This window comes from Vicugna pacos, chromosome 21, assembly GCF_048564905.1.
Source record: "Vicugna pacos chromosome 21, VicPac4, whole genome shotgun sequence".
Taxonomy (NCBI): domain Eukaryota; kingdom Metazoa; phylum Chordata; class Mammalia; order Artiodactyla; family Camelidae; genus Vicugna; species Vicugna pacos.
In genome coordinates, this window is record NC_133007.1 from 4228117 (window position 1) to 5210724 (window position 982608).

Consider the following 982608-nt stretch of genomic DNA (forward strand, 5'->3'; position numbering starts at 1 on the left):
CCAGGTGGCAAAGAGGGTGGCCCCTTGCCAACAGCCCACTGAACTGAGGCCTTCTGTCCAAGAGCCCACAGAGGACAGAAGGCTGCCATCAAGCACATGAGTGAGGAAGCAGACCCGTCCCCAGTGAAGACTCAAGATGAGACTGCAGCTCCGGCCCACAGCTTGATTGTAGCCTCAACAAAGACCCGACTCTGAGATACTGAATGCGTGCTATTTCAGGTTGCTAAGTGACAACTAATATAGATTTCAGGATGCCTTTATTTTAAAACACTTTTCTTATAAAAGTAATACAAATAAAGAAAAACTGAAATACTTAAGACAAAGTCATCCATTCACTACCCTGCCATCCTATGATAACCACAGTTAGTAACTTATTGTCTCATCTTTTTATATTTGGTGTGTTATTTATAGCCTTGGCCATACCCATTCATACACTATGGTACCTTGCTTTTTTTTTTTTTTACTAAGTATTTTCTCATGTGTTTCATTACATTCATTACTAATTTTTAGTAGGTACATAATGTATCATTCATTAGCTATGTATGTTTATTGACTACTTCCCCAGACCAGGGTTGGCAAACTATGGCCCTGCATTTGTAAATAAAGTTTTATTGGAACACAGCCATGCCCATTCCCTTACATATTGTCCATAGGTATTTTTGCCCAACAAACAGCAGAATTGAGAAGTTGTGAGAGAGCCTATATGGCCTGAAAAGCCTAATATTTCCTTTCCGGTCCTTTCCAGAAAAAGTTTGTTGATCTTTGCCTTAAACTTTTAAGTGGTTTATAATTTGAGCTATTTCATGTCCCAAAATGCCACTTGAAACACCTTCGTGCATATAACCTTTTATACTTTAGGCAACTTAATTGGGAGGTATTAACAAAAGTAGAAAAACTGGGTCTAGTTCATAAAGATGTTTTTAAGGTTGACGCTGTCCCCTACTATCCCTCTTGAAATGTCCTAGCTATGACACAGTAAGGGGTGGGAGATGGTAATAAACGTGGGAAAGAAAGGCCCAGGACTCCTGCAGGTGGAACTTCTCTGGTCCCTATTATTCTGCACATGTAATTTTACACTCTGGGTGAGCATATTTTTAGTTCTGATTTAAAGTCAACCTAAGAGGGAAGTAACAGTCATTGCAACACGAATACCAATCAAAAGAAAACCCTTACTTTCTTTTGGGGATGAAGAAGCAGACTAAACTCTCCAGGTGTCTGTGAGTATATAGAACACTATTCCAGGCTAGCTATAGTGATGAAAAGACACTGGGAGGCTGAGGGAGGGGACGAGCTGGCAGTGGCAGCGATGACAGAAGACACATGTGTTCCACCCTTCTGGGCACATCCTCAGCATACACTTGTACACAACTATAACTAAACGGTCTCCAGATAAGAGAGTTCTTAAGATAAGTAAGAAAGCAACTACCCTTTATTTTGAACAAAATAAATTCTTCTATCTGGGAGAGATTTATGCCCCAAAAAGAAAACTTATGAGATGGGACCAGCTACGTCAACCCTGACCATCTCTGAGCCAGAAGGTGAACCAGGATGCTGGGTCTCAATCCAGTCTTGTGTGAACAAAGCAAGCACCAGGAAGTGTAGATGTCATCTCCTAAGGGAAACATTCTGCGACATAAAAAGAAAAAAAAAAAGATCAGGATGGACCTTTTCCCTGATAGACAATGTAGTTTAAAATCAAAACTAGAATATTTAATGTGATTATCCCAATTACGCCAACAAAGTATGTAAAGAAATCATATACACTTATTTATTGAAATGTTCCAGTCAAAATGCCATCCAATTTAACATTTCCTAAAGGAGTATTCTTTTGGTTAAAACTATGATAAGCCTTTACATTCCACCCCAGTTACTCACCAAATAATTAAATGCATCCTGGCTTCAAGAAGTGCTCTGGGAAACTATAAATTTTCCATAGAGTAAGAAAATCAAGTCATTTTCTTCTTGAATTTTCATATTACAAAAGAAGCAATAAATAGGTCTATGGATGGCTTGATGCACACCTAAAATCATGTTATAATTTTCCTTTTTTTTTTCTTAACTGTTTACTGATAGTTGCCTCAAAACTGACCTGAGGATCTGGCAGCATAAATCCATCAGTAAGTTTATAATAGACGATGGTGGAATCGGACTCCACTATGGCCAAAGTGAAAGACATCGGCGAATCTGGATCACCCTGCAGTTTCCGAGCTGCCTTCAAGATCTCCCTTATTCTGAAAATAAAGTCACAGTACATTTAGGGTTCACAGTCACTCAGTTGATAATAAGATGACACGCTGTGAAATCTTGAAGAGGTAGGCAATAACATTATGTCCAGAATGCTCACTTAGGAAGTGTCTGAAAGCTCAGACATAAACATTCAAAGCTGTCTTCTCACACAGAGAATCCTCAAAGTAAGGGCTATGCATTGACTTTCAGCCCTTCTCTCTTGTATTCACCCATCTCTCCTGATCATCATATCTGAGAGAATCAAAACTGTATTTAGAAACCTACAGAATGGGACAGTAAGAGTGTTTCATGCATCAAAATTAGTTCAAGATCCTGGTTATTCATTTCCCAATGTCCCAACTTGGTGTCTTACAGTGGAACAATTCGGTATTCAGGTTTGTTTTTTAAAAAACAGACGATAACAAACATTTCCCCATCTTTCTACATGGTGTTCATAATTACTACTTTAAATGGCTGTATACTATTCTACTGACTCACAATTTACCCAGTCATCCCCCTATTGCTGTCAAGCTCTTTCAGGTTTCTGTGGGAATGAGGGTGCTGATAAAGATAAGCTGGGATGAGCATCTTTCTGCAGGTAGTTGTTTGCTTTTAAATAATTCTGTTGGGTCTTTCCAAGTATCAGAATTATTAGATATGAATGTAGATATTTTTGTAATTCTCAATATGTACTCTGACACTTAAAAGCTAAAAGAAAAATATAAAGAAAGACTAAAAAAAATTATATATCAAGCATCAATGTTAGAAAGGATTTCAGTTTGCTTGCTATGGAAAATAATCTACTATACCTAATGTCTAGCTCTTCAAAGCACTATTAGCCTTTGTTTACCACAAATTAAAAATCCTTATTACCTACTCAATAAAGCCTGTGTTTAATAATTCAGTAAAATGTGACTTCCAGAGGAGCTTTCTCAAAAAGGCAAATAAAAAATGATCAGTTTTTTTTCATTAAGCTAGCCAATTTCCCATGAATTGGAAAAAGATTTACTAGCATATTAACATGCTACCACTGAATACATAAATAACTCTACACTATATTCTCTTTAGCAAAAGTCCAATTTGTCCCCTTAAAGTTCTACTCCCATCCCGAAGCAAAAATTCCTGTGGTCACTCTTCTCCCATTCTGTTAGCTATTGAATCTACAAAGTATCTAAAAAGAAAACTCTCTGCTTTGAAATACTCTCATTACAACAACTACAATGCTTCTTTTTAAATCTGCAGAAGAGATGCGATTTTTACAGTGATTCACATTCGCATTTTACTTTTTAACACCACTGTGCTAGAGTGATTTAAAACAGCAATAAACTTCTCGAAAGGCTGAAGTCAAATTGCTCTTGCTAAGCTATTATTTAATCACTGCATAATGTTGGGGTGATAACTGGTTTGTTAAAACAGTCACAAAAGGCTGTTTATCTACCACCTACCATCTACATTTCCACAGGCATGTAACCGTCTAAGGAGAGAATGGGTTTCTAAGTTTGTTTCCTCATAGTCAAACTATTTCTAAAGTGACTATGAAAGAGTTTATTCAACAATATGGCAATACTGGATGAATAAAATGTCTACCCGGCAAAATCTTAGTTCCTTTTCAGGAGTCAGCAGAGCATCACCTTCTCTCTGAAGTCTTCCCTGTCACCTTTCCCCAATCCTACAGAGGCGCCCTGGGCAAAGCTACATTACTGTAATCACTACTTTGTATTTATACATCTAAGTGTCTGTTTTCTACTCAGTTGTACCCATTTTGAGGCTTACAGCTTTTAAAAAAAATTTGTTAATGCTCAATATATACAGTAGAATTACTCCAGTGGAATGAATGAGGCTTTTTAAATGAAGGTTTCCATATGACTATAACCAACTCTTCAGCTACATAAACTTAAAAAAATATTTCTGACAAACATTTTTCTAAAATTTATTATTCAATTTTATGACATGAAACAAAACTTAAAGTTGTCTTGACAGCTCAGTATCATCATTTTTGATACTTACTGTGGGTAAATCTGGTAGACGGTGTAACAAAGAACCCGCTAGAATTTAATTTCTTAAAAGTATCTGGTATTTGCTTGCTTTTTGTTCATCAAAAAGTTCAAATTGTTTTTCATCATTTGTCGCTACACCAGTGCGTAGTGAACTATGGTCGCCTGTTTTTTTATGGCCCATGAGCTAAAAATGGCCTTTACATCTTTAAATGGTACATTTTGAATAGTCATATATTAGTGCCTACAAAAAAGCCTCAATTTTGCCACTCTGTCCACAAAGCCCAAAATATTTACCAGCTGGCCCTTTAAGAAAACGTTTGCTGGTCCCCACCTCTACACTATGACAAGGGCAAGGGTAAGAATCATGAGACATGATCACAAAGCAGTGTTTTTTTTCAATATTATTCATTCAAAAGTCAGAGCAGGAGAAGGTTGCATCTCTAATCAGGATGTAGAAGACCTCACAGCCACCATTTCTATGACAAGGGCTTTAAAACATGCCATTTTTCTTCAATGCCATAAAAGACAGGTAAACACAAAGAAGTTCAAAGGACCTAAATCTCAATGAGAAAAGAGCCCTTCCTGGGTAAAGCAGAGAGCACCAGATAGCCACTTCCTTCCATAAGGCCAGCTGTTAAGTCTGGGCACAGGGGCTGGAGGGGTGAGCCAGCAGCTCCACTGGGACCAGGAATGAACAGCGCTGCTTGTAAGGGCCACACGTGAACCGGTGTGGGGACTGGAATCTGGAGGGACACCAATCCCTCCGGTTCACCAATTCTCCCTCACAGGACTTTTGCTATGTTTAAGCAACAGCATGGGAAGCTGGGGAAGGGACGGAAAATGGCAAGCAAGCTCTAATCCCAAAGCCCTGCCGAAGAGGGAGCCCTGCTCCCATCCTTAAGACATCTGAAACCAGAACCGAGGTAACTAACGTTGCACCTCGGCCACGACTCCTCCTGACTTCTGATTACACTGACCAAGTGAGACCCTGGCTCTACTTGCCAGACAGAGGGAAGGACGAGATCCCTGGCGGGGGGCGGAGCATCAGCATCAGTCTGTTCTTCACACAGTGTCCAGCCTCCAGTGAAAACTCTAAGCTGGGTGAAGAAGGGGGAAGTGTATCTAGTAATCAAGAGCTAAAGTCAACATAAGAAGACCTTCAGAAAACTAAGGTTATTGAAAACCTTAGATGTTGGAATTAATAAAGACTCTACCATAACTATAATAAATGTTACAGTATTGAGAAAAAAATAGACAAATGGGTGACAAAATGAAAACTTTAAGCAAAAAAATGTAAATTCTAAACAAAATTCTAGAAACAAAAAATATATTTTAAAGGTATTTACTAGGCTTAATGGTAGGTTAGATGGAGCCCAAGAAAAGATTTAGTGAACTTGAAAATAAGTCACAAGAAACTTAACTGAAGTACAAAAAGAAAAATTAAAAAAAAAACCAAAACAAATGTCAGAGGCCTTTGGTGCAGAATCATTTAACATCCATGTGACATGCGTGTAAGCAGAATCACAGAAGGACCAAAGGAAGGAGAGAACGGTGCACGCCTTAGTCCGTTCTGGCTGCTACAACAAAATGCCAGACTGGGCAGCGTATAAACAACAGAGATGCATTCCTCAAGGTGCTGGAGGCTGGAAAGTCCAAGATCGAGGCACCAGCACGGCCTCATTCTGGCGGAGGTCCTCCTCCCTGTCCTCATGTGGTGAGAGGGGCAGGGTATCTCTGCGAAGTCTCTTCTTAAGGCACTAATGCCATTTACGAGGGCGGCTCCATCGTGGCTTAAGCATCTCCAAAGGTCCCACCTCCTAATACCATCGGAGCTCAGGGTTTCAAGGCATGGAACAGAGGGGATACATTCAGAGGGTAGAGGAGACAGCTGGGGTTCTTCCAAAGCTGGCGTCTCTGATTGTAAAGTGCCAATCTTACAAAGAGCACATAGCTGGATCTTGTTTTTATATCCAGTCTTATAATTTCTGTCCTTTGACTGGAGTGTTGAATCCATTCACATTTAAAATTAATATTGATATTGTTGGATTTACACCTGACACTTCCCTATTTGCTTTCTATACAGCACACGTCTTTTTTTTTAATTCCTCTGCTCCTTGTTTACCACCTTCTTTTGTATTACATAGATATTTTCTAGTGCACCATTTACCATTTTAATTTCTTTGTGGCTTCTGACCACTGAACAGCATGGGTTGGAACTGTGCACGTACACTGATGTGTAGATATTTTTTCAATAGATAAGTTCTACAGCAGTACATGATCCCTGGTTGGTTGGCTCCGCAGATGCAGAGCTGCAGATATAGAGGGCTAACTGCAAAGGCACACGTGGGTTTGCAGCTGTGCAGAGGGTTGGCACTCCTGACCCCCTCATTGTACAAGGGTCAACTGTATTTTTTTCAGTTTCTTAGTGAAGGTTCTAGAAATCACTATATGCATCTTAATTTATTACAACTGACCTCAGATTAACACTAATTCAATTCTAAAAAATACAGAAACTACCCCAATAGAGTTTTATTCCTTTCTCCCCACTTTGTGCTATTATTGTCATATATATATATAGATACATAATGTCTATATATTATAAACTCAATACAGTGTTATAACATTGCTTTATACAATGTCATGTCTTTCTAAAATGTTAAGAAGGATAAAAAATATATTAACCTACATATTTTATGTTTCTGGTACTATTCATTTCTTCAAGTTACTCTCTGATGTCACTCCGTTGCTTCTATAAAGCCCCATCCTCTGTGTAATACTGTCATATGTATTACTTCATAATATGCTGTAAGTCTGGTCAGTTGATTTCTGACAAAGGTACAAAGGCAATTCGATGGAGAAAGACTTTTCAATAGATGGGGCTATAATCTGAAAACTGTATCCCTCTATGTCCACAGGATTATCGCTGTAAGCATCAATGAGATGGCATACATGACAAGGCTCTGCAAGTTGTCAAGCGGTCACTGAATACAGTCTTTTCATATAGTATCTCTACCAGCTTTGCCACCTTACAAACTGGGGCATAATGTTGTATCACCACCTTCCCCTTAAAAAATAATTACCACCAATGTTAAACTGCAAGGCAATTAGCTAGCTTACTATTCATATACGAGATCCACTTTAGAAAGAGATATTTAGATGAAGCAACCACGTGTATTAATCAGAAGCCTCATTACACAGCACTGATAGAAAGTAACACTCTGAAGCCACTGCAACAGACAACTTAGAAGTAAGTTTCTTTAAATTTTCCTTACTGGCAGAGTATGACAAAGATGGGGCTCAGATGGAAGTGGGGGAAAACCTATTAAGACAACTTTTACATATTTTCCTTCTCTCAAGATGTGATATTATTTAAATCAGAAACATACACACGTATCTGTGTGTAGCCACATGTACGGGTTTTCCCTAACGTAAACTGTGTGGGTACTCTGACCCATATACTGAAACTTGGGATAAAAATTTCCATCTCATTCATATTTGTTTCCAGAGTCCTTCGATATAAATAGCAAAACATTTTCAGACTTACTCAAAACACCCATGTGGGAAATACTAACATTCGAAAATTAGCTCAGAGCTGTAAAGGGTGTATTGTCTTCAGAGCTGAGGGAAATCACTGTCCAAAATGAAGTGGAAGTTCCCGTCTCAGGGCTCTGTTTACCCTCCTTGGTAGTGTGCGGGGGGAAATTACCAGAGAACATGCTCAGTAATAAGAGAATGAAATCGTCCACCGGCCTCTGTTACTCAAAGCACACTTGGGAAGTCTTACAAAGATTCTTCTTCAAGATCTCCTCTAGTTTAGTTCTAGCATGCGTTTAAAGTAACGCCACGATCTTTTCCTATTTGAGGTTTGTCTTGTTTATTTCCTTTATAGGATACTAATAAACTCCTAAAAATGTTTACTTTGCCTTTAAGTCAACAGATTGCGTTTTCTCAACGTAACAACAAAAGTTCCAAAGTTCTACTTTAAAAATCACACACGACTGTAAAGATGCTGAGAACAGTGAAGCGTCACTAAAACACTACAGAGACAGCCTCTAACGAGCTTCCGGTCTGAAGTCTTAGTTCAGAAACCACAGGACAAAGGTTCCTCATATGCATATTTTTTAAAAAGCTCAGTTCTTTGGGAAGATATTGTAGGGATGTTGCAACACACAAATCTAAAACAATAATTCAGATAACAAGACCCTTTATAATTCATATTTGATAGAAAGTCACCTGTGTGAAACATAACCTTTGTGTGAATAGTAAGAATTTCAGGTTCTTGAGTCTGTCATATAACAAGGGGAAAAGCACACCTAAAGAAAGAGCTAAATCGGTAATAGTCATAGCTGTTGATCCACAGTAACAGAGCTGACGTTTGCAACTGTTCAGAGGAGCCCAGCATACTGAAAACAGAGTCGCTCTGGAGTTTAACAGAGCTAACGTGAAGACGAGCCAGAGGCAGACACACAGGTGATGACATCTGGCCGCTGCCCCTCCTCCGAGCTATTTAAGTGCTGCCATGAATCCCGTCATTCCTCTTTTGGTAGCAGTCCCACCATAAAGACTCAGCAATCTCTGGAGATTTGCACAAAGGACAAGAAAGGTCAAGACGACATTAATTTTAACTTCAAATGTTGTCGAAATAGAATGAAATGCATCATGGGTTAAAATTATTATTAGTTTCGGCCCACAGAAAGCAATTACCTCCTTCTGCCCTCTTCAATGTGGCCAAACTGATACACGCTGTAGCTTCATCAATGAAAGACATTAACTCCCTGATTTGCCTCATTATGATATATTGAGACGACACACTGTAATGCAGCCCTGAAACACAATGCAAAACTAAATTGGTGCCCAAGGTGCCTTATTCATCCACAGGCTCACCCTAAGGAAAGCTTCAGGAATCACAGACCACCTCCTTGGGACCATGCCAATGCTTTCCTACTGAAAAAAAAAAAAATCAAGACAGTTACAAGTCCCAGGGGGGTTTATTGAACAATTAAGTGCCTGTGTGGTTATTCACGGAGTGGGAAGCCATTCTGCTAAAATAAACTGCAAGGTTGTTTTTTCAGGGTAAGAAAAAAAAATGCTGTGTCAATTGAAAGAAGCTGCCAGAATTGGGGGTTTCACCAGCAACGGATTTCCAACAGAGGTCGTGTGCGGGCACACGTCCTGACGCGCTGGGGAGCCAGATGACAGACGTCATTTTACTAGTTACGAGGCTTCAGGCCTCCAATAAACTAATGGCCATTAATTGGATTTGCAGTAAAGAACATACTTTTGGAGAGAGGAAATTTTTTTAATCATAGGGAAATAATAATGGAGTATCTTTAATCTCATAACTAAGAGTGTCTTTAAAAACGTTTCGAAAAAGGAACTCAGTTCTGTTAACCCTTTACTCAACCATTAATACAAGTCCTTCCCCCAAGACTCTAAGGAAAAGAAGGATTGAAGGGGAAGAGGGGTCGGGGGGCAAGATACAGATAAAAAGGAATTTAACTAAAAGGTAAGGAGACTACCCATCGCGTTGGTAGAGTGGCTCTCAGATTTACGATTATTCTCTATCTTCAGATGCACACAGTTACAGTTACAGTGTCAGTGTCACATGTGGGGAGTAACAGACAAAGCCTGAAGGCAGATGAATTCTGCAGACATTCTAATTTTTTAAGAAACTCTTATACGGTTGCTTGTAGCATATCCTTATGTTCTTTAAGATATTATTTAGCAAGTCACTGCTGCAGGAACTGAGCAGTCTAAGAGAAGTCATTCACTTACCCAACAAATGCCTATTTAACACAAAATACCAGGTACCAGGCTAGGCGCTGGGGAGACAGCAACGAAAAGAACAAACTTCCTGCTTCCATGGAGGAAGTGGGGAAGGAAGACAGCAAAAAAACACAACAAAAAAAATGTAATATGTTGAGTAGCAATAAATGTGGTAAGTGTTATAAAGGAGGGCCACATTGTACAGTGGATGAGAAGACAGCTTATAACAGAGTGATGCACTATAGCAGAAGTGGTGAGAAATGGTCAGATTTTGGATGTACTTTTAGGGGAGAACTGACAGAATTTGTTAAATTAATCTGGGAGTCTGAGAACCAGGTGGACAAAATCTAGTAAGAGATAGGGCAAGGTTATGGGACACAAAGTTAATGTACACAAGTTAATTGCTTTCCTGTACACCAGCAATGAACAACTGGAATTTCAAATAAAAACCACACCATTTACATTAGCATTGAAAAAGTGAAATCCTGTATGTTCATGTGTAATTGAAAAATTGTGCTCTACACTGGAATTTGACACAACATTGTAAAATGACTATAACTCAATAAAAGAAAGTTAAAAAAAACCCAAAAAAGTGAAATACTTAAGATATAAACCTAAGAAAAATATATACAGGATCTACATAAGGAAAACTATAAAACTCTGATAAGAGAAATTATAAGAAATCTAAATAAATGGAGAAATAGTTTATATTCCTGGATGGGAAGAATCAATATTGTTAAGATGCCAATTCTTCCCAATGTGATCTATAAATTAAACACAATCCCAATTGAAACCCTAGCAAGCTATTTTGTGGATGTTGACAAACTGGTTCTAAGGTTTATATGGAAAGGCAAAAGACCTCGACAAGTCAACATGATACCAGAAGAACAATGTGAGACGGCTGACGTCACCTGCCTTCCAGACTTCCTATGACGCTGCACTAATTAAGGTCATGTGGTATTGGGGATGAAACAGATAAATAGGTTAAGGAACTAGAATAGAGAGCCCAGAACTGACCCACATAGATACAGTCAACTGATCTCTGACAAAGGAGCAAAAGCAATCCAGTCTTGCTTTTGAATAATCTTGTCAACAAATGGTGCTGGACAACTAGACATCAACATGCAAAAAAAAAAAAAAAGAATCTAGACACACATCTTAACACCTTTCACAAAAATTAATTCAAAATGGAACATAGACCTAAATGTAAAACACAAAACTATGAAACTTTTAGAAGACGGCACAGGAGAAAATCTAGGTTGACTGGGTTTGGTGACGAGCCTTTAGATATAAAACCAAAAGCATGACCCATGAAAGAAATAATCGTTAAGTTGGACCCTGTTAAAATTAAAAAATTCTGTTCTGCAAAAGACACTATTAAAAGAATGGAAAGACAACTCACTGGCAGGGAGGAAATGTTTGTAAAACACATATCTGGTAAAGGACTTGTATCCAAAATATACAATGAACCCTTAAAATGCAATAAAAAGAAAACAAAAAGCCTAAATAAAAACAAAAAGGGTGAAGGATCTGAACAGACACCTCACCAAAGAAGATACACAGATGGCACACAAATCTATGAAAAGATGCTCAACATTACGTCATTAGCAAATTTCAAATTAAAAAAAAAAAACAATGAGGCACTACTATGCATGAATTAGAGGAGCTAAAACTCAAAAAACAGTGCCACGGTGACAGGCTGCTATGTGAAAGAAGTCAGTCGGAAAGGGCTACATACTGTATGATTTCAACTATACAGAAGTTCTGGAAAAGGCAAAACTATAGAGACAGGAAAAGTTTAATGACTCCCAGCGGCTCTGGGTAGGGGCAAAAGGATGGATACATGAAGCACAGGGGATTTTTAGGGCAGTAAAACTATACGGTATGTAATGGTGGATACATGACATTAAAATTTGTCAAAATCAATAGAACTGCACCCTAAAAAGAGTGACTCCACTACAATGTAAACTGTGAACTTTAGTTAATAATAATGTATCAGTCTTGGTTCAGTAACTGTTACAAATGTACCATCCTAAGGCAGGACAGTAATAACCACCAATAACTACTGTGCTGAACTGAAGCTCATATGGGAAACCATGGCACTGTCTGCTCAACTTTCCTGTAAAGCTAAAATTGTTTTATAAAATAAATTACATACATATGTACGTATACATACATATGTGCACACACAGACCTCCAAGGCTTTCGGCCTGAGCTTCAGAATGAACAGAGTTGCCTATTTCCTGGAAGAAGGAGCAGTTTACGAGGCAAACCAAGAGTTCTTTTAGGGACGTGGAAATTTGAGATGCCTTTAGGTCTCAATGGACATGTCCGGTAGAGTTAACCCTGAGCCCTAGGTGCGTGGCGGGGGCAGAGGTAGAGACACAGACCTGGGAGGCATCAGCGTATCTGTGATGCGCCAACTGTGGAGCCAGATGAGGGCATCTGGGAGCAAGCACAAAGCACAGAAAAGCCCCAGGGTCTGAGCCCCGGAACACTTTAACATTTAGACGCCAGACACTTGAAAAGGTTCAGCAAAGAAGCTATGAACCGCAAGAGATGGAGTCACTTAATATCCGCAAATCCCTAAATTATGCTCTTGTACCAACAGCTGTTCGTTTCCCGTGTCATCACAGATTCGTATGTTTTCACTGGTATCTTTAGAGAAAACAGAAAACAAGCATCACAATTCCTAATACTTGGATCCAAGTAATTTCCCCACCTTTGTTTCAGGAAATACCAATGTCTCCCAAAGACCCTGAAGTGGCCAGCTCATCGTGACCTAGCTTCCTTTCACTGCAGGAGCCCTTAACCCACGGGGCCTCTTCTGATCTACTACTTTCCAGGAGGGTTCCTTTTTTCGTATTTTCTGTCTCTCCTTTCCTCCCTTCCTCCTCCTTTTCCCATTCTCATCTCTCTCACATCACACACACACACACATCCAGGGCTCGCTCACCAGCTGCAGGCAGGCACCCCCCTCCCCCGCCACTACTAACACCCAGTTTTAACGACCGTTTGCAACTGTCATGCTCTTTCGGCCCTCAATACCTTGCTCATGTTACTACTTCTGTCATGAACATCCGTTCCCAACCCATTCCATGTGGAATGCCTACACATATTTCAAACGACTCCTCTTGCAGGAAGCTTTCCCAGACTCCCCCACCTCCTAAAGCACCAGCCGAGGTTCCTTGTCCTCCCTCTGCAGTCTCCCTCAGAGCCCTGGACACATCCCTCCTCGCCTTCACTACGTCTGATAGAAATGCCTGTCCCAGCCCTGGACTGTAAGCATTTTGTGGTGTTTTGTACCCCTTGAGTGGAGCACACAACAAGTGGCTAATTAATGGATGAGCAACCTAGAAAACACTGGGGTAATATGCAAGCTACTTCTTTATCCTCCTCCCACAAAACAAAATGTGCTCCTACTTTGCCTCTAGATAGTCTGTAACTGTATTTATATTCATTATATTTCATGCTTAAAGAAAAAGTATAACTATATCCATTCATAATTTTTTAATGAACATTACTTTCGTATAAGAACAATAAATAAAATTTTAATTTTCCCTACACATCTCAGTGTTTTAAAATATGGGTTTTCTTCTCATAAAGCCACTGATACAATGGATTTAAAAATAAACAGCTGGTCCATTTTTATTATCTGGGTTACTGCTGTGGTAACACATAAACAGCTAATAAAATATTTTTAAAATAATCATGCTCTTTAAAAAAAGAAAATGACTATTTACAGTCTTTATGAACTATATTTAAAAGCTACAGTGACTCCGACAGAGAAGAAAGAACTGCACTTCCTTTGAATCAACGTTAGGAAGAAGGGAGAATGTATTCTTTCGAAATGTTGAAAACATTGACAACAATGTTGTAGGAAACAGGTTGATATGGTTCAATAAGCTAGACACTAAATTAAAAACGTCACAGGCTAGAAATCCTGACTGTGGCTCTGACACTCATTTCTCCGTGTAATGGATTGTTTTCACTTCTCTTAAGGCATAAACTGTACAAGAATCTTGCCAGAAGAAGTCTGATCGAACCAAATGACAAAAGTTCTTAGACTTTTAGCCTTATGGCCGCTGAAGTGGCGAAGACCACTTTGGTACACGGAATGTTGAAGGCTTTTTCTGTGTTTCTAGAGTAATAGTCAGACTGGAAGATGCTAAGAAAGAGAACATTTAGAAAAAGTATCTCTCAGATAAATTGGCTGACGGTACCCATTTTAAAGAGGTTATCAATCACCATAGACCAAGAGAGATGCCATTAATTTGTGGGGTTGGGGGATAAAATGGTCACTGGAGAGGCTCCATCCTCACTGAGCTATCCACTATTCTGCTCTGGCAGCGAGAGAAGAGGGCCACTTACACTTCAGTCAGGTGTAAAAGGATGAATGATTCATTGGTATTACTAAGTAAGCAACTACAATCTTTTGTAACAAAGGAGATTCATAGAGTGTTTCAAAAAACAGTATCTTAACTGTCCCTGGATCTCCTAATTGCACAAAACACTTTGCTCAGCTTTTTTTTTTAAACTTATGTATAAAGACAGACAAGCTTAAAATATGGCAACTGAGGTTTCAGTTTTTAGCACATCCCTCATATTTTACCAAAGAAACTAAATCAACATTGAAATTGGAAGACGACGTAAGTTCTATTAGGAAAAAAAAATTGGTAGTTAAAAAATAGAAGAAAATTTTTTTCCTCACAATGTGCTCTGGGTCCTCATGTAAGTTTCTTACGCTATTTCCCCATAAACAATCCCCTAGAACACTAACACTGTCACAGAGCCCCGGGACGCTGCTGTCCTAGCTTTGTCGTGATGTGCTTCACCCGCGAGAGAAGCTGGTTAAGATATCCGAACACCAGCTTGACTCCACCTGCTACCTTAGCTCTGATAAAAGCCCCTGGATTTCATTAGGGTTCCTCTGGTTGTTCCAATAAATTCACCAGCTCTCCGTGACCCCTATGAACTTATTCATATGATTTTATACAACTGCAGGGTCTGGGGAAACTGCAGTCATAATCTCTAGAGTCACTGACCAAACCTGCTGCATGGAGTCTTGGATTCACTTCAGTACGAAACAATCTGAAGTCCTTACCAGATGCATATACCACCCAAATACATAACCTAATGTAGTATCCTAACATGTAAGCTAAAGATTCTTTTACATGAGCTTTAGGAAACAGTTTTAGATGAGAGAAAAAGGAGCTGAGTCCCTCCCTTCAAGAAGTGCAAACAACTTGCTACTCCACCAGCATACATCCCCCACTAGATAGCAGATATGGGCACTTTACCAATTCTCTTCTCCCACTGGAGACCAGCAAGTAGTATTAAATCAATATTTTCACAAGGGACTAGTATTCACAAGACCCTCTGAGACGTGAAAAAAATGCTAAAGTGTTTCACCTATGAACAAATATTATGTATAAATGCTTTACAGAAAACACCAGTCACAAGCCGTACTTTGCTCAAAGTAATGCATTCACTCACTGCTATTCAAGTACACATTCGCTCTGCAATGGAATCTGCCTGTACTCTTGCCAGGAACTATGTACATAAAATCACCAGGTCCAAAGCCTGGGAAAGTAAGCGGGAAATGGATACAGAAAGTGTTTGGGTATTCTTAGAAATTCACACACAGAAAATGTCATCTAGAATTGGTACCTTTTAAGGAGTCACCAGATACATATACACCAGAAAGTAAATAATGGAACGAATAAGCCATGCAAATGTACTCGCGCGGCTCTGCCCCTCAGCAGTCAAGCAGCAGGACAGCTACTGCGGTAGCTTTAAGGGCTGCAGTGCGACTACTGTTATCACTGGGGAAACATTTTGTAACTAAGTTGTACTGAACTATGTAAATGATAGAGTGTGGTCCAGTTTTACAAACAACAGACTCCAAAACTTGGGACTTGAACAAAGGAGAGAGCCATCGTGTCTTCCACGCAACATGCCCTTTGTAAATAACTGGCAACTGCGCCCGCAGCAACTGTGCCCGCTCCTCGGGCTCTCAGGTTTTGTACACCACCCAGACTTCCTAGTAATGAAAACGTCATTAGCGTTGTTGAGGAATCAAGCAGCTAAGCAACACAGGCCAGGAGAGTGATTCACAGCCATGTGCTCAGGTGGGTTGTGCACAATAAAGCATCAGGGCTGGCAGGCTGCGTTTTAATATAAAATTAATATTCTCCGTAATGTATCACCATTCTCATCGGCTCACGTTCTACTGTGCTTTTTGAGTGAGAGTCAAATGGGGAAGTCAGGTCCTGGGAGGTGCTGGCAACAACTTATCAACGGAAGCCCTACTGTGTCTATGCCGAAGTTGAAGGGAACAGACTAGAATGAATTAGTATCACGGTTCAGAACAACAACAACACAAACAAAGGTGAGAAGCACCGTGAAGAGCTAGGCATTCAGCATGGGCAGCCACTGAGACCACACAGAGAGGCAACCAGATACTATGTGCCCCGGAAGAAAGAATAGATTACCAGCTATAGTCTTTACTAACATGATCAAACTGTATCGAATCAAGCTGCTGGTCCCAGCTGCCAATCTGCAGAAAACAGAGCGGACAGGGAAACGCTGAAATGCACCACGAGTATGCCACACAATAGCACAGCCAAACAAAAAGTACTGAAAGGAGAACAAAGCTGGAGGGTTTACGCTACCTCATTTCAATTTTTTCTTTAAAACTACAGAGATCAAGACAGTTTGGCACTGACATAAAGACAGACATACTGATCAGTATTACAGACTACAGAGTCCAGAAACAGTCCCACACATATGATCAATGGATTTCCAACAGAGCTCACATGGTAATTAAATGGAATCTTTCCAATAAATGATGCTGGAACAATTGGACATGCATTTGCAAAAAGATAAAAAAGAAAAAGAAATCTTGACCCTCAGCTCATACCATATACAAAATTCAACTCAAAATTAATCATAAGACCTAAAAGTAAAAACTAAGATTATGAAACTTCTAAAATAAATACATATATATATATGGGAGAGAATTTTATGACTGGAGGTTCACCAAATATCTGTTACACAGACCACAAAAGCTAAAACTGTAAAAGAAAAAAAAATGATAAATTGGACATAATCCAAATTAAAAACCTCCATTCTAAGGGAATTAAGGAAACAAAAAGATAAGCCACAGACTGGGAGAAAATATTTTCAAAAAAAAAAAAAGGTTATGTATTTGGGTGGTATATGCATCTGGAAAGGACTTCAGATTGTTTCGTACTGAAGTGAATCCAAGACTCCACGCAGCAGGTTTGGTCAGTGACTCTAGAGATTATGACTGCAGTTTCCCCAGACCCTGCAGTTGTATAAAATCATATCCTTTCTGATAAAGGAACTGTATCCAGAACACATAAAGAACTCCTCTTATTCATGAGAAGACAAACAATACAATCTGTACAATATAGGCAATAGATTTCAACTGATACTTGATCAAAGAAGAGCTACGAGTGGCAAATAAGTATATGAAAAGATGCTCAACAGCATTAGTCATTAGGAAAATGCATATTACTCAATGAGATACTTCTAAAAACCTAACTGAATCACTAAAATTAAGCTGATAATCCAAAATGTTCCTAAGGATGTGGAGCAAGCAGAACTCTCACACACTGCTGGAGGGAACAGAAAATAGCATAACTGCTATGAAAAATAGTTCGGCAGTTTCTTATAAAGTTAAAAATACATTTACCATGTGAGCGAGTAATTCAATGCCTAGGTATTCACCCAAGAGAATGCAAGCCGATGTCTACACAAAGACCAATATGAGAATGTTCACAGAGGTTTCATTCACAAAAGCCAAGAAACCAGAAACAACCCAAATATCCAACAACTGATGACTGGATAAACAAATTGTGGCACATGCATACAATGGAATACTACTCAGCGACAAAAAAGGACACACTCGTGATGCATGCAACAGCATGGAAGACTCTCCAAACCACGATGCTGTGTGATGGGGCATGACCCAAAAGGCTATGATTCTATTTATATGGTATTCTGGAGAAGACAAACTACAGGAAATGATGACAGAGTGGCATGATGGAAGTTTCTGAGGAACTGCAGCACTGGTTACATGAGCATATGCGTTAAGATTAGATACTGTAATCTATACAATATAGATGACAGATCTGTGCATCTGAAATGAGTGATTTTTACCGTACATGTATTTTACCTCCGAAGTCTGGCTTCCCTTAAAAAAAAAAAAGGGCATGACTAAACTACAGAGACACACAGGAAGTTACTATTATAAAAGTAAGAGTAAGGGTTAATTCTGTGGGTAAGGAAAAGGCTATGCCTGCGACAGGGCATAGGGAAGGGGTTCTGGGATGGCTGGAAAAGCTCTATTTCTTGACTTAGTGGTGGTTACCAGTGTTCAAGATGATTGCCTTATAACTCAGTCTATACATTTACATGGTGTAGTTTTCTGCATCTGGTTTTATTTTACAGTGAAAGACTTTAAAATCACCAACAAGGCAGGAAAAGCTCTATTAGCAGGGAGACCTCGCTATTTAATATGAGATCCTGGTGTAACTGACTTAATCCTTTATTGTCTTTTGGAAACAGCAGAGCATAAAATCTCAAGCTTCTCGTATGTCAAACTAGGATAAAACAAGTACCCTTTGTACCACTAAGGATTTTAGAGGTGGTAAAATGAGAGTATACTTGTGAAGGTACTTTGAAATACTTATTCTATATGTATGCAAAATACTTATGACCACACGGAGCAACCCACAGCATCACTCCCCTGGTCAAAGCCCTTCAATGACATTATCCACGTAGCAGTCATTTTTACAGAGTTCTTTCTAGAAACCTAGGACTCAACAGACATGATTCAGGTCCAGGGAATCACGTATATTACAGACTGTGCCTTGCACAAGGATGCCTGCTACAAGTGCATCTGAAATCCTGTTTATGCTATTTGCTGAACCTTGAATTCTGATGAAGAGACTTTTTTTGGATGACCAGAGGGAGTACCATTTTTTAATCCACTCAAAGGCACTTTATGAGCTAGCTGTAGCTCTGTTCAAAGGTTCCCCCCAAACTAACACCTTCTTTTTGTCAAACAAAAACAATGTAAACGGTCTGAAAAGCCTCTGCATCACTAAGATAAAACATGAACAAGCACGTTTTATATTTGTAATTTCCCTGATTACATACAGATTTGAGCATCTGGGTTCCTCTTCTCTGAATTGCCCTTCTCATATTCCTTGCCCATGTTTTTTAATTGGTTTGTTTTTGCCTTGAGTCACAGAAGTTATCTATACATTCTGAATTAATCTTTGCCAGCCACATGTCAGTAAATCTCTTCTCCTAGTCTGTGGAAACTTACATATTGTCAGTGGGACCACAAACTGATAACCTTCTAGAGAGCAAGTCAGTAATAACCAATAGAGACGGAGGTGTAAATGCTGTCTGTCCTAGCCCAGCCATTTTACCCCCAGGCTTCGACCTTAGAGAAACTCACACGTGAGAACAAGGACACACTTCCATGGCTACTCACGACAGTACAATCAGTGACAGCAAAAAAGCGCAAACAGGGACGGTCTTCATGACGCAGGCAGACCCTCCCCCTTGTATTCCATCCTTCCCTTCTTCTCTCATGAGTTCTACACGTTCATTTGTTTATTAGCGGCCTTAACTGATATCATTAAGCACCTACATGCTAGGCAGGCAGTCATGCTTAACTACCTGAGTTATCCTACTAAGACATGGTCTCCTACCACCTTCAGGAAGCTTTCCTGTCCTCCTTCTGGGACCTAACACAACCTCATGTACTTATCAGTACTCCATCACCCCTGTTATTCAATTACCTAACAAGAAAGTAAGCGGAGGTGGTCCCCAATTACACAGTTAATTAAATCTCTGAACAAAGGACAATTCTGCTTTTACTAGCTCTCATCTAACAATTACCAAAAAAGTGAAATAAAACTTATTTTCCAAGCCAACATTTAGTACTACAACATTACTTTCAAGAGGATGTCTTAAATACCATACAATCTTACTCATATGCGGAATCTTAAAAAAACAAAGACAAAAACAAAAACTCACAGATACAGAGAACAGACTGCTGGTTACCAGAGGCAGTGGGTCGGGAGTGGGTGAAATGGGTGAAAGGAGTTAAAAGGTACAAACTTCCAGCTATAAAATACGTAAGTCATGGGAACGTAGCATCCAGAAGTGACTACGGTTAATAATACTGTACCACATATTTGAAAGTGGCTAAGAAAGTAGATCTTAAGCGTTCTCATCACAAAAAAAAAATTCTGTTAACTATGTATGGTGACGAATGTTAACTAGACTCAATGTGATGATCATTTTGAAATACATGCAAATATCAAATCATTATATTTAAAACTAATATATAATGTTGTATGTCAATTACATCTCAAAAAAGAAAGAGGCTGGATCAACACGTTATCACCAGCACTTTGGTCACTTCCTGACACGTAACACTCAATAAACATTTGCTACATAAAGATTAAAAAGTCTAAGCAACATTATCCAAAAAGAATGATACTTAAAAGTGAACACAGAGTGATTTATTCTGTAGACGATTTATTATTGAACAAAGTAAGAGCTGTTTGCTCTCTTAAATTTAGAAAAAGTGTACTTTTTTACGGTGAGCTGCCTTCATAAATTCCTACCCAAATACTTTTAGGACTTGCCTTAATGAATTTCTGCCCCATACAAGGCTGCCAAAGATTCAAAGTCAGTAATTTTCTTCTCTGGGTTACTAATGAAGGAAAATTCCTACATTAACCACAAACATCTGAAATTGCAGCATGACTGTTAGATATGTAACATTTTATATATAAAGTACACATGGAAGTAAAAATAGATAAGAGTTTGCCTTCTGCCTAAAAATGTCACTTCTGTTAAAAATGGAGGAAGGAAATCAAACAAACACACACATCTTTATTTGCTAAAGGTTATCTGCATGCTTTGAGTTGAGAAAATTTTACGGCATGAAAGGCAAAATAAGTCTCATCTGTTTTTGGGCTCATTTGTGCTGTTTGCTAAATTTTACTGCATAATATATTTATATTTATATAAAAGCAAGACATGTAGACTTAAGCCCTCTGAGTTATTAAGTGCAAAGGTGTAAAAATAGGTCACTAAGTTATCTTTCCAACTAATTCTATTTAAAGAAAAAGACAAGCTTAAGAAGCTAGAAAAGCAATAACAAACAGCTGGGAAAAACTAGAAATTAACAGGACACAAATAGTACTTCTGAACTTTTGAAAAGATTTTGATTCACATAGACTATTTTATGTTTTAAGATTAAATTTAGGTTAATTCTAAATGGTAGTTCCTTGTCCAAGCAAATAATACAACAATAATACTAGGATGGTATTTGTTACAGTAATTAAAAGACACAAAAGGAGAGATTTAAGGAATGAATGAAGTCTCTTAGACAGAGGAAGGCTTGGAAATGGTATGAGTAAAATTGTTGTGTATTGATTCTCAAACACACAGAAAAATCCCACAGTAAGAAGCTTCTCAAAGAAGGGCATGAATAGCCTGATATATCAAACAAACAATTCTCATAACAAAGCACATGTACAAAAAATACTTAATAGAAATCTAAAAACGAGTTTCATACAGTTCTATGGAAGACACACAATGAAAATACCCAATTATGGTAGCTTTGATTTGGAAGGGAACTTATACATTATCTACTGATAATCTATATCCCTCAATAAAAGATACAGCGAAACCAGAAAAATTAGGTGTGTTGCCAGTCATCAAACAACATGTTAAGTGTCAATGCCAAGACCAGAACCCAGGTCTACGGCTTCAGTACAGTGCTCTTTCCACTAGATCACTATGCATTTAACCACAGAGAATAAGGAAAAAAACAGGTATTCATCAAAGTGCTTCATGCTGAAATTTCAGGTGCTCTGCCCTCTTCACTACCTAGACACACTCTCAGAGACAGTTATGTGCAGACTGCCCTTTGTATCTGCCCCACAGCCTCAGAGGCTGAGGGGCTCCTCCTCCAGCTCAGTATTAATCTCTTCAACTAGTCTCTTGAATCCACCCCTCCCCACGGCTCAAGAATCTTGCTCCATCAGTATTACCTTCTGTAGGATAATTCACAGGGCAGCTGGCTGCCCTCAGAATGAGCAAGTGAGAGAGAGAGCCCAAGACAGAAACCATGGCCTTTTATAACCTCATCTTAGAGGTAACATCTCATCATTTTTGCCAACATTTATTTGCTAAAAGCAAGTTACTAGCTCCAGACCACATTCCAGGGCAGGGGAATACACGAAGGCGTGACCATCAGAAGGCTGGATTATAAGAAGCCATGCTAGAGGCTGCCTGCCACAGCTTCTAAAGAGGAAAAGCAGAAAAGGAGACCTGCTAACCATATACCAGGACTTCTTAGGAGCAAGTGATTAGGAAAGTGTGGTATTGGCATAAGCATAGATATACTGACCAATGGAATATAAAGAGAGCCCAGAAGTAAATCAATGCATAGACGGAGCTGTGGAAAATGACAGAGATAATATGTCAGATAATAAGGAAAGGTCACTATTCAGTAAGTGGAGGTAGAAAAAATGGTCATCCATATGGAAACTGGGTCCCTAATCTTCCTCTCACACCACTGGAAAAAAAGGAAACTTTAAAACTCAGTGAAAATATAGATGAACTTCTTTTAGACCTTTAGATAGTAAAGTTTAAACTAGACACAAAGATATTGATTATAAAAATGGGTAAATCTAACTATACTCAAATTAAGACCTGTTAGTCATCAAAAGATACCTGGAAGACAGATTTTTAAAGGTGGGAAACACAACCAAAGGATTATTATCAAGGAATATATAAAGAACTACTAGAAGTCAATGAGAAAATTACAAGCAATCCAACAGGCAGAGGATATGAACAGACATTTCTCAAGAGAGGAAATAATAAATATATAAACAAATGTTCAATATCAGAGAAATACAAATTAAGAAATTTGAGATAACCCATTCAACTGGCAAAAATGTAAAAGTCAGACAACACTAAATATCAGAAACCACACAGCTCCAAAAGATCTTGTTTACATTGCAGGGGAAAGTAAACGGAGGCTGCCACTTAGGAAAATAGTTTGAAATTATCCCCTGAAGTTGAACATTAGCAACACTCCATCATCAAGAGAGTAGATGTGAAAACTGATACCATCACCTGACAGAACACTATATAGCAGTCACCCCCAAAAATACACAGTAAACTTTAGCAATATAATATTAAGTCTATAAAGTCAGCCTCAAGAGATTACATGCCTTTTTATAAAGTTAAAAAGATCGAAAATAATTTTGAAATCCAAGTCATTGTAGAATAGATACATAAGATTATACTGTGTAGCACAGGGGAATATATACAAGATCTTGTGGTAGCTCAGAGAAAAAAATGTGACAATATATATATGTTCATGTATAACTGAAAAATTGTGCTCTACACTGGAATTTGATACAACATTGTAAAATGATTATAAATTAATAAAAAATGTTAAAAAGATCAAAAATAAAACAATTCATAACAAACATGAAAAATACAGTAAGTGTTAACTTAATAAATACTTCTTAAACACTCATATTTAACATATTCCTCAAATAACCAAGAGAAAAGCAATGATCCCTGCACCCCAAATTCCTTTTAAAATATATTCCTGCCTTTAATTGAATGATTCCTAGTGCTTTTTTCAGGAAAGGGACTAACCTGTTAAACAAAGATCAAAATCACCCGCTCACCTGTTATGGCTGAGGGACGCATTGATGGGTGTAGGCACCACTGTTTGTAACCCTTCTCCTTCGATCTCAGTACCAAGAAGGCAGATGAGCTGGAGATCTGGTAATCCCACACAGTTCACTTCATGCCAACTTTTACCTGAAAGTGCATCATTGAATGGACAATAACATTTATTAAAAATAAAAGATAAAAATTCCAAACATCTACCTAATACTCAGCTGAGCAAACACTGCTTATAAAGCTGTCTTCTCTTATCTTCTAGTATTTTCTGTTACCTAGTAATTCTCAATGTAAATGAATAAAGAAATCATAAAATTGACAAAATTAACAGCAAATACATAAATGCTATATCCCAACCCAACTCGCCATCCCCTCCCCCCCAACCCCAATAACAAAACAATAAAACAAATGACTTACTCTCCATGAGGTCCAGGTAAACCAAGAATGCTATATAAACTTGGGTGGCATCTCCTATATCTAACTCCATCATTTCTAAATACTGAAAATCAAAATGTAATTGTCAAACAGAGAAGAATCTCTTAATATTTTCTTTCAATCAATAACTACTCATCAAATATATAATATATAAGACTCTCTTACAGGTATAGTGGGAGTTACAAGGCAATTAAGCCCTGCTCCCTGGCTCTAAAAAAACTTTTGATTATCAGAGCAAACACCGCACACTTGCAATCGTTAAGTAAATAATAAAAGATGACAGTAAATGATTAAAAATCAAATGAAGGAATTAAAAAAAATGACACAACAGGTCAAAGGAGCTTCACTCTGGTGGCTTGGTTAGTGAATGTTTCTTGGCAGAAGCGGGATGCAAACTGGACCCTGAAGGACATGTGGGATTTGCATAAATGGAGAAGGCAGAGTAATGATGTGAGTAATCACACAAAGGTGGGAATAAGCAACACATATGCAAGGGCCTATAAAGAAAGAACTTATCACAAAGAAGTAGAGACATTTTTTAATGGGACTTTTGTTGGAGCATGTTAATGTAAGCCTCTACTTCCCTGGTCTCTCATTTGCCTGTGGAGAAAGTCTGCTAGAAGACCACTCCCGGCCTCTCTCCCCACACCTTCTTGCTCAAGAGTAGGAAGTTATTTAATTGTTGGATCTTGAAGAAAGGACCAAGCAAGCCGCTGCTGCTTTCATACTTGTCGGTCAGCATTGGGTGAGCATTCTTCAGAAGCCTGCCCCTGCAGGAGAAGCCTGAGGTAGTGCAGCTATGTCAATGACTAGATGGGTAAGCAGGGCTAATGCAGCGGTAGGCACCAGCAGGCCCACAGGGGTGCAGATCTGAAATCACACTTTCCCATCAGCATCCTCCTAGGTATGTGCAAGTGCAGGAGAAGGATTTTATTAGTTGACTCCTAAATCTCAAATGTGTTTGAAAATAACACAGAAAAGGCCACTGGGGTGGCAAGGTCTGGATGGCCAAGCTAAAAGTTTGAATTTTACCCATAAGGAAATTCTCTAAGCATGAGAGTAATATAATGAAAGTGGTGTTTAAAGATAATAAAGTTGATACTGTGTTACTGGGTGAACCTAAGTAATTTTCAAAGTGAATAATACAAATGCAGAACTGGAAAGTCAAACACCCAATATTTTTTCTTTCTTTTTTTAAATCAATTAGATCCTTTAAGAAGAAAAGTCAAAAGAGAAAAGTTGATGGTTACAGCCTATTGGGCTGCTGACTTTAAAGAGAAAAAAAAAATCTGCAAGCATGAAAACTAAATCATACCATCAAACCTAGATGAAGTTTTTAAAACCTGTTACTGGTGTTACACTTGTTAAATACTTACGTAGTGTTTACTATATGTCAAATGCTTTACCACTATTAACTGATTCAATCTTGTAACGGCCCTATAAGGTCAGTCCTTTTCCTATCCCCATTTTACAGATGAGAAAGCTGAGAAACAACGAGATAAAACAACTTGGAGGAAAAAAAAAAATCACAAAGCTGGTGACAGAACCAGGATTCAAACTCATGCAGTCTGACACTGAGTTCCTGCTCCTAACCACCACGTGGCCTCTCCATGCTAAGACACTTCTTTTTAAGGCCCTGAATAACATCTTCACGCTAGTGTCTGTCTTTCTCACCTTGAGGGGATCAGAGCAGGAGGATAAAATCAAGCAAAAGAAGATGCAAAAGGATTAACTCTTTTCAGACTTAAATCTTCACGCTTTTCCTTTTCTTGACTGCTTTTAGATAATTATGAAATATTGCTCCCCAGCATAAGGCTGCAATTCAACTAAAGTTACTAGAACAAAATATCTAGTCCCTGAGATTCCTACAAAACCCTTATTGCCATTCACTGTCCATTCATCACTTGGCACATTACTCGTACAAGGGAGCAATTTGCCAAACAGAAGCAAGAGCAGACTGTGCCCAAACCTCTATCACGGTGGACTCCTGCCTCTTATCCTCGGACCATGTTTCGCTTGGTTAATGTGAGGATTAAATGAGAGCATCCCCAGAACGAGCCCTAGAAAGCAAAACTGTGATATTAGTGGCATATTAGTGGGCTTTTCAAAAGGAAAGATACTGGGTGTTGGATTTTCCAGGTCTGCATTTGTATTACTCACTTTGAAAATCACTTAGTTATTATCTGCCTTGAGACGCGATGGGTTTAAGGCTTTGCACCCCAAGTTACAATGGCCTGAGGGAGAGAGGAGGGGGCGAGGTCAGAGCAACAGCTCAACTCATTTCAACAAAGAAAGACAATACTGCCCGTGCATAAGAGGCCACCTTCCGTGAGGCTCGCGGCGGGGAAGCTCGGCGACCCCGCCGGGCAGGGGGTCCAGGGCCCTCGGGCGAGCGCGGCCCGGGCGTTCCGCCCAGGCCAGGGGCCGGCCCCCGCGCCCTGCTCCTCTCGCGCCTCCTGACCTTGGGGTGCGTGCCCATCCAGGCGTCCTCGGGGGCCCATGACGGGGCGCCGGCCGCGCCGCCGCGATCGCCGCCCGGGCCCGGACGGCTGCAGCCCGCGGGGGGCTGGGGCTCGCCGCGCTCCTCCATGCCCGGCCGTGCGGCGCGCCCGTGGTGCACCGCGCTCCGCCGTCCCCGGCCCGGCCAGAAACAGCGGCACCCGCGCGGCTGGGTTCCGCTTCCCGCGGCCCGCGCGGGAGGAGCGCTCGACGCCGGGAGGCAGGTTCCCTCCACCTCGCCTTCCGGCAAACGTAGCTGGAACCTGCGCGCGCGCACTCTCCTCCCGCTCTGCGCTTGGCCACATCCGGGCGGATGCTGGCGTGGAGGGGGTTCAAGATACGCCGAGCCTCGAAGCCCTGAACTCTGCCCACACCAGCGCTGTTTGCAGCTCCGCTGAGACAGTGGGAATAAAGACTTAAGGCCTCTCTGCCGCCGGCGATGGGTCCAGATCTTCAGTTCCCGAACAGGAGGAGCCTCGTCCACCGTCCCGGCATGTTAAGCCGAAGGGGTGGAAGTGGATGAGATCTCTGTAGAAGAAAGTGGAAGGAAGAAAGACCAGACTGCCAAGCACCGTATCTCTAGCGTGGACCCACCTTTCAGCATCGAGGAGCAGGAGTAAACACGAGTTGTTGAGTGTAAACACAAGCGGTCGGAACAGTAGGATGCAAACCAGCATAAGCATGTGACGTGGAAGCCAAGGCTGAGGAGTTCCAGACAAGCCGAGTAGGACGTTTTAAGCATTTATGGATGTAGTGTGAGTGATACGGGGAGACGCTGAACGTTCGTTTCGTTTTCACTGTATCCCTCTGCATGAAGTGTTGAGAATAGACCTCAGGGCGGGGCCAGGGTCGGGGCAGGGGCTGGTTACGAAGAAATGACTTTCAAGAGTCAAAGTGCCAGGCAGGGATAGAACTTCTGCTTCCAAATGTGACAGACTAAGACCCTAGTGGACCAGGCCCCAGCAGAAAACAGCTATAAATTTGGACACAATACAAAAAGCAACTACCCTAATATCCTAGGATGCAAACGGAAGCAGGCTGCCTCTGGTCAGGAGAGCAAGCTTGCTTGGAGAAGGGCAGTTAAGGAACCACACAGGAAAGTCCCCCTTTCCTTGGCGTTTAGCTTGGAGCTAAGTGCAATCCAGGAGGCAAGGTCTGCGGCAGCAGGGGTGCACAAGGGAAAACTCTCAGTTTTTCTTCTCTGGGGAACCAAAAAAGTGAAGCCAGGAAACTTTGAATGCTGAAGAGATTGGGAAATACCGAAAGGGCAGGAGGCAGAGAGCGGATCCCGAACTCCACTCACATCTCTGACAGACTCTTGAAGCAGAATCACAGCAGTTCAGTTAAAAACGAAAGATCTGAACTGAGACTAGAGTTGTCCCCCAAGAAACAGAGTTCACAGTTCAAATCCAGCCGAGAAATAACCTGCAAATGCAAAGGAAATAACACTCCTTGCAGAAAAATAACAGAATCCAGAATCTCCACAACTTACCATTCATTAAGTCCAAGATATGATTCAAAATTACTGACATAAAAATCAAGAAAATGAATCACATTTTCTAGAGCCCAACCCTGAGGTGAATCAGATGTTAAAAACTGACGGATAAGGATTTTAAAGTGACTATTATACCTCTCCTCAATGAAGTAAAACAAAACATGTTTTCAGTGAATGAAACTCTCAGAAGACCAAAAAAAAAAAAAATCAGCAGAGAAAAAGATAAAAGAATCAAATGGAAATTCTGGAACCAAAAATTAAAATTTTAGAAATAAAAAAAATCCACTGGTGGGTTTAACAGCCAAATGGAAATTACAGAGGAAAAATTAAACGAACTTGAGGGTAGAACAACCATCCAAGAAATCATCCAAGGTGAACAACAAAGAGAAAAACGATTTAAAAAAAAATAAACAGAGCCTCAGAGACCTGCTACATGTTATCAAACAACCCAACATACATGTAAATGAAATACCAGAAGGAGAAAAGAAATAGAAGGGGGCAGAAAAAAAATTAAAGAAATGAAAAATTCCCCAAATTTGATGAAAGACAGAAATTTGCACGTACAAAATGCTAAATGTATACCAAGTGAAATCAACATGATGAAGTCCCTGCTGAAGTCAAACTGTTGAAAACCAGATAAAAGCTTGAATGTATTTCTTTTAATGCATTACATACAGGGAGAAGTACATCCCATTCAGTGATGTAAAACCTCACGTGAAGATTCATAAATTGCCCTAGAATGTACCGCATTTGAATGAAGTCACTAACCTTTGCCTCTACAAAGTAGCTGCTAAGCCCTGAAGAAGCGAATGACACTGAAATTAGTAAGCTCCTTGAAGCACGGAACACTGACACTAATTCAAGTAATTAGAGGTGAGTAAATCTTTCTGTCTCACCTCTAAAGGTTCCAATCAGTTCAGATAATGGTTTTTATAGAAGCATTTAAAAGCATTTTGTTCCTCATATGTGGGGAAATTTTATAAAGCCATAAGGCGATCCAATGGAATTAGGTACTATGAGAACAAATACTGTGGGAATAAAGGGAAGATTTTAGCTTAAGTTTAAGGGAAAAAAGTGGGGGAGGGGTGTTTTATGGAATCCCCAAAGTATGAGGAAAGAACCATTAACTGTAAAAAGCAACATGCTAATGGTATCCTTAGGCAAATAGATGAAGTTCTATTGCTAAGAAAAATCATGATGCATTTAAGCGTAAATATTAAATGCTTCTGACCTTTAATGTCATTGTCTATTACAAAGAGTTGAAAAATGAAAATAGAATGTCCCTTGGCTTCCATATTAAGCAGTGGAAACTTATAAATAAATCTTGGTGATTGGGAGTGGCTAAGAAAGAAAGCAAAAGATTTGGAAACACTTAAAGAACCTAGTGTTTAAAGTCTAGTCAAAATGGCTATTGTGACAGTCTAGAGGGAAATCCACCAAGAACAGGTTAGAGTTTCAGCTTCTGATTGATTGAAGAATGTCTCCTTTCATAAATGCTTCAATGGTTCACTATATTAGAGAACCAAAGAGGTTAGGGAAAAAGCTAGATAAGTAAGAACAAATGAAATTTCGCCTGAGTACACTGGATGTAATCGAATTCCGTGTAACTGGCACTTCTCTACTGATTTCCCATCTTGATATCTGAGCCAGACCATTTTATTCTTAACAAAAAAAATCTAATGTCTAGGCAGAGGCATATTAATTCAGTCAGAGTCTCCATAGGAAAAACGAACTTTGAATTGTCATGTGAATGTTTAGTGTGTTAAAAAGAAAAGGCTTTTTTATGATATTGTATAAGACAATGATCTCAAACTGAAAAATGTAGGCTAGTGTTCTGGATCAGCTTTTTAATTCATTGGTCGTGAGAATTCTCATATATATCTTGTTCCTTCTTTTGTACACGAAGCATACAATTTCCCATTCTCCGTGTTTCAAGAATAGGTGAAATGTTTTTAGTAAAATATTAAGAATGCTGTGATGTTTTAGTATTTGTATGCATGAGTATGTGTGAAAGATTTCATACGTATAAGAAAAGAATTTAGAATAATCAAAATGTGTCCTCTCCAGTTTCTCATAAATTTAAGACTACAATCTAAATTCCCCATTTACAAAATCAGAATATAGTATATTTAATTTTTTTAAAAGATACTACTTACATTTGGAACGCAAAAAAAAAAAACACCCAACAACAAAAATAAGGTACCTAGGATAAAGATGAGCAAGCCCTTTTTTGAGAACATTATAAACGTCATTGAAGTATGTCTGTCCATTTATTTAGGCCTTTTGTAATGATCTTCAATAACACTTATAGATCAGTTTGGGGCAAATTGCCATCTTTACAGTACTGATCTATAAATTCTAGCAATTTCATAGTCCCAACAGGGATATTCCTAATGCTTCATAAACTGATTCTGAAATGTGGGCCCAGAGGGCCAAAAATGACCAAGATCTTTCTGATGAACAAACTGGGAGAATATGTGATACTTTTGTAGGGATAGATAAACCAATGAAACCAAGTAGAGAGTCATACAAATATGGACAGGGATGACTTTGCAGATGAAATGCAGAGTTGAGGCAATGAATACTCACACACACACACACACACACACACACACACACACACACACACACACACACACACACACACACACACACATATACACACACACGCATGACACTGGATCCCTAATTGTACCATAAACAAAATCTGATTTCTTCTCCCCCCTCTTTTTAAAAAATTGAGATATAGTTGATTTACAATTTTATATTAGTTTCAGGTGTACAACATAGTGATTCAATATTTTTATACATTATACTCCATTTAAAATTGTTATAAAATAATGGCTGTATTTCCCTGTGCTGTACAATATATCCTAGTAGGTTATTTATTTTATACACAGTAGTTTGTACCTCTTAATCTCATATCCCCTTCTTCCTTCTCCCCACTGGTAACCACTAGTTTGTTCTCTATATCTATGAGTCTGTTTCTGTTTTGTTATATTCATTTGCTTGTTTTATTTTTTAGATTCCACATATAAGTGATAACATATAGCATTTGTCTTTCTCTGTCTGGTTTATTTCACTAAGTGTATTACCCTCCAGGTCCATCCATGTTGTTTCAAATGACAACATTTCATTCTGTTTTTTTATGCCTGATTAATGTTCCATTGTATGTATGTATATGCCATGTCTTCTTTATCCATTCATCTGTTGATGGACACTTAGGTTACTTCAGTATCTTGGCTATTGTAACTAATGATGCCATGAACATTGAGGTGCATGTATCTTTTTGAATTGGTGTTTTCATTTTCTTCGGATATATACCCAAGAGTAGGATTGCCTGATCATATGGTAGTTCTATTTTTAGTTTTTTGAGGAACCTCCATACTGTTTTCCATAGTGGCTGCACCAATTTACATTCCCACCAACAGTGTACTATGGTTCCGTTTTCTCCACATCCTCACCAGTATTTGTAATTTGTAAACTTTTTGATGATAGCCATTCTGACAGATATGGGGGTGATATCTCCTTGTGGTTTTGATTTGCATTTCTCTAATAATTAGCAATGTTGAGCATCTTTTCATGCACCTATTGGCCACACATATGTCATTTTTTTTTTTGCAAAAGTGTCTATTACAGTCTTCTGACTAAATTAGGCAACAGATCCAAAAAAAAAAAAAAGATTGCTACAATTTACATCAAAGAGTGTTCTGCCTAAGTTTTCTTCTAGGAGTTCTATGGTTTCTGGTCTTACCTGTAGGTCTTTAACCCATTTTGAGTTTATTTTAGTGTATGGTATGAGAAAATGTTCTAATTTCATTTTTCTGCATGTAGCTGTCCAGTTTTCCAGCACCACTTATTGAAGAGACTGTCTTTTCCCCATTGTATATTTTTGCCTTCTTTTTCATAGAATTCATTGACCATGGGTGTGTGGGTTTATTTCTGAGCTCTCTATTTTGTTCCGTTGATCTATGTGTCTATTTTGGGGCCAGTTCAATACTCTTTAGATGACTGTAAATTGTAGTATAGTCTGAAGTCAAGGGGTGTGATACCTCCGGTTCTCCAGAATCTTCTTTCTCAAGATTGTTTTTGCTATTTGGGGTCTTTTGTGTTTCCATACACATTTTAAAATTACTTGTTCTAGTTCTGTGAAAAATGCCATTGATATTTTGATAGAGATGTTATTGAACTTGTAGATTTCCTTTGGAAGGTTGTGCCCTTTGACCGCTTTCACCCATTTCCCTCGTCCCACTCCCCATCCGCCACCAGCAGACTCTTTGTTTCTGAGCTTGGCTTTTTCAGATTCCATATATAAGAGTTCATATAATATTAACCTTTTTTCTGTCTGACTTATTTCCCTTAGCATAATGCCCTGAAATTTCATCCATGTTGTCACAAATGGAAGGATTTGCCCCTTCTTTTTTATGACTGATATATATCACATTTTCTTACTCATTTATACATCAACAGACATGTAGCTTTCCATGTCTTGGCTACTATAGATAATGCTACAGTGAACATGGGGGTGCAGATGTGTCTTCAAGATAGTAATTTCAGTATTTCAGTTTCTTCAGATCTATAGAAGTGGAATTCCTGGATCGTATGGTAGTTCTATTTTAAATCTTTTAAGAAATGTCCATATGGCTTTCCATAGTGACTGTACCAGCTTTTATTTCCACCAGCAGTGTACAAGTGTTACCTTTTCTTCACATCCTTGTCAGCATTTACCTCTTCTCTTTGATAATAGTCATTCATAATAGATGTGAGGTGATATGTCCATGTGGTTTTGATTTGCATTTTCCTGACGATTAGTGATGATTAGCACCTTTTGACATACCTGTTGGCCATTTGTATATCTTCTTTGGGAAACTGTCTATTTGGGTCTTTTGCCATTTTTTAAATAGGCTTATTTGGTTTTGTTGTTGGTGTTGGTGGTTGGGTTTTTTGTTTCTTGTTTGTTTGTTTTTACTATTGCAGTGCATGAATTTCTTGTTTTTCGTTATTTTTTAATTGAAGTATAGTCAATTAAAAATGTGTTAGTTTCTGGTATACAGCAAAGTGATTCAGTTTATATATATATATGTATATTATATATATATATATTCCTTTTCATAATAGGTTATTACAAGATATTGAATATGGTTCCCTGTGTTGCACAGTAGAACCTTGTTGTTTATTTATTTTGTATATGGTAGTTAGTATCTGCAAGTCCTGAACTCCCAATTTATCCTTCCCTCCTTTTCCTTGGTAACCATAAGTTTGTTTTCTATGTTTGTGAGTCTTTTTCTGTCTTGTAAAAAGTTCATTTGTGCCATTTTTTTTAGATTCCACATATAAGTGATATCATATATTTGTCTTCCTCTTTTTGGCTTACTTCACTTAGTAATGATAACCTCTAGGTCCATCCATGTTGCCGTAAATGGCATTATTTCATTGTTTTTACAGCTGAGTAATATTCCATTGTGTGTATGTGTATATCTATCTATCTACACCACAGCTTCTTTATCCAGTCATCTGTTAAAGGACATTTAGGTTGCTTCCATGTATTGGCTTTTGTATATAGTGCTGCTATGAACATTGGGGTGCATGTATCTTTTTGAATTAGTTTCCTCCAGATACATGTCCAGGAGTGGGATTGTTGGATCATATGGTAAGTCTGTTTTTAGTTTTTTAAGGAATCTCCATACTGTTTTCCACAGTGGCTGCACCAATTTGCATTCCCACCAGCAGTGTAGGAGGGTTCCGTTTTCTCTACACCCTCTCAGCATTGATCATTTGTGGACTTTTTAACGATGGCCATTCTGACCCTAGTGAGATGACACCTCATTATAGTTTTGATTTGCACTTCTCTGATGATTAGTGATACCAAGCATCTTTTCATGTGCCTCTTGACCATCTGTGTGTCTTCATTGGAGAAATGTCGGTTTAGGTTTTCTGCTCGTTTTTTGATTGGGTTCTTGTTTTGTTGTTATTGTTATTATTGAGTTGTATGAGCTGTTTGTATATTTTGGAAGTTAAGCCCTTGTCAGTCACATTGTTTGGGAATATTTGTTCCCATTCCACAGGCTGGCTTCCATTTTGTTTATAGTTTCCTTTGCTGTGCCAAAGCTTATAAGGTTAATTAGGTCCCGTGTGTTTATTTTTCACTTTTACTTCTGTTGCCTGGGCAGACTGCCCTAGGAGAGCATTGCTACAATTTGTATCGGAGAACGTTCTGCCTGTCCGTATTTATTTTGGATATTAACTCCTTATCAGATACATGGTTTGCAAATATTCTCTCCAAATATTTGCTTCTCCATGTTGTTGGCTGTTTCTTTTGCTGTGTAGAGGCTTGTTAGTTTGATGTAGTCCTACTTGTTTATTTTTCCTTTTGTTGCCTGTGCTTTTGATGTCATATAAAAAAAAATCATCGCCAATGTCAAGGAGCTTTTCCCCTATGTCTTCTTGTAGGAATTTTATGGTTTTAGATCTTACACGTAAGTTAATTCTGAGTTAATTTTTCAAGTGGTGTAAAGGTCCAGTTTCAGCCTTTTTGCATGTGAATACTTTTCAGTTTTCTCAACACCGCTTATTGAAGAGAATATCCTTTTCCCTACTGAGTATTTGTGGCTGGCTCCCTTGTCAAGTTTTAGTTGACCACATATGCATGGGTTTATTTCTGGGCTCTATTTTCCGCTCCATTGGTCTATGTGTGGGTTTTCATGCCAGTACCTTACTGTCTTCACTACTATCGCTTTGTATAGTTTGATATCAGCAAGAGTGGTGCCTCCAGCTTTGTTCTTTCTCAAGATTGCTTTGGTTATTTAGGGTCTTTTGTGGTTTCATATGAATTTTAGGATTGTTTTTTCTATTTCTGTAAAATCAAATGCCACTGGAATCTTGATAGGGATTGTACTGAATCTATAGATGGATGAGTAGTAGTGACATTTTAACAGTGTTAAGTCTTCCAGTCCATGAAGATTATAGTTCCATTTATTCGTGTCTTCTTCAATTTCTTTCATTAATATCTTATAGTTTACAGATCTTTTACTTCCTTGGTTAAATTTCTAAGTTTTTTAATGTTTTTGATGCTACTGTAAATTAGATTATCAGTAAATCAAATAGTTTGTGGTTCGTGTATAAAAAGGCAACTGATTTTTGCATATTGATTTTGTATCCTGAAACTTTACTGAATTCATTTATTAGTTACCCCAATAAATAGAGTTTTGCAAAGATTGTGTAATCTACCATAGAATCGACTTCTGCACCAAGCTTTGTCTATGAACTAATTAAATCTATTCTACATCTCACACATATGCACTACTGTTTTCATATTTTATACACGCAGTTATGATTAATAAAAATGCATTCTATTAATATGTCTTAGGAGCCTGCCAAGATAGGGGAAATTCCCATTTTCTTTGCTAGGCCATAATTAATTAACAGGCTTAGCTTGTAAATCAGTAAGGGGACCATTCAGAAAACTGAAATACACCCAGAAACGTCACCCATCTCATCGCAGGGCAAGGGCAACGTCTGAAAGTCCCTGTGGCCTGGGCAGAATAGTCCAAGGGCCTCCTTGTTCTCTGTGGCCGAGGCCAGAGTGGATTGTGCCAGTACGTACGTTTGGTGGTTTCCAAAAGCACAATTGCTGTCGTGCACAGGGTCTTCTCTTTTTTCTTGCATTCAGAAAAGGTTCCTCCTTCTAGAAAGTAGTAGGAACTATTGTTTTAGATAATAAAATGAAGAACTTTGTTTTTATATGTTCTTCATATGATTTATATGTTTAAAATTAGAATGGTTTTTTAAAATGTATTTAAGGTAAAATATTTAACCATATAAATTCAAAGTTACTGAGTTTGAAAAATTGGGTATTTAAACTAAAACTTGGGGTTTGAGGCTTTACTCACCTGGAACCTGCCATGCTGCCCTGTGACAGTGACCATTCAGTATCTTTAAAATCAGATGAACATTTGAAAGCACTATGTAGGCCAACTAGACATCAGATATTTAGCTCATTGTTTTCCGTTTTTAACCAAAGTGTTGACTTTTCTAGAAATGATCATATGTATAATTACATAAAATCATATAATATTCCCTCTCTTCCACTTCCCATCCTACCCTCGAGCACGTTCTACTCATTGCGATTTCTCTGTGCCATGGCTCTCATTCTTTAGCTCCATCCACCTGAAATTCCAACCCCCCCGTCATTTTCCTAAAACATGCTACTCACTTTTCAATGCTCAGTTCAAAGATGTTTCTTTAATGAAGCATTTCCTGACCATCTTCATTCCCTCTGTATTCTCCTTTTCCACCATAACATGTATGCCAATTTATTATATTTATTCATTCATTCAGTCGATCTTAATTATCCATGCATTTCCAGCACTGGTGCCTTGGCACAGAGTAGGCACTGAGAAAATGTTGGAACAAATCAGTGAATACAGTTTAAGAAACATAGCTGATCCTTTTAAATGGCACGAAGGAATGTATTTTCAGTTTGTATAAATGTGTTTGGAACTGGAAAGCATTTGTCTATGGTAACTGTTGTATAGCTTTTGGAGATAGGCCAGAGCACAGACAAAGCTTTGAAGTTTGAACAGTTGAATTTTAGCCTTCCCCTCCTCAGTCGCTGCTCTTTTCCTCCCTCCACCCTCCCATAGCCTTGCCTTCTCTTGGACCCAGCATCCTCAAGCTCACATATCACGAACCCATAGGACTTGCTTTGTCATCACATGAGGATCCCACTCAGTTCCCTTCATCAGAGCTTCTCGGGGCGCACCTTGGCCAGAGCTCTGACTTAATGAGTTCACACAAATGTAGGAATGACTACTGCCTAATATTGTTCCCTCCAGTATTTTCATGTTGAAACTGACATATTTATCAATTCAAATGAATGTTTACATTGTAGGATTTGGGGCTGGATAAGAAAATGGAATAAAAAAAAATCCAGGTAGAAACAAGCCCTGCTGATTCAGCCAGGAGACTCCGTCCTCCAGCTCTGGCCTAGCAGGGTAAACGGGTGTCCCGACTTTTTCTAGGGAGGAAGGATTCAAACAGTCAACACCCGAATGATTGACACTGAGAAATTTCATAAATGTTTGTTGAATGAAAAAATAAGGCAGGCATTTGAAAATGTTTTCACATAGGAAGAAATTGATGTCCAGAGAGATCGAGTCTCCAAAATCACACAAAGAATAAGTGACACACGTGAGACAAAAATTTAGCTCCAACTCTAAGCGTCCCTTGCTCTTTCTGGCATGTGACTCCTGCCCAAAGGCAGCTGTTCCCCCCTCTGCTTGGCTGCTGGAGCCTCAGACACTGCAAGACTCTTCCCTGCAAGGAGCCCTCTGCCCATTTCAGAGGCCCTGCCCCCGCCACGGTTGCACTGACGATGATAGTCAAAGAGGTTTTGTTGTTCCAAGTCCCCTGTGCTGGCACAGTGAGGTGAGGGGAGGTGAGCAAAAGTGCTTACTTTCAACATTCAGGCAGGAACTGTGGGGACAGTCTGTTAGCAGTGGAGACAAGGAGATGCATGTGGCTTCCAATTCAACACATTTTCCATGGAAAGAGCATTATAAGCAATGCGTTTTAAAAAACATAATTGGCTTTTATTCTTAAACAAGTTTTTACAGATGAACTGTTTTGTAACATTGATTCTATTAGGGAAAAAAAAGCCATCCAAGATTTGCATCACTGATTTTTAAAGAATTTATGGCATAAATATGATTAGTATGATGGGGACTCCACTTTCCCAAAGCTTCCCCTCCTTGCTCCCCACCCCACAACCCCCATCTTTAAAATGATCCAAGGAGGAAGTCTAATAGTTGCCAAGAAAGATGGATACAACTAGTAAAAAAGACTGTGGGACGGTGCTGAGGGCAAGCTGGGGTTGGAGGGCATGAAGGTGCACTGGTATCAATCCAATCCTGCATACAGACTGATCAAAGTCTATACAGTTTCACAAAGAAGGCACCCAGATTTCATTGTTAGCTTTCCTTCCGTTACATTCAAGAGCAAATGTCCCATGGCAGTGTACCCTAGCAATTCATTTTACCTGCTAATTGTGTTCTTCCATAACCTCTTCTTTTCTTCCTCCTTATACCTGCCCTCCAACGTGTATAGATTTTCTCCTTTCTTTGTTACTCTGTCTCTTTGAGTCGTTAAGGAAGAAGAAAACCATCTAAGCGAATCTCCTCTTTAACATGCCACCCTGTCGAAAAGCTCAGGACCGCGGCTTGGCCGGTAGAGACACTTGCCCCACAAGAGGCTTTCTTTTAATTTCCCAAGTTGGATCTGGCTCTAAAATTCTCCAGCTCTTCCTACTTGATCTTATGGGGTCTACTAGTCAAGAATGAATTTAAAGAGCACTTGAACGTGTAAGGAAATGCAAACATGCCTTTGTGGAAGTTAAAAAAATTGTTTATGTTAGTCATGAATCACTGGGTGACTTTCCATTTTAGAACTCTACCCGTTTAGTCAATAGGTGCATTATGAAAAGCTGGATACATTGCATCACTGTGAAGGACTTTAGACTGCGGTTTGCAAAAGCAGAATAAATTTTCTCGGAGTTGCACCGCTATGTACGCGCGCGCGCACACACACACACACGCCCGCATTCACACGCCCATCGGCAGACGCGGCCACACCTCACAGTTCTTGGGGAAGCCGCAGACCTCAGCTGTACAGGCTGAGCCTGGACTAGAGGAACGTTCCGCGGGACTCGGGACAAACAGCCGCACAGACACGACTGTCTGCGAGCGCGAGCCGCAGGCGAGCACCGGCGGCGGCAGGTCCCGGGGCCCCCGGCGGCCAGGCCCGGGCGGGGCGGCGGCGGCGGCGGGAGGGTCCCCGGCTGCCGCGGTGGTGCCAGCGCGCGCGCGCCAGCCCCCTCCCCTCTGCCCCTCGCCGCCGGCCTCGGGCATCCTCGCCGGGCTGTCCCGCCGCGCGCCACGGCTCTGAACATGGCCGCGCACCCCGCGGCCCCCCTCGCCTGGGCGCTGCTGCTCCTGTCCGGGGCTCTGCTCCGCGGCGGCTGCCGAGCGCGCTTCGCCGCCGAGCCGGACTCCGAGGACGACGCCGAGGAGGCGCTGGTTTTCCCCGAGTCGCCCCTGCAGAGACCCACGGTGCTGGTGGTTGTCCTCGCGCGCAACGCTGCGCACACGCTGCCTCACTTCCTCGGCTGCCTGGAGCGGCTAGACTACCCCAAGGACAGGATGGCCATCTGGTGAGCCGGCTGCGCGGGGCAGAGGCGGGGGTGGCGTCCGGGGTGCCCGAAGTGCCGCTGCGGGGCCAGGGGACCTCTCGGAGCACGCGGGAGACGTGGTGCGCACACCCCTCGCCGCCGGCGCGGGTCCTGGCGGATCCGCCGTGGGTTGGGGAAGGACGCGCGGGTCTGTGTGCGCATCGGGTGCTAACGGGGATAAGCAGCTCGTCCCGAGCTCCCACGGGGAGAGTGTGGACAGGGATGACCTCTATCCTCTCCCCGACGGGGCTGGGGAGACCCGGTGAGAGTGCTGGCTTCTCCCCCTTTCCGCTCCCGAGGTTCCTCTTTTCCCTAACCTCATATCCCTCGCCCTGGAGTGAGGGAATGAGGATGCCAGTCGCCGCCGGCCCCTCCAGACGCGACGTCGAATGTAACAGCGGCGACAAGGGGAGCTCTGGGGTGGCTGGGGTGGCGAAGCGTGCGCCGCCCTCGCTTCCCGGTGCCGTGCTCCTGCTCCCACCTCAGAGGCTGGCAAGAGTGGCTCCTGGTGATCCCCGGGTAGGTAGGGAAAGGGGAGAGGGGATCAGGACCCAAAGCTGGAGGCCAGCGGGGACCCGCGGTGTTTCCAACCACACCACCACCACCACCGGGGATGCTGCCTGCTCTGAGCGCTCCAGGCTGACCCGCCCGCCCTTGCATCTTCCCTGGGGCTGAGTGCCTGCCACATATGCTAACCTCGTGGGGCGCCCTGGGCTACTGCGTCCTGGAGCCCCACTCGGGGAGGCAACAGCCAAGTCTTGTTGCCCTTAGGATAGAGCCCCGAGCCGGGTTCCTGTATTTGCTGCGGGGAGGGCCAGGGCATTAGTGCGGGTGGCTGCCCACCTCAACTTTAGGACTTGGTCCAGCCCCGCATTTTTTTTTTTAAAGCAGGTATCAGAGGGTAGGAAGTTGGTGGCCAGGTGAGCCAGATGGAGGAGGAGGTGGGCCCCGGCCAGGGAGATAGGCAGCTAGGTGCATGGACAAGAGGCTTCTGGTCCCCTGAGGAAGACAGCCCAGGTCCCTGGGGGCAGTTTCTATCGTGTGTTGATAAAGGGAGCTGTCCACAGGCAGGACACATCCTTAAAGCGTCTGTTGGGCAGAAAGGGAAAAGAAAGGGTAAAGCTGTAGCTGACATTGGCCGCCTAAGGGGGAGAGGCGCTGAGGTGAGAAAGCAAACATGCGATATAGTGCCGCACTGTGCTATACACTGCTGTGCTCCATACCCTGCTATACGTGCTGGCCGCCACGGAGCCGGGCGTGCTGGGTGGAGGGGGGAACATTAGTGCAACCAGGTTTTAAACCAGAATGAAGGATTTTTTTTAACCATTTCAATACCAAAAGAAAATTTCACAGACATCAGTTCTTAGATGCTTTTTTCAAAAGGGATGTTTTGCAGTATGGCCTTGGTCTTCCTGCATTATGCGGTTTTAAGGAACGTCTCATCAGTGACTGTAGGAAGCTAGGAGAGAAGCAAGCGCAGGGCACAGGCTTGCTACCTGTGTACCGACATTGCCCCTTTTCTCGTGCAGTAAACTTTTAAAAGAGACCCTATGACCCTTATGTTACAAATGAGGAACATGAAACTTGGCTCAGTGCAGTAACTTAGTCACAGAACTGATAAACGATGGAACTGGAGTTTAAGCCTGAAGACCACCCAAGAAAAGTAGTGGTGGGAACATGATATAAGCAAAATGTGTATAAACCTATCAGCTACAGATTAGGAGATTTGAGGGTTTTTGTCACTCGCTTGATGTGTGGTTTTTAGGCCAGTTGCTTGGGATCTGTAGACATCAGTTTCCTCATCAGTAAAATGAGGGAATTGGAATCGATGATTTCAAAAGTTCTTTCCAGCTCTTGGCTTGTGTAGATTTTGTAACATGGTCAGACTCACCCAGCAGTGGTTGTACGTCCTGAGTTCCCTGGGTGTCCCAGATTCTGTGGCCTGAGGTGTTAGCTTTGGATGGGCAGTGCTCCAGTTCTGCACAGACCTTGGGGGCTCTTTCCCCTCACCCTTGTGCATGGTCCCTGTGACTGCCTTTATGATCAGTGTTGGAAAGTTTGGGTAAGGCCTTGGGCAACCCCTCCTTTAGCCACTGAAGTCTCTTCTTTTGAGTTAAAAATCAAAATCCACCAAAGTTTCTTCTTTGGCTTAAAAATCACATATAGTTTATTAGGTAATAATAAAATGCCAGTTTTAAAATAGTCCTTTATAGCTTTCAGAATACTTTCATCAACTTATTAATTTCACAAATATTTAATAATAAGAGCCCACATTCTTCTAAGCACTTTATGTTTATTTTCTGGTTTCATCTTCACAATAACCCTATCAGGTATATATTATTATTATTATACCCTTTTACAGATGAGAAAACTGAGGCACAGAGAGGTTGTCCAAGCACGTGCTCCTAATGATGTTTTTGGTGAGAACCAGGCAGTATGCCAGGTTTGGGCTGAAAAAGATTGGATAGATGTGGCTCCTCATAGACCAATATGTTTATTTTTTAAACTGGGCAGTGTAAGGTGATCTGAATGGCATTTATGGGGTGAGTGCCAAAAAGACTTCTCAATCATATTGGGGTCATTGTGTGGTCCTGGAGGGCTTCTTGAGAAGAGTTGACACTCAGTTTTGAAGGAAAAATAAGAATCCACTAAAATCTGGGAAGGAAGAAAGGTTCCAAGAAGAGGGAATGGCAAGATGAGTAAAAAGGTTGGGGTGCTCACCAGATACTGGGATACTAGCCAGAGTTTCCTGTCAGGGGAGGGCAAGTGAGTGGCAGGTCTGCAGATGCAAATCTCCACACTCATGGCACTGTACCACCGGGGCTGCTGACGCTGGGGCTGGGGGAATATTTGGCCAGGAGGGTGATGGGATATAACCCTCCAGGAGAAGGTGGTACCTCAGTTTAGGATGCTGCAGCTTTGTGGGGCTTCTGCCAGTTACTTACCTCTACTATCTCAGTCCAAGGCTCTACTCAGCGTTCTGAGATGCCGAACTGACTAGTACCCACTCTGCAAAGCCGGCACACGCTGATGTCAAAAATGGTCAGGGTTAGAATGGCCATGAGCTACCCAGAACTTTATAAGACAGAACCGTGTTGGAGCGCAGGGGCCTGGGCTGCCGGCTTCCATTTAACCTTATTTTAGTAACTCTCTGTATACTCACTTTTCTCATTCATCTGCTTCCCTCTGACAGTGGCTGGAGGAGCACCTGGTAAGACTTCTTTCCTGCATGAATAACTGAGAGCCTAGTCAGGCTTGCCGGTGGTGAGGCTTTTTTTTTTTTCCTCTCACCTAAAGTTCTGGACCAGATCTGCACTGAGTACCAAGGAACTGACTTGAAAACGTTTTGAGAGATTGAGTGAGTTATCTCAGTTAGCATCGTTTATTTGGAATCGACTGAATTAAGGAAAGTTTGTGTTTCAAAGATAATCTGTACCAGCAAAAAGGAAAACTTGTCACATTTACCTGTCTGATACCAAAGCCCACCAAACTGATTGTTTTCCTTCGAATATCACAACTTTGCAGTGGGGAACTGAGATTTTCCTTGTGTTCTAATTAAAACCTGCAGTCGGTTAACGGGATCACTGTTGTGCCGAGATGAAGGGAACCGTGTACATTGTGACACGCGATGCAGTACACTTCAGTGGCTTCTCTTTTATTCGGTGGAGCCATGAACAGTGGCCTTAGCAGCAGAGGGAAGGCTGACCTCATCCCCTTGCCCAAACCTATGATTAAGGAGGGCAGTGCCAAGTAACATGATGATGCAAAACGGAGCAGGGCACAAGAAATAACGTTTGACCCAAGAGATGCATCAGGTTTGTCTTCGGAGAGCTTGCTGCTCCTTGTGGGAAGACAGTTGGAATCCCCAGCGTCTGTGGAATCACAAGGCGTAACGGCCATGTAATTACAGAACAGTTTGGGCATTTCATTTGGTAGAGTTTTGAACAGTAATATGTAGGCTGACTTGGAAACCATCATATGGCTTCTCAATAGAGCAGTGGGTTTCTGCTGACATAAACATTAACGATGGTGAACTTCTGCTTGTCCTGGCCTACTGAGGCTGCTTGACATTTTTTTTTTAAATTTTTAATTGAAGTACAGTCAATTACAATGTGTCTGCCAGACATTTTGCACACAAACTTTCTCTGTGCAGTGTTTGAGGTTAGCTTGGATTTACCACCACATTTTGATGTCCAACTAGTAGCGTTTTGGTGAATGTTTAGCTTGATACACTAATCTAAGTGTGTTTGTGAAGTGTTCCAAACTACTAGGAATGATAGTTCTCAGCACCAACTGTGAGCACAATGTCACATGTTATCACTATAATCTTGACATTAAATGTTTATATTGTCACTATAGACAGAAGTATCAGCTCATGGCTGAAACCGTAAATGGTGCTTTAGTGTCCTTCTCTTCGTTAGCCAAGTTTCCTCATCTCACCTGCTCCTTTTCCTTAGTTTTCCAGCCTGGTAGTTTAGTGCAGAAAAGTATGAAGCTTAGAGTCAGACTTGGGCTCAAATCTCCTGTGTGATTGTGGGCACATCAGTGAAGTTCTAAGCCTGCCTTCCTCACCTGGAAATGACTAATAACACCTACCTAGAAGAGTTATTGTAACAAGCAAATGAGATAATGCATTACAATGTCTTTTACGCAAGTGCGACTAAGTAGAGAATGACTGCCATTTCCCATACATCTTTTCCTTTTTATCTCATCTCCCTTACCTTTCTCTTCCCAAATGAAGATTTTAAAAAGGAGCTCTTTTGATTTTCTTCCTTCTGATGAAAAGTCATCAGCACGATGCACACTGACATTCATGGAGGAGCTGTTGTAGAAAGTGCACTGTGCTATGATGCCTGAGTTACTCCTGACAGCAACACCAGGTGCAAAGTGCCATCACTGTCCTCACGTTACCAGGGAAGGAACTGAGGCACAGAGAAGTTAAGTGACTTGCCTGAGGTCAGAAGGCTAGCGCGTGGTGGAGCCAGGATGTGACTCGGGCAGCTCATGTCACAGACTGAGTACAGATGGTCTGTTTAAGATCAAGAAAGGACCAATTAGTTCTAGTTTTTGCTTCTGTCAGTTGACCCAACTTGGGAAGATAAGAGCGCCAGTGTTTCTTTCAGAGAAGAATGGCCCTTTCTGCTTGAATGACACAAGGGACCCAGTGGTTCCCTTCCGCTGTCTTGATAATTTTGTCACTTGGCTTAGGCACTTTTTAGTTACTAGGAACAGAATGAGATTTAAAAATGCAGGTCACTCGCTATGATCACAGCCCCATAAAGAAACACAGCAACAGAAAGAAATGTATCAAGAATTGTTAGTGACCAGTGAGTGCGGTAGCATTATTCGTAAGTGTGGTGGCTCCAGCGTTTTGGGCTCATGTTGGCAAGACAGAGGGTCAGTTTTTTAATTAGTGTTCTTCGATTTGGTTAACACCCAAACTCAATTTTCTTCCAAATAGTTGGATAACACTATCCATCTTTCCTCCACCCTACAATTTCAAAACACAATTCGACCTCAGAATTACGCATTTCCTTTGGGTAAAAACTGAAGTCACCTATCTTATCACTCGAGTTTACACAAATTGCTTGCAGAGTTAGAATGGATGCCTACATTGTCCTGGATCCTTTTGTTAGCTTCCTTGGATGGGGAAACCAAAGCACAGGGAAGTGAAGGGATTTCCCCCCCCAGTATATTACATCATGAGTAAGTGTCAGGGTAAGAAAGCAGATTTCTAGATTTTAAACCCTGTAGGCTGTTTCAGTGTTGGTTATTTTATAACGAAGGTCATTCACGGTTCAAGGGAGCGTGCCAGTCATTCCAGGCGGGGCTTGGTTTTACGTATTTGTTTTCAGCTCCTTTCTCCGGTGATTCCACTGCGGGCGTCCTTTGTGATCCCAGGTACACAGGTGTGCTCCTTGGGGCCCTTGCCCTTGACCGTCTCTGGCGGGGGCAGGAATGAACAGTGAAGGCTCTGTAACCCGAAAGTCTGTTGGTTGTGCCTTGGTCTCTTTTCAACACTTAAAATGTCCTCGTGGGTCCTATCACTGTGTGGCATGTCTTCACGTCTACAGCGCACTGTGGTGGGACCATGACAAGGCTTATAGAGGGGCTATAGCAGAACCATTATGAGGTTCATTTCTGCACATTTCTTCAAATAACCTAACAATATACAGTGCAGCTAAAGTCTGAGCGAAAATGACTGGCCTCTGGTTGTTAGTTCTCTTCCCCAGTCACCATATCATGAAGAGGTTTCACTCTGTGTGTTTAAATCATAGCTGTTATTCATCAGGAATTACAAAATACGTGCATTGTAGACATCTTGACATTTTTATTCTCAGAGGGGTGACTTGTTCATTGAATTGCATTTCCATTGTTAGCATATCAAAAATTGCTGATTAAAAAAAAGAAGGCTAAATCCCTTAGAGTCCTTGCAAATTTAGTCATAGTAATTTAATTATTTTAAGAATTTTCTTTCCTGACTTTTTCTTTTTTAAATTGAAAAAGTAATGCCCTCCCATAATAAAAATTTGAAGAGTGTGAATGGGAATAGGACAGAAAGTTAATCTCCCTTCCACTCCGTACCACCTGCCAGGGGCAGCCGTTGTTAGCAGGTTTTTGTGCATTCTTCTAGAAACTTCCTGTGTATATCTATCTCCTTTTAATGCTAAACCAGTGTGAGCGTTTGACATATCCTGTTTTACACACATTTTTTTTTAATGCATCTGTCTCTCCACCCCAGATTCTTTCAGCTGCTGGCCCGTCTGTACCCATGCCCTGGCTGGCACGGGGTCAGCTTCACACAACACCTGTTGCAGGCAGTTACTCTGAACCCCTCCCTGACTACACCCATCCTGCTCTCTTGTTCTTGAGTCTCTGGCCCGCAGAAATCTGGCCCCAACCCATTTTTTGAAAAACCTGTTTTATGAAGTATAATATGTGTCCCCAAAGTGCATTTATCATAAATGTATAACCAGGTAACTTCGCAAACCAGACGCGCCCAGTCAGCAGCACCTTCCCCCACCAGGCCTGCATTTGGACGCAGCAACCGTTGTGGGGCTGAGTAGCTGCTGTCCCCTGGACCTTGTCCAGGGAGTCAGGTCCCCATTAGGCCCACCCTATGTGCCCTTGCGATCGGCCCCTGCTGTCTGACTCTTTGACGTGGCTCGCCGGGCCCCACAGGCATTTGGATGGTGACCCTTGTCCCAGCTCAGGCCCCTCAGGAGCCCTCAAAACTGCTCTCTAGAACCAGCAGGGTTGGCAAGCTGCCAGCGAGTGACCTAGTGGTAAAAGGATCAGGGTTGTAGTACCTTCCCCTCAGCTCTCCGTCCCCATGGTTGGAAAGCTGTGTGTTAATGTTTCTGAAGGTACAAAATCATCTCGTTATGGGCAGTAATTGGAAAGACAGGCAGAATATAAACAGAGTGGCTGTAATTAATGCACTGGAACTTGCTGCCGTTCAGAGCCATGAAAACCCGGCATTTGTGGTGGTGACATTCGCCAAGCCTCTTGCATGAATTAAATCTCAGATTTGGCCGGAGGGCATTTCCTTTCCTCTCGAGGAGCATTGTACAGAAATCATTTTGGACTTAGACTTCTAATAATAGCTTCCTGATACCCTGCCAAGGCTGAACTTATGATTTTACAACACATTTCATTTAATTGAGGCAGTAGCTATTATTTTAGTTGTTGGTCAAATTCAGCAAGCCGAGGCCTGTCCCTGACTTGCTGGTTTAGCTGATGAGATTTTGTTCCTCTGCAAACATAATGCAAAACACTCCCCCTCCCCCTAGCATGCTCTGATTAGTTTCGAGACCCCTTAGAAGATGTGCGTTTCAGAAACATAAATGTTAACGTAAGTAATGACCCTGGGTGGCGCGTCCCTCGGAGGATGGCAGAGGGCTGAGTGTGGGCCCAGGCCACCGATGAAGCATTCTCATGAGTACTTGGTTTAAGGGATAAGTCGGCTATTTTGGAAGAATTCTGTAGCTTCTAGGTTGGATCACTTCAGAGTCTATTGAGGGACATGTCAGGTTGGAGAGAGAAAGTTCCTTAAATGGTGATTCCCCCATTTTGGCTCTTGCCATGATCTGAATGTCTGTACCTGCCCTCCGCCCCCAAATTCACATGCTGAAATCCTAAAGTCCTAAAATGATGGTGTTTGGGGGTGGGGCCTCTGGGAGGCGCTTAAGTCACAGGGGTGGGGCTCTCATGAATGGGATTAGTGCTCTTATAAAAGAGGCCCCAGAAAGACCCCTCACCCCTTGCTTCCACCACGCGAGGACAGAGCAAGGAGGCCACACCCTGGAAGAGGCCTTCACTAGAGCCCAGCCATGCTGTCATCCTGACCTTGGACTTCTAGCTGCCAGAACTCTGAGAAATACATTTCCATTGCTTGTAAGCTGCCCCGTCTGCAGTGTTTTGTTATAGCAGCCGGAACAGACCAAGGCAGCAGTCGAGCCCAAGAAAACCATACAGGCAGCCCGGAGCGCCTGCATTCCAGGCAGTGAGGAGGTAGAACCCTTTCCTTCCAGCCCCCTTTCTTTCTGAGAGTGACTGTGTACATTTTGGAGGTGGGGAGGGCAGAGGGCTACGTCAAGCTTTCCTGTCCTCACGGGGCGAGAGATGATTCTGAGAGGGGAATGTATGGACGTATGTAGATTGACATTCTCCCCAAAAGTCATATTAAGTGAGAAACTACTGCTTTTCAGGGTCTTGGGAAAGGCAGGATTTTCTGGAGACTAGCAGTGGAACTTGAATTCCTGGCCATCTGTGAGAAATATGGTCATGGACATTTGGGGCTGTGGCATTTCCAACACGGAGTCCCTTGCTGGACTGCTTTTTAGTTTCTTGGTTTCCAGCCAGCTCCATAGTCTGTCCAAGCTCTACACACCACAGTGATTAGGGCTGAGACCTGCCAAGGTAGTGGAAAGTTGCTGCCAAGTGGAATCAGGATTGTTCATGTCATCCCCGCACCACTGAATAGTCAGCTTAGGTGCAGCTCCCGCGCTGTTTCATTCCCTCTGCCAGAAGCAGGTGGGGTGGGAGCACGGTCAGACAGACTGCGTCTTGCGTTTCAAGTGGATTTTGTGGAGCTGGCCTGTAAAATTCAAAACATACTAAAATATTTTAGAAAATCACAAATCTCTGCCTTTCCTCAATCTTGTTAGACTTGAAGATTGATGGGGTGTGTAGATTTCCATCCTAGAAAATTCTCTTTAGCGAGATAAACTATGAATTTCTAAAGCAGATTAGAAAATATTATACATACCCCTTTATTTATTTGGCCACCACGGATAAATCCAGGTGATCATGTTGGAATTAGTAGTTGAGATGGCCTCAAAGCGACCCACCTGCACTGGTCAAGTTCATTGCCCATGAGTGGACACGACCCTCATCACTGTTCCACTGACCTTTGGTATAAAGCTGCCGGGCTTCTACTAGTGGTCCCTAAATAGGGACCAGCTGCATCACAACACCTAGGACATTGATTAGTTATGTAGATTTCTGGGCCCCGTTTCAGCCACATTCGATCAATCGGGTGGCCTTTGGGAGGGGCCTGGGAGTCTGTGTAACTTAAACATGTGCACCAGTTATTTCTATGCACCTCTGGGTTTGGGAGCTGCAGGAGATAAGCTCCCAGGAGAGCGCACGAGGAACAGAGGGCCCTCATGGAAGGACTGAAGGCTGTGTATGTGTCTAAAGTGCAGACCGTGGGATTTTCAAAACGTGGAAAGTTGGCGCACTCTGGAATCTTCTAAACCTCTGGAATCTTCTAAACTTTCCAGATGCTTAAGCAATCAAGAAGGCCAGGGGGGGTTCTTACTCAGAGAAGTAGTGAAGTACAGGATTACCAAGGAGGAGCCCTGCCAGGCAGGCGCTGCTCGTGTTTTTTTATTGAGTCAAGCACATGTGTTCTCCCTCCTTCCAACAGAGGCTATTTTAAAAAAATGATTTTTTTAAAGGTGTTGCCCTAATAAATTGCCCATTGTCTGAAACACCTTGCTCTGGGGCTCAGTGTAAAATGACACTGCCTCAGAAACCCTTTTCTTTGCTCAGTTATCTCCCATCGTGCGCGCATTTAGGTTTATAGAAGAAAAGATACCCACTGATGAACTGCTCTTAATATGCTGGAGGGCAACCAGACCAGTGCGTTTCCTTCAATGGGGACCCATAGTCCCTCATCTTGGTTCTTTGGTTGCTCGTATTTAATTTTCTTACCTCTGATTTTCTCTTTGGCATGCTAGTAAAAACTTCTCTCATTTGGGAAAAGTATAACCAGTCTGTCAAATGAGCTTGCTTTTAGTAGTTGAAGCTTACCTTTCATTATATGATATTACAGAGTCCCTAACCTGGTGTCTTCACTGGTTATGAATCTAAAAATAGAACTTGCTGGAAATTCACACTGCTCGAGTCCACTGTACAGAGGGCTGTTCTGAGTTTGTCGCTGCTGCACTGTGGTGTGTTCAGAGCTGGTATAGTAGCATTATTATGACCTCACCTACCGGCAGCCTTCTCTGGGGAAGGTCACAGCTCAGGTGCTAAATCTCATCCTATTCTCCACCCTCGTTTTATTGTGTCCTTTAGGTGTCCACAGACTCCACAGTTAAAGTTCTCAAGTTTATGTGTCCATTTTCTTTTTTGAAAAAGTCCTTTTCTTTCTCAAAAATGTGAGCTGCGTGTTACAGCTTAGTGCCTCCTGCCAAGAAGATAATGATCACCTGCGGAGGAAGGCAAGGCAGGTGCACCTGGGGAGCCCCAGGACGGCTGTCTCTGGCCAAAAGCAGCCTCATCCATCCCCTCCCCGCCGTGTGTGAATATCATACTTTTGTTATTTATGTTGTTTTGTGGAAGGACTGGGAGGCATTGCTCGTTTGTTCATGCTGTGTCACTCTGAACAAGTCACTTACTCTTTCTGGCCTCAGTTTCCTCTCCTGTAACATACGGGAGATGTGCTGGGGTGGTGGTTCTCAAGTGTGGCTGCTTATGAGATCATCGATAAGATTTTAAAAATACTGATGCCTGGGCCCCATCCCCAGACCGTTTAAGTCTGAGTCTTTGGGGTAGGATCAAGGCAAGTGGCGTATTTTGAAAACTTCCCAGGGAGTGATAATACGCAGCCAAACTTGAGAACGTCTGGATGAGACAGGTGTTCTCCGGGGTCCCTTCCTGAGCCGACGTTTGTACCCCCTTCATGGAAATGATCGTTTCTAAAGAATTTTCATGAGTCATAACTCTGCATGATTGATGCTTCCTGGACCCTCAGCCCAATTTTAGATCTTTTTGGAGTGGCCTAAAAAAAAAATCTAAGTTTTCTCGGAAGCTTCCTGTATCTCATCCTATTGTGTCCTGTGCCCATGGGTGTTCCCTCCTGCGGTTGTTACAGTGTCGTCTCCCGCGGAAGGTGTGTCCCACATGGTGACTGAACTGCCAAGGGCACATGGCAGCAAAAGGGCTGGCCTTGCAGGGGCACAGATTGGAACTTCTCAGGAAGGGGCTGTGAGCACGGGGTGCAGAGCATCAGGGGCCCAGGGGGCCTCCCCGCGACACACAGATCCTGTCCCTTGGCTGAATAGCTGCAGACATCAGGCCTTAGAGCGCACCCAGCTGGGCTGAGGCCCCTCAGGGGTTCTTCCCAATGTGTGTTTTGGTGAGCTGCCCAGCCTCGCTTTCAGGCATTCTGTTTCATATGGGTGCAGGGCCTCTAATCGCCTCTGGGTATTGAATTTCTGATGTTACTTATAATGGCTTTGGATTCTAGCTTCTTTTATTTCTTGATTTGCATAAACAGGGCTGCCTTTGTCCTGTGGTCTTAACAGAGCTTCAAAGCCTGGACTGGGCATCAAAGACACACTGGATCCTCATTTCTTAGGCATCAGATTGCAGCAACGCCAGCAAGTGACTGAAGGTTACAGCCCCACTTCTGGGCCAGTTTTCTGTCTCCCAAAGATTAGATTCTGCCAAGTCCCCTTTTGATAATGGTGTGGAATCTTAATAGCTTTTCCCAAGGCTGTGCAAATGCTAGTGAACTGAAGGGACATTGCTGGCTTTTGTCTGAGGAGGAAAGGACAGTAACTCACTAATATTTACTGAACTCCTCCCTTACCCTATAAGAGGCAGATTATTAGGGGTCCCTCTGGAAAGCATGGAAGCCCCTGGCCTATTGGCTAGTCTTGGCTGATGTTGACATGGTGATGGCCAAACCCTCGTTTTCCCATGTGTCTTATCAAAATAAAGGCAGTAATTGAACTGTCAGTTACCCATGCATGGCTTGTCTGTCTTTTGGATAGACAGAGGCCAGCTTTTGATAACAGGTCAGTTTGGTCCAATCACCTAGCACACCCTTGAGCTGTCTTTCTCCCTCTCTCAGCACTCAGGATAGTTGTGTATTTAGACAACAGAGTGATTTTTATCTCACTAACATTCCACGTAAGGCATTCCATACCAGTTTTATCCAGTTTCTTAGCTGTTTGCTCTTTTGCATCATCTGGGCCATGTGCCTCCGTATTTTCAGATTTTCCCGAATCCTCTGCCTTGCCTTGGCCTCCATCTATACCATGAGTGCTGGATTGGCTGACTTTAAAGATTTTTCTGGCCACAGCATGCTATGTATTTGCAGTTCCATTACTGATACCATGAAAAATGAAACAACTTACTCTGTTGCTGCAATATTTAAGATGACATTTGGGCCTTTGTTTCTTTATTTGTACTTAGATATAACTTTTCAGTAGTTTTGAATTATCCAGTGTCCCATATTTGTTACCGAGTCCAAACTCATTTTGCTTAACAGGCCAGTGAATCAGGAGATGAGGTGTTGGGGCAAGGAATAACGACTTTATTCGGAAAGCCGACAGACCGAGAGGACGGCAGAGTAATGTCTTGGAGAACCATCCTTCTCAAGTCAAATTCAGGCTCCTTTTATACTAAAAGGGGAGGGGGTGTGGTTGGTTGTTGCAAACTTCTTGGTATAGGGATTTTTTGTTCTTGGACTCCTTTGTGGGTCAGATCATGGTGTCCCTGTAAACCTCCAACAAAACAAATGTTATTTTCCATTCTGTAACTTGTTATCTTTATATAAGTGCAAAAGTGTTAATATCCTTAGAGGTCAGAGCCTTGAGAACAGGCTCTCCTGTATATTTCAGGCTAAAGGCAACATTCTTTCACAAAAGGGGAGGAGCTGGCAAGACTGAGCCTAGGAAACAGGGCACAGGATTAAAGCCAAAGAAACAGATCTAATATGGAGTCACACTTATTTATTTTTTATTATATCATATCCTTGCTGAATAACTGATGGTTCATATCTTATATAAAACTATAAAAATAAAAAAAAGTTTTGCCCTTTGGGATAGTTAATTTTCTGTATTAACTAGGTTGGGTCATGGGTGCCTGGATATGTGGTCAAACATTATTCTGGATGTTTCTGTGAGGGTGTTTTTAGATGAGATTTCAGTAAAGCCTTTCATAATGTGGGTGGGCTGCATTTAATCAGTTGAAGGCATGAGTGAAACAAAAGACTGACCTCCTCCAGCAAGAAGGAATTGTGCCATCAGACTGCCTTTGGACTTGAATTGCACCACTGGCTCTTCCCTGAGTCTCCAGCCTGCCGGGCTACCCTCCAAACTTTGAATTTGCCAACCTTCATAATTACATGAGCCAATTCCTTAAAATCCTCTCTCCAGATAGATAGATATGAAGTAAATACATATTATAGAATAGAGGTATATATTTTCTTGCTTCTTCCCTCACTCTCACTTTCTTGCTCTCTAGCTGTTTTATTGGTTCTGTTTCTCTACAGAACCCTGACTAATATAACCTCTGACCTGAAAGAACATATCATCCTTTCATGAACAACAACAGCCAAAAGAAAGGCTGTGTTGAGAAGAAAAAGAACCCAAAGAATTACATCAGAAGAGATAGTTCCAGGTCTGAAAGCTGGGAAAACCATTGCTGGGGACTCCTGGGACGGAGTAGCTGCAGCATGAGTGTCCATGCCGACTTTTCTCACGCGTGCAAAATAAGTAAGTGCAAGTCGGCCCTAGAAGGTCCCCGCTTTTTTTTTGAAAAGACAAAAATAGGAGTTTGACATTTACCATTGTGATGGGAAACTATGTATGTTTGTTCTTTGCAAAAGCTCCTGGCCCGCGTGCAGACCTGTGTGTTTTGCTCAGTCTGCTGCGTGTGCACTGTGGGGCTAGGAGAACCTGGCAGTGGAAGTTAAATGGGCTGTTGCACTGATGTGACAGCTCCTCCCCAGGGAGAGGCTTTACCTCACAGTGGTGTCATCATAGTGCGGAGGTGCTGCGGATCAGTCTGTGCTGACACCTTCAGAGGCCAGGAGCCTGTGAAAGGTCCTTGTGACATGGAGCTGGGCAGGGCCGTGTGCTTCCTTGTCAGTGCTTTAATGTTGGGGCAGAAGAAGAAGTTGGGGGAGTGGTGAGAGGGGAGATAGAATCACTTGTCTCCTGATTTTGAATTTATAGGCTGCAGAAAACCAAGAAGGCAACAATTTTCTCTTCCAAAGAGAGTTCTCTTTGGTGACTCTTTGACTTTATTCCTGGGGTTCAGTCTCTAAAGTCAAAGTCTTCCTTTTCTGAGCCATAACCAGTAAACGAAAGAGCAAAACCTTCTGCTGGGTCAGAATTCTCTTGAGAAAGCCCTGCTCTCTGGCTGCCTCTCTCAGCTTCTCTGATCTTGGCTCCTCAGCTGATCCAGCTGTGCACTGGCTGCCTGTTTCCCCCACAAGCCAGCGCCAGCCGTTCTGAGTTTCTGAAGTAAGACTTCTCCAGGATGCGTTAGCAACCCCGGGGTCCAGGCATGGTAGCATAAAACGCCCTAATGAGTTTTTCTTCTGACATAGTGAGTGTGGTTGGAGGGACAGAGGGTCAGTTTCTGCCCTGAAGTGAAGTGGGTTCTGAAGCTCTTTCTTTCTTCCGTTAACAAAGTAGCTGAGACTTGGTGGTGTTTCCCCTTAACCTGTGTATCAGCTGTCAAGTTTTAGATAATAAATTGTATTGACGTTCTGTAGCTTTGAGCTAGAAAGCAAATGGTTTCTTTAAAAGGAACGCTTCATCTTTTTGATGTCGAAGGGGCAGCAGGCAAATAAACCACAGTCTGCGTTTTGCCTTCTGAAAGCGTTTCTCTGCAGTAGGTTTTTGGAGTCCTCATTCTAAGTCTCTGCTTTTACTCACTGTTACTGCTGTCAACTCCTCTTAGTAACTCTTACTACTTCTCTTACTAACATCAGAGATTTGGCTCCAACTTCTCTTCTCCAATTCTTTCCTTTTCATTTTTATAAAGAGGCATTTTCTAGGTAGGTTTTGGTTTATCTATTAATGGATTTACTTGTTTATTTATCTATAGAATTAGCAGTACTAGAAGCTCAGTTCTTTTACCTGAAATAATTAGGATAATCTATTCTTTGCATCACCTTGCTCAAAATGATTATGACTTTTAAAAATCCAGACAGATAATCCTGATTTTCAACAACTTAAAAAAGATCAACCGTACGTGCCTTCCTTGGCCTTTGGTCCCTGAGAAGACCAGGGTCACACATGGCTACAGTCTGTAGTTAATTTCACGCTGGGTGGTAAAATAATACAGTATGGTTTCCAGACCCTTGAACAATCAGCTGCTAACAAGTGAGGTCATTTTTGGTTGAAGAATTGTATGTGTCATTGTCTCAAAAGACACATGGGCTGCAGATCCTGTCTGGGGACCTGCTTCCAAATACTTGAGCGAACCCCTCCCAGCTTAATCTGAACTTGGCCTTCATCTCACTTTTACATTGCGAAGTGCTTGAGTGCTGCACATCCCCCGCTAAGTAGACAGTAAAACAAAACCAGTAACCTGTTGTTAAAAGTGTGTTAAATATTGAAGTATAAGGTATACAGGTATTTGCTCGCCTCACCTCAAAGGCCTGCTTTTTCAATAGCAGACTAACTGTAACCAGCAGCGTGGAACTGACCTCCACGATGGCTCCCAATGCCCCTTGCCTCCTGGGCTCAGTCCTCCCTAGTCTCCGCGCCTGCCGACTCACGTGACCAGTCGAAGAGGTGGAAGTGAGGGTGTGTGGCTCCCGAGGTCAGATCATAGAAGGCACTGGACTTTCTGCCTGGGTCTCTTGGGCTGCTTGCTCAGCGGGGGGCCCCCGTGTCGCGAGGACATTGAAACAGCCCCCAGGAGAGGCCCACGCAGAGAGGAGCTGAGGTCTGCAGCCAGCCGCCAGCACCCACCTGCTGCCGGGGGAGGAGTCCACCTGGGAAGTCAGTCTTCCAGCCCAGTCTGGCCTTCAGGTGACATCTGCTTACAAGCTCTTGAGCGGAGACAAGTGCAAATACCCTAAACACCTGACCAACGCGTCTGAGACCATTATCGCCACCACTGCGCAAGGTGCTGGGTGTGCAGGTGAAGCCCCTGCTCCCACAGAGCTCATGCTGTGCTGAGGGAGGGCAGCCGTGAACGTGAAATAAACAAAGCAGCTGATTTTAAAAGACATGTGTTAGGAGAAAGTAAAACAGGGTAACAGGGTGCGTATGAACTACCTGGATAGGCGAGTACTTCACATGTGAGGTAGTCAGAGAAGGGCTTTTTGAAAAGGTGAATTTTGAGCCAAGCCCTGAGCGATGAGAAGGAACCGCCTTGTCAAGAGAGGTGGGATTGGAGAAGAGAAGGGGAACTCGTCAGGTTCCCAAGTCAGAGGAACGTTCCACTCGCTGGAAGAAAGCAAAGCAGGCCAGTGTGGCTGGTCCGTTTTGGACTTATGTCAGATTTGCCTTGTAAATGGCATTTCATTCTTCTCTGGGCTTCTTCTTGGGGAAAATAGGGTCAGTTTTCAGTATCATCAACAATAGTATCATATTTTTATTCTAATTCTTACCAACCTGCGTAGCTGTACAATTAAACCCCGACCAGGTCAAGCCTGAGCTGTGCTGTTAACCTTTGAGTACGTCAGCAAATTCCCTTCTTTAGCATCCACGGCATCCTGATTACACAGTGGAATGTTCCCCAAAGACTTTCTTTCCCTTCCCTCTGAACTGTCATCAATGGTAATGCCATTAATAATAAGACTCGGGGGGCAGAACTCATAAAAAATTAAAGAGCCTTGTTTTAAGACGACAAAATAAAATGAAACACAGCAAACAACCCCAGCAGTAAATGAAGACGTTCTACACAGCCATCAAGAGAGTCTAAAAAACAGGAGAATGCTGGCCATCAGCAGTTCTGCATGTATCTCTTACTTAAAGCACAGGTTAGGTGTGTTGGAAGGATGTGCTAAATTTACAGCGTGCATCACTGAGATTTAGATGCATGTTATTTGCCATACTTTACTTCGTTTTCTTGAAGCATAAAGCAAAATTTTGCAAAAATGTAGATCAACATTTTAGATCCTGCTCTGCATCTTCCCGCGGAAATCATTTGAACACAGTCCTTTTTTGAGGTCCGGTCCCTCCATTAACATCACAGCACATCTCATCTTGATTAAAAAGAACATTTCTCAGGCTGGCTCTGGGCTAAACAGAGAATTTTGTTTTGAGTTTGCCTCAGTTTGTGCTTAGTTTCTGAGTTGCAACTATGGAGTGTTAACCTCCTTAGACACCCTCCTATTGGCATCAGTTGTTGTGAGGCTTTGATTTCTTTATCTCCTAAAACAGGAACAAGACCACCAAGCATGAAGACTGTGAATCAAAAATAGTCTGCTTCGCAGACTCATAGACATAGAATACAAACTTGTGGTTGCCAAGGGGGCGGGGGGTGGGAAGGGATAGACTTGGAGTTCGAAATTTGTAGATACTGACAGGCATATGCAGAATAGATAAACATTATACTGTATAGCACAGAGAAATATATACAAGATCTTGTGGTAGCTCACAGCAAAAAAGAATACGACAACAAATACATGTATGTTCGTGTATAACTGAAAAATTGTGTGCTACACTGGAAATTGATGCAACATTGTAAGCTGACTATAACTCAATAAAAAATATTAAAAAAAAGTCTGCTTTGGTGGAATATTTATTTTCTTTTTAATCTCCTGCTTTGTCACTAATGTAATCGAGAACTTAGGCTCAAGTACAGGCAAAGGCTACTGATTTAAAAAGAAAAACCCTGTAAATCAATATTTGAGTTGTGTTTTCTGCATAAACCCATCAATTCTGTCCCGGGGAAAGTCTCAATGAGTAATTATTTCAGACCAGTGAGTTCATAGCTGTCTGCTTGGCAAAGCTCAGCTCTGGTTTCTTCATGAAAAATAAGATAACTGCCAGGGTGTTTCTGTCTCATGCCTGAGCTCTCACAAGTGCTGCTTGCCACCCCTTACGATGTAGCTTCTGAAGTCAAGGACATTTCCTCTGCCTCCCATAAAGCTCAACCAGGAAGTAAGCGGGTATTGAGAAGCCAACAATCAGTGGAGAGCAATGATTGATTTATTCCAGAAGAGAGGGGCATTTGTAGGGACTGTGGGGACTGTGAGAAGGGCCTTTAGCCATTCAAATTCAAGTGTTCCAATTCAAGATGTTTCAAAATCTAATCTCTAGTAAAATAGTAATTATAATCTGGTTTGCTTTAAGCAGATGTCTGGTTCCACAAACTCTCGCTTTGTTTTTTTAAAAGCGTTCCTGTCCCCCCTGCATTTGGCACTCCTACTGCTTGCTACTGGCAGAAAATATTTCTTCCTTCTCAATTTATGCTGATCCCTGCTGTCCGGAGCATCTTCCAGCATATTCACTTATGACTTTGAAAGATCACATATTTTGTTTTGTATGGGGCCTCTGTGTCAAGTTTGGCTTTAAAATATCTCGTGCCTTTTCACTTAGATAATTTGCGCGACCATTGTTTGTGTATTTTATTAGACGCCTAGATTTTTAAGGTAAAGTGTAGGATGTGTATAGTCTGGAAAAGGCTTAGAGTGTTCCTTGATTTTATGAGCAACGAGAAGTTTCCTATGAATGAAATCATTGTTAAGATTTGTTTTTCATTTTGTTTACTTTGCTTCTGAAGATGTTTTGAAACCTCGATTTCTGGGAATGGAATTCTTTTTACGCTCCCTAGGAAAGGAAATATAACGCATCGTTTAGAATAATTAATAACAAAAAAGCAACGTCCTACTTGCCCCCATATTACTGTGGTGGAACAAATCACCCCTCTCCCAGTTCAAACATAATGAGGTGGGGAGAAGAGGTGTTCATTTTGTACAGTCTCTCAAGTATAATTTTTAAAATTGGTTCCTTGTTTTCAAATACATACGGTCATTTAGGGCAATGCTACAGGTATCCTTTGAGAATCATTTTTAATTAATATATGGCTGTTCTGTCTGCTTAATGTCTTTATTGTTGGCATATGAATTATTTTTCTACACAGTTTATTATATTATATGGTCCTCTGCAATACAATAACGTTCACTTAATATCGAGAGCCAACATGTGTTGAACACTTACTGTGTTCCAAGAATAGCTCTCCACGAGTTAACTCCTTCAGAACTCACCACACCCCTGTGAAACACGTGTTATTAGCAGTAGTCTCATCTGAAAAAGGGGAAACTGGAGTTGAGACCAATTGGGATTTTCTTCCAGAGCCACATGTTTAGTGGCAGAGCAGTGAGCTGGCCCAAGCCAGAGGCAGACTGACTTGGAAGCTAAGGAAGGTGCGCTTCAGCCCCGTTGCTGGGGTCCCCTCCGCAGTGCATTCTAGTCTATTTCGGTAAAATGTGCAAAGGGAAAATACTTTCCCAGCGGTGGGCGAAGACCACTTAGCCAGGTCTCCCTCCGTCGTACGTCCCCTTGTTTGGGGCCGTGGCGAAGTGGCAGTGGGTGTATCTGGGGTCTGGTTAAGGGGAAGCCGACTTGGGGATGTTGTTAGAGGTCAGCGGGAAAAACATGGTTTGTAGTCATGTCTACGTATAGTTTATTACTCTAGCAGTCCACTTAACACCCAGAACCACAGGGCTCTTCTGTCTAGCTGGTCTCAGAAGTAAATGAGGTTCAGAGGAGAAACAGTGATTGAATCTTGTCTCTGGAAGATACCTCCAGCCATCAGACATGAGCAATTTTAAGAGAATGGTTTAGTTCTCATTGGTGCCTCGTCAAAACAAAACTTCCCTTCTGTTAGAAACACGCTTGATAATGCAGTGAATACCGTTGAATATAATTATAAAGCTCTCGGACACTTTGCTTTTTTCTGTGGAAATCACAAATTGAATCAGAATTGCTGTCTGAAGAGCACAAACCAGAGGTAACATGTCTGAGTACATGCACGTTTTGTGCATCACTACACCTCAGATTGTGTACCAGCAGGTGGAAGACACCTTGGCCTCACAAAGTCTGGCAGCTCCATTGGAAACGGTGCTCAAAACCGGCACCAACACAGTGAAATGGCTTGAAAGCTTTCTGTGTTATTAATACTAAAGAACAAATTTCAGCGAACATTGGTTCAGGAAAGACTAGATTATATTTCTCTTCTCTTTATGCAATGAGATATTGTGAAAATAATCATCACAGAACGAGGCAATCAGAGGGTATATTAACAAAAAAAAAATCTAAGAAAGTAAGTTTTTAGAAGTATGTCAGGTAGTTAATAAAATATTTTTCTGGTTTTTTGATGTCTGTGGCCTTTCACAGCCCTTGAAAATTTGTTATAATTATTTAATTATAAAGCAAATCTATTAACTTGTCATAATTATTTATATAGTAATTTCCTCATTCTAAATAAATATTCACTCTCATACTTAATTTTACATTTGAAATCTTGTATTCCTTTTCTTAAAGTGGGTTCTCCCAAGGTGCATAAGCTCCAAGCCTCACAAAACCTTGTTTCAATCCTGCCCAAGCCCTTAGATTTCAGACCCAGCTCCTGCCACGTGAGTGGTACAAACAGTCCCTTTCAAACCTTGTTTTTCCTTTTGCTTGTCTCGCAAGCCAGCTGTTCTTTCAATTAAATGTTCATGTTAGGGTTTTCTGAATTAATGAAATTTATCCTTATTTAACACTGAAATAAAAAAAGAAAAAGGAAACCAACACCCCCAAATTGGTAGTTATCAATAGTATTTCAACACCCACATTCATTTCCCACAATAAAATGCCCTGAGAACATTCTGTACATCTACTTTGCCAACCAGAAGGGCAGTCCGGAGCACAACACAGCCCACTCCAGGCTGGCTGTGTAATTCTCTCCTGGATCTTTGGTGTAATTCAGTGAATGATAAACATTTTAGTGACATAATTTATAATCACAGTGGAAATTTTAAAATCATTTTGACCCTGAGATTAATGTAGTAACTAAGGGTCATTTAGTCCATAAAAAAACCCATTTTGTCACATTTTATTAACCTCATATGGCCTCAGAAACCACCATGTGTCTATAAATAAAGCCACCCATGACAGTTTGAGGCTTGGACTAAGAATTCATTTTCATTGCATCACCTTTGACATTTTAAGTGCTGCAGCATTTTCACTAAAGTTAACAGTGTCTGTCAAGAAATTATAATGAATCAGAATTTCTAATATGTCTGACTTTCACACACGTCTGTGATGTCCACAGCTAGGACTTAGGGTATTTTCATAGTTTCACGTAAATAGCCTTTTATTTAATTTACCAAATCCTCTGCACAGCTCAGGAGGTGCCCAGTGAACTCGGTGGCTGGTCATCTCCTGCTGAAGCTTCGCTTTCTCACGTCAGCCATGTGGTTCCTTCCATGGTTTCTTTACTAATGTTCGCTATAATGACTTCGTGGCCCAGGGCCAGCGTTCTGCAATGTGGATTTCAGAACTGAGAATGTTCCACATGTACCTGTCTGTGCAGGGAAAATGAGCAAAACAGTCTAAATTTCATCAAAGTAGAAGATATGCAAATACACGGAGGTACGCTTGTATCTCTTCGTTCACTGACGGCGTCAATAAACTTTCTAATGTCAGGAATTCTGCTCTCAGGAAGTGAGTGAAGTATGTCTCTTTCTCCCTCTGGAAGCCCAGTGTCACAAAAGAGGCACAGGGAGTTTAGAGCAAGAGAGCCTGGAGGGGCACCGAGACAAAGTTGGAGAAGTTGGTTATGGCTTCATGTTAATGGCCATCCAGAAAAGTACCAGGATTAGATGTGTATTTCCCTTCCATTTCCATAGGATTTCTTTCTATAGGGAGCCTTCAGTCCCACCCTGCCATGCCCTCTACAGTCCGATCTTTGATCTTTGTCCTCCGTGAGACCTCATTGATCCTGCTTGCTGCCGAAGTCCCGTTTGGTCTTCAGTTCCTTCTAGCCTTGACCCATTGCAAATGCCTTAGATTCCCTTGTCATTTAGAAGAAGCTCAGTCCCAGATCAGTCCTCCTGCAGTCTCTGCCTTGGGGTCCTGTTTATCTCCTCCTTGTCCCCCCAGACCACACTCATGCTAATTTGGCCACATGACCTGAGCTCTGTGGGCCTCAGGTGGGCCCAGCGAGCCTTCCGTTTCCCAGTTGCTTCTTACTCTCTTCTTCACTCTTCTAAGTCTATGTCAGTTTCTTCCCAGTTCCTCAGGGGCCTGTCTGGTTACAAAGTCAGGGGTCACACTGAGATCTTATGCTGCTTTTCCAGAAGCAGGAGAATTAGAATTCTCTTCTGTAGGATCCCATCTCTTATTTTGCTTATTTGATGATGCAAATGGAGTGCGTTTTGAAGTGCACAGTGAGGATGAATTTCATGTTTATTAGAATCCCACATCCACTCTGAAAACATACAGTTTCTTTGTCATGATGGTAAGGTCAATAAAAACAGTGATTCATTGTTTCAAAGAGTGATCCATTCTTATTATGCAGATTCAATTCAATCTTTTTTCTCTCAAAAAAAAATTTGAAATGTAATCCATCATTGTGATTCTGTTTTTCCCCTCTGATAATCCTAGCTGCTGTGGGATACCACACACACAGTTTAATTTAGCTTTCATGACTCCCAAAATCCCTGATGAAGTAGTTTGTTTTCTATGTTTGTATTAACAGATGACATTTTTGATGTTTTTAAACACTTATAAAGACATCTGCACAAAAATGCTTATAAATATAATGGATTAAAAAAATCATTTGTGCTCACCACCCTAAGGAGGGAGGCAGCAGAAACGCTGTAAGCTGTGGGCCTATGATGGGCTGAATTCAGGAGAGATTTGGGGGCACCTCTGCTCTCTTTTTGCTTTGTTATTCTATTTTTCTTTCTTATTTCGGAGATGTGGGGTCTGAGAAATGTGTTCTCAGCAGGCATGAGGAAGTGACACAGGAAAAATGAATGTGGGGCAAGAGGATGGCCATGTCGTAGGTCTCAGTTGAGTCCCTGGGACGTGCCCTGCCAAGTGTGGGTCCTTGGCTTCGCACAGGAAAGAATTCAAGAACCACATTTGAGTAAAGGTAGATTTATTGAGGGAGATATACACTCCATAGACAGAGTGCAGGCCATCTCCCCCAGAAGGGGGAGCAGCCGCGAGGTGTGGGGGTTGTTAGTTTTGTGGGCTGGGTAAAAACTTCATATGCTAACAAGTGGGAGGATTATGCCAAGTACTTTGGGGAAGGGATGGGATTCCCAGGAACTGGGCCATTGCCCACTTTTTGACATTTTATGCTCAGCCTTGGAACTGTCATGGCACCTGTGGGTGTGTCATTTACCATATTAATATATTAAAATGAGCATGTAATGAAGCTCAAGGTCTACTGGAAGTCAAATCTCCCGCCACCTTGGGCCTCAAGGCCTGTGGGGAATTGAATTTGCCGCCACCTTGGTGTTAATTGCTGTGTTACTTCTTAAATGGCCTGCCCTGCCTCCTTCCTGTCTCAGAAGAACAAAGCAATAGCATTCTTTTTCTGCTCTTTTCTGTCTCTTTTCTTATATCCTTCTTGAAGATAACAGTAGTAGTAAGTATTTTATAATAAGAGCCCATGTAAGTGCAGAGGATTTGTACAGTTGCTTTTCCTGCCAAACCGCAGTGGTCAGGTCGCCGTAATTATTGGTTTATATAACAGTCTGGGAGCAAATTGACCAGTAGATCAGACTGCCGCCCGCTTGTGCCTCACATGTGGATTTTACACAGAGGGTTTATGCAGTCTAAAAGCGGGATATGACAGACAACTCAGAGAACCACATAAAGATCCTAACTGCATCCTTATGTTGAGAGTTAAAGGCAAGTGTATGATTGTGACACCGTGGATTACTAAGTGAGTGGTCCCTGACCGTGTGTCAAATATTGTGACAGCTGACTGGAGCGAGGAAGCTGGTTCTGCACGTACTGGCTGGCAGCTTAAATAGGAGTTGATAGTAGGAGTGGAGGCTGCCTGGGTTTCTGTGCAGCAGGCAGCTTTGGAGGTCAGTGGAAGTTGGAATTACTCTGGGGTGAGTTGGAAAAAGAGACAAGAGATTGTGAGTAGCAGAATGGTCTGCAGTCTGCTGTCTCTTTCTGGATAATTTCTCTTTCCCAGTTAAGCTGTCAGGGGAGCTACGTAGGAGAAGGAGTGCCAGCATGAAAGCTTTGCTGGCCTAGATTCCAGCTTTCAGTTGAACAGGCTCTTAAAACCAACCACGGCCGGCACTTGCGTAGGTGATGCTCTTGGAAGTGCTCATAGTGTCTCCTGTGTTCGGCACTCGGGATGTGCACTGAGCAGGGAGCTGAAATCTAGACATTACTGTTCTGATTAGGTTTTGAATTGTTTCTTGCGAGGCCGGGGCAGCCCCTGGGTCTCCACTGGCTCCCTCCGTAGCTTGCTGCCACTGGTGATTATATGTCGAGAAATGGCCTTCTCACAACTCGCAGCCCTTCACTGAGCTGCCGCATGGTGCCACTGAAAATTCAAAGCAGACCTTGCTCCTCATGGGTCCGTGGGGCCCACTGGCTCCCTGCTCTGTGGCTGTGATTCATCTCCTGGAAGCTAATGGTCATTTGTTTCATTTGCCCAAAATCTGGCCAGGAGTTCCATTGGTGCCTCTGTGACAGGTGGCCGGTGCTTTTGGAGCAAAGACTGGCCCAAGTCCAAAGGAATCTGGAAGCCCTTTCCTCCAGGAGTTGGCCAAAAGCACAGTGTTTGGCAGTTCTAGGTGCAAACGTTCAGTTGCCCTGTCATTTTCCTTTCTGTCCTTACAATAATCACTGTTGTTATGAACTACAGAGCGTGGGCAAGAGTGGAATGAAAATAAATCCTGTCCAAAAAGTAGGGAGAGAAGTCATATTTTAAAATATGATAATAAACACACATTTTAACTTAAAGCCAAAATCTTTGTTTTTTCACTCTGTCTCTGTTGACTGCTTGCAGTGTCACCACCAGTGTTCTGGGAGTTCAGCAGTTGGGAAAAAGTCGTGCCATCTTCTGTCAATGATAAACGAATACAATCCCCCTAGTGAGCTACTCGTGACTCTGTTTGAAATCTGAAGGGAACACAAAGACTGCCGTTCCGATGTTCAAAGGAAGGAAGAGGGGTTCATATGGAGGGAAGAGTGTAAGACCAGTAAGTTAAAGAGTTGCCAGTTTCAATCCAGAGTTAGAGGTTTCTGGAATAATTGGCCAAATGTAATGCATGTGGCTGAGAAAGAGACCATGATAAGAATCTTAACATCTGTTAATTTCCTTACTCCTCACCTGTTTCCAAAAAGGATTTGAGAGAATAATGGTGATTATGAAAATGTCAACCTCTTAATAAAATGAAATTTCAGGAATGTTGAAACAGAGGAAAATTTTTTTGCTCTTAATTCACGTTTAATTAATCATGTTTAATGCTGACAACTCCTTCTCTGATCTTGACTTCATTTAGGTTCATTTCTCAAGATCTGGAGATTAATGTGTTAGAACTCCTAACCCCAGCGTTTGCAAGTTTACTTGTCAATACATCTCATTGGATTTTTTTTTTAATTATAGTATAGTCAGTTGTACTTTGTCAATTTCTGGTGTACAGCATAATGTCCCAGTCATGCATATATATATATACATATATTCATTTTCAAATTCTTTTTCATTAACAGTATTACAAGATATTGAATATAGGAATTTTTTTTTAGTTTGAGAATAGAGTTCTCCATAGAATACTACTCTGCCATAAAAAAGAATAAATAATGCCATTTGCAGCAACATAGATGGACCTGGAGGTCATCATTCTAAGTGAAGTGAGCCAGTAAGAGAAATAAAAATACCATATAATATCACTCATATGTGGAATCTTAAAAAAAAAGACATTATGAAGTCATCTACAAAACAGAAACAGACTCTCAGACTTGGTAAACAATTTTATGGCTACCGGGGAAAGGAGGTGGGAGGGAATAAATCTGAGAGCTTGAGATTTACAAATGTTAGCCACTATATATAAAAATAGATTTTAAAAAAGTTTCTGCTGTATAGCACAGGGAACTATGCCCAATATCTTGTAATAACCTTTAATGGAAAAAAATATGAAAACAAATATATTTATGTATATGCAAGACTGGGACATTGTGCTGTATGCCAGAAACTGACATGTAATTGACTGTACTTCAATAAAAAGTTTTTTAAAAATAAAAGTACTGAAGAACAATTAAAATGTTTTGAAGACAAAAAAGTGGAGTTCTCTTAATTGTGCTATAACCTTACAAGTATATACAAAGAACTTTCATGTGAATGATCTATGTTTTGCTTTTTATTTTGAAATAATTTAAAACATCACAGAAAAGCTGCAAGAATAACACAAAGAACTCTCCTATACTAGCATTTTGTTATATTTGCAATGTCATTTGCTTTCTCTGTGTGTATGTATAGACATATTATTCTGTTTTGAACCATTTGAAATAGTTTGTATACATCATGTCTCAGTGTCTCTTTCCTTGTAAAAGAATATTTTCTTACATATCTGCAGCAGTTATCAAATTCAGGAAATTTAACATTCATACAACACTACTTGAATCTACAATCTACATTTCAATTTCCTGAATTTTTCTAAAAACACCTTTTACAGAATTTTTTTCTTTCTTCTTTTCTTTTTAAGAATAGGCTCCAACAGAGGATCATTTATTGCATTAAGCCATTCTGCCTTTTTCATCTGAATAAATGTTTAATTTCAGCCTTTCTTTATCTTTCATACCACTGACATTAAAAAAAACGATATAAGCCAGTCATTTCTAAGATATCCCTCAGTCTGGTTTTTCTGATGCTTCCTCATGATTAGCTTCTGCTTATGCATTTGGGCTGGAATACTGTGTGTCAGAGGCCTGCAGGATCCGATGGAGGCTGACGTCTGTTTGCTCCTTTCTGGTGATGTTAATTTTGGCCACTTAGTTAACGTGTTTCCAGTTTCTCCATCAGACAGTAATACTTTCCTTTTGAAATTAGTAATTTGCTTCAGTAGATTTTAAGCTCCTTGCTGGCAGGAAGCATCCTGCATTCCCCAGTGCATCTGCAGTACTGAGCCTGCGACCTGGCTATGGCAGGTGCTCAGTATTTGTTGGATAAAATGGACCTCCCTATGTATTCTAGTTTAGTAGTTCTCGGAGATTTTTTAGAAAGATGACCTAACTTTGGTAAAAGAAAGGTTAAAGAATAGTAGGGTGGGGCTGTTTCCAGAATACTTGTTTGAGAACTCGGGGAGTCTGTGGCCACAGTGAACCTGTTTTACAGAATTCACACCAGATGGAGCTGGGGTCTCGGTTCTCAGAGAATCCACCGTCCAAAGACATGTGCTCTCGTTTCTTACTCTTCAAAGAGTGACAGTATATTAAGAAGGAAAGACCTATAAGCAGATTAAAGTAAAAGCCGTCTGATTTGTTGCAATATGAAAAATTTTAAAAATTGCTTCAGCTTCTGTTATTACAGAGTATGCTCATAGTTCAAGACACGGTATTTTATCAAATCTAAGATACACTGTGATTTTATGTATTGCAGAGAAAGAAAAGCTGCAAGTTAAACTATAACATACATTGTATTATCACTTAGAATTTTTGTACCATCACACTGGCGGTTAGGATGTTGACATATGGATTTGGGGGGACACAAACACTCAGTTCATGACAGTAGGCCTGGCGGAGGAGAGGTCTGATGGTCACTCCAGGGCTGAGGCGTCTCCTGGGAAGTAATTCAAGTTCTGTCAGTCCCCGGGGACCAGATCTGCTGGCATGCAGGGGCTGGCGGTGGGGAGACGGCGGGGCAGGGTGTGGGTGGGCTGTGCGGGATACTGACAGCTTCCAAGAGGAAAGTGATCCCTTCAGACTCGTTCCAGGCAGGAAGGGCAACCAGGTGGAAATTCTGAATACTACACTCCTGGTCATCCAGCCACCAGCAAAGTTCTATGGCTGGGGAGGGACTAGGGACGGGGGAAGATGGCAGCACCAGGTCACGTGGGCTGCTGGGCGCAGGGGGCCCTGCAGGAGCTAGAGGTCCTGGGCGAGGAGGTGATGGATAAAGTCGGGCAATTTGGAGATTTGACACTTGTTGATAGGTTTGTGCCCACAGGCTGGGGAAGCCTGAAGAAGTTTGGGGTTTCCTTGCTCTTCATTCAGAAAATGTTCATGGAGCCCCCACTCTGTGCCCCTCTGCGTTGGGCTGTTGATCCGTCTGCCCCGGCCACAGGCAAGGGGGTGCTGAGCGCCTGCTAGAGCTTTGCGCCAGCGTCCCCTCGGGCTTTCTGTTTTCAGGTGCCTCCTGCCCTTAGTGTGGGGATTACCCACTTGTTAGTAGAGAAAACAGCTTCCTTTGGGATGTGAAGTATTCCTTATTCCTAATGATTTTCATGAAGCTGATGATATGAGGAAGTCTTTGAATGATACTCAGAGTCAATTGCTGGCCTGCCCACTGGTCCGCACCACGGCAAGCAGCCCCTGCTCCCCATCCCCGTCCCGGGTGCTTGGCTTCCTGTTGTTCTGCACTGAGACTGTTTTGTAATAGAGTGAAGTACAGCACTTCTTCTACAGAAATTCCCAGGACACTCGTGTTCCTTCAGTGTCCACAGAGGGTCAGTCAGTCCCTCAGGATGTTTGTAAATCATCCACTCTGCTGATCTAGAGATAAAGGAAATAGAAAATTCTGTATCATGTGTGCTGTGTAACTGCTGAGCAATTTTTATGGAGAACTGGTTGTCTCTTGCTAGAACTCCTCCTAAAAGGGCTTTGCAAATTTAAAGAAGTAAGATGCCTTCAAACGCTTAAGGAAGTTGTTGTAGAGCACAGTTTAGAACTTAAATAGTTTTGCTTTATGATTTCTATTCATATTTCCTGATACCATTTGGAATAGGTCCTCTGCATTACTAGCTACATCCCATTTTATCCATTGACTTTGCAGTTTGGTGAAGTGGGTGGGTAAGGGTTTTTTCCCCTGGCATTGCCAGATTTCAGGACATTTGTATGAATTCTAAGGATGAATGCTTTCCTGCAACAACTGGGAAGAGTGACTGCCTGCCTTTCAGATCTTACCTGATTGCCCACTGCCTCCCCTGGTTAGACAGGACAGGGATTTAAGACTGTGGCTAGCTTGCTGCTTGGAAGATGTGAAGTGAAATTTGTGTTCAACGTGCACCTTAATCTGTGATTAAAATATGGGCTAGATGATGATAATTTTCTTTTTTAATGAATAAGTTTTTGTGGAAAAGGAACTGATAGAAATTTTATCATACTGAGATACTATAGTTGTTAAAGTTGGTAATACGTCACCTAATTTAAACACCTGGAATGACTGTAGTATTGTCTTTATCTTCTTTGGACTCTTTAGCACATGTGCTCAATTGGAGATTTTATGCTCATGTTGCTAGTGGGAGCTCGCAGACCTGCTTGTCCCTGGTATCACACATCTTCCTAAAAATATCCTTTTTTATACATGCTTGAAAGGTACAGTAATACATGTACATAATAAAAGAAAAATTGAAATGGTATGAAAAAGCACACAGTGAAAGCTAAGTCTTTAACTCACTCTAGATCCCCATCTCACTCTCCAGAAACAATCAAGATTAATATCTTTATTTTATAGACTTCCTGAAAAATTTTATACACAGAAAACCATGCTGTTACGATGCAACAAACCACTGAAAGCTCTGTGACATAAAAAAGACAAGCATTTTACTATGCTCACTGACTCTATACTCAGAGATTCAGAAAGTGCACCACAGGGATGACTTTCCTCTGCTCCATGATATCTGGAGCCTCAGCTTGAAAGACTAGGGGGTTGGAATCATCTGGAGGCTCATTCACTCCCATGTCCGGTCCTGGGCGGCATTGAAGACTGGGACTGCCGAGCAGAGCACCTACATGTGGCCTCTCTGTGTGGTGTGGTTTCCTCATAGCAAGGCAGCCTCTTACATGGTGACTTCAGGCTCTGGACTTGAGTCTTCCGGTCAACAAGGAGAAAGCTGCCTCAGCTTTCTGACTTAGCTCTGGAAGTCACAGGAAGCCCTGTGTCACTTCTGTTGCCAGGATTCAAGATGAGGAAACTTAGCCCCCATGTCTTGATGGGAGGAGTGTCAAGGTCACATCATGAGATGGAGACAGTGCTGCAGCTATCTGTGGAAAACGTAATAATCTTTTTTCCCCCCAAATGGTAATTTACTGCACTTGAAGATTGTTCAATTTGGATCTCTGAGGCTAGCAGCTGCATAGTAATATACTGTTTGAGTACAAATTATTTGCATAACCAGTCACCTACATTTAGTTTGTCTCCAGTCTTCTGATACCACCAATAGTTATGCAGTCCATATTTTTGATTATATCTTCTATGCACATATCCCAGTACATTTATAGGAAAGATATATATATATATATATATATATATATATATATATATATATATATATATATATATTACTGCTTAGAAGATGTGAAGTGAAATTTGTGTTCAATGAGCACCTTCATCTTATATATATATACACTTATTCTTATACATATATTTAATATCTATGTATTTATATATAATCTTATACATATATTTAAGTGGGATTGATGGGTCAAAAATGTGAAATTTTAATTTTGGTAGATATTAAGCCTATTTTTTGAATCAGAATTAAGTTTATACACAGGTTGAGTGCAATTTGAAGAAGAAACGCAAAATAGTATTGACTTAAATTCTTCTTCCCCCCCATAAAGGAATTTGGAGATAAAGAGCCCAAGGCCAGTATGGTGCTTCCATAGTATTCTTAGGAACCCAGTGTACTTCCTACTCTTTACTCTGAATCTCCACTGTGATTTGAATCAAAGACAAATTTATCACTTGTCTTCCTGGTCCTAAATGGTTGCTCTTGTCTCACCCAAGTTCCAGGCAGTAAGACGGAGCAAAGTAGGAACAAAGGCCACCCAGTCCCCTTCCTTTAAGAGCCTTTCATGAGACTCGTGCAATATTCCTCATATATTTTGCACAGTATCATTATCATATTTATGTATCATTAGCCCAATCTTATACATACATAATTGTTTGATTTAGGGAAGTGTATCCTTTTCTCTGGGTGATGATATGCCCAGATAAAATCAAAGTTCTTACTTGGAACTTTGGAAAGAAAAGGAGACTGGATACCAGCAGGCAACTAGCAATTTCTGTATCATTTCTTTACATGTATCATCTCTGATTCTCCCAGAGACATAGTTATTTTTATGCCCATTGTTCAAATAAGGAAAAGTGAAGCTCAGAAATGGTAAGAAGTTTGCCTATGGTCCCCAAAATAGAAAGTATGGAAAAATAATTCAGACTTGAGTCCTTTTCCTACAGCTACAAACTCAGCATTTGCTCACCCCGTTCTAAAACACTGTTGCTTTTTTCTGAGATCCCAGTAAGGTGATCTGGTCTTGTTTTGTTTTTGTGGTGTTTGCATTATGTGCACAAAGATTAGCTTTCTCAGGATGATTATCCTTTAAGTGTAAAACTATCTTCCTGTCGCTACAAAGCAGCAGTGGCCTGGGACAGCAGCCTTTGCACCTTGATTTCAGTGACTTTCTCATCTCTGCAGCTCTCCTCTGCTGTTTCTAATTTCAGATCGTCTAGACTTCTCCTCCTCACACACAGTGAATCCTTTCATGAAGAACGGCTGAGTCATGAGAGGGAATGCAGATGGCCATGAGTTTATTTGCAGGCCTGGAGTCCAACCCGGGTGTCTTCTCACAGCCCGCAGGGCAGTCACGTGACAGCGGTCCACTCCAGGCCAAATGGCCTTGCTTGCTGTCAGGGCTCAAGCTGTTACGCACTGGCTGGTGGTAGGGGCACCGAGCCCGGGACCAGCTGGTAGTGAGCACTGGGCTTCTGTCCCCAAATCCCAGTGAGGAGCATGCGCTTTCTACAGCAGTGAAACAGGAAAATCATAGTCTTCAAAATGGAATGCAGAGGAGGAATAAAGGCAGAAGGTAGCATAGCTGGAGGGTTTAAACTCTGTCAATCGAAAGCTCCAATTAAAAGAACCTTGGGAAAAAATGAGATTTTATACCAGAGAAGCCATAAGGCCCAAACCTGCAGGCTTGTGGAACATTCCCCACTATAGCTAAGGGTTTAGACTTCTGACTCAACCTAAAAAAGATCGTAATGACTTTGAGACTCAGGGGTCAGGAGGGTCTGGAGCAGGGCATTTTATAAATGAGACAGAGTACTTCTATGTGATTCCAGCTGACTTTCCTAATAACAGAGAGACTCGTGCACTAAATTCAATAATAATTTTTAAAATAACGTGAATTGAATTGGCTTGTAATGAAAGTGCTTTGGAAATAATGTGATTCCCTGTATATATGAAATTGTGAAATAAGATGCATGAGTCATTCTAGAAGTGAAAAAAATAATGATGCTTTAAGTCAGAAATGCAGACAAAGTACAGTATAAGAGCAAATTAATATACTGGAAAGTGGTGTTGAAGAGTTATCCTGATTCAGTATAGAAAGTCAAAGAGGTGGAAAGTATGAAAGAGAGGTTTAGACATATGGAGGAAAGGAGGAGATGGTTAAATATATGCTAGTTGGAACTCCAGAAGTAGATTTTAAACAGAATAGAGGAGAGCAATATTTAGACAAAATATGGCTGAGAATTTTCCAGAATCTGTAAAAGACACCAATCTTCAGATCTACATCCCAGTGAATCCCAAGCAGGATAAGTGAAAAGAAATCCATCATAGTCAAAAACTGCAAAATATGTTTTTTAAAAAAGATGAGACCTTAAAAACAGCAGAGAGAAAGGATAGATCACTACATACGACAGCTGATTTTCCAAGAGCAAAATCAAAGCCGGAATAACATCTTTCAGGAGCTGAAATAAAACTGCCTTCCTACAATCCTGTAACTAGCAAAGCTTCCTCTCAACAAGGAGGGTGAATGGAGGCATTTTTCAGGCAAAATTGAGAGAATTTACTATAAGCAGATACTTACTAAAGAGGCATCTAAATGCCTGTGTGTCAGGAAGACGGAAAATGGTACCAGAGAGAAGACTGAAGATGCAGAAAGTGATGATGAGCAAGGAAAATGTTAGACATGTGGGTCAATATTAACAAATTATTGACCTTGTAAAATGGTAGCAATATGTCTAATTTAAAGGATAAAATATCAAGATAAAACTAAAATACGGTATAACAATAGCATTTAGTTTGGGATGTGATGTGACAAGTTAAATAGTTCTAAGGTCCTTGTATTGGTTTGCAGAGACTAAAAATGTTTACTAAATTTAAAACTTGTTAAGTTAGATGCACATATTCTAATTTCTATGATACCTACTAACTATTGGAGGAGAAAACAATGAGATGAGAGGGAAATATCTCAGTCTAAAGTAAGTCAAGAGAGGAAAATGTGGGGGAAAAAAGTGCCATAGCTGCAGAACACATATTCTTCCCCAGACACATGGAACAGTTACACAAATTAAATCCATACAGGCTGAAAGCAAGCCTTGAAACATTTAATGGAATGGTGTCATGCAGCTCACATCCTCAGATTAGAGCACAGCTAGACAGGTATCAGCGATGAAAAGATAACTCCAAAATCGCCATATATTTTGAAAATAAAAATCACAATTATAGATCGCTCAAGGATGAAGGAAGAAATAATAATGGAAATTTAGAAGACCTTGAAGGTTGAATGCTGCTTAAATACGCTAAGTGGTGAAACTAAGTCACTAGGGAATAAAAATAGAATAAATCTGACAAGAAATGTAGGCACAAGGTAATGCACATAAAGATAGAAATTAATAATGTCAAAACTGAGTATAAAACCTGGTAAGACTAATCATGCAAAACAGTTTAAGAGATGAAAAAAAGAATATACGGGGAGATCAAAATTTGTAGTTACTCACAGGCATATACAGAATAGATAAACAAGATTATACTGTATAGCACAGGGAAATATATACAAGATCTTGTGGTAGCTCACAGCAAAAAAGAATGTGACAATGAATATATGTATGTTCATATATAACTGAAAAGTTGTGCTCTACACTGGAAATTGACACAACATTGTAAAATGACTATAACTCAATAAAAAATGTTAAAAAATAATGTATAAATAATGATAAAACTAATATTGAGAATATAAAAATACTGTAAAGTTTATACAAATACATTTGAGAAATTAGGTAAAATATTTAAAATTCTTAAACAATCTGATTCATGCAGAAAGAGAAATTCTGTATGTCCCAATAACCATTGAAGAAATTTAGCCAGTAGTTTAAAATCTTCCCACAAAGAAGTCATTCAGCCTAGAAGACTTTTCAGATTAGTTCTACCAACTATTTAATAAATAGATAATTCCAATATTCTGTCTACTCTTTGAGTAATTAAAAAAACAGCGAATACTTTCCAACTTGTTTTAGGAGGTTAACATAACTGAATACTAAGACCTTAGAAGGGCAACACAAGGTGGGAAAATACTGGCAAATCTTACCCATGTTCACAGATTTAAAAATCCCAGGTAAATACTAGCAAACTGAATCCAGCAATGTCAAAAGACGTTTTACCATGTCTAAGTTGGGTTTACACCTGGAATGGAAAATTAGTTCAACATTAGAAATTCTATAAATGTATTTTATCACAATAACATACTAATGGAGAAAAACCATACATTCGTTTCAATAGATGCAAAAAAATTATGGCATTTCACCATCTAGGAAAGCAAAAAAAAAAAAACAAACCCAAAAAACTCAACCCAATCAATGCTACCCACAAACCAAAATAAAGCAACAACGAAAGCCAAACACCAGAACAGACTGTAGCAAACATGATATTGGATGGTGAAATGTTAAAGCACTTCCTTTAAAATTAGAAACAAGACAAGGGTTGAACTGTCATCACTTTTATTTAGCATTATTCTAGAGATTCGGTCCTCACCAACGAAAGAACTAAAAGGTTAAGGATTAAAAAGGAAGAAATAAAACATCATTATTCCCAGATGATATGACTTCATAGAAAACCCAATAGAATTTGCAGGTAGGTTATGAGAATTTATAGAAAAATTTAGCAGAATCCACATACAAAAAAGTTAACTAAATTTCTATCTACCACCAACAGAAAATCCATTTAAGAAAACATAGTATTTATAACAGCAACCAAAAATGTAAGATACAGAGGAACAAATAACAAAAATAGGTAACATTTTTATAACAAAATTCTAAAATTTGTTAAAAACATAAAAAAGACCTAAATAAATGTGGAGAAAGAGATGTTCATGGATAGGAAAACTCAGTAAACGTATTAATTCTCTCCAAGCTAATCTATAGATTTCATGTAATTCTAATCAAAATCTCAAGAGGATTTTTCCATGAACTTTGAGAAGCTGATTATAAGGTTTATTTGAAGTAGTGAAGGACTGATAATACCTAAGTTATTCCTAAAACAAAAGAACTAATTGGGGCGGGGGGCTTTTTTTTTCTGAAGACACCAGAAAAATTGCAGAAAATTATTTTTGCAACTGACGGAGGAATAGTATTGAGAATAAACAAAGAACTCCTATGAATAAATAATAATAATCAAAGAACCCAATAGAAACATGAGCAAAAACCATGAACAGGTATTCACAAAAAAGGAACAGGAATGACCATACGCATATGAAGCATTGTCCTACCTGATCAGTAATAAGGGAAATACAGATAAATAACCACAATTAAGTATTGTTTCTTAGCAGCCGGATTGGCCAAGATTTTAAAGCCTGGCAACACCAAGTACTGCTGGAAGTCTACAACAGGAACTCACTTAGACTGCTGCTGATGGGAGTATGGGTTGGTGCAAATACTTAGAAAACAATTTGGCATTCCCTTATAAAAATGAACATTCTCAGACCTCTCCCCCAGGAATTCCACTCCTAAATGCACTATTGTCCATGCACATCAGAGGAAGCATACCACAAAGGTCACAGCAACATGGTTCTTACAGCAAAAACCTGGAAACACCCTAAATGTGCATTGACAGTCAAAAGATCACTAAACCACAGCACTGACAATGAATTCACTATAGATAAAAGCATCAACGAGTGTGAATTTTAAAGTCAGTGAGGCCACAGAAAAGCACACATCATATGAGTTTATTTACATAAAGTTCAAAAACAGTCCAAACTAAAGTATTCTTTGCTTAGGGTAATATACATTTGTTGTGAAACCAGAAAGAAAAACAAGGGACTAAATAGCCAACAATTCAGACTAGAGATTACTGTTCTAGAGGGAGAAGGAGTGACTAGGAAAGGCACATAGGGGACCTCAAAGATATTGATAATGCTTCTTAATACTTCTTAAGCAAGGTGGTGGTGGGGCACATGGGTGCATTTACCACTCTTCTAAACTTATGTTATATCCACTTCTGTGTTATGTAGTTTACAGTAAGAAATACGACAATTTGTAATTTCGTAGCTTTATGTAATGTTGTCTGATGAAACTTTATTTTATGTTTATCTTCGTAACATCTCTGTTAAGTAAAAGATAGTTTCATGCTACAGCATACAAATTTGAGGTATAAATTTATTTGCTTGGAACTCCACACTAGGGTGGCTGGGGCCAGATCCCAAGCCACTTGTTCTAGAGAGAGAGTTCTGCAGTGCACCATCGTCCCACGCCATGGGTTCATTTGTTTATTATTTACTTACCCACTCATTCACTCATTTAATATGTATCGTCCCCTTTGTCAACCCAGGCACTATGCTATTAAAATTCTCTCAAGAGATTAAGCTCAAGAATATAAAAAGCTTAAGTAATTAATATTTTGATTACCTGAGTGCCAGGGGCCCCAGGTACATATTCACTTTATTTCACATATGTAGACATACACACACACACACACACACACACACACACATGCATACGTGTGTGTGTGTTTCAGGAGTACAGCCTTATAATCCAATTCCTGTATACACTACAAAATGACCATCACCACAAATCTAGTTACTGTCCGTCAACATACAGTTGACCCCCTTCATTTATTTAGCTCACCCCCAATCCCCTGCCCCTGTGGTAACCACTCATCTGATCTCTGTACGTAAGAGTTTGTTTTTGTTTCATTTTGTTTGTTCATTTGCTTTGTATTTTAGATTCTACATATGAGTGCAATCATATGGTATTTTTCTTTCTCCGTCTGACTTACTTCACCTAGTATATATCTTCAAGGTCCATCCATGTAGTTGCAAGTGGCAGGTTTTCATTCTTCTTTATAGCTGAGTAGTCTGCTGTTGTGTGTATGTACCACATCTTCTTTGCTCATCCATCAGCGAACCCTTAGGTTGTTTCCTTATCTTGGCTATTATAAATAATGCTGCAGTGAACACAGGAGTGAATGTATCTTTTCAAATTACTGTTTTCACATCTTTGGATAAATACCCAGAAGTAGAATGGCTGGCTCATTTGGTAATTCTGTTGTTAATTCTTTGAGTTTCCCGTGGTGGCTGTGACAGTTCACATTCCCACCAACTGTGTATGAGAGTCCCCTTTTCTCCACATCCTCTCCAGCATTTGTTTTTTCTTGTTTTTTTGATGATAGCCATTCTAACAGGCATGAGGTGACATCTCACTGTGATTTTGATTTGCATTTCCCTGATGATTAGCTATGTTGGACATCTTTTCATTTGCCTGTTGGCCATTTGTATGTTTTCTCTGGAAAAACATCTTTTCGGATCCTCTGCCCATTTTTTAAATTGTGTTATTTGTTTTTTTGTTGTTGAGTTGTATGAACTGTTTATATATTTTAAATATTAACCCCTTGTCAGATATATGATTTGAAAATATCTTCTCCCATTTAGTAGCTTACCTTTTCATTTTGATGATGGTTTCTTTTGCTGTGCAGAAGCTTTTAAGTTTGACGTAGTCCAATTTGTTTATATTTGCTTCTGTTTCCCTTGTCTTTGGAGTCAGATCCACAAAAGCATCACTGAGACTGATGTTTCTAACTTAGCAAAGTCTATGGGAGGCAGCAAAAGCGGTTCTAAGAGGGAAGTTCTTAGCAATACAGGCCTGCCTCAAAAAGAAAAGAAAAACGAAGAAACAACCTAACTTTATACCCAAACAAACTAGGGGGGAAAAAAAGAACAAGTGAAGTACAAAATTAGTGGAAGGAAATAACAAAGATCAGACTGAAAATAAATGAAACAGAGACTAAAAAACAACAGAGATGATCAATGAGATTAAGAGCTGGTTCTTCAAAGAGACAAAAAAAAATCAACTAACCTTTAGCTTCGTTTAGCAAAGGAAAAAGGAAGAGGATTCAAATAAAATAAAAAATGGAAGAAGGGAGGCTACAACAGATATCACAGAAATACAAAGAATCATAAGAAACTACTACAATTATCTGCCAACAAATTGATTAACCTAGAAGAAACAGATAAATTCCTAGAAACGTACAATTTTCCAAATCTGAATCCTGAAGATACAGAAAATCGGAATCAATCAATTACTAGTAAGGAGATTGAAACAGTCATCAAACATCTCCCAATAAACGGAAGCCCAGCTCCGGACGGCTTCACTGGCGTATTGTTCACCCTGTCTCTACTAGGTCTCATCTGTCAGCCTGCCTGCATTTCTTCAGGATCTCAGACACCTGCTGCGTGTCCTAACCCATCCTGTGGTTTCTCTCAGCAGGCATGCTCACACAGACAACTTCAGTCTTCTCCAGTTAACACCCTTGCTTGTCTTGAAAGAGCACCGGCGCCCTGAGGTTTTAGGGCAGATGTGCAGCCCAGGTCCTGCCCCCCAAGCAGGCCGGCCTTTGCTTGCTCGGCGGAGGGCTCACTGTGCCTGCAGGAACGTCAAAACATTGATTTTTTCCTGAGGAGAGAGAACTTGGCAGAAAACACTGTTCCTCTCTCAGAGCTGCAGAGTCCGATGGTTTGAGCTCGGTCTCCTTACTGTTTCTTCACAGTTTTCTGTCCACTTGTCTCATCGGCCCTGCCTATGGCTTTCCTTTCCTGAACACTGAAGCCCAGTCACTCTGTACCTTTGAATCACTTGATCATTAGATGGACTTACTCAGCTTCTAGTGGCTTCTAAACTTCACCCACTTGAACTTTCTGAATTCCCTTCCTCATACAGGTTTTCTTCCATTAGTGCAAAGGAATTTTATGAATTTTATGCCTCTCGTGGGCCCCGCACTGTGCTGGGCGTCGGACCGTCAGACTGCTTAGGACAGGGCTGAAAAGAACACTGTAAGATTTAAAGTTAAAAAACCCTAAGATTTGTTTAATGAGATAACAGACAAATAGCTAAAAGAGCAAAACACACATCCATGTATTGTGGTTGGGACTGAAGAGAAGAGACAAGAAATAAAAAGTTGGGAGTAAAAACACGAATAAAAACAGTTATAGTTTTTTAAAGAAAACTGTAAGAATCCTAAAGAGATGAGAGAAAGATGATGAATTAGAATACCCCATAAAACAACAATTAAAAAGAGTATAAATGAAGACAACACACTTAAATGTGTTAAGGTAATTGGGATATTTTGAAGTAAATTGGGATTTTGAACAGAAAAAAAATTGTTAAGAAAGCCCAAAAGGTTTCCTTAGAAAAACAAATAGTCAAACCAAAAAAAAAAAAAAAATCAAAGAATCAAAACAAAACAAAGCAAAACAAACCACACCAGCTGGAAGCAAAGCAGTGATACAGAGGCCTTTGAGCACTTGCCAGCCTCAGGCGGGGCTGGCCCCTGGCTCCGGGCCTCCACTCGCAGGACGTTCAGCCTGGAAAGGGTGCTGCCCTTCTCCCCCTCTTCCCCACTGGCCCAAGTGGATATTTCTTTTACTGAGTTCAACACATTTATTGTATTCTATTTTGCAAGGGTTTGATTTAAAATTTTTTAAATCTATGTTCAGACATAACTATATAGATTTGAAATTGTTCATTATAGATTTAGGGTTCAAAAATCATTTTTACCAATAAATTCGATTTTTAAAGATTCCTTGGTTACTTGGAAGATTTTTTTCCCCCCACTGAATCAGGGCCAAGTGCCTTTATTGGGTTACGGTATAAGTTTCTTTCATTGATGAGCTATTTATAGTTGTAATTTCTTGCTATGTAAGTTTAGAAACTTCATATACTCAAAAAATGACTATTGAAGTTTTGCATCAGTGTTATTATATCTATTTTGTTTGTTTCTGTTAAGCTTTTTCTTTCCATATATTGTTTCTTGGTCCTTAGACAATACAGATACAATGGTGGCTTAGAGATGGTGGGTAATTCAGGATTCAGTAGTTGAAGGGCACCAGAAGCCATTTCAGTCAGTTCGCAGCCTCCTGGACAGGATGGACTCCATCTGTAGACAGTATAGTCAGATACACTTGGACTTTATTTTCTACTTTTAAAAAATCTGACCAAATACACAGTTCTTGATTTTATGCCAGAGCGTTTTGTTATTCTCGCCCTTGAGACTTGACCACAAGGAAATCTCTTTACCCACTGCTTTTGAAAATTCACCTTTAATGTGCAGGTTAATTAGGCTTGAATCCTGGGCCCATTACTCACTAGCTTGCTTTGTGACTCTTTTCTCATCCATGAAGTGGGAAGAATGCCTACTTCCTAGGATGTTGTGAGGACTAAATGAGACAATACATGTGATTCATTTCACCAAAGCCTCATCTCGTGTGCCGCGTTACACCGAAGGGCTCCTGTTGTGTCTTCACACAGATCGTGGTCCTGAGGAAAGTGTGGCTCTTCTCAGGCTGTGCTCTGATCCTCTGCTGAAGGAGCTTGGGTCAGTGGGTTCGAATCTGGCTCTCGTCATGCCTGACCCTCTCACAAAACATCAGCTATGTAGGAAAGAAAATGAGAATTTCACCAGTGACATGTTATGAGGTAATTTACAGAAAAATTGAACTGAGAAATTGGTCGGGAGTTTCTGGGGAAATGAATTTGAATGTTGGACATCATCGGCTTCCTTCGCACGATGCGTCCAGGAGCACATGCCTGCAACTGAAGGCGGAAGCTTGCCTTGAACCTGGCCTGACCTGAGGCTGGGGAAGGAAGAGCAGTGAGAGCTGCTTTGGGCTGCTTGGTCCTGGGGAAGCATCGCGCCCTCTTTTAGGTCTGAAAGGGAAGGGGCAGCCTTCTCCCAGCATTGGCTGGACCTGAACTCTGTTTATGACAGTGAGTGCCAAGTCCTTCTGCTGGATTTCTAATTCGGTTCAAGGGACACACCCTGATGAAAGCCAGGAAGAATGACTCACCTGTCACCATATTTACCATGACCGCAATTACATTTGTGTGAACTCTGCCCTGGCCAGATGTCTCCTGTGCGCTGCCTTCAGAGCAACTGGTCACAGACCCCGCTTCCCCCTGGACAGGCTCCCGGGCTTCCTCAGAGCCTTTCAGCAGCCCAGTGCCAAACCCATCCGACCCCAGCCTGTTTCCAGGGGCCGCTGAAAGTCAGACTTTCCAGATAAGGATGATGAGACGGGATTTTCTGCAAAAGGTATTTCCTCAGTCGTGTCTGATTGTGTGTTTCATTTTTCCAGGTAAAGTGTCCACATTGGAAATGTTTAGTGATTCAGAAAAGGGGTGAGGACAGCAATCTTGCATTCAGTTATTCATTTAGCAACCCTTCACCCAGTGTCGAGGCCGGGCACTGCCCTGGGCTTGAAGTTACGCTGATGGGCAAAGGCGAACACATCTCTCTCCTCAATGCAGTTTGCAGACCAGATTTGAGAAGTAGTTACTCAGCATCATAGAAATAAATATAAAATCGCAACTCTAATAAGTACGGGAAAGAAGAAGTGCATGGTACCAAAAGGACTTGTAACCAGGGGTCTGACCCACGCAGGGGAGGTCAGGGAAGACCTGGGAAGCCTATAGTCTGGAACCTTTGTCCTACTTTCCAAAGTCACCAGATGAAATTTGGGGCAGCCTTTTAAAAAGCTGTTCGGTCTTCTTTTCTCTAAATCCCATGCCTTCATTCACAACAAAGGCAAAGATCCTTAAGTCTATCCGTTAGAGAAGAGATAACCAAGTTAACATAAAGTTTTGAGAAACACTAAAAAGAGAAATCAATCAGATATTGTTAAATGCCGCTTTCTCTTCAGGGCGTTATTCAAAATTACGAGCACTTGGTTGGGTAGGTTTGTTCCCGAGGCATAAAAGTAAGCGGCCAGGGTCCCCTGGGACCTCTAAAATAACGCAGATGTCCCCTGGCTGCAGCCATTTGACTAATCACATAAAGTCTGTTGTTACAGCTAGCACTTTGAGGACAAAGTCACAATGTACTTTTAAAAAGTACTTCCTTCTGTTTTAAACTTCACTCCAAGTACAATTTCAAAATAAGACCTAGGTGTGAACAAGCCAATCATCTGAGTCCCACTGTGTGACTTCAAGTCTGGCTCTCTTACTGTTTCTGAGACTTGGGGCATGACGTGTCCCCTCTTGGACTTGATTTTCCTCATCTGTAAAATGGGGTTAATAAGAATACAGCCTCATAGGGTTGCTGTGAGGTTTAAATGAGATGTCACAAGTGCAAGGTTCTAGTTCAGTGCCTGACTGGTGATGAGGCTCTTCTGAGGTTGCTCCCCTCCCTGCAGAAAGAAGTGAGTAATGAAGGTAGCAGGGCCCCCCTGTGTATTTTGTGCATGCCCCCCTTCCCAGTAGCATGTTACAAAGCCATGTGGATCCTGGAAATGTTAGGAACACAGAGTGTTCCTCCCCTCTGACAGTAGTTTTCCATAGTAGAGACTGGAAAAAATACCATCAGAGTAGCCTCCTGTTTGCCTCTGACACCAAGACTAAGAGTAAAGTAACTTGAAATGCCTCAAAAATATGTCTTGGCACACTTCAGTTTGCATAAGTGTGAGTATAAAATACAAACATGGATCTACCACCTGCCAAACTGTGGTCCCTGCCTCCCAGCCCCCAGGAAAGAGACCCTAAACAAGGTGATGTAGGAAGGCCAGAATTAGAATTTTTCAAAGCAGGTAAATTCAAACAAACATTTCCTCTCTCCCTCCTGAGCTCGCCAGGCATGTTATTCCTGGAGCCAAGACAACAGGTGTGGGGTAACAGCGATGGACTGGACGGAAATTTTTCATCAGTTAGAGCCAAGTTTTCATTCTAGGTGACTCTGTGGAAAAAAAACAGCCTTGAATTCAGTCTGTAAATTGGACACTTTCTGTCTGTTCATGTTCCTAGCCAAATTTTTCAATGGACAAACAAGTGCTATAGCAGGAAAAAGTTTTTTGTTTTATTTTGTTTAATTTTTTATTTTTTTAACATTTTTTATTGAGTTATAGTCATTTTACAATGTTGTGTCAAATTCCAGTGTAGAGCACAATTTTTCAGTTATACCTGAACATACATATATTCATTGTCACATTTTTTTCGCTGTGAGCTACCATAAGATCTTGTATATATTTCCCTGTGCTATGCAGTATAATCTTGTTTATCTATTCTACATTTTGAAATCCCAGTCTGTCTCTTCCCACCCCCCCGCCCCCTTGGCAACCACAAATTTGTATTCTATGTCTATGAATCTATTTCTGTTTTGTAGTTATGTTTTGTTTTTGTTTTTAGATTCCACATATGAGTGGTCTCATATGGTATTTTTCTTTCTCTTTCTGGCTTACTTCACTTAGAGTGACGTTCTCCAGGAGCATCCATGTTGCTGCAAATGGCATTTTTCTTTTTTATGGCTGAGTAGTATTCCATTGTATAAATATACCACATTTCTTTATCCAGTCAGCTGTTGAGGGACATTTAGGCTGTTTCCATGTCTTGGCTATTGAAAATAGTGCTGCTATGAACAGTGGGGTGCAGGTGTCATCCTGAAGTAGGGTTCCTTCTGGATATATGCCCAGGAGTGGGATTCCTGGGTCATGTGGTAAGTCTATTTTTAGTCTTTCGAGGAATCTCCATACTGTTTTCCACAGTAGCTGCACCAAACTATAGCAGGAAAAAGTTTGGTTGCTTTTTAAAAAATCGGAATGCTTTATACGGGTTTTGTGTGATTCTGTTTGCTGCTTCTTTTGCTTAAGTGGCAGACCCTTAATACATAAAGAGACCATGTTTTTATTTTATCATCAACTTATGGGAACATTTATTTATTGTCTCAGTCATTCAACAAGCATGTGCTAAATGTTTACTACGTACCGGGCACAGTTTTTGAGTGAGAAATTTGCACACAGGATCTGAGAAGTATAAATGAAGTTATGAAGAAAACGGATCAAAATGTCAGAAATCACTCCTTCCCAGAAAACCCATCATATGAGGCAGGTGTGCTTGTGTATGAAAGTGGGATAAAGCGGGTCCGAGCTTCATGTCTATTTTGTATTCCCTTTGAGGAATTCGAAGAATACACTCGTGTTATAGGCAATACCTGTCACAATCTAGCAAAATCTATTATTTTAGAGAATTACTCATCAGTTTATTTTTCCAGTAAGGCAAGATGCTGAGGGCCCAGGAAGGGGGGACGTACCTTTTCACTGCTTCCTACACTTACTCCCTTCCTGAGGGACAGCTGTGTCATCCCTAACCTTCGGCAGCCACCTCACCCCTTCGACCTAAAGTCCTAGACCAGTAAAATTACTGCAAACACATCACACTGTTTCATACTTCTCTGCCTCCACACGTATTGTTCCTCCTTCTGGAATAAATATTCTGTCTGCCTTCCACCTCCCTCTGGACATCTGCTCACCCTTCAAGTCCCAGCTCAGGGTTCTCGTCCTTTGCCTCCTCCCACAGCCTACCTGCCACTCTCCCCTCTCTGGCACTTGGGGCTCTTGCCATCCACCACCATTGCAAATGCTGTGCTAGATTACAGTTCTTTCTTTATACAGATCTTCCTTGATTTGTGATGGGATCACCTCCCAATCAACTCATGGCTAATTGAAAATATTGGAAGCTGAAAATGCATTTAACACACCTGACCTACCGAACATCGCAGTGGAGCCAAGCCCACCTAAAGCGTGCTTGGAGCACTTACATCGTAGCCTGCAGTTGGGCAAAATCATCGAACACAAAGCCTATTTGATAATAACATGTTGAATATCTCATGTAATTTATTTCACTAAGAGTGAAAAGCAGAATGGTCGTGTGGGTGCAGGATGGTTGTCAGTGAATCACTGTCACCATCGTGATGCTGTCGCTGGCTGGGAGCCGCGGCTGCTGCCGCTCTCCAGCATCACGAGGGAGCCTCATACTGCTTGTCGCTAGCCCAGGAGGAGATTAGCATTCAGAATCTGAAGAATGGTTTCTAGTGAATGCGAATTGCTTTAGCACCATCATAAATTCAAACCATCACTAAGTCAGGGACCATCTGCACACCTGTAGTCCCCATTCAACTATTTTTTTCCAGCAGGTGCTGTGAGGCCTGACACAGAGGGCGCTCAGGAGATGCACAGGTGTCTGTTGGACCAAGAGCACTGAATAGGTTCTTACAGTTCTTACTAGGTTAGACATTTAATGGGAAAGGAACCACTCAACAGATATTTGCTGAGCATCTGCTGTGTGCCAGGCACGCTTTCAGATGCTGGGGATGGAGCAGTGGCCAGAACAGACAGCTGTCCTGCTGTCACGGCGCTCACAAGCCCCTCCTCAAGCTGGTGGTCCTGGGCTCAGCTAAGAATTCTCTTACTAAGGGAGAAGAGGAAAACTAACAGTGAGACACTCAGCCTTTGCCGCACTATTCTTTCACTTTCTCTGTGTTTCAATGCACAGGCGCCTTTTTTATTCGTAAAAACGGTAGGCTGTGGTAATTCTGGTTTCTGACTCAAACGCACGTATTGAATTTTGTTTACTATGCTTCGTAAGAGCCTGTTTATCAGGCTGTCTTATTTCTTGTTTGCGGGTGTGTGTGCTGGGGACAGCTAGGGAGGGCCCAGGTTCCAAAGTAAGTTATTGAAGGCTCCTTAACATGCCGTTGGCTCATCACAGTAACCCACTGAGCGAGGTACGAACAGCAGGTGTTGTTACTCCGTTTTACAGATGGAAAAGCAAGGCACAGAGAGTTCAAGTAGATTCATTGAGATTATAGAGCTAATTGGCAGAAGAGCCATGTCTCCTGACGTGATACTTTTTTATTTGTTGAAGGATGTGGTTAGTGGCCAGTGAAATATTTACTGTTGTTTTGATCTGCAGTTGTCTGTACAAATGGGTGAATCAAAGTAAACCTTTCTAGGAAGAATATGGACACTTTCAGCTTTCTCCTGATCCTCCACCCACATGGCCACGTTTTCTTTGTATTTTTAGCCTAAATCAGCTGGTTTTCCTCTCCACACAGAGTGGCCCCTGGCGGTGAGGTCTCCCGCTGTGGGTCATTCAGCAAGCCCAGTCCTTGGGCTGTGACTTCTTTGGGGTCACCCTAGCCCCAGTTCATCGTGACCTCATGTTCAGTGGCTCTGGGTTTGGCCAAGGCATTGTCCCACCAGGCCTGAGGACTGGCTGTTTACACCAGTGGCATTTCCCAGCTCCTCCGCTGAGACCTGACCCTCCTCGCGTGCTTGTGGCTGCCCCAGGCTCCTGGGCTGCATCTGATCCTGTTCTGCACAGTCAAGACATTCACGTAGCAGAGTAAAGGGTCCCTGTCGGCTGCATTGGAACAGAAAACTGAGAGTTTCAGAAGTTGAGAAAAATACATATCAGAGATGAAGCAGAAGTGAACAGAGAACACGCTTTGAGAGAGAGTCTCTAAGCCTCAGATTCCCCACCTGTAAAGTTAGGCTAATAACACCTACCTTGAGAATTACCACAAGGGTTAGAGATGTAGACGGAAAATGCCCAGCTTAGTGCCTGGAACTTAGTGATTCTCCATATATGGGAGAGAATAAAAGAAAATCTGTTTTCTTCATCCTTCCTGATATTTTAAATGTGGTCAGCAATCCCAAGGGAGATGAGGTCACACGGGCACACAAAAACTTGAACGTGAATTCGTAGTAACTAAAACGTGGAAACAACAAACCTCCATTAATTGATCAGTGGATGAACAAAATGTGGTCTATCCATACGCTGGAATATTATTGAACCATAAAAAGAAATGAAGTACTGACACATGTTCCAACATGGATGGACCTTGAAAACATTATGCTAAACTGAAAGAAGTCAAACACAAATGGCCACAGCCGAGTGAGTCCATTTATATGCAATATCCCAAAAAGGCAAATCCATAGAGAAAGAAAATAGAAGAATGGTTTTCAGGGGCTGGAGAGAGAGGGGAAGGATGGGAAGCAACTGATAATGGGGACGGGGTTCTCTTGGGGGTGACAGAGGTGTTCTGAAACTGGATCATGGTAGTGGTTGCACAACTCTATGGATACACTAAAAACCACTGAATTGTACACTTTAAAAGGGTGACTGTTAGGTGTGTGAATTATATTTCAGTAAAGCTATTACTTAAAAAATGGGGTAGCTGTAATTATGCCTTAGTTGCACGCAGAGATGTTACATAAGGTGGTTGTGGGAAGTTGTACCCTTATGCTCACCCCGTGGTGCCCGAATCACTGTTTCTTCTATTTTTCCAACTCTGTTGCTATTAGACGGCCTGAGAGAATTACTTAGACCTTGCTCAGCCTACACACATCAGTCTTTGCTTTTCGTCGAAGCTGCTTTCTGGGTGTGTGAAAGCAGGGCAGTGATACTGTTACTGTCCTCGCCACCATACCTGAAACACGTCATTTCTGAAATGTACGCCCTGAGCACGTGCAGATGGATGGGCCGTGGCTACTAAGAGGTGAGATAATGTGGTCTTTGTGACGGGTCCCTGGTTTCCAGAGAGCCCCTGTCATGCTGGAATATGTTCATGGCATTTCAGCCTGATAGGCTGTGAAAAAAAAAAAAAACCCTTTATCTCAAAACACTGAATATCTGACTTCTCTTGAAACAATTGGGAAATCTAGCATTTTGGGGCACGTATGGCAACGATCAGATGGGGACTGTGTGCGTCTATTTTTTTTTTCATTTTCATGTTCTTTTTCACTATAGGTTACAACAAGATATTCATGTGCTATGCAGTATAAACTTGTTCTTTATCTGTTATATATGTATTAGTTAGTATCTGCAAATCTCGAACTCTCAATTTATCCCTTCCCCCCCTTCCTCCCTGGTAAACTTAAGTTTGTTTTCTATGTCTGTGAGTCTATTTCTGTTTTGTAAACAAGTTCATTTGTCTTTTTCTTTTTTAGATTCCACACCTCTCACGCTGTCAGCTCAGACATGGCCCATCTCACTCGCTCCTGTATATTATCTGTGTTTAGCCTTTGTAGGCATTTGCATCAGATTGGGGAAGTTTCCTCTGAAATTGCACATGCATTCATTCATCAAGCCCATGATTAGTGCCTGTTTTGCACAGTAAACTCTGTCAGGTGCTCAGATAGCCCTATCCTTAGGGAAGAGTCTGGTTCATGGAGAAGGACACAGAACCAGTTGATTACAGTACAGGAACAGGTGCGATGCTGGGCGTGAAGGCCGGGAATTGATGTGTAGTTACAGAGCCGGGCGGAGAGGCGCAGGGCTCCTGGAGAATGTGTTCCTGCATCCCGTGTGTCCTATCTTTCGAATCAGTGCTTTAGTTGCTGACCATGTGGGAGAACGCTTCACCAGTAACTCCATTTCTTCAGGGCACATCCACAAATTTAACGACTTAATAGAGTTGGAAAATCCAGCAAGGAAGAGAAAAGAGGAAATGAAGAGTGGGTGGAAAATGGTGGGAAGAAGAATAAACAAAGGACAAAGGAGAAGAAAAACAGGAAAACGCACGCTTAGAACAACAAGAAGCAGATTTATCTTGTCTCAGACTCTGCCATCGGTATTTTCATGGCATTCCAAGGGTTTTGACTCCAAGGAAAATTATGCTGAAGGAAACTTCAACAAAGCTTCTAGAGAACTGATGAACCTTCCCTTTTTGTTGCTGCTGTTGTTTTGTTTCCTGCTGGGGCACATCCGTCCTTTCATGCTGTGATGACACGTGGGTCGTGTTGATTAATGTCCTTGACAGGTCAGAGGTTCACCTCCAGTCTGACCGGTGGGCATCCCCTCTCCGTGGGCGAACGTGGTGGAGGGGCTTGAGCCCGGGTTGGGAGTGGGCATCAGACGCCCTGAAGGGAAGGTCCAGGCTCTGACACCCACCATTTGTGCAGCTTGAGCAAGCCGTAGCCTCTCATCCTCAGCCTTCTCTTCCATAACATGAGGAGATAAAAATAACGCCTAACTTAGTTACCCACAAGGTTCAGAATGGAACGATACATGACATACGGGTGAGGGGCTCTTCACATCAAGACAGGAAAGCTACAGCTCACAACCCAAAGTGTCAAGAAATAGCTCATTTGTAATACGTTTAATTAAATTCATCTTGACTTTATTAAGATGATACCAGGTTTTCGAACTGACTGTTAACCGATCAGTTGGCAAATTTCACCATTCCTCTTTCCTGCCCTTTAGGAATGAGGTTGATTGCTTGGTTGATTGCCTTCCCCAAATTAAACATTTCTGTTTACATCATCCTCACCCAGTCTTCAGGGGTATAATGTCTGTGATTGTTTACGGAATTAAGTGGGACATACCGAAGAGGGACACTGAGAAAGCATAAATATTTATTTATTGGTGAAGAGGGTTTGTGGTAAGTGAGTTTTCCTGGTTTCTGAGCTCACTGGGGAGAAGTGCTGCTAGCTGACTTGATAGGATCTAGGAAAAGGCCTTTGCTGGGAGGACTCCCCAGCCCCCAGTTCACGTCCGTATCCTTAACCGTGTCCATATCTGGTTTCCACGCAACAGACAGAGTCTAGATCTTTAAACGACTGTACACAGTAATGAAGAGGCAAGAGTCCGTCGTCATATTTCGCCAGGTGGCCACGCATCTCTCTTCCGCTCGTCAGAACGGCTGCCGGTGAGGCTTGCGCTGAGCGCGGAGACAGAGGTGGTAGCACTTGATGACAGGCCCTTTCTTGAAAGTGAACTTCACTAGGTTGCTTCCAAGAGTGAAATTTTATTTTTAGGTGGAGCTCTTTATTTTCTCCACCAAGGAGCCTTCCTTGCTGGATGAAAACATGAGGCAGTTAGGGTAGTTCAGTTTTTGAAGCCTCAAGTTGGAAAATTCGTTTTTGCCAACTCACTAGTCACGCTGTGAATGGTCCAGGTGGCGACTGACTTTGTTGTTCATTCCGTCACGGTTCCCTTGAGCCTCCGGGGGACGTATTTTGCAGGTTCCGAGGCAGCAAAGATCAACTGCTGCACAGTATTGCCTTCAGCCTGCCCCACTGTGGCAGTCCTGCTGTTCTGTCGCACCAGAAGTCTAGACTTGCGGGGCTGGCAGGGCAGCTAAGAACACCCCCAGAGGGTCAGTGCAGGTGGAGGTGATCAGGAGTGCCGTGTCCTCAGTATCCGTGTTCCACCTGCTGAGAGAGCCAGTCTGCATCTTTGATGTGGCTCCAATGGCCCCTCACTTAACTAATGTGAGTTTAGGCCTCACAACCTTTGTAGGATTTGTGTTCAAAATAAATGAGTCAGTTCTGATTACTTTAAGTTGGCTATTAGTGTAGGAGCCAAGACTGAGGAATGAAAACTGACCTTTTAAAACAAGGAGAAATGTCAGTGTGTTTGGGCATTGTCAAAGAACTCTCAGTTTCATTTTTGGCCACCGTGAGCTCTGCCATCCTGCAGGCAGGTTTACCTTCTGGTCTGCTCCAGGGGCTCCGGCTTTTCCCTGCAACAGTGACAGTGCACCTGCTGGCCTGGGAGCTTCATTAGCCAAGGAGACCCCTGACCGTGCTGTTGATTATACTTGCAGGAGGTGTTTGCCCCTGTCCTAATTTGGCTTTGAAATGGGGACTCGTGGGCCTTTGCTGACGTGCACAGCTAGGGACGAGGAAGAGGAAAGAAGAACTGGAGGCAGAATCAGAGAGAAAGCGGATGCGTAGCTTTGTGGTGAGAAGGGGCCTGGATTTCCCTCTTTGGGGGCCAGGTGGTTGTTACACCTGTATCTCCCAGCTCTTCCATTCCAGGTACGAGCTCCAGAGAAAGTCAGCAAAGACCGATGGACAAAGAGGGGACCAGCCAGGAGCACTGCGGCCACATCAGGGCCACAGCTCTCCTGAAGGCGGAGGAGGGAGATCTCTCAGTGGCTGGCAGGTCTTTGTGCTCCTTAGAGACCGAAGGAAGTCACTGTCCCCGTGGGGCCTTCAAAGGAAATTAGTTATGTGAGGATTGGCAGGGCTCAAGAGCTGAGCTCTCCTCGCTGCCTTATCTGGAGCCAGAGAGATGATTTAATGTGACTCTGCTCCGGTTGGGAGACCTGAGGCAAAGATGGACCAGGCTTTGCCTCCAGGGAGCGTGGTCTTCCAGCCAGTGCTGGCCTGTGCTTTTCCAAACAGTAGGCTTCCAGTTTTGATTAGTGACTGTAAATCACTTATCGATCGCCTCTCCAGATGTCTCTTCTCATCCTTTGTTTTCTTCACGGAATCCCTAAATGATATTTGTTACCTCTCTGGGTGCCTCTCCTGATCTGACTGGGAGAAGGATGGTAGACTCATCCTCCACGGGACTGGAAGGCCCCGTCGGGTTGGGAGAGAGGCCTCGGCTTCTCCTGACACTCTCTGTGTCCTCAGCTTCCTAGCTTGGTGGAAAAATCCATCCTGGCCGCAGACTTCTCTGTGTCTTGTTGCTTGTGAAGCCTCACAGCAGGTCAGGCACTGCACTGCTGCGTTTTCTGCAGGACTCTGAAAATAGAACCTTTAACTCAAGCCTCATGTTTCCTCCAGGGAGCTTGCATCTGGCCTTTGCTGTATCTCTCCAGCCCTCCGAACAGACCAGCGCCTGCATGCTTTCATGATTATGTATTCAAATGGAAACACATTGTCATGGGAGGGCTTAAAAGGCAGCGGTCAGAAGTATCTGCCTGGACTTCTGTTTATTTGCCTCCGCCAGGGGAGTAGAGGGGCAGGGCAGTTGGTCTTGAGGGAGGATTGCAAGCCTTCCTCAGTGGGACCGTGCAGGAGACGGCCCTGCACATCAAAGACCTGGCTGGACCTGCGGCCACAGCTGGAAGATTTGCTCATTTCCGTGGTAACCTGAGAACAAAGAGAATCTTAATAATTCGGGGAAGTAACTGTATAGGAAAAATTTTTTTAACTCGGTAAGGACAATGTTTGAAATCTCTGCTTAATTAGACACATCTATCTTTGCACACTCCAAGCCGCTCACTCCTAAGGATGTTTCTCAGGAGTGGGTACTGAGGCCGAGTCTGGGGGCTGTACTCCAGGAAAATAAATTTCACCCAATGAGACCTTTTTAAATTTTAAATTTGTTAAAGTGATTAGGAGGAAATGCATCCAAATGTAGGGAGGCAAAGAGAATAGAAGTCCTGTGTAATGAGTAAACAACAATCAATGATCGAAGCAGATGCTGTATAAATTTTCTTACACTATTTGTAAGTAATTTGGGGATAACAGATTCCCTGAAACTCCCGGCGAACACTGTAGTCAAGATTTTGCTTTGTTTTGTTTCAGCTCATTCTTACCCGTAATTCTTTGCATGGAGAGTAATGTGCATCAGAGCGGAGTTGTTCTGTGCATGCCTTGTACCGGGGGAGAGTGGCTTGACTCTCCTGGGGGCCCGTCCTGGCTCTGATGATGGACGTAGTGCTGGACACGGGCAGCTGGTGGCTGTGTGTGTGTGGCAGTGGATGTCGGCACAGCTGCAAGCTGGGTGGAGCCCGTGGCTCTGTTCCACGCCGCCTCCTGGTCCACGCTCCCACCTCCTCGCACTGCCCCGTCTTTGTCCCAGCTTGCACACCTGGTGTCCCCTGGCACTGTCGGCTGCACGCCGCACCTCTCGGCCCTCCAGACAGCGGGATGTCCGGGTGGCTCTGTGGGTCCCTCTCCCTCCTAAACCTTGTTCTGAAGAAAGGAGCTGGTTCTAATCTGATTTCCAGGAAAGATATGAAAGTATATCAAGGTGACCAGTGACATCACCTCCTGATGCTCTATTTTTTGAATAATGTTTAAGGCTAGTTTTCATTCAGACACCCATTTTATGAAATAAAATTTTCAAACATTACTCATATACCTCTAGTCCCCATTTTTTAATACCTTATGACTTAAGTTACATACCTTCACTTTAGTTACTCTGTGTTTTACAGAAATTCATTCCCTGTGTAACATGGAGTTCTGCCATGCTTGGCATAATGATTTTTTTTTTTCTCTTGAACGTTCCCAAATATTCTGTCCCTTAAAGATTTCATTTGTTACTTTTGGAGCAGCAGTGACTACCAAAAGCTCAGGTAGGAAGACCAAAAACCATTATAAGTTGAGTTTAATAAAATCCTATTGGCTAAAGTTGCCATAAATGGAAAATGTGACCACTGTCCATATGTTTTCATTTGCTCTTACCAAGGCCTTGCTCCCAGGGACCCGCTGTTGCTGACAATGCCAATAACTTTCCCTCCCAGTAGGAACTCCTTGGTATCGGTTTAGTGTTGCTGAATTCTTTTAGTTTTTGCTTGTCTGTGAGATTCTTTCTCTCTCCTTCTACTCCAAAGGGTAGTCCTGCCAGAGAAGGCATCCTAGGTTGCAACTTTTTCCCATTCAGGACTTTGAATGTATCACTCCCTTCTGGCCTGCAGTGTTTGCATAGAGAAATCAGCCGAAAGCCTTTTGGGGGTTCCCTTGTAACCGACTCTTTGTTTTTCTCTTGCTGCCTTTAGGATCCTTTTTCTACCTTTAACTTTGGCCATCTTAATTATAACATGTCTTGGTGTAGGTCTGTTTGGGACCCTTTGTGCCTCTTGTACATGAATATCTGTTTCCTTGTTCAGGTTTGGGAAGTTTTTAGTCATGATTTCTTTAAATACCTTTTCAATTCCCTTTTCTCTTTCTTCTCCTGCTGGGACCCCTATTATGCATAGTTTGGCACGCTTTATATCATCCCAGAGGTCCCTTATATTGCTTTCACTGGTTTTTATTTGCTTTTCTGCCTGCTGTTCTGATTGGGTGACTTCTGTTACCCTGTCTTCTACGTCACTTACTTGTTCCTGTGCATTACCAAGTCTGTTTTTGACTACCTTTACCTCCAGTCTTATCTCAGCAGTTGAGCTTTCCATTTTTAATTGGCTCCTCTTTATGGTTTCAGTTTCCTTTTTAAAAGTATTCTCTGTCTCTATTCATAGTCTCTTTTAGTTCTGTCAGTGCTTTGATCACCCCCTTTTTGAAGTCATGATCTAATAGACTGTTGAGGTCTATTTCCTTGATTGTGCTTTCAGGGGATTTCTCTTGTTCTTTTAATTGGGAGTGGTTCCTCTGCTTCTTCATTTCACTTAGATTTCTCTGGCTCTGTGGATAATTTAGCAGTGTCAGTTATCTACTGTGGTCTTGAAGGGCTGTTTTATATTTTTATTTGTTTGTTTTTATTTAAAGCGGGAGCATTCCTGTGTAGACTGTGTGCATTAACGGTTTTGTTGTGAGGGCTGTTCTTAGTATGGATAGTTGCCCCCTCTTTCCTCCATGAATGTTGGCTGTTATCCCTTTAATTGGGGGGTGCTTGGTTTGTGATCAGAGCCTGCCTTGATTGTTGTTGTCCAGCGGGGCCTCCTTTTTTGTTCTGTGGTTGTCACAGCCTTGACAGGGGCCTGGCCTGCTCCCCTGTTGTTGCAATAGTGGCTTCTACACCTGTTTCTGATCTGTGGTGTGTCATTGGCAGGGTTGAAGCGCTTCAGCTGGGAAGAAAAGTGGGCAGGAGATGGCCTTTGGGAAGTGTCCTCTGTGGTGTTGTCTGTCACTTGTTATGCGGGCTTACAGAGTACTCTTTGTTGACGCTTCTTTTGTCCTCACCTTAGCTGCGAAAATGTCGGCCACCTGCCCTGGAGTCCCCCAGGTTCTGGGCCCCAGGGGCCACCAGTGCAGATCTACCAACATCAGACCCTAGGACCTGCCGTAGCAAGCGTGCAGTCACACACCTGAATTTGTGGTCCATCACAGGGTCCGCACAGACCCCAGCCCCGCCTCTGCATATGGGTATGGTATGCCAGCCTGTAGTAAATACTGGTACTCACCCCGCAGTGAATCAGAACTTCACTCACTGCCTGTTCATCCTGGAGGCTTGGATCCAGAAAGGGTCCCGAGAGAGCAAATCCGCCCTCTCTGCCTGGGGCTGTAAACAGACTCAGTCCTGCTTGTGAAGTTGCAGGGCTGCTGGGTGTGGATTCAGCTTTCTGCCCCGCCTCCACGCGGCAGTGATGGCTATGACCAAGCCCCACCTCTCTTCTCAGGAAAACACAGCAGCAATGGAGCCAAGAGGAGAAAGCGGCTGTGTGCACCCCTCCCTCCTACACACACCAACAGTGGTGCTTTTTTATAGGCGCCCCTGGCTATTCTGCTCCATGCACACCCCTAGCCCAGCTCACACTGCCCCCCAGCCCCTTGAGGCTGCCTCTGTGCAGTGGGCCCCAGTCCCCTGCCTGGCCTCCTCACCCATCTCCAGCAGCCAGTCCCGGCTTGTCCCTGCTGGCTCGGGGCTCGGGCTGGAGGTTGCAGGGACCCTCTGTGGCAGTTTCCCTTAGTTCTGTCTGCCAGTCAGTTGCCACTTCCTGCTCTGAGCCTCAGAAGCTCTGCTTCTGTCCCCGTTGACCTCCCGGCTGGAGAGGGTGTCCCAGAGTGAGGGTGCCTTTCTTCCTGTGCCACTCCCTCCCTGCAGGACTGGTCCTGCACCAAGTTTTTCTTTTTCCTTTTTTCTCCTACCGGATTTTGTGAGAATCCTCCTGTATTTTGAAATGAGGGACACTCTGCCAGAGTGCAGGTGTTCTGTGTGAGGCAGTGGGTTTGTGGATGTAGCTCTTGGTGTATTTGTGGGAGAGGGCGAGCTGTGAGTCTCTCTGTTCTGCCGTCTTGACTCCTCATTGTTTATTTTTAGAAATTTTAAAGTTGATTTGTATTTCTTCTTTCACTCAATAATTGTTTAATAGAGAGTTTTTAATGGAATTTTGGGGTTTTATTTTATTACTAATTTCTAGTTTTATGACATTGTGATCAGAGAATGCTGTTTAAGTTATTCCAGTTTAATAGAGACTTGCTTTGTCGTGTAACTGTTGGTGCATCTTTGTGACTGTTCCATGTGTGTTCGACAAGAAGATACAATCTCTGTGTGTACTGTGTTGTATAGGTCTTCTGTGTATTTACTTGTTTTCCATTTACACTATGTCAGCTTCAACTGAAAGTAGTAAGTTAACACCTCTTTTTCTTTGTGTTTCTGTTTTGTTTGCAGTCTCTCTACTTTCTGCTGTACCGGGGGTTGACAAACCACAGCCTGCAGACCTTTTGTAAATAAAGCTTTATTAGAGCAGAGCAGTGTTCATTCCTTTATATGTTGTGCATGGCTGCTTTACTGCTACAGTGGCCATGCTGAGTGGTTGCGGCAGAGAGTGTATGGCCTGCAAGCCTAAAGCGGTCATTAGCTGACTCAAAGGAAAGTTTGCCAACCTCTCCCCTCTGCTGCATGAAGGTACACGGATATTCACATTTGTTAATATCTTTGATGTGAATTACATCCTCTAGCTTTATTGTTATAATTATAATCTTGCTTTGTCATGTTTAATTTCTTTTGGCCTGAATTCTGCCTTATTTGATGTCAAGATTACAACCCCTGCTTTCCTTCTTTTCCAGTTGACAGGAACATCGGTTGGTTTTTAGGTATCCCGAATGGCTTTGTTTTAGATGTGTATCGTACACACAGCATGAGTTAGCTCTGTGATATAATTTGAAAATATCTTTGTTTTAATAAGTGATTAAGCTCCTTTGTAGGTGGGTCAGTTTGCTAAACTTTCAAGGGAGAACAGAAGCAAGTTTTGTGTACATTGTTGGAAGACTTTTGAAGGTACTCTAATTTGTGTAAGTGGCAGTAGAATTAATCCAAAACAGAGAAGAGACGATACCTTGGATTTTTAATTTTATGCTGGGAACTGTTATTGTGACTTTCCCTTCTATTTCATGTGATTAAAACAGCGCTGCTGAAAAAAATCTGTTGGACTTGAAATGAAAATGCAGCTGAATTATTGCTAAAGTTGAGGGTCATGGTTATTGAAGTTAAAAGGCAGAGTTTACATCTTAGATAACTAAAAATTTAAATGAGAAACTTTCCAAGAATATTAATTAACTGGCTTTAATTCACTTTCTGCATATACTATTTTAGTACAACCATTTATTGATTCTGCTATTGGCCAAGTCCTGCTTGAAGAGCTAATGACACAGAGATGGATTTAAGCAACATCTCTCCCTTTGGAAATTCATTGTCTAGTTTGGACCTTGAGGGGATCATTTTCATATATGCAATTTCTAGAACTGGCCTTCGCTGTTCAATTCATCTGGGGTCTTTTGGATTTTTCCCTCTTTCTCTGGATGACATAATAACTCAATTGTGCTGTGCTTTCTCTCACACAGGGCAGCCACAGACCACAATGTGGATAATACAACAGAAATACTCAGGGAGTGGTTGAAAAATGTGCAGAGAGTCTACCACTATGTGGAGTGGAGGCCTATGGATGAACCTGAGTGAGTAGCAAGAGAACATTCTGTAAACTCACTGTATACCTGTGCCCTGCTCAGCCAGGCTTCCCACCATCCGGGCTCCCAGTCTTGGAGGTGCATGTGACTTCCCTTGTCTTTCGTCTTTGTATCTAGCAAGTTACAAAGACCTGCCGTTCCTTGCTTTGAGAGATCTCTCTCGCCCTGAACTCCTGCAGCTACCAGCCAAGTTCAAGTTCTCGTTAGTTCTCAAGTACATTACCAACAGCAGTATGTATTTTAAAATTTTGATATCATTTATTCATACTTTGAGTGTAAACCTTTTATACTTGAGGGATCGTAGCAAAAAGTTTGTGTAATTTTTACATACACCTCGCTTTTTCACTTATCATAGTTTGGTAATCATTCCATAGTAATAGTGAAGAGGCACCTTCACTATTTTTATGACTGCAGAGTGAATATCCATTGTATGGATGTACTGTGGTTATTTAATCAACCTCCTACTGATGGACATTTAGGTTATTTCCAGTCTTTGCCATAACAGTCTCTTAGTTGTTTCTATCTTTAAATCATCCTACATACTATACAGTCAAATCAGTCTACGTAAAACATTTATAATGTGCTTTCATTTCTCTGTTGAAAAGATTCCAGTGACTCTCTAGGACCTACAGAACTAAGTTCAAATACCTGATTATATTTTTAAAAGATTCCATAAATTTAGCCTTCATACCTGTGCACCAGTATTTCCTAAAAGTGCTCTAGCTAGATGTTCCTTTTATTGTCAACCCCAAGCTTTCCTTTCTTTCTTTGTAACCAACTCTTACCCCAAATCCCAGCCACTACCAAAAGCTGTTGCCAATCATTCCATTTATAAAGATCTACCTTCCTCTCAACACTTGCATTGCTTATTTCCTGTATCACCCAGTGAGGCGCAACCATAAACTTAACTAATTTTTACTAATTTGTGCATTTTTTTCTAAGTATTTTTTAAAATTTCTTTGACAGGGGCCAAGATATAAAAACATTTCATTTTAAACCCAATGCTATGTTCTTGGTGGGCACTAAATTCATGCTTGTTGGGTGAACAAATGAATAAATGAGAAAATAAATAAATATATTTAAAACTTACTATTCTGAACATTCCCAAGGCTGCTAGAATTGTAGAATTGTAGAAGCAGGATGGATTGAGCTGTTGAAATTTGCCCAGGATAAGTCATTTATTGAAAGCCAAATTTGTATTATAATAATAAATACTTTTCCAAAACAAATTTTTTGTTCTTCTAGTCTCTCTTTTTATCATACTTTTATTATATGTATATACATATGTATACACGTATCTATGTATATGTCTCAGATCTCAGCATATGGTTCTTATATGGAGCGAAATTTAACAACCAAACTTGACCGCTTATAAAAGATTTTGCACACTCTTTTGGAGGTCCTTATAATGGAATTTGGCCTAATTAGAATGGCCCAGAACAATCTATGTACCTGTAACTGCCCATTTTCTCCATAGCCAGATTTTGACCAAGTATATTGTATGCCAAGGTCATTGTGAGAAATATCAGGGAAGGCGTTTTTTGGGGCAATGTATTAAAAAAAACCCAGAAATTCCACTGATTTTTGTAGAAACAATAGTACTCAGGGAAGTCACTCCAGAAAATTCTTGTGCAATAAATAGCTTTATTCATCTTATGTGTATGAGTACAGCCTTGTTTTTGTGGTTTCTCATTCACTGAAGCCAGTGCCTGCCAGTGCAGCTACAGGAACTGAACGTGGCAGCCAGTTTGGGGCCACTGTCACTTTATCGACTTCCACACCAGTTGGGAGCTTTCAGAAAGGTTCTCGAGGGTGCGCCAACCTGCCTGCCTCCGTGGCCGTGAAGTCCTGGCCTGGCTGTTTTCCGGACGTTGATAGAGATCCCAGCAGCATTATGCATTTGCTCCATGACCTCATTCGATCTGTGTAGATCCATGCATTAGGCCCTGTGGAATCCTTTCCTGAGACGTGACTATGGAAAGTAAACTTTTGTTTTTCCTGGAAAACTTGTATTTTGATGCTGTAACATTTTCCAAATTTATGTGATGGCAGAATGTAGAAGAAAGTGTCTAGGAACATGAACGTTGGGATTATGGCTGGATTCAAATCCTAAGTGTGCCCCTTATTAACTACGTAATGTTAAGCAGATGACTTAACCAGCTAACTGATTACCTCATCTGTGAAATCGGGAGAGTGCTGGCACTTCCATCGTAAGGACTGAGTTCTATTAAGAACCCACTGAAATATTTCACATAACGATTCATGTGTATGGTAAACAGCAAATTACTTACTCCTGCCTTGCTTCAGCTTCTTATCTGTGATAATGGGATGATGAAAGTCATAATACTATCAACTTCCTACGGTTCTACTGGAGGATTAAATGAATTAGTACATAGTGCCTAGAATCTACAGGTACTCAGTGGTTATAATTGGCTGTTATTAATATTATATATATTTTTTTTCTTTTTAGGTCTTACCCTGATGAAATTGGACCAAAGCACTGGGCTGGCTCCCGTTTTGCTCATGTGATGAAACTACGTCAAGCAGCCCTTCGAACTGCGAGGGAAAAATGGTCAGACTACATTCTGGTAAAAACGGATGTTTGATTTCTTGACAACCGTTATCTAGAATGTGTCCAAATCAGTTGTTGACAACCTAGGACTGTGGAAGCAATCAAAACAACATTTATTTAGGCATTATCTCCTCAACTTTTTAATAAAAGCACAGGAAAAAAATTTGGAGAACTTAGTATCATGACACCCAGACTTCATCTCAGACCTGTTCTTTAAATGCATTTTCAGTGAGTGAGCAGATAAGCTCCTGAACTATAGTAGGCAAACTCTGAATCTTTTTAGTTCGTAGGGAACGCAGCAGGTAAAGCAATGTACAATGTCTTAATAACAATAAAATATTAAATTAAAATAAAATAAATAAATAAAATAAATATGTATTTACATGCAATATAATGTGTATGTGCAGTTGAACTGTAATAATTCTACCTAATAAAATAGAAAAAGAAATAACTTTTTGGAAAAATTTGGGAGATACGGGAAATTAATTACATAAAAAGAGATTTGGGGCAGTGGGGAATATAGCTCAGTGGTAAACTACATGCCTACCGTGCATGAGGTCCTGGTCTCAATCCCCAGTACTTCCATTAAAAAAAATTAAAAACTTAAATTTGAAAAACTTTAAAAACTAATAGTAAAAATATATATATATTAAAAAAAGAGAGAGAGAGAGATTCAGATGAACAGCTCTGAACCTCTGCTCCCTTTTGCTCCCGAGTGTTTGGGGGATGGCACTGCCTGCTTGGCTTCCTGGTTGCTCCTAACTATGCTGGACTCCCCTGGAGAATTTCTCTCCGTGACGGGGTTCCATTACTTCCCTTGGAACTTTGAGAGTGGTCCTGAAAGATACTGGACTTGACGATTAAGAATCAACATTACTTTCCGTCCTTGTCCCCCTGGAACCTGTCTCAACGGTAAAGGACAGCTTCCTAAGCAGCAACGAGCTGCGGTCCCAGTTCCCTTTTGAAAATTGACAGAGGCTTTTTCCCCTCACAAGTTTATGGGCTCCAGGTTCTTCATCTGTGGCCCCTGAACCCCCATTTAATTCTTTTGGCAAACGTTTCCCAGTACAAAACTAGAAATAACACCAAGAAGGCAAAGCCAATGTCATTTAATTAAATTTGCAGGTGTCTGCTCTCTGTCACTAGACGCTGATTCCCAAAGGGAATACCTTTAACCTATACACACCCCCAGCTCCTCAACCACAGCAAAAACCAACCCAGTAGTTCACCACACACACACTTTCAGTATAAATAACTTCGTAGAAGTTCTCAAATTGTGCTGATATCTAACATTGTACAGCTGTTTAAATGGCATTGTGTACAAGTGCTGAACCACAAAATTTTTGGTAAATAAACAGATTGACTATCATAAGAATGAAAGCTGATTATTTATTGACTTGTGTGCGTGGTAAAATATATATAACATAAAACCTGCCATTTTAGTCATTTTTAAGTATACAGCTTAGTGTGATTATTTATTTTATAGATAGAAACCGTCGTTACACTGTCCCTGTAAATGGATTAGTGTTAACGTGGACTTTTGGCAAGAATGGGAAATAGACTCATTGGCTAGCCTGGGTTGGTATAATGCAAGCAAAAATCCTAATTGTAACATTAAAATGGTATCAGTGGATCTGTTTTGAGTCATTTGGGCATTACGATAGACAATCTAAATCTGTCTTTTCATTTTTACCTACGGTGGGGACCTCTGTTTGTGGGAGTGAATCTTTAAGGGCTTGGAGCCATTGATTTCTTGTCCTTCAACCACTAACCATGGTGTGGGTCGAGTGAGGTGTGGGTCGAGCCCTGGCTGAGCGTGTGCCCGGTATGCTAACACCAGATGACTGCTTGGTGGCTTCTGCAGAGATAAACATGTGGAAATTAGACTAGATGTACTGCTCCTGAATGAAAGCCCCTTGGCCGCTGTCGGTTTCCATGAGGAAAACGGGGATCGTTGGTTCCACGTCTCATGGGCGAGTTCCTGTGATCCTTTGGGAGGGCTGGTCTCTTCTCGTGCCCACTACTGAAAAGTGCCTTTTCACCTGATGTTTTCCCTTTCTTTTCCTAGTTCATAGATGTTGACAACTTCCTGACTAACCCACAGACCCTCAATCTAATGATGGCAGAGAACAAAACCATCGTGGCCCCCATGCTGGAGTCTCGGGGCCTGTATTCGAACTTCTGGTGCGGAATCACCCCTCAGGCAAGTCTTTTGGCTGATGAATTAAGGTTATGAGGATTTTAAAATGTTTTGATTTTATTTTTTAATTTTTTATTGAAGTATAGTTGATTTACAATATTAGTTTCAGGTGTACAGCAAAGTAATTCAGTTACATATACACATATATTTTTAAAGATTCTTTTCCATTATATGTTATTGCAAAAAATTGAATATAGTTCCCTGCGCTATACAGTAGGTCCCTGTTGTTCATCTAAAGGTTATGAGTTTCAATAAGGCAGCCACAAGTCCACAGTATCCCCATTAAGCTTTTTCTCATCTTCTCCCTTGAAATACGCATGTCAGTGTATTACTAGAGCAAGCATTCTCCGGAAAGGAGGTAAGTTCAGGTCCAGTGCCACAACCCAGTGCACTCTTCTGTATTAGTGAATTATGAATAAAATAGTCTGATGAGCTTAGCATTAGAAGCTTTAAATTAACCAATAAAGCTTGCTGGGATTTGTCCTTTTTTTCTCCCTGATTCAGAGATTTTTTTAAAAATTAAATAGTTTTTTTTTGTCATCACAACTAGCAAAAGGACACTAAAAAATTGGAAATAAAAAGAAGTAAAAAAAAAATCATGTTAATCTCTGCTACTCTAGTATCAGAGATAACAGCTTGCATGTTTTTAACTGTATCAAGTGGCTATAATTGCAATTTATTTAAATTTTCTCTTAGTTTAAAAACATTTAAGTTGTTTGTAACTTTTAATTTTTTTTTTTACTGACTTATAGTCAGTTTACAATGCTGTGTCAATTTCTGGTGTACAGCACAATGCTTCAGTCATACATAACATACATATATTCACTTTCATATTCTTTTTCACTATGAGCTACTATAAGATATTGAATATATTTCCCTGTGTCATACAGTATAAACTTGTTTATCTGTTTTATATATACCTGTCAGTATCTGCAAATCTTGAACTCCCAGTTTATCCCTTCCTACCCCTCTTCCCTCTGGCAACCACAAGTCTGTATTCTGTGTCTGTGAGTCTGTTTCTGTTTTATATGTAAGTTCATTTGTCTCTCTCTCTCTCTCGCTTTTTTTTAAGATTCCACATATGAGTGATATCATATGGTGTTTTTCTTTCCCTTTCTGGCTTACTTCACTTAGAATGACATTCTCCAGGGACGTCCATGCAACTTTTAATGTTATAAGGATTATCATGGTTAATATAAAATTTTCTACATTTAATATCATTTCCTTAGGACAGCTTCTTAGAAGTGGAATTAGTGAGTCAAAGAGTTTTAAATATTTTAATGATCTTTGATATGTTGCCAAATTTATTTCCAAAGAGAACTAAGAATTAGAACTGCTATGGTAGGTGTTTTTACAAAATTCAAAATTAAAGCAAAATTTTAAATTTCCATCATCTGTATTTTCCATTTTAAAATCTTCAAAGTCTAGAGATCTGTTACAGTGAATGTTTATGGCTGATTATATTTTTTATTCTTTGGTTAGTCAGTAAGAGAAATAAACTGATCAATGTAGTATCAGTGTAGAATAAAGGGGGAAAAATGTATGTTAAGTGTGTTCTTGTGCTGAAAGAGCTAAATTTTCAGTCTCTCTTTTACATTTGGTTTGGTTTTAGATGAAGAATGAGGCCAGTGATGCACTGAAAAATGTTTGATGACTGGCTCTCTGAGGGGGAAAGCCCTGATTGCTAGCTTTTGCCAGTTTTTATGGTATAAGGACGCCCACCATGCAAATGTTGTTTAAGCTAAGGGAAAGGTTAAGTAAATTGCAGTACATCCACTTGGTGATATAATTTTTAAAAATATGCAAAGCTTGCTGTCCATGGTCTATTTAGAACGGTGGGGATTAACGTGATTTTTGTTTTTACAGATTTCAAGTTGCTAACATGTCAACTGGCTCATAAACTTTCTGAAACTTTGGCAGTGGGCGCCTCTAGCACACTACTGGATGGGCATTCCTCTTTTGTTACAGTTATTTCCTGCAGATCTGAGAGATTTTGGTGCGGATTATCCACATCTCTTTTAAGAGACCCATTAAGTTCCTATTTATAAGAGCCACTAAGTTCCTTGGGAAGAAGATGGTCTATTAAGTTCGTTTAAGTTCATACACTCTTAGTTAATAACCGGCAGTGTTTCACATGTCAGAATCACTCTGGAGTGTTTTGAATGAGTTATGCATTGGCACCAGCTATAAGTGTGGGTTATTCTAGTAACCACAGCCTCCAGGTTTCTGTTATCTCCTTTGCTTTCCTATTAAAAGCAGGCAGGAGAAATGTGCTCACTTACTTTGCGCAGCAAAAGTAAAACCTAAGCAATTTAGGGGCAATTCTAATTTATCTTTGTTGCTGGCTTTCTGTCATTCCCAGGCAGGCTTCCGCTAGGAACAGAAACAGCCAATGACTTCATGAGCTCAGAGCAGCCCCTGGTTTCCAGAGCCTTTAAACACATTCAAAACAAAATGACCTTGGTTTTGTACTGACCAATGAGCGGGAATTATTACCAACAACATTCAGTTTATGTGGAAAAAGAGACACATCTCTTGCCCACGCCTGTCTGCAGGAAGCATATTAAGTCTCTTTCTCTCTTTATTTCTTCTTTGCTTCCTTCATCCCTGCCCCCCAGATATCCAGTGATTCATCATCATTATGAATTTTCCAAGCTTCTCATTCTGAGAATATCATCCCTAAGTAGTCTAGAACTTTATATTTGATGGTGTTCTGAGGCAGTCCTTTAAAGAACCAGTCTTCTCTTTATCCCTTGGACGAATGCTCAGAAGTCGAAGGATGTTAAGTGATCCTTAAGTGAAAGGCTAATAAAAATTGTAGGAATAATAATACTTCATATGATGCATTACAGTTTCCAAAGTATCTTTTTAGACCTTTACTATGTGCCATCCCTTCTACAACCCTGTGAGATAATCAGCCTTTACCCCATTTTTTCAGAAGAAACGTAGGCTCAAAGAGGTCAAGCAGGGGCTCAGATCAAACATCTGGAAGGTTAAGATGACGCTAAGACTCACATTTTCTAAGTCTTGATCTGTGGTCCTTCTGCCTTATGCGTGGTCAGTGTGAGGGTTAGCTTGGCTGGAACACCAGTCCAGACACTGAAGGGAATGCCAGGGAAGAGGCGGCAGTGCCTAACGTGTGAGTCCTGGCATCACTGCAGAAAATGTGACCCGAAAATAATGGGGCTGATGGGTGAATATTCAAGAACGTATGGAACCACCAGGTACCGTGCCCTTCGCTTCCTGCCTTGTGAAGCCTCGCACTCCCCGAGCCCGCCGTTGCCTGAAATGTTTTTGGAAATGCCTCTCAAAGCTTATACACGCTTTGAAGTAGGTTTTGTTGAGACACGTCTTCGTCTTCTCTGGGATGGATCTGGGCTTTGGCAACAGTCAGGCCACCACTGGTGCCGCTGGAGCATAAGCGTCAGTGGCTTCTATACTCCGTGGGGGCTGAGACTGGCATTGCCAACTTACTGTTAAAGCTCCATCACCTCCTGTAGCCTGGATTACAGTGGTACTCAGTAGATGTTTGTTGAGTGAACAGTTGAGTTTGGAGGGAAAACCAGCTGGTTGTTCCAAACCAATGTGTTCAAAACCACAAAGTAAGAGGGTCAGTTGTCCTGTGTGCTCGCCCAGAGGGAGCTGTCAGAAGGAGAACCCTCCAAAAGTGTGGAGCAGTGAATAAGGAATTGCATTGAAACAAGGCCCTATTTATACATTTAAATACCGCATGTTTTGTTAACAATGTTCGCCGATGTAATGTAGTCATTTTAATAACAGCCAATGTTGATCGATGCTTTCTCGGTGCTAGGCACTATTCTCAGCAGTTTTCAGGTCTTACCTTAGTTAATTTTTACAGACAATCCCGTGGAGTAGATAGTGATTCCTGTTTTACACATGAGGAAGTGGGCCCAGCAAGGCGCGGCAACCTGACCAGTAACTACAGACGATGAGTAACTGAGATGGGCCTTGAACTCAAGCACCCAGATCCCAGAATCTGAGCTCCTAACTGCTCTGCTCCCCCATCTCTGACTGCTCATACGTCTTATTCAATCCTAAGTCAACGTAAAATATGCTTCTATGAAGCTATTAAGGCAAGAGATACGCTGAAAGCAAAATTGCTTCTGATAACAAGACCCTCTTAGGGTTCTTTTAAATGTAAGTAGCATTTCTTGAGCTCAGTTGGAAATTCCCAGGCCAAGATAAAAAGAGCGAAGGTGACTTTGCTTGAGGGTTTGTGCTTAACTGGTGATGACTTAGGAATCAGCCTAACAGAAGATTGGGGGGGCGGAAGCCCTCAGAGCAGAGAGCGTAACCCACCTGTTGGCTCCTTCACAGGGCTTCTATAAACGGACCCCAGACTATCTTCAGATTAGAGAGTGGAAGAGGCTGGGCTGCTTCCCCGTCCCCATGGTCCACTCCACGTTCCTGATCGACCTCAGGAAGGAGGCCTCCGACCAGCTGGCGTTCTACCCCCCGCACCAGGACTACACCTGGGCCTTCGACGACATCATGGTCTTCGCCTTCTCCAGCAGGCAAGCAGGTACTGCTCGTATTCGGCTGTGCTGCCAGTGTGGAAACACTTCAGATAACCAGCTCCTTTGCTTTGTAGATTTTATTTTAAAGCTCTCTTACGTAAGGAAACAGGTTTCCTGTTCAGGTAGTGTTAGAGGCAGTTAATTGTCTGGTCATCCCACCAGCACTTTCTGGGTTGCTGTTCCTGTGACGGCCAGCGACACCAACGACCAAGGGCCAGGACCAGCCCTACCCAGGAGCCCACTCTCTCTTTTTTCCTAAGTGGCTGGGGGGCAGTGGCGATGGTGGCAGGAGCCCTGGACGTGTGACACTGCTGCAGTGCTCTGTTCGTTACAGGAGTCCTTGTATTCACTAGAAAACTGTGACAGAGGCCAGAACAACCCTGGGAAAGACCCAGACTTAAGCAATGGAAGTTTATTTCTTCTCAAAAGGACCGGAGCTAGCAGAGTGGCCCCACTCCACGGAGGTCTCAGACAGTCGGGCCCCACCTCTGCTGCTTCTCCGCCCTCCAGGAGGTGTCGCCCTCAATCATGTGGCCCAGAATGTCTCATCGGCGTGGAAGCATTCCAGCCACCCAGTGAAGACCAGAGAGGGGCCGGCGCTGTCCCGCCCTTCAGGTGCTACGGTCCTGAGGATGACCACAGCACTTCCGTGCATAGCCCATTAGCCACACTGAGTCACAGGGCAACACCTCGTGGAAAGGGAGGCTCCGAATGTTGTCTGTATTCTACTCAGTCCAGAGCCCCAGTTCTCTCTCTTGAAGAGGACAGATCTGGGGAGACACCCAGCAGTCTCGGTCAGTCCCCATGGGAAGAAAGGCCAAGCCAGGCTTGACTCCTTCATGAACTGTTGTAGGCTTTTTGAGGACGACAAGTCGGCGGGAAAGTCAGGGAGGATGCAGTGCCCTGAAGCAGTTCCGCGTGCGGGTACACGACATTCCTAACGCAGAGCTTTATTCTCAAGATCGTTCAGGCCTCCCTGACAAAAGTCAGGTCCCACGACCAATGAGCCAGAAACGTGCCACTTCACCACGAGCGAAAGTGAGTTTAGAAACCAGGCGGATGGTGTGTAAACCCACGTGGCCATGTAAGTCGGGGGGGATGGCATGATGTCAGGACCCCAGGCGGCTGAGGCAGGTTGCCGGCAGCTGAGAATGTTAATACAAACCCGAGCCACGGCTCATGCATCAGGCCGTCCTGGAAGCCACAGGGGGTCCCCCTCATCCGCTGCAGATTTGATAGGAACGAGGATATTTGGTGAAAATGTGGAAAGCTGGTTATCTTCCCTTGGCTGCTAGAGCCATTTAGAGCCATTTGGCCAAGTGTAGGCATTTTTTAGGCCTGTGTCAGGGCAAAAGCGAGCTTTTCATCCTCATGTGGGCAGGAAGTTCTCATGACAGTCCTTGTGTCAGTACGAGTGGTGACTGCTGGTTTCCACTTGGCCTGTGATTGGCTCTGACTCCTCCAGGATGGGAAGCAGACTCAGGGCCTTCCCAGCCCTTCAAGTTGTGCCAGTCCTTTTGCTTAAGAGCTTAAGTAAGGATGTTCCAAGAAAGTGAGTGATTAACAATTACAGTAATGATCCTCGCCTAACAAAGGCCTCCTTGGTAGCCATGGCACAAGGCATTATTGTGACCCAGGCACTAAATTATTATGATATATTTTTTTAAACCAAAAATTAGATTTGGGGCTGGAAGAGTGACATGGGCTGCATAGAAATTTTTCAGCTCTGCCCCTAGCGTCGCCTGTTCACTGGGACTTCATCTTGGTTGGTCACATTCCCGTAGCCTTCCCGGGACGTTGAAAGCAGGTGCGGAGGCCCCGAGCTGCTTGGTGATTCCACTGGGGAGAGAGGGGAGAGGCAGGAAAGAAAGGAGAGAGGCTCAGCCTTCCAGGCTTCCCTGTGTGCCTGGCGCTGGGCTAGCTCTGGGATGGCGGAGGAGGAGATGTGTACAGGTGGGAACGCAGGCCACAGACATAAGAGGTGAGAGCTGAGGGTCAGATTACTGGTACAGACTGTGAACGGGCCAGGAGGCAGGGCAGGAAAGAGTGACTGCCATTTAGGGGGGTGTCAGCGCTTTGCTGACAGTCGGTGGTCCTAGGGTAGCACTTTTACTCATCCTGAAGTATTTTTAACCTTTCTTGGGGGGGGGAAGGTAATTAGGTTTCTCTCTTGCTTGCTTTCTTTTTGAATGAAGATAGATTTATTTAGAGAGATACATACTGTCTAGAGCGTAGGCTGTTTCAGAAGGCGAGAGAAAGGCCACGAGGTGTGGGGGTTGGATGCTCAGGTTAAAGTAAAAGTGGATACACCCCCGCCTCAACAGAGCTGGCGGGCACAGTGTTGCCAGTTTTTACGGGCTTGGTAGCTTCACATGCCAGCAAATGGGAGGACCATTCCAGCACCGCTGGGGAAGGGGCTGGGGTTCCCAGGACTCAGGCCACCGCCCACCCTTTGACCTTTCATGGTCAGCCTTGGGACTGCCATGGCGCCTGTGGGCATGTTATTTGTCATGCTGATATGTTACAGTGAGCGCATAATGAAGCTCAAGGTCTCTCGGAAGTCAAATCTCCTGCCATCTTGAGCCTCAAGGCTTCCTGCGGGTCAAATCTCCCACCATCCTGGTGTTAACTGCTGGCATTCCATGAGTGGCTGTGTCCTGCCCGCTTCCCACCTGCTGGAGGCTTCACGGTCAGATTCTTCTTGTAACATTTATTGCTTCTCTCTGTGGATATATAAAAATGATTGGGCTCCTAAGAAAACATTTAATTCATTCTCCTGACTTTAAGCAGTATAATTTTTTTAGGTTTTTTTTTTTTTTGAAGGGGGTAGGTAATGAGGTTAATTTATTTCTTTATTTTTAGAGGAGGTACTGGGGATTGAACCTAGAACCCTGTGCATGCTGAGCATGCGCTCTACCACTTGAGCTACACTCTCCCCCTTGAAGTATTTTGAGAAGAGACTCAAATGAGCCTGGGAGTCCTGGGCAGCCCATGGGGTGTTTCCCAGGCTCTTCCCCTCTTAGATCCAAAACAAAGCACTTCCATTCTCTCTTTAAAAGAGTCTTAATGAAGGATGATGTATATTCTTTTGGTCCCACTCCTGTGAAGCTCCCTAGCTAGGTATCAGCCTTTGGAGCATCATTTTTTTTACGTCCAAAAGAAAATAAAGTGTCCTCATGTCCCAGGCAGGACCATCTAAGCTTGATCCTTAATGGCTCACCTCTGACTCCAGGCATTGCCACATGTGAGTGATGAGAGACAGCAGCAATCCGAGGGTGCCGGTGTGCTGGGCAAGGCTGCCCATCTAGCCCGGCAAGCGAGCCCAGGGGACATGGGCGAGTCTCTGGCTGTCATGAGGCCAGGGTCGAGTCCACTTCCCACTGTGGCCAGTGATCTGGGCCTTGTATTGTGGCCACAGTAACCATCTCTGGCACCAGCCAGTCATCTTCCAGATGTCTTCCAGATGTGAGGCAAAAGAGGCTGGAGATGTGGGTGACGGGCAGGCAGACCTGCCTCCTGCACATCACTGGGAGTAATCAAAAGTTACTTCCGTGTTCAGGGGTGGCGATCAGAGTGACTGCCAGTCCTGAGACATGGCTTCCAGATTCTGGGTGGATAGAAGGATTCTTGGCATTGGCCCTTTAGGGACAGGGCTTTGGCACTAATGACTTACTGGGTGACTTTGGGCAAATCACAGCCTCTCGGCGTCTGAGTTTCCATCACCAGAAATAAATGTAGGCGTGTCAGTCTGTAGTGTTAAGGTGCCATGTGTGTGCAAGAAAATGTTTGCTGTCTTCATAAGAGAAGTACAAGCCTTCAGGCCTTTCTTTTTCAAAGAGAAAATTGTTTGTGCCAGAAGTAGCTTTCACGGAGAGTACTAGATTCCTTCACAGATTTTACCTAATTATTAACGCATTTCCTTTAAAATTTTTTAATCAAATTATTGAGGCACATAGTTGAAACAGTCCAAATAGCCCCCCACTGTTTATTGTAAAAACCCCCTGCACGTCACCCTCCTGTGCCAGTTCCCTGGTCTGGAAGACAAGAGCTTTGATCTCCAGATGACGATACAGGTGTAACAGTCACATCCGCATTTCCAAACAGCACGCTTTGCGACGCTCCTTCTCGATACCCTGGTTTTGCTTTGGGCATCGCCTTTTGACTCCACTACAGAAGACGAGGAGTTGGCTCTCTCTCCGCCCTCTGGCCCCTCCACACCGATGCATTCTTCTCGGCACCCTGTCCTCTTGGTAGAGTTGCATATGGTAATTGAAGACAGATCGATGGTCAGTGTTTTTGTTGTCGTAATCAAGTGACCCCAATTCCAATTATAGACTATGGTTGGTTTTCCTTTCATATCTAATTTAGTGATTGCCTTTTTTTATTTGCTTAGTTTTATTATTACTAATACAGTCCAAAGCTAATCCCCAGTTGTCTAAAGCACCTCTTGGAATGGCCCGATTTAGCAAATAAATGTTCTTTGTGCCTGTGTGTGAAGGCGTCTCTCTGGGAGCTTCCTAATCTCTCTGTCTGAGAGGTGCCAGCGTTGGGGACCTGGGGCTCCTCCTCTTCCCTTCTGCAGTGACTCTCCTGTTCATTGTGTTCCACACCTTCCTTGTTTGATTGTTTGTTTTGTAACCCCCACCCTCTCCTTTCCTCCCCCTTACTCCTCTTTCTTCTCCTTCCCTCACATCATCCAGTCACTGTTTGAGGAAGTGTGATAGGAAGTAAATATTTATGATCTTGCGTGTCTGAAAATGCCTTTCTTGTCCCCTCACACTTGATGGATAGCTTGGCTAGGTCTCATCTCCCTTTTTTACTGAAGCTTTGGAAAGTTGATTGGTAAAATGATTTGCCTAATTAGGGTAGAGAGGCAACCTAAACATTAAATCACTTTCCTTCTGTTTCCTGAACTCATCACGACCTTGCAGGAGGGTACATTTTGGTTTGAAGTTTCTCAGAAGCATTCGTGTGGGCACACAGGAGAGCTAGTGAGTTCACCTGGGGTGGGCAAGAGCGGTGACAGTGTTTGCAGGACCAGCCCTGACTGGAGCCAGATTCAGTAAAGGGGAGGACAAAGGCTCTTTTCTTTGTTTGTTCTTCTCTGTTAATGCCATGAGACAGCTCCACCCGATTTGGAAGGTGATGCAACTGACTGGAGGAAATGTCATCTACACAAAATAGAGAAGTCACCTTGCGGGTGATTCTCGGTCTGGAAGGCATGGGCGATTATAGAAATTAACACAGCAGAAGCTTGGGCACGTGGACCAGAGCGTGGCAGGCTCTTCCTGCTACCTCAGCACGCTTTTCCCTAGTCACGACCACCAGCTGCTGGACGTCTCTGAGCCCGTCTGAATTCCAGTATCGCTAGCTACCTGGTTGAAGACACATGCTGTCGAACTCATGGAGTTAGCCAGCGGGGGCTGTGAGGACAAGCGTTGAAAACGAGGGCTGTGATATGTCTCTGTCATTATCATACTGCAAATTCTTTTTACTTTTTAATTTTTTATTTTAACTGAAGTGTAGTCAATTTACAATGTTGTGTTAATTTCTGGTGTGCAGCATAGTGCTTCATTTATATATACATACATATATAATACTCCCTTTCATATTCTTTTTCATTGTAGGTCATTGTAAGGTATTGAATACGTCCCTGGCTGTACAGTAGGACCTTGTTTATTTATATATAGTCATTATTATCTGCAATTCCCAACTGCCAATATATCCCTCCCCACCCTCTTTCCCCCCTTGTAATTGTAAGTTTATTTTCTATGTCTGTGAGTCTGTCTCTGTTTTGTAAATAAATTCATTTGCATCCTTTATTGGTTTTTTTTTAAGATTCCACATATAAGTCATATCATATGGTATTTTTCTTTCTCTTTCTGGCTTACTTCACTTTATATGATGATCTCTAGATCCATCCATGTTGCTGCAAATGACATTATTTTATTCTTTTTTATGACTGAGTAGTATTCCATTGTATATATATCACATTTTCTTTATCTAGTCATCTGTCGATGGACATTTAGGTTGCTTCCATATCTTGGCTATTGTAAATAGTGCTGCTATGAACACTGGGGTGCATGTACCCTTTTGAATTAGAATTTCCTCCAGATATATGCCCAGGAGTGGGATTGCTGGATCATATGGTAACTCTGTTTTTACTTTTTTAAGGAATCCCCATACTATTTTCCATAAAGGCTGAACCAATTTATATTCCCATCAACATTGGATGGTTCCCTTTTCTCTACACCCTCTCCCGCATTTATCATTTGTGGACTTTTGAATGATGGCCATTCTGACTGGTGTAAGATGGTACCTCGTTGTAGTTTTGATTTGCATTTCTCTGATAATTACGAAATTGAGCATTTTTTCCTGTGCCTGTCGACCATCTGTATGTCTTCATTGGAGAAATGTTTGTTTAGGTCTTCTGCCCATTTTTTGATTGGGTTGTTTGTTTTATGGTTATTGAGTTGTATGAGCTGTTTGTATATTGTGGAAATTAAGCTCCGGTCATTCACATTGTTTGCAAATATTTTCTCCCATTCCATAGGTTGTCTTTTCGTGTGGGTTCTTAACTGAACTTGAAATGCAGGCTCTTTTTTGGTCCCTTTCTGACTCTATTATCAAAATTTCATGTCTGTTGGTTGACTCCAAAGCCATACTTGCTAACAGAAGAAATAAAGCCATGGGGAATCATGGAAAATTTTAAATTTCCTCTGTTTTTTATTTTTTGTTCTACATGTGACTAGAGTTAGCTTTAGTAATAATCTGTCGGCCTTACAGGATTTTCCTGTTTGTTTTCGCATCCGGCGTGGCCGCTGTCCCTCACTGTCTCCTGTGGGTGGATTGCAGTGCTCCATTCTGTTCTCGGAGCAGGAATTCCTGGCCTCCTTTTTGATCCTTTCAGGCCTTTAGTGTTCGTGCCACGAGGATGCTTTTTCTTCAGAGAGGAAAAAAATCAATTTCCTCTAAGCTGAAGAATGGCCCAAGATTTTTCTTTGCCCCCAATGCTGTGTTATACTTTCTTAATAAAGGAGCATTTTTGAGGTCTACAGACAGTGCCTGAAACAACTACTTGTTCAATTTCTGTGCCAAGCTCCGCTTCGGCCCCAGGCCAGTCTCTTTTTCCTTGGTTGTCATTATAGACTAAGAAATGTGTTCTCTGACTGGCCAGTTTTGTCCCTCTCTTGTGTCCTCAGGCATCCAGATGTATCTCTGTAACAGAGAGCACTACGGCTACCTGCCCATCCCCCTGAAGCCCCATCAGACCCTGCAGGAGGACGTCGAGAACTTCGTCCACGTGCAGACAGAAGCAATGAGTGAGTGACCCAGGAGCCCGGGGATGGCTCTTGGTCCGTTGCCACGGTGCCCACACCAGCCTCTGCTCCCCTCTCCCAGGCCTGGAACCTCATAGCCGTCAGGCTGCCTTGGCTGAAACACATTTGTTCACTTGTTCATTCAGTCTTAAACTTTCCCTGTGTGAAGTATGAATGTGACAAAGTCTTTGCCCCCAGGGGGCTTCCCGAGCAGGTGGAGAGCTGGGTACACAGTAAATACATTTCACACAATGTCATAAGGGCTCTAATGGTGTTTTGTGGTCTGGATTTAAACTCTGACTTTGTTGCTTTCTAATTATATGGCTTTAGGCAAGTAATCTGACCTCCTTAGTTGTGAAATGAAGATTAAAACATGTAGTGTTTGGGGGCAAATTCTCCATGAGATGTATATAAAAAGTCTACTACCAAAAATGATCGTTCTGACTTCAATTTAGTAATAGCTTATGATGTAACACATAACATGATAGACATTTTTGTACTTTGTCTCAGTCATCCTTACAACAACTCAGTGGAAGGGGTTTTATTATCCTCACATTAAAGATGGAGAAATTGGGGCGTAGAGGGTTTAAGTGTCCTGCTCTAGACCATTCTACTAAGTAAATGACACATTTATTTGTCAGCTGGGCTTTGTCTCCAAAGCTCAGGTTCTTAAACACTGTTGTTCTTGCCTCTGGCTCTGGCATGATGCCAGGATTGGTAAATGCTTGATAATCAGGGCACAGATTATTATGTCTAATTATTATGTCCAATGTGCTTGGTGCCTAAAGGAGAGAGTGACCAGGCTACTCTGCTAGGGGAGGATCTTGGGAGTGTCCACCCAGGGGAGGGAAGGTTTGCACTGAACTGTCACGCAGCATCTGAGAAATTCTGTTATTCATCACTGGAGCAAGGCTGTGCGTACATGGCCAGTGGGGGTCACTGGGGAGGTACAGTGAGAAGTGAGGTTGGAAAGTCGACAGGAACCCAGTTAGAAGGACCTCTAATGTATAAGAAAGTGTTTGCATTTTTCCTGAAAGGAAGGGAGCTTTTTAAGAGATTTTAGCAGAGAAATATCAGATTGAAACCTGGTGATAAGGGAAGTACGGCCAGGGCAGGGTGAGGCAGTGGGTGCTGGGCTCAGCCCAGAGGGACCGTTTTGGACATTGCATGGTAAACTAGGTGAAAGATGGTGAGGATCTGGGCTGGGGCAGGAGCGGTGGGAATGGAGATGAAAGTTATGACATAGACTTGAAAAGACTTAGCCAAGGGTTTTGGATGCGCAGAAGGGAAGCAGAGGGAAACTTCTAAGTTCTGACTTGAGCATCTGGAATGACTATAGAAACATTAAGTGCGTGTAGATTTAAGAAGATATTTGCAAAGAAAAATTATGACTTCATTTTTAGACTCACTGAGTTGCCCATAAAAACACCAATTTCCTGTTCCCCACTCCCAGACAATAAATTCCTCATTCATGTTAGTCTCAAGATATAACCCATTACCTGCCACCTAGTAGGCACCCAGTAAATATTTGTCAAATAACTGAATGAATGAGTTCAGGTGCAGATGCCCAGTGAGTAGATGGAGAGATGAATCTGGAACTTAAGTGCTATCAAGCCTCAAGATATGAGGTTGAGATTCACCAGCAAAGTAATGTGGTATCCCAGAATTCCAAAGAAAACAGGAGCATGAGGTGTGGGAAAAAGTTCAAGTAAGATAAGGACTGAAAAAGAGTCCATGGGTTTTTTTCCAGCTAATGCCCATGACAAGAATGGTTTCAGAAAAGGCTGACTCAGAAATTCAAAGTGAGAAATAATGAAAAAGCAAGGACATAGAGAGGAAGCAGAGTTTTTGTTTTTGTTTTTGTTTTTTTAAAGAAACAGAGTTGGGACCAGAAGATAAGAAAGACAGTAATGATTATAAAGATTCAACGGAAGATTCCTTTAAATGTGAAGCTCTCCTACTGTATTTACATAGGATTCTGTTGATAAAACATCAGGCGGCCCAGTGCGCAGGGGCGGATCAGGGTGATGAGCCAGGTCCATCTGCCCATCCGTTGACTCCCGCGGATGGGGAGAGCGAAGCACTCCTGACAGCGCAGCCTTCGCTGCTGATGTGCTTGACTGTTTACAAGCCGCTCGGTCTTTCCTAGTCTGAGTGTCCTTGGGTTTGAAAAGAGAAACAAGAGATCAGTTCTGTTCTCTGTGTGTGAGGAGAACAACTGAGGTAATGGGGGAAGGAACGGCGCTTGGGAGGGAAGTGAGGGCTGAATAGCAGCTGGTTCATTGTGATAGTATTTCTAGAACCAGCCCTTAGGAGTTCTTGTGTGAGTGTCTTTAATACATACTGCCTCTGCCTCTTATCTGTGTTCTAGACCCTAGAGGCCAAGGGCAGTGTCTTATTGCCTTCTATCCCAAACACCTAGCGCAGTGCATGATACTTGTTTGGGAATGAACAAATATTTGCTGAGTGCATGACCAGACAAGTGAATGAGAGAATAAGTAAGTGAATAAAAACTGTACTGCAAAGAGCAGTGAACTTGAAGCCAGGATAATGGACTTGAACTCAGGCTCTGTCATGCACGAAGGGAGACTCAACCTCTCAGAGCTTTAGTTCCTTTATCTGTGGAGTGAGGATCGTAAACGAAAAATACTGCAAACCATGTCAGTAAACAAAGAATGCTGAAGCCATCAAGTCATCAGCGCCCCCCCCACCCCCCGCCCCAGTAATGACAAGCCTGCAGCCCGGCCTCTGCAGCCACTCACAGTGGTGCCCTCTGAGGGACTCAGAATAACAAAGGACAGGATGCTGGCCCTGGATAGCTAGGTGCTTGTCAAAGGAATGGATTCAGTGAGCCCAAAGTTTGCTCCTAGAGAAGCGCTAAATTCTTGAACTTGAGATGCCTGGTTTTCTTCAGTTAACAAGTAATCTTCTAATGTTCAGACTACCTGGTCTTTGTTGTAAGACTCCCGTATATCCTGGCTCCTCCCCTCCCTCTTCGGAGCAGTCCTTCAGAGCGATCTGATCCGAGAGGCTGTCGTCCTGGTCTCCAGTCCCCAGAAGTGTCCACCGAGTAAACCGTAACTCTCAACTTTTAGGTGGTGCATTTGTTTCAGTCGACAGGAGAATAACACCGATCTTTGCAGAGTTGGGAGGAGCAAATGAAGTAATGCACATCGACTTCATGGACGAGTAGGTGTTGCTGTTATTAGGACTCCCCGTTAACGCTTGGTAACGTGTTTCCCCTTATTAACCCCGCTCCGTGGCTGTCAGTCTTGACTCCCAGTAGACGTCAGCCCAGAGGCTGCCCAGAGCCTTGCCTTCTCTTCTTTTCCCCCTTAGAACTGATGGCGTAGAAAGTTCCCTGTGCACAGAAGCACACACACAGTCAACATCGGTGCTGGTGATCACAGACATGCACAGCACTCGTGCTGGGGCGGGGTGGGGTCCTCACGGGGCTCAGCCTGTGACCCACAGCTGTCATTGCTAATCCCCTGTACGTCTCAACTCTGGTACGAGGCCCTTTGGATAATCACATTTTATTTAGTTCTTTATTTACCTTCCCTAGTTACTATTTTGTTAAAATTTCAGATTCTGAATTTTAAAAAACAGAACATCACTGGGATAAAGAAGGTAATTGAAAATCAACCTTTGAGGGTAAGAACACAGGAACATGGGCTGGAGGCCTGTGTAGGACTAAGAAAAGGCTGGTGAAGATGGAACCGTATCTGTCAAGCATCTCAGGAAGGATGAGCTAGATGTTAAAAGCCCTTTGCACAGCATCTGGAGCCCAGTGGGCAGCTAATAAATGGCTGCGAATAGACTGTACAATTGAAGCATTAGAGGAGGCATCATATTCCTGTATAAACGCTGGATGCTCACCTACACCGTAGGGGTCACCCTGTGAGGGTGCTGGTGATTCAAAACATTTTACAACCAGGTCTTTGCTGGGTGTTGACACTTAACTGAGGAGACAGGTCAGATTTTAAAAAAGACCCAGTGATGCAGTGTAGTGCTTTGTGAAAGGAGCAGATATGAGGGCAGTAGGGATTTGGGATAAGGAGAGATTGCCGTGGGCTGGGGCAATCTAGGAGAGCCTGGTGGTTCTTAAACTGGGCTTTGATAGAAGTGTGGCATTTAAACAAAAGGAATGACACGGTGAGCGAGCGATAGGCAGAAGACACAGACTGAGCAAAGACGTCGTTCAGAAAGCATTCTCACCCTGGAAGAGAGTTGGCTTTGAGCAGCGGAAGGCAGTCAAGGCTGAGGGCTGGAGTGGCCTGGGTGTTGTGGTCCTTGAATACCCAGCTAAAGCATCATGCCCACCCTAGAAGCAGTAAGGATGCTTTAGAAGAGAGATTCAGGCTAGAAATAGTTGTTAAACACATGCTATGTTCCATGGATGGTTCAGTTGCTAGGGATACAGCAGTCAACAAAACCAGCAGCATCTCTGCCAACAGATTTATATTCCAACACAATATGTCAAGGAAGCCGCCACATGAATGTTCGGGGAATAGTGTTTCAAGCAGAAAGCACACACATGCAAAGGATCTTAGGAAAGAGCCTGTGGTACTCCAGGAGCCAAAGGCCAAAAGGAGGTGGGGTCATGGAGAAAGAAGTTTTCAGATCATGCAAAACCTTGCGGCCACTGTAAGGAATCTGGATTTTATTCTGAGAGTAGTGGGATTCCGTGTGAGAGGAGGGAGGGACGATGGTAGGAGATGATTCATGCATTTAGGTAAATCGCTCAGACTGTGTTGTGGATACTAGGGTGCAGGGACCAGCGCATCTCTCCTGGTGAGAGATGATAGTGGTTGGAATGCAAACTGTAGCAGAGAGGTGATGAGAAGCAGGTGGATTTGGAATCGCTCTTGGGCTAGAGCCAGCAGGACTTATAGAGACCTGGATGCAGCCCATGAAGGAAAGCAAAGAACCCAGGATGACTCCAGGATTTTGGCCTAGTATACCATTTAATGAAATGAGAAGGGCTTTATAGGAAAAGACTTGAGGAAGGAAGTTTCGGTCATGCAAGCTTAAGATTTTTCTTAGACATCTGAGTGGAGAAGTTAGGAGATAGTTGGGTAGATGAATCTGGAGTTCAGGGAAGAGACTCCAGTTGGAAACAGACCCTTGAGAGTCATCAGCATTAAGATGATATTTGAAGCCATGGAACAGTGTGAACTTGTTTAGTAGAAGAACATAGAAAAAGAAGAGGAGAGGGTGGAGGACCGATCCCTGGGGAAGACAGACAGCCAGAAAGCCTGAAGGAAAAACTGAGAAGCGTTTCAAGAAGGAGCCAGATGCTGCAAAGTCAAGTACAATGAAGAAAGGGAACTGATCATTGGTTCTCTCGAGATAGCGATCTGTGATGACCTTGACAAGAACCACTTCAGTGCCATGATGGGGACAAAGTCCACTGGAGTGGGCTGAGGAGAGGGCAATGGGGACATGAGAAAGTGGAATCTCGTGGGCATACGGACTAGGGTAGTGGCTGTAAAAGAGTGAGAGACCAAGGGAGAGGTGGTTTTGTTTTGTTTCATTTTGTTTTTTTTTTTTTAAGATAGGATTTTAGCATGTTTGTATGTTAATGAAAAAAATCCAATATACAATGAGAATTGTAGAAAGGAAAGTAAATTAAGTCTGAAGTCCTTGAGAAAGTCCTTGAGAAAAACACATTCTAGATAGAACAGGGTTGCTGTAGCAGGTGGGAAGGCAGGATGTGTAGGGACAGATGCAGCTGGGTTTGTAGACTTGAGATGGAAGGAGAAGGTAGGCCTAATTTGGCTTTAAACATTTTCTCTATGACGTATGTAGTCGAATCAGCAGATCAAGAGAGATGCTGAAGATGTCAGGAGAGAGGAAACGACATAAAACAGATCTCTCAGAGAATGGGAAAGCAGATTTACTGTTGCATCATTTGGCAGTATCGAGTGCCATTCTGACATCTGTGGTTGTAATTCTGAAGTGATCCAGTCAACACGATTGTGTGAATTTCTCACACAGTGTTCCACATTTGGAGTTTTACCAAGCAAGATCAATGGAAGGGAATGTCAGAGTCTTTCCAAGGGACGTTTAGAGTGCTAGACCATGAAATCTAGGTTGGCTGCTAATGGAAGTGAGGACAAGAAGGGTGTGATGGTTGCAGATATGGTGGTGGGTCACTGAAAGAATGGTTGTTGGTGCTAAAGTTGAGGACTTAGAAGCCAGGTTGGTGGATGGATCACCATGTGGATGCTGAGGTTTCAAAGAATGATGGTGGAGACAGTGAGCCAGAGGATTAGGAGGTGGAGGATGCTAAAATATGCTTCAGAGAAGCTGGAGGTTTTGAGGGATGAAAGAGAAAACAGTTTGGAGTGAGTTGAAGGAGATGAGAAAAAGCAGCTTCGAGTCTGCTGAAAAGGAGGCAGTGTCTTCTAAGGAAAGCCGAGTTTTAGCCAAAATAAAAAGGCAAAGAGATATTCAGAAAAAGTGAAGGGACTGAAAATATCGGAGAGTTTATGACTTTCAGACTGGAGTTTCCAGAGGGCAGAGTGGAAGACCTTGGGTGTGGTGGAGATGGGATAAAACCACGCCGATGGCTGACAGTTTTAAAAGCACTCTGCCCATTGCATCACATGTCCTTACTCACTTAATACATTAGGAGCTGTACAGAAAGTTTGGGAATGTGCATCCTGTACAGACCAATTTGAGGATGACCGACAGGGGGTGAGCTCTTGCAAAGGTGATAGGAGTGCGTGAGTTATGAGGCACAAGGAGACTGGTCGTGCAAATCAGAGCATGAGGCAGGGGGAAATCTTAGGTGCCTGTTCCCAATAATGACATTTTGTGAGGCAACAGAATGTCATGTAAGGGTTGTTAGGAATACTGGATGTGAAGGCAGAAGGTCCAAAACCGAGTTCCAGGTCTACCAATCACTCACTCTTTGACCTTGGGCAAGACTGCCTCTGGGTTGACCTCAATTTCCACATTTATAAAAACAAATAAGACCCTCCTCCTCCCAAAAAATACAAGTGGAGAAAAAACGATGTGATTATGAAACCACTTAACACATTGTAATGCACTTAAGGGCCAAGCATGACTGTCATGGCGGAGAGCAGAGCTGTGTCTGAGGGACAAGATTATTTTGGCAACAGTATGCAAAATGAGTGACAGTGAGGCGAGACCAAGAGCATGTGAGTGTCTGAGAAACAGTCGAACAGCCCAGGCATGGTGAGTGAGGACTGCGCTAGGGTGTGACTGCAGCCATGGAAGAAATCCAGGAAAAGCTATAGAGAAGTGAGGATTTGGTCCAAGCACAATCTCTCAAATACCTTCCCAGGCGTGGCTGGGCTGGTCCATTGTATGCTGGGTGGTGTGTGCTCCAGTGTAGACCGCAGAAGGAGCGACAGGTGGTGGTCGCCCAGGAGCAAGGACTTAGCTAACCGAGCTGCTATGAGCCCAGCCCAGTTGCCCAAGGCCAACTTGATGCCAGTGGCTGCCAAAGAACAACTCTGGGGACAGGGTAGAGTGGCGGTTGCGGGTTCAGCGCAGGAGTCAGATGTGGGCTCGGATGTCAGCTCCCTCAGCTCTGTGACCTTGGGCAAGATACCTAAGCCTTTGTTTCCTTATGAAACAGCGACACTCAGACCCATCCCATAGTGCACGTTGTGAAGATTAAATAAATATGATGACGTATGACAAGAGTGTAGCCCAGAGTTCAGTGAGTAATACGCTCTCTCTACCAGGAACTATTATTATTCCGAGGTCTTGAAACTACCCAGGAGCTAGTGAAGCACATCTCAGTTGGTGGAACAGTGAGGGACGTGGATAGGGAGGGATTCAGTGAGGGACTGGATTAATTATGAATGACGGAGTCAGGAATGGCTGCAGACAGAAGCTGGCATGCACCTCACCTTCAAGTCTGATGTCAGCCAGGGCATCCCTTCTCCCCACATAGTGAGCTTTTCCGGTCGAACTCATGGAATTTCTTGTTTTCCCTATGACTCAGCTCTACCTGCAGTGACAAAACCCACGCCTGAGTCTCGTATTTCTGCTCAGTGGTGGTTTTCAGGAGCCAGACGCTTGTGGCTTCTGGGGATACTTGCCCTGTGAATGCAAGGACTGCCCATGTTTCATGGGAGCAAAGTGGTTAAAAGTAGTCTTTTTGGCTGAAATGTTACAGCCAGGCAGTCCGTGAGAGTGCCAAGTGGAGACCAGTAGAGCGGAAAGGGTAACCCCAAATACATACCCCCGCCCCAGGTCCAGGGCCCAACCAGGGAGAACTAGACAGCTCCTCAAACAACGCGAACAGGAAGGAGTTTGTATGTTGTGTTTTTTCCTCGTAAAAACCTAACCCTGTACGTGGTGGCCCTGCAGTCAACATTTGTTGATTTTAAAAGAAATTAATGGAGTGGGGTGGAGCAGAGAGGACCAAAATATTCCGGGCTGCTAATAGAAACAGAAACACTTGCACTGTGTATTCACAGAAGTGTGACGGTGAGGGTCGGGCTTGATAGAAGACCAACTCTCATGTTTGGCTTAGGGGACCTTTTCCACCACCTTGTACAGTTTCACATCATTTGATCATAAGTCAAACTGGACGTCATGGTTTGTCTTTAACCCCCCAGTGAAGGGTAAGGTAAATCACTGATACTGTTTGGACAATATCTCAGTCAGGATGGGCGAAGTTATGCTGGGATACCGAACAGCGCTGACCTCTCGTTGGCTTCATACAGCCGTGGCTCCTGTCTTGCTGTGCAAGTTCTGCGGTGGTCCTGGTGTCTTTCCCGGGCAGCCACCCTCCACATGCTGGCAGGCATCCTCAAGTTTGTGACTTTTCCATATCAACACAGGCTGCTAAGATCACTGTGGTGGGGCTGGGGTGGGGGTGGGAGGAGGGTTTGGAGATTTGAATGGCAGCAACTCATGTGGCCATGACCACCTTCCTGAAATAGAGAGGAATGGATATCGGTGATTGGTGAACAGGAGCAATGACCATCAGCGATCGTTTTTCAGTTACCAGCTCGCACTTAAAATTTCCCTTGCATTATGTCTTTAAGGCAAACCAAAGGGGCACTTTGAATTTGTGCAATACCAAAAATCTTCGAGACCTTCTCAGGTTCTTTCCTCAACATTGCTTCTAACCTTTAGAATACAGAGTTTCTAACAAAAGCTTTTTCCGAGTATCAAATACATAAAACTTTTACTACTTGAGACATGACACACCTCTGGAAACTTGCCTGTTTCCCTGTACCAAGTTCTGGGATATGGGCTGGCCCTTGGAGGCGAGTTCACATTAAAATAAAGGACCTTTAGCTCAACCTGCTTGGATGGGATAAAAACTAGTCCCAGAGTTTGACAACTTTAAATGTATAGGGGGAAGAAAGCATTCTTCAGGAAAAAAAAAATCCTGCCTGTTTTTTAGCTCTTGCATCGTGGGCCACGGTGAGTACGAGCTAGGAGTCATTAAATGTTTATTATGTTAGTGCTTTGCCTGTTGGTCTCGTTTAAGTTTTACAGCCCTCTAAGAGATACACTTCTACTATCCTGAGTCTACACGCAAAGAAGCAAGCTCAGAGACGTCACCAGCTGTTCCAGACCTTCACAGACCAAAGTCTGGACCCAGATCATCTGACTCCAGAGCCCTTCATCATGGCCCTGAACCACCTCCTAAATGCTCCTAAAACAGGTCTTAAGGGAAATGAGAGCAAACAGTGCAATCTGCATATAAGCAAGTGCCCTCAGCACCGGCGCCGCCCCCACCAGGGCTCTCGTGCCGCCTCGGAGCCCTGGGACACTGCGGAGCGGCCGGCTGCCCCTGCCTGGGCACCCGGCTTGTGTTCTTAGAGGCAGGCGCGCGGGTGGAGTGCTGCTCTCCGCGCCTTTCACTAACAAAGCACTCTCTGTGTTTCTCGTGTCTTCCAGTTGACGGTCCTCCCATGGAACCTTCCCAGTTTGTCTCAGTGGTCCCTAAATATCCAGACAAGATGGGATTTGATGAGGTAGGAAAGGCGTGTGTGTGTGTGTGTGTGTTTGCACACACGTGCACCTGTGCCCAGGCAGACGGCGTGTTTCCCTGTCTGTATCGGAACACGGGCCCGAGCCCACGTCTGAGAGCCAGCCAGCCAGACTGGCCCGGCTGCCGAAGAGACACCGAGGTCTTGGAAAAGGGTCTCAGTTTTTGTTGTACCTCAGTTTACTTATGTTAAAAAAAGGAGCATCATGGTAAAAGTGAGTTAATCATCGAGTCAGAAAGCAGCTACTATTTAGTTATGAAGGTGAATTTGATATTTTCTAGGAGCAGATATTACCATATTTTATGAACCTTTTTTAATCAAGATTCAAGGGTAGGGTAGAGCAGATACGTGTTTTAGGTATTGATCCTCTTAACTTTATTCTGGGTAGATGAAAACCATTCTGGAACACTCTGCTTTATTTTCTCTCTGCTGTTTTCCCAGGGGAAAAGGTTGGAGGGCAGGGTTTAGAGGACAAAAAAATAGAGAAAAAAGAAATGTTCTTAAATTTCCCCTTTCAGCAGACCAGAACTTTATAATAGTGCTCAGTTATATTTATTATTGGGCCATATTTATTATTGTTTCAATTGTGTAAAGGATGAAGCAGAAACGGAAAGAGATGCTTGTCTTAGTAATATCCACAGCAGATACTTGGCAGGGCCAGAACTGTGACTTCCAGTCACCGAATCCTCCACGGGTCCCTCATGTCACATTGGTGCTGATCAGTGTTCCGGAACTTGGTGGTCCAGAGACCAGGACAGAGCCTCAGGAGTATGCAGACTGAGGCAGAACTTCTCAGGGGGTTCTGAACATGTTCTAGACCAAGCTTTGTGCCCAGTGGTCATTGCCACTGCTTAGCTGAAATCAGATGCCATGTTTATCACCCTGTGCCATGTTGTTTAATCTCTCCAAAGTACAATCCTCTTAAATTGCTCCTGGACCTGGGAATCGGGATTACTTCTATAAAATTTATTTGCAGGCAGACTTCAGGAATGGAAAAGACGATTTCATGATTATTAAGTGGAAAAGAGTTAGCAGCTATTAATGCTATTTCCACAGAGGGCAGAACGAGAAGAGATGATTTCAAGTGTAGTTGGGAGGAATTAGACTCAAGTGAAAATAGTTATAAAAACCATCAGGGCTGCAGAAGCTTTGCCCCCCTGCCACACGCTGAACCAGGCTGCACGTATCACCGCAGCTCCCCTTCCCTGTGGCTCTCACCAGCTCTCAGGACTCGAGGTAAAAGGACCCAGGGGTCTTTCCGTATATTCATTTTTCCTCTTAGCACACATTCTGATGAGGATCAAACCAAAGCACATGAAATGGGACAAAAGCGGGATCTTCTCGCCTGGTCGTCCCCTGGGTTGTGAGTGGAGGGACCCGGTCCCTCTTAGAAGCCTTCTGGGAGAGGCCAGCTCTGTGAAGGATGGAGACGTGAGGACTCCTCTCCTGAGTCCTGGCCATCACCTCTCCATCTGGAACAGAGGTAGGAGAGTGGGAAAAGGGGTTTTCAGGGACCTTTGCAACCTTCCCTGTCCTCCGTGACCTTGCTGGTGGTGTCTGGGCTGCATTTGGCTCTGTGACTTGTTCTCTGTTTGCCATTCACTAGGTATGAGCAGAGCCGTCTGTGTTTTAGCTTCACGTCTGTGGTTTTTATTGCACATGTCCCGGGCAGGAACCCGGGACAGGATTATTATTTACTCAAGTCTTCCCAGACTAGAGGTCTTGGGTCTGAGGGGACTTTGTGTTGTATTTCTGTTATTTTGGGGGGTTTTGTTTTGTTTTCTGTTTATTCTCCCGGAGTGACCGCAGGGAGCTCGGTGTGTACACATGAGGAAGTGCCCGTTCCTGTCCAGAGCCAGAAAACCAGGAGGTGGAACATGGCCCAGCCCAGTATGATTCTGAATAGGAAGAAAATGAAATATAAATGAAAATAGCTCATTAAGTTATAAGATCCCAAGTAACAAGGCAAACAGAGTCACCACAGAAATCGTTTTTTAAAAAATAATTGCCTTAGCAGGGAGGGTACAGCTCAAGTGGTAGAGCGCATGCTTACATACACAGGTCCTGGGTGCAACCCCCATTGCCTCCTCTAAAAATAAAATAAGTAAGCAAACCTAATTACCAACCCCCCCAAATACATAAAATAAAATTTTAAAAGTTTTTTAAAAGTTTAAAAAATAATAATAATTACCTAGTTGGTAAACAGTGGAAGTAATGAAATCATGATGTACCCAATGTGCTTTGCTCTGATTCAGATGGTGAGTGCTTCAAAGAGAGCATCTTGCTCCTCCGTCAGTGTCCTGGCCCAGAGCTGCTTCAAGGACTGGACAGGAGTGAGAATATTTTGTAAGGAAGGGTTGAAATTTTAGTTAGTGTAGCTTTTGATCCAGTAAAACATGTAACACCTTGATGACTACATTCAGGTTGACCATGTGAACCACAGCTTAACCTCCAGCAGGGTCTGAACTCCAGCCTGGTTATAAGACATAATTTCTTCTTTATTCTAGACGTAGCATAAAGCAAACGTTATCACTAAACCGCATGTTACGGATGTTTCAGTGCTAGTCGGTATTTCCTGCTAGCAGCTGAAATCTCTCTCTCTTGAAGGACTAGTTTAATATTCAGAGTGAGTTTATTACTGCTTGTAGAAAAGGACTTCATTAAAACACATAGTTAGCTATAATACTGTTCATGAAGCTTTGGGTACTTCTGTGGCTCCTTACGTCAGGCCAGCCTCATCATCTGTAACTGTAGTTACAGGGAGGTTATATGTGTGTTCAGTGCAGCCATCGGGAATTCTGGTTTTAAGGTGAGGGGCTTCACGTGGCCCCAGCCTTCGTGAGGGAGAGTCTGAATGCACATTTTGGGGGACTTCATGGAGCGGTATGTGTCCTCTCTGTAAGGTTACCCCCACATCCATGTGATGTGGAAGTTATGCCTTTTACCAAAGAGTTATCCCCAAGGGTAGGGCTTTTTGCTTCTTTCAGAAAAATTCTAAGGGAGTTGAAGATTCCTGGCAAAGAAGCTACTAAAATTGAGACCTTGATAATTCAGTTTGGAACCTTTGGAAATAGGAATTTGCTGAGACTAGGTTTTTCTTACTCTTTGAATGACTTTAAATTTTTCTACAGTGGATATAAATTATAAAGAATAGCTAACATTTAGTACCCATGTGATAAGACTTATATTGTCTCAGGTTTACGGCCAAGGAAACTGAAGCATAGGAAATGGTCCAGAGCAAACACTTAGTGAACAACGGGATGTCAACTTAGGTCCGCTGATAAATCTAACCTCTTGCCAGGCTGCCTCTTACCCCTTAGTCTCATGTGTTTTGGATTTAATTCAACTTTGGCTTCCTGAAGAGTAACTTTTTGACCTGAAATGAAATATAAGCAAATCTTCATCACAGCTTTCCCTACCTTTTCCATTCCTTATCCTGACTACAACTTTGTTCCTTACAATTACTTTACTTTTCAGACAGCCTGAAATGAGACTTGAATGATCTGTATTTCTCTTCCTGTTCAATTCCTGTGTTAGATTTTCATGATAAACCTCAAGCGGAGGAAGGACAGGCGGGACCGGATGTTACGCACGCTGTACGAGCAGGAGATTGAGGTCAAGATTGTCGAGGCTGTGGATGGAAAGTGAGTTGGTTTTTATTTTCCCTCTCGACTCCTTGCAGATGTGATTGGAGTGGGGAAGCATCTCTCTGACAGAGGTTTAGTCCTGATGGGAGGAATCTGCTGTCACTGTAAGACAGGCACGGTTTTACAGTGCAGCCTGCTTTGGGAAAAACTTTGACTGACAATAGCTTGTACGTGTTCATTTCACTGAGTAGAGCTGAAATCTACTCACCATCCAGTGCTCTCTGGTCTTCACTGCACTGAAGACTCATCCTGGACGTGGTTTTCCACTCTCTGGGGGTTCTTGCCGTGGCTGTGGTGGTTTCCAGCCCTGTGTTGGACAGAATGCATTCAGAGTTGCATTCAGAGCCTGATTTAGAGCAAAAATGTCTAAACTTGGGCCACCTGAAGAAAATAAATGGAAAAACTGCATAATGGTCTGTGTGTCCTGTTGCATGAGATGCTTGCCACAGTCTGCCCGGGCCAATCACTTTTCCCAGGAATGTGGCAGGAAAGTCACATAGGGTACCTGGTTGGATTCCTTCAATGGTTTTTGTTATTGCTTTATTGTTTTGTTTTGCTTTGCTTTGCCCTTTTAGTTGACACTCTTATTTCAAAGCATGGAGATTCGCAAAATCTACAGTTCCATGTTCTGTGTCAGTTTGGAATGTGAATGGCTCTAAGGAGTATGGCTAGAAGCTGTTGTGAAAGTCCTTATGACTCCTTCAGAGTCTCTCCCCAGAGCTTCTTAAAGTGTAGCCTGGACACCAATGTCAGATGTCCCCAGGGGCTGGTTAAGAGGGCACCCTGAGTTGGGAATCTGCATTCAAGAAGTCTCAAGGTGATTCTTGGGTAAGGTTGTCACATAAAGTGCAGGACACTCAGTTAAATTTGTCCCAAACATTGCACAGGGCTTACTCATACTAAAAAATTATTGTTTATCTGAAATAGAAATTTGACTGGACAGTCTATGTTTTACTTGCTGTATCTGGCAGCCCTATTCTTGGATGCAGTAGAGTTTACAGTTCTGTGGGCTGTCTTTTCACTTTCATGATGGTGTCCACTGAAACACAAAAGTGGTTTTTTTATTTCGAAGTATAGTTGGTTTACAATATTGTATTGATTTCAGTTGTGCAGCAAAGTGATTCGGTTTTATATAGATTTTTTTTCAGATTCTCTTCCATAATAAGTTATTACAAGATATTGACTATATTCCCTGTGCTGTACAGTAAATCCTTGTTGTTTATCTGTTTTATGTACAGTAGTGTGTACCTGTTAACCCCACGCTCCTAAGTTACCCCTGTCCCCCTTCCCCCTCTGGTAACCATCAGTTTGTTTTCTGTGTCTGTCAGTCTGTTTATGTTTTGCAAATAAGTTCATTTGTGCCATTTTTTTCAAGATTCCATGTGTAAGTGATATCATATGATGTTTGTCTGTCTTTGACTTAACTTGGTACGATAATCTCTAGGTCCATCCATGTTGCTGCAAATGGCAATAGTTCATTCTTTTTATGGCTGAGTAGTATTCCATATATATATATATATATATATCCATCCCATCTTCTTTATCCATTCATTTGTTGATGGACACCATAAGCTTTTTAAAACTAGAGATGAATCATATTCTCTACCTCCATAAGACTATCCTGTTATTTCTTTTTTTTTCTTTTTATTTTATTTCATTTATATTTATTTATTTTTGTCTTTTATACAGGTTTTAAAGGTTACTTCCCATTTACAGTTCTGACAAAATGTTGGCTCTATTCTCCGTGTTGTACACTCCTTCCTTGAGCCTATCTTACACCCAGTGGTCTGTGCCTCTCACTCCCCCCCTATATATATATATATATATATATATGCCACGTTGTCTTTATGCAGCCATCTGTTGATAGACATTTAGGTTGATTCCATGTCTTGGCTATTGTAAATAATGCTGCTATGAACATTGGGATGCATGTATCTTTTTGAATTAGTGTTTTGGGTTTTTTGTGTGTTCTTTTTGGATATATATCCAGGAGTGGAATTGCTGAGTCATAAAGTAGTTCTATTTTTATGTTTTTGAGAAACTTCCGTACTGTTTTCCGTAGTGGCCGCACCAATTTACATTCCCACCAACAGTGTACAAATGTTCCCTTTTCTCCACATCCTCGCCAACATTTGTTATTTGTGTTCTTTTTGATGATCTCCACTCTGACAGGTGTGAGGTGATATCTCATCGTGGTTTTGATTTGCATTTCACTGATGATTAGCAATGTATGAACATTGTTTCACGTGCCTGGTGGCCATCTGTATTTTCTCTTTTGGAAAAATCTCTATTCAGCTCTCCTTCCCATTTTTTTAATTGGGTTGTTTGTTTTCTTGATGTTGAGTTGTAATAGCTGTTTATATATGTTGGATATTAATTCCTTATCAGTCATATCATTTGCAAATATTTTCTCCCATTCAACGGGTTGTCTTTTCATTTTGTTGATGGTTTCCTTTACTGGGCAAAAGCTTTCCACTTTCATGATGGTATCCAGTGAAACACAAAAGGTTTTAATTTGATGAAGTCCAATTTATATTTTTGTTGTTGCTTATACTTTTGGTGTCATATCTGAGAATCCATTGCCAAATACAAAGGCACAGAGACTTACTTCTATGTTTTATTCTAAGAATTTTATAGTTTTATCTCATACATATATCTTACACATTAGATCTTTGATACATTTCAAGTTTTTTATATAGTGTGAGGTAGGGGTCCAAATTCACTCTTTTGCACATGGTTATCTAGTTGTCCCTGCTTCATTTGTTAAAAAGACGATTCTTTCCTTTATTGAATTGTCTTGGCAACCTTGTGAAAACTCAGTTGACTACAAATGTAATGGTTTATTGCTGGATTTTCGATTCTGTTCCATTGATGTATATGCCAATCCTTATGCTTCACACTAGCTTCTTACATAAGGAGTCCTTCAACTTTGTTATTCTTTTTCAAGATCATTTAGGGTATTTTAGGTCCCTTGCATTTCCGTATGAATTTTGGCATTGGGTTACCACTTTCCACAAAGAAAAAGACAGTTAGGATATTAATAAGAAATGCATCAAATCTGTAGATCAACTGAGGGGAGTTTTTCCGTCTTAATAATATAAAGTCTTCTGATTCATGGCCATGGGATATCTTTCCATTTGTTTACATCTTTTATAATTCTTTGAATAATATTTTGTAGTTTTCAGTGTTCAGTGTGCAAGTGTTGCACTCATGTTGTTAATTTTATTCTTAAGTATTTTATTCTTTTTGATGCTGTGAATTATTTCCTTAATTTCATTTTTAGATTATAAATTGCTAAGTGCATAAAAATACAATTGATTTTTGTATGTTGAGCTTGTATCCTACAACCTTGCTGAACTCATTTATCAGTTCTAATATTGTGGTGGCTGTGCATGTGTGTGCGTTTTGTGTGTGTGTGTTCAGGCCATTCAAGATGGCTGTTCGTCTACTCTCTCTACATCTGCTCGACCAGTCTCTGCTTCACTCACATGACGATCCAATCCTTGTAACTATAGGGCTTGATTAGTCACTGCCTACGTGCTTGCCCCGCCCCAGCAGCTGGCTTCCCTGGTGACTGACGGGCCAGTGTGATGTTAATTCCCCCTATAGATGATGGCGTCTCCCAGGGTAGTGAGGATTGCTGCCATGTCCTGCCTGTTTGCTGCACACAGTGGGGTGTTGCTCCAGGACCATTTGCTTCAGGCTTGTAAGGTTCCTCCCCTGTCCAATAAACCACTAATGTCTCCAGGCTCTTCCTTCAGTCTCCAGGCTGGGCAGTTAGACGGCTTGCAGGCCTGCAGGGCGCAGCCCATCAATGTCCAGCCAGCCAGGAGGGTGAGGAAGCTCCCCGTGAGTGGCCAGACGTTGGGAAATACGGACCGGGAAGGAGAAGCTGCAGGGGTGATCCTGAGGTGGCCTTCTGCTAGCATGTGGGGCCCCGTGGCTGCAGTCCTGGATGAATGGGGGCTGTTAAGAGAGCCCAGGTGATCATGGCCTGTCCACATTGCAGCCCCAAGGTGTGATACCCCACCAAGAGCACTGGTGAAGAAGAGGAGGAAGATTGGGAAAAAGTCATAGATGTCCCTGTCCCACAGGGTACAGATGAACAGCTCCCTCTCCCAGACTGGAGGCAGCTGACCACCAGGAGAGATGACTTCCTTTGCCATTATACTGATGATATCCTGTTAGCCTCAGAGGCTCATTCCAGTTTAAAAGTAGCAGCCCCATGCCCGTGGCTCATCTGACTGCACAGGGCTGGCTGGTGAATACTGACAAAATGCAAGGACCTGGATTTTGTAATGTGTTCCAGCCCCAAGCAATTAGACACAGCCTTTAGGGATATTAATTCAGGGACAGGCTTGTTAATTGGATGTGGCCAATTACCCAGAAGGGTTTGGCCACAGAAGAATAATAAGAGTGCCCCTGGGCTCTGGTCCCGGCTCTGGAAGCGGGCAGAGCAACGATACGGTGTGATGGGACAACAGCTGTGTGCAGTCTACGATGTGTTACAGCAGGTGAGAGACACTACAGGCAGCTCAGCAGAGTCGTCGAGCAATGCAGAAGACCGCCGTCTGGGGTCTAGAACAGCTGTGCAGGAAATACAGGACCCCCATGGACAGAGAGAGCAAACGAGGAACCCACTTTACTGGCCACAACGTTCAGAAACGGGTCTATAAAAATGGCACGCACCGGCATTTCCACCTGCCCGACAAGCCCACTGCTCGCTGGCTAACTGAAAGGATGAACGATGGACTCTCTAAACTGCAGCTGAGACGGGAAGCCCGCTCTCTCAGTGTGGGACCAGGAGGCGGACTCTAGCCCTACGAGCTGTAACTGAACACCCCAGGAGCATGTGCCATGTTAACCCACAGGCAACTGGTCGACACCATCCAAGTTCAACTGGTGACCACCCAAGGACATTGCCAGCTATCAGTCAGGACAGTAACTCACTGTTGGCCTTGTCTCAGGATCTACCCCCAGGGAGCACACATTATAAAATGGCCCGGGGCCTGGCAGGGTAAGTCCCTGGTGCTCAGAGTTTGCCACCACACAGGGAATAGGATTTAAGAGGGGCTTAGAGATTTCACCTGTCTTCTGCCTGGCCCCGCCACCTGGCCCCACTGAAGCCTGTGAAGGCAATCCATCAGGGCCCCGACTGGGGAAAGGTGCCATTATACTAGCCTCGGAGTCGTATCACCTCTCCAGTGTCAGGTACCTGCCGTAGGGGCCGAGGGTGGAGCAGGGACGTGGCCCTCAGGCCAGGACAGGAACCGCGGCGGGGTGGTACGTCTCAGGGTGCTGGTGCTGCCCGCGTTTTGCGTGATGGTCATGCCCTCCCCTGTGCTGTGCCTATCAGCACATCTCACATCCCCTCTCCAGCCTGAGTGGGGGGAGTCTGTTCGCAGACTGGGCAACAGCGGTGGCCCCACTGCACGATGAGTCTGATTGCTGGGTCTGCAGCGAGATGCCGTGGACAGCTGGCCCGGCCAGTGTGACCACACAGGGATGGCTGAAGACTCCCACCTCCTTCTGTCCCCCAAGCCAAGTACCCGGCTTACTCTTGATCCTCTTTAGCTGCTGGTGTCTGTCTTGCATTTGTGGTACTCGGTTACGGTGCACTTCTACAAACCTGACCCCAGGGAGATTGTGGAAGAGGGGTGACCATGGCCAGGATCCTAAGGGCCAGGCAGAGTATGTAGGGGTGGAGTGTATGGTTAGGCCATTCAAGATGGCTGTCCTCTTGCTCTCTGCTCATCCTCTGCTCGCCCAGACCCCGCTTCACTCACATGACTATCCAACCCTCATAATTATAGGGCTTAATCACTCACGGCCTACGTGCTTGCCCCGCCCCAGCCACTGGTTTCCCTGGTAACTGATGGGCCAACCTGATGTCAATTGCTCCTGTAAATTGTGGCCTCCTGCTCCCCAGAGAGGCAAAGGTTGCTGCCATGTCCTGCCTGCTGGCTGCTGTGCTCAGTGGGGTGTTGCTCCAGGACCTTCTGCTTGGATGTATAAGATCCCTTATCCAGTTAACTGTTGATTGTCTCTGTCGGCTGTCACTAGGTCATTACAAGGCTTGCCAGCCTGCAAGGGACAGCTCAACGGTGTGTGTATCCCTTAGTCTTGTGTGTAGAAAACCCTGTGTCATCTGTGAATGTAATTGTGGTACTTCCTCTTCCAACCTGAGTATCATTTGTTTGCCTGATTAAGTTATGCTGGCTAGATCCTCAAGTGCAATGTTGGACAGAAGAGGGAAAAGTGGATGTCCTTGGACGTCCTTGGTCTGTTCTTGATGCTCAAGGGAAACATTCAGCCCTTCACCATGAAGTATGATACTGGGGTTTCACTGATGGCTTTGATTGGGTGGAGTGTTTTTATCATGAAAGGATGATGGAGTCCTAGTTTGGGCTGCTGTAAAAATTACCGTAGACCAGGTAGCTTAAACAACAGGTGTGTCTCACAGTTCCGGAGGCTGGGGAGTCCCAGAGAAGGGTGCCAGCGTGGCTGGATGATGGAGAGAGACGTCCTCCTGGCTGGTAGACGCTGTCTTCTTTCTGTGCCCTCGTACAGCAGACAGCAAAGAGAGGAGGGAGAGCGAGCTCTCCTGTCTCTTTCTAGAAGGGCACTAATCCCGTTTGCGAGACGCCCACCCTCATGACCCAAGGCCCCACCTCCTAACACCATCACACGTGAGCTTGGGGGAGGACAAACATTTAGTCCATATTCAGTTGGGTTTTGTCTTTTTTAGTTTCTATCTTGTGATTTGTCAACAATGATAGAGCACTTTTTTTTTCACATGTGAAACCAACCTTACAATCCTGGGATAAATCCCACGTGGTCATGGTGCATAATCCCCTTTATACATAGCTGGATTCTGTTTGTTAGTATTTTCTTGAGGATTTTTGTATCTATGTTAATAAGAGATAGTGGTCTGCAGTTTTCCTGTAATGTCTGTTTCTGGTTTTGGTATCAAGATAATACCTCACAGAACGAGCTGGGACGCGTTCCCTCTTCCATTTTTGGTAAGCGTTTATGAAAGGTTGTTAATTCTTTAAATGCCTGGCAGTACTCTAGTGAATCTGTCTGTTCCTGGACCATGTTGTGGGAATTTTTTTCACGAATTCAGCCTCCTTACTTGTTATAGGTGTATTCAGATCAGAGTATCTATTTCTTGCATCAGTTTTCTATCTTCCGTCTTCACAAAGCGCACCGTGCTACCACAACACAGGAGCCCTGAGGAGCTCCTCGGGGACAATGGGGAGCCTCGGGCGCCCTTCTCAGTGTGCAGAAATGCTCTGGGAAGATGCAGGGCGCCCCCTCTTCTGGCTTCTGTGGTGGGGACCTCTCAACTTGCTGATTTCCAGGCGTGTTCTGTCCTGCAGGGCACTCAACACAAGCCAGCTGAAGGCCCTGAGTATCGAAATGCTGCCTGGATATCGTGATCCCTACTCGTCCAGGCCTCTCACCAGGGGTGAGATCGGCTGCTTCCTTAGCCACTACTCTGTCTGGAAAGAGGTAAACGATGCTTCATTCAGATGTGCAGTTGTGTGATGAAGAAGAAGGGGCGTGGGACTTTGTAGGTGAATTAGGGCCAGATATAAAGTGGACCCATAGCTGTTCTGGGAGTATGCTGGGAAGCTGGTGTTCCCTCGTGTCCCCTCGGACACCAGACTAGTGACAAGCAGGGAGGGGTAGCTTTGGTGCCACGTGGGACGATGGCTGGGGACGACGCTCACGTTCCGGGGGCCACACTCGTGCTGATGCGTCCTCACCCTTAGTAGGAATGCCTTGTGTGTATCTAGCATGTCATCGGTTATTAAGTGATTCAACACAGGAAGCCACCCAGAAGCCGCGTGAGGTGGGTGGCAGGGGATGGGCCCATTCTACCCAAGAGAAAATAAATAAATATCTTGGCCAGGCAAGAAGTGGCAGAGCCAGGACTTGAACCCATGCCTTCCAGATCAGACATTGATGGGGGTGGTACTGAAGGCGGGGTGTTCTAGACTAAGGGCCAGTTCCCACAAGAAAACAGCCCCCACAGAAAGGCGCCTTGAAAGGGCCTTGTCTTAATGATCCAGTCTATGCCTGTCTTCTTTATTCTTCACACTTGACATGAAATTTTATAGACAGAAGTATATGGAACATAAGGTGCAAGCCAGTGAAGTTTCACAAGTTAAGCAGCACGACCACGTTAACCAGCATGTGGCTCACGCGGCAGGTCACTGGCGGGTCACCGGCAGGTCACCAGCAGGTCACTGGCAGGTCACCGGCATGTCACCAGCACCCAGAAGCTCGTCTCCCCTCTGTGTTTCTTTCAGGCCATCAGTCCCCAGGGGTGATCACTGTCTTGGCTTCTAACAGCACAGAATAGTTTTGTCCACTTTTGTCCACTTTCTATATGAATGGGACTGTATGGCGCATAGAATCTCTCAGACATTATGAGATTCATCCATGATGCTGTGTTTAATTGCAGATCAGTTCCTCGCACTGCTGTAAATGTGCCAGTTTATCTGCCTGTCCTCCTGTGATGGGCATCTGCTTAGGCTCCAGCTCTGAGCTCTAACATGCTGCGCCACCACACTCTCGACTCTTCGATACTTGTTAAATAAAGAACAGGTGCCAAGCTTCTCACAGGACGTCCTCTGATGCCCTTCACAGGTGATTGACCGAGAGCTGGAGAAGGCCCTTGTCATTGAGGACGACGTGCGTTTTGAACATCAGTTTAAGAAGAAACTGATGACGCTGATGGATGACATTGACCGGGCTCAGCTGGACTGGGAACTGATGTGAGTGACAAGACGAGCTTGTCAGGGAGCACTGGGGGCTTTCGGTTCTCTCCGAGGGGCAGAGCGCCTCCTCTCCCCAGCGCGTAGGCGATACGGCTCAAGCTTCCATTTTCCTGGTTTTCCTCCATAAATGTTCCCAGAAACAAGAAGCGAGTGGAGGAGAGCCTCCGGTTTTTGCATGTCTGTGTGCTGCAGGGTGAGAAGCTATGGGAGGTTCTTTGAGACGTGGGGTCTGGCTGCAGATCAAGGGCCTTCAGGCTCAGCGCTCACCTGGGAACACAGCAGAAGTGGTACATGGCGGGAGTGTGTGGAGGGAGGAGGGGGCGTTCGTTCAAGGGCGAGGGTCACCCTTGTCACCCTTAAGCCTCAGCTCCCAGGTGGACGGGTTTCCTCTGCAGCCCCTGATGGTGTGGGAGGTTTGGAATGTCAGCGGGCGTGCTCCTGTTGGGGAGGGAGGCTGCCCAACAGGACAGAATGCTGACAGCTGGGTTTGAGGGCTCAGAGGCTGTCTTCGGAAAGCCAGGCTCACCAAAGGGAGCACTGGCTCTGAGCCGACATTTAGTTAATGCTCGTTGCCAGCTGCCTTGGGAACTGAGCTTTCTCTCTCTCTCTCTCTCATTTTCTTTTTACACTAAAATAACACTTTTTGCTTCTCTCCAGTGAAGCAGAAAGTTCCCAAGCGTGATGTGCACTTCCCAGCTGTGTGTCAAAGGCAGTTTCATCAGACCAGGGGCTGTTCCTTTGCGGCAGCTGCGGGAGACAGGCCGTCCCTGCCCCTCCCATCCTCAGGGGGACGCTTAGCTGTGGGCCCAGGGGGAATGTTTGTTCTCTTAGAAAATGTGCCATTCTGAGCTTGAAAGGAGCCTAGGGATGGCTCAGCTAACCCGTGGGACGTAGACCCAGAAATCGGTACCATGTGATTTAAAAGACTGGCTCCCTGTCAGGTACCAGTCATGTGATTAGATTCTGTGCTGTCTCTTAAGGTCACTGTTCCTATAATCCTCCAGAATCCCCCGCTCGTCAGCCTGTGGTTCCGGCCTCGCAGGCACGGAGCCGGGGAGCTGGTCTATGCCTCCATGACATGCACAGAGGCCTTGGAGTCACAGAGGGCTGGGCTCGGGGAGTCTGAGGCTTGGGATTGACACATGCCCCTGTTCACGTGTAGTTTCTCTGATACATTTCCCGGGACAGGGTACCAGCAGATCCAAGAAAGAAGAATGATCGTCCTGATAAAGATACAGGGGAAAAAAAGATGTTTCCCAGACTTGATCAAGTCAAACTATCACACTGAGATCTATTATAGACTCATCAAGACTTATAGTGGCTTCAGACTGCTCACATCTCACTTTCTAAAGTGAATGAAACAAACATTACTTAAATTCAGAATGTGAAAGCGGACAGGCTGTCCATGGCTGCTGTATTGGGTTTCTTCGGAGAAAGGAAGTTGTAAAAAGGGAGAAAAGAGCAAGTCGTTATCTAGGGCAGCGCGTCCAACAGAACTATAACGTGAACCACCCAACGCTTCAGATTTTCTAGTAATCGCATTGAAAAGATAAAAATGAGTGGAATTAACTTTAATAATTATATTTAACCCAACATATCCAAATTATTTTAATATGTAAGCAGTACTTTACAACTATTAATGAGAGAGTCCATGTTCTTTTTTCATCCTGTCTTCAAAATCCAGTGTGTATTTTGCAGACACAACACATTCTCCATCCAGGTAAATTTTCAGCTGTTGAAGTAACCTGTGGTCCTGCCAAAATATAATGGTACATCTTGTGTAATGGAAAAAAATACTTTATACATCTTTAATTTTTAATTAAAATTTAAATTTAGTAAAATTAATAAACTGAGTACAAACCCCCATCCCTCAGCCACTCTGGCCGCATCTCAAGTGTTGAGTAGAATTTTCTCTTGCACTTTGTGTAAGAGAGCAATCCAGGCTCTTGGGTCCTGAGGAGACAGTGGCCGGGAGGCTGACGTGTTTGTCCTCAGAAGGACTGAAGGTGAACACAGGCTTGTTCTGCAAATCCTGGGATGTTTCGACAAGAGGGATCCCTTGAGCATTGAAAGAGACAGTTTCAGGCAAAACAGAGGAAGTCAGCTTTATCGAGTGAGCGGGGAGCGGACGTCCTCAGCTTGCTCCAGACAAGTGGAAGCGACTCAGTTCCAGACACAGTGATGCGTTGCCGATGCGTGATGGGGCTAGGGAAGGTGGGAAGGCTGAGGGCACCTCCCGTGTTACAGAAGTTGTTTGTGGATGGCAGGACACGACTGGGGACAGAGCACCCAGGAGGAAGCGTGGGCACGGCTCGGGGAAGGGGAGAAGGCCCATGGGTGTTGTCATGCTTTACGCACCCCCCCAACTCCCGAGGAAACCCCCTCGGGCGCCTCTTGGGTTCCAACCTCCTTTACTGCAGGCTGTGTCTTCCCCACGGCCTCTTCTGTGGTGTGTTTACCACCAGCATGTGGAGAGCTGTGCAGGAAATACTGAAGGCGAAAACTCTGGGGACTCGAAAGCAAACTCCAGATTCTCACATCTGGCCGTTTTTGTCCCCTTCCAACCTCTGTGAGCACAGCTGGAAATCCCATACTGTCTTTGAGAAGTGATCTCAAAGTTTTTTTTAAATCTCTCTACATCTCAACAGTCAGGCTTGAATAGTCTGCCAGGCAAAAATAGTTGGGGTGTTGATAAGGGGAACCAGCGAAATGGGCCCACTGATGGCCGGTGACAGCCATGGTGGACGTGATGTGTCTCGTATGATACGTTCAATATGCGACACACTTGGTCCAGGCTTTCACAAGTGTGTGCAAAGCTGTGATCTGTTCTCATGGATGTCCCATATTTGAACTGGAATCTTCCCCTCCGCCCACTTCCTTTTAGTTATATTGGCAGGAAGAGGATGCAAGTAAAAGAGCCGGAGAAAGCCGTGCCCCACGTAGCAAATCTGGTTGAAGCCGACTATTCCTACTGGACGCTGGGCTACGCCATCTCCCTGGAGGGAGCACAGAAGCTGGTAGGAGCCAATCCGTTTGGGAAGATGCTGCCAGTGGATGAGTTCCTGCCGATCATGTACAACAAACACCCTGTGTGAGTCGCCCTGAGCTGCCCGCTTGTCCCTCTGAGCACAGCCCACTTGTGAATTATACTACTTGGCTTCTGGGTAACGCTTGGCATTTTTAAAGGGGTGCTGCCTTCCCAAATGATCTTTCCACAGTCGTGACCCAGAGAGGCTGACATGAGTGATCTTCCCCTTTTCTAGATGGGGAAGAAAAGGCAGGAGTCACGAGTCCTGAGTAGGAGTCCCCTTTGACCCCCAGTGGGTCGTTTAACTGGACGTAATCTGCTCAGGCTTCTCCCCCTTCCTTACTTCCGTAAATCCACACCCTCAAGGTGAAGGTTGTCCTCCTAAGCACCTCAGATTTTTCAGCGCATTTCTTAGTCCATTGTGTGTGCTGTTGGCCAGGCGGTGGCGCACAAGCTAGTTGGGAACCCAGATCGTGAACAGTCACCGTGATGTACTGTGATGCCTGCGATCACAGATGCGTTAGAGGCTCAGGGAGAGAGGAGGTGGCCTCTGAGCAGGGAGTCCGTACAAGAAGGCAGTGTGGCGCTCGGGTTCCCGAAGCCCAGGCGTTCACTCTGACCTAGCTTTTCTCAAGGACGTGGGGACTGATGATCTGGTGTCAGTCTCCCCACTAACCGGTGAGCCCCTGAGGCAGGAAGTCTTTTATCTCTGTGTCCGTAGAGCCTAGTCCAAACTCTACACAGAACAGCAGCTCAATCGGTGCTTCCTAAATTCATTAACGGAGCAGGAAACCGAGTTCTGACCTCGGCTGCTTCTCTCAGTTGCTGGGCGATCTCCTCATGGGATGGTCTTCATTTTGCGGTTGAGCCGTCCTGTCCTGCATCTTCCTCACTTGATCTCCTGTCCTCAGTCAAGATGGACAACATGTGGGAGACTGACTTTTATCTCTGCGACCCAGCAGAAACATGGAGGTCAACCCTCATCCCCTTAACAGAGAGGAAGTTAAGACCAGCGGTGCCCTCACTGGCCAGCAGCCGAGCAGCTGTCGCCCTGTATAATCTGCACGGGAGCCCTGAGAGGGAGGCCAGGTCCTCCCTCCCCTTCCCTCTCGCAGGCATCCTCCAAGCCTGCACCGCGCACTTACCCCACCGCTGCCGTCCGGCTCCCAGCCGTCTGACTGATTACTCCAGGAACAGGGCATTTCTACAAAGTGGTCACACTTATTTATCATGATGGTCCAACAGAGCTTACATTTTTAGAGTAAGACCTGAAATTCATTTTTTAAACTAGTCTATCCAAATACAGCAGAGGTTACCTGACCCTTTTTGTGTGTATTTGTTTAGATCATTTGAAAGCTTTTAAAGAAGACTGTGTGGTGTTTATAGACGAAGGTTTTCCACAAAGAACACAACTTAATCAAATGAACCCACGAGCATGTGAGAGGTGACAGGCAGGGCTCTTTCTTCCTGCTGTGCAAGCACGCCTTCCTCTCTCGTTCTCAGAGCCGAGTACATGGAGCATTACGAGTCCAGAGACTTGAAAGCCTTCTCCGCAGAACCGCTGCTCATCTACCCGACACACTACACAGGCCAGCCGGGGTATCTGAGCGACACGGAGACCTCCACCATCTGGGACAATGAGACGGTGGCCACTGACTGGGACAGGACACATGCCTGGAAGTCCCGGAAGCAAGCTCACATCCCCCGCGGTGGCAAGAATACAGAGGCCCTGCCACCGCCAACCTCCCTGGACACTGTGCCTTCAAAAGATGAGCTATGAATTCTCCACGGGGGCTTCACCACCCTTTGGTTTTTTAATGGGCTATTCATCTGGGTTTGCTCCAGTTTCTTTTTAGTGTCATGACGGCCATCTAACCAGAGTGATCTAATGGTCCAAATTAATATATTTCTGACAGGGGAGGAGACTAGGGAAACGAAACGCGAATTCCCTAGGGTGACTGGAAAATAGGCTTTATGGCAACTGTTAAGATGAACTTCAGTCCAGTCGCCTTGCCCTTCAGCTCATCACCCATGTGACACTGGCTCCCACATCAAGGTAGAACAGTATGGCTCAGACTTGTCCGAAGGAAAGGCCGTCACCACGCTGTCACATCAGTAAATGGGTAGACCAGGCAGCCAAGCCAACGGGACCACATCTGGTCTGCTGGGCGCATTTTATGTCCTAGATGTGACCTTGAAAACTTGAATACGTTCCAAGTTTGGGTGGCTGGGCGGGGAATCAGATCACTTAAAATCAGTTTAATTAGGCTTTTTCTTTAAAGGCACTGGTCGTGAGCCTCACTGCAAAGTGAGTTTTGCATCTTAGTCCTCCTTATCCGACAGGGATGGGCATTGGGGTCTGTCTGAGACGTGGCCTTTGACTCTCGTGGCAACTGAAGCTCAAAGAGGTGTCCCGTTTGCCATGTGGATATAGTTTGGTAGATACTTGAGGGTTTGTGTAGATATCTGAGGAAAACCCTCGAACTTTGGCCTTCTTTTTGGTGGTCACTTGGGTGGGGGTGCTCTATTTATGAAGATAAATTTAATATATAAGGTGTTAGGGCTGGTGTGTGGCTCCTGTCCCAGGGGGTCACGTGCTGTAGGTCAGACTCTCCCTTCCACCTGAGCCTGGGGATGAATTGCAGGTGTGAGTTTTATGAGTCACTGTTAAGAGGCAGAGCACATTTTTAGGCCAGCAGCTGTCCTTGCCTGGGATTTTCATTCTATTTTGAATTATTTATTTTACAAAATGTAGGGGAAATGTTTGCAGGAAGAGGCAGAGAAACAGGTGTGCCAAGCTTTCACTGCCCCCTGGGGAGGGGTCAGTGTGGACACCCTGGGTCGGGTCAGGGATCTGGTGTGGACACCCTGGGTCGGGGATCTGGTGTGGAAACCCTGGGTCGGGGATCTGGTTCTCCCGCGTCTCCCAGCCTGACTCTCACAGGGAGGCCTGCTGAGTGGGAGAGTCTGACCTTCCGGAAACAAATGATTCTCCGTTGCAGGTGCGAGAACTTGGTTAGAAACAACGGGCTGATCAACTGATGGAAGCCGACAGCCAGGGAAGCCCTGGGAGGCAGGAGCCCGGGCAGACCGCCTCTCTGCTTGGCTCCTAAGTGGATTTCACGTAAAACGCAGAGCTGGGCGGCGCCATCTCTTTCACTGCTTCAGCTCCGCCATCTGCGATCGTTGGATGCCTCACGATGATTTTTGGTTTATGTTCTCGTGCCCACACGCAGTAACACTTGGCCTCCAGAAACCCCCTCCCCGGGCTCCCCATCCACACACGCTCCTCTCTCGGTGTCCTTGGTGTCGGGCTTTGCAGGGCCAGCAACCTGAGCTTCATGCTTTGGGGCAGCGCCCGCCGTGGCCTTGCTGGTGGTACCAAGCTGACTGCCCCCCGGGCAGGGCCCCCGGCTGCAGGGCAAGCGGGCAGCGTCCTCCCACAGAGCACCGGCCCCGCCCTTCGCTGTTCCCCTGTGGCTGGTTCTTCTGCGTTGACCAATGAGCCAGCAGGCTGAGGAAGGTGATCTCCGCCGACTCTGATTTTTACTGCTTCGACAAAGCCGGTAGAGCTTGGCTCTTTTTTTTTCCCCCTAGAGAAACAGAAAGACCATCTGGGGAGCTAGCGAAACCCCTAGGCAATTCCTGAGGCGTCCTTGGGTATTTCGTACTTCGTTTGAGTATTTGAGTGTGTGCAAGTGTGTGTGCATTTCATGATTTTTTAATGGGGTGGGCGGTGGCTGAGGCATTGGGGGTGGAGGAAGATTGAATTGATTTTTGTGTGGCGTTGTTTAATAGAGAACATTGGTGTGTTTTTTTTTTTCTTTTTCCCTATCAGCTGGTCTGGTGGGTTTATGAATTCTCATTCTTAAAAGACATTGTTCATAAAATCTAGAACTTTAGCTTAGGACTGTTCTACTGTGAATAAAGTTCTGGCTCTGTCAGCCCAGCGTTGCTTCTCTCCACTCAGGTCTAGAATCCCACGCAGTGTTCTTTTGTTGTGAGCATTGTGAACTGCAGGCCCAGCATTTCTTTCCAAAGTCGTCTCTTCAGCACCCCAGGGGTTCCTTGACCTCATTATCCTTCCTGCCTCCTGCCTGAGAGCCTTAAGTCGGGACATTTGACCGTCGCAGTGTCCGAGGAGGACTCTGCCTCCAGCCACGGCACCTGCTGTTGGCCTCTGGAGATTAGACCCCGTCTGGACCCCCGCTATCTGGCTCCCTCTCTGTATCTTGAGATCCAAGGTGGGATTTCTGGACAGACGACCCTGACGTCAGCAGTGCCGGTGCTGCTGAGTGTGGACCAAGCGTCCATGACATGCAGAGGACACATTGCTTGGGCCTCGCTTGGTTCCCGGGACCCTGCTGCAGGAACTCTAGAAGACAAGACAGAGCCGGCATCCCAGCATCCTATACAGTCTGTCACGCTGTGTCCTGTCAGGGTGGGGACGTGGTAAACGACTTGCCTTCTAGAGCTCTTTGTGAAAAATTAAAAAAAAAAAGTGCAACACTGTGACGGTCCCTTGGTTCCTCCAATGCTGATCAGCAGCCAGCACTGCTGGAGTTTCCAGGTCTGCACTGGACCAAGGATGTGGGAGGCCAGAGACAACCGTCATGCTGTGCAGTTCCCACAGCAAGAGAGGGTGGCCGCTGGCCTTCCTGTGCAGTGAGGGGTGCTTTAGACTGCTGGAGAGAAGTGGGGAAGCAAAAAGGGGTCTAGGCTACAGACAGACAGGAGTCCCAGTGGGAGAGGGTGGGGGAGGGAGGGAGCATCTTGCATCTTTGTGTTATTGGTCAGCCTGTCCATTCATCAAAAGACACTGGGACGCTGGTCTAAGGCCAAAGAGCTTTGTCTTGGGGCAAAAAAAAGAGAACCCATGTTGGCCTCAGTAATGCCTTGAATTTCAGATCAAGCTCCCTCCAAACCTCAAAAACCAAGTGTCAGCCCTGCCTTGTTTCAGGTCTTGTGTGGGGCGCTGAGATGCTCAGAGGTCTGGGAAAGACCCCACCTGCTGTGGGGTCTGTGGTCCAGGGAGCTGCCGTGCAGGCTGGATGGCTGTCCTTCAGACTGGAACACGGGGCCGTAGGACCCCAGGGAACCTGGCCCTGCTGAGGAGGGCCGCCGGGGGCCGCTTTGCGGGGAAGGTGGCGGTCGTGTTGGGCTTTGGAGCCAGAATGGGGAAAGGGAGGGGTGTTGGGCACGGCGGGTGGGAGTGCTGTCTGGGCACTGGGAAGGTGTGGGGCTGAAAGGGCTTCCTGGGACGGGATGGGGAGCTGGGCAGGACCGAAGAGTCAGGAGTGTGTTGGGGTTGACGACAGGAAACAATCCTGAGACCTCGTAATGATGGCAAGGGAGCGGGCTCCCCTCCCACCCTCCCACCCCGGGCTAGCAGGATGACTGCAGAGGCCACTGTCCCTGGGGGAATTCTAGCTTGGGTGACGCTCCTGACAGACAGCGCAGAGATTTCCAGTAAGAAGTTGGTGTTGGAAACAAGAAAAACTCCCCGATCTGCTGCACGCTTGGGGATCTTTTCCCTTACAGTTGGAACAAATCCCTCGAATTAGTAACTGTGAAAGGAAGGCGGTCTTCCCGAGAGGCTTCTCCAGCGTGCTTTTGAGACATGCTCTCCAAGTAAGTGGTCTCTGACCGACAAATTAATTCACCAAGGAATTAACCAATTACCAAGTCAGTTACCGTGAGGCTGGTCACTTGCTAAGAAAACAGCGTGTCCTGGGTGAGGCATTCAGAAAGCTCAGCGTGGGCAGCCTCGGAGGTAATCATTCCGTCCACATTCTGTGTTTATTATTTCACCGAGAACCTTCCTCCCCTGGAGACGCTCTGATTAAACGCGGCAGAGGAGAGCCCGGAGGAGAGAGCAGTGACCTGTGAGGGGCCGCCTGCGAGCGGGCAGCTGGCAGCCCTGAGCGGATGCAGGGGGGCTGGGGCAAGGGCGAGAGTGTGGCCTGTGGGGACCAGTACGTCATTTTGTTTTTTGTCTTTGCTTGGAAATGGCTGGTTTCAGTACATCGTGTTACAACAGATTACATAAAAAATGGTTTCTCTTCTCACACGCACAGATCGAGGGCGATGGCTTGCATTTCAGCACGAAGAGTTTAGGTGAGCTTTCAGGAAGAATTTGACAGAATTATTAGACGAGATCGGGCGTGTTCAGGGTGGTATGGCCGTAGACTGACAGAATTATTAAATACTGAACAGGATTCCCAGGCAAGTGGTGGAATGGCTCCGTTAAACGCTGTTGTTGAGCTGGAGAGAGGCTTCCTTTCTGGTCTGTGACTTTGCCTGGAACGGTCTGTCTTCGCCTCCACCCGCAGGTGCACGGTACTGAGACCAGCTTAGCTCAGGTCCCTCCCGCCACCCCAGCCAGGCTGCTCGCAGTCCAAAGCCAGCCTCCCGTCAGCCCTCAAAAGGGATGGAAAGGATGAAGAGTCATCTCCGAGCACTGGTTTCTCTTCGCTTTCAATTTACTGAGTTTGTTTTTCTGCCCCTCCCTGGAGTTTCTTCAGCGTGGCTTCCTCTGGAATGGGAACTTAACCAGATCGCCATGTCGGGACACACAGCCCCTGCTGGTCCCGAGGCGGCTCCTCCGGGTGCGTCCGCTCTGCCGGAGGCTGGACAGAACCTGGGCTGTTGGTCATGGAGGAACTTGATTTTCAGGATACTGGGCAGCCCTCTCTCTCCGTTCTTCAGAGAAGCTTAGGAAATAACTCGTGCCAAGGTGTCCTCTCCTGAGGGGAATCAGCAGTTTGGGGAAGACCCCCAGACGAGTTGAAATGTCCATGCTGATGGTGTGGTCGGAAGGGTTTTAGCTTTTTTACGATGCCAGCGTGAATCATGAAGACTTGAAGGGGTATCACTGTTCAGGATGGACCCAGGGAGGAAGCCATGCCCACAGCTGAGCGGGGAGGGGGCAGCTGAGGGGTGCAGGCCACGGGGAGTTAGAAGGGAGAGGAGAGACGTGGCTTCCAGGGCACAGCACACGGATGCGAGTCCAGGAGCAAGGGCAGGGGGTAAGGAAACAGATTCAGGCCCAACAGTAGAGAAGTGAGGTCAGTGCATAGATCAGAAGGGAGGGACTCAGAGGGAAAAAAGTAGTAGAAGAGAGGCTTGGAACAGAAGGGACGACCCTGGTCCCTAAAGTGACTATTTTAACCTTGCAAACCTGCCACGATGGGAGAGGCTAAGGTGGAGGGGTGCCGAACAGCCTGCAAAGGAACAGCTGGGCTGTCCAGAACCCCAGCGTCTGGAACAGCAGCAACTCACAGTCCTGCATGTGAGTCCTCCCAGGACAGAGCGAGAGTCAGAGCGGAGAGCCCCATCCTGCCAGGAAGGATCCAGGTCCAGGGGAACCCAGGAGCGGGGGCTTGGCTTCTGGTGAGAAAACTGTCCCCCCACAACCGCAGAGGGAACCCGAGAAGGTGGGGACGCTAAGGGGAATGGCCGCAGGCTCTGGGCGGGCTGCTCCAGCTCAGGGCTGCGGCCCGGGGGGCCTGCAGCTCCTTTCCAAGCCTGCCCAGTGTGGGCCCCGTGCAGCCGCAGCCCCGCCAGGAGGCGCTGTGGTCAGGGCCACGCTGGGCCCACGCGCCCCTCTCAGTGGGCCTCTCTGGGGGCCAACTCCGTGAGTCAACTCCGTGAGTCAGCCCTTCCCCAGAGCAGCAGCAGCGCAACTTCCCCAGGGTTGCTGTTCAAGCGCCTGAAGTCCCACCTCCGAGGGGTCCTGTCCCCCCTGCAGCCGCTCAGCGGGGAGGGAAGCTGGACTCCCTCCTCCTAGGCCAGGAGCATCCCAGGAATCGCAGCGGCAAGCTCGCACAGGGAGCGCAGGGCAGGGCTGCTCCCTTCACCTGGGCTGTGTCATCTGCTACCACGTGAACCTCAGAAGGTGGGAACAGTGATCGATCCTCACTGTTTAGACGGGGCAACAGCTAGATGCAATGACTTGCCTAAGACAGTAAGTGGCCTGGGAGCCAGAGCCAGGCGGGCAGATCCCGCCCACACCTACCTGCATCCACGCAGAGCTGCTGGGGAGGCTGTCCTGTTTCTTGTTCTCTGATAGCTAATGTTTCCATCTGTCTCCCGCTTCCTTTTCACACACACAACCTGATACATGAAGAAGCTTGCAACTCTAACCCTTTTGTTTACGTCTCACCTATGAAATTTCATACACTGATTTTTTTTCAGCTGAGCAGCCTGATTCCCTGACATTTTGCTGGAGGCTTGGATGTCAAATATCGTATAGACAATGATCCGAAGTGGGCGTCTGGGGGCGAGGTGACAGTCTCAGAGTGCTTCTCCCAGTTTGAAACTGGTGCCTTGTTATTTTTATTGAAGGCTGGAGCAATCCAGAAACAGTTTAAACCACTCACTGTCTTTTCTTTTTTTCAACTTGATTTACCAGTAGCCTCTGTGTAAGAGATTGGCACTACAGCACAAAATGTTGCTTTGGGGTGAAACAGAGGTGGGAATAAAAATGATTTCTCCTGAGAAGCGTGTGACGAAGTTCTTGGTACTGATAACTCAGTAGAGAGAGGCCAAGCCAGGTGGGCTCACGCCCCAGTCACGTCCACTCCTTTAAACTCTTCGCTCGCATCCTGCTTTCCATCCACCCGACCCCAGGCTGGCTGCGTCATGGAGTTCTCCTAGCTGGGCGCCGAGTCACAGTGTAACCCTGATCCTTACGGCCCGTCTCCCCAGAATAACGCTCAGCATAAGAAGCCACAGTGCTTCCTCCAGCAGGAGAGCTGTCCTTGGAAACTTTAAAAAATCGACCAGATGCCCGTTATGTAAATTCACACGACTGGAGGCCTGGGGATCGGCGCCAGACCCCAGGCATTCTCTCCAGCCCCAGGAGGCTGCGTGTGTCAGGAAAGCCCAGCCCAGTGTGACACCCTCACGGTGGGGTTTGGTAGCTCAGAGCCCTGCCCTCACCTGTGGCAGCTAAACTGCTCTGCCGCAGGCTGGGGATCTGTCACGTGAGGGGGTCAACTACGTGATTTGTAAGATGCCTTCCAACTCTGAGGAATCCCTGTGTATTTAACGTTTTCTTACAACTGTCAAATAAATGAATTACTTCCACACAGTCTTCTGGGTAGAGATGTTGAGAATCCACAGCAAATGGTGGTTTTCCAATTTGGAGTCTAAGATAATTAAACCTGCCTGGTTTCTGTTTGATTGCATGGCTTGTGTGTAAACACTTTAAATTTCCTAGATTTAAAAAAAAAAACTTGACATATATCTACAACTGTAAAGCAGCTCGTAGTTTAGTCAAAGTGGGGACCACATTAGAAGCATATAAATTGGTGGTGACTGCATGTTAAAAATTAAAAATTAGATTCTGTAAGGCTAACCCAAACCCAAATTAAATTACTCTCTGGTATGTTCTCCTCCTTTGAGCATCTCTTTCGTCAACCCTTCCTGTGCTCTGTGCACCCCCTGTCTCGGTCCTCACTGCCGACTCTTCCTAGCACTGGGTGACTGTGGGGATGCAAGCAAGGCCGGCACCCTAGTGAGAAGACAGAACTCCTCTGTGCAGAGACGGAGGTGCACGTCCACTCCAGGGGTCCCCTGCGCTGAGGGCAGGGCCGAGGACTGGCCAACGGGCTGGGAATGGAAGTGACAGGTCGCTCGAATCTAAGTCAGTCAGGAGCATCTGTGGGTTCTCTCTCCCAACATTGTGACTTGAAGGAAAAAAATCTGAGATGGCAGAGCCACTAAGGAGTGCTGCCCGACGTGCAATACTTGTGACCTGGTGAAAAGCAAGACGTCGAGTTACCGGGATTCCATGGTTTGTTACTTCAGCCTAGCCTAATGCGCCCCTTCTGGAAGTTTCACTGTAACAGAGACCCGCAGGGAAAAGCCATGCAAACCACAATGGCGACCCCTTCTCACAGGGGAACCGTGGAAACCGCCAGGTGTAACCGGTGGCATTGAAGCGGCTCTGTCCAAAAGGGGCCTGGAGTCAGGGAACCTTCTCGACGCCACTGAAACCAGGACATGGAGCAGAACTGTGCCTCTCAGTGGCCCTGCGCTGCAAATCTGAAGTCTCCAAAGAAGGACATTTTAAGGCACTATTCCTTCAGGCAAAGTCACCAAGCTCAGTTTCTGGAGAAAGGCAAAACAAGGAAGACCCTTGTCTCAAATGACCTTACAGATAGTCACCTAGTGCCAAAGATAGAAATCCCTCCTTCCTGCCCATATTACCAATTATTAAAATGCCTACTTGGCTCTCTCCAAAATCCCCAGGGGCCCAGAAAATTCGATAATTTGCCTCCATTTAGGAATGCATATTTTGGGCAGTAATATAATGGGATGACAGCGCGCATCTGTTGAGTGAAGCTGGCCTCAGTCCGACTGCCTTTTGGGAAGCCCTGCTCTCCTCCCCCAACCCCAAACCCCCGGCGTCCAGAGCACTGTGGATGGTTTCAAGAATTATGCAGATGGTCGCAAGTGGAGACTCAGGGAAAGGCTGTCAGAAGCAAGGCAAAGTACGCCCTGGGATCTGAACTCTTAAGTTTGACTTTATCTGAAGTGTCCCCAACCACACGGCTGCTAAGAACAGCTCCAGCAAGGCGTCACCTCTGACGGCCGTTCCCTGTGATGTCACTCTCTCCCCTGCATGCACAGGACACTTGCCGGTGGAGGGGCGCCCTCCTCACGCTGCCGCTGGCTCTCCCTCTGCTCCCCGCAAAGAGCCAGAGTGGGCCTCCAGAACGCTCACTGACACATCCGGAACCTGGATCCACCAGATTCATACTCCAGACCCCTCTGGGCCTGGCAGCACATGCCGACCAAGTCCCAGACCAGTTTACTAATTTAACCAAAAGGTAAACAGATGATGGAGACAGACAAGCATGCGAGCAGCTAAGAGCATGACCTGGCTGGCCCCCAGGAGACAAACTTAAGACAATTAAAGTGGCATTAAATAAATGATGCTATGTTTTTATCTACTTGGAAGTTCCACTGTCTTTAAAAAAAAGAAAAATACATATATATTTTACATTGCAGCGTATAAACCTAGACTCTACGTATACAGTATAAATACATGTGGTGAGCACACGGGAACAACATGTATGTCTTGGTAGCCACACCCTAAACCAGGCCGATGGTTCCACATTTCTTCTTTGACTTTCCAACCAACAAATTCAGGCTGAGGCTACATTTACTTCAATCTCTGTGACGTATAGCACCCTGGCCATCTCTTTTCCCAGAACCAAAGCGCAATTCGGAACTAGCCTCACAAGTGGAAAAAAGTGCTTTTCAACTTAGTTGAAACCAGTCGGTCTTCACGACACACAGTCTGATCTAGAAAGATCTAAGAGAAACCTGAGGCCTTCCTGGCTCACTCTCACCCTTTGGCTCACTGCCACAAATCTCTGACTTTCCCTGGTGTTTCTAGCAGACTTCGTATGGCTATTTACGCAACACAAATCTCACATAACCTTTGGGAGCCGTCTTACAGGACGGGGAAAAAAAGCTCCACATTAAATCTGCATGTCATATCTGGGTTCGTTCTTTATTTTCGGAATAAAAACTGGTATTCTGAGAATTTTTTCTTAAAAAGGACAACATTCTGAAAGTGCTTCTTACACACGTCAACATCCCGCACGTATGGCTTTGTAGTTCAAACCCCGGCACAGCTCAGATTCGGAAGGGAGAGGGTGATGGTGTAACTCGAGACAGAAGTGTCACTTAACAATGACACCGTGACACCCAGCGTGGGAACCTGAAAAAAAAAGTTACGGGTTCCATCTGGAAGAATGTACCTCTTTAGGAGTGATCTGGATGAGCCACGGAGCCCCACTCCTCTGCCCGCGACCAGGCACAGGAATGCCATCGGCGCTGAGCACAGACAGGGCCCTGCTGTCGGCAGGGAGCGTCTGCCCAGGGGCTACTGACGCAGCAAGTCGCCGTTAGGCACCTCGCACAGGCTCGTGTGATCAGAGTCAACTGCAGCACAAATGTCTACACCTGAGGAACAGATTGCACATAATACAGAGGGACTGTGATCCAGATGGCAAGAGACTGCAGACCTGGTGTCACACGCAAAGGGCCATCAGAGAAGACAGTGGGGCAGTGGCATTCCGCGACAGCCCGGAGTCCGGGTGAGTCACCGTTCTTGTGCGCTGTCTCTTCCGGCTGATCGGTTACCAAAGAACACGGCTGCCTGTGCAATAATGATGGTGATGATGCTCTTTAAGGGGAGAAACGCAATGCGGTGGCCAGAGATCAAGACGGGCTCGCGCTGCCTCCAGAGGCGTCAGGACGGCTGGCCCGGCGGGTCACGGGCCTCCGCAGCTGCCCCTCGCCCTCCCCGGGGGGCAGACAGCAGCCGACGCGAGCACAGGTCACAAGCCACTGGCTCATAGAAACCCTTTCCGTGGTGGCCTTTCGTCCAGCCCATGGCAGTTCCCGCCTCTGTGGCTCTCTTGTCTGGTGGCACTTGACTGAGAAAGTAACCCACCCCCTTTACAAAAATAGCTTGGACTTCTTGTAACACAGGCACAAAGGACACGCTGTACTCCTGGGATTGATTCCATTTACTTGGAAGGTATGAGACTAGGGTTCTCAGTTTCTTCTATTTCCCTGTAAAAAGTGACCTCGACTTCCCAGGCCATTGTGCAAATTTGGTTTTCCATTGTCCAGAACCTCCCATAAGCCCCTCATATTTATATATCTATATATACACATACCTACCAAATATGTGTACATACCTATATATTTATAAACATGGATAATTCTGCATCTCAGTCAAACAAGTCAACGAGAATCAGTGAATCGTTCATCCTTCTCATTCAAATTCATCTCCGATTTCCCTACAATGCTTCTCAAGAATGCCCTGCACACCAGAGGTTCTCAATAAATATCCGTTGACTTCACCAACGATCCGCTAACACTGGGTGGCAGCTGCAACCACCACGGCCTGTCCTCGGCCCCGCGCCGCCTTCGGCAAGGAAGTGGCGCTCGGCGCCTCCGTTCAGAGGGTGATCTTGCTGTGCCGGCTGCCCCAGCAGCCCCGCTTAGCTGTCCTGGGCAACGTCAGGCTGGTCCGGCTACGCAGCTTCACTTGCTCCTCCACAGAGTTCTTTTTGCGTAAAATGAAGTCGAAGTTCACTTGGCTGTTCATGGCGTAGAAGACGTTCGCCGAGTCTGGGATCACGAGTTCTAAAAAAAAAAGATAAGGAAAGAGGAGGTGGTCGGCTTGTGCGGGACGGCCCAGCCCTGAGCGCAGCAGGTGGAAGCTGTGCCCAGACGCATGGCTGGGTCTAGGGCCCTCTGCCCCTGGGACGGGAACGGAGCCAGACAGAGACCACCCCTCGCTCCCCCCAGATTGGTCACTACAACTTCCTAGTCCCGGTTTTAAAAACCTACGTGTGAATACAATATGATCTTAGAAATTCAAGCCATGGACTGAATGTCCAAATGCAGACTGTTTTAGCGAGAACGAAGCAGGCACGAAACAGGGGCCGAGAGAAGTGAGGCGACACTCCCAGGATGCAGCAGTAGGTGGCAGCCCTGGGGCCAGAGCCCAGTTTCCTTCCTCTGGGCTCCATTTTCAACTCTGCTATGAAGGTTTTCTCACCACCTAAGTGAATCCAATGATGCGGGGAAAAGGCAGAAAGTCTACAGCTCTTTCCAGAACTCTCTACTTGGAATATCAAAATGCTTTTTAAGTTGATCCCAAATTAAACCAGTATTTACACCATTTGAGGCCTTGCTCCACCAAGAGCTTGCACTTGAATATAAGCAAGACAGTAAGGATCTGCTAACATTTAAACTATCGTCGGCTTCAACGGCTCCCACCTAGGTGGCTGCAATTCCTGAACAAGGGTTATTCAAGTATAATATGAACTTACTGAATAAAGTGACTTATATTCATTTGTATTTTTAAAAGAAGGTCTGTATACTATTTAGCACTCAGAGGTAATGGGCATCTAAAAACACAAACAAGAAATAAAGAAAATAAAACCACAAGCCTGGCTCTGCGGCAGTGGAGGGAGGGAGGGAACCGGTGGAGGTACCTGACTGCGGAACTGGTTAAGTCAACCAAGTCAGCTTCGTGAAACACAGATTCTACAGCGAGACTGGTGCAGTCAGGTCCTAAGTGACTCTGGTGCATTTCGCACAAATGTTCCTTGAAGAAGAACTCTGTTAAAGTGTCCCCAGCCTCCTGCCCACACACTCCCGGCTCAGCAGCTGCTCACTCACAGCTGCGTATCCATTAGCACGCCTCCTCTCGGGCACGTTATTTCCTGTCGCACTCGTCCCATGACGCACGGGGAGCCGGCAGGGTGTTGTCTCTGTTTAACCAAGGACCCAGGCCCGGGGAGGTCAGGCGGCCCCCCTGACGGACACCACACAGCTGGTGGGCGCAGCTGGGCCCCGGCCACACTTCGGGGCTCCTGCGTCTTCACACCCACCGGCCCCACCTTAGCGTCGGTTTGTAGGCAAAGATGGTAAAACTCAGGAGCCCACTCTTTACGCTCAGCCTTTCCACAGTAACTACATTAAACAAATATCTTACAGCTGAGAAAGGTTTGTCCCCCAACCCAGGTCGGGCTCAGCTGGATGAGTGAGAAAACTTCCAAGAGGGAGTTGGTTGAAAAAGAATCTTCTCCAAGGCCACCCCTTTTCAGCTCTAGGAAATCACTGCTCTGTGCTCTCACCTCCCCTCCTCTGGGCCCAAGTTACAGCCCCAGGTGACCTGAGGGTCAGATCGCGTGTGAACGGCCGCTTCCTTCCCACACGCCCAGCTTGTGTGAGGCCTGTCCGCCGCAGGGGGGCCGCCTGGTGGTCAGCCCTACATTAGGACCAGTGTTGGGTCTGTCGGTAGACAGGGTTGGCCTCAGTCAACAGTATTTGCTGCTCCTTTTGCATGTGGAAAAGAGACTTATTCTGACTGAGTCACTTTCCATGATGACACAGCACAGACGGGTCACCAACCAGCCTGCCTGCTCCGCTCACCAAATGTAACCCCAATGCAGGGTAGCAAATAGATACGACAAGGGTGATTCTTTGCCCAGAGGTTTCATTAAAAAAAAAAAAACAACTCTTTAAATAATGGATTCCAAGGCAAAGCGAAGCATTTCACAGCTCGCCAGTTCTTTGCCTCAGTAAGTATGAGGCAACCTCACAAAAGAACCCCTTCAAATTCTGGTGTTAGAAGCTTTCGCTGCACGAAGATGGATCATGAATAAGGCTAAACTGTCGTAAACGGTTAACCGAGACCACGTGGAATTATCACAGGACCTGCTGCACTTCCGGATCGCACGCAGCCTAGACACGCATCACGGGGTAAAGGAGGTGCGTGCCCATCTGCAAAGACCCAACAGCGCCCACCGACCGCCCACCTCCTGACGCAGGGAGGGACCTCTTCCTCCAAGGACGCTCGACGAGAGAAGTTTACAAAGAAGGGGAGGAGGGATGTGCAACAAAATTGCAGGAAAAAAACCCCAATGGTTGTTGGGGGTCAACTGAGATGCTTAATTCTACAAGTGAGGGCACGGCATGGGCCCCCACGCAACTCCACCCTTGCCCAACTGAAAACCCCGACTTGGTTCCATTTGAAAAAGACACTGTAGCCATTTTCGGTCTTCTGACACGGGGGCAACTCGCCCAGAGAGGACGCGCGCCCACCTTTGTCCTCTGAGATGGCCTGCACCAGCTCGTACTCCTCCGCGGGGTCCGTGTCCAGGTTGTGCTTCATCATGGCCCTCTGGATCACGGCCGGAGTCTTGTCCTGGCTCGTCAGCTGGAAAGACAGTGACAAGGCTGGTAAAGTGCTTAGCTTCACGTTTCCTGGAAGAGTTCTCCTGACCTTATTCTTACTGTCCTGTGTCTTTCCAGGGGAAACGGCCCAGTGGAATGAGAGCCGACCAAGAGCCGATACTCCTGGGTTCTAGTCCTGGCTCCACCCTCAGAGGCCAAAAGACAATGGTCGCCCATTCTCTCAGAGCCACAGTGTCTTCCCCCACAGAAACAGAGAGACTGAGTGCCTCGCCATCTCCCCACACGGGTTGAGGTTCCGATGGAAAACTATATAGGAGGGTGTTGTGAGAACTGTACCACGTTCTCAGTCCTGGGCCAAAGCCCGCCCCAACCTGTCGAGCTCCTGCTGTGGCCCTGGTCCAGCACCCGGGGGTCAGGAATGGCCGCGGCCCTGCAGGCCGACCATTTCCAACCGCACAAGGGAACCTGGGACCCAGGAACCCCACCCCTAGGAATTCACCAGGAGAGATGAAAACGCAGGTCCACGCGAGGACTCGTCCACCATCAGGTGTTCACAGCACACTGATTCCCAACAGCCCCACCTGGAACCAACACTGGCTCTCCATCCACGAGGGAACAGGGAGGATAAAGACACCGCAGTGCAATCACGACGGGGCGCGGCCCGGCGGGTGCCGGGAACGGAGAGCCGAAACAGGCAGCCGCGTGGGGCATCTCACCAACGCCACGCTGAGCCAGAGACACCAGACACTAAAGACTGCGGGTCTGCTCTTTCAAAAGCAGGCCGGATTAACCTGTGCTGTTAGGAGACCGAGTTCAGCTAAGCTTATCTTCAACTGAGGTAAAAGCAGGACTTACTGGAAGGGTCACAAGGGGATTTGCAGAGGGGGATGGAAAACGCTCTTTATCCAGACTGGGGGTGGTGGTGCCACAGATACACATATGTAGCTGCATGTGTACATATGGGTATGGGTGTAGTTCTTAGAGCCCAAGGAACTGAACACTTCAGGTCTACACAGGTAACTTCAATCAAAATGAGCTAAGTGTTGACAAAGAATAAATCTAACATTTTTAATAAAGTGCGAGTAAGGCCTCGTCTCGCTCCAGTTACCCCCTTCATCCCTGCCCATCACCAGCCATTTTCAGGGTGTTCAGAGCAACAGGAAAAGGGGGCTGACTCAGGTACCAGCCCTCGGGTGATTATTCTTACTTAAAGACACAAGCTGTTCTCACCAGGAGGTGAGAGGAAAGACAGCCAAAAAGAAGAAGAAATCTAATTTCCTCCAAGGAACTGTCATTTTGAGCCTGAGGGTGTCAGGCCCGCAGGCCTCCCCCTGGTCTGGGGCAGCGCCTGTATCTGTGAGTTAATAAACGATATGCGTTACAATGGGCGCCTCTGTCAGTAGCAAAGACCTGGCTCCAGTGTCTATTACCAAAACACCTGGCACATCCTTATATAAGGGAGAGGTGGATGCACAGAACATCCTAAAGGAGGAAAGATGGTTTTTGATAGTCGAAAGGAAGTGCTCCCACCGCTAGATCAAACTGGAGTAGGAGCTTAAAGCTAGAGGGAAAAGGCCACCGCCTGGGGGATGGTTGCTGGGTCAAGGTGGTCAGTGTTAAGATGTCACCTTTAAACCTGCTTACGGAGAAAGCCAGGCTACGCGTAGTTTCTTTAACTTAACTTAAACCTCCCTAGGTATGTGCAAACAAGGATGGGATGGCCAGGGACTCTTGAGTGTTTGTTACTTTGTACTTTCGAAGCTGCTGAGAGGACCTGATGATCAGAGAGCTCTCACAGCTCAGCCAGGCAGCCCTGTGCTGATGGGCTGAACCAGCGCTGCCTGAGGATGCGTAAACGTGAGCCTTGTTTGTTACTGTAAACATCTAGTAGCCACTTCTAAAACCTTTTTCAAAAGGGAAGTTGATACATCCAAAACATTCTTTCAGCATACAATCAATACAAGAATCGTCAATGAGTGATTTCATGTTCTTCTGTTGCTGTTGTTGTCAATCTTCGAAACCTCGTGTGTATCTTGTGCTCAAAGCCCAGCTCAGTTTGGACCTTTTGCATTTCAAATGCATAACCACCACACCAGGCCTGGGGGCTACGCTCCTGAATGAAGCGTGGATGTCACCTTCAGGCATCTTAAATAGGAACGTAAAACACCTGACCTGACCCGAGGTTAGTTGTCTAACGCTACAGGCTAGGCCTGCTTTTGAAGGATGAGACTCCAGCAGGATGCCCGGGGTGGTTTTTCTGTTTTGTTTTTGGGGGGTATTTTTTTTTTTGGCTCAGCATGCTGTTTTAGAGATGCACCCCCTGGGTCCTGCCTCGGCCCACCGTCACTCCCTGCATGACCACATCTACTGCATCCACCGGGGGGGGGGGGGGGGGCGGAGGGCTGGACGACTCCCAGCATCCAACCCCAGCACCAGGCTCGCGCCAACCTGTGTTTCTGACCATCGACCTGCTGATGCCATCTGGATGTCCTACTGGTACCTCTGATTTAAGTGCACCCAACACTTCCTCCTCCAGTGGTTACATCATACTTGACAGGACCACCAACCATCCAGCTGCCTGGAAAGCCTTTAGTTCCTCCCTCTTCCACGTCCCCACAACAGTAACCAAAAAGTTGGTAACTAAATGGATGGAGACTACAATTCTATCTTTTCAAAATCTTTCAAAACTCCACATTGTCTGCAGTCACATCAGCACCATTCGAACCCTTATCATCTCCTGCCTGGAACATGGTAGCAGCTGCTACCTTCTTCCCCACCTGCAGCCGACCCCCTGCGCTCCTGCATCAGTTCTGCACAAGGCCAGTCACTCCTCTAGAGAACAAGTGTCCTCACTACACAAATGCCCTCAATAAGACTCTACTGCCCGCAGGACTAATGCAGACTCCTTCATGTGGGACCCTCACAACCCAGTCTGACCTCGGAGTATGTAGCAGATTTAAAATAATGCTTTATGACCTCCCTTTTGATGGTAAGTTCCTCAAAGACAGAAATGTCCCATTCATCTCCCTGTCCCTAAAGTCTGGTCCAATGAATATTGCAATAGTCAAGAAATATTTTGCTGATTCAGTGAATGCTTTAATAAAGCTTTCCTTTAGATATTAAAAAACAGTACCCCCATGTCACTTCTGTCATTCAGAGCTGGGCTTGTAAGCACATGCCCTCAAAGAAGGCAAGTGAGGAAGATGGGGTGAGATGCAGGATTTTTCTACAAAGGAGAGTCTGCTTTTCAATACGTGATGTCCTATAAAGTAAGTCTCCTCTTGCCATAAACACATCAGACCTCACACACCAGGAGAGGTTCTGCATGTATTTCAAAATATTTTGGGTACTGTGCTCAGAACACACAGTCTTTACAAGATGCTCAAAAAGATCAGTCTCTTATTTGTAAGTATAGTTCCTCATGGACCCAAACCATACGTCCAGCTTGATCATCACCTTTACTAGGTCTGATTCCAAACGACCAAAGGGGAAAAATCTGCCACCACAGAGGATGCTAAGAAGGCATGGCAGCTCAGTGACGAGTGCAGATGCGTAAACCCATAGGAAGACCTGCAAGGAGGCGTGCAGCCGTGGCACCTTCTCTGCAATACTCTTATACAGTCATCCTGAGTGACAGTTTTGAAGAGGGTGACACTGACCTGGATGAATAAGTTTCAGCAACTTTTAAGATGTAAGAATTATATCCTATACTCACTGCTGGCAGGCAGATTTTTTAAACATTTAATTTATTTAATGTCTAGTTTTTTTTCCTTCTGTTTTGTAGTCACATCACTTTATTTTTATTTTATTTTGGTGGGGGGAGGTAATTAGGTTTATTTATTTATTTTTCATTATTACTTTTAATGGAAGTGCTATGGCTTGAAACCAGGACCTCGTGCATGTTTTTAGTAACATCACTTTTTATTTTATTTTATTTATTTTCTTGGTGGGGGGAAGGTAATCAGGTTTATTTATTTTTCATTATTATTTTTAATGCAGGTACTGGGGCTTGAAGCCAGGACCTCGTGCTTGCTAGGCAGGCGCTCTACCATGAGCTGTACCTGGTCCCCTCCGATCTTTATATAAGTCTGTTATCAGTCTGTAACCCGGGAGACGCGGGCATTTGCACACGGGACGCGCCTTCGTGCGCGGGGACGCGCGTGCGCAGACGGACGCGGCGCGCACTAGCGGGTCGGGGTGGGACGGGGCGGGGGCCGGTCTTACCACGATGCTCTTGTACATGTTGCCGTTGCTGTCCTCCACGCTGATGCGGATTATGCAGGTGTCCTCGTTCTGCTGGTTGTAAACGGGCGGCAGCACGGTGGAGGTAATGGATGTCACGGAGACTGAGCGCTTGTGGACCCTGGGGTTGTTGTTGCAGGACGGCGGGGAGGAGACGGGGTTCGTCACGGACGACACCCCTGAGGAAGCTGTGTCCATGGAGTGGATGGAGGAGCACGATGAGGAGGACTCGGAGAGCTGGAAGGGCAAGCAGAGCCCGGGAGGAAAGGGAGCCGTGAGAGCCCCGGCCGACGGCGCGCTTCGCACGTCTCACAGCAGAGGCAGATGCTCAGGCTCATAAAGTCAGTCACTGCCCCCCCAACAGCCAGAGCACACGCGTCTCGTCCCTGGTGTGCGCATCCCCCTGGCAGACGCCTGTCAGGGACCCTGCTTGGCCCAAGCACCTGACATCGGGAGGCCCGGTGGGTCTCTCATTTGGGGTTTTAGCGGCTCTGAAGGAGGCTGACCAGCAGGGGGCAGCAGAGACTAGAGGCGACACGTGCTGCGGAAAGACGTGGGCGGCTCTCGGGGCCGGAGGAAAGCCCGGTGCTGCCGCCTTGAGCAGGATAACGACCTGCCCAGAGATCACTGCTATCCTGACCACGTCACACCCAGATTTTGGAGCAGGGGGGAAATGTCTATATTTTTAGAAGTGTCTAAACTAAGGACCACAGATTACACAGCTCTGCATGGAACAGGAAGGGGCCCCGGGGGTCGCCTGGCCCCACTCCTCCCTTTCTCCTGCGGGGGAACCTGGGGCACCGCCAGCACCAAGCTGCTTGACTCCACGGCCGGGTTCACAGGGCAAGGGCGCCGCCGAGACCCAGCCTGCGGTTCGAACACAGGGCGGTGATCACCTCGGGGGCACTCGGCGCCGGGAGGTTTGTGATGAGCTTTTACAGGTCCGGTCTCATTTTGGCCCCACAGCTACCTCGTGAACCAAGTGCAGAGCATCGCAAAGATGAGGGAAATGAGATTCAGAGACACAGCGACTCGCCCAAGGGAACGCAACCCACGAGAGGCTCCGCCGCTGACCACGTTGGCTTCCAGAACCGACTGCATACGTTTTCATGTTGTGTGTCAAGGATAACTAAGGAGCGAGGTGCTGAAGTTAGTGGGTTTTCCTGACTAACGACAGAGTTCTTATATGTGCAATACCAGTTGCCAAAGAAATGGGATGCCCCCAACTCACTAGATGGTGTTCTAGGAAAAACCATTAATTGAATCATTTAAAATAGCAAGTCTTACTATAGAAAACTGTAAGTAATTTCTCAGAATGAGTTAAGCTAAATTATACCTTATTAATCCAATAAAATAATCTGGAAGTCCTTTAAAAAATAACTTACTTACTCAATTCTTTCACACCTGTCTACCTTTCCATGGAAACAAAGCACGGAAGTTTAGTTTTCTGGTTATCTGGTTTCCAAGTAAAATGGAGTCTATTTTATTTCCTACGGATTTTTTCCCCCTGTGGCATAACTATACATTGAATCCCACCGCGTCGTTGGTTTAATAAGAGCCAGTGGCAACTCTGACGTGCAGGAGTCAAACTGTGGCCCCGTCACAGTGTGGTTTAGTTACACTCCTTAGGTTCCCATGTGAATCAACTTCGTGGCTCAATTTGAGGGCTAACTGGTGGTGGGTAATTTCAGTAGTCTAACTCTGCCTGCAGGTGCCCCGCACAGTAGCCGAAAGGGTCCATTTTCCAATTATTGGTTCAATTTTTTTTACCTTCCCTTTCCTCCACATAAACCCATTTTCCTGTTAGGTTTTCCATGACTTTAATGACATTCATAACTCAAATGACGCCCTGAAGATGCCTGGGTTACAGAAGCTCCAAACTAATCAGCTGACAAGACCCCAAATTCTTACTGAGAATTTCAGTAGCGAGGAGCAGACGTTAGGTAAATGTTTAGAAGTTGTGATCAGGGGAATGAAGGAAGAGGAATGATTACACCTTACTCAAAAAGGCGACCTATCAGTGTAGCCAGTGGGGAGGGCAGGGTGGACGCGGAGGGCCGCAGGGCTGCAGGGTGGGAAGGGACCACTGCCTCCTGGCCCAGCCATGCGCTGAGCAGAACTGAGGCCTCTCCAGTTCACATTCAGCACTTCCGCAGCCCAGCAACTACTTGCATCCAATTCAATTACTCATTTTTAAACCTGTGGAAATTCATGACTCCAAGAGGTTCATCCAAAGAGTAAAAGGTCATGACTTGTGCAAGAAATTAAAGAGTCAGTGTGATAAGGGAGGAGACAAGAAAGGATGCAGCCGGTGGGGGGGGGGGGGGTGCCCAGGACACACACTGGGCTCCAGCACAGTTTTAAAGGGGATGGATGATCTGGGCCATGTGCATGTCCACTGCACCAGCAGATGCATATGTGATTCCCCCTTCTTCCCGGACAGAGGGAAACCCCACAAAGGCGTGGGTGTATCTCGGTTGTCCTTGTTGCACAATGTCTGTCATCAGACGGGGGGCCTACAGAGCATGAGAACCTGTCAAAAGGTGAATGATGAGACTTGCTTCAGGATTCTGACAAATTCAATGCTGACTGTCAAGTCAGGGAGGATGCTTACATCCCTTGTTAAGAAGAGACGCTGGAGAGAACAGCCAGTCTGGAGGTATTTGCCAAGCCTTCCTTCAATATTTGGAGCATTAAAGATGTGTCCTCACCTAGACTTCAAAGCAGAAAGGTGAGAAGTCCCACCCGCCGGGGCAGCATCTGAGGCATCTCAGTCTCATGAGTCCCTCCTGGTTTGGCTACTTTGTGACAAGGGCACCTGATGGTTCCCAGATCGTTGCTGTGGCTTGTAACACAGTGAGACAGCACACAGATCCCCGTGCAGGATGGCGGATACAAACAAAACAAAGGCATTGTTCCTAACACTCCACCTCACTGGCCGAAGCAGAAGCTAAGGGGCCAGAAGTCACTCACACAGCAAGTGTGACCAGATGTAGAGGTGACATCTCTGATGTCAGCTCCTTAACCAACAGATTCAAGCAGATGTGTACAGAAGATCAAGGTGGGTCTTTTCTCTCATGTATTTATACGAAAACTAGCCATGGAAAATAAGAGCTTTCTCCGGGAATTCCTTTATCACCTCCCACCACTTTCCCTTTTGGGGGGACACAGTAGATTGTTACCAATTCCTGACCGTCTCCCACATCCGTGCCCTTTGCCCTGTGACTCCATAGTTCCCCGCCTCATTTATTTATGGGGGATTTGGCCATATGATTTACTCTGGCCAATAACATGTTGATCTATATCACCCCAGGGAAGGTCTGTTACGCGGCTGCAGGGCTGGAACCACCCTCTTGCTCACCAGTCTGGCATGCTAAGAGCTTACCCTGCGGAGCTCCTCACTCCAAAAGCAACGCGGGACGGGCAGAGGAGACCCGGGCCAAATCTGCGCCCTAGGACCAAGCCCAACCCCAGTCAACCAACCTGCAGGAGCATGACAGAGGAGAAATGGTGGCTGTGTTAAGTCACTGAGGCTTGGAGTGATTTGCTCTGCGGCATTATTGTGGTAAAAGCTTGGCTGAGACACAGTATGACACCGAGAAACTGCCTCATCTCTGTCTCTTGACTTTCTGCTCCTTCTAAGACCACTCTACATCTCCTAAGTAAAGTGTAGCTCCCACTCCATGTCACAGTCCGCCAGCTGCCTCTGGACGTGGGCGGGGAACAGCATTTCAAAGGCGAGATGAGCAAACCAGCAGGCTTAGCGCTTTTAGACGTTTCTATAGGGAAGGAATTCCCAGAATGAACTACGCTTTTAACACCTTGAAAAAACAGGCCTTGCAACACACTGTCGAGCGAGCAACCTGCAAACAGACATTGCTCCCGGGGCAGACACCGCGCCAGGCGCTGGCGTCGCGAGTCACGGGCAGGGGCCGAGCGCGCACCTTTTTTTGAGGCTCGTCGGGCGTGTCCATGGGCGTGATGGAGCCCTCCTCGGCCTCCGAGTGGTTCGACTCGCAGGATGACACGCTCACGGAGTCCATGCTCTCCCCGGAGCTCCCGCTGGCAGCGGACTTGGGCGGCTCTTTGGTAGGCGTGCTACTGGTGATAAGGTCCGACCCCAGAAACAGTCTGCGGAAAACATAACGCCAGGCATTCGGGCTCTTACAAGTCTGGAATCCATGGTGAAGCAAACAGTTTTGTGTTAACTAAGTCCTCGATGTTTTCTTAATCGTGTGTGCCCTGTCATTATTATTTTAGGAAAGCATTTGCTAGCAAGTTTCTAACAGGATCAGAGTAAACATCTTGTCCCAGTGTGTTACCTGTAGCCTCAAAGAGCACGCGGACTGCTTGGCTGAGTGAAGGGCCATGTTAATCTGAGGTCTTTGTGGGTCAGCAGTTCTCCATGTTTTGGTGAAAGTCTATGGACCACATTGGCAGGATCGAAACACCATGGCCACACCCCATCACCTCCCACCAGGAAGCAAATTCTAGGAGGCTGAAGGCGAAGACCCACCCTGCGCTGGGCAGGAAGCCAAGGGGGAAGGCTTTTTTCTTCTTTTCCGATAATCTAATGAACTAAAATAACCTCAGTCCCTTCACCATAAAACAACTCGGTAAAAACATGAACAATTCTTTTTAGAGTTGAGCTTGCAAGACAGTAAGGAAAATCCCTGCAGGCCAGAAACGAAAAGGGAACAGAAAACCAGAAGCAGGCGAGCTCCCTCTGCAGCTGCTCTGGACGGGGGGGTGGGAGGGGCCGATCGCGGCAAACTAGTGACAGGGGTTTTAACACACACATAGCATCCAAAGATGAGGGCTTCTGTTCGTGCACGGTGGCGGGTGGGCACTGACATCCCTTATACAGAGCCAGGACCCTCAGAGAGCTTCATGCACCCTGAGTAAAAAGATGGGCTAGAAAAATAAACTCCTGCTGGCATAGGAAGACAGCAGGGAGACTTATCTGCCAGCCTGAGCTTGGGTGGAAGAAAAATGTCTCCTCGAAATCACGTGCGATCTTAGCCAACACTTCACTCAGATTTGCTGCCTAGCTGGTCTAAGAACTGGGAACTCTCAGGCCAGTGAGTGAGACTTTTGAAGAAACTAGAATTTAGAAAAGCAGACAAACAGAAATACCCAAACACCTTTCTGGAGGAGTATTCCTTCAACTTAGGCAGCAGAGAATTCCCTGATAAAGATGAACTCACAATATAAAATTACAAAATACACACAAGGAAACAGCCCACCCTAAGCAGGAGTCAACAGGCATAATGAAATGAGCAAATCTAGACCCCTGAGGACTTGAGATTACAAGAGCTCTCAGAAAGAGATGAGTAATTTATTCATTCATTTAACAAATATTCAAGCGTCTACCATGAGCCAAGCTATAAAGCAAGTATGTTTGAAAACATTAAAGAGATACAAGAAGAAATTGAGAACAGGAGTTAAAAGCAAGACATTCTAACAAGAGGACAGGAAGATAATTTGGAAAAAAAAGTTTATTTCTAGAGTGAAAAAGGTAGTGATTTAAATTTTAAAACTCGGTGGAAAGATCAAATGTTGAAGAGAAAAACTGAACCAGAGTGATAGGTCTGAAGAAAATCCTCAGAGGGCAGCATCAAAATATGAAGAATGAAATGAAAATGAAAATCAAAATGAAAAATGAAAGAGGTTAAAAGGCACAGGAAACGGGGTACGGAATGCCTGCCTGTGCGAAGAAGAGTTCCGCAAGCAGACAGACGAGCGAATGGAAAACGGGACCATGGCTGAAGGGACGGTGGCTGAGAAGACTCCAGAACGAGAGAACCGCGTGAATCCTCAGATCCAGGAACCACATCTGGGGTCAATAAGGCTAAATCCCCATTTAACCTGCACGATGGTATCGAAGACCCAAGTTCTTAAAAGCAACATGGCTGGAAGCATAATGCAAAGGAGCCGTAATTCAGCAGACATCAGACATCTCAAAAGCAACGATGCAAGACAGAAGGCACAGAATAGTGTCTTCAGAGCACTGAGCAAAAGTACCAGTCATCCCTGAATTCTGTACCCACCTAACAGAATTCCAAGAGTGAGGGCAAAATAAAGGCTTTCTCAAAGACTGTTTACCATCAACAGACAACGAGGAGGGAAGGTGTAAGGCGCAAGAAGGAATGGGATGTGCAGAAACTAGCAAATGGGCCCAAACCCAAACAAACATTGTCTGTATAAAACAACAGCAGTAGAAACAATGAGGATTTTATATGTATATATAAAACCAGTGCCTTTTCAGGCACCCCTTGCGAGCCGGGCACTGTTTTAGGGGTGTGACAAGCCTGCTAGCCCTGACAACAACCCACTGAGTGAACATTATCACCCTCATCTCACAAAGGACAGGACAGAAGTGCACACAGCAAGTGGCCGTGGCGCTGGGGCAGAGTGGGCTGGTTCCCGGGCCCACTCTGCTGCGAACAACGTCCGGGTTCCCTGATCACTGTCCCTGCGTGCCCCTGGCCAGTGCAGACTGTGTCACCCGAAGATCAGACCGGGTATACATCTTCAAAAGAGAAGAACAAATTTATTAATCAAAGGATAACCCTTGTCTCCCTGAACTAAGCTCCTTAGCCTCCATGAGAGTCATCGGCCTAATGTCGTTCAGAGTTGAATGTCTAAGAGATGAACTTCAAGACAGAGACTAGGTTCTCTTAAGACTCTCCTAATATAAACTGCTGAGATCCAAGCACAGGGTCCAATTAAACTAACATCTCCCTTCCTTCCCTCCCTTCCTCCCCTCCCTTCCTCCTCATTCTCTCTCTCTCCCTTCCCTCCCTCATCTTCTCCCCTCTTCTATGTCTTACTTTCCTCACTTCCCATCCGTCTTTCCTTCCCTTCTTCCTTCCCAAAGTATTTATCCAACAGGTGGCATGGTGAAAGGGCTGTGACCTCGGCTTTGGAGCCAAACCTCAGGCTTGAGCCCAGGTCCCACAACAGCCAGCATGCTCTTTGCCCCATCTGGGCCTTACTTTCCTGGTTCATAAAATTTGGCATAATAGCAGGACCTACTAGGTTATTTTGTAGATTGTATGAGAAATCTACAGGTATTGTTCTCAGGACAGTGTTGGCTCATGGCTCCATTTATCCATTCAATAAATATTTATTAGTCATTTACTATGTGTCAGGCACTGGTCAAGGTTCTGGGGATACAAGCCATGAACAAAAAACAGACATAAACACCTGTCTTCAAAGAGCTTGCACTCTAGATCACAGACACAACGCACAGCACGTCCGCTGGACGGAAGTACAATGGAGACATTCAAAGCAGGTGACGGTGAGAGCGCGCGCCAAAGGCAGGTAGCGTGGGGTGTGATTAGGTTATAGTATTAAATGAGGTGGTCAGGGAAGGCTCATGAGAAGGGGGCTTCTCAGCAAAGATCTGGAGGAAGTGAGGGAGGGAGCCATTTGGCTATCTGAGGAACAGTGTTCTGAGCAGAAGAAATGGCAAATAAAAATGAGGGTGCCTAGTGTGTTCAGGGAGGACTGGGTGGCGGGGTGCAGAGAGTAAGCGGGGAAAGGTGAGGACAAGCAGGTATGGGATGGGTGGACAGGGTTGGGATGGTACCACAGATGGTGAAGAGTCGTGTAAAGACTTCGGATTGTGTGCAAAGGGAGACAGGTGTTCAAGTTAGCTCTGGCGGGAACTCTTGTGTGCCCGGCACTGAGCTGGGCTGACGGCCATGAGTGTGGTGGACAAGGTTCCTGCTCTCAGGGGGCTTACACTCCGCTGGAGGGAACAGCCAGCACGGCTGAGAGTGGTGTGGACAGACAGCAACATCAGATGGGATGCTCTCTCGGGGGGTAACATTTTTGCCAACATCTGAAGGAGCAAGCCCCAGAGAAAGCACACGCCGGGCCAAAGGGACATGTGGTGCAGGTGTCTAGTGCATCCAGTAAGGAACAAGCCTGGGGGCTGAAGGAGGCCGGGAGTCGGGCGAGGCTGGATCTTGGTGAACAAGGGGGTTGGACACCAGGAAGGTGGTAAGATTAGGAGAGCATGCAAAACAGGGTAAGGCATTCAGGTGCTGTCTAAACAAAACCACTAGAAGTTTTAAAGCCAGGAAGCAAACTAAGCTGGTGTACATGTTAACAGACTACCAGTCTATTCGGGAGTGAACAGATGGCTGGAGCAAGGGTGGGGCCAGCAGCCAGTAAGGATGTTGCTGGAGTGGTCCAGGCGGGAGCCAACGGTGGCTCCTCCCAGAGAGAACAGTGGAGAAAGTTGGATGGATTCAGAAAACGTGCTAAATTCATGGCAGAAAGATCAGCTATTTAACAAGTGAGCCAATGGGCTCAGGGGAGCTTCGCTGAATCCCCGTCCTCTCCCTGACTCTGACGGGACCCTCCCGGTGCCCCGGGACCCCGGGACCCCAGGGCCACACTCACAGGCTCAGCCTCTTCACCATGCTCTTCCGAGGCTTGGGCGATGTGGCGCTGGCGTCCGCGGGCGCTTCGATCTCGCAGGAGAGGGCGTAGCTGGGGAAGAGAAGGGGCTGGTGAGGGCGGAGCTGGAGAAGGGAACAGATCTAAATTCATGGGATTAACTGGTTTTCCTTCAGAGGAAGGCTCTGATGATTCAAAGTAAAGATGGGCACTGTGTTGTTCTGCGACAACTGTCAGAGGGCGTTGGCTTAAGGACCAGACCTCGCACGTTCACACGTGCGCCTCCTCCCCTCGGCCCCCCGCTGACATCCGGGCTGGTGCTGGTTCGCCTCAAAAAAGCACAGATCTGCCTGCTTCAAAAGCTGACTCCCTTCTGTTCCTGATCATTCTCATCCCACGGCCAGACCAGGAGAGGAATCCTTCCGCCCCTACCACCTGCCTCCTGTTACGTGGTGTGTGTGCGCACGGGCGCGACCTACCTGTCCTCTAAGGGAAATGGAAGAAGAGGCTTTTGTAAACTATCTAATCTTCAATAAATAGACGCAGGCAGCTCTATTACTGATCAAAACATAGAAATGTAATTTTTAATTGCTAAAACATCCTAAATTAAAAATGCTCCAGGTTGAGACATCTACATGCCAGGAGGGTCTGACTTCCATGGGCACAAGAGGAATTCACATCTCACTTGAAATGTCTTTTTGAAAGCTCGTAGCTCTAGTTAGGGGTGTACTACGGCCCTGCGCAGGTGAGGAAGGGTAAGAGTGGTGAGTGTCGGCTTGGGGAGTTGCTCATTATGAATACTTTTTCTAAACCTAAAGATGTTTCCAGGTAGTTGGTTAAGCAGAAGTATTTATTGATACAGGAATTATTCAACTATTAACTTAAGCTGTAGGAGTTTTATAAACAGCAAGAAAAAGTGAGATATGCTTAACAAGACTCCTTTAATCATTAAAAGGTCCATTACACTGCTGATACTTGGAGCCTGCGCTTTCTGATCCAAACCACCAGCCACGGTATGTACGTTCCATACGTGAGAAGGAGGCACAGAAAGAGGAAGTCCATACAAACTGATCATCAGACCAGAAAATGTAAAGAGAGAGAAACTGTTTTGTTTCTTACATTAAAGAAAAAAAAAACTTCATTAACTGATGAGTGCTCCGAATCAAAGGTTTTAACCGAACAGGACGAACCTATTCTGAGATTTTAAAAACAACCTCAGAAATCATCTTTCAAATGAGGAAATGGACGTGTTTCGTTTACATGATCTGCTCAACTTTATAACCACCTTCAGAGCTTAGGGCGTAGTGTCCGGAGACCTGAGCTTGAATCCAAACTCTATCACTAACTGGTTATAATATTTCTCCAAACCTCAATTTCCTCATTGGCAAGATACTTGTTTTGCTGGTAACTGCAATCTCCCTGGTGATAAACTTTCAAGGAAACCCCCGGTCTACAGCAGGGGTCAGCAAATATTTTCCGTAAAGGATGAAACAAGAAGTATTTTAGGCTTTGCAGGCTATGTGGTCGCTGTTTCCACCATGCAGCTCTGCCTTTAAGCATAAAATCAACTGTAAATACGAGGTAAAGGCATGGGCTGTGTTCTGGTGCAGCTTTATTTTCTTATTGGATACTAAAATTTTAATTTCAAACAACTGTACCATGTCCCAGTATTCTTTTTTACGTCAACCATTTGAAAGTGTAAAACCAGGCAGCGGGCAGGATTCAGCCCGCGGCCTCTACTCCCCGGGACTGCAGGGTAAGGGCTGCGCAGCCCTGCTGGGCCAACACTCAAGGCCCGGGGATGAGTGACCTGCCCACGCCTGTCCTTCTCTGTTTTGAGACCCGTCCCTGTGAACCAGCCGCACGAGAGCTCCACCTGTCCTTCCAGACCCCGAGCTCGTCAGGCCGCCGGGCCTGGGTTCACGCTCTCCTCTCTGTCTGGACTGTTGTTCTCCAGTTCTGGTGAAATCTTTTCTCTCCTTCACAGCCTAGCCCAGACATTCACGCCTTTTTGACAGCCTCCCTCTTTCCCCCCGCCCTTGGCCCAGTGAACTGCTCCCCACTGATTACCTAATGTATTTCCATGCTTCGTGAGCTCCTCTCCTCTCTGTTTGAAAGCTCCCTCAAAGCTAACACCACTTAGCACTTAGTGACAAGCATGGTGATGACGGTGGTGGTGGTGGTAAGCACTGAACAATGCTGTCCCCAAAGAGGTTCCATTTAATCCCCACAAACACTTTACAGACGAGGATCCTACCCTGCAGGTCAGGAGGATGGAGTCACTTGTTCAAGGTTACAAAGATAAGTAAACGGTAGCAAGAATTCTGATACCATCCATCCAATTTCTCCTGCTCCACCATCAGCCTTTGAAAACCGAGGACCCGGAACCTAGGAGCTGCTCGAGAAGTCGCTGCTGAATAAATGGCCGGGCGAGGAACTGGACGCAGCGTCCCTCTGGCCAGCACCGCCGCTCCACCCTGGTGGGCGGCGTGGCCACCTACCTCTCCTCCTCTGTCAGCAGCTGCTGCTTCTGGAACCACTGGATGAACTTTGGGTCCGGGGTCATACAGTAGCTGTTGCAGGCAGATTGTAGGAGCTTTATTTGGGCAATCACTTCAAATTCCTAAAGCAAACAGACCAGCAAAAAGAAGGCGTGAACAAGGCCAATCAGGTAGACGCCTTTTCAACATGAAACCACAGCACATTAGGGTAAGTGACGGAGAAGACCGCCTTCCTTAGGAATACAGTGGCTGGATCGCTCGTCCGTCCTAACTCTGCTCTGACTCTCAGCACGCTTTAGTGGTCAAGTCCTCCTTCCTCCCTGAGAAAGCAACTCACATGAGTAAAACTGGCCACCAGGGCGCCCCAAGCTAGGTGCTCCCTCAGGTCGCAGTGGCTTCCTTTTTCTCTCTTCCATTTCTATTCTTGGGACAGAAAACCTATTTTTTAAGGTTGAGTCCTGCTAAAATGTATTTTAAAATTCTGTTTCCTAAAAGATAAAGAAAAAAACTTAACTTCGGGAAGCTCTCAAGTTCCCTACCCCCATCTTCTTCAACCCTTACCCCTCAATAAATAAGTCTTGGTAGAGCTGAATATCCAAACAGTCCAGGGCCTCATAAACTTGGATGTTTAGATTGCCTAAGTCCCTGGGTTTTCACTACCTAGTAAATCACTTAACTAAGTCTTTTAAAGCTCACAAGAGAAGCAAGTGTATAATTATGTCCAAAATTATTTATACTTCTTTAGATGTTTCAGTAAAGATTTTTTTAAGTCAGCAATGGGTAGAAGCTGTAGCTTTAGGTTTTATACTCAAACTTTCCAGAAGTTTAATATGCTAGTCTTACAAGGAAAGAGATCACCATCCAGGGTTATTCTGAAGTTGAAGGACAAAGATGGGTAAATGTGGAGGCAGTAACTGTATTTGTTGTGTCATTACAGGACATGGCAGAAGCAGCTTAGCAACTAGAAGATTCCATGGGTGTCAACTCCCCATTCAATGCCTGCCACCTTCAGGCTTAGCATCCTCAAGGAACACGTGTCATCATCCGCTACCAGGGACAGAAGACGTACGTTTGTCTAGGTTAGCATATCTTGTTACTTACGAGTTCAGCCTGCTAACTCCTGCAACTTTGGCGCTAACTTCAATGTCCTTTCCTCCTGGTGGTTTCTCAGACCCCCACAGGCTGGGGGCAGGCGCCCCTCCGGTGCGCTCCTGTAACACCCGCAACTTCTGCTCACAAGCCCGCATCCGGCTGCACTATAACTGCCTGTTTGTCTACCTTCCTCGCTGACTGTGGACGCGAGGCGAGCAGGGAGCTCCGGGATTTCCTCCTGCCGTCCCCAGCCTGCCACAGTGCCCGGGCCGTGGGCCGCATGCAGCCAGTGCTCGTGGGACAGAGCGTGAGTGGGTAACTGAACAGTGCGGACACCGGACGGCGAAGTTACCACTGTGCTCACCCCTGTCCCTGTGAACCGCTCGACTGCACCATTTCCACACTAACGCCGTAGCGGATTTGCAAAGCTCTGTTTTGCCTTTTCCAGTGCAGGGCAGAACTATTCAGCTCTCCCCAGAAAAATTCAAGTGGATGACCACCCCCGCCTCGGCTGACGGGGAAGGAAAACAATTGCCCACGTGTGACCGTGCAGACTTGTCTCCTCCCCTCCCTCCGGCAGGCCCGCAACAGCCAACCGTCTTCATTGCCTCTTCGATACCATCTACGCTATGAAACCCTTTCTCCTTAATAGGATGAACCTATTATTACCGAAGCTGATTGTAAAGAAGGTGATGATGAAGGGGTTTAAGAAAGAAGTGTGGGCTCTGGAGAGGCAGAGCAGGATCTGAACCCTGGCTGTCCTCCTGGGTGACTCTGGTCGAGTTGCTTCATCTCTCTGGGTCCTGGCTTCCTCAGCTTTGAATTGAGGATGATAAAACCTACCTCACAGGGCTCTCGGGCAGTAACATGCAGGAACATGCCAAGCACCGTGATACACAACAAATGTTCAATAAATGCTAATTCTCTTTCTCCTGCCTCTACAAAAAACTTGTCTCCACTCCTGAATAATTTTGTTCACGCCCAGATAAAGTAAAACGGAAAACCACAGCCAGCCGAGACCCCACTTACCCTTCTCCTCTTCTCAAAGTTTATCAGGCCGCCCTGAAAGAATTTAGAAAAAGGAAGAGTGACGAACCAAGCTACTTTGAAGCACAGCCCTGTCTGTTCTGGGTCATATTAAGCTAGATCAAAGGGACAATCAAGTCATAGTTATTAATGGCACCGTAATTATGGCTACCTTGGAGGAAGAGATGTCTCATTCGCTTAAAGAAAGACATTCTTTTAATTATAATAGGACAGGATGGGTGGACAGCCTTCTCCTAGAATGTCTGAAACCAACTCAAACAGCAATGATAAAGGATTTACAACTCAGAGAATCCAAATACATTCGCAGAGTCAGTGAAGGCAAAAGCTTGAGTGAATGTCCGGCTACACTTTTTTTTTCCTTTCCTGGCCCCAAAGCAATGAAGACAGATGGTTATTGACTCATCATACTGGAAACCAAATTGTTGATGGTTTATCAAAAGGGAAGACACTTCTACATAACATCATCATAGAAGTTAAGTTTCAATTCTCCATCCCCTCTCCCCCGATCCTATTCTCAGAAGGCTGAATTTAATCTCTAAATCATTGGTCACGCCCCACCGCCGGAATCCCCAGCACTGGTGAGAGTCTCCAGAGCCCAGCTGAGGCGGCGTGTGTGAGACTCAGCACAGGCTCCGTGACGGGCGCGCCCGCGTCTATGCGCACGGAGGGGGGCGCGCGCCAAGTGACTGCTGCTCCTGGTTAGAGTGAAAGGAGGCTGACTGCAGGTGACGACCAGGAAGGTGGGATGCATTTAAATACGCAAGAAGTCCTCAAAATTTCATCTCGAATATCAAATCTCTCCTCCATGCAATACTCTATTACTGTTACGAACATGTAGCTTGTTTGACTGGGTTTCACTTCTTTCCCATTTGTGGGGAGAGAGAGAGCGAAAAGGTGATAATGTGAAACAAACAAACCAAAGAAGGATACTTAAAAATCCACAAAGTGGACCGACCCCCTGCCCCACCAGGCAGAGTGTTAAGGCATATGATCCCCTCATTTCCACCTGTCCAAATCCTGCCCAACATCACGGTCTTGCTCAAACCCACTCCTTCACGAGGCCCTGCCATGCCACCCCCTCATCTGGAACTGATCGTGGCCTCGTCTCCTCTTCTCTCGTTGCGTTTCTGTTTGAATTCTCATCACTTCTACCCACCACTGCCTGCTTTGCTGTACACCTTCCACCCCACTGGGGGCCACGGCTGGTGGTCTCCATCTTTGGGCTCCTCAGCACACGGAGCATAACGCCACGTTCGCAGTGGGCCCCCCGCCGGCCCGGAACTCACCTCGATGTAGTCCGGGAGGGCGGTGTCAAGCATGGTCAGGTCGGTCAGGAAGGTGCCCAGGTAGGGCACAGTCCCCTGCATCACACCCTGCAAGGCAAGCACAGCAAACCCATCGTTGCCGGTGTTGAAAAGCTTAGGGCTTCAGTAACCTCCACCCCGGACCAAACGGACCTGTGGGCCGCTCCCTTGAACAGCGTGCCCACGTGCAGATGAAGGGGCACTCTTGGAACAGCTCGGTTTGGAGAATAATTAAGGACCATTTCAGGCCTAATTTAAGACCACGAGCACTAACCTCTATGAATGAACTGTTTTAAATTCCCACACAAATGGGTCAGGAACTCCATCACCAGGGTCACTTTCAAAGTCACGAAAACCAAGCCCCAAAGCCAGGAGGTGGTTCCCACGTGTTCACAGTGGGTTTCCACACTGCTTAGTCTCAGGCCAGAGGGACATCTGCTCCTTTCACCGCGTGCAGACACTCAGGTGGTTGAGGACGGCCCCGGTGGGGGTGGCCTCGCCATCGGCGGAGGAGTGGGCGGGGGCACGCTGGAGAAGTGTGACCACAGGAGCGTGGGGTGCCACTATTTAAATGGCGGCTTGGTGGCTCGGTTCTGAAGAACAGAGGAGGGGCAGGGAAAACCAGACACCTGAAAGTGGAAAACCTGACAACCCCTATCTTCACCAAGTGATGCGGGCTAATGCGTCCGCCACACTAGATGCCATCCCCTCCACGATGGCTGAGAAGGGCGCCTCACATCTGCGGTGTTCTTCCCCAGACCCTCCGTCTGCCCAACCACTAGGGAGATGACAGACACGCCCTGGTGGGGGGACATTCTACGGATACCAGGACAGTCTTCCTGAACATTGCCAGACAACACAAAACAAGGAGAGACTCGGAAACTGTGACAGAGCAGAGGAGACCAGGTTGACAAGGCAACTAGATGTGGTGGGGGGGCCGGGTTGGATCCTGGAACAGAAAGAGGAGACTTCACGAAAAAACTAGCGAAATCCAAGCCACTCTGGACTCCGGTTCACAGCGCTGTGCCCGGGTGGGTTTCTTAGTACTGACAGAGGGTGGGTCATGATTACGGAAGATGTTCACAAAGGCGGGGGATGGGCGACGGGCTCACAGGAGCTCTCTGTACTACCTGGCACTCGTCTCTAAATTCTAAAACAAAAGGTTTATTTAAGAAAAAACTGTCCCTCGGAAATGCAGGTAGGAGCCCTTCAATGGCAGGTATGTCTGTGCCCTTTTAATTTCACCAAATGTCCTTTGAGATTGTCTCTGTTCTCCCCCAGGCCGCCGAGGCCCTAGCCATTCTGGAGAGAAGATGAACGGACACCCGAGCCTACAGCCCACCCGGGCAGGAAGACGAGGGCCCGCCCGGGCAGGGCGCGAGGCAGGCTGCTTCCCCCCGGGACCGCCTCGTGAGGGCTGTGCCCGCGAGCACTTTGTCCTCTAGGACCTCACTGTCAGCTGCAGTCTGTCCTTCCCTATCATGCGTCCAAGGTCTCATCCTGAACCAAAATAATCTCTCTTTCAAAAAAAAAAAAAAAAACCCCAGCTATTCTTAACTTGTCTTTGAACAACCAAAAGAAGCCTGCAATGCTGCGGGTGTTTTCGGGGCCGTGTCACTGAAGAGCCCGTCAGTCAGAAACAGCCCGTCTGGTTCATGACCAGCCCTCCAGCGCAGGAGGAGGAGGCTGTCACAGCAGGGGGGAGGGTATTTACAGTCTGTCAGACTCTGACCTCCTCTCTCTGGTCTCCCCCTTCTGTGCCAAAAGCTAGGGGAGGTTTAAACATCAAGCCAACGACATTAAAAGTGCCTTCAGGTCTTAAAGAGGGAGGTAGGGCGCCCCCTCGAGTCCTGACAAACTAGAAAGAGCTGGTGCGCGTGTGGGGTCAGTGAGGGGAGGCAGAAAATGAACAGACGGGTTGGAACAAATGATCTCCAAGGACAAGGACCAAGCCGTCCTGGGAGCCGACGCTCTCTGCCCTGGGCCACCATGTGCTCAGTGCTGACCGCAGATGGCATTCCCGTCAGGGAACTGAAGCCCAGGAGGTCTCAAGGCCAAGGGAGGAGTAGCCCCTGAGGGCAGGTGTGGACGCAGGACAGCAAAAGGGGACAGACATCTACCTGCCGCAGACTTTCCCTCACTTCCAGGAAAAAAACAAGTTCCGGGAAACAACATGATTTGCGACTCTCAGTGTTTACTTCCTGCTGGGTTGAGTGGGAGGGAGGAAGGCTTTCCTGCAGACCTCCCAGGGTCGCTGGGAACAAATGAGGGCGAGAATGGAGGAACGTTCTGGAAAGCTAGGGCACCCAGCAGACCGGGGCCCGCTACGCACACGGAGCCGCGCTTTCAGCGGGGGTAGGTGGCCTCAGGAAGGCCTGGGCTCTGACATACCATGTCCTTCTGGAGCTGAAGCCGCCTCTGAGTCCGCTTCTGGTTCTCCTTCACACTGCTGTCCAGGTTTGCAAATTTTGAGGTTCCTTCCTAAGACACAGAAACACACGCGGGGGAGGGTGATGGAGGGTGATGCTGCCACCAAGGGGCGAGGGGTGCCTGGTTCCGGCACAGAACCTCTGCCCCCGCCATCTAGACGCCGCACAACACCAAGAGGCCTCCAGAAGGCCCTGGGCTGTCCCAGGCAGGCCTCGGGCTGGCTGGTGGCAAGGGGTCTCGTGTGTGAGGAGGCCTGGCGACCACGGTTGATCCTGCTCGCCCCCTATTTTGTAAGAAGAGCCTCCAACTTGGTTGTAAAATCCCTCGTTAATACAAAGCAGGCCGTTCCTGGAGCTGGAGACAATTTTTACACACCCCAAATTTCCCTCAAAGGAATCACTTGTCCTGGAAAGTGACGAGCTCCTCCTCTGCCTGTTTTGTGCTTTCCTGATCCTGGCCTGACATGCACATCCCCCCGTGCTGTGAAAGAAAAGAGACCATTTCTGTGGTATGGCTCAGCTAAATGAAACTTCTGTACCAGAAGTTTTCCGAGGAAGGCCAGCACTAATGTATGAAAGCCAGACCATCAGACATTTTTTTCCCCTCTTTTCTCCCCTAGTCAATCCTCCCGAGTTGCCTCTAAATCACCCCTTCCTCCTGGCGCTGGGGGACAGATGGCTGCTCTGTGTCACCACCCCTCTGTTGTAACAACAAACTCTTTTGCACGGTGACTGATCTCCAGTTTGCTGACTGAACAGAAAGGGTTTCTGGTTTTGTGGTTTCAGGGTCTTGCTAAGTTCTCATTTTCCAGGAACTGTATGAATGGGAGGCAAATTTCTCAATTCGGCAGCACGTCACCTCTGCGTCGGTTTCCCCTTCGTCAGTTGCCCTGGGCTTGTTACATTACCACAGCACGTGGCCTTTCACCGCGGCACAGCTATGAGGGGACCTCTTTCAGCGACTTGGCCTCTCCGACGGCAGTGCGGCATCAGCATCTTCCATCATTCACCAGCCTTCCCGCGCCGCCAGGGACAGAAGCCACAGCCACACATCGCCTACTTTCAGGCTCTCTGATACGAACGGTAACAAGGAGAGGTATCGTCTGAGGACCTCCTACCTAAGAGTCTTTCCTGGGGGGGAAATGAAAGTGGCCTGAAATGTGCCGCTTCCTGGGCTGGGTGGTTCTGGGTCCTCCCAAATTCTCGAGAATGTGCTTGCAGTGAGAAATCAACTCTTTCTGACTTGAAGGTGAGTGTCATCTCTTTCCAGTTCCTTCTGGTTCCCCTTCCGGTTTCTCAATCATTGGCAGATGCACAGTGTAGGGAAAATTATTGCAGATCTAACCGAAATTCTTAAGAAGGACTTCTGAAGAGTGAAGAGGCTCCTGAGAATCACTGAAATGGGGTGCTCAAGGAAGAGAACTGAGGACAACCTCCTCCCTTCCAGCCGGGGGCTAGAAGACTCGCTGATTCCATGACTTCATGAGAATGAGATTCCCCTACTGGCTGGAAAACTAAAGACTGGCTGCCGTCAGTTCTTCCAAATGAGGTGCCAAGTGAAAATCCACCATGTGCCATAATCAGCCATGTCAGTGTCTTCGTTCCTCGGCCCTAAATCCTTTGCCCTGCAAGGTCCCACAACACCCATCCCTTGAAACTTCTCAAGACCTCACAGGTTCTGTGACCGCACTGCTCTGGTTCTCCCTCCTGCCTCCTGCTGCTGCTCACGCTCACATCCTCTTAGTGATGCTTCTTTCTGACAAAGTCATCTTCTTGTTTTTCACTATGCTTCCATCTTCAGTCCCATGGCCTTAATCATCACCCACATTTGGATGCATCCCAAACCTCTCCCTCCATCAGCGTCCTGCTGTCCCCCATCTCGTCCCCTCTGTGTCCTCCTCTCTCTTCTTTGGCAGAGGTCAGCTGCCCGCATCCACCCTGCTCCTGAGCCTCGGAGGGGCCTCTCCCACTAGGGAGACACACAGGCACTGGACTCTTCTCACTCCACACCCGTTAAGTCAATGGTTCCATGTGAAAAGGCCTAACATCCCTAACAGGCTTCTGTCCTGACTCTGACAGCAGTGCGTTTCGGAGCGTTGCTAAGCGGACAGCGCCAGCAGAGCCAAATGCCTGCGCCTTTCTAGGAGGTGTTCACAGCAATTTGATCCGGGAGAATGCTCACCAAGGGTCCCATGAGCCAAGAAGGTTTGGTGGTCCTCTGCCTCCCTGCTGTTTTGAAGTGTGTGGACTCCTTAGTTCACCTGCTTGGAATGATCCAAGTTTCCGAAATCACGAAGAGGTAGCAGGTTTAAGGCAATCACTGAGTCAAATAAAAGCATTTGTTTCCAATAGTCAAAAGGAAAACCATAGACTTTTGCTAATTATTATGTCGCCTCAACCACAGTATTAGAGGTAGCCCATTACGTCCACCCAGGAGCAGCAGAGACACCACGGAAGACTAAGACTGCCACAGACCGGGGCAGGTGCAGCCTGGCGCGTTAAACGAGGCCAGCATTTTTCCTTAGTGGCTCTTCTGAAAACTTAAGTACTCTGATTTCATTTTTTTTTAAAAAAAGAACTGCACTGAGAATTAACACTCAGAGTTATACACTTCATGTGGAGAATAATAAACAGAGAAGACTGGAGAGGGCCCTCCATATACATGTGACCTGCCCCAAACATTCCACTGTCCTTAATGATGAGGCCCAGACCACATGAATCCAGAGCCAAGGTTTTCACTTCTCTGGGGTTTGAGCCATATATGAGAGATTTAACTTAGCGTGCCGGGTAAACGTCTACATTTAAGAGAGGCTTATGGGACCTTTAATGTCCAGATACAGCCCTGCTTCTAAGTTTTCAGCCAGAAGACGGCCACCAGGCCACGGGCTGCGGAGTGTGCAATTTATCTGCTTTGGAGGGGTGACTCGGAGCTGTTGGGATTTGAATGTGTGGCTCCAGTGAGTCTAGCCTTGTATCGCTGACAGGGAGACCACTGAGCCGTCTCCTTCGAGCCTGATGAGCTTCCGTTTTAAAGCCTGCAAATTCCTGGGGGATGTGAAGCGGGGAGCAACCCGAGCTCAGCAAGCAAGCAAGCATTGCCCAGTAGGCCAAACCCAAAGTCAGACAGCAGCCCCGCGGCCCCGCTGGCATCACCTCTCCAGGAAGGGCTAATAGGGGGCAAGCTGTTCAAGTCACGTGAATCAGAAGGCCCTCAATTCACGGAGTCACAGTTTCTGAGCACTCGCTCCATGCCTAACGTGTTTGGCATTAGAGATACAATGGTGAAAAGGTCCTCGCCTGCAAGAGGCTTGCAGGCCAGTGGGGAGACAGGTAAACGCACAATTCATTCATCAGGCAATTTCTAAGGGTGCACTTGGGAAGAGCTGGGCCAGAGGGCTGTCGGGCTTCTAGAGCACGCGGGAAGTGCCTGGTCAGACCCGAGAGTGTCTAGGGAGGATCCAGGAAGAAGGGGAGTCCGCACTGAGACCTGCAGGAAGAGCAGGACTGCGGAGGGACAGTCAGGAGGGCGGGAAACGGCTCATCTGACAGGTACCACCCGCTGCCTGTTCTTGGCATCGGCTCTAGGCTTGTACACGTAGCTCACGCTCGACTCACCTTCATTTGTGAGGCATACTTTGGCCTCGCAAGTAGAGAGCTTGCCAAATACTAAAAATGAGTTACATTTGCACATCGCTTTCACGTATTTTATCTTAGTCAATCTTCAAAACGGTCTGTGAGGTCGGTAGACTACCCAGTACTGCTGTCGCGTCCCATTTACAGAAAAGGAGACTGAGGACTAGGACCCTGCGCTCTGTTCGCCCGGCGCAGGGCGGCCCCGAGCGGCAGCGCACATCCGGGGCTTTCATTCTCGCCCGCCCCTCCAGCTCCCCCGTGAGGGCAGAGAGCGCCTTCCGTGCGGCTGTACCCCCAAGCCGAGCAGGGTGAGAGCTCCATCGACATGCGTGGAGTTACCAGTTTATCTTCTCTCTGAAGTTCTACCTCACCTACCCTGCCTCCTGCTCCCAAGCGGTCAAAAGCAACAGTTTTACGCCTAGGTGTTAAAAGCACAGATCAAAGCTCACCAGGCTGGATTCGTGTTCCAGCCCCACTACCTGCCGGGTGGGGGCTCGGGGTGTGTCCCTTACCTCTCTGAGTCTTGGCTACCTGCCGCTGAGGAAGATAAAAACCTGCTGGATGGAAAGGCTGTAAAGATAACACCTGGGCCATGTTCCCCTCTGGTGACTGTTCACAACCTGTTATCTGTACCTTTATTGGCCTCCTTAGTCTTGTTTAGGGTCTACGTCCACCCACCAGAAGGTGAGCTCCTGAAAACAGGGTCTGTATGGGCCATCTCCAATCTCCCAGAGGCCCGGCGCTTTACAAACCCTGAGGCATTCAACAAGCGCCTGGAGAAGTGAATTGAACCAAGCTACCGCTTCGCCTGGCCTGGAGTTCAGAAGTCAGCCCTCGTCTGCTGTCCCACAAATCCTGCTGACTGCCAGCGTGTGCAGCTCAGTCCAAGTAAAGGACGTGGAGTTGCAGGCTTGGCCCCTGTGCCTCCAGGAGATGTCCTGCTGGGAAGGATAACCTGGGACCTCTCCCTCACCAACCTGCCAGCGCGCGGCGATCACAGAGCAGGTTTCAGGAGCTACACGTGGCAACACGAGTCTCACAATCTGGTTGTGTAACAGTCAAGCTGAGGTGCTGGACTTTGAGTTTTCTCAACCCTAAGCTTCTCAGATTTGGCATAAAAAAAAAAAAAACCCAAAACTACCAAAAGTTCAGCCTTCAGGTCCCGTTAGGCTTTCTCATGGGACTTCAGGAATTTAAGGAGCCTCCAAGCTACTCTCCCCAGAAATGGCTTCCCAGGCTGTCAGCCCAGTGCCCTCACCTTCATCAGTAGCTCCCGGCTGGTCAGATGGTTGTTATGGTCTGAGAAGATATCTGAAAGTTCTTCAAACATCAGCATTCGGTCCCTACAAAAGGGATGAAGAAAATATTAACAAATGAAGATTAGCAAAAGCCGAACCCCCCCGGCCTGGCCGTCCTCAGGACCCAGGGCCCCGGGGGGTGGCGCCGAGCTCAGGACCCGTGGGCAAGGCGAGCACAGGTGAAGCCAATGACTTTTCTCATGCAGGGTGGCCTTTTTTTTTTTTTAAGGTAGACATGGTCACCTATGTAAAGAGCCTGTGTAGGATATTTCCTAACCATGCATGTTATAATCATTAAAAAGAATCATTGAATATGTATGTATAGGCATGGCTGGGACACTGTGCTGTGCACCAGAAACTGACACATTGTAACTGACTGTACTTCAATTAAGAAAAAATTTTTTAAAGAATTGTTAAATTGGGGTATTAAAGGTGCCTGATTGGGACATGTTGCCTTTAGCAAGTTAAAAAAAATTTAATCTTAGCAACACACACACAGCCCCACGGGCCCCGAGAAATCATCTTGGCCAGTCCCCTCATTTCAGAGGTGAAGATGCCAGGGTCAGGGATTTGCCCAAGTTTCCACGACTAACTGCTGAGAGCTGCAGCACAGAACCCAAATTCCGGACTCACAGGCCGGTGGTCTTCCTCTCAAAGTCAGAGTATACGGTGGCTTCCCCATGGGCTCTGCAGTGAGGGGTGTGGGTTCAGATCCCAACTCCACCACTCTCTCCCTAAAAGATCTCAGCCAAGTGGCTGAACTTTCCTGAGCTTGTTTTCTTATCTGCACAGTGGAAGCCCCAATGGCCCCTCACGGAATGGCTGTGAAATCAGCAGGGTCACACACACAAAGCGCCCACTGTGCCCCTGCCCCACCCTAGTCCCTGCGTCCCCACAGGCCTCTGCTTTCCTCGGCCCCTCCAGGGTTGCTGAGTGGATGGTTCTGAAGGCAAAGAACCCACAGAGAGGGTACTGTCTGTGCAACACTTTCATTATCATGAGAAAGCCACTGCTAAGAATTTATGTGTTTTACAATGAATATATTACTCTTAGAATTAAAAAAGAATCCTTAAAGCTACCTATATTTTGGGAAGAACCATTAAGAACTTAATCACACGTGGGCTTAAACAGAGAAAAATAGACAGCTGTCTTCTCTGCCCACTGAAAGTTATTAACGTAAAGGATCATGGGGAAAGTGATAACCAGATAAGATGTCTTAACCCCATCCCTCGCGTTTAGCAATGGGAACTATGTAAAGCTGGTGCGGAAGTGGCTTCCCTAAGGACCTGTGGTACTTCTGTAGCGTCCTTGCTAGAACCTGAACCCAGCAACCAACCAAGAAACAAACCCGACGCCCATACGGTGCAGAACAGGGCTTTGAGGTTGGTTCTGTGGTCCTTCTTAAATACAGAAGCCAGCTCAAGAATGGGCCTTCTCATATGATAACCAAGGAGATTAGAGAACAAGTCTACTTTTTTTTTTTTTAACTTGTGTTTTAGCCTCAAATTTGCTGTGGATGAAATCTTAGGCTGCCTAAGTGACCTTCCATAGAGTCCAATGTATGGACCACCACGGGAAGACAGGATTACCTTTCACTGCCACCAGAGAAAGCTGCAGTGGGACAAGGCTGGCTGCACGTCAGCCCCTGATCGTCCCTTTGTTTCTGACACCACGGCTGGGGCGCAGCGGTGAGGGTGAGGGGAGGGGGCGGGGTGTCGAGGACGAGGGCTCTGCAGGCATCTGATTTTCCTTCCCTGTCTCACCGGGGCCTGTCACCTAATGACTTGATAGGATCTGTATCTTTCCTAAGACTCCTGTGCAGAGGAATATCAATCAACTTATCTCTATCACACACAGAGTTACCTTGATTATTGAAATTAATGAAGAGAAGGAAGAACCCAAGAAAAGACTGGGAATCAGGAAAACTGCCCTCGACTTTGAAAAGCCTGTCTGCCCCCGCTTCTCCTGACAGATAACAGAGCCGAGCTCTGGAGTCCAGCTGGCGGTGGTGTCTGCAGCCCCGGAACACCAGGCGCTAGGATTGCCCGCTTCCAAACCCACTACCCATCAAAGGATCACATCATAAATAATGTGACGTCCCCCAAGCAGACGTTCCCCTGATTGAGAATCCAAGCTTATCGGTCGCTTGGGTGCTCTGGGTCTCCTCTCTCAGCATAAATCTTCAAAGTTCTGGTTTACCAACCTGAGTCTCTTGCAAGCTGGGACAGTGTCAGTCCCTGAAGGCTTAGCCAGCTCTGATTGAGCTGATGGAATGGACCATTGGACTCTAAGGACCAAACCCACTGATTCTACAAGGCAGGCCTGCCTGGGGAGCCAGATGGCCCCTCTCCGGACCAGAGCTGACTATGCTGCATTCAGTAGCATATATAAACAGTCCACTCATCCTTCCCTGTTATGGCCTGATTTCTTCTTTTTTTGGGGGGGGGGTGATTAGGTTTATTTATTTATTTATTTATATTTAGTTTTTAATGGACATACTGGGGATTGAACCCAGGACCTTGTACACTCTAAGCACGCACTCTACCACCGCCAGACCCTCTGGTCTGTGAGTGAAGCTCTGGGAATAGGGGCGAGAGTGACAGTGAAACAGTTAAGCACATTCTATTGTTCATCGTTCCAAAGGTTACAGCAAGAAATATGAAGAAAATCACAACACAGAAAGTGGTCAGTTAATAATTGTTGTCGGGTACCCAGGAAAGAGCACTTAGAGGTTTGTAACATCACGAAGATAGCTTTTACTATGCTGAGGCGGAAACGAGCTAAACAGATTCCTGTCGAACAGCAAGACCTAACGTCCATCTGCACACGTCATCCCTCACGGCTTGCAACGGTTTAGGGCTCTGGAACGTGGCTGCCAAATAACCGGGAGTAACGGCAAAACACTGTAACTTCATCACTCCACAGCCTTAGCCCTCGAACCCCTGACAAGATGCACATCCTTAAACTCACCCCCCATGCCAGTCATCTTGACTCTGGCACCCTCTGAGGATCGGTCTGCTTCCCGCAGCAGCCCTACCTCAGAACTCATTAGCGGCGATGTGTAAGACGCACCCCGCCTGGGACACGCAGAGGCTTTCAAATGTGTTTCTCTAGTTACATAATGCGAGCTTGGCAGGTGAGGACCCACGCCATTCATGCAGCAACCAACCAGCCCAGCCAAAGAAAGCGGAGCAGACACCTGGGAACTTACTTTGGGACCGCAGCCCAAGTCTTTTTTAAGCGATAGATGGAATTAGACTGCAGAGCTGAAACGATGGCCCGCAAGGAGGAGAAATTCTTCAGGATTCTACATTCCTGTATGGAGAGTGATCAAAACATAAAAGGCATTTAAATATCAATAATACAGTGAGTTGGTGGCTTCCTGTTTTAGAAGTATCACAGCCGCTATGAATTCTTACCACTAAATAGGCAGCTGTGTAAATACCGAACATCAAAAAAGTGGCTCCTTACTCCCACCCTGGTCACCGAAACACTTTATAGGTTTTGGCTCCGCCGGCTTGTTTTTCTCCCTTTAATATATTTTTTTGCGTTGTTGTTACAGTTTTATAGTTTCCAGCTTTCCCAGTGAAAACACGGACAGAGGTGAGTCTGCAGAGCTATGAGAGAGAAAGCAGACTTTCTTCTGCTGCGAGCACCCAGATGCCCTAAAAATACCCATGAAAGATGCCTGTATCCTTTAGAGCCACAAAGAGAACCGGGCAGCGGCCACTTCGAGGTCAGACGGTATCAAACATCTCATGACCCACCCCTGTCCAGAGGGGGGCGTATAACTTGGCAGTAAAAATTCGCCACAAGTTGAACTTTGGCTTTTATGCTCCTTGGCCAAGAGGGAGTATTTTTATACACATTCATTTGGTTTCAAACTGGCTTGTGCCTCAATCATAAACATTCAGAAACACCTTGGTACCTCAATGTTTCCAAAATAACCTGGGCTTTTAAAATAAAATTCATTTTGGCAGCGCTTTAAAACAAAATAAAAAGAGAACAGGAAGCATTCTGGATGGCATTTCCTGGGGCAGGAGAAGGGCTCCCTGATCCCCACACTGAAGCTACCGTTCAGAGGCTGTAGCAGCAGCAGACAGTGACCCTGGAGTTAAAGTCCTGCGGAAGGATCGGCAGGGACAGTGAAGCAGTCAGAGAGAGGGCCCCATTCTCAGCTGGAAGGAGAAGGTGGCAGCACGGAGACAGCAGACTATGCCTGCCTCACGTCCGCAGAGAAGCTTCCTACGCGGGCGTGTGGGAGTGTAGCACACCCACTGTTTACGATCGAGGACACTGTGCGCGTGGGCTCGGCTTCGTGCAGGGCTTCCGGGGCAAGAGGTCCCAGGCTGGTTGGGCGTAAATGCACACTGCTTACAAGATCACTTCATGAAGTCATGCTGATCCTGACTATGAAGGGAAAATGGCATTCTCTGACTTAGCACGCCCAAATCTGGCTACTTAAAATTACCGTGCCAAACAAACAAACCCCACGGCATTTTCTTAGAGTAAATGCCAAAGTTCTTTACAAAAGTTATGCCCACTCTTTTGAAATGCCTCAATGCTTTCCTTTTATTGAAAAAGAAAGAGAGAGAGAGAGAAAGCGGAGAGCGAGCGAGCGAGAGAGCCAGAGTGCACTCTGAATTAGTCAGCCTGGAAACCGAGCCCACGAGAGCACGGTTCAACAGAGGTTCAGAATCCAAGTTATGTTCTAAAAATCAGGAAACTTGCAATAAATAAAGGAACTTGGGCACAGATATTTCATGCAAATTGTAATAAACATATGGAACACATTATTCAGAAAGAGGCTTAAGCTCAGGATTTAAAGGAATACGAGAAGCATCTGGCCCCCTTTCCAGAAGAAGAGGTATCTTCAGAGAGATGTGATGCAAAAGCAAAAAAGGCAGCCGTGAGGGCAGTCCAAGACAATACAGTCACACTGGGTCAGAGATAGTCTCTGCATGTAAAATGATCAATTTTCAAACATCCTCTCAACAGAAAATGTGATTAATGCAGGAGAAATAAAATATATCTTGGCTGGAAACCACCTGTGAGTTTTATTGTCTTATTAAGTAACCCACACAATTCCCAGCATGCTCAACACTGGGAACCTTAACCTCCAAGAGTGAAGGACCCTTGGCTTTTAAGCATGTGCTGTGGGGTTTGGAGCATATCTCACATTATACAATTTGGATTTCTCATTATCACATAAATGCACAATTTATCTTTAATTTGGACCAAAAGTGATTGTTTGAGCCCCACGCTCACATACACAGATGCTATATGGCGTCCATAGATTTTCTAAGCATTTGAGTGGATTAAAGGTAGATTATTTTCTTCTGAGACACACAGATGACTGTAAATGATATGACATTTGTGGCCAAAAAATTATATATATATATATATATTTTTTTTAATCATTATAAGAAGACAGAGAAGTTCCATGCACTTTCATACTCTATCAGAATTTCTTCTGTAGCTCTCACTTGTTGATAAATAAGCTAAATTCAGAACAGGAGAAATCTAAGTCACATACGATATTCTTCGTTTCTTCCATAGAGTATTTTTTCATATACGAAAAAGTCTGTGGTATCAGACCACCTCAAGATTCAAAATAAAGCAGCTTCTCCGATACAATTATGGCTTTGCTATTTAGTCAAAGACCACAAAAGAAAATGCAAAAACAAACAAACAGAAAGCATGAAAGTTTCAGCATTAAGCCCATAGACAGGGGCTTCATGAGAAAAGTACGTAATGGGATAGAAAACAAAATGTGTTTTGGAGAGCGCTGACCCCTACAGCCCAGGACGTGGGATATTTACATGACAACTTTTGTCAAAATTGTTGTTAATTACATAGCTTTTGCTGATGTAACTTCTGCCTAGAAAAAAAAATCTTCCCCAACCTTCAAATACCCCAAATCCCATCAGTTGTTCAAAGCTAAATTCAAAGGTCATCCTACGTGCCGAGACTTCCTTGACCACCCCCGTCAGGAGAGATCCTCCCTCCTCCACGTTCGCAGCGCTCATCTGGTAAGGCCCCCGCCCCCACTCTTCAGCCTGGGCTGAGCCAATTCCAAGCATATCTGAGCTTCCTTGTTGGACGACAGGCTCCTGCAGGGCCACGTTAATTGTGCTGGGCCTGTATGTGACCCCAAAGTACTTAATGCTGCAACTCAGGAGCATTTAGAGGCTCATGAGATGTTTGGTGACTGACTGACTGACTGACTACTGCTCACCTTTTCTCAATCATGAAATAAGATGCTCATAAGTGAGGGTCATATGGCGTGGAAGCAGTTGACCCAAGGGACTGACAGCCAGCAGAATGTAATTCAGGCAGAGGAACATACTTCAGATGTAAGGCCCTCAGAAAAGCCCTCACTTAATGTGGAATCTCTGTATCTCTTTAGAAAAGAGATTTGGGATTCAGAGAAGGTACCGGCTCTTCAAATCTGCACAAGATATAAATAAAGCTTCCAGGTGCTGGAAGGATGCATGCGGAATCCATCTGCATTGAAGAGCGGCCCATTGGACACTTACACCATGAGTTTATATCTACTGAACACGGGCAGGACCAACACTCAGTCTGTGAAAAAGCAGACATGCCATTTCACCCAGGAGAAGCATCAGTATGGGGGCCCATGAGCAGGAAGAAGTGAGCAAGGGGACAATTTTTTTGAAGAGGAAGAACACATAAGCTCTCCCATTAAGAAAAGCAACTTCTTTTTTCTTGCTTCGGAAGGGCAACACCAAGGCAACCAAAACCCAGTGCGCCCTCACATGTGGTCCTTTAATTGCCTTTCAACCAAATGGAAACATCAGAGTGACGGAGTCGTCTCCCATAAAAATAATATTTTGAAAAAGACAATTACATGAGCAATGTTAATCCACTTCTCGATGATTTTGGCTCTCTGCTGGGTTTTGAGCTCTTTGCCCCCCAGGATGGTGCTGACAACGCATTTGGTGAGGGTGTTAAACTGAGAGATGGTGGCGCGGATCGTAGGAGCCAGATGTTTGTTTTCCTTCTTGTCCCTTCGAGACCAGATGCAGCCCAGGCAGTGGTGAGGCACTACTTTCTTGAACAGTTGCTGGAACAAGAGAGGAATGGACCTTAAGGACAACGCAGACATTTCATATGGCAAACCACGTCATCTGGGTCGTCTGTAAATGGGTATTTTGTGAAGGCACAAATGATCCTTTTCTACTTGCTTTCCCTCATGGTGTCCATTTCAGTAGACGAAAGTAAATGATTAATATATTAACTGATCAGAAAAGGCCACACATTCTTTCTAAATCTGCTCAACTGAACAAACGGAACACAAGACCAAAAGAAAATTTAAATGACCAAAGACATTTTGACTTTTCTGTCCTGGAAGGAAAGCCAGGTAAAAATCTATACTGCTAATCAAAAAGAAGTGGTTAAGATTATTCTGACCCCAGAGTCATATCCACAGTACGTTCTGGACATTCACAATCATGAACTGGGTTTGATGCATACCGGTTCACCTGAAAAGTGATTCGCAGGACACGTGACACTCAGCAATGTCACTACTTCCTGTCATTTGAAATGAAGAAAGTAAGAAACAGATAAGAGGAAAAACTATTCAACATCTCACTGTAAAAGCAAGAAAGAGGGATTTAAAGCCTGGTTTCCAGGTCTTGCCTAAAAGTCATAACCAGTGAAATTTTCCATCTTTTTCTTACACTATCAGTTGTGAACAAGAATGAATTTGTGGACAAGTCTGAATCTGCTTTGTACAACAACCCAGTCTGAGCTGTGTGAGGGCTTGTGTTCCAGAGGGAGCACCAGGACTTACCTTGTGCAGACTCTCTGGTTTACTTCGGCTAGTTTACTTGCCGGCTAACTGGATGGCAGCTCTCTGCCACTTTCTACGCTGCTTCGTCCAGAGTGACAAAAGTGCAGAAGGGCTAACACCATTGGGATGATCTGTAATGGCCCTCTTTTCTTTACCCAGCTAACACTGAGCTGTGAGATGTGACTGATGTGATCAAGTGTGTACAGCTCACAAAAATATTCAAACTTCAAAAGACCAGGAAGCACATGTGGAAATGAGCTGCCAGATAGAGTCACATGTGGGTTCAGTGAATTTATTTTATCCCAACTTATACTTTGACCCCTTTACAATCCTCCAAATAAAACAGTTCAGATCTTGAAATATTTATGAGTCTAAAGGGAGAGGAAAACCCAGGGAACAGGACAGATTTTGTTTCACCAGGATTAGAATTCTTGGTTCCCTCTGGGTATTGAGCGCCAAGTGAAAAGCACCTTCGCCCAGAATTGTAAGAAGAGCTCAGGCCTGAATTATTCAGATGAGTGATTCAAATCACATCTTTACCCTGCATTTGCAGGCACAGCTTCTCTCTCAAGGATTTGAAAAGACTTCAAATCACGTTACCCCACTGGCCTGCCTGGGGCCACCAGTACTGTCACTCCCCACGTTTTACGTAGAAGCGCGCCTGAGGCACAAGGGGGAGACGTACCGCATCCATGTAGGTCAGCTGCTCGGCCACGAGATCTTCGGAGAAGCACGTGAATTCCGCGGACCCGCCCCCCTCCAGGTCCTCCTCCTCCTCCAGGCTGAAGGAGATGGTGTTGGGAAACCCGTCTGTACACAGGCGGAAAAAAATCAGTCATCTGGTGCCCCTGTATATGACCCTGTTCATAGAGTCAAACTGGACTCGGACTGAGGAAGGGGAGGGCTACAATCCCTCAGCAAACCCACAGGGAGAGAACAGCATGGAGTGGAATGAGGGTCTTCCCAACCTCTGCTGCTCCGAGACACTTTGTAAGCTCAGAGGCCTCACGGTGTCACTTGGACAAACCACTGGCTCCCCGGCCAAGGACGGCCAACTTGGGCAGAGTCTGGAGAAGCACAGCTGGGCTACATTCGGGGGCCTCATTCTGGGCTCCCTCAACCTCTCTGATCAACACAAGCACTAATCCAACTATTTCCTAAAGCTAACCATGCAATTCTTTTTTTTTTTTAATTGAGGTATAGTCAATTTACAGTGTTGTGTCAATTTCTGGTGCACAGCACAATGCTGCAGTCATACATGGATATGCATATATTCATGAATTATGCAACTCTTAATTACTGGGCCATTTATAACCAGAAGCCTAGACGGCCTAGGCATGAAGGCAGGGGGAGTAGAAGAGGGGCCATTTTGGTATCAGAAATGCTGATAAAGTCTTCAGAATTGTCAAAAAGTCCTTAGAGTTCTCAAAATTTTAGAAGCAGCTTTTGGCTTCCACTTAAAAGTATTCTAGAAGCCACAGAACAGTCTTAACCTGAATCCACCTGAACCTTATTAGAGACAAGATCATCAATTAGCAAATTAATAAGGCACAGACTGAAGAAGTGGGGAAAAGTCACTTCCCAGGACTCCAAATCCAAAGCAGAAGGGCTTGGCCTGGGAGCCGCATTCTGCAGGACTGGAATCGTTAGAGGTTTACCTTGACTCCCTCGCCTCCCCTCCCTGGAAACCTTCCCCGATTCCTGGGTGGTTCCCCAGCCTCACGCCTCTTCACACTCCTTGCTCTCCTGCCTGTTGAATCCGTTCTCAAGAAGAAAAATCGAGTCACAGTCAGCTACATCTCAGCAGACAGTTAAATCAGTGTGTTACCGCTCCCCCAGAATGCCTGCATTGTAAGCCTTTGTGAAGTAAGACTTTTAGGCATCGTGGGTCAAGCTGGGGTGGCCTGTTCTTGGTTTCCTAGTGGAAAAGGGGTGCTGAGAGGGGACCATGTGGGCATCCGCCAATTCCGGTAACAAGTATGTGATTTAAGACTGGCCCCCTCACCCTGGAGTTGAAGGCACTGGGTCTGGACCACAGCTGGGGAAGGTGGGAGGGAGTCACTGTCGGCCTCTGGAGTCTGGGACACAAACAGGCATGGGCTAAAGCAAGTGGAAACCCTCTGATTTCACCACTTCTCCACATAATTCTGGTCCTGTCTCATCTGGTGGAGGAATAAGACATCTGACTGAAATCCCAAAGGTCAGAATGGGCCTCTCAGCCCTCTTGCTAGCCACCGTATGCACGTCGATCCCGGGCGCTCTGCGGCGCCGGGGCTGACCCACTGCAGCCAGGGCCTGGGGGTGCTAAGGCTGATCTCAGTCACTCAACCCTGAATGAGGCCTGATCTGTGCCCTGGAAGATGACACAGTCCTTTCTCTCTGGGGTCGAGTCCATACTTTCACCATTCCTGCTTTTGACTCTCTTCTAGAGGTACGTAGGTAAAAACTTGAAGCAAAATTTCCCCTTCGAAACACATGTAGGAGACTTCGCTTGCTTTCGCCAGCATGAAATTGGGTAAAGTTAGCACCTGGGGACCCAGCTCCTAAAACCCCTTTCCAACAACGATTCCTGTACTTAATAAACAGAGAGTTTAGAGCTTTCTTGATTAAAAATTTCCAAACATAAAAGAAAATTCACTCCTGGGATTGCCTAAAAGCCTTTGTTCCCAAAGTCGGGCGACCTGCCTCAGCCTGCCAGAGGGGCTGGCCTTCCATTCTGGCTGGAAACAATGACCACTGGTCCCACTGGTTCCCCAATTAGGCCGGGAGCCAGGGGCAGCCCCCGTGGGGAGATCCAGGCTCTACCCGGGCATCCACTCGAGCACAAAGGCAGGAGGGGAGGCCCTGAAGGGAGCCGAGGCTGGCAGCTGGAGGAGTGCCCCCGGTATTCAGACATTCCCGGGGGGTGAAGTCATCTGCGATACAGCGGACTTGGCAGTCAGCTGCCAGTGATGCAACTGCATTTTCCCCCTCCCTGGCCTCCATACATAAAAAGTTCACAACAGGGACTGTTTGGAGTTTAAGGCTGTTTTCTTTGGCACTGATGCAGCTTCCCTTATCGGTGCTGAGGAAGCAGTTCCTTTCCCCCACGGAGGAAATCGGGCGTCACTTCAGGGAAATGCCTGTCAGAAGCTCCAAGTGGGTCAGCCGCCACCCCGCGGGCCAGTGAGGGGGTGAAACGTCACGCTGCGGGCCCATCCTGACCTCGCTCTGACTTTCTTCAAAGCCTGACAGTTTGAGCAGCCCACGGCCTGCCGCGGTGGCCCTTCCTCTGTCCTTGAAAATAGGCTGTCAGCTCCTCAGTGAGGAAAAAACAGCCACAGGAACTTCCCTCTGGTGAGGCCATGGGAGACGCTAAATAAATGACGGTGATCAGCCCTGGCAGGGGACACATTCCAGAGATGCTTTCCGGCTGAAGGAGAAGCATGTTTTCCCAGCTTCTCCAGCTTTTGTGAGGGCGGGAGCAGCCCTGGATTGAATTCCTTGCCTGCTGAGGTGGGGGATGGTTTGTGACGGGTTCTCACCTGACAGAAGGAGGACCCGGTTAGGCAGATGATGAAAAGCAAATTCAGGTTCCGCGCGATCTGTCATGACAGAGGAAGGTAGAAGCTCCCCGAGGAGCTCGTCCTCTTTCCGGTATGGAAAGAAGCTCTGGGAAATCACTTTCCTCGTCTATAAACTGAGGGAGCCAGACCACAAAGTCTTGAATATCCCCTTTGCTCTAAAACTCTAGAGGCGCTGAAATTAGCACTTCGATAACCTCGAGAATGTCACACCTGCCGCCAGTCCCCCAGCGGCTTGTCCCGGGGGAAACCAAGGCCTCCTGTTCTACAAACATAGTGGGAACATCCCACCACGGTGGTTCGCAAACCCAGAGCCCAGCTCCTCCCTGGGAACCAGACAAGCACTCACTGTCAGCGTCCACTTCCTGCTTGTGAAACTGCTCAAGAAGGTTCTGTGCTCTTCTCTCCGGGTCAGAGCCTGGCATCATCTGCTTGAGATAGTCCAGCAACTTCTGCAAGCAAGGGAAGTGCGGGGGCTCTCGGAAGTCCTCTGCGCACTGGTCAAGCCAGGCCCTCAGGATGGAGGCGATTGCGCTGAGGAAGGAAGAGAAACGGAGAGTCACTGCATCCAGCGGGCCGAGGGGACGCAGAACAGCCCCGGCCCGGGGCCTGGTGCGGGAGTGCCGCGGGGGGACGCGGGCAGGTGGTCAGCAGGTAATTCACCCAGAAGTTCCTGGCAATGTCAGTGAAGGTAAAGCATTTGAAAACGGCCCGACTACCTTTTATTATTTTCAGTGGTAGCTGGGGATCAGAGGGGAAACTGTAAGTAAAAACAAAAAAGGGGGACCAGAAACTTTGGAAAAACCCACAGAGAGCAAAAAAAAGACAAGCAGAAGATTTAGTGAGTCCCGAAGCAACTTCAAAGTAATCTGTATGCAACAAGATTATGTGTTTCCAATTCTGGATTCACTCAAGTCAGAGACCACAAAATCTACTGTACTAACATTTTAGGAAATAAATGACTGACAGCAGGCCAGAAATCCGAGGAAAGGAAGGGTCCGGCTTTAGGAAAGATAAAGGTATAAATTTAATTTTACAAAGATTACCAGGGGTTTCAGCATAGCACCAAAAATGTGCTCACAAAATTATCCTTTTTGCTTCTCAAATTACAAGAGGACAATGTGTTTCAAGTGGGAGAAAGAGTGTGAGCAGAGAAGTTAGGGTTTGCAAGGTTAAGGGGAAACACTTGATAAGCAAGAGCCCCTGCGGAGGTGGTGTCCTCTGACCACTCGGTAGAGTCCGCCCTGGGTGGAATGAGGACCAGGGCCCAGCGCCCTTCAGACACGTTACTAATAACACGAACGTGTTCCCTCTCAGTGAGGGGCAGCCTCTCACTCAACGGAAGAGGCACACAGCCGACTGACAGAATGGATAAAAACTTTTGCGTGCTATTATTCCATGCTCCACATTCAAAGAAGATTCTACAGCCTCTCCTGGGTTGGCACGTGCTGGGCTGTGTCCATGGAGGACACAGTACTTTGTCCCACCAATGACCAGCCATCCCCGGACACAGGGTGTTTTCACTGATAACGGCTGGAGGGGAGGACAGGGGTACATATTCATTGATGCACATTTTATTGACAGAGATGTGACACATGGTTTTAGCTGAAGACCTAACCAAAATGTCTCAGCTGAAAAAAAAATTGGGGGCAAATTTTAAAATTACCATTGAATTATACTTCAAACTAATCACTTGCTTAGTTAACAAACTGTAAAGAAACTAAAAAGTATTATGACCCATAAATATACACATACGAAACTGCAGGCTGGGCTTTCTCGGGTGTGTCTAAATTTCACGTCTCAATTTCATAGCAGAGAGCTGGACTGTGATCAAGGCATAAATACAACTGAAGCCAGTGTAATGCTTAACTTCTGGAACTGAAGTACAAACGCAGAAGGAAAGTAAATTTATGAACTGTTCTCACTGCTGCGGGATCACTGCTTCACTAACATGGACACGTAGGCATCTGGAGCTGCAAAATTCACGTACCAACAGCAGAAGCAGATGACATCAAACCATCACTTACAGCTGGAATTTAAAACCATAGAAATAATTCAGCATTTTCTAAAGCTTTCGTCCAGATCAAATCAAAAGGTAAACAAACGCTTCATGCCCCTGCAGAAAGCTAGAAGAAACTAATCTGGGCTCTGGGATTAATTGAAAGCACAAGCGAAATGAAATTAATGAACTTCTAGTCAGTGAACCTTCAATATTTGGTTCACTTGTTACATCATCTGCTTTGAATGAATGTTTGTGTTGACCCCGACTTCATAAGGTGAAGCCCTAACTCCCCCCAAGATGATGGACTTCTAGCTTTTGGGACCCCACACACAGCCTTCATTATTTCTCCTCTCTTCACCAAAAGAAGTATCAGGTATCACGAGCTAAAGAAGAAAATGAGGCGGCACTCTAATATTTCATTTGTATAAGGAACAGGACCTTTTCCACAGTTTCCCTTCTTGGCTGACAAGCCTCGATCCCAGAACCAGGATGGGCACACAGGTGGGGTGACAGCCTGGAGCACAGGTAAGCCTGACGTTTGCTACGTCAGCTTAACTCTTACCGAGCAGTTTTGCCCTTCTCAAAAGAAAGGCAATTTGATTTAGTTAGCACTACTGATCACTTATTATTTTTTAATATTTCAGGGAGAGCATGTTCTTTCGACGACACTGATGAAAAACCTAGATATGCCAGGATGAGAATTCACACCCCACAATTAAGGGAGCCAGAAAAGAGCGTCTTCCCCTCATGATGAGACCAGCACCCCAAGGACCCTAAGGGCCCCTTGGAGTTTCATAACTTGAACGAAAACCCAAGTAGAAACCCAAAATTACATTAAAAGATAGATATTAATAGATATTAAAATATCTTTTACTCCTTTACCTCCATCACTGTTTTAAAATTACAGAATGGATTATTTATTGCAAAAAAGTAAATATTATGAGTGTGTATAAACTAAAACAGCAAAATATCTACTCTCCCTTCATTCTAATCCTATTTACATGACCTCGGGTTACCAGTTTGGACGCTATCCTCCTAGGCTTTTCTATGGAAAGATTTAGATAGACAGAACATGTATGTATAAACCAACGTGGATGTTTTCCCCCATGAATAGTATGTCTTGGACACATCCCCACCCACCACCTCTAGCTCCCACTGTTTCTCAGGGTCACACAGTGTCCGCTGTGTGCACACACATCATTAATGTAAGTATTCCACTGCAGCACAGGTATTTAAGTTACTGTTAGGGTCTCACAACTACAACTACAAAATGTGTGTCCCTGTGTACATCTCTGTGCACCTGCCTACTTCCATAAAGCACATTACATAGCGCTTCCTTCCACAGCAAGCTGCGGCCTCGGTAGGTCCAGGGAGATCTGAAGGGGACCCTTCACTCAGAATTAAAGGGACTTGCCTTTAGGTGCACAAACTCGGACCATCAATCTGACTCATTTTATGCTTTGTGACAGTGCCCCTCCCACAGCTTGGCCCAAGAAGGCTTTGAAAACCCACTACCAACCCAGACACTGAATTAGCTAGGAAAAGGGTTTTCAGGCCAAAGAGGCAGGAAGCCGGAGGAGGGAGAAGCAAGAGAAGGGAAAGCCGGACATAGACAGGGCAACACAGCACGAGGCCGACCCCTGCCCTCCTGTCGTGAGAGTGTTTCTCAGCATCTGGGGGGGGGGGGGGCGGGCTTTCTGGAAAGGCCTGGACACGGGCCCAAAGCTCATGGCAGCTTTATGTTTGTTTGTCAGTCCTGGAGAGAAATTTTCTGTTCTTGATAAACTAGGAAGTAGTTAAAATGTGAGACTTATAACATTTCTAAAAGGAAAGGAGCATCACAAAGTCATGACAGAGACAACAGGATGACTGGCCAACGGCTCTTCCATCCTCCCCTTCCTGGCTCCCCTCCTAACATCTAACTTACATCCTAACCAGAACTGCTCCGTTGGAAAGATGTAATGAACCTTGATAATGAAGGGAAACCCTGGTTTACAGTCACAAACTTACAGCGAAGGTGTGACTGTTAAACCCAAGACGCTTCTTGGCTCTGTTCACAGAACAAGAAAGGTGGCTAATGAAGGAAAACCTGGTCCCCATCCTGGCCGTGCCACTCGTGACCCATGGGAGCAGGAGCAGGACGGGTCACTGACCCTTATCTGGAGAAGGGACGCAATACCGCCTACCTTCGTCTACCTGACACCAATCAGGTGAATTTCAAGTGACACCATGTCAAAAAGACATTGGGATACCTGGGGAGAAACATAACTGTTAGCAGGCTTAAAACCACTTGACACACACACACAGAAACACAGACACACACACAAACACAGACACACAGACGCACACAGAAACACAGACACACACACACAGACACACAGACACAGAAACACAGACACACACACAAACACAGACACACAGACACACACACAAACACACACACACAAACACAGACACACAGAAGCACAGACACACACACAAACACAGACACACAGACACACACACAGAAACAGACACACACACACAGACACACACAGAAACACAGACACACACACACACACAGAAACACAGACACACACACACAGACACACAGACACAGAAACACAGACACACAGAAGCACAGGCACACACAGACACACACACAAACACAGACACACAGACACACAGACACACACACACACACACAGAAACACAGACACACAGAAGCACAGGCACACACAGACACACACACAAACACAGACACACAGACACACACACAGAAACAGACACACACACAGACACACAAACACAGACACACACACACAGAAACACAGACACACACACACAGCCCTGACGCATCCTCCTCAGGACAGGCCAATTCAGAAACATCAAAGTGTAATCTGAACTACAAGACATGCTTCTTGAATGACCTGCGAAGACGGAAAAAATAATTTCAGAAGCCAAATGGAAAGACTCAGACTGTGATATAATCTAAACTCAGAAAGGGGAAAAGCCAGCATGTGGCCTCCTGAATTTCCAAAGTCATCTTTGGTCGGTTACAGAGCAGAACTCCTCCGTCCCAAGGGGAAGTGTGGATCTGAGGAAGCATGGTGAGGGGTGGCAGGGGTGGGGCCCAAATCTGAGAGCGGAGGGGACAAGCAGGGTTGCTTTTTCTACCGCAGGCATTCTCAACAACACGCAAACCCTTGGAGTGCACTGCTCCTTTCCCAGCCTGCAGTGGTGTGGGAAGGAAGGCATGCCCAGACCTGGATGTGGTTTCTAAGACTTCTCCTTCTAGTAGAACAGATTCCTGAAGAAAACCAATTCACAGATCAAACCAATATTTATTGAGTGCTCATTATTTTCCATATTCACAGATACTACTTACGTGGTGAATGTCACAATAGGGGAGTCTAGGGTCCCACAGAAAGATTTACCTTCAGAGAGAGTGAACCTGGCCAGGGCTCCAGGGAGGACCCCTCCAGGGAAATAGTGTTAAAGCTGAGATCTCAAAGGTAAGGGAGAGTTAGTGGGGTGAAGACTCTGGGGGAACAGCATAAGCAAAGGTCCTGAGGTGGGAGAGAGCAAAATGCTTGCGAGCGATGGAAAGAAGAGCTGCTTAAGGAATAGGAAAAGAGGGAGGAATGCAGCATGATGAAATTTGCTGGCCAAACTGAAATCACACTTAATAATACCTGGTTGGAAGATATTAGACAGATGTCCTCGCTGAGAGGTACAGGGAAATAGCTCAGAATTTCTAGTCACTCTTGGGGCCCTTCAGGCATGCAACGCAGAGTAAGAGGGCTCACTGAGATGGGCTTTAGGCTGCTGTTATGCTCAAACCACAGATTTTTAATGCATACATGGATTGTAAGGTAAATGCATTAAATCATATTACAATCAATCCCATAGGTAGTAAAATTCTCCAGAATCGGTAAAAGGTTTAATAAAAAAATTTCTACGTAAGAAGTTATCTCTCCCATGATGCACAGCTTCCAGGCCAAGAAATAGGATTACCATGACAAAAACAAATAACTGTCCATTTAGAGCCCTTTTCCGGCCCCAGAAATCTGAGATAATAATTTATTGTTACTCAATCGTCAGCAGAAGATAAGACATGGAAACATTTTTTAAAAGCAGCAAAATATTTTTCTATTTTAGCATATTCTCCAAGGATTAGCTCTTTCCCTGATGTGGATGATGAAAAGGTAAGATCTATGCAGAAGGTGGCCTTTGAAGTAGTGTTGCCCGGGACACTGCCAAGCCCTTCGGGTGGGAGCCACTGCTCTCCTCCCTTCAGGGAAAGAAAGCAAAGCAACTTTGACCCTGACTCCAAGCCAGACCCTCCACCTTGTTCTCCTAGTCACAGAACAATATTCTTCTGTTCCAGGGAAGGCTGCCAGTTAGAGGCTGCCTCTGAGACTCCCAGCTAGATGGTTTTCCTGATGAGAAAGAACAAAGGAAGGTACAGAGATTTCCCACCCTCCCCCCTGGGTTTTTTTTTTTCTGAAAAAGCATGGAAACATTATTATCCAGGCTCGTCAAGGTAATCTTGCAATGTTTTCTTGTAAATTTTGGTACTAACGGTGATTAGAACACTGGGAGGGAAAGAAAAAGAAGAGTCAATAAGAGAGACCCAGCAGTATGAACACAACGAAGCCAGAGTCAGGGAGAAGCACAAGAAGATGCGAGGGGCCACGGGGTGGGGGCAGAACAGAGGAGGTGCCAAGGCAAGGGGGAGGAAGGGGAGACCGTGACGGGCAGGACACATGGGGACACAGAGTGACTAGGGGCGTGGAAGGGCCGAGGAGGGTGGGGAGAGGGACCCAAAACCAGTTCCTCAAAACCAAGAATGTTTACACATCCGCCTTTCATTCCCAAACCACGTGTGCAGGCCCTGGCAGCTAAAGGTAAATTTAAGAAACGGAAGAGAATTATTGTGCATAGATGTAACCCTGTATCACCAGACCTTCCTCAGGACGTCAGTGACTGCATTCCATTCGAAGAAGAACAAAGCTAGGAGGTCTCTGAAATGCCTGTTTTTCATGAGCAGTGTAGCCAGTGTGGCTAAACACGCTCTCGGGAGTCAGACTAGCCTAACCTCTCTCCACCTCAGCTTCCCCGTCTGTAAAATGGGCACAAGAAGATATCCCTCCTCACAGAGTTGGTTTGAGGCCCAAAAGGGATGACACATAGAAAGTATTTAGAACAGTCCTTAGGACATAATAAGTGCTCAAAAAAAATTAGCCATTTTCATTTTTTAAAAAAAGAACTGCCGTCTCTAAGCCTAAGGACTGAAGGCAGAAGGAACGACACTTAAGCACCGGACTCTAGCTGAGAGCTGTCTCCCACAGGGGCACGAGTTAACGATTCTGATGCTGCTACACCTGTGTGCCAGAGCTGACCAATTCAGTAAATGGAGGGCAGGTGGCAGGAGCCAGTTTTCACACTGTGGGAGCGGAAATGTACAAGTAAGTAAGGGGAGGCGGCTGGAATGGTCCATGTGGTAATAGATTAGAGTTGAAGACATCAGTAAGAACTCATATTTAATATAATATAGATACAGATGGTTATACAGAGAAATATTTATATATTTATAGATATGTATATTTACGTAATTAATAATACACATGTACGTCCTAGCCATGTCAGCTGAGGGGGCCTGAAAGAAATGACGCCCCAGCCGCAGTGAGCACACCTAGTGCCCAGATCTTGGTTTCTAATACCGTTCTCCAATAAAAAGGACCAGGTCTCCTTGAAGAAATGGCTGATTCTAGGACTGGGGTGGGAAATATACCAGATGCGTCTAGAACATCTTGTCATGCCACAAAGTAAGGAGGGGACACAAAGTAAGGACAAACACAATAATGGGGGCATGTCCAGGTGACAGGGGAGTCAACCCAAAGAGCTCCCAATGGCCAAAGCTGGAACAATCTGAGCGAAAAAATAAAGTAGCATGGCATCATATCCCACAGTATGAAAGAAAAATCCATGAGACATGGAAACAGCCTAAATGTCCATCAACAGAGGACTGGATAAAGAAGATGTGGTATATTTATACAATGGAATACTACACAGCCATGAAAACCAACAACATAATGCCATTTGCAGCAACATGGATGTTCCTGGAGAATGTCATTCTAAGTGAAGTAAGCCAGAAAGAGAAAGAAAAGTACCACATGAGATCATTCATATGTGGAATCTTAAAAAAAACAACAACAAACAAACCAAAACAGAAATACAAAACAGAAACATACTCATAGACATAGAATACAAACTTATGGTTGCCAAGGAGAGGGGTGGGAAGAAATAGACTGGGAGCTCAAAATTTGTAGATACTGACAGGCATATGCAGAATAGATGAACAGATTATACTGTATAGCACAGGGCAATATATACAAGATCTTGTGGTGGCTCACAGCAAAAAAGAATGTGACAATGAATATACGTATGTTCATGTAGAACTGAAAAGTTGTGCTCCACACTGGAAATTGACATAACATTGTAAACTGACTATAGCTCAGTAAAATAAAATTTTTAAAAAATCTATGAGTCCATACTGATGTAAATAAGCGATTGAATAAATTAATAAATGGGGAAGACAAAACTCCCATGCAGTTTTCCAAATCAACCGGGTCGATGCTTCACCCTAAAAGAGGGGGAGCAGGACTCCCCACTCGCCAAGTGTGGGCTGAGCGTAGATACAATACGGAAAGGAAGGGGAGGGGAAAAGACATTTCCTGTGAAGAAACTGGAAGAAGGACAACTTCAGCCAGGTCATCAAGGCAAAACCCATCAACAGTCATAAACCGCGTTCACGTTCTGTGGCCTTGATGCCTTGGGATGAGAATGACACTTCATCTCTGTGATGCGTCTCCCAAAGTCTCAGACGTTCAGTCTGATTATAAGGAAGAATATCAAACCTAATTACGAGAAAAAGAAATCTCACAAAGGGGCATCCTAAAATACACCTGACCAGTGCTCCTCAAACTGTCCCAGTCATCGAAAACAGGAAACGTCAGAGACTGTCACAGCCAACAGGAACCTAGGGAGATACACCAACAAAATGAGCACAGTGTCCTGGATGGGGACCTGGGGCGGAAAAGGGACATGAGTTAAAAAATAAGGGAATCTGATTCAACTATGGACTTGGGTTAACAACGCACTGGTCCATTAATTGTTACGAGTGTACCATACTGATGTAAGAGGTTAGTGACATATCAAACTGTGAAGGGAGTATGTGGGAACTCTGTATTATTTGCTCCATTTTTATATAAATCTAAAACTGTTGCTTAAAATGTCCTACAGGGAGGGAAAAAATGAACAGGAGAGTCCAACTGAAGAACTTAAAGAGAAATATTCTCGTTTTTATCACAGAGGAAGAAGCAGAGGCCACAGCGTGTCAAGGTTAAGGCCTCGGTTAAACCTGCTCTTTCATTCATTCACTGTGTGACCTTGGACGTGTTCCTTAACCGATGCCTCGGACCCTCATCTGTAAATCAGGAATAATGACACACAGCGTTATTACGAGGATGTTGAAGGCGTACATGGTGCTTCACCCAGGGACTGCTCCTACGAAGCCATCAATGAGTGCCAGCCATCAGTATTAGAAAGAGATATTGCCACTCAGCAAAGCTGGTTTTCAGGGACCTCAGTAACTCATTATTCTCCAATTACTCACAGTCTGAGGAGGGAGTTTTTATGCTATAAATAGGCCTCTAATGAAAAATTTGCTGAGGCATTCTGCAGTTTTCAGCATTGGGATGGCCTTTCTGTTGATGACGGCAGATGCTACCAGGCAGCAGGAACAGGAAGCAGGCGCTCGGGCGGACGGGCCTTCCTTCTCCTTTCCTCACATCCTGCAGCCCATCTCCTTCCCCAGGAAACAAGCCCAACTTCCACAATTCTAGCAGCTGTGTGGGGACCTGGCTCGGGGTGTTCCTTTAATAACAGAGCCAGGCAAAACAGCGTGGGCTAAAGGAAATAATCCCAAATTTTAAAATCTCAGAATGCTAACCAGCTCAGCCATCCATCACCACAGTGATACTGCACCCTGGCTCTTGAAGAACTTCTGTCCGCAATGCTTGGACTGCGATGCAGGCAAACGGGTGGGTGGGGAGGGGGATTCACGGGCGCTGGAGATCCCAACGCTCTTTGAAATACAAGGACCAGGAGCAAAATGAGGAGGAGCAGCCCCGGTCCTGGAGTCAGGTGGACCTGAGGTCAAACACCAGACCTGTCACTTAACCAGCTCCTAGACCTTCAGCAAAGTGTGCTACTCTTCTGAAGCCTCAGTTTACACTCCTTACACCATACACACCATAAAATTACACACCACAAAATGAGGACAGCTCGTAGCATGTCTCTGGTGGTAAAAGCAGGTACACAATGCCCGGCAGAAAGCCCTGCAGCAAAGCAAACGCACCCCGACCTGAGCCGGTGGCGGGGCCGGCGCCGCACGCGCCATCGTTTTCCTCTTCTGCAAGGCTTCAGGGCGACCAAGTGACAGTGGCTGGATGTGCTGTCTACCCTTCTCTAACACGCAGACCATCTTAAGAGATTCTCAAGTGACCAGTTACTCCTCTTTCTGCATCGGTGACGGTCCGTGCTGTCTCACTCCTCCTTCGGCAGAAAAGGAACCTTTCCTTGGGAGCCTACACTCATCCCTGAAGTGCGCAACTTTGATTCAAGATTCTCAACGACTTTTAAAACTGTAATTTCTCTTTTTCATTTTGCTCACTATGGGTGTTTTAAAGACATATCAGGCTCTTTTACGTGGCATATGATGTCTCCATTTCTTGGGTTTTACTTTTTAAAAAATGCTCCGTTCACATTTCAGCTTTTAATTCTTCTAAACTTGGAGTTTTAAATCTGATTTTTGCTCTGTTCTTGACCCCTCTTTCTTTTCCCCATTTTTGTTACAATCACTCAGATTGATTTCAATTGCCTTTGTAGGACATTTGAATTTGCTGGAATGAATACTGATTGCAAACTCTCTCAATGGGAGGACTTTTTTAAAAAAAATACTTTCCACTGTGAAGTTTCCCAGATATTTAAGAATCACAGCCAACTCTCTTGAACTCATCTCCCTTTTCTTTAAAGTGTTTCCAACATCTCGGATTGCTCCTATTTACATGGCTCTTCACCAGTGACTAAAATCTGTTGTCACTATTCACAACTTCTGGGAAAAGATGACAAGAATGACATTCATATTATCTGAATGTGCGCCGATAACAGTAGAATGGTTTCAGCAGGTTAAAGCTTTGCTGTGGTGAGGAGTGTGAGAAAACAAAACAAAGGCCTTCCAGGAGGGAAGCGATGGGGGTCAGTAACAGGAAACAGAAATGACTTCAACATTATAATAGTCATTTTAAAAAGGAATAAAAAAAAGTCATTCCTGAAGAGTTTTAAACCTCTTTAAATAAAGTTATGTATATACATGATATTCTAATCTCAAATGCATTTCAGAGAATGAAGACTCCTGGTGTCAAGGCTCTGTGTGGTTCCATCCCTTCTTCACATGCTCTTTACTTCTGAACTCAACGAATGTAATAAATCAATGCTAGGGAAGGTTTCTTTTTTCCATCTGGTTCAGATTTTGTTATTCTAAGGAGACAGCATCTCATCATGTAAGCATGTCAGCAGGAAAGAGGAAGAGGGCGCAGGTAGGGTGAACGTGGGCAGAGGTGTTGTCTTCTGGTGTCGGAAGAGGCTTTCCTACTCTCCAAGCAGCGACCAGTTTAGGGACTACACAAATAAACTCGGCACGGCTCGGCATGGCCAGCAAGTCTAGCGCTAACATCAGAAGTCACTGCGTAGCAGATTCCAACTTCAAGAAGCCTTGGAAGTTGAATTCCTTGCAACTAAAGGAATTCCTGGTTTTTGCCAGATGACTTTAAAGGTTCTGCTATCACACAAAGCCGGAACCGGGCATACTTGGGGCTGGAATTACAAGTGGGAGTCATGGCACAACCTGATACTTTTTTGAAATTCATGAGGAACACTAGCCAGTTGTGGTCCAAGACACCAGAAACCAACCTTTCATCTTGACTGTTTCATCTGCATTTCCACGTTTTCCTTCTTTCAAGTTCTTTTATCCTCTGAAAGGCTGATTAGATCCATATTTAGAAATACAGGAAAGGCTGTTATCTTGGGACTTGGGAGCCTGTATCAAATGTAAGCCTCGCTCCATGCTTTACATCAAAAACTGAAAAGCCAAACAATTAGTTGAACATTTTTCTTGTCATAGTTGAAGCCAGTAGTGACTCCCCATCTCCACCCTGTCACCCCTGGCCTGCAAAACTGAAGGCGTCTGCCCTAAAACGGGATGTTTGCTTCTCAGGCTGTCACTGAATTCCTGCCGCCTGTTTCCCACCTGAAATCACCAGACGACGCACTGGCAGCAAAGGAAAACAACGGGCCTCCTGCCGTTCCTCGCCCGGCCCCGCGCCTGGTGCGCTGGCCCGTCTCTCCATTTGTGAGCTTCGTGAGCAGCTCTGATGTCGCGATCAGTAACAGGCTGTCTGTCCTTTCTTCCCTGCTTTATCAAAACTGGTTTCACCGTCTTTCCAACAGAGATAAGCAGTCAAGGGCACCTCTCAGTCAGCATGATATTTGGACCACAGCTCTGTTTCCGATATTCATTTTCATTTTTAAGAAGATGAAGAGAAAGCTTAATAGATTTCATCCTGGGATATCATCGAACTTGAAAAGACCTCAGAGCACTCATGTTTTGGGTGAAGGGACCGAAACCGAGAGAAGTGAAGTGACGAGGTCACAGGGCTGGGAAGTGACAGTGATGGGGGAGGAGCCCGAACCCAAAGTCTCCAGCCTCCTTGCCCAGGGCCCTTCCCTTCACGTGAGGCCGGCCCCGCGGCCACCACAGCATTTGAGTCGCCTAATGATAAGTAGGGGCATGAATAAATGAATTCCCAAGTCAGTGTGGTCCTATCTTTATGGACATTTAGATGTTCACAAAGAAAGACTGTTTTCAGTTGAGGACTGAGGCCTCATCGCCATACAGAGGGTGTATTACCTAAGGCACTACTGACACTGAGGGTCAGGTCATTCTTCCTGCAGGGCGGAACAGGGCTGTCTCCCCACTAGGTGCCAACAGCATCTCCCCACCAAGTTGAGGCAACCAAAGTTCTCCAGACACTGCCAATGTCCTCCGGGGGCAAAACCGCCCCTTTGAGAACTGCCAAGTGGCCGTGTCTCCCATACATCCATCAGCCAGCAGGCGCCTTCAGTCACTACCACAAGTCAGAAGCCGGAGCGCTGAGACGATCAAGGACCTTTCAACACATTAGATGTGGATCGTATTCCCTAATTTCTTCCCGGAAAGACAAAGCTGTGACCCTAATCGAGTCATAGAAACGATCAGAGCTTTTGAAAAAGAGAACAAAAAGGTAATGGTGGAGTGAGATGAAAAATAATAAAAGAAGTGGGGGGAAAAACAGTAAGAAAGAGAAGAAAAGGGAATGGAAAGAAGAAAGGTCAGCAGAGAGGAGGCATCTCAGCATTCCAAGAGTCCCAGGACAGAGCAACCCATTATTAGATAAAGTGGCACATTTTCATCAAGCATGATTTTTTTAAAAAGGCAATGTGGTCTGAGAAAAAGGGTCAAGAACTTTCTACCAATTCATTGTGAGGCTTTAGGAAAGGACCATTGTCCCCAGATGATGGTCCCCTCAGGGGAGTTGTACTGTGTGAAGCTCTTTGTTAAGGCCTCAGAGCTTAAAACTGTAAAGCCCTTTAAAACAGCTTCTCCTGGAGTCTCACCCACGTTTCTGTTCCCCAGTGTACAATGAGTCTGAATGACATTTTAGAATAGGCCTTTAAAAGAATGAGTGTGACTCTCACATCCAGGGTACAAATCAATTTTCCTTAACTGCTACTTCCCAGAAACCTGTTTAATCTCAAAACAGCCCCTGCAGAACAGGAAAGCTCCAAGTGTTTTTCATACTGTTACTCTCCTGGGAGCAGAACGTTCAGACGGCTAGCTGCGTGGTGGGTCTAGACGTGATGTGGTTCCAAAACACGTGGGTAACAACACGCTTCTTTCTGAATCTGGTCACGGGTCGAGGTTCCATTTGACAAGCGAGCCACTCAATTTTCATAGTATCTCTTCTTTTATACATGTTTAAAGACACTTATTATAAAAAGGTTCTTTTTAAAAAATTATTATTTCAGTACGTTTTCATGGATAAACAAAACAAACAACAGCAACCAAGCCCCTCTAATCCTATGATGCTCGAACTTTAAAATGCACGGGAACCACCTGAGGACCTGGTTTAAATGCAGATTCTAATCTAGGTCTGGGGCAGGGCCTGAGAGTCTGCATCCCTAACAAGTTCCCCGGGGATGCTGACGCAGCTGGTCCGCAGACCACACTTTGAGGAAGAAGGTTGTAAGTCCGACGTGGGACTAATCATTGACTCTAAGGAGCATCTGCCGTACATGCTAGTGAACAGGAAGTAGGTGTGGATGAGAGGTGGGGCGCACTTGGTCGTGAAGGATTTATGGGCTAGGCAGTGGCATTGGATTGGGCACAATAATAAAGAACTACAAATAATTAAAAAAAAAAGAAGTTTGTAAGGCTAATCCATTTCCCCAAGTCACCTATCTGAATATACTGTTTCCTTCCTGCAAAAATGTTTGTAGGGCTGACTGCCCACTGCTTACCAGGAATGTCCAAATTCTCCTGCGAGAAATTAGACCCCTCCGTGGCAGCTTCAGCTCCGCTAACTGCCTTCCCCCAGCATAAACACAGAGCGGCAGCCAGCACCAGTTCTGCGCTGTTCCCCCAAATGTCACGTGCACTGCGTCTCCCTGCCTTGGTCCCACCCACTGTTTCCTCTTCCGACCACCCAACTCTTCATCCTCCTTCACAATCTGCTTCAAATGTCACCTCTTCCAAGAAGCCTCCCCAGACCCTTTAGGAATGAGGCATTGATTCCTTTCACTCACCACATCTCGCACTTGGCATTCAAATATCTACACTAGTGTGTTTGGTTTTCTGGAAGGTTATGATCTAACCAATAAAATTATAAAACTACCTGACACCTAACTCAGGAGTTAAAAAGATACTCAGTTTTCTCATGTTCACATCCCCGGCTCCTGGAAAAAGCAGTCCATCAGTCAATCCTCTGAAGAGTTAAAAATCCCACAGGGTGACCTCCCCCTACGCTTGACCCCAAAGGGAATGTTGACACAGTGGGTTCAAGCGCCCTGGCACATAACCCGTCTGCTCGGGAACCTCACTCCTACAGCGGCCTGTACCCCTGCCACGTGGACATTTGCTTCAGTGCCCCTCAGTCATTCTCATCAGCATAAACTATCTCCTATTTTTAAAAAACACACACACAACAAAAAGACCACCCCTTGCCCTCATCGTCCATCCTATTTCTCTGCTCCCCTTTACAACAAAGCTCCTCCGAAGAGCTGTTAAACGTGCCACCCCCCCGCCCTCCCCTTCACCCTCCCTCGAGCCACACTTCCACCCACTAAAACTGCACCTGTCAAGGCGGCCAAAGATCGAAGTGATGCAAAGGCAGCTGTCACTTCCCGGACTCCTCACTTGAAGTCTGGGCAGCTTCAGACACCGCCTGTCACTCCCTCTCCAAAACCCCTTCTTCGATGCTCTTCTGGATCACAGCTTCTTTCTTCTCCGCTCCCCTGCCTGCTCTGCTCCAGTCTCCTCTGCTCGACCCTCCACTTTCCTAACTGTCAACATTGGAGGGAACCAAGGCTCAGTCTTTGGACCCTTCCCTTCTCTTTCTATCCTACGTCCCCAGAGGTCACATCCAGCCCCACAGCTTTAAACACCACGTATAAATTAAGGATGCCCAAATGTACACCTCCAGTCCGGACTTCTCCCTGGAATCCAGACGCACCCAATTACTTCAAAATTAACACATCACAGGCGAAATTGTTGACACAGGCTCGCCGCCATACCTGCTCCTCCTACCAGACTCTTTTCTCGTGAAGCCGAGGTTCTGTTGTCAGATGCTCATACCGCAACTCTCGGAGGCATCCTTGCCTCCTCCTCCTCTCATATGCCCCGTCCACTCCATCAGGGCCTCCTGTCAGCAACACCTCCAAGCTGTTACTGATACAAGTTCCCACTACCTGTCGCCATGACCATGACAATGGTGACGACTCCTGTTACCACTCAAGTCCACGCTGCCATCAGCCCTTGCCTGCACCGTGAAAGGGTCCTAACCAGGCTCTGTGCTGCCCCTCAGCTCCCACCCTCAATGTCACGGTCTTTTCTCCACACAGAGCCAGAGGAAGCCTTTTCAATATAAATCGGGCCACAGCACTGTTCTCCAAAAACCTTGGAAGTGCTTATCTTCCTCAGAATAAACTTCAGCATCCTTCCCCAGGCCTTCGAGTCCCCACATGACACAGGTCCCCAGTGCCCACAGATTCCGTGCCCGGGCACACGCTGCCTCGCCCGCCCTGCTGTGGACTCACTGCCCTCTCCGCTGTTTCTCGAGCACGGCGCCTGCCCAGAGCCTCTCCCACGTCCTCCCTGCTGGACACGCACCAGGCCTGGCCTGCGCCACCTTCAGCTTGTGCTCCAGCGGCTCCGTTGCTGACATCCTATGTTAGCCAGCCTCCCCACTGTGATCCAGCCCCCCCTGCCTGCTTCATGCCTTTTTGCGTGGACTTCAGTCTCTCTCTGCTGAAATATAAACGTCGTAAGAGCCAGGATTTATTTATTTTGTTCACAGCTTAGCCCTTAGCACTGGGCCTGGCAAACAGTAGGTGCCCAATACATTTTTACCGAGTGAATAAATGAGTATCGTTACATAGTCAAAAAATAGTTCTATGACTTTACGTATGGTGGGAAAAAAAGCCATGGCGATGTTCCAAAGGAATTTAAGAACTCTACTAAATGACATTCTTTTAAGACAATAAGCCACACTGAGCGCTTGCAGGGCCGAGGAGAGGCAGACTCACTTCCTGATCACCGCCTTCGACTCCGATGAACTGTGGCCTCCATCGTCTTCACAGCTTGGGCTCGTCAGGTTTCCGTACCTTCACGGAGAAAAGCAAGTGAACAAAAACATCAGTCGACGGTGTTGGAAAGCAACTCTATTCATTCCAATCACGAGATAACAGCTACCTACACTTTTCAGGAATAATTAAGGAAAGTAACATTTATAAAATAGCATCAAAAAATGGTACTGCACACATGCACTGGTCACTGTTTCCAAGAATGTTTAGAGCTTTAGCTTTTGAAACTTACATAGTTAGCAAAGGAATGTAAATTTAAAAATATATCTGCAGTGAAGAAAAAAAAAAGATCTATCAAGCCATGAAAAACACAGAAGAAACTTAAAAGACACATTACTAAATGAAAGAAGCCAGTCTGAAAAGGCTACAAACTGTACGATTCCAACCAAATGCCGTTCTGGAAAAGGTACAGCTACAGAAACAATAAAAAGATCGTGGTTTCCAGGGGTTTGGGGAGAGAGAGGGAGAGAGGAATAGGTGGAGCAAAGGGATTTTTAGGGCAATGGAATTACTCTGTGTGACACTACAGTGGTGGCTACATGTCATTATGCGTTTGTCAAAACCCACAGAATGTACAACACCAAGAGTGAACCCTAATGTGAGCTGTGGACTTTGGTTGATAATAATGTGTCCATGTTGGTTCATCGATTGCACCAAATACGCCACACTGATGAGGGATGCTGAGGGTAGAGGAGTGTACATGTGTGGGTGGGAAGGGCTATGTGAGAACTCTGTATTTTCTGCTCAATTCTGCTGTGAACCTGAAACTGCTCTAAAAACTAAAGTCTAAAAATAAATAATAAATAAATAAATAAGATCCTGCATTGGTGATATCTGTTTGATAGGTAAATACGTGTGTGTGTGCGTGTGTGTGTGTGTGTATACGCATATGTTCTAAATAGAAAAGTGATTTAACAATGAATCACACTACTTAAAGCTTTCCCTTAATATTTAACATTTTTTTCTTTAGATTTTTAGGTGAAATTTGGCTGCTCCCCTCAGCAGGAGAATCCGGTCTTCGGGGACTCCCAGGCGGCAGGCTCCTCACGATCTCTGCGGCACGCAGCCCACACTCCCGCCCTCCGCGTATCTACCGAAGGGAGACGTGGCTCTGTTTGCACAGTTTCTCACCTGAGCCGCACGTGAGCGCACGATGACCACCCCACGCTCTGCCTGTGGGTCTGGTCTCCTTGAGGATAAGCGCTGCTGGAGAAGGGCTACGGACGTAACTCCGCACCCTCAAGGAGAGGCTGAGATGGACACAAGGACTGAAGAGCAGAACACTTACATCTCGGCCACCAAGAGAGCAGCCGTGGACACACCGGGGCCAGGCTGAGCTGGCGTCCCCAGCCTCGGGGTGGGGAGGGGACACAGGGCCACAATGTTTTAAAAAGTGATAGGTGCTTAAATTCTAAAATCGGTCTCATTACAAAAGCACAACTTAACTAAATAACCTCGTCACACTCCTCCAACTCCATAGGCAAACAAGCCCATTGCAAACAAATACATCACGTTTTGCTTGGCTCAGAACATACATTTAGCAAATTCACTGAAATTCTTAAGGAGGAACCTTTATACTAACTTGTAATGCCTAGACTGTTTCTGCAGTTTCTCTTCCCATCAGTGAAGAATTGAGAGATTCCTTGGAGTTTCACAAACTGGTAATCTGTCCCCAAGTTTTGATAATAGAAATTCTCTAATTGGTGGGGCTTACATTTTTAAAGAGCACACTTTTGTCTTCTACTCATGGGTTTAAGGGCCCCAGTACCCCTGTGGTTCCTTGTTCCCAGGATTTACTAGTCCTTTTAAAAATGAAAGCCCGCCACCCGGTTTGACCGAATGCCAGTCCCTCTGGCTCCCCATCACCCGATTCCAGCAGGTTCTAGTTTGCGCCCTTAGGCACTAGGCGCCCCACCCCCGCCCCACCCCATCCACCTGCTCCCTTCTCGAGCTCATCAGCCTTATGGACTTCTTGGCCTCCCAAAGAGATTTTCCACTGGCCTCTGCCCTCCCTGTGCCTCTTCATTCTGTCCTGCACCTGCTGCTTAGAGGCCTCCTGGGGCTACCCTTTGTTTTCCCAGAGATAAGAACTCAGACTGAGATGTACGCAGCCCCCGGCGGGCAAGGCGGGGCTGGGAAGTGGGATTCCCAGTAAATAAACAGAGTGGGATTTCTTGGCTCTCTCTTTGGCCACCATCATAGCACGCCGTGTCCTCATGTTCCCTTGAAACAGACTCGGCGGTTTATCCCAGTAGGAGAGATGAGGTGGGTGCGGTGAAGAGTGGGGCCGCTGTGCCTGCCATGCTCCTGACTGGGGCGACCCCTGACCTCCTCCTGCCAGCCCCAGTGACTAAATGTGGGTGCAATCTTCCTTCTGTCCCAGTCTGTGTTCGTTCATTGACTCTCCTTCTGGTCATCCTGGAAATACTGCATCTTTTATCTCCCAGCTGGAAGCTCAAGAGGTAGAAATAAAAGGGAAACATTTACAAGGGAAAGACACACATTTTACTGCTCCTGATAGCTTTCTTTCCGGAGACGAGTGTACTAAAAAATTCCCTGATCTTCCTCCCCTTTGGCTTTACTTCAGCTTCTCATACTCTGCTACTCTTTCTCTACATTATTTTCAGGCTCAGGGCCTAGATGCTGGCTGGGATGCCACAAACACCCATCACGGTTCTGCTCCCAGAATGTGATGCCACAGAGGGGTGTGGTCAGACGGTGTCCAGGAGGACCAAGCCACTTACACTGGTGAGTGAGCAAGGTTCCTTCTCGTTCATTAACCTGGTACCATCTGCTCAAAGACCACACAGACACTTCTCCCCGCCAGCAGAGTGACCAGAGGCTCACAATCAGGACGAGCACGATCAGCTGGTAATAACTTGGAGACCAGAGAGAACCATCAACAGTAAGGCATGCGAAACATGGAACCTGCCTAAGTGTCCATCAACAGATGGCTGGATATACAGTGGAATACTACTCAGCCATAAAAAGAATAAAGTAATGCCATTTGTGGCAACATGAATGGACCTGGAGACCGTCATTCTAAGTGAAGAAGGCCAGAAAGAGAAAGAAAAATACCATATGAGATCTGACACGAAGGTGTGGAATCTCAAAACAAAACAAAAAGACACAAATGAACTTATTTGCAAAACCGAAACAGACTCACAGACACAGAAAACAACCTCATGGTTACCAGTGGGGAAAGAGGGTGGGAAGGGATAAATTTCGAGATTTGCAGATACTAACTACTATATACCAAATAGATAAACAACAAGTTCCTACTGTAGAGCACAGGGAGCTATATTCAATATCTTGTAGTGACCTATAATGAAAAGGAATATATGTATGTATATGCATGACTGAAGCACTATGCTGTACACCAGAAACTGACACAACATTGTAAACTGACTGTACTTCAATTAAAAAAAAAAATAAGGCATGTGTGTGTCAGCGCACATGGCCCAGGTACTCAGGCTCAAAGACGGCAGTCATCCCTGACACTCCTCTGCCCGGTCCACCAGCACGTCCTTCTGGCTCTCCCCTTACAACATATGCTGAATCCTGACACCACTCACCACTTCCACCCCAGCAATGCAACAGCCATTAACTCCTCTCCTGGCTCCCGCCCCACAGCCACAGTGATCCTGTTCATGCTGCTGCTCGGCTCAGGGCCCTCCCCTGGCTCCCACTGCTCTTTACCCGGAGAAAAGGCCGAAGTCTTAGCCGTCTCACGAGGCCCCAAGTGACCTGCCCCTGATATTCCTGGCCACGACTCCCACACTCACAGTCTCCCTCGGCCTCACTGGCCTCCTTCCTGCTCCCCCCACACACCAGGCATCCTCCTGCCTCTGAATCTCTGCACTCGCTCCGCCTCGTCCGTAGCACCGATGGCACACGCCCTCGGCTCCTGCAGGTCTTTGCTCCAATGTCACCTTAGCAGTGAGGCCTCCCCTGACCACCCTATGCAAAACCACACTAACACCGCTGCTCTGTTTTCCTCCACAGCCTTTAACACCTTCCAGCATACTGTGTAATCAACACAGTTACTGTGTTCATTGTCCATCAGAACATAAACTCCACGAGAGCAGGGCTTTTCTCTCTTGAGAGCTTGAAACAGTGCCTGGCACCCAATAGGCTGAGAACAAATGAGTGCTCCAGCGGGGTTCCCAATGGCAGGTTCATTTTTGTCTCTGCAAACACACCATCTGGCTTTTTGCTTATATAAGTGTCTTAACCCACCTGTGCCTTCATGTCTAACATTCTAGGAGGATAAGAAAACTTGAGGACAGCTGCGATCACTGAAAAAATCTAAAATTAAAATGCAAAAGAGGAGGGAGGGTGGAGCTCAGTGGTAGAGTGTGTGCTTAGCATACACAAGGTCCTGGGTTCCATCCCCAGTACCTCCATTAAAAATAAATAAATAAATAAGTAAAACCTAATTACCTTCTCCCAAATAAATAAAATAAAATGCAAAAGAAATAGTTTTAAGATCTCAAAGCGGAGATCTTGAAGGTGTAAGCAGTACGAAAATGCAAAAAAAAAATGTATACACAGCTTTACAAAGGAGATGTTTAGAAGCAAGGTAAAATTAAAAAGCCTGTAACCCTCTGGAATTTAACAGACGAGCGAGGGGACAATTATTTGCCCCCGTGCTTTTCGTATCATTAAGGAGAATTAAAGCCTTACAGAAAAGAGAGTAGACCAGCGTTGGAATCAAGAACTCTTTAATGTTCAAGCTAGGTCATTTGAGAGTTAGTTCAACCAGATTAAGAGTGTTTCTTTGATGTTTCCTGGCCCCGCTCATAGCTTCCCATCAAAAACCCAAAGTCAAGTTCAATTCATTTACTCCAGGGGAGTAAATAAAGAGTGTGTATGTATGTGTTTAATTAATGAATAGCTACAGACAAACCTGTCAACAGTGTCACCTCCAATTTCTGCAAAGCCTCCCTAGGATTTAAGATCAAAGTCTCCACCTCTTAAGAAGGCTTACCAGTGAGAAACTGCCCTTCTTCAAATGGTAATTCATAACCCTTAAATTAAAATACAAATTGTTGGAATGACTTTTTACATGGTTTCTCTCTCTCACAAGGCAAAAAAAGATTTTAAAATGTCTCCAAAACACAGTCTTAAGCAACTACATAACCGCAGCCTTAAAATCACTAGAAAAAGAAAAGAAAAAAAACCCCCAACATAATATTTAACTGGCTGCTAATGTTTCAACAGGAAACAGTTATTTCCAGAGGGGATGGACGTATTGTTTGCAGCCTATCTGGGGAGATAAAATGTTTACTGTGTGTTTGAAGGGAGGACCAGGGATACTTGCGGCTCCAAGAAATCTCAGGATAAAGCTATCCCCAGGGACAGCCTTTCTGGTGGGGGAGCCCTCTAGCCTCTGCTCCCTAACAGAGATGCCTCAGACACACCAGGCCACAACGGAACTAACCTGAAGAGCTTGCCAGTCTCCACTTGATTACGGCAAAAGATCCAGTAAGACCAATAACCACAGTTAATGATTACTGAGCGCTCCTGTGTGCCAGGCGCTGTGCGAAGCTCTTCATAGGGGTTGTTTCATTTAATTTAATTCTCACGTTAATCCTCTATGCCAGAATTATTTTTATTTCTATTTAATGAATAAGAAAACGAGGCCCAGAGAGCTTAAGTCATCTGCCCCTGATGACATGGGGGGGAGGGCAGAGTGCGGTGGTACAGCGCACGCTTAGCGTGCCCGAGGTCCTGGGTTCAGAACCCAGTACCTCCATTAACAACAACAAAAATGCACAGTAACAAAAAGAAAAAACAAAAAAGAACAATCCCAGCTTAAAAAAAAAAAGACACAGCTGCTAAGTGAAGCAGGGATGTGAGCCTCGGCGGTGAGACTCCAGACAGAGCCCAGCTTCCGAGTCACTGCCTCTCAGACAGATCGTCGTCATTTGGTTGATTTATTCTATATCTTCTGCCACCAAATGACAAATTCTTTAAGGAGAGAAACCTCGAGCTCTTCTTTCATTCACTCACTCATCCGTTTGTTCACTCATCTAGTCCTCGTTCAATGAGTATTTGTTGCAGCCTACGTTCCGGGGCTGCCCTGGGCTTTGGGGACATGGTAGTGAACTAAGCAAAGCCCCCGTTTTCACAGGGCACACTGCAGTCGGGGAAGATAAATGATGAGCTAATAATTAGTTACTACGCACTAAGTCAGACAGTAAAAAGTGCGACGGAGAAAAAATAAAGCAGTGAGGGTGCTCAGACGTGACTGAAGGGCCGGAGGTGGCTGCTTCGAATGAATGTCCAGGGGAGGCCCTGGACAATGTGACATGTGACAATGACTGAAGGCCTCCAGAAGGTGAGGGAGTGGGCCACAAAGATCTCCAGGAGAAGAGCCTTCCAGGCGGAGGGGAGAGCTGGTGCAAAGGCCCTGGGGCAATGGCAGGACGGTATGCCTGAGAAACATCCAGAAGGCCAGTGAGGAAGGAGCAGAACAGAGTAAGTGGGGGCAGAGAGGAAACTGAGCCTGCGAGTGGCGGGGGCAGATCATAAGGGCCTGGTGGGCCATGGTAAGGGCTTTGGTTTTGAGATAGGAAGGAAGAAGGGCAGGGCACAACAGCTAAAAGAATGAGGAGGGGGACACAGCCATGAGAAAAACAGGATAGGACAAAACCCTGCTGGAACCAGCTAACACCAAGATGGTGCCAAGGATGACCCCTTCATTATACTTCTAAAAACCACTCCCCTGCCATGACAGGCACCGTGACAGTTCCGGGACTGACCACGAAAGGCCAACAAGTGAGCGTAGCCCAGTTCCTGAAAGTCCCCGCCCCTTCCCCAAGATAGCTAGAATATTCCTCCCACTCGTTAGCATATAAAGTCACCCAGCCCGCAGACAGCCCCACACCCCGGGGCCCTCTTGTCCGCCTTCTGCCTATGGAGTGTGTCTCTCCCTGAATAAACCTGCTTTCGTTCTGCTTCGGCTCGCTCTCGAATTCCTTCTCACTCGAAGCCAAGGACGCTCACTTGGCGGAGCGTCCTGGGGTGTGACATTTCCCTCTCCTGTGACATCTTCACGCTTTTATCTTGCTTTCTGCCATATGCCCCGAGCCCGGAGTAGAGCCTGCTCTTAGCAGATGCTCAATAAACATTTGGTAAATGAATCAATGAGTGCCCTCTGCTGCCACAAATGAAAGAGAGGCTGGGGAGGGAAGAGCAGAGAGGAGGCCGGCAGGGCAGCGGGGCCTCACGTGCAGCCGCTGCTGCAGGGGCCTCTGGGAGTCTTTGCTCTTCCCGTCACCCCCAGCCCAGGAGCAGCTGAGGCTTTTTTCTTTAACTGACCCAGAAGAACACAGGTCAGGTATGAGAAAAATGTTCAGAAGCTGACCTTGACTCGGGAGACTGACACGGCGAAACAGTCTACAGGTGTCTGCAATACCCAGCGAGGCCTCTGTGGACTGCACACCACACTCAGCACGAGGGTGGGTTTTAATCCCTCTGAATAATCCCTTCCATGGCAGGCACCTCTCCACCCAAGTGTGGCTTGGGAACGGGGTCATGGCCACAAAGTCTACCTGGGAAAGGTCCTGTTACCCCCGGGGAGGCACTTACTCAAGGAGAAAACAGAGGTCAAAGACAACAAGGCAAAAACTCCTTGTTCCCTAGCAAGAAAGGAAGGGGCCAGCGATGCTGAACAGAGAACCTGGCGGGTGCTCTCACTCACAAGGTCTGCTTCTCTGTGCAAAGGTTCCCCGTGACCAGACAATGCCAGAACACCCAGCAGGAGCCCCAGCTCCCTCTCTGGGCCTTTGCTGTGAAGGGCCCTGCCCGCTTCTTGCCCTTCGACTGACCACGTTATCCCTGTTAGTCCCTGACAGTTAAGACAATGTTAACAGCAAAAAGTACCTAGTGTTTCTGTGCCACGTGACAGTTACCAAACGCCACGAGATTTCCCTTGAGGATAATACCTTCACCCCCAGTCCCAACCCACAGCTGTCTGAAAGGGAGACCAAGGAAAGAACAAAGATTTCACAGTCACTATGGACCAGAGAAAGAAAACAAAGTAGTGTCTCTTGCTAGAACTTGTTTCTCATTCACATGTAAAGTTATTTCTTAAGTCTGATAGCTTTCATGCCCTTGCCATAAGGTTTCTTACACTTCCTATTCCAAGTCCTGGTCACCCACTTCTCCTCCTCCCCCAGAGCTCAGGGGCTCACCAGTGCCTCCTCCTTCCACATGTAGGTTGTAACAATTCTAAACCATCCATTGCAAACCTGTCTTGTTAGCATGCTACAACTGGACAGAAGTAGGTTAGGACTCGGGGGAGGGAGCCGGCGGCCCCCTGACAATCACAGAATGTGTTAAGAAGTCGGGATTTTCCTTGCATTTCAGATGAATTAATACATTATTAGCAAGTCAGCGCCAGCCTGCGGCTCGGTTTTCCCCAGCCGCAGAAAGCTGCTATGGCAGAGCTCTTCACTATGAAAAATGCTGTGTAAAACCAAACACAAGGACGCTGAGTTTCGGATCACGACATCCCACCAGTTTTAGATCTGCTTTTCTCCACTGCACTCAACAATAGCTCAGTATAACATCGATTTATCTTAATTGGTGCTTGCTGGCAACCTTAGTAGAGACCAAAAAAAGGGAAAGAATTAGGACTAGGAGTCTGATGTCATTCTCAAGGGCTAAGTTCATCAAAAAAAAAAAAAAGAAAGAAAAAGAAAAAGAAAGAAAGAAAGAAAAAAAAGAAAAGAAAAAGAAAAACAGAAATATCAAATAAAAGTAATAAGAAAAACATAAAATTAACTCAAAAATAGCCAATCCCTTTTCCTTTTCAAGTTTCAGAGACATACTTTTTTTTAAATCATTAAATTTAATGAAATTGATGAATTTACTTTTCAGAACCATGCTTTAGATATTTGCCCCGTCCACAATATAAGCCAGGAGTGGTACTCTCCTCGGACTCATAATGGCCACCTACGTGTCCCCTGCCATCCATGCCTGGGAGCCTTTGCTTGGAGAGTCATAACCGCGGGCCGCTGGGTGAGCTTAGGGAAGTGTAGGGGTCCCCAAGCCATAAGCAGTCCGGTAATGTGCTCTTTTTTCTCTAGAGAGAGCCCACACTGTGTAGCAGGTTCTTAAAGGCGTTTATCATCAACCCCTCCCACCAACTGCCAGAAAATGGTCAGAACCACTGCTTTAGATGATCAAAGCTGGATTTACAGCTTTCCAGGAACCACTCAGAATGTATGTACCTTGCCTTTCAGATTTTTTTGGTCAGTTTTGTTCTGTAGTTTCCAAACATAAGCACATTTAAAAAAAAATACTGCTGGTACTCTTTACTTAAAAAAGAAGGATGTCCTGTCTCCCTTTGCCAAGTGAAAAAAATTTTTTTAATCAACTTCATAGGAACATTTTAATCTCATTTCTCTCCCAAGCTGGCCTGCTTGGATCTGAGACGAAGTCTTTGACAGCCAGTGTCCCTTTAGGGTCTCCTTTAACAGAACCACCACTGTCGTCCACAAAGCTGGGGCCCTGCCGCCCCACCGCACGTTTCCATGGAGAATTCCCACAGCGCTGCCGCCGGGTGAGAGGCAGGCCCGTTTAGCCAAAAGTGAAGACGAGCCAAAGGCAACCAACCCAGCAGGCAAGGGAATTTATTTCCATTCGCCCTCACGTGATTACAGCTGAATGTAATTCTAAAACAGCACCACGTTAAACTTTTCTGGCTAACCCACAGCAAAGGCACAGCGGCAGGGAGGGGAGAGTTAACAGCGCTTGTCAGGCTGAGCGTGACCACCGCGCTTCTGGGGCTGAGTGTGGCGGCCACGGCCGAACAGGGCGTGAGGCCCGCGACAGAGCAAGGGGAAGGTGAGCCCCCACCTGACCTTCCACTTCCCCGAGCCCGCGAGCACGGAATTTTTGGAGCCAGTCTCCCTGACAAGAATTCCTTGTCTCCTATCAAATTATGAACAACCTCCCTAAGAGACCAAAGGTTTTATTGATGACATATTAGTTTTCTATTGCTGCTACATCAAATTGCCACAAACCAGTCACACAAAATTAACAGAAGTCCAACACGTCTCCTTGGGCTACAGTCCAGGTGTCAGTAGCTCTGTGATCCAAAAGTTACAGGAGGTAATCCGTGTACTTGCCTTTTTTAGCTTCTAGGGGCCGCCTGCATTCCTTGGCTCAGGGTCCCCTTCCCCCATCTTCAAAGCCAGCAACACAGCATCTCTCCGATCCTGTTTCCACCCTCGCATCTTTTTCTCTCTCTCTTTTGCTTCCACCCTTCACTTTTAAGGATGCTTTGATGACACTGGATCCACCCAAATAATTCAAATTAATCTCCTTAGTTAAAGGTCAGCTGGTTAGCAACCTTAATTCTGCTTTGTCATGTAACCAAATACATTCATAGATTCCAGGGACTAAGACTGGACATCTTTGGGGTGGGGGCATTACTCTGCCACGGGCGGGAATGTAAATCATTACGGACGTTGTATCTTCTGTAGTTTTATGAACTAAACTCTTTTTCTCCCCTCAGTAAAGCAAGGGCATAGGTCCTTTCACGATGGACAGGCCCTACAAAGGTTCTCAATGCTCTTTCTGATGTTAGGAGCATTTCAATACCCCCCAAAGATTCTCATAGCCCTTGTTATAACCCTCTTTTTCTCTTCTATCAGCAAATACTTTCATCTTTCTGATAGTCACAAGGAATAAGTTCAATTTATCTTTCATCAATCTGCCTTTTTTGAAAAAATCCTATAACATATACACCACTGAAGGTGTTCTTGCCCATGTGGTCTCAATACTTAAACCTAGAGAAAACCTATTGAAACTCATCTGCTATAACAAAAATCTTAAGAAACGGGCTTCATTTTCTAATAAATTCTCACCCTAGTCAGGATTCCAGTATGTCTGCATTTAAAGCTAAAAAGGGAACAAAGCAATGTTAGGATTTCCTGAAAGCTTTCCCACTCTATGAATGGAATGCGCATCCTGGAACCAACTGACCAATAAATCTCAACTTTTTCATTCATGGGTGGGACAAAGGATTCAATGGCTGAATCAACCACTCTGTTCGTTTCCATCTGATTTTGTTGGGATTTGAGGAGGGAAGTTACTAAAATAAATGAAGAATGGCATGGCATTCTCTTGAAAAACTTTCCTATGTAAGTAGTAGAATTTAGACATATATAACTGACACGAAAGTGTTGGGAAAATCATATTAGTGACATTTAATGTAAGTGTTACTGTTGTAAGAGACAAGCACCTGGGGGTGACTTACGGTCGTCACAGCACAAGATGCTGTGAGGCCCTCTAAGTGGGCTCAGTTCCAGGGTCTGCTCCCTAAAGTGTTCTCTGCTCATAAGCCCCTCTCCCTGGACCTAGAAGAGCAGAGGAAGGATACTAGAAGCCTTGTCTCCTCCTAAAAGAGAAGGAAATAATAGAATCCAATGAGCACTGCAGAACTAAAGTTTTTTTAAAAGCTTAATTAATTTTAAGTGAGGTTTAACAAAAAATAATTTGAAACATATTGTAAACAACTCAAAAATGCCAACCCAGCTTCTTACGCTAAGGAAGCGTTTGAGAGCTGAATGGATTTGTGTTCAGAGTTTTTGAAAGGAGGTTCACTACAACCACCTCACAGCTCTCAGAGGAAGAGGGGGAGGAAGGTTTTTCTTAAAAGTACACATTGAATAAAGAAAATGAGAAGACAAGCTGCAGACAGGGAGAAAACATTTGCAAAAGGCATATTTGATAAAGAACTGTTATCCAAAATGTACAAAAACTCTTAAAACTCAACAATAAGAAAATGAGCAACTTGATTAAAAAATGGGCAGAAGAGGACTTCCAGTTTCCAGTCCATCAAGTAAGGAACTTAGAAGTCACCACTTTAACCTAACAACAAGTAAAAATCTGAATAAACTGAAAGGTCAACAACTCTTCTTAGATCCATCAAGAAGTAAAGTCACAGGGCAAATACTCATCTGCTAAATCTGAACAGATAGACAGGCAGATACAGAGGACCACAACTTAACAGTGCAGAAATCTCCATGGGAACCAGCGCCAGGGTAGGAAAGTCTGAACTGTAATGATGCATTGCTGCAGGTTTAGTGTGGACAAGTCTGAGAGAGAAAAACTCCAGTGGGACCCTGTCATAGGGGGGCCACCACACTTTTGTGAGTTTTACCTCCAGGAGCTTGACCAGGTTCTGAGAGTTAATACAGGAGAAGTCTCCTTGTGCTTTCAGCAAGGGGAGGGGAAAAGGAACCATTCTGAGATAGACCAGAGCACTCTGTTCCTCTAAACAACACCTGCCCTCCGAGAAAGCCATTTTATCAGAATCTATCCTGCTGGGGTTTTATCAGAGCTTAGCCTACCCAGGGGAAGGAAAATACCTGACTCTAGTCTTCTCTAGCCTTCCACATGAGGGAAAGGAGCCCCTTATCTCCAGCTCCTTCAAGCCATCCTTTTCCTAAAGGAGGAAAGAAAAACAACTAAGAAGCACTAATGAAGTTCACGATCCAGAGGTACAGGCCAGTCATAAGACTAAAACCAAATCACAGGACTGTGGGACACTTCCCACCTCCCCTACCTCCACATTACAACCTCATTACCGAAGCCCAACTTCCTTTTACCTGGTACATCATAGCCACCTTTTATCAAGAAATTATAAGGTACGCTAAAGGGCACAAAACACATTTTGAAGAGACTAAACATCAGAACCAGAGTCAGATATAGCAGAAATGGCAGAATTATCAGACCAGGAATTTATTAAAACAAACAAACAAAAAACTATGACTAATATGCTAAGGAATTTAATGGAAAGAAATAAATAACATAAAAGAACAGATGGATAATATAAGCAGAGAGATGGAAATTCTAAGAAAGACTCAAAAAGAAATGTTGGAGATCAAAAACCCTGTAACAGAAATGAAGGCTGCCTTTTATGGGCTCATTAATAGACTGGACATGGCTGAGGAAAGAATCTCTGAGTTTAAGGATAAGAAAATAATAGTTTCAAAACTGAAAAGCAAACAAACAAGTAACAAAACAAAACAAAACAAAAACTTGGAAAAAACAGAAGAGCATATCAAGTACTACAGGACAACACAAAACATGTGACACGTAATAGGAACACTGGGAGGAGAAGAAAGAGAGGAGAGAACAGAAGCAACATTTGAAGGAATAATGACTGATAATTTCCCCCAAATTAACGTCAGAAACAAAATACAGATCTAGGAAGCTCAGAGAACACTAAGCAGGATAAATGCTAAAAATACTACACCTAGGTGTATCTTATTCAAACTTCAGAAAACCAACAATAAAGAAAAAATCTGGAAGGAAGCCAGGGGAGAGGAGAACAAACATCTTAACTGAAAAGGAGCAAAAGATTAGAATTAAATCTGACTTCTTTTCAGAAACTATGAAAGCATGAAGGGAGTGAAATACTTAAAGCACTGAGAGGAAAAAAACCACCAACCCAGGATTCTGTACTCTGCAAAATTATCCTTCAAAAGTGAAGGAGAGATAAAGACTTTCTCAAACAGAATATGAGGGAATTTGTTGCCAGTAGCTCTGCCTTGCAAGAAATGTTAAAAGAAGTTCACAGAATAGGAAAATGATATAGGTCAGAAATTTATACCTACACAAAAGTCACATGAGAAGAAAGAGACAAACTGAATAAACCTGTATTATTCAAGAACTGAGTCAATAATCAGTAACCTCCCAAAACAGAAAGCACCATGTCCAGATGGGTTCACCGGTGGATTCTTCCGAACATTTAGTAAAGAAACTACAGCAATTCTCTACAATCTCTTCCAGAAGATATGATCAGAGGGACTACTTCCTAACTCATCCTATAAGGGCTCCAAAACTAGACAAAGATATAAGAAAAGAAGACTACAGGCCAAGATCTCTCATGAACACAGATGCAAAAATCCTCAGGAAAAAAGTAGGAAATTAAATCAAACAACGTGAAAAAAAATTATACACCACAACCAAGAGGAATTTATTCCTAGTATGCAAAGCTGGTTCAACATTTCAAAATCAATTAATGCAATCCACCATATCAACAGGCTGAAAAAGAAAAATCACATGATCATATCAACAGATGCAGAAAAAAACACATGACAAAATCCAATATCCATTCACAGTAAAACTCATAGCAGACTAGGAATAGGGGGAAACTTCCTTAACTTGATAAATAACATCTACAAACATCTACAGGTAACATCATACACAACTGTGAGAAACTCAAAGCCTTCCCAGTTAACAAGGATGTTTCCTCTCACGCTGCCTTTAAACATTGCACTGGAAGTCTTTGCTAATCAAAAAGACAAGAGGAGGAAATAAAAGGTATAGATTGTGAAGAAAGAAAGAAAAAACTGTCATTTTTTCAGATGACACAACTGTCTATGTAGAAAACCTGAAAGAATCAACTAAAAACTTTTGAAACTAATATGCAGTTACAGCAAGACTGCAGAATACAAGGTTAACATACAACAGTCAGTTGCTTTCCTAAATACCAGCAATGAACAGTGGAATTTGAAATTAAAACATATTACCCTTTATAGCAGCGCCCCCTCAAAATTAAAATACTCAGCTATAAATCTAAATATAAATATACAAATCTATATAAGAAAACCTACGAAACTCTGATGAAAGTTATCAAAGAACTAAATAAAAGGAGAGATATTCCATGTTCATGGATAGGAAAACTCAATGTTATCAAGATGTCATTTCTTCCCAATTTGATTTATATAGATTCAGTGCAATCCCAATCAAAATCCCAGCAAGTTACTTTGTGGATTTTGACAAACTGATTATAAAGTTTATGTGAAGAGGCAAAAGACCCAGAACAGCCAACTTGATATTGAAGAATAAAGTCAGAGAACTGATTCTGCCTGACTTCAAGACATGTTATAATACTACAGTAATCAAGACACAGTGGTATTGGTGAAAAGAAAGACAAATAGATCAATGGAACAGAATATAGGGTCCAGAAATAGACCTGCGTAAATACAGTCAACTGATCTTTGACAAAGGAGCTAAGGCAACACAATGGAGCAAAGACAGTCTTTTCAGCAAATGATGGGTGACAGAACAATTAGACATCCTCATGCAAAACAATGAATGTAGACACAAACTTTGTACATTTCATAAAAATTAACTCAAAATGGATCACAGACTTGAATGTAAAACATAAAACTTTTAGAAAATATCGTAGGAGAAAACCTAGATGACCTCGGGTATGACAATGATCTTCTAGATACAAGACAGGCACAAATCATGAAACAAAAAACTGATAAACTGGACTTCATTAAAATGAAAAATTTCTGCAAAAGACAATGTCAAGAGAATGAGAAAATAAGCTTCAGACTTGGAGAAAGTATTTGCCAAAAAAACAAAAAACAAAAAAACAAAACTACATCTGATAAAGGAGTTTTATCCAAAATATATAAAGAAATCTTGAAACTCAACAATAAGAAAACAAACAACAGAATTTAAAAATGAGTAAAAGACCTGAACAGATACCTCACCAAAGAAGATACACAGAAGACAAATATTATATGAAAACATGTTCCATATGTTCCATGTCATTAGGGAACTGCAAATTAAAAATACAATGAGATACAATTACATCCCTATTAAAATAGCAAAAATCCAAAACACTGACAACAACAAGGATGTGGAGTAACAGGAACTCTCTTTCACTGCTAGTGGGAATGCAAAATGGTACAGCCACTTTGGAAGACAGTTTTAACAGTTTCGTACAAAACTAAACATATTTTTCCCCTATGATCCAAAATTCTTGCTCCTTGGTATTTATCCAGAGGAGCTGAAAACTTATGTCTACACAAAAGCCTGCACATGGATGTTTACAGCACCTTTCTTCATAATTGCCAAAACTCAGAAACAACCAAGACGTCCTATAGCAGGTGAATGGGTAAATCAACTCTGGGCCATTCAGACAATGAAGGTTATTCAGCACTAAAAAGAAATGAGCTATCAAGCCATGAAAAGACACGAAAGACCCTAAATTGCATGTTATGACGTGAAAGAAGCCAATCTGAAAAGGCTACATGCTGTATGATTCCAACTATATGACATTCTGGAAAAGGCAAAACCATGGAGACAGTAGAAAGACCAATGATTGCCAGGGATTGGGGTGGGGGTAGGGAAGTAAACAGGCAGAGCACAGACGATTTTTAGGGCAGCAAAATCATTCTGTGGGATGTTATAATGATGGATACATGTCATTATATATTTGTCTAAACCCATAGAATGCACGACACCAAGAGTGAGTCGTAATGTAAACTATGGACTCTGGGTGATAAAAATGTGTCAATGATTTTAACAAATGTATTATTCTGGTGGGGGATGTTGATAGTGGCGGGGCATGGACGGGGCAGGAGGTACATGGAAGTTTCTGTACTTTCCACTCAATTTTGCTGTGAACCCAAAACTTCTCTAAAAAATAAAGTCTGTTTTTTTAAAGGACACATTGAGCCCTCACTGCCTTGACAGAAATGGTATGAGTCTACAATTTATTTGTCTCTCCCACTAAACGTAGGCAGAGGCTGGGTAATGTTCACTGGCGAATCTTCCAATGTACCTGCTCATAATAGGCATGAATAATAATAACCATGATTTATTTGTGAGACAAATGGTTCCTCAGCACCTACTGCCAGGTCCTGTTCCTCTCTAAGGGTACAGCAGTGAGCAACAGACATGGTCTCTGAGTAGGAGAGGCGACCAGGAAATAAGCACGATAAACAAGAAAGGTAATTTCAAATAGTGGTAAGTGCCATGAAGAAAGAAAAACAAGGTGATGGTAATCTCTTAAGCACTTAATACTTGCCAGCCACTATACTAAGACGTTTATATTATCAAGCTTAATCGTCATAATACTCCTACAAATTAGGGTTATTTTTCATTCATTTTATAGGTAAGAACACCGAAGCTAGTAAGATAAAATAGCTCGCCCAATGTTGCAGAGCCACTAAGGGGTGCAAAACTCGGGTCAAATTCGTTTTCTGACTCCCATGCCCATACTCTTAACCATTCCAGTACCTCGGGCATAAATCTCATGACCAAAAGGCAGAAAAATTGCTTTTCCCGTAAAATATCCTACACCTCTGAAAGGAAAAGGAATCATGTTTGGCATTTACAACAAAATCTATGGAGATGAATAAAAACGTTTTCAAGCTTTCTATTTGCTCGCCTTCTCTGTGCTGTGGAGGAAGTGGCTTCACTGGCAAGGGCAGCTCTGCCCTTGCTGGTTATCAGTTTACACCACCTTTTACAGAAGAAGGTGTTACTATTCCAGGATTTGGGGGTGGGGTACCGCTCAGAGGTAGAGTGCATGCTTAGCATGCCGAAGGTCCTGGGTTCAATTCCCAGGACCTCCCCTAACAATGAATAAAAATTAAATTAAAAAAAAGAAAGGAAAATATAGATTTTACATTATTATCCTCATAGGAGTATATACATATTTGCATAAACCCTCTCAAGCTTCTGCATTTTCTGTATATCTACCCTCCAAGAAGAGTTCTCTTTGGCAAGTAGTGGATTCACATCAGGGGGTTTGGTCTGAGTACACCAAACAGAAACAGTCCATTCACATCAACCCAACAGCAACCTTGATGACCCATGACATATCTAACCACCTCAGACCACTGGCCAATATCCACTTCAGTTTTGGAAATACCTCCTCTCCACCCTCGACCCCGCAAAAAATCCTCTCGTTGTCTGTCATAGAACCTAGCTCTTACCTCCTGAAGATTGTATCGATTTTAATTATACACATTTATTTGTCTGCTTATTTAATGTTTCTCTCAGCCATGAAGCATGAAGAGGGCAGGAGTCAGAATCCGTCTGTCCATCACTTTATGCACAGCACCTTGCACAGTGCATGGTAAATATTAAACACTTGGTAAGTATCATCTGAATGGCTAAGTGAACAGAAGCGTTGATGTTCAAGTGAGCTGCTCACAACTGTGCGAAGGGAGTATCCCGCAGGAAATGCAGCTTCCCAGGAAAAGCAACTGAAGTAACAGAGAAAAGGACACCCAAGCAGGAGACCCAAGTCACCCTTCTTTTAAAAGTGACGTTAACAAACTGTGGGAGGTGACCTGGCGTGCTTGCAAACAGCATCCAAGTCAGAAAGAGGTAGGTGATAATTACAGCTCTGCCTCTAAGACTGAATGTTTCTGAACCCCAATTTTCTTATTGGTGAACATGCAGGTAATGATGAATGAACTAAATAAGACAAAGTCTGTGAAAATGCATGGCAATCAAACACGGGAGGAAGAAACAAGCTGGAAGAGCCACTGAATGAATCTCCTCTCTGTGACCTAAGCAAGCAAATTCAAGTCAATCTGGTCTTAAAGCAGAGTGTTTACGGAGGGCTTCGACCTCCATCCTCTCCGAAAGCCCTCCAGTGGGAGAATTCTCTTAAAATGAAGGGAAATTCAGATTGCTACTCAGTCCTTTCCAAACTGTGGCCCGAGTGCCACTGGTGACTCAGCAAGTTTCTGGAGCCCTAGTCCACTTGACCTTGGTGCTCTGCTCATTTCTGGCATCAGAGAAAGGATGGCCAAGCAAGAGCCCCAAACTAGCTGATGGGAGGGCTGTCTGAGGAAGAATCTAGACACCTGTGCAGACGTGCCACGGTCCTCAGTGAGGCCCCCCAGCTGGAGCAGGTTCCTCCCTACAGTTGAGGCTGGGTATTTTCAGCGGTATCTAACTTCCCCACTTTTTTTTTTTAATGGTGCGGTGGGAAGAATGTATTTTCAAGTGAAATGTTATGTTTAAAGTCAGAAAAATATAAAATTTCAAAGCCCCAACACAAATAGCTGAACCACAATGCAGAAACTTACTCTTAGGTAGAAGGGAAGCCAGTGAGCCCTAGAATTAACTCTGCGCCACAGTGAGAAGCAGGGAAAACAGGGCTTCTCATTAACTGCAGATCACCCCCAAGTAAGGGACAAAGCAAACACAAGGGATTAGCCAAACAGGACTTCAAGCCACCGTCCACTGGTCAACCACAAAGGCTCACATTGGCAGAATAAAAAAAAAAAACTATTAACAATGTTTTTAAATCCCAGAAAACGAACAGTTCCATATGAGAAAAGCCACACGAGTGGACGTCTTAAGAAAAATCAAAGTTTAAGTTTAAATACACTTTGCTCTGGTGGGAAAAAAATACCACAGCATCTGCCTGCAATCCATTCTTGACTGGTTAGAATGAGCACATCCTAGAATAACTCCTTGGTGTTAATTCACAAAGGATGCGCAATCTACTATTAAGAAGCCAAGAGAGTTCATTTTTTAAAAATCACGTAAGAATACTAAACAGCCATAAACAAGTCACCACAATTTTCTAACAAGAAAATAGTATAGTTAGCTTATCTTCAGAAAGGTAAATTTATGCATCTTAGTTGCTTACCTCCCAATCATAGACATTAAAACTCCCAACAACCAATTCAAGAACCCAGTGTTGCAGACGATCTGCATTTTGCTTAAAATCAAAGATTAACACTCGGCCACAAAATCTAAGAGGGAGTGGGAAATGGAGTGAGGAAAAAACATTCATGTTGAAGTTATGAACATATATGAACAATTTCAAATTTCTGCATAGGAAGCGAAACAAGTGGGATTTACTCCTCTGAACTTATGTAGAAAATGTCAGAGCTCATTTTCACACAGTCTTGCGTAGCTGTCTACCTGTTTTCTGAATGTAAATCTCTTTTGCAGTAAAATATTAAGTTATCAGGGATGGATCTCGGTTTTGTAGGGCAAGTATACATGACTTGAGGGGTCCTCTGTAAGACAAAGAATATAAAATTATGAATATAAATTATGCAGAGGGTACAAGTGAGGGCCCTGGGCGGGAAGTCCCAGCAGCTTCCCAGTAAGTTCACAAGGGTGAGAACATACCAGGTCTCACATTTCTGCTTCACCCACACGGTGTCTTGCAGAACACAGGGCATTTTATAGACACTCAGTACGTGTTGATTACACTCATGTCAGAATCAAACAAAGGACGTGACTATGAGATTAAACTCAAGGTCGAGCCTTGGCCCAACTAAATGGTTCAAGATATATCTTATCTCTTCATTCAGTTATACCTTAAATGATAGTTTGGATTGAACGTAATTGGAATTCATGTTGATTCTGTTATTTAACGACTGTCATCGAGTAATATTTTAAAAATTAAAAAAAAAATGTCCACCCACTATGGTAGGAGAACAAGCAGAAGATTTTTTTTTTAATCATCAAATAAAAGCTGGATGTACGTGAATCACAGACTAAACACTCCTGTTCCTGTGTGTGTGTCCACTGTGATGCACAGCTGGGATCCGTGCGCGCTCCCTTGCTGACTGTGAACATCTGTGGCCCATCAGCAGTGGGGTCACCCCATGAGCAGAAGAGGTTACCATTCCAAGGAAAACCTGGAGGAGTTTCTGATGTGTTGACCTATTTCCTCATTCTGCCTGCCAACAGTTAGCACACTGCGTCTTTTTTAATAAATATAAAATAGCAAAAAGAAAATTCACATAATTCTTCAGTTTCTGTTTAGAGGTATGAGGTATTTTGCAAGCAAACAAACTATGAAGGAAGTGACTCACTAATCCCACAGGTGTGTGCTCCGGGCTTAGTATTTTAAGTGCTGCTATGCAAAAACACCGCAGAACTCCCCACCCGTGCTTAAGCCCAGAGCTAACAGGATCAATGTGTGATAAAGGACAGATATTTTGTGAATGTTCCTGAAAGTGAACATATGAAGAATCACCGATCCAAACGACTGCACTCCGTATGCACTCTGTGAGGAAAACTTCTTAAGAAAAACCCACTGTTATCAGTAACCTTAGTCACATCATAACAGAACTTATTAAAGGCCTTTCTTAAGACTGACAGATAGGACTGCATAAAAAGCATTTTAATGTCTTCATTGAAAAGAATATTTGTCAACAACTTTTATAACCAAGGAACACATTAGCAAAAAAAATTTCCAACATATGATAAGAAAAAACTTTAATGTCGTTAATCTATGAAGAGTTACAATTACGTGATCAGTAAAGAGACAATAGTAGTCCAAGATAAAAATAAGGAAAGGACGTGAAAAGAGAGCTCACAGAAAATATACATGGCCAGTAAGTATTTTAAAACATGCTAAACCTCACTCATAAATGTAAGAAACATAAATATAAAAATAATGAGCTACTTCTCAATGGACAGATCACAGTAGGGTCCGCTCTGACGAAAGAGATGAGAATGCCCACAGTTGGCAAGGGCGGAGGGAAAGGAAGGAACAGACACTCTCATTCTCGTGGACAGGGTGTGTGTGGTTGGTGCAGCTTTCTGGAGGGCAGTCTAGCAATAGCTTTCACATTTTAAAATGCTCATCTACTTGGACCCATCAACCACTATTCTATGAAATGATCCTATGGAATTCTCAAACAAGCACTTAGAAAACATACTCAAAGACACTCTTCACAGCCTTGTTTAAAAGTTTAAAAACAAATTAAGAAACTGGAGAGAGCTTAACTCTCCAACCATAGAATACCGTAAAGCCACTAAAAAGAATATAGCTAATCTGTATGTGCTGATTTTAAAAGAACAATAACTTACATTTCTTGAGTTTTCAATATGCCGGCCACTGTTCTAAGCCCTTTATGTATGTCAATGATCTTACTGAAAAAATCTCCAAGATACAAATAAGCGAAAAAAGAATGTTGCATGTGTACTATGACTCTATTCATATTGTATGTATGATAAACATCATATATAAATAAAAATATATACACATACACTTATATACACCCAGAAAAACTGGGAGATAATACAGAAGGAATAGTTTACAGTTATTATCGAAGAAGAATGAGACTGGGAATGGGACTTGGGGAAGTAGAAATGTTTACTTTTCATTTTTATAATTTTCTGAATCATTTAAACTTTTCACTATGTACAAGAATTACTTATATTTTTTTAAATGTTAATATGTGTCATAATTAAATTAAGGTCTGCCCTTGTCTGTTTAATTTGTTTCTTTCTACTTCCACATATTTAAAAAAAAACCTAATAAATGTTATTTAGGAAAAAATAGCAATATGAGAAAACATTAAAGTTTCTTTTTATACCTTTCTATGGTATAAGAATTTTTAACAGGAGCAAGCGTTACTTTCAAAATTAAAAGATTTACTAAAAATCAATATTCACTAACTCCAACAAAAACCCCTCATCTCCCTTGCTTGCTTATGAAACCCCAGAATATGAGAGTTTGGGTGAGGATATCCATGGTCCTAAATCATCTGTCTGGCTGACAGTCTTCTTCCTCCCAATATCAAGTCAATTTAATAGTAATTTTTTAAAAGACCAAGTCTAATTACAAGCAAAACAAAAACAGTGGGGGGAAATACAATTATCAATGTGTGAATTATAATGTACACTGATCTATTTATTCTGTGTAACCCGTGACTTAACGACACAGATCAAGGAAGATATTTACGTGCACATCCATAAAGCAGCCAGTGCATGGCGAGGTGACTGTTAACGGTTACCAACGTCACCATCACAGCCACTGTCCCCTGGCCACTTCCTATGGGTCTAACACTGAGCTCCATACTCCACACACGTAGCATGTTTAATTCCCACAACAACCTAGGAAGATTCCTGGTTAGCTGATTCTTTACTGGAATTATATACAATTATAAAACTGGGGAGACAATTTTAGGGTGGCAAATAGCAACCGAAATCTACAAGCAACTGAGACTAGATTTCCGGTATATACTCCTAATCCTTTCACAGATTTTTTTTGAATGAGATATTTTCACCAGAAATTGACTGTGAATAGTCTTCACGCCCTTAGTTCCAAAGGGCGTTCCTTCTGGCTACTCCTTCCCCGTGCATCTCTCCGGCACATCAGGTGCAGGGGAAGCAGAGCCGCGCGCCTGAGGTCCCATCCCTGCTCGCACCCTGCAGGGTCCTACCTGTCCAGCAGCAGCTCCAGCACATCTTTGGTGGCGGCAAAGCCTCTGTACGTCGACAAGAAGATGCTGATATAGGTGAAGTCATTGTCCCCGAAGGCCGTCAGCAGGTTCTCCACGAGCTTCTCCAGGGTGCCAGCTTTGATGGTCCTGATCTTACAGGTCTCGTACTGACTGACTGTATGTCCCGGAGGAAGCTGGTCCCCTTCAACCTGTACAACAAGTTCACAAGCATCATCAGGAAATGAAAGTAAACCTGAAAACACTGCAGTAGCTGAGGGATGGCCTGTCACGTTTTCCCTTTGCTGTAATTTAATTTCCCTGCAAGTCAGGTGAGGCAAACCTCTCACCTGTGGGCACAGGAGAGTGGGACGGGAGTAGGGGTGCAGGGGTGGTACGTGCGTTCCCTTCCTCTCTAGAAGCAGAGGTCTTACTCCGCAGACGTTACATCTGCTCCTATGTACTTCCCTACCAAGGACTAGGTTGCTGGCACATTCTGTCAAGAATGTTTTCTATGACCCCAGGATTGAGTTTAGCAAATGTTCTCAGTCATTCCCTTTTGCACTCTTCCACAGTAAAGTTTTCAGACTCATTCTCAAAGACAGCTCCTACACTGGTGTGCTGGAACCGGCTCGTACTGGCTTTGGAGAGCTGATTTTGTAACTTTAGATTTGGGTAGACCAGGTGACATCATGTTGATAGCCTGAAACAAAAAAAATCAGCCATGGAAGGAGTGTGTTCTCCACAGAAAACCAGGGAGATCTGACCGTGATGTGATGCGCGTCAGTCCTCGGAAGGCAGTATACGTTCTGACTAAGCATCATCAGGAGTCAGCAGAGATGGCTGAGAAGGGGCTGCACCAAACAGACCTTGGCTAACCTCTGATAAGTAACGGAAAGGGTAGGTGGGTGCATGACCTCTGCCTTCTGGAGACTTGCGATGTACAAGAGAAGACATTTGCTCATCAAAAGTACCTATCACATGAGAAGGACACCGTGACTAATATTCATAGGTGTAACTGCACGTTGGGAACATAAACCATACTATTTAAAAACTGATTAGTGATAAAAATCTGTGAAGCTTAAAAACTGAGTATGAGGGAAGAGAATTAAACTGAAGAAAAACATGGGTGTGCCTTACACTCCGCAATAAACCTGTACCTAACAAATCATACAGCGATTCGATTTTCAGAGTTCAACCTGCCCTTCACAGGCACTAGGGGAAGATGGCCTACGGACAGGATCCTTCCTGAAAGCAAATAATCATTTTAAGTGATCCAAACAATCACCAGGCGACATCCCTGAAGTGTTAGTTTGGTATTGTTTTACGTAGGACGGTGCTGAATTGAAACAATCAGACACGTGAAAATTAAAGAAAGGGAGGGGAAAAGAGAGAATCACATCTCTAAATGATGACATGATGCTTTAAACAGCATGTTTGCTCTTCCTTCGCTGGGCCTGTTGGAAGTTAAACCACTGGAAGGAAATTAGCAGGCGAGACTGCATTCCGTTAAGACCAGAGTGGAGGCCATCACTTTTAGAAGGGGCTTAGAACAGCTTACTGTCATCATGGCTAACTGCTAGCAGGAATTAATACTAAGACTCCAGCATATGTGGTGGGTGACTTTTATTTCTTTATTTAATTTTGAAAGATACTTTGAGTTTACTAAGGAAAGGAATCTGGTTCAGGAGAAATACCGAATGTTTCTTTAGGCCCCTTAGGACTGTGGACTCGGATCGTGGCTTAACAATTGCTCTTTATCTCTCCGTGTGTAGTTTTAGGACTAACAGTACCCACCTATCTTCCAGGAGCTTCAGTTAACTTTAACTAGAAACAATAAATGAAAAAGATACATGGTTTCAAAGTTTAATTACATTTTAAATTACTAGGTACAGTGTTGTCCTAAGGGTGTGCTGTAAACACTAGCTCCAAAACAAAAAGCCCTGTGGTCAGGTTTGGGAACTTGAGAGTTAAACAAGGTCAAATATATTTCTTTGCTGCAGAATTTCTTCAAGTCTTTAATATGCTAACATGTTATAAAACTCCAAGAGAAAGATATGGTAGATGACATTTCCTAATGGATTTCCCTTTAGTCTCAGGGCATCCTGCATAACATTAGGGTGAACCTTCTTTGGAAAATGTTAGCGTCGTAAGACACTGTGATGTATTTAAAAATTAATTCACATTTGCCCCCTTTCACTTAAAAAAAGAGAAAAATCAAGACATTCTAAAAATAAAATGTTAATTTTTATCTGCATACATCTATATTCCTTTGATCTTTTTCTTCAATACAAAATTTAGGAGTGTTTTATGTGTTTTACTTTGTCGCTTCAAAAAATCTGGTCAAAATAGTTAGCAACCTGATAATATTTAAAAATATGGTTTAGAAATATGCCTCAATGTCAAATGTTAACAACAAAAACAAAAGGAATGGTGACGTCTCAGTTTCTATGGATGCTCAAGCTCTGACTCTAAATCAAGCTTCCTTAATGTGTGACAGTGGCAGCGTTCCCTCACCAAACTGTTTTGTAATTAAACGATTCTTATTTTACTCACAACGCAAATTCCACTTTAAAAGCTAAATCTTTTCTTGCTGAAAGTAGTAACTATTTAAAAGAACTAATTTTTCCCTAAGCAGGGATGTGGCGAAAAAGTCAAACACAGAGAAAAGTGCTTGTCAAAGAACCTGATGAAGTGGGTCCCTTTTCCTGCCAGAAAGGAGATTTGGCAGGAAGCCAAGGCTCCCCCTTGGGAATGGAATCTCGTTGCTCATTAACCCAGTCGCTTCCTTTCAGTCTTCCTTTTACTCTGAAAAAAAAAAAAAAATCTCAACGTGCACGCCTAAGCCTCAGAAGTTCCTTTAATGGTTGCTGTTCCTCAATATTCGCATCTGTACATTAGGAAGAACCATGTTTGAACATAATAGAGTATCATGAATATTTCTATTTTAAAAATTATTCTCTAAGTGCAAAGAGTGAGCATCAATGGCAATGTCATAAATGAAGTCTGGGAACTGCTCTGATGCCTAAAGTCACCCTCACAAAAATTTACAACACATGGGGAGGTGTCAGAGCACTGGCTTAATGTCATTTTCTGCACATTTGCTAAGCACCCTAGCATCTATTTGCTGTAGCAGGGGGAAGACCAGGTTTTTGAAGATGAGTTTTAATGGGTCAACATTCAAATAAAGTACATTTTTAGAAAATAAAAATGTTGGAATTATCTGCTTGGAATTATTTGGAAATAAAATATACAAAAGCGAACCACAAAAAAGATACTACACCTTACGGTCAGACTGGAGAAGCTAAAATTTTAGTTTCATTTTTGCAGCAAAATATTCAATAGCTACATGACCCTTTCAAGAGATTTTAGGATCTGTTTTTGTCTGTAATATCTCAATACCTTTGAATTCTAGTTTAAAAGAATAGTTGGGAGAGGTGGAGGGGAGAGCCTGGGCAGACGAGTGTTTAATAACCCAGACACAGAGAGCAGGGCACGGGGGGCTGAGCCTGCCCTCTGGGTTAGCACGCTAGCAGGAAACAGCTCAATCTGGATTTAATCAGAGACCATCGCTTTACTGACAAGATCATGATGCTGAGGCCACAAGAATGTTTCACAATTGTTTTTTTGGCCAATCCTTCTGCCATTAGAATTCAGCTTTTCCTAAGAGAACATGGCTGACTCCTGTGGGGTAAATACCTAAAATTCTGCCCAACTGTCCAAGTCATGGAATTTCCATAATTACCGATTTGGACATGAGGGGGACAGGAGAGAGAGTATGTGAGAGATGAAATGTGCCATATTTCAATTCTGTTTCCAGTCACTGAGAAATATACTTTCACCTTCTAAGACACAAACTGTTCACAACTTGGGTGTGCCTAATCTGAAAAAAATTTTTTTTCCTTCAATCAAAATAATCCTTTAGTCATCTGATACTTCCACAGGGAATGCGTTAAGTAAACAACCTCATGAGACTGGAGACAGTATGGAGTCCTTCCCCCGTCAGGCTTAGCCTTCAGTCCATCAGTTCTCAGGCGTCCTGACCTGAGCCAAACGTCAACAGTGACCACTATTCGAGTCATAACTTCCTAAGAAAACCTGAAACCCAGAGCCAGGGTTTTACAGAACACGTCGCCATCTGACCATTCATCCCAGAACACCAAGGGGACATTTGACATTTCCTGTTCAAATGCCCTACAACCACCATCCAGTAACAAGAAACCACCCCAGGATAGGAGATGCCAGAAATGACTCACAAGTCAACTGATCATCTGTCCGTGTTGCCCAAATACATAGAGATTAAATGTCTTCACCAGGCAAGGAAAAAATATGTGGAAGTAAAGGCACACAGCAGAACGTTATGGGAAGGGCAGTGTATCTGAGCATGGAGAGTTACTTACACGTGGGACGTTCAGAAATGTAAGGCGTAGTCTGTACGAACCCCAGGCCATGTGGTGTCAAGCTCGGTGTGAGCTTCTGCACTGTGTCAACTTCTACTTTGGGTGTCAACTGATTTTTTTTGCTAGGTTAGGGTTGCCAGAACACCCAGTTAAATACTAGTTTCAGAAAAATAACAAATAATTGAATAATTTGGGAGCAAAAGTATGTCCCGTGCAGTATTTAGTACCTACTCATATGGAAAAATTATTGATCGGAATTTCCAAATTAACTTGGCATCCTGTATTTTCATCTGCTAAGTTTGGCAGCCCTCTGCTAAACGCATACAAAGGGTAGAGAAGGGATCTCTCATCTATTCACCTACTTACTCAGCCACACATGAACTAAATGATACTAGGTGCCGGGAACCATCCAAGGCAGTAGAGATGTAAGGTAAATAGTACACAGTTCTGACACCCAGGGTGTTCAGTCTGGTGGAGGAAACAGACACAAAGAAACCATTATAATGCAGTGTGAGTAAAACAGTAGAGAGATAGGCAGACATCACGAAAGAACCAGGAGGGACCCAACAGGGAGGTGGCATCTGAAAGTGACTGGAAAGATAATGGTGCCACCCACATGAAAGAAAACTGAGGAGGGGAGGCCAGATTTTGGTGAGGCAGAAGCACTGAGTTCCACTTTTTAAAATGTAAAAATTGAAGCATCTTTGGAATTTTCCAATGGTACGGTCCTAGAGGCAATCAGAATCCAAAAGCTGGGGAGAGGGGTCTCAAATGGAAACATGTAGGAGTTACATCAATTAAAATGGCTTCACTCTTCCAGGCAGAGTGTGCAGAACAGGAAACAGAAGAGGGCCAAGGATGCCATCTGCAAGAATACCCATGTTAAGAGGGTTCCAAGAGCAAAGCCGCCAGCGCTAGGAGAAGCACCGGCACATGTGAGTTTACACTCACCTGATCTGTGGTAGCTTTTCTGGGCAGAGAACCCAGAAGAAACCTTCACTGCCAGGTTCACATGCGTGCCAACATCTGCACCTTCCATCTGATCATGCAAACATATCGAGGTCTAGCCAGCAGCACTCTGGGGCCAGCCTGTCCCGCCTGCCAACTGTTCACACCTTCTCAAATCTGTGCTCAATGACAGCATGTTGGTATGCGAACCTGGCCATGGTGGAAATCCTTACACCATGGAAACTGGTGAAACTGGCGGCAAATCAGGGCTTTTGGTCCAGAGAGATGATTTATCAGCACACCATTGCCTGGGAGTCCCTCTCAGATTATGTCAACTCTCAATTCAAGAGACTGCATACTGGTAGGTCATTTTTCCCTTTCGGGGGCCACTCCAGTTAAGGCACCTGTGTTGTCCCCGTGATCTTTGACCCTACGGAAGATAGAAAACGATGCCCCTGAACTAAGAAGACAGCAGCCATTTGAGGGAAGAGGGGCCAGAGGAGCACGTGCCTGACAAATGAATGTGCTCTAAAGGAAAAAAAAACAAGAGAGAGAGAGACAAGATCCCCAAAACTGACTCTGCTTGAAGTTCGTGTTAGGATATAGTTGGATTCTATGATGAGCACCTTCATCTGCAGGAAAATGCTAAGAGAGCTGCAACAGCAAACAAGGGTCAGTGTATCATCACACAGGAACCCGCCCCGTCCGCCGTCCTGTCTCAGCGGGGTTTCCTAGATCCCCTGCAGAGTCCAGGGGCACGCTCCCAGGGGAAACAGGAAGTTGTGCTTTCCATCTCCCAAGAAATGGTGGTCCTCCTGACTGTGAATCTGCTCCGCCCAGTGTTCACCCACAACAGACCAGATCTTCTCTGACGCAGACCCCTGACATTCTGGTCTTCCTTTAAGGATTCCAGAGTCTTTAAGGAGGCAGATTCAAAAATTAAGTGGATTTTAGGGAGTTTGCAGACTACATTTTCCAAGAAAAATAACTTCATTTTTATATGCTACCTTTTTGCTTGAAACTCAGAATGCTGATGATTAAGCGGTTTTGAATGAATCCAGCCTCTGTTTCCCTTTCTGAAGCCAGTGTCCTATGGGACATAGGGCAATAACTTAGTTTCAATGTCTTGGTCATCAGTTTTGCAAAATGAAGAAATCACATGCTATTCTGAAACATTCAAGGCTTTAGAGCTGCAGCAGGGGAGAGAGGTTTGAACTAAAATAGTCCTGTTCTCATGTGCCTTAATAGCAAAAACACAAGCAACCCAATCAAAAAATGGGCAGAAAATACCTAAAAAGACATCTCTCCGAAGAAGACATCCAGATGGCCGGCTGAGAAGCATGTGAAGAGATGCTCAACATCACTAACTGTTAGAGACAAGCAAATCAAAGCTACAATGAGATACCATCTCATATCAGCCAGAAAGGCCATGATTAAAAAGTCTACAAACAACAAATGCTGGAGAGAGTGTGGAGAAAAGGGAACTCTCCTACACTGCTAGTGGGAATGTAAATTGGTGCAGCCACTGTGGAGGACGGTATGGAGATTCCTTGAAAACCGACAATTAGACTTACCATATGATCCAGCAATCCCACTCCTGGGTGTATACCCAGAGGAAAATATAATTCAAAAAGACACCTGCACCCCAATGTTCATAGCAGCACTGTTTACAATAGCCAAGCCATGGAAACAGCCCAAATGTCCATCAACAGATGACTGGATAAAGATGTTGTGGTATATTTATACAATAGAATACTATTCAGCCATAAAAAAGAATAAAATAATGCCATATGCAGCAACATGGATAGACCTGGAGATTGCATACCAAGTGAAGTAAGCCAGAAAAAGAAGGAAAAATGCCATATGATACCTCATATATGTGGAATCTAAAAAAAAGGGACACAAATGAACTAATTATTTATAACTTAGAAGACTGATTTCTTGAATATGTGTAAGCACATTTGACTGTCCTTTATGATTGGACTACTGCGTTCTGTTGATTCTTCTTTTCTAGTTGGCTTTATTCCTTTGATAACTATGTAAGTTTAAAAAGCTAAAGCTCTAAACTGTTTTTAGAAACAATGAACAGTATATATAGGTAAATTTCTTCAAATGTGTATAGAAATAAAACATTATGTCTATGAGAGCATTGATTAATTAATTAATTAATTGATTGATTGATTAAATAGTCACTGTTGCATGTGCCAAATTACATCACAAATCATCACAGCTTTCAGTGTCCAGGGTGAACTTGCAGAAGTCACAATTCCCTCCTTTCTCTCACATTCAGACCTCAAGTGCCCGATGTCTTCCTGTCCTGAGGTCACAGGTTCACAGGTGCCCTTGGCTTTCTGGAATTTATCCTGCTTTTGTGCAGTCCAGCCAACCTCTGTCTGAAAAGGTCAGCAGGGGGTAGCACGCTTCTGTGTGACCTAATACTCTCTGTGAATGATGCCTGCTGTGAATGGCAAGTCTTCCCCACCGCCCAGAAGCCCTCCCAGCCCTCCATCAGCCCCCCAGACAGCTCCATGGGGCTTTATCTCCTGCTGCGACGTGAAGTGCTCCTTCACCAATTCTTGGGTGGGCTGGGAGCTGCCAGATACTCCCAGATTTAGTCACTAGTTTGATTCTCATTCGGCATCTCTTATCGTCCCCACTTTCCTATGGGATTCGTTCAGTTTTAAGCAAAGTAAACATTTAGTTTCCACTATCATTATCACCTATTATAAGCATAAAAATCAAGCCCCATTATCAAAACACCAGCAAAACCATTACTTCATTACTTCCCCAGAATTCAGAATTCAAGTAAAGACTCTTATCTATCCAGCTTGCCCCTTTTCCCCTCCAAAACAAAATCTTTCATGTCTATGTGGACTTACAAGCTCAAATGTAGTTTAACTTTACAGTTCCCACAAAGCCCTGGGACACAAAGCCTCTGAAGCACTGTACCCCTCAGGGCTGTGTTTGGCACAGGGACTGTCCCTACAAAGTGGGCTTGCAGAACTGGCAACCAACAGAACGAGCAGGGATCTTTCAAGAACACTATCAGGTGATCCAATCTAGGGCGTGGTAAGAAAACCAATTTAGTTTATCTTGAGCACATCTCTCTGAAAGATACACCGAAGAAAAGTGGCTTAAAAAAAATAAGTTTTCCTCTTCATAAGCTGCACATTAAGTCTAAGAAAACCATCCTTATGCCTTAAGTGAAAAGGAAGAGAGAGAGGATTAACAGATATTTATTCAGCCGTTAGGAGTTAGATGTTCAGTCCTTAAGACAATGCTTTGGCACAGGAATTATTCTCATTTCACTTAAAGACTCCGAGGTTTGGAGAAATAGGGGTCTGACCCAAAATCAGCCAGCCAATTAGCATAGTTAACAGTCAGGACATAAAACCAGCGCTGTCTTTCTTTTACCATGTGTTGTGTGAAAACACAAAGTGACACGGTACTGGGCATTCAACAGGCTTTATTTGCACGCCCGAGACTATCGCAGCTCAATAGCCCAGGGTCTCCACACTTCACAGGACTGTTGTGAGAAGGAGATAAAATTAGATAAAAGAGCTAAGTCCTGCTGAATGGCTACAAGAACTATTTAGGATTCTACAAGTAAAAGGAAATGTTGTCTGTAATACTAAAATTCTTCTCTTTTTACTTTCTTCCCCCTACCTCAATTACCTACAGCAAAAGTTAGGTCTTATTAAGTGTTCTCTGTTATTATCCCAATTACTTCTCTTTTTTTTGTTGTTTAATTGAAGTATAGTCAGTTACAATGTGTCAGTTTCTGGTGCACAGCATAATGTCCCAGTCATGCGTATATATACATGTATTTGTTTTTGTGTTCTTTTTCATTAAGTTACCAATTGCTTCTTGACATTGACTGAGATCTTTAATACCTAAAGATGAAAAAATATTGTTTTAGTGCTAAACACCCTCTTTGGAGGAAAACAACAATCTCCCCTCATTATTACAGTTTCTTAAAAGAGTAAATTAAGTCTAAAAAAAAGATGAATGACTTTACTCAAGGGCTCAAAAGAAGTCAGGACAACAATGTTATTAAGTTGCATGAGAAGCCGCTGGGTGACACAGTGTAGGATATCCATGGGGGAACACTCCTGTTCTGCTCTGATTTCCAAATTATTCATTAGTTTTCCCCTCTGCTAGGTTTATAAATCTCTCTAGTCACGAGACAATTCCCCTGTATTTTTAGAAAGAAAGGAAAATGAAAGCAAAATGGCAATATGACTGATTATGCGAGACAGCCAGACAAAGTGGCAAGTCTATAAACGCTGACACTTAATAAAAATAAATAGAGGGCGGAGTGTAGAAAGAACCGATACCTGGCAAAAATACGGATCCAATTTCTCCCAGCAAAAAGAAACTTTTGAGAAAACAACCATTTTGTTCACCAGATTTTAATGTGTAAAAGAACAGGCGTGTCAGTTGTAAAGAAACTGTTTATCTTGCTAATGACGTGCTCATCATTCCCATGGCTCGCGACCCTCTTGATGTCAGTTAGTAAAAATAGTTTTAAAATGGTTTCCACCATGCAAAGAACCCAAATGAGGGGCTACAGGAACCTAGAAAGGAAATGAAGGACCACACTGTTTAAAATCCTAACTGTAGAGATTATAATATGATTGTGATTTTTTTTTTCATTTAGTGGCATGGAAGGAAAGGACTGTTTAGAGCTTAACGCTAGTGAACATTTAATAAATTAGATAAACGCCTGGTAAATAAGCAGCGGCCCGACGGAGAGAATTTCAGAACCGATGTGGATAAAGCTCTCTTGCCACCTTGAGATTCAGCAACAAGGAAGGCAGGGAACTAGATCCTGTTCCAGGTCCAGGTCAGCGAATTGTCAAGTACTTGTCAGCGCCCTCTCTTCATCTGCTTACCTAGCAGTGGGCTAGAATCACTCTTTCTAATTTAATTGTTTTTGGTATTTCCTAGATAGACTTGACTGGATTCACTCATTCAACAAATGTTCGTTGAGTCCCTACCACATGACTGCTGAAAGCCAGAGGTAACGACAGAGAATTAGACACACACGATGCCAACTCACACAAGTAAAACCACGTCCTTCACAAGCAAGCAGATGCGGGAGCCGTCGCTGACCAGGCCTGGGCGTGGTCCAGCGGAGCCCACTCCGGGAGTCGGAGTCTCCCATCACCCCGTCCTGAGAGGTCACAGCTGCTCCGGAAGGAATGCCGTAGAGAGCTACGGCTCATCTCACCACGGCACACAAACAGGTAGGAGCCACGATGTGTACAGAGCAACTCTGTCTAATCAGTAACATGTAACTAGAAGTAGTTACTGGAGGTGGGACCATTGACCAAATGGAGGTAAATACAGACTGTCCTCAGTTGTTGCTTCTCTGTGACACCTGAAACAGTGCTATGGCAACAAACCAACGGACTGTGTCATTCATTTGTACACATCAAATCAGTCTTACTTTTAACCAAAGGCACTACTCAACTTCATAAAGGTAACAAGTCAGACAGTATGTTCAGCAAAGGTTCTAAAATTTTAGTTATAGTAGTTTGAGTTTCGAAATGTAAAATATTTTAAGATTGTTTTTGGTAAAAAAAAAAAGTCACTAAAAACAATGTACATTTTGGGCTTTGTCTGTTTCCTTGAACACACTAAACAGTTTTCAAGAGAATCACCTGAGATGCTGGGTAAGAATCACTGATTCTTGGACCCATATTGCAGATTCTGATCAACAGACCTAGAATAAAACCAAGGGATCTGCATCTTGGCCAGCATCCCAGGTAATTTTAAGTGCAGATGATCTGCTGATCACCCTTAGAGAAATACCATGCTTGACAATGCAAAAATCAAAGATGAGTAAGATTTATTGATGGGATAAAGGAGAAGTTGATAAACCAACATAAAACTTAGACAAAGCCACGTGGCCTCTTTCAGTTTCCTCATCTGTAAACTGGGAATAATATTACCTTTACCTTCCTCTGTTCACCTTGATGTTGCAGGATGATTAAAACAAAACAAAACAAAACAAACAAAAAATGGGATAAGCTTTGAACTGCTTGACATAAAAGGACTAATATAACAAACTAGGGTATTATTAACACTCACGCCAATGGTCTGAGATCCTTTCAAACAAACCATGTGAACCTTCTTATGTGTTTATCCTATAAAATTCAATGGGTTTCCCTACAAGAAAGGAGGGTATTAAGACGAGCCTGCAGAGTACACTTCTGCCATCGCTGATCTTCTCCCCAGCTGTCAACATCGTGGACGTGCTCAGCATCCACCTCTGCGGTGTTCCTGCAGGTCTGACACTCGGGGGTGCCTCCTAGGACATTCTGCCCCTCTGCTTATGAACAACACTTTCTCAACCAGCACCACCAATAATTCTAAGCACTTTACACATATCCCATGATAACCTTACAAGGCAGATAAATTTCTTGTCCCCATTTCACAGGTATTTTATAGAAAACTCAAGGGAGGCTCAGAGAGACTAAGTGACCTGTCCTAGAGCACACAGCTAAAAAGCGGCCAAAGCCAGGATTCCAATCCAAGTGGTCTGGACCCAGAGTCACGCCTGACCAGAATTCTATTTCATCTCCTTCAAGATTCTCTTGAGAAACTACAGGTTGGTCGCTAGTTCCTGGTGCTTTACTTACCATCCATATGGAAACACTTCTAGCCCTCAGGCCTCTCTTCTTCTTAGTCTATACTGTCTTTCTGGCCATTCCATACTTACAGCCCCTTCCCCCAAGTTCACATAACACAAATATTATTCTTATTCCCAAATCTTTATCTCAAGTCCTTACTTTTCTTCTAAATTCTCCATCTGATTTTCCAATTTCCAACACATCCACCTGAATAATCTATAAGGAACTCTAACTCAACATGTACAAAAAGAAACTCGTTTTATTCCTCTAAAATCTCACCCCTTCTCTCTAGCTTCTGACTTAGTTAATGGCCCAAGTCCTAAACCTAAAAGTCATCCTTGTCCCCACCTTATCTCCCCCCACCTCCAAAATCCAACCTGTCCCACTCCCTGGCTCTCTCTCCATTCTACTCCTCGCCCCCACCCTGCCTCACAGTAACTGGGCATGGAGAACAAGCGATTAACGAGTTCACTTGTCTCTAGTCTTGCTAAAATCATCTTTATAAGGAACAGATCCTAGTTTAGAATAAAGTTTCCCAGTATCTACCAAAGCTAAACATGCCTATCCCGTGACTCGGCAATTCCTTTCCCAAAAGATAATACATGGACGCCCACCAGGAGACTTGGGCAGAAACAGTTACAGCAGCTATTTCTTGAAAGCCACACACACTTTCCACAGTATGCTGTAAGCCTTCGTTTACTTACAGGCATCTTCCACGAGACTGTAAAATCATTAAAGGCAAAGACTATTCACATTGATATTTCCAAAAATCAGCCTATAACCACGTCAGTAAGTATTCAAGAACATTAAATAAGTATGTTTTTAAGATAAAAATGAGTTTTTTATCTAACGAATCTAATGACACTATGTTCCCTAAGCAACCTGTTTCTTGATTCTTCCAAGTTGAGTCAAATTAAAAAAAATCTGTACATAGATACAAGAAAAGTCTGTACATCATAATACAATAAGAGCACAAAATACTTGGTCATCACTTCTTAGGTGGACGCTAAAGTAAACACTCTTTCAGATTGTTCTTACAGCACCCAGAGTAATCTTTTAAAAACACAAATCAGATCGTGTCACTCCCCTGCGTAAAACCTCCCACCGGCTTTAACGACACTTGGAGCAATACGCAGACTCTACCGCGGCCCACAGGCCCTTCCTGCCTACCTCCCCGACCTCCCCACCAAAGCCAGCTCTTTCCCTCTCTAAGCTTCAGCCACACCCGTCTTCCTTCGGTTCTTAAAGAGGAGCAAGCTCATTCACACCTAATGGTTTTTGGCATTTGTTCCTTTTGCCTAACCCGCTGCTCAGCCGTATTTTCTCATGGTGGGTCCTGCCTCTCATTCACTTTTTTTTTGAACAGGTGGTACCTCCAGATAAACCCCCTGGACCCTCTCTCCAGTGTCACACTCCCCATCTTCTCCCGCTAGGCCAGGTCACGTTATTCAGGTTAATTGCTTATAGAGCAATTATTCGCATGTTTGCTGACTGTCATTCGCATGTTTGCTGACTGATTCACATGTTTGCTGTCTGCAAACTCTACAGCAGCAGAGTTTTCATCTGTCTTGTTCACTGCTATATCGCTGGGGTATAGAATGATGTCTATCACACAGCGAGGGCTCGATAAATGTTTGCTGTACTAAGTGAAAAACAAATTAATGTTGTCATTAAATTGCAAATTATTTAAAAATCTGACTCAAAGGCTTGCTAACCTCCAAAGATTTACTGAAAAATGCAAAACTCTGTCCCCTGAACTAAAAACCTTAGGCAAACAAAGTTAACTGATTCTATCTCTGCACAGAAGTTGAGAACTGAAGTGAAACTTATCAAAATGACTATTCTGAGCTTTTTTTGGAAACTCAATTAATGCCATTTGGTGATCATGATTATAAAAATTACTGAAGTCACAGGGTTTTTTCCTGCAGAATTCCTTTCCCATCAAGACTGAGATGCTGAATCAAACTACACAGAACAAGGTTCCCTCGTCCTCCTAGCCGGACACAGCCCTCATTGTTCCATCAGATGCAAATGCCATCGAGCCAACTGCTTGCTTTGAAAACAGAGAGTGGGAATATGCTCTTGTTTTGACTTCTTACAACTCCAAGTGGGAGTATCAGAAGAAATGAATACGGAAGCGAATCAACCAGCTACATAACCTAAGTGTAAATACGCTGCAAGCTGATGTATGGGGTGCAGGACTTAAGCTTCCAGTACTTTCTGCATGAAAGACGTGGTACAAAGTAAGGAGGGATTTCATCTGAAGTCTTGTAACTTCCCCTTTCCCTTGTGCCAGGTTCTAAGCCTTGAACACTTAGAACGATTGTTTGAGGTCTCTGAATTTAAATACATTTTTACTGCTGAAACGAGTAAGCACTCTTAACGGCTCATCCCAGAACGCCAAGCGAGGGTGGTTTCCACCTTCCAGTAAGGCTCATTCGGAGCCCCAGTCATTAACCTTCTTCAGTGGGGGTCGAGAGCAGTGCTTCTGTACCACAAATCCAGCTTCCATTCATTTATTTATTCTGAAATGTTAAGTGAGCTTTTCCTATGTTCAGGTACCATATTATAAGACCCTGAGAATACAGAAGTAAACACAGACATGGTCTTTAGCCTCATAAAGACAACACTCAAGCAGAGAAGACAAACAGTAAACAGATAAACTTCACTATGAACTATCTAATGACAATAGAGATCATTGCTCCCCATAAAAAAGGTGCTAAAAGAACATAAGGCAAGGGGTTCAGATGTTGTCTTGGTGGTCAGGGGAAGCTTCCCTGAGGAAACAAGGACCAGAATAATCAGTACATGGAAACCACCTAAATGTTCATCGACAGATGACTAGATAAAGAAGTTGTGGTGTACACACACACACGATGTAATACTACTCAGCCATAAGAAAAAATTAATAATACTAATATCATTTGTGGCAACATGGATGGACCTGGAGATCATCATTCTAACATATGGAATCTAAGTAAAAAGACACAAATAAACTAATTTACAAAACAGTAAGAGACTCACAGACATAGAAAACAAACTTGCGGTTTCCAGGGGGGAAAGGGAGTGGGTGGGAAGGGATAAATTGGGAGTTCGAGATTTGATAACTACTATCCAACTATCACAGATACTAATTACTATGTATAAAATAGATGAACAAGTTTCTACTGCATAGCACAGGAAACTATATTCAACATCCTGTAGTAACCTATAATGAAAAAGAATATGAAAGGAATACATGCATGTGTATGTATGACTGAAACATTCTGCTATACACCAGAAATTGACACGTTGTAACTAACCATACTTTAATTTAAAAAAAAAATGTAACAACAAAATAATCAGTAGGTGTTCACCAGGTCAAGGGTGAGAGAGAGAACACTTCAGATGAAGGAACTGCATGCAAACGTCCCGAAGTAGGAAGAAACGTGGCATCGAGGAAGGACAGAGAAAGGCTGGCATGGCCAAAGGAGAGGGGGCCGGGGATAGTGGCAGGAGAGAGCTTAGCCAGGTGAAGGATTTTGATCTTGAACCTAGTATCAGTGGGAACCTAATATCAGATCATTAAAAGATCTGAAGCAGGGCAGTCTACCATGATCAAATATAACATGGGTCTACATGAAGAATGAACTGAAGGAAATAAAAAAGGATTCAGCTAGAAGACTACTAGAGACAGCAAGAGTTTCTCACACTGTGGGCCAAGGTCCACCGGCATCAGGACGCCCGACGTACTTGTGAAAAGCAGATTCATGAGTCCAGCCTCCAACCAGCCAAATGCAAACCCCTGTGACTGGGGAACCTGCACTTCATCCAGGCTATCACAGCAAACATTCGTGATTAAGCAGCACAATAATAATGCCAGAGGAAGGCAATGATCATCGGGTGAAATAAACCAGGACTGCAGTAAAACCATCTGCTCTCATCTGGGCCCGAGTTCCCTCTTCAGGACCCCGTGTCACCATCTCCTCTCCAGCTCCCCTTCTCCCTTCCCTGTGGCAAGGGGCCAGTTTTACTCTTTCTCCATAGTCATCGACTGACATTAGTTTTACTCAGAGGAGACCCGCGCACTTACTCTCACTCGTCCACGTGTGGAGCAGATCAGAGGAAAGGACCGCGCACGTTCATCAGGGTTACTACACAGGCTCACTTCTGACTAGAAAAGATCAGATCGGAAGTGACACTGTTTGCTTGTGTGGCCCTAATATTCCAAGCTCTTTTGTATACACAGTCTCATTCAATTCTCACAGCAATCCCCACTTACAGGCGGGGACAGTGAAGGCGCGAGGCTCTACGTCTTTTACCCAGTCACATCACTGGTCACTGACAGAGGCCCACGTCCAGCTCAGACCCTCAAACTCCAAAGCTATGCTGAGGGGCAGTGCCACGTGGCCCCAGTAGGTCAGACCCCCATTTGCCCAAAGGTCCCCCAGGTACTGCCCTCTACCCCTCGATCCACACCTGTCAAGCAGTGAGAGCCTACCCCAGCTCAGATGCTGTGAACACATCACAAACTCTCAGGTCCTGTACGCAACAGGTCACACGTCCCTGTGTGGCACTGGGAGAGAAAAGATGCCACTGCAGGCAAATGAGGACACCGCTGTTCCACGTCACCAAAACGATCCGAACGCAAAATAGTTCGCTTTTGTGTTAACGGGATAGAGGTCACGGGGCTCTGGGAAATGGTAACTGTCTTAGTCAAACAAAACATAAACGTCTCTTGTCAAAGAGCTGCAATGGTCATGTTGCCAGTAGTAATTGTATGTTTGGATTTTCAAAAATGCATTCTCCTCTTCCATTTAAAAAAAAAAAAGGAATTGCAACATTTCCCTTTTCAGGAATGTGATTTAACTTAATAGCTAAGCTAATAATCACTAGCCGCTTATTTGGTGCAAACAAAGAACGCGCTGTCTCTGCAAGGGGACACAATGGTCCTGGATGTGAGATGGATTTAAGCGTCTGGGTATGAGCGACCATTGCGTTATGTAACGAATGGCGCTGTCCGAACGCCCATTACATAACTCCGGACCGCCCTGTCACTCTAATTAAAGCGGGGGGACTTCCCTGTCACATTCAAAAGCCCTCCTCGGTCTCTGCTATAACTTGCAAGGTTAAGTTGTGTGCAGGGAAGTTGTCTGCATGGCTGTTGTGTCCAAAGTAAATAATGAAAGAAGGGAATAAGGAGAAAAAAAAAAGCAACTTTAAGGTCTAGAAGTAACTGTGAAAGACTTAGAATGTGGAGAGGGTGGCCAGGCTAGAACTGAACTGAACAGCTATGTTGTGTAGCTCTGTCTTAACTGGGGAGAAATTGCAGCATTTTTTAAATATACTTATGTATTTTGATGGACACCTGTCTGTTAGAAGCACAGACAGTCATCTTGGTATTCACAAGGGGTTGGTTCCAGGTCCCCTGAGGATGACAAAATCCACAGATGCTCAAGTCCCTGATATAAAATGGAGTAGTGTCTGCATATAACCCACACACATCTGGAATACTCTAAGTCATCTCTAGATTACGTATAATAGCCAATCCAATGTAAATGCAATTTAAATAGCTGTAAATACAATAGAAATGCTATGTAAATAGTTGCCAACATGGCAAATTCAAGTTTTGCTTTTTGGAACTTCCTGAAATTTTTTTTTAATATTTTCCATCCCCAGTTAGTTGAACCCATGGATGAGGAACCCGTGGTTACAGAGGGCCAACTGTATTGATTCATTTTGCCAAAAAACGCACAAGAGGCACAAACGGGCCACTGATGTCACATAATAAAGCAGGGTCAGTGTGGAAGCCAAACCAGTGAGAGCTTCTAATTTATCTGTAAGTTTAGCCACCACTTACTTCTCTGTAGCCCTAACATCTAACTAACTCCACATCTTCTGGTCAAAGGCCTCAGATTGGGAAGGAAGGAGGAAACACCTTTAACATCTCCTTCCAATAGAGCTGGAAGGAAGTTGTTCATGGTGTGAATAAGGTCAAAGAAAACACTAAAAGTTTAACAAACCAGTACACTTAGATCACGTAACAGTGATCCTTCATGGGGAAATTTAACATTCAACATAGAAAGAGCTCTTTCCCCAATAAGCGATCTTTTAAACATCAACATTCTAAAAGTTGTATTTATTTGATGGAAATGTCTCTGAAATATGTTGTTCTTCTGCCTTCAGAAGCAGAATACCCTGAGCATGATTTAACCTGTCACTCATAGCTCAGGGGGCTACCAACGCCACAGGGGACGGTGTATCTGCCCCCAGAGACACTGACACAGGAAATGGTACTTATTCCAAAGTTAAATGATCCCAAATACCAGTGCCTGGCATTTAATCATCACCACTTTCTTCCATTCATTTATTCAACAGATAAGTATCTGTTGTGTCTTCTGTCCACTAGGTGCTGTAACAGACTCTGGGAAAAGAGCAGGGGGCAAACATGACCCAAATCCACGTTCTTACGGAACTTACATTCTAATGCAGGAGAGAGACATTCAGTCAGTCAATCAACGACAAATGAAAGGATATGACACAGTGGTTAAGTGGCAAGGAGGCCGAAGCTGAACTGGGGGATTAGGAGGTCCAGGGTAGGGCAGGGTTGCAATTTAAATGAATAGTTAGAGAAAGTCTCCCTGAGACAGTGACATCTGAACACAGCCTCCCCCTGGAGCATCGCGTTTTGTTATTACAAAGAGCATGTCTGCGTGGAAAAGCCCCACTCTCTCCACGTTTGCTACAGCCACTCAGCTGTAAGCGGTTTATGGTGACAATGTGCGAACAACCAGCTCTGTTACGTAGTAGGGATTAATGTGGCGTACACATTAAGAACGACGGCCTTCCCTGTGGGGTGAGAGCTCTTCCAGCCACTCAGAGAACTTTTTCCAACAGCTTTCTCAGGTTTTGAGCATGCTCTGGAAAGCTGAAATAACCACAAGTGAGAGGGTGTTCCTCCCCTTGGTTTCCGAGTGAACCTTTGGCCTCCCCTGCATCCTATGGGAAGGAACCAGCCCGTTTCTCCCCTCACCTCTCTGACTACACTTCCGCCTCCCCAGCTCACTGCCGCTGCCTCCCTGCCTCCCGAATGTGACACTACCCAGTCCAGGCCCTCGACCCCCTGCAACTCTCCATGTCGGTCTTTCGGACTGCCCCATTCACCTGTGTGTGGATGACACCCAAAGGCCTGCCTCTAATCCCAAATCTCTCTTTTTTTTAATTATCTTTTTTTTAAATTGATGTATGGTCAGTTTCCAATGTTGTGTCGATTTCTGGTGTACAGCACAATGCTTCAGTCATATAGGAACACACATATATTCGTCTTCCTATTCTTTTTCACCATAAGTTACTACAAGATGCTGAATATAGTTCCTTGTGCCATACAGTAGAAACTTGTTGTTTAGCTATTTTACGTATAGTAGTTAGTATCTGCAAATCTCCAACTCCCAATTTAGCCCAAGTCTCTTCTAATTGGGAAACTCCTCCTATATGCTGTGTCAAAAAGTGAAATAATCAGGGCACCACCCTCCCATCAGCACCGCAGAGAAGCTCTTCTTCCCCAAATCCCCATTTCTGCCAAGGACACCACTGTTCTCTTCGTGAAGTACACCGGCAGTCTTAGAGCCACACTTCTCACGGCAGTCACCAACAGCTATGATGCTTTCTTTTGGCTTTTATCTGCTCTGCTGATAGCAAGAAAGAAAAGCAATTCTCCAGACAGAACTGGGATCACTACTGAATAGTGGTTGCTGCAGGATTTATGGAAACCTGGGGAGAAGGTGACCATGTTCTCCTACAAACGTTAGGAAAACAATGGTTTTTAAAGTTAGTGTCGGGGGAAGGGTATAGCTCAGTGGTTGAGTGTGTGCCTAGCATGCATGAGGTTCTAGGTTCAATCCCCAATACCTCCATTAAAAACAAATTTTAAAAAAACCAAATTACCTCCCACCAAAATTAAAAAATTCATAAAACAATTTTTTTAAAAGAAGCTTTAAAAAAATAAATAAAAAATAAAGTTAGTGTAAACCTTCTGTAACAGGGGTGAGGATTTAAGAAAAGGTAGGACAAACATTCCGAATATGACATAAAGGTTTTAAGAAGTCAAGATGGTTGTACAAGTTTCCCAAATTATTAGAGACAGAAAGAAGGCCCCCGAAGTGCGGCTGCAGACTTAGGGCAGCACGTATCTGAAAGCACAGTAACGTGAAAGTTAACAGTCACAGTGAGCTGGGTCTGGAGAGAATGTTAAGGTCAAGTTGAAGAGCCTTTTTTCAGCTACATTAGGAGCAAAGCAAAATGAGGAAGGGAGCGGCTCACTACTGTTGGGTGGGGTAATGTTAACTGACAACAGAGGGAAAACAGAACTACTTCACTCCTCTTAAGCTTCCATCTTCACTATCAAGGAAAATGATCTTCACACTGGAAAGGGCAGGACCAGCATGGTGAGGGGGGAACCAGAGACCAAGATAGAGAAGGCGAGATTAAGTAAGCACTGAGCCCTTTAAGTGACTTCACGTCCCCAGAGCCAGATAAACAGCCTGAACGGTGGGCGCTGAGAGAACCAGCAGATGTGCTCATGAGACTGATGAATGCAATCTTCACAGAAGCACAGAATCACAGACGCGTCTAAACACTGACAATGGGAAAACATACCAACCTTCGGACAAGAATCTAAGGCAGACTGGAACCACTGCCTGCCAGCCACTGCTGCCACCATCGTCGGTGGTTTGCAAGCAATGATCATTAGGCGTGAACACGAAGTCACTGAGAAACACAAAACCACATCAAACTAACTTTCCATCCTACCCTGACCCTAGGCAAGTAACATGGAATCGTATAGACATGCTGCTCACAGAGTCAAAACCCCACTCCATCAACCCTCTCCTTAGATCTTCACAGCTACGACGGAGCCCTATGAGCTGAACAGCTGTAGACTGGCTAGATCTGTATTCAGATCAAATGGTCAGGGAATGCTGGATGGTGAAGCCATGTCAACCAGCGGGACGTCTCTAGCAATATAACACAGAGTTTTGTCCTTGGCCATGTTGGTTAAATTATAATTAAATTAAATTATGATTTTAATAAACAAAGTGGATAATTATATAGAACCTTACTGAACTGAACTGGAAGTTACAGCTGGTACACTGAATTTTAGAAGTCTTTTTTAAAAACTGTAAAAAATTAGCTAAGACTAACAAAATTAGATTTAATAAAAATAAATATTTTCCACATTTAGACTTTTTTTTTTAAAAAATCAACTTTCCAAGTACAGGTTAAATGAGACTTAGTTTAGTAACAATTAATATTACAAAAATTAAAAAAGATCGAGAATCTTAGCTAACCATAAGGCGTGAGTGTAACACATTTGTCAAGAGACCCATTTTAAGTTCCACTCAAGAACACTCCTAACATTAAAAAGAACCATATAAACTTGTCAATCTTCAACCATTTTTAATGTATGGGTATGGAGACCTCACACAGGTCAGCCCAATACGATTGCAGGTGGCACCACAGGAGGTGGCATCACCAAGTGCCAGGGAGTTCGGGAAAGGATCATTTACCACCATTTGGGAAACAGAAGTAGATTCGTGGAAGAGTCGGCACGTGAGCTGGACGGCTGGGCTTTACTGAGAAGGGCACTGGGGGAAAGGAGGACACTTCTGACAGAGACAACCGTGGGGACAGGAAGGCAGCCTTGTCCGGTCAAAGCGGGGAGTACGTAACGGTGAGGCAGGGGGGATGACCCTAGCGGGGAGGCTGGAACTAAACTCTGCAAGCCCTCAAACCCACTGTGCTAAGTGCCCTGAAATTCTGTGCGTTTCCTACAGAGACCAGGAACAAGACTGGGCACATCGCAGGGGCTCAAATTTGAATGAATAAGTGAATGAATGAATGAGGTATTTATGGTAAGCACAGAACAACAGGAGGTCAACATAAACACAGCTCCCGCTTGCCAGTTCAGTCTGACATTGGGGTCACGGTACTTTCCATCTACAGGGGATTCTGAGGGTCATTTAGCCTAACTCCCTCAGAGGTTCTGGGTAACTACCAACAGGACTGGAAATACTCAAGCAAAAGAGGCGAAAGGCTGCCTGGCCCTCCGCCAGCTCCTAGGGTAATCTAATTCACCAGAGCAAAATCTCCAAAGAAGATTTCAGTTCAATAACCCCTAAATGTTGTGCTTTTGGACTCTTTACTGCAAATGAATGCCATCTAAGTCTACAAGTTTCAGAAACAAATGTCTGGTGGCTTTTGTGGGCAATTGTTTTTATAACATCAAGCGTGTCTAAGGTATAATTTTAAAGAATCTGGCTCCAGGAGAAAAAGCTGAAGCATTAGTCACATGTTTCACATTTCTTACTCTTGCCTGCCAGGTTTTTTTTTTTAATTAAGAAAGGAAAAATGGGTCAGCCCCAAAGAATTTTTACAACTGTCAGAATAAATACAAGGCCCAAGCAACCCCATAAACTTCATTTTTGGAGCCTCCCCTTCCCCCTCTGTGGCTTTAAGTGTCCTTCATTTAGAATCCAGCCAAAGACACAGCCCTGGTGGCTGCCCTTACATCTGTGTACTGTAAGGACACGTTTTCCGTCAAGAGGAAAGAGAACTGGGGTGACCCTAGACGTGAGTCCAGCCTTTTCTGATTTCAACAGGACGTAGTGGGTGGAGGATCTAAGGGTCAGAGAACTCGTGTCCAACCCAGCTTGGCTCCAAGGTCGTTAAGAAACCACCCTGCTTCTTAGAAAGTACCACCACCCATGAAGCAGTTTTGAAGACGTCTTCAAGAAGCATCTAGTCAGATTAAAGTCGCTCCAGGGCTCAGTGGGCACTTTAGCACTGAGCACGCGTGTCCAGACTTCAGTCGGCAAACCTAGAGCCGACCCTAGCTCGCCCTCCGCTCTGGCAGCCCCTGCGGAGCTACTGCTTCTACAATGAGCGCCCGCTTTCCTGCAGGGTCTGGCCTAGTTGAATTTTTCCAGAAGAGCTTCCACCAACCAGACCTAAAATCTTACGGTGTTCCTGGTATCAACCTGCCCTCCTACAAAGCAGACCAGGCCTCCCGGTGATGCATGAATTCAGCTGGACCACCCATCACTGGCACAGTGATTTTTCAAACATTTAAACTCTGACTCACAGAAAAGACACATTTCACATGTGACTCAGTATGCACACGTACATATTTTAAAGAAGTTTCACAATAATGCCATTCTAATATTTTCTATTCCATTCCAATTTTAAAATATTGACTTGACCTACTAAATCCGGTTCAGAAGCCATCATAAACTACACCCTGCATTTTGAAACACAAGGCCTTAGAGCAAGCCTGTCTAACAGAAAACTGCCAGCCACAATGCATAATTCTAAATTTGCTAGTAGCCATATTAAAAAAAAAAGTAAGAAGAAACAAGTGAAATTCATTTTGACAATATGTTTTCTTTAACCCATTATACATCAAACTATCATCATTCAACACGTGACCACTATAGAAAATGACTGAGCTCTGTTACGTTATTTTCATCCTGTCCTACTAAGTCTTCAAAATCTGCTATGGATTTTTCACAGACAAAGCATTCAGTTCAGACGAGCCATACTTCCAGTGCTCCAAAGACACAGGAGGCTGGCAGCTAGCACACTGAAGAGAGCAGCCTTGAATTCTGGTCCCACATCCCCAGAGCAGCGGGACCCACGATGGTGCCCGGCAGCGCAGACGGAAGGGGAGCCACGCATGTGCACTGAACTGCACTGCGTATCTGCTCACAAGTCCTCATCTCATGCTGCACTCTCGGCTCCTCCTGAAAGCTCACAGCCCTGATAAAGCAGGGGAGATTTCTCAAGGAAGAAGACCAGAAAAGAGGCTTGTTAACCAATAATAAGCATTATCGCTCTGGAACTCCTTGAACACAAAGTCCAAATGCATTCCTTCGTCTGTGACATCAGAAATAAAACAAATGTCCCACAGGATTCAAACCAGAAAGTAACTTTTAGAGAGTCTGTTCTGAAAAATATATCTTGCTGATTACAAAAATGAATAAACAGCATGACGGCAGCTATGTTAAAATGTGTGCCTGTGAACAGAGATTGGAAGATAAAAAGCAAAGTTTAAAGAACTGCGTTCCTGCAGTAAAATTATGGGTGATTTTTTCTCTTTTTGTAAAAAAAATACATATATAATATATACTATATATAAAATGTTGTGGCAATCACTCTTCTAAGAATAACATTGCTTTCAAAAGGTTCTTCTTTCTTTTCCAAAGCAAATATGTATGCCATGGAATCCCTGTACAAAGAAAAAAGGTAAGGATAACATGCTGGGACAAAAGGCAAGAAGGACCAGAAGTGGTCAAAAACTTGACCTTGACAGAGCCAACGACTCTGGGACAGTCGGAGCGGAAACACCTACCAACAGCTGGACTTATGAAAACTTCCAGCATAGGCTTTATGTTTTGCCTGAAGTAGCAAGTTAAGGGGTAAGAATGTAAGACCACAGGGCAGAGAATACTTCGAGAGGGTAAGAGAGCAAAGGGAGCCGTGTTACTAATGAAAACTGAGACGTCTACAGGTATTATTATGCTACGCAATCAAGTATAAAGTGTGTCACTTATTTGCAAGTTCCCTTTTGCCAACGAACCCTGTTAAGAGGAGCACACCCCAAAAAGTTCCCCAGGCAGCAAGCCCGCCCCACACGTCTCAGAGACGCTGCATCGCTCCGTGCATAGCCCAGTGGTCATGCGCATGGAGGGGGACAGATCCTTTACAAAAATGTGTTCCACGGAACAAACCCAAAGTGGTTCGATACTGGCTTAATACAAGGTTGAAGCAAATGATAGCCCTCAGATATGAGAGAAAATAAAATATGTGAAAAACCCGAAGTAAAATAACTTTGGAACTCAAAGCAGAAACTGGGTTTCCAGAGGTCTGTCCTTGACTCATGACTCAAACCTACATGTCACCAAGAAGCTGATGGATTAACTTTAAATACCATGTCATTCTATCTATAGACATCACCATAATAGTTAAATCAATTTTCATAAGATCATTAAACGTGTAGCTTATGAGATCATGAAATATGTAGAAAAACGATGAAAAAAAGAGGCAAAAGCAGCATTTTAAATTTTTTTATTGTGTCATTAGCTGGAGCATAAAATATAAATTAACTCTAGCTTACTTTTCCAATATTTTCCTTTTTGTTTCAAAAAGTGAGATTTACAATATTACCAAATGGCCAAAAAAATTCATTAAAGACACATGCTTTATAATAGAGAGAAGGTCAAACAACTTATTCTGCTTACTGAGCACAGACTGGCTTGGACTTGGTTCCAGGTGATGGGAATATGAGGACTGATTGAGTATGGTCCCCGCCCACCCGCCCGCCCTTGAGTCACTCAAATGAACAGAGCAAAGAGAAACTTTTTTTTTTCCACGAAAAGGATACAATGTGATACATGCTGCAACAGAGCTTTTGGTAAAGTGCTGAGAAGACCCAGATAAAAGGGTAATTATCCCAGTAGAGGACCAGGATAAGGAGTGGAGATGACATCTGAGCTGAGACCTGAACGGTAAGTAGTTCACGGGTCCACGAGTGAACAGAGAAGCACTGCGGGCTGATGTGACGTGAGGGAGACAGAGCGGCACGTGAACGTGGACTTCACTGTGGGCAATGAAATCTACAGCTCCGTGCCCTCAGCTAAGGGGAGGGCGGGCTCTCTTCATGGAGACATAAGCACCTAGGCAGCTGGATGGACAGGTGCAAGGAGACCATTTGAGCCTGTGTCTGCCACACAGAAAAGTTATCACCAACCCTGTTGCTGTGACTCTTAGCAAAACAGGGAGTTCAGGGTCGGGCTGGGGGCTGAAATCAGAGCTGCTGCCATCAGCACTTTCCTGCCCAGTCATCTAAAGTGTTACAAGCCTCTAGCCCACAAGCCAACACTCATTTGTGGATTGTCTAGGTCAACATTGGATAGAAAGTCTTTTTGTAAAGAATATCATAATCCTCCAACTCTGACCAAAGAATGTTCAAGAAGAAACACTTTAGTCAACTTTAGCTCCCTGAGAAACACTTCTGTGGGTCCCTCCAGGATACCCACAGAGCCTGATGGATGAACATTGGTTCCTGGGACTCACTTGATTTGCACATGGATGAATGTTACGCATGCTCCTTGAGTCAGTGTGTAAGACCCCTTCTCCTTTCGCACTACACAGTCAGCACATGCAGAGAGAGTCCAGTGTCCGTCAGTAACACTTAACATGAGCAAGTCACTTATTCAGCACCTTTGTACAAGAGATGTCATTTCCAGTTACAGCTCTGAGTACAAGGGTCAGTCAGCCCCACAAGGCAGCTGAGAACAGGCGTGAATAACAGGGAATGGACGCAGAAGTCTGAGTATCTTAAGAGCAAAGGAGCGGAGCTAAGATGCTCGGCGGGGGAGGGGGGCTCTGCATGAACAGAGGAAGGGCAAGTTTGTGGGCAAGAAGCCAAAGACCCTGGAGGCTATTTTTAATCCAGAAGAAGGACAGGAAGAAACAGGAACAAAACAAGGAACTCACCCAGGAGAAATGGAAAACTAGAAGGAAGGGGCCATTATAAGCAAATGGAAAGACAGTGAGAAAAACAGATCTAAAAACTAAAATTGTATTCCTAACAGGGGAGCCAGGAACACTGCAGGGAAAAGGCTGAAAGTCAGAAGAGAATCCAGAGCAACAATTGAACTACTCAAAAGAAGTATTTTAAATGCCTGCATCTTAGGAGGGTCTGTGTGGGTTGGTTGGTAACATTTTGCCTCTGGCATCAGGTCATGAGTTCAAGTCCCACATCAGGATCTGGCCTCAAACCAAGTGCTGATTTTCCAGCAGCTCTGAAAGGCTGGAAGCACTTTCCATTCCTTGGTGCATTAATTTTACCACCCTTCACTGCAACAAATTAAAAGTACCCTTAGGAAAGGGAGAACCAAAGAGAATCAACAGCCATTATCTCAAAACAAAACAAAACCAAATCATACTGGAGAGAGGGTAAGAAAAGAAAGAGAAAGTAGGAGGTTTTCACATGCAAGATATTGACTGCGTTTGTCTGGGGATCTATTCCCACGCCTGATCCACAGAGAGAAGCCTTGTCTGCATTTTCCACGCACCTAGAATAGCGCTAGTAACAATGCTGGTGGCTATCATTAGGTAATTAGCAAATGGGAAGAAAAAAATATAGAAAGGATTCTCTCTGGGATGAGGGAAGAAAGTCAGGACTAATGACAGAGCATATGCCAATTGAGCACTTAGGTGGTAAAGAAAGGGAAAAAAAGAGCCTTAAGGTTAGTTAACAGTAAGAATATCCTTGTATTTGTATAATAATTTATATACTAAAAGTACCTGTGTATAGGTTAACGCACAGGATCCTCACAGGACCCACAGGCAGGAAAAGCAGGGGTTGTCCCCATTTCACAGAAGACAAAAAGTGAAGATTAAAGTCATGTGACATCCTGCAAGTCACCATCCCAGGAGGAATTCGGCTCCATCCTAGCGTGGGGCTCAGGTCTTGCGTTAGCTGCTCCACATGTGGCACCAAATTTTACCTTTATTTAAACTTGTGCAAATGCAATTTACTGCCATCCCAAATTATGCCCAGTGAAGAATGATTGGCGTGACACTTAGAAAGCAATTCTTAGAAAAATTGTTTCCTACCTTTCCACTTTTTAGTCTGAAATAGCAACTATAGAAGACAGAATACAGCCCACTGCTAGGTAGTAAAAATGTTTTAAAAGCCTAAAAATCAGAACACCAATACATTAACTATCTAGGAAAACTGAAGGAATTTGAAAGGAGACAGACTGGAACCCAAGCAAGTATTGTCCTTCCTCCTCCTCCTCCCTCCTCTCTCTCCTCTCCTGTGCAGGCAGCTAGCCAGAGGAAACAGGACAGTAAGACAGCACTCCAATAAACAAGGGTCACTGAGCCCTGCCGTGGTCCTTCCTCCCAGATGTGCAAAACGAGAAAGAGATGTCAGGGACATGATTTAAAGCCACGCTAAGACCGTTGCTCAATCAAGCAGCCTGGTTTATACACAAACCCCAAGTTTCGGGGGGGGGGACCCACAACTCTACAAGCTTCCTGGGCAGGGTTCAAAAGAGGACGCGGACAGTGGGGTCCCTGTGAGAGCCCAGTGCTCAGTACTGGAGTGCAAGCCACGTCCTAGGCACTGTGCCAAGCACCCAACACATGTCACCCATTCACGTCCCCCCAGGAGCTGTGTCCTCACAGGCGAGGAGCTCAGGCTCAGGGAGGGCAAGTAACTTCACTGCTCACGCCCACACCGCCTGCTCGTGGCGGAAGCCAGCTCTGGATTCAGGTCTGTCTGGCTCCAAAGCGCGGGCTCTGGGCTGGGGCACTTGGTCACCTCCCTTAACTGGAGTTCCTGCTGGAAATGCCCCCGTGAGAAGGAAGAGCCACCAGGAGGTGCCACTGCCCGCGGGCGAAGGTCCCAACCCAGGAGAAAGAGCCCGGTACTGACTCCCCGCTGGGCCCTGTCAATACCTGGTTAAGTCGTTTGTGAATCAGACGTGCTCATGGTGTTGTGGCGACAGGAGGAGTCGACATTTGGTTAGAAGACAGCCAGTGTCTCCCCTGTGCTTCACAAACTAGCCAGATGCTTCCAACTTCCTGAATTTTCTATTTAGGAGTGTCGATGATCTCAGCAAACAATTTCAAGTATTGTCATTTTAATGAGAAAAGTCATGATTATAAAGCATTTTCTTTTTAGCCAATGTGTAATCCAGTTTCGATTATTTTTACCTATATCCATTAAATGTACTTTTGTTAGGTAGAAATGGTCCCCAGATTCTGGCTCCGTCACCAGCAGAGACGGACGTTACGGCCGCGAGAGGAGCATCCAACGAGAGAAGACGTGCAAAGGGGCCTCTGCTGACGTCGCTGACCAAAGACAGGCGACTTTTAGCAGAAAAGGTTTGGTCTGGGCCTTCAAACTCTCTTCAGAAGGATAGAAGACTCTGCCTTGGCTTTGCTCTTAGAAAAGACGAAAATGAGCATTTAGGTCAGCGGGACACAGAATGGAAAAGAGGCCACACAGCTCAGTTCCTTGCTGGAAACAAACAGCAGCGTCCGGGGGAGCTGACATGGGCTGAGGTTAACTGCGTGGAAACAAATTCGAATGAATGGCCCCCAGATGGCACAGGCACTTAAACACTAGAACACGTTGGGTGATGATTCTGTGAGGGTGGAGAACCATACAGAACCACTCATCCCCCCCAACCACAACCGTTATTGCCCCTGGAAGGCAGTCACACAGAGGAGAAGGTGGCTCTGGGAAACCAAGCGAGGCAGAAACCCCACGCGCGGGAACACAGTGCACAGCCTCACGGGTGGAAAGGGACGGGCTCTCCCACAACGTTAAGCCCGAGGGCTCGGTGCGAAGCGACATGATCCTCTCTACCCGAGGCTAACTGGGCTCCCGCCAAGGACGCGTCTCCTTAATGTTGTAAACTTGTCCAGCCTTTTATTCCTTCCTTCCTCCTTCCCTCTCTCTCTCTCCTTTTTTTGTTTTGTTTTGCTTTGTTTTGTTTTAGGGGGGAAGTAATTAGGTTTATTTATTTATTTTATTTATTTTATTTAACTAGAGATCCTGGGGATCGAACCCATGACCTCCTGCAAGCTAAGCATGTGCTCTACCACTGAGCTATACCATCCTCTCTTCTTTTTATTTTTTTTTTTAAGACTAAAGACAGTTCCTAAACAGGGGAAAGTTCATCACAATAATGACACAATTAAGGGAAACCACACAAAATATGACAAAGTTAGGCTTCGATCAGAGACACAGATGTAGTCATGAAAGGACATTACAAAGATACACCAGATCCTAAAAAATGCAAGGTGAAGAGACATTTTCATTTAGGCCGTGTGTGTGCATGTGTAAGAGAAGAGACAGACTGTGGTGACAGAGAACTAGGGAAGCAGCGGACCTTACCAAACCTTCTCCAGAATGAGCAGAGTCAGCAGTCAGAGTGAGCCTCACGAGCAGGAATGCGGGCAACCAGGATAAACGGTTTCAGAAAAAGGATTTAAAGACACTGAGCAGGGAGAGGGAGAAAGACCAGGACACCCCACCTTAAAATGTCTTGTGTCCCTAACAACACAATTGTAAGTTTGACCGCTGTTGTCTAAAATACAACTCTGTAACCACAGTCCTGTGGGTTCCATATTTATTCTTTCTCCATGGCCGACAGATGCAATCTGTTTAGTTTGTAGGGAAACAGAGATTTTTACAAGAAAAACAAAAAACAAAAGACAGAAACCGCCAGCCCTTCAAAGTGCTCTGGAATCTGAGAGCCAAGCAGTGCTCACTGCCCCATTCCTGAGCCTTAACTGTGACCGTGTCTCCGGACAGGACACATCAGGCCCACCCGGGTCTGGTCTGCAGGGGCCTTCTGGCAGGAAAAAAAAAAGGCATTTGCGAGTGTTTACACAGAGGAAGCCCAACTTGAAGTCCTGGGACATTTCATTCAGTGAGAAGAGGATGGCGCTGACCCCAGAAAGCCAGGAGGCTTTTGACCTGCACTTTGAAAGCAGGGGTGCTGAGATCCAGGCCCACCAGGCCTCCTCTCCTCGCCCTCCACGCCCATCACTCCCGCTTTGTTCTGCTGCCACGGCTTCATCCAGGTCCTCACCCCGCGACCGCTTCAGCCTCCTTCCTGAGTCCCGCTGCATCCCCTCCTGGGCTGTCAGTCATCTTCCTAAAATGCAAATCTGACCACGTCAGGCTGCTTTGGGCCCTTCGATAACCACCTGGCACTTGGACCCGCAAGTTCTGAGATGTGGCTCCCTTCCCATCACTACCCCCCAGGAGCCCCTCCCTCTTACCCAGGATGCGCCTCACACAGTGGGCTCGTCTCCGGCCTCCACACTCTCCCCTACGCTGTGCTCTCTGACTGGAAGGCCGGTCTCCAGCGCCCCCCACCCTCATGTAACTCCTATTCATCCATCGATTCTCCACTCAAGGGCCCTTCCTCCATGCAGCCTTCCTGGAGCCCCACCTCCCCACTCCCACCCGACTTACATGCCACTCTCCGGGGCTCCCCTAACGCTCGATGCAGACCTCACATCAACACTGATCACACAGACCACAATGCATTGTAATCAATTCCTATCTCCCCTACCCCCTGAGATTCCTTAAGAACAAAGGGTGTTTTGTTTTTACTTTGTGGCATAAAGTTGGCTTTTGATGAACAAATGACTCCCACCGAAGGCGAGGTTCATGGGCTCAAACACAGATGACAGAATCACGCTGAGACGCACAACAGCGGCGAGCATGTTTCCCCAGCAAACAACTCAGAAACTGCCCCAGACTCCAGACCCCAAGTCAACTCCGGGCAGCCAGCCGCACCCACCAACAGCCCAGGCACAGCTCCCCGAGCATCTCTGATGAAATAAAGCAACACGGGTCTTCCCCATTCCACCCAGACTTTCCTTGCTTCGTTTACAGAAGTCTCGTCCTTTTCCCCCCTGTAAAGAGCATATCACGGTAAAAATTTAAACGTTTTACTTATTTTGGCTTCTTATTGCACGTTTTCTATTCTTTTTTTGGGGGGTGGGCAGGGGGAATTATGTTTATGTATTTTAGTGGAGGTACTGAGGACTGAACCCATGACCTCCTGCATGCTAAGCATGCGCTCTACCTCTGAGCTACACCCTGCCCCCAGTATTGCATATTTTCATGTAAGGCGTATAAGAAGGTCACTACAAGGTTCTGGTTACGCAGAAGGGGGAAGTGTACAAGGATATATACACCGCGGAAAAAGGAAGCTAATAGAAGTGGGATGGAAAATGGCAAACTCCAGCCCCGCGCTAAAGGCGAAAGGCACCGTATCCACTCCATTGCTCTCTTTTTCTTTCTAAACTGAAAACTCCAGGAAATTTTTCTTCATAATTTCACAAAAAGAAGAATGAAACATGTTCATAATGTTAACAGAATGTACACTTTAAGTACAAGGAGTTAATGCGCCTCGTATATTTCAGCTGTTATGTATTTACTTGCTGGAGGTGGACGTGTGTCTCGGACTCGACCGGGCGTCCCTTGGATTGCTGAGCTGAAATGGATATTCCTGGGCTGCAGGCTAAATACTCCTGACACAGGTCCCTGAAGATTTCTGAAAGCAGAGAAGTGACCCAACGCAGCACCGACACCTCAGGCCATTGAATTCACCGGCTTTTCCTGACTGGTGTAGGCCGCAGGCCTTATCACTGGATTACTTTAGAAACATGTTCCCAAGGGCAGAATGAAAAATACCAGTTGGTTCATTTGCAGATGGCTGTTAAATTTTGAAATTTACTTTCTAAAGCCTAAATTAAACATTCCGATAGATAGGAAGAAGGCAACCCAAGGGCCTGTTTTAACAGATGAAAACAATGACGACAGACTGTAAACTGAGGGCTTCTCTAGGGCTGATCTCCTGCAATTCGGAAACCCCGCCTCTGAGCCCTCTGACCACGCGTGCTGGGCATGTGTGCTGACACCTTCTCATTTGTGCACGGCCTCTCTTTCTTCATCATTCAGCAACAAGTACACCGGACCTCTTGCTTCGAAAAGGCACTGGGGGATTGTGCAGTTAATTCTCTGTCACGGATTTTTTGTTAAGATGGATAATCACGGCCTCTGCTTGTGCCCTGCTTTGTCACAGGAAGGATGTAGGAAAATCAGTAGCTAATTGGTTCTTCTCGCTCCCCTGCACCCCCTCCTCTTCTTTATTAGCTAACATTTTCATGCTGATTTTGTTTTCAATGAGGAGCAACCATACATTCATATTTGTCAAGACAATATCCACCTCCCAAAAGGGGATGAAGCTTGATCCGTGCACTCGAACATTTATTGAGTTTCTGCCAACTAGACGGTCATCGTTCCCACTTCATGGAGCTTACGGTCTAATGGGAAATACGAACAGACAGACAACTACAACAGAGTGAGGTGAACGCATGATGGAGAGAGAAGAATGCTTCTGGAACCCGCAGGAGGGCCACCCACTCCAGACTTGGGAGATCAGAGAAGCTTCCCAGGAGTGAAGTTAGCTGAAAACTCGAGCAGCTGTATGCCATTTAAAGGCCATGTGGACAGCAATGCCACGGGGACACCAGGTGAAGTCGATCCAAACAGTGGATCCAAATGAGGTCAACTTCTCGATCCAGATGTGACCTGCGGTTATCTTACAACGGCACTCAGCTAACCCACCAGGTTCTTTAACAGATTTCCAGCTCCTTTTATTTCTAAGTATATTCTGCTTTCTCCTGTCCTATTTCACTATCTTTACCAGCCTCCCAGCTTTCAAGCATTTCAACTCAACCCACAAGGGCCTCCGAGTGATAAAAGGTGTGATAAATATGAGACAAAGGGAAGAGAGGAGGTGGGGGGCCCCTCCACAAGGACCATGTAACCACAGAAGTGCAGAACAGAGACAAGCCATGGGACTGTCCACTGACCATTCCACTCCCCACAAGCCCTGCAGAGGTGACCTGCACTACCAGTCCTGCTTGTCAAGCAGATATTCCCACTCTGACTTTATCCTGGGTATGACACATTTTTCTGGACCCCGCGGCTGCCATATACTGAAGACAGCAGAATGGGCTCTTGACACCAAAGCCCCTTCCCTAACAGTTGGATCCTTTTCCTTTCTCCATTTGAGTATTCCTCCTAAAATGGTACATTCCCTGCTTCCAGACAGTACCAAGATTTCCTTAAATCATCTCTACATATCACTGTCCATATACAATCACAAAGCCGGGACCAAAGAAAAATAATAACTTTTCACCATTTGCTCTTCCAAAAATGACTGGAAATTTTTTGCCAAGCTGGAATTTTTTTGAATGGTTGGATAAAATTACTTTTTAATGTCTCTTCCAATCCTGAGATTTTATGATTCTATGACATAATCAGAGCCATTTTTCTTTGAGGGTTATAGCTGGGTAAAATTATCCCAGTCTAAGATGTTACTGTAAAGGAAAAATTGGGTCAGTATTTCAACAATATTTGGTTTTTCAAAGTTGTCCAACGAAACCTCACTGTCAGTGGTCAAAGCTGCAGCTGCAATGTGTAAGTAAATCCAGTCTGGGCCACAAGCAGTTATATATTTTACAACCAAAGATGGGGGGTTTACTTCAAAAGATCAACTGAACACAAAATTTAACAAACAAAACAAAAAAGAATGTCCTGAATTTCTTTTTATTCAAGTATAGTCAGTTACAGTGTGTCAGTTTCTGGTGTGCAGCACAATGTCCCAGTCATGCATATACGTACATATATTCATTTTCATATTCTTTTTCATTAAAGGTTATTACAAGATATTGAATATAGTTGCCTGTGCCATACAGAAGAAATCTGGGTGGTTTTTTTTACGTCCTAAATGTTTTGGATTATATGAAACTTCACATCTAAGGGGAGGTAATTATTTTGCTGTCCTTCCCAAACTGACTCTTATGTTTTATGACCTGAGTGGTAGAAAACATAAAAACTGTACTCAGGCACTTAGGCTTTGTGAATAAGACTCACAGACACGCGGCGAGAGCCACGCCCACTTGCAGGGGCTACGTAGCCTCATACATCTTCGGTGCATCATGTCCTACACATCCCAAATGGAGAGGTTATCAACAAGCTACACAGCTTCACCACAGACGTCTCCACGTGCAGCTCAAGTCATCACTCAGAGCACAAAGAAAAGAAAGCCACGTCACGCAAGTCCTGCACCAGGTGTAACACGTAGGGGGAAGCAGACCATGAGCACCCTTGTTCTGGGTCTGTGTTCTCTTCCACTAATACAGAAACAGCCCCAAGGTCCCAGGCAGTTTCTAATAGCAAGGAACTAAATACCTGGGTTCAAATCCAGCCTCTACCACTTCCTAGCTGTGTGGCCCTGGCAAACAATTTAACCTCTCTGGGCATTAGTTTCCTCATGCGGAAAAGAGATAACCATAATACCACCTTCTCACCTCACCTCAGTCTCTAGTTCGCTCTAAAACTGGTTGCTCTGATTTTAGGAATATGGTCAATGATATTGTATGGACCAGACTTATCGTGATCATTTCATAACATATGCAAATGTCGAATCATGCAGTACTCCTGAAACTAACCTAATAGGGCACGTCACCTATATTTCAATAATAAATAAAGAAAACTAGTTGCTTTGAAGAATTTTGAAAAGGTTACTGGCAAACAAGTACAAAGAAAAGCCACTCAGGGGCCTAAAGAGAAAGATTCTGTAATTGCTATGGCTTGACTCCTTGAGTCACATTTAGTTAAGTCTGGAATTTCCAAGGACAAAATCAGAGCTTCCCAACAGGACACCAAAGACACGAAAACAGGTGGGATCGGAATCGGAGAGTTCCTAGAAACGCGCCCTCAAGGGCCAGGGTGCTAGCAGCAGATCATACTTTGTTGAAATGAGGGGAAGGGACAGACTCGTCCATCAACTAGAAGCCATCTGTTTACATATTTCCCCTCTTGATATTTTAGCTCTACTGCTACATCCAGGGTGAACCAATTCTGGATGCTGTATAAATATGAGAACTCTGGGAGAGAGGAGAGAGGAGCCCAGCAAACAGAACAGCCAGTGGGAATTACTGAGTAACTGGGAGCATCTAAATGAACCAGACTTTGTGTGTCTGGGGCCTGCAGAGTCAACCCCTCCATCTCCCCCATGACTTACACATTCACTGCTCCTGTGTTTGGCTAAAACCTGAAACGGCCACCCAACCAACATCAATCCCATTAGAAAGAGAGGAGCAACCTGGCATCGGAGAATGTCATGACCCCTTTGAAGGCAGCTGCTTCAGAACTTGTGAATCATTTTGAAACAGTCAGTCAGGCCAAACCACATCAACAGTCACGTTTAAATAAAATGCATACACACACCTGCCAAACACAAAGCCCTGACTTGTCAGAATTCCGGCTCTGCTTTCCCTGTCAGGTCTGCTGGTGATGCACCAAGTCCATTTCAGAATCATGCTCCAAGTCAGGTGCCTACTTTGTAAGTGAGAACCTCAGGTTTTCAAAGGAAAGGTTCCGAGCTCTCCAGGCCACACCTGCAGCTGTCACTCACCGTTTACTGCCCTCGTGGGTGGTACCTCAATGCCAAGGACAGAGCAGGAAAGGCCTGACCTGAAGCGGCTGGGGAAGCCCGAAGCAGTGAATGCCTGTGTCAGCAGCCCGGCAGCCCCACGGCAGAGGAAATCACTGCCGCTGGCCGTCCTGCCTTCGGCTCCAGGAGTTGCAAGTCATGTGTTGCCTCTAGTCTTAACATGAAGTCCCTGGCAGTTTTGTTTCCTGCCCTTCACACGCCACCTTTGGATGCTGTTCAAAACACTCAATTTCCGGAAACTCAAAGCCAGTCAAGATTGGATGCGGGTGCAGAACCTTCCTCGCTGTCACGTCTGTCACCTGCGATGTCCGAGTGTGGCTAGAATAAGGCCTGGGATACCGCACTCCGTCCCCTCTGCTCGCCTACCACTGCGTTCTTTCTCAAGGTTTTCGGCGTCCCCTCTGACTGCTCCCTGAGGATTACTTCTATCTCCAGATTCAGAACTTCTCCATTCCTCCACATGCCCACGTTTGCCCAAGCTTTCCATTCCTCACAACCCCTTTAGGTGGGATGTGTTGAAGGATCCATTAGGTGAGAATGAATAATTTCCATGAACCCACCTAACACTTTCAAATCTTGGTGGAACGAAATCTGGTTTAGGAAAGCAGTGCTTCACCAAAGAGCCGGCACTCTGCGCACCCTATGCGTGAAATCGTCGGCACTAAGCAAGCATTTGCCTCCTCCTGGGATGTTGAAAGGAGGTGATAGTGGGAAATCTGCCACACACCCCCCCGGAAGCAGATTTGGGAGGCTCTGCCCCCTGAGCATTCTGGGTACTTGGTAAAGGTGCAAGAGTCAGCATCCATGGGGCGGGTTAAGGGGGGAGACAGGGAGAGAAAAGGATGCCATCTGGGCCAAATGGCTCTTGCTTAACCCAGTGCTACTTTCTGGTCCTGCTACTCTGTGTCACTTTCTGCCACTCCACCCCCACTCTATTTGCCAAATACCTCAAGATGTTTCTAAGAGGTTCTGAATTATTGACAAACCTAGGGAAGATGCTTTGGAAAACATTAAGTACAAAAACAGATCTGTACCGCTACTGCAAACACTTGGTCATTGGCAGTTTCCTTTTTAAGGCCAAAGAGAAGAAAAGAGGGGGGAAAAAAGCCTGCCTCTGCTAAATAATGATGGTATTCACAGCACAACAGACACTGCAAGTCCAAACTTCACAGTCTCCCCAGCTTTACTCACCCCTAGCCATCTTGCTCCTTTATTGGCAGCCTGTTGAATCTGGACTCTTTTGAGGGTGACATGGTAAACAGCTCCTTCCTCTACCTCTTCACCCCAGTCCTGAATCGAGCTCTGCCAGGGGAATGGGACAAAGAGAAAGAAAAAGAGTATTTTTTTTTCCTCTCTGCTAACCACAATCTATCCCAGCTGCTTCGCTGCTTCCAACAGCACTCAGGGCATAAGATGGGCTGTTCAAAATAAATATTAGAATCAGAGCAACACGAGACACATTGCGATAGAGGGAACGCTGAGATTTTTTTGGCCCCCAGCCCTTTCCTGTGGTATCAGGATCCCCGGACTTTTCCATTTAGTTATTTTTCCTAGACTCGCTCACATATCTTAAATAGTTTTTTTTAAGTCTTTTTTTTTCCTTCTTAAAGAAACTGGTTTAGTCGTGATGAACTGTGCCTCCTTCAGTGAGAGGAAAAAGAATTCACTTGCAGAAAAAGTTTGTCCTTTTACAAGTGGCTCCGTTATTTGAGCAAACTACATTTTAAAATCTGCCACAAACAAGTGTTTAAAATGCCAAGAGTCCTCGCTCCTTTGGAGTGAAATGTTTTTGGCATGTCTTTTTTCTCCTTTGGAACCCCCAGTTAGCGGGAGGTAGAAAGTTTTTTAATTTCCGTCCAATAATCCGGCAAGTGCAGAAAAAGCAACCCATCAACCGTGTGCAGCGGCCCCCTGGGGTCCCCCCGTCCCCGACTAAACTCCAAGTTTGCGATGCAGAGCGGCTGGGACGCAGGAGCGCTCCTCGGCTCGCCCGGGCTCACGGTCCTCTTGCCTTCAAAGTTTTCCTTTCCTGACACACATCTTCCCTAGGCACACCAAGGGCAGCTGCTGAGAAAGTAAGCGTGGTTCAGAGGGAGAAGACACGCAGGGAGGAAGACGTACAAAGCCGAGGGGGAAGCCTGGGCTCCCGGGCATGGGGCCGGATTGCTCCGTCCCCTCCAAAACCCGCCCAAGAGAAAGCGGAGAAGATTCCCCAGCAGGGCAGCCTCGGGAGCAGGCAGAGGGTGTTCGCGTTACCATTTTAGCTTGCCAAAGCAATTTCATTCTCAGCGTTCCCTCCGGTGTGCGGCCGCGGCATGGTGCGCCCTGCTCCCGGGCAGACGCGGTCCCCGCCGGGCTCAGCCGCGGCGCCTCCAGCCCCGGCCCCGAGCGAGCGGCCGCCGCGCGCGGAGCCCGGACACGCGCCGCCGCCGCCGCCGCCGGTGCGCGCGACTCGGCCACAAAGGGAGCGCGGCCAGCGAGCGAGCGAGGGCGCCGCAGACTCCTCCCCACGCCACCCCGCCGCTCCGTGATGTCAGGCTTTCCTGTTTGCGCCGCGAGCACACGCTCCCCTTCCCAAACCGCATAGATAAAGGCAGCGGGAAATAACTTCTCCAGCTCTGAAAGTGGCCCGCGAACCGCCACCCTCTCAAGTGGATCAGGTTTTCCCGATTGGCCACCAGGTGCCAAAGAAGACCCGGGGGTGGCTGTGCGGGATCTCAGTGCGTTTCTCCTAAGTTCGCTCAAAGAAATACAGGGGGAAGGGGAGGTGCGAGAAGGATGCGAGGATGGGGTCAGAAAAACGGCTGTTATCCGCCTGTTACCCACTGAATTTAGATTCAATCAGGGCGACCCCAGTGAGACTGGCGATACGGGAAGCCCGGAAGTTTTTCATCAGGACAAAAAAGTACTAATCGGAGGGTATTCCGAAGCCCACGTCCAGGGGCCGTACCGTGTCCAGCATCAGCACACTCCCAACAGGAAATTGCTCTGGACTTCTTTCCACCACCCGGATGGCAAGGCTCGTCACTGGCCATTGCGGGAGGAAAGGGACAAGGCAGGAAAGGGTTTTGCTGAGACTGACAGCACGGAAATTGGGCCGCCGGTGACCCGGGAGGTTCTGTGAGCCTGTGAGCAGTCACCGTGGGCTGAGTTGTCTGGGCCCTAGGGACACAGTGGGACAGTAACCGCAGGGAAAGAGCCATTCATGAGGAGTCTGCCAGAGGGAGTGTTGTCATCGCAGAAAGTAGATCAACGGAGAGATACCAGTTGATAATTTAATCAAACCTTGGCACGTGACAGAAATCCATGCCAATTACAAAAATGTTAGGGCGCATGTCTTTTCTACTATTCACCCCTAATTCAATTTAATTTTTAAAGGCTTCTCGCTAATTGCCATGCTAAGGCATAAGGCTAGGCTTTGGTTAATAATGAATTTATTATGAGCTGAAAAGCTAGAGAATCAAGTGGAGTGATGTTCCCAGGGGAGCAAAATAAATAACAGTGAGGGCGCACCACGGGAAAATTAATGGATCTTTGGACGTTTGAGAGCATCTTGACGTCACTCAGCAAAGTTCCCCTCATACAACCAGAACCTCCAGGGCTCAGTAACTGTGGAGAGAGGGTATGATCTTTTTATAAACCTGAAGTGGTTGTTTCTATTAAAAAAAAATAGACTGGAACCTTCTGTAATCACCAGAATAGAGTGTCCCCAGTGTCCAGAGGCAAATCGTGTGGAAGACCTACCTCCCCGCTTCTAAAACCATCCTCTGCCCCCAGGTCCTCCCATTCAGTGATCTTAAAGAACACAAGATGCACCTGGGGACAGTTAAGTGACCCATAAGATTAATTTCACCAGTACTTTAACCTGATTTGGGGCTGTAAATTTTGGAGATTACTCCTTAAAAGTTTCCACTTCAGGAATATCAAAAAGTTTCTTCAACCTCTCCCCTCCAGGAAGCCTTTTTGGACAGGGCAGCTTTTAACTCATAAGGCTCACTCGAGTTTCAATCTCATCACCCTCCTCTCTTCTCCAACAATACCCTAGCCGGCCACCTGGTGTGTAAGGGGGAAAACAGTCTCCTAGCGGATACCCCGCCCTAACATTAAAAGTGAACTTGGGTGCTGCTTCCCTGACCTTTAACGTCCTCATCTGTAAAATGGGACAAACATCTATTTCACAGAGTTTTCAAAAGGATTAAATAGAATATGTATACAGATCATCTAGCACACAGTAAGTGATCAAAAAAAAAAAAAAGCACCATTCCCTTATTATTGCACTTCCTCCCAAACTAATTTGCCAGACTTGCTGAAAGGCTGCTGTATGTACGCAAGGTGCGGGAATCTAACATGGCGTCTTCTCACTGAATAATCTCAGAGAGGCTTCCCAAGAAAAACTATTTGTATTTATACTTGATCATGTATGTGATTTTGTCCAGATGTTGATCCCCCAAAAAGGATGGTTTTATTAGCATAAAACAGAGCAATCAAATGTTGCAGTTTATAGTTTTTAAATACTTATTTTAAAATATCTCACCTGCAGGCAGCTCAGTCAGTGTTATCTTATTATACACACTTTTGGGTTAAAATACCCCTGGTCAATATGTGGGAAGGATAAACTAGTAAGCCATTTATAATAAAGTCTGAATTTATTTACCAGACTAACCTACTCATGACCTGGCATAGTCCTAAAAGCACAGGTCAAGTTTGGGCAAAAGGATATCAGCAACGTTTTGTACTTTTCAGCATACATGTCTTCCATCTCCTTGGTTAAGTATATTCCTAAGCATTTTATTCTTTTCAGTGCTGTTGTAAGTGGGACTGTTTTCTTAATTTCATTTTCAAATTGTCATATTAGTATAAAGAAATGCAACTGATTTTTATGTATTGATTTTATATCCTACAACTTTACTCAATTTGTTTATTAGTTCTAATAGTTATTTTGTGGACACACCAAAAAGATGGAAAGACATCCTATGTTCATGGATGGGAAGAATTAATATAGTTACAAATGTCAATACCACCCAAAGCAATCTACAGATTCAATGCAATCCCTATCAAAACTGCAACAGTGTTTTTGATAAATAAAAATATTTAGAAATGGGAAAAAAATCCTAAAATTCATGTGGAACCATAAAGGGCATAAAATAGCCAAAGCAATCTTGTAAAAGAAGAACAAGGCTGGAGGTTTCACAGTTTCTGGTTTCAAAACATATTTCAAAGGTACAGGAATCAAAACAGTATGGAACTGGCATAAAGGCAGATATGTTGACCATTGAAACCCAACAGAGAACCCATAAGTAAACCCACACACATACTGGTCAACTGCTCTTTGATAAGAGTGCCACGAATACATGAGAAAGACAGTCTCTTCAACAAATGGTGCTGGGAAAACCGGATATCCAGATGCAAAAGAATGACACTGAAAACTGAACACTTAGCCCATACACAAACATCAACTCAAAATGGATTAAAGACTTAAATATAAGACCTGAAACTATAGAAGAATACATACAAAGCTTCATAACATTGGTCTTGGCAATGATTTCATGGATATGACATCAAAAGCATAGGCAACAAAGTAAAAATAGACAAGTAAGCCGACCTTGTGCTAAGAAGCTTCTGCACAGCAAAGGGAACAGCTAGGACACAGTGATAAGGTGACGAGTGGTACGGGAGAAAGTATCTGCCAAAAACACATCTGATAGAGAGTTAATATCCGCAATATGTAAGTAACTCCTACAACTCAATAGCAAATAATAGTAATAGTAACTGAATTTAAAAATGAGCAAAGGCCTTAAATAAACATTTCTCTGAAGAATACAGACAAATGGTCAACAAGTACATGAAAAGAGGCTCAAGGGGGGAGGTGTAGCTCCAGTGGTAGAGCGCATGCTTAGCATGCATAAGGTCTTGGGTTCAATCCCCAGTACTTCCTTCAAAAATAACCTTAATTGCCTCCCCCTTGCCAAAATAAAATAATTAAATAATACAATAATAAATAAAATATTTTTTAAAAACATTAAATTCAAAATTATAGAAAAAAAAGAAAAGAAAAGAGGCTCAACATGACTAATCATCAGGGAAATGCAAGTCAAAACCACAGTGAGATATCACCTCACACCTCTTACGACGGCCATTATTATTATTTTTCTCTTTTTAGGATGGCCATTATTAAAAATAAATTCACAAACGTTGACAAGGATGTGGAGAAAAGGGAACCCTTGTACACTGTTGGTAAGAATGTCAACTGGTACAATCATTACAGAAAACAATGTGGAGACTCCTCAATAAATTAAGAGTAGAACTAGCACGTGATCCAGCAATCCCACTTCTGGGTATTTATCCAAAAGAATTTAAATCAAGATCTCAAAGAGATCTGAGTTCTCCCACATTCACTGCAGCACTATTCATGATAACCAAGGTGTGGAAACAACCTCATTGTCCAACGATGGATGAACAGACAAAGAAGAAGCAGCGTATACAGACAATGGAATATTACTCAGCCTGAAGACATACGAGTCTAGAGGTCATTACGCTGAGTAAAACAAGGCAGTCACAGAAGGGTAAATACTGCATGGTTCCACTTACATGAGTAGCTAAAGTAGGCAGAGTCTTAGAAGCAGAAAGTAGAACGGTGGTCGCCAGGGGCTGAGGGAGCAGGGAATAGGGAGCTGCTGTTCAGTGTGCATCACATCTCAGTTACACAAGATGAAAAAATACTAGAGATCTACGGACAATATTGTGCTTATAGTTAGCAGTGATGTGCTGTACACTTGAAGATGTGTTCAAGTTGAGGGAGAGGGAAAAGAGAGCAGAGAAGACCGATATTTAAAGCAACAGGGCGTTGCTGGGAATAGTTCCATGTTGTCGTGTTTGGTGGTCACTGACAGTCAGCAGCAACAGAAGAGTCTTAGGGCAGAACAGGAAAGAGGGAAGAGGTGTGCAAGGACTCCAAGCTAGGGAAAAAGAAAAACAAACACAAACACAGAAACAAACTTTCTCGCTTTACAGTTCCACCAGAGCCAATAAATAGAGAACCGGTAAGCACAAACGCAAGCAGCTGGTGTGCAGATTCTTTAAGCGACTCTGTCTAGAAGTGGGAATATATTGTTTACACTCTCCATTCATTCATTTACTCATTCGCTGGCCTCTATGACACCATGCTTTTCTAGACTTTATTCTACATCTCTAGCTGAAAGGAGATGTGAAAAATATAAAAATTATGACAAGATGCTTATGTATGTGGGTTGACATAGAGTTAATACTCCTGTGGCTAGATGAATGATGAGACATGTGGCATGCAAGGGCCAGGATTTGAATTCCAGCTCCAGACAACTTGTCAACTAAGAGTCTGACCCTCACTTCTCACAGCCTTGGTGTCTGCATCTGGTTTCCTTTCATGCTTATCATGAGCGTTAAATAAACCATATTATATAAAGCATCTAGCAGAATAAATGATGCTATCTAAAGTACCCAATAGAATACTTGGAACATAGGGGGTCTTGAATGAAAATCTATCTCCCTCCTCCCTACCCCCACCATCTTTGTCTTTAATGTAATCTGTGTTCATTGACTGCTCTTGGCGTGAATCTGCCTGTTCTTTAGGTGTTTGCTTAGATAGCAGACTGCATTGCAGGACAGAAAAGTAAAAGCGACGCAAGTGTAACAGACATTGTACTTGGAAATCAGTAGTTAACACTCGTCTTGGAGATGGTGATATCGGCGTAAGATGGTCAGAGATGGGAAAGCCTTGGTTTTGTCCTCAAACTCAGTGCCGGACTAGGATGTCCTACGCCCCAGCTACAAGGTCAGAGGAAAACAGTCCTAAGTCAGCAATAGTAATAATAACAACAAAGCAGCTGTGTGAAGAGTTAAATAAGTGAGAGGGCAGGATTCTCCTCCCTGACCTGACAGGTGAGGACTGCTGAGTGCCCGCTGCCTAGGTTTGCCTACAGCCCTTACCTAAACAGATGAGATTCAGAACCTTTCCCACTTTTGAATGGCATTGATAATAGACATTTTGCAACACGTTATTCACAAATACACCTTTAGCTGTTTGGAGGTCCCTAAAAGAAACAAACAACTTTGGGTGGAGGACATAACCAAATATTTGTTACTTCTTAACTCCTTTCCCCAACAAACATCAAAGCGTTGTCAAAATTCAACCTACTTAATCCTTTCCACATCCCCAGGAAATGCTGCTCCCTACCCCAGGCTTGCAGGCTGGGATGCTCATTAACTTTCCATCTTCAGCTTCCCACTATCAGCTGAAGAGGCATCCAGAGGCAGCCTATCAGCGCGGCACTTCAGGGCTAAAGGAACCTCCTTTATCCATAATGATGGTATTGAAGTGGTGCTGAAAACTCAACTGAATTAGAGCTATTACCACATAACAGCTAGAGTGAGACTCGGCAGCCAGGGACACCAGATCTGAGCCCTGATCCGTCACTTCTCTCTGAGGCAAGGTCTTTTCCCTTAAGCCTATAAAACGCAGGGACAGAAACACCTTCCTCACTGACTTCCAGTGAGAATCAAGTGAGATGATCCACACCAGCCTTTAGCACAGCATCTGGCACCACAGTTCATACTCGGTGTTGTTCATGATGATGGTGGGGATGATGCTGCTGATGTCAAGTCAACGGGTTGCAAAAGCGACAAGAGACTGACTCATTCAAAATCAGACCTATAGCTCAAGACTTTGCAGCATGAAGCTAAAACTTGGTGGTACAAAGGACCCAGCAAGCCCCCCAGCCTGCTGAGTCAAAGAGCAACATTTACTGAGTTGCTACATGGCGCAGAAAAACACTATGCTCTGTACTCTTTTCCACCTCAAACTGTCTCCACACTGGACCTGAGTAATCTGTTCAAATCGCCACACCACCACCTCCGATTCTTAAATCCCTCCAGTGGCTCCCCATTGCTGAGGATGAAATCCTAGATCCTTCTCATATCCCGTCAGGCCTTGGCCAGGCTGGCCCCCGCCGACCTCTGCAGCCTCCTCCCACCTCACTTCATGGATACTCTCTGGGCTCCAGGAACCCCTGTCATCCTCCAATGGCCCCGCCCCATCACAGAGCCTTTACTCATGTGATTCTCTCTTTTTGGGACATCCCTCCCTCTTCTCCTCTCCGACGTGGGCTAAACCCCCCCATTCTATGCTCTCATGGCACCATGTTCCTCCCTTTGTAGCTCTGTCACAGTTGTAATTTTATTTAATTGTATGATTATCTGATAAATATCGATATTCCCCAAACTCTGAAGGCAGAGGTAATGTTAGCTTTTCCCTCATAGCTGTGCTCTGTCACCTTACACAGCGCCTAGTACACAGCACATGCTCAATAAATAACTATTTGACTTGACCTATTCATAGATACATAGATGAACGCCACACTGTGAATTCAGGAAGTGCTTAGTAATTGTGTGAGTAATGTAAATAAATCTTAGACATTATCTCTGCCTTGAAGTTGCTTATACTCTAAAAGCAGAAATAAGGTATAAAGGGAATAAGTGGAAAATGACTTTACGCAGCCACAGATCAGCATGTACAGACTTAGAGAGCAGGGCAGCCTGAGCAGCATGCGTCTGAGAAGACACTGAGGAAGTCCATCAGGTGGTGACCACCGTTACAGCACTTGCAGATAACTGCAGTTTCCATTAAGGTTGTGTTAACCACTACCTTTGGGGAAAAAACACAAAACATGAACTGGGGGGTGGGGTGGGGTCTTCCAGTTGGGAGGATGGAAGGTTCCAAAGATGATAGTTGTCTGGGGAAGTGGCTCACATAGTCCAGGGAAAAGGAGGTTTGGATAAACAAGTTGGTTGGTGGAGATTCTTGAATTGTTCTTAACAGGAAATTGAAACAATAAAATAGAGTGTGAACAAGATGATTCTAACACTTATCCAGAGGACAACTTAGAGGGAGGAAAGCAGGGAGGCAGAGCCATCTTCTAGGAAGCTGTTAGTAATGCACACGCCAAATAATTAAGTCCCAGGATGAGACAAGGTAAGGGTTTTGAAATAAAGAAATGAGTCTGAGTGATATTTTGGAAAAATAAACGTTGCAACCTAATGACAGGCAGCCTGTTGCCAGTAAACGAGAAGGGAAAGGAAAAAAAAAAAAAACAACCCTGCAAGGTTTTAAGAGTGGGACACTAGGATTGTGGTGGGGACATGAAAACAAGGAGAAAATGGGAAGGACTCTCTGCTGTGGCGAAAAAATATGACCAGTTCAGTTCTGGGGAGAAAGAAGAGAGAGAGACTGAAATGATAAGAAAGGAAGGTAAAGAGTTTCAAGTTAATAGGCACAGGAAGTTGTCTGAAGCCCTGAAGTCACATTCCCCAGGAGGAATCGCAGAGGCTAAGCAGTCTCAAAATGCACCCAGGACTGAAGAAGATGGAACAGAAGTAACCAGAAAGGAGAGAGAGGGAAAGGAGGCCAGAAGAGCGTGGGTTATACAAACTCCCTGAAAGGAGAACTTACGGCAACCAAAAATGCTCAGACACGCAAAAGTCAGCCTCGGAATCCAGGCAGTGTGCTTTAGAACACTTCAAATGACAAAAGGATTTACCTGCATCATTACCACAAGATGCTGCCTGTATTTTAAAAGGGTTGTCCCTGTTTAAAACCATACGAGAGTTTTTAGAAGTGATCACTGGTTATTCTGTTCTGTGACACTCTTCAATAAAATGTAACCGGAGTTAATTGAAAGTCTTAGTGTGGTCAGTTACATAACACCAGAATTGCTGAATAGCTTAAATGTGGTGTTTTCCCAGAAATATTTGTCTTTTGGATGAAACCAAGAATGGAAAGTTTCGGTCTTAAAGGAGAACTTTTGAGAAGGTGGAAGGAAAAGAAAAACATATATAATGGAAATACAGCTTTCACAGCCATTAACAGAAATGCTGCAAATGTGGGAACTACTCACACAAAGACACACGAAAACACAAACAGAAGTGAATTTCATCGCTTCCGAGAGTTAACTGTGAATTGGATATCAATTAGATGACGTCTTTCTAAAGGTCAGAAAACCTCTCGTATATTGCCTTTGCCAGGAGTGGCGTTAGACGGAGGTTTGGTTCTTGTTACTTTCCTGTTAAACGGGCAGAATCGACTCCTGCTAACCCACGCCGATCCTGTTTTGTCTGAGACCTGAAATGAGGCCTATAGGGTGAAAATGTGTTTCATTTGGGGGCAGGAGAAGGGGAGGAGTCACAGCCTTCGGTTTATTTGTCTTCTAAGTAGGAGAACAGCTGATGCTCTAGAGAGCTGCATACAGCTCTACTCCTACCCTGGTTTTTCTCTCCTTTTCCTCCAGAGATTGTGTGTGTGTGTGTGTGTGTGTGTGTTGTAGAAAGGGGAGTTGGAGGTGGATATGGTAGAAGCTGGAATATTAGGTGGGGTGTGTATGTGGTTGGACTGAGTGTGTGCACTGTAGGACTGGAGAACTGATCACATAGTTGGCCTTCGTCGCAAACCTTAATCAGAAAGTCTAATGATTTCTCTCCAGAACAACACAAGCCCACCAGGAAGGCACGACAAAGAAGGGACAGTGCAATCACGTGATGTGGCAACCTCACAACCAAGTAGGTAACATACTTTTACTTAGAGCCAAACAGATAATGTATTTAACATTATGTGAAGGCATTTCTCTCCTGTAACCTGCCAGGGTGCCCTGCTGTGAAGTCAGTGTGTCCCGTGCCTCAGGAACCCACACCACAGTTGGTTGAAGGCCCGTGACCTTAGCGTGAGGACCAGCTGACACTCTCGATATACGTGCCCAACTCAGGCTAAGTTTTTGGTCTTTGCCACCTGAAAAGGCTTGGGGGGTAAAGTGGAAGTTGGGCAAGCAGTGAGAATTCCCACAGTCTGGCTGGTTCTATAAATCCATGCCAGTCTCAGGCTGCCCTAGTAATGTCCAGAAGACTCAGCATCAGTTCCAGGCAGCAAAAAGGAATTAAATTTACTTTGGGTGTAGGTTCCAAGGATTCCAGGACAAAACTGGACCTCCTAGGATTTTGTTGTGACCATGAACCGTGCGGACAAGGGCGTCATCCTAGGATGATGGAGCGGCAGGATAGAAAGGGCCCGGCTCCGATTGTTACCTCGTAGAACAGAGAGTCTGGGACTGTCTACTCTGGACTGCTTCATAAGAGAGAAACAGAATTCCTTCTCGTTTAAGTTGTAGAATTGTCTCTGTTACAAGTAACCAAATCTACATCCCAATCAATATACCTGTTAAATAGAACATAAATCAGCACAGGTAAGACAGTCACTTAGCCAAAGGATCAATCATAATAATCTAAGATTTACTCTGATGTGCTCTGATTCTGAAATTGTTCTGGGCTCTGAAAGGGATTTTTTTTTACCTATTTATTATGCATGCAATGCATAATAAGAAGCCGAATAAACCAAAGGTTCTGACTCCTCCGCTTTTCCTGCCCCCAAACTAAACACATTTTCATTCTATACACCTCATTTCGTGTCTCAAACAAAACAGGATCAGTGTGGGTTAGCAGGAGTCAATTCTGCCCATTTAACAGGAAAATGACAATACTCATGCAATGACCATTTACTGAGTGTTCACTACATATCAGGCACTGTGCTAGGCACTGCAGAAATAACTTTGAACAAGACAGTTGTGGTACCTGCCTCACGGTGCTCACGGACTAGAGGGAGAAACAGACAAAACACGTATATTTCTAGTGTGATAAATGCTCAGAAAAGGGTTGGTACTGGAGTCTACAGGCTGAGCCTATGAGATTTAGGAGTTGCTTCCCAGGGAAAATGATCTCTAGGGTGAGCTCTGAAAGGTTAGATGGGACTAGAATTAGTAGAGGAAACAGATGCGGGAGGAGGAGAGGGCAACCCAGGCAGAGGGAAGAGAACAGGAGAAGGCCCAGGACTCAGCGGGATCACAGATCAAACAGAATCCTAGACACGGCCCAGTAGTTCACAAAGTGCCCCAAACATGCTGGTAACTACACATCTTCCCTAAAAATTAAGTAGAGCCACATCTTCGCTTTCTGAGCACTAACTTGGCTTAACAGTATAATACATTACCTGGACGCAGGTGCCTTGGAAATACGAGGTATGCTTTTATTTCCCTTTATGTAATCCTCCAATCCCTCAAATAATGCCCTGTGAAGGGCCAGGTAAATAAATAACGATTTTAGTGACTTTAACAGAGCACATACTATGTGTGAGGCACTGAATCTCACCTCCCGGTCCAGTATCTAAAGCAAGGGCGGGCAGTCCGGGGTGGCAAACAAGCGAATGACCGAAGCAAGCAGGCAAGAGGCAAGCGCGTGGCTGTGGGGCTTGGATGGAACCACGCAGACTCAACCCCAAGCCAGAGTCCGAGTGCCGCAGTCTGTCCTGCTGAGAACAGCCAGCCCCGCACGTCCCAGGGGAGTGTCCGACCCAGGTCTGGGGGCAGGAACACCAGCGGGGTGGAGGGACCTCCCTCAGGTCCACCTCGGGAACACTCGCTGTTGGTGCTGTCCCTGCCCAAGGGGTGGAGAGGATGCTGGGGTCTCTTTGGAGCAACATTAGAGACAGGGAATGCTGTGAGTCTCCTGAAGGAGACGAAGTATGAAGAGAGTTTCAGGGGGTGGTGGAGGGGTTTGGGGAAGGAGGGTGGGGACAAAGGAGAGAGCTGTCCAGGCAGCAGGAAAAGTGTCAGCCCAAGCTTAGAGTCAGACGTAAGGCCATGACAGACCAAGCAGGGGAGGCAGGCCGCCCAGGCCCACCGCACTACCTGGGCACAGGCGCCCACTGCCCCTGGGGCTCGTCTCTCGCCAGAGCGCTCTGAGAGTCGTGTTGATGGAGATGCGTGACTTCACCCGGGGTAAACTGGACAAGTTCCTCTGCGCCCTGGTGGTTTGTTTGAGAGTTACATCCTTGGGGCTGGTCAGAATCATGTATAATTCAGTCCCCACAGCATGACTGTCACCTGTTTGCAGGTGTGAATATTTTTGTGCTGGTCACCACTAACGCTTTCTGTCATTCTGCAGTTTACACATACATTAGTTCTCTTAATCTTCACAGCAGCCCTCCAAAGCAGAGGTATTGTATCTCCATGACCTAAGAAACTGAAATGCCAAGATGACAAAGACAACATAAATGCTGGAGCCAAGTCTTTTGGCTCCAAATATCATGTTCATGTTCCTCTCCAAGAACACATTTTTGTTCTTAGACATTTTTGCTGCATTGTTGCTGTTGCTTGTATGTTTGAGGACTTAAGGCACCTCATGAAGTATGTTGGTTCTTCATCCCCATTCATAATCAGAGGTGCATCCACACTGTTGCCATTGCCAGCACTCAAGAATCACGTCCTTCCTGGCTCTTTCATGAGTGTCTCATCCCTTCCACTCCCAGTGCTGCCATCCTGGTCCAGGTTCGTGTTGTCTGGCCCGACAGCCCCATTCGTTTGCGCACACAGTCACTCAGGCAGCCACTGTGCTCCAGGACTGTGCTAGGCGCCGGGCAGGCTGCAGGATCAATATGGAGCCCCTGCTTGCAGGGAACTTACAGTCTAGAGGGGAGAGAGACAAGTAAACAGGACCTTACAGAGAGCGAGTGCTTAACGGAGCGGGCACGTGGCGGCCCCTAGCATCAGGGAGAGAGAGGAGTCAGAGATATTTAAAGCTGGGACTTCAGTGGGAAGCGAAAGTTAGCGGGTGGGAAGGGGGAGACATGCTTAGTTCAGGGAAAGGAGTAAGACCAGCGAGGCCGTGGATGCAGACGAGAAGCAAGTGATGTCACACACAGAACAGAATGTACGTAGTGTGGCGGCCTGACGGATGAGAGCAATGGGAAGGCGCTGTCGAGAGATGACATCAGAGCCAGATTACGGGACGTTAAGGCGCCCGGGCTCTACCCTGCGGCGTGGAGACCGTCGGGAGGCCTCACACCGCAGCGTGGCAGGAGAAGACCTGCATTTAAAAAAGACCTGATGGTGCTCTCAGCCGCCGCCGCGCAGCCGTCGCTCTCCAACGCCAGCAACGCCTCTCGCTTGCCGAGCTCCGGCCGAAGGGTAAGTAAGGAGGTCGCTATGCCCTGGCTCGTACAAAGCGGACTGCCCGCAAACCTGCAAACCGACCGGTGGTGACGCCCGGAGGAAGCAGCTGGCGACAAAAGCCGCTCGCAAGCGTGCGCCCTCTACTGGAGGGGGAAGGAACGTCACCGTTACAGGCCCGGCACCGGGGCGCTCCGTGAAATGAGACGTTACCGGAAGTCCGCTGAACTTCTGATTCGCAAGCCTCCCTTCCAGGGTCCGGTGCGGGAAATCGCTCAGGACTTCAAAACAGATCTGCGCTTCCAGAGTGCAGCTATTGGTGCTTTGCAGGAGGCAAGTGAGGCCTATCTGGTTGGCCTTTCTGAAGACACCAACCTGTGTGCTGTCCCTGCCAAGTGTGTAACAATTATGCCAAAAGACATCCAGCTAGCATGCCGCGTACGTGGAGAACGTGCTTAAGAATCCACTATGATGGGAAACATTTCACTCTTTAAAAAAAAAAAAAAAGATCTCTTCTTCCTGTTATTGGTAGTTCTGACCGTTAGATATTTTTTTTTTCCATGGGGTCAAAAGGTACCTAAGTATATGACTGCAAGTGGAAAAATAGGGGACAGAAATCAGGTATTGGCAGTTTTTCCATTTTCATTTGTGTGTGAATTTTTAATATAAATGTGGGGCCATAAAGCATTAATGCAAGTCAAAATGTTTCAGTGAACAAGATTCAGCAGTTCAACTTTATAACAATTATAAATAAACCTGTTAAATTTTTCTGGAAAAAAATTTTTTTAATTAAAAAAATTAATTAAAAAGATCTGATATACACACATATATATTTTATTGAGGTATCGCTGACTTACAATATTGCGTTAGCTTCAGATGTACGGCCAAGTGATTCAGTTAGAAGAGTTGTATTTTTATACTTCATGGCCAGAGACATAAATTCTGAGATATCATGAAATGATAAATTCTAGGGCACCATATGTGTTTAAAGATAACTAAATAAGTGTGAATATGGCTTACATTTGTTCCTAAAAAAAAAAAAAAGATCTGATTGCAGGATGGAGAAAAGATGAGAGCAGAACAGCCCCATATAAATATAATGTGAGCCACTTCTGTGATTTTCACCTTTCTAGAAGCCGCATTAAAAAACTAAAAAAAGAAACAGGTGAAGTTAATATTTTATTCATTAACTGATTTTAATAATATAGTTTATTGAACCCACAGTTCTAGAGAGGTGTATGCAGAGAGGTCAACACGTTGGAGAAGTATTCAGGACGAGGAAGAGTAGAAATTTGTTACAGGTGAGAACTTACTTAACTTTAGTTCATTCTACGCACTAGGATTGAACTGATCTTCCTGAAATACAACTCTAATTAAGATATTCCCATGTTGTCATTTTTCCATTTTTCGCCTTTTGCCCACCAAATAGAGCCCAGACTCTTTGACCAGCAGTGAGCCCTGCCTTTTCTCCAGCATCTGCATCCTCCCCTCCACACAGCTGGGCTTCTTCCCTCCCACCTGTAGACTGAGCGTCTGAGACCAGTCATAACCTTATGCAGAAGGAATGAAAAGCCCTTGGCTCAGCGCGCTGGAATGGAGCATCCAACCATTCCTCCTTCGAGTCGGGCCCCGTGTTCCAGGTCTGACTCCTGGCTTGGAAGTCTGCCTGCTCCCTCGGGGGGGGGGGGGCTGCTTCTCGCTCTCCGTTCCACTCTTTCTTTTTTCCAGAACTTGGAAGTCAGCCCATAAACCTGAGCGTAGCGGCTGGAGCCTGCTAACTGCTGACCGACTCTCCCATTCCCTTACTTCTGATTGCATTTCTCAGCGCCACCTGTTTCCAGATTTCCCAGTCCCAGCACCTCCCAGCCCTGAGACCTGTCACCCGCCTCCCAATACCAGCCATGCTTGCCTGGGTGACCGCCTTGCCGTCTGTGGCCATATTCCTCCCAGCCCCTGCCCGTCCCCAGGGGCTGATCTAGGCTCCACCAGCTTGCCGTGTCTTTGGCAGTGAACCAGGCCATTTCTAACAGTACCTTGAGCTGTAACAATTGACATGCAAGGCCCTTCTGATTAGGGCCCACCCACCACTGAACCTTCTTTCTCACTCTGCTTTGTGCACCCTTTACTCCAGTCAAAATAATCTCACTGCCATTTGCTATTCATGCCCACGCTTACGGACCTCTCAGATTCATTCCTCCCAAACACTCGGCTTGGAAAGAGCTTTCTCCCATTCCATCCCCATTTACCGAGGAATTCTTAATAAATATTAAGTCCCAAAATATGACCATCCAATATCTCCTCCCCATTCTGGCTGGAAATTACATCTCCCTCTTCTGAACTCCTGCAGCTCATTATCTGGACTTCCATTATGGATTTTTATTGCATTCTTCCTTATTTTAAACGTCTTATCTCCCCAAGAATATAAATAAACATCCTGGGAATAAGATCCATGTCTGATTTCTTAGCAAAGCAAAATAGCCAGGGGAGAGAGACAGGGAGAGAGAGACTTGGCTCGGTTTCACAAAATGAGTAATGGTCCATCAAGGAATAGAGCTGAAAAAGCTCACACTGTCAAGTGCCTGCTTAGCATCCTTGGTCAAATCATTCCTGAAACATGGCGGGTGAGGGGCCTGTCACTGTGGACTTTGAGGAAATTCACCAAGCATTCCTCTAGTAGTAATACAATATTATTCTATACACACGTGTGTGTGTGTTCCTTGTTTTCTTCCCTTCAGCCTCTCTACTTGGAGTTATCTCTTTGCATCTCCCCATCTCCCCTGACCCCAAAATGCATCTGGAAGCCCCCATCCCCCACCCCCAGGCTTGATGGTTCCCCAAAACAGAGCCAGAATAAAGTCAGTCACCCAGTTCAAATCCCGTCAGCTCCTCCTTCGGCACCTACTAGGTCCACAAGTGTGATGAAAAAGTGCCCAGCAACCTTCCTCACTGACAGAGGGCAACCTGGGGACCCAGGGAACACAGCTATTTCCCCCCCGCCCCCCCAACCCAGCACGGGTAGGAAAACCAGACTACGTGGGTGTTCCTGTTTATGATTAAAATGGGCAAAGTTAATTCTTGCCTCCTGAGTAACACTTAGCCTCTTGTTCCCTGTGGGGCAGTACATTCTGGACATGGAGATCCTCCTGCCCCCTTATTTTGCCAATGTCTGTGCCGCAGCGGGACGGGGGAGAGTTAAGCACATTGTGCATCATTATTTTACAATCACTTTCCAGCTTTCCTCTTAAGAGCTCCAGATTCTTTACAAAACATGACAACAATCTCACCAAATCCATGTCTGGTAGCTAGAGTGCTCTACCAAGAAAAATAAAGTAATTATAATCCATCCACCACAAGGTCTGCTCTACCTGCATTAGTCTGTCATATTAGACATGTCTGGGTGGCTTTTGTGACTAACATTCCCATTCAACTATAAAAATACACAGTGCCAAACTTGTGGTGCCGGGGGTGGGGGTGGGGAGGGACAGACTGGGAGAGGTTTGTAGATACTGACAGGCATATATAGAATAGATAAGCAAGTCCATACTGCATAGCACAGGGAAATATATACAAGATATTGTAGGAGCTCACAGTGAAAAAGAATATGAAAATGAATATATATATATATATTCATGTCTGACTGAAGAATTGTGCTGTACACCAGAAACTGACACAACACTGTAAATCGACTATAACTCAACTTAAAATAATCAATCAATCAATCCATCAATCCTAAAAAAAAAAAAAAAGAGAAAACACATAGTGCCAAGTCCAGGCCAGGAGGTCTGAAGGACCAGTGTCAGGAGTCCTGTGATGCTAGTCAGACATCAGAATGCCAGGTTTTATGAAGAAGTATCTAACCATGATCAAACATGCTGCAAAGTCATTCCTCCCTGCTGCCCTGTCTGGGCAATGAGCTCTGTTTCCCTGATGAAGCTTCAGATGCTGATTTGATGCCAAAGCATCAAAGAAGATTCTTGCCTCACAGGTTTGATGGGGCAGCAGAGCTGGTGATACCCTCTCAAAATCTTGTCGGCCTGGGATGAGATAAAATGGTCAAAGCCCTGTCTTTCAGATACCTTGCCAGGAATCTGGAGCCCTAGTGTCCTTGTGGCAGGTACCCTGGGGACAGAATGTCACCACAGTGGACACAATTAGAACCCACATCCTTTTCTGGTCCAACGTAGGTTGAAAATGAACGTTTATGGTCTGGGGCAAGAATTACTCCATTGATTGGCTTCAGGGCCTGATGGCTCCTCAAGGGGAGGGTGGAGGAGGGAGCTGACGTGAGCATCATTTACTCATGTGTCAGATTCCAGAAGCTAAAACACAGAAAGCACTTTAAGAATAAAAACAGAAACCAGCTCCACAAGTCTGAGAAAACATAATTTTTCTTTCTACTCAGAATAGACTTTTATCATCTTGAGAGTGAAAATGGGCGTAACCTTTTTAAAGCAGTATTTATCAATGTTAAAAACACACTCTCCCTTTGAACAAGTGATGGCACCATTAGGAACTTACCCCATGGATGTACACGGAACTCTTCAATGAAACGTATGAACAAGGATGGTCACTGAAGCATTACTCGTCATGGTTTGAAAAATACATCAAATGTCCATCACTACAGGGACTGGTTAAATAAAAATGACATATCCATATAATGGATGAGTTAAAAGAATGGGATGGATCCGTGGGTGCCAATACGGAACGTTTTCCATGACACATCACTAAGGGAAAGGAGCCAAGTATAGAAGAGTATGTACAGTGTGATTGCTTGTGCGTTAAAATACACACATGTATGTAGAGGAGCATGTAATTACATTCAGGCGTGTGCATGGAAGAACCTCGGGAAATAGTCAGCAGTGGCTAACTTTGAGTGAAGAACCTGAGATGGGGTGGAGAAAGCGCTTAACAGGGCAGGGTGGCATTTGGGAGAGAGATCCGAGACCAGGGGAGGCTTCTCATGTGTCCTCCTCATTCGTAAAAGTCCTGATAAGTATTCTATTATGATTTTAAAGCGTTTCTGAGTTAGTGTCTTCAACAGAAATGGGGTACGTGGCCAAAGAGGGAAGGAAAAAGGAGATTCTTGGCAGAGAGACTGGTAACATCCTGAGCCAGCTGAGCCGAAGAGGAAGTATTCCAGTCCACACAGAGGAAGAAGTTGGCCCCTGCAAAAGATGTTTACTGTGGATCAGGGTGGAGGGGGAAGTGGAAAGAAGAAGGAAAGTAATTGCCTCATCTGGGCTTTTTATTGAATTTAATTTTTTCTACTAACTTTACTTTGGAAAAGGGACTTTGAGAAGAGGAACTAGGCCTTGCCCGAGAATATGAGGGGCCAAAACGTCCCGGCTGTCCAGGAAGCCTCAGAGGGAACACTCTTATCCCTTCTCCACCCCCCTGGCCAAGAGCTGTTCAGCGGGAACACTGACAAAGGATAGGCCTTTAAGTACGAGGAACATAAACCAGCCTCAGAGAACAGATCTTGCACAGCTGCTCGTGGCACCCTTCCTACTGAACAGCGTGAGTCCTTTGTTTTCTTGGACTTGGAAAAGGGGAAAAAAAAAAAAAAGCCTTTGCTTTTGCATCCAGTCTTGAAGTGCAGCTTCCTTAATCCATTTCACAGCCTGGGCTGGTGCAGCTTGTGACAGAGACAGAGTGAAGAGATGAGACAAGACTGAGACTCGATTCAAGGGGACCTGCTACACTGAGTCTCACCTGTCACACACCTTTTGTTGTGACGCACATGAAGGCTTTCTATTGGCCAAAACCTACCTCAGTGGCTTCCATTAGAGAGCAAGATTGTCAACATTTTATCTGAGTGAAATATCCACGGTGTTGGCCCAGATACAAATCCTATAAAATAAGCATGACTTCAACATTATTTTCTACCTGATGGTGATCCCAGGGGAAGCACAGAATCTTCCCCTCTTCTCACTCACCATCCAGGTGTTCATCGCAGGGCAGAAGAGGGCGGTCAGCATCATGGTAAGCCTTTCTGGATAATTTCTAAATTCTAGAGCCTCTTCAGGGAAGTGGACTTTCCCCCGGGTAGGTTGATTCAGTTAGTCATAATGTAAGGCTAGTAAGCCCACGGTCATGAGCGCATTTATTTACCCCGAGGGCCAATTAGCTTGGGCCACATCCTGTATCCCCTCAGCTCAAACAGCTGTTTTTAAAATGATGCCTTGATGACAAGGGGAACTGGTCCAAAGTAAAAGAGATGTACGAGTTCAAATTTATCATGCTCCTGAAAAAAAAGCACATCAAGATATTAAAACGATATCACCTGGTATTTGTTCCAGAGAGATCCAGGAATAATAACACCAACAGATCTCAAAGATCTCTGCACAGCTGCTGGGCTGGTCATCAGACAGAAAACAGCTCCATACTGAGGACAGCTCATTTCTGTTTTAAGAAGAAGGCTATCACACTAACTATGAGCCCATTTCTCCACCAAAATAATTTTTTAGAGAAAGTTATTTCATTTAGGACATAAAGAATGTTCAACTTGTTTACAGGTATCCCCCCACCCCGGGAGGAAACTGAAATCAAGATGAGTTTTATCAAATTCTAAGCCCTTTCTGTCCCACTAAGTGTTTTATATGAAAACTAAACTGAATGATCATTTTAGTCCCTATTTGGTCTGAGCATTTTTTCATGCTAATTAGACACTGATTTTTTTGTTCTTTTATTAACTGATAATTCTTCAAATAGCCTCAGTTCTTTCCTCGCAAATATGTTCTTCGTCCACACACTAGGCATCAAACACCTTCTTTTTTTCAGCTGGGCCACAGAACCCAGCACTGATGCTCCTCCACCACTCATCAAAAGAAACACACTTCCAAACTGTCTTTCCTCACACTTCTGTCTAGCTCCTTGTTTTTGAGGTTTCCAACACAACCCACAAACATGATCAGTATCTGCAATACCACACACACCAGTATCCGAAACACATACACAGGCCTGGAATTAACCTTGGGGACTAAATCACACTCTCACCTTGACACAGAACTAACTCTGGGGACCATCTCCCACACCTTGAAATCTGAGCACATCTGCCACTGTAAACTCTCTGGTCACAAGAAAATACAAGTTGGCAATACTGCTAATAAGAATCACCATTTTTTTCTTTTTTATTGAAGTATAGCCAGTTTACAATGTTATGTCAATTTCTGGTGTACAGCACATTGCTTCAGTCAATATATAAACATACATATATTCATTTTCATATTCTTTTTTACTATAAGCTACTACAAGATATTGAATATATTTCCCTGTGCTATACTTGTTTATCTGTTTTATATATACCAGTCAGTATCTGCAAATCTCGAAACCCTAGTTTATCCCTTCCCACCCGCCTCCTCACTGGAAACCACAAGTCTGTATTCTACATCTGTGAGTCTGTTTCTGTTTTATGTATAAGTTCATTTGTCTTTTTTTTTTAGATTCCACATATGAGTGATATCATATGGTATTTTTCTTTCTCTTTCTGGCTTACTTCACTTAGAATGACATTCTCCAGGGACATCCATGTTGCTGCAAATGGCATTATTTTATCATCTTTATGGCTGCATAGTATTCCATTGTATAAATATACCACACCTTCTTTATCTAGTCATCTGTCGGACATTTAGGCTGTTTCCATGTCTTGGCTATTGTAAATAATGCTGCTATGAACATTGGGGTGCAGGTGTCTTTTCGAATTAGGGTTCCCTCTGGATAGATGCCCAAGAGTGGGATTGCTGGGTCATATGGTAAGTCTATTCTTAGTCTTTTGAGGAATCTCCATACTGTTTTCCACAATGGCTGCACCAAACTGCAAGAATCACCATTTTTTAATCCCTGATTCCAGAAAACGGGCAGCTACACTGCTCCCTTACTGGTATGAGTCTGTTTTCTAGGGGAGGATGGAGTCTTGCCTTCTCTGTTTTCCTTCCAGTCGCTTACAGATGCCCCTTGAAAGGCTGAGAAAAAAGTCTACGGAAGCTCCCAGATCCAAGAACACCAAGCGTACCATTGTGTCAGGGGTAGCGGTGGGCACAGAACCCTCTCTTTCAGAAACTGCTCCACCAGCACTGCTCACTTGCCCTCAAGGAGCACCGAAGCCAGGCCTTGAGGAGAGACAGCTAGTTCTCAAGATAGGCTGGGCCTATCTTGAGTGATCTGAGAAAGTATACCACCCTCCTCAGAGGGACCGGTGCTGACCGTGTAAATCTTGATCCAAAACCTGAGCCATGTGGGTTAACCATGGACGGCATGTCAAATCAGACTACGGACAGAGAGTCTAGGATATGGAATCCATATCCTTTCCCCATCCTAGAATTTCTAATCTTTCCAACTTCCTTCAAGAACCTCTCCTAGTTCTCCACGAGCTATCGAGCTACCTCCCCCACAGTTGCTCTGTTTACCTTGATAAAGGACAGGAACATAGTATAAACTAAGGTGCCCCCAACCCCTCGAACCCATGGAGAATTGTACATGAACATCCTTGTACTCAGTAAAACTGTACATACCGTATAGTTTTCCTCTCACTACTTGTTTCTGAGGTCACTAGGAAAACTGCTACTCTTTCAGTGTCTCCCTGTCCTGTTTATCTTTGACACCCGACCTCCTCCCTCCCCAGCTCTTCCCTTCGTCTCTCTCCTGCAGTACAGACCTCTTTTCTTCTTCACTACATAATTCTAAACACAGGCTCTGCCAATAACCCTGCATCATGCTGATTTGCCCCAGCTGTGCCTTATGGTGGTTAACCCATACTTATAAGAGTCTCCTTAGATCCTCCTCCGAGAACAGGATTCTGCATATACATCTAAAAGTCATAACCAGGGGGGTGGAAGCTGAGCCAAGAATAAATAGATCCTGCTTTGAACTACTGATTACATTAAATAAGAAAAATAACACAACTGGAGAAAAGAAAAACACTACCCAGAGTTGTAGCTTAAAGGTTTTCTTAGATACACACAACACACCATAAGATGACCTGCCCCTTCAAACATCCCACTTCCAAATTTAAGGTCAAGTTTCTCAATATAAATGAAGGGAAGATGCAGGTCAGGGCAAGGAGTGGAAGAAAGGAAGATTTCATCATGAAAAACTCAAGTGACAATAAAAAGTATACCCCTAAATGAGCGCATCCAGGAACTTTACTATAAATAGAGTTGACAAAGCTTAGAGTCTTTGAGAACCTTATACAATTGCAACAACAACAACAACAAAAAAAACCCAAGTGCACGGAGCAATAGTTGGGAATTAGAATATAATGATGCTACTCTGCAACTTTGGGCAAATCACCATCTCAGATCATCAGTTTTCCTATCAACTCCCTCCCCGAGGAGTCGCTGGCAAGTCACCAAATGGTTTATGTATACTGAATTGTCTGGCCTGTTTATTTTTCATTATGAAACCATGTTAATGGTCCTGTGTTTGAATGTGATCAGGTAATGTGAGTGACTGTCATTAGAATGTAATCATCCATCTTCATCTCTGTCCCAGTGTGACTGTGTTTCAGATTCTTCAAACCAAACCCCACTCATCCTAGCTCCACAGGATAATGGAAAAATGCCATTCGTTTTGTTAAAAGAAAAATCTTCCAGACTGAAAAATTATTTATTGGTTTCAAAAACTCTGACTAACCTCAGGATCAGGGACATAAACATGATCCATTTGATGCCAGAAGACATCAGCAGTCTAAGAAAAACATAATAAAGCTAACTTTTTATTACAAAGCTCATCTACTAAAAAGTCAGCTTCCCAAAGGCTGTCTTCAAGTCTGTTTCACTGCAATGTCAATGAAAGTGACATGAAATAAGCCACTGCTAATAAACCATCTTTCGCTGACGGCAGGCAGAAATGGGTACTTCGGCTCAGGACAGCTTCAGTCCATCTCTGAGAGTTCTAAGGTTGAAGAGCTGTGGGAGACAGAACTTCTACACTCATTTTATTCACTTAGAGTAGAGCAAGTTTCTGTCCACTAAAAATAGCAACACAATTTGAGGCTCCCGGGAAAGCACAGCATTCCGTCAGCCTTTAAGCACTGGATTATCGGTTCCTAAGCATCAGCAACATTAATACAAAATTGGAGACCCCACCGATGGTGGCAGACAGGGGTCCTGATGTGTAGAGGAGGAACTCGGCCCCAGAGTCACAAAGTTTACATGGCCCTTCACGATCTGAGCCCTGCCCTCATTTCAAGTCTCATCTCCCACAACACCTCCTGCCTTGAACCCTGTCTTCCATCCATATTGAACTCCTCTGCACTCCCCCAGCCCCTCTATGTCTTTGTACTTGCTTTTCCCTCTGCACATGCAAAGGGCTCCTTCCCCACCCCCATCTCTTGGTGTAGTTCACCCTACTCATTCTCCGTGTGTCTTGTATCATTTACTCCTACACATCATTAATTACTCTTAGCTTTTCCTGACCTCCCAAATTTCGGTAAAAAGTGCCTCACGTGTGCTCCTTTACAACCTTGTATTTCCTTTTAACTGCCCTAATTACATGTATGTGTCTTTAAAAAAATCTGTATTCCCCACTGGAATGCAAGCTCCAGAGGCAGGGATTATGTCAGCCCTGTTCATAGTAATTACTCAACAAACACTAACTGAGTAAATGACTCAATTCACTACTCCACATGGTAGGAATAAATTTATTTTAGATGTTTTCTTTATTTAGCTGTCATTTTCTTTAACCCTTTTGTTTTGATATGTTTAAATGTTAGAAATGTAAAAGATATAGAGAAATACAAACACAAAATTGTGTTCATATTGCCACCACCTGGAATTGACAAATGTTATCAGCTTTGCATGTTACTTCAAATCGACTCAAGACTATTTCCAAAGGGCCAAAACTGAGATGATTTTGTGATCAATCTTGAGTTAACCAGAGACAAAAAAAATGGAAATACTATTATTAAGCACTTGTGACATCTGGTTCATTGTCCTCGGTTTATGTACATTGTATAGTCAACTGTCCTTAAAGGATTATTAGTATCCACACTTTATGCATGAAGAAACTGAGACTTAAAAGATTAACTACTGCCCAAGATAATACACCCAGTAGATGTTACGACCATGTTCAAACCAAATTCTACCCAAATCCAAAATCATGGGGCTTTCCTCTTTATTGTCTAGATCCTCAAATCCAATCCATATCTGGGAGTCATTGCACTGTTTGAGCCAGAAAATGTAGTTTCATGTGCGTTATTCATCCATTCATCTTAAAAATGTCAAGTAAGCGCCTACTATGGGTTGCGTGCTGTTATCTCATAAATGTGCAGAAAATTAAGTTGAGTGGGGGCACTACATTCACAAGTATCCTGATTAATTCAGCCAAGAATAAGAAATTGAGTGGCCGTAACTGCCGTGGAAGTTTCTCCACTGCAGAAGAAACATGCAACCGTCAAGGCAATGAGAAAATAGCATTAAAAGGCTGAACAGACCCCTCGCAGACGCTGGTTAAGGACGAGAGGTGACAGGCTACATTCAGATTGGATGGCCCCTGGAAGTTCATCCTGGTCCTACAATGACAATAATACTGTGGTTGTGGTGTGAAAAGACTTTACAAGGTGACTAGATATTTGAGTGACTAGATAAATGACTCAATTTAAAAACTGGTTGTCCCTTACGATTTCTACAGTGTCCTCTATTTTTGTTTTCTCAAATAAAAGCAAGAAACCTAGGGATGAAAAATGTGGCTCTTTTCTCAGTATATCTTCTCAGTTCTCAGATCAAATTCTTATGGTTGCTCTTTAATGGGAAAAAAATATGAAAATGATTATATGTATGTATATGCATGAGTGGGGACATTGTGCCGTATATCAGAAATTGATGCATTGTAATTGACTATACTTCAATTAAACAAAAATTCTTTTGGTTGCTCAATGGTCAGCCCATGTGTGGCTCTAATAGGTCACGTTGGGTACAGTTAAGCCTCTGCACCTTCTTTCTTGCAGTCCCTGCCTCCCTTCAGAAAATGATGACACTTTGTTCCCTGAGCCAAAGGGACTGCCTGAACCTGTATGTGTACTTTGTATCAAGGGGCTTGCTACATTTCTTCCAGTAAGTCCTGAGTGTCTGGAAATCACTCACTTTCTTTGCGACAGTATTGTCAGCAGTTGGGACTTCCCTTACTTCTGGACTCCCATTTGAAAATCCTGGCTCTCTCTTGTTTTCTCAGATCTACCACCCTGCACGATTTCTTAAAAATAACTTCTTGTCCCACCTTGACAGAGCATGATTCTTCCATCACAATGTTTCTTTGGGCCATTTTTAGCTTCCCTGATCAACATTTTTACTTGGAAACAATTCAGATGTGTTCTTGCATTGCATCCAGCCTACTTAAAAGTAATGTTTGAGGCAACAATGAGTTCATTTGTAAGCACGATTTGACCGTAAGGGTAAATAAGAGTGGGTGGAGAGGTTGTTCTGCTTACTAAGGACTCTTTTCATCAGGCTATTTGCTTTTGTTGTCACTGGATTTTTACTAAACACAAATAGTGTGGATTTCTCAGAAATCCAGTAAAATTATAATGGTTCCTATTCTTGGCAGGTACAAGCCACAGAATAAATCTTATGGTTTGGGGCCTTGGATATGTCCTTCTATGACGTCAAAGAAAACACCACTAACCCCCACAAATTCTACCACCTGCGTGCTCTTCTCAGAGTAAGCGCGGACATGTGAGATGCTGTTTACCTGTTCATCCCTTTGTTCATTCACTCACTCATGCATTCATTCAACAAATATCTCAGCAACGTAGTGAGGTAACTTTCAAGAAAAAAGACATAGTTCCTCCTGTCAGGAGCTCATAATATATTGGAAAAGAATACTAAATAAGTGATTGCCATATAGTGTGATAAATGGACATAAAGGAAACATGGTGCTAAAAAAAATAAAGATAAGAAAAAAATTACAAAGGCATACAACATAGTCTGTGGATATCAGGGAAAGTTGCCAGAGTCTGAAAGATGAGTAGGCATCTTTAGCCAGGCAAAGGAGAAGGAAGGGCATCCCAAACAGAGACTATGGCATCATGTGCAAATGCACTGGGGCCACCAATATTGGGGTGCAATTTTTAAAAGAATATTAACCCTTTCCTTACCAGTGACCTCCCCTAAATCTTTATCTTCCTGACATTTTCTTCATCTATAAAGTTTCCTGAGATTCCTAGACCAGGGTTTCTCATCAAGTAAAGCAGATAGATTTCTCAGACGCCAGGTTGTAGGGGAAGAGTTTATAGTGCAAGTTTTCAACTATTTCCTCCACTGGGGCCTGAAAGAGGATGGGCCTTTCTACTCACTGCTGTGGGAAGAGGTACAGCCTCTCCCTAATACCCTACATTTGTAATCCAAGGACACATTTAAATAATGCCGTTTCTGCCTCATCTTTGCCCCCTCAAGGGAGAGATGAGCCTAAAGGACAGAAGACACTTCCTTTCCCTTTCATGAGGCTGTTTCAGTTCGCGAGCTCCTCTCCCCCATCCCTTGCCTCTTCGTTGTCTCATGCCAAGCTCGTCCTGACATAATGGAGTTTCCAAGGGAATAAAATGAGACCCTGAGATTTACAGTAGACACAGTTTGTAAGACAATGGGCTGAAACAGAACTGCTCTGCAAGGTTTTTCTTGGAGACCGAAGACCCACATGAATGCAAACCCCACGAAGGAATGATTTCCAGGCCCTCAAGAAACTGGTCTTTTTCCTTCTTTCCTAAATTCACCTGGAGTTCCCTTTCCTCTCTCTATAGTAAAATGCAAGGAAATGTCCACGTCTGATGTGGTGAAGGCAAGGCTCGTTCTAGGACCGGGAGCCAAACAGGACAGGCCACGCTGGCTTGCAAATGTCTAAGAGCTTTTTACAGGGAAAGCGCTCGACACACCGATCCTATTTTCTCCTCCCAGGGGGCTTCTTTTCCCCATTCAAAAGGTCACCTGAGTCAGCAGCTTGGATAACACAAGGTCTGGAGGCCAGCCTGCCCGCTCCTTTGCAAGAAGACTATCGCGGAGGAGCACACTGCTGACTCGGCCACCCCCCGCCTCACGCAGGGGAGAGAGGGTGGAGCTGAGTGGTTCTGAAACACCGCCATCTGGCCACGCCCCCAAATTATTTGCATATCCCAACACAATGCTCTTTAACTGGGGTTGACTGTCTTCCTCCTTGAAAGATCAGCACATACGAACCTTAGTGGGGGCAGTCTCACTGGAGCCAAGGAGCTAGCTGTGTCTAGCAGTCCCAATACCACAGTCATTTAAAAGCACAGAAAGGACCCCGGAGTGTGGGGCCTTCCAGGATGTGGGGAAGTCTTGAATTCAGACGGCAGCGGTCAAAACGTCTGTGCAACTAGTAGGGCAACACAGGATAACATCTTGTACTCTTTCCCCATCACTGATTCATTCAATAATGATAAAACTCTGCATCCATTGCTTACTATGTAGGAGACACTGTTCTACACACTCTGCATATTATATCTCAATTCATTCTCACAACAACCTACTACTATACACTGTTTACAGATGAGGAAACTGAAATACAGAGAGATTAAGAAATTGGACGAAGTCACGCAGCAAGTCTGGCTCCAGAGTCCATGCTCTTAATCCCTCTCTATATTTTCTGTATTCAGTAAATATGTATTAAACACCTACTAAGTGCCAAACACTGTGATAATGTTGGACATACACAGATGAGAATGACAGAGGCTCTGCCCTCAAGAAGCTTACACTCTAGCTCGGGAGACAGCAATATATAAACATACACCAAGCACCGTTCATGTGATGAGCCCCATGAGATAGACAAGCAGAGGTGGGACCACACAGGAGCGTCACTAACCCTGACCACAGGGATCGAGGATGCCTTCCTTGAGGAGATGATACTCGAGCACCTTCTAACACAACACTAGAATGTAACCATAGTAAAAGTTTGGTATCCAGAATATCCTCCTTCGGTTCAGACTATGAAACTTACTGAAAACGTCATGCTGTAATTCACATGGTCTTACGCTGGGCTACTTGGGATTCTGGCAGCAAGAGCCAGTGGATAAAAATAAGAAGATAAAAGTGGGTAGACTGGAGCTAGAGAGACCTCCTGACAGCAGCGTGTGCCCTGTGGTGAAAGCAGCCTGCTGGGTGAGCAGTGTCCCAAGGGCATGGGTGAGCAGTGTCCCAAGGGCATAGGGAGACTCTGACGTGATTCTGGCAGGTGTCACGCCCAGGGAAGCAGTTCAGGGAATGGGCGAAAACACCCAGGATCCAAATAATCCGACTGTTCACAATGGGACCCCAAAACCTTGGGGTATGCGGAGCAGAATTCAGTTATGCAGGAAAAAAAGAGCTAAAAATTGCTTAGCAGAGGTTTGGGGCTCCATTTACGTGGGATGGAGTTAAGGGCAGGGTGCAACCTCCGTGAGATACCAGGATACTATATGCGAGAACTGAGATGGAAACCCAGCCACACACACGGGGACAACACTTTGAGGAATGGAAGAAAAGTTACGGCTCAGTGGGCACGCTGGTGTTTGCTCACACGAGACGTCGCCGAGCCAAGCTCCAGGAGAAAAAGATGGGTGCCACTTACGGTGCTGAGGGTGCTGCCCTGGCCAGGATTAGCCAAAGTCCGGGCATCTGGGCAGGGAAACCAAATGTAGAATCAGACTGATTTAAACAATTTTGGTAAAGAGATTCATGAGGAGATAAAACCATAAATGAAGAGAGACAAGCTTGAGTTTGAATCTTACCAGCTAGGTATCTCTGAACGTGCACCTTCACCTCTAATTTTCAAAGTCCTTATGAAAAATGTCCCTATGGCTATGACAATTAAAATACAAGGATGCATATGGAAGTGCCAAGGACAGTTCTTGACACAGAGTGGGTGGTCAGTAAATGATGTTCCCCCTCCCTTACAGACCAATATTCCATTTCTCACTGCTGATGATCATGTCAACTCATCTCAGTAAAAATTCTTCAAAGCATGTTTATATGTTAGTCTTAATAAATTCCTAGGCAGGACATTTCTATCCCTTTGCTTCATATTTAAGCTTGTGGCAGAGAGAAGAAGGAAGTCATTTAGAATCACAAAGAGCCCTAGCGCTGTCATCAAAGCACTGCCTTTAAGTTCTGCAAAGAGCTGGCTCTCTAGAGATGAATACAGTGAACTCCCACTGCTCGTCCAAACTGTCATCCAGTTTTTCTTTTTTTTTTTTTAATTCTCTCTCTTCCTGTTCCTCAGATGAGTATGATTTAATCTCCAAAGAACGCATGATGAACACATTACTACTTCTTCCTCCAAAAATGTGATGTTACAACATAGGGTCTCTTTCCTGAACTGGAGAGAGAGGGAGAGGTCACATGTCCAGTTTCCACACAGGCATTCCCTAGTTTAACTTCACACACAGGGCAGCTCTGTTTCATAGCCACAGAGAGCGTTGCTTATCTTGGCAGCCTTCTCACAAATGTAAGACACTAAACACAGATAAGTCCAGTGCATGGTGAATGACTCAGTGCAAATTCAATCAGTAATGACCCCTCTCCCTCAAAAAGAATCGCTGCCACTTACTACTATTCAGCAGTGAATCAAATGAATCACCTTCGTACCCAGCGATGCCAGTATTTTGGTTGATGTTACAATTTAGAGAAATAACATATTACAATTGTAACTGAGCAAGACCCGTGGAGCCTTCCAGGGTCAGACCCCTCCCCCCGCATATCCTCTGCTGTAGCCCCCTCTGCAGCCCTTTGAAGCACCCAGATAATAGTACCTCATGTCTCTTTCCTGAGTTTTTCAGATGCTTAAAACCACCACCAACGGGAAGAAGTGAACTACTTGGATCTAGAGCGCGTGGTCCCAGACAGACCTTCCGGCACCTCGGGGCTGACCGTGTTGAGCACTGTTACCTCAGCATCAACCAGTCAGAGGACTGCGCACAGGCCGACCACGTTCCATGCAACGCCCCCTCCCTTACCCGGCCTTTAAATATGATTTGCTGAAACCCTTCAAGGACTTTGGGGTTTCCTTGGGCATAAGCCACCTTGCTCGGCCCTGCAATAAACATTTTTCTGCTTCAAATTCATGTTTCAGTTTGTTTGGCCTCATGGTGCAGTGGGCACACGAACTTGCCTTCGGTAACACTATGAAATTCCGATTACATACTTACTATGAAAATGATGCACTAGTCAGCAGGTATTTATTTCAACCTGCGTCCAGCAGCATGTCAATGTTTGGGGCTTTCTAGGTGAAGCAGAATTAAAACTAATGGGCATGGTCTCAAGGACAGTCTAGCTGGAAAGAGAAGTCCCATCACGAAAAAAAAAGGACCACCACGAATACTCCCCAGCTGAGCGCTGACTAGCGGAGTGCAGACAGAGAAGAAGGAGACCAAGGGTCCTGCAGCGGACCTGAAGTGTTCTGGGCCATCCTCCACAAGTCTGGCAGAGCAGCTTTTCTAAAAAACACATCTGACCATGTCACCACCCCTGCCTAAAACCCTGCAGGGACTCGCCAAGGCCCACGGGGTAATTTCTGAATGTCTGAGTGAGGCATGAAGACTTTTCATTATTCGTCCCTCTCAGCTCCACCTCTTGCCCTTCCTCTTCAGCTGCAGATGCTCTGGATGCAGGACATCCTCTCCAACACTGCCCTTCACACAGTTTTCCCTCTTTCAGGAATATCTGCTCTGATTCCCCTTCTAAAATCCTTTTCCTTTAAGAATGGACTCAAGTATTTACCTCGCTGGAAGCTCTCTTTCCATGACCCTCACACCCACACTGGATCACACCTCCATGCTGTAGGCTCTCAAAATACCTGTGGGCATATTTATGGCAGCACTCATCACACTGTATTGCAATTATGGATTTATTTAACTCTGTTCCCCCACTCTATTGCCCATTTTTTTGATCAACTTTATTGAGGCATAATTGATATATAATAAAACATATCCATTTTAAGTGTATAATTCAGATTATTTTGACAAATATGTACATCCATGTAGCCACCACAGCAATCAAAGGAAAGAACATTTTCATCACCACAAAAATATGTTCAATCTCCTCATTACTCCTCTGCTCATTTAAAAAAAAATGAATTTTTAATAAAACCTCATTTTTTATTTTTCATACTTAATCACTCATTAAAGACGTCTGTATTTTCTGCTATATGCAGGTATTGTTTATAATTAAAAAATGAAATATTCACATTTTAGGGGTATATTTAGAGTAGTGAAAATTAATTACTACACTAAAGATGAAATAATATTTTAATTTCAAATATATTTGCCAAGCTGATTTGTGCCTACACAAAATTCATAAGTGATTATAAGAAGTCAGTTATGAATACTGTGTAATAAGGTACTTAAGTAAATTGGCCAAAAATAATAAAGATTCCACATTATCTAAATGTCACTCTCTGCCAAGTGAAATAATTTTTTTAAATGAGTTTAAACGTGCCGTCCTTGAGCCCCCGCCGTGCCTGCGTGTGGTGCTGGAGGTCAGGCTACAGCGCCAGAGCACACGCTTGCGCATAACTGAAGCCATCTGTCCCCAACAGCAGTGGCCCTTTTAAACTGGTTGCTAGTGACACAGTGGCTCCAGACTGCTGGGTGGGTGAGAGGAAAAAGTTTAAAAAACATGTATTTTTAAGACACATTTTGTTTAAATAACTCACAGAAGAGTGCAGGGCTCACATTTCCACCAATATTGTGGACTGAATACCATAATTAACTCTCCCACTAAGAAAAACTTAAAAAGTGCTGGATAAAATAAAACTAAAATACCTTTTTCAAAATATTGATAGGCAGGCAAAAAATTAAGAACTCTTAAGAGCCAAAACCCATATGAACAAGAATCCACAGGGTTAGGCACTGAAGTCAGCTTCCATTTAGAGGGCACTGGCCAAACCAGGTAAACTTAAGCTTTGGTCTTTGTGGCACTTATTTAACTGCCCACCAAAATTAAACGTGTGCTTCCCCTTCCATAGTACTGGGTCATCTCCACTAAGTGGTTGCCCAGCTAGAGATTACATTCCTCCACCTCACTTCCCTCACATCCATGTGGGGCAATGGAACTAATTCTCAGTGACAGAATGTAAAGTGGCATGATGCTTGTCACTCTGGTCCAAGAGGGTTAAGAGCTAGGTTATGTCTTCTTCAATCTCTCTCTCATTTTTTTTTTTTTGCTAATTTCTAGCTGAACACAAAAGATTCCTAGATCCCAGAGGATGTTGGAGTTGCAAGAATAAAGTAATCTGTGTCTCGGAATCACCATATGGAGAAAAGCTGCATTACCATCAGAAACACCTAAACTAGGCTATTACGTGATTGAAAAATAAACTCTTATTGTGTTGAACCTCATGCTCTCTGTGACAATGTAAGGAAAACTGTCTCTCTTGAAATATGGTTCTGAATAGGGACAGGGAGGGGGGAGTCATTTCCACTGAGAATTAATTACCGCAAGATACCCACCTATAGGTTTCCAACCTGTATTCACATTGAATGGTCTGAAAAGCCTCAAGCTGATAATTTATTTTAAAGTGACTTTCAGTTGGTAGCACTCCCAGAAGTAAGTGCAGTTTCTCTCTGGAGAAAACTCCTTTCATTCCAAGAAAAATGAACCCACATTCAAAAGTCGTAAAACTCACAAAGAAACAAAACACCAAGTACAAGAGCCAACAGAAAAAATAGATCGTTGAATAAGACCCATAGCTATCAGAATTGCCAACTTAGAATATAAAACCATTATAGTTAATATTGTTGAAAAACACTCTTCCATGAGCCTCTCCTGTTCAAAAAAACAAAAAAAACAAGGCTCCCCCTGATCTTGACCTGGACCACTTTTCAGACCTGGGTCTGCAGTGAGTAACATTCAAGGATAAGATAATGTCTCCCACTAGCAGACCGTGTGGGCTTGCTTACTGTCCGCATAAACTGGCAAGTCTCCCAAGGTCAGTGACCCTCTGTGCAAGCAGCTATCTGCGCCCTTTTATGTCATTCCAGTAGGAACTGGAACACAGGGAACCCAAACAAACATGCTGCCATTCTGGCTACTGCTTCTTCCTTGACAATAAAGCCTTCTGTCTCTGAGGCAAAAGTCTCACGTCTTCTTTCACTTAACTGAAAAAGAGTGCAAAAATCACATATTCTTCAAAGTTCCTCACAAATAGTCTTTAAATATAAAAATATGAACAGAAAACAAGAAACTAAAAAAAATGACTAGGAGATATTAAGAGAAAACTAAACTTCTAGAAATAAAGAATTAGTGAATTGGTAGATCTAAAATTAATCAGAATACAATACAGAGAGGGAAAAAGACGGCAACTCTGAAAGAGGTTGAGAGACACAAGCAAAGCATAAGAAAAATGGATACAAATCTTGATGGAGTCAGAGAAAGAAAATGAAGGAAAAGCAATTATTTGAAAAGAAAATTACAGAGATGTTTCCAGACTGATGAAAGACACCAATCCACATATTTGGGAAGCCCTATGACTTCTAAGAGGTTAAATAAGAAGAGTAAAACTGCAAAACAGCAAAAACAGAGAGAATATCTAAGTAGTTAGAGCGAAAAGGTATCACAGGTCCCCAACTTATGATGGTTCAACTTATAATCTTTCAAACTCATGATGGTACAAAAGTGATACACATTCAGTAGAAACCATGCTTCCAATTTTGAATTTTGACCTTTTCCCAGGCTAGCGGCATGCAATGAAATATGCTTTCAAGCTGCGGGGCAGTGGCAGCGAACCACAGCGCGCAGTCAGCCACGCAGTCACAAAGGTGACAATCAGTGCACTGACAACCATTCTGTACCCACAAAGCCATGCTGTTGTTTCACTTTTACTACAGTATTCAATAAATTACATGAGATATTCAACACTTCATTATAAAACAAATCTTGTGTTTAGATTATTTTGCCCAACTCTAGAACTGTAACTTTTCTGAGCACATTTAACATAAACCAGGGTAAATCACGATGTTCAGTAGATTAGGTGCATTATATGCAATTTTTGACTTACAATATTTTCAATTTATAATGGGATTATCAGGATGTAACCCCACTATAAGCCAAGGAAGATCTGTATATTCAAAGAAATGAACCTTATATTTTCAGCTGGTTTAACAACAGAAATGACAGAATGCAGAAGATAATGGAATGTTTTCAATGCACTGAGAGAAACTGACCTGCAATTCTATACGTATTTAAACTATCTAAGAGTGTACTCAAAATAAAGGCATCTTCGGACAAAATACACACACACACACAAAGAGATTTTTGCTATAGCTAAACCCTCAGAAAAGTAAATTATAAAAGAAAAAGGAAAACTAGATGGAGTTGAAATGCGAAAAGAACTGATGAGCAAAGAATGAGATTCTATTTTATACCAACTAGATTGGAAAAATTAAGAAAGCTGACAATTCCAAAACTTGGCAAAGATGTGGAATAAGGGAAAATGTATGCACTGCTGGTTGAGGTGTAAGCTGATACCACTTTGGAAAACAATGTGGTAATAACTTGCAAAACAGGACTTGCACATACCCAAGTCCAATATTCACCTAATCGGCAGTAACCTAGAAAATCTCTTACATAGGGGCACCAAGACACGTATAAGCATTTTCATACTAACATTGTTCGTTATGGGAAGAAACTGTAAGTAATTAAAATGTCCAGCAACATAACTATGAATAAATAAATCATGATATAATCATATAATGGCATATTATTCAACAGTGAAAATTAATGAATTACCACTATATATATTAATGTTGCTGAATCTTCAAAATCTTAGAAACAGGATGAATGAAAGAAGTGAGCCACCAAAGAAATCATACATGTATCATAAAATACTGCATATCTAGTTCATATAACTGAACAATATTGTTTAGGGGTATATAGATATATAAAACTTTTTAAAAGCCAGAAACTGATTAAACACAGATTTCAAGAAAAAGGTTACCTTTGCAAGGAAGGAAATTAAAGGAAGGAGGAGTCGACATATGGATTCAACAAATTGGTAAAGTTCTAGTTCTTAAGTTGGTTGTGAAATCACAATAAATAGGTTTATTTATTTATTGGAGGTACTGGGGATTGAACCCAGGACCTCATGCATGCTAGGCATGTGCTGTACCTTTGAGCTGTACCCTCTCTCATGCAAGTGGTTGCTTTAATATTATACTCTATAAGTTACATGTGTATTATTTTATAGGTATCAAATATTATCATGTAAAGAAATTAACATTTAACAACAAAAGAAAAGGAAGGGGAGCTTCCTTAACCTTCGTTATGAAAACCTTACAGCAAGAAGAGTATAGGACAAAATACTGGTGAAACATTGAGGTGGAAAAACTGAAGCGTGCCCTTTAAAGTCAGCAATAAGAAAAGACACTCCCTGAATCATAAATATTCTGATAGTCCCCAAATTCATCAACAAACTTATTGCAATCCCTATCAAATCCCCAGCAGACTTGGGTTTTTCTCCAAATTTGCAGAACTTAACAAGCTCATCCCAGATTCATAATGAAAATCTAAGTTCCCAAAACAGCCAAGACAATATCGAAGAGCAGTAATTCAGTGGAGGGACCTGCCCTGTCAGGTATCCAGGTTTCCTTCAAAGCTAGAATAGTTGAGAGGGTGTCATATCTGCAAAGAGGGTCTGTAAAGAAACATGATACATGAAACAAAGCATCACAAGCTAAAGAAGGAACGATGGACATTAAAAAAAAATGCTACTAGGATAACTGATTATCCATCTGGAAAAAGTCATGTCAAAACAGCAAGGCCTCATTTCAAAACAATCAGATTAGCCAATATTTAAAGGTCTGATGACATCAGTGACTGGGAGGATGCAGAGCAGAGGAGATTCTCACATGCTGCTGGCGGGGATATACTCATGTCCCCATCTTAGAGACCGAATGGGTTAAAAGGAAGGTGTTCACACTTCATCACCCAGCATACGACGTCTAGGTGTCTATGCTACAAAAACGTATTACACTGCCTCATAACAAACAAAGTTAATCATCAAGAAAGTGGATAAATAAATTTGACTCTACTAATCAATACAATATAAAAAGCAGGTTAAATGAATAAACTAGAACTACATGTAACATCATAGGAAACAGACAAAAGAGAAAGAAAATGTTAAGTAAAAAAAAAGCGAAGTGTGGCAGTAGATATATAGCATAAAGCTCATATAGAACCTAAAACATGTAAATCAATACTGTATACTGTAGATGTAGATGACACATATGCAGTGTATACATTGGAATATGCGTGAGACTGATCAACACCAAATTCAGGATGGTGACTGCCTTTGGGGAAGAAGGGAGGGGAACAGAAATGGGTGCCGGGACCAGGACTAGGGTTAGGCAAGGAGGGCACCTCGTGTGAAAAATATAAGGATTCATCAACCTTCAAGTCGGTGCAGGTGCCGGACACAAACCTCAGAGTGAGCGCCTCCTTAAACTTTGTGTCCTCAGCACCTCACTTTTCTGATCCCAGTCTTGGCCCTGTTAGGTGGGGTACACAAAGACGTCAACAGCTCTCTGTGGAGTTTTATTGATTAAAACAAACGAACAACCCTGCTGTGCAAGTGTTCTGTCGAAAGGGTTTGCACTGCTTCGGCTGCCATTTCACATGTTTAAGACTGCAGCTCTTGTGTTACTTCCTTGAATTGGAATTGTCACACCATGTGGATATTAGAGATTTGGCCTCCAAACACAAGAGCTCTGAGGCTTCAGTATAATGATTTCTTGTGGAAGATTCTGTTGTTTTTTCTTTACAGAATAACCAACAGAATGAGAGGCGGCTAAGCTTGGCTGCGAGCCCCTCTTTCCCATGGTTTTGCATCTTGAGCAGAGAAATATGAGAATAAGGAAAGGGTAGAGACCAGTTTGGAATTCATACCAGGGGTAGGGCTCAGAGCACTTCCTAATGACTTGGTTCCTGCCCTATTTCCAAACGTAGTCCTCCAAACTTCTCGTCAATTGTGTGAGCCTCCTGATATCCTCCAATGATTTCCAATTTTCCTTAAGTTATTCTGGGTCAATTTCTGTTGCTTGCCACCAAAGAGCCCTGCTACTTAGCCTCATGCTGTCAAAGAATGAATTTACATAATTCCACTTGTTATAACTGATCCTGAGGAATCGACGTTCTCCTCACAGGCTGATTTCCCATTGAGGTTTGGTAGGATTCTATAAGGACAACGTGTACTTGTATATTTTAAGCCCTAACTGTCAGGACTACCTCCCTTGTCTGAATCACCGGGGAGTTATTAAGGTTCAAGGTACATACATAACCCTGACTTCTTGCTCTCCAGTTGTGGTTGTGGTTGTGCCTACGTCCCCTGAATAAAAAACTGCCACCGTGGCCCATCATGATGGCTGCACTAAGCATGAGAGTCTCAGGTCTAAGAAAACCCATCATTGCACCAACTTTGCCCCTTGGAGCTGCCTTACCTCCTCTGTCTTCAGAGCTTCCCATAGCCGCGCGTGATCCTCCACCAGCCAGTGTCCTGTGCTCTCTACCTTGGTGGAAAGTTTGAATTTAGATGCCACATGCGTAGGCTCTCCTTCAGGCGTCCCCTCCATCTTGAAAGAGCCAGGCAGGAGGCATTACGGATCTGCGTGGAAGAATCAAGCGTGAGCCAGGTTAAAATGTTAGGTAACATGAAAAGAAATACGAAAGCAAGCTCTCATGCTTGATTTGTGGATAATGAGATGACTGAGAAGAGTGTCACAAGGGGCACCAACCTTTACAGCCACTTTTTATATTTCAGATATTCATGATTGGTACTTTAATGCAGGCTTCTGGAGGCAGGGATGCCTTCCGACAATGGTGAAGTGATAAAAATTTTAAAGCAAAGTGGAAAGCATCACCTGCCTGCTACATCTGCACGTCACTTTGCTCTGGCCCCTCGCAGGAGAGAGGGAAGTGGGTGGATGTAAGACCAGCCGCGTGGAAGCTGCACTGGCTGTGGTGTTGCGAGTTTCACTCTCGGGAGCATCTATTAAACACCCGTTTCTACGGGGCTCCAGCAAGGCATACACAAATAACTCGGGAGTTTAGTTCATAACCATGAGAATCTGAGTGTCTCAGGGCAGAAGGGGCTGTCAACAAGTCATCACAACACAGTGTACTACAGCACAGTGTGCGGAATGCCGCCGTCATCCTGTTTCCAAACTGTGCTGGGAGCACAGAGGAAGGTTCTCTTCGATAGTTATTGGTTGTGCTTAATATTAAAATTTGTATTAAAATGATAAAACAGCTATACTGTTTGTTGATCAGAGAAAGTGCCGATAATAAGCTGATCACAACGTGCTAATAGCTACTGAGCATTTACCGTGCGCCGAGCGAGCACCATGCTAAGTGCCTCGCTACAGCTGCGTTCAACCCTGAGGGAAGGAGCCTTGCTCTGCAGCCTGACTTCACCCCGACCTCTGGATCAAGTGTGGGTAGTCAGATGTCCCCCAACCTTGTCGAAAGGATAGCTAGGCAGTTATCTTTACTAAGAAGATCTGATCCCATGTTCTGGTTACAGGGCTATGAATTCTTTGATAAAAGCAAATTCAGATTAAGTAAACTAGATATTTAAAAAAAAAAGTTACGGGTTGTGTTACTTTTCCTGAGCCTCAGTTTCATCAGCAACTGCTGTAAAGACGATATGTTAAAACTGACACCAATTCTGGAAAGTCTGTTTCCTCGACATCCTTCCATCTGCCACTTCAGAATCACACCATGCCTGCCCGGCACCAAACTGCCCTAAGGAATCGCCTTGCCTCCATTCACATTCCCGTGAGTTTGTCCTTCTGCAGGTAGTTTTTCTAGAAGGCAAATCTGACCGGGCTGTTCCACCCACCTAAAACTTTTGCCAGAGAGAAAAAATCCAAATTCCTTCACACGGCACCCGAGACTCCCCGCACCTCCGTTCCCCCTCCATGCCCGGCTGCCTCCTCAGCCATTCTGCTTCAGCCGTTAGGAAGTCCTGTCGCATCTCAAACACGTTCAGTATCTTTGAGCTTTCGTTTGTGTCACCTTCCCTCCACCCATGATGCCAAGAGAATAAAGACACCCTCTCTATATGTGCCCTGGACAGATTTCTATCATGTCACCTGTAACACTTTATTATATGTATTTGCTTTCAACTCTATTTCTACCTTCTGGTCTTTTTAAGCGTCTTAACCCTAGAGATGATGTCATGGACAGAGTAAGTACTAAATAAATGTTTGATGGAGTAGTACATTCAGTCACTCATGAGAATCCAGGAAAAACGAGGCAGCAGACCTAACATATTCCAGTAACATTAAAAGTCAAGTTACCTCTCCTATTTAATTTTTATGGATTTAGTGAGCTGTAAGCTCTTCAGAAGGAAGGGCCAACTTACATTCATCCTCCTCCCCCAGGCAGCTAGTACTGCAAGCAGCAATCACTCATTAGTTAACAACAGAGTAATTTTCATGAAAATGTCTTCAAGGCATTGAGCACGTCTGCAAAACGCTGCTCTCATGCTCCCAATAAGCTGCTGCCCAAATGAAAGTAAATGGAAATCGGCACTGGTAAGATAGGTCAGAGGACGTGAGAAAAAGGTCTTCTGCAGCCAAGTTCCTTTGCCTTCCATGCGCCACTGTAAACTCTGAAAAGCAAGGAATCTGCTGGCAGAGCGCAGTGATGAGGATGCTGCCAATCAAAACCATAGCGCAGCACTCAGAAGCAGGGAGCACCTGTCACCCTCCCACTAGGAACCAGGAAACAGAACCTTTACAATTAATGAACAAAGTTCTTCTGAGTGGACATGGTAATAAATGACGCTGATACATACATGGGAGGAAATAAACAAAGGAGAGTCACGTGGAGGTTTCAGTCCAAAAAAAGGAAATTAAAATTAAACAGGCAAAATGGAAACAGGCCAAATTAGTGGGGAAGGAAATTCCATTGTTGTTACTGGAGGTAATACTGTAAACAACAAATAATAAACCAAAACAAAGTGGAAAAACTCCATGAAATGGGTTGGACTGCATCCCTTGTATATCATGGAAACGCAACTGGATAAAACAGACAAACTACAGAAACCTCAGGGCGGACAACGGAAGCCCTGCAGATGTGACACAGCCCAGTGGCCCATGGCTCTGGCTCTACTGTTTGCCCAAATTTTCAGTGTTGGCGACTGAACTCCACTGCATACTGACTTCTCACAGACTGCCTCTTACCCTGCCTGGGAAGAAGATGCAATACAGAGTTCTAAACCACTCCAGAGCACTTCAGAGCTCAGGACGGATGCAGAGGGGCAGCCAGCTCCTACGAGGCTCTTCAAGAATTCTGAGATCCTCCACTCTGAGACTTGAGGCCTTTCACCCATGCTCAGTATATCACTTACCATCTGTTGGGCTTCCATCACATCCCAGCCATTGTACTAGTTTTCTGCTTTCCACATTTTCTCAAATCTGTACAATAACCCTTCAAGGTAAATATCACCATTTTATAGCAATGAAAAATCTGATTCAGAGAGATTAAGGAAGTTTTACACACTGCTGGATTCCCAAGGGTATCCAGGTTCCCAAGTTCATGCTTTTTCTCCTAGGTCACTTCAGAAGACCTTCAACCTCAGCCCAACCCAACCCCATCACCGGTGGAATGAGCTCTCCCTCTCACGCCCCTCCCCCATGGACTAGAGTTGAAGCACCAGTGTCTTAGGTACCTGGCATAACAGTGCCCTGGAGAGCTGGTCACATTTGATGGATCACAGGTAAGAGTGGGATGGACACAGGGAGGGAAACATCACGGAAAAACAGATCAGTCCTTTTCCTCTTTCCTCCCATCTTGACTTCTGACCAGGGCAGGCTGCATGGGTATGACCAGGGCAGTCACTCAGGGCCTGTGCTCAGAAGGGCCCCCAGCTTGGTTGAATGCTCTGCTGTTACTGTCTTGAAACGCCTGATTTTTGAAAAGGAGGACCCTAAATTTTCATTTTGCACCAGGCCCCAAAATTACATAGCCAATCCCGCTGCTAGCCCACCTTTTTCCTCTTCAATTCTAAAGTTCCATTCCATATCTTCTTTAAACAGTTCATGCATTATAGGCTTCTTATTCTCCTAAAATGAGCTAGAAGTCTATATAATGGGGCCGCTTTTTGTTAGAATGAAGATACAAGGCATATTTAGATCATTTACCTCTGACAGGTCGCATGCTGTAAAGTTGAACTACTGTCTTCTTTCTTAAATCACACGGTCAAGGCTTCCATACAAACTTCCATACAAATACTACTAATACGAGCTCATTCAACAGGTAAGATGAAATCACTGCAAATCTAAAAGGCAGAATCTTCAACTCTACTTAATACTTAGTCTAAAATATCATTGTCCTGATAAGCTCTTTGGGAAATCAGTTTTGAAGAACTGTCATTCTAAAATACCTGATACCCAAAGCAGAATTTTTTTGCAACCACTGAATGATGAGATCACCCTTAAGCTGGAGGTGGGTTAGAGAAAGGAAGCTGTATGTCTATAAAGGCAAATATCTCATCAGTGAACACAGAAGCAAAATTTTGCTTAAAAACTCAAAAAGATACATGCACCCCAATGTTCACAGCAGCACCATTTACAATAGCCAAAACATGGAAGCAACCTAAATATCCATTGACAGACAAATAGACTAAGAAGATGTGGTATATCTATACAATGGAATATTACTAAACCATAAAAAAGAATGAAACAATGCCATTTGTAGCAACATAGATGGACCCAGAGATTACCATAATAAGTGAAAAAGTTAGACAGAGAAAGACAAATATCCTATGCTATCACTTATATGTGGGATCTCTAAAAATGATACAAATAAGCTTATTTATAAAATATAAATAGACTCACAGACCTAGAAAACAAACTTACGGTTACCAAAGGAGGAAAAGGAGGGGAGGGATAAATGAGGAGTTTGGGATTAACAGATACACACTACTATATATAAAATAGATAAACAACAAGGACCTACTGTACAGCACAGGGAACTATATTCAATATCTTATAATAACCTATAATGGAAAAGAATCTAAAAAAGAACATATGCATGTATAACTGAACCACTTTGCTGTACAACTGAAACATTGTAAGTCAACTATACTTCAATTTTTTAAAAAGTAAGTGCTAGGGCACAATTTCACTGAAATCTGTATTTATGTTATTAATCCCCCTGCTGGACTCTGATAAATCAAACTGTACTTTACTGAATTTGACTTTCCTTCCTGTGATAGCAAATAATGTAAGAGACCTCCCTCAAAATCATTATCTTTTTCCTCCTCTCTCTCCTCTTTATGCATTTTTGGAGAGAAAGAAAGTGTTTAATATTCAGAACCTTACTGGAATGGTGCGGTGTTTCTTGTCTTTATCTATTAGGGCCATGCTTTGCCTCTGCCCCTGCAGGTTCCATTACTCATATCAATAATAAAGCATTCTGCTTTATTCCCTTCATGCACGCAAACTCTTGCTTCTGTCTGAAGAAATCTTTTGTTGTTTTTTTTTTAACTCAATTCAGATTTCTTCTAATCTTGAAAATGCCTGGCACTTGCCCTGTTCCAGGCTCTTCCCAGGAGCTCTTGTCTTTCTGCCACTTCTTTCTCCCTACTTTCTCTCATCTTCATTCTTCTCGCTAGTGTGCTGAGGTCCTGTTCAGATAAGATAGGTTTATCTGTATCTCTTTTTATCTACAATTCTTCCATCTAAAAAGTCTATCTACCAAGAACAGACTTGGCATTTTAGTTTTACTCAGAGGTTCGGAAGAGCACTCGGTGCTCACAAAGAGCACTGAACTTCCAGCCAGGAGACCTGGGTTCAAATCATGAGGCTACAGTAAATTCTCTACATAACCCCTGAGCAAACTAGTTCATTTCTCACCCTGTTTCCTCATCTTTAATATGAACAGACTACAAGACTGCTGAGACCCTTCCCAGTTATAAAACACTCACCTCCCCGCAAAGGCAGACAGCAAAACTAATAGGCACTGATTGTTTTTCCAGCAGAGCTGAAGGATCTATACTACTAAGCAAAACAGCGAAAGACTGACACCTGTGGTCACCCACCCACTGTACTTACTCCCACATCACGTGTGGGTTCACAATTCAGAAGTCAAACAAGCAGCATGAACAGTCCCTCAGCATGGATAGTTAAAACACCTGAGTTTTGACTATTCAGGGACAACCCCGCATTCTCTGTCACATGGTCAACTCTACGTCTGCTGAGGCTTTGTAAAGCTGGGTGTGCTCACCAATCCCTAGCACCCAAACCCTAGCTTGGTGGAAGGTTTCTCTCATCGTGACTGCTAGTGTGGTATTTAAAAGCTGGGGGATCCAAGAAGGTTTCGTTTCAAGACGCAGCTCTCGCAGCTGCAGGGGTGCATCATAGTGGTTGTACCAGTCTATTCCATCTGAACACAGAGAAAGCAGCTGTCTGGAATCAGGGATTCTGGGGAAACGGAGACTGGAGCACAGACAGAGATGAGACCAAGCGGACTCCAGGAAGCCATGGCAGAGAGAGAGAGAGATCCCTAGGGTTGGGCAGCATTTGTCCTGGGAAAATGGGCACGTAAAATCATTTCACAGCAATAGCAGAAGCTATCTGTGTTTGAAGCGGCAGCCTATGCGAATGCATTAGCAGGTAAACAAAACCTTTGTTACCTCTTCCTCTTTGGAATCTCAACAGCATTCATCTATATAATGCAACTCATTTATATGGTGCATATTGTTCTCTGTTGCTTTCCTCAACCTACCCTGTCTCCCCTGTTGGACTGCAAGCTCTTTGAGAGCAAGACTTGACATAAATTAATTATATTGCTTCAATTGAAAAAAAACTCAATCATACTTAAAAAAATTTTTTTTCATTTTATTTTCTTTCCATTAGAAAAAAACAAAATTCACTGAAGTCCGAGATTACACATTTACCATTACGATGTATTTTGGAACAAATGTCAATCATTGGGCAACCATTTCCAAAGGAATTTTAATTATGAACTGTCTCCTTGAATACTGAGCGAGGTTGCACAACAGTCTGTGGGTTCAGAAGTGACCTCTGAGAGCGACTGTCTCCCGTCAAATGCAGAAAATTAAAGTGCAAGGCATTCCTTCTTCATTCAAGTTCATATTTTTCAAAGGCTGGCCCAGCTGAACTTCAGACTTTGTGTACTTCTCCCCCTCACTGATAGTATTTGGCAGAAGTTTTTAATAATTATTCAAAAAAAAAAATCAAACCCAGACTGAGTCTGTACTACCCTTGTGAACCTCCCTGGAGAGGTGGTGCTCTTTGCTCAGCAATTCATGCTCAGCACAGAGAGCCAACACAAGGAAGACAGCTGGTCTCCCGTCCCGATCTCCATTCAGCACGGGCAGTCTGGAAACAAGTCTGCAAGGAGAGACGTGGGGGAGGGAGAGGACACCTAAACAGAAGAGAGGCTGCGGTGACAAAGCGTCCTTCAGCGTTCTGAGAGAGAGAATTCTAAGGGACTGAAACTTTTATGGCCGGCATTTTTATTACGCTAAAAAGCTCCGTGATTATGTTGCTTGAAAGCTTACAACAAGATGACACTGTAAATCATATGACTGTCCCAGGCTCAGATGTTTCACAATTCTGTGGACTCCAGCTTTAACTGGCTGAATGAGGGCAAAATACAAACTCCATTTAGGGGAGCATCACCCAGTTCAACAGTCATCAAGCTAATTTTTACCTTCAAGTTGAAGGAAGTTGAGCTGATTCAGGTCAGAGCCATCTTTTAAGTCCAGTTATAACAGCAGCCTCGTGGATAACATGCCCCGCCCCCCACTGCAGTGCATTCAGTACTCACTGTGCCAGGCACTTCGCAAGCATCAGGTCATCCTCAGGATGGCCTCAGGAGAAGTTCAGAACAAGGGAGATGAAGGGACCAGCCCTAGAGTTGCTCTCAAGCCATCCTGACCCCAGCGCTGCACCCTCACCCCTACACTACACCGCTACCACACTTTAAGAGTAGTCAGCGTTCCACTCACAAAATAACATCATGTTAGCACTGAGAAATCTGAATTCCCAGGAATCCGGGCTCTTGAAAAGATTCAGAGGTGGGCTCCTCATGGGAGGAATGTAAAACGTTTTACATGTTAGGTTCAGGAAGGACGTCTGTTGAGTTTATCAGTTAACGCACAAAATCATTTCAACTAACTTCCAAATACACTAACCTTTCCACATCTCAAGTTAGAGAGCAGCCTGTTCTCAGTCTTCTACTTTACCAAAAACAGAATTCCAATCTATTTAATTAGTCACTCTCTGGGTCACAGGATAATGGCAGGCCCCGAAGGGATGGGGGGCAATCTCTTTGAGGGTAACACTTCTGGGAGAAGTGTGCGCAGTGAGCTGGTGCTAGACCAGCCATCTAAGCAGCAAGGACATCGTGATTTTTACATGTAACATGGATTCTTAATTATAATTCCTCTTCCATTAGATCAGATAACATCTTGCCCCACACAGAGGGTCCTGATTAGTGTCACACAGTGATCACTGAATCTAGCTGAGAACGCTGAATGCGCAGACGCCAATTTGCTAGACTAACGAGGCGTGGGAAGCTTTATATTCAGAGCAGCATCTTCACTTCCACCCGACTACGTTGTTCCTTCCTCGTCAGGGAGGGAGGGATCTGTGTGCCTTGGGTCGGGGTGACTTCTACCCCTGGCTCACGTTTCTCACTTTCTCCTCAGTTCTCTTGGTCTGTACCTGTGATAGAACAGGGCAAGCCTGTGCCACGTGGGATCAAAAACTCAGTGACCCGGATGCACACAGGGACTCTGAGAGATGGTAAAATCAAGAGAGAGAAACCAAGGGAGGCTGCTTCCCGACTCTGACTCTTGCATGGATCTTGTGGGCTTATCCCCAGGCGACCTGTGTGCCCAGAGCGAACACAACAGAAAGGCAAAGCCATATCGTATGGAATTCTACGCAGCCCTGCCAAAGGCTTGAGCTTGCCAGAGCCTAGTGACATTTTCATCAGTAAATGCAGTTATGCTGGTCATGTTCCACGTATACTGGAAAAGATGCAATCATTATTTCCAAGGATTTTCAGTATTACCAATTGTTTCAGATAGTCTTTTAGTAAACTCTATAAAGACACCCCAACATTTTCTATTTCTTCCAGGTGTTTCTTTTCTTTCATGTCATGCTCCGGAGGGGTGTGCCATGGAGGATGCATCCTGCATTCATGTGTGTATTAGGTGAGAAGCAGCTACTGAATTTACCCTCCACAGTCCATGAAGGATAGAACCCTCACATCATTTTGGAGTGAACCACAAGATCGTAAGCCTACATGAGGCAACTGAAGACCAAATTCGATTCTCAAATCTCACACAGGTTTCCAAAACACACTGGAAAACTGCTCTGCATAGCAACAGAGTCAGGAATGTTTTCAACTCAGCTTGGAGGGAGAACCTTGCTGGGATATATTAAATAGTCACTGAATTAGAACCTACTTTTTCTTTAAGGTTGCAAATATTCCTAGCAGGACCAAGCCTGGGTTTCTCATTAGGCCTTCAGAAAGCAGCAGCCATCTGTCACAGTCTTTTCAAAGGCTGCAGTAAATGACTGGTGTACATCTGCAGGGTTTCTGTGTTTGATCCTAGGTTACGTTCTCACTAAGGTTAAGGGTTAGAGTTTTGACAGATGTGGCTGTGGTCTAATTGGCCTATTTTATCTGCCCTTTTCTCACATACATACAGTATTTGAGAGCCAGATTTGTGAAACGTCTCAACTTCAACACCAACAAATGAAGGGTGGATGGAATGTGGGTTTGAATACTCAGTTAGGTTTCGGTTTTCATTTCAAAATCAGAATGAAATCTACTGCAGCATCTGTCTGAGGGAAAATAGGATTATTTCTTTCTATGTCACTATCTCATTGCAACTGGGCTCCGGTATCTTTCTTCTTTGTTTTTCCCTCCTTAAGCTTTTACAGGACGTTCCACTTTATTTCCTTCATTGCCACAGCTTGACCTTGCTATTGCCAATAAACCACGGTGGAAACTGAATGAGAGTATGCCCTGGATTCAGACCTCTTAGCGTAAATAGCAATTGTGCAAATATACAATCTAGCATCCTTGACGTCCTAGCTGAGGGAGTCAATGGGCCGACCCAACTTAACTGCAACAGGATGGCAAGCTTTCAGGGACGTGACAGTTAGGTTGCTCAAACCTCACCCAGCACCATGCCATGCACAGGAGGGATGGGGGAGTCCTTAACATTTTACCTCTCCAGCCTAATCACTGTGCCAGGTGTGTACGGGGCAGGGTGAAATAAAGATAAACAAGCACGCCCTCCTTTAATTGGCCTCCCTGCTGGGTGTTCTTAATCCAGGCCATTGGGAAGTCCACAGTCATGAAGAGAAAGAGACATCTTTCAAAATGTTAGGATAAGAGTAGAAGAGAGATATACACAAGGGCATTACATTGAGAGCCCTGTGAGGAACATATTAATTCCCCATCCCAACTTCGGATGACACAGAGAAGTTAAGTCAACCACCCAAGGTCACACAGCAGAATGCAAATTTGAAAATGGATCTGTCTGACTCAGAACAAAGTCAGAGCTTTTTCCATTCTATAATGGCCTTTCAGAGTTTTCACAGAATTGTGGCTGTGTTAATTTTGGGCTTTGGAGCTTTAATGTTTAAAGAGAAAACTAGCCCTTTGCGCTCAGGTAGGAGGCAAAAGGCCAAGAGGGTTATCTAAGTGTGTGCTTCCTTATCTGTGCCTCCTTATCTACCAAAGCTGAGGGTCTGCTTCTTGCTACTGCCCTTCATCATCCATTTTGCCAGCTCCTCCCCACTCTCTGGGGCCTATCACACTTCCCCAGGCCTGCCCTTCCTGAGCTAAATAAAGAATTATTCCACTATTTCTAAAAAGTAGCAGCAAACAGAAGCAAGAAAGAAATCGACATTGTCAGTTCTCAGTTCTTATTCACATGGTAGATTTCTGCTACAAAAGTATGGTGATCTGCAAGCCTAATTATTTTTTAAGACCTTCTTTAAAACAACATATGGAACCAATTACAGGACTCACTGACTTCTTCACTCTTGCCTCTGCTCTGGAGGATGATGGGTTTATGATTTACAGCTCAAGTGAATGTAGTGCTTGGGTTCATGGCTTCAATTTGATTACAGCTGACACTGATTCTGGATGCCAGAGAGATTTTAATTACTATTAACTCCGTTGTGGACTGAAAAATGACTCACATGCTAGTGAAACTGACAGTTTCTGTGCACTCACCCCATTTCTCCACTTCAGTCTGGACAAAAAGAAGTGTGGGGTTTTATTTTGTACCCTTTTACATGCCCTAAAATGGAATTCCAGGATGGTTGCTTGGTAAATGTGACATCAACCAGAGGAGGAAATGTAGTGAAATCAGGTCCAAATCATTTTGAGGTCTTACCTGAGAAATAAATGGATTGATTAAGTCAGCCTAGAAATCTGTCAACAGACTGCCTGGGTGAAGGTCAATTAAATCTCTCTCCTTCTGTTTCCTTGCCACAGACCTCCAGAGTTGTTTAGATTTATTCCAGTTTCTATGGACCAATTAGCTAAAAAAGAAGTTCTGTATTCTCCAAATTAAAATCTGGCAATCTTCACCTTCCATGCACAACAGGCTCTCATAGCCGGTCTCACATAACCACAACGGAACTTGAAATAGAAAGACGGACTCTCAATACACTGGAGCAGCACATTAGCAGTGACATCAGTTTTAAATGTCCCCAGTGCTTCAGTCTGAGCCCTTGAGCCACCCTAAACCCTCATTCTCCTTTTCTGCATTATTTCAGGGAGAAGAGGTAGTAAAGTGAGCTAAAAACTCCCCTGTGATCCTCTCTACTGGGCCAGATCATGCACCATCCTCTGGGCCCAGTTTGGGACTTTACGCAGAGAACCCCTAACTCTTGGTCTTAGCCAGTTTTTAGGGAGGAAGTGCTTTATGTCACAGCCAAAGTTTGTGCCAAAATCTTGCTTCGTTTGAACTATAAGGAACTTCCAGTGCAATGTACTATGGATGTAAAGAAAGCATCACAAATATTGTTCGTAGCGAGTACTGACTTGTATACCTATTCCAGGAAAAAAAAAAAGAAAGATCCAGAAAGAAGGAGGATTAAAAACAGGCCAAGTGATCAAGTGAGACTTCCCCAAGGTGAAGAAAACCCACCACGTTTCTACTCCACAATCCTGCAAGCAGGCCCGGCAATGGCTTTTGTACCCAGTGAGTCTAAAGTGGGTAATTAACACACTCTCCACTTAGTCCCAGAGACTGCGCACTGGAGCGCAAGAAAAATCACAGCCCTGATTTATATGTTTATCTCTTCTCTTCTGTTTTATTTCCACTTGTTATGTTTTACAGTGCATGTAAATGTTAGAATAACAGTGCATGCATACAATTTACATATAATTGTATGTATACTGGAGGACCCCTCTAAAAAACTGTACTGAGAAGAACGTTCAACCAGAACACTTTCAAAATCACTGCTTTCCACAGATAAAGCATCCACTGTCCATACTTCTTAACAGGATGCTTCTCTTCCTCCTGGATTTCCTGTATCCACTAATGGCCAGATACGAACTTTCTTTATTTAGGTGATACAAACAAACTTTAACCCTTCATGAAGTTCCTCTCAGAGAACTACAGAATGAGGCAGAAGGCAAGAGACCTTTATAGGAGAAAACATAAGAATCAAGGAAGAGACAAACAGAAAACGTAGGACTGGCTGGGGCCACAGAGTCAGCCTTGATGGGATGAGAAGGCCCCGAGCTGGCCTGGCCTTTGGGGACTGGCTGACTGAGTATGGCTGTGCTGCACTTCTGGTCAAGCGGAGTGTTTACAGGTGCACAGAAGTTAGCTAAGTTTCAGTCTGATAACACGGCACCCCAGGCAGGAGTGGCTCCATCTTGAGCCTAGAAATTTATTTCAACACCGTCCACCCAGATACCCAAGCTGGCAATCTCACAGTCATCCTCAAACTGCTCCTTTTTTTTCAAATTGAAGTTACTCAGTTACAATGTGTCAGTTTTGGGTGTACATGGCTCCTTATTTGTTACTTCTTTGAAGGCATCTCAGATCAGGGCTTCCCTACATTCCAGACACCAGCTTGATATTCATTGTCTCAGACTGACAAGATACTAGACTCTCCATCCTTGACCCATGCTAGCCATCCTCCATGCCATCACCAGGGTAGCCTTCCTAAAAACCTTTAATCAGATCAGTGGCCTCCTTAAGAACCTGCAATATGAAGGTGTCACCACAGAATAGAGTGCAAGGCTCTTAATACAGTTTGTCATGGTCTGGCTGTGTCCTGACCTACAAGTCACGTATTCCCCCCTGCCCTGCTCCAGCTCGCCAGCTCTCTCACGTTGCTGAACTTCTCGGTGTTCTCCAAGCAGTGCTCTTTCATGCCTTTGTTTATGGACTACTTCTCCCCCAAATACTCTTCTTCCCCTCTCCTCCTCTTCGCCTCTGTTAGAGCAGCTGAGCCTGTGCCCCACCCTAATACACTAGCTGTCACCTGACTGAGCAGATACATGCCTGATGCTGTAACACACTGGCTCATGGCACCCGATTTTGATTCTCATTCAACATAAAGAGTAAGTAGCCGGGGCCAGGATTCTCATCTGTATCTATCTGGTTCCAAAGCATCTTAACCACTTGGTACTAAATTTTAAAAGCAAATGCAAATGTTACCTCATGATGATAAACCCATTGGGGAGAGTTAATAGCTCTCCCCACGTAAGTTGTTCATATTTCCATCACAGTATTTGCAACACTGCGCTGTAGTTTGCATCCTGGTAAACTGTGAGCTCTTAGAGGTCAAGGACTGTTTGTACTCAGCTTGATATGTTGGGTATCTAAGACATGCTAGCACATATAAGATGGCCAGAAGATATTTGTTGAATAAATCAATTCACAAATGTTCTGTCCTTCCTCATTGCTTATTTTTTTCCCCTCTCAACCCACTATGCTTCATCACAGCTTTAATAGAAATGCAAAAGTCACAGGAATGCCTAACACAGTGCCTAGTACAGAAAAGGCTTTATACAATGGAGAAATTGTCAATGGCTTTATAAAGTTTTGCTACACTCCTTGCCCTCAAAAACAGAGCAACTACTATGCACAAAGACAATTTTAATGAGGTATAATTTACTCCTCTCAACTTAAGGCTTCAATGGCTTTTGATAAATGTGTTCACTTGGGCTACCAACAAAAAATCAAAATAATGAACATTTCCATCAACCCCGAAGGTTGTTCCCTTAGTCCCCCTCCCAGGGTGATCTCACCCCATCACTGTATTCGGGGAGCCAGGGATCTACTTTCTGTAAATACAGGGTGCATTTTTCTTTTCTGGAGTTTCGTTACACTGAGTATCATACAATATCTATACCTTTGTGTCTGACTTCTTTTAGCATACTTGTTTCATGATTGATCCATTTTGTCACATGTCTGAGTAGTTCATTCATTTTTATTGCTGAATAGTATGCCAGTGTTAAATATTTTATTTATATATTCACCTCCTGATGGACATTTGTGTTGTTCTCAGTTTGGGCTACAATAAACAAAAGTGAAAGCAACATTTGTGAACATAAAGTCTTTATGTGGACATATGCCTTCATTTGTCTTGGATAAAATACCTAGGAGTGAATTGCTTGATCATATGGTAAATATATGTTTCACTTTTGGAGAAGCTGCCAAAACTCCTTTCCAGAGTGGCTGCAGAATTTTGCATTCCCATCAGCAGTGTATTATGAGAGTGCCAGGTGCATCACATTCTCCCCAACACCTGGTAGCACTGCTCATTTTAATTTTACCTGCTCTAATATTCTAATAGATGTGTGATGACATCACATTATGGTTTAGTTTTCATTTCCCTAACAATGAATGACAGTGAGGACCTTTTCAAATTGCCTGTCTGTATATCACCTTTGGTGAAGGTTTTGTTCAAATTTGTCCAATTTTATATAGACTTTTTATTCGTTCTATTAGTGACTTGTAAGGTGTTTTTTTTTAACATATTCTAAAATGCAGTCCTTTGTCACATGTGTGTTGATAATGTTTTCTCTCAGTCTGAGACTTGGCTTTGAATTTTCATTTTCTTACTGGTATATTATGAGGAACAGAAGTTTTAAACTTCAGTGTAACCCAATTCAAACATTTTTATGTCCATGCTCTTGTGTCCTATCCAATAAATCTTTGTCTATCTGAAGGTTACAAAGTTTATTCTAGAAGTTTTATAGTTTTAGTATTTACATTTAGGACTACGATCTGTTTCAAGTTAATTTTAGTGTGTGATAAAGTAAGGGTTGAGGTTCATTTTTTCTGTCATAATAAGTTGTTTCAGACCATTTCTTCAAAAAGTAATCCTTTCTATATTGAATTATCTTGGCATCTTTGTTGAAAATCAATTGATCATACATATGTGGGTCTATTTTTGGACTCTATTGTAGGTCATTGATCTATGCGTCTAAATTTATGCCAATAACACACTGTTTTGATTACTTCAACTTTATAGTAAATGTTGACATCAGTAAGTCTAAGTCCTGTAAATTTATTATTCTTTTTCATAATATTTTTGGCTGTTCTAAGCATTTAGATATCCATATAAATTTTAGAATTAGCTTAAAATTTCCTACAAGAGAGCCTGCTGGGATTTTTATTGGCATTTCACTGAATCTATAAATCATTTTGGAGAGAAGTGACATTTTAATAACACTGACTCATAGCAATACTGGTCTTATTGAGATTTCATTAAATCTGGAGATCAATTTGAAGAGAACTGAAATTCAACAATATTCAGTCTTCCAAGCTATTGACATGGTAAACCAATCCATTTAGGTCCTCATTAATTTCTCACACAAACTTTTCTAGTTTTCAGGGTAGAGGTTTTATGTATTTCGTGCTCTTGCAAATGATATTTCTTATTCTAATTTCTATTTTTATTGCTAATATATAGAAATACAATTGACTTTTGCATATTGATTTTGTATCCTGAAATCTTACTAAAATTACTTATTAGTGCTAGTGGGGTTTTTTTTTCTGTAGATTCGTAAGGATTTGCAGTATGTTTGAGCATGTCAGTTGTGAATAAAGATGGTTTTACTTGTAGCTTTCTAGTTTGTTTGCTTTTTATTTCTTTTCCATGTCTTACTGCACTGGTAAGAATATCCCGTAGAATTTGAATAGAAGTGGAGAGAGTCAATATCCTTGTCTTTTTCTTGATCTTAGGGTAAAAGGATTCATTAAGTGATATGTTAGCAATAGTTTTTTTTTAAACAGCTTTCTCGAGTTATAGTTCACATGCCACAAAATTCAACCATTTTAAGTACACTTTATTATTTAATTTATTCTGATTTACTCAGTGACTTTAGGATATTCATAGAGATGTGCAATCGTCAGCCTTTTATCAGATTGAAGAGGTTCTCTTCAATTCTCGGTTTCCTGGGAGATTATTACCATGGATGGATGTTGAATTTTTTTCAAATGCTTTTCTTGCATCAGTTGAAATGACCATACAGTTTTTCTCCTCTATTGTGATAATAAGATGAACCACACTAACTGATTTTTAATATAAATCAACCTTCTATTCCTGGGATAAACACCACCTGGTCATGATGTATTATGCTTTTTCATATTTTATTTTTGGTTTGCCAATACTTTGCTCGAGATTTTTGATCCATGTTCATGACAGATATTGGCCTGTCATTTTCTTGTAATATTTTTGTCTAGCTTTGACATCAGGATAGTGCTCGCCTTATGAAATGAGATGAGAAATGTTTCTTCCATATTTTCAAAATGAGTTTATGGAGGGTTGGTGGTATTTCTACCTTAAATCTCTGATACAGTTCACCAGTTAAGCCATCTAGGTCCGCAGGTTTCTTCGTGGGAAAGCTTCTAATTGTTAATTAATTGATAGAGGTTTTCTATTAATTTTCAAAACAGTTTTGACTGTCTTTCAAGAAATTTGTCCATTTCATACAGGTTGTTGAGCTCACTGGCATCGTTTACAACATCCCATCAGCTACCCTTGTAAGTGTGAGGAGCTTAGAGATGTTTTCTTTTTCATTATTGATATTGGAAATATTTATATCCTTTTTGTTTCTTCATCAGTATATCCAGAGGTTTATTTATTATATTGATCGTTTGAAAAAATCATCTTTGGATTTTATTGATGTTCTTTATTATTTTTCTATTTTCTGTTTAAGAAATTGATTATTATTTGCTTCCTACTAATTTGAGGTTTAATTTACTCTTATATTTCCAGTTTGAGGTGGAAGCTTTTATTACTGCTTGTAGAGTTTTATCCTTTTCTAATGTTAAGTTTTTGAACCTATAAATTACCCTTTAAGTTACATTTCACAAATTATAATGTGAGTTTTCTTTTCATTCATCCCCAAATATTTTCTAACTTCCACGTGACTTCTTCTTTGAACTATGCATATTTAGAAGTAAGCTACTGAATTTCCAAATATTTGAGGATTTTCCAGGTATTTTTTTCGTTCCTTATTTCCAATTTAATTCCTGTGATCTGAGAACATATTACATACGATTTCAGTCATTTAAAATTTCTAGAGACCTGTTTAATAGCTGATATATGGTCTATCTTGGTAAATGTCCATGTATACTAGAAAAGAATGTATATTTTGCATTTGTTGAGTGGAGTATTCTCTAAATGTCAGTTAGTCCCACTGATTGAAATGTTTAAATCTTCCATAACACTATTTTCTGTCTGCTTGATCTGTCAGTTACTGAACGGAGTGTTGATATCTGCAGCTGTAATAATAGATTTGTCTTTTTCTCTTTTCAGATCTGTCAGGCGCTTCATGTCTTTTGAAAGTTAGTTATTAGGTGGATACACACTTAGGATTATTATGACTTCTTGATTAATTGACCCCTTTTATCATTGTGAAATACGCCTGTTTATCCCTGGTAATACTTCTTATTCTGAAGTCTATTTTTTCTGCTGTTAATATAGCTAAAAACAGCTTTATATTTACCCAGGATTTCCCCTTTAATATGGGTCTTTATATTTAAACAGAATTTTTATAGACCATGTGCATATAGCAGGGGGTTTTACTATCCTAACAATCTCTGACTTTTTATTGTAGAGTTGAGACTATTTACATTTCATGAAATTATTGATACGATTGCGTTTTAATCTACCATCTTGCTAGTATTTTGCTATTTGTCTCATCTGTTCTTTGTTGGGTTTTTCCCCCTATTTTTCTACTTTCTTTTGGATTAACTAAGTATTTTAAATTTACATATCATCAACCACTATTGGTTTGCTAGCTATCTTTTTATTTCTTAAACGTTCATCTAGGGTTGACAATATGCATGTTTATCTTATTTCTGTTTACCTTGAAATAACATTATATACTACCTCACATAAAAAGTAAGAATATTGCAACAATATACTTGCATTTCCTTATCCTGTCCTTTTGTACTATTGATGTCATACATTTTGCTTTTTCACGTTAAAATTTCCACAATGTATTATTTCTGCTGTAAGCAATCAACTACATTTTAAGAAATTTTAAAATGATTTTTGAAAGCCCTTGATATTTACCCACATATGTACCATTTTTAGAGTTCTCCATTTGTTTGTATTAGATCCACATTTTCGTCACACATCATTTTCCTTCTGGCTGAAGAGCTATATACTTGTAATGAAAGTCTGCTGGCCACAAACTCCCACAGCTTCTGTCTGAAAAAAGTTTTTATTTTATCTTCAGGTTTGAAAGGTATTTTCAGGGGGTCTAGAATAATAGGTTGACAAACTTTGCCCCCACCCTGTAAGGATATAATACCTTCAACTTGCATGCTTTCTGAAGAAAAGTCTGTCATAATTCTTATCTTTTGTTGCTTTGTATATAATGTGTCTTTTCCCCCATACCTCCCTGTAAGGTTTTTCTCAGCATCAGCAGACTGCTGTGGTTGGGCTGTGAGGTTCTCGGGGTGGCTTTCTCATCATTTATCTTGCTTATGTATTTCCATGGAGTTCTTTAGGTCTTAGTTTATATTTTTCATAAAATTTGAAAAACATTTGGTCATTATTTCTTCAAACATTATTTTTGTCCTCTTGTTTTTCTCTTTTCTCCTTCTAAAGACTCCAGTACACATGTTAGTCAATATGACACTTCCCCTTGGGTCTGCTTATTTTTCTTAATTTTTTAAATCTCTGGGTATAAGCTTCATTATGGACAGGTTCTACTGCAATGTCTTCAAGAGGTTCTATTCCACTTCATCTTTTTCTAAGTCATGTCTATTCTGCTGTTTGTCCCTTTAGCAAGTGAATTTTTCATTTCAAACATAAGTTCCCTTTACTTTCTCTTTGTGCTTCCCTTTTCTCGACTCATCATGTCCAGATTTTCCATTTAGTAACTTGCCATATTAGATGTATTTATTATACATGTTTTCATGTCTTTGTCTGTTAGTTTTATTCCCTCTGTCATTTGGGGGTTTGTTGGTGTTGACTGATTTTCCTCTTGCCTATGGATCACATTTTCCTGCTTTTTTTTCTTTTGCATGTCTTGTAATTTTTTATTAGGTGTCAAACATTGTGAATCTTTCATTGTTAATTATTAGATTTTGTTTAACTCCTATAAAAATGTTGAGCATTTGCTCTCACAGCAAATTAAGTCCCTTGCAGATTAGTTTGATTCTTTTGATATTTATTTTTAAGCTTTGTAGTGTACATCTAATTATCCTTCACTCCAGATCTATTTTAGCCCTACCACTAACACCGAAGTCTTATAAGGTCACTACTAAATATTGCACACGTAGAATGAGGTCTCTCTACTCTGGCTGGTAAAAACTCAAGTTATTCCTGGTCCTGTGTGACCTCTAGGAATTGTTCAGCTTACAAGTATGTAAAAAGAAAATTATGTGCCAGAAATCTCAACCTATGGTTATACAAATTTCTAATCAGCCAAAGACGCAAGGGGACCCATATGCAGATTTCTGGTGCTCTTTCTTAGCATAGCTCCCCCTTTAAGTACTCTGTCTCACAAATTCTAGCTGCCTCAGCCCACCTAAATTCTAATTTGTCTTCTCAATTCATCAAAATGCAGGGTTCTGTTTGGTTCTCATTTCCTGCACCAAGGTCCAGAAATTGGAGGGAGAAGACCAGAACCATCACCGGATTCACATCATTTGTTTCCCTTCTCAGAAGTCATAGTGCTATGCTGCCTGTTGTCTGAAAAAATATATTTTGTCCAATTTTCTAGCTGTTTTTGGTGGCAGATTAAATGCAGACCCTACTCTACCCCATGGCTGGAAATCAAAGTATATGTAAATGTCAAAAAAACCCCAACATATTTTAAGTAACTATTACTTGTATAGCAACTTCATACAGCATAAGACAGTACCCAAAATATAATTTCTTAACCCTGTATCGATTGAAGAATGATATAAATCACCTAATATTTGAAGAAATTGTAAAAAGTCTTTGAACACGTAATAAATGAGGAGTTAGTACTTTATTCCCAAAATGTAATGAAAGCCTGTCAGGCAATCTGAGGATCATTTGCATCTGAATAATACAATAACTAGTTTTAAGGAAGTAAGCAGTTTTTTTCAGCACTTCATCTGACAGTATTCAACAACCTAATGTTTTTTGCCCTTGAGAAATTTTTCTGACCAAATAACTTCTACTCTTTTTGGTTGTTTCCATTTCCCTGAAATGCAAAGGTGGTTTTCATGGTAGGGTACTAATTAGAAGACTGCCAAGCCACTATCTCTCTAGAAAATAAAGATTCCTCCAAACTTCAAGACTCACAATAATTAAGATAAAATGTTCTACATGATGTCTTTATCTTTATTGGTGATCAAGATTCTTCTTCCCAATCCTCTATGCCCCTCAATCCTTCAACAAGACCGTCACCGCCACTACAATACTAGTCCCAGCTTACACATAGGTTAATTTACTCTTTTTTATAACACTGATTGCTTTCAACTTGGAATGCATTTTCAGATGGGTTAGAGACTTTCTGACATGCTGTGGTGTATGTTAGAGATTCTGTACAGGATCCAGGCCAACTCGAGAGAGAAGTCTTTTTAAGAAAGAAAATAGATAAGCATGTTCACAGCACAACTTAATGCCTACAGAGTCCACAAGTCCTCTGTTTCCCACAAATATTGAGGTACTGCCTCACGAACATAAAGACTGGATTAGTCCTGGCCTTGGTACTAATGGTTGGATTAAAAGTAGCATCTCAGCGAATTGCTAGCCAGTTGTTCCTTAAGTTGGCCAAAGGGCAAAAGCACAAGTCAAATTTTCCACTGATTCTGCTCAACATCCTGCCACACCCAATGAACTTCGTCCAGTGCTGCAGACTCCTTGGTGTCTAGCATCTGATTGCCCTAAGGATGCAGAACTTATATATGGCATTGTTGTCTCAGAAGCTTAAAAGAAATTCCCTGCCAGAATAATCGGGTACAATGAAGGGGAAGAAACCTTTGTCAAGTTTCTAATTCAAAAAATCTCGTTATTAATTATTTAACATGTGTTAGCTCATGTAATCCTCACAAATCTACAAGGCATGTATTTGTATTCCTCCTTTTCAGATAAGAAAAGTAAACCTTAAAAAGGTTAAATAAGGTTCCCAAGGTCCCATGAGAAGTTGTAGAGGTAGAGCCAACATTCAAACCCAGATTCATATGGCAGCCAAAATTGTGTTCTGAATCACAGACTTAATTTGCGAGTCCAAGTTTGGCTTTTCACAGATAGAACTCTCCAACATTCACAATCCTTTTAAGAGAAACTATAAACTCTGAAAAGAGAATGGATGAGAGACTGGGTAAAAGGGGAATAAACCTAACCCTGGAGTCCAAGATTCATTCTGGGTTCACAGTAATATCTCATCTCTTCTCTTCTCTTCCCTTCCCTTTTCTTCTCTTCCCCTTCCTTCCTTCCTTCTTCTTTCCTCCCTCCCTCCCTCCTTCCCTTCCTTCCTGTCTTTCATTTCCTTCTATCTCTCTCTCTTTCTTGCTTTCTTCAATTGAAGTGTAACTGACATATGACATTGTACTAGTTTCAGGCGTACAACATAATGACTTGATATTTGTATATATTGCAAAATGAGCACCACAACAAGTCTAGTTAACATTCATCCCCATACATAGTAAATTTTTTTTCTCTTGTGATTAGAACTTTTAAGATCTATTCTCTTACAACACTCAGATATACAATACAGTATTATTAGCTATACTCACCATGCTGTACATTACATCTCCATGACTTATTAATTTTACAACTGGAAGTTTGTACTTTTTGATCCCCTTTATCCATTTCTCCCACCCACCCCCAGACCTGACCCCTGGCAACCACCAGTCTGTTATCTGTATCTATGAGCTTAGTTTTGTTTTGTTTTTAGATTTCACATGTTAGTGAGGTCATATGATATTTGTCTCTTTGTCTGACTTACTCACATAGCATAATGCCCTCAAGGTCCATCCATGTTGTTAGAAATGGCAAGATTTCCTTCTCTTTTATGATTAAGTAATATATATTCCTCCATCAGTGGGCACTTCAGTTGTTTCCATATGTTGCCTATTGTAAACAATGCTGCAATGAACATGAGACTTTACATCACTTTTCAAGTTTGTGTTTTCATTTTCTTCAAATAAATACCCAGAAGTGGCATTGCTGGATCATATGGTAGTTCTATTTTTAACTGTTTGAGGAACCACCATACTATTTTTCATATTGGGTGCACCAAGTTACATTCCTACCAACAGTGCACAAGGGTTCCCTTTTCTCCACGTCCTCACCAACACTTGTTATTTCTTATCTTTTTCTAAATAATCATCTTAACAAGTGTGAAGTGGTATCTCATTCCGGTTTTGATTCACATTTCCCTGATGATTAGTGATGTAGAGCATCTCTTCATGTACCTGTTGGCCATTTGTATGTCTTCTTTGGGAAAATGTCTATTCAGATCCCCTGCCTATATTTAATCTGATTTTTTTCTTTTTTCTTTTTTTTTGCTATTGAGTTGTATGAGTTCTTTATATATTTTGGATATTAAGTCTTTACCAAGTACCCGATTTGCAAATATTTTCTCCTGTTCAGTAGGCTGCCTTTCCATTTTGTTGATGGTTCCCTTTGCTGTGTAGAAGATTTTTAGATTGATGTTGTCACACTTGTTTATTTTTGTTGCCTTTGATTTTGGTTTCAGATTTTAAAAACCATAACCAAGACCAATGTCAAGGAGCTTACCTCTTATAATTTCTTCTAGGAGTTCTATGGTTTTAGGTTTACATTCAAGTCTTTAATCCATTTTAAGTTAATTTTTGTGTATGGTGTAAGATAGCGGTCCAATTTCATTCTTTTATGTGTAGCTGTCCAGTTTTCCCAACACCATTTATTAAAGAGGGCCTTTCCATTGTATATTCTTGGCTCCTTTGCCATAGATTAATTGTGTTGGTTTATTTCTAGGCTCTCTATTCTGTCCTCTTGATCTATTTATCTGTTTTAATGCCACCATTGTACTGTTTTAACTACTATAGCTTCATAATACAGTTTGAAATCAGACAGCGTAATAACCCCAGCTCTGTTCTTTCTCAAGATTGCTTTGGTTATTCAGGGTCTTTTGTAGTTCTATATAAATTTTAGGATTATTTGTTCTATTTCTGTGAAAAATGCCATTGGAAATTTGATAGGGATTGCATTAGTCTATAGATTACGTTGGGTGGTACAGACATTTTAACAATATTAATTCTTCCAACCCAAGAGCATGGGATATCTTTCCCTTTATTTGTGTCTTCTTCAGTTTCTTTTATTACTGTTTTACAGTTGTCAGTATATAGGTTTTTTCACCCCCTTGGTTACATTTATCCCTATGTATTTTATTCTTTTTGATGCAATTGTAAATGGAAATTATTTTCTTAACTTCTCTCTCAGATAGTTCATTATTAATGTATAGAAACACAACACAACACAAAATCAATATGCAATAAATTTTTGCATATTGATTTTACATCCTACAACTTTACTGAATTTGTTTATTAATTCTAGTAGTTTTTCTGGTGAAGTCTTTAAGGTTTTCTATACATAATATCATGTCATTTACAAATAGAGACATTTTTACTTCTTTCTCTCTGAGTTAGATGCCCTTTATTTGCCTAATTGCTCTGGCCAGGCCTATACTATGTGAAATAAAAGTGGTAAGAGGGGCATCTTTGCCTTGTTCCTGATTACTTAGAGGAAAGGCTTTCCGCTTTTCACTGAGTAGCATATTAGCTTTACCTTTATTATGTTGAGGTACATTCCCTCTATACCCACTTTGTTGAGAGTCTTTATCATAAATGGATGTCGAATTTTGTCAAATGCTTTTCCTGCACCTATTGAGAGGCTCATATTATTTTTAACCTTGATTTTGTTAATGTGGTGGTGTATCACATTGATTGACTTGTGGATGTTGGACCATCCTTGCACCCTTGGAATAAATCCCACTTGATCACAGTGTCATCTTTTTTCTCTAAGAAAGAATGGTTGAGTTTGCTACTCCCTTTGTAAAGTTATGGGAATCCTAATGCAGAAGTTTCCTTGGCAACTTATCTGCTTCCTAACCTACAAACACATCTACATGCACGTTATTCTTATCTTTCAATGTTTATTTCACTTATTGCATAGCCCACCCTCAAAAGCAAAGACGTTCCTCCGTTTATTCGAAGCTTATTTCCATACACAGGCTCAAAACGCTCTATGACCTCTGTGAAACTCTCCATCAATTATCCTATGTCTTGCTTATGTATTCAACTAGTCTGTCTTTACTTACTTCTTCCTACAATTTATAAACATTCTAAAAACCCCTTTTCAATTCTACAATGTCTTCTAACTACCTCCACATATCATTCTCCTTCAGTTTAGGATACATTTTTAAAAACAATGACATACATTCATTGTCTCCACTTTCCACCTCTCATTGACTTGACTCCCTGAAATATGGTGTCCAGCTCCACCACTCCAACAAAATTACTTTCATTATGATCACTTATCACTTCTAGATAAAAAAAAAAACCTAATAAATGCTCTTAAGTATTTATTTTTGTGGATTTTTGCAGTAATTGGTCCTATCCCATTCATTGTTCCCTCCATGCAATTTTATTCATCTCTGGTTTCCACGACACTGTTCTGCCGTGTCCTCTCATCTTCTGCAGTGCTCTTCCTCAGACTTCTTCATGGGATCTGCTTTCTTGTCCAGCCCCTTAAACAATGGTGTTCCCCAGTGTTCTATCTTGGCTGTCTTTTCTCACCCTAAATTCTCTCACTGAATGATTTCATCCATAGTCATTCCTTCAACTGCAACCACAGATGCTGGAATCACAATGGTAAACAATCCCTGTCCCTACGGGGCTTATGATCTAGTGAGAACAGTCATTCCATGAATAATCACGTAAGTAATACCACCACCATTGTGGTAAGTGCCTTGGAGGAAAAGAAGAAGGCTCTCTGAGAGTGAAAGCAGCAGAGCTAAATTAAACTGCAGGCACAGTGGAGGTTTCTATGAGAATGTGGCATTAAGCTGACCAAAGAGCAAGGTAAGAGGGACATATTCCAAAGTGAGAAAATACCATGCAATGTGGTCTGACGGGGAGAAAGTTCATTCCGAGGATAGGAAACACACGTTCGACAGTATCACACATTTGGACAGAAGCAGGTTATCCAAAGTGTGGAGGAGCTGAGCGGTGGAGGGAGGAAGATGAGATTGGTATACGTGGACACGCAGGGGCCAGGAGGGGAAGGGTACTTTCTGACAGATGATGGCATTTATATTTTGTGGTTATTATTGGTGAGACACCCTTGAAAGATTCCAGCTGGTGGCAGCAAGGAAGTTCACTTGAGGTTGAGGAACAGTAGTGCCAGGGAGACAAGTTTGAAGTTATTAAAATAGCAGCGGTAAAATGAGCATCTGTAAACAGCAGCAGTACAAATGGAAATGAGAGAATTGCATTAAGAAATGTACAAATCGAAGCAACTAACACAACGTGGGTGGATCGGATCTGCAGGTCAGGGAGAGACAAAGGGAGCAGGAAAAGATAACTCCCACTGAATGACTAGGCTCATAGGGAGAGAACTGAGCTTTGGAGAATGACGATAAATTGCATTTTAGACATGCTGAGTGTGAGCAGACTGCGGGTCTTCCTGGGGAAAGTGCTCAGTAGCAGCTGGAAACAGAGATCTGGGATCAGGAAGAAGGCCAGGTCTAGAGACTTGAGGGTCAGGGGACGTGGATCTGAGCTCCATGTATCTAACTGCCAACTCAACCTCCCCACTCGGGTATCTCAGGTCTGTCATCTCCCTCCTAAACTTCCTCTCCTCCAGTGCCCTCTGCTCGAGGCAATGATGCCAGCACCCTTCCAGAGCTCTGTCCACATCATCCTTGACACCTCCACCTTGCTCAGCACCCACACGCAACCAATCACTGAGACCTGCCCTGTCATCACAACCTATGTCCAGCAAGTCTCAAATAGACACCTCCCTCTGCTGCAGCTTCCAACACCCCGGATCCAGTCCCCTTTAATTCTCACCAAGACTGTTTCTTACCTGCTGTCTCTACCTAAACACTGACTCCCTCCCAATCCAATTCATTCTCCACGCACTAGGTACTGGGGTTATTATGTGAGCAAAACGGCCTCAATCCTTGACGCGAAGGGCCTTCACGTGAGTAAAGCGGGTTATCAATTAGGCACTTGTAACATGGACAGGTCAGTACTACAGCAGGAGAAACGGACAAGGTAAGCAAACCGATCCGCTGCCAGCAGCAGGCAGCCCAAAGATGCAGACCTTGGCGCACTGGCAGCGCCTCGGGGCCGGTTCTTACAGGTGCACACACAGTCGGAGCCGGTGAGAATGAAATTAAAGAACAGCAACACAGCTTGTGTTTGGAGCGGGAGCCCAGGGCGGTATGGAAGGCCTCATTCCGGGTGCACGTGCTTGCGTGGGAGCCACAGGCAAAGGCTGTGGCTCTTCTGTGGTGTTTTTTAATAAGCCGGACACAGGCGAGCTGTGTACACAGAAGTATTCTTTCTACTCCAATATTTTAGCATTAAACTTTCCATTAATGAATTAAGGGCCTTGCAATATCTCCCTGGTGATGTATCAGCTGTATTTTTCCCTTACTTCATCTCACATTTTTCCTACTGCTATATATCCTAGTGAATCCTTCTTTTTGCTTTTGGCAGACTCTCTTTTTTTTTTAGGCTAATTCTTCTACCACACTTTACATTCATCTTCCAGTTTCTTTCCTCGCTCCTTCCCTCAGGTCATTCTAAGTCCTCTCTTCTTCTAAGGCAGTCTTCATTCAGTCTCTCTTCACCCCACCGGATCCGGTGCACTTGCTTCTTCTTTCCTTCGCAAACATTTGCTTCATCCCTGTAACCCCCAGGTGTGTCACATAAAACCCTCATGGCCTTTGAAAAAAATGAAATACCAGTCAGAATGGCCATTATTCAAAAGTCCACAAATGATAAATGCTGGAGAGGGTGTGGAGAAAAGGTAAACCTTCTGCACTGTTGGTGGGAATGCAGTTTGGTGCAGCCACTGTGGAAAACAGTATGGAGACTCCTCAAAAAACTAAAGACAGACAGACCACATGATCCAGCAATCCCACTCCTGGGCATATATCCAAAGGGATCTCTAATTCAAAAAGATACATGCACCCCAATGTTCATAGCAGCATTATACACAATAGCCAAGACCTGGAAGCAACCTAAATGTCCATCAACAGATGACTGGATAAAGAAGTTGTGGTATATTATACAATGGAATACTACTTGGCCATAAAAAAGAGTAAAATAATGCCATTTGCAGCAACATAGATGGACATGGACATTGTAAGTCTAAGTGAAGTAAGTCAGAAAGAGAAGAAAAAATACCATATTATATCACTTATATGTGGAATCTAAAAAAAGAAAAAGAAAAAGAAAAAAGAGGACACTAATGAACTCATCTACAAAACAGAAACAGACTTACAGACATAGTAAACAATCTTATGGTTACCAGGGGAAAGGGGGTGGGAAATGATAAATTTGGGAGTTTGAGATTTGCAAATGTTAGCCACTATATATAAAAATAGATAAAAAACAGATTTCTTCTGTATAGCACAGGGAACTATATTCAATATCTTGTAATAACCTTTAATGAAAAAAGAATATGAAAATGAATATATGTATACACGTGCATAACTGGAACATTATGCTGCACACCAGAAATGGACACATTGTAACTGACTGTACTTCAATTAAAAAAAAAAAAAGAAGATAATACCCTATCAAGGCATCTGGAGACAGAGCCCTCAGCACCTCCTCAGGGAGAGGCCACTCTCCCACATTGTATCTCATTGCTCTCTACAAAGAGATCCACATGCATTGGAGAAGACTGAAGGAAAAGTCTCTGATTTCCTCAGCGAGACTTCTCTTTACACCTACGAGAACAGACCACATGTAATCAGAGCAAAACCAGCAGAGAGCTCCAGGACTTCTCAAATGTCCCGACATATATTCTGCTTGGACTGCCAGTCAGTGAATGCTGACTCTTGGGTCAGAAGCACCAGCATTTAGAATAGAAATACAATATGGTCCTTGACCTCAGAGCTCAGGGTAGGAAAGAGAAGCAGACAGTGGGCCAATAAATGCTGTTTCTTTCCTGCAACAAAGCCAGAATCAGGACCCAAGTTTCTCACCCCACCCCAGTTCAGTCCCTTTCCATCCCCACCACACTGCCTCCAACTCCCAGTCCCCAGCCTTTCAGCAGTGGTTCTTCCAGCTCTTTCCAAGGCTCACTGCTGTTGGCCGATGAAGCTCTACCAGGTGGCCTGGGGTGTACAGTGCGAACAGAAAAATTGCTCGGGGCAGGTTATAGGTCAGTAGTAGAGCGTGTGCTTAGCATACATGAGGTCCTAGGTTCGAACCCCAGTACCGCCAGTAAAACACAAATAAATAAATAAACCTAATTATACTCCCTCCCTACCCCCCAACAAGAAAAAACCTTGAGTTCCAAACAGCACAGGTTTTTTAAAAAAGCAAGAAAGAAAAAACTGTTACTCTTTTTTCTGGCTTTAATCATATGATATATAGTTATTTTAAAAAAAAATAAAAAGACATTGGCTTGCTGTGGCTCTATTATGGAAAAAAATTACTGCCAGACAGAGGGCTTAAGTCTTAACCCAGTTCCTTGCTCTGCGCTCCTTTGGGGCTTGGCTTCCTCGAGTGTAAACCAAGGAGATTAAACTATATAATCAGGCTAGGATTGTTACTGATGCTAAAATCTGATTGGTCCACTGATGTCTCATCAAAAGCATCCGGTTCCCTTTATTCTGAAGTGCAATTTTGTTTCTATGACTTTGTGGCTCTGAGTGTGTGTGTCTGTGGATGCTGGCAAAGCAGAAGCAGGCTGCACAGGGTTCTCCGTCTGAACATTTATACTAAGTGGTCCTTCGTTTAAAAAAGAGTAAGATACACCAGCTTTCAAACTGCAGGTGGCCATTAGAAAGCTGAACAGCATTGTTCTCCGGCCCGGGGCGGAGTGTGACTCAGATGCAAAAGTATGAAAAACCTGTAGTTAGGTTAAGCTAAACATCACAGGGCACATCTGTATGAAATAAAACATGAAGCAAGAAAATAAATGAGTGTCTGCCCCAGAAGAGGAAAAACCCTCCGCCCATGATATGCGTTCATTCAAGAAATATTCACAGAAAGAGGGAGGGGAGAACTCTGGCTAGCCTTTTCACAGAAGACTGCTGTGCTGGGGACAAACTCCATAGCCCTGTGGCTTAAGGTGCCAGCACTTGTGACACCCTCCCGGGGAACCCCTAAGGGCAGGACTAACCGAGCCCCAGAGGTCGCTCACTCCCCATGGGAGGCCAGATCTCTTATTTTTGATTGATTCATTCATTAAACAGATATTTGTCGAGCACCTTCTGCACCAGGCTCAGTTCCAGGGCCTGAGGATACAGGACTGAATGAAATACACAGAATCCCTGCATCTGTGCAAATCTCATTCTAGTGGCTAATTTACCTCTTGTCCTGGAATTTAAGAGATAAGGGTTTAATCTAAAGGGTCATTTTTAAATGGGCACTGTGCTTTTAGATTAAAAAAAAAAGCAATAATGCTTCTTTTAAAAACCTCCATCCCTCCCACTGGCACCCAGTCATCAAAGGCAAAGGGAGGCCGCACAGGTCCCGGCGACACAGCAGACAGCTCAGAGCCAACTGGTCCAAATCGCCTCCTCATGGCCGGTTTAGGAACAAGCGTCTCTAAGGCCTGGTCCAAATCGCCTCCTCATGGCCAGTTTAGGAACAAGCGTCTCTAAGGCCTGGAACACGGGAGCGTTTATAATTTGCAGTGGCAGGATTAAGGCCCAACAGGGACTCCCCAATTTCTTCCATTTTGTTTTTTGTTTTTTTAAATGTTTACTTTTATTTATTTATGTTTAAAATTATTTTTTTTATTGCTAACTTTTTTGGTTGGGGAGCAGAGGTAATTAGGTTCCTTTCCTTCTTTCTTAATGGACGTACTGGGGCTTGAACACAGGACCTCATGCATGCTAAGTGCTCACGCTACCACTGAGCTATATCTGCTCCCGCCTTTCTTCCATTTGTAAGAATGACACAAAGCATTTATTATAGCACCAAGAAACTTGATTTCCGCAACTCCACCTATCACAGGAACTGGGAGTAAGGTCCGTATCCCCCACTACCCTTGCTACCAACCTACGCCCACAACGATGAGACATAAACGAAATTATTACATGACTTACTGTGTTCATTTCTTGGTCCAAAGACCAGATCATCCTAGTAAAGTGTCCTTAACACAAAGCCTCAGAAACCTATGACGAGGGTGGCCCGTTGGTGCACGGAGAGCTCCCAAATCACAGCATTAAATCACCAGCGGGAGTTACTGCAGCTGAACCAAAAGTGAACCCCATACAACCCCGAGGCCGTCCTTCTAGGCACTGACGTCTTCCTCCTGGAGAGCTGACCGTGGCAGGCTGTCAAGTGAATGTCTCATGGCCTCCTCCTGCTGCCCCAGGCCTCACGCCGCAGCTTTACAAAGATAATACAACAACTATGTGTCCATCAGGCCTTCTTAAACTAGCTCTGGGCGCTGTCTGTCAAGGCCCCTCCCGGGCCAGTTCCTGCCAGTAAATCACCCCTGGCCAAGGAAGAGCTGACAGTCCAAGCACAGCCCCTCCCTGGGTCTCCTGGCAAGTATCTTTCCCATTTCCACAGCTCTTCAAACTTGAAAAACACTTCACGATCATTTGAATTACTTGATCTAGGGTGCTTCGGTCCTCAGAACAGCCCTGCCACGTACATCTACACTGCTCTTCTGGTTTTGTACATGGGAGAGCTGAGAGGCTTATGTAAGGCCACACCGCAGTTCACGTCTGTGACTCACCGCTTAGTTCTTGGGCAGACAACATGACTTGTGATGCCATCTGTTTGCTATGGGAGATGTCCACTATGAATGTCTTCCGCTTCTCCTCTGTCCCCTCCCACCCACCCCCATTCCCAGGGTTAAGGGAACACTGGGGATACCTGGGAGATACTTGAAGGCCACCTGACAGAGCACCCCAGGGCAAAGATGGCTGTTGACCCCACCTAGCAGCACAGGTTTCACTGAACGTAGAACAGGACTCCCCAGGTAACTGTAACAGGATGCAAACGGACTCCCTCCCAAGTCTTGCCAAGGGGAGCCTAAGGGGCCGGAGACTCTCACCATTCGCCTCAGTGACCATAGGAGGGAGCTGCGGAGACTCAGCAGGACAGCAAGAGGGGCTGCAACACCCACCGCGTCTCTGTGCTGCTCCTCCGTCACTCCCCCCACCCCCCCGACCCACCAAGTGCGGTGGGGGGTGGGGGGTAGCTGGGGGACTCCCAGAAAACTGCTCTCTGAGGCTGGGGGTGACTGCCTCTCCACTGACAAGTGTTCACTGAGCTGAGTCCAGGGACAGCTCATGGGAGAAACCGATGGCTGTGTTCCCTGGAAGCTGGGTGTCTGTGGACGCAGAGCCTGGGCCGGCTTCCCACTGAAGATGTGCAGTGAAGCCAGTGCGCAAAGGCAGAGTACGCGGGAGGGGGCGGGGGGGAGTGCAGGAGGCCACATTCTCAATCTGACGGTGTTTTGAGTTCCCCAGGATCCAAGTGGACACTGCAAAGGGTAGCCAGGCCTGAGACATCTTGAGGGGAACCCCATCTAAAAGGACTGACTCAGTAACAGGTTGTGCAGTCAGCCTCCAGAAGCAGGAGCTCAAAGAACACCGAAGCAGAGAGGTCCCCAGGAAAGGCCCCCAGAGGACCCAGAACTACATTACAGCCCACAAGGGAGGAGACACGTGCGAGCACGTCACACACAGAGAGCGTCGAGGACCGAGGAAGAGCTGGATCCGCAGCACCCAGACAAGCACCCGGAAGAGGCTTTCCTTCTAGTCCCCAACCTCCAGCACTGGTCCCAAAAAAGGACCACAAAAAAACAAGAGGTGGAAAATGAAGAGCAAAAGCATAAGATTACTGGAGGCAATGGTGGGGAGGTGGGGAACTGCTCCTGGCCTTAATCTCAATGACTTGTGCCCATTTACGAAATGTCACTGCACAACAGATAAGATAGAACTTGAGGTCCTTCCTGACAGATCACACCCCGGTCCTGCTCTGTTACTCCGTCTATTCCAGTCCATGACACAGAGCGAGGAAGCGAAGCAGGGAGGTGAAGCACTCCTCCTCTTCTATGAACCTCACCATGAGCACCTCAAACACGGGGGTTACACTGATAACCAGGTGACCACCAGCATCAGCTCCAGGCTGGTTCTAGTATTAAGTAACATCAAGCCTTTAGAGAACTAAAAATCATTCTTTCTTTATCAAAAGATCGGGAGCCCCTGGTTTAGTGGATTGGTGTCCCCCAAACTAATACCTAGAATCTGTTCAGCAAATCCCTGTGTGATTTCAGGGGCAATACTTGATTAATCCAAGTCTCAGTTCCCCATCTGTTGCCTGAGATTCTTGAAACCTGCCTTTTGTCCACTTTCCTGGAACATGAGAAGGCTCCACATGAGATCCGTGTTAACAGTGTTATACAGAGTCTCCCAATGTAATACTACAGAGTTGAAATCCGGCCATAACGCCCCCCTCAGGGGTTGGACCCAGTGGTACTAACTCGAAGCAGCCACCGCCAGAGGCCTGCCGCTCCTCCCTCCCCACACAGCCACCCCTCCTCACTGAAAAGGCAGTGGTTAGTGACGCAGTTGGGTTGATCATTGCGCTTAACGATGCGGGCAATTTCCTGTTACTCCGTTCAGGTCTGAGCAGGATGGAGGTGGGAGTGGGAAGAGGGATCAGAAAGTAGAATTAGCCTGGTCACAGCCACTGGGAGAATGGGTTTCGTCTCAAGCAATAAGAGGAGGTCCAGTCTGGTTGGCAAAGTACCACATCCAAACCACACATAATGGTCCAGAGAGCAACGGCAAAGGCAAATGAGATGACGCGGCACTATCCCAGTGGGGGGGCATAACACAACATCAGGAAATTGGGAGACACACAATCCAGGGAAGGTCTGGAATGCAGACCATAAGCTTCAAGGAAGCCTGTTAACAGATGGGTAGAACCTAGACTTCAGGTTGGAATTTGGGACAGATCTTCAGGCCCTGGGACGAGGATAAGTGAAAACAAGAAAGGAAGAGACGAATAGGCAGGTATATTAGAACCAGGATGGAGGAACCAAGACAGTCAGAAGGCCAGTAATAAAAAATAAAGTACAGGGTATGCATGTGAGAACAAGGTAAACACTCAAACATGCAGAGCAGGGCTGGAGGGCAGAGGCAGACGGTCAGCAGTGAGGGACGTGAAGCCGGGGGAGCCCATACAGAAGATATAACAGCTCCCGCTGGGGAGAGGGGGGCCCCAGACAGGGAAAACCAGGTCGGTCCTGCCACAGTTCATACCAATCTTGAGCAGAACCTGCGGGCGATGAGGTAACATTACAATCAAGGTATCCTTCACATCATATCTCCTCACTTGCCCCACTCGGAATGAAAGACGTTGATCTAGACTGAATGACCTCTCTCTAGATCTCTCTAGAACACTCCTTAGAGTACCCTGTAAGGTAAAAGATGGAGTTATAGTCCAAGCCCGTGGCCTGGAGCAAATTTAGAGCAGGCCCTAATTCAGCGCCACAGACAGGGGTGCGAGATAGTTTCAAGGTCGCTTAGGCAGTCTGCAGCGGTAGCATTCAAACAGTGAAAACGAAGTTTAAAACGTCATTTGGGGCAAATCACATCAGCACGTGTGAGGGAAATGGGGGGACCCTACTAAACTCTGGGCTACCGACCCTGGAGTGAGTGTATTGGTTGGCCAGACTTCCGTGCCTCAGAAACATTGGTAGTGTTGGCCACATATCATAGCACAAGTCTCCAAAAACGGGCACGCCACATGCGATGGATAAGAAAGCTAAAATCTTCACAATTCAATTAACAGAGAGTATGGATATTATACTTTGCCCTGTTCCAGAGCAAGGCAATGGTCCAAATATTTCAGATAAGACCATTTTTTGCTTGTTTGTTTTGTATTGCTGCTAAAGATCCTGTCTGACTTCACACAAACACAGCATGGTTGCTCTAGCTTAACATATTCTATCAGACAGGGTGCAGGAAAACAGAAACCATTTCCTGTTTCTACAAGGGAAGAAATTTAGTGCAGGGAATTCCTTACAAGAGTGATCAAGGACCTGAGTCCTAAACAGTTTCTTACACTAGAGTGTGATCCAGGGATCAGCAACACCTGGAACCCTAGCCACTGCTGGGCTGGGCACAGAAAAGAAGGGGGCTGGCCAAGCCATGGAAGCAACCTAAATGTCCATTGATAGATGAGTGGATAAAGATGATGTGGCATATATTCATATATACATGGACACAATGGAATATAATGGAATATTACTCAGCCATAAAAAAGAATAAAATACTGCCATTTGCAGCAACATGGATGGACCTAGAGATCATCATTCCAAGTGAAGTTAGCCAGACAGAGGAAGACGAATATCATATGATATCACTTACATGTGAAATGTAAAAAAAATGACACAAACGAACTTATTTACAAAACAAAAATAGACTCACTGACATAAAAAACAAACTTCTGGTTACCAAAGGGAAGAGGAGGGGGAAGGGAAAAATTGGGAGTTTGGGATTTGCAGATATAAACTACTCTATATAAAATAGATAAACAACAAGGTCCTACTGTATAGCACTCTTGTAATAATCTATAATGAACAAGAATATGAAAAAGAATGTATATATACATATGTGTAACTGAATCACTTTGCTGCACACCAGAAACTAACACAACATTGCAAATCAAATAGCAGCACAAGAAGAAGAAAGGGCTGTTACCAGGGCCCACAGCTAGGCCCACAGGAGTATGCTGGCAAAGGTTTAACAGTGGCTCTCTGTTGGAAGAAAGTTTGCAGTTTTCAAGGTGTAGATGCTTCAACCAAGGCTTAGGTCATCGATGTGATATCACTAAACACAGAGGAGAGGGAAAAATGAACACAGTTGTGAGCAGGTATGAGCTGGTTCCAGCACAACCCTGGCTGGAGTCAGTTGATGGAAGCTGTAGCCCCAGCAGTGGGCTTGGCTGCTGCCAGTGGGGCTGACAGAAGCAGAGAGGCAGGGGTTGGGAGGAACCCCATCATCCACTAGTGCCTCCTATTGGCCCAACCCAGCCAGAAGGATGCCCATGCAGATCCCCTATGGCACAGAGCAGAGTGGGGAAAGGAGAGAATGGATCTGGAATACTTGCAATCTTGCTGCTTTTTTTTCATGTATTCAATTAGATTAATTTGGCCATGCAAGGGTTGAAATGTGCGGTGCTTAGAACGGCAGATGAAGTATCAGTACACAATTAAAAGCTCAGATTTGGCCTCAACATACAAAACCAATGGCAGCTTTGAATGTGTGAGTAAATATTCAAGAGATAGGCTTTGAGGTATTTGAGATTTTTTTAAATGACACCATTGAACATCTCGTAAGATACATTGAAGAGATATCTTGTGCACTCCAAGGAGAATTTAAAGTGCCTACAACTCCACTCATCACCTATTTCCTCAATCTCACCATCACTCAAACTCACCATCATTCAGTCAGCAACCATTTCTTGAGCACCCACTCTGTGTAGACTTTGTCCCAGACACCTGGCAGAGAGCAGCAAACAGAACAGATAAAATCCTGACCCCCAAGGAGCCTACACACTGGTAGGGGAACTAGACAATAAAAATAAACACGTGGACCATAGAGAATATTAGGAAGCGATAAGGACAATGGGGAAAGAGTAGGGGTAGGGAGTGATGAGGGGGTTCACAGTTTTTAAAAAATTGGCCAGGAAAAGCTTCGCTGAGAAGGTGTCATCTCAGCAAAGACTTGAAGCAAAAGAATAAGCCATGGAGATGGGGTGGGGTGAGGAGACGACCCTTCCAGGAAGAGGGAGGTGTCCCCGGGGTGGAAGTTGCCTAATATAAGAACAGCAAAAAGACTGGGGCAGAGTCAGGGGAAGAGGCAACACAGATCATGTCCTCCACCGTAAGGGCTTCAGCTTTTTCCGCAGGTGCAATGGGGGAGCCACTGAAGGGTTGTGAGCGGAGGAATGACGGGGATCATTCTGGCTGCTATGTTTGGAATAAACTGTAGGGGTCCAACAGTAAAAGCAGGGAGGCCAGCTAGGAGACTACGGACATATTTCAAGCTCTCAGGAGTTGACATGGCTTAGATCCAGACGGTAGAAGTGAAAGTTGGAAGAACTGGTCAGATGTGGGATGTATTTGGAAGGTAGATGCGGTAGGATTTGCAGGAGGATTGGCTGTAAGGTGTAAAAGACAGAGGGAAGTTCAGGGATGACTCTAAAATTGGGAGCCTGAGAGATGACAACTGGGAGTGGGCCAGCTTTAGGGACAAAAGTCAGGTTTTATGTTTGAACATGCCAAGAGTAGGGTGTCAGTTAGATACTTAAGGTGTTGAATAGATGCTGGACAGAACACTCTACCTTGTGTTCAGGTAGAGGTTCTAGGCTGGAGATATAAACTTGGGGGTTGTCAGCAAGTAGATGGAGTTTAAGGCCATGAAACTAGATCAGATACCTAATGCCTGTGGACTGAGCCTGGCCACCCTTCTGAACTGAGGTTCTGTAAAATTATTTTTAAGACAGGAAAAGGAAAATCTAACATAAAAATTTCCCTGCCATTTGAGCCACTAACATCGCCCCTTTAGCGTGCATTGCGCATCTGAATTATACATTAACCATATCCCCTTAGAAGACACAGGAACACCTACTTGCCACCCCCCTCCCCAAAAAGGCAATTTCCTAGTGATGCCAGCAAGGTAACTCCTTACGAGATAACGTTCCTTTCTCAATCCTGTAGCGGGTCACAACGACCCACTACTCCTCTTGTTGGACTATGTAAACTGTCAATATGTTACTCTGATATATAACCCGTTGTCTCAGAAACTCATATAACTGTGCTTTGACCTCTAACTTGAGAACAGTCTTAAGAGCTTTCTGAAAGACTGCCTCCCAGGTTATAACCCTCAAGTTGGCTCGAATAAAATTTTCCATTTCCTTCTTGGATTGACTGTTGGTTAATTATTTTGTTGACAGATATTTAAGGCAAGACATTGAATAGATGTTGGGTAAACACTCTGTCTTCAGTGTTCAGTTAGAGGTCCAGGCTGGAGATATAAATTTGGGAAGTCATCAATATATAGGTGGAATTTAAAGCCATGAAACTGGACCAGATACCTAATGTTCAGACTGAGCCTGGAAACCCCTCTGAACTGAGGATCTGTGAAAAATGTTAAGACAGTTCCCTAAGGCACCCACTGTATGTGACAAACCAACTTCCCTCTTATGCACCTAGAACAGTACTAGTTACTTCCCTTGGGAAAATTGAGAAAATAGTCCTTCACATTGTTTTCTGTGTTGTGTGGTTCAGATGAGAAACCGTGATTGGGAAAGGCTGACGAGAGGTCTCCAAAGTAGTCAAGACAAGAGGGAGCAGAAAGAAAACTAAGAAGTGTCTGGAGAGGTGGAAAGACACACAGGAGAGAGTGGAGACCTGGAAGGTAAGTGGAGAGAGTGATCAAGGGTATTGAGTGCAGCTGATCGGTCCCATGAGATAAGTGCTGAGGCTTTATGGACAGATCTGGCTACATGGAGCTCTTGGGACCTTGACAAGTGCAATTTCAGTAAATAGGTTTGGACTGGATTTAAGAGCGAATGGAAGGGGGAGGGTACAGATGGAGTGGTAGAGCACATGCTTAGCATGCATGAGGTCTTGGGTTCAATCCCCAGTACCTCCTCTAAAAATAAATAACTAAACCTGATCCCACCCCCCCAAAAAAAACTATTAAAATAAAAGAGAGAATGGGAGGAATAAGCCTTCTTTAGATTAGTTATATGGTGATTCAAATTGGACCAAAACTTCCTACTGATAGTTTTTCAAGATTCTGAGTCAATCGAATTGAAGATTATTCTGAGCAGGCTTAGTCGTTAAGAAAATTATACCTGTTTGCAGGACCTGATCTCTCAATCAGATTTTTTTTTCAATGCTGGACAATCAACAAAACTTAAAAACATATCAGATATTGAGGATCTAAGCAAATCTGGATCTACATAAATCCAGATTTTAAATATTTGTGTTCATCATAAACACTCTGTAGAGTTACTGGTTAACTTGAAAGTAGGTAGTTATCAGAAAACTGAAATTTTAAAATAAATTTCTGCTAATAAAATAGAAACTATAGCTTAATATATCAGGCTTTCACATAAGTTTCATTTGCCAAAAATATTTTAAAGGCACTGATACAACTCCTATTGCTTCAGACTTCTTTATACACGTCACATACATGGAGAGTTTCGAACACTTGAAAGTGAGCAGCTAACAATATAAAATATACTGTTTTATAGTTCTTACGATGTAGGAGTCTGTTTATGTGATTTGCACGAATCAAAATTGTCTAAGCCCTAGTTTCTTTTTCTATAGGCCAAAATGATAATATGGGAAGAACTCATTAAAAGTGCTTTAAAATATAGTTTCTCCTTTGTCGAAGATTAGTTGACCAAAATTTTGTGGGTTCATTTCTAGGCTCTCTATTCTGTTCCATTGGTCTATATGTCTGTTTTGGTACCAATACCATGCTGTCTTGATGACTGTAGCTCTATAGTATTGTCTGAAGTCTGGTAGAGTTTTTCCTCCAGCCTCTTTCTTTCTCTTCAGTAATGTTTTAGCAGTTCTAGGTCTTTCGTGGTTCCATATAAATTTTATTATGATTTGTTCTAGTTCTGTGAAATATGTCCTCGGTAACTTGATAGGGATTGCATTAAATCTGTAGATTGCCTTGGGCAGTGTGACCATTTTAACAATATTGATTCTTTCAATCCAGGAGCATGGGATATCTTTCCATTTTTTTAATTCTTCTTTAATTTCATTAATCAATGTTTTATAGTTCTCTGTGTATAAGTCTTTCACCTCCTTGGTTAGATTTATTCCTAGGTATTTTATTACTTTCAGTGCTATTTTAAAGGGGATTGTTTGCAATAAAGACAGTCTCTTCAGCAAATGGTGTTGGGAAAACTGGACAGCAGCATGTAAATCAATGAAGCTAGAACACTCCCTTACACCATGTACAAAAATCAACTCAAAATGGATCAAAGACTTAAACATAAGACAAGATATAATAAACCACCTAGAAGAAAACATAGACAAAACATTATCTCACATGCATCTCAAAAATGTTTTCCTAGGGCAGTCTACCCAAGCAATAGAAATAAAAGCAAGAATAAACAAATGGGACCTAATGAAACTTACAAGCTTCAGCACAGCAAAGGAAACCATAGCAAAACAAAACGACAACCTACGAAATGAGAGAAAATTTTGGCAAAAGATGAAACCAACAAAGGCCTGGTCTCCAGAATATATAAGCAGCTCATACGACTTAAGAAGAAGAAAAAAAAAAAACTCAATCCAAAAATGGGCAGAAGATCTAAACAAGCAATTCTCCAAGGAAGACATACAAATGATCAAAAGACACATGAAAAAATGCTCATTATCACTAATTATCAGAGAAATGCAAATCAAAACTACAATGAGGAATCACCTCACACCAGCCAGAATGGCCATCATTCCACAAATGACAAATGCTGGAGAGGCTGTGGAGAAAAGGGAACCCTCCTTCACTGCTGGTGGGAATGCAGTCTGGTGCAGCCACTGTGGAAAACAGTATGGAGATTCCTCAAAAGACTAAAAATAGACTTACCATTTGACCCAGGACTCCTGCTCCTGGGCATATATCCAGAAGGAACCCTACTTCAAAAAGACACCTGCACCCCACTGTTCATAGCAGCACTATTTACAATAGCTGAGACATGGAAACAGCCTAAATGTCCACTGACAGATGACTGCATAAAGAAGAAGTGGTATATTTATACAATGGAATACTATTCAGCCATAAAAACTGACAACATAACACTATTTGCAGTAACATGGATGTTCCTAGAGAATGTCATTCTAAGTGAAGTTAGCCAGAAACAGAAAGAAAAATACCATATGAGATCTCTCATATGTGGAATCTAAAAGAAAAGAAAAAAGAAAAAAAAAAACCAGAAACAAACTCACAGACATAGAATACAAACTTGTGGTTGCCAGGGGAGAGGAGGGTGGGAAGGGACAGACTGGGAGTTCAAAATTTGTAGATACTGACAGGCATATGCAGAATAGATAAACAAGACTATACTGTATAGCACAGGGAAATATATACAAGATCTTGTGGTAGCTCACAGCGAAAAAGTGACAATGAATACATGTATGTTCATATATAACTGAAAAATTGTGCTCTACACTGGCATTTGACACAACATTGTAAACTGACTATAATTCAATAAAATAAAATTAAAAATATATATATACATATATAGTTTCTCAGCAGTGGAAGTAAGTGACATATTAACACTGAACTGGACCAAGTGGAAGGTTTGAGATGTTTAAACAGATGGCCCAGCTGATTCAAGTGAATGGAACAAAAAGGATCTAAAATAATAGAAGTAGAACTATCACGTGCAGAGCTCTTATAAAGGGCTTTTCTGTGAGGTCGCCACCGAGCCAACGCGCGCGCTGCGGCTTTCAGGCGTCATCAGCATGACGTCATAGCGGAACGCGCAGCCTCCGCGCGGGCACCGCATCCCACACACCTTCACCGGGTGGCTGCAACTCTTTCCCTCTTAGGTCATCCCAGAGCTTCTGGTGATCGCGTATGGGTACTTGAGATTCTGTGGACGACTTGCTTTTCATTTTCGAGACTTCCTGAAAACAACTGCAGAAATACCGAGACCTTTGGAAAAAAGGGCTGTTCTTACTCCCTTGTGAGCCAGATTGCAAACCAAGAGAAATGGAAATATAACAAGCCTGTTTTCCTGAAATCCCTGGCAGAGCTGCTCTAGCAATTTCTTGGCTTTATACATGACCTCAAAACAGGACAATCTCCTCGTCCAAATTTGTCTGCCTTTCTAGCTTTAGTTCTAGCCTTATATTTAAATATGCAATTAAGTCAGGCACAATAGCCTGGGTGTGCTGGGAGTACCCAGATTTGCAACTCTGAATGACGATATGACCATAGGATATATAAACTCAAATCACAAATTCTATACGTAAATACTCAACTCCGAGGAATCTATTACCAGCAATGTACTACAATACATTATCAGGCTAGCTAAAAGACAAATGCTGCATTTTGAAGTGATCTTAAGCAAGGGTTGTGGCTCCGGTTAGCAAATGGCAAGAATTTCAGTTGACTGTTATCTCATAGCTGAATTTTAAAATCCAGAATAACCTAGCGGAAAGATTGAAACAAAAAGTGATTACCAGTTTTCAATGTAAAGAATGTAAGTCAAAAACTTCAGACGAATCTTTTATTCCATCAATCTGGAACGAGCACTCAGGAAGCTGCTATAAACAGTCCGCTGCACAGCCCACTCCTGCCTGCGTGGAGCTCAACTCTCCAGCCGCACCTCCCCCACCGCACTCCCCTGGGGACTGCTGCCTCCAAGAATCCATGCAGCCAGTGCTCTTGGAAATAAAATTTAACCTTTCCCTTCCCAAGAGATATATAACACTCTCCTATGGTCCCTCATCCAAAGCTGTTTCCTGGGCAAATGATCAGAGGAAGATCCATTCAGAAAATCAGAAATCAGGTTGCCAAGCAAATAAGAAACTAAAGAGAGGGTACTGAGGGAAGAGGCCATGCTGTCCTGTGCGCTGCCTTCACAGCCCTTCAATATCTCCAGAAGACTGGCTGAAATTTGGTCCAAGCCCAAGACATAAATCTTTTTCTTTCTAAGGGACAGAAAGATAACTGGACAAGAGTAATCCTGGGAGGTCCAACCCGAAGAACACTGAAAGGTCAAGATCAACTGGAGGCCTACGCCAGGGGCCCTCTGGTCAGTTCTGGACTGCATCCAACTTCTGGATTCTGGCTCAGTTCTAACTGAAACCACATGCTCAGCTCCAGAACAATGTTTAATATTGTCTGAACTAGGGAGGCCTTCGGGTTTGGTTGGATATCACAGGTATGTTCTGGTGAGCCGCAGGGCTTCTAGTTTGATTTCATTCTGACTCAGCTGTCCACCCTGAGGATTGGAGCAGAACCAGGCCAGCCCCTCATCTACCCTCATTTCATTTCTTCCATGTCATCTAGAATGCCACTTCACCATGTCAGATAGCATCAACTTAACCCAAGAAAGAAAGAGAGGAAGAAGGGAAAGAGGGAGGGATGGAAAGAGGAGAGGAAAGTCTATTTAAAAAGAGACAGAGGGAGAGGGAAAAAAACCTAGTGGGTCAAAAAATTTGGGGGTTCCATGTAACAATTTTGAAATGTGCCCTCCATCAACCTGAAGAGCTAAGAAACGTGCAAACCTCCACCTGGAGGACCCCTGCCCTCCACGGCCTTCTAGGACTACCTTGATGGACTTTGCTCCATCATTTGCCTTTTATACATTAAAAAGATCTTTTTACTTCCCTGCTAGCGTTTTGTGCTTCGTTTGTATTTTTAAAAATTATCATGCTGTAAAATGGAATTTTTTTGATATACAGTTCTGTGAGTTGTAACACCCGTATGGGTTTGTGTAAACACCACCACGGTCAGGATGCAGAACAATACCATGACCCCAAGAAACTTCCTGGTGCTGTTCCTTTGCAGTAACACCTTCCCCAGACTCCTAACCCAGCAACCGCTGACCTGTTCTTCATAAATAGATGTTAATAGTTTCTTTGTTTCACATTCCCAAACAAACCAGAAATGCTATTATTTATAGCTTAAAAGTTAAACATCTTGTTATGGCAGTTATTTTAACTCATGTGAAATGTATTCAAAATAAAATGTAAATTTATGTTAATAAGCATGAAACTAGAAAAGGTGAGCCATCTGAACCTGTGCCTCTAATGCCAGGCAGCATCAGCCTGGGATCAGGCAGCCCAGAAAACCCACCTCTGCTCACGAAAGCCTGAACCTTCTCTCAGTCCCGCGTGAACCTTCATTCACCCAGGTCTTGAGTGCCTTTTAATCAGCCTCACGTTCAGAACCGATGACGTATGGAGCTCATCTAGTTCTGACCCCTGCTGCCTCTCGGACGTGGGACGCACTCACTCCTGCACACTCTGCACTTCCAGATTCTCTGATCATTTCACATGGGCCCGCCTCCGGCCTTCCAGCCCCAAGCCCCAGGAGCGGCCCGTTCAGCCCGTACACTTTCTTGGTCCAACCTGGTCCCAAGCAAGGGGCGAGTTCTGAAGATACTACATTCCCCAGCTTGCTGAACAATTACCTGAAATGTCCACATCTACATGTCTACCATGAATACAACTTTTTTAAAAGTACAAGATATCAAGAAATCAAAAAGTATATTATGTATCAACTATATTACAATATATGATGTATTATATAATCTTAAAATATATAATGATATCATAGTATATGATTCTAACATTATCAATAGTATATATATAAATATATTATTACCAGATTTTAAAAATGGGATTAGACAACCCCAGAAATGCTAATGCATTTTAAATATTCACTGAAGTGGCCCTTTATGTTGAATCTTCAAGGGTTGAACAGTCTATTTCTTATAAAATTTATGTTATCTGTCAATTTACATAATATATCTTTCTTAATACTTGACTTTAAGGCTATTAAAACCCAACATTATTAAATTAATATCAGTTATGCATTTTTTAGGTTTATAACTCTGAATCAACAATTTCCCAGGTCATCAATTTGCTCAGCTCTTCCAATTAAACTGAATTCTGTGTAAAAATATGGTTTACTGATATCTTAATTTTTAATTTAAATTAAAAAATTACATTTTAAATTTTGTATAGAAACACAAAAGACCACGAATAGGCAAAACAGTCTTGATAAAGAAGAATGAAGCTGGAGGAATCACACTCCCTGACTTCAGATTATACTACAAAACTACAGTATTCAAAACAGTACAGCACTAGCATAAAAACAGACACACAGATCAACGGAACAGGATAGAAAGCCCAGAAATAAACTCATACACTTATGGTCAATTAATCTATGACAAGTGGTATAAGAATAAACAATGGAGAAAAGACAGCCTCTTCAATAAGTGGTGCTGGGAAAACTGGGCAGCTACCTGTAAAAGAATGAAATTAGAGCATTCCCTAATACCATCTACAATATAAACTCAAAATGAATTAAAGACTAAAATGTAAGACCAGATATTCTAAAACTCCTGGAGGAAAACAGGCAGAAACACTCTTTGACATAAATCACATCCATGGTTGTTTTTGGTTTTTTTTTTTGATCCATCTCCCTCAGTAATGGAAATAAAAGCAAAAATAAACAAATGGGACCTAATTAAACTTAAAAGCTTTTGCACAGCAAAGAAAACCATAAACAAGACAAAAGACAGTCTATGGACTGGGAGAAAACATGTGCAAGTGATGAAACTGACAAGGGGTAATATCCAAAATATACAAACAGCTCATACAGTTTAATATCAAAAACCAAACAACCCAACCAAAAAATAGGCAGAAGACCTAAACAGACATTTCTCCAAAGAAGACGTCCATATGGCCAACAGGCACATGAAAAGATGCTCAGTATCGCTAATTATTAGAGAAATGCAAATCAGAACTACAATGAGATATCACCTCATACCAGCCAGAATGGCCATCATTGAAAAGTCTACAAATAATAAATGCTGGAGAGCGTATGGAGAAAAAGGAACCTTCCTACACTGTTGGTGGGAATGTAAATTGGTGCAGCCACTATGGAGTTTCCTTTAAAAACTAAAAACAGACTTACCATATGATCCTGCAGTCCCATTCCTGGGCATATATCTGGAGAAAATGCTAACTCAAAAAGATACACACACTCCAATGTTCACAGCAGCACTATTTACAATAGCCAGGACATAGAAGCTACCTAAATGTCCATAGACAGATGAATGGGTAAAGAATTTGTGATATTTTATATATATATTAAAAATCTAGCCAGAGAAAGAGGAAATCCTATTATTTGCAACAACATAGATGGACCTTAAAGGCATTACACTAAGTGAAATAAGCCAGACAAAGACAAATACTGTAGATTTCACTTACACTTAAATGTGGAATCTTAAAACAACAACAACAAAATTCCAAACTCATATAAAAAGAAAAAGAGGTCAGTTTTTGGTTATCAAAACACAGAGGGTGGGAGGATGGGGAACTGGAGGAAAGTGATCAGAAGGTACAAACTTAGTTACAAGATTAAAGACACTGACAATAAAAACAAAAAAAATCCCAGTCAAGTCTATAGAATTGCCTGCCTCTAAACCTAGAGTAGTTCCATTTGGGCAGCAATGGTATAAATTTTTATTTACTTTTTTGCAGTTATTTGGCTTCTCTCAAACAGTCAGTGTTAGCCCCCAGAATTTTGACCTTCATTGCAAGATGATCTCTTTTGGTAATCAGCAAAAGATTCCTCAGGGTCACTGACACTTTCAGGGAGATATCATTAATAAATACTAACATCAGTATTATTACTTTGTTTCTTCAAGCATTAGCCTGAATCTCCTTCCTCTCTCTTTTTCCCTTCCCTACCCTGTCCCAAAAATCTTCCCTTTTCCCTCTCTTTCAGACTTCATGAAAATACAAATGGTTAAAATGCTACCTATTCTTGATTAAATTAGAAGATGTGTTGTGTATGGAATATTACTCAACCATAAAAAAGAACTAAATAATACTATTTGCAGCAACATGGATGGACCTGGAGATCATCATTCTAAGTAAAGTAAGCCAGAAAGAGAAAGAAAAGTGCCATGTGATTTCATTTATATGTGGAATCTAAAAAAAAAAAGACACAAATGAACTTATTAACAAAACTGAAACAGACTCACAGACATAGAGAACAAACTTATGGCCACCAGGGGTTAAAGAGGGTGAGAAGGGATAGATTGGAAGTTCGAAAATTGCACCTTTTGGGGAGCGACAGAAATGTTAGTTATCTTGATTGTGGTGGTGGTTTCATGGGTGTCTACATCAAAATGCATCAAAATGTACATCTGAAATATGTGTAGTTTATTGTACAGGAAACATGTCACAATAAAAGTATTTTTAATAAAGAATGAAGGGAAAAGACTTCATGAAAATAGAAATGGTTAAAATAGCACCTATTCTTGATTAAAATTACAAAAATTGAGCATTCTTTAAAAATTCTACATACACATCTTTAAAAGCAGAATCTCATCACTGGTGAACCGCCCATATGCATGTACAAACAACATCTGCAAATATCTCCAGGGGTTCAAAGCCCCTCTAGAGCCTCTCCGTGGATGTACAAAGGGTCTGTAGTCCCCAGAGTAAACTCTGTTCCTTAAGCTCATTCCCACACAGTCAACCATTCAACTCTCTCCTGGCCCAAGGCTTGCCAACTTCTCAGCCCTTCCTTTGGTCAATACAGCTGAGCTTAAATTAACCTGTGTCTACTCTATGAAGCCTTCCCCAACTCCTTCAACTCACATAGCTTTCTACCTTTCCTGGCTTCCTGATATACATAAAGTCTTATCATTCAGCATTTAATTTCCCTATAAATGATTCATGCAGGTAACTGATACCTCTAAATCCAACTGGTAAACCCCTGAGAGCAGATACAGTGAACCCCACATCTCTGCAATTGCCCCCGCAGCACTTGACACACTGCCAGAAGCCCAATGAATATTTATTGAACGATCAACCCATGCATCTGAGTATCTTCTAGGTAGCCTCTGCCCCACCACTGCTACTTTGCCCAAGGAGAAGGAAGAAGCCAAGAACCACAGCTTTTGGAGCAGAATCTAGGTTTTGCAGAGGTCAGGGGCTAGCACTCACCATTTTGTTCATTCCTTTGTATGCACATTGCAAACATATATTAAGCTCCTACTACATGCCAGGCACCAAGCTAGGCACAGATGATACAAAAATGACAAAAATGCAAGCAACTGATTTAAGGTACACTGCATGCACTAACTGAGGTACACACAAGGCAACAGCAGAAATGGAGCAGGCAGCTCTCTATCTAGAGATGTTAATAAAGTAATCGCTGAGAACAGGATGCTTGAGACGGATGCTGAAAGAATTAGTATGAATTTAACAGAAAAGCTTGAACGGGAAAGGCATCCCAGGAAAGTAACAGCAACAGTAACATCTCTTTTATCCCTTCCTCGCTTTCCTCAGTCAGCCAACTCACCTTTCACATTCACTCACATTCCAATAAGGCAACTCACTTCACCTTCAGGATTATTTACTTGAACCAAGTAATAGGGATTTATTTTTAAAGACTGACTAAGGTGCACTGCCTAGCAAATGTGAATTTTGAAACACTTAAACAAATTTAGTATTTTGGACTGGGAAATCCAATACAAATCCAAATTAAGGATTTGGGGGAAAAAATATGTGACTGATTCTACACTTACATTATTAGGTTAAATATTTTTGCACAGAAAATGTTTAATACAATTTTAATTTTAATGATCTGTCTTCAAGGGATAAAAGAACATCCAGAAAAGGGTTTTTAAGTTACTTATTCAATATTTCCATTCCTGTATCATTCACTTCTCCAAGTGAGTTTCAGTTTCTCTGTCTGTGGCTTTATAAACCTCTCTTTGGGCTTTAACAAGCATGGAATCACTTTTACTGTGAAGTTTAATATCCTGCTTTAAAATCCAAATATGATTCACATATTGCATCTTCAGTATTTCTAAAACAAAACAATCTGCTTGGACTTAAAAAAATTACTTTCCTCCAAAACACTTAAAACCATGCTTTCCAATATCTGGAAATGGGACTCATTTAAACGCATGCAATAATACTGCTTCAGGCTCATCTTCCTGCCAATTTAAGAAGAAAAATTAATAACACTGCTAAACTAATTTTATATAAGAAATAGGTACTAATGGTATTAAAATGCATCAATAGTCTGGCTTTTTAAAAGTTTTTTTTTTTAAGTCAAGAACAAGTGGTTGCAAATGTGCCATTCCAGGCACTTATTACTTTTTCAGAGACTGGAGCCTATAATTGCTTTTAAAGACATGAAAAACTTCATTCTTTCTCCTCTGATGTATCCAAAGGAGACTGCACAGCTGAGATCCGGAAGGCACTCACAAATTTACAACAAAAACATAAATTCTCAGTGATGGTGCTACATAAATGTGTTTTTGTTGTTGTTCTTAATCTCTGATACACATGAACCATCAGTTAAACAAGCAAGCAAAAATTTCCCAGAAAAGTCATTGAAAACTATTTTAAGTTGTTTCATGAAACCCTGAGTTCAGATTGTGGCCTCTTCACAGCTGTCAGACTTCTAGGATCCCAAAGCTGAAAGCAGCGAGAATAAAGACCTGGGTCTTCATACTAGAAGGGTGAGCTAGTGATAAAAAAATAAAAATAGAACTACCATATGGTCCAGCAATTCCACTTCCTAGGTATTTATCCAAAGAAAATAAGAACACTAATTAGAAAAGATATATGCACCCTTATGTTCATTGCAGAATTATTTACAATAACCAAGATATGGAAGCAATCCAAGTGCCATCAAAGACAAATGGATAAAGAAGATGTGGTATGTATACAATGGAATATTACTCAGCCATAAAAAAGAATGAAATCTTGTCATTTGCAACATGGATGGACCTAGAGGGCATTATGCTAAGTGAGATAAGTCAGACAGAGAAAGACAAATGCTGTATGATTTCACTTATATGTGGAATCTACGTATCAAAACAAATGAACAAACATAAGAAAACAGAAACAGAGCCATAGATACAGAGAACAAACAAATGGTTGCTAGAGGGGAAGGGGTTGAGGGGAGAAAAAGATAGTTGAGGGAGATTAAGAGGTACAAACTTCCAGTTGCAAAATAAATGAGTTGAGTGTGGAATGCACGGTGTGGGGAATACAGTCAATGACTGTAATAGCTTTGGATGGTGACACACCATAGCTGGACTAATCATGTGATCATTTTGAAATGCACAGAAATATCAAATCATTATGTTGTGTAAAAGGCACAAGCATGATGTTTTTAGGTCAATTACACTTCAAAAACAAAAACTCATAGAAAAAGAGATTAGATTTGTGGCTACCAGCAGCCGAGGGAACAGGGGTGGGGGAGGAACTGCATGAGAGCAGTCAAAAGGTACAAACTCCTAGTTACAAGATAAATGAGTAATGAGTCCTGGGGATGCACAGCATGATAAATGTAATTAACACTGCTACATGTTACATATGAAAATTGTGAAGAGAGTAAATCTTAAGAGTTCTCACCACAAGGAAAAAGATTTTTCTTTTTCCTATTTCTTTAATTTTGTGTCTATAGGAGATGATGGAAGTTCACTAAACATACTGTGATGTTCATTTCATGATACGTGTAAGTCAAATTATTACGCTGTACACCTTAAACTTACACAGTGCTATATGTCAATTATAGCTCAATAAAACTGGAAGGGAAAAAATAATATTAAAAATCTGTGCATTTTATAGCTTATAAACTGTATCTCAATAAAGCACTGTTAGCATTTTTAAAAAGAATGCATTGTATTTATATCATACTTTATACTTATAAGAATTCTTTTCCAAGATTCACTTCATGTGATCATCTTACACCGCCAACAAAGATAACAAACATCGATTCCAGAAGGACATGTGGCCAGCTAGTGGCAAGATTAGAATCAAAGCTCAGATCTTGCTGGTGCAAAAAAATGTATTTTCCATTACACCAAATATAGAATAGCCAATCAATCTCTCTCTCTCCATTTTCCTCATTTTGTTTTGTATTTCTTAATAGAGTCATTGATTTTTTTAAATATAGTATCTTAGGATATTTTGACCTTTGTTTTAAGTTTCTACTTTAAAAATTTATATCAGCCCAATATCAATTTCCTATTTATTCAAAGTTAACCTTACTGGTAGAAGGGCAATCCAAAGTAAATTATGAAGTTTTGTATTCACTTCTCTTTTTCTTTTTCAAGTCACTGTTGAAGTGTATACTGAATACCTCTCTCAACCAGTAAAAGCTTCTTTCCATTCATTTATTGGGCCAGGCCTCTCCCAGGAAACATTTTTAGGTTTCCAGAGAAAACCTCTCAGAAATATCTCAGGGAGTAGAAGATGCATGCTACGAGGCTCAGATGACACCATATATTTAACATGGTAAGACTCTAATATTAGTTCAGGAACACACTATTAAATAAGTCTTTTGACACTTTACAAAAGATCCCTAATAAAGCCATCAAAGGAGTAATTTTTCCTGAATCCCCAACTACTGAAAACGAGCACCAGATTTCTTCCCGTCAGTCACTCATTTGTTCATTCACCCACGCATTCACTCGACAGGAACTGCACTACTGCCGGCAGGGTCCTCGGCCCCGGGGGTTCAGTGGTCACAGGACAAGGGCTTCTGCCGTGCAGTGCTTCCATTCTAGACGGACTGCAACAGAAACAAGCCCATAATAAGTAACAGCCTACACTGTTAAGTACAATGAAAAAGTAAAACAAGGTACCAGGGAACAGAGTAGAAGCAGGGCAACCAGCTGGGAAGTGGTTATGGTAGCCCAGGTCAGAGATGAAATTAGGTTAGTGAAAAATAGTCGGGTTTAGCACTTGCTGATGGATTTGATGTCAAGCCTGAGAAAGGGAGAAATTGAGGATTATTCCAGGATTTTTGCCTGAGCAAATTAGTGGCTAATGATGCCATTAGCTAAGATGGAAAAGACCTTGAGAGAAACAGGATAGGGGCAGGGACATCATGGGCCCTTTTTATTAAGTCAAGTTTGAGACACCATAAAAGTGGACAAGAAGGGGGTGGGGCAGGGGAGGAGGGAGAGGAGGAGACCATCAGAGTGGAGAAAAAGGGGGCAGGGCAGGGGAGGAGGGAGGGGAGGAGACACCATCAAAGTGGACAAGAAGGGGGCAGGGCAGGGGAGGAGGGAGAGGAGGAGACCATCAGAGTGGAGAAAAAGGGGGCGGGGCAGGGGAGGAGGGAGAGGAGGAGGGGAGGAGCAGGCTGGGAAGAGCAGGAGGAGGAGACAACAACAGTGAAATACACACGTCCAAAGCTCAGGGGAGAAGTCAGGGCTGGATGGAAATACAGACCTGAGACTCATCAGAATTCAGATAGTACTTAAAGTCATGGGACCAGACAAGTACACTGCAGGATATGTGTAATCAGAAGGAATTCAAATCATGGCTTTGTCACATATTAGCCAACTTGGGCAAAGTCTTTACCTTTCCACAGCCTTTCTGTGCAGAGTTAATATATATCTGAACAGGCCAGGAAATCTTCCTAGCAGTGTACAAATACATGTTCTTGTCAAGCACCTAAGAAATTAAACACCATGGAAGGACAGAAACAGTAGGACCAGGAATGAAAAGTGCAGATTTCCTAACCACGATAATAAATTACCAGTTACAAAACAAATTGCCAGCAAATTCCCTGGAAAAAGCACCACTGAGGAATGCAAAACTAGGGTGCCCCTACTCTGACCCACTGGAAGGAGAAAAGATTTTCCTTAACAAATGCAGCAACTGAAAATTAACAGTTAATTTAAATTAAAAATTTAATTTTTCCAGGGGCTGAGTTTATAGAGAATAATTCATCACTGAAATCTTATCAAGAGCATATACTACTACTTGGCATGACATATACAGCTAATGGCAATAACAGCAACAAAAATAGCAACTCATAGACTATTTTCAAGAAGCTTCCGACGAGAGACTTGGAATTACCGAAGTCCTGATAAAACTAGTCTAGATGGTGATTCTTGCTAAACTGTAAATGGATGTGTGCCAGTAAAGTAAAAAGCAAAATAAGAATCAAATGAATATTCTTCTAAGTGCTAAGGTTTTAAAAGATAATTATTCTAGAAATTTCAAAGATCCCATATATTCACCTATTATAAACTTTAAACTAATGAACAAGTAGAGGTATTTTTTTTTCTGATTGAACCCATCAATATTTGTTTACCATTGGAAAGACTTTTTTAAAAATACCAGACAAATTAAGGATTACAAAATTACTGTATCACCAGACAATAAGTATGAAGGATGCAAGATTATTATCTGGTTACATTCCTGCCATGCTTTTGCTTTTTTATTTCTGCTTACCCTATTTATGTTATAGATGTTTTTTCAATTTAACCTGTAACCCAAGGTTTTATTAGAACACCTAGGGAGCTGGTACTACAAAAAAGATTTCGTGTCATCTTTATGAAATTATAACTTGTTTTTAATGTTAGTATGTTTTTTTAATTCAACACTAAGGGGGCCTTGGAGAAAACTGTAGTTTCTGCTAGTTTGAACTAAAAGGATGACCCCTTCTGATGAGATAAACCTGAAGTCTTAACATGGTGAAAAGTACTTTTCACGCTCTATGTAAATTACTGAACGCAGAGCAGAATTTCTTGGGCTTCCATATCCCTTGGGGGCACTTCCAAGTGTAATTCAAGGTAGTGAGCACTAGATGGCACTGCTGAGTCATAACCAGGCTGCTGATTTTTCCACGTTTTATGTTATAGACTTAAGAATCTTTGTTATTAACAACAGTAAAGTTCTTGAGTAATTAAAGAAATTTTAAGCATTTCAAAGAGGGAAAAAAAAGCCCTTAAGCCAATTTAGGATGTCCTCTGCATTACTATAAACCTTTCCCCAGTTGCTATTACTCTAAATCAAGTTCTCTAGATGAGGTTTTAAATATATAACTACATATAAATATAACTATAAATGCAAACACAAAAACATTTAAATCAAACACTGGTGTACTTTCAGATGATAATTATAATTTAAGTGAAAAGGAATAAGGCTCTCCTGAGGAAAGTTTTCAGCTTTGCTAAAGCAACGTGCCACTAACCATCCTTAGAGCAGGAGGGGCAAGGAGCAAATTATGGGTTTAGCCTTTCATCTGCATGATGTTCTCAGGACCTCTACACAGAGGCTCTTCTGTCCACTTTGGGAATGAAGTCTCCTGGTCTTTCCACTTAAGAACGAGAAGTGTCAATATGGCAAGTGCCCCACCCCAGCAGCGTCCGAAACTATTCTGGGCTTGTAAAGGGGGACTGACAGTGACAGTCAGAGGTCTCTTGCCTCACCCTCACAAATGCTGTCCTCAAGTCCTCCCGTTGTTCAGATAAACAGCCAGGGCTGGGACTGGATCTGACCAAGCTAACAAAACTTCTCCAAAACCCAAACTCTTAAGAAGTAACCTTGCCCTTTGGAACGTCACAACTTTTTTTTTTAAGGACCTTACACTTTTATAAAGCAATACAGTGGCTTCTCAACTCACCAACAACAAAAGAAATACAGGTGACATTAAAAATCTCTTAACGCTAACATGCAGACTGCCATTCCCCAGTTCATTCATTTATTCAGTTAATGTGGCCACGTGCCAGGAGCAGTGCTCAGAGCTGGTAACGCACAGTGAACAGAAGGGATGGGGGTCCCTGCCTTTACAGGACCTACTGTTTAGTAATAGAGGACGTTAATATTTTTAATGTTGCTGATAAGTTAACAGACACTGACATCACCTCAAATCCTTTTTGGAAGTAAGCCTGATATAAACCAATAAAAATCAGACTCGCTGGTCATGGTATCACGGCAGGAAAGACCATGGATCTATGGAGAGTGAGAAAATCATTCAGAAGAAGGTACTTCTGACTTTGGTGCTCCGATCTGCTCCATGGAAAGCGAACTGTGATTCACTGCCTAAGTGGTCACACACAGCTACACATACTCTTTTTTTTTAACCTTTTTGGGGGGTTTTTTGGAGGGGGGTTTGGGGGGAGGTAGTTAGGTTTATTTATTTTTTTATGGAGGTACTGGGGATCGAACTACGCATGCGCTCTACCACTGAGCTAGACCCTCCCCTCAGCTGCACATTCTCTTTACTTCATTTTCATGAAGAAAAGTAAACAGACATTGTGAATGCTTTACAAGAAACCAAACTGGACAGTCTTCCTCAAATTGTTATTCCTTTTCCCCAAAGTTCCAACTCTTCTTCACCTGCTTTAATAACTTCATCTTTATGGAAATAAAATAATTAATATTTTAATAAGGACTATGAATCATCAACAAAATGATAAATTGTAAATGCAAACAATTTTATCCCATTAGAAGAAGGTCTTCCACTTTAGAAGGCTATTTTATCCAGAACCTCTGTCCAAATTTTAACCCTGAAGGTACCCCATTCTCCAGTCATCCTGACATGACAGACCGAGTTCAGGTCCCCTCTCTACCCCTCACTACTCCCTGTGTGACCTGCTTTCCTCACCTCTGAGGTGGAGGTAATACCGACGCCGCGGTGGCACAGCACGACTAAGGGAGACGTGTGTGTAAAACGCCTGCCGCTGTGTGTCGCACACAGTGAGGGCTTGATAAACAGCAACTGTCACAGTGTCCAGATTTCAGTGAAGAATTCCACTGATACATTCACAAGAGGAACAGAAACCAATGATGAGCAAGATTTTAAGAGAGGAGGGAATCTAGCTTCTCTGAAGAAACTTAAGCCTCCTGGCCTGGCCAGTCTGTATCCCAGGAGACGGAAAGAACTTAGCAAACAAGATCATGGCGCCAACGGTGAGTATCTTTAAGGAATCTTAGCAAGAAAAGAAAATGGCAGAAGGAAGGAGAGTCCCAATTTTCAAAACGATAAATAAGGCAAGTTCTGTAAACTGCTAAACCTCAACACTCTAAACAGACTATTAAAATGTGCAGTCATTTAAAGAACATTGTGGGGCCACTGCTGAGGATGAGTTAGTCCAAACAACACCATCTCCTTCTTTCACAGCCAACTAGTAAGATCTGGGAAACATGACAGATACGATCCAGCAGGAAAAAGGCCTTTGACAGGGAGCTTACACTATCCTTTGGACATGAAGAAGAAATACAAATTGAGTGATGATGCAGACTCATTATCTGCTAGATGAATGCCAAATACTACTTTTAATGGATACAAAATTTTAATCCAGAAGGAAGTATCTAGTGATCAGCCTCGGGGCTTCATGTCAGTCCTCTCCTGGTAAACCTGGTTCACTTGGATTAAGCCACAAAGCAGCCTTGAAGGGGTGTCAGTTCCCAGGGAGAAGGGACTTGCCAGCTAGTCCCTTGCTCCATCACTGGCTCCCAGAATAGGACCTGGCAGCCTGCGGGAGCTTATTAAATCCTACTTGAGTGAATTTAAAATGTGTGAAAAAGATGAAGTTGAGGGGATTAATAAATACGCTGAATGGCTCAATCAGAAACCAAAAGGCCTTCGCAGGACAGGATGATGGCCTGAATCAGACCCAGGTAATTGCTCCCAGAGGGAAAAGCCTCGGCTTTGGAGTCAGGCGGACTCTGGTTTCAATCTTGGTTCTACTCCTTGTCAAGGAGGAAAAGAGGGGTAGTGGGCGGGGAATTGCGGTGAGGTTTCAATTTAAAAAAAAAAAAAAGGTCTTTCGCATAAATCCAAAATTGATCAAGTACTTAGTGTGAAAATATTTCAGCTAGGGTGGCAAGTAACTGGGGAAAATATTCATTCCTACTACAAAAATATAGTTGAGAATAATCAAACATGAGGTTCTAGCTGGGCTACTTCTGAGAGCAAAAGGGGTCACTGTTAATTACGCTAGGGCAACAGGTACAAGTTGGGGGTGCCCTCGGCAAACTGGGACGTACAATCACACCATTTAGAGCGCACACCAAAAGCTCTAGGCACTTGAGCTGACAAAAAGTTAAGTGGATAGACAATTTGCTGTAATTGGTTTAAAAATACACTAGCTCCCTAAGTGCTCACTGTATTCCTGGCACTAAGTCCTTTACATACGCTGACTTGTTTAATACTCACAAAAATATTATGAAGTATTATTATCCTACATACGGATGAAGAAACTGAGTCACAGAGAGGTTAAATAACTTGTTCAGGGTTACCAGTCTGCTTACCCTAAGGTTATCGCTAGCTGAGCAGAGAGACGCCAAAGCCAGCGGCCCTGCGCGTGCGCATTTAACCACGTGTTCTGTCACTTCGCGCTGCACTGAAATGCGCTGACCCAGGCGAGAGACGGTCCTACTTGTCTCTGTCAGAGCACGGCTAGGGACATTGTTGTGATTCCAGGTCCGTGTTTTTCAAACGAACTAGGTACACTCAGGTGTGTTAAAGATGGCAGGGAAATGTGAAATGATGATACACGCGGATTGAGCAGAAGGAAATACTTATCGACTTGGGAGGGCGTGAGAACAGCTCAGCTGGAGGAAAAGTTACACACACTGTATTCATCAGCTTTCAAATTTTCTTAGCCAGTGAGATCCAGTTCGCATATGCAGTTGATGATGTAATGAAATAACTTAATTATGCAATCGGGACAAAAGTCTCATGGAAACCTTACTACAAGTGACAAACTCTGATATTTTCTATCTGTTCTAAGCCATTTCTTCTTTGTCTTCTATTTTCATGCTGGCCACAGCCAACTAAAATTATTTGACCACCCTGGATTTTAGCCCAAAATTGGAAAAATGCTGCTGTATATGATCCCAAGGAGAGAAACTAAAAAGCAATGGATAGATGTTATAGGAATATATATTTTAACTCAGCATAAACAATAAAGAAGTGTCAGAGAAATTCAAGATGTAATGAGCTACTTCAGAACAAGGGGAGTCCCATCACTGCAGGTGATGTAAGTGTCCCATCATAGGCTATGCTATGGACAGAGTAGAGGGGGTTCCAGTGTTAGTTAAATGGCTAAAACAGAAGAATATTAAGTTTTATTTCAAAACCTGGGATCTCATTATTCTAAACTACACTTCTGTAATAGAAATAATACTTTCCCTTCAACAATGTCCATTTTCCAAAATGCTTAGGTATGTTCCAAGCTACCAAAATAGAAGGAAAGAAGGAAGGTTGGAAAGAAGGAAGACAAGGAAAAGGGGAAAGAAAGAAGGAAGGAGGAATGGAAGAAAGGGGAGGGAAGGAAAGAAGGAAGAGAGGCAGGGAGGGAAGAATAGGAAAAAAGGAGAACAAAGAGAGGAGAAATAAAACTAAGTAGAATTTAAGTGTTTCCTACGTAAATTAAAGCGTTTTGGGAAAGTCTAAAACCCCACTTTCCCAATCCCAACAAAAATGTAATTTGGGTTCAGCAAGAGTGCAAGATTCGTGAGTTCCCTGCACAAGAAAAAGAAGGAAAAAAAGGCATCTGAAAGTGACTCTGGGCTCTATAATTAGCTCTGATAGTTTTCTTTCAGATCATTCTGGATGGTCAGCTCAGAACAGAAGAGCTGAGACTGGCTCAGGACTTGATGTGTAAAATAGCTTTCAGCATGGTTTGGTCAATCCTTTTTGACAGGTGTACACATTTTGCAACAATCTTCAAAGGAAACTTCTGGGAGAGCCTCCCAAATCCTTCTGAAGATACTGCCAAGAAAGGGAAAAGAGAAAATAAGAAGAGAAATCTAAATAAGGGAAAAATGATTGAAAGGAAGACACTAACACGAACCCCAAAGGATGCAACTGATGAAAGATTAAAAATTCTATTAGACTTCACCAACCACGCAACCCACCGTTTCTATGGGCTTATTACTCACACATAGTGCTCTCTCGCCACCAAGAAACCTTGTTTAATCTTCAGAGCCATGTTCAGAATCAGATGCTAACACCACTGGTACAGGGCTAGGGGTTGCTCTCTGAGTAAGATAGATGTTTCAGTGGTGATCTCGGCAGTGCTTCCTAAAAGGAATAAGAAAGTCCAAAGTGGAGTAGATGATCTATCCAATACGACCAAGAGCTCACTGGATGCTTCTCACTAAACTCACAAGATCTCAGAGAAAAAGGGTGAACAGACTAGAAGAGCCACAATCCAGCCACAGCACGCTGTATTGGGTACACGGGGAGACGGCTACTTATAAATAAAGCAAATAAAAGTAAATCAAAGGATATTCTTAACTGTAAACTCCTCTTTCTGACAAAATGAGTAATTCAGTATTTATCCTCAATTAACACTATGGGTACATATATTACCAACATGTAATAGAAAGTCTTTGAAATTTACATACTCAATAAGTTAAGTGGTTTTGAAATGAAGTGGAAAGTTAGAAGCTTTTTGCCAAGACCATCTGGGCATCCTAGAAATCTGAATCCTAAGTTGGACCCATTCCCACATTGCTATAAACCACACTACAAACTCTCAAATCAGTGACAGTCCTTTGTGGAAAGATGAGTTCAGGAAATAAACTGAAACCAGACTTAAGTTTGGCAAGTCAGTGAAGACACAGACTTGGAAATAGAAGAAAAAGAATAGACGTTGACATAATTCAGGTAGGTTGGAATTCAAAGCATGATGGGACCTTGGCAACACAGACCAGCTGGAGCAAGATGAAGCCAAGACCCAGCCAGGCACAATCTAGGGAAACACATACCAGCTCCAGAGGTCCGTCTGCCAGGTGGATGTTTGCAAACCCAATGTACCATGGCCAAAGGCACCGAAAGCTCACACTTGGTTCGGGCAGACACTGGGAACAGGAGAACAAATCCAAGGACAGGGCATGGCCCTGAAGTCCAGACTCACAGTCAGAGCAAGACTTCTACTTCCAGCAATGTTGTGATCTAAGTACACACAAAAAAAGCCTAGAATTGCTGGATAAAATATAAGAGTCACAGGGAAGTGAGAGAAATTCTAGATCCAAAGTCAAGGAAAAACATAACCACAGGTTTGTGACACTGGCACTGACATTTAGGCTGTCCAGAGGGTATTTGTTGATACTGGTAAGTAGGAAGCTTGGGTGTTCACAGCCATATGGAAACAGAGGATGAAGCCTTGGGTTTGCTCAGTGTGAAGAGGTGGGACAGAGCCCCTCCTTGCCCGTCATGCCCTCCAAGGGCTACTTTCTCAGTAGAAAGAGATGACAAGGAACCCGTCTGTTTCAGGATGGATGCTTGGGGTGGGGAGCCTCCCCAGACACAAGGATGAAACTTACACTACCTAACTGAAAAGAAGGAACACTTCCAGACTCATTTTAGGAGGCTTGCATTACCCTGATACTGAAGCCAGATGAAGACACTACAAGAAAAGAAAACTACAAGCCAACATCCCAGATGAACATAGATGTGAACAGTGTCAACAAGATACTAGCAAACTGAGTTCAAGGGCACATTAAAAGGGTCTACACCCTGATCAAGTGGGATTTACCCCTGGGATGCTAGGATGCTTCAACATACACAGATCAATAAATGTCATACAGCACATTAATAGAAGGGAGGATAAAAGCCATGATAATTTTAATAGATGCAGAAAAACCATTTGACAAAATTCAACATCCTTTCGTGATAAAACTCTCAAAAGATTAGTTGTAGAGGGAACATAACTCAACATAATAAAGGCCACATATGACAAGCCCACAGCTAACACCACACTCAATGGTGAAAAGTTAAAAAAAAAAAAACAGTCTTTCCTCTAAGATCAGGAACAGGACAAGCATGCCCACTCTCGCCGCTTCTATTCAACGTAGTACTGGAAGTCCCAGCCACAGCACTCGGACAAGAAAAATAACTAAAAGGCATCCAACTTAGAAATGAAGAAGTAAAATTATTTCTGTTTGCAGCTGAGATGATCTTAATGTAAAAAATGCTAAAGACTACCAAAAAAAAATTGTTACAACTAGTAAGTGAATTGAGCAAAATCGCAGGATACAAAATCAACACAGAAAAATCATTTGTGTTTCTATACACTAATAATGAGCTATCTGAAGGTAACTGAAAAAACAGTTCCCTCAAAAACAGTAAAATACTTAGGAATAAATCCAACCATGGAGGCAAAACATCTGCACACTGAAAACTATAAGACACGGATGAAAGAAACTGAAGAAAACACAAATAAATGGAAAGATATCCCATGCTCTTGGGCTGGAAGAATTAATACTGTTAAAATGTCCACACCACCCGAAGTGACCTACAAATTCAACGCAACCCCTATCAAAATTCCACTGGCATTCTTCATAGAAATTGAAAAAAAGAACTATATTAAAATTTGTATGGAATCACAAAAGACCTTGAATAGCCAAAACAATTTTGTGGAAGAATAAAGCTGGAGACATCACACAACCTGATTTCAAAATATAATACAAAGCGATGACGGAGGGGTTGGGGGAGAGTATGGTACTGCTACATAGACTGATGGAACAGAATAAAGCCGAGAAATAAACCTATGCACATACAGCCAGCTAATCCTTGTCTTGAAGTATTTTTTAATTTCTTTTTTGATTTCATTGTTGACCCATTGGTTTTACTTAGCATGTTGTTTAGTCTCCAGGCAGTCATTTTTTTCTCATTTTCCTGTGGTTGATTTCTAGCTTCATGCCATTGTGGTCAGAAAAGATGCTTGAAATAATTTTTATCCTCTTAAATTTGTTGAGGCTTCTTTTGTGCCCAAGTATGTGGTCTATCCTAGAATTTTCCATGAGCACTTGAAAAGAATGTATATTCTGTTTTTTAGGGTTGTAATGTCCTAAAAATATCAACTAAGTCCAGCTTCCTATTGTGTCATTTAGTATCTCCATTGCCTTATTGATTTGCTGTCTAGAAGACCTGTCCAACGATGTTAGTGGGATGTTGAAGTCTCTTACTATTATTGTATTCCCATCAATTTCTCCCATTATGTCCGTTAGTATTTGTTTTATATATTTTGGTGCTCCTATATTGGGTGCATATATGTTAATGAGTGTAATAGCCTCATCCTGTATTGCTCCTTTGATCATTACATAATGTCCTTTTTTATCTTTCTTTATGCTTCTGTTTTTGGGGTTTTTATATATATATATATATGTTATTGAAGTATAATCAATTTAAATGTTGTGTCAATTTCTGGTGTATAGGATAATAGTTCAGTCATACATGAACATACATGTATTCATTTTCACATTCTTTTTCACAATAAGTTATTACAAGATATTGAATATAGTTCCCTGTGATATACAGTATGAACTTGCTATTTATCTATTTTATATATATTAGTATCTGCAAATCTCAAACTCCCAATTTATCTCTTTTGACTGCCTTCTCCCCTTGGTAACCATAAGTTTGTTTTCTATGTCTGTGAGTCTGTTTCTGTTTTGTAAATAAGTTAGTTTGTATTTTTTTTTATTCCACATGTAAGTGATGTTATGTGGTATTTTTCTTTCTCTTTCTGGCTTACTTCACTTAGAATCCATGTTGCTGCAAATAGCATTATTTTATTCACTTTTATGGCTGAGTAATATTCCATTGTATAAATATACTACAACTCCTTTATCCAGTCACCTGTTGATGGACATTTAGGCTGTTTCCATGTCTTGGCTATTGTAGACAGTGCTGTTATGAACACTGGGGTGCAGGTGTCTTTTTGAATTAAGGTTCCCTCTGGATATATTCCTGTGAGTGGGACTGCTGGGTCATATGGTAAGTCTAGTTTTAGTCTTTTGAGGAATCTCTGTACTGTTTCCCATAACGGCTGCACCAAACTGCATTCCCACCAACAGTGTAGGAGGGTTCCCTTTTCTCCACACCCTCTCCAGCATTAATTGTTTGTGGACTTTTGAATGTTGGCCATTCTGACTTGTGTGAGATGATACCTCATTGTAGTTTTTATTTGCATTTCCTGATAATTAGCGCTATTGAGCATTTTTTCATGTACCTATCAGTTTGGACTTTGTTTCAAAGTCTATTTTATCTGATTGGAGTATTGCTACTCCCACTTTCTTGTCATTTCCATTTGCTTGAAATAGCTTTTTCCATCCTCTCATTCTCAGTCTATGTGTGCCCTTCACCCTAAAGTGAGTCTCTTGTAGGCAGCATATTGTAGACTCTTGTTTTATTATCCAATCTGCCACTCTATGTCTTTTGTTTTTCAACATTTTTAATTGAGTAATAGTCATTTTACAATGTTGTGTCAAATTACGTCTTTTGATTAAAGGATTTAGTCCATTAACATTTACAGTAATTACTGATAGATATGTGCTATTGCCATTATAAACTTTGTTTTCTAGTTGATTTGGTATTTCTTCATTCCTTTCTTCTACTTTTTGTTTTTCTTTTTGTGGTTTGCTAATTTTCTTTTGTATTAGCTTGGTTTCTTTTTGGTTTTTGTAACTCTATTGTATGCTTTTCATTTGTGGTTACCCTGTTTTTCAAGTTTCAACCCATTACCATATGTGTTTGCTTTAGACTGGTAGTCATGTTGGCTCAAAAATATCCTAGAAATAATGAAGAAAAAAAAATCTGTATTTTCTTGCTCCTCCCGCCCACCTTATATGATTTTGATATCCTCTTTTTTTATATCTTCATGTTTATTATTCTCTTGCAACTCATTGTAGTTATTGCATTTCCACTTACGGTTTTCTCATTTCTATAGCTTCCTGTTTCTTTTCTATTCAGAGTAGACCTTTCAATATTTCTTTTAGGATAGGTTTAATATTGCTGAACTCTTTCAGGTTTTTTTTTTTTTTGTCTATGAAATTCTTTATCTCTCCTTCTACTCTAAAGGATAGTCTTGCCAGATAGAGCATCCTAGGTTGCAGCTTTTTCTCCTTCAGAACTTTGAATGTATCTTGCCACTCCCTTCTGGCCTGCAGTGTTTGTGTAGAGAAATCAGCTGAAAGCCTTATGGGGGTTCGCTTGTAACTCACTCTTTGTTTTTCTCTTGCTGCCTTTAGAATTATTTCTTTAACTTTGGCCCTCTTAATTACAACATGTCTTGGTGTAGGTCTGTTTGGGTTCCTGTTTGGGACCCTCTGTTCTTCCTGTACTTGGATATGTTTCCTTCTTTGGGTTTGGGAGGTTTTTAGTCATGATTTTCTTCAAATATCTTTTCAATTCCCTTTCTCCTTCTCCTTCTCCTTCTCCTTCTGGGGCCCCTATTATGCATAGGTTGGCACACTTTATATTATCCCATAGGTCCCTTATATTGCTTTCATTGGTTTTTCCTTGCTTTTCTGTCTGCTGTGCTGATTGGGTGACTTCTGTTATCTGGTCTTCTAAGTCACTCATTCATTCCTCTGCATTATCTAGTCTGCTTTTGACTGCCTTTAGCTCAGCTCTTATCTCAGCCATTGAGTTTTCTGTTTTTAAGTAGCCTCTCTTTATAGTTTCTATTTCCTTTTCATAGTATTCTGCATCTCTGTTCATGGTCTCTCTTATTTCCTTCAGTGCTTTTATCACCCCCTTTTTGAAGGCATGATCTAGTAGACTGCCAAGGCCTATCTCATTGTTTGTTCTTTCAATTGGGAGTGGTTCCTCTGCTTCTTCATTTTACTTACATTTCTCAGGCTCTATGGATAATTCAGGAGTATCAGTTATCTACTGTGGCCCTGAAGGGCTGTTTTTTGTAAAGTGGGCGCTTTCCTGTAGACTGTGCATCTAACAGTTTTGTCAAGAGGGCTGTCCTTAGTATGGACGGTTGCCATGTCTTTCTTCTGTGTGTGTCGGCTGTTACCCCTCTGAGTGTGGGTGTGGTTGGTGGGGTGGTGATCAGAGCCTGCCTTGACTCTTACTGCTGACTGGGGCCTCCTTTTACGTTCTGTGGTTGTCACAGCCCTGACAGGGCCAGATCTGCTCCCCTGTTGCTGGAATAAAGGCTTCCAGACCTGTTTCTGAGCTGTGGTATGTGGTAAGCGGGGCTGGAGCACTTCGGCTGGGAAGAAGAGTCACTGAGTGTACCTCCACAGGAGATGTCCACCGGGCAGTGCCCTCTGTGGGGCCATCTGTCACTTATGTGGGCTTATAAAGTACTGTTTGTTGACAGTGACCTTATCCCCACCTTAGCTGTGGGAATGTCAGCCACCTGCTCTGGTGTCCCCCAGGTTCTGCCCCCACAGAGCCACCAGTGCAGATCCACCAGTGTCAGGCGCTAGGACCTACTGTAGTGAGAGTGCAGTCACATGCCTGAATCCGAGGTGCACCACAGGGTCAGCACAGACCCCAACCCCGCCTCTGCATACAGGGTGGCCTGTTGTAAATGCTGCATCCTTACTTGCCCCCACAGCGTGCCAGAATTCTGCTTGCTGCCTATTCATCCCAGAGACATGGTTCCACAATGGCATCAGCAGTGCGAATCCACCCCACTTGCCTACAGCTGTAAACAAACCTCAGTTCCACCTGTGAAGTTGCAGAGCCCCTGGGAGTGGATTCAGGTTTCAGCCCTGCCTCCATCCCGGAGCCACACAGCAGCGATGCGATGGCTATGACCAAACGTCACCTCTCTTCTCCAGAGGATGCACCAATAACGGAGCCAAGCAGAGACAGCAGCTACGGCGCAGCTGCACTGTGCCCCTCCCCCATGCACACCAGCAGTGGTGCTTTTTGATGGGGGTCCTAGGCTGTTCTGTTCCACACACACTCCCAGCTGGAGCTTACACTGCCCTCCAGTTCCCTGAGGCTGCCTCTCTCTGTGCAGTGAGCCCCGGGCTCCTCACTCATCTCCAGCAGCCAGTCCCGGCCCAACCCTGCCAGCTCATGTCTAGGGCCGGGGATCACAGGGACCCTCTGTGCTAGTTTCTCTTAGTTCTGTCTGCCAAGTGGCTGCCACTTTCTCCTCCAAGCCTCAGAAGCTCCACTTCTGTCCCCGCTGACTTCCCAGCTGGAGAGGGGGCATCACAATGTGAGGGTGCCTTTCTTCCTTTGCGGCTCCCTCCCCACAGGACAGGTCTCACACCAATTTCCTTTCTTTCTTTTTCTTTTTTGTCCTATCAGTTTTTGTGAGAAATTCTCCTGTATTTTGAAATGAGAGACACTCTACCAAAGTTCAGTAGGTGTTCTGTGCAGTTCAGTTGGTCTGTAGATGTAATTCTTGGTGTATTTGTGGGAGAGGGAAAGCTGTGAGTCCCTCTACTCAGCCATCCTGGCATTCTGTACAGTCAACTAATCTTTAACAAGGACACCAAGAACACAGAATGGGGAAAGACAGTCTTTTCAACAAATGATTCTGGGAAAACTGGATATCCACATGCAAAAGAATAAAACTGGACCCCCTATCTTACACCACTCATAAAAGTTAACATGAAATGTATTAAAGATGTAAATATGAAACTTGAAACCATAAAAATCCTAGAAGAAAATATAGGGAGAAAGCTCCTTGACATTGATCTTAACAATGATTTTTTGGTTTAGACACCAAGAGCATAAAAGCCAAAAATAAACAAATGGGACTACATCAAACTAAAAAGCTTTTGCACAGCAAAAGCAACAAACAATAAATTGAAAAAGCAACCTACAGAAAGAGAAAATATTTCCAAACCATATACATGATAAGGGTTTAATATCAAAAATATATAAATAACTCACACAACTCAACAGCAAAAAAAACCAAATAATCCAATTAAAAATGGATAAAGGACATGAATAGGTATTTTTTTCCAGATGCCCAAAAGGTACATGAAAAGGTGTTCAACACCACTAATCATTAGGGAAATGCAAATTTAAACCATAATGAGATATCATCTCACATCTGCTAAGATAGCAATTATCAAAAAAGGTCAAAGTTAACAAACATTGGTGAGAATGTGGAGAAAAGTGAACATTACACACTGTTGGTGGAAGTGTTAACTGGTATAGCCATTATGACAAGAGTATAGTGGTTCTTCAAAAAATTAAAAATAGAACTACCTTATGATCCAACAATCCAACCCCTAAGTATATACCTAGAGAAACTGAAATCAGTAACTTGAAGAGATATCTGCAGTCCCACATTCACTGCAGCACCATTCACAATAGTCAACATATACAAACAACCTAGATGCCCATCAACAGATGAATGGATAAAGAAAATGTGGTATAATATATATAATGGAATATTACCTGGCCATAAAAAAGGAAATCCTGCCATTTACAACAATATGGATAAAACTGGAAGGCATTATGCTAAGTGAAATAAGCCAGACAGCAGAGAAAGACAAACACTATAGGGTATTACTTATATGAAGAATCTAAAACAATAAACCAAAACCAAAAAACCTGATTTTATAGAAAGAGCATAAAATGGTGGTTTCCAAGGGTTAAAGTGAGAAGTAAATGGGAAGATGTAGGTCAAAGGGTCCAAACTTTCAGTTACAAGTTTTAAGAATCTAATGTACAGAATGGTGACAATAGTTAATAATATATTATTGTATACTTGTTATATACTTGAAAGTTGCTAAGAGTAGATCTTAAGCATTTTCACCACACACACACACACACACAAAGTTAAATGATAAATGCTGGAGAGGCTGTGGAGAAAAGGGAACCCTCCTACACTGTTGGTGGGAATGCAGTTTGGTGCAGCCACTATGGAAAACAGTATGGAGATTCCTCAAAAGACTAAAAATAGACTTGCCATATGACTCAGCAATCCCACTTCTGGGCATCTATCCAGAAGACACCTGCACCCCAATGTTCATAGCAGCATGATTTACAATAGCCAAGACACGGAAACAACCTACATGTCCATCGACAGATGACTGGATAAAGAAGGTGTGGTATATTTATACCATGGAATACTACTCAGCCATAAAAATGATAAAATAATCCCATTTGCAGCAACATGGATGGCCCTGGAGAATGTCATTGTAAGTGAAGTTTGCCAGAAAGAGAACAAAAAATACCATTTGATATCACTTATATTTGGAACCTAAAAAAAAGACAAATGAACTTACATATAAAACAGAAACAGACTCACAGACATAGAATACGGACTTGTGGTTGCCAGTAGGGAGGGGGTTGGGAAGGGATAAACTGGGAGTCCGAGATTTGTAGATACTGACAGGTATGTACAGAATAAACAAGTTTATACTGTATGGCACAGGGAAATATATTCAGCATCTTATAGCAGCTCATGGTGAAAATGAATATGAAAGTGAATATATGTATATTCATGTATGACTGAAGCATTGTGCTGCACACCAGAAACTGACACACTGTAAACTGACTACAACTCAATTCAAAAAGAGTTAATTACATGAAGTGACAGATGTGTTAATTAGCTTGATATTGGGAAATCATTCTACAATGTATACGTGTATAAAATCATCATGCTTTACACTTTAAATATATATAATTATATTTGTCAGTTATTCCTCAATGAAGTTAGAAAAAAACAAACCAAAAAAAATTAAAAAGAATCAAATCAGTATGCTGATATTCTCTATTAAAAATGTCTTTCTACTGTTAAAAAAATTATTCTACCTATGTAGCTCAGGAATCTAGAGCTGAGAAATTAATATTAAAGTGATTGAGGGCAGGATACACACTCCTCGTGCCTGTAAAAATTAAAGGCAAATTCTCTCTGGAGCAGTGCTTCTCAACCTTGATTGTGGAGCTTGAAAAACACTGATGCCTCAGTCTCAAACATCCAGAGTAGTGGAGTTAACTGGTCTGAGGCTCAACCTGTCATCCTAATTTTTAAAGGCTTACTAGGTGATTCTGATGTGCAGCAAAGATTGAGAACCACTGCTCTAGAGACAGATGCCTTCAGTGCAGGCCACACAGGATCCCCACCAAGCATGACTTAGAAAACAGAATTTTACAACTCCCAAAGGATAAAATCCTCCATAAGTAAGAACGGGCAGAAATAATAACAACAACAGCAAACAGAGTTAAACTCCCAAGAACTTTAGATAAAGATAATGGCAGTATTTGTTAGACTATATAGTAAGAGCATTTAAAATAATTAAAGATGAATAAACCAAAAATAAGAAAATGAAGGGAAATACAGGCACAAAATATAATTCTAGAAATGATAAATATATTCATTGATTTTAAAAAACTCAGCAAGTGAGTTAAACAGCAGATTAACAGACCTGTAAAAAAAAATGTGGAGACCTAGATGATTGATCTGGAAAAAATCCCCAAATGTGGCCTTAAAAGATGAGTACTTGGAATTATAAAACAAAACATAGGATAAATGAGAAGGTTCAATAAATACTTAGCCCATGTTCTGAAAGAAGAGAAAATAGAGGAGTACAGTATATAAAGAGATAATGACTGACCTAAAATAGTTCAGTAAAAAACAGAGAGAGCAAGACAGAAAGAGAATAAAAGAGCTTTCACAGAGTAAAACTGGCAAAGCAGATCTATGTAGGCAAATGTGGACACAAAGTCTAGGAGTCCTCCTTGTAACTATCTTTACTTTTACAACTTTCTTATAAGTTTAAAACTATTTCCAAATAAAATCTTTATCAAAAAATTTTAAGAGATAATGGCTGAGTATTTTCCAGAATTACTGAGAAAAAAGAATTACCAAATTTGAGTTTCAAGCAGGATAAATAAAATTAAATCCATACCTAGACACATCTCATTGGAAATTATAAAATATGAAAGGCAAAGAAAGTGTCTTAAAAGTCATCAATGTAAAGGTAAATTATCTATAAAGAGCAAATCAAAACCACAATGAGATATCACCTCACACTCGTTAGAATGGTTATTATTGAAAAGACAAGGAATAACAAGTGTTGGAGAGGATACGAAGAAAAGAGAACCCTCGTACACTGTTGGTGGGACTGTACATTGGTGCAGCCACTATGGAAAACAGTAAATGGAAATCCCTCCAAAAAACTAATAATAGAACTATCATATGACCCAGCTATTCTACTTCAGGGTATTTATCTGAAGAATGCAAAAATATGAATTCAAAAACATATATACACTCCTATGTTCACTGAAGCATAATATGCAATAGCCAAGATATGGAAACAACCAAAATGTCCATCAGTGATAAATGGATAAAGAAGATGTAGCATATATACACAATGGAATATTACTCAGCCATAAAAAAGAATGAAATCCTATCATTTGCTACAACATGGATGGACCCTGAAGGTATTATGCTAAGTGAAATAAATCAGATAGAAATAAGTCAGATATGATTTCATTCATATGTGGAATCTAAGAAACCAAAACGAATGAACAAACAAAATAAAACAAAAACAAACATATTGATACAGAGATCAGATTAGTGGTTACCAGAGGGGAAGAGGGTGAGGGGTGAAGTGGGGTGAAGAAGGTCAACTGTACAAAGATGGCTAGAAATCAGACTTGTGGTGGTGATCACTTTGCAGTGTATACAGTCTGTTGAATTATAATGCCATACACCTGAAACTTATCTAATAGTCAAAACAGTATTGTAGGACTGAAAAATATACATCTATATCTAACAGCAGTTAGACTCCATAGACTTCCCAACAGCAAGTTCTTGGAGGGTTTTCAGAGCTCCACATCTCTCCTCTTGAGCCTATGACCATACTCTTTTCCCTCAAGTGCCACATACTCTGTCCTAATTGAGGGAGAAGATTGAATTGAGCTCCGCTCAGCACTCTCTGTGACTTTATTTGGAAGAGACTGGGTCAAGAGGAGCTGAAAGCAATGATAAGCTAAGTATCAAATTTCCTGCTAAGTACGGTGCCCTGGGAGATGTACCGGGCATTAGCTATCCAAATGAAGAAACAGAAGTACTACAGAATCTTACCCACTATTCATTCCCTTCCTGCCAAAGGCAAGTGTAAAAGAAACTAGTCTTTTAAGTTGATATGTGCTAAATACTTCCTTTTGCTGACAATACCCAGTGTCAGCAAGGATGTGGAGTAACTGGAATGCTCATTAGTTGCTAGTGGAAATATAAAATAATAAAGCACTTTGGAGAACAGTTTGGCAGTTCTTAGAAAGTCGAGATGCATTTGTCACACAGCCTAGCAATTCCACTCTTCAATATTTGCCCAAAAGAGAGAAACATATGTCCCATACAAACATATGTCCCATACGAAGACTTGGACATGCATGTTCAGAGCAACTTTTTTCATAATTGCCCAAAACTAGAAACAATACATACGTCCCTCATCAGATGAACAGATGAATTATAGTACATCTAGGCAATGAAACAGTACTCAATGTTAAAGAGGAACAAACTATACATAACCACACAGATGAATCTTAAAAACATTATGCTAAGCAATCAGCGAAAGATTCCCGGGTTCACACTTCATGAACACACTTATGCAAAACTTTGGGAAAACAAATCTAGTCTCTAGTAACAGCATATAGATAATACTTCCCTAGAGCTGTGGGGGAGGGTGACTGATGAGAAAGGAAGGGACGCGGGGGAAATTAGGGATTGATGGAAATGGTCTCTACTTTTATTGTAATGATGGTAACAAGAGTATATACATCTGTCAAAATTCATAAAACTGTACACTTGAAATGAGTGCATTTTATTATATGTAAATTATACCTCAGTGAAGTTGATTTCTACAATTTCTTTCCTCTTGCCAACATTTTCAGCTGTTTTCCTACACATATTTATCATTTTTTCATAACACACTTTTCCCACATTTTCTTCTCTGTTAACTTTATTATTGTCGCACTTTTGAAATATGACTTTTTCCCATTTATCTTAAGATCATGAATTCAAAATTATTTTCTTCTTGCTCTCAAAAGTAAGATATGAGGGGGAGATTATGACATAAAGAAAAGAGTTTTACAGTGCTCGAATCCCAGCTTCACTGAATATTACTTGTGTTATCTTGAGCATTACACACTCTGAACCTGTTTCTTTTTTTCTGTAAAACAGAAACTGTAACAGCAGCCACTTCTTAAGGATGTAAGGTACATAAAATTTTTGTCACAGAATAAGCATTCAGTAAATGTCCATCTTTATTCAACACATGTGAGTGGGAGGGTAGAGCTCGGTAGCAGAGCACATGCTTAGCATGTATGAGGTCCTGGGTTCAACCCCCAGTACCTCCATTAAAAATAAATAAATAAAATAAAAATTTTAAAGTGTTAATCTTTTTTAATGTAATTTTCATCTAAATTCTTCGTCATTTGTATTATAAGCTAGACAGAGGAAATAACCTAAATACAATTCAGTGAACTTAGTTAAGTAGGATCACTACCCAATAGTGACTTAAGTGGGCTGAAGAAGTACATGGAAGCAACATCTCTCAAAGCTGAATCTGTCCACCAACTGCTACCGGTGTGAAGAGATCAGTTTAGAAATTGAAAGTATTTAGAAACTTTTCTAGAAATTTGGTATTACCTTGTATGATCTGTATCAGAAAATGTGATCTGGAGTTTAAACCTTGTACAGAAGGTTCTATAGTAAATGCTCAGATTAAGGAGCTTGAGCCAGAAAGTAAAGCAACACACTGCTTCCTTCATCGAGAAAATCTTACTATGAAAAAAAAGTCAGCAGAAATAAATAATGTGCTTAGCGACACAGTAAAGATTATGAATTACACAGAGGCTTGAGATTATACTACGTTTGAGATTATACTCTTCTCGTGATAGTATGGAATCTTACCATCAACCGTAATTGTACGCTACGTACAACGGTTATCTAGGAAAAAAACTCTGTAGAGAATGTTTGGATGTTGATTAAACTCAGAGCTACTGATGGATAAGAAACCAATTTTGGTCTAACTTTTTAAAGACATGTATTAGACAGCCAGACTTGCCTATTTGAAATCTTTGCTATGTTAATAATCTTAATATTTCCAAGCAAGGAAGAAATGCAACATGTTTTTCAGTAGCAGATGACTGAAAAGTCAAAATAAACAAATTTTATTTCTAGGTATTTTGCTGTTTTTGATGCAATGGAAATGTTTACACCAGTTATAAAATTCTGGTTTTTGTAGTGAAAAAAAAAAGTGAATCAAGGGCAGCAAATGGCAAAATATCCTTCTTTTTCATGGGTGAGTTGTGTTCCATTGCATATGTACACTGCATCTTCTTTATCCACTTATCTATTGATGTGCACTTAGGATGCTTCCATGTCTTGGCAATTATAAATAACATTGCTGTCAGTAGCAGGGTGTATGTATCTTTTTTAATAAATGTTTTTGTTTTTCTCAGATATATGCCCAGGAGTGGAGTTGTTGCGCCACATGGGGCTTCTATTTTGAGGTTTCTCAGAAACCTCCATACTGTTTTCCATAGTGGCTGCACCAACTGCATTCCCACCAACAGTGTACAGGGGTTCCCTTCTCTCCACATCTTTGACAATATTTGTTATTTGTGTTCTTTCTGATGATGGCCATTCTGACAAGTGTGAGGTGGTATTTCATTGTGATTTTGGTTTGCATTTCCCTGATAGCAGTGATGTTGAGCAGCTTTTCATGTTCCTGTTGGCCATCTGCATTTCTTCTTTTGGAAAAATGTTCAGTTCTTCTGCCCATATTTTAAATGGGTGGGTTGGTTGTTTGCTTTTTAATTAAAATACAGTTGATTTTAAATGTTGTATTAGCTTCCAGTGTACAGCGTGGATGGACTTGGAGGGCATTACGCTGGGTGAAATAAGTCAGACAGAGAAAGACAAATACTGTAAGATATCACTTACAGGTGGAATCTAAAAAAATACAACAAACCAGTGAATGTAACAGGAAAGAAACAGACTCACAGATGTAAAGAAGGAACTGGTGGTTACCAGTGGGGAGAGGAACAGGGAGGGGCAAGACGGAGGGGGAGGTTGAAGAGGCACAAACCATCCGGTATAAAACAAGCTACAAGGATGTGCTGTGCAACATGGGGAATGTAGCCAATATTTTATAATAACTATAAATGGAGTATAAACTTTAAAAATTGTGAATCACTCCATTGTATACCTGTAACATATAATATTGTACATCAACTATACTTCAATTTTAAAAATATGATATTGTAAAATAAATACATATATAAATGGGAAAAATTTTAGTAAAAAACATTAAAAACGAGTATCTTGAGCTAGTGAAATTGCTTTAAGATCTCTTCCTCTTGAAACTGGCTTTCTCTATTACGATGCTATTAAAACAGACAGAAACTGTCTGGATGTACATTATACGCTGCAAATAGTGTTATTATCAGGTGAACCCAGATTAGCTAGAGTAACAAACAAGAAGCAAGTTGGTCTATAAAAAATTTTTAAATGGATATACGTGATGTCCACAAAATGTACATATATAGGGCACTGAATATAAAGATTAACTACATCCTTCATAATTTTTTCATTTAATTATAGAATATAGTAATAGTAATTCTCTATATTAATCATCTGTACATATGCTTTCAATAAACAACATGTATAGTTGTGGTAATTCTTTTCTCTTTATTTTCTGCATTAGGTTTGTTCTGTTTATATTTACATAAAGACAGCATACAGACCAACAGGACAGGATGGAGAGCCCCAAAATAAACCCGCACACGTACAGTCAAATGATCTCTGACAAGGGTGCCAAGACTACACAATGGGGAGGAGACCGTCTTTTCAACAAATGGTGTTAGGAAAACTGGATATCCACATGCAGAAGGATGAAATGGGACCCTATCATATACCCCACACACACACACACACACCCCCTCAAAATAGATTAAAGACTGAAGACCTGAGACTATAAAACCCCTAGAAGAAAACACAGAGCAAAGCTTCATAACACTGGTCTTGGCGACGACTTCTTGAATATGACATCAAAAGCTGAAACAATAAAAGCAAATATAAGCAAGGGTTCTGTTTCTATTTAGTAAATGTTAATTTTAAAATTTTTGTATGTTGATCTGTTTATATCTGTTGAACTAATTATTTTAAAAATAAGCTTACGATTTCAATGTCTTTTTGGTTCATTCTAATACAATAATTTTCATTAAATTTTACAAAATTATTAGTGGATGATGATTTGGAAACTTACATTGGTTCTTCCTTACAGATTGTTGGAAACCTTTTTTAGAGCATTTATTCAGAGTCTGCGAGTAAAGACGGTGCCTTATCCTGCACTTTTTCTCAGCTTGTTTTAGGAATGACCTTTGATTTTGAACATTTGTTGGTGTTTCCCTAGGATAACGGGGGAAACCAGCATGGAGGAATTCTGAGAAAAAAGTGTGGTTTTAGCAAACCAAGGGTGAGCCAACAGAAAGTTTCCTGCTCCTGAGCCTGTGCTGCCACCGTGCGGCCATTCCTATGACCCCACGTTAGAAGATGCATCCTCTGCTTCTTCGTCTCCCTTTCCTCTGAACCCAAACAGTTATCCTTCCCACCTAATTCTGTAGCGAGCCCCATGAAATCTACTGAATTCTCTGCTCTTCTTTATGTCATGTTTGCTTTTTCTCTTCCGTCCCTTTTTTTTGAGTAGTTTGTTACTTCTACATGAATGTAGGCATTATGAATTTATTCAGTGTCAACAAAACTACGAAAGCAAAGAATTATTAATTGGAATTATATAATCAATTATATACATTCAAATAAAAGTAAAATATTTTAGCAATAAAATAGAAATCGTTTTACTTGTTGCTACACAAAGAGAAAGTCGCCTTCTATGCAGCAACTAGCTATGCAAGCCAACACAACACAACACAAGCCATCTTGGATATGTCTCAAATTGGATATAGATGGGAACTAAGTTTTAGTTTACAACTAAACTAAACGTCTTTTAGAAACAGGCATCAGTGTAGGAGAATTTGGCCTTTTAAAGCTTGTTCATTGCAACTTCATATTACTTTTATAAAGATAATATATATTATAACTCATTTGAATAAAGATGAAACATGGCAAGTTGACAGAGGAAGATAGAAGAAAGAAGTCTGTGATGCTGGATGTTTCTACAGTGCTTCCTTCCAGTAAACGACAATTTAGCAACAAGAACTGTGAGTGGGAACTCCATAATCAAGGTCCTTTGCTTCTTTGTGACTAAATTCAGTTTCAAAAGTCATTCTGTGCAACCTAAATGAAGCTTTGCCAAGTAAATCTTCCTTTAGAGTTCTCTTACGCCTAACAGATGTAAAAAACAGTAGCTTAAAAAATGATGGCTCATGCAAAAGAATGAAATTAGACACACCTCACACCGTATACAAAAATCAACTCAAAATGGAGTAAAGACTTAAATGCAAAAGCCCAAACCATAAAACTACTAGAAGAAAACATAGGGGAAAAGCTCTTGACATTGTTATTAGAGGTGATTTCTTTTTAATAAGACACCAAACGTGTAGGCATCAAAAGCAAAAACAGACAAGTGGGACCACATCAAATTAAAAAGCTTCTGCACAGCAAAGGGAACTTAGAGTAAAAAGGCAACCTACAGAAAGGCAAGCAATATTAGCAAACAACATATCTGATAAGGGGTTAATGTTCAAAATATATGAGGAAAGCATACAACTCAACAGCAAAAAAAATGATCTGTTATAAAAAGGCAAAGGACTTGAATAGACATTTCTCAAAAGACATAAATGACCAATAGGTATACGAAAAAGTGTTCAAACATCATTAAATCATCAGGAAAATGCAAATCAAAACCACAAGGAGATATCATCTCACACGTGTTATGATAGCTATCACCAAAATGACAAGAGATGACAAGTGTTGGTGAGGATGTGGAAAAGAGAACCCTTGTGCGCTGCTGGTGGGAATGTAATCTGGTGCAGCCGTTATGGAGTACAGTACAGAGGTTCCTCAAAAAGTTAAAAATAGAATTACCATGTGATCCAGCAATCCCACTTCTGGGTATTTATCTAAAAGAATTGGAATCAGGATCACAAAGAGATATTTGCACTCCCTTATTCAATGCAGAATTATTTACAACAGTCAAGACATGGGAACAACCTAAATGTCCATCGACAGATGAATGGATAAATAATGTGGTATATACATACAGTGGAATATGATTCAATCTTTAAAAAGGAAATCCTGACATTTGCAACAACATGAATAAACCTAGAGGACATTATGTTAAGTGAAATGAACAAGACACAGAAAGACAAATACTGCATGATCTCATTTATGTGTGGAATCTAAGTCAAGCTCAGAGAAGCATAGAGGAGAATGATGATTGCCATGGCCTGGGGAGAGGGGGAAATGGAGTGAGGCTGGTCAAAGGGTACAAAGTTTCAGTTATGCAAGATGAGCGAGCTCTGGAGATCGCAGCATGGTGACTGCAACTAACAATTCTCTATTGTACACTTGGCATTTGCCAAGAGAGTAGATCTTAAGTGTTCTTGCACACCCCCTCCAAAAAAGATAACTATACGAAGTGATTGATATGTTAATTAGCTTTATTGTTGTGGTCATTTCACAGTGCACAAGTACATCAAAAGATCAAGCTGTGCACCCTAAATATGCACACTTTTTATTTGTCAGTGACACCTCGGCAGAGCTGTTTTAAAAACCGTTTGGCCACTCAGGATTGTCTATCTCTAAAATTACCCTAAAACACAACTGGTAAGTATGCTAGTGGATAGAGGCTCGTTTTTCAGGTCATATTTTTAAGTGGAATATAATTTATTAAGATTAAATAAAAGGTGAAATTTAAGGATCAACTTTAGGTTTTATATTTACCAGTTCACTGGGTTAGGAGAAGAAAATGGAGGCAAGAAGTGAGGACAGAAGAGCATGATCAGTGACGAACGGTGGGGAAGGAATGGGATGCAATAGAGCCAGCATGCACCAAAGAGAGCGTGAAGGGAAATGTCCCTGAAATCAGCCAGCCGAGGAGCTGATGAGACGCTGAGACCCTTCAAAGGCACAGAGATCAGCACAAATACTTAAGCCAGAAAGAGTCCCCTAGAGGGGAGGAGGAAAGGCGGTGGCTGTTTTGGGGACTGAAGTTTGACTATGAGAAACAAATCAAGTGCTGACGGAGCTGCAGGGCGCCCTCTAGGGGCTTCCATCCTCCCTGGTGGGTTACTTTTAGAGTAATGTATAGGCTTACCAACTTGCGGCGGTAATTCACGGAAAGATACAATAGAATACTGATCACCACACCCTCCTTCAAGTGGGCCGAGGCAGAGGAGGGTGGGCAAAATGAATCGTGACCATCTACATGTCTGGTGTCTTAGGAGATGGTGCGGAGATGAAGGGGTTGGGGGAAAGGATGCAGAGGGTGAGTGGCTCTTCCATCAGCCACCGGGGAAGGACCACAGAGCATCCAGGGGCAAAGCCTGTCTTAAACTGGAGTGACCCACACCCGTATTAATAGCAAGAATCTCCCAGGGAACCAGTAAGGGGAGGGAAGCTGCCAGTACATACTAACAGCCCAGGTTTGGACAAAATAAAGACTCCCCCTTCAGGAACTGTGGGCCTGTTAGGAGAAAGCGCCTCCCTTTGGGGAAGTCGAGTCTCTGCTCCCTCTCACAGAAGGGTGAGCCTCACTAGGAGGGGCCCTGGCCCCTCTGCAGGCAACAGAACCAACAAATCTTGTCCACACACCAAGCCTGGCACCTCGTCTGCATCAGGACAAAGGCGCTGACCTCAGAACTTGACTCTCACAGCCCGAGGGAGAAAAAACCCCAACATGTTCACTTGCACAGTCAGATATTACGCTCTTATGCAGAATGGACTATGCATTCATGTATATTTTCATCCTTGGAACAGGTGGTTTGAAATGCAAATGAAGTACGAAGTGTCAGAGCTGTATCCTAGCAGGAGCTACTTTGCAAACGTTACCATGGCACCAATTCAACAGTGTTCTCAGAGGCAGCCACACCTCAGCAAAGTCTTTCTAACTCGGGACAGCCAAGTTCAAAGGGGCTGACGGGCACAAACTGCAAAGCAGTCCGATACAGGGGGTGAATCTTTAAAGCACAAGTGCCCTCTGAAGCTACCTGAAACAGGGCATGGGACTTTAAGGAGGGAAAAAAAGGAAATGGACCGTCTCCTAGAACACCTGCAATGTGATCCAAGCCTGAAGACAACATGATGGTAATTATAACCGCTAACATTTGTTTTTAGCTGCTAACAGATTGCACCCAGATTGGGAAGGGCACACTCCATTTTCCAACTACTCCAGTGCAAACTGTGCTCTACCAGTACTCACTAAGTCCTCGCTGGGTGGGGAGAAAGCAGATTGCTCTCACGTATGGCTCATTTATGTTAAACTAAGGAAGGCTGTCTTCCCACGGCCGCAGCCCCCGGGACCACTCACAGCCGATGTGAGGCGCTGGGTTCTGCAGAGCTGCACTTCTCACTGCCAGCAGGTCTGCCGCACCGACAGCAACATGCATTTCCCAAGCACACACAAAGCAGAAGGAAATGACTACGTGGCAGGGACACAGGATGGTGGGGACACAGGTCTTAGCCAACCTGGTCTGTGAACCAGTCGAGGTTCCCGAGGTAGCCCCTGGGCTAAACAAGGCATGTCTCTGCCTGGTTAGGAGAGAATGCAAGGGCAGACACCAGAAGTGAACAAGACAAGACAGTCTGCCATCAGTGGCAAACTGATGACATAAACCACAAATTCTGTAAGAGGTCAAAGGGGAAAGGAGTTCTTTCCTGCCTCCTCATCAGTTGGGGGTGATGAAAGAACAGCCTTAGAAAGACCCTCTGAAAAAGTGAAGACTTGCCAAGAGGGAACCACAGTTAGATAACGCTGAAAAGCCACCTGCAAAAATGAAACTCCAAAACTCCCGCCATCACATAAGAAAGCCACTAGACCTCAAGATCGCCTTTAAGACAGTAATGACACACCATTCGTGGCTAAAACAGCCGTAGGGGAAGGGTGCAAAGGAAGGAGTGCTCAGAAAGGCAATTAGGAGTTTCCATACTGCTTTTATCTTGAAAACACAAAGAATTTTCCTTCCCAAAAGGCTAATTCTGGAACCATCATATATAGTTATCTCCATACCCACCCCTCGCAAAAAAATAAAGACAGAAAAGGGCCTGTTGGTATAGTTTCTATAATATTTTAGCCAAATCAATCTGTAAATTTTCTGTAGGTGAGCTGAAACTGTAATTTGAGTTGTAACCTGGGTATCAGGTGTGCCGCCCAAAGGCAGAGCACGTTCAGGGCACAATATTCAAAAGAGAGTGAGACTTTGGGCTTGGTTTCAGCAAGTTTTGTTATTCAGAGAGATCCAGTCTTGTGAATAAGGCTGAAAGAGGAGCAGATCTAATGAGAAAACAACCCTCTGGATCAAGCAGGAGATGGGGTCAGGGTCCAGGTGATCAGTCCATCGCCAAGGGCTAAGCAGGAAAGGGTCCGGGATCCCCAGGAAAAGCTGTGCAAAGTCTAGGAAGCCTCAGGGCAGGAATCCGGTTGCATCAGAAGACTGTAGCACTTAAGGAGGAAACTGAGGCAAACACCCAGGCACACAGACTAAGTTGAAATGACAGAGGTTATTTGACGGGTACGTGCCCAGAGTTACTGCAGCGACATTAACCATTAGGGTAATGGTGACATGGGTAAAGTCACATCCCCTCCACAGCTGCACTGAGGCTCCTAAAGCATTTCCTGCCCAGGACAGGATGAGCAAAGGAGCTTGGCAAGTTTCAGCCCAGAGATCAGGCCGTATCAAACGCAGCAATGACTGAGGTGCCCTGGGTGGAGGAAGGCAGAAGTTGATCAAAGTGCTTCCACAGGAGAGGCTATAAACACTTTTGAAATGATAAATTAGATTTCAAAAAGTGAGAAATACATTTTGTTGCAGTGGTCAGTTTCTCTCTTAAATTTTCTGCTTTCTCCATTTTGCTGCCTGGACAAAGAGTTAAATGTAAAAACCACATATACTATAAGAAAATCTGAGGAATGCTTCAACTCTTCTCTGATGGGGAAGTCTTTTCTAAACAAAATAGTAGAAAATAAATCATAACTAATGGTAATTAGACCACATAAAAATGTAAAATTTGGTGCAGTTAAAAATATTATTGGCGGGGATGGTATAGCTCAGTGGTGGAGCGCATGCCTAGCATGCATGAGGTCCTGGGTTCAATCCCCAGTCTCTCCATTAAACAAAATTTTATATATATATATAAATTTTAAAGCTAATAATAAACAAATAAATAGACCTAATGACCCCCCAAAAAAAAACCAAAAAAATGCCATCAGCATAATTAAAAGGTTCCATAAACCAGGTGAAATATTTGCAACTAATATGGCAGCTAATATTCTTAAACACATAAGGAATCATTGCAAATCAATCAGAACAAATGCAAACAAAAAAATGGTAAGGGGTCACATATATTTCACAGAAGAATAAACACTACAGATCAATACGCATGTGAAAAAGCATTCGGCCTCACTAGGAATGGGAAACGTACAAATTATAATCGTAAAGAGATACAGATGCTCATTTCTCGAACGGACAAAGGGCTTGATAGACAGCACGGGGAGAGAGTGGAGGAAACTGGTACACCTTCTTAGGCAGCCGCCCAGCAAAGCTTGATCTAACAATACAACGTCTAGGAGCCTGCATTAAAGAATTGGAGATGTGAATGATTTATTTACAGAAATGTTCACCAAAGTATTGTTTATAAGAGGCAAGAACCTGGCTGTTATAGTTACGTGATAAAATAACTGAATATTGTGTTTTTTTGAAGAATTTTTGCTATCATGGGGGAACCCTCATGACATAATACTAAGTGAAAGAGCAAAGTATGAAACATGATTTAATTATGCTATGCATCGCAAACATACATGGCAAAGGCCTGGGGGAAAAGACTGTTAACAGTGATGGGAAGGTTATGAGCGTGTACGTGTGACTGAAGCACTATGCTGCACACCAGAAATTGACACAACATTGTAAACTGACCATACTTCAATAAAAAATACACATATACAGAAAAAAAAAGTGATGGGAATGTAAACTGACACAAACTGGTATGAGTTTTTATTTTCTGTATGCATCACTATTTTAAAAAAATATTCTACAAGAAACATGCAATACCTGTATAAATAAAAAGTCACTTTAAAATGTTCCTAAAACTACATCATAATGCCCAGAGTTACCGCTTGGTAACAACGATAACTGAAGGAATATTTTTTAAAGCAAAAACTGTTTCTTAAAGATCTCAACTTTGGGGGCTTAACATTCAAGAAATTACTTGTTTGAACTGTCCCAAAGAATCATCTCTTTGCCTTCCAGAACAGTAGTTTCCAAAATGCTTCCCACTCACTGGAAATAAAACTCTCAAAGGTCAATGAATGAGTCCACAACCCAAAAAATAAGCAAATGACACTTCTTTAAGAAGTCTCTATTAAGCAAAAGAGAGCCTATGATCCCCAAAGGATAACCACCTCCAACTTATTGCCAATAATTTGAAGAAATGGTTGATTTTAAATGCAAGCACATTCAAAACCTTTGCACGATGTATTAGACACTTTCATATTCAGAAAAGAGACAAAGGAAGAGCATAGTAAGTAAAATGCAAAACCGCTGCTTATTCCTTTGGACTTTCATTTAAAAAAAATCATCTATAAATAAATAAATAAATAAATAAATAAATAATAAAAAAATAGAAAATCATGTAGATAACCCAAGTACTTACACACTGCTGCTACCGAGAGCTAATATGTACTGAGTCCTTAATATGTGTCAGGCACATAATAAAGCATTTTATATTTAGTCCATCATTCCATCCTCAAGCAAATCTTGTGAGGTAGGTTCTATTCTTAACCTCATTTTACAAAGGAGCTGTATGTGGCTCCCAGATGTTCTACAAATTGCCCAAAGTCACAAAGCTGGTAAGCGGGAGAGCCCAGATTTGAAACAAGGCAATCTGTTCCTAGACCTTGCACTGCTTGGCCATTAGCTCTACTGCCTCGGAGTCCATGAAACAAGCAAAGGTATATGATTAGGTCTTTCTCTTTCATCTCCTGCCTAGGGTTTGTCTAATCCTCGTGACTGGAATCCTGAGCTTTCTAATCTATCAGTATCTTTTAGAATCAAAGATGCTACTGGAGTTATAGTGTTACTTCCTTTAAAGCAACGTATGGCTCAATAAATCAATGCCTTGTCTTTCATTGTTCCTGCACTGGCTTTATGTATAATTTCTCTTCCTTGTTTAGGGTTGCAGCTAGGAGACAATAAAACAATGGAGCCCTTACATGAGGAATACCTAGCCAATCGCGGAACAATAGTAAAACCGTATTACTGGCTAAGCTTCTCTCTCGATTGCTCTAATTGTCCTTACCACATTCGGACGGGCGAGGAAGCGAGAGTTCCCCACACAGAATTCTACCAGCTTTTTGGATTCTCTTATGGGCCAGTATATCCTCAAACAAAACACCTCACATTCTATGAACTGAAAGCTTCTTCTGGAAGCCTGGTGCAGAAGGGCCACCTGAGCAGTTGCAGTGGGAATGACACCCATCCAGAATCCATGTTCTTTGAGATGAACGGCTATTTTGACTCAGCCGTCCGCAGCCACCAAGGCATCAGGCATATCATTCTGTATTCCAACAACTCCCCTTGCAATGAAGCTAACCACTGCTGCATCAGCAAAATGTACAACTTCCTGACCATGTATCCAGACGTCACTCTTAGTATTTACTTTTCTCAGCTGTATCACAGTGAGACTGAATTTCCTGCCTCGGCCTGGAACCAGGAAGCCCTCCGGAGCCTGGCCAGCTTATGGCCGCAGGTCACTTTGAGCCCAATAAGTGGTGGGATTTGGCATTCTCTCCTCAACAACTTTGTGTGTGCCCTCTTGGGATCGCCTGTCTTCCAGCCCATCCTGACCGGGAGAGCACTGGCCGACAGGCACAATGCGTGCGAAATCAACGCCATAACAGGCGTGAAACCCTATTTCATGGATGTTCTCTCCCTGGCAAAAGAGAGTCAGAACATAAAAGCTCAGGCAGCTTTAGATGGCCACCCCTTAAACAACGTCTTTCCCAGGGAGTCTTTCCAAGTGACAAGCGGACGACTGCAACCCAATCTGACCTTAGACCCCAGGGTTCCTGTCGTTTTCGTGCTGGTGCCTTTCAGGGACCTACCACCAATCCACGTGGGACAAAACCCACGTAAACCCAGGAATATCATAAGACACTTAAGCCTGCCTCCAATGTCATTCCAGGAAACCAACGATCTCAGAAGGTCTCCCACTGGGACGCCAGTGGAGGAGTAGAACTCACAGAACAGTTTGCAAGTAGCAAAGAGACAGATGAAAAGAAGAAGAAAGGGAAAAAATAAAATCTGCATTCCTACAACAGGAGATCAAACTGCTACCAGAGGACTTCATTAGGCAATAACAAATCTAGAAACTTTCTCCCTTAGGTCAGATCCAAGATGGAGATAATTGATACACTAAAAGCAAAACCTGAATTATTTATTATCTCAGCTCTTTTAAAGCTAGACTATTTTTAACATAATCTAAAATGTTTCCATAAGCAACTTGATCTCTCTCCTTTATTTTTAAAGTGCCAATATCAAAATGAAGCCATTAGCAACGTGCTAAGATTCTGGTGTGGAAAAGGAAATGCCATTACTCTACACTACCCACATCATCTTCCCACCAAAAAAAAGCTCAGGGACTAAACAGCTTCCTATCAGTTTCAGTATAAAAATTTGCTGCAAAATTGGAAAACAGCCTGAGGTTACTGACATTAAGTGCTGTTTGCAAAAGTATGCCAGTGATTTTCCATGAATTGTTAATTGTGGACAGAAGATTTTAGGCAGCTCATTTTTTTTTCCTAAAGTGCTTCAAAATAGTTCACGTGGAGAAAGCTCTTTTGCTAATTGATTAGATATAGCTACAAAAGTTAATATTTGAAACCAGCCACCTGCTCACTTTGAGCTTTCCCTCGGGAGCAGATGATAAAGCCAGGATGATACATGCTTCTTCCACCACACGCCACATAAAATCCAAGCCACTCTTACTGGCTTTCAGGATTCCCGTTGCCCTGTCTCATCAGCAGGATGTAAGTTCTCACAGGTCAAGTACTCTCTCTCTCTCCCCTCTTTGATTTTTCCCTTAGGGTCTTGCACAGTATCCAGGCAAAATATGGGTAGCAAGGCTGTGAAGCTGAGTCTCAATTACATTACCAATCACAGTTCCCCAACATTCCTTCTCCATTCCAGCCAAGTGCCTGCTTAACCAAAAAGATGCAATGAACATTTTTTTGGTCAGCATCCACCCCCCCTTTTTCTGATACAGCACCCCACTGCACGACTTGTTTTATTTCCCTCTTTTCTGACCCCTTCTATGTCACCAGTGCATAGCTATACCTTCTCTGAAAATCTTGCTCAACACACTTCCAAGTGTTCCTTGACCAACATGCTGAGGCTGTACATGAAAGCACTTTGCTTATGTTTAATTAGTTATATTTGCTGCCTCACTTCCCTCTTAGAAATATGTAAAAATGCACTACAAGAAGAATGTGTATTCATGTGTAACTTGCTACTAAATTTTTTCTTAATATATGTAAAAAGTAATGCTAAGCTAACAAGATAGTTTTGCCATTAGAAGAAAAAACAGAACACATAATACTCCATGCAGGAGAAGGAGGAGGAGGGGGAAAGAAAGAAAAGAAAAACGTTCAGAATAGAAATTTCTATTGTGATTAAAATAAATACGAATCAAATTTGAAAAGCAATTTCTGTTAGCCTGAAATTTTTTATAGATTTATTAGAATATAATCATACTATGTATGTAGTATGTAGTAATTATTATTTAAAGAGGCACTGTTCAAGTTTATTATGAGATCATGAAATCATATGTCTACAATTTGGGATGTGGAGTTTTTTTAAAAAGACCCCAATATCAAAAATTCAGCATATCTGATCATTATAAAAGTAGACAGATCCAGGTGGGTGACTCAGCTAATAACGTCAGCAAGTCTAAGGGGCTTGGGGGCCAGCTGTGGAACTTCTTGCTTTGGGGGTGCCTCAAAAATTTTTCTTTAAAAAGTAGACCCAATTAGTCACTATGAAATCTATCACCAAGGTGGTCAAAAAGACCACAGTATCAATCATGCTACAAAGGATCCAGTTAGAAACAGTCTGAAATCTATGATGAATTTGTATTTCAAACGTGAGCCTGGATATTAACAGTATATAACAATGGGGAAACTGTTGCCACAACTGTAGGAAAGAACAGTGCTTTTGGCAGATAAATGTTTGAACTCATTAGATAAGAGTGAGGCTAGGAAGAAGAATATTACTGACAGATCATGCGTCCAGGCCAATACAGTCAAGCTTTAGACAAGAGACTGTTTAAAGAACATGGAGATATATGGCCCTAGGCAAATAGTCTCTATTTCCCCATCTGTAAAATAAGAGCGATGAGCCAGCGCATCCTTAATGTTGCCTTCAGCTCTTTTTGCTCTAAGATGACACACAGCAGAGCAACAGCTCCATGGAGTGGGCTCTTACAGGTCTTGCTGCTCAGCACCCAATGGGTTCTTGGTTGTGTCCGGCCGCCCCGGAAATGTAGGGAAGCGTAGAAGTTGGGATGCTCCACCTCTCCTGAGCAAACTGGCAACGGTGAAATCAAAGAATCATAACTGCCACCACACACATGGAAATCCCAGCAAAGAAGATACAAGCCAATAAATTAAAGCGGCCAGTGGTGTGATGAGCTAAAACAGGCAGGGGAGGATATCCCAAGAAGCGGAGGCGAGTAGTGGGAGGGGGGCATTTCCTTGGTGAATCAGACATGGCCCGGGGTTTGGGTCTCGCCTTTGAAGGCTCAACCACCTGCTTGGTCAACACAGAGAACCTGGATTTATTAATCAGGGGCAGACCTGGGTTACCAAAACTCTCAAGATTTACATATAAAAGTAGAAAGCTAACTGATTTCCAGTGAGACTTACAACTGGATATGCAACCAGATATCCGAACTGCCTAGCCTATACAGCATCTCCAGGTAGATAAGCTACATGGGAAGTCAGACTATAATCGGAGTGCTGCTTTCTGTATTGGAGGAGTTCCTAAAGTAATTCAAATGCTTGATGGCATCAGACTCTGTCTACCGGGCCGATAGACTTCGGCCCCTTGGAATGAAATGATGGGATGTGCACAAGCGCACCCGCCCCCGGCCAGTGCTTGGGTGGGCCAGGGCTGTAGGGGGCAACACAAACCTCGGTAACCAACTCCTGCCGTGACCAGTATTGATTTTCTATAGATGTTAACATCTCATCAAGCTACAGTCTAATTATGCCAGCCTAAGAGCAAATCTTACCACTTCAAACTGCTATTAGATATCTTTTTTGATTCATAGTGTATGCAATCCAAAAAGCTTAACTCACAAAATGGAACGCTATTTATCTTCCTTCCAAGGATTTTAAGGAAAGCCACATGGTAATCTATACTAATTAAAAATAGTATTATTACTACTGAACATTTAATAAAAGCCTAGGCACTTTTCTAAGCACTTACATTGTTAACTCATTTAATCCTCCCAACAACCCTATGAGGTAGATATTATTATAGCACCTGTTTTACAGATAAGGAGAGCTTAAGCAACTGCTCAAACAGTAAAGGCTGAGTTGAGAGTCACACCCAGGAGGTCAAGCTCCAGAACCCATGTTCTTAGTCACTGTGCCTTAATGCCTTTCAAAATAATTACAATGTGGACTCACTACAAAACATGGAAAAATCAGTATCTATTTAGTAACAGTCCTGTGGCTTTTCTGTGATTCTGCCCAAACCAATGTACCAATGGGCATCTTCTAGACTCGAGGCGCTAGATAGGCTGAGTGGCCTAGGGTGGAGAACTTAAGTGGGTTCTAGATCCCAGAGTGTTGGCACTCTCCCCCTCCCCACTCCCTGCGACCCAGGACCTCATGCCAAACAGAAGTCCTGAGATTACCTTACCTTGGATGTCCCAGATTCTCAGGGATGTGCCGGAGACCTGAGGCTGGGGGACACTGCTTTATTACCCTACTTAGTTAATTAAGTGGAATTGGCTCCCTAAAAGAATATGATCCAGCAATTCCACTTCTGGGCATACACCTCAAAGAATGGATAATTGGGTCTCAAAAAAGATATCTGCACACACGTATTCCTAGCAGCATTACTCATATCAGCCAATAGGTAGAAATAACCCAAGTGTCCACTGATGGATGAGTGGATAAAGAAAGCGTGGCATATATATACAATGTAGTATGATTCAGCCTTAAATAGGAAGGAAATTCTGATACTTGCTGCAACATAGATGAACCCCAAGGACACTATGCTCAGTGAAATAAGCCAGTCACAAAAAGACAAATACCGTATGATTCCATTTATATGCAGTACCTAGAGTTGTCAAACTTACCAACTCAGAAGTAAAATGGTGGTTGCTAGGAGCTGGGGAGAGAGTGGAATGAAGAACTATTATTTAATGGGTACAGAGTCTCAGTTTAGCAAGATAAAAAGAGGTCTGGAGAAGGATGGTGGTGATAGCTGCACAACAGTAATGCACTTACAACTACTTAAATGTACATTTGAAAATGAGTAAGATGGTAAAATTTATGTTATGCATATTTTGCCACAATTTTTAAAAACTTCAGTTGAATTATTGACACCAACTGATTTCTCTATATACCAAAAAAAAAAAAAAAAAGACCTCTTTCATGGGAGACTAGAATTAAGTAACAGGCTCTATGGTCTCAAAATACTGAGATAAGTTAGGGAAAGTTCACAGGAATATCTGAAAAACAAGTATCTTCTTAAAAAATCATTACAATAATCAGTTCTTTTTTAAGTTCATAATTTATGGTTTATTTCAAGCTTTTGTGTTGTTTTATTTAGACCCTTGATACTCAGCTATATCCTTAGCTACATACTCAGCTCTATATGGCACAAAGGTAAGTAATTTAGCTGGGAATTAAGAGACTTGCTGAAAGTAGAGAGTGGCAATTAAAAGCAGAAAGCTTCAGAATCCGAAAGGTCTAATCCCCAAACCCATCTGCCACTTACATCACTGGCTGCACTGCATGACCTCTCTAAGCCTCAAGTTTCCTCATCCATAATATGGGAACATAATTCCTGGGCCTTAGATTAAATAATGTAAGTGAAGAGATTATTCACCAAGTGTCTGAAACACAATGAACACTCATTAAATGGTTGTTATTATTCATAAAATAGTAACAGAATAAGGACAGACAGCAGAAAGGGATAGGAATTGCTGGATCTTTCAAATTTTATCAAAACTATAAGTCTGAGATGGCTACTTTCCATAGGAAGTAAATAAGCATTATTAGAATTTGTGAGAATCAGGTTAGGGGGAGAGGGGAAAAAAATGTTGATTTTAGTATTTTGCTTACATAGTTAATAGCAGCAATAAGAAAAGCAATATGTCTGTGGTCATGGAAGATATTTTAAACATTGAAAGAAAATGTTTTGTAGAACTTCTTGCCAATAAATTGGCATTCTAGATGAAATGCATGATTTACTAAGAGAACATATACCCTAAAATTGACTCAAAAAGAGAAAGAAAACCAAAGAAGTCAATAACCACAGAATATAAAGATGATCAAAGATCTACCTCTAAAAATCTGAGCAAGCCCACATAATTTTGCAAACACATTCTACCACTTTCAGAGAAAAAACAATATGGTAATTTTCTATTATTCAGACTATTTCAGAGCATAGAAAAAAAAGTAGAAATCTTCTCAGTTCATCTTACAAAGTTAGAATAATCCTAATGTCAAAACTGGATAAAGGCAGAACAGAGAAAGAAAACTACGGACCAATCTTATACATACAGATTCTGAAATTATGTAAACAAAATATAAACTAATCAAATCCAGCAAGTAATTAAAAATAGTAGTCAAATAGAGTTTATTCTAGAAAGGTAGGAATGATTTAGTGCAGAAAAATACAAATTAATTTATTACATTCATAAATAGAAAGATCAAAATCTGTAAGATTTTTATTAGGTTCCCCCAAAAAGCATTTGATAATTTCAGCAAGTCGTTCATACAAACCATAAAGAAATAGGAAGTAAAAACTGGTGAAATGCCAACATTTCCATTAAAATAGAAACAAAGAAGAGAAGCCTACTGTCATCCAATTTTTCAGCACTGTTTTTGAGAGTCTAGCTAACGCAGTAAGATAAGAAAAAGAAATCAAATATAAGCATTGGAAAAGATGTAAATTATCCTTATCTCAACTACAATGATTATGTAGCCTTAAAATAATAGTATTAATAAGGGATCCTAGTAATAGGAAAGAATATAGAATAAATATATTTTAAAATCCATAGCTTTCATTTATATTATCATAAGGAGGTAAAATAAATAAATAACAGAAAAAGAGTCCCATTCACAATGTTTAACAAACAAGGTTTATTCTTTCATTTAGCACTAAACTTTTCCTGAGATAGGAGTACAGATTTTTTTTTTAATTTTAAGGTCCTACTGTAAAGCAGTTTACCCTATCTACCCTACCTCAGTGTGTAATCATAAAGTTATGTAAAGCTAAAATTAATCACCAAGAAAAGAACTTGAAGATTTGCAGATTGGTGTTTCAACACTGAACCAGTTAATTTGCACACTAAGTACAAGCATTAAACCATAACACAATCCATGGGTAACATGCTAAAAACTTTTTATATTGTAGTGATTACGTTGCTGGAGAACAGTGGTATTATCATTACCAGAACCAAAATTTATTTACTTTCTATTTATAATGTTTTGACATATCTGATTAGCACAGTTCACTTTCATTTCAAATAATAAAAACATAGTGCACAGAATTCAGTCTTGGTTTGTTAAGTATTTATCAACAAGTTTGGGGGAAAAGAAAGACATAGTAGTACTTGGTTTAAAACATCTGAAGAGAGAGACCTATTACAGGATAGATTTATTAAAATCCTTTCTAACTAAAAAGATCCTTCACTCTTGGCATCATCACACAAAATAAGAAAGAGGTACAAGCTACCACTGAAGCATTAACCTTGAGAAAATTCAGATTCAGTCTTACTTTTGAACCAAACCCAATAAATAAAATGTTTTAAAACCATAAGGAACCTTTATTTCAGGGATAAGTACTCATTTGAAAAATTAAAATAGGAAAAATAACATTACTTAAAATGAATCAAATGCCATGACTAATACTAAAAATTTAGAATTTGCACAGAAGTAGAAGAATGTGTCTTTTCTATTTAAAGGATTATTAAGGACTGGTTTCCTCTCTCTCTCTCTCCACACACACACACACACACACACACACACACACACACAAATTTCCCTAAAGCTTTAAAAGATTTAACTATTAGCTAATGAAGGTAGGGAGGTAATTAATGTGTCCATTTATAAAAAACTCGATCTCTAATTATGATTCCAAAATTAACTTGTCAGATTATTAATTAATTGGACGGAAAAAGGTGTTGAGTACCTACTGTGCTTATCACTGTGAGACAGTAAAATCTCTGCATTGGAAAAGAACAGTTTTAACATGATTACATCTCAAATGTAATATTCATTATATGGCTGAGAAGTAATTATATTTAACACATTCAAATATAGAGCAAAATGCTAAGCAATTGAAACACCTATGCCTTTGAACAACTCGATTTTTAAAATCCCCCTCACTATTCCCTTAAGGTGATTTTTACCCTGGTGTTCCTTCCCAGTTCTAAAAAAGGAGAATAAAGAAATTTCCTAAATAAACCCTAATACAAAAGAATAGAACTGCAAGAGAAAAGGGGTGTATTAGCTCTTGAATCCTTATTTCCATTTGCTCTCAAATGTGCTTCTAATGTTCAATTTTCTCTTCAAAGAAAATCTTGATTTAGAAGAGCAAAAAGTAAAATCATCTTTAGCATTTAAACAAGTATATTGTTTAGCTCTTACTAAAGTTAGCAAAAGATTGAAACTGAGAAAAAATATTAAAACAAATATTTATTCTAAGTTATATAATGCCATTCACCATGGTAATAGATCTGATACTTCGGTATATGACTTTTTAAAATAAATATTAACAACAGGTAGAAATTTTTCCTTTGCTGTCTTAAGACAGCCCTTGGGGGAGCTTTTCCCAGTATGTTTGCTCATAACTTGATTGTTAATTTAAATAAATGTCACTTCTATTACCTAAAAGATAATCTTATAAAAGAGTAATTTAATTGGGAAAAGAAAAATGAAATATTGCTTCTTCCTCCCAAGAAAAAAAGGATGCATTCCATTCCTGAGGGGTATCTGGCTATCCACCTATCTGAGCACATATATGTATAGATATTGATGTAGATACAGATATACATATACACATATGTATGTATATATGTCCAGCAAAGGTTTGATTTTGAGATCTCTCTTTCTCTTCTTTCTGATTCATTATTCTCAGTATGACCCTCAAATGTATTGCCTTTCACGTTTTATTCATCAATGAATAACTGAGCACCTGCATGCTTAGCTTTATGTCAAATGCAAAGGAAGAAACAAAAGAAATATCAGACAGTCTCTGTCCTCTTGACTCTTTCGATCTCTTCCGGGGTCAAGATAAACACAATATATCATTAACTAATGTATTAAACTAGTGCCAAAATCAATGATACCAATAATAACGCATTTTACATTTATGTAGAATTTTAGAGCTTCAAAACGCTTCCCTGTATTTATCCTCAGGACAATCTTGTTAAGTAAACATTATTAGCCCCACTTTAGCAATGAGGAGCCTGAGATTCAGAATTATAAGTGGCGTGCCTCAGTCAATAGATGATGAGTGGAAGGAAGAGTCAGGACTCAAGGCAGGGTTTTCTGATTCTAAGCCCAGTGCTCTTTTCAACACAGCACAGGAAATCAAGGATTGAGGTACTTAACCGGGCAACAGCAAGCCCTCTGCTAGAGGCAGAATTAAACTAGATCTGACAAATGTCCAAATTAATTTTATTCTGCAAATATGTGTACTTCAGTGTTACACACACAGCACAACTACCATTTCCTCAGTTTTAGTATTTTCACCTGTTCAGTAAGACCTCTGCTCTCAGAAATGCGAATGTCAAATACAATAAAAAAGCTGGCCTAGTGGGATCCTATAAATCTTAAATTACAAAGAAATCTTAAAGGTCTGGTTTCTACTAATCCTTCCACATTTCGTTTCCCCTCAGCACCAGAGAGCGTAACTCGCCCCCATCCTTTTCTAGCATTCTTGCTCCAGACAACCACTCATTTTAAGATGTCCATGACTGACCCTACCCCAAATCCCACAGGTTCACCCCAGTCTTGCCAAGCGGCCCCAGCCCTTGCCCAGACACCTCCCCTTCCTTCCCAATACGATACCTAGTTCAGGTTCTGCAGGTGCAGTCGCGATGCTGTCACATACCACTGACAGATAAGATGTGACCTTTCGACTCCGTCCTTGGGGACCTCCCGCTGGCCGCGCAGCGCAGTTCCAACCCCTGGAAAGGGGTTCCCGGCTCAGGAACGAAGCCAAGGGCAGCACACGGTCCGAAGCGATTTCTCTGACAACTAGAACGATGCTGGGCGGCTGGGCGCGCATCACTCCGCCTCATACTCCTGCCAACTGCAGGGCACTTGGTCCGGCAACCAGTCCATTCCACCTCACAGACAAGTCCCTGCCAGCCGGGCCTTACGCAGCACCCCAGTGATAGGTCGTTGGAGGAGGTGGCGGCAGCAAAAGCCAACGCCACCCGCCCCCAGTGCCCATCGCCGCCAACCTAAGAACCCCCAAACAGGACCGCAGAGAAGCGTTTCCATGGAAACCCCCGAGGGAACACGTGACGCACTCGGACGACCAATCGCCTCTTTCCTCTGCCCGCGGCACGTCTTTCTGCCCGCCTCCTGCCCCGCCCCCCGCCCCCCCGCCTGCTTCGCCTAGCCCCGCCCCTTTCCCGCAGAGAGTCTGCGCCTGCGCACTGCGTCCGGCGCGCTCCCGCCCTTGCGCGCTCCCCGCCGGGGAGCGTGGGGGCGGCGTAGGAGGCCCGAGGAGAGCGTGAGCCTGAGGAGGAAGGAGGGCGGCCGGCGCGCAGGCCCAGAAGCGCAGGAGCCGCGGCCGCGGGCGACGCCTCTGAGCGGAAGAGGGAAGTGGAGGCGCCAGGCTGCGGGTTCCAGCCGGGCTGGACTTGCGGAGGTAGAGGCAGCACCCAGAGGAGGCTTTTGCCGCCGGTCCGGATCGGGAATGTCGAAGAACACGGTGTCGTCGGCCCGGTTCCGGAAGGTGGACGTGGATGAGTACGACGAGAACAAGTTCGTGGACGAGGAAGACGGGGGCGACGGGCAGGCTGGGCCCGACGAGGGCGAGGTGGACTCCTGCCTGCGGCAATATCCTTCCGTCCCCGGCCTCCCCTCCCCGCCCGGCCCGGCCCGGCCCGGCCCGGCCCTGCTTCCGGGACCCCTCTGCGGGCCGGGTGCGAGGGGCGGGCCCGGCCAGCTGCCTCTTTGGGGCTCCCCCATTCCTACCCCGGGGTTCCGCCCGGGGACACTGGCCCTCCCCGGCGCGCCGTCCACGCCCCCGGCTTCTCAGGTGCGCCCCGAGCTCTGGGCCCCCCGGGGGCCCGCGTGCCGACCGCGCCCTCGCGGCGCCGGAGCCGGTCAGCCGGACAGTCGCGGGGTTTCAGCCGTCCTCCCAGGACGGTGTTTCTGGGGGTCTCTTTGGCTCCCGTGTGTGTAATTGGGAGGGTTGGGCCTCGTTCGTCAGTGATTTTGTTTTAAACGTGGTGATGGTTTTGTTTTGGTAGCGTTAGGGTAGTGTATTTCATGCGGGAGACATGGGTCGGATTGCAGAAATTGAGGCCCGTCTGTCCTTTCAGCCTGTGGGCTTTTTTTTTTTTTAGAGAAGAGAAAAACAAAGATTGCACAGAATTTGTTAAACTGGGGAAGGGGAGTGAGTACAAACCCACCAAAACCCCCCGGAAGGAAGCCGGGAGCCTTTTACCTGCTAAGCAGAGGACAATGGAAAGAAGGGGAATCCCTGGAAGTATCCGAAATAAACCCCAATGAATAAAACAGAAGAAGATGAATCATTTGTACAAAACTCATTTTTATAATCCTGGAATCGTTTACATTTTAGTTAAAATGTGGCTGTCAGTTCCTGGTTTTGTTTTTGCATATTTGAATATTCATGGCTTTGAGGGAGTATTTGCATCAGCTCTTTTTTAGAAAAATATACATGTTGAAATAACCAAAGCTGTAGTTTTTTGAGAGTCTCAGTACTGAATTCACTCATTTCTAATTATTCTTGGGTGTATTCATACGGTAAGGAAGGCTTTTTAGACCCTTTTCTTCATCAGTGTCCTATTAACTTAAATGGGGAAATACGTAAGTGAAAAAATTTGGTAGCAACCACAGCTGATCTTAGAGGCGCCTAAAATACAACATTAAACATTTATCAACATACAGGGGTTTCTTTGTTTCCAGGACTATTACAATCAGCTGTTGCTATTTTGCATTATTTGACTACTTAAGTGTTTGGTGTCTTGCCAATGAGCCGGTCTGCAAAAGGCATGCTTCTCCAGAAGACCATTAAGCCTTGAAAATAAAAGCCTTCAACCAACCATAGCTTTTTTAGTCAGATCTTTCTCTTTAGAAGATAAGTGGTGGAAATTATTCTGTCTTAAAAACATTCTTTCTGTTGATGTTTGGTGAGACTAACTTTAGGTGACATGTGATGACTCTTAAATGGTACTGCTGTATCCATGAGGTGGATCTGCTTTTTAATCAGTTCATCTTAAAATATATAGGTACTGTCTTTTCTCCCCTTGTTACAAGAACAGACAAGCCCTGCTCAGGCACTACAGATGGAGGAAAAAGTGAACTCTGTGGTTTTCCTTTTAGGGGAATGACTGTACATTCTGACAGTCTGATTGGCCTTCTGTTTCTCATACTTGGCAACTCACTGGTGCTTTCAAAGTGAGACTAAATGTAATAGGTGTGGCCTAAGACAATCTGAATGACCTTTATGACATAGCAGAGAAAATACTAAGCTGCTGTCTAAGGGTCATTGAATATTGTATCTTATATAATGCTGCTTTTTTTTTTTATCAATATTGAGAGGTTGCTAATTATGTCATTCAGATTGCTAGAGTAATCTGCCAGAACTTCAGTTACTATAGAATATAATTCTAGTTAAAGTTTGGTTTTTATGTGAGAATCACACACAAAGACATTCTGGTTGAGGATGAGCTGTCTTATTTTGGGGCCTGATACATATGTTCTGATAGATATTTTAGAATTTTAAAAAAATATCACTCTGGATAATGTTTGCATATGTGTCTTACTGGAAAATGACAGGTTATCAAGGTATTCAATAATTAGAACAGTTTTGCTTTATTTTAAAAATTTTTGTTTTCAGTATTTTACCTTTGATTGACATCCTTGAAACCAACATGTTGGATTTTCCACTATTGAACATAGTGATCGTAGTAATTTTTCTTTCTATGCATAAAGTTAAATCTTAAAAATCAGCGGTTCCTGGGAGTTACACTTGCCTGAGGGCTGCCCTTTGCTGCTATCCCCTTAACCTCTGTCACAGGAAACATGACAGCTGCCCTACAAGCAGCTCTGAAAAACCCCCCTATCAACACCAAGAGTCAGGCGGTGAAGGTGAGTCACAGACACCAAGTGATCTCTGCTGCTATCTTAGCGTTCCTACCAGAATCCTCTGAAGTGTCGCAGAATCAGCCAATATTTTAACCATTTACTCTCTTTGACATAGAAGAGCTCCCGATGTAGTTTGATAGGTAGAAAACTGACGTATGAAAAAATAGGGCTCTACCGTTGAATTATAATAATGCTGCACAGTAGACATACTAAGTTCATTCAAATGAGAGAGATCATTTTTGTGTGTTTTTAGAGGAGGCTGCTCAGGTTGAATTTGAGCAAAGGCTTGGAGAATACATAAAACTTTCATAAAATAAGCAGATTCTATTTGCTTTTTTAAAAATTGTTAAAAATTATACAAGCCTTAGGTATTACAGAAAACTCAGAAATGTGAGGGAATAAAAAGGTAGTAATCTGTAATCCCACCACCCATAGATAATCACTTTTTGGTGTTGCTATGTGCTTATAGATCTTTTCTATGAGTGGTGTTTTTTTTTTTTTAATGGAAATGGAATGTTATAACCTTTTTCAACTGTATAGCAGTATAATTGAATGTCTTTCCTTGGCAGTAAGTTATTTCTATAATTTTTTTAAATAAAAGTTTATTCTTAAATGTACAGTAGGTTCCAAGACAACACTTCATTCTAGCTATAGGTGGCAACAGATGCTCTGGCAGGAAATCTAGATATTTAAACAGGAATGGAATTAAGGTTCACTGCGTCAGGCACACGGAACAGCTTGCTTTTTGCCAGATTTCTTAATTCCACCTTTCCCCGAGGCCTTCCTTTTTAGCTCCTTGAGTTTCTTCTGTTCCTCTTTCTTGTTTGTGCTTGAATGCCTTATCTTCCTTCCTTATCTCCTCGGCCTGCTTCTTTCTTAGGCTGCCTCAGGGGCTGCTTCTTGGCCCCATCCCGGCCAGACATGGCACCTGCCGCCCCTTCCCCAGACCCTGCCACTGTAAACCTACTTCTGTAGTATCTTTTCTTTTTCCATCAGTTTATTGAGTCTTTTGTAATTAATTCTTGTTCTGCTGGATCTTGGGTTAGTAAGTAGTCTGTTTTCATGAAGCTGTTTTGTTATTTTTTTTAACTATTGAAGTATAGTCAGTTTACAATGTTGTGTCAGTTTCTGGTGTGCAGCACAATGCTTAAGTTATACATGAATATACATATTCATTTTTATATTCTTTTTCACCATAAGCTACTACAAGATATTGAATATAGTTCCCTGTGCTATATAGTTTAAGTTTGTTTATTTTATAGAATATCTTTAATGGCTACATGTAGATAATGCTACAGTTTAGACATAACCCATCTCCCTTTGTCATACATTTAGATTATTGACCTTTTTTTCTGTTGTAAACAGTACTGAAATAAACAGTTTTTGGTAAATTCTTAATTGTTTCCTTTGAATAAATTTCTAGCAGTGAATCATTGAATTTTAGACTGCATATTTTTTTAAGGCTTTGGCACATGTGGTATTGCCATATTGCTCTTCAGAAAAAAATGTATAATTACATTCCCTGTGGCAGTCTTACAGTGATTCTTAGGAAACTATTTAATTAGTTGTGTATTGTTTAAAATGAAGCCCAGAGCATTGACACTACTGACCATGGCTATTCATACATCCAAGGAGCCCCAGGCATCTCCTTTGTTGACTGGGAGTAAGTAATATCTTAGATAAATGCATAATAATTGTCTAGGCAACATAACCTTTTGTAAGGGGAAATTTTTCTTTGGTTTTTAAGAGTAACAGGATTGAAATTTCAGTTTTACCACCTTCTGCTTTTATATGGGTGGGTTTTTTTAATCCAGGTTTGTGGGTGGGAGGTGATAGCTCTGGGTGCAAGGATATTTTTCTAAATAGGGTAATTGCATAGTCTTTACAACTGAAGTTAACAACAGGTGGTAGAAACAAACTATACAACCCTGACCAGTAGGAATGCTAAAGGTGCTACTTAGTGTTGAATAGAAAGAGAAGCAAATCTTCGAAATGGGAAATTACGTGTTCTTGTGCTTGGCTTGATGAGTAAAAAAATAATAACTTTGCTGTTAGAGCAGCCTTTTATTAAAGACAAAAGGTCATTATAAGTGAACATCACTTGGCTATAGATATGAAACTTAGAATAAATTTTCTTAAAAACTTAATTTTTTATTAATAACCTATTTCTGAAGGATGGTTCAAGGTAAAGATGCAATTCAATTTCCTTTTGTTGTTTGTATTTTTTTTAAGATCAAGAAATAAAACGTATCGACTTAGTAAACTGGTAGATGATCACACCTATCTGTAAGCAAGTCCTTTCGTCTCTGCCTTCAGCTATGTCAGGAATCTGTCCACCTCTGACCACCTGCACTGCTACCATGCTAGGCAGAACATGCTGTACTATTGCAGTGACTTCCAAACTGGTCCCTGCTTCTGCCTTGTCTCCTGCTCCCCTTCTTCCCCACCACCCCCAGTGTGGTCTCAACATGGCAGCCAACATGAGCCTGTTACAGTGTAAGTCAGGTTATATCCCTGTTCTTCTCAGAACCTTCCAGCTTCTTCTTGTTTCTCTGGCTGGAAGCCAGAGCCCTCACAGCGGCCTGCAGGGCTTCCATGCTGTCTTCCCGCTGCCTCTCTGACTCCCAATCCTGCTGCTCTGCCTCCGCTCCGCGCCCGCTGTCTCGGGTCCTGGAGCGCACTGAGCACTCACTCAGAGCACCTACTCTTTCCTCGGTCTGCAGTGCTTTCCGCAAATACGCCCCAAGTTTCCTCTTTTAATGTCCTTCAGGTCTTTACTCAGATGTCACATTTTCACTGTGGCCTTTCTGAAAGTGTAACCACCCCCACCCCGGCCGCACACGCACACATCTAAATGGTCTGTTCTTTTTTGCCCTCAGGATCGAGCAGGCAGCATTGTCTTGAAGGTGCTCATCTCCTTTAAAGCTAACGACATTGAAAAGGCAGTTCAATCTCTGGACAAGAATGGTGTGGATCTCCTAATGAAGTACATTTATAAAGGCTTCGAGAGCCCCTCTGACAATAGCAGTGCTGTGTTATTGCAGTGGCATGAAAAGGTAATTTACGAATTACAGGTCTGCGTGACTGGCTCCTTTGTCATAGTAACAATGGTGGCCACTCTTAGCTAAATAACTATTTTGACTTCTTGGTTATACATTGTTGTTATTACAAATAAATGCATGGAAATGAAAGCTTAGATTTATGCTTAATAGCCTTGGTCTTAAGAGATTCTGATCTGCAGTGCTTAAATTTATTCAGTGATGATTATTGCTCATTGAGCACAGTCTTGAACTTTGATCTAAATCAAAACTTGAAAATAAGGAATAAAATCAAAACTTCTTTGACAGTGGCCAAAAGGTGGAAACAACCAAAGTATCCATGAACAAGTGAACAGATAAAGTGTGGTACATACAATGGAATATTATTCAGTCAAAAAAAGGAAGTTCTGATACATGCTATGGCACGAATGAACCTTGAAAACATTATGCAAAGTGAAATAAACCAGACAGCAGGACAAGTACTGTGTGATTCCACATACACGAAACACCTAGAAGAGGCAGATTCATGGAGACGGGAAGTAGCTGAGAGGTTACCAGCGGCTGGGGACAAGGGAGAATGAGAGTTAGTGCTTAACGGGTACAGAGCTTCTGTTCAGAGATGAAAAAGTATTGTAGAGAGAGTGGTGATGGCTGGACAATATTTGGAATATAATTAATGCCACTGAATTTTACATTTAAAGATGATTAAAGTGGTCAATTTTTTGTTACATATTTTATGACAATTTTTAAAAATGAAATCCGGGGTAGGATCAAGAATTCTAAAAGATTTTTTTTTCTGTTTTCATGTATTTTATTTTGCAATGTAAGCAGATAACTGGTACACTTTCCATCAAAAAAAAGAAAAATGGCTAAGGAGAATTTTTAGCTTTAGGTAAAAAGTTGGTAAGGTAATCTTTAATACCCAACTCTTACATTATATTGGTATGAATAAACCAGTGTAACATTCAGATAGAACCAACCACAGGTAAGGTGTATATGTTTTGACATCTCATAGTTCCCAGAACTCAGTTTTCCAGAAGCTGCTGTCTGTGTGCCTGAGTGAAAGCGCACACGTGCCAGGTGAGACCAGGTAGCAGAACTTGCTGTTCACCTTGGTCAGGTCACCATAGTCCTCATGCACGGGTCCGCTGTCAGATAAAAAGGGCTCACATTTATGGATGGGATAACCATTCCAGGTTTTCCCAGGACAGCTCCTGTTGTCCCAGTATCATTATGAAAATTCCTTTCACTCTGCAGTGTACCAGTTTGGAGAATAATTTATATAGTCATCCTATTCATGGGATGTTTTTTGTTTGCCAACTGCTGAGCCATTAGTTTCTGTTCTGTGTGATCCTTATGACAGCCCTAGGAGATACATAAATATCTTTATCATCCTCAATTTACAGATGAAGAGCTGGCTTTAAAACCTATCAGCCCAGTTTGAGTAGTTTCAGGGTCACAGCAAACACTGAGCACTTACTATATAACAAGCACTTTATAAATATTAACTCATTTAATCTTCATAAAAATACTAGGAGAGAATGTTTGCTATTCCTGTTTTGTAGATGGGGAAACTGAGGCACATGTTAAGTCTTCATTTATTTCTAACAGTCATCAGGTTTTTTCAGTCTTACTCCCAAATACTCGTCAAATCATCCACCCCAAACCATCTCTGATACAACTGTTCACAGCATCTCTCACAGTTTGTTGCTATAGATTCCTATTCCTGCTCTCTTGGCTGCTAGTTTTATCGCCCTCAAATCTGTTCTCCACCCCATCACCAGAATGTTCTCTCTAACATCCACATCTACCCTTGTCAGTCACCTGCAGAATGAAGTCCAAGTGCCCAGGTCCAGCCTTATCTTCATGTCCCGAAACACTCACCCATGTTCAGAAAGCACAGAGTTCCACACAGGATCAACCCAAAGAGGAGCACACCAAGGCACATAGTCATCAAATTGACCAAAGTTAAGGATAAGGAGAAAGTATTAAAATTAGCAAGAGAAAAGCAACAAATAACACACAAGGGAATTCCCGTAAGGCTATCACCTAATTTTTCAGCAGAAACTCTACAGGCCAGAAGGGTGTGGCAAGATATATTTAAAGTGATGAAAGGGAAAAACTTACAACTGAGAGTACTCTATCCAGCAATGCTCTCATTCAGAGTTGATGGAGAAATCTAAAGCTTCACAGATAAACAAAAGCTAAAAGAATTCAGCACCACCAAGCCAGCTTTACAACAAATGTTAAAGGAACTTCTCTAGTCATCAAACCATAAGAAAAGAACAGAAAGAAGAAAGAGGGGGGAAAAAAAAAGACCTACATCTTCATGTCCTTCCTCCTCTAGTGCTCCAGCAGTGAGCATTAATGAAGTGTTTTCCCTGAACACACCGTAATGTTTCACGCCTCTATACTTTTGCTCATGATGTTCTTTCTGCCTGAGTGCCTCCTTACCTTTTATGTCCGTCTGTCCCCTGCTTGTCCATTTAATATGTCATTTCCTCCAGGAAGCCTTCCCTCACCATTCCACCTTCCTCTGCACCCTCAGGTCGGGTGTATGCCCCTCCTCTGTGCTTTTACAGCACCCAGAGCATAGCTCTGATGTCATTTCACACGTTATGTTATACTTACATGATTTGTCCATGTCTGTCTCTTCCCAGTAGACTCGAATGCAGTATTTGTTCCCTTTTGTAACCCCAGCATCTAGCATAGTGCCCAATACACAAAGGTACACAGTGTTTTCAACCACGAGTAAACCAGAGCTTCAGATTCCTAATACTTAATCATGGCTTCTGATTTTTTAAGGTAAAGTCAAAGTTCCCAAGTTCTTAGCTATTAAATAGTTATTTTCTTAGCTTGAAAAATAAATCTGACCAACTCTGACTAAATGGAACTTAGGATGGTTGATCCCAGTTTGAATTTCTTCCTGACGCTGCTGAGAATAAGCAGCATGAATGTCCTAAATTTATATCTGGGCACCTGTTTTAGGCAAGAACATTGTGCTGCAGATCTTTAAGAACATACTGTTACTTGAAAACAACACACCAGAGTGTACACTAGCATCTCAGGAGAATGTCACTGCCTGAGGACAGGGACTCTGAAGGGTTTTTTCTTTACTGTATCACCAGTGCCGGGACCAGTGCCTGGTGCGTAACGGGTGCTCAAGAAATACTTGTGAAAATTAGTGAATCCAAAATCAGTAGCTGCACACATTTCTCCTTTAAGAAAAGCATTTTATTCGGTGTGAGAGCTGAGCCTCTGTGGTTCTGTCGGCATTTATTTACATTTTGGTCTGTGTTTAGGCACTCGCTGCTGGAGGAGTGGGATCCATTGTTCGAGTCCTGACTGCGAGGAAAACCGTGTAGTCCAGTGGGAACTGGATGTCTCCCGCACGGTGGGAGTTGCTGGTACAAAGACCAAAACAACCAAATGCCACCGCTGCCCTTCGGGCAGCGTCCGTTTCTCTCAGCTTTGCCTTCTTGCTTCCTTTTCATATCTATAAAGAAGAAAATTACATATCAGTTTTCCTTTAATGAAAATCAGGATATAGTACAGGCAGTGTTTCAACAGGAGTGTTTCATGCTCTCAAAACTACTCCAGTGGTGTGTACGCCAGTCTGTATATAGCATAATTTACATTCAAGTTTAGCTGTGCAATTTTTAACCCCTATTGGTTGGTGTGGGTTTTTTTGTTTTTTGTTTGTTGGAAGGGTTTTGGGGGGGGGTTTTGGTTTTGTTTTTGACTGATAGTGAGAAATTTGATCAGAATTTGAGGCCAGTTTCCTAACTTATTGCTAGCCAGGAAATGATCTTTATTAAAAACAGATGTTTGAGAGACTGGCAGCTATTAACTAACATTGCAAAACTGGACCACACTTCCCTTATTTAAGCAAAATGTGTTTCTGGAACCAACGGTGGCTGAACACCACGACCAGGCTCCAGCTCTGTTTCTGCTTGCCTCCGGATTCTGTTGAGTTTAAGTACGCGTCTTCCTCTCAGCATCCAATAATCGTGGCCTCTTGATTCCTTTGTGGTCACCCAGGGTGTAGAGCAAGGAGTCTTGCTCTACACAATGTATCTTACAGATCATTTATAAAATACACTTTGTATTTGGCCAGAGCCTGTTTGGTACTAGCATAAAACTTTTGCTCCAATAATATGGCCCTATTTGGGGAACCTACTCCAAATCAGAAAGGACACAGAATCTTTGATGTAGTTCAAACTCTGGGCAGCCTCTGAATGAAATACTGTTTTCTTTGGAATTACAGTGGCTATCTTTGACATTATGAGGTACGTAACTAGTATTTAATACGTCCTATAAATGTCTTCAGTGTTCTTTAGGGTAACTGGGATCTTACAAGATTTGGTTCAGATCCAAACACGTACACATTCTGTATTTTAGCTCAGTGTTTTTTAAAAAAAGATAATGCCACACATCAAAAAAGTGTTTACTTTGTTAGACAAACCAAATCAGTTCTCAGAAAAATGACCGGTGCTTTTGAAAAGTTATCATTCAGTAGCTCTAAAAGAAACCACCTGAATGCTTATGACCAAGAGAGAGAGCAGACTATATTTAGTATTTCTTATATCACTGACTTATGTGAAAACTGGTACAGAAATTCTGTAAACTCTTTGCTGTTTTTGATACCTGCTTTTTGTTCTGTTTTGTAAAAATGATAAAGTTCAGAAAATAAAATGTCAGTGTTGAATAATTTATTTTTCTCACTCTTACTTTAATACTTAGAATGTATAGTTAATTAAGAGGAAAGATTTCCTGTTTTATCACCAAGTCATTATGCTCTTTGACAAGAACAAATTTTGTATAGAAGGTTTATAAAAACTGCTTTATTCAAATATAAAGCAGTAGACATGGGGAGTCATTAATAAACATTAGCAGTGACGCCTCTGGAGCGACCTCACAGCCCCGTGAATGCCCCTGAGCGCTGGAGACGAGACCAGGATGTGCCGGTTGGCCTTGCAGCCGCTGTCACTTGTTCCCGGCTTCTAAACTCTTACACCTCAGATCTTCTGTCCCTACCAACTCAAGACAACCTCTGTTTGCTTTCCCACTGCACCTGCTTTAAAGCTTTAGAAACTCACAGGCAGTTCAGAGGGCTGGAAGTGAAGCTGCGGGTGTCAGGCCGTCAAGTAGGTAATGCATAAGCACGAACAAACCTCAGAACAAAAGCAAGTGACACTGCGATACTTTTTCATAAAATCCATTTCAACATCACTTTCACAACCATAGTGCTGGGGAAAATTCTGGGGTTCTGTGTTTTATAGTGACAAGAATAGGTGTATTCAGAATTTGCTAGTCAGCTTTACTCAGGGCAGATAGCAAAAATATGTACCAGAACGGCGTAGGGGCTGGGCCAGATGGACGCCAGCTGGAATCCACTGGCTCAACTGATGCATTTCGGCTAAACGTCAGCCCAGGTGCTGCTGGCTGACGGCACCGTCGTGGTGGGGAGGGGGGAGGGGCGTAGTCAGGGAGAACTGTGGAGAAAAGACATAAATGCTAAGGGGCACTTTGGGCACAAAAGTGATTCTCCCCCCACCCCATTCCCTTCTACTTGAATCTCGGTGTTTTTATCGTTTGTAGCCATTTTTGTGTTTTTGCCACTTTTTAAAGGCTCATGACCCCTTTGTTGATCAGCAACGTTTAGTTACATCATACCTGATGGTAAGCGTGATGATGTGTCACGGGACGCCGTTAACACAGGTGAAATCAATCTTGTCAACTGGCCAACTTAACTGAGTACTTTTCAAGTGTGTACTGTGTTCCCTGGGATCACGGAGGAGACAGAAACGTCTGGACCTTGCTCACAAGCTGCTTTCAGCCTAGATGCAAAGTAAGATTTAAGCACTTTGAAGTCAGTGCCACGCATTTTCATACCTGCCTGTCAGCGTGGGGGGAACAGTGCGATCGGGGTGGCCTGCTGGAAAGCGAGGCAGGTCGGTCTGCACGAGGCCCCGCGCAGGCGGGAAGAAGGGGCAGCAGAGGGACGACAAAGCCAAAGCAGGTTTAGCCGTCACTGTTCTTAGGGTTTCAATGTTTTTAACATAGAGTCATGGACAGTGACTAAGAGGATGTAGGTTTTGATAAAGTATCTCCATGGGACAAAATTCAAGAAAGTCATAAGATTTTAGAAAATTATTTTTTTTTCAGCTGAGTTAGACATCAGTGGTCACTCAGTCTTACCCTTTTGATAGGAGTAAACAATGGGAAATTTAAACTATAAGAAGGAAACAAGTTGATAATGAAGAGCTTCACTTACAAAAAATGGGTAGGAATAATTTAATCCTTTAAATACTTTTGATCATTTCTTAAAATGTCAGTTATGTTCAGAGTATTCATTTAAAGAGCATCAGAACTGCTGCTTGGGTCCATGTGACCCAGAGTGAGCATGTTTCTGAACTACATGAAATAGAACACAGATGTCAGGAAACCAAAGGCATGGTGCCCCCGGCGTGTGGTAGTGATACGGCTTTTCATTTCCAAAGCAAGATTCTGAGTGAGAAGAGGTGGGCTAAAACACAAAAGCCATCATTAATTGAGTACCTACTCCGCCAGTCCCATCTGATTTTATCTTCAAAACTGAAGCTTAAAGAATTGTCTATCATACAAGACACACTGTAGGAAGTGAATTCTGGTACATCCGCCTGATTCCAAAGTCCTACCACACTTTTTCTCAATTCCAGTACTTAGGAAACGCAGATGTCCCCAGGACAGAGGAGGGCTGGACTTGCTCTAGAAATCTCGCGCCTTAATGCTTGGAGGGGACTGTATGTCTTGCTATTGTCTGGTTTAATTGAAATATAGTTGATTTATAATGCATTGGTTTCTGGCGTACAGCACAGTGATTCAGTCATACATATGTATATGTTCTTTTTCACTAGAGGTTATTGCAAGGTATTGAATATAGTTCCCCATGATACACAGTAGGACCTTGTTGTTTATCTATTTTGTATATTTTGTATCTGCAAATCCCAAACTCCTAATTTAACCCTTCCTCCCTTTCCCCTTTGGTAACCATCAATTTGTTTTCTCTGTCTGTGAGTCTGTTTCTGTTTTGTAAATAAGCTTGTTTGCATCATTTTTTTAGATTCCACATGTAAGTGATAGCATACGGTATTTGTCTCTACCTGACTTAACTTCACTCAGTGTGATGAGCTCCAGGTCCATCCATGTTGCTGCTGGTGTGTGTATATAGACCACGACTCCTTTATCCATCCTCTGTTGATGTTGGAGGGTCCTGTTGAGAGGTGAAGTCCACTCAGGAGCCCTTCACAGAGGCCACAGTTGACAGGCGTAGAAGTCAGAAGAAAGATTAGGAGAGGTGCTGCCACAGCTGGGGACACACTCAGCAGCGCACAGAGCAGAACATCGCTACTTGTCCGTCGTGCTTTACCTGCCCTTCGATGATTCCTGAAGCTGTGAGGTCAACGCCCAGAACACACATACCTCCACTAGAGAAGAGAGAAGTGACCGAGGGCTGGGCTTCTCAAAGCATGTGTTTCTCTGGTGTCTGGCTCTTTACCTGTGTTTTTGGAAGGTTCCTGTTTCTCATGTTTTCATAGATGATGCCTTTTAACTAAATAAGCTTCTGTTTTTATTAGTTTTGTCGTAATTCCATTTAGCAAGAACCAGAGCTTCAATCTCTCGTTTCATTAGCCAAGTTCAACAGATGACTGGTCATAAATTAAAAATTATCTGCTTAATTGAATGCCTAAGAATCACTCTGACCACCTTCAGTATAATTTTGAGGTACCCTGAATTGGAAGCTTATCTCCGTCCATGCTTCTGGAGTGCCCTCACATTCCGCTCTCAATGCCAGTTTTAGATTAAGAGTTTTTGCAGGGAAATCCCTGAGAAAAGTCCAGGATTGAAGAAATCGGGATCAAAATCACAGACTCTGGAGGAGGAACCAACCCACCGCCCACAGGGCACCAGCCCAACAATGCATGTTTGACTCTGTTCCTCAGCCCAGCACCGTCACGTGTCGGCCAGCCTTGGGTTGGGTTTGGATGGGTTTGGGTAAGTTCTACCCTGCCGTTGTCCACCTCTGCCCTTTCCGCTTCTTGTTTTCATTTGCCATGTATCCTTCCTTTCCCTCAATGCTTTTCTTCTCTGTTTTCTTTCTCTCTTTCCTCAGTCCCTGTACCTGCTGCCTGCCTTCCCTCTCTCTCCTCTCTCCACTCCCCCTGCCTCACTTTTCCAGTTAGTTTACCTGATGCTCATGCTCAGGCACTTGGAATCATTCCTAATAAATAAATATGTGGTTCTCAGGCAGATTAGTGCAAGCAGTGCCCTCCCACAGTTCTTGAAATGACTCGAGGTGTTTGAATTGCTCGTTTCTAAACTGCAAATATGCTGTTTTATTTCCATGGATTGCTTTGGCCAGCAACTGAGCAAATAACCCAAAATTGAAGACCGATTTTTAAACACGTCATTTTCCCTTTAGATTTATAAATAACTTCACCTTACAGACAAAAAAAAAGTACAAAAGAATAAAGTGGGAATGGAAGGTAATTACGCCCAATACAAAAACACTGAATAGACATTTTAGAAAGGAGTGCTCTGAAACAAGGCTTCTTTTGTCCATATTCCTGCTGTGGATCTTTCCCCAAACCCCTCTCCACCTGAGCCCATCATCCCTGTTAGAAGGTGTGAAAACCCCAGCGTTTAAAATGCTCTGTGCACTAGAATGCAGGTGCCTCCTTAGACGAGCCGGCCAAGCCTGGGACACACGGACGCACAGCGCATCATCTGCCTATAGGTGGCGCTGCTTCCCCACATCGATGACCCACGACCAACTCGGCACGCAGGTTCACTCCTGCGGCTCCGTTTAACTTCATCATCTACGTTTGCGTCTGTTCTGTCTCTATGAGACAGTTACCTAAAGGCTGTGTACGTAATCACAAATTGGACAGTATATGACTCACCTGAATTCCACAGTCCAGCATCCTGACTTACATATTTCCCAGCCCAGCATTTAGCTAATGTTCTCCAGGACACCCTCCCGACCTTTCTACTAGACCCCATGGCCTTCCTGAAGTCACAGGAGCAGTGACTTACTCATTCTCCGCAATACTTTGACATAATTGATACTCAGCCAATATCTATTGGTTGCATGATATTGATTGAGCCAAATCACCCAAGATATCCCCAAGTTCCATGCACAGGTCCCTGCTTCCCCAAATAGGAGACCATACTAGAAGCACAAATTTGAGAGCTCTGCAAAGAGTAAACTCCCCCTAGGTTCAAATAACCTGGATCCAATCAAGTTTAGTCACAAACAAATTCAATTTACTTCCACGTGGAACTTTAGGCAGAAAATGTATCAGCCTTGGGTGGCAATTAGAGCCATGATGGGTAACATGTGCAGCCTTTGTAGTGCGTGGCTCCGCAAGTCACCAGAGAAAGAGGCCGAGGGACAGAATTCCAGCTCACATCTGACTGACAGCGGCATCAAGGGAACTCATATGGACGAGCTTTCACGATTCTGTGGCATCACCTTCTGAGATCAGAGATGTGTCCCGGGACTTGGTTTCCCTTAAGGGTGAAAAAATCATTAAATAGAATCCATGAACTTACATCACCTTTCCTGACTGCATTTATGCTCAGAGTTCTCTTATCGTGTCCGTTCTTAGGGTCACAAATGCCGTAAATGGACCATGCTGCTGAATAGCATCATGCCTCTTTATGTCTATCCAAAAATTGAATCAAGACTCCAGAAGCACCTTGAAATTAAGATGTTCTTCAACTTGATGACTGAGTTAAAGGTCAGTGTATTCACTGATCGATTATTTTATAATTTTATCCATTTTAATTTCTCCTCATTTATTTTCAAGTGAGTAATCTGTTTTGTATAACTCACACATAATAAATGCTGGAGAGGCTGTGGAGAAAAGGGAACCCTCCTTCACTGCTGGTGGGAATGCAGTTTGGTGCAGCCACTGTGGAAAACAGTATGGAGAGTCCTCAAAAGACTAGGAATAGACTTACCATAGGATCCAGCAATCCCACTTCTGGGCATATATCCAGAGGGAATCTTAATTCAAAAAGATGCATGTGCCCCAATGTTCATGGCAGCACTATTTACAATAGCCAAGACATGGAAACAGCCTAAATGCCCATCAACAAATGACTGGACAAAGAAGTTGTGGTATGTTACAGGATCTTGTGGTGGCTCACAGCAAAAGAGAATGTGACAGTGGATTTATGTATGTTCATGTATAAATGAAAAATTGTGCTCTACACTGGAATTTGACACAACATTGTAAAATGACTATAACTCAATAAAAAAATGTTAAAAAATAAAAATGCATACTAATACCAAAAAAAGAAGTTGTGGTATATTTATACAATGGAATACTACTCAGCCATAAAAAGAATAAAATAATGCCATTCACAACAACATGGGTGGACCGGAGATTGTTATTCCAAGTGAAGTAAGCCAGAAAGAGAAAGAAAATACCATATGAGATCACTTATATGTGGAACCTAAAAAAAAAAACAAAAAAAACAACCTTATTTACAAAACAGAAACAGACTCACATAGAAAACAAACTTATGGTTACCAGAGGGGAGAGCGGAAAGAGGGTGGGAAGGGAAAAATTAGGAGTTTGAGATTTTCAGATACTAATATATATAAAATAGATAAACAAGTTCATACTGTACAGCACAGGGAACTATATTCAATACCTTGTAGTAACTTCTGGTGGAAAAGAATATGAAAATGAATATATGTATGTTATGTATGACTGAAGCACTGTACTGTACACCAGAAACTGACACAACATTGTAAACTGACTGTACTTCTATTAAAATACATATATATATAAACCAAGAAAACCCAATCATTTGTCATCTCTCATGGTTTCTGTGGGTCAGGAGTTTGGTGGTGGCTTCCTGAGTATTTTCTGCTTTGAGACTTTCATGCGGTTGGACTCAGGTGTTGGCAGGGGTGACAGTCACGTGAAGGCTCGTCTGAGGCTGGAGACCTGCTTCCAGGTCGGCTCCCTCACCAGGCTGGCACGGTTTTGCTGGCTGTGGGCAGGAAGCCCCGATTCTTTTCCACGTGGGCCTCTGCACAGAGCTGCTTGAGTGTCCTCATGACACGGAAGCTGGCTTCCAGCAGAGAAAACCATCCAGGTGTCCCAGTCTGCGATTTTATGACCTGTGGCCGGAAGTCACAAGCAGTCGGGGCTGTGGTGTTCTGCGGGTCCCATGGGCCAGCTCTGATTCGTAGGCGGCCTGCACGAGGGCGTGATGACCAGAAGGCTTGGACTAGAGGAGCCGTCTGGGAGGCCTGCTACCAGACACGTCTTTTCAATATGCGTATTTTATGACACCCCCCCCCCCCATGTATGCAACATTTGCACAAAGGAGGCAGGGCATCATTCCCGGAAGCATCTCTGTCTTCCTTGGAACTACCCTGGGTTTCCAAATTCAGAAACTCCAGTGAAAGTCTTAAAAGGTGACCTTCTCATACAGATGGAGTTAATCAACAAGGTACTGCTCCCCCAGTGCCTCTGCCCCATTTGAGTGAGCCAGAGGCCCCATCGTTTCCCTACTGTATCACCTGTCTCCTGCTTCATAACAAACCACCAAATGCAGAGGCTCCAAACAGCACAGCTTTACCATTTCACAGTTAGCTGCTGTGGGTGGAGAATTTGGCACAACTTAGCTAGGTCCTCTGGCTCAGGGTCTCTTTCGAGGCTGCAATCAAGCTGTTGGGCTGGGAGCCACATTCAGCTCAAAGTTCGACTGAGACAGGATCAGTTTTGCACAGGCTGTTGGACAAAGGGCCTCGGCTTCTCACTGGCTGCTGCCCAGAGGCTGTCCTCTTGGCTACACCAGCATCTCCACAGTGCAGACCATCACAGAGCAGCCGATGTCACCAAAGTGGGCGAGTGAGAGAGAATGAGAGAGAGCTAGCTGGATGGAAACACAGCCTTTTGTTACCTAATCTTGGAAGTGACATCCCATCACTTTTGCAGTATTCTATTTTTTCTCTTTTCATGTTTTTAAAAAAAATTTTTTATAATTAGTTTTATTTCTTTATTTTTAGAGGAGGTACTGTGGATTGAACCCAGGACTTCATGCATGCTAAGCACGCGCTCTACCGCTTGAGCTATACCCTCCCCCTGTTTTTTTTAATTTTTAAAAAAATTTTCTGTTTATATTAATAACTTGTTTCTTTTTACTTTGTTTGCCGTATTCTTTTCACGTGAAGCAAGGCAGTAGGTCCAGTCCACATTCAAGGAGAGGGGAGTGCACAGGGGGGTGAAGGCTGGGATCATGGGGGCCACGGGCTGCCTCCTGCACCCACTACGGCCCCTGAGCAAAGGGGTGTCTCTGCCCTGCACATTCCACCCCGGTTTTACTAATCCCCTCCCTTGGGACCAATTCTATAGATAGACTAACCTGGGGTGTCTGGAAACCTTCATGGGAAAAACTCTCTGTCCTCTCACCAGTTTTAAGACTTCTTCCTTTTTCTTAAAAGAATACATTTTAAAAAAACATAGTTTTTCATATTTCAAAAGTAATACAAGTTCCTTGTGGAATTCCAACAATATCAAAATATAAAAGCTATAAATAAAACTCCCCTAATGTTCCTCCCACATCCTGGAGGTGAGCAGTGTTCATCTCGCGGTCTACCCCTTCTCCCAGTACATGTGCTAATGTCATATTCTTGTTAACTTACTAAAAAGGTTAATTTACTAAAAAAGTTATCAATCTCTTCTTTGGTTTGTGTTGTGTCTTACTTAACTCAGTAGCTTGACCATCTCCCTTTTTTTTTTTTTTACGATGGAATGCGTCACAAATCTGAGTGTCATCTTTGCACAGGGGCCATGCTAACCTTCTCCGTGTTGTTCCAATTTTAGTCCATGTGCAGCCGAAGTGAGCAGCTTGCCATCTTTTAATAACAGCGTGTATAGATCTACCTCATTCTGTTCCTGTACACACGTATCATAATTTATCTAACCTTTCCCCTATTGGTGGTCACTTAGGTTTAAAAAAAGTTCTTATCTACCGTGCTTATTATAAACAGTGCCACAGTGTGCATATGTGGGGCTGCAGAGGGCGGGTATTTGCACACTTGCGTATTTCAGCAGAACAGGTTTCTAGAAGTAGAATGCTGAATCGAAGTGTATTACAAGATGTTCTCCAGAAAGGTTGTACCAATTTCAACTTTCCCAAAGCTAATAGTGAGTGTTTTTCAGAGGGCAGTCCCTGCATGATTTGGTCTGTTGCCTTTTACAGGGACCCAAGACCCTGTTCATTGTGAGAACATCTCAAAGCAGTAGAGGAAAAGTTGTCAAAGATCATGGCTGCAATCAGAAAACCTCAGATTAGTTCTCAGCTGACTCTGGTTCCGATTCTGCTTGGTGACTCTGTGCCAGTACTTGACGAGGAAGTGTAGCTGTGTGAACCTCACCCACACAGCTCAGCCCGCACCACAAGCAGGGTGACTCTGAAGTGTTCCCACAAGACCCAGCTCCTCATCCGGGGCAGGACATTCACATGACTGATGAGCCCAGAACAGACCACCAACACTCCCATCCGGGACCTCGCCAAGGTCAAGTGGTCATCAAGTTCCCTCCCCAGCAGGTGGAAGGGACCCTGCAGGGCCTCTGGACTGGGAAGTTTTCTTGATGGAGTCTTGCTAACACTACCATCTCAGCTGAGGTGGGAGGGGCTGAGGAATTCAAAGGCCAGACACCCTTATAAAAGCTGGCACACAAGGTCAGACCATTTTGTGTCCCAGTTTAGGCTGTATTTGTCCCAGTTCCAAGACTGCACTCACGATCTCCCATAAAAAGGGGGCACTCTGGGTGTGATGGCATACACGGGTAATAACTCACTGAGCTGTATGCTTCACATGTGTGCATTTTACTACATGCAAACCACATTTCAAAAGAGAGAAGGGAAGGAGTGAGGAAGGGAGCATAAAAGAGAAAGAAAAAGGGGAAGATAGGAGAGGGAGGGGCAGTAGAGGACAGGGTCCCAGAGTGCACCTGCCTGTCCATCCGAGCACACCCCTCCTCAGAATGTGGGGAGAATGAGGACCTAGGGAACCGCTACCCTGGGTTCCATCCTGGACCACGTGAGCCGCTGGCACTGGCCTGAGCCCTTTGCTCAGCCATGGGGCATCCACTGGTGAGAGTCAATAGTACAAGGGATGGCGTGTTAGGAGAGCTTCTCCACAGCAACGTGTGGCGATGTCATAGTGCAAAGTATTAATGGAATATTACCGCCCCCACCCTCTCTTTCATTTCATGACCTTTCCCCACAGTCCTATGGAGAAACAGGAGGCTGCCATTTGTCCCAGAGAAGAATTGTCATGGTGGAGCCAGAGAAGAAAGCCAACAAATTGTTGTCTTTTAAATTCAAAAGCAGCGGCCCTTATGTAACATGGAAATACAGGTTGGAGGGGTGGAGAATGCTGGCTGAGTCAGTCTATTCCACTCTCCACCAGTCCTCCCCCTGCCAGCCCTCGCTTCCCTGCCTCCACCCTCCCATCCCCTAGAAGATCAAGAAGGGAGAGAGACCAGTTGGATGGGGAACTCACAGGAGAGGCACTGAAGATCACTATCTCCTGGAAGCAGCTAGCTTCAAAAGGGAGAAATGACAGCCCCCAGAAAAGTTTGGAAATATCAAACTAGGGGAACTTGAGTAGGTTTAAACTTGAAGTGTCTGAGTATGCCTGGAACCAAATAAGACTATGTTTTCTGCCACCAGAAGAAAAAGCTAAAAATAGAGAGTTTGGAAAAATACAGACTTTTTTTTTTTTTGCATCTCTATTGGTGGGAAAATGAATATTTGCCACAAAAATACAATTTTTTGCAGTGGGGGTTTTTGCATTCTGTATCACCCTTATTGCAAAGATGCATTTTCCAAGCCTAGAAATCACACGTGTGTCCTAACTAGGACTGATAAGAAAAGAAAAGGAAAAAAAAGAAGAAAAAAAGATAGTTATGGCTCAGCTCTTGTCCTCTGGAGATTTTCAGCCAGGTCAGCTCAGACATCAAATGAGAAAACAGAAGGTACTAGATTTCCCCTCTCTCTCTGCCAAGAAAGATGTTCCCCAGGCCCCTGTGCCCAGGCCTGCCAGACCAAATTAGGAGAAAAGAACCACATGACAACGAGGCTCATTTCACAGCTTTTTTTACTTCCTCATCCCTGAATGTGACTCAGAGGACACCCAGGAACTGGATGAGGGAGAGAGGGTTCAGTTCTCTGAGTACCACCGAAGTCTGCTAGAGGTCAAGTGAAAGGAGGCACTATGGATACAGGCTTCTGCAGCCTGGACCCACCACCTGGACACCTGGCCCCCTGCCCTCCCTGCCCTCCTGCCTCTCCTCACATTCCAGCCTAACCCTGGCCTCCAGAAGACGTGGAAATGTCCCTGCGCGTGGGGGGCTCAGTTCTAAGAGCTGAACTGGGGGATCGATTGGCCAAAGGTAACAGATGGGTTTTTTTTGTTTGTTTAGTTCAAAGGGAGCAAATGAACCTAAGATTCTATGGTTTTATCTCCCCAAATGCGTGCGTGGTGAGCGGAAGCATGGAGTAATCAGCTGAAGTGCAGAAACCCCGCCTTGGGTGGTTGGCTGAGTGCTTGGGAAATTGTTTCTGAAGCAAGAGCAATGATGATAACCAATCAAACACTGGCTCGAGATTTTGCAAACCGGACCCGGAAGAATCATTTGAGTTCTAGACAGGTGTTGTAGTGTCACATGTTATGAGAAGCACAGGAAATCTTTTTGAGAGCCAGCTGGCTGAGAGACAGTCCAAAGAGAAAAGGGAACCCCTCTGGTTCACCGAAGATGGCATGTCGGAACAGCCAAGCTGTTGGAACATTTTAATTCTGGAAGAAGGAAGAAATCATTTGAATGCATTTGTCACATGTAGGGTTTTTCAGGGCAAGGCTCTTGAGCCGGAAGTTCCTTAAGAGGACGCTAGAGTGCGCAGACCGGAGCTCTCTGATTATCTGAGGACTCCGCTAAGCTTGACATCAACCTTGGGTTTCGAGTCTCCATTTCCTTTTCTCAGTTAAAACAATGAGTATAGAGACTGATAAGAAAATGATTATTAAATGTAGCTTAGAAAACAGCTAACTCAGTGGTACAGCGTCGTGACTTTTTGCCTAAACAAAATAGAAGTGAATTGTTGGACTTTGAACTGCTAAATTTAAAACACGAACATTTGCCTTAAAAACGGAACCCAGAGCTAATTTGTTAACCATTTTCCTAGAATTGAGCAAAAGTATGCAATTTTTTTAAATGGAGGTACTGGGGATCGAACCCAGGGCTCCCGTGCATGCTAAGCGTGCACCCTACCACTGAGCTATTGCACCACCACCACCCCCTCTAAAAGCAGCTGATTTTTAAAGCTACCTCATGGTCAACTAAACAGATTTTTTAATTCCTCAGAACTCTATCTTGAAAGAAAAAAACAAAAAACCCTCTGGTAATTGACACTTACTGTTTGTCGCCTGTTCCGTGCTCTTCCTTGAGCCTGGTAATCAGGGCCCTGCTGGGTTTCTGGGTCTTCCAGCTGGTACCCAGGTTGCTATAGAGATGCTAGGAGCAGAATCCAAAGTGAGCAGTTGTCTGAGGAGTCCCTGCTCAGGGCCTGAAAACAGCTCAGTGGGAGCTTCAGCAGGTGACACAGATTTTTCCAGAGTTAAAATGAAAGCCTCAGCGAGCAAGCATTCACCTGCTTCCTCCCCAGGCAGAGACAATCTAGTTGTTAAGAGGTTGTCTCCAGTTGACTTTGGCCCATGACCTCAGTGTTCCTTTACTGGAAGTTTCTCAAAACATCTCCGGAAAGCTAGGGGTCACCAGATCCCCAGTACTTCCCACAGGGCCAGTCCGCTCCCTGCCCAGCTCTCTGCCAGGGTGCCCCAGTCTGAGCCAGAAACGAATTCCAGACCCCTCGGGTGGCCCCGGGGGACCTGAGAAGGTACCTGGGCCCAGGGCAATGGCTAAGGGGATGGAGCTGCGGGCCCAGGCTCCTTCAGCTAAAATGGGCTCCAGGTGGAGGCCCACGGGGCCGGCGTCTTGGGAGACGCAAGGACCACAGCAGATAAGGGAAGAACACAGGGTCATGCCAGGGGCTCCAGATCCCAAACGTCTCAGACATTTGTTAAAGTTCTGGCTTTTTTTTTTTTTTAATATTTGCCTTTATAGAAACTTGTTTGAGGTCACAAAATGAGGAAACATTTCTAGTATATATTTAAGCTTTTAAAAAGTTAGGAGGTCAAGGCCGTGATGCAGAACCTGCTTGCAAGTGTGGCGGCCCTTGTGCTGATGGAAGCCCCCACCCTCGGGCTCCCAGCCTCCCCTGGCCGAGCTGCTGAAGCCCGGCCCTGCTGCCCTGTGCCCTCTGCCCTCAGGCCCAGCTGTCTCTCACGGCTTCTCCCACAATCTGTTTCGCACTGGGGAGACTCAGCTTTTGATGGACTGACACATCCGAGGCCGGAGACTTTAAAGCAGGAAGTGAAGCTTTTGTTCTGTGTGGCCAAGGGCTTGAGTCTGTCTGATAGTGGCTCAGAACTTGAGGCGACCTCTAAAGGTCAAGTTGCTCCCGGCTTCTGGACAGGAGAGCTCCGCTCCTGGAAAAAGGGTCCCCGCTTTTGCTGGGTTTTGTTTGCTGTTTGCTTATTAATTGGGGGGGGGCAAAGTTTGCAAGTGAACTGTCTTTGACATCCTTTGGATTCTCGGAAAGAAAACCGCTGCCAAAGCAAGAATAAGCGAAACGCTTCTGAGGGGGCCATGGCTTTCCCCTCTTCCTTACTGAGCAGGAACTGCCTTTGGAGTCAGGCAGACCTGCGTCCTGACCCTGGTCATTTACGTGCTCTGTAACCTTGAACAAGTCCCTTAGGCTGAGACCCCGCTCCTTTTACTGTCAACGGGTTTTTGCAAAGAGTAGAAGGACACACCTAGTTCTCGAGCTTTCTTGGCGCACAGTAGGAGCTCAATAGAGAATGACCAGGCTGTTGTTATTTGGATTAGTTGCCAGCGCCCCTCCTACCCCGGAAGGTGCCAGCCTTTGCAACTACAGCGGTTAGATACTTGGGGGGGGGAGCGTGCAGATACGGAACTGGGCTCGTCTTGGGGGACCCGCAGTGGCAAACAGGCAGTCACGGTGAGGGGGGACAATGGAGAAGGGGCTGGGTGGGTCTTGCTCGTTTCTGACAAAGTTCTGAGAACGCAGCCCTCTGTTCCCCGACCTTCTCGAGGATCAAGTGGGAACACGGGTGGGCCTGCGCCCTCCTTGCTTTCACTCACCTACAGGGGGAGGGCTTTTTGATGGGCTGTTGCTGTCACTACGCCTCTTCCACGTGCACAGTGCTTGGGAGGCATGTCCGCCTCAAACTCTGTGTCCAGAGGGCAGGAGGTGCACGTGGACAACGTCTGCCTCAGACCTGGGCCCCTGGCAGGTGGGCTCTGAAGACCTCAGAGTCACTGCTGCTTGTCACCGAGTCCTTCTCTGCGACCCCAGGCGTTTTCTTGGATTATTTGGTGAAATTGTGGGAAAGAGTTGGGGTTGATTTAACCTAACTTAGCTGCTCAGTTCTGTTCAGGAAGCAGGCAGCTAGAGCTTCTGCAGCAAGAAGGGAAAAACCACTTCATCAGGGGAGAGGTGTTACTTCGGAAAGATGCTGGAACCCGCGTGGGGTTCGAAAGTGCCGAGGCAGAGGGGTGGGGGCTGCAGTCCCAGGGAGGCACCACTCCCACCTGTTTGGAGCATCACGCCCACCAAGTGTGGAGCTCTCCTTCCTTCGCAGGGTTGATGAGAAAGCAGCCACCCGTTGTCCCCTCGCCCCCTGCTTACCTCCCCTGCTCCTCACACCCTGACTTCTGCTTCCCCCGCATGGCAGCAGCTCTGCCAGTGCCCTCGCCTTGGCCCTCAGCCTCCTTCACCCACTCCTTGAAGTGTTTCGCCTCCTGACACGTGTGACCGCGTCGCCCTGACTCTTCTCTTGCCTCGCTGAACACTGTCTCCCCGAACGCTCCACAGGCCCCGCCTGCCTCAACTAGGAAAGCTCTCAAGCTCAGCCCTCGTTTTCTTGAAGCCTTATCAGCCCATCTCAGAGTTGTGTTCTGCAGAGCCAGTATGGCCAGGAGTTATCGGTACAAAGCTGCGGGAGCAGACGAATTACCTCTCCATCTTCTCCATCTCCTGTGGCGGCTGCGGCTGTGCCAGCCTCGCCATCACTTTGGCTGGAAACACCAAGGACTCCTTTATTTTTGATTCCTCCTCTTTTTCATCTCCATGTGTAAAACAGATCATCTTTGGCATTTATTCCCACCCTTCCTCTCTTCCTGCAGCTAGCTTAGCATTATTATTTCTTGCCTGGAATATTACAGTAGCTTTTTTTCTTTTACATGGAGGCCCCGGGGATGGAACCCAGGACCTTGTGCATGCTGTCCTCCACGGCTGAGCTGTACCCACCCCCCTCCAACAGCTTCTTAATATGTTTTCTTGTCCAGATAAGAACCACTTCTCCGGGCTCAGAACACCTTATTCCCTTATCTTCCTTCCCAATGGACAGGGATGGAAGGAGAAAGCAAGAGACGGTCTGGAAGGACTGTGGCTGCAAGAAATCGACGTCTCGCCCGTGGCTTGTAAGCAGACAATCCACAGAGGGAGAGAAGGACGTACAAACAACTCTGTTTAATGGAAAATTACACTAGATTCTAAAGCAAGAAGTCCACTGTTTTACGTAAAAGGAGATTTTCACAGCATTTAGTGACACTGGACAGAGTGTCTTGAATTTTATGGCTTTAATTGTACCTCAGTGCAATAAAGCATTCTGCAAAGCTTTTGTGTGCTAGAAATTCTAAGGAGAAAATGGCTACAGAGCTGAGAGCAGGCAAACCAGCAGCTGAGAGAAATCTGCTTGGAGTTTGGACAGAGGTAGGGTTGAGCTTCCGAGGGTCCAGCTGAAGAGGTGGTGCCCAGATGCTGTGACGCTTATGGTCCAATCAGCCAGGAATGGGAGGACGAGGATGCCACACAGAGATTCAGCACCCCCGGGAGCAGGCAGAGGCTGCGTGTTCATTTTCCTGTCATAAATTTGGAAATCCGAAAGCACCCACTGCATGTGGGCAGCTGCGTGGAACTTTTACGTGGCATTTTGTGGCAGCCTCTGGACAAACCAGCATGTTGGGCGCTATTTATATAACCATTTTGCAGATGAGGAAACTGAGGCTCTTGAGAATCAGTGTGACTTGTGAAAGCTGGCTTAGGTAGTACAGGACAGAGCCAGGATTAGAATCCAGGCTTTCTTGGTTAAAACACAGCTTGAGAGAGGGCCAGCGGTGGTTATGTGCTTCCACAGAATTCAAGGTCATGAAAGAGGACAGAAGTCACTGAGACACCCCCAAACCCTGGCTCTGACCAGTTCAGGCTCCCTGGAAAATCTAGGGGAACTTGGCACCTCCCCCAAAGGCTCTCCTCTGGAATGATGCTAGGAATTCGCTGAGAAGTCTGAGCGAGGTGGGACCAGGGCAGAAGGTGTCAGCAGAGGGGGTCCCAGGCCACAGCAGAAATGGCCAGATTTTAGCCTCTGCAGATGGTCTGGAGGAGATGGGCTCCACCCAGCAGCATTCAGGAGCAACAGGGGATGACAGTCTGTCAGGGGTGGCAGTGAGAGAGAGGAGACCATGTGTACCCAACAGTACGTACAGAATGAGTTACAGAATTTCCAGGGCCTTGTGCAAAGTGAAAATGTGGCCTCTTGTTCAGAATCATTAAGCACTTCAAGACGGTGACAGCAGAGAATTAAACCAAGCATGGGGACATTATAAGCCCGGGGCCCCACTGACTGACAGGTCACGCGCGCGATCACACGTGGTGACTGGCTTCCCTCGTAGCTGTCGTGATAGACGTCTCTGTGGAGGAGGAGTGTTGCAAGGGAGAGTGGCTGGGCAGGTCGGAGATTCTGACTTCTCTTCCTCCCCCACATTCACTCAAAATAGCTGAGTTACAACAGCCTCCAATTTGTCAGGTAGGATCTTGTCCCAAGCACTTGACTGGATCATTGCTCCTCTCCCACAACCCGCCTTTCCACCCAAGAAAAGCGAGGCTGTGAGGCTGGGAGACCCACAGCAGCTGGAGGAAAGGCAAGATTTGAACCCGGGTCTCTGGACTCCAAAGCTCTCCCCCACTTCTGTGCGTTGCCTCTACCTCTGAACCCTGCAAGAAATGGAAATTTTAGGAGCTTCTGGCAGGGAAGCTGATAGCTCTATACTAGGTCAGTGTTTCTCCAACTCCAGTCTTTTATAGATCACTTCCACAACTGTTAGCCGTATTTTCAATCCACCTATAATTGGTGGGGTTGGTAATTAAGTTTTTATTTATTTAATTTAATGGAGGTACTGGGGATTGAACCCAGGACCTCGTGGGTGCTAAGCAGGCACTCTGCCACTGAGCTATGCCCACCCTCTATTAATTCACTTTTTTTTTTTAAAACATTAGCCTCTTCATAAAATGTAACCGTGAAATTGCGGGTTTGGTGCGCTAACTGCATGTTTTCTCTAGTACACATTAAAATAAATAAACTCTCTGTCCTACCTAGAAGGTCCTTCTGTAAATGCATCCTATAAACATGTTCACAGATGTGTGAAATAACGTCTACAGTACGCAAGAACATTTCGCTGGAACATGTTATGATAGTATATAATTAGAAACAACGTGACTGTTTCTCAGCAGGACCCTGATTATACGAAGGAAAGCTACACAGCCGTTAAAAAAAAAGGGGGGAGGAAGCTCTCTTTGTCCTGATAAGGAACTGTTGTTAAGAAAAAAGAGCAAGGTGCAGAATTGGGTATCAAATGTGATGTGTATAAAGGGGGAGCAATGAGGTCTACGTTTGTATATCCTTAAAATCTCTTCTGAGAAAAGATTGCCAATAAAGCAATGCAAATCATTCCTGGTGGGCGGGAAGTGTTTGGCAGTGATGGAAGGAAAACTTTTCATGTTTGTTCATTTTGAACCATGTGTATGTATTATCTGTCCAAAAAATTAAATGAGCTAAAATACTACAATCATTATTATGATGGGAATGTTCATCCACATGTTGCCTAAAATCATCTGGTGAGACATCGATGGTAAGTGTTTCTACTTGGGAAAAACAGCTCTGATGGGTTTGACTCACATGAATGGGGTGATGGTCTTGGTCAACCACTGTCAAGCAGGTGGAAGTCCTGGACAGGTGGGCCAACCTGAGTGCTGGGAAGGACCTGGAAGAAGCCCATCATTAAGCCAGGCTCTTCAGTCATATTCTGTGCCAATGCGGTCCATGTTGCTGACTGCCCTGAAGCCCAGAAAAGAAGCTGAGCCCCAGAGAGAAGGGGCTGTGTCCCTTTGTGAAGACTACGTGAGCTATGTCCGCTCTGGCTGCTGCACTGTGACCTGATGGGAAAAATAACTGACTGAAATGGGGGCTTTCTAGACAAGGTCTCCTAGTCTGAGCCCAGGGTTCTGGGGAAAGAGAGGTGAACGCCTGCCAGGCCAGGATGGGAGCCCAGGATGACAGGCAGCCACCATGAATGGGAAAGGGTGTAGGCAAGAATGTTCCGAGGTAGGGAGTTGGTGTGTGTCTCCTGCGCAGGTCAACAGAGAGATTACTCAGGTCCCTGGGTGGGTGGTTGAGTCAGGAGCCAACTGACAGAAGAGGTGGTTGCACTTAAAAAAAAAAAGAAAAAAAAAAGAGGTGGTTGCACTTCTGTTAATGCGGCCTCGATTGCATGAGCTGTTTTGGCAACTGCGTGATCCTGTTGACTCAACGCTGACCTTGCAGACAACCCAGATGGTGAGGCTACTTCCAATGCGTTGTTCTTAGAGTTACCGTCTTACTATATTTGGGCAGTTGAGTTTTTAAATTTGAGAGTAAATCCTTACCTGTCTCCCCATCAAATTTCAGCCTTGGAGTTTTTTGTGAATCAGTATGACTCAGCCTGTATTTTAATCCTGATTCTGTTACTGTAGGTGTTGGTGTTCTGTCTCCAAGCTTTGGGCCGTTTGTAAAGCTGATTCAAGTTGTTTATAAAAAGGTCAGAAAGCACGAGTTGACATTGACACATCAAGAAGACTCTATGGACATACTATAGAGCCAACTAAATCATCTAAAGTGTCTTATCCAAGGAATAAATACCTTGGCCAAATATCTTTCTGATATTTGCCAACTTCCTGGTCCTCCTATCTGGAAAGTTTTCTCAAAAAAAAAGGGGAGAGTTTGCTTTGACTTGATTTGTTCTTAGTAAACTCATGTCAGTTCCTAAAACCCCAGCTTCCTTTTTGTTTCTGGGTGCCTTTTTAGAATAATCTATCTTTTAGAATTCTTCCCAGGGATCAGCTGGTAAATCTCTGACGTCATTTTTAGAATCATGTCTTTCAGAAAACTAGAATCACACTAACCCATGCATCCTGGTGCTCCGGCCTCTACCCCAGCCTCCACGGTGCGTCAGTCAGTGACCAGGTTGAGTGGTCGTACTTGCAAAATCTTTCAGTTCCTGGGATTTCACGACTCTAGGTCTGATACCTGGAATTTCTTTAAAGCAGCTCTCAGCTTCTTCCCCATCCTCTCTCCGTCTGGGTCTCCATTCCCTGTGTAGCTTGGGAACAAAGCAGGAGCTGAGGAGTTCTGCTTTCTCTTCAACATCTGCTGATGTGACGCCACCCCCGGCAGTGACCCTCCCTGCTCCTCCTCTGTTGCGTTGTCCTTAGCGCTTCTTGCAGCCTCAGCGCACTCTGGCTTCAGCCTTCCCTGTGCTGGGCCTTTGAGCTCTGCCCAGCATTCGGATTCCTCCTTGGTCAGGAGCCGCATCCTCCATCATCTGTGCATGTTTGGCCTCCGGAGAGAATTCCCTGGGGAGTCGCGTTGCCTCAGCCTGTCTCTCATCTCTGGGATCCCTGTGGACCACGCGGTTATGTTTGGTTCTGAGACTCTCCCGTCTCTCCTTAGCAATCTATTGTTTCAGCCAAGCCAGGAGTCTTGGCCAGGGGCACATATCTAATTTTCACATTTTGCTAGCCAAAGCTTTTTTTTTATTTTTCAATTAAAAAAAAATTTTTGGCATACAACAAAACTAACTAGAACAAACTTAAGCAAACACTGAAATTTATTATAAGGGCCTACAAATGTCCCTCAGAGGCTAAGGCTGGGCACTCAGGTGAGCCCTGGGGAAAACTGGAATCAGGGACGGGCTGGAAAGTTACTGAGTGTCCCTGTCTGTGTCCCTAGAGAAGCAGGGGGACAAGCACAACCTAATGGGCCTTACTCGTCATCCATCCATTCATTCATTCAGCAAATATTTATCCTGTGTCCAGACACCATTTTAGTTGTTAGAGACACCACAGGGGAAGCAAAAGAGAATCTTTAAAAACTCTCTTTTCCTAAACGTGAAGTATGTTTCTGAGTCTCCTGCAACTCCCCCTCTTTCTTTTTATCGTGACGTGGTCAGTTTCCACTCCGTCTGCATCAGTCACCATCTCACTTACAGCAGCTTTTCCCCTTAGACACCCACTGACTGAGGAGCCTGCCTCCCTGAAGGAAGTGCGCCATGTGTGAAGAAGCACATAAATGAATTCTCCAGAGACCTGACCTTCCCAGAGAGAGCCGCCCGCGGAATATTTAAGCATGCCCAAGAGAGATGCAGACCGCATCCCCGACTCTGTGGCTAGATCACACTTAGTGGATGGATGCTACGGAGAGAAGACACAGGACTGAAATGGCCAGCTGCCTCCAAGAAGAGAAAATTGCAGCATGTGTAGGACTAGCATTAAATCAGATTAACCATACCTAGAAATAATTTTTAGGTCAGTGCATGTTTACCAAGTTTTGCTGTAAGTAGGATTGTTAGATGCTAGGTTCTGTGGGAAATGGAAAGAAGTGGAAAGCATGCTTTGTGCCCTCAGAGAGCTTGCGGCTAGCCAGATAGACAAGGCAGGAAGCAGATAACGGAACAGAGAGTGCTTGTGTTTGGGGGGTTTGATTATAAATGCTATCGGAATTCAGAAAAGTGAAAATTGCTGAGACTCGCTTAAGTCAGGAAGGGCTTCACGATGGAGATGTAGCTCAGCTGAGCTTTTAAGGATGGGCTGGATCCATGTGTGCAGAGAAAAGCCAAAGAGCAATCTTGTGGTGAGGAGCCCGTTCAGGGCTTCGATCATTATGTGTTCTTCATTAGGTTGTATCCTAGCTCATTTGTCAGACTTTTACCGAGTGCCCACCAGTGTAGGTGCTAGATATTGTGTGTATCAAGTTTCAGAGATGAAAATCGTCCTCGCCTCTAGTGGGCTTAATGTGAAGATCCTTTAAAAGAATAGGCATTATCAGGCCCTCATTTGGATAACAAGATGGGTATGTGTAACCAACCAAACGAAATCGTTACAGTGAGTTTAAAAGCACCTTCCGCAGCATGTATTTTGAGAGTCTACCAGACGACAGGCACAAAAGATGAAAATGGAAAAATCAGACACAGGTCCTGCACTCCAGGAGCTTACGGTCTAGCTGGGAAACAGCCACTGAAACAAATAATGACAATTGTGTGTGATATTAACCAAGCCGGCTAGTCAAGGAAGGAGAAGCCTGGAGCCCTACAGTTGCGGTGGGCAAAGCCTAAGCCGGCCCCCAGAGACCCCTGTCCTTGTGTAATCCCCGCCCCTCGTGTGGGCAGGGACTGTGGCTTGCTTCTCACCCACAGAATGTGGCAAATGTGAAGGGGTTTTGCAGAAGTAATCAAGATTCCCTAAACAGCTGACTTTAATCAAAAAAAGAAATTATCATTCTCTTTCCCTTAAGACATGGCTTGATCTCAGCTGGCTCTCCTCATGGTCACAAGATAGCTGCCAATGCTCCAGGCATCTTAACAAACTGTCTGGGGAGAAGCAAGATTGTTCTTTCCCATATATCTTTTTTTTTTAATCAGTAAGGAAGGGGGGAAAATATCTTTCCCAGAAATCCTAAGCAGATTTGCTCTGACGTCTTATTAACCAGAATTCTATCTCATACCTGCGCCTATACCATTCATGCGCCATACCCCATTTCCTGGGGCATCATTGGGGTTCTATCTCCCCCAAAGCACATGGCCTCCAGAGAATGGAGACTTGAACAGAAAGGGGCTTCTACCAGAAGCAAGAAGGAGAATGGAGGGTGGCCGGAAAGGCCATCTATTAACAGTGGCAGAGACCATTGTGATTAAAGACAGTAGTAGCACTGTCTCTGCACCGGGAACAGAAACAGTCTCACAGATGATATACAATTACAAATTGTGACAAACACTGTGACCCGAGAGAAGTCTGTGCTCTGAGAGAGAGAGCAGGGTGATCACAGGGTGGCCAGGGATCAAGAAAAGCCACGCAGAGGAAGTGAGAGACGAGTAGGAGCCAGCCAGGCAGAGGGCTGAGGGAGGAGCATTCCAGGCGGAGGATGGCTTCAGAACAAGACAGGAGAGCGGTGCACAGTCACAGTGGACAGGAGTGGCGGGGGGAGATGGAGACGGGCGTGGGATGGGGGACGGGGGCAGGGTCCTCCCTGCACCGCAGGAAGGAGTTTGGGTTGTACCCTAAGAGCAATGGAAGGGCACTGAAGGTTTCAAAACAGGGGCATGATGTGATCGTCTTGTGTTTTTAGAAGATCCGTCTGGCTACTCTGTGACCAACAGATGGGTGAGTGGGAAGAGGTTAGGACACTAGACGTTCATCCACAAGTTGACGTTAGCTTGGGGGCAGGAGGGAAAGTGGACAGGATTGAATGTGGACAGCCTTGCTGGGTCTCTGGCGGATGCAGGGATGGGGCGGCCCCAGGACGTCCAGCCCCAGGTCGGGAGCCTGCTCCAGGGCTGAGACACATGTGCAGACACTGAACCCCAAGCGGGCGTCCAGGGGAAGGCGGGATCCCGGGTCTGGGGGCTTGGGCGTGGGCGTGGGCCTGGTTTCAGCACAGCTTCTGAAAGGAGGTGACATCTGAGCGGGTCGCCCACGGCAGTGCCGGGTGAGTTTGAAGGTGCAGACATGGAAGGGCGGCCCCGGGAGAGGGGGCAGCAGAGCGAAAGCGGAGAGGTGGGAAGTGAAGGCCTGGAGGCAGAGGGACAGGCCGTAGAGCTTGCAGGGTTTGTGAAGGGCGTTCTGGGAAATAAGGCTGGACGAGTGACGGGCATCAGTGTAAGGAGAGGTCTGTGTGGCAGACTAGGCTAATAAACAGGGCCCCCAAAAAAGTGTAAGTAAAGTCTAGTTTACCTACAAAACCACTTGGCTTTCCTAGGACATTGATTAAATGTGCTAGTTGAGTTTTAGGTATTTATTCTCTGGATGAGAGAACAGTACCTCTTCCCACATCACTGCTACCTGCAGGTCATTTGCCAATGATTTCTAACTTCTTTTCAGAATATAACCCATCCCCATGTACCGAGTATGGGTGCTGGGGATCATAGAGTAAAAAGGCGTGGGCCCAGCTCTCAAGGGGGTAAGAGTTTGGGCAGATGAGAAGAGAATGCCAACAAATAAACTTGTTTGGGAAGAAGTGGGACAGAGAAGGGGGTAGTTCTCTCTGCTACCTAGAGCGTGGAGCTAGATTTCAGACAGGTGGTGACATTTAACTGGGCTTTAAAGAATGAGTAGGAGTTTGCCAGGCAAAGAAGTGAGGTGGGAAGGCCTTCCAAACGCAGGGCATGGTCTGTGCAAAGGCACATGCTGGTCTTCTCAATTCCCACACCTTCAATCCTACGAGTGCTATAGAATGAACATTTTATTTTTTAATTTCTTTTGTTTTGTTTGTTGGGGGAAGGTGATTAGGTTTATTTATTATTTTTTTAATTTAACAGAGGTACTGGGAGTTGAACCCATGACCTCGTGCATGCTAAGCATGCACTCTACCACTGAGCTATACCCTCCCCCCTTAGAATGAACATTTTAGTTGTATTTCCAGGCTTTTAGGGGAAGCTTGGTGATAATTGACAAATGCTTTGCAGTTGCTACAGAACAAGAGTTGGCATCTAAGTATTTGACCCCCAGAAGCATGCACATTACTTAATATTAACAAGAAGTCAGGAGGTTAGTAAGTCAAATTGGTTATACCCTCCACTCCCTATTTTTCCCCTGGGAGGTTTTACTGATTTTTACTCTTCCAGGGCAATAGGGGAAGGAATCGTAAATCTGTGTTTTAGGCGGAGTAAACACATAAGTCATCAGTGAGATCCCTTGTCTCTTCAGTTTTTCACGGAAGGATGGGAGAAGTCAGAATTCACTGCCATAGTTGGCTCCTAACTTTCTCCTTTGCAGGAAATCAGTCCCTGCTGAGCTTCCTAACTGTTTACAAAAGTATCTCAGGCCAGATGGACACCCAAGACCATCCTGTCTCAGAAATTTGTTGACAATTTTAGCTCAAATAGGGCAAACCAAATAGATCAAGATGGTCTATGAAGGAAGTGAGCAAGGGATTCATTTAAGACTGGGAAGCATGATTCTGTCATCCAGCACCCTCATCTGACAGGGAGCTGGAGGTGGCCCTGAGCGGGGACGGCGCTGCCGCAGATGGGGGAAGACAGAGGAGGAGGAGCTGGGGGAAAGAGCAGCAGCATTTTGGGGAACTGATGCATGACAGGCACTATCTGATGCACTTCCTCTCCCCTCCACACTCCGCCCCTCTCGCCCTCTCTCTCCCCTTCTCTTTCCCTTTCTCTCAGGGTAGGTTTATGTGTCAGTTGCCAAAAGGTGGGGACATTTCCTGCCACCTTTGCAACACTGAGAAGTTGTCTTAAGGGAGACGGGGCCCCATTCTGAGCACCAGGCCAAGAAAGGGAAGGCTGCTGGCAGCCCTGCTGGGGAGACACCTGCTCGCCATTTCCTGATCTCCCTGTCTCCAGGCAGCGCTCACAGCCTCCTGGTTTGCACCTGACCATGTCCCTGGCCGAGGCCATCAGCCTCTGGAATGAAGGGGTGTTAGCAGCTGACAAGAAGGACTGGAAGGGAGCCCTGGACGCCTTCGCTGCGGTCCAGGACCCCCACTCCAGGATTTGCTTCAACATTGGCTGCATGCACACGATCCTGGAAAACATGCCTGAGGCGGAGAAGGTGAGTGGAAGTGCCCCTGCCCGAGGACTCCCCGGCCTTTGTGATTGAGGTTCTCAGCCCCGGCTGCGCTTGAGAAATTAGGAGCTTTAGAAGAACAGAAACTGCCCAGGCCCCACCTACCCCCAGAGATCCCGATTCAATTGGCCTGGGGAGAGCCTGGGCGCTTCAGGTTTGAAAAGCTCCCGGGTGGTTCCAACCTGCATCCCCGGCTGGGAGCCCCTAGCTGTGGGTTCTGCTCTCCTTCCTTCGCCATCTGCTCCATCTGTCACATTCAGATCATCTGGAATCATTCTTTAAAACCTTTCTGAAGGCTCCCCTGGTTACGCTTTGTTTTTTTTCAACTTGTGAACTGCTGGCCACAGGATTTCCATCTCACTGCTTCCCGCCTGATTTTAAAGCACCTCCTTTGACTTTCTAGCAATCTCCTGTGTGTGAGCTTTGCCTGCCCAACAGACCAAGAGGAGGCACTTAAGAAAAACAGGTTTCCTCTCAAGTGGCAATTCTGATCTGCTCCCTGGCGCCCTCTTGCGAGGAGCCTGGTGCTGGCGACAGGACCGCCCGCCAAGGGCACACTGTGGGACGCCACAGCACCGTTTTCAGGTGTTCTTTCTCTCATATTTCCCAGTGTGGGGTTGAGCCCTGTCAGTGATCGCTTCCTCGGATTGGTTGTGGTGAGCTGGAAAGGGTATGGCATTTGGAAGCAGACGCTCTAGGATCCGACTCCAGCTCTGCCTCTCTCGGGACCTCTGGGCTTCAGGAAGCCGTGTAGACACCTGGCTTTCAGCATCATGAGCATTAAGTGAGGCACCAGCTGCTAAAGTGACGTGTGACTTCACACCCCTGTGCAGACGTTAGCTCTTATGTTTCCCTTTTACTGCGCACGTTTGCAAGGGGGTGTGGACAGGTGACTGACTCCCCAGCCCCCTTAAAGGGCTTGTTCCTCTTACAACCGCCCTTACCTTGACAAAGAGGGAGACAGAAGCCGCTTGGAAGACCCTGGAAGACCGCACAGACTGCCAAGGCCGCCCCAGGCTGCAGGGTGGGCAGAAGGGGCCCCCAGGCCCACCCCCTCTCAGCGACCTGCCCCAGGGCGGGGGTGGGCAGCAAACAGTACCAGAGATTCTGGCGCTGCTGGAGACAAAGTGCGCGCTGTCGCGGGGAGAGGCCGGCAAAGCCGGGCAGCCGGCCTGGGCGCAGCTCTGCCAGCAAAGGCTGTTGTCTGGCCTCAGGGCTCCTGGGCGAGGCTGTGCGGGGGTGCTCACCGCTCGGCTCCGCGCAGGGTCTCTCCCTGCATCCTTCTGCCTCTGGCCTCTCAGTCTCTCTGCCTTCCTGTGGTTTCTTGCTTGAGTCCTCATTCCCAGCATTTCATATACATTCTTATTTGTTATTATTTTACTTGTATAGTATTTCAAAACAATGAACAAAATGGCAATAAGACCACATATATCTTACCTTAATTGTATACCATTTCTACGATACAGTTATTTATAAAATAAACAAATACTGTATATAATATTTTTATTGTCAAATTTGATTATTTTTATTTTAATCCTGTCTTGAAAGGTGGATATGAATAGACCCATTTTATGGAGGAGAACACTAAGCTTCAAGGGGATTGGTAACCTGTAAACACCCTATAAATTAGGGAGGGACAGCCCAGGGGGCTCTGTCCCTGGTGTCTGACCCCTAAACCTCCTGTCACCTCCGAGACACCAGCCATTCTCGGGACCCTTCCTGCCTCATTCTCTGGTTCAACCCACGCGGCCTCACTGCCTGGCTCTTCTCCCCACAGGCCTTCACCAGAAGCATCAACCGAGACAAGCACTTGGCAGTGGCCTACTTCCAGCGAGGAATGCTCTACTACCAGATGGAGAAGTAAGTGGTCCAGCGTCACGCGAGCTGGGGAAGTGTGCGGAGGAACCCGGAGGGGGTCTTGGTGCTGCCAGACGTGGGGTTTGAGAAGTGTCCTCCAGGCCTCTACTGGGAAGTCTGGCTGGAGTTTCTCTGGGCAGTTATGCAATCCGTCAGCACGAGGCAGAAGCCCTCTCGGGGAGGGAAGGCAGGCCCGCCACTCAGCTATGGGCCAGCTGGGTCACAGCTCCGGACCAGCCTACATAACCACCGCAGGCCTGGTGTGGCCTGCCCGCCCGTGTCTCTGGTGGGTCACAGCCTGGGTGGTGCTGGCTGTAAATACCGTGGCCGTTGAGGGAACACCCGTGGTGTCCCCCACTACGAGTCACCAGGCTGTCACCTAATGAGGAGTATCGTGAAGCCACATCCAAACCTTCCTTCACTCCTGCAGAATGTGTTTCCAAAAACCTGGCTTAATCCATTCAGTGAAATAGAATTCAGCCACCAAAATGAGAATATGAATGGGCAACATTATATGTACAAGGTTTTACCGGTGCAGATAAATAACCAGCATATATCTTAACATAGGAAAAAGTCCACGATAGATATTAACTTCAAAAGACAGATTTCAACATTGCGTGTACAGCACGATTCCACTTCTGTTCCAAAGCACAGTCTGAAAGGCCATGGACCAAAACGTTGTCAGTATTTCTCTCCCGGCGGTGAAATTACAGGGATTTCCATTTCCTTCTATCAGCCTTTCTGCATTTTTGGTGCATTTACAGTCAACATGAAATAATTAGCAAAGAGACAAATAGAAAATGAAAGTTAATCTCACTTCCCACGCCCCTCCCCCAAACACCCCAGTAAACATACAGAAAACAAAGAAAACATATTCTAAGCATCAATGTAAAATGTTTTAGGGGAGGGCAAACTGACCCTTTGCAGAAATTGTTCCATTAGTGCAAACAAGTTCTAGGGAAGATGATTCAGCTCAGGCTAATGAAGAAATTTCTAAACAGTGAAGATGGTCGAGGCATGGTGAATAAGGTGTGTGCGTGCGTGCGTGCACACGCGTGCACAGCACGTGAGGCAGGGCGTGGGTGGGGCTGGGGGAGGCTGCAGAGGCTGTCCAGGCATTGAGGAGGGCTGGGCTGGGCTCTGCTCCTATGCAGCCCGGAAAGGCTTTGACCCCAGGGTGTAGTCAGAAACAGAGGCCTTAAGGTTGCTGTGCTGAGCCGTTGCTAGGGGCAACTACCAGAAGCTCAGAGGACTTCCAGGATGTAGACACAGTCGACTGATTATCCGAATGAGTAAGAGCAGGAGTGAGTGAAGCCTCCCCCAGAGGAAAACCACACAGGCAGTCTGGGGAATGAAAGCCTGGGCTTGAGGACAGACTGGCTTTTACTTTTTGGCGGCTTCATGCTTCAGTCTCCCTTCTTAACATCCTTCTTGGTGCCCCCTTCCCTCATCCTCAATAATCTCCAGATGTACAGAATATTTGGAAAGGGCTGAGCACAAATCCTCCAGCTGACCTTAAGTCATGAAAGACAAACTCCAAGGCCATCCTTTAATTAGTTCCAACAGCCTCTAACGAGGAGAGAGAGCTGGCAAAGAGGCTCCCAGAAGAAATTTCTACGTGAAAAAGCCCAGTTGTCCCCAGAATCCAAAAGGTTTCTATTTTGAGTGAGTCAAAAAGATCTTAGACCCAGGAATAAGACCCAGGATTCAATTAGTCTGTGACTGGTTAATAGTTAAATCTAAGAGAAAAATCTACCAAATTTTGTCTTTACTTCAAGGACTATCTACTGAGTAAATAATGTAAATGAGTCACTGTTCTCGCCCTGGGCCGCCTCCTTCTCTTCTGCTCAATCCATAGGCACTGGTGTCCCTTCTCCCCCCAAAAAGATTGAGCTCTTGGCTCTCTCCCCTTTTATCACTATAGCAGTGGGTGTTACATAGCATAACATATGGGCTATCTTCCCAGAAACACACACACAGGTACCTACACTTATGTGCAATTTCAGGGGGTTCAGTGTCCCCTGAAAATCATACATGCACCCTTGGGGCTCCGACCCTCTCTTGTGGCGTTGACCTCCAACCGTAGCCAGCCGGCTAGTAAGTGTCTACCTGGGGTCAACCCAGAATATCTCTTTTCCTAAACCTGGCCAAGTTGACCGCTTACATGTCTCCCATGTGCACCCTTTCTCTCCCTCTCCACCAGCACTGCCCTGGTGTAGACCTCATTTTCCCCAGGACCACTGCAATCACTTCCAAATCACCCATATTCCCAAGTGATCTTCTTGAAAAAGAAACGTGATATTTTAAGACCCTCCAGTGGATCCCATTACTCCAGGAAAAAGGGCAACTTCCCTTGCCTGCTGCTCTGGCTCCGCCCCTGCCCGTCACTCGCAGGCTCCAGGGCTGGCCCCAGGCACGCTCAGCCACCAGCCAGCGTGGTGACCGCTCCCCTGTGCCTCCTTTAATCACCCCCGTCTCCTCTGTACAGCTCGTGAGGAAAGAGCACTTATTCACTCGTATTTCAGTGTCTAGGATGGTAGTTAAATCCTTTGGAATTAAAAGTGGGTGAAATACAGCCCCAGCTTCAAGGAACTTCCACATCAAAAGAGGGAAACAGGCCGCCAACATGAGTAACTGTGGCGCAAGGCAGAGTGGGTCGCATGCTGAGGCAGCATTTTTAGACAAGTGCCTTGGGGACCGAGAGCAGTCGCTTCTCGTGAGGGGGTCAGGCCTTCCTTCAGATCTCGGTGGGTGGGACCTGCTTTGGCGCGTTGTTGGGTGCTTCCTTTCAGGTTTTCCCACCTTCAGATGTTGCTGCACTGGCTCTGCTGTCATTATGGAGTTCCACCGGGACGCAGTCAGTCATTCTGAGCAGGCAGGTCGTGTCGGAGGGGTGGCTGTGGCCGACTGTCTGACCTCTCTGACCCCTGCCCTTTCCTCCAAAAGGGGAAGGGAGCTCACCTTTCAGATCCTGGCCGTCTGAACCCTAGGGCTGTGATGATAAGGTGAGACCCTTTGGAGGGAGATGCTGGAGGAGGCATCACAGCAAAGCCTTTCCCTGATGTCTTTGAACCAGGAAGGGGCACGGCCCCAGCCCCCAGCGCCCAGGTGCTTGACATCTTGGCTCCCTTCAGCTTTCTGAAACTCTCCATTACCCCTGATGTCAGGGTATGGAGTGCGGGGTTCTAGAGAGCCCCGGGCACTGGCGGCCCCGGAGCAAGCAGAACGTCAGTGGTTACTAGGCAAACTTCCCAGAGAGTGGTCCAGAGCTGAGTGTGAGGAGCCCTCTCGGGCTCAGCCGATGAGGCGCTTCGGCGGCTTTGCCGCTGCGTGGCGAGCCCTGCTCTGGGGAGCGGGGGCTCCGGGCCGGGTCCTGGGGTGGCCACGGGGCCAGGCGGGGTGACGTGCAGGTGTAGGCGGGGTGTGTGTGAGGAAAACCCTCTGGCCCTGCCCAGCGGAACCTGGGGGGGAAGCTGCCGACCCCTTGGCATCATAGGGGACACTGCGGGTTCCAAATGGCACGGAAGAAAACTGCAGAAGGGCTGGAGGGAGGCCGGGGCGCGCTGCCTGCCCCCCAGCACATGGACTGAAGGTTGTTCTGGAATTTGTATATGGAGCTTATTCAGACCCTGTGCAGCGGGGAACAGAGCTGGGGGGCAGTCCAGGTGCCCAGGGAAGCAGCTCCGGGCAAACAAGGGGGGCTAGAAGAGGCCGGCAGCAGGCGGTCAGGGCGATGTTTTCAAAGATATGTTTAAAAACAGACATCTGGCAGGGGGACCCCCACCCTGTTTTAACACAAAGCAAACCCTTTAATAACGTCAGTTCTTTCCGCCTCCCACTGGGCCAGATCTTTAGCCATCTTGATGGGCGGACTTCAGAGGTGGAATGGCTGGGCTCACGTAACACCAAGTGGACGCAGGCGGGGGAACAGCTCACCAGGGAGGCAGGCACGTCGCAGGTTAATGCTGACGACGCCTCACGCGTGCCCTCTGAGGACCTTCTCTGTCACAAACAGGCAGCAGAACACGGTGGAAATCACGTCTGCCCACGAAACGGGACGCCTGCATCTCCGCCTGTCCCCTTCCCCTTGGCTTAGTGAGTCAGAGCCAGGCTCCCCATCCTCCAGCTTAGAAGGAAGGAACAGGGGCGCTTATCCTCCGCCCCTTCCAAGGAACGCCTGCAAAGACGTGTAAACCACTGCAAATGCCTCTCACTTCGTAAGGAATAGCCTGCGTGCTTTGATGGGTTTTACAGTCATCCTGGCCGAAAGGGCACGTCAGAGGAAGCCTCCCTCCTGTGTCAGACCCAGGCCGTCCCCTCCCGTTACTCCCACAGCCACTGTGTGTGTGGGTGTCTTCCAACCAAACGATGACAGAGAGTCCAGCTTCTCCCCCAGCCAGCGTGGGACCTCTTGTCCAGTCCGCCCTCCTGGTCGGCTCCAAGCTTCCCTGAGATCAGCACTCCAGCTTCCACATCTGGGTATTTTTATCTCCCAGTGATAGCTAATACAGCATCCAGTGTTAAGTAAGCACGAATTAAAAGACTGGTCTATGCATTTAGTTGCCAAAGATTTAGAGCTGAAAAAATATGTATATATTTTAATAACAGTGAATCACTGGGTGTGCCAGGCGCCATCCTGAGCACCTGAATGCTTTGTTCTCTTGTTAGTCTCTAATTCTAAAGATGAAGAAACAGACTTAGAGAAATGAAAAGTGCCCTTTGTCACTAGATAGCAAGTGGCAGAGCCAAGACGCAAGTCCATGTAGTGTTGACTTCAGAAATCAGACCCAGGGCCACGTCGCAGCAAGCCCTTCGTGTTCTGTGCTCCTTGAATTTGTTGGCCCCTTGTGCACAGCACTCTCCTCATAACATCAGTCTGGAGGCTGCGGCCAGGGAAGGAATTTGCCAGGGTCTCCTGGTCAGAGGCTGGGCTGATGGGTCTGGTCCCAGTCCCTGGGGTGCCTTCATTATACCCCCCCGCCTCTCGAGGGTCCCCACCAGCCCGTGTCCACATTTCAGGCTTGCCTCCAAGAGAAGCCACACGTGGCCGCCTGGGGCCAGACAGTGGCCCAGGGACTTTACAGCTCAGTTGCCCGGCAGGAGCCACAACCAGATAGTCACATTTGTTCTTGCCAGGCCAGGGGCTGGGGCAGGGGTGGGGGTAGCTTGACTTTGGCTGCTACCACCCCCTGCCACCCAGGAACGGCTCCCCCCCACCAGGGCCTCTGGGGAGGTCGGGGCAGGCCAAGCAGGCTGGTCCAGGTCCTGCCCACACCCCCGTGGGCACTATCGAGGCGGTCAGCCCCATTCTCCGCGTGAATCCAGTAGCAGCAGCCCTGATGCATCTTGAGCCAGTCAGCACCACGCCAACCCGAGGAAGCAGAAGGGCAGCGCCAGGGGCAGTGGTGAAATGCCATCGGGCTTGAGTGGTGGTTTCTATTCTCTTTTTCCCAAAGTGTGTGGAGGAGGAGGGAGGGGACAGGAAACTACAAAGGCCACAAAACCAAGAGTTAAGTTGGGCTCAAAAGAAGCCAAAGCAGAAGCTCTTGGCAGGAAGGTGACATCAGCGACTGTGAGGAGGCCCCTTGGAGCCGTGTCAGGCTGGCCCGGCCTGAGGGTGGGGAGCGAGGCATGATCCGTGCTCTGACTCGGCTCCGAGGGACACCGGGGCCGGCCGGCAGGGGCTGCTCTGCTCGGAAGCTCTCGGGAGAGAGAGAGGCTCTTTTGGGAAGTGACAAGGGGGCGTCAGAAAAGCGGGAGCTGGGTGCAGTCAGTCCACAGAGATGAAAGCACCTGTGACCGCCTGAGGCTGGGAGGCTGGCGGGGCTGCCCGGATGCGTGACCCCAGGGGGCCCCGTTCACACCGAGTTCCGCAGAGCACAGGGCTCAGGGCTGGCGGAAAACCAGAGCAGGTCAGAAGTGACTGGACCTTGCTGTTTATCTATTTTATGTACAGTAGTTTGTCTCTGCAGATCCTGAACTCCCCATTTACCCCTTCCCACCCCTTTCCCCCACCTGGGAACTATCAGTTTGTTTCCTATGTCTGTGAGTCTGTTTCTGTTTTATAAATAAGTTCATCTGTGTCATTTTCTGAGATCCCACATAGAAGTGTACAGCACAAGGAACTATATTCAACATCTTGTCGTAACCTATAATGAAAATATGAAAAAGAATATATACGTGTGTGTGTGTAGCTGAATCACCAAACTGTATATCAGATATGAACACAAGGTTGTAAATCGACTATGCTTCAGTTTAAAAAAAAAGGAGGGAATTGGAAAGGCTCCCTTGTCCCAGTGAGACGGACGGACAGAGGGAAGCAGACGCACATTCTGTTCTTCCTTTATTCCTCCGAGCCCTGAACTGCTTTCTTTCCCACAGGTATGATTCTGCTATTAAAGATCTTAAAGAGGCCTTGACTCAGCTCCGGGGGAACCAGCTGATAGACTACAAGATCCTGGGGCTGCAGTTCAAGCTGTTCGCCTGCGAGGTGAGGCACAGGGCCTGGCCCGGGCGGGGGTGGGGGGGCGCCGGCACTTCCGATGCACAGTGATCTGTTGACGCCTCCAGGGGCCTAGAAAAGGCATTTCATCTCCCCAGCCTTGGGACTCAGATCTTCCCTTAAGAAAAGACGCAGGTCTATCATTTCAGGCTCCTGATGGAGTCTTCAGTCCCTGCATGTGTGTGTTTCATTAACGTGAGGCTCGAAGGACCCTGCGGAAACGAGTTTGCTGGGCTCTGTTTGGAACGGCTTGGCTGAGCCCGAGTGTGTTGGCCTGTGGAAGCATTCAGAATGATTTGCACAATTTGGGTTGAGAGGCTGTTTCTCAGCATCACACTAACAAATCCAAAACCAGGGTTCACTCTCCGTGCAGAACCTGCCATGACCTTGCTCAGTCCCCGAGCTCACACTCTTTGTGAGGAATGGTCTGGCCTCGTGAACTGAGCTGACGCCCAAAGACAGAGTGAGGATAATTGAGCGCCAGTCCGTCCCCTCCGGCTCGAAGAACGACTCGGAGCACACAGTTAGGAAAGGTGTCCCTAGAAGGATGACGCACGCTCCGTCTGCCCGAAAGGAGGCAGCACGGCTGCTTGGACTTGACAGGTTCATGGACCTTTTCCAGCCAACCCGCCTCACTCCCCTTCTAAGCCCCAGTTATGCACCAGTAGCTTTAAACCTAAAATCCCTGCAAGTAACATAGAGCTTTATTTAGAAGAATCGTTGGAAAAAAGTCCCCTGCTTTAGTTTCTCAGGCACGAGAAGCCACGTGTTCCCAGGGTCACTCAGGGCTAATAATAGAGTTCGCTGCTGCCTGGGCCACTGGGACACATGTCCCCATCCAGCCCTTCCTCAGTTCCCCCAGGCGAGGGAAATGAGGCTTTTCGGGGGGAATTGGCTGGCATTTGGCCAGCTTCCAGGGCACAGCCTCTGGAGCAACCGCGGCCCTGTTGTTGCGTTAGACCGGTTAATTCTTCGTTGCAGGGGGCTGTCCTGGGCATTGTAGGGTGTTGAACAGCATCCCTGGCCTCCACCCACTAGATGGCGGTAGCACCCCACCCCCACGTGAAAACCCAAAATATCGCTAGACATTGCCAGTTTCCCCTAAGTGAGAATCACTCAGATTAAAGGGTTGAGGGACCACGTGGCTCTAGAGAAAGGACCCTAGAAGGGGGGGCACGAAAGCAGAACTCCATGGGAGGAGTGCTCCCGCTGTAGCTGGAGTTTAAATGACTCAGGGGGCAGGAAATGCCCCTCTGAGCCTCTCTGCAACTGAGGCTGGACTTTTCAGGGTCGCGTCCACCACATGGGACACTCCAGTCACCTGGCTACTCATCATGCCACGCCTCCCTGCCCACCAGGGAGAGAGAAATTGCACCATCCTTTTGGAAAAGAGTCTCAGGCTTTTCCAATCATGGACTCATGAAAACCTGTTGCTAGAAACGTTCTTAAGAGAAAGTGGCTGAGAAGCAAACACGAAGTTTCAAGCGGCTTTGAGTTCTCCTTTCTCTCTGCACACATGGTCGGGGTGGGCTGGGCCAGCCAAGCATGTATGCAAAAGGCAACAGCTTCACTGAGGCTCAGAAACAGCCCAGGAAGGGAGCCTAGGTCTCTGCCCCTGGGCTTGCTGCCTGCCCAGCGCCAGCCGCCAGCTCTATGGGAAAACCCATCCTGCTGCCCATCCACACGCGCCTTGATAAACTGTTCTTTTTATTTGGATGAGACCCTGAACCAAGTCACATTGTGAGTGGCAGACTGGAATAGAGGAGAAGTGTCATTACTTATCTGTGGCTGAACACCAAACTGCTCTAAAACACAGTGACTTAAAATAATACTGTTTATGATCACAGTTTCTGGGGTCAGAAACCCAAGCTTGGCTGGGTGGCCTGGCTTGGAGGCTTCCATGAGGTTGCAGTGAAGGTGTCAGTGGGGCTGCTGCCATCGGAAAGCTTGGCTGGGGCTGGAGGCTCTGCTTCTAGGGCGGCACATGTGCCTGGCAAGGGAGTGTTCCTTGTTGGCAGAAGGCCTGTCTTTGCCACATGAACCTCTCTGTAAGGCTGCCTGAGGCTGTCATGACCTGGTGGCTGGCTTCCCCTAGAGAAAGTAATGATCCGAGAGAAGGTAAAAATGGAGCATCGGTGTCTTTATATGCCACACCCCCTCATTTCCATAATATTCTATTGGCTACCAGGGCAGCTCCCTTGGATTGGGTGGGACTACCCTGGAGGGTGAGCACCAGGAGATGGGGATCACCTTGCAGCTGGCTACCACTAAAAGCAAGGTCCTTGGGATCAAATCCCCACCCGACACTTACTGGTTGTATAAACCTCAGAAAGTTACGTGTCACTGCCGAGCCATCATCTATAAAGCAAAGCTGAGCACCTAACCTCATAGCCATTCATTAATAAACTAACTCGTTTTTGTGCACCTTTCTGACGCCTACTAGTGTCAGGCAACAGACGTCCAGGGGTCCGCGGGACGAGGTGTCGGCAGCCAGAAGCTCACGGGCATGTGGGACAAGGTGGGGCAAGAGCAGTGCAATGGGAGGACTGTGGGCCCACAGAAGTGGGGCTCCCGCCCCGGTCAGTGGTTGTGAGGCTTGCAGATCACGCGGACAGGGTGCCTGGTCCTATAGCTGGTCAGTAAATGGGGTTGGTGATGATAATGAGGATGGTCAGGACAAGGACAAGGACACTGACTCTGACAGGCAGCACCAGGCTCCAGGAGCCCGAAGTTCTTCACAGTGTTAGCCTTGTGATTACAAACACAGGGAATCCCCAGATGGCCTGAGTCTGCAAACTCAACCCTGTGATCTTCCCCAGAGCACGCGGGCAGCGTGGCTCTCCCTCAGAGGGCAGACGAGACCTCCTTGCCGAGCCTCCTGGCAAGTCCCAAGATAGTTCGGCAGGCGACAGGGCTCACAGTGGTGACTGTCCGTACAGCACCCGCTGGGTGCCGGGCAGCTGAACTCGGGGCTTTAGGTGAATTATTTGTTCTTTACAACCATCTGGAGGCAGGCAATGTTATTATCACCGTTTTATAAAGAACCTGGGGCCACACACTAGGAAACAGCCCGGGGGTACCTCCACTGCACGGCCGCACGTGTTCCAGCTTGGAAGGCCAGCTGTCCCCTTCTCCAGTGGGGCCTCAGTCAACCAGCGGTGTCTCCCCCTCTGAGGCCCTGCAGTGCTGCCCGCACGCCGCCCCTGGACGTCAGGCCACAAATCCTGCCACTCTCACGCATGGAAGGCCGGCAGTGGCTCCTGGGAGCTCATCCCCCAGGCCTCGTGCGGGGAGCCCTAAGAACTTGCTGCTCTGCGGTTAAAAGGAAACAAAGTAAACTCTACCTGTCGGTTGCCATCTTGATTTTCTCCCGCCCCAGCTGAAGTGTTGCCCTGGGTTGACACCAAGTCTCTCTCCAGCTCCAGGGGACTTTTGCCCACAGAGGTTCCCCGTGCCCATGTGGCTACATCACACAGTCTTGTCATTCCCGTGCTCTGGACAGGGTTCAGTCGGTGCTGGGGCAGGACGACACATCTGGGACCCCCCCTCTCCACCCTGTGCCTGTCCAGTCTCCCAGCCTGGGCTCAGTGGCCGGAGCTGGTCTGGGAGGCCACACGCATGTATGTTACGCCCAACTCTTCAAGGGGCCTTGAGCACGTCGCTGTTCTCGGTACTAAAACAACACAGCAGCTCTTGTCCTCCCCCCGACCTACTTGGTCGTTGAGAGAATGCACATGATGTAGGATTTGCGTGTTACGTGAAGTTTCTTCACAGCATCCTTGCGCTAGGCCTAACTCAGTAGTAGGATTGATGGCGTTTCGCTTCAGCTGCTCCCGGGAGAGCTGGGGAAGGGAGACATGCCACCAGGCAGCGTTCCAAGCGCAGACATGCAGCTCTTCCCTGCCTGGTCCCTAGACTTGGAGCAGCCTCAAGTTCTCGGTGTGGCCTGTGCCTTTCTAGGTGTTGTATAATATTGCTTTCATGTACGCCAAGAAGGAGGAATGGAAAAAGGCCGAAGAACATTTGGCGCTGGCTGTGAGCATGAAGTCTGAGCCGAGGCATTCCAAAATCGACAAAGCCATGGAAAGCGTCTGGGTGAGCGCACTGGTGGAGCTGGTGGTGAGGACTTGAGTGGGTGTGTACTTGGTTCAGTGCACATGTGGACTGGGAAACCATAAACGAGGTGCTTTCATCTCCTCTGAGCTCCAGGTAACACTGATCTTGGGGGTATATGGTTCTGTGCAGGATCCTGAGTCTGGAAGTTGGAGATGCTGAGGCCTGGAGCCCTGGCCAGCGGAGCCCTGGCTAAGGTCCCCCAGAGGGAGGCTGGGGACAGGGGCCAAGCCCTGGGCAGAGGCTGCTTCTGCCTGCTCACTGCTCGCCGGGTCCTCGCAGCCTGGCACCGTGCCAGGCCTGTGATGGCTGTCAGCAAAAATGCATTGATTATATGAACAAATGGTGAAACTTATCCATTGTTTGGGCACATTTGGGGATGAAGCTGGTTTTAAATCAGATTTCTAAAACACTGGCAACAAGGGGGCTCCACTCAGCCTGCACACGAGTGTCCATGGCCGTGGTCTACCAGTCCCAGGAGAGCGCTGCCGTGGGCCTGGCTCGGGTCCTGGGCCGCTCTTGTGGCTGTGGTGCCTCCTATGCCATGAGGGACGGCTTCGCCTGAGCCACGCAGAGTGGGAGAGCGGTGGCTCCCCCAGGAAAAGAAGGTGCTGGGCAAATGACACCCACAGGGGTCCTGACAGCCTCTCCAAGTAAGGTGCTATTGAGCCCAGCTGTTCCCACCTTAGACACCCTGAAATAGTAAGAAATCCCATCCTGACATGTTGCAAAAAAGCACGCTTGGGAGGTTATCTCAACGGATCCTTGCACCTGTTCAGTGAGGGAGACAGGACAAGCGTCGCTCCCCCCGTCTTACAGGTAAGAAAATCGTGTTCTCTGTGTTACAGAAACAGAAGCTGTATGAGCCGGTGGTGATCCCTGTGGGCAGGTTGTTTCGGCCAAATGAGAGGCAAGTGGCTCAGCTGGTCAAGAAGGACTACCTAGGCAAGGCCACGGTGAGTGAGGTCACTCAGCTTCCTCCAGGTCCCCTGTGGCCACACAGAGCAGGGTGGGAGGAACCCTTGGAAAAGGGCACCGGCCTCGTGGTTCTACCCTGGGATGGCAGCAGCTTCTGACTCAGAGGGTCAGCAGTCCTGTCCTCGGCCACTGGACACTTCGGGAACCAGGCGCCCCCAAGAGTGGATCCAGGGTGTGAGGCAGGAGGGGCTCAGGGAAACCACAGAAGGACGGGAAACAGTGCCGGCTGCACCCTCACACCTTCCGTCCTCGATTTCAGGTTGTGGCATCTGTCGTGGACCAAGACAGTTTCTCGGGGTTTGCCCCCCTGCAGCCACAGGTGAGGCAGTCCTGCCCTTCCCCATGGACCTGGGTCTCCAGACCCTCTCTCTGAAACAGCCGCTGGGGAGGATGTCTGTGCTGAGCTGCCTTGTTCTCAGGGCGCCTTCACCTGGGTTCTCAGTGCTGCCGAGGGGCACAGCCTGGCCATTCCTGGTCACGGGTTCCATGACCGGTAGAGGAACAAGGCAGTTTCAGACTTAACCTCGAGCCTCAGGGACCAGCCCTTCTGCTTTCCCCAGAATGCCAGCAGTCTTCACTTCTCTAGGTTCCTGCAAGTTCTCTTGGAACTTGCAGGAAATTGAAGCAAAAGCTGTGGAAGGCTTTTTCACAGTGCCTCTCCTCAGACACGGAACACAGGGGCTGGTAGGGGACTCCCACGGGCTCCCTCCACCCGCCTGCGTGCACAACACAGGCAGGGTGCCCGGAGTGAACCATCTTTCCGCCCAGGCTGGGCTCGGAGACACGGTTCCAGATGGACTGGGGGACAGTGGGTCTAGGAATGTGAAGGCAGAGCTTCCTTATGAAGGGAGGAGGGTAGGACAGGCTGAGAAGATTCCGAGCTCCGTTGCCACAGAGCTGTGATGGGCAGGAGCGTCGGTCCCCACTAGCAGCGGGAGGATTTTCTGAGCGTGGCAACTACGGTCCAGTGTGCACACACCCGGTCACTCTGAGAGCAGCGCTGACCGCCTACCAGGGTCAGCCTGTTGGCCTAGATGTGACCGACACTGGGGCTCTGGAGGGAAAGATGAGCAAAGGAGGAGAGCAAGAGAGTCAAGGTTCTTCGATCTCTCTCTTCATCATAAAGTTGAAGAAAGCCCTATGGGACTCCTGTGGCCTTCAGGGCAGCCAGGGGACTCCAAGAAAGGGGAGAGGCCCAGGTAGCGGGGCTCCATGGCACTCAGTGGAGAACAAGGAGCACACCTTGAAAGAAGGGTCTTGCCTGGTCCGTGGATCCTGGGTTGATTTTTAAATGCCCATGAGCGTTGGGTGACAGAGCAGACGTGCGCTACAGGGCAGAGCTTTGGGAGACTGTCCTGGGACGGGGACAGAGCTCAAGGTCAAACGCACCCTTGTGATGCCATGTGGCACTGGGAGAGCTAAACGTTCCAGAAACCGGGTCTGGCCCAGGATGAATGGCTGTGCTGGTGCAACCTGCACCCGGGAGCCGGCGGGAGGAGTTGTTCTCCAGTGTTTAGTCAGGGAACACTGCGCCCTCTCCCTAGACGGGGTTCTGATCGAGCCGGAAATGCATTCTTTGATTTTCTGGTCTGGGAGAAGGCTTAAATTACCATTAACCGTCTGTTCTCTCTCCCCATCCTTCCCTGTTGTCCTGACGTCTTCATTTCTCCTGAATATTCAAGGCAGCTGAGCCTCCACCCAGGCCCAAAACCCCAGAGATCTTCAGGTAAGTTAGATTCAGACCAAAACGCCAAATATCCAAGCTCCAAGCCTGGACTGATGGCAATAACAGGCGTGAGGCTGGGGTCGGGGTCCAAACCTTGTGGAATTCAGCCTAGCCTGTCAGCCACTTCTGCTCTCCAGGTTAGGATGGAGTGATGGTGGGGACAGAGCCTGGCCGGTGGCGCGGCAGGCCATGGGGTCCTGGTTACAGTCGCCTGGTGTCCCTGTGTCCCCATGTCAACGTGCACAGGCCCCAGGCGGGGAGGGGTGGTTGCTGGAGTGCGCGGTGTCCGCGGAGCATCCCCTGGGGCCGGCACGCTGACCTCAGGGCGGAGGGCTGAATGGGCCACAGCCCCTCGGAGGCCCAGGAGGCCAGGCTCTGGGGAGTCGGGTGAGCAGAGGAGGAGGCCGGAATGGCATGTCCTTTCCTGGGTGGGCATCTTTCATTCCCCATTGCACATGGTTTTGGAAGAAGTAAAAGGAAGGACTGGAGAAAAAGAAGTCATTCTTCTATAAGATGAGGAGCCAAGAATGACATAACCCACAGCTTTCTTAAGAGTTATCTCTAAGTGAGGAAGCAAGCACAGCCTCCCCAACCAACAGAGAAGATTGTTAAAAAAAAAAAAAGAAAAAAAAAAGAAGTGGAGAAAGTCCCAAAGCAACTGTGAAAGTGAGGGGGTTGGCTTCGGATTTGCTCACTCTGAAACTCTCCTGGGCTGGAGGAGGCTGTGCCCTGGAGGTAAATGGGCACAATGTTTGGAAACAAAAGGAAAGGCTGTGGGGAAAATGGTAGAGCTGGGGGGAGAGGGACCCAGCAAGGCCAGAGTGAGTGAGGGGGCGGCCTCGGTCACACTTTCCGAGGTGGCACAGATGGGACGCCCGGGAGCAGAGCGGGTCTGGAGGAGCCGGGGAGGGGAAATGACATTGCATAAGCAGGCAGGGGGACCTCAGAGCCTAGCTACACAGCCCTCCCCCCCACGCCGCACAGCCCGGCCCTCCGGCTGTGTGTCCCCTCCCACGCTGGCTCCAGGGGATTTCTCCTCCCCCTCCTCCAGGCGTCGTCTTTCCCACCCAGCTGGCTCCCACCCACCCACCTTCCGCCTTGTGCCCCTCATGCTCTCCCGCCCCACCCAGAACCGGGCGCCGGCCAGCCCCCGCAAGGAAGGGAGGGCACGGGTGGCAAGGCCCGTCATCTAGTGTGGCGGTGGGATGATCCTTCCACTGTCGCCCCCCGGCGTGTTCACGTGCGGTTCCCTACCCTGTCCTCCCGGGACCTCAAGCAGGCAGGCTCCCTGCTCAGGGTCACCTGGGCAGTCAGAGGTGGAGTTAGAAGCTGCCTGGGGCGGGTCTCCCGGCTCCGAGTCCATTGCTGCCTGTCCACAGCGCCGTGGGAGGGGGTGCAGTCCACGGGCGGGATGCAGTCCAGCCTGGACGGTGGGCGGGACCTTGTGTCGACCCGCCTCCCCGGCTGCAGGGCTCTGGAAGGGGAAGCCCACCGTGTGCTGTTTGGGTTTGTGCCCGAGACGCCAGAGGAGCTCCAGGTCATGCCGGGGAACATCGTCTTTGTCTTGAAGAAGGGCAGTGATAACTGGGCCACGGTCATGTTCAACGGGCAGGTATTCCGAGGACCGGGGGTGGGGCTTGGGGCTCAGGATCCTGGCAGCGCGCGGCAGAGCCCCGGAGGAGCGGCGGCTGCTACCTCACTCGCAGGCCAGCCGCCCGCTTCCATCTGCCCACGGCTCTGGGTTCTCCTGCGGTGTGGGCGCTGATAAACACGTCTTTATTCCCCCTTTCTGACTCGGCGATGCTGCCCTGCAGAAGGGGCTCGTTCCCTGCAACTACCTCGAACCGGTTGAGCTGCGGATCCATTCTCAGCAGCAGCCCCAGGTAACGTAGAGTCCGGGTCTGACCCGACCCCCCCGCCCCGTCCCCAAACCCCCACCACTGACAGACCACTCCGCGGAGGTGGGGAAAGCAGTGTGAAAGAGGCGCCGAGGACTCACTGGCCCCGAGCCTGCCCTCCATTGGCACCAGCTGCCCAGAGCTAGACTTGGGGATGGAGGGAAAACCCAGATGAGCTGAGTGGAGGCATCAGCAGGACCTGCTGGGCCCCCCAGCTCTGTGACTCCTCCTGGTCAATGGTGACGCCACCAGAGCCATGGCACACGAAGGTTAGGTCTTCCCAGACATGTCTTCTTCACCTGGAAGGATAGTCAATGTGTTGGCCGGTGAAATACATTTAAGAAACCAAAATGTCTCTTTAGAGCAGAGCAGAGTCAGAGTCGGCCTTGGCAGCCATTGCTTCTGGCCCTGCTGCCAGGCCTGGGGTAGTCTTGGTTGGGTCTGAGCTGCCAGGCAGATGTCGGATGGCCAGGGGACCCCGTCTCGCTCTAGACTCTGCAACTGGTTGTCCTCAACGGGCTTGGCCCTCCCAGATCAGAATCACTCTGTCCAGATGACCTGAAAAGTTTTTTTTTTTCTAGGACTTCTATTTTTGTTTATTTTTTAAAACTTTTTTTTATTGATTTATAATCATTTTACAATGTTGTGTCAATTTGAAAAGTTTTAAATGTCATGCAAATGAGAAGGGGAATTTTTCCTTTGAAGGGGAGATATGGGGTGAGAGGGTTCGCTGAGCCAACAGCTCAGGGCCCCGCCCCAGCTCCGCGGGTTTCCAGTGTGGCTGAAAGGGGTGATTAGGCTGCAAGGGCCTCTGAGCTGGGGGTTAGGATTCTCATTTCTGCTGTGATTTGTTTTCACCAGGCCAACCCTTCCTCCCATTTAGCCAACACTTTCTTCAGTCTCCCCCAAATATCACCACTACTGCAGCATCTAGGAAGTCGTTTGCAACTGCTCTTCCCATCCCAGACTCGTACCCCTGCCTGAGAACTTTGAATGAAGGTTCTCACCGTCTCTTCCTGTCCCCTCCAGGAGGAAGCCTCCCCGGAGCCAGATATCCCAGCTCCTCCCAGTTCCAGTGCTCCTGGAAGACCCCAGCTGTCACCAGGTCAGTGTCCTTGGAGCACCCTCCTAGCCCTGGGTGCCGGAGTTCTCCGAGCTGCTTCCTGACAGAGCTGCTCTCCCAGCCCTCCAGGAAATTCTGCTTTCTCCTCCCAGCATGCCACTCAGCTCAGGGCCGCACAGCCCAGAGCCCCCGTCTCCTGGACGAGCCTCCCATAACACTGGAAATAGGTGCCCTTTCTCCCTCCCTGCTCCACAGCACTCCTGGGCTTGGGTGAATGTAGCTGGTCTCTGGGGGCAGTGAGTGTCCCAACCCAACTCAAGCAATCACCAAACCCTCTCAGTCATGAGGGACTGAAACCATGTCCCAGGAGGAAAGGTTGATGTCATTGCACACGTTTACCTCAGAGGTGGATGGAGTGGCTCTTTCCAAACAGCTCAGGAGCTCCAGCTGGGAAGGAAACTGCTCCCCAGAGCCCTGAGGGATGGACAAAGAGCCAAGGGGCAGGCGTGAAAGGGAGACTCTGCGGATGTGTGGAGAGGGCTGCCCTGGGGAGTCATGGGCTCTTTGTCATGAACGCAGGTTAAGCGGATTCTGCGTGTAAGTGCTCGGTAGAGGTGCACTGAATAGGTGGTTTGTCCAGACCCTAGATCGGTGATTGCCACGCCCACCTGATCATCAGAATCACTTGAGATGCTCCCCACCCCTATTTTTACTTGGAAGATATCAAACCTACAGAAAAGTTGAAAGTCTAGTACAGTAAACCCCAGACTGCCTCTCACCTAGATTCGCTAGTCGTTAACATTTTGCACCAGCTACTTGCCTGGCTCCCCTCTCTGATATAAACATTTTTTTCCAAATGGCTGAACCATTTAAAAGTAAGTTACAGACTCATGAGCCTTCACCCCACACTTCGGCATGTGTCTCCTGAGAACAAGGACCTTCCTCTCCACAAGAACAGTACAATTGTTATATTTAGGACATTTAACCTTAATATATAGATTGTATGTTTCATATTCACGTTTCTCTAGTTGTCCCCCAAAATGTCCTTGAGAGCTTTTCTGTCTAGGGGTCCATCAAGGATCATATATTAATTAACCTAGGGACATTTTTAAGGATATAGATTCCTAGGCCTTTGATTTTGTTATTTTAAGACTAGAATTGGGTATTTCTAGAAAAAACTTCCCACGTGATTCTAATGACCATCTGGGTTTGAGTCAGTGCGGGCTTTATGATCACGCACCCCACCCCCGTGGTGAATGCCTTTACGCACGCTTCTCTTATCTAAGTTCTATATACGTGGACTGCTACAGTAACGTATTACGCACATCAGAAAACATACCGAAAGTAAAGGACAAAGTGAAAACGAGTGTTCCTACTACTCCTTCTGTGGTCCCCGGCTCATTGCAAACCCCCTCATTTTCGTTTCTCCGAAGCCCACTGGTTTAACCCACCTTTGGGAATCTCGCATGGTACATGGCACGCCTGAGGCTCTGCTGTTCACTGACCCTTGGGTCCCCTCCCGACCCCCACAGGTTGGGGAGGATGTGATGGTCCTTTGGTAACTACCTGTGTGGTCTCTAGAAGCAGAGACTGGGTTCCTTTGTCTGTTCGTGGCTCTGCCCATCACCTTTCCCCAGAGGGGTTTCTCCCCCAGCTTGTGAAGGTGAATGATCGCTCCAGAGGTTAAAGGGTGAGGAGCAGGGGGCGCTGTGCCAAGAGCTTTCAGCCTGTGTGTGGCAGGGGCGGGCAAGGGTGTTTATTCATCACCTTCTTTGGTCTAATTCCTTACCTTCTCCATTTAGGTCAGAAAGAAAAAGGAGAGCCCAAGGTAACGTTGTTTTTCTTGCACTATTTCAAGTGGTAGCGAGGGGAAGCGCTTGGGCTGCGCACCTAAGCATGTCCATGGGCATGTCTCCCTGGGTTATAGATGGAGTCCCCAGAGCTGCCACCACACACACACACACACACACACACATGCACACTCTCCATGGGCCAGGGCCCCTCCTCGACAGCCTCTCTCTCCTCCATGCACACGTTGCCTACTGGTCCATGGCTGGTAGGCCGGATCTCACCCAGCAGGAATTCTTTTCCAAGCAAGAGTTGGGCTGGAGGACAGAGCTCCAAAGGCCCTTTCACGTTGCTATAAATCCAGGTACTTCTCGGCCTCTTTCTGCCGCGAGAATTCCTGGTGAGACCACGTGTTGCTTGGAGGAGGCCTCAGACACTCATGTATCGCCTTTGCGTCCTTCCCCCGCAGGAGGTCAAGGTCAGCGTCCCCAAGGCCTACATGCTCAAGGTGCACTACAAGTACACGGTGGTCATGGAGACCCAGCTTGGGCTTCCCTACAGCCAGGTCCGGGCCATGGTAGCCCAGAAGCTGGAGCTCCTGCCGGAACACACTAAGCTGAGGTGAGCGCCGTGCACGGAGCAGGTGGGAGTACAGCTGGGAACCCGGGGCTGGCCTGGAAGGCGGAAGAGGAGGATGGTCCGGCACCGACGTTCTCTGACTTGGTCCTTACCCATCATCTCTCCCCAGCTATCGGCCTCGGGACAGCAATGAGCTGGTGCCCCTTTCAGAAGATGGCATGAAGGATGCCTGGGACCAAGTGAAAAACTACTGCCTGACTTTGTGGTGTGAGAACACAGTGGTGAGTGCAGTGAGCCCAAGGGCCTCTAATGCCACCTTTCTACTGGGTCACTTCCTCAGTAACAGTCCAGCACCTACCAAGGACCTTCTGTGTGCCTGGCACTATGCTTGTGTTGGGGATATGGTGGGTAATGAGCCGCAGCGCTGCCTGCCTTCCGTCTGCATCCTCACCTGGGCTGCAGCCGGGAGAGGGGTTCCCACAAGAGGAGAGCAGCCCAGGCGCCCACAGAAAGCCTCGAGTCCCTTCCATCTGCTGCCACACCCCATTGTGTCCAGGCCTGTCACCGTCAAGCAAGGTGGGGTGAAGTCATAGCTTGAGGCTGAGCTCACAGCCATTCTGCACCTTAAGTTTCCATGGGGAGGAACACTTGGGAGGGAAAGAAAACAGTGAGCATTGGTTTCACAAAGAGATGACTTGGATAATAACCTCCTACTCATTGCAAGCCTCCACCGAGAACTTCCTGTGTGTCTAAGCCTGTGCCAAGAGCACTCTGGGTAGTATTCCTACAATTCCCACGGCTCTATGAGGGAGATATTTTTGGCCTAGTTTATAACTGAGGTAGCAAGGCAAAGGGAGGGCAGCCTGGCCAAGGCTGCACAGAGCCCTCCTGTACGGGACACCTCGCTGCTCTGAGAGGGGAAGGGCAGGTTGTCTAAGGGCCCTGGCGTCCGGAAAAGAGTTCACTGGCTCCCCTGTAAGAACACAGGGAGCCAGAGCGAAGGTAAAGGCTGGGAGTCGTAGCTACCGACAGACACTCTTGGACTTTGTCCCTTAGTTTCCGAAGGACAAGTTGCCATTTCCTTTTGTTGTAGATGTTGATTCCCTCCCCCAACAATGGCCCTTGGAAACTGTCACCTGCCTTCTGTCAACATGCTTTTTTGTTTGCCTTTTTTGTAACCTCATACAAGTGGATCGCACAGTATAGGTATTCTTTTGTGTTTTAGTAGTCCATTTCTTCTGAATGCTAAATGGTATTCTGTTGTGTGGATACCACAGTTTGCTTTTTCATCCACCTGCTGGTGTACATTTGAGCTGTTCCCAGCGTTTGTCTGGTAACATTTATTCTTCTGCAAACACTTGGTGGGTACTTACTGCTCTCTAGATAGGCGCTGGAGATAGAAAAACTAGTAGGATGTAGGTCCTTCTTAGGAAGATGAGGACAGATGATTACAAAGCCACGTGTTATTACGTAAACCGACCGTGATGCACACATGACTTGCTGTGTTATGTAAGCACTTGGGAGGGTATCTCACCCAAAAATGCTGGAGGGAAGTGGGACAAGTCAGGAGTCTTCTTAGAGAAAATGACGCTGAAATTGTCTTGAAACTTAGCCTTAAAATGGTCCCTAGCATTAGCCAGGTGGAGGAGGTTAGGATGGGCGCAGTACACAGATGGAGCAGACGGAGGGAGCACCAGGGAGTCTGCACAGTGGGAGAGGGTGCTTAGGGCTCCCTGGCGCAGTGGGGACAGTGGTGGGAGACAAGGTGGGAAAGGCAGGGGGTCAGATCCAGGAAGGCCCTGTGCCCTGCTGTGCTGGGGTGATGCTGTGAGCAGGGGAGGAAATACGGAGGTTTTGCTTTGGATTGATGGCTTCTGCTCAGTGAGGGGAGGGTCTCTTTGGTAGAGTCTCACTCAAAGACAGATGTCTGATGGAAAAAAAAAAAAACTGGGGGGGAAGGATTAAAGAGGACGGCCCTGCAATAAACCCCACTCAGTAAACTTCGTGCTCATCTGAGTTGGGGAAAGTCAAGAAGCAGAGAGCCCCCCGAACTGAGACTCCCCAGTGCGTCCGGCCCAGAAGCCCACGGGTGAGTGCCAGTGCAAGGGGCCCCTTGAGAGTCTGGGAGGTCACCTTTAGGTTTTCCAAGTGTCTGTCTTTGGACTCATCCCTTCAGTTCTGTCTTGAAAGGATTCTGCTTAGAAGGAGTTCTGCTCTGAATGTGAATTCCTTCACGGAAAAGGTTTTTTTGTTTGTTTGTTTGCTTTTATTTTCTTTTTTGAAGAAACTTTTTACTTTTGTTTTCAACTACTGTTAATTTTTGTCCTTTGAAGAGAGCCTCAATCTGTTTCGTGGCTGTACGCAGCCAAGCCTCCCCAAACCCCCACCACGGTCATTTTAGAACTCAGTCCAGCCTCAGAGGCCACTGTGGACTATCTTTTCTCATCTTATTGCTTAGTCTTGGACGGTGCAAGGACGTTCTCATTCCCTGACTAGAAGAGAAGGGAAGTGAGCTCAAATTTATGAAGTATCTACTCAGCTCAGTGCAGGAACACATCATGAACCAAGTTTAAACACACACACACACACGTGTGTATCTATCATTTTGTCACTTACTTGTGACTCGGCCTGTTTCTCCATCTTTTCAGAAGTCACAGTCGGAACTGTTCTACCTTTCTCAGGATTACGGTTGAGGTTTCAGGAAGGTTTGAAGACCGTCTCTGGTCCTGCAGACCTTTGGTTTCATTCACCCGGCCAGTCGGAGTCCATGAAGAACGTGCCAGGTCTGTGCTAGGCACAGACCACAAACCTGCCTTTCTGAGTCTGCACCCCTTGTGCTACACTGACGTCTCGCTGACCGATTCCTTTAGTTCAGTGATCACTGCAGACATCAGGAAAGCTAACAGTCCCTTTACTATTTCAGGGTGACCAGGGCGTTCCAGATGAACCCAGAGGAAGTGAAAAATCTGGTGCGAATAACCAGACATCCGAGCCCCAGCTCCAGGGAGGGAGCCAGGTGGTAGCACTCTTCAGTTACGAGGCTACGCACCCGGAAGACCTGGAGTTTCTGGAAGGGGACGTGATCCTGGTGATGGCAACGGGTGAGTGCTACTCCTGGACTGTAGGAACTGCTTGTCAGCAGGAAAGAAATTCAAGGGCAGAGAGAAAACATCAGGACGCTACACCCTTAGCCAGTGGTTTCGGCCTCCTCCCGGCTTTCAGCTGGAGGGAGCGCGCGGGAGCGGTCAGCCTTGCCGTCTGCTGTTCTCACGGGAAGGGAAGCGACATGCGCCAGACTTACATCACAGTGTGATTATTAGAGATGGCGATGTTTGAGAAGCCATGGGTTCTCATTCCCAGAGTTAATGAACTGAAAGGTGGCTGGAATCATTTTGCCTTTGCACCAAGTCTATGGTGCGTCTGCAAATGATTGTTCTTTGAATTGATGAACTTTTTGCAGATGAGGGAAGAAGGGGATAAATTTTGCCTTAAAAAGGAACTATTCAGCATTGCTGTCTCTGGTGACTTTCCTATTAGGTATCAAACACATTAAAACCTGAAGTAAGTGGAAGTTTCTAATTTAGTGCTTCTCTGGTAACTTTTTGAAAAGTCTAATCCGTTATCACATCTAAGACAGAAACCAGTAATAAGATGGCTAAATCCTACGTTCGCTCTTACCTCCGATCACTTCCCAATGCTGACTTTTCCCTGTGGCACAACTGGCGGTGGAGAAGGTCTGGCAAAAGGTCTGGTAAACGATCCAGATGAGGTCACTTTCCTATATACGGGATTTGAAATCAATGTGTACTTTTCCTTTTATCAGTGAATGAAGAATGGCTGGAAGGGGAGTGCAAAGGGAAGGTTGGCATCTTCCCCAAAGCTTTCGTTGAAGAATGCGCAGACTTGGAAAGCAGTCCCAGGCGAGTCTAGGAGGTTTCACAGGAAAAGGAAGCACCACCACGTGCAAGACGCAGCACGGCTCTGCAGCATACTGCACAGACGTCACCGTGCTGAGGTGCTAGCTCGCCTACTTCTCCCGGCTAACACTTGACCCATCAGACAATGACGTGAGATTCCCCTGGGGGCAGGGAGGGGTGGTGGCTGGAAGAGTCTGGAAGGGCATCAGGGAGCCCCGGGGGTGCTGATAATCTGCTTCCTGCTCTGAGTGCTGGCTACCAGATGGGTGCAGTTCGTGAAAATTCACCGAGTTGTACCCTGATAATTGGTACACTTCTCTGTATGTGATGCCTCAATAAAAAATTTACAAAAACAAGACACCCCGAGTGCAGGCCCCAGACCTAAGTGTAAGTGCCCCTACTCCTGCACCATCACTGTCCCAGACACCCAGGGCCTGAGGGAACTTTAGGGGTGATTCAGAAGGTGTGCGCACACACACAATTTTTTTTTTTTTTTTTTAGTTAAAATCCTCAATGCTTAAACAGAACCTACACTGGGTTAGGTGCCCCCGGAACATAGCTGCTAACCCCACAGAGAAGTAAAATACTAGAATCCCAGGCCCTCATGCCTCCTCAGGGAGGGACATTTGTTCAGGGCTCAATACTGAATCCACGCCACTGACAGGTAAGTGCGCCCATCCTGTCAGATGACGTTTATAATACGTACTGTAACGATGTACATAATAGATTGCTACGGCTTTATTTTGGTTATCATTTACCCAAACTACCTGGTTTTTCAGGGTTACCTTGGGTAAAAGATTCCATTAAATACTAGACCTTCAAAGACGTGGCCGCACTCCCCCTTTCTCTTACAGAATACACGAGGCATTGTGAACAGTGTGTCAAGGGTGTAGGTGCTTGTGGAAAGCAGAGCTAGGAAGTGAAGTGCAGGCTCAGTCAACATCAGGCGACAGGACAGCTGGTCGTCGTGCTGAACATGGACGGGCGGGCCGTGCCACTGGCTCCAGGCACACCGCCAAGGCCCAGCGGGCTGCTGCTGGAAATTTGGGACACAACTCAAAGGAAACACAGCCCCAAAGCTAGGAACGCTAGTTACTACCTCTGAGTTGCCTTATTAACAGCAACAAAGGGGATAAAAACGCTGGGTTAGCCCACCTGCATAAGCCATCTATTTATTAAAAGAATTTTGCCAGTTTCTACCCACCCCTTTCCACAGTCATGCACACTGGTTTAGAATGCGACTAAAAGCAAAAACAACCCCGAAGTGTGTTCGATTCTTGACCATCTTTGCTTCCCCTAGATGACTCGTGAGCAGTTCAGGCTTTCATTTGGCTGGATTTTCTTTTAGGACAGAAGAACAACCTATACAGAGGGCTGGTTGGAGAACGTGGTTTAATTAAAGGCAAAGCCGATTTCAGCAGCTGCAGGGCTTGCACAGACAGACCGAAACAAAACAAAAAACAAAAACAGAAACAAAGCACAGAAGAAAGTTTACTACACAAAACCAGCTTCCAGTGAAGAGCCTCCTCTCCTCCCCACTGCTCCACGCTGAAGGCTGCAGGGCGAGGGCTCCCGCGCCGAGCGTCAGGGAGCATTCCACACACCGAATTCTCATGCAGAAACGGGGCTGTGGGTGGGACGTGGGCACTTCGGGGAGCGAGACGACGAACCTGGTCAGCCTGTCGAGGGCGCAAGAACCGGTGACAGTTCAAACACTGGAATGTCGCAGCTGCCTGAATGCAGAGCTCAAACACACGACGTGGGCGGAGGCGGCAGGGAAGGAGGCTCGGGAGGGAGGGAATGGGGGAGAGGTGGCACGGGGAAGGGGCTGGAGAGAAGCACAGAGGATTTCATGTTGCCATTGGGTGGGGGACTTCACCCATTCAGACCTTTCAAAAAACAAAACAAAAACAAAAAACCCAAACACCATGTCAAACTAAAAGAGCAATCATGTAAGCACACGGGACTCCAACCGCTCTAGCAAGAGCAGTGAGTGTTCCCCTCGCCCCTTGTCACTGCCGGGGCTGCCCGGACTCCAGTGACGCCCGGGCTCCTGGATGTGCTTGGCTCTGCAGCCGCTCTCCAGCTGGGGTCCCACACTAACCCCACACACGCACACACCCCGCCCCTCCCCTGGGGGGCAGCTGGGCATGCGCACCTGCACACGGACACGCACACGTACACGAGAGACCTCCCAGGAAACAGACCCTACCACTAGCACAGCAACTGGACATTCATCAGATTGTTTCCATAATTTCCCCTTAAAATATTACTTTTCTAGAAATAACTATCAGAAATGCTGTCCTTCTGTTTCTACACAAGAACATTTTCAGTCCTCTTTCCTTCTAATAAATATCAAATAAAAGTTGATTTTCCTTTCTTTCGCCTTTTCCAGAAGGGACTTCGTTGCGCTTTCTTCTGTGCGGGACGCACACGTGTCCGTGCTGCCCTGGGTCTCACTCTGGAGGCGGAGGCTGGGAGGCCGTGGCGGACGGCCCCTCGGCGGGCTCAGCAGACGCCACTGCTTCCTTTCTCTCAGACTGTCTTTGGGCCCCCCTCCTGGCCCCGTGCTGCTGCTCCCTGGCGAGATGTTGTACACATTAGGAGTAAACACAATTACCAGCACACAGCGTAGGGCAGAAAGGGGGATGGAGGTAGGGACAGCAGGAGGTGGGTGGTAGGTAGGATGGGGGCACAAAAACCAACCAAACGAAAAATAATCACACTGAAAGCTTCTACCTATTAAAATGTGTCAGGCCGCGAGTGGACTAGCCTGCCTTCCATAGACGGCTTGCTATGCTACCGTAAAATGTACAGGAATCGAAAACGTTCATTTAAAATCCTACAGCAGTCGTCAGCTAGTCCAGACCAGCACCACCGCCCACGCTGCGTCCTCCACTGGGGCTCGAGCACCGACAGAGAGAGGGGTGCTTCCTGCTGGAGTCTCCAGGCCAGAGGAGGGCCCACCAGAACCTTCTGGGTGAAAGTGGAGGCCTCTGTCCTCTCCCTTCTGGAACACTCCCCTGGCGGAAGAGGTCAGTCCCCCCTCCGGTCACCGCCAGCCTCACACAGGAGCAGCGCATGGGGCTTTCCTTGCTACACACTGACTAGAAGCACGTCTGTGTATGGAAGAGTTCAGTGTGATGTTTCACTACTGAGAGTAATAACAATAATAAAAGATGTTCAGGAGTAATTTCAACTACATTCTCAGTCAGCAAAGCAATCATTAATGGATTCCTATTTTATTCCCCAAAGAGGAAAAAAAGGACTGAGACGTTCCCACTGGCTTCTCCCATCTGCCTTCCCTTCTCAGCTTTCACTGCCCGTGTGGCTGGGGACATGCACAACGGAGAAGGGGGGAGGCAGTGATGTCAGGTAACTGAGTGAGACGAGCAGCAGCTCCTCCCCCTCCGCAAGGCCCCGGGGGACGGACAGTTCCTGGTGGTTTTTCTTTTTGTTGCACTGCGGACATTTCGTGCACACTCAGCGGGCTGGTGGACGCTTACACCCTCTCAACAGCAAGGAACAGAAAAGAGGGCTGCCACCTGCAGGGGACTGCGTGGGCCGGTCCTGCACGCCCAGCATGCCATGGTTTATGGAGCCTTCGTTCCCAGGGCTGCCCCTCGGCTCAGTGTGGAGGGTTCATGGTGCCGTGTCCCCGCTGCTGCTTCTGCTTCTGCTGCATTAACAGCTGCTCCAGAGCGGAAGGTCCAGGATGCATCATGGAGCTGGACCAGATAGACTGAAAAACAGTCCAGAGCTTGTCAGCAGAGGTCAAGTGCCTGGTTGTCTGAAAGGGATTTCCTTTTTAATCCCAGCCAAACACAAAGGCATTTATGTCCCAAGATTTCCCACCCCTAAAAAAATCCAGCTATGAGCAAAAGTTGTTGTAGACCAGTTCTCATGAAGATCATTTTAAACCAGAAAAGCTGAAAGGATGTTTCAAACGAAGTCTTTTTTTTTTTTTAACTAAAACTCAGCTCCATGTGAGACCACAGAGCATTTACTAGAAAGGTTTTAGGCAAACAACACATGTCTAAAATTAGATATCCTTCTTCTACTTATTCAGAAAAGGCTTAAGTAAAATATTCCAAGATGAGTCAGAATTTTCTTAATCTTAGACTCCAGCTAAAGACTTCATGCCTGTCCCAAAGATACTGCTTCATCACTAGCAAATTCACAAATTAAAAAAAAAAATAGCAATCCTATTCAAGAATTTTATAAGGCAGGTAAAGGTAAGGGAAGTGCCATGAATCAGTCAGTTCGAAGGGCTTTAGGAGTGAGACTAGCCCTGTGAACAGAAGCAGAGATGTCTCCTGTGGTTCTTGCTCCCGGCCCACTCACCTTTAAGCTTTCCATGAGCACAGCAGAGGAATCCTCCATGGAGGGACCATGGCCTGCCCAGGAGCCACCCGGAGTGCTGGCCTGATGCCAACTGCTCTCAGAAGATGACGTTGCTGAGAGGTAATCAATGCCAAACCCCCCCATGGCTAGGAATGAAAAGAGATAAGAATAACTCAAGATGACGTGCTACCAGTGTCAAATGCCCGAAGCCAGGGAAGGATCGCTAAGCAGTGAAGTCCGGACCTCACCTGGCTTATCAGTTTTCCATCGATCTGCAGTTCTCCTGTCCCTGTTATCTGGAGTCCCAATGGGTCCAAAATTGGAGAACGGGACAGAATTATGGTTGTGTGTTGGAGGGGAGCTCGGCAGGCTGCTTGGGTTCGAGGAATGAGGAGATTGGCTGGCTGGTGTTGAATGGTCTATTAAAGAACAGCAATACAGGACATTAAATAGAGGAAGATGCTCCACAGACATCCCAAGAATGAAGGTTTCCTGTAGTTCTGATCCCTTGAATTCTGCTACAAATAACCATACAGCTTTGGGGGAAAGGCAAAACGAAGGCCCCAAAAGGGAGCCTGCCAGATGTGCTGTCTCACTGTACACATCTAAGGCACGCTCCTTGCCTTAAAACAGAACAGCAGACAATTTTTCCAAGTGCACGCACTGTTTTGGTATGCCTGTTTCAGGTAAGTATATACTCGTCTTCTCTGTCAGAAAGAACTGCCTAACCTTAAGAACTACCACTAATTTTTTCTAAAAAGTGCCAACTTTTCCTGCAAAGAACGAGTTATCTACAAATAAAACTAAAAAACAGCTGGAACCCTCTAGATAAAACCCCGTATCTTTCTCCCTTCACAACTCTGCTAGTTAAACAGAGGATGCAGAGCAGCTTTTTTAGTGGCATTTATTATGTGAACCAGCTCATCAGGCATTCCCCCTCTATTTTCTTTCAGAAATTACTTTAAAAACAAACAAAAAAACCCCAAATAGAAATGAACAAAACCCACCAAAGCACCAATATACTTATAATCTCAAAACCACACTCTCCCCTAATCAGTGTCCGTGCACGGGAGGCGTACGGCCTGCGGCGCAGAGACCAGGCAGCACCTGAGCTGGCCGGGAGTGACGGCGACCACGGGGTTCCTTCAAACAGGGAGTACAGCGATGCTTCCTGCGGGGCCGCCGAGGGGCGCGGTTCCGCTTTGGAGCTAGTGGTGAGGCTTTTCCCATACACCTCGTTGAACACGCTGTTATTTGGGTATCTTTCCTGAAAGAAAATAACCACCAAGTTAACAAACTCACACCTAAGAAGGAGATTTAAGAAAACGCAGTGTTCATGCTTATGGATGCTTGATACATCCTCAGCTTTTCTTAGCAAACAAACTTTTAAAGGCTTTTATTTCTGTTTCTTTCAGCTTTCCTATTTAATTCATTTCACCTTTGCTCCTCCCTCGCTCACCCTTTTGCTCTATGTAAACCACCCTGATTAAAAAGTAGGAATAATTTTGGGGCTGAACAACAGAGCCCCCAAGGATTTTCACATTAATGAGAAGTTAAAGGGTTCACACTTATATAACACACAAGTTTCTAGTACACCTTCATCAGAGAGGGGAGGGCTGTGGGAGGGCGGGGAATAAAATCAAATACCTGGAAGATACCAATATACGTAAGAGAAAGAAAAGAGAAAAACAGGCACATTGCAACAGAGCAGGAGAGAAAACACCAGCCCACAATAAAAGCACAAAGCAGGATTTCCCACTGTTTACGCACCTGATTGAGAGAGAATCCGGTGAGGGACAGAAAAGAGGATGAATGTGACATGAGCTCTGAGGGCTTCTCCAATAAGGATTTCTTCACGGTCCCGGAAAAAAAGGTAGTTAAATTATGCCTTCCATTTTCTTCATATTAATTTTAAGACACCATACAACCGAAGTAAAGGACCACAATGTAATAAGCACACTTGTACTCACCTCTCCTGTACAATGTAATGTTCTGAAGATGAAAATGCAAATCTGTTAATACCGTGCCGCCAGCTAATAAGTGCCAGCTGCCACAGGCACGCCAGGGAGAACGCTCCTTGATTGGTGCCTCTAGTCTCGCACAGAGACCCCGGCAGGAAGCAGACACACCTTGGCAACTGGCACTTCTGAGTGTCCACTAGGCAAGAACCTCAGGGATCCCTTTGTCAACAGTTCAGTTCGAAACATTCTCAAAACAAGATGCTGAACTGGTCTGGCACTGTTTTCTATCCAAATTTTTAAAACACTGACATTAATGACTTTAAAGAAGCCTTTAAATCCACTTGACAACGGGTTTCTAAGCAGCTCTACCTGTGGTATGTACTAAATAGTCGCTAAAGTCAACCTCAGCCCTAAGAAAGCGACTAAATTAAAAAAAAAAAAGCTGACCCTCTGATGCTCGCTGTTACTGAATAGTTGGTCACAAAGCATTTATTAACACCTGCTACATGCACGGCACTGTCACACGTGACATTACATCATTAACAATGTTAAATACAGGAAGGGCTACAGTCAAGGTTTTTTTTAAAACATGAAAAAAAAAAAACCCCACTAAAAAGCCCCCACTTCCCTCACACCCCTGCCACCCCCAGCTTGTTCTACCACCATCTTCACTTCCAGCGTAAGGGCAAGCACGGCAGGGACGGAGGGATCAGGAAACCAGTGGACAGACAGGCGCCCCCCCAGCCCCTCAAGTCCCCCAGCAAAAAGGTAGCAAGAAAGAAAAGCAGCAAGAAACGCAGAGGCAGCAGGTGGCACCTGGGCTTCCTGCAGTCCCTGGGCGTTTGCGTGTCCAGGGGAGCTTTTATTTTTGCTAATTTGGGGGTGGGGGTGGGAGGTGTCTATGGCCACTCACTCAGTAAAATTTTTTAAGAGAACTTCACGTGCCAGGGACAGCAGCTTCTGTCATGAGAGCCATTAAGCTTTTACTTCTCCTAATACTAAAATCAATGCACTTTAATCTTATGAATGTATTTTTCCCCCTTGTGTTTATGGGGAAAAAACAGCAAAAAGGTGGAATTCAGATTTGTTTTATGATTTATTAAGATGGTGTGAAGGGAGGAGGGAAAAAAAACTCACATCTTTCTTACAGTCCTCTACCTTCGTAAAATAAAACATGTAAACGGTGGCAGACTGGGTTACAGAAGACTATTTTAAAAAGCTACCACTAATCAATTCTCAGACTTCATTTCCTGCCATTCTAGTTATTTGCCTCTGTGCTCACTCATTGACGGTCCTCCGGTGTTTGTAAACAGAATCCTCTTCATTCTCACTCATTCTGTTTATGAATCTGGCTCTGAATTTAGATCAGGGCTCTTAGTTTAACCCAACAGAAAAGAACCACATACTGTTTGGTAAAACCATTCTAGAATCTTTTTATTCAGTAGAACATCTAGAACATTATTTCATTTCATACTCTGAGTACATGAGGAAAAATCTCACTGTTCCTAAGCAAGATTCAATGACACCCGGAGTTCCTGGATCCGGACGGCAGTGCCACCTGAAAGGAGAGCTAGTGCGCCAGCATCACATCGGTGTGTGAGCAGCTCAGCAGGGTGCTTTCTGGGGAACACGCATAACAAAGCTCTGGTTGAGATCTGGGGAAGCTATGGAGTCAGAAATGTTTTGCCATATTCTACCAACACTTGAAGGTTAGTCTGGGCAGTCAGGAAGTAAGTTTTAAAATTCTGTCAAGGAGGAAAGCCCTAGAAAGAAGACACCACCTTTATAAGGACTACAGAATCTCAGAAAAGCAGCTGGGTTAGAGCAAGAAGAAGAATCACGTCAAATACATACAAAGAGGCTTCGTCCAGGAAGGGAGGCGAGAGGCCCCAGCAGAGCTGGGTAAAGATCAGGAGGGTTAGAAAAAATCAGCTCTTCCTCCTCCTCCAAGGCAGCCAGACTCTTTAACAGGTCCGGAGGGAGCAGAGGGGAGCCCTTGGGGTCCTAGTGACAGAAAGGATCACAGTGAGACGCTGTAAGACAAAGGCACAAAGGAGCAGTAGTACGATTAGGGGGATGAAGGCAACTTTAGTCCAGAAGGAAGAAGTGATGAACAGGGAGACAGCATTAAGCAAAGAGGAAGAGGCTCTGAAACCCCAAAGCACAGCGACACAAGGACAATGGCAGAGGACGGCCAAGGCAACAGAAAGCAGCCAGAACAGTGGCAAACACAGAGCAGGACAGGAAAGGGCAACGTGGGCAGTGAGTAAAGCAATGCAGCGGAGCAACGTGATCAGCACACCTTGTGCTAAAAACCAGAGAAACAGCTTTTTTGAAAGTTACAAACACACACCTGTTTCTCACGAATAAAAGGGTCAATAAAAGACAGCTCCACTATCAAACATAACTGGCTGACTTGGTTCCCCTCAGAAAGCAATTTGCTCAAATATGCAGCAAACCTATTTTTAACTTAGATGATTCAGCCTGACTGCAAGGAGCTTTGCCTCAGAATTCTCTAACGCGCTATGTTAGAGACTTCTGCACGCTGTCTCTCTGCCAGACCAGCATCACAGTTCACAGTCAGGAACAGAACTCTCCAGCTGCCCCAAACCAGGCGCGGGGCGCCCCTGTGCAGGAGACCCAGTGCCGCGCTGCGCACCCAGCAGCACTCTGCAGCCTAATGGGTCGGAGCGACCTTTACAGACACCTACTTGAGAGTCAAAAGACACGCAGCCCAGACCTATCTGCGGAGGGCCTGGTGACGGGAAAGGACACACACCTCGAACGGCATCCCGGGCGCAGGGTCCTGCTCTGGACGGAAGGCTCCTGGGGACCGCTTGCCCCTGCGGTCCACGTTCGCTGGCTGCGCCATGACAGCCCTGTTGTCGGCCATGCTGTACGAAGAGTCCCAGTAGAATTCTGGGACCTTGACCTCTGAGGGGTTGTGGTTATATGGCTCCATGGGAAAAGGCTTCATCTTTTTCTCTAGAGGCTGCTGCTGCATTACAGGAGGTTGCAATGACGGCTCAAACAGTTTTATGGGGTCTTGGGTTTGAAGGTAGTAGGGCTGTTTCACAGGCATGATTTTCCCTAACGGGCCTTGAACCTGAGGGGGATTCCACAGCTGTTTGGAGGCATCCGCCTGTTGATACTAAAAAAGAGACGCTTGTCACCAACGCGAGGATGAAACGCAATGCCACTTACACTCAGTGCCCAGGAATCAGTGAGCCTCGGAGGCTTTGCCACCAACAGAGCTCTAGGCAACGCAGTTCCCTTTACCCTTCAGGCTTTCCAATACACAGAGCTTTCTGGGAACAGATTAAGGGCACTAAACTCATATTCTCTTTCAATTTCATTAGTTATGAGCCTTAATAAATGAGCGTGAGTGTGGTGCACGCGCACTTCCCCTGCTGCTTCATGTGCTGTGGGGATGACAATGTTGAAGACTGGTTGAAGACTTAATAATCTCATCAAGATTATGATTCTATTCCCTTTCTTTAGTTTAGCTGTCTAATAGGAGAAATTATTTACAGAAAATCGTTTTCTATAAAGCTGACAAGCAGTAGCATCAAAGAACGGCAGTTAAGATCTATTATCCTTTACAAAAGTGAAACACTTGAACTTCCTCAACCAGCAAAGAGGAGACAAGTATTCCCATAGCCATTACAAGTCTAAGCGGGAAGCAGCTGCATCTTAACCAGCAGTCTTAGTCAACCCAACACTGAGCACGCCCAGCCTCCCTCCCGCCTCTCCTCAGCCGGGCAGCGCGCGAGACTGCACCTTACCTGCTGGAATCCAGAGTGGTGAGGAGGGCTCTTCCCCAAAGCTGGCACAGCTTTTGCAGGGGACTGCTGTTGCTGAGCGAGAGCTTGAACCTGCAACTGGCTTGTGGACTGGGCTGCTGGCTGAGCTGGTAGAGACGTAAGGGGCTGCTGGGCAGGTGGCTGTGGCTGTTGAGGTCCCTGGTTCACTGGCCCTGGTCCGGAGGGCCGTTGCTGGCTGTAAGGAATGTGGGACTGTTTCCCAGCTTGCACCTGGTTTCCTGCTGGAGAGTGAGCTGCAGGCTGAAGAAAGGTTCCTGGGACAGAAACACCAGCTGGGAAGGTGTAACCTGAGCCCATAGAAAATGCCACAGGTGGGGGGATGACATACGTTGGGGGCGGGAACCCTTCAAAAGAGAGTAACACAGCTTTAGTTCTAAGGAAACTTAGCAAAAGAAAGGCAAAAATAAGTCATTTTGGGGTGGGACGGAGAAGAGGTCTTCTAATAACTTATAAAAGGCAGGGGTAAACCATCACATAAGATTGGTCAAGTGTCCATCTTTAACCCGATTTCAAGAATTAAATATAGACTGTTGGCTGCTACTTCCATGCACTGAAGTGACTGGAGTGCACTAAAGGCAGTTTTGTAGATGTCATGTTTAGTGACAAGAATTCTTCATAATAACAAGCCCGCACTTGTACACAGACTAAGAGAAATGGCTCAAAAATGATTCCATAAACATTCAGGAAAAGAGAACTTTCTTCTACCTTTCAACATTACGGTTTAGCAATGTCATTCAGAGTATAAAATTATTCAGTGGGTGAACAGAAACTCCTACACATACTGAATTCAGTAAAAAAAAAAAATGACAGAACGTATTATTTACCTGGCCGGCTGGGAAGAGGGGGGAAGGCTCCAGGGTGATGGATGGGGATGAACTGGGAGTTACTTGCTTGACTTGGGGTTTGAGTGACAGGTGTTTTCCTGGCTTCAGACACTGGAGTCTTTCTTAACTCTGTCTGGGACTTTACCTATGACCAACCAGAAGCAAAACTACCTATAATACTCTGAAGCTCGAATGTGTCAAAAAGAAGCACCCACTCTAAGTGTTTAAAACACCATTATGTCAAAAAAAAAAAAAAAAGAAAAAGTATATGCTGAAGATATTTAATTTCACCTAAATACAAGATGGGAAAATCAAAACAAATTACTTAATTGCCAATAAAAGATACAATGGCTCAGTTTTACTTATATAATTATTTTGCTTTCACAGAATCATAAAAGTACGAAGCATGGAAAAGACCTGGGAACTCATCTGCTTCACCAATGAGGCACCTGATGCCAACAGTGTAAAAAGCCCGCCTGTGATCCAAAGCCATGCGCTATGGGCCCCAGGACCCGGCGTGCTCTAACTCACTAAGCCATGTGCATGAATCATGGATTAAGAGTGACCACTAGCCCACAGATGAGACACTCTGGCCCTCAGTTTAACTTCACCTGGGCAGCCTTAATGGTCCCAGTCAGACATCCACCTTCCACCCTGCAACTCTACCACCCTTCTGAATAAACGAGGCCAGTTTCAGCAGTAAGGAACAGCCTAAGATCCCACACATGGAGCTGGAGGGGAGCAGACGCCATGTGCACTGCTCAAGTGAAGGTGAGTAAAACAAGGGAAAACAGGCAGCATTTACAGAGAACTCAGGATGAGGTACAGAGGCTGGTGATACACTGACTACTGTCAGGCTTTCCGTAATCGTCACCAGGCAGACCTAAAAGGGATGAGAAACTGGAAAAGAGATTTTATTTTCCACCTGAACATTTTTGGGAGGCAGCTGCAGAGAATGGCGGCCGAGCAGGCAGGAAACGCTGAACTCTTTATCCCGAAAACACTGGTCCTTGGGCTTCACAGTTCTTTGGATTTTTCCCCTTGCCTTTCCCCAGCACCTCTCTCTCTCTCTGTGCCTCCTCTCAGTTTTTGCCATGTTTTTCTCTCTGCTTCTCCCTCTACTATTAATCTTAAAATGGAACTATTATGTTCTTATTTCTCTTTCCTCCCTAAAAACCCTACTATTTATTTGCAAGCAGCCTGCAAAAATGTAAGATTCTTTTGCCTACTGCAAATACATTTGCCAAACTGTGTTAACGAATCAAATGGCTACTTAGGTATTTATGCAAACATTAGTGGTATTAATAAAGCAGTACAGAGTAAAGACCCTTTTCTGTTTATATGAAATCATCTGTATCGCTTTGGAAAGGTATTAAAAAAAAAAAAACAGTCACAAATAACCGAGTAGTGTTTATCTTTTCCTAGCAAGAGACTTGGGCTCTCGCTCTGAGACAAATTCCTATGAGCCCAAACAACACTGAAATCATATGATGCTACTGCTGGCCGGGGACAGGCATAAATGTCAAGGAAAAGAGCGGTAGCTTTTCCCAAAAATGTAATTTATTTTGTATAGTGGATCTGAAAAAACCAAAAACAACAACAATCTGTGTGCAAGCCGTAACACACTCGTCCTGTGGGCTGCGAAAGACCCCACGCTTCCCAGGGCAGCACCATCAAACGGCAGTTACGCCTTCCAGAGGAAATGTCTCTCTCTGTGGAGCTGACGGCTCTGCACCGGGTCACTTCCAGCCACCTCAACTAAAGAGAACTGACAAAAATGTCAAAGTAGGTTGAGAGTTTTGCACTCCCATTACAATTCCTGAGAGGTGGCGGAGTTCGCATCTCCCACAGCCCTTGACGTGGCTCTACTGTGCAGCCTTTGGAGAATGCATTCAAGCTCCCAGAGCAGCCAGTTCGCAAGGCTTCAGGAACAAGATGCAAACTCTCGCCTTCTGTGTGAGCCTTCCTCTACCTGCTTCGCAGCTCAAACACAGCTTACCTGCACTGCCACATTCTGCTTTCCTGTTTCCTGTAACTTTTCTAAGGTGCATTTCTTGCTTTCTGTTTTCCTCTTGTTGTTGTCTTTCATTCCATCACTCTTAGTTACAGTTACTCCTTTGCTACAGTCCCTTCTCACCTCTTTGGGAGGAAAGCTTCTTCCTTGGTCTCTGTTCACTTCTCGTGGCTTGATGTTCTCTTTGAAGGTGACCATGGGCTTCTCTGCTGGGTCACAGCTGCTGCTTACACTCCGGCCCGTAGACAGCACTGACTTCAGCCCCGGGTTCCCGTCCGCAGCTAATGACTCTATCACGGACGTTTCTTGCAGAATGAGGTTCTCTTTGGCTTCACTGGGGTCTTCCAGTATTAACTCTGGGATTTCTGTGATAAATAACAATTTCCCTACCTCATTTTCACACTGAATCAGCCTAAAAAAGTAAAAATAAATCCATATATGAAAAACATAAATCTAAGAAACAGTAACAACTGAACTGTGTATGGGTCCCACAGCCAATACATTCCCAGCCTAAAAACGTCGGAAACAGCGGGATGTAACAGTGCGGATTCAGCTGACAAAAAGGAGTTACGGAGAAACTCAGACTCACTGTCCCACTTAACATTACCACAACATACTCCCATGACCTCTTGATGTTTCCTAAAAATTACAACCACATTTACTGAGCATGTCTGAAGCACAAGACACGAGACTAGACACCTGAAGTAGCTAGGAGTCTGCAGGTGTGAATCCCGAAGCTCAGAGGTATTAAGTCCACCCAATATACAACCATGTAAGCGCTTACAGAAATGTTACTGACGCTGGAAAGGTTATAATCAACTGGATACACACCTGGGTAAGAGGCAGAGCCAGACACTGAACTCAAACCTATCTGACTCTAAAACCTCTGCCTTTCCATTACATCAACAGCCACACCTGCTCTGTATTTAACTGGCCACTAGCACCATCCTGGTCTGTCTGGACTGAAACTGACCACAGTGCCCCCGTCAACACAAATCACTGTAACTATGAACGCGCAGTGTAGCTAGCCTGACGTAGATGTTTATACATCAGAGCAGACGCTCCTGATGCTCAAGGGAGACAAGGCCAGTGCCTCTACAACAGGCAGTGTAATGGAGAGAACGGAGGTGAGAGATACTACGATCACTAGGGACAGAATCTGATGCTGTGTTACTGACATTCTGATGAAAGAGTTTATAATCAACAGCATCACATCAAAGCCTTACGCCCACGTGGGTGGTGCGTGTGTGTCGGGCGAGGGCTACCTCGGCTGATTGTCTGCGATCCATTTGCCTATGGAGATCAAACGCTGCTGCCGAATCTGCCGCTGCTGGCCCTCTTTGTCTCCTGTGATACCCTGGTGGCCTTTGGAAAAATCCAAGTTCCTGAAATTGAGAAAAGCAAATTACAGAAAATTAAACTGCTAAAGTTATTTTCCAGGCAACCAAGTTCACCTAATTAATTGTGATGGCTTCAGATTTTCCCATATAGGCCAGCCATTTGAGGCAATCAGTTGCATTTTTCAGAATTTATACTCCCAAAGATTTTAAATGCAATAAAACAATGCGGAAAAGACAGTATTAAAATTCACTACATGAATGTGTTATTTTTTACTTGTACTTCAGTTTCTAATTAAGGTGCTCAAGTCACAACCGTTTGTTAGGGAAGATTCTTTTATTATAAGAATAAATGTTTCATTAGTACTTACCTTGCATTCTAAGTAATTTACTTCAAATGACCATGGCAATGCTAAGGGTCTCTGAGATGCCTATTCTAACAAATAACATTAAGTCACCCATGCTCCTGTGGCCCAATCGAAATTGGAAAAATGCATAAATATCACAAGGTATATAGAGCAGAAGACTCACTGACATTAGAAAGTCAACCCAAAAAATTTTTCAGATTTCTCATTAAACTATCTGTTTAAAACAAAACAAAAAAAAAGCATCCAGGAACTGCTAGGCAGTAGGCCAGGTGCTGAGGACACAGAGATGAATGAGGAATAGGCCCTATTTCAAGGAACAAATAGCTATGATTTAATCTGAAGAAATAAAAACTATGCAAAGAATAGGAGAAGCATAATAAAGAAGGGCTAGTTTCTTCTGATAAGCCTTTAAGTTTCACAGGAAGTGATACCTGAGCTTGGATAGGTAAGGGCAAGCGCTTATAGGTTGGTTAGGGAAGGGCAGAAGAGGAAACAGGAGTGCTCTAGGCTTAGCAGAACAAAGTTCTGGAGGAATAAAAATAGAGAGCTATTCAAGAATGGACAGAGAGTATGTATGCAGTATGTGTAGTACGGGGGAGGGGGAGCAGGGAGAGGGGGTGACAGTGGCAGAAACCGTGGCTGAAAAACTAACCTTCTGGACATTAAGCCAAAAAAGACACTGTAACAACTGAGGGTGAGTAAACTGAACTTTTTATATTAGTAATGGGACATCATCAAGTCTAAACTCTGAAAATACAACTGTGGAAGCAGAGCAGGGCTACACAAGGAGAGGAACTTTAAGTGGCGTGGCTGATTAGGAAGCTTTTTGGTTTTTAAGTGTAAAGGTTTTTTTTTTTTTATTGTGTAACATAAGCAAAATTATTTAAGTTAATAAATCTTTAAAGAACTTCACATGTTCTGATTCCTTCCACTGCCCATCACCCTCGCTGCTCCAATGTGTGAGTCGTAATCTTCAGGATAGCCCTTCCAAAAAGAACTTTTGCTCAGTCAAGTTGTCATGTCAGTCAGTCCATGATTCTTTTAGTTGGGCTTCTCTGATCTCCAGTGGAACACGGACACACTTCAAAAGCTCCTCACCTCTAATCTTTGGGATCCAGTTTCCTCAGGCAATTTACTTTAGGAGTATTACGTATTTGGGGTTGGGGAAGACGGATCTCCCTGGTTCTGAGTTCTAGACACTCTTTAAGCAAGCCTCAAGTTTACAGTGTATTTACTCCTAAACTTATCACACCCTGGAACAGGACTGATCGCTGGGGTACGCCAACACCGACGGTAAAAAGCGCGACCGTCAGGTTTTTCAGTTTATCTAGCAGCTCTGTCTCGTAGTCCTTTCCCACAGATCTATCATGCAGTTCCGTGAGTAAGGGAAACCACACAGCCACTCTGTGAGGCAGTTCCCACAACGCAGGTCTATGGAAAAAGCCCCATCGGGATAGACCTCAACCAGGAAGCTTTTTTAAACTCTAGGTAAGTGGTGACAGAAGCCACCTACCTGAAAGAAGGTCTCAAAGCCAAGAATCCTTGTAACTCAAACTCCTCTGGAAGTGGTGTAGCTAGAGAAGGGTAGAAATCAAACTCTGTGAACATTTTAATTAAAATATTGCTGTTCAGTAGAACACTGCTTCCTAAATTAAAAATTTTTTTCTATATAGAAGAAAAACTACAATGTTCATAGCTCTGTGCTCTTCTTTACAGTACCCTGGTCAAACAGCTTACCTGCCCAGCCCCTGCATGCTGCCTTTGGGCCCTAAACAGGGCCCATACCCGCCAGTGCTCAATGCTGGGGACAACGGGTATGATGGACTTGCCCTCCTCTGCAGGCTTAAAAATCCACAGCCTCAGACCCAATCATCACAACGTTTAGACCATCTCCTTGTTAACTCAAGTTTTAAATATCAACACTGACATCACCTGGGAGCTTGTCATAAATGCAGAATCTCCGGCATTATCCTAAACCTACTGAATCATAAACTGCATTTGAACAAGATCCCAGGTGATTCATTTGCAAATCTGATGCTTGAGGGGCACTGATCTAATGGAAGAAGAATCATCAGAAAGGAGTCAACTACAGCCTGTTCAGTGCAGGATTATTTATACTGGGGAAAAATTTTTGGCAAACAGACAATGATTAAATAAATTATGGCATATCCACAGGATGGAATATTAAGCAGTCTGTAAAAACTATGTTTCAAAATGCAAAGGAAAATGCTAACAATATAACGTTAAACTTAAAAAGCAGGCACAAAGCTGTATGATACCAATCAATGCAGGTATGTGTGTGTACACACAGGTGAAAGTCTTAAAGAAAATACACTACCATGTGAACAGCATACAAAATACTTCTGCATGAGGGAACTAAGGGTGATGCGTTCTTTATATTTTATGTCCCAAATGTTCTATGGTAAGTACTACTTTGACAGAGTAATGTTGTTTATATTAGTTCTTTAAAAAAAAAAAGTACAAATGAGGAGGAGGAGACGACGGAAAGCACTTGAAGGCACTGCCCTCTCTGGACTCCTATTCAAATGCAGCGACACAGAGAGCAAGCTGCTGAAAGAACAGAGCAGCCTCAGCTCCCTCTGTCTCCACATACTGAACCAATGCAGAGTTCAAAGTCGCTTCTGAGACACTGAATTTAAAGTCAAACACTTAAGGACAAAACCTGGTTTTCCCCGGCCTTACGCCCACCGTGTGTGCTGGCGAACCACGTGAGCAACACAAGGTCAGGGCAACCCTCACCGTTAGTGCTTGAAAGATCCTCTTCATGGGGGTGGAAGCTGTTCAGAAGAGAAATCAGCCAGGGCCAAATGCTGCAAATTAAATAGTTCAGACTTTACTTTTGCATAAGAGAAACCAGAACACTAAGAAGCCATGAAAATGCCACCTGAGGGGCCTAGACTTTATGAATCTTCCCCTTGCGTCAGCATTTTAAAGGCTGTATGGTTTCCTAACACGTATTTCCAAATATGTCCATGTAAAAGGTACACCAGCAGGGCCAAGTTCCTGATAGGGACCTACTGCTGCGCGTCATTTCCCAGGCTAATTTAACAGGTAGCAAAATTAATTCATCAGTCCTACACATTGAAAATTGGTATTTACTGAGAAAACTGACCAGAGAGACAGCGTATTATGCTTTTGCACTTTTCACGTATATTATCAGTTGTGGAGCCTGTTACTAGTTCTTAATCTGTGATGGGGGTTGGGGGGGTGGTTACATTATAGCCAAATCACATTCTCTGTTCAAAGTGATGAACATGCCTTTGATGTTAAAAAATCCACACATTGTTATAATAGCCTTCTCTCTAAGCTCTGGTTCCTAATACAAAATTTTTGCAAAAGTTTGCAAAATATTAAACAATATTTCAAGTATTTAATTAAAATGTTAGAAATAATCACAATCTACTTCAGGTAATACTAAGGTTTTCTTGGAAATATGTAACAACCAATGTTGGTGAAAAGTGTGGTTAAAAAAAGAGCCCAGGGTGAGGTGCCCGGGATAGAGAAACTGGGTGTAAATAATCACATCACAGAAAAAAACTGGAGGTTGACAACTATTTCTGACAATTGTACACTTTGAAATATGGGAACATGCTACTTAAAAAATATAAATGAAATATACAGAAAAACGTATAAGGAAGTAAACAGTGAAGAATAAACACTATGAGCCTTTCAGGGATGCAACAAATTAGGAGACAGCTGGAAAAGAAGATTAATAACAATGTTGGACTAGAACAACCATGTCCATATGCAACAAATATGAGATCTCAAGAAGCAGACTGCAGAAGAGTGTGAGAAATGACTTAATGATACCGCTTTACCCTACTCTGGGTTACTTAATCTAACTTTGCTTTCTACAAAGGACAAAAATACATCACTATTTCACAAATTTATTACCTTAAGATAACGTGTTCTTAGAAAAGTACAGGAGAAAACAAATTCTAGAACTTGAAAAGGTCCGAAAGCAAGAAACTGAAGGTTATTTGAATATGTATAACATTTTGAGTTCACAAAGGGAAGAGGAATAGTTTTTTCATTATTTAAAAGATATAAATGACAATTATTAACCTTGATGTATCAGACACATAAAGAAAATCTCCAGTTTTAAAGAAATACTCCACACTAGTCTAAAATGAGTAGTAACACAATTGAAGATGGAATGAAATACCTGCAAGGTATTCATTATATTATAATTCTAAAGATCCTAACAAATCTGAGAGAAAGAAGGGGGAAGCGTAAATGACAGGGAACAAAAAGGAATAAAGTTTGTAAAAAGGTATTCCTTCTGTCTGAATGAATATCCTTCGCAATGATAAGAAATGGGAATGCACAGAGTGGGCCTAAAAGATAATTGTGCAGGAACAAAAACCCAAATAAAAATATCAATGCTTCTTTCATAGCATTACTGATACAACTTACTGAACCAAACACAAGTTCTAAAGTACACATAGGAAGGAAAAATGTACAGCCTCTGGTCAAGAAGTGAAAATTCTGTGCAAGAAAGCAATGTCTAAAATTATGCATTACTCACCGATAGCTACACATTGGCACAAAAAGGAGCTGTGTAGCGTGCTGTGCTATGTTGCTGAGCCCTATTCAGGACGATGTCAAAAATGAAGGCACTTCAAGTTAGGTTTGAGGGAAAAAGAGGAGAGAGAGGTGTGAAGTAAGAGGGACCCCAGGGTCTTAAATGTGGCCAGGACAGTTTCTAGGCTGCGACCTCAGTCAGTGTGTGGACGCTGGGCCACAGAGCAGGAATTTCAGAGGCTCTCCTTACACCCACCAGCAGCACACGCAGGGGAGGAACTTTCTGCTCACTGCAAAGCCTTCCTGGAAATTTTTATTTCTGTAAGCAAAGGTAAACTGAAAGCTTTCACTTGTCACTACAGAATGAGTAGTTCCTACGAACTGTCAGAACTGTTCTGAGCAGAGATGGTGAGAGCCAAGATAACTTCCAATCTTCAATGCTTAAAACAAATATAACTCAAATCAGGTGTTACTAAAAGGCAGCTTACGTATCTACACAGCTTACATACAGAAAATAGCGGAAGAAGTAAAAATCTCTTTCCTTCAACTCCTAAACAGAAAAGGGACATAACGTAATGAATGAGAAACAAAATGGTTTTATTTCAATTTCATTTTGAAATATGAAAAATGCCTTTTCCCCAGGATGTCAAACAGGAACAGGGGGAGCAAACAGGGAGGGATCCTTATGACTGTGCCTCACGTGAAAAATTCAAACAAATGAATGAAAAGCATACAAAGAAGTCTTCAGTTCAATTTCCAAAAAGTTAGGTGGAAAATACAGTCTTCCATTGTTCCAATACTGTGTTTTAGAAGGTCGTTTCTACGTTATCTATGAAATCAAAAGAAGCACACAAGCTAACGTGAAACGCCAAGACACTTACTACTGTCTTTCATCCACCACCGCCTCCTGGAAGACCCTGGGCCTGAGCCTCAGCCAGTCCATGGAGACCTTCACTGCAGGGAGGGGGTAGGCGTTGTAGGACTCCTCCTGAGACTTGTTCTGGAGAGGACATTTGCACAGGATGCCAAGAAAAGACACTTAAAGAGAAAACGTGTTTAGAAAGTGTAAGATATCTGAAATTGTGTAATAGTCCAAATTACAATATTATTATGAACCTTCTGCAAATGCTACTTAACACTTAAATATCTCGCAGCTCCTTTCTAAAAAGGTACTTTCTCTCCCATGTTAAAAATGTTACAGATACAGTTGATGAGGGGGGGTCAGTATGTAAAAAGACAGGAGTTAGAGTTTAGGCCTTCTGATTCAAGATTAAGAAATATAGGACACTTTGTAATGTTACTAATGCTTTATTACAATGATGAAAACGCCCAAGATTATGCTTTCCAAAGAAGACGGCACAGGAAGTTAAACGATTTAATACTCACTAAAGAGGGCTAGCAACTGTGTCCAACACAGCTGCTCATCTTGGCTATAACTATGCTGTTCCGTTTCGTTGCTAAAGTCACGAAGGTGATGAAGTTGAAACAGGTTAATGACAGTGACGTGAACTAACTGCTGAGAGTTGAAAGCTTTTTGGAATAGCAGCCTCTGCAAAAGAAGACAGGAACACTGCTATATTATCAAGAACAGAAGCCACCTTCAACACAAGATTACACCGGCAGTCTGCATTTAGAGTCCACACTATTTTAATGAGTCTGATGTGGTCTGATGTTTCTCATGCTGCCTTTTTTTACCTCGAAAGGGTTTAACTCAGACACCACAGAGCTGTTTGAGCTCTTTTCATTATACTTTTTTCCACAAGAAATGATATATCTTTCAAAATGATCTGAGAAAAAATGTTTTGGGAGACCATCAAATATTTATACATCTTAATCCGTTAGAAGCTGTTTTATAGGAGATGCAAACATACTAAAATATTAAACTGGAACCAATGAGTAGAAAATAGATGCACACACTAAGAAACAAAATTTCAAACAAAAAGACTCAAAAAAATACATTTTTGAACTCTTGATACATAACAGATGGCTTCCAAAATTTGTCATAAAATTTACTCTTTCAAAGGCTTGATGCATTTAAAGAAACTTATTTATAAATGGGAGATAAAGCAAGAATGTATCTGGAATACAGGGTAAATGATATACCAAAGCAATCATTAACGTGTCCTAGGCACTTCTACAAATCGTTATGCTGATGTTTCCCCGATTGGAGAAGCATGGTCTTCATTACGGAGCTTCCCCTGACTCAGTAACTGTGGGGTCAAGGGACCCGCTAACTGGCACTCCGAGGAAAACCTCATCCACGTGCTCTCCGCTGCTGCTCTCACCTCAACCATGCCGCCACCTCAGTGTTTGCAGCAGTTCGGGTCACTCCATGTGACATGCTTTTCAAACACAAGCCCCTAACAAAGTTGACAGCTACTAGAGATGAATGATATCCTGGCTTCAGCCTACACTTTAGCCGTAGCCAACTACTCTCCCTCCCCAGGGGAGATTTTTGGAGAAAGTGGGGATTCACTGTCACTAGCCTGATGGTGGGAAATAGAGAATGTTACTTACAGTTCTATCAACAGCGACAAGAGATCCCACCACCTCAGAAATTTATAGCTGCCTTTGTTCATCCTGTTCTGAGATTTTTTCCTATTTGCACTGTTAAAGAATCTGAAATATTCAAAGTTCTGTCATTCTATAAATGGCATCATCACTGGAGAAATAGAAATCCACTCCACTTCATTCTCCCCGTCCTCTCTCTTCCGTCTCCTCGCCATTCCAGGCTATACGTCAAGAATGCTTACTCCTTTCCTAAAGGCATCAAGCATTTTTCTCTGTTACTCCAAATGTCCCAAAATGCTCTCTCTTCTCCAGAGTTCTGCCACAAAACTTCTCCTTCATCCAACTTCTACATCTAACCTTCTAGATAAGCTGATCATTTACACAAATGCATAATACTAGCATAAAATGAGAATACTAATTTGTATTTTTCAAAAAGCATTTTTCTCGTAAGTACAATTTACAGCAACGTACCCCTTGTATCTACAAAACCACTAGCCTTTGTTTTAGAGGGCAACGCCCTACAGAGCAGAACCACTACCCTTTAAAAATGTTTCTAGCGCAGGCACAGCGACAGGACAGCACGTGCACGCAGCCTAGCAGTAACCAGCAAACGGTAGCAGCGGCTCAGGCTCAGGGAGGCGCAGACTTTGTCCTGTTCTCCCCTGTATCTTGGAGGGCTTAGAGAAGCGCCCAGTACACAGCAGGCGCTCACTCAGTGAAGGAATAACCCACACTTCTAGGAGTAAATGTGTAATTATTCAGTTGTAATTTGTAAAATTTAGATTGTATTTTAGTAAACAGAGGGGCTCCCTGGGAACAAAATCGGACCGGAACTGACTTTTTGTTACTCAAAGACACTTTCAGCAGTGGATTGAGGAATATACTGAACTAAATACCATTAAGAAACAGGACACATTTAACAGATATAAAGTCTTATATCTCAGTTCCTAAACCCCAGGCCTTAAGCCCTTCCATGAATCTCAATTTGATATACATTTCTGCTTAGCAGCGACAAGACTACTAGTGAGACAGGCACACTGACATTCACATGTGGATAATATGAATTATCTCTAAATGCTTCAGAAATACTCACTCAACTGTGCTAAAATTTCATTCTGACAATGTTCTTCTGATATTTCAGTACTGAGTAAGGTTTAAAATAGATCTGCCTCATGCTATGTTTAACTTCAGAGCGTTGGAATGATACTTCAAAGTGTATTTTAGCAATTGCCCACATATACCCACTGAACTTCACATTCAGAAATATGTATCCAAAGAGAATATTAGTGTTTGAGGTTGAACCAAATACAAAACTGACTACATTTTAGACTAGGATAATTTATACAGAGAAAACCTCATTAAGGTAGGATCCCGCCCCTCAGCCCCACTTTACAGAGTATCTTTCATAGAACCAGAGCTGGAAGCAATCTCAAAACGCCATCTGGTCCAATCCCCCCGCTATTTAATGGGACTGCACATAAACCATCCAAGAAAGATGGCTGTCAGTCTGACTTTTAAGCTCTCAAAAGAGAGACCCCTCAGCAGCTATACGGATCTCTATTTAAATTTAAAGATTTTATTTCTGACTTCAGGAAGACAGAGATGTGTTTTTACATATATATAACAAGTTTCACATATCCCTAATATATACATATATGAAAACATATAATGAAACTATTCAGACACGTTTGTTCTCTCTAGGCTGGGTTTTAAAAAGTTAGCTGTTTCCTTCATAACCCAACTCTATAAATCTTGGGCTAAGTTTAAATAGGTCACTAAAAGAAGCGGAGAACAGCAGGGGACTCTAGGAGTTTACTTTAAAACAAACTATTTCTATTACAGTTATTCAGTATAATCTCTTACACACAAAAAGTATCAACTAAAAAAATGATTATCTGTTAAAAGCTATTTCACAACGACTATATCTGGCTAACTTATTGTCTCTTAAGTGTCTAAGTTCTACAGTCTCTGGAATGTGAAACTTCTGTAATACTTATAAAGCTCCAAAGCAGTGACAGACAATGCCCCAAGTGTGCAGACACCCAGAAGTAACCAGGAAATACAAAATGTTGTTGGAGACTGTCTTATCCACCGTTGACTAAAACAGTGACTAAACAGTGACTAAAACAGTGACTGACACATACTATTCAAATATTTGTTGAATAAGAGAACAAAAAATAAAGTTAATACTTAATTTTGACTCCTCCAGTATTATATATACTATACATTTAAACTGTTAATATACTAATAAAAGATTATTTTCATATATAGGAACAGAACAAAAGTCACTTAATTTTATTTTCTTATACAAATTAGTGGAATCTATTCCCATTACGTTCCGCTGAACACCCACAGACCCTGATGGACCCAAGCCCAGGAAGAACGAGCTCGGTCTGCAGAATGGAAACACGACCTACAGGGCAAATGCCAGAGTCTCGCCTAAACAGAGAAAGCATCAAAAGCAGGGCTTCCAAAACAGAGAAGAGAAAGCGCTTGGTCTGAGAAGGACCGCGGAGGAGTTCTTCTTTCCCTTTATGATATTTTCTCCCAAATGCCAGCTACCAGGTGAAAACACTGCTGCTGTATTTCTTTATGCAGACAGCACCCTCAGTTTTAACTGACGGAATGCTATATGCAAGAATTTCTTATGTTTCAAATTTACTTTTTACCAACAGTTCACAGTTAAGTAATGACATAAAAACTGGGAGTAAGCCTCCTCCAAATCTTATGCTTCTTCATTAGACAAGACAAAAAAATTCTCTATTTAAAAAGTCTAACCTTAAACTGTTCTTCCAATTTCTCTCGAAGAGGGCTCAACTTTTCCAAGCTCTTACTCAGGTACACATGACCGTGGAATTTAATAAAGGCCTTGATGAAGTCAGAAACACCCCATTTGGTTTTCACCTCATCCCGGCTGAAATGAAAGAAAAACGTCCATGAATCTTGAGCAGAACGGCCAGAACCTCTTACAGGAGGGCTTCTCGGACAAAAGCACATGATTGGAGCACCTGATCCCCAAAGGCAGCCAGCTGACTAACTTTCTGACTCAACACACTCGGTGAGTCAGTACCGCACAGCCTACGCTCCTGCGCTGGGAACAGAGCAGGGGCTGGCTGGCTGAACCCAGGGAGAACGATGTGCAAAACTACTACACAGGTTCAGAAACTGGGCAAATGTAAGAGAAGAGATGCACAGGGAACCATCTGTTGCTTGTTTGCCCACTTTTGAGAGGGCAAGGCCACCAGGTTACAAAACTCTCTCGGAAAAGGCAACCGTATACCTTTCCAGTGCTTTAGAAAGTGCTTTCTGTAGATTAGTCGAGGCAGCTGGGAAAGGGAACTTCACAGCGATGCTTCTGCAGTAGTAGAAAATGGTGGTCAGATGGTCTCCTTTGGAGGAAGCTAAGATAGCCAACTGATTGTAAGGCTGACCTGGAGGAGAAAGTTAAGATTCCAAAGTAACACAAGATGCACGAAGTCTTGCTATCAGCATACAGAAGATCAGCTTTCAAACCTTTATATGAATGAGGAGTATTTTATAAAATAAATCTCATGACTACCTCATCACAAATGGGCATAACATAAAGCAGCAGACTTCAGTGATGGTACATCTTATGTTTAGGTTCAGAAGTCACACGATTCGGGTGGAGAGCACTGTAAGTTCAAGTAAGACTTCAGAAAGGGCTAGGCAGTAAATATTTTTGGCTTTGTAGGCCAACGTTGTCTCCATCACAACTACTCAACTCTGCCACTGCAGTGGGAAAGAGCCACAGACAACAGGAAATGCAAGTGTGTCCGACTGCCATCCCCTGCTTGAGACTCTTGAAAGCGGCTCTTTCAGAATTTAAAGGAATTTCAACATGGTTTAACAAGAATGTACATCACCAAACATCTGCTGTAGTTTAATTCAAGAACCACTGCTAACACCTGTTTTGGGAGCCATCAAAAGATAAAAAGACTATCTTTTAGGTAATAAGAGATAATACTTTTTCTAGGAGGGAAATAATGGTATTAAAGAGAAAATTATTCTATAAGTAATTAAGGAAGCCAGAGTTGTTGAAACAATTTTAGATCACAGTAGGGGATATTCTGTTTACACTGTTTTACTGACAACAGCACTATTACTTTAAAATTTCTTTTCAGCTATATAGAATACATAGTTAAAAGAAAAAAAAATCAATACCAAAACTCAACATCTTTTGGCTCCATAAAACTAGAAAGATAAGCCTTGAACTAGTCTCTGTATTTCTATCAAGGACAAAGTGTCACTGTCAACCGCAAGTTGACATGGGAGGCCCACTCACCATTAGAGGGGACAAGCTGAGCTGCATGTCGATAGTAGGACTCTGCCTGGCTGGTCTGGTTTCTGTATCGAGCTGAGAGGGGGAAAAAGAAAGTTTAGTTTAAAAACAAACAAGCAAGCAAGCAAACAGATAAAACAGCCAGCAGGGTAATTTTTCCAAAACAGCTATAGTTTTAAGTTTTAAAGTTAATAAACACATTGAAGTTAATTTAAGATGATTAAGACAGGATATATCTTAAAACAAATTAACTATAGGATTATGTGTGAAGTGTCCCTCCAGCTTTCCCTATTTGGGACATTCAGCATGTAACCAATTTTAAAGCTTACCTAGCCCCCATTTTCAGGTCCTCCAGTGTCATGCATCACCAGCTCCCACTATGGACTATGCTGGTGACCTGGAGCCGGCCCACAAGAAGGGGTGAGTTATATGGCACTTCAAAACAAAACAAAACAAAAAACACTATACAAGATGATCTGAAATTTATGTATTTCTTCAATATCTTATAAAGTGATTTTGAAAAACGCCTTATACATATTACAATATTAATCATGTATGTGTGCAAAGAATACACTGAAAGCAAAAACCACCTAAATAAACTATTCACTGAATTGCCTTGCAGAACTTGGTGCTTACTTTGATGTGACCTCTCATGGAGTCAATGATTTCTGACACCAAGAAATCTAAAATCTTTGAACTTTAAAACAGTAATGTTCTCCACTCCTCGTTACTTGGGGACAGTCAAAACATAATCCTATAGTTAATTTGTTTTATAACCCTTTAGGTCACCTTAGAGGAATGAACAAGAAATAAGTAAGTTATATAACATTCGCAGATAAAATCTATAAAATGGAAGTACAACTTTAACTGTAAAAAGGGAACAGTTAAAAATGAACTTTTAATGCACTCGTAGGAAGGAAAGAAGGCAATCTAGTTTCAGAAGGAGTACTTTTTATAAACCCTACCATTCCAAAAGAGTACAGATTCAATTCAGAAAATATTATGACACCACTTTGAAAAATTTAGCTTTGATTACATTTTTGCTGTTTATTACTTGCCTATATCTGCATAAAGTTTGAATAAAATTTAAATCTTAATATGAAAGTTACTTCCTTAAAGATCTTTTGCCAATCACAAAACATTGAGAAAATCTAAGTTCCTTAAAATACATTTTACAGGTTTCCTCTTATGACAATCTAAGTTATGTGTGGATGGTCAGCTCAAAGTGACTACTGCAAAGAAAAGCATGAATATATTATCAATCCCTTCACACTAAAGGCTCACCAATGTCTCCGAGGTGGACGAGGCAGTGCTGGCAGATGTAGGAACAGGAGCTGGACTGTGGCTTCACAATGGCGCTGGTGTGCGTCTGTTTATTGCTGATAATCCCCAGCTGGGAAGACTTCACACGGCATGGTAAATCTACGTTAAACACTGTACACAGTTCTTGTAATAACTAAAAGGCAAACACGAGCAAGCTTTAGTATTAAGTCAGAACTGGTAAGTCAGGTGCGCCAACAGGGAAGTCTGTATACGTTAATGTGTGTAGCTAGTATGCACACTGCTGAGACTGGACAGAGAGGGGAGCCTTTCATAGGATACCTAGTGACAGTCATTACAAATCATATCTTTTGATTTCTGAAGTATTAGAACAATCTAGGATACACATCTAAAAGGAATAGCGTTAAAAAAAAAAGACTACCTGAACAGGGTATTCAGACTCACTCAGCATGCAACTCCATGAAATTTATCTATGTATCTATCGATCTAGAAACACAAAAACCATTAAAGTTGGTTGGCTACAAACTGACTGAAGTGCAAACCCACACATTTGTTAGACAGCAGGAGTTTCACGTGCTCTGTTTTCTTAAGCCTGAGGTCAACCTGTGCCTTTGCATACAAAAAGATCTCATGTATTACAGACCTGGAAGGGGCTTCTGAGGTTATGTGGGCCACTGCTCTTTCCTCCTTTCTTCTCTGTTCTGCAGTATGAGGGGGTTCCTCTCCCTGGTGAGAGTGAACGTCTCTGCCTGAGCATGCCTATTTCATTCTTTTCTGCCTCCTGCCTGTCATCCCCTCATTTTTTAAATCTACTTTCAAATTCTCATGACTATTTGCTGTGGCCTATCAAGTGTTGTCCACAGAAAAACAGTAATAATAATAACAATAACTATTATTATAAAAAAACAAAAACAAAACCACCAAAGCACCCTCCCTTGTCCCTAGATTTCTCCTCTAGCAACCTTCTAACGTCTCCTCCTCTTCTCAGCCAAACTCCTTCAAAGGAGGCACATGTGTCACATCTGCTTTCTCAATCCCTCCTCACTCCTTGATCCATCATGGTCTGGCCACTCCACAACCCCTGCTCCTCTCCCAGCCCACCATCCACCACTCCACTGAAACTGTGGTAAATACGACAAAGGGTTAGCAACAGCAAACACAATGGACATTTTCCAGTCATCATTGTACTGGACTTCTGCTACATTTAGAACAGCTGATCTTATGGTTGATAACCGAGCTTCTCTAGATCTTTGTATCTTGCCAAACATTTCAGTGTTCTTCAAGGGCTTTTCTCTCCCCACCCCGCTCCACCCTCAATGGGTGTCATTCCTGGGCCCCACACAGTTCTTCATGCTCCGTTCTTACTCATTCAAATATTTACTCATAAATACATTATATCTGGTTATTATAGCACCCACCATGGTAAGTGACAGAGAGAGACGAATAAGAAAACCTGTGTTCTTACAGAACGCACAGCCAAATGAGCAAGACAGGCACATAAAGCAGTGGGCAAGAGAAGGATGGAGGGAGGAGGGTGGGGAGAGATATCAGCCAGGATGGCATAAGCCCACAGAACACTCTACATTTAAAATAAACTTCATTCCCTAGGTCACTTGATACACATGTCTTACTTTATCCTTGAGATAAAACTAGTAGCAATACAGTATGTAGGCATGAAGCTCCACTTTTTCAGATAAGGCTAAGAAAAGTGACAGAGATAGCAAGTGTAATAAGGTTACAGAATTAGAAATACATTGATTCTATCACCACTCTGCCATATGCAAAATTCACAATACAAAATAAGACACCCTCAGGACCCAACTCAGAAGGATATGAAAGGTCCCCTTTTTCCTAAAATAATAACCACCTCCATAATCGAATATAAAATCTGTACTCCCTTCGCACGACACGCAGGAATTACCTGCATCTTCACTTAGACCTGTACATTTGGAACGAGCAGGAAATTTTCTGACTTAAAACTGAGCAAACAAAATTAGTGCCCAGAGTGGCTAGAGTCTAGAAATACAAAAAGCAAGAAGTACAAGAAAGGAACAAAAAATAGGAAAAAAAAAACCCCACGAATAGATGACTGTGGAAGATGGCAAGAAGAAACATGCCAGAAAATAAAGAATTAAGTTCGGCAGGTGCTGAAAGAACAGACTGGAAAACGAGGCAAGGCTGAGTGTCTACCAAGAAGAAAAAAGAACGTTCACGAAAAGTAAGTCACACATGGCTGGAAACTCATGTGACTGTCTTACGGTTGAGTTTCTGCCTGAACCCAGGAATTGCGGGCATACCAGGAAGTTCCTGCTGGTTCAAGGATTCTGGGTGAGAGAGCACCGGTGAGCTTGGGGGCAGAAACAAGGTGGAACTAAGGAGGAGAAACAGATGTCTAATACGTTGAGGAAAACCAGATGGCAGTTACTCTGTGAAAACTCCGCTCCAGGGCTCCTTAGCGCTTCACTCTACACGAAGCATGGAAAACCGACTATAAACATACAATCACCTTTTAACTGTCCACTACAGAAACGTAATGCTATCTTCTTTGGTTCCCATTTTCTTAGAATAAGGACTATTGTTCTGTTCTTCGATGTTTTAAAAAAAACAACCCTACAAGCATAATGTTACATTCTTACATTGACTAGGAATTTGGTTCTGGCTTGAGGGACCATGCTTTAAATAGTTAAACAAAATGATATCTAAGTCAGGATCATCTTCGCAGAAAATATGACAGAGGATAATCGTGCATCAGCCTCTTCTCAATCTACTCCAAACGGATCTCTATCTCCACTGCTCTACAGAAGTCACCTTCAAGTCCAAGATACCATAAACTATAAAATGAACTAGTATTTTATGTAACATTGAGGAAAAAAAAAAAAACAACTCCCAATTAAATGGCGACTGACCATCCTTTGTAATCGTATCCCTACCTCACAGATGTTAAAATACAAAAAATTTAGAAATGAGGAAATACGGTATTCATTAATTTCACCAATGACTTCCACATTGTCCAATCTAATGGGCCACTTTTTAATCCTCTTACATGACTTCTTTGTGGCCCTGAACAGGGTTGATCACTCCTTCTCCTTATTGAAATGCTTTTCTCTTAGTTTCCAAGGCACTACTCTCTGATTTTCTCCTATTGCAATGTGGCTCCTCCTGTGCTAAACCTGTTCCCACCTAGTCCTGTGGTTTAAATACCAAACACTAACGTCTAAGTCAGGGTGCTTTACTGCAGTTGTAAATTCTACTCTGGCCCTGACCTTTTCACTGAGCTCCAAGCTTATTTATCCAATTACCTATTTAACCTCTCCACAGAGATGTCAAACAGGTATCTAACTTAACATGGACACAGTTGTTTTCTCCTCAGTAAATGGTACAACCAGTCAATCTGATAACTCAAGTCATCTTTGACTCTCTCCTTACCCTGATCCCACACATCCAATCCAATTCATCAGGAAGTCCTACTGGTTAAAAATCCATCAACATCTTCCCAAAACTATCGTAGCACGCTACCTAGCTTCTGTTCCTGACTCCTGCTAATTCATTCTCCATACAACATCCAAGGTAATCTTTTAAAAATACAAATCTTATGTTACTTCCTTGCCTACTTTCCAATGATTTGCAACTACACTTAAGATTAAAATTCAAAACTCATCTTAGTCTGTGAAGTTGTACAATGATTTGGACTTGGTATACTTCCTCAGTCTGGTAGCTTAATCTGCACCGCATGTAATCAAGAAAGATGTATAGAATATTATTGTTAGCAACATCATTAACTGTTTCAATGATCAAACCAAGATAACAACAAAAATGTACGTAAAGAGTCCTTTTAATGTTGAGATCGGGAAAAAAAGTTTATTGCTGCTCATTCTACAATTGTTGTAATTGCTCAGCCGCTGCCTGTGGAATGCAGTGGGGAAAATCAATGCTTACTATAAACATTTCAAAACGTAAATTTCAAAATTAGATTACCCACATATTTTTCCTTATAAAACAATGTTTTGAGACATTTGAATGATTCTATTATTTACTTATTTATAAAATGTTTTTGCAAGTACTATGCCCCCTTAACAAAAGTGGTGATTCCTGCTTTACTCCCTTGCAGATCTGTTCTGATTTATCAGTGTCTAATTTAAACCCTGGGGATGTACTGCAGAAGATGGATGCTTTCCTTCTACCGCCACCAGGGCCAGCTGCATCGAGTTCCTACAGCCCCTCCCTACCTCAGCTGTGTGCACAGTTTAAATTTCTACCGCATAAAGGAAGGAAAAGAGATTTAAGTCGGAAATGAGACTGGAGTTTTAAAACTGGACTATGTTTAAAAGCCAAAGAGCAATCAGAATGTTATGAAATTTGTTCAGGATGTTATAATGGGTACCTGGAATTCAACAAAGTAGAGTTGAAAGTAATGACTGGGGGAAAGAAAGATACTATTTTTGTTAATATCCCACTGAGCTGAGACTAATTAACACTTAGAGTCAAACTGTATACACAATTTTATATCATGGTTTTTCACTTAATAATAACACAATTTTCTCATCTTAAAAAAACTGTATAAACAGAACCTAATTAAGCTTAAAAGCTTTTGCATAGCAAAGGAAACTGTTGACAAAATGAAGACAAAGCTACTGAACAGAAAGTATCTGCAAATGATATGACTGATACGGGGTTAACAGCCACAATATATAAAGTGCTCATAAACCTCAACATCAAAAACCAAGCAACCAGATTAAAAAATCAGCAGAACTGAACAATTTTCCAAAGAAGACATACAGATGGCCAACAGGCTCATGAAAAGATGCTCAACATCGCTAATCACCAAAGAAATGCAAATTAAAACCACAATGATATATTATTACCTCACACCTGTCAGATGGCTATCATCAAAAAAGACAACAAATGATGGCGAGGATGTGGAGAAAAGGGAACCCTGTACACTGCCAGTGGGAATGTAAATTGGTGCACCACTGCGGAAGACAGCATAGAGATTCCTCAAAAAAACTAAAAATAGAACTGCCATATGACGCAGCAATTTCACTCTTGGGTATATATCTGAAAAAAACAAAAACACTAATTCAAAAAGATATATACACTCCAATGTTCATAGCAGCACTATTTACAATAGCCAAGATATGGACACAAATTAAGTGTCAACAGATGAATGGATAAAGAAAATGGGGGGTGTGTGTGTACATCCACATGCATACATAAACAATGGAATACTACTCAGCCATAAAAAAGAATGAAATTTTGCCATCTGCAACAACATGGACGGATCTGAAGAGTATTATACTTAGTGAAATAAGTCAAATACTGTATGTTATCACTTATATATGGAATCTAAAAAGTAAACAAACTATACATATAAAACAACAAAAAAAAAAACAGACTCAGATATAGAGAACAAACTAGTCATTACCAGCAGAGAGAAAAAAGGGGGGAGGGGCAAAATAGGGGTAGGGGCATGAGAAGTATAAACTACTGTCTATAAAATAAATAACCTACAAGGATATAGTGCACAGCACAGGGAATGTAGCCAACATTTGTAGTAACCACAAATACAGTATAATTTTTAAAAAATTGCAACTCATTATGTTGTACACCTGAAACATAATATTGTACACCAACTATACCTCAATAAAAAAATCTTCACAAATATCATTTATAATAATTTCACAATTCCACTTTACAGATAAACTATAATTTCTTTAACCATTACTCTATTGTAGGATACTGGTGTTTTCAAATTTTAATACTTGAATTACAGTAGCTATTTCTTCCTTTAAATATAATAATTACTATTAAACATCCACTGATCTACAAACAAACAGGCAAAGAAAAAACTGTACTATAAAAACTAGCAAACAAAACCAATCTGATAATTCCCGTATTTCAAAACTTTTAACACGCTGATCCTCCCACTCTGGATTGGATGCCCCTAAGGAAAGACAACTGTTACCCAAATTTGGGTGACATGGCAATCAACATTAAATAAGTGAAAGGACAAAAGAAGAAACTGGAAAAAAAGATGTTTGTCAAAAAACCTTTTTTTTAAATTAATATCTTTTTATATAGAAAGAGCTCAGACAAATCAACAAGGAAAAAATTCCATACATTAGAGAAAACGCTTTATACACAAAGAGGCTTATCAAACCATTTAACAATACAAGGAAAAATGTACATTTTGTTTATAAAGCTGATACAAGAATGGATATGTACAACCATGTACAAAAACACTACAGCATATAGATTAAAAGTGGTAATTTATCTTGAATGAGAGAATAATGAACAATTTTTAACTTTATAATTTTCAAATCTCTTGAAATTAGTATGCATGTTTTTATAATCAGAAAGCCAAAAAACCCCTACATCTATTAATGTATCCATCTCCTCAGTCTGAATAGTCTCTTGAAAGTTAAAGACGGTCCCTTTTTCCTCCAATCCTCAGTGTCTAGTATTGTGCTTTACAAATAGTAGGCTTTTAATAGCTACTTGTAGAATGAATTAATCGTTAAAATTCACTGTAAGGATTAATTAGTGGCACACCATGATCCCTCACTCCAAAAGTATCAACTCTAGCTAAAAGTCAGCCTCAATTTAAATGAATTTTGAGAGTAAGGACCATACTTGAGTTCTTTCAGCGATGAACTGTGATGAATGTTTTAGCCTAAGTAAAACAAATAAATCTCTGTAAGATGACGGCTACTTGGCATCTTCCAACAGTCTTTTCTTATTCTTACCATTCTAAGAAATGGTAAAACCAAAACAGAGCCAAAGTACAGGCAGCAATGGTCAAGCAGCAGCACAGAAAAAGAACCAGCCAAAAACTTGTTTCAGTGCAAGATCCTCAAGACAAGACTGTCTTGTCATTGTAAGGTGAGAATTTAAGTACATTTTATTAATTAAATTATGAATGCTATTACAAATGGATGAAATGTTCTAAAGAATTCTGCTTATAGTAAAGAAAATTCACTGTTTGAAGAAAAGATGCGTTTATTCTTTTACCTTGCCTGACTTAGAAGTTATATCAGGATGTGACTAAGGACAAGGAAGGGCTCTGAGGATGAGAATAGCTTATTACTCAAACTGAGGAAAAACTACTCCATTTCTTAGCTAGTTTAACAGCACTTCCAGCCCCAGATAAATTCTATGTTTATATAACACTATGAAGACTCCCTTGATGTCACACATTTTGACTCTTTCTTACCTGACACAATACAGCTGACAGCTCGTAACTGCTATGCCCAGACCCACACAATGACATTTGCTCTAACCCCACCAGTAACTGACTACCTCTGATGTTTCACTAATACACTGCTCTCATCACCCTTTTTTCATTCACACAATTATACCCCCAACCTTTAAGCTGAACAATCACCTTTTTAAGAGCGGAGTCTTTACTGTTTTAAAAGTCTTACAGAAAACAACTTGGGACATTTTTATTCCTTTGAGATTACAGGTGATCAACTCCTGGACTGACCACACAGTGGGTACACAAGTGCTTCTATGAACAAGATGTACAGAAAGAGAACATTCACCACCAATTCTACGAAACTGAGAGGCAACACAGAACTCACCTGAGTATAGAAGCCACTAGCTGCCTCTAGGAACAGAGAAAGGTTTGCCTGAACTTCACTCCGATTCGGGTTTGCTCGATTCTTTGCCTGGCCTTGTAGTGTTGTGATCTGATTCTTAAAGGCATGATTCCAGCTGAAAACAAAATGTAATTCTATTTGGTATAGCAGTGACTCACTGGGCAGACACTGGTCCCCCTGAGAACAAGAAAGAACTGTTTGTTATAATTATAACACACTAGACAGTAAACTTGCATTAAAGTTATTCACTTATTTAAATAACTTTATGCTCCCCTTTGAACAAGAATAGACAAGCCGTAGAAGGCATCTGACCTTGGTAAACACTTACCAAATGTTCGAATAACCAGACTGTGGCTTCAGTTACTAATCTTTTAGTGCTACTAGAGTTAGGCCCTATTTTGGGATCCCAGTATAAAATCAAAACCTCAGGGGCAACCAAAGTAAAAATAAACTATTAATAAACTTCCATACATTGTACAGCTGTGCCGAAAAATGACTGACTGTTCTTTATGAAGTGACATGTCTGGATCTGGGGAAAAAGACTGTTTTTTTGGGTCAATATTAAGCCATATCTCTTACTTCTCTAAAACCTATTTCCCACAGCACTCCATTCTTTTTCTGTTTAATAATTTGTTTATTTCTCTTAGGGCTAATATTTTCTTTCAAGCTTGAAATATAAGCTCATTTTTGATATTTCAATTTTGGCTATTCACTAATTTTGGCTATAAACTAAGAAACAACACAATGCTGAAATATGGCATACCAAAGTCTATTATAAACTGTCTTTCATTAATAAGTTGTATGGAGAATCATTTAAAATTCAGTTATGGTAAAATATAGTCACTCCCTAATTTGGAAATTACAGAGGGGAAAAAGATACAAACAAATAAAAATACCCAGAACCAGGATGGAGGAAAGGAAGATATTACTGGCTTGACTAAAGGAAGCAACATGGATGAAAAGGGTTTACAACCTACCTGGAAAGTACCTAATTCTTTATCAACAGCAGCTTTTCAGGCTCTTTTGAGGCACTGGGGTTTTTAATGTCTTATGAGGGCAATCACTCCCTCAGCACTTTTGATGCCATCTTATCCTTGACTCTAATATCAAAAATATGGATTTTGAGTGGTTGTGATTAAGCTCTATTACTAGACCTCCTAACAACATAAAGGTTAGGTGTGGAGGACAGGAAAAACTCATCTTCACCACAACTTAGCATAATGGGCATTATTAAATCGAATATTCTTGATTTTTAATTTTCCACCAGGCTAACATCCTTGTTCCAACTTATAATGTAAGGCCTTCCATGAATGGCATTCATTCACTCACTAGGGAATCTGACATCTGCCATTTCACCTCTCATAGAAAGAATGAGTAGAGCAGCCTAAACATACAAAATCCTTCTTTAGCTGTATTTTTGGGGGAAAAAAGGAAGTATTTATTTATTTGATTAAAAGGAAGAACTTTCCTTCTAATGCAAACACATTTTCTTTTGGGAGAAATTTATAGAATCACATTTATCAAAGAAAGATTTGTCTAAAGTCTACCCTTCAATTTCTTTTTTTTTAATCATATACTGAAGACAATACACAGAATCCAAACACTGTCTCTCAGTACTTGAAATATACACAGATTTGTTTTTATGATACGCCCTAAAGTCCTCAATAAGGCTCAACTCTAAACATTTCTCTTCTTGCCAACTAAGACTAGTCTGAAGAAAAACCAGTGGTCAAAAATTTTGCTAAAAAAATCACAAGTATTAGAATTTTTCTTTTCTTTCTTTTTTTTTTTTAATGAAAAAGCTTACTCTGACACCGGTTAAAAAGGAACAACCAAATTGTTCTCTTCTATTCTAAAGCCTTGGTGAGACTCTTGATATTACAGGGACATCCCAAGTGATAATACTTACAGATCCTGTTCTACTTTCTTGTCTAAAGCGTATTCCAAATCAGTAACTAGCATTTTCTGGTACAGGTCCTGCAGAGCCTGCCTGGATGTCCAGACCTCAGCTGGACCCAGCTTGGAATCTGAGTAACGAAACAAAAACAGAACAGCAGATAGATGAACAGATAGTTAAGACCATTATACCATACCAGTGACTCCTTCACCCTCCTTTCCCCAGAGCAAAAGCTGCTTTCAGGACACACCACAGACTGCTGGGGAAGCTTTATACTGCCACGTTTCAAATGACTGTCATGTTCTGGCGAATGACTAAGTCCTGTTTAAAATGCTTCTTCATTTGTCTTTTAGTTTTGAAATAACACTATGAAGTGAAAAAGGCTTAAAAAAAAAGACTCATTTGCCCTTTGCTCCTAACTTGGACTTCTATGTATTCACACCACAGCAAGCCATGTGCCCAACAGTAAGTCACCCCGTTTGAAATGATGGACTGCCCAAATTGGTCTGTTTACTCGCATATCTCTTTGTCCAAATGTCTCTTCATTCTGAATCATTTTCACAGTTGTCCTTATAGAAGCCTCCTGCCGGCTCACAGTCCAGCAGGTGTTTGGGCATTCTGCTATTACTCCTACTCTCCAAGGCCAATAAAGCCTTGACAGTAAGTGTTATTTTAACGATTGGCAGACTGCTTGCCAAGACACTTTTGTGAGCAATACATACTTGCTATTTAATATAAATGAAGACCAGCAGCAGACAGTGATTAAACTGCTCAAGAGGCCAAATGAGAGACTGGGTTCAAGATGAAATCAGCAAGCCAGGCTATGCCCATACGTAGTACCAAACTGGGGCCACACTGTCTGCCAGAGTCCCGCAAGGCACATCAGCCTTTCTGATTACTAGGCTTACGAGTGCAGTAACTGACAGAAGAACTGAACAGTGGACTTCTCAGTGACAGATTTCTGCCTGCCAGTTAGCCTGGCTGGCTGGCTGCAGTCAGTATTTGCTGCTGCACAACGGCATGAGCCTCATTCTCCTTCAGGTCTGATGTCAGTATCTACAGCCACTGTCACCCTACTCTGCACACAGAATCTCCCAGCTATCTGAGCTAGTCCTCACAAGAGTTTCCTGGCTAATAAAAATAGGGTATTTTTTGGGGGGGGGGGTTTGGTATCAGGTTCTTAGTCCCTTACTAAGTTTTTAATAACTAAGTAAAGAGATTTACAGACTTATTCAACCCTGCTTCAACTCATTGATGGCAGGGGAAGGATTATAAGGGATCGTTAACTCTGACCTGTCAGACAGAATATCATTTAAATGAATGGATTTAATAACTTAGTTAATGTTTCTGGGCAGTCAGATGTCCTCTATAAAAGTCAAACCCTAAGTCTACCTACTGAGGGTGTTTAACACTTGAGAAAATGTAAAAGGTATACAGATAGCTTAGCATTACCTGATGTACAACTTCTGTCAGACAGTGCAAATTTACGCTTACAATGACGGCACAAGGGCGTCATACAGCAGCTTAGAGCCGACACTGACATGAGCATGATGACAGCTATAAGGTGCTATGCGAAGTAAATCTACGAAAAGTGTTTTTGGCTTTTTTTTTTTTTTTTGCCTTGAACAAGATGTCGATGAGATTAGCCACAAATTCTCAGAACACTAGCCTGTAATTCTAGAAGTTGAGAAAAAGAGATCTAAACAGCCCATTTCCTCTTGGTTGCAAGTTTTGGCAGGTGTACTGGTTATAACAACAGTTTAATTCTTTGTGGGTTTAACTGCAGAATTAAATTCTTCAAAAATCAGAGTAAGTTGCTCTATGCCCTGTCTCTTTTACAGTTTCAGACAGTGACACAGAGCAAAGTGCTACTATGCTGTCACTCAGATCATATTCATTGCTACACAACTACTGTCATATATTCTCTAAGTTTGGAGTTAAAATCATCTGCTGCTTTTACTGACTTAAGTTCAGTTATTCTTTCAAAATCACCCTGGCGGCTATTAATCAAAATGAAAAAGAGAAAAGAAGGCAAAGTGGCAAGGTAGCTCAATTTCAAGGACTTCCAATTTGCAGGAGTTTTCCTGCAAATGTTCTTTCTTTTTCTGAAGGTTTACTTACTATTCAACTATAACCAGAAAGATATGAGCCTAACACCACAAGATACTTACTTGTGTTTATATGGTGTATGAATTATTTTTTCTGTATCTCTTAAGTCGCTGATAGTTTGTAAAAATTAAACAATTATATGCATTAAATTAGGTAATATTTGACTCAACATAGTGTAGATTATATAAAATTCTTGAGAAGCCATCTAAGAATTCAAAACATAAAATTCTTGAGACGCCATCTAAGTAAGAACTCAAAGTATAAAGACAATAAATACTTAAAACAAATAGTAAGTTATCATCCCCTTGTACTGCAGTGCAACCAGGACAGAACTATACGTAGCACAGAAAAGCAGATATACTCCCTTTAATTTAATGGTATAAAATAAGCTGTGGAAAACAAACGAGCCAGCCAGTACCTGTCATGTCAGCCTTCAGGACTTCTGCCTGCCTGAAAAAAGGAAAAAGAACATCAGTTAGAAACAAACTAGGCCCACCCAACATAGTAACACTACAGGTTTGAAGTTCAGTGGAATCAGACACTACAGGAAGGATGCACGGCGCTGCAGACAGCGCTCCCGTTTAACTTCCAGAGGACCGTGAGGTCTTGGCAAACCGATGCTATTACTGAAACGTTCACAGGGGCATCAGGAACTCTTCTCCTGAGTTCACTTTCTTACAGTTAGCTTCCAAATTGGATATATTTAAGGTAACATTAAATGATAATCATCAAATAAAGTTTTCCTTCAACGAGGTCAGAAAACCCTGTTTCTCAATTCACCAGCCGCTGTAACTATTTCAAATCTCCACTCTTGTCAAGCTACTGATTTCCGCCCCTTCCTCAGCCCCAGCCCTCTTCAGCAAGGGCAGCCCACACCTCAGGGAGCGCAATGCCCAGTTACCAAACACTGCATTCACATGGCCTTCTTCTTTCTCACCCTTTTTAAAACACTAGCAGTACTGCACCTCTTACTTAAGACTAGGAATTCCACTCAGGTATGCTCTTTCTAGCCTTTCTTAAGGGCTTCTGGTCCTATAATTTCAATAATTTAAAAACCTGCCTCTCTATTGGGTCCTTCTCATCAGTATTTAAATATGCCCCAGTCTCTCAGATTTTTGAAACTTCCTACCCTACATTCTCCTCTAGCTGCTGCTCCTTCTCTCTCTTCCAAATTCTTCAAGAATTGCCTGTGTTCAAGGGGTTGAAAACTGAACTCATGGTTCATCCCCACCCCACCTGGTTCTCTTTCTCTTAGCATTTGCATCTAAGCTTGCTGGCTGTGAGAAGCAGACACCTGGAAGTCACTCATGGCAACTGCCTCTCAAATCCCTGGTAATCTGTAACTCCAGAGGACTTCACCAGCCTGAGCACATCCTGAGGCTACTGCGCTCCCTTTACCGGCCCTTCAGCCACTCTCGCCCAGGTCACAGCCGCCCCCTGCCTGGTCTACTGCAAAGCCCCCAAACCACTCTCCCCACTTCACTCTTGCCTCATTTCATTCTGTCCTCTTTACTGCTGCCAGAGGGAGCTTTTAAAAATGCAAATCTGACCTTACCAATTGCCCACTTAAAAATCTTTAATGATTTCCCACTGCACTTAGGGTAAAAAAGCAGAACCTTCATGAAAGTGCTCTACAGAGCACTCTGCACTCCAGCCCTTACTCCCTCTCTCCGGAGCTCTGTGCTCTAAGCCCCCGGGCTCTGGAGTCCCCCGAGTGCTCTGCTCCTTTCCCACTCAGGGCCATCGTAAAGAAGAGTCCCCCTGCTAGGGATACCTCTTCCCTCTTTGTCTGGCTCGCCACTCATCTTTCGTCTCAGTCAGAGACACGACTTCCTCAGGAAGCCTTACTTAAACCCTACATACAAGAAGGATACTGCTGTTTTATGCTCTCAAAGCACTCGTATTTTTTCTTCACAGTACATATCTCAGATTTTAAGAATGCTCACCATCACAACCCCCATGCCTGCTAGCACACTGCCTAGCATGCAGTGTGCTTTCAATAAATATTTTTTAAGTGTAGAAAGGAAAAAGGTTAAATTATGTTCATATCTTCTATTTAAGAAGTATATAAACTTAAGAGATCTCCATTTTTAAAAAAAAATTTGACATAAAAGCTAGAGAATACTGAGATTCTAAAATTCTAAATTTAAATGTTTTACATAATTTATTAAGTATTTAATATCAGTTGTGAAGTTTAGTTTCATCAAAACGTAACATGAATCTTTTCATTTTCCTACCTTTTAAAAAGATAACATGCTTTTCAAAAATTAGGCTTTCAAACAGAATCACAATAGGATGCTATAGAAACCATGAGCTGTATGAGAACTACCAGTATAAACAAACAATACTAAACAAACAGCTACACTCAGTCCTAAAATGTAACATCATGTCAAATTCCATCATCCATACAGCCTAGTTTCACTGTTTGCTTTGAATGTTAAACTTCTGCCATTAAAAAAAAAATCGTAACAAGGTTATTGGTTTATGCCTTTAAAGCCTAAGATTATACAACTTAAGAATACCATGTATCCTACCCTACCAACGTCACAACCCACCCCCACCCCCAGCCCCAGGCCTTCCCAGAGCACTACTAACTGAAGAACCTCATACTGAGACAGCCAGCTCTGATCATGCATTGCCACATGATTCAATAACCTTTCATTCTGAGCTGCAAAGTTGCGAAGGATATACTTCACTATGCTTCCATATCTTAGCTAAAAATCCATACTTTGGTATATACAAGATATACTTAGGATCATGTGCCTACACGGTGTCTCCTCATCCCAGACAAGATTTGCTTGTAAAGATGAACAAATACCATTTTGGTACATGAACACCTGCCTAATGAGGATACCAATTTCCAGTCAAATGAAGATTAAATTGAACATATGACAGGAACTATCTCCAAATAATCTGCTTCTCTGATAGGCCATCATTAAGAGAAGAACTATAATTGTAGCAGATTCTGGAGCAGGTTTCCACTGATAAATAAAGATCAAAATTTTGCTCTATTTTTATATACTATAGCCTCTCTAAGAAAACTGTAAAACAGAAAATCCAAACACTAACAAAAATGCAAACTCCTAAGAACTACCTGATGTGAAATGTTCAAGCATTCTGAAGTTCCAGGAGTTCTGATTCCTCAGTATGACAAGGGAAGAGGTGCTCACCTCTGCGCACAGTTCCCTCCCAGGCTCCAAAAGAGACACGTCAGTGACTAAAACAGCCTTGCTAAACTGAACTGGTGAAAAGACAGCTCAATGGAAAATAAAACAGCTACCACGATTCCCATTTTATAAACAAGGAAACTGGAGCTCAGAAAGAATTTGTCCATAGTCACAAGCAATTAGATATGGTTAAGTACAAATTTAGTTCTTTCTGACTCCAAAATCCAATTTATTTCCATTTCTTTCAAATTAGAATAAAAATACTCTATGACATAAAAAGCTAACATAGATCTATCTAGGTTCAGTTTTGTTCTCTGTCAATCAAATGCTAACATTTAAGTCCACTAGCCTAAATTAAAAATCTGTTCATATTATGGAAGAAATAATATGAGATTTTTATCAGGAAGAACACAAGGAGTAAAATTCATATTCTAGTGCAGTGGTCAGCCGTGGGCGAAAGTCCCTGCCTTTCACAATGAGTCAGTTTTTGTAAATCAGTTTCACTAGAAGAGTCATGCCCATTCATTTACTGCTTGTCTACAGCTGCTCTCTGCTACAAGGGCAGAGGACGGTAGCTGGGACACGACCACGTGTCTCACCAAGCCTAAAATATTTACTATCTGGCCCCTTTTCAGAAAGTTTGGCTCTCCTGCTTTAGGGAGTACTTGATCCAAAAACTGAGAAGTCTGTATCTACATATATATATATATATAACTATAAATTCCCAAACCAGTTTTCCCATATGAGGAATTATCAACAATAGTTTCCTCAGAGTAAAGATCTATTTTTATTCATTAATATCATAATCTTGTCACAAAGAGGACTACATTAAAAAGTGGTCTCATGGAATTGCAAAGTTAGTACCTGTAGGCGACACTATGTTTTTGATGGAATTTATTTGCAAACTGTTTAAAAATGGCTGTTTATATATTATCCACTAATTCTTCCTTTCTCCTGTGTACCAAAAATACACATTTACATAGATGAGAGGGTTAAACTGAAGATTACTACCTCACCAGAAGAAGAATCCCCATCCTCCTACCACTACACAATCATTAGGCTTTTTTATATAGTGCATAATATACAAGAAATCAAATCAATAGACAGTGATCTTATACCAACTGCTTTCATAAAGATTAGCACAAAATTGGCTATTGGATGATTTTCTTTTTTTTATAAAGAAAAAATACTACAACTCAGCTGATCTACTGGTTTTGTTTTGTTTTCTTCCTGGTTTTGTTAAAGACTAATATTGTTAAAAGATTAATGTTACAGTTTATAGCCCATGCTCATATAGAGAAAAGAGTTTAAAAATGTTTCCCCTTGGTTTCTAGAAGGTGTGGCAACATGAGTTCCTTTTTATTCTTACTTTTAGCGGAAGGAATTATTGAAAAGAGTGAACAAACCAAGAACTCAAGAATTAATGTCATCATGCCTTCAGTAACAAAATAGCACTACTAAACAATTATATAAAGCTTTGAAAACAGCCAATATATTGTTTCATTTAATAAATAAGAGAAATTAAGCACTTCTATCAAACAATAAAAAAGAAAAAGTCATTAAAAGGCTGAATAAAATCTGAAACATTCAGTGATAATCAAATGTTTAGAGCTAACAATCTGAAACAACACTCTTGGAGACAACACGGTCGCCAGGGCCTGCACGTGCAGGTGGCGCATTCTGACACACGAGGCGTACTGAAACAGCCAGCACTGCATTCAGCACCCACTGTCCTACAATCAGGGCCTTCCACGAAGTCAGTCATTTAATCCACAGTACGTGCTATCATTACCTGCACTTTATGAAGAAACCCAAGGTGACAGAGGTTAAGTAACAAGGTTGTCAAGTTAGTAAGTAGTAGAGGTAGCACTTTAACACACTGATTTCAGAACCTAACTCCTAACTGTTGTATCATAGTTCCTCTCTTATACACGATTTTAAGGAAAAAAAAATCTGGAATGTTTAATAGTAAGTAGCCCCCCCAGAATCGGGGCCTTCAATAATTAAACATTTTATGGTAACGTTTTTATAATGTCACTAGAGGAAAAAAGCTAATTAACGCTTATCTTCTTTAACAAATAGCTTGCTTACACACAGCACTGATACAACAATGCAAGGCACCCAATATAGGCTACTCTCTCTTAAGAACACACATTAAGATCCATGGCTTAAAAACAGAAGATATTTCCAAATCAGGGACAGAGTCAACGGAAGACTCCTTCTACCTGGACTCCCAACCCCTTCCCTCCTATAAGCAGAACATAAGAATATAAGCCAGTATCTCCTAAACTCAGCTGTGAAGGAAAGGTCAATCGGCCTCTTCTGTTTTGGAAGACAAGGCTAGAGTAATTTTTTTTTGAAATTTAAATAAAAGCCACAACGGGTTTTATTTCAAGATAATTTGGTTATTTACTTATTTCCACAAAGTACTAAGGAATATTTAGGATGACAGTAGCCATCAATTATAATCATAAACATAGCATCAAATGATAACTATTTGTGCTAAATAACAGGCCAGACCTAGAAACTGTACTAAAGTGAGCTGGCCCGGGCAGACGTGACTACGCACCCCAGATCTTAGAGACACCACCGAGTCTCGTGGCAGTGATGAGAAAAAAGGAAACCATACTGTCCGCTGCTGAGTCCCACACATGAGCATCTAGGGAAGACGCTGCTCCCAAAGGAGCTCCTCTCAGTGAGAGAACAGAACGCAAACTTGCTGTCTACGCTCCCTGCCGTCTGTCACAGGTTTACAGACCGCCCAGCACTCCAATGGCCTACATCACAACCTTCACTTGACAATCTGCATTATTTGAGTATGTGAGTATTATCTGAGTATTTAGTTAATGAGCATAGGTGTTTTTAAGGGCCAGTTCAGGTCTGGGAATCTCAAAGCGTAAGGAGTCGTTCTTCCTGGCAGAGAAAGCAGCACAACAATAAAGACACAGGCGAGCCAGTGAGAGAGGCAGCCTGCCACATCAAACGCAAGGTAGGAAGCTTCAGAAGATGAGCTGGAGAATCAAGGCACGCGGCAGGCTGTGAGGCCTCACATGACATGTGAAGGAGCTCAGATTTTGTCTTTTAACTAACAGGAAACCAGTACTGAATTTTAAGCACGAACACAGTATTGTCAGGATTGCACTTTTAAAAGATTACAACAAGATGCGTGGAAGATGGATTTTAATGAGGCAAAACTGGAAGACTCCAAAGCAAGGAAGTGACAATACAGATGGATGGAAAAGCCTAGACTCAAGAAATATCTGTAAGTAAAATCAGTAGGAGAGACAAAGCAGAGGAAATAGTCTAAAATCATTCCCAGACTGTTGGCTTGGACATCTGGGTGTACAAGAAGTGGAGGCATGTAAGCAGACACTCAGAGCTGAGTGTCAAGGACGGGGCAGACATGAGACTGGGGACACAGTGCTGCAGTGAACAGCACAGCAGTGTAGTTAAAACCGTGAGAGTATGGGTAACTGCGCAGAAAGGCAGAAGGGTGGTGCTACGTCCTCACCTTCACTTTTAAGGGGCAGTTAAAGGAAAGATCAAGAATACCAAGAAGGAACAGGTATGTGAGGGCAACAGAAGAGCGGTGTACGGAAAAGAAGGGGATAAAAGGGAAGAGGAGTCAACAACACTAAAGGCAGCGTAAGGACTGGAAAGTGCGCTGGATTTGGTAGAACAAGGGTCAACGACAGCCTTGTCAGAGAAAGGAAAAAAGGTCAAACTGCAGGGAAAATGAGGAACAAATGAGAGGGAGAAGTTTAAATCAACTCTTTAAGACACTGGCTGCGAAAAGAAAGAGAAGGGGGCCATGGGTCAAGAGAAGTTTCTGCTTTTCAATGGGAGCGACTCGGGCATGTTTGGAATGTAGAAAAGAACCTAGGAGAAAGGTCTAGGCTAAGACAGGGAAATGAAAATAAAACTGACAGAGCAGGGCACTGGAAGAGATGGAAGGACCTGAGAACGCGCGTACAAGCCAGGAAGCACAGCTGGCGTTAAAAAGGGGCAGGGTGAAATTGGAGGGAGGAAGAAGAGACAGAAATGTGCTAGGAAAATCTGGGAGTAATGCAGGGTGGAGAGATGTCAAGAGAATTCACTGCTACACTGCCTCAAATTCAGAGATAAAGTAGATCAGATCAGTGTCTGCAAGTAAGAGGGAGATTAACTGAGGAGAATGATGGATCTCTGGGATAATTGCAAAATGAATAGGAAACTTACGGCAAAGAAAAGAACTGAGAAAAGTGAATGGTGCCATATGACTTAGACACAATGAAAAATATGAAAACAGATCAAGATATAAGCAGATAAATAGGGCAGAGGACCAAACTGATTGTTCAAAAAAGGAGATATAACTAGCAAGTACAAATGAAAACAGGTAAATATTTTTACTCTAAATAATCAAGAAAATAATATACATGCTAGCCTTAAAGACAGTGGGCATCTCATACCTCTAAGGAACTCGAGGCAGAGTAGAAGCCACAAAGACATATACAATAATTTGATAATTTCAATAAAACATGATTGAGAATAGGATGGGAATGCATACCTAGAGTACAAACAGAGAAAGAGAAGAGCCCCTGGAGTGAGGGAGAAGGCGGCATTCAGGGCTACATTCCTAACACCTAGAAGAAGGCCTGGAGCGCCACAGCTGCTCACTAAACTTTCGCTGAATTAATACAACGTGTATCATACAGAAGGCAATTTTATGTAACAGACAATGACACAGAATAAAAAAGACTTAGGTCTGAATCTGCGTTTCTTACATACTAGTAGTGCTACCTTGGAGTTTGTTTCCAAGAAACCTCAATTTCCTCGTCTATGAAACTGATACAAACTCCCTTTCAGTGTTGCTATGAGGAATAAATAAGACAACAAGTAAGTTGCATAGAAGAACTGGACTGATAACTCCAGGAGGGAGGGGTAATCCGACTGTGACATGAATACCTCAGTGACCACCAAATTACTTTTCCTAATCTGGTCACTGGCACAGGATCCCTTCTGAAGTAGCACCCCAGGCTGAAGGAGACAACATTCCAAGGTGGAGGTCAAAAATCCTAGGCCATCTACTACCACATCATGCTAAGTCACAAAAGAAAGAGACACTATTTGAATGTCACCATGACCACATTCTAGCATGCACAGAAAATAAAGCTGAAGGTAGACAGACAAAAATTACAAACAATTTCTAGTATTTTATTTTTGCTTCTTCCCAAACATCAGTTTTGATTACATAACTTAAGCAAATACATTTTAAAAATTGGACCCGATAATAATCAAGCCTAGAAATGTCATGGTAATTGATTAGACTCTAAACTAATCTGCTAAGAATTAACTAATAGCCTAAATAGTAATACAGTTTGATCACGTACTATTTATTTGCCAGGTCCTATTTTCATGCTTTCATATGTTACCAAATCTTTAATTCTCACATTAAATCTATCAGGTAAGTAATAACATTATCCCCGTTTTTCTGATGGGGAAACGTTTACCCTGCCCAGTCATACAGCTACGAAGGGTCAGCGCCTGGGCTCCAGAGCTCATAAGCATTATACAGCACTGCAGGTCTTCTGGAATATTCTGGCCATAAGTGTCACTGTCATGGTATCAACTTCTAGGGGCAACTATCACTTCTCGTTTAAAACCCACAATTCCAAGTCAAGCACCTTCACATTCTGTCATTTCCACTGACGCAAGTTGATATGACAAGAGCTGCTAGCTCACCACGTGGTTGGAGAGGCTTCTCTTGCACACCATCACATGCCTATCTCTATAGGCGCCTAGGAGGCATGACTGCATCCAGGCTGGCATACAGAACCAAGAACTGATGATCCCGCACTCCAATGAGTGCCATATACGTAACCCAGCACACAGGCATTTTCATTTTAAAGGATAATCTGTAAGACAGATCACACGTCCCTCTGCTGATCATAAATAGTCACAGCATATATAAACATAAAAATTTCTTGAATTTACTTTAGTAAATGTTTAAAAAGTTTCCTTGGACTACAAGATATAAATGCTCATGACAAAGTAAACATGACAAATCTCTCATGAAGCCACATAAGTAAAAGAAATTTTTTTAGCACTCCCCACCCCCCCATCCTGGCCAATATTAAATGCTTTAGAAAGCCTCTAATTCTTCTATTAGTGTTCGTAGTATATGAATATTTTAACATATATCTCTAAAAGAAATACAAACATGTAGAAACCCCTTGTAATTTTTATCCTACCTAATATTACTTGATTTCAGATGCTCCTCTGATTTCAAGTTTCCGGTCCTCATCTGGGACTTAAATGAAACGTTTTCTCCCACAACGACTATCTGCAAGAACATCCAAGCTCTCACAAGGTAGAATGGGTTAAGACATTCTAGACAGAGGAGAGGAGGAAAACATGAGTTAACCCACAACAACAGAGAATCCCCTTGAAGAAAGTTAAATTATTTTCTCTTTATTTAAAATGATTCAATGTCAAAGGTAAAGGAAAAATATCAAAGCTTTTTTTCCTTTTTATATTTAGTTTCCTAGAACACACATTTAAAATTTGTAAATTCCTCAAATATATTTGATTTGTATATTTCTAAAAATTCTAGTTTGGGATTGAAGTGTTATTCTAATCTCACTCCCTGTCTGAAAGCTGAGTGATTTTTACAAGCAAGCAGACACCAGTTACCCAGCAGGGTTCTTGTAGTACCAAGGTGACAGCACCCTGCAGAACACAGGAGCAGATGGCTGGTGCAAACTGGACTGCTTATAGAAGGAAACACGTGTAAAGCAACTAAATCACAATTATAGATGGTATAAATAATGCTTAAGTTCTAAGATAATCTGAAAATGGCCAGTTTTTAGATCTTCATTCCCTCACTGAGCAGTGATTTGGTCACTCCTATGTGCTAGATTATAGTATTTGGACTAGGTATACAATAATGAACGAAACAGATTACAGTTCCTACACAGATTTAAACTCTAATGTGGAGACAGACCAACGAGGACAGCGAAGGCAGCAGAAGGCGGTGGTTAAAGGCATGAACGTGGGTGCACACTGCACTCAACAGCATGCTGGGAGTAATTCAAGACACAGGAAAAAATATAGCACGATTTCTTAGGGACATCAATTTAACTCAAAGATTTGGACAAGATAAAATAAGCTAAGGAATTATTACTGGATACCGATAATTGCTTCCATTTACATTACACTGTGGCAGATTCTATGCTAAATGTTCTAAACATCTGATCTCACAGAACGGGAGTGTAACGTAGTAGTTATGTATTTTATACCCCAGACTGCCTGCGTTCAAACCAAGCTCTGCCACTTATGCACTGTGTCACCTTAGAAAAATTACTTCTCTGTGTCCCAGTTTTGTCAGAAGTAAGAAGGAGATAATAAAAGCATCTATCCCACTGAGATGTTTTGAGGATTAAATGAGGTACAGAAATAAAACACCTAGGACTGTTCTCGGTAAGTAAGCCCTCAAAAAATGTTAGCTATTATTGTCATTATTACCTTTATAGTTATCATTACTCTTCCCAACAATCCTAAAATGTAAATGCTACTATTACCCTCATTCTAAAATTAGGAAATTGAAGCTAAGAACACACACTAATCAATTCTAGAAAAGAAAACAAAGTTATTCATAATTTTTAACAATACAACATCAGTCTTAAGAGAAACTTCAAACATGCAGGAGGCCTTTGTGGACTTTGTCTCCATACTTCCAAAACCTGTATTCAATCTCCTGTGCTCTAGTCGTACTTTAGAGGAAAGGCTAGAAGAAAATAACCTCACGATAAAACCCAAGCATGTTAGTACAGCACGTAAGGCCCCACACAGTTCCCCACCATATACCTTATGACCCAATAAAACTAGATTCCTTTAGTTCCTTGCTATTTTGCCCCTTAGTATCTTCATTCATGCTTTTTCACTGACCAGGAATGCCTGCCCTCTTCTCTCCTTGCTTGGTTAACCCCTTCTCATATTACTCCGTAACTCCTATAACAGGGACTTGGCTTGGCCAAGCACTTCCAGAGCATCTTAATGCCTGCTTCTACTACAGCACTCACAGTACTGTGATGAACTTATCTGTTCAGATTTCCTCCACCAGAGACTACCCTTAGACGACATATGCCAGAACAAAGGTTTTCAACACTATTGGACTCAACGCCTTAAAAAAAAAATGCATTATTTGCAATAACTCTTGTACCTTCCTGAAATAAAATACAAGGTAATATAAGCTACGTACTTAACACATTAAAAATAAATAACTAAATGCCTTATAAGTAACAGGAAAAATAAAAGGAAAGCAATTTTTAATGAAAACTATTGTCTCTTTATATAAATGGTCAGGTAAGACTACCCTTAAAGACACATGAAGTAATCAATGCCTGCATATACTCATAATTTTAAGAGATTAACAGAATCCCAAAGATAAGAATATGAAAGCAAAAATACGAACAGACACTAGAATTAAAATGCGTGTTAACGTAACAACAGACAGACCTACTGGAAATGTAAGAATAAGAGAGAAACAAGGGACACAGGGACAGCATGACAAGACAAAGCATAAAGAGCTGATGTGCGGAAACAGGGGTGTCACTATATATACCCTTTGATGGGTAACAGGGAGCAAAAATCAGACTGGAAAAAGATACAGCAAACAGTCCTATATATAATGTAAAACACCACATAAATTTAAGTTAGGAAAAAAATAAAGTACAACTTGCCAATTTGGAGTAGGAGGATAGCATGGGACATAGACAGGTTAATTAGCTCAGCTAGTAACAATATTTAAGATACTGTCTGATTTAACTAAATAAAAGAATCTATAAATTATTACGGTACATAAAGTATTCTCTACCTCTGGTCTAGGTGGTCTCTGAAATTACAAATAAAAGATATGCAAAAATCAAATCTGATTTTCCCACCCAAGAACCATTATTCAGCCCATACTTTCAGACACCAGTTTTACCTAGTCACATTCCTTTCTTCTTTCTTATTTTTCTATCTGATGAAAGTAAGGGGTGCTGTATTATAATCAAATAATCTAACAAATTAAACCTGATACAGATCATAGAGGGCCTACGGAAGATTGCCATGTTAATGGCCTCAATGAATCACATACCTCCAGGCATCTGCACCATTGTGGACCCTCTTCACACAGTGACCCTGGGTTTGGCCATGTGACTTACTTTGGCCAATTAAACCTCAGGAAGTGTGACAAAAACAGAGGCTTGATAAACACTTGTCCATTTGGGCTTGCCCTTTTGTAGGCATCAGTATGTTACAAAGCCAGCGAGATAAGTCCCTTGGAAAGAGGGAACTCAGTTTTCCCACCTACCCCAGTTGAGGGTCTAGATGTTTGAATAAGGCCATCTTGGACTACTCAGGTCAGGCTGAGCCGCCAGATGACTAAGTTATTTAACTTGACTTAGATGGTCTAAAAGATGGGACACCTTTGGAGATTTTGAGCAAAAGGTGCTAGATTTTAACAGGTTCCACCTGGCCACTATGTTGAGCCCTGACCAGCTTGGACAGAAGACAGCAGTAGAGATGGTAAGATGTGATCAGACTCTGACCAACAGCATTTGTTGAGTGAAATATAAAAAAAAAAGAGAGAGAGAGAGGAATCAAAAATAATTCACGGTTTTCAGCCTAAGCGAATGGAACAGTGGACTTGTCATCTACTAGCAAGAGAAAGATAATATAAGCAGGTGTAGGAGAGGAGTTCACTGTGGACAACAGTGCTCGGCACACGGTGTTACATAGCCACTTACTGTTATTTTTTATAACGATGATAACTTTGAAATTTTATACATCCACATGAATGTATACTGGCAGTTAAAGAATCTGAGGTTTAAAGAAAAAGTCTGGACTACAGATATTCATTTGGGAGTCATCAGCACATAGACGTTAGAGATGTAAACAGAGTTAATGGCCAGAGAGGAGGGAGGAAAACATGTTGAACGTGGTGCCCTGGAATCCAAATGAAGAAAAAGCTTCAAAAAAGAGGGGAGAACCAATAAATGCTGCTGATACATCAAGTAAAATGAGGCCTGAGAAGTGAGTACTGGATTTAGTAACATGGAAGTCACTGAGGACCTTTTTAAGAAGAATCTGGGCAGAGAAGCGGTGGTATCAGTCCATGAGATGAATTCAATAGAAAATGACAGGAAAGAAACTGAGACCAAAGCTGAGCTTAGACACCTTCATCTGGGAAGGAGAGGCAGTAGAGAGAAGTGTGAGAGTCAAAGAGTTTTTAAGAAAAAGTACATAATATTTTTTGGAATGGAATAAATAACAACATGGAAAAGATTCAATGGAGGGAAAACAGGATGAAAACAGTCTCATGAATGCCACAGGGGCTTGTTTCAATATTGCACATGTTTAAAAGGTAAAAAGGTGCTTGAATGAAAGAATAAAATTTAAAGTGCATATATAAAGAAAGAGAAGTAATAGTTATCGGGGGGCCTAGTAAATGACAAATGGATTACGTAAGCCATTTCTGATTTAATTTTCATACCAACCGAAGCTAACTACTATTTTTCCAATTTTACAAAAAAAAAAAAAAAGGCTCAGAGATTTTAGGAAACTTGCCCAAGTTCACAAATATAGTAAGTGCTAGGACTGGCATTCAAAGCCAGGTGTATCAGAATGCCATGGTTTAAACTCCGTTTATTTATTATTCCATGATGCAATACAGACCTCAATTTTCAACAATCCACATATTCAAAGCTAAATTGTGAATATTTTATTGCTTATGATTTTATTCAGAATTTGCCTTTTGAATAGTGTAAGGCCCACCCACATCCCCTTTCACCTAAACCTGAAAAACCCTACTCCAGGAACTCTTCCTGATTTTAGCATCTCACATAGATTCTGTCCTGGGGTCTCATAAGCTGTTCTTCCCACCCTCTCTTTCTCCTTAACACAACACAAAACAAAAATCCTAACTTCTAAAAAATTGTGTTAATAAGACATTTACCAGATGACACAGGTCTACTGTATCATTTTCTTGCACAAACTATACAGGAGAAACAAACACACACAGACTTCAGTAGCAACAGCAGAACATTCCTTGGAGTGACTCTAAGTCATCCCTTCAAATAATTTGTACCAGGGCTTAGGGCCAAAGTTATTCATTGAAAGAGTTCTTGAATATATGATTTTAAAAAAAAAGGTAGGTGGTATCATGTGGACAGACCGTCACACTATACCACTTCCTTAGATAGCATCAGTAATAAAGATCAAACAAATTTTACTATACTCTCCCATAATGCTCCTCAAAGCAAAAATACAGCCTAGCCTCAATGTGATTCCAACATCACTCAGTTTTTAAGTTCTTTGTTACTATAAATAAGGGGGAAAACCCTCTTTAGTTGCTACATGTGAAGTAAATAACATATACAATTCTATACCATATTAACAAAATCAAATTGCTAGTTCTCTTAGGCAAGAGACTCCCCCCCACAATTAAGAGTTTATACCAAATCTGGCTCATATTAATTGCACAAAAAAATTCCCTGAAGAAACAATGCTGGAATATTTTCCAAATTTGATGAAAGTTATAAGCCCAGAGATCTAAGAAACGCAATAAACTCTGAGCATTGAACACAAAGGAAAGCTTTCAAAGGCATTATAACCAAATGGTTGAAAAGCAATGATAAACAGAAAATCTTCAGAGCAGGCAGAGAAAAAAATAAAGAAAGAATAATGGCAAAATTCTTACCAGAAAAAAATGCAAGCCAGAAGATAACAGAATAGTATCTTTAAAGTACTGAAAGGAAAAAAAAAAACTGTCAATTTATAGTTTTATTTCCAGCAAAAATATCCTTTAAAACTGGAGCTGAAATAAAGACATTTTCAGAAACACAAAAGCTGAGAAAATTTGATGCCAACAGATCAATGCCATGAGGAATATTAAAAAGGAAGTTCTTGAGGCTGGAAGAAAAGGGTACCAGTTGGAAACCTGGAACTACACAAAGAGATGAGAAGTGTCAGAAATGATAAATAAGTGGGTAAACATAAAATAACTTTTTTCTCCTTGTTTTGAAACTTACTTAAAATTTAACTGACTTTTAAGTAGAAATAGTAACATTGCAGTCTGGGGTTTAAAACAAATGTATAAGTTTGACAATAACAGTACAAACAGAAGGAGAAGAAAATGGAAGTATTCCACTGTAAGATTTTATATTATATGTAAGATGGTAGCTAGAGTAATCCCCTCCCCCGAAAAGGGACATGGTTAATATACCAGCAGAAGAGATAAAACAAAAATAGAAACAGAGAAAAAAATAAATAAATCTACAATGATTTGAAGACTTCAAAACTCCTTTCATTGCTAGAACAAGTGGGCAGAAAACTAGTAAAGTTAGACTAACACTATCAGCCAAACGGAGCTAACTGGCATTTACAGATTTTACCCAAGAGAAGAATACACGTTCTTTCAAGTGCACGTGGAACATTCAGCAGGACAGACCATATGCTGAACCACAAAATAAGCCTCTAGGAATTAAAAAAACCTAAAATCACAGAACTATAAATCAATACAGAAAGAATTGGAAAATCCCTCAAATACTCAGAAATGAAATAATACATCTTTTAATAATTAGAAGGTTAAAAAATAAATCACAAAGGCAATTAGAAAACATTTTAAATTGAACAAAAATGAAAACAAAGAGTGTTCAGAGAGATTCTACTTTAAACATTTATATTAAGACAGACCTAAAAGCACTGACCTAAGCATCTATCTTAAGCTATAAAAAAGAACATACTACGCCAAAAATAGAGGAAAATAAGGAAAAGGAGAACACAAAGACATCGAAAACAAAAGCCAAAAGCTGATTCTTTAAAAAGATCAATATAATTCTCCCCAACATGATCTATAACACAATTACAATCAAAATTCTAGCAGACTGTTTGGGTAAAAACTGACAAGCTAGTTTTAAAACTTATCTACAAGTGGAAGAACCTAGAACAGCCAAAACAATTTTCAAAAAGAATAAAGTTGGAAAACATACATTACCTGATTTCAGAACTTACTACAGAGCTTTGATAATCAAAACAGTATAGTACTGGTATAAAGACAGATACATAGACCAATGAAACAGAACAGAGTCCAGAAATAGACATATGTATTTACAGCTGACTTGAACAATGTGAGGAATTAGGGGCGCTGACCTGACCACCCTCTACGGTCCAAAATCCACATCCACATATGACTTTACAGTCAGCCCTCCGTATCTGCAATTCCTCACCTGCGGATTCAACCAACGGCAGATCATGCAGTACTGTAGTATATGCTTATTGGAAGAAAAATCCACACACAAGTGGACTGGGAAGTTCAAACCCATGTTGCTAGAAGTCAGCTATACATATATATGTGTATATGCACACGATGTGTGTGTTTGTGTGTAGAGCCAACTGGACTTTTTACAAAGGTGCCAAGGCAACTGAATGGGGAAAAAATGATATTTTTCAACAAGTGGTTTTATCCAGAACAACTGGATAAAAATGTAAAAACTGGAAAAATTTAACCTAAATAATACATCACTACATACACAAAAATAAATTCAATATGGACCATACACTTAAATCTATAAAATTTCTATCTAGAAGAAAATTTAGGAGAAAAATTGTACTACCTCAGGGTAAATAAAGAATTCAATAAAATACAAGATTCAATAAAAGAAAAGAATTGATAAAATGGATTCACTAAAACCTAAACCTTCTGCTCCTCAACAAACATCATTTAAGAAAATGCAAAGGCAAGCCAGAGTGGGAGATACATATGTACACATATACGCAGAGTTTACATTCAAAATATAGAGAGAACTCAGTAACAAGACAATCCAGTTTTTAAAATGGACTAATGACTTTAGACACTAGAAAAGAAGATACACAAAATGCCAATAAGCACATGAAAAGATGCCCAACATCTTTAGTCACCTGGGAAGTGCAAATTGACAATGAGATACCAGTTCATTCCCACTGGAATGGGGAAAATCAAAAGGACTATCAAAACCAAGCACTGCAGGAGAGGATGTGCAATAACTGGAACCCTCATACACTGCTAGTAGGAGTACATAATGTTACAACTGCTTTGGAAAACAGCTTGGTAATTTCTTGTAAAGTTATACATGCACTTACTGTATGATCCAGCAATTCCATTCCTAGGTATTTACCAAGAGACAAAAAACCAAAAAGACTTTTACAGAATGATCCTAGAAGCTTTATTCACAGTAGCAAAAAAGTAGAAACAACTCAAAGGTTCATAAAAAGGTGAATGGATAAACAAATCTGTGGTATAGTCATATAATGGAATAGTATCCAGCAATAAATAGGAGCAAACCAACTGACACATGCAACAAAGTGGATTATGCTCAAAAAATATTATGTCAAGCAAAAGAATTTGGATACAAAGGGTATATAGCTTATTATTCCACTTATGAAGGTCTGGAAGAAGCAGAAGTAATCTGTAGCAATAAAAATCAGAACAATGATTGCCTGAGACATAAAGGAACAAATAGGGGAAGGTTAGGACTCATTAACAAAGGGGCTTGAGAGAACTTTTTCAGGATTTGGAAATGTTCTATATCTTAATTAGGGCAGTGGTTACAGGGGTATGTGGTCATCAAAATTCACAGCTGTACACTTAAAATGAGTGCATTTTATTACATATGATCACCTCAACGTGATTTAAAACAGTATATGCCATACGACCATAACCTGATTAAAATGCAGTATCTGTATAAGCATAAAATGCATGTTCTACGTTCATAAAAAGACGGGAAAGTATGAACAGTGCTGGCGGCAATTTAATACTACAATTCTTTCGTTGTAACAGCCTAATTTTATTCAATGTACATATACCTTTGTAACATTAAAGGGACAGTAAATACATTAGGGCTCTAAGAAGCCAATTTTAAAATACTTTGTAGTCAGAATGCTTTCTGCATAGGAAGCTTTCACAGGTCAGACTTAAATAATTTCTACAAAATAAATGTCCTTTTCCATTAGGTCTAAATGTACTTCAGTCCTTCCAGTCTAAGGAAGTTTCCTTTAATCCTGCTATCCCTCTCAAGCATACATCTTTCTCCTTGCCTCTAAACTTTACAAAAACAAAATATATAGGGGCTGAGTTCACTTTCTGATCACCTAGTCACTTCTAAACTTGCAATTAGGTAACAGATTTTCTCAAGAGTTAACACCGACTTCGCCCAATCTAAGAGCTTTTTCTCAGTCCTCATGCTTCCTGAACTCTTAGTAGTATTATTCAGCACTATAGTGTATAAGCATTGTTTTTAAACTTTAGCCCACATTAGAATCACTCAGAGCTTTTGGAAAGGACTGCTTGAGGAGAAGGAAGAAGGGGAGGGGGAGAAAAGAAAATGACTGCTGGACCTCATCCCAGAGCAGGTCCGAGGTGGGGCACCAGAATCTGTACCTCTAGCAAGATCCCAGGTGCTGCTGTTGGTCTGGGAACCACACTTTAAGAACCACCGCAACAGAGCAAGCTTTCGTTAAAATTTTGTGCACACGTAGCTTTTCCTGGCCCTTCGTTTCTTGCTTCTTTCTGCTTCCACCTATCTAGAGTAACAAAATCATTAAGAACAAAACTTGACTTTTATTATCATCTGGTACCTGTTCCCTAAGGATCTAACTCTGAGACCCTTATACTTCTCTAATTCCTTCCCATAGCTAACATCACACTCGACAGGAAAAAGCTGAAAGCATTTCCTCTAAGCTCAGGAACAAGACAAGGATGCCCACTCTCATCACTTTTACCAACACAGTAACGGAAGTCCTAGCCACAGCAACCAGACGAGAAATGAATGTATCACATGGACTCTACTGCTGTAGTTTAATTTTCTTTTTTTCTTAGGATTGCAGATTTTGCTCTTATTTTATTTTTGTTTCACTTATATGTGTATTACACAACATAATTATATAAAACATATACATAAATATTTTCTATGTATAGATGGTCTCAACAAACTTTTCTCATCAACCTTGGCTTCCTAATGTATATGATACACAGTTAAAAGCATGAATTCTGGAGCCTGATTCCTGCGTTCAACTCATGGCTCTGCTATTCTGTGTATGACCCTGAACTTAACTATTCTGCCTCTGTTGGCTATTCTATAAAAGAAAGCCAATGATAAATACCTCAGAGGCTTGCTACGAGGATTCAGAGTTAATGAACAATGTCTGGAATAATGTCTGGCATAAACTAAAATTGTTGGCTTATTATTAATCATGCCAAAAGCACAAACCAGCAGTCTCTCTCTCTATCAATTTATCCAACCTCACTGCTACTCTATGCAAGCCTCAAAGTTGGAACTGAAAAAACAAAAGGTATGTCAGCATTGCCAGATTATAAGTGACTGGAAGCTAATCTAGGACCCCTGAGGCAGAGGATCTAGAACATAATCATTAAGAAGCCCTTCAAACAACAAACAGGTCAAAATGATTCCTAAAAACATTTTTATAAAATCATAAAATGACATACTGAAACAATTTAAGATAAAGGGTATTAACTGAAGATTCTCTTTTAAAGTCTCACGAAGACACATTAAAGGGTATACCTGTGTGATCACAAAATGCAGAAAAACCCAATCCTCACACAAAAGAAAGCAACTAAGCAACTCCCTGTTAGCATTTAAAATGAGAGAGAATTACTCATGGTGACACATTTTTGAGCACTGCCATCACTTGCAGCTTCACACTAGCTGCCAACAGTAGTGGAGAGGAAACACTGTCATCTCAGGCATGAAGAGACAGTGGAGGTAAGAAGCACAGGAAAGCAGGGCACTTGGAGGCTGTTTCACCAGCTTGGTACTGTATTGTATCATTTTCAAACTCATGGCTGTAATTCCCAGATTCTAAACTGCTCTCTCATTTTCATTTTACCTTACTTGGGAATCTGAAATGAGTAACATGAAGAAAGAAATTATTTCCACATTTAGGCTTAAGGAAAGCACCTACTTCAACCACTTCTTCTCAGAAGATGAAATACACAGATCAGTTACTCAGTCTAGCCCTCCACCATTTCTTACCTGGAACCCCCTAATTAATCACCTCCTCTAACTCACTAGTGTGGTCTTTCTCCCTCTGTTTAAAGCACTTATATGACTTGCCACAGCTTTTGGGATCAAATTCAAACCACGATGAATCTGATAATCCTTCACCTGATCACCTCTATAGCCCATGTCCTGCCACTCCTCCACACACACACACCCTTCATACTAACGTGCAGGTCACCATACCTCTCGCAAAACAACTGTGCCTTTTACTGGAAGTGATCCTATAGATAGAATAGTCTTCAAAGGCTCTTGGAATTGTTTCCCTTAAGACAGTTTACAACATCCATCATGGCATCCTCAGTATCCCAATTCCCTTAAAACTAACATCTAAATAAATTGTACAGTAAGTTCTGTTTCTGGTTCTCAGAGAAGATTAAAAATAAAATGGACCTTAAGTCAAATGCACTTGTATTCACAGGACTGTCCCTGATCCAGTGATCTATCACAGTCTCAGAACTTGCTAAATGTAAGTTCAAATAAAGAAAAAAAACTATAAAGAAATACATTACAGATAATATAGGACAACTGCTTCATAAGAATGTGAGGTTTTTATATACAAAATAGTATACTCTACAAATAATTAATAACAATAACTCAATTTACTGTTTTTTTTTTAAACCAGGTACAGGGCACCAGGCTATGAACTTTTACTCTGTTAACTAATTTATTCTCTGTCAAGTTCTAAGAAACATATTATCTCCATTTTACCATTGAGTAAACTGGATCAAAAAATAGATTAGGTAACTTACCCAAGACCACACACCCAGTATTCAAATCCAGGGCTGTCAGAAAGTTGAGGCCTTGTTCTTGAATCACGGTATCTTTAAGTGCTATACTTGGCCAATGCTTTATTGGGAGTATCAGCCTAAACTTTCTGATAACATAGCTCCACTACCAGAAGGAAAGTAACACACTGACAAGGTAAATCCCATGAGAGAATAGCTGTCAATGTAAGAATTATTCTGAACACAACAAGAAAAAGACAAGTAGAAAAAGTATCAAACTCAAGAGTTAAAAAATAAAACAAAAACAAACAAACAAAACCCAAGGAAAACATGAAGACATAAACAAGGCCAGAGCAAAGAATTATAACAGACAATAGGAACTGAGGTACATTCATACATTCACTGAATGAATATTCATCAAACACGCGCAAAAATTCCACTAGGTGTCAGGCACTGTAGAGGCCTCAGGAATGCAACTGTTAGCAAAAGAGTCCCTGTGCTCAATTAATAAAAAGAGTCTATGGAGTTACAAATAGAGAAGACTGGTGATGCGAGCAAGTACCGTTTCAGTGGAAAGGTAGGGGCAGAAACAAGAGAACGATGGTTTGAGGAAGCAGAGTTGGTAGAGACCATGTTTTCAAGGTGATAAATGGGGAAGATAAATGACAGAACATTGCTAGGGAAGGACAGGTTAAGGGGAGCTTGCTTAAATGTTTATGACAAAGCTGCAATAAAGGAAAAAAGGCTGAATATATTTAAAAAAAAAAAGTCGCAATCCAGACCAAACACAAAGAAAACAACCTTTATTTATAAGGAGGATGAGAACTTCTTTCTGAAAAGAGGGACAAAGGCAAAGACTAGTAGAGGAAGGAACAGGATCAGTCCCACCAAAAGGTTTTTGTTTTTATTTTTGCATAAATACCATCTGCTAAGAGTAGCAAAACTTCAAGAAAACAGTAAAAGTTTAAATTGACAACTGTAAAGAAGTGGGCAAAACAGGGGCGGGAAAAAGAACAGGCAGTGGAAGACTATGCGTTTAAACAGCAGTTGGCCAGTCTGTAACTTTTTTTTTCCTAGCAAGGTTATCTATAATACCCAAAGAAGCATGTTGTCAGAATCATTTAGAGTGGACCTTCCCAGACAAGTGAGCTGGAAGGACAACAGGACAAGGGGACTGAGGATACTGGTAAGACAACAGGTTACAGTGGTGCCTAAAGATGTCTGAAGAGCAAATACAGGAGGAGGAAGAAAAAAGCAGGAAGTGACTAGTAACAGCAGTTGGATTAATGCAGATGAGGCTACGGCTAAATGGAATGGCTGAATGTAAGATTTTAGAGGTAGAAACAATTCTTAAGAATCACAAGTCTAAGATATAATATGGGCATACATGAAGGTCGATACATTAAAAAGAAAGGCAAAGAGATAAAAGAACAGAAAAAAGAGAGCTGCATTTTCAAATGAGCAAGCATCAGTCCTATGCAATGTGACACAGCTTTGGGGACATCAAACTCTACCTCCCTCTGGCAGGTTTACAATAGACATTAGACATTAGCATATTATAAGTTATGAGAAGAAATAAAGAATCCACTTTAACCTAGTATTCTTAAATTCATTTTGCCTTAGAAATATTGAAAATCCCAACACACATGAATTTCCCAGAGAATTCGTGTTCAGCGGAACACAGACTTGTCCACGTGTGATACATGTAAACACATCAAGGAGTCTGCTTCAAAAAACAGCAAGAGGCACGAGACCTTCAGTATTGGTGAGAATGCAGGGAAACAGGTGCTTTTTAAGCACTGCTAGGGCCCAAATAAACAGGACAGATTTTCCAGTACTTCTGGCAGCATCTACCATGTATTATTCCCCTATTGCCGTTGTAACAGATTACCACAAACTTAGTGGCTTAAAACAACACAAATTTTATTTTCTTAAAGGTCTGAAAGTCAAAAGCCAAAATGGGTCTCAGTAAACTAAAATCAGGGTATCACCATGGCTGTGCTGCTTTCTGGAGGCTGTAGGGAAGAATCCCAGTTTTTGCCTTTTCCTGGTGCTTGAGATGCCCTGCACTCCTTGGCTGTGAGCCCCCTCCATTCCAACAGAATGTTCTCTCTCTACTTCTGATTCTTCTGCCTCCCTCATCCACACTTAAAGCATCCCTGTGACTGCCCTGGGCCCACCAAATAATTTATGATAATCTCTTTATTTTAAAGTCAGCAGATTAGCAACCTTAATTCCCTCTTGCCATGTAACACAATATATTCATAGGTTCTGGGGTCAGAATGTAGACGTCTTTTGGGAGGCATTCTGACTACCACACTTAACAAAATATTTTTAAATGTGCACACTCTGTCATTCAAATAAGCATACACAAAAATGTGTGTATAATGATGTTCATTATGGCATTTTTTTAGTAATAAAAAGTATTAAAAATAACATGAATTTCCATTGTTAGGGAATCAGTTTAGAAAATTACAGTATTCCCCACACAACAGAACAGTAGGCTGGTGTCTCTAACGATGCCGTAGATATAGAATTATGAACGCTGAGAGGGAAAAGAAGAAGATTACAAAACTACATGATTTAGCCCAACCCCAGTTGTTGAAAGTATATACATGCTTACGTACACACACGCACGTGACTATGTTAACACACATACACTGGAAGGCTACACAAGGCTGGACGGCAGGGGGACCGTAAGCTCCTGTGTGCCTGGGGCAGTCCTGCTGTCCCAGCATCAGTTAGTACCCTCTTTCACTGTCATGTGATCATTCTTAAAGTTTTCTGAGTTTTGTTTTGTTTGTAAACAAATACGTATTACTTGGCTGGATGCTGAAAGTGGCAAGAACCAGATCTACATTACACTTGAAGTTTTAAAAAAAACAAAAGTAACTTTTAAGAAATATGCTTTCTAACATATTGAATTTGTAACCACTAATTGTGAACCATCTACATTACATATATTACACCACTGGGCAGCGTCAATGGCAATCAGATACTAAAAGGGAAATTCTTCATATTTAAGAGCACAGCCCAAGTGTATGCAGACGACAAAGAGGGAGCCGATCAAGGCCAATGCCAATTCTGCTGCTAGTTAGGTACTCTGAGTCTCCTTTTCCTTCTCCACAAAATGCCAGCCCAGCTCTACAAGGTTCCTATACAGAAACGCTTATGAAGAAATAAACAACCCAATCCAAAAATGGACAGAAGACCTAAACAAGCAATTCTCCAAGGAAGACATACAAATGATCAATAGACATATGAAAAAATGCTCCATATCACTAATTATCAGAGAAATGCAAATCAAAACTACGATGAGGTATCACCTCACACCAATCAGAATGGCCATCGTTCAAAAGTCCACAAACGAGAAATGCTGGAGAGGCTGTGGAGAAAAGGGAACCCTCCTTCACTGCTGGTGGGAATGCAGTTTGGTGCAGCCACTGTGGAAAACAGTATGGAGAGTCCTCAAAAGACTAGGAATAGACTTACCATATGACCCAGGAATCCCACTCCTGGGCACATATCCAGAAGGAACCCTACTTCAAAATGACACCTGCACCCCAATGTTCATAGCGGCACTATTTACAATAGCCAAGACATGGAGACAGCCTAAATGTCCATCAACAGATGACTGAATAAAGAAGATGCGGTATATTTATACAATGGAATACTACTCAGCCATAAAACCCGACAACATAATGCCATTTGCAGCAACATGGATGCTCCTGGAGAACGTCATTTTAAGTGAAGTAAGCCAGAAAGAGAAAGAAAAATACCATATGAGATCGCTCATATGTGGAATCTAAAAAAACAAACAAACAAAGCATAAATACAAAACAGAAATAGACTCACAGACATAGAATACAAACTTGTGGTTGCCAAGGGTGCAGGGAGTGGGAAGAGACAGACTGGGATTTCAAAATTGTAGACTAGATAAACAAGCTTATACTGTATAGCACAGGGAAATATATACAAGATCTTATGGTAGCTCACAGAGAAAAAAATGTGACAATGAATATATATATGTTCATGTATAACTGAAAAATTGTGCTCTACACTGGAATTTGACACAACCTTGTAAAATGATTATAAATCAATAAAGAATGTTGAAAAAAACAGAAAAATAGTTGCTGCCTGATAAATTAGTAATTCACGAACTTTCTAAGACGTAGTGATAGTAAAACACACTCTAGGATACTGTCCCCCAAGTCGTTTAGCAATGAAATACTAGGCCTTCGGGAAGAGGAGAGAAGGAAAAAGGATTCAAGTTGTGTGGTCAGTGACCCACAGTTTTTGGAAACAGACTGAGGTTATTAATACATCAATACAGCAGTTCTTTAAACAGAATAGATTTCAGAATCATGCTTCTCACTTAAGACAGACACTACAGAAGGAAAAATGCCATCAAGGACTGAGAACAAAATGCTAATCACCATAGAAGGTCTGTAACTTTTTTCTTTACTTAATGTTATGCTCTGCCCCCTCCCGTAATGCTGCAGACCTCCTTCCTTCACCCCCACCTCCATTCCACGTCTGATCTCAACAGGTGAAGAGTCTACTAAAGAAGTCCTAACAACCCAGTTATTTTCAGAATGACATGTATTCACCAAAACTCTCATCCCCTATGTGATAAATTAGTAATGTTCCAAATAACTAATTTTTGTCTAAGATGAGGCTATTTACAAAAGTATGAAAAGAAACTTAAATCTTTACGTATCTCCAAGGAAGACCTGGAGGCATTACATACATTTTTCTTGTGTCTTCACATTCTAGTAGATACATATACAACAAACATCAGCCATTCAAATATAAATTGTTCCCATAAGACTGAAGACCAGGTTATTGAAAGAAAATCTTCGACTCCCAAAAGAAACACAGAATGAGACAGGGACTAATCAAAATTCACAAGACACAACCTGACTGCCAGTCTGATCTGATCATGATGTTTACAACAACCAAACTCTCAATCATTCCTAGTATCAAGTTTTTTAGAGTTCCTCCACCACACTGTCCCCAGGCATCTACTCATTCTGTGCCTCTGCCTGCTACATTCTTCTCTTCTTTCTTAACCTGACTAATCCTACTCATCCTTTGAGACTGAGCTCCAGGGTTCAACTCCAGAAGACTTCTCTGAAGTCCCAGGCTGTAAAAGTTCCACTTCCCTCAGTATACTCTGCATCCCTGGAAATAATTTAACTGGTATTTAGCACATTACAGCTGTCTCTCAGTACCCACGGGGATCAATTCGCAGATGCTCAAGTCCCTTATGTAAGATGGTGTAGTACGAGCATATAGCCTTCACACATCCTCCCCACCCTCTCGTATACATTAAATCTTTAGGTTGCTTATAATTCCTAATCCAATGTAAGTGCTATGTAAATAGCTATAAATACAATGTAAATACTATGTACATAGCTGCCTGTGATTGGTAAATTCAAGTTTTGGGATTCCTCCCTGCCCAATATCTTCCATCTGCAGATGGAACCCAAGGATACAGAGGATCAACTGCGTATTAAAGTATCTGCGTAACATCCATCTCCCCCAGGAGACCACTATCCTAAGGAACAAGAATCAGTTCAATTGCTTTTATATTCTCAGAGCCTAGCACTGGCATTCTTAAGTAGTCCATAAATGTTTTGCAAAAATGAACAAAAGCATAAAAACTCTATTCAACACCCATCATGTACCATGCACATTTAAAATTTGCTGAGACATGATCTCTATCACACTCAGTCTAGCTGCAAGATAATTCACTTAGATATTAAAAAAAGAGGTCATTACAAATTTTAGAACTTATACGTACCAAATGACTAACAGGAAATTCTACAAAAAGTCAAAGAATGCAGAAATCACTAGGGTGGACAAGAAGTCATAAGAGAAGGTGAAGCTTAAGATAGTGGAGGATGGTACTTCCTACAGGGGAAAGGCCTTGGAAGAGAGATTAAAGCAGCAATTAAAGCAGGAACGGATAAACCATGTTTAGAAGACAATGAGTAGATGACTCTGGCTAGGGTAGCTGGTTCCTCTCAAAAGGTATGGAGACATGCGGCAGAGGGAGATGAGGGTCATTTTAAGGAAGGCCAAGAATGCTGACCTAAGGAGCCGAAGCAGGGGAAAGCCATTTACAAGTGGTTTTCAGGAATATTAATGAAGAAACAATGCAAAAGATTAGCAGGGGGACAGGGTCTGATGGAGAACCAGAATTTGTTAAAGGTATGTAAACCTCTGTTATTTTTTCTAACACTGACTGCAATTTTATGAATCAATGTTCCATTTTAAAGGTAAAAAAATCAAGACCCAGAGATGTTGTTAGTTCAAAAGCAGAGAAAGTAACGGGCAGCGTTTAAAAACCCGAAGTCAATGCGGTCTTCTTGCTCCCTGAGACACCTGGAGGCAAGGTATCAGGTAGAAGACCACTTCAACAGTCTGGCTGAAAACTGACAGGGCCGGAAATGAAAAAGAAGAGACAGCAGGAAGGCGACATTTCCAAAATGATGGATGTGTGGAAGAGGGTGAGGAACACTGGGAGAATCAAAGGTGACTGCAAGGTTCTAGGCCTGAATGGGAGGATGGGGAGTGGCAGCACCAATGAGGAAAATGAGAAAAACATAGGGTAAGAAGAGAAGGGTAAGGATTAAGGATTAAGAGTTGACTTTAAGAATGCTGAGTTTGCCATGACAGAGAGACTTCAAAGATTAGGAATGTCCAGAAGGCAGAGGTGCAAAATTACCAGATTAGTCAGTGCCAGTGGCGAATTTTCAGGCATTATACATAGCTGAAACTTACATCAGCGCTTGCTATGTGCCACAAGCATCCCAAGCACTTGACATGTCGCCTCCCTCAGCCTTTGTAACTCTACGGGTCAGATGCTCTTATTATCGTAACTTCTCAGGTGTGGAAACCAAGGTACAGAAAACTCGAGCAGCTTGTCCAAGGCAACACAGCTAGTAAGTGGCAGGGCTGTGGTTTGGGTTCAGGGACCATGCTCTAAGGCACTATGCTCAATTGCACTTCGCTATGTATCACTTGACGTTTATGCCTATTTCATTAAATAGTTTATAAACTCTCTGAATGACAGGCATGGTACTGTATGCCGATTTGTCTCCATAGGACTTAGCACAATGATTTATACCTAAGTAGGTGCTTGACAGATTTTACACAGTGATGATGGAGTGACAGCAAAAGTCTGTGATTTCTGAGAAAAAAAAAAAAGGTGAAAGAAAACAGAGAAACAGGGCTATGCCTTTCTTTTTGCCACGAGTGGGGTGAGGGGGACCAGGAAAACAAAATAAAAGAGGCAGGGTAATCAGAATCATGGAATCTCAGTGCTAAAAACAACAGAGCTCAGAAGCTCCCATTTGTACATCACAGCAGCCATGAACTATGTGGTACCTATGTGGTAGGTACTTACTTGTGCGCCTGGTAAAACTGCTTGAGAGTATATTCTCTTTTTATTCCTGGGATACATCTTGGCCCAAATTGAATGTTTACTGGTGGGATGGATGGATGAATATGAGAGGGACACAGAGACTGAAACAAAGGAACGTTAAACATTTGAGTGTGAGAGAGAAAGGAAAACAATCGATGGATGAATCTGGCCATTGGGTCTCTGGCACCTCTGGAAATACCAATTCCAATAAAGTGCTAAGGAAAAATAGCTGGATTACAAAAGGGATTAAGGAAAAACATGGTAAATAAAGGGAAGAACACAGTATAGGTCACAGACGAAATTGTTAGCCATAAAAGAAAGGTAAGGAAGGCCAGAGCTTAAAGGGAAACAGGAACAGAAAAGGATTTTTAAGAGAAAACTGAGATTGGTCCACAAAAGAGAAGACTAGTGAAGGGAATTAAAAAGACTAAAAGAAGAGAGACAACACACGTGAAACAAGGCTCTGGAGTAGTCAGTAATACACAATCAAGAGCACAGGTGCAGGAAGGGCTTGTGCCGGACTCTATTAGCCAAACTGCTTTTCCCTTTGTGAAACCTACACTAGCTATCAAGTCTGCAAAACTACCACCCTGTATATCTCTACTTCTCTGTCAATAACGTATTTGCTCTAAGAAAAACTTGGAAAGGCCTGGCCTGAATTCTACTGTCATGTATTAAATGGGAGTGAATGGAATTTTTTAAAATGTATGTGGAATAAAGGAGCCATGAAATGTTTCTCTTGCCTGAAATGTCAATTTGCCCAATAACCGCTTTAAAAAGTCCAATACATATTTGAAAACCCAGATCAAATCTCACCTCCTCCAAGAGACCTTCCTCACCTCACCTCCAACTCTGTTGGAATAAAGTTCTTCTTCCCAAAACTTAAACAGTACCTGTTTCTCTATCATAGCTCTTACCAGTTCATCCACTATTACTTAAATGTCTTTTTCTAGTATCTTTGAGTTTCCCATAGGCAAAGTCTCTTTAATTGTGCTCTGCACATAATAAGTATTCAATAATTGCCAATAAAATAAAACTCAAATTAAAAAAAAATTTAAAACATGTACAAGTTTCTATGGGTAAAGTCTAAACATAGTAACTAGTCTATTACTACTTTAGAGAAAACTGCTAAGAGAAGCCTTAGAAATAATCTGTGGCTTGAAGGAAGAGAAAACAAGAGAATGAACCTAAGTGAATGTGCACACTCACAGGGATCTTTGGGCAATATGTGGAAACATTTCTGATTGTCACAAATGGGGGAGAGTGATACAGGATGCACAGAGGCCAGGGATGCTATTAACCGTCCTCTGATGCACAGGACTGCTCCCCACAACAGGGGATTATCTGCCATAAACCCTGTTCTAAACAAAGCAGCGAAGAAAAAAAGCCCAGAACAAAATTGCTACCAAGTCTACCTGAGACTCCCACAGTTTTCTTAAACACTTAGCAGTCACCTATTCTTCAAAGTGACTTAAAAATTGAGTCTAGGGAAGGTGAAAACAACCTGCCAAAGCAGCTCCACTTACATGTTAACAAGAAAGGAGCAGGTGACAAGTTCTCACTTACCATGTGACACGTCTGCCAAAACGCCATCCCTGCATTTTCCTGTGTTGGTGATGAGCCCTTCTTGGTTCTCACCTCCTAGATCATTGATAAATCTACCCACAATTCAGCAACTAAATTAAAATACAGCTTGATTACAAAACTTAAATGGCAATACGTGATGACCATCTGCCAAAATACCCACATACAGATGAACAATCTACTATCCAAAAGGTAACTGCTCAACCGTCTGTTCTCTAAACGAGATCAATCAGTTAAACAAAACCAAACTTCCGGGGACTCCTTCATGCCACCAGCAACAAAAATCCGAAAAGCTAGCCAGGATGAGAGATGTAGCTGGAAACCGCAAACGGTATTTCTCCACTAAAACACTATCTAGCCCTTACAAGTCTGAACTCCCCCTCTTTCAAAGTTGCCTCATGACAAACTTGCTACACGAGTGGGTCCAGATCTTATATCTTAAAACAAAACAAAACAAAACAAAAAACTCGGCAAATGTTTCATCTACCATGAAGGTAAAACACAGCAGCTGTTAGAAAGCAATGAAACATAGGCTCCGACAGGAAGTATACATTTTGAATCCAACTGAAACCACAAGGGAAGCAGAAATTAACTGCCAAAATAATTCAGCCAGCTAATATCCAAGCAGGTAAAATGATATTAACACTATTATAACAAAAAGTAGATTTGTAAGCCTCAAGAGAGGGTAATTTCTTTTTTTCAAACAATTTTCCCATGTTTAGAAAAGCAGCCACATTTGGCTGATTTTCTGGGTCCAAAGTTATTTTAAATCCTGTGCATGGGAGTGGGGGTGGGGGTGCATGGGTAAGGGGAAGATTTCTTGACCATGTAAATTTCTATCAGCTTGTAATATAGGATTTCTTGAAACCTCTAGAGACGGGGATTAGCCAGCCCAGCATTACCAGATTCTTTCAGAACCTGTAGCCCACTCTTATTTAGTATATACATTTCTCCCAAACGCTTACAGTACCTGTACTCTCCCCAGGCTAGAGTAAAGCTGTTTGCTATTTTATCTAGCCATATCCCCTCCCTTTATCTCCCTCTGTCCCAAGATTTACAGCAACACATTTTATCTTACAATATATTGGATATTTTAATTAGTATTTAAATGGCAACCAGTTTCTAGTGTCTCAGAAAATAATCCTGTGGCTGTTATATTATTTCTACTCTGGTAACAAAGTTTCTGACCAAGAACTGTGCCACTGGAATGCAGCCTCTCCACTGATAAGAGATAACATACGAAAAAAAATTCTAACAAAATGGACAATTTGTAGACTGTTCCTGTGAAGTGGTCTAACAGCAGGGATACAGAGAGGAGTGAAGGAAGGAAGGAGGAGAGTTGGGGGCAGCATGAACAGCAGCCTCCCACTACCGCAGCAGATGGCAGGCAGTGGCACCTGTGCCACCTTTCACAGCCGGGCTTGACCTGTCTGGTATTCCCTATGGCTATGATTATTCTATGCTCTCATCTTCCAAAACAGCTTCAGTGATGTCTTCCCTGTCTGGTACTTCATACTCCCCCTACCCCTGTTTTTCCAACTTTTGGCATGTGAATTTTCATATTTCTATTCTTTTGAATGCCATTCTTTTAAAGCACGACATTATCCCTCACTACTATGCCCTATTCGCACCCTTCTCCCATCCTCACCAGTATTCAACACACCCTTTTCTTTTACTCAACAGAGATGTCAGTCTTTAAAATTCTTTCCATTTTGTCATAAATCAAAAGAGAAAACACTTAATTTTCTTCAATTTGAGTATTAAATTTCCAACGTTATTCAGCTAAGAACTCCCATATCTAAGACCATTACTTATTTTTATAAAATGTAAGAAGTCTTGCTGGTCTGCTATCTCAAAATGAAAAAAAAAAAAAAGGCACTTCCACTCTAACAAAAAACCTGAAATTTCATCATTCTTTCCTGCCCAGAGCATCACCCACACAGAGGACAGCTCTTCCTTCCTTTCACCTCTGCTCTGTTTCTACAACTCAAGACTAACTCAGTCCCCTTGATGTTGGATTCCTTCACTTCGTCTTCCTGATGCTTCTTACCTCATATCCTCATTTCTCACTCTTTTGAAACTGCCATTTTGCTCCCTGGTGTGCCACCACCCCACCATTTCAACACCAGACACCCCAGCTCATTTACTCTAACAAATTAGTTCAGGTGAGACAAAACTAATTTTTACCTGCATGAGGGAAGATCTGTAGCTGTGCAGTCTAAAAATTGCCCAGTCATGGTCTTACACTGACAAAGGTAGGCAACACAACTCTTCCTAAAGTCAAGGTCACAAAGAATAACTGCTATACCCCCAACCACACCCACTCAGCAGTACACAGCATCCTCCCTGAGTTGTCTACTAAAACCAACAGTTCCACTGTCATCAAAGAAAGTGAACATCATGCTTCTCTGAGGACACGTCAAGCCCCCCACAGCAGACTTTAAATGGAAAGATTATCTGAAGAAGCTGAAGAAGGAAATTCTGGCTGGTGCAAGCCTTTCTTTGCTCTCTCCCCGCCTCTGTCCCAGACTACTATTAGCCCTAAGACTTGCTTTATTTACTTAGGACAGATGAGTAAGATTGAGAAAAGACTGGCTCTCAGGATTCTTTAAGGGATTCCAGGTCCTATGCCTGTTCAACTTTAGGTGGAAAATTAAGGCTATTTAAACATTGTTTCATTTATTCTTATTCTTTTCTTTCTTCAAATAATTAAATTCATCTCAAGCTGTCTGTTATTGATTCCACAACCTAAGGATAAGTCTTCCCTACCATGCTAACTTAAAAAAATAAAAGATGTATTAACACAGAAGCCTCTCAAAGACAACTGATCTTCCCATTAAAGTCACTACCTCCCTCTCTACCTGCTTTTCATCCTGTCTTTCTAGTCCCACTGCCACCACCTTATTTCTGGCCCTTAAGTGCCTACTACACAGATTCACCTTTCTAATACAGAGTTACGAACGTGTGAATTCCCTTTTAAGCAAACCATCTCAGATTCTCCATTGTCCACCCATTTTAACTATAAACTACAGATCATAATATTCAAGACACTCTCAAATACTGGCACCTAATCAAACAGGCTTTCCATTATCACCCTGTCTGTATAAAACAGCACATCCTTGTCTTGCTTTATTTTTCTTCCTAGTACTTGTCACCCCTGATTAACAAATTTATCTGTTCATATGTTTATTGATTGCATCCTTCTACCAGCAAATACCTTCCTATGTTCACTCTTTTGCTCACCACTGAATCCTCAGTGCCTGGAACACAGTAAGCTCTCAAGATACACTTGTGGAAAGAGTCGATGAACTCAGACATGTCGCACACAGTATAGCTCGTCTGGAATTAGAAGATCTACATTTGAGTTAAGAGCTTCCACATACCAAATATATAATCCTCAACAATTTTGACTTCTTGGGGATACACTTTCTTCATCTGTAAAAAGAACGGGTCAAACTTAATAATCTATAAAACTTATGTCTTTTCTAGCTGCATCACCCTATACCCTTGTTTAATTGGACCGAACACCTCCCCTGGCCCCCAACTTCCCTATCTATGTACCTCTGCTCAGTTTCCTTCCATCTGGATTCTTCCTTCTCGATCCACACTTGTCAGAATACCGTTTAACCTTAAGGTCCATTTTAAGTGCCATTTTCTCCTTGAAGCCTAGCAAACTGTAAACTCTGCAAGAGGAGGGTGGAGTTCTCACTCTTCTATTCTCAGTAGTTAGTACAATGCCTAGCACATACTCAATCAACAAAATGATGAATCATGTGTTATGAATGAACATGTAACAAAAGGAGCTTTTCCTGATTCACCCCAATTGCTCAGGTAATCTCCTGCCTTTGGACTCTTATAACACTCGGCAACTTTTATGATACTTACCATATTTTATTTGCCTAATATATACTAAACTGCAAATTCCTTAATATTAAGGACTGTCCTGGTAGTTTCCAATCTCCCTTCTAGCGCATCTCAGAGATCTCTGCCACACTTGTATTTGTCAAACTCATCTGATATGTTAGACAATAAAGGGCTAATAAAGGAGAAGAAAGGGCCTCAATATACAGGTATCATTCCAACGACCCTGCAGTCAGCGGGCACGCACGTCGTGTGGCTCCTGTTCCTATTAAACTCAGACATTCAACCATAATTGAAAAGTCTCATCGTCCTCTCCTCTACACAACCCTGCTTAATAAAACTATTACTACTTTCAAAAGGAGAAGAGCTACCCTCATGTATCACTTAACTACATACCCTGTCTTGCAATATACATACCGGGATCCACTCACACATCAATACTCTGACACCACTAAACAGCCAAAGTGACTTTTCTGCTCATTTCAGATTTCTATTCCATCGAATTCCCTCCACCACAAGGTATGAAACCGTTTTTAAAAATATTTTCCCATAAGCTTGCCTTCTTAGTTCTGCTACTGAAAGACAAAAACGACCTGTTTCAAGGTCTTTCTTCCCCTTTTCTAAGCAATGGTAACTCCCCAATTAATCTTAGGCTCTAACAATCTTATTTATCTCTGCCATCAAGATTTTGATCCTCGTTTACCTCTATATCGGAGCTCTTACTCTGCTTCCATGGAACCTTCCTAGCTGTACAATAGCGGGTGTCTTTCCGTTCAATATGCTCTCGCCATCATGTACTTGGTTCCAATGTGTCTGCATCTTCTTCCTCCAACAATGGGTATCAATCGCCCCCCTTAACCCTCCCCAGATACATATCACATACTCTTACACTCTGTACCCATGCGTCACTCTACCTCCGACATACAAGTTCTTTACACCACTCTTAATGAATCCACACGACTCTCAGAATGGTATCTTCCGACTGCACTGATTCTAACCCAGTTTTTCTGGGGAACCCAACCCCGTCCATAGTACCTCCCTCTTTCCTCACTTCCTCATCCATTCTCCTTCTTTATACCCTCCCACCCCTACCCTGCCAACTAACTACAAATGACATTATTCCTCGGTACTTCCAACCCCAGAATGAAGAACAAACTCCAGCTTCCTGCGGTCCTCCCTCCCGGAGCCCCCACACACCTCAGGTGTGCAGACTTCCACCTCGGCTTCTCCCCAGGCATCGCTCCAGCCAATCCCACACCACTCCACGCTTCCCCGCCACCGAGATCAGACTCCTCCACACCAACCTCCACTCCGGGTCTCCGCCGGCTCCCGGGGCACCCCCCTCCTGACTCCGGCGAGCCGGCGAGCCCACGGCCCCGGGCGCGCGCGCACACACACATTCTCACGCCTCCCTAACCTCCTTCCCAGCGCGGAGACGAGCCGGCTCCACTGGAACTCGGCCCGGCCGGCGGGCGGCCCGGCGCCCGCGCGTGTGCCCGCCCCGCCCCCTCCCGCGGACCCTCCCGCAGCCCCCCGCCTCCCGGCCGAGGAAGGAGAGGACCCCGTAACTCCCCCGCCGCCCCGGACGTGCCACCTCTGTGTCTGCCGCTTCATGCCCCAACCCTCGGCCCGCTCCCCCTACGTCCCGGGCCAGCCTCGGCCCTCACCGGAGATACTGCGCGCTCTGCAGGCTCATCCTCCGCCGCCGCGTCTTCCCGCGAAGCCTCTGTGGGTCTCTCAGGCTCCTCGGAGCGGCCCCGCGGCACCGCGGGCGCTGGCGGCCGCCGCCATCTTCCTCTCCTCCGACTCCTCCTCGCTCGGCGGGGGGGTGGGGGTGAGTGAGGCGAGGGGGAGGGAGCGGGGAAAGCTGCTCTCGCTGCTGCTCCGGCCCGTGGGGCGCAGGGACACTTCGACCCGGGAGGGGGAGGGGGAGGGAGAAGGGATGGGGGCGGGGGAAAGAGGAGGGAGAAGCAGAGGAAGGAAGTGGGGGTCCCTCTCGCGAGATTTCAGCGGCGCCCGTCCCTCCGGGTGATTTCCGCTTTTCTGTGGCGCTCCCTCTTGGGATCAGCTAGCTGTGTTGCGCCGGTGCGGCTGCTGAGCGGCCGGCTGGAGGCACTTGGCAGCTTCCGGTCAATCCACCCCTCTCCTCCCGCGCGAGGGGGCAGCCCCAGCCTCACCAGGAACATCGAGCCCTAATCAGCCGGGAGTTACACTCAAAACCTTCCCCCGTCTTTCCACTCCACCCGCTTTCTCTCTTCCTTTTCCCACTCCTCCACTCTTCCCTACCGGAAACGCCGCCCCTTCCTCCTACAGTTCCGGCCGCCAGTCCCTCGTCTGGTCTGCCCTCGCGCCTAGAGTGACGCTGAGGACCCCCTCCTCTTTTCTGCGGCCCCTCCCCCTGCACGCAGGGAGGCTGTTGGAGGGGATAGGGTGGAGCCGAAGGATGAAGAGAAAAGAAACCAATCGGATTGGGTAATCAGCTGCCAAGGCAACTGGAGGCTGTAGTTGTATTGTCATAGTAACCAGTGTGTGCGGACAGACTGGCCCTCCCGTGGCGAGTGGATTCCCAGTTAAGTGCCCAGGCTTCCCCCTTGGCTCCCCTTCCACCTGAAGGCGTCCCCCAGGGTGGGAACCCGGGTAGTTATCCTGGGCGGTGAAGCTCATTTCCTCCTCCCTTGCCCTTCCCCGCAGCGGTGGGGGAGACCCCGAGGCATTCACCGTGGGTTTTTCCACCCGCCTGCGGGCGGGAACCACCTCCATAGTTCCGTCTCAGTGCGGGGTGTGCGGAGGGCCGGGCCTGCGAGGAGGCTGCAGGGCCTGAAAGCTGGTGGGCGGCAGGCTGGAGCCAGGAGGGCGAGGCTGCGGCGCGAGGCGGCCAGGCGGGCGAGGGGTTTCCTCACGAATGCCTTGGGCTCCGGGAGGCGGGATCCCTCCAGAACGGGGTCCCTGAGGGAGGAGAACGGCACACGACTGCCGAGATCCCCATTCTGCCCACAGGGACATCTGCGGGGCGACCCTTACAGAAATCTCCCGAAGCCCACCCGGCACACACCCTCGGTGACAGAGCCTCCCTGAAGTTCCCCCCGCGCGGCCTCCACGAGCCACCTCCTGCCGCGAGGAGGCCAGAGTGAGAGTGGGGACACATCCTAGAAGGCTATAACAAGTGGTTTCCCAGCACTCAGAGCCAGGGACGTGGCGAGACGCTGATCACCGCCATCCTTCTCAGAGGCAACCCCCGATGGAGGTCCCCCTTGATTATCAAAAGCCGACCTCCGAGTTCCTTTCTTCTGTGCAGATTTCCTCCTTCTGCGTCTGCAGTATTTTAGAACTTGCCACTCTGTCTCTTTCAGGTTGGAGAGGAAACCGTTGGGCAAAATAGTATCAAGAGAAGCCTAGGTACTGGCGCGAAGTTCCGATGAAAGGCTTCCGATAGGGAAAGGATTTTTATTCTTAGAACAAATATTTTTGAACGTCTATTATGTGTATTTTGTCTCAGGTTTGAAACTAAAAATGCAGAATAAAGAATGAAGTCAATAATAGTATAGGGTGTGTGAGAAGTAGCTGGAGAAGTCGTCATCCTAATGGTTTGAAAGAATTATTTGACATTTACGAATTATATTTTCAATTCGTATTGTGGAGTCTTTAAAGTAACCATCCCAAAGTACTTTAGGGTGTGTAATGGTATAAATTCCTCAGGAATGCAGCCCTCATTGGATGCTTAAGATCAGGATTTTAACGGGCTATTTTCGTTTGGCTAGGTTTGGGTACCTGTCTTTTACTCTAGGCGAAGAGGCGCTTTCTAGATCTTTCCCTGACACTGTTGGGGGAGAATAGGTTCACCCTCTTTCCTCCCACTTCAACTCCAAACGTATTAAAACACTGGACCAATGTCTACCTGGAACATCATGTGTAAATTTAGAGGAAACGAAAGTACAGGCTATTTTGAAATAAATTCCAAAGACAGATTATCGTTAACGGAATAGAAACTGAACTATGACCCTCTGCTGCAAGCGCCTACTGTGATGCGACGTGACACGTGGTGATTGCAGCTATACGGTGCCCCCTGTCATCCCTCCAGCACCGAGGGGCCGCCCACTCACGGGAAAGGGAGCCACCTAGTGAAAGATTGTTCTCATCTCTGGCTTGAGATCAACCCTGAGAGCCCAAGGATGGAGAGTACCACTACATATTACTGAAAATATCCTATAGCTCCTTCCTGAAATGTATTGGTTAGATTAAAAAAAAAAAAGATTTTAGCCAGAAAAAAAGGTTATGCTATGTAAAATAATACCCCCTTAGTAATCATCGTAGTAACAACCTTTTATGTCTGTGGCTCTTGTCTCTAGTCAACATATGAACACATATCATGACACTCCTGAAAGCAGTCTAGGAAAATGGTACTATCTTCTCATTTTGGAAATAAGAAAACTGGTATCAGAAAAATCCTTTTGTTGTGTTGTTTGCTCAATAAACATTTACTGAGAATTTTATTATGTTTCAGGTATTGTCCAGGTTACTATGGATACCACCGTAGAAGAGACATGGTCCTTGTCTCAGAACCCACCTTCTGGTAGAGATAACAGAAAATAAGGGAGCGATTAGGATCCAATGTGATGGTGTGGCAATTAAGGTAAGAACGAAGTACTTTAGATGCACAGATGAAGGTGTACAGGTGAAGGTCACACTTATAATAGCCTTTGTATTTTAGAGCAGCTTTCCTAAGAATTTTATAAATTCTTCAATAGCTTTACAGCGTCCCTACAAACTAGATAGAATAGTAACATTTACATTTTATACATAATAAAACATTGATGCCTATCTTGAAAATAACTTAAAAAAATCAAAGACTCAGAAAAATTATGACCCCAAATTTACATATTACTTCATGCACATTCTCCAGTCTCGTCTCTTTTTGCTACCCACCCTATCAACAGATTTGTAGATTATCAGCATCTTTCTTCAATAGATTTTATTCACTTTTTCACCCCTGCAGGTACAGATTACTTCTAAGCCAAAAGAGATTATAGATGAGAAGCTGTCTCATTTTGTTTAATCGTACCTGATGTTAAGTTTTTCAGTTTATAGCTAAGTGATTTTGTGGAAAGGTCATAAACTAGCAGACTTGAGTGTGCATTCCAACTGAGCCATCTTAGTCTCTGAACTTCACTTTCTTCCTTGACCAAAATGGAAACATTACCTATTACAGGCTTCCTGTGAACTTTAATGGCAATACACATGACTGAATATATGAGGGCCTGACATACAACACTGGCAGTTGATAAATGTTAATTTTCTCTTTGTCCTCTTTTCTTTTGTATCAAGCTGAAATGCATAATTTAGAATGACTGCAGCATAACATTATTTTTTAAATAATAATTTATCTAGTCTTTGTCTCTAATACTCATAGATCTGACCACACACCCAAATCTATTCTCATTCAGTGCTAGAAGGTAGATTTCTTTATCCATGACTCTGGTTACAGAAAAGAATATAATATCAGGACATTGTGAGTCAGATTCTAAAGGGTTGAAACTTTAAAAAAAAATGTTTTATCACTAAAAACAGCCTAATATAACCACATTTCTGCCCAAGAAAACAGAGTGGCCAGTCTTAAACCAGATGCCAAGTACTTGCTGAAAAGCTACTCTTAACATTCCTACCAAATTTTCCCAGACCTTTGGTAACCTGACCATACATAGCAAGCCTCCTCCTTTTTTTTTTATAATAATAGTTATCTCAACAGTTCCATGAAACTTTAACAAGCATTAATTTATTTTTAATATTTAACTTACATATTCTGATTGTTTCCAAGTCATATGTACAATTAGGTACTTAATAAATATGTTTCTATTTTGATGAGAATAATTTATCCCTTGCAGTACTCCAGGATATAATGTATGTGAGGCTGGCTGGTGCTCTCTTTAGTACCACACCCCTGACAAGGAGCTGAGTGATTCAATCAAATGAGTGATTCATTCTCTTTAAATAGTGAGTCAGATACAAATTGATGATGAAACTCAGATCTACTGTTGCTCAAGATTTCATAGAACAAGGGTCAGCAGCCTTTCTCAGACAGTTTGCCAAGTGTATATTTATTCATTCATTTCTAAGAGCCTCCAGAACAGTCAGGAGGCATAGCAGTCCAGGGTTTAAGAGAAAAACTTCTGGTTTGAGAGACAGTGAGGTGACAGAGAATGGTAGTCAGAACTCTCTCTCTCCTCCACTCTCCTAGTATTTACTAAGAAAAAATTTATTAATCCTCAAGAATTTCTCTCAACTCCCAGTAAGAAAATACCACTGGGAAAGAACCTTAAAACCCCATCTGCTAATTTAATGGACGCAGACCATCTGGAGAAGGTAAGAAGAAATGCTCATAGGGAAGACTGATGGGTGTAAAAAAGAAAATTAAAACCTCATCCTCTTATACTCTGTTGTCCAAAGGCCCTGGTGTTCACGGATCTCTTTGCTACTCCAAGAACAGTACCACAGATAGCATCTCGGGGTGCCCAGTCTAAAATCAATGTGTTTTCATGTCAAAATCTACTGTGTTACCCAAAGGCTGCCATTTTTTTTCTTAAAACACCCAACTAAAAGAAAAGAAATTGTTTACTATTTTATAGCTTCCACTTTCCTACTTTCTGTAGGGTAGACTCTGTTTTTGAGCACAGAGTATGTGATACTGGTGTTGTCATAAATCTTCCCTTCCTCAGAACCACAGGAAACCACCTGTGTGCACACAAGCACATGCATACATGCATACCTTCCGCCTTTCCCTGCCTTCATTACTTCACCACTTCCATTTTCAATTCAAGTTAAAATGTAATATAGATAAAGAAACTGGGGACATGCATTTGTTGCTTCAAGGCTTCCTAGAGGTATGTACCAAAGTACTGTTCTGCTTTGCCTAACTATCCTAGGGTCTTTTTTATTCTCAGAAAAATTCTACGTATCAGAATCCTGGACAATTTGTCCTATATTTATAAAAATTCTTAATAGAATTGGATTACTAGATACGGGAGCACATCCCAGAACAAATTAAATAGTAAAACAATATATTCTTATATTCTGCATTTTAGCCATGTTAAGCTTTTAATTTTTTTTAAATTCCTGGCTTGGATTTTCCGTTGTCCTTTCCATTGTCCTTGTCCTTAGAATAAAGTCCCCGGGCTTTAGGGTGACCTGGGTGATCGGGTCCTTGCCTGCCTCTTCTCTGACATTTCCTAAGCCAGCACTCCAGCTGCAGTGCCCTTCTCTTAGGCACCTGAATAGTTGGTGTTCTTTTCTATTCAGAGCCTTTACACAAGCTGGTCCCTTATTGAGATAACTCTTTCCTCTTCTTATGCTTCAAGCTTAAACTTCAACTTCTTTGGAAAAATCTTTTCAGCCCCACCCCCCCCAGTAAAGCTAGTTAGCTACGCCTATTACCTGTTCCCATTACACCCTGACACCCTGCCCATCTTCTCCATGCCATTTGTCATATTTGTAATTCTTTGTTCAACGTCTGTTGCCTCCAGTTGGCTGTAAGCTCTGTGAGTGCAGGTGTTCTGCCTGTTTTGCTTGCTACTGTATTATCAGTCCCCTAGCAGGGCGCCTGATACAATAAATGCTTGTCGAATCAGCTAATCTTGGACAAAAATAGAAATTTGGACTATGACTTTCATATAAATGCTTAAAATTCCTGCACACCTTCCTATGGAATATATCATCCCTAAGCAATAAGAAAAGAACTTTACTGGGCCTTCAGCCCATCTGAGGAACTGACATCTGTTATATTTAACATGATGAAAATTTTAATTAAATGCAATTTACTTAGGCAGTGAGTAAAACAAACACTTAAAAGATTATGGATAATTCATCAATTATCTCACAGCAAAGTCTCATAGTTCAACGTAGGAAAAAAGTCTTCAATGTCCAAATTATTTTTGTGTAACTTCTACGTTTTCTAATTTGGGACTAGGGGAAGCAGTTTACCCTCTAATTATGAAGCAAAAACACACTGGAGAGGATCGCAAGAAAGAAGAGGCTATCAGCTACTTGGAAAATAGGCTAGAAAAATTAGATTTAAAAATTCAGAAACGAAATTAGATCAGAGTGTAGAATGGAAAGCCCAGTGATCTTTGCACTTCTCACCAGAAAAAGTGTTTATAAAGTCTGGCAGTACTATTTTTATTATTTTTCCTCCTATAATGGGTTAGGGCTAACTAAATTTTTTTTTCCGAGTTTCATGGTTTTATTAACACAAATACAGTGTGCACGGGCCGGCTATTCGTTCTCTTCGCTGCGCAGCCGGGCGCTGGGGTTGGTGACTCTGATGGCCAGCTGGGCTGTTCTCTCCACGATGGCTTTGCGGTTCTTGGAGGAGACGTTGTGAGCAATCTCAGCACAGTAAGATTTGTTGCACATCAGTAGCACTTCGAGCTCCTTGACGTTGTGGACCAGGAACTTGCGGAAGCCGCTGGACAGCATGTGCTTTGTTTTCTTGTTGCTCCCGTAGCCGATGCTGGGCATCAGGATCTGGCCCTTGAACCTCCTGCGCACTCTGTTGTCAATGCCTCTGGGTTTCCGCCAGTTCCGCTTAATTTTGACATATCGGTCTGACTGGTGCCGGATGAACTTCTTGGTCCTCTTTTTGACGATCTTGGGCTTCACGAGGGGTCTGAGGGCGGCCATGATGCAGACTAGGAGATGGCTGCTACCTCCGTAGGTAGCACCGAGGAAGAGAGCAGGGCTAACTAAATTTAATGTTAGTTTCTTAAGGAAAGGGCAATACGCAATTTGAAAGTAAGTAAGATATTTAAATTCTATTTCTGGAGGCAGACAGGTTCTCCAAGTTCAAATAAATGATGTATGTAGTGTACCTGACAGTGCCAGGCACTTAGTAGACACTCAACAGGGGGCGCTGCTCTTGTTACACATATAGATCGAAAAGAGCTTCACACGCTCATCTTCACGCTCCAGTTAAGGTAGATGAAACTTGTGTTTTTTAAAAAAACAAACACAAAATGTTGCAGAGAGAGACGTACACAGCACTCTGCCTTCCTTATGGCCGGTTGTATCATGTGACCAAGTATCCAATGCCAGAAGACAAAACAGCTTTCACCTGCTTACAGAGAATGTCTCGGCTTATTAGCAGTTTTATGTTTGAATGAGATGAGATCCAGGATCTGTCACCCTGAAGAGGATAAGGAAGCTCGGAAGGAGCAGAACCACCTGCCTGTGCTTGCCTCCGCCCTCTTTCACGCTGACGTCCCTGGAAGTCTCCCTGGCTCACTCTCCTTGTCTCGCTCTCTCTCCACCATTGGCCATGAGCTTTCTCTTGTGGTCCCCAAGCTGATGCAGTCTTTTGTCGACGAGGACGGGCATGGTTTTAGTTGCTCTTTATCAATGGCCCTGTGGTAAGCCCACAAGGCATGTGAGCTATTGCAATGCCAGCATTCTCTAGATGTAGGTGGCAGTGGCCTAGATGTTACAGAAGGTAATTAGCTGTAGAAAGAAGTTGAAATAAATTTTCTGTAAGCATTCGTGGGACAGCCAGATTGTAGCATTAAAGCACAATAGAAATTTAAGGTGAACAGTTTATAGAATATATAGGGAATGTTCAACTGATGATCAGTTCCTGTCTGTCTTTGTTCTCCCAAGACGAGTCTAAACCTAACCAATCTTTTATTTCTGGGAAACTCAGTCTAAACCTAACCAATCTTTTATTTCTGGGAAACTCAGTCTGACACTAAGGAGAAAGGTTGATGAGTTATGGACCCTCTAGAATTGTAGTATTTAATTCGTTACTCATTTTTCTATTCATTCAGTCTTCAAAAATATAATAAGAATTTTCTCTGTTTTGTGTCATATGCTAGTCACTGGGGTGCAAATGGTGAATAATGGAGTCTTGCTGTCAGAGTTTAAAGCTTAGAGGAGAATTAAGAAAGAGGCAGTTACATGACAGAGTGACAAGGCTGTGGCAGAGGTCTTTGGGACCATTCTACCTGGAGAGCACGTGCAGACATGCAATCAGATAGTCCACGTAAGTGTCCCGGTCAACTACAGAGTTCTTCGTAAGGAGATTTTGCGGAGTTTACTTTTTCAAATTCTGTTTCCCAGTAGGAAAAGGAATATATACTGTTCAGACACCAGAAAAGTGATAGAAAACCATGGCTAAACGTATTCTAGACTAAAATATCCCTGAAAGATAGAAACCATGCAATTCTATGTCACACTTATACATATTATAGTGTGTATTACAGTGTATGACGGGCATACACCTATAATATGTGTGACTGTAAAATAACACACTAACATGTGTAACTGTGGAATGACCCCCGTAGGTCATGAGACACACTGTAACATGTGCAACTGTGAAATAGAATTGCATAGACAATGGTCATAAATGCAATAAAATGTTAATAGCCATTATTTCTGTGAGGTGAACTATTTATGGGTGGCCTTTATTTCTTATATTTTTCAATATCTTCCACCAAGGAAAATATAAAGTCGATTTTATTGTTTTTGTGGTTGCTGTTGTTGTTAGCAGTTTCATTGTTTGTCATTGTTTCTAAAGAATGCCTAAAATATCTGCCAGCTTACAGGAGCCTCAAAGTAATATTGGAAACTGAAGAAGAGATAGATTAAGAATAAATGTAATAGCTTGTCACATCCTGGTGATTGAACAGAAGACCTTATGGGAGGCAGTGCCTAAGGTGTTTGCGAAGACTCCCTCGAACACATTATCAGCTACTGATACTTTTATACAAATAAAAACTGATGAGGGTAGTCATCTTTGAATACATCATTACTGATCCTCTTTGTCATTTGGGGTCTACTGAGAACCATCACAGCCTGAGAAGGATGGAATGCCCAGTTGGGATTCACAAAAGAATCATTTTATGTAATAAAAGTCTAAAATTAAACCTTTACTCAGCCTTTTGGCCTTGTCTTACCTTTGTAATTTTCTTCTCCTCATCTTTCAACTTTGGGCCACATCTGGCCCCTCCCAGTTGTATAACAACCTGCATTTCCTCATTTCTCTGGAATGTGACCAGTCAGGAACTTCAACATTTGCTGCTGCTGCTGCTGCTTTTTTTTTTTTTTTTTTTTTCTATTTATGGGTGAGAAGGAAAAAGAGAGGCAGGAGAACTGAACTGAGAAAGAAGCAAGCATAGGGAAAGAGAGAAAGAAAATATAAAGTCTGGAGGAAGAGAGAGAAGTGATGAATGAGCGAAGAAGCATACTGCCTGGTGGTAGTAATAGTTGTTAGACATTCATCTGTTAGAATTTACTTTCTGTGCGAGATACTGAGAAGAAACTAGATCCCCAATCTGTATTGAAAACAAAAAACAACAAAAAAGTGGGAAGTTGGTGACCTCTGAAATATACTTTCAGACTCAGTAATCTCTTATCTTCTGAATAGGACATTCCTGGTTCTTGCTGTTTATAATCTGTGACAGTTTGAGATGATTCCAGTTCAAAAAGGCTGGTTATACACCATGAGAAACTTTGTATTGCCACTCGAAAAACAGATAGCATCCGAAACAAAATGTATCACTTGAAGTTGGTGTGTGGATACCGTGTGGAATGTTACCCTGCTCTTACCCACGTGGTGAGAGCGAAACCCCATTTAAAACAAGTCAATACAAAACAGTACAGTCCAGACAGCTGCTGAGCTGCTGCACACTGTGGACAAAGTCCTCTTTTACCCCTCACCCCCGTGATTCTGGCATCACCAGGAACCTTCTAACTAAATCTAACAATTGCTTGTAAGTGTTTATTCTTTCAAAGTTCCTGTTCTGTTGAGTAACACTAATTGTGTTTCCTTTACCAAACCTGTTTTTACCTTGAATCCAACGAATGACAGTTTAATTTTTTTTATTCCAATACCTTAACCTCATCTTTAATTCATGATACTGCGCTGGCTCTAGTAATGCATAAATACTGGGGTATAACAATTTCATAAATGGAAATATAATGACGGGACTCGGTCACTTACTGGGTGTGAGGGACAGAGAGGAAGAAATCAAGGAGACGCCCTGGTTTCTGCTCGGGAAACTGGATGAAAATAGAACACATAAGAGCAGAGGCGGTTGGGGAGATGTGTGGATGTGGAGATGATGAATTTGTTTTGGATGTGTTGAACTGTAGTTGTCTGGAGTTGAGAGGTCTTGTGGATCTGGAGAACTTGAGAGACATTTGAGCTAGAGTTGTAAATTTGGGAGGCATCAGCATGTAGAGAGCAACTAAAGATACTTGAGTGGTTTCAGAAAGCTTGCTATAAAATGAGAGGACTAGGAGAGGTTTTGTGTTACAAAGACATGACTGTGAGACTTCAGCAGAGAGTCTCCAGGATAGAAAAATAAGAGATAAGAGAGGCTAAGTAGGTAGGAATGTGGCTTCTGAGGAAGTGGGAAGAGGTGAATTTTCAGGACACAGGTGCAGAGAAAGAAATCTCTTTTCTGGTAGAATAATAATATGACTGTCAGTTATAGAGCTGCCCCTCCTCCCCACCACCACTGTTTTCTTTTATCCCTTGCCCTTTTGGATTTTAAAACTTCAGGTTACAAAATTGCATAGACTCTGAAGAATTTAGGACAAAGACTGATGATTTAAGAGTAAGGCTTTCAGCACCAACATACATTAAAAATCCCCCAAATTGGTGTATACAAAAAGTCAGAGGGGAGAGCAAGAAACAAGGGCACTTTGTACTCTGCCTCCCATCCCAAGCCAGAAACCTGAGGAGATTTATAGGGATTCTAAATAGGTTTCTGGCATTCAAGAAAAGAAGAAACCTTATTACTGCGTAGAGTAGAAGATGGTGGTAGCAAGACCTCAGAGTTTCTCACATCCAGAAAGGCACAGGAATCATCAAAATCGTATTGTGAGCTATGCTTTGAATTTCTCCATCCTGTCCAAGAACTTAAATCATAAAAATTTTTTTATTATTAAAAGACGTCTTTAGGCTCATTAAGAAGATAATTACCCCTGGGCATCAGAACTGAAAGAACCACACAGCTGGACTGGTGAGGCTAGCGTTGTGACTTGATGGTCTTCTGGGTCTGGAAGCAGGTAGGAGCTGGCTAGGAGTTCGAATCCTTTAGAGTAATGGAGATGAACAGCACCCCATGTAGGGGATGGCACCTTAGTCAGGCTCACTGTGGAACTGGGATTTTGGAAGAGCTTTCAAATGACTTCCACCCTGATCTATAGTTTAAAAAACAAACAAATAAAACGCTTGTTTATCTGTGGTAGTGGAAGGAAGGAGAGAAATCAGTGCACAGGGCTTGTGCCAATCTGCTAGCTTCCCCAGTATCCCTGAGGGTCAGGAGTCCTGGGACACCTAGCTCTGGACTCCGGGGTCTCAAGATCAACATGGAGGCTGTGCTAAAGCAGGAAATGGAGTGGAGGAGGTGGAAAGATAACGCTACCAGTAAGATGGGCCACCAATTATAATTTGCGCACAAGGCAGATCAGTGCTAAAAACATTAACCAACCTCTTAGGTTTGTTTCATTGATCTATGAATTTCTAATAAAGATATATTAAAACGTCCCAGTATAGTTGTTGATCTACTTTTTCTTATAATTCAGTTATTTTTTGTTTAATTTCATGGTTATACAGTTATCTGGATGTAACTTCTTGGTGATTTTAAAATCTTTTTAAATTTTTATCATGTTTAGTGTAATTTTTAATCATTGTGCAATGTCTCTTTATTCTTATTAATACCAACTGTCTTTTAAAAACGAATTTATCTGATACTAGTATTCCACTGTAAGTTTCTTTTGGTCAGCATTTGCTTGCTGTAACTTTTTCTGAAGTGCTAGGAAATCTGTACACCTGTGTGATAAGGTAGATAAAGACCCCATTCACAATTAGAACAGAAATGATAAGATGCTCAGGAATAAATCTTACAAAAATGTGCTAGATTTTTATAATAAACAAGTATATAATATTTAATTCACAAAATAGGAAAATCAATACCATAAATATTATGATTCTCTGCAGTTAAGTACAATTTCAGTCAAAATCCCAACAAAACTTTTTTGTGGAATTTGACAAACTAAGTCTGAAGCTAAGTAGGAAGAGAAAAAGACGTCTAAGAAGAGCCAAGACAGTTCTAACCCAAGGAAGTGTGATGGGAAGATTCCTTACGGAACTGTAGTAATTAGGTCGTGCAGTGTTTGTAATGAGAAAAAGAACACTGAAAAAGACACCAGTGCATGTGACAGAGGAAACATTGCAAACCTAGTGAATACGAGGGCTGCTGACTTTCTGTACTGAAAAAAAAAATGAAATTAGATTCCTATCTCAACCTTTATGCCAGCAGTTCTAAAAGATTTTTATACTCTTAAAAATGATCGAAGCTCCCATAGAATTTTTGTTTATGTGGGTTATATCTGCTGATAGTTACATTATGCTGTAGTCCGAATGTTTGTGTCCCCCAAACTTCGTGTGTTGAAATCCTAATCTCCAAAGTTGATGGCATTAGTAGGTGGGGGCTTTGAAGATTAGGTCATGGGGTGGAGCCTTCCTGAATGAGCTTAGTGTTCTCATAAGAGACCCCGCAGGACTCCCTCGTCCCTTCCCCAATGTGATGACACAGTAAGAAGTCTGTGACTGGAAGAGGGCCCTCAACCCACCATGCTGGCAGCCTGGCCTTGGATTTCCAGCCTCCAGAACTATGAGCAATAAATTTCTGCTATTTATAAGCCAGCCAGTTTGGGGTACTTGGTTATAGCAGCCCAAACCAACTCAGACGCCATGTTAGAAATTAAAAGTAAGAAATGTATAAAACACACAAACAGATAAGCACAGATTCCATTAGCCATCAGAGTGATGACATCATGACATGTCATGTAGCCTCTGGAAAATTCCACTGCTCATGAGAGAATGAGAGTGAAAAGAAGCAAATAATGTCTTAATACTATTACAAAAATAGTTTTGACCTTGCAAGTCTCCTAAAAGAGTCTTGGGGACCACCTGGTATCTCCATACTACAGTGGGAGAACCACTACAATAAACTAAACTACAGATGAATTAAAGATCTAAACTTGAAACAGAATAAAAACAGTATGACTTTAAAAATTATAGGTTGAACACATTATGGTCACAGGGGAAGGAGAATTAGTTAAATGTACCATCAAAAGCACAAAGTGTAACAAAGGAAAAACTTAGTAAATTTGAACACTCCAAATTCAGTGCATCTGTTTGGTAAAATATCTCACAAAGGAAAGCCATGGTCTGGGAGAAGATAGTTGTAACATACATATCAAACAAAGGATTAATGTTCATATAATATAAATTGCTTTTAAAAATAAGAGAAAGACAACCCAATAGAAAAATAGGTAAAAGAAGATACACTTAACCTCCCGAGTAATCAGAGAAGTATAAATTAAAGCATCCATTACGTCTGGTTTTACTTCTAAGTTTCACAGCACCGAGTGTGGACTGTTAGTTGTGTGGAAGCTACTATCCACTGCTGGTAAAAGTGTAAATTAGGACAACCACTTGGGAGAGCAATTTAGAAGTAGCTAGTCCAGGTGAAAACGCACACATTCTCTGATCCGGAAACTGTACCTCTAGACACATAATTGAAAAGAAATGTTGAAAATGCATGAGAAAACATTAATTCATTGGTTGAATAAATATTTATCAAGTTCCTTCCTGAACCAAGCATCAGAGCAGGACTTGGGAGTAAAAAGTAAACAAGACCGCTGTCTAAGTGAGACAGACTTACAGAGCTATAGATATAGATTAGCTATAGGTAGATGTAGATATTGTGTAAGTATTAAAAGAAATTATTATTAGAAGAGTCTGTGTATCAGTCCGGGGAGGGATGAGTACCCTGAAGCAAAGTTTAACAGGGTGAAGGGATGGGGGCTGGAAGTGCTCTTTTAGGTAGGATGGGCATGGAAGGCCTTCCTGAGAAGGTGAATTTGAGGAAGGACTTAGTGAAAGGAGGGACCCAGGTCTTTGCTTAAGTCTTAAGTTCTGAGGAAAGTGCATTTCAGGCAGGAAAGCATGGCAAATGCAAATACTCTGAAACAGAAATGAGCTTGAAACATTAGGAAAAAGCAAGCAAGCCACGAGGTAAAGGGGAATCAATGAGTCGGGTAGGGTAGAAACCTACTGCAGCAGTAGGAAGGAGACATTGGTGGCCTGGACTTATTTTAAAGTGTTGGGAAGTGATTGGATTCAGGATCCGGAACAGACAATTTGGTGATGGGGATCTGAGGTGTGAGGGAAAAGGTTCAAGGATGACTGAGGTTTTTGGCCAAGGTGCCTGCTGAAGCCGTTTACCATGATAGAGATAATTAGGGAGTAGCAGCCGGTGAGAAGGGGCAGGAAAGGATAGTCATTACAGTATTGTTGGTGTTAATAAGATACTGGAGACACCCCCAAGAATGAGTGAATCGGGCGCAAAGTATGGTACATTCATTTGATTAAATATTATAAAGAAGCTAAAATAACTAGTATCAATTCATGGATGACACTTGAAAATATTCTGCAACATCAAATTGCAGCGTATTGTATTCAATATGATACTTCTTGTAAACTTTTAAAAAACAAATACCAAATATTATTTCTGGCTACAGATATATCAAACAAAAGCATAACAATGTGGACTAGGTTTGCACCAAATTCTCGTTAGTTTTTTTGAGGTAATCTACTTAAATCTCAATCACTTTTGATTTAAGGTCAACTTAGTTTAATCCAATACCTCTCTACTTAGGGACAAGCTCTCGAGCTCAGTAAGATGGAGAAATCTGTCTCATATTACAAATGGAAAAGATTGGTAAATGTCCTTTATACTTAACCTGAGTTGTCACTTCCCTAACTATCTTTGGTTCTCACGTTATAAAAATGTATACATTTTTTCCCCATCAAATTGTCAAAGATCCATAGAATACAAACTTGTGGTTGCCAAGGGGGCAGGAAGGCATAGATTGGGATTACAAAATGTAGAATCGATAAATAAGATTATACTGTACAGCACAGGGAAATATATACAAGATCTTATGGTAGCTCACAGAGGAAAAAACGTGACAATGAATATATATATGTTCATGTATAACTAAAAAATTGTGCTCTACACTGGAATTTGACACAACATTGTAAAATGATTATAAATCAATAAAAAATGTTAAAAAAAAAAGTAAAGCCAGACTAGAGCAAAACAAAACAAAACAAACAGAAACAAATTGTCAAAGATCAAAACATTTGATGAAATACTGCTTTAATAGAGATTTAAACTAGTAGCCACTCGTACATAATTGATGGATGTAGGAGAGGTGAAGAGCAATCGGGAAACATCCTGCAAAAGTAAAAATGCACGTACCTATTGATGAAAATTCCATTTGTAGGTGTTTATTCAGTGAGTCCATTCAATCCAATATTGTTAATAATATGAAAGATTGGCAACAATATAGTCCTCAATAGAGTGGTGAACAAAAATAATACAGGCATTCAATGAACACCATACAGCTGTTAAAGTAACCAAGCACTAGCTCTCCATGTACTAATTTAGAAAGATATTTAAGATATATTAAGTGAAAAAAGATTAGGGTAGAGAGCAGTGTGTACATATATTACGGTAGCATCCGTGTGGAAAAGAAAACACGTGTATGTTCATAGACGCATAGAACATCCATGTGAGGATATGTAAGAAATCGGTAGTGATGGTTGCCTCTAGAAAGAAGAACAGGGTCACTACGGAGCAGAGGAAGGAGAGAACCATACTTCTAATGGTGTGCTGTTTTGTGCCCCTTGCATTTTGTATCATGTGAGGATGTCATCTGTTTTAAAGTAAACAAAAAATTAAAACCAAAAAGCCCACAGCTATGCAGGTAGTAATTTATTTATTCATGAAGTGTAAATAGACACTCCCCCCACATTAAATGTTACTTATGAAACACTGCACCAGCAATTCTTGGATTATTGAAAAGAAATACACCACACAGGCAAGCCTGGCTTCTTCAGATAGAGCATCGCCCTGCCAATGAAGTTCCCTTCACGTAAAGACAGGAGATGAATCCTTAAGTGGTAAAATCTATGGGTCATTAAGGACCCATCTAACCCCAAACATTTCCTCTTGTTAACCTGTCCAGTTCCGGAAACCCCTACCGTGGACTTTCTTTTTAGGATAAAGGCATTGTATTTTCAGCATGCGGCAAATATGGAACATGGCTAACCTGGTAATGTTAAGGGTGGGTTTATTCATAGTAGTTCCCTAGCAGAAAGCAGTTTTCTAAAGAATGTGATTGCTTTTGGTGGGAGGGAGTTAAAAAAAACAAACAAAACTGCTGCATGCAGCCCTACAAAGGAAAATTTATATCCTAGAGATTTGCCAAATGAGAAATGAGCTCAAAACGTTGAAAGAAACGTTCCTCGGTAGGAACAGGCATCATGAAGGCACTGAGTGCTTAGGGGAAATGGAGAAGGCATACGACTTCGCAGAGTGCAAATGCAAACCTCACCCAGGTCTTATGAAGCAAGTATAACAGGTGAAGCCCTGCACTGAAGTTACAGGAAAGTCCAAAGTCACAGTAATTGACAGTGTAGATTGACAAAGAGGCCTATGATCCTCAATGTTTTTTTTTTAGGTGTAAGAGTTACTAACCCATAAAATGGTTACATACACGTAATCTACCCCGATATTAAACAATGTGTGTTCTGAATAATTCTAGCCTCTTTGGATGTTAATAGATGTTGCTCATAATGTATTCCATCACCAAGTAAGTTTGGACAACAATAGTTTAATGGAATTTATTTTTCCCTGTGAGACATCTCAGAGCCTATGCACATGTGTTTTCCCAAGGGGGGAAAATATGCAATGTGTCAAAAATTAGCTTCCCACAGGACCTTTTTTTTTTTTTAAACAAAATCACAGAGCATCTTAGGGACTAAAGTTATGCAGGATAGTGGGAAGTAGTTGAAACTTTCCATTTCTATCTGATGATTGCTTCCATCTTGTCTGACCTTACCCTCCCGAATCATTACATGTCCTCCATTGTGATGACATCAAAAGTGGTGACGACCTGCATGCAAGGTCCTCCTTCCCACTTACTGCCATGTTCCCTTGCACGAGTACAGGCAGGAGGCTCTGCGTTTTCTGAGGCAATCACAGTCTGCCTGTAACAAGACCCAGAGAGATCAGGGTCTGATTGGAGCAGGACTGAGTGTGAGGCCTGCCCTTTATGTGTCATGGTGCTCTCTGTAATCTGGTCTTGCCTTCTCCTAGTCCTCAAAGACCGGGTTCAGGGCTTGGCCTCAGCTTTCTCTGAAGCAGTCATAGTGTTTTTTTTCCCTTCCGTGTTCAGTCATCTAAATTCCTAAATCCTTTAGGTCTGAAATTAAATTTCATTAGTGTTAAAAACTCCAGACCATAAAATGTCACCCATCTCTGGCCAGCACCAACTACACACATGACATGACTCGGGAGTGGGGCAGCACGGGCCAACATATTCCCCAAGGGTAAAAGGTGGCGGCAGGTGGCGACCCTGCTGGTCATTTTCCTCAAGAGTCTGATTATATATATATATTTATCCAATCAGAATAGGGCTTACTCCAGCCTTAGTGTCCATCTGAACATTTTATCTCATTCAGAAGAATCACAAGGAGGGAGGGTGTAGCTCAAGTGGTACAGCGCATGCTTAGCATGCACAAGGTCCTGGGTTCAATCCCCAGTACCTCCTCTAAAAATAAATAAATAGACCTGATTACCTCCCCCTACCAAAAAAATAAAAATAAAATATTAAAAAAGAAGAAGAATCACAAATCCATCTCTAAAGAGCTTTCAAAAATATTTTGGCTTCACTGAAGTCTTGCAGAAGTAGCAAAGTGGTGACTCACATCACATAACAAACAATAGAACTTAGTTACAGTCCTGCTTTCCTATGTGTTTCCCCAGAGCACCCAACTGCTGTCAAAGCGCCCCCTTGGCCTTTCAGTCAGTCCCCTTCTCTCCCACTTCTCTACTTTCTCTTTCCCCTTCCTCTTCCTTCCACATCTTTTCCACGGTGGGTAATTTCTTATCTTTTTAAAAATTAATATAAATCATTTTATTTTCTCCCCCAGTTCTTCTTTCATCTTTCCCCCACTGCCTTCCCTCACTTACCCCATCAACTCAGCATGGAAGCTGGGAGAGAACAGAAGAAGGGAGAAGACAGTTCGTACATGTTACACTTTTCCTCTGTTATACACATATACATATAACGCATTTATACAGTAACATATATAATGCATGTTATATATAACATAGATACTATTTTATGTATGTATGTAAAATACGTTATGTGGAATGCCCAGCGGAACGCCGTGCCACGGGTCCTGTACGCCTGCAAACTGTACCAATCAGGCATCTTCTGATACTCTAGTGACTAGTTCTTCTTCAAAGCGCATGCCCTTCACTCACTTCCACAGTGTAGAAAATGATGTTCTAAGGAGTTTCTCCAAAGATCGTGTAATTAAGCTGGGTGTGATTAAAACAAACAGACAAAATACCCAGTTTGGGTCATTTATATGAATGTACATAAATAATGCTGGCCATCTGTCTCATCTCCCTCTGATCAGGTGGCCTGAGCTCAAGTGGGAAGATGCTTTATGTCTTATTTGTGCTCAGCAAGATAAGGAGCGCACTGAGTAGAAACTAGGTCAGCCGCCTTCCACTGCTCATCACAGCCATCAAAGCCCATTTCTTAGGCTTAGAAGTTTCATGTCTTTTAAATGGATTCTGTGTTCTCTTTTCTTCTATACAAACCAGAAAGGTTTTTGCTAATCATCCCACTGTCAAGCAAGTTTAAACATCATTGTGATTGTGTGTGTGTGTGTGTGTGTGTGTGTGTGTGTGTATGGGCTTGTGTGATTTTTCTCAAGTTATATTTTGGCTTGCTTGTCTAGTCATCTGCTGGAAAAATGTTTCATATGTAAACTGTGCAAAAGCACATACCCTAGCATGAGCATAAGATTTTAGAATCAAAAATAAGAACTTTTTCTGAGAGAAACTCAACTTGAAAAAGAATAGAAAACGTCAGAATATGATCCCTGATCATCCTGCCGCTTGATGTTGGTCAGACTGAAGTCAGGATGCAGTGGTGAGGACCACATCCTGTTGCCATGGAAACGATTGTATTGTCACAAATTTAGTACTATGACTTCATGGTGAAGAGGAACAGATGGTCTGGAAGAGAATGAAGGCCTAGGGTTACCAAAATTGTTTGGGGACTGAGCCATCTAGGATCCTTTTTGGAAATAGGTGGGAACATAAATAATAAGCAAAAACTATTTTTGTAGTTTTACACAAGCCACTGAGCAAGAAAAAACTTAGCCAGGTAAAACTATAAAGTTCATTTCCGATGAGAGGAAAAAAAAACGTTTTAAGGTAGGGTGAAGCACAGCTAAGAATACAATACAACTTACAATATTCCAAAGCTGTGTCTTCATCCTTCACCAGCCTCTCACTTGACCACTTTTGAGATTAGTAATATCTTGAACCCTTAGGGCCAGCAGTAAGGCCGATATTGGCCATGTTTTTCACAATGTTCCATTTTTAGGTATTTCTGGCTTTAGTGTCAATTTGATTCTGGCATTCTGAGTCAGATACTTCCAAACAGCCTCAAGAGCACAGGCTTGGGTAGTGGGGCTATTGGGGTAGGGGCCTGCTGCAGGTGTATATGTAGCTCGCTCACCTTACCCCTGAGCGGTCAGGGTCCAGACCTAATTCTCCAGCCACGTTGGCGCTCCAGCAAACAGTCTCCACTGATAGGCCAGTAAAACCAGGGTGTCCCCAGCAATTCAAAAAATGACCAAAAGCACTAACATTTAGAACTGTCAGCCTGGTATCTTTCCAACATGATATTGTTCATTTTTAAGGACAATGAAATTCTCCAAGCTTATAAATGCCACTAAAATCACTCATCCTTAAGAATACACTTTTTATTTGGAGTAAAGGCAACAAGAGAGATTTCCCATCACTATCACCCTCGAGAGATGATTACCAAGTAAATTAACAAAGAGAAGCTAACATCAGTCAGCACCTAGTATGTGTGAGCCTAAGTGCTTAAAAATTCTTTTGTTGTTGTTTTGAAATAACTTTGGATTTATAGAAGAGATGCAAACAGAGCTTCTGAACACGTTAGATAACCATAGTACAGTGATTGATGGTGAAATTAATGTTGGTACAATACTATTAACTAAACTACTAACTAAATTCTGATTTTACCAGTTTTTCCATTAATGTCTTTTTTTTTTTTTTTTTGGTTCTGAGACCCAGTCCCTGTTACATTAGTCATTGCATCTAAGTTCCCTTAAATCTGTGATAGTTTCTCAGTCTTTCCTTGATTTTTCATGACCCTGGTCAGGTGTGTTGTGGACTATCTCCTATTTGGGATTTTTCTGATGTTTTTCTCATGACCAGATGGAACTTTTGGACTTTGGAAATGATATCCCAGAGTGAAGTGCCCTTCTCCTGACATCATATCACCAGTACATGGTGTCAACCTGACTTACAACTGATGATATTAACTTTAATCACTTGGTTAAGCTGGTGTCTGCAAAGTTTTCTCTGCTGTAAAGCTACTATTTTTCCTTTTCCATGCTCTATTTGCTAGAGGAAATCAGTAAGTCCAATCCATACTCAAGAAGAAGGGAATTAGGTTCACTCCTGGAAGGGTGATTATTAAAGAATTTGTGGACAAATGCTGAAACCACCACAATAATTAATTTTTTTGATGAAATATTTTGAGGCTATACAGATAGTCAGTTTCTTAGTTTCATCTACTAATTTTAGGGAACCTTGCTTGCCGTAATTATCATGGTGGCACTCCTGTGGTCATTTCTAATGTCTCTAACTCCTTCTATACTGGAATTCTCCTGTAAGAAAGATTCGGTTCCCTTTCCCCAGTTTATTTATTTGTTTATTTCATTCACTTGTTTATAGCCGTATAGACTCGTGGATATCTAGTTTATTCTTTGAATTACAAGCCAGTGCTGAAATTACTTGTTTTGTTGTTCAAATTGTTCCCGTTGTGGCCACAGAAGTGGTTTTAGGTTGCTCCTCTGTCCCTCTGACCTGCCATGTACAGGAAAGAGTTAACACAGCAGGCCAGAGGCTGCTATCTTTAGAAGGGCCTGTTTGCAAGGTTGCCTTTGGCTGGCATCTGGGAGATTGGCTTGTGAGAAGCTCCCCACACTGACATAGAAAATTCTCTATACTGGTAAGGTTGTTTTGCCCACTTAAGACACTGAATACCTACTTCCTTCTGAGAGCCTGGGATTTTGGTAGTAGCCAGGCAAAGCATGCCCTACATGACTAGCACCCAACCCAGTAAAACCCCTAAACTCTGAGTCTTAAATGGGCTTCCCTAGGAGAAACACACCCGGTGTGTCCCCTCCTGGACTGGAAGAGAAAGTGCAGAAAGCCTATGGGTGAATTTCTCCAGACTCTGGCCATGTGTCTTTTTCACTTAGTGATTTGCTGTGTAACCTTACTGTATCATTGTAATAAATTTTAGTCATTAGTGCAACTATATGCCGAGTCCTGTGACTCCTTCTAGGATAGCACAGAATAAGTGAGTGATCTTGGATGCCCCCAAACATGCTGTAGCCTTGACATTTTTTAGCACTTCCTTACTTTGTAGTGCTACAAAAAAGGATAGTGTTTAGAAAGCAGATCTGGGTGCTCATTGCTCGTGGGGTGCCATTGTTTCTAGGTCCTTTGAGCAGATGAAAAAGGAAATGTATGTATGTTTACTAGCTCAGGAATACACACAGATTTATATTTATTTCTATATCTTTCTATTTGTATATATACACATAGTGAATTCATACAGGTTTGTAAACTGTAAAGCTACAAGGTTTATTCTAGCCCTCTCTGATTATTTTTAACTTCTTTCTTTGACAGTGAGAAATGTGGCTTCCATTAGCTACAATTTATTTGCTTATTTATTCAACCCTGGTATACACACACAGTAGTTTCAGAATTGCTAACTTATAGCCCTGCGAGAAACAAATTTACCAAGGAAAGTAAAGCATTTATGTTCAGTTGCATTTGCTTTAGCCTTCCAGTGGCCAGTCAAAACCCATTTCCAAAGTTACTTTGGGCAGCCCATTTTCCCCCATCCATTTTAGTTAGGTTCTGTCATATGTTTGTAATATAGTTAGATTTGTTCATCTGAGTTACATCCTGGGATCCTGCACACATCACCCCCCCCCACCCAACCCCAATCATCCTGGTTGATTTTTAAAATTCGCAGGCAAGAAATTTCACTCTTTAGTTTTGCAGTAAATTACACCTTATTAGAATAGGGGGAACATTGTACTGATGTTGACAAATGCCTAGAGTCACGTATCCACCACTGCAGTGATTTTGCCTTTTGCAGAATGCTATATAAATAGAACTGTACCAGCATGCTGTCTTTTAGGTCTGGCTTCTTTCACTTACTAAATGCATGTAAGATTCATGTGTGTTTTTGTGTGAATCAATAGTTCATTTTGTAAAAATTGCCGAGTAGTATGCCATTGCGTGGATGTATTACAATTTGTGAATCCGTTCACCTCTTGAGGACTTCTCAGTTGCTTCCAGTTTTTGGTGATTATGAGTAAAGATACTATAAATATTCATTTACAGATTTCTATGTATGCAGGTTTTTCACTTTACCTTTGATAATTACCTAGGATAGGGATTGCTGGGCCATATTATATGTGTATGTTTTACTTTAAGAAACTGCCCAACTAGCCTTACCGTTTTGTATTTCCACAAGCTCGCTCTCCTTGCACCACATTTTAACCAGCATTTCGAATTGTCAATTAAAAACTTTTTTATCCAACCTAATAGTTAAGTAGAGGTACACTATTGTAGTTCTCATTTGCATTTTCCTAATGATTAATACTTTCATATCTTTTCATGTGCTTATTTGCCATTTGTGTAATTTCTTTGGAAAAGTATCTCATTTTTTTTTTAGGGGAGGGTTGTTTGTTTTATTGTTGAATTATAACAGTTTGTTACATTCTGGCTGTAAGTCCTTTACTGGGCATGTAATTTGCAGATTTCTCCAACTCTGTAACTTTTCTTAGTCTTCTTAACCACTTTTTTTTTCGCAAAGCCAAACTTTGTAGCTTTGATAAGTCCAGTTTATCAATTTTTTCCTTTAATGGATTGTGCTTTTGGTGTCATATCTAAAAAGTTAGCACCAAACCCGAGATGATGTAAATTTGTATACTTTCTTCTAGAAGCTTGGTATTTTTGCATTTTACATTGAGATGTATGATCCACTTTGAGTTAATTTTTGCCTAAGGTGCGAAGTCTGTGACAAGGTTCTTTTCTTTTTCTTTCTTCCTTTTGTGGATGTATGTTGAATTGTTTCAGCACCATTTATTGGGAAGACTATACTTTCTCCATTGAATTGACTTTACACCTTGTCAAAAATCAGTTGACTATATATTTCTGGGCTCTTCTATTCCATCGATCTAAGTGTCTATCCTTTTGCCAATTCCACAGTCTTGATTATTGTAGTTTATAGTAAATCTTAAAATTGAGTAGTATGACTCCTCTACATATCTGTGTATGATATATATAAATACTTTCTTATAAAAGTATACATAGCTTTATAGTACATCTTAAAATTGAGTAATATAACTCGTCTATATATAATACCTTCCATAAATTTGTAAATGTGTATTTATGTAATATATAAATAAAAATAAATATTCATATATACTTCATATGTAAGTGTATATATTATCAAATATATATATTATCTCCTGTTTAGCTCTGACATCTATCTGAGTCTGCTTAGATGATTGCTTTGTCTATTCACGCTGTCAGCCTAGATGTTTTAAATGTAGTATCTCAAAGTTTTCAAATGCACCTAAGAGTTCAAAGAAGATTTTTTAAATGCTGTGTTTACATTTTATGGTCATCTAAGATAAGATTTTTCTGGATCTTGTCATATAATGTTAGTCCCCACATTGGTTCCTAGATGAGTTTGTGCTAATGAATATCTAAGCCAGCAGCATATAATATTAAACGAGTGGAAAAGCATATCAGGTGCCTGTTAATCTGCATCTCTTAACGTCAAGGTGATAATAGTTGTCCTGCATATATCGCTGTACTCATATTGATTAATTTTATCCGTTATGTAGGCAAAGCTAAGCTTTTGCAGTGATGATATTAATTGGAAAGATATTTTCATAGAAACATACTTTGGCTTAAGTTATTTAATGACTTGAAACTTTGATTAAACATGATGAAAATGACATAGTGCCTCCGGATGAGCAGCAGCTGATCTAATATGTACATTTATTTGCGTCAAGTGAAGGATAAACGATGTCATGCTAACTGCGCAAAACAAGCGCTTCTAGCAGTTTAGGCAGAGGGGTAGGGTTAAATCACCTGCATCGCAGCAATTTCACACTGCAGACAGGTGTATTGCTTTGATATAGTCTTCATCAGCCCAGTTTTAGCAGATTATTGGCAGAAGTGTGTTAGCATAAACTCAAAAAAGAATTTTGTACTAAATAGTACTTTTCCCAGAATTGTGTTTTGGGGCGCATTATTGAAAAATGGAAAATCCAGTATTGGATTTTGAGTTAAAAACAAAGTCACTATTTAAAATGAAAAGTAATAATAATAACAATAGCTCAAATTGTAGCCAGTCAATCTCAAAATTAAATTAAGTCAACAAGCAAAAGGAACTCTCATTGCTTTCTCCTTATTTGGCATTGGCACCTGAGCCCTTTAACAGAGGTAGCCCTCCAGTGTACATAAGGTGGCAATTTGGTGATCTAAAATGGCACCAGGGCACCTGGCAAAGGAAGTGAGTAGGACTCGAAATCCATCTAGAGGAAGAAGCATCTTTTAAATTTACTCAGAAGTGTCAAATGGGGTAATGGCAGCCCTACCTGAAGAATCCTTGTCTTTGCCAGCTCTGTTATTTCAGTCAGGATGCATATAGCTGCAAATCGCAGAACATGTGACAAAAGAATGGCTTAAGCAACTAATACATTTATCTGGAGGTACATGGTTCCAGGATTGGGAAGTGGCTCAATGATGCCATTAAAGATATATATATCTAAATACACACATATAAAATCTTTCCACTCTGACATCCTTGCGTGTTGGATGTTCATCCTCATATAGTCATCTCATGGTAACAAAATTGCTGCTGCAGCTCCAAGATCGCATTTTCATACAGTTATATTGAACCCCTATGTCTGTTTTTGTCAGGAATAAAATCAGCCCCCTCAGAAGTAAACTCCTCCTTCCACCTCAGCCTAATTCCCCTCATGTATCATTGGCCAGAACTGGGTCACATAGCTGCACTGGCTTCAAAGAGAGCTGAGAATGACAGCTTAAAAAGAGGAAGAAAAGAATTGGCAACCAACAGTGTCTACCACCCCCGTAAAAGAAAAGTATCTTCTCCACTTTCTGTCTCAAAGGCAACCTCTTTTAAGTCTGAGGGGCAAAAAAGCATCTTGACCACCTTTTTCTTTGACTCTGGACTTTCTTAAGTAACTGTAATCTCTATACTGTTGCGCTCATGCAGACTAACTGGAAAGGTGAATCTGAGTTAGTGTGGTATAAAAAAGTACAGAAAAATTTTCATAACTTGTATGTCTACCACTTTAAACAGCGCCTTAACAGTTAAGGCAAAGAGCTAATCCTTCAGAGGAAGGTTTAAGAAATGAACACTAGTCACCTAGGATAAATATATTCTTTGTATCCAAATGGATCTCCCAATCTTCTTAGGCATCCCTCCCACCACACCCCGCCCCGTACTCCTCCTGCAGTTCTGTTTAAGATGTGTATCTTTTGTGTGTGTAGGGTGGAGGAGTGGTTAATCAAGGGAGCAACTAAAGGAAACTTAGGCAAATTAACCCAATACTGTCTTCTTCATGTATCTATAACTTAGTTTCTTAAATCCTATAACATAGATTCCCAATCAAGATCTTGGTAGTTGAAGAAATCCTATCTGTGAATCTTTCTCTAAAACAAAAAATCCATCAACCAATCAAATAACCACTCTCTAGTTATTCCTTATGTAAACATGGGTTTACATATTTAAAGTTTGACTAATATATGTTATACTACTTTTGCCTTGATTTCCTTTGGTTGTGTTATTTTCAATAGTATCCACATCTCTCATAACCAGAATTTCCGGGTAAAGTCTTATTTTTATGCTCCCTGAGCAAGACATTTCCCTACACACACACACACGCACACACACACACACCCCAAACAGACTAATATACCAAACCCCACTTATGCTCAGAAAAACCCCCTCTTGTTTAAACTTGCCCTTTTTTTTGTCCTTAATAGAGCTTTTAGAAAAAGGTGTGAGCAAGCTTCATTCTTACCCCTCTGATTCGCATTCCCACCCCTCTGATTTGCATTCCCAAGACTGATACATTAAATCTGATCTGGGTCATTCTCGAGTGACAGTGCTTCCTTTTCTTTCAGTGTCCTGGATTTGGTGAAGAGCAGCACGGTGAGAGGAGAGAGAGGGACATGTCCAAATCAGCCCCCAAGGCGGTTACTTAACCATTGCACTGTGAAATTGCCTCCTTGGAGGTAGCACATTTAATTTTAATCCACATTATGGCTCCTGCATTTTTCCCAAGGAGTCTGATAAAGCAAAAGATCCATCATTTCTAATTATACAAAATTTGATTACTTGAGAGTAACTTTTCAGTGCCGTTTACTTGAGGAAACGAAACATCTACTGTACATTAATGACACTTCCCCTACTGTGAAGAGTTTTCTCAAATCATCTTAGAAAGTACCTCAACTCCTGGGTAATTTTTAGGCCCTAAAGGAAGAGTTTTAAGACATTTTCACCCCGAGTGGCCTTCTGTCTTATCTTCTGTCATGACGTCTTCCTTGAAACAGGTACGACCTGGAAGTAAGAGTTCCCAGAACCAGGAGGAGGTTCAAAGAGGAGCTGAGCCAGAGACCTTTCCAACAGGGGCCTCCGCAGAGGCGAGTGGGTGAGGGAGGAAGCAGAACAAGGTGCTGATGGTCGCGGGCAGTCAGTCTCCCCCTCACCTACCCTGTATGTCCCTGGAATGCCGCCTGGCGAGACTCAGGCTGGCAGTCACTCCTGGGTAAGCTGATGCGCTTAGCCTTTGGCTGGAAAGTGGGCCGGCACAGCAGTCTTCCTGTCCTCATCCTGGCTGATTACGTGTTTGCAAGTCAAGAGAAATCACAGGTGACAGTTGGAGACCCTCACTAAGTTCATAGTCAATTCATGCGATTGACAGAGGCAGGCAAGTACCCCAATCCCCAAGTCTTCCTTCGAAAAGGCACGTGGAGCCTTGCAGTAGGAATATGGCCTGGAAGGAAGAAAGAAAGGCACCCCCTAATCCTGAGGGGGGCAAAGGCCTTCATGACGGGGCCTACAGCCTTTGTGTTCAGACTTTAAATAGCATACCTACCATCCTTGACAGTCTGCATTTCTCAATTATCCCTCATTTTTTAAGCCAAAGTAATTTCTGTAGCCAGCAGCCTGGAGTGGGACACTGGACTTCAGGATCAAGTTTCTGCTCCACTCACTTTCTAGCCATCACCTTGAGGAAGTCACTTAAACTTCCTGAGCCTTGCTTTCTTTTTTCATGTGAAAAATCCATAATAGAGCCTGCAGATTTGTAGTTCACAGCATCATTTACTGTAAGGATCAAGTTAGAATAACGTATGTGAGAACACTGAGCTCTAAATGGCTCTGCACATGTGAACAGATTGGATCAAGTTCTTCATAATAGCTTATTATTAATTCTGCTCTGCTGTTCCCTTGTGGAACCCTAGGGTTCTCCGCTCATCTTTCCCTTTGCCCAGTCATCATCTGTCATTCTGCTTGTGTCCTCCCTTCCCCTGCTCGTGAAACACACATGCACACACACACACACACACACAACCTATCATCCTTTCTAGTTCCTGTCAATCAGTTTCTTATTCATTGCATATTTACATTTCCAAAATAACTGCATTTACATATAATTTGCACCTGCCTGCACCAAAAGTGGCTACAGCTAGATACAGCATTTAAGGTGATGTGTCAGTCAGTTTTCAGTTCAGGAAACAGAAACAACTCTATGTATTTCAACCAGAAAGGGAGTAAAACAAGGAATTACGTGCTTACAAAATTCATTGGAAGATCTAAAGAAACTGAAGTTAGGGACACTGGACTTTAGATTTCAAGGACACACCATGACAGCTGTAGTCCAGAGGTCAGACACCAAACTGCTTCTCAACACCCGTGACTTTGATGACTAGAATTTGGGGACTATTGGAATGTGGGTTCTGGCTTCAAACACACATCAACAGTGTTGCCTAGCAACAGGAGCAGTGGTAAGGTGGCTTTCCCCTCTCTTCTGCCTTCCAAATCTCACACAAGGGCGTCTCCTGGTAGAATTTAATTAGTATCCAGAAATCTAGCTGCAAGGGAGTCTAAGAAATGTCATTTCTAACTTTTCGGGCCCTAAATTTCAGAAATATACATGGAGGGCTTTGAGAATGGATGCCTACTTCCAGTTGACAATAGCCTTTTCCAGGGAGTGACTTTATTTCTCCCAGAATGAACAACACAACCATGGTCTAAAAGAGAGCTTGAGAGGAGAAGGGAGGAGGAGGTGCACAGCTCTTACAGTTACAGGCTTTAGAAACACCTGTTAGAGGGAAATATATACAAGATCTCTTGGCGGCTCACAGCAAAAAAGAATGCGACAATGAATTTATGTATGTTCATGTATGACTGAAAAACTGTACACTGGAAATTGACACAACGTTGTAAACTGACTATAACTCAATGAAAAAAATATGAAAAAAAGAAACACCTGGTAGGATTTATTTGGAGTAGTCCTTTTCTTAGTTTTTAAGACATCCAACTCAGAAGAGGAATAAAAACTATGCATAGAGAGTGGGGCCAGCCATAAGCACAGATCATCCCACATTTATGAAACCAATCGTTTTTGAGCCCTTGCTATGTGCCAGACTGTGACAATCACTGGGGATATAATAGTGAACAAGATAGAAGCTGTTCCTGCCCCCATGGAGGTTTGTGTGAGGTGGGTACCAGAAGTGTCAGGTTGACCGCCCAGGCTCAAAGCCTGCCTCCCCTGCTTACTAGCTGTGTGGCTTGAACAAGCCACTTAACTCCTGTGAGTCTCAGTTTCCTCATCTGTAAAATACAATCATAGAACCAACTTAACTGATGATTGCGGTACAGTGAAAATTAAATGGGATAGTGTAGGGTCTGAATGAATGTTGGTGTGAAGCAACCAAGGGTGTGAGCAAACCAAAATGGATTCACAATACAGGACACTGTGGTCGTGCCGTGATACAAGAGAACAGCGCCTGTGAGGAGTGGTGTTAACTCAGGCCTGCGGGGCTCACAGGAGGCTCGGGGAGTAAATAAAATAAATCCAGAGTTGGCATTTGCTGGCTGAGAGAGCAAGCCACATCTTGTGCCTAAAAGAAGATCCATGTGACTCGAGTAAAGGGAGTAGAGTGAGGAGGGGGGCAATTAGGCATCAGATCATGAGGGGACTTGGTCGATTTTTAGGAGTTTGGATGTTTTTCTGAGGATACTGGGAAACCATCAAAGGATTCAAAGCCAGAGAGTGATACGATCTGATTTCTATTTTAGAGAAAAATCCCTTTGGCTGGTATATGGAAAATGGCTTAGAGAAAGGAAAGATTACTGGCAAGAAGTTCAACCAGAATTCCTCAGTAATTGGAGAGGAAAAAGGTGAGAAGTAGAAGAAGGGTAAAGAAAAATGGAACAATCCTGGAGATATTTAGGAAGGAATTGACTGAAAGTAAGGTGTGCATTTTTTCCCCACTACCCTTCCTCTTCCTTTGTCTTACTTTATTCACTGCTTTATTCATTTAAATTAGGAAACAAAAATTCTTTAACAAACTCATTTTCTTAGGTAATAGTCATTTAACCTAGTGGAGATATCAGTATCAGTATTGCAAATTCAGGGACACACGGAGAAAAAGATGGAGTGGGGACTATATTTGCATTTGGTTGTTGCTTTGGTGACCTTCAAATTCTGCAGCGTAGTTTAGTGATCACCTTACATTCTCTTGTTAGGATAGTCTTTTTTTTTTAATGACATATAATTGACATTACATTAGTTTCAACTATACAACATAATGATTTGATTATATGTATGTATTACAAAATGAACACAATAGGTCTAGTTAACATTTGTCCTGATATGTAGTTACAAAATTGTTTTTTTCTTATAATGAGGACTTCTAAGTTCTACTCTCTTAGCAACTTTCAAATATGCAGTACAGAATTGTTAACTCTGGTTACAGGCTATTCATTATATCCCAGGATAATCTTTTGATCTCAGCTACTTCTCTGGAGCCATCTTAAGGGTAGTAAAATTACAACGTCGCACCATATTTCCCATTCCTTCTCTAGATCCTGGGCCTGTTTTTCATGGGGGAGTTTAATTTTGGGGTGCGTTTGGGGTATTAGAAGTAGAACCCTGACTGAAGAGGTGGGTAGAGGCAAACTTCTTTTTTGGCTTCTGGTGAGTGAACCAAGACAGTCACATGAGCCAAGCTAAGCTAAGAGAATTCTCTCTTCAGTTTGTACCAAGACACAGCAACTGAGGTCAGTGGATGCTCGAAACTGGAGGCCATGTTGGGCCATGAAATTCCAAATCATTCTTATGAAGCAGCAGGGACCAAGAACCTTTCAGAGAAGCTGGTAGCCAGAGTAAAGGATGATGCGGATGCGTGGCACAGACAACAGATGATGCAGAGGGAGGAGAAAGAGGGAGGAGGAGGAGAGGGAGGGAGGGAAAGACTGAAGGAATTGAAAAGCTGCTAGATGCCAAGCAAGACCACCTTAGAGTCAGAGCATTAAGCTCTCATCCTCAAGAGAGTTTTCAACCCTCTCCTCAGTCCTTGAAAGCTGCAGCACAAAAAGCCTGGATTCACCTAAAACCTCACTTATCTTGGAATGCTTTGTTCCTTTCCCACCAGCTTCTACCCTCCCACCAAAAGAGAGAGTCAGCTTACTCTCTACAAGGAGTTGGAGTCTTGAATATTAAGGCATTTTCTTGGGTTCAATCAGATTGATTGAATCTACAGATGTGGAACCTGGATATGGAGGGTCAACTATGTATATAATATAAATATAATATTCCCACCTTGTATATTATGGTGTTTTGACACCTTAAAATACCTTTAAAATGCCTTTCTGGCTAGGGAGAGACTGCCCCTCCCAGAGCCAGCCAATTCTTAGAGACAGCAAAGGTCTTGGCCAAGAGCAAGCCTTTGATTGCAGACTAGCCCTCCAGAACCATGCTTCCTGTATCTGGCCCATGCACCTCAAAAGGCAATATTCCCCCACCGTAGTCATCCTGTGGCCAGGACCCCTGTGGCCAAAAGGCCTCCAGAATTATTCAAACCAGCCTATGCTAAAGTGGCTAACTTGCCCTGCCTTTCCTGTGGAAACCCCCATAAAGGCCTGGCCAAAGCTCCCCACTCCTTCTGCCTTCCGACCACCCTGGTGTTTTTGCATGTAGCCCTACGTGGCGCGTCATGGCTTCTGTCTTCTGTCATGAATTCTGACCTGTAAGGATAATAAACTTTGTTTTCCTGAGCCTCTCCTGTGTCTTCTCTTATGACCCCACCTGGCTGCCCACCTCATAAAAGAACACAAAACAACTTCCCAACCACATAGATCAATACTTTTTCTCTTTACCCTAAATTAGTTTGAATAAGATTTCTGTTACGGATTTCTGAAAGAGTCCTGAGTAATACTAGCAACTTACAAAATCTAAAAACGCACAGCTGCCAATCTTGAGCTGCCTCAACTCCAGCATGAATACGGGTTGTGAGGACCGGAGCTAGCCGGTCCAACTGGTCCGAGTTTTTCTTGTGCCTCCATTTCCTTTGAAATTAGTTTAGTTATTACTGGCAAGTGATCTCCTAAGTTTGGGAAGTCATGGGATTGAAATTCTAGGTTATATCTGACTTAACCAAATTGTGAGATAGTGATGTAATGGAAAAAATATTTTGTATTTCAAGTTTCCTATCCTTTATTTAATGCTCCCTTGAGCCAACTGTGTTTTCCATTTGGGTGACTTAAAGGAGGGAGGCAGAGATAGTCTCAGATGTCATTTCAGGGAATTATTTTACTTCTTAATCAATTATACTTCTTGTTAAGTCTATTAGAACTGATTTTTTTCTATCTCCTATTTCTCTTGGGAAAACTTCATTATAAAGTAGTGAAATCTTCAGTCTCAAGATGAAAATAATGATTTGTACATGCCCCTTCCCCATTATCTGAAAGAAGCCATGGTAAATAAACCAGCAAATATCCAAGCTTGTTGAAGAAACTTGCTATTTTTAATGGTGCACAGTGCTTATTGGTTATGAAGCCCTGTGTCCTTTCTTCTCTTTCACTGTGGTGCCAGCAGTACTGGTATGTGTGTAATTGAAAACCAGGTTTTGAAATCTGGAAACATCTTTTATTTTTGAAATATGATCAGAATAATCAGAGAAATTGTAGATCTGGGTGAGATTTGGGGGATTTAGAGCTGGAGGAAGGAGGATCTCAATCTTCGGGAGATTTTCCCCCCTACAGATGTAAAAATATTTGCTTGTACGGAAAATGGGAGAGTAAAGCCAATAATTTTAGCCATATCCCTGAAGGTGTTTATCTTGAAGGGAAGTGGAGAAAGCAAAGGAGAGAGAACTGTACAAATGTAGAAAACTGAAGAGAATCCCAAGAAATCAAGGTTTTCTCGGAATAATATTTTTTCCAGAAAAATATGAAATAAATATTTAATATCTGACTTGATCCCAGGAACGAGGGGAGCCACATTTGTGTGTGTGTGACTTTGTGCTCTTCCTGTAAAGGACAACGCCTAGTATTACTCTGGAACCCAGCTTCATAAACATGGAATAGTTTTACCCTGATTTGTGATGCAAATGGATGATTAACCCAGACTAAGCAAATAGGAAGATAAGTGAGCATACATACACACTCTGCTAGACTTTACACATGTGCATTTCAAATTAGACCCAGTAGACACCTGAGCCTGCCCATCAGAATAGATGTTTACAGCAGGAAAGGTTCTGGGCTGGACTGTCTGCCTTGAGCCCATTTGGAAACTGAACTGACTGGGGCAGATTGCAAAGTTAAGGCTGTGGGAGAATGACTCAGGTTCCTTTGCAGCCTAAAGCAATTACCTAGCTGTTGGAAAGTTGAAATATTGGACCAAATTATATTACCTAAGTTAAAATAAGCATCTCTGAGAATAGATCACTATATATATTAAGGTACATGTATTATGCAAGGGTTGACATTCCTATTTCTATATCCTATGAAGCAGCGTTAGAATCTTCACTGAGAATAAATCTGTTGTTAGTATGTTTTTGGCTGTTTTTGTTGGTTGATATATACACTGTTGGCACATTCCCCAAACCATTACCCTCTAAGATCGAAACTCCCAGAAACATCTTCGACAAAGCCGTCAATAGAAACAACAAAACACTTAAAAACAATAGGTGTTTTCTATGTAACAGCTATGGAGTTTGACCTAAAGCTGATAATATGCTTTTAAAAAAATCTGATTTACTCACCCATGGTCTTATTTGATCCATATAGGACCCCTGTAAAGTACACAGGGCCTGGGGGATATGTTCCAAGACCCGCCGTGGATCTCTGAAACCAGGGATAGTACCAAATCCTATACATGCCGTGTTTTTTTTCCTATACATAAATACCTATGATAAAGCTTAATTTATAAATTAGGCACAGTAAAAGGTTAACAATAATAACATAGAACAACTACAACAATATACTGTAATAAAAGTTACGTGAATCTGGTCTCCCTCTTTCAAAAATTTCTTCTTGTACTGTACTCGCCCTTCTTGTGATGATGAGATGATGAAACACCTACGTGATGAGATGGAGTGAGATGAATGGCACAGTGTGAGGCTACTACATTGATCTTCTGAAGATTTTTCAGGAGAATCATCTGTTTTGGGTGATCCTGGGTTGTCCACCCACAGTGACGTCTATGGTTGGATGTCAGAAACAGATGATGTTGATGGTTGGGGTTCCCAGGTGGGATGAAGCAAAGGGGTGTGAGATTTCATCATGCTAATCAGAAAGGCATGTAATTTAAAACTTATGAATTGTTTATCTCTGGAATTTTCCATTGACTGTTTTCAGACCCAGGTTGACCAGGCGTAACTGAAACCTTGGGAAATGAATCGAGGGATAAGGGTGGACTACTGTATCTCCAGTCTTGGCCACAAATGACTTGGCCCAAAGCCAAACAATTAGCAAGTGGCAGAACCAGGATTTGCTTTCCATGTTTTTCTATTCTAATTCCAGAAACTTCTATAAGGATTCACAAATTAGAGATAAGCAAAGAGAAACCTATAAGAGACAGAATCACAACCAATTAATATAATTTATAGAATTTAAACTATTCCTTAAGACTGAAGCATATTTATTGTGTTGTATCACAAATTTACATTTTATTGTTATCCTCTGGGTCCGGGGCTGGTAAAAAGATTTTTGTACTTAACTCATCAGTAAATGTTTGTTGACCAGTGGGTTAGAATGTTGAATTGGACATTTTTTTCCCTTTCTTTTTATTAAAATTAACTTGTAGAGTTGATTGCATGTCCAGTTATTCCGGCAGGTTACACTGAATTTTGTTGTCTACTCTTCCATTTTTCCTGCATAAAGAAAGGAAACTTGAAGACTTGGTAAGGCAATTCTCAGTTTGCTACAGCATTCCAGTCTCTCATTTATAAAATATGTAGCACTCATTGAGCATCTACTGTATGTTCGGTGTTCTACATACATTACTGGTAATCGTCACATCTCTGTGGCTTGGTGGGTATAGTTACCTTCATTTTCATAGATGCAGATCATTCAGGCATACTTCAGAGATATTGCAGGTTTGGTAGCAGACTACCACAATAAAGTGAATATTGCAGTAAAGTGAGAAGCATGAATTTTTTTGGTTTCCCAAAGCATATAAAAATTATATTTACACTATACTGTGGTCAGTGAAGTTTGAAATAGCATTATGGCTTTAAAAAACAGTGTATATATTCTAATTTAAAAAATACTTTATTCCTGAAAAAAAAGATAACTGTCATCTATGCCTTCAGTGAGTCATAATCTTTTTGTTGGTGGTGGAAGGTCTTGCCTGGATGTTGATGGCTGCTGACTGATCAGGGTGGTGGTTGCTAAAGGATGGGGTAGCTGTGGCAATTCCTTAAAATTAGATGACAATGGAGTTTGCCACATCAACTGACCCTTCCTTTCACTTGAACACTTAGAGGCCATTGTAGGGTTATTAACTGGCCTAATTTCAATATCATTATGTCTCAGGAAATAAGGAGGCCTGAGGAAAGGGTGAGAGATGGTGGAATGGATGGTCAGTAGAACAGTCAGAACACACACATTTATTAAGTGTGCCATCCTGGTGCTCCAAAACAATTACCACAGTAACATCAAAGACAGCCTATTACAGACCACCATGACAAATACAGTGACAATGAAAAAAATTTGAAATACTGTGACACACAGACCCGAAGTGAGCAAATGCTATTGGAAAAATGGCGCAGGTACACTTGCTCAACTCAGGGTTGCCAGAAACCTTCAATTTGAAAAAAAATGCCACATCTGCAAAGTGCATTAAAGCAAGGTATGCCTGTATAGCACAGCAGTGAAACAAGATAAAATAGAAGGCTTGGATCAAGAGCGGGGCTGTCACTCAGAACTAGCAGGGCTTGAGTCTGGCTCTGCACTTACTTGGACCAGTAATTTCATTTCTCTGCCCTCATCTCTCAAATGGGATAAAATGAATTGAACTCAGAGTTATTGTGAGTGTTAAGTAAATTAACATTTGTGAACGGCTTATAGTCTGGGCTTCAACTGATGCTCAATGAATGTTAGCCATATTTCTGATTTTGTGTGCCTGGGGGCTGAATCTGAGGGCTTCTTTTCTTCTTTATATATATAGATCTGTTATTCTCTAGATGACTTCATTTAATCCTATGATTTTAAATATAAAACTATACTGATGACTCCAAAATTTATATTTCCTGCCAAAATGATACTGTTCAAGTGTAAGTCAGCTCATGTCACTTCTCCGCTCAGAACCCCCCAGTGACTTCCTGTCTCTCTCAGAGAAAAAGCCAAAGCCCTAACCGGAGCCTAGGAGGCCCTGTCTGATCTGTCTTACTTTCCCAGTCTGTCTCTCATCGCTTTTCCACTTGCTTTTTCCCTCCAGCCGTACACGTGTGTTTGTTGAAGATGCCCAAACACTCTTGCTCCCAGGCTCTTTGTACCTGCTCTTCTGCCAAGTATATTCCTCCCCAGATATTCAAATGACAGACTCCTCTGCTTCCTTCAGGTTCCTGCTCAGGCCCCGACTTATCAGAGAGGCCCTCTCTGACCACCTTGAACAAAGGAGGGTTTCCCTTACCTTTTCTTCTTACCCGGCTTAATTTTTCCTTATATCTATTACCATTATGTTCATTTTTTTATGGTCTACTTCCCCCTCTAGAATATGAGCTGTATTAAAGCAGGGACTTTGTTTTGTCCACAGCCCCTAAATCAAATGCCTGGCACGTGGCAGATAATAAATATTGCTCAGCTAGTAAGTGTCAGAGTTTCATGCCCAAACCAGGCTTCTTTCAACCTCTCCTGCTCCTCTTCCCCACTAATCTGCATCCTAGGTCAGGGAAGATTCAAATCCCACTACACATATGTATCAATTCTTTGGACTTGTCTTTAAACTAGAAATTTTATGCATATCAGGATTGATTTGCTGCTCTGCATAATTTATAACAAATATTTAGTGTACACCCACTACACTCTCTTAAATTAGAAACAATGACCAACCCACTAAAATAGGGTAGAAATTTATCCAAGAGTCATGAAGCCCAGGAATGGTAAATATTCATACTTGTGGATCTCTAAGTTCAGAAGCCTAATACAATGGTATATGTCAGTTATATCTAAACTTTTATAAAGGCCATTAAAAAGACTCAAATTATTAGGTCTATCTGTTGTATCAGAAGAGAACATTTGGTTGTCCATGAAACTTTCTTTCCCCCTTTCTCACTCAGTCCACTCATTTTCTTAAGCCAAATTTCTAGACATGGTCCTGGATTTCTCTTTCCCTCACCATTCACATTCAATCCATCTGCAAAGACTGTAGATTTTATCTACGATACTTATCCTGAGACCATTTGCTTCTCATCAACTTCACCTCTCCAATTCCTCGTCCAAGGACAACTCCACCTGCCTAGACTACCAACAACCAGAGTGATCTTATTAAAATGTAGATTGCTTACCACTTCCCTGTCTAAAAGCTTCAGTGGTTTCCTTTTTGTTGCTCCTCTCTAAGTTAGCCCTCTTAGAAACATCCAAACCCACCCCTAGCCTACAAGCCCTGCTTGATTTGGTCCTGCTCACAGTCCAGTCTTCTCTTTTAGCGCTTTTTCCCCATTATTGATGCACTCTGATCACACTGGCCTTCTTTCATTTCTAAGAGCACAGTAAGCCCTTCTCTGTCCCTAAATATTTGAATTAGCAATTCCTTGCCATGTAGGTCTGAGTTTAAATTTTACCACCCCAGAGAGGCCTTCCCTGACTGCTTCATTTCAAGGGGTCCCCTCTCCTGCATTCACCTTTTGTTCTATCAGAGAGTGAACTGTATTCACTTCTTATGCATTGCCCAATTGCCGTCTAGTATTTTCCTCCCGTTTGTTTATTGTCTGTCTCCTTCCAGTAGAATGTAAACTTGATGAAGACAGAGACTTTGCTTTATCAGCAGGGGTTATAACAGAGCCTAACACATAGTGAGCACTCAAAGACACTTGTTGAATGGTAAATCTTTCCCTCAACTTTGATGCTTGTGTGAGATCGCAGTAGTTTCCTAACACAGCTTTAGCAACTCTGCCACATCCCTGTTCTCAATCTGATAGCATTGCTTCAACACACAGAAAGGACCAATATACTGGAGGAAGGATTCGGGTTCCCCTATTTATTGTCAACCACTAGGTCAAGCTCTGGACTCAGTTCAGTAGTTCAAAACCGCGAGATAAGGGGGCAAAGGCAGGCAGAAATGAATACTCCTGAAAGAAACAATTGTGAGGGCGAAAGAAAGAAAACAGTTCTTAAAATCGAACACTTTTGGGTTTGGAAATATTAGAGAAAGTAGATGTGGACAGAAAAATATTAGAGGGAGGGAGGAAAACTAAATCAGAAGGAGGTAAGAGAAAGAGCTCACACATGCTGTAAGAATTCAGGGCTCTGGGCTTGGGTACCACATCTTAACTCACAGGAAAACACCAAGCAAAAGAGAGTAATGGGGTGGGGTGAGGTGGAGGTGAAAGAAAGGGAGGGGCGAGAGACTAGAGCGAGAGACGCGAAGGAAGCTAGAAAGGACCGGGCAGAGCAGTACAAAAGCCGCCTCGGATCTCGCCGGAGCTGCAAGCGTTAATGCGAGGCGGAGTGTGACGCGGTTTGCGTCTGGAGCGGCTCCTTGGAGTCCACAGCATCCACCGCCGGAGCCTCGCCTTCCTTTCTCCCTCTGCAGACATATCGAGACACAAAAAGAGTGCCGACCCTTGGACCAGCGCGAGGGACCCACCCGCACCATGACCGAGACCACCAAGACCCACGTTATCCTGCTCGCCTGCGGCAGCTTCAATCCCATCACCAAAGGGCACATTCAGATGTTCGGTGAGTCCTCCCGCCCACCCTCGGAGACTGCTTCCGCCTCCCTCTTTCCCCGGCACCTGTGTTTTCCAGGGCGTCTGACAGTAAGGCGGGTACCCCTCCGGAGGGGCGCGCCGGCTGATCCCACTGGTGGGAGGGAGGTCAGCCCCTCCGTTCCGGGCTCCCGGGAAGAGAAGCAGACCGGGCTTCCGAGGCGTCACTCGCTCAGGCCAGACCCGGCTCACAAGGGGCCACGGGGTGGGGGAGGGGAGGGGCCGGAGGAGAGTGTTGGTTTGTGTTGGATGGGAGGTCGAGGTTCGAGAACTGGGGTGCGGTGGTGCAGAGGTTTGGCTGCTTGGCTGGTGAGGATCCGGATGGGGCTAAAGGGAGCGAAGGGAGGAAAGGGTTGGAGATAACGTGCTGTTTGTTTAGGTTGGGCTGAAAGCCCGAAGGAGTTAATGAGGAATATGCTTCGGAGACACAAACATTCGCACACAACACGCCAGGAACAGGGCTGGGCTTCAAAGAAATTCGTTTAGGGTTTGGCTGGTGGTTCGAGGCGGCCCAGGGGCAAATGTTTGAGGATTGTGGACCGTTTGCTGCCCGCGCGAGGTGGACGGCCGGGTGAATGTGGGGGTGGGGGCCGGAGGGTGGGGGCCTGGGCTAGGCTGCCCTGACCGCTGCCTCGGAAGGGGAGGGGGCGGGGCGGTCGCTGCGGGCGGCCCTTTGCGAGCTAGTGTTGAAGGATCGGGGCCCAAGTTGGTGGAGGCTTACCCAGGGCGGAGATGGCACCCGCAAGGCTTGCGGCGTGCGAGTGTGTGTGTGTGTGTGTGTGTGTGCGCGTGTGTGTGTTGGGGCGGTGGGGGAAGGGAATCATCGCGCGTTTTTTTCAAGGAGACTTTGGGGCGAAGAGACAGAGGGAGCGAGCTGGGGCTCCTGGCTGCTGGTGCGGGATTCAGCGGGGGCCAGGGAAAGGGGATCGTTGCCTGTCCCTGTCGGCGATGGGCCACCAGTGGGTAAACGACGCGGCTTCGCTGCTGCTCTAGTTGGACCCAAAGACGCGGAAGCGTGCGCATTTAGACCCCGAGGAAGGGACGCGGAGGTCGCTTTAGAAGCAGGAATGGAGGAAGTTGGGGTGCTTTTTTCCTGGCACTGAGGGAAACGTGAAGAGGGGAGCGTGTGGACTGAGGATGGATGAGCGAAGGGTGAGAGGCCTTGGCCCGGCGGGCCCGCGAGGCGCTATCCAGAGACAGCGGTGCTGAAACGCAGGGCGCGCTGGAGCGGGCTGCCGGCGGCACATGTGTTTACCGGAGCCTCAGAATTGCGTGGACCCTCGTAGGGTTGTTTAATGAAAGACACATCACGTTGGTAAAGACTGGGCGAGGGACTTAGACTAAAAAATATTCCTCTCTTAAACCTAAAAGGTGCGTTGAGCTGGGCCTCTTTGTTGAAAACCTCATGAAAAGAATATGGAACTACTTTGAGCGGAGCCCAGATCAGATAAGCACGTTTACAGGATCCACGGAGGGAGACTGAGGTAGCCATCCCTCACCAACCCTTCGCTTTTTAAAGTGTTGTATTAGGAGCTGGTGGCAACTTACCTATTAAAGAAAGACTTTTTGTTCAAGCATCAGGGTACCCCAGAGCATCCCAACAGTCTTCTAAGGGATGTTTGTACCCTGGGAACACTCTACTTTCACTTTCTTTTGATTCTGGCGTCTTCACCCCGTCCTCCTTTTCTTCTCTGTCCGTATTTCCTCTAGTCATTTTATGTTGGTGTGCTTTATTCCTCTCAGTTGCCCAGACAGGGATGGGCTTTCCTCTGGAACTCCCTTGGCTCTAGGAATCTTTAGAGAGCCAGCAGATACTCCCCTTTTCTTCCTGGGCCTAAGGATGTACTTAATTCCGCTTGTTTTGGATTGCAAGAGGGGTAGATTTAGATTGAAAACCAAGGATTTTGTTTTGCAGTTAAAGAGAGTTTGGTAACAATGGTAAAAGCTTTTGTTAAGTTGATGCCAACCCAGCAATTCTCTATGAATTCAGAGGAGAGAATATATGGGAATAGGTATGGATTACAGCAGGAAGGTTTAGACATAGAATAGGTGAAAGGAGACTTCTTGACAGTAGTGACTGCTTGCTTGATATTGGAACTGAGGAAGAGGAGATAATATCTATCAGCAATGCCTTCTGAGCATCCATTAGTTACGTGTAATCCAGAGAGCAACGTGGGAAGAGGATATGCTGTGCTCTCTGTAGCTTTAAGGAGCTTATAACCTAATGAAGGATTTAGCACATATATATTGAAACGGAAACAAGAGCAAGAACACAAAATACATATTAAACTATTTTTTTGTAGAATCTCTTATGGGAATCTTAGAGCTAGTGATAAATTTTGTAATTTATTTTTATAGGGCAGCTTCTGATTTACAAAGCATTTTCATTGTGTTATGTCACTTATTCCTAATAAGAAGCTTATAGGAAAGGCATTATTATCTCCACTTTACAAATGAGAAACTGATGTTCAGAGGCTAAGTGGATTTCTTAAGTGGCTTAAGTGACATGGAGAATGGGGGAGCAGATTTGAGACTTGAACCCCACATTTCTGATACCTTTTGAATAAGCCTGTACACTGTACCAAAGGCAGGAAGACATGCTCACTAATCTTCTGACTGCGTAATTCCACGAACTCTATTTCCTTCAAACATATACTGACAGAAATTAGAATTAAATTGGCGATGAACTAAATGAGATTCATAAATATACATTTCCTTAAGAGCTCTTTCCCATCAGTTATTCACAAACTATTTTCTCCTTTTAAATGGCTTTTAAATTTTTCTCTCCAACAATACAGAAATAATTAATGCTATAAAAATCATCAGACTTTCTTTAAGATGCCTGAAATTTGTAATAGAAAAAAATTTGAAGGCCCAAACAGAACTTTGAAATTACATGCCTTTAAGAGAGCTCCTGTATTTTGAAATCCAATTGCTTAAGAAAGGAAAAAGAGATTGTAAACAAAAAGAGAAGTGGCATTCAGAACTAAAAACTCACTCTTCACCTCTGTAAATTAGTACTCATATGGTTCTCAACATTTGTAAAACACTTTAGAATGAGCTTGTCCCTTTATTCTGAAAGGGAGTTGATATTCCTATTTGTCGCATAGAAACATATAAGAAAAAAATTAATATTTATGATAGAGATATTTTGATACTTATATACTTAAATTTAACTAAAATGTTTTCAAGGATGAATAAAAGTTTTTGGCAAAGTAAACCCGTAAACTAATGATGTTTTATTTTATGTCTGCCTTATAACCTACAAGGTAGCATGATGTTTTTTTTTTTTTGACATGTAAGTTCTTACTTAAGTATGTAGAGATTATGTTTCAGTATAACTTTCCTTGCATTTGTATTGTCATATTTGTCAATAAATATGCCACTGGGAGATCAGATAGCAGATTTAAACAGAAAAGTAAGAAAGGACTGATAAATTAACTTTTCCATAAAAAGTAAAGGAATTGAGGGACTTGACCATAGAATGTGATCAAAGAAATGTGTCCTGTTTTAGGATGATTGCAAAATAACTGGGGTTTCCAGTTTTTCTACTTCAAAATAGTTTTGCTTTGAACAGTTTTGTTTTTTTTAAAGAAACATAATCCAATTCTGTTCCCCTTAAAGGGTAATGAAGAGGGCTTTCTACTTGTTGTGGAATTGGAAAAGCAGCCCCTATTGCTGCAACTAAGAAATCATAAGAAAAATGAATTTGAGTTGCTACTAATATAGAGAACTGTCTGAAATCGAGAAACTGTTTAATATGCTTGAAATGCCTATTTTAAAAAGATCAGTAAGCAGTGTGGTACTTATGTTTTTGCACCCCTGTCTCATTTGATCCTGCCCTGTAAGTTAAACTGGATAATATTACCATTACCCCTTTACAAGTGACAAAGCAGAGGTACATGAGTAAGTCATTTGGCCTTTTGCAAATGACAAAGCAGAGGTACATGAGTAAGTCATGAGCAAAATTTAGGATAAACCAGTTCCCTGATATCTAGACACTGTCTCTCAACCAATATGCTTCTTTATTCCTTTAATAGCAACAGGATTTATAAAAGGAGGAGCCACCTGAACTTAGTTATCAACAAAGGGTAATGAGAACTTTATAAATTTTTTTCCTTTGCAACACAGGCCACCAAAAAAATATATTCAGTAAAGATATCTGGTCCCAGTATCTTATGCTTATAATGAGGAAAGACTCTTTCTTCCCTCAGTGGTCATATAGTTCCCATTTAACTGTGTCACGGGAACATTTCTCCCACCTTTCATTCCCCCATCTCCACCTTCCCCACTCTTCTGTTATCATAACTAACTCCTCCTCATCCTTCAGATTTTAGCTTCAACAGTACTTCCTCAAGGAACCTCCACTGACTCCTAAATTAAATATGGTTACCTTGACATTTGATCCCCCATCACCTTATACTTTCCATGACATAATTCTAATCTCATTATATGTTTCATGATTGTTTTCCATGCTAGACTTTAAGCTCTATTAGGACAGAAACCGTGCCTGGTCTAATCATTGGTTTATTTCCTAGTATCTAGAATTGAGTAGGTGCTCTATAATAGTATAATATAATCATAGTTGTAAATAGCAAGTCTTTGCGTCATAATAGCTGTTGAATAAATAAAAAATAAATGAATGTATAGAATCTTGTTCCAAGTAGAAGAATCAACCATGTCTAAGGGCTGGGGTGATGACACAGAGAGCCATGACATAATTAGAACAAAAAAAGAAAGTTCAGGATGACTTGAGGAGGGAAGTGACAGATAAGACTGGAAAGGTAGATGGAAGTCTGATCAATTATGAAGGCTTGTAAGTCACATTAAACAATTTAGATTTTATCCCAGTGACAATGAAAAAAAAACCATTGCATTTTTTAAAGTAAAGAGATGTCATAATCATATTTTTAAAAGTATGATGTAATTGAATTTTGAATATAAATTGGTGAAGGACAAGGATGGAGATGTAGTAACCAGCCGGGCACCTATTTCAGCAATACAGAGTTGAAGTCAGAGAAAACTGTCACCTCGCTGAGATTGGTGGTATTTGGGATGGAGAGTGAGTGTATTTGAAAATATTTCAGCGATAAAAGAGATCCTCATTTGTTGATTTCATGTGTGAGTGATAACAGAGTAACCCGGGGTAACTGGCAGGTTTCCATCGAAGGTGGATAAATAAAAAAAAAAAATTGGAAGAGAAGCAGGTTTGGTTTTGTTGGGAAAAGTAGATATTCATATTTCTTACTCTAAAATTTTGAAAATATATTCTTGGTATTCTAACCAAGTTCTAACACAAAAGAAGGAAATATCTAAATTCAAAGGCTCTTTGTAGGCTGGGACATCTGAAACTTCTAATGAAAAGCTCCCACTCCCAATAGGTTCCAATTGCATTATTCAGAATTCCTCATGCAAGAAATATACTGAAATTCATTAACATTATGGAAATAAAAGACGTAAAGAGTTTGCTGACTTTTTTATAAAGTATGAAGTGGAAGAAAATCAAGGTCCTAAAGCTGACTCTTTTATAATGTTGAGGCTGTGAAATTGGAAACAGGGGAAGCAGTTCAAAAGACCATTCCAGAATTTGCCCTTCACTGTGATGATGGATGTGATAATATATTTAAGTTGATGCTTGGGAATTATAACTCACTGATAAGCTGAAGGTCCATTAATGGAAATGCATGGCTCACTTAACGGTAGTTTCACTGGCAAGAGATGCGTCTTTTCATAACATGAGAATAATGGCTGAAAAAGAAAATTTAGATATTTTTGTCCACATGAACAGGTATTTGATTTACTTGCTTCTGCTGAATTGATTGACTGAACCCCATGTGGACACAAGCTAATTATGAAAGGCAAATATCCAGCCTAAAATTCACCCCAAACCAAGGGACAAAATACAACCAAGAAGGCTGACGTTCTAGGGATTTTGAAATGAAGAAATATTAATCCTCAGTTTCTCTTCTCTTTGTTTTCCTGGATCTTATTCTACATATCCAAGCCTTTATGCTTCGAACTATCAGCATTAGAGGTTCACATGCCTTTTAAGAAATAGTTCAGATTACTGCTTAGTGGGAACATCCTTTAAAATGTTATGACTCTCAAGAGAAATATTTCTACACCAATTTCCAACGTTAAACCAAGTCAAACGAGCAGCCTCAAGTGTGGAGGCAAACTAAACTAGAAACGTATCCTGACAGCCTTCAAATCTGGATCCCACTCTGCTTCAGAGAGACCTTCAGGGATGAGAGGAACATGCAAAACTAGACGGACAATCTGTATTTTCAGTTATTTTTCTATTGATAGACAATAATTGTGAAAGTAGTCTATACCTGACTGGAAAGAGAATGAAAATTCATTTTTGAAAGTGGTTCTTTAAGAAGATTCAAATCTGAGTTTTATAATATCATTGTCTTCTCAGCCATCAATACAGTGCTGTGTATACAGTGGTTGCTTAATCAATGTTTAATGATATTGTGAAATACATTCTTTCTAGTAGAGTTCTCATCCATGTTTGAAGAGTTTTCAAATCATCCTGAATTGCTCAGAAAGTTCCTAAGGACACAAAGGAATGTATTAAATATTTTTTTAACACCAGGCTTCTTTTTTTAAACAAAACACAAAATTTTGGTTAAACAAAGACGTTTAAAATAATTCTTAAGAATCTGATATAACAAACTAAGAACTGGGATTTATGAATGCATTTTATAGAGAAAGGCACAACTTTATTTATGGATATGGTCCATATCTCAATATATGTAAAATGCAGCATCAGTTTACAAAGAAGGAAGTTTTCCATTGCCAGAGGTTTTCCAATTATAAGCATTCAAATGCTTGGAACACATTTGCCTTTTAAAAAAAAATACAGTTTGGCAGATAGCCTCAGAAGTATTTTAGCCTAAAAAAGATGTTCAGCAGCTGACATGGTGTGACTAAGGCCATCCTGATATTGGCTCGCTTTTCGTTTTGTACAATGTTTCTATGATCTATGAACCCTGCAGCAAAGGGCAAATGTTATAGACACTGCCAGCACCATCATCTTCCTCATGATCATTTTAATAATGTCGTGAAACTTATCCAAGCTTCTTTAAACTCTACTATCATTAAACCATTTTCCGCTAAATCTACTGCACAGTTCTCTTTAGTTTTGGACAAGTGAGCCAACCAGAAAAATTATTGTAACTCTGGGGACAAGGGGGTAAGAGGAGGAGGTAGAAAAGGAGCAAGACTCAGAGGCTAGCCCCAGGAAGTGGCGGCCCCTAAACAGCAACCTTTGTCTGCTCTCTCTCCTGCATCAGGTCGCCTCCACGTGGTAGCTATGCTGCTGCGCACTAGCCTCATTCAATATTTACCAGGCAGTAGGCGGGTGAGTAAGGTATAGCCCCTATGTACGATTAAATGCTTACAGTTTTGCTCCTGTTCTAGTGGCTTAAGTCAAAAACCTTGGACTAATGATTGATCATTCTCTCTTTGCACAAAACCCATCAGTATCAGCAAATGTTTTTACGTCTCTCTGTCTTCAAAATATAACTAGGACTTTTCCCCATCTACAACCCTGGTATATGCCACTGTTATCTTTCATTCACATTATTGCAACAACCTCTCTGATCTCTCTGCTTCTACCCTTGACCCCAGCACTAAATTCTCAATAAAAAATCCAAGTGATCCTTTTAAAATGTAAGTCAGATCTAAGTCAGATCCTGTTGCTTCTTTGCTCAAAATCCCCCAGTGGTTCCCTGTTTCATTCAGGGTCATAGTCATTTCAATGGCCTTACTGTAAGGCCTCCATGATCTGCCACCTTTCCCCCTCATCCCCCTGCCTCAATACACCTCTTTCCAACTTCACTCTTAGCCAGCCTCACTAACCTCCTTGTTCTGGCCTTAGAATCTTTGCACTGAATGTCCTCTCTGCCTGGGATTCCCTTCCCCTACATATCCCCATGTCAAACTCACTCTCTAAGTCTTTGTCCAGATGTAACCTTCTCATTGTCTACTTGGCAGGTCCTACTCCCCTGAGCACATAATTTAAAATCACAGCTCACATACTCCCAGGCCCTCTTACTGTGCTCAACTTTTATCTTTCTCCCTTACCTCTTATCCCTTTTTAACAAAGCATGTTAACTTCTTTATCTATCACGTTTACTGTTCAATGTCTGTCTCTCCAACTAGAATGTAAGCTCTTCCATTTACTCTGCACACTAATGTATCTCAGGCTCCTAGAAGAGTGCCTGGCACATAGTAGGTGCTCACTGAATGTCTGCTGAATGAATGAATGAATGGAATGTTAGAATTAACTACCATCCTGATCTCAAGTCTAGATTCTTTTTATGGCAGGGAGGGTAGAGTCTTAAGAGGACTCAGTGGGCACTGATTCATTCAACAATATTAATTGAGTTATGAATGTGCCTCAGGCACTGTGCTAGGCCTCAGGGAAATGAAAATTAAAGGCATTCCTTCCTGCACCTCAGGGAGACCATCTTCTGTAGAGGGGATAAACTAAACATAGCAGTTCAAGTCATAGTCCTATAAAAGAGGGGAGAATGAGGGCGAGGGGAAGCCTAGAGGAAAAAGTAATCACTCTAGACATGGTGGGAGGCCCATCAGGGCAGGTATGAGTGAGAGTGAGCTTGAAGGTAGGAGATGCCCAGTGGACAGGATGGAGAATGGGCTGGGCTGAGGGCAGAGCATGTGTAAAGAAAGGCCCCAAATGGCATGGCACACTGAGGGGCCTCCAGGGGGCTGGCTGGACGGCTGGAGTATGTGTGGGGACAGGAAAGGGCAGGAGATGAGAGAGCCAGAAAACAAGTTTGGACAGGGGCTGGGGGCAGGCAAGGCCCAAGAATCTAGGCTTTATCCAGTCTTTTTAGTGATGGGCAGAGGAGTGCATTTTAGATATGGGGCCTGTGTCTCAAATGTCAGTGTTCTCATTAGGGCTCTGACACCATGATTTTATCTGAACAAGTTGTTATTTCCATTATCACTCTTTTAAATGTGAAGGGCTTTTCCTTTTTTCCCCCGTGTGATTGTTAAATTTTATTTATTTATTTATTTGTTTGTTTGTTTATATTTTCTGGAATGGAACCATTGTCCATTGTACAATCTACTGAAGGAATAAAAGTTAATGGAAAATTATACTGCTGTACAGCTCCACTTAAACAAATAAGCCAAACAGCCACTTCTCAGACAGGAAGCTGTGCTCACCTAAGTTCTAAATGCAGCCCTTCTGCACTTCAGTGGGCTGGCCCCTTGCTTCTGAGTCTTCTCAGATTCGGTGAACTCCGTGCATCCTAGTGTGACCTTCCATGATCTTGTAGAATTTGCATCGTATGCCTGCTCTTTTCTGTAGGCTTAAATAAAGAGTGAGGGCCATGGAGATTCTTTCCTTTGAGACTTGTTTTCTCCTTTAATCTTTCCAGGAGGTCTTAAACAAGTATATTTCTGCTCTTGCTACAAGGCTGCGGGTTTCCATGACTTTGAAATGTATTATTACATCATTTCAAAGCCTCAAATAAATGACATTCTAATGGGGGCTTGGGTTTTCAATGTTTTATTTGTCAACACTTTTCCAGCCCTTCATCTTAGCACCTACAGAGAGGTGGAATCCTCACCCCACGGAGCACTGAGATTAAACCACGTCAATAATTGTTCATATTTCTTTTGAGACATTTATATGCTGATAAATGTTTAGCAGTGTGTGGTTCATCACAGGAACTACAAGATCTTCAAAATAAGGGAATTTTTTTTTTTACCTTAGAGATTGTCACCCATTATAAATTAAAATTAAGAAAGACAATAAAGCATTATACACATAAATTTAAGCCATCACTGCCTCATTTACCATGACCCAATCTTGCTAAGCACAATTTAACAATTATTTACTTGTTATGCTCCAAGGAATCAAAGTTTATAGATAATACATGATTTTCCCATGCAGTGAATCATGTTGATAAAGAGTGGGTAAGTGTCTCAGTTTTTCCTATTGCTTCATTATTTCTCTATATATGGGACTTAATAAACTGAACTGCTATTGATTTGAGAATATACTTCGTCTCCTTTAACCTTTGTTTTATCTTCTGTAAACAGGGTGATTGCTATAACCCGGGGGTCAGCAAACTACAGCCTGCCAGCCAAATGTGGCTTGCAAGCTAATAACGGCTTTTTACATTTTTAAATGGTGGAAAAAACATAACAGAAGAAGAACATTTTGTAACACATGAAAATTTTCTGAAATTCAACTCTGAGTATTCATAAATAAAGTCTTATTGGCACTCAGCCACGCTCTTTCACGTGTACATTGTCCATGGCTATTTTCAAAACTATAACAGTAAAGTTGAGCAATTGTGACAGAAACTGTTTGCACGGCAAAGCCTAAAATACTTACTACTGTCTGGCTGCTTACAGAAGTTTGCCTCTCCCTGATATACCCCACCTCTGAGGGCTGGACTGGGGAGTGAATTTAAAGGTTTCTAAAAATACGAAGTGCAGTTGAAGTCCATTACCCAGAGGAACTCTCTAATGAACAATTTTTCAGCCTAAACTAAATCTCTAAGAAGACTCACTTAAGCCGCAAATGTAGTTGCAATTTCATAATCGTAATTTTTCTAGCTGACTGAGTAAAGTACTGTGTTCACAATGGGGATGGTTTTCTGGTGTTTGGTTTACATTGGACATTGATTAGCCCCTCTGGCTAATGTTGGACGTTTATCCGCTGCCGAACGTTTGGTATACTTTCTCAGAACATCCTTTTTCCCGATTCACGGCTACCTCCTTCTTTCAATCTAACATTTGGTTTATTTTAGATTTGAGGATTTTAAGAACTTAGCGCATCAGTTGCGTCAGGCTTTTACAGGCTGCTCTTGCAGTCACTTCCCGATTCTCTGCGGCATCTCACCTCCCTCTGAACTCTGATAGCACTCGTTTGTACCTCTGTCCTCGCACTTAGCACCTTGTGCTGGGGATTGTAGCTATTTCTGTCCATTTTCATATTCTTTATCCGACTGGGGCCCTTGCCCACATCATATGGCTTTTTGTTTCTCCTAAAATGCCCAACATAGTGCTCTAGGCATGTGGAAGATACTAGCAACTAAGTGAACAATCGAGCTCTTAGGAATATTCAGAATCTCAAAAACCTTTAGGCAAAATATGTGATTAGAAATCAAACAGGAATCTGGGAACAGGAAATACAGGAAAACAGAGATTCAAGTAAGACAGAGTCAGAAAACAGGACAAATAGCAAACACGTAGGGAATTCAAAACTGAGATGGATTGTCGCCTCAAGAGAGAAAGGCTCATGTGTCCTGAGGGAAACCCTATCCCAGAGTACAGCCTTTCCAGGTGTCCACAGGGGAACCTGCAAGTCATGCTTGGGAGCTGTTAAGTACGTAACCTGGCAGGGGTAGAAGATGTGGGGTCAAGGATGAAGGTGAATCCTGCAACCGTCCACCGGATACTTCAGTCAGGTACATGGTACATCCACGAATGGCTTCTCAGTGAGGCAAAAGTAGGTTTGGGGACAACAGGGGGGTTAAGTTTTATTTTTACTCATTCACAGTTTGAAAAAGCTTTCATGTGCATGGTACCTGGCAAAGGGAAGCTTTGTATATTATTTGCTCTATTTCAAACAAACAAACAAAAATGAACAACAACAAAAAAGCCCTTTGGTTTGTCAAATCTGTTTTCATCTTCAGAAATCACAGAATCTCAGTTTGGAGATTTCAGAAATCATGCAGACACTCACCTAGTCCCAAAACCCCCTTTAAAACATCTTCACAAGTGTTTGATCAACCTCTGGCCTGAGATCTTCCAGAGTCAGGGTAGGCACTATTTTCCAAAGCAGCCAAATAGCACTTGGCACAATTTTACCTCTTTTAAGACTATTCCTTCTATTGGGCTGACACTGACCTTCCCGAGACTTCCATGTGTTGACCCTAGTTCTTCCCCTTGAGATCCATGGAACAGATCTAATCTGTCTTCCTCTGCTGGTGAGATATTCAAATAACCAAAGACAGCTACTCTGCCCTCCTCACCAGTGTTCTCTTTAGGCTGTACAAGCCCCAGTTCCTTCAGCTGGAATACATTACTGTTTCTAGTCTTCAGAACATCCTGACTCATCTTCTTCGAACATATCTTCATTGTCTATATCCCTCTTACCAATCAATTTGTTGGACTAAGCTACTCAACTTAGTATATATATATATATAAAAACATGGCTGGTAAAACAAAACAAAACAAAGCTGATTGGTATACTACCAAGATGGATAACTTCTGAAACTTTGCAGGTCAATGCACATACTTGGTTGTGTGAGATGTCAACCACACACTGCTTTCAGAATAAGAAAGAAACTTGCAGGTTCCCAGACAGGGCTGAGACTGAAAGTCTCTGAATTGTTGAATTATCAACTTCCGTAATATTTCATTTCAGGGGCTATTATTTTTCAAATGGATAATGGTAAGGGCTCCAAATCAACCCTCCTCAGTGCTTAAAAGCCCTAGTTTGGGGACTGAATTCTGAACTCTCTTGTCGTATCCAGCTCCTCCCCTCGTGGCTGTGCCATGGGCACTGCCCTATTCCCAGGGCTCCCACGGCAGTGGGAAAATGCTCGTTCCCTGCAGTGGTGACTTTGTTTCAACAGAGGTGGACAGTGTCACGGTGAAATTGGGCAGGTGGAATCTTTAAAAAAAATTAACAAAAAAGTCATTTCGCTTATGGAAGATTTCAAATATGCTAAAGTAAACAGAATTATATAATGAACCCCCAATATACCTGTCACTCAACTTCAATACTGATCAATTTATTGCCAATCTTGATTCACTGATACCCCTCCCCACTCCCTTACCCCTGCCTGTACTCTTTTGAAGCAAACCCCAGACATCCTATTGTTTTAAAGTGAGATCCTTTCAGCTGGCACATAATTGCTTCTTTGTCTATACGACCTCCATTTACAGACTGGATCTTTCTCCTTCCCGCTTTATGCTTGTTTGCTTGACGGTCTGGGTTTTTGCAGACAGGGCTGGTATGCAGACAGTGTCTAACTTCCATCTTTGAGCAGATACAGTGACACCTCCCCCGTCAACAGTGGGTGACACTTTGGTATCCCATTGCCTTTACAGAAAAGAATTTATGGCGGTTCCCATCTTTCTCACGTGACTTGGGGCCTCCAAGGCTCCCACCCAGAGTGGAACTCCCACTGGACGCAATGCATCGTTCTTCCGCCACGTGCAGCATTCAGCTCTTTACTCCTTGTCGTTCAAAGCCATGACTGTCTGTGTTAGAAGATGTTCTGCATCAGTGGTTCCCAGCCTGGGGACTCTGAACAACCAGGGTTTCTCCTAAATTACAATCAGGATCTGGGAACTGTTTCCAGCATCTCTAAGCATATGCGATCGCCCTCAATATGGCAGAAACTAAGTGTCAAGTTTCTGGGCGTTTGCTTGTATTATTATTGGTTTCAAGAGAGAAGCTCATACTGATCAGGGGTCCTGCGAGGTAGCTATAGATGTCTTTGACGAGCAAAAAAAAGGGAAAAAAAAGGGATATTAAATAATTCAACAAATTCTGTTTGGTGACAAGGTTGGCTCCTGCCTTAGTATTTGAATTCTGGGCTTCTGCTTGGCCTGCCTTTAACCTCAGCAGAAAATTAAAATAAAATCCTTCTTATTGGTCCCTTAATCCATCCCTTGAGCTGTTTTAAATCAACTTTTCAAAGTATATTGTCATGCAGTTGTCTTATCATTTGCATCTAAATGTAGTGAATAAGGAGCTCCCTGCTGAAGCCCTCAGGGGTGTGTAAGCCCGATATCCCAGTTTGCCCAGTAAATCACATGGCTCTGAATATTCATGCAAGAAACTTGAATGACTTCTCCATATGGAATTTGCTCTTCCCAGCGGCATCTGTTTCGTTAAGATGGGCTCTTCGTGGTTTCTTTTATCATTGTGTCGCGCTCTAACAGTGGATGGAGAAGGAATGAGGGCGTCCTGGTGAAGACCGGCTCCCTAATGGGCCCTCCCATCATGGTCATTTAATGTACTTTTTCTGGCATTGCTCCTTTTCATTTGCTCCTATCCCCCCACTCAACACACCCCCACAGTGATTTACACATACATATTTGTTTTAGATGCAAATTGGTTTATTTCAGTCTATTGTGATGAAAATTTTTGTTTGTTTAAAGAAATGTAGAAACACATTGTGTTTGAAAAGGCTTGGAAAGAGCAAAGAAAGAAGAAATGACATTGCTTATGAGGATTCTTTTTTTTTTTTAATGACAATAGCTACAGGGAATAGTTTGAAAATGAGAAACAAAAGGAATGGGGAAGAGAAAAGAAAACCCAACTTGACAATTAGATGATTTCTCAGCTTCCTTTCCCCTCCCCTTTCCACAGCCTTGAACTACATCTCCAGAGGGCACTTGCCCAAAGGGCTTTGTGGGAAATGGAAGCACTTACAGACACTCTGTCTGTGTTGTGACCAACTCTGAACACCTTCTCCAGTAAATAATCACTATAAACTAACATGAGCTAACATTTATCGAACAGTTACTTTGTGCCAGGTATTGTTCAAGTGCTCTTTTTGCCTTACCTCATTTAATGCTTACCACAATCCTATTATCATTTCCATTCATCTGATCATCAGAGAGGTTAGGTAACTTGTGTCTAGTCACACAGCAAGTGCATGGTGGGTAGAAATGTCGACCCACATGCTCTGACTCTGGAGGTCACTGTTTTAACTAGTGCAAGACACTGCCTTGCTCATTTGCTGTGGGAAAAGGGACCCGCAGCACTGTGTTAGGGGCTGTGACAATGCAGAAAGGAGGCTGAGCCCCATTCAGAACTTGCAGCTACTATGTGGGCCACAGCCAGGGTTTGTGTGCAGAGAGGCCAGCCCTGCTCTGGGGACCCTGCCCAAAGCCACCAAGTATGGGTGGGCCAGAGGACTCTGCAAACAACCAGGTCCAGAGAATGGAGAGAGGAGCCAAGAGAAGGGCTCGCCCGGAACCAGGAGACGCTGGAGGGAAGCAGGAGAAGTTGGGGAGCAAATCATGAAGGGTCCTGGGCAGTGACTGTGAACAGAGTGAAGTGACCCTGCCCTTCGTACTGCTTCCTCGCTGGCACAGGGTCAGAGCAGACAAGTATGAACATGAAATCCTTTCCTCTTACACTGCAGTTGGTAAGAGTGTCTACAGATAATTATTTGGAACCTCCCTCCCCTGCATGCACTGTAAAATAACACCTACCTTTTGGGAGTGTTGTGAGAATGAAATAAAATAATGAATGTATTGTAACACCACCTCCTTTGACCACCTGGCTTCCACTTTGGGCCCTCGTACATTATGGCACCCCCTGAAAAATCACAGGTCTAGTCTCGAAATACTAAGTGATGTAGATTTTACTAAATATTCTACGAAGAGATGGCAGAGACTACAGTGCCAATCACCAACAATTTCCAAGATGTCCCACTCCGCTTTAGGGAGGAGAAATTTGGGTCCTCCCCTGTGGCAGAAGGTTCGTATCTCTTTTTTCAGCAACTGCTCCCCACTTCCCCATGTTCTTCCCACAAAATGCTCTGGTTCCCCCTGATCTCACTGCACTTGGCTTCTTCGGTCCCGCCCATCCTCTCCATCACCGTTCCCACCTCTCTAAGTGCCTGGGCTGGCCTGTTGCATTCAGCAAGCGAAAGCCACCACCGCTCGTCAGACCCTGCCCAGCTCTACTTCTCCAAGTATGTGCCAGCCATGTATACAGAGTCCATCCTGCCACATACAGAGCTCTTAGCAAACTGTCTGGCCCACAGTTAAGTGACGGATAAATGGGGGCAATATTAGTAGTTGTTGCCAGTGTCTGTCCCGTGATGTCTTGCCTGGGCCAGCACGCAGTCACACTGGAGGTCTGGCTGCCAGTATTAGTGGAGGACTTGGGAAATGGCTGAAAGGCAGAGGGCAGTGGGTGATTGCAATCCAGGGATATCATGGGTGGGTGGGGACCTCAGAGGCCTGCAGAGGTGTGGACATTGCCAGTGGACATCCAGAAGTCAGCTACAGGAGGCGGCTGCCGGTCCAGGACAATTTGTAATTCTCCTTTTCATAATCATCAGTGGCTTAACTGTCAGTGAGAACAGAGTGACTGGCAGAGGCACCCCGCCTGCTTCCGCCTGGCAGAGCACCTCACTTAGATGTGAGCCCTTGGTAAGTCCTGCAAGGAAAAGCTAGAAGAGTCTGTGCCCCTAGTCTCCCTGCAGGAGAGTCAGCTTTGGCTGCTGCTGGGAGGATCCGTGGCCAACAGTCAGGTGGCTGCTCATCCCCTGGGAGGGCTGGCAAAAGAACTGTAGTTTGGGGCCAGATTTTTGCGTCTGTCTTCACCCCATCACCCGCTGGAACTAATGGTGATTTTGGGTAGAAAGAGGCTCCACAGAATGGGGAGTAATCAGATTTGCAGTTGGAAGAGACTCCAGAGGTCATTCGCTCGCTTATTGGATACTTCTTTATGACAGGGAGCTCATCTCCAGGCTGCTTCCTTGCTGGGCGGCTTCATTTGTTAGAAAGCTCTTCCGTCGTGAACAAAATCTGTGTTCTTATAACTGGCGGCTGCTTGTCCTGATGTCATCTTCTCAAACTGTCAACCAGGCTGTTTTATTTAGCTTTACTATCACCCCCCTCCCCTAGTATCTAGAATGGGAATCTGGAACACCTTTGTTTTTCAAGTGTATAATAATACATTTTGTAGAATTTCCACCCAGCAATCTGAAGCGCTGTCCACGCCACTGCCAGAGGAAGGGTTTGTGGGCAGCATGTTAATTCCTGGGCGTCTCCAAATAGCTCATCTCCTCCGTTCCCTGTCCATCTCTATGCCTTTCCCCTTCACAGCACTATCCCCCTTTGACACATTTTAGGCACTGCTTATTTGTTTACTGACATCTCTTCTCTGAAAATACAGACTCCATGAGCGTACACCCTGTCCTGCTCTGTGTTGTCCTGTCCTGCACGCCCAGTGTTTAGAACAATACTGCAACATTGGAAGGACTCTATTAATATTTGTTGAATAAATCAAGAGCCGAGTTAGGATGGTGCTGCTTGCAGATACTCTCAGGACTCATCTGCGTGCTCCAGAAGGTTGTTTCTTGAAAGGTGAACTGGTACAGCAGCCGCAGTCCTAATCCCGGAGTCAGGGGACCAGGGTTCACCCCGGTTTTGTCCTTATGGTTTGGATGACCCTTAAGGGGCATATTTAACTGCTTTAGGGCTTACCTTCCTCATCTGTAAAATGGGATTTAGTGGGGTTGACACTCTGCCCTGTTCGATTTGAGTGGTCCTGAGGATAAAATACAACCGTATGGGGGAAAGAATTCTGTAAGCTGGAAGGCACTACAGAAGTATAGGAGTTATTATTGTGATTGTTATGATCGATGTTGTATAATCTTGATATAGCAGCAGTGTATTTAGCCTGAGCATGGGATTTATCTTCCGCTTGAGAAGAATTAATGTCTGGAGCAGCGAGAGATTGTTTGTTTCCCAGAGATCCTCTCTGTGAGTTCGCTCACCAACACCGCCGCCAACAATACTTATCTAAGTAGCTGCCATGTGCAGGCGCTAGCCCAGCTGCTGGAGGGACATCAGAGGACAAACCGACGAGAATTCCTGTCCTCGTGGCATTTACAGTCTAGAGGAGACAGGAAGACAATAAACAAAATAAGTAATTGTGTAGTGTGTCAAGGTTATAAATGCTAAGGTGTAAAACAATGAGAGAGAGAGAGAGAAAGAGAGAGAGGGGTAGGAAGTACCAAAAGTAGGGGTTGTGATTTCAAAGGGTGGTCAGAGGCGCTCTCTCTAGATGGCGACACCCGAGCGAAAACTTGAAGGAGATGAGAGATTTAGCCACATGGATGCTGCGGGGAGAACATTTGAGGCAGAAGGAACAGTAAGTGCAGAAGCCCTGAGGTGAATGCGTCTGGAATAGAAAGAGGGACGGGGAGAGGATGGCCAGATTGTGTAGGGCGATACAGGACATTTTTAGGACTTTGGCTTCTTCTCCAAGGGAGAAGGGAAGCCATTTGAAGGTCTTGAAGAGGAGTGTTACATGTTCTGGCTTCCACTGACTTCCTCTGACTGCAGTGATGAGAACAGACCATTGGAAATGAGACTAGAAACAGGGAAACCAGTTAGAAAGTCAGTCCATGTAATCTAGAGGAGAAGCAGTGGTGGTTCAGACCAGGGAGGTCGAGGTGGCAAGAAGTGGCAGGATGTAGATGTATTTTATAGGAAGCACCAATAGGACTTATTAATGGATCTGTTTCGGTGAGGAAAAGAAGAAAAGTACCAAGAATGGCCCGAGCCATTGGAAGGATGGAATTGCTATTTATGGATGCGGGGGGACCGTGGGAAGAGCAGGAGGGGCTTTCAGGAGATGAGTCTTGGGCGTGTCACCTCCGAGAGGGTGATTACACATTCAAATGCCCATGTTGAGTAAGCATGCACCAGCATGAGCCAAAAATAAAAAAATAAAAGTAAAACAAGAACTCAGGAGTCATCAGTAGAGTTGGTATTTGAAGCCACGAGTCTGGCTGAGAATACGGAAGAGGTGAGTGTTGATGGAACAGGGGTCCGGGCACTGCAGAGCTTCGGGCCAGGCGAGACGGGGGCAGGCAGCAGCACTGACGGTGAGAGAGAAGTCAGTGAGGCAGAGGGAGCTCAGGACAGTGTGCTCTTCCTTGTCAAGGAAGCCAAGTGGTATTGGTGCTTCAAGGGGACGAGATCAACCATGTCAAACGCTGCTGAGGGCTCAGCTAAGATGAGCATGACAACTGACGGTCAGGGTCTCAAAGCAAAGGCCATTAAGGGCTTTGACCAGAGCAGGTCTGCTGGAGTGGTGGGGGCAGCAGCAGCTGGGCTGGAGCAAATGTAATAAGCATAAGAAAAGAATGCCATCCGAGGGGGCAAATTTAGATGCTCTTTTGAGGAGCGTTACTCTAAAAGGAAGCAGAGGAAGTATATGGCTGGATGGGGACATGGGTCAGGAGATGGTCTTTGTCTTTTGTTTGTTTTTTTTTAAGATGGGAGAGCCAACATCATGTTTTCATACTGATGGGCACCATCCAGTGGGTATGGATAAATCACTAGTGCAAGAGAGAGATGAGAGAGATTTCGGAAGAACGTCCTTGACTAGGTGAGACAGGTTGGGTCAAGGCAAAATGGGGGGCTTGGGTTTGCCTAGGAGCACCAAAAATTCATCCATGTAGTAGAAGAGAGAGTGGGGCATGCTGAGTCACATGCAGGTGGGTGGCTAGATCTTGTGGTGGAAGCGTGGGGAAATTCTCTTCCGAGAGTTTCTGTTTTCTCAGTGAAATGGGGAGAAAGGTCATCAGGTGGGGTGTGAAGAGGAAAGAGAAATACACAAAGGACGCAGGGACAGAAGAACATGATTGACGTGGCGGAGGTATTTCTCTAGGGGCCCGGGCCCTGCACTTGTGCGAGAGAACTTGGTCAGTGCCGGTCTGCGCTGCAGATGGCAGGTGTCCCTCATCCTTCTTCAGGATTGCTCAGCCAGATGCTTTATCAATTTTTAGGCGTAAGTTTTGAAATTAAAACTTACATTTGCATCACTCGAATGGTTCCAGTTGCGGGAGCCATCAGAACTGCCATGCCTTTTCAAAACTTGACTTCATAAAAAGTGAAAAGAAAAAATGTTACGCACTGATGCAAGCTGACCTTCAAAATGTTCCGAATGTACGCAGCATCACGTGGTCTCATTTGCCCTTCGCATCACTACCTGGGGAGTCAGTGTTGGCCTGGGAGAGGAATTCCTCCTTTGTTTTGTTTTGGATAAATGTGCTTTCCTTTACACTTCTCCCTGCCAAAATGACTTTGGTTTATCTGGCCAGGTATTCCTGGCCTCGGTTATTTTATCTTTTTAAAAATTCTAAGCGCTGCCTCGAATGACTGCCTTTTAGACAGCAGCCAAGAATCTTCAATTTTGGTTTTAAGTGTAATTTGTGTAACTACCATTAGAATCAAGCAGCTAACAAGTATTTCTGAGGCAATTAGGAGGTACCAGCCGGAAATCATAATGTGCGGTGATGGCTCTTGCACACTTGGCATTAGCGATGTGCCAGCCGAGGCAGGACGGGAGGCCTTTTCAGGCTCCACCATCTCGTGTAATCAGGAAACGGAGGACTGAGGAAGTGATGAGAGGAGGAGGGTGGGACTATGACCTTGGTATGTGGCATTTTCCTGCTGGTCATTAAGCTAAATGAAGTCAGTCAGACAGAGAAACACAAATACTGTAAGATATCACTTATACATGGAATCTAAAAAAATACAACAAACTAGTGAATATAACAGAAAAGAAACAGACTCGCAGATGTAGAGAAGGAGCTGGTGGTTACCAGTGGGGAGAGGAAGGGGGAGGGGCAGGATGGAGGGGGAAGCTGAAGAGGCACAAGCCATCAGGTGTCAAACGAGCTAAAAGGATGTGCTGTGCAATGTGGGGAATGTGGCCAATATTTTATAACTATAAATGGAGTATAACCTTTCAAAATGTGTGAATCACTATATTGTATACCTGTAACATGTAATATTGTACATCAACTATACTTCAATTAAAAAATATATGATATTGTTAAAAAAAAAAAAGATCTGTGTATCTCCCTTTCAGTGCTGGCTGGTACCCTGGGCATCTCTGAGTAGCCGTTTTCACAGTGATGTGCACGCAGCTCACCTTATTCAGTCATCTCTGATTTATAAGCGACACACACAGAGACAGCAGTGACATCCCCCACCTTCTCTCACCACTGCTGCCCACAGGGCTGCCCTGAGCAGTCAGTGCCCTCCGAGTCCCTGGAGCTGCAGAAGGAAATGTTCTCGTTGGTGATGAGTTTCTATTGTACTGTTGTGTCCTGTAAAGCCTGAACTCTCCACAGTTCACGAGTCCCTTTGGACAGTTGAGAGTTTACTTCAAGGTCAAAAAGAGAAGTAACATTTTCTTAACACCTGCTCTGCACCAGGGGCTTTTGCCTGTTTCGCCCTATAAAGTCAGTTTTATCCCCATGTTTCCGAGATCAGATGACCAAGATGGTGAGCGGTTATGTAATTTTAGGTCATGCAACTGTAACATGGAAAAACGTGGATTCAAATTCAGGTCTTTGCTGGGGACAGAAAAAAAATGAAGATATATTTGTAGCAGAGAAAAATTCTTTTTCATTATACTACCTTCTAAGGAGCATGGTTCCCGGGGGGCATGCGTGTCCCTTGCTAAATAGGGACCACAGGTATGAGGAGGTAAACTGGAGACCCTACATTGCTCAGGGCCAAGGGGGAGGATACAGATCCAGGAGGAAGAACAGCTGGGGACCTGCAGTGCAGGCGGTGGGCGGCAGGAGAGGGTGGAGGGATGACCCGCTGGCAGGCCTGGAGCTTGGTGTGGACAGAGATGCCCAATGGAGATTTGAAAAGAGGCCAAATGCTGTGCTCTGTGTGAGGCTGCATCTCTCCTCCATCTCCCAACCCACTCCAGCAAGACCCTTCTTTTCCTCGTGTTTCATGACGTGTGCTTGCTTTGAGGGTAATGAAATAATAGTCCGGATACACTAACTCAGGGTTGGTCGGCAAGAGCAAAGGCTGCCCACAAGGGTCTGGTGAGCATTTACGAAGTACTTTCTTTTCAAATATTCACTTTGTGAATATTTACAGAGCTCTTTTTACGTGCCAGGCATTGTCTAGGGTGCCAGAAATACAGTGATTAATACGAATGAAGTCTCTGCCCTTACGTAGCTTATATACTTGTTGAGGGGGACAAACAATTAAGAAAAACCAAGGGAGCACTATAAAGAAAAAACAAAATAAAGAATTGTTTTTAAAGTGTTGGATGGAAATCTTCCCAAAATATCTTTAACATGTGTTTGCTTTATTAAAAAGAGCCAATTGAACTGAAGACTAATGGTTTATGACATTTGTTTATGACAATATTTTACTGATTAATTACCATGTGCAAAGTCCAGTTTTAGATTCAATAGTATGTGAATTGAACACGGATTCTCAAGGAGCATCTGATTAATGGGGGAGATGTGACAGGTTTATTAGTAATTTAAAAAGTAATGAGTTACCTAAAATGCTACGCCTCTTCCAGTGCAGTTGGCAGGATCCTGAAATTAGTCCCGAGTGGGAAGAAAGCCTTAGCAGGACTCCACTCTGCGCCCTCACTTTGCTGCCTCTCTGCCTACTTAATGTTTGACCTTTGCTTCACCCAACTAAACACGTGGGCCTCCATAGCGCCCAGTTTACCAGCCTGTCTTCCTGCCCACAGCGGATCTCTTTTTTTCTGGTAGTCGTAAGGTAGAAAAACATAAAGGTGAAGTCCATGTTTTCTCAGCTCTGTCACTTGTAGCTGGGCACCTTGGGTAAGTTACTTAAACTGGGCTGTAGTGTCCTCATCTGCAAACTGTGGATAATACTGTACCTGCTTGATGGGATTCGTGTGAAGAGCAAATGAATTGATCTGTGTGAAGTAATTAGAAGAATGCCTGCCTAGCACACAGCAGACTTTGAGTTAGAGTCAGCCCTTAGTGTTCTGTTATCTAAGTATCCATTGTTTCTGGACTGACCTACTCACCCTCAAGACCATCCCTGCTGAGAGCCGATCTCCCCACCCCCATCCAAGCAGAGGGGCTGTCGGCGCTGAGCCCTGGGGATCTGGATTTGGGGTTACAGAAGAGAAAACTGCTTTTCCTTGAGACACATAAAATGACGGTGGAGTGGTATTTGAGGTGGACCTTGGAAATGGAAAGGATGCAGACATTTGGAAATGGTGGGGAGCGGGAGGGAAAAGCCATTCTGGTCAGAGAGAACCCCATGAGCAAAAGTATAGAAGCTGAACATTTGGAGCTGGCACTGAAATACTGGGCAGCCTGATTTGTCTGAATGTTGAGGGCATGAAGTTAAAACCAAGAGATAGGTGTGGGAACGTGGTAGGTTAGTTGACAAATTGTGAAGGCACGTGAATGTTAAGGTCGTTGGTGTTAGACTTTACTCTAAAGGCAGATGGGGAACTATTGTGGATTTTCAGAGATCCAAATTTGTCCTCTGCTATAGTGTAGGTATGTGGGTGTAAGGGCTGTTTACCTCAATGTTAAGTGACTCAAAGCTACTGCAATTTTTTGAGTTATTTATTTTTTTTTTACTAGTTGTATCTATTAGATGCTCTACAGGGATTGATCAGGAAACATAAATGAATTATTTATCTGCAGTATAAATTCTAAATCAAGAGTATTGCATATTTTCTCAATAAGAAAATACAAAAAATACAACCTACGGAATGGGAGAAAATTTTTGCAGATGAAACCGACAAAGGCTTGATCTCTAGAATATATAAGCAGCTCATACGACTCAATAAGAAAAAAATAAACAACCCAATCCAAAAATGGGCAGAAGACCTAAACAAGCAATTCTCCAAGGAAGACATACAAATGATCAAAAGGCAAATGAAAAAATGCTCAATATCACTAATTATCAGAGAAATGCAAATCAAAACTATGATGAGGTATCACCTCACACCAGTCAGAATGGCCATCGTTCAAAAGTCCACAAATGACAAATGCTGGAGAGGCTGTGGAGAAAAGGGAACCCTCCTTCACTGCTGGTGGGAATGCAGTTTGGTGCAGCCACTGTGGAAAACAGTATGGAGAGTCCTCAAAAGACTAGGAATAGACTTACCATACGACCCAGTAATCCCCCTCCTGGGCATATATCCACAAGGAACCCTACTTCAAAATGACACCTGCACCCCAGTGTTCATAGCAGGACTGTTTACAATAGCCAAGACATAGAAACAGCCTGAATGTCCATCAACAGATGACTGGATAAAGAAGTTGTGGTATATTTATACAATGGAATACTATTCAGCCATAAAAACCAACCACGTAATGCCATTTGCAGCAACATGGATGCTCCTGGAGAATGTCATTCTAAGTGAAGTAAGCCAGAAGGAGAAAGAAAAATACCATATGAGATCGCTCACATGTGGAATCTAAAAAACAAAAAACAAAACATAAATATAAAACAGAAACAGACTCACAGACATAGAATACAAACTTGTGGTTGCCAAGGGGGCAGAGGGTGGGAAGGGACAGACTGAGATTTCAAAATGTAGAATCGATAAACAAGATTATATTGTATAGCACAGGGAAATATATACAAGATCTTGTGGTAGCTCACAGTGAAAAAAAATATGACAATGAATATATGTATGTTCATGTATAACTGAAAAATTGTGCTCTACACTGGAATTTGACACAAAATTGTAAAATGACTATTACTCAATCAAAAAATGTAAAAAAAAAAAGAAAATACAAAAAAATAAATAGAGGTTCCCATCTCATGTGTATACTTTTAGGGCTATAGATGATATTTAAAATAACACTTAGTTCATGGATATATTTACTCTTGAAGATTTAAAATATATACTCAATGATATAGTGTATTAATTCATAAACATTGCCTTTCTTCACGTACATTTTGTCGGTTTTATTCAAACTTATCACAAGTGTTTTCAACATCAAGGTCTTTGTCACTCACTGGTGAAGTGAATTTTCAAATCATCCAATAGTTTTCCAGAACACGGTATCTTTACCTTTGTCTAAGTTGTTTGATACATAGCATACATAGCAGCAACCTGAAGGGCTATCTTTTAAGCAAAAATTATGCTCACCTAGAAGAAAAATCCAGGCTGTGAGCAAAGTGGGGACAAGACCGGACAATGGGAGGCAGGAGATTATATATGAGCAAACGGAAGTAGTCCGTAACAACCCTGAGGAAAGAAAGGGCCATCCCATGTATGTGTCTTCCCAAAGTCTTTAATGTTTTGAGGTGCCCTTTCAATTACTTTATTCTGGACATCAAAATTATACTATTGGGGGGGTTAGATTCCCCTAAAACAATCACAATCTACACCAAGTTTTGATGCTTAGGCAAAACATCTGATAAAATCAGTAAAAAGCAAGACAGGAAATTTAACACAAGTGTAATAATTATTCCTGGGGATATAAGCTCACGATAGCGAGGGGTTGATGTTACGTATGAGCTTTGTAAAGATTGCTTTTTGAAACCAATGTAATTGTTTTGAATATTATTTCATCATAAGTGAAATCATACTATATTTATATAATTATGTATCCTGCCTATTTCATATTACTTTTCGATATTACTGCATCAATGTTTTGCACAAAGTTAAAAATTCTTTAACAATAAAAAAGTAGCCATGTAGTATGTAGTCGTTTGTGGAGCTCATGAATAGCTAGTAATAGGAAAAACAAATAAATCAGAACTGTTCTGTTATGCAAATTGACATTTGTAGCGGAGGGTAAAACTTTATTACACACAGATGCACAAAGGGCACTGTAGCTTTAGACCCAGAAGAACACAGAAACTGAAATTCCCTGGTACAGTTCTCCTGGCAGGCACCGTGGGTCTCCCAGTGTCCCTTCCGCCCCAGAGCTACCCTGACACAGTGGCTCGGTGCCCTCCTTCTGTGCTCTCAGCACCCTGGGGGCCTCACCAGTTGGCCTCCTGTGCACCCACTTTCTTGTGTGGCCCTCTAATTAGACGCTAGGAGTCCTGAAGGCAGACACTGTGTCTTGCTCACTACCTCAGGCCCTGGCCCAAAGCCTGAAGGAATGAATGAACAAGGAAGTGCCACACAATCCTCTGTGATAAGGAATCATTGTAGTATCTTAAGAGAATTGGTGTAAATTTTCAACGATGCCATACGCAGACATTAATATTTGTTGATTGCAAATGCATATTAAGATCGTTGCCATCTGCTGCTTAAATGTATGGGTGGCCAAGACTCATACATGAGGTGATGAAGGAGTCCAGGCACTGCCTGAGGTTTAAATGGGGAGGCTTTTCTGGAAAAAACCCAAAAATCTAGGCTCGGTCTGTTCATTTGTATCACATGACTTTGGTTTTGTGATGGCGCCAGGCCACAGCCCTGTCTTCACGGGGTATGTGCGAGTGTAGCACGTCTGTAGACTGCTAACCTGCTTTGGGTTTTAGTTCAACTAGACCATTGCCTGTCTCCTTCCAAGGCTGTCTTCCAAAGGTGTGCTTTTAGGTTGTTAGATAGCTGGTGAATGGCTTTCCAGGAATTTCTGGCATCTGTGGGTTATAGACCATTGCTTCAGCCGACCTTAACCATCATTAACACGTTTTCCACACACACACAAGAATACGCGTGCTCCTATTTACCCAGGGGCATTGGTTTTTACAGAATGTTTGTTATGGCTATTCCCTACATTGCAACGGTCTTGCTCCCAGTTTATATGCTACATCCTACCTAACACTCTGCTTGGTCATACCTGATGACTAATGGGGCACCAAATACACCACAGACATCGATCTTCAAAGCCTTCCTCACATTTGTGTTACTCTCTCAACCAGGGGTATCAGTGCCTCCTACCTCAAGTCATTGAGAGACACTCACTCTCTGGGTGAGGATATGAATAGGGAAATTATTGCAGAGTCCAGAGCAGTCAGCATTAGAGCATAATGACACAGAGCTTGGACTCTGAAATCACATGCCTGGTTTGAGTCTTGGTTCTGCCATTTACCAGTTATGGAATCTGGATCAAGACTCTTATTCTCTCTGTGCCTCAATTCTTTCATCTGTTAAATGGGTATATAATAGTTCCTACTCGTGGGGATTCTGTGAGGAGTAATGAGTTAAAATATGTGAAGTGCTTAGAATGGCACCTCACAAAGACTGTTATGTTAAGTTTAGTTATTACCATTTTACTTTTTTTACACTGAGGTAAAAAAAGCACAGCTATTATTAATACATCTGCTATTGGCTCTGGTTAACTGTAAAGGGACTGACTACCATGATCAGCCCCAATGGGATGACCCCCTCACTCCCACAGGCAAAGCAGAGGTTAGTTTGGGGTTGGTAACCTGCACCTTCTCTGCTTGCAGTGGTTGGCAGAAGGAAGACCCAGGGCTTATCCATCTTCTGTCCAGAACAGGGATCATGGGCATACCTATCCCCCTGGTCATCTATATAGTTTATCTCTCTCTCACTTATTCTCACAACCAATTCTTTGACCCTTCCTAGAGATTGCCTGGTACAGGGCGCCCCATTTCATCTTTGTCTCATTCTCATAATGGTTGGTTCAGGTCCTTTTTCTCTCTCTCCTGGACCATTGGAAAGCCTCCCCACAGTTGTCTCTACCTCCAGTCCCAACATCCCCATCCAGTTCTCACACTGCAGATCTTTCTAAAACAAATCTCATTGTGTTTCTTCTCTGCTGGAAACCTTTGATGGCTCCCTATTACCTGCACAATAATGTAAGAAGACACCATTTGGCTTTCAGAACTTCCTACAACACGGCTGGAGGCTCATTTCCCCACACTCCTTTCTTGTGCACTTTCCACTCCAGCCAGACTGAATCAGTACCTATACCTCTTGCTTCATTCTTTTTCTCAGATATTTCCTTTTCCAAATTACTTTTCCTGCTACGTCTATCTTTAGAATTCCATCTTTAAAATTTAAGATGAGATATTACTTTTAAAATGAGGCTTTTTCCCTTAGATCCTTCATTCTCCACCCCACTATCCCTCCAGTCAGAATTTCATCCTCTCTCATACTCCCATAGTAACTTGTTTATATCTCTGTGATAATGCTTAGCACAGATTGCCTTGTGACATTTGTTTTTATCTTTACTTATTTCAAAATGCTTTTAGATGACTAACAAAAACATGGTGGTATTTGTCAAAACTCATTGAACAGTATACTTAAGATGGGTTTATTTTTGAAGTGAGCCAGAAAGAGAAAGAAAAATACCATATGAGATCACTCATATGTGAAATCTAAAAAACAAAAACAAAAACAAAACAGAAACAGACTCATAGACATAGAATACAAACTTGTGGTTGCCAAGTGGGTGGAGGGTGGAAAGGGATAGACAGGATTTCAAAATTGTAGAATAGATAAACAAGATGATACTGTATACCACAGGGAAATACATACAAGATCTTATGGTAGCTCACAGTGAAAAAAAGTGACAATGAATATATATATATGTTCATGTGTAACTGAAAAATTGTCTCTACACTGGAATTTGACACAACATTGTAAAATGATTATAAATCAATAAAAAATGTTTAAAAAAAGATGGGTTTATTTTATTGCCTACAAATTATACTCCAATAAAGTTGATTTTAAAAGAAGAATACAGTAAAAGCATATATATATATACAATAAATGAATGAATAAAAATAAACAGATGAGAAAATTGAGGTGATGGAAAAACAAAATAAATTCAGGGTTAAAATTAGCATTAAAAATGTACACCATAAATTCCTGTGGGCTAAAATTTGTCTCTGAGCAAATTTCCCAGCAGTCAAAGGAAACAGAGAATTATGACCAGAGAAATAGAGACTTTCCTAGTTCTGAACCCTAAGAAAAATCTTTCCATGGCCCCTATGAAGAGAATGCCACGGGCTCTTAAAGGACAGCTTTCTCAACAGTAACCCTTTGTTAAACCCAATAAGGAGGTGTTTAGGCCTGTTTCTTGTAATATCTCTTAGTTCAAATTGCTGGCAGAACGTCAAAATACAGTTAAGAAAACAGCTCCAAAAGGGACTAAAATAGTGCAGATCAAGTGCACAGCTTTCAATGGTTTGGCTAGATAAAATAATAAATTTTAAAGTAACTATAGAAATGGATAGGCTGCTTATCCTTAAAGTAATTCTTTGAATTAATATGAATATACCAGGAATATACCTTTTGTTAACACTTGGGAATTCAAGGCTATAGCATCTGTGACCAGGTCCTAGCTAGAGTGCAGGTAACTCTGGTTACTGATCAAGGGCAGATCTTTGTTTTTGAAGTTCTGTTGTTAGGTGCGTACATATTTATGATTGTTATGTCTTGTTGAGTTGACCTCTTTATCATTATGTCTTGTCTCTCTTTATCCCTGAAAATAGTCCTTGGTCTGAAGTCTATTTTATATGACATTGATTTAGCTACTCCAGCTTCGTTTTGGTTGGTATTTGCATGTATATCTTCCTCTATCCTTTTACTTTTAACCTATTTTTTATATTAAACGTGATATTCTGGAAGATAGTATAGAATTGGGTCTTTTTAAAAAATCCAATCTGACAATATCTGTCTTTTTAACCGGTGTGTTTAGACCATTCATGTTTAAAGTGATTAGTGATATGATTGAATTAAAACTTACCATCTTGCTTCTTGATTTCTATCTGTTCCAGCTGTTCTTTGCTTATGTTTTCTTTTTCTGTTGTCTCTATGCTTAATTAGAACTTTTTTGCAATTCTATTTTTATCTCCTTTAATGACAAATTATTTACATTAGTGATTGTTCTAAGGTTATAATTCATGTTTTAAAATAATCTGAGTCTACCTTAAAATAATATTATCACCACTTCAAGGGAAATGTAAAGACCTCATAACAGTATATTCTCAGCTCCTCCTTCCCATCCTTTGTGCCATGGTACTTATATTATTTCTCTTTAACCTATGCTACAAGCACATAACACCTTGTCACTCCTTCTGCTTTAAACAGTGAGGTATCTCTTAGGACAATTACAAATAAGAAAAAAATATTTTCTTTCTTTATTTCTTTATGTAGATTCAAAATCTTTTCCTATATTGTATTTCTTCTGGCTGAAGACTTTTTTCAACATTTCTTATAAAGTAGGTCTGCTGGTAGCGAATTCCCTAAGTTTTTTGTTTGTCTGAGAAAGTCTTTATTTCTCCCTCACTTTTGAAAGCCATTGCTGCTAGGTATAGGATTCAGGATTGATTTTTTTTTTTTCCTTTCAGCACTTTAAAAATAGCACTCCATTGTCTTCTTGCTTCAATGGTTCTGATAATAAGTCTTCTGTAACTCTTAGCATAGATAATGTGTCTTTTTCTCTGGTCACTTTCAAGATTTTTCTCTTTAAGCTTCTTGGGTCTGTTGTGGTTTTGTGTCTCTCATTAATTTTGGAAAAATCTTTATTGCTGTTTCTCTGAATATTTCTTTTGTTCATTCTCTCTCTCTTTTTTTTTTTTTTTTTTTGATGGCTGCTTGGAGTTTATTTTCTACTTGGTGCAAGGCACAGGGTTATGAGGTGTCAGGGAGGCTCTCCTGTGGCTTGGGTAGTAAAGAGTGGGGTTTTCTCTACTTCCTTTTTGGTGTTTTGCTGTTTTGATATTAAAGAACCCCACTACTTCCGAGACTGCTGCAGCCTTTGTCTCGGGGAGGGGAGGGAACAGGTGAGGAAGGTGGGGCTCTTATGAGCCTAGTGCCTTGGAAGGAAGCCTGGCAGCTGGTGGTGGCCACTCATGATGGGGGCCTAGAGTTGGTTTTGCCAGGCTGGCCTCCAGGCTGCTGTTCCCCCACGGCTTCCCCAGCCAGGTCCCAGGTGATCATGCAGGTGGAGGTCTGGGGTGATTCCCAGTGCTCTGGGGGCTCCAGCTCTGTGGCCGTGAATGGGAGACTGGATTCCTGAAAAAGAAGCTAGTCCACCAGTGTCCTGATTTGGCTCTGGGGAGACCAGGGTGGTGGGGGATGGCTTCCTCAGTGTCCTCAGCACTTGCAGGGTCCACAGGAGTGTTCCCGGACGTGGGACCCAGGCGGCACCGGTAGTAGTCACGGGTGGCTGCTAAAGGGGGTGGCTGCCATGCTTGTAGGCTGGTGGAAACCTCGGCAGTGACCCCTCATGGGCCTCAGTGTACCATCATGGGTGGTGGGGACAGGGGCACTAGGCCATGGAGCCCATTTGCAAAGGAGTCCTCGGTCAGCTGCTCCACGACCCAGACGTGCAGGGCTGTTCTTTCGTGTGTGTGTGTTGGGGGGAGGTGTGCACCTGTGTGTGTGGATTCCAAATACATATATATTTAATACTATGTATTTAATATTGTCTCACATCTCTCAAATTGTCTAGTCTATTATTGCTGTTGTTCACTCTTCTTTCTCTTTGTGTTTCAGTTTGGTAATTTCTATTGACCTATTTTCCAGTTCACTGATTCAATTCCTTTGGCTATGCCAAGTCTACTGATGAGCTCATTGATAACATTCTTTATCTCTGGTCCTGTACTTATGATTTTTAGCATTTTAAATTAGATTCTTTCTTGTAGTTTTCAACCCTGTGATGAAATTACCTATCTGATCTTCCATGTTGTTTGCTTTTTCCGTTAGACCCTTTAACACATTTATCATAATTATTTTAAATTCCTAATCTGATAGCTCCAACATCTGTATGCACCAAAGTCTTTGAATTCCTCTAATGATAACTTCTGTTTACTGTGTAGACTAATTTATAAGAAGGTTTTTGTCTGCTTGGCTTTTAGTCTTCCTCCTTGGATCTGAGACTCCTTTTGCACTGCTGCTCGGAGAGAATCTGCCTTTTGCAGGTCTCCCAGCTGTCCTTCACTATTAGTTTTACTTGATGCTTTCTAGAGTGGAGAAGATAGGTGTGGGGAGGGGCCATTCTCTGATGTTCCAATCAAGTCTCCGCTATAGGCAGCACTATTAATCTGGAACTCAGGGTGTGGCTTTCTCAAGTGTTCTTAGCCCTCCCCCAGATGTAAATGTGTGACCAGAGGCAGAGCCTTACCAGAGGGAGAGCTTTCCTGGTTTGTTCTTTCTCTAACCCCTTCCTTACTCCAGCTTCTGTAGGTTTCCAGATCATAGTTCTGTGTCCTTCCCGCTGAATATTTCCTTCCTTAGAGAGGAGAAGGGAGATGGACTTTCAGCAGGCTGTTGTTCTCCACCCCACAGCCAGCAGCGCAATGGGAGCTTTCTCCCTGATCATTCCTGAAAACCTTTGGTGAGGTTCCTGGAGGAAAAATGCTCAAAGAGAGCCTGATATTTGACAATCAACTGAGCAGAATTGGACTCTTCTTGTGAAAGTTAAGGCCCCCAGTCAGTTCTCAGGCTGAAGATATGGCCACTCTAACGCAGTACAGAGGGGGCTGCTGGAGCCCCTGTAGACAGGGCCAAGATATTTCTTGGAAAATATCTTCCAAGGCTTGTCTTCACTCTACCCACCCCACTGTCATGCATCTTCAAGATCATGAAGTTCAATATGGAGGAACAGCAGACCCCAGGCTTGGATTTCATGAATCAGTAAAATTAAAACAAAAAAATTGGGAGGCTCAGCATCAGGTTCTCAACTTTTAATTTTTCAGACCAAAAAGCACCCATTTTCAATCCCATTCTTTCAGTATGAAAGGACATTTAATGTCCCCCTCCTCCTCCCAAAGTACAAAGGATGTGCTTTTGGAATAGTGAACAGTCCTTTTCCTTGGAATAAATTTAGGCCTATTAAGGCAATGAAATTACTCTGTATGATACTATAGTGGTGGCTACATGTCATTACGCATCTGTCAAAACCCATAGAGTGTACAACATCAAGAGTGAATCCTGAGGAGGGTATAGCTCAGGTGGTAGAGTGTATGCACAAGGTCCTGGATTCAATCCCCAGTACCTCCATCAAATAAATAAATAAATGATCCTAATTACCCTTCTCCCCTGCCCAAAAAAAAAGAACTAAAAAAATCAAAAAGAGTAAGCCCTAATGTAAACTGTGGACTTTGGTTGATAATGATGTGCCCATGTTGGTTCATCGATTGCACCAAATACGCCGCACTGAGGAGGGAGGCTGAGGGGAGGGGAGGATACACGTGCGGGTGGGGAGGGCTACGTGCGAACTCTCTGTATTTTTGCTCAATTCTGTTGTGAACCTGAAACTGCTCTAAAAAAATAAAGTCCATTAATTAAAAAAAAAAACACAAAACAGCCAAAAAAAAAAAAAGCTAAAAAAAATTTAACCCTATTAAAAACTCAAAAAAGTGAACTTAATTTTTTATCTTTCGCATCATAGATCAATGAATGCCTAGTCAGGGACCAGACAGGCCCTGTACTCATGGGCTTGCTGTAGGGCGTGGCTGCCTGCCCGTGTACTGCGGTCTTCTGTATTTTTGTTGTGACCCCCTGGAAGGCAGGATCATGTCACATTCGCCGTTGTTTTTCTAACTTGACCTTCAAATGTGGCCCACTTAATAGATGTCGGCTAATAATAATGATGAATATTAATTACTAAATTGTTAACATCATACTATATTACATAAATACATTAATGCTAATTATATATGTGTATATAAGTATGATACTATATATATGTATGTGTGTATATATGGATGTTGCCTTATGTATATACATAATAAATGTTAGCTGAACTGAGCTGGCCTCCTGGCGAGTTCTCCCCAGCACGCCTTTCGTCCTCTCCCAGTGCCTCCCCAGGCCTGCCTGGAAAGATGGAAATTGATGTTTATTTTCTTTGATATTAATGGCATTTAGTAAGTGCTCACTTTGAGAAAGGAATTTCTTTTTAGAGATAAAAGGATAAGTAAGACATGAGTTTTGCTCTTCAGTGGTTTATAATTATTATGTGCACGGGTATTTATAATACTAAGCAGAGTGTGATCGGTGACCTAATTATGAGTGCCGAGTGCCATGGGCTCTCTGAGGAGGCAGTGTTCACGTGCCCATTTACTCAGAATCCTCTGAGTGGCCGCTTGGTTCTGTTCTTAGGTGGAGGGAGGGGAACGAGCATGGCTTTGCTTTTGATGGGCAGTAGTAGAGAAATAATGCTCCCAAGTCATAAAGAAATGACAGAAGCCGTGGAAAGAGCATGGCAGTCCAGGAGCTCCGATCCGGGAACAGGGGCTTCTTCCTGGGGATGAGGGGGGCAGAGAAGTAATTAGTGCTGACCCGGGATAAAAATGGGAAGGTTTCACAGAGGAAGTAGCACTTGAGTTATCCTTGAGGCTGGGTGGAGCTGGGAGGTATGGGTGTGGGGGAGGGAAGAGCCTGGGCAAAGGCACGGAGGGAGCATGTGCAGGTGTAGGGAGAGGGTCCGGAGTGGAGGGAGTGGGGGGTGGATGTGCCAGGAGAGCCTGGTCAGAACCAGGTCGTGCTGGCACAGAGCAGGTGCTTAGCGAAACATTGTCAAATGATTGGCTGAGTAAATGGCAGCACAGACATGTGGGTTGTTGTTAGTTTATTTATCTGTTTTGGTGGGTAATGGTGAAGACCTTTGAAGAAGAAGGTGGTAGGACAAACGAAAGACAAAGCTGAACATGGGCAGGGATGTGAGTCAGGAAACCAGGGTGCTCACCCTAGATGGCCTCCCAGCCCCCAGTCCTGGAAGGCCTGATTCAGAAGCCAGGCTGGAATGCTTCCCTCTTTGGAAACGCCTGTGGGTCAATGGATGTCTACACTCAGGTTAAATGCAGGGTGTGTTTGGACACACTGGGAACATGAACACGCATTCTACACCTAGGGAGAGAGGAATGGCGCCTCCTCATTGCATTGGTGCCAAGGTTAGTGTGGCCCCCAGGAAGGCTCTGGGCAGGCGACCCACAGTGTGACCGATGGCCCTGAAGACTGTTGAAGCCTCCAACCCCTGGGCTTGGTGATTCTCGTCCTTGCTTCCTACAGGCAAGATGAGAAACCATCTCATGTTTCTCTCTTAGCGCTCCTCATCTACTCGGTATTGACATCAACAGACAATGAAATCACAGGATCCACATTAAGTAAATCTATTTTCCTTGCATGTGGTACAACACAGTTTGAAAATAAAAAAAAAATCAAATGCTCTGAAAGCAAAATGAATGCAAATTAAGGTCTGAAGAAATCTGTCAACATCGGAGCATTTTATTTTGCTTTCTTCTCCCCTTTAAATTAAACTAACACCACTTTCCGAAGCTCAGATGTGAATCACAGCTCCTTCTGGAATGAATGATTATGGCTGTGGCCTAGTTTAAGCAGATGGTCCCCCACAAGTGGCGGGAGAGAGGCTCTTCTCCGGGAGGTGGGAGGTGCTGAGGCTGCAGCCTGTTGAGGGCAGACTTCCAGGAGTGGCATTGCCCAGGTGAGGATGCCTCAAGCCTGGGGTGTGAAAACAGGCACCTGGAGTCTATTTTTCCTTTCGATAAACCCATCATTGTGTTTTTAAAATTTTGTTAATGCTCCTTGTTAAGATTTTTCTGTAGTACTATAGTGTATGATTAAGAGTGTGAGCATAGGGTTAGAGGGACCTGGCTCAGGCCCTCATCCCTAAATGTGTGACCTTTTTATTTCCAGTCTCCTTAGAAATTATCTAGCTGTTAAATTAAAAGGCATTTTTACTTTTTTTTTCCCAGAAGCAAAACTTTGAAGAGGACAGGGAGCCAAACAATTTTGCAATGAGTTCTGAAGTTTAGTCTCACTAAAAAGTCTACTTTATTTTGAGGAACCGCAGGGACCTGGCTTTCCATCCGCTGCTCTGCACAGGTGGCCCCGCGCGGACGATGCTTGACTTCCGGCAGTTGAAGGCCAAGCCTTCCCTGTCTCACTCTCCCGGCCCCTCGTCTGGCAGCCGTGCTTGCACTCCCTCGCGCAGTCTCCACCCCCTGGCTTCACTGTTCCCTTCTCTCCTTGACTTTCTTCCGTGGCTTTCTGTGGTGTGTTTATTTCTCTGCCATCACTGTTTCTGCTTCTGCCTTCTCTCCTTCTTTTCTGTGTCTCTGTCTTTCTGGTTTGCTGAGAATCTCTCTCTAAGATATTTCACTAGCCAATGTCCGGCAGCCCATTTCCTAGAGAAGTGCGCTCTTCTTTCCGGAGCCCCTTGCTTGTTTCAGATGTGCCCCTAAAGCCGCCCCTTGCTTCTCCCGAGAAGCAGCCAGAGCGCGCAGAGCTCACTTTTTGTTTCTGCAATACCCTGGATCCTTGCAAAGGAGAGAAGTTTGGGAAGCATAGCAGCGCCCCCTCTCCTTGCCCTCCAGCTGCGAGCAAATCCCCGCAGAACTCAGAGCACCCCAGAGTCTCTGGCCTTTTAACCTTCTTGGATTTACGGTTTCAAGAAGTTTGTCTTATGCCCCAGATGACTGAAAGCTTCACTCAAAATCCCCCTGCCCCCAACTTCAATTTTTTTTTCTTGTGGACGGCGTGGGGGGAATCCACCCTGAAATATTTATCCGGACAGTTTGCTCTTCCTAAGTAAAAATGCACTCCAAGCACTGTGGTCAGGTGACAAGCATTCACTCACTCGGTCACTGACTCAGTGCGCATTTACTGCACCCTCCCCTGTCTGCCCGGCCTGCTGCGAGGCTCTGGGGATCCAGTGAAGATACACACTGGGCTCTGCAAGAGCTGTCTGGCCTGCCTGCTAGCCAAAGGGATGGAGGGTTCGGGCAAGGATATGGCTTTTTATAGCATCAGTGTTACTGTGAGCCCACCAGTGTCTACCTGTTCTAATTTTCCTATTAAGAGGCAGCACATTTTTTATGGCCGAGTAGTATGCCATTGTATAAATATATTACGTCTTTTTTTTTATCCCTTCCCACCCTCCACCCCCTTGGCAACCACAGGTTTGTATTCTATGTCTATGAGTCTATTTCTGTCCTGTATTTATGCTTTGTTTGTGTGTTTTTTTTTAGATTCCACATATGAGCGATCTCATATGGCATTTTTCTTTCTCTTTCTGGCTTACTTCACTTAGAATGACATTCTCCAGGGACATCCATGTTGCTGCAAATGGCGTTATGTTGTTGGTTTTCATGGCTGAGTAGTATTCCATTGTATAAACATACCACATCTTCTTTTTTTAAAACATTTTTTATTGATTTATAATCATTTTACAATGTTGTGTCAAATTCTAGTGTTCAGCACAATTTTTCAGTCATACATGGACATATACACACTCATTATCACATTTTTTACTCTGTGAGCTACCATAAGATTTTGTGTATCTTTCCCTGCACTATACAGTATAATCTTGTTTATCTATTCTATAATTTTGAAATCCCAGTCTATCCCTTCCTACCCTCCGCCCCCCTGGCAACCATAAGTCTGTATTCTATGTCTATGAGTCTATTTCTGTCCTGTATTTATGCTTTTGTTGTTGTTGTTGTTGTTGTTGTTTGTTTGCTTGTTTTTGTTTTTGTTTTTTAGATTCCACATATGGGCGATCTCATATGGTATTTTTCTTTCTCCTTCTGGCTTACTTCACTTAGAATGACATTCTCCAGGAGCATCCATGTTGCTGCAAATGGCATTATGTTGTCAGTTTTTATGGCTGAATAGTATTCCATTGTATAAATATACCACACCTTCTTTATCCAGTCACCTGTTGATGGACATTTAGGCTGTTTCCATGTTTTGGCTATTGTAAATATTGCTGCTATGAACATTGGGGTGCAGGTGTCATCCTGAAGTAGAGTTCCTTCTGGATATAAGCCCAGGAGTGGGATTCCTGGGTTATACAGTAAGTTTATTCCTAGTCTTTTGAGGAATCTCCACACTGTTTTCCATAGTGGCTGCACCAAACTGCATTCCCACCAGCAGTGTAGGAGGGTTCCCTTTCCTCCACAGCCTCTCCAGCATTTGTCATTTGTGGACTTTTGAACGATGGCCATTCTGACCTCATCGTAGTTTTGATTTGCATTTCTCTGATTAGTGATATTGAGCATTTTTTCATGTGCCTTTTGATCATTTGTATGTCTTCCTTGGAGAATTGCTTGTTTAGGTCTTCTGCCTATTTTTGGATTGGGTTGTTTATTTTCTTTTTATTGAGTCATATGAGCTGCTTAGGTATTCTAGAGATCAAGCCTTTGTCGGTTTCATCTGCAAAAATTTTCTCCCATTCTGTAGCTTGTCTTTTTGTTTTACTTATGGCTTCCTTTGCTGTGCAGAATCTTGTAAGTTTCATTAGGTCCCATTTGTTTATTCTTGCTTTTATTTCTATTGCTTGAGTAGACTGTTCTAGGAGAACATTTTTGAGATGTATGTCAGATAATGTTTTGCTTTTATTTTCTTCTAGGAGGTTCACTGTATCTTGTCTTATGTTTAAGTCTTTGATCCATTTTGAGTTTATTTTTGTGTATGGTGTAGGGGAGTGTTCTAGCTTCATTGCTTTACATGCTGCTATCTGGTTTTCCCAACACCATTTGCTGAAGAGACTGTCTTCATTCCATTGTATATTCTTGCCTCCTTTGTCGAAGATTAGTTGACCAAAAGTTTGTGGGTTCATTTCTGGGCTCTCTATTCTGTTCCATTGGTCTATATGTCTGTTTTTGTATCAATACCATGCTGTCTTGATGAATGTGGCTCTATAATATTGTCTGAAGTCTGGGAGAGTTATTCCTCCAGCCTCTTTCTTTCTCTTCAGTAATGCTTTGGCAATTCTAGGTCTTTGATGATTCCGTATAAATTTTATTATGATTTATTCTAGTTCTGTACATCTTCTTTATCCAGTCACCTGTTGATGGACATTTAGGCTGTTCCCATGTCTTGGCTATTGTAAATATTGCTGCTATGAATACTGGGGTGCAGGTGTCTTTTTGAATTAGGGTTCCCTCTGGATACATGCCCAGGAGTGGGATTGCTGGATCGTATGGTAAGTCTATTCCTAGTCTTTTGAGGAATCTCCATACTGTTTTCCACAGTGGCTGCACCAATCTGCATTCCCACCAACAGTGTAGGAGGGTTCCCTTTTCTCCACATCCACTCCAGCATTTATCACAAGTTTATATTGTATAGCACAGGGAAATATATTCAGTATCTTGTAGTAGCTCACAGTGAAAAAGAATATGAAAACGAATATATGTATGTTCATGTATGACCGGGGCATTGTGCTGTGCACTGGAAATTGACACAACATTGTACACTGATTATACCTCAATAAAAAAAAATTAAAGAAAAGATTCAAACAGAGAAAAAAAAGAGGCAACATATATTTTTCAGGGGATTTTGTTTCATTCCCCCAGGGTGAGCAAGGCTCACCTGTAACTTCCCAACGCCCATAGCTCTTCCTCTTCCTCACCCTTGTCCCCCGGCACACCTGGCAGTTCTAGCAGCCGAAGGCCGCTTGGGCTCCGGCGTGTTTTCTTCTCGAGGAAGGGCACAGTGGACAAGGAGGGGGCACAGAGGTCACTGCTCTGTGTCAGCTCTGTGCCTGGTGGCTTTACAGATTCATTTCTTTTAACCCTTATTCTCAGCCTACCTGTAAGGTAGATAATCTCATCCCCACGTTAATGAAGCAGAAATGGAAGTTCAGGAAAGGTCAGACCAACCGTCCAAGACAGATACGTCTGTGTGATGTCCAGACATTTTAGTACATCCCAGAACGGCGCCCGGAGCCCAGGTCTGTCTGAATCCCAAAGTCAGGTACTTCAGCCGTGTGTGTGTGTGTGTGTGTGTGTGTGTCCACGAGTGTGGTGGGATGTGCTAGCAGAGGATGCACTGAGTGGTGTGAATCATCCCAGTTTCTTTTTCTCCTACCTTGAGTCTCGGTCCTGAAGAGCACCTCGCTGTCCTGGTTCAGATCAGGGTACAGCCATGTGCCGTGGACAGATGACGCATTAAGGAGTGAGGCACCTGACTGTCTCCCCAGAGGACTTCTGCTCGCTCTCACATGACCTGGTGGGACCAGCGCAAGAATGTCCAAGTTCTAACCCCAGCTCTTCCGTGTGCTAGCTGTGTTATCTTGGGCAAGTTACTTAAACTGTCTGTTTCCTCTTCTGTAAAGGGGATGGTAATGAGAATACTGTCCTCATTCCTGGCACAGTCAGGTCATAGAGACAGAAGGTAGAATGGTGTTTGCCAAGGGCTGGAGGAAGGAGGGGAATGGAGAGTTGCTGTTTAATGGATACCGGGTTTCAATTTGGGATGATGAAAAAGTTCTGGAGATGGATGGTGGTGATGGTTGCACAGCGATGTGAATGTGCTAAGTACCACTAAACTGAACACTTAGAAGTGGTTACATTGATAAGTATTATGTTATGTATATTTTATCACAGTAAAACAAAAGGTACCTGCCTCAAAGGATGTGGAGGAGACTTGAGTGAGCCCGTGCGCGTTAAGCACTGAGAACAGAGCCTGTAGGAAACGCTCCATAAACAGAAGCTCTTACACGCTTCACCAGGGAGGCCTGAGGGGCCGAGGGCGGAGCCTTGGCGTGCACTCCTGTCACCTGGCTGGGGGTTGCCGTGGGAGGAGGTCTCACAGCCGGTGTCCGGAGCAGCTCGTGGTTCGGCAGCTGTCAGGTCAGGGGCTGGTGACTGTGCGTTTTAATGGAAGCGTCCCCGCTGCCCGGGCCGAGCACCAGGGTTATAAATGGAAGGCTGCTGGCTAAACTGCCCCATTTTGCACAGACTCACGCCATGGGTCGCAGGCTCTGACGTGAGGCTGGGTTTGGTGGTTAAGCTAGAACAAAAGAATTATGAACCCAGGCAGCAAAACGTCCAATTAAATGGCATCAACACAGTATGTCCGAGAAGAGAATGGTGTTTTAATGTTTTCACTGGCCTTGCCCACCAACATTTATGGAGCATCCACAGGGAAGGGGAGAATGCCAAGTGCTCAGAGTCCAGATCGGAGAGCAGCAGGCAGCTGGCAGTGGATCAGAGGCGGGAAGGCAGCTCACCCCGCCCACGCCCTGTGTCGTGCTGAATCTGGGGACAGGAGTCCCTTCAGACTTCCTGCCTGTAATTCTCCCCAAACGCCCTAACTCATTCCAGACCAGTGACGTTCATTGTGCGGTTCCAGAGGCCTCTGGTTGCTCAGGAAGGAGCGGACATCCCAGTCTGGGGCAGGAGCAGTCAGGAGACAAGGCTTCCCTGTCCTTGGCCCTGCTCTCCGGAGACCCTTCCTGGTCCACTGTGGCCACGAAGGTCCTCCAGTCTGCCCCAGGGGACCCTGCCCCTGCAGGGCAGCTCAGGGACCTAAGACGTACCTGTCTGCTGCCTCCCAAGCTCTCTGTGGTGGAAGACCAGGCTTCTGGTTCGTTTTGTTTTAATTTCCAGCCCATCGTGAGTGCATGCACTTATAAAATACAGTAAAGACTAATTACTAAATTCATCTGATAAGGACATGAAGCAATAAATTACAAAAATGAAACAAGAAGCAGAGTATAAAATACAAGGCCACTTTTGAAACTATGATGTCCAGCAGGTGTGAATTATGTAGTCAAATTGCTGTAAAAGGTTCTGGATGCTTCCTCTCCATTTTTGTGCTTATTATGCGTGTCACAGACCAGTAACAAAACGGTGCTGCCCGGGCACTGGCTGGGGGCCCCCATTTCATCTCCCAATGCTGCAGACTACCGGTCCCCGGGTACTGGAGAAAGTACTGGCATCTCTGCCTATATTCTACCATGTTCTCTCTCTCTCTCTCTTTTTTCTTCTGTTTGAATTTCTTTTTTTAAAAACCTGAGATATAATTATCCTACAACACTATGTTAGTTTCAGGTACACAGCCTAGTAATTCGGTATTTCTATATGTTACATTTTTTTTTGGCAGAGGGTGGGTGGAGGTAATTAGGTCAATTTATTTATTTTAGAGGAGGTACTGGGGATTGAACCTAGGTCCTTGTGCATGCTAAGCATGCGCTGTACCACTTGAGCTATACCCCTCCTTCTTATATGTTACAAAATGATCACCACCATGAGTCTAGTTACCATCTGTCACTGTACAAAGTTATGACAGTGTTATGACTATATTCCCCATGCTGTACATTTCACCCCCGACTTATTTATTTTGTGACTGAGAAGTTTGTACCTCTTAATCCCCTTCACCTGTTTCACTCATTCCACCCCCCCCTTTCCCCTCTGGCAAGCACCTGTTTGTTTTCTGTGTCTCTAAGTCTGTTTCTGTTTAGTTATGTTTGTTCATTTGTTTTTGCTTTTTCGATTCCACATATAAGTGAAATCATGCAGTATCTGTCTTTCTTTCTCTGGAGTATTTCTCTTAGCATAATATCCTTGAGTTCCATCCATGTTGTTGGAAATATCAAGATTCCATTCTTTTCATGGCTGAGTAATTTTCCATTGTATATATGCCACATCTTCTTTATTCATTCATATATGGATGGACACTTCAGCTGCTTCTGTATCTTTGCTATTGTAAATAGTGCTGCAATGAACATAGTGCATCTGTCTTCTTGAATCAGTGTTTTCATTTTCTTCAAATACCCAGGCATGGAATTGCTGGATCATAAGGTAGTTCTATTTTTAATTTTTTGAAGAACCTCCGTGCTGTATTCCATAATGGCTGCACCACTTTACATTCCCACCATGCACGAGTGGTTCCCTTTTCTCCACATCCCTGCCAACACCTGTTATTTGTTGTCTTTTTGAGAACAGCTCTTCTGACAGGTGTGAGGTGAAATCTCACTGTGGTTTTGAACTGCATTTCACTGATGGTTAGTGCTGTTGGGCATCTTTTCCTGTGTCTGTTGGCCATCTTGATGTCTTCTTTCGAGAGATGTCTGTTCAGGTCCTCTGCCCAGTTTTCAATCAGGTTTTCCTTTTGGTGTTGAGTTTTTTGTATATTTTGAATATTAACTCCTTATCAGTTATATCATTTACACATATCTTCTCCCGTTTAGTAGGCAGCCTTTTCTATCACATCCTCTTTTAATTTTAATTTTTGTGTATATTTTAAAGATACAGTAGTAAAGATACAGGTATAATTTACTTCCTTATAACATATTGTAATATAATACAACATATACATATTAATACATATTACATATGATGAGTTGTGCTTAAAATATTTTTTATGAGTTATGTGATCAAAAATACTTGAAGTCTACTGCCCTTTTTGAGACATCTCTTTTCTTGCATTGACCTCCCATTATTTAAGATTTCAAATATTTAGGCCTGTCTTAAAGTTATGATTAAACCATAAATTCTTTGAGGGCAGGGGCTACACCTTATTTAGGCTTATTTATTCAGCTGAGAAAAGCATGGTTGTGCTGTGCTAGAACATTGGACTATAACTATGACTAGAATTGATCTCCATTGTCTAAAGAGCACATGGCTAAGATGAGGACAGAGAATTGCAAACGAATAATTTCATCACATGGTGTATGTAACATGTGCAATCAAGCCAGCACGTGTAAGTAACAAACCTGAGGCATAAAGAGTGGTTAACTCTGTTAGGAGTGGTTCTCAGATACCACCCAGAGGAGCTGACCCTGAGAAGGTGCTGAGGGAGAACCATGGTTTGTGTGGATGACAGGAGGAGGCAGGGAATTTGGGCTAATGTTAGCACTAAAAAAAGCCATAAAGATCTTCACGCCCGTTAGGATGACTAATATTAAAAAGAGAAAATAACAAATGTTGTTGAGGATGAGGAGAAATAGGAACCTTTGTGCACTGTTGGTGGGAGTATAAAATGGTGCGGCTGCTGTGGAAAACGGTAGGGTGGTCCCTCAGAAATTGAACATGGAATTACCATCTGATCCAGCAAGTCCACCTCGGGCATATACCCAAAGGGATTAAAAGCAGGAGCTCAAATAGATATTTGTACCGATGGATGAATGGGTAAACAAAATGGGGTGTATGCGTACATACAGCGGAACACTGTGCAGCCTTGAAAAGGGCATCCTGACACATGCCACAACAAGGGTCAACGCTGAAGACGTGCCGGGTAAACCAAGCCAGCCCCGAAAGGACACATATTGCGTGGCTCCACTAACACGAGGTACCCAGAGCAGTCGGAACTACATGCAGAGAGTGGATGGGTGGCTGCCAGGGGCTGCGGGCAGAGGGCATGGGGAGTCCGTGCTGAACGGGCATAGAGCTTCAGTTGGGGAAGACAAAAATGTTCTGGAGGTGGATGAAGGTGATGGTTGCACAACGATGTGAAGGTGCTTAATGCCACTGAACTTAAGAACGGTTAAAATGGTAAATCTTACGTTATATGACATTATACCACAGTTGTCAAAAAACGGCATAAAGTTACAAATGACACGGCGTATTCAGAGCATGGCATTTCCTGCACTTCACTGTGGCTAGACCCTAGTGGACCTGGCTGGACCACCTAGGGGAGGTGGGAGGTGAGCTTCCTACATCCTCCATCCCTCTGTAGCTACTCACTCCTTTTCCTTTACCTGGGCTGCCAGGTTTTATGATAGTCAAACCTCTTTGTAGACATTTCACCTTCACCCCTATCTAGACTCAGTCAGGACTGGGTGTGGCCCCTCCATCTTCCTGAATGGCTCACAGTGGCCTCTTGGTGCCAAATCCCATGGACTCTTCAGTCTTCTCAACACCACGGATCACACGCTTCTCCTTGAAACTCTCCTCTCCTGAGATCTCTTTGGGGGTCCCTCTCCTGGTTTTATCCCACTTTCTCAGTTTCCTGGCAGGCATCTCTTTCTCCACTTGTGTCTTCATGAGGTTGTTGCCCCAGGGTTCCATCTTGGGTTCTCGTCTCACCTTCTGGAGCCTCCTCTTGCTGGTTCTCATTCCCTCCTATTATTGCTTACATTTCTCTGACTTCCAAATTGATGTCTCTATTCCGGATCTCCCATCTTAGCTTAAGATCTGTGCATCCATCTGCCTCGAATGTCTCTCCATCAGCTCACACTCAGTGTATCAATGGCCCCACCATTTACCCCTGATCCCACCACAGACCCTCCCCTCTCTCACCTCTAACATCTGTTCTCCTATCCCCTATCTGTTCAATTCTATCTCCTGGCCATGTGTAAAGTGCATTTTGTTTCAATGTTAATAATGATGCTTCTTTTTACAAGGCTACTGTTTGGGGCCATTGTGTGCCCTTTGAAGGAGGAGGTTTAATGGTCTTGGAATCTCCAAGCCAGCAGAGTGCTTGGCTTGCTACACGGTACCAAGACGAATGAATAATAATAATGGTGATGTCTAATGCGTCTATGGTCCTTAGTGTGTGCCAAGCACTGTTCTAGTCACTTCACGTGCATGTAATGACTCACTTAATTCTAACAGTAACCTGTAAGATAGATACCATTATTCCACTTACCTCTGAAAAACTGAGGCACAGAGAGCTCAAGGTCTGCGGCCTATGGACGTTCGACATTGAATGAATGAATGAAAACAGGCATGGGAGAATAAATGAATGGGGCCAGCAGGATGGGTTGGGGCATGAAATAAGTTGTGCCATGTGTATAGTTAGTAGATTGGGAAATATTTCTTGGGTTTCTTTCTAAGGAGACACTAATTGTTTGGGCAGTTGTAATTTGACCCATGATGTAGTGATGCATCAGAGAGCATGGGCATTTGATGTATGTGATCAAAAGAAATCAGAGGATAAAGCATCCTTGATGAAGAGGGAAAGGAAGGTGGCTGATCCAAGGTGTTGTGTCAGTGGAGGTGTGAGGCAGGGGCAGGGTGATGTGAGTCTGTGCCTGCAGGGTGATGCTGCCATCCTGCCTCGTCCAGTCCTCGCTACACAAACATCGTGACCAGTGTCCCCCAGGGAGCGGCCTCCCTGGGTTTTAAATAGGACAGGGTCCTGGACATGTACTGGGGGCTGCTGGCCACCTGCCTTTGTCCCTTATTTTAAAAACTCATCCTTGATACCCACATCTTCTCTATCACATTAAAGCCTGGTTACTCCAAACTATTGGTTGCACATTTCCTAACCTAGAAAAACAATGCTGTCTGGACCCACCGCCTGTCTTCCTCAGTTCTTCACCTTCCCTGAGCTTCCTGTCTGTTTCCACAGGACTCTGTGCTACAGTGCTGTGGTTCTGTCCCACCCAGGAGAAAGAAAAGCAATGAACAGTGTCCCCCTCACCCCTTCACTGTCCCCTGCAACCAAATAAACGTTGGCACCTCCATTTTTCCTGATATTCATATTTTCTTCCTTTTTCCCAGCTAAAAATAAACCCACGAATAGACTGCCCACACTTATTCGTAGACTCTCAGAACTGTAAGGAATCTTCAAGACCTGCTTGTCCAACCTCTTCATTTTAAAAGTGAGCGAACGGAACTCCAGAGAAGGCTGAGGATCCCAGTCGCGGGGCCGGATGAAAACCTGTCAGATTCTGGGGGACACAGGCAGTGGGCTCACTCTCCCTAAGTTCTTCCCTGCAGCTGCTACTCGTACATAACAAAACTGCACTGTAAATTGATTGCAATATTTTCCTGTGATTTCTCCTTTTATTTTTCTATTTAGAGAACTATTTTCAAAAATCTGTTCGATTTTATTTCTTCTCTGCTGGCTCGCTTCTCCACAGTGTGCTTTGACACAGAAAAATGAAGGAGGGTGTGTGGTTTTCTCTCTTCCCTTCCCTTCTGATGGTTGTGTGAGGTTGGAGGGGTCGCTCAGAGGATGCGCGAGGAAAGATAAAAGTTTGGCGTCTGCTATCCTTGCAAGCTCTACCCCGTGTGCGCCAGTGGTGAGAGTCACCGAGGGGCGATCACTGAAGCATGATGTTATTTGTAAGTATCTGTTTCCACATCCGTCTTCCCCAACACATCGTGAGCCTTTGAAGACACAGGCTGTGTCGTCTTCTTTTCTGTGTTCCCAGTACACAGCACAGTGTCTTTAACGTAGTACATGCTCAATGAATGATTATAGCATTGATAACTGAGTGCAGTTATCAGCCTGGCCACTCCCTCAGGGCTTAGACCCCCTAACAGAGAAGACTACTTAGAGGAAATGGCCTTCGAGCTGAACTTTAATGGAAAGAAAAACAGCACATGAGAGCCAGAGGAAGAAGGTTGTTTTTATGCACATGGAACAAATCAGACAAAGGCTTGGAGCGGGAGGCTAAAATTACTAGATTGCCCATCAGGAAATTAAACAGCCTATCCATTCATTAGAGAAAGAACAAATGACAGGCCTTGTGCATTACCAGACTGTTAATAAGCAAGAGCCAGACTTGCTCTTATAAGAAGCCAGGCTCAGTGTCATGTTGCTCAGCCCTCTCAAGCCACCCATTCTTGAAGTCTTATGATTCAGAATCACGAAGGTTGTACAGAGAACTCATGCTGGCACGAGGGGTTACGGTCCCTTTTATAACTGTCTCTGTCCTGTTTTTCAGGCTGCTGGCTTATATTTGCTCAGATGATCTCATGCAGAGATCAGCAAGGTTGTGGTCGCGCCTCACCCCAAAGTGGAGGCATTGTGTGCATTGGGGGGACCTCATAGTAAACTCATTGACCTTCTCCAACTGGAGGCCCTGCCTCTGAGACTTCAGTCCACTCCATTGGCCGTGTTGAAATTGTCCTGCAGGGTCAAATACATCTTCCCAAGGGAAAATATGTCTAAGATGAGGGTACAGAGATAAAAGGGTCTAACAAACTTTTGAGAGTCTTTTGGGCATGCCAGTCTGTGCTTGACGCTTTTACATCTCATCTGTTCCTCAGAACAATCCTGAGAAAGAGGTGTGACCCCCTTTTTATGGATAATAAAATTAAGATTCAGAGAAATGAAATAATCTTGCCTGAGGTCACATAGCTAAGAGATAGAGCCAGACTCAAGTACAGGTCAAACACAGTAAGCCTGTGAGCCTTCTGACATACCATACAGACAACAGCTGTTACAAAAATATCTGAGGCCAACAAAAAACCCAACATTTAAAATGGACAAAGCATTTGGATAGACAGTTCTCCAAAGAAGATATGCAAATGGCCAATTAGCACATGGAATATGCCCAACATTATCAGTTATTAGGAAAATGCAAGTCTAAACCACAATGAGATACCACTTCACACCCACTAGAATGGCTATGATAAAAAAGACAGACAATAAACAAGTGTTGGTGAGGATGTGGAGAAATTGAAACCCTTGTACATTGCTGGTGGGAATGTAAAATGGTACAGCTGCTTTGGAAAACAGCCTGTCTGTTCTTCAGAAAACTAAACATAGAGTTACCATATGACCCAACAATGCCGCTCCCAAGCGACTTGAAAGCACATATTTGCATGAAACTTACACATGCATATTTACAGCAACATTACTTGTAACAGACAAAAGTAGAAATGACCCCGAATATCCATCAACTGATAAATGTATAAATGAATGTGGTATATCTATATCATGGAATATTATTCAGCCATAAAAGAAATGAAGAACTCATATAGGCTACAACATGAAGGAACCTTGAAAACATTTTGCTAAGAAGTCAAAGAAGCCAGTCTCAAAAGGCCACACACTATTGGATCCCATTTATATAACATGTCCGAATGGGCAAATCCACAGAGACAGAAAGTAGGTGAGTGGTTGCCAGGGGCCGGGAGACGGGAGGAACGGTGACTGCCAAGGAGTGTGGGGTTTCTTTTCCTGTGATGAAAGGGTTTTGAATTAGATGATCTTATGGTTTTTACTCTTCTGTTTGTTAATGGGGTTAATCACATCAATTGATTTGCAGATACTGAAAAATCCTTGCATTTGTGGGATGAATCCCGCTTGATCATGGTGCATTGCATGAGCCTTTTGATGCATTGTTGGAGTCGATTTGCTGGTGTTTTGTTGAGGGTTTTTGCATCTATGTTCATAAGTGATATTGGCCTGTGATTTTCCTTTTTGTGTGATATCTTTGCCTGGTTTTGGTGTCAGGGTGATGGTGGCCAAAAGAATGAGTATGGAAGTGTTCCTTCCTCTGCAATTTCTGGATAGTTTCAGAAGGAGAGGTGGTGACTCTCCTCTACATGTTTGGTAGGATTCGCCTGTGGAGCCACCTGGCCCTGGACGTTTGTTTTTTGGGGGGAGTTTTTAAATGACTGATTCAGTTTCAGTCCTGGTGGGTGGTCTATCCATATTTCCCATTCCTTCCTGATGCAGTACCAAGAGTTAGGCTTTACCAGTAAAATGACCAACAGAATGCTTGCTGGGAGTGTCTATACATAACAGGCTTGGAAATGAGGTCCTTGATAAACAGCCAAAAAGGAAAGAATGTCCCTTTGGGCTCCAGTGTGACAAATGTCATTCAATACAAATAATAATAAAGTACCTCACAGAGATTAAGGTGCGCTGAGAGCGTACAGTCAATAGGAGACAACAGCCCCCGATCTGTATAATACGGCGGTATAATAAAGGTAAATGCAGTGCTATGATCTGCTGTCGCCCCTTTCTTGTGTTCATGCATTCAGAAGTATTTATCGTGCATCTAGAGTGTACCAGATATTTTGCTAATGGTGTTGGCGTTTATTACATTTTTCCCTCACAGATAAGCCTCCCTGTTTTACAGCTGAGAAAACTGAGACTCACAGAGGCTGAGAAAGCTGCCCAAAGTCACACAGCCGGTGAGCGGTAGAGACAGAATTTGTGCCAAGATTTGTCTGACTCCAAAGCTGGGGGTCGGAGTGCTGGGCTGGGGAGTGGAGAGCGAGCAGGGGGCAGCCAAGTGCAGCCGTGAGGGAGGGGAAGACACACGTGGTGGTGGAGCCGGTCGTGTTCAGCCCAGACCCTGGGGTCAAGGGCCTGGGTTTGAATCTTGGCCCCGCCATCTCCTGGGGACATTGTGCAGACTGAATTAGCTATGCCCACAAAAATGCTTCCAGCAGTGCTCGGCACAAACTCCGAGTGTGCAGAGCGTTTGTTACTGTTAATGCCTCTTCTGCACACATGCAGGTGGCGTGGCTCTGAGATGATCGCCTAAAGGATAAAAAAGCATCTCTCAGATTTGCAGTTGAAATAAAGTTGTCTCTGGGGAGTGGAGAGGGGGAGGGGAAGGGGGAGGGAAAAGTAAAGGAAGGATATTTCACTCTCCCTTATTTTCATGTTTGAATTTTTTACTATCACGCATTACTTTCTAAAAGAGAACACGGCTGGTAAAAATGCTTCCACCGATAATAGAGCATGCGCACTTGGGGAAAAACAAATCAAAACCTGGGGCATCTGTGTTTATTCTAATTCTCAGGAAACCCAGAGTCAGTCGTCTGTATGCAACCCACAGACCGGAGTGCGTGCAATGAGGGGCGGGTACGGGGCCAGTTTCACAGACTCCCCTTGCTCCTTCAGCCTATGTTTCCATTATGGGCAAATGTGTTATAATTTTGATCTTCATAGATGACCTGGCAGGCGTTTTCAGACCTCAGCTCTGCCGAGGGCGCCTCTCAGGTTCCTCCCTGCTTCGACAGGCCATCCTTACAGGAGTCTGCAAGCAGGACTTTCCTTTCAGAGATTCAAGAGTGGTGGGGACTCTGTGAACTTCACTCACGGGTGGAACCTGGGGCTGAGGAGAGAAGAGGGAGAGGTGAGCAGCCAGCATCCTTCCAGATGCGAGAAGACAAGCTGTCTCCAGCGTGTCACCCTGGGTGGCCGTGCCTCTCCCGTCTCACTCAGCCCCAAGTTTTCCATGTCAGCTCTACCAGGCTCTTTTTCCTTAGCTGAGATTTAGCTTTCTCACCTCTGAAATGGGCCTCATGTTCCCTCTGTTCCAAGGATGTGGGGAGATCTAATTAGCTTTGGCCTGAAATGTATCACATAGGCTTCTGGGAGCAGAGTGTGAAATGATAGAGAACTGAGGACGGGGGACAGGTCGGGTGACCCGTCACTGGGTTTGGAAGAACCCAAGTGTCTGTGGAGGTACTTAATTCACATTTAGACTTAACAGCCCACTAGGAAAGAGTCCAAAACGAGCAAAAGTTCATTGTTTTACATGTAACTTTAGATAAAGACAAGGGTATGCTTGGGCGGACAACAGGGACACAGGAGGAAACCTGCCAGGATGTTGTAAGCAAAACTGCCATCCTTCTCTTGCAGGTCTCTGTACAGGACAAATAACTAGCAGATGTTTATGTCCAGGCTAAAGTTCCAGGAACAGATGCCTTCCAGGGCCTCCTACCTTTACACCATGCCTGTGTCCTACCGCAGTGTCACACATCTCCCCGTCTCCCCTCTCCCAGCACTGAGCCAGATCTTGGCCAGGGGCAGGAAGGGGGCAGCCTCCCGCCAGTCCAGCCTTGCACTGGCTCCATCTCTTGTATCCCTGACAAATGGCACAGATGCCTTCTGTCTTGTTCTCCTATGCTCGGAAAGAGGTTTACCCAGGGCCAGCGCAGCCTCACATGAGGGAAGAGCAGAGTTCAGAGCTCACATAGTTCCAAATGTAAACTGATCCAGGAAATGAAGAGGCAAAGACAGCTGGCATCTGCTTTTCAGGGCTTTCTTCTGTTCTCATCCCGCAGCAACTAGACAGTGCAAGATGGGCCGAGGTGTCGTTCCACCTGACAAACAAATCAGGGGGTTCGCACACCACCGTGCTATCTTCTTGTCCCTGTCTGTTGGGTGGGCGATGGGGAAAAGAAAGGATTTCCATTTCCTGAGAGTTCTTCATTTCCTTGTGGAAAGGTTCTTAACAGCAGCACTGGGTGTGTGTTATGAAGAAGTTCTTATTTTACTAACGTAATCTGTTGGTAAGTGTGGCGTTAGGCCTTAAGGGACCCAGGAGATGCCCTACCTCCCACTTCCAAAAGAAAAGGATATTTTTGGAGATGTGATAGAATTATTAAAATTGTTTAATGAAATCAATTATGTGGTAAAATCAATTTTACATGTTCTGTAACTGGAATTAACAGTCACGTTTTTAAGAGAAAAATCAAGATCAAAAGAAAATTCTGTATTTGAACAACTCAAAGAACAATGACATTTTAATCATGCCATCTCTGTCCAGCTGTTTTCTGCTGGCCTACGTACACCAACTTTGTTCATGTTGACACTAGCATAGTTTTCCATTGCAAGTCACACACATTCCTTCAATCATGGGCTGAAATGCCACTATTATATTTGAAGTCATTTGAGCTTTTCCCCTCTACTCCCAACCCTTAAGCATTTTATTTATGCTCCACCATTAAATCTTGTTTTGATTATGTGATGCTTCCCTTCAGGAAGAAGGTTCCTTTCAAAGAGAAGGCAATTGATCAAATGGAAGGAGTCAGAAAAATCTCATAATGGGGAAGGACCTCCAAGACCACTTGATCTAACCGTCCGGTTACAGTTGAGGAACTTGAGGACTAAAAGGTTAAGTCATTTGCCTAAGGTTGCATGGAGTGAGCAGTAGAGAGAGCAGAGGCCGTATCTCCTGACTCCCCTCCCCCTGCATCACCAGGATGCTGCCGGCTAGCTTTGGCTCATTCATGCCTGAGTGAATTAGGAGTGTCTTGGCAGGAGGCAGTCACTAGCTTTGGTGTACTGCCTGGATCTTTCCATTTATAGCCAGCCAGAAAGGAGGAGAGGAATGTGAGAGGGCAGAAAAAGAAGGAAGCTGCACGTTCTTGGCATGTTGGAAGATTCTGGAAAGGTTTTAGACCCAGCATGTTGAGGCAACTGAAATTGTCAGACCGAGTGATGAGGAGGGGAATGTGGCACGGCAGGTGTCCCCCGCCATTCTCTCTGGTAGCTCCCACTCTGGTTTGCCCTCCAGTTCTCTCTTCTCAGTTGGGACACTCAGCTCAAGGTCTTGCAGAGTATGTTTTCAATGTTCCACCTCTGCAGTTTGATTGAGCCTTTCCCCCTTTCCTCCTTCAAGGCCCAGCTCAGAAAGTCATGTCCTTCACGAGGGCCCCCCTGCAATATTCTATTGAATTTATCATCTCTCTTCCCTGAGGCGCCCAAGCACTGGGCTGCGGCACCGAGGTTCTGCCATAGGTGACTTCAGTGCATTTTTTCTATCCTCACCAACATCCTCCACTCTCTGCTCTGCCCACCACCCCCACAGCCAGCCCGTGTTATCGGTCAGAAGCTTTTAGAGGGCAGGTGTCTGTCTTATTATTCGTTTTCATATTATCTGTAGCACATGGCACAGACCCAGACCACTGTGGGCACTTAAACTGAATAGAATATTAGCTATGAATTGTAGCAGTAGACCTGATTTTGTTAGTGAAAAGTTGCTCAGGTTTTAGAGGTCGGGTTTTCAGACATATCCAGTTTAATCTAGATAACTCCATCTTCCGTTGCCATAAATAGACACTGGCAGCTGGAGGGAAACTTAGCACCCTCAGAAGGTGAGCATTTCTCACCTCCTTGGTAGTTAACTCTGCTTGTTTATATGCTGTGAACTCAGATAGTCTTAACCAGTTGGCTCAGGCCCACAGTTTATCCAGCTGGTCTTGTCTCTGGCGTGGGGTTAGTGGGTTCCATGGTCTAATGGGAGTCAGGTCTGAGCACAAGTTTAAACAAAAGATTTGAGATCCAGGACAAATGCCCGGTGATGATGCTACATGTCTGTGCTCTGCAGTTTAGCAGGTGCATGCTAAACTACCCACCGGGCTGGGTGGTGTCCTGGCACCCACTCTAGTGATTCTGACTGGAAAGCCTTCGGAGCCAGGGAGATGCTTAGATGCACCTAGCATGCTGGCTATTCACCAGAAGTGGCTCTAAAAGTCTGCGGCTCTCTCTGACTTACAGAGAATAGTACACAGCATAACGGATTAAGAATGAGGAGTACAGATGCAAATTACTATGTACAGAATAGATAAACAAGGTCCTACTGTACAGCACAGGGAACTATATTCAATATCTTGTAATAACCTATAATGAAAAGGAATACGGAGAAGAATATATATATAAATGTATGACTGAATCACTCTGCTGCACACCAGACACTAACACAGCGTTGTAAATCAGCTACACTTCAGTTAAAAAAAAAAGAAAAGAAAGAATGAGGAGTGTTTGGACAGAACTAAGTTAAAGTCCTGGTTCCACCATTACTAAAGGAATGATGTAAAACAAGGTACCTCATGAAGGCTCATTTTTTAAAAAAAAAAATCTGTAAAATGGAGTCATCGCCCACTTCATGGCATTGTTCTGGGGATCCCATGGAATTCTGCCTCTCTCAACAGCGTCAGTCACAGAGTGAGAGCTCAGTACGTGCCGGCTAATGTGAGCGGACTAGTCCCACGCGCTTAGCAATAGGCACTCAGCGTCCCTGGAAGCAGCTCTCCACTGGCCCATCGGTTCTGGCTTTTAAGCAGGAAGCACTGCGCACGACAGACTCAGCTGAACCTACTCTGCCCTCAGTGGCACGCTGAGATTTCCAAAAGGAAGATTCAAGAAGTAGAGAGGATGATGGTACAACTCTGGCTGTCAAACCCTTTCTCCAGGGGGAGGGTGTGGCTCAGTGGTAGAGCCCGTGCTTAGCATGCACGAGGTCCTGGGTTCAATCCCCAGTACCTCCATTAAAATAAATAAATAAACCTAATTACCCACAACCCCCGCAAAAAAAAACAAACAAGAAAATCCCAAAAACCTTTCTCCAAGTGCTGAGGCTGGAAGAAGGGCAGTAGATATGTCGTCTCTACAGCAGGGGCTCCATGGGTTAGAATAGCAGCATGACCTCAGCAGGCCCAGAGACGCGCTGTGAGCAGGGTGGGGCCGGGGCTGGGGCCCGGCCACTGCATTCGCCATTAGAGGCTGGGAGCAGACGCGGCTGCAGGAGACCGGGCCAGGGCTGCATGTCTGATCTTGGCCTCGTTAGCATCCCTCCCAAGCAACCCACGTGATGCACACTGATGAGTTCATTCAGTCAGCAGAATTGCCTGTTGTGTGCCAGGCACTGAGCACGTGGAGTTTTCGTTCAAGTTGGGAAGACAGATGTCAATCAACCTGCCACAAGAATAACAGTAAGGTACCGATCCTCAAACCTTAGGGTGCGTTAGAGCCCCCTGAAGGGTTTGAAAAATCACAGAGTTGAGGCCTGCCCTCAGCTCTGATTCCGCAGGTCTGGAGGGGGGCCCGGTCTTTTGCATCTCCTGGTGAGTTTCCAGGAGATGCTGATGTGTTCGGTCTAGAAACTATGGTTGGAGAACCGCTAATATATAATGACAAACTATGGTAAGTTCTTTGGGGGAAAAATACTGGGAGTTCTGGGAGCGTGTATCAGAGGGTCCTAACTCAGACTGGAAGAGCCTCAGAAGCCCTCTCTGAGAAAACAGCATTTAAACTGAAATCTGAAGGTGAATAGGTGGGAAAGAGTGGGGGGAAGATGTGGGGGCCGCGAGGAGCGAGGAAGCGTGGTTTGTTGGAGCAAGGAGGACAGTGTGGCTGGAGCAGAGGAGGTGGTGGCAGGGCAATTCAGGTAAAGCCAAAGGGGCAGGGGTCACGTTGTCATCAGGGCCTGGGGGGATGAGCGGAAAGGTTGCGGGTTATATGCTAAGTACAGTAGGATGCCTTTGCTGCACAGAAGAATGACGTGTTCTCATTCATAGTTTTAAAATTGAGCTTATTGCCACTGTGTAAAGGGTGGATTGAAGAGAAGCAAAAATGATAGCTGGAGAGTGGTTAGGGTGTTTTTACGGAAGTCCAGGCTAAAAATGGTGGCTTGGACGTGGGTGGTGCCTGTGTTGGCTGAGCGGTAAATCTGGGATATTGTTTGGAGGCAAAATGGATAGAATTTGGTGTTATATTACATGTGGGAGAAAGAGAAGAAAAGGAAGGCATTAAGGCATTATGGGTAAGTGAGATGGCACAGCAGTCGGACAGTTCTGATGATCGTCCTGAGAAAGTGATGAACATGTTGTGTCCCCATCTATGGACAGTCTTTATTTAACCTCATCCCTCATCCTTCCTCCCCCTTTCTCCTCTCCCACCTTTGTCCTCATGCCGGTGTGTACCCATCAGTCACTTTTCTGGGCTAGTTAAGCCATCTCCTATGGCACTGGGCTCCCTGAAGATGAAGACACGGCTCTGGCAGGTTTGATAAAGACTTGTGGGCTTAGGTTCCCAGGGTGACAAACATGGTGGGAAGAAAGGATTGTCCACACATCTAGATGCTCTAGCCTTACAAGCTTTGTCTATTAAACTCTTAAAATATTTATCAGAGAAAGTTGAATACTGTCCTCCTTCTTTCACTGTGGCAACCCTGAACCATAGACTAACGTGCCTTTGTCTCTGCCAGAGAAGGAATGAAGCCAGTTCCAGAGTGGGAGTCTGGGGCTTCCTGGCTCCTGGGTATCTCACTAGGGCCTCTTGTTCAAGCACGCAGAAGTAGGGCAGGAGCTGCAATTAGGGACAGGAACAGGATGCTCGCAGCTGGAGGGCTGAATACCAGTGAGTCAAAGTGGGAGTTCCCATGGCAATGGTGATGCCACCTCTTTTTTGAGGCCAGGAACCCAGTAATATGGGGATGAGTCAAGTGCTGCTTTGAAAATCTGTTGTATTTCTTCATTTTCATGTGTCAGATTGGAAAGATCTGTGACGACATGGTTCCCTGGCATCCGATAGAGTTTCAGATGATTTTCCAAACGGTAATGTGGTCTCAGGGTAGAGGCGCTAGACGTGCCATCTCATAACGCGTCTTTTCCCGTTGTCCACTGCACTGTTCACGGAGAGTGATGGACTTCAAAGCAACAATGAAGTGCGATTTTTCTACTAGCTTAAAACTCTTTGTCAGGGCATTCCAAAATCTCCCAACTTTTCTGATTTTGGAAAATACCAAGAGAACGTTGAATAGAAAAGATCTTGCGGACTGTTTCTGAAAGATCTCTGAGAACTGCCTCTTTAGGGGGATGTATTTAGAAAAAGATGGTCCAAGCGTCCTCCCTAGGCCCCCTCTTCATGCCCCCTTGCTCAACTGGTCAAACTGCGTGCCCAGGCCACGCAGGCACCCTTGCAAGAGGACTCAGAGAACTCTAGAATCATAGACTGTTAGAGCTGAAAGTACTTCAGTCAGAGAGAGATGAGCAGGCATCTGCCTGAGGCTTTTAAGACTTCATTCAGGCAAGACCCTCCTATAATGCAGGACCTTAGCGTGGTCACAGTGGTCCTGTGACCAGCCATTAGCTTATAGGTCCAGGTCTCATGGACTGACTCACAACAACCAGGTTTGAAATAAAATGACATGTGAACTCAAATGTCCATACACGCATTTTACAATGGGGGTTACTCTATTTCAGTGACCAGAATTCTCACGTTTCTTATCCAGTATCAGAATATCAGAAGCTTGCTTAGCGATCAGAGTTTCAGGGCAGACGGAAGTGGGTGACCTCGAAGGATGTTTTGTCTGGGACAGAACCCCTGACGAACCATCCCTGACAGCGACAGGCAGTCTCTCAGGTTATAGCAAAGCGCTCACTTCCCCTTGCGCTGGCTGTTCCCTTCCCAGGGCCGCCCTGGGAAAGGAAGTGCTGGTAAGTTCTGTTCCTTTGGGGTCCACTCAGACCACATCCCTGCTGGTAACACACTACACTTCATCAGGATTCAACTGTCTTGATCCTAATATCATTTGCAATTATGTCCACTTAAATCATACCCTGGCCACCTGGTCTCCTGATTTACTGATGTCCCCTTAGGATGGGTTGATTGCTAACAGCGTCCCTTTTCAAGGGCACCCAATTTCTGTCTTTTTACAGGAAGCCCACTAGAGCCTCTTCCAGAGCTGCGGAAGGACCAGCAACTCTTCCAGTCCAACACTTAGGACACAAGTTCCCAATGCGATAGTCCTAGCCTGCTTGGCTTGAATGCTGCCAGTAGTGGAGAGCTCACCACCTTCGGGGTTCTTAGTCCTTTCCACTAAGCTCCTAGGCTGAGAGGGATAAAGCCATGAGAAGACAAACCAGTGCACTTGTGTGTGCAGCACCGGCCCTGTGGGTGTGGTCTTCCCCTAGGTGCTGCAGGGGACGTGAGAGAGGAATAAATGAGATCAGGAACGGGCAGCTGGCTCTTTCCGAAGTTCTGCAGGGAAGGAGGGCTCCGACTTTGACAGCCTTAGTGGTTTGTACCCTTAGCGCCCCTGGAGCTTGCTCAGTCACTGCTTCTGTCTATCCAGGGTTCTGAGCATTTGCTATTTTGATGACAGGAGCCAAACCACATGAAGAGCTGTAAGGGCAAGGTTGGGCACAGCATGGAGGTAATAGCCGGCTGCTAGGGCCCCATGAGGCTGTCAGAGCGTCTGAAAATCCCACCATGCTTTGGTTATAGCATTGTCTCCAAAAGGTTCTATGATAATGCAAATCATTTACAGTGAAATCGGTGACAGATGAAGATGTAAATGGCTGAGCAAAGAGCCAGGACCCTAAGAAGGTGGGGCCCAGGTGCCGGAGCCCTGATCGGGAGGATGAGGTGCTGTTCTGAAGGGAAGAGTGGAAATGCTGAGCGATGATAAGTGGGTGGTAATGGTGACAGGACACGGCTCCCAAGGACATCCCCTTCCCCAGTCCTCAAAACAGATTTCCGCGGTGTGCCTTCATTGCCAGTTTTGCCGACACAATTCTGGAAGTAGTGCGCTCCCCCTCCAGGTTGATCTTGAGTGAGCAAATCCCGGCTGTACCGCTTAACAGCTTTGCGATCTTAAGGGACGAAATTTCTCCAGGCCTTCGTTCAATCTGCTTTAAGAATGAGAAAATAATACATACTATTTGGGAAATTACATGAAATTACATGTAGCATGTGTCATGTGACAGACATGCAGTCAGTGGGAATTACCCTTTCTCCTTTTATTTCTGGGAGCAACTCCCTCGAATGTGTCCATCAAGAATTCCTTTTACTCCACTCCCAGGAGTCTTCTCTAGGCTTAAAATTGTTCCCTCAAGTGTTCTGGGGGCTGAATTGTGATCAAGCCAAATAGCAAAGGTGAATTTTGACAGATTAGAATTGGGCTTTGAAAGCCAGGCATGCATTTTTCTCACTAAAGATAACTTACATACTTTGAATTATAAAATCGTGGTAATAATTCTTTCCTTCTGCCTTCCTTCACCCTTTTTCTTTCTTCCCTTCATCATCAAGACCTCCAGCCTGCAGGGTATCTTTGGACTTATGTCAGCTTTTCCTCCCAAGTTCTCCACAGCTGGCCAGGATGGTCCCCTGATCTCACAGTTGATGGGTGGGAATGGGGACGCCGCCTTGTCCTCCTGGACACTCTAGATCGTGGCTCTTGCGTGGTGTGTGAGGGAGCAGAGAAGAAGGCGGACCTGGATTATCATGTTCTCCAATTTATTTATTCAAAGCACTTACGTTCTGAGGAGGATGACTATGGATGCTGGACTTGTGCGGGTCTCATGCACCTTTACGGGCTTGGTGTTCACACAATGCCTGGTGCACGGCAGGAATTCAGTAAATGAAGGGCGAATGAAAGAATGCATGCATGTGTGTGATTGGGGCCCCGCGGGGCGGGATCCCATCGCAAGAACTGGAAAGAACCGCGCTCTGGAGCCTCCAGTGCCAGCAAGGGGGCCTCCTGTTGGGGACTGAGTCCTGCCTCTTCCAGCAGGGTCAGCCCGGGGATGGCGTCTGAGCCTTTCTCCCAGAGCGGTGAGCCTCCCAGGTCTCCCTGCCGGGCTCCCAGTCGGCAAGGCCAAGACGCCTTTCCAGCAAGAAATCAGTACACGTTCCCTTCCTTCTCCAGCGTTCACGTTGCAGCTCTGGAAATCGCACGCCCTCTTCACACCATGCAGACAGGGCATTTCTCCTCTGGCTTTTACATCCTAGGCCCGGGCCACCCGCTGCTGCAGTGGATTTTGGCTGTTTTATTTTTTTCCCTCTATGGCTTTGAGTGTCAACTGCACCCTCAGTGGAGACACAAACGTGCAACCACACAGCTCACGCCTGCCCCGGAAGCTTGCCGGGAAGTTAAACAGACAATAAAATGTGGGCTTCAAATATGTCAGGGTAGAAGGCATTTAAAATTCTCAGCGGGGGCTGGAAAGAGAATGCTTTTAAAGTCTTTTCATTTATTACTCTTCCCTTGCCTTCAGCATCTGAGCTGCCCGAGAGTCGTCCTGCCCCTCCTTGGTCTCTGTGCCCACTTAAGGATGGCTGGTCCTTTTGTGAGCAGTCAGAGTTTGAGATGTTGGCTGTGACTGTGGACCATTCCTCCCAGGCTGCCTAAGGAAGCCGAGGTACCTAAATTTGGCAGCAAACATTTGCAAGCCTGCTTTCAAATCTACCGTGCAGAATGGTGTTATTAAGCTGATGATTCAGGATTGCAAACCAGCAGCTCTGTCCTTTGGGAGAAATATAATCCATTTGACAGGTTTCACTTGGGCTATTTCTGAACACAGACATCAGTGCCCAGGACAGTGTGGATGATGAAGCAGGTGAGGCTGGGCTGTGGGTCAGCAGCTGCTGGCAGGACTCCCCCGGTCACGCCCTCACTGCCCGCCTCGGTCTTTGCAGCCGACGTACCCGGGGCAGCACGAGCGCCCGCTGTGTTCACATTACTGTCCCCTTCTCCTGTTCGGACCTGACCTGGGTCACGGGCTCGCCTAAGCGTGACGTGAGGAGAAACTTCCATGACTTCTAAGGACTCGCTTCCTGATCCTCTGCTGGGGCTGTCATTTCAAGGAAAAGCTATGCTCATTAGCTGATGAAAGGATCAGGACTCGAATAGTGAATTCCGTCGGTCAGGCGTCGAGGGCTCACCAAAACTCAAGACCTCAGGAAGCACAATTTCGTCCTTGTACCTGGATTGTGTGGCAGGAGCAGTGAAGGAGAGGAGTTTGGGGTTTGTTTTGTTAAAGGTAAAGAAGCCTGCTGAAATGCCCCTTCTCTTGCTCGCGCTGTGGAAGACCCTTTGTTCCCGGGGCTTTCTAAATTATCTGGGCTGCAAGGCTGGTCTGGCGCATTATGCAAAAACGTTTAGCTTTTCTCTGTCAACCACCCCCCTTTCCATCTCCTTTTATTGCTATTTGTCCCACTATATTCACACTAGTACAGGGATCTTAGAGACAAAGAATACAAATATCTTTGTGACTCTGATCTTTCTGTGCTGGGTACAGCTCCTTGAAACACTGGGGAGCACAATGGATGGTCATTGATGGTGAAGGAGAGACAGAAATGGTTTACCAGTAACTCACTCAGCGTCACCAGAATAAGTGATTTCCATCCCCACCGCTGCCTGTGCGTGCACCTACACACCCACGCATGCGTGCACACGCTCACACATGCAGATTAGGGCCAAACACACAATGTTGCTTATTATTTCAAAGGACTGAAAAAACCTGTAGAAGATGTCTTTGCTGGGTTGCCACTGTTTTAACGAAACCTCGGGCTGAACTGAAAAGAAGAAAATGTATCACCATGTTGGGAGAATTAAGGAATAGGGCATTTGATGTATGAGTCCTGTCTTTTCAAGAAAGGTAGGTGAGGACACACTTTTCAAAAGAGGGGGAACTCCCTCGGGGATGATTCTCAGTGTGCACGTCCTCACTCACTCCTCCCAGCCTGAGTTGCTGGTGCAGTGAGCCAGTGTGTCATCTCTCAGAGCATCGGCGTGAAGAAAAAGGTTCGAGTCAACTGGTCTAAAAGAATAGGATGCTTTGGGGTTCATCTACCATGCGGGGAATGGGAAAACTCAAGAAAAAAATCATTTCCATTCAAATCTGGGATGTAACTGGAGTCCTGGCTCTATGCTGGTCAGCTATAGTGCATCTTCAAAGAATAGCACTAGGGCAATCATTCATGTGCTCAAAAATATTTTAAAAAAATTCCTGTGTCCAGAGTACAGTGCTAAGTGCATCAAAGACATAAAGATGATAATAACAGCAAACATTTTTAGAAAGCTTACTTAGGTATTAAATTTCCCAAGCATTTTCCGTATAATAATTTATTTTATCTAATTTAATCCTCTCAACAGTTCCATGAGAGACGCTCCAGTATCATCCCCATTTTACAGATTATGAATCAGGAGTTTGTGCCGTACAGTAAGGATAGAACACTCACAGAGAAAGGGATAAAATGCCGGAGGGGAAGATGCAATGGATGTGCTATGGTAGTTTGTAGGAAGGAAAGGTCACTACCAACCGGGAAGATCAAAGAAGGCTTCATAGAGGAGGTGGCGTCTGAGCTTGGTCTTGAAGGGTCAGGAAGGTTTCTGTATGTTTGGCTCTTTGCTTTGTCACAGGAAAAAAATGGGGGCAGGAAATGACTATCATGGGGTGAGAAGGGGGTTGCAGGGCTGTCCCAGACAGAGGGCAGTGGGCAGACACGCAGGGGATCATTTGGTTGGGGAACAGCGGGACAGAGGCTGGAAGAGTAGAGGGAGGGCAAGTCAAAGTACATCTGTAGTTTGGACTCAACCGTATTGACCTTGGGAGCCACCGCAGGTGAAGATCAGAGCTGGCTCCAGGGTGTGTAGTCTGGCGGCAGGGGGTGCAGTGGGACTGAGGGGTAAAAGGCTGGAGGGGATGCCAGAGAAGGGCCATTTGACGGTCCAGGGGTGAGGCAAAGAGCCGAGAGGTAGAACTGAGACTGGGAATCAGGAACAGGTGTGAGAGGTGACAAATGATTGGATGTGGGGGAGAAGGAAGTGGACAGGAAGAGTCGAAGATGATTTCAAGGGCTTAATGGCTTGGTAAGGTGGGTGAACTTTTATGAATAGAAACGAGTCAGCCAGGGGGAGGAAGGGGGCGGGAGGGGCATGATGAGGCAGTGTATTAGCAGAGTGATTTTAATTGACAACAGGCCACGGAGGGGAGATTTTCGACATGTGAAATCAGGAATAAGCCTTGGGAGGGAAGATTGGATTGGATGACCACCCTCACATTCCTTCTCCCCGCTGAGAGCAGACCTGGGAGACCTGGAGGAGCCCCTCTGGCCCTGGGACAGGGAGGGGGCCCTGCCTGAGTCAGACCGAATCTCATCCTCTAGTGCTCAAATCTAGCCTCCATCATCACTGGCTGTGTGGTCCTGGGAAGTACGCTTCAGTTTCCACCACTAGAAAAACAGAGTTTAAACGAAATAGCATGTAAAATGCCCAGTACACCTCCTGGTACTTAATGAGGGCTGTAAATATTCTAAATATTTTATTTTGTATTGTCTGGAAGTGTTTCCAGAATTTATTTATGTTTTCTTCTTATCTCAAAGGGAAGTCTAAGTGGACTAAAGGAATTCCACCTCCAGCCCTGCTGGATTCCTTCAGTAATAGGTCGGCCAGATGTAAGGGCTAGTTTTATTAATGGTAGATGGTAGTTGAATTATAGGGGAAGTTAGATTCATTTCATTTTCATTAGGATTGGCATGGAGGTCAGGAGAGAATGGCTTCTAAACTAGGAGATCTATTTCGATGTCAGGGTCACGGTTAGAAGCCAGCCCTCACCAGGTCACGAGTCGCTGGCCACGCGGGATGCAGAGCCGGGTGAGGGGCGGGGCCTGGGCTCTCAGCGGGCCTTCCTGTCCTGTTACCCGAGCCCAGTGGCTCTCAAACCTGGGCAATCTTCTCTCTCAGGGAACATCTGATTTTTTTTTTGGCTGTCACTACCGGCACCCCGTGGTAGAGGAGGGATGCTGCGAAGCTTGTCACAATGCACAGGACAGTCCCCACAACAAACAGTCATCTGGCCCAAAACGTCAGCGGTGCTGAGGCTGAGAAAGCCTGCGTCAGTCCACTTACTTCTCATTCATAAAGCACCTGCTAAGTGCCAGCTCTAAGCAGCGTGCTGGCTCAGCTGCCCACCGACCGTATGACCGTGGGGAAGCCCCCTGGCCTGTCAGAACCTCAGTTTCCCTGCCAGTAACACAAGGGCACGTCCTGCTTTGGCTCACGGCTTGTCATCAGGATCTGAGGCAATAACACATGTGGAGCCTTTGTGAACGACGGCCCAACCCCGGGAACGCTATTACGCTAATAGCCACTACTCGCCCTTAGTGGAAACTCCAGCTGTTAGCGGGGGCTTCTGGGTCATGACCCTTTTCCTCCCCACCATTAGTGCACGTGCTGGAGGCTCTAATTAAACCAGCAACCTGGCAGATCATCCTGGGGTTATGCTTCCTCAGCCCAGCTTGGCGAGCCTGGACAGACACCTCCCAGCACCCAGGCAGGGATGCTCACACCCAAGTCAAGCAGGTGTTTGGAAAGACTTCCCAGTCCGGCTGCTCGCAAGAAGGAGCGAGCCAGAGGAAGCAGCGTCAGGATTCAGACGGCCATGGCACCAGCTACTTCACGGCCTGGGTACCAGTCAGCTGTGTGTACTGCGGGGTGTGCCTTCCCCGGAAGGCGTGTGAGAGGCAGGGCTTGGGAGCACAGCTGTTTGCTCTTTAGCACTCCCTGCAGGGAGGCAGCACCCAGGAAGGGAGAAGCCAGGAAGCCAGATTCTCTAAGCTGAGGCCCCTTGCAAGGCTGGTTGGCGGTGGACCCTAATGAAGGCGATGATGGGACCAGACTCCATGCATTGTGACCATTGTAATCAGCCCAGCTGGCTCTCTTGGCCTTCAAGGGGCCACGCCTGTTTCGCATGTTTGTGTTTGCATGGTCCTGGTTTCCAATGGCAACGATGGCTTCACCTCCCTGCACGTGCCCGTGTGTTCAGGCATTAATGGATGCTTCCAACCCCCGCCTGAGGCAGGCACGCCCCTCCCGGGCCTCTCCCTGGGTCACCTAGAAGGCAGAGATGGAGCTGCTATCCCAAAGGAGCTTCGTTTTACTGGTGCACATGGTACCCCCCCAGTCTTGCAGAGAACTGGTCAAAAATGCATTGTGTGACAACTGAGATAATCCATGTCAAGGGCTTAAAACAGTGCGCAGCACATAGTAAGTGTTCAGTTAACGTTAATCTCTATTATTATTACCTTCCTCACAATAACCCTATAAAGAAGGTATTGCTGGTATCTCAATTTCAAGCGGGAGGACACTGGAGCTCAGAGAAGATAAATCGCTTGCTCCGGAACCTCCAGCTTGGCCTCAGGATTTGAATCCAGGATTCTTCTGAGCTGGGCTTCCCTCCACAGAGGAGCTCTTAACCCTGAACTGTTTCCAAAAATGCTGAAAGGGATTAAAGCAGTGTTCTTCAAGCACCCACTCTGGACATCAATCCCTGAGGATTTAGAACTGTGATCTCAGGAGCCGGAGCTGCTATGCCTGCCCATAATGGGACATTAGTCCCCAGGGGAGCCCTTGTGGAGGGACCGGGGGAGAAGAGTCCACTGGCTGGACCCTTTAAACTCAGCAAACAGTGAAACAGACACACTTGGTCCTGATCCCTTCAGACATTTCCTTGTCTCTTCCTAGTCCTGCCCTCCCCACCCCACTCCTTCCCTCCCCACCCCACTCCACCCCAATTCTTCTCCTGAGACAAGGGGGCAGTCTCCAGAAGGTTGCCTGGCCAAATCCTCTGCCATGGCAGTTTCTGCTTGCTCCTTGCTGTTCCCCAAGCCTGCACCGTCTTACTATGGAGGTCAGCTGCCACCCCTCCTACACAGCCCCCTGAAGCCGGATGCCAATTCCTAAGCCACGAGGTAGATGACGGCTGAGGAGCCTAGGGGCGGTTTTCAGACTGATGGAGTGCACTCAGGAGACCTGCATTCTAGTTTTAGCTTTTCCATTTGCCAACTTGGGCAGTATTAATAACAGGCATTAATACAGTGTTGACGAAACAGCTTCTCAGACCCTGTTTTATTTGATTCTCCTAAGACCATGTGAGTAATCATGGCAGATTCTCTTATTTTCATTTTACAGAAGAGAATCTGAGGTTTGGTTAAGCGCTTGATCAAGATTATACTTCTAATAAGTGAAAACCAGGACATGAAACCAAGATTTCTTAATTGAAATTTCAGTGCTGTTTCCACATTGTCATTTCTCTGAGTCTCTCTCCCGTTCACACACACACACACACACACAATGAACCTTAATTTTTTTCATGTGTAAAATGAGGGTGTTTAGAATAAATGATCTCTGAGGACCCTGTGAGCTCTCAACTAAAATCCAGTGTCTTTCAGTTTTCCGGTGAATCCTTACTCATCTGCAGAACTCAGAGTTATGATACTAGTATCAGGGTTATGAGCTTTCAGACCTGTTCCCACTTTTCTGTCTGCATCATGTAACATTTCCGTTTTTATAGTTCACAGAACACACTTTCTTCAGGGAGGGGACCTAGTTGAAATCAATAATAAGAGAACGACCAGTCTACTCCTTAGATTTGGAGAGCAAATAAAGAAACAGCCCCAGCAGTGTGTGCACGCTCCTGCAGCCCCATTACTGGCGCATTAAACTTTTCGAGCACAGCTCGGCCGCTCTCTCCATAAAGAAGCCTGGTCTGTGACATCTTCTAGCATCGTCCATGAGGCATTTAGATCTTTGGAGAATGGCAGTAATAGTGCAAATGGATATAGAGTATTGATGGCTCAAGGTATCCAAGTAATTAAGAATTTAAAAATGGAGCAGGAAAGGATTGTTGCCAACAGAGAGAAGCTTCAGCTGAATCCTTGGTCCATTACTCTTGAAGGGATAATTACAATAGCCCACAAACTGATGGCAATTCTCAATTATAGATGCTTCTCAAACATATGGTTTTTTTTTTTTTTTTTTTTTTTTTTGCCACAGAGAGGAGGTGGTCAAGTTTATCAGTAGTAAGAAAACCTAGATTCAGGACCTTATTTTTTTCTGTGGATTACTTACCTTGTTTCTGTCTCATGTTTTTATTTATAAAATCTATATTGCTATAGTAACACTAAATAATATAACAAATAGTTATATGAGGATTTTAAAGTTAATTTTTCTTTTTATTTTTCCAGTTATTTCCTTCCCTCCATTCCCTCTCTTGTTGTGAGGGAAAAAAAAAGATATTTCCCCTTTCTTTTCATTTTTGAAAACTGAGGCAAAATTTACATAGAGTGACAAGTAAATGTACAAGTCACTGAATTTTGATAAATAGGTACACCTGTGTAACCAACTCCCCAGTCAAGATACACATCATCTCCATCTCCCCAGAAGGTTATCCCTCACCTGGGCAATCCATATCCCCCATACACAGCTGTCATTCTGATTTCTGCCATCAGAGATTAGTTTTGCATTCTTGAACTTCACATAAATAGAATTATACTGTATATATTAGTTTATGTTTGGCTTTCTTTGCTCAACATAATGTTTTTTGCGAGTAGTGTACTTTATCCTTTTTATTGCTAAGCAGTATTCCATTACATGAATTTATCACAGTTTGTACGATCTGTCGATGAACATTTGGGTTGTTTCTGATTAGCGGCTATTGTGAACACACCTGCTATAAACATTCTTGTAGAAGTGTTTTTGCAGGTGTACATTTTCATTGCTACGTGATAAGTCCTTAAGAATAGAATTACTGAATCACATTAGTATTGGTTTAACTTTATTAAGCAATATCAAATTGTTTTCCAAAGTGGTTGCCACTTTACAATCCCACCAGCAGTGTATGAAATTTCCAGTTCTTCCTTGTCACCACCAATATTTGGCATCATCAGCCTTTTTAATTGTAGGTCTTCACACTGGTGTAAAGTGATGTGAGATGTAACCGATAGGGTAAACTCAGTGAAGAGCACACAAGACCTTTCTGTACTCTCCTTCCAACTTCCTATGACTATAATTATTTTCAAAATAAAAGGGTTAAAAATATGTGTTAAATTTTCTTATGTATTCAAGTTTTCATACATTTTCCTTTAATTCAGTTATCTTTTTATTACTGAATTGTAGAAGTTCTTTATATATTCTAGATAGAAGTCCTTAGTTACATATATTGCAAATATTTTCTCCAGCTGGTCAATTTCTATTCATTTCTTAAAAGTATTTCTTGATGAGCAGAAGTTTTAAATTCTGTCAAAGTTCAGTTTACCATTTTTTTCTTTTGTAGTTAGTACTTTTTCTGTCCTAAGAAATCTTCGCCTATTGCAAAGTCACAAATTTTTTATCTTATATTTTCTTCTTGGAGCTTTAGAGTTTTAGCTTTTATATTTAGGTAACTATGCTATGCTTCATGTCAAGTGAACTTTTGTGAAAGTCTGGATAGGAGCTGAAGTTCTTTTTTATCCCCATACTTTTATCTAGTAGTTTCAGCCCCAATTGTTGTTGCTGAAAAGACATTCCTTTCCCCATTCCTTTGCTTTTGTTGAGAATCAGTAGACCATATATGTGTGGGTCTCGGGAAGACTTTTTGGTCAGATTCAACCTCCTGGGCTGATCTTCTATCTTCTACCTTTTTACCCTCTCCTATTGTGGTTTGTCTTTATGGTCTACTTTATGTGATTTTTTTTCAACCAAATCTTTGAACTTTTCTTAGAATTTTAATTTTTGGCCTCAGTATTTTTAATTGGCAAGAGTCTTTCCTTGGTCTCATATTTGCTACCTAGCCACCTCCACTTCTTTGTTCCAATGTCACCTTCTCCATGAGATCTTCCCTGGTCATCATGTTTGAACTTAGATAAGCCCTTTCTTCTAGCTCTTTCTAACTCCCTTCTCTGCTGTTTTTTACCTCCATGGCATCTATCATAATCTGTCATACTATATTTTACCTATTTTTTGGTTTGCTGTCTGTCTCTCTTGCTGAAATGACAGCTCCATGATGACAGGGATGTTTAAATGTTTTCTTAATTATTACTATAGCTATGTTCCCAGCACCTAGGATAGTGCCATGTACCAATAGGCACAGTCAATATCTAAATGAATGAATGAATAATTGTTTCTTTGTTATAGACTTTTCTTCTCATTTCATGAAAGCAAGATCTTACATCTCTCTGAGGATGTTATAATATCTTCATTTTTTTCTATTTTCTGCATTTCTTCTGTTTCTCTGAGTTCCTCCCCACACCACCACCACCCCTTTTTGTTTATTTTGATTTCTCACCTTTATATCGGATGCTTTCTTCAAATGATTGGTGATCCTTGACTGCTCATTCATAAGCTGGGCCTTGCTGAACCATGGATGGAGCCTGTTGACTAGTGGGTTTTAGGGACATGCAAGGGTGGTTCCATTGATATCAGTCCATGTTTCTCTTGAGCCCCTCAGTTTCCCCAAAGAGGAGTTCTCACTGGGATATCGTGCTGCACACCAGAAACTGACACATTGAAACTGACAGTACTTCAATAAAAAATTTTTTTAATATAAATAAATAAGCAAGCAACATAAAAAAAATGCTCAAGGGAAAAATTGAAAAAAAGAAAAAAAACACTGGAATTTGACAACATTGTAAAATGATTATAAATCAATAAAAAATGTTAAAAAAAAAAGAAAAAAAAGAGGAGTCCTCAATCTTCTGCTTGAGGAACGTAAACTAGTCTGCAAGTGTTCTGAGAGCCTCACAAAAAAGGAGCGGTGAATCTTACTCTTCAGTAGCTCAGAGACTTTCACTCATTCCCCTTGTGTTCCAGAAAGCACTTTCCTTCTGCCCTTTACTTTGGTTTTTCAGAGTCTAGAAACTTTTCAGATCATTTGCTCCAGAGAATAATGGCCCTGTTTCCCTGCCAGGGTCAGGGAAGGACAACAGACCTGCCACACAGAGGGGGAGGCCAGGGTGTGTGTGAATCTAACAGCCTGAGACAGATTTTGACCCATTCCATGTTCAGCTGCACGCTTTCTAAGGTCATTGTGCCTCAAAGCCTGAGTCATTCTTAGGCTCAGAGGTGCAAATGGCTGCAGGCTTGCTCCGCTCTGTGCTGTCCATACCGCTCACGTGTTTATTTTGCAACTTCCAAACGTGTGTAGGCATCTTTTTTCTCCCTTCCCATTTTCTTCACCCTTGACATTTTTACCTTTTTATCCTTTTAATGTCAATTTAGTGGGGGTTTCAAGAAAGTGGAAATAAATGCATGTATTCAGTCTGCCATGTGTAACAGAAGTCCGGTGTAAGGATTAAAAGAAAGATGGAGGGGACGGTGACTCATAATGTTAATAGTTATCATGTTTAATCCTGTCCCCCTAGCTTGATTCCTAATCTAGTCTGTGAGGCTTACATTTGATCTTGGTGCTAATCTAGTGACACTATAGTGCAAATGCTGGCTAAAAGCCAACAGACTGAAGTTCATTGTGCTGATTTAGGGAGCCATTAAAGTCTGTTGCCAGGTAATAAAGCTGATAATTAGAGGAAATCAAGTAGGTTCAGGCTTTAGTGCTTCCCAGAAATGAGTTTCACAGAGTTTAGACACTCTTGCTGTGATGGTCTCTGCCTCCTTCTCTCCTTGTAAACCTCTTCATCTCCTAAGACCATCCTGTGTTACAAAGCATAGGCCAGCCTCTTATGTTCATAGATTATTTATCCAATAAACACTGATGGGCATCTGTAACATGCCAGGCACTAGCTAGGCTGGGGATTAAAAGGTCAACCTGGTCTTGACGTCTGAGAGCATACAATCTAGCTGAAGGACCATATATAAAAAAATAATCCAGTGAAATAAATAAATGACAGTGCTTGGGCAAAACTGCAAAAAGAAGTTTGCACAAGTTTACATGGGAGCGCAGAGGAAGGCTTGATCAACTCCACCATGGGGCACAAGGAAGTCTTCCAGAGGAACCGAGGTGTTGTTCCCTCCAGGAAGTTATATTTTTTTCCTCAAGCTTCAGAGAGGCATCATGTAGACAGGTGAAATGTTCATCCCAAGGAGACGGAGCTGAGGCGTAGCTGGAGGTGACCTGAGCAGAAACATCTTCAAGCAAAAGCCGCCACGGATCAGAAAAGGACGCCCCACCCCCACCACTCCACCGCAAGGCGCTGTGGAGACGACGGCCGAGCGATGCTTCATCCGCATTTCACATTCACGAGGGAAGAGCTGTCTCCTTCCCGCTTGCACCCGCAGCCGGAGATGTGGAGTCTTCAGGACCCGGAGACGGGTGAAGAGGAGAAACACGGAGCAGGACAAGATCGCGTGGCTTCTACCTGACGTTTCTGCCTGGGCGTCTGAGCGGTCGGTGCGGCCCTGGATGAAGGCCGTACCTACTCAGGAGGAGGAAGCCCGCTGTGTCGGGACTTGTTGCTTTGGTTGTGGCTGTCTGGTGACGTCACAGAAGCCCAGCGAGATGCGGATGGTGGAGGCGGCGAGTGAATTGGATGAGAGGGCAACTATAAAGTGCCTGGGAAGCTGTATCTGACAATTATTATTCATCCACACGGTGAGGAAGTGGGAGACACATACTGACTGAGCCCCAGACTGTGCTCTAGTAACTTGATTTTCTCTCCACGTTGGTCCATATCATGTTACCTATTCCTGACCTGCTGACCAGGGAGGACAGGAAGTGGGCCAGAGCCGCCTCCCTGGAGCGCACTGGAGCCTTCCCACCCCCAGGGCTCAGCCCCGTGGGAGTCTGAGTTGGGAGCAGACAGACGGGTGGGGGCCTGCTCACCTTGGTTGCCCACCCCGGCCCCTATTCAGGAAGGCGCAGGTGGACTCCTGGGTGAAATGAGCTCGGCTGATCATGCCTGTCAACCTCAGGAGGCTTTGAGAAAGCACAGATACGCTGAAATGTAACAGGACTTAAGCATTAAATGTTGGTGGGGCCCGAAGGCCTGAGAGCAGCTGCCTACGGCGGGAAAGTTGGAGCAGAAGAGAGTGGCTTGTGCCAGCTGGGGCTCAGAGAATCCTGAAATGAGCTTGTGCCTTTGCAGTGGCACATAGAGACAAACGCCTTTCGCTGGAGGAGGCCGTGTGGAAGGCCAAGGCTCTGACTATTTGTCTATCAGGATTGCCCAGGTGACAGTGGGTGGGGTGGGGACACATAACTTGCTGTCCTGTCCTGTAGGGGAGGCCCTGGGCCCTGTACACCCCCGGAGACAACATCGTGTGACGGCCAACCACAGTCTGCGTGACACACTCACGCAAGACATTTGTCTTGGTGTGGCTGGGAGGGCCGATGGAGGAACGTCTGATCAGCTCTGTGCTGGAGGGACGCTTCCCAGCATCCTCTTCAGTCAGTGAGGAAAAGGCATCATGCACATTCCTCAAAGCCTCTGTTCCCCCTTCCAGCTTTCTTACTGGGGACAATTAGACTGCGCACGTGGGTCCCTGAGGAAACTGAGGAGGACGAATTCACAGCTGGAAGTGAGAGAATTAAGGGCAGCATCAGTAAGTCAGGAAAGGTGAGCACCAGGGGCAGGTCATCCGTGAAGGACGTCAAGAGGGGCCCACATTGCAGGCTTACCCAGAAATGGTTCATAGAAGTCAAGTGGCTTGTAAGAGTGTTAGTTATCTACCTGCTGTGACAGGTTATCACAAACTTGGTGGCTTAAACCAATATAAATGCATATGTGCAGTTCTGGAGGTCAGATGTCTAAAATGGGTGGGTCAGGTGGGCTGCCTCCCCTTCTGGAGGCTGTGGGAAGATCTGTTCCCTCACCTCGTCCAGCTTCCAGAGACGGCTGCATCCCTTGGCTTGTGGACTCGCATGATGCTGACCTCTGCTTTCCTCGACACATATCCTTTTCTGACTCTGACCCTCTTGCCTCCCTTTTACAAGGAAACGTATGTTACATTGGGACCACCCAAATAATCCAGGATACTCTCCCCATCACAAGATCCTTAGCTCAATCACATCTGCAAAGTCCTTGCTGTGAAAGGTGACGTTTATACAGGTTCTGGAAATGAGGGTGTAAGCATTTTTGCCTCCGCAGTAGAGGTGACCTTCTCAGCCCACCTCCGGTGTGAGTTTCCTTTTGTCTTCGGAGCTCTCTGGAAACACTCAGCAGTACTTCTGAGCTGGGGTTCCCAGGACTCGCTTTTACCAGCTCTAAGTATCCCCTGGAGGGTTCTCTGGGCGCTGGCCTCCTCCGGGGTTTTGTTCCTTCCCCTGAAAGGAATTTGGACAGCTGGGTGGAGTCCTTCTCTCTGGGGTTTCCACAGTGGGAGCCCGATGCATCCCGGCTTTGTGCCAGAACAGGCAGCCATGGACATTGCAGGCTGGACCGGCCGTAGGCCTGGTGGCAACTTCTCTCCATCGTTGTCTTTAAGTTTGCCACTGCCCTGTTGTTCCTGGCAGGCTGACGGCTGTCACTGCTGCCAACAAAGTGAGGAAAACTGGGCAGATGTTACCAAGGCTCAGGAAACAGTGGGAAGGGTGGGAAGGCAGGGTGGCCAGACAGGGTGAGGCTGGGAATTTTCCATGGTGAGTTTGGATCCCCAGAGAAATGGTTAGATGCAAGCAAGCCATGGAATTTCCTTCTGGTCCAGGATAATTTAAAAGTGATTCTGGGGTGGTCCTCGTGGGCCTAGCTAGCGGGCTGTCATTCAGACTCAAAGGCAGTCATTTTAGAATCTCTTCTCCACTCCGGTGCAGGGCCGGCTGGTGACGGCGTCTGCTTGCACCTCACCCCTCGCCACGTGCTCCTGCGTGCTCCTGCAGATCCCGGGCTGCATTTGAAGTCTTGTCTCCTTTGTAGTTGCCCTCAGTTTCCCCTCCCTCTGGTCTCATCTACATGACTGAGTGCTTTCATTAATTCAGCATTTGGTGCTTTTAAAACTGAATGTTCTCAGTCATTAATATTACATCCTGCCTTTTATAACTTAACTCTGCTGTGTATCCTGGGTTATCACATTTCCAAGAGACAGTCAGATAAGATAAAGTTGTCTGGAAAAAAAAAGAAATCCCATGTTGGTGAGATCAGAAAACACAGAAAGGAGCAGGCTTAACTTTATGACTCTGGGCCCTGCATGTAAATTCTAGAAAAGGCCCACTGGCCCTTTGTTTGCAAAACTGGATCTGGGAGGCACGTGTGATGTTTGGCAGAGCTCTTATCCAAGGACACAGGTTCCCTCTGGAGGGTTACAGGGGTTGGGGGGCCGCTGCTGCGGGCGAGAGGGCCGCCTGGGTGAGTGGGGGGCAGACTGTGTTCCCCTGGGGAGGGGGCCCTGAATTACCGCCAGTGTGGGGCTCTCTCTCTGAAGGACTCAGGCCTGAGGCCGCAGCAGGAGGACCCCACAGAGAGCACGGAGCCTTCCAGAAAGGAAGGCAGTTCAAAAAGGAAGCCTGGCGGTGCTTCATCAGAAGAGAGGAGTTTATCTTCCAGGCCCCCCGATTCCCTTGGGCCACCCCTGGGCCAGAGCCCCGTGGCACCGTCTCCCCTTTCATCCTGTCCATCCAGCAGCGTCCCCTGCCAGCTCCTCACCCTCCAGCTTCCGCCTCTCCCCTCGTGCTTCCCCATCAGCCCTCCTTCCCCCCAAGTCCCTGCGGCGGCCGGGAGCCCTCCGCCCAGCCCCTCCCCTGCTTTCCCTCTCTCCAGTGCGCATGCTCAGCGCACGGCTGCCCACTCCCCCTGCCCCCCCACCCCGTGCCTCGGCCCTTTCGCTGGAATTGCCGTCAGGGGTTGCAGTTGGAGGGGACCCCAGCTGAGTGTCAGGCTGTCTCTGCCTGGACACCAAGCCTGCACCTTGAATAAAACTGGGGCAGTGAGAGAGAGGGAGGGAGGGAGGGAAGAAGGAAGGGGGGAGAGGGCGAGAGAGACAGACAGAGAGGTAGGGAGACAGAGGGACCGAGAGCGAGCCTGAGCACAGGAGAGAAGCAGAGAAGGTTCTGTCCGCATTCCTGAGAGGCTGAGTTGCCAGGATCATACAGACAGGACTGGGGGCGCTGAGCCCTGAAGGAGGCGAAAAGGGTTCTCTGTATATTTCACTCTAGCCTCAGAGGGAGGACCTTCCAAGGGGAGGCATTGCCAATCAGGACGGAATTCACCTCACTGTTCCTGTTTGAATTAGCCCTTAAGGATGCAACTGGCAACAAACAAACAAACACCATGTGTTTTTAGAGCACCTCCTTTATATAGGAGTCCCTTTTGTGATCCTGCCCTACGCTTTTAGAGCTTATGGCAGGTTGACCCAGACTTCTGGAAGCTCTCACGGCCTCCTGAGCAGGAGGAGCCTCTGAAACCCTCTCCTCCACCGGCCCAGCTGTGGGGAGGGTGGCTGGAGGTGGCTGGCCCTTCAGCATGTGGTCCCACTGCCACCAGCGATGTTCTCAGGGACACCACGAGCTAAGGCGCACTTAGGAAGGACAGGGAGGTTTCCGGGAGGGAAGGTGATGGGCATCGCGTTGCGGTCACCCAGGCTGCCCTCCTTTCCTCGGGTCTGCGCATGGCTGCTTCGGTAACACAGCCCCGCAGCCTGGGGTTGAGGGACTCTGTTCACCTGGTGTCCCAGGATGGATCCACCCCAGACTCCGGCCAGACCCGACTGCTTCGGAAGCTGCCTGATTTTATTTGACAATCCTGTAGGGCACACCACGCGCCAGGCACTGTTCAGAATGCTTTACTCATGCTAACCAAAATAATGCTGCAACAATCCTGTGCAACAGGCAATGTTTTAATCCCCATTTTACAGATAAGGATCAAGGTAGAGAGCCTCTCGGTAGCTGGCCTGAGCCCATGCAGCTGGGGAGTGGTGGAGCTGGATTTGAATCGGGGCGCTCTGGCTCCAGCTCCATGCTCTTAATCACCTGCCGTGCTGCATCTCATGACGGCTCCCTTTGTATCCCTGCTGGATGCCAGCCTCCCTGCTTTGGCGTAAGAGGAGTGGTGGTAGGGTGAGTAGAGCCCAGACCCGGAGGCCAGTGAACCTGGGTCTTTCCTGGGTTATGCCACTGTCTGGGCAAGTCACCGTGTGCACCTCCCTTAAGCTCTGAGCCCCAGTGCCACATCTCGCAGAGGAGGGAGTGGGCTAGGTGGCTTCCAAACCAGTCTGACAATGGATGTTCGAAAGGCCTCCATGGAGTGCTCAGCTGTGCTTGGGCCAGGCCATCCCTGCCTCCACCTGGACCTCACCTTGGGGATTTCTGGAGGAAGATGGAGGCAGGGAGGAAAGTGAACACGCTCGGCAAAAAGCCAGTGGGTGGGCAGCCTCCTTTGGAAATGTGGCAGCTTAATGTGGCTCTGACTGTGTCCCTCCATGAGAGTGACAGTAAGAGCCTGGATGATATTCTTAACAGGGAGATCCTCTTATGATTATGATACATGCTGGTCCCCATGGTATGATTCCCCACGGCAAGGAAGCTGCCAAAGGCTGCTCCAAGCCAGCTAAAGGCTAATCCAAGTGGGCCTCCTCCCGTGTAAGTGATCGCAGATACATTCCGGTTACTCCTTAATGACTTGGAGACGTATACACTTTAGTTGGATTTAAATAGATCATTTTACCTAATTGAGAGTCAAGATCAGAGAGTTTAAAATTGAAGTGTCCTATTTCCTCAATGTTAAGTTGCATACTTTTCATGTGGAACATTTTTGAAATTGGAATAAATCATACAACCCACAGTATTTATTTTTAATGTTGTGTTTTTCCCCCAACACACACACACACACACACATAAGCATTATTCAAATTGGTGGTGCATGTTAGAATTAAAGAAAAATGACAGTATTGTTGTTGCTTTCGTCTGTGTTGGTGGTGGGGAGAGAAATGACTTTAGCAAGAAGAGGGACTTTGTTTGAATAAGCGTGAAGCCCTGTGGGTGGGAGTGGGCCTCAGGGAGGCTAGAAACTCAGATCTGGAAGGCTGTAAGGAATCCTTGAAGTGTTTTTACCTCTCATCTTTGCCTCTTTCTGTGTGTCTGATTCATTGTTCACTCTTTCTGCTAACTTGCTGCCTCTTACATCTCAAAATTCACAGCACAAAATGGCCAACCAAAGCCTCAAAGAAAGGCCGGATCTCTCCATCTCCATGTTTTTCTGTCTCTCCTCTAATCCTTATACCAGGGAAGAGATTCCTTTCGGTCCTTCTAGTCCAGTTAACTGTGAGTGGAGTTGGAGAGTGAGGTCACATTATACAAGATGGCAGCCAGCTTCCTGTCTCTGTGGGTCCCTGGGTATAGCACAGGGCGATGCTGTGAACTGGGCAGACGTTCCATGAGATCTCCCCGGCACGAGGCAGACTTTCCTACTGCAGCTCATCTCGGCAGCACTAAGTGTTGGGGTTGGGAAGGACAGTAGGCAGGGCACCCGGAGACGAGCCCCCTGGACCAGATCTGGGAGGATGGCTGGCCCTGAAAGCAAACCTGAGATCGGATCAGCAGTGGCCGGGGCTGCCCAGGGCTGTGCACTGATCTCCATCTTCCTCAGAAAGGACTGGAGGACACAGGGCCAGGATCATCGGAGGAGTGACAAAGAGACAGGGATGGTGAATCACAGAACAGGACTCTCCTCGAAAGGCTCATTGACCTTTAGGTTAGCAGCACAGAGGTTCTTTCCAAAATGCTCTGTAAGGGTCCAGATTCTGCTGATTTCAGCCTCAGATTATGTCCACAGAAAGCACGGCCCCTCCACAGGGTCTGGAGGTGAGAAGGGGTGGGGCAGCTGGGTGGGGAGGAAGCCAGGAAGCCGGGGTCATGGCCAGTAGTGTCTGGCCCCTCACCTTTTACAGGGACCTGCCAACTCAGTCTGTTCGAATGGCTGGACTCCAGCCACAGAGCTGTGTGTTCTCGGGTTCCGGGGCTAGGTGACGCAGCCCTCACAGGACACCTCCCTCTCTCCTCTCTGGCTGCTGCAACCTCCCTGCCTGCCCTGGAAGCTGCGGGGACAGCTGACATCCCATGAGCCACCGACCTAGGGATTTGACAAGAAAGTCCCTTGTTCCATTGGAGAGGATGTCAAGTGAGAAGGGGCGGTGTTCAGTGCCAGCTCCTCTGAAACCCAGGGGAGCCAGGGAGCAGGGAGGGAAAGCAGCGCCTCCCAGGGCAAAAGAAGAAAGCCAGCGTCCAAAGGAACTGTTTTTATTTCCAATTCTTCAGGCGCCACCCCCAAGAGATCTGCTCCAGTGACTCATGAATGTCCTTGTGCACCAGGAAATCACCTGGTTTGGGGGTACGGGGAGCTCTCTGCTGCTGAGTACACATCCCTTCTCTTCTTCAGCCACTCGCCCTACCACCACGGTGAACGATTCTGGGAAATCCTAGTCTCTGTGCAGTGTGCAGGTTTTCAAAACACAAAGAGCTGTTGGAACACAGTAAGAGGCACGGGCATACATGAACCGTCAGGTCACAAGGAGGATCGCGTGGAAAGATGGTTTAGTTGGTTGGCCGGGTTGGCAATTCTTGTGCCAACAAATCTCCACAATTTGCTTGTGAACTGAGAAAAATTATCTCACCAATTTCTGGCTCTATTTCCCTATCACTTGAAAACAAACAAAACCATGAACGCTGCTGGGAAATGGTGACGGTGACAGCCATCCCAACCCCCTGCCCCTGTGCGGTATGATCGCAGACTAACTCTGCTCCTCTCCTTATCTTGCTCCCTCCCCAGTCCTTGTGCACGCGCTGGGCTCTCCGAGCCCTTCCCTAGCCCCGGAGCCAGGCCCTCCGCTTGCCCGGTCATCCTTCCTCCTGATGTGTGTCTTGAGCCCATCCTTCCCTTTCCATCACCCTCACCCACTCCCACCTCATCTGCTGGTCCTCTTTCTTAATCCTTTCTCCCCACAGCCCAGAGTGCTTTTCTTAAAACACAAGTGAGATCATGTCACTCCCTTTCTTGAATCTCATCAGTGACTTCACATTCCCCTTAGAGAATGCCCGGTATGTGGCCTCTGAACCACTCCAGAGACGCTGGACCCTTCATGGCCTGGAACGCACCAAACTTCATTCTGCCCCAGAGGCTGCCCCTGCTGTTCCTCCACTTGGAATGCTGACCCTCTAATCTCTGCCTCGATCGTCCTCATTCATGTCTCAAAGGAAAACTGTTTTTACAAACTTCTCTTCCCTGGTGACCATAGCTAAGTAGCGTTCTTCACCGGTTCCATGTGTGCCCGATTGCTGCATTCTGTACATTACTTTTCGTGCCAGTTTTCTCCACGTACATTCACACACAAGAGTGTTTGTGTCTATACTTCAAAATAAATACCTGTCTTGCCTGTCTCCCTGCTCCAGGTTGCAGGCTCCAGGAGGGCAGAGACATGTCTCTTTGGTCTACCTTTGACCGTCAGCGCCCAGGCTGGGTTCCCAGGATAGAGCAGATGCTCAATATGGTTTTATTCACTGCTTTTTTGGGCACCTACTACATGCAAAGAATTGCACTGTGAGTTGGGCAAACAGTGAGGAAATTAAACAGACTGCCCACCTAGGGCTGACGGTCATAACATGTGATTTAACTATTATCTGAGTGTGAGGAGAGGAAAGGGGTTGGCTCTTTTAATATCCGAAGCACATTGAAATTGCATTTAAAGAAACAGAACAAAGGAGTAACAATGGACTGATTTTGCTCCGCGGGGGAAATAATATGAGGTGAAAGAAGGTTTTATTTAAAGTGGCTCCAGCCCGGGTATAATGCCTGGGGCCTATTTAGCCATTTTCTCTAGAGATTTCTGATGTGCCTTCCTCAAACCATCACGGCATTAAAGCGGTTTAAAGAAAACCTGGAAGGTTTCCCTGGGTCTCCTAAGGAACGTGACACTTTTTTTTCACACAGATAAATGTATGTATCTCTCCAGAGTATCTATGAATTTCAGTTCCTTTACAAGTTGGCTGTGTTTGCATTTAATTGAAGGAGAGGGAATAAAATTCCTGTACTTACACTGAGGAAGAACTGAATTCAGGATGAAGCTGCCTGATGTGGGGGAAAGAGCACTGCCTGGGAGTCGGCAGCCCAGACGGGGGCCCAGTGCTACCACTAAGCAACTGGAGAGTCAGCTCATGTCAGCCGGTGTGAATAAGGAGGACAAAGAGGTTAGAAGCCAGACCATGCGGGGCCTTCTGGATCAAAGTAAGGGGCGTGGATTCCATTTTAAGTAAGGGAAATAGTGTGATTGGACTTACATTTCACCGGTGTGAAACTGTCCTCTGCAAATACTTATTTTTGTTAATTTTCCTGTGATGCAACTCCGCTAATGAAGGCCCGTTTCCCCCTTGTGCGGGGGCACAGGGCAGATGGCCTGGTCAGTCCTGGGGTTTGCTTTTAGTACTTTTCAGCAGTTTCAGAATCCCCCCCCCTTTTTCCTTCTCCCTTTCTCTCTGGATTTGCTCAAACTTCCAAGGGGCTCGTGACCTTCCTGCTGTTGAAGGAGGGGCGTCTGACCCACACTGGCCTTCTGACGGTATCGGCTGCTTTCACGTGCCTTGTCACTTGTCCCCTTGCCCTGGACAACATGAAGTGATTGCTGCGGGATCTACCCTCTTCTCAGCTCTCACCACTAGGCCCCGTCTCAAGTCCCGGTTTGGTCACTCACCTGAAGCTGCTGACATTGGAGCCTTTTGCCCACTTTCTGGCGACCCCCCATCAGGCCCCCAAGCTCTCAGTTCTCAGCTTACCTTTGTCCTGCTTTGGCACATAGGTGTATCTGTCAGAGCCACTCCCCATCTCACAGGAAGTAAAGATGACGGGAGGGGCAGGGGAGGGTTTGCAGGGAAGGTGGCATCTCAGGCCCTCTCTCTTCCTAAATCTGTTCATCTGCATGAACAGGGCCTCCCTGGCTGGTGCTGGAATCTCTGTCTCCTTCCAGAGTTGCTGAGCACAGTGGGGCCAAGTTCTTTCCATTCTCAGATCCCCAAACATTTCCAGTTTTGAGCCCACGCCACAGTAATGAGGGGTGGGGGCAGCAGTGAGCAAGGCTCCATCCTCGTGTTTAATTGTGCCCCCTTCTCAATCCCCTTCTCCTCTAAGCTCCACCCCCTGGTCATGTAGACAAGAATTAAGGGCCACTTGGAGTGTGGTGGTGGCAGTGGAGATGGAAAGAAGCTGGTGGGTTTTAGCGGCTGCTGATGGATCAGATGTGGGGGTTAAGGGACAGGGAGGAACCAAGAGCACCTCCCTGGTTTCTGGCGTCAGCAGCTATAGCGGTCCTGGGCAGCGTCACTGTTGCTGGGAGGGAGAGGGCGGGGAGTGGTGGTGGTGAGATTTGGGGATGGATATGAATAGCTTTGTATGCAACAAGTTTGAGATGTTTGTGAGAGACATTCCAAGGAGAGATGTCAAGCAGATAATTCAGTTTCTGAGATTAGAGCTCAGAGGAGAGGCCTGCAAGGTGATAGAAATTTGGGAGCTGTCAGGGGGTGGGTATAGCTCAGCGGTAGAGTGTGTGCTTTGCATGCACAAGGTCCAGGCTTCAATCCCCAGCACTTCCACTAAAAAATAGAATAAAATAAAATCTTAATTGAAAAATATACAAAGAAACCTAATTACCTACCCCCACCCCTAAAAAAAAATTTGGGAAATGTCAGCAGACAGATGGTATTTGAAACCGTAAGAACGGACATTAGACAGTTTTAAGTGTTCAGGTGGGGCTTTGACGTCACTGTGTGGTTCTGAAATTTTGGGTAAGAAGAGCTGAGTCTCCAGATGGCTGCTCCAGGGGCCCTGAGGCCCCAGGGGATGGACCAGCGATGCGCTGCCCGCTGCTGCTGCTCCCTCTGCAGACTCGTAGTCTGGTGACGTGCGGGAGCTCCCAGCTGGGGACAGTGTGGGAGGACAGGCCCAGCTTGTGAGGAGTCAGGTTGGGGGAGGGGAGGTCTGCCCAGGCTGGATGGGTGGGGGGAGGAGGAGCTTTCTAGATGAGGAGGAGCCGCGTTGTCCTAAGTGGTTGCAATGCTTCGTGAGCCTCAAGGCTGCAGGTGCAGCACAGAATAGGGAAGAAGTGGAGGTCCAGGCCCGCCACACTCCGAGCCTGGGACCGCACACCTGGACGTGTCCTTCCCCCGGGGTTCTCTCAGGCAGATGATTCTGTGATCCCTCACATGTGTGTCCCATATAAACCCAGATAGTGAGGTCTCAAAGGGGTGTCACATTCAGAAATGCCAGTTCAACATTTACTTATAATTTAAAAGGAATTCCATCTTTATGGTCAGGAATGTGAAAAGCACTCAAATATGTGGTCCCAGCAATGCTAATTGATATCTTATTTCTTTTCCTATTTGTACAGTTTACACACTAAAGCTGCTGTCACACCAACATTCTCAAACCTCTCCCCTAAATAAACTCTGTTCTACCTGAGCCTCTGAGCCTTCCTCTCCTCCCACCCCTCCCCTCTCTCTTTCTCTGAGCCCTTCATTTTATATATAATTTGGCCTCCCTCCTAGGAGGAAAGAATGCATCCTCTTCCAAGGTGGAGAAAGGTGGGTGGAATTAGGTTGGCATGAAAGACTCTCTCTGGTGGATTGGAGGGTGGACATTTTGGTTTTGTCACATCACAACTGATAGCTTACAGGTCAGATTGCGCTTCCATGCTCTCATTTGGAATTCCCAACTACCCTGCAGGTTAGTTGCGCTTATTAATCCAATTTCATAGAGCAGGAAACTGAGGCTCAGATAGGAGGTGATTTGCCCAAAGCCACGCAGCTTTAAAAAAGTTGGAGAGGGGAAGGGATCTGCTTGCCAGCATGGAGGTGGCTGAGATGTGGGGGCACCAATGTGAGAAGTCGGGGGAGACGGTTGCTCTCTCTTCCCTCCTGTCCTGTTTCATCTCTGCTCACCAGTCTCCCCTCATTCCCTTTCAGCAGCAGAAGGATGGGAGGGAATCCCACTGCCTGGTCAGGAGATTAGATGAGAGACAAAACACTGGGATCTGCCTGGCTCCTCTCTGTTTCTTTATCTGTAATAAAATGAAGAGGTTAGAACTGATGACTTTCAACCGAATTCTGTGAATGCTGGTGCAGCGCACACAAAGCACGGCCGCCTGGCGGCCCAGTCCTGGCGTGGCGATGCACTCAGAGAAGCAGCTGTCCTGTCGGGTGGACAAAAAGTCATTCACAAAGAATCTCAGTCTCTGCTAAAATCTCTCAAAGGACATGCAAAGTGGGTTCTGCTCAAAATAGAGCAACACTTTAAAAAAGAAAAAAACCTGTCTCATCATATACATTTGAAATACAGTGACCTCTCAAGTGCCGTCACCTCGCTCCACGCTCCTAACAACCCTCCCTGAGCCCGGAATGTTTGCGTCTTTCTTTTCTTCTCATCTCCCTCTCAGGATCTATTTACTTCTCTTCCACCAGTGTCTCAGGGAGTTACTTTCCAGAGGAAATCAATCTACTCTGTCTGGTTTCTCTCAGTTCCCCCCCCTTTCCTTTACCCCAGTTCGGCAGAGAAGACAGTGCTCTCCCAGGGTCGCCCTCCATAGGCAGAGAAGGGGAGAGGCTGGTCATGGAAATGGGTAAATGAGCTTCCTGTCACACTGGGTAAGTCCAAGAAAACGGGAACGAGAGGATGGGAGCTCTTTCACATCGCAGACGCTCAAAGACAGAGCAGATTGTGGAAAAGTCTCTTCTGAGGCCTTCCTAGGTTGCACTCCATCCCCAACCCTCCCAGCTGAGAAGTTCCTCAGTTGCTGACTTTGGTCAGAGGGGAGAGGAATACACTGCTGATCTACCCGCCAAGGACATCCCTGGATACTCATAGAACGATGGAGAAAGGGAGAGAGAGAGAGGAGGGAGGAAGGGAGGGAGGGATTAGAGAGAGAGTGAGAGGGAGGAAGGGAGGAAGGAAAAGAAGTTAGAAGGAAAGAAGGGCCCTGTCACCGCGCCAGGTAGAAGCAGCAGGCAGCCCTGGTCTTGCTGAGCGGAGGCACTGCCGAGCGGGTGGGCTCGCCCTGAAATACTCTGGAGGAGTTCTTGGGTCCCCACCTGTCTGCAGGAGAGCTGGCTCAACCTCGGGGAAATCACGGTGGTCCTCGGATTTGCATGTGTCATCTCATTTAAACTTTATGACCACTCGGGCATGTAGGCCTTGCGCTGAAATCATCTGTGGGTACGTCTTTCTCCCCCACACTGGCATACGAACTACCCCAGGACAGGACTTTGATGTTCTAGATCCTTGTATCCTGGCACTCAGCATAGTGCACTGGCACACAGTAGGTGCTGTGTTGGTGGAATGGAAGAAAGCAAAGCAGATTTTTTTTTAAATGAATCAACTAAAATCCAGAGCCACCAACCCGTTTCGGGGGGAGTTAAGACCAGAGCTAATTGATCTTGACCTCTACCTCGGGGTGGTGTCCACTGTGGCAGGCCTGGGTCGCATCATGTCGCGGTGGGCGCACATTTGTGTCCCCAGTGTACGGGCCTCTGAGTCCAGACTTGGTGTGGCTCCTGACTCTGCCCCTTGCAAGCAAGTCCTGAAATTCTCATCTATAAACTGTGCTTAATGTTAGCAGCCCCAGTAGAGCTGAGGTGATGATTAAATAAACAGTAACAACAAAAAGTGACTGTAAACATCCTTAGCACTTCTTGCCCCAGGCACCCAGACCCCAGGCCACAGAGCTCCGTGCCTGCTCCTGCATCTGCCTTTAGGAAGTCGGGCGAAGCTGGAGGTCAGCAGTTTGGGCTTGTTTGGCGTGTGTATCTTCAAGGTCTCAGCAGGTGGAGCCCGTGGCCTCTGGCTCACCCGAGGCAGGAAGGACTTCGGACTTTTCCCAGGGAGAGGACGGTTGTGCAGTGATCTGCTGCCCTCTCCTCCCCTTCCCCTCCCTTCCCTGTTCAAGAAACACCAGCCCTCAGAATTTCCTCCCCCTACACCCTCTTTGGGGGAATTCCTTTCTCAGGGAGGGCAAGATGACCTTGCTTTGGTTTCGAAATTCCAAAACCAATGGGGAATAAAGCTTCCAGAGCTGACCTGGCTTCTAAACACAGAACTCAGCTCGATTCCTCCTTTCCTGCGGCTCATCGCCTCTGCATCCCCTTTCTCCTCTCAAGCAAGAAGCCAGCTCCAAAGGCCGGCCCAAGTCTTCATCTGCCCTGGGCTTTTCTCTGACAGGTTGGGCTAGCGCCTGCAAACAGACTGGAGAGCTTCCGGATGGGGGCCCCACAGGCCCAACAAAGCTGAAGCGGAGCTCTCAGGATCCAGGGCTGGGGTCCCGGGGCCTGCCTGGGAGGTGGTGCAGAGACCGGGTTAACCCGGGCCCAGGGCCCAGGGCGAGAGGCTCAGCTTCCCACTCTGTCAGTGGAACTCAGCACTCTCGTAGCACACGCACCTACCTCTGTCCTTAAAATAACGACTGCCAAGCCCGCAGCCCGGTGCCCGGCACCCACCCAGCACTCAGAAGTCTAGCTGTTATTGTAACTTCCAGCGCTGCGTGGTGTCTCTTTATGCATCTCTCTCCCACACCGGGTGCCCTGTTTGTACCCCTTGTGCTTGGCACAGTGTCCAGCTCACAGCTGATACTAATTTAAAAACACATAGCTTTGGGCCCTAGTCAGAACTCTTTGTATAGCTCCAGGCATGAACCTGGGTCTAGGCCCTTCCCTTGATCAGTGACAAAATTCCTAGAGTTACTGGACTTGGGGTGGGAGTTCAAGAATCCTTTTCCAGCCCAGGGGGTTATCTTTGGCAGTCTCTGGGCAAAAAAATGTGGGGAAACTGGGTCAATTCTAACAGGGCTGTCCTGCTCCCAGGAACTGTCTCAGGTGACTTGATTGCAGTGCGGAGGGCCGGGGATCAGCGAGGACTTAGAAAACTGGGGGTCAGGTTAAGGGCGGCTTTGGGGACGTGGGGCTGAGCTTTGCGAGGTGCAGCTGCGCTACTGTGTGCAGTCAAAGGGCTGACCGGCGGCCCTGTGGCCCCGTGGCCCTGTGGCTGCCACTTTGGAGGTATGACCTGAGGGCCCCAGACTAGCGAGATCTACCCCAACCTTGACGCAGATTCCTGAAATGCCCGCTTTAGTTTAGAGTCACTTTTCTGGGGGGAGACGCTGCTCTTGTTAAAACGCACACGTTAGACATGGCTCAGGTAACATTTATAAAATATACACCTGTCTAGTGGCTAGCGGCGTCAGAAGACTGCGTGGCAGCCAGCTGAGGGCATGAGGGAGGCCCTGCGGTCTGGAACATGGGGCACACCAGGCACATGAATGAGATTCCAAAGTGCAGGACCAGGGCTCAGCATGAGGAGTTGGTGCTGCAGGGAAAAACCTGTTTCCACAAGTGGGAGGAAGGGGAATCGGCCTGGGGGCTATTTCCAACAGATTCTGCCTAGTGTGCAGCATCCCTGTGGGGACAGTGCTCCTGTTAACTCACTCACTATTTGTTGAGTATCAGTAATATATTTAAGATGCTCTGCTAAGGGCGAGGAGGGGTGAGGGGGTAAGGGAGCAAGCTGGGTGAGATCCAGTCCTGCCCTCCAGAGTACTCCTGGACAGTCCCTCGGGGACCCACGGCCCACCAGCTCAAGGGCCCAGGATGCCTAGTGGGCCGGCCTGCCCTGGGCCTGGAGCGGGTGTTACGGAGGCCTGGGGAGAAACCTGGGGCTGTCGTTTGGCTTAGCACGTGGTGGTCACAGACATGAAAGAGATAATGGATCAGGAAGAATGTGTTTGGTGTGAGTCGGCTCCCTTTTCAAGCTGGGGAGCCTGCATTGCAGGAGGCGGGCCAGCCCCCTCCTCTCTGCACCCCATCCCACAGAGGGGCCACTGATCTCAGAGAGGAGTCCAGGAGACAGACCCCGGGTGACACAGACACTCGGCCCTGCCACCCGCTCCGTCCTCGTTGTTCACATGGCTCTCTGTGACATGTGTCAGAATGAATTCCAGATTTCAGCGGGGAGAGTCCCTGGGAACCAAGCATGTGGTGTCAGAGGGGACTCTGCCTGTGATGTCACCGCTTTTCCCAGGGAAAGCTGCCTCACTGCCTCCAGCACCCTGTCTGTAGATGGTGTAGGGTGGGCAGAAATGAGCCCAAGAAGAGAAACACAGGCTGACCCCTCCCCGAGAGCTGGGGTTGTTTTTTTTTTTCAGTAGTCTTTAAGGAGGAAAAAAACCCTCGATGAGTCAAAGATTAAAGACTTTGGTTACTTTGAATTTGGTGGCTTGCTCAGTTCGTGGGCTACTCAATATTTTAAAAGCAGTTTGGATGCAATGTCTTTAATTTGGATGGAGTTAAACGCGCACACACACGACACATGTCCTCGGTGGGTGTTAGCCTCTGAAGGAAAGCTGCACTAGTCGTACACACGCTGCCAAACACGCACGATGCTCGTCTGCATTCACCGACGTGGAAGGACTGTGGCAGTGGGGAACTCGGTGCTTGTTATTTTGTTAAAACAGTTGAAATATAAATGGACCCTTTGAAAAGCATGTGCAAAAAGCGTTTTATTTCTGTCTGCCCCGAGCGATTTCAGAACCAGGTACAGATGGTCATCCCAGTATGATGAATGTGCTCTTCCATTTTTTTTTTATCATAAGCAACATCTTTTTGTTGGGGTAGGACAATGTTCTAGATAATAAGAAAAAGATTGGGTGGAATATTAAGTTGGAGTGTTCATTTAAACTTCTGACATAATTACGTAGCTCTTAAAATCTGTATGAGGTGACATTAGAAATTTTGGTTTTTGGCTTGTTTGTTTGTTTGCCAACAAGTTACTACATTCCTATGTGAAAAAAAGCACCTTCAGATTGGAAATTCTAGTTTTTGGGTGCTGGTGCCTTTATACACGCCTTGTGCTGTGGTTCAGCTCAGAGCCGTACACTTGATGAGCGCCTGTAGCGTATTATGGAATGTGAGTTGATAAAGAGGGGCCGTACATCCAGAGTAGTGGAAAGAAAGAATGAACTTCGCTGCTGAGGGCCTGGGGAGGTGGCATGGTGACATGGACTTTGAAGGGCTGGCAGGTGTTAGCAGCTGGGGAAGGACGTCTGAGGCAGAAGGAGCACATGGTTGAAGGCACCAGTGGGTGTGTTCAGGAATCCATGTCACTGGAGGGCGGGGGGCACGCTTGAGGGCTGCAGCAGGAGCTGCAGGAGCGGGGCTGCAGGGTTCAGATTTCAAAGGCCAGATGCGCACTGGTTGGGACTTAGGGCCTCACTCTACAGGCAAATAGTTGTGAAAGGTTTGAAGGCGTGTTAGAGGGGGAATGGGTGACTCTGGAGACAGGCAGAAGGGTCCACTGGATCACCCTGAAGGCTGCTTCTGACTCTCAGCCGACTGCTTCGTCGTCCTTATAAACACAAGACCCAGAGCTGTAGCTTAGCAAAGCCACCCTGTTCCCAACAGCCACACCCAGCAGGGCCCTGGAGAGAAAACCCAGGCGCAGCCGGCGCCAAACCTAGCTTTCTGTTTCAAGGCATTTCTTCCAGCCTTCCCCTTTGGAGCTGGCGTTGTAATAATTAGTGATTAATTATATGTGCATTGTTGGATTTTAAGAAGTATATTTCTCAAAAGGAAATGCTTGAAAATGGAAATATCTAAGTACCTGGTGAGAGTGCCAGAAATATAGTAAATATATTCTGAACATTAGATTCCTTTCCCCCACCTCACTAATCAAATGCCCAGTTATCCACGCCGAGGGAAAGAAAGTACTGCGGGTCAACCCAAATACCCAGCAGCCAGGTACCTCCGCTCGTCGGTGCTAATTATGCAAATTGCTCTTTATTGCTCTGGACGAGCTGTGATTGCAGGCATGCTGGAGTCTCTGTGGTTGTCCTACTTTTAAGCACAGTACTTCATAACCTTACAAGAAGTGAGTTTTTGTTCTCGTCTGTTCTATCATATGCTCATAAATTTCTAAATTTGTCACGGTTAAAATGAACAGAAGACTGATGTGTGTGTGGGGGGGGAGGGGGCCTGGCAGCAGAGAGGGAGAAATTAGCGAGATGGTACGTGTAATGCCAGTTCTGCCAATGGAAACCGTGGGATTGGGCTTCATAGGAAAGGGCCCCGGTTGGAGAAGTTCTGGCGCGTATCCTGAGTAATGAGAAGTGAAGGAGGCAACGGTGGCTAATACAGAAGCACGGTTGTTACTGAGTGTTATTTCACATGTGTGTTTAACACGTCCATGCATAGTCTTATTCAGTGACTCTGTTCACTTGATCCTCACAGCAACCTGTGAAAGAGATACCAGCATAACCTCCATTTTACAGATAAAGAAACTGAGACAAGGAGGTATTGGAAAGTGGTAAAGCCAGGCTTTTAACCCAGCTAGACCATGAGATCCTTGGAAAATCCGATTTTGCCGGCCCAGACTTGGAAGCCATTTGTCAAATGTTCAGCTTCCCTTCACCTGGGAAAGGAGGGGCTTAAGAAACTGTCACTACAATGTCTTTTTTTGTTAGGAAATACACATTTACATATTTAGGAGCAAAGGGACAGCTTACTATCAAATAATTTAAAAAGTAATAGTAAGTTTAAAAAGTAAAATAGTTTAAAAAGTAATAATGAATATACGGAAAGCAAAAAGGATAAAGCAAACGTGGTAAGATGTTAGCCAATGGGGGGGACCTGGGTAAATGGTATACGGAGCTCTTTGTACTACTCCTGCAATTGTTCTTAAGTCTGAAATTGTTTACAAATTAAAAAAAAATTACCCCCAACAATAACAAAAACCTGTGACTAACGTGCCTGGTAAAAACGATTCTCTGACTGTTTTTTATTTTATAATATGCTTATAAATTTCTGAATTTGCTTGGTTTAACTGGGCAGAATACCAGGATGATGGTGATGATGATGGTGTATGTGTGTGGCCAGAAGTCTGAGATGTAACACACAACCGTCTTACTCTGGTCTGGGCAGCAGCGCACTTAGGGGCCACAAGATGAAGGAAGAGGCATAACTACACTACATGACTCTTAATCACCTGATGATACAGCAGCCCCTCCTGCCCTCCAACCTGAGAGGTGGGAAGCAGGCCCTTCCAGGGAGCTTGTCTAGGGACCAGCCTCTTGGTCCACACCTGCCAAGACAGTGCAAAGAGGTCCATGCCATTTGAACTTTCAAAAGAAGACTTCCTTACCAGTGGAGTGCCAAGAAACCAGTGCGATTCATTCAGCCTGATTATTACATAATATTATTTTCAGTCTGGAAAACAGGCTGCTGGAAGATCCTTCCACTGCTGCTTGTCTGAATTATTCCCTCACAGCTTTTCATAAAGAAGCAATTAACTAATTAGGGCTTGCAAGGAGAAAGGGTCTCTGTCCCTTGATCTTTAGCCAAGAATTCCCTCAATCACTCAGTCTGCTTGTCCTAAAATCCTGTGCCCCTTAAGTACCACGCACAGAAATCATTTGTTCTGTCAGCTCGGGGCGGGGTGGCGGGGGTTGAAGCTGAGATGCAGGACTCCCTAGAGGGACTCGGTTTGTAAGGATGGAGCGAGCTGATGGAGAGGAGGCAGGCAGGTGAGCCGAAGCTTGTCCCAGACCCTAGTCCGTCCTTCACTCTAGCGGGGGGCAGGGCGCGTGTACAGCCTGCCCTTGGGGGAGCACGGGTCCTAGGCCTAACGTGGACGGCTTGGAAATCCCTTTGTCATGCAGGCATTTGGTCATAATGGTATTTGACTCGGCCACTTTTTCCAATAACAGTCCCTTGTGCTAAAAGAGGCGGAAAGGCAGTCTCTGAAATCCCAGCCCTCCCCCCTCTTTTGTCCCCCTCTTGGGGCTGTAAATTCTTCCACCTGTGTTAGCATGTTAGTTTCCACTTTACCAAGACCCAGGCCTTGTTTTGTTTATTTAGAATAGGCTTTCTCAGCCTTAGTACTACGGACATGTTGGACCAGCTCATGCTTTGTTGTAGGAGGCTGTCCTGTGCTTTGCAGGGTTTTAGCAGCAGCCCTGGCCTCTGCCAGCTAAAAGCCGGGAGCATCTTCCTTCCAGTTGTGACAACCACAGTTCACCTCCAGGCATTGCCAGATGTCCCCTGGGAGCGAAATCAACCCCAGTTTTGAACGACTGATCTAGAAGCTTCCTTAAGAATGGGGCGTTGTCTTTCTTGGGGGGGTGTATAGCTTAGTGGTAGAGTGTGCTTAGCATGCATGAGGTCCTGGGTTCAATCCCCAGTACCTCCATATAAAAAACCAACCAACCGAACTACACCCCCCAACAAACAAACAAACAAACAAAGAATGGGAGTCCTTCTGGCCTTCTTGGGAAACTACTGGGGACAGGAGAGGAACCAGAGCCAGCTGGAGGCATTTGATTCAAGGCTGGGCTAATGGAGGGAAGAGCAGTAGATGTGCTTTGCTATCTGAGGCGCTGTGGGAGTTGCGGCTTGCTGTATTTTTCCACGTGCTGGTTCTCAAGCGTTAGGACTGTGTCACGTTCCTCACTGGCTGTTGACACAAGGATCAGGGCAGGATTGGGAAGCTGACCCAGAGATACCAAGCTCCAGATTGCCAGGCCAGGGGCTTGGAATAATCAGAAATGCAGCATCTCAAGAATGTTAGGGAGGGTCCATCTGAGCCTCGCCTAGGCTGACTACAGATTTACCTAATCCTGGCAGTCTCTTTCCTTCCTAATTAGAACTGCCTTCTCTGTGGAAGGTCGTGAAATGCATCTTTTACATTCCAAGGACAGAGCTATGGACCGCCCAGGGTAAATTTCCATGGTTCTTTGGGTGTCCACCCTGTATTTTCAGGAAAGTGCTGAGAAAGTTCATCCAGGAAAAATATTTGCTATGCTTAAAATTAGGATTAAAAAATAAAGAAAGTCTGGTCTTGTAGGGGGCACTGTAACTTCAGCTAAAAAAAGGAAGGGAAACCAGAGAGACAAGTATGCTTACGCACATGCAGACATACTTAACAGCCTAAGACTACGGGACCATACTTACGAATCTTGTACAATTTTCATAACTCCTGGGGTCTCCCTTTGACTCTTGGGTTTGAGGGAGCCATTCTGCTACCCGTTTCCTAAACTAACAATATAATTTCAGGTTGTTGAATAAACTGCTATGTGCTAGGGGAAGAATTTGACCAGATCAGATATGGTCATCACAAAATAACCTGCATAATTAATCAGCTATAACAAAATTTAATTTTCCTATAATATTACTCTCCAATGGAGATCTTTTTACTGTCAAAAATAGCCTGGTTACCAAATACCTTGTAAGATGTACGTTAACATGTCTCTGTCAGAAGTGAATGACAGGGCCTGGTGACTAGCAGCTTCATGACTATTTCTCACCTGGACTCCCATGATTGTCACTTAATTGGTCTCGCTGCCTCCACACTTGCTCCCGCACAATTCATTTTCCACCCAACAGACAATTTTGAGCCTCCAGAAGTGTAACTCAGATCATTCTCCTGCCTACAGCCCTCCGAGCACTGAGAATAAAATCGCAACCTTTTTTCCTGCTCATAAGGCCCTTCCTCGCAAGTCTTCCTCAAACCTCTCTGACTTCAGCATCAGCCTGGCTCTTGTACCTCGGGGACTTTGTACCCGCTGCTTCCTGTGATCTGCCACACGTTCCGTCCTGATCTTTGTGCAGCTGATGCCTTATCATTCACTTCTCTGCCCCCGTGTCACTTCCACGGAGAAGCCAACCCGCACCACAGCCTCTGTTTCATTTTCCCTTCCCTCAGTGTCATTATCGGAAGTATTTTACACTGGTATAGTTTTATTCAAATGTCACCATACTATACGTATTGCTCTGTGACTTGATTTTGTTTTCCCCACCTAGCAATGTGTTTTAGAGATCTTCCATGTCAGACTGGATAGGCCTACTTCATTCTTTTTAAAGGCTGCATAATATTCCTTTAGATGGATGTGCCATAATTTGTGTAACAGCTTTCTTACTGATTTTTTTTTTTGAGATATAGTCAGTTTACAATGTTGTGTCAATTTCTGGTGTACAGCACAATGCCCCAGCCATACATGAACATACATATATTCATTTTCATATTCTTTTTCACCATGAGATACTAATATTGAATATATTTCTCTATGCTATACAGTATAAATTTGTTTATCTATTCTATATATACCTGTCAGTATCTACAAATCTCGAACTCCCAGTCTATCCCTTCCCATCCCCCTCTCCCCTATCAACCACAAGTCTGTATTCTATGTCTGTGAGTCTGTTTCTGTTTTATATATAAGTTCATTTGTCTTTTTTTTTTTTTTAGAATCCATATATGAGCGATCTCATATGGCATTTTTCTTTCTCTTTCTGGCTTGCTTCACTTAGAATGACATTCTTCAGGAAAATCCATGTTGCTGCAAATGGTGTTATTTTATCATTTTTATGGCTGAGTGGTATTCCATTGTATAAATATACCACATCTTTGTCCAGTCATCTGTTGATGGACATTTAGGCTGTTTCCATGTCTTGGCTATTGTAAATAGTGCTGCATGAACACTGGGGTGCAGGTGTCTTTTTGAAGTAGGGTTCCTTCTGGATATATGCCCAGGAGCGGGATTCCTGGGTCATATGGTGAGTCTATTCCTAGTCTTTTGAGGAATCTCCACACTGTTTTCCACAGTGGCTGCACCAAACTGCATTCCCACCAGCAGTGTAGGAGGGTTCCCTTTCCTCCACAGCCTCTCCAGCATTTGTCATTTGTGGAGTTCTGAATGATGGCCATTCTGACTGGTGTGAGGCATTGATTTCTGATCTGCTATTATTACAAAGAATGCTGAAGTGAAGCACCCTGTAGAACACATCTTTGTGCAGATGCATAAGCTTCTTCTGCAGTGCAGTTTCCTGGAGGTGAAATCTGGAGTCAGAGTTATGCCCATTTGTCATTCTGGTGGGTGCCGTTGGGCATATTGCTTTCCTAAGAGGTTTCACCAATTTATTCTCCCACCAACAGTGTGTTGAATGCAACCTTCCCTTCCTCCTCACTGACACGAATTAGTATCATTTTTTAAAAAAAGATTTGCCTTAAGGGATGTATAACAATGGTATCTTATTTCACATCCTAATCCTAAAGGCCATTGTAAGATTGTTTCCTGCTGGTGTCCCATGGAGTTGTGCATCCAAGTCGGTTCAGGGAGAGGCAGCAAAAACCTCTGTGGTCTCTTGAGAGTTTCACAAAGGCCAGTGAACCCTTTCTGAACAGTCTCATCCATCGCACCTGAGACCTCCTCTGTCCCCGCTGCCGGCAGAGCGCAGTCGATGCCTGGAGAGCAGTGGGCCAGCCAAACGTCTGCATGCGGCTCTCTCTCCCATCCATCATCCAGACACACCCTGGCAACTCAGCAAAGGCTCATGGAGCGGAACTCTGCCCAGTGCAGCACGCCCGCCACCCCCACCCTTGGTCTTGGCCCAGCTGACATTACTCAGAGCTCTCTGTCTGGTTTCACTTAAGGACGAGTGGTGACCAGGGTCTGGAAATGGCCAGACACTCAGTCTCCAGAAGTGGCTTCTCAAGCAAAGAGGGGCACATCTTCTCTCCTAGGGAAGGGCAGGACAGGACAGGCAGCGAGCGCAGCGAAAAGCATCTCACTGGGGACCCCGACGAGCATGGCAGGTCAAAAGCAAGACTTCTTAGACTTAATACCCCCACATGGGCAAGCTGCATACTTTTTAAAAGGGTTTTTGAATTTTTCTTCTCCTAGCTTCACTTTGGTTATAAAGAAAAAAAAAATCTCAGTTTTCAGCCTTCCTCGGTAGGGCAAACCCCTGCTCTTCCCTGCCCTGAGACCCTTCCTTGTGAGTCTCCTTTACCCTTCGCACAAAACACTCACACTTCTGCCCCTTCTGGTGACCGAATGTGTGGAGGTTTTTCTCCACAACAAGCAATAATTCTCTGCCATACCAACCTGGTGTGCTATAATTTATCTCACTTCTGACACTACCTGTCCGGAGACTGTAGCTTGGCTCCATCCCACAAGCCTGTCCCATTCCTCCACCCCAACCCCGCCACACACACACACTCAGACACCAGGAGAAAGCCAGTCTTTCACCTGTGCTTCTGACCAAACTCTACAGACGGGAGGTTCTAAAAACTCCCTCCTTATTATTTATTACTTATTATTTATAACTAAGATGATTGATTTCTTGAAAATGTGTAGGCACATTTGACTGTCCTTTGTGATTGGATTACTGTATTCTGTTGATTCTTCTTTTGTAGTTGGCTTTATTCCTTTGATAACTATGTAAGTTTAAAAAGCTAAAGCTCTAATCTGTTCTTAGAAACAATTATCAGTACATATATGTAAACTAAAAAATTGTGCAGTGTACTGTATATATGTATTTACATGCAATATAATGTGTAATTGCAGTAGAACTACAATAATTCTACCTGATAAAACTGAAAAAGGGAAAAAAAAACTTCCTCCTTAGATTCGATTAATTTGCTAGGGCAGCTCACAGAACTCAGGGGGGAAAGCTTTACATACCAACTTATCAAAGGATATGATAAAGGATACAGATGAACAGACAGGCAGATGAGGAGAAGCGTAGGGTAATGTCTGGGAGGGTCCTGAGCAGAGGAGCTTCTGTGCCTGTGGAGCTGGTGTTTATCACCCTCCCAGTGTTGTGTTTCCAGCCTGGAGGCTCTCTGAACCTCCTTCTATTGGGATTTTTATGGAGGCTTCATCATATAGGCATGATCAATTATTAACTCCATTTCCAGCCCCCTAACCCCCTCTGGAGGATGTGTGGGCAGGAGCCAGGTGGTGGGGAGCGGGAGTGGTGGTGCTGAAAATTCCAAGCTTGGAATCATGGCCTGGTCTTTTTGGTGAACAGCCAGCATCTAGGAGCCACCCAGGATCCCACCCAGAGGTGCCTCATTAGAACAAAAGATGTTCCCTGGGCTCTGATCACTTAGGAATTTGCAAGGGTGTTTTGAGCTCTGAGTCAGGGATGGGGTCAAAGATAAATATTAGAACAAGAGATGCGCTCAGTTTTCTTATCACTTAGGAAATTATAAAGGTTTTAGGAGCTCTGTGCCAGGAACTGGGGGCAGAGACCAATATGTATATTTTCTATCATTCCACAAACTTCCTTCCCAAAGGAATTGTTAAGCCTCCTTAAGAAAGAAAAGTATGGCCGGTGTTTCCTGAGCGCTGGTGCTGTCCTGAACGCTTTGCATCTACCAGCTCACAATGCCGTGAGCTGAATAATTTTATTGCCTTCAGCTTAGGGATGATTTGTTAGCCAGAGCAGTTGAGTAACTAACCCAAGATCACCCAGCTGGCCATGGCCTGAGCAGGGTTTAAACCCAGGTTCAAGGACGGGGGCAGGATTTGAACCAGGAGCCTGTAAATTTGTGCTCTGTTGCCTCCTAGGTGAGCTCGGTGTCTTAACCTGAGGAATTACAAAGGCTCTATTTTGGGATGTTTATAAGTTATTGTACATTTCTTTACTTAATAGGATTCTTTTAAGAGAAAAATGCCAAAATCACAGTGGAATTACTTTAAAATCGTGTCCTTTCTGGCCCTGAAAGAGTCCAGCACATGCACATTTTTTGTGAGCTGCTTTCTTCTGCCCACTTCTGGGGGAGCTGACGCATGTTCTTTGGCTCACACGATGCAGAAGAACAAGACGGCGAGGGTCCGTGGTCCACGGGCTCCCTTGGGCGAGGCAGGGTAAGGGCATAACTGGGCTGGCTTACTCCTGCTGCTGCAACCCATTATCACAAACTTCCGGGCTTAAAGAAACACAAAGTTATGACCTTATGGCCTGGAGATCTTAAAATCAAGGTGTGTTCTGCCTGGAAGCCTGGAGCCTTTTCCAGCTTCCAGAGGCCCTCTGCTTTCCTGGTCCTACAGTTCCTCCCATCTTCAAAACTCTCTGCTTTCTGCTTCTGTTGTCACATCTCCTCTGAGTCTGACCCTCTTGCATCCCCTCTGTGATTTCGCCAGACCCACCTGGATAATCCAGGATAACCTCCCCATCTCAAGATCTTTCAGTCACATCTGCAAAGTCCCTTCAGCCACGTTACAATAACATATTTTCAGGTTCCAGGGATTGGGACACAGGCATCTCTGCAGGGCTGTTATTTAGCACATCACACCAACCATCTCAGCGTGCTGGAGACCGAAAGGTCTTCCAGATCATGGAATTTCAGTGCTAAAACTAAGAGAGTTTTGGGCAAAACTGGGCAGCCGGTTGCCCTTAGCTAAGGGAGCCCTATCTCCCCTGTTTAGAGGTATTTCGGCTGACTCTTGGGGAAGCAAAGAGGGAAGATGAACACAAGAAAACTGTAAAGGAACCAGTGTTTTTCCAGTACTGTCCTTTAGGAGAAAAGCAGCCTTTTAACCTTTAAGAAGTCCCATCCTGCGTGACAGCCTCAGCAGGACCAGGTCTTTCCTGAAAGAAACCTTCTCTGCCTCGCGTTCTCCACTTGTTTTACTTGATAAAAGCAAAGCCAATAAACTCCACTTCAAAGCCCGAATTATTGCTAAATCAGAAGCCTGTATAGTGAACTTACATTCAGAAAGGTTAATGGTTAATAAAGTCTGGAGTAACAGACTTGTAGTTAAAAATAGAGCATGATCCGTTGCAAATGACAGAGACTCGTCACCTTAATGCGAAGCCATGGTGAGTTTTCTGCGTCACATGTCCCCTGCCTGTCTTTATTCCTCACCCCCTCACCTTCCTCTCTGCCCCCAGCCCCAAACCACCCACCCACCCAGTTATATTTAGTATTACAGTCTGTGGGTTTCTAAAATAATTCTCTCATGTGTTTATGTGTCTCACTGAAGGGAGAACCAGTTCATGCCATATTTTTATGTATATATTTAGCTCTCTATTTCTGAGGAAATAAATAGAAAAAAAAATCTTTTTCGATAACGGATGCATTCCAAGAAGCTTATAGCCTGGTTGGAAAAGGCTGAGGGATGGAGATCTGGGGGAACTTTTCAAGTGGAAAGGATTGGATTGGGGGCCAGACGTCTGGGGGTGGCGCACAGCAGCTGGGGCATGTGAGAGTTTCACCTGACACGGTCTGTCCCAAGTGCCAGCTGAGGAAGTGAGGGTCATAAATCATTTCCCAGCTGTGACAACAAAGGGACTCACATTCTCCCCAGCCAGGGGGAGCGGAGCAAGTAAGACCAGCAGTAATGGGAGGGGTGGGGCCACTCTGCTTCTCCCTGACAGCCAGCTCAGGGCTGCAAAAGCCAGAAATGGATAAAAGTCCAGGAACCAGAGGAAAGCCAGGCATGTGGGGGGTTCTGGGAAGCGCCTGTTACTGCCCCTGATGAGCTGGAATAGCCTGAGGTACACGCCGTGGGGTGGGGGCAGATGGTGGGAGCTGACAGACAGTCCCCAGAGCTGGGCTCTGTGTCCAGGGGAGCTTCTCAAGGACTGCAGGGCTGCTCTGCTCATGAGTCTGTTCAAGGACCTCTGCTTGATCCCCATGTGTATCCCAGCTCAGATCACCTCTGCTGATCAGCCACTGGCCCCAGAGACTGGACAGAAGTTTGCACCAGACCTGGGGACCCTATCATCCCCTCGGGAAGTGTAGCTTCCATCACATGCCTTCCTGAGTCAGAGAGGCAGGACTAAAATGCTGTCTTTCACTGTGAAGGAAAAATTGTGCTCTCATGACCTCAAGAGGCTTCCTATTTCATCGCTTCTCCTAGAGTTGCAGGTAAAGACTATGAAGGAGGGGAGAGGCCACCGTGCTGGTGAACCCACACCCTCTCCCTGAGTTGTGCTGGCGCGTGATGGCAGGCGTTTGTACATGGCTGGCCGGGGCGGGGCTGCTTCAAGGAAAAGCAAAACTAATTGCTCCTCGGGGGAAGGAAGTTCATCATTAGCCTGTACTAATGAGACAGGGCTCTCAGACTGCTCAGCTCATGGCATCCAAGGGGTGGCGCGGTGGGCTCCTGTGGCCTCAGCCACGGATCAGCATCAGAGACAGCACCCCCGTTCACCCCCATTTCAGACTCCAGTAGGAATCTCACTTGACAACTGTCTTACAGTTGGGACTGGAAAGCTCAGAGGCAGGACCCAGGGTGAATGGCTGTTCCTCCCACCCGGGGGATGTGATCGTCCGGCTCCCTGCTCCCCAGACAGATCGGCTGGACTTCCTGGGACTACAGGAAGATCCAGAGGGTGCTCAGGCTGTGTGGGGGAGGGAGAGACATCCTTAGTGACAGTGGATGCAAGTGACGTTGTTGGTTTTCAAACAAAGAAAGCCAAGCCACAGAGCCTTCAGTTGGGCCTGGAGACGCCACTCCTGATTCAGTTCATCTGCTCACGTCACCTCGTCCCCCCTGGAATGAGTGTCTTCCTTCTGTTTCAAAATGTAGGCTTTACTGTTTCATGTGTGGCAAGGCCAGCAGGTCAGGAGACGGTTGCACTGAGAAGATGCTTATACTCACAGGTCCCAGGAAGGGAGGACATGCCATCCTGCAGGGGTGGGGGCCACGCGGGGAGGCAGCAGGGTCAGTTAGGGAGGCTGGGAGGGGGAGAACCGTGAGCAGGAGCCTTTACAGTGGCTTCTGCGGGAAGGGACGGGGAGGCGGCATAAGCAGCCTGAGGAAGGGCTAGTGTGAATGCTTCCAGCGGGCTCTGTTACTTAGGAGCTGTCTCGAGGTGTCTGGGGTGATCGGAGCAGGGCACCAGTGGCCCTGAGTGTAAGAGCGAGGCGGGGGAGGTGGCGGGAGGTGTGGGCTCTGGACCGGCTGGATTGCATTGAAAGGGTATGTTCTTGAGTGAGTTGTTCTCTGTCTCTAGGGTAAGTTGTTTACTAGCTCCAGGAACTGGCTAACCCTTGAAGGGTGGCCCTTCCAGCGTCCGCAAGTCCCCGGGTGTTAAAGCATCAGGAAATAGAAAATAAAAAGACACAGTGAATATGCCTTCCTCTTCCCTGCGGTCAGGACACAGCTCGAGTCTCACCTCCTCTAGGAAAGCTTCCCAGGCCACCTCACTCCGCTGGGATGGCTCCCTCCCCTGAAGTCCTGTAACACTTCTGTTCACTCCGGTATTGGTCTCTGCTGTTCATTTAGGTGCTAGTATCCAGGCAGAGGACGCCGTGTCCCTGTATGGAAAAGCTAAGCTTCCAGGAGATGGGGATTATGTCTTTTACTTCTCTATGTCCCCTGCCATCACCTGGCACAGAGCCTTGAACATAATAAACGCTCATTAATTTTTTTTAAGGGATGCCTGAGGTTCAATTTACTAGGCCACAAGAATGATTCCTTTAAAATACATACATATTTTTTTAACCCCTAAGCAGGAATAACCCTGCCTGGAGGGACTCAGAGCTTGGTTCCTTCTTTTATTAGCAGTGCTTTCTAAGACTTAGAGTGTTTGCAAATCCAGGCTGCCTTTGTGAAATTCGCAAACAAGGAAACTTCAGGCAGTCTCAGCTGTGAATACAACTCAGAAGGGGTCATTTCTAATTGCAGCTGAAGAGGCAAAATTGAATTAGTATTGATGTCCTGACCGCAGTGTTTCCTCCATTAACCTCCTGGAAGAGGAGGGCAGATTACACACCAGCCGGGTTCACTGAGCAGCCAGGAGGCAGACAAGACGTGCCTGCCTCTGACTTATTATTAATGGACAAATCATCTGGGCTATGTCCATCCTTCGCTGATGGGTCCAGCGTAGCCCGTCAGGAAGGGAGATTTACCTGGTTCCAGGTGGCCTGGAATGAGTTGTGACACTAGTGGATCCTTGGTACCCAGGGCAGGGCGTGACCATGCCCCTGGCAGCCTTGGGCTCCTCCTCTGTGAGAACAGGAGAAAGGAAGGTAGGCCAAACGGAGGGTGGGTCAGACCTGAGTGCAAAATGTCAGAGTGATTTGGCTCTGTCCCTGGGACAGAGCTGATGGACAAAAATAGACCACATCTTGGGAAGCTTGGCATGAAATTAAATTCCAGGGCCCTAGCTACAGCTCTGCCAGTGGGCTACCTGCCAGTGTCCAGAAATGCCCTTGTCATGCAAAGTGGAGGTAGTGGTGGAATGGACGAGGGAGGAGAGCTGTTTTGTGGGTACCCTATCATTGCAGTGGGCTCCCCACCTGCCTGTAGTCCCTTGCTGTTCAAAATACACTCTATAGACCAGCACTCCTGGTCTCATTTGGGAGCTTATTAGAAACGCTGAATCTTAGGCAGGGCCGGGAGTAGGGTGAGGCCAAGGGGGATGGCCCCCTCTAGTGCAAAATTTAAGTGGGTGCCCCGAAACTCAGTAATCATGATAAATAATATTTTTAGAAAATCAAAGTTAATGCAAAAATCCATGATGCCCAAAATATTGCAATTTCAAATGAAGACAGGATCTGACCTTGACCAACCCTGCCCCTGCCCCTCACCTCACCCTAATCCTGATCTCAGGCCCCACTCAGCCTCTTGGAATCACCGTCTACATGCTAACAAGATCCCCAGAGAAGTCACATGCACGTAAGTTTGGAGAAACACTGCTTTTAACAACACTTCCCAGGCCATAACAACCCCCAATCATGGAACCCAGATAGCAACAAAACTGGAAAGGGATGAGCTGAGATAAATTTCCGGAAGCATCTCACCCCATGAGTTTTCTTTCCATTTGCCTGGATTTGCACACTGCTACCTTAAAATTGTACGGTGTTTCATGGTTTACCATGAACTCTTTAAAAAACCCTTTATTTTGAAAATTATAGATTCGTAGGAGGTTGCAAAGATAGTGCAGAGAGAGATCCATCTGCCCTTCACCCAGTTTCCCAAAAAACTTCCATTTTATTTAAGTACAGTAGAATAGCAAAATGAGGAAACTGACATTGGTGTAAAGTGCATGTGTAATTGTATATGATTTTATCACCTGTGTAGATTCATGTACCCAATGCAATTAGATACAGAACTAGTCCATCACCACAAATATCTCCCTGGAGCTACAGCTTTATGGTCATGCCCACCTCCCTTTCCGGTACCCTCATTCCTAACCTTTAGCAACCACTAATCTGTATAATTGCAGATGTTACATAATGTTACATAAATGGAATCATACAGTACACAGCCTTTTGAGACTGGCTTTTTTTTCACACAACGGGATGAACTGGTGATCCATCTCAGACGTTGCATTTATCATTTTTCCTTTTTGTTTGCTCTGAATCAGTTCATTCCTTTTTGTTGCTCAGTAGTATTCCACGGTATGGATGTACCACAGTCTGTCTAACCATTTACTTAGGATAAGACGTTTTATTTGTTTACTGTATTTGGTTGTTACAAATGAAGCTGATATGAGTGATCATGTACAAGTTTTTGTGAAGACACGTTTTCATTTCTTTGGGATAAACACCCAGGAGTGCAATTGTGAGGCTATATGGTAAGTGTGTGTGTGTAGTTCTTTAAGAAACTGCCAAACTACTTTTCAAAGTAGTTTGCCTTGTTATATTTCCACCAGCAATGAATGAGAAACAATTTCTACACATCCTTTCCAGCATTTGGCATTGACATTCTTTTCTCTTTTAGCTATTCTGTTGGTGATAAGGGGTTATCTCCCCATGGTCTTAACTTGCATTTCCTAATGCTTAATGGTGCTGAACATCGTTTTATGTGCTTATTTGCCATCCAAGTGTCCTCTTTGGTGAAATGTCTCTTCATGTCTTTTGCCCACTTTCTAACTGGTTTCTTGGTTTTTTTACTGTTGAGTATTGAGGATCTTTTCTATGTACTAAATATGAGTCCTAAGATACATGGGTTGAAGATATTTTTCTCCCAGTCTATAACTTTTTTCATCCTCTTAGCAGGGTCTTTCATAGAATTTTGTGAAAGTTCTGTTCATTGGGCTTTTTTCTTTCATGCATCCTGTTTTGGTGTCATATCTAAGAGTCTTCACCAAGCCCTGGGCCCAAAGATTTTCTCCTGTATTTTCATCTAAATGTTCTATAGTTTTACATTTTACATGATTGAAATCTGTGATCCATTTTGACTTAACTTTTGCATTAGGGTATGAGATTTAGGTCAAGTTGTTTTTGTTTTTATTTTGTTTCTGGTCCATGGCTGTCCAGTTGCTCCAGCACCATTTATTGAAAAGACTAGCTTTCCTCTATTGAATAGTTTTTGCACCTTTGTCAAAATTCAGTTGGCCAACCTTTTGTGGAGCTATTTCTAGACTCTCTATTCTGTTTCACTTATCTCTGTGTCTGTCTCTCTGCCAGTACCTCAAACTCTTGATTACTATAGCTAGATAAAGTTCAAAATTTGGACAGATCAATTTTCCCACTTTATTCTTCTTTTTCTAAAAAAGTTTTAGTTATTTTAGCTCCTTTACCTTTCTATATAAAATTTAGAATTATTTTGTCTTCATTTGCAAAAAAAAATCTTATTGAGATTTTGATAGGAAGTTCATTCAATTTACATATCAGTTTGGGGAGAATTAGTATCTTTGCTATGGTGGGTGAGTCTTTTAATTCATAAATGTTGTGGGACACAAAGAGGCGGCCAATCAGTGAGCCAGTGACACACAGGTTGGCAAAAGAATTTATGAGAGATGAAGTATGGGAATAGAAAGGAGTTTATTAGTTTGCACTGCCATAGACAACAGCAGGCCACACAGATGAGCGGTGCCCATGTGTGCACTGAGGGCCAGTTGTTCGGATGTTTTTTTATAAAGTAGGGTCACAAGGTGCCTAATCGGCTTGTGCACAAGTCTCTGATTGGTTGCAGGTGAGGTAAGAGGTTTAGGGGGTCCGTGAAGGGTGGTGGGGTTTATGGCTGATAAGGTGGGCTGAGACAAGCCAGCCTGAGTCACTGTGAGATTAAGCATTGCCTAGGACTAATAGTTTGTTAGGGGAACACACCTGGTAAAGAATGTACTTTATCTGTTGGGGGATCACAGGCAGACATCTGAGAGCCCAGGGATGGGGGGCGGTGGACTTTGAAGGATGTCAGGTGGCCCAACAATAAACACAATATGTCTCAACATTTATTGAGATCTTCTTTGATTTCTTTCATCAGCATTTTGTAGTTTTTAGCACACATGTTCTATATATATTTTTTTATATTTATCCCTAAGTATTTCATTTTTTGAATGGTTATGTCATCTTCTATTTTAAATTTCAATTTCCATGTGAAATACAGTTAATCTTCTTATATTGATCTTATATCTTATGATCTTACTGAACTCACTGACTAGTTTTTGGAGTATTTCCTTGTAGATTTCTTGGGATTCCTAAGTAGACTTCCATGCAAATAGAGACAGACTTTTTTTTTCTTCTTTTATCTCTATGTCTTTTATTTCTTTTCCTTGCTTTATTGAACTAGCTAGCCCTTCCAGTCCCATGCTGAGTGGCAGCGGTGAGAGTGCACGTCCTGGCCTTACTCCTGATCTTGGGGAGAAAGCATTCAGGCTTTCACTATTAAGTATGATGTTTGCTGTAGGTTTTCGTGGATATTCTTTATCATGTTAAAGAGTTCCCTTTGTGAACTAAAAACGTTGCAAACCGTATCAGTAAACAAAGAATGCTGTGGCCATCAAGCCATCAGCAACTACTGTCACCCTGGACAGTGAGCGGAGGGAACTCAGGATGCAGACAAGCAGGCAGCCCAGCCTCTGCTGCCACCCCCAGCGGTGCCCCCCGAGGGGGCTCAGGATGTGGAAGAACAGGGCAATGGCTCTAGACAGCTGGGAGCATGTCAAAGGAATGATTTCAGGAAGCCCAGACCTTTGTACCTTCTCATACGTAGAAAAGTGCCGAATTCCTTAACTTGAGATATCTAGGTTTCTTTAATTAACAGTAATTTTTCAATGTTCTGACCACCTGGTCTTTGTTGCAAAGACTTACATATCCTGGTTTCTACCTTGCCACTTCGGAGCAATCCCTCCGAGCGATCCGAGAGGCTGTCATCCCGGGCTTAAGTCCTCAAAAATGTCCACCAAATAAAACATAACTCTCAACGTTTAGCTTGTACATTTTATTTCAGTCAACACCCTCTCTTCCTACTTCTCTGAGTTTTTATCATGAATAAATATCAAATTTTTTTCTGCATCAGTTGATGCAACCAAGTGACTTTTCTTCTTTAGCTTGTTAATGCGGTGACTTTTATTTTTTCAAATATTTTTCAAGTATTGAAACAGCCCTCCATCCCTGGATTACGTGCCACTTGGTCATGGGGTATAATTCTTTCTATATATAGCTGAATTCTATTTGCTGATATTTTACTAATGACTTTTGCATGATTTGTACTCTCTTTGCCTGGTTTTGGTATTAGAGCAATGCCAGCTTCATAAAATGAATTGGAAAGGTTCCCTCCTTTTTTTTTTTTTCCTAGAAGAGACTCTAGAATTTTTTTAAATTTGTCTTATTGAGATATAGTTACATCCACAATGTTAATATATTTAAAGTGCACATTGTGGTGATTTTATATGAGTATACATTGTCAAAGGATTCCTCCCATCTAGTTAATTAGCACATTCATCACCTCACTTATTTACTTTTTTTTTTGATGAGAACAGTTAAGTTCTACTGTCCTAGCAATTTTAATAACAGCGTTATTTCAACATTGTGGTTTATAAGATATATATATGTGGTCATTCTGATGTCCACATGTATGTTTCTCACATACGTTTGGTCTTCACGCACAGTTGCCGGCTCACAGGCAGCTCCCCGGACCCTCGGAACTTCCTGAGCAGTAAGAGCAGTGGGAGCATCATTTGTTGTAATACTTAGCCTCTCGCCTCAGTTCCTTTCCACCGCAACTAGGTTGACGTTAATTTGATGACCTTTGGAAAGCAACTAAGAATAGAACGTTGGAAATTTCAGTCCTACCCCCGGATTTCCAGGGAAAGGAGGGGGGCCAGAGGTTGAATCAATCACCAATGGCCAATGATTTAATCAACCGTGCCTAAACAATGAGGCCGCCGTAAAAACCCAAAAAGAAAGAGGTTCAAAGACTTCCTAGGCTGGGGAACCAGCATGCTTCCACATAGCACTGTGCCATGTCCCAGATGCCATAAGGACAGAGTCTCCTTTGTTCTGGACCCCTACTCTCTGCATCTCTTCATCTGGCTGTTCATTTTTATCCCGTAATATCCTTTGTAATAAACTGGTAATCTAGTGAGTAAATGGGCTTCCTGAGTTCTGTGAGCTGCTCTAGCCAATTAATCAAACACAAGGAGGCAGTCATGGGAGCCTCTGATTTATAGGCAGTTGGTCAGAAGTACAGGTGACAACCTGGACTTGTGACTGTAATATGAAGTCCAAGAAGTGGGTCATGGAAAACTCCAGTCTGTGGCCACTGGGTTGGTCAGAAGCACAGTAATAGCCCGAGCTCGGAATCTGGTGTCTGAAGGGGAGATGGCACGCTTGTAAGACTGGACACTTAGCTTGGGGGACCTGATGCTCATCTCCAGACAGACAGTGTCAGAACTGAGTTAGGACACCTTGTTAATGTCCAAGAATTGCCTGGTGTTGTGGGAAACACATACGTACATGCACACACATTAGAATTGAGTGCTAGAATCATTTTACTTGTCAGTTAGAATCACCGTGTTTTACATTAGATCCTTCTGTAGCATTGGTTTTAGTTCTTCTTTAAATGTTTGGTGGGATTCTCCAGTAAACCTTTTGGCCTTATGCATTTTTATATTCAGAATTTGAGCTGATCCTTATAACAACCTTGCAAAGAAGGCATCTAACAAACATGGACTAAAGCTCAGAGAAATTAAGTGACTTCCCCAACACCCAGAGGTCTTGTAATCCCAAGTCAGTGTTGTTTCCATGATACCACAGTTCCTGAGTTTTGACATCACTGGGTAGACTTTTCAGGCATTTAGAATCTCTATGGGAAATAAAGAAAGAGAATAATCGTATCTGCTCCTGGCCACGTTTGTTTAGCTGGGTTCCAGTTTCTTTCTTGCCTGACATCCAGTTAAGTTGGAAGATAACAAGGGAACCAGTGAATTGCAGAGAATAAAATCCAGTGCTATTAGTGTGGTCATAAAGGTATGGTCTGAAAGACTGATGCTCGAGTGATGTGGCATTGCCACGGCCAACAGCAAAGCCCCAGAGACAAAGCAAACAAAAATGTCTGAAGAGAGGAGGAAACCCTGCTTTCCAGTGTCCCCAAACATTCTCTGGGAAGTTTTCCTCTAATCCTCATCACTTGACCCAAAACTTCCTCCCAGGAATGACTGTCCCCTTTAATGTAGGATTTTTCACCACCTTCATTATCCCTCCTGTGAGTTTTGCTCCCAGCTCAGAGCATGCTGCTCCTCTATTCAATAGCCTTCAATGATTCCCTATTGTCTAGACTTCTCAACTTTACAGGCATTGTCTATGTATGGCTGCTGTTCGCAAATTTTAGAGAACAGGAGAATCACCTGGAGAAACTAATTTAAAAAGTAGACTGTTAAGTCCCAATCCCAGAGATTTCTACTCAGGAACTCTGGACTGGGACCTAAGAAGTCTGTGTTTTAGCCTCCGCCCTGGTGATTCTAGTGCAAGTGGTCCACAGAATACATGTTGGCCAAACAGTGGAATTAAGGTCACGCTCCTTGGCTTGGCTTCCAGAGCCTCTGAAGCTTGATTCCCCCTTGCTTACACAACAGTACCTCCCCCTCACCCCATGACTCTCCTACCAGACCCCCTACCGCCCAACCACAGTGCTTAAGACTAAACCAGTTGGTGAACCTACTTTATGTTGTGCAGTTTCTGGGTATTTGCAGAATCTTCTCACTCTTCTTGGAAAGACAAAATTCCCTCTCCTGTCCCTCTTCCCCCTTGCCCTTTGTATCAGCAGAGTTGTTCAAACTATAGGTTGACACACATTAATAGGTTGTAACCAGCTATTTATTTAAATTTATGATTACTAGAATGGGATACACTAGGAGATATTGTAATATTTGTTTCAGTTAATTATATGTATAGGTACATATGTATGTATTGTATCAGGATATAAGATGTTTTTCTTACTGTGATTTGTAGTAAAACCCCACCACTAGCAACAGCACTGACAGCCACAGCCGCAGCGCTCACCCAGTTTGCCTCTAATTAGAGCCATCAGGATAGCCTTCTGTTTCTCCATTACTGTGAACCTTTGGAGAATAATAAATAAAGCCGTCTTTACCGCCTCATCCCTCTGGCACCCGTCGTGGTATTTTGTGCGCAATAAATGTTAACTAAATTGAATTGATTGCATGATCACAATCATGGCTCCTCTGGGTTTAACTCTTTCAGATCAAGTATCCTTTTTCAGGCTGTGGGGTTGGGGCTCTGCCTTTCAGACATTGCTTCTTTGTGAGACAATGAAATTTGGAGCATTGCCAGGGGAAGTGGCCTCCCATCTTGGATAAAGAAGAAAAGGGTAACATTTCGCAAGGCAATGATGTTGCTTGGTGCAACAAATTTCCCATGGAAATTCCAGAGCATCTGAGGAATGGAGTGGGTGGCTCTCTGGACCAACATGGCGCAGTGGAAGGAAACTCCACAGGAAGGTGGCTACGTGAGCTTCTAGGTATGAGCATTGGTTGAGCATGTATTGCTCAATAAGCAAGCCACTGTGCTGAGTGAGTAAGAGCTCAAGAAGTCTTTGGCATGGGTGACAAGCTGAACTGCTTGTGGACGGCAAGTGTGTTTTCTTAAGTCTGCAGTGTGTCAAGTGGCAATGTAACAGGTCAGGGTTGTTTGAATGTAAATCATCTTATATTCAACCTGCTTCTCATATGTGTGTTAACTGTACATCTCATTGATCTGTCAGCTTGGGACCTCTTATCTACAGCAAAGTCCCTGGCTTTGAAGAATTCAGTAAAGAAGAGGAGGGAAGGCATGAACTTGCAGAAACAATTTCCAGACCAGGTCCCTTGAACAGGATGCACAGGTAGCAGTAGGTCAGTAAGCCCAGCAGAGAGCAGGCATGCTGGATGTGGGGAAGAGCTGAACTTCCAATGAAAAGCTTGGGTAAGTGGAGAGCAGAGAGACGGCACTTTTTGTAAGACGGGGAGAAGAAGGAAGGTCTGACTTATTGCAGTAGAGGATCCATGACAGCCAAGGGCCGAACGGAAATGATCCTGAGGAAGACTGGGGTATAAAAGGGCTAAGGGAAGAAAAGGGGGGCTATGGAATTTATTCAGATATCAAAAAGGTTTTAGTTACAAGGCCTTCAATTTATCATTGGCTTCAAAATAAGACCTGGAAACAAGTAATATCACTCCTTTAAAAAGCAAAGAAGACACATTTGTTAGAATGGTTTAAATTAAAAAAAAAATGATGATATCAAATGCTGGTCGGAATGTGGAGCAACAGGAACTCTCATTCATGGCTGGCGGGAATGCAAAGCGGTACAGCCACTTTGGGAGACAGTTTGGCGGTTTCTTACAAAACCAAGCATACTCTTATCATGTGTCCCAGCAATCACACCCCTAGATATTTACCTGGGTTGAAACTTTATGTCCATGCAAAAACCTGCACAAGAATGTTTTAGCAGCTTTATTCATAATCAGGGAAAACTGGAAGCAACAAAGATGTCCTTCCATCAATGAAAAAATAAATTGGTACATATAGGCAATGGGATATTATTCAGCAATAAAAAGAAATGAGTTTTCAGGCCAGGAAAAGACATGGAGGAACCTTAAATACGAAGTGCTAAGTGGAAGAAGCCAGTCTGAAGAGGCTACGTCGTGCATGATTCTACCTATCTGGCCTTTTGGAAAAGGCAAAACTATAGAAATAGTAAAAAGATCAGTGGTTACCAGCGGTTGGAGAGGTGAATAGGTGGAACACAGTGGATTGTGAGGGTGGAGAAATTATTCTTTATGAAACTGTAGTGTGGACACATGCCATTACCCGTCAAAATCCACAGAACTGTACAACACAAAGGGTGAGTCTTGGGGAGGGCATAGCTCAAGCGGTAGAGTGCATGCTTAGCACGTAGGAGATCCTGGGTTCAGTCCCCAGTACCTCCTCTAAAAATGAATAAACCCAATTACCTCCCTCCTCCGCCTACAAAAATAAGAACAATTAAGTACAACAATAATAAACAAAGGGTGAATCTTCATGTAAACTATGGCTTATAGTTAATAATAATGTGTCAATGCGGGCCCAACAAACATAGCTAACATACCACAACAATGCAAGATAGTTATAATGGGGGACTGGGGGTCGGGGAGGTCAGAGGGTGGGGGACTCAGTACACAGAACTCTATGTACTATCTGCTCAATTATTCTGTGGATCTAAAACTGTGCTAAAAATAATTTATTACTTAAAAAGAAATCTCTTGAGATTTCACATTGAAAGAAACAAAGGGGCAAGTGTGAAGAGAATTATTTCTAAGTTTTAAGAAAGCCGAAAGGTAATCCTGGAGTCTTGCTTGTTAACTCTACAGCCAGTTTTGCTGGTACCCAAGCCCCCGTTTCCTTACGGAATCCCTCACCTAAACAGTAAGTCCACACTGCACTCCCTCCACTGTACAATCTCAGGCCCTTTTGGATTTATCCAATGAGTGATTGGAAGTAAGACAGAACCAAACTTTTCATCCCTTCCTAGTTCGCTGAATTTTCTCACGAGAAGGAAATAGGGCTTGTCTGGTAAATTTGAAAAAGCAACATCACAGATTTTTTTTCAGCAGAAAAAAAAAAAAGGCTTTTCTCTGGATGAACTTTTCTCAACCAACTGTAATGATGGTTTTTTTGGTCTGATTGTTAATTCTCCCTAATTATGTACAAGGCCCTTTAAATTTATGTTGGTGGTTTTTCTCTTTCGAGCAACTAGATTAAGCAATCAGCCCACCTTTCATATTATAAGAAGGCTTCTTCCTTCTTTCTTTTTCAAAAATTACTCCTCCACTTTGCAATTTCTGCAAGTGCTCATAGGGGTAAATGCAATCTGCTGCTCTCTTGGCTTTGAGTGATGTGCTTATTTTAAATCTCTCTAAGCTTGTCCAGCAGAGGACTTTTAAACCTGGATTAATCCCCTTGAGTTCTAAATCCTTTTGCTTTGAGGGCTGAGATCTGCTTCCATAACCTTCTGAATCACCAACGTTTGCTTTGAAAGTTGGCACCTTCTATTCAAATGGCAAGAAAGATGGGAAATAAGCCTTACAGAGCTGAACGTATTGATTTCAATTATCACCTTTAATCCACACCTTTCCTCTTTATCATGTGCGGTTTTCTTCTCTTCGTTAGAAAGAGCCAGGGATTATCTGCACAAAACTGGAAGGTTTATCGTCATTGGCGGGATTGTCTCTCCGGTCCACGACTCCTATGGAAAACAGGTGGGTCCGCCTTTGCCCCTCTCTTCCCTAGCCCCTCTTCTGGACCTGAAGGCTCCTCTGGTATAAAACGGCCCCACTGCCATCTCTGCTGCGATTCCGGGAACACAAAATACCCAACGGCAGGTGTCCCACGTCCCATCTCTGGACCATAGTCAGGCCTGAGCGAGGGGGCGTTGGGCAGCAGCTCGGAGGAACAGTCAGAACGCACCCAAAGAGGAGGAGGCACACCTGCTGAGGGCCAAGGGTGGCTTGGCACGGACACCAGGTTGACGGCTGGTTAAGGGCTGGGCAAGTCTTTCCCAGCATTATAGGAGAAAAAGGCCTGTGGCTCTTATTAGCTGATTAAAAATTCATTTCCCTGCTCCTCCCTCCCTGCCACACATCTCAGAAAATCTAGACTCTCTCCCAGGCCTTCACTTCCTCCCCCAGATACAACTTGGTGAGCCCCGGGGATGTCACCCAGCCAGACTGAGCCATGAGACAAGACAGCACCCACCATGCTGTCTCGTCTCTGTGCTGGGCGCACGTCGGCTGGTGGGGCAGTTGACCGTCTGATGCTCATCTGATGCTGTTGGAGGGGGTCTACTCCATCTCCCATCCGTTCCTTTCCTTCCCTTCTGCCACTCCGTGCCTGTGTGTGGCAGATGGACGCATACGGGGGTCACACCCCGTTCTCTGTCACCACCGAAAAACGCTGCACTTTTATAATGGGCTGGCTTGGGACGGAGCGTTGGGGAGGCTGCGGGGAGCAGGGCGAGCCTCCCAGCAATTGCTCTGTTGCTTCCCAGGGCCTCGTGTCGAGCCGGCACCGTCTCATCATGTGTCAGCTGGCCGTCCAGAACTCCGATTGGATCAGGTAGGGCTGGCCTGTTGATGCTGGAGGTGGGGGTGGCCCTGGGACTCCCTGGAGATGCGTGGAGAAGAGGAAGAGTCCTCACGGCAATTTGGACCCCATGGGGTTGGGGAGGCGGTGGGGGGGCAGATATTAACCCCATGCAGGTGATAATTATGTGAACATTCCAGGGGGGTCCAACTGATGACTTTATTTTTTAACCAAGCCACGAGGCCCATGAAACTGAGAGGGAGCTTTCGTGTTTCATCTGCCTTGTCCCCTTTGGATCCAGGAGTCTGCTCAGAGCCCCCAAAAGCATCACTGGGTTTGGGGTGAGGCAGGGCCAGAAAATCCAAAATGCCTCTCCAATTCTATACCCACTTGCTTCCAGGAGCTCTCACGACCTTTCAGGGAATGTCCCCGGCCTTGGCTCTTTCCCATTCCTGAACTCAGGCTCCCCTGGGCTCTGGGCTGACGGTGGGCCAGGGGTGCGGGTGGTGTGCACTCACTCACTGCCTCTCCATCCGACGCGCCCCGCGCAGTCCCCTCGCAGTCCCCTCGCTAAGACAGCAGACGCTGTTATCCGCTGAGCTTGCGCTGTAATTAAAGCAGGCTTCCACTAATTATGCTAATTATGCTCCCCAAAGCTCCTGCAGTTATAATTTGCATGAGAAGATGGTGTTTTTTAAAAAAGTAATGGCACACCATTTGTCCTGGCATCTCCCTACCATGGAAGAAAAAAAAATCACCTAGAAGTTTCCATGAAAGGAGGGAAATGAAGGGGCTCAGAGCGAGGGCTCAGAGCTATCAGAGAGGGAAGGGGTGGGCGGAAATGAGAGTAGTGGAGGAAGGCGACGGTAATAATTAAATCTTGATCCTTGCCATTTGCGTGCAGTGGTTTGTGTGAGCAGCACGTGCCCTGTGCGGACTTTCTCATCCCCGCCTGCGAGAGCGGTTAGGTGGAGAGACAGCTCAGGAGAGATCAAGGACCTTGAACGTGAACAGCACATCCGTGGTCGAGTCAGGGTGGAGATGAAGCTTCTCAACCCCGTACCTCGTGATCTCCTGGGGAAAGTGGGGCCCAGTGGGGAAAATACTGGGCAGGAAGCTGTTCCTGCTTGTGTGTGATTAGAATATTCTGAAACAATCCCTCATTCATTCAACAAATATCTACTGAGCACTTACTGCCTGTCCCACACTGCTCCAGGCACTGGGAAAATTAGAATTCCGAGAACTGAGGTCACTAAGAAGGTTTGGAGCTAGCTCTGGAGATGAGGGCTGGGTGTGCAGGGCCCCTGGACACAGGGGAGTCTGTTTAGCCAGGTCAGGCGTCTGCCTATCTCAGGGGGGAGGGTGATCAGAGATCTGGGGGGAGCCAGGCTCAGGGAAACTGGTTCTCTAAGGGTTTTCATTTCGTGAGACCTCATCTTCGGTGTGCTTAGGTGCGCTGCATGGTGGGAGGTGGGCAGGGAATGCTCAACTGCTAAGAACATGTTTGAGAAACATCCCAGTTTAGCAGCTCATTAAGTTGGCGATTAAACCCGAGTGCTGCATCCGTCTGGGGCTGGGTCCCCGCTCACTTCGTGTCCTTTGTACGGCGGGGCGGGGGTGCAGCCTGCTGAGCCGTGCCTTCCGGTCCAGGCGCCACGCCCACCTCCATGCCCATAGAGCACCTCCCTGCACAGGGAGGCAGCCACAGGCAGGGTCCCCATTTGAGGTAACTGCAGTCACCACTTGATGAGGGCCTGGCTCACTTAATCCTTTTTGCAATCCTATAAGGTCCAGAGGAGAATTCCCATTCTGCAGCTAAGAATGAGAGTACGACATATACTAGGCACTTTGCATATGAAACTCATGGAACCCTTCTAATAGCCCCACAAGAGAGGTATTATTGTTGTTCCCATTTTACAGATGGGGAAAGTGAGCACCAAGCATCATATAACTTTCCCAGAGCCCCACAGTTCTGGTGCTGGTATTAAACCTGGCCAGACCAGCGCCAGCATCTGCTCATGGAAGCCGGTGTCATACTCCTCTCATTTTACAGAAGGGAATCGGAGGCTCAGGAAGGTGTTCCAAGCCCATGTTTTATCTGATTTGAGATCTAAGTACACAGCACGACTAGGTCTGCGAGCTTTCTGAGCTATGTGTTTGGAAGGAACCAATAAGGAAAGAGTGTGAGAATGGAAACCAAGGGGGACGTCTTTCTGATTGTTAGGGTGGACCCGTGGGAGTGCTATCAGGACACCTGGCAGACAACCTGCAGCGTACTCGAGCACCATCGGGACCTCATGAAGGTGAGCTGGGCTGGGCTCAGGGCTGGGTGGACCACAGAAGCCGGGCCGGCTGCGGGAAGGATGCTGCTGGCCCATGGTCTCCTGCTTCTCAGCCAGCGGTGGGGGAGACCAGGGTCCGAGCAACACCAGCTACTGCTCCCTGCCTCGTCCCCACCCTGGATACGACTTAGGGCAGTTTTCATCTTCTGGCAGCAAGTTCAAGGTAGGATTAAGGAGACCACAGTTGGAAAACTTCAGAAAGTGAGGCGAGAAGGAGGAGTGGGCAAAGAAAGTCAAGCGGAGAGAGGCGCTCTGGGAGCAAGTACCAGCAGCCAGGTCCTCCTGCCGCACCTCTCGGGGACCCGTGGGTCCTCTTACTCCAGGACAGGATGCTGTGACTGTGGGCCCTCACACCCGCCAGGCATCGTACCATCATGCACACGCATTCCTCCTACAAGGGTCCACGGGTAGACAGTGTTCTGACCTTTGCTTTATTTGTGGGTAAAACGAAACACAGAGAGGTGAACCAGGGTATCTGAGGCTTCGGCCAGGCACAGTGACTGAGGAGCTGGTTGTTAGTTAAGCGCAGCTTCTGTACCGGCCAGCAGCACCGGCCAGAGTGTGCAGAAAGCACCCCTGGCAGGTCAGCACCAGCCCGGGACTCTCACAGTGATGGGATGAAAAGCGGTGCCATCGACAGCAAGAAGTCCGCCCCGCCAAGACAAGACGCGGTCCATCCCGCTCCCCTGCCCTGACGCGGGGCCCTGCCCAGCCCTCAACAGCAGTCAGGAGGGCGTCGTCCTGACACAGGGCGCCTCGGTCGCATCTGCGTTTGCCGTCAGGGGGCCTGTCACAATCTTCTCCTTGGGTGGCTGTCAGCAGCCCAGTGACCCCACACGCCACCAGCTGTGCACAGTGCTTTGCTTTAACAGATGGGGGACTCGGAGGATCCAGACCATCCAGGGAGTCAAAGAGCAAGAGCGGTAGGAAGGACTTGCTGGCTATGGCTTCATCTCTTAAGATCCACACCCATGGAATTGAAGAAAACTTGGCTCCTGTCTTTCTGTTCTCAGAACCCTTCACACACATCCAGAGTCTTTCCTGGTGCCCCTGAAAGGGCTGTGACCTAGGGTGGCATTGACTTGCTCCTCTGGGCTGGTCTCAACAACAGGAGTCATCAGAGACGTCCCGTCTTATCCGCTCAGGATGTGTCCATCAGGATAGGCTAGATATGCGAACATCCTTCAAATCTCAGTGGCTTCACACACGTTTATTTCTCACGCTATGTGTCAGCTGGGGGTGCTGCTGGGGGCGCTGCTGGGGGCCTGTGCTCCTCCTGTTCATCCAGAAGCCTCCAGGCCCACGATGGGAGGGAGGAATCGGGGCACTGCAGGGGTGCCTGGGCCCTGGGTGTACCAGCCAGAAAACCTCACTACTGTTTTGATGTCTAAATGTCTGGGCTTCCTGAACCTCCCTCTGTTACTCGTGCCCAGAGGCATGAGTCTGGGCCAGGGGTGCCTGGCCAGGAGCCCCTGCTGTTGCAGTGATAGTCTCGGGCCAGCAGAGAAGGTCAGTCATGACGGCCCCCTGCCTTGGGGCGGGAGCTGGGAGCCGCTTGTAACGCCCAGTCTCCCAGTCCCAGCATCAGGCCAGTGTTTCCGGCATGACGAGGAGACCTGTCGGAGAGACAGACACAGGGCGTAATGAGCGATGCAAGGCTGCGAGGACAGGGGAGCCCGTGGAGGGCAGGCGGGGCACGTGGCCAGCATTTTCTTCTCCGGCGTAGAAGTCAAATGGGATCAGCGATGCGCGCAGCTGGAGGAAGGAATTCCTCAGCTACCTGACCAGTTATTTGATGAGAAAGTGGCGTTTTCTCTTCTGGAGGTGAAGTAATAATAAGAAGGAGGCAGGCTGTCCCTTCCGCTCCACCAGCTGCTGCCGGGCAGAGAAGCCCGTGAAGCAGGCTGAGAAGCCCCATGGCCCCCGACCTCAGCTGGCTTCCAGATGTGGCTGGATGCTGTCATGACCGTCTCCTGTCAGGAACCTGTCAGAGGTGACAGGTCACCCCGCTAGACAAATGCCTGCCCTTCCAGGGCTCGGAAGGACTCATGTGCTGATCTGCCGGCAGGGTGGTGTGTGGAAGGTGCCTTTGGAGGGTGACCCCGGCCCTGGGACTTGGGGGGTCCTCCGGCAGCGGGACTCGGTCATGCAGAAAGGGTGGTGGACCAGGGATGGGGGAGGCTGCCTGTCAGGGACGGGACCTTGAATGAGCAGCAGCCCTGTGAAAACTGATCCTTTGTTTCCCTGTTGCCCAATAGCTGCTGCCCCACTCACCGCGGGCAAGGGGGGGTCAGCTGTGAAGAATGCTGCGCTGTCAGCTCTGTGTTTGCCGTGGCACTGGGGAGAAGCAGCCAGCCAGATAACACAGGACAATGGATAATGCACAGAGAATTTCCGCTTGGCTCTGGAATGTGTATTCACACTGTGAGCAGGCGCAAGAGGGCCCCGAGCCCCACCCCCCTTCCTGCAGCGCAGACACATCCTGCTCTGCCTGGCACGGCTCCCCGGCCGGGCCTGCCATTGGCATCTCTGGCTTGGAGAGGCGGCAGGTGGTGATAGCGCTGGGTGTTTGCACGACCTTTCCCAAGCTTGCGCGGCCCTTTTGCAGACATGACCTCGTTTGAGCCACACAAAGCAGGCAGGCAGGGCAGGTACGCGTGTTCCACAGAAGGTCACAACATCCAGGTGGGGTACAAAGTTCCTGCCACGTGCCAGACGCTCTAAAGGCGCTTCGCGTCTGCTCGCTCGTGCCATCCTGCCACAACCCAGAACGGCAGCTCTGTTTCCTCTCTGTGTTACGCTCTTGAATTGAAGTTCATGAGCAGTTTAGTAAATAGCTAAGGTCATGCAGCCTGAAGAGGGCGGGGCTCACCCTTGAACCCAGGTCTGTGCGGTAACACATCCCGTGCTGCTCCCACTGAGCTGTCTTGCCTCCTGCCAGCCTTGTGGTCCCAGGGTGTGGCCAGGTCTAGAATTCACCCCCAGTCCTCTTTCTGGGACACCTCACCATCGTGGCCAAGCAGATGAGTATTTGGAGATACCTGGGAAATGCTTCCGTAAGTCATTCAGCTGACGACACTGACTCTGCCCTTCCTCCTTCCCCAGCGGGTAACTGGCTGCATCCTCTCCAACGTCAACACACCCTCCATGACGCCCGTGACCGGACAGCCCCAGAACGAGACCACCCAGCCCGTTTATCAGAACAGCAATGTGCCCACCAAGCCCACCGCAGGTAGGGGAGCACGGGCGCAGAGCTGCGGTTCTCTAACTTCAGGATCTCCTGGAGGGCCTGCGGAAGCCCGGATGGCCAAGCAGCGCCCCAGAATTTGATTCCGAAGGTCTGGGAGAAGGAGGAGAATTTGCACTTTTAAAAAGGCAATGCTGATGCTCTGGTCCAGGGACCATACTTAGAGAACTCTTAATACAGAACATCAGCAAGAAGCAGTCACAAAGAGAGACAGGGACAGAGGCAGAGAGACAGGGGTGCATTTTAATATAAATATGATTGCTTTACTTGGGAGTTAAAGATACAAAAAGGAGTGCTTTTCTCTGGCTCGTCCAAGGAGGGCGAGGATCTCGCCCAAGGTCACATGGTCAAGAAGTAGCAGGGCCAGGAGTCAAACCCCAGCGGTCTGCACCCTGAGTCCCACACTCTTAGCCATCCCTTCCGCGACAAAGAGCAAGGGCCCCCGCCGACATTTACTCAGCACTTTAGTGCGATATGTTTGCCCGGGGCTCGGTGCTTTACAGGGGGGCTCAGTGCCTTGCACGGGTTTTCGTTTAATGCAGTAATTCTGTGATACAGATAGTGTGTTCCCATTACAAAGAGAAAGCCGAGCTTCAGAGAAGGTAAGCGATTTGCCTAAGGTCACCCAGCTCAGAAGTAAAAGAGCCAGAATTCATACGCAGGACTGTGTGATTCTAAGGTCCATGTGCTTCCTAATATTGTCTTCCAGGCCAATTGCAAGAGACAGGTCCTGATGTTAACTTTTCAAGCTAGAGACCATAAGCCAGTTAGTTATCGGTCTGCTAGAAATAGGGAAAGTCACAAGGAAGAGCCAGAATTCCATAGTTTGCGTACAGCCACCTGTGGGGAGCTCAGAAACATTTTCCAGATTGGAGCCCAAAGAGATCACTGAAACACCAGATCCCTCTCAGCCAAAGTAGGCTATCTGATTAAAAGACCGTCCGCATAAGAAGGAAAGCCTTCACCCAGCAGAAATTATTCCAAGCAAGTTCTTTGCCGCTGGCCCGGTCTCCGCGGATTTGAGTGTAATTGTTTAGCGTTGGGAGTGGCCGAGGACACGCTCACGATGTTAAAAAACGAAAAATGCTAACAGCGCACGTGTCCTTTATTTTTTATATTTTTCTTCAAGTTTTATTGAGATACAGTTGACATATTGCACTGTGTAAGTTTAAGGTGTAGAGCATAATGATTTCCCTTACATACATCAAGAAATGATGGCCATAGTTCGCATCCATCCTCTCATACAGGTGCAAAATCAAAGAAAGAAAAAAGTGTGTTCCATGTGCCCTTTAAATGCAGAAGATGCTCCAGTGCACGTTACAGACATATCTGCGAAACACACATAAGAAAAGTGGGAGAGAATAGGCAATATGCAGGTACCTCAGTGGTGGCTTTCTCTAGCAGTGGAATTGCGGATGCTTTTAATTTTCCTTTTTATATATATTCGTCTCTTATATTTTCCAACTTTTCAACGGTGTAATAAACATGGCCAGAAAGTAGATTCCTGTCTAGGGCTCAAGATGCCTTGGGCTGTGAATGAGAAGAGGCAATTCTGGCTGTCATGTTTCTGTTCTTTCTCTCCACCCTCCTTCTGCCTCCCACGACCAGGCCCCACCCCTCCGGAGCAGCCCCTTTGTTCACAGTGGCCCCAGCCCCAGGCTGACATGAGTGTGAATTGTGAGTGGTTCTCTCCCTCTGTCCCTGTGTGTCTTGCTCTCTCCCACAGCCAAGATCTTGGGAAAGGTGGGGCAAAGCCTGAGCCGGATCTGCTGTGTCCGCCCGCCCGTGGAGCGCTTCACCTTTGTGGGTAAGGGGGCAAGGACCTTCTTTACCCATCCCGCCTCTTCTCTTTCCCTCCTCCCTTCACTGTTCAGCAGACACGCCTGGCACCTGCTGTGGGTTTGGACATTTATAGAGCAGTGAGTGGGAGAGCAGAGGATGTCACCAGGCCCACGGGGCCAAGTTGTTATGGGGGCCCAGAGGGATGATCCCCCTGGCGTGGACCCCCTGGAGACCTCCCGTGCCATCAGCCCCTCCTCGGGCTGTGCTCCGTGCTCCCCTCAGCCCCCCACAGAGTGTGTGCGCACGCCTGAGAGCTCCCAGGGGCCCGGAATCCTCCCACCTCTGGCACTGTCAGTGCTCCTGCTGAGGGGCTAAGAACACATCGGCCCTTTCCTTAATTCTCTCTTGTTTTTTTGGCTGCTCCCCTAAGGATGAGAATATCTGATTTGGGGGATCTTTCTCCCACAAACCCAAAATTCGCCTGTGCAGGAGAGCTGGTCAAGCCCTCATTCCTTTGACTGTTTGGGGCTGATTCCTGAGATTTCCAATTTCAGACACCTTGGAAAGGTACTAAGAGGGGTGGTGGAGGAGGAAGGGAGCCAGGGGGCCAAGCCAGCATCCCCGCGGTGCCGTGCACACTCAAGGCACACAGCAAAGCCTTTAGCGTCTTCCCCGAGCTCTGCATTCTGCCCCGTGGAAAAGCCCAGCGTGCTCAGTTCGGCTTGTTCTTTGAACCAGGTAACCCCGAACAAGAGAGGGCCACCTTCTTGTGACCTGGAAAGCTGTCTCCCTGGGTCTTGAGGATGCTGCTCTTGTGGCCAGCCTCCTCCAATACAGAAAGACACAGAAGGCGCCCAGCATGAGCGTGTGTGTGTCCCTGGTTGGCTCCCCAGCCAGGCTGTCTCATTCTGAAAGTCCCAGAAAAGTGAATCCTGCCCCTAGAGCCCAAGGAGATGCTCCCTGTCCATTGTAGGCTGGACCCTGCTCTGCATTCATTCAAATGTTCCTACTCCCACCCACCCCACCACCCATCCCATCCTGAGTTTTCTCTCTGAGAAGACTCTCGGGCAGAATGCCCATCAGGTACCAGGAGGTTCGTTCCCTGATATTCCTGCGTTTCTTCTTTCCTCCCTAGATGAGAACGCCAACCTGGGCACGGTGATGCGATACGAGGAGATTGGTGAGTGGGGCTGGGAAGGTGGGCTCCTTTGGAGCCACCTGCTTCCTCCACAGACATAGTCGGGGGGGAGAGGCTTGAAAACCCTGGGTGGGGGTTGTCGCAGGGTCTTAGCAAAGCTCTTCAAAGGATGAGTGGCTGTTCCCAAGCTAAGGTCACATTTGTAGTTATCTCCCCTTTAACATCACCTCCCTGGATCCAGGCAGGCTCCCAGGGGCAGGGCTGGGTCAGTTGGCAAGTTTCCCTTTGGAGCCTCTTCTCCCTCACCCGAAAGACAGGAAAGTTGAGTTTAGTGCCGGCCAGAGAGACTCTTCTTTTGTCCAGACACTGTGCCTGAGGCAGAAGGGCCCCCCCCCCCCGCCTTCCTCACCAGAGGGCTGGTTCCAGGGCAGCCTGGGCTGGAGACTAACACCTGGACCGTGTGTGTGAGGGCCGTGAAGGCTGGGGCCAGAGCAGGAGGAGGCGGATTACCCGGAGCTGTCAGGACGGGAAGGAGCTGACCCCCATGGAAGACAGAGGCAAACCAGGAAACAGATCTTTCCAAGGTTCCAGAGTAGGTTAGAGACACCAGTGTCTGAAGCTGGGGAAAGGGCAGACAGACAAGACTGGAGCTGGAGCTGATGCAGGTAGCCGTTGACAAGGGGGGTCAGTGACAACGGGAATGCTTGCATTTCTTCGATGAGGGGCAGCCTGAGGTCCAGCAGACATGCTCAGTCTTCAACTTCCAGCTGCAAAGACACTCCAGGACCCCCTCGTGGATCCTCTGTCCCGGGGTGAAGGTGTGGGGCTGCACCTGGGCACCGGGCTCTCCCGGGGGAACTGGCAGGCGTGACGGCACTTCAGGGGCTTCCCTGGGTCTCGTCCTCTGATCCCAGGTGCACCTGAGTTGGCTCATACTGGTTTGCTAGAACCATCTGTAAAATTTTGGGAAATTTTACCAACCAGTTGTTAAATGCAGCCAATACTAAAACTACTAAAAAAAATTAAATTAAATTAAATTAAGTAGCAATTAAATATATTGCATTAAAACCAAAGGTAATAAGTACTCAAAACTCCTCACTTCCTAATTCTTTTATTAAGTTTTCATAGCCTTTATTTACCAGGACATTGCTGTCTGAGGGCCACAGGAAAGGGCGCTTGCCTTTCTGGTTGTTCCCCAAAGCAGGCAGGAGCGTTTGACTCCAGGTTCCCCAACACCCAAGAGCCCTGCCCTCCCGCTTCCCTGCGGCTCCACCCCTGGCCAAGAACTGCCTTCCCAGGAGAAGTCTTTCCTGACCAGCAGAGCGGTCTTCAGACTTTCAGCTGTATTCCAGTGTGTATTTTTCTCCAACCCCTTGTTCCAGAAAGAATGTATTGTGGCCAAGCTTCAACTGGGACCTCGGCTACCGTCCCAGCGCCCAGGGCCAGTGTATCAGGCTGTCCCGCCCCGGGGAGCTCCCCTCCTACAGGGAGGCCGTGTGACAGGTGCTTGCCTGGCCACACTCCCTGTGCCCCCCCACCCCACGGCCTCTTCCTCTGCGGCCTTGTGAGGGGCAGGCCTAGCCCCAGCCCCCTCTTGCTTACCCCTCTTTCAGAGAGTGGACGGCTGGGTGGCCACAGCTGTCTGGATGGACTCGTGGCCTGGGGACGGGGGGTGCAGGTGGCGGCTGCCTTGCGTGCCGTGGGAGCTGGGAAGGGCCGTGGGGCCTGGGGCTTCACACACCCAGGATTCCTGGGAGGAGCGTGTGACAGGAGGCCACAGTTCTGGCTCCAGGTCCTGGGTTCTGAACTGGGGAAGGAGGTGGGACCCAGCGGAGGTGGGAGGGAGCTGCCCAGCCTCCAGACCACGGTGCTGGGAGGCCCTCTGGCTCACCCGGCCCCTGTTGAAATCCGCTTGCACACTTCACAAGAAGGAAAAGCCACTTCTCCCAGCTCAGTTAGCATCCGCGACTCCACTTCCACGTCCTTAACGGGCTGACCGCTCCGGGGCCTGCCCCCGACCCAGGGCTCGCGGGCTGGGTTTCAGCTCCTTAGTCTCATACTGCAAGCCGGAGAAAGCACTGCTGCCCTCCAGCGGCCACACGTGGGATCAAGCCCTACTAGGGCCTCCGGTCTGTGACAAATTCCTCTGTTTCAGTCCTGCAAGCAAAGGTGGAAACCCCACTCTGACTTGCTCTGCTTTGGCTTTAAAAATAACCCTGCATTTTACTCAAGTGGGAAAGTGAGGCTCCGGCTTGGGAATAAGAGATTCATTTCCAGGGCTGTCGAGCACAGTTTCTCAGCCACGGCACTGCTGACACCGGGAACGGGATAGCCCTTTGCTGCCGGGGCGGCCGTGAGCGGCGTGGGCAGCACCCCTGCCCTCCCAGCGCTAGGTGCCAGCAGCGCACCCTCCCTCCAGCTGTGACAACCGAAAATCTCGCCGGACATCGCCAAATTCTAGAGACAGAATTGCCTCCGTTGAGAACCACTGATGTAGGAAAAGCTGAGGGCACACCCTCTGGACACAGCCACCTAACTGAACTCTTAGGCACATGGCTATAAAGCTTCAACCTTTCAGCAGAAAACTGACCTGGAACTCTGGGTGGTTCCGAGTAGGGGGCAGGGAACAACAGGATCCCAGAGTAAGCCCGGTCCAGCTCCTCTCAGCCATCCCAAGGCTGGTTCACCTCTGCAGGTGGCCTGACACGGAGCGAGGCAGATGCCACTGACCGGGGTGGGCAGTCCCCCAGGGTCTTCCTGCTGCAAGAGCAGAGGCTACAGCGTCCATCCCGACTGCCGTCCCAGAGCACCCAGGAGGCTCTTAGACAGCCTGTCTGCATGGCCTCAGTGGTCAGCATGTCTGTTGTTCCCTCATTTAACATGTCCAGAGCAGCTATGATGTGCAGGTCACTCTGCCAGGCCCGGGGGAAATAAAGATCAAATGAGGTCCCTGGGCGTAAACAGATCATTAGACGACAGTGTGATGTGGAGGAGAGGGGAGAGGAGGGGCTGCAGGATATTTAGGAGTTCAGGCCCCAGTGCTCCATGGGGCGCCCCGAGGATGGGCTGCCCAGACCTGGGACAGTGAGATGTTGGCACTGTCTGTCGTCAGCCCGGCAGCCTTCCACTGAGCCTGCCGCAGGGGCAGGCTCGCTGTCTGAAAGTCCTTGTCGGGTCTCAAAGCTAGTCACAGGGTCTGAGTCAGCCTCAGGGCCCAGGGCGGCAGTGGTCTCCGGAAGGTCAGCGGAGGGCTGTCTCACTGTTTCAGGCAAGAGACCCACAGCCACAGCCTCTTGCTGGAAGGGCCTGGGGTGCCTGGGACCCAGACCCACCACGGAGCCACGCCCCAGGTGGAGGTCTCTCCCCCCGTGGCTCCGAGACCCCCAGGATTCTTTTCTCCCCTGTTGCTCGGTTTTCATGCCCGAGTCAGTCTGCTGCCTGTCTTAAACGACAGTGGCCTCGCTGGGATAATTCAGAGTGGGCTTAATGAGGGAAGAAAGACAGCTGGCAAGCAGAGGCGCGCCCGGGAGGCAGGAAGGTGGTGGGGGCAGTCTGGCTTCTCAAGCCCTTTGCCGAGGACAGAGGCCACGTGAAGAGAGGACATCCGATGAGCGGAGCTGCCCCGGGTGCACTCCGTGTCTCCTGCCCCCACTGCGTGGGCACTTGTGACGCAGACCAACCCCGGCTGACGTGCCGCGGCGGGGGAGCTGAGCTCCACTGGCACTTCAGTTTGAAATGGAGCAAGAGAGAGGCCCTCAGACCTTAGACAAAGCACATGGCCGGCTCAGTCTCTGTTTGGGTGGCCAGCCATCCTGGTTTAGCTTGAAAACCTGTCCTGGAAACTCCTCCGTACCAGCCAAGCAGAACAATTAGTCTCTGTCTCTGCTCCATTCTCCCCGAATGGGATTCATCCCGCAGGGATTGAGGGTGGTCTGTAAAGGAGCCTGGTGGCGGGGTGCCCGGAAGAGCTGGGCTCTGGTGCCCCACAGATGGGACCCTTCTGTGTTCACTGGGGGAAGAGGGCTGAGACAAGCATTTCCCAGGCCTCCACTTACTCCCTTGGCAAACTTTGTTCCCCCTCCCCAGAGCTGCGGATCTTGCTGCTGTGCGGCAGTGACCTCCTGGAGTCCTTCTGCATCCCAGGGCTCTGGAACGAGGCAGATGTGAGTAGCAAGGTTATGGCCTGGCGCACAGCTGGCGTGGGGAAGGATGGAGGGGCACTCAGCTCTGGCTTCTGGTCTTCCCTCCCGTCCCCGCCTCCCTGCCCAGCGTGAGCCTCCCATCTCCTGTGAGCTCCCAGGAGGCCAATCCATTCATATCGTGATGGAGGAAAATTCTCACCCACCGCAAGCTTTATCTCCTGCTGTATTTTTGCACTCACTCCCCTTCACGCTTGCTCCCGGGAAGCCCCTGGGAGGAAAGCAATCTGGGTCATAGAACGCCTTCTCCTAGTGGTGCTTGGGGTGGTGTGTGCTGGTGAGGAGGGTGGGGGAGGGAGGCAGTTTTTAAAAGCCGTGGCCCCTTTTGAGATTATTGTGTGTTTTGTTTTCCTGTGATTCTTTTGAAGAGGTTGTAAATATCAGCTTAGAATCCCCTTAACAAGAGAAAAGGGATCAAGAGGGGAGAAGTTAATGGCAAAGGTCAGGAGGAGTCTTCTGGCAACTGACTTGGGATAGAAGGAACCAGGAGGTCAAACCTGTACCCTTTAGAAACTCAGTGGACATCTTTCGTTACCAGCTCTGACTGGGATGGTCCTTAACTGGCTGATTCTTAGGTCACTCACCCTTCAGACATACATTCATTTTTGTTCTTAATTCATTGATTCATTCATCTGACGGCCAAAACCAGTGCCGGCTCCCAAGCCCACAGCCCTGTGAAAGTTGGATTCTCAGGGCGTACATTTCAGACCCAGTACTTTTTCATTACTTGCTGTGTGACCCCCATGCAAATCACTCAACTCCTTTGGGCCTTGGTTGCTTTTTTAAATCTGTAGAAAATTATCTGCAGCATTCTGAGGTTTTAAAGAAATACACAGTGCAGTCCCTGCCCCCAAGTCTTAAGTGGCAAGATGTCTGCATATGAAATTTTTTCATGTACATATATGTCTCTGAAGAGACAGAGCAAGAGAGAAACTTCAGGATCAAACTCAAGATTCCGGTTCGGTTCCAGTGCAGCTCATGACAAAATATATTCTGAGCATCAGTTTTTCCCATCTGTAAAATGGGCATCATAATACTACCTATCACATGGGGTTTGGGGAGAATTAAATGAGATCGTCCACGTGCAGGGCTTAGCCTGACCCCTGACACACAGTGACGGACAGGAAATGTTAGTAAGTGAATTTATCTAAATAGACACATAGGTAAACACATAGATGTTCAAGGTGAAGGGCTTAAGTGCGAACATGCTGTGGGACCACCAGGAGGGGAGGGAGAGTTTCAGGGAAGCAAATTAAACTGTGTCGGCCTTTCGTCTCCACCCCTGAACAATTTCCTGCAGGTGAAATTTTAAACCTCCTTTCGGTCCTGGATTAAGAGGCTTAATTAACTTTTACTTTCCTCTCTACTTCCCAAGTTGCTTTGAAAGTAAAAAGCAAGGCGGGCAAAGTTCTGTACAAGATTTCAGCAAAGCTCTTTCAAGAATCCAGGCAAATCGGGGCAGTGGCCCAAGGGCCCATCCCGTGGGGAGGCCCTGGCAGCCCGGGAGGGATTGAGAGGCAGGCGGTCAGCAGCGACAGCAGCCCGAAGGGCCTCTTTGCTAAGTGTGGCGTGTGATGTGCGCCTCTCAAGGGCAGACCCCAGCTTTGTGGGGCCTGAAACTGACACAACTGGGGGCCCCTGCAGCACGGCCTGTCCCTCCCTGTTCCTCCCAGAGAGACTGCTGCCTGCAGGGCCTCTAACTTCTCTCCAAAGACTGAGCATGAGGTTGTCAGATCCGACATTTAGAGACCAGAGAGGGGGAAGGGTATAGCTCGAGTGGCAGAGCGCATGCTCAGTACGTGAGAGGTCCCGGTTCAATCCTGGTACCTCCTCCAAGAGGCAATCAACGAAGAAACCTAATAAGCTGCCCCTCTGAATGCAGATAACGCACACAGAGACCAAGGGGAAGAGCCCAGACCGCTCCTCTTCCGCTCGGTCCCTGCTACTGAAGGGATGTGTTGGTTAAAATAGAAAATTTGAGAAACCGATAGCCGTTGATTTACTGGGAACGTGACAGCGGAGGTGGAGTGAGACCCTCACCTATTCAACCAAGTTCCCACTGCCAAGTCCCCCTGGAGATCAGAGCGCCCAGCCTGGCTGCTCCCAGAGGCACGCCGCTCCAGACCAGCGGGGACCCCACACCTCTCCTGTTCAGGGCGGTGAGAATTGCAGTCCACAGCACAGGCAGCAGGGGGTGTGGGGGAAGCAGACCCTCAGGGACTTTCTAGAGCCTAGAGCTCTACCCGCCCTGCACCCCCCGACCCCCGCCATCCCCCTGCCCATTGCTCGGTTCCCTAATTCAACCCACACCCGGTCTGTGGGGTCCTTAGAATCGCTACAGCCAAAGGAGAAGCAACAACAATCCAGGCGCCTTTTCCTTACATAACGAGCGTGCATCTCAGGCCACAGCAGAAGTGTGCCAGAAATATCACAGTTAATTTATTTAAATCAAATTAAGATTCAACTCCAAGTCACTATCCCACAGGGACCATGGGAAGTTAGTCTCAGTCATCACTGACTCGCAGGACCTGGGAGGCCCTTTGGGCTCTGAGCACAAAGACCCGTTCACCGCGGTCGCCACAGGCACCTCCCTGGTCAGGGCCTCCGCGGTCCCCTGAGGAGGGTGGCAGGCAGCCCCACGCCCACCTGGGAAACCCGGTGCTGGGCCCCACCCACGGCCGTGGCTCTGTTTCCTTGTGAGGCTTTGCCATGAGGGTGCTGTCCGGGAGGGAGGGAGGGCGGGACAGGTTTCACAGACCTCTGGTTTCTTTCTACGTGGAAGGGGGGACAGCTGAACCTCTTCTTTCTGGTCTGAGATAGATTATTCCATTCCCGATTTTCTCTCCCTTCTCAGGACACCTGGGGAAATCTCCTTAGTGTGTTTAAAGCCACTGACTTCAAAATATTCTGTTTTCTGCCCCGCAAGTTCTTCTCCTAAAGGATCTGGTTCTCTGCCTGAAATAGGGTGGGGATTGGGCACAGGTGGATATAGAGGCCAGAAACTAGCAAGTAACAGTGAATTATTCCACTGTCCTTATTTGGACAAGGTTGGAGCTCAGGGTCTAGAAAAGGAAGGTCTTTCTTTCAAGACTGGTACAGAGGGAGCCCTGCTGATTCTACCAGAAGGTCCTACCCTCTGGAGTTCGCCTGGAAGCAGCCCATTTTAAGGATCTCAGCTCCTAACCATGAGGTTACCAGGCGTGAGGTATGTGACTCCTGCCTCTGTCCCAGGTCTCATTCATTTATTCAACCCTGTATCAGAACACATTTCTCTTTATTACCTGGTGTCCCAAGTGAAACTTGCTGGCCACAGACCTGTGCTCAGTGACCATGAGCCCGAAAGCCCCGAATCTGCCAATGATGGGACAGGAAGGCGGGGAAGAGAGCCAGGTTTCTCGGACAAGCCCTAGGCCCTTGCTCCGCATGCCCTCCGGTCCCCCGTGCCTTCTCCAGAATCCTCAGAACAAAGCAGGAGAGAAGCCACCAGTTCAAACAGGTCTGGGGAGAAATCAGAGTCCTTCCGCCTTCTGTAAAGGGCGCTCAGTGAGGGCTGGGGGGCAGCAGAGCCCCCGCCCCACCCAGGCTGGGAAGCAGCTGGGACGGACAGTCTGTCCTGCAGCAGCGCTGCCAACGCCTCTTTCGGCACAATCACATACTCTCCGCTGAGTCAGCCTTGCTCTTCCTCTTACTTTGACTTCCTGGACCTCTGCTCTCCATCCAGAAATCTAATTACACGACTAAAGGAACCCCCGCCTTCACGCAGATACCTCCCTTGGGTATTTCCTAACAGGCACAGAGATCCATTAGCCCACAGTGAATTCTGACCTCTGACCAGTGATACAACCCTCCCCTTTACATTCCATGGGGAGAAAACTCCCTACGTATTCATCCAGTTTCTCTCCGCAAAATACAAAAGAGCTGCTTGTGTGGCCTGGCAGTTGGCATTTTTATTTTTCATTCCCGAGAAAGACCAAGGTCCAGTTTCCTGGACCAGCCTTGGAGATCAGGACCCAGTCCTTCCAGCCCATCCCATTCCCAGACTTTGCGTTAGAACTAGTCTTCCCCGGGAGACCTGATCTTTGCTGTCCTGTATCCTGACACCAGCACAGAGGCGGGTATCCAGGCACGGGCCAGGACCTGTGGGAAATCAAGGCAAAGCCGAAGGGTCAGCCGTGGACGGATTTGTAGAGCAGGAAACTCTTACACTCGCTCCCTTCCCCCCAAACAAAACCCTTTGTCTAGGGATTTATGCTGCCAGATGCTCTGCCCATCATATTATAATGGAAGGCAGTCCGGCAAATTAATTCTGATTCAAGCATTCTTTCCTTCAATCAATCTTTCAACTCACCCTGGGTGCCCAGTGTGAACATAAGCCCATTATTTGTCTTGGTGGCGCTGGCAATCTAAAACAATCTTGTTTTTTATTCTGTCAATTCTTTCTATTACATGAAGTAAAACATGTAAAAAGTTTAGACGAGTTCTCGAGCCTAGTGAGCATTCAGTAAATGTTGGCAGTTAGTCACTCATTGATTTTAAAATATTTACTGAGTACCTGCCATGTGCCAGACACTGTTCTGGGGCTGGAGGAACACAGAAACAAAACAGACAGAGTCCCAGACCACTGTGCACGTTTACTTTCTAGTGGGAGAGACAGGTAATAAACGCTTTTCTTGTTTCTCGTGGATTATTTCAGTCGACCCTGCAAAGTGGAATCTTGGTTCCCATTTATGACGTGGAAACCAGGGCTCACATGGATTTTGCCTTGTTCAAGACCACTTAGCTACTGAACAACAGAGCAGGACTTGGCGTACTTTCAGGTCCCTAATCCAGATAAAAGAGACAAGTGGGAAGTGCTACCCCTGGTCACAGGGGGGTAGCACTTGAGCTGGACTTCGAATGATGGGCAGGACTGGGTTACGTGGGTGCAAAGAGTAGGGCTTTGGGGGTTTGGAGAAGGCTATAAAAGATCCAGTGGTGGGAGTAAGACCTTCCGGGAAGATGGCTCTGGTCGGCTGAAATAGAAGGTTTATCCTGGTCTTTATCTGGGAAGATTTGACTTTTCAGCAAGCAGGCAAAATTATTCAGTTTAACGATTAATTGTTATTAGCTGCTTGAAAACCGTATTTTTGTTTTAAATGAGCAAGGGTTGGTACTTAACTCAAAGGATCGAAAACTTAACGTTGGAGCATGAGGCAGCAGAGATGGGCCGATGAGGACATTGCTCTTCCTCTCTGCCTTTCTGTTTGTGCTTCTCCGAGCCCGGCATTCCGCAGGCTGGCTCTGACTGGCCGCAGTCTACATTTCTCCAGCCAACGGGGCATGGGCTAACTGCTTCCTACATCCACCAGCTATGGGAAAAGCACCAAAGAAAGCAAACAGAGGAAGAGCCGGGGGCACTGGCCACTCCAGGAGAAATCCCAGGGCTCCCGGACAAATGGAACAAAGACAAACATTTGGTTTTTCAGGCTCAGATGGTTTTTATCAGACAGCCCAGCCCCAGCCAGGAAGCCCGGTGGACACTTCCACCCTGGGGATTAGGGCCCCGCACTAAGCCCCGTGCCGCGTTCTCAGCGCAGGGGAAGGAGGCTGAGCCCCGGCCGTGGGAGCTCTGGTTCTCCTGTGAAAGGCACTGTTGGTTTGGTTTTCAGGCTTTTGATCTGAGTCTGGAATCCCATGCCTTCCCACACCCCCAGGCAAACTGGAAGTGGGAGTGGGGATGATTTCCTCTGGGAAACCCCTCTGAAGGACCATTCCTTATTTGCACTAAGAGAGCCATCCTGGAATGCATTCCCGCCTTGGCCCTGACTTCCTTCCAGAGAGGAGCAGGGGCCAGGACCAGGGAGGAGGATGCGTTCCTGAGGCGGGTGGGGTATGTTTCAGAAGCCCCTCACCTGCTGCGTGGATGGGCTGCTCTGTGCATCTTTTAATCTGCTCAGAAGTACACAAAATTTTGTACTCCAGGGGGCGATGTAGAGTAACGAACTAAGGCCCTTGCTCACAATAAGCCTGGAGAAAAAATACATATATTTTTTCAGACCAAAAAAGCTTCAAGTCTCTAAAATGTGAGACCTAAAAATGGATCTAGAAGAGGTGTGATGTGATGGGAAGAGCCTTTAAAGCAGGCTAGGAGGGATTCCAAATCACTTCCTGGCTGCGCAGCTCAGACTAGTTGCTGAATCTTAACTGGGTCATGGTTTCCCATCTATGAAATGAGAACTCAAGTACATGGCTCAGAAGATCGTTGTTGTAAGGACTGACTGTGATAATAAATAAGGCTCCTAGTATCGTGCCTGGTGCATAGCAGGCACCGTAACAATATTGCTTCCCTTTTTGCCGGTAGTCACCTGTTCAGCCCTGAGTATCTTCTTCTGGAGAAGAAACGCAAGTGAGTCTGAGTAACTCATGTGCTGTAAATAGAAGGAGGCCTGCCTGGGAGAGATGGTCAGGATTCTGCATCCTGATCTCAGAGTGATTCTACAGAGGGTCTCACCAGTTAGATTTGCCAGGGCGGGTCAGTTGGAGACTGGATTCTGTTGCTAACAGAAGTCGAGCCCTCTGTTTAAAATACTCTAATAGCTTCTCTTTACAGTTGGAATGAACGTCATCTTTATCATGAGCTGGCCCTTGTCTACTTCCCCTGCCTCCCTGTGCTCCAGTTCCTCCTGGTTTCTTTATTTGAGCAGTTTTCCCACCTCAGGGCCTTTGCACTAGCTGTGGCCTCACTGGGAATGCTCTTCCCCCAGCTATTCTATATCTGGCCCCTTCTTGTTATTTAGGTTTTGTCTTAAAAGTCATTTTGGTTTACATTCAATGTTGTACTAACTTCACCTGATGTTTTCTTATTTACATATTTTTAAAATTTTTTTTTATTGAAGTATAGTCAGTTTACAATGTTGTGTCAATTTCTGGTGTATAGCACAATACTTCAGTCATATAGAAACATACATATATTTGTTTTCAGATCCTTTTTAACCATAAGTTACTACAAGATATTGAATATAGTTCTCTGTGCTATACAGTATAAATTTGTTTTTATCTATTTTATATAAAATAGTTACTATCTGAAAATCTCAAACTCCCAGTTTATCCCTTCCCACCCCTTCCCCCACCCATAACCATAAGTTTGTTTTCTATGTCTGTGAGTCTACTTCTGTTTTGTAAATAAGTTTGTTTTGTTTTGTTTTGTTTCGTTTTAAGATTCTGCATATGAGTGATATTACATGGTATTTTTCCTTCTCTTTCTGGCTCACTTCACTTACAATGACAATCTTCAGGTCCATCCATGTTGCTGCAAATGGCATTATTTTATTCTATTTTATGGCTCAGTAGTGTTCCATTGTGTAAATATACCACAGATTCTTTATCCAATCATCTGTCGATGGACATTTAGGTTGTTTCCATATCTTGGTTTTGGTAAATGGTGCTGCTGTGGACACTGGGGTGCATATGTCTTTTCGAATTAGAGTTCCCTCTGGATATATGCCCAGGAGTGGGATTGCTGGATCACAGGGTAAGTCTGTTTTCAGTCTTTTGAGGAATCTCCATATTGTTTTCCATAATGTCTGCACCAACATGTTTATTTGTTGATGATCTCTCCCTGTGGAAGGTAAGCTCTGTGGGCACGTAGACTTGTCTGTCTTGTTGGGCAACATGGGGACAGTTCGTCACATACACTCAGTGGAAGCTTGCTGAATGAAAGAATGTTAGGGTACCTGGGAACAGCTTGTTTGGCGGAGCCTCCACCATGAGATGTGACCTAAACTTTTACTAGTTACCCGTAAGATGTTAGTGACTGCACAATGTTAGCTGCTTAAGAGTGACCTGCCCTTATCCTTCAGAGCAGTACATTTGAAATAATCATTTGTTTAATGTCTCTCATTAGAGAGTGTTTGATCCAAGAGATGAAGCCATGTCTGTCTTGCTCAGCCTTGTGTCCCTGGTGCCCAGGAAAGTGCCTGGCTAGTACCACAGGGCATCCTCCCACCCAGAGGATCCCTGAAACCCAGAAGGGCAGGTCTTGAAATTCAGCCTCCTGGAGGGATGGTGAGAAGTCCACATTCCTTCTGAGAGACTGGCCGCCCAGTTGCCATGAGTGCTGTATCTCCCAAGGCCAAGTTGCTTCCTGCCTCCACATGTCTCATATCCTTTCCTCAGATTCCCCACATTTGAGGAAGCAGAATCCGCGCCCTCCCACTTCCTCTCTCCATCCCCCCCACTGCCTCCCCTGGGCAGCCTCTGACCAGAAGATGAAAAGATACGATCAAAGCTGTGCCTGTGAGCAGGAAGCTGAAGCAGGATGAATGTCACAGATCCCCCCACCTCTGAGACACGACAGAGGCCAGAGCTACAGTGAGAGGCCACTGTCTACTGTGGTGGGGAGAAAGTGGTACCCCGATCCTGTTCACTGTGGTGTGACAAAATGAGGTCACAGTGGTCCCCATCAGGGGAGGGGCTCGGCTTCGCGGGCAGGGAGAGCTTGAGGAACCCTCTGTTTCCTGGGGTCAGACATCTGCCCTCCCCACCCTCTCTCCCCAGGGAACGAGGTGGGTGTCCTCATTTCTGCTGGAGTCCCCAGAGGTGCTCATCCCACGAGTATCTCATTTTTGACTTCATCCCAAACCAAAGAGTATTGGCAGCTTAAGCAACTGCCTATATGACTTAAAAGGACAATTTTCCAATGGTGGGTGCACACCAGGGGGGGTTAGGGAGCTTTGTAAAGGGAGAGGCTCCAGCCCACTGCAGACGTGTCATGTCAGAATCCCTGGGGTGAGACCCAGAGGAGCTGTGGTTATTGTTATTGTGGTAGTTACTGTTTTTAAAGCTCCACCCCCCCCCCCAGGTGATTCTACTGATCAATCAGATGAAGTTAGAAGTTAGGGAACCTGCAGAAGTAAGATCACCCTTGCTTTTCACTGGGACCTAAAGTCTCTTTAGGGCCACTTCCGTGGGTCTCCCATGGCTCCCATTAGGTGCTACGGGCTTCCTACCAGGTCCTGAGGTGGGGAGGGTTTACCAGCTGACTCGGGGACACCTGCCGGAGGAGACTCTGTGGGACTCCACTGACTCAACAGCGTACACTGAGGATGTACGATGTGCCAGGCTCTGTCCACCTGGGAACGTGGCAATGAAGGAAACACGCAAAACTCCCTGTCCTCATGAAGGTTACCTTTAGAAGGGAGAGAGAAAGAGACAAAAGAAGGTTAAACAGAAAACATATACAAGATGTTGGAGACAAATGCTCCAGGGTGAGGGTAGTGAGGGTGTGGAGAGGGTGGGGGTCTATAGGTGCACAGATGCGGGCTCACGTAGCGTGGCCAGAGGAGGTCTCGCTGAGAGGGCGATGGTTACATGAAGGGTTCTGAGCCGAGGAGCAACATGATTTGACTGTTATTTTTATATTATTGGTCTCCCTGTTGGGAATAGACTGCCAAAGGCAAGATCAAAACAGGGAAACAAGAGAAATCCGAGTGAGAGAGGATAGAGATGAATTAGTTTGCAGTTGCTGCAAACTTGGTGGCTTAAAACTACACTGATTTAATTGACGCAACATTGTAAACTGACAATACTTCAATTATATATCATATGATTAAATATGATAATATATATTACACCAATTTATTCTCTTACACTTCTGGAAGTCAGAAGTCCGAAATAGGTTTCACTGGACCAAAACTAAGTTGTTGTCAGGGCAGAGGGTCTGGGGAGAATCTGTCTCCTGGCCTTTGCCTTTCTTTGAGAGCTACATTTGTCGCATTCCTCAGCCCCTTCTCCGTCTTCAAGGCCAACAATGTAGCGTCCTCTCTGCTACATCTTCACACCACCTTCTCTCTCCTGTGTTAGATCTCCCTCTGCCTTCTTTTTGTAAGGACACGAGTTACTACATTAGGGCCCACCTCCATCACCCAGGATAACCTCAAGATTCGTAGTGTGATCATATCTGCAAAGTCTCTTTTGCCACGTAAGGTAACATTCAATAGGTTCCAGGGATTAGGAACCTGGATGTTTGGGGAGGGGGCCATTACTTAACCTACCGAAGGAGGCTTAGACCAGGTAGAAGTGATGGAAATAGTGAGAAATGAGAGGTTCTTGGATTTGTTTTGAAGACCAAGTTGATTGGGTTGCTGCATGGATTAGATGTGGGATATGAGAGAAAGGGATGAATCAAGGAAGATGCCAAGGCTTTGGCCTGAGCAGTTGGAGAGAGTTTCCATTCACTGAAATGAGAACTGTAGGAGACTACTGGAAAAGCATCTTGGTGTGTGTGGCGGGGGCGGAGGGGCGGTAGAGGGGATTGATTGATGGATGTCAGAGGGTTCAGGGGCTTGTGGACGTATTAGGTTTGAGATATCTCGTCCAAGTGGGCATGTTGGAAAGGTCACTAGGATGTATGAGTTCAGGAGAGAAGTCTATGCTGGAGATAATAAATTTGGGAGCCTTTCGTGTGTCTTTAAAGCCCTGAAATGGAATGAAATCTTTAAAGGTAGGTGTACAGAGAAAAGACAAGAGGTCCAGGGACTGAGGCCGGGGGAACTCCAGTCATTCAAGACTGGGAGCTGAGAAGGAACCAGCATGAGGAGCCCACAGAAGAGCAGCCAGCGAGGTGGGAGGGCGATCAAGGGAGGGTGGATCCTGGAGGCCAGGTGAAGACAGGAGGCAGAGAATGGGGGTGCGGGTGGGCAGGACAGCTAAGCCCCTGGAGGGAGATGGGTACCTATGGGACGGAGGGCACACCTCACCAACTCTAGCACCTGGCACCACCCCCACCCCAAACACATACCCACACGAACACCCTCCAGGAGGAAATTCAAGCCCATGCCCTCGGGTCCGGTCAAAGGAGCAGAAAAGGTCAGCTGTCGCTGGTCCAAACCCCTGCAGAGATGCCAGCTGGATGTGGTAAAGCTGTGTGTCTTGTCTTGTGGACCTGTCTCCTTCTCCCCATCTGTGCTTCCTAGGCGGCAAGTCTGCCACCTGTTTCTGGAAAAGGAATCTGTCTCCAACAGCGAGGTGTCCCTCGGCCTGCCACCCATGGAGCAGCCCGCGCTGTCACTGACTGGCCGCTCAGGTCATTAGTTCCTGAGTAGAAAGCAGCAGGTGCACTGATGTGGCCCGCTGGGCCGTCCCCCCCGGTGAGGGCTCCCGCCACTCTGAGCCATTGCTTTCATGCTTTAAACTAGAATGCTCACTTTAAATGACCCCATTATTTCACACATCATATATGAAACTTCCATCAAATTCTCAGGATCCAATTGAATTCACATCCTACGTTATGCAGTTGACAGCAGGGGTCTGAAACATCTGCACAGCCAGTTGAGGAACCTCCGTGTCCACCCGCTCAGATGGATTCTCCTCCCTTCTCCTCCCATCCCCTGCACTTCCCTTCCCTCCTCTTCTCTCCTCTCCTGCCTTCTCCTTTCTGTCTCTTTTGCCATCCTAACAGTCCCCCTGGAGTTTTAATTCAGCACTTAGATCACTGGCTCTCAAACTTGGCTGCTCATTGGAATTAAAACCTAGGGAATAAAAACAAAATATTGATGCCTGGGCCCCATTCCCAGGGACTCTTATCTAATTGATCTTGGGTCTGAGCTGGGCTTTGGGTTTTTTTTTAAAGCTCCACAAGGGAGCCGCACGACGTGCAGCCAAGTTTGAGCACCAGTGTCTTTGATCACCTTCTATGTGGTGAGTCCCAGCGCAACGTTCTAAATTCTGTGGCAGGAGGAGGTGGGTCTACCTCCAGCTCTCTGCCCTGCCTCTCCCTAATGTTCCTGGGGCCAGTTATGGGATCTGAATGCCACCGATAAATGCAGCATGTTGTGTAATGTTCTGTATCTTCCAAATGGCGTGATCCAGTGGGGGCTCTGATACTGTACACCCAGCTCTTAATTTCTCTCCACAACTTCCTTCCTGGGGCACCTTCAGCCAGTGTTTCACTGCAGCTCTAGCTCCAGGTGTAAGCAATGGGAGAAGCAGGGTAAAGGCGGGTGGAAATAGCCAAGGGCACTCACGTGCGCACACACACAATCAGTGAATCGGGCTTAGGAGTGGGATTATGCTGGGACAGAAATCCTCTGATAGGGAAGACACGGCCATCGTGCTCCATAATGTGTTTTTGTGGCACTTGTTTGGAGAATTATTAGGAAGAACCTGTTTGTTTGGGTTTTTTTGCCCCTAGAGCATGTCTTGCTCAATGAGCTGCACTGCTCAGAAGCAGCCTGCCTTTCCCCATCTTCTCCCTCCCTCTGGGATCCTTAATTGGCAAGATCTAAACAGTAATATGCCCAGACTAGACACAAGTCTATTAAATGTCTTAACTCTCAGGCTCTTTGAACATAAAAATTGGCACAACTTTCCAGAAAGCAGCTTGGTGATATGTCTCAAGAGCTTGAAGTATGTCCAGGTCGTATCCTTTCATCCAGTTATTTTACTTCCTATCCTAAGGAAATAACCCAGAGATGTGGTAAAAGATTTATGTATGGAGATCTTCAACAAAGTGTTGTTAGAACTGCAAAAAATCAGAAGTAGCTGTACACGCTCTATAATATGAGTTTGGTGTAATATATCATGATATGTCACAGTGCAGGCGGGCAGTGAAATATACAGATTGTCAAAATGTATTTTCCCGTATTTTTTTAACAGTATGAGAAAATACAATATAATGCTAAATGAAAAAAATATGTAGGTACGATGATGAATTTTGCAGTTCAATCCAATTGTGGACACACACACTTATTTGTAGAGAAGAGAACCCTGGACAGAAATACTGAGATGGTAACAGTGATTATCTGGATTGTGTGGTTGTGATTTCTTCCTTTCTTTCCTTCTTTCCTTTCTTTCCTTCCTTTCCTTCCTTCCTTTCCTTCCTTCCTTCCTTTCTTTTTCTTTCCTTCTTTCTTTCTTTTTTCCCCCGAGTTTCCCAAGCTTATGTTGCGTCTGTAATCAGGAAAAAAAAAAAAGCCTTTTTAATGAGAAAGTTTCCTTTCTCATGATGGTAGCAAACGTCTATCAGAGTCTGATTTCAGAAGTGACCCCATGGTAATCCTCCCCCGTCACTGCCTGTGCACGCGCTGTTGCTTTCCAAGCCCTTCCCTGCTCTTCGCTGCCCCAAGTCCCACCGCGGCTCTGCCGTGGCTGAGCCCAGGTAGGTTCCAGCCCCTCTCGGTAGACCAGCTGGGGGTGGGGTCTACTTGCTGGGCAGCTCTGTGTCACCCAAGAGGGTATTTACCAGGTGAGGACCATGTGTCATGCTCTCTTCAGCATTATGAGCTCAACAGGAGCTGCAGGAAATGGCGAGATCTTGCCCAAACACGCAGGAGCGCATTTATTAATTCAGTCCAGAGGTATTTATTAAGTGTCTTCTATGTGCCAGGTGAAGTTTCCACTCATTCCATGAACACTGTTACAGGTTGTTACTTGAAGGAGCTGACTTGATGGGGATAAAAAGACAAGTTTGGGACTAAGGCTTGGGGTTCCAATGGAAGCTAGCTCCACCCTGCTAAGTAGTTGCTTGGTACGGGTTTGGTGTCATGATCTCACCAAGGGCCTCCTTCTCTCTCTCTCTCTCTCTCTCTCTCTCTCTTTCTCTCTCTGTTTCTTCAGATGGAAGTAATCGTTGGGGACTTTGGGATCGTGGTGGTGCCCCGGGATGCAGCCGACACAGACCGAATCATGAACCACTCCTCAATACTCCGCAAATACAAAGTGAGTCCTCCATCTCCCTGCTGGTGTAGTGATGCGACGTGGCCCTTCCCTGGGGGGCCGGGGGCCGGGGGCCGGGGGAGTGAGGGCACAAGGGGGTTCAGTGTGAGGCCCTGGCAACCTGCCTTCTCTGCTCTGTCCCCAGAACAACATCATGGTGGTGAAGGATGACATCAACCATCCTATGTCTGTTGTCAGCTCAACCAAGAGCAGGTACGTTTGACAAACGGCCAGAGACCTCGGTCAAGCTGGCCTACAAGTTTCCATACAACTCAGTCCAAGCTGACCTTAGATTGGCCGACACCTGCTGCCCTCGTATTCAGCCTTCTTTTTGGACTTCATTTATTCGTCACCAGTCATTTACTTTTACAAGGGGCACAGGCCATTGGCTAATTTTAGCTGGTTTGAGGAGGGAAGAGGATGTTTTTAGTTTGGACTCAAATTAGAGTCCAAGCTAGAGTCCAAACTAGACTAGACTAGCTTCCATGAGTATTGTATCAGTAAGGTCAAGTTGTCATAACAAAAAGACCCCCGGCAGTCAGAGTTTTAAATAAAAGAAATGTTTATTCCCCATTTACTGAAGTCAAAAGAGATTGAGTCCCCAGCCTTTTTGATGTGCAGCCTCCCTCTCTGGGTCCACAGCTGCTACGGTGGCTGTTCCTCTTAGCCAGTGGGAAAGGACAAGGATCTGTGTCCTTCAGAAGGTGACCCAAAGTTGCACATGTCACTTCCCCTTCATCCCACCGTCTCAGTCTCAGTCCATGGCCCATGAGGCTGGGAGCAGACTTTATAGCTTGGCAGCCATCTGTCCATCTAAAACTTGGGAGGTTCTACTAAACAGAAGAAAGAGAGAATCGTTGCTTGGGACCAGTTAATGGTCTCCATCACAGCCCCCAAGTGCAAACGTCCATGGAATGGTAAGCTATATGGGGTACAGAGGTCTGGAAGTGCAGTGAAACTAAGAGGCAAGACCACGTAAGTTTAAATGAAAGTTGGGGATGCAGCTGAGTCAGAGGGAGAGTCAATGCAAAGAGAAGACGGATATGGGGAGCATTTGAAATGTATTAACATTTAAAAGAAGGCTAAGGAGCACTCAGAAAGCACCAGCAGAGGTGGCCCTAGAACCAAGGCAGGAGAGGGGACAAAAATGCAGAGCATTGTCATCCGTGTCGCATGTTTCAGAGAAATCAAATTAGCCCAGGATTTTAAAAGGTCCACAGGACTGCTTCCCAGGAAGGTGATTACATAGACACTTGAAATGGCAGCATCAACTGTGAGGCGAGAGGGAAACCCAGTGACAATGGCCAGTGAGGGGCGAGGGGAAGGCCGTGGCTCCAGACATGGCCGCACAATACAACTGCCATGGAAACGTACACAGCATCACAAATCCCTGTGCCCTGCTCGGCCCCACCGCATCAGAACTTCCGGGGTTTGGGCCGAAGAATCTGGTTCCAGGATGATTCTCATGAAGTTGGGGTTGGCATTAGGAAACCACGGATACAGAACCATGTTTTCAAGAAGCCTCCCTGTCAGCTGGGCAGGGAGGCACTTAGGGACCTAGTCTGCTGAGAGGTCAGGACGCTGTACACATTGAAAAGGCAGTGAGCCAGCCTCTGGGGAGCCCTCACAGTGCAAGGTGTGCACAGACGCCTTTTAGAATCTCGCTGTTTGGAGGAGTAATGAGTTCATACAAACAGCTCCCTGGGGCCTGACATCCCAAGACCATCATGTGCATGAGAATGGGAAGCACAGAGAAATGTACGGCAAGACACGATAGGTCTCCTAGAAGAAAACATAGGCAAAACATCCTCTGACATACATCTCAGCAATGCTCTCCTAGGGCAGTCTACCCAGGCAATAGAGATAAAAGCAAAAATAAACAAACGGAACCTAATTAAACTTACAAGCTTTTGCACAACAAAGGAAACCATAAACAAAACAAACAGACAGCCTACAGAATGGGATAAAATATTTGCAAAAGAGGAGACTTGACAAAAGCTTAATTTCCAGAATATATAAACAGCTCATATACCTTAATAAGAAAAACAAACAACCCAATCCAAAAATGGGCAGAAGACCTAAACAAGCAGTTCTCCAGTGAAGACATGCAAATGGCCAATAGGCACATGAAAAAATGCTCAGCATCGCTCATTATCAGAGACATGCAAATCAAAACTACAATGAGGTATCACCTCACACCAGCCAGAATGGCCATCATTCAAAAGTCCACAAACGAGAAATGCTGGAGAGGCTGTGGAGAAAAGGGAACCCTCCTACACTGCTGGTGGGAATGCAGTTTGGTGCAGCCACTGTGGAAAACAGTATGGAGATTGCTCAAAAGACTGAAAATAGACTTACCCTATGATCCTACAATCCTACTTCTGGGCATATATCCAGAGGGAACTTTAATTTGAAAAGACACCTGCACCCCAGTGTTCATAGCAGCACTATATACAATACCTGAGACATGGAAATAACCTAAATGTCCATCAGCAGATGACTGGATAAAGATGTTGTGGTATATTTGTGGTATACTAGTCAGCCATAAAAAAGAATAAAATAATGCCATTTACAGCAACATGGATGGACCTGCAGATTGTCATTCTAAGCTAAGAAAGCCAGAAAGAGAAAGAAAAATACCATATGATATCACTTATATGTGAAATCTAAAAAAAGGCAAATGAACTTATTTACAAAACAGAAACAGACAGACACAGACATAGAAAACAAATTTATGATTACCAGGAAGGGGAGGGGGTGGCAGGGGATAAATTGGAAGTTTGAGATTTGCAGGTACTAACTACGATATATAAAATAGATAAACAACAAGTTCCTACTGTAGAGCACAGGGAGCTATATTCAGTATCTTGTAGTGACCTATAACGAAACAGAACATGAAAATAAATATCAACTGAATGAATAAGCACGGGAGTAAATACATGTGATGCACAGGGAAAAAAAAAAAAAAAAAGAATGGGAAGCAGCCAGACCAAGACTGGAGCAAAACTGTGCAGAAACCAAAGTGCATGACCGGAGCCCTTCAGTCGCTGGTAGTGCCAGCCTTCCCCCGACCAAGGCTTGTGAGACAAAGAGAAGGCATCAGGGTTTCCAAAGGAAGGAAAGGAAGTGGTCAATGATGAAACTCATTTTCGTGAGACCATGGTGCAGAGAAACACAAAGAAGTAAAATAAGAACAGCTAATACTTATATTTAAATCTAAGTATTATATAAATACAAGTCTACTGCCTGCTTGGGCTTTTCTGAGTGCTCTGTGTAACGACTCATGTCGTCGTTTTAATAACTGAGGTTGGCCCAAATATTGCCCCCATTTTACAGAGGAGAAAACGGAAAAATAGATGGGCTGACACAACTTGTCCAAGGCTCCTCAGTTAGGGAGAAGTGGCAGAGCCGGGATGAAATGGAGCTAGCAGGCTGGGGGAGGATCCTGGGGGCAAAAGGGCTTTTCCGGGCGCAGATGCCATGTACGCAGCCTAAGCGCAGACTGGTAACTGGGCGTTGGGTGGGCGCTTTGCCCTTTGATGCTCCTGCCCTGCTCCGGGAAGGGGTGGCGTCTGATCGCCGTCTCTTCTCGCCCAGGCTGGCCCTGCAGCACGGGGACGGCCACGTCGTGGATTACCTGTCCCAGCCGGTCATCGACTACATTCTCAAGAGCCAGCTGTACATCAACGCCTCGGGCTAGCAGCCACAGGGCGCTCCGCTCCGCTCCACTCTCCCCTGGTCCTCCGCCAACACACCGGCCCCTCCAGCCTCCGTCGTCGGCCCCGTCTCCCTCCTGCCTCCATCTCCTCCTCTTGACTGTTCTCCCCACTTGCTGACTCAAACCCCCACAGTGTGGGGGGCCTGCAGAGAACCACGGCATCCCCTGCTCCGCAGTCATCCTCGGACAAACTTCCCTCTGGTCCCCGGGTGGGGTGGGGAGGGGCGGGCGGGGGAGTGCGCCCGCGGAGGTGTGCTGGCGTCCGTCTCCCAGCATGCTCCCGGGAGGCGGCTCTGGCCCTCGCCCTCCCGGCATGCCCTTTGCCGCAAAGGGCTAACTTTCTTTCTTTCCTTCTTTCTTTCCTTTTCTTTTCTTTTCTTTTCTTTTTGTTTTTTGTTGTCGTTGTTCACTCCTCATAGAACTTGGATCAAATCCGTGTCCGTGGTTCTTTATGTTTGCAGTCTTGATGCATTCCCGTGGTGTTCCTTGCCTTCTGCTAGGAGGCCGCAGCCAGCCTCAGCTCCCGGAAAGTGTGGGAGGGGTAGGCCCAGTGGGCGAGGCTGAGCCACCTCCGCTCTCCCGATGCCCCCCACCCATCCACCCCACCCGCAACACCCGCACAGCAGTCTGGGGTCAAGACTGAGACTTCCATGTTCTGAAACATGGGCTGCAAGTCTGGGGACAGTAGGAATTCCCAGGAGAGTTTGGGTCCATTTCCTTAGTTTCAGAAGGCCATTTTTCCTGATGCTCTGGGCCTGTGATCACGCAGAGCCAGCCCATTCCCATTTCTTGGTGGCATCTGTAGAGTTACTTATTTGGGCTGTGACTGATGGCAGCGTGTGGGTTCCCTGCCAGCCCAGGCATTTCCAAGGGACCTTCAGATCACCGTGGAAGCCCTTGGAGGCCACGCTTAGCCACATTCCTGCCTCTGAGAAGAATCACATAGGCAACACAAGATCCCAATGATGCAGTCCTTTCTGAGATAAAACACGCTAGGAATTCACTCAGTCCTAGAGATCTCTGCTAATTGGGATGATTTATGGCCTGTTTGGCTGGGAAATGTCTCTGTCATAATGCAAGTCCAGGATGACCTAAGAGAAAGCAGTTTGTTTCCCTGATGGGAACTGGTGGCTCTCACCCACTCTAGCTCTGGAAACGCAGGCGCTGCCTGAGGTCAGTTCCTTCTCTAGAAGCCATGCCTCGGCCTTGTTTCTGAGCCCAGCGGCCAGTCATTGCCTGAGGAATTCCGCCCGGCAGGGACATGGGTTCACAGAACAGAGATCTCGGGGGAGTTTCAAGAGCCACTAAACTCTTTCAGCCCTTTTCTCCCCACTTTTCTACCTTCCTCTGCTGCCTTGCAAATAGTTTTGACAGACTCTGTCCTAGTCATTCAGGCCTCATTCGTGTCCTGCTTGGAAAACCAAAAGGAAATTACTCTCTTGTGCCCTGTGTCTCTCATCCAGTCTCTGGCTCTTGGGTTTTGGGGTTTTTGAGGAATGGTCCCTGAACAGTAAGCTAATTTATCAAAATCTAGTCCCAGCTATTGACCCAGGAGGGGTCAGGTGGGATCTGACACCAGGGACGATGCTCTTCGCCACACATTTCACCTCTGTAGCATCCTTCAGTGGCCTCCAGGAAAAGACACTAAACTCAACGGAAGAGTCGCATTGGGGTGGGGTGTGGGGGTTATTCCTCTTGGATTGTGAAAATCATCTCGAAAGGACAAAAGTAAGGTCCTATTCTTGGGTCTCATTGTTTGGCTAAGGATCATGGAATTAAAAACCGAAAAAAACTTTTAGAGATTAATTGATCCCACATTTCTTTTAAAGATGAGGGAGCTGAGAGCCACTGAATTAACTGACTGGTCCAAAGTCACACAGCAGATATAAAGGCTGGCAAAAGGATAATGTTTCCCTCACCTTTAGGTCATCACACCCTTTGTTCCCCATGACACTGACCAGGTGACTCATGATTTTCAGCCTTTACCTGGCATCTTTCTCTTAAATTATGTCTGTCCCAGGTGCTCCCTGCATATGGAATTGTGCTTGCCAGTCCTGGGAGGATGTGGTGGTGAGGAAGGCTGTCGCTAGGTTTCCCTGAGACATCAACAGCTAGAGATCTCAACAACTTGGAGCAAATCCCAGAAGGTGACCCTCTGAATCCAAGAAAGGACTGCTTTGTGGGAAGCAAAGACCCAGAAAGTGCTCAAGATGACACTAGTGCTGGAGAGAAAGACAGAAGAAAGAGCCTTTGTCTAGGCAAGACAGTTATAAGCCAGGAAATGAAACAAACGGAAACAGGGAGCTGGCTTCCCCGGGGAACACACATTTTCAAGGCTATGGAGTTTGTGGATAGCGTTTACTCTGAAGATCCGAGCGAGCAGATCTGAAAAAGACCAGATGTCTTTTGTCTCTTCGGTCCACTCGGACTCTGCTGGGCTCTGTGGTCAAGCCCTGTCTAGTCCACAGCCCCTGGGAGGACCGGGCTGGCTCTGGCATTCAGTGTGGGGGCGGAAGGGTTGGAAGGGAGAGTGGGCTGGGCTAAGGTAAAGAGCAGGCGCAGAGAAGTAGATTTCTAGGAATGAAATGGGGCAGATCTTATCCTGATGAATTACAAGCATAGTGTTAAAATACCTTCTCTTTAATACAAGGAAAAGCGAATCCCCTTTTGGGTAGAATTGTCCATTCCCTGTCCTGTTCCCTTCTTTGTTTGCTAGGGGACAGAGTCCCTCTCTCAGTCCAGGGCGGGACACGGTGGCAGTGACCCAGCCAAGGCCAACAGCAGAAAGATGACTCAGAGTTTGAAGTAGTGCCCCAGGATGGCCCAACTTCCACTCTGTGGTCCTGCCCCTTCCTACAAAGCTCAGCCCGAGAGCTCAGAGGTTATGAGAAAGGCATGGGCTAGAGTGATTACTTCAAGATGGGTCAGAGCCTCATTTCCTGCTACCAATAAAAAAACTCCCTCCCACTTTCATGAAAGTGGCTGATATGTGTAAGAACGGGCCAGAGGGAGACCCTCAAGGAATGGCCCCGGGGAGTGGGAGGGGGTGGGGGTTGAGCTGCTAGCTGCCCCTCCCCAAACCCAGGCAGCCTCTGGGCCTTCTTGCTTTCATTCTCCTTGAATGTTCGTGGGAACAGGGGAGGAAAGTCTCTTACTGAAGTGCCTGAACCCCAGAACTAGAGCTCAGAGACGCTGTTCTTCCTGACCCGGCTTGGCCAACCTTTCCCCAACATTCTAGTCTCATGCTCCAGCTTCTCAGAAAGCATAAAAGAACTCACTGTTCTAATTAAGTAAAAAGTGAGGCTCCGTAAACCAACTACAGCAAAAAGGTAGAGAAATACAGGGAGAAATGACTTGTATTTTACTAGCCCAAATCCACACTCCCAAACTGAGAAACGCACACATATCCACACACACACACTTCAGCAGACCAAGAGAGAGAAGCGTGTTATTATATTTTATTCATCAAAAATAAATCAGTAGACTATGAAAAGCTCGGGCTCTCTCCCAAAGCTACGGCAGGATGGCGGGCAGGTAGATGGGAAGGATGGAAACAGGGGTCGATTTTGTAATTCATCCAGTCCAGGCACCCTGGGGATAACATCGCGGGAAAGAGGACGGATGTGCGCTGTCCATTTCACCTGATCCACGCCTCTCGTCTCCCCGTGGCTTCTGTGCTGTGTCGGTTTGTAATGTCCGATTTGCCTGTACCGGTCAGTTAGGCAGGAGTTACCCTCTTTCCTTCCTCCTTCAGTCTATGTCCGGGGCCCAGACCTCAGCTGGACCCAAGCAGGCTCAAGGATTGGCATGGGGAGGCGGAAGCTCTTTTCAATCACTTTTTGGTCACTGAATCTGCCATTTTAAGATTTGCTTTATGGAAGTCAACACAGTAATAAAAACTACATTCGAGTTGCAACACCACCTCACAGTGAAATATTTTGAGTAAAATTTTGTTGCTAGGATAGTCACAGACAAAAGTTTTATGGGCAAAATGTTTCAATCATGTTAATAAACAAGATGAAGCTACTAGAGTCTCGTGTCCTGGTCTAGAGTCTTGTCTGTGAATTGCAGAATTAATCCCTTTTTCTTCACAGTCTGACTTGGCAGGCGCCAACAGCTGTAAGAATGTTTTTAGAGCAGTTTGTCTGCCTGGTTTAGCTGACGTCATATGTGTAATATGGAAGTAGCTACACCCACACCCAAGGGTCCTGAGCAGGGAAGAATATTTAGCAGATTTGTCAATTGTACCTAAGTTTTCTCAGTTTTTTAAAAAACTAAATTTTAGGTTGTACCTAATCTGTGTGGTCCAGCATTAGCTAGCTTTGGGTCCTTCATGAAATGAGTTCTTTGTGAATTAAAAATATATTTGTGAAAAATAGAAACTTGAATAACTTACTTTTTGACATAAAAGAATCTCAAGTAAGACAGAAATTGTTAAACTCACAGCTGGTTCTGTTTGGCAAGGCAAACAAGCAAAACATGAAAAAGGTGGGGGAGGGTGTAGCTGAGTGGTAGAGCGCATGCTTAGCACACACGAGGTCCTGGGTTCAATCCTCAGTCCCTCCGTTTAAGATTAAAAAATAAAAACCTAATTACCTCCCCCTGCAAAACAAAACAAAACTTTAAAAAATGAGTAACTTCACTGTTCAGTCGTGCTGTGAGCATCAGTTTCATTTCATTTTTAGTTGGGACATGGTCTAAATAGTGTCTAAACAGTGATCACCATCAGCCAATATCAGTCAAGATTCAGAAGGTAAAATAGCGAGTTTCCCATTCAGCCAGCTCATTTAAGGCTCAGCTCCTTGTTTGTTAGGTTGGTTGTGTTTTTTTTCTTTTTAAGTCATTTTGGTTCTTAGTATCTTTTTCCTCAAGACGGAGATTAGTCAACTTCGTGTGTATCCACGTGGGTTTGGTGGCGTATCACGCTGGTGCTCAACATGGCTTATGAATCGGTGGCTTGTATTTATGTTTGCTGTTTTGGTCACAAAGCTAAACACTTCTTTCCCCTCTGTCTTGAGACTATGTGACGATTAGATCTTGTTTAAAACTGGGTATAAACATTGGTTTGTTTTGCTTACTTACACTAATTTATAAAATATATACTTTCAACATGAGTTGACATACATGTACATACAGATTTTTTCCCTTATGACCCAAAGCTTCAGATCTTGGAACTTCCTGGAAAGTTCCGTGTAGCCCATAGTGTAAAGAAAGCAGAGCCAAAAAAAAATCTACTCTCTGCTTTCAGGTGGGAAACTTGAACCACAGCAAGAACCTGTAACATTGCCATGACCATGCAAAGTATTTTTTAAAAGACTGGATAAACATATTCCTGGTCCTTGAGACTTGTTCCAAACATTGGACCTTACTGAGCATCTTCTTAGCCTTTTGTCCAGCCTCCCAGGAGTCCTGAAAAGAAACCACATCCTGGGGTAAGATCAGAAATACACCTGCTATGAAGATATGGGCGGTTTTACTTCTACCCGCCTCTCCAAAGAGAAATCCCCATGAGTCAAAGTAGAAGAAATGAGTGGCAGCCTACCCGTGGCACAATTAGTCAGAAAACTCTCAGAGAAGCACAGGAGAGTTTTCACTGCAAATCATAAACACTGATGAGAGACGAGAAGGGCACCTGGCAGTGTCGGGTCAAGGCTGGTAATAGAGTCTAACTCCTGGGTAGGTTCTTACTTTTTTTTTTTTTAATGTCTATTTTCTTTTTCACTTTTTACTGTTTTTGTGGGGGGTGGTAATTAGCTTTACTTATTTATTTATTGTTTTAATGGAGGTACTAGGGATTGAACCCAGGATCTCGTGTGTGCTAGGCATTCGGCCTCTGAGCGATACACTGCCCTCCTGGGTAGGTGATTTCTAAGCCGCAGGCCCCTACTCTCTTAGGGACAATCTGCCACGTCCTCAGAAATGAGGGAAGGATTTCTGTATCAACGGAGTCGCATGGATCACTTCCCCTTTTCCCATCTCTACTCAGGGGTCACCTCCCATTTGTCAGGGAAGACATTCTTAGGACTTTATCAATCTATCCTACTGAGGAATCCTTTCATGGTTGTGTGTACCTCAGTTATTAACTGATGGGATTCGCCACCAAGTTCCCTGGAAGATGTACTGCCTCATCCTACACTTGGCGGGGACAGACGGCCAGGCACTAGGGATGCCCTCTGCCCTCTCATAGTACAGAACTGTCACTGAGAAGTGGCCTCCTCCCGAGCACTATGTTTCCCAGACCCTCTGCAAGGTAGATGGGGTCATCTCTGACCAGATGCGGGTCTGGACCACGAGGTGTGAGAGAACGTGCGGTGCGGCACCCCCCACCCCCAGGCCTGGCCCACACAAGCCTTCCGTGCGCCTCCTTCTTCCACGGCTCTTTTCCTTCCACTGGGATAGAGATGATTGCTAGGGCCACCGTAGAGGTCGCTGTTGTAAACGACAAGGTCCCTGGATGACTGTGGAGGGCCAGCCTGCCAACCTTCTCCCCATCCAATCTCTTACAAGAGCAAGAAAAAAAAGTCTGCCATGAGTGAGTTACACACATTTTTAGGTCCGTGTGATACAGCAGCTAATCTAATCGAATTTGTAGGATACAAGAATGAGTATTCTAAGGCAGGATTAAAAATTCACTTTCAGCGAAGGTAAAGCAAAGTGATCAAAGGTGTTAGAAATTGGGAGGTCCATGTAGACAGGAGCAGAATCTTTTCCCCAGCCACTTGGGTAGATGGCCAATTCAGGATCTTAATTAAATTTTAGTTTCTTAAAAAGCATGACACTGTACCTCAGACCACTGAGTCTACTTCATTTTATAGCTGATGAAGGAAAAAGACAAAAATGTTCATTATAACCCCCACCCTGCTCAGGTTGCTCCAGAAATAAATCCTTCTTTTTGCTTAGGAGACCACATCCATTAAATCTCATGAAGTGCCCGCATGGTTGAAAAGGACAAAACAAGATGCTCAGGAAAAGGTGCTGAAGATGCTAATTCAAGAGCTCAGTGCTCTTTCTGAAGCGTTTTTTATTTCCACTGCTTTGGTACCTCCACCTTAAGCTTCGAGTTTAACAAATTAGAAACTGGCCACCATCTAAGAGTTGTTCTTTATTTAAAAACACGTCCATGAAAAGCCAAGGAAATACAGAGGTGAGGCAGTACCAAAGTCTTCTGAGCTGAGGTTGGATGTGCCTCTGGTTTTTCCAGAAATCCCCACTGGTGTTATGACTCAATGATCTGTTGCAATCAGTTGTGGAGAGGGGCAGAGTGACAGCTGGAATGCAAAGAAGTGTGTACAACCCAAAGCCACCTCAGCTATTTGCCAAAACATCCAAGTGTCCCCATGGAAATGTCTTGCAACATATGTTCTATTGAGGAAAGAGGTTGCAAACCAAGGGGTGATTGCAATAAACAACACTTGTGATGAACAGGATTTGTGAGTTAAAATTCTTTTTTATGGTTTGTCTTCCTCACTTAGACAACCCTATGAGGGCAGAGACGATGTCACCCCACTGTACCCCAGCCCCGGGCACACAATAGGAACTCAATAAACATATGTTGTAAGGATAGACGGATGGAAGGATAAAAGGATGGATTCTACCCAGCTCAAGTATGAGTAGGAACATTGTCTGCTAGAGGAAGAGAGAGAAAAAACACATAGAGGCATATAATTTCTAGGGTTTGAAACGTGGAATGGAATTAGGACTGATCTTCTGGATAATTGCATCTCTTTCAATATCCAAGCTACATTTTCCATCACTTTGAAACCCAAAAGTAAATACTTTCTCAATGTTTACTTTGCTGGCAGGAAATGCTTTAACAAAAACGTAGTCTCTAAGTTGCTCGGCAGCATCAGGGAAGGGCTGTCACTCTCAGGCCCAGAGAACCCGAAGGTGGCAAGGTACCACTGCTCCAAGCGAGCCAGCCTTCCAGCGCCTCGCTCCGTCACTGCTCGCTTTTTCCAGCTTGACAGTGGAGTACATACGTGTTTATGCACCAGCCGGTAAGTAGGAGGCACTCTTATCTAAAAGAACACATCGGACACTATGAGGCAATAGCATTTTACTGGCCACAGTAGGACTGGAATTCACTCTCTGTTCTGACAATAGGAAGACTCTGATGCGTGGGCAAAGCCAAAAAAAGTCTCTTTTGGTCACATTACTCAAAGAATGAGCTGCCGATAACCCAGCAGCTGTTGTCAGTACGCCGGGACTCAGCTGATGACTGTTCTGAGGCAGACATCTGCCCATGCAGTTTGTCCTTCCATCCAGTCTACCTTCTGGCGTCCAGGCCCTTGATGAGTCTCGTAGCCAATGATATTTGCCCCATTGCCCCGTGTCAGGAAGCAAATAGCATCACACTGGTACAACAAGACATCTATCTGGCCAAGGTCTCCAGGATAGGACCAGGTTCAGTTGGCCTGAGCACGCCCATTCAGCGTGTTCAGATGTCCCCATCCCGCCCCACCCGTGTGAGCTGAGGTCTATGTCCTGAGAACCTCGGTCGAGCACTCTCCAAGGCAGCCTCAGTGCTGCTCGAGAGCCTGGGTGTTGTAGCAGCCTGGGGGCAGGTTGTCCTTAATGTTCTCCAGGTTTCTCACATCAGCCAGGATCCCGTCTATGCTGGTCTCCAGCGAGCGGAGGTGGCCCCTCTGCCGACGTGCCCTCTCCTCCAGCTCGGACATCAAGGGCCGCAGCTGGCTGTCGATCTGCGTCTTGGCTCGGAAAAGCTTCTGCTCCAACGAGATCAGCCTTTCTTCATCCACACTGCCAGGCTGGTCTGTTTTAGGGACCACAAAAGGAGTTAGCAGAAAAAAGCTGTGGTTACATCTCCTTGAACACATGCGGGCCCTTTATAACCTTAACTAATTTCTGTTTCTACCTGCCCAGGTGCAGATAGTATGCCATGCATTTAAAAGGCTTATTTATCTTTTAAATTTTATTTTTTTTAATTGAAATACAGTCAATTATCATGTGTCAATCTCTGGTGTGCAGCACAATGTCCCAGTCATGCATATACATACATATATTCGTTTTCATATTTTTTTCATTAAAGGTTATTACATAAAAGGCTTATTTTAAATAAGAAATAATCTAGAAAAAGTTCTGAGCGCACCAGCCTGGTTAACTGGGTTTTGAACAGTCCAGTTTAAGCCTCTGGGCTCTGGAGTTAAGCCATAAGAAGCTTGGAGTTTTCTTGTCATGTTAGGGTCAACAGCTCCTGCTCTGAAAAGATGAAGACTGAAGGCCACAGGGGACTGAATACTGCCCGAGGTGTCTGCCCATGGCAGCTCATCCCTAAGATCAGAACCAACTCCGAATTACACTTTCTGAACCACCCTTAGGAAACAGCTTGCTGTCTTCTGTTAGAAGACTTTAGAAACTGGCTGGGCTCCAGGGTTCAGAGAAGCCAAGGTGTGCTTTGCTATTTGGAGGATGGATTCCAGCTGTCACGTAATGATGTAAGACTTCATTCTGGCCTGAAACAGTGGGAAACCGGCTAGATATGAGTTTATTTCCAATATGAAATGCGGTCACGTGTATTCAGGTATGTTTTTACCCATAAATGATCTGAAACGAGCGTCAGCATGAAGGGCACCTGGCCAGACCCATTTGGGTGGAATAAGTTTGAGTGGAGCTTAGTCAATTCAAACTCAAGGTCAGGCGCAGTGATGGCATTTGACTGGGGAAGTTTATTACACCTAGAGAGAGGAAACTGTTACTGTTCCAGAACTCAAGAGAGCAAAAAACAGCTCTATAACAAAAATGTTGATCCAGTGGATCAGCCTGGGTGCAGGGGAGAATTCCAGATCTTAAGGTCCTACGACATTCAGGGAAAGTTAAGCAGGCGTGGGGACAAAATGCCCTTGGGGAGGCAGCCTGAGCTTCTCAAAAACAGCAGGCACATTGGAGTGAGAGACCTCGGTTTGAATCCTGCCTCCACCAACTACTATGTGATCTGTGAGACAGTATTAAACTCCCTGAAGCTTCAGTTTACTCCTCTGTGAAATAAAATAATGAGAATAGTAAAACCCACCTCATGAGACCTTTAAAATACTTAAATGATCTTACACCACGGAAAACCTGGCATAGCGACCGACAGCAGTACATGCTCAAACGTGTCCCCACTGTCTCGTTTGCTCTTTAAAGGCCCTGTTAGTTTCATTACCGTTTCCAGAACACTAAGCAAAGCTGCTAAATTCTCAACTGGGGAAGTTGCTTTTCGTGTGTGTATGTTTTAACCCTTAGAGGGTATTTTAGTCTTTGGGGCTCAGTGCATCACAGTGCAGACCCACCAGGATAACGACTCAGACAATATTGGTCTCTCAGGGCAATGGTGACACTCTACTGAAAAATCAGGTTTCAAAGTCATTCAATTGAACTGAAAAAGTAGAACCAAGCCTTTTCCTGAACGTCGCTGGACTCTCTGACTGAGTCCCTGGTTCCCCATCCGCCGCAGTCCAAGCTTGGTAAAACCGGCCGACGGCGGGTCTGACACTGGTTCTGTCTAAACACAGAATTTTAATTGAAATCAGTTTTCCTTTTGGAGGGACTCTGGGTTAGGAAGCCTGAGCTGCTGTCACACAGTGCCAGCAAATCTATTTTATTCCCAAATGTTTGCACTGTCCTGTGGATCAAACACCTGGACATTTCTTCTGGGTCATCTACCAAGCTTCCATAACTGGTTGCATCAAGGTATAATGTGGTTTGGGGAGGGAAAACCAGCAGAATCAGCAAGTGATCCTGACCTCGCAGACTGGGAGAATCTTCCCCCCAACCCCTCCCACAGCCTTAGAGCGGGCGCCCTCACCTCTCCCCTTGGCCACCGCCACTGTCCCCTAAATGATCTCACCTGCCTTTTGCCTAGCCTGCCTTCAACCTCTCCCTGACTCAGCCGTCCTAGTGGTCTTTCCTAAATATATAGCAATGATATTATTCCTCTGCTTAACACTCTCCACCAGATTCTCAGGATCAAGGTCAGAATCCTTAGCAGGACTGCAAACTGGCCAGTCTTCTCTTTGGCTGTGAAGTTCGAATCCTGCCTCCACAACTTGCTGTGTGATCTTTGGGACATCATTAACCTCTCTGAGCCTCAATACACCTTCCCAAAATACACCCAATTTTTTGACTTAAAGACTTTTACCTCTAAGGGCAATAGGTGCTCAGTGACCCATCTTAGAGATGGTAAAATGGAGCCCAGAAAATGTAAAGTCCTGCCTGAAGTATCGGGGCCTGGAAACAAAGCCAATTTCCTGACACTCGTAAGGGAAGTTGAGACTCCCACTCAACAGGGCCAGGTCTAGTTAGGCTTCCGGGGAGAAGCCCTGGAACGTGGGGCTGGAAGGCTGCGGAGAGCCCGCATACCTATCAGGTGTAGGATGCCGTCCAACGTGTTGAGCGTGTCTTGGATGGTAACTCCAGCATTCTTGGCTCTGTTATCAACTCTCTGGGCTTCTGTAATTACCTGAGGAAAAGATACACACAAACCCACCCTGAAAGGGTGTTCCTGTACTGGCAAGTTTGAAGGGGTCTCCCGCAGAGAGCAAGGGGAACCCACCATCTGCACCGCGTCCATGTCCATGTCGAACTCCTGCTCCTTCCTCGCTAGTTCTCCTTCTACGTCCCTCATCTCACTCTTCAGAGTGGCCAGTCCCTTCTCCATGGCCAAGGCTCCATCTGCTGTCACATTGGCTTCCAAGTTCAGACCCCCGATCTCCTGGGAGAAGGAAAAGAGCCAGGGACGGAAGGAGAGAGAGGAATGAGACACAAAAACATCCCAAAGACAGCGGCAGAAAAAATACAGCTGCAGCCAGGCTCTGATGGAGTCATTTAGATGAACAATGAGAGTCAGACTTGGGGACACGACACACCCTTCCACAAGCTCTGCCTCAGGCAAGTTAACCTCGGGTATGGCCCTAGGGACTAGGAGTGTCCTCGGTCAGACACTGCTCCCCTCTGAGGTCAGTCTCACCACATGGAGAGCGAAATAGGAGCCAGTCGGGAAACCCAGAGGGCGAGAAACTCACCTCATTCTCTGTCATGTTTCTTTGTTGTCACCATGTTTTGAATGGCTTAACTCCCTAGGACAGTTAAGCCTGGGTTGCGGAGAATGAATGTGCTACAGCTTTGACTTTTGTTTTTATCTGGACAAATCTTACCAATATCTGTACCAATAAGCTAGGATTTAGCATCAAGTTGCAGGTGTCTCTGTGCCAGAAGCCGTATAAAGAGAAGCACATGAAACTGGTGTCTACCCTCAAGGGACCTAAGATTTGAGGTTATTTTTGGAAGTTATTAAGTGGTGCAAGAGTGAGCCCACACCATGTAGATACCAAGAGTTTCTGCTGAGTTTTCTAAAGTTGCTTAAACTTTATAGAAGCTATGCTTAAATAAGAACTACAAAGCTCTTTTCCAGTTGCGAAGCATTTCTTCCACAGTAGCATTTAACATACGGGTTGGAAATGTACCTAGACTATCCCTGCCCATGACACTGAATGTTCCTTGAAAAAAAGGGCTGAGTCTTTCCCATCTGCATATCCCCAGCCCCAAGCACAGGGCTGGCACAGAGTGGAGCGTAAGAGGTCAATGAGTAAGTGGAGCTAAGACACAGAACATGGGGACAAGTGATCGAGAACTCCGGAATTTCAAAACCTTGAATCATAACGCTGTGATACACATGACCCAGCAATCCTACCCCTGGGCATGTATCCAGAGGGAACTTTAATTCAAAAAGGCACATGCACCCCAATGTTCACAGCAGCGCTATTTACAATAGCCAAGGCATGGAAACAGCCTAAATGTCCATCGATGGATGGCTGGATAAAGAAGTTGTGGTATATTTATACAATGAAATACTACTCAGCTATAAAAAAGAATAAAATAATTCCAGTTGCAGCAACATGGGTGAACCTAGAGATTGTCATTCTAAGTGAAGAAAGCCAGAAAGAGAAAGAAAAATACCATATGAGATCACTTATATGTAGAATCTAAAAAAAAAGACAAATGTATTTACAAAACAGAAACAGACTCACAGACATAGAAAACAAACTTATGGTTATGGGCGGGGGAAGGGGGTGGGAAGGGATAAATTGGGAGTTTGAGATTTGCAGATACTAACTGCCATATATAAAATAGATGAACAACAAGTTTCTACTGTATAGCACAGGGAACTATATTCAATATCATAAGAATAAGATACCATATAGTCACCTACAATGAAAAAGAATATGAAAATGAATCTGTGTGTGTACATGTATGACTGAACTACTGTGCTGTACACCAGAAATTGACACAGCATTGTAAACTGACTACACTTCAATTAAAAAAAAAAAAACACTGGTATAGTTGGTATAGACTGAATTGTGTCCGGCCCAAAAGCTATGTTGATGTTCTAAGCCCCAGCACCTCAGAACATGACCTAATCTGGAAACAGGGCTGTTGGAGATGTAATTAGGTAAGGCACGTCATACTGGAGTAGAGGGGGCCCCAAATCCAGCGTGGCTAGTGTCCTTATAAGAAGCGCTGGAGACACCCAGGAGGAAGAGCTGCATGTGATGACAGAGGCAGGGACTGCAGTGAAGACTCTGCAAACCAAGGAATGCTAAGGATTGAGGGCCACCCCCGGAAGCTAAGAAGAGGCAAGGAAGTTGCCCAGAGTCTCGGAGGGAGCATGGCTCTGCTGACACCTTGATTTCAGGCTTCTAGCCGCCAGAACTGTAAGAGAATAAATTTCTGTTGTTTTAAGCCACCCAGTTTGCAGTGCTTTGTGATAGCAGCCCTAGGGAACTAATACAGCAGTCTATAAAAAACAATCTTGGATGCTTCTTCCCATGGTATTGTCCAAAAAAGGAGCTGAACATGGTGGTGGGAGCGGGGGATGGGGGCTGTAGCACTTGGTCAGTGACAACCCTGTGAATCAACCCACAGAAGGGACAGCCAAGTAGGTCTGGGACCTCAGCAGGACTCTGAGCCCTCGGGGCACAGTGAGCACGATGCGCTCGCTCCTCCAGCGTGACCCTTGAGTGTGGAGCTGCTCCTGCCAGCCTGCACCTCCATCTCTTTTTACCTGCTCTATCTTGCCGCTGATCTCCAGGGCCTCCCCGGCAGCCTTCTCTGCCCTCTGGGCATCGGCCGCAGCCCCGCCCAGGGCTGTTTCTGCTCGCTTGGTCTTGTCGCTGGCGTCTGCAACCTTCTGGCTAATATAGGAGAGTCTCTTCATGGCCTCTTCGGCTTCTGCTTTTCTGTCTTCAACCTGCAGGTCAAACTCTGAAACGAAGATAAGAAAACACTGCCATAAAGATGCAGATTAACCTACAAGCGAAGATGAAAGGGGCTGAAGTTTTGCAGAAAAATTACAGAAAGGGTGTTCATACTGCCTGGGGGTAAGAGTGTGGGAGGTTGTGGCCATCACTCCTTCTCATCGGGGAGAAAGCATCTTAAAGGAGACGACAGTCAACGGTCAGCCTGCCTGGGGTCCCCACTATTGCAAAAGTGAACTGCAAAGTGACTCAGAAGCAGGTGGAGTCTTTGAAGCCCGAAGTTTCAAGCTGGAGCCTTAAACCCTAAGCTGCCGCCGGCCGCGCACGAGGACTGGGCAGGACAGGTGGAGAGGGACTTTCCGCGAAGCAAAGCCCAGGACTTCGGAATGTTTCTTTTTTGCTCTCTAGTGAAGAAGCTTGAAACTTTAACCGAATCTGTGCAAAAGGCACAAACCCGAATTTCCTGAAATCTAGATGCTAGAATAAAGCTTACTGCATCATCACCACAAAGCAACCTCGCTGGTTCTGTACGGGAACCAGCCAGACTACACCAAAAAAAAAAAAAAAAAAAAAAAGAGAGAGAGAGAGAGAGAAGAAAGGAAATAAAAGAGAAATATCTATATAGTAATGGGGTGTTGGGTCTGTGAGGGACCTTAGAGACATTTAGTTCAAATTTCTCCCTGTAAAGAGGGAAATTAGGGTCTGGAAAGGCTATGTGACTTGCCTCTGGTCACACAGCCAGCTCAGCCTGGTCTTGTGGGTCAGCAGAGATCAGAACCCAAGGCTTCTGACATCTGGTTCAATTCTTTCTACTACATCAAATATTAATAAAATGGTTTTCTTTAGGAAGAGATTTATTGTCTATTAATGCCTCCATGTGTCTGTCACTTGGAGAGGTCTGTGAGGATTCAAAATGAACCAAAGTTCATACTTTTATCTTTAAAATACTCAAATGACCTGAGCCATGAAATGCTCACCTCTGAGATTCTTTAAGATGTTTTCAACTTCATAAAAAGTGGCATTGCCCATGCTGAGCGCTTCCTGGGCTCTGCTTTTAGCAAGGTTGGCACGGGAAAGCAGCTGATCTGATTTCTGCAATTAGGCAGGCGGAACAAGATTAGAGCAAACGCAACACACACCTCGGAAGCGCCCTCCTGCCAGCATAGCCACTCTGTCACGTTGCGCTCCATGCCGACAGAGGGCCACAATTCGCCGAGGAGTCTGGGGATGCGGTGGCAAACCCCTCCACAACCTGGGACAGAACTTTGTAACCCAGTGACCCAAAGGGATCCCACACACAGAGCAGTCTCAAACTCTGGTTCACTATCAGGGACAAGCACACTTTTACAAATCCTAATTTTAAACTCTAGACTCTTCCTGAAGCCAAGCTGGGGGACAGGGCTAGACCAAAACTGGACCCAGGAGGCCTGAGTCCTAGTCCTAGATTCGAGGGCTGACTCCGTGGGCGGAGCTGAGCCAGTTACATTAGGGTCTCAGTATCTCAGTTACTTCCTCTATAAGCAGCGGTGCCACGACCTTGAGAGAGTTTTCGACAGTTCTCCTCACTGCATTTATTCACAGGGGAGGCATCCAACACATGTTCGTTGATTGACAAATTAACACAGGGTACCTGTCTCCCATTCTTCCCATTCTGTAAGAGCTTCTGGGTTTCTTCCTCCCAGCTTCCCAGGTTGCTTTGCACACGCTTGAACTCATCCATACGCTTGGTCACCAGGCTTGAGAGAGACTCCGCTTTTTGTCTGATCCTCTTCACTTCCACCTATGAGCCCCAAAAAGTGAATGAGCCTGACTTTCTGCTCACCAGTGGCCATAACAGCCTTCTTAGGACCTGATATCATTGTTCAAAAACAATAATCCAGGCCCCAAGTCTAACAGAACTGAAGCAACTGTCCTCACGAAAGCCGGGCAGCAGGGCCCCCAAGCGTCACACAAGGTTTGTGTCTGGTTTTTATCATTATTTTATGAATTAGCTTATACACACATGAAAACATATTACAAACATTTGAGGGAATCATCAGGGCTTTTTGCCATATGTAGAAAGCTAAATCTTAATCTAGTAAGTTTGAAATAGTTAAAGGAATTGATGACAGAAAAAATGCAAACCTTCCAAGAAAAACAGAATCTTTCTGAGTGGCTGTACACAGAGATGTGCTATAGGTTGGACCCAAATGTAAATATAAATTTTTATCTATAACAATTTCCAGAGGGGGCAGGTTATAGCTTAAGTGGTAGAGCACATGCTTAGCATGCATGAGGCCCTGGGTTCAATCTCCAGTATCTCCATTAAAAATTTAAAAATTAGATAATAAACCTAACTACTTCCAGCTCCCATATATATATAATTTCCCTCGGGCTTCAATGGTCCCCAGGACTAGGGAAGAGACAGAAAACCTTTATCCACTAATAGGTTCAGGATGTGAGCCAAGGACTTTTCAGGGACTGAGATTGGGGTTTAAGAACAAGGAAATGGATAATACGAAGGATAAATACTCTTCCTAATCTAAAGGAAGAGAAAAAACTGAACGCTTGGACGACACAGCAGAACCCCCGGAGGAGAAAGCATGGCGGTCCTTCCTCTGCACATCAGCACGAAGGCCAGACGCCCTCACCTCAAAGGACTGGTCGCTGGCCCCTTGAAGCTGAGACGCGGCACTGAGGAGGTGGAGACTACGCTGGTAAGACCTGTCTGCTTCAAGGTCAGCTTGAGTGGCCTCGCTCAGCAACTGCTGGGCCAGAGACTTGGTTTTCTCCAACCTGCAGGGGAATGAACAAAGAGGACATTGAGCATTTGCTCTTTTCTGTTCAAAGCAAAAATTCATCTTGTTGTTTTAAAAGCATGTCGTTGGGATTATCGCAAGAACCAGTTGAGCACAGGTGTCAGAGATGTGCCCCTCTCCACCTTCACAGCATGAACCTTAGAGTTTTATACAGGCTGGGTCGGAAAAATGCAACCCAAGTCCCCCAGCTCTTGACAGCACGACTGTGTTAGGGTTACATCCTCCAGGTCGTCAGATGGGCGTCCTCACATCCCTCAGGCACCACCGAGGGTGACCCTGTCTTCAAGGATGCAATCCCTCCGTCAAAACACAGACTTTACTTAGATTAATCAACCTTCTCTTCCAGCCTTACAGGCATCTGCTTTTCTCCAAAGTAACACTCTCATTCTCTCATCTCTCTCTTTATGGGTATATTTTGAACGCAGCACCCCTGGTCGCAGTTTGCCCTGTACCCTGACAGGTGGCGGATTATTGGTCCATGGGAGGACCTGTCGAAACGTACTTTCCCACAAGCTCTTGCACCACGGAGCCCTCCAGGCTGCCGCTGCCACCTCCTTCGCTGAGAGCCTTGCGCACCAAGGACAGCGCCTGCTTGGAATAGTCCTCGGTTTCCCTTGCCAGTTGCTCCATGTTATTGGCTGACTCAATGTGGCTGAAAGGATTAAAAACAAAGAATTTGAGTTTTCATACCAGAGGGCTTCCTTTAGGACTTCTACTTAAACGAAGAGAGAGGAGTAAGGGAACTGGTTTGACTAGAAAAACCAAACGGAACTGACACCCGATTAGATGGAATTAGAGGAACTACCAAGACGCAGAAGATGCTCTGGAGAAGGAGCCTCGTGTCGTAGACATTTTTGGTGACCTTCTCCATTATGGCATAATCAGGGGGAGCCTGGGGCGGGGGATGGAGATGGGTGGGAGAAGTCTCAGGGTGGTAAGATATTTGTAAGCTGTTTTCTGCAAGAAGAAACCCCTAGGTTTTATTTCATCCAGGATCCAACTCCTGACTCACTCTCTAAACTGGACCCACCCCTCGGGGGGACAAAGCGTATCAATAAAAGTCCCCCAGGTGCTTTGTCCTCCTAGTTCTAGAAAGTGATGGAATAAAGCCCGGGAGGCAGCTCCTGCTGCAAGAACAAAGCCACCCCCTTCTGCTGATTGAATTCCACCTGGGATTAGCAGAGCCGGCCGCCTTGCTGAGCCCACTGCCAGGAACAAACCTCTTCACATGGCAGGACTGGTAGCCAGGCAGGGACGAAAGAGCTGCCTGCTATCACGGGGGCCCTGCAGAGCCGGTTTTCAGGAAGATCCCCCTGTGCAGGCTTGGCTCCCACAGGCTAGCAAACAACTCGTTGCTACTTGCTCCCAGAATTGGTGTGGGGGCCTGGGAGTCCCTCAAAGCTGCAAAGCGCTCTCTTCCAAGGGCTGACTCAGTTCACGGGGCCCAAGGAAGTACATCTGACATGCACCAAAGCCATACTGTGAGTCACAGAGAAATCTGGAAAAGAAACAGCCCCACCCCCAGCACCTGCCGAACGACCTTGCCCCGTGGCCACCTACATACGCTAAAAGCCTAGTGGTTAAGAAATGGCTTCAAGGCGGGGCGGTGGGGGGCATGGCTGCGAGGGAGTCGGGAGGTCATGAATATGGTGCTTTGGTCCCCAATACCGTGCACTGTTGTTCAAGGCTGGCCTTGCCGGGATGGTTAGAAGCAGAGGTGCCCCAGTGCTGCTCACCTGTCTGCCAATCTCGTGGCCTCCTGAGCTAGACTTTTAAAGCCATTTGGCCCCACATAGTGGTCTGAGGGAGGAATGTTCTGTGGAAAAGGAAAATCGGTTAGGACTTTGCCATGAGCCTAAGAATGAGACAAGGAGCCTAAGCAGGTCCTGTATCTGTCCTGTCAGAGCCACACAGCATGCTGCACCCTGCACACCCAGAGTCCCTGGTCACCATGATCATGACATTAAAAAAGAAAAAATGCATAGACAAGAATACAGTAGAAATCCAAGTTCAAAAAAAGTCCATATATAGGTATAGATGCATTTAAAAATATGTTCATATTTTCGCATGGATTTAAAGTCTAGTAGAACATACACCAGGCTTTAATAGTAGTTATTTCTTGGGAATGAGGTCATAGGGGATTTTTATTTCTTTTCCGAATTTTCTACAAAAGGAAAATCAATATACATTATTTTTTAAATCTTTCATTTTCTCAGCATAATATCTGATTATCTTCCAATATTCTTGATCCACCTCCCATCCACCCACTTAATATCATCGTCACCGTTGCCTTCTCTATTCAGAAAGAAAAGGGTGCTCCTGCAGACCTCTCCCCCTCACCACACTACAAATCACATCGTTAAGAAAATCAGCCTGGCAATGTTTCCCCCTGCTTTCAGAGCCATTTATTCATTGGGGTCCTTCCTTCCTTCTCCCTTCCCTTCCTTCCTTTTTCATTTTTTCTTTTGTTCATTTGTTCATTCATTCATTCATTCATTCATTCTTTCAAGCAGCAAACACTCATCACAGCCACATATTGTGCAATGGGCTGGGAATGTAAATGTGGACGAAATGGAATCCTGCCCTCTGGGAGCTAACAAGCTACAAGATATGCAGAAAGAAGGAAGAAGAGGCAGGGCTCTGGGTAGTGAGAAATAAACCAGGAGAAGGATATAATGCAGTAAAATGGGAATGTGTAGGAAGCCAAAGAACACAGAGAATGGGTGTGACTCTGCAAGGAAGATGAGTGGGACTGTCCGCCAGAGAGACCAGAAAAGCCGAGAGACAAGGGGAGCCAGTGGCACCTGCAGGTGGGTCTCCCCTCCCAGCCATGACCTCAGTCCCTAACCCAGCACCACCTACCGAGTTTCGCAGGGCAGCTTCGCTTTCCTCCAGGCTCAGGCGCATCTGAGTGAGGAGCCTGTGGGCATCCTGCCCGCGGTTCTGATGCTGGCTGCCCAGGGCCCGAACTCTCTCCACGGTCATCTTGAGGTCATCCAGGCGGTTCCGGTAGCTGTTCTCCTGGCTCCTGGCCTTGGTCAGCTGGAGGTTGAGGGATCTAATAGCACCTGAGCACCAACAAGGAAAGGGAGGATGAGCACTCTGGGGGGCAAGGAATCAAATAGTAACGGAGGGTCGAACAAGTGACTTTGACTGGCTTATGGCAAGATGGTAAAAACCCAGCCTATAGATGCATGCAGCTGCTCTTATCTTCACCGCTCAGGGCCCAGGAGAACGTCACAGAGAGTCCCTCTCCTCTGCACGCACGAGGCAGAGGTGTCCGCTGGCTGTTACTCGCCAACGATTCTATAACCTAGCGTAATGCTTTCTAGGACTCTGAATTCTCTCCTGTGTGAAAGGAAATTGGCCTTCGTCACCTTCTGAAATCTGGGCTTCTCTCAGGATGTCCTGAAGGGCCTGCTCGGCCTGCCGCATCCTGCCTTCCAGCTCTGTGCTGGGCACTGCTCCCCCGCCACCCTGAGCCATCAAAATCAGGGTCTCCAGGCTCTGGAGCTGCTGCATAAACTGATCCATCTGAAATCACACAGGAGGGAGGGTCAGGACAGACGAGGGAGGTCACCAGGCAGCCAGGGGAGAGCAGCTAGGAGCCCAGAAGCGCTTGGCACGTCACGGCAGGCGAAGGGCACGCTCCAGAGCCCAGCCGTGCTGAGCCTGAATCCCGGCCCCGCTGCTCACTGGCTGTGTGACCTCGGGCAAGTCCCTCCTTTATCCATGGGATGGGGTGATGGTAATAGCACCTTGCAGACATGTCACCCGGACTAACCAAGCCAGTGTTTGTATAGTGCTTCAGGCAGTGCCTGGAATACGGGAAAGGCTACGGAGGGCCGGTTAAATAGATCAGTTTACAGCACAGGTTGAGTGGGTTCTACATTTGGGTTCTGTCTGAGTTCTCTCCTCCCTCACCCTTCACCCCAGCAAAGCAATAATTAATAATTAACAACAACAGCATAATTTCATTCTTCTCTGGCGTTTAAGTGAGAAACTTCTGGGGTGGCGGGGAGCCGTCCCTGTTTGGACAGCCGCGGCACCTCCGGGGTCCTCGCACCTTTTCTATGTTTTTCTTCATTTGCTGTGTACGAATATGTCCGGGGAAAAAAATCCAAACTGGAAAGCGGCATGTGAGTGGAAAGAGCACTGAACTCAGATTCAGGAGACCCAGGTGGGACTCTCGGCTCCACCTGCCCGCCTGACTTTGAAAAATTGTAAGTTTTTCAAGACTTTGCTCAGTGAAAACTGAAATCAGAATGCTTTTTCTTCCAATTTGACTGTTACCATGACTACCAAATGCGACAGTATCTGCAGAAGGAGTTTTGAAAATGATAAGTATAAAAACATAAGCCTGAAGTTCTATTATTATTATTATTATTGTATTATTATTAATTATTATTATTATTATTATTAGGGGTTTTTTGTTTGTTTGGGGGGGAGGGGAGGTAATTAGGTTTATTTATTTATTTAAAAAAAATTTAACGGAGGTACTGAGGATTGAACCCAGGATCTCATGCATGCTAAGCACACACTCCACCACTGGCTTATCCCCTCCCCCCATAGGTGGCAACTATCACTATTATATGGAAAAATTTTTTCCAATATACCAATTCTTTTGTGTGTGGGGGGGGCATACTTTTCCTTGTCCCTTTTTTTTTTTTTGAGTTACAGTCAGTTTACAATGTTGTGTCAATTTCTGGCATATAGCACAATTTTTCAGTCATACGTGAATATACATATATTCATTTTCATATTCTTTTTCACCATGAGCTACTATAAGGTCTTGAATATATTTCCCTGTGCTATACAGTATAAACTTGTTTATCTGTTTTATATATACCTGTCAGTATCTACAAATCTCGAACTCCCAATCTGTCCCTTCCTTCCCTCCTCTCCCCTCTGGCAACCACAAGTTTGTACAATATACCAATTCTTAAAGAAACAAGTGGTGACTCTCAGCCAGTCCCCAGGAGACACGGAGGGTCCTGGATTTGTGACAGATCCACCCAGGAGACACTTGAGGAGTTTACTCCTGGGGGTGAGGGCTGGTTAGCATACACACCTGAGTCTTCACTTGGTTATAGCACGCTGGGCAGCTGGCTAATGCTGCGTGCTCACAGTTGAGGCCGCCGAATCCCGGTTTGCAAACACAGCTGCCATCACTTCTACACTCCACGGGCTCCGAGCCCACGGGGCTGCAGTTGCAAGCTAGAGACAGAAGACAAACAAACAGCTTTCATGTCAAGCTAATTCCAGAAACTGGAGGTATAGGAAAGGTAGAAGGAAGATCCAGTCACCCAAGGGTGAGGAATCCTTTGCCCTTGTTGATTCATATTGTGTTAGATTCATCTCTCAGCTGTGCCTCCAGAGAGGTCTCAGGAACCACCTGGCAGGTCTGTTTGGGGTATGTGTGGATGGAGAGGTACTAGAACCGCCCATCCTTTCTAGTGGCACTGACTTCCCCCCATTAAACTGTAAGCCTGTTAAATGGTCTGCAGATGCTGGGGCTTTGCTCACAGGGAGGATAACATTTCTTCTGGGCCTATGATGTGCCAGATGTACACATCTCCCTCTATTTTACAGATGAGTAATATGAGCTCAGAGAGGTTGCACAGTTTGTCCTAGGACACACAGCAAGAAAATGGCAGGCTGGAATGAGAACTTGGAAAGATCCAAAGCTCTTTTCCTCCTGCTCTGCTGCCTTTGATGTAGGAAGTGCAGTAAAGCAGTATCTTTATTCAGTCAAGTTAATTGAGTACCACTACGTGCCATGTTCTATTCTGGGAGCAGAGGAGGTAAGCATGGGTGAGACGCTGCTCTAATGGCGCCACTGTGATTTCTCTAGGTTACTCCCTCTTTGGTGCTCACAAAACACTTGGCACGTGGTAGTATGACCACATATCTAAGTGTACTGTCACCATTTGCTTACGTGTTTGTGTCTCTTTCTTATTAGCGTATGAGCATTTTGGGAGCTGGGACTGATTACCCATTATTATAACCTCAGTATCTAGCTCACACTGGGGACATGCCAAGTGCTTGATAAAAGATAACTGAGTGAAGAAATGTGTGGTCTAAAGGCAGGGAACTGTCTATGAACAGCACCTTATAGCTGGAATTGTGTAGTTTACAGCGTGCTTTACAGCCACTTTGAGTTATATGTTATTCATCCATGTGAGGACACTGAGACAGAGCGCTTAACTGGCATGACCAGCGCAATACAATAGGGATGTTAGAAAACTGGACTTGAACTCAGTACTGCTGATGTCACGTGGACACCTCCTGCCGTGGGGACACCACAGCTAACCCACAGGTTGGGGTCAGGGCAGGTGGAGTTTTGCCCCTAGGGAGAAGTCCTGAGTTGCACAAAGGTCCTCAGGCATTTCCAGGGCTGGGGACTCTGGTGTGATGGGGGAGCTTGATGCAGACCTCCTGGGAAACCAGGAATCCTCCAAGCTGGGTCCCCAGAGCCACTCTGGACCTGAGTTCCGGGCAGTAGGGCTGGTCTGGGGCCTCCGTGAGTGAGGGGTGAGTCTGCAGGGCAGGCCGGCTCCTGAGAACTGAATTCCCTCGAGTGCAGAGCATGTGCAGAGGGTTGGAGGAAGGGCCGACAAGAGGCCTGAGCTGCTCATTCACGCTTTGATCTGAAGCAGCCCTGGGGAGGGCTCCACGAGAGCTGCTGCTTTGAAGCCGCGTCTCCTTCACAGAAGTCTGGGCCGTCACTCCCCACACATCAGTCGCCCTGACTTCCTGAGAGGGCCCCTTCGGCTCCTTTACGACCCACGCCCCTCCCACTTCAGCGGGGTCGGGCTTAGTCTCGAGTCATTTACTACCCGCACTTGCAGGTCTGGCAGCCGCTTCCCTGCCCACCAGCCTCAGGACGGGGCAGAGGACACGGCCCCATTTTATCTCCTCTTCCACTTTGGAATGTAAACCTGACCTTTGTCACTTCTCCCACCCGGCTTTAACCCATTCGACATCCTCCCCGAGCCCAGCTGCGGGGGAAACTGGTTTTCAAGCCTTTGTCAGGTGAGAGGTCCAGGCTGCTCATGAGCCAGTTGGTCAGAAAAACCAAAGTGGCATCACACTATTACCCGCTGCTGGCCTTGCTGATTCGTGTGTTCTTACGTGTGCACACGCGCACACACACACATACACACACACAGACTGGGGGCACAGTCCTACCTCGACACTTGTCCGCTGGGTTGGGAGCCAAGGGGTCCCCAAAATAGCCTGCTTTGCACTGGTCGCAGTGGCCCCCAGCCGTGTTGTGGATGCACTTCAGACACCTGCCCGTCAGGCGGTCACAGTTTCCAGAGGCACTGGGGTCCACGTTGTTGTTGCACTGACAGGGCTGACAAGGCCTCACTGGGCCACGTTCCCCAAAGGGATCCCCGAAGTAGCCATCGGCACAGAGCTCGCAGCGGGCACCTGGAAGGGACCAATGGCCAAGCCCAAGTGACCATCCGTTGGCAGCAAGACCAGACGCAGAGGTCACAAGCACAAGTCGCCCTCTCGAGGTTTGTCCCCCTGGACCCCAGGACAGTAGCCTCAGGAGCAGGAGCCCCCCTGCGAGGTTGGGCACAGGTGGTGGAACACAGCACCACTGGGAGCCTTCCAGACAGTCAACTAGCTGGCTGGGAAAAAGTCAGACTTAGAGCCACACCTCTAAGGCACTGCTCTGACCGGCAGGGAGGTGTGACATTTATGAGGTCATGAAGTTTTCCTTCTTTACCTTGGTTCATTTTTTTTAAAAACTTAGCTAAACCCTGCATTTCGTCTGAAAACTTCACCTCCTAATGACCAGCCTCCTAAGACAGCTTTCAGCGTTTCCTCCCAGAACTGCACACTCCGCCCTGCCTCCATTCACTTCTGCTCTCAGACACTGAACTGTGCTTGTCTTTATGAGACCATTTAGGTTAACCCTGAGGGATGACAGCGCCCTAGAAAACCTAGCAATGACAAGTCTCTGGACGTGAATTCATGGAGTGTGCACAGGGCAGGCCTGGCGGCGGGCGGGCAGCTGGCCTCACCGGTGACGCCCGGGGGGCAGCTGTTGCACACCACCTCCTCCGTCTCGGGCATCGCGGAGCAGCCGAACCCACTGGGACAGGGACAGGGCTGGCAGCTGCGGGGGTCACGCGGGTCGTTGTAGAAACCGAGGGGGCAGTCGGCACACTCGATGTCAGGGCTCTCGTCCCCTGAATAGCAGTCTCCTGGGAGGCAGAGGAAGAAAAGAGGGGCAGACAAATGAAACTCTCCCCCTCCTTTAATACGGATGGTACATGGGAGCCAGAGGTTGGTAGCTCAAGGCGTCCCTTTGGGAAGCTTTCCCCAGAGTGCCTGAATGCCCGCCCTCACCTCTGTCCTTAACCATCCATAAGTTAACCCTGCTCCCCGTCCCCCAGGCCTGGCACCATCTGTCAGCATGTTCATTCAGGCCCTGACTTTGCTTTGATCTCCCCCTACAACTCTGGCAACTTGACACCAGCACCCCAACCCAGCACTGAACCATGACAGCCACTTCCTGGAACCTAGCACCTCTCCCACCGCCTCGCGGCATTTCCACAATGAGACGGATTGAGTGTAACAGAGCAGTGCGGTGTCCATCTCCCCGGGCTCCAGCCCCGCTTCCCACAGCCCTTTCCCATCTCTGAAATGAGTTCAGGCCCGGTCTTCATGCCACTTTCTCTTCCACCGGAGACCCCGTCACCTGGCTGCACCCCCGACCGCCTGGTCTGGGTGTCCTTTCACTCACCTGTGTCTGGGTCACAGGCCCCGCCCCCTTGGCAGTTACACGGGATACAGGAGCCAAAAGGTCCCAGTCTGGCTGCATCTCTTTTGTAGCCAGAAGCACATTCCTGGCAGAACTGTCCCTTGTACCCAACAGGACACACGCATTGTTCAACCCAGGGAGCTGGGGCTCCAGAGACGGGGCGGGCTGAAATCAGGGTCACGTTGTCAATGTACCCAGTACCTGCAGGACAGAGAACAGGTTAGACGTAGCAGACGGTAAGGGTCAAGGTTCTAAGGCTGGGCCTCTCTTTGGGTTTTATTTTTCTTAACCCCCGGATGAAACAAAAATTCACATTTTAAGGCAAGACAAGAACAATTTGAACATAAAACTTTTTTTCTGCGCTTTAGCCTCCTCCTTCCCCCTCCATCAGCTGCACTGTGTATCTGCCTTACGTGTTAACCAGACCTCCCCTGTGGCAGAAGTGCCTGCTCAACCATGAAGATCCATTTTTCTCCCTCTGGCGCCAGCCATGCGAGTCCTTAGAGGACACCGTTCCTTTGTCAGTCCTGTCGGGGGTCACAATGACCCGCTACTCACCATGCAGGTGCAGACATCTTTGGTGAACTTTACGTACAGTGCCGATACACAATTTCCCTTAAAGACAGCGACTGGTGCAGAACAGACCGGTCAGCCAAGCTGGGGTGATGCTGGGCCACACTTAATGCAAGTTCTCGCTTAAATACTTATGACCTATTAATGTTACGAGCTATATGACTTGTATTCTGTCTGTTTTACAAGATTATTGTGTTTCTTGCATCACCAAACGTGAGACTGAGCAAATAATAAAGGTAATGGTAATGATGATAAAGGTAATGATGATCAGACGACTTGAAACAATTTGATCAAAGATGCAGTCCCGTAAGGTCAGTGACTGTCAGAGTGTAATTCCAGCCCTGGGAAGAAGCAACAAGAAGGAGCCATCCTGAACTGCGACAGAGTAAGCAGCGAGGCAGGCGTCCAGAGGCTCTGCTTACTGTTCGCAGAACCCAGTCCAGTATCGGCACATTGAGCGACCCATCAGGGAAGTCCTCGCCCGGCCTGGGAATGAGCATTCCTAGCGCAGTGGGACAAATGGGTCAAGAAATGCCTCCCAAACCTGGGTTAAAATGAAGCCCTAAGGAGAAGGGACTGTAAAATAAAGGATGTCGCCCACCGTCCAGTTCTGCAAATATCAAATCATTAGCTGCTGCAGTGACTGACCTACAATACACCCTGGGAGGAATTCAGGACGAGGAACTCTGTGCCCTGGGAAAACTGGCAGAACTGGCCCTCAGACGGGGAGGTGTTCTCAGGAGAAAATTTTATGAACCCAGTTTCCCACATCTTCCCATGCTTTGAAAAGCGCTAAATCCATTAACTAAGATACCTGTTCCTCGCAGACAGCAGTGACCTTCTGCCAAAAGGTGTGCATGCCTGCACGTACCGCCCCTTCCAAATTCACACACGTGCTGGCTTCCCCCTTCACCTCTTTGAAACAGTTCTCAGAAAGCTTGGACAGACCGTCTTCCAGGTTATCCTCCTCAGGTTGGCTCAAATAAAATTTTCCATTTCTTTCTTAGATTGACTGCTGATTCGTTTTTCATTAACAGCCCTGTCAAAGACAGGTGGCGTTCCCTCACCATGCCCGCGGTCTGACATGACTGAGGGCACAGGCTCTGGTGTGGGAACAATCGAGTTTAAATCACCCTCACCAGCTGTGTGATTTGGGCAAGTCACGTTAGCCTCCCCATGACTGTGTTTCCTCAACCGCAGAAGAGAAATGACAGTGGTGTCTACTTCCTCTGTCTGTTGGGACATTCAATGAGACAACGCATACTTTACAGTGAGCCTGGCACACGGTGATGATTCAGCGCACGGTGAGGAATCTACCTCCTGCTTTATTTGCTGTATCAGCGGCATGGGAATGGTGCGTGCAGGCCATGCTTCCTTTTCACATGAGCGCTAAAAAGCTCAAGGAGCTCCTATTTAAATATTTCCCTTCGGGACTAGGAGTACACACCACAGTAGGTAGAAGTTCAGTAGTAGCGATGAACAGCACACATGGTGATGTGCGAACACGGTAGCCCCGAGTATAATCCCAGAGGAAAGCTACTCAAGAAATAAAGAGAGCAGTCTCGTAGGCGCCGTTTCCGAGCTAAGGGAACGTGCCTTCGTGTTGTTGGTTATCTTCTTCAAATAATCAGCTTTAATCTAAATTCAGAGACTCCTTCAGCAAAGTAGCATCGTTCATTCTTCATTGGTGCTGACCTCTTGGCTGGAGAAACATTCCTTTTTAACAACTTCTAGAATGTAAAACTTTAGACCCAATCGGCAACTCTACACCAAAGCCATCAAGAAGTTTGCCTCCTTGTTTGGAGACTGATGCCACCTTTGAGGGCTGAAGCAAATTAAACTGAAACCTAAGAAGAGAGGAATTCATTTCTTTGGGCCACTTACTGTACTCTCCATAGGTAGCCCGGATCTGCAGGGATGTGAGGTTCCGCAGCAGCCTTCGAAACTCAAAGTAACTCAGCTGTGGGCTCCAGCTACTGCCCGGGTGTTCATTTAATCTGCATGATTTAAAACCAAAAGCTGAAAAATCCAACTCTTATCAAATCTTACAATTTGTCTATGTGATACGAAGTATGCCCAAGACTGCGGGAACAGCTAAGCCCCTTTGCGGTCCTGCCCTGAGGGGGATGAAGGACTGGTAGCTACATCCCTGCAGGCACAGACCTGGAGCTTTCTCACTCCGTGGGGAGCGCAAATCTCACAGGCTGTGATGGAGGGCATCCCAGTGCAGGAAGCCGAGCTCCAGGGGTCAGGGTGGCAGTGCTGGTCCGAGTCCTCAGAGGCCACTTGCTATTCTCAGTGATGCAAAATCTAATATCAGGACGTCTCTGAGTGCGAGAAGCTCTGGTCCTCGAGAACTGTCGTTCATTTTTGGTTTTGTGGTTTGAATGATTTCTTATCTGAGCACATTTCACCTCCTCCTATTTTCAAAAGTCAGTCTTCACCTTCCACATTGTCCACATCAAATACTTCCTAGTTTGGCATCATAGTGTCTCAGCGCATCACACCACCAGCCCCGGCACAATTCTTTTTTATGTTGTTTTTTTCTTTACTGCAGTGGCTTTTCCAGGACCAACCCTAACTCTTTTGTTTCATTCACTGATTCGTTAAACAATAGTTTACTGTGCCCTTGGTTTGGGCCAGAAGCTGTGTTAGGACAGAGAACACAAAGACAGCTAGAGTGAGGTGATGAGTGTCTACCCAGGGGAGTCGGCAGGTACGCAAAGAGCCATGATACAGCGCAGTGAGTGCTGCAACACATTTGTGAATGGGATGCCACAGAAACACACGATGGACAGAAACTCTACCTGGGATTCTGGGAAGGCTCATACAAAGGAAGAACCTGTAAGTTGAATGTCAAAGAGCAAGCTCACTAAGCTGAGAAAGCCGAGAAGATGGATGGGTGTTCCAGGGTGGAGAGCTGGCCGTGGGTACCTTTAGAATACATGGCACTGGGTGTGTGCGCTGTGGGTCTTCTGTTCTCTATTCCCTTTACCTCTGCTCTGGGGTGGACCCCCAACAACCCTCACTTGAACCACGGCGACTGTCTTCAGATGGTTCGGTTAAGGACCCTACCTCCACACAGCATTTGCACCCAGCCTTCACACCTGATCTTGCCACTTCTCAACTTCCAGCCTCTCAGTAGCTTTCCATCATCTTAAGGTATGAGCAAGATCTCGGCACCTTTACGTGACACCCAAGGCCCATTATGCTGGGTCCTTTTCCAGTCTTTTCAACTTTATCTGCCCATGCCCCCTATGCATGCTGCATCCCAGCCATAAATACTGCTGGCCAATCCTCCTGTTATGCCTTTCCACCTTCCCACGTAGACTCACGTGTACAGGTTGTCCTGAGTTCGTCCCTGGGAAAGCCCTGTGCTTCTTTCTGTTCTCAGTCCACACACTGCCTCCCTTGTGACACTTTTCCTGACCCCTCCAGGCAGAATGAAGGTACTCTTCCCTCTCCTCCCAAGTCCCCCCGAGCACGCACCACCACGGAAGTGATTTTGTATTGTGTTATGTGCGCTCTTTGACATGTTACATATCCTACTAGACCATGAGCTCTTGGAAGACAATGATCATGTTTCTTCACCTTGATTTCTCGGCCCCTAACACAGCACTAAGCATTTGGTAGGCACAGTCCTTTCCCCTGACGCTCTGTACCCACCACTCACAATTCTCATTCTAGGGAGAAAATATTTGCAAATGATATATTGGATAAGGGGTTAATATCTAAAATATATAAAGAATTTATACCACTCTACATCAAAACTAACAAACAACCCAATTGAAAAATGGGCTGAAGACCTAAATAGATATTTTTCCAAAAAATGACATACAGACAGCCAACAGACACATGAAAAGATGCTCAACATCACTAATCATCACGGCCATGCCACTCAAAGCCAGAATGAGACGCCATCTCACACCTGTCAGAGTGGCCATCATCAGAAAGACAACAAATAACAAGCGCTGGTGAGGATGAGGAAAGGAAATATTTGTGTGCTGTTGAAGGGAGTGTAAATTGGTACAGCCACTACAGAAAACAGCGTGGAGGTTCTTCAAAAGATTAAAAATAGAACTACCATATGATCCAGCAAGAGCACCTCTGGGCATCCTTCTGAAAAAAAAACGGACACCCCTGTGTTCACTGCAGCATTATTTACAATAGCCAAGATATGGAAGCAACCTAAGTGTCCATCAACAGATGAATGGATAAAGATATTGTGATACATATACAGTGGAATATTACTCAGTTATAAAAGAGTGAAATCTTGCCATTTGCAACCACATGGATGTACACAGAGGGCATTATGCTAAGTGAAATAACTCAGAGAAAGGCAAATACTGTATAATTTCACTTACAAGCGAAATCTAAAAAACAAACATAGCAAAATAGAAACACACACACAGATACAGAGAACAACAAGTGTTTGCCAGAGGGGAGGCTGTGGCGGGATGGGCGAAACAGGTGAGGGAGATTAAGAGGTACAGACGTCCAGTTACAAAATAAAGGAGCCTCGGGGATGAAATATACACATGGGGAATCTGGTCAGTAACGTGGTAACACTGCACGATGACACACGACAACTAGAATTTTCGTGGTGATCCTTTTGAAACGTATAGAAATGTCAAATCACTATGTTGTGCACCTGAAACTAACATAGTGTTGTAAGTCAGTTACACTTAAAAAAACACCCATTCTGCAGGATAACATGTAATCTCCTTGGACACACACAGGGCCGTCCGTGACCTCGCCTCCGCTTTCTCTGACCTCACTTCTCACTGTGTCCCCCCACCCCCACCCCACTCCATGCTCCACTCATGCTTAACTGCCTGGAATTTCCTAAATGTACGAAACTTCCTCAAGCACGTTTCCTCTGCCTTGTGAACCTTTCCCCCTTTTCTTAGAGAGCTGCTCTGCACCTGCCACTGTGTCCCGGGAAGCTTTCCTTGATAACGCCAGCGTGAGTTACTGGTGCCTCCTGTGTGTGTTCAAAACACCTGTGTCCACCTTGTCTCCCTTGTCGCTTACAAGCTGCACCGTCATCATCTGTGTATTTTCCTCTCCCATCAGCCGGTCAGGGCTTGTGGGCAGAAATCTTGACCTGTCTCAGCACATAACACCACGTCTGGTATGTAAAAGGTGCTCAGAAAAGCTTGTTGAATGAATGAATGGTTGAACAGTTTGCTCTATTTGACCCACTTTGCAGTCTCTCTTTTTACCTGAACGTGTACGTCTTGGTGATCCCACAAGGCAGTGTCTTGCCAAGCGGCATCAAGGGAGCTGTGATCCGCAGACCAGCACCTTCCAGGATCACGTCGTGGGCAGACGGGCGTCTGCCTCCCCTGTCCACACGGTAGTCAAAAGACAGGCTTTGCCCATAGCTCACCTGTTGATTCCCAAGAAATTTGGCTGTGAAATAGAATTCGAAAAGATTGAGATTGGTTGTGGGACTGGAGAGGCAAATGAGCGAGCAAGTTAGCGCTGATGGCGGTGATCCCTCTGGGAGTCCTACGTTATCTGGCCACCACCCTCTGCAAACCACCCTACCGGACGAGCCTGTTCATGGCACTGGACATACTGCTACTGGCTATGAAGACGGGTTAGTTATTGAAATACTGAAACAGCCTCATTATAAGACAATTCCATCATTAGATGATTCATGGCATGACCCTCATGACAGACCAGTGTGTAAAGAGCCCAGGCAGACCAGCCACAGTGCCGTCTGTCACATGTGCTTTCCAGTTTACAGCACGCGGTCACAAACATCACCACATTTGCTGGCGATGATTCTTGGCAGGAGGCATTACTGTTCCCACTTAGCAGCTGAGAGAATTAACATTTGGAGAGGTAAAGAGGACACCTTGCCCAGGAGTCACAGCTAGGGATCTGAGATAGGGGCAGAATTCCAGCCAGAGCTCCTCCATCCAGGCTTTCTGACTAATACATATTTTTAAAATTTATAAGTGGTTAAAACTTTGAGAAATGCTTTGTGTTCACTTTTCCATCTGCTTCTCGGTAGACCCACAGAGTTGACCGCAGTCCTCATTTCTTGTCTTGGTGGAGAACCTAGAAGCTTCCCATTGGACTAAAACAGGAATCCCCACCAGGGGTCTGACCACCTGGACACCCAGTTCTGCTCTGTTGTGCTGTGACTTTGTCAAATAGGACTAAAGTCTCAACCGTCTTCTGGAGATGCTGCTCCCCTGAACACTAAGTGATGTGATTTCCATATTTTCTAACTCCATTTTTCTATCCTGACTTCCTGGTCTTACAAGTTGGCTCCTATAGGAAAAGTACCGCACGTACCAGGAGCTACAAAATAGACAGGGTCTGATCGTCTTGCCGAGCTGAACACGTCTTGATGGCGCTGTGACCATTGGAGCTTTGCAGGAGATCCATTTCTTTGGACAGCCTTCCAGCCATCCACACCTGGAACACAAATAAAACCGTTCTGCATTTGGACAAACCTCATCCTCTGTTGAGTTAAACGAAGCAAGACTTGGTTGCCAGAAGTCCTAGCAGCGAGTAGCAGGCAGACTTTTCTTAATATTTCTGCCTTCGTGTTCAGTCCTCAAAACTTCTGTGCACCTCTCTACTTGGTCCTCAGCATCACCTGCCCCTACCCGACAGCTGCCTTGACATCTGTGAGTTTGACTCTTACAATAAGAGAGCATGTTTTCATCCGCCTGTAATTTGCATTTTTATTTTATTTATAGAAACAGGGTCTGATCTTAGTGAGGTCAGAAGGTCTGGTGTGTTCAAAGAGAAACTCAGAGTTGCAGTCATATTAATCTCCCATGTTTTTAGAGTGCTTTGTAGTTTGGTAATTAATTTCACATAAATTAACTTGCTTGGTGTATGTGAAAGCAGTATCATGAGTAACTGAGTTCCAGGAAGACTCACATTATGCCTCCCAATCCAAAGGGGCGATTCTTTAGTGGTTTTGAAATAGATGGGGTGGGAAAATCAAGGAGATGAAAATCTGGTCTCTTTTTAGTTATTCTTTTAAGTTATTATTCATAAGGTGGAATGAGCAAACTGTTCAGCTCTAACTTTTTCAAGACACTAGGCTCTGCGTTATTGCCTGAGAAAATAACATACATTAAAAGCTAGAAGATATCTTGTAATAACCTTTAATGGAAAAGAATATATGTATACATATGCATGACTGGGGCATTGTGCTGCACACCAGAAACTGACACATTGTAACTGACTATACTTCAATTAAAAAAAAATGCTAGAAGTGAGTTGCTAAGATGACTCGAGGACCCCATCCTGAGGATGGAAGGCTGTAAGCACAAAATCCTATACAACATTAAAAACAAAAAACCTAGAATACAGAACGCTTTACCTTGGTGGAAGGTAGAGGTGATTCTGTGGACACTGTAGCCTCCAGAGCTGTGGCAGCTGGCCGAATGCCCGTAGCAAAAGCACTGGGTGCAGCCCTCAGGGTTCCCACTATCCAGGTGATAGTAACCCGGTCGGCACCTGCAGTGGCGTTTAGACATCGGGACAATATTACAGGTAATTTCTTATCCCTGCTGAGAATATGACGACTGACCACTTCTACTTTCTCCCCACACAGCCCATTAATTCTCAGAGGTGAGAAACACCACGTCACACGCACCAGCCCCACTCCCTGATGGATAACACAGCCCCTCGTTGGGTGCGCATGAAGAAGATTCACTTTCACTCTGATAGAGCAGAATCATGTTGACCTGATGGTCTGGAAGCAGTGATTTTCCCATCCTTGGTGAGGAACTGAGTGGAGGTCGCATGGGCAAGATGGAAAGGGGTCAGGCAGGGATATGCAGAGCTGGCCCTGTCCTGGGGCAGGTGTTTAATGGGGGCAAAAGGGTGGGAGGTGGGAGCCAGGAAAAGAAAGCCCCAGCACCCGCTGAGCTGTGCTGACTCCCCAGAAGTCCACCCTCCCTGGCACTGCCCGGCAGCCCTGCCCCCTGCACCTGGGCTCTGGCCCACAGGGGACGGGGCAGGGGAGGAGATGCCACAGAAGGACGGCTGGAGGCTCTCTACAAAAGCAGCAGGTAGGCTCGGGGCCCCCTCTGCTCAAGCCCTCCAGTGGCTTCTCTGAGGACCACAGTTGCCAGACAAGTCCCAGATGTTGGGGTCATAGAGAAGAGGGCAGGGGAGGCTGGCAAGGGTTTGCTTTCTCTCTGTTCAGGTGAAGGACATCATTCTACATGAAATGACAGCAGTTTCAATGATCATCTATTTAACACCTGTGATATGCCAGGTGCCTTACCTATGCTCCCTCATTTAACCCTCACTACAACCCATGAGACAGGAGATGGTATTTCCAATTTGCTTGGCTGGAGAGACCAAGGCCAGAGAGGTTAAGACACTTGTTCAAGGTCACACAGCTGGTAAGTGGCTGAGGCAAGATTCAAACTCAGGTACAGCTGCTGCTAGATCACATGGTCTAATGTTCATCGTGCAAAAGCACAGGAAAGCAGGTTGGCTGTGAACAGCAGATGCTTCAGAGAACAGCTGTAAATAAATATTGTGTTTTTTCCCTATAGGGCAAGGGTTTAAAAAAATCATTATTGTTTCTGTGGAGGAAACCTATAGATTAAAAGAGATTAAGAAAAGAAGGGAGGAAAGGGGGAGGGAGGGAGGGAAGTGAAGGGAATCAGGTAAAACTAAACAATAGTGTTTAAGGATGTCCTTGGGCAATAAGTTATGAAGAAAAGTAAGGATGTCAGAATAGTGGTCACTTCTAGGAAGAAGGGAGGGTGCGATCATGGGGGTGGCATATTTTTAGCAAAGCTCTGTTTCACATCATTGGTGGCGCTGACAACATTTGTTTTATGTGACTTTCTATTTCTGTCTTATAGTTTGAAACCCAAAATGTTTTTCCAAAGTGACTCCTCTTGTAACACTTACACTGTTTCCCTACCCTGACCTCAACAGCAAAGAACCCCCTGAAAACACAAGGCAGGGGTGTACCTGGCATTTCCTCTGCCCAGGTATAAGCATTGGCAGCAGGCCAAAGACCCGCTTTCTTACTTTTAAGGAAGTAAGGAGCGAGCCTTCACCTCTGGGGCCTACCTCACAGCCCTCTGCTCGCAACCATCTCAGGGAGGGGAAAAGTTTAAAGTCTGAGCAGTGCTTGTACGTAAGGAATTTCCTGCAGCAGCAACTGAGGATGGATCAGCCTCGTGGCACCACTTGCCCCAGCGTGGCACCCAAAGGTGAGACCCAGAGGGTTCTTGCATCTCCCCCCGACCCGTGGGCGTGCGTGTAACCGCCATCCCGTCCCTGGTTAGGCTCTTCTCTGCACTCAATGGTTCTGTATGGCCATACGTTGCAACAGTCTCTGCTACTAAGATTTCCCCAACACGTTTAATTAGGGGACCGGGCTAAGGCATGTAAGCCCATCCTTGCATCGCCCCTCGTCTCGGGGCACCTGGGATTCAGAGCCAGCTGGACAGCGTGTCCCCCATCACAGCACAGACAAAGAGAAGGGACCCAGCAAAAGCAGGAGCCCAGGGAGATCTGGGGGCTTGGCTGTCCTTTTTTTTTTTTAACTTTTTGAGGACAGAGGGCAGGAAGAAAGAAATCAGAATCTGTTAACTGTCCCTCTTCCATCGCTGCACTCAGAGGACGAGTTCTCATGCTAGCTGTAGAGGGACTCTCCGCACTGTGCCTGGAGGGCCACAGTTCACACAGACCTGTCACAGCGCTCTCCGGTGACAGCTGGCTTACAGACGCAGCGGCCGGCGTCACAGGGCCCCGAGATGCCAGCTGGGTCACAGTCACACTTGGAGTCTCTGGGGAAGAAGAAAGAGAAATTGGGGATGTGTTTCCAGGTGCTTTGCAAATGTACACAGAAAGCTCAAGTGCTCATAAGCAAATGCCACCAACTTGAGTCAATCTCTCATCTTCAGGGAGGCCTCTCTCAGCTATTCTTGTCCATGCTAATCTCTCTCAGATCCTTTTAAGAATTCGCTTGTCCGTGCAAGTCCTACTCAAAGTGTGGTCCGCGGGCAGCAGCCAGTCCAGGAACTGCTTGCTGCCCACTCCTAAAGGCAGGAGGGTTTGTGCCGGAATGTAAACCAAATTCATCACTAAACTGTTTAGTTTCCTCTGGTTGACTGTTCAGGTCAGCTGACATTTTAAAAAAGCGTATCATTTATTTCTCTGTTGTTTAATTCAACGGTGTCTGCCTTCATCAAGACTGACTCCACGAACTTGCTTTTTAGTTCACTTAGTTCTTGCTTTTAGTTGCACTTCTACTGAGATGTGATTCACACACCATGCAACTCACCCCTTTAACGTGTACAGTTCAGTGGTTTTTAGTTGCTGTCAGAGTTGTGCCACCATCCCCATTACCAACTGCAGAACATTTTCATTACTCCGAAAAGAAACGCTGTGCCCCTCAGGAGTCACCCCACTTCCTGCCCCCGGCCCTAGGGAACCACTAACCAAACTTTTGTCTCCACAGACTTGCCTATTGTGAACGTTTCCTATGAATGGAATCACACAACGTGTGGCGTCTGTGTTTGGCTTCTTTTACTTGGTATGTTTTCAAAGTTCATCCATGTTGCACCATGTGTCACTCAGTAGCTTACCCATTTTACGGCTGAATAAAGTCCCATCACATGAGTATCCTACGCTGTGTTCATCCGGTCACCAGCTGTTGGCATTTGGGGTGTTCCCACTTTTTAGCTATTATGAATAATGCTGACACGAACAACTGTGTGCACGTTTCGGGGCAGGTACGTGTGTTTTCAAATCTCTTGAATGCATACTTAGGAGTGAAACTGCCATTAGTTTGGCTGATTTTTTATTTTCGGTTGTAAGACTGTCTCATTGGAAAAAAAAAAAACCCAGCATTTTCATTATTTAATTTTGGCACAATCACCTAGTCTTGTGCAGACCTGTGACTGACGCACTGATCTCTGTCACCAAGTTTGGCACACGAGCATGTGTACTTACCTCACGGCTCTAAAACTGAGTTTCTCGTCTTTTCCCAGCTGACCTGCTCCTCCTCTGACTGCTCTGTGATCCCATCAAATCCTGTCCGAACCCCCTCCTCCTCCCTCCCAGTTCTCATCCAATCAGATGCCAAGTCCTATCAGGCCTCCTGAAGCTTTCTTTCCCTCAGTTCCCTCAGTTCCCATGGTCTCCCCCCTTTCCTGGCCCCTCCAGACTGCCATCTGGGCCCTATGAGAAACAGGTGTTCAGCCGCTACTGGTTGCTAAGCAGTGGGGAGAGTAGGAAAAAGGAAGAGGCCGCTGTTTCCCAGGTCCCAAGGCGGGGCGGGTACATGAGCGGCTGGCACCCTCTGTGCGCCTCTTCCTGCAGCGGTGAGCTAGGCAAAGCCCAAGGGGGCTTGCATCCCAGTAGGAGAGACAGACAGACAGACACATACAGAAAAGGAGAGATTCTAAAACAGCATTATCAGAACTTGGCGGGTGAGGACCGGTGAGAAGGGCCTCTGGGAGGAGATGGGCGAGGTGGGGCCGGAGGCCCGTGATCTCTGCCTGGCTCTGTGGGAGGGAAGAGGGCTCTAGGCCAAGGCTGGGGTCACGTTCATTTGGCTTCTTTGAGGAAGGAAAGGAAGGCTGGGTGGCTGGATGCAGGGAGCCAGGGGAGGGGGTGAGAAATGGAGCGGGAGCCTAAGGCAGAGGATGGAGAGGGCGGGAGGGTCTGGCAGGGCCCTGCTGGCCTTGATAAGAAGTTTGGATCTCCTTCTGGGTGGGAAAGGAGGTCACGAAGGGCGGCGAGCCGAGCAGTGGTACAACCTCCTTCGTGTTCTAAAAAGGTTACAGTTCACCACTATATATAAAAGTAGATTAAAAAACCAAATTTATTCTGTGTATCATGGGAACTATAGTCAATATCTTTAACAACTTTTAATGCAAAGGACTATGAAAATGAATATGTGTGCGTATATGCATGACTGGGACATTGTGCTGCACATCAGAAATCGACACATTGTAACTGACTATCTGCCAATAAAAAATACATACATACATACATACATACATACATACATACATACATAAGAGGGTTACAAAAGGGAGACAGGGCCCAGGGAGGGGTCAGGGAAGGCTGGGAGAGAGTAATCCACAAGAAGACCCGGAAGGTAAGAGAACCTGGGACCTCGGTGGCAGGGATGGTGCTCCGCGGCTGGGGGCGGGGCTTTTATCCGCGATGGGGAGGAGATTCCGCGGCGGGCGGCCTTCAGCCGGTGGCCTCACTGCCAAGCTCCCCCTCCCCTAAGCCGCCCCAACACCCTGCCAGCTCTGCATCTCCATGGATTGCTTGTGTGATTTATAACCTAGGCTCCATCTTCTTCCAAAATAGAGGTTGAGGAGGGATGGAGAATGCTTCAAGCTAAAGGGGATTATAATTATGCCAAAAAAAGCTCGTCTCCAAATCCATTTATCTGAAATGAGTCCCAGGTTAAAATTTGAGTGACTCTTTACTCCCATCCTCGTTCATCTACAGTGGGGAGGGGCGGGGGGGCGGTTGTCGGGGTGAAGAGCCTGGGCTCAGAGTCAGACCTCAGAGTCTGAAAATGAGGTCCACCCTCAACAGGAGCGCTGGGCATCTTATTTAACCTTTCACCACTGAAGTTTCTCATTTTCAGATGAGCACAATGTCAGTCCCGACCTTGTAGGGTTATTGTGAGGATTAAATGAGATAACCCACAGAAGTCCTCGAAACAGTGTTTGGCACAACATCCGTGCTCAGTAAATGTACGTGGCCCCCGACGTGGGCACGATTGCTTTTATTCACAGCGGAAACCGCAGTGGTGGGGCAGGTGCTTACAGGAGCCTCTGGTCTCGGGTGCACCCAGCATCAGTGAGGGTGTGGAAGCCCGGCAGGCAGCGGTCACACCTGTCCCCTGTCACACCCGGCTTGCAGCTGCACCGTCCAGAGTTGTCACACCGAGCACTGAGAGAACCTGCAACCACAGGGTAGGGGGAAGGAAAGAAGAGAAGGCAACATTTAGTGTGTACGGTGTTAGGAAGCACCTGCCACCCTCTGGGAGCGCAGAAAGCCCTAGGGAGTAACCCCCAGCTGCTGCCTCCAGCAAGCTGTTCACACCGGCTATGCATCCGCCCACCAGAGGAAGCGCTGACAGCCGAGGAGCGCTTCCTCGGGGAAAGGAACGGAAATGACTCCTGAAAGCAGTATTAGTTAATGTATCTGCTCTGGTGTCAACATTAAGTAGTTTGTGAGACCCTCGAGCTCTCAAGAAGGACAATTTGTGAATGAGCACAGCTCCACTAAGGGAGTCAGGATGAGACCATGAGCCGCCTTCAACCTCATCTCGGGCCGGCAAACACCGCCTTTTCAGGGTCAGTGCTTGCATGGTACGATTTTTTTTTTTTAAGAGTACAGTAAGGCCTCTTAACCAAAAATGGCTCTACATACCTGGAGCGGTAGACATTCTCACCCTGGGAGCATCACCCCTTGTGGGGGGTGAAGACCCTGTGTCTCGTGTCTGGTTTGGTGCACGAGGGTACCTGTCCTGTGGATGATGTTTTACAGACACGCTCTTCCCTGTAAGTGGGACCTCCCAGATTGGATGCTGATGGAAGACAAGAGCGCTCAGACCAACAGATGAGCCCACTCTGGGATCCAGCCACTTCTCACCGCCTCCCTTCTAGCCTCCCAGTCCCAGCCTCCCTCTTCTGTCCCCTGGATCCTGCCTCTCCATCGCCTCCCTGCTTCCATCCTTGCCTCCCTCAGCTTCAATCTCTCTGTAGAAGCCAGAGTGCTCCTTTTAAAATGGAATTCAGATCATAGGACTTGTCTAAGTCTTCTGGTGGGTCCCCTCTAGAAGCAGAATAGAATGCAAACTCTGCAGCATTGCCTACAAGACTCGTCCTATCTGACCTCATCTTCTACCCTCTTTCACTAAGGTCCAGCTCACTGCCCCGCTTCTTGTTTCTGAAATGTGCTAACTGCTTCCTACCTCAGGGCATTTGCACTTGCAGCTCCCTCAGTCTGGAATGCTCTCTCCCTACAACTCCCCCTGTTGGCCCGTTTGCAGCACTTGGGGTCTTGATTAAATAGTCTCCTAGAGAAATGGTCCCTGACTCCTGCATGGAAAGTACCCATCCCACTGCTCCCCCAGTCCTTAGCCCTGCTCACTTCTGAGCACCTCAGCTGGATCCCCTGTGCCTGGAACCACGAAGAGGCCCAGAAATCTGCTGAATTGATGCACAGATGCCAAGAAAAAGGAGTTAGGAGGAAGCCAGAAGCCGAGGGGGAAGGTGTCTCACCGACTTTGTGGCTTCCCTGCGCCTGGCAGAACTAGAAAGCAATCCATGTGTCTCACCCACCTGTGGTCATCAGGCTACTCATAGTCCATAAAGCCAGCAGAACACTAGCCAGTTGTGCCTCGTTTTCTAATCTCTTATCTGTCTGGGAAACTTCAATTCACTTGTGGGTACAATTCAAATCAATAAAGGTATTGGCTCCATGCCTGTGTAAAGGCTTTTATGCCGTGGGTGGGATGTGACATAAATTAGTCACATTTGCAGTCAGGGTCTGCAAAAGTCTCCATGTCATCTCTGTGCAGCTCGAAAGGGCCCTCAGCGATCAGCTGCATCTTTTGAGCACCTGCTGTGTGTGTGAGACACTGAATTAGGAGCTTCATGTGTATTAGCTCATGGTATCTACTGGTGAATTAAGAGCCGAGAGAAGGAAAACTAATCCATTTGTGGATAATGGGGAGCTACCAGAGGTTCAGGCAGGCGGCGACAAGATCAGACGAGCAGCTCCGAGGGACAACTCCAGAGCAACTGCAGGACGGCTCGGGGATGGGAGGCCAGTGGGCTCTCGTGGAAAAAAAGTCCTCCCATGACACGGTGGCCCGGATCAGAGGAGTCTGGGTGGGAAGGGGAGGGAGGGAAATGCTCTGAGAGCCCCTGCAGATATAGAATGGACAGACTTGGGGTATGGATGACATGGGAGGGGTGGATCACACAGATGACACCAGGTCTGCAGAGTGCACACGAGGTGTGAGGCTACTGACAAACCAGAGAGGGCTTTCTGGTGGAAAGGAGGAACAGGATCTCACGTTGATGCAGTGAAAGAAGGTGATGGGTTTAGTTACGGACACTGAGTTTCTAGTGGCATATTCAGGTGCACATGTTCATCTGGAGCTCAAGAAAGAGGCTGGAGATGAAAGGCTAGGAGCCCTCAGCCCACGGGTGGGACAGGAACTCGTAGCAAGTGTAGGCTCACTCCAGGAGCAGGTAGAGAGAGGAGGGGAAGGTGCCTAGAACAGAAATGGAACCTCACTGCTTAAGGGAAAGGGTAATGGGAGCGGGAAAAGGTCTCAGGGAGTGAAAGTCGAGGGGGCAGAACGCTGAGGAGGGTGAAGGGAGGAGGAGGGTGGGGTGGTTTTCAGGATCCGAGGCAGCAGAGCATTTAACCAGGTGAGAGTGGGGAGAGGCCACTGGGGTTGGCATTTAGGGACAAGCAGCAGACAGAGCAGAGAAGGCACATTCCTTTTGCATTTATGCTCTGATAAGTCAATGTCTCACCCAGAGTAGATGCTCAAAAAAGTAGTTTATACTCAAAAAGGTAGTTTATGGTTATATCTCTTCAAGTCTTCCTTCAAGTCTTGCCAAGTTGGAATGGAGACTTACACAGGCTCTCACTGTGAACAGGACTGATTTATTTCATGTTCCCAAACTTCCGAAATAATAGCATGGGGTTTTCAAAGTACCTCATTAAAATAAAAACACGTGTCCCAGTTCCTACATCGTGAGCTACTCTTAGGGATTGGGAACAACTGGGTTTAAAGACAGAGGAAGGTTTCAGCTTCCTGTTTCAAGTTCGTGTCCCTCTAAGCACTCTGTATGTAGACACGGTCCCCACGCAGTTTAGGACTCAGGGAGTATTCTAGTTCCAGAGTATTCTGAATCGATTAATATGTAATGACAGTTTGCTTCCTTTCGAGAGCCCTTTAAAACAACATACACTTGCATTTTTAAATAGCACTGTTACTATTATTTAATCATTATATTCAGTCATAATTAAATTATTATCTAAGACATGTTTTAAATAATAACCCAAATGTTACAGTCTGAGGAATCCACTGTTGGGTCATATATATGTTGAAAAACATAAAATTAAGAGAACAAGACCAACATCACTGATGTCCACAAGGATCTCAAGAATTTAGGAGTCAGAGGAGGGAAACGCACACACAGTAAATTTCAAAGTAGCTGCAAGAGGTTACACACGTGGTTACAAGAATTGAGAATAACTCAGCCCACAAACTCATCACCTAAAAATAAGCCTAGTTGCAATCTTTAGGAGAAGCTGATGTGACATCCCAAATCTGCGACCACCTTGGGGATTACGCGTGCTCTTGGCTTCATTTGCCAGGCATGGAATGGGAGCTTTGGGTAAGACGCATTTTTCTGCATCTGAAGTTGAATATACAACCAATTCCATTGGGCAGTTAGTATTTGAAAGTGAAAAATCCCCTCCGGCTGACTGGGAGACTGAGCAATCACATGGGGACTTAAACTTGTGCCACTGACCTAGTGATCCGTGCAGCCAGCGTGTCGCCGGGGATGGCGCACGGTGCGAACGGTCCTGCCACCAGCAACAAGTTCCACTTCCCTCTCTAAGCCACTGACACCTCATTTGTAAACTGAAAATAATAATAGCGCCCTCTTTACAGGGTTATTGGGGAAGATTAAATTAATTATGGGATCAAAGCATTTAGAAAATTGCCTGGCACGGTGTAAGCGAGTAATGCCTGTTAGCTCTCATTCGGGATATAAATCACCACTTCCTACCAGGCTGTTGCCATGAGATAGCCATTCCCTAAAAGGAAAGAAGGAGCCAGGCTCATTGTTGCTGGGCGAGCAATGGACCGCAGTGCACAAGAAGAGATGGCGTGGAGTCCTTCATCCCCTTCTCTATCTGCTGGGCGGCAGCCTCCTCTGCTTGGAGACTAGCAATCCTGTCTTCAGGCCAGGCTTTCCAGCCGAGCCAGTTCCATTTCTCAGTACATTCTGGCTGCTGGTTTTGCTGGGATGACTCATACAAAGCTACATAACCTCAGGGCATGTGGGCTCTTCAGAGAGGTTAAATGCCCATGAAAGTGGAACCATTTTTCTTTTCATTTTTCTTTATGACGTTCTCTGAGTCACAGGGGGAACTGCTAAATCCCAAGGGTTCTGGATGCTGAGTCACAGCCACAAACCATATGGTAACAGCGGCTCTGGTGAACTGGGGAATGACCGCTGGTAGACGGGTCTGCATCACCACAGGGTCACCCCCGTTTTCTCTAAGGCACCCCAACACACAATACCAGCAGGTCATGGCTGGGCCGAAGTCTGCCCGCTTTTAGACTCTTTCAGCTGCGGCTATGAATTGGCCCCACAGAACTACACTGAGTCCCAGCCACGCACTAAGGCTGTATCTTTTAGATAGACTAATATTTATCATATTATGCTGTGAAACACTTTCTGGCAAAGAGGAGAAACAGATACTGTCAAGGAAGATAACAGACAAATAAGGAAGCTTTACAAAGTCCCAACTGACTTAACAGAACTCCCGCTCTCTCCCTCTCTGTATTTACTAACGTGTCTTTACCGTCTACCCACGATGAACACAGCACGCCGTGTGCCTTTGTGTGCACAAAAATCGCCTATGCTTCTGCGAATACAGCATCGGGTGATACATTCAAACAGGCCCTCCTATGAACCAATCGCTCTGCTAGCTGCTTCCGGGTTGTTACTCTATCTTCGCTCGTTCACAACCCTGTGAGTGACTCTAATCTGCCTACTTCGTCTCATTAGCATCACTTTATATTGCTAACACCTAGCATAGCACCAGAAACAGTGTTACCGTTTCTAATCTCTTATTTTCTGAGAGGTGGGGCAGAGGGGATGGTTATGAATACGAAGAACTGTCACTGAAACAGGGCAAGCTTCCTTTGCTCCGGGCTCAACGCCTGTCAACTGCCGGGAGAAGTAACTGTGTGCCCCATTTTGTACTAGAATTCAAACGAATGTGCCCTGAGAGCACAGCTGGTTCCCACAACCCAGATTTAAGAAAAACACATTTCCTTTCAGGCTGGAACTGCCAACAAGACCAGTGTCCAGTAGATTCCCAGTTGTTCAAGGAATTGAACATTCCCCTCTTAGCCTGTCCTCCCCCTCCCTCCATCCCGGCCCCCCTCCCCCTCCCTCCCTCTCCATCCCCTCACTCCCTCTTCACCCCCTCCCTCCCGCCCCTTCTTTCCAACCACCTTTGGAGTCACAGTTGCAGGGCAGGCAGCGGTCCCTCTCTCTCTGTCGGTAGAAGCCCTCCTTGCACCTCTCGCAGTGGATGCCACCCGTGTTGTCGCTGCAGTGGAGGCAGCGGAATCCGTTTCCTGTCAGCCTGTGCAGTTCCTGATCAAAGACGCATTGCCTGGACTTCCCATTGCAGTCACAGACTAGGGGTCGGGACAGGAAAAAAGACGAAGTCAGCAGAAAACAAGCCAGGGGCAACTCCCCCAGGCATTTTATTATCATTGATATAAATCACTCCCGGATGCTACGTACTAAGTTAAACTGCTCAGTAGCATAAGGTAAGAGGGCGAGATGGGCCACGTGGGGGTGGTGGGAGTTCCCACTCTGCCTAAAGGAAGCAGGGCTGCGGGCGCGTTGCCTGGGAGAACACACACGAGTTCAGGGTTGCCAGACTGTCCGACTCCACAAGAGAAACCAAAAATCTTATCTCACGTGTTTTTAGGTGAAAAGTCCTGATGTAAATATTAGCGGGGAATTCATCGTTCAAACTCTGTGCAACCCCACAGAACAAGTCCATGGCCTGGAGAAGACCTGAGGACACCAGCGTGTGCACTCGGACATCTGTCTAACAGCCAATGAGGTCAGCCTTTCAAGATGCACAGCTCCCTCCCTCCAGCGACAGTCCAGCCTGAGGAGCCATGACTGTCAGACAGGCACCCCCTCCCGCCTCGCTGCGCCGCGGCTCTCCCAAAGCCAGCTGTCCAGAAGAACCCCAGGCCCACGAAGAATGACTCTTCTCAAGTGTTTGGGGAAGTCCGCCCTATGCCTGTTTCAAAGAGACTCACAGAGTGACTAACAGCGCCATGAGGGACCACAACGGTCAATGAGATTAACAGGGGACATGCCTCCCATTGTCCCTGGTGCACCACAGACACTCGAGAAACGTTTTAGCCATGGTTTAGAAAAGACAGTGAGCCTTGAGGTTAAAAGAATCGTGTCGAATGCCCGTTCTGCTAGCTCCTTAGGCAAATCGCTTCGACTCTCTGCATCTCATTTCTTTTTTTTATCAACGTGGGCTGATTATCTGCCCACCTGGCTCGTTGAAAGGATGCCACTGAGAAACGAACGCCGAGTCCTTTGTCTAACACTGTTTCATTCCTCACTCACATGAGACAGGCATTGCCTCAGAGGAGAAAAATGCAGCTCGGGAAGGTTAAGTAACTTGACCCAGTGGAGAGCTGGGATTTGAATCTCTGTCTGAGGCCAAAACACGCTTTCTTTCCCCCCAGGCACACTGTCTCCATTGGCTGTGCAGCTCCAGTGAGAGCCTGGCTCTGGCAGTGCCCAGGCCCATGGCTTACCCGAAGCACTGATTTCAAAGTCAGCAAATGTAGCGACACGTCCAGAGCAGCTGCCCTGAGCAGGCCGTGCCAGCTTGGAAGGCACAAAGGGGACTAAGGCAGTCTGATGAACTTCCTAAGTGACTTTCTTACAACGGCTTCTAAAACTCACCCTCTGACTATTTTGGATCCCACCTAATCCAGGCAAAATCAAAGCATCTATCCAGAGCCCCCTCTGCTTATACTCAGCAGCTCAGGGAATTCTCGCAGGAACACTTTAACAGGCTGTAATTATTCCCATGCAACCGACAAAGAAATGAATGCTTCAAGAGGGCAGATGTCTCACTTGAAGTCACGCAGCTAAATGGCAAGGATGTGATTGCCCCCAGGTTCGTCCGGCCACAGAGCCCTCGCCTTTCCCTGTTGCCCCTGCACCTCGAGGATCTGGTTTACCACGCATGGAGGCATTCTTCCTGTAACCCCCTGTGAGAGAGTCACTCAGCCCTTTCTGCAACTCTTCCCCATCTAGTAAGACGTCCTGGCCCTCCTTAGATAACACTGGATGTTGTAAATTATTTTTTACACAGTTTTAAATCTGCCTCCCTTCCTGTAATTTTTACCACATGTTCTTGGTCTTCCCTGGAAAACAAAACACACACACACACACACACACACAGGCATGGCTACTCTCTTCATTTATTTACTCATCAGACATTTATTCCAGGCATTGTCTTACAAGGCACTGCATCAGCCTTTGCATATCTGAAGATAGTTACAGCATCTCCCTCTTTAGTCTTTCTTTCTCCAGGTTAAACTGAAGACCTGTCACCTCCAGGACTTTCAGTCATTCCCCAGGTCATGATTTCTAGATTCTTTTGGACAGCCCTCCTAGGAACAAACTCTAATTTTCAATGTCTTTCTTTAAATGACCAGAATTGATTACAGTTCTTCAAGTGTGGTTTGAACAGCTCAGCTAACAACAGGACTCGATATTATAATTCCACGGTTGAGCCTCACTTCTCATTAAACTCACAGCATATTAAGTCTGCATTCAGTCCAAGCTCCCAGGGCTCGTTCACAGAGCTGGTGCCAAGCTGAGTCTTTCCCAACAAATGCCTGTGTAACTGATGTCTTGGGATCGCGAACAGATGTGCCACACAGCTGTCATGTGTTGTGAAATCTCCACCGAGCACACTGTTAGGCACGTACAAGAGCTAAACTCACAAGCCAGCCGTCCTTGTGAGGTTATTCAGCCCATCACACGCTGAGCCAGTGCCCTCCTTGTGTTTTGGGAGCAATCTCAAAATAATTACAAATTGTCCATTGTGCCTTTATTATTCAGAACAAACTTTTGGCTGGTAGTGATCAATTTCATAAGGAAGTGATTTATTTTTAAAATAGATAAGCTTGTTATAATCTTTTCTTTAAACCATTTCCCTCTCCTTCTGTCCTTTCTTCTTTAAAACTCTGAAAGAACTGAAGTTCTTCCTTTCAATTACAGTTCCAATAAGGGAGCTCTTGAGCCAGCATCTCCGCTCTGGAACTGGCCCAACAGCTACCAACCTATTGCTAAACTACCCTCCTCTCTCTCAAATGGGCTTCCGTCAAAGCCCGGGGCTATGCAGGCTGGAGTGAGGGGACCTATGGGCCATGACAGGAGACAGCCATGCAGACACGTCTCCGGCCTTGCCTGGGGGACTTTTAAGTTACCGAGCTGCGCTGAGCTCAACACTCAGCTGCACTGCACTGAGCTCACCACTGAGCCTTCTAAACACCCACACTCAGAGAACGAGAGAGCGTTTGCTCCTTTTGCAGAGAATAATCCTTCGTGTCATCGATGCATTTGAAACATGGGTCTCTCACAAATCTCTCAAATTTAGACTAACTTCCCTAAAACCAATTATTATTTATTCTCACTACTGGGGGAAAAATATTTATATTTCAAATTGCAGGATATTCTTGCCACTGGACTTAATGAAATGGGCCCCATATAACTTGTGCCTGGTCTGTTTTATTCTGTGACTAATCTCTGCCCAACTACGACCATGGACACATCGGTTGCCAAAGGGCACTGCCAGGCCAGGGGTCAGGCAGCAGGGAGCAGTGGGGACTCTGACGAAAGGCTAAAGGGAGAAGCAGCCCCTCCCCCCCCCCCGCCAAGGGTAGCCACCAGGGAATGATGCCCATTGCAATCAGCGTTTCCATTTATGCTTTTTTAAAGGCAGAAATTTGACTTTCTTTATGAAATCTACTGAGTTTCAAATGTTGATAAAATTTTTTTTTTTAAGTTTTAAAAATAAAGTTGTGCCCAAGGGCAAATCTTTGCAGTTCACCCTGCTCTTCTAACAGGCAGAAAAGACATCTCATGCTTCAGAAAAGAAAGCATAAAGCCCCATTGCACAGCACAGAGCCTGATCCACAGTAGGCACTTCAGGCTTTTTTTTTTAATGAACAAATGAATGAATGTTCTCTTGAGCTTCAGGAAACCCCTAGGTGTGCTTCTGCCATCTACAGGACTCCATGCATCCCCACATGTCCGGACACGCCTTATGAGCACAAATACCAATATTAAGCCGTCACTCTCTTCCCCACTCCATGAGGGGACACTTTTCCCCCACGTGACCTCAATCCAGAGAACAGCCTTTCTTGGTAACTATAGTGATTTATCCGGTTAACAGACGTACATACACTTCTGTAACACATTTGAAAACAAGAGGGAATTCTAAAAAAAAATTTTTTTATTATACTTTCCTTCCTTTATGTTTAGCCTTGTTCAATTTGATGTCTCGAATTTTTTTCACTTTTATTTTGTAATCTACTTGCTCGTCTTCCAAATTTAAGGCCAGCTATAAATTTTATAACTATGTTGTTTAGTTTCCATCAGGGAGCCTTCATACAAAAGTAAGTGATGGAGGTATAAAGATGAGGGTCTTGGACATGTCCCGGGTTGGCTGGGAACCGGTTGTCAAAGTCCATTCTCCCAAAAAATACACATTGAGCATCTCTGTGCCAGGCCCTGTTCGAGGCACCGGGGATTTAGCGGCAGTCAAAACCAATGGATGTCCCAGCTCTCGAAGAGTTTTCATGCGAGTTGGAGGAAAAGAAAACAAACAAGACAGATAACAGAGAGAGAATTCGGGGATAGTGACATTTGTTATGGAGAAATACACGAAGCCACAAACGAACTAGGACGTTGGAGGAGGGTGAAGCGGGTAGGAAGGGAGGGCTGAAAATGTTCATGTGCTGGTTTGCTGTTTTACTTCCATTTTGGTGTTGGTCTGTTCACGGTCTTTGGCCATTTGTTTATCAGGAACAATGCTGTTCTTATAAATTGTCATGAATTATTCATATAACAAACGTATCAAACCATCACCTGCCATTTTGTTACAGGTGCTTCTTTGCCTCCCCTGACACGTCTCCTTTCTCTGCAAAGAACCTCCCTGAGAGATTTTGTTTTACTGATTCTTACTCCTTCCCCCCTTCCTTCTTCTGTCCTCAGTCAATGAGGTGTACATTTATTTCGTTCATTTCACAGGCATCACATCACATCTAACAGAGAGGCTGCAAGGGGTGCTGGACCCTGGGATCTCATGAGCCAGCAAGATTCCAAAAAGGGAGCTGCAATGTTTTCCTTTGTCAGGTAAGACCTTAAGCATAGACTTATTTGATGTATTTTGGGCTCTGTCACACACTCGTCACGTTATCCATGTTTTCCTCCTTTCACCATGGACAGGCACCGGTCCAGGACCTGGCATTAAGCTACCATTGCATCAGAAGAACGCACAAACAAATCAGGCCCAGAACCCGAACCGACCTGGAAGCCTTACAGGGTCTGGAAATTAAAACAAGCAGGTTCTTCCTCCCTCCTTCACTGAACCCTGCGTGATAGGAGCCGGGTCCCATCCACTACTCTTATTTGGCTCTTCATTTGCACGGTGCTTTTTCTAAAGTAGGGACCGCTCTTCAAGGTTTGTCTTGTCCCCGCTCCATCCCTTTACTCTGCTTTCCTAAATCCTTGCCCTGTCTGCCAGGGTGCTCCACAGCTAAAGGAGCAAGATTCATCACATTTCCCCCAAGCCCTGCATAAACACATCAGAAACGGAATCATTTTACACAGATTTTCACCTATATCCTTCAGTCAAGATAAGCGTGGGTGGTCATCGCGTCTGCCTGCGACGTGCGCTGCTTCCTTGGCACGTAAGCATTTATTATCATAATGACTATAATAGCACACCGCAGCTGACCCTCAAGGTGCTTCTTAGAAAAGCCTGCCGGGCAGCCAGACACAGACTGGTCCGCCCACCGTCACCCACACTCCCCCCAGACGAGAGGCGCATCCAGGAGCTGGAAAGTCAGCAAACAATGGAGCAAGGTGTTCGGCACGCCCGAACGGGGCTCACCTATCCCTCCCAGCCTCACTCAGAACTCAGCTCCAACGGGTCGGGGCAGGAAGCGCAGGGGCAAAGGCTGCTTCCAAGCTGCATCCTTAGGAGAATGAAAGGAAACGGAAAATATTTCCTAGGGCTGGACTCCGGCAAGGCCTTGGAATGATCAGCCTCAGGGGCTTCAGCTCATCAAGGCCTCATCTTAGATTCCCCATAGAAAACGCTGCAAGCAGTTACGAGAACTTATAACAATTTGGCATGAATATGATCATCTGCGTATAAGCAGATCCTCTTTCTATTGTTCTAAACTTAAAAAAAAATGCTTGCCTTTTACTGCGCTGATCTAATGTCCGTCTTGTACGGTGGACCACTGCTTTTCAGTGCTCTAACAGTCACAACGAAGTTAACAATCCAGACTCCTTTCAAACCCCTGCAGACTGGCCCTGCTGGCCTCTCCAACTTGGGCTCGGTCCTCTTTTCTCTCTCTAGTTCACTGCACTCCGACACAGAGACCCTTGCACCCACGAGTCCTAAAAGCACCAAGCTCTTTCTTCCCGTCCTCAGGCCGTGAGGCTGGCTGTTTCCCTTGCCTGGAGCCCCACCTGCTCCCACCCTCCCCGAGTCCCCGCCTCCGCAGCCAGAACTATGTCGGGAAGCACACATTGGATCCCGTGCAGTTCCTACTGATAACATTTCAACAGCTTCTCCCTCTGGGTGCCCACGAGTCTTCATCCCCATCCCTCCCCAGGCATTTGTCACTTTCTATCCTGAGTCATCACCATTTGTGCACAGGACTTCCTTCCTTTCTAGCATTTCTCACGTTGGTGTCCCCACAGTTCCTAATACAGGGCTTGCGACCCTGCCTGCTGGGTGGGTGGCTGGAAGGGTGGCTGACCAGAAAGGTAGATGCAAGAACGGACAGAAGGAGGAGAAAAGCGAGGGAGAGAGGGAGGCAGGCAGTTTGACTCTAAGAAAAGCTAAGCCAGAACCAGAACATACAGAGATCTCCCAGGAGTCCAGGGACCCAACGTGAAATTTCCTCAGCACAAGCAAGGAAGTTTTCATGGTGGACACACATAGCATTCGGGGTATAAAAAAAAAAGCTAATGTTTGAAACAAAAACAATCTGAGACGGGAACAGAAAAAACTGAGAGAGGACTGTGATTCTGAGTGTCCGAGACGTTCAGGACGCTGTGATGTTGCGTGTGTCACACCGGACGGACCGCTTCTGTGCCTGGACCGCCTCCCACCTGTGCGGGAGCCTGGAGCTGCCTCTCACAGGGCAGGAGCCGCGGGAGGAGGGGCGAGGCCCGAGGCCCGAGGCAGGCGCGAGGCCCTGAGCTCAGCTTGCCTGGGGAGGCAGTGCCCTTGGCGGCCTCGGGGCTACCTCGGGGGCCAGGCATCCGGGCGTCGTGTCGGAACCTGACAGCGCGTGCCGGCTGCCCTTCCGTGCAGCTTCGCCGCCCTTGCTGCCGGTTCAGCTGCTTAGTGCACGAACGCGAGTCAGTTAAACAGCAGCAAGTTCGTCGACACGCCGCCCGCCCGTCCTCTGCAGCGGATGAGCCCCCGCGTCAACCGCCTCGAGGCGGGGCTCGGCGCGCTCGCGCTCGCGCACGCAGAGGAGCGGGGCTGCGTGCCTTGCGCTTGCTTCCCAGCTCTTTGTGGCCCTCCCTCCCTTTCTGGCGCATCGAATCCCTTCCTCTGCTTCCGATTGGATGCTCCATGCCCTACTGTCAGGTTTCCTCTTGGCTTCTGACCTTGCCCCTCAGCCCATCCAAGTCTGCGCGGGATCCTCTCCTTTCCCCACCTCTAAAGGCCGGTGTCCCTCCAGGCTCAGTCCTGAACCCCCATGACTCAGCCTAGAACTCTCTCATCCGGGCCCAGGGCTTCAGGAACCACGCCAGGGGCTGACACGCCAGGGTACTTCTCTGGTCCAGAATTCATTCTCAGCTTTGGACCCTCGTGCCCAGCCCTCCGCGCTTTACATTTCCAAGTGGTTGTCTCAAAATCTCTTTACACAAAACATGTTTAAAACTGACCTTGTGACTGTCGTTCCTTCAAGTCAGAACGCTGGAAGCTGTCCTTACAGGGTCTCCATCTTTCTCACCTGCCCATATTCTACTCAGCACCCAATTTTATTGATAAAATGCACTAAATAGCTCAAATCCACCCAAGTCTACTCTAGACCAAACCCCAGTCACCTCTTGCCTGCAATAGCTTCCTAACTGAATTCCCTGCAACTTTTCTTGCCTCCTTCCACTCAGAAGTCGGAAAACTTTTCCCAGATTAAAATTTTTCTGATACCTCTTTGCTTAAAACTCTGACAACTTTTCTTTGCTTTTAAAAATAAAGACCAGAATTCTTAACATTGCCTGCAAAGCCTTGCATGGTCTAAGTCTATCTACTTTTCCAGACTAATTTCAGATAACTCTCCCTGCTGGGACCTCTTCATCTCTCTCCCATTCGTTTCACAGATACTCGATGTCTTTCCTTCCTCCACTTCTTAACATTCTTGTTTTAAAGGAAAAGCATCGCAGTGGGGAGATGTGAGTTGGGGTTAACAATCCCACCCCCTCATTTTTGTTTGTTCAAAGAAATTAAAATAAAAATTCAATCTTATTTTATTATTTAGATATTTCCTTCCTCTGCGTCAAAGACCTGGCCTCGTGTAAACCTGAGAGCCTTTTTCTGCTCACAGATAGCAGCTGCCACCTCCAGGAAGTCCGCTGTAATCAGGGCCTTCATCAGAAAGTCCGAACGTAAAGCACTGGACTGAAAACAGTGAGTGAAAGTAAAGACGAGAATAGTTTACTCACTTTAAAAAAAAAAACCTGGCAAATGCTGATTTTCAGAAAAAAAGCAATATTGAAAGTGCCCTTTAAGTAGCAACCTACTCTAATGCATTTAAATTTTTTTTTTTTTTACAAATACTTAAGTTGTACATTGCTTACGAAGTCTGAAGCAACATACACCCGACATCCATCAGTTTGGTGTCACGGGCATTGTAAGGTGTCATCCTATTTGCAAAAATTGAAGTCCCCAAACCTGAGAAACTCCAGATGACGAGGTGAGTGATCTTATTATATCATAATAGAAAGATGATGATGAAAATGATCCTAGGTATTTTCCAGCTTTCAACCCTCCCATGTGAGATTTTTTCTTTCCAAGGCTTAGTATGTTTCTCAGCTTGGGTGAATACTTAAAATACGAACATTTCATCATTGGAACTGATCTTGAACTTCATGGTTTTGTGTGTAAATGTCTCTTCCAGTCACATCTTCTTCAGGGGTGCCACAATATGTTTTCAAATTAGAACCAGAAGAGTGATGTGGCTCTTCCCTCGCTGAGAGTCTTTTATCTGAATTCAGTTCTGTGCCTCACTCTTTTCACAGCTGCCTTTTAAGCCAATGCCACCCAAACCACTGCGGCGGAACCACTGCCGATCCGTCTGCATCCCAGGACCTGGGAATGCCCAAGCGGTGTAAGGAGGTGACAGGAAGTGCTCCAAGGAGACGAACAGCAGAGGTCAGTGTTCTAACCACAGGCAAGTCCGAATGATAAAATATGGACAAATCTGTTCAACTGTAAATACTCTGAAGTCATCAAGAGTCAATGAAACTCAGATCACCCCGCTTTCCTTTTGCCTGGTTATGGCTTAAAAGGAGTCACTTCTATTCCTGAAGAGTTCATAGCACATTTTATTGCAGTGTAGACTTAGAAATGGCACGTGTGGACTGTGGATGACTCAGCGTGGTGAGCATTAGACCAGGAGACCACACCTGGAGGTACCTTCCCCCAGCGCCACACCGGAGCCCAGGCAGGCAGTGGGGAGAGGGGAAGACAGTCCCAGTGAACAGGGAGGCCGGGGGTGCCAATTTTTGCCTGAGTAGCAAAGATGAACAGGAAGAGAAGGTTAGGACACAAGAGACAACACGAAAGAGGGAGGATGGAGGCTCAGCAAGTGACCGTGGAGAGGATTCTATCTGAAAGAATTCATCGCCCACATGTAACCCCACACCCTCCGACCACAGAAATTGCTGTAGAAATTTCTGTATTTCCATGAGACCATCTATATAGAAAAGCATTCCAGTACAGAAAGCACATTCGACTGTTTGCTATTCAAAGAGCATAGTGTTCTTTGAGCACATGCTACATGGCCCAGCAAAAGGTGTCATATGCCCCTTTAAGAATAGCTGAAGTCCAGGGCAGCTGGAGGCGACCCCTGTAGCAACGGAGGAACAAAAAGAAAGAAATCACGTATGAAGAGTCTGAGTAAAGAAAAGTTTAAAAGGAAATTCTGCTGTGTACTGAAACGCTTTTTGGAGTGTGCATTAAATGTGTTTTTTCAATCGCTTAAATTGTGTTTTGTTGGCTCCTTAAAAATAAAAGTGACCTAATGATTCTTTCTCTTTAAACCTTTTCTTGCTTTTATGAACAACATATTTTTGTACAAGATTAGCCACATTTTTTTTTTTTTTTGCTATCACTGCATCCCTTCACAAGGATACGCACAGAGAGGTATGTGCAGGCTTGCTATGCACCATTATGGTTCTCCGTTTTGACAAAAGAACATGGTAACTCATGTGCATTTACAATGTTGGGGAAAAAATATATAGCGTCTTTTTAAAAAATTCTTTTCTGAAAAAAAAATCCATTTGCAAACAGTTAAAACTGTACTGCTTAGAGGGGAGGGTATAGCTCTGTTACGGAAATGACAGGCCAGCCAAGAAACAAGCACCACTCGGAGGGTTGGACTACTCAGATGTATTACGCCGGCGGGCTCAGAGGGGCTTCTGCTCCGAAGCTCTGAGCACCTCCAAGACGTGCACATGAGGTTTTATAGGGTTAATTACAAGTATGGGCTATTAGCCAATAAGGCTCAAACAACAAAAAGCAAGGAATCAGTACACTGAAGCTTATCAATTCGGAACAGATCACGTTACTGACACTTGTTGAGCTTGGATTTACGAGTTAGCTTGTTAGCCCAGTAAACTGACACTAAACTTTAGATTTACAAGTTAGCCCGGCAGAACTTATATCAGTAAACCGACACTTATCACACTTAGATTTGTGACTGAGCTCGTTAGCCCAATAGACTGACACTAAACTTCAGATTTATGAGTTAGCCCAGCAGAACTCAGATCAGTAATCCGACACTTGTTACATTTAGATTTGTGAGTTATCTTGTTAGCCCAGCTGGGCTTTTCCTTCACAGCTCGAGTGGTAGAGCACATGTTTAGCATACAGAAGGTCCTGGGTTCAATCCCCAGGACCCACTCTGAGAACAAATAAATAAACCTAATTACCTCCCCTCCTCAAAAAGAAAAAAAAAAGGACTGAAAAAAAATCGTACTGCTTAAAGTCAGGAGAATGAATTAAATGGTCTTTTAGGAACAGGACAAATTTTTATATAGCCACAAAGAGAAGTAACAAATATTACAGCAAGAGGCTGACCGTGAAGCCTCCAGCAGGGACTGGAAGCAACGTACCCACGTCCTAGCTGGACAAACGTGCTGCTGGTCCTCTTCCCACACCAGGTCAGCTATGGCCTGGCCTCTGTCCCCGCAGATCTCAGCACGTGAAGACCCCCTCCTGTCCTGCCCCATGTACAACCCCGTGGATGAGGCAAGAGCGACAGCTTTGGGGATACTGTTGAATCCACTGCTGTTGCAAAGTAGACTAGCCTATTGCAGTGAGAAGTGATTTTTAGACATTAGGAATCTCCTTTAACCAAGAACAAAATGGGTAGTGATTTGAAAGAGCAGTAAGTATGTTTAAAACTTTATGATCAATGTCCTGGCCGTGAAAGTGACCCCATCCGAAAAGACTCCAAAATTTATACCAATCGTCTCTAGCAGGGAGAGGAAATAACCCCAGGTCACAACGACGCATAAATCAATTCAAAACATTGACGGTAGAACAGAAAGTCTTCTTGCTGTCCCTCAACTGTCCAGAGCCACTTGGTCAATTCCAACCTGTGTGATAATCTAACAACAGAGTTGAACAAACAGAAGAGGAAACTTGGTAATTTGAAATCTGTTCTCTAGCCAATGCTCCAGAAACTGGAGTTTGTGCTTGGTTTTCACCTGTTGTTCGCTGACATTTTTAAAGGAAAGGCCACTCTGTGGGCTCATGTACACGGACGAGGCTCCTGAATAGCCAGGGTACAGATGTCCCAACTAAAGAATGTTCTTGTAATAGACCAAGATTCCATCAGGTCTGAAAAATTGATTTAAATGAAAACTCTTAATAAGAATGAGAAATAAGCCAAGGAGGAATCCTGGTAAAGAATATTAAACTAGCGGCTGGAATCTCTCACTCACTGACTGGCTCTGGTCAAGGCCGTCACTTTCCTGTGCCTCAGCTTTCCAGTCTATAAATGAGGTCACGCATGCCAGAGCCTGGCTCTGCTATAAGCAACCACGAGGATTGGGACAGTTTCTTTGCCTCCCTGCGTGTCATTTTCCTTACCTATAAAAGCAGAGGCTCTTACAGAGAATCCTTAAGACCCGTTATCATGAAGTTTCATGCTGCTGTAATAACAAAGTGATGAAACATGCTAATCTTTTTGTAAGAAACATCCCAGAGAAGTGCAGCTGAAGATTTGATCATTTTTTCCCCAACGTTTAAGTTAGTGCAGGAAACGATCGGGTTGCAATTTAACTACTTGCAGAATGTGAAGATCCACATTCACGCAATGAATAAAAACTAAAGCTGGAGAAGGAACCACTGGAATTCTATAAGTGGTCGACAAGCCTGAAGAAGTCCAGGATGCGAACACGTCTGTCCTGTTGGTCTCCACCTTCCTCTGATCCAGCAGGAGTCCTCACATGGATCAGCGCTGAAGGAAGAATCATTCCTTTCTTCTTTTATGACACACGGTGGCACATGCTTGTTGGGGAGGCACATAGACATACAGTCACCCACAGACACTGGAAAGACTCAGCTTTTGGCTTTGGATACGATTCAAATATTACATCATGTACCTGGGGGTTATATTAGAACACAGCCCAGTAATGATTCAGTAATCTACTAGGTCTAATTTGTGACTGAATTTGGGTATTCCAGAATCTGTGGAGCTCCTGTCTCTATACTGGTCTGTAACAGATGATTCAAGTCTTATCCTGGCAAATTTCTCCAGGAAAAGAAAAATGTCAATACAGCTGAGCCACTAAGAACCGAAATGGGAAAAACATTCCCAGGATTGCCTCAACATCCTAACTTCATGCTCCTGACTTTCCCACGAACATTGAACATAAATCAACATTCTTCCTCAGCTTCTTAGATCAGTGGAGCTAAGCCCATGGCTGCCGCCCGATCAGGACACTCAGAATTAAAGCCGACATGGGAATTTCCAGCTTGCACTCCAATCTGTTCTATACTCCAATTTACTGTGCACGCTTGAATATAAGGTGAATATAAGGTCACCTTTAAAAGTCTTTTCCAAATCTCTCATGTTATACAGCACTTTCTTAATTACCTTATTTTTCAAAAAAATTGTTTGGGGAAGACACTTAACCTGAAATGATCTCAATCAGTGTTTTAGATATTTATCAGGAAGGAAGAGGCTGGAGGAGGGAATAACCCAGTGGTAGAGCATGTGCTTAACATGCACAGGTCCTGGATTCAATCCCCAGTACCTCCGTCAAATAAATAAATAAATAGATAAATAAATAAACCTAATTACCTCCCCCTGTAAGAAGAAACACACAAACAAAAAAAAGAGGCCAAGACATCAGATACGATTCTCATAATTATTCATTAGCTCACAATTGTGCGCATTGAAAGTTGTTGTAAGTATTTAAGATGATTATGCTGCGAAGATCACAGTGTGCACTTAAAAATTTTTTTCACGTTCTGGAAATGGTGTACTTTCCAATGACAATATCAAAAGCAGATTCAAATAGAGCTGCGTCCCAAGCCACTTAGTCCAAAGTAGAGAAAAACTGTATTAAAGCGGCTTTAGGAATATTAAAGATGGAATTTGGATATAATTACTACCCAAAATATAAATGAACAGATACTTCTCAGTTATTTTATAAATTATGTGACTTTAAATATGTTTGTAATGCAATATAATGTATATGTGCAGTCAAACTATAATAATTCTACCTAATAAAACTGAAAAAGGAAAAAAAAAGCACAACCTAAAAAAAAGTCTATAAGACAAATTTAATATTAAATTTAATTTAATACTAAATTAAATATAAAGACACGTGACCACTGCATCTATATTGCTCAATGTTTTCATAATCGAGTTGGCCAAACCCTTTTTTTTGCTGGTGTGAAGGGGAGGTCTTCCCCCTGGGAGGTGAGAGGTCATCTCATGCGGGGGTCATCTTACACGTGGGCACGTTCTAGAGAGCAACAGAGATGCTGACTCTGCATGCGGTGAGGTCTGGTGGTGACAAAAGGCAAGAAGAAATGATATGAAGTCCAATCTTGAAATTCCAGTCTGCTTTGGGTTCCTTGTCAGAAATTCCATTTGTTTCACTGAGAAAAATTTGGGGTTCCTTTCAGCCTGAGCCAAAGGGCTCCTCATCACCTTTCTTGGACTAACCAGGGAAGCCTCTTCAAAAACTTTACCTCTTAAAACTCAGAAGACATTATTCTCACATTCAGTACTGGCAGAGCAGTTACTTATAGAACAGCAATATTGAACACATAGGGAGTGTTTACTGGATGCTGTGCAAAATGTTTCACATGTAATAATCACAACAATTTATTACCTTCATCTTAGAGATGGGGAAACTGGGTAACACGTGGAGTAGCTTGCCTCAATCCCTTAAGTGGTAAAGGGTGGGGCCAGGATTTGAACCCAGGCAGTCTTGCTAGAGTCTGCACCCCAATCCATGAGCTACACTACTTCAGCAATTTAAATGACAGAATCTATGAGAACAGAGACCTTTCCAGGAAGGTCTTTCCAGACCTTTCCTCTACCCCCACTACTACCCACAATACTTCTTCTCCAGTATCAGGCCATGGGAGAAATTAAGTTGGTGATCTATAATAACCTTGGATTCTGAACCCACCATTCTAGACCAGCTGCTTCAAAACCTGCTTGGTGTCTGAATCCAACACCAGTGCCATCTTAGTCCGCGTTCTTTGTATATTCATATTTCTACCTCTGAATACCACTTGTGACTCCTGCACTGCTGAAACTCTCTCAGGCTAACAAAACTCTCCTCTGTCTTGATGCTCCTCCATCCTCAAGGCTCGTTCCCCACCTTCCCCTTCACTGTTCTTCCTTCTCCTTGTTACGTGTTGAGGTTTCTTTCACCTCTTTGTCCCAGGGTCATCTCATCTGTTGTCAAGACTTTGCTTCCCACCTTTGGGCATCCAACTTTAGATTTCAAACCTTTCTTCTAAATCGAAGTTCCAGCAAATCATAGTTCCAGCTGTTTCCTGGGATGGCTGCCCATCTCCCTTTGTATCTTCAATTCAGCTGATCCCCGTGGGAATTCACTCCCTCCTCTCCAGCCACTACCCATCCTTGCTCCCAAGTCTGACCCTTCTCCTGTAGTCCTCTTTTCCTTTAATGGCATCACTGTCTAACCAACTAAACAAACTTGGACCCATCTCGGACTCCTTCTCAGTCACACTTTCTCTTTCCCATTATCCCTAACACACACACACTCATTGGATCACCAGATTCTTTCCATTTTACCCTCTAAATGTCTCTGTAATCTGTTTCCTCTTTGCTATTCCACCACCATGATGAAAGCCGTTGTCATCTCCCATTTGGACTATTGCAACGGCCATTTATTTGCCTCTCATAGCTTACCTCCATCCTCAAAGTCCTTAAGGTCGCTCACTTAACGACCTTTCTAAACATGAATCTGACCACATCCACCCATGCTTATAAACCATCTGCAACCCATCTTTGCCTACAGGGCGCCAACCCAACTGCATAGTCTGACATACAAGGCTCTTCACAACCGGATTCTTGCTATATTTCTAGTCTCATTCCTACCTCCTTTCTCCAGTCACCCCCCCCCACCAAGTGAACTATGCTGCAGACCATTGGAGCCACATGCCACATTTACACCCACTGCGAGCTCCCCAATGGGAGTCTTTATCTTTCTTAATCTCTAAGCATCCAAGTTCACTACACCTGTGCTGTTGGCATCAGACTTTTTAGAGAAATATGGTCCCAGGCATTTTAAGGCACTTTACTGTAATCTCTCATCTTTCCAACAGCCCTACAAGGTTACATGGCACTGTTGCCTCTACTTAACAGGCAAAGAGCAGACTCCAAGCAGCCGAGGAGCCTGAATGGTTACAAATAAGGAACTAGTTAAGGGAATCGGTCAAAATTTGAAGCCAGGTCAGGCTGGCTCCAAAACCTGTGCTTTAACTAAAACCAACTCTGAGAATCTTGCTGTTTATATCCAGCACCGTAATCTCATCTGCAAGGGAACACCCGGGAAGCAATGTCATTGCTTTAGGCTCTCAGGAGTGCACAGATGCAGGTCACTTTGGAAGGTGGCAAATACTGTGATTTCTGTCCAACTTCTACTGCATCTGAGCATCCCATGAATGGAAAAGCATGTGTGCTTGACCCTAATAGCAAAATTTTCACACCTTCATTGAACCCTGAGCAAAGGCCTTTGAGGAGGCAGCCTAGTATATTAAGTGGCCTGTCTTTAAGGAAGGGGAAGGTCTGGAAGTGAGACTCAACATTGCTTCTGACTTAGTGATTTAGAGTGAATACTCAGAGCTTGCCCATCCTTGAGAATTGAGAGTCCAAGCTCTGTCCTCTTGTTATGTTTTATTAAACAACTGATAGCATTCCTCCATGTTCATTTCTGTTATCTAATGCTAACACACACATACACTCAACTATAGCCAAGGGGGAAATGGATTCAATAAATACCCACTATGTAAAACATATGCACCTTGTTCCCTTACTGCCTTTATAATGTGGTCCCCAAAGCTCCAGCCTCAGAACCCCAGGATCAAGTGCCAGATGTATCTCTGACTGTAGCTAAATATGTAGCTTTGCACAAATCCATGCCCATGTTTTCATTTTTTAAGCCAAGGGAGTCTAGTCTTTGAATCCATAAGCAGTCCCTCTGAATTCTAATATTGGAAGACTGTTCTTTCTTTTTGGGTGTTTCTCACTAGGTTAAGGCTATTTATTCTAACTTTAAGGGAGCCCAACCTACATGATCATTTTCACAAGTGATTTTTAAATGGTAGTCAAAGATGATGGGTTGGAAGTTAATTCCAAGACTATTTTAGAAAAAATAGAAGGACTGTATCAATGCACTTAAACCCAGGGTAAAAACATCTATGCCATTCAAATACAATTCAGGCCAGCATCACCCAGACTGCACAGTAATAAACGGGATATCTAAGGTAATTCCCTGTGCCCGTGAACCTGGTCTCAAGTTCACACATGCACATGTGTGAAGATGGCTCTTGGACCTACTGAAATGATTACTGAAATGCCAGCAGATGCAGGAAGCCAAAATAAACATGAGAATTTGGGGTAATTATAAAGGCAAATATCACCGGCGAAACTTACACAGGCAAGATGGCATGGGTAAAACTAAGCAACAGCTAAGTAAAACTGAAGAAAACACCCGTTACATGTTCTTGCAGCTGACACATGCATTCAGCAAACTGTTGCTAGGTGCTCAGAAAGTTTTGTTTACAGCAGCTGAACCTCTCACAACGTGACAGCCACTGGGTGCCCTAGATAAGATCAAATGATCTATGACATAGGTGTGCAATAAATGCCTGTTGAATGAATATTATGTGAAAATACTATAAAAATGTTACGCAAAAGTAAAGCATTATTAAGACTCTCGAGGCTCAATTTTCCATCTGAAAGATGAGATGGGAATTCCAGAAGGGTTATTGAAGAGGTTCCTTTTCAGTCTTTGTGGGGTTCACGGCCACAGAAAACATTCTCACCAAAATCTCATCAATAAAAACACACACTGGGAAAAGGATTTATATACCAACTTACTTCGATCTTACAGATTAAATAAACGTGCCCCCTGAGCAAAAAAAGCAATCAAGAAGGAACATTTTTAAAGTAAGGAAGACTGACTTGGCACAACCTATCAGCTTCAGATTTTAAAATCAGACAGCTTTATACAGCATTAGTAAATAATAATACAATATTTCTGTAAACCAATCTCCGGGCAAGCCCCGGGTTGGGGAGGAGGAGGGAGCGCTAAAGGGGTTCTCAGAGTGGGACTCCTGGAGGTGCGTTCAGCCATCACGGTCTGAAGAGGAAGGCCAGGTCAAACAGCCAGGGCCGCGACGTTGGCCCCTGGAAGCCGACTCACCTTGCCTCCTGGAGTCGGCCCGGGCTGCAGGCAGGAGGAGCGCGAAGCAGAGGCAGCAGCTGAGCCAGAGCGCGGGCATGGCCGGGCCGCCGCGTCCGCCGCCGCAGGGGTGCTGCGCGGGCTGCGAGCGCTCGCTCTGCGCTCCGCTGTGCCTTCCTTTTCCTTGATCAGGTGGTTTTATCGACTCTTCTACCTGACTCAGTCCTGACAGGAAGAGAGCCTGTGTTTCAGGGTGTGACTCACCTGTGAATAAGGAGGACCCAGCCCTCGGGAGGCAGACAAACACGCAGCACACACGGAGCTGTAAAAGCGCTGGCCCCAGCTGCGCCCCCACCCCAAGACGGGCGCACACCTGGCCTGGGCCAAGGGTGTGGTGCCGAGGCTGCGGCCCCCGGGATCCTTCTGGAGGAATGTGCCCGATCCCCCAGAGCCCCCTTCTCTCCCAGGGTGGTCCAGGGCAGAATCCAGAGGTAGCTAGCAGCCCACCCCTTCCTCAAACCGGGAGGCCCAGCTGCAAGTGCGCAAACTCAAAACTAAGTCAGCAGCCCTGATCATCGGCTCTGGTCTAAAAGACATCAAGGAAAGTAGGCCAGTCCAACAGTCCCCATATGGTCCTCTCCACCCTCCGGCCTGGGCTCAGCCTCTCTCTGAAATGCAGCAGCCCTACCCCTACCTACCCACTCTACAGCTCCTCATTCCTTCCCTCACTATCACCAGGCTGGACCAAGGCTTCCTCTCCTGCATCCCCATCCCTCCTTGATCACCGGGGCTAGCAACTCATCAAGTCACGTGTCGACTGGCGGGCCTCCCGTATGAAGGCTAGGTATCACCCTGTGTCCTAGGGCAGTATCTAGCACACAGCTGGTGCTCAGTTAATATCCTGTTGGACTGAATAAGAAAGAGGATCCAGATTTCAGATTCCTTTTACATCACAGAGCATATTTCTCAGGCCAACCCCTCTGGGCCCTTTAGAGTATGTTCATTGAGTCCAGCTGTACCTTCCAAGTCCGATGTCCTACGTGAGTGGGTGATATCTAGAAAACTGAAAACTGTAGAAAACTGTAGAAATCCCACATCGTCTCCTTCCCCAGGGAGGCTGGCGGCAATAATTCAAAGAGGTGGCTGTCAGGGAGGAGGCTTTAGTGCCTATAAGAGATTTAAAAATTCCCAGGGGTGTGTGTGTGTGTGTGTGTGTGTGTGTGTGTGTGTGTATTGGTATATACATACACACACACACACATCTACAACCTGTCTAAAACAATCACCCTTACTTTTCACCATCAAGGCCTGCAAAGGCCCCAGTAAATTATTGTTCACTGACTAAATGGATGTTCTCTAGTTAGTTCTACAGACGATTAACAACATAAGGTAACAAACAATACAAGACAGTACGTGGTTAAGTGTCAAGGGTGTAGGGAGTTCAGTTTATGCATGTAATCAAGGCTGGGGCGGGCTGCCTGGGACAGCGAGGGATGGCTTTGTCCAGAACATGGAGCACAAAGCCGGTGTTCAGAAATGCCTGGGATCTGAACACAGCGCCAAAGACCCACAGGGGCGAGGCAGGTTACTGCCAACTGGCCAACACTTACTCTAAAATCTCTGGCAACGAAAAATGAGGACTAGAAAGGAAACTCCAATTTTCTTACGCCAAGCTTGATTTTCCTTTATTCTGTTTAGGATTCCAAAAAGTAAAAAAGATTGTTCTCTCTCCAAATTCACAAGGTCTGATGATTGCCAAAGTTTCAGGTCACAGAGACCAGGTATGTAGAATTTTCCCTCCTAGTACCTGGTGCAGTGCAGAGGCTGAAGTCAGTTCTCTGAGTTCTCTGCTCCCTGTGTGCCTGCTCATCGGTGACGTGCAACGCCTCCCCGCCCTGCAGGGACAAGGAGCAGAGCCCTGCACTGTAAAGCCTGGAAGGTGATTTCATCTTAGTACAGATTACAAATCAAACACTGGGGCAGTTATTTTCATCTACCCTCATTTTTGCGATAGTGATAACCATAATAGTAACACATATGTGGTGCCTAATTGCCCTAAGTGCCGTGTATCCTTTCTACCTAACCCTTCAGTTTTCAAAACAATGCTGAGAAACAGGCACGCTACTCATTTCCCCATTTTTACAGAAGAGAAAACAGAGGCACAGGGAGATCTGGTAACAGGCACCAAGTCACACTGCGAGAGTGACACAGCCAAGATTCGGACCCAGGAAATCTACTTCGAAGTCCGTAAGTTCTTTGTTAGGTCAGATTAAAAAGCACCATGAAAAAGACAAATTCACAATATTGAATGAATTCAATACGCAGTCAGTGTTGTTATTTATCAACATCTCCATTATAACCCAACCAGACTGGACCCTTGGCCCACATCAATAAAGCCAAGTCACAATGAACTCTGAACAAATACTTCTGGTTTTCCTAATGTGTTAGCTCTGAAGGGACCCCCAGGGTCATTAGGACCTGGGGCAGAAACTGGGCAGCAGGTCCCTGGGCACCAGCCCAAGAGTTGTCTCTTCCACGTAAACAGTATGATCCAAGGTTTCTCAGTTCCTATCTCTTCTCATTGCCTTATCCTGGGCCTCTTCACACGTCGAAACAATCTGTGTGGCCCAGGCTTGCAACCTCAGCTCTGGCTTAATCTCCTCCCTTGCCCAGGGACAATATCAACTCCTTTTGCCAACTTGAATATTCCTCTAGGGCATTGCTGGGGTCAGGCATCAAGGCTCAGAGCAGATTCCCAGAACCAAATCCTGGCTTCACCCCTCCTCAAGGCAGGTTACTTAGTTTCCTCTATGCCTCAGTTTCTTCATCCGTAAAATGGGAATGATAATAGAACACCTACCTAGTAGGTTTGTTGGGAAAAGTAAATGAGTTAATAACCATCTAGTGCCCAGGCATGTAATATGCACTACACAAGTAAGCTATAATAATAATATAGTATTAATAATAGTAAAATTTGTTGCTATTATTATCACTAAGCACTGTTAGTTTTTCCTTTAAATAATTACTAACAAATATCGTATGAGAAAGATGGGTGTTTTTAAACTTCTGTGAAACTCTTGGTCTAATCCAGGTCTGTGTCCTGATTACCAACATTTACTTGGAAGTTGTTAATTAATTTGTATTTTTGCTACATATCTGGAATATTTCTTCTCATTCAGATTTGCATTCGCCTGACTAATGTTTCAAAAGTTTTGCATTTAGAACTTCATTTTAAGTAAGTCAAGGGGTGGAATCTTATATTTGAGGGAAAATATAAAGGTAAGATGGATTTGAATACATCCTTACGAATAGCTTCAATTAACGCACGCTTTTCAAAAAGGCAACAAAAATCTACTGGCTTTTCCCTATGACCCAAATAAATCTTTGTTTTTCAAGTTCAGACAAAAATCAACTTGAGCTACACATAGAAATGGTTAAGATAGTAAATTTTATGTTATATTTTAACACAAGAAAACTGAGAAAAAAATCTTGTCACTATTCAGCAATAAAAAGGCATGATCCACTGATACATCAGAACGTGTATTAAATATCAAAGCATTATGCCAAGGGAAAGAAGCCAGACACAAAAGACAAGATTCTAGATCATTCCATTGATATGAAATTCTAGAAAATGTAAAACTGCAAGGAAAGAAAGCTGATCAGTGGTTATCGGGGGTAGTGACTGCAATGGGGTGAGAGGATAATTTGGGGGGATGAAGGAAATATCCTGAAATATGATAGCGGTCAAAAATAATCAAATTGTACACTGAAAACAGGTAAATTTGATCATACATAAATTATACCTCAATAAAACTGAAATTAAAAAAATAAGAGAAAAATCTCAAAAATCTATTTAATAATGAAGACAATACTTTCATTCAAATGTGTCAAACTCAGAACTTGAAACACACCAGTGCTGCACAAGTTGTGACCGAGCCCAAGCACGGACTCCAGCCTGACGTGCTGCTATTTCTGACAAGCTCCAAGAAACCTGAAGCAGAAGAGCACCTCAGGGCTTCAGTAGAAATGCCCCCCGAGAACTGCAGGCTCCCCTCCGGGCGTCTGTTTCGGTAATTTACAAAAGGTAAGAGGTGCCTTTCTGAAATGTTTGCTTCGGAGCACGGATTTCAAACCCGCCTTGGACTTTCATCCTAGAAAGTCAGCACGTGGATTTTCCTCTTATCTTTTCCAAAGCTGTCACAGTCACCTAGAGTGTAATCCCTGGTATCAGTGGGGACAATGCTTTGTGCAGAAGGCCTTGGCTCAGAGGCGGGAAGGTGCGGGAGCATTTCCACAGGGCGTGGCCAGCCTCCTGAAGTCCCAGCCCACGCCTTGGAAATCCCCTTTGTCCCCCGTTTCAGTTGCAGCTTGGTCACCAGCAGGGGACTTTTCCTCACAGTGCTGTGCAACTCACTTTACAGAACTGTCATCGCTCCACCCCAACCTCCCAAACAGAACTGCAAGTGACATGTTGATTTCTCGCCTTGCGTTCCATCATTACCTTAGTTAACTTTCAGCAGGAATGTCTGGCATGTCACCCACTTTCAAACTCACTTATGATAAAAACTGAAGCACTGGCTGTTAACATGCCAGCAACAGACAGGGCTACTGGTCTCCATTCCAAGCCTTTAATCTCTCCAGATAGTTCTAATTACGTCAGCATTTGCATAAAAATTTTAAAGGCAAAAATACAGCAATCAGGGGGTTAAAAAAAAATCAACAACTCCCCTTTGTTCTTAATTGGTAAAGGAAAATGTCCATAAATGGAAATGGTTCAGTGTTTCCTGGACCGTCTGGGCGAATTCCATGAGGTTGGCAGGACTCCAGAAAACAATGTTCTCTGAAGCAAGCACCCTGGCTGGAGTGGCACGCTTCCATCTTCCAGGGAAACGTATATGCTGCTCCCACAGCTAGTTTTCAGGGAGCAGCAGAAGCCGGACCAGAGCTCCAGTGATGCCTTTTTACTTTTTAAGGGGAGATGATCCTTCTTCTGTGCTCGGCTGGTGATACACCTGAGGCCGGGGAGGTGAGGGGAAGTCAAGAGCTGGGCACAAAGAACAACTTCATTTGCATCTTCTTGGCGTAGTTGTTACAGAGAGATACTCACATCAATTACTTACTTAGTGGTAAACAAATGGAAAGGAGTGGAGAGAAGAGGGGCACATGATAAAAAAAAAAGGGCAAAATAGAAAAAAAAAAAAACCAAACAAGAGAGGATGAAAGATACTGCAAGGAAACTTCAGTAGACTCAGGAAGGGTGCCACCTGTGAATGCGTTCCCTTTGACTGAAATTTGGTCATCCACTCGCATGTGGAACGTCCACTAGTAGACTGAATGCCACCCGTGGTTCCTCTCCCGCTCTAATAAGGGGACACAGATATTCAGGATTGCATGAGAGTTAAGGAGCCCACCACAGTGAAATTCTTCCCTGGATTGCGGGGGTGGGGTTCAGGGCTGCAGCTGTGACAAGATAAGCCGAAAGCTGGGTAGTGGGGGGCCACCATTATATCAGAGACCCCCCTCCCCCGCCCCTGCCTTTCGGGAGTAAGAAGCAAGTCCAAGAAACAATGTTTCTATGTGTGTCTCTTCATTTCAGTCTGGAACTTCCCACCTTTAATAATTTATAACATTATAAGGTCTGAAGAACTCCACAGCCTTTAGAGTCTAACCCTCTGCCTTTAGATAGGAAGCTCTGGATGTGTGTGAAACATCCAGTAACAGTTTTGACAGTTACAACACTGACAGCTCTGCGTGTGCCCAGCTCGGTGCTGGGAGTCTTGCAGGGGTTTTGGAGCTGGTTCCTCACCGCTGTCCTCTGAAGCAGGTGCTATTATTATCCGCATTTTGAGGTTACCCAGGCTGCCTCACAAATCCATGCCAATACCTCACTCCAGAGTTATTCAACTACAATGTAAAAACAAATTAAGCCTCTTACTTGAATAAACACATTCTTCTCCAATTAAAAAAGCTGAGTCGGATTTCAAATAAAGGTGAAATGCCTAAACGTTTTATTTTAATTTTTGCTGAGGGAATCCCCCCATCCCAGTTTTATTGAGCTGTAATTGACATACAGCACTGTATAAGTTTCAGGGGTACAGCATAATGATAATGATTTGTCTAACTTATACCATGAAAGGATTTCCACAATAAGTTTGGTGAACGTGTGTCATCTCATACAGATGCAAAATTAAAGAAACAGAAAAAATTTTCTTGCTTGTGATGAGAACTCAGCGTTCATATATAACATCCAGCGGTGTTAATTGTACTTATCATGTTGCACATTACATTCCTAGCACCTATTTATCTTATAACTGGAAGTTTGCCTTTTAACTACCTTCGTCCAAACCCCACCACCACCACCTCTGGTAACCACACATCTGCCGTCTTTTTCAATGAGTTTGTTTGTTTTTTGAAGCATAATTGACCTACTAAATGCCTAATCTTTACAAGATATACTATATTCTGCAGTTGACCCCCCACCCGCTCCTGAAGATCAGCAATAAAGGTTTGGTTATTAGAGGTGCATTTTCCTTTTCACATTACCTTTTGTAACTCCTCAGTGTACAATGACTTCGGATTTTTATGCAAAATCCTTTCCCATCATCCAATCAGGTCTTGATGGTTTTCTCTTGATCTGATGCCTTAATCCAGGTATAAGAGCTCTTTATTAAGTTACTCAATTCTTCAACTCCTTAGAATAACTGGAAACTATTTTCGGCGTGGTGTAGAGTCCAAGCTGTCGGAAAGAGCTGCAGGATTTAGTAGCTGTCTCCCTGGGCTCAGCTTTTCCAGGGCCTGGTTACACAGAAATCCCCAAACATTCCTGGGTGGGTCTTTTGCAGGAAGCCTGCAGATTAGACTTCGGTTAAAAGGTAAAACTGTGGATCACTGCAATTATGCAAAGAGCTACAAATAACCACATAAAAATCTAGAGACATTCCTCATTAACCTAAAAATTTCTCTCAGCCTCGGTATGTCTACTTAGATTAAGTAGAAAAATTAATGCAGTGATTCAGACATGTAAACCAAAATGACACACTTGTCTCAACCATCTGGCTATTTTAGGAGAATGTATTTCAGGCCTGAATTATCTGAACAATCGTTTCAATGTTTTGCCTTTTATTGTATGAATGCAGAGCAAAGCAAGGTTTAACTGCCATGCTTTACAAAGCTGCTAATGCCTCTGCTATTTCCTTATCGCGGGGTCCTCTGTCAGTACAGCCCTGGGAAGCAACTTACAAAATCTCAGCTAAAGCAGAATAACCGCTTGGCTTTGCAGCAGAATTGATTCTGTGGAACTGAATACATTTTACATGCTTCACGCAAACTTAAAAATGGATTTCACTTAGGCTTTAATTACACACACACACACACACAATGTAGTACTTGGACTCTAGGTAGAAAATCTCCTTTGGAGTAAAATTTATGGGCTTTTGTTTGGTTGTTTGGGTTTTTAGGTTTTGCTCCTACGTTCAATATTTTCTAAGAAAAGGGCAAATCCAAATCTTCTCCCCTCCAGGGCCCGATGGAAAATCCATCTCAGAGGTAACTGTCCCAATGTTATCTTCATGCTAATCTTTCCTGTTGAGATTTTCTGAAGAATTCTTACTAACTTTATAAATAAATTTGTATTAATAAAAATTAATTTAATGAGCTTCCTTTCAGAACCAGATCTTGTCTAACCAGTCAACCACAAGGTTGATTTTCCCTCCGGAACACTGACAGAGTCAAAAGAGTGAGAACACACAAAATGCAGCTGATTCAGGCCAATGTCCCCTCACACAGAGCGAGGCTGGACCTCTCAGGAGCATCAGCGGAGGTTTTGGGAGGTGGGGGGTGGGTTGCCTCCATGACACTAACTTTAAATGTTTAGAAAAACAGTCCAAAATTTCCTTAAAATGCACTTATTAGCATACTATGGAATTATCACCTATAAATGTAACCAATTCTCTCTTTTAAACATCTGTATTTTCTAGACGTTTTCAATTTGCTATATAAAGTCGACTTTATTTTGCTAAAAGGATCTCTTAATCATCCCTGGTTCTACAACTTCAGCATTTGCTAAACTAGAGTGTATTTCAACCATTTCCCAATCTCTTGTGAATTTATGAATCTATGTCCTTTGCCTTTCTGGCTGAAAAATCCTATTTTTAGACTCATCTAGTAGTCTGCCCTTGTGATGATTTTGGTTGCTTTTTAAAGGATATTTCCAAGCTTTCCCATGTGTGTATTGACAAAAAGAGACCAGTTTGCAAAAGCATCTTACGCTTGGATGCACCACAGCTTGCAAACTGGCATCATAACAGTTTTGGATGGAGGGCCCCATGCGGGTCACCTTGTACCGCTGTGGCCAGCATAAGAGTATCTGGCAGAGGAAGCTGGAGGGCGGGGCGGGGGCTGGGAGCGGTGGGGAGCGGGTGGGGATAGAGTACTAAAATCCAGCAGGGAGCTTTTCCTGCCAAGCCACACACCCGGGCACGGGCCTGCATGTACCCAAAGGAAGGAAACTGTTCTCCACTGGGGCTCCTTTCAGTCATCAGTGGGAAATGGGAATGAAAGAATCAGTCCACATGGCTTCTTGATTTTGCCTTTGAGGTGAAGTTGGATTCAGATACCACCATTTTGTTATTCTCATTTGGATTACGTTCCCTTAAATATAACAATTAACACCAGTTTTCACTGAATTTCACATTTCAACTTTCTGCTTACTCAGGTTCTTTTGAGCCTTTCCAAAAAAAAATTTCTTTTCTCTGCACTGATATTTAGCACTAACTTTAGCAAAGCACCGTTCGGAAGGTTAAACCACGTATTATGTCTTCCAGGTAATTTACAATCATTTTAGAAAGCATCGCTTACCACACCAGTCTTTGAAGAACATTGCCTTTAGCACATTTTCCTCCATCCAAAAACCTTCCCACTCCCCCCTCTAAGCAAGTTCCCTGTGCGTAACAAAATAGGACTTCCGGTTCTAGGGTAATGAAAGTTGAAAAATTATTTTTGGTGTGGAATTTTGGAACAACCGAACAAACCACTATTGTTTCTGTCTTGTCTCGAAACTCAGTTATACTCCCAAAGGGCCATGCTAGTGTGATTGGATGTCTCCTTCCCAGAATCCACGCTTCCTTTTCCAGAGTAAGTTGCTTGCCTGCCTTTATTAAAGATTTTGCCAGCCCGACTCCCCTGTCTGCTCTTTCTAAGGCAGTGTTGTCCAGCGGACATTTCTGCAGTGATGGAAATGCTCTACATGTGTGCTTCCTAACAGGGGAGCCACTAACCACATGTATCTATTGAGCATTTTACATGTGACTGGTGCACTGAGGTGCTACATTTTTCATTTATTTAATTTTATCTAAATTTAATTAGCCACATGTGGTTAGAGGCTACCATATTACATAAACAGCTCAGGTCCAAGACCTTCTCTGGTATCCTTTTTGTAAATGGAATCTCACTCAGCACCTCCTTCACAACGGTCACTTGTAACTAAGTGTTTTTTTTTTTTAATTTGTTTGTTGGTTTGGGGTTTTTTTGGGGGGGGTGGTAATTAGGTTTGCTTGTTTTAATGGAGGTACTGGGGATTGAATCCAGGACCTCGTGCACGTTACGTATGCGCTCTACCACTTAAGTGTTGTATGTTGTAGTCAACAGTCCCTTAATTTGAGTTCTTGCAAAATCAGTGGGTATATAAAATCGTGTCTGGTGAAAAAAAAATTGTTGAAAGTACATTCTTAACAACTTATTGTTTGATTGTTAACATTTTACCCAGCAGAGAGTTTCTCTTATGTGTTACCTAAACTTTTCCAAATAACCCTGCATTTCTACTGGCAAGTATCGCTTTCATATTAATACAGTCCTATAAACCAGATGCCTGGAAATGAGGTGTTAAGTTTTATACTCTTTTAGTTTCACCTTCTTGAGTCTAAAATTTGGAAAGTTGCACGTATTTTTTGTTTTCACAATTGCAAAGTAAGGTATTCACATTGCTATACTTGAAAGGTGTTCTATGAGGAATTAAATAATTAGCATATGTAAAAACACCAAAAAGGTATTTCAAATTGCCTTCTAGAACACTCTTGAAAATTTACTCAGGTGTTGTAATAACCTACAAAAGGAATTTACCTACACAAGCTATCACCACCATGCAGATTTTGATTTTATGATTTGATCTTTTTAAGGAAAATAATGTGATGTAAGAAAGAGGAAAGAAATGCTTGTAAGCTATATTTTTCAGTGACGTTAGGCTAAATTATATAAGTCTGAGAAATGTATTTTATGGAGATAATTTTTACGCAGAGAATGTTTTATCACAATAAAATATTGTCCTGTGCTCATCCTTCCATCTACTTGTTAAGTGAATGTTTCTGAGCATGTGCCGTGGGCCAGGCATGGTGGGAGACACTTGATGATAACACAGCTCATTCTGTATAATCTGTGGGAGAAGGGTGATAAGACAGGTGCTATAAGAACACAGTTTACTAGGCATGAAGGGAACCAAAGGGAAAAATATGTAGTGCAGTTTCAAAGGCTCATCCTGATAGAGTAAGTTGAACTGAAAGAGAGAAATGAATGAATCCTTTCAATCTATCGAATAAATGGCTACTCCACTGCTTGCTCAGACTATAAATCAGCTTGATGAGCAGAAAGGATTCATAAATCGTATGTCTTTGGTATTGCTGGGGACATCTGGGCTGATCAGAGACTCTGTAGGCTTGTGATCCTTCCAGTGAGTCCCGGAATAAACCCCAGAGCCATTATGCAGCCTCTAAGGTCATACCCGAAGCGCCCTGCGCCACGCCTCCAGCCAGTCCCCTCCAGGTCTCTGTCTCCTTCGTTCCGTCCAGCCGCACTGGCCCCTCTGCTGTTTCTCAGACAAGAAGCCCATGCACCGCAGAGCCCAGCCCACCTGAGAACACTGCGATCGGGTGCCACCACCCTCCCCTGCCGATCATTCTCTATTTCTTCCTTTGCTTTCTGCTTCTTCTTACCACTGATGATCACTCGACATAAGAGTTACATTTTTTTTTCATCCATCTCTCCTTCTAGAACATAAGCCCCAGGACAGCAGGGACTTTGTGCTGTAACTATGTCTAGAACAGCACCCAGCTCTTAGTAGGCCCTCGGTGACATCTTTTTGAATGAATAATACATGTTTAGTATTGATTTTGCAAGACTGAATTCACTTACCGGTTTCTATATCCCAGTTTACATATTAATATGACGAGGGAAATTATATCTTATCTAAATTACCTCTGGAGAACGTTAGGAAGTTGACTAAGTTAATATTATAACTGCTTGCAGGAAAAACAATTCTAAGACTCAAGCTCTCTTATTTTATCAAGATAATTTCACAGATTGCCAAAGCTATAAATGTATGAGTACAAGAGACTAAAATGACTATAGAAGAATTGCACATAACTATAATAAAAGTGTTGTAAAAAAATCAGATTTCAAAATGACATGTTGCTTATAAAAAGTACTTTCTTATGTTTAGAACTTGAAGATGAAACAGGGAAGAGACCTGCCTTTAGACAAAGGATGTGAAGGGAAGACAGAGAGAAAGTCCAGATCCCGAGGGCGTCTTTGCATCCACCTTCTTGGTCTCATCACAGAGTAAGTGTCTTTCAACCCAGATAGTCCGCAGTTCCACACATGAAAAGTTATTCCATCCAACCTTTTCTGCTCCCTGGAAGACACATCGTTACCAATCTGGGAAATTAAAGAGAGTTGTCGTGGTTTTATTCTCTATTTTCCATTTATGTTTAAAGACAGAAAGGAAGTTTGATAGAAACGGTGTCAACTCTTTTTAGTGTTTGCAAACTTTGAGAGCCATACGCAGCTATAGAAACAATAAAACGATTGTAGTTTCCAGGGTTTTGGGGACAGGGAGGGAGGGAGGAATGAATAGATGGGGCACAACAGATGTTTAGGGCAATGGAATTATTCTGTGTGATACTGTAGTGGTGGCTACATGTCATTATGGATTTGTCAAAACCCACAGAATGTACACCAAGAGTGAACCGTAATGTGAACTGTGGACTTTGGTTGATAATAACGTGTCCATGTTGGTTCATCGATTGTACCAAATACGCCACACTGATGAGAGATGCTGAGAGGAGGGGAGGATGTATGTGTGGGTGAGGAGGGCTACGTGCTAACTCTGTATTTTCTGCTCAATTCTGCTGTGAACCTGAAACTGCTCTAAAAGAATAAAGTCTATTAAATTAAAAAAAAACTTTGAGAGCCATAAACTTATTTTTTAAAATTTCCCATGAGATAGGATGCATTGAGCTACAAGTAGTAGAAATCCCGACTCAGAGTGGTTTTTTTATCATAAGCAAATTTCGAGGCTTGCGCAAGGCTTGAAAATCCAGAGGTGGAGTGGGAAATAGGGCTAAATCACCCTGCGGTCTAACAATACCGTCAGGGATCAGAGTCCCATCTTTTTCCTCTGTCATCCAGAGTTCACTTAGTCTCAGGGCCGATTCCCTCCTAGCCGCAGACTGGTTGCCAGTAACAAGCAGGGTTATGCGCATCCTGATTCACGTAGGGGTCAGAGGAGCAGAACCCTCTCTCCTCTCCCAAATGTCACCCAAAAATCTTTCCCCTTCCTGACTGGGCCAATTTAGGTTGTATGCCTGCCTCTGAACCAGTCATTATCCCCAGGAAAATGCTTCTTGCTGATTGGTTTAAGCTGGGGCATCCTAATCATTGGCAAGAGAGACGGAAAAACTATGACTGGTTTAGGCCAGAGGTCGGCAAACTATGGGTGTGGACCAAATCCTGCCCACCAGCTGTTTCTGGAAGTTTTATTAGAACACAGTCACACTCTTCCTCTGCAGATTATCCGTGGCTCCTTTTGCATAAAACAGCAGTGTTCAGCAGTTACTGACCACACAGCCTACACATCCTCATTTACTATCTGGCCTTTCACAGAAAAAGTTTGCCAGCCCCTGGCTTGGGTCAACATGGGCCCGCCTTGGAGCTGAGTCCCATCCCCTGAATCATGATGCAACTACATGATGAGAGAAAACTGGACTCAGTGGGATCAATGTAGGTTGCTCACCTGTCAGCCTAAGTTGATATTTTTTCCCCTCTTGTTCTTCCCTGGGCAGAGCTGAACAACAAAAGAACACAGCAGCCTCAGAAGGAAAGCCCACTGGCTCATCCTCATTCCGCTCCTCCAGGCTGATTAGTCCTGATTCCTTGTGTTACCTGTGCTCCAGTCTTAGCCGTGTGTGGTTTTGTTTGTTGGTTGGTTTCGTTTTGCTTTGTTTTCTGTTTTTAAACAAACTTTGGGGGGGGTTGGTAATTAGGTTTATCTACTTATTTATTAGATGGAGGTACTGCGGATGGAACCCAGGACCTCGTGCATGCTAAGCACACACTCTACCACTGAGCTCTCCCCTCCCCCTTGCTTCATTTTCTGCATTGTCTTCCAGTTATTTGTTAATTCTGTGGAACCAGGCGATTCAAACTCTCGACCAGATCTTCAGTCCACCGGCAGCACGCATTGCCTGGAGTCTGCTGCAGCCACAGAAGTCGCCCTCTTGCAGCACTTGGTCAGTCACAGGAAGAACCACCGCTGTGCACGTTCACAACATGAGATTCCAGGTGAGCCGCTTCCTGCCAAAACAGCGGTCTGATCTATCTTTATTTTTCATAGCTTTTCTTGTTTATTTCTATTACGACAGGAGCAATACATGTCCACTGGAGATACATTAGAAAACACAGATAACCAAAGGGGGAAAAAAAGAGAGGACTTGTCACCATCCCACACCCCAGGGAACTTTCAAAACAAACAGCGTCTTCCGGAGGTGAGGTCTTCCCTCCACGTGATCTGAACTCACTTTGACTTTTCCAGCAGGAAGTTGTGATGGAATATTTTATTTTTTTAGTTGCCTGTATTTATGAAGTTTCTAAATGGGTCTATTCTTTGACTAGCCTTTCTAAGAGTCTTTATAAAGTTGTGAACTTTCTAACCACTTAAGGAAATTTATGGAAAAGGACAGAGTTTGAGAAGTTGCTGTTTCAAATTACTTTTTCAACATCTTCTGCACATCTTTTGCAAACATGTCAGAGAACCTAGTTCTTAGGGGGAGGGTATAGCTCAGAGGTAGAGTGCTTGCTCACCATGCATGAGGTCCTGGGTTCTAATCCCCAGTGCCACCATTAAAAAAATAAAATAAATAAGTAAACTTAATGCCCCCCACAAAAAATAATAGTAATTTTTTAAAGTATCATGCAAAAAGAAAAAAAAGAAACTAAAAAAAAAAGAACCTAGTTCTCTCTGTTTGGGCTGATATATACAATTTTGTCTTACTGGGTAAATAAAAGGGAGTGAGCCTTTCTGAAATACAGGGTTGGGAAAGTCTGCTCAGCCTCCCAAATCCTCACCCAGGCACACCTGTGGGTTCTCTAATGCTCATTACAGAAACCACTTGAAAATGCCCCAAGGTTGGGTTGTTTCCAATCCATCAGGTGGGCACAATGTTAGCTTTAGGGCTAGAATCAACTATAGGATGGGATTCATATCTGAAACTAACACAATATTGTAAATTAATTATATTTCAGTAAAAAAAAAACCCAAAAACCATATATAAAGTAGTATTGGATTAAGAGATGCAAACTTCTATATAGAAAACAGATAAGCAACAAGGAGTTACTGTATAGCACAGGGAATTCTATTGAGTGTCTTAACCTACAATGGGAAATAATCTGAAAAAATATATATATATATAATTGAATCATTTTCTGTATACCTGAAACTAACACAATATTGTAAATTAATTATATTTCAGTAAAAAAAAAAACCAAAAACAAAAACCATATAAACCCACTCTCCCTGGGGCCCAGACCGTGATTTTTATCCCAGCCCGGGCTCCACCCTTACAGGCAGGGTGATCTCGGGTCCTTCAGCTTGCTAGGGCTCGTTTTCTTCCTGGATAAAATGACAGTAACAGCATTACCTACCTCACAGCGTGGGCTACCGTGCAGGGGAAAGCCATGAGTGGGTGAATTACCGCGTAGGTATTAGTGCTCACCTTTGGAAGGGGAAATGCACAGAAGCGGGGGGCGGGGAGCTTGGGGACACACTTCTCTTCCCTTCACATCTCTGGCCTGTGGAGCTCGTCCTTACAGGGTTCCGACTGCCCCGAACTGCCCGATTCATCATCAGACTTCTCTGCGTCAGACGGACTCTATGAGAGCAGTGGGGTTTACCTTTCAGCCAAGCAATTTAAAAAAAAAAAAAAGATTTTTCTTTTTAGAAAAGTTATAGATTTATAGAACAATTGAGTATATAGTACAGAGAATTCCCACATACCCCATGTTCATTTGCCCCATTACATCTTACGTTAGGATGGCATGTTTGTTACAACTGATGGACTGATGTGGATACGTTATCATCAACTAACGTCCGTATTTTAATCCAGATTTCCTTCGTTCTTACCTCATGTCCTTTGGTCTGCTCCCGGGATGCGTCCAGGACACCAGATTACACATGGTTGCGGTGTCTCCTTGGACTCCTCTTGGCGGTGACAGTTTCTCAGACTAGTTTTTGATGACCTTAACAGTTTTGAAGAGTCCTGGTTATGTGTTCTGTACGATGTCCCTCCACTGGGATTTTTCTGATGTTTTTCTCGTTATTAGGCTGGGGTTGTGTGTTTCTAGGAGGAAGACCACAAAAGTCAGAGCCATTTTCATTTCACTGTATCAAGTATACACATTGTCAACATGACTTCTCACTGTTGAAGTTGACTTTGGTCGCCCGGCTGAGACAGTGCTGGCCAGGTTTCTCCACTGTAAAATTACCCTTTCTCCACCTTCCACATCGGTCTCTTTGGAAGGAAGTCCCTACACGCCACCCACACGTGAGGGTGGGGAGTTACCCCCAACCTGCGCGAGGGCAGAGTACTTAGAATTATTTGGAATCCTTCTGTGTCGGGGATTTGTCTTTTCTCCTCCAGTAATTTTTCTAGTCTAATCTTTGTTTGAATGAATTATTTTATTTTTACTAAGGGCCACTGAAATTAATCAAAAGCCGACTTCCCTCAAATTGCTATCCTTTTAAAATGCACCACTTTCTGTAACTAACTATTACTCTTTGGGGTGTTCTTAAGCTGGGCACAGGGGAAAAAGGACAAAAACAAGATTTCTAAAACCTGACTTAATCTTCTAGTCAAGTGTCACAAAGGGCAGCTCTGGAATTAGCAATTCCTCGGTAACTCTACACGGAAAGATCTGAAAATGAATAAGGAATTAAAAATAAAATGAGCCAATGTGAATGAATAGCTGTGAGCCAAGTGGAAAAGCATCCTTTGGCAAGTTTAAACTGGTTACCTCAGCATGTCCTAAAATGTGCTCTCAGTGTTCTGGGCCACTAGGCTCCTTTTGTGGGCATGAATCCTGCCCCTCCCCAAAAAGGAAGCGACTCTCATTCCCCTTTCTATAGATCCATCTGGTATCAACATGCTCTTAAAAATTAAACACACGCACACCCCTCGCCACCTACCACACACCACCAAGCAACTTGAGAATAAATTCTGTGTCTCAGAATTAGAATAATTAGAATTCAGATAATTGGCTGGGAAACCCCACGGACATCTCCTAGGCAAGACTGCTTGTGAGACTGATGAGTGTATGTTTGGGTCGGATCAGACTTCAGCCACCACTGACTCCGTTCTATCAGAATACCTTTTCTCTTAAAGCCATCCAAATTTGCTTCCAAAGCACAGGCTGCCAGAAAGAGGCGCTTGTTCATTCCTCCAAAGTTGACCTCAAGACAGAGAGACCGTTAACATGCTCGGGTCAGGCCCAGCCCGAGCCACGGCATTCCACGGCTCTGACGCAGTTCTTTGGAAACCCACCCGTGGCGTGGTGCACAGGCACATCCACTCCCCTGCGGTGGAGGCCTGGGTTCCTGTCTTGTCCTGTTCTGCTGTGCCTCCACAAACACCTGAAAACAGGCCTTTGTGTGGACCTGGTATCTCGGGCCATTAAAATGAGTCGTGGGGGTTTCCCTTGAACAGCTCCACTGTAATCACGGTGAAGAGTTTTAGAAGGAATGATCCCGGGCAGCTCAGAGCCTTCTCAATTTCCCACTTCCTGTAAACGCAGCAAATGGAGAATCCTTGATTAAATGGAAAGTTCAGGAAAGAAAATGGTGAAGCCCAATATGGTCTCTGGCTACCGAACCCTCTGCTAACAGAGTTTTCTACAGCGTGGCTCATTCACCTTGCAAACTAAGGCGTTCATGCCTGCATTTAACAACTTAGGCGCCCTCCCTTGTCACCCACGTTGCCTAAAGCATGATTATTACCATCTTTCTGGAAGATTTTGGACCTTGTTCATTCTTAATCATTATGTTTACTCTTAAGCACTACCATTAATGTAGACAGCGTAAGCCAAATTTTTGCTCACCATTTGACTTCATTTGGAGATTTTTTGATACTTGTCTTTTTTTTTTCAGCGAGATAATTGATATGAGCTTTTATTTTTGATGATGTTTTTCTTTTCAGTTAACTCAATTGCTGAAAAAAAAATTCAGTCAGATTAAGAGTTCTGATTAAGGATTTCTGGGTAAATGGTTTTCAAATTCTTTGCCTGGGGGAACACTTAAACGAAGGCCAGATTGCAGAATGCATGTGGCAACCGCAAAAGGAAATGCAGTAATCTGATATTTGGTTAGAGCAGATCTAATATCTCTACTTAAATCACCAGCTTTACAGAAATTACTCAGGTATACTTCATCAACCCCAAGTATGTACACTAACGTTCGTTCGGGATTCAGACCCATCCACTTCCACCAGATGTCCCCGTCATGTGTCTGTGTGGAGGGCGCGGACAGTCGGGGCATCTATGAATCACCATGGTTCACTCTGGTCTGTGGGCTGCCAGTGAACAAAGATTTCATTTGGCTTCATTTGAGCACTAAAACTTTGGGGCAATTTACTGAGGCGGCTTCCACTGGGACAGGGTTGAAAGAGAGAAAAATGTGATGTTTAACCAATAAATCCTCTAGTAAAACACACCCTACTCAGCTACTCACTCCGGCAATCACATGTAGACCTTGACATTCCAAGTGACCGTACGTCTTCCAGAGCCTCAGTTTCAAGCCCCCAGTCTCTACTCACTGCCTCTGATCTTTGGAGGTCAGTCTCTCTGGTGCCCAGACTTTGAAACCTCAGCTCCACTGGGGCCTACAGTGCACTGAACCTACTGCCTTTGGACTTCCTCCACATCGTCTCGCCATCACGGCCCTCCTGGCCCACGGTCAGTGCCACGGTCAGTCTTTAGAATCTCTCCCTTTGAGTCCCACCAGAATCCCCCACACAACTCACTGCCACGCTTTGAAATTATGCTCATTAACCTCAAGGGGTTCTGAGCAGTCAGGCTCCGTCTCCCACGTCCGCTGGTTCTTCCATCCTGCTTGAAGACCATTTCACTTTCCCCCTTTCTCCAAACCTCTCCCACCCCGTCCCCATGTCACTCTGCTAGTGACCTATCTCCTAAGACTCTGAGAAAACAGAAGACCGCGGAAGAGAACCTCTACCATGTGCTTTACTGCCAGATCCATCAGCCCGCCCCCCTCTACCCGCCCCCCCATCCTGTCCCCATCTAAGGCCCACAGGGGGCTCCTTCCCTGCCCTCGTCAAGGACCGCGCTCCACCCCCTGGAGAAGGGTCATCACCTTCTCTTCCGAGTCACCGGTTTTTCTTTTTCTCCTGGATTTTTCGCATCTTAAAAACAACTCCCTTGGGCCCACGTTATGCTTCAGCTTCGGCCGTCCTTTCTGCTCCATTTTACGTTGGCCTCCCTTGGGGGCAAGAAGGGTTGTCTATCTGTGCCCTCCTTGGGTTCTTTCTTCCCAGTCTCTCTTGGAGCTGCTGCAGTTAGAGTTCAGGAAGCCCCTCCAACCTCTGTGAGTAGGTCTTGGCCTTCACCACTCCACCGACACTGCCCCCGCCAAGGCCTTCAAGGACCTCCAGAGGGCAAAACCCAATGGCCACCTCTCAGACTTCGTTTCCTGGCCTTTTCAGCATCATTTAGCGTGGCTGATCATTCCTTTCTCCTTACACTTTCCTTGGCTTCCAGGATATCGTGTGCCATGTGGCTTTTCTCCTGGCTCACAGATCACCCCTTCTTGGTCCGCTTCGCTGATTCCTCCTCATCTTGCTGACCTCTTTCCACAGAAGGGCTCTCCTGATGGAGAAGAAACCACCCGAGGCCTCATCCCCTTTCTGTCTCTGCTCATTCCCTTGGTTCTCTCAGCTAGTCCCAGCTTTAAGCACATCTGCCGATGACTTTCACCTTTATATCTTTCGCCTACTTGCATGGTCCCCCTTGAACCCTTAAGATCACATTCATCTTCCCAACTGAAATCTGCACTTGGATGGGTAGTTAATGTCCCCGGTGTAACACCAAGCTGAGCTCCGATATTCTGCTTCCTATGCCTCTTCTGCCTCCAGTCTTCCCATCCTTCTGGCCTTCAGGCCAAGCACCTTGAAGTCATTCTCGACTTCTCTCTTCCCCTCCCAGTGGGTCTTGCCGCCCTGCTCTACCTCCGGAGCGTGATCAGAATACGGTCACTTCTCATCACCTCCACTCAGTCGCCATCACCCAGGCCCCTCCTCTTTTGCAAGATTGTTGTGATCACTTCCTGTCTCATCTCCCAGCTTCTGCCCTTGCCCCCTCTCGTCTGCCTTCGCACCCCTGCCAGACTCCTCCTGTCACAGGATAACCCAGACCACATCGCGCCTTGTTGCAGAAGCTGCCGATGGCTTTCCTCTCACCCTGAGAGCCGGTCCTTGTAACAGCTTCACGATCCCACCCTGGACCATCTTGTATAAAATTGCAAGCTTCACTCCACCCCCTAAACACTTTTCTTTCCTCGCTTCCCTGCTTTATTTTTCTCCACAGAGAATCGTGTTCCTTTCTACCCTACCAGACATCAGTGTGCGCTTGGAGGCAGTATAAGGTGGTGGTTAAGATACAGGTATGCCTTGGAGTCCATCTGCCTGAGGTCAAGGCCCGGCTGTGTTTCTTACCAGGTCGTCAAAATAAGAATCTCTCTATTGCTCACTTTCCTCGTTTATGAAAGCTCATAAAAAGCTCATCAGGCTGTAGGCTTAATATTTGCACAGGTCTTAGAACAGCATCTGGATCACTCTGAGTGCCACCCGGTTTGCTGACTCGTATTTCTCCCATCGTTTATTGTGCCTCCCCTAGAATGTAAGCCCCACCGGGTGGAGTTGTGGCTGGCTGGCACATTTCTTGGCCCCGCCATGTAGTTCAGGGCCTCGCCCAGAGCTGGTTCTCAGTGTAGAGGGGTAGGATGGCAGGTCGTTTCTTAGGCACTCAAGGTCAGCAAGCAAGACTTGCTAACAGTCCCCTTTATATAATGACGTCAGATGAACACAAACTCGAGTTCCCGACGGCCCCCGTGGACACGGGCCTAGAGAAATGGGCGCCAGTCGTTCACAAGCGGCAGGCCTCCCTCCTCGGTATTTCAGAAAGTCATGGGCGAGGCTCTCAGCAGGCGAGGTGGGCGTGCAATGGCTCTGTTTCAGTACCAGATCAATAACTACCCAAAATCATTTTCCTTTGATAAAAGGGAAATATCTGAAGTGTTCTAGTCCTAACTGGAAGCTCTCCTCAGTGTTTTCTGACCAGAATATTCTTATGGGGAGGTATAGCTCACTGGTAGAGCACATGCTTAGCATGCACAAGGCCCTGGGTTCAGTCCCCAGTACCTCCTCTAAAAATAAAGAAATAAATAAACTTAATTACCTGCCACCCCTCCAAAAAAAGAAGAAAAAAACCCCCAAAACAAAAAGCGTATTCTTCACAACGCCACTTGAGAGAGCAGATGTCCACCGGGTCCTCCGGGGTGTGTCCAGTGAAGCGGGCTTCCTCAGTGAAGGACACACTGATTGTCTGATCCAAAAAAACAGACCCAGAAAGATAAGCTTAAGAGTTCAGCTCTTCCAGCTCACTGAAACAGCAATGCTTTTATTGTGTTGGCTATCTTGTTCTGCTTTATTAACAGTAAACCCAGCCACTGAGTCCAGGCTGAAACCTCGGGGCCTGCATCCTCGCTGTCCAGGGTTCAAGTCCTGCTCAGTGCGGTGCACGCTTAGAGCAGTCTGGATCCTGAAGCACCTCGACGTGGCTCCAGCACTGGACTGTCTCAGTGTATAATTCCCTGAGGACAGATGTGGATGGAATTCTATTTAAAGAAGTGATCTCAAAGAAGTGAGTTCTGTCTCTTTCCATTTCTGAGATAAAAAAAGAAGATAGCGTGAGCCCTGCCCAGTCAGGCCTCCACCGTCGCCCCAGTGAATACCTGCCTTGGGGAGCCGTCTTTTCCTTTGGCAAAAAGTCTGATTCTGCAGCCGCTGGGCACATTCTGGAGGCCGGGCACTCCCCTCCGAGCCGCACCCACCGTCGTCACGCAGTGAGCACACCAAACAGGTTTCCCTGGCCAGACGGCCGCTGAGATGTCTGCGGTGGAGAGGAAGTACAGTCATGCACACGCCCCATGACACAGTGACAGAAAGGAAGCCACTGCTCGGCCTTCCCCCGGCTTAAAATAAACGTAGGCACCACGCAGACGTGGATTTCCGTGTGGATGTGATGGTGCGCGGGGGCCCCTTGCCAGCTCTGTGCTTACTTTTGCATCTGTGATCTTATATATATATATATATTTTTTAAAGAAGGCCCCTAACTGCACAAGCTTCAGGCTCTACAAAAACTTAGTTTATCTGACTATATTAAATTTTGTATAGTTTAGCATCCTTACCCACTTATGTGAACAACGCGGTAAGGTTGTGCTGGCCCCATTGTGGGAAACACTGGCAGGTCGAGGATGAAGCTAAGAGCACACAGCTGAGTCGTCCATTAATTCATTGTGGCCACCCAGTAGGGCCTGAGGTTTGAATTGAGATTCTTTTGATGGCTTTAAGTGCATTTGGGGGCATTCTAATTTCAAATGCCTCCCCCACATTAAGTGACTTGGCGCTCTTATTTTATACTTGCAGAATCATTCAGAGCAAGCTCACCGAATTCACAGCAGTGGGTGGTAATGATGAGTCATAAAAAGTCTAGTCTATCCTGTAATCTTTTGGCCTGTTCACATCTAGTGGATAGAAATGACTATTTAGAAGATCTTATGAAAAGTGGACAAGTCAACAGGGAGATTAAATACTTACATTAAAAGATTTGAAAAATAGATGCATGAATCTCTACCTGCTTCTTAAGAAGTCCTTTTTATTCCGTAGGAGGAATGTCTTGATTAATCAAACAACTCAGTGTTCTGTAATACTTAGAGTTTCTCCGTAGTTTTAAGCAGCACAGAAAAGAGCGAACATCGTCTCTAATGCTGCATTTAGCACAAACACATTCTGAACTTCTCTCTCCTCAATTCAAGAGGTTACAACCTGTTTCCTAGCAAGGGCAGCTGAAAGTAAAGACGCTTGGCCGAGTCCAACGTGCGGACGCACAGGACACACCAGCAACGAAGGTTAACACAAGGGGGGGCTTGTTGAGAACAGAGCACAGCCGTCTGCGCTGCTCGAGGCAGCATCGGAATCCCCTGGAAGGGGCTTGTTAGAACACAGACTACCCCCCACCCTTCTACCCCTGAATTTCTGATTCAGTAGGTCTGGTGTGGGGTCAGAGATGATGCATTTCTAACAAATTACTGGGCAAGGTAGATGTTGCTGGTCCCAGAGTCTCACTTTGAGAACTATTGCTCCGGGAGACATTCTGAGTCCAAAATTCTACATGAGTACAAACTTCACTTTATTACATAGTTAACCCTCACAGTGCTCAGCAGAAGAGCACGATTAGGCCAACAGTAGTTTGTGCCAGCTCGTACTCACAATACGATATCAACAGACGACTCATGGTTTGATAACTACCCTTTTTGATCTCAACATGGCAAGATCTCTGGTTTGGGTCCTGATTAATGGTGAGGCACTTCTTCAGAGCCTCAAACGAGCAGTGAGAGGTTGAAATAACTAAATAATTTGCTACATTGTCGTTGGTCTTTCGAAATGACAGCATCATGTACAAGAGCAGCCAACAGTCATCAGTCAAACACGAGAACGTGGAAATGAGGACACAGAGTGTCAGTTTTCCTTGGGATTAGAGACCACAGGGTGCGGGTTCCAGAGTGCCTTCAACACACAGGGAGGAATGGGTAGGAAGAAAACTCAACTACATAGTGTGCGTCTCTGTCTCTGTGCACGCATTTTCATCTTTGGGTCAGTGTCCCCGAGCTCATTTCCCCAACTACATTCTAAAAATACTCACCTTTTCATACAAATATAATGTGTCCTTCAACCACTGCCCATACTAAACAGTCCTGAGCATTCACTTATTACACACACACACACAATGTCCCTAGTCATCTGTCTACCAACATGCTCACATATTTCCACTTTATAGAAATAGATCTTCCTCTTTTTTTTTTTTTGTTGCCTCCTTGACTGAAATAAATTTATCAAAGCAGGAGTAATTGCTTTTGTCACACTGTAAAATCCACGGGTACCAGTACTAGGTAGGCTATGCAAGCAATGAGAACTCCAAAAATATTTGTTGATAAAGCATAAAATAGGCAGTCATCTTTAGGAAGAGAGCAGACCATGTCCCCTAAAGTCAAGTAGCCTAATGAACAATTTGCTTAAAATTCAGCATGAGTTTCAAGAGTTTTTGCACTCATTCGAGCAACCTGTTTTTGTTGTCATTGTCATTGTTAGCTACTGGCAATAATTTTGAGAAGCAACAAACCTAATTTTGCTCCTTGGAGAAGTGGCTGATTCCTGGATCAGGGCAGATAAAGTCCAAGACAAGCCTGTAAATGACTTGATGTGCAAAAAGTCAGACAACGCTCAGAGACTGATGGGGATGCATCAAAAGTCCACAGAGGCCGGGGTTACAGTCCTCCCACTGGCCAAATAAGGGATGTTTAAGACCAATATAAATGTCAAGAACAACATATTAAATAAAACAGGAATCCGTGAATCTAAAATAATATAAATATAGATAAATGGGAAAGAGGGAAAAAAGCTTCAGCTCTACCTCCCATCATAATGCCAACTAACAAATACAGAATGATGGAGTTAGAAAATCTCTATGTGGCAGTCACCATCAATGGATACTAAAACTAATGGGTAACAGTTCATTTATACAGTCTCAAAGTATCTTCTCATGAGATACTTAATCATAAAGGGTAACAGGAACCATACAATGGAGAAACCTGGAAGGTACCAGTCCAATCAATGTCAAAGTTAACGTTGCCAGTGATTACTTACGTGCCTCCTGATTTAATGTGCTGAAAAGAATTCAGCATCGCTTCTATGATCTCCCTGCCAAGAGTGCACAACCTGAATCTAATCAAAAGAAAACATCAGACAAACCAAACTGAGGAAGATTCTACAAAATAAATGTCTGCATTTTTTTTTTAAATGTCAGTGTCACGAAATACAAAGGAAGACTCAGGAATTGTTCCAGATTAAAGGAAATGAAAGAGATGTGACAACTGAACACAACACACGATTTCAGATTTTCTTCTGCTGTGAAGGACATTATTGAGACAAATGGTGTATTCAGTTTCCACGGCTGTGTAATGAGTTACCCCACACTTAGTGGCTTAAAAGCATCCACATTTATTATTTCATACTTCTGTAGGTTAGAGGCTGGTAGGGGTCCCCCTGGGCTTAGTCTCCTTCTGGAGGCTCTAGGGGAGAATCATTCCCTTGCCTTTTTGAACTTCTGGAGGCTTTCACATTCCCCGGCCCCTGCCCCTCCTCCATCTTCAAGCTGGCAGTGGTGGCCTTACCACATTGCATCACTCTGACCTCCTTTTTTGCCTCTTCTTCCAATTATGAGAATCCTCATGGTTATATTGGCCCAGCCAGGTAATCCAAGATAATCTATTTTAAGATCAGCTGATTCACAACCTTATTACATCAGAAACTTTAATTCCCCTTTGCCCTGTGTAACCTGAACATTCACAGGCTGCAGAGATTAGGACGTGGACATTCTGGTGAGGTCTTTATTCTGCTTCCCATGAATGCCGCACTCTGAGTGAGGGCTGTCGATTAGATAAGGGTGTTACATCAGTGGGGATTTCCTGATTTTGACAATTGTACTGTCGCTATGTGGGAAAAGTTTCCTGTCTTCAGGAAACACACATTGACGTATTTATGGGTGAAGGGGCACCACGTCTGCAACTTTAAACAGTTCTCCCCCACCCCTCCACAGACAGCAAGAATGAGAGCAGTCAAAAAGCAAATGCAATAAAATAGTAACACTTGTGGAATCTGACGAAAGAGTATTGGAGAGTTTTTTGTACTATTCTTGAAATTTTTCTCTAAGTCTGAAATTATGTAATAAGAATAAAAAATTTTAATGAGGTCTTTGAGTAAATTTCTTATTTCTAATAAATATTTAAATCTGTGTCATATTATGAATGACATATACATTCTGATAGATCTTTAAAAATCTCTTTTAAAACATTAAGGACATTTTAGCAAGTTGTTTAATGACTGATTTGCAATTAACTATGAGTAAGTTATATACATGGGGCAGTCCTGAGTACATTATGAAGGTAAAATCAATTATTTTGGACTTGATGTTCCTGTTACCCCACAGTGTGGGTATTAATGTTGAGTATTTTCATTTTCTGTCTTAAAATTCAGTATTACTTTTTAAATGACATCTAGAAAGGTATTTAAAAGTAAGGCAAAGACTGTATTTAGTTAATAGTTTTCCTTCAATATTAATTTCTTAGTTTTGGTAAGTGTACCATGGTTATATGATGGGTTAACTTTAGAGGAAGCTGGGTGAGGGTAAAGCTAGATGAACAGGCTTCACATTCCTTATCCCTGAGCCCACGTAGGGGGAAGAGAAAGGGAGGGAGAAACCCAGACAGGAGAGAGAAGTGGAAACTGTGAGGTGCAAACGGCCCAGGCTGCTTGAGGACCATCGGGTTCCAAGTAATAATTCTGACACTAACTGGTTCTTTAGTATCGGGCAAGTTACTAGTATTTTTAAATCCTGTCTTTTTTTTTTTTTAACTGAAATATAGTCAGTTACAATGTGTCAGTTTCTGGTGTGCAGCATAATGCCCCAGTCATGCATCTACATGCGTATGTTCATTTTCATATTCTTTTTCATTAAAGGTTATTACAATATATTGACTATAATTCCCTGTGCTGCACAGAAGAAACTTGTTTTTTTTTAAATCTGTTTTTATATACAATGGTTCCTTGTGCAAATCTCAAACTCCTAAACCCTGTCTTGGTATCTCCAAAAAAAGGGATTTGAAGAAGCTTTTGATAAAATATATGTATATACGATACAAGTTCTTAAAAGGAAAATGGATCAAAACTATGAGAGAAAACGAGGCAGCAGCTAACCTGGTGGCTAGGGAGAAGGGGCAGCAAACCACAGCTTGCATTTTCTCAGTGGTCAAATGGAAAGCCTCATCACAGGAGGGGCAAATGAGACGCCCAACATGCAGGTGCCTTTTAAAACATGGGATGCGATGCGCGCTACCTTGACGGCGCTAGTCCTTCCTGAACCCCTCAGAAACTTAAAGAGGGCAGGCAGCCTATCTGAAATCTACGTGGCAAAAACTCACCTGTGTGGCCAGGTCTTCACCTCTGGATCTGCCCGCCCGAGACAGTGCAGAGAGCAGACTGTCTGAGCCAAGAGGGATCAGCAAGTTGTAACACAAACTTCCCCAACCATGCTCAACATGTAATCACCCAAATCACAGCCGTTGCTCCCGAGCCGTTATCTGGGACGCTGGCTCAGCAGCCCAGGAACGTGTAATCCCCACTAGGGCAGCACATCTTCCCCAGACATTCCTGCTCCTGGCTGGACTGGTGCTTACTCTGCACTAACCTCAACCTGGAAACCATGCTCAGGAGGAAAGAAGGGTTCATGGAAGAAATGGCTGGGATTGTGGAACAGAGTAAGGAAAATCAGGATCGTACGCATCCTAGAACCCAGGCAGTGAATACTCAGAGCGAAATGGCACCAGAAGCCCTTAACGCTAGTTGCCACTGTGCAAAATTTGGTGATTGCGTTTAGTTTCCAAAATGACAGAGGATCTCGGGATTCGGGCAGGCACCACGGGATGGGCCCTAAAAGCATCCGTCTAAAGCTCAAGTAGCATCCTGTTGCCAGACATGGCGGAAAAGGGCTCCGGGAGGATGGAAGGGTGGCCCTCACGGGCACGACGGGGCGCCTGTCACGGAGAAACGCGCTGAACACTCTCACGGGAACGATGCTGTAGCAGGGGGTTCCATTCTGACGTGATCAGAGGCCTGATGCTCAGCTCTTTACAGGAATGAACACAAACTGCACTGAGGTAATCGTAAGTGGTGTCTCTGTGGCCTGCACTGCCAGGCTTTCTAAGGTAGGAAGCAAACAAAACACCACCCAAAATGTTGAAATCGACTGGGGCCATTCCCAGGAGTTAGACAAAAAGAAAGGGGATTCATGTTATAACTTAGGTCAGGAGCCAGAGAGACCTACGGAGGGGACTGTGGGTAAAGCTCACAGACACATGCACACAGAGCACTGGGAACGGCGAGGGCCAGAGGGCCGGGCCTCGTAGACCAGCTCACACCAGCTGCTTGCAAGCCAGGGATGGTCTGTGCTGTGCCGCTGGGTGAAAGACAGTGGCTTTGGTTATTTCCCTGCAAATCCACCTCAGGTAGGAGCGCTGAGGGAGCAGAACGCTGTTGGAAGGAGAGGAGGAGAGAGAGAGGTAGACAGAGAGAAATTAACGAGCACCCACAAGGCTCCCTCTCTGCTCACAGCAGGGAAAAGCAACAGGAGTGGGGGAACAGGACGAAAGGCTGACTACCTTCCTGCCACTATGACAAGGTGAGTGATGACTGCCTGCCTCCTCGCCCTGAGGGTGTGAAATGGGAATGACTAAGACCCTGATCTTAGCGGCTAGCAGGCAGTGGGGCGGGAAAGGTGAGACACACCTGACCCCTAAACACACGCCCAAGGGCCGTGCACCAGGCTGAGGGGGTGGGGGACACAAGCAAGGACTGGACAGTTTCAACAGAGGTAACACCTTGGCCTCAGGCGTTCCTGCACTGGGGAGGGGAAAACGAAACATTCTGGGCAGAGAAGAGTTAAAGTAAAGACAGGGAGGTCTTATAACCACACCTGAAATGTTGAGGTCTCTCTTATTTGAATTCTTATTTGGGCTTTTCTTTGATCTTCTACTAGACATTCCCCTTTCTTAAGCACACGATTGTTATTTAGAATTTCATCTGTCTGGCTAGAACAGGTATCATCTCTCTAGGAGACTCCATACAAGCAGAAGACACTCTGGTTGATGACCCACGAAGGAGCATTCTTACTTCTCACTCCAACTATTAAGACCCACTTCATTTAACCCTGTTTAGTGTGAACAGGCAAGATGACCTGCTGTTCACAGCCGTCTCATTTCTGTTCCCATAAGCTGTGGGCCCAGGGAGACTTGACCTTTCCTTGGGTGGGTCCTTCTCGCCTTACGTGGACGGTGCCACCTGCTTTCCCACCTCGTGACTCACCTGGGTGCCCGGAGGCCTGTCTTCTGGAGACATTCCATTCTGAGCGTAATGGAAGCGGGGCTGGTCAGGGCAGCTTGACTAAGACGCTAGAATGCTTATTTAAGAGGTAAACCTTTGGGGGTATTTTGAATCGCACTGTGCTGATACCAACTTTGGGGAAACGGCTGACTCTGAAACGACGAAAGGAATGAGAACACATTTCTAAAATCCCACCCATCAGGCTGACACAGTAACTATGGAGCTATATTTGCATCTGAATCACATCCTACAAGCGGGTTAAGAACAGGGTATGTAAGAAGGTTGGTAGCCAGTGCCCTCTAAGGCCGCCTGCGAGGACGCCCAGCGGGAAGAGGGCAGCTTCTTCCTCACAGGCGTCCCGGTGACGGTGACGGCGCTCTGCGTGCTCGGGAAGGCGGCCCCAGGCACTCACGGGCTGTGAACAGCACCGCGGAGTAAAGCAAGGCCTCGCTGCCGTCCCTGTAGCTCCAAACCTCTCCGCCTGCTCTCCAGCTACTCCAGCGGGGTCAGCCCTCCAGATGGCCTGCTGGTCCAGCACGTTCCCTTACTTTTCCTTCCATTATGTCTGAGAGTGTTTCTCATCATGTGAGGAAGGTACCGTTCCTTTAGCTGATGACATGTGTATATTTAAAAGGCGGAGAGACAGCGTTTTACATACATCTGCCAATTAAGGAAGAGCAAGGGATTTGAAAATAGTCCTCTGCAGTCATTAATCGAGGACTGAGACCACACCAGGGGGTCCAGTGAACTCCGGCCCGCCGGCCTGGGCCTGCTCCCATAAACAGCGGTCCTGGACCACAGCCGCGGTAGTCTGCTGGCTGACTGTCCGCGGCCGCCTTCCTGCTGCAACAGCAGCAGGGCTGTGACCCACGGTGCACGGCCCGCGAAGCCTGAAGTATTTACTGTCTAACTCTTAACGGCAAGAGTCTGCCAACCTCTGGCCCATGCGGGAGCATCCCAACCTGAGAATGGTAAAAAAAAAAAAAAATTTATATACATATAATAGACGTATATACTCGCACACACGCGTGCTCCCATACTGTTCTCAAGAAAATAACCCAAGGAAGACAGCATTATGAGGAGCTTTCTCTTCACTGCACCTTTTCAGACGTCTTTTATCCCCAGGACCACACTCAGGCCACACCAAGTATAAAGGGTTACAAATATTCAGATTTTATTATAAATAAAACACTGTTCTTTTTTAACATAAAAAATGCCAAGTGTTGCATTTTATTCACCACCCTGGAGAGCAAGACCGCAGAGATTAAGGCAAACAGCTGAAGTGAAGGCACATGGAAAAGGGCCACAGTCGGAATTAAAAGGGAGAACTCCGGGAGCAGCTGCGTGTGCTCCCTGTGACGCCCAGCGTTCTGCAGCGGCCACCCTGTCACTTTCATCACATAAGATACAGGTAACTGGAACTCTACAATAAAATAATGGCTATATTGCAGGAGTGTAATTAAGGTATCGTCTTATAAAGAACTTTTATTTTAAAAATAAAATTCTGTTTAAAAATACACCACACAGATGGAAAAGGAGGAAAGAAGCAACAAGGACAACCGACCGCCCAGGTTCCCCTGTGGCCTAAGACTGATGGGAGTAAACCTGCCCCCCAGGCCAGGCGGAGAACCGCCGGAGCCGTCTACCTTCCGTCCTCTTCCCGCAACCTCCACCAACACGTCTCTGTTAGGATGTGGCCACGTAACAGGAGGAACGAGCTAGGAAACACTGATGTGAACACTTGGCAAGAAAGAGCCCTGCCTCCTGCGACGGTGGAGGAGGCCGGAGAGGAGGCGTGGAGGGCAAGCTCAGGAGGATGCCAAGTCACAACACGGGCGTCAGCTCCGGCAGGCATGAAGGAGACGGGAAGGGGACGAGCTGGGAGGGACCCCCCTCCCGCTCCCACTGCAGCGGGACCCCTGATGCCCTGCAAGCGCTCAGTCAGTACACACCCCCTTAAAAAATGACCCATCTGGCTCCAGCAACTGCCAGAAAGGACACTGCTAGCTCCTTCCTGGCTAGACTCGCCCCAATGGTGAAGATGCCCTTCAGCGAAATTTGCTAACTCCTTCACGCCCTGTCATCCCGGCTCCAGACCAGGCACGGAGAACAGCAGTGTGTGTGGCTGAGGGAGACCAGGGCTGCAACGGCAGACGGGTCGAGGTACCTCTTCAGAGTGGCTGTGTGTGGCGGAAAGGAGGCTGATGCGGACATGCGGCAAACACAAGGCGGAGAGCAGAGCCGCGGGGAACAACCCAACCCGAAGAACCGCAGACGGAAGGGAAGGAGGTACAGACACGTTGTGCCAGTGAAGAAGGGGACAGACAGTGCCATTCTAGAAACAGGACCAAGTATATTTACATAAATTCCTTACTCTATAATCATGATAAACAACAACAAAATTCACACAAAAATATAAATTTGAAATAATTAATAGCACCAGTGTGTCAGATAATAGTTTCTTTCCCCCCCGCTACGCAAAGTACAAAGTTGCATAGTGTTAAAGGCTATATGTGAAACTCAAAGGCGGGCTGCTCGGAGGGAGGGCCTCGTGGCAGGGAACCGTCACGCTGTGACCGTAGAAGGAAACCCCAGAGCTGAGGATCAAAGGTGGAGAAGCCGACTAGGACACGCCACGTGTGGGTCTTCCCTCTGCACTCGGAGGGGAGGCTCAGAGCGGGCTTAAACCACAAAGTGCAGGAACTAGACGGTGTTGGCCGCTGTGTGAAACACTGAGTGCAAGTATTTGCCACCAGGACTCGGCAACGTGTTCTGAGGGATTCTACGAGATGGGAACACCCGGAGAAAACTGAGGGGAAGGGTCAAATGTTTCATCTCTCCCCGACGGAAAGAACAATGAGGATGTGGGACCCCGACAAGACAAGGTGCATCTAAGGTCTACCCCTTTGCTAGAAAAGACTAGGACGAGGAGGCTTTTCTTCTGTTTTGTCAAGATCTCGGGGACCAACTGTTCTCTGCCAGGTAACGACACTAGTTCTGAGACTAATATACTAAAAAAGCTCTAAGAATTCGTTTGACTTTGAAAAAAAAGAACTTTAGTGGTTATCACATCCCTATGTCTTCTGTATAGATTCCATTTACAGGCACAGAAGATGTCTATTGGCGAGCGCAGACCGCCCATCCAGATTTAAATTATCAGCTGCCCAAAGATCTGAAGAAAGCTTATCTTCCTAGTCAATTAGCAACATCTGAGAAGATGTTCAGCCTACTTCTGCAGTCTCGTGTCATCCTGGAGGCTGTCATAAATCATTGCATCCTTACCCGTGGATGGCTCAGTGTCCTATACTCAAAATAGCTCGAACAACTGATGATGGCTCTTGACATTCTAAATGACCAATAATACCTTTGGCACAGGACGTGTATTTCCTTTTGCTTAAAAGGAGGAGGGGTGGGAGATGGAGACGCATTTCCTTTCCCTGCGGACTGGATATACTGGCCATCACAACGCGACTGTTAGTAGCCAAGCTCTTCCTTCATAGAAACGACAGTGCTGAGGCTGAGTTCTGCTGGTATCAGTGGGAGAGGGAGGGCTACCTGCTCAGCCCCGGCGGAGAGCGGCTCCCACGGGGTGCTGAAGCCGCTGGGCAACGATGCAGGAGGCCGCCCAGACGTCCTCGTGCGACGCAGAGGGGAAGTGTGGGGAAGAGGGGGCGCCGTGAGGGGAAGAGACCTTATTAGATAAAACCCTTTGTTCCCGATTCATGCTGTTTAATTTGCTTCTCTTTAAACTTTGTGACTTTTCCTGGTTCAAAAGGACAGTGGTGGAGAGCAGCAGAGAAGTGGGGGTCTGGAAAAAATGTAATCTTTGTGTTAAGGCACTCTGTGGCCTCGCGACGGCTGCCCGGCCGGGGTGGCTGCCCTCCAGCCCGAGCGGAAGCGGCTAGGGCTTCTCGATGGACGGGGTGTTGAAGCAGCCGGAGGGCAGCGTCTTCCTGATGTCCTCCAGGTTGCGGATGTCCTTCAGGATCTCCTCGATGTCTCTGTTGTAGTCCATGATGGCCGCCTCCTGCTTCCTGGCCTCGTCCTCCAGGTTGGACACCTTCCTGTCTAGATCACTGACTTTCATTTCATCTTTGGCTTTGTTCAGGGTGCCTTCGATCTCATTTAGCTTGTTTAGGTCCACTGTGTCCAGCTGCCCTGCAGCGTCAGAGAGGACACGGAAGAGGACAGACGCGTTCAGTACGAATCACATCACCGCACAAGGACCTCCGCCAGCCTCGTTTTAAAAGGAAGCCCAGCACCTGCCACTGCACCCAAGTCGCCCGAGAACCTGACGCCTGCCATACGAGGGCACGGACAACGCAAACCACGTACGACACCGACCTAACACAGCAAGGATGGGTCAGAGCATATGCCGAATACGTGAACATTGGGGCTGGATTTTTTTTCTGAGAAAATGGTTTTTGTGAAATGTTTTCTAAATAGACAGCTATCACGTTCCAGACCTTCAGCCTCACTTGTGGTTTTGAAGGTCAGTTGGTAATGTTTAACACCTTTTTCACATTTATGTATGCAATCTTTGTGCCTTTTTAGTGCCGTCTAAGGAATATAAAAATCTTTGAGCTAGAACCCTGAGCCCTCAGCTCTAGACTGCAGAGAAGCTGGGTTGTTTTGGGGGTCATGTCCTGCTCCTGGGAGTTAGACTTCATTATAGGAGCCCTCCTATGGAAAATGGCCAGGGTTGAAATGCTGAAATAATTTCAGCAAATTTTTAAAGCTTTGCTTTAAAATTAGCAAGAAGAGGTTCTTTTAAGAGGAATTGCTTCTATAGTAAATGAAAGCAGACAGCTAGCTGCCCAGAGACCAGCAGTTTATGCAAACTGTACTTGATTAAATTCTCACAAGACCCTTTCACATCAGTGACTCTCAGATGTTAAGTAATTTGCCCCAAATTTTCAACAGCTTATAGGCAACAAAGATTCCAACTCAAGTCTGACTACCTTTGAAATTCAGCTTTTTCTGCCATAGAAAGCTACCTCTTTTAGCTTACTTTCATTTTAAAATCCATCTGCTGGCATATAATTTCTTATTCTTGACAATTAAGACAGATAAAAAATCACCCCCCCCCCAAAAAACCACTCCCACAAAACACCAGCCAAAGCCAAACATTACAGGCTAGTGCATTGAAACAGAACGCCTCGCCGCAGCCCTACCGGCTGGAGGGCTACGACTTTGCAACTTTGTGACGAAAGCACCCCTGCCCTGTAATGAGGCCCGCTCCCTGTCCACCTGGACTAAACGGACACTTCCATGTGCTTCCATTTCCTTCAAAAAGAAAGCCTCTTCTTTCTTTTGGCAGAAAGACTGTCCCCTCATCAGATTATCTTCTAATCAATGACCCTTTACAGTATTCTTTTATTCTATCATTGAAATCCACTTTAGATCCTTATTTAAAGACATGCTGTCAGCAGGATGAGCTGAGAGTCATCCCTGCTCATTGTATCATAAACCTTGGCTGTAAATGAGCCACCCTGGCTGGCAGCGTATTTCCAAAACTGTATTAAGTCCTTGGACCACAGATTCCAATACTGAGGTCAGATTCTGCGAAGGACCTAGTAAGAACTTACTGAATTATACAATTTAAAGACACAATTCAATTCGTGCAAACCTTTACACAATAATACCTGCTTTTGAGTCAACTGTCTCAGGTCCCAAGAACAGCACAGGGAACTCTGAGACTGCGTGAAACGGCTCTGAGCACTTACCCAGCTGCTCCAGGAGGTCAGTGACAAGGCTGAGGAGGCTGGTGACAGAGCTCTTGGCCTTTCTGGCGTTGACCTCGGCTTCCTGAGCGGCCTGTGAAGCCTGCGCAGGAAAAAAAAGGTTAAGTGATGCAGGTCGTCCTGATGGCACGTTCTTGTCTTCTTGAAATTTCCCCCCAATGAGTAAACAAATCTAATTTTCAGATGCTCCCCCCCGCCTAACTCATGACACCATAATCTCTTACTGTAGGTCTTTTGGGGGGGGTGTCCTCACGTCCAGGACGTCGGGGTTTTACTCATACGACAGTCATGAAGGGGCGGTCACTACGCCTGCACTGACCGTTTTTTTATTTCAAAGACCCGTATCTCCTTTTCTCACTTTCTCACTCAGGCATAGATGGAGGTGTGCATAAAAAAACCCATCAAGCAGAAACAGGTTATTTTTTTAAGGATGTGTATAAAAACTACATTTTAAAACCAAAGCATGACCACCAGGACACTGAGGGACTTGATTATTGGAAATGTCCTGGTCTCAGATAATTTTCATAATTATGTGACATTCTTCTACAGACCCCTCTCCCCCTGCAGCCATACACACACACACACCACACCACACCACACACACACACCAGTAATACAACTTACATTTAACAAATCACCCAAAGGTAAATACATTTGGGAAAATTCCGTGAAAAAACTTGAACAAACACACTTGTGCGTGAGTCACAGGAAACAGCGACGGACGGGAAGTGTCCAAGCATCAGAAAACAGACGCAATCACAAACAGTCCTGGTCATGAGTGAGTAGCTCTGAGCTTCCTACCACAGAGCTGTTGCTCCTAGTTCTCCGGGTCAAGGCAATGCAAAATTTTTGGATAGAAACAATGCGAAGATTTTCAGAAGGAAAAGAAAGCGAGGGGGAAAATCCTTCACATATAAATAATTAACCTCTGTTCAAATCTCAGCCATTCTCCCTGCGCCGTCCCCGGCTGCCTGCGAGTGCTCTAGGAGAGCAGAAAAGGATGCTGCCACAGCCTGCGAGAGCCTCCCTGTCCATCCTAACCTGCTGCCTGCAGCCTCCTCTTCCAGGAACAACTGGGAGCCTTCACTCTTTCCATTAAAAAAACAAAACAGGTTACAGACTCCAACAACACTGGTGCAACGGTGGCCTTTCAGGACTGATAGTAAGTGGGACAGTACGTGGGGGTGCTCTGTGCTCCGCAGAAGTTACTTACCTTTTGGTACAAAAGACAGATCTTCTTTCTACCCTTGGAATTCAATCCATACCCTTTCCTGAGGCTCACAGAGAATATATATCTTTTCCCTTCTTTCAATAGGCTCTAAATCTAATGTTTCTAAAACGGTATTAAACAATAAAATCAAGAGACCCTCAGCACATATGAAAAAAACACATTTTTACTAGATGGGAATTTCCACTTGAGCCTTATCTTGCTACAGAAAATTATGACAATTCAAAACCAAAAAACCCCCCAAAATACCTAATAAAATAAGGGATTTGCACATCACTGCCCTTGGGACTTCTTCACCTAGATTCACAGGCTTAGTGTATCTTCTCTCCATCCCAAATGACCTACAGTGAAGGGCATGGTTTTTAGCAGGAGTGGAAGAGGGGGGGGGTCCCTTCCTTGCACTGAAAATGCACAAACAGGGTCATGTCTGTCGTTACAGCGACTGCAATCAGGATGAACTGGAAAGGAATATTTCCACTGTGACCCCATCAAAGTCTTTCAAAAGTAAAATATAGATTAAACAGAAGAATGGACTCCAGTCCTTTGCTGGGCATGCGTTCACAGCCAATTTTGTTATATATACACATCATCGAAAAAGGTGAAAAATTAAATTAGATGTAAGCTTGGTATGTTTTGTCATCTTCAAAAACGTCCTTTTACACAAGAAACTGGCCTTTGCCTTTAGGGAGCAAGTTGCTGGGGAGAACAGGAGGAGGAAGGAAACTCACTTTTCTTTCCTTCCTTGTTCCTTTATGATTTCATACCATCTATGAATTACCCATTCAAAAATATAAATACATACTTTTAAATGTCCTAAAACCTCAAATGTGTAAAACAACGCTTTGCTTTTAGCTGAGAGTAGCTTTGGGAAGGAACTATTGTGCAACAGCCTGGCGGAAGATCCAAATTCTCTGTCTTCTATGTAAGTTACTAACCCAGTTCTTGACCAGAAAACACAATGAAAAGCAGAAGTCACTATGAAGGGGACTCTTCTCAGCAAGTGAGGGATCTTCACTATTGAACAGCCTTTACCTTCTGCCCATTAGCACATGTGCCAGAACCACTTACCATCCCCGCCATCATCATATCCTGGTCAGCATCATCTTGTTTTCTCTTCAGCTCCTTTTCTGCTTCCTGCAGTTGTTTCAGCATATTATTCACCTCGTTATCCAGATCTGTAACTTCTGCAAAAGTCCTTTCAGCTTCTGCCTTGGTGCTGGTGGCGTTCTAAGCACAAAATAAACACGTGCTAATGAAAAGAAGCTTTCCTGGGGGGAGGGCATAGCTCAGTGGTAGAGTGTGTGCTTAGCCTGCATGAGGTCCTGGGTTCAATCCCCAGTACCGCCATTAAAAAATTAATAAATAACCTAATTATCCCCACCAAAAATTTAAAAAACAAAACAAAAAAAAAGAGTAAAAACTAAGGATAAAAACGGGGAAAAAGTTATTAAAAAGCTTTTTTTTCCTTTTTCTAAAGTATGCTGCTACTCCTTTAATAATCTGAAAATGGATCAAAGATACGATCCAGAAAGACCAGGACAGTACTTTGTACGATATGTTGACTTATCATTCATTTGGGCTACAAGTAATAGTAATAAAAAATAACATTACCACCAAACATAATAACATTTCATATTTTACAAAGCACTTCCACTTGTGTCACCGAGCTGCAACATTTTAAAATGGTATGTACTTTCCATCACAAGATACTGATTCGACTTTTTCACTTGGATACATTTTCTATTCAAAGCTAGTCCTTATTCTACCTGGCAGTTCATCCCAATGTACAGAAAGACCATAATCCTGAAACATGATCTATTTTATAAAATACAATTAATCCAAGAACCAACTGTTCTAAAGAAACTGAAAAATGTGTGATTCTTACACACTTAATTTGAAAATCAGCTCTGATCTCGCCTTTAAATAAAACAAACAGACTGATCTCTAAGTAAGAGAAAGCCCGCCGAAAGAAATGATTCCGTAAGAGGAGCAGGAAGCATCCCAGCACTGGGGGCTGCGAGAACCCTAGATAGGAGGGGCTTACACACGGCACCGGGCTTGGAAGGAGGGGCCTGAGGACCGTCCTGACTTCGCACTCGGCGTCTTGAGGAACTGTATTTGCTTAGAAAGAGTCTGATTCGTGTGTGTGTGTGCAGGAGGGGGTTCTATGGGTCCCTGAAGCCACCCCGGCTCCTCACAACGCGTAATCCTGCCACTGAGACGTCGTAGAAGTTTGAGAGTAAAGGACCCTCTGATTGATTCTCCCTCCACAATCAGTGTGGTTACCTGCTCTAAGGAAAAAATGAACGAACGACAAGGATGGTGTGATGCAACTTCACTGGAGTCAAGGAAGAAACTTGCAAGAGCTTCTGGGGGGCTGGAAAGAAACTGGAAAATGACTAGAGAAGCACACGTGCCAACGCTCTGCCCCGGAAGAGAGGGGTCCGCACACCTTCTGGACGAGGCTGGCGATCCTCTCCGCCTCATGGGCCTTGTTCCTGGCCTCGGTGGCGTCTGCGGCGGCGTTGCCCAGCGCCTGCTGGGCTTCCCTCGTCTTCTCGTTGGCTTCGACGATGGTCTGGTTGATGGCGGGGATCCTCCTCAGTGCCTCCTCTGCAGCAGTCTTGTTATCGTTTACTCGCCTGTCGAAATCTAAAGCAAGTTCAAGGGCTGCATTCGAACTGAGCTTTCAACAAGCCAAAGGGGGAGCTTTCAGGGAGCTGCCACTGGGTTTTTCTATTTTATGAACAATGAAAGCTGGGGGGAAAGGATGAAAAACAGCATGCACTGAAATCCTAGGAGAACAAAGCACACAGAGCTACGTGGGAGATTCATATGAACGAACGCCTGTTTCTGGAAGGCAAATTCTCACTTGAAAAACTGACTTCCGTGCAGGGCGCTGAGGAAGCCATAGGCTCCACCTCACCCCATGTGGAAAGCTGAAGCTCACTTCATGTTTACTACGTGTTAGGTACCAGCCTTATGTGCTTGCGATGCTGGCACCCTGTCACTTCCACATGTGAGAAAACTGAGGATTAAAGAGGTAGATAATTTTTCCAAGGATTCATAGTAAGTAAGAGGGGGATAAGGGATTCTAACCCAAACCCATGGACTCAGAATCCATACATTCAACCATTATCCTGTAAAGCTTCTGTGTTTACAGCACCTACGTTTATTAGAGGCAAGGCCAAGGCTGCACAGTGAATTGAGCACATTTCTTTTTTAATCTTGGGTGAGGAAAGAAAACACAAAGATTGAGATGCAACTGGCAGAGAAAATTAAAGATAATCTCCACTTAACGCCATTAAGTCAGTTAAAGGCATTTTGGTTACAAGAGTGATCCTAACATAAGAAAAATGTCCCTTTTGGTGGTGGTGGGGGTTCCATACTGAGAGATAGGGGTAAAATGACATGAGCTCTGGGATTTTTCTTTGAAATACTTTAGCATAAAAAAAATTAGGGTAGGTGCTGGGGGATGGAATTAATACAGTAAGAATATTAACTGCTGATCTGCATGATGGGTATATAGGATTTATTATACTATTGTCTTTCATGTTGTGTATGTTCAGACAGTCTCATAGTAAAAATGTTTCACAGAAGAGAGAAAACCACCCTAGTGGAGGACGCACGTACCAACCCCCTCGTTACCTGGCCCCCTCATACCTTTCAGGTTGTTGAGAATGTCATTGGCTTCTTGTAAGGTATTTCGTCCCTTTTTAGCAGCTTCCTCTGCAAGAGCCTTGGCCGCATCCGCTCGGGCCAGGAGTTGGTCGGCCGTCTGCAAACACGCGACAGATCAGAGGGCGAACCCTCCAAGGTAAACCCCTCCTCTCTCCTAGCAGACCAGGCACCTCCAAGCTGCCGACCACCCCGAGCCCAGCCAGCACTGGCAGCGGGGGGCCCTCCTGGAATACTCCGTGCTTCGCTGCTTCTCCGGCTGTGGTAACACTGCAGACACAGCTTACAGCTGGACGCTTTCCATTCTCGCCTCAAGAAATGAAGCCACTTGCCAAGCAAACCAACCTGCTGTTCAGTCTTTCCTTTCTCCAGAAGGTTCTTTACTTCAAATTCCTTCCCTCTCATGTCCTCTCTGAGGTCCTCATAATCTTTTAACTTCTGGTCAATCAGACGATCCAGATCCTCAGCTTCCTTCTTTATTTTATTTGCCTCATTCTGTGAAAAGCAAGTAAAATCATGACATTTCAGGCAAAGCAACTAAACTGATGAAAAGGCAGGCTTCGTATAACTCTGTAATACTTAGTAGGTACTTTAAAAAGAAGGGCACAGATTGAGATATTATGGCCCTTTTATAAAAAATGGAGGCATACTTTACACACAGTGAAATCATAACACTCAGTTTGATGAGTTTTCACAAACGTATTCACCTGTGTAACCAACACTCCAATCAAGAGACAGCATATTTCCACCCAGGAAATTCCCTTGTATCTTTTTCCAGTCAGTTTCCACACCCACCTTTCCGACAACGCAGCTGCCACTGGGCTGGTTTTTATCACCACGGATTAGGTTGCCTATTGTCAAATTCCAAATATGTGGAATCGTAACAGTATGAACATGTCTGGAGACCTAAACCTTTACAGTAAAAACCAAGCCAGCACCTCAGACGTAAGAAGTGATACATTTTTAAACTGAATGTAAAAAGTACACGATTTATAGAGAACCCGGTAGGAAGAGTCACGATTAAAGTGCAGATGAAATTAACTACTACCAGTCCCCAAGTATTTCACTTGCCCCAAAGCTTCCTGATACAGTTCTTTCATTTAAGAGATTCTCCTTTCTTTCGTTCTTGTTCAAAACCAGATAGTGCCTGGGAGTAACGAACTGGGTGTACTGTGCTTTAATTTAAATATATTATAATCTGAATTTATATTCAAGATTTAGGAGTGATGATTCATATCACTAAAGGAGACATTACTATTTAATGTTTATTTTATTTAAAATTTTATTTTTTTTTTAATATATTTTGATTGAAGTATAGACAGTTTACAATGTCGTGTCGATTTCTGGGGCACAGCACAGGGCTTCAGTCATATAGGAGCAGACATATATTCATTTTCATATTCTTTTTAACTACACGTTACTACAAGTTATTGAATGTGGTTCCTGTGCAGTATGAACTTGCTGTTTATCGGATTTTGTCAGAATCCTCCTGCATTTTGAAACGAGAGACCCTCTGCCAGAGAGCAGGTGCTCTGTGAGACTCAGTGGGTCTGCAGATATAATTCTTGGTGTATTTGCGGGTGAGGGCGAGCTGCGCGTCTCTCTGCTCCACGATCTTGGCTCCTGTTCTCTCTTTAATGTTTATAATTACAGGACTTTTCTTTCCAACTTCAACAGGTTCAATTAACATGTCTAAACTAGAACTCAACTTTACCGTGAGTCACTCAGAGGACTGAGGAGGTGACAGAAGGGCCCCTGCCCAGACTGAGGGGTGCGGTGGGGAGAGGGAGGGGCCGTGGGCGGGGGCGCAGTGGCCACCAGCGCCTGCACACACGGGCCGTCAGCCCCGTACCTCCAGTGCTTCCGAGTCCACGGCACTCAGCTGCGCGACGCTGGCGTAGATCTCCACGGCTTTATCCCCAGCCTTCTTGGCCTCCTCGTGTACTCGGGCAGCTTGCTTCTCCAGATCCTGAGAGATGTTCTTTGCTTGTTCATACCTAAGGAACAACAGATGTGATTTAATGAAAACCTTAGTTGCTTTTAGCATCTTAATGTTAACCACATTCATTCTAGTTTAAGTCACTGTGACAGTATTTCCAAAATCTCAAAGAAATGCTATATTAAAATGTTATTATTCAATATCAATATAGCTTAAATTTATATTTCATCTCATCACTTCTATTTATAGCGTATGGTTTACCACATGCTTTCTTATTTCGGAGACCTTTTAAATATTTGTAACTCAAGTATATTTTCTCTACTGACTCTAGGACATTTTTTTTCCTTTTTTCCTTTATGCAGAATTTTAAGCATCATGGCAAGTCTTGTTACCATTCTCTGCTGATGGAGTAACCATATCAAATAAAACCTCTGCGGCTCTGCATCCCTTGTTCTAATTACTGCATCATTTCAAAAGCATGACTAACAAAGAAATCTTACTGCATGGCCTGAATTCACCGGCATTTAATTTTTCGTTGAACCGGTATTACTGACGAGAACAACGGAAGGGCTATAAGCTACTTTTAAATTACACTCACTTTCTATTAAGCTCTTCAATCTCAAATGCTGTTTGATTTTCTCCTGCCAGCGTCCTCAAAAGCAGATTATATGCCTCAGTGGATGTATCATTAGCTGTCATTGCCACCCGTACAATGTCATCAGCTTCTTGTTTATGGCTGCATAACATAAAAGGAAACACAGACCATGGAACAGAGAAAGCAGTGGAATTCAGGTGACGCTTACCTTATTACACACGTGTACTAATGTGGGCAGAGTTCTGCAAGTATTGGAACATCCTGTGAATTTGGAATTTTGCAATCGTTGAAACTGAGGCTGAGTTTTTAAATAGCATTCTGTAAGCTGAGAATGGTATTTTCCAAGAAAATTAATGGCACAACATTTATAAGGAACAAATGTTTGTATTTCTTCAAAAATTACTTTTAAATATAATTAAGAGTAACTTACGTATAAAACTGTGTATGCTAGCAAGAACTTATTTCTCTCAGACACAAATCCAGACCTCAGCTTTTAATCGCTACTCTGGTTCAGTTACTACCTAGTCTTGAAACAGCTCTGACTACTCAGATTTCTCACATGGAACCAAACTGCTGGCCAGGAAGAGCAACTTAACACCAAATGGCAAAGAACATGCCAACAGGGCTCCAGACAAATCGTGCACTTCAGCTAAGTCACCGCTAACGTTTTTGTTTCAGTTCTAAAATTTCGTGTTACATTGGCACACTGCAATATGTGGCCGTTCTTTTTGGCATGATAAATGTTCCTTCAAAATTCATGTATTAAGTACACCGCTATTAATTTATCTCCAAGACCTAATTTTCTTGGGAGCTTTCTGTAATGTTTTCAGCTGTCTTCTGCTAATCAGAAGCTCCAGCTATGCAAACATGAATAATCTATAAACTAAATTACAACAGCTCACACACTCAGATTTACAAAGAACAGAAGGAAAGCACACGTTAAAGCAAGAAGCCAACGTAACTGCTCGGACACTGAGGCTAAAATTCTAACATCAAGTTTACTTAAGCACCCCAGATCCATGAGGTCTACCAGCTGCTCTGCAGTCCAGCCAGTAAACATTTATTGAGTACTAACTGTACGCCAGACATTGTCTTAAGCACTGGGACTTCAGCAGTGAATAAAACATACAAAAAAGCCTGCCTTCATGGACCCTACATTTTAACAACTTGTTTTTTAAAAAAAAAATTCTCTACCTTGATGACCCCTACAATCTAAAGTCTTCTCAAGAAATACCTTACATCTGATCAGGAATGAAGCAATCTGTTTCTTTTGCTGATTTTCAAAATGTACTATGGGTTATTCAGTGTGTTCTGTTGAAACTTAAAAATTAAACATTAAAAATCTAAAACTTAAAAATAATCATAACTGAATTCTACTGAGCTTCTTTATTGTCTACTAATTTTAAGGTTTCAAAATTAAAAACCTAAGTGTTATGGTTTTCCTTAGATGCGCAAACGAAATTTTCCTCCAAACCATCATATTCTAACATTCAAAGTAAATGTTCTAATTTCAAAGCAAAGGGAAGAAAACAGTACCAGGTAGCTGATTACATTTCAGGAAAAAAAGAGCAAACTTTGCAAAAGTGGCTTCTGTCCAAAGTGTCTTGGGTACAGGAAGGGACAACAGGTGTGTATACACTGTAATGACAGCCATAACTCAACCGTTAAACCGGAATCTGGAGGTTACCGTTCAGCAAGCTTCCGCGCTTCCTCTGCCAGGAGGGTCATGTTGTTTGGGTCCCCGGTGGACTCTGGCTGAGTGATCGACTAAAGAGGAAATAAACAAAGCACTAATCTCAAAGGAATGAAACACTTGAATGAAGCAAGTGCCAAAACTGAGTTTTTATTAGGGTTATTTAGCGAAAAAAAATTAAAAAGCCTCCTCTTAATTTCAGAGTTCTTTACTTAATTATCAGCATCCTTGATTGCAGATTATTATTTCTATTTCCAGCAAAGAATAAAGGAAGCTTAAGTTGCCTGGTGCCACAGAAGGAACAAGGCTAGAGAAGGGACCCAGATATCCGCTGGTTTTAATCCAGTTCCTGATTAACTATTTCGGGGCAACTATGAGCAATGTGGCTTTCTTGTTCCATGTTTAGAGACAAATACAAAGACAAAAGGAGTCAACTGAGCTGAAGAAGCACTCCACTGCCAGGAACAGACTTGCTACAAATTACCAGGGGGCCCCCTCCCCTGCCACCACAATCACTCACCACGTTGGCAATGGCAATCTTTGCTTTCTCAAGTTCTCTGGACGCGATTTCAATCAACTGCTCTGTGCTTTCTACCCGGGAACGTGCTTGTTCCGCCAAGTTTCCAGTCTCTTCAATGGTATTCCGGATATTCTGTAAACGGCTAATTTGGCTGGATAAGGTGTTATTCACTCTCTGAAGGCGATCCATCAAATTTTGGTCTACATCTGCAATAGTAGTGCAGAAGAAAGTCCATAAATGATCTGAAGCGGGGGAATATATCATCTCACATGAACTCTGAGGCACTACTTGTCTTTACCATTTCAGACACAGCACCTTTCTGACAAGTCTTCCCCAAGCCCGCTGGCAGAGCTGGTCTGTCTCCACTGCTCCCAGGAGCACCTCTGTGGTTACAGTCAACCCAGGGTCTCCAACCGTACTTAACTGGAGACTAACATACTGTCTCTCCCACTTGACCATGTGTTCCTCTTTCTTACTCATCACTGTACCCCTAGTCTTACACAGTGACCAGCAAAGAGAAGACACTCAAAAAAACGTCTGATGAAGGAAAGACTTTGATATGCCAGCATATGCAAGATTTAATCATCAAAATACAATGTTATTAAAAGCACCACTAGTCCTGAGAGATAGACATTTTTGTCACTAGGAAAAAAAATAGGTTCAAAACAAATGTTGACAGATGGCACATTACATTCATGTTGTATTTTAAACAAGATAGACTCTCGCTGCCACTCCCTACCCCCCTGGCACCTCCATGTAATTTCTTTCAAATTGATTTCTGCTTTTGAATAGTTCTTCAAATTATTCTTTATTAATTACGCCCATTCAACTTACAGCTCATGCCTCGGTCCTAATAAATCAAAAGATAAATATAAAGCCCATGCAAATATAATTATGACATTAAAATTTTCATGTGTCATAAAGTTATATTAATGTACAAAAGACCATTAAGTCAGTTCTATTCAAATTTGAACAGTTCTAATTTCAACATGATGCTCAGGGTTGGCGTCCAAATTTCCCAAAGAATGTAAAAGAGATGGAAGGTCAAACTTAAGATCAATAAGGATGAATACACGTTTGGGAAAAGCAGGGCCACGTGCAAAGTTGGTGGACTGAAAAATTCTCACCTAACTGTATAAAATGGCCCTGCTCAGATGATTATTTAAACAATTCTTTGATAATCTAAGGATTTTTAAAGAAAATACAAAACATAAAAACAAGTTGAAATCATAGAAAATCACTTAGAATTAGGAAGCATGAGTAGCCAATGATGTTACAGAAGCCCCTTCCCTTCGGACCGTCAGGAAGGTACCAGACAGCGATCCCTCTGGCCAGTTCTTTAGAGAAACAACAGTATCCTGAAAGGGGAAGGGATAACCTAAGTGGGACCCTTCAAAGCCTCTAATTCCAAGTGTCTCACTGCAAGACCCAACTGCACCATATCATCTCCTTTCAAGACTGCAGAACAAACAGTTTAAACCAACTTAAACTACAAATGAAGACTGAACAGAAAAATCTTAATGAAGATATCTGGACTCTTGGCTAGTCTGAACCTAAGTAGGAAGAGTCAGTCAGGAGCTCCATGAATCAGGTCTTAGTGGGAAGGTATCTCAACCCCAGTCTCACTGTGGAGCTCCCCAAGCTGTCAGAAGCAGCAGCCCATCATGCACCCCACCTTTCAGGTGGCTCGGGGGAGGTACGGTGGCCAGGGCTTCTGTCAGAGCTTCCGTCCAACAGAGTCACCTGCTTGGGGAGAGGAAAGAGCTTGGGGAGCTCGGAGTAGCCGGGGCTGCACTGATGTGTGAGCCTGGAGGAGTGGTTCCCTTTCTCGCCCCCGACTATGCCCAGGTGCGATGGTGCTGGCGCCAGAGCCGCATGCCAAACCCCGCCTCTCAGGTGAGCTGATCGGCACTGAAGAATGATAAACTCACGTTCAATTCTTCAACGGATATGGCGGGACAGATGTGAATTTGTTGTTACAAGAGACTACATTAATGGAAAAATGTGTGTCCAAGTTTGTGGCTGAAAATGAACATCCTAAAAAAAATCCTACCACTGTTTATATAGAACAAGAAATATTTAAATTCTTATAAATCTATTTTAAGACTTAAAATGTAACCACCACCAAAGCCAAAAATATAAGTGTTTGACCTCTTTTCATTTTTCAGTTTTTAAAAAGCTACCTCATAGAACAATTTCTGGACTCACCTATAAAGATTAAACAAACTGGCCCAAACCAGATACACCGAGTCACTTCCCTCTCCACTTCCCTAATTTTACAAAATCGGAATTCTGTATATCAGGGATATTTTACAACAAGAAACAAGCGACACATTACGTTTTGCTGACCTGTACTCTGACAAGAGGACTTCTCTAACTCCACATGGAGAGACAGTCACACACTTAACAGGGAAGTTGATCACTGCAGGCCCGGGTGTATTAATGTTAACGCAAATGTACTGAGTATCTGGTGAGCACCTGTATCTCGATGATGGGAAACCCCAAAACAAAGATGACCGTGGCCCCGCAGTGAGCACTCTGATAGGAGTCACCTTTTCCTTACTGCTGTTCAGCACAACGCCTGGCATGCTACAGGCGCACAGTAATGCAGAAAAGGGCTTGTCCAAATTTAGAAAAGAAGCTGAATTCAGAGAGTAAGAAATAAAAAATAAAATTTTACAGCCATTTAAAAATCAAACAAATCACTTAAAATAACATTTTTAATTTTCAAAGTTTAAAAAACAGTTAATTTTAAAGTCAGTGTTTTAAAATAGTTTCCTAAATCTAAAGACCACCCTTTTTCTGCTGACTTTCAGTCCCATAAGATAAAAGTACAGAAGACTAATCCATCTAATTGCAAGGACATTAAATATGTGTATAAAGTATAACGTATATACTTTCATATGTTATTAGCACATTTGTTCACTAATTAAACAGAGAATATCATAAGCAGATGCTAATTTCTAATATTTACTTTCATAAATACTATTACATATTTCATAGCTAGCTGTTCAATCAGTGCTTGAAGACCACAATTTTTCCTTAAGAGTCCTTTCTAAGGAAATAAAGCAGTGCGTTAAGATACATGCTCACTCACCAGAATGACCAAAAATCAACGTTCAAACTTTTTGCTTAAAATAATGCACATCCAAAACACATACTTTAAATGGCTTTTTAAAAACTATTTTAAAACACTTGGTAATGGAATGGATTTATAAAATGCTTGGAATTTTAACATCTTATAGTTTCTGGCATGTCAAGAGAATCATTTATGCTTAGTATATCTTAAAACATTTTAAGTTGACAGGCTCTTTTTTACATGTTTAAAAAAATAATTCATATTCTAAACATAGTTTAAAAATTGAGAAATAATTTTATAAAGCCATCTTGAGTCACCCTGAATCAGGAGCCACATCTGAAGATGGACTGTCTCACAGAAACTACCCACTTGTTTAATCATGTGTACCTTTGACATCCTGGGCCTCACGAAGAAGGTCCGTAACCTCTCTCTCTGCTTCCTTTAGTCTGTCCTCGAAGGCTTGATCTGTCACCATCTCATCCCCAGTTCCCAGGTTTGCAATGAGATTCTCTAGCTCCTGGAGTTTTGCTCGGTGATCAGCGACCTAAACATGATGAAGGAAGAAAAGGGAAAGGTAGGAGGCAGGAACATCCCTGAGGAGCACGACAGCACCGCCTACAGCAATCACAACCACAGGCGCCCTCCACAGACACGGAGGTCTGCACACTCCTGCTGCGTCTGCTTCCAATCAGATAATGTGGGTAGTTTTTCCTCATAGAGTTCTCTGGCTTCAGAAGAAAAACTCTCAGGCTGATTCCTCTGACTTTAAACTCTACATGCCGCTAATTCTCCAGTCTTGCCCTCTCCCCTGTGCTTGAGATCACCTCCCTGATGTCTTCACTTGGCTCTCTGATAGGTGTTCTCAACTTCACATCCAGAACTACACCTTTGGTTTTTTCCCTCTTAAATGTGTATTCTCTGAGTTTCCATCTCAGTAAGTAACGTCTCCAGCCACTTTAACCAAAAACCCAAGATCCATCCTCGATTCTTCTCCTTCCCTGTCCTTGCCCCTTCTCGTGCCCTGCCTCGCTGAACGCACATATTTATTCAATTCAATCTGCAGCTCCCGCTTTGCCTCGCTCCTAACCATCAATCTTCACACAGGAGAGTGCTCTTCTTAAAATATAAACGGGATTTGCTAGCTTAAAGCGCTTCAGTGCACTCTCACTAGATGTGGAATAAAACCTGAAGTCCTTACTCTGGGCAACGTGGTACCACGTAAGCTGTCTCTTCCAACCTCTCCAGTCTGATCACCAACCCCTCCCTCCTCATTCAGAGGCTCCAGACAGCCTCCAGCTGCGAGGTGTCCACTCTCCACGCTCCCCTGCCTGGACAGCCCAGCGCCCCTTCTCCCAGGCTTGCTGCTTCTCGTCCTTAAGACCTCACCCGCAGTGAGCTCCCCTACAGGCTTTCTAGAACGTAGCCCTCCCCACTCAGTCTCTGTTTGTATTCTCGCTAGCACTTATCTCAGCTGGCATTTCTTTAGTTTTTATTACTTGTCTCTCAACTGGAACTTGAGTCTTTGGGAACAAGGGCTGTGTCTATCTTGTTCACCGCTTCTCCCCTAGGGCTTAGAGCACCGGGAGCGCCCGCTCAGGGTCTGCTGAAGGAAGGGACGCGTGCACTGCTGACAGCTGACCTTATCCTTCACCAGCCGGTAACAAGCGGGGCATTCCTGGCAGCCGGGCCAAGACCGGTTGTAGAAATAGTTCTCTTCACACTGGTCACAGCGACTCCCCACAAAGCCTTCTCTGCATTCACACCGACCATCGTCTTTGCACTGGAGGGAGACAGACCCCTCAGGATGGCAGTCACAGGCTGCGGAATAGAGGGAAGAGGGCACATGGTAAGGAAAAGGAGGGAAAAGTGCATTTTCTTTTAACTCAGAGTGATATCACTAAGCCAACTGCACTATCATTGTAAGTAGACCCCTTTCGAAAAACAGGCTGATTTAGGAGAATTTAAATGGTTAAATCTGCTTAGCAGAGAAGACAGAATTTTTTTAAACAAAAGCGAATTTTAAAGTAAACTGGGCACCCTTTGGAGGGGGTACATTTCATGTGACTGAATAATTACAGAAATTAGTCTATTAAACTCATCAGTGCCCTTCCCACGCACTTCAGAAATTCATCTCTACACCATTTAATTCTTCTCCCACCAAGGAAATAGAAAACCCAAATGCTCATGCTTATTTTGCATTATTTTATAGTTTGTTTACCCACTTTGCTCTCTGAACAGAGTCAATGACTTATGCTACATTCCACAGGAGAAATGAAGGAATTCAGAAAGCAAAAACCAAACTGTTCCACGGCCTAGTTCCAGGCAAGTGTTTATGCCAAGGAGCAGCAGATGTGGACAAGTAACCGCACCAAAAGGGCCCCAGGGGTGGGAAGCAACTGCAGCCAGTGCGTCAACAAACACATCTGCGCAGAATCCCTCAAACTGCTTCATTATCTGCGCTAAGAATGTGATCGATGTAGAAGCTTCATTAAGGGGAAGGCTCAGTCATCAAGGGGTAATCATTTGGAAAAATAAAAGACTAGAAGAAAGAAAGAATCAGAAACACCATAAAAGAAGACATAAATAGGGTAGTTGCAAAGAAACTGGAGAGGCTTTGAGCCCTCTGAGTTTTAGAAACGGCCACTATTCCTTGCGGGAAGCGTCTATGATGATTTAGGTACAGCCCTGACTGGGAGCCGGGCAGCCTGACCGAGACTGCTCAAGCCCTCCCTGGACTCACAGCTCTAGCTGGAGCTAGAGGAGACCTAGTTAGGGTTCCACGCCACCCACACCCCTTACGTTTGCAGCCTTCCGGTCCAAACCCGAAGTGGTTGCCCTCGCAGAGCTCACAGTGCTGACCGGTGATGCCAGGCTGGCACTCACACTGGCCAGTGCGGATGTCACACTGCCCGTTGGTGGAACCCAGCGCATGGCAGTCACACCTGAAATGAACACATGACATTCCTCAGGTAAGAAAAATAGACTTGAAGCAATCCTTTCTATTTTCCCCCCCTTTCAGCACAGGACTGATGTAATTCGTTTTAGAAAACAGAACGTTAAGGGCTATTAAGACAGCTGTTAAGGGTTATTAAGCCCCTGAGGTTCAAGGAATTTTGATGAGTTCTATTCAGAACTTCTTTTTCTAACCAAATCCACACAAATACCGTTATTCCAGTACTAAAACCACGACGAGTGGCTCTCCAATCTGGCCCCCCATGGGTACTGAACGGGAGCTTTGAAAACATGAATTTCCAGACAGCTGGCACCCTAGAAGGTCTAATTCCAAGCATCTCAGAAAGGACCTTGCAATTTGCATTTTTTAAAAATCTTGCTCAGGTGACTGACGCAGCTGGTGCCACCGCATTCCCCTCTTTCCTCCCACTCCTTAATTACAACCCTCCAGTATATTGACTCTAAGGGTGCCTTGCCTATTTTAAGCACTCAAATAATTCCTGAACAAAGTCAAGCCAACTATGGAATGTAACTCGCAAAACTTCGTCTCTGACAATAAAAAAGCAAAGATTGCTTTGCACCAAAGGCACCGGCCGCCTCACCTCTCGCAGCCCCGCCCGCTCTGCAGGTTGTAGAATCCAGGGTCACAAGCCCCGCAGTCCCGGCCGGTCACGTGCGGCAGACACTCACACTGCCCGGTCACAGGGTTACAGCTGCTCTGCTGCTTCGCAGTCCCGTAGGGGTTGCAGTCGCAGGCTGAGGCAGCAAGACAGGGATGGCGAAAAGATGCACGTCACCCAAGAGAAACAGTCAGGAACAGATGACACGAACAGATTCTTTAGACTTGCACTGTCCAATACAGTGACCACTGGCCACCGGTGGCTACTGAGCACCTGAAACGTGGCCGGTCTGAACTGAGACGTGCCGTAAATGTGAAACACGTGCTGGACTGTGAAGACTTGGTGGGGGAACAGAAGAACATATACCTCAACAATTTTTTTTACTGATTACTTGTTGAGATGATAATGTTGGCTATATTAGGTTAAATAAAACATAGTATTAAAATTGATTTTGCCCGTTTCTCTGTATTTTACCGTGTGTACTAGAAAAATTTAAGTTACGTAAGTGGTTCGCACCGAGGTGCTACTGAACAGCGCTGCGTTAGACCCGACTACGGTAGACCTGGAAAGAGGCCGTGCGATGGGTTCCAAGGATGAGCGAGAGTAACTGTGGCAGAAGCGGGCCGACGGCGGAGTACCTTTGCATTTGTCTGCTGGACTGGGAGCCAGGGGGTTTCCAAAGAACCCGTCTTTGCACCGGTCACAGTAGAAGCCGGCGGTGTTGTGGATGCACTTGAGGCACTCGCCCGTCAGGCGGTTGCAATTGCCGACCGCGTTGGGGTCGATGTTGTCGTTGCACTGGCACAGGCGGCAGAGCCTCACGGGGCCGTCCCTACCCAGAGGGTCTCCGAAGTAGCCGTCATCGCAGAGCTCACATCTCTTACCTGAGAACGAGACAATCTGATGTCATGAAAGAGAGGCCTTGGGTGTCTCTAGTGCTACTGGTTACAAACAGTCTGGAGTCACCATCAGATGTGGGGCACCCGGGTGCAGCGGATGTGGCACCAGCCCAGAGAGCAGGGGACCGGAGCGGCAGTCCTGGCGCCGGGCCAGACCAACAGGGTGACCCTGGACACCTCTCCATTTCCTTACTGTGAAGACAACACCTGGTCTGCCTACTTCGCTTTAGCCGTTTTGAGGATTAACTGAAGTCAAGCACTAAGAGTGCTTTGTAAATGGGTCCGACTCGGGGTTTATGAGCCTCACCAGTCCCAGGGGCGGGCACGTTCATCTATGTCTGTTTCTGTTGATAATATTAAGAAGAATGAAAGATGACTTTTTTTTTAGTTTACTGATTTATTTCTGTTTGGAGGAAGTACTGGGGACTGAACCCAGGACCTCTTGTGTGCTGAGCATTCGCTCTACCACTTGAGCTATAACCCCCCACCACCAAAGGATGACTCTTGATATAACAAATTTCTTACACAACAGGGAGAACAGCATCATTCTCCAAGAAAACAAAAGGCAGGTGCTAATCCTCGTTTGAGCAGTGTCCGCTAGCACACAGAGGAACCTGGCGAGCACCACCTGCTGCTCGCTTCTGTCACAGCTAAGGGAACAGACAGGCTGAGAAACGTGCCCACAACCAAACAGCTCATAGTAAAAGGGACAGAGCTGGAACTCAGGTGCTCTCCACTGTACTAAACTCACTGCTCCTCCTCCCTTTTCCACTTTCCCACCATTATTAGCTCAAGTTCTTGGTATCTCCGTAGCCAGCTGGGCCTGAATTAGCCTAAACTTTTTGTAGAAACAGAGGTTTGCTCGTGTGTTCACCCCACAGACACCAGCTGAGCCTCTGCAGTGCACAGGCGCTGCTCCGGGCTGTCGGGATGATGCAGTGGACGGGGTGGACAGGCTCCCTGCTCTCACCAAGCTCATGCTGCAGCTGGGGGAGACCAACAAGATCACTTCAGACGGGGACACACATCAAGAAGTTAAACGGGGGGCTGGGTACAGCTCAAGTAGTAGAGGGCACGCTTAGCATGCACAAGGTCCTGGGTTCAATCCCCAGAACCTCCTCTAAAAATAAATAAATAAACCTAATTACCCACCTCCTCCTGCCCCGCCCCAAAAAAAGAAACAAACGAGAGCCACATGACAGAGGGACAGGGTTGTGGCTACATTACAGTGGGTGGTTAGAGAAAGCCTCTGTAAGGAGACAACTGGGACAACAACGGAAAGACACAAGAAACAAGCCACTAAGTATCCAAGGGAAGAGTGTTCCAGAAGGGTAAGGTGACCTTGCGGCAGGAGGAAGAGCCAGCCATGAAGGTCCCAGTAAGGAATGCGGGTCTGAATGAAAGTGCAGTGAGATGTCGTTAGAGGGTCTGTGAAGAGAGGAGGTCTGGTTCACATGGGACTGCTCTGGCTGCCGCACGGAGAGCGGGCTGCAGGAGAGCACAGTGAAGCAGGTGAGAGGCGACAGTGGTGTAGGCCAGGGAGGTGGCAGTGAGAGCAACAGCGAACACGCTGGCTGGCTGCTCCTGAGAAACGAAGGAGAGAAGGATCAAGGACAAGCCTAGGACTTCAGCCCGAGCAGCTACGGGGATGGCAGTGCTTTTTACTGAGATGAGCAAGACCGGGGAAAGAGCAGGGTTAGGGATGGAGAAAAATCAAAGCTCCGGCTTGGATTGGCTTAAATGTGGGATTCCTTTCAGCCATCTGAATCCAGATCATGACAGAAAATACTTGGCACATTCAAATCTGCAAGACTTGGGGGCAGTTAACAAAGACACCATCTACAGAAGGAAGGGGAGGTGCGGGGGAGCCACAAGGAGAGTGTAGCACCGGGGGTGGTGACTGCAGGGCCCTGTCACCTCGGCCGCAGAGGGTAGGTGGACAGGGAAGTTACCTGAACTTAAGAGTTTCTATCTTTAAACTTAAGAGTTTCTATCTTTAACAGAGGACTGTCTGGAGAAGGCCATCTGCCAGGAGCTGAGAACTTTAAGTTCACCAAACCACAGGGACCCTACAGAGAGGGGGCCTTGGAATACATTCTCTGCCCTCAGCGTCCTGCCTCCCTCTCTGATCTCCATGTGCTTCCCATCACCTGCACTCAAAATGGAGGCTGCCACTTGATGGAGCACATGTGGGTCTCATCGGGGTGGAGAGAGAAGAATGGATATGGAGGGGCAGATGGAAGGCTTCCAGCCCACCATCCAGGCGGGGCTGCCAAGTAGGCAGCCGGTGCTCAAGAGAGCGAGGTCAGGGCTAATGACAGATTTTGCAGTTGCAGGCACAGAAGGGTTTTTGAAGCCTAAAGGTAAGATTTGCTCACCTAAGGAGAGAATATAAACGACATGAGAGTCCTCAGGTGAGAAACGGAAGTGATCAAAGGAGACCCAAGAGGAGAGAAGAGAGGCAGAAGGAGCCGAGGAGAGGGGAATGTCACAAAAACGTTGAGCAAAGCGAGCAGTCAGTCAACAGCGCCCAGCGTTGCTGAGCGACCAGGTCAGACGAGCACTGAAAACCGACCACCGCGTTTGGCCAGCAGGGCCCACTGACGCGGCAGCAGGAAGCGTGGCTGGGGGCGGGGCACTAGGCAAAGGCACAGGACGCTGAGGGAGGCAGGGCGCTAGCGGCACTGCTTGCCTCCGATGTAAACAGGTTCCAGACTCACCCGCTATCCTTCTCCAGATTAGAATTAAGACAGCATTTCAGTTCCGCTTTTTCTTCAGATAATTTAGCTAGTCTAGATATGATCCATATTTAAAATGTCTTAAAACCTATTTTGAATAAAACTTAATAAAAAATCTGCTGGAAAACCTAAAACAGAGCTACATGGTAGCCCGTGAGAAGCTGTCATTGCAAAGGGTCCTCTGCGGGTGCAGCTGGTCTACCCCTTTGTCTTAGGGTCTCGGATGTAGATACAAGTCCTACTTACATGACCTCGAGTAAGTCACAGACTTCTTTTAGCCTTGGTTTCCCTCATTACCCCTCCGGCACTGGGAGAGGCATCTTTCTTCCCCTTTAGCATCTTGTGTGCATTCCTGCATCTAAACTAACCACACTGTATTAAAATGACCTGTGCCTTCCTCCCCACCTTCAGACCCTGAAGACTAGGGACCATCCTTCATTCATCTTCATATGCCCAAAGCCATGCACTCAAAACAGTTTATTGAAAATAGATTATTCCTAATTTATCTCAAAAGACTGTTTTCAGTATTAACTTAGAAGCATAAGCATACCATGCGTGAAGGTCTCAGTGACTATCAGCAGTTACTCACAGTCTTCAACAGCTGTCTACATGAGAAACATCTTACTTTGTATCTGCGATCTCTACTCATTATTCAACAGATATTTACAAACACATGTGCCAAACATTATTCTGAGACAAAAGTCCCTGCTCTCCTGGAGCTTAAGCTGCAGGTGGAGGAGTGGAGGGGGAAGACAGGCAATGCAGAAATACATAAACATGGAAATAACAAGTTGTTAAAAACTTCTATGAAAAAAAGTACAGCAGCGTATAGGAACATGAGAAGCAATGGCATAATTTTTCACAGGGTCTGTGGGTCTGTGCTGTTTCCACGCAGACCTCTATGTTCTAATTAACGTCCTCAAGCACTGCTATGGGTCATTCCCTTCAAGCCAGGTGATAACTAACAAAACACACACAGCTGACCCTTGAACGAAGCAGGCGTTGACTGCTAGTCAAAAATCCATATGCATGCTGAACACTGGAATTTGACACAACACTGTAAAATGATTATGAATCAATAAAAAATGTAAAAAAAAATCCATATGCAACTTACAGCTGGCCACCTCCCTCTATCTGCAGTTCCTCTGCATCCATGGGTTCGACCAACCACGGATCACAACACTGTAGCACTTACTACTGAAAAAACCCGTGTGTAAGCGAACCCACGCAGTTCTGACCTGAGCAGTTCAAACCTGTGCTGCTCAAGGATCAACTGTGTATTTCACAAGTCCTGTGTGAGAAGCACCTGATTCGTGACTGTCTATGGCGTTTTCTGAGATCTCCCACAGGACACGCTCTCCCTCCACAAAGCACCCCCAGAAGTGTCACTTCACCACTTGTGCTGTTTAGTAAAGACAGGAGAACGACTCTGCGATGCTCGGGTGTCTCAGTTCCCTGTCCAGTGAGACACAGAATGAGTACAGGGCTCACTCATCAGAATGTTCTATTAAGCACTTCCGAGAGCAGACGCTGCCCGTGGGACGCCTACTGCGCGCTGTGGTAGCAGAGTAAAGGGCCCTGAGAACCTGGGGCAGGAGGGCAGGGCAGGGCAGGGCACTCACTGAGAAAACCACCCCAGGGGAGGGACGTTTCAACCCAACCGCACAGAAGAGACCAGAGTTGGCTAAGAAAAGCGAGATCTGGGTAGGAGAGAGTCAGGTCAGCACTCTGGGGAAAGGACAGCATGTGGCAGGCCAGAGTCAGGCACGCTGGAGGGACTACAAGATGCCCAGGAGGGCTGGGGGAGAGTGACAAGTGCAGGGGTGGGTGGTGGGGAACAGGCTGGAAAACTGTCTGTAACAGACCCTGTTGGGCCGCTGTTTTAAAAAAAAAAAAAAAAGCAGAAACGAGTCAAAAATACGAAATTTTACACTAATTTCTACTCATTTCCTCAACCATCTTCAGCAAATGATTGGATTTCTCCGTGTGGCACTGCCCTTATGCCCAGCGTGGGGGGCCGGGGAGAAGTGGAAGGAGGATGGACCGTCTTCATGTTTCCCAATGATTAAAGAATGTTTTGACGAGACTCAGGAGATAGATTATTAGCTCTGTGTTTTGTTTTGTTTTTTTTTCACTTATGTTCATGTTTTGCAGCATTATCTTGTGACCAAAGAGCTGGTAATAGAGTCAAGGCTGTATCCGAAGCCTGGCCAGAACCTCCCCACGATGCGGAGGCTTACGTCACTGGGAGACGAGGGTCACCAGTGAGCCTCCGTCTCCTGTCAATCAGCACAGGCAGTTCCTTGAGTAGCTAGGAAAGGTCTAGTTTCATGTTCTTATCAAAAATAAAGAAACTCAGAGAATGGGAACAGAGGTCTATCCAAAGCTATAAAAATATTTCTTCCCAACTAAAGGTGATAGGCTCTGATACACTGAAAGGACAATTTAGAGAAAGAATTTAAAGAACTGTAAAACTGTCACTTTACATCAAGAATCCCAGGACAGCCTCACAATCTAAAAATCGAGTTTTGATTCTCATCTTATAATGGAGAAGATATTACAGTGACCATCATCTCTGGAGCCAAAATGCCTGGGCCGAAATTCCAGCTCCTCCGATGACCAGCCTCGGACCTGTGACTTAGCGTCTCTGTGCTCAGTCTCCTTAGCTGTCACCTGGGGACAACAGAAGAAGCCACTTCGGAGGGTTGTGAGGACTGAAGAGGCAGCAGGCGTTAAAACGTTTCGAGAAGCACCTGGCCACAAGCGTGTTAGCCATCATTATTAGTGTCTGATACGCATTTTATGAATCCATAATAAACCTGTTTCCTACAAAACTTCTGCCTACTAGGAAAACCAATCACTGAACCAAGCAAGAAAATCCAAAAAGCTCCAAAGCCCTCCCCGCAAGGTGCCTTTGCGAGAAGAGCAGGCGTACCGGTGGTGCCCGTGGGGCAGCTGGTGCACACCACCTCCTGCGTCTTCGGGACGACGGCACAGCTGGAGCCCCCGGGACACGGGCAGGGCTGGCAGTCCGAGGAGGTGCCCAAGGTGGAGTCCCCGTAGTAGCCGTCACCGCACCTCTCACAGTGAGGCCCGGCTGTGTTGTCTCTGCAGTTGCAGACACCTGTTTGGAGAGCAGGTGTGAGGAAACAGGCAAGGGTGAGAGCAAGCAGGACAATGAGCATTTCCTGCCCAGCCGCTAAGGAGAACGTAGGTCTAGCAGCCCCCAAAGATCACCTCCTCACCTGTCTCGGGGTCACAGGTCTCACTGTGTCCATTGCAGGTACAAAGCACACATGGACTGTATGGCCCGAGGCTCGGAGTTTCTCTTCTGTAACCCGAGAGGCACGACTCACAAAACTGCCCTCTGTAGCCCACGGGACAGGTGCAGGACTCCACCCAAGCTGCAGGGACCCCGGGCCCAGGGCGAGCACTGGCCAGGGTGACGTCATCCAAATACCCAGCACCTGTGTATGGCGTAGAAAAGAGGACACTGAACTGGCTTCCGTCTTCCAAAAGCTCACGAAAAGTCAGTAATGCTAAAGAGTGTCAGAGCCAATCAGCCATTAGTTTAATGCATTTACTGAAGGAGACAACCAGAAACTGCATTTAGGACAATCAGGTGGTACTCGGTGCCAAGCATGTGGAACGGCGGCCCAGTACATCTGCATTTTTTAAGCACATGCGCACGCATGTACACACACACGGAGATGTGTTGGATTTTACAGTTCTCTCAGTCACCAATGTGAAAAATGAAAAGCATTAGGCAGTAATCTGGGGCAGGAAGAGACAAAAGAAGAATGTGGGAACAAGAAGGGTTTCGGGCTGTAGCCATGAAGCCATGTTTTTGTTCTCTTTGCCACAAAGCAGGCACTGACTGCAGAGTTCAGGGTAAGAAAGCAGGAGAAGCACTTGTCGACCGGAACCACTCGGTCATGCTCTTGGCTCTGCATAAAGCCACAAAGATACGTAGCCAAGTTCTGATAACCAGGGCTACTTTGGCAAATACATAATTACCACAACGCCATTATGCCGTGTATCACAATGCTTTCCCGTTTCCAAAAGAAGGTAAAATAGAGAAAGCCATATACTGGCTTAGCCCAGCGGCTCCTCCAGCCTGACAGGGCACGTGACAGGCTCGGCAGCAGCGCCCCATGCAGGCGGCAGGTTTGATTGTATCACCACAGGTCCCCTTCATTTCCCTCCCACCCCTGTCTCTTGCAGTCTTACCTCCAAGTGTATTTCCCCACATTATGAAATATCACTTGCTAATTACGCAATTCGTAGAAATTGACAACCTGAGGCCAAAGGACATCTCCTTCATGACTACCCTGAACTTAGTTAACTTTTAATATATTTATGGGCTTTTTTCAGCCATTAGATCATGAGATAACTCTCCACTGGTTAATGCACTTTCAACTCTAAACACTACGTCTCTATGCCCTAAAGGTAGTCTTCAGTCTTGTGCCTACTCCCGAATTACAGCCCATCTCTTTTCCTTCCCTTCAGCCAAACTTCTTAAAAGAAAAACCTTTATTTTACATCTTCACCTTCAAACTTATCAAAACACTGCAATCTGACTTCAGTTTCAATACTTTTTTTTGGTCATATTTTCAAGTTTAAAGATTATTGCCCTTACACTGACAACCTTCAATTCCAGACCTCCAGTCCTGACATCTTCTTAAGCCCCATCCATATTTCTAACTATTTATAAGACATTTTCATCTGGACATCCACGTAGGCATCTCAAAAAACAACACATGCAAGCTGTGATGCCATTTCCAATGTCACACCACCATCCTGACTCCTCTCCCCCAGAGAGCTGCACCTTTCTACAGAAAAAGGTCTTCATTAAAAAAAATTTATAGGAGGAAGAAATCTTTAAAGGCACATTTAAAAATAACTTTGTTTCTCTAAAATTATAACAAATGTTCATTCAGTACTTTTTAATTTTTCATAATCGAGACAATTTAGTTGAAAGGGCTTGGTAATTTACACAGCAAGGAACAAAAAAATGAGAGCCAGCAGAATTCTATTTGGGAGTCTTAGAAGAATCAATTTATATATCATGCAACCTCAATAGGGCTTATTCACTACAAAACAACACTATTTATTAATTTTGGCTCATTTTCTCCAGGTCCTTAGAAGTAGTTTAAAAATGCCTTATTTCTTATACACATTTCACATATAACGAAGACATTTATACCACTTCTACAGGATCAGAGTTACAGTATTAGGACTTCAGAGGTAAACTTTTGATTATGGATCCTCCTACTTAACCATCATCCTAAACAATTCTCCTAAATCATATCATAACTTACTTCTCTCATTGTACGTCCCACGGATCTTGATGGAGGTCAAATTGTTCAGGAGTTTCTGAAACTCGAAAGGGGTAAGAGTAGGCCTCCAAGGGTAATCTGCTGCTTCGTGGAGCCTGGAGAGGAGGGGTGGCCACGTTAATGTCTGTGAAGACAATTCTGAGAAGTGAGAAAGCAAGTCTCACTCGTTTCTGCCACCAACGCCTTGCTCTGCCAATCTAACCAGGGCAGCAATGCGTCTGTTGTTTTCACAGTACAACTGGAAAGGGCAGACTGCCTTTCACAAAGTCACTTTGGGAACCCAGAAGTTTCTCCTCAATATACACCTTGAGGCCTGATGAGCTTGGATAAAGAAACCACTTTTAAAACTCTGGTCAAGTCAGATTTTACAAACAAAAAACTGTCCTACCTGAAGACGTATTTCACGGCGGTCTCGCTCGGATAGGAATTGCCCTGAGCGATCAGGGGCACAGACACTCTCAGGCCAGCTCCCTCAAGCACGAGGTCTTCTGCGGAGAGGCGAGTGTCTCGCCTGTCCACGCGAAAGGAGAAGGAGAGATTCTGACCATAACTCAACACCTGCTTGCCCAAGAACTTCGCTGCAAGGCAGACAAACGGGGAGCGGGAACGTGAGACTGAAATAGACAGGCGCACACCCCAAGCCAGCGCCCGCCCTAGCCGTACTTACCAGGAGCAATGAAGTACCTAGGAAAGTAGCTGTCTGAGATGACAGCGATGTCCTGCCTCTCTGAGGACCACTCCAGTGATGCTTCAGAGCCATCCCTTTGCTCGGCACGCCACCCATCCTCGTCTGCAAGGAGAGGATGAAAACACAGGTGCCATTACTTTGTAAACATCCTGAATTCCAGTCCTCTGTGTACCACAAAATATATACAGAAAGTCATCAACAAAGGTTTTTGAATAAATGGAGGCTACAAGAGTATCTACATATGCTGTACCCTTTGAGCTGTATTTTGCTTTATTTTATACATTTATACTCACTATGGTAAATTCTAAAATCATTTATATATGTTTTCATTAAATTAGAAAGCCATACAAGAAAAACCATGTACATTAAAAACCAAAATGTTGACACCTTCCAAAAATCCTCAGAGTTACTGATTTTTTTAAACACTGTAAGTCTAGACGGACAATTCCAGGGGAGAAGGAGAGGTCTACGTTACCAATCTGAAAGGTAGAAGTTATGGCGTAAACACTGTAGCCGACGGCATTTGTGCAGACAGAAGAATGCCCGAAGCAGAAGCAGGGTGTGCAACCCCTAGGATTAGATGATTCCAGATTAAAAAATCCAGGTTTGCATCTGAAAAAGATGAAGACACAATCAGTGCTTTGGGCACTTGAAATATGCTAACAGAGAGAACACAACACAGCTAGAGAAATGCGCTACCTCTCACAATTGAAGCCTTCGACATTGTCTTTGCAAACACATCTTCCCGTCTCAACGTTACACTCATCTGTGCTGCCGGAAGGATTGCAGGCACATGGCCTATTGGACAGAAAATGGAGAAAAACAGTGAAAGAAGAGGAAAGATAAAGGAAGTCCACTCTTACAGTCAATCTTTTGTTTTGCCTGTTAATAGATTTTTTTTAAGGAATACATAAAAGCAAAATGAATCCTAAAGTTACTTTTATATTTGGATTTGGTTTCAATCAAGGATACCCATCACATTTAGACATTGAAAACTCCGCTTAATCTCTGTACAAACAATCCTGGCTCATCATTTACAGCTAGAAGAAAACTTAAAATTTGGTGACAATTATTATGGAGGGAAATGTTCATACTGCTGCAAGTAAGCCTCAAGAGCTATTAAGAATCAGCTCCATTTGGAGTCTGCCCCCTTCCTCTGGTTTTGAACAATCTTACCTGCACCCGGCCTCGGTGAGAGAGTGGTACCCAGGCTGGCAACGGTCACACTTGTCACCCATCACTCCTGGCTTACAGCTACATCGGCCATAGCTATCACACTGTGTGCTGAGAGATCCTGGGATTTAAAGAGCTCCTTGTTAACTAGATATGTAAATAAAATTAATGCCTCAAAGAAAGAAAACTGGTAACTAAAAACAATACCTGAAAACCAGTATGTAGACTGGTTTTCAATATCTAGATGGTTACCAAGAGAACAAAGGTCAAATTTTAAATCATAGCTCTCTCAAAATCATACCCCTCTTTTTAAAATTGAAGTATAGTTGATTTAAAATGTTGTGTTAGTTTCTGGTGTACAGCAGAGTGATTCAGTTATACACACATATTCTTTTTCATATTCTTTTTCATTATAGGTATTACAAGATATTGAATATAGTTCCCTGTGCTACACAGTAGGACTCTGGTGTTTATCTATTTTATATATAGTAGTTAGTATCTGTGAATCCCAAAGTCCTAATTTATCCTCACCCCTTCCCCTTTGGTAACCATAAATTTGTTTTCTATGTCTGTGAGTTTCTGTTTTGTAAATAAGTTCATTTGAATCTTTTTTTTAGATTCCATATATGAGCGATATTATAAAAATCATACCCCTTTAAACCATGACATTTAAACTTTTCAGACATGTGCCTTAAGATGAATCTACTCATAATTGTTGAAAAACGCTAACTAACTAACACCCTGTATCCAGTGATAAACTACACACAGAACCAGTCACTGCTTCGTGGACACAGACTCCTCATGGCCTGTGTGTAGATTTAAGGATATACAGGCATGAATGACAAAAATAAAGTTAAAACTCTTGAAAAGCAGAATGGACTAAGAGAACTCTGCTTCTCTGAACACCACCAATGGGCTGAAAAAAGTTCAGCCCTCCAAGGAGGTTAGACTAAACAAAATCAGTCACAAGGAAGAACTCACGAAGCAGCTCACCTTTTACAGCCAAAGTTCAAATGGCCTCTGTGATCTTACTGCTAATTATTTACACAACCGTTACTCAGGCCAACCCTTTCATAAACACCAGAAAGTCATCTGAAAGCTTGACTTAGTTAAAGAGAGTGGAGGCAGATCTGAACCACTGACATGTTATGCGATGTGCACTCTTCCGTCCTTAACCTGTGCAAACCCCCAGGAAACAAAGCTCTATTTCCTGAGGGCACAGAGAATGCTTATTTTGTCTTCCCCCTATCAGGCGGAAGCAGACGCTGCCTGTCACTTACCAACAGGACTACAGTGGCAGGGAGAGCAGGCTTCCCGGCTCCCAAGGCGGAAGAAGTTCTCCCGGCACCTCTCACAGTTGGCTCCATCTGTGTTATCCTGGCAGTTGGTACAGTGGCCGCCGTGGCCAGTGGAACGGTACAGCTCAGGGTCAAAGTAGCACTCTTGCGATCGGCCATTGCAGTCACAGGCTGTTGACCAAAACACCAAGTTAAATCAGGTCCATGTTCCTACACAAACGGCATTTTAAAGACACTCAAAGAAAACCGAACCGTAATTTCCCACACCTCTGTGACGGAGAGTAAGGACGAGCACCAGGTGCACTCTTCATCAGAAAACAAAACCAGCAGCATGTCTGTCAGCAAAGGGTTTGTACAGCCAGGTTACTGGCCTCCCAAGAAATACTCATCCTTATCAAAAGACAGCACCACCATAAACCACGAGGAATTCTTGTACTTAGAAAAGAATCTCCAGATAGTTGTACGTATACAAGAAAGAGCCAAGCCAGCTTACGATTTTTCTGAATCTTTATCCCTCATTCCAATGCCAAGTCCAAGCGCAAGGGGCCAATTTATACGCAGGCTTCAATTTATCTTAACTTTTCAGGGCTCAGACAATTCAAATGCATTAGATATGAACTCCTGGCCTAGACTGGGGTAATCTGAGACACGTGGGTTAAAATTAGTGCCTCTGTGGACGGAAGCAGAACTGAAGGGAACTCTCTACCTGCTAGGTACGCCCACCCACCGGGAAGCCACAATGCCAAATGGGTCACCTGCTAAGTGACTCTATTCCATACAGGGAGGGCACAACCATATTTCAAGAAGAAGTACCTGTGGTCACTGAATTTCTTTATTATGTTTACATTAAGATGATTTTCTTCAAATTACTGATTCTGCCCCCAAGTACAGGCAGTATCTTGAGCACTAAATAAAAATAAAATTTTATTTGATTTCAGACAGAGCAGGAAGTTGTTGCTTTTAAAAAAATGTTTGAATATACGTATTTTTCCCCTTCCTTCGTTTACAATCAATTCTTTCGTAGCATTGCATTTGAAAACTTTTTAGAAACTTGAATCACTGGCACCAAGAATTAGGGTGGTGTTAAGTAACTTTTAAAGCTCCCTTTTCCTTCTTTAGTAGCTCCGTCTCTGTTTAAGCTTCCCTAGAGTATCTCGCCACCAGCACAGCCCATCACACCTACGTGGTCTGGTGCCTGGAAACCATGAGGACGAACAGTTCCCACGGCTGCACTGCCCTAACCCACCATTAGAGCAGGTGCCGTGGCTCCCGCCCCAGCTGGTAAGAGAGAGGCAGCTGTCGTTTTTCCTTCCCTAGCCCCAGCATCCTGACATACTCCAGAAACTGCACGCTTTGAGGGGTCACGGTGCTGAAGGGACCAAAGAGGAAAGCAAACTGGCTTAGCTCCTCATCAAAGCCCGTTAGCTGCTATATTCAGTTCATTTGCTAATGAGAAGCTGGCAATATGTTACACCTGTTTTTCCCATGATGTTCCCATGATGTTCCTGGACAGACTCAAAATATGACATCATTGAACAGATTACTTTCCAAGCACACGTGTACATTTATGCAAATGTCACGTCTCAGGAGTATTTCATTCTTTCTTTTATCAGCGTTTATCATGAAGCTTCCAACAGTGGATACTACAGTTCAGTAAAAGAATTAAAGATTCAAGGAAGTGCTTAGGAATGCCAGGGGAGGCTATAAAATTTATCTGAAAATCAGGGACTTGTTAAGAAAAGAAGAGATGAACGAGAAAATCTGCTGTAGGAAGCTCACAGAAACAGTCATGAGTCACGACACTGGTCCTTTCTCCAGGTTTCTGTCAATAATTCCTGCAAGTTCAGAGTGTCTTCCTCCTTATTCCCTTTATAACCAGGAGAGTGTGATGAGGAATATTTATAAGGACATAAGAAAATTACAGATGCTTTATTTTTAAGTCCTTGGCAAATCATGATGACATGGTTTCACAGTTTTTCTCCTGAGACTCCTCTCTCTTCAGAATAAACCAAGACATTATGAAGGAATACACGCGGCGTACTATTTTTCATTTTACCCTTTCCTAGGAACACTAGGCTCTGCTCTTCCTCTCAAAGCCACCCACCTCTGCATGAGGAAGTGGGAAAACCCTCCCCCGCTGTGCTCTTCAGTGAGATAGAGAAAAAGTAACTTTGATAACTAATCTTTTGAAGGCAGTCTTGGTCTAGAACTCATCATACTTGACGCGTGTGAATCGACAACCTGGTTGCTTGAGTAAATGAGCATCGGTAGGAAGAAGAATATTTTAAAAAAGGGCAAGAAAGACAAGACTAGAGACACTGTACTGCAGAGCAGGCTACACCGGCCCGGGGTTTGGATCTAAGCAAAAGGCCGAACCTTGAAGATGCTGCTCCCTTCTCTGTGATGCGTTTTCAAGAAGAAAATATAAAACCAGCAGTTTATGTTTATGGACAGTTGCGTGCAGCTTGTTGTTTTATGCTCTCAAATTATGGAAGAAGCACGGCCTTTCAGACTTTTCCTTTCAAGGAGGAAACAAAGAAAGTCACCCACTCCTTCTCCCACCCCTGGACATCCTCAAGACAATCTAGCAGGTGGACGCCAAGGGGCACTCACGCAGGCATTCGCTGGCACTCTCCGCAGTCGCCCTCCTCCAGGGCCGGTCATTGAAGAAGGGGAGACACTTTTCACAGTCCACCCCGTAAGTGTTATGTTTGCAGTTACACACCAGCTTGTCAAACTCGTTCTTCACACACTCACTTGCGTGTCCGTTACACTTACACCTGAGGAGAGAAGAGACACTCAAAAGAATGAAACAAACAAACAAAAAGAATGAAACAGCTACAAAGTCCCCGAAATGAACACAGAAAAAGGATGTACACAGAGAACTAAAAACCACCTCAGAACGGTTTTGAGTTTACCATTCAGAACGGGAAACTGACAAGATTAAGTAGTGGTTGTGTGTTTTCCTATATGAAGAAAAATTAAACAAGACCAAAAAAGGTAGCTTTATTTAACAAGGGACAGGGCATTAACCAGACATGAGAAGCAAGTCCCTAAGGTCACCTGTAGGATCACATCCTGAAGTGCAATGTGTGTCTCCAGAGGCAGCCAAGGGCGGTGGTTAGGAAAGCATGGACTCTGAGGCCAGGCTGCCTGGGTCTGAAACCCTGCGCTGTGACTGACTGAACTGACTTAGCCTCTGCGCCTTACCTGTAGACTTGACATGACAAGAATGTCTATTTCAGAGTTACTGAAAAGATCAAGAGCTTGCTCTATTTAATGCTTAGGACTGCACGGGCATATGACAAGCCAAGAAATGTCAGCAGTTATCTGCCATCATGATACTACAGTGTTCTGATCTGAGGGTAGATCACCGCCATGTGGATCTCTGATAGACTGATAATCCCTCCGGTTGTCTGGGGCGAGAATCCTTGGGGGACCCCTCCAGATGCAGGTACCACCATACACCACGGACGCGTGGAAATCCCCATGCGCTCCGGATGCAGTTTTAAAAGGGACTGTTTCTTTACTCTCCTTTTCTGATATTTCATTGTTAGTGCAAAGAAATGCCACTGATTTTCTGTATGTTGATCTTGTATCCTGCTACCTTGCCGAATTCTTTTATCAGCTCTAGCAGTTTTTGTGTGGAGCCTTTAGGGGTTTCTATATATAGCATCATGACATCCACATATAATGACAGTTTTACCTCTTCTCTTCCAATTTGGGTTCCTTTTATTTCTTTTCCTTGTCCGATTGCTATGGCTAGGACTTCCACCACTATATAGGGCAGAAGTGGTGAGAGGGGACATCCCTGTCTTGTTCCGTGAGGATTTCAGGGTGAAGGCTTGCAGCTTCCCACCACTGAGTGTTATGCTGGCTGCAGGTTTGTCATAAACAGCTTTTATTATGTTGGGATACTAACATGCACTCTGATGTACTGCCGTTTTCCTCACCTGCCTCTGTACCAGTAGCAATCAGTTCCACAGCTTCAACTACCACCTAACACCACACTCAAATCCTCCCCAAACATCCACGGTGGACCAGGATGAACCCTAAATCTGTATCTCTGGCTCTCACTTTTCTTCCAAGCTCCCGTCCTTGACTGCTGCACACATTTAGATGTTCTCCAAGCCCTAAAGCTTTACATTCTGCAGCTAAGCTCACCATCTCCCCAAATGGGCTTACCTTCCTGATTTACTCTGCTGATGGTGCCGCCACGTTCCTGATCCCTAAACCTCAAAATCACCTTTGACTAAAGTTCTAATTATTCTTCCTTCACAATAAAATGCACCTAAGTGTTCCTTTCCATTCTGCTGTCACCACCCTAGTGTCAGATATTTGTCACCCCAGACCTAGATCACAGCATGACAACAGGAATATAAATTCTCTTGATCGTGTTCCACCTTCACCTTGTCTGCTGCTAACCTTCCTAATAAACTACTGTTTTAATATCATAGCCCTACTCCAGAAAAGTACATGACTCCACACTGGGTACAGTTCCCATTAACTTTCACTAAACATCAGTCCCACACAGGAAAAGGAATGTTCCTGCTCTTGAGACCTCACAATCTAATAATACAAGGGGAGGCAAGTCCAAGGTCCTTGGCCTGCTGTCTGCGGTCTGCGACTGCCGAACTTTCCCTCTGGCTTACAGCTCTGCAAATTCATGTAAGATTTTCCTGAAGTCAAGAAGGTTTGCACTCTTTTAACGTTACGTTTTGGTCATGACATGCTCATCTTTCTGCACCAAACCCCGCTGTCCTCCCTCCTTATCTAAATCCTACCCATTCTTCAAGACCCAGCTTAGATCCTGTCTGCTTCTCTAACCGGACATTCTGTGATGTTCTTGGACACATGGCCTCTTTTAATCTAAAATACTATGACTGTACTAGTATTTAACTTTTCACACACTCATGCATCGCCTGCCCCGTTCATTCATCTGTAGGATCCTGGAAGGCCAGGTCTTTCTCAGCAGGTGACTGTCAGTCTTACACTTCCTCGGTAGCTTCACAGTGCGTATCACACAGCTTTGCACTTAAATGCTCAATAAGAATTCACTAAGTGTGTTGACTGGACAAGGTTTTAGAAAACCTAATTACTTTGTCTCCAGGATAATGCGGTCTAACAACATTACTAAAATGGTTGTTAACAAGATTCTACCAAACCAAAGCTCCAAACATTTTGAAGGTTATTTAATGGTTTACTTACCTACCACCCACAGCAAAATCAGAGATTGCATAATAATAGGATTTGAGAACTTTGGGGTCGTTAAACACTTCATCTCCAAAAGTGTTCAGGCGATTGAGAGTTACTCTGATGTCAGTGGCAGTGACCCATTCCTGCCAGGAAACAAAAACACAGAAAAGGGAGATAAAGGCACTGAAGAGGAGAGATATAAATGTGCCACAATCTTCTAAGTAGCTAGGGCATCATTTAATTATATCCTCTTGTGGCGTGAAATCTATTCTAACACTCGAGGACTCCTTTAGTTCCCTAATATTTTCCTCCTCTTGATTCTTCCTTTCTGTGATCTAAGTTTGTTACTTTATCACTCAGAGCCCTCCCCGAGGCAGGAATAATACTAGTTTCCTCACAAGGTTACAGAGAGACTGAAGTGAAATAAACTTTTTTTTTTAATTAAAAAAATTCAGGGGGGATGTAAATAGGTTCATCTATTTATTTATTACTTTTGGTGGAGGTACTGGTGAAATAGACTTTTTAAAAATTTTTATTATTCTTAAAAATTTTTTTAGAAATATACTTTTAAATGCTTAACATACATTAGGTCCTCAATACACATGTCCCACCTCCCCACTCGAGTCCACACCCCAAAGCCAGTCACGAGACACCATCAGAGGACGTGCAGTGCCACAACTGCCATACGCTGGTCACTGCTTCCTCCTGCCGGTTCCATACCACCTCTCTCTCCCTCCACTTCCAGTCCACTCCCGACAGAGCTGGGAGACACACCCAAGTACAAAGCAATAAGTCATTACGCTGGCCTGAACCAACGAGGCGCACTCTTGGTCTTGACTCTGCCCACAATGTCACTTCTCGCGAGACCTTCTCTGGCCGCCCTACGTAAAACCGCCCTCCCCGCAACCCCCTGTTCCCCTTCCCTGTTTATTTAAGTTGCCTGCTTCCATCGGCACTACCCCCCAACCCACCACCACCTGATCAGAAGCCCCACAGGGGAGCAATTTTTTGTTTTGTTCATCACAGTCTGACTAGTGCTTAGCATATGGCTGGTGCTCGCATGACGTCTGCCAAGCCAATGAACAAATCTGAACAACCGGTCAAATCAAATCTGAACAACCGGTAGGTGTGCCCCGATGGCAAAAGACAAGAAGGAAGTCTGGGCCATCTTCCCCTGGGTTCTATGAGATCCAGGCACTTAGAATACACGCCCTTTCACTGAGCTAATTTCAGTCAGATGTTTACATCTGCGTTAGATTGTCATAATAATGATCCCAATGAATCAGGACTGCCAGTGTCCACACCCCGTGCAGTCCCTTTCCACATTGATTCTAGGCTTGGGGTGTGACTTACAGGCCAAGGAGACATCAGCAGAAGTGACAAGCGGAGGCTTGATAAGCACTTGTGCCCTGGGACTCACCCTCCTGGAGAACTTCCACCATCACATGAGGAAGCCTAGTCTCGTCCCCTCGGGGATGTAAGACCACAGGGAGAGAGAGAAAAACCCAGCTCCCAGCTGACCTGCCAGGGAGTGAGCCCAGGCCAACACAGTCATGAGAAACAATAAATCATGTATCTTAAAACCATTACGGTTTAGAGCGCTCTATTACACAGGGCCACCTAAAGACACCCTGCCCCCTTTAAGTCCTCTCCGGGGACTGCCTATCAGAATCGCCGACACGCAGAACAAGCCAGCGCAGAGGCGGCCGTCTGTGTTTTCAGAAGGCTTCACGTGAGCCCGGGAGGCACACCCCTGACCAGGAGTCACTGCCCGCACCGTGCCAAACACCTGCACACAGAGCAACACCGGGAGCTCACAGGGGCTAATCCCCACGAGGCCTCCACGGACAGTTAGAAAGGAGCAGAGACGACGATCTCACCGGACCCGCACTTGGGGCTCCAACGACAACGCCCACGCACGGCCACAACGGCAGGAGCCTTTCAGCTCTGTAATGTGAATGGCTAGACACGTCTCTGGGTTCAACGCTTACTGTACCTTCCACAGGCTTCCTCTCTATCACAGCTCTCCTTGAAACAAAAGCGTCTCAAGGGCTGAATCCAAGCCCCCTCCCCTTTATCATAACGGGCATCTTAAAAAGACTTTCTAGGCTTTCTAGATTTTTCTTAACTAGACTTTCTAGGTTTTGAATCCCAATTCTGTCACTTAAAACTGTGTGATTTGGGGCAAGTGATCTGATGTTTTCCAAGCCTCTGATTCTTCATCTGCAAAATGGAGATAATAAAAGTATCTGCCTTAACAGAGTTCTCGGGAGGGTTAAACGTGTTAATGTATCTAAAAGGCCTAGAACAATACTTGTCACATTGCAGCACGTGATGGCAAATGCTATATAAGTGCTAATATTCTTATAAATCACTACGTGCTTGGTGACATTCATATACCCTGAAACCAGGAAGGGGCTGCTGTCCCCGTCCAGGAGACCACACGCTCTAGAGGGAGGTAAAGGGGGCACCGGGGACAGAAGCCAACTGTCTCTGTCCTCACTGTCAGATCAGCTAACCCTCCTCGGCGACTGTGTATCGGGACCAGAGCTCTCACATCCAGAGACACATAATCAATGTTTCTGCATAACGATACCAACTGACCAAATCTATTACCGACGCTCACAGCCTTCTGCCACATTTAGTCTTATAAGTTTCTGGGGGATGAGGAGTAACTAACATCAGAATTCCCAGAGCTGGAAGAACGCTGCAGGGCAGGCTGACAAGGCGTGCGGTTAGCAAAGGGGCCAGAAAGCCACGGTCACAGTGTCGCCTCCCCACGTGTTCCTACTGACGATACTGTCCCCTCCCCAGGACAGTAAAACACAGCCATCTGTGTAGGAAGAATCAAAGCTAGAAAACGTGTGCTAGCTGATCAACTTAAAGAGTGTCTGTGGACCTCCTCTCCCCTAGGCAATCCACTCCCTGCTTTTCTATCGAAGTCGGTTATTCTTTCTGCCATTTATTTTGAACACATCTCACTGCCACTGAAAGAAAGATTCTTCCGAAAGGCCTTTGCAAACAGGCTGGATGCTCACCATAACCCTCAGAGTTTAATCAAGATAAGCCAAAATCAAGATTTACAATCTCCCAGCAAACTACAGAAATCCAGTGCAAATGAAGAACTGGACCCAGAGAGAAACACATTCTCATCCTGTCACTGTCCAAAGCCACAGGAGCAAATGAGAAAGAGAGTCCTTAAACATAAAAAGCCCCAAAGAGAAAGAATGAGAGGACACAAAGGCAGGAAGCCCAGAACAACAGGAGGACGCCTTACTTAGAAGTCATGCGCTTAGAAGCTTCTCACAAAATGCAAACCCACATCCAGCCTTTCTCGCCACGGTGAGTACAGGCTGCCCCCATTTGGATGTTAACTTCAGCCACGTGACAGAAGCATCTCCGGTTCTATGATAATGTGCTGAGTGTGGCGTGAGACTTATCAGCCTCTCCATAATCAAACAGCCAGAACATCAGAAAAGGTCCCAGACGTCTAAGCGATACAGAAAGATTCCAAATTATGGTGTATGAGGAATACGCACACAGAACTCATGAAAAAGAGAAAGCTTTCATTCTTTCTTTTGTCACAGAGGGAAAAGTTCGCCACTGTCCTTAAAATGAGTATCTCTCCTGTCACAAACACCAGTGCTCTTAGGTGACGAGGCGTTTTCATAGTGATTGACGACAGTGCCAGACAAACTCGAACAAAATTTCCTTGTACGATAGTGAAGAACGGCGGCGTTCTTAAACATCTTGCTTCAGTTGTTTCCTCTTGCTAATATTAAAAAAAGAAATCTTTTTGTCAAACCAAAGAAGAGGTAAGAAAGAATACGAAAAAACTGGGTTGATTCATTCAAACACTCTCCTTTAAAAGGAGAGTCAGAAGCAAAATGTTTCCACCGCAAGTACAGAGACTCAAGTTAAAATTGTTCAGCACTTGAAAAACGTTGGTGAAGTTTACGTCCCAGGATACACATACAAGTGCATGAAAGCATAAGAACAAACATCACCTGGGCAGCGAGAACACGATGACCTTCCTTCACTTACTAAGAGGACACGGGGGAGCAGAGCAAAGCCCCGCTGCCTGTCTCCCACACGCGGCCCTGACTTCAGCAGCGGGACCACAGGCCCCAGCACGGCGGTCTCCCTGCATGCTGCACGAGGAGGAGCTAACTGGCTACGTCGACTTCCGGGCGCCCACCTGCAGCACAGGGCTGTTGTCAAAGTTGTAGGCACTGGGCCTGCCTTCCAGGGTTGAGAAGGCCACGTTGCCCCCGGTGAGAGGGGAGATGTCGCTGAACTCGTCCGTGCACAAGGCCTGCTGCTCGTCCCCGCCCGTCCGGATGAAGCCGCGGCTGGGCTTGGCGTAGGTGCTCTCGCAGGAGCCGCTGTAGTACTGGTACGGGACCCAGGGGCCGTCCTCCCGCGTGCGCTTGTAGATGGCGAAGCTCTCCGGGCGGCTGGTGTGGAACTTGAGGCGCACGTATGTGATGTCGAAAGCCTTTCCTGTGGGACAAACACATCAGAGTTCCTAAGTCATGTGCATGAAGCAAAGAAACAGGATACGAACCACCCGTGCACACTGGACCAGTAAGGTGCCACGACACACAGGAGCACACGACACACTGGCTGTGTCCCGTGGGCTATGCGAGGCCTGGAAACGGTGCACGCTTTCCTGCAGAAATGGCAAGTTACAGTGGGTTCATAAGCTGGCTCGGAAAAGCCTGTTTACGATGTGTGTTGTTGAAATTTTGTTTGCCGTGAAAAACGGTAGCATGTATTAGATCTGCACTTACACTGTTAAAAAGAAAAGTGGATGAAAAGGTGCATTTATTCTTAATGCCGGTGCTTCAGCAAAAGCTCACTCAACAGATAGAAAGTATCTACTGGCTTTCTAATGAGTCCTCTGGGCACTTCCAAGATTTTTAAAAACTCATTTTTTCAACTCATTGTGATGTTACTTCTTGATGCAGGAAGAATGTCTTCAGTATTCTTCCTCTCATTTACCGGCTAAGAAAGAGCATCTGAGGAAGAGTAAAGGACAGTGACTGAGAGATGGGGCAGGGAGCAGAGGAGGAAAGAAAAAAAGAAAAAGTCCTGCAGTAGTTGAACAAAGAGATGAAAGAGAGACGAGAAAGGCAGTTTAAAGAAACTGTGCTCAGAACAGCATCTATGAGCGCTGAGCAGGGAATGACAGCAAAGGGGGGGCAGCCAGCGGGCTGTCGTCCCCCCGGAAGAAGAGCCACCGGATCAGACGGCTCCCCGAGGCAGCCAGAGCACAGAGCAGAGACGGCGGGGGCAGTGTGGTTGTCAGCCAGCATGCTTTCAGGTGGGTAAAAAAGATAACATGCAGCTGTTTTTAATCACCATTCACTCACACATTGGGTCTTTCTATCGCTGACAATGTCTACACTTTGCCACTTCTACGCTTCAGTAAAGATCACCGTTTGTCAACAGGTGTTTACTGGGCACAACTACATGCTAAGCCCCATGCTGTATACTTTAGGGGGCAGGGTGTGTTAGACATAAGGGGTCCTTGAACTCAGCGAGATTATAGTCTCTCCTGCCCAAGTGAATTACCTTCAAGGAAGAACCACCATCCAAGTGCACAGAAGAGGAACTCCTGCATGGGGCCATTCTCACTTCCTCACACCCACCCATCCCCAGGGGAGAAGGCGGGGTGCTCATGCGTGGCCTGGAATCTCCTGAGCGCTCTCCTCACTGCCCACCTGAGTCCCCTCTCCTCTCCTTCACTCCTTAATGCAAGACAGCACCTCTGGTTCTGTGCAGGGGGGCTGCTGCCGCCCCACTACTGGATCCAAGACTAAGTGGGTGAGTTCAGCTGGGGTGGGGGTGGGAGCAGAAAGCCCATGTAAGCCATGTGCCCAGGCTGTTCTTCAACCCAGTTTTAGCTCTAATACACCTGATACGATCAGCCATATCTGCCTCTACTTCACAGATGGTCCAGATCATAAACAAGGGGTTTGATGAACTGTCCCCCTATTCATGAAACACACTCACACACATAAGGTCTTGAACATAAAGGTGTATGGTATGATGGAAGGAACACAGGGCTGGGAACTGTGAGACCCAAATTCAGATCCTCGTTCTTTCAATGACTAGCTGCGTGACTTCTGCTCCATCATTTTCTCCTCTGTGAAAATGAGGGTGATTATCCCTGAGTCACCAATCTCCAAGAGTGGTTGGAGGGCAAACTAAGACCCCACATTTATTTAATTAATTCTAGAACTCTATACAAATACAAGGCACTATGATAGGAGGGTTCAGAAGAAAATTCCTCAACTAGGACTCTGAGTATGTTCACACATAAGTGCCTGATTGTACAAGGGACCACCTGCTACAGCTGCCAAAGAATGTAACACCAATCTGGATCTCCTTCCTACGATGCAGCACGACGCTCTGGCTGGACACAAGTCATGCAAATACAGCTTAGAACTCTCCTGTAAAAAGTAGGCAACTGTATCTCTTTACTGTGTCGAAGATGTAAGGACGTCACCTTTGAATGAGGGCGAGGCTATAACGCAGTATGTGTGGCATTCCAGAGACTATCTAAAACATTCTGGGATAATAAAACAATTCTGTTTCACTCCTGAGTAGGTGGCTCGGGATGTTCAAAGGCTTACACGCTAATCTGTGGATTACAGATTACCTCTGCTCTTCTATTCTCTGCCTACACTTCGGCCATCTCATTGTTCTTTAGCAACCCAGCCGACAGGAGAATGGATCAAAGGTGAGAAGGGGAAATGGATCAGGGTATCCTGTGTCCCAGACCAACATCTGCATCACAAAGCCACACTCTGAGAGAAACACATCTGTGGTCACTCGCTGTTGGCGCAGACACGGAGTGATGGGCGTCAGAACATCAGGAAAGCAACTCCGCTCGTGTGAAACTCTGAAGCAGCCTAGCCTGTTGGTCCTGGCCCTACCTCACCACGCCTCGTCACAGCTGCCTTTTTCCTGCTAACCCACAGCTACAGCTGAGAGAGGAAAAGGGCTCCGTGGCAGTCTGTAAAGGCGGCTCACACGTCCCACACAAGGTGGCCATGGGCGTGGCCTTCAGAGTTGCAGTCAATCCAGCAGTGGACACAGATCACTGCAATTTTGCGTGAGGACCACTGAGACAGGGGAAGGCCATGATGTTCTGGGAGCATGGAGGAAAGTCACCTAACCTAGATTTGTGAGGTCAAGAAACATGTTCTAGAGGAAGTGACACCTAAATCCAAGACCTGAGCAAGGCAGAGGAATTAGCTAAGCCAACAGAGGTCAGCTGTCCAGGCAGACGGAACACCATGTACAAAAGCCCCGAGGACACGGAGGAGTGGCCACTGGAGGAGTCAGAGCTGTGCAGCGCAGTCAGAACTGGAGAGGAGGGGTGGCAGACGAGCCAGCGGGCAAGCAGGGACAACAGGCCTGAGCCCGCATCGAACAGCAGCTTCACGTCCCCAGGCTGACGGCAAGTCCATGAAGGACTCACGGCAGGAAAGGCATGAGGAGGTCTGGTTTCTAGAAAGATCAGTCTGGCTACTGTGTGGAGATGAGACAGGACAGGACTAAAGGCGGGGAGAACAGTTAGGACGATGGGGCAGTAATTCTGGCCAGCAGTGGCTGAACTCAGAGCAGGGACTGCTGGACTGGAGGGAAATGCATGGACCGCGGCGAGACACAGTTATCAGACCGCCACAGTCATCTGGTAACTGACGGAGGGGCTGGGCCAGTGGGAGTCACTTCTGAAAGGCTTCTTTACTTCTCCCCTACTGGCATCCTGCTTCACTGTCAAAGCTCCTTTTACTCATTCCACAAGTGAAACAATTAAGAATAACATTCGGTTTCCAAGTTAAAAAAAATCAACCAGAGAGAAGCACTATGCACTGAAATTGATAACAAAGGAGGTTACGCAGGCCTGGAGGCAGGAGTGGAGGGCAGGATGGGGGCGTGAGTTTGATTTTGGACACACAAGTGTTCAGGTGTCTGTGGTCATCTGGACAAGAAAAAGTGTCTAGTAGGGAGTCGGATGTGAATGGTCTGAAGGCCCAAGAGACACAGAGTCAGAGACACAGATTTGGGATTCATTAGCCTGTGGATGCATACTGAAGATCTGGGTACGGCTGAGACCCACGAGGCAGGAGTGTTGAGTGAGCTGACTTTTGAGATCGTGCCGAGGAGCTTGAACCGTTAAGGCGCCGCTGAAAGATGACACTGTGAAGACCAGAGTGGGGAGGGCAAGCAGAAGAGCACAAGTATCACAGAAGCCAGGAGGGTCTCAAGGAGGAAAGAATCAATGGTGTTTAAATCTGCTAAGCGAGTCAAGTAACAGAATGGCGACAAAGTGTCCACTGACTTCAAGTCACACAGGGGCGCCGCTGTGCTCAGTGCGAGCGGTCCCCCGGGCAGGGATCGTGACGGGTGGGAACTGAGGATGCACAGCAGACAGGAGGTGGCGAGGTGGACACAGCGAGTGCAGCCAACCGCGTGTGACATCCAGCCAAACGGGAGAAGGGACGGGCGACAGCTGGAGGGGGCACTGGGGCAAGTGAAGGTTCCCTCTTCCTTTTTGTGGCAGGAGACCCAGGGCGGCGTTGCGCAGTCAGCAGAAAGGGAAAGACTGACTGCGGAAACGAACTTGGGGAACAAGGATGTGACTCAGGGCTGGTGAAAGGACTGGCCACGCATGGGAGGAAGGCGGCACCCTTGCTTTCTGCCCGGGTGGTGCAAATGCAAGTGACTTGGTCGGCTTTAAGGGATGGAAGTTGAAAGAGTGCTCACTGATGACTCAATTACTTTTCTGTGCCGTGAAAATCAAGGGCACCTGCTAAGGGTCTGGGGGCAAAGCCACGGGGGAACGTTAAACGGGGAATATCTGAAGAGACGGTAGAGACTAGCAGAGAGCTGCCTAGAGCGAAAGAAGGCCTGGGGGCAGGGGCGAGGCTGCCGAGAAGAGGGTGCGGACATCTTGGCGGAGGCGAGATTTTCTGCAGCAGCACTTAGCACCCCTTACAGGAGCAACGGAAGGACCGTGAGGCAGGGGGACTGAAGTTACCTCGAGGAATTTGGAATCTAATCTGAATAAATGAGGAAGCAAATACCAAAAAGAGAGTGAAAGAGCCAAGGCTCGAGCATTCTGTGCCACCTGGAACCACCTGAAACCATGTACAATCAAGAACTGAAAACCAAGAGTACTTTTCACGGCCCTGAACAGCCACAGCTGGGTCCTACCATGTGCTCTCTCACTCTCTCTCCAATCACTTCCACTTGATCTGTCCATCCTATGCACTTCACCGTTGACAAAGTGAGATCTAGTCAGATGGTAGCCGAATGGAAAACAGGACCAGGTCTCTTTTTAATCAGTCCAGAGACGCCTACTGCACTATCCTCACACCGTGCGGGCACGCAGAGGCAGACAGTAAGACGTTAAGGTAACGGAACCAAGACAAACAACTGAGGAAGTCAGTACGTGCACATCGGGGAAGCATCCCAGCAGCCAGACCACTAGGACGTCTTCCCCGCTCACCTCACGTCCACGCACCTGAGGACTTACTAAGGAGACACACGCCCGCAGGGAACTGTTTAGCTTCTCAATGTCCTACTGCCTTCCTCGCTCCCCCTGCCACATTCCTTCTGTAAACAAAAAGGCTCAAGCGCAGATGTTCAGAATGAAGCACACAAAATTAACTAACACTTCCTGCCCCGACTGCCACAGTTCATTCCGGCCGAGGGGCTGGGAGAAGGGGAGGGGGCAGCCCGGACAATGAGAATCCAGCCTTTGTTCCAAGGAATTCTGCTTAAGCCTCCTACGTGGTCAAGTATTTCTAATCTCTCTGGGTAGGGGAGAAGCCCTTCCTGTCTCAGAACTGGACTCAAGAACTAGCTGCTGGGGAACATGAATGCTCCTCTGTTCTGCGCAGCTCAGAAGAATTCCACGAGGATGTTGTGAAACAGCCTTCTTCACAGTGAAGCAACGAGCGACAAAGGCCGTACAGAATTTCACAAAACTTCAAAATGCCCCTCCGTGGCCTGAATCAGAGGAAGAGAACGAGCTCATTCTTAAGCGTCACGTTAGGAGCCACTGGTTCACCGCTGTTGCTACGTGCTCCCTCCTGAGAACCAGAAAACGACTGTTCTCCGTGCAGACCTGACCTTGAGAATAGGAAGCCTTAATGAGGTTGTAGCACAGAAAGTCAGCGAGAGCCGGGAGATGTTTAGGCTATTAAATGGGATTCTCCAAACAGCTAACACAAACAGTAGTCGCAGAAAGCAACTATTTGAAAGCGTTTCCAGTTTTGTTAGTGTAACTGCTGGCGGAGGTAAGAGTTCCCAGGGAGGCGTGTACAGCTGCGTACCAGCTGCTACTGTTCCACCTCACCGTACAAACACAGGGTGACCCAGGGCCACGCGGATGCTGAGCGTGGGGTCCTCAAGTAGACACAGACGGGCGATCAGAAAGCCTGGAGAGGAACAGCCGAGCACACACAGAGTGTGTTGAGGTGGTCTGGGTACATGGAGTCATCCCAGCTGCCAGAAGACTCAGTCCTAACTGCCTGATGAAAGGCTGGTTTCTACCACTCAACTCTCATCTTCAAAACAGATTGTTTTAAAAATCTTATTATCCTGTTCCTTTCCCTTAAATTTCAGTGCTCTTTCTTCATGGCTTCTCTCTTGCCAATTAGCTAAATGCCAAGGGTGTGTAAGGGGACAATCCCATCGGAACTCCATCTAAATCAGCACAACTTACAAATGAGGACTAAGTAACCTTTACAGCTTATATGAAAGTCATTTTTAATCGAGTTTATTAAAACAAAGGCTGTGGCATTCACAACTTGAGAAAGTATCCCATTCAAATGAATAAACAAAATGGTTCAAATTCCCTGAGTACATGCAAGAAGCACATCCTATCACACACGAGCCCCCATCACGACAGAAAGACATGCCGAGATGAGCCGTGATGGAATATGAACAGTTTCAACCCCACGCTGCCACAGGGAACTGTAACAAAGTAGGCAGATAAAAGAGAAGTGAAGATAATCGTTTTAGAATTTTTTAAAAAGCTAATAAAATTCCATACCAAAGGCTATAACAGTAAAGCTAAGAGTAAAACGAAAGTTTTGAAATTGACTGGTACGATTTGAGGGAAAATAAACCCAAAATCCCTTAAGGAAACTAGACGTCCCGTAAAGTACCAACTTTAAAGTTTAAGCCAAAGAAGACAGTTCTACTCTCTCCCTAACACCCGCTGAACTTCCACTTGGTGTGACTACCAAGTAAGACCATGGCACTAACCCAGCGGAGAAGTCCTCAAATAACAGAATTTTTCTGCCTGTGTTACTCAACTGTAACAGTGACAAATGCTACATACTCTTCAGCCAACTGAAGGGTCGAATCGGTTTGGCTTTACACACTGATTAAATGTGAGATCATCAGACAGCCGTTATGCGAACAGAGAAAAGTCTTAACACTAGAATACCAAATACTTCCGCAGGGTAATTTCAGTATGTACAGGTTACCATTAGAGGTTATAGATATTTTCCATTACTGAAACATAAGATACGTTTATCCTAATTTGTGTGTATCTCTGCCATCTTATATGAAATCTTCACCAGAAAAGACAAGCGAAATTCCAAGCCAAGAACTGGGTGCATGCCTTATTAGCCCCAACCTCATGCTTGCAGACCCAGCACCAGCCCGGATTCAGGCTAGCAGGTCACCAGCGTGCCTGAAATCCTCGCGCCAAGCTAAAGGAACGCAGCCAGCATTTACTCCCACTCGCCCAAGCTGAGGCAAAAAAAAATCCCCTCTGCTGAACAACAGAGTTCTAACTACCAGGAACTGACTGGTGTGTAAGATTTAATGGAGTCACGTGAACAAAGCAGTTAATGATAACACTAAGGAAATAAGGAGGCAGTGAAATGTAATAAACTGCATTAAGTGAAATCTATACTTTAAAAATGTCTAACCGGTGGGACATGAAAAGGAAAAAAGGCATCATAATTTTATCAGAAGCTATTTCGTGTCCTTCTTATTCCATACACTGTTGAGATGATTATTTTTTTGGCTTTCATCCATAACAGAGAGTGAAGAACTGTAAAAGAACAGTGAAAAAACTCTGGGAAAAAAAGAGTGATTCTAATACACGGTCATAATGTTGCAATAACAGACTGAGATTAGTTCTAATTAACCCTCCCCGACAGTCACAAAAAGTTGACCAACAGTGTACTTTTATTTCGTCAGTAACTACTTGCGAAGTGAATTTAAGGGACAGCCCGCCATGACAAAGCTGCTTGGAATACCCAGCCCTTCACTGTGCCTGAATGCCTTTTACTCTCCAGCTTAAGCCCTCATAAACTCAGCCTCCTACTCCCCCAGATCATATACTGTGTCTGTCCTCACAGAACAGTTACAAACGTCGTAACGTATCTTAGATACTAAAATGTCGTTCTTGGTTTCCACCGCTGTGTAATTCCTTACCACAGCCACCCGTTAGGTCCAGGTTAACAGCCATGTCTGCTCTTGGTAACTGCAAGTCCATATTCTTCCACTCATTCTGCAAATATTTACTGAGTTCCTATTATGTCACTGTCCTCAGCACTGGGGCTACAGCAAAGAGTAAGACAGACAAGGTCCCAACTTCGTAGGGCTTACAGCGCAGCAGGGAGTGGGGGTGGGTAAGGGTTAGACAGAAAGCAGAAGTTTTAAAAATGTGTGTCTCAGATGGTAAATGACATGGTGAAGTATAAAGCAGGGACAGAAAGTATGGGAGGAGTGCCACTGAATGCACTGTCATCAGGGATGGCCTCGCTGATGAGGGTAAGGTGACATTCGAGGGGAGCACTGACGAGGCGGGGCAGGCGCCTGGGGGAGGACCATCCCAAGGAGCACACGTGCAAATGCCCTGAGGCAGGAGTGCTGGTAGTTTCAGGGAGTGATGATGAGGCCAGCGTGGTGAAGCAAGAGCGAACATGGAGCAAAGCACGGGGGACGAGGCCAGGGAGGCTGAGGGGAGGGAGGGCCTGCCTATCACGCGGGCCTCTAGGCCACTGTAAGACTTTGGCTTCTCGGCTGAATGAGATGAAAACCCACGGGAGGACTTTGTACAAGGGAGTAACACGATCTAACTAGTATTTTAAAAGGATCACTCTGTCTGCTTTATTGACAAAAGACAATGGAGGGGAGTACAGAGGAACGAGAGGCTAGTCAAGGGGGCTTGCCATGACCCAGGCAGGAGATAACAGTAGCCTGGTCCAGGGTGGCGGTGGTGAGCAGTGATCAGATTCCAGCCGTATCTTGAGGGTAGAGCAGACCAGTTTCACTGATGGACTGGATGTGGGACAGAAGCTGTGGCTTAAGCCACAGCTAATAAAGACATGTTTTTTCCAAGTAATTTTGCTGTAAAGAAATGAAGTGGTAGATGGCGGGGAGAAAAGGGGGTTCAAGGAAATATTATTTTTTAAAATTGGAAGTCAGTCATATATTGTGTTGATGAGAATGATCCAATGCAGCAGTTAAATTTACACTGAACAGGTAAGGACCTTCTCTGGTGATGTAGATGGATTACAGTGGGTTAAAGAGACTCACTGTGGTCCCAGTAAAGTTCTTTGAGCCTTCCCAAAGATTCCCCTCAAGAAAGAATAATGGAATTAATGGGATCACAGTAAATATCCAGATTAAAAAGAGTGATCTGGTACCCAAACCATTAAAAAACCCACAGGAGCCCGGGAAGGCCCTCCCCAGGAGAGCCAGCCCCATCCCAGCCTTTCCTGCTCCACTGGTCCCGCAATCTGACTCGCAATGAGGTACCAGACTAGCGGTTAGAATCAACAAGAGCTTCTGAAAAAATGCAAGCTGTCGTGCCTCATCCCCAGAAGTTCCATTTTGACAGGTTCTGGGTGAGTTCCCCAAATGTGCATTGTAAAAAGCACCCGAGGTGACTTGTGCACGATTACATCTGAGGTAAGACTGCCCTGCTGTAAGCTCTTCCTGTTTCTGGCTGCCCCCTGTGAAGACTCAGGTGGGCAAGGCTCTGCCCCTGGTGCTGCTCTGACCTATGCACTCGGACACTCATGAGTGGTGACTTGCACATGTCATGGACCTTAAGGTGAAATTTATTACAAGTGTTAACTGCAGGCATGAGCAGTGAACCAGAATAACAGTGGTCTGCCTTCTCTAAGACACACACATTTGTTAAACTCCACAGGGGCTGCTCACTCCACACCCACGGAGGCTGGGGACGACTGGACCAGCTGGACCTAAGTTCTGCAAGGTTTTTCTCCATACCAGTTTCCTCCGTCATTCAGCAAGGATCCTCCAGGCCCTACTTCCCAGGCAAGGAGAAATGTGTGTTTGAGTTTGAGAAAAGCCACCAACTGCTCGTGGTTTCACAGGGCTATTCTTTTCATGCAGATATTGACCAAAATTCCCTATAATCCAAATTCTCCATCCCCTCTGGGTCTCTGTCCTTTCCGACTCCTCCCAACAATTACTAACAGTTAATAAAATGATACACCGCCAGTGACAACTCTCAATGGCAAGGAACAAATCTGGAAGCAAAGAGTTAACTTCTGCTTCAGTACACTCAGAAAGATAAGAAAACACTTTTTCTCCTTTGTCTAGAAGCCTAGACTTGTTTAATCCCAGTCTGTGTCGGGCAGTGTTGGCATTTTCAGGGAGAGTGTTACATTCTGTTGGTTAAAGACCAATGTAGAAATATTTACTTTTCAGAGAAGAAATTTCAGGTATTTATTTTAAAAACACACACATTTTATGTGTGTGTGTGTGTGTATATATATATATATATGCTTAAGATCAAAGAACCAGACATCCATATTGGTATCAGAGAGATGGGGGAGGGGAGGGAAGGGAGGGTTGTGACTGATTGAAGAATTATTATAAGACACTTTGGAAATTCAGACTTGATATTCTAGATTTTAAATCCTCTCACAATATTCACACCTGATCTATAGTGTTCTTTTCATTTTAGAAATACTTTAAGGTCACTGATCCCATCTCCTTCCAGAATCAAGCCTTAAGACACACTTACAGTCATTTAAAATCTAAGACTGGCAAACTGCAGGCTACAGACCAGTCTAGCCCATCGTCTGTTTTTAGTAAAGTTTTAACAGAACAGAGCCATGAACATTCATTGCACTTTGTTGCTGGTGGCTTTCTGGCTCCAAGGGCAGAGCTGAGCAACTGTGACAGAGACAGCATGGCCTGGAATATCTACTGTGTGGCCCTTTATGGAAAACATCTGCTGCTCCTGATCTAAGATATCAACTATAAAAACAAAAAAGTTCTACTAAAGCCTTGTCTACCTCTGTCCAGCGGGCCATCCTATTTTAAAATTTAAAATTAAAAGTCTGAACTTTTCCCCCAAGGTCACATAAAATATGGAAGGACGAAGTCTACATAGAAAATTTTCAAGATTAATAACAGTTCCAATCCATTTGATACCTAAAATTACTTTGTTTATTGTTTCCTAGGAAAACTATTATTTCAGATGAACAAAAAGATCAGCAGTAAAAAAGAGAGGGGATGGAGATTTAACTCATTTCAGAAATCAGATCTGTAATAATAACCTTTAGCTCTTACACAGTCCCCTAGGTAAACCAGACACACAGAAAGACTAGGAAAACAACACCGGTGGAAAACGCAGCCCCATTTCCCCAGCGGTGCCCCCTCTCAGACCCGCCCCCGGTGGAGACGCAACAAGCAGCAGGCGTGAAAGGAGGAGAACTGATGAATCAGCTCCACAGCAACAGGAGCCGCGGCAGCAGCACACAGTGATGCTGAAAACTGCAAATAAAGTGGAAAACGCGAGCAGATCCCATTTGGGTCCCGGCGAGAACGTCCCTCCCTTGTCCTCTGGGTAGGAGTTCAGTCCTCCACACAGGCTTCCTTGTGCTTCAGCTCTTCTGAGCGGATGGACAACTCACATCACGAAAATACCCTGCCAGCTGGCACCCCTCTCCACAAGCGACTGACTGTGAGCAGATGCCTTTATCAGATAAGGGTAAACGAATACACCCCCTTCATTTTTCATTCATTACCCGCCTCTTTGCAGAGGAAAAGAAATGCACACTCTACACGCTATCTTTTAGAGACAAAGTTTGTGCTCTTCACATCCCTTCATCTCGCATGGGCTGTGCCTGAACTGACTACTGCGTTTGGGATTATATTCTGTCCCCCAACAAGTATCTAAGACGTGCGCCATGTCCCTAGATTACTGGCAAACAATCCTGCACTCCTGATGCACGTATCTGTTTGCTTCCCCCGATGACTTAAACAAGCACCCAGTACTCTCTAGCACAGCCTTAAGGGAAAACATTTGACAACCCACCACAACAAAGAATCAAAACTTCCAATCGGAAGTCAATTAAAAAGATGGTGCACTTAGTGTTCTAGACTAAACAGTCATGTTTAAATATACTTTTTCTAATTAAATCCCCTTTTCCTTAACGTGCATTAAAATTTCAGAGGCTTATTTGTTTTACATTTCTCTCCAATTAGAAAGCAATACATGAGTTTCAACGTCCCTTTTCAGCAAGGAGGAACTTTTTGTGATCACTCCCAGAGCTATTTTACAAATTATGCATTTGCCACGTTCAGAGGAGGGAAAGGGGAAGGCCACCTGACACGTTATTGACACAGTGCGCCTCGGGTAGGTGGGTCGGAGTCCCTGCACTTCAAAAACGTGAACCTTTCTTATCTGCTTTGCCTTCTACATGGAGAGCAAATATTTAGCAGTGATATCAGAAGAAAAGTTCTTCTAACCCATCCTTCACCATATTTCAGACAGACAGCACTGAGTTCCCGCCCGTGGGAGTATTTCGCAGGCACCACAATGGGACTGTTCCACCTTTCTATTTACATTCTGGACAGCAGCCAAAGTCCTTTCGAGCTCTCTTTGATCTGATGCCAGAGACTTGGTATCCAACACCCACCTAGAAGAAGTTCCCGCAGGAGCTCTGCCACTAAAGAGGAGCCAGGAAGGAGCTGGAAATATTCTATAAACCCACCCTACACTGTAACGCTCCCCAGTTACTGAATCCAGTACAAACTCTTTAGACGTGTTACTGCAAGGCATTCCTAAGTCTGAACAATTGAGCTTCATTTTATGCCTCCAGACCACATCCTAAAACTCTCCAATGTAAGCTGAAACCTCTGTGCCAGTCTCGCCATCTGTATGCCATGCCTTACTTCTCAGTCCTTCGCTGACCTTCAGTTCTTCCAAACCCTACCTATCTTTCCAGGTTTAGTTCAAGTGCCACTGTCTACACAACACTTCCAACCTGAGTTATCATCTAACTTTTTGGAACACACAGTACTTATGACCCAAATCACATAATTCAGTCCTTGAGTATTCACTCCTCTGTGTAAGTTTCTTTCTCCCTTCAAGAGTTTAACTTCTTTTTTATTGAAGTATAGCTGATTTACAACAATATATTAGTTTCAAAGTTTAACTTATTCAAAAGCAAGTAATCCATCTATACTTTCTGGATATCCTCTACGGTAGGATTTTTCAAGTTTTTCTGACCGTAACGCACAGTAAAAAGACACTTTACATTGCCAACTCTCAACACACACACACAACTGAACTCAAGTTTGATTAAAAACAACAAAATTCTACCTACGAGGCAATCTGATACTCTATTCCATTCTCCATTTCATTTCTCAGAAAATGCTCGTGACAGCTCACATAATTGATTTTATGACATTAGGAGGCTGTAACCTACAACCTGGAGAACACTGCAGAATTCCTCGGGCACTGTCCTTGGCACAAAACAGGTGCTCAATAAACACTTGTTTGGTGTCGGTTGACCCATCCACTGCACACAACAGGGCAGAATTCTGCAACGGAAGGATGGTCTCTAGATACTGACATTAAGCTGAAGATGATGCCTTTCAAGATCTTCCAATTATTCGAAAAACAAAACATAAAAAAGAGCCTTTGTATGTGGCAGCTTTTAACAAGATCAAAGAAAAAAACCTTTCCTAAAGCTGAAAGGCAAAAACCCCACTCATCAGCGTGGCATCCCTAAGAGGACCAGAAGCCACCAGCCCAGCCTGAGCTCATCTTTCTTCACAGCCCTGGCTCCAGGAGAACTCCTTCAACCGCCAGCATGTGATAAGCCCTCCGGGTGGCAGCAAGCATCCCCTCTCTGTAGGGAGGGGGACTGATGCCCAGCGCCGGGGGCTAGACGCTGTGGAAGAGGAGACATCTGGGCACTTCTTAGGAAACTCAGTTTCCATGTCTTATGTTCATGGCACTTCTCTCCTTGGATTATCAGTCCCTAAAATTATCTCATTTGTTTTGTCCTACTTTGTTTATATGAACCCTCCTCTCCCCCCCAAAACACACATACACTCCACACACACACACACACACACACACACACACACAGGCATGAGAGTAAGCTTTTTAGGACCAGGACTCTCGTCCCCTGCTATCCCTTTATTGTGAGGTACATTTCTGTTGTTGCCTTTTAAAAGGAGAGAAATGTTTGACTTGTAAAGTAAGCAGCAAGCCAATAGGAGACGGTCAGTGATTAGGTAAGTCCAGTTTATTGTTTGGTTCATTCGTTCACCAATTCGTTCATTTCGCAAAGATACCCTAAAACCTACCGTGTGCCAGGCAATGCTTAGGTACTGAAGACACAAGGGTGAAGTAAGACTCTGTCCTTTCCCTGAAGGAATTCCACGGAAGACACAAGTAACTGAAACACCAAGCGAGAGAAGTACTGAGCTAGGGAGCAAGGAGCAAATGTCCATCTATTTCCTCATCCATAAAAGAGTTTTGACAAGATAATGCCCAGATCCAAAAAGCTTGATTCCACAATCTCACATATCAGCGACACTTCTAAGGCTACCTCCCTCACCAGATCTTTTTAATATTTTCTCTTCTTATGGTAACATTCTAGAGAAATGTTAAAATGCCATAGGAACTGATTTCACAAAGACAAATGACATCAGAGGCATGAAATAGCAGCTGCTTTCCAATAACCTCAGTTCTATAAAGACTTCAAATAATTTTCTGAGCCTAATACAATGCTTTTGCCAATATTCTGTGCTCAGTCAAGTCCTATAATCTCAGGTCAATTTGCACTGAATAATCCACAAAGGACAACAAAAATTAAGGTTCCATTTTTAAGGTTACAATCTCTCTGACTGAACAAAGGGTTCTCAAATAGTTGCTTCCATCTTTTGATGAGAAAAAAAATAACTCTTGGTTTCTATGACCACAAAAGATGAAGCAGTTCAACCTCCAGGCTCTCAGCAAATCCTCAAACATCTCTGTCCACCTCCAGCCACGAGGGACAAATGACACATAGTGTTTTGGGATAATTTCTTCAGTAGCAGGGAAGAATGGATTTTCTGCTCTCGCTTCTCTCACTTGAAAAAGTAACCGTCTGGATCCCTTTGAAAATTAGCCCAATCTGCAAAACAGTGGAACCGAACTGAACTCCCACCATGATTTGGCTCATGCATTCTTCCACAAGTTTGGAACAAAGACCCCATTGACTTACGCACGTGGGCGGATCACAATTGCGAAGCAGTCATGGGGCACACACCGCCCAGTGATCCCACCCCGGGAAGTCAAGGGAGCCGTCTCTAGGTTTTTCTCCCCGTTTTCCTTCCTTCCACAGCAACGTAACTTCAAGTCCACCATGTAACACAGACGTGTGATTTAGCATAAAGCAGGACGGTCTGCCTATTTTTAAATAAGTAACAGGCATTACATTTTTTTAACTTGCCTGCTTACACTTATGTGCTGTTTCCAACACTTTTGAGAGCTCACCTAAAAGGCTAGACTAAGTGGACACATGCTAAGGGTCAAACACTCCAAGCGCTTAAGTGTCCGGTGAGAACCTAGAAAGAAAAATATTACCATGAGAAATGAAAGGAATATGAAAATGGGAAAATGGCTAAGTGGTGAAACACAAGAGCGAAGGGACAGTATGAACATAAACCGATTTTCACCAGTTTTCTGTATCTGTAGAATTGATAAAGCATGTTTAAAACCTTTTTCAGTGGCACCTACTTTTTAATTTCCAAGCACACAGAGACTGCCCAAAGTGATGGAATACGTAAGGATGAATGTGTTCTCTGCCCTCATAAAGTTTAAAATCTCGTGGAACCACAAATCCAAGGGCAATACAGAGAAGAATGCATGTGCTACATTTTAGCAAAGGCATAAACAGGGCAGACTGATTCCAAATAAATGATTCCAGAAACTTTTATAAAGCAGTTACAGACAAACTTAGATTTCTTCTCTTGAATAATTAATAAAATACAAGTGGGTGGTTTTCACAAAACCGACCAATATAATATATATCCTTAACAGCATTTTCTTTCAGTGCTTCTCCTGGTGTTTTAGTTTTAAGAATACTCACATTGAGTAAAATGCCTGGCATTGTCACTCATAATGCCAGAATAAAAAAAGGGAGCATTGTGAGGAACCCACAGAAAATTTAAATGAATACATGTACAGATAAGGACAGAGACTATTTATAAATACCATATATGCCCGAATATAATAAAAGAATTTCCTCCTTAAATTATCTTTTCAGAAAAGGGAGAGCTGCTCTGTATTCCCGTTCTTATAAATCTTCCCAATTATTTCATTTTAGACCACAAATTACTGTGAGGAAATCAAATCAGCTTGAAATGACCTCAAACAATACAAGTTCTGGATACTTACATAGAACACAGAATAAAAGGTTTTTTTGTTTTGTTTTGATTTATAAGAGGCAAAAAAATTGACCCAGGTTTATGTAATTATCAAAGGCAGGTATGGCTTTAAAATTAAAAGTGCTGAATACTACTTGTTATGGTAATCTGTGATCTCTGGTGTTACTGTTTGCTGAAGGCTTAGATGATGGTTAGTATTTTTTAGCAATAAAGTACTTTTAAACTAAGGCATGTACCTTCTGTTTTTTTTTTTTTTTAAGATATAATGCTACTGCACACTGGGGATGGAGGAAGATGGGGCTGATCCTCTGAGGACTCCAGGGATACACCCCGTCCCATCTGGCCCCCTCAGGAGCTATGGCTAAAATAAGTGTCCACACTCCAAGTTGTGCCCGTGTATATTTCATCACTATTCAGTGTAATGCTCTCTGGAAATGAATAACCAAAGATGGAGGATACTGCCTAGAAACTGTAGAAACTATCTTGTTATCTTAAATATCACCTGTGGAAAACATAACCAACATAACAAACCCCCCCTTTTTTTCATTTTCACAGCACTGTCATTACTCAATAAGCTATCCCTTTGTTACGTCCACAGTAGTAAGTGCATTTATGTTCCATTCAGTAGAATTCCGTGGACTCTATTATAAAGACTGGTAACACTGGTTAGTACTTTACACAAAATCACCTGATGTGCAGCTTTTCAAATTCTGTAATTTAATTTGTTATCAGTCCATTAAATCTGATTAGGCTCTTAGGAGCTGACTTATGCTAACCGAAATGATTTATCAACATAAACAACCACACGTTCATTTCTGAAAAAACTATTTTTGTCAAAACAATAGGAGCAGATATCTGCGCAGGGCAAGTCCTCACAGGAGACCAAACCCGAGCTCGTGAAGTTGCTTGGTTAGCAGAGAACAGGAGCAAATGCGAGTGGACCATTTTCAGGCCACAGTTCTGTCAAATTATGGCAAACTGCCCTTCTCTGTTATAGAGATACTTCTCTCTCAAAATAATCAGACCAGTTGTCTAAAATTAGAGCACTCTCTCTCCCAAAGAATGGGACAAAGATTGAAGTTTTTACTCTTTATTTCTCCCTTTTCAATACTCCTTACATGTCACTGAAGTTTCTGCCATTACAGTTTCTTACACCGATTGTACATCATGATCTCACGATGTTGCCTTTAGTCACAACATAGAGTGAGTCCAAATTACTCCATCTGCTAGGCTTCATCTTCTCACTCTGACTCCAGATTTGGGGATCTGAGGATCTTATCTCATTGCTTGAGTCTGTAGACTTAATAAGTGCATTTAAAAAAGTAATTAACATTCCAATGTGATACCTGTCTTTTCAGTTAACACCTTCTCTCCAGATGCAGAAATTCAAAGGATCCGTAACTAGTCAAAAATAAACAACTATGATAAAGTCCTGTTAAGAATAATCTTCCTGAACTATTATCTTTCATCATTTGAATCTGAATCTAGAATATCAAGGGGAAAAGTATATTAAAACACAGAAACACAAGTAAACAAAAAGCAAAGCACAACTTTTAAAGGTTAAGAAATAAGTAACACCAGAGTTGAATAACTTTTGAGAGAACTTTATTGCCCCAAACAAGTGAACTCCAAAGAGATAAGAGAGAAAATTGGTAAGAACTAGTCAGCATGAGCAACTAAGAAAAGACACAGCAGAACAGGAAAGAAGGGAAAAGGAATTCCTGCAAATAGTCAGCACTGTCCCCCACTCAAAATGACTCAACAGGATTACCTCTGGGATCGCAGTGTGAAAAGAAAATGCTACAGAATTATCCTGCCAGGTACTTCAAAGAAATCCCCACTTCCCCAAAGTTTTCAGCAAGTGTACCTAACTTTCAAAAAAAAAAAAAAAAAGGAGAAATGGAGGAGCAATTTAGGTTTGAGATTGTATTTTTAGGTCCTTTCTTCTGTTCTCTCTAAATCAGAAAGAAGCAACCCAAACTGTTCCTCTAAGTACCTCTTAGTTACACCAATTACCAAAATGAACTCATCAAGTCCAACCCTGGCCTTTCAGGCTACTTCAAAAAACTAGTGAAAAGGCCAGTGACTCGACAGGTAACAACTAAAATCAGTAGGCCCTTCTGTAACTAGTTGGGCGTGATCTTAAAATACTTTTGTGCTTAAATGTTTATGACAAGGCACTGGATGGCTGGTGGGGTTCAGGAATGAGGGGGACACACTTGAGGCTCCAAGAGAAAAAATAATGTTTTTATTTTTGCATGTGCACAAATGTTTTGGATACCAAGTGATTTTGTCAAAATTTGTATCAAGCATTCAGTATTCAAACCTATAACACTGGTTAGAAAGTACATTCACATGGTGAGCTGACAACTGAGAAGGCAGAAAAGCAGGGGAAACAAGTAAAGACTGCCTTTGCTCTAACACAGTATTAGATGCAGTAGCAGTAAGGTCCAGGCACTGTCTCATCCTAAAGGTCTACGATGGTCCTGAGGCAGGATGTGCTGATGTGTGAAGGTTGGCGCTCAGTCATCGTAGAACAAGGGAAGATGGAAAAAGGTTAACCCCTCCTGGCTTACCAGCCCAGCCCCCAGCATGGTTCCACTGTTTCCCCAGGTTGCTGGACAAAGATGGCAAAGGATGATGAACAAATGAATAGTCATCAAACATGCTAATGGAACAAAATATTACTGAGGTGTTTTCCCTCATGCTTCTCATTTGACATTAAAAAAAAAAAAAGAATCCCATGACAACATTCTTTTTGTCCTTACTGCTAAAAAACAAATGATAAAAACTCAGTTAGACCAAATGTCCTTCCCTACTCAGAGATAAAGGCAAATGAAAGGGAGCTGAAGGCATTAACGTGAAGTGTCCCTGGCAATCACAAAAAAAAAGCTTGGTAAGGACAGAGCCTTTCATAGGGTGAATAGATGCTTCATTTCCATCCTTTGTTACTACTGTAGAGGCATATTTATAGATTCACTGTTGGAAAGGCCTTGCCAAGGAAAGCAAGTTCTCTCTTTATAATAGCTGTAAGATCTGGGAAAATGACAGAATGAAGTTTTATGATACACTGCTTATGACAGCTGCAGAAGCATTTATAGAAATTGGCCAGACAACACATTGTCGAATCCACTGATTTCATATGTCCCAGTGTGCCAAGAGATTAGGAAACTGTTACTGTTTTACCTCTTACCCTTCCTCTCTACACAGGAGACAGCCAAGAGTCACAAGCTAAAACATTTCAGACACCCAGAATTTGACGATTTGTTTTAAAGGAAATGAAATGTTTTAAAACTCTCCAAGTATATAAGAGTTTACCCTACCAAGTGCTTGTAGCCATTCATTCCAATGCACTATACAAATTAACACCATACCTGAAATGGCTAACTCCAGAAGTTGTAAATTCCTTATCTTTGGGGAAAGACAGAGGAGGCCAGATTGTAGCTATCCAAAATGAGCAAACAAGATGGTCCACTGGGATGTGTGGGAAGAACATATTAGAAACTATATTTAGTTTTGTCTTATCCTTCTAAACTTTCCACTTACTGTATTTGTAAGATACATAATATATTACTATAGCCTACATATGTTATCATTTATAAAAAAAAAATAAGAGAATACTATGAACAACCAAATGGCAATAAATTGGACAATGTAGAAGAAATGGACAAGTTTCTAGAAATATACAGTCCACCAAAGCTGAATCAAGAAGAAACAGATCATTTGAACAGATCAATCACTAGAAGTGAAACAGAAGCAGCAATAAAAAAACTCCCTGCAAACAGGACCATATGGCTTCACTGGGGAACACTAACAAACATACAAAGAACAGTTCATACCAGTCCTTCTCAAACTCTTCCAAAAGACTGAGAGGACGGAATACTCCCAAGCTCCTTTTATGAAGGCACCATCACCCTGATATCAAAGCCAGACAGTTCATACCAGTCCTTCTCAAACTCTTCCAAAAGACTGAGAGGAGGGAATACTTCCAAACTCATTCTATGAAGCCACCATCACCCTGATACCAAAGCCAGACAAAGACATTATCAAAAAAGAAAGCTATAGGCCAATATCGTTGATGAACATAGATGCAAAAATCCTCAACAAAATATTAGCAAACAGAATCCAACAACACAGAAAAAAGATCATACACCATGATCAAGTTGGGTTCATCCCAGGGACACAAGGATGCTTCAACATATGTAAATCAATCAACGTGATACACCACATCAACAAAAGAAAGGACAAAAATCACATGATCATCTCAACAGATGCAGGAAAAGCACTTGATAAAATTCAATACCCATTTATGATAAAAACTCTTACCAAAGAGAGTACAGAGGAAACATATCTCAACATAATAAAAGCTATTTATGACAAACCTACAGCCAGCATAATACTCAACGGTGAAAAGCTAAAAGCCTTCCTGCTAAAATCTAGAACAAGACAAGGATGCCTACTCTTACCACTTCTATTCAATATAGTATTGGAAGTCCTAGCCATAGCAATTAGACAAGAAAAATAAATAAAAGGGATCCAAATTGGAAGAGAAAAGGTAAAATTGTCATTATAAGCAGATGACGTGATACTATATATAGAAACCCCTAAAGGCTCCACACAAAAACTACTAGAGCTGATTAAAGAATTCGGCAAGGTGGCAGGATACAAGATGAACAAACAGAAATCAGCGGCATTTCTTTACACTAACAACGAAATAGCAGAAAAGGAAAGTAAAGAAACAATACCTTTCAAAATTGCATCCAAAACAATAAAGTACTTAGGAATAAATCTGACCAAGGAAATGAAAGATTCATCTGCAGAGAACTACAAAACATTGACTAAGGAAATTAAAGATGACTCAAAAGAAATGGAAAGATACCCATATTCTTGGATTGGAAGAATTAATACTGTTAAAATGGCCATACTACCCAAAGCAATCTACAGATTTAATGTGATTCCTATCAAATTACCCAGGGCATTATTCACAGAATTAGAACGAATAATCCCAAAACTTATATGGAATCACAAAAAACCCAGAATTGACAAAACATTACTGAAGAAAAAGAATGAATCTGGAGGAATAACCCTCCCAGACTTCAGACAATACTACAGAACTACAGTAATCAGAACAGCATGGTATTGGTACAAAGACAGACATATGGATCAATGGACAGAACAGAGCCCAGAAATAAATCCACAAACTTTTGGTCAATTAATCTTTGACAAAGGAGGCAAGAACATACAATGGAGTAAAGACAGTCTCTTCAGCAAATGGTGCTGGGAAAACTGGACAGCTGCATGTAAATCGATGACATTAGAATACTCCCTCACACCACACACAAAAATAAACTCAAAATGGCTAAAGATTTAAACATAAGACATTATAAACCTCTTAGAAGTAAACATAGGCAAAACATTATGAGACAGAAATCTCAGCAATGCTCTACTAGGGCAGTCTACCCAAGCAATAGAAATAAAAGCAAAAATAAACAAATGGGACCTAATTAGACTTATAAGCTTTTGCACAGCTAAGGAAACCATAAGCAAAACAAAAAGACAACCTATGAAATGTTGAGAAAATATTTGCAAAATATGAGCTGATAAGGGTTTAATTTCCAGAATAAACAGCTCATGCAACTTAAAAAGAAAAAAAACCCAATCCAAAAATGGGCAGAAGATCTAAACAAGCAATTCTCCAATGAAGACATACAAATGGCCATGAGGCACTTGGAAGAAATGCTCAATATCACTAATTATCATAGACATGCAAAGCAAAACTACAATGAGGGATCACCTCACACTGGTCAGAATGGACATCATTCAAAATTTCATAAACAATAAATGCTGGAGAGGGTGTAGAGAAAAGGAAACTCTCTTACACTACTGTCGTGAATGTAGCCTGGTGCAGCCATTGTGGAAAACAGTATGGAGATTCCTCAAAAGACTAAAAGTAGACTTACCATTTGATCCAGCAATCCCACTCTTGGACATATATCCAAAGGGAACCTTAATTCAAAAAGATATATGCACCCCAATGTTCACAGTAGCACTGTTTACAAAAGCCAAGACATGGAAACAACCTAAATGTCCATCGACAGATGACTGGATAAAGAAGTTGTGGTATATTTACACAATGGAATACTACTCAGCCATAAAAAAGAATAAAATAATGCCATTTGCAGAAACATGGATGGACCTGGAGAATGTCATTCTAAGTGAAGTAAGCCAGAAAGAGAAGGAAAAATACCATGTGATATCACTTATATGTGGAATCTTAAAAAAAAAAAAAAAAGACAAACAAACTTATTTATAAAACAGAAACAGATTCACAGACAGAAAATAAACTTATGGTTACTGGTGGGGGAGGGGAGGGATAAACTAGGAGTTTGAGACTTACAGATACTAATCACTACATATAAAATAGATAAACAACAAGTTTATATTGTATAGCACAGGAAACTATATTCAGTATCTTATAGTAACTTGTGGTGAAAAAGAGTATGAAAACAAATATATGTATGTTTCTATGTGACTGAAGCATTGTGCTGTATACCAGAAACTGACACAAAATTGTAAACTGACTATACTTCAATAAAAATATATTAAAAATACACAAACATAAATTATGGATATATGCTAAGAAGTATTTTACTACTAGTGTGCTTGATTAAAAAAGTTTAGAGACCAGATGGCCCCTTAGAACCTATGCTTATCAAGGGACTCAAACATGGGGTAACTTTGAAATAACCTGAGAGTTCACTTCTTAACTTATGTAACATCCTTTCATCCTTGCTCAAATATATCTATAATTTTAATAACCTGTTTTGGAAAATATTTCCATTAGACAAGAAAACTATAAGCAATGGACAAATCTTACTTCAGGACAATTCTTTTAGACATAAGTAGGACTGAGTTTGTGTTTGGATTTGGGAGGAAATACGTTTTCTTTTTAAAACTAAATGAGATAAAGGCCAATCTATATATTCACAGGTAGATAAATAAATGAAAGTAATCAATTAGTGATTTTCAGTTACCTGATATTTAGGGAAAGTTTCATGTTTCATTCTTATAGCACTGAATAGAGAGCTTCCAGGATTTTTTTTGATAAAATTAACAGGTCAGAATGAAAAATATAATTTTTTCTGACTTATAAAGTGTCCAAATACCCCATAATGGAGTAGACGGAAAAGGCGTTCTATCATCCAGCTCTTCCTTAGGTACGTAACTCAGCTTCCTCTTCATTAATAAAACATGTGACTCAAGTTTAGTATTACAAATCACATCCTGTGAATATTGGGGGAATGCTTGATAAACCATGCTTATGTGGCTTTATATCTTTCTGTTTTCTGTGCATGACGTGATGGTAAGAGTGAACCACACCCTGTACAGTAGGTCTGTACGGATGTACTTTTCAGATAACAGCACTTGTTTCCACAGGCAAATATCACTTAGACTCTGAACACTCACCCTTTCTAAGCTACAGGTTCACAGGGCTTACGTGATAAAGGCACAATCACTTTACTTTATAAAAACACTACATGAGTGAGAAAAATTTATGCACATTCAGTAACACTAACCTGTAAGTCTATCTAAAGACACATATGACTAATGTTACTATGCACCTGATTTAAATAATTTCATAATTAACCTCAAATTTCTCTTTATAGAAATTAAATTTCTCTTGACTCCAATAACTTCAATATCTGAAATTTGTGTGTCTGCTTTACTTGTCTATTATTTTGCTTATTTTCTTTCACTGTATCTTGTTTTCTTGTATGTTTGGTTATCTTTCACTATGCACTAGACATTGTATTTTTAAAATATACATAGGAATAGGTAAGGTGTATTCCTTGGATAAGGACTCAGTCTCCTCTTCATTAGTACAACATGTGACTCATACACACATTTTATACACACACACACACACACACACACATGCGTGCACACATAAATAATCTGAAAGCTAGTTATCTTCCTACAAAATAAAGTTCAATTGCTTATGCCAGGCACTTGGGAGTGACACCAAACTGGCTCACCCTTAATTCAAGTTCAAGGCTTGAGTGCCCCTGGATTATCAGGAGATGCAAAGCTGGCTCAAGTCTATTTGTGGGATGGTATGTTTCTGTCCTCCCCTTTCTCAGATGAGTGCCTTTTAGGGACCCAGCTGAAGGTCTGGGAACGTTACCAGACTGCCTACCTTTGACAAGTCCTACACTTTCACTCTGCTTCCCTTGCCCTGTGAGGCAGGCAAAATCTGTTTTGTAGCTATTTCTTTGATGGGAAAATGCACTCAAGGGTTACCCCTGTGATTCCTGACTTGTTCTAGGTTTATACTCAAAAATTCCTATTTTGAGATTTTTTTTGCCACTTAGACCGTGCTAAAAATCCTCACTGAACACTACCAGAGGCAGAAGTAAGTCCACTCTAGTAACATATAAAATAGATACTGCATTATGTCCAAGTCGGGCTAATTCCAGGAATGCGAGGTTCGTTAAACAATTTTAAAAACATGTTAACATAAGCTATCATCTTGAGAAATCAATCTAATTATTTCAATAAGCAAAGAAAGTATATTTGATTAGATATTCTTTCATGATAAAAAAAATTCAGCAAACAATAAATAAAAGAGAATTTCCTTAACCTGATAAAGGGTATTAATCAAAAAAAACCACAAAAAACCTTTAATTTAGCAAAACCACACTCAGTGGTAAAGTGAATTCCGTAAACACAAAAATGCCTACTTCTTGACATCATACTACTAAATAGAAATCTAGCCACCACAAAAGAAAAGAAGACAAAAGTATAAAGAACAGAGGAAGAACTTAGAGCCAACAAACAAACTAAAAGATGTTCAAGCTTTTTAATCAGTGAAGTAATAAACCACAATGAGATAAAATTTTATACCCATTAGATTGGTAAAAATTAAAAGGTCTGTCAATATAAAGTGTTACAAATCCATGAGCCAGTAGTGAGCTTCCCGCCGTGTTAAACGTAAATGCAGGGTTCCGTTTTCACCCAGCTGCGTGCGTGCAGTACTGTCCTGAGATTAGTTGACATTAGTTGACATTACACTCCAGGTGTTTAAGGCTCGGAGCTCCGTAAGACTGACTTAACTTAAAGTGCCCTCTGCACTTCAGAAGTCCAGGCCACCCAGACTTCTGACCAACTGGCTGTAGATTCAGGGCTTCCCATAACCCCCTCAGGTTTGATAATTTGCTGTAATGACTCACAGAACTCAGGAAAGTGCTATACTTAAAATTATACATCAGAAACAGCCAAATGGAGAGACACACATGGTGAGATGGGGGCCGGGGGGTGGGGGGAGTGCAGAGCTTCTGTGTGCTCTTCTCATGGAATCCAGGAATGTCATCCTTCCAGCACATCAATGTGTTTGCCAACCAGGATGTTCCACTGAGCCTCAGTATCCAGAGTTTTGGGGGGACCTCGTTGCATAGGCATGACTAATTAAGTCACTGGCCATGTGACTGAGCTCAACCCCTAGTCCCTGTGCCCTCCCTGGAGGTCAGGCTGAGCCAAAATTCCAACCCTCTAATTACACGGTTGGTCTTTCTGGTGATCAGGCCCCACCCGGAAGCTAGCCAGGGACCCACCAAGAGTCACTTCATAACAGACACACTCCTAACATTCAGGAAATTCAAAGGGTTTTTGAAGCGCTGTGCCGAGAACCAAGGACCAAGACAAGATATATTCTTTATTTTAGAGCCTGGTTGTCTTAGCTCAGGCTGCTATACGAAAATGTCACAGACTGGGTGACTTAAACAACAGTCCTTTACTTCTCAAACCTCTGGAGGCTGGGAAGCACAAGATCCAGGGGCTGGCAGATTAGTTCCTGGTGAGAACCCTCTTCCCGACTTGCAGAGGGGTACCTTCTCTGGTTTCCTCACGTGGCAGAGAAAGGAAGAAAGAGTTTTAGTCTCTCTTCCTCTTTGTGTGATGGTACTAATCCCACCATGAGAACCCCACCCTCATGACCTCATCTAAACTTAGTTACCTCCCAAAGGCCCCACCTCCAAATACAATGACACTGGGGATTAGGGCTTCAACGTAAGAATGGGGGGGGGGGCGCACAAATATTCAGTCCATAACAAGCATCATTTCAAACAGACTTTGGAAGCTGACTTAACTTAAACAATTTTTATGGGAAAATATTTACACAGCAAATCAGGTTGAGAATTTGGAGTATATCCAACTCAGGCAAAAGTCCTACATACTTGATTCATCTAAAGATTCATATAAAAATGGGTGTCTCCGTTAGGTTCAAAGAACATCTCCTAGATTAACTATACAAACAGTATTTTTAGTCTGGCACTGCCTACCTAGCACTTTCTTTTTCTTTTAACTTCTCATATATATTTGATCTAAAAATTGGTTTAAGAAGTACTCTTCAGACAATAGTAAATGAGATCAAATAAAGAGGGAGGATACTGAAGGTCGCAGGTGAAGTTGTAAAGCAAGACTTCAGTTTTAACGGTATTGAAAGAAAACACCGAGCAATGATGCTGCAGTGATGTCCAACAGACTCTGTCCTCTAACCTGCGTCCCCAAGGCATCCATTCACCACACCCAAGTAGATTCCCTCACAGCTCTGTTGCAATCATAACGTGAGAAAACTCTGTCCCACCATTCACTCTGGAAGGCCCATACCCATAAGGAAGGGTCTCTCTAAAAGGAACACAGTGTTTGAAAACCAGTGGAGTGAGGGGCTCCCTGGCTGTCGACTTGGGATCTCTAACGAAGCAGAAGCAGATACACACACAGTCAGCCAGGACTGCTGGAGTCTAAGATATTCAAAGAGTTTTCTGCAGATCTTGCAAGGACCACTTGAATTAAATGTTCCCTTGGAATGTGTTGTAGTAAGACTTTACCTACACTCAGGAGCTCACCATGGTCACATTACCACAGATGATGTCCCCAGATAACAGACTTCAGGAAGTCAGACTTTACCTGTGCATTATTATTTGCTCTTAGCTCCAAATTAAACAGTTCCTTTAAGTCTCAAGAGGCTTTTTTAGTCATTAAAAAAGCATAAAAGTTTTCCCCATGTTCAAAGCCTCCGACACTGTTGGTGAGATGTAAATTTGTGTAGCCATTATGGAGAACAGTATGGAGGCTCCTTAAAAAACTAAAAATAGAGTTACCATATGATCCAGCAATCCCAATCCTGGGCATATATCCAGAAAAGACAAAAACTCTAATTCAAAAAAACACACGCACCCCAATGTTCACAGCAGCACTATTTGCAATAGCCAAGACTGGAGGCAACCTAAAAGCCCAGTGACAGATGAATGGATAAAGAAGATGTGTGTGTTTGTGTATAATGGAATATTACTCAGCCATAAAAAAGAATGAAATAATGTCATCTGCAGCTGCATGGATGGATCTAGAGATTATCATACTAAGTGAAGTAAGTCAGAGAAAGACAGATATCATATGATATCACTTACACGTGGAATCTAAAAAAAATACAAATAACTTATCTACAGAACAGATACAGACTCACAGACATAGAAAACAAACTTATGGTTACCAAAGGGGAAAGGGGAAGGGGGATAAACTAGGAGTTTGGGATAAGCAGACACAAACTACTATTTATAAAATAGATAAACAATAAGGACCCATTGCATAGCACAGGAAACTATATTCAATATCTTGTAATAAACCATAATGAAAGAGAAAAGAATCTGAAAAAGTACATATTATATACACGTACTGAACCACTTTGCTGTACACCTCAAACTGACATAACACTGTAAACCAAATATACTTCAATAAAAAAAGAATTCCCTATGTTCACCCAGACATCTGAACCATGAGTAGGTCCAATAAACTTACTTTATACAGAGTCAATTTTCACTATTTGGTAATTATGTTCTATAAAATTGCCATGAACACTAAATCGGCAAAATTTTTTTTTTTTTTTTTTGCTCCCAGGGTAAATTCAGGATTAGGTTCTTGCAAGCCTCTGGTCACAACATTTTGTCGGCAGATCAATATACAACCTTACTTTATGAGTACTTCTGTTTTAGCACACCTTATTTAACATACATTTTTGGTTCTAACACTGAACTCACAGCCAACAGCACTATAACTCATACCTGAACAAAGCCTAGATCTAACACACGTATTTTTCTCCCACACCACATAAAAGCCTTTTTGCACTTAGAAACACTAGACACTTATGGGCCATTTTAGGTAGCAATATCACCAAGAAAAAGCACCAAAATGTGAAAAACATGGCACTAAACTTCACAGTATGAGAGCTGAGATAAGAGGGCAAAGCATCACCTTCTGCACCATCAGCTCAGGACGTATGTGTGTTAGGGGACTCATTTTTTTTTTTTACCACTCTGACCATGTTCCCAAATAACTGCTGCAAAAGTACCATGAATGTTGACTTTTGCGTTACAAATAAAGTTCAGTGAGAAGGGGAATTTGCAAATACTAAATCTGTGAACAGCGACTATGGACTGGGTAGGGTCCACACATATACCTCAAACAGCAACACAGATTCCGTCTCAGTCTTCCTGGTGACCAAAAAAAGAAAATACAGACTTACTCTTTATTATTATTTTAAATTACAGCTGTATCTGGATACAGTTTCAGTTTTCAAGTGAGAAATCCCACAGGGTAACAGCTACAGAACACAGTGTATTTTCCTCCACCCACGTGTAGACAAAACATCCACACACAATTCCAAGTTACTCATTATGTCTCTTCCTGCATCAATCACCAATCCCCCTAACTTGACAACATATGTGTGTGTGTGTGTGTGTGTGTGTATATATATATATATATATATATATATATATACACACACACATCAACTTTCAAATTTAGAGCCTTGAAAGACATTTCCTGGATCAGCCTTTTGTGGAACAACAACAACAAAATCAGCTTCCTGACATACAAAACATGATTTCCTAAACAGCAATCTTGAAAAGCACTGTTACTTTGTATAGCGACACAGCAGGTGGCAGGGAGTGATGAAACAGGAAACGAAGACAAATGCCTCCCACACACACTTGCAGACCACCGCAGGGGAACAGAGCAGCACACAATCCCACAGTCCCATCTCCACCTTTAACTCACCCTTACCCTCTGCTCACCAACCCTTTCCACCAGTACAAGATTCCTTTACAGATTAATTCTTTACTTATTATCACAAAAAATTTGCCAAGGGTGACATTACAGTGAGAATTACACTGAATTCAAACAGGGGGGAAAAAATTTCTAAATTCCGAATTCCCAAAAAATAATAATAATTTCTAATTCTTTACATTAAAAGAAAATCTCCTTAAGCCACAGATTTAAAATACAGCACTGTTATCTCAAGGAACCGTAAATCCTTTTTCCCTAACCACCTCCAGAGAGTGAAGTTTCCCTAACTACTAAGTAGTTATGGCATGTGTTCCATTTACAATTATAAAAATCCAACAGGAGTTTTCACCTCACTACCCCAGAGATCGAAGTGGCTAAATAAATGCAACGGTGGTGCAGCAGTGAGAGCATGACCCAGACAACAAAGGAAGGGCACACAGGTGTCACCATCACCCACAAAGCCAGAAGTACCCCAGGAACATCTGGGCACCCACAAAGCAGCTCAGTCACCCCAACTCCACAGCAGGCCGGAGTGATGCTCAGAGAGCCAGGACACGGAACCCAACAGAAGGGGCTCAGCTCTGAAGCTCCCAACAGAAGCACTAGCCCCCGTTCCTTTACTTAAAATCACAGATGTTCTAAGGTGGGATGACTGTAAGGGTCACCTTACAAGGCTGTCTCATTTATAGACGAGGAAATAGGCCCAGAGATTTAAAAAATTTGCCAATACAACTACTGAATCACAGACTGAACTACATGAGTATGTATCTGCCTCACAAAAGGGCTATGGAGGGATGTTTTATTAGGCAATAAAAAGCCCCAAATTATAGAAGATACAAATCCAGTCATTTCATTCTCTTGTTCAGATCCTTCAAAAATTTGCCAGAACTTTTGAAAGCTCCTTAACATATGGCCTGAAAGATGTTCACGGCCAAGTGTACGTATCTCTTACCTAATCCTTCACACAGCCTGCCAGCCTGTTCATCTGGCCACGGGCTCGCTGGTTCTCTGAGCAGTGATTTACGACGGGTCTGCTGTGTGTCACGCACCGCGCCATCCCAAACTGCTTAAAATGACTCAGCCAGGCCACTCTCTTTTTGGACTCAGTGCCTGTGCCCATGATACTGTCTTCACCTGCAATGCCCTATCTTCTAAGTCTACAAACGCAGCGGGACATTCAACTGCATTTTTTAATAATGAGGTTTTCCGTATCTTGGTGAATAGCTCCCACCTGTCTCACTCTGAACATGCGTTAGAGCAGCAAGGATATTGGAACTCTGTATTTACTGTTCCCAGAAACATACACGGCTGTTTTGAGAATCTGGCAAGAAAGGCAAGCTAAAAATGCCTATTTGCCAGTGGGTAAAGTGACCTAAAACACTCGCTGACAGTGAGCCTAAAACCACTCACTTGGTTCTTGGGAAGTCACTGGAATGGGCAGCACGGCAGGTACCGTACAGTTTATACCGTGAAGGTACATGTTAAATTTAAAATGCATAAATCAGGCAGAGTTCAACCATGATTTTTTTAATTTAAAAAAAAAAAAGAACAAGTAACAAGACAAAAAACTGACCATCAGGCCATTTCCTATTAAATTCCTCTAAAACGGGAATATCGTTGAGATTTCTGTTATTATTTCAGGGTAAAATTATTTCTTCTAAAGCTCAACCAGTAAGTGATAGGTTTTGAGTAATATAATTTATCAAAATTTGTAGGTACAACCCATTTAAACACCACAGGAACATAAAGTAGACTAGCTACCAGATTCATGAAAGGTTACTTCTGAAAAGAACCTTGTTTTGGGGGTTTAAGGAAGATCAAGATCTAAAAATGTTAAGAGCTCAAAACCAAGGTCACACCATCCTTAAGCGACACAGTAGAGATCTGAGTCCTTGCCAAGCACCCCAGAGAGTATTCTTTTCTCTCTGTGCCCGAACTGTAGCCTACTCAGGTCTCTCCTATGACCAAAACCCACACTTAGAGCTTATGCTGTAAATTTGGACAAACTCTTGAAATATAATTTCAAAACATCTTTATATCTCAAACAGGCATCACCAAGGTAGGAAAAGTTTAATACTGAGATAATAATTTCCCTCAAGCATTTTAAGTCACCAAAATGTCTTTGAGACAGTACTTTCCAATTTCTGCCTTTAAGTGAAAATCTCTCACCTTAGGTTGGCTGCATTACTAAAGCACCAGATGGCAAAACGGATAAAAAAGGAACAACCATCGAATGAGCACACCCCTTCTCCAGTGCCTGCAGCACCTCAAAGAGGGAAGAGAACTCCTTAACCTAACAGGGTTATCTACAGAAAACCTTCAGCAAGTACCACGCTCAACCGGAACACAGTAAACCATTCTCTTACTTAAAATCAAGAACAAGACAAAAAATGCCCACTTCACCAACTCCATTCAAGCCTCCGTTCAGAATTCACTGCCTTTGCCTCCAAGACCAGAAACCCTCTGTAGAGCTTCCCTCATGACACACGGCCACCTTCCTTCTTGCAGGTGGTCCAATGAGGAAAAACGGAAAGACAGAGCCCAGCATCCTTAGGCTCTAGCCCACCACAATGCTCCTCCCCAGCGTGGGAACACGAGCACGTCCCCTCAACCCTCAGAGCGCATCTCCTCAACTAGAAGATGGGGATAAACGATTCCACCAACAAAGCACTGACTGAGCTCCTCCTAGCTGACAGACAAGATAAATAAGGGCTTTAAGAAGAACATGCAAACAGATACACTGCTGTGAAGAAGGGTACCACAGTGAAAGGTATGGAAAGGCTTTGGCAAACACAGACGAGAAACCTATAATTCTGTCCTACTCAAATCACACGACTGCAGTAAGGATCAAATGAGATAAGATACGTGAAAATTTTTTAATAAATGACAAATCCTTCCACAAATACGGGTTACATTATTTCTAGAACATATAATCTGTGTTTTAACATCTGTGTTTGGCATCTGTGTCCCTTTAGTCCCTAGAGTACCTCGGACATGGTAACTGAATTAATTCAATATTTATTATATAAATAAAAAATGGGCAAAGCCCAAGAGATCTGGATTAAGGTGCCAAGTATAACATGCTGGATGAGAGCTCTCTGAGAACACTACTCTTGTTTTGACTGATACATAATTCACATACTGTGAAATCGACCCACTTAAAGCATGTAATTCAGTGGTTTTTAGTATATTCACAAAGCTGTGCAACCACTGCCACCATCTAATTTCAGAATATTTTCATCAGCCCAGAAAGAAACCCCATACTCATTAGCCATCACTCCCAATGCCATTCTCTTTCTAGGTCCCAGTGACACTCATCCACTTTCTCTCTCTATGGATCTGTCTACGCTGCATTTTTCATATCAATGGAATCCTACAATATCTGGCCTTTTATGTCTGACTTGTTCCACTAAGTAAAATGTTTAGAAAGTTCATTTACGTTGTAGCATGTATCAGCGCTTCAGTTCTTTTTATGGCTGAATAGTATGCCATTATAGGAATACACCACATTTCTTTAACCACTCATCACGTAACGGGCATGTGGATTGTTTCCATGGTTCAGCTCTTGTGAATAATGCTGCTATGAACATCTGTGTGCAAGTTTTTGTGTGAACACATGTTCTTCATTCTCTTGGATATTATATTAGTCTGGGTTCTCCAAAAAATGTGACCAATGGAATATGTACAGAGAGAGAAAGACATTTATTTTAAGGAATTGGCTTACATGATTATGGAGGCAGACAAGTCCAAACCCTGCAGGGTGAGCTAGCAAGCTGGAGTCCCAGAGGAGAACTGACATTTGCTGTTCAAGGCCAAAGGCCATCAGGCTGGAGGCCCAGGGAAGAGCCAGTGTTGTAGTTCAAGTTTGAAGGCTGTTTGCCGGCAGAATTCCTTCTTACTTATGGGACTTCAGTCTTAGTTCTAGTAAGGTCTTCAACAAATTGAATGAGGCCAAATTATGGAGGGCAATCTGCTTTACTCAAAGCCTACTGATATAAATGCTCATCTCATCCAAAAAAACTCCTGACGATGTCTGAGCAAACATCTGGGTACAATGCCCAGCTGAGCTGACACATAAAAGCAACATGCCTAGGAGCAGTATTGTTGGGTCATACGGTAATTCTGTGTTTAACTTGACCATCAAACCGTTTTCTGAAGCAGCGGCACCATTTCACGTTCCCAGCAGCAGTGTATGAGGGTTCTAATTTCTCTACATCCTCACCAACACTTGCTATTGGCCCCCTTTTTTTATTACAGCCACCCTAGTGGGGGTGACGCAGCATTTCACTGTGGTGTCCCTTTGCATTTCCCTAATGACTAATAATGCTGAGCACCTTTTCATGCACTTGTTGTCCGTTCACATATCGTCTTTGGAGACATGTCTATTCAAACCCTTTGCCCATTTTATAGTTGGGTTATTTATCTTTTTATTGTTGAGTTGTAGGATTCTATAAATTCTGAATACGAGGGTCCTTATCAGATATGCGCTTTGCAAATATTTTCTCTCGATCTGTGAGCTATCTTTTCACTTTCCTGGTAGCGTCCTTTGAAGCACAACGACTTTGAACTGTGATAAAGTTCAGTTTACCTACTTCTTCCTTTGGTTGCTTGTGCTTTAGGTGTCATACCTAAGAAACCAAAACCTAATCCAAGGTACAGAGGGACAAAGAGTTAGCCTCTGTTTTCCTCCAGGAATTTTGTAGTTCTAGTTCTTGCAATTAGGTCTTTGATGCATCTGAGCTCATTTTTGTACATGGTGTGTGAGGAGATCCATCTTCATTCTTTTGCATGTGGATATCCAGTTGGTCCAGCATCTTCTGTTCAAAAAAACTTATTCTTTCCTCATTGAAGGAAACACTATTCCTATGTACAATTGTCACTGATGGTGACCAGGCACTTCCTGATACTGCTGAGCTGGAAGACTGGGGTGGGATGCAGGATGCGATGGGGATGCCACCAATGAGGAGAGAAGTCTTGTCATTTTTAAGTCACTGGCTGATGCAAGCATTAATCTTCTTTTGCCAACCCCTATTCATCTCTCAAGAGGCTCAGATGACAGAACTTTTAGAAAGCCTGCCCTAACACCTCTTGGGTTATGTGCCTACCCTTTCCATGAACCCAGAGCACTCCTCTCATTACATGTATCCAATAACTGGGTAAGAGTTTCTCATTTAGACTTTCCTCACTAGGCTGAGTTCCTCAAAGGTGTATCTTCAGAATTTCCTACAGCTACATGCCAGGCATATAGTAAATGTCTACTCAATCAATAAATGAATAAACTAAAATTATTTGAGGACCAAATTTAAGAACTGTGGGTGCAAATACTCACTTCTTTCTACCCCTGCCACTTCCTACCCTTACTCTAAGAATAAAAAAACACAACCTCGTAATTTCATTTCATCTGTTATTCTTTCCACCATCTGAGGCACAAATATTCAATGCATCAGCATTTTACACTATTTGCCATCATCTGTCCCTGTTCTCCAGTCACCATGATGGAAACAGTATCAATTTTAATAAATTTCCTATGAAGAACTCACTTCAATCATCTATGAAGATAACAAAACCTCATTCCACTCCAAAGCTGAGAAATACCTACATCAAACAGACCCTCATCTTTGGGAACCACCAAGACCTCCTTCCTCCCACAGGCACTCTTTCGCAATGATTCTTTACTTGACAGCAATAACATAGCCCAGTAAGGACCACCAAGTAGAATTAGTATCCGAGTAGCAAATAAGTTGCACATTTAAAAGAGGAACAAATTAACTTCACTATTAGTTCAGGATGGTTTACACTTGGTTTAAAAGGCTTTGTTTAACCCCAGAGCATTACATAAGGTATAAGAGTTTGATGTGAAATCAAACGCAAACTGGTAGCTACAGACTGGGAAAACGACTCATGGTGCATACTTACGTTTAAATATTAGGTAACATCTCCTCTTTTTATTTACTGACAAATTAGCAAATGAAGTCAGCAACACTGTGGGCGATAAAGCTTCCTGACACATTCTCTAACGACAAAGAACCCATCACATTAGAAAAATCTACAGAACTACAGTGAGCACAAGGCTAAGCTCGGTGTTCAGCGGCATCGTGTGGAAACCGACTCTCGTTTTCTTGGTGTTGACTCCAAAGAAAAAGAGAAGAGGAGGAAGACCGCCATGATAGAGAGAAAGGAGGGAAAAGGGATCAGAAAAGTCCAGTGTGCAATTGCTGAACCACTTCTGTTGTACAAACACTGGAGTTGTGGCAAAAGCATTTAAAAATCATTATTCGAGAAATATTTTGTAAATTCACAACTTGATCTCCAAAAGCTTCCTTCCATTATCTTGAAACTGAAGAAGCATCTAAACTCATCTCCTCAAGTAAAAGCAGTTATTATCATCACAACAGCCTGCACATAACAGGTTTTCAACGCTCACACGTGTAGACTCGTACGGACCCCCAAACCTTTGACTTTCAGTGAAACAGAGGCTTCTATGACTGACTGAAATTTAGACCTACATGGCATACATACAGGTATTATTTAAAGGAACTTGCAAAAAGCTATACGGCTTAAATAATTAAGGGCAAAGAGCTGGACTATCAAAAACAGACACTCAGCTGTAAACTTGCTCTGCTTTCTCTCTTCAGTTGAGAAATGAGTCACGTGAAAAAACACATTTTAATTAACTCTTCATCACCAGACCATAGTATTCTGGCGTGTTTTTAATCAGAGGTGAACAACTTAAAAGTTCTGAAATAGTCACTAAGACTTCTTACTCACTGAATGCTGTGGTAGGGCCCCCAGAGAATGGAGCAGAAACCAATCAATGCACCGCAGACTCGGTAAACTCTGAGAAAACGTCCCCAGACGGAGTCCCTCCCTCTCCCCAGGACCTCCCTCCTTCAGCTGCGAGTCACTGCCACGCCCAGCCATGGGCCTGACATTACAGCTCCCAGGAGTGACGGGGTATGAAAACGGGTGAGAAGGCCTCTTACCTGAAAATAAGGAGACGTCAACAAGATGCTTAAACGTAAATGCAAATCTGACAAAGAGCTACGTCTGGTTAAAACCTTCACCCTCCTTGGGGTGACAGTGGTGAGAGCTGTGTGTCAGATGCGGCTCTCAGCTCGCTACGAGCATCTCTTCACTCAGTCCTCCCCATCACCCTAAGTAACTGAGAAGACAGGGGGGCTGGGACCCCAGCAGCTAAGCTGCAAGGCTCGCAAAAATCTCCCTGACAGCGTGAGCCTATTCTGAGTTTCCTCAACTTTTCCCATTCAAATCAAATCAAGAATGTAAACACTAATTATGGTAAAATACGTTGCAGTTAATCCCCAAATACTAACAGGTGTGTTTTTGACCCTGAAAAACAGAGCAAAATCTTAAACACTATGTGGTTTCCATATACAAACCAGTACACATGACTGGCTTACTGACAAATAGGTTATTTTGGTATTTTGTGAAAGAGACAAAATTAAACGATGGTTAGTAACAATCTACCAGTGGAAGGTATCCAATAAGCAAAACACCCCAGGGGGCAAGATACAGGAAGTGTGTGGAACAGGGAAAACTCAGGTCTTGTAGAAAATAATGAATAGAAATCTAATTTCACCTGCACTACTGAAATTTACCAATATTGCAGTAAAATCAGGTCAAAATGCACATTAATTTGTATGGAACAGAATGAGGTAGAAAAGTCAGTATTTACTCGTACTATTTCTGAAAAGCAATGATGTATAAAAAATCAGAAACACTGAGGTAATGACAAAAGGAAAAGAGAACAGGAAACATTTCTATGTATCTATTCTTATTCTAGAAATTTCAGTGGTAAATATATAAGTATAGATTCAAATACCTTTGGAAAAATTATTTAATTTTTCAATGCCATTATTTCCTTAACTTTAAAAACAGAAATACTGGTCCATAATCCCTTATCCTCAAATCTGAAACCTAAAAGGCTTTATAAATTAGTTTTTGTTACCATTTTTTTTAAACTTAGCAAACTCCTTTGGCAGGAAACTCACTCTTAGCAAAATCTGACCTGAAATGACATGGGGCTATTTATAGCCATTATTCCACTTATGCATGTATTTTTATTTCACTGCAGAAATTGTCATACATTCAATTACAGGGTACTGAGAGAGGAGACCATACTACAAAGGTATACACATTGTGTTATGTCTCTGAAAATCATGAGTTCTGAAAACACATTTTGCCCCAAGGGTGCTAGAGTCGGGACTGCAGACCTGCAATCCCTTAGCACCGACTTCACAGCGTGGTTGTGAGGATAACGACCATCAAATGCTAGCACGATGCCTGCACGTGGTAGGTCTTCTTTAGGAGCAGTGGCTACTGCTAGCCTTCCAGGACCAATGGGTGAAGCGTGCCGACACCCCTAAAACCTTTCCAGCTTTGATTTCTTCTTCATTCCCACCCCAGTGGACACACCTGCCCTTCCTGGCTGACATACAATAAATGCGTTTCGGCTTACTCTTTCTACCTTGTACTGTAACATCCTAGGGGTCACTTCAATTTACATAAAAATAACTGCCTCACACTTAAAGTTCACTTAAGCATCTGAGACTGGGATAACTGTATTTAGTGTCATTCTTCACAAAAAGAAACCAACCACAAGACAAAATGGATAACCTGTCACAACGTACTATCATCTTGGGCAGTAAGGTGGCAGCAAATGCCTTTTAAAAAAAAAAATTCCATTTTCAAGTAAGAAACTGAGTATTTCCAGGTGCTTTCTACACAGGAGGTGACTAGGAAGCTCCTCACGCTGTGCTCTAGGAAGCTCGCATAATGGGCTCCATCCTCTTACTCTCTGGGAGATTGATCGGGAGCAGCAGGTACAAACAGCTGAGCCCCTTCTGCCATTCACTTTATCACAGCAGCGCCCACGCAGAGCCCCCGGAACAGATCTCTCCAAAGCCCCCTCTGCTGCCATGACGCTCCCAACACTGTTAACATCACGGTCAACGCTGACAAGCTGAGGACACTCAGGGCAGAGCTACAGCGCTGAAGAAACACACAGAACTCCTTCTGCTGTTGTGTGGTCAGTTTTAAGAGAAGTCACACTAATCATTTTTTAATTAATATAAAAATATTTTCATAACTTTAAAAATATACTTAGAATTCAAAAAAAACTGAAAAACCTTACAAATCAAAGATTACTGTTTATTTCTGAGTCACATCCCAGAGCTGTAAATCATAATTGTTAGAAAAGGTCCTGCGTGTGAAATCTGTAAGGCCATGACCTGCCTTAAAGATTTTCTAGAAGATACGGTTCCATTTCAGTGAGCACTAGTATCAAAACAAGAAATCAAGATTCAGATGTTCTCTTAGAATGTGCTTAACCATAACCTGTGACTTCAGAAAAATTATATACCAGTGACTAAAATACAACGAATAAAACTTACTGTCCCAAACTCGCAGACGCTTTCAGGATCCCTCATTTAATCTTCAAACAACTCTTTGAGATCATAATACTGCTTATCTTTATTCACCATTCAATTATAATATTCCTTTTTAAAAGAATGATAAAATTGAGACATGCTGAGTTTTTATTCTATTTTTTTCCCCATAAGATATACTAATCATGTACTCAAACACTTTTGTAATAGCTTTTGTGAAAAGATATAAGGGAGAATTAAAACTTTAAAAAGCAATGTAAATGTAAGTCTGTAAGAATAATCACAACGATAAATTTCTGTGTACTGAATGTCACTATATGCCAGTCACTATGCTGGGAGCTATACCAGCATCCTCTGTTGTAATTATCAGAGTAGTCTGATGAAGTGACACCTTATTTTATAAAGGGGGGAATGAATTCAAATTTTAGAAACCTGACCACAGTCACATGAATTGTAAATGGCAGAGCTGTGATTTGAACCCAAGTTGCTCAGCTCCAAATTCTTGACTCTTTCAAAACCACACACCTCTCAGAGTAAAGAACTTTCCATTCTTCTCAGAGCTCTGGGCTTCCACAGAACTCTCATTGAACTAAATTTTTAAAGTATTTTTAATGTTTCAAAACTTAAAAATACTCACTGTGATGGTTAATTTTATGTGTCTTCTTGGCTAGGTTATGGCCCCCAGATAGTTGGTCAAACCTCAGTCTAGATGGTGCTGTGAAGTTAGTTGTTAGACGTGATTAACATTTAAATCAGCAGACTCTGAGTAACGCAGATGACCTCCACAACGTGAGTGGGCCTGGTCCAACCAACTGCAGGCCTTAAAAGCAAGGACTAAAGTTCCCAAAGAAGAAGGAATTTTGCTTCCAAACAGCAACACAGAAATTCTGGCTGAGTTTCCAGCTTTTGAACTCAAGACTGCAATATAAACTCTGAATTTCTAGCCTCCCGGCCTGGCCTGCCTACAGATTTCACAGTTCACCAGTTGCCACGATCATGTGAGCCTATTTCTTAAAATAGATCAATATATACAAACAAATTTGTATGTAAACGTATATATGATGGTAAGCATACACTGATTTATACACACACACACACACACACCTCCCTCTCCTACTCACTGTGTTTCTTCAGAGATCTCTGACTTACACATACACTTAAATGTATTATATATAACATTTTAACCCCAAATGCATTAACTCACGCAGACAAGTTAATTTGTTTTTATGCAGACACTGGCAAAACTGTTCTCTATCTCTCTGGTGTATCTGAACTTATACATGTGCCTTTAATTAGGCCACTTATATATAGTTATGCTTTGTCTTCATGCAAATTCAGTTTGGAGCTTGTCCACTTGTGCAAAATTTTTAAGCATGCACACTATCACTGTCCTCACATGCCACAGTCAAATGCCAGGGAAAGCCTAAACACACCTGCTCCCCTGGTGCCTGCAACCTGCCACAGTGTGAAAGCCAATTCTACAATAATAAAGATGTTACCCACTTTGCTTCATAATACCTTAAAACATATTTAAAGTGTCAGGTCTTACTGTATTTTAAACTTATAATCTGACAATAAAAATGTAAGTAGTTTGTCATTCAAAAAAAATTACCATATCACAGAATGAGCTATGTGGGGAGCAAACATTATCCAAAAAAAAAAAAAGAAAAGAAAAGAAAAGAAAAGGGGAAAAAAACACAGAATTAAGTTTGCTGTGTGAGCAAGCAACTATGGAAATAAATTTAATACCATTATCTCATAACACTGCCCAGGGAAGATTCCAAGCAAGTGCATCCTTGGCATATGAGTTCATTCAAGGTCTGAAACTGGCTAAACTCATTCCAACCATCCAATTTGATGAGACAGGTGTGCCTTGGTCTTGTCTGTCTTTTAACATGCATCTGCAGAAAAAATTATAAAGAGGATTTACAGGACATTATACAACACTATTTAAAGCAGTGACAGAAAAGCCCTCGGGAGGAGCAGCACACTCCCTACAGAGGCAACTGCACCGTGTGTTCCGCAATAAGCACCCGGTGTCGGCATCTCCCAGACAGTGGCGGACAAGGACAAAGAGCCATCAGCTTCACTAAGGACTCTTTGAAGTGCTTGTTTTCCAGGCTATCAATACCCATACACAGCAGTTTCAACTTTTTTTTATACCTAAGTTTGCTATGTGCTCTGGAGCAATTTGCTGATTTAAATATTTCTACTGAAATTTTTTAAATCACTTTTTGGTTGATAAATTTCATCAATTAACTCTGAAACAAAACATCTAATGTATTAATTTGCCTGTCTTCCAGAAAAAGCTCCAATCTTACTATACTAATGCCTGCAGACAAGTCTTTGGACTCATCATGTAAAACAAAATAAATCTGACTATCCTGAGACTTTGAGAAAAAAGCCGACAGTCTTTTGACTTTTTTTAAGTAACCACGAACATCTTAAAATGTTACAATGTACATTCAAAAATCATTTTCTGCCAAACAGTGAATGAATAATGAAACTGGATGCAAGGGTATTCACTAACTCCCTGTCCGTGCCCAGAATGAATTTAACCGATAAGGAATATGGACATCACTAAATACGATTAGTAATTCAACTTTAAAACATAATTTCCTACTATTTCTCCTTCAAGTTTTCTGGATCAATGTAATCAGACACTACCCTGAAATTGCAAGACAAGCTATTTAAAAAGCTATTAAAGATCTACACTGTAATTTTTAGCACTTTCTGACAAGAAAAACAATATTAAATAATAATGAATCAACCAAAAAAAGGCTACTAGAACTATCTTATCCACAAGACTTTGAACTCTCATTTTGCAAACAAAATGTATACATAAATGAGTTATAAGGTGAAACTGGTTGAAGATTGAAACACAACTCTCAAACTGAAATTTAGTCTACTGAAAAGGATAAATATATGTAACTGAACACTATTCTTACCCGTTTAACACATTGGGAGTTTGATTTTATTAGATACAATGTCCTGTTACTAAGAAAGTTTTTAGAACTGTTATATGTAAATGTATAGGGTCCACTGAGCATATTTAAAAAGACGCAGGCTTCCTTTGTCACTACCTCCCAATTATGCACAGTGAGACAATTTAATTGCACAAAGCTTTAGTTTCCTTAATAAAGTAAATTATTAATATTTACTTTATCAGGTGTTGTGAGCATTCAACAGAAAGTCTGTGGAGCGCCCGGCTCCAAGACTGGGGCAGGGCAGGCACCCATGTTAGTTTTCATTCCCTTCTTAGAAGGCCTGTGCGCTTTACCTCAACAGTAAATGTAAATGAGAGCGAGCAGTGTATCAAGTAGAGGATTCATTTTTTAATGTACGTGTTCAGAAAGCAGGATTGATTTCTGATTAGAATACTTTCTCTTTCTTCATCATCCATAAAGAAGGAACTTTCAGGAGTATCCCAAAGAAACATAAAACTAAAAAGATACAAGAACCTTAAAAAAGGAAAGAAAAAAGGACACCGGTGCTGTTTCCCAATCAGCACTGTCAATCACAACCACAGCGGCTGTCAGGAAGCCACATTATACTAAGGAAACCATAGGAACATCTTGTAAATGCCAGAGGGAACTGACAAATTATTTCCCAAATTTCCTTCTCGGCCCACAGCCCAGCAGAGATGAGCCCAGAACAAACAGAAGACAAAAAAAAAAAAAAAAAAAAAAAAAGAAACTAAAAGGCAAGAGTTATTACAGAAAGAATTTCTCTTCCTCTTTGAAAAACCAGAGCAGAAAGTTTCAGATCTCGGTGGAGTTTTTAGACTCTAATACCAAAAGACTGAGATGGAAAGGACTTTACTTTTGAAGGGAGGGAAGGAGGGAAAAAAAAACCCTTGGCAAACCAAAACGTGAGAAATCTACAAGTGAGCTAGGTCCACCAGTGGTTTGTTATTTTAAATGTCTCTCCTCTTGCCTTTCTGGCTGGCACATCTCCCTAGTCTCAGCCGTCATTAACGCACATCTGGATTGCTACAATAATTTAACTAGTATCCCAGGATTCAAGCTTTTCCTCATTCCAAACCACCCAGTCACTAGACTCATTTTCCAGTAACTCTGCTATGTAACCATGTCACTCCTCTGACAAAGAATTAAAATGGCTCCCTTCCATAACACCTCTCAACTCTGCTTCCCGTTCAAAGCCTCCCGAATGAAATGATCACATCTTCTCCTCGCTTTTACAGAAGCCCACTTCTCAGCACAAATTCTTCTTTCCAATTAAACTGTCTCATTCTTCCCGTCAAAATCATGCTAATTTTGCATCCTTGTCTTTGCTCACACTGTCATATCAGCTTAAGATAGAGAACCTCTAATTAGGGTCTCTGTTTTCATTCATTCATTCATACAATCATCTAATGAGTATCTACTGTGTATCTGGCACTAGCGATAAGTGTTAGGGATACAAAGATGACTAAGATCTGATCTTTGTCCACAGGGAATGTAATTCAGTGAGTCAGACATGTAAACAAATCATTAGGACACAGTTTAATAATTGTCGTAATATTGTGTACAAGGTACTATGGAAACACAATAGAGGTGGTGATTCACCACAGAAGAAGGTAAGAGATGGAGAAACCATGGTCCGGGAGATTGCAGAGAAGAAATGGAATTTGAATTAAGTCTTGCAGGATGACTAATGGGGAGTGGTGGAACAGGATAAAGGGGCAACTGCTATTGAAGAGAAAAATGAGAGTGCATGCCATGTTCCAGGAACTGCAAAAGATTCAGCATTACAAATACAAGAAGGAAAGCTGGAAGTCCATTCATGTGGGCTTGAACTTCTAGATCCATGATGAGGAGCCTAGGATGACTTTTAAGCAGTGACATGATTAGATGTGAGGTTTTTAAAGACTTTCTCTGAACAGATTCTCCCTTCAAGATCAACAGACCCTTCTTGTGATGGTTAATTTTATGTGTCAGCTTGACTGGACAAGGGATGCTCAGATTAAACATTATTTCTAGGTGTGTCTGTGAGGGTGTTCCTGGATGCAATCAGCATTTGCATCAGTGGACTCAGTAGTCTGCCCTCTCTAATGTGAGTGGGCATCATTCAGTGAATTGAGAGCCTGAATAGATAAAAGCAGGAGAGAGAAGAATTCACTCCTTTTTGCTTCCTGTCTGCCTATTTGAGCTGAGACATCGGACTTCTCCCGCCCTTGGTCTGGGATTTACGCCACTGGCTCCTTTGGTTCTCAGGCCTCTGGCTTTAGACTGGAATTACATCGCCAGCTTTCCTGGTCTCCGGCTTGCAGACAGCAGCTTGGGGAACTTCTCAGCCTCCATAACTGAGCCAATTCCTCATAACAAAACTCTTTATATATATACATAAACACACATATATAGAGAGAGAGAGAGACAGACAGAGACAGAGAGAGAGACGGGGTGGGGGGGATCTCCTATTGGTCCTGCTTCTCTGGAGAGCCCCGACCAGCACCTCTCCCCATTATCATCATGTTAACACTTCTCTCCTTGCTTCCCTCCCCACTTGAGACATTACAACCTGCTATGTACCATGCACTGTGCCAGACACTTAATACCATCGTATTTAATCTTTACAACATCTCTAAGATGAAGGAACTTAGAGTCAGAAAAATTGAGTTTCTTGTCCGAATAACACACAGCTTGTAAGCGGCAGATGCCATTCAAACCGCACTCCAGATTCTGTAGTCTCCATCCATCAGGCCATACAAAACGCAGCCCGATCTACTCTCCTTGCCCTCTCTTTTGTCTGTCTTGTAAATTGCTGCAGGACATGGGTTCTATGCTCAAGGCTGTCAAAAATAACGTGTTGACTTACACTGGGCAAGTCACTTAACTAGTTCCCTTGGCTGAAATGGAGGATGAAGCCAGGCGGTCTCTCAGATCACTTCCACCTTCTCCTGCCACACACTTGGGGTTAATACAAACCACAAATGCTGGCATATAACAGGGCAAGTGTACTGCTACAACCTGGGATGCTGTGGTCCACCATGGTATTACTTATTCAAAGTCCATCCACCAACATTTACACAGAACATCTCTCAAACCAGGAAGCCAAATCTGAGTTAACAAAGTCATCAACAGTGAAGCCTCCTCTCTTATGTCTGAGCAGGTTTCTTGTTCGGCTAACACAGCTTCTTCTAAGCATGGATACCTGAAGGCTTGAATTAGAGGCCACTTTACTACCATGTGATTCTAAGAAAATCATGAGATAAGCAAGAGCTGCAGGGATCACGATGGAAGGAGTTACCTAGGGTAAACTTCCAGCAGACTGAGACACGTTGCCCAACAGAGCCTGTCATGTAGCACAGCTATCTTTTCAGAAAATCTTCAGAGACTTTATTCCAAGGGAAGAAAAACTTACGTGTAATAAAACAGAGCAGAATATAGATATCACCTTATCTGAAAAACCCTTGACTACTGAGGTTGGAGCTGATGGATTTTACCTTTAATAAACATGTAGGTAGATTTTTGTTGGTGGCTTTTTGCAAGTTTTTTCTCCTCCATTAATCACCTTCTTTCACCCTCCAGGGAAACCAAGTAGGTGGGCAAAATTCCGGGAGGTTTTCTGGGAGGTACATAGAACACCCACACCCAGAGACATAAAAAAATACTTCAAGTCTAGAGAAACAGTCCTAGGAGACAATCTGCTTAACAAGAAACATTAGCATGAGTAAAGATAAAATATTACCATATTGAGACATAAGAAAATGTTATAGAAAAAAGGGAAACACGTGTAAGAACAACAAAACTTAAATCTTTAAGATGTGTTTTCTAATGATTCATTCACACACAAAACTCCCAAATCACCAAATCCATCATTCTTCACTTCACTGAGTGTTTTCTGGGGACAAAAAATAACATGGATCTCTATATCGAACCACTGCAGAGAAGAAACTGGATCAGACTTAAATTTACACCTGCCAAGCAAATTAAAACAACCACAGAGGAAGAATTCAGCCAGGTAGCAGGCTACAAGATTAACGTTCAAAAATCAGTTGCATGTCTTTACACTAACGATGAATCAACAGAAAAAGAAAGAAAGGAAACAATCCCCTTTAAAACAGCATCCAAAGTAATAAAATACCTAGGAATAAATCTAACCAAGGAGGTGAAATACTCATACACAGAGGAATCTTCAGAACAAAAGGCAGTGCGCTCATTTCAGGAAGCAGACAAACATGAGGCTGCAGAAACTCACAAAGCACTGTAAAATTCCATCACCCCCACTGTCCCACACCACCAGCGTAAGCCACAGCAGCTGGCCAAAGCTCACAGCCACTCGGCCACACAGCCAGCAGGTTTGAGATAAAATCCTTAAATTGACTCTTTAAGTATACTTCCAAGAATTTACTAAATTTAGAACAGAAATACTGATGAACTTTCGGAAAATTACATCACAGACAACAAAATGAATGTCCTCCCATGTTAGAGAGAATGAGAGCACCTCTTTTTAGAAGCGTCCAGTATACTCTGTGACGTAAGCTGACAGGGTATTTTTAGAAAGAGATGAAGTCCGTTATTATTTGCTAAACAGGAGAACATCCTTCTAAAGATGGCTGCTGATTATGACTTATGTTACTTCTGAGGTGTTGGGCATAATAAAATATACGGTATGTTTAGTTAAGACACGGAATATTTATGTAAGGAAAAGGAAAAAAGAAAAACTTCAGTAAAGACTAAATGAGCGTGATATATACACTTATTTTTCAACTTCTCATCCCTACCAGCTTAGGCTACAGTTGACAGCTGTTAGAATTTTCAAATAAGTTTCTGTGGTTTGGGATGGTCCAGGAAGTTTCCAGAAAGTCAGGCAACCTAGCCTCTCTGGACATGGGCCTATAGCGTGTAACCCGTTTACCCACCAGAGACGGCTGAGGGAGCGGTAAGGAAAGAGGGCTGACCAGAGACATCCCCAACAGCCTTCAGAAGGCCACGAGGCGGGCGCCGCTGCACCGCTGGACACACGCACACCTGCCAGCACCGCGCGCCTTCTCGCCTGGGCGAGCTGAGGGGAGAGCGTGTGGCGAGCGCAGACAGTGTTTCTCTGAGTCCGTACTGTGGGGAAACAACACTCAGCAAACCCACGAGCGCGCAGGCCTGCCCCAGAGTCTTCCACATCCCCGTGGTTTTTAAATAGCCCAGCAGGCTGTGAGCTCTTCAAAGACACAGCCCCTTGTGTAAAGCTCACAGTCCTCAGAGCTTTGCCTAAAGTGCTTAGAAATGTATCATTATTAGTGCTTGTGCTGTGATTTTAAATAAGAGAGTATTACTCAACCATTATACCCACCATCTAAACAGAACAGGTACACAGACCGTGAGCAGGATGCGCACTTGGCAGAGGCTCTCTGCCCCACGAGGCGCAGGTCTGTGCACAGAACCCCTATTTGTTTGTTTGTTTGTTTTTAATAAGCTCCATGACGTGGCCCATGGAGTAGTGAAGAAGGCGTTACTCTAGAAACAGGACACCTGACCTCCGGTGATCAGCCTTCCCTGGACTTCAGCATCCCCAGCAGTAAGACGAGCGTGCGGGGAGAAATGACTGCCGAGCTCTCTGCGGCGCCTTCATCCTGCCCCACGAGGCTGGGTGTCACCCAGGTGGCCCAGGAGAGGTCAGGAGGGAGCGAAAGAGCAACGAGGTGGGGTGGGGACGGCGAAGGAGCCCAAGGAGGAAGATAGCTCTGGTCAGGATGCAAAGACGGCGGTGTGTCCAGCGGACGACAGACACACCAGATCTGGGAGGGTCAAGTGTTCACACAAGGAGGACATGGGGAGGAGCCAGAATACGAGGCGCCTCCAGCGTCGGAGACAAGGGAAAGGAGGCAGAGGGCAGGCCCTGTGGTCAGGGCTGCACCGGCTGCCCGGCATTCACCGTGTTATTACTTGCTCCTTACAGTCTCACAATGCAAGTACTATGACCCACTGTTTACACCCAAGAAAATGAAGGAGTTTCACACCTGAAAAGAGCTCTCAGAAGTCACACGGTGGCAAGCTGCTGAGGCAGGCGATGAGATCCACGTGCCACCGCAACGCACACACACCCCTGCACCGCGCTGTCCGCCCGCACGGCCGGGCGGCCGGAGACGGGTCTGCGCCAGCGCTAGCCAAGCCCTGCTCAGGGAAGAAGTTTGGAAAGTGAAAATATGAAAACAGTGCTCAATCCTCACTCCATACATGAGATTTTTCTAATGCAACAGTGACTTTATAATATCTAACGTATCTTTCAAGAAGTGTCCTCAACTAGATTCTGTTTTATTACACTCATTAAAAAATAATCATTCCTTGGATGTTTGCTTTGTGCCAAACACTCCGTAAACACTATTAATGCATTTAACCCATTTCATCCTTACATCAGTCCTACTAAGTGCCACTATTTCCCCGTTTTTACAAATGAGAACCCTGAGGCTTCGAGGGGCTAAGTCACCCTCAGCAAATGTCAAGAACACGGCTGAATCAGTCACTGGTGAGTGGCTGAAAATATCTACCACTGCACTGCACAAGCTGGTGAAAGAAACGATCATCAATCAGAGAAGGTGCAAGGCTCTCACTGACCAAAAGAATAAGACAGCAGACGAGAAGGCAACAGAGCGGGGCACCCTGACTGCACCTGGAGGAGCCATCCACCCTCCGGCTCTGTTTCCTCACTGGCAGAGACATTCAGTGAAAAAACTTCTCTCAGGTGCCTGTGGTCCTGGGAGTCCATGAATAATCAGAGCTGTATCATCTCATCAGAGTCAGGTCTCCTACATTCACTTTTGTAATCTTAGAGTCAATTACGGTGTCTAGCGTACAACAGACAATGCATAAAATGTTCGCAGCTTATCAACTAAGTAAACTTCAAGCTAAGAGACTTCTGCATAGAATTATTTAAGGTGATACACAAGGTAGATTAACCTTGAACCCTTAAGAAACCAGGTCCACTGAAGTATCAAAAAGACTTTACTTACACCACAGTTTTCGCTCTTCACATAATCCCAGAATATCAACATCCAAGGGGCAGTAGTACAGCGTCAGTGCCATGAGAATGCTGGAGACGACTCTCAAATTTTAGGGCTGAGTTACAAGCAATAACAATCCCCCAAAGTCATGAACAGCCACACTTTATAGGAGGCACTTCATTCTAGAGGTAGAGTCACAGACTGACTCAGACCCCAGGGGCCACATCCTGGCTTGTTCCAGATAAGATGTGTGGCCTCCTGGTGTCTCAGCTTCCTCCTCTGTACATCAGGAGAGCTTACTGTCCCCACCGTGTGCTCTGAAAGCTAAGCTAATGTAAGAAAGCGTTCAGCACCATGCACGGCACAGAGTAACTGCTCGGTAAGTGCCAGCTGCTAAGTGCAGGTGGTAACGCCCCTAGTGCTATAAACGCCCCTGAAAAATCAGTAACGTTAAGATGAAAATTGGAGGTGACAAAAACCATTTATTGAAAACAAGACCAAAAGTGCCTCAGACAGTGCTACTGCAGAGAGAAAGAGAGACAGAGACAGAGACAGAGACAGAGAGGACGGGAAAGGGAGACAGAGGGAAAGAGGGAGCGTGCATTCTGCAAAACACCAGTGATAATGCTGAGAAAATAAAAAGCATCATTCAAGCAGAGACTCCAGGTCCCATCTACCTTACATTTCTTCCCAGTAAGAAAATCTTTCCTTACGTTAAGTTTTGAATTATACAAGATTTTTACAAAATGTGACTGTTCTGACCAGATTCATTCACCAATGTGGTCTTTTTAAAACATTAATTCTCTCAGGGAAGCTGGCCAGCCTCAGAATCAGACCCTTACCAATTAAGCATTGATTATCTAACTCAGTATTTTTCACATAACACATTAGCTTGAAATGGAAAAAAAAAAGTTGGCAGGTCAAGATCAGCACTTAAAAAATAAAAATTAGAACAAAATGGAAAATGCCACAGTAAGCCTGATTTTAAGATACCTGTTTCAGTTACAGGTACTGACCAGGTCACAATAGAAAGTGTGTTTCTTATAATGGGCTACAGTCAGAAATACCTGGGGAAAACTGACCTATGAAAAATTGACAATGAAACTAAGGTTTTTAAATCTGTAAGCAAAATTTTCAAGTTTTTACATTTAATGCACTGTAAAACCTTAGCAAGAGATTTGATTTACAGCATTCTTGTACCATAAATTCAAAAACATAAATTCAGAAATGACTGATCTTTACCACCCACCCCAGACAGGAAGCAGAATGACGGAGAACTCCAGCCAATGCTAGGAAGAACAGAATAACCACTGTGTGAGTCTCTTGCCTCGTTTACCTGTATTTGCATAAGGAAACCCACATGCTCTCAAGACAATAATTCCTTAAGTTCCCAGTGCCCAAACCCTTAGAGAACTTTCATGTAGCTTCTCCGAGGAAGAGAGAAGGAAATGCAAATACAGAAAAGGTGTCTACTCAATCCAAACAATCTGATGAACACTATTGTGTATTATAAACAAATAAGAACTTCTCTGTCCTCAAACTGCTCATAATCTACTAAGGAATGTAAGACAAACACCCCAGAAGCCAAGCTGACTGTGCTCAAGGTGAGGGAGAGGAAAAACATGAGTAGGAGAAATAAAGAAATACAAGATGTCCAGAAAAAGAAAGCAACTGAAATTAGCCTTTTAGTATGAACAGAATCGTCAGCTGGCACAGTTTGGGAGACATGGGATGAGGAGTAGAAACTCAGGTGCTTTTGAAGGAGGTGAGAACAGCAAAGAAAAGGCACCAGAGCTGCACGAAAATGGACAGGGAGCTAGTGAGACACCTGCAGGAAAGCAGTGGTGGCTAAGGCAGTGGGCAGTGCTGGGCCTAGAGCATCAGGGGCCTTGGACAGCAGCAGGGGGTGCCTATTTTTTTTGGCAGGAGGTGAAAGGGAAGCTTTTTGGTGTGGGGGGTGGCAGGAACCTATGGTACCAAGAACCGGAGCACAGCTTGCCCTCTCATGGCGCCTACCCACACTTAACGGCTCTCCTCGAGGCCATCTTACAGGCAGGGTTCTGCACCTGCCTCCCACTCGGTACCCACAAAAGGATGCTGACCAGGCACAAGATTCCTGTGCCAGCAACTTGGTCTGGAACTCCCGCCACGCTTCAGCTCTCACACAAAAATGCACAGCCCCAGGATCCCTCCGGCTTCTCTCCCTCTGCTCGCTAGCTGAAGCCAAGGGGAATTTCTGCTGGGACTCCACAGTTTTGTTTTTTTTTCCCCCTTAAGCAACCATTCCAGGAAGGAAAAAAGGCTGACTCCCTTTGGGGAAAAGCAGCTTGGGCTTTCCAAGTCAATACCCCAGAGACGCAATAGCTGCTCCAGTTATCTACTGCTGCCCAGCAAGCTACTCCAAGGCTCAGCGGCTTACCACGGCCACCATTTCTCTCTCACGATCTTGAGAGTCAGGAATTTGGGAAGGGCTTGGTTGGGGCATTCTTGCACTCCCCAAGGTATTGACTGAAGTCACTTGATAGAACTCGGCTGGGCTGGTCAGGCCTGGTGCCTTGGCAGGGATGGATGGAAGGATGGACACTGCTGAGAACACCCACCAGAGTGTCCCCCATGCTCCCCCAAGCCTGGGGGCTTTCGTGTGGTCAGCCGTCAACATGGCGGCTCAGGCCCCAGGAGACCAACGTGGGAGCCGCCCCCCACTCCAAGGCTAAGCCTGGGACTAAGCTGGCGCAGCACCACATCTGCTGCCCCACTGCTGGTCAAAGCAGTCCACATGCAAAGCGAGGCGTGGCAAAGCGTTTGTGGTCAACTTTAATCCATCCTCACAACCTAAACCATGGCTGCATCTTAGGCAGCCATGATTTGGTAACTATTGAATACTGGGAATTTTAAAACTTGGGTGAAGAAAAATTCATTTGACTACCTCACATTAAAAGGACAGAAGGAAAAGGGAATTTCCAGAGCAACAGATATTCCCAGACCTTACCACTCAGAGCTTAAGACTAAAACACTTGGATGGATGGAAACTACATTTTTGGTGGTGAGCACATTGTAGGGTACACATAAAACTTATAAATATTATAAAACAATGGTACCTCAATAAAATTTTAATGAAAAATATGAAAGTAACAAAAAAAGATAAGCTAAATGTAATTAAAACTTGAAAGGCAGAGCAATCGACAGTACTTGACCAAAAATATTTAAGTGAGGGCATTTAAATATTTTACCTTATTTCTCTTATTTTTTGTCTTAAACGGGAATGTTACGTTGTATGTCAATTGTACTACAATAAAGCTGTTTTTTAATTTAAAAAAAAAGACGACAAACAACTAAAGGCCTTAAAAATATTCATGTATTTTAATTCAGTAATTCCAGCTTTAAGAATTTAATCTAAGGAAACACCCAGAAAGGCACACAAAGTCAGGTAAATATATCAAAGTACTAATTCACTGTCACAAAGTAAAAGTAATCTATATTATAAAAAGAGATGGGTTAAATACCTAAATATAGACACAAGTGTCTTTCCAAAGATTACTGTTGTATTATTAATAGAATAAAGTTCACAGAGAGATTAAACAGGTAATAAAACCTTATACAGTGGGAATGACAGCAACTTTGAAATGTGATTGACAAAGATCAATTAGTAAATAACACCATCTTGATTGGGAACTGTATTTCCTGCACACAGGATGCAAAATAAATATACTGAATTGGAAAGAATAACACATAGAAACACATGTAAAATGCTGCCCACTACAGATCTCATTTACTATCAATACTGCACAAACTCTTCTTGTTATACTCAGGTTAAAAAATAAGTAAAACTGGTACAGAAAAGAGAAGGTTCAGAACGATTTTTTTTCATTTAGTGAGAATAGGAGAGCATGGTGTTTAAGGAGAAAAGAAATTCCTTCACCAGGAAACAAAGACAAAAATATACACAATAAATCAAATTCAAAACTGGAGAAAATAGCCATCAAAAAATATCAAGAATGTTGACATAAAATTTTTAAATAAACTTAAAAAGGAAGGCTTCTTTTACCACAATTAAACACATTTTTAAAAAGACTTCTGCCACAACTTAGTCTAATATTATAATTAGAATCAGACCAGTATTAAGGCCTTGCCATTTCTATGCATCTTTTCTACATCCAGGGGTGGTGCATATGCCATTCTACCATGGAAAATATCAAGATACTCGCTGCTGAGACCTATTTAAAGAGCAGTATGTATAAAACATAGAGTTAGTAAGGAAACATGGAGAATTTTCTCCAAATTCGGTTTCTACTACAACAGGGGAAAAGCAGACTAAAAATACCAGCAAACGCTTCTGGAGTACACACGAGCACAAAGAACCATGTTAACGCTGGAGATACAAAGAAATTACAGTCCCTGCCCATCAGTGTCTCCAACCAGTGAGACAAAATACACACCGAAAAGTAGTACAAGACAGCACCTGAGGAGCACCTGGTGTTGTAGGAACAGGAGAGAGAAACCAGAGGCAGGAGACGAGTGAGAAGACTGCCCACGCGAGGTCACCCTTAAAGTTGGGTGACCCTTAAAGCCTCCCTGACTCCCATTCCCCTTACAACAAACATTTTGGAACGCCTCCTGCTCACCATCCCAAAATGAAATGCAGAGGCTACATAATCTACAACATGTAACTTCCAAGTGGTGTGTGTGTGTGTGCGCGCGTGCATGCGCACGCATGCGTAGCCCTACCTATAACACACTGCAGGAATTAAAAGGAAACATATGCATTCCAATAGATCAAAAATCAGATTACTGCTAGGAGGGGTAACAAAGCTGTCAGACACCTGCACCAACTTCCTTACATAACAAGTAAGTCTGCATTTTAAAAAATAGGATTGGATCCATTCTGTACAAGACATACAGAAAATGAAGCGGCAGAGGTAAGGGGAACACTGCAATAAAAATCGGTGTAAGCAAAAGTAACAACACACCAGATTAACCTGTGTGTTTTAAGATAAAGAGAAATATCTCCTTAACTAAGTAGGTCTAACAGGTCGGGACAAATTACAGACTGTCAAGGTGGAGAACATAAGTTAGAATGATGCATCTCTGCCAACCTTATCAGCTTGTTTCCTTGTAACATATTCACTTAATCTCAATGATTTCATTGCTCCTAAGAAAAAATATGTTGGCAGGACAGGCATGTTAGCAACTATTCATGTGCAGGAAAAGCTGTAAAAGTAAATTCCAAAATTTCATCTGAATATGATCAACACTTTTCCTGACATTTGATATTTCAGGAAAAAAGAGGCCAAATAAGAACATACAAATATGTACACAGAGTCACTGGCAGAGTGCTAGAAACGCAGTGGGATCTATGTGTGTGCTGAATGGGCAACTTGAATACCGCAAGGCTACTGGCAGAGAATACTATGAGAATAACTTCCTAATTGGTGAACTAGCTCTTGCTAAGCTCGAAAACTATTTATTTACACGGTGATTCTATTCACAGGAAATTATGTATAATAAAGTTATATAGGGAAAAACTATGTTTATGTATAAAGACAAAGTTATGTTTTAGGCTCAGTATTTATAATCGGGTTTTCAATAGCATAAATATCCCATGAGAAATTTAAAAATTGGGCAGGATTTGGGCAATTCTTTTGTTTTGTGGAACTGCCTCCCCTCCCCACTTCATCCCCTCTGCCTCCTATCCACTAAATGCCCCTAAATGGACAGCACCACACTCCCCTGAAGACCACTTATATGAGGTTTACAGCTGATTCCATGAGGCTTATCTATTCCAAAGACTAAAAAACTTCAGATTTATCACATTTTGCATTGTATAAGACAATCCTTCTACAAAGTCCCATCACTATTCTTTGTTCCAAGACCTCTAAATCCAATCCACTTATCAGATTATAAATAAGGTTTCTAAGTGTATTAAGACAGTTCTAAAGAGAAGAAAAAAGCTTAAAGTATATGATCCACATTAATGATAGGAAAACCATGACAACTGGCCTCATGGGAAATTTATCAAAGTCTGATAAACTTCAGTTCAGTTACAAAGATAAATTCAAGGGTGATTCAGTTATGAAGACAAATTAAGACTCAGGTCCCTCTAACAGAGTTGCCACTGAGACAGTTTGTTTTGGTTTTTAGGGAAACAAATGTTATTAATCAAGTCTTCAGTGAATTTTATAAATAGCAATGTTTTCATTATCCAAAATATCACTTATCATGCCAAATAGTATGAATTACAACTATTCTGTAAGTTGCTAAGTACGTTACCAAAGAGGTGAGTAACACCTGTGTATTACTAAATTTGAGCTATTTCAATTTACTGAAACCTGTGCCCAAAACATTCCCGAAGGTGGTTTAACAGCAAAATAGCTGGAAACTAAGCTGAAAAAGATTTTGTTATTAATACCACATCTCTTTACCAAAAAAAGGGAGTGAAGCAGCTTATAGAAATAAATATTACGCAGCAAAGTAAAGAACAGCCTCAACAATCACAAAGGAAATGCAACCTACAATAAAAACATTCCTCATCTATCAAATCAGCAACGCTTTGCAAAAATCAAGTACTTAAGGGGAATGTTTACACAGGGACTTTGTATATTGTTCTAGTCAAAGAAAAGAAAAAAGAGTTAAGGGTCAGTAAGAAGAAACAAAATTGTCCTTATTTACAGATGATGACTGTCTACAGATAAAACCCAAAAGAGTCTAAAGATAAAAAGAATTAATAAGAGAATTAAGTGGTTATAAGATGAATATAGAAAAACCAGTTACATTTTTACATGCAACAAAGACTTAGAAAATGTAATTTAGAAAAAAGTTAAAATCACAAGCAAATAAATAAATAAAATGTACCCAGGAATAAATCTAACAGAACAAGGGCAAGGTTCACGTGGACAGACTTATGAAGCATTACTGGAATTCATTAAAGAATGCCTAAATTATACTGAGCTTATGGACAGAAAGACTCAAAACTCTCAAGATGTCAATTCAACCCAAATAGATGCGTTAAGTCAATGCGATTTTTAATCAAGATCCAAATGGAAGCTATCGAAGAACTTAACAACCTGATTTTGAAGTGTGCATGGAAGAGCAAAGGCCCAAAGACAGCCAGGATATTTCTAAAATCGAAAAATAAGTTTGAAAGGGATTTGTCCTAGGAGATGAAGGCAACACACAAATCAACTACCACATTTAAGAAATTCTGTCCAAAATCTACCATAGAGAATATAAAAAGACAAATCACACACTGGTAGAAGATACGGATAATATGCAACTGATGAAGGATTAATATTCAGAATACAGGAAGCATTCTACAAGTCAATAAAAGGGCAAGCCAAAAAATGGGCCAAAAACATGAAGAGATATTCCTCAGGAGAGGAAATACGGAAGACTAATAAACACACGAGAAGATACTCACGTTCGCCCTTATAAATAAAACAACTATGAGATGTGATTTTACGCCACCAAATGAGCCCAAATTTAAGAACTCTAGCAATACCAAATGTGGATCAACGGTCCATTAACACCGCTGATGAGCAGTAAACAGGCACAATGGAAAAAAGTTTGATTTGCTCATAAAAACGAAGACATTCGTTACGAACCAGCAACCCAGTTGGAGAGATGTGCCCATAAGCCTTAGGAGACACATGAGAGAATCCTCACAGGACATTATTCATTATGACCACCACCACAAAAAGCCCATCAGTAGGATAATCAATCAATCAGCTGTAGTAAGGACAACAGAGTACGCACAGGAACGAGCGTGTGAGCGGATTACAGCTACACCTTAGAAATGGACTAAGTGAAGACGGCAAGGTGCCGATGACTACACAAGCCATTTTTATAAAGTCAAAAACTAGCAATACCTTGTCAAAGGATTATAAAGCTACTTTCTTTTAAAAGCCAGGGAATAAAACATAAAATCTAGGGTACTGGATACCGAGGGTGGGGAGGTCGGGCAGAAACGCTCCTAGAGTTATGCATCTACTTCAGAGGAGTTCACTTCTCTAGATTTCTGTGCATGGAAGTATCTGCTTTACAAACAACATAATTATCTATTTTATCTTGTATTTACCTGTGAGTACAAAACCACACCTCATAGTAATCCACAGCTGACCATACATATTTCAAAACAAAACAAAAGAGGTGACTCAATTTGCTACTGGTGAGTACTCGAGGACCTCCAGCCTAGGTGACAATACGATTTCCTCCCTCAGGAATAATCCCTGGGTTCACTGGCAATTAGTATCAAGAATTTACAAGAAGTGTTACATTGTAATAACCTTCAAATGACATGAAGAAGGAATTTAAACACCTAATTTACAGGACTTTCTCCTTAGTGAAACAGAAACTCTTAAAAGTTTCAGTCTGAGAAACACTGCTCTCCTAAAAAAAGAAAGGTATTTAACTTGGCATTGTGGACCCTGGAAAGGAGCACAAAGCGTCTTTAAAAGAAACAAAATTGTGATTGGTTTCAGCTGTTTTTCTGTTCTTAAAAGAAAGTTCATCAGAACAATCAGGCAAGTCTTCTAACGTCCACAAAGATGGTGTCTTAAATTTTGAGAAAATAGACCTATGGACTTTCTCCAAAGATTAGTAAATACATCTCTTTCAAGTAATTTTCCAAAGCCATAGTCTGGACAAGCTTAATTGTTGAATTTAGCCCTCTGCTTCACTGTGAGTTTAGAACTGAGTCTCCTGATTCATCAAAACAACCAAGGAATATTCAAATGCCTAGGACTTCATGAGTCAAGTACCTAACTCTAAGTTGCTGACCTAATGTTTTAAAACACAGCTCCTGTCCTCAGTGAGCTCATATGAAGAAACAAAATTAACACACATTAAAAAGATTCCACAACAAGATGGCATGCTCAAGTGACCAATGGACGACACAATAAGCACTACTGTATCACACTTCCAGAATGTTGAAAAGAATTTAGAGAGAAGGCAATTTCCTTCCAAAAGAAGCTGGGATGACAACGCCTAGAGGACAACGTGATACATATTTAGGCAAAAGGTGATGGCAAATAAAGACAATGAGTCTGACTAAGGGAAAAAAAAAAAGATGTCAAGGAGACCACAATCTTTTAGAAAGCAAAAACAACGCTGAGAGAACCCTACAGGCAAAAGCAATCATTATACCATAGTCATCCTCAACATAAATGATTCTTTAAAGATTCCTGGAGACACCGATTTAAAACAACTGGACAGAGAAAAAAATGCTGTGGTTAAGTAGGTAGATGAAGAGGGAGATGCACAAAGTGTGGAGAGAGTAGGTCCCAGACATCACCAGAATCATCTGCTTCTGAGAACAAGAAGAAAATCAGGATTAACTTCCAATTCAGAAAGTATCTCACATGAAATGGCTTTGGCGCAGCCAGGTTCCTAAGACAGGCATTGGAGATGAACTGCATTTCTACAAAACAATCAAACAAAAACAAACAATGAACTAATGTCCATAGAGAAAAAGAAGTAATTTTAGAATAGCTAATTTTTTGTCAGCTTTCTACTACTAGTTCTTTGAAACATTTATTTAATGCTCTGTTTGGACTTCTAAATACTCTTACCATAATTTAATAACCCATCCACTCAAACTGTCTTAGAATACATCCTTTCAATGAAACAAAAGTTCCTACTACACGGGCTTTATTCAATCATTTAGATAGTAACCAATTTATCAAATACCTATTGCATGCCAAATTTTTACATAGTCTTTCACAGTTTTATTATCACTATCTGTAAAAATGGTGTAACTTATATAATCAAATGGGAGACAGTCCATTATCCTTTATCTGTGATTCTAAATTAAAAAAAATCTAAACAGCAGAGGATTTTCAATAACATATGACAACAAAACATGACTTGATCTAGCGTGAAGCCCTTGTAGCCTTTAAGCAGTCTTTCATTCATAAAAGTATGAATACATTTCACTGTAGAGAGAGTAAGTATTTGATGGGGGGGTGTTACTGCTGTGAGTGTTGCATAATGCACATTCATTTCATTAAATTTACTGTGACTCCATGTATGAGGTACCTGGCTCAAGTCACTGCCCTAATGGTTAAAATACAGTTGCTGCCTCTCAACAAGCTCAACTCATCTTGAAGGAAAAGATGAACACACGTTAAAAAAGATTCCAGAACAAGACTGTGAGTGGTACCAAAAAAGGCACTGTTTTATCACTTCTGGAATCCTTGTTTCTGAAACACATCTGCATTTTAAAACAGCTCTGATTCATCTATCACAGCTGAAGGTAAACATGATCAGCACTGTCAAGAAAATCAAGACTTAATGATCCTGCGAGGATGTGCTCCTCCGAGACAGATCTGACACAGAGCCCGTCAGCCGAAGCATCTGACACCAACACAGTGAGCGCTCAGTGCCAAGAGGGCCCGCGGGAATGAAGCTGGTAGTCTCAGGATCAACTGCGCGAGGGCAGGGAGTGCAGGCTGCAGCGAGAGGAGCAGGACAAGCGTGCACCCCTTTCCTTCAGAGGCTCTTCCCCCAAAGACCCAGACTATGAAGGTCCACAGACAGTGTGTTTGCTAGTTTTTCTAGATCCGCCTCCTAAAACTGCTAGGCACAGAGCGGGATCCTCTGAAGAAGGCACTTTAGGAGGGCAAAGCTCAGGAAAGAGAGGATTCTGCAGCACAGGAACTGGCAGGCACAGCATCAGAGCAGAAGGGTTAGCATGCCAGTACCATCTGCCAAACTAGTTCTCCCCTCCGTCCCTGTGACACATTTGCGGCTGGGCACAAGGCTGCCCAGCTAAACTACGTTTCCCAGCCTCCACTGCATATATGATGGCCAAGTGACTGAGTGCTCTCCAACAGCAGACGAAGCGATGATGTGGCCCACTGCTGGGTCTCAGTCTTGAGAATTAGGCATATACCCCTTGGCAGTATCTTCCCATCTGGAACACAGAGGTGCTATCACCCAGCTTCAAACACACACATGAGGACAGCACCCTAGGGAAGGCAGATCATGAAGACGAAAGGACCCCGGGTCCCAGAGCGTCTGTGTGAGTCAGAGCCACCCTGCAGCCCGCTCAGGACTACCACATGGGAGGGAAGCCTCTACGTTCCTCCAGCCACTTCACTGTTAGGGCTCCTTGCTACTGTGGCTGAGTCTCTACCTAACAAGCCTGGTGGGGAAGCTACACCATGGCCGAGCCATCCCACTCCGCCTGTCCAATTTCAATAACCCTTTCTAAAAGGCAAACTGCATCTTGGGCAAATCTAAACAAAACTGCCGTTTCTCACCCTCATCTGCATTCTGTCACTGTGGCCTCACAGAAACAGGAAATTATTCATTCAGCAAGCCTTTGAGCACCTACTACTGTATGAAATGTATTATGCTATACACTAGGACTATAAAAACCAACGTAAAAAAGAAAGCCAACCAAACCTTCCTGAGTTAGGTTTTCTGTTCTACACGCTTTTCATCCAGAAGTTAAGCTCTAGGTCTTCCTCTCTGCCCTGTCTCCAGCACTCTGCAGTGCCTTTTACAGAACAGGCGCTCAATAAATATTTGTCAGGTGAATGAATTAGAAAACCAATAATTCACCTTGTCCTCAATGAATTCAGTCTAATGGGAGAAACAAACTATCTAGCACCTCTCACATCATAGGCATACAAAAGACTCAGAACTGCCAAAGCATTACTGAAGGAAGAGAGTGAAGCTGGAGGAATAACCCTCCCAGACTTCAGACAATACTACAGAGCTGCAGTAATCAAAACAGCGTGGTATTGGTACAAAAACAGACACATGGATCAACGGAACGGAATAGAGAGCCCAGAAATAAACCCACAAACTTTTGGTCAATTAATCTTTGACAAAGGAGGCAAGAACATACAATGGAGTAAAGACAGTCTCTTCAGCAAATGGTGTTGAGAAAACTGGACAGCTGCATGTAACGCAATGAAGTTACAATATTCCCTCACACCATACACAAAAATAAACTCAAAACGGCTTAAAGACTTAAACATAAGACAAGACACTGTAAACCTCTTAGAGGAAAACATAGGCAAAATATTATCCAACATAAATCTCAGCAGTGTTCTCTCAGCGCAATCTACCCAAGCAATAGAAATAAAAGCAAAAATAAACAAATGGAGCCTAATTAAACTTATAAGCTTTTGCACAGCTAAGGAAACCATAAGCAAAGGAAAACAAAAAGACCACCTACGGATTGGGAGAAAATATTTGCTAAAGATGAGACTGACAAGGGCTTAATTTCCAGAATATATAAACAGCTCATACACCTTAACAAGAAAAAACAAACAACTCAATCCAAAAATGGGCAGAAGACCTAAACAAGCAATTCTCTAATAAAGACTTACAAGTGGTCAATAGGCACATGAAAAAATGCTCAATATCGCTCATTATCAGAGACATGCAAATCAACACTACAATGAGGCATCACCTCATGCCAGTAAGAATGGCCATCATTCAAAAGTCCACAAACGATAAATGCTGGAGAGGGCATGGAGAAAAGGGAACCCTCCTATACTGTTGGTGGGAATGCAGTTTGGTGCAGCCACTGTGGAAAACAGTATGGAGATTCCTCAAAAGACTAAAAACAGAATTATCAGATGATGCAGCAATCCCACTCCTGGGCATGTATCCAGAGGGAACCTTAACTAAAAGGATACCTGTACCCCAATGTTCAAAGCAGCACTACATACAATAGCCAAGACACGGACACAGACTAAATGTCCACTGACAGATGACTGGATAAAGAAGTTGTGGCATATTTATACAATGCGTACTACTCAGCCATAAAAAATAGTAAAATAATGTCATTTGCAGCAACATGGATGGCCCTGGAAAATGTCATTCTAAGCAAAGTAAGCTAGAAAGAGAAAGAAAAATAACATATGATATCACTTATACATGGAATCTAAAAAAAACAGGCAAATAAACTTATTTACAAAACAGACACATACTCACATATAGAAAATAAACTGATGGTTACTTGGGGGGAAGGGAGTGGGAAGAGATAAATGGGAATTTGAGATTTGCAGACACTAACTACTATATATAAAACAGATAAACAACAAGTCTATACTGTAGAGCACAGGGAACTACATTCAATATCTTGTAGTAACTTACGGTGAAAAATAATATGAAAACATGTATTTGACTGAAGCATTGTGCTGTACACCAGAAATTGACACAACATTGTAAATGAACTATACTTCAATAAATATATATATATATATCTTTAAAATATGTTTAGTGATTTTTAGAAATGAACTAATGTCTGCACACTGAACGATACAACAGCAAATGCTATGGAGGGGCAGGAGGAATTAGAAATCAAAATCTTCCCAGAGGAACTGAAATTTACCCTGAGCTCTGAAGGACAATCAGGACGCAGCCAAATAAACAAAGGAACCAGGCAGAGATGCAGCACCCACGCTGTCTGAACACGTTTACTGCGACTGGAACTTAAGCACAGAGTTCCAGTCACACAAGGAACTTATCTGGTACTCCTCTGAATACTGCTGCTTCCACTAATTAAGCCAAAACCGGAATCCTTTTCTTTAGCATTTGCATCACCCTACCTGTTTAATATGAATTACTGTCAATGCAGAGCTCTCCCCTTCTCTAACTTTCAGATTTAATTTTCATTTTTATATCTAAAATCAGGATTTATTTGACTAGTTCTAACAAATCCTCCATCATAGAATCAAAGAACCTGAAGGCTGGTAAGAATCTGAAAGGTCACCAGATAAATGCTGTGAGAAGTCATTTATCTTGATCAGCTGTCATCAGTCCTTTGCAGTCACACGGAATTTGTATCCTTCTGTTACAGCCCTTGATATTTTGTCCCACAGTGTATTTGTTGACACTTTCTTGGTCTCCCACTAGACTCCACGCTCTTTATGTATAACCCACATTCTTCTTTATCTCATATTCTTCCAGTGCTCAATAATCAAAGGCTCTGTACAAAATCATCTTTTAATCCACTCCCATCAGCTCCGACAGTCCCTGTCAAGTCCCACCTATTTGCCTGTTCCTGCGTACAGCCTCCCTGTGACCTCTGGTAAAGATGAATTCTTGCACCTTCTTTCCAAGACCCACAGCCATCCCCACAGGTGGAACATCCTTCCTGTTTTTAACGCCTATGATGCCACACTGCTGCTTTTTTCATCTCCATTTCAATCTGTTTTATAGATTAGGGCTTACTACTCCCAATGTTTGGAAAAAATGAAACAAGTTCCAAATAAATCATCCCTTTTGTTAGCTGAAGAATGCGCGTGTCTCAGAAACTGTCAGATGCTTTCCTGCAGATGTTTTAAGCCTAGAACCATCAATGGCCTTTCCCGTTCCACCTTTTGTTCCTCTGACAAGGTTACTGTGCTTCTTTGAGACTTCCTGTTTGAATGACCACACACTTGGGTGTTCGAACTCCCATGTGTCCATTATTCACCATAAAAGGGACCCGAGGAAGTAACCAGGCAGCTGAACACAAAATGATGTATGAACAAAAACAGCTGTGTATTAGTAGGATGGACAAAAAGACAGCAGGGATCTAGACACTGCTGTGAATTTCAAAAACAAGGTCTATTTAGTTAGGCATGGTTAAAGGGCTGCTGATTCAGAGCATCAGTGGCCCCTTTCATAATTGAAAATCACTAGAGATGTGAAGAAGTCTTTTTAGTTACTTCCGTAGCATCTCACCCCAGCACTACCTTCCCAGCAGTCTCCCTTAAGGGAAGCTGCCTCTCCTTGCTCTTACAGAAATGGCAATACCAACTCAAAGATTTTGCCAAAAAAGCCTTAATACCTATTTTATTTCCTAATCCAAAAAGCAGATTTCCTCCAACCCCAGGGGGCTTTCCTATAAAAACACAGGAGAACACAGATACAGAAACACAAAGAACACACAAAAAGCAGCACAGAAAACAAGCCTACATTCTCCAAACATCTGGAAGTATGTCACTTTCCAGAACCGGTCCATCTTCTGATACCCTAGGCTCACCATCGATGTCCTGTGGCAGGGCATTAGGGCTTTAGAGTGGGCATGAGTTTAAAACCAAAGCTTTATCCGAACGGCCACAAAACTGAATGATCCCAACTGCACCCGGAGTTGATGCTAACTTATTTCTTGGCATGCAGCAAAAATGCTGAGAACAGCAGTAAAAAAAAAAAAAAAAAACACCCAGCTTGAGCCTCTAACACAATCCTGATAAAGTAAACAAATTTTATTACAGCTGCATAACAGATGGTCCCACAAACTTGCATAATCTGTAGTAGAGTTGTAAGAATTTAGTATCTGACAGACCTTCTATCCCACGAACTTATCTAAAATACTCACTATAAATTCACAACTATGCATAGAGCCACTCTAAAAGTTAATCCTAGATGTTCAGTCCCACAGAACATGACCTCTTTCCCATGAAGGAGCAATCACAGGACAAGAGCAATTAAAGTATACAATTTTTTTTTAAAGTATACAATTGCTCTTTTGGTTTCCAACTCCCCCTCCCTCCACAACCTTCACCTATAGCCTGTATTTCTTTCCACTTCCAAAAAGAACATAATTTCAATGAAAATTTCAGGATGCTCATCTCTACCAGATCATGACGTGGCATTTAATTTTTACTATTTGGGGGGGGGGCAATTAGGTTTTATTTATTTATTTAATGGAAGTACTGGGGATCGAACCCAGGACCCTGTGCATGCTAAGACTGTGCTCTACCACTGCGGTATATCCTCCCCTTCCATCCACAACTGGCATTTAAGTAACAATAACCTAAAAACAGTGACACCAAGACAACAGGAGAAGTCATCAGGCTTATCAGAACAAGGGCCATAAGAGTGGGAACCACTGGGGGAGGAACAGCAACCCTGAGGCACCGGGTGCAGATAAACTGCTAAACCAAAGCAACTATACCCTAACTTCTTGGATAAGAGATTAAATAAATTAAACCTGGACCCATCTCTAAAACATGTTTTCTACAGCCAAAATTTTCTTACACTTCTTTCTAACTCCAAAACTATTCTAGTTAGCCACATACTTAAAAGTCCATGGGATGCCGACACTCCAGAAAACGAAAGCTCTAAATGTTGTACAGGATAGGGTCCGAACACACACACACAAAAAACCATCTCTAGATCTAATCACTTCACAGTGCAGAGCTACCATAAGTTACTCCTTAATCGTTCCTGACAGTAAGATGACCTCAGATTCTGAGAACATCTGGCGGGTCATTCCCGCCTCTGACCAGGATTTGTGCCATCAGAGCAGGAAAACGTCGCGTCCCAGGCCCCGCCGATGAACAGGGCGCCCAAGCAAGGCTGTTCAACTCATTCTCATCAAGCTGCCACTACCCCCTTTTCAAACCTGTGACGCTCTTCTCTTGGAAATAGTTACGATCCTTTTATTCTCTTTGAAGAAAGGTGACGGAAAGGCCCTTAGAAAATACTTCTGCTTCTACATTTTACTAACTGGCAAAAGCGGCAGGCAGTTTTAAGCCCGAGTCAGCCCTCAAATGTAGCAGTGGGTGCCCTCCTCCCCACAAGAAAGAAAGCTGAGCGTGCGAGCTTGGAAGCCACCAGTCACCAGACCGCGTCGGCGCACTGGCCACACGTATGCAGAAGCGCGGTGCGTGCTACGCAAGCCTGTGAAGAAAGCTGAGAAAGCAGGACTGCGATCTGGTAGTACTTAATCTTGAGGTCTAGAAGCAAAGATAGTATACAGTGGGGAGCAACCCAAAATACAAAATCTAGGCAGGAACTATAACCCCCTTCCTTCAGAGAGGAAGCAAAAAGAAATTTTTTTTTAAATTTTTAATACATCTAAGAGTCCCCTGATTGAACCTTAGCTTAGGAATGCTCTGGGGAAACTAAAGAGATATAGATTGAATAACAGACAGATACACAGATAAGACAGATTAGACAGAGTTACAGATTTACAAACTAACATATCCAGAAATTGAGATGAAGGGAGTCACTTCTGAGCCTAAAGGAAACTGGTGACAAAGAACTCTCATAGGACCACAGTGGTTCTTTATCAATAAAAGGTGGTTAGACTTACTCAGTTTGCAAACTAGAACAAAAAAGCCACCAAATAAGTTAGAATTTACTTGAGGCAGAGGAAACGAAATAGAACTTAGAGATGGACCTGGCAGCCTTATCTTTAAGGCTGTCAGATAAAGTAAGCAACTGAACTAAACTTAGCCATTCTCAACAACCAGAAAGGAGTCATGGATAAAGCAGAAGGGAGATAAGGTGGGGTTCCCCGATCACCCCTCAGGAAATGGGCAGCTGGTACATTTTTCCTATCAGTAGACACTGACAAAACACAGGATCTCATTCTGAAATTCAATAAATTCCTTACAAATTCCTAGAAGCATTAACAGCTAAATATAAAACCAGTATAAGTATCCAAAACCTAGTGTTTTCCCATTGCCAGCAATCCTCTGTTCTTCACAAATAAGTGCAAAGCCCTTTTTAAAAGAAGCAACCCAAACCCAGAGCTCCTCAAGCAGAGGTCGGGCAGAGGAACCAGGGGCAGTCGTTGGGTTTGGTAAGCTTTCACTTCACTCCACAGTTCTCTGTCACTTACCAGGCTTGTGCTGACCTGACAGGAGCAAGCGCGCAATCCATCCGCAGCAGGTCTGGATCTGAACCCAAACTCAGCCAGCTGAACTTCAGAGAAGTCACCAGTTATATCACTATTCACAGGGGTAACAACAGTTCTCAAGATTTTTTAAAGGATTCAAAGAGGCAACCAAGAGGTGCTCAACGAAACGTAATTTGCTTTCTGCTCTCCCCTAGCTTTCATGATCCTCATCTCCTCAGAACACATCCTCCACGTCTCCACTACTCCATGAAAAGCAAACAACGCCTCCACCACTGTCTGGTTACTTTCAGACCTTTATTCAAACAAATCACACTTCCTGGAAAGTCCTCCACTCACACCCACTACTTTTCTTCGAGACCCAATAAGTTTTTCCTGGTTGACTTCCATCCACACCCTTCAAAATGCTCTTCAGGTATTCCCTCAGCACTTTAAAAAGTTTCAACTGAATTCTCTTTACTGTGTTTATGATCTCCCACTGATTTCCTGTACATGAATGTTTTTGTCACATCTCCTCAAACACATTACAAATTACCTGAGGATACAGCGTTTCAACACTGAATGTTACCTACACACCCCATATTACAATGCCCATAAATGAAGAATTTTCTAAGCAAGAAAATGAGAATTATCTTATTTACATAAGAACTTTGTACACTAACTAATTAAAATCACAATCCAACAGACTCATCCCATTTTGAGTAGGTAAGTCTTTTCCCTTGATGGGAAATACTTCACAAATTCCATAAACTTCTCTAAGAAAGTCACACAATTCAAACTTCACACTTATTTCTAAAAGGCTCAATGAGAAGAAGCCACTAAGTAAAACATGTCCAAAAAAAAAAAAAAGAAAGAAAATGGGGTCTTCACATTATACATTTTATGTAATCTGTGGAACATTTAGGGTGTTTCACTGTAGAAATTAAGTAACAAGTTTTATAAAACCCAGACAATGTAATCAAAGCACATGCCACAGGGACAATCTTAAAGAACTCTCTAAACTTGCCCCCCACCAAAACACAAACTTACTGTTTTACCACTTCGAACCACAAAGCACCAACCAAAACCATGACCTGGTTAAAGGCAGTCAGGAGAAGCGCAGAGAACAGCTCTTCCTGCATACCTGCCCTCACTCTCCTTCCTGAGACTTACCGTGACGCTCACCCGAATGCTTTTCTGAACGCAGTCTACAGGTACTTCGGTTTACCGCTGATACCTCAGTGAAAATCATCTGATTGGCTTGACTGTCCCTTCACTCAAAAAAAAACTTGTTAACGCCTCTGAACACCAGCACCTGCTGGTACAGAGTATAAAGATGGTAAGAGAAATAAAGAAATATATCATCTATGATTAAATCGCAGATTCTGTGCTGTCCTACTTTAAGCCAAAATCATGCCCCAAACAAAATCACCTATTTTTTTTTTGTATTTTAATAGGCTGAAATGTTTCTTAATTCTTTTTTCTAATTTGAGGAATGATTTCCATACAATGAAGCACACAAATATTAAAAGCACACCTCTAACTTTGTACGTAAGTATACACCTGTGTAACCTCTGTGCAGGTCAAGATATAGAATTGTAAAGTCAGAACTACCAAGGAGGGAAGAAAAAGACTGATCATTAGCAGTGCCTCTGAAAATCTGCCAGCCACCTCTGCAGTCACTGCCACGGGCACTCGTTCTGGGTAGCACAAATCTTCACATACACCGTGATTTATCATTGTGAAACAAAACTCATTGAGTCCCTAACTCTATTCAAGATCACCTGTATTGTTTTATTTCAAGAAATCTTTTACAAAAAGAAATGTGAAGGAGGCTGATTCTGAATTCCTGTTTCCAAGATCTTTCAAAACAAAAAGATAAAATAACAAAAATCTCAAAAAGATGATAAAGCAAAAATCCAGAGTTGCCTGCAATATAATAGGAAGCAGCCACGCAGCTGCAAACAAAGAGCAAAAGAAGGGAGCTGAGGGGATATAACTCCTGAAGTTTCAAAAGAAATCACGTAAATCCCCTGGTTCATCTCCCAGCCTTGCCACAAGGCTCTCCTCCCACAGGAGACCTGAGAGCGCCATGGTCTAAGAAACAGATAAGTCTGTTTTATTTTATTTCATGAATATGTGGCTGCAGAGGGTACCAGGCTGACCGGGCCCAGTTATTTTAGGCTGGCCCCTGGAAGAGCCCATGGAAAGAAAAGCAGAGAAACTTAATCAGTGTCACTGCTCTAAAACCTCAGCGACGTTTCTATAAACGAGTCTTCTGCTAACTCTTTTTAGCAAGCTGTCCATTTTAGGCCCAAATGAGCAAACATCTTACTTCATCATTTAACAAGAAAGGAGATGCTTGCAAATCTTAGCAAGGCCCCCTTACAAACCTTTGAGCAAGAAACACAGGCGAGGTAACAGAACCCAGCAAACAGTCATCTTAAAACGCTATCCTTTGAAACTGACAATTTAAGATAAGGAGCAGATAATCCCATATTTTTAAAAATCGTCTCTGGAATTCTGGGCAGTAAAAATAAACAAACAGCTCTGCTCTAAAGTTTGACACTTTCCCCTAAAACTCAAACAGAATAGCACCAGAGCTGTCAATTAAGTACAGCTGGAAAAAAGGAACACGTAAAGGAGCATCTGTTGGCTCTGCCACCTGTGGACTCTAGACAAGTGGTTGTTATTCATCTGTCTGACCACTTTAATGTGTTCTTCACTGTCTTCACTGTCCTGCAGTCAAGACACACCTTAGTGTGCCTGTCTTCTAACTGTACCCCTAATGAGTTAAACAAACTAAACATGATGCCATACAAAATAAGAAAATAAAATTTTCATTGTAAGTGTTCCTCACAACTGCTTAATAATACACTTTAAGAGTCTATTTCAATAGCAGACACGTGAATATATATTTTAAAATAAAACGTATGCCCATTTCTAAAGAACACACAAGATTAACATTAAAATTTCAGAAACATATTCATATGTGAAATTCAAATCTGAGAAGGTAGTTTACTGATAAAATTTATCCAGCTTCAAGTCATATAAAAGCAGAATTTTTACCCAAAAAGGACAATCACAGATCTTAAAATTCCATATCAGTTCCATACCCAACTTAGTACTTTTTTTAGAGCTACAGAAATAAAACCACCATAAACCACATTCAGAGTGACATATACCTCAAGAAAATAGAGATGGCACTGATGAAAAATAAACACAAGCTCTTCTGGGGAAGGATTCCTGAAAGTGGTAACACCTGGGAGACACGTTCCAAACCAAAGTGTTGCTAAGAAGAATGTAAATTAATGTGCGGTGTTTTGGGACTTCTTATTATTCAGGCATTCATTTTATTTACTCACTCTTCATATATTTATTGAACACTGTGCCAGACAGATTGTTAAGCACTGGGGATAAAGCCCTCCAGCCTCCCTTTAAATGATGCTTTCTGCGTGTGCACCTTTTACCTAAAAACTTATGCTGTAGAGGATCAGATAGTAATAAATAAATAAATAAATAAAAAATTAGGCTTTGTGGGCCAGGACACACTATTACACAATTATTCAACTCTGCCTCTGAAGTACAAAAGCAGCCAGAGACAATATGCTAATAAATGAACTTGACTGTGTTCCAGCAGAGCTTTATGGATACTAAAATTTGAATTTCATGTAATTTTCATGTGACCAAATCTTCTTCTTCTTCTGATTTTTGAACCAATGAAAGATGTAAAAACCATTCTTAGCTCATGGCCCATTCAAAAGTAGGCAGCAGGCAGCCCAGGGCTGGATTTGGCCTGTGGGCTATAATTTGCCTACCCCAGTCTAGAGACCTCGGTCTCCACACCTAAGCCACAAGCCCCATGAGGTTGGGGCGATGACCAATGAATCATTATACATCCAGGAATCTGTATGGCGCTGGGGCACAGCAGGCAATGGACCAATGTTAGTTACATTCAACTGAACTAAAAAGATCACCAAGTCCTTGACCCTGCCTTCAAAGACCACATGGTCTAGAAGTGGAGATAGGCTAGTAAAGAAACAGCCAATACCGTGTGATAAGTGCTGTGGTGGATACCTACACGGTTGCACAAGTGTGACACCTAATCCAGGCCAGGGAGTAGGATGGAAAGGGTTGAGAGAGAGAAACTGGGGAAGGAGTCGTGAAAGTGGTGACACCTGGGAGACACGTTCCAAGCCGAAGCAGCAGCCCTCTGAGCACGTGGAATGACAAAAGATAAGCCCAGAGGTTAAAAAAGTCCAAATCCAAAAGTACCTTATATGTTGTGCCAAGGAGTCTGCTCTTCACCCTAAAGGCTTGAGGAGCCACTGTAGAAGTTTTATCTGGGAAATGATACCATCAGATTTACATTTTAAGAACCATCACTCAGTCCAAAATGTAGCTGCCCAAATTGAGCAAAACTGGAGGCAGAAAGACCACCAATTAGTTAGCAAGTTGTTGCAATAATCGAGGTGAAATTCAATGGGGAGCTAGATTAAAGTAGAGAAAAAGATAAGGATTCAAGAGACATGATGGCTGAATATAGGTAGAGTCTCGGGCAGACTGGAGTAAGGATGGGTGGGACAGAAAGCGGTGGAATTATAGCTGCCCAGAGACTATGAACAGCAGATCCTATCTGCTGGCCACAGTAATCTTTATAGGCTTAACGAAAGCCTATCAAGCATGGACCTTTCAGGGGAGACTTGGCAAAAGACTGGTTGAGAGCCTCACATTAAACAGCACTGCTGTTCATTAACATACAGCTTTGAGTTGGATAAGACAAGGAGGAATGAGTTTAGTTTTGGACATGGCCTCTGGACATGCCAAACCAACCGTGTCCAACAAGTCTTGAGGTCTGGAGAAAGAGCTGTCCTGGAGATACAAATTTAGAATTCATTGATTTGTGAAGAGTAAATGAAGCCTCAAGATTAAGAGGGGATCATTCAGGAAGAGTGAGCAGCATGAAAAAGAAAGAAATCCCAAAACATAAGTGAAAAGGAACAGAGGGAGAAGGAAGAAAACCAAGGGAGTCAGTAGCTGAATCAGTGTCTACATGAACTTGTATTTTAAAATTGCTCTGTCATTTTTTTTGAGACATTTGTTAGGGAAGCTAAGAGCTGCAGGAGCTAGTATGTTAGACTAAGGAGCCAAAAACCTATCTCCTCTGTGATTTTTGGCAAATCATAACCTCCGGATCCTCATCTTTGCCTTCCTTCGCTGGGTTGTGAAAATCTACTCAGTGAGAAACTGGAGGCTTTATAAACTATAAAATATTATAAAGGCACTTCTGATTTATTAGTGTAATGGCATTACATCTGGGTATGAAAATTCCACTTCATAAAGCATAAACTTCTGAAGATGGGACTTTCAATTTTCTACAACTTTCTGTCAGGTACTATGTACTTAGTAGGAATGTAAAATATGCTTGCAGAGTAATCTGGCAGCAACAGGAGGACGTACACACAAGGGAAGGAGTGCATAGTAAAAGGCATACCCAACTTCCGAAAAGGACTCAGAATTGAACTAGTCAAACTTTATCCCTCCTACAAATGTGGCCAATGACAAAATAACAGGGGAGGGAGGGTTACAGTCCCAAATTCTCTCTTCTAATGTGTAAATTGTTTTCTAAATGCTTTAGAAACATGGAGAAGGTATTTACAGAAAAAGCAGTGAATTGTAGAACAGGAAAACAGCCAACAGCAACTTTATAAAACCGTGTTCAGCAACAGCTGGCCATTAAAGGAGAGCTCCTTAATGTCTCAAGTTGAAACCTGCAAAATGTAAATCAGGCCTCTGTGAGACAAACTGAAACAGTGTCCCCTCGGGGTGCACAAATACCACAGCGAAGTCACCAGCTGAACTATTCCCTGACAGAGTCAGAGCCTACCTTGCAAAGATTTTCCTGCGGGAAAAGCTGCTGTTTGTTTCATATGACTTTTACACCAGGAGGACCAGTAATATCCTTATATATCAATTATTCTGATTTAGACACACACACAAGATACTTAGATACAGCTTAAAAGTGTCATTTAATCAATACCTGTTCCCAAAGCTTATGAGGAGCTTGGCAACAGATCTGGTCTTGGCGTAAATTTTAGGAGTTCCATAAACTTTGACTGAGCTGGTTTTATACGCGCTCTCTTCCTTAATCAAATTGTTTTTAGAAAGAGGGAGAGCTACCTTCCTCTAAGATCAAGACCCAGTCTGCCAAGTTTCCATCCACAGTGACTATCAAGTTAATTAAAGGGATTGTTTAATAAAAGGCACATCCTCAGCGACAATCTTACTGTCAACTACTCTACTGACAAGAGAGAAAAAAACTTATTATGACTTATTATAAAACATGAAAGCCAAACTTTCAAAAAGCAGTTGACCAACCCATACAGAAGTGAAAAGAGAAGATCCAGAAGTTGAAGGCAAAGTAAGAAAGACTTTTTAGAAAAGGGTGCCTGGCTGAGATTTCTCTTCACAACAGGCAGAAAAGGCAGTCCTGACTCCCACAACTTTAACTCCTTATAACCAAGGAGACACTGCACCCTGAACCCTGAGGCTTAATACATTACTGTATATGGTGCTTAAGACATAGCTGCTTTCACAATCAACGCTGATTTTCCTGGCTCTGGTACAAGTGATGATAATGGTACCATCATCTAATTTGTACTTGCCATCTGTTAAAATACGCCTCACCCCCCCCCCCCGCCAAAAAAAGGTACCAGTTAAAATGATCGTGTCATTTTTTTATAGACATGTACATGCACGAAAAGTTTCCAGAAAGTTACGTAAGAAATTGTGAGCTGTGGTCTCCAGGGAAACTCAGCAATTGGACATGAAGAGACTCACTAGTCATTATAGTTACTGTTTTAATTCACCATGACATGTTTTATTTTTACAATTAAAAAAAAAGACTTATGATCAGTGGCAAAATATGCATGTTTCTTGTGTCTACTTAAAGTGCAATCTGACTTTGCTTACTTTAAAGTTCACCCTATTTAAAGTTTAGCACCAAAAGGCAGGCTAGAAAAGTGGCAGCTAGACCTAGTTCTTTCACATTGCTCACTCCGAGTTTCACATGCTCTGTAAGGGCAAGGCACAATATGCATCACTTGTTTAAGGGTATGTGAAATTTGAACTGGATGGGAGATTTAATAGATGCACAAACAGTCATGGTCCTTGAATCCATGGGAAATAATTAGTAAGCCAGAGCCCATGGAGTAACTGGAGTTAGGGAGTGAATATGCTGAATATCAAAACACAGTGAAACATAAAGCCTTGCCCATCTGCCATAAGTTATAGATCATAACATGCATGAATACATATATCCTTGTTATTAAAAGTGAGAGAGCAGAGACAGAGACAGATTGAGACATCAGCCCCACCACACACAAATCTCCCTCCCCTTCCCCACCTCCTCCACCACACACAATTTCCTCCCAGACAGCATTTCTGACCCAAGAGTAAGTTCAATGAGTTCTAGTCGAGTTTTTAGAAACTGTCTATCTAAAAAGTTTAAAGTGAATGTTTTTACAGTACAATACTTGTATGAAACTATTTTGCATGACTTTTTTTCTTAGAAGTTTTAAATCTATAGTTCTATCAACTTCATTTAGCAAGATTACCAAAAACTGAAGACTTTTTTCAGCAAAACAAGTTCAAGCATATAACATGATTTTCAGAGTAAAAAGTCATGCTAAGAGTCCTAACTAGGTGAACTCTGAGATCTCTTTCGACCTTTTAACCACTAGGACCCACGGCTAACATACCTGCCACCCGGTAGCAACAACCTAACTTGAGAGATATTGTCTTACCTAACACATTATCTTTGTAACAGAGGAGTAATCACTGAGTAATCTGCAATCACCTGCAATAACCTTTTGCTAATAGTGCTAACAGCAGAAAATTCAGAAGGCTGAGACTGACAGCCCTATCTTTACCTAAATAAGAAATTCTTAGAAATTTTCAATTGAATCTCAGGCATTTGAGACATCAAGGCCACACTTCTGCTTTGAAATTTTTAACATTTCAAAATAGACAAAATAAGACTTTATGGGCATTCAAAATTCTACACAGAAGCCTTAACAAGGCAAAATTTAAACAAAAATAATTGGATATAAATTTCAAAAATAATTTTGGCCAAGTTTTAAAATATAATGAATGCATAAGAAAAAATAGCTAAAGAACATTCCCACAAAGTCTTAGGAGTCCCTAGGTCTCTTGCAGAATCTTTGGAGAAAGGCACTTGTTCCAACATATCGCTAGTTCTGCATGTTTCCAAAACCTTTGAAAAACTGAACCCAGTTTACTTCTTCCATCTCTGAAAAACAACTGTCTCAGAGTTTCACTTTATGGACTTATTTTCAAAAAGTTTCATCTTCCCAATGACTTGCCTACAAATAAAATGATATTTACCATAAAGGTGATAAATGTTGCTTTTATAAAACTTACTCTACACACAGTAATTTAACTTCACTTTTCAGAGTACTTTTTGTAAGTCATATTCTTTCTCTGGAATCTTGACACATAAAGTGTAATGTACCAGAGAGTAATGAGAAGAAAAATACAAACCACAACCAAAAGAACCACGTGCCCTCCAAACATTCCTTTCAAGGTTCCCCACCTAATGTTTGTAGCCTTGCAATTATCCTGCTTTGACAGAAGAATGGTGTGGTACGCTCTTCTCTCTAGAAGTTCATTACTATTAGTTACCGGTAATAAGTCTCTCAACGCAATGGGGATTGAAGCTGTCTATACATCAGATGCCACTTTCTTATGCATATGTTACTGTGTTAAACACAACAGTGAATCATTCTGCTTGTTTATATATTTCAAGGATGAAGAAAAACTGACCTAGAACAAACATGATTTTTAATACTTTGGGATAAACATGTCCATCCTCATCCAGCACCCAGCAATGAAGTTTTCTATATATCCCTTCCTTGATTTCTGAAAAGTCACTTACACATGTTTCCACACTCGCTTTGAATCAAAGCAAAAGGGAACACAATGAGGAGAGCCTTTTTACCGAGGGCCAAAACTGTACCCAACAATTACAGTGAGTGCAGATACTTCCTTTTGTTTCCTCTGTACCAGGATTAGCAGTAAAATCGTTTTGTGGCCCTTAATGAAAGCTGAACAACCCTAGAGAACAAGCACTTTAAAAGTGAACTTCTATTTTAATTACACATAGGCAAAAGCGACAGAAAAGGCATGGGCTCCCCTCAAATCCCCTTAACTTAGATTCTTTCCTCTCCAGTTTATTTCAGCAATCACCCTCAACCCTGGAGAGACAGACGTTTTAAATAAGGTAAGAACGCTTAAGGTGGACAAGAGAGGATGGAAGTTTCTGATTAACGCTTCAGAAAAGAGGGACCAAAACAGCCGAAATGCCGAGTAATCGAGGAAGCGAGAATCCGGTTAGGTTAGAACAGACAAACAGAGATGCTGGCGGGAAGCACCTTGGCTCGCGGGCTGTTAAGTGCTAGATCGAGCTTAGAAGTCGGAGAAGGGAATTCCTGTGTGGCCCATGCTGGGGAGAGGAGGGCCAGCACGCGGCTGTCTGGGCCCCGCAGGCTGGGCCAGGGGGTGAAGATGGCCCGGGAGCTGAGCTGCTGGAGAGCAGCAGTAGGGGATAAGGGGGCTGTCACCGCTTACCCAGGTGCAGCGTGAGGTTGATGGAGTTGGGGTACTGCACCCCGGCCAGCATGGTCTGGCTCTGCCACCAGGTGGTGTCGGCCTGGTTGTTGTAGTCAGTCAGGAAGGCTGCCCCGTGCTGCAGGTGGGGCTGCCCGGCGTCGCACAGGTGACAGGACTTGGTGACCCCGGTCACCCCGGTCTGCACACAGTACTCCTCGGGCGGAGTCCCGCACGTGTTGGTGGCCACCACGGTCACGTTGAAGGCGGCGTTGACGAACTCGGGCATGCAGCGCTGCGACCGCCCGCCCTCGTCCGTGCACTCGTCCATGGCCGCCCGGGCGCAGCCGGCCGCGGCGGCCGCCAGCACTGCCAACACCGGCCAGAGCCGGCCCCGCGGCCGCAGCGCCGGCGCGGCCCGCTCGCCGGCCCTCATCCCCGCAGCCGCGCGCCGGGCCACGGCAAAGACCAGGGCGCGGGCGCGCTCCTCTCGCCCAGCGGCGTCCCCCGGAGGCCGCTCCGCGGGCTGAGCCTCGGCGCCCGGGGGCCGGACTCTCGGGGAGGGCGGTGGCGGCGGCGGCTGGCACCGGAGGGACAAGCCGGCAGGCACCGCGGGCGAGGACCGCGCGGCTCGCTGACCACCGCCCGGCGCGCCGCCTCCGCGCCTTCCTCACCCACCCGGGACGCAGCCCGCACTCGCCGCCGACCCCCGACTTCCGAGCGCGTGCTCGAGCGCGCGCCCCCGGGGAGGAAGGCGCAGGGGGTGGGGTCGGCAGGGTGGGGTGGGGTCTGGCCGAAGAGAAAGCCCAACCCCGGCCTCCTCGCAGCGGCTCCCTCGGCCCCCGTAGCTGCTCCCCCGCCCTCCGCGGAGACTCGCGGCTGCGGCGGCGGCGGCGGCGGCGGCGGGGGCGGCGGCATCTGGCGCTCCGGCCGGCGGCGCGCGATCGGCGGGGGAGGGGCCTGGAGGGGCGCGAGGGGTGGGCGGGGAGCGGCAGCGGGAGGAGTGCGGAGGGAGGGGCGGCGGGGCGGTGCATGCCGGGAGGGAAGGGGAGGCCGCCAAGAGCCAGCGTCCCGCGGGAGGTGGACGCCGGGGTCTCCCGGCGCCGAGGCCTTGGAAGACCCCGGATGGGGGAGGGGGTAACGGAGGGGCCCGTAAAGCGGGCGACGCCGGGTGGGTGAGGTCTCTGGGAGTGGGCCTTGGGCCCCGCTCCAATCTGGGCCGCATCATGCGGATCCCCGCCCCGCCAGGTGTCGGTTCTGGCGTCCGGCGGGCCGCGCCCCGAGGCGGGGACCCGCGGGACCGGACGGTGGGGGCCGTCCGCAGGCTCCCCGCCCCGCCGGTCGTTCCGGGGCTGCGCCCTGCCGCGCGGGGCCGGCTCCTGCGCTTTCAGAGGAGAGGTCCCGGGTGTTGAGGGGACTGGCACGGCCCCCGAAGAATAAAGGGCCTGGTCACCCCATCGAAATGAATTTTCTGAAGCGGTTTCCTGCCTCTGAATTAAAGTGTAACCAGTCGTTTAGCCCGGGCAAGGAAGGAAGTGAAAAGTCTGGGAATGGAATGACATTTTTCCCCTGGGTACGCAGACCCACTGTGAAATTCTTCCACTGTGTTGTTTATGTTCCCCAGCTTGCCTTTAAAAGACTTGAAATTATCTGGATCTGACATCCTCCTTTTCGGGCCTGCTGAGTCACGGAATATTCTCGGTGCCAGGATGACTCAGTTCACAGAACCTGAGCCAGAAGATCATGAGGTTTAGTCCGAGCGCAGAACCTGGGCACTTACCCAGTGCTGATACGACAAGCAAAGAAGCGAAGGGAGGGTGCTGTGAAAGTGGATGGCCGAGGGCGGCGGGTTTTAAACCTTTGGAGTACCCAAGCAAAGTGGGTGTAGATAATGGATGCTCTGAGACGGATTTTTTTATTTTAACTTTTCAAGATCTTGACAGTAAAGTGAGAATAATAAATACACGGTGTGGGGTAGGGGTGGGGGGCATAACCTGGTTTTGGATCCAGTAGTCCCATTTAAGACAAGGATAGTGGGGATGTGAAATAATGAAATAAGTAGATTTCATGGTTACTATGGTTGGCGTCAGTGATGGCTCTAGTAGGACCACAGTGGTCTTTGGGGGGGAGGGGCTAGGGGACTTGTCAAAATCGTGAGCTTGCTTAGCAAGTATATGGTTAATTCATTTCATGAGATGCGTGGAGATTATGCATGCATGGCTCCAAGTCTAACTCCTCACCCTTTGGCAGCTACTCTTTGAATGAAGAAAGTTGTGGAGCTGTAGGTAACAAAGTTTTAACTCCTTTTGCGTTTGCGTTAAAGCAAAATAAATATACTCATTTATACCTATGGGAGTGACAGTCTATCCCAGTCCTTGACTGTACTTGGGAACAAATGAGGGCATAAAGGACAAAGATAAGGATGTCAGTTATGTACATAAAGCTACAGATGTTTTTAATAACTATTTTTTTAAGATTTTTATTGAGTTATAGTCATTTTACAATGTGTCAAATTCCAATGTAGAGTACAACTTTTCAGTTATACATGAACATACATTCATGGTCACATTCTCTTTCACTGTGAGCCACCACAAGATCCTGTATATATTTCCCTGTGCTACACAGTACAATCTTGTTTATCTAGTCTACATTTTGAAATTTTCCTAGTCTGTCCCTTCCCACTCCCCGTACCTCTGGCAACCACCAGTTTGTAGTCTATGTCTATGAGTCTGTTTCTATTTTGTATGTTTTTTGTTTTGCGGGGTTTTTTAGATTCCACATATGAGCGATCTCATATGGTATTTTTCTTTCTCTTTCTGTTTTACTTCACTTGGAATGACATTCTTCAGGAGTATCCATGTTGCTGCAAATGGCATTATGTTGTCGGGTTTTATGGCTGAGTAGTATTCCATTGTATAAATATACCACAACTTCTTTATCCAGTCATCTGTTGATGGACATTTAGGCTGTTTCCATGTCCTGGCTATTGTAAATAGTGCTGCTATGAACATTGGGGTGTAGGTGTCTTTTTGAAGTAGGGTTCCTTCTGGATATATGCCCAGGAGTGGGATTACTGGGTCGTATGGTAAGTCTATTCCTAGTCTTTTGAGGAATCTCCATACTGTTTTCCACAGTGGCTGCACCAAACTGCATTCCCACCAGCAGTGTAGGAGGGTTCCCTTTTCTCCACAGCCTCTCCAGCATTTCTCATTTGTGGACTTTTGAATGATGGCCATTCTGACTGGTATGAGGTGATACCTCATTGTAGTTTTGATTTGTATTTCTCTGATAATTAGTGATATTGAGCATTTTTTCATGTGCCTATTGATCATTTGTATGTCTTCCTTGGAGAACTGCTTGTTTAGGTCTTCTGCCCATTTGTGGATTGGGTTGTTTGTTTTTTTCTTATTAAGTCATATGAGCTGCTTATATATTATGGAAATCAAGCCTTTGTAGGCTTCATTTGCAAAAATTTTCTCCCATTCCATAGGTTGTCATTTTGTTTTACTTATGGTTTCCTTTGCTGTGCAGAAGCTTATGAGTTTAATTAGGTCCCATTTGTTTATTCTTGCTTTTATTTCTATTGCTTGAGCAGACTGTTCTAGGAGAACATTTTTGAGTTGTATGTGAGATAATGTTTTGCCTATAATTTCTTCTAGGAGGTTTATTGTATCTTGTCTTATGTTTAAGTCTTTGATCCATTTTGAGTTTATTTTTATGTATGGTGTAAGGGAGTGTTCTAGCTTCACTGATTTACATGCTGCTGTCCAGTTAGTAACTGTGTTTAAATACACATATTAATGCATTTGCCATATAAATTTTCAATATTTTATTAGGTATTGGCAAACCAAACCATGGGTCTCCTTTTGTTTTCCACCCTAAGGAGATCTCAAAGGCAGCAAGTCCACATAAATGTTTCCTTGCAGGGGAAGGTATAGTTCAGTGGTAGAGCACGTGCTTATCGTGCAGGAGGTCCTGGGTTCAATCCTCAGTACCTCCATTAAATAAACAAACAAACCTAATTACCTCCCCCCAAAAAAAGAGTTTAAAAAAATAAATGTCTTCCTTGTCATTGCCCCCTTTTGGGTTCTCATGTCCAAGGGTAAATTCAAGCTATTACTAATGCTTGCCTGCCCCACAATTTCATTAGCAGAACCTCAACTGGTATTTGTAGAGCATGTAAAGCAAGTTTGAATTAATTTCTAAATCCATTGCTCATCGTGAGAGTGTGTTACAGTGACAAGGAGACACCTGTTTTGAAGAGAGGTAAAAACATAACCAGCCAGTGTGCTTGATGATTAAAAATTTTGCTCCATTGTTTGAATCCTGATTCAAACAAACCAAAAGTTAAAACACATTTTTAAGACAATTTGAGAAATTTAAACACTAATTAGAGTTTGATTATAACAAATTGAGTATTTTAGGTACCTGGAAAAGCCACTGTTGCTTAAATAGATTTAGTATTTTTTTAAGTGAAAGTGTGTGAGATTTTCTTTTACTTCCAGTTGCCCTGTTTTTACAAAAAATTTCAGAGCCCTTTAATACATGTTCTTAACTGCTTGGAAACACCATTATGTAGTAAACAAATGTGGTACTTACATGAAAAATGTGGAGGTGTGGGAGAAAGGAGTTCAGATCCCTCAGAAGATGGTATTAGCACCCAATCACGAGTGCCTCTATGCTGTAAGAACGGTGGGATGAGGGAATGTAGTTGATTATTGTACAAAGGAGCTCCGAATTTTTAAAAATTGCACTAAGAACTCCAAAGAAAAGAGATTTCCCCCTATCAGAATCTGCACAATCAGTTTCAGGGAAGGATGCTGATTCCCCTGGCTTGAATCACTGCAGATTCCTGAGCATACCCACCCCTAGCCAGGTGAATAGACTAGTGTGATTCAGAAAACCATGGAGCTTAGGAAAAAGCAGGTCTCCAAGGAAAGAGGTTGCTGTTGCCAGAAGAGGGCAGGTTATAAGGCAGAAATAAATAAATAAATAAATAACACCAGATGCCCACTACATCAAGAATGAGAGTGTGTGACACAATTAGAAACATAATTTAAAAGATTGTATTGACCTTTTACGCAAGTTGGCCCTTTTTTTATCCTTTTATAAGTACCAATGTGTTTATTTTTCCATTCCTAGTCTTTCTGACCTCATTTCCCTATATTCTTTACAAGCGTTAAGCACCACTGTATTATAAACTTTATCTTTTTTTATATTTAGATGGCAACCTAAGGATAACAGTTACTACCAATTATATAATGATGTTAGTCTATATTCACATTCTGTTTTACACTTTTCAAAATGTAATAACTCTGAAGCAAGGGATATTAATTATGCACAGTTGAGGAATCTAAAGCTCAAAGAGATTAAGTTAACAGCAAAGTCAAGACAGGAGCCTGCGCTTTCCCGCTCCCGGTCCAGTACTGTTTCCTTTTCTGTTGTGTAAAGATCATGGAAGAGAAGAGGGTAAAGGAAGAGCTTTCTCAAACTTCCAAGGCTTTTAGGTTATCAAATGGGAGTTTTTAATTAGTATGATACTAGAAGAAAATTAATATGATACCAGAAGGGAATTACAGTATCCCTCTTCAAAGTTACACTAACTACACATGATTCTTGGTGTTAGGTTTATAGACCCTGCCTGGGTCCTTGGGACAAGTCCAAGCAAAACAAGATAAGATAGCATTGCGGCCAGGCTCAGGTGAAGACAGGATTCCTGTTACATGAGGTAAAGCCCATCCTTCCCACCCAGCCCCACGCACCCAGTTTAAGCCATGTGATAGTTTTAAAAGGAGAGGGAAAAAAGGACATATCATAATTTATAAGATTTAAACTGGAATTTTCTTGTTACAAAGACAGTTTTAAAAGGAAATATTTCCAAAGGTGAGGAGCAAAGCCAAAACCCTCCGCCACCCAGAATCTTCCCATGAAAGGAACAGAGAACGTCACATCTCACAAATTTTATTCTTCTACTAACCAGATGTGGAATGCTTCCCACTGGAGAGAAGAGAGAGATAAAAAATCTTTTATATGCAGATGACATGGTTTTATCGTGGGAACTCAGAATGTCCTTAATAAGGCATTGACCCTTAGTGGTTAAATTACTGTTAGAAAGGGCAATTCTTTCAAAACTAGAGTTATTATTGGTAGTTTTCTCCTAACATTTAATTGGATTATAGTTCATTACCTCATTCAATTATTTAGATATATAGTGTAGCAGGTTTTGGGTTTTTTGTTTGTTTGTTTTTTTGAGGCTGTGCCTAGAAATTGTATTATTCAAAATTAGAAGTTCACAGCTCTTTGAGCGAGGCTCTCTTTGGGGCTATAAGAACACTAACTTTAATTTTTTTTCTAATGGAATTTGTTATGGTCCTCAAAAAGAACTCAAGGGCCTCCATCTCCAGTTGATATGTGTATTCGAACAAAGGCTAAGTTACTTTTTCCTCTCAACGAAATTTTGTTTATTGTAACAGCCAAACCAAAGCAAGATTTTTACAATTTCATCCATAATTCTCCTACACTAAAATGACTTTTTCTTTTATCAGAATTCCCTCTCCTAGCCCTGATCATTCTTTTGTTTTAACAGACATCTTTCACTGAAGTACAATTTGCATGCAACCCCCCCACACACACACACACAAAAATTCCAGGATATAATTCAGTAGTTCATATCACAAAGTTCACACACTTGTATAATCACCACCCAGGTCCAGAAATAGAATATTGCTCCAGCACAAAAGCCCCATCCTGTCCCCTGACAATCAGTACCCCTCCCTTCTCCCAAATGTAAAATGTAATAGTGTTCTTATGCTGCCATCTAAATGTCTTGACCTTTGGAAACACACACACAAACACACATTTTTGTGAATATATGCTTAGAAATGGAATTGCTGGGTCATAGGATTAGCCATGTTCTCAAGTTAGGTAGATGCCACCAAACCGTTTTCCAAACCAGTTGTGCCATACTCCCTCCCACCAGCTGTGCTTAAGGGTTGTAGCTACAGTGCATCCTCAGGATCACTGGGTGTTGTCCGTCTGTGCAGTCTACACGGGGCCACCGTATTAGGGTACTGGGCAGAGCCTGAGGGCCTCTCATTCTGGTTTGCATATGTATCTGAAGGGGGGTTTTATATGTATTTGAACGAATGATAGCTTACTTGTATTACTGGGTGTGTAGTATTAAACTGTGGCTTTAATTTCTAACACCTTGATTACTGATTAAACGAGTATCTTTTTCATATCTTTATTAGCATTTGGGTATTCTCTTTTGGACATTTTCACGTTTCTGCTCATTTTTCTGTAGAGTTCACCGTCGCCTTCTTACTGCTATATAGGTGTTCTTTATACATTTGAGGACAGGCCCCTTCTCTGGTTCTGTGTGTTACAGACATCTTCCTTCACTCTGGGCTGTCTTTTCCCTCTTTAATAGTGTCTCTTCTTTTTAAACGTTTATTATGGAAAAATACAAATATACATTAAAGTAGAGAAAATTATGCAATGAAACCCCAGCTTCAAAAAAGATGCAAGACAGTCTTGTTTCAGCTATGTTCCCTCCCTTCTCCCCACTTCAGCACCATCAGTGCTTAATTATTTTGAAGCCGTATTACCGACACTATGCAATTTCACTTACTTTATTTTTTCTTCCATTTTTATTGATGTATGACTTATATGAAGGACTGTATACGTTTAAGATGTACAACATAATGATTTGACTTGCATACATCATGAGATAATTACCGCAGTAAGTTTAGTGAACATCCATCATCTTATACAGATAAAAAATTAAAGAAATAGACAAAACTTCTTCCTTGTGATGAGAACTCTTGGGATTTTCTCTTAAAAACTTTTATGTATAACATTGAGCGATGTTAATTACATTCTGCCCGCTGTGCAGTACAGCCCTCGTACTTATTATAACTGGAGCTTTGTATCTTTTGACTACCTTCATCCAATCCCTCTCCCTCCACCTCAAGGTAACCACAAATCTCATGGCTTTGTTCTCTGAGTTTGTTAGTTTGTTTCTGAAGTATGATTGACCTACAACACAATGTTAGTTCCTGTTACAGAACATAATGAATCAATATTTCTCCACATTTCAAAATGATCGCTATGATAAGTCTAGTTATAATATGTCACCATACAAAGATAACATAGTTATTGACTATATTCCCCACACTGTACATTCCATACCTGTGACTCATTTATTTTGCAACTGGAAGTTTGTAGCTCATGTGTTTCTTTCCTCCCCTATCCCCCTTCCCTCTGGCAACCAATTGTTTGTTCATTGTAAATAACTTTCTTTCTGTTTTGTCATGTTTCATTTGTCTTGTTTTTTAGATTCCACATGTAAGTGAAATCATACAGTCTTTGTTTTTCTCTGACTAATTTCACCTAATTTAATATCCTCTAGGTTTACCATACTGTTGCAAATAACAAGCTTCATTTCTTTTTTTTTCTTTGTTTATAGCTGAGTAATATTCCATTGTATACACACACACACACACACACACACACACACACACACACACACACCACATCTTCTTTATTCATCCATTGATGGACACTTAGGTTGCTTCCATATCTTGGCTATTGTAAATAATGCTGTGATGAACATAGGGGTGTATTATCTTTCCTAATCAGTGTTTTTGTTTTCTTTGAATAAATACCCAGGAGTAGAATTACTGCATTGTATGGTAGTTCTATTTTTAATTTTTTGAGGAATTTCCATTGATGTTTTCCACAGTGCCTGCACAAATTACATTCCCACCAACAGTGTGCAAGTGTTCCCTTTTCTCCACATCCTCACCAACCCTTGTTACTTGTTGTCTTTTTGACGATAGGCATCCTGACAGGTGTGAGGCGATGTATCACTGTGATTTTGGCTTCCTTTTCCCTGATGATTAGTGATTTGAGCATCTTTTCATGTGCCTGTTGTCCATCTATAGGTCTTCTTTGGAAAAATGTCTATTCAGTTCCTTGGCCCATTTTATATTCAGATTATTTTTTTTTGAGGTTGAATTGTATGAGGTTTTTGGATATTTTGAATATTATTGAATACTGCTTACAAATATCTTCTCCCATTCAGTAGGCAGCTTGTTGGTTTTGTTGATAGTTTTCTTCACTGTACAAAAGCTTTTTAGTTTGACATAGTCCCAATTGTTTATTTTTGTTTTGTTTCCCTCCCTGAGGAGACATCTAAAAAAAATTACTAAGAACAATGTCAAAGTGTATACTGCCTATTTTTCTTCTAGAAGTTTTATAGTTTCAGGTCTTACATTTAAGTCTTTATTTTGAATTTATTTGTGCATGATGTGTGAAAGTAATACAGTTTGCATGTAGCTGTCCAGTTTTCCCAGCACCATTTATTGAAGAGGCTGTTTTTCCTCCATCCCCCCCTTGCCTCCTATAAAAAAGAAATGTCATAGATTAATAGATTAATTGCCAACTTGCAAGTGGGTTCATTTCTGGGCTCTCTATTCTGTTCCATTTGTGCATGTGTCTGTTTCTGTGCCAGTGCATGCTTGTTTTTTTCTCATGCTGTTTTGATGACTGTAGCTTTATAGTATAGTTTGAACTCAGGGAGCATGATACGTCCAGCTTTGTTTCTCTTCTTCAAAATTGTTTTGGCTATTCAGGATCTTTTGTGTTCCAATAACATTTTAGAATTATTTGTTTTAGTTTTGTGAAAAATGACATTGGTATTTTGATAAAGATTGCATTGAATCTGTAGATTACCTAGGGTAGTATGGTCATTTTAACAATATTAATTCTTCCAATACATGAGCATGGTATATCTTTCCATCTGTTTGTGTTGCCTTCAATTTCTTTGATCAGTGTTTTATAGTTTTCTCAATATAGATCTTTCATTTCCTTAGTTAGATTTATTCCTAGGTATTTTATTCTTTTTGATGTGATTATAAATTGGATTGTTTTCTTAGTTTCTGTTTCTGATAGCCCATTGTTAGTGTATGAAAGTGAAATGGAGTTCTGTATATTAATTTTTTTAGTTTTTTTAAATTTTTCATTGAGGTATAGGTAATTTGCAATGTTGTATCAATTTCTGGTGTACACCATAATGTTTCAGTGATACATGTACATATTTATTTTCATGTTCTTTTCATTAGAGATTACTGCAAGATATTGAACATAGTTTCCTGTGCTACAGTGTATAAACTTGTTATTTGTACACTAATTTTGAATCTTGCAACTTTACCGAATTCATTGATGTAGGTTTTTGGTAATGTCTTTAGGATTTTGTATATATAGTATAATGTCATCTACAAAGAGTGATAGCTCAAATTTTTCCTCTGCAATTTGGATTTTGTTTATTTCTTTTTCTTGTCTGATTGCTATGGCTAGGACTTCCAATGCTAGCTCTTAGATTTACTGCTCTTTTTGGTAGATTTTTAAGTCTCTGTTTCACTTATTTCTGCTCCAATCATTGTGATTCCTTTCCTTCTACTAACTTCGGGTTTTGTTTGTCCTTCTTTTTCTAGTTCCTTTAAGTATAATGTTAGGTTGATTATTTGGCTTGTATCACTATAAACTTCCCTCTTAGAATGCCTTTGCTGTGTCTCATAGATTTCGGATCATTGAGTTTCATTTTCAGTGGTCTCCAGGTATTTTTTAATTTCTTTTGTACTTCTTCAGTGATCCATTGGTTATTTAGTAGCATATTGTGTAGATCCCATGTGTTTGTATTTTTTGCAGTTTTTTCTTATAATTAACTTCTTGTCTCATAGCATTGTGATCAGAAAAGATGTTTGATATGATTTCAATCTTCTTAAATTTACTGAGACTTTCTTTGTGGCTTAGAATGTAATCTATCCTGGAAAATGTTCCATGTGCACTTGAAAAGAATGTGTATGTTGCTGCTTTTGGATGATTGGTCTATATATGTTTATTAAGAGTATATGATCAAATGTGTCATGTAAGGCCAGTTGTAATGGTTGTAAATTATTGTAATTGTGGTGCACCTGTAGGGGGAGATAAGCTCAGGGTCTTCCTACCCCACCATCTTGTCCAGTCTCCCACTGTATTATTTGATTTAATGGTGTCCTTTGATGAAAGAAATTCTTCATTTTTATATAATCTAATTTTGAACTTTAAAGTTAGTGTTGTTTGTACTCTCATTAAAAAAAATCTTTATAAAGTTATTAGCATATGCTTCCTATGCTATAATCTGGAAATTTTGTTTTATCTTCCACATTTGAATCTTTAATTCACTTAGAATTGATATTTGTATATGGTGTGAGAGAGAGGTCAAGGTATATTTTTCTATATGGCTGCCTAGTAATTGCTTAATCACTAATACTGAAAAGACCATTCTTTCCCCCATTACTCTGAAGTATGACCTTTATCATGAATCGAGTGCCAAGTGGTCTGATTCAGGTATCTGTACTTTTTAAATTGTAGCTCTGTAATAAGTCTTGATAACCAATAATGTAGGTTCTCCAACGCTGTTTTTCTTTCAAGACCATGGTGATTATTCTTGGAACTTTGCTTTTCCTTGCAATTTTAACGTTGGCTTGTCAAATTCCAACAAAAAATATACCCCAAATTTTGCTTGTGATTGCATTCAATCTATATATTAATTTGGGAAGAAGTAACATCTATACAATATTGAGTCTTCCATCCCTTAATATGATATGCCTCTCCATTTACTTAGGTCTTCTTTAGAGTATCTTGGTAATCTCTGATAGTTTTCTGTGTAGAATCTTGCACATCTTCAAAGCAAAAGTTTTGCTAAGTATTTTCTTTTTTATCCTATTGTTTGTTACTCTAATATAAAAATACAATTGATTATTTTATATTGGCCTTGTATCTAGCAAGCCAGAAACCTTGCTAAATTCACTTATTATTTCCAAGATTTTGAAAATTCTTTTAGATTTCCCATCTATACAATCAGGTCATCTATACATAGAAACAGCTGTATTTCTTATTTTTTAAAAATATCTTTTAGTTCTTTTTCTTCTCAGCCTGCATTGTTCATGACATTTTGTTTAATGTTACATAGAAATGGTGATAGTAAACATCTTTATCTTATTCTTGACCTTACAGGAAATCTAGTCAACATTTCACCATCAAGTATAATGAGCTGTAGATTTTCTACGTTTACCTTTTATCAGATTAAGGAATTTCCTTTTGACTCCTAGTTTGGTAAGAGGTTTTTTTTTTCAATTATGAACGAATGTTGGAATTGGTCATGATTTTTCTGCATCTTCTGAAATACACATGACTTCTATTTTGCATGCCATATGATATTATTTTGTTAATGTGCTAAATTAGATTGATTATTGATTAAATATACTAAACTAATCTTGCATTCATGGTATAAACTCAGTTTGATTATGCTATCATCTTTTTATCTATCACTGAATTTAGTATCTAATATTATATTTAGAATTTTTTTCTATGTTATTCTATGTTATGTTATTCTATTAACATATGAATTCTATGTTAATGTCCGTTTTTTTTTTTTAATATACCTGTCAGGATTTATTACCAAAATTATGCTGGATTTACAAAACACATTGGGAAGTATTTCTCTTTTTCTAGTCTCTAGAAGAATTATTTTAAGTGTTACTTCATCTTTAAATGTTTCGAATAATTCTCCAGTGAAGCCATCTGGGCCTGCTTTTTTTTTTTTGGATGGGGAAGGATAGGAGAATATATTTTAATAGTACATTAAGTGTTTAAAATAAATATAGAACTATTGAAATTTTCTGTTTCTTTTGTAGTCAGTGCTGGTAACTTTTGTTTTTCAAGGTATCTGTCGGTTTCATCTGAATTTCAAATTTATTTGCACAGAGTTATTCATAATAACTTCTTATTCTCTTTTTAATGGTGGCAGGAACTTTATTCAATCCTGAGACGGGTATTTTCTCTCTTTTTTTACTTACTAGGAGTTATTAGTTTGATTACTTGTTACACGTGACCAGCTTTGGGTTTGTAGTTTTTCTGTATTATTTGTTTACAATGTCATTCATTTCTGTTTTATTATTCTCTTCCTTCAACTTTGAGTTTGATATTCTGTTCTAACTTCTTGAAGCTAAATCTTAGATACATAATTCTAGCCATTTTCCCCCTCATATGTATGTTTAAGTATATAAATTTCCCTCTAGACACCACTTTAGTTACATTCCATGAATTCTGATGTGCCATGTCATTATTATTATTATTCAGTTCAAAATATTTTCTAATTTCTGTTGTAATTTCTACTTTGGCCCATAGGTGATTTACAAGTGTGTGGCTTAATTGCCAAACATTTGGGGATTTCTTAATCATCTTTGCTATTATACCGTTTGTTATTCCAACATGATTTAAAATTTAATAATTGGAACCTTAAGAAATGTACTGTCTGTCATTGTAATTGTCTTGCTTGGATCATGAAATCTGCCCCTAGCTGAGCTTTTGGGAGGTGAGAAAGAGAACTCTGGGGTTTGATCAAAATGGAAAGCGGGCTGGCACCAGAACCTCTCTGACCAGGACCATGAATGTGCACTGCAGGAGCAGCAGTGGCCTCTCAATAGCAGAGAACAGTCATCAGAACTGACGCCCTGAGACTGAGTAACAACGCCTGGATTCCTGGACTTAGCAGCATATGGAGACCCAGAAAATGAAAGACCTTTTCTTTTCTTTTTTTTTAACATTTTTTATTGATTTATAATCATTTTACAATGTTGTGTCAAATTCCAGTGTTCAACACAATTTTTCAGTTATATATGAACATATATATATTCATTGTCACATTGTGAACTACCATAAGATCTTATGTATATTTCCCTGTGCTTTACAGGATAATCTTGTTTATCTATTCTACAATTTTAAATTCCCGTCTATCCCTTCCCACTCTCTACCCCCTTGGCAACCACAATTTTGTATTCTATGTCTATGAGTCTATTTCTGTTTTGTATTTATGCTTTGTTTTTTTGTTTTTGTTTTTTAAATTCCACATATGAGCCATCTCATATGGTATTTTTCTTTCTCTTTCTGGCTTACTTCACTTAGAGTGACATTCTCCAGGAGCATCCATGTTGCTGCAAATGGCGTTATGTTGTCATTTTTATGGCTGAGTAGTATTCCATTGTATAAATATACCACACCTTCTTTATCCAGTCATCCGTCAATGGGAAAGACATTTTCAAAATAAGTGGGATAGATGTTTGGCATCATATTACTACTAAAAATATGTGACCTTCAGTTATTCTCCAGCCTGGAGAAAGAGGATATAAGACTTTCACTTGATACTGTATTTCACTTGATATTTGGGAGGCATGAGTGTAATTTACTCTGCCTACTGTGTTAATAATAGCCATAGTTAATATTTACTCAGTATTTTTACTATGTCTCAGGCACTTTTCTAAGCATTTTGGCTCTATTAGTTCAATTAGTTGTCATATCTGTTATCCTCATTTTCAGATGAAGAAACTCAGGCAGTACAATATTAAGTGACTTGTCCAAAGTCATTCAGCTGCTGGAGGAGCCCAGATTTAAACTCAGGATGTCTGGCACTGGAGCTGATGCTGCTGACCACTGTGCACACAAATAACACATACTTATTTGGAGTTCTCTTGGCAGAAGTGACATTTCAAGTGCTCAGTATATATTAATGCATTTAATCTTTACAGTATGCCTATGAGTTTTATTATCATCCCATCTTATAGATGAGCACATAAAGGCACAGGGAGGTTCAGTAACTTACCTAAGATCACACAGCTAGTAAGTGGCAGAGCTGAGATTTGAACACGGGCAGTCTGGCTGCAGAGTCTTTGTTTTCACTACTGCATAATACTACCTCTCAGGCTATACAGACTTATCAAAGACACAGGCTGTCAAGCGCATCTGTTTGTATGTATTATATTATCAAATTAATATTCACCCAGGCTTGATAATTATGTCAGAAATGGTGAGACATTTATTTCTGAATGGATGCTTTACTCAAAATAAAAGTTCTTTCCACTTTTTAAAATTTAAAAATATAATTTGTAGACACAATAGAAATTACCTGCAAATAATAATATTTAGGACAAATATAATTACATAAAAATAAACATTATAGTCTTAGATTGAATTCTATAACGAAAGAAATGACTTAAAGATAATATCAGTTGAGGGAAAGGAAACTTCAGTTTGCCTTAAGTTGTGCACACAGGTTATTTTTTTCCATGGCTGCAACCTGAATTATTAAAGTTTAAAAGTTAAACTTTAATGTTAAGCCACTTGAGGACTTCATAAATATGCTGCAGAGATAAGGCTTATTAGGTGTTGGGTCCACATGAAGCGGAAAGGACCCATGTTCATCCAAGACAGGGTCATCTGTCTAATATCCATGTAAACTTAATGACAGCAAAGCTGAGCAATCCTCTCCCCACGCATCACGTTTTTTTAACTGTCCAGTAAATTACATAGTACTTGGAAGTCTTTAACTTGCTTTTAAGTGTTAGCATGCTGCAATTTTAGGTATAGAGTTTTCAATTCTTTATCCAATCATATTTGACTGAAGTAAAAACAGTTTTCTACTAACCTTTCACTTTTGATCTTTGGCATGTGTTCACTATACCCATTTGTTAACCACACAAAATATGCTTTTCCAAAGCAAGAATTAATACTGACTCAAAATGATTTTATGGGAAAGTCATTCCAGGAAGTAATTTGACATCAGAGTATTCACTGAATACAAGAATGACATTTTCTTTCAAAGAGATGGATGGTCTTTTAGATGTCCAGTTTTACATGCACGTCAGTAGAACTTTTTAGGCATAAGGAACCCTTGTTTTGTTTTTAATAGCATCCGAATATTTGTGCTAATGGAAGCATTGGTCATTTATTTGAGAATGAGTTGTGGAAAGGACAGTGAATAGAAAGGACCTCTGTGACATCACTGCATTCTTAGCAACGAAAGTACCCCAGGCTATAAACCAGGAATACAAAACAATCACTACACAAGGCAAGTAGGTGAGAATATTCCACATGGCTTCCTAAGCAGAAAAAGAAAATAACCACTTCCAAAGTATTCTGAGTATGTCACAAAACTAAGGTTAAAGCAAAGTTTGGGAAGTAAAAACCAAAAAAAAGAACACACTCTGGAAATGGGCACCATGGCAACTCCCAACAGTCCAAGCGCTTCAAGAAAATTTTTTAAAAACCCATTAAATTATCATTACAGACTGAATGTTTGCGTCCCCCCACAAAGTTTACATGGTGAAGCCTTACTTCCTAATGTGACAGTACTTGGTGCTGGGGCTCTGGGGAGATCATCGGGGCTAGATGTGATCATGATGGTGGGGCCCCGATCTGATGAGATTCGTGCCCTTATGCAAAGAGACACCAGAGAGCAAGTGCTCTCACCTTCTCTCTCTCTCTCTCTGCCACATGAAGACACAATGAGAAGATGCCTGACTACAAGCCAGGAAGAGAACTCTCACCAAAAGCTTAGTTGGCCAGCACCCTGATCTTGGAGTTCCAAGCATCCAAAACTGTCAGAAAATAAATTTCTGTTCTTTAAGCTACCTAGTCTTTGGTATTTGTTAAAGCAGCCTGGGCTGACGAACACTTGTTAAAAACTACCTTCACTTTGTTTCAGTCGATGCAAAGTGAACCTGCTGTATCTCAGAAAGTGTGATTCTTTTTGTGGACTGAAGGTGAGCCTGCTGTTTTTCTTAATCAGTTGTGAAACCTAAAAATAAGAATATCTTAATATGCCCAAGTTTGTCACAATCTAATATTCACTGACCTCTAAAATATGCCAACAAAAGTAATTCCTTAGGAACTCATTTAAGCTCAAGTAGACACAACAACAAGATGCCAAAGTCCTTTATGCCTGTAGTTCTAAGGTATGTTTCAACTCTGAAATCTTGTGACTTTAGGTAAAGTTTAATTTCAGTGATTTTAATAAGAACAGACTTTCTTCACTCAGCATGTATAACATCTGAACATTTTCAAGGAAGTCAAATGTAAGAATTAAGAACTGTAATACTTTTTTTCATTTTGTGTATAGGATCATTTCAAGTAACAGGATAGCTTTACTTTATCCTGAAATTCTGGAGTATTTCTTATTCTGAAACTTCCGTCCTAAGACAGCTCATTATAAAAGCATCATGTCAATGTCCATTGAGTGCATGAAAGAATCATTGTCATCAGGCTGCTCTCCTGATCCATCTTATCCCCTCATCTGAGATGTATAATTACACAGCAGCATTGGAGCTACAGAAAATAGAATGTTTCCCGCTGCCGTGGCAGAACAGCCAAGGGAAGAGTCCCTCTTAGCACAGGTAGGGTTGGGGCAACGGTCAGTGATGCACAAAGAATAAATTCACATGTGTGCCTGATTCCAGTCACAGGAGATGCATCTTTTATATTCCAGATCATGTGAAAAAGCCCAAGGTTTCTGGCTTTGATTCTGTTTTAAATATTGATACCAATGAGAGATGGGAAGGAAATCATAAGAAAAAAAATAAAGAGAAGTTAGATCTTAATATCGACTAATTTCTAATGAATAAATGCAGTTTACCTCAGTATTGCAAGTTTCCAATAAATTTAAAAGAACCTTAGAGAAGTTAAATTTTCTTCAACATTTATTGTTTTTTAAGGTGTCTTACATGTAACATGTGGCCATTAAGCCTGATTGACTGAGTTGTTGGGAAAAATGCATCTTGGGATGAAGCCTCACAAAAGAAAGATAACCAACACCAGGTACCTTGTACCTTTGACCCAAGCCCTAAATGCCAGCCCCAAAATTCATGTTTACCCTGAGACAAAGCCACGAATCCATTTGTTTTGTTTTAGGGCAGCAAACTATGCTCAGAGACTGAGGTTGTCTTTGCCAATAGTTTATTTAACACAGGTTCACCATGGGAATTAAAATAATTCCACAAGCCAAGAGCATACAGGATAATGACTCTTAATAAACCAATAAAGAAATAACTTGCTCCACCAGTAATGGATTAATCACAATATTGTCCCAGGCAAGGGGAGGATGAAAACAGTGCCATCCAAATTCAGTCGAGGTGCACCTTTGTACAAGCTGGTTCTCAGGAGAGTTGCGTTAGCCCACCAGGAACTGACGTCGAACTGCGGGCGCCAAAGCGGAAGTCCCTCGTTGCTAGAGTATGTTGCTAGGGCAGGAAGGTGCCAGTGACCACCGAGGGGCTGCTGCAGGGTTTTCACCACTGCCTGGCAAAGAATGGCCTTGCCCAAGCAGGAGCCAAGGCCTCGGTGTCTTCGGAGAGCTATATAGATCAGCAAAGGGTTGCCTTGTCCAGACTGAACACTCTTGAGTTGCAGGTCAGATCCCTTGGAATCTAAAGCTGAAATATCCCCTAACCACATGTTCTTCTCAATCAGCCCCTAGCAGTGTCTATCAGTAGTTGAGCCACTGAATGCTTATCCACAACCACCGATGGTCCATGATGACATCTCGACACAGCTTCCTCAAAGTAAACAACTTCCCTCTTAGAACAAAACAACTTCATTCCTAGATCAAACAAGTGGATTTGAAATCATATCAGAGCAACACACAACACCATGCCAATCTTCTGTCTTCTGAGCATTTCTCCTATCCATCTTCCACTCTTGAAGGCTCACCCTTGCTGATCCTTCCATCACTATGACTTACTAAGTGATCCCCTTGTGCAGAATACAGTGCCAAGTGCCAGGAGGGTTAAGGGTGTGAGAGGAGTTTAAGAGTTTCAAAGCAAACAGAGCTCATGGTTTCAATTTCAGTGAGTTTATAGTTCAGTCAAGAAGATGGGGTACATAAATATAAAAATTATTCCGTAAAAATTATTCAAGCACATTTATAAAATAACACAAAAATTTAAGTGATATGTAACTCAAATACATATGTGCATAAGAATTAATATGCAAAGAACCTCTCCCCCAGTAATGAATCAGTGACCCATGCATTCAAATTTTAAAGACTTCAAAGGCTGTGGACTGACATAAAAGAAGAGAAAAAGGACTGAAAGTTAAGATATACACCTATAAACTATTTCAGAATGTATTGAAATTTGTATTTGCTTGAGTGCATCTGAGTAGTTGGCTGTTAATCTATTCAGGGAACACTTATTGAACACCTACTACTTTCCAACTATTAATCATTTGTTCATTTATTCAACAAATATTTTTTACTGCCTGTTGTGTATCAGCAGCTAGAAATATAGTAGTAAACAGACAAGCCAGAGCTATTCCCTGAAAACATTTGAAATTCAAGGGGAGATGCAATCTTGTGATTTATAAGAAATATGTGTGTGTGTATATATATATATGTATATGTATATATATGTATATGTATATATATATTTTTTTTATCAATCAGATAATCAAAATATAGTTCTCATATATTTTTGGTCTTCATCCACAGTTCCTGGTTCACAATCTCTGAAACTCTTGGAATTTCTTAAGTGTTGAGAGTGATTAAAGTGTCTTTTGTTATGTTAATGATGTGGCTTTTGGAAAGCGCCTAAGGATGGCAGCTGGTTGCCAGTGAAGCCAAACATGCGATTAGAAGGTTGGAACTTTCAGTCACACCCTGCCCCTACCACCACCCCCAGAAGGGGAGAGAGAAAGCACACGGAATGTAACCTCCAGTGGTCAATGATGTCATCAATTACATCTATGTAATGAAGCCTCCGTTAAAACTCAAAAGGAAGGGACTCGGGGGCTTCTCAGTTGGTGAACATGAGAGCGGTGCTCCTGGAGAGGGCACGGAAGCCCCACAACTCTTTCCTCATACTTTGTCCTCCTCATCTCTTCCAGCTGGCTCTTCCTTCCATCTCTTCCAGCTGGCTATTCCTGAGTTATATCCTTCTATAATAAACTGGTGACCTAATAGGTAAAATTCTCCTCTGAGTTCTGGGAACCACTCCAGCATAATTAATCAAACCCAAGGAGGTGGTCGTGGGAAGCTCCGATTTATAGCCAGTTGGCCATAAGTACAGGTAACTTCTGGACTTGGGCCTGGAATCTAAGTCCAAGGAGGGGGGTCATTGGAGCCTCCAAGCTGGCTGGTTGGTCAAAACCACAGGTAATAGCCTACTGGTGTCTGAAGTTTATATGCAGTGGGGAGGTAACCTCGTAGGACTGCATCCTTAACCTGTAGAATCTGATGTATCTCCGAGTAGGTAGTGACAGAAATGAGTTGAATTCTTGGACACACGCTTCTGGTGTCCAAGAATTGTTTGTTGGTGTGGGGAATTTATCCCTCTTACCACCATTGGAAACTGGGTCTCAGAACATCCAAAAAAGGAAGACAAAAATTTTAGCAAATAATTATGATAAAGTAAGATGGGATATGACATAAATGCAGAACTGGAAGTTACTGAAGGGAATAGTAAATATTAAATAATTGGAAGTTATTTAAGCATAGAGGTAATATGATCATATCTGTAAATTTTAAAACACATTTCTCTCATTGCAGATGAAAAATGAATCGTCATTTAGAATGTTGGTGGCTATTATCCCAACAGGAGATAGATAATGATGGATAAGGGGATGGAGACACATGGCAAACTCAAGACATACATATGAGGTAGAATAAATACCTCCTGAGTATTTCTTGATTTTAGAAGATTAAGAAGACAATAGGAAATATACCTCCAGATTCTTGGTTGAGTGACTGGGTTAATGGAGATTTTAATGGGATACGAATGCTAGAAGAAGAGCAGATTTGCGGGTAAAGTTTGAAATGCTGAGTTCAATTTTCAACAAGTTCAGTTTTGGTCATAACACTGTGTTAGATGCAAAATAAGGCATAATGTCTAACCTTGAGGGTTCACAATATAAGAGAAAAATAATGAACACATTATTGTATTCAACATAATAAAAGGCTAAATAGAGACACAGAATGTTGAAATAGTCAGGATACATGAGATTACACACGGTAACGAATAAACTCTAAAGCTCGGTGACATAGTCAACACTTTATTTCTTGCTTATGTGAACTCTAATGCAGTTTCAAAGGACTTTCCAGAGTGCTCCGCCCACGTGGTGTGTTTAGGCCATTTCCGTCTTGTGGTTCTGCCATCTCATCACAAGACCCCCATAGCTGCCAACAGGAGAAGAGAGCGTTGGAAGGTCATGTACCAACTCTTAAGTGTTTTGGACCAGAAGTGGCACATCTGACTTCCACACATGGCTCTTTGACCAGAAGAAGTCACATGGCCCCACCTCACTAGCAGTGAGCTGGAAAATGTGAGGCATCCAAAGATTACTCAGTGAGAAGCAAGAGTTTGAAGTGAGAGTGATTAAATAATTATATGGGAGAGTCAAGAAATCCTTCCCAGGGAGGCCACATTTAAGTGGGGATTTGAAGGGAGTCCAGGAGTCAACCTCTTGATGAACACAGAGGAAGGGCTTTGCAGGCTAAGGGAACATCGTGTGCATGAAAGAGCCTGAGACACTGCAGATGTCTGGGGAATGGCAAGAAGCAGCTCGTAGCTGGGGTAGAGGGTTTCAGGGAAGTAGAAGAAGATCAGGTGATTATAAAGATTGGGGAAGGCTTGACTATCACACCAAGGAGGTTGGATTCTGGTCTGCAGGCAAGGGTGAGCCATTCGTAGTTTTTAGGTAAGTAAATAACTTTATCAGATTGGTGAGGAAAAAGAACTGGAAAGAGGAGAGACTGGAGGCAGGAACACCATCTAGGAGACGGCCACACAGTCCACGAGAGAGATGAAGAGCTATACCTACTTAGAAGATAAAATGGGTGGGACTTGGAAAACAACTGACATGTGAGGGTGAGGGAGGATGAGCAGGGAAAGAAAAATTGAGGTGTCCAGCTTGGTCTGTTCAAGGGACTGTAAAGCCATGAACCGAGGTAGGGAAAACAGTCATTGGAACAGATGTAAGAATAAAAATAACTTTCCGCAGTTAGAGATTCAAGACCCTAGCATCACCCGTTGCTGGAGTTTGTTTACCAAGAATTGTTCTATAACTATGTTGCAATAACATTTTTCTTGAAAAAAAAATGCTGTCTACGAAACACTGAAGCAGTAGCCTTTGTTATTAGCTAAAACCAGCCCTCTTTGAGTCTTAGCCCGGTTTCTATGGCCTGCTAGAGCCGATGTGCGGGGAGCATGGAAGCATCTGGAGCAACCACATTTCCTTATTGAAGCCAAAACAAGTTAACTCATCTGTGGCTTATCTCATATCCGCCCTGGAGATCTCATGGGAGGATATAGCCCAGATTACTAAAATAATGTGTAGAAAACAAAAATAGCGTGGAAAGGAGTTTTGGAACATAATTTTTATAGTTGCTTTTCAAAATAACTTACTCATACAAAGTTAATATAAGTGAATGTTTTGTGTTTAAATAGTGCTTGGTTTTGATAAAATATCTTTGTTATGTTTTTGTTGGGGCTTTTGTGTGTGTGTGTGTTGTTATGTGTATTCATTTAACTTGGGGGAATTTTTTTTTTTATAAGAAAAGAAACACTTAGATGCTGTTTTTTCCTCTACTGACTTTGTGACTTGTGGTAAGCCACTTGACCTTTTGACAATTAAGCCCTTGATCGTGAAACTGGATAATAAGGTTCAGCTCCCCCATGAGAATATGACTGAAACTTATTCAATCAAAGGTGTTAAGACATTGTTGTGCCCTTAGGTGAAATGTATGTGTAAATACTAAGTATGAATAAGTACTGCTACTTATTTTGAATATAATTATTTACTTAGTCCTGATATTTAGCGATCTTTTTTTATTTATTAGGTGCTGAGGATAAAAAGATAGATAACATGTGGTTCCTACCTTCAAGGAATCATTTTAATAGGGAAGATAAATGATAAGACCAAAGGGTCAACATAGTGAAGTACAATTTCATGAATAGTCAAGTGAGTCACTAGAGGGGAAAAAAAGTGAAAGAGAAAAATAATCGGCAGAAAAGTTACCTGAGCCAGCTGTTCTAAAAAACTTTAAGAATCTTGACTCTTTGTTCACCTAATAATAAGTTACAGTAATTTTTAAAGCTTCTACTTGGTGGCAAGTTTTTTGAAGCAAGTCATATTTTTTCAACTTAGTGTCTTATTTGTCAAAAGGAAATTGTTAAGAGAGTTGGCCCTGGATGTGGACCTCCTGTATTTAATTACTGGTATGTGACTTTGAGCAAACTTCTAAACCTCTTAATGCCTCTGTTTCTTCATCCATAAAATGGAGTAATAATAGCAAAACTTCATAGAATGGCTGAGGTCTAAACATGTTATGCATGCAGAGTACCAAAAAGTAATTGAAGTCAGAAAGAGAAAGAAAAATACCATATGATATCATTCATATGTGGAAACTAAAAATTAAAAAAAAGACACATACGAACTTATTTACAAAACAGAAATCGAATCACAGCCGTAGGAAACAAACTTATGGTTACCAGAGGGGAAGGGGTTGGAAAGGGATAAATTGGGAGTTTGAGACTTGCAGATACTAACTATTATATATAAGTTGATAAACAACAAGTTTCTTCTGTATAGCACAGGGAACTATATTCAGTATCTTGTAGTAACCTATAATGAAAAAGAATATGAAAATGAATATATGTATGTAGACGTAGGACCGAAACAGTATGCTGTACACCGGAAATTGACACCACACTGTAAACTGACTAGACTTCAATATAAACAAAAGTAACTGGCACTTAGTAAGCACTCAGTAAGTGCTAGCTATGACTGTTATTAGCCACACCTCCTAACACAGTGTTTTGCATGCAGCAGACACGTGCTCTTTGGATTAAATTAGCAGACACTCAGGCATAATCCAGAATCAGGTAAAAGGGTCTGTGCAACTGTCACTGATCTTGAAAAAGACAAATATAAAGTCTGGAAAGATTTCACCTCGTAGAGAAATGAGGAAAGAGGTGAAAAACTAAATGTGGGCCATGAAAAAGTCCTGCAGAACTTAGGGCGTGAACAGTATCTCTAACATGTAGAGACAATGCCAGTCTTACAGTTCTGACACCTACCTAATATCTAGCACATAATAGATTCTCCATAAAATATTTCTCGACTGACAATCCAGTGCGGGGGATAGGGGTAAAACATAATTCTGAAATTATCTAGAACATTATTCAGAAGAAAATTTCTGGTTTTGGCCTCTTCCATAAAATGCAAGAAGACATATCTTCTATGAAACAGTATCAGAAAACCATAATGAGAAAAAGATGGGACATTGGTAGTCCAAGCAACAGTGATAAAACACTTACTACCACTTGTGATAATTCTGAAGGCAGCGGCTATCGAAGGCAAGACCTACGGATGCCATGTTCTCTGCAACAGATCTAAAGTAGGCGTAGGGTTGGGTAGGAGCGGGGCGGTGCAAGGAGTCAAAAATTGTCAGTCACACTGGTTGCTTCTAACTGCTCATTTATATTGTCCAAATCCTGGACGGTGAATATGTGAGGTAATTAATTCTAAGGATGATCAATTAGGAAGCAGGAATATAATTTTACATTGGGCTGAATTTATCACTTGGCAGTATCCATGAGACATGCTGGATTCAGTGAGCTAACTCAAGCATCTAAGAATAGTCCTAATTCTTGGCTTTGAGTTAATGGTATTCTATGCTGAGTTAAGATAACAGAAATTCCTTGGTATTACATGAAACAGTGATTCTCAGCCCTCTTTGACCTCATACCCCTTTTTTATGATAATTTTGTATAATATTTCCTTTGTTCTCAGATGAAATTCATAATTAACCTACTTATACATATTATTTTTAAATCAACATAATATTCCAACTAACACAAAGAAATAAAAGGAAAGTATTATTATTTCAATGTGTGAGTGCTTAAGCACACCTCTGCTAGAAGACACGGCAACAGAGCAGTTATGTGTCTAAATCTATACGTGGAATTACTTGGGTATGACAGCCCCAAAGACTGTTACAGACATGCAGTTTTGAAGACAAAAGTTCACAGGCGGTACTATAGTCAGGGATACAATTTTTCCACAATGATGAAACGAGTTTCGGTGAAATTAAGAACAAAACAATATATTTTTTTGACATTTTTTATTGATTTATAATCATTTTACAATGTTGTGTCAAATTCCAGTGTTCAGCACAATTTTTCGGTCATTCATGGACATATACACACTCATTGTCACATTTTTTTCTCTGTGATTTATCATAACACTTTGTGTATATTTCCCTGTGCTATACAGTGTAATCTTGTTTATCTATTCTACAATTTTGAAATCCTAGTCTATCCCTTCCCACCCTCTACCCCCCTGGTAACCACAAGTCTGTATTCTCTGTCCATGAGTCTTTAGATTCCACATATGAGCGATTTCATATGGTATTTTTCTTTCTCTTTCTGGCTTACTTCACTTAGAATGACATTCTCCAGGAGCATCCATGTTGCTGCAAATGGCATTATGTTGTCGGTTTTTATGGCTGAGTAGTATTCCATTGTATAAATATACCATATCTTCTTTATCCAGTCACCTATTGATGGACATTTAGGCTGTTTCCATGTTTTGGCTATTGTAAATAGTGCTGCTATGAACATTGGAGTGCAGGTGTCATCCTGAAGTAGATTTCCTTCTGGATACAAGCCCAGGAGTGGGATTCCTGGGTCATATGGTAAGTCTATTCCTAGTCTTTTGAGGAATCTCCACACTGTTTTCCGTAGTGGCTGCACCAAACTGCATTCCCACCAGCAGTGTAGGAGGGTTCCCCTTTCTCCACAGCCTCTCCAGCATTTGTTATTTTTGGATTTTTGAATGACGGCCATTCTGACTGGTGTGACCTCATTGTAGTTTTGATTTGCATTTTTCTGATAATTAGTGATATTGAGCATTTTTTCATGTGCCTATTGATCATTTGTATGTCTTCCTTGGAGAATTGCTTGTTTAGGTCTTCTGCCCATTTTTGGATTGGGTTGTTTATTTTTTTCTTATTGAGTCATATGAGCTGCTTATATATTTTGGAGATCAAGCCTTTGTCGGTTTCACTTGCAAAAATTTTCTCCCATTCCGTAGGTTTTCTTCTTGTTTTATTTCTGGTTTCCTTTGCTCTGCAGAAGCTTGTAAGTTTCATTAGGTCCCATTTGTTTATTCTTGCTTTTATTTCTTCTAGGAGAAAATTTTTGAAATGTATGTCAGATAATGTTTTGCCTATGTTTTCCTCTAGGAGGTTTATTGTATCTTGTCTTATGTTTAAGTCTTTAATCCATTTTGAGTTGATTTTTGTATATGGTGTAAGGGAGTGTTCTAGCTTCATTGATTTACATGCTGCTGTCCAGTTTTCCCAACACCATTTGCTGAAGAGACTGTCTTTATTCCATTGTATATTCTTGCCTCCTTTGTTGAAGATGAGTTGACCAAAGGTTTGTGGGTTCATTTCTGGGCTCTCTATTCTGTTCCATTGGTCCATATGTCTGTTTTGGTACCAATACCATGCTGTCTTGATGACTGTAGCTCTATAGTATTGTCTGAAGTCTGGTAGAGTTTTTCCTCCAGCCTCTTTCTTTCTCTTCAGTAATGTTTTAGCAGTTCTAGGTCTTTCGTGGTTCCATATAAATTTTATTATGATTTGTTCTAGTTCTGTGAAATATGTCCTGGGTAATTGGATAGGGATTGCATTAAATCTGTAGATTGTCTTGGGCAGTGTGACCATTTTAACAATATTGATTCTTCCAATCCAAGAGCATGGAATATCTTTCCATTTTTTAAAAGTCTTCTTTAATTTCCTTCATCAATGGTTTATAGTTTTCTGTGTATAATTCTTTCACCTCCTTGGTTAGATTTATTCCCAGATATTTTATTACTTTGGGTGCTATTTTAAAGGGGATTGTTTCTTTACTTCCTTTTTCTGTTGATTTATCGTTAGTGTAAAGAAATGCAACTGATTTTTGAACATTAATTTTGTAACCTGCTACCTTGCTGAATTCTTCAATCAGCTCTAGTAGCTTTTGTGTGAACCTTTTAGGGTTTTCTATATATAGTAACATGTCATCAGCATATAATGACACTTTAACCTCTTCTTTTCCAATTTGAATCCCTTTTATTTCTTTCTCTTGCCTGATTGCTGTGGCTAGGACTTCCAGGACTATGTTGAATAGGAGTGGTGATAGTGGGCATCCTTGTCTTGTCCCAGATTTTAGTGGGAAGCTTTTGAGTTTTTCACCATTGAGAACTATGCAGGCTGTAGGTTTGTCATATATAGCTTTTATTATGTTGAGATATGTTCCCTCTATACCCACTTTGGCGAGAGTTTTTATCATAAATGGGTGTTGAATTTTATCAAATGCTTTTTCTGCATCAATTGAGATGATCATGTGGTTTTTGTCCTTTCTCTTGTTGATGTAAAACAATATATTAATAGCTTTATTTACATGAGTCTTGCTTTCCAGAAAGTTTAGTATACATTAAAGCCTCACGAAAGAATTTTGCATTGATATATTAGATGGTGTGAGGTTTCAGGCTCAGATTATTATAAACAGAGTTTTTACATACAGTAACGCTGTAACACCATTGTTGTTGTTATGATGCAGGGCAATTCTTTGCTGAGTGAGTCTATCCCATGACTTGTAGTACACTTACTATTCCTGGCCCCTGCCAACAAAAGCTAGCAGCATGTCCAGTCACTGTGATAACCAATGGTCCTACAGATTTCCAAAATTCCTTCAGGAGGTGGTTCCATCCCCAGGATGGAAACCTGATAGAAAAGAACAAGTCTAAACACTCAGGGATATAGGGATTTTGGAGTGGATTGATCATGTGTGACCAACTCAGCAATTCCCTATATCCTCTCAGGATATCTCAAGAGGTATTTCCTTTACTTGGGCATAAAAAGTTTAATGGTGAAAGGAATGAGATTCTTCTTTAAATGTATTGAAGTGGGTGTCCTTTTAGGCTGGGAATGAAGGAAAGAGATGCTGCCATTTAAATGGGATCCTCAATTTCAATGGAGATGATAGGAACCTGGAATGCAAAGGCTAATCAGCAACACTTAAACGCGGAGACAAAATAGGCATGGTCACTGCAACAGGCAGCAAAGCTGGAGGGACAGTCAGAGTAGTTTTATCCTCAAGGATCCTCTGATCATGGAGTCCTTAGGACTAAATAGCTGGGCAGCACACTAAAGTTCTATATGATCTGTATAAGCAAACCCAATCAACCCAACCAACCAACCAATCAACCAACCAAACAAACAAACAACAACTTTTAGGTCTGATATATAGAGTCCAATTTGAGACATTTCAATAGTCATGGCCCCTCACCATAATACTGAGTCAATTTCTAACCCAGAGTTCCTAGATTTTTCCCAAAGACCCTGTGTCATTTACTGACATAACTGTACAGATAGAAATATTCCTCATGTATTATTGTACACGTAGCTCCAAGCTGCCATGAATCCCTGGGAACCCAGAATGTTACCGGAGTCACTCAGTTGAGTTTGACTTATACGGGGCAGGTCATAAGTGCAGGAGGGTTCAAGTCCATCTTATCAGTGGGTCTTGACATTTACAAATCCATCCTATGGTTACTTCCATTGTTCCAGAGGGTATAATTGGAACTGTATACTCAGTAGTTGATAGAAGTCTAGCATTGGCCCCAAGGCCAGGTAACTATTATGGTAGAAAAGGTCAAAGAGAACACTGTTCCCAATGAAAACAGCAAACCAAAATCAACACTGCATTTCTGGGAGAATCACAGAAATCAGTCTCGAAAAGGTTTAAAAGACTTGAAATAAGCAAGAGTACTAGTCCTCACCTTGTCTCCATTGAACTTGACATTGGCCTGTGCAGAAGACAAATAGGTTCTGGACTCATAAGCTCAAACAGAAAGAATATACAGTTGCACCTTTGAGCTCTTTTCTAGGTCAGTTCAACAAAGTGCCACATCTTGTATGTAGCTATTGATTTGATAAGTGCGTTTTTTTTTTTCTATCTCAACAAGCTGAGAACACTAGAAACAGCTTGCTTTCACTAATGTGGACAGCAATACAGCTTCCCGATCTTGATAAGCAGATGTCATGTGTGTCAAAGAGTGGAAGACAAGTCCCATAAAAGTGCGTGGTCCTGCCACTTCATTAAAGTTTCTGAGATTCTGATTGTGTGAGACACATCGGGATATTCCTTCCAAAAAGAAATATACAATGGTGCACCTTGCAATTCTACTTTGAGAAAAAGGCACTATACTTTGTAGAACAACACTTGCATTTGGAGTTAGTATGTGCCATAGTGTACATCTCTGGCCTTCCTTGAGTAACCTATAAAGCCACTGGCATTGAATAGGCCTAGAGTAAGAGAAGGATGTCACTGCTCTAGGCTTCAATGCAAGTACCTGGTCCCTGAGACCCAGAAAATACAATGGCAACTGACCTATCTGTGACTAACTTGGAATGCTATGCAGAAACCTGTGGCATGTCCAAACAAGAGAAGTGTATCAAAGCCCTTTTGGATTTTAACACAAAGACATTCTCTCTTCAGCAAATAACTGCTCTCCTTCTGATATATCTCTTAATTTGTTATTGGGTCCTGATAAAGATTATACTCCTGACCATAAGACACTAAATGATTAATTAGCCTCATTACTCATCACAAACTGGGTGTTTTCTTATCTAATCCATCGCAGTGAAAATTTGGGCCTAACCAGTGCACTCCATCAGTAAGTGCAAGCGGCAAGTTGAGTTTGGTTTGAAGCAGGTCCTTAAAGGACAGGTGAGTCGTGTGAACAGGTGGTTCATTCTTCCATCACACTTATACTGTACACCGGCTCCTCTCCTTGAACCCACACATATGGCCTCATGGAAATCCAGTATCATCGAGTAACAGGACGAAAAATTCAAGCCTGACCTGCAATGTTTTAGGAATATATGCTTGTACTGGCAAGAAGCAGATTGTCATAGAATTAGAACTCCAAATTGGGGACGGGGTGGGGGTGGGAGGAGTAATGGACGAAGGTGGTCAAAAGGTACAATATTTCAGTTATAAGGTAAAAGGTTGAGGATGTAACGTACAACATGATGACCACAGTCAACACTGCTGGGTAGTATATTTCAAAGTTGCTAAGAAAGTAAATCCTAAATGTTCTTATCACAAGGAAGAAACATTTTTCTCTTTTTTTTGTATCTAATTAAGATGGTGGTAATCATTTCACCATATATGTACATCAAGTTATTATACTGTACACCTTAAACTTATACAGGGCTGTATGTTCATTATATCTCAATAAAACTGAAAAAAGTAGAAAAGAAAATTTAAAAATAAAACACTGTTAAGGAGAACAAAAATAATTTTATAAATTCACCAAAAAAAAAAAAAAAGAAAGGAATTAGAACTCCATCCAGAAGTGGCCCAGGGAGATAATTCCCTTCGTGGTGGAAGAACTTTAAGCTACCATATGGGTTCTCTGCTTTGCCTGGAAGGATGGGTAGCCAAAGGTTAAAAGCAACATGATTTATGGCACTCTCCAGTAGTCTGAATGAATGGTCAGGGACGGGAAAGAATGCTCACTGGGAGAAATGATCACAAGGAGACGTGGCTAAGCTTTACATAGGAACCTCTCAGCCTAGATTCAGAATGTAAGGATATTTGTGTTCCATGTAAATGATCGTCCAACTCGCTCTCCCACCCCACATTAGAGAAAGTGCTAAATAACCAGGAGGACAAGCTGATCTGCTCTTTGGATATAAGTCAATTTCTTTCTCCAGCCGCTCTAATGAATGTTTAATGAACTCAAGTACAAAGTACCCGTGATGGCAATAACGGAGATTATGTATGGGCTCATCAAAATGTACTTTCTCTCATCAAGGCTGATTTAGTGATTGCTACTGTTGATGGCTGTACAAGTTAGGTTACAGGTTAGGCTGAAAATACAGAGGCTTAAACAAGGTAAAAAACTAATAGAAACAAAGTGTATTTTTCTTTCCTATAAAAATCCTGGCAGGTGATCTGGGCTGGTACGGCAGTTTAACAGTTCAGGGGATTCAGATTCTTTCCTGCTTGCTTTTCCCTTTTTCTTTCCTCTGCTACTTTCTATAGGGTGTGTTGGTGGTGGTGAGTTTATTCAGTCCACCTGTCATATGTTTTCAAGAGAGGATTGTGACTGAACTAGAGGGAGAAAGAGCATCACCCAGAGATGAGTGCAGTGACTGAGAAGATTTTGGGTCTCCTTTTGGGAGAGATGGTGAGGAAGTTTTCGTTTGTACAAAGTGTAGTGTTAAGTGGGAATACGCGCTTGTTGAAAGTTTAAGTATGGGGGAAACGGTGTGTATAGGTGCTGGGTGGCCAAGAGGGCTGTCGCTCATACTGTAGAATGGTTTGCACAACATCTACTTCACCCTCATCCCAGAGTGCCTTCCTGAAATGCAGAGATTGGAAAGCTGAATGCTATGCATCCCAGAATTTAGATTCAAGTTGCAGGTTTCCAGATTCAGATTATTTGGATTGAACCAGGCAGATACACTTTGAAAGAATTTGATTTGGAGGTGAATTATGTGAGGGTAGAGACTGACATAGATCGTGAAGAGATATGGTTCTAGAGCTGGCATCTGTGGCGTACTGATTCCCAGGGATCCTCCTGTCTTAATAGGAAGCTTTTAGATTCAGCAACTTTGATGTGGCAGGGGTGGCCTGCGTCTGGTGCCAGCCATTGTGGAGGCAGCTTCCTGATTCAGCAACTTCCTGATCATGACAGAGTCAGCCACTTCCTAGTTTCACGATGTGACTTTGGGAGAGGTCCTAGAAGTTCAGTCTAGAGATTCTTTTTTTAGCTCTTTCAATGAGTATATAAGTCAAACAAATTTCTTTGGGCTTAAACTAGCTGGATAATATCCTCTAGACTATTAAGAATCTACAGCAATACACATGGGAACTAGAAAACAGGGGATCTGCCACTGGAGGATGATAAAGAAATGTTCCATCTTAACAATTACACACCAGGCCTAGAGGGGAATCAGTTCATATTAGAATCAGGAGGATGGTGGACTTTGGGACAACGGTATCCAGCAAAATAAAAATGGAACTCATAAATTATCTGATGTGATTGAGCATTTGGAAAAATTATTGCTAGGTTTATTGGAAAAATAAATGGTAGGAACACTTGGAAAAAATTAGAGCTGGGTACAGAAAAAACAAACATAATAGCACAGGGAAGCATATTCAATATCTTGTAATAAACTTTAATGAAAAAGAATATGAAAATGAATATATGTATACATATGTGTGACTGGGATATTATGCTGCACACCAGAAATTGAAACACTGTAACTGATTATACTTCAATTAAAAAAAAAAGAGAGAAAAAATTAAGAAAATAAAAAAAAGTCAATTATTTTGCAGGAAAACCAGAAGGATGTACAGAAAAGATCAAAGTATATTATTTGGTTCAACAGTGAACAATATTTACATAATCAGAAGAATATACATGTTGGCTGATGCTTTAGCAAGTTTTTTTGAGAATGGAAGAAAGGAAGTACAGAGGTAAATCCTCAACTATCATAATAGGTGATGTATAGATTCTGTCTAAAATTGATAAATCAAAAAACAGCAACATAGGTGTAATTTTTAAAAGATGGAGATAAAAAGCAGAAAAGAGAGCTAAAAGAATTGAAAATGGCTGCCCCTCAGGAGCAGAAAGAGAAGAGACTACTATTTCTTGATATAAGCCTTTAGCTCCACTTGATAATTCATTTATTTGTATACATTACTTTGATGTAAATTTTAAAAATTAAAAATTAAATACAGGAAGTAAATATTCCACTCAAGAAGTTAGAGGAAAGTGTAACAAAACCCCCAAATAATTAATAGAATAAAGAAATGAGCTGATAAATATGAACCAAACCAAATACAAAAATGTAATCTTAATTGAGAAAACCAAAAACTGCTTTATTGAAAGTATCAGTAAAATAGAAAAACCTTTGGTAAGACTAACCAAGAAAAAAATGAGTAGAAATCACTAAACATCATTCAAAGCAAGAAAGGGACACAAATACATATAGCAGATTAGACATTCTTAGATAATATTAGTAAGTACTATGCAAAATTAATTTGACAAGCTATTTGAAATGGATGATTTTCTAGGAAAACATAAGTGTTACTTCTGACTCAAGAAGGGGTAGAAACAATGAATACATTAAAATAAAAGAAATTGGATCTGTCGAAGAACCACTCTAAAAAAATTAACCAGTTTTATACAACTTCTTCATTAGTTTCAATAATTTTTATGTTGTAGAAACTATTTAGGAAAATGTGTTTTAAAAAATCTTTCCAACACATTCATGAATCAGACATAACCGTGGTTTTAGTTCTAAAATACATTCATAGCACACCAAAAAAAAAAAATTATAGGCAGCCTCATTAATAAACAAGATGCAAAAATGCTAAATAAATACTAGAAAATTTGATCCTGCAGTATATTAACAGTGAGTACTTTTGCTTAATTAGATTTATCACATGAATATAAAGATGCATCAACTTTATGGAATCTAAGCATGAAATTCACCAATTAACAGATTAAATTTAAATAAAAGTTATCACCTAAAAAGATGACCAAAAAAAAAAAAAGAAAGAATTCAATAAAAATTTCACATCTATAAACCCACATAGCAAGCTAGGAATATATCTTGATAAAACTGACCTACCAGAATCTATGGCAAACATTATACTTCATGGGGAAACATTAAGTTCAATCCCCTTCAAGTCAGGAAAAATCAAAGACTGATAATATCAACATTGTACTGAAGTCACTAAGCATTGCAATAAGATAAGAAAAAATAAAGTATAAATTTTGAAATGGGATAGATAGTCATTATTTGTAGCAGTATGTACCAGTAATAATCATTATAAAATGTAATGAAAAAAATATAGTGGAAAACAAATAAATACACAAAAATCTATATAACGTTAAAGATGAAATCTATTAAATATGAGCAAGACCCAAATGGAAAAAACTAAAAATTTTACTCAGAGACACTAAAGACAATCTGACAATGGAAAAATGGATCATGTTCCTATAAAGGGAGACTAAATATTGTGAAGGTGGTCATTCCTTCAAAAAAGTAACCTGTAAATTCTATCAAGAAGCATTTAATTTGTTTCCAGTATTTCATCCATCTTTGTGACTATCTGGAATAATCCGGTCTGATTATCTTTACTTTGTTGAAAAGTATATTTCCTCTGGATGTATGCAACATTTCACCATCTTTGAAATTTGTAAATTTTATCAGAACATATCTAGGTATACATTTTTTTTCAGTGACCTTGGCTGCATATCTACTTATAAATTTTTGTTGTTTTCTTTTTTTTCACTTCCGTGTTTTGCTCTCTGAAACGCATTAAAAACATTAGATTACTTACATCTACATTCTGTGTTTTTATCTTTTATCTAATAATCTCCATCAGCCTTTTTGTTCTCCATTATGAAATAGCTGACCAAGATCTAGTTCACACAATTAATGTTCCATAATTTGGTGCTCATTTAATTACAATCTATCTTAACTGAGTTTGTTTAAAATACATTTCTTTTTTCTTAGGTTGCTTCCTTTGAGCAGGAGCCGAGTCTTTAGCCACACTGATTGCAATCTCCCTGGAGCATGTCTTCAAGCAGGCTTCCTTTCTGTTGAGTAGTTTTGAGAGCAGGATCAGGCACGTCTTTCTCTGGGGGCAAACTCGTAAAGAGGCTTCCTCCAGGGCAGGAGGCTAATAAGTATTTGTGAACAATTCAATTCTCCTAGCAAGCAAAAAGGACCTGAGTCGAAGCCATTCTCCCTGCCTTGCTCTAGAGAGAATGGTTAAAATAACTGCCAACAGGTTGGTGCTCTTCTTTCTTGCTTATGTCAGCTCGGTGAAAAGTCCTTGAGTCTTGAGATATATAGGTGAGATAGGTATTTATTTTCCAGGGTCAGACAAAATATATCCATTTTATATTTGCTAGACTGTTTCAGTAGACGTTTGGAAAGTAAGGTCATCGAATGCATGTACTTATGTTATTATCTTAGCTTCGTCCCAGGAGGAATTTACCTAACACATGGTGTTAATTGGAAAGGTAAGAAAGGAGGATGTGCAATTAGAAAAACAGTAATCATAATTTATTTTTACTTTTTTTTGTTGAAGTACATCCTTACATACTAAAAGGGGCACAAAATCGTAAGTATACAGCCTGATTGATTTTTTACAAAGTGAACACACCTACGCAACCACCAGCCAGGTGAAGACACTTTTAAGAGGCCTGGCTGTTCCTTCTGTTGCTCTGGGAATCCAGCCATCAGGCTGAAAGAAGCTTGGGCTAGACTCCTGAATGATGAGTCACCATGTAGAGACAGAGGGGGCCACGTGGAGGAGCACGGAGGAACCAGTGAGAGGAGCTTTCTTGGAACTTCTAGCCAAAGCTACAGCTGAATGCAGCTGAGTGAGTGACCCCAACCTTTGCTACATGGAGCACAAAAACTGCCCAGCTGAGTCTTGCCTCAATCTCTAACCCAGAGAATTGTGAGAGCATTACCTTCCTTTTCTTCATATACATCATATTATTTTGATATCATCTCAAACTTAGAGAAAAGTTGCAAATACACAACAAAGAACTTTTTCTCAAATCATCTGAGAGTTAAGTTGCTGACTTGATGCCCTAGCAATAGGAATGTTTTGTAAACTCATAACCACAATGCAACCATCACAATCAGGAAACAAACACTTATGATCTCCTCTACAGGAAACAGAGTCAGTCAGAATCACCTGTTACATTGACTTGCGGTGTTTCTTAGACTCAAACAGTTCCTAGTCTTTCCTTGACTTTCATGACAATTTTTTTTCAGTTCTTTTGTATCATGTCCTTCAACTTGGGTTTGTCTGAGATTTCCTTGTGATTTCAGGTATTGTTCCTTCGTAGGGAACATTATTCTGCTCTGTTCTTCTCATTCCGTCTAATCGAGGTGTACAGAGTTTTGATTTGTTCCATCTGATCACTTGATTAAAGTGATGTTTGCCAAACTTCTCCATTTTATAGTTACTCTTTCCCCCTTCCCCACTGATAAGTATTTTGTAAAGCAGTACTTTGAAACTTCGTAAAGTTTCACCAAACCTTCAATGTATTAATTTATGTTAACCTGGACTCATGGACTCATGACCTGTTATAAGCAGTACTTTGTTGTTCAAATAGTCCCCATTTTGGCCAGTGGGAACTTTGTGTCCTTTGGACATGTCCCCATCATCCGTTAAGCATTTCCTTTCTGTCCGGCACAATAAAATATTCCAAGTTCATCTTCCACTTTCCCTGCATCAACTCCAGAGTCAGCCATTCTTATAAGGAGCCCTGACTCCTTTTAGTGGAGAGTGGCAGGTAGAAGCCAACTTGCGCACAGTTGGCGTGCTTATTGCTGTTGGGTGGGGGGGAGGGGTGCTGCTCTAGGCCAGAATCAGGGAGTATAGGTATCTTATACCTATATTTATTTCTATGCCCATCTACACACATTGAAATCCATGAGCGCACACCAACACTTCTAATTCCAACCCAATACAGTGTTCATTCTAGCTTACTCCTTTTCCGTATCTGTAACTCCCTTCTCCTGGCACCTGTCATCAGTAATAAATTTTAATATTTTTATGTATTATTTTTGTATTTTGTGTACTATCTTCCATTGCCCCTGCTACATGCTTCGCTTGTTCAAGGGGTAGCAGTAAGTCCAGTACAGCAGGAATGGGCGACTAACAGGGAAAACGGAAGAAATTAGCACTGTATCGCTAGTAACCCAATGTTAACTCTTCATTCTGATTCAATGATAGAGTAGAATAAGTATTATATAAAAGGTAGTTAAATTTAACTTAAGTGAATAGAGAGCTAGTACGTGGACTTACACATCTTCAGATACGTACATTTTTTATTCCTGTACTTTGAATTTTAAATTATTTTTGTGTTATTAGTGTTTGTATGCGTCATAATACTTACCTAGTACATAGTGAGTGCCCCATATATTTTTATTATTTAACTTAAATTTAAAAATTTAAAGCAATTAATTTAAATTTGTTTTGAAAAACATAATTGAATATTTTTATTTTCCAACCAGGTACTGACTGAATTTTTTTTCATAGAGGAAATAATGATTTGCAATATTTCAGAGGAAACCGGCTTATTTTTATATATTCTTAACATTTTCTTTTTTTAAGCATTCTATTGTTTCAAATATGTAGCTTAGAGTCTTAAAAATAACATTTCCTTCCCATAAATACCAATATATTTATTGTTTCCTATTTGGCAAACATTGATCTGGGGCTTCCAAGGTTTATAATAGAACAAAAATCAACCCACACATGCTTCAGAATTACAATTAACACACACTTTATTGCATTCCTTTTATTGGATCTCTTTTCAGAATAGCTATGTAACTTCTTTACGTGATACTTTGGTGAGAAAATAAATTTTGCAGAGTATAACGAGGCCCAGTCAGGAAACAGAAACCATTCTAAGGCCTATGAACAAAGGGATTTTAATACAAAGACTTGGTTATGTTTGTGATGAAGGCAGAGAAGCCTCACAGGGACAGGGTGGCAGCCCAGTATCAGCAGGGGCAGTGGGATGGAGCGCTCTCATCAGAGCCTAGAAGGCAGGGCCGCATAGCAGGGGGATGCAGCCACAATATGGGGTGCCCAGTGGATGCTAGGACCCCAAGGAGAGGGTCGTCCCATAGGGGCTGCAGCCATTGAAAAGGCACAGTGACTGCTGGAGACATAGCCTGAAGTGCAGTGAAAAAGAAAAACCCCTTGACTCCTCCCTTCCCCCTATCTTCCAGTCTTTTGCCAGTGTCCCCCTTTCAGGTGAACCTAACGGGAGCAGTTAGCAAAGGAGCCTGGGAAATGTAATTCCGTGTGATACAGAGCAGAGCAGGGGAACAGAGGGAAACGGAGATGAGAACAAACAGCCAATGTGGCACAGAGCACATTTTCAGGAAAATAAATCAATAGCGACTTTGTGAAACAATAATAATGCCTTAGGGGATTTGAAAATATATCTAGAATTAAATTATATAACGATAGCTGTATATATAAGGCAGTAAGAGGGAAAATGGAGAGCAAGTATTCTCCGGTCCTTCCACGCCTGGGGAGAAGTAAATGTTATGATTTGTATCGGAAACTTTAAAAGGTCAACAATGGCTTAACATCACTACACATTAGGGAGATGCAGATCAAAACCACAATGGGATTTCAAAATTGTAGAATAGATAAACAAGATTACACTTATAGCACAGGGAAATATACACAAAATGTTATGATAAATCACAGAGAAAAAAATGTGACAATGAGTGTGTATATGTCCATGAATGACTGAAAAATTGTGCTGAACACTGGAATTTGACACAACATTGTAAAATGATTATAAATCAATAAAAAATGTTAAAAAAAAAAAAAACCACAATGGGACACCACTTTTCACACCCATCAGGATGGCTATTACCAAAAAAGCTCAGAGAATAACAAGTGTAGGTAAGGATGTGGAGAAACTGGACCTCTGCATATTGTTGGTAGGAATGTAAAATGGTAGCTGCTATGGAAAGAGTATACAGTTTCCTCAAAGTATATGTTAGAAATGAAGAAAAGCTGAGAGTTAATTATTGGAGTAAACATCTTAAAAAAAATTTAAGTATAGCAAATTAAACACCTCCCCCCTCAACTGGCAGGGATAAAATAAAAAAGATAAGAGCAAAATTCAGAGAAATAAAAAATAACACAGAATGGAAAAATATTAACAGAGCCAAAGTTGGTTCTTTAAAACAATGAATAAAATTAATGAATCTCAGCAAGGCTGGCTAAAAAAAGGCAAAAATTACCAAGGCTAGAAAACAAGAAAAGGATACCAGTACAGACGCTTTGGACATGCAAAAGGCAGTAAGAGATTACTAAGAATAATTTTATGACAATAAAATTTTAAATGTAGATGAAATGAACAAATTCCTATAAAATGCAATTTTACAAAATGGATAGTATTACATCTAATAAAAAAGCTGCATTTGTAATTTTAAAACCTTCCCACAGAGAAAATTCTAGGCCCCTTTAGTTTCACCAGTAAATTTTATGAAGCATTTGAAGAAGAGATAACATCTTACAAACACTTCCAGACAACAAAAAAGGTATATACACTTCCCAACTTGTTTTATGAGGTCAGCAAGCTTTCACATCCAAACTGAGAACACATTAAAAAAAAAAAACAAAACTCAGAATGTCTCTGGCGAATTACGTACAAAATCCTACAGAAAACATGGGCAAACAAACCCAGCGCTACATAAAAAGGCTAATACATTATAACCAAGTTGGAGTAGTTCCAAGAATACGAAAATGACTTAACATTTGAAAATTAACATATTACTTTACCATATTAGCAGAATATAGGAGAAAATCAGATGTTCATTGCAATAGATGTGAAAGAAAAACATTTGGTAAAATTCAATACCCACTCACAATTTTTAAGAAGAGAAAGAGAATTTTCTTAATATAATAAAAAACATCTATCAAAAGCATACAGCAAACATCCAACTTAATTGTGAAATGTTCAAAGCTTTTTCCCTGAGATTTGTAATAAGCAAGGAAGCCATTCTCACAACTTCTATTTAGCATAGTCCTGAATCCATAACTAGTGCAGTAAGGCAAGAAAAAGAAATAAAAAGCAAAAAGGTCGGAAAGAAAGAAATAGAACACATTAATGCAGAAATGCCATGATTGTGTATGTAAAAAAATCCGAAAGAAACTGCAGATAAACTATTACAACTAATAAAAGAATTTTACAAAGTCTCTGGATACAAGGTCGATAGCATAAATCAATTATATTTCCATATAAGAACAATTAGAAAATGAATATCAATAATGAGGCAGTACCAAGAAAATCATCAAATACCCAGGAATAAATAAAGGATAGACTTTTATGCAGAAAACTATAAAATATTCTTGAGAGAAATTAAAGAAGACCTAAATAATTGGAGAGATACACCATGTTTATGGGTTAGAAGAATCAATATTGCAAAGTTGTTTTTTCCCAGGAAATCCAAAGATTCAGTGTAATCCCTTATAAGAAAATCCAATGACTTTTTATTTCATGGAAATTGATGAGCCAATTCTAAAATGTATGAAGCAATGCAAAGAGCAATTCTGTAATAACCAAGAAAATCTTCAACACAAAGTTGGAGAATATGCACCCTTGGATACCAAGATAAAGCTACAATAATTAAAACAATGAAGCATTGGCACAGAATAAACAAACAGACTGAAGAGAACAGAGAATCCAAAAAACAGACTCACGGTTAATAGATTCTTGGTTTACACCAAAGCGGTACTGCAGAGTAGTGGGGAAAGAATAGTATTTTCAATAAGTGATCCTAGGACAGTACAATTTAGGAAGAAGTAAATATTGACTTCTACCTCATTATATACAAAATTAATTCTAGGTGGATTAGAAGTCTAACTTTCAGGTGAAAGGTGAAACAATAAAGTTTCAATAAAATAACTTAGAAGAATGTTTTCATTATCTTAAAGAAAGTGTTCTTGAATGGGACACAAAGTGCACTAAGCATAAACAAAATCATTTATAAAATGGCTTACATTAAAATTAGGAACCTGTCTTCGCCAAAAGACAACATTAAGACAGAGGGGTAAAAGCAAGCCACAAGCTGGGAGTGGGTATTTGCAACAGATATACCAGCTTATATAAAAGAACCACACATCAATAAGAAAACCTGACAGAAAAATTGGAAAGAGATTTAAGATTTCAAAATGAAGATATTCAAATGGCCAATAAACATGAAAAGGTGCTCAACGTCATTAATCACCAGGGAAATGCAAATTAAAACCACAATCAGATATGACTCTCACCCATCAGGATGATTCAAATTAAAGGGACCAATAACAGCAAGAGCTGGGTGAGGATGTGTTGCAACTGGAACTCTCACGTGCTGAGAGTAAACTGGTATAACTACTTTGTGAAACTTCTGCGTTGTCTACTAAGGTTAAACATATGCATAACCTATGACCTATCAAATCTACCCCCAGATACATATCCAACAGAAATAAAGAGACATGTACAGCAAAAGACAACTATAAGAATATTTACAGCACCATTATTCTTATTAGCCCCAGTCTTTAAACAATCCAGATGTCCATGAAGATTATAATAAATTGTGGTTTAGCCATGCAATAGAGTAACATATAGCAGTTAAAATGAACCAACTATTTCTACATGCAGCAACACGGATAAAACAAACAGAATAGTGAATAAAAGAAGCCAAAGACAAAAGAAAAGTTACGGTTTAGTTATATTTACATAAACTTAAAACACAGACAGACTTAACCTATGGCTTTAGGAGGCAGGATAGTTGATTCTCTTTAGAAGAAAGAAAGCATTAGCAGTTGGAAGTGGGGAGGGGAAAGACACGTGGATTCTGTTAACGCTCTTCCTCTGGGTGGTGTTAGAGGATGTGTTCACTCTGTAATAATTTATTTATGTATGTCTATGTATAATGTAATAAGAAGTTATTAATAAAAATATATTCAAGTGAAATATATACTGAAATTCATTAAAATAATAGTAAATGTCGTGTTAGGGCACTGAAATTGTCGGTGATATTTTGGCTTTAGTTTTCCAATTTTCTTTTTATTAATTAATTTGTTTTTATTGAAGTATAGTCAATTTCCAATCTGTTAATTTCTGGTATACAGCATAGTGTTTCAGTTATACATATATAGATATATTCCTTTTCATATTCTTTTTCACTATAGGCTATTACAAGCTATTGAATATAGTTCCCTGTGAGTTTTCCAAATTCTCCAAACTGCAGTTGGTGTGTCATAAAACTGCCTCTATCATTTAAAAATTACGCTTATAAATATGATTTATTTTTTCAAATAGAGATCATATCTGTGAGACAAGTTTTATTTGTGAGACAGTTTTTAAGAGAACCACTAATGGAAGTCATTAGTTCTATTAATTTAGAAATCTTTCAAAACCAGATACATTTATTTCTCCTAATCATGCTTTGGTATATGCTTCATTGTAGCAAGCTGTACTTAAGCACTTAAGACAAAAAGTTAAGTAACTCATCCAGATGATTTACTCATAATGTGTTCACTTCCTACAAAAGCTTACCAATATTTGATCAGTACTTGGATGAAAATTAAGCCTGTACATAAACAACTAGGTTCAAAAGGGCAATTTCCTGTCTAGTATGAACTCTCTGTTTACTTTTAGTTGTAACACAAATTTCAATTTCTTCCAGAACAAATCCTACGCTGCGAAAAATCATGTTGTTAATTCTCCTCTGAAGATTAAAAATGACAATGAGCCATTACAGATGATTTAAAGTGGAGCACTTCATGGCCTTTTCTCCCTTCTCAATCTAATTGCTTTCTCTTCTAATAATATGTTTTGATTTTACTTTAAAAAAATAAAGCCTTTTCTACTTGCCCAAATGCCTATCAAGATTCATTTCGATGCTGTAAGAATTCAAACATAGGTTTAGATAAAAAGAACCACAGGCAAAGGGACAAATAGATCAGTGACAATGAAACAGAATGAAAAAACCAAAAACAGATTAATGAGTGTTTGGGAACTTGGTATGTGATAGAAAAAGCTATGTGAACGAATGGGAAATTTGTGAACGATTCAATAAATGGTCTTGGGACAATTGGATAATTCACATTTTTTAAAAGGCTATTAAATCTCTCCTTCAAATCTTACACCAAAATGAGTACCAGATGGATCAAAGATTTAAATATGAAGGGTAAAACCTTAAAACTTTTAGAAGAAAATACATGAAAAATCCTTATGACCTTAGAAGAGAAAGTTTTCTTAAACAAGACATAAAAACCATAAATCATAGAGGAAAATATTTATAGATTTAACTGCATAAATATCAAAAATATCTGTATGACAGAAGACATCATAAACAAAGGAAAAATACATGTGACAGCCTCAGATAAGGTATCCGCAGTATTTATGACCAATAAAGGATTCAGAACATTTTAAAATAAACTACCCAATAGAAAATTATGCAAAACAGATAAGCAGCCAGATCACAAAAAAAGAAACTAAATGGTCACTAACAAAGATGATCAACTTCACTCTTGATTAGGGAAATGCAAATTAAAGTGATAAAACCGACATTCTCCAAGCTGCATGGGCCAAGGAAGCTTTCCCTTAATTCCCGGTTTTTGGTACACCCCATATGCACATGGGCCTTGTGTCTCCAAGTCCAAAATTCTGCTGTTGTTTTTTCTCCCTTTATCTTTTGTACTTGTGGACTTTTGACTTTAAAGCTCACACATATATGTGTACATTTTTCTGTCACTGAAACAACTGTAAAAGTACATTCGATCAGCTATTTTAACTAAGTGTTTCTTTCCTTTATTTAACCTAATTTAGCTCTTTTTATAATCAATTTTACCCTCAAACCAAACTAATTTTAAATGTAAAGTTGATTTTAATAAAACCACAATACCGTATCCCATATAAGCATGTTTAATAATGTCCTAATATCCTCATTATCTACTCACAGTACTCAAATTTCCATTTATCACATACATTCCAAGCCAGAAAGAGAAAGAAAAATACGATATGAGATCACTCATATGTGAAATCTAAAAAACAAAAACAAAAACAAACAAACAAACAAACAAAAACAAAGCGTAAATACAGGACAGAAGTAGACTCATAGACAGAGAATACAGACTTGTGGTTGCCGGGGGGGTGGAGGGTGGGAAGGAATAGACTGGGATTTCAAAATTGTAGAATAGATAAACAAGATTACACTGTATAGCACAGGGAAATATACACAAAATGTTATGATAAATCACAGAGAAAAAAATGTGACAATGAGTGTGTATATGTCCATGAATGACTGAAAAATTGTGCTGAACACTGGAATTTGACACGACACTGTAAAATGATTATAAATCAATAAAAAATGTAAAAAAAAAAGAAAAAAGATAAATACGTAATGTTTATTTGTTATAAATGAGTGCTTTATCATTTTATAGTAATAAAAACTATCATTTACTAAGAAAAAAAATAAATAAAAATAAAAAATGTTAAAAAAAAGAGATACGTTTAAATGTTAATTAAGTCAGAATCCAAATAAGGTCCACGTTGGGATTTGCTGCGGTAACTTCTAAGTCTCTTTGAATCCACAGTTTCCTCCTCCATCTCTCATTTTTCCTTTGCGAAGTTACAGTTGTTCTTACTGTTGTTATTGTAGAAAAAAAAAGTGGTTCCTCTTTTAGAACCTTCCATGGTATGACTTTTGCAGATTGCATCCTTGTGGTGTAGTTTAAAATATTCCTTTGTTGTCTGCATTTCCTGCAGTTGGTAGTCGGATCCAGAGGCTCAGTCAGACTCAGGTTTGATTTCTTTCGTCCAGACATCACCGCTGGTTTGTGTTCTTCCATCAGGAGGTATTTACGTCTGATTTTCTTTTTTTCTGACATTAGCAGCTGATGAACCATGCTATTAGCTGATTACAATTTGCAAAATGGTTACATTTCCTCATTTCTTCTTCATTTATTACCTAGACTACTATAAAACTTCCCTTATTTATCACTTAAATAACCAACTGTAGTAGTTTACATAAGAAAAGTAGGTAAGCGTATATATTTGATGTGTTTTTCAATCCACTGAAGTGTTTATCCTAATGGCTGCCTAAACTTTCCCACCTTTGTTAGTGGAAGAGCCTCTTCAGATAGACTTCTGAGTTCTTTTGACATCATCTTAGAAGTCTCAAAGCCTTTCTTGCAGCCTAAAACAAGACTTTCAAGCTTTGTCCTGTATATTCCCTGTCCTGTATTCAAAATCAGTCCTTTTCCTAAAGACTCCTTGTTCCTTTTAGTAGGAAAGAGTATTTTGAGACCATAGTCTGGTTGCTAGCAGTGCTCATTGATAGTGGGTTCATAAATGCATTTAGGCCTATTCAGTGGACAAAGCTAGATAGCTTTTTTTTTTTTTTTGCAGGGGGCGGTAATTAGTTTTTTTTTATTTACTTACTTAGTTTTTCGATGGAGGTACTGGGGATTGAACCCAGGACCTCGTGAATGCTAAGCATGCACTCTACTACTTGACCTATACTCTCCCCTCTAGATAGCTATTTCTAAGGAAATATTCTGTACACACCAAAATGTATACATAACACATATGTAATCTTTGAGCATCCCTGTATGTCCTAGGTAACAGGCTTTCTGAATTTCCCTTGTTTAATGTATCTTTAAACAATGCATTGTTTGTTCTTCACTTTTGAAACTTTACATAAATAAAATTATACTGCAGGTATTTTGTGGCTTTTTTTTTTCTTTTGGTCAACATGAAGCTCACGAGAGTCACTTTCATCACGCCGTACTTTTCCATTTGATGAATATACTGCAATTTATTTACTTGTCTATTCTCCTAAGGATGCATATCTGGGTCATGTCCAGTAATTTGCTCCAGTGAACAAAGCAGCTATAAACCTTCTTGTACAGGAGTCTCTTGGTGCACTTGGAAAGCGTTTCTGGTTTCCATTCCTGGAGGAGTGACATTTCTGGACTGCAGGTTCTCACCTAGCTTTTGTTCCTTCAACTACACTGAAACAGCCCTGTCAGGGTAACCGAAGGCCTCCATAGTGCCAGGCGGGGAAGTGTCTGTTCTCACCGTGCTTGGTTCCTCAACAGCCCTTAGCTCAGCTTTTCCTTCCTAGGACCGCTCCGCCCGGGTCAGGGCAGCGCAGCCCGCTGGCATGGCTCTCATTCCAGGGGCCTCCTTCTGGGCACATTTTGCCAGCCCCTCCTGACCCCCAACCCCGCCTGTCTACACTGGACTTCTTGGAATCCTTCCGAAGCCCTTACTTTTTTCCTCTGTTCCCATACTTTCTCTAGGCGAGCTCGTCCGCTTCCGTGACTTTAATGCCATTTATTTGTTTTAGACTAATTTGATTGGCTCTCTGAGCCCCAGTCATATGACTAACTGCTTAGATGACTCAGAGTCATTTCCAGCTCAGAATGTTGAAAGTGGAATTTTTTATTTTCCACCACACGTCCCATCCTACTCTAGGTTTCCTCACCCTAACAAACAGCATCACTGGTCCTTCAGATACTGACACCAGAATCCTGGGACTGACTCTTGATGCCTCTCTTTCCTTCAGCCCCACCTGCCCAGCCCACTACTATGATCTGTTGGTTTTACCCCTAAAACATATCCTGAATCTGAACATATTTCTCCTCCTTAATTGCTACGACCCTAGCCCGAGCTACTATCATCTTCCACCTGGGCTTCTGCAGGAATACTGCAACTGATCACAAATGCATCCGTTTCTGTAACCCTTCAACGTATTCTTCCTACAGCAGCTGGCCCTGATGCGTCAGTCACACATGCCTTCTGTCATGTTTTTTAAAATAATCTTTTGCCTTGTAGGCCTCTGCACTTGCTGCTTGCTTCTCTGCCGGCACTGTTCCTCCTACAGGTGTCCCATGAATGGCTTCTTTTCAGTTTTCAAGTCTCAAGTTAAAAGTCCCCAACTCAGAATGGCTATCGGAACACAAGTAACAATGTTGGTGAGGATGTGGAGAAAAGGGAACCCTCGTACACTGTTGGGAATGTAAATTGGTGTAGCCACTGTGGAAAACAGTATGGAGGTTTCTCAAAAAACTAAAAGTGGAACTACCATATGACCCAGCAACTCCATTCCTGGGTATATATCCAAGAAAAACCAAAACACTAATTCAAAAAGATACATGAACCCCAGTGTTCATAGCAGCATTATTTACAATTGCGAAGCTATGGAAGCAACCTAATTTCTGTCAACAGATGAATGGATAAAGAATGTGTGTGTGTGTGTGTGTGTGTGTGTGTGTGTGTGTGTACAATGGAATATTACTCAGCCATAAAAAAGAATGAAATATTACCATTTCAAGTAACATGGATGGATTTAGAGGGTATTATGCTAAGTGAAATAAGTCAGACAGAGAAAGACAAATACTATATGATATCACTTACATATGGAATCTAAAAAATACAACTAGTGAATATAACAAAAAAGAAGCAGACTCATAGATATAGAGAACAAACTAGCAGTTACCATGGGGAGAAGGAAATGGGGAGGGGCAAGATAGGGGTAGGAGGTTAAGCTACAAGGATGTATTTTATTGTACAACACAAGGAATATAGCTAACGTTTTATAATAACTATAAATGGAGTATAACCTTTAAAAATTGTGAATGACTATATTGTACACTTTTAACTTATATAATATTTACATCAGTTATACTTCAATTAAAAAATAGAAGGGAAAAAATTCCCCAACTCAGAGAGGATTTTTCTGACCACACTATTTCATCAGTTCTTCTCTGGTATTTTCTTCTCAGTACCCTCTTTCCTTCAAAACACTAATCACAATTTATTAAAATGTATTGTAAGAAGATGTTTACACCTGTCTCCAGCACTAGAACATAAGGTCCCTGGGAAGGGGAGCATGGTCAGTCTCTTGTCTGTCATACCCTAGCATCTTGAAAACTCCTTCCCGTTTTAATTGCTAAAAACTTGATAGCTGTGAATAAGACCTATATCACACCCTTAGACTTGCCAGAGTGAATAATTTATTATTATTTGTAAAATATCCATCAGCCTTGACAGTAGATGCCAAAAGAGTTCTATGCACGTTGTAGTAACAGAGGTGAATTTCTTTAATAAATTCCTGTCTGACTCCATCTATCTTGTTACTTTGCTTCCTTAATGGAGGATATTTGGTGGCAGCTTCCGAATGCCATTAAACCCTTGTTTAAAATCCCATCAAACTTTTTAGCTTGGCCACACAGCACTGATCAAGAGTTCAGTCTTGAGGAAATGAGCAGTCCTTCTTCTTGACCTGGAGTCCACCTGCGCAGCCACCAAGAGTCCCTCTGTTTGGTTGAGTGGGTCCAGCTTTATAAATGAATAACCCCTTTACCAACAAACAACAGCATAGGAATTTGACACAACATTGTAAAATGACTATAACTCAATAAAAAAATGTTAAAAAATAAAACAGCATAGAGCTGGGCCACTAACAAGTTGATAGGTGTTAATCTCCTGCAGGTAATTATTTCCAGAAATCAAGCAACCACTAAAACGTTTTGGTTCCTACCACGTCCTAGAACATTTGAAAGATTTTGTAGTTCTTCTGCTGCAAACTTTTTAATTTCAAAAACCATGGCTTCATATTGCAATTGTAAAGTAATAAAATTTTTTCTTGACATTTTTACGAATTTATAGTTTAGAATCTAAGAGACTGATTTCATTCGTAAGTTTAATTCACTTTCAGCTCTTAACCTTGGGGAACTGACACACTGATCAAATGCGTGGTTTACCATTAATGCCTTCACCTCTCTACCTGAGGCTTGAAGTGACTTGTAAAACCTAGAGTCATTGCTATGACCTGCCAACGTTTACTTCAAGAAGGTACACATCAGACCCTGAGCCAGGGTTCATCAACAGTCTATTTCTAACAGCTTGCCGACAAACCAACCTTATTCTATGTCTTTCTAAAAATCACTAGAGTTAGTTACTGTAACTTTACAGGGAAAAGAAAAATGTGCTTTGCCTGATGTCCTGAGAGACATAGAGTCCTTAGAAACCAAAAGTAAACCTTAGAATGAGGAAAAGTAACTTTTAAACTTCATCCTCCTCCAAAATTTATGGTTGCAGGTAAAGTAAACTGGAGCTCCTCCCCACACCTCCTTGTGAATTGGAACATTTCACGCTAAGTAATTCGTGCTTGGTAACACAGCATGCTGAATTTAGCTCCTATCTGGCAAATACCACAACCATGCTCCATTGTTTGGCTGTATTTACTTTCTGGCTAGAAAGAGCTTCCGAGGAGCATTCACTCCTTCCATCTGTCGTAGGCCCTAGACCTTTGTTTGTTGTGGCATAGCTTTGTGCATGGTTGAGTTCTGAATGCACAAAGGGCATGATTAGATTTATCTTTTAAAATATCGTTTGAAAATTCTACCCATATCTTACTGTCTTGAAGTCATCCCAGGCCATTTTTACACACAATTTCTAGATAAGCTGACTTAATGTTTAACACCTGAGTCCTCAGATTACCAAAAAAAAAAAAAAAAAAAGACAACAGGAAAACCCAGCAGCTTGTCATGTCTGATTTGATTTTGTTATCGTTTAGATACCAGAGTCTTACACTGGACAGGACTCTGCATTCTTTGGTTGTACCTGTCAATTTTCAATTACAGGACTGAGCTGCTTCAAGCTCTTAAGTTTGTCTTCAGTTTTCCTTCTGGTGATGAGCAAGCTACGTTCTCTGGGCACTGACACAGGGACAGTCTTAGCTTTGTCTCGAGGTGTGCATATTATATTATTATATTATATATTATTATATAATATATAGTGTATATTTCATATGTAAATAATATATGTTATTTCATATGTACATATTGTATATACTTTATATGTAAAACTATACCTTATATGCTATATAATACAATTATAAATTATAGTTTTATATCACAATGCCACTAGGCAGAAGCAGCCTCCAAGAATAGGTTTCCTGACTGGTAACATTTCACTTTGACATTTCCATTTGTGTTTATCTAATTACAAAATTTAATTTCTTAAATTACCTAAGTCAATAAAATATAAGAATAAAAAGAAAGAAAATTGTTTCTGTGAAAAGTAAGTTGAATGCCTTGGAAACACACAATAAGATCGCATCATTTAAAACTGCTTCGTTGTCAAATTCGACGTAGGTTACACATACAAAAAGGCTAACTGACATAAAGAGGTCTGAGGACAGCTGCAGCATGACAGCCACCTCGGCACAAGAGCTAATGCTGCGGGCACCAGGTGGGCCAGGCAGCGCAGGGCCTCAGAAGAGAGTCTACTTTAATATTGTCTCAGGCCATTTAATGACATTCCTTATCTTTAAAATATATCGTGGGTGTGATAAAGTGTGCCAAAGAAATGCAACTGAACAAATAAAGTAAGAGACTCATGAAAAACTTAACAATCATGATAGTAAAAGTAGCAATAAAACATCCCTAAGAAAATGCCATCATCACTTTATGACTATGAAACCCTCAATCAGATTTCCGTTACAAATGACAGAAGCTGACTCGGGACATTTAAGCAGCTTTTAAAAGATACTTGTGTTAAAGCAGATGAATTTTCAGGTGTATAAACCATAGCTCGATAAAGCTGCAAAAGAGGATATTGGATGCCAGTGTTTTTTTATTTTTTCAATACCAGTAAGCAATTAACTCAATTCTGACTCTGTCTACCTGGAGCTAGCATCAGATCCCGAAGCTCAAGGGTTCAGTCCTATAAGAATGTGCCATCCTCCCACTTCAGACGCTGTTAGCAAGTCCAGGTTTTCACCTGTGCTTCTGACCAACTGGTTATGGATCAGAGGTTCCCATGGCTCGCTCCTTGGGTTAGATAAATTTGCTTGAATGGCTCACAGAACTCAAAGAAACAATTTACTTACTAGACTACCTGGTTTATTATAAAAGGATGTAACCCAGGAACAGCCAGGTGGAAGAGATGCAAAGGGCATCTCTTCCTTTTGTGTGGAAGTGGCACGGAGCTTTCATACTCCCTTGAGCACGTCATTTCCCCCACATCTCTAAGTGTTCACCAACCTGGGAGCTCTTCAAATTCTGTCCTTTTGGGTTTTTAATGGAGGCTTTATTACATAAGAATGATTGATGAACTCATTGGCCATTGGTGAGTGAAGTCAATCTCCAGCCCATCTCCCCTCTTAGAGGCGGAGGAGGTGGGGGAGGGGTTACTGAAAGCTCCAACCCTCTAATCACTTGGTTGGTTCCCCTAGCAACCAGCCCCCACCTGTGGGTTACCTAGTTTTCTAAAAGTCACCTTGTTACCATTATAAAAGTCATTCTTATCACTGCCATCACTGGGACAAAGACTAAATTTAAATCACATTTAGTCAGTATCACAGGATGGATCCCAGAATCAGTGGGGACACTGGAGGGACCAGGCTTGAGGCTACACTTCAGGAACAGCACTAAAAACCATGGTGAGAGCTGGTCTAACAGGAACCTGCGGCTGCTGGCCCAGCTTTCCCTGACAGAAGGCACATCACAGCCCTTCTGCCAGAGGCTGACCAGACAGTGTCCATGCTGCTGGCAGACAAGCTGAGTCCCGGGTGAGAACTCAGCCTTAAGACCACAGCCAAACCCTTTGCTTCTGCCCTTGTCTGCAAAACGGAGACAGAGTCAGTCTCTTCATGCAGCTTGCCAAATAAAGTCTGAAATGCCTATGAAATAACTCAAAGGATCCTGGGGGATTGAGTTTTCTGGGTTTCTCTCTCGGGGAAGCAGGACTCCTAAAGCCAGAGATTTCCTAGACGTAGCACAAGTGATCAAAAGACGCTGGCAGCCTGAAAATGTAAGAAGTGTCTATTTAAACAGCTTCTGATTTTCAGTGGGTATACCCATGTTCAGTCAACTTCTCCTGATCTAGTACTCAGATTAGACCTCCAGAATTCCACGCACAATGTGTGGCTAATCAAAGTCTCTGATTTCTCCAAAAGAATACAGTGCTTGAGGTTCATGGTGACTATACATACATCTCTTAGTGGTTAAGAGCATGACTCTGGAACCAACCTATTGGTTTCAAAGCCCAGTTTGGGGCAATTTATTGTAATATCTCAGTATCTTCAGCCGTAAACTGCAGATATACCAGTAACCTACCTCACAGCAGTGTTACGTGTTTTAAATGAGTCAGTATATGTAGGGCCCTTAAAATAGTGCTTGAGTGAATACAAGTGAACTATTATTACGGGCAGGACACAAGGACTATAAGGACACAGGAGGGCACTGGGTCTCTGAGCTGCACACCACGTGCAGAGCTCACAGATGGAGGCTCAAAGGGGAGAGGGACACGTGGCCCTTGCATTCTGAGCTGGAAACCAAGCGTGGAAGATAAACACATAAGTAAATGTGATACAAGGCAGACAGCAGTAAGTGTGCCATACAGGCAAGCAAAATACTATGAGTAACATTCATTGAGGACGGAGATTCTTTCCTGCTGGGAGAACTTTGCAAGGCACGTTGGAGTACGTCAGCTTTGAGCTGTGCTTTAACTAAAGAGTTTAAATTTGATGGGCAGGTACTGAGGGGACGGAGAGGAAGAGGGCATTCCAAGGAGGAATAGAGCAGCTTGAATAAAAGCAAAAAGCTAAGAAATGGTATGAAAGGAATCACAGGGGTCTGCGTGGGACAAAGCTTAGCAGCAGACAAGGCGAGGAGGAAACATGGACCAGTTTGTGGAGTGCTTTCCGTTCTAGGCTGGGGAGATGCCGTTGTTTATGAATGTAATGGAATCTTCACTTGTTTGGTACCGGGGAGGTGGAAGAGTCCCAACCCACTGCAAATCATTCTACCCCAAACCGTTCCATTTTTTTCTCACTCATTAGTTACCCTCTGACTCTAAGGTTTTTAAAAAGATATTACTGTTTCAATAAAATGAATGACATTTATAAATCAGACTGGAAACTGCTTTGAATTGGCCTTGCCTGGGGTCCCCCGGTTCCCCATTACTATATTCTTCCCTAGGCTGCCTGAATATGGTTTCTATTATCTAAACAGGCAAATGGCAGTTAAAGGTATTCAGCGATTCAAGTCTATCAGCATTTATAAGGCAAAGACATGACTGCTTTTCTCACTCACCTCTCTACTAGCACATTCCCCCACCCCCACCCCACCCCTGCCGACTCTCCCTGAGAGCTAAGAGAAGGGTATGGAGAAATTCTACTTAGGTCAGACAGTTCCTTATCTAAAATGTACCTCATTCCCCCTTGCCTTAGTGTTTGGCATGTTCCCTCTAGCAACAAAGCCAGAAGAAAGATGGGTGAGTGACTTCCTGGATCAGTGCTTCTTCACATGCTTCCCTTGACCCCTGAGTCCCTCGCTCAGCCCAGGTATGGCCGGAGTCCCAGGGCATCCAGCGCTCCAGCACCTCCCACCCAGAGTGATTCCTTCACTTGGTGAGCCTTCCAAACCTGCAAGCAACAAGTTGACTTAGGAAATGTGTTCATCAGTAAAACATACTTATAGCTTAGACTTTTAATACATGTGAGATGAATCTGAGTTTAAAAGTATTCCAAAAAAAATAGGATTTGGAATCTCTAGTGTTAAGGAGCAAATGTACTACTGTTAGAACTTTGGTGTGACTCTGCGTAAGTCCATGCTCCATAAATTTGGTTCTATGGCAGATATGGTATGGATACATACAGTGGAATATTACTCAGCCATGAAAATGAATGAAATCCCATTTGTGACAACACAAATGGACCTAGAGGTTATTGTATTAAGTGGAATAAGTCAGACAGAAAAAGATAAGTACCATTTGATTTCACTTATATGTGGAATCTAAAAAACAAAACAATAAACAAACATAACAAACCAGAAACAGAGTTAGAGATACAGAGAACAAATAGGTGGTTGCCAGAGAGGAGGTGGGTGGGGGGAGGAAAGAAATCAGTGAGGGAGATTAAGAGGTGCAAACTTCTACTTGCAAAATAAGTGAGTCAGGGGTATAGAATGTACAGGGTGGGGACCATAGAGAATAACTATAGAATATCTTTGTATGGTGGCAGTGTAACTAGACTTATAACGGTGATCATTTTGAAATGTATAGAAATATTGATGTTGTATAACAGGAACTAACACAGTGCTGAAGGTCAATCATATTCAAAAACAAACAAGCAAGTGAACTCATAGAAAAAGATCAGATTTGTGGTTATGGGGATGTCGGGGAGTGGGGAGGGAGACTGGATGAAGGCAGTCAAAAAGTACAACTTACCATTATAGGATAAATAAGTAGTAGTGATGTCATGTACAACATGTAATTAACACTGCTGTATGATATAGATGAAAGTTGTGGAGAGTAAGTCCTAAGAGTTCACATCACAAATAGAAAAAAGTTCTTTTTCTGTTTCTTTACTCTGTATCTATATGAGGTGATGGATGTTCCCTAAACTTATTGTGATATCATTTATTTCACGATGTATGTAAGTCAAATCATTATGCAGTACACCTTAAACTTGTACAATGCTGTATTTATAGCTCAATGAACCTGGAAGAAAAAAAATTTTGTTCTATGACTCAAAACCAGAATAGGAAATGCACTTGTTTTACCAAATACCTGGTGGCTTCACTAATATATACAATATAAACTATCCATTATTGGATTTTTTTTAAAGCATAAGGATTTATTAGCCCATATAATTGAAGAGTCCAGAGATGGTTCCAAACTCCCAGCATCGCTGGATCATGGCCCTGGGTAGCTTTCTGTCTGTCCTTATTGTGCTGGCCCTGTCCCAGGTTGGCTTCTGTAGGTTTACTGAGCTGTTTCACTTTCCGTCAAAATGTAGCATGTTCTGCATTATTACACAGAGGCAGCGTCTTTGACTAATGGTTCTTCGAAGTATCAAAGTGCTGAAGCACCAAACTTGCGGTGCAGGACAGCAACCAAGGCTTAAGTCACCAGGGGCTCCGTGGTCGTCCTGGCTGTCCAAGTGCACGTGGTCTCCTCCAGTTGGACAGCTCTGCCGGCCACACGTCAGGGGAGCACCCCAGCCTTTGCTTATTTGGGAGCCCTGGTGCTCAGGGCCAGGCCTTCTTGCGTTACCGTATGGCCAGTTTTCTCCAGAATCCTTGCATTACCGGTTATTTGTAAGGGATTTGAAAAATAAAGCAATGGATATTGTAAACTATTAAGACCTATTTCTCTGAACATAGAGGAAGCCTAAATAACAATGTGAAAATTTTTCTTCTAATGTATCATTCTCTATTTATTTGATTACATTTTAATGTTCAGGCTTGTTCTATTTCTCGACTGATTGTTAAATAAATGCGCTAATTTGTATGACTGGCTGAGATTGCACTAATGGCGTTTTCTCCGTGGCATGGCTTGTGTTTTTCCGTGTGCGGGTCTACACGCGTGCATGGACTGTAGGGGGTGGGGTCGGGGCGGAGACGGCCAGGGAGGTGAGAATAAAGTTCCGCTGCTGAGCTCAGTAGCGGGCAACAGAAACCAAGCACAACTCCGTGCCAGTCATGGCTTTGAACTTTTTACAGACGTCATCTCGCCTAACTCCCATAACCACCCAATGATATAATTTCTACCTGGTTCCCATTTACAAATGGAGAAACCAAAGTTCAGAAAGGCAAGTACATTCCCTGAAGTTGCACACCTAGCAGCGGGTGGAGCTGAGCTGTCTTCCTCCAGAGCCTGAGGGCTGACCTGCCCACCTGAACTGGTTTCCCTGCTCTTTCCTCTGAAGTTTACTGCCTGCTTTTCCCTCCTCCATCCTGTGCCCTCTGAGAAGCCTTTTCTCTGAGAATCCCATCGATTTACAGCTTGGAGCCAGGAGTAGAAGAGCTTGTCCGAACCTTGTTTTTCCCCAGGAAACATTTTATTTCCTCCAGGAAAATGGCCTTTTCCCCTTTTCACATAACTGAATAGGCTTCAAAACTTAGACAAGGAGCTACCATTTGATTCTTTAAAATCTGTTTTTCTCAGATTTCTTCTGTACAGCACAGGGAACGATATTCAATATCTTGTAATAGCCTTTAATGAAAAAGAATATGAAAATGGATATATGTATGTATATGCATGACTGGGACATTACGCTGCACACCAGCAACTGACACACTGTATATGAGTATAGTTTGATTTTTTTTAAAAAATCTGCTTTTCTGATTGTGACAGAAATACATGCAAATTTCCAACTTTTAAGAGAAAGAAAACTTGGAAATATGTAAAGAACCCCCTAAAACGCCTAAGACTATGCAGTTCACATTTTTGTGCGTTTTCTCCTAGCACATACAGCTTCACATTTTGTTTTTTATCATATATGGTTATGTGGTAAGCATTTTCTCATAATTCTTGAGGGCAACAACTGTGTTTCTCTGGATTAACATATTTCCAGGGCTTAGCACAATACCTGGCATGTAGCAATTAGCATCTAATTAGTAATAGCTAATCATTTGATTTAATAAATATCAGTTGATTGAATGGCTGACATTATATGTCCTTCCAAAACTTTTTAAAGGCCACATAATTATGAATCTCTGAAATAAAGTGTGACTGTGAAATCCCATTAAGATGGTGCATAACTCATTTTCAGAGGTTTCACAAGACAGCACAAAACCCTGGGGCAGGAGTCAGGCTGGCCGGCTCTGGCTTAGCTCAGCCAGCGGACATATAACAATACATTACACTCCATTTTACTTCTTAATACCTCCGTTTCCTCTTTTGTAACATGACTGGACTGCTTGCTAAGATTCACTTCTATTTTTACACAGTATCATTTTCTTTCTTTGAATGGATGTTACTATAGTACATAAATATTTTTTATTTTAAAACATTTAAGTAATACAGAATTATAGAGGGTAAAACTTTTCACAGTCACCCTCATCCCCAATATCACTCTCCTCCCCAAAGGTTACAGCTAGTAGGTCTGTAGGTCCTTCCATCCTTTTTCTATGCTTTTATGTATGTCCAAATTCAAATATGTAATTTAAAAAACCATAAATGGCATCACATTATATGCATTATTCTGAGAATTGCTTCTTCTCCCTTCCCTCCGTTTCCCTACAATATATCTTCGGGGCTCTTTCTGTGAGTCAGCACATTTAAACTGACTTCATTTTGATAAAGTAGATGTTAACCATCGGTTATTTATTCTACCAGCAACAGACGTAGGTTGTTTACAGTTTTACACTGTAATAAACAACGCAACAGTAAACAACCCAGAAGACACGGCATAGTGGCTAAGAGCATGCGCTCTGGACTCAGACTGTGTGCTTTTGAACCCTGGCTCCACCACTTCATAGCTGTTACTTAACCTCTCTGTGCCTCGGTTTCCTCGTCAATAAAGGGGGGATTACAGGGCTACTTTTAGAATTAAATTAGTCAACATATGTAGAGTTCTTCCACTGCACCTGGCACATAGTAAGTGCTAAACACTATTATCACTATTATTGTAGTTATAATATGTAACATCTTGGTGCACATATACAAGGGAACTGATTTCTAAAGACGGAATTATTGGCTTGAAGTTAAGCACATATAAAATTTTGAAAGGTTTTGCCAATTGCTTCCTAAAAGTTTTTAACATTTTCTACCTCATTAACAGCGGTGGAGAGTGCATATCTTACACTGGTCACTATCAATTTTAAATATGTTTGCTCCACTGTTAGATGCCAGTGCACGGTTCAAAACTTAGGCTAATTAGCTATCGTCATTCTTCATGCCTTTTACTGTCAAGAGTGAAATGTAAGCATTCTGATCGGTATTAAGGCAAGTTTGGGCCACCAGCTTTTTACCAGGGGAGATAGGCAGAGTTTTTAGGCTGTGCCTTGTCCATACCCTGTATTGTCTCTCTTTAGTGGAGTGCATGTGCCCTGAAAGATGTCTGGTGATTCTTTTCT

General features: G+C 43.9%; 12 protein-coding genes, 5 long non-coding RNA genes and 3 other non-coding genes across 46 annotated transcripts; 8 read left to right on the forward strand and 12 right to left on the reverse strand.

Moving 5' to 3' along the window:
• Positions 1-240: 240 nt before the first annotated feature.
• Positions 241-26887, reverse strand: TSEN15 (tRNA splicing endonuclease subunit 15). Its single transcript, XM_072945944.1, has 5 exons — positions 26653-26887; positions 24174-24255; positions 23759-23894; positions 2090-2231; positions 241-1626 (listed from the first exon to the last, which is right to left on the reverse strand). Exons 1-5 carry the CDS (start codon positions 26779-26781, stop codon positions 1606-1608), a joined length of 510 nt encoding a protein of 169 aa, XP_072802045.1. The 5' UTR covers positions 26782-26887; the 3' UTR covers positions 241-1605.
• Positions 26888-27026: 139 nt separating this feature from the next.
• COLGALT2 (collagen beta(1-O)galactosyltransferase 2) lies at positions 27027-143809 on the forward strand. 4 transcript variants are annotated; one of them, XM_006211764.4, is made up of 12 exons: positions 27027-29058; positions 97090-97200; positions 99683-99800; positions 101853-101987; positions 106323-106527; positions 113725-113844; positions 123742-123818; positions 127371-127477; positions 134863-134995; positions 136139-136266; positions 139154-139360; positions 140801-143809. In XM_006211764.4, exons 2-12 carry the CDS (start codon positions 97187-97189, stop codon positions 141075-141077), a joined length of 1521 nt encoding a protein of 506 aa, XP_006211826.1. In that variant the 5' UTR covers positions 27027-29058; positions 97090-97186; the 3' UTR covers positions 141078-143809. The 4 variants fall into 4 exon arrangements, with proteins under 4 accessions (XP_006211826.1, XP_072802043.1, XP_072802042.1 ...); XM_072945942.1 differs by lacking the exons at positions 27027-29058; positions 140801-143809 and adding exons at positions 38736-39391; positions 140642-140790; XM_072945941.1 differs by lacking the exon at positions 27027-29058 and adding an exon at positions 38742-39391.
• A 6996-nt stretch (positions 143810-150805) lies between these two features.
• On the reverse strand, positions 150806-400256 carry RGL1 (ral guanine nucleotide dissociation stimulator like 1). Of its 3 annotated transcripts, XM_072945948.1 has the most exons (20): positions 347744-348044; positions 329874-329994; positions 307888-308051; positions 269647-269757; positions 232369-232577; positions 209324-209401; positions 192725-192909; positions 189498-189622; positions 187868-188083; positions 184208-184311; positions 180957-181041; positions 176028-176117; positions 173619-173705; positions 172315-172347; positions 170194-170315; positions 167696-167785; positions 163225-163411; positions 159263-159517; positions 154946-155060; positions 150806-152473 (listed from the first exon to the last, which is right to left on the reverse strand). In XM_072945948.1, the coding sequence occupies exons 3-20, from the start codon at positions 308017-308019 to the stop codon at positions 152286-152288; spliced, it is 2412 nt and encodes an 803-aa protein (XP_072802049.1). In that variant the 5' UTR covers positions 308020-308051; positions 329874-329994; positions 347744-348044; the 3' UTR covers positions 150806-152285. The 3 variants fall into 3 exon arrangements, with proteins under 3 accessions (XP_072802049.1, XP_015101164.1, XP_006211830.1); XM_015245678.3 differs by lacking the exons at positions 329874-329994; positions 347744-348044 and adding an exon at positions 399853-400256; XM_006211768.4 differs by lacking the exons at positions 307888-308051; positions 329874-329994; positions 347744-348044 and adding an exon at positions 270712-271075.
• On the forward strand, positions 283305-300398 carry LOC140688004 (histone H3.3A-like). 3 transcript variants are annotated; one of them, XM_072945947.1, is made up of 5 exons: positions 283305-283490; positions 283728-283910; positions 284697-284773; positions 284902-285112; positions 285201-285918. In XM_072945947.1, exons 1-3 carry the CDS (start codon positions 283410-283412, stop codon positions 284700-284702), a joined length of 270 nt encoding a protein of 89 aa, XP_072802048.1. In that variant the 5' UTR covers positions 283305-283409; the 3' UTR covers positions 284703-284773; positions 284902-285112; positions 285201-285918. The 3 variants fall into 3 exon arrangements, with proteins under 3 accessions (XP_072802048.1, XP_072802046.1, XP_072802047.1); XM_072945945.1 differs by having other exon boundaries at positions 283728-283867; XM_072945946.1 differs by lacking the exons at positions 284902-285112; positions 285201-285918 and adding an exon at positions 300235-300398 and having other exon boundaries at positions 283728-283867.
• Positions 301888-302026, forward strand: LOC116284896 (small nucleolar RNA SNORA76). The gene has a single exon (XR_004194551.1). It is a non-coding gene; the product is annotated as a small nucleolar RNA SNORA76 (small nucleolar RNA).
• Positions 385417-390860, forward strand: APOBEC4 (apolipoprotein B mRNA editing enzyme catalytic polypeptide like 4). The gene is made up of 2 exons (XM_006220528.4): positions 385417-385631; positions 389713-390860. The coding sequence occupies exon 2, from the start codon at positions 389739-389741 to the stop codon at positions 390771-390773; it is 1035 nt and encodes a 344-aa protein (XP_006220590.2). The 5' UTR covers positions 385417-385631; positions 389713-389738; the 3' UTR covers positions 390774-390860.
• A 228-nt stretch (positions 400257-400484) lies between the features above and the next one.
• Positions 400485-410880, forward strand: ARPC5 (actin related protein 2/3 complex subunit 5). The gene is made up of 4 exons (XM_072945949.1): positions 400485-400854; positions 403062-403134; positions 406011-406187; positions 409472-410880. Exons 1-4 carry the CDS (start codon positions 400712-400714, stop codon positions 409532-409534), a joined length of 456 nt encoding a protein of 151 aa, XP_072802050.1. The 5' UTR covers positions 400485-400711; the 3' UTR covers positions 409535-410880.
• Positions 410881-415456: 4576 nt separating this feature from the next.
• LOC140687930 (uncharacterized) lies at positions 415457-418754 on the reverse strand. The gene is made up of 2 exons (XR_012062553.1): positions 418602-418754; positions 415457-415724 (listed from the first exon to the last, which is right to left on the reverse strand). It is a non-coding gene; the product is annotated as an uncharacterized lncRNA (long non-coding RNA).
• Positions 418755-418979: 225 nt separating this feature from the next.
• Positions 418980-419084, reverse strand: LOC116284901 (U6 spliceosomal RNA). The gene has a single exon (XR_004194557.2). It is a non-coding gene; the product is annotated as a U6 spliceosomal RNA (small nuclear RNA).
• Positions 419085-432829: 13745 nt separating this feature from the next.
• NCF2 (neutrophil cytosolic factor 2) lies at positions 432830-460057 on the forward strand. Of its 3 annotated transcripts, XM_072945950.1 has the most exons (16): positions 432830-432860; positions 435056-435263; positions 437056-437138; positions 443517-443625; positions 447598-447732; positions 448599-448706; positions 448988-449047; positions 450411-450454; positions 451925-452066; positions 452269-452337; positions 453382-453457; positions 455218-455243; positions 455673-455824; positions 455952-456063; positions 458706-458883; positions 459606-460057. In XM_072945950.1, exons 2-16 carry the CDS (start codon positions 435090-435092, stop codon positions 459710-459712), a joined length of 1575 nt encoding a protein of 524 aa, XP_072802051.1. In that variant the 5' UTR covers positions 432830-432860; positions 435056-435089; the 3' UTR covers positions 459713-460057. The 3 variants fall into 3 exon arrangements, with proteins under 3 accessions (XP_072802051.1, XP_006211831.1, XP_072802052.1); XM_006211769.4 differs by lacking the exon at positions 432830-432860 and having other exon boundaries at positions 434840-435263; XM_072945951.1 differs by lacking the exons at positions 432830-432860; positions 435056-435263; positions 437056-437138 and adding an exon at positions 439843-440140.
• A 1017-nt stretch (positions 460058-461074) lies between these two features.
• On the reverse strand, positions 461075-534287 carry SMG7 (SMG7 nonsense mediated mRNA decay factor). 14 transcript variants are annotated; one of them, XM_072945954.1, is made up of 25 exons: positions 534127-534287; positions 532160-532281; positions 508010-508148; positions 499031-499062; positions 496516-496633; positions 494589-494721; positions 487012-487183; positions 485731-485802; positions 484708-484858; positions 484206-484341; positions 480303-480465; positions 479798-479954; positions 477132-477202; positions 475885-475945; positions 473932-474051; positions 472790-473078; positions 470653-470797; positions 469790-470172; positions 468784-469155; positions 467859-468008; positions 465814-465894; positions 465151-465310; positions 464292-464462; positions 464044-464189; positions 461075-463441 (listed from the first exon to the last, which is right to left on the reverse strand). In XM_072945954.1, the coding sequence occupies exons 1-25, from the start codon at positions 534153-534155 to the stop codon at positions 463328-463330; spliced, it is 3687 nt and encodes a 1228-aa protein (XP_072802055.1). In that variant the 5' UTR covers positions 534156-534287; the 3' UTR covers positions 461075-463327. The 14 variants fall into 14 exon arrangements, with proteins under 14 accessions (XP_072802055.1, XP_072802053.1, XP_072802056.1 ...); XM_072945952.1 differs by having other exon boundaries at positions 461075-463489; XM_072945955.1 differs by lacking the exon at positions 534127-534287 and adding an exon at positions 531982-532033 and having other exon boundaries at positions 461075-463489; positions 532160-532257.
• LOC116284895 (small nucleolar RNA SNORA18) lies at positions 475706-475836 on the reverse strand. Its single transcript, XR_004194550.1, has one exon. It is a non-coding gene; the product is annotated as a small nucleolar RNA SNORA18 (small nucleolar RNA).
• Positions 534288-534391: 104 nt separating the features above from the next.
• NMNAT2 (nicotinamide nucleotide adenylyltransferase 2) lies at positions 534392-714992 on the forward strand. Of its 4 annotated transcripts, XM_072945963.1 has the most exons (14): positions 534392-535703; positions 535810-535855; positions 536961-537089; positions 573042-573187; positions 683204-683292; positions 684081-684148; positions 686340-686418; positions 689563-689689; positions 691431-691511; positions 692622-692666; positions 696711-696787; positions 710417-710518; positions 710661-710728; positions 714113-714992. In XM_072945963.1, the coding sequence occupies exons 3-14, from the start codon at positions 537073-537075 to the stop codon at positions 714213-714215; spliced, it is 1002 nt and encodes a 333-aa protein (XP_072802064.1). In that variant the 5' UTR covers positions 534392-535703; positions 535810-535855; positions 536961-537072; the 3' UTR covers positions 714216-714992. The 4 variants fall into 4 exon arrangements, with proteins under 4 accessions (XP_072802064.1, XP_072802065.1, XP_072802066.1 ...); XM_072945964.1 differs by lacking the exon at positions 535810-535855 and having other exon boundaries at positions 534392-535028; XM_072945965.1 differs by lacking the exons at positions 692622-692666; positions 696711-696787; positions 710417-710518; positions 710661-710728; positions 714113-714992 and adding exons at positions 560899-561009; positions 561328-561542; positions 564080-564181 and having other exon boundaries at positions 690952-691510.
• Positions 540666-541191, reverse strand: LOC102538616 (large ribosomal subunit protein eL32-like). Its single transcript, XM_072945967.1, has one exon. The coding sequence runs from the start codon at positions 541127-541129 to the stop codon at positions 540722-540724; it is 408 nt and encodes a 135-aa protein (XP_072802068.1). The 5' UTR covers positions 541130-541191; the 3' UTR covers positions 540666-540721.
• LOC140688005 (uncharacterized) lies at positions 561120-562682 on the reverse strand. Its single transcript, XR_012062649.1, has 2 exons — positions 562574-562682; positions 561120-562102 (listed from the first exon to the last, which is right to left on the reverse strand). It is a non-coding gene; the product is annotated as an uncharacterized lncRNA (long non-coding RNA).
• On the reverse strand, positions 568909-573388 carry LOC140688007 (uncharacterized). Its single transcript, XR_012062650.1, has 2 exons — positions 573244-573388; positions 568909-569157 (listed from the first exon to the last, which is right to left on the reverse strand). It is a non-coding gene; the product is annotated as an uncharacterized lncRNA (long non-coding RNA).
• A 6330-nt stretch (positions 714993-721322) lies between the features above and the next one.
• Positions 721323-777101, reverse strand: LAMC2 (laminin subunit gamma 2). The gene is made up of 23 exons (XM_006211775.4): positions 776920-777101; positions 758907-759095; positions 753446-753581; positions 750337-750435; positions 747996-748132; positions 746951-747073; positions 745864-746053; positions 742523-742635; positions 740048-740266; positions 739323-739505; positions 738475-738720; positions 736355-736500; positions 734661-734817; positions 734146-734351; positions 733020-733099; positions 731786-731935; positions 731116-731260; positions 730116-730265; positions 729463-729577; positions 728293-728492; positions 725785-725943; positions 725592-725691; positions 721323-723006 (listed from the first exon to the last, which is right to left on the reverse strand). The coding sequence occupies exons 1-23, from the start codon at positions 776996-776998 to the stop codon at positions 722753-722755; spliced, it is 3576 nt and encodes a 1191-aa protein (XP_006211837.1). The 5' UTR covers positions 776999-777101; the 3' UTR covers positions 721323-722752.
• A 12862-nt stretch (positions 777102-789963) lies between these two features.
• On the reverse strand, positions 789964-792552 carry LOC116284877 (uncharacterized). The gene is made up of 3 exons (XR_004194513.2): positions 792344-792552; positions 791937-792114; positions 789964-790518 (listed from the first exon to the last, which is right to left on the reverse strand). It is a non-coding gene; the product is annotated as an uncharacterized lncRNA (long non-coding RNA).
• A 14097-nt stretch (positions 792553-806649) lies between these two features.
• LAMC1 (laminin subunit gamma 1) lies at positions 806650-925675 on the reverse strand. The gene is made up of 28 exons (XM_006211776.2): positions 925253-925675; positions 849077-849381; positions 844891-845021; positions 842296-842462; positions 839665-839853; positions 838388-838505; positions 837911-838009; positions 837687-837823; positions 837191-837313; positions 836912-837101; positions 836506-836618; positions 834430-834651; positions 834120-834308; positions 828186-828431; positions 827530-827683; positions 826775-826917; positions 825615-825793; positions 824363-824519; positions 820897-821102; positions 820371-820450; positions 818687-818824; positions 818002-818146; positions 816495-816644; positions 816135-816249; positions 814924-815123; positions 813540-813698; positions 811226-811325; positions 806650-809657 (listed from the first exon to the last, which is right to left on the reverse strand). The coding sequence occupies exons 1-28, from the start codon at positions 925665-925667 to the stop codon at positions 809401-809403; spliced, it is 4827 nt and encodes a 1608-aa protein (XP_006211838.2). The 5' UTR covers positions 925668-925675; the 3' UTR covers positions 806650-809400.
• A 20972-nt stretch (positions 925676-946647) lies between these two features.
• LOC107034324 (uncharacterized) lies at positions 946648-967514 on the forward strand. 2 transcript variants are annotated; one of them, XR_012062554.1, is made up of 5 exons: positions 946648-946798; positions 950657-950798; positions 957505-957645; positions 959697-959973; positions 967413-967514. It is a non-coding gene; the product is annotated as an uncharacterized lncRNA (long non-coding RNA). The 2 variants fall into 2 exon arrangements; XR_001459867.3 differs by lacking the exons at positions 950657-950798; positions 957505-957645.
• Positions 967515-982608: the final 15094 nt, after the last annotated feature.

Coding starts and splice junctions, on each gene's coding strand:
- TSEN15 (XM_072945944.1), bottom strand. CDS start 26,781: ATGGAGGAGCGCGGCGAGCCCCAGCCCCCCGCGGGCTGCAGCCGTCCG. Junction 24,256..26,652: donor GGATGGGCACGCACCCCAAG/GTCAGGAGGCGC, acceptor TTTGATTTTCAG/TATTTAGAAATGATGGAGTT. Junction 2,232..23,758: donor GCGTCCCTCAGCCATAACAG/GTGAGCGGGTGA, acceptor CTTTATTTTCAG/AATAAGGGAGATCTTGAAGG.
- COLGALT2 (XM_072945941.1), top strand. CDS start 39,129: ATGGCCGCGCACCCCGCGGCCCCCCTCGCCTGGGCGCTGCTGCTCCTG. Junction 113,845..123,741: donor CGTGCAGACAGAAGCAATGA/GTGAGTGACCCA, acceptor CGTGTCTTCCAG/TTGACGGTCCTCCCATGGAA. Junction 136,267..139,153: donor CAGCTGGACTGGGAACTGAT/GTGAGTGACAAG, acceptor ACTTCCTTTTAG/TTATATTGGCAGGAAGAGGA.
- LOC140688004 (XM_072945946.1), top strand. CDS start 283,410: ATGGTGCTCTCAGCCGCCGCCGCGCAGCCGTCGCTCTCCAACGCCAGC. Junction 283,491..283,727: donor TGCCGAGCTCCGGCCGAAGG/GTAAGTAAGGAG, acceptor CCTCCCTTCCAG/GGTCCGGTGCGGGAAATCGC. Junction 283,868..284,696: donor CTGTGTGCTGTCCCTGCCAA/GTGTGTAACAAT, acceptor TTGAACCCACAG/TTCTAGAGAGGTGTATGCAG.
- RGL1 (XM_015245678.3), bottom strand. CDS start 308,019: ATGGAGGGGACGCCTGAAGGAGAGCCTACGCATGTGGCATCTAAATTC. Junction 192,910..209,323: donor TCGAAGGCGGTGATCAGGAA/GTGAGTCTGCCT, acceptor TTCCTTCCTCAG/CGCAATCGCCTCCATCCTGA. Junction 181,042..184,207: donor ACTTGGGCTGCGGTCCCAAA/GTAAGTTCCCAG, acceptor TCCCTTTTGTAG/GGACCGAATGCTGATGTTTG.
- APOBEC4 (XM_006220528.4), top strand. CDS start 389,739: ATGGAGCCCTTACATGAGGAATACCTAGCCAATCGCGGAACAATAGTA.
- ARPC5 (XM_072945949.1), top strand. CDS start 400,712: ATGTCGAAGAACACGGTGTCGTCGGCCCGGTTCCGGAAGGTGGACGTG. Junction 403,135..406,010: donor CCAAGAGTCAGGCGGTGAAG/GTGAGTCACAGA, acceptor TTTTGCCCTCAG/GATCGAGCAGGCAGCATTGT. Junction 406,188..409,471: donor TATTGCAGTGGCATGAAAAG/GTAATTTACGAA, acceptor GTCTGTGTTTAG/GCACTCGCTGCTGGAGGAGT.
- NCF2 (XM_072945950.1), top strand. CDS start 435,090: ATGTCCCTGGCCGAGGCCATCAGCCTCTGGAATGAAGGGGTGTTAGCA. Junction 435,264..437,055: donor ACATGCCTGAGGCGGAGAAG/GTGAGTGGAAGT, acceptor TTCTCCCCACAG/GCCTTCACCAGAAGCATCAA. Junction 455,825..455,951: donor CCGGAACACACTAAGCTGAG/GTGAGCGCCGTG, acceptor ATCTCTCCCCAG/CTATCGGCCTCGGGACAGCA.
- SMG7 (XM_072945952.1), bottom strand. CDS start 534,155: ATGAGCCTGCAGAGCGCGCAGTATCTCCG. Junction 477,203..479,797: donor GTGGTGGATGAAAGACAGTA/GTAAGTGTCTTG, acceptor TTTAATTTGCAG/CATTTGGCCCTGGCTGATTT. Junction 470,173..470,652: donor CCCTCTTCCCAGCCGGCCAG/GTAAATAATACG, acceptor TCTCTTTTGAAG/GGTTCCCGCCCCCAACGTAT.
- NMNAT2 (XM_072945963.1), top strand. Junction 686,419..689,562: donor ACCATCGGGACCTCATGAAG/GTGAGCTGGGCT, acceptor CTCCTTCCCCAG/CGGGTAACTGGCTGCATCCT. Junction 689,690..691,430: donor GCCCACCAAGCCCACCGCAG/GTAGGGGAGCAC, acceptor TCTCTCCCACAG/CCAAGATCTTGGGAAAGGTG.
- LOC102538616 (XM_072945967.1), bottom strand. CDS start 541,129: ATGGCCGCCCTCAGACCCCTCGTGAAGCCCAAGATCGTCAAAAAGAGG.
- LAMC2 (XM_006211775.4), bottom strand. CDS start 776,998: ATGCCCGCGCTCTGGCTCAGCTGCTGCCTCTGCTTCGCGCTCCTCCTG. Junction 742,636..745,863: donor ACCAAGACGTACACGTTCAG/GTAAAAAGAGAG, acceptor TAAATCATGCAG/ATTAAATGAACACCCGGGCA. Junction 734,818..736,354: donor ATAACCAAGTGAAGACTCAG/GTGTGTATGCTA, acceptor GTGTGATTTCAG/ATGGATCAGTTTATGCAGCA.
- LAMC1 (XM_006211776.2), bottom strand. CDS start 925,667: ATGAGGGCCGGCGAGCGGGCCGCGCCGGCGCTGCGGCCGCGGGGCCGG. Junction 837,314..837,686: donor AACTTCTACCTTTCAGATTG/GTAACGTAGACC, acceptor CTCTCCTTGCAG/ACGAGGATGGGTGGCGTGCC. Junction 828,432..834,119: donor CTGCCCCACGGGCACCACCG/GTACGCCTGCTC, acceptor TCTCGTTCTCAG/GTAAGAGATGTGAGCTCTGC.